The sequence below is a fragment of the Schistocerca gregaria genome, chromosome 6 (assembly GCF_023897955.1).
Source record: "Schistocerca gregaria isolate iqSchGreg1 chromosome 6, iqSchGreg1.2, whole genome shotgun sequence".
Taxonomy (NCBI): domain Eukaryota; kingdom Metazoa; phylum Arthropoda; class Insecta; order Orthoptera; family Acrididae; genus Schistocerca; species Schistocerca gregaria.
Window position 1 is genome coordinate 134347043 of NC_064925.1, and position 1153433 is coordinate 135500475.

The 1153433-nt window shown below is 42.9% G+C and overlaps 1 protein-coding gene and 1 pseudogene across 1 annotated transcript; one reads left to right on the forward strand and one right to left on the reverse strand.

Annotated features, from left to right (window-relative positions):
- Nucleotides 1-46428: 46428 nt before the first annotated feature.
- LOC126278372 (uncharacterized) lies at nt 46429-585199 on the reverse strand. The gene is made up of 6 exons (XM_049978444.1): nt 584835-585199; nt 278640-278842; nt 251237-251372; nt 174708-174841; nt 71163-71361; nt 46429-49708 (listed from the first exon to the last, which is right to left on the reverse strand). The coding sequence occupies exons 1-6, from the start codon at nt 584911-584913 to the stop codon at nt 49605-49607; spliced, it is 855 nt and encodes a 284-aa protein (XP_049834401.1). The 5' UTR covers nt 584914-585199; the 3' UTR covers nt 46429-49604.
- Nucleotides 585200-585477: 278 nt separating this feature from the next.
- Nucleotides 585478-585595, forward strand: LOC126279172 (5S ribosomal RNA; annotated as a pseudogene).
- The last annotated feature ends 567838 nt before the right edge of the window (nt 585596-1153433 follow it).

Consider the following 1153433-nt stretch of genomic DNA (forward strand, 5'->3'; position numbering starts at 1 on the left):
TCTCAACACTGGCTCTCTAACTACAATGTTGGCAACCAGAAAGTGATCAGCAAAACGTGAAGCCTGTAATTCGAATTCCTAGTGCCCACTTTATCTGAGAAATACATTTATAGCTACAGCTTATAGCTCTGAGGAATTAGGAGATTGTCTGGGATTCATAATCAAAAACCATTCTCTCTAAAAATGTTCACTATATTCTGAAAGTCACAGACCAAAAAGAATCCACACAATCCAACTAGCAGAGCAGTTCAGAGTCTAATGCGCTGATGCCACTATACCTGTGCAAATTAAATGTTTACATGAATGTTCGTCATAATTTGATGATAATGTTCATCAAACGCCACGTTAAATAATGGTAGAATGTCTGTCCTGCGGCGGTACGTGAAAATACGACATACGGAAACTAAAGATAGATCATTAACGTCATCCCAAAATAAACACTTCACTTGAAAACGATTTCATGGTTAGGCATATCCCAAGTAACTTATTACGGCATCCAAGGTTCAAATGGCTCTGAGTACTATGGGACTCAACTGCTGTGGTCATTAGTCCCCTAGAACTTAGAACTACTTAAACCTAACTAACCTAAGGACATCACACACATCCATGCCCGAGGCAGGATTCGAACCTGCGACCGTAGCAGTCGCACAGTTCCGGACTGCGCGCCTAGAACCGCGAGACCACCGCGGCCGGCGGCATCCAAGGCTGTTTCTCGTAGCAATGATACCGATGCTACGCGACGCGACTCCTGGCACAGGTGGTGCTCTAATCAGCGTCTGGAGAGAACTGCAGAGTTCTGTCTTCTCTTTCAGCGTTCTTACATATAAAGCCGCGGTGCGGACGGCTAAGGGAACGCATGATCAAATCTGCTCTCCCGACTAGCCGTTGGGCTAGTAATGCACCACTTTAAGTTATCGAATAAATCATTGTTTGCTTTGCTGATGGCCGATGAAGCTTTCAATTTAATAGTGCAATCAGCACACGCGTAAGTAATCATAATAAAAGTCTGATATGGCCAAGTCAAATACTTTGGAAGAGAGGATTAATTTAATTACACTACACGCAGTAGACGACCTCTGAACTTGCTCTTTGGAGATACGCTATAGCTATAGTTTTATAGTTATTCTGTTGAAACGTCTCACATTTTTATGATTATAGCGGATCTCCCATCTACTTAAATTTAAACATCCTAGCTATATTTATTCGCTTACTTAATCTATCTTGCTTCCTTAATTTCTATGACAAAAACCAGAAAATCATGGATTTCAACAAAAAATGTAATTTGTGAAATCCAGAATACTGTTTCTACTAAATTATTATGCAAAAGCAATCTAAATATAAATTTTTAAGTTTCTAGCTCTTTTCTGTTGTGCCAATGATTTTTACAGAAAAACGTCCAAGTTTCGAAAATGGTTAAAATTATTGAACTGATATCCAACACATACTGATTTTGTATTACGCCTAACATGCTAGAAACGTTTCAGGTTATTTACTTCATTTTAACGTATTGCACAATATTTATGACGTCAGAGCTAGTTACAGCGGACTAGGCTGGCACACAATGGGGAGACTGATGTGAATTTTATAAGGCGTGAGTAGGCTGCTTCCCTACAATGTGAAAGAGCAAAACTGGAAATAAAGTTAAATGCGGTCTTATATGCAAATAATGGGTACCTTACAGCATCTGTAAGTCTTTCAGTTCAGAGAGGCCATGGAGATTGGTGGGCACGTTAACATTGTCAGTGCACGGGATTATTTACGTAAAACAAAATTTTGTCTGTTGTAACAATGTATCGTTCTAGAACTGAAGATATAACGAATATCTTAATTGCCGCATTTAAATGAGTTTGGTGAGTTTTTCTCACAGCATTCCGCACCTCCCTTCCCAATTTTGAGCTCACGTAATTAATGGAACTCTCTTATTGTAAGGAAGAAGTAACAGGAAACTCCACTTCACAAGCTTTCCGTCTCAGAAACCTCAAAATATTTCGATGTTTGCTGCGAGAATGAGTTGCCCCTGTAGGTCCGTTTCTAGGTACGTTCTCGGCTAACATTAAAAAAATTACCTTAAGGCGAAGGGAGAAGCAACAACCAAAGGCACTACAGCAACCGTTTTAGAGTTTGTAGCTGTAAAAATGGCAGCCTGTAAAAAAAATGGAGGCTGACAGCAATCTCGGAGTTGCACGGCTCCATTTGGACGGGGGCGGCGGGGACGGCCGAGTGCTGTCAGGAGTTGGGCTACGTCCGGAGTTGGCCGTGTGGGGATGAAGTTGTCGGGCGGCCGGCCCCACGGCCGCGCAGTTTAATTAAAGCCGCGACGAGACGGCCAGGGGCGTGCGCGGCCCTCGAGAGCGCAAAAACTGCCGCCCCCGGCGCTGCTCAGAACTACCGTGGCCATCCCAGCTGCCGTCCGTCTCGGCAAAACGCCGCGGCCAAACCTCTGCCGGCGTTACGTCGTAAAGTCGCCCGACGAGAGAACCGAACGGTCCCCAGCTTTACGACCGTGTCCTCTCTCCCCACCATCCGCCACCTGTATTCCTACTGGAAAACATTTCGACTGTTCTCAGTCTGTGATCTATTGAGAAGTAGTCTCCACCGGGTAAAATGGGCTAAAGCGGAGCAGGCGGGGTAAAGATCAAACGTGTTAGTGTATAGTCTGTCGGTAAACTGAAGAGCGAGCGAGCGAGTCCCCACTCTGCCTACCCAGCTACGTCACGAGGCGCTTCTACAGACTGTTTCACAGCGTAGTACCGGCCCTGCCGCGGCGCGCGCTCTAAATCTGTGGGGACGCCGTGTAGAGATAAGTCTCGGCTGCATTCATTTTTAGACCAATGCGTTTAGAGCACAAGGAATACAAAAAACGATAGCTTCTTGCGAAACACAACATTGTAGAGTAAATAATATTAACATAAGAACACAAGTCAGGACTCTACTACAAACATAGAACCGAATGTCTGTTTATGTGAATGTATGTTCCTCTATTACTATTCGTAAAATGAACCCCATATAATGCAAGCAATCTGTAGAATTTAAGGATTGTTCTTACTTTGTGTTTCTACTAAAAGGTAGAAGTTTTCTTTGAAGGGCTGCATTGAAACTTAACACTTCTTACAACACGAAGATTGTTTAAAAAGCACTAGGAATTTATAATTTTGATTGTTGTATTAGTTCGATTTGCACTTCTTTTTGTCAGTGTCTTCGTAAACATGTCTGGAAAGTATGTGTAAAATGTTATGCATATTTGGTATTTACTCTTTTGTCAGTTTTCAAAAAGGTTTACATGTTTTGGTAGCATCAACGATTATTTGTTCTGTAAAAAAACAGATTAGAGAATCTGTATTTATAAGAATGGAATAAAGTGTATGAAAATTTTAGAAATGTTAAATATTACTTTTGGAGAGTCTGTTATGAGTAAACAAAGGGCATACAAGTGGTATAAACATTTCAAAGTAGGCCTTAAAGGACAGCGATTTTACAAGCGTGGATGAGATTAAAAATGCACAGTTAAGAGACCTAAAAACTATCCCGAGGAGGCAGTGCCTAAAGTGTTTCGGGAATTGGAAAAAGTACTGGCATAACTGTATAGTATGTAATGGCTAATATTTAGAAGAGGACAACATTGATGTAGATTGACAAAGATTTTACCAAAAAATAAAAATTAATGTGTGAACGTACCTGGTATGTCAAACCTTTTACTTAAATGTATAGAATCGGTGTACATGTTTCGAAGGAAATTTCAGCTGTGTTTAGAGCATCTAATACACACATGTTTTAAGCAATATGTCTTAGAAACAGGTGAGTAGTAACCGAGATAGAGATTTAGCGACAGAATACTTTTAAATGCTGCTGTTCCACAAGCATCAAAGGTTTTACGTGATTGTGAAACTGTCTATAACGATGGGTTTCTTCCGAAATTATTAGTTTTCTTTTCTGACGATTCCAGTAAACGACGCAGCTTATTTTCGAGTTCCTTCCTTATCCGTCCTATTGTGCCGAGGCTCACCCTTACATAAAATTGCAGCCGCTTGATTTGGACTGGTAGTACTAGCCAACAGTTCTTTTTGTGTCGCCTCTTTAACACACGTTGTAATAACATTAAAGACGATTGAAAGCTCGTTACTCCGCAAATACCTACTCTTCTTCGTATTCTGCACATTTTCTTGCAATGCTGCGCGATTACCCATCACTTCTGGATACCGAAGTACATAAGTGAGTATACAAAGTTAACTGACTGATACTGACAGCACGCCGATCTACGCCGCTAGACAGGTAAGGGGCAACTGATTTTGGGTGCCCCTGTAGGCCGGTGGCAGGGTTCTTCCGGGAAAGGCCAGTTCCCCCACCAAAAGCGCTGCTCGCTCTTGAGTTTACAGACAGACTATAGTAACTAACTGTCAGATAGATGAGCAGAGAGAGCAACACCAACATTGAGACGCATTTAGAAGGCTGTGACTTGTATGTTTGTTATCTGCGTCATGATCAACGCAAGAAACAAGAATTGAGGAAATCATCAGGAAGTTTTTCTTTTCCTTATTTTCCCAAACTGTTTTGCAATTTCAGGGGTAAAGTGGATCGTGCCCCTAAAATACAGGGTGATCAAAAGTCACTATAAATTTGGAAACTTAATAAACCACGGAATAATGTAAACAGAGAGGTAAAAATAGACACACATGCTTGGAATGACATGGGGCTTTATTAGAACAAAAAAAACAAAACAAAGTTCACAAAATATCTGACAGATGGCGCTGGACAGCAGAACGTCAATGACTGCTACTGCGACAGGTGAGAGGTACGCCGATATGTTACAGAATCGCATCGTCCCCAGCCTGGCTGATAAAACCTGCTGAAACAAAGGATGTTTATGCAGGATGGCACTCCATCCCATATTGCTAGACGCGTTAAAGAGCTCTTGCGTGCGTCGTTTGATTGTGTGCTCAGCGGCCTTTTTGGTCATGCTTGGCCTACCAGGTCCCCAGATCTCAGTCCGTGCGATTATTGGCCTTAGGATTACGTGAAGTTGCAAGTGTATTGTGATCGACCGACATCTCTAGGGATGCTGAAAGACAACATCCGACGCCAGTGCTTCACCATAACTCCGGGCATGCCTTACAGTGCTGTTCACAACATTATTCCTTGACTACAGCTATTGTTGAGGAATAATGGTGGACATATTGAGCATTTCCTGTAAAGAAAATCATCTTTGCTTTATCTTACTTCGTTATGATAATTACTGCTATTCTGATCAGATGGAGCGCCATCTGTTGGACATTTTTTGAACTTTTGGATTTTTTTTGGTTCTAATAATCCCCATCTCATTCCAAGCATATGCGTCAATTTGTATTTCTCTATCTACATTATTCCCTGATTTCTTCAGTTTTCAAATTTATACTGACCTTTTGATCACCCGGCACATTAAGAAGCATGTAGCATAGGTGAAAAGAATTTACAAGAGTAATCCCAAAAGTAAGATCTCCTATTTTTTTAAGTACATCGACCTGTTTATCTCTACAATGATTTACATCAGTTTACAGCTTGAACATTAAGCTATATTTCGACATAATCACCATTTCTGTCGACACAGTTTTGTAGAATCTGTGGCAGTTTTTGTATGCCCATGTCATACCATCTCTCCGCCATGCTGTTCAGAAACTTATGAACCTTTTCTTTCACCTCGTCGTCGGAGCTGAATCGCTGGGACCACAATTAATGCTGACAGGTGCTGTGAGACTATGAAAAAACTCAAACGGGCAATTCAGAACCGGAGAAGAGGAATGTTGAGCAAGGGTGTACACATTTTCCATGACATCGCTCGCTCACACATCGCTCGGCAAACCGTTGCTCTTCTGCAACAGTTTCATCAGAACATAGTCCTGATTTGGCGCCCGGTGACTATAACCTGTTCCGTAGGTTAAAAGGAAATTTGGCCGGAAAGCGATTCAGCTCCGATGAAGAGGTGAAAGAAGAGGTTCGTAACATTCTGAACAACATGGTGGCGGGCTGGTATGACATGGACCTACAAAAACTGCCACATCGTCTACAAAAATTCATCTACAGAAATGGTGATTATGTCGAAAAATAGCTAAATGTTGAAGCTGTAAACCGGTGTACGTGATAGTAGAAATAAACAGATCTATGTATTTATAAAAAATAGGAGACCTTACTTTCGGGATTACACTCCTATAATGAAGCTTATTTGCTCGGTGCAGTGAGAAGAGTGAAGAACAACGAAATATCTTTGTGCAAAGCTTCTGAAATTTATGCCTTACACTACTCTTTAAAGATTGGTGAGAGAAGACGATATCTTAATGAGGTATGGAAGGCTGACTAAGTTAAATGAAAAGAATGAGAAATGTCTTGTGAAAGGCCATCTTATCTGTGAACATTGGGGGTTTCCTGTTCGAAGTGCAGACATTATAACAGCAGTACAGCAGTATCTAAACGGGAAAGAGTATCAGGTTGACGATTTGTAAACAATATGTCAGGTGTGGACTAGTTTCAATCATGTGTTTCACGGAACTGTAAAGCGACTGTAAAATTTTCAGAAAATATAAAGAGAATGGGAGCTGGGATATCACAGGACTCTATGGTATCGTGTTATATAAAGCTGTAGAACTGTTTGGGTGTTCCATTGTCTCCAATTAAAAATTACGACGAGACAGATTTAACGGACGATGCAGTAATTGTGGAAGTTCTTGTGAAGAGCGGTGTCAAGCATCCTGAGAGAGTTGTAGAATGGAGCAAAAATAACACCACTGTCATGATTGCAGCAGTATCACACGAACACCTTCTTCTTCATATAGAGTATGAGGCTAAGCATATTGAATCAGGATAAAATGAACCTGGAATTAGTCGTTCTCAACAGAACCGACCCTCCAGTGGATGATTTGGTGCAGATATTTTCTGTGAGGTGTTCTCTACTGTAGTTATGCCCTATCCCATTAGGACAGGTGGTCACAAAGTGCTGAGTGGTGCAAGTCCGTCAAGTCAGTTATCGTTAAGAGTTATCCAAGAATATGAAGCAAACCAACATCAGTTTTGTTTTACTTCCACCAAACTGTACTACCTGTGCCAGCCTCTAGAAGTGCCATATTTTCGTCTTTTAAAAAGAGCGTGTCAAAATGTTTGTGAAGTTTGGAAGAAGAAAAACAGAGGGCCACTTCCCAAAACAGAATTTCATAGGCTGCTGAAAACTGCATTCGAAGCTATAAGTTCTACTTCACTAGAGAAAGTGGAATCAGTTTTTAAGTCTTGCAGCACAGTCTCTCTAAATCTCCAGAGAGTTCCGACGAAGCTACATAATATCTGTAGAACCTCTGATGCAGATATGGAACAATCTTGGACAGACCTACTTGCTGCTGACTTGCGGAAAGATGTTATGTAACAAACCTTACAGAGGCTGATAAAGACATTGTCTTGATCAGTTTTGAAGCAAAAACGATGGCGAGGCAGAGATATTTTGTGTATCCTGTTATTACTGACACCCAAAAAATTTACATAGCTAACATTTATAATGTAAACGTGAGAGATTTGAGAAGGGGCCGATTTGACCACTCAGATATTAATTTAAACAATCCAGTCTACTGACTGGTTTGATGCGGCGAACCGGGAATTCCGTTCCTGTGCTAACCTCTTCATCTCAGAGTAGCACTTGCAACCTACGTCCTCAATTATCTGCTCGACGTATTCCAATCTATGTCTTCCTCTACAGTTTTTACCCTCTACATCTCCCTTTAGTACCATGGAAGTCATTCCCTCATGTCTTAGCAGATGTCCTATCATCCTGTCCCTTCTCCTTATTAGTGTTTTCCACATACTCCTTTCCTCTCCGATTCTGCGTAGAACCTCCTTATTCCTTACCTTATCAGTCCACCTAATTTTCAACATTCGTCTATAGCACCACATCTCAAATGCTTCGATTCTCTTCTGTTCCGGTTTTCCCACAGTCCATGTTTCACTACCATACAATGCTGTACTCCAGACGTACATCCTCAGAAATTTCTTCCTCAAATTAAGGCCGGTATTTCATATTAGTAGACTTCTCTTGGCCAGAAATGCCTTTTTTGCCATAGCGAGTCTGCTTTTGATGTCCTCCTTACTCCGTCCGTCACTGGTTATTTTACTGCCTAGGTAGCAGAATTCCTTAACTTCATTGACTTCGTGACCATCAATCCTGATGTTAAGTTTGACGCTGTTCTCATTTCTACCACTTCTCATTACTTTCGTCTTTCTCCGATTTACTCTCAAACCATACTGTGCACTCATTAGACTGTTCATTTCGTTCACCAGATCATTTAAATCTTCTTCACTTTTACTCAGGATAGCAATGTCATCAGCGAAACTTATCACTGATATCCTTTCACCTTGTATTTTAATTCCACTTCTGAACCTTTCTTTTATTTCCATCATTGCTTCCTCGATGTACAGATTGAAGAGTAGGGGCGAAAGGGTACAGCCTTGTCTTATACCCTTCTTAATACGAGCACTTCGTTCTTGATCGTCCACTCTTATTATTCCGTCTTGGTTGTTGTACATATTGTATATGACCCGTCTCTCCTTATAGCTTACCCCTACTTTTTTCAGTATCTCGAACAGCTTGCACCATTTTATATTATCGGACGCTTTTTCCAGGTCGACAAATCCTACGAACGTGTCTTGATTTTTCTTTAGCCTTGCTTCCATTATTAGCCCTAACGTCAGGATTGCCTCTCTCGTGCCTTTACTTTTCCTAAAGCCAAACCGATCGTCACCTAGAGCATTCTCAATTTTCTTTTCCATTCTTCTGTATATTATTCTTGTAAGCAGTTTCGATGCATGAGATGTTAAGCTGATTGTGCGATAATCTTCGCACTTGTCAGGTCTTGCCGTCTTCGGAATAGTGTGGATGATGCTTTTCCGAAAGTCAGATGGTATGTCGCCAGACTCATATATTCTACACACCAACGTGAATAGTCGTTTTGTTGCCACTTCCCCTAATGATTTTAGAAATTCTGATGGAATGTTATCTATCCCTTCTGCCTTATTTGACCGTAAGTCCTCCAAAGCTCTTTTAAATTCCGATTCTAATACTGGATCCCCGATCTCTTCTAAATCGACTCCTGCTTCTTCTTCTATCACATCAGACAAATCTTCACCCTCATAGAGGCTTTCAATGTATTCTTTCCACCTATCTGCTCTCTCCTCTGTATTTAAAAGTGGAATTCCCGTTGCACTCTTAATGTTACCACCGTTGCTTTTAATGTCAACAAAGGCTGTTTTGACTTTCCTGTATGCTGAGTCTTTCCTTCCGACAATCATATCTTTTCCAATGACTTCACATTTTTCCTGGAGCCATTTCGTCTTAGCTGCCCTGCACTTCCTATTTATTTTATTCCTCAGCGATTTGTATTTCTGTATTCCTGATTTTCCCGGAACATGTTTGTACTTCCTCCTTTCATCAATCAACTGAAGTATTTCTTCTGTTACCCATGGTTTCTTTGCAGCTACCTTCTTTGTACCTATGTTTTCCTTCCCAACTTCTGTGACGGCCCTTTTTAGAGATGTCAATTCCTCTTCAACTGTGTTGCCTACTGCGCTATTCCTTATTGCTGGATCTATAGCGTTAGAGTACTTCAAACGTATCTCGTCATTCCTTAGAACTTGCGTAACCCACTTCTTTGCGTATTGATTCTTCCTGACTAATGTCTTAAACTTCAGCCTACTCTTCGTCACTACTATATTGTGATCTGAGTCTATATCTGCTCTTGGGTACGCCTTATCTGATATCGGAACCTCTGTCTAACCATGATGTAATGTAATTGAAATCTTCCCGTATCTCCCGGCCTTTTCCAAGTATACCTCCTCCTCTTGTGATTCTTGAACAGGGTATTCGCTATTACTAGCTGAAACTTGTTACAGAACTCAATTAGTGTTTCTCCTCTTTCATTCCTTGTCCCAAGCCCATATTCTCCTGTAACTTTTTCTTCTACTCCTTCCCCTACAACTGCATTTCAGTCTCCCATGACTATTAGATTTTCGTCCCCCTTTACATACTGCATTACCCTTTCAATATCCTCATACACGTTCTCTGTTTATCTTCAGCTTGCGATATCGGCATGTATACCTGAACTATCGTTGTCGGTGATGGTCTGCTGTCGATTCTGATTAGAACAATCCGGTCACTGAACTGTTCACAGTAACACACCCTTTGACCTACCTTCACATTCATAACGAATCCTACACCTGTTATACCATTTTCTGGTGCTGTTGATATTACCCGATACTCATCTGACCAAAAATCCTTGTTTTCCTCCCACTTCACTTCACTGACCCCTACTAAATCTAGATTGAGCCTTTGCATTTAACTTTTCAGATTTTCTAGTTTCCCTACCACGTTCAAGCTTCTGACATTCCACGTCCCGACTCGTAGAACGTTATCATGGTAACCTCCCCCTTGGCAGTCCCCTCCCGGAGACTATTCCACTATTCCGGAATCTTTTGCCAATGGAGAGATCGTCATGACACTTCTTCAACTACAGACCACATGTCCTGTGGATACACGTTACGTGTCTTTAATGCAGTGGTTTCCATTGCCTTCTGCATCCTCATGTCGTTGATCATTGCTGATTCTTCCGCCTATATGGGCAATTTCCCACCCTGTCCTGAACCTCTATCCGCTCCTCCGCCCTCTTTGACAAGGCCGTTGGCAGAATTAGGCTAACTTCTTCTGCCGGAAGTCTTCGGCCGCCAATACTGATTACTTATCAAAATTTATTCAGTAGCGGGGATCGAACCCGGGACCGAAAACGTTTTGGTTGTGAATGAAAGACGCTACCCCTATACCACGGGTACTGTGATAATAGAGCAATATTATATTGCTTTTGCGTTGAATTTATGGAAAGCAATGGTCATTTAACTGAATTTGTAATTGTAATTTTAATGTTAAAGGCTAATTATATGTAAATACGTACCATTATTAGTTGTAAAATTGCTTACAGTGATTCACTTTCCACCTTCAGTGGGGTAAAGCGGTTTAAATACGAAAATATATAGGTGATACACTTTACCCTAAGCAGAGGGATAAAACGGTTCAGACTTCCAAAATATTACCTTGGTATCGAAGCCATGTGCAAAATTTAAAGTTAGTGGCATCCGAAAGATCGTAAATGTAAAATAGCAATTACGTTTCGTGCAGAACCTCATTAATCATTAAAGATATCATTACTTAGTATAACATTAAATTTTAATCCACTTTACCCCAGTTCATGGTGCCACTTGCAGTTTCGGCATGTTTTTAGGGGACTTCAGGAAGTGTGTTACTAATGTTCTTTTTCTTAATGTGGCGTATCATAGACGTATATTTGTTAAAAGCCGTTTTGAACTTTCCGCCTCTGCTTCTTTTGACAAGCATTCACTTTAATACATGTTGCAAGAACGGCCCATTACCGCCTTAAAGCCAATTTCAAGCACAGCAGATATCGGTATGTTGTACAATTTTTCTGTTTTATGACAGTTTTCCCACATCATGATCATTGCGCAAATGGCATTGGCAGAAGAAAGTAGGGGAGCGCCGGCTAATACGGGCTGCTTAAGCCAAAACAGGTATAAAACTTTTGATGTTGTTTTGAAATAAGTAATAACTGCACGAAAAATTTACGTGATGGTGTTAGTTCTAACCGAGACAACATACAGAAAGAAAAAAAAAATCGAAGTCATTTCAAGATAATAAGAAAAATATTTGGTACTATGGGCCACACAAAAATTCTTACGTTTTTCAAGAAAAAGCGTATTTTTGTATTCGACAAACAATGTAATCTATTTATGCAAAATGTTTTAAAAAATGGTTCAAATAGCTCTGAGCACAATGGGGCTTAACATCTGAGATCATCAGTCCCCTAGACTTAGAACTACTTAAGCCTAAGTAACCTAAGGACATCACACACATTCATGCTCGAGGCAGGATTCGAACCTGCGACCGTAGCAGTCGCGCGATTCCTTCACTTGCTACGTCCAAACTATTCGTGCTACAGAAAAAAATGAACGGACCTTTTTGTAGGAAATTTAATTTAGTTAAACTTCGTACTGGGATATGTTTTCGCTAGAGGCTACAGGTTTAGAGTTATTCAAGAAAAACTCTTTTGAAGGTCACTTTTGTAATTTTGGCTTGATTAATTCGAAAACTATGGTGTCTAGCGAAAACATATCCCAACACAAAATTATAGTTTCTGCGAAGCGAAGAAGAGAATATGAAAATTTCGCGCATGGTGCTGCGACATGCATACATCAAATGGGCGGCTGTATCACCCCGTACATTAAAAGTGCAAGATAATAAAAAATCTGTTGAATGTTGGGCTCCATAAGTTTCTGTGCATTGACCGTGGGATATAAAATTATAAAGACTGTAGCAGATACGAAACTTCCTAGCAGATTAGAACTGTGTGCCCGCCCGAGCCTCGAACTCGGGACCTCTGCCTTTCGCGAGAAAATGCTCTACCAACTGAGCTACCGAAGCACAACTCACGCCTGGTCTCACAGCTTTACTTGTACCAGAATCTCGTCTCCTACCTTCCAAACTTTACAGAAGCTCTCCTGCGAATCTTGCAGAACTAGCACTCCTGAAAGAAAGGATAATGCGGAGACATGGCTTAGCCACGGCCTGGGGGACGTTTCCAGAATGACATTTTCACCCTGCAGTGGCATGTGCTCTGATATGAAACTTCCTGGCAGATTAAAACTGTGTGCCCGACCGAGACTCGAGCTCGGGACCTTTGCCTTTCGCGGGCAAGTAGCTCAGTTGGTAGAGCAATTCCCCGCGAAAGGCAAAGTTCCCGAGTTCAAGTCTCGGTCGGACACACAGTTCTAATCTGCCAGGAAGTTTCATATCAGCGCACACTCCGCTGCAGAGTGAAAATCTCATTCTGAAGCATGTAGCAGTCAGTCGTGGAAACATAATCTATTTATATTGTTGCAAATCGATTTCTACCGATATTAGTCATCTTCGGTGTATTTTTCAAAACCGATACATGCCATAAGTAGGAGTACTGTCCTTGGCAGATTTCTATCATGATGGAAATCTGCCAACGACAGTATTTCTACTTATGCAGCGATGATGACAGATATCAGTCGAAATCGATTTACAAGACAAATAAATTATGTTTTTGCGACTGATTGCTACATTACTTTAAAAAAAAAATGAATCGGCTAAACTGCGATGTATAGGATACCTGCCTACTCGGTTCGCTAGACAAACAATGAAATAGTCGTATTAATGAGGTTTATTACAATAAGTAAAGATACAATACTTAACATCGCAATTACACTGACATGTCGCAGCAAAAGGCGACAAACAAAATTAGCAATCTTCTTCAGTAAACAGTCCCAAGTCTGTGCTACAAAGAGAGTACAAGCGACGTGAATAGAGCTGACGCTGCTATAGAATTGCCTAATCTTGAAGATGCTATGGAACTGGGCCGTCACGAGTCGCTGGCGGCGCTTATTTCCTCTTCACGTAGGGGCTGTTGCTGTCGCATTGTCGTCCTGTAGGGAGGTCCGGTCAGGCTGCTATTGGCTGTCTCCTTCCCACAGCCTTCTCTTCCCTGTAGTTCCCGACTGGGGTGCTGACGCTTTACTTTACGCCGTAACATAAATAATCCTTCACCTTGGGTCAGCTGAACCTGACACAACCCAATGAACTTGTAGACTGAACTGTTCGTGATTAAAACATCCGATATAGTTGTACAGTTATTTATTACTGAAGTCATTTCACTACCTGCACATTCTGATGCATGCATAAGTTAAAATATAACGATATTCTAAAATTTAAAACCATAAACAGGGTGACGGTACCACGGAAGAGAGGTAATTAGTGACATCTAAATCTACTCAGCTGAGCATACCTGTACACAGTAGATCGAAAGTGTCCATGTGGAACATAACTTACTCTCAAAAGAGTAGATTTAGGTGTTAGCAATCATCTTTTTCTTCTCTTGTCCTGCTAGCTTGTTTATCTTTTGCATCTTACAGACATTATTTTATTTTAACTGGCATACGTTCAGTACATAACCGTGCAACTGCAGCAGATGTTTTAATCACAAAGAGAACATAGAACAGTTATCGGTGAACCGTCAGCATAAAATTATATTTTGGACTTAAGTTTTCTATAACAGAGTTGTGTTGTGGGTGCTTTTTCATGAGATTTTGATAGAAATCCCATCTGTCAGCTTTTTCTCTGCCAAATCTGTGAGGCAGTAACACATTTCCTGCAAAAACCTAACCCAGGCTTTGAAACGCAATCGTAGCTAGAGGAATTAACCTGGAATTCAACTCTCTCGTGTGTGCTACAATAAAAAAAATAATACCCTACAGAGATTTTCATCTCCTTTTCACTGTGGTTCTAACAACAATAAAACGATCGACAGCAGCCCTTTCGGTTGCGTTCCACAACACTTGAGAATGCTTGTTTCACTGCTGTCTTAGACCGCTCCCCACCATCCTTATCCACGTGCTTTTTCTTCAACCTTGGCATCGCGCCGTAAAAACAAAAAAATTAAAATTACTTATAGGGCCCATAATACTCGACTGACATTGTACATTAGAACTTGGCAGAAACAGAAACCAGCTTTTGTGAGCGTAATTTCGTTATTACGTTACAATCCACGTGTTCTTGAATATTAATACCAACATGATAATACACTGTAAATAGTCTTCACGGGTCTGCCGCCGGATGACGTGCAAATCTCACAATATTTCCTCGGAGCAACTGTCGGACATCATCATGTGGTTGAACCTCGCTGGTGGCTAGGTACGACTGACAAGATCCCAATGTCGACGCCGCTGTATATAGAGCACGCGCGTGAAGATTGCGCAGGCGCGGGAACCACTTAGGCGCAAATACACTCCTGGAAATGGAAAAAAGAACACATTGACACCGGTGTGTTAGACCCGCCATACTTGCTCTGGACACTGGGAGAGGGCTGTACAAGCAATGATCACACGCACGGCACAGCGGACACACCAGGAACCGCGGTGTTGGCCGTCGAATGGCGATAGCTGCGCAGCATTTGTGCACCGCCGCCGTCAGTGTCAGCCAGTTTGCCGTGGCATACGGAGCTCCATCGCAGTCTTTAACACTGGTAGCATGCCGCGACAGCGTGGACGTGAACCGTATGTGCAATTGACGGACTTTGAGCGAGGGCGTATAGTGGGCATGCGGGAGGCCGGGTGGACGTACCGCTGAATTGCTCAACACGTGGGGCGTGAGGTCTCAACAGTACATCGATGTTGTCGCCAGTGGTCGGCGGAAGGTGCACGTGCTCGTCGACCTGGGACCGGACCGCAGCGACGCACGAATGCACGCCAAGACCTTAGGATCCTACGCAGTGCCGTAGGGGACCACACCGCCACTTCCCAGCAAATTAGGGACACTGTTGCTCATGGGGTATCGGCGAGGACCATTCGCAACCGTCTCCATGAAGCTGGGCTACGGTCCCGCACACCGTTAGGCCGTCTTCCGATCACGCCCCAACATCGTGTAGCTCGCCTACAGTGGTGTCGCAACAGGCGTGAATGGAGGGACGAATGGAGACGTGTCGTCTTCAGCGATGAGAGTCGCTTCTGCCTTGGTGTCAATGATGGTCGTATGCGTGTTTGGCGCCACGCAGGTGAGCGCCACAATCAGGACTGCATACGACCGAGGCACACAGGGCCAACACCCGGCATCATGGTGTGGGGAGCGATCTCCTACACTGGCCGTACACCTCTGATGATCGTCAAGGGGACACTGAATAGGGCACGGCACATCCAAACCGTCATCGAACCCATCGTTCTACCATTCCTAGACCTGCAAGGGAACTTGCTGTTCCAACAGGACAATGCACGTCCGCATGTATCCCGTGCCACCCAACGTGCTCTAGAAGGTGTAAGCCAACTACCCTGGCCAGCAAGATCTCCGGATCTGTCCCCCATTGAGCATGTTTGGGACTGGATGAAGCGTCGTCTCACGCGGTCTCCACCTCTAGCACGAACGCTGGTCCAACTGAGGCGCCAGGTGGAAATGGCATGGCAAGCCATTCCACAGGACTACATCCAGCATCTCTACGATCGTCTCCATGGGAAAATAGCAGCCTGCATTGCTGCAAAAGGTGGATATACACTGTACTAGTGCCGACATTGTGCATGCTCTGTTGCCTGTGTCTAAGTGCCTGTGGTTCTGTCAGTGTGATCATGTGATGTATCTGACCCCAGGAATGTGTCAATAAGTTTTCCCCTTCCTGGGACAATGAATTCACGGTGTTCTTATTTCAATTTCCAGGAGTGTATATGCAGATAGATGGCGCCAGACTCAAACGCCCTCTGCCGGGAAACGCAGAGCGGCCGTTCTGCGCGTGCGCTGACGCTGTGTTTACTAACATACTGCTAAATTTATGACGGGTCTATTATCGAAAGCTCTTTGCTTTCTCGTCGTGATTTAACAGCAGCCTATGCAGGGTTCCAGGCTGTACTCAACTGAAATCCAGCATCCTTATTGATAAGGTTATCAGCTGTACGGTTATGTATTGCTTCCTTAATGACGCAATCCCAGAAAGAGGATTCTGGGGATAAAACTCCCGTCTTTTCATAAATCACGTAATATCCTCTAGACAGTGTTCTGCAATTGCCGACTTCTCCGGTTGACGTAGGCGTGTATTACGCTGATGTTCGTCGCAACCTGTACTGTGCGACATGTCTGGCCTACATACGCTGCCCCACACTGACAAGGAACCTTGTACACACCACGTTTCCTCAGACCGAGATCATTCTTAACCAAACCTAACAGGTTCCTCAGTCTTGCAGATGGTCGGAAATCACACTTGATGTCATATCTTTCGAGGACTCTTCCGATTCTTGACGACATGGCACCAAAGTACGGCAACAAGGCCAAGGTGGTGGGTGTCTTGGTATCTTCATTCTGCTCCATATGTTGAACTCGCTTGGGCCTGAATGCATTACGTATGTAATCACGTGTCAGTTCTAGTATAATACATTTGTCCAATGAATGTCCGTTTATCATCTGCGTTTCTTCTTGGTGTAGCAGTTGTAAATCAGAATGATCACTGGAGCAGCTGAGTCCGATCAGACTGTAATGAACTGGTCACGAGAGATGACCTTACGACGCAGACCTTCTGTTCGAGAACCCCACTTGACACGATACCTTGCAAGCTCACCTTCAGGTCTGCCTTTCCAGTGTCAGCTGGCAACTTCGTCCGTGTTATTCACAGAGGGCTCCAGATGTCCTCTGACGCAGACTGATGGCCGTGTTCGTATGCGGAGACCCGTGGTGAGCGGAACATGTCAAATGGCGTCCAGGATATCGAGAGACTTTCAAGGTTCTGCGATGCTATGGCTTCAGTATTGACAGCCATACGGACGTTTTCGTGATCCGTGGTCATCTTACTGCCAGTCAGTAGATCTAACAGATCCTGTTGGATCATGTGGTGGCTGCTGGATACGGTGGTCGTCCTGAATTCGTTCTAATGCCAGGGTACGTTACGGGCGTCAGCTTGGTTGTCTTGAGCGGCCTGGACAATGAAGTAACTGAATGGCCGGCGGTGACTCCCGACAAGCCCACCGGCAGTGTAGCTGAACCTAAATCCTATATGTGTTTGACATGCTTGACAGGAAGTGTTCGTGGTCGCCCATTTTCACCACAGAGCCTCCAACAACTCCCACGGGGTATCATTATAGAATGGGAACGGATGCCACATGGTAACGGTCATAGACTTATACAGAGCACGATGCATATGTGTTTGGTAGTAATAAACTCATACAGAGGCCATGCACTTAATTGAAGCCATCAAATTCCAATGAAATGCACGCAGTTATTGTTTCCCTTCTGCTTTCTACACCAATCGGACACTTTAGTTATTTTTATGCATACGATCTAAGATGCTACGACGTTTTTTGAGACGTGTTCGGCTCGCGTTGGTGCCGTTGTCAGGTTGGCTTCGTGTAATAGGGATAGTGGCGTCTCATTTTCTTCTTGTATTTACTGGCACCACAAAGTTTGCTAGCGTTGTCTGTCTGCGAGTGGCAGCAGCAGCGTTTATCGATACACAGGGTGTCCCAGCTATCTTGTCCACCCAAAATATCTCTGGAACAATAACAGCTATTGGAAAACGACTTTCACCGGTATCATTGTAGGGCTGGGGCCAATGAATGTAATTATTTGGAAACATTCTAAAACGAAAGCATATGTATATATGTTTTTGGATAGGGTCCGCCTTTAGCAAAACACAGTTTTGTTTTATAACCCAAACATGTTTCACTGCAGTTGCAGCATCATCAGTGGGCTCTTATTTTCCATCTGTTAAAGATAAAGAAAGTTCTTTGTTGTTTTGTATACATGTAGCTATTAGTTTTTAAAAAATGTAATTATAGATATTTGAAAAAACACATAAATTATGAAAATCCATGCCTTTTTACCACATGGTGTGGTTTTCCTGACGTCTTGTGTTTCTACAATGACCGACAGTTTGTCATCTGCAACCACTTATACCTTAAAGTAGATAAATTGTTTAAGCCAAAATTACGATTTGAAGAACTATGTTATTATTATGCCTGCAATTATTTAATTCTATGTGTGTGTGTGTGTGTGTGTGTGTGTGTGAGTGTCTATTTACATGGTGTTTCACTTACTCTTTTTTCGTCTTCATCACTGTCAAACACTGAATATTGAGTTGCCACTGCCACTGTGACTGTCACTCACTGTTTCACTGTTTATCAGCTATAAAAACAAAACATGGCTGGCAGTGGAACAGCTGGAGGTGTAAAAACAAGATGGCTGACAGTGGAACAGTTGAAGGTGTTCCTGGCGGCTGTTTTGAACCTTTCAGAGGTGACAGATATATTTACTTTTTTTTTAGTGTGTGTTTGTTTGTGTGTGTGTGTGTAAAATGGGGGGACAGAGAGAGAAAGAGAGAGAGAGAGAAAGGGAGGGAGAGAGAGATTTTAGGTTTCAGGATCTTCTTTTTCTTTTCTGGTGGGTGGGGGAGGGGGGTTAAGATCTCTATAGGTTGGTTTTGTCTGTTAATTCTTTGAGGGCAGAGAACAGAGTGCCATTGCAGAGAGCTGTGTATTCATTTATTATTTGTTTGCCTTCTACTATGGCCATTTGTATCTGGTAATTTTCTTCGATTATCAGTTTTTGTGAGGGGCTGTTGCTGCATTTGAGAATTTTCAAATCCGTGTTGATGTTTGTTGGGCTATGTTTGTTGTCCATGAGGTGTTCAGCAAATGTGGAATGACAGCTGTTACTTTTTAATGCTCTTGTGAGTTCTGTATATCTGGTATTAAAGTTTCTGGTTGCCTGTCCTATATAAACTGCTTTGCAATCCTGGCATGTTAAGTGGTAAATACCAGATGTGTTGTGTTTGTCTGTGCTTGTGTTGGTTGTCCTTAGTTTTTTCTGTGTTGAGTTGTCTGTCCTGTAGGCTATTTTTATCCCTTGTTTTTTGAGTATGTTGCCTATTCTGTGTACTGTTTTGTTGTTATACGTGAGAGTGAACCATCTGTTTGTCATTGTGGGTGTTTCCTGTTCATGTGTGTTTGTAGGTTGAGGCTTTTGTTTTTGACTTAGTATGTTGGGTGTCCTTTTTAGTTTTGCTTTAATTTTGTGATTTAGTTTATCTATAGTGTTTGTGTCATATCCATTCTCCACTGCTATTTGTCTGATTGTCTGCAATTCATTCTTGTAGTTGTTATCAGTGAGTGGGGTTTTGTTTAGTCTGTGTAGCATATATTGGAAGCTGGCTAGTTTGTGTGTAATCGGATGATTAGAGTCTTTGTGAATGGTTGTGCTAGTGGTGGTCGCTTTCCTGAATATGGAGAATTGGTGTTGGTTGTTGTGTCTGTATATTGTGAGGTCAAGGAAGTTTAGCCTTTTGTCGTGTTCTGTTTCTATGGTGAATTTTATTTTTGGGTGTACTTTGTATATATCACTGTGGAGTTGCTGGATGCGACTTCGTGTTTCATCTATAAGGCATATGATGTCATCTACATATCGGTACCAATATATTATCTGGTATTGTTTGGGTCTAACTATTGTTTCGAATATTTTATTTTCAATGTGATTGAGAAGGATGTTGGCTAGGACGCCACTGACTGGTGACCCCATTAGAAGCCCATCTTCTTGTGAGTAAAACTGATTGTCAAAGGAAAAGTAGTTTTGTTGTGTGATAAGTTTTAGGATGCTAGCTATTTCCTTTATGTGGGGTTCGGGAATTTTGGCTTGTTCTTCTAATTGTTGTCTGATGATGTTGATGGTTTCAGTGATGGGGATATTGGTGTACATGGATGTGATGTCAAATGATGTGAGTGTGACTGTTGTGGGTATGTTGATGTCTTTGATTTGCTGTACCAGCTCTTCGGTGTTGCGTATGCTTCTGTTATTTGTGTATAAGTAATGTTTCTGTATGTATGTGTGAATTTCTCTGGCTAAGTGGTATGTGGGTGCACTTCTGAAATTGACTACAGGGCGTATAGGAATGCCATCCTTGTGGAACTTTAGTAGGCTGTTCAGTGTGGGTGCTTGGGGGTTCTTTTGTTTCCCCCATTTTGCTTTCTGATTTGTGAATATGTGTGAGATATTTTTTAGGAGTGTTATTGTGTTTTTTTGGTTTCTTTGTGTTGGGTCACTGGTTAGGTTTGTTATGTTGTTGTCTTCCAGGAATTTTAAGGTTTTTTGCTTGTATTCATCCTGTTTTACTATTATCATGGTGCTGCCCTTGTCTGATCTTGTGATGAGTGCCTCATTGTTTTTAAGTTTGTCCTTTCTTTTCCCAGAGGTTTTTTCTTCTTCACTTTTTGTTCCTGTCAATAAGTTGTTTTTGTTTTCTTTTATTATGTATCTTATTTCTTCTGTGATCAATTCTCTTGTCAGACCTGCATTGAAGTTTTGATTATTGTTTCTTTCTTGTTGTTTTATGATGTACTCACTTTCTGTGATAAGATTCTCCACTGTCTTGTGTGTGATGTGTGTGTTGACATTGTATTTTGGTCCTTTTTCTAGAAAACGTATTTCTTGGTTGGTTAGTGGTATGTCAGTAAGGTTTACCAGACATTTGTGGAATGTGTGGTTTGCTTGCTTTCTATTTTTATGTGCAAAAGCTTTGTTTTGTTTTAAAAGAGTGTTTAGTTTTTGTTGTTGTTTATTCCATTTTGATTTTATTTGTGTTTCTGTGTTTTGTTTGACTGTATTCATGATATCGTTGAATATTTCAGAGACTTTAATGTGGTTTCCTAGTTCCAGGTGAATTTTGAATAGTTCAACATTGAGTTCTTGCTTTTTTGTATGTAGGTTTCTAATTTCTTGCTTCAGCCACTCAATTTCAGCTTTATGTTTGGCATGACGAGCTGCAGGTGACATACTGTTTACATTTACATGTGTAGAGTTAGATATTACATTACATGAAAGTCAAAGTATATTGAATTTTATATTTAAAATAGTTTGATGATAACTTTGCTGTAGTGTTCCGGAAATTGTTGTGGTGCTTGCTCGGAAATGCCTGGCAAGGCGTCGAAATAATCATCTTGGTATTGAAGCTCTTTTTTGTCCGTGTTTGCTTTAACAATATATATGTTTTTGGATAGGGTCCGCCTTTAGCAAAACACAGTTTTGTTTTATATCCCAAACATGTTTCACTGCAGTTGCAGGATCCTCAGTGGGCTCTTATTTTCCATCTGTTAAAGATAAAGAAAGTTCTTTGTTGTTTTGTATACATGTAGCTATTAGTTTTAAAAAAAAATGTATATATACATATTTGAAGAAACACATAAATTATGAAAATCCATACCTTTTTACCACATGGTGTGGTTTTTCTAACGTCTTGTGTTTCTATAATGACTGACAGTTTGTCATCTCCAACCACTTATACCTTAAAGTAGATAAATTGTTTAAGCCAAAATTACGATTTGAAGAACTATGTTATTATAATGCCTGAAATTATTTAATTCTATGTGTGTGTGTGTGTGTGTGTGTGAGTGTCTATTTAAATGGTTTTTCACTTACTCTTTTTTCGTCTTCATCACTGTCAAACACTGAATATTGAGTTGCCACTGCCACTGTCTCTGTCACTCACTGTTTCACTGTTTATCAGCTATAAAAACAAAACATGACTGGCAGTGGAACAGCTGGAGGTGTAAAAACAAGATGGCTGACAGTGGAACAGTTGAAGGTGTTCCTGGCGGCTGTTTTGAACCTTTCAGAGGTGACAGATATATTTACTTTTTTTTTAGTGTGTGTTTGTTTGTTTGTGTGTGTGTGTGTGTGTGTGTGTGTGTGTGTGTGTGTGTGTGTGTAAAATGGGGAGACAGAGAGAGAAAGAGAGGGAGAGAGAAAGGGAGAGAGGGAGAGATTTTAGGTTTCAGGATCTTTTTTTTTTTCTTTTCTGGTGGGTGGGGGAGGGGGGTTAAGATCTCTATAGGTTGGTTTTGTCTGTTAATTCTTTGAGGGCAGAGAACAGAGTGCCATTGCAGAGAGCTGTGTATTCATTTATTATTTGTTTGCCTTCTACTATGGCTTTTTGTATCTGGTAATTTTCTTCGATTATCAGTTTTTGTGAGGGGCTGTTGCTGCATTTGAGAATTTTCAAATCCGTGTTGATGTTTGTTGGGCTATGTTTGTTGTCCATGAGGTGTTCAGCAAATGTGGAATGACAGCTGTTACTTTTTAATGCTCTTGTGAGTTCTGTATATCTGGTATTAAAGTTTCTGGTTGTCTGTCCTATATAAGCTGCTTTGCAATCCTGGCATGTTAAGTGGTAAATACCAGATGTGTTGTGTTTGTCTGTGCTTGTGTTGGTTGTCCTTAGTTTTTTCTGTGTTGAGTTGTCTGTCCTGTAGGCTATTTTTATCCCTTGTTTTTTGAGTATGTTGCCTATTCTGTGTACTGTTTTGTTGTTATATGTGAGAGTGAACCATCTGTTTGTCATTGTGGGTGTTTCTGTTCATGTGTGTTTGTAGGTTGAGGCTTTTGTTTTTGACTTAGTATGTTGGGTGTCCTTTTTAGTTTTGCTTTCATTTTGTGATTTAGTTTATCTATAGTGTTTGTGTCATATCCATTCTCCACTGCTATTTGTCTGATTGTCTGCAATTCATTCTTGTAGTTGTTATCAGTGGGTGGGGTTTTGTTTAGTCTATGTAGCATATATTGGAAGCTGGCTAGTTTGTGTGTAATCGGATGATTAGAGCCTTTGTGAATGGTTGTGCTAGTGGTGGTCGCTTTCCTGAATATGGAGAATTGGTGTTGGTTGTTGTGTCTGTATGTTGTGAGGTCAAGGAGGTTTTGCCTTTTGTCGTGCCCTGTTTCTATGGTAATTTTTTTTTTTGGGTGTACTTTGTTTATATCACTGTGGAGTTGTTGGATGCGACTTGGTGTTTCATCTATAAGGCATATGATGTCATCTACATAACAGTACCAATATATTATCCGGTACTGTTAGGGTCTAACTATTGTTTCGAATTTTTCTTTTTCAATGTGATTGAGAAAGATGTTGGCTAGGACTCCACTGACTGGTGACCCCATTGGAAGCCCATCTTCTTGTGAGTAAAACTGATTGTCAAAGGAAAAGTAGTTTTGTTGTGTGATAATTTTTAGGATGCTAGCTAAAGGCGGACCCTATCCAAAAACATATATATTGTTAAAGCAAACACGGACAAAAAAGAGCTTCAATACCAAGATAATTATTTCGACGCCTTGCCAGGCATATCCGAGCAAGCTCTACAACAATTTCCGGAACACTACAGCAAAGTTACATCAAACTACTTTAAATATAAAATTCAACAGACTTTGTCTTTCATATAATGTAATACCTAACTATATACATGTAAATGTAAACAGTATGTCACCTGCAGCTCGTCATGCCAAACATAAAGCTGAAACTGAGTGGCTGAAGCAAGAAATTAGAAACCTACATACAAAAAAGCAAGAACTCAATGTTGAACTATTCAAAATTCACCTGGAACTAGGAAACCACATTAAAGTCTCTGAAATATTCAACGATATCATGAATACAGTCAAACAAAACACAGAAACACAAATAAAATCAAAATGGAATAAACAACAACAAAAACTAAACACTCTTTTAAAACAAAACAAAGTTTTTGCACATAAAAATAGAAAGCAAGCAAACCACACATTCCACAAATGTCTGGTAAACCTTACTGACATACCACTAACCAACCAAGAAATAAGTTTTCTAGAAAAAGGACCCAAATACAATGTCAACACACACATCACACACAAGACAGTGGAGAATCTTATCACAGAAAGTGAGTACATCATAAAACAACAAGAAAGAAACAATAATCAAAACTTCAATGCAGGTCTGACAAGAGAATTACTCACAGAAGAAATAAGACACATAATAAAAGAAAACAAAAACAACATATTAACAGGAACAAAAACCGAAGAAGAAAAAACCTCTAGAAAAATAAAGGACAAACTTAAAAACAATGAGGCACTCGTCACAAGATCAGACAAGGGCAGCACCATGATAATAATAAAACAGGATGAATACAAGCAAAAAACCTTAAAATTCCTGGAAGACAACAACATAACAAACCTAACCAGTGACCCAACACAAAGATACCAGAAAAACACAATAACAATCCTAAAAAATATCCCACACATATTCACAAATCAGAAAGCAAAATGGTTGAAACAAAAGAACCCCTAAGCACCCACACTGAACAGCCTACTAAAGCTCCACAAGGATGGCATTCCTATACGCCCTGTAGTCAATTTCAGAAGTGCACCCACATACCACTTAGCCAGAGAAATTCACACATACATACAGAAACATTACTTACACACAAATAACAGAAGCATACGCAACACCGAAGAGCTGGTACAGCAAATCAAAGACATCAACATACCCACAACAGCCACACTCACATCATTTGACATCACATCCAAGTACACCAATATCCCCACCACTGAAACCATCAACATCATCAGACAATAATTAGAAGAACAAGCCAAAATTCCCGAACCCCACATAAAGGAAATAGCTAGCATCCTAAAACTTATCACACAACAAAACTACTTTTCCTTTGACAATCAGTTTTACTCACAAGAAGATGGGCTTCCAATTGGGTCACCAGTCAGTGGAGTCCTAGAAAACATCTTTCTCAATCACATTGAAAATAAAATATTCGAAACAATAGTTTCACGCCTGTTGCGACACCACTGGAGGCGGGATGCACGATGTTGGGGCGTGAGCGGAAGACGGCCTAACGGTGTGCGGGACCGTAGCCCAGCTTCATGGAGACGGTTGCGAATGGTCCTCGCCGATACCCCAGGAGCAACAGTGTCCCTAATTTGCTGGGAAGTGGCGGTGCGGTCCCCTACGGCACTGCGTAGAATCCTACGGTCTTGGCGTGCATCCGTGCGTCGCTGCGGTCCGATCCCAGGTCGACGGGCACGTGCACCTTCCGCCGACCACTGGCAACAACATCGATGTACTGTGGAGACCTCACGCCCCACGTGTTGAGCAATTCGGCGGTACGTCCACCCGGCCATCAGCATGTCCACTATACGCCCTCGCTCAAAGTCCGTCAACTGCACATACGGTTCACGTCCACGCTGTCGCGTCATGCTACCAGTGTTAAAGACTGCGATGGAGCTCTATATGCCACGGCAAACTGGCTGACACTGACGGCGGCGGTGCACAAATGCTGCGCAGCTAGTGCCATTCGACGGCCAACACCGCGGTTCCTGGTGTGGCCGCTGTGCCGTGCGTGTGATCATTGCTTGTACAGCCCTCTCGCAGTGTCCGGAGCAAGTATGGTAGGTCTGACACACCGGTGTCAATGTGTTCTTTTTTCCATTTCCAAGAGTGTAGTCATTAGTAACTTTAATGGATAAACACAACCTATACACGTGAGTGCAGTGAACTCTTGACACATACGTATGTTTTAAGATTGAAGCTAACAACTGGAGCAGCACAAACTATTTGCAAATTTATAACAGATACCGAAACACACTATTACTTTAAGGGCTTACACAAACTGGATGATCTTTATAACGTTATTATTACTATTCACTACAGAGTCATTAATTGGATATAGGTTAAGTCTCTCTCAGTTAAATACTTTACTATTTAAAATGAAAGTTAATTGGAATCCAATAACAGGTTGCTTCTCACTATCATTTCAATAAAGAAATTATGGTTTTCATAATTAATGGTCTTTCCGTTACTTGTTACCGAGCATTAACACAATAGACAGACTGTGCATCCTGGTATACTATTCATATGCACTTCTAATACACAAGAGAGACAAACACTTAGCAAACATGAGTATATAACGTTCCATACTGCAGTTTTCCACTCTTACTACATTGAGAGACAAAATTAACGTATATGTAAGATACTGACTCACCTTATGTGATTTACAACAGGCAGTAATGAGATCATTTACGAAGCAACACTTTATAAGCCTCAGTCTTACGAACTCTTATATTTGAAGTTGGCAACAATACATTAATAAGCAGTTTTATTAGGAAAATTACTTTCATTAACCAGGAACCATGGACCTTGCCGTTGGTGGGGAGGCTTGCGTGCCTCAGCGATACAGATGGCCGTACCGTAGGTGCAACCACAACGGAGGGGTATCTGTTGAGAGGCCAGACAAACATGTGGTTCCTGAAGAGGGGCAGCAGCCTTTTCAGTAGTTGCAGAGGCAACAGTCAGGATGATTGACTGATCTGGCCTTGCAACATTAACCAAAACGGCCTTGCTGTGCTGGTACTGCGAACGGCTGAAAGCAAGGGGAAACTACAGCCGTAATTTTTCCCGAGGACATGCAGCTTTACTGTATGATTAAATGATGATGGCATCCTCTTGGGTAAAATATTCCGGAGGTAAAATAGTCCCCCATTCGGATCTCCGGGCGGGGACTACTCAGGAGGATGTCGTTATCAGGAGAAAGAAAACTGGCGTTCTACGGATCGGAGCGTGGAATGTCAGATCCCTTAATCGGGCAGGTAGGTTAGAAAATTTAAAAAGGGAAATGGATAGGTTAAAGTTAGATATAGTGGGAATTAGTGAAGTTCGGTGGCAGGAGGAACAAGACTTCTGGTCAGGTGACTACAGGGTTATAAACACAAAATCAAATAGGGGTAATGCAGGAGTAGGTTTAATAATGAATAGGAAAATAGGAATGCGGGTAAGCTACTACAAACAGTATAGTGGACGCATTATTGTGGCCAAGATGGATACGAAGCCCACACCTACTACAGTAGTACATGTTTATATGCCAACTAGCTCTGCAGATGATGAAGAAATTGAAGAAATGTACGATGAAATAAAAGAAATTATTCAGATAGTGAGGGGAGACGAAAATTTAATAGTAATGGGTAACTGGAATTCAAGTGTAGGAAAAGGGAGAGAAGGAAACACAGTAGGTGAATATGGATTGGGGCTAAGAAATGAAAGAGGAAGCCGCCTAGTAGAATTTTCTACAGAGCACAACTTAATCATAGCTAACACTTCTTTTAAGAATCATGAAAGAAGGTTGTATACGTGGAAGAACCCTGGAGATACTAAAAGGTATCAGATAGATTATATAATGGTAAGACAGAGATTTAGGAACCAGGTTTTAAGTTGTAAGACATTTCCAGTTGCAGATGTGGACCCTGACCACAATCTATTGGTTATGACCTGTAGATTAAAACTGAAGAAACTGCAAAAATGTGGGAAATTAAGGAGATGGGACCTGGATAAACTGAAAGAACCAGAGGTTGTACAGAGTTTCAGGCAGAGCATAAGGGAGCAATTGACAGAAATGGGGGAAAGAGATACAGTAGAAGAAGAATGGGTAGCTCTGAGGGATGTAGTAGTGAAGGCAGCAGAGGATAAAGTAGGTACAAAGACGAGGGCTGCTAGAAATCCTTGGGTAACAGAAGAAATATTGAATTTAATTGATGAAAGGAGAAAATATAAATATGCAGTAAATGAAGCAGGCAAAAAGGAATACAAACGTCTCAAAAATGAGATCGACAGGAAGTGCAAAATGGCTAAACAGGGATGGCTAGAGGACAAATGTAAGGATGTAGAAGCTTATCTCACTAGGGGTAAGATAGATACTGCCTACAGGAAAATTAAAGAGACCTTTGGAGAGAAGAGAACCACGTGTATGAATATCAAGAGCTCAGATGGCAGCCCAGTTCTAAGCAAAGAAGGGAAGGCAGAAAGGTGGAAGGAGTATATAGAATGTTTATACAAGGGCGATGTACTTGAGGACAATATTATGGAAATAGAAGAGGATGTAGATGAAGACGAAATGGGAGATACGATATTGCGTGAAGAGTTTGACAGAGCACTGAAAGACCTGAGTCGAAACAAGGCCCCCGGAGTAGACAACATTCCATTAGAACTACTGACGGCCTTGGGAGAGCCAGTCATGACAAAACTCTAGCAGCTGGTGAGCAAGATGTATGAGACAGGCGAAATACCCTCAGACTTCAAGAAGAATATAATAATTCCAATCCCAAAGAAAGCAGGTGCTGACAGATGTGAAAATTACCGAACTATCAATTTAATAAGCCATGGCTGCAAAATACTAACGCGAATTCTTTACAGACGAATGGAAAAACTGGTAGATGCAGACCTCGGGGAGGATCAGTTTGGATTCCGTCGAAATGTTGGAACACGTGAGGCAATACTGACCTTACGACTTATCTTAGAAGAAAGATTAAGAAAAGGCAAACCTACGTTTCTAGCATTTGTAGACTTAGAGAAAGCTTTTGACAATGTTGACTGGAATACACTTTTTCAAATTCTAAAGGTGGCAGGGGTAAAATACAGGGAGCGAAATTCTATTTATAATTTGTACAGAAACCAGATGGCAGTAATAAGAGTCGAGGGGCATGAAAGGGAAGCAGTGGTTGGGAAAGGAGTGAGACAGGGTTGTAGCCTCTCCCCGATGTTATTCAATCTGTATATTGAGCAAGCAGTAAAGGAAACAAAAGAAAAATTTGGAGTAGGTATTAAAATTCATGGAGACGAAGTAAAAACTTTGAGGTTCGCCGATGACATTGTAATTCTGTCAGAGACGGCAAAGGACTTGGAAGAGCAGTTGAACGGAATGGACAGTGTCTTGAAAGGAGGATATAAGATGAACATCAACAAAAGCAAAACGAGGATAATGGAATGTAGTCAAATTAAATCGGGTGATGCTGAGGGAATTAGATTAGGAAATGAGACACTTAAAGTAGTAAAGGAGTTTTGCTATTTAGGAAGTAACATAACTGATGATGGTCGAAGTAGAGAGGATATAAAATGTAGACTGGCAATGGCAAGGAAAGCGTTTCTGAAGAAGAGAAATTTGTTAACATCGAATATAGATTTATGTATCAGGAAGTCGTTTCTGAAAGTATTTGTTTGGAGTGTAGCCATGTATGGAAGTGAAACATGGACGATAACTAGTTTGGACAAGAAGAGAATAGAAGCTTTCGAAATGTGGTGCTACAGAAGAATACTGAAGATAAGGTGGATAGATCACGTAACTAATGAGGAGGTATTGAATAGGATTGGGGAGAAGAGAAGTTTGTGGCACAACTTGACTAGAAGAAGGGATCGGTTGGTAGGACATGTTTTGAGGCACCAAGGGATCACAAATTTAGCATTGGAGGGCAGCGTGGAGGGTAAAAATTGTAGAGGGAGACCGAGAGATGAGTACACTAAGCAGATTCAGAAGGATGTAGGTTGCAGTAGGTACTGGAAGATGAAGCAGCTTGCACAGGATAGAGTAGCATGGAGAGCTGCATCAAACCAGTCTCAGGACTGAAGACAACAACAACAACAACTTTAACTTTCTTTTTTTATGTTCAATTAATATGCAATTAATTAGCAAAAACACTGGTCTTTAATGTTCTTTCAGTAGGGACACTCGGAAATAACTTTAGTTCGAACGGAGAGGAACCTAAGAGGTGTTATGATAAGAAGAAAATTCAAGGTAGGTACATTAACTCAGTTATAAATTACCTTATATTTGACCACACTAACACATCCATTAAGCTGATCCTTCACTGTACATCGCTATAGTGCTCCATTACAGTGATTGATCAATGTGGTGGCGATTGCATGTCGGTAGGTGGAATTACAGGTAGAATTGCTGGACTCAGTCATTTCTTGGTGGCGATGATAGATACAAATTCCAGAATAGTTCCAGCTATTTATCCATCCATCCGAGGCATTGGAAAGTGGAAGAAAATTCCTCTCTCGGGACCAGCACAATATGCAACATTTACATGGCAGTGCACTGTTTGTAGCTCGTCCCCGACTGGTAGCTCGTCCCGACTGGTATTTAACTGAGAGAGACTTAACCTATATCCAATTAATGACTCTGTACAGAATAGTAATAATAACGTTATAAAGATCATCCACTTTGTGTAAGCCCTTAAAGTAATAGTGTGTTTCGGTATCTGTTATAAATTTGCAAATAGTTTGTGCTGCTCCAGTTGTTAGCTTCAATCTTAAAACATACGTATGTGTCAAGAGTTCACTGCATTCGCGTGTATAGGTTGTGTTTATCCGTTAAAGTTACTAATGACTACACACTTGGAAATGGAAAAAAGAACACATTGACACCGGTGTGTCAGACCCACCATACTTGCTCCGGACACTGTGAGAAGGCTGTACAAGCAACGATCACACGCACGGCACAGCGGACACACCAGGAACCGCGGTGTTGGCCGTCGAATGGCACTAGCTGCGCAGCATTTGTGCACCGCCGCCGTCAGTGTCAGCCAGTTTGCCGTGGCATACAGAGCTCCATCGCAGTCTTTAACACTGGTAGCATGACGCGACAGCGTGGACGTGAACCGTATGTGCAGTTGACGGACTTTGAGCAAGGGCGTATAGTGGACATGCGGATGGCCGGGTGGACGTACCGCCGAATTGCTCAACACGTGGGGCGTGAGGTCTCCACAGTACATCGATGTTGTTGCCAGTGGTCGGCGGAAGGTGCACGTGCCCGTCGACCTGGGACCGGACCGCAGCGACGCACTGATGCACGCCAAGACCGTAGGATCCTACGCAGTGCCGTAGGGGACCGCACCGCCACTTCCCAGCAAATTAGGGACACTTTTGCTCCTGGGGTATCGGCGAGGACCATTCGCAACCGTCTCCATGAAGCTGGGCTACGGTCCCGCACACCGTTAGGCCGTCTTCCGCTCACGCCCCAACATCGTGCAGCCCGCCTCCAGTGGTGTCGCGACAGGCGTGAATGGAGGGACGAATGGAGACGTGTCATCTTCAGCGATGAGAGTCGCTTCTGCCTTGGTGCCAATGATGGTCGTATGCGTGTTTGGCGCAATGCAGGTTAGCGCCACAATCAGGACTGCATACGACCGAGGCACACAGGGCCAACACCCGGCATCATGGTGTTCGGAACGATCTCCTACACTGGCCGTACACCTCTGGTGATCGTCGAGGGGACACTGAATAGGGCACGGTACATCCAAACCGTCATCGAACCCATCGTTCTACCATTCCTAGACCTGCAAGGGAACTTGCTGTTCCAACAGGACAATGCACGTCCGCATGTATCCCGTGCCACCCAACGTGCTCTAGAAGGTGTAAGTCAACTACCCTGGCCAGCAAGATCTCCGGATCTGTCCCCCATTGAGCATGTTTGGGACTGGATGAAGCGTCGTCTCACGCGGTCTGCACGTCCAGCACGAACGCTGGTCCAACTGAGGAGCCAGGTGGAAATGGCATGGCAAGCCGTTCCACAGGACTACATCCAGCATCTCTACGATCGTCTCCATGGGAGAATAGAAGCCTGCATTGCTGCGAAAGGTGGATATACACTGTACTAGTGCCGACATTGTGCATGCTCTGTTGCCTGTGTCTATGTGCCTGTGGTTCTGTCAGTGTGATCATGTGATGTATCTGACCCCAGGAATGTGTCAATAAAGTTTCCCCTTCCTGGGACAATGTATTCACGGTGTTCTTATTTGAATTTCCAGGAGTGTATTTTCTTGAACGAGAATGTTAATCATTCTCTTGCATAGTTACGCTGGCGACCGTTTTCTTTACCTGTTAAACAGTGCAGATAGGCAAAATTTTGTTTGTTACTGTTCTAATATTTCCGTCATTCTGACTTTCACTTCCGATAAGCCACTTCCGTTAGGTACAACACGGTCAACATATCAAAATTCCTCCCAGAGGGTAACACTGCTCTGTTGAGTTGTACCATAATTGCTTTAATAAAATAGTGTTATTTCACAACCTGCTTCCAGCTTTAAGGTTATGGTGCAGCGGTAGCAGACGTTAGTTTTATAGTCCCGGCGGAGGTTCGAGTCCTCCCTCGGGCATGGGTGTGTGTGGTTGTCCTTAAGGTTATGTAGTGTGTAAGCTTAGGGACTGATGACCTTAGCAGTTAAGTCCCATAAGATTTCACACACATTTCTTGAGGATGTGCTCCCGAAGGGCATACAAGGGGTGTGTTTTGTGAAAAGCCCTATGATTATTCTACGTGCAAGGGGTTGTTTATGTCGTTGACCGAAGGAACGGGAAAGGAACTACGGAAGCCAAACCACTTGACAATACCACGTCTGCAGTCCAAGGTAGCTTTAAGGTGTATTACCTGTAGAGGTCTCGGACACCTAGGTCGGCAATCTTCTGTAGTTCAAAGCGAAGAAAGGGGCAATGGCTTTTGGACAACTCATCCAAAGGGAGAAGTGCAGATTGTGGTTTACAATAATGAAATCGATACAGTCTAAACAGCTGCTATACATATGTCATTTTGTTCATGACGAACCAGCCTGTGAATCTGCGAATTCAGGCAGTGTTGGGACGACATGGATCTGGAGTGAGTCAGTAGAAATAGTAGTTGTTGCAAATGGGGTAAAATTGAACAGGAACCCTTGCAAGCAGTGGCAGTTAACAATACGTAGATGAATATCGCAATGGTATTGGTTATCAGATTGAGGATAAAAGGTTATACGTACGTAGAAGCACAATTGCCAGATTGACAACTCCATTTATTACGTGCACAGATGTGACAAGAAAGGCTGGGGATTTTGTCGGCTGCGCAGAGAGTGGTAGTTATTTCTGGTTTGGTCAGAATCTCAGGTATCGGTTGTGTGAGCATGATGGTAGGCAAACCGAGCTGATACAAGGAAATATTCCTGAGGCGGAAGAGGAGACAGCACCAGAAAATAAGGTGGCAGTGAATGAAATGAAATGGCTCTGAGCACTATGAGACTTAACATCTGAGGCCACTGTCCCCTAGAACTTAGAACTATTTAAACCTATCCTAAGGACATCACACACGTCCATGCCCGAGGCAGGATTCGAATCTGCGACCGTAGCGGTCACGCGGTTCCAGACTGAAGCGCCTAGAACCACTCAGTCATAAACCTGAAGTGCGGGCAGTCGTAAATTCGAATATCGTCAAATATGAGGTAGAGCTCACAGATAAAGTGGTTGTGAGAAAGGTACGATTATCTCCCCCTACACCAAAGAAGCTTAAAAGGAACATTGAGCAAAAGTTGAAGCAGGGGGACCAAATCTACTTATGTGGCTCTGATATTTTTACTCCCTAGAGCGGGTGGAGGTTCAAAATTGCTTGTAGATTATAGTGAGCTCAGTTAAAAACAACAGTTTTAGATAAATTTCGTTACCTGTTTTTCATTAATTTTTGTTGGTTCAAGGGTACAATGGTGCTCACAGTAATTGAACCAGGCTTATAATCAGAGCCCGTTACATACGAAAATCACTGGATTTATTTAAATTTACATGGTTGTCATTTGGTTTGGCCACTAGGGAGGCTGGTTATCACAGCTAATGGACTTTATCTTCTCAGATATCAAGTTTGAATTCGTGTTCCACTATGTGGATCATCTGATTGTGTTTAGTTGGACTATTGGGGAGCATTTGGGGCCATTTGAACCTAGACTTTTGTGTATTAAGTACCGCGGGGTTCACTGTTAATCCAGATAAGGTGAAGTTTGCACAGAGAGCGATTCAGGTCCTGGGTCATATAGTGTATGCAGAGGGAGTAGTCATCAACCCCGACAGAGTCAAAACAGTTCGTAGTTGTCCAAGAGCAACCGATGTAAAAGCAACTGCCAGTTTTATTGGTACGGAAAATTCTTATAGGTGATATGTCCTCGAATTCGTCCAAAAGGCAGTCCTGCTGAATCATCTTAGACGGCAGGGGCATAAGTATCAATGGGGTCCGTCACAAGAAGCTGCCTTTCGGGCACTAAAGGAAGCATTGTCTCATTTAAAAAGAAGAAATTCATTTTTCGAACGAACCATTCTATCTATGGTCAAGAGAGGGGTGTTTTAACAGAAAGGAGGTAAAAGTAAACAACAGGTTCCATATACATCGACGGAATTATCTGATGCGGAGAGGAAATTTTCGGTTTATGAGCTTGAGGCGCTGGCGGTTCTTTTCGTCCTGGAGAAAAATCGTTATTATACCGAATACACCATCTTTCAGACTGATAACGAGGCGTTGAGTTGGCACCTGGGCTGGCCTCATAAGACTTGGCAAACAGCACGATGGGCTGTTCCACATTAAAGGGACTGAAAATCGGAATGCCAGTGGTCTTAGCAGATTGGATAACCAGCAAGCAGCTGAACGGGGTATGTTACCAAGTACGTCCTCTCAGCTTGAGCAAATTAGTTTAATTTTGACATTCTCTCCGTGACTGTACAAAGAGATTAGGGAGTATCAAAACCAAGACGTAGTCATTAAGGTCATTAAGGATCGGCTACATAGCAAAGAGTTGCTGCCACCCAATTCACTTAAGCAACATATGTTGTGCAGTATAACAAGAGTTGATGGAAAGCCAAAGGTGGTGGTACCAATGGACCTAGTTTCATATGCATTTAAATATTTTCATGAATATCTGGTAGATGGATATCTTGACATCTTGGATATTTAATAACCACGGAAAAATTTGCGGAAAGTCTACTTGGAAAGGAATGGACAAACACATTAAGGACAGAATAATAAATTGATGTGCACAACGAGTAAGCCAAAACCTAAAGCAGATTTTCTGGCATTCACCTCAGAAGAAGTGCCCTTGAAAAATTATATGTAGACTTTGTAAGGTCATTGTCTAGGACCTGTAATGGACAGGCAGCTGACGGTTGACCATGTTCGCAATTGCGAATACATTTTATGTTTTTCGTAACGGCATGCATGCATTTCCAAAGGAAATTTGCATTCTAATTCAAAATAGCACAGGCATTGCAATATCGCAAGTATATTACCGGTGTGTTTCGATGCGTTTCCCAGATTCATTTGGTTGTTTCCCAGGAAAGGTTCTATTGCCGAAGGAGTAGTGCAGGGTTTGCCATAAATATTTACTGTGTTTGGGCGTAGTAGGGAACTGGCTAGCGACAGTGCTACTGCCTTTCGCTCTCATATTTTCAAAAATTTTTGTTTTGTTTTGGGTACTAAGCATACTGCAACCATACCCTATCACGCAAATCCCTCATAAGCCTAAAGTGTTAACCGGAGCCTTTGGGGCAGTGTTAATCGCTTAAGTTAGTTAGGTTTAATTAGTTCTAAGTTCTAGGGGACTGATGACCTCGGCTGTTAAGCCCCATAGTGCTCAGAGCCATTTGATTTGATAGCAGAAGGCAAATCCTGCCCCATGGCTGTTTACCTTTACTGCCAGTTCACCCCGTAGCAACCTATGAAGCATAGAGAATTATTTGCCAGGTATGATTAGTTCTGATAAAATGGAACTGCAGTGGAATGCAACCAGCAATTCGACAGCATGGGGTTGGGGTGGGGGAGGGAGGGGGCGGCAGGTAAATCTAAATAGCACAGCGGTCAATAAGATCACGAAGACGTTGCTACCACGGTTCAGGAGACCGTTTCGCATAGTCAGTTTCTTGACATCTGCCACAGTTCAGTTGTTTGGAGTGAAGCACGGTGACAAAATTAGAGCACATACGTCTCAGCTGAAGCTGGGGGTGGCAGGTTAGGGTACCTATGTTAGCCAGGACGACAGCATTTCTGTAGAGAACTTATTGTGAGCGCATCTCTTATCTTTCGGGTCAGGTTGGCAGCGGTTTAGTTTAAAAGGTCCTGTGGTTCGATCCGTCTCGCGCAGGGTAAGCAGGCAATGCCATCTTGACTACTATATAGCACGTGTGGACCTCGGGCGGCAGCATGGAGGTGGAAGGTTGTCGGCGAGTGAGCTTCGGTGGGTTGTGCTGCGGACCACCTCAAGTCTGTTGTGCTGGCTTTTCCTCTTTGAAAGAAACTTGTGATGGTCGTCTTGAGTGACTTGTATTCGAATGTTAATGTGGTTTTCGCTATTGCAGGAATCAGCTGGGCAGCCATTGTGTTCTTTAGCTTTGTAGCAGATTGTTGTTTAAATGTACCAGTGGTTTTAAGTGCTGCTCAGATCAGCCGGACAGTTGTTGAGTTCATCTGAATTTCGAGGGTTTTAAGTGTTGTACAGATTATCCAGGCAGCTGTTGACACACTTGATGTTTCTGTAGATGTACCTTGTTATATATTAATGTGGTTTTAATTACTGCGCACTCAGGCTGGACGCTTTTAAGTTGATTAGCGAGCTGAAATTTAACGTTGGTGGTCCTGAATGCAGTAGTGACATTAACGGAGCTATTTCCGATGTTTACTATTTCTGATGAGGCGGCAATCCTAAGCCCTAGACTCCATGGAGATTATACTATGTCGGCCGGTGTGGTCGAACTTCAGTCCGGAGCCGCGCGACTGCTGCGGTCGCAGGTTCGAATCCTGTCTCGGGCATGGATGTGTGTGATGTCCTCAGGTTAGTTAGGTTTAATTAAAGTTCTAGGGGACTGATGACCTCAAATGTAAAGTCCTATAGTGTTCAGAACCATTTTTGATTATACTTCACCGATTACGAAACTGTCCGTTGTTAGCGGACTGAAATCCGTTTATGTCGGTAGGAGTGGATGATAACAGTATATGAACGCAGTGAAACAACTATATCCTTCTGCCTTGGATGTCTGTAATTAGTGTGTGTACTAGCGGCCCAAGTTAGTTGCCAGTTGTGGCTGCTCATTTGGTTGTTGAAGTGCGTCGTTGTTAAGGTGTTGCGATTGGGATAATTCCCTAGTCTTGCATTCAATAATTGTTCGTGGGGTCGAGCGTACGTTTCACTACATTACTAAATGGCTACCGCAGTTCAAAGTTCATAATTCATGGTGCCTAGTCTTAGTTGCAGGTTGCCTGTCCATCGACTTCCAGGGCGAAAAAAATACTATTTTTCGGTATTTCATATAAGTACTGTCGAACCATAATTGAGAATATTTCCATTTCTAAGTAACCGTGCACTTAATGAAGTGGCACAATGGTCTTTACAAGTAGATGATCTGAAGTTGGCAATTTAACTTGTGGAAACTAAGTTTTGGTCGTCGTTTGTTTTCCTGTGTTAGTAACCATTTCCTTTAACTGGTTCAAAAGACTTTTCATTTTTTTTCGGATGTTATGTTGTGAAGCTTCCCGCCATTCGAGCCCTTTTAAATACTTATCGCTCTGGTAGCGCCGAGGATGTCCATCAGACGGTATGTGCTGTTGAGCTCAGAGCTTTAGGATTTGATTCTTTAAAGCTTAGTGAGGCATTTGCGGCAACGTTATGAAAAGTTCTTGAGGTGTGTCAAGTAACTTTATATACATGCCAGCTTTGTTCTTTCGTGTGGAGCTTTTGCGTGAACGCTCATTTTAAATGATTTCCTGATTGTAAATGTCACAAGCAAAACGTACCCCTGGTTACGAATTTTCTGTTATTGTAAATTTAAGTATTCGTGATAAACTGTTTGTGTTTTAATATTGATCATTAGCTCTCTGTTTTGCTATCACCTACGGTGAATGATTGCTCCTGAAGAGTACGAGGTGCGACAATAAAGTAATGAGACTGATTTTCTTTGCAAGATATGGCAACCCTGCACGCTTGCATAGGCACAATAACTTTGACCTTGGTGTATAAGCTGCTTCTAGTCCATGCGGCAAATCGATGCAGCTGCTTAGTCGTGAGTTGTGCTGTAAGAAGTTAACACGTGTTTGTGTCTCTCGTCACGAAAGTAGAACAGCTTAATATTGCGCAACGGTATGCCATATCTTTTTGCGTTAAGTTGGGTGAAAAGGCGACGATAACCCACGGTAAACGTCAGAAGGCTTTTGGAGAGGAGGTTATGTCAAGAGCTCAAGCTTTTCGTTGACATAAAATGTTTAGTGCAGTCAGAAGGAATGTTGAAGATGAAAACTCCAGTGGAGGACCATCAACCTCACGGACGGATGTCAACTTCGCCAGAGTGCGTGAACTCGTACAATCTCATCGAAGATTATCAGTGAAAATGATTGCAGAAGAACTGAACATGAATCGAGAAACAGTTCGTCTAATAATAACTGAAGATCTCGGTATGAAAAAGATTTGTGCAAATATGGTCCCCAAAAATCTCACACCGCAACAGCGAGAAAGACGGAAAAATGTGGCAGCCGATCTGTTAGAGCAAGCGGAAACCAATGCAGAACTGTTGAGCCGTGTTATCACAGATGGTGAAAGTTGTTTTTTTTTCAGTACTATCCAGAGACAAAACGCCAAAGTTCGCAATGGCATTCAAAGGGATCACCTAGACACAAAAAGCCCGCATGTCAAAGTGAAATGCGTGCCTGTATGCTTATTTGATTCCAAGGGAATTGTTCATAAAGAGTGGGTGCCTCCTGGACTAACAGTTAATCGATATTACTACAAAGAAATTTTAAGAAAGACTTCGTAAAAAAGTTCTTAGCGTCCATGCCAATTTTACTGATAATGGGTTCTGCATCGCGATGTCAGTACAGCAATTTTTAACCTCAAAACAAATTTCAGTACTACCACAGCCACCTTATTCACCAAATATCGCTCTGTGCGACTTTTTTCTATTTTCCAAGAGTCAACATGGAGGTCAAGAGACACCATTTTCAAACAGCACAAGATGTCCAAAAAGCTGTAACGAGGGTCTTGGAGGATATTACAGAAGATGAGTTCCAGAAATGTTACCATCAATGGCAGAAGGGCTGGAAAAAGTGTGCCCAATCAGAAGGGAACTACTTTGAAGGAGATAACACTAAATTTGATTAAAACGGTAAGCAACATTTTTTTGTTTTTCACATCAGTCTCATTACTTTACTGTCGCATCTCGAACATGCATGCTTGAGTTTCGCTGAGCTGCACCGTGAATCGGTAAGTGGCGACACGCTCTCAGTAGTATTCACCTTTGGGCAGAGTTCTGCACCAGCAGCGCCCTCCCTCTCTTCGGTTGTGGGACGGTGAGATAGGTCGAGGAGCAGAGGCCGCAGTGGGGTCGCAATTTTACTCAGTGGTGGCTCGAGTGACCTCATATTCTGCGCCCGTGGTTCGTCGCCGCCGTCCTTCCTGGTATAAGTGACGTGTGCTGCCCTTGGCTATTTGGGTTTGCCAGAATGGGACAGAATGCAAGGAGTAAGTCGCCTGACGTTTACCACCGTTGCTGCGTTCTTGAGGACAGCTGCTAGCGGAGGAGTCCCACCACAGGGGGAGGGCGGCTCTCACACCCTCCTTAACTTGCATTTTCTAGCAGCTCGCTTTTTTACGGGTGAACAAGGTTTGGTACTCTCCTTTGACTTTGTTGTTTTGCACGTGGTTTTGCTGCAAGAAAGTTGGCTGTGCGACTATTTCTTTCAATCTCCATAGCGATTTTAGGCGACGGTGCTAAATATTCTAGTCCTGGGGTTACTGGTTATTGTAGATCTGATTTTATGGGACGGGACAAGACCGTTTTAGATAGTTCTGTAGTGTGTGGCGCAACTCAGATTCCCTTAGTATTCCTGGTAGTTGTAATTATGTTTGTGATTCATAAAACAGTTCTGCAATGCACTCGTCGCCTGTGCTTCGTTTGAATGGGCTCTCTTGAAAGGGTACAGTACGGCCCGACATAGAAAAGATGTAGAACATACTTTGTTGCTCTTGTCAGAACTTTTATTTAATACACCGAAGCCGGATACAAATGTAGGAAAGAAAGGCGGTTTGCACGCTTAATTACACAGATGTGCACTTACTTAAAATAGATCCCTGAATCCAGTTTGGTAATGTTTGTGAATTGAATGTATGGCTGGTCGTCTGCTGACCACAGATACTGATTATAGATATCCAGCGGCGGTAGCCGAGAGGTTCTAGGCGCTTCAGTCCGGAACTGCGCGACTGCTACGGTCGCAGGTTGGAATCCTGCCTCTGGCATGGATGTGTCTGATGTCCTTAGGTTAGTTAGGTTTAAGTAGTTGTAAGTTATAGGGGACTGATGACCTCAGATGTTAAGTCCCATTGTGCTCAGAGCCATTTGAACCAATTGATTGTAGGTTCTATAATCATCTTTGAGACGGTTCTCTGCTCACCTTTGGCCGAGCCAAAGAGAGGAAGTGTACCAGAGCATTAGAGGGCCTGGGGTGTGGATGACAAATAAGGTGCCAAGGTCCTCCACCACTGTTGAGGTGCTGTATGTGTCTTCCATAAAAACAAATTTAAATGAAAGTGGAATATTTAAGAGTAGATAAATTAATAATTTCTCTTGTCGGAAACTTTTGGTGGGAGGCTCATGTAAATTGTTCGGAAAAACATAGACAGGGAAAAATTCATGAGGAACATAGGATTCTTCGGAAGAGACAAAGAAACCATGTGTTGTAATTTTAAGACGAGGTACTAGGTGTGGTAGTATTAAGATGAAACACTTGCGTGTGGCTGACCTCTGTGGCCTAGCGGTTCTAGGCTATTCAGTGCAGAACCGTGCTACCGATACGGTCATAGGTTCGAATCGTGTCTCGGGCATGGATGTGTGTGATGTCCTTAGGTTAGTTAGATTTACGTCTAGGGGACTGATGACCTCAGATGTAAAGTCCCACAATGCCTAGAGCCATTTGAACTTGCGTGTGCAAATCTAAGTTGAAAGTAATTAAGATTTCCGTGTGCTGAACTTGAATTAGAGACAAGCACTTCCACGTGGTGAGTACAGTGAGAGTCTCAACCTGATTATGAGACAGTAAAAAAAAATCTGAATTATTTGTCCTAGCATTCAGTTGAGGATCCGTGTGTGAGATAAATAAGATACAAAATCTTCCATTATCAGATACATTCTTGTGACGCGAGCTTACTCTGAGAGTGAATTAATGTGAGTCAGCCATCTACCAGGCAACATCATGTGGGTTGCATTGCACAGGGAGATGTGCATAAATCCTCCACAGTTTGTGGTGGGAAAGTTATTACGTAGATCAAAAAAATGGTTCAAATGCCTCTGAGCACTATGGGACTTAACATCTGTGGTCGTCAGTCCCCTAGAACTTAGAACTACTTAAACCTAACCTAACGACATCACACACATCCAAGCCCGAGGCAGGATTAGAACCTGCAACCGTAGCAGTCGCGCGGTTCCGGACTGAGCGCCTAGAACCGCGAGACCACCGAGGCCGGCTACGTGGATCAGTGTCGTGTGAATCTGGAATGACTATCGTTTGATGTACGAAAGCAAAACGAGTCCCCTAGAACTTAGAACTACTTAAACCTAACTAACCTAAGGACATCACACACATCCAAGCCCGAGGCAGGATTCGAACCTGCGACCGTAGCAGTCGCGCGGTTCCGGACTGAGCGCCTAGAACCGCGAGACCACCGAGGCCGGCTACGTGGATCAGTGACGTGTGAATCTGGAATGACTATCGTTTGATGTACGAAAGCAAAACGAGTAGATAACCAAACATTTTGTTTTTGAGATGTGCTTTACACTGCCAGTGTGATATATTTTCTGTATTTAATAAAGGGGGGGGGGGGGGGAGGCTCTGAGCACTATGCGACTTAACTTCAGAGGTCATCAGTCGCCTAGAACATAGAACTAATTAAACCTAACTAACCTAAGATCACCACACACATCCATGCCCGAGGCAGGATTCGAACCTGCGACTGTAGCGGTCGCTCGGCTCCAGACTGTAGCGCCTAGAACCGCACGGCCACTAGGGCCGGCTGTATTTAATCGTCTGATTTGCATGGGACATTATGGAATTAGTTTCAAATACGGTGGGTCAAGCATTATTTTTTCCTAGTGCAGCGCGAAAGTCAGTAAATTCGTTATGTTGCTAATGAATGAGGTTACGAGAATGTCGGAGAGAATGAAGTAGCGAAATATTCCTTACCAATACAGAAAGTGCACATTAGCAATAAACAGAAACATTACGAGACCATAGAATAGTAAAAAATTTTATGTTATGTCATGGCTATTGGATGGAGAATCCCTTGGTTAAGAATTGTGTTTAGATGTAATGCAAGAAATTTTGCAACATTAGCGTGAAAAAATTTATTGTAGTAAAAGAGGATATATATGAAACAAATAGTGGTCTTGATTATTGAGTTGTGGGTAGCCATTTTGTTGAGGTATTTTACCATAACGTCCATTTTCTTGCTGGTATGTCCAAGCTTTGATTAAAATATGTACCACAGAAAGGAAATGTGGTCTTGCCATGGTGGAGTGAATCCATCAGAAATGAGCAAAAGCTATTAGTCACATGCGTTATCCATTCCGTTGGTTAAGAAGTAAGGACGTGAATAAATTATAGCTTAACTGGTAGGCCCTAGGGCTCATATTTCAAGCACAGTTGCAGCGGGAAAGATAAATCATGAAAATATTTCTGATGTACGAATAATAAAAGCACTCGCTTGGCAGGCCTCTCATCTAGTAGACCTGGGTACTAGATGCCACAGATGAGGATAACCTCCCAGTCTGATCAGGGTGATTCGTAACAGAAAGTTATGAATCAATTCTGTTAGCTTGTGGTGAATGGACGGGAACTGCTTCTTGCTCGGCAGAGTATCTCGTGGTGTTGCTAATACGGCGAAACAGGTTCAGCGCATGCTGGCATTTAGTTCGCTTGTTAAAGTACTTGATATAGCTTGAACGCCTGTTCGCTCGTTTATTTATTGTCCCTGGTTCAGCTGCGAGTGCACTTGCCTTTATTTAAATCATTTGGGTGCAAAATCTAGTTTAAGTATTAATTGACATTATTGTCAAGTAACAAGCTTTCAGTTCTAGTTTAAGTACAAGTGCGTTCGTTAAATCTGAACACCTTGCTGTCAAATTCTTGTGCTTGTCGAGTTTCACCATTTTAATTTCTTGGTAATTATAATGGTGATCGTCTTTCTTGCCATTTAGTGCACACACGACCCATTAAAAGATACTAGTAATTGACTGCATTCAATTTAAACTTTGTTCTTTTCGGAGAAAAGATATTCTTCTGGTTAATCGCAATATCTGACGTGTAAATCTGACCACTTGTTATTACATAAACTTTAATGTTATTCTACGCCTGTGTTTTAGAATGAGATTGTGTCGATTAACCCGTAATCTCGGAACTGAAAATTATTCCGTTCGAGTCCACTTGACATGATGTTGTTGTTGTGGTCTTCAGTCCTGAGAATGGTTTGATGCAGCTCTCCATCCTACTCTATCCTGTGCAAGCTTCTTCATCCCTTGATGCCTCAGAACATGTTCTACCAAGCGATCCCTTCTTCTGGTCAAGTTGTGCCACAAGCTCCTCTTCTCCCCAATCCTATTCAATACCTCCTCATTAGTTATGTGATCTACCCATCTAATCTTCAGCATTCTTCTGTAGCACCACGTTTCGAAAGCTTCTATTCTCTTCTTGTCCAAACTATTTATCGTCCATGTTTCACTTCCATACATGCCTACACTCCATACAAATACTTTCAGAAATGACTTCCTGACACTTAAATCTATACTCGATGTTAACAAATTAAGAAAGTGATTAGAGTATATGCCGGGCGCGATGTAACGAAGAAACGCATTCTTTAGTTATCACCTGGAGATGACGGCAAAGTAAACTGTAGAAATAACGACTGCACGTGGCTGGGTATGCGAAACTGATGTAAATAATGAAATTACTGTTGTCTTGTGTAATAGAAGTATTAGACCACAGATAATACAGCAAAACTATCAAGTTATTCTGAAACCAACAATTCGATTATTCGAGGCGGGGATTTCCGTCTGCAGACAGCTTACGAAATTAACCTCATTTTTTCTTTGAAGCATTTTCAGTAAAGCTTCAATAGTTGAAACTGCGAAATCTTGTGCAGCGTTTGGTTGTATTGAGTAATGTGTAAGTGGAAGTAATCATGCAATAAATCCATAGGTGGGGTTATTTTAAAATTTAAAAAAAATGGGAATACATTTTTCTGGTTTTAGTGAATGAATTATACACTGTAATAAAGAAGCAATCTCGTTGACGAGAAAATGAGATTGGTGTGGTTGAGACTGTTTGTTAGTATTCAAATTTTGTGCATAAATTTGATAAAAATGATGTTTATGTATCAGCCTTGAAAAAAGTGCGGAATTTTATGAAATATTAGTTGCAACGATATCCTTATTATTTGTGTCATGCATTCTTGCCTTGGAAAGGAAGATTTTTAAGGAAAGCGATCACGGAAAGCTGCGCAACGTTGATATTTCGGCAAAATGTTTGGAGACTGGAGTGTCTGACATTGGAAGCCAACTCAAGCCAGAAGTTGTGCCATCAGTCTTTAATTTTCCTCCGTGTTTCGGAAGAAATAAGAAATTAAAAAGCTCAGATACATTCACAGGAAACCTCGCCTACATCGGAAAAATATAAGATGTATTTTATTTCTACTTTTATCTACATGACTATAAAGAATACAGATATGCACAAATATCGGTGAGAAACAACTTCACTAATGTTGTATAAGACCCGCTACTATCACATCATTAATAATTAGATACTGATAGCGAATCTTCTGCAACAGAATGTAGTGTGCATAGTCTTGTAGACGTTACTTGTAAAACGTAAAGTTTTGTGCAGAATCAATGTCGTCAACACAACACAACTTCCCTTTCTTTGTGTCAAAGACACTGTTTAAGGAAGTAATTATATTGCTACTCTCACGCTTCTTTGTTCATTTTTCTAATGTGATTTCGCTCCTAATCTAAGGAATCTGCAAAGCTTCTTGCTACCAAATGAGACAGTGAAAGTTTTGCAAGGGCTGTAAACCTCCCGCTCAGTGACTGTGTATCAGTTACGACCAATGGCCTTAATGGCTCTGAGCACTGTGGAACTTAACATCTATGATCATCAGTCCACTAGAACTTAGAACTACTTAAACCTAACTACCCTAAGGACAGCACACAACACCCAGTCATCAGGAGGCAGAGAAAATCCCTGACCCCGCCGGGAATCGAACCCGCGAACCCAGGCGTGGGAAGCGAAAACGCTACCGCACGACCACGAGCTGCGGAAAATGGCCTTGATCTCTGACACCGATTACATCACTTATTGCTAATATTATGCAATTAACTACAAATATTTTCTCGATTCTCGACGTGTTCTAATGTATTCTGCTTCACATCCTGCCATTGCTGCAATGTGTGAAATGGATTTAGTTTATATTGTGTAAAATAAGCATTTATTTTCTCTAAGAAGTGGTGTGATTCGTAGAATCGGATGTTATGTTTAATAACAGCGTTAAATGTCAGATGTATGTTTGAGGAAGTGTATAAAAAGTAAACAATTCATGTTAAACCGCTGTTTTGCCTTCCTGTCCTTTATCTAATACCGTATATTAAAGGAAAACGGAGAAATTCAATGAAAAAGATGTAACTCGTGCGCTTTTAAAAATTATAAGAAGAGATATCTATAAATACAATCATTCCAACTAAGTTTATTCACACGTGTGTCAGAATGACACTACCTGGAAACTTCACTGAAATAACGTTTATTACTGTTTTACATTTATTTTACCACGGCAACAAGTCGCTCAACTGTTGAGAGTGAACGATTGATTTCAGCTATTACTCTTAAGCATTTCACATATCCGTTGAGAAACAGAATCGGCTTTATTCCGCTTGTTCCATTTGTTTTTAAGTCTAACGTTGGTTTCAAAGCTCACCATGGTTCATATGGACCGTGCGCAGTCTATACATATCTGCGGTCTAAGGGTGAAGGCAACTAATTAATGTATCTCGTCATCTTCAATGTTGGAATTCACTCTTCTTTTGTTCTGGTCTTTTCTGTACACGTCTGCCCTACATAAGGGAACTCTTTCACTAAGACTACTATAGATTTTCCACCAGTTCTGTTGTTCAACAGTCCCTTATTCTGATTCTTACTGTTCCCCATTACTTAATTTTTATTCATATTTAAAAGTATTTTGCAGAATTTACTGGAGAAGACGTATTAGGTCAGAGAACCTTAGCGAACGAATCTACTGTTCTTCATTTTCATCCTTTCATTCCATTTTCTTCGCCAGCATCTCTTAGTTAAGATATATTGCATTTTTATGGCGAATATATTTCTTCCGGGTAGTACCGAAATGTATTGTCATAGTATTTCAAACAAGCAATGGACAATAAATATATTATTAAATTATATTATAATTTTGTTTCAACAACACGTTTATTTCCATTATTTCATTCACAGTTTTACACACAGAGACGATTCAAAAACATAATTATCTACAACTTGTACATCACAATAGTTTGTGCCACAATTGTGTCCAGTTTTATTTTCACGGGACTGCAACAAATACATTCATTTAGGAGTTTTATTTATGACACATCACAATTTATTAGTAACTTGTTCATCGAAATTTTTTTTCCCTATCAGTAAATGCAGACTCGAAAATGAAAATTTAATAGGGTACTTTGCATTGGTCTCTTTACACTGTGAGAGCTATCATAAGGCCCACAATGTATGAATTATAATTTCCAAAATTTGCGGATCAGGCGAGGTAGCGTGGACTAAATCTGCGTCGTAAGACGAGAAGAAGTAGGCCGATATTCGTTGCATTTCAATACGAACGACCCACTTAGATGTTAGAAAAGATTCAGTCATCATTACACCAATTAGGCGGACAAAAATATAATTCCTTAAAAAAATACCTGATTTTGGCTTTCTTAGAACCAACGGAAGCATTTTTTGTGGGTATTCCAGTTTCAGCATATATGAAAATAGCGCTTCATTTGGATATGTAGCATGAATGTTTTGTTATTTTTTAAGCCAACTATAAGAATTAAAGTTATACCATTTGACACTTTGTCTTAGTCCCAAGGTAATGTTGCTAGTGGAAATATGACACAAATTTTTGTGCTGCTACATATTATATGTAACATCAAGATGAAATTTTTTATCAAAACAATCACCTTACCCTGACGAAGCAAATGTATATTTTCTATTAGAAATCTCTAACTACACAGGAAGACTGGTTTTACTGAAAGTCTTGACATATATGTTAGAGCATCCACACATTGAGGATAGAATTGAAACTTGTATATAAAATGTGGGTTTAGAGAAACGTGAAATAATCATCAATATGACAAGTGTAGCAATAGCTTTGGGTTACCAATTATTAAAGAATAAATGACATAGAATATGTATAATACATCATAATATTACATATACTGTAAAATAACAGTTCTTTCAGTAGCAATTGTAAATTCAAGAATGATTTTTTTTATAAAATATGTTAACGTAGATGGTTAAAAATGGATACATTCACAAGTGTGCTCTAAGCTGCCTCGACTTCCAGCACATGTAACACATATAGTATATCAGTAGTCAGCACGATTCTTGGACGATGCATTTCTTAATCTGCCACTTGTAAAGCACACATCTTTTCAAGATTTATTTCACAAGTATGTGGATTCTGACTTACACTTAAAACACCCTTCAGCATTGGCCATAAATGACTCATACTAATAGTAGTACCAGGAACCACACGGCAATGACTCGGAGCCCATCATTATTGACAATCTTCACGCTTTCACATCTGTGCAATGCAAAAGGACACAAGAAAAATATTCCAATATCCGTAATTGATATAAGAGCAAACACGAATTTTCTCACAAAGTGGAATTTTGGGGTGTATATTGGGTCGACACAAAATGCTTTGATCATTCTAAGAATGGCACAAGTAAACAAGCGAGTGGCAATGGTGCAGGAAAAAACAGTTAAAGGATATATGGATCAACTATTGAGTAGACACTGATAGTACAACACGAAGATTTATGTAGAGATGGAAGTATACGGTGAGAATAGAGTGCGACATAAGAACTCTTCATCCCTATTATTCCATAAACTGGACTACAACGAAGACGGCAGCGGCGACAGAGACAAATAAGTCGTACTTTTATTCATGTGTCACAACGCTTCAGATGATAAAAATATGCTTCGATATTAAAACTTTCACTCTCTGTCTCACTTCCCCAGACTTCCATTAACTGAAATAAGATATCTTATTGTGTGAAACATTAAAATAATTATAACTGTATCTTTTTAAAATATGAGGGCTTCAGTAAATGTTTGGTTTCCAGATCTGTACACCACATCACTAACAGTGGGGTGCGGTTAGTAATCTTTCCGTTTTATTTTTACTTTTTAAAATACGCACCGAAGTTTAGTTGGAAGAGCCCATATGCTGAGAACACCAGGTATCAGTCAACGGTAATGTTGATCCACTGGGTGAAGCGTTTATGCCAGTGTGATGGTGTTGAATCAATTATTGCTGGTGATTACGTGTTCTTAATAAACTAAAGAGTTTTATCTCTGTCACGAAATAAAGAGAAATAAAGAATTATATGTCGGCAAATCTCTTTGATGTTAGTGAACTTGACTTGTCTTTCAAGCGCAATTTACTTTTAGCATAGTAATTTACATTACTCAGTAATTAATGTTACAGCCTCATTTTAAAAAGTGTTCTGAAATGGTTTATATTTTACGGAGCTGTACGTCTTATTTTCGTAAATTTTGAAAGAGTAAAGGGGTATAAATATTTTTGTCAGGGCGTATTCTGTGCAGCGTTTATGACTTGCAGAATATTCTTGCTGCTGATTAAGTACGCTCTGCAGTAATTAGAGGTAACTGTCCAATCCTGCATTCTTACGTTGAAATTGGCATATGAGCAACTCTTTATTATAGCTGCTTTTAGATTTTCAAGCTGTAGAATGTATAAGGAAATCTATGAACTTATTTACAGCAATTTATTGACAGAATCTGTGTGTTCCTAGCATTGAGCAATGTAGTGCGTAGCCACTGGCTTCTGTTAGATACCGCTGGTCGTAAAATGGTGTACCTGAAGAAAGATGTGCAGAAATTTTGTAGAGTAATTGTAGTTGTAGTCAAGTCCAGAATATGTGTAATAATATGAAAGAGTCAAGGTGTTCTGCCGCTAGCCAAGGTACGATATCACAGCAAGAGAAGAAATAAATCATATAATAATTTCCAAAGTGCCGCATTTAGCCGTCATTTTTCCACTTTAGGTCAAAATTTCCTACTTAAGTAGTGAACTGAGCAAAAGACTGTAGACAACCATATGAAAATTCATTCAAGCGGGAAACATTTAGAAACGACTTGGTCAACAGCAAGGGTGACTCCAAAAAAGCAAGCACACTTCTTCCCCGTTGTTCCCCCTCTCTCTCTCCCCTCTGACTAGTCGCGGGCGGTGCTGATTGGCTCGACGCGGTCGCCGACAGCAGGCTGAGGAGCTGCCGGTGTGGCTGTCTTGGCACGGCGGGCGCAGGTGGCGGCCATCACGGCCAGTGACGTCACAGGAGCGCGCCGCACAGCAGCAGAGCCAGCAGCAGCTGCGACACAATCGGGGGATTCCCCCGGCAGGCAGCGTTCTCGGGCACCGGCACCACCACCTCAGCTGCGAACATGCAACAGTTCTTATCAAAGCGAACAACAGAAGGCTGCACGCATACACAACCAAGAAAAATACAGGCGATTTGTACAGGGTGTCCATAATTTAAGATCCAGTTCCAAACGCTGTAGAAAGAGAACCACTGTGCAGAATGACATTAGATTCGATCAGGATTGTATGACACATGGGCAAATAACATGAAAAAACAATTACCTGTACAGGGTGATTTTTTCCACCGTGTACAATCTCTAGAGATTGAGCGATGAGAGGATATCGAACATAAAAATGTCTGAACTTATTTCCGGAAATGCATGGTTTCCGTGCTAGAGACATTTTATTCAACCATACTTTATTAGAGAGACTGTGGTGTAATACATTCTGTGTCATGCACCCACAGTTACAGCATATGTTGAAAAAAAGTGCGGGACTAGCCGAGCGGTCTAGGGCGCTGCCATCGTGGACTGTGCGGCTGGTCCCGGCGGAGATTCGAGTCCTCCCTCAGTTATGGGTTTGTGTGTTTGTCCTTAGGATAATTTAGGTTAATGTGTGAGCGTAGGGACTGATAACATTAGCAGTAAAGTCCCATAAGACTTCACACACATTTGAACATTTTTATGTTGAAAAATGGATTCCATGTGCCTCAAAACAAGCGTGTACGCACTGTAGCCAGTTGTGTAGCACACGTTCATATCGCCGGGGCTGCCTCCAAACAGCATCTAAGGCCGCATGAGAAAGCTGCTCCAGTGTCTCCACATCTGGAATGGGCTCTCCGTACACGATATTTTTGGGATATTGACCAGGGGAGACACGACTGAGATGCGTCCGGACGTCAATGGTGATGTGGGACAGAGCACCATCATCATTGGCAAGTCTTCCGCAAGACATGCCTATAGATCCGGCCCGTTAGGCGACGTGGAAAGAAGATTGGTCCCAAAATACTGACGCCAATTATCCCGGCCCACACATTGCGGCTACACCGGCGCTGATGATTCGCTATCACAGTACTGTGGGGGTTCTGCTTACTATCCCACAGATGACTGTTATGAATGAAGATACCACTCCGCGTAAAGGTGGCCTCATCTGTGAATAGGACGGATGACTAAAATTTCGGAATCGTGGTTGTCTCGTGAAGAAAGCAGTGACAAACTGCTCCCGCCAAAGTCCGTTGCTAGTAAGCCCTACACACGCTGTAAGTGATGTTGTTGTTGTTGTTGTGGTCTTCAGTCCAGAGACTGGTTTGATGCAGCTCTCCATGCTACTCTATCCTGCGCAAGGTTCTCCATCTCCCTGTACCAACTGCAACCTACATCCTTCTGAATCTGTTTTAGTGTATTCATCTATTGGTCTCCCTCTACGATTTCTACCCTCCACGCTGCCCTCCAATACTAAATTGATGATCCCTTGATGCCTCAGAATATGCCCTACCGATCAATCCCTTCTTCTACTCGAGTTGTGCCACAAATTTCTCTTCTCTCCAGTTCTAATCAATACCTCCTCTTTACTTATGTGATGTACCCATCTAATGTTCAGCATTCTTCTGTAGCACCACATTTGGAAAGTTCTATTCTCTCCTTGTCCAAACTACTTATCGTCCACGTTCCACTTCCATACATGGCTACACTCCATACAAATACTTTCAGAAACGACTTCCTCACAAATTTATACTCGATGTTAACAAATTTCTCTTCTTCAGAAACGCTTTCCTTGCCATTGCCAGTCTACCTTTTACATCCTCTCTACTTCGACCATCATCAGTAATTTTGTTCCCCAAATAGCAAAACTCCTTTACTACTTTAAGCGTCTCATTTCCTAATCTAATTCCCGCAGCATCACCCGATTTAATTCAACTACATTCCATTATCCTCCTTTTGCTTTTGTTGATGTTCATCTTATATCCACCTATCTAGACACTGTCCATTCCGTTCAGCTGCTCTTCCAGGTCCTTTGGTGTGTCTGATGGAATTACAATGTCATCGGCGACCTCAAAGTTTTTCGCTCCATGTCTTTTACCCCTGTCAACTCTAGAATTTGAAAGAGAGTATTCCAGACAACATTGTCAAAAGCTTTCTGTAAGTCTGCAAATGCTAGAAATGTAGGTTTGCCTTTGCTTAATCTATTTTCTAAGATTAATCTTAGGGTCAGTATTGCCTCACGTGTTCCAATATTTCTACGCAATTCAAAGTGATCTTCTCCGAGGTCTACTTCTACCAGTTTTTCCATTCGTCTGTAAAGAATTCGTGTTGGTATTTTGCAGCTGCGACTTATTAAACTGATAGTTCGGTAATTTTCACATCCGTCAACACGTGATTTCTCTGGGGTTTGAATTATTATATTCTTCTTGAAGTCTGAGGATATTTCGCCTGTCTCATACATCCTGCTCACCAGATGGTAGAGTTTTGTCAGGACTGGCTCTCCAAAGGCTGTCAGTAATTCTAATGGAATGTTGTCTACTGCCGTGTCCTTGTTTCGAACTAGGTCTTTCATACAAAATACTTTTGAGATATTCACCAGGGAACACACGACTGAGCAATGGCTCTTCTTCCAGGGGGGGGGGGGGGCAAAGTCACCCGCAAGACATACGTATAGTTTAGACCCGTTAGGCGATGAGAAAGGAAGAATGGTCCCAAAATATTCCGGCTCACACATTCCTGCTACACTGATGCATATGATTCGCTGTCACCATACCATAGGGTTTCTGCATACAGCCCCACAGATGACTACTATGAAAGCTGAAGTTACCACTCCTCGTACAGGTGGCCTCATGATTGAATGGGATGGATGACACCAATCCCGGAATTGTGGTTGCCTGGTGAAGAAAGCAGTGACAAAGCTGCTCCAGATGTGGAAAGTCGGTCGCTAGTTAGCCCTGCACACGCTGTAACTGATAAGGGTAGTAACAATTGGCATGGAGAATGTTCCACGCCGTCGCCTAACTCATTTTGTACTGACGGGACAACTGCCTATTACTGACGCGGCTGTTATCTTCCGTAGTGTTACATTTCCCGCCATGTCTGGTGTCCGATCATTTCGTGCTTTCCTGTTTCCTGAAACTACCCTATCTCAAACAAACGGCGAAACAGTTTGGCTAATATTGAATGCTGTGATTTCTGTCGGCGGGGATAAGTCTCGTGATACAACCTTGCTGCCCGCCGCTTGTTGCCATTTGTCTTTCCATAAGTAAACACTATGTCGGCAAGCTCTAGATTCGGATACGGTAGCATTATTTGCAACGCTGTATCACGTTCTCTACAAGGTGAATCAGCAACAGAAGTCAATCGGACACAACGTTACCATTACTATTGCAGGCAGGGCGCTACAGTATGATGTATGAGGAGCAGTTCGACCCTCTAGTAGGAAACCACGCATACTGTCACTGTGGCTTCATGGTACAGAGCGTATTAGACCGCAGTCTCTGTAAGAATGTATGACTGAATAAATGGTTTCTACCACGGAATTCGTGCATTTCCGCACATAAGTTTATTAGACTTTTCCGTGCCCTCTCATCGATCGATCCCTAGGGTTTGTTCACGGTGGAAAAAAATCACCCTCTAGATGGCCCTGTAAGCGCGGTAGGCTACAAATCACTCATAAATCGCAATATGACGATTATGGTTTTAGTAGCAGGTATCATCCGTACTGTTCAGTGTAGGCTACATGACTGCACATGTTCATCAGTTAACAGTTGTGGCACTGTTATTTAGGTTACACCATCCACCATTGCAAGGTCGTACCACGTGGAATGCGAAAAGTCTTTTTAATTGTCGTGAGGCCAAAACCAGCAAAAAAAAAATGACTTCTGTTTTTGCTGAGCGGAATTAGCCGAGCGGTCTAGGGCGCTTCAGTCATAGACTGTGGGGCTGATCCGGCGGAGGTTCGAGTCCTCCCTCGGGCTTGGGTGTGTGTGTTTGTCCTTAGGTTAATTTAGTTTAAGTAGTGTGTAAGCTTCGGGACTGATGACCTTAGCAGTAAAGTCACATAAGATTTAACACGCATTTGAACATTTTTGAACAGCTGTTTTTAATTTTCATGGGCCAAAAATCACATAAAAACGAAAAGGATATCGGTTTCCAATTGTTTTGAGGCGGGCGCAACACATGTTCAACATCTTATCCACCGGTTTCCGGTGTAATTTGAAACGAAGAAATATCATATTCCACAACAGATCAGATTGTATCGGAGGTCACATTCATAATGCGTTCTGCAATGCGTGCCTTCAGTTTAGCTACGTTCGTAATTGGAGCACTGATCACAACATCTATCATATAAACCCACAGCCAGAATCACACAGATTAAGATCAAGTGATCTGTTTGGCCAGGCTGTAATGAAATGACAGCTGACAACTCTGGCATTTCGAAAATGACTCCGCAGCAGCCGCTTCCGTGGCTGTGAAATGAGCGAAGGAGCGGCTTGTTACATAAAAGTGTTCCTGCTCGCACACTGTTGAAGAGCTGAAATGACGTTGGTGCGCTAGCGTCTCTCATAGCGTTTACCAGTGATGGCACAGGTAGGAGGACTGCAGGACTCACCTCCTCGAAAAAAGACGGTCCTACGATAACCGATGCTGAAATCCCGCACCACACGGCCATCTTTGCTGTACAAAGTGGAACAGATTGATGTGCATCCGGATTTCGCATTGCCCATATTCTAAAGTTCTGCACACTGACATGTCCTTGGAGATACAAATGGGCTTCGTCTGCCTACCGAATGTGGCATAGCCATTCATTGTTCACTTCCTGGAGTACAAGAAATTCCTGAGCGATAGTCTATCTCGCTGGAAGGTCAACAGGAAGCAAATCAAATGGTTCAAATGGCTCTGAGCACCATGGGACATAACATCTATGGTCATCATCCCCTAGAACTTAGAACTACTTAAACCTAACTAACCTAAGGACATCACACAACACCCAGTCATCACGAGGCAGAGGAAATCCCTGACCCGGCCGGGAATCGAACCCGTGAACCCGGGCGCGGGAAGCGAGAACGCTACCGCAAGACCACGAGCTGTGGACAGGAAGCAAATCCTGAATATGGGTATGGGTAGCAATACAGTAAGTTTCATAGGATTTCATGCATCGTGCTCACAAGCAAGTCCCGATTCGGGTGATTTCCCCGTGTTTTGCATGTTTATATATCATTGCTCAAAGCCTCCTACGAAAATGTTGGCGACATCTTCGACAGACGTCAAATCAACTGCTTTCCTCCCTCTGCCACAATGCGCTTCTAAAGAAACAATCTCTCCGAATTCAGTTACGAGACCCTTAGCACACATAGGACCAATGGCTTTTTACATACCCTTGAATGTCGGAACCACTGCAAGGCTACTAGCAGGCAGTCACCGTTCTTAGCTTTACCAACAGCGCGCGACCCTTTATCGAGCCAGCTGCATTAGGCATCTCGAACGCAAACTGAGGGACAGCGATGTGCCGCGACTCCTTTAGTGTGCATACTCTGGTGCTTAGAGCGCCACCTATCGGCCACTTTGTGTGTGTGTGTGTGTGTGTGTGTGTGTGTGAGTGAGTGTGTGTGTGTTTTATATGACTTCTTTTGCCTTTGCCTCTGTGGCAAGAGTATGCTGTTCAAATATGACGTCATTGCGAGGAGTGGTTCTCTTACTACAGCCATTTGAATCTGGAACTATAATTATGTACATCCTCAACTAGGATACTAGAACACATACGGCATAGCAACGCTATGAACTACCTCTAAGAAAACTATCTCTAGACACATAAGCACCAAGGATTCAGTAAATATTTTTAACTCAACTGACATGTTGATTCCAAATTTCTAGATTTCCAGAAGGCTTTTGGCCCCTGTCTTCGAAACCGGCTTCTGTTCAAAATGCGTCCCTGCAGAATATCGTCTCATCTGCACGACTGGATTATAGTTTCCTATCGGAAAGGTCACAGTTCATGGTAATTACAGTGAAGTGAAACCAGAGTTATATCTGTGGTTTCCCAAGTAATTTTTTCAGATAAGAAACTGCAGAGGCCGTGAAAAAATTACTTGGGGGACCACAGATATAACTCTGGTTATATCTGTTATCAGTTAAGAAACTGCAGAGGTCGTGAAAAAATTACTTGGGGAACCACAGATATAACTCTGGCTTCACTTCCTGGTAATTACTATGAACTCTGACCCTTCCGATAGGAAACTACAATCCAGTCGTACAGATGAGACGATTTCTATAAAATGTTTAAAAGGTAATCTCAGGTATGTAAAATGCAATGACAGTCAAGTTTTGTCTCTCCTCACTGACGGTTGAAATTTTAAAACTTCCATTTGCATAACTACACCCTGTAACTCCCTTTTAAAATCTCTTATGTATGTAAATGGCAACCTCTTTGTGTGTACCATCCTGAGGAGGAAAAGAAAGAGGAGGCTATGGATTTCTAAGCCAAACTGCAATTAGTTTTGGGCACGTATAACAATGAAATTCTAATATTACTCCCAGGAATTTTTTAAGTATGGCTGGGAAACAAACCCAACACAAAGATTGTAGGAACGGTAGGAGAAATCAATCATAAGTAACAACAGATGATTGCTGAGAAAGATCGTAATTTTATTACACTGAAGATAACAGAAGACATTACTATAAATACTTATAATCAGCTAGAAAACAGCAAGGCAAGGTGAGTGACAAAAGAATTCATAGAGGGTATTGCATGCTCTATTTCGATAAGGGAAAGACTGAGGCTCCGATGGATTTCTATGCCAAATTGAAAATAGTTTTGGAAAATTGTAACAACAAATATCTAACAATACTGACTGGTTCTTTAAACGCATTGACAAGAAACAAATATAACCCAAGGACAGCAGGAACGATGGGCGAAACGAGTCATAAATAACAATGAAAGATTGCTTAGAAATTCAGTTTTTTAATAATTTATGATAACTATAAACATATGCATAAATAAAAAATGGTCAGATCGACACTCTAATGACTGCATTATCATAAACTAATGGTTGTAAATCAAGATGAGGAAGAAAATAGTACACAGAAGTTAGTGCATACGTCCTAACCATTTCATGGTGTCATCTCAAAAAGATATACTGCTACACAACAAACGGAGAAAGAGCAAAACGTTGACAAAAGAAAAGATGAAAGAATGAAACTACGCAGTATATCGACTAAATGAACGTAGCATACGCGATCTCTGTCAGGGGATACTTAATCAGTAAACTGAGCAAGAAGAACAATGGGAAGAAATAGAGAAAGAACGGAAAAATAAAGGAGCTGCAGTTAAGAAAGCTGATAAAGAGACCACAGGAACAAGAGAAAAGTGTAGAATGTAGAAAGCGTTAAAATTTAGCTACTGTAATTAGTGAACGTTATAATAAACACAAGCGGCTTATCTTAATTACCTCCATGAACCAATGGAGGAGAGTGATCGTATTTATGAACAATAGGGGAATTCAGCAGGTTCCTCAGTAAAATGAGCACATCAAGAATCTTGGAACAGGTTTATAAGCCTAATACAAGACGATATTCACAGAAGGCACATGGCAGGTCACCAAACATTGCAAAGGTTCAGAAAAAAAGAAGTTGCTCAGATAAATAGTATCCCAGAAGGAATAGGGATAGAACATTAAAACAATTTGTAGTGTAAACAAATATGGTCCACAGCGAGTAAAGAGGATGAAATTAAAATCGCACGTGTAGATGATTAATGTGTACATGAATTAAGATAAGGCCTTAACTCTATACAGAATACAAAAGGTAATGGTAGGGATATTATAAAACTGAACAGCAAAAACAAGGAGAGAGTGTACGATATAAGAGAATCCTACATTTGTTTGTGATTTGTTGGAGAAATAGAGCTGTTTCGGATACACAGTCACAAGCAAACGTAATAACACTATTTAGAAAGCGTATTGCAATAACTGCGAAAAGTGTAGAAGTATTAGCTTACTAGAATATGTACACACAGTTTACGCAATTACAGTAAAGAAGAGACTGAAGATTATGGCTTAGAGTTTATTAGGCGAAGAACAAATGGGATTTTGGAGGGGCAGATCGACAAGACATGGGAATCTATAATTAAACAAATAAAGAAAAACAGAGAGGATGTAACGGGGAAACCCAATTAATATACATCGATATCACTAAGGCTTTCGATAATGTTGGTAGAGAGAAATGCTGGAAAATAATAAACGTTTTAAAGAATCTGTAAAAACACACAGATATCCGTTCAGGTATAAATGGAACTGTGACACAGTCTATAGCCACAAACAGAGGAGATAAAGAAGGGTGGCAGAGTTTTTTGGAAATTTGTGGTAAGTTCCTATGAGACCAAACTGCTGAGGTCATCGGTCCGTAGGCTAACACACACCTTAATCTAACTTTAACTGAGTTACGCTGAAGACAAAACACTCACCAATACCCGAGGGAGGGCTAGAACCTCCGACGGGGAGAGCAGCGCGAACCGTCACAAGGCGTACTAGACTGCGCGGCTACCCCGAGCTGCAGGTGGCAAAGGTCCCTTCCACTTTTTAAAATCTATTGAGATGATAGAATTCGGAAGTGGAAGAAGACTTTTAACGGAACGATTAAAATGAACAACTGCTCGCTTGAATTTCCTTTTACATGCAGACGACAACACACTGCTGCTGGAGAAAGAAGGTGATCTACAAAAAATGGCTTTGAACACTATGGGACTTAACTTCTGAGGTCATCAGTCCCCTAGATCTTAGAAATACTTAAACCTAACTATCCTAGGGACATCACACACATCCATGCCCGACGCAGGATTCGAACCTGCGACCGAAGCGGTCGCGTGGTTCCAGACTGTAGCGCCTAAAACCGCTCGGCCACACCGGCCGGCCGGTGATCTACACAAAGGAATTTGAGAAAATAAAGCAATATCATGGTTTATTTTAAAGGAAAACATGTTGTACTAACACATTTCTGTCGTTAATTACAGAATAATACAACAGGTCAAACACTTTAGGTATTTAGGTTGCGACTCCACATATGAATACGACGAAACATACAGACAAATTTAGAAAAGTTTGCGACTGCATATTTTGTGTGTATGTGTGGTGTGTGTGGTGTGTGTGTGTGTGTGTGTGGTGTGTGTGTGTGTGTGTGTGTGTGTGTGTGTGTGTGTGTGTGTGTATTGTAAAATAAACATATACCCAAACGTAATACGAGGGAAGAAGCAACGCTGAGATTACTCTCTCAATGCTTCCCTACGGAAGTGAGTTGCGGGTTATAAATAAATGCAAAGACATTCTCATACGGGCAGCAGAGATGAGATTTCTAAGAGCAGTAGATGGATGCATAAGAGCTGACGAATTTAGAAATTCGGAAGTGTTGGAATAACTGAGTATATTTAATATCCTCAGTAAAACAATAGAATATAAATGAAACTGGAATGAAGAACTGGAAAGAATGAATGGAGAAAGATTACGACTCCAGATATGATTTAACCCATTTGGAATAAGAATTCAAGGAAGACTGAGGAACTTATGGATATTCTAAAATGCAAAACATAAATAAGCCCTGATGCTTGAATTGAGGACCATGAGACATTCAGACGAGCCATCTTAAATAGTTCGCAGATGATGTAGTATTTTACCGTCCAGTAAAAGCATCTGAAGATTTACACCAGATAACTGCATTGTGCGGAAATCGACAATCGACCCTCAACAATAAAAAGTGTGAGTTCTTCAAAGTGATTACTGAAGATGATTTATTAAAGATCTGTCTACAATACGCTTGTACGTCCTGTTACGCAGTACTGCTGTGTGGTATTGGATCCTTATCAGATGGGATTGGGAGGATACTGAGAAATTCGAAGGACATACTGTTATGTGTTATCACGAACTAGGGAAGACAGTGTGACGGATATCATAAGCACAACAGAGTGGCTGTCGTTAAAACAAAGGTGTTTTTCGTTGTGGAGAGATTTTTTCATGAAATTAAATCACCAGTTTTCTCCACCGAATGCCCAAACGTTTTGTCAACTACCATGTACATAGGGAGACGTGACCATTGTAATACATTTAAAGAAATCGAAGCTCAGACAGGAAAAACGATCATTTTTTCCCACTCGCTGTTTGAGAGTGTATCAGTCGAGAAATGTTTCTCTGGACCTCTTACCAAACACACAAGTGAATTACTGAATAATCGAGTAAATATAGATGTACGTATTTAACTGTGTGTATCACCCTGCAAAGCAAACAGAAGATGGCAGCACAGGTGTGGATACGACCTCCAAGTAGATGAGGGAGGTACTAACAATTGACATTGCAGTATTCTTAAAATGAGACTGCTTTCAGACGATAAACATCTGTACTCCACTTTTCTACACAGCACAACAGTTAAACACTGAGCGCTACTTGTGTTTCACAATACTTCTCGCGCCCTATGACAGTGCCAAATAGATCCAAATTGTTCTCTCAATCGTCTCCGTATATGAATAAACCATTGGCCACTTTACTTCTGATGCTATAGATTTTTCGTAAAAAAGTAACTACCTGCTATTTGTTTGTCTTGCCACCAACAAGCTCATTTCCTGACTCAAGGTACGAGACAAAAATTTGTTCTCTCAGTCGCAAGGCGCGTGGAGTCGTTAAGATCTTGAATGGAGGTGAGTACGGTCCTCTTGGATACGATTCCGTATTCACACGAGAGATACTGGACCCCACCAGCACAAGCAACAATTATTGCGTCGGACGATGTGGCCGAGCGGTTCTAGGGGCTCCAGTCCGGAACCGCGCTGCTGCTATGGTCGCAGGTTCGAATCCTGCCTCGGGCACAGACGTGTGTGATGTCCTTAGGTTAATTAGGTTTCAGTAGTTCTAAGTCTAGGGGACTGATGACCTCAGATACTCGGAGCAAAGTTTGTTGACATTGTCAACCAGGAGTCACGCGATATGTTGTAAATTTTGTTATTTATATTATACATTGAAAACTCGTGAGACAAGACCGCATACGAGATCTTCCTCATTTGGACAGATCACTAGTTTCGGCTAACAACCTAGCCGTGTTTAGATAAAAAAACATTCATTGTTAGTGTAGGTGACATTACGGCTACACACGTCTTCCTTGAGATGGCAACATCCATACAATATTAAAAGCAAGATTTCATCGTTCGTGGTCAGTATAATCGAACGATGGTCATAAAATAACGGCGCTGTGTCGTTACAGCTTAGCAACTGACACAATTAGTATTTACATCATTTCATTATACAGTTGTGGTTGCTAACTTTCACAATAGCGAATACATTTCATTTTTTTACAACTTTTGTAGTTTCCGCTGTGCTTTTTCCCTCAGACATGCATGTATGTGGGAAGGAAAATTGCTCCGCACTTCGGAACAACATAGGTACGTCAATATCGTACATAGTGGTAAACATTCAAGAGACATAACTGCTTTTTATCGCAAACAAACAACACTAAAATAGGGTTTCTGATTTAGAAACTTTCCTTACACAGATAATATTGACGGTATTACCAACGTTCTTCAGTTACCCTAAAATAATAACCATTTCCAAAACAAAGCATGTAGTATACTTCGAGGCATTTTAACGACTCTCGCTCCCCGTCTTCATGGCGTTCCTATTTTAATGGCCAACGTAAACTATTGAGGATTGTAACATTGTACGGACCGGCCAGTGTGCTTCAAATCGTTCGCCACTTAGTGCTGGACGACTAGAATCACTGTGCATATACACCACCGAGTACCATATCCTTCCTATCGAGTACATAAGACGATTCCCTGTGTCTGCATCACTGCTCACCACATTCCAATGGGCTCAGAGCTTCTCATGGGCTCACGAAGGCATGCTTTGTAATATTGTCTGACTTGGTACACGCCGATTTGAGGCTATGTGTGCGCCTCATACAGTATCAGGAAATCCATTCCGCTTGTCGACGAACCACCGCCCCGGCAGACGCTAATCGTGATCTGGTACGATGTACGTTTACATGGACTGAAATATGCTTGATCGGCGCATCCTGTCTAAACCTAAAATGACTCCAGATCAACAGACAAAAATATTAACTGAGATAAAAGAAAGAAAAAATAGGTCACGTGGTTTACTTTCACATTTATAGACCCCAGGTGGGCAATACGACTAAATTCAAGAAATCAAATATCTGGGTGCTGTTTCAGATAGGAGCCCTTTAGGCAAGTCCAAACGCAGACGAGGTTGCATTCTATCCACAGTAAGAGAAGTCTATCAAAATTTTTTAAGATAATCTATAAACACTTATCTGATAAATTGTTCTGCACGGAACAAAACAAAACCTGAACGGGCTTTCTGTGCTTGAAAGAAATGCTGATGAAATCTGATTCCCCGTCGCAGAAAGTTGGCAGTGGAAGATCCGTCACAACATTGAGTTCTACACCTTGTACAATGAGCCACACATAATGCTTATATTGATGCACAGAATCCAAATCATACTGCATGCCAGAAGACCGATGGCCAAACATGTTCCGGAAGATCTACAACGTGTACGACTACTGGGTGATGGCAGCAAAGAGCAGATGACATTCAGAACTGGAGGTGATATCTCAAGCAAACTCATAGTCCACTGGGCTTGATGGCGGCAACTAACACAATCATGCGGTAACACTTCTGGGACGGCATCGTCGCGCCTCACAATCAATCATGGATCAATAAGACTGCCCTACTCTTTTGGTGTTGCGTAGTCCATGCTACGAAACAGAGCAACAATCACCCAAGCGTAAGAGTGTGATTAACTACAACAAATAAGAAAGGGGCCTCTCGTTCAACCGTGAAAGTTCTGTTGCAAGCAACTGTAAACAAAGCTTGTTATTTGTACAAATATCGACAGTTATTCCACACCCCATTATATTATCTCTCGCTCACATTCGTTCTCGTATTACACACATACAAATGTAGACAAATGGCTCCGATAATGTAGTGCTCAAATATTTACCAAACATAACAACAGGTGTACGTCAATAAAACATAAGCTCCGCTCGTACAGTTGCGTTGCTTTTACAGTGATTTCCTGTGAAAAACAACCTTTGATTGGAAGGCTTTCCAATGCACTAACAATCTATAGGTATCAACGAATAATTCTCAACACAAAGAGAAAGCTGAAGAGTCTGCTGCCAGTTCACATAGGTAAACATATGATACACAAACACCCTGATGGGGTAACTGGAATACTTAAAGGCTTACATAAGAGAGAATCGCAAAAGATCGCAGACATACGTTGATTTCCTTAGCGATGAGATGTGTTAGCCTGTATAATAATTATAGTAGGCAGTATTCAGTTATCTGCCAAGCTTCTCAATGAACTAATCCTTAACCTTAAATCCACATAAAGACCAACCTACTTGTTCTCGCACCAGAGGGACAACCATCGTCCCACAGGTAGCTCTAGCTCGCCCCCATTAATCTCTCGGGATTACCTCCTGCGGCATTTATCAGAGCTAATCCTCCACCCTTCTAGCAGCCCATTCCAGCATTGTTTGCATCTAGTATCCTCATCAACGTACACACAGCTCTGCACCATCACATGCTAGTGTTACTCTTGATGGAATTAACAACATGCTAAGGAAACAACTAAACCGCTCTTTTAAATTTCATTTAAGTAACCTAGTAAAAGTCGATTGGTGGTAGTGGAAATACTTCGACAATTGTATTCCATTTCCACAAGAGGTGTCAGTGAAAATACACAATATATTTTATATGTATTACTTCCTCTGGATGTTAACTTGGAGTAAACTAACACTGTTGATACAAGTTTACTTTGAACACTGATGTAATGAGCAACATATTGTACCACCATTTAAATTAATAATATGGAATTAAAGAGTTGCAATATTCACATTAACTTATTAAAAAAAATTGAACAGTGAAACACAATACTTTATTACGGACAGACACCATGATATTCAAACAGTTGACGATATTAAGAAGTTAAACTCCCCGTAGCTGTTACGCGTTGCTATCATAATTTTTTACTCTCACAGTTCAGCATCCAGAATGTGCAGAATGTGAGCTAAGAGCAGAGGGGCGAAGGAGGGGGGGGGGGGGGGTAACTATGGGGATGCTGCAGCAGCTCATATTTGCTTTAAAGGAAGAGGAAGAAGTGGTGATAACGAAGTGCCGTTTCCGAAAAAATATAATTAAAAAGTATTGACAAACTGTTAATGCACTAAACATAATAATGGAAATTTTGTAATAGGTACTTACCATCCACAAAGTACTTCATTGAGTACAGTTCCTGTGTGTTATGTACACAGAAAATCTTTTCTACTACTTCCAGCGACTCATTTCCCAATTCCTAGAGCACCACCTTACGTGGTTCTATCACATTTCACTGCTATTATGTATCTATTGTTGACATTCATTGTGTAGCCTGCCTTAAAGACACTATCCGCTTAAGGGGAGTAGGACGTCAAAAGGGCCGACTTGGAGCAAGAGAGGCACCAGAGGACATTTTAATTTCCACTGTCTATACTTTTACAAGTAAATTCATTAAACATTGTCAGCATGACCAGGAAGGAGTCAGGATTCACACTCGTAGCAGCGGAAGTTCAAAAACATAACGAAGTCATTTTTTACATGTGAAATTTCATCATTTTTTCACTTACTATTGACTGCATTTGTTGCTATAGGTACACCTTTCGTCATAAGTAAGAGAGACTGTTCGATGAATTTTGCACAGCATACAAACCATACTTACAGGTGTCTGAAACACTAGAATCTATTTAATTTATGAAAAAATGAATGAGCTGTTATGTTTTAAAATTTATGTTTAGAAAAATCAAATTTTGTAGTTAATTATCTTAATTTTTACCGCAGTTTTTAATAAATTTGGAAAATTCTAGAGTTTCATACACCTGTAAGTATGGTTTGTATGTTGTGCAAAGTTCATCAACTAATCTCTCTAACGTGTGAAAAAAAAGTACCTATAGCAACAAATGCAGCCAGCAGTAAGTGAAAAAATGATGAAATTTCATATCTAAAAAAAAAAAATTATTTTGTTATGTTACTGGACTTCCTATGCTGTGAGTGTGAATCCTGAATCATTTCTGGTCATGCTGACAATGTTCTATGAATTTATTTGTAAAAGTATAGACAGTAGAAAATAAAATGTCCCGTGGTGCCTCTCCTGCTCCAAGGCGGCCCTTTTGACGTCTTACCCCCCTTAAGACATTTTTATTATATCCTATTTAGCTCCTCCCACCTATCTCTGCCTATTGCCTCCTAATTACTCTGTCCATTTCCTCCTCTGCCTTCCGTGCTCATCTCCTCCCTATGTCAATCTCCTCCTTCTCCTGTCCTTCTTCTCCTCTCACCTCTCACTGTCCATCTATTCTGCCCCATTCTCTCTACACATCCATGCCCATCCACATCTATGCCCACTGTAATGCATTTCCACAGTATCTGCACAATATGTCAATCATGCAGGTCATTATAGATGTCAGACATTACCGAACTTCTGCACCCCCACTCCCACCACTACAGAGAAAAACGGAGAAGAAAGCGAGTTACTGGTGCATAGTCATTCAGTTCTGAGCTATGTTTATAATTTTAATCTCTAGCTAATGCAATACTTGCTTTTAAACTAACTGCAAATGTCCCACCAAACTCACGGATAGAAAAATAACTTCATAAAAACATGGTAAAATGTTATCAGCATATCAACAATTTCTTTTTTCTCGCGTCTGTCAGCAGTATCAATATACGTGGAGAAATGCATGGTACACAATGTGCTGTCTTACAATACATTTATTATTCACAACTGGTTTCGATCATTGATGGTATTCACAGTGAAAGAATACTGTGACGGCTTCACACGTCATACATGATCTTTAACCCGAAAGGATGCCAGAGCTGACTTGCAAACATCAGGAAAAGATACTTCACGCTATAATAACGGCTTAAGCAAAGAGGAATCATGAAACCATGTGACAGTGCCCAGCTTCATTGGTCATGCACAGCTACACAGAGTAGATTAACACACAACTGCCAACCTGCTGGATGTTGCTAGGCCTGAGTAATGGTACTGCCTAATTATTGCTGTCACATGGTTTCATTTTTCAATGTTTTCTGTTTTCTGAAGCCGGTATTATGCCATGAAGTATCTTTTATATTGTTTACAAGTCCGCTATGGCATCTTATCTGGTTAAATAGCATGTATGACGTGTGAAGTTGTCACCATATTTGTTCATAGTGAAGATGATCAATGATCGAAACTGGTTGTGATTAAATATATTGTTGATCAGCACAGTGCTTACCACGCATTTCACCAAGTTGTGAATGTAGATTTGTATTTCTTCAGATTATTTACTTCGTAAGTCTGCGGGTTTTCGTAGCCCTTATCACTGGTGATAAAATCTTGTCATCTTTAGGTAAGGTCGTATTCGTATTGTAAGTTTTCCACTGCGTGACGTTTCCGTCTCTCTATTGGGATTTTCTTCAAGTTTCCATAGGTTTCCTGGGTGATTGCCCACTGTCGAAGAACATTGTCTCGTTAAATCTGAAACGGACAGGACATTTAGCGCACTTTTTCAGAGAAATAGGGTTACTGGTTGAAAATTTCCCTGCTGCTGTTGGTGGACGATACAGGGCAGAAGACTTCTTCCTAACCACAGCGAACGTCCGTGTCAGCCTCCGAACTGCAGAAGTACATGAAGTCACCCTGTGGTTGTGGAACAGTATATATCGGTAAAATTAGAAGGCCAGTAAAAGAACGCCTAAAGATGTACGAGCTCCACGCATACTTAAAAGGTAAAATCGGCGGTGACGGAGCGCCAACAGGAATGTGACCACATAATGTGTTTTAAGAATATAAGTGGGCTATGCAGGGAAAGTAATATTTATACAAAGGAAGTCCGCGAAGCCGTCTAAATACCTAAGAATGAATACAGTTTCAATTGAAACGACGGCTACAGTCTTCTGTATTTATGGATACACGCTATTGCGGAAGTAAATATCTCACCATGGCGAGCGGAGAACGTAAACAGCTACCAGGGAACAACCGAAGTGATACGAGAACAATAATATTTTTGATTCCTCTTGCGGGCATCTGTTTACAGTGTTTACCAATGACGACGACCCACAAGTAACAGCCTGAATATTTTTACGCGGTAATTTCTTCTCCGTAAATGCGAGAGAATATATTCTATAATTGAGCGCGGCACTTTTGACAGTATTCCGCCAGTTCTGACATCAGTAGAATGCTGAAAAATATCCCAGTTTCGGGTCATAAACATCGAACAGCAAAAAACTTTGAGGAAGAATAAAACGTGGCCTAATAAACCAGCTGATATTATTATCTATCTTCTATGTGCTTCCCAGGATCCTACGGTTTCTGGACCCTAAATTGATCTACCCCTCTTTGTGGCGTCTACCAGTAGTTCTACTGTACTGTAGATGATTCCTATTACTATATTGCCAATATGACTTATCAAACATTGCATAAATTTACATAATGTCTTTGGAGATAAAATCCGCAATCATTGGTTTTGTAACAAATTTATTATGCGTCCTTCCGAATTAATTACTTTAAGTGATCAGTTTCGGTTCTCTATGAACCATCTGCAGACCTTTAGACAACAGTACAGTAACTAATCACCAAATACTCTAGAATAATTATATAATGTTATGATAGCATGGTCTAATCGAACATCAAATGTCCCAGAAGGTACCTCATTCTGTCGGTTACAAGAGCAGCTCACCCAAACACTGGCAAAATTTACACGCTACGTCACGTAAAAAAATAGTGATTTGGAAGACTCCGTGTAAACAGTACATTTTGGCCACTACACGTCACGAAAACACCGCCACAGAGCGAACAATAAAATTTTGAGCAAAACAGGTTGCATTTTGTTATTGTGGACTACGGAAAAGTCTTAGGTCAATGACGGATCTTGAAATCTAGGTGAAGACAGAATAACAGTATGTTTTGTTTTAATGATTGACGTAAGTCGTAGTAAAATTAACAGAGAACGAAGGTCTTTAAAACTCAAACCAAATTACAGACTTGAGGTAACTCTGTGGGGAGGTGCTAAAACGTGTAGAGGACTGCATGCAGAAATAGCAACTACACCTGTGATTAGGGCAGCTCGTGAAATTAAAGATAACAATAGAAGAACATGCCACAAACTGTAACCAAAATAAGCAACACAAACTGGGATATGAAGTAAGCAAGTAGCGTGCTGGACACAATCTACATCGCGCTACCGTACTTTACGACAGTTACGTTTCATTAATTCACCTTGAGTACGGTAATCAACACCATCGACAGCCGGAGGTGATACTGTCTTGACACAAGTCTGGTGATGAATGCCCACAATTGATGTTTATAACCCTCACGCTCCACTTTCAAAAACCTCTACGTGGGGGAATGACTCCATGATGTTGAGTAGAAACGTCCCACTTTTAGCCTAAAATATGCACACTGATATACATGAGGTTGGCATCTGCCTGGAGCCGTGTTTCTTGGATTGGTCACGCATTCCACGGTAAGCGCAGTGGCAGGGCGACTCAGTTCGAAGGATACTAAGAATTTTTGTGTAAGAGAAACAAGAGTTCTCATGCTGGTGTCATGGCATCTTGGCCATTAATATGTGCAGCGAGGAGGTGAAAATGTTAAACCCAAACAATCTGTAAAGGCAGCGGTGGCAGGAGCGACCCCTGCCCACAGATAGACCAGTGCTTTGCCTGAAGCACACAGTAGCCTCACTTCCACAAAAGTGATTTCCCTAAATCACTGAAGCAAATGTCGGGATGGTCCCTCGAAAGGGCACGGCCGACTTCCTTCCCCATCCTTCCGTACACTGATGAGACCGATGACCACGCTGTCTGGTCTCCTTCCTCAAAAACAACCTACCAACCAACATCCACAAAAACTGTCCATCTCCCTTGGGAGCCGTACCTCTCCTGATGAGATTCACAGAGTTCCTTTTGCCGACAGCAGGACCTTGCGGCTACACCAGCAGTGAACCCCCCCCCCCCCCCCCCCCCCCCAGTGAAAAAAAACGACATCAAATGCACACAGGTATAGAACGCATGAAATATTAACTACGCAACAATGACAATGAAACAATACGACAGTAATGTCACAGCTCATTCTAACATTTATGATGGCTTACATAATAATTGACGAATATGGCTGCTAAAGGCAATACATGAGATAAAGTATGTGGTGGGACATCTATTCCATGCGGGCTGCACCTGACATTGGGAACACCATCTTGCACACCGCTCTGCCCGCAGCAGTGGGCAACAGGAAACAAATCGGTTCATGGCACAGTACCAATACAGGAAGCAAGCTACGACGAAGATTGACCTACAGCAATGCCACGGATATAGATGCCAGTACCTGCAAGAAATTTGTTCCCTCCTTACAAACAATAATTACTATTAATTCAGAGCGAGTATATATGTTTTACTGAAATGTGTCAAATATTATGTGGGAGTGGCATAAGGACTGAATTAATAACAAAGATTTTACCAAGCAACAATTTTTAATGTGAAGTGGCATAAAAAATTTGCTGAGAGTTGTGCGGGCTACTCTTTTAGCTGATAGAATTAGGTAGCTTCTAGTGCATTCGAGGTTCGATTACACCTTGCTATGATAGCAAATTTTCTTTTTTTAAAGTATTTGCTGATTATTTGGTTTACAGTTTTCTACAGACCTGAAACGAAACTTGACTTGTTTTTTAAATTAATACCCTCGAGACGAATAACAAATCTAAGTTATGAAAATCATGATCTCTCATACCGACACTTGTCAACACTTTACTTCTAGTATTTCTTCAGCTCTACAGACGAAGACAGTGTAATTACACTGAATAACCAAAGAAACTGGTTCACCTCCATAATATCGTCTAGGGGCCCCGCGAGCATTCGGAAGAGCGACAGCTTAACAGTGGCATGGACTCGACTAACGTCTAAAGTAGTACTGCAGGGAACTGACACTATGAATCTTGCAGGGCTTCCATAAATCCGTAAGACTAAGAGGGGCTGGACATCTCTACTGAACACCACGTTGCAAGGCATTCCAGATATGCTCAATAATGTTCATGTCTGGGAATTTTGGTGGCCAGCAAAGTGTTTAAACCCGAAGAGTGTCCGTGGAGCCAGTCTGAAGTAATTCTGGATCTGTGGAGTGTCGCGTTGTCCTGCTGGAATTGCTCATGTCCGTCGGAATGCACAATGGACATAAAAATGCTTCAAATGGCTCTGAGCACTATGGGACTTAACATCTGTGGTCTTCTGTCCCCTAGAACTTAGAACTAGTTAAAGCTAACTAACCTAAGGACATCACACACATCCATGCCCGAAGTAGGATTCAAACCTGCGAACGTAACGGTCACGTGGTTCCAGACTGAAGCGCCTAGAACCGCACGGCCACACCGGCCGGCCCAATGGACATAACTGGATGCAGGAGATTACACAGAATGCTTAGGTACGTGATACCTGTCAGAGTCGTATCAAGACGTATCATAGGTCCCATATCAATCCAGCTGCACACTCTCCACGACATTGCAAAACCTCCACCAGTTTGATTAGTCCCCTGCTGACCTCCAGGGTTTATGGATTCATGATGTTGTCTCCGTACCCGTATACATCCATCTACCCGATATAATTTGAAACGAGACTCGTCCAACCAGGTGATATGTTTCCAATCATCAACAGTCCAACGTCGGTGTTGACAGGCCCATAGGAGCCATAAAGCTTTGTGTCGTCCAATCACCAAGGGTACACGAGAGGGCTTTTGTCTCCGAAAGCCCATATCGATGATGCTACGTTGAATGGTTCGCACTCTGGCACTTCTTAAAGCCCAGCTTTGAAATCTGCAGCAATTTGCGGTATGGTTTCACTTTTGTGACGTTGAACGATTCCTTTCACTCGTCGTTGGCCCCGTTCTTGCAGGACCTTTTTCCGGCAGCAGCGATGTCGCAGATTTGATGTTTTATCTAATTCCTGGTATTCGAGGTACGCTCGTGAAATAGTACTACGACAAAATCCCTACTTCATCGCTATCTGGGAGATGTTGTGTCCCATCGGTAACGCGCCGACTATAACGCCACAAACTCACTTAAATGTTGATAGCCTTCTATTGAAGCAGCAGTACCCGATCTAACAGCTGCACCACACACTTGTTTTATATAGGTGCTGCCGACCACAGCGCCGTATTCCTCCTGTTTACCTAACTCTGCACGCTTGTCCATATCTGTTCCTTGGCACTTCAGTGTATATGTTTTATAGACCTAATTCAAAAGGTTCAAATGGCTCTGAGCACTATGGGACTTGACATCTCAGGTCATCCGTCCCCTAGAACTTAGAACTACTTAAAACTAATTAACCTAAGAACCCCACACATCCATGCCGGAGGCAGGATTCGAACCCGCGACCGTAGGGGTCGCGCGGTTCCAGACTGAAGCGCCTAGAACCGATCGGCCACATCGGCCGCCACTGTACGATTAGAAATGGTTCTGGTGGTGAATATAAACGTACCTGTGGCTGAGTGCTCCCTCTGGTCGATGAAGTCGATCAAGGGCTCACCGGCGAAGCCCGGCACTGCGGCCACGCAGGTGAGCGTCATGGTGCCGACGTGGGCGTCCGTCAGGTGCATCTTGAGCCTCGACGTCGACCACGACAGGTGCTCGCTGTCCGGATCGCGGTGCTCCGTCTGCTGGTAGTGGCTCCCAGGGATCTGCACACACCAGGGTGTCACGCATTAATGTCACGCGTGTGTAGAGCGACGGGGATTACATAACATTTTAGTCAGAGAGTGCCCCGTGCGGTTCGTGAAAGGACCGATATCTAAATGGCAACGTGCATTACAAATGAAGGGAGAAACATGACACAACGCCGGACACAATAAGCTGAAACAAATTTCTCTGCTGCAAAGTCAGTGAAACGTGACGGCTGTGAAATATCAGGATTCATGAAGCGCACCTGTGCAGAAGAAAGGGGTGGATAGAGTTAAGGGCACACGACATCTGTCGTGCCAATAAAGTTAATTATATCATTCGAAAATCATTAAATAGTATGATACACATAACACAACCACCCTCAATTCTTTAGGGACTAGAACTCAAGTTTATGAAATAGCCTCAGGCATCTCATTACGTTAAAAATGAAATAATGTATTAAATATTTGACGTTACGCATTTAAAGCCTGTATACGTGAAGAAGCAGAACCTAACTACGTTGTATTGATATGTGGTGTCAGTTCTGACCGTAAAGTAACTACATTACGAGAAATCAAGAGTTCCGTCAACTACAGATATTGAAATGAAACTATGGTTAAGGTTGAGAATTTATGCTGGGCCAGGGCTCAAAGCCCGATGCTCCACTACTCTAAATGATTGCCTTAACCGTCCCGGCCAATACAAATTCTCAACCACAGCTATCACACACAAGTAGCGTCCCCGTCAATTAGATCCACTGCTCTGTAGCATACCCAAGTCCATATACCTTTTCAAGTTGAAGATGGTTGTGATGATGATCCCGTTTCGAGATTACAGATGTTAAATACATGGTGAACAGACGCTAACCACTAGCCACTTCTACGACCACATACATACTATGAACAACAACAGACTCACAAACAGTATATTTGGTGTAGGAAATAGTTGAATGAAAAACACCAACTGCTTTGAAGAAGTAGAAGAAGACGTTAAACGAGTAGAGATTAGAAATGAAATGATAAATGCGAGAGACATATAAAAAAGCACTCTGTCTGCAGACCACGAGTTGCGTGCAGGGACCACCCGACCGCCGTGTCACCCTCGGGGGAGGATACGGATAGGAGGGGCGTGGGATCAGCACACCCCTCTCCCGGTTGTTACGATGGTATTCCTGACCGAAGTCGCTAATAATCGGTCGAGTAGCTCCTCAATTGGCATCACGAGGCTGAGTGCACCCCGAAAAATGGCAACAGCGAATGGCTGCATCGATGGACACCCATCCAAGTGCGGACCTCGCGCGACAGAGCTTAACTTCGGTGATCTCACGCGAACCGGTATATCCACGGCGGCAACGCCGTTTCCCGCGAGTGACATCTGCAGAAACAAAATTATGAGCACGAAATTTGAAGTAGAAGTAAGGAAGAAAAAGGGCAAAATATGGACAGAGCAAAGGATACAGAAACACAGCCAAAGAGTGAAGAGGTTTCGGGAAGAGCAAAAAAGGAAGGAAGCAAGAAGAAAATGAATACTTATTTAATATTCCGGTTAATCACTGTCCTGGTGTCAAAAATGTGTCTGAACGGCTCTGGGTGCTCACAATGCGGATTTACCGTATCTCGCGAATCCCTGCAGAACTTAGCGAATGCTATGAGCATTGGCGCTAATGCCTGGGGCGGTACCTGTTTCAATGCCTCTAGTTGGTTAAAGCCCTGATTTCTCGTAATCTACTAATTACGTTAGTTTTATCCATCCGTACACTAATGAAGTCAAACAAAAATGTGTGAAAACGTTTCAAAATTAAATTTAAAATTTAAACAATGGGTTATCCAGGATGGAATGTAACAATATTATGACAAGGATAATTCAAAATTGTTAAGGATTTCGTGGCCGCTTGTTGACAAACTGCCTATTGGCTTCTGTCTCGGGTTCTTCGGCCGACGTTCATCCAAATATTTTTCTGACATTTCGTCAGCACGAGTGGCTGGCATTGTCAGACCTTCACCCTCCATTGCCTCTGTGGTCATGTGTGTGCGACATGCGAATATTCACACATGCAGAGTATGCTGACTTGGTGTTTTTCTATGGTTTGTCCACTGGGAATTCCAGACCTGCTGTGCGAGGATACCAACAACGATTTCCGAATCGTAGAGTGCCAGATAGCAGCGTGTTCAGCAGGATGTTTCATGGATTGCTTTAGCGTGGTTCGCTTCCCAGGGTAAATGTTGTCTCTGAACGTCCCGTACAACAAACTCTTAACCGGCCGGGGTGGTCGAATGGTTCTAGGCGCTACAGTCTGCAACCGACCGACCGCTACGGTCGCAGGTTCGAATCCTCCCTCGGGCATGGATGCGTGTGATGTCCTTAGGTTAGGTGTAAGTAGTTCTAGGTTATAGGGGACTGATGACCACAGACGTTAAGTCCCATAGTGCTCAGAGTCATTTAAACCATTTGAACAAACTATTAATGGAGTTGAGAATATTCTTCAAGTAGTAGAACGCAACCCTACTACTAGCTCTAGAAGAACTGGTGCCCAACTTGGTATTCCACAAACACCAGTGAATCGCACAGCACTAGAAACACGGTCTGTATCTCTTTCATCGGCAGAGTGTACAACATCTGCATGAAGAAGATGCTGCCACCCGGAAAGAATTCTTTCGGTGGATCGTTGCCAATGATCGATTAATTCGGCGTATTCTGTTCACGGATGAGTCAACATTTACCCGCAACGTAATCAACAACACGAGAAACCCTCATAGATGGGCAAATGAAAATGTGCTCTCTACAGTGGAAAAGAATTTTCATCAACGTTTCTCAGTCACGTGTGGTGCGGTATTATTGATGACCAACTCGACGGTCCAGTTGTTTTAGATAACCGTCTTACTGGGACACGGTATCTTGACTTTCTTCAAAATGCGTTACCAGAATGCGTGGAGGATATCCCTTTGGGAATACGAGCTCGTGTGTACTTTCAGCATGACGGGCTCCTACACATTCCGTACGACCAGTGACACAGTATCTCAACACAACGTATCCTCGTAGTTGGATCGGTCTCCGTGGGGTCATTGGTTGGCCACCGAAGTCACCCCATCTTACCCCACTGGATTACTGCTTGTGGCTGGTGAGCGACGCCTACAAGCGCAGAGTGGACACAAGAGGGGAACTTTTCACTTGTATTTTGTAGACTTATGCCCACGTAAAGGAATGGAAAACTGAGCTCCGAGCGGCGACTCAACACCTGTCTACAAAACCAGCAAAATGCATTGAAGTTGACAGTGGGCTGTGTGAACAGCTTCTGTGACGAAACGTACACAATTAAACCAACCATAACATAACAGTATCTTAATTTATCGTCACCTGCACCTTTCCCGTTCCTAGCTGTTTTCTTTGGTTTACCCGCAGAGTTAAGAATAGGGCACGTGTTTATTAGAAGCTTTTGTTTAGAATCACCTGTAGTATAACCTGTCAAAGCATGTACCGTTCCTCCTGACTCGCCCTGTAGATGTGAGAGCTGTTCTGAAGGTAAGGTTCTATTAGTTGTGGAATGGAAACTACAGTGAAAATCAGAAGTGATTTATTTACAGCACTTAGCTGCGCCCTGTAGATGTGAGAGCTGTTCTGAAGGTAAGGTTCTATTAGTTATGGAATGGAAACTACAGTGAAAATCATAAGTGATTTATTTACAGCACTTAGCTGCAGTTCCAGCTATTTCTCTTCACAGTCGCTGCTGCGACTTAGACATGTGTCGTAGCTTTCCAGTACTGTCGCCTGTCATTTCCAACAATTCTATACGCTGGTCGACTGCTCGCTGTCTGTACTTCAATGCTGTTCCCGTGGCCAGCGAGTAATGTGAGCAGGGGTAGCCTATTATGGGTTGTATTGTGGGTGGTCAAACACTTTCCAACGAAAACGCTCCAGTAGCATCTTCATTGAGAATTGTTATGAAGAAGAAAATGAATGACAGTTGTGTTATGTGGGTTGCTTGAAATCAGGCGAAATCTCTCAAAAGCCACTCACACTTCGCAGGAGACACTATTTGCGTAGGTATCTTTACACGTTCACTGTGCACATAGAACTGAAAAGGGCAATGTTGTAAGATCGTTGAGTGTACTAGACATTGCCCAACATATCTGTGGAAAGCTTCATCGGGTTTTCTCTGTGGTTTCCATTTCTTGCCCGATCGGATCTTGCTTTCTGAATAGCCCTAGTTGTCTTTATGATGAGGAACAATGCGTATGTCGCAATCCGTTACTTCAATCTTAGTGGAAACCACAAGAAATTGGAAAATCTGACTGTTGGAAGAAGCTTTCTCATTCTTGAACTATGGATAGACAGCTTAAAAAAAGATTTGTGTGTATGTGTGTGTGTGTGTGTGTGTGTGTGTGTGTGTGTGTGTGTGTGTGTGTGTCTTAACACATTAAAATATTAAATTGGTGGTGTCAGCGATAATCGAAAAATTATATTGGAGATACGAGGTGTTAACATCATATACATCATAAAACAAAGAAGTAGAGCTCTTACTCGTAATAAGCGGTTGTTTCTCTCTCCTCTGACACGTCAGTCTCGCTTAGAACGAGCGCTTCGACACACTTCTGCAGCTGGAAACTGAATTGATTGATTTACGATGTAACGTGCTGACGGTAAGTCCGATCTCGACGATTCTTCCATTCCAGTTCCGCGCTCTATGATGAATATCTTTAAGATTGTTACAATATTTGCCACCAAACACCATCACTGTTAGTTGGCGTAGGTCGTTGAACAGTTCTCTTTGAACAGACTTCTTTTCGGCATGAATAATGGTTCAGGACATTATATCATTCGGCATGGTGTCGTATCTGATAGACTTCGTCACCCCTCCCCACCTGGTGAAAACAGCATACTGCGAAATTTTTACCAGACAGTTTTCTAAACTGCTCCGGTTCATACAGGAAGAGGCCACAAAGTGTCAAAAGATAAGAACGTTCAACATTGGCTCACTTCTACCCTGTAAAGGCCTAAAGACGGAGGATAATAGAGTTTACCGTATGAATAGCAAGCAGCAACGTACGTTAAAGACACTGCTCAAACAGGCTCACGATACACGAATTTGTGCATTGTCACTTTATCTGCTCACTGGTCTTCTCAGTGGATGGCGTACGTGGGGTCACTGATTTAAGACGTTTGGTGTAATCCTGGCTACACATTTCACTGCGAGATATTGTGAAATTTTAGAAATTTAGCTCAAAATAAGTCGTGCGGAAATTTTACATGACTGACTTTATCTCCTTCATCTCTAAATTGGTATAAGGCTAGTACGTTCAATTTTTGTATAATTAAAGATGAAAGATTTTTCAATTACACACTCACGATCCTGGGAGTTTCCTCTCACATTACTCTGCCTAGTACCTTCTATACAATTAAAGGCCGGGGAATATTGTCATCAATTAGTGGCGCTACTGGCAATCAATTTCAAAATAACATGAAGGATATTAGCAGTACGATTCTTCGCTCACCCGAGTACGTACAGATGCTCATAAATAATATAGGTAAAATAATAACCAAGATGGCTGGAATATGGTAGGTCAAAAGCGCTAGGATTGATTAGAATGGCACACAAGCAATCAGAAAGAAAATTTGAACTGTTTGATTCTGTAAAGGACTGACAGAAAGCGTTGTTAGTGAACATTAAAACATGTGTCAGTTTTTTTTTTCTCGTCAGTCGTCTGAATGATTTGACGCGATTCCCCCCCCCCCCCTCCCCCAACCAATTCCTCACGCGCTTACGAGAACCTGTTAATACAGAGCAGCACTTGCACTTGTACTATACGTTCTCAATTATTTATTGAGGATGATGCGATCTCTGTCTTCCTCTATAGGTATCTCAAATGCCATGGAAATTATTCTCTGATGTCTTATCACATCCCTTATCATCCTGCATCTTCTTCTTGTCCAAATGTTCCTTTCTTGGCCGATTCTGCAGGAACGTCGTCATTCCTTATTATCAATGAAAGTCGCCAACCGCTGGGTGATTGAGATGTTATTTTATTTTATTTTTAATAACAGTTTCGGCATTCCACGATGCTATATTCAGGCTCCGTACGCAACTCTAAAAAAATAAACGATGTTTTCACACAGTGCTGTGTATTCTCTGATATCGTGAATTCAAAACTGTGTCCCACGTGTTCCATTCGAAGACTTTGTTGCAACTCTAGTTTTGAATTCACAACTTCGAGGAATATATGGCACTCCATGAGAATACCGTCTACTCTGAGAGACGCATATGGGGTCTGAAAATGGCACTGTGAAATGCCAAAACTACGAGTACTAGTCAAAATAAAATAACATCTCAACCACACGGCTGGTGGCGAATTTTATTGATAATTACTTGACCAGATGATGTCTCCCGTCCATGATGGATCAACAGAGACTCATTACATGTTAGTCTATCGTATATTCAACATCATTCTATTGCACCAAATCTCAAACACTTCATTTATTCTGTCTTTCGGCTTAGCCACAGCCCGTACGCGACTACGACACAACGCTGTGCTTCAAAGTAGATTCTCACAAATGTCTCCCTCCCCTCACATTAAGCCGATGTTTGACACTAGCACACTTCTCGGCTAGAAATGCCTGCGTTACCAGTGCTAATCCGCCTTTTACTTCCATCTTCCTTCATCTAACATCAGTTATATTCCAGAATGAGATTTTCACTCTGCAGCGGAGTGCGGGCTGTTCTGAAACTTCCTTGCAGACTAAAACTGTGTGCATGACCGAGATTCGAAATCGGGACCTTTGCCTTTTGCTGGCAAGTGCTCTACCAACTGAGCTACCCAAGCTTTACTCACGACCCGACCTCGCAGATTCACTTCTGCTAGTACCTCGTCTCCCATCTTCCAAACTTCGCAGAAGCTGTTCTGCGAACCTTGCAGAAATAGCACTTATGTAAGAAATAAGAACTTGCCAGCGAAAGGCAAAGGTACCGAGTTCGAGTGTCGATCCGACATACAGTTTTAATCTACCACAAACTTTTCAAGTGTTATACTGCTTCCTTTCTAGCAGAACTGCTTTCCTTTGTCTTCTTCGTGGTTTCTAGATTTGAAGGTTATAGCCGATCTTATTTATGCTAGAGTAACTCATTACACTAGTCTTCCTTTGGTGTAGTACTCGTCATTCGTATTCTGTACTCGTCATACTGTTCATTCCATCCACGAGGTCTTGTAACTCTTCTTCAGTTTCAGTGATGGTAGCAACTTCATCGGAGATCTCATCATTGATATACTTTCACCCTGACTTAACCCCACTCTTTAAATTACTTTTATTTCTATCATCGATGTACAGATTGAACGGTAGGTGCGGAAGGTTCTATTTTTGTGCTACATCCTTTTTAGTCTTAGCATTTCGTTCTTTGTCTTCCAGTCTTGTTGTTCCCTCTTGCATCTTGTACATATTGTGCATTACCCGTCAGTGCCTACAGCTTACGCCTATTATTCTGAGGATTTCGAACATCTTGCATCATTATACAATGTTAGACGATGTTCTTAGATAGACAAATCCTATGAATGTGTCTTGATTTGTCCTGAGACTTATTTTTGTTTTCAGTCGCAATATCAGAACTGCGTCACCGGTGTCAATACTTGCCTGTAACCCAAACTGATCGTCAACAAACAGATCTACAACAAGCTCTCCACACATCCTGTATATTATTCTTTTCAGGAACTTACAAAGATGATCTGTGATGCTCAAGCTATATTTGTCGCACGCATCTATCTTTCTTATCTTCGGGCTCGTGTAGATAATATTTTTGTCAGAAAGTCTGTTGGTAAGGCTCCAATCTCACAGATTCTACACATCAACTTGAGTTGTCGTTTGGTTGCCACTTGCCCCCAGCAGTTTTAGAAACTCCGAAGGGATATTATCTTTCCCTCCTACCTTAGTTTGTCACAAGTCTTCCAAAGCTCTATTTGATTGTAGTACTGAATCCCCTAGATCCTCCACATTTCTTTTTCTATCACATCAGGTAAGTCCTCCCTCTTATAGCGGCGTTCTACGTATCCCATCTGTCTGTTGTCTTGTCTGAGTTCAAAAGCGAAATTCGGATTTCATTGTTCACGTGCATGTCCTTGCTTTTAGTTTCACTAAAAGTAAATTTTCCTTTCTACATGTTGAATCAGCCTTTCGTTAACCGTAACAGCGAGCGAATTCGAGCATTGATTTGCACACTGGACTCGCATTCGGGAGGACGAAGGTTGAAATCTACGCCCTACCGACCATATTAAGGTCGTCCATGTGTTGGCTAAACCACATTCGGCAAATACCGGGTTGGTTCCATTGTACAGAAGATGGCGACTTTCGTTCCCCATCCTTCCTCCTTCTCCTCCGTCAGTAATGACTGTTGACGAGACGTTCAACTCCAATTTTAGTGTCCTTCAGTGACCATTTACTTCTCGATTTCTTATTCTTGCAGCCATTTCGTCTTGGATTCCCTGCACTTCCAGTTCAATTCATACGTAAGTGACGTGTACAGCTGTATTCCTGTCTCTTCCTGAACTTTTTAAATTATTTTTTCCACTAGTTGTAGTATTTCATCGGCCACCCAAAGTTTATTCGTAGTTACCTCCCTTGTGCCAATGTTTCTCCAACTTACGTGACTGTCATTTTTCCCTCCCATTCATCTTGAACTGAATTGGTTCAAATGTGTGTGAAATCTTATGCGACTTAACTGCTAAGGTCATCAGTCCCTAAGCTTACGCACTACTCGACCTAAATTATCCGAAGGACAAACACACACACCCATGCCCGAGAGAGGACTCGAACCTCCGCCGGGACCAGCAGCACAGTCCATGACTGCAGCGCCTGAGACCGCTCGGGTAATCCCACGCGGCTTGCTGTAACGAACGATTCTCTTAAACTTAATCGTCCCTTTGATCATTACTATATTGTGATCTTAGTCTATATCTACACCTGGGTACACCTCACAATCGAGTATCTTATTTCGGAATCACTGACCACGGTATAATCAAGCTCGAATTTTACCGTGTCTCCAGGCCTCATACATCTGCTCTTGTGGTTCCGAACAGTTATTCGCTTTCGCTTGCTGAAATGTAGTGCAGAGCTACATTACTCATTCTCCTCTAACATTCCTAGAACCAAGCCCATACTCTGCCATAACGTTCTCTTGCATTCCTTTCCCTAACACCACCTTCTATTTCACTGTGTTTATTATATTATAGTCTTCATTTACATATTGAATTACCCGCTCACTAGATTCATATACCTTCTCTACTGGTTTTGTCGATTCTAGTGAGAACGACGACACCCTTGAAATGTTTACAGCTACTCATTCTCTGCCCTACTGTCCAATTCATTAACATCTTTCCATTCCGCCTCACTGACTCTCTTTATGCCTATATTGGGTCTTTACATTTTACTTTACAAATTTTCTAGCTTCCTTACTACATTCAAACTTTTGATATCTCACGATCCGATTCGTAGATTATTCGATCTTTATCTCATATAAAACGGCCTCTTAACAATCCTCTTCCGGTGATTCGATTGGAGAACTTAGTTACTAGTCAAGGACGTTACCTATGTACCACGGGAGATAAACAGAAGAAAACCGTAATTCATTTTTGTGACGCTGGAAGTGGAACGGCGGCCCAGAATGCCGGGTTGCCGGAAGCAAGTTTGCACGTCTAAATGGCTGTCTGCGTCGACTACCTCTTGGTCTTCCCGCCGCAAACAGTTCCGGGCGGACAAGTTTTTATTGTAGTCAAACAAAGGTGCAGAACGTTGCAGCGTCAGCGCCGCCTAGATTAGCATAAATTTGCATCGTCTGTTCTGCGCAAGTCCGCTGAGAGCCGTAGATGCGGGCTAATCTCATCGCACGGAGGACTGTCGTTTTAGCCTGGAGCAAATGACACTTCGAACCTGATGAAAGCCAGAATTTCTCACCATTTCTGAGAAATCTGTGCTTCTATGTGCTTTTCCCTGCCTCACCGTAAGGTAAAATGATTAAATTGCTGAAATGTTGTTTCTTATGTGCCCCTCTCGGGGGTTTTCTGCGGGATGTACCACATTTTTCCTTATCTTTATTGTTGTTTCATCCCTTCACCTGCCCCATACGGGCCGGGGATTGGGTGTCAGCGAATACAATTTGCTGCTCTTCAGCCGCATCAGAGGAAAACTTAAAAAAAAAACTTAATACAAAACCAGCATACGGCGTTTGACGAAAATAAACGTTTATACATTAAAAATATAGTACGTCAGTTGCATAAGTTGAAATATGGAAGGTTGTTTCGGTGATTAACTACAATATATTTATTTTATTTATTTATTTAACCTGATCAGATTGGTCCCATCAGGCCCTCTCTTACATCGGACCAGTGTTTCACACATGCAGCATTTCACACATCAGAGTTACATGATGACAATAGTTTAAATAAGAAAATTAAATTACTCTAGTCACAATATGAACAAAGAGCAATGACTAAGACCTAATGAAGTAAGTACTGGCAGTATTTTTACAACAGGTGCTATACATACAAATTGTGATAAAAGCAATAATAGTAACAGTAAAAAAATCAAATAATAATGATAAACATGAGAAAAAATGGCAATAGTAATGAAGATTTGTGCAGATGTACATTAATATCATGGTGTGTAAAGTAGATGTTTACTAGTATAGTGCGTTTTGGGGAAGGAAGATTTTAGGAAGGGGAAAGAGGGAAGTAATGAGGTGAATTACATTCATGTACAGAGGAAGGCATTACTATTGCTTAAGTAGATACGTGATTAACTGTTTTTTGAAGCCGGACATGTTTTTAAGTTCTCTAACGTAACGAGCGACGTTACTCCAGAGTAGGTTTCCCGCTACTGTAAAGGACTTGGAGAAGGTGACTGAGCGATGCAGTGGAACAGAGAGGATTTTATTATGATGGGAACGTGTGTTTCTGTCATGTTGTTCCGACATAAGCGTTAAGGACGAGGAGAGATATGAGGGGCAGTGTACATTTATAAGGCAGTAAATGAGACAGAGTGTATGGAAATCTCTGCGTTCGTCTGCACGCAGCCAGGACTGGTGTAATGTGATCAAAAAGTCGAACGTCACAGATATATCGGACGCAGGCATTCATGGCCAGTTCCAGACGTCGCGAATTTTCCTGAGAGAGTGTAGGATAATATCGCTGTAGTCAATGATTCGGAGTATAAACGTTTGTACTAATTTCTTCTTCAGATCGAAAGGGAAGAGTTTTTTATATTTTTGTAGGACATGAAGGGATGCTGATGTTTTTTTGCACACTGCAGTTGCGTGCTCTGTCCAATTTAGATTTTCCTCTATATGTTGACACAGATGAAAATAAGTGTCGTACACGAACATATAAAAACAGAGAGCTGGATAAAGTAAAACAGTAAGTTCGATGTGTGACTTATTAAAAGGTGTACATGGATGAGTGAAGACATGAGTGGAAACAGACTGCCAGAGAGAAGGGTATCAGTGAACGTAGCATTTAGAGGTAGTGGGTAGGAGAGGGTTCGTAGATGTGTGGTTGGAAAAGGATGCGGGAACCAAGATTTGCGAACTGAGTGAAGAAGATTAGAGGGAAAGGGAGCCCTGACGACGGGTGGGTGGTAGCGAATTCATATGTCTATGAGGATGAATCATGTGGTACATGTTGCAAGAGTCTTATAATGGTCATTACAGTACAACAACAGCCGAAAATAATAAAATGTGAACCCCAGATGCGTACGATAGAGTACACATCTAAATACTAGCCATGTATCGTCCATATAAGCTCAAGCTGTTGTGGCCTTCCGCACCAGACATCACGGCGCCTAAAGTATCAGCAACCAAAATGACAGCCTGCAGCCGCGGGTTACCCGCCCTCAGGCACACTGAAGCACTACACAAGCGAAAGGCAATATCGATGAACGGCCACAGCAACAACCACAATAACACCACAGCAAAGACACGAGCGGCCACAAGGGACCACTACCGTCCCACATAAACATAAGGAAGAGTTCGCTGCAGATCCGGGAACTATTTTCACACGTCAAACTATGTGATGGAAAATAGTTCCGAGGTACTCATCCGCCGAAGCGCTATAAAGGCCGGCCCTCGGCCGCACATCGGCAATTCATCGACCACCAGCAGACTTGGATAGCTGCCGTCCCGGCAGATCGGCTTGGATCTTCTCGCTGATCTCTGGATTAGGCTTGGTATATCAGAGACGTCTCTGGTGGAAACTAGTAGGAAATTATTTCAGTTGTTTTCTATCTTATTCTTGTATGTAGTTGTGATTCGAAGACGGATCACTGTTTTGTTTTGGTGATATACTTGGAGAAATTGTTTTGGTTAACTGAACAGTCCAATAAATTGTTTTCGGACTTTAATCGTTAGTTTCTTCTGGTTCCTTAATTAAATGCTTAATGCCAACAAGAAACGTACCAGGCATAATATCATAACTATAGCGTCAAGCCAAACGTTCTTCTCTGCAAAGAAAGACTTCGCGCCTGCAAGAGGGCGTTGGAACGCAATTATGTTTCCCTAGCCCCGCAACTTCACTTGGCTGATGAGGTATAATCTGCTTAAGTAAACTACTTAGCGCACAGGTATGAAAAACATGGAATTACGCAATGGTCCACAATCCGAATTATACGCAATTTTACAGGGAATTTACTAAATAATGACACAGAATAAAATTGTCTGTATTCGCTACAAATAATCGTAAAAGTTATTGAAATCCTTTACAAACTCGCCTACACATCACTTGTTGCTCTAATTTACAAATATTTATTTTAAGAGAAGACCAAAACACATAATAATTTCATACATAAAATGTCATGAATGCGTTATTTTACGAAGCGGGGTACAATGCTCTCGTCGTTCCGTTGTAATTGTTATTTCGTGAAGGTATTTCAGTTATAACCACAAGGAGCTTTGAAAAGACAGTGAATTAAAGTCTATGTTCCCGAGGTGAATCAGTATCGTAATTATTTTGTTCATTTCGACAGGGAAACAGTCCACAAAATATTTGGGAAAACCAGTTTCGTCTACTTTCCGTTTGTTCATTGATCAAACGATAGGAAATGAAAGGACTGTTAAAGTAAATTTGTAACTCTTCTGCTACATTTAAATTATAGGCCTTATTCTCAACGTGCAACACAGTAAGTGAATTTTCCATTTCTGTTAACCTTTTCGCTGATACTCAATTATCCACGTGCAATCGCGCGCCGCTGGAATTTTCCTACAGTGCTATGGACGCCTGAATGCATCTTGAGTCGCCGACATCTTGTGCAGCACACGAGTTGCTTTCATAATTCGGTGTCCATATCTCGATGTTTATGATAGAATATATGTTCCTAATTGCTTCCTGTATTAAAAAAAAAACTCGTTTCGATACCTAGAATCATTTATAAGGTAGGATGATTTTTATGACCATATGACTCGCTATGCGAAAGAACTTGAATGGACGGGTCTGACATAAAACCCAATAACTCGAGAACGAAATGAGATACTCTTCTGCTCTCAATTTCAAATAAAATTTCAATGACTTATCTACAATTCATTCACTGCAATGTATGAACAAATATCAGCGATACCCAAAGTTTATGCAACGCGTTTTTATTTCTGCAAAATGTTTAAAATTTGCGCAGTGTTTTAGTTAATTTGATGTAGCACAATAATTACGTTATACACCGAAAATAAATACAGCCCTTTATGGAACGTGGATTTCAGACTGTAAGATGTACCAAAGTCAAATTTATTTACCTAACATTTTTCGAAAAATCGGATGATAAGTGTTTCATTTCGGCCGGGACGTAGTCTTTCAGCACTAGCACCAGCATTTCGCGAGCAGTACAGCCATAACAAAAGTCACCTTTCCACGGAATGCAGAAAGCACGCCTGTAGCAGCGAAAGGGTTAACTTACGGTTATGGCCTCATAGATGTGTTCCCAGGGCGCTGTTGTTGCTTGTGTAAACGTGTCTGCTGTACCGTTCTCCAATTTCTGCACTCGTCTGCACGATATACGTAGGAGCAGCTGCATGACCAGCATTCAGTATTATGTGCTCCTGCATTACAAAATTCATTTGGTTTGTGCTCTAAAGTATGGCGCAGGAATTTCACAAGCTCTCTATTTGTCTGCAAAATCTACATGTATCATATGTTTTCTGAAAGAATTAGCAACTTTTTTCAGATAACGAGACATAATGCGGCAGAGATATACACTGAAGAGCCAAATAAACTGGCACATGTGTCTAATATCGAGTAGCGCCACGGCGAGCATGCAGAAGCGTCATAACACAACGTGGCATGAACTCAACGAATGTCTGAAGTAGTGCTGGAAGGATTTGAATCCTGCAGGACTGTCCATAAATCCATGTAGGGTTGGAGGGCGTCAACACCTCTTCTGAACAGCACGTTGCAAGGCATCCCAGATATGCTCAATAATATTCATGTTTGGGGAGTTTGGTGGCCAACGAAAGTGTTTAAAGTCAGAGGAGTGTTTCTGGAGTAACAATTCTCTACATTTGGGGTGTCGCACTGTCCTGCTGGAATTGCTCAAGTCTGTCGGAATTCACAATGGAGATGAATGGATGCAGGTGATCAGACAGGATGCCTACGTACGTGTCACCTGTCACAGTCGTATCTAGAAGCATCAGGGGTCTCATATTACACCTTCTGCACACGCCCCACACCATTGCAGAGCCTTCACCAGCTTAAAGAGCCTCCTTCTGACATGCCAGTTCCATTGATTCATGTGTTTGTCTCCATCCCAGTAGTCGTCCATCCGCCCCGATACAATTTTAAATAAGACTCGTCTGACTAGCCAACATGTTTCCGGTCATCAACAGGACAGTGTCTATGTTGACGGTCGCAGACGAGGCATAAAGTTTTGTGTCGTGCAGTTATCAATGGTACACGAGTGGGCCTTCGGCTCCGAACCCCCGTATCGATGACGTTACGCTGAATAGTTCGCACGCTGACGCTTGTTGATGGCCCAGCATTGAAATCTGCACTAATTTGCGGAAGTGTTGAACTTTTTTCACGTTGAGGGATAGGGTTGTACTTCTGTCACGTTGAACAATTCTCTTCAGTCGTCGTTGGTCCCGATCTTGCAAGATCTTTTTCCGGCAGCAGCGATGACGGAGGTCTGACGTTTTAGCTGGTCCCTAATATTCAGGGTACACTCGTGAAATGGTCGTGTGGGAAAATCCCCACTTCATCGCTACCTCAGAGATGCTGTGTTCCATCGCTCGTGCGCCGACTATAACACCTCGGTCAACGTCCGCTGAAACTTGATATCCTGCCGTTGTACCAGCAGTAACCAATCTAACAACTACGACAGGCACTTGTCTTATATAGGCGTTGACGACAGCAACGCTGTATCCCGCGTATTTACATGTCTCTTTATTTGAATAGTCATGCCTATACGAGTTTTTCTGGTGCTTCAGAGTATATATTTTGTGTTGACACCTACAAAAAGGATTTTTTCTGTCTATACATTGTTTCATTCATCTTTCTAGTATCACCTCCCCTGTAGCCTTTTGCCTTACTTATCAGAATAATGGTGCCAACTTCTCTACCCTTATTCTCCTCACGTAAATAAAACCTAATGAGTCTGTGAAACACTGAATTAAGAAATGCTCTTTTTCTGTGATTGTGGATGGCTTGAATCTTCTGGAAAAATTATACCGTAAGCTGCTGGCTTGCGAAAGACAAGTGATTTTCACTCCAATTTAGATTTAATGTAATTACGGCATAATGCCTGTTTTGATAAGTATAGTGAACAATGCTGGGGTATGATGCCATGTCACTGAATTTCATTAACGAAGATGGCAGGAAGAAAGATAAGGGTTTAACGTCCCGTCGATAACGGGTTTATTAGAAACGGAGCACAAGCTTGGACTGTGGAAGAATGGGAAAGGAAATGAGCGTGCCTTTTCAGGGGAATCATACCTCTACTTGTCTTAAACGTTTTAGGGATATCGCGGAAAACCTGAATCAGGACTACAGGACACCGATTTCAACTCTTTGTCTTCCCGAATGCGAATCTAATGTGCCAACGACTGTGTACCCCGCTCACTTGCAGTAAGGAACTATAAATCTCTGTGAGCTCCTCACTTAAATATTTATCTCGCTCCGAGTTGCTACAAAAGGATAGCTACAGCCTCAACGAGATGATTAATATGTACCTTCATCTACTTCTTTTCTCAGCAAGCCACTTACCGATGTGTGGCAGTCGGTACTTCCAGAGGCACTAAGCCGCGCGGGATTAGCCCAGCGGTCAGGGGCGCTGCAGTCATGGACTGTGCGGCTCGTCCAGGCGGAGGCTCGAGCCCTCCCTCGGGCATGGTTGTGAGTGTTTGTCGTTAGGATAATTTAGGTTAAGTAGTGTGTAAGCTTAGGGACTGATGACCTTAGCAGTTAAGTCCCATAACCATAAGATTCCACCCACATTGAAACTTTTTTTTTTTTTTTTTTTTTTTTTTTTTAAAGGCACTGCAGTTTCTGCCCCTTCCTAGTTTCACCTAGTTTCATTCGTGAATAACGAGGGGAAGAACGATTGTCGATGAAGCTACTACTTCTCCGTTTTCTTCGGCGACACTGTCTCGGAAATTCGAAAGCAAACTCTCAGTAACGGACCTCTCTTGTAGTGAATGCCTCTAGACGTTGTTAAACGTCTTTGAAACCTTCTCGCGCTTAGCTAAGCGATTCGTGCTACACACTAAATTTATTAGTTTGGTATTTACTTACGACGAGTGTCACTTCGGCTGTTAAGTCATTTTGAAGCTTTCCTGCAAGATTAATAACAGTAAAATTGCTTGTATAAATTTATAACGTTAGTGATTACGGCTGTGTTACTAATTATTTACTTTGTATTTTGGGTGTCACATTATAGCGTCCTGGAATGTTTTGCTGAAATGAAATGAAATGTATTGTGGCTAGGCCCTCCCGTCGGGTGGGCTGTTGTAGTTTGTTACAATTCTATTTATGGTCCTCTTTTTTTTTTTTTTTTTTTTGCACCTATGTTCATTTGACAAGACATACAAATGATCCACCAAAAGTTAAACAGCTTACACACCAAATAAAATTAAATCATAAATGCACAGGCTGGCCATACGTTCACTCAACTTTCGCTACTTGTGATCGTAGAACTAGGAAACTTTGTGGATACATTTTTAAGGACACATGGAAGAGAAGTAATGGAGAGGCCATTGAAAGACACAACATCCCACGTGGGATGTTCGTTACCGCCCTCGAAAATTACATCTGGAACCTCCAACGTGTGTGGATGTCCTCTTTATAACTCCTGTCCTTCAGATAAATTCAGGATCATACAGGATCAAATCTGGTGATCCTGGTGGCCAAGCCGTTTGGAACGATCTATCAATGATGTTGTTGTTTCCAGATGTGTTCCGGAGTGACAGAGTGACATCCCTATCAACGTGAAACGGAAATCCATCGTACATCAAAACAGCTCAATACAAAGCACCTCCCTCCCGTAGAGCAGGGACTCCATGTTGACTAAGCAGACTGCAGTATCGTTTGCCGTTCACGGTGCATGTCCTTGGTCGATGGGAAACCATGACACTAACACTACGAACAACGCAAATGCTGCAACGCCAGTCTGAAAGTCGTTCTCATGAATTTGAGCACCCATACGGTAAATAGTTTGCCGTCGACATTAGCTGAAGTAACGAAAGCTTAATTATAACCGCCCTATATAACAAAACAACTGGTGGGACATTTTGGACTTGACAATAAGTAATAATACCAAATATCACAGGGTTCACGTAAATAGGAAACGTATCACAAAAGACATTACTGTTAAGTCACTCATGTCATACAAAAGTAACATAATCTGACATTCTTTAAATCAATGAGCAACCGAATTACAAATTTACCACATGACACTGACGCAGTACAGGAAAAAGTAGCAACATTAAGGTAGGTAGCACAAAAGACTGCTTTTACCCCGTGTTAGTAGACAACCAAACATGCAAAATATAAATACAAAAAATTGCTCTGACCACTAAGCGGCTTAACTTCTGAGATTATCAGTCGTCTAGAACTTAGAACTAATTAAACATAACTAACCAAGCACATCACACGCATCTATGCCCGAGGCAGGATTCGAACCTGCTACTGGAGCGGTCGCTCGTCTCCAGACTATAGCGCTTAGAACAGCACGGCCACTCCGTCCGGCATATAAATACAGAAATAACGCTGATGAGAGGATAAAATCACAGAAGACCCTACTTACGTCACAGCACCACACATCGACTAAATTTCAAGAAAACTCAATAATCAATTTAAAATGACGAAACTGAAAATGGTGCTTCCTACAAATAAAAATTTAAAGGTAAAATACAGTAAATAAAAATAAAAATATCGATTTTTCTCTAAGCAAGGAATTACGAAATCTTATTTTTGCTGTGGACAAAGTGGTGGGAGCTTGACAATTAGGTTCAAAGAACACACTCGACATTGCAAAAGTAATCAATCTTCACTTCACATGTACTTACTCAACTATAAAGACAAAGCAGAACGAATGGAAAAAGCATTGAAAATTCTCCATCGCGTACCCATAGGAACCACAATGATTATTCTGGAACAACTCGAGATTTATATCTCCTCGGATTCATAATCTGATGAAATTGTTAATGAATAAATGGAACTAAGTCCATCCCCATCACGTAAGGTAAATTCGTTTCAGAAGGACACGGCCGAGTTCCTTCCCCGCTGTAAGCTAGTGCTCCGTCTGTGACGGACTCTTGGCCGACGGGACGTTAAGCTCTAATCTTCCATTCTCCCCTTTTTTTCTGAGACAGAAGCGTTAGTAAATTACTGTTGCTACAAATACAAATTGTATTTCATGAAAAGCGGTATGTAAGGAGAGGCCCATGAGAATGTCAGTCAGGCGCTTCCGTTCAATGGAATAAAATCAAATAAGTCAACAAAATCACAAATTATCGCAATGTGTGTACTTTGATCGAAAAGCTTTGTTTTCAAGTTTGAATCATCCAATCAGTAAACAATGTTTTCACTACTACCATAAAAGCAGTACGGGTTCGTTAGCAGACTACTACAAAATTTAACAAAATTCGTTAGGTGCTTTTAATTAACCGTTTTACTATCGTTCTTTGCTCTCCTCTATGATAAATGCGGAAAAATGCTTCGTGGCAATCCAGAAAATGTGGATGCACGTAACTTTTGTTATTGACAATGTCTTCCATACCAAAGGCTGTACACTGAGGCGTCCCGCTCTGTTCGCTTCACCGAGACGGCTTTTAAGGCGAGTGAACTTTGCATTCAGTGAGTGCAGGAGGCGGACCTACGGCCCCTCCCCTCCAAGCTGTGCTCTGTGCGCTTGCTTGTCTAACTTCTCTAACTTCTTCCGCTGCCTCCTGTTCGACGATGGACTGATCAACGACGTGAGCTGAAAGCACAGGGATCAAACTTTGGTGTTTTGACATATTTCGCATTCTGAAAGATTTTGGTGGTTAAAGTGCTTTGAATCGAAGCAGTTTTCCTTAACTATGACAACGAACCATTTCAAACACTATCAAATAGTAATAAATTTTAAAATCGTGTCAGCATCTTTCACATAAGCACAAATGCTTCTCCTGCGTGTCATTCTACTGCCTTTTTCTATCGGAAATTTTTCTTTGACAGACCAGAAAGAGAGGCCTGTCCCTCACTGACAATTGTTTTCTGAGTGAATACTTTGTGCTAATTGTCGTGTCTTTGTCAATATCTCGTCATTATAAGTTTTATGGCGCAGGAATTCTCAAATTTCAGGAACTAAGTAGCTCATTAGCTACTGTTCTGGCATGTGTCAGCACTTGTGGTTTAGCTACTTTATACTACTTTTGTACAGACGCTATGAACCACATAATCACAGCATTTTGCTGTATGCCCCTTACTGCTGACATTCGCAAATAACGCGATTGATATAACCATCTGAAAAAGGGCATTAACTGACCGAAACCAGTAAGGAAATTAAATTTGTTTTATGCAGCTTGTTGCTTATTATACCGTTACATACAAATACAGTTGCTGAGGATGGATAAAAATACTAAGTTTGAAAAGAAGCGCGCTATCCAGATTTGTATGAAGAGAATTTTAAATTTTTGTTTTTATTATACTCTAATGAAATGAGTAACTAAGAAGTGGCAGTGATCCTCTGTACTATGTATCACTTAAAGTCGCAAGATACACGTAAATATGTCTTAGAATGAATAACACATATAACTGTACGATGGGACTAATGGCCCTAGTTATAAAATAAAAAGTAAAATGAGAAACTTGCAACTAATTTCTGCTTTCTCTCTTTATACATGAAACATGGATTTTAAAGTAACATATATTTCTCTCACATAACAAATACGGCCCCAACGCTCCTCATCGCCCAAAACTTTGATCATTCTTCAAGGGTTGAAGATTGTATGCCGATGTCACCTAATGCCTGTCACATAAAAAAAACATGATTTTGAAGAGACTCTTGAGCTCGGTATTATCGTAGCGTCCTTCATCGAGCCATCAATGCTCAGACACATTTGACTGGATTTAAATCCGGAAATCTTGCGCGACATTCCAAAGCATACACTTCCGAGTGGCTCTCGGTTAATTTTTGTTTGGTTTCAATATTTACACATTACTGTTTACGTATAAGTAGGCACCTATTCCAATAGGTAAAGAGATTGAACGGCTGACAGGCTACGTTCAAAAATAGAACTTTGTCCAGTTGTTTCTCTCCAGGTGCACTCATCCAACCCTAAAAAACCAAGATATATTCTAACACTTTGCTATGTATCTGCTATCCCATTCGTAGAGGAGAGTAACTGGGTCTCCACAAATCTAGGCTTCCATCCTCGTGTGAAGAAAACTTTCCATCGGGTTATGACGCTAATAACGAACCCCTTGAGTGCGAGCTCGGAAAAGGCCAATGATATTTTACGGCATTCGACGCCCCACATATGGTCTACCATGCAATCACTATATTCGCTGCTAATAGCTACAGACTGCAGGGCTGGAGTTATCCAATGGACAGCACAGCATGAGGCTACAGAGGGTAGATGAACTGCTTAGTCGACAGGTAACAGGACGGTGAAACAGTGCTAGTGGTGTTGATACAAATCAGGGTGACGGCAATGATAAACAAAACAAACATTGCATTATATCTAAACAGGAGGTCCCGAAGTTGAATTTTCTTTAGAAAGGAACCTAAGGGATTTCTCATACTGAGAAAGAAGTAGACGATAGAATATTAGCGTTTTGCAAGATGAGTCAGTGGAACGTGTGGCGTCGTAACACGTTCGCCTATGCGGACAATGTACATGATGGGTACAATGGTGACGATACGTACGTAACAAGTGAAAGTGATACTGACTCAGATGTCGAGTCATACAATTATGAACAGATCTCTAAGAAGTCCTGAGTAATATGACATTATAGTGAATAAGTAAAACTACAGATATTCAAGGGAGTACAAGGAGAACCTGCTATAAAAACTGGTGTTCGCGCGTTTCATTGATGCTCGATACTAATTACAGGATGTGCTTGATACTGACCTACTACGATACAAACATCAAATTGCGCGCAACATAGTTAACAGTGATGTCATGGCAAGCAGTGGATGGTTCCGTAATTTGAAAATTGATGGTTGCATAACTTCAAACAGCGCTGCTGAATTGGAAGACGTAAGGTAACGAAATTTCAAACAAAGCTTCAACTTGATGATGCAGAGGAAACTGCGGAAGCTACCCGAAAATTTTTAAGTGAGATAAACAAACAAATCCTGTCTTTCAGTTATGATTTTTTTTTTCAACTTCTATCAATGGGGAAGAAGTCTGAAGATACTGACAGGTTTCAGATAGATTATATAAAGGTAAGACAGAGATTTGGGAACCAGGTTTTAAACTGCAAGACATTTCCAGGGGCAGATGTGGACTCTGACCACAATCTGTTGGTTATGACCTTGCAGATTAAAACTGAAGAAACTGCAAAAAGGTGGGAATTTAAGGAGATGGGACCTGGATAAACTGACTAAACCAGAGGTTGTACAGAGTTTCGGGGAGAGCATAAGGGAACAATTGACAGGAATGGGGGAGAGAAATACAGTAGAAGAAGAATGGGTAGCTTTGAGGGATGAAGTAGTGAAGGCAGCAGAGGATCACGTAGGTAAAAAGACGAGGGCTAGTAGAAATCCTTGGGTAACAGAAGAAATATTCAATTTAATTGATGAACGGAGAAAATATAAAAATGCAGTAAATGAAGCAGGCAAAAACGAATACAAACGTCTCAAAAATGTGATCGATAGGAAGTGCAAAACGGCTATGCAGGGATGGCTAGAGGACAAATGTACGGATTTAGACGCTCATCTCACGAGGGGTGAGATAGATATTGCCTACAGGAAAATTAAAGAGACCTTTGGAGATACGAGAACCACTTGTATGAACATCAAGAGCTCAGATGTAAACCCAGTTCTAAGCAAAGAACGGAAAACAGAAAGGTGGAAGGAGTATATAGAGGGTCTATACAACGGCGATGTACTTGATGGCAATATTATGGAAACGGAGATGAAGATGAAATGGGAGATACGATACTGAGTGAAGAATTTCACACAGCACTGAAAGACCTGATCCGAAACAAGGACCCGGGAGTAGACAACATTCCAATAGAACTACTGACGGCCTTGGGAGAGCCAGTCCTGACAAAACTCTACAATCTGATGAGGAAGATGTATGAGACAGGCGAAGTACCCCCAGACTTCAAGAAGAATATAATAATTCAAATCCCAGAGAAAGCACGTGTAGACAGATGTTAAAATTACCGAACTATCAGTTTAATAAGCCACAACTGCAAAATACTAACACGAATTCTTTAGAGACGAATGGAAAAACTAGTAGAAGCCGACCTCGGGGTTGATCAGTTTGGAATCCGTATAAATGTTGGAACACATGAGGCAATACTGAACCTACGACTTATCTTAGAAACTAGATTAAGGAAGGGCAAACCTACGTTTCTAGCATTTGTAGACTTAGAGAAAGCTTTTGACAATGTTTACTGGAATACTCTCTTTCAAATTCTAAAGGTGGCAGGGGTTAAATACAGGGAGCGAAAGGCTATTTACAATTTGTACAGAAAGCAGATGGCAGTCGAGGGGCTTGAAAGGGACGCAGTGGTTGCTAGGGGAGTTGTAGCCTATCCCCGATGTTATTCAATCTGTATATTGAGCAAGCAGTGAAGGAAACAGAAGAAAAATTTGGAGTAGGTATTGAAATCCATGGAGAAGAAATAAGAACTTTGAGGTTCGCCGGTGACAGTGTAATTCTGTCAGAGACATCAAAGGACTTGGAAAAGCAGTTGAACGGAATGGACAGTGTCTTGAAAGGAGGATATAAGATAAACATCAACAATAGCAAAACGAGGATAATGTAATGTAGTCGAATTAAGTTGGATGATGCTGAGGGAATTAGATTAGAAAATGATAGACTTAAAGTAGTAAAGGAGTTTTGCTATTTGGGGAGCAAAATAACTGATGATGGTCGAAGTAGATAGGATATAAAATGTAGACTGGCAATGGCAAGGAAAGCGTTTCCCGAAGAAGAGAAATTTTTTAACATCGAGTATAGTTTTAAGTGTCAGGAAGTCGTTTCTGAAAGTATTTGTATGGAGTGTAGCCATGTATGGAAGTGAAACGTGGACGATTAATAGTTTGGACAAGAAGAGAATAGAAGCTTTTCAAATGTGGTGCTACAGAAGAATGCTGAAGATAAGATGGGTGGATCATATAACTAATGAGGAAGTATTGATAGGATTGGGGAGAAGAGAAGTTTGTGGCACAACTTGACTAGAAGAAGGGATCGGTTGGTAGGACATGTCTGAGGCATCAAGGAATCACCAATTTAGTATTGGAGGGCAGCGTGGAGGGTAAAAGCCGTAGAGGGAGACCGAGAGATGAATACACAAAGCAGATTCAGAAGGATGCAGGTTGCAGTAGGTACTGGGAGATGAAGAAACTTGCACAGGATAGAGTAGCATGGAGAGCTGCATCAAACCAGTCTCAGGACTAAAGACCACAACTACAACAACAATGGGGATCTGAAGAGGAAATACATATGAATAGGACCCAGGAAATTATAAGTCCCAGTAGACTTGTGCCAAGATCAACTAACATCAATGCCTTAACGCATACATATAGAAGTACAGGGTCTATTAATCTTTATGGTAAACTGGCTGGAAAGTTATTTATTGTGCTGCGAGAAGATGGAGGTACTCTGTCCCCTACCATTCTTCCTAGTGTGCAGTGGTCTTACAAGAGCAGTAGGGAATACTACCGTCACCGAAAACGTGAGTGGGTAAGATGTGCGCAAGGGAACTACAACTACGGTATGACCACTGATTCTGAGCAATAGCTGGTCAAAACAAGTTGCTTTTCCTTGATTCCCAGTCAATGTATACAAATCATACTCATTTAGAGGAAACTATCACCCCGAAAAGTTTGTGACACTGCAGTGCATACCACAGGGAAACACTGGACAAATTCAGGCCCTGGATGTTTGTTTTTTCCATATCTATAAAACATATCGCACTATCTGCAGCTACACCTTAGAGGACATCCAGTTTTACCAAAAGCTCCACGACAGTCTGTTTCGCATTCGGTTGTATGAAATCACATCCCATGAGTTCTCGTCACCCCATAACACCAATCAGACTTTATATGCGGTCTTTAAGAGTGGATTTCGTCTTCTGTCTTGTTGGTGCGGACCAATCTTTGTGATCACTATGATGTACCATTTTTCTTTCTGTGTTCATGATGCAAGTCAATTGTTTGTTTTGAACATTTCTTATATGTCGACAACGTTCATTTTGTGAAATGTAATACCTGTACCCCATAGAAGTTTGATCTCTGCACCTCCCAGACACTCATTTTCTGTCGCCTTCCTGATGTATATGGTGCGTCATTAGCAGCTAACACTTTTCCTGTCATAATTGTTAACAAACCACTTTAAATGAGCATTACTAAAGATTGAACTTGCATCCTGGCCCTCAAGGGGTTCATTGAAAGTCCCAGAATTATTAACTGGCTGTAGGAATTTCGTATGGCAAGATGTAATGGATCGTTTCCTTGTTGGCTTATGGTAATTGAGTCAATCAATATGAAGACATCTTCGGACAAGGACCGCAATCACAGACAGATCAAGCTTCCTTCACACTTCTGTAGCAGATCCGAATGAGTTTCGCATTCGGGACGACGACTGTTCAATTCCGGGTTCAGTCATCCTGATTTTCGTTTCCTGTGATTTCCCTAAATCACCCCAGGCAAATGCTGGGATGGTTTCTTTGAAAGGGCACGGCGGACTTCCTTCCCCGTCGTTCCTTAATCCGATGAGACCGATGACCTCGCTGTGTGGTCTTCTCCCCCAAAAAACAACACAACAGAACAACCCAAACGAATGGGTTCTTGTTGCTGAGACTTAAAGAAGCCCTATATTCTTCCCTTGCAATCGCTTTACTGCTTCCCCACGAATATTTTCTTTTGCACCCTTCGGCCTTTTGCGAACTCACACTCAAGTTGTCCTTATTAGTGACATAACCCGATAGAAAGTTTTGTTGTTCGCTCAATGATAAAAACCTAGCTTTGTGGAGACCCAGTAACTCTCTAGATGTCCGCCTATGTTGGCAGTTATCTGTGACAGAGCCGTCTGAACAACTACATCTAATCTATTTACTACAGTCTCGGAAGTAGATATCCTTTTCCTCTGCTGTACTGTGTTCCCAAAGATTGCAGATTTCCATGATGCACATTACTCACACCTTCCATTGCTCGTCACTTGAGAACAATCCTTCACAAAGACGACGGGCTACATTTTCATTATCAGGCTATCTCTTTTCTACATGTAAATCCATGACGTGGTTACCTACAAAAATGCAGTACTGCGACCGCTTTGCCACATCATCATGCCGTCTGATTTATCCGATGGAACACTGAGGCACCAAGCTGTACAGCAGTGTCATTTAGGTTGCCTGCTCGTCAGGCTGTGTTACGGCATATAGCCACTTCTGTAGTTCTGGTGAGCTCCATAAGGGATAAGATCTTTTGCCACACTACTTTGTTTCGCCCGTCACATGGGCGAAAAGAGAGGTCTGCCCTGTACGATGTCAGCCGCCGGGTATTTATGAGGGCTGCACAGCCCGACCAACACAGTCCACTGGACAAACAGTCAGTGGGCCGACTTCTAGAGCCGTCGACAAGTCTTTTAGTTACAACGAACACTTGCGGACAGCAGCTTGCAACCAGACATTGATGACCGCCGTCATCACTTCACGATTATACTTGGAGAATTTATTGGAAGTGTCTACCAACCACATTTGGACCTTGGTTCAGGTCACGCTTGTCAAACATGGTACCTGACGTCGGATCCCTTATGAATGAAAGTTAAGCAATGCGTATACCTGATTCCGTAGTAAATAGTGTGAAATTTGACTCTGAACACTCAGTACTGTTGGAAAAGGGCACAGATCATCCCCGTTTTCAAGAAGGGAAGTCGAACAGATGTGCAGAACTATAGACCTATATCTCTAACGTCGATCAGTTGTAGAATTTTGGAACACGTATTATGTTCGAGCATCATGACTTTTTTGAAGACTAGAAATCTACTCTGTAGGAATCAGCATGCGTGAAACACAGCTAACGCTATTCGTCCACGAGACTCAGAGGACCATAGACACGGGTTCACAAGTAGATGCGGTGTTTCTTGACTACCGCAAGGCGTTTTATACACTTCCCCACAGTCGTTTAATGATCAAAGTAAGAGCATATGGACTATCAGACCAATTGTGTGATTGGATTGAACAGCTCCTAGATAACAGATCGCAGCATATCATTCTCATTGGGGAGAAGTCTTCCGAAGTAAGAGTGATTTCAAGTGTGCCGCAGGGGAGTGTCGTCGGACCGTTGTTATTCACAATATACATAAATGATCTTGTCGATAACATCGGAGGTTCAATCAGGCTTTTTGCGGATGATGCTGTAGTATGTCGACAGTTGTAACAATGGAAAATTGTACTGAAATGCAGGAGGATTGCACCAAATGAAGCATGGTGCAGGGAATGGCAATTGAATCTCAATGTAGACAAGTGTAATGAGCTGCTAATACATAGAAAGAAAGATCCTTTATCATTTAGCTACAGTATAGCAGGTCAGCAACTGGAAGCAGTTAATTCCATAAATTACCAGGGAGTAGGCATTAGGAGTGACCTAAAATGGAATGACCACATAAAATTAATCGTCGGTAGAGCAGATGCCAGACTGAGATTCATTGGAAGAGTTCTAAGGAAATGCAATCCGAAAAAAGGAAGTAAGTTACAATACACTTGTTCACCCACTGCTTGAATATCGCTCACTAGTGTGGGATCCGTACCACATAGGGTTGATAGAGGAGATATTGAAGATCCAACGGAGTGCAGCGCGCTTCGTTACATGATCATTTGGTAATAGTGTAAGCGTTACGGAGATGATAGATAAATTCCAGTGGAAGACTTTGCAGGAGGCTCAGTACGTCGACACGTGCTTTTGTTAGAGTTTCGAAAACATACCTTACCCGAGGAGTCAAGCAGTATATTGCTCCATCCTACGTATATATCGCGAAGAGACCGTGAGCATAAAATCTGAGAGATTAGAGCCCACACAGAGGCATACCGACAATCTTTCTTTCCACGAACAATTCGAGACTGGAATAGAAGGGAGAACCGATAGAGGTAGTCACACACCACCACACACCACCAGGTGGCTTTCGGAGTATGGATGTAGATGTAGATTTTTCATCCATCGTGCCAACATTTTTTCTCTCAACATTGCAATCCAATTTTATCCAGTTAAAATAGAATAAACTGAATATCCGTCCATACAAAAATGTGTGAAAGCATACGTGAGTGACATTAGACCCAGAATAGAGTAAGATGTCCGAAAAGGCAGTCCTCTCTTGCGATATTAATTTAAATACATTACAAACGATCAGCAGCAGCACGGAAGTATTGTATTCTGTTTGTTCACGATACAGTAATCTTCCTAGTTTTCGAAAATGACATGAAGCAGATATTAAAAATTTTGGGTGATGCCTTGGTCATCCGCAAACTGAAATCAAAGTAAAAAAGACTAAAATAATTGTGATAGGCAATTTGAACACAGCTGTAGGGCATGCAATATGATAGGAAATAAAAAAAACTTACGCAAGTATTTAAATTTCCTACCTGGGAAGTACAATAACGGATGACAGCAGAAATATGATGAATAGTAAAAGAATAATTCCGATAGCCAAACATGCGTTCAGGTGTGAGTAATTTATTAATAGACAACCACTTACATATAACAAAAGTAATGTAATATATTTATTTTGAGAATTTTTAGCTATGTTTGTGAAAGTGGACTCTGGGAAAACAGGAAAAGATTAAATCTGAAGCAATAGGTATGTGGATGTAGAGAAGAGCCACAAAACATCCTGAGGTCAAAGAAAGTCAGTTAACAAATAGTAAAATTAAAGAGGAGAGCACACAGTTTAACATGATTCAGTGAGGTAGAACTACTCGTAATTATGAAACTTCTGGCAGATTAAAACTGTGTGCCGGACCGAGACTCGAACTCGGGACACGAGATCAAGTCTCGGTCCGACACACAGTTTTAATCTGCCAGGAAGTTTCATATCAGCGAACACTCCGTTGCAGAGTGAAAATATCATTCCACTCGTAAATATAATTGGGTACCTATTTCAGCTTAACAGCTTCATAACATTTTCTTAAAAGGAAACTTACTGGGGATAAAATAAAGAGGCCCAAAAGACTCTGCTGTTTTGAGTGTAATAAAGTGCAGTAAGTAGCACCAAATGGTAAAGGCAGGCACAGGCAGAGGAGTATGTATACGTGAATAAGCCGTAACATTTAGTGCAGATGACAATGAAATTGTGACTTGCTTAGCCGCCTTTTCCTTCTTAGCGACACTGTTCTCTGCGGTCTAGCTGTTCGAACGATGGAATTACGATTTCGTCATCTAGTCGCTCTGTCCCACATACAACTAACCACTGAACACAACGAGGAAAAAAATAACTCTTCATTTAAGTAGACGGAGAGTTGACTGCTTTTGGCGACGCATTTCGCAGCTCGCCGACTTCTGCTTACTGCCAGATCGTTAAGTGTTCACTTGCCTTGTGCGTGTTTAATTTAAACGAAAGCCGTGGAGTATGTTGGCTCAGCGATACATATTCCCGTGCTGTACGAATATAGAATACGTGACGCAATTCCACGTATAATAAATGCATTACGTGACTCTAGCGTGATAAAGCAGGGTTTCTTCAGAATTACGGCCGGTACAGGACTCAGAACTCCGCCACGACCCGTGCTCCGGCAATCGGCTGCCGCCAGCATTCGGCGGACGCTGTTAAGTTGCCAACCACGCATCTCACACAGTTACGTGCCTTCACCATCTCGTGCACTGCACTCCCGTTCGAGGTTCCTACTCATCCTGGAAAGCTTAAGGCAATCTAAACGTTGAGAAAAGAGCACTCTATTTATGCAATAAGGAAATATGATTCTGCATTGAGCAAACACAATTTTCTTGTGTTACTACACATACATGTTTGGAGAAGTTTCTTCATCTTCAGTAGGTTTTCTTTATTATCTGTTGAACAATTTACATTAATATAAGTATTGACAATATACGAGGGTCACTCCAAAAGAAATGCACACTATTTTTGTAAAAATACAGTTTTTATTCGCCATGTGTGAAAGTTATACAGTGTGTAGATACATACTTCCCGCTTGTTTTCAATCTTTTTGAACCTGTTCCCGTGAGTGGCGCCGATACAGCATGTCTTCAATATGGCTGCTACACTTGACGTTCGTCGGAAGCAACGTGCTGCCATAGAATTCCTGTGCTGTGAAAACGTAACAGTGGGAAATATCCACAAGAGGTAGAAAAATATGTATGGAGATGCTGCTGTCGATCGCATACAGTTAGTCGGCGGGCAAGCAGGTTACTTGATGAAAGCTGGCACGGCAATATTGAGGATTGTCCTAGCAGCGACAGGCTTCGTGCTGCACACACTCCAGACAATGTACAGAGAGTTAAGGAATTGGTGACTGCTGACAGACGCATCACAGTGAACGAATTGTCACGCTACGTTGGGATAGAGGAAGAAAGTGTTTGCAGAATACTGAAAATGTTGGCGTTAAAAAAGGTTTGTGCGAGGTGGGTTCCCAGGATGTTGACAGCGGCTCACGAAGAAACAAAAAAAACGGTATGCAGCGGACTTTTGGAAAACTACGAGGATGGTGGAGATGCATTTCTTGGAAGAATTGTGACAAGTGATGAAACATGGCTCCATCATTTTTCACCAGAGACGAAGAGGGAATCAATGATGTGGCATCATGTAAATTCACCCAAGAAAAAAATATTCAAAACCGCACCTTCTGCTGGAAAAGTTATGGCTACGGTGTTTTACGATTCCGAAGGACTCTTGTTTGTGTTCGACCAAATCGGCAAAAGCAAGATGTTTTGCCTTTGGACGACAATGCACGACCACATGTCAATCAAAAACCGTGGACAGCACTGAAACACCCGCCTTACAGTCCTGACCTGGCCCCATGTGACGATCATCTCTTTGGGAAACTGAAAGACTTTCTTCGTCGAAGAAGGTTTGAAGATTATGACTGCCTTGCGCACGCTGCCAAACAGTGTCTCCAACAGGTTGGCCCAGGAGCTGGTTCCAAGATGGAGTAAGACAGTTTAGAGGGATGGAAATTATGTGGAGAAGTGAAAATATTGTTCCTAAAGGATGTATCTACACACTGTAAAACTTTCAAACATGTAGAATAAAAGATGGATTTAAAAATAAATAGTGTGCGTTTCTTTTTGTGTGACCCTCGTACATTACATTACTTAACTAAGCCAAACTCCGCTGGAACAGGCCTTGGAAGGCCCAAAGAAACCGACCGGCCGCCGTGTCATCTTCTCAGCCCAGTGGCGTTACTGGATGCGGGTACGGATGATGTGGTCAGCACACCGCTCTCCAGGCTATTGTCAGTTTTCGTGACCGCAGCCGCTACTTCTCAGTCAAGTAGCAGCTCAATTTGCCTCACAAAGACTGAGTGCAACCCGCGGGCCAACAGCGCTCGGCAGACCGGACGGTCACGCATCCAAGTGCTAGCTCAGCCCGACAGCGCTTAACTTCGGTCATCTGGCGAAAACCGATGTTACCACTGCGGCAAGGCCGTTGGCACACTACAGTACATTACTATGACTGCAGAAATCTGCATTACCGCTCAGAATAGGATGGCGGAACAGATGCACACAAACAGTGCGTTAGGATGCCCCACTCAATCACTCTGTAGAAGCACGAAAACGCGAGATGTGCAAAACGCAGGGACACATGTTTACATACATAGTCTGCTCCAGCTCCCCAATCAACATTTCGAAAACTCTAATCACGTGCAGCATACATTTCAATACGTTTTTCGAAAAATAGTTCTCTAACCTAACTAAATTGTACTCAAGCGTTAAGCTGCTAATTTTTGTTTACAAAACGACATAATACAATGACAGTAAATCTACAGAAAAAACGATATATTACTCCTAAAATTTGAGAAATTACGCAACAAAACATTGATAAACGCTTATTTATTGCAGATGACATGCTGGAAGACAGTAATTATAGCAGTTCTGCACATACCAAACTGACAAGTGTACACCAACATGTAATAATAAGCTATATGTTTAGTTTTCATGTTAACATTTCTGACCATATTAATGATAATGTAAATTATGTAATCTATAAATGGTGTAAATAACATATTACATACATTAATTTTGCACTGTTTAACAGAGAAAAAAAACACTAGACATGGGGAAACTTCAGACACCTGTCGGGGTCGTAAAAAAAATAAAAAAACTTTCCTTTCTCAAGGCAGAAATAAATTTATTTACTACACGTTAGGAAGCAAATACTGACAGGGAAAGAGCTTAGACTGTAAAATAATTAGCACTCCTTTGTTTTTACTGAGCCGTGGCTGGCTAGCGTCATGCCTTGTTGTCTTTTTTATCACTGGTTGCAGTCCAGTGGTGTTTTATTTCTTCTTCGGTTACCGCCTTAACGTTGCTGTCATCTATCCGTGAGTGGCGGCAGCAGCAGAGTGTATCAATACTAGTACCGCTGTACTATTTTTGGTGTGGCGGATATATTTTCCGGGTGTGCTGTGTGTGGCAGTCGGCCGGTTGGGACAGAGCAGCGAGGAAGTCTCCGTGGTGCCTGGTCAGTCCGGAGCCGCTGGCGGCGTGCACGCCTGGTTGGTGTTGTGAGGCGCTTCTAGCGAGGGTTACGAAGTTCGTCGCCCACCGGTCCTGGGCACTAAAGTTGGGTGCTCACTTGACCTACTATGAAGCCTCAATTGCTATCAAATATCTTCGTCTGATCCTGGTTGTCGCTTTCTGGGAAATTCTCGCGAGCAACAACATGTGTGCATTGAAGTTGGCTAGAGGTGCAGCCATTTTCCTGTGTGGTGTTTAACTTAATGTAATTAATTCCTTCATTAATGAAGTGGACCAGTGGTATCTTCTGCCTTGTGGCCGTTGGCGTTCCGGTGACCTGCCGTGGTCGTTAAAGTAATTTTTGGCAGTGTATTTTCCTTGTCGTGTTGATGCTATCTATCACGGCGTGTAGTTCAACAGCTGAGGTATTGTTGGTAGTTTTGGAAGGTTATTTTGACATGGCTGGATTGGGCACCAGTATCCAGAACGTTGTGCTATTGACATTTCGTTGTCGTTTTGCTGGTCGGGTGGAGCAGAACTGATCTTGTTGGTTGGTTCGTCGGCTGGCTTTCGGTTGGGTTGCCTTCCGATTAAGAGGCTGTCGGTCTGCCTGCCTGTCTCACCTAAACGTGTGTTAATGTTACCTTCCCAGGCCGACCCTTGGAACCTTCTGAGCGCCGCTCCTTGTATTTTACATAGTGATCTCCTTTTTAGCCTTAACTACTGTGTTGCATTCAGCCGAGTGTTAGGTTACTAAAAATTGCAAGGCTTATCTACCAAGGCCTTAAGCTATTAAAAAAAAAAGTTTCGTGCTTGGTACGTGGCCTTCAGTCAAGTTTAGGATAAAGCCTTTAGCCTTTTTTAGTTAAAGTTTAGAAGCTCATTCCTTTAGGTCTTTAGGCGAAAAACTGTTTTCTGCATGGTGTGTGGCCCTCAACCGAGTTTCATTTCTCTTAAATTTTAAATTCCCTTAAGTCGAAAGTACGTTCTTTAGTTCTTTAGTATGAGGCCTTCAACCGAGATAAGGCCTTCAGACTTTTAAAATTGAAACCTCTTGTTCCTAGGCCTTAAGCCGTTAAATTGTTTGGTTGACATGCGGCCTTCAGCCGAGCTTTCAGCCTGTTTAGATTAAACAGTGAAAATCTTTGTTTTAAGCTGTAACACTGTTCTTGAATAATGTGTGGCCTTCAGTCGAGTTCCATGAAAAAAATTTAAGGTGAGGCTTTCAGCCTATTTATATTGAATATACACTCCTGGAAATTGAAATAAGAACACCGTGAATTCATTGTCCCAGGAAGGGTAAACTTTATTGACACATTCCTGGGGTCAGATACATCACATGATCACACTGACAGAACCACAGGCACATAGACACAGGCAACAGAGCATGCACAATGTCGGCACTAGTACATTGTATATCCACCTTTCGCAGCAATGCAGGCTGCTATTCTCCCATGGAGACGATCGTAGAGATGCTGGATGTAGTCCTGTGGAACGGCTTGCCATGCCATTTCCACCTGGCGCCTCAGTTGGACCAGCGTTCGTGCTGGACGTGCAGACCGCGTGAGACGACGCTTCATCCAGTCCCAAACATGCTCAATGGGGGACAGATCCGGAGATCTTGCTGGCCAGGGTAGTTGACTTACACCTTCTAGAGCACGTTGGGTGGCACGGGATACATGCGGACGTGCATTGTCCTGTTGGAACAGCAAGTTTCCTTTCCGGCCTAGGAATGGTAGAACGATGGCTTCGATGACGGTTTGGATGTACCGTGCACTATTCAGTGTCCCCTCGACGATCACCAGAGGTGTACGGCCAGTGTAGGAGATCGCTCGCCACACCATGATGCCGGGTGTTGGCCCTGTGTGCCTCGGTCGTATGCAGTCCTGATTGTGGCGCTCACCTGCACGGCGCCAAACACGCATACGACCCTCATTGGCACCAAGGCAGAAGCGACTCTCATCGCTGAAGACGACACGTCTCCATTCGTCCCTCCATTCACGCCTGTCGCGACACCACTGGAGGCGGGCTTCACGATGTTGGGGTGAGAGCGTAAGACGGCCTACCGGCGTGCGGGACCGTAGCCCAGCTTCATGGAGACGATTGCGAATGGTCCCCGCCGATACCCCAGGAGCAACAGTGTCCCTAATTTGCTGGGAAGTGGCGGTGCGGTCCCCTACGGCACTGCGTAGGATCCTACGGTCTTGGCGTGCATTCGTGCGTCGCTGCGGTCCGGTCCCAGGTCGACGGGCACGTGCACCTTCCGCCGACCACTGGCGACAACATCGATGTACTGTGGAGACCTCACGCCCCACGTGTTGAGCAATTCGGCGGTACGTCCACCCGGCCTCCCGCATGCCCACTATACGCCCTCACTCAAAGTCCGTCAGCTGCACATACGGTTCACGTCCACGCTGTCGCGGCATGCTACCAGTGTTAAAGACTGCGATGGAGCTCCGTATGCCACGGCAAACTGGCTGACACTGACTGCGGCGGTGCACAAATGCTGCGCAGCTAGCGCCATTCGACGGCCAACACCGCGGTTCCTGGTGTGTCCGCTGTGCCGTGCGTGTAATCATTGCTTGTACAGCCCTCTCGCAGTGTCCGGAGCAAGTATGGTGGGTCTGACACACCGGTGTCAATGTGTTCTTTTTTCCATTTCCAGGAGTGTAAAATTTTTTTTCTAAAGAAGTGAAAACTCCAGAAGAACTCCTGTATCTCATTTCCATGCTTGGGCCTTGTGCCTTGGATTTTCGATGTGCTCTTCAGCCAATCTAAATTAAATCAAAGGCGGTTTTTCGTTAAAACATTGAAAGTTTTTGATTCTTGTTTTTGTGATTGTGTGCTTTAACAAATAAAGTTTATATGTCGCGTACAACTGACAGTAACTTATTTTTGGCCTCTCCGCTCTGTCCTGCTAGCCCAGAGTTCTCATTAACTTATATATTATATCTATCCATAGGCTGAAAAAACAAGTGAGGCACCCAGGAGGTATGGCCGAATGTCAATGTAACTGTGTACACGTGAAAGGTGGACATGTAAGTGGTTAGAGCTGCAATTCTCTGTGACAGCTAGAACGGCCGCCAGAGCGCAGTAGTGTTACTCGTGTTTCAGTGTTGTCACCAGGTCTCTTAAGGCATATGACGGATGAGAACAGCGTTAGTTTTTCAGAGATCGCTCTGAAGACACGGAAACGTTTTGTAAGCATATGACAGTGTTGTCGTAATCGGACAGAGTTTGAAGGTAACCTCACTGTGGGTCTCCATTTGACCAAATGGTCAAACAATGGAACATTCCAATATGTAGAACATTCGAGTGTGACAGTAGCCTGATGCTGGGCTTCATCGGAACTTGAGGGCCGGTGCATTTGTCGTGAAGATCCTGTTGACATCTTCTGAACAACACATGGGAAAAACAGTTTACTGTGGAGCAATCACATCTAAGAAGCGGCTGTGTCTGGAGTGATGCCGTGAAATCATCGTTCACTTTGTTCAGCACAATATTTTTCAGACCAATGATATTCGTGAAGATCGAGCAAAATTTAACACTGCCTTTTTTAATACATACTTCATCAAGAATCGCCGTCTTGGAATATCATTTCATAGGAATAGCTACTCTCCCCAACCCACTGTTTAAAGAACATTTATCACTACGCATTACCACACTGTATCGTATGGTATGCACCAGTCTGAATACTGTTTCAAAATTTTTGTTTGAAAATAGAAATTTAGTTTAGCCACTGCCTGTTTGCTGTTGTGCTCTCGATAAATCTGCAACAATGTTGCCAAGACTCGAGATAACGGGAAATTTTGATTAGGGCCATATAATTGTTTTATTTCAATTGCGCATCTGATATGCAGACAAGTTCTAATCAGACGAGTCACAGTTCAATTCAGATTAGGTTACGCTTAGTCAAAGCAAAAGGATTTAAGTTGGATAATAATTTGTGGGTATATAATTTTGCTAATAAGTAGTATTATCTTGTAGAGTGGGAGGTAGATCTGGGCTAAGTTTCATATAGTGGAGGACTTACAACTTGACACCACGCCATCGGCGCCGAGGGTTGAGGTCAATGGAATAATAGGAGAATTTCCAACGCACTTTATGGAAGACTCTAGACTACGATTTAGAAAATAATTCGAATGGTTCTAAGAACTATGGGACTCGACATCTGAGGTGATAAGTCCCATAGACTTAGAATCTGTTTTAACCTAACTAACCTAAGGACATCACACACATCCATTCCCGAGGCAGGATCCGAACCTGCGACCGTAGCAGGCGCGCGGTTCCGAACTGAAGCGCCTAGAACCTCTTGGCCACGGCGGCTGGCTACGATTCAGAGAGAAAATCAAACATTAAGGAGAACCCATGTTGAGGGAAGGGTCTAAGGAAGAAGCAGACTAAATTGGTTGAGTTGATGATATTTACGTATATTGTAGAACATCAAGCTCAAAATTAGCTTGATGTCCTGCAATGTATGGTAATTACATAAACTCAATCACTTGAAAATAGGGTAAAAGGCCAAAACTTGAGTCGTAATTAAATAATCAACAATACAGTCAAATGGCGATGTGTTCATTAAAAACTATTGTATGACTGTTGCACAGCAACATCAAAAACTGTTTGGACTGAAGAGGGCTTTGTGCAACCGAAGTTAGTTAAGAACGATGTAAAAGAATTATGCAGCAGTGAGTAGAGTTGTTATTTAGTTTTATTACCGACCAAAAAGTTGTAATGAAGCTCCGCAGCAGCACCTGACAGAGAAGGAAACACTTCAGTTACACCAACGCGGTGACAAACTCTAATGGAATCATAGTACCTGTGGTAGCGTTTTACAATATTCATTGGAATAGTGATGAACAGTGACAGCCTGTATCTGTCCCAAAGAATTAGAATAGCAGAATTTCAGTGGGTAGCAAAAGCACGTTACTGTATATATGTATTGTAGAGGGCAGGAATCACTCGCCCTTTTTTTTGCAGGTTTTATTTGGCAAAACCAGGTTTCGGCTAGTGCCTAGCCATTATCAATGAACTATTTTTCTTTTGTGACTGGCGCCAGAACAGCAGGGAACTGACATCCATTGAGACTAGAAAATAGTGCATTGATAATGGCCAGGCACTAGCCTAAATCTGGATTTGCCAAATAAAACATGGAAAAAAAGGACCACTGATAGCTGTCCCCTATATTTTGTAAATCATATCAGAGTCGCTGAGTGCACCACGTTTCTAATGGAAGGTAATCGGAACAAGTTACTGCTTGGCATTGGTATCTTGTAGGTAGACAAAGTGGCCTGTGATTACTAGTGAAAAAAAAATGTTCAAATGTGTGTGAAATCTTATGGGACTTAACTGCTAAGGTCATCAGTCCCTAAACTTACACACTACTTAACCTAAATTATCCTAAGGACAAACACACACACCCATGCCCGAGGCAGGATTCGAACCTCCGACGGGACCAGCCGCACAGTCCGTGATTGCAGCGCCCTAGACCACTCGGCTAATCCCACGCGGCTTACAAGTGAAATAGTTCACACTGTTGATGGTTGATTACTTAGTCCTAGTGACCGTTAGTTAGCAGTCGGAGTGACAGATTCTAGCATTCGTCTTTGATATAGATCGTTTCTAGCAATTATTGAAATCATCGGACATTCTGATAATGTTTTGGCCTTACACCTCCCAAAGAAAATGTGGTTGTTTGAACAAATAATGAATTAAAGGGAGAGTAATAACCTGCTACTTCAGATAACCATTCCAGCCAACTCCAAGAGAGTTACAAATCTTATGTAACATACTCCTCTCCAGCCAAGGGGATCTTCTCCCTCTCATCTCCGCTATGAAGTTTGAGAACAGAGTAAACTAACCCCACAGTGTCATTAACGTCCTGATTATGCCTCGCATGGGTAAGGAGCCTGTGCTAGGAAGTGACAACACCACCTCTGATATTCATCGTCGGCGAATGTGGCTGACCTGGGAAGAGCTCACATTCATGCAGTGATTTGGAGAAGCATTGTGATGCTACTCCAGGAGATGACTGTATGGGGAGCCAACAGATATGACATTAGCTAACGGCTGGTCGTCATTCACAGAAATCTGATGGCACAGCAGTACGTCACGCACATTTCACGAGACAGTATCGTGGCACAACGTTTTGTCTCTATGAACTAACTGGATGATGTTGGAGTAATTCTGTGGCCAGTAAAATCGCCAGAAATCAGATCTGTTCCAGACAGGACGTATTTGGAACCATCTCAGACGTCCATCCTACTACCAGTACCCAGGATATCAAGCAGCAGCTACAACAGTAGCGGCTCAGCTTGCCTCAGGGAAGGAAAAAACAACTATGTCACAGCCTTTCCCACAGAACCAGTGCATGCATCCACGCCAGAGGGAGTGCGCAGTTTTATTGATATATGGGCTCATATTGCCAAGTTCGTAGCAAATTTGACTTGATATTGAAATGTCTGAAATAAAGTCACATAAACTCTGAACTTTTCAACTTTGATTTCGTTTCCTTCACCCCTTCCGGGTACTTCATTTATTTCGTCAGGCGCTCAACACTCCACAACATCGTCGACCTGTCATCAAGATGTGATCATTCGGAGTACCTTCGCTAAAATGTGATTCGCTGCAGGAGTATTTAATCTGTAGAACAAGTAACGTCCTACTGGACGGCGAATGTGACACAGAAGCAAAAGTAATAACGGTCGTGCTCCAATGAAGGGTAATAGGACCAACTCATTAGTCATATCGACAGCTGACGATGCAGTTGTGTACGGGGACGTATTGTCGTTGCGCGATCGCAGAGAGATACAAATTTCCCAGTTGGTATCACGAAATATACAAGAGGTTGATCGTTTAGTGCCTGATTACAATATTAGTTGTGAATATCTTGACCACGTCTCACCGTAAAGGTAGTTTGGAGGAGGGGGCATCGCTGCTACGAAGCGATATGAAATGAGACAATCACGTAAAATTAGCCTCAGGGAAGGCGCATGGGGGGACTTAATATGTCGAAAGGGTTCCTTTGGAAGTGCAGAACATCTGTGAAGAAAATCACATACAACACGCTGGGGCTACCAGGTAGTGTCCCAGTATTGGGCGTCCTTATCGAGTGCTAGTTACGACTGATAACGGACGAATTCATAGACGCGTTGTTAGGATCGTAACAGGTCAACATAGTCTATATGAAAGTGTAACAGAAATGCTCTGGGAACTTAAATGGAAATCCTAGGAAAAATGCTTCTCCCAAAATATGGCTAAGCAAATGTAGAGAACTTTAATTCGAAGAAGCCTACGCTGCTGTTAACGTATATGTCGCATATGCGGCCGGGGTGGCCGAGCGGTTCCAAAAGCTACAGTCTCGAACCGCACTACCGCTACGGACGCAGGTTCGAATCCTGCCTCGGGCATGGATGTGTGTGATGTCCTTAGGTTGGTTAGGTTTAAGTAGATCTAAGTTCTAGGGGACTGATAACCTCAGAAGTTAAGTCCCGTAGTGCCCAGAGCCATGGGTGTGGAATATGAAATAAAATAAATTAAACTGGTACGATGCGCTGTCATGTGCTTCACAGTCGCTTGCGAAAGATATGTGTAGATGAAGCTGTAGAGCTGTTTAATTAGTGACACCTGCCTACCACCGTTACAGCACTCCTTGTACCTTTGATGATGGCTGCGATATGTTCAGTATCTCTGAAGCTGAACTCTGTTCACTGCGTATGTTGCACTGAAGTGCAGCAGATCTGCCGATAAATTCGAAATCTTGTACTTTCGAGGTAAGTAGAAGAACATGAGAGTCATTTTCTCATTAACTTATCAAATATGATGATAGTGTGGCGATATCTTATCACTTCCATCATCTAAATCTGCCTCTCAAATATTATTTCAGATTATAGAATGTGTCGTGTCCAGTAATGACTATGGATCCGACGTGTTCGTAAGAACTTCAATTGGTACCAGTTATGTACGTTGGTTAACAGGAAAGAGTCAGAACTTCCCTACATGTAGGAAACATTTCGTACAGCCTGTGAGGGTAGTATTGTGGAGAAATAGTTGTTGGTCAGTCAGGCAGAAGAGTGGTAATCAGATTATGTGGTAATCAGATTATCGGAATATAAGAGCAGCTGGAGGCTAGGAAAAATAGATTCAAACCATGTGGAACATGGTTTAACAGACGACCACCGATACGATGTAGATTGTCAAGTTTTACATACTACTACGAAAAAGAGAAAGAAAACACTACTGTGAATACCTGAAATTAATGTACATAAACACAGAGAGCCAGATTTTTTTTTAACGATGAAACATAATTTCCTTTTTCACTGCTAAGTTTCAGTTGCATTACACTAGCAAATTCAGCCTTAGTTTTATCTTCTACTAAATGTAACAATTTTAATATAAAACATTAATAGTTATATCTTGCTAAATATAACGATTCATGCGTAAAGGAAGGGTTTAATACTTTCATAATTAAACACTGTGTACTCATTTATCTAACGTATTTTCTGTATCTGTAACAGAAGTATCTATGTAAGTTTCACGACATGGCCGATTGGTGTGGCCGAGCGGTTCTAGGCGCTTCAGTCTGGAACCGCGCGACCGCTACGATCGCAGGTTCTAATCCTGCCCTGGGCATGGATGTATGTTATGTCCTTAGGTTAGTTAGGTTTAAGTAGTTCTAAGTTCTAGGGGACTGATGACCTCAGCTGACAAGTCCCATAGTGCTCAGAGCCATATGAACCGTTTTTCCACGTCACGTTATCGATGGATGAAACATTCAGTTTCGTCTGACAACTGCCGAAGAGCCCGGAAATTGGTTTCTGATTGAACAAAAATATTTTACAGTTCATAAAGAAAGTGTTTTCTATTTGATATTGTTCTCATAGTCTAAATGAACTCACGGGTTATTCAGATCATGTTAAAAAACCGAAAGTCGTAATGAAACAGCGAGAACATTGAAAATATGTTGATTAGCCGAAATGTTATGACCACTGCTACTGCTCATAGTATTGCGGGCACAAGACGTTATGAGGAAGCTATTATGTGCCAGGTAGAGACCTACGAGAACTGTGAGTATGCAACAAGAGGATCTGTGCCTCATCAGAGAATATGTGGGTCGAAGTCTTGCACGCTCGGCTAAGCAGAATAGCCGGCAATTTGTATAGATCTGAAGACAGAGTTCAGTTCTGGTGCAGCCACCCGTGTTCGGAGCTCACTGTTCATTGCGCATGACTGAACATAGTGTTCCATAGCATCGACCAACGATTGCGTCGGTTAGGATTGCCGAGAAATTGGGGTCATTGAGATTGGGAAGTACACAAATGGAAACATGTCAGTCAGTGTGGTAATCGCGTTATCAGAACGCGAGAGTAACTGAAGACTTGGAAAAACAGATTCAAACTATGTGGAAAGTGGTTTAACAGAAAACTATCGCTACGATGTAGGTTGTGAAGTTTTTATATGATTATGAAAAGAGAAAGCTAACACTACTATGAATACTTGAAATTAATATACGTAAAGCACAAAGAGTGTTTTCTGTTACTCCAGGCCAATGGCCAATTCTGTGTGCGCCGTCATTTGCACCGTGCACGGACGCAGACTCGTGGAGCAATGATTTTGTTTGGGGAATATACACGTGTGGTAGTAATCGAAGATACCACGACAGCTTTGGACTACAAGAATATTACTGCAGGCCACCTGCATACCTTCTAGCTTAATGCTTTTTCCTGATGCTAATGACAACTCCAGCATAACAACAGTCCTTATCACAAGGCCAGAATCGTGCTGCAGTGGTTTCAGCATCATAGTAAACTCATACAGGTGTCTATACGAGAGAGAACACATTGCACTAACAGTGGGCTTAAGCGAGCATTCTTCCTTGTGTGTTTTCGGTAATTCATAATGACTGGGAGGTTTGGCAGCATGTGGCATTAATTTCATTACCACCTCATCTGCCATTCCAGCTTCTTTTAACACCTTCCCTGTCTCTCTGACGATGGCCTGTGTTGGATCATGACTAAGCTTCCGAGACGTACCATTCTCTAATAAAATGAATCTCCTTCAGGTGATTGTCTTGCTGTTCAGAAGCACAGTGGCAGTGGCTAGCAAATCAAAATAGGTCTCGCTCTCACATAATGACCAACTAACGTCCAGCCTCATCATGGCGAAAGCTAATTCATGAAAATCTAATATTAGCCTGCACGAACTACGTGACTTTTGCCAGTTTCCTGAGAACAAGGACATGGTTGACTTGTCAGCGAATAAAGGATCTGTACACAGATGTCTACCTACTGAAGGTCCTACGCCTATTGCACAATAATACATCTCGGAAGATAAGTCGCGATCCGTCTCAGGCCATCGTCAGAGAGACAGGGATGTTCATAACAAACTCTGTTATGCCAGACAAAGCGGGGCTTTATGGATTGCCAAAAGTACCGAGGAAAGTGTCCCTCGTAGGCCCCTTATTTGTGAAATTAGTTTTCCCACCTTAGACTAGAAAACATCTGGCGAGATTATTAGCATGCAAAATGGGACACTGTGAGCTCCACACTTTCATCTGTCATCAACCACGTGCAAGTCTGAGTCTGGCCGTGCGTAGTTCTCGGATAGCCTAATGGCAAGGCGTCCGCTCACGATAAGCGGAAATTCCGGGTTCCAGTCACAAACACGTCATGTTATTGGTGTTACACAGCATATTCGCGGTTGCGAGTACATTTCATGTATTTCATGACGGCTGTAGTCGCTGCAGTGCATGTTGTTTTGGACATACATGCATGTCCAAAGGAACAATGCATCGTAATTCGGAATAACGCCGGCACTGCAATATCGTACTCAAGAAAATGGACAGCAAAAAAGACACAAATTTGAATTTGAACATAGCTTCACCTTCTGCTAATATGTCAGCATAAGACATTGTCTGACTTTCGGCGCAACAGTTCCATATGGGAACGTCAAGTTGTTCTGACGTGTCCTAACAACGTCATACTTTTTACCGCTCTGAATATTATAAGATGAAAGATGGCGCGGCAATGGGATCCCGCTGTCTCTCGCTATCGCGAGTGCCCTCAAAGAAATCTATGAGGAGCAGGCTCTGAATACTGTAATCTTTCGTCCATGTTGATTCCTACGCTACGTTCCTGATATGGCCTCACGGTGAAAATGCACTATACTATACTGTCAGCCACATGCACAGCATCCATCTCAACTTCAAACTAATTATCGAGCAGGAGAAGAATAGCAAGCTACCTGTTGTGGTTGGCAGGAGAGCCAACCGTATGATTAAAGGAGGCCGATATGCACGCGTTTTAGCTCATGCAGGCTGGCGTGAGGTCTGGCACATGACAACGGAATTAGAATTGAGAAAAACGGACGTAGCTGGTGGAATACCTAACTTTAATCCATTAAAGACGAATGTCGCTCTTTATGGTACATGATTCACAATATCAATATTACGGATACTGGCGCCTTTGCTAGGTCGTAGCAAATAACGTAGCTGAAGGCTATGCTAACTATCGTCTCGGCAAATGAGAGCGTAGAAATCAGTGAACCATAGGTAGCAAAGTCGGCTGTACACCTGGGGCGTGTGGCCGCGCTCGGTCTGGAATCATTGATAGTGGCGACATGCGGGTCCGACGTATACTACCGGACCGCGGCCGATTTAAAGGCTACTACCTAGCAAGTGTGGTGTCTGGCGGTGAGACCACACTAGCATTCTTCAACTTTTTGGCTGAGCAGATGAGTCTGACTCAGTCATTCAGAAGACCAATGGTTCTGATTGTTACTTGAACGCCAATTGTTTTCACCCCTCTGTATACAAGAAAACGTGTTAGTTCATGGGGAAAATGCTGTTTCTCGTAACAGCCACCTACAGTCTGAATTGCAGCATTGGAGACAAGTGTACAGAGAGTATCGTAAAAGCAAATGAAACATCGCACACCCTTTCATATGCCTTCAAACGAAGGATGCTTAGTAATTTCGTGAAATAACACAAGCTGGCTGCATTCCTGTCACAGTGTGGGCAGTGAGCAGCAAGTTATAGCCTGTTTTGCAGAAGACCGTTTCCGATCCCCTTCCAGGATACGGTACATGTCACATCCTCTTAAAGATGACGTAGCTCTTCCAGTGTGTGTGTGTGTGTGTGTGTGTGTGTGTGTGTGTGTGTGTGTGTGTGTGTGTGTGTTAACTGCATACACTTCGTGGATGTAATGTATGCCCCAAAATAAGATTAAAAAGTTAAGCAAAATTTTGTCTGAAATTGCTTTATTTCCGAGATACGCACTAGAGCAGCGATCACAAGTGCAACACAAACAACACAAAATTACATCTTCTCAGTAAGCAACGACACGAAGGGGCCCGAAATTTAATAGAATCATATACCGTTAGTTTAACTCAGATCATGTTCAAAAGTTGTGCATGTAGACGCAGACAGTAACGAGCTGACGTCTTACCGCTGTCCGAAAGTTGCAGGCCCCGTTCATCTTATTACGTAAAGTTGGACAGTCATTTTTAGTTCTCTGCTGTCGTTTTGCTACGTTCTCGGATGCAAACCATACACGAGCTCGCTGAGATGACCCCAAAGATACAAGTGCAGGAAGTTAAGGTCCGGAGATCTGGCACGCCAATGAACTGGCCTTGTACGACGTATCCACTAATCAGGATAAGCAGCATTGATACACTCTCTTACCCCCCCCCCCCCCCCGACTGAAATGCGCAGCGGCGCTGTCGTGGATAAAACATAATGTGGTTCGTGTAGTAGCGAGCCGAACATCTTTAGGTAGAACATTCAGATCATGTCGACACACTCTGCCAGTTAGACGCTGTGCAGTAATTTGCGGCCCGACTGACTGGCTGCACACTATACTGCACCGAATGTTCACTTCAAAATGGTCTTGATATCTTCCTATTGTTAACACGAGGATTCTCATACACCCATACGTGCACGTTATGAGCTTTCACGATACCCGCGAGAGTATAAAAGGTATCTTCCATAAAGAGTGCCCGACGACTGAACAGTGGTTCGACAGCATGGTGCTCGAATAACCACTGACCGACATTCTGACGTCTGGGACAGTCTACAGGTGTCAGCCACTATGTCTTCTGCAGGTGAAATGGGTAGAATTGCTGTCACCAAAAAAAGGCACCATGCAATTGATTGAGTACTCCCTACAGTGGCGGTTATATGGCGGCTACTTATGGTGGGATCTTCGTCTACCTCTTACAATGATGTTCTCAACACACATGATGTAATGCCTACGCCAAATGACATTACGCATCATAGCTCGGATATGAAGAAGTGTTAGTCAAAACTTTATTTAATATTTCACTCTTATTTTGATGCATACATTACACTCACAAAGCGTGTACAGTTAATTTTGAATAACCCTGTGTAAGACAGACAGTTCTCACTGCTGCTGAGCACAAGCAACATGATTAACAAATGAAGCTTGAAAGGTCGCCTGGAAAACGGACATAATATAAAATCGCAGAAGATTTGTCTCGGCTCATTTGCCGTCATACTGGGTGGCCGCGATTAGAATTTACTGCAAATATTTTAACAGAGGCTAAGAGTACACATTTAGTAGCGCTTGGGGACGGGCTCCGGATATCGAGAAAAAGCAAATATGGATGTTTGACCCTTGTAGGGTGGCATCAGCGGCTGTTTCAAACGGGGCAGCGACTCCTCGTTCCATCTGACGTCATTGGTCCCACGGCTAAACATAGATGTCGTGAGCTGCCCAATTTGCCTTTGCATCATTTCCGCCCTCTCTGGAAGGTACCAGACGCTGCAATCTCACCTCTATAACTAGAGTTCCATGGCAACACTAGCAGTCAGTAGCTAGTCATCCTTGTATGTAGTCAGGACAACAGGCACGAAACAAGTTGAAAGAGGCACTGTCAGTAATTTAACAAGCCAGTATAGCACATATGAAAGTATTTATAACAGACATGCTTGGGAGGAATTAATGGAGCTAAGTCAAAGACAAACACATATATGATTGCGTCCCACATATGCTACAAAGAGACCTAAGAAACGAGCTTCACAAGTACCCACACATTCGCAGTGTTTTCCTCAGACAGTCTTTGGCAGTGATGTGGAGGTGCATTGTCTTACTGAAGTAGGTCTGTAGCTTTCTGAGCCATTCAATGCTAAGAGGGGACTTAGTTACATCCTGTGCAAAAATCCTAATAATCAGATCACCTCCAGCACTTACTTCAGTGGTGTTCTGTAGGCAAGCGAATTATAGAGCTCTACACATCGTTTTTAACTGGGCAAAGTGGAGTGTTGCACAGCTAATTTCTGGAGTATCCCCAGAAAGGCTTATAGAGGCATTACTGTTAAAAAAGGACGTCTGGAGTCCATGAGGCTGTTTTCAAATTCAGTAATCGACAGCAGTACATAAATACTGAAATGCAGAAAAACATAAAGACAAATGAGTTTTCCAGGAAATGACAGTTGACCGTGGACGAAAAAAAAGTAACATACTACAGTCACTATGTTGCAACACATTTTTTGTTACACCCAGAATATTGATACACTGTGATCACCTGATAGTTCATAATTCCAGACCATGCCGGGTCGTCATAAATTGTAAAACACACAAAGAGAAGAGATCAGATAGGCCAGGTTCTACTAGCCCACCTGTAATATGCAGAACAGCAATCCAAGACGTAGTCTAGTTGAAATGCTGTAAGCAGGCAGGTCACAAGAGTACGGTGTAAGAGATGGTGAGACTTAACCAACGCACGATTCGAAGTGTCTTGCAACAGGGTGGCCGGGTTCCATCTCCGATTTGACGTCATTACCAGCAGCCGGAGGAAACACCTACAACCGGCATCGTACTGTATCGGCTTCGCTTTCAGATGTCAGAGATATATCGTAAAATAATGTGGGTAACTAGATGAAGATATTCACTATTTTTCAATTACGCTCTCGACAACAAATAACTAGGATCAGTAATTCCCATAAAATGCCTAACAGTAACCATCCTGAGCGGTGTAATATGGAATTAGCTGTAGGAATAACATATGCCACGCTGAGATTCACTTAAAAAATCTCAGGGAAATAGAATTTACAAGCGAAAGAAGTGTCTTATAAGACAATTGTTTGACAGATTCTTAAGTAATTCTCATCTTGCTGGATTTGTTTAATAGAAGAGTTACGGAACATCAGACGAAGAGAAGTGTGTTTCGACACAGATTTAACTGCTGCAAGAACGCTATAGAGATACCAACACAGCCCAGTTACAGACGCTACACAAGACATTGTGCATAAATGGAGATATCTCCCTAAAAGTACCGAGCGTGGACGTTACGTAAGGAGCGGGGAAACATATTACATCTTATCAAAAATGAGAAATCACTTCAAAGAGAAAATCAAAGAATTTGGGCTTCATGTGGAGTTCGTTCGTCATTCGAGAATGGGACAGGAGAATGGAGGAAAAGTTAATGATATCTGAAGTACCTTCCGCCATACACCGCAATATAACGATTTGGTGCGTAAGTTCCTAGCGTTTTTCCATAAGTTCACAACAGACACACATAAGACAGACTTTAGCCATCAATAATAACTCTTATCTACTATTGGCAACAATCTGCCAATGTTGGAGCAACTTTTCCATTCCGCGCCTGTAGGAATCACTTAGTTTTGAGGCGAAGCTACGTTCGGAGAGCAGTTTCATCTGGAATGAAAGTTCCTCGAAGACTGTTCGACAGAGAGCGGGAAAAGGTGAAAATCTGAGGGCACAAGATGAGGTGAATAAGGTAGGTGTGAAATGACTTCCAAAACCAGTTCCTGTATAATGTTATTTGCAGTCTAGCAGAATGCGGGCGGCCGTTATCATGGAGTAGCATCTCTTCACACAGTCTTCCCGATCGCTGTTCTTGGATTGTGTCTGCAAGATGTCTCAGCTGTTGATGATAACTGTTAGCAATGATAATCATACCTCGGGAGGCGATTCGTGCTACACCAACCCTTCACTTTTCCACCAGACGCATAACATTATCTTTTGAGCATGTGCGCAGGTCTTTGTACGTGAAGTTGCTGCTTTGTTTGCGCCCACTCATTGCTTTATTTTCCTGGTGGTAGCTAAAATACATCATTTGTCAACACTAGCCAGTTGTTGAAGAGCGAGATGCATATACAAGCACTCGCTGCTTTTTGAAATTTTAGCTCAGATCATGTCGTAGCAATACATCCGATTTTTGAGCCTTCCATATTACATGCAAATGTCGCACTATGGTGAATGATCACAGTTCACCACATTTGTCGCTTCTCGAGTACCCCGACGTGGATCACTGTGGATTAATTCCTTTAAACAATCTTCATTAAACCCTGAGAGTCTTCCTTAACGTGAAGATCCTCCTTAAAACGAGGAAACCATTTTCTTGCCATGCTCTGCGCAACAGCGTTATCCGCAGACATGGAGCAAATGTTTCTGGCTGCCTCCTCTGCTGTCACTCACACAGAATACTATGTCGGAAATACTCCGATCTCACCGCTTGCCTTTCAAATTTCTAGCGTGCATACCTCCACTCACTACCTCCAAATGACAACATGGCAATACGTTAACTCAAATAGCTGCAGTAAACTACAGATAAAAAGATTATCGATAAATAAACGCATAGCAACCGGAATACCGACACTGAGAACATGAACGCTACGAACGTATGCACCAACTTAACGGATTTCCAATACACTCATACTCTGCGGCCGTATCTGCAACGTTTACTGTAGTTAAAACTTCAGGAACTTCTCGCAGTGGTTTGAGATTCCAACAGCTACGTTTCTGCGTCGATGACAGCCTATATTAATTACGTTACTAAATACATTGTTAAATTTGACTCACGGTTTCATTGTATTTCCTTAAAGTGGTTAGTGGTTGAGTTCCTCTTTCACACGTCTCTAAATGGTATTTGGCACATTACTTCCTGCATAGTTTACAGATGCAGTCATCCTTGGGGTCATGATATAAACCTTTCCTAAACATCCCCCCACCCTCCCCTAGAAACCGTAAACGGTAAAACAAGTGTGCAAATGAAGGAGATGGAAATGAATTCATCGTGTCTGTTCCCATGATTTCCTTCGGTCCCTTCTTGCCTTTGTTCTGTCTCTCGTCTATGGCATCTATGATAGATCAAAGCATTCTCTTAATATCTTCCGTGAAGAGAGATTTCTGAAATATTATGTACGTGCAGCTATTTTTTGTGAATTTTGAGATTGGCAGAGCTCTCCTTAGGGATCTGGCTTTAACGTTTTCTATTTTCTTTCTGTCTTTCACCGTCGTAGAAATCCATACTAGTTGAATTCCGTATGTGGCAGCAGGAATAACTTTGAGCTTGAACAGCAGGATATTTTGTAGTTTAGGGATGTCGTGAATGGCTTTTGGGGCAAGTGTGGATCGCTCTTGTATACACAGAGAGAGAAATACAGAGAGATTCCAGTAGTCTATAGCATTACTCTCAAGTGTTTAAGGTTGCATAAGAATATTAAATTAGCATTGTGGATTTTTCACTGTGCAGTGTAGTGTGAGCTGATATGAAACTTCCTGGCAGATTTAAAGTATATGCCAGACAGTATGCCGGGACATTTCTTTTCACGGGGTAACTGCTCTACCGATTTTTTTTGTTTTCTCATTTTGTTCATTATTGTCCTCGTCATTTGGTTTGGGTGTGAGTGCCGGCAGCCGACGTATCTACGCAAGAACGACTCACGCCTGGTCCTCACAGCTACACTTCTGCCATTATTGCATTTGTACCTTCCAAACCTTACAGAATTCTACAACGAAACTTGCAGGACTAGCGCTTCTGGAAGAAAGTATATTGCGGTGACATGGCTTAACCAGAGTCTGGGGAATGTTTCCACAATTTATTCGTTGGCGACTACAGAGTCAATACTTTATTCCTGAATAACGTCACCTTAATTCATTTAGGGATTCGTGTTGGAAATTAGAATTCCAATTAGGTGATTGTTCCTTACACTTCCAGCTATAATATAGTAATGCAAGAGAAAAGTGCAGTACAATGCACTCTGACATGTTATCAGTCAGAATAAGAATAAAGTGTTATAAGCACTCGTAGGCTATAAAAGCCAACGGTGGTAACGAATTCAGCAAGACTGGTGCTTGTACTTACTTCATGAAACGCTCCGTGTAAATTATTAATTAAGTTCAAAACATTTGCTTAGTCAGAGGTTTTGACTCTATGGTCTCCCTCCCTTACCGGTGGAAGTTTACTAATACAATCTTTCTTCGGCTTGTAGGATTCAGTTCGCTTGATGCAAATGATACAAATATGGGACAGGAGAAACGAAATAGGAAACGAGTTCACTGAACTTGTTGTGAATGCTGTGACGTGGCGCAGCACACATACACTATGTGATCTAAATTATCCGGACACCTGGCTGAAAATGACTTAGAAGTTCGTAGCGCCCTCCGTCCGTAATGCTGGAATTCAGTGTGGTCTTGGCCAATCATTAACCTTAATCACGGCTTCCACTCAATACGTTCAGTCAGGTGTTGGAAGGTTTATTTGGGAATGGCAGCCCATTCTTCACACAGTGCTGAACTGAGGAGAGGCATCGACTTCGGTCGGTGAGACCTGGCATAAATTTGGCGTTCCAAAACATCCCAAAGGTGTTCTATAGGATACAGGTCAACACTATGTGCAGGAAAGGCTATTACAGGGATGGTATTGTCGTGTAACCACTCCGCCACAAGCCGAGCATTATGAGCAGGTGTTCGATCATGTTGAAAGTTGCAATCCCTGTCCCCGAATTGCTCTTCAACATTGGGAAGCAAGAAAGTTCTTAAAATATCAATGTAGACCTGTGCTGTGATAGTACCACGGAAAACAACAATGGGTACAAGCCCACTCCATGAAAAGCACGATAACACCATAACACCACCGCCTCCGAATTTTACTGTTGGCACTACACACGCTGCCGGATGACGTTCACTAGGCAATCTCCACACCCACACACTGCCATTGCATCGCCACATTGTATACCGCGATTTGTCACTCCACACAACGTTTTTCCACTGTTAAATCGTCCAATGTTTACACTTCTTACACCAAGCGAGACGTCGTATGGCATTTACCTGCGTGATGTGTGGCTTATGAGCAGCCGCTCGACCATGAAATCCAAGTTTTCTCACCTCCCGCCTGACTGTCATAGGACTTCAAGTGCATCCTGATGCAGTTTGGAATTCCTGTGTGATGGTCTGGATAGATGTCTGCCGTCAGCGGTCACTGTCAGTCAACAGACGAGATCGATCTGTACGCTTTCGTGCTGTACGTGTCCCCTCACGTTTCCACTTCACTGTCACATCGGAAACAGTGGACCTAGGGATGTTTAGGAGCGTGGAAATCTCGAATACAGGCATATGACACATGTGACACCGAATCACCTGACAACGTTCGAATTCCGTGAGTTGCGCGAAGCGCCCCATTCTGCTCTCTCACGATGTCTAATGACTACTAGTCGCTGGTATGGGAGTACCTGGCAGCAGGTGGCAGCACAATGCACCTAACATGCAAAACGTATGTTTCGGTGGTTGGCCGGATACTTTTGATCACGTAGTGTACTCCTTTCTCATCAGTCTCGTTGAGTGATGAGCGCAATATTCTCTGTTTCTCATCTGAAGTGCTAGTATCGTAAGTTTATTTGGAAGCTGTGATAAATACCCTGCATTCTTCACGTCGCGCTCCATGAAGGCTGAATTGAATTCAATCCGTCCATTAGACTTCTCGCTTATCGAGTGATGGGGCGGGGCTGGATAGGAATTCCGACGAAAGCGGGGGCAGCGCTTCTCGAAAAGGCATGCGCCTTGTAAGCGGCGATCGAGGCATTCCAGGCGAGGAAATTACTGGAAGAATTCGGCGTAATTGACAAACTTCCCTCCACAGGGCGACGCACGGTTCGGGAGGATTCATCTGAGTGGCAGTCACGCAGACTTCGCATGGACAAGCAAAGGCTTCTGTCGCGATAAACCTTAGGAGGCTTCGGGGTAACATTTTCGACGATTTTTATTTAAGTCGATTTACCATTTAACACCCCTCCCCCCCCCCCCCCCTCTCCCGACAAAAACCATGGACCTGGCCGTCGGTGGGGAGACTTCCATGCTTCAGCGATACAGATAGCCGTACCGTAGGTGCTACCACAATGGAGGGGCATCTGTCGAGAGGCCACACAAACGTGTGGTTCCTGAAGAGGGGCAGCAGCCTTTTCAGTAGATGCAGGGGCACGGGCGACTGACTGACCTGGTCATGTAATATCAACAAAGAGTCCTTGCTGTGCTGGAACTGCGAACGGCTGAAAGCAATGGCAAACTACGGCCGTAATTTTTCTCCGACGACGTGCATCTCTGGGGTAAAATATTCCGGAGGTAAAATAGTCCCCCAATTGTATCTCCGAGCGGGGTCTATTCAGGAGAATGTCGTTATCAGGAGAAACAATGATGGTGTTCTGATAGACACCGTAATCGGACAGGTAGGTTACAAAATTTAGATAGGGAAGGGGATGGGTTGAAAGATAAAGTGGGGACTAGTGAAGTCCTGTGGCAGGAGGACCAGGACTAACGGTGAGGTGAAAAAATTATCGTAGCAAAGGAGGATACGAAGCCCACGGCTACCACAGTAGACAAGTCTATGTACCAACCCGCTCTGCAGATGATGTAGAGATTGAAGAAATGTATAATGAGATAGAAGAAATTATTTAGATAGTTAAAAGAGGTGAAAATTTGATTGTAACAGGGAACCGGATTTCGATAGTGCAAAAGCGAATGATAGCTGAATACGGACTGCGGGGAAAGGAATGAAAGAGGAAGCGCCCTGGCAGTATTTTGCTCGGAGCATTAATCAACGCTAGCACTTGGTTTAAGAATCATGGAAGAAGGTTGTATACGTGGAAGAGGCGTCGGATACCGGAAGGTTTCAGACTCTTTATGTAATAGAAAGACACAGGTTTAGGATGCAGCTTTTAAATTGTAAGACGTTTCCAGGAGCAGATGTGGAATCTGACCACAAATTATTGGTTATTAACTATATGAACTGTAGATTAAAATGGCTGAGACTGGAGAATGGTACGAAATTAAGCAGGTGGGACGTGGTTAAGTTGAAAGAACCAGAGGTCGTTGACGGATTCAGAGGGAGCATTAGGCAACGGTTGACTAGAAAACGGCAAGGGAACACAGTGGAAGGCGAATGGGTCGCTTTAAAAGATGAAATAGTGAAAGCAGCGGAGGATCAAATACGTAAAAAGGCAATGTCTAGTAGACATCCTTGAATATCAGAAGAGAGGTTTAATTTCACTGATGGAAGGAGAAAATTTAAAAATTCAATAAATGAAGCAGGCGAACTGGAGACTGATAGAAAGCGCAAAATTGCTAAACAAGAATAGCTTCAGGACAAATATAAGGATTTAGAAACGTATTTCGCTGGGGGAAAGATAGCTACCACCTACGGGAAAATGAAGAGTTCTTTGGAAAAGAGAAATAACTGTATGAAAATAAAGAGCTCAGATGGTAAACCAGTCCTGAGCTAAGAAGGGAAAGCTGAAAGTGGGAGGAGTACATACATGGTCTATACAAGGTAAATGAATTTGAAAGAGATATTACAGAAAGATAAGTGGATGTAGATGAAGGCGAGAAGGGACATATGATATTGCGAGAAGAATTTGGCAAAGCTCTCCAAGATTTAAGTCGAAGAAAGGCCTCAAGTATAGACGATATTCCGTCAGAACTACTGATAGTCTTGGGACAGCCAACAATGACAAAACTCTACCATCTGCTGCGCAATGTGTATGAGAAAAGCGAAATACCCTCAGACTTCAAGAAGAATACAGTAATTGCAATTCCAAAGAAAGCAGGTGCCGACAGGTGCAAAAATTACCGAACTATCAGTTTGATAAGTTATGACTGCAAAATATTAACACGAATTCTTTACAGAAAAATGGAAAAACTGTTACAAGCCGACCTTGGGGAAGATCCGCTTGGATTCTAGAGAAATGTAGGAACACACGAGGCAATCCTGAGACTACGACGTACCTTAGAACATACACTCCTGGAAATGGAAAAAAGAGCACATTGACACCGGTGTGTCAGACCCACCATACTTGGTCCGGACACTGCGAGAGGGCTGTACAAGCAATGATCACACGCACGGCACAGCGGACACACCAGGAACCGCGGTGTTGGCCGTCGAATGGCGCTAGCTGCGCAGCATTTGTGCACCGCCGCCGTCAGTGTCAGCCAGTTTGCCGTGGCATACGGAGCTCCATCGCAGTCTTTAACACTGGTAGCATGCCGCGACAGCGTGGACGTGAACCGTATGTGCAGCTGACGGACTTTGAGTGAGGGCGTATAGTGGGCATGCGGGAGGCCGTGTGGACGTACCGCCGAATTGCTCAACACGTGGGGCGTGAGGTCTCCACAGTACATCGATGTTGTCGCCAGTGGTCGGCGGAAGGTGCACGTGCCCGTCGACCTGGGACCGGACCGCAGCGACGCACGGATGCACGCCAAGACCGTAGGATCCTACGCAGTGCCGTAGGGGACTGCACCGCCACTTCCCAGCAACTTAGAGACACTGTTGCTCCTGGGGTATCGGCGAGGACCATTCGCAACCGTCTCCATGAAGTTGGGCTACGGTCCCGCACACCGGTAGGCCGTCTTCCGCTCACGCCTCAACATCGTGCAGCCGGCCTCCAGTGGTGTCGCGACAGGCGGGAATGGAGGGACGAATGGAGACGTGTCGTCTTCAGCGATGAGAGTCGCTTCTGCCTTGGTGCCAATGATGGTCGTATGCGTGTTTGGCGCCGTGCAGGTGAGCGCCACAATCAGGACTGCATACGACCGAGGCACACAAGGCCAACACGCGGCATGATGGTGTGGGGAGCGATCTCCTACACTGGCCATGGGTTATTGCTGTACATCTTATCTTTAATATAACTCCACAAAATGGGTCGCATGCGTTCGAGTCCGGAGAATATGGCGGCCAACCAGGCCCACGCCATTGGCCTCTGGGCAACCCAGAGCCAGACGGAGGACCATAAGTGCTCCTACAGGACATCCAACACTCTCCTGCTTCTATGGGGTCGAGCACTGTCTTGCATGAACCACATCTTGTCGAAACCAGTGTCACTTTGGATAATGGGGATGAAACCATCTTCCAAAACTTTCACGTACCGTTAGGCAGCCACCGTGCCATCAAGGAATATCGTACTGATCACCACAACGGTCACCCGTTGAGGGTGAAGAGACTTTTCGACCGCGAAATGCGGATTCTCCGTACCCCAAATGTGCCAATTTTGCTTATTGACGAACCCATCAAGATGAAAGTGGGCTTCGTCACTAAACCAATACACGCGGATGCGTACACTAATTTCCATCACACCTGCGGCCAACCGTGCAGTTTGAACGTCCCAGTGTAAACCTTTCAACAGTTATGAGGATTTTATTTCATATAGTTCAACAATTGTTACCCTGTATATAACTTACGCATTACCAGTACACCCCTCAATTTATTTACTTCAAACAACGAATTTACAACAAAAACAACAATAATAATAATAATAATAATAATAATAATAATAGTATATTAATAAGAGGATGAAGATGATAAAAAGTCCGACTATAATACTCAACATTTTGTATTCGTGCGAACATAGTCTTTTGAGCAAGATAAAATGTTTTTAGTTCTCCTCCGAGAATGTTTTCTTTTCGTGACGTTATACAGTATTTGACTTCCTTTAGATGTAAATTAGAGGAGTTAAAACTCAGAACTGAGGTAATCCAAGCAGCACTCACGACCCTCCCTGACAGCTTCACTTTCGCCAGTACCTCAAATCATGCCTTCGGATGTTCACAGAGGTTCTGTTGCATACCATCCGCAACTAGGCATTCGTGGAATATAAATAATGTGGAGCTGTAGCTTAGCCGCAGCCTGGAGGATTGTTTCCGGAACGAGGTTTCACTCTCTGGCGGAGTGTGCACTGATTTGGTTCCTGAAAGGCATGCAGGAGAAATTCTGCGAAGTCTGGGAAGCAGGAGATGAGGAACTGGTGGAAGTGAAGCCGGTCGTGAGTACCGGGGAGGCCACCTTGCGCCGCTTACCCATGCCACAACGGAAGGAATGACGTCACCCCATGGACGCGCGAAGCATCGGGACGTCGCACTTCGTTGCCGTTCTAGTATACCTAAAGACACGTTCATAAACAACGATCACCAGCCGAAAGACACTCACGCCACGATGTCAACCTACGGCGACATCGACGGAAAGCATTGCGTGTTACCTTGGCATCACTGAATACAATGGATATTTCCCCGTCGGATGCGCGGCCTGAAACTAGTTTCCTCGCATTCGTCAAAAGATCCTCCTCCCTTCATAGAAGACCATATGGATACAGAACAGTTCCCAGACATAGGTATTTGTGACCACGATGTCGAGGCCCAGCCGTGACCTCAACCAGAGACGCTGCAACCACGCTCTACTGATACCCAAAAGAACATCTATCCAAACTAGGGGACGTGTGGTGATGACGTCCGTGGATACTATCTTCCACCGGTTCTGACGATGCCAGACGCGCTCCGAACACGATACATATACAAGTTCTCAATGCTCAATACCAATGTGGTCAGCAACGCAGCGAAGTTGCAACTCCTACGCGACATGGTCAGGGCGTCAGAAGTTGACGTTGACATTCTATAAAAGGTATGTTTTGCTACCATTCCCTCTCTAATACGGATTCTTCAGTGAGCAATACAGTGTGGCCTTCTATGCCTGGGTAGGCATCCTGGTCACAGTTGTGGTTATTCCGTCAGACAGCGTATGACTCTCACATTATTTGATACCTGCGTCGTCAATTTATAGGCCCCATCAGGATCTACACATCGACGTCAACGAAATACGTTATATGTAAAAGAAATAGCACCATTATTTGCGGTGTGATATGACCGTAACTTCGTGGGAGGCGATTTCAAGGACCAGACTCCTGGCTATTCAACATGTCCAGCCTTACGTACATTGGTGGATGAGAGTCATCTCATTGATGCATGGGAGATCATACACGGTGGCACCTATGGTTACACCCAACAGACCAGCCTTTCAGCAGCCCGACTCGATCGGATTTGTTACTGCAACCCTCGGGTGGGTGTGTCCTCCCCATAAATATGGCCTTCCCCCTTTTCCTACAGTTACCCTTTCATCTGCTCTTTACTCCTGCCGGCGGTCAGGGTCCTTGGAAGCTAAATACCTCTCTTCTTCATGACCCAGTAGTCAATAACGCATCACTGTTACATGGACATCCTACGACCAACATCTTCCTTGGAACCCATCGACGCAACAGTGGTAAATGACTTGTGCGAAGCCAGAGACGAAGAGAGAGTTTGTCCATTGTGGCAGAGATGCAGCGCTGTGGCAATGGGATACTACGCATTGTTATTACATCGTCTTACACGAACTTGATGTCCTCCCACTGTAGACAAGTGTCCATCGCGAACATCAACATGTCAAAGTCAAACTTCTGTCCCTTCAACGTAACAAACTTAGAGGCGTCGTCTTGCAGTCTCACTGTCAACACACCGCTGAAAAGGAGCCTCCATCCATGCTTTATGTCACATCCGTCCTCCGTCGCTGCCGACGTTCCCTCGTCTTCACCTTTCAACCCAGACTAAGAACCATGTTAACACTCGAGCAGCGGTCGTCTCAGCCTCCGCTGATCGCTACCAATGTTTCTACGATGAAGAATGGGCGGAATCAGAGGTTTGCGATGATATTCTCTCCTCAACGTTACCCTTAACAACATGGAGGCGGCATCCTTGGTAATAGCGATCACAGCAAACGAGGTGGTGGACGCGATCTCCAAACATGGGCCGAACAACTCCCCAGGCCCCGACGGCATCCCGGTTGAATTTTATCGAATCTTCAATGCCTCGATGTTTCCACGTTGAAAATAGATATTCCAGAGTTGTTTAATCCTTCCTTTCCCATACCACAAGTCTTTATCATCGGCAGCTCCAAAACCGACAGGTGGAACGCACATCACCTAGTTCAAGCCCCTCACATTACTCAACGTGGATTATAAAATATACGCACGTCTCTTGGTGGCTTACGTGTGTGCAGTGTTGCCTGAAGTACTTCCACGAAAAAAAAAAAAAAAAAAAAAAAAACATCGCAATGTGGTGGTGTCTCCTTCAGACGTCCACAAGGTGAAAAAGTGTGTGAAATGTTATGGGACTTAACTGCTAAGGTCATCAATCCCTAAGCTTACACACTACTTAACCTAAATTATCCTAAGGACATACACCATGCCCGATGGAGGACTCGAACCTTCGCCGGGACCAGCCACACAGTCCATGACTGCAGCGCCCAAGACCGCCCGGCTAATCCCGCGCGGCTCCACAAGGTGACTGCAGGACCATATTGAGCTGGCTGCGTGATTACACCTTCAAGTGGCATCGGTGTCGACAGACTTCCTCAGCGCTAACGACCGATCCGCCACCATTTTCTCCTCTTGTAGGCGGTAAGCATGGCGTTCACCCCACCAATCACAGAAGCCATTCGGAAGTTAATTTGCAATGTCACGTCCATGGAGGAGGTGAAGAGACAATTGGATAGACCAGTCCCTGTCTGACGTTCAATCAGGCAGGGATGCCCTCTGTCCACTATTTTGTACACCATCGCCCTCGAGCATCTTCTCAAAGGCCTCCTACCCTGTCTTACAAGCCTCACATTGTGCAGGCAAATGTTCTGCTTCCAGGCATATGGGGATGACCTCCTGCTTCTTGCACTCTCGCCCACAGAAATGCACAATGCAATAGCATGGATCCGACATATGTGCAATCATCGGATATTCACCACAACTTTATCGACTCCATAATAATGAAAACTGGACATGGACTACAAGACGAGGGACTTACACCGTTGCCCACTAAGACAACGCTCTGTTACCTGAATATCTATATTGCTAGCTTCACCCAGCGTACTGCAGCAAAAACATATGGTCAATTGCTGCAGTCCATCTGTTACTACATATGCCATAACCTGCTGCGCATCCCGGAATCACTACAGAGAGTGACTTACGTCAACACATACGTGGCGCGTAATTTGGTCCATACTACCCCTCTAATATTCAACTTGGGGCGTCAACTCCAACAGGTCCTTGGATACTTTGTTTCGGCTGGCACCGTCTTTAAAATTCTATTTGAGGCCCTCACCCTGCCTGCTACAAAGGTGGCCTCAGTCATCTCCATGTTCGGGCCAGAGCCACTGCATTGTGTATACACACCGTATTGAGACATCATCGGGAACCTTCACTAACCCTTACGCAATGCCAAATCCTCATGATGGATTCACCTGCTCCATCAGTCATCTTGGAGCACATTGCTTCAACGTTATCTGACATATCCAACTATTTCGTCGAACTTAATTTTGCACAGGTCGCTCTTGCAACAACCCTCCCAACGTGGGCGAAGGATTTTCGTAAGCTGTTGCTGATGCACACACCCCCAAACGCGTTGGAGGCACAACGCTGCTTTTTCCAATAGTCGACGATGTGGAAGACTGTCCACGCATCTTTCCTTCTGTCTAACATCAAAACGTCTTGGTACCTCATTGCCAATGATAAGTTTCCCCGAAACCAACGACTACACTGTATTGGCCAGGCTCCACCTCCACTTTATAGAAATTGTCTTTGAGAAGACACTGACGAACACCAGCTTACATGCACTACGAAATGCAAGGTCTGGTTTCTAACACAATGTATATTGGCCTGCCGAGCGGTCTGGGGCGCTGCAGTCATGGACTGTACGGCTATTCCCGGCGGAGGTTCGAGTCCTCCCTCGGGCATGGTTGTGTGTGCGTTTGTCCTTAGGATAATTTAGGTTAGGTAGTGTGTAAGCTTAGGGAATGATGACCTTAGCAGTTAAGTCCCATAAGATTTCACACACATTTGAACATTTATATATTGGTTTGCTACCTCCGCGCCCCGCCAGCAATGGTCAACCCAAATCTTCTGTTCTTCTGTTTCTCCTACACACTTCTCATTTTCCCCCATATAAGCACCCCGTTTTACGTTGTTCAGAGATCAAGCAGTCGCCTACCTTTTCCATGACCACCCCACTCCACGTTCGATTTTTGGTGCCATGTATTGGAAGCTCCAACGTTTCCCGACATATCGCCGTACCTTTGCCACCTATTCCTAGCGTGATCAAAGTTAACGGGAATGTTACTCTCTGCATCCCAGACGACCCCAACCATAAGTTTCTAAATCTGTATCTAAATACATACTCCGCAAGCCGCCATACAGAGCATGGTCGAGGGTACCTTGGACAACTACTATTCGATTTCTATCCTATTCCACTTGCAAATGAAGCAAGGGAAGAACGACTGCCTATTTGATTTCACTTAAGCCCAAATTTTTCTTCAAATGACCTTTCACTAAAAGTACTCAAACATGTTTCACGGAAGGAAGTTTGCCTTCTTTCTTGTGTAACCCTTATGACTTTACGAAACATTTCCGCAACACTCCCGTTTTTATGTATCCAGCTGGCAACATAGAGCACGCCTCTGAATCGCTTTTAAGTCTTCCTTTAATCCGACCTGGTGGGCATGCCAAACATAGGAACAGTATTCGACAATGTGTTGCACTAGTGTTACTCACACAATCGTCTCTGAAGATGAGCTAAGTTTCCTAGGGTTCTCGCAATAAACCGAAGTCGGCCATTCGCCTTCCCCATTACCACCTTTATGTGATCGTTCCTTTCCATATCGCTATCCAACCTTACACCTAGATACTTAATCGAAATGACTGTATCAATTAAGACACCACCTACACTGTGTTCAAGTGTTAAAGCACTGATTTTCTCACTCATCTACATTTAAAGCGTGGCCGAGCGGTTCAGCCAGGAACCGCGATGCTGCTACGGTCTCAAATTCTAATCCTGCATTTCCTGCCTTGGTCATGGATGTGTGTGATGTCCTTAGGTTAGTTAGGTTTAATTAGTTCTAAGTCTATGGGACTGATGACCTCGGATGTTAAGTCCCATAGTGCTTAGAGCCATTTGGACCATTTTTGGCATTTAAAGCGAGTCACCACGCATCAGACCAATTGCACATCCTTTCGTCACATCGTTTATGTGTACAGAGAACAAGAGCGATCTTAAGACACTTTCCTGGGGCACTCCTGTCGATTGAATGGTTGCTGATGAACAGTCGCTGTCCATGAAAACTTACAGAGTTCTGTTACTTAAGAAGTCTTCGAGTCACTCAGATATCTGAGAACGTATTCTGTATGCTCGGACCTTCAGTAACAGTCTGCAGTGGGGCATAGTATCAAACTCATTCCGGTTAGGTAGGAATAATAGGTCTGCTTGCTGCCTGTTATCAATGGTCCGCAAGATATCATGCGAGGAAAGAGGAAGCTGAGTTTCGCACAAGCGGTGCTTTCTAAATCAGTGTTGATTTGTGGACACAATCTTATGTCAATGAATTTTTCGAAATTAGAACTTAGTATACATTCAAGACATCGCCAGCAAAATGATCTGTGATTTTGCAGGAGTCACCCGTGGTTTTTTTCCTGACACATCGCACTGCCCTTCCTTGCTTTCTTGTTAATTAATCGAAATGGTGCTTCGCATACTCCAGCGTTTAGTTTCTCATCCCACAGCCCGTCACAAAACACATAAGAAATCGCCTACTTCATTTATGAATATCTGAACCTTGCTTTCGATGTTAGTTCTTCTCTTAACTTCGTGGCTTTTGGTAAAAAAATATGCGACACACATCGCATAACTTTTCAGTAACTCGGGCCTTATGTCACTATCTGACTCTGCGATCAGCACGAGAAAAGAAGACAGACATCGGCGTCGTTTTCCACCGCGCCAGTCGGGTCCTACATCTTATAACAATACAGTCAAAGGTACTGCTCCTACCGTTATTCGGTTGCTGTCTTGTGTCAGAGCTAGTCTGACAGAACTCAGTCAGCTCTACTGCGCCACAAATTTTTGTACAGACCACATTATTCCTGAAACTTACTGCCAGGTTAGATCTGTCTGGCGAACCGCGACTCCAAACAATATTTGCCTTCCAGTGCGGCGTTACAGTCTCGGTCCGGGATACGGTTTTTAACTGCCAGTAAGTTTCAAAAGAGCGCTTCACTCCACTACAGAGTGAAAGATTCATTCTGGGAACATTATTCCTGCCCAACCCAGGAAGAGGCTGCCCCGACAAACCTAGTTCTGATATTAGCCGAGCAATATAAATGGTTCAAATGGCTCTAAGCACTATGGGGCTTAACATCTAAGGACATCAGGCCCCTATACTTAGAACTACTTAAACCTAAGTAACATAAAGACATCACACACATCCATCCCCGAAGCAGGATTCGAACCTTCGGTCGTAGCAGCAGCGCTATTCCGGACTGAAGCGCCTAGAACCGCTCGGCCACAGCGGCAGGCCCGAGCAATATATTGTAGTTACATTTCGAATTCATGAAGGGAAAGCAAAAATGTGGAAGGAGTATATAGAGGGTCTATACAAGGGCGATGTAGTTGAGGACAATATTATGGAAATGGAAGAGGATGTAGATGAAGATGAAATGGGAGATAAGATACTGCGAGAAGAATTTGACAGAGCACTGGAAGACCTGAGTCGAAACAAGGCCCCCGGAGTAGACAGCATTCCATTGGAACTACTAACGGCCTTGGGAGAACCAGTCCTAACAAAACACTACCATCTGGGGACAAGATGTATGAAACAGGCGAAATACCCTCAGACTTCAAAAAGAATATAATAATTTAAATCCCAAAGAAAGCAGGTGCTGACAGATGTGAAAATTACCGAACTATCAGTTTAATAAGTCACAGCTGCAAAATACTAACACGAATTCTTTACGGACGAATGGAAAAACTTGTAGACGGGAACCTCGGGGAGGATCAGTTTGGATTCCGTAGAAATGTTGGAACACGTGAGGCAATACTGACCTTACGACTTATCTTAGATGAAAGATTAAGAAAAGGCAAACCTACGTTTCTAACATTTGTAGACTTAGAGAAAGCTTTTGGCAATGTTGACTGGAATACTCTTTTTCAAATTCTAAAGGTGGCAGGGGTACAATACAGGGAGCGACAGGCTATTTACAATTTGTACAGAAACCAGATGGCAGTTCTAAGAGTCGAGGGACATGAAAGGGAAGCAGTGGTTGGGAAGGGAGTAAGAGAAGGTGTTATTCAATCTGTATATTGAGCAAGCAGTAAAGGAAACAAAAGAAAAATTCGGAGTAGTTATTAAAATCCATGGAGAAGAAATAAAAACTTTGAGGTTCGCCGATGACATTGTACTTCTGTCAGAGACAGCAAAGGACTTGGAAGAGCAGTTGAACGGAATGGACAGTGTCTTGAAAGGAGGGTGTAACATGAACATCAACAAAAGCAAAACGAGGATAATGGAATGTAGTCGAATTAAGTCGGGGGTTGCTGAGGGAATTACATTAGGAACTGAGATACTTAAAGTAGTAAAGGAGTTTTTCTATTTGGGGAGCAAAATAACTGATGATGGTCGAAGTAGAGAGGATATAAAATGTAGACTGGAAATGATAAGGAAAGCGTTTCTGAAGAAGAGAAATTTGTTAACATCGAGTATAGATTTGAGTGTCAGGAAGTCGTTTCTGAAAGTATTTGTATGCATTGTAGCCATGTATGGAAGTGAAACGTGGACGATAAATAGTTTGGACAAGAGGAGAATAGAAGCTTTCGAAATGTGGTGCTACAGAAGAATGCTGAAGATTAGATGGGTAGATCACGTAACTAATGAGGAAATATTGAATAGGATTGGGGAGAAGAGAAGTTTGTGGCACAACTTGACCAGAAGAAGGGATCGGTTGGTAGGACAGGTTCTGAGGCATCAAGGGATCACCAATTTAGTATTGGAGGGCAGCGTGGAGGATAAAAATCGTAGAGGGAGGCCAAGAGATGAATACACTAAGCAGATTCAGAAGGATGTAGGTTGCAGTAGGTACTGGGAGATGAAGAAGCTTGCACAGTATAGAGTAGCATGGAGAGCTGCAGCAAACCGTTCTCTGGACTGAAGACCACAACAACCGTACCAGCGAGCATAATTGAAAATGACACCTAAGCAAACATCAGGTTGCCTCGTATGCACCTACAGGGAACAGGTAACTCTAAAATTCCAGTTTCGGGTATTTGTAATATTTCTGAGCCGTGGCGCCATTAAATTAGTAGACTGTTCCGTATGTCTCCACTAGCTCAACAGTAGTATCGACTACCCCTTTTGCCAATATCTGTGAGGAACAGTTGGTATCTGTGGGTTGCCTCCTCAGAAGCTCTTTGCTTTCCGACATATATACGGGTTCACTGGCCGGAGAGAGGAGGCACCAAGTTTGGGAACTGGCGGTAGAGTCGCGGCAAGAGGCGGTCATGGAGACGGAGCGGCCAAAGCCACGAGCTACACAAGGAGGGCCTGCGCAGATGAAAGATACCGAGTATTTCACAGTGTCAGCGTCGACTAGAAGCAGCAAACCGACATCCAGTCGGTTGTTGGCAACATTTGTGTCGAACCACCGTTCGTGGCCTAGCTGCCCCCTTCTACCTGGCTGTCACCGACACCACTCAGTAACCGCCGCGAACCACCGGGGATCCATGGAGCTGCTTGCTGATAAAGGGAAGTAACACTCTGTAATCCTCGTCGTGATTGGTATCATTTTCTTCCCGACCTCTTAATTATTTTCTGGGTTTTTAACAGACTGTCAGACTTTTACTCGGTCGGCTGTGTGGTCGTAAATATAGACCGTAATACTGTACTACACACTACTTGTCGTTTGGAAATTTCTTCTGATATTATATTGCCCTTCCTTTTTAGTTTATACCCGAACATTAACGTTTTAATGAATCAGCTGCTGCTCGGAAATACAGTCGGAACAATTATACCAAGATACACGTTGCCGTTAAACAAACAGGGGGTCTTGTGGTTAGATTTAGATGTTAACCGGCTCAATTTCTTGATTGCAATTGCATTTCAGATAGTCTTACATCTACCTACATACTCCGCTAGTCACCAAGCTGTGTGTGGCGGAGGGCACAATTAACGCCAAAGTCATAATTCCCCCCTTCTGTTTCACTCGCGGATCGCGTGAGGGAAAAATGACTGTCTGAACGCCTCAGTACGAGCTTTTATTTCCCTTATCTTTGAATAGTGATCATTGCACAATTTGAAAGTTTGTGGTAATAATATCTACTCTATATCCTCGGTGAAGATCGGATTTTGGAATTTAGTAAGCAGCCCTTTCTGTTCAGCCGGCCGTTGTGACCGACCGGTTGTAGACGCTACAGTCTGCAACCACGCGACCGCTGCGGTTGCAGGTTCGAATCCTGCCTCGGGCATCGATGTATGTGACGTCCTTAGGTTAGTTAGGTTTAAGTAGTTCTACGTTCTAGAGGACTAATGACCTCAGATGATAAGTGCCATAGTGCTCAGAGCCATTTGAACCATTTGAACCCCTTCTTTTTAGCGCGCCGTCTATCTGCAAGTGAGTCCAACTTCAAACTTTCTATGATATTTGTAACGCTCTCGTGATGACTAAATGCAACAGTCACGAATCTTGCCTCTGTTCTTTGGATCTTCTCAATCAGATCCACCTGATAAGAGACCCATACAGACGAAAAACACTCCAAGACTGGACTCAATAACGTGTTGTTAGCTATTTCCTTTTTTGAAGGACTGCATCGCTTCAGGATTCTACCAATCAACCGCAATCTAGAGTTTGCCTTGCCCGTTACTTGTGTAATCTGATCATTGCATTTGAGATCATTTCGCAGTAGGTTACAGTTACCAATATTGAGAGATAACTGCCAGTCATTACACCACGCATTTATTTTCTGCAAATCCTGTTGTACTAAGCTGTGCGTTCCTGTCTTTGAAAGACCGGGTCATTATTGGTGTATTTTTAACTATATCTTGTGGTTCTGCTGAGTGACGTATCTTTTAATAAGTGTTCATACGTAATGTTTTAAAACGTTCGTTCAGACCGGCCTTCATAAGTGAGAGTCAGTTTAACTTCTGGTCTTCCAGGAATCGATCAAAGCGTAGACAGTTTGAGACATTACACCTATGGAGAAAAGTCCGCATGGCGCCTGTGGTATTCAATCCCGATGCAATGTCTGTGTTTCATCAACACTCTGAAGGTCCACACTTTACAGAATGCCTCCAGATGTGCTTCGAAAACTACTACTGGTCTTTCAGGAATCGATCAAAGCGTAGACAGTTTGAGACATTACTCCTATGGAGAAAAGTCCGCATGGTGCCTCTTGTATTCAATCCCGATGCAATTTCTGTGTTTCATCAACACTCTGAAGGTCCACACTTTACAGAATGCCTCCAGATGTGCTTCGAAAACTACTACTGGTCTTCCAGGAATCGATCAAAGCGTAGACAGTTTGAGACATTACTCCTATGGAGAAAAGTCCGCATGGTGCCTCTTGTATTCAATCCCGATGCAATTTCTGTGTTTCATCAACATTCTGAAGGTCCACACATTACAGAATGCCTCCAGATGTGCTTCGGAAACTACTACTGGTCTTCCAGGAATCGATCAAAGCATAGACAGTTTGAGACATTACTGCCATGGAGAAAAGTCCGCATTGTGCCTCTTGTATTCAATCCCGATGCAATTTCTGTGTTTCATCAACACTCTGAAGGTCCACACAATACAGAACGTCTCCAGATGTGCTTTGGAAACTACTACTGGTCTTCCAGGGAACGATCAAAGCGTAGACAGTTTGAGACATTACTCCCATGGAGAAAAGTCCGCATGGTGCCTCTTGTATTCAATCCCGATGCAATTTCTGTGTTTCATCAACATTCTGAAGGTCCACACATTACAGAATGCCTCCAGATGTGCTTCGGAAACTACTACTGGTCTTCCAGGAATCGATCAAAGCATAGACAGTTTGAGACATTACTCCCATGGAGAAAAGTCCGCATTGTGCCTCTTGTATTCAATCCCGATGCAATTTCTGTGTTTCATCAACACTCTGAAGGTCCACACAATACAGAACGTCTCCAGATGTGCTTTGGAAACTACTACTGGTCTTCCAGGGAACGATCAAAGCGTAGACAGTTTGAGACATTACTCCCATGGAGAAAAGTCCGCATGGTGCCTGTTGAATTCAATCCCGATGCAATTTCTGTGTTTCATCAACACTCTGAAGGTCCACACATTACAGAATGTCTCCAGATGTGCTTTGGAAACTACTACTGGCTTCCAGGGAACGATCAAAGCGTAGACAGTTTGAGACATTACTCCCATGGAGAAAAGTCCGCATGGTGCCTGTTGTATTCAATCCCGATGCAATTTCTGTGTTTCATCAACACTCTGAAGGTCCACACATTACAGAATGTCTCCAGATGTGCTTCGGAAACTACTACTGGTCTTCCAGGAATCGATCAAAGCATAGACAGTTTGAGACATTACTCCCATGGAGAAAATTCCGCATGGTGCCTGTTGTATTCAATCCCGATGCAATTTCTGTGTTTCATCAACACTCTGAAGGTCCACAGATTACAGAATGCCTCCAGATGTGTTTCGGAAACTACTACTGGTCTTCCAGGAATCGATCAAAGCATAGACAGTTTGAGACATTACTCCCATGGAGAAAATTCCGCATGGTGCCTGTTGTATTCAATCCCGATGCAATTTCTGTGTTTCATCAACACTCTGAAGGTCCACAGATTACAGAATGCCTCCAGATGTGTTTCGGAAACTACTACTGGCATTCCATCAGTAACCTTTTTAAATACTCTTTGTAATGATGTATAACGGAAGGTTACATTATGTTTCTTCCATTAAATACACATTTTTAAAGTTGTGGTATTCTTTTTGAATCACCCTGTATTATCAGCCAACTGTGACCAGGGCTTTAGTCAGAATAAAATTGTCGAAAGGGACGGGTAGGGATCCAGTCGCAGATTGGTTAGTGATTGAAGTTAAGAGGTTGTTTGCTTTGAAGTAAGCCTTATCATTGTCATAACTGTTTCCTAATTTGTTTAACCTTTAAGTATAGGTGCGCATCTTCACACTTCACAACGAACCTTTCGACATACAGTGGCCGGCCGCGGTGGTCACGCGGTTCTAGGCGCGCAGTCCGGAACTGTGCGACTGCTACGGTCGCAGGTTCGAATCCTGCCTCGGGCATGGATGTGTGTGATGTCCTTAGGTTAGTTAGGTTTAAGTAGTTCTAAGTTCTAGGGGACTAATAACCACAGCAATTGAGTCCCATAGTGCTCAGAGCCATTTTTGACATACAGTGTCAAAAAAAAAAAACCTGTTTTAGTACTTGAAGTGCTTTTGTCATCAATATTAATTATGTGTTCATGCGTTGCAGAATGGCATTGAATAAGAGAAACTGTGTCGAACGCGGTAGTAAACACCGCTGTTTCCCCCGATAACGCGCGGGCTGCTAGCCCGGGCGCTTGTAATTATTGTTGTGTGGTTCCCGTTTTGATTGTTCTTGCAAAACCTTATTCATTTCACGAATTGGTTAAATGTAAAGAAAACAAATTTATGATTAGATATTGTTAAATAAACAGGATGTGTGAAAAGAAAGTTACTTTGGTGGGTCCTCCCTTGCACGTTTTCCGTAATACCAATAAATACCACGTCGCAATATCAACAGACTTGAAGCTTTGGTTTAAGGGATTACTTATCCATTCTAAACTTTCCTACGTCTTCTCACATGCCGAATCACGTTAATTTTGTTTTCAATAACGTACCAGACTTCCGCAACAAGTATTACGTACTATTTTAGATTGACCAAAAAAATGTTTTGGCCCACCTACCATTAAAATCATTGGCTTGTCTTTGTTCCTGAGAAATGCAACGTTTCCCATTCCCTCTTCGACAAGATTTAAAGATATACTTAGTCCACTTGCGATTAATTATGGAAGTATCTTCCAGTCTTGGGTCCCATTCGTAGCAATTACAAGTACTGTAGTAAGAAACCAGATACCACTTTCGTCATAAACGGTGTTGAACAGTAATAATAAATCATAAATGAACACATATAGTAATGTTTATCGGACGGGAATGCTACATCTTTCACGCTTTCCTAGAACATATGTTTGTTAATTACATCTGCAACAACAGACGCAGAATCCAAAAAGTCTATGGCACTTAACAGTAATTTGTGCTGCATCAGTACGAACAGCTCTAGTACAAGCTTGTGAACACCCCTACAATATCCCAGTAATACTTGCAGTTAATTAAACCAAGGCCTACCAAAGTGTATGAATTACGCACATCATAAAATTCTTATAACCACTATAAGAGAACGTTATCTAAATAAGCTTATTACGCTTCGATGTACTACTAGCAACCGTGAGGGCAAAAAATTTCTACATACAACGGGAATTTGACCTCCGACTCTAATGCCTTATACCGCGAGAAATGGATGCATGTACATAACTGCGGACGCTAGGCAATCATGGAGGCAGCCATGTTGCGTTTTACCACAGTGTCCTCACTACGTCGAAAGTGTCCGTCGCGGTCAGAACAGGGTGCAAGTAGTAGCGTGAGCTTTATGTCGGAGGTAAGTGGATTCGAACGTGGGTGAAATGTTGGTGCCCGTATGGTGGCTGCCTTCGTAACTAAAATAGGCGAAATGTTTGGTGGTTAAAGAGCGAATCGAAGACTTATATCGCATACGGGTGAAGCTGAAGAACACAAACCACTAAGTTCATTGGAAAAGTTCGTGACTAAAAAGAAGACGATGACAGCTGCAAAAGTCACTACATAATTGAATGTCGCACTTGCGAATCCTGCCAGCACCAAAACAACACGAAAGGAGATCCAGGAACTGCAGAGCGAGCTGGAATTGCGAAGGCTCTGATCAGTGATGCAAATCTCCGTAACAGAGACACGTGGTGCTCAAACCATAAAACCTGGGCTACTTAGCAATGGGAGAATGTCACTTTGCTGGATGAGTTCTTTGACACTGATACGCCAAAGAAATTGGTACACATGCCTAATATGGTGTAGGGCCACCGCGCACGCGCAGAAGTGACACAACACGTCGTGGCATGAACTCGACATTTGTCTGAAGTAGTGCTGGAGGTGACTGACACCATGAATGCTACAGGGCTCTCAATAAGAGTACGAGGGGGTGGAGATCTCTTCTCAAGATCACGTTGCAAAGCATGTGAGATATGATCAATAACGTTCCTGTCTGGGGATTTTGTGGCCAGCGGGAGTGTTTAAACTCGGAAGAGTGTTCCTGGAGCCAATCTGTAGCATTTCTGCACGTGTGGAGTGTCTCATTGTCCTGCTGGAATTGCCAAAGTCCGTCGGAATGCACAATGGACATGAATGGATGCAAGTGATCAGACAGGATTCTTACGTAAGCCTTTCCTATCAGAGTCGTGTTTAGAGGTATCAGGGGACCCATATCACTCCAACTGCAACCCCCCCCCCCCCCCCATACCATTACCGAGCCTAAACCAGCTGGCCGGCTGGTGTGGCCGTGCGGTTCTACACGCTTCAGTCTGGAACCGGGCAACCGCTACGGTCGCAGGTTCGATTCCTGCCTCGGGCATGGATGGTGTCCTTAGGTTAGTTAGTTTTACGTAAATATACGTTCTAGGAGACTGATGACCTCAGATGTTAAGTCCCATAGTGCTCAGAGCCATATGAACCAATCCGCTACTAACATGCAGGATCCACGGGCTTCGGCTCCGAAATCCCATATCAATGATGTTCCGTTGTATGGTCCGCACACTGACATTTGTTGATGGCCCAGCACTGACATCTGCAGCAATTTGTGGGAGGATGGCACTTCTGTTACGCTGAACGATTCTCTTCAGTCGTCGTTGGTTCTGATTTTGCAGGATTTTTTTTCCAGCCGCAACAATGTCGGAGATTTCACGTTTTACCGGATTCCTGATATTCACGGTACATTCGTGAAGTGGTCGTACGGGAAAAGCCCCACTTCATCGCTACCTACGAGATGCTGTGTCCCATAGGTCGGGCGCCGACTCTAACACCACGTCCATCTCACTTAAATCTTGATAAAAAGTTCTGCCGGTTTACAAGTCTCTGTATTTGAATATGCGTGTTTGGCACTTCAGTGTAGGTCAAAAGAATGAAGTATGGCGAGAGTTCGATGAGAATTCGAACTGCGATGTCGTGGTATTCCATGGGACCCATGGATAATCTGCAAGGTCGCACAACAGGCAAGTTTTATGTGACAGCTTCGGCTGACCAGGTTCATCTCACATTACAGCGTTCTCCGTCCAGTGGTAATGCTGTGCTCTGAGACCCTGTTCACACAGCTCACATACTCCAGGAATGATTCTGTGAGATCGCGAATTATGTGCAGCTTTTATCCTGGCCACCACGGTCAACAGATCTCAATGTTATTGAGCATTTTTGGTGCACTTTGGAGACTTCGGTGCGTGATCGCTAACCCCCTCCGTCCTCGTTGGCTGATCTTACCACTATAATGCCGCAAGGATGACGTAAGATTGCCTTGAAAATCATTAACGACCTCTATGCATGTCATGGGAATCTTACGTCATTATTGCTGAAAGATCCCTACACGACTGGAAGCTAGTGGGATTCCTATACCGTATTAGGAATGGTCATGTGTTGCTCTTTTTCCTTTACCGTGTTAGGAACGGCCATGGTTTATTATGGTGTCTCCATACTTTTGTCCTCTTCCTCTGCATACTGCTTCGGATTTATCAATAATTTTTTTGGCCCACATTACATTAAAATTATTCGATCGTCCACGTACATGAAGAGCGCAACTCATTCCGTTCCCTTTTCGAGATGATCTGAGGGTAGTATTAATTCACTTTCAAATGGAGCGATTAATGAAGCTAGTATTTTCAGGTCAGGTGTCCGCCGATAGTAATTGCAAGGATATTAGTCAACGCTTAGCGCGTATGTGATAATAAACAAAAATGAATAGTACAAATTGGAAACACATCATAACCCTTATCCCAAGCGACTAATGCTGTAACTCTCCCATCAGCAATAACTCTCTAGAACAGACCTCTCCTTATGCATAACTGGAATTGCTATTAGACACGGGGTCCAAAAAAACTGTTCTAATCAAAAATTTAAAATCATTGTCGTGTTTTTCTGGCCATTTGGAAAGCAACAATAAAAGAGCAGCTAAACGCATACTAATAATATCAATGCGATTCGTCTGTAAGCGGCAATGGAATCGATTCCCATAAATGCGGCAGACAAGCTAGTTAAACTTAACGTAAAATTTCTCGTGAAAGAACTCTTCACAAGGCCAACGTAGCAGAGAAACAGGTTTGTTCTTTTTTTTGACTTCTCTTGCTTTGAGAACCCGTATGTGTTTTTAGCAGTCTCTCCTGTCTCTTTGTTTCAATTTCCAACACACGCGCCGCGAGACCAGTAAAGGGCGTTTGTGAGCAGAATTTTTTTCTCCGCAGCCAGACGTACCGGCAGCACCTGTACATGTGCCCCTCATAACATTCGTCGCACGTGGGCAGCATCTGTTTCCACTAGACTGACGTAGCATTTTATTCGGTCACGGTGGCTCTAACCGCTATTCCTAACATTTTCTTTGCGTAGTGCACAACTGTTCTTCATTCATCGTACTGAGAAGTCGCTGTTATAAATTTCCCGTTTTTACGAAGCATATTAAGTTAGCTTCCGCAAAATGTTTTTTTTCTTTTCCCTATTCTTTTCTCAAACATCTTTCGACACATTTATGTCATATTAAGTGAATATCTTTTTCTTGGAAGTACTGCACTAATTTTAAAGACGATTTTGTTCAGTTTCAAACGCTACCATGTATCAGAAACTCGGAGAACCGTCTTTGTCCTTGTTTGTCCGTTAGTGTAACGAAATGCAGCTCTTAGCTTACAGAAAGAATGAGTCGCGTACAAGTTTATGTGAATGACTGCGGCACTAAAAATTTAGACATTTTGCTTTCACGTGTGTTACTATTTGACACCATGTAACGTTTCTCGTTATACTGTGCATCTACTGGTATGTTTCTTGGATTCTAATTACGCAAAGCTTCCCACACCTCTTTCCCTTCCACTGTCTCACCGAATCGCACGCTATCTACGTTTAAGTAGTTTAAAGTTCTAGGGGACTGATGACCTCAGATGTTAAGTCCCGTAGTGCTCAGAGCCATTTGAACCATTTTTTTTACTATTGGTAAATTACTGATTTGTGGGTTCACTATATGTTTTGGAGACTGACGACTTTATCTTCCGATTAAAAGTTTTATAAATTAATGCTTCTCAGATTACGTCTTCTGACTTGGATTGGTGCGGCTAACTTTCCCAAATATTAATTAATTAACTTCATTTTCAACTTTAAAATGAAAGCATGAAGCATTGGAGGAGTAGTGTAATTGTTTATCAGTGACAGGCAGAGAAAAAAGGTTTTTTTTCATATGACCACCAAGAAACTTGAGGGTGAATACGCTACAGTAAAGGATCGTTTCCCTCTTTCCCATTTGTCGAAGATTCTCCATATAGGTTTTCGTGTATGAATTAACCGGGCGAGGTGTCGCAGTGGGTTCAAACTCGCGTCCGGCCATCCTGATTTAGGTTTTACGTGATTTCCCTAAATCACGCCAGGCAACTGCCGTGATGATTCCTTTGAAAGTGCACGGCCGATTTCCTTCCTCATCCATGACACAATCCGAGCTTTTGTTTCGTCTCTAATGACCTCGATGTCGACGGGACAAATGGTTCAAATGCCTCTGAGCACTATGGGACTTGACATCTCAGGTCCTCAGTCCCCTAGGACTTAGAGCTACTGAAACCTAACTAACCTAAGGACATCACACACATCCATGCCCGAGGGAGGACTGGAACCTGCAACCGTAGTGGTCTTGCGGTTAGAGACTGAAGCGCCTAGAACAACTCGGCCACAGTGGCTGGCCCCGACGGGACGTCAAACCAGATTTTTCTTCTTTTCGTCTATGAATTTTAAATACAGCTGAGCAGTATTATAGTGGTATGCAAAACTCACCGACCAGGTGGAAATCACCTTTTGGGCTACCTACAAACCTTCTATGTACTTAACCAATTAACAAAAGCTACAGATGGTAGCCTCGTGTACGCGAGATATAAAAGGTAGTACATAGGTGGAGCTGTCATTTGTACTCAGGTGATTCATGTGAAAAGGTTTCCAGAGTATTTACGTCTTCACAACGGCAATTAACAGACTCTGAACGCGTAATGGGAAGTGGAGCTAGACGCGTGGGATATTCCATTTCGGGAATCGTTAGGGAATTCAGTATTTCGTGATCCGCAGTACCAATAGTGTGCCAGGAATACAAAATATCAGGTATTACCTATCAACTCAGATAATGGAGTGGCCGAAGGCCTTCATTTAGCGAGAGAGGGCTGCGGCGTTTGCGTAGAGTTGTCAGTCGTAACAGACAAGTAACACTCCTTTGAAATAACAGCACAAATCAATGTGGGAGAACGATGAGCTTATCTTCTAGGACAGTGCGGCGAAATCTTACGGTAATGGCTACGTAAGTGCCTCTCCTTGCAGCACGACATTATCTGTAGCGTCTCTACTGCGGTCGTGAACACATCGATTCGACCCTAGTGGCCTGTTCAGATCAGTCCCGGTTTGAGCTGGTAACAGCTGATGACAGGGTTCGAGAGTAGCGCAACCACACGAAGCCATAGACACACTGCAAGCTGGTGGTGGCTCAATAATGGAGTGAGCTGTGTTTACATGGAATAGATTAGCTCCTCTCGGCCAACTGAACCGATCAATGATTGAAAATGTTTATGTTTGGCTACTTTAAGACCAACAATGGAAATTTTGTGGATGACAGTACGCTGTGTCACTGAGCCACTGTCGTTCGCGATTGGTTTGAAGAACATTCTGTCAATTCGAGCGAATGATCTAGCCATCCAGATTGCCCGGAATGAATCCCCTCGAAGATTGATGGGATATAATCTAGAGGTCTGCTCGCTCACAAAATCCTTCACCAGCAAATCTTTCGCAATTATGGGTGGCTGTAGAGGCAGCATGGCTACTTATGCAGTGGAAGATCCGAGTCCATGTGAGATTGAGTTGCTGCACTACGCCGGGAGAAAGGAGATCCGACATGATATTAGGAGGTATCCCATGACTTTTCTCATTCCATTGATGGCACTGTCAAGACAGAGAATACCACGTGAGAAGACCGAAGTCTAAGGGCTAGAGAGATTTATTAATGCATTCTCAGCATAGCTAGTATGAAAGTTTATCGTATGTTCATTCACCAAAACAGCTTTCAATGGACATGCGGCACACTGATGAGCCAGAGCATCATAACTTCCAGCGATAGACAGCCACCCAGTGGGGCTGCAGTCACGTGACATGGTAAAGAAAGTATACAAGCATAGCAGAAATGGATGGGGAATCATTTCAGGCGCACAGCGTCAGTTGCGATTGTAGTGAGGACGAGATCATCGATATGGAAGCGTGGAACTGTGGCAAAGTACCTCCTGAATTGCGTTCCTTGTTACACAAGGCCGATAGTCGGGCCATGCAGGCAAACGGCTTCTCGAAACATGAGTCACACCACAGTGCAAGGCCATTTGGAGTAATAATATGCTATGGGCCACCTTCAACTGTACATCCATGGTAGTAATCGAAGACACCACAACAACGGCCAGCCGGAGTGGCCGAGCGGTTCTAAGCTCTTCAGTCTGGTACCGAGCTGCTGCTACGGTCGCAAGTTCGAATCCTGCCTCGGGCATGGATGTCTTAGTTAGGTTTAAGTAGTTCCAAGTCTAGGGGACTGATGAGCTCAGGTGTTAAGTCCCATAGTGCTCAGAGCCATTTGAACCATTTCAACCACGACAGCTGTGGACTACTCAACTCTATTGCGGATCACTTCCGTCCCTTCAAGCTAGATGTCTTTCCTAAAATTCTCGTGTCACAAGGCTAGAATCGTGATTCAATGATTTGAGGAGCGTGATGCTGAAATCCAATGAGATCTGAACACATCTCAAAGGCTTTCAGGCGCCGCCGGGCGCCAACTAATCACCGACCTGTAATTTCCTGGAACTGGTTGAACTGTGCATATCATTCTGGTTCCACATGCTCCGTAAACCTACCAAAGTGCTGTCGAACCATGCCACGCTATTAAACAGATGTTCATAATGTTTTGGTTGATCAATGTACAAGGTAGTTATAAGAGAACTTTCACTACTTTAGAGAGCCCTCAAGAATAACGATCCATCGTAGGTCAACGAATCTTTGTGGAAACTTTTGTAAAGACGTGCAACGAATCAACCATTGAAGGAAACACATTTTAGTTTCCACACGAGAGGATAACCTTTGATAATTGCGGCCAAGTTTACGTTACAGGTTAAAAAAGTTTTGGGTGACGTCAATCTGCATCCACGACAGCCAGGGATCGCACTAGCCATACCATTTCACAATTGTTCACTGCACTTTTCGAACAGCTGGCCATTCAACTGTCGTGACACACCTTGCGCACAGCTCGAAGTCGGACACTGCGTCTAGCACTCTCAGCGATGGCAACATTAATTTGTTGAAAAATTTGTGGTGCAATTGGCCGTTGGACACTCCCACACGCTTTCCTCAAATCGCCAGTTATTTCTAACTCCCGAATAATGTTCTGCAATAGTGCTGCGGAAAGAGAACCTCTCTGTACTCCTTTAATGTGTCGATACTCGCGAAGAGCCCTATTGCTCTCTTTCTGATAAAGCAGTTTTACGTGTGAAGTCTTGCTCACACTGTTAACTGTCTGGACCTGTAATTGATTCTTGTGTATCAGCACTGCATCACCGTATCAGTACCTGCGCCTATGTCATGACACTAGCACTACTTACTAAACATTTCCTGCCTAACTGGTTTTATCCTCTACACTGGCTCAAGTAGCAAAACTATAACCATCCTTATTTGAACTATCGATACGGACTGTATGTAAAAATTATTGATAGATCTAAGCAGTAAAGGTTTTCCATAGGCATTTGCGTTAGTGTAGTTCACATCTTGCTCTAGAACCTATAGATGGTCACCATCAGTTGTAAAGTACTAAAATTAAAGAACTCTACACACAGTTCAACTAGCTGTTGACAATTCTATCGTGTTACTTATACTCCGTCTTGATTGCGAAAATGGTTATTCACAAGACCGGTTTCGGTTCCCCTGGAACCATCTTCAGATCTGTAACAATAATGATACTAATTTACTACTTCACGAATGCAATCCTTTTTCATCCTACCAATCAACATCAAAGTTCCAAAACGTACCTGCAACTTCGGCTACAGGAGTAACCCGTCCACACACATCAACCTTCACATGCTGCGTCACATAAAACTGATTGGCAGAATCCACGTCATTTATATTAATTATAACACAATTAACGACAAGTGGGGTCTGGTACATTTGTTATATTACATATGCACATAATGTATTAAGTAGATTTTTGTAATCTAATTTATCTCTAAAGATAATTAAAACTTGTACATGTCAAGGTTAAAATCTGTACTTGTGAAAATTAAAATGCACAGTAAAATTACATTTTTATACGATCTACAAACAAAGATGATAATTTTACTGTGCATTTTAATGTTAACAATTACAGTTTTTAACTTTGACATGTACAAATCTTAATTAAGTATTTTTAGAGGAAATAGTAGATTACAAAAATCTGCTTAATACAGTATGTGCATATGTAATGTAACAAATATACCAGACGCCACCTGCCGGTAATGGTGTTATAATTAATATAAATGACGTGGATTCTGCCAACCAGTTTTATGTGACGCATCATGTGAAGGTTGATGTGTGTGGGCGGGTTACTCCTGTAACCGAAATTGCAGGTACGTTCTGGTACATTTGATGTGGATTGGATAGGATAAAAAAGAATTGCATTAGTGAAATAGTAAATTAGTATCATTATCGTGGAAGATCTGAAGATGGTTCTAGAGGAACCCAAACCGGTCATGTAAATAACCATTTTGGCAGTCAAACCGGAGTATAAGTAACATTGTAAAACCACTGATTGCGGTTATCCCATCATAAATTATGTCTGTATTTGCAAAACTCTTTCTTGATCCAACGTGATCGAACCTTATCACATTTGAATACTCATACGTAAACACAGATTACTGTCGACTTTGGTACTGAATGAGTTGTCTGAGCATGAACTGTTGTGTCTCTAGACAAATACCCTGACACACAGACCCTCCATTTCTATCTCTTCTTTCTGGGTGTGCAAAGACTTTGTTGCACGTAACTCGTGTCTGCACCGGAGCTGAGCTGATAGCCCACGTCTGTTAGGACTTCTACGAAATAAAAATGGAATCCCACTACTCTTGACAGACTTGGATGGTCGTTGCTACGAAGCCAACAAGCATGTACGGAACCACATAAGGAACATTTAAAATCTGTTGAAAATTTATGCTACAGTTCTTTCAGTAACATAGTATTTGTGTACGCACTCTGCAATTTACAGGTTTATCATGCTCATAGTTCTTACAACACTATCTGCCTTAAAAAATGATCTGCGTATAACGTGTACTTCTTCATACTTTCGGAGGTAATGTCTTGAACTGTACGAGTTCTCCTCCTGCCCTGTGGTCAGTACAATACAGATAATGAGGCACAATTTATGAGACATATCTGGAGTTACAATGAGAATCTTGTGACTCCTGTGCCATATGGCTACTTGCTGCGTATCGCCGCCTCCCTTGCCTCTTGCCGCACTGTACTTTTCTTCCTTGGGAGACGTCCTCGTGACACACAACTCACTTACTTTCTGTTCCTTACCGTCTGTTTTTCACTTTCTCTCTCTCTCTCTCTCTCTTTCTCTCTCTCTCTCTCTCTCTCTCTCCCTGTGTGTGTGTGTGTGTGTGTGTGTGTGTGTGTGTGTGTGTGTATGTCTACGTTTAATTACCTTCCTCTTCCGCTCCAACTCGCAAGACCAAGTTTTCCGAGTCGCCTAACGACCTTTTTCTGTCCTGGATGCGCCGTCACACCCCCTTACGAGTTCCCAGCCTCCCTCGAGGAGGGCTCAAGCAATCTCTGTCCTTTAGTTGGATCTCGGGCGTAATCTGCCCATTCTCTTCAGTTTCTCTTTCTGTCTTTAGCACAGTGGGACAGAAAAGTCCGAAAGCGCAAATTTAAAATTTGTATGTACCTATTAGCTGCCAAACACCGTCTACAAATTGCTAAACAATGTCCTACTACCAGACACTAGGAACTCGCAACCATATTATTTCCTAGCCGCCGTATATTAAGAATATTCACTTCTTTAAACTGTCTAGATAAGACGACACCCATTCAGTATAACGTAACATTTCAAGAGACTGCCACCTGCCCTCTTGCGTCTGGAAGGTGTTCGTTGGCAAAGATAAAACGATGCAGTCTTCCAATTATAGCTGATTTCAGATCTGTCACAGCGTACAGTTTAGCTTCAATATACATCCTGCAGGGATCTGAAAGGTACTGCAGGTTATTTACTCTGCAAAGATTCTTCATCAGTTTGTAGAAACGCGCGGAAAATCATACTATCTTGTTGTACACAACTGTGGTCGTGACCAGTCCGTAATACCTTGAAGTTGTATTTACCATCTTGCGTGTGTTATAAAATTTCTCGGCTCCTTAGGACCTGTCTGCAGATATGTAATTTTTTGTTAATCAAATGGTTCAGATGGCTCTGAGCACTATGAGACTTAACATCTCAGGTCATCAGTTCCCTAGAACTTAGAAACACTTAAACCTAACTCTCTCTGAGCACTATGAGACTTAACATCTGAGGTCATCAGTCCCCTAGAACTTAAAACACTTAAACCTAACTAAACTAAGGACGTCATACACATCCACACCCTAGGCAGGATTCTAACCTGCGACCGTAGCGGTCCCGCGGTTCCAGACTGAAGCGCCTAGAACCGCTCGGCCACACCGGCCGTCATTTGTTGAACAGTCACCTCGTCACACGTCAATTTTTTCAAATGAGGGCTCATTGTCAATTTCCGCTGAGCATCAAAATAATGTTGGGATATAGGAGGTGTGGCTATAAAACAACAGGACTGAAGTTGACATAGAGTAAGGACGCATACGCCAACGTTGAAACAACCAATATCTGTGAAGTGTGAACATTTCTCTGTCGAATGCAATATCTCTGGTGTCTGTAAATCAATCAGGGTGGCCATGCCTTCGATTGTGTAAGAATTGTTGCTACGGTTGTTGGAAAAATAAGTTTAATAGCAGAGCAAACAATTGTCGTGAAACTTCACATAAGACTTGGAGTACCTACTACATAAACTTATCTTTTACTAAAAGACGATGACATTGAAGACTGTTTATCACGTACGCGAGATTTTGAGTGCGTCAAGCGTTTCAAAGACGAGCGAGAAGATACTGAAAATTACTTACGCCCGGAAGGCCCTTCAACATCAAGGACGAGTGAAAATATCGAAAAAGTAATTAATCTGATTGTGTGTGACAGTCGGTTGAGTACTCGATCGATTGCACAAACTGTAGGAATTAAGCCAGAACACGCAAGGCACATTTTATATAACCAGTTTAACACGAGGAAGTCGTGTGGGAAACTGGTGTCGGAAATTGTCGCTAGCAAGCAAAAAATATCGTGAAAACGTTTGTACTGACACTTTGAATTCAATTGAAAATGATCCTAATCTTTGGAAAGCTTGATAAATTGTGCTGAATCTTAGCTTTATATATATGATTCAGAAACTAAGTGCCTATCCATGGAATGGTAGGGCCCAACTTTACCCAGAGCGAAAAAAGCTCGAATGTGTAAATCAAAATTCACAGCGAAAATTATTTTATTCGATATTCATGGCATTGTGTATCTTAACTGGGTTCCTGAAGGTGAAACACTTGATCAGCATTACTAACTTGAAGTTCGTGTTCAACTCCGTGAGAAAATAAGAAGAAACGACCCAAATTGTGGATGAAAATGTCATGGGTTTAGTTAGCTTCAAGACTACCTTACCGTCTGCTCAGAGGTTTCTAGCGAAGTGAAGGGGTAGGCCAAGACTAAGCGATTTGTACGTGTGAAACTTCGTCCTCCGTGTCGCCGACAAGCAGATCCATCGTTGCAGCCCCAGGAACCAAGCCAAAGGAGAGTCTGCAGACCGCCATAATATTAGCAGAGTGGTGACGTTGTTCAGAGTACAGCATAGCATAATGTGCATGGAGGGCAGACCACATATCCTGTTTGGTATCAAAGCGCCACCCATCATCGGTCGAAAGTTGGAAGTACATTATTCAAAGTCCTACGACAGTGGCGCAGAACACTGCGCCGACCCAAAGAAAGAGGCATGCCATGGCTGATGACTGCCTCACAGAAGAAAGTGGAACGTTCGCGGGGGTGACTCGAACCAAAAAAAATGACTCTGAGCACTTCGGCACTTAACGTCTGTCCCCTAGAACTTAGAACTACTTAAACCTAACCAACCTAAGGACATCACACACACTCATGTCCGAGGCAGGATTCTAACCTGCGACCATAGCGCCAAGAACAGCACGGCCACCCCTGCCAACTGACTCGAACCAGATGGCGTACAGGCGTTGATGATCCCGACGCCATTAAACGTGAGGGCCCAAATCTCTGGCATCAGGGAAATAGGCAACTGTATCAGCGTGGATGTCGTCGTGTAGGAGGATCGCCACCACACTAGCAGTAGGGAAAGTATGGCAGACTGCTGCAAGAACTTGGGGGAGGAGGGGGGTGGACAAAACGTTGCATCGTGCAACTCCTGGAGGAGGGAACTTCAGCGTCCACAGCACACAGCATGTCATGGAGAAAGGCCAGTTTGTGGCGTATAGAAATGGTATTGACATTGCCCATGGCTATTCGGTAAGTCTGAAAAGTGGCATCGCCAGGAGGACGGCGATTCAAGGTCAAACACAGAAAGGGAGGCAACCACACCAGACGCAGACGGGGAAAGATCGGCGTCCGTATGCGGTTGCTGGTTGAAGACGGAGGCGGGAGGAGACGCGTTTTCAGGTGCCAGGGTGACAGAGAACAGCGCACCATCAGTGTGGTATCGATAGTTCTGATGCCATAGCGTAGGTTGGCACCACGAGAGCGGAAGATCTTCGCCGACCACAGCACCCTCTAGCCGACGCTGTGCAGCTCAACGAGCGCCGCTCGACTTTCATTCAGCTCGTGAAGAGCAGACGATCGAGAACCATCGCTTTTGCTTAGCTTGCTATTGAGCGCAGACCCACGCGCCGCCTTCCAGACGGAATTCAAAAATCAGTAGGAGGATTGGTATCCCGTGAACAGTCATTAGAAGGGGTACAGCGTTGTCTCTTCTCTGTCCTCCGCGACCCCTGTTTCCTAGCACGTTGATCCGTTTCGGATGGCGGGCGGCTATCTTACGACATGTGGCCAGACGGTAGAAAAGAGGAGGTCGGTTCGGCTGCATGATCAACCTCATAGGGTTGCATCTGTTGACGACTGTCGTCCGTTGGTATGCCTCCGGCGGCAGTGTAGGTGAGCCAGTCCATCACGTTGTCGAGAGAAGTCGACGCCGGTACAAGCTGGTTCTTAGTGGGCGCAGCCGACAGATAGAGGTAATACAGTGGGCGCCGCAGTAAGAGCGACGTCTCCTATCGGCGTCTAATCCTGTTGCTGACATTGAGAACGGACATGGCATTCCTGGCCACTACCTGAACAAGATCACTGCTGGCCATCGTACATGACGACAGTTCTTCAGTCGGCAAATACACTACTGGCCATTAAAGAAGAAATTCAGATGATAAATGGGTACTCATTGGACAAATATATTATACTAGAACTGACATATGATTACATATTCACGCAATTTGGGTGCGTGGATCCTGAGAAATCAGAAACCCCGATGAACCGGCTCTGCCCGTAATAACGGCCTTGATACACCTGGGCATTGAGTCAAACAGAGCTTGCTTGGCGTGTATAGGTACAGCTGCCCATGCAGCTTCAACACGATACCACAGTTCATCAAAAGTAATGACTAGCGTATTGCGACGAGCCAATTGCTCGACCATCATTGACCAGACGTTTTCAGTTGGTGAGGGGTCTGGAGAATGTGCTGGCCAGGGCAGCAGCCGTACATTCTCTGTATCCAGAAAAGCCCGTACAGGACCTACAACATGCGTTCGTGCATTATCCTGCTGAAATGTAGAGTTTCGCAGGCAGCGAATGGAGGGTAGAGCCAAGGGTCATAACACATCTGAAATGTAACGTCCACGGTTCAAAGTGCCGTCAACGCGAACAAGAGGTGACCGAGACGTGTAACCAATGACACCCCATTCCATCACGCCGTGTGATACGCTAGTATGGCGATGACGAGTATACGCTTTCACCCAAACACGGGTGCGACCATCACGATGATGTAAACAGAACCTGGATTCAGCCGAAAAAATGACGTTTTGCCATTCGTGCACCCAGGTTCGTCGTTGAGTACACCATCGCAGGCGCTCCTGTGTGTGATGCAGCGTCAAGGGTAACCGCAGCCACGGTCTCCTAGCTGATAATCCATGCTGCTGCAAACGTTGTCAAATTATTCGTGCAGATGGTTGTTGTCTTGCAAATGTCCCCATCTGTAGACTCAGGAATCGAGACGTGGCTGCACTATCCGTTGCAGCAACGCGAATAAGATGCCTGTCATCTCTACTGCTAGTGATACGAGGCCGTTGGGATCCAGCACGGCGTTCCGTATTACCCTACTGAACCCACCGATTCCATGTTCTACTAACAGTCATTGGATCTCGACCAACGCGAGCAGAAATGTCGCGATACGATAAACCGAAATCGCGATGGGCTACAATCCAACCTTTATTAAAGTCGGAAACGTTGTGTTACGCTTACTCTTCCTTACACGAGGCACAACAATAACGTTTCACCAGGCAACGCCGGTCAACTGCTGTTTGTGTATGAGAAATCGGTTGGAATCTTTTCTCATGTCAGCACGTTGAAGGTGTCGCCACTGGCGCCAACCTTGTGTGAATGCTTTGAAAAGCTAATCATTTGCATATCACAGCATCCTCTTCCAGTCATCTTCGCGGTGTAGCAATTTTAATTGCCACTAGTGTACCACGTAGGAAGGCACGTGCTTCCTCAGTTCAGTTTTTATCTGCCGTTCACCACTGATGACAACGTACCTTTCGGACACCTTCTACGTTATTCAGCAAAGAGGCTGACGATGTTATCGTATGGTTGAAATGCGACCACGAAAACATTTGAAGGCACCTCAAAAGGGAGTTCGAAAACTCTCAACGATCGGGGGCCAAAACCAGAATGGTCAACCACGAGAGTGGTCTGAGTCCCGTTACCACGATTCGCGCGACTCTCCCCGTCGGAGGTTCTAGTCCTCCGTTGGACATGTGTGTGTGTATTGTCCTTGCGTAACTTAGTTTACGTTGTATTAAGTAGTGTGTAAGCCTAGGGACCGATGACCTCAGCAGATTGGTCCTACTTACCACCACCATCACCACCAACCACTATAGCTCCTATATGGTCGTCAGATTAGGCTATCGTAACTTGAGATCGTTATCATGGCGCCCCACAACGTCGGCGCACAAAACTTCATTCGCCAGCTTTATGTACACAGGATCGCAAAATGAATATCGAGAGCCGGCCGGAGTGGCCGTGCGGTTCTAGGCGCTACGGTCTGGAGCCGAGCGACCGCTACGGTCGCAGGTTCAAATGCTGCCTCTGGCATGGATGTGTGTGATGTCCTCAGGTTAGTTAGGTTTAATTAGTTCTAAGTTCTAGGCGACTGATGACTGAGAAGTTACGTCGCATAGTGCTCAGGGCCATTTGAACCATTTTTTGAATATCGAGAACACTTTGAGGCGGGATACGCGTTTTGTCCCTAATAATAAGTTGAACTGCATACGTTCCAAAGGAAACGGTAATTTAATCTTGGAATGGGTAAAGCCATGAATTCGGACACGATGACAGGCCTCTAAGAGGAAGTAAACAAACGCGCGCTCGCTCGCAAGCGGCACATCAGGCGAGAGGCGAACAGGGCGTGCTCTCCTCGCCACTGCCGAAAGCAGACTGTCCTCTAGACCACGGCTGCAGGGACACTGGTACATCGTCAGTCAATGATTATATGTGACAAAAAACTGTCAGCGCTCAGAAAGCGCAAGACAGGGTAGATCTGCATCGGAAACAGGCGAGCTGGGTAATGGAGAAAGCCTTCCCCTGTCGGGAGAATGGTGAGATTCGTTGGCCGTTTTCGGTGGAAACATTCAGCGTGGAGCGAGACTTCATGTCGATTCTTTCGGGAGAATTAGTATTGAGAATACAATCTAAGACTTCGTACTTCGACTTGGTGAGCACTTGGTGATGATCTAATCCCGTGGCAACTTTGATATACTCCGTGTTTCCCTGACTCCCGTTTTATTCACCTCCGATGATTATTCCCATTAGAATTCCACTTTGTTTAGTTTTCTGAAGCCAGTCTTCCGTCACTCATCTTCTGGTGCTTTCTCTGTCTGATTCCAATAGTGTCCCGAGCTTCGACTACGCTACCAATGAGTCACTCTCATAACCACCTTTATCTGGTTCAGATACGACCTCTTGTGTGCTGCCTCTGTAATTCAGCAACACAAATATGTTCGAAGAGCAGACGTTTCACGCTACTACCTGAACGAAGAACGCGTCAGCCTTGTAGCCTTCACTAGCGAACAGCGGCTCTAATTATGTCTGCCTCCACAAAGGAAATACGCCACTCAACAGCCAACGATTGTTGTTCATCCGCCAGTCACCGCACCTCCTCGCAGAGACGGACAACACAACTGCCTTGGACATGAGCTGCCGAAAAGCGACACCCACCGACAGCCATGTCGGAATTACCGACAGCTGATTCGAGACTTTGGTGTGATATGACAACCCCCTACCTCAGAGAACGCACTGGTACTGCGACATACTAGTCTAATCACCCTGAGACACTATCTTAATTATTCTGGTTTTTAATAAACATTGTGATATTACTGGTTTATTTCTCAGTCATTTCTACCTTTTAGCATACGTCCAGTGAAGAGGTCACTGTTGGTTTGATTAAGTATTATAAAGCCTGACACAAGGGAAACAAGTTATAAATTTTTCCCCACATTAAAGCTAAAAATTTCCATTTTTTTAATATCCAGTGTGTAGCTATAAATCTGTAGAGTATACCCCATTTGGAAGGCCAAAACCGAAGTGCTCGGATTAAAAAGTTTGTTAGACAGAGATGTCTGTTACTATACAAAGAAGAAACTATGATGGAAATAAAAGAAAGGTTCAACAGTGAGATTAAAATTCAGGTTAAAAGATATCGACGATAACATCGGGTAATGACATTGCTATCCCCAGTGAAAGTAAAGACGTGTTCAAGATCAGTGTCAAAATAACACGTGACGGACGCAGGAAGGAGGACATACAAAGCAGAATAGCAATCACAGAAAAGGGCATTCCTGCCCAAGAGAAGTCTACTGGTATCAAAAACAGGCCCTAATTTGAAGAAGAAATTCCTGAGAAAGTACATTTGGAGCACAGCATTGTATAACAGCGAAACGTGGACAATGGGAAACCGAAACAGAAGACAATCGAAGCATGTGAGTTATCGTACTGCAGACGAATGTTGAAAATTAGGTAGACTACTAAGGTAAGGAAGAGGAAGCTTTCCGCAAGATCGGCGAGAAATGGAATATATGGTAAATACTGACAAGAAGAATGGACAGGATGATACGACATCTGATACGACAAAAGGGACTGACTGCAATGGGACGAGAGGGAGGTATAGACGGTAGAAAATGTAGAGGAAGACAGAGATTTGAATACACCCAGCAAATCACTGAAAGGGTAGGGCGCAAGTGCTGAGAGATTTGTGGCATCAATCCCTTCAGGAGGCTGATGGCTAAAATAGAAAAAAATACATAATATGTGACAAAGTGCAATGGTAACTGTACATAGAGAGATCTCTTCCATGAAAGGTGAACGCAGAAAAGTAATGGCGCAAGGAGCACCACTGGCTTGTAGAAATTTGAAACGTTGCCGACTAGTCGGCTTTTTCGCTACTTACTGCATCGCGACATATTTAAGCTTCCAGAACACTAAAGTATACTTCAGATTGATTTCTTTAAACTATGGAGCTTGGTGGAGATCAAGTTATTGTTCACGTTATCGTATTGCGCGTTTTATAGCACAGCGGGAATTGTTAACTCCAAAGCCAGCCGGTGTGGCCGTGCGGTCTAGGCACTTCAGTCTGGAACCGCGTGACCGCTCCGGTCGCAGGTTCGAATCCTGCCTCGGGCATGGATGTGTGTGATGTCTTTAGGTTAGTTAGTTTTAAGTAGTTCTAAGTTCTAGGGGACTGATGACCTCAGATGTTAAGTCCCATAGTGCTCAGAGCCATTCGAACCATTTTTATACTAACTCCAATTTATGAGTTATCTCGCACGATACGACAGCTGTGGTCTGTATTGTTACTCAATCAAACAGACATTAAATTAGAATTATATATTAATACCTTCAGTTGCTAACGTGCGTTGATATATCTCAACGACGACAGGTAAAAATGTGTGCCCGACAAGGATTCGAACCCTTGATCTCCTGCTTAGATGGCAGACGCTCTATCCATCTGAGCCACCGAGGGCACCGAGGATATTGCGACTGCAGAGACTATCTCGCGAATGCCTCCCTCGAGACCCACATTCTCACCTTATTAGTCCACACACTACTTTCGTAGTGTCCCTGACCAACACTCTCTTTACTCGTGGAAGACATTCTTACCAAGTTCCAGAAGAGTTCGGGTAATATATGTGCATCCACACAGAAGAGGAAGGGCATGGCCGGTATTGACAATACTGTATACCGGGTAATCAAAAAGTCTGTATAAATTTGAAAACTTAATAAACCACGGAATAATGTAGATGTTGTTGTTGTTGCTGTCTTCAGTCCTGAGACTGGTTTGATGCAGCTCTCCATGCTACTATCTCCTGTGCAAGCTTCTTGATCTCCCAGTATCTACTGCAACCTACATCCTTCTGAATCTGCTTAGTGTATTCATCTCTTGGTCTCCCTCCACTCTGCCCTCCAATTCTAAATTTGTGATCCCTTGATGCCTCAAAATATGTCTTACCAACCGATCCCTTCTTCTAGTCAAGTTGTACCACAAACTTCTCTTCTCCCCAATCCTATTCAATACCTCCTCATTAGTTACGTGATCTATCCAGCTTATCTTCAGCATTCTTCTGAAGCACCACATTTCGAAAGCTTCTATTCTCTTCTTGTCCAAACTAGTTATCATCCATGTTTCACTTCCATACATGGCTACACTCCAAACAAATACTTTCAAAACGACTTCCTGATACATAAATCTATAATCGATGTTAACAACTTTCTCTTCTTCAGAAACGCTTTCCTTGCTATTGCCAGTCTACATTTTATATCCTCTCTACTTCGACTATCATCAGTTATTTTACTTCCTAAATAGCAATACTCCTTTACTACTTTAAGTGTCTCATTTCCTAATCTAAATCCCTCAGCATCACCCGATTTAATTTGACTGCATTCCATTATCCTCGTTTTGCTTTTGTGGATGTTCATCTTATATCCTCCTTTCAAGACACTGTCCATTCCGTTCAACTGCTCTTCCAAGTCCTTTGCCGTCTCTGACAGAAATACAATGTCATCGGCGAACCTCAAAGTTTTTACTTCTTCTCCATGAATTTTAATACCTACTCCAAATTTTTCTTTTGTTTCCTTTACTGCTTGCTCAATATACAGATTGAATAACATCGGGGAGAGGCTGCAACCCTGTCTCACTCCCTTCCCAACCACTGCTTCCCTTTCATGCCCCTCGACTCTTATGACTGCCATCTGGTTTCTGTACAAATTGTAAATAGCCTTTCGCTCCCTGTATTTTACCCCTGCCACCTTCAGAATTTGAAAGAGAGTATTCCACTCAACATTGTCAAAAGCTTTCTCTAAGTCTACAAATGCTAGAAATATAGGTTTGCCCTTCCTTAACCTAGCTTCTAAGATAAGTCGTAGGGTCAGTATTGCCACACGTGTTCCAACATTTCTACGGAATCCAAACTGATCCTCCCCGAGGTCCGCCTCTACCAGTTTTTCCATTCGTCTATAAAGAATTCGCGTTAGTATTTTGCAGCTGTGACTTATTAAACTGATAGTTCGGTAATTTTCACATCTGTCAACACCTGCTTTCTTTGGGATTGGAATTATTATATTCTTCTTGAAGTCTGATGGTATTTCGCCTGTCTCATACATCTTGCTCACCAGCTGGTAGAGTTTTGTCAGGACTGGCTCTCCCAAGGCCGTCAGTAGTTCTAATGGAATGTTGTCTACTCCGGGGGCCTTGTTTCGACTCAGGTCTTTCAGTGCTCTGTCAAACTCTTCACGCAGTATCTTATCTCCAATTTCGTCTTCATCTACATCCTCTTCCATTTCCATAATATTGTCCTCAAGTACATTGCCCTTGTATAGACCCTCTATATACTCTTTCCACCTTTCTGCCTTCCCTTCTTTGCTTAGAACTGGGTTTCCATCTGAGCTCTTGATGTTCATACAAGTGGTTCTCGTATCTCCAATGGTCTCTTTAATTTTCCTATAGCCAGTATCTATCTTACCCCTAGTGAGATAAGCTTCTACATCCTTACATTTATCCTCTAGCCATCCCTGCTTAGCCATTTTGCACTTCCTGTCGATCTCATTTTTGAGACGTTTGTATTCCTTTTTGCCTGCTTCATTTACTGCATTTTTATAGTTTCTCCTTTCATCAATTAAATTCAATGTTTCTTCTGTTACCCAAGGATTTCTAGCAGCTCTCGTCTTTTTACCTACTTTATCCTTTGCTGCCTTCACGACTTCATCCCTCAGAGCTACCCATTCTTCTTCTACTGTATTTTTTTCCCCATTCCTGTCAATTGTTCCCTTATGCTCTCCTTGAAACTCAGTACAACCTCTGGTTCTTTCAGCTTATCCAGATCCCATGTCCTTAAATTCCCACCTTTTTGCAGTTTCTTCAGTTTTAACCTACAGGTCATAACCAATAGATTGTGGTCAGAGTCCACATTTACCCTGGAAATGTCCTACAATTTATAACCTGATTCCTAAATCTCTGCTTTACCATTATACAATCTATTTGATACCTTGTAGTATCTCCAGGATTCTTCCATGTATACAACATTCTTTTATGATTCTTCAACCAAGTGTTAGCTGTGATTAAGTTATGATGTGTGCAAAATTCTACCAGACGGCTTCCTCTTTCATTTCTCAGCCCCAAATCCATAGTCACCTACTATGTTTCCTTCTCTCCCTTTTCCTACTGACGAATTCCAGTCACCCATTACTATTAAATTTTCGTCTTCCTTCACTACCTGAATAATTTCTTTGATCTCATCATACATTTCTTCAATTTCTTCATCATCTGCAGAGCTAGTTGGCATATAAACTTGTACTACTGTAGTAGGCATGGGCTTTGTGTCTATCTTGACCGCAATAATGCGTTCACTATGCTGTTTGTAGTAGCTTACCCGCATTCCTATTTACCTATTCATTATTAAACCTACTCCTGCATTACCCCTATTTGATTTTGTGTTTATAACCCTGTAGTCACCTGACCAGTAGTCTTGTTCCTCCTGCCACCGAACTTCACTAATTCCCACTATATCTAAGTTTAACCTATCCATTTCCATTTTTAAATTTTCTAACCTACCTGCCCTATTAAGGGATCTGACATTCCACGCCCCGATCCGTAGAACGCCAGTTTTCTTTCTCCTGATAACGACGTCCTCCTGAGTAGATAGAGAGGTAAAAATTGACGCACATGCTAGCAATGACATGGGGTTTTGTTAGAACAAAAACAAACAAACAAAGTATTGATAGACGCGTGAAAGATCTCTTGCACGCGTCGTTTGGTGATGATCGTGTGCTCAGCCGCTACTTTCGTCATGCTTGGCCTCCCAGGTCGACAGACCTCACTCCGTGAAATTATTGGCTTTGGGGTTATCTGAAGTCGCAGGTGTATCGTGATCCACCACCATCTCCAGGGATGCTGAAAGACAACATCCGATGCCAATGCCTCATCATAACATCGGACATGCTTTGCAGTGCAGTTCAGAACATCATTCCTCGACTACAGCTATTGTTGAGGAATGATGGATGACATGTTGAGTACTTCCTGTAAAGAACATCATCTTTGCTTTGTCTTACTTTGTTAAGCTAATTATTTCTATTCTGATCAGATGAAGAGCAATCCGTCGGACATTTTTTGAACTTTTGTATTTTCTTGGCTCTAATAAAACCCCATGTCATTCCAAGCGTGTGTGTCAATTTGTACCTATCTACATTATTCCGTGATTTATTCAGTTTTCAAATGTATACTGACTTTTTGATCACCCGGTACTTATATGGATATAGTGTCTGTTCTTTCGGACATACCATATATATAACAGATATGAAGTCGAATGACAACTCTGCATTTATCCTAGTTCTGATGGGTCTGCGCGTCTGCTGCTACCCATCATCTTTATTGTTTCTCATGCAGAGCTCTACCTTATATCTACTTGGGATTGTGTATTACGGTCTGTCTCTCGTATTCTTAATTTATAACAATGATTTAGTAGTAACGAACAGCAGGCTGAAGATTAAGAGACTAGTCAGGATGAATAAATGCACAAAGAAGTGGGACACGGAAGTACTAAAAAAATGAAGAGAACCACCTGAGTTTCTCCTTGCGATAATGAACAGCTCACTATGCAGTTCAGTTGAAGAGGAGTAAACGTCTCTATAAAGGCAGTCACAGAAGTTTCAAAGAAAACTGCGAAGAACCATATATAACAGAATAAACACTTCCTCTAAATCTACACAATTGAGGTTCCTGACAGAGGGATCATCAAACCATCTTAAAGCTGAATGAGATTTTCACTCTGCAGCGGAGTGTGCGCTGATATGAAACTTTCCTGGCAGATTAAAAGTGTGTGCCGGACTGAAACTCGAACTCGGCACCTTTGCCTTTTGCGGGCAAGTGCTCTACCGTCTGAGCTAAACAAGCACGACTCACGACCCGTCCTCACAGCTACCGTTCTGCCAGTACCTCGTCTCCTACCTTCCGAACTTCACAGAAGCCCTTCTGCGAAGCCATGTCTCTGCAATATCCTATCTTCCAGGAGTGCTAGTTCTGTAGGTTCTCAGAAGAGCTTCTGTGACGTTTGGAAGGTAGGAGACGAGGTACTGGCAGAACTGAATCTTAAAGCTGCTTTTCTACCTCTCCACTCTCGAACAGCGAGATGGGAAAACGAACACTTAAATAATTCAGTGCGAGTTCTGATTTATTGTATTATGATGATTATTTTCCATTTGTAGGTAGGTGCCAATAAAACATTTTTACGCTCTCAGGAGAAATTTGAGGATTGAAATGTCTTGAGAAGGTCCGTGACACTCTCCTTTTTCGTGATAATACAAAACGAGCTGCCATTCTTTGAACTTGTTCGATGTCCTCCGTCAATCCTATCTGATGTGGATCCCACACCGCACAGCAATACCCCACAAGAGGGCGGGAAAGCATAGTGCGAGCTGTGTCTTTTGTAAACCCGTTACATTTTGTAAACCTGTTGCATTTTCTAAGTGTTCTGCTAACAAATTGCAGTCTTTGGATTGCAATTTTCACAGCATCATCTACGTGATCGTTCCAACTGAAATTAATCGTATGTGTAATCCATACGTAGTTAGCTCAATTTATAGCCTTTAGATTTGTGTGAAATAAGTTCAACTGAAATTTATCGGCTTAATTTTAATGCTCATGTGGATGGCTTCACACTTTTTATCATTTGGAGTCAACTACCACTTTTTGTACCATATAGATGTAGTGTCTATATCGTTTAACTCATTTTATGGCATTACATGACGGTAAATGACAGCATTTTTTGCGAACAATCCAAGAGGACTGCTCAGAGTGTCTCCTAAATCGTCAGTGTGGATCAGAAAAAACAGAATTCCTTCAGCACTTTCTTGGGGAACGCCAGATACTGCCGGCCGCTGGTGGCCGAGCTGTTCTAGGCGCTACAGTCTGGAACCGCGCGACCGCTACGGTCGCAGGTTTGAATCCTGCCTCGGGCATGGATGTGTGTGATGTCCTTAGGTTAGTTAGGTTTAAGTAGTTCTAAGTTCTAGGGGACTGATGACCTCAGATGTCAAGTCCCATGGTGCTCAGAGCCATTTCAACCATTTGAACGCCAGATACTACTTCTGTTTTACTCGATGACTCTGCGCCAATTACTATGAACAACGACGTTCGTGAGAGGAAATCACGAGTCTAGTCACGCAACTGAAACGACGCTTCATAGGCACCAATTCCATTAGAAAGTCGCTTGTGAGGAACGGCGTCAAAAGCCTTCTTGAAATCTAAAAATGTGCAACCAATTCGACGCCCCCTGTCAACAGCATTTATTACTTCGTGAGAATAAAGAACTAGTTTGTTTCAAAGGATCAACAATTTCTGAATCCCCGTTGGTTATTTGTCAATAAATCGTTTTCTTCGAGGTGATCTATTATGTTCGAGCACAGAATATGTTCCAAAATCCTATTGCAAATCAACGTTAGTGATATCGGTCTGTAATTTAGCGATTACTCGTATTTCCTTTCTTGGGTATTGGTTGACTTATTCCACTGCCCAGTGACTGGATACGGATCTTTCTGCGAGCGAGCGGTTGAATGTGATTGCTAAGTATGGAGCTATTGTATCACCTTACTCTGAAAGGAACTTGACTGCTTACAATCCGGACCGGAAGCCTTGCTTTTTAAGTGTTTTAACTGCGTCGCCGCACCAAGTATATCTGCCACTAAGTTACTCATAGTGGCAGTTATCTCGATTCGTCTTCTTTTGCGAAAGAATTTCGGAAAACGGTGTTTAGTAACACAGTTTTAAGGTCACTGTCGTCAGTAACATTATAATTGTTAATCGCACAGTACAGATATTGATTGCGTCTTGCCTCCTTTGTACTTTACTTACGACCAGAATCTCTTTGGTTTATCTGCCAGTTTTCGAGACAGATTTACGTTGCAGAATCTTTTCAAAAGCTTCTCGCAATGAAATACGTGCTGAATTTCGAGCTACTGTAAGACTCCGCCAATCTTGGAGATCCTGCGTCTTTTTAATTTTGGCATGTTTTCTCGTTGCTTCTGCAATAGTGTTGTGACGTGTTTTGTGTACCGTGGGGGTCAGTGCCTTTTCTTATTACTTTATTTGCTATAAACCTCTCAACTGCCGTCGATACTACATTTTTTTAAAATCTAAGTCACGTTTGGTCTACGCTTACACAGTCAGAGTGGAACGTGTCGTGTCAAGTGAATTTTTATCTGCATTTTGCTTTCACTTTCGGTGGATTTGGATATTACGGTATTCAGTATAGCTACAACAGCCTTGTGGTCGCTAATGGCTGTATCTGTCATGGTGCTCCTTATTTGGTCTGGAATGTTTCTTGTTAAGTGGTCAGGTATGTTTTCGTAACCATTTACGCTTCATGTAAACTCCTGAACTAAATATTCAAAAATATTTTCTGATAAGGCATTCAGTACGGTTTCGGATGACGTTCGGTGCCTACTACCGACTTCAAGTTTGTATTTTCACCAACATTTAGAGGCTAGAAGTATAATTGTATAAGTGAGATACATATTTAAAATGACTCAAGTTTTATTTGAATTGTTCAGCACCTGAGTCGGAGGGTTGGTCAAAGCAACCAATTATTAAGTTATCCCCGATGTTAAGTATAACCTCTACCCATAACAGCTCACAGAAAATGTCTGCTTCAATTCCAATACAAAGTAAACACACTTCTGACAGCAGCAAACACTCCACGATGAATATTTACAGCTACATAGCTGTAGCTGTAAAGATTTGAGATTCAGTGCTGTACATTAGCGCCAGGAGCTCATTTTTATTTTTATTTTCTTCCCCCAACATATTCACGACGCTTTACAACTACAATGTTACTCGTTGCTATGCCTATCCTCTTCCTGTGTTCGTCCTGCACCCGTTGAAACTCAATCCCTTTCTGCACGTTCACGAGATCCTCTAACCTAAAAAAATACCCAGCCCCCACCACACAACACCCACTACCCGCGTAGCCGCTTCCTGGCCTATTAAGCGGAAACCGGAAACCAACCACCATTCGGCGCAAATCGAGGAATATGCTACATACACGATCTCAAGATCGCAGATCCGTCTGAGCCTCTGATTCAGACCCTCTATTCGCTGTGTACCAAAGACTCACATTCGGTTCTGTTGATGATACTACAATTAAATATTTTCTGACGTTTTCAATGGCTTATTTTTCTGGTTAAATAGAACATACGACATATTAAGTTTTCACAATAGATATTTTTCTACTGTGAAGATGGTCCATGACAGAAACAGGTAGCTAATAAATATACTGTAAGACAAAGCACTGTGTATAATATATTTCTGCATGTTTACCACTTCAGCTAGAAGCCAGAAACCAGAGAGAATCTCCTCAGATCCAAAGCGACACAAATCGTTAGTAACAATATGAACGAACACCTGCAGTTGGCTGCAACCTGTGCTCTTCAGGCATCCGGGAGCACCCATCCCATATCTGGAATGATTCGTCCCGGTGGCATTCGCACTTAGTATAATTGGTTTCCTCCCCCTTCTTGACAACCATATCCCTAAGGGCCTCATTAAGACATAGCGTTGGAGCTCCCAACTATCAGCAATCCTAACATCTGTGAATACCCAGACCTTGCAGGCTGAGAGATTCCTCTGGAACAGAGTGTGCGACTGCGTCTGGCTCAGGCACTTTGTCAGACACAGAGAGCGCCCAAACTTGTTCGTCAGATGAACTCGGGATAGACGTCCATAGGCCCCCTGGAAAGACTTTCGCTGCCGGCCGCAAGTATAACCTCTACACATAACAGCTCACAGAAGGTGGTCACGGTACTTGACCGATCAGGAGACACATGGGTCGTGCTGGACGTCCCTCGGATCGCCCCGTTGATCAACGAAAGAAGGAAGTACTACAATGTCCTGTGACACTCGGGAATACATATGATACAAGTAGCACACGTAAGAAACCTAAGGTGAAATGGATGTATACAAAATGTGAGGAAACTCAAAAGGAAATGACTGTCGAATGTACTCACCATATGGGATAGACAAAACGTTATTTGTGGAAATGAAAAGAAAGGGCGGTAACATCACGAATTTAATGGGAATTCCACTGTTAAATCCAAAGCAGAAAACTGATAGGTGGGAAGAGAACACTGAAGGCCTCTGTGAGGGGATGACTTTTCTAGTGACGTGATATAAAACGAAATTCTAAAATCGTTGGGGAAGTTGCAGCAAAACCACTGTTCACGTTGGTATGTAGATTGTATGCATGTATGAGACAGGCGATATACCGTCAGGCTTTCGCATAAACATCATGCACACAATTCCACAGATAGCAAGAGCCAACAAGTGTGAGAACTATCGCACAATCAGCTTAACGGGTCATGCATCAAAGCGACCACCTCCAAATCTGAGTGGTCAGTGAGGCAGAATGCCATGCAAGGGGCCCGGGTTCGACTCAAGACTGAGTTGAAGAATTTCTCAGTTCGGGGGCTGAGTGTTGCGTTCATAGCACCCTCATCGACACGAAAGTCACTGAAGTGGCGTCAACTCAAAAACCTTGCACCATGCGACTGGTCCACCCGACGGGATTCCCTAGCCTCATTACATTTCATGCATCGACGTTGCTGGCAAGAATAATACACAGAAGAATGGAAAAGAAAATTTAGAATATGTTAGATGATGATCAGTTTGGTTTTAGGGAAAGTAAAGGCACCAGAGAAGCTGTTCTGACGTTGCGGTTGATAATAGAACCAAAACTAAAGAAAAATCAAGACATGTTCAAAAGATATGTCGACTTTGCAAAAAGCGTTCGATAATGTAAATTGGTGGAAGATGTTCGAAATTCTGAGGAAAAAAAGTGGTAAGCTACAGAGACAGACGAGAAATATACAACGTGTACAAGAGAAAAGAAGGAATAATAAGAGTGGACGACCAAGAACGAAATGCTGGGATTAAAAAGGGGTAAGACTAGGATGTTAACTTTCGCCCCTACTGTTGAGTTTACACATGGAGAAAGGAATTAAGGAAATCAAAGAAAGCTTCAAGAATGAGATCATAGTTCTAGGTGTAAGGATATCATTGACATGATTTAAGGATATCAGTAACAAGATACGCTGATTACTTTGCAGTCCAGAGCGGAAGTGAAAAAGGTTTACAGAATGTGTTTAACAGAATAAGCAATCTAGTGCGTATAAAATATCGTTGGATAGTAAATCGAAGGAAGGCAGAAGTAATGAGAAGTAACAGGAGTGAGGATAGCGAGAGACTTAACATCAGTACTGGTGACTGCAAAGTAGAAATAGTTAGGTAAGTGAGATAACTAGGAAGCAAAACATCCCATGATGGACGAACGAGAGAGGACGTAAAAAATCAGCCAAGCACTGGCGAAAACGGCATTCTGGCCAAGAACAGTCTACTCGTATGAAATGTAGGCCTTTATTTGAGGAAGAAATTTCTGAGAATGTATGTTTACAGTACAGCATAGTACGGTAAGGTAACATGGACTGTAGAAGAACCGGAACAGAAAAGAATCGAAGCATGTATGGTGTGGTGCTCTAGAAGAATTCCGTGCTACAGATTAATGTTGATAATAGGGTGGACTGATGAGATACGGAATGACGAGATTTTAAAAAATCGATCTTCTTGGTGCGATGTAATTTCTTCTTTTATTCGTGTTTGTCACTACAATCCATATGCATTTTGACTTACTTCTTTCCAATCACAGTCTTATCTTTCGTCGTTCACAAGATCCCATGAGGTTTATTTAAAATTCCCTAATATCAACAATTCCGTCGTATGGCCTTGAGACGCTTACTGCTTCCGTTGCTTTTATGCCAATGGTAATAGTGACCAAAGACAGGCACTGCTAACAAACAGACTGTAGTAACACACCTTTTGTTACTTCTGTAGATGAGGAAAACATTCTACTGTAGGCGCTAAACATTATTCTCTTCTAAAACGAATTGGAAGTAGTTTTAGAAACGCTACTGTTTTACTGAAAGATTACACTGGTAACAGAGACTGTCCATCTGTTTACAATGTTCAGTATGGTTGTGACAAAAAAAATCATTCCAGCATAGTGGATCGCTACAGAATAACAGTGTGATTACTAAACATTTTCTTGAAACGATAATCAAGCACCAGTTCTCGAGGTCTCGATTATTATCGTTGCATTAGATTACTCGGGGTCAGTAAATTTGCACTATGTCTTGATACTGAAGTCCGATTAAAATGACTTGAAAGTTGACACTTGACGCGTTGTAGCTGGTTTCCACCAATCAGAGCGCTGATTGTCACGCCCGAACCGTTCCCCGTTGCCAAGCTACCGAACAGTTAGCTCACTTCCAGTACCCTGTCAGGCTTTCTTTCTAGATGTGTTTGGATCTTGAAACATGGCTCTGGCACTTTGGTTTCCTATTTCATCACACAGATAAACTCTCTCTCTCTCTCTCTCTCTCTCTCTCTCTCTCTCTCTCTCTCTCACACACACACACACACACACACACAACCACGCGCGCGCGCACACATACACACACCTACACGCTCACAACGTTGCTAACGAAACACACGTTACATTCATAGCAATAACAAAAAAACTATTGGGTCTTTCCGTATAAGGCGCGACTCAGCGTCATTTATTTATACAGGGTGTTTCAAAAATGGCCGGTATATTTGAAACGGCAATAAAAACTAAACGAGCAGCGATAGAAATACACTGTTTGTTGCAATATGCTTGGGACAACAGTACATTTTCAGGCGGACAAACTTTCGAAATTACAGTAGTTACAATTTTCAACAACAGATGGCGCTGCAAGTGATGTGAAAGATATAGAAGATAACGCAGTCTGTGGGTGCGCCATTCTGTACGTCGTCTTTCTGCTGTAAGCGTGTGCTGTTCACAACGTGCAAGTGTGCTGTGGACAACATGGTTTATTCCTTAGAACAGAGGATTTTTCTGGTGTTGGAATCCCACCGCCTAGAACACGGTGTTGTTGCCACAAGACGATGTTTTCAACGGAGGTTTAATGTAACCAAAGGACCGAAAAGCGATACAATAAAGGATCTGTTTGAAAAATTTCAACGGACTGGGAACGTGACGGATTAACGTGCTGGAAAGATAGGGCGACCGCGTACGGCAACCACAAAGGGCAACGCGCAGCTAGTGCAGCAGGTGATCCAACAGCGGCCTCGGGTTTCCGTTCACCGTGTTGCAACTGCGGTCCAAATGACGCCAACGTCCACGTATCGTCTCATGCGACAGAGTTTACACCTCTATCCATACAAAACTCAAACGCGGCAACCCCTCAGCGCCGCTACCATTGCTGCACGAGAGACATTCGCTGACGATATAGTGCACAGGATTGATGATATGCATGTGGGCAGCATCTGGTTTACTGACGAAGCTTATTTTTACCTGGACGGCTTCGTCAATAAACAGAACTGGCGCATATGGAGAACCGAAAAGCCCCATGTTGCAGTCCCATCGTCCCTGCATCCTCAAAAAGTACTGGCCTGGGCCGCCATTTCGTCCAAAGGAATCATTGGCCCATTTTTCAGATCCAAAACGATTACTGCATCACGCTATCTGGACATTCTTCGTGAATCTGTGGCGGTACAAACTGCCTTAGACGACACTGCGAACCCCTCGTGGTTTATGCAAGATGGTGCCCGGCCACATCGCACGGCCGACGTCTTTAATTTCCTGAATGAATATTTCGATGACTGTGTGATTGCTTTGGGCTATCCGAAACATACAGGAGGCGGCGTGGATTGGCTTCCCTATTCGCCAGACATGAACGCCTGTGACTTCTTTCTGTATGGACACTTGAAAGACCAGGTGTACCGCCAGAATGCAGAAACAATTGAACAGCTGAAGCAGTACATCTCATCTGCATGTGAAGCCATTCCGCCAGTCACGTTGTCAAAAGTTTTGGGTAATTTCATTCAGAGACTACGCCATATTATTGCTACGCATGGTGGATATGTGGAAAATATCGTACTATAGAGTTTCCCAGACCGCAGCGCCATCTGTTGTAGACAATTGTAACTACTGTCATTTCGAAAGTTTGTCTGCCTGAAAATGTACTGTTGTCCCAAGCGTATTACAATAAACGGTGTATTTCTATTGCTGCTCGTTTAGTTTCTATTGCCGTTTCAAATATACCGGTCATTTTTGAAACACCCTGTATATTCCACTCACAGAGATCGACTTAAAGTAGACAAGTTTCGAGCGTCGTTGGGTGATGCCGAGTTTTTGAAGACTGTCAATAAATCTTTGCGACTGGTGCACCATATTCAGGAACACAAATGACACTTGAAGTGTATTGACGTACCGTAGTGGTTAGCGTACAAACTAGAAGTGCGAGCAGTCGTAAATTCGAATCTCGTCAAATGCATTGACACTTTTTTTAAATGTAACCAGAAGACTTTGATTATCATTTTTATTCATATGACTGGTTTAATTTGTATTTTTAATACTTTGCTGTGTCATTTTCATGATCGTGTTGACTTCTTAACTTGTTCTTATTTTTCTTGCTATCATTCTTTTTTTCGTTTGAAATCTGCGAGTGTCGCCTATATCTGCAACCAAGTACCAATTAGGACTCAACGGTTGATAACGAGGCATCCCGTGTGGCCTACCTGAGGATAATTTAAGGTACCTAATGGTCGCGAGAACTTACAGTTTACTTTTAACGCTAAAACTAAAATTTTGCTGCGGAAGATGGCTACGTATATATATATATATATATATATATATATATATATATATATATATATATATATATATATATATATATATATATAGCCTCGTCATCTGCCGCCCTTCAGTTACCGGTCACTTAAAATCAACTATCGACAGAGCATCTCCCTTTTCCAACGGCCGCTTCCAACATTGCTCCTCGTTACAAATTTACAGCATGTACGAAGAGACCCGTCATGTTCTTCTGTCGCCCGTAACCGAGCAGTAGTCGGCAGCGGATATCACGACACTGAAGCAACAATTAACGGACGTCAAATATCAAGTAATTTTAATCGGACTATAGCAATCAGCATTACAAAAACTCAAAGAGGCTATAGCTTCTATGGATTTAGAGAGCGATTTTTTCCACCGTATGCAAACTCTAGGGATTGATCGGTGAGAGGACACAGACCAAAAAAGACCTATGAACTTATGTCCGCAAATTGAGGTTTCCATGCATTATTCAATCGTACTACGTCACAGAGGCTGCGGTCTAGTAAGCCGTGTACCATGCAGCCATAGTTGCAGTATACATGGTTTCCTACAAGAGGGTGCTACTATTCCTAATACGTCATGCCCTGGTGCCTCTCCTGCCACAGTCATTAGTAATGTTGTGTCCGATTCAGTTCTCTTGTTGATTCACCTTGTAATGTATGTGATACAGCGTTGTACACAGTGTTTCCACCGACAACAACCACAGCATTCAATGTTCGCAAAAGTGTTTCGCAATTTGTGTCAACCACGGCCGTTCCAGGAAGCAGGACATCATGAAGGACGCACTCGAAATGTTCTGACACCAGTCTTGTACGAAAATCTGATTAACAGTGTGGAAGATGACTGCCACGCCAGTAGCTGGCATTTGACCCGCCAGTACAGGGTAAGCCAAACGACCGTGTGGAACGTTCTCCATGACAATTGTTACCACCTTTATCACTTACTGCGTGTGTAGGGCTCATTAGCGACATACTTTCTTCACTGGGAGATGTTTTGTCATAGGGATTTGTCCGGCATTTGTGTCATCCACCCTATTCACAGATGAGGCCACCATTACGCGGAGTGGTACCTTCAGCTTTCTTAATAGTCATCTGTGGGATAGTATGCAGAACCCCCCATGGTATGGTGACAGCGAATCAGCAGCATCGGTGAAGCTGGAATGTGTGGTCCGGGATAATTTGGCGATGGCATTTTGGGACCAGTCTTCCTTCTACGTCGCATAACAGATCGGAACTATCGGCTTTCCTTGTGGGTGACTTTGCCTCCCCTGCTGGAAGAAGTCCCATTGATGATTCAAAGAGTTATACGGCTTCTAGACGATGGTGTTGCAGCCCACTTCGCCGTTAACGTCCGAACGCATCTCAGTCATGTCTTCTCTGGTCAATGTATCGGTCGAGAGGGTCCAGTTGCATGGTCTGCTCTCCACCAAAACACAACCCGTGCGGATACTGGTTATGGGGCAATCTCAAAAGTATGCAGAGCTCATTCCAGATGTGGAGGCACTGGAGCAACGCATTCTTGACACTATTCGGATGCAGCCTGGCTGATGTCAAAGTGTGAGACATACATGCATGCGTTGGAGCACATGCAAACCATTTTCGACACATATTGTGACTGTGGTTGCATAGTACCGCGGTTATTAGACCGCAGTCCCTGTAACAATGTATAATGAATAAATGGTTTGTAGCATGGAAACCGTGCATTTCCTGACAAAAGTTCATTAGAATTTTTTTTGTTCTGTACCCTCTCATCGATCAATTGGGTTGAGTTGGGTTGGGTTGGCTTTTTTGGGGGAGGAGACCAGACAGCGAAGTCATCGGTCTGATCGGGTTAGGGAAGGATGGAGAAGTAAGTCGACCATGCCTTTCAAAGTGACCATCCCAGCATTTGCCTGGAGCGATTTAGGGAAATCACGGAAAACCTAAATCAGGATGGTCGGACGAGGGATTGAACAGTCGTTTAGTCCAGTGTGGTAGCCATTGCGCCACATCGTTCGGTCACCGATTAATTCCTAGAGTTTGTACGCGGTTGCAAAAATCACCGTGTACGGACATAGGCACCTCTCTAGCAGATGTCTCAAATGGGAATAGTTTCCTAACTGGCATTGACGGATCTGCAACAAATACGTCCCCCTCTGCGGCTAAAATGTGTCCCGGTAGAGTCTTGTTTACGGGGACGCACATCAGCCAGAGAGAAGACGGTGTGACGCACCTTGTGGCCGTTGAGCAGCCAGACGACGCTGGGGGCGGGTCGCGCCGGGCTGGTCGTGCAGTTGGCCCTCAGGGTCTCCCCGGCAGTGTACACCGGCCGCCCCACGCTCACCAGAGGCGGCCACCGCTGTGGCTCTGGAACAGCAAAAGCGCAACACAGTAAGTTTTGAGGGGCCACTCAGCTGGGCTGGTGGTGCAATCTACTCTACGTCACCCCATCAGTGAGTAGGAGTAGGATCACCCCACAAGCAGCGACTAGCGCTTGGTGTCTGAAACAACAAAACACTGTATACGAGGTTTCAATAGCCACATAGATAAGATGAGCTTCTTCCCAGAGCTGATCTGGGTCTGACTCACCATAATCATTCGTTTCTGTGGTTCCAAATGGTTCAAATGGCTCTAAACACTATTGGGCATAAAATCTGAGGTCATCAGTCGCCTAGACTTAGAACTACTTAAACTTAACTAACATAAGGACATCACACACATCCATGCCCGAGGCAGGATTCGAACCTGCGACTGTAGACTGCAGTTCCATCTTATATAAATGGAATAAGACTGCAGCTGATCAAAGACTTGAAGAAATTAAATACCGATGTCTTAATTTTATTAATTATTTTACTGGTCTACCAGTTCCGTTGCTTCATTGGTACTATCTCTGAGCAACTCAAGCTTAAAACAAACATAAAGTCTGATATACCACATCAGTTGTCATTTTTTAAAATAAATTTACCACAAATGTGGATTCGTAAAACAATATAGGGAGAGCGGATGCATTGCAGTTTACCATCTTGATATCTTTGATCTCTTTTGTTGTACTTTATACTGATATATACGACGGTGAGTCTAATGAAAACCTTAAATATTCTTTTAAATATTATTTATTGTGCAGAAGTGGTACAAAGCTGTATCGCTTTTCAACGAAATCTCCTCCACCGCTTACAAAGTGCATAAATTCCTTTAGAAAAAAATTCATTTGGTATTCCGCGCAACCACTCATGCACCGCGTGGCGTACCTCTTCATCATAACGGGACTTCTTTCCTCCCTTTGCGTCTTTGAGTGGTCCAAAGATATGGAAGTCACTTGGGCAAGGTCTGATGAGTATGGTGGATGAGGAAGACACTCAAATGCAGGTCTCTGATTGTTGCAACTGTTGTAGAGGCAGTGTGGGACCTTGCAATATCATGTTGCAAAAGGACACCTTCTGACGTCATGCTCCATAACCATGCTGAAATTTCATTCAGTGTCACTTGGCGGTTTTCCTTCACTATGGCTTCAACTGCTGCAATGTTCTGTGGAGTGACAACTCGTTTTGCCTGACCTGGACTAGGAGCATCTTCCATTGAAGTCACACCATTTGCGAACTTCCTACTCCATTTGTAGACTTGCTGCTGTGACAAACATGCATCACCATACTGAAGCTTCATTCTTCGATGAATTTCAATAGCTTTCACATCTCCAGTACGCAAAGCCGAATAACAGAACGCTGTTCTTCCTTGGTGCAAGTCTCAACTGGGGCAGCCATCTTTATACTGATACTGCGACGGTATGTGTGCATCTGCACTATGATGCCAGCTATAGGCCATTCTGCAGGCTGTTTGTAGCAGGCTTACCAACTTACAGTATAACGGCGCAAAATTTCGGTTTGTTATTACACATCTAAGTTTTTCATTTGAATCACCCTCGTATGTACAGTTAATTTATTTTAAATAATGACAAGTGATATTGAATAACAGATTTAGTGTCCACTACAGACAATATTTTCTCTATTTATACAATGTTTTCTTCTAAATTTTACAAATGTATGTGGTTAATTTATTTTAAATAATGACAACTGATATTTAAAATCAGATTTGTTATTTATTTTAGGCACTATTTTATCGTTTTAAACAAGGGCCTGAAGATGGTTCTATTGATGCAACGGAACTGGTAGTCATATTAATTAATAAAATTACCGCTGTCGGCGTTTATTTTCTTCAAAGAATCATTGGTGGCCGCGACTGTAACTCTAAAACATAAAACACTGCACGGCTGTTGGAAATAACGGGCAAGTTCATGGTCAAAACTGCCTGGCGACTAAGTTTTACTATCGAGAATCAAAGAAGCTGCAGCTGGTGAACCGTATGCGTATGATTGTCCTTGATATTTTTTCATAACTCCACTGATGAAATGTTTTCTGCTGTGATAAATTTCTGATCAATTATATTTCTTTATTTAACACTGAGAAAAAGAAGTCTGGCACTTATTTTTTTCGCCTCCAGTGGAACTGATAATTTCTTCCTATCTTTCACCAATTACTTCATTACTGCTACATCCACCATTCATAATAAATTGCGCTTCATATACTGATCATTGTTCTCCTGAACTACTTTTTCCGTTGTACTAGCCAGCCGCGGTGACCAAGCGGTTCTAGGCGCTTCAGTCCGGAATCGCGCTGCTGCTACGGTCGCAGGTTCGTATCCTGCCTCGGGCATGCCTGTGTGTGGTGTCCTTAGTTTAGTTAGGTTTAAGTAGTTCTAAGTCTAGGGAACTGACCACCTGAAATGTTAAGTCTCATAGTGCTTAGAGCTATTTAAACCATTTTGTTGTACCTCATTATCAATTGTTATATTTACTATTGATTAGTGGCTCAGGCGCTAAGTCTGTTAATTTTCATAAATTACTCCATTCCAAGTACAGGGTTTCAGAATCATTTTCATTTATATGCTGATACTAAATTTATTGCTGGAATACATGTAGGCCTGTTACTTAGAAACTAAACCAGATAGTAATTTTCTATTGTTGTTAATAACTGATATTGCATAGTTTTGTTCGGGAGTTATTTATGAAAATGGCAGCTAATTCTGTATGGCAATTTATAGGAATCGGGCCTTGGTCTAACTCATGCATCCGTACCTGACTTTTCCACTCCTCATTCTGGATTAATTATTAAAGGCTATAAAGAAAAGTCGTTGAAGCTTTCAAAATCTTGAAGAATCATTACAAATTCAATGCAGATAACGGCTACAGGCTTATGTCTTCGCGGCTACCCGCTATCACGTAGGTTAACACCACGCCTGGGCGAGCGAAGAACATAAACAGTTGCCAAGAAAGGCGTCACAAAACAATAATACTTTGGATTCCCCCTCTATATTCCCTTTTCAGTATTTACGAAAGACGACTGCCCATCAATAACAGCTAGATTTCTCCCTTGTTACTACACTTCCCGGAAACAGCATTGGAAAATTGATTCTTATAAGATACCCTTCGACATTGTTCATGCATCCAAGGACACCACGGTAATCATGAGGAAGATCCCTGCTAAGGGATCGAAAGGTCGAACAGTGAAGAAGTCTGAAGGGGAATACGACGCATCCTAAAGACTCGGAAGATTTTGTCATCACCTATAAACACACACACGGATCGTGTATTTAAGCTTAACAAAATGCTCCACACATGTAGTTCCCAGCGCTCCAGTTCAGTTACTGTTAACAGGCAGCTGCAATGTTGTTTAAGACCTTCCTAACATTCTAGCTTTCTGCTGATCAATGTCCCTTTTGATACAACATGATAAACGAGCATTCATTGGACAAATATTACAACTGATAAGTGATTACATTTTCACGAGATTTGGGTGCATAGATCCTGAGAAATCAGTACCCAGAACAACCACAGCTGGCCGCAATAACGCCCTTGATACGCCTGGCCATTGAGTCAAACAGAGCTTGGATGGCGTGTACAGGTACAGCTGCCCATGCAGCTTCAACACGATACCACAGTTCATCAAGAGTAGTGACTGGCGTATTGTGAGGTGCCAGTTGCTCGGCCACCATTGACGAGACGTTTTCAGTTGGTGAGAGATCTGGAGAATGTGCTGGCCAGGGCAGCAGTCGAACATTTTCTGCATTCAGAAAGGCCCGCACAGGACATGCATTATCCTGCTGAAATGTAGGATTTCGCAGGGATCGAATGAATCGTAACACATTTGAAATGTAACGTCCACTGTGCAAAGTGCCGTCAATGCGAACAAGAGGTGACCGAGACGTGTAATCAATGGCACGCCAGTATGGAAATGACGAATACACACTACCAATGTGCGTTCACCGCGACGTCGCCCAACACGGATACTACCATCATCATGCTGTAAAGAGAACCTGTATTCATCCGATAACATAAGGATTCTGCCATTCGTGCACCCAGATTCATCGTTGAGTACAGCATCACAGGCACTCCTGTCTGTCATGCAGCGTCAAGGGTAACCGCAGCCATGGTCTCCGAACTGATAGTCCATTCTGCTGCAAACGACGTCGAACTGTTCGTGCAGATGGTTGTTGTCTTGCGAACGTCCTCACTTGTTGACTCAGGGATTTAGACTTTTCTCGACAATCCTTTACAGCCATGCGGATAAGATACCTGTCATCTCGACTACTAGTGATACGAGGCCGTTGGGATCCAGCACGGTGTTCCGTATTACGCTCCTGAACCGACCGATTCCATATTCTGCTAACAGTCATTGGATCTCGACCAACACGAGCAGCATTCTCGCGATACGATAAACCGCAATCGCGATAGGCTACAATCCGATCAAAGTCGGAAACGTGATGGTACGCATTTCTCCTCCTTACAAGAGGCATCACAACAACGTTTCCACCAGGCAACTCCGGTGAACTGCTGTTTGTGTATGAGAAATCGGTTGGAAACTTTCCTCATGTCAGCACATTGTAGGTGTTGCCACCGTTGCCAGCCTTGTGTGAATGCTCTGAAAAGCTAACTATTTGCATATCACAGCATCCTCCTCCTTTCGGTTAAGTTTTGCGTCTGTAGCACGTCGTATTCGTGGTGTAGCAATTTTATTGGCCACTGCCCACCGCGAGACTAAATATCGACTTGTTGTGAGAACGTGACACATTAAGGAAGATATGCAAGCAAGTGGGGAATCATTCTAGTGACGTAAGGGCATGAAAATGGGTGAATTCACTTTGAAAAAGTGCAAATTTTTTTTCTTTTGGTCGCCAGGGTATAAGCGGATGCGGAGAAACAGTCCGCATGCTGCTCTCGTCACTATATGTGGAAAGCGATTTAAAGACGATGGAACGATGTGTGAGCGAGAAATTAATGAACACCCGCTCCTCATCTCTGCTGGTTGTCGTCGGAGTCTTGTGCACTTAATAATACAGAATCTAACAGTCCTGCTCTGGTGATGACACAAGTGTTTCGGAGCACCGATTAGATTTTATCATCATACATGAAGTTCCACAGCTGAAGAACCTGTCGTAATACTATAACGACATAAAATCATTGTCAGTCGACTCGCGAGGAGAACAAAGCAAGTGCCATAACCCGATTTCCCAGGAATTTCCCTTAGTCGAAGAGGAGTCATAATAGACGTACTGGTATTTCAACTTACCTATAGATGCTTAGTGGCTAGCGCCTCAGATTCTCTCTTTTGCGTCCCGTTTTCGATAACCGGTTATTGTTTATATTTATTTTGTTTCATTTCTTTATCTATTCATGTCCGTAGAAGGATTCTTATCTAGTGAGAGCATACAACGACGTCATATTAACTGCAAATTGAAATAGGATTCCAAATGAGTGTCACTTCATTTATTACATAATACATACGTGCTTGGTATTTTCAGGGGCTACACTCTTTTTAAATTCTCACATACTTGTGTTTCATTCTGATATCAGTTCTTATTTCTTGTATTATATTCTTATGTTTACTCTTATGTAGATTATGTGCTTTCCCCGAGCCGTCCGTGGCTCGTTTCCGTGCCAACTCTCTCTTTTACATTCTGTTTTATTATACTGCCACCTCGTTTTGTTAATTCAATTACTGGTGTTACTGAGTTGCTGCCTTGTCTGCCCGTGAGCGGCAGCATCAGCGCTTATCGATATATGCCCCGCCATATTATCTTTGCTGGAATGCTATTATTTCCCAGTTTTCGTGCGTTTAGGAGGGAGATAGTATCTGGCAGTGAGCTGCAACGCGACAGCACTGGAGTTTGTATCTGCCAGTGAGTTGGGAGGCGCTAATAGTGCAGTTCGGACGCGGCAGAAGTTCAGTCGGGGCGCAGCTGCAGTGAGGTCCGGACAGCTATGACTCGCCAGACGGTTGCCGATATACAGGGTGTTTCAAAAATGACCGGTATATTTGAAACGACAATAAAAACTAAACGAGCAGCGATATAAATACACCGTTTGTTGCAATATGCTTGGGACAACAGTACATTTTCAGGCGGACAAACTTTCGAAATTACAGTAGTTACAATTTTCAACAACAGATGGCAGTGCAAGTGATGAGAAAGATATAGAAGACAACGCAGTCAGTGTGGGCGCCATTCTGTACATCGTCTTTCTGCTGTAAGCGTGTGCTGTTCACAACGTGCAAGTGTGCTGTGGACAACATGGTTTATTCCTTAGAACAGAGGATTTTTCTGGTGTTGTAATTCCACCGCCTAGAACACAGTGTTGTTGCAACATGACGATGTTTTCAACGGACGTTTAATGTAACCAAAGGACCGAAAAGCGATACAATAAAGGATCTGTTTGAAAAATTTCAACGGACTGGGAACGTGACGGATGAACGTGCTGGAAAGGTAGGGCGACCGCGTACGGCAACCACAGAGGGAACGCGCAGCTAGTGCAGAAGGTGATCCAACAGCGGCCTCGTGTCTCCGTTCGCCGTGTTGCAGCTGCGGTCCAAATGACGCCAACGTCCACGTATCGTCTCATGCGCCAGAGATTACACCTCTATCCATACAAAATTCAAACGCGGCAACCCCTCAGCGCCGCTAACATTGCTGCACGAGAGACATTCGCTAACGATATAGTGCACAGGATTGATGACGGCGATATGCATGTGAGCAGCATTTGGTTTACTGACGAAGCTTATTTTTACCTGGACGGCTTCGTCAATAAACAGAACTGGCGCATATGGGGAACCGAAAAGCCCCATGTTGCAGTCCCATCGTCCCTGCATCCTCAAAAAGTACTGGTCTGGGCCGCCATTTCTTCCAAAGGAATCATTGGCCCATTTTTCAGATCCAAAACGATTACTGCATCACGCTATCTGGACATTCTTCGTGAATTTGTGGCGGTACAAACTGCCTTAGACGACATTGCGAACCCCTCGTGGTTTATGCAAGATGGTGCCCGGCCACATCGCACGGCCGACGTCTTTAATTTCCTGAATGAATATTTCGATGATCATATGATTGCTTTGGGCTATCCGAAACATACAGGAGGCGGCGTGGATTGGCCTCCCTATTCGCCAGACATGAACGCCTGTGACTTCTTTCTGTATGGACACTTGAAAGACCAGGTGTACCGCCAGAATCCAGAAACAATTGAACAGCTGAAGCAGTACATTTCATCTGCATGTGAAGCCACTCCGCGAGACACGTTGTCAAAGGTTTCGGGTAATTTCATTCAGAGACTACCCCATATTATTGCTACGCATGGTGGATATGTGGAAAACATCGTACTATAGAGTTTCCCAGACCGCAGCGCCATCTGTTGTTGACAATTGTAACTTTTGTAATTTCGAAAGTTTGTCTGCCTGAAAATGTACTGTTGTCCCAAGCATATTGCAACAAACGGTGTATTTCTATCGCTGCTCATTTAGTTTGTATTTCCGTTTCAAATATACCGGTCATTTTTGAAACACCCTGTAAAGCACTTAAGTGCGGACTACCTTGGTTGCTCGTCGGTCGGTCGTCTTGTTGGACGGCTTGTATGTTGGCCGGCGATCGCTTATGGGTTGCTTGCGTGGGCCGACTCGTTGTTCGTCCTAGGTGTTCCACAGCCCCTGCCGTGAGCATCGTCTAGTCCTCTCGCAGATGTTGTGGGGCTGTGTGTAGTTATGTGATTTTCACTGACAAGTTTATTTAAGAGTTGTCAGCGTACTGCCACTGAGTTAGTCGGTCGTTTGATTAAACGTTGTGGGTTTCGGGGCGTCCGCCCCTTATGGGTTGTCTGGAATCCGTGCTTGTTTGGTTCCACAGTCTCTGCTGTCAGCGTCGTTGGAATTTTGTTGCAAGTGCGGAGCGAAACTCGCCTTGAGCATTGGTCTCTTGACGGTATGTCGGTTGGTTTGCCGTCGGATTGAGGATGGTTGGCCGACTGCTTGTCTCACCTAAGTGAACGTTAGTATTCCAAGTGCTGGCCGTCCCCACGAAACTTCTGAGCGCCATTTGCTGCACTGCCTTTCTTTTTTTTTTTTTTTGTTGGGTGTATTTTTACGGCTCATAGCCGACGGTTTGATTCGAATTTCAATTGTTTTTATTTGTGTTTTGAGCCATGGGCCTTCAGCCGCTTTAAATTAAATTTCATTTTTTGTCAAGTCTTAGACTGTTTAGGGCCTTCAGCCTAATTTAAGATAAGGCTTTGTTGTTTAAATTTATTTTACGTTGAGTACTAAGTCATGGGGCCTTCATCCGTTTTTGAATTGAACTTTTTTGCTTTTTAAGTGTTAGATTTGTTGGTCCTTCAGCCACGTTATAGAACATACTTAGGTGAGCCCTTCTGCCTCCTAAATATTCTGTTTTAGCTCTGGATCTTAAGTTAATGGCTTTCAGCCGTTTTTAAATTTAAGTGGTTGTGCCCTTAAGGCATGCGATAGTGTGGCCTTGAAGCTGATATCGTAGTTAAAAAGAAATGTGCTCTAATGTTTGGTCAAATAATAAAATTGTATGTGTTAGAATGTAACTGACAACCGCTCATTTTGACCCCTTTGCACAGTTACAAGTACCTGTCCTGTCCTGTGGGTTTATCAGGGCGTTTCATTTCCTTAGAATATATCGATGGTAGTGGGTTAATTTCATTTATCACACGCAGTTCTTACAGTTTCTTCAATTGCTGTAGAGTTCCGCGGTACGTGTCGATAGTAATTTGTCAGTGTGGTGTAGTTCTCCACGCCGGCCGAGCGGTTTTAGGCGCTTCAGTCCGGAACCGCGCTGCTGCTGCGGCCGCAGGTTCGAATCCTTCCTCGGACAGGGATGTGTGTGGTGGCCTTTATTTCCAAGTTCTAGGGGACTGATGACCGCAGATGCTAAGTCCCACAGTGCCTAGAGCCGTTTGCACCATCAGTTTTCCACGGTCTTTACTATGGATAGGGCCTGTGTTTGCCGTGTGCAGATGAGGACCGAGTTGGTGACATTTCACGCTCAGCTCCAGCACTGAAGGCGTCGGTTAGACAGCCTGAGGCTGCAGTGGAAGCGCATCCCTGTTGTCGCCAGCCGGAGGGATCGAACGGAGGTCCAACATGTCTCAAGAATCCACTGACTGGCCCGCACCGGTAGCCAGTCCAGTTACTTCTCGCACTGAGGTTGACCCCTCACCCGTTGTCGAGAGGTAGGTCGCCTTGGGACTTGGCAGGCGGCGATAAACTTCCCAGGGAGGCCGAAAGTAAGGCCTCCCCAGTTAGTATGAAAAACAGGTTACTGGTTCCAGGTGCTGTATGTAGGTGATGTAGATGACATTGTCCCTTGCCTGTTTCAGAGGAGACCTCTCAGCCGGCAAGATCTGATCAGTCACAGAGGGTGAGATTACTGGTTGTTGGGGGCTCCAGTGTTACGCACTTTATGGGGCCTTTAGAGAACACGGCTGCCAAGGTGGAGAAACAAAGCCTATGTACATTCCATGTGCACACTGGTCGGAGTCATTTCAGAGGTGGAAAGGGTCCTTCCGGAACCATGAAGACCATAGGGTGCAGCCAACTGCAGGTTGTTATTGCACACATCATTATCAGTGATATGTCCCGCTTTGGATTGGGAGACATTCTCTCTGGTTTCGTGTGAGTATCAGAAGCGGTAAAGGCTGCCAGTCTCGTTTAGGAGATGAAAGAAGATCTCGCCATTTCCATCACAGTCGACAGGACCGATTGGGGACTTCTGGAACACAGCCGGGTGGAACATCTGAATCAGAGGCTCAGACGGTTCTGCGGTCGTGTACGCTTCAGATTCCTCGACTTACGCCATTGGGTGGTGGGGTTTCGGCTCAGGAGCCCATTAGACGTAGGAGCTGACTGTGTGGCATGGACTGGGCGATTTGAGGTTAGAAGGTCGCAGGGAAAAATATAAAGGACTTCAGGCTCGGAGTGTTCAACTCGAACACAGGAAGAATGTAGGTCTATGAACCACCATTATAACATTTGTCATAGCTCTGTTGTGGAAGCATAAGACGTCCAAGTGCCAATAGAAAGCAATGATACTCAGACTGTTATAGAGACTGAAAGCTGGTTACAGCCGGAGATAAGTTCAGCTGAAATTTCTATTAAGAATCTAACGCTGTTCAGAAAGGATAAGCTAAACGTAGTTGGCCGTGGCGTGTTTGCTGCTGTTAGAAAAAAATGGTTCAAGTGGCTCTGAGCACTATGGGACTTAAACCGAAATAACCTAAGGACAACACACGACCCAGCCATCACGAGGCAGAGAAAATCCCTGACCCCGCCGGGAATCGAACCTGGGAACCCGGGCGCGGGAAGCGAGAACGCTTGTGTTAGAAGTAGTTTATTTTGTATAGAAATTTAAAAAATAATTCGTTTGAATTAATATGGGTAGAGGTCATTCTTCGCGATCGGAAAAAATAATAATTGGATCCTTTTACCAAACTCCCAGCTCAGATGACACAATTGCTGAAAAGTTCAAAGAAAATTTGAGCGTCATTTCAAACACGTACCCCTCTCACACAATTATTGGTGGTGACTTTAATATACTCTCAATATTTTGGCAAAAATGCTTGTTTAAATCCGGAGATACGCATAAAACGTCATCCTAAATTGTGCTAAACACATTCTCTGAAAATTATTTTGAGCAGTTAGTTCATGAGCTAAATAGAACAGTAATCGGTTATGAAAACACACTCAACCTTTTAACAATAATTAATCCTGAGCTAATAACGAGCATCAAAACGGATACAGGGATTACTGAACACCGGATTTTCGTAGCGAGACTGCATAATATAACTCCAAAATCCTCCAAAAACAAACGGCAAGGATAGCTATTGACTATTCAAAAAAGCAGATAAAAATTCGCTTGCGTACTTCCTGGGAGAGAATGTCCACTCCTTCCCAGTTAACAAAGTAAGTGTACATCAGATGTGGCTTGAATTCAAAGAAATAGTATACAGAGCTACTTAGACATTTATACCGAATATATTAACAAACGACAGAGATGATGCCCCTCGGTACACAAAACCGGTGAGGACATTGTTGCAGAAACAACTAAAAATGCATACTAAATTCAAACGAATGCAAAATCCCCAAGATAGCGATCTTTTACAGAAGCTCGAAATTCACCGCGGAATTCAGTGCGAGATGCTTGTAACAGTTGTTTCGAAACCTGGCAGCACTTCCAGAGAGACAGGGGTCCCATGACAAGTATCCAAGCAGCAAGACACAATCAATGCCTTCTCTGCGCGACAGCAATGAAAATACTATCGATGACAGTGCTGCTAAAGCAGAGTTACTTAATACAGACTTCCGAAAAAGAAAATAATGTAAATATTCCAGAATTCGAATCAAGAGCAGCTGCCAACACGAGTAACTTAGAATTAGATATCGTCAGAGCACTGAAGCAACTTAAATTGCTTAATAAAAACAAGTTTTCCGGTCCAGATTGTAGCAAATTAGGTTCCTTTCAGAGTATGCCGATACAGTAGCTCCGTACTTAACAATAACCCAAACCGCTCTCTCGACGAAAGATCTGTACCCAAGGACAGGAAAGTTGCACAGGTCACCACTATTCAAGAAACGTAGTAGGAGTAATCCACTTAATTACAGGCTCATTTCATCAACATCGATATGCAGCAGAATTTTGGAACATATACCGTGCTCGAACATTACATAGAGCGATCTAATGATATTTTGAAAACAGCAATCTTCTGAAACACAACTAGCCCTCTACTGACACCAAATGCTGAGTGCTATTGACAAGGTATTTCAAATTGATTCCGCAATTCTAGATACGCAAAAGGCTTTTGACACTGTACCTCACAAGCAGCATGTAATAAAATGGCGTGTTTGCGAAATACCGTCTCACTTATGCGACTGGATTTGTGATTTCCTGTCAAAGGGGTCACAGTTCGTAGTACCTGACAGAAACTCATCGATTAAAATAGAAGCGACGTCTGGCATTCCCCAAGGTTGTGTTGCAGACTCTCTGCTGTTCCTTAACTATATAATCGATTTAGGAGACAATCTGAACAGCCGTCTTAGGTTGTTTGCAGATGATGCTGCCGTTTATCGTCTAACATAAAAAAAGATAAAAAATCTTCAAAACAATTTAGGAAAAACATCTGAATGGTGAGAAAATTAGCATTGAACCTAAGTAATAAAAAGGCTGAGGTCAGTGACATAAGTGCTAAAACGAATGCGTTGAACTTCGGTTACACTACAAATCAGTCAAATCTAAAGGCTGTAAATTCAACCAAATATCTAATAATTACTAAAACACGTAGGAAATGTTGCGGGGAAGGCCAACTGAAGACCAATTTATTGGCAGATCACGTAGAAGACGTAACAGATTTTCTAATGAGACTACCTTCACTACGTTTATCCGTACTCTTTTAGAGTACTACTGCGCGGTGTGGGAACCTTTCCGCCGCGCGGGATTAGCCGAGCGGCCTCAGGCGCTGCAGTCATGGACTGTAAGGCTGCTCCCAGCGGAGGTTCGAGTCCTCCCTCGAGCATGGGTGTTGGTGCTTGTCCTTGGGATAATTCAGGTTAAGTAGTGTGTAAGCTTAGAGACTGATGACCTTAGCAGTTAAGTCCCATAAGATTTCACGCACATTTGAACTTTGAACTTTGGAACTTTTCCAGATAGAGTTAACGGAGTAAATCGAGAAAGCGCCTTCTGTATTAGCTTGGATTAGGGGAGGAAGCCATGACATGATGGAGGATCTGTGATTGACATCATTAAAGCAAAGGCATTTCCCGTTGTGGTGACATCTTCTCACGAAATTTCTATCACCAACTTTCTCTTCCGAATGCGACAGTTTTTGTTGACGCCGACCTACATACGCAGAAACGAACATCGTAATACAATAAGAGATATCAGAGCTCGCACGGAAAGATATAGGTGTTCGTTTTTTATCGAGCTGCGGAATAGTAGAGAATCATTATGAAGGTGGTTCGGTGATCCTATTCCAGGAACTTACGTGTGATATGCAGACTATCCATGTGGTTATAGATGTAAAAACATTCTAAACATAGAAATTTTGAATACCATAGTGCGTAGGCAGATTTGCCACAGCGAAATTTCTTCCTAGAAATATCACTCAGCAAAGAAACGTCGATAACATGTTGCTGTGGTCTTCAGTCCTGAGACTGGTATGATGCAGCTCTCCATGCTACTCTATCCTGTGCAAGCCTCTTCATCTCCCAGTACTTACTGCAGCCTACAGCCTTCTGAATCTGCTTAGTGTAGTCATCTCTTGGTCTCCCTCCACGATTTTTAACCTCCACGCTGCCCTCCAATACTAAATTGGTGATCCCTTGATGCCTCAGAACATGTCCTACCAACTGATACCTTCTTCTGGTCAAGTTGTGCCACAAACTTCTCTTCTTCATAATCCGATTCAATACTTCCACATTAGTTACGTGATATACCCCTCTAATCTTCAGCATTCTTCTGTAATGCCACATTTCGAAAGCTTCTATTCTCTTCTAGTCCAAACTATTTACCGTCCATGATTCACTTCCATACATGGCTACACTCCATACAAATACTTTCGGAAATGACTTCCTGACACTTAAATCTATACTCGATTTTAACAAATTTCTCTTCTTCAGAAACGGTTTCCTTGCCATTGCCAGTCTACATTTTATATCCTCTCTACTTCGACCATCATCAGTTATTTTGCTCCCCAAATAGCAAACTCATTTACTACTTTAAGTGTCTCACTTCCTAATCTAATTCCCTCAGCATCACACGACTTAATTCGACTACATACCATCATCCTCGTTTTGCTTTTGTTGATGATCATCTTATATCCTCCTTTCAAGACACTATCCACTCCGTTCAACTGCTCTTCCAAGTCCTTTGCTGTCTCTGACAGAATTACGATGTCATCGGCGAACCTCAAAGTTTTTATTTCTTCTCCATGGATTTTAATACCTACTCCGAACTTTTCTTTTGTTTCCTTACTGCTTGCTCAATATACAGATTGAATAACATGGGGGACAGGCTACAACCCTGTCTCACTCCCTTCCCAACTGCTGCTTCTCTTTCGTGCCCCTCGACACTTATAACTGCCACCTGGTTTTTGTACAAATTGTAAATAGCCTTTGGCTTCCTGTATTTTACTCCTGCCACCTTCAGAATTTGAAAGAGAGTATTCCACTCAACTTTGTCAAAAGCTTTCTCTAAGTCTACAAATGCTAGAAATGTAGGTTTGCCCTTCCTTAACCTAGCTTCTAAGATAAGTCGTAGGGTCAGTATTGCCTCACGTGTTCCAACATTTCTACGGAATCCAAACTGATCTTCACCGAAGTCGGCTTCTACTAGTTTTTCCATTCGTATGTAAAGAATTCGCGTAAGTATATTGCAGCTGTGACTTATTAAAGTGATAGTTCGGTAATTTTAACATCTGTCAACACCTGCTTTCTTTGGGATTGGAATTATTATATTCTTCTTGAAGTCTGAGGGTACTTCGCCTGTCTCATACATCTTCCTCACCAGATGGTAGAGTTTTGTCAGGACTGGCTCTCCCAAGGCCGTCAGTAGTTCTATTGGAATGTTGTCTACTCCGGGGTCCTTGTTTCGACTCAGGTCTTTCAGTGCTCTGTCAAACTCTTCACTCAGTATCGTATCTCCCATTTCATCTTCATCTACATCCTCTTCCATTTCCATAATATTGCCATCAAGTACATCACCCTTGTATAGACCCTCTATATACTCCTTCCACCTTTCCGTTCTTTGCTTAGAACTGGGTTTCCATCTGAGCTCTTGATGTTCATACAAGTGGTTCTCGTATCTCCAAAGGTCTCTTTAATTTTCCTGTAGGCAATATCTATCTTACCCCTCGTGAGATAAGCATCTAAATCCTTACATTTGTCCTCTAGCCATCCCTGCTTAGCCATTTTGCACTTCCTATTGATCTCATTTTTGAGACGTTTGTATTCCTTTTTGCCTGCTTCATTTATTGCATTTTTATATTTTCTCCTTTCATCAATTAAATTCAATGTTACTTCTGTTACCCAAGGATTTCTACTAGCCCTCGTCTTTTTACCTACTTGATCCTCTGCTGCCTTCACTACTTCATCCCTCAAAGCTACCCATTCTTCTTCTACTGTATTTCTTTCCCCAATTCCTGTCAATTGCTCACTTATGCTCTCCCTGAAACTGTGTACAACCTCTGGTTTTGTCAGTTTATCCAGGTCCCATCTCCTTAAATTCCCACCTTTTTGCAGTTTCTTCAGTTTTAATCTACAGGTCATAACTAATAGATTGTGGCCAGAGTCCACATCTGCCCCTGGAAATGTCTTACAACTTAAAACCTGGTTCCTAAATCTCTGTCTTACCATTATATAATCTATCTGATACCTTTTAGTATCTCCAGGGTTCTTCCACGTATACAACCTTCTTTCATGATTCTTAAACCAAGTGTGAGTTATGATTAAGTTGTGCTCTGTGCAAAATTCTACCAGGCGGCTTCCTCTTTTATTTCTTTGCCCCAGTCCATATTCACCTACTATGTTTCCTTCTCTCCCTTTTCCTACTACCGAATTCCGGTCACCCATGACTATTACATTTTCATCTCCCTTCACTATCTGAATAATTTCTTTTATTTGATCATACATTTCTTCAATTTCTTCGTCATCTGCAGAGCTAGTTGGCATATAAACTTGTACTACTGTAGTAGGTGTGGGCTTCGTATCTATCTTCGCCACAATAATGGGTTCACTATGCTGTTTGTAGTAGCTTACCCGCATTCCTATTTTCCTACTCATTATTAAACCTACTCCTGCATTACCCCTATTTGATTTTGTATTTATAACCCTGTATTCACCTGACCAAAAGTCTTGTTCCTCCTGCCACCGCACTTCACTAATTCCCACTATATCTAAGTTTAACCTATCCATTTCCCTTTTTCAGTTTTCTAACCTACCTGCCCGATTAAGGGATCTGACACTCCACCCTCTTATCCGTAGAACGCCAGGTTTCTTTCTCCTGATAACGACATCCTCTTGAGTAGTTCCCGACCGGAGATCTGAATGGGGGACTATTTTACCTCCGGAATTCTTTACCCAAGAGGACGCCATCATCATTTAATTAGACAGTAAAGCTGCATGCCCTCGGGAAAAATTTCGTCCGTAGTTTCCCCTTGCTTTCAGCCGTTCGCAGTACCAGCACGGCAAGGCCGTTTTGGTTAATGTTACAAGGCCAGATCAGTCAATGATCCAGACTGTTGCCCCTGCAACTACTGAAAAGGCTGCTGCCCCTCTTCAGGAACCACACGTTTGTCAGGCCTCTCAACAGATACCCCTCCGTTGTGGTTGAACCTACGGTACGGCTATCTGTATCGCTGAGGCACGCAAGCCTCCACACCAATGGCAAGGTTCATGGTTCATGGTTCATAATATAGCTGAAGATTTCACGCATCGGCAGTAATTTTGCGACAAACCACGAATAACGAATAATCTTTCTGAAAACGTGCTCGCAGCTGATTACGGATCAAGATACACTACAGGAATTCCACCGAAAACAATTTCAAATAATTTTTTCGTTTATTTATATATTTATTTACTTTTAATTCGTTCACCAGACATACTATTAGTAGACGAATACGGACAAAGTTGTTTCAGTGTTCACTGTAAAACATTCGGGTAGTAATCTTTAGGTGTCATGGATAGATAAACGAAACCAAATTAAAAAGAAAATAATTTGGGTTTGGAACACGGGGAGCATAAGTGTGAATTTGCGATGCTAGCCACTCTGCTACCGCTTCCGTTAAACCGTTTGCTCGCTCAAAGGCACAAAGTGCGCCGAAATCTTTGACCATCGTTTTCTCAGGAACGGTCGAGTATGTAGGGATAAGCCGAGACACGTGTTCGCTTGTCGTAATACCTCAGAGAAGTTCCTGGGAAACTGGTTTATGGCGCCGGCCGTGTTCTCCTCGTGAGGTGACTTTTCCCGGAAGGACCCGTTTCCACGTAGCAAGACCCTAATCGTGCTACAGTGGTTTGAGGGGCACGGTAGTGAACTCCTATATATGTCAAGCTTCTCATCTGAGCCAGATGTTCCAGATGGAACACATCTCTAATATTACAGGACACCATGTTCGGTCTCATAAGCCTTCGGCCAGTATTTTACGAGCACTGTGTGTGACCTGTACGTTGAACTTTGGTGGCACATACCTCATGAAACCTACCAGAGGCTATCCATGACGCACAAGAACCGCTGTTGTACTGCATTGCAAAGTGTAATGGAGCTTAACAGTGATAGACTCTCACTAATTTGTAAAGAACACTATACAGTCATCTCAGTTAACAACGTGTTTCAGTAAAACTGCTATATTTTCAATGCAGACACAATTAACGTATTATTTTTGTTTGTACCATTATAGCAAGAAAATGTTATATTAATTGAAAGACTTTGATTTAAAAATTGTCGCACATATTTTGTACAGCCGTGTGACTAGAATTATCAACTCTTATTATTATTATTATTATTTGTACAACTATTATTATCAGTATTAATATGTGCTATTAAAATACTAAACCAAAAATAAGATGCATTTGTTTAAAATGTATTAGATATTTTTGACACCTGGCGAATATTTGGAATATTTGAGCTACTTGGCGGGAATAACTATGTTACAGTCAGACAGTTTTTGGAAATAATATTGTCTCAAGTTTACTGATTGTCACAAGATTGTAAATGAAGATTATAATGAAAGTGAAAAAAAGGTTGAGGTGCAATTCATTTAATAGTTTCTGTAAAACAATACTGGAGCTCTAAAATGTCTTCAGGAAGCAGGAGAATACCAATAGACTTACGGTGTCAATAACAGTGAAATCGGTATGCATGCGACAGCGAGTGTCCATATACGTTCCAGGACTCCGAGCATAAAAATGGGATTTTCCGGTGCTCATAGCTCGCGTTCTGCTGGTGATGAAAAGGTAAGGTCAAATGTTTTGGATAGCCTTTGGGTAGGCCGGCCGGTGTGGCCGAGCGGTTCTAGGCACTTCCGTCAGGAACCGGGCGACCGATACGGTAGCAGGTTCGAATCCCGCCTCGGGCATGGATGTGTGTGATGTCCTTACGTTAGTTAGGTTTTAAGTAGTTCTAAGTTCTAGGGGACCGATGACCTCCGATGTTAAGTCCCATAGTGTTCAGAGCCATTTTTTAACCGTTGAGCTAGGGACCATTTGTATTCCCAACAGAAGAACTGCCTTAGTGTCACTAGCCTACAATAAGGGAGCAAAGCATGAACATATCCCACTTCCTTCCGCTTAGACAAATGGAGCATATCGGTTGATTCGTTTTGCATCCAATGAGGTCTACGATGTGCTTGATAGGACTTACAGGGACATCGTTAGTTCATGGGCGCTTTCTCGAAAACCCCACAAAATGGGTTGTTTTACTATATTTTCGCCGTCGCCAGCCGACCAAAACCCAGCCAAGGACTCCTAGACGGCTACTGATAGAAAATGGTTGAAGTTTTTACAATATATTGCTAAGATACAGATCTCAAACAAATCTGAAATTTTTTTGGACATCTTTATCCCTTTCCAAACTACACTTACACACGTAAAATCCGGTATGTGGCGAAATCTAAATAGTGAATAAACGAATTAAATCGATCAAATTTTAACAATGTATTCTGTAGGAATATATTTCGTTAGTTTCAAACACCTTTATTCGGTGTTGAGAAAACCCTAAAAACTTGTTTTTTGGGTGCCAAAACACAACTGTGGAATCCGAGACAGTTATGCACAACAAGTGGCTGTAGTTTTTCATGTATTCATAAGACCCTGATCTCGAGCAGCCTTGAAAATTTTCTTCATATCTTTATCCTTTTCTGAGATACAGAGGTTCAAAGTTACTCTACTTGTACACGTAAAATACCGTGTGAGGTGAAAACGTAATTTATAAAGTGACGCTGCACGGAGAGAATGTCTCCTGTATGTCTCCTGTAAAATGTCTGCGTTATCATCGCGGACCCTACCTTGTGGTACTGAAGAACATGTAGACTTTTTTGCCCATTAATTCCAGTCTGATTTTTGCGTTATTTCAGTTTTACACAAGCAACTATTTAAATTTTGATGGCGAACACAGTTATTTTCATATGAGTTACATGACCTGCTGCAGCAGGGGAAAAAGTTTATCAGAGGCAAAATAAAATTATCAGACCACAAAAAATGCGAATACGTTACTTTTTATTTTAAAAGACTCTGAAAAGTGGGGTACCAGGTGCCTCATTCTACCTTCCTCACTACTTTAAAAATTTTCCTATAAATTTTAGCAAGCGAACAGGTTCGCGCTTTTTTATACTCCGAAGGAAACTTTGGAAGCGGGAAAGAGATGGAGAAATAAGTACTGGAAGATAGCAGACAGTGGTTGTGTTATAGAAAGAGTGAGAAAGACCATGGCAGTGTGAAAAAAAAACAGAGGGGCGTAGTGGCAGTGGAGCATAGTTGACAGTGACAGAGATGTGGTAGGAAAACTGTGAATGAGAGAGTGTCAGCTAGGGATGAAAAAAGATAACGAGAGTAAGTGGAAGTGGGTGAGAGCGAGAGTGTATGGAAATGACATCGAGGAAAGGAGAGGTAATGACAGTGGGAAGAGATAGCAGCAGTAGGAAGGAAGGGATGAGACATTAGAAGTAAGAGAGAGCAAGAGGGACACAGTTAGAGTGAGGGGAGTCAGGAGTAGTAGGACAGAACGAAGCGGACTGCTGCTGTGACACAAAAGACAATGACAACTAGAGAGACACAAAGAGATAATGACAGTGAGTCGGGCTGACTTAGTGACGGAGGGCAACTGGAAGTGGATGACTATGAGCGACTTACAGCGATGAGCTAGTGGTTGTAAGTGTGTTACAGTTGTGGGAGTTTGAAAAGAGTTGTATTAAAAATACCGAGTTCCTTAGCATTCAAAATTTCTGGGAAAATTGTTAAAGGTGCCGAGTTTGGTAGAATAAGATATCTGGCACTCCACTGTAAAGTCAGAGACTTGTAAAATAATATTCTCAATATTTCAGTGGTAGAGTAAGGAATGGATACCGAACAGAAGATAAGTAAAAGGAAAATTATTTCTCTCAAAATAATTTTAAAATATTAAGGAGAAGTTTACCATGTTCTGGTTCAAAAAACCGATTTTTAATTGCATTTTTGGATCGAAAAAATTGTTTAAAACCCACCCCTGAAATAGTTTTTCCGAACACGGAAAGGAAATGTTTGTTATTCACGACTGAAAAAAAATGCACCTGCCTGAAATCGGCCTTTTTCACGCACTATTTTTTTTTTCTTTCGGTAGACTAGTTACTGTACCGGTACTTGAGAGGAAACACACAAAACCCAAATGAAAGTTGGAACCCGTGTGATTGAAAGTTGGCCCCCGAGCATTTGTATTCTGGTGCGAAGACTGCGGACATTCCGACTTTACAGGCAGTGAGCAGCTTCCACGAAGGGTATTCAGCAATTCTGAAGACCATGACAACGATGGACTCACCCTGGGGCTCTATTCCAGAGCTGCTCTGGAGCAACGCAGGATGGCCCAGATCGATCAGAGCGCCCTCTATGAGGAAGAGGAAGGACTCGTTTATGGACATGGAGTAGCGTAACATAGCATTTATATGTAGTCAAAACTTCAAACGCGTTTTTCTCGAAATAATGTTTTTTTCAAAGCGCGGTGTGGTAACTTCAAATCTACTGAACCGATTGGCATGATTCTTTGTTTCCGATGAAGGTAACTAAAGTGTCTAGGAGTTGTACCACTTTTATTCCGTTCCATCAACTATAAATATTTTTACGTGGCCGACGAAGTCCAAAAATAAATGAAAAAAACCCCATTTTTTTCAAATGGCCACCGTTTTGTTTCCTATGGCACAAATAACTTAAGCCAGGTACAACTCCTACAGATTCTTATATACTTCGCTAACGTCAGCCCAATTTTTATTTCAGACCAGCCGGATTACATGTGACATACACGCTTGGAGGTCTACATCGAAATTTTGTTTCGTTCCGACGGCACTTCCGCCTTTGCTCTACGACATTTGCGGTCGAAATAATTCCACTTTGTAGAGGAAACAACAATAAATGTTTTGTCCAAATTTGACATTGATATCTATAACACATTCTGAGAAAACAAATCTCAAAGAACATGCTTATTTCGGGCCTAAGATATTAAACCTCCCCTTAAAGGACTGTTCCAACTCTACCATTTATATGTCTTTCACAAGGCACTGAGGGAAGTAATTATGGCCGGCCGGAGTGGCCGAGCGTTTCTAGGTGCTACAGTCTGGAACCGCGCGACCACTCTGGTCGCAGGTTCGAATCCTGCCTCGGGCATGGATGTGTGTGATGTCCTTACGTTAGGTAAATTTAAGTAGTTCTAAGTTGTAGAGGACTGATGACCTTAGAAGTTAAGTCCCATGGTGCTCAGAGCCATTTTGAAGTAATTATGCAAAGAAGATCACCGTGAAGCTAGTAAAATTTTCTATTATTTAGAGTATTTATGCATAGTGCTTATATTAAGATGGGAAAAGTAGACCAAACACGCTGTTAAGGAGGTGGTCATTTTTGTCTCATCGGTGAATGTTTCAAAACCAGAGAAATCAATCTAGCAGGTTGTTGCATCTGCAACTAAAGGACAGGATCTTCCCAGGTAGCATATGTTTGTCTGGCTTCGGATACCCCATCCATTACGGTTGCACCTAATATGCATCGTTGAGGCACAGGAGGTATTCCGCCACAGCAGTGTCTTAGTCGTGGTGGAAATACTTGGTTACAGTGAGCTTTGTGTAGATCGTTCAGAAAAGCGATGATGTCCTGCGTGACTGCAAGACTCTGCCGTAGTTAAGGGCCAGCTATTACGCGAGGTGGTTTGTTTTGCAGTGCTCGTGGTACCTGATGACACCTGCTGGTGCCTGCCGCAGGGCTGGAGCTACAGTGCGGTGTAGGGTATGCGCATGAAGGAGCCGCTGCCCGTCGTCACCTGGCGACCGTCCCACAGTGGCGCACCGCTGCAAAATATGGATAACAAGCGCTCCCCGCCGCGGCATCTGAGTGAATTTGCATGTTAACACTGTTTACCGAGGCGGCTGCCCCAACCCCAGCGCCAGACCGCCACACAGCTCGCTCGGGCGCCGGGGGCGGAAACTCAAACTCCGCCCGGCGAACTGGTCTGTAGCGTCACGCCGCGCTGTCTGCTGCCGCTGCCGCTGCTGCTGACATTGCTGCACTGCTGCTACTGGATGCGAACCCCGCTCTGTGCAGTGGCGAATCGCCAGCGCAGCTAACAGTACGCACGTGTTTGAAATGTCTTACTGAATGTTCCAACTCTGCCTTCTTCACCTACACTACTGGCCATTAAAATTGCTTCACCACGAAGATGACGTGCTACAGACATGAAATTTAACCGATAGGAAGAAGATGCAATGCAAAATGATTAGCTTTTCAGAGCATTCACACAAGGTTGGCGCCGGTGGCGACACCTACAACGTGCTGACATGAGGAAAGTCTCCAACCGATTTCTCATACACAAACAGCAGTTGACCGGCGTTCCCTGGTAAAACTTTGTTGTGATGCCTCGTGTAAGTAGGAGAAAAGCGTACCATCATGTTTCCGACTTTGATAAAGGTCGGATTGCAGCCTATCGCGATTGCACTATCTGCACGAAACGTTCGACGATGTTTGCATCAGCATGGACTGTCAGCTCGGAGATCATAACTGCGGTTACCCATGACGCTGCATCACACATAGGAGCGCCTGCGATGGTGTACTCAACGACGAACCTGGGTGCACGAATGGCAAAAGTCAGTTTTTCGGATGAATCCAGGTTTTGTTTACAGCATCATGATGATCGCATCCGTGTTTGGCGATATCGCGGTGAACGCACATTGGAAGCGTGTATTCGTCATCGCCATACTGGCGTATCAGGCGGTGTGAGGTATGGGGTGCCATTAGTTACACGTGTCGGTCACCTCTTGTTCGCATTGACGGCACTTTGAACAGTGAACGTTGTATTTCAGATGTGTTACGACCCGTAGCTCTACCCTTTATTCGATCCCTGCGAAACCCTACGTTTCAGCAGGATAATGCACGACTGCATGTTGCAGGGCTGTACGGGCCTTTCTGGATACAGAAAATGTTCGACTGCTGCCCTGGCCAGCACATTCTCCAGATCCCTCACCAACAGAAAACGTCTGGTCAATGGTGGCCGAGCAGCTGGCTCATCACAATACGCCAGTCACTACTCTTGATGAACTGTCGTATCCTGTTGAAGCTGAATGGGCAGTTGTACCTGTACACGCCATCCAAGCTCTGTTTGATTAAATGCCCATGCCTATCAAGGCCGTTATTACGGCCAGAGGTGGTTGTCCTCTGTACTGATTTCTCAGGATCTATGCATCCAAATTGCGTGAAAATGTATCACATGTCAGTTCTAGTATAATATATTTGTCCAACGAATACCCGTTTATCATCTGCATTTCTTCTTGATGTAGCAATTGCAATGGCCAGTAGTGTATTAAACGTTTGCTGGCTTATATTCAGAAACCCCAGGGCATGGTTAACGGCAACTGTCATTTCGATGCAGGGTGCTTCAGCAGTGATATCAAATAATTCTCACATAGAAAGTAAAGGCCAAAAGTAGCTTAAAAGCTCCAATAAACATGGTTCCGCAAATCAACCGTCGCCGAGGTATCGTTTAATTAGAGTTAGGATCCAGCTCTAAACGCCCCTGGATACCGCAGTATTTACGTTGATATCTCAAACATTGGGAACGATTATCTGTTTGTTTCTGCATGCGCAACTACTTCCCTTCTCCCCTCCCCCCTCCACCGTGCAATGTACCGTTTCGGCCTTACAATCAGTTACGAACGTGAAAGCACAATGGACAGACGTTACAGCAATGAAAGTACGCTGACATCCACTTCATGGATGGCAAAGTGAATGAAATTGCCCTTGAGGCTGCCCGATTGTATGAAGAACCTTTTCCTTTCCGCATGCAGCCCTACGGGCGTACGTTTAGCCGGTTGCATGAACGACTGAGAGAAACCAGGAGTATCGCACATCATGTACGAGAAGCCCGACCCAGATCCATAAGACCCAATATTGAGAAAATGGTGTTGCACATTCCTCACGAACGGCTGAGCTCTTCAACTACGAGGGTTTGTACCCAAGAACGTGTCTTGAGTCGTAGCAGTGTGCGGCGGATTTTACATCGCCAGGTACTCTGTTCATATCATCTCTAGCGAGTGCAAGCCGTCAACAATGCAGACTTTCCTACTAGAGAGAGTTTCTGCCAATGGGTGCTACAACATTGTACCCTGAATCCCCTGTTGTAAGCAGTATTCTAGTCACAGATGAGATTGGGTTTCCCCGTGACGATGTTTTAAACTACCATAACTGTCACATTTGGACTGATGTCATTACTAATGCAACATAACCATCACAGCATCTGCGTCTTACGCTGAACGTCTGGGCAGGTCTGCTCGGAGACCGCATAACTCGACCACATTTCGTGTCACAGAGACTAACCGGACAGCAGTATACCCCGTTTCTGCAGACTGTACTTACTGATGTGCATGATGATGTCCCACCGAATTAACGCCCGAATATGTGGTTCATGCATAAAGGTGCTCTAGCACATTTTCAATTACTAGTGCGCCGGTTTCTAACTCGAACGTGCGGTCAACACTGGATAGGTAGAGGAGGGCCTGTGTCATGGCCTCCAAGGTCTCTGTATCTAAATCCTGTGGATTTCTCTGTGCGAAGTCATGTCAATAGTCTGGTCTAAGCTACTGAGGTCAACTCTCTCGAGGAACTACGCTCGCGGATTGAAGCAGCCTTCCAGGATTTATAGAATTCCCTTCTGACTGTCTAACAGAATTCGCTACTCATTTCAGAGGCCAATTCAAAATTGCATCAGACGCAATATTTCGAGTACCTACTTTACCGTTTAAAGAAACCATATGTTCCAGACAATGACGACCCGCAACAGAAAATGTGTTGTATCTCGACAGCGGTTGATTTGTGAATCCGTGTGCAGTGGAGTTTTTTAGTTACTTTTGTCCCTCACTCATCATGTGTGAACTATTGAACATAACTTCCGAAACAACCTGTATTTAACGGGTAGGTCAGGATGACGCTCTATTTTGTAACAGATGTTAATAATTTTTTTTGGTTTTGTAAAACACAAATAGAAAACTAACCTTAGACCTTTTTGCACATCTTTAAAATTGTATAACGTATTTTTTTTTAATAAAAATCTTCCACTCAGAGAACGTTACACGACATAGATGACCGACCCTCACGGAGTACGAGGGCGATTGGTGGAAGCTCGGAAGGCCACAATTTTCAGTCTAGAACAAAATTGCAAAACTCGTTTGAAACTGGTAATAATGTCTAATATAGTAGGTAGGGTTCTTTTTTTAAAAAGAAATATCAACAAAATGACGGCACTGAATGTTACAACTAGTAAGAATGTAAGAAGCCATTGGAAATGCTCGTCTTCAGTAGCATCATCTGCTCTTTCTTCCCGTACGAGATATCGCCGATTCGCGCATTCATTGTTGCACAAGATGTCATCAAAAGTAATCACTTGGCTTAGTGGTGTATAGGTAGGAAAAATCGTGATTAATAGGGGCACCAAAAATCGAAATTAAAATATCGTGTAAATCCCACATGGTACTCAAAATATACAAATAGATACAAGTTAATTACTTGTATAGCTCACACAAACTCGAAAAAAATGATGATCTGAAACACCAAGTGAAGGTATAATGTAACTAACAGCATTTATAGCTCCCGCCAATTCGAAAAATGTTTTTTTTGAAAAAACAAGCATTAAATATTTGCATTTGTGTTTTTGGTACCAAAACTGAACACGTATTAAATGGACAATGTCAGCGCCGTACAATGTGTCCCTTTTCTCGCCGATTTCGAAACAATCTTATTTTGACAAATTTACGTCGATTACCTGCCTTCCTCTTACAAATCGAAGCGTTTTCAGCACGATGAGGACTACTTTTCCAACATTTTCTATCCATATAGGTACGCGTTGCTCTTCATTTTTAAGCAATCACGTTTTACTTCGTATAAAAGACAAACGAAATGATAAGTGTAGCAGACGCGAGCAGGCACGTGTTTTCAGACTGATAACCATAAACGAATCATGCTACGAAGTAAAATATTGTTGAGAATAATATTTTGACACTAAAGCCGTCAGTGACATGGGACCTATATTCCGTCGGAAACTATTGAAGTATTAAATCGGTTGCATTGGAGTGGCTCAGATGCGCCAGGCTCCCTATGCACTAAATCACAGTTTTAACATATTAACATTTATATCATACGTCGGCCCCACATAATGCCGCCCCGAAATGGCAGGGAATCTCTAGCTTTCTGCACTCACTGTACAGTGTGGCTAAGACGTTCAGCCTGACCAAGTTGCCTCCAAACATGTCTCCGTCGATTGTCTGGTTTAAGGCATATGTGACACTCGTCGGTGAATAGAACGTGATGCTAATCCTCAGCTGTCTATTCTGCATGTTGTTGGGCCCATGTGCACCGCGCTGCATGGTGTCGTGGTTGCAAAGATGGACCTCGCCATGGATGGCGCGAATGAAGTTGCGCATCATGTAGCCTATTGTGCACAGTTTGAGTCGTAACACGACGTCTTGTGGCTCCACGAAAAGTATTACTGAACATGGTGGAGTTGGCGTCAGTGTTCCTTAGATCCATAATCTGTAGGTAGCTGTCATCCACCGCAGTGGTAGCCCTTGAGCGGCCTGAGCGATGCATTTCATCGACAGTTCCTCTCTCTGTATCTCCTCCATGTCCGAACAACATCGTTTTGATTCACTCGGAGACGCCTGAACACTTCCCTTGTTGTGAGCCGTTCCTGGCACAAAGTAACAATGCGGACGCGACATAACAGCGGTATTGACCGTCTAGGCAAGGTTGAACTAAAGGGAACACGAGCCGTGTACCTCCTTCCTGGTGGAATGACTGGAACTGTTCGGCTGTCTCAACCGCTCCGTCTAATAGGAGGTGCTCATACATGGTTGTATACATCTATAGCCGGGTTTAGTGACATCTTTGATACTATATTCACAGTCGACGTCTATCTTCAGGAGTTCTGGCAAAAGGGGTGATGCAAAACTTTTTTTGATGTGTGTATTATTATTATTATTATTATTATTATTATTATTATTATTACATCACTGGCACCATCCTACGGCGAGACTTACTACAAGTGTCAGTTAACTTCACTATAGATTTTCTATATTCCTCCAAACGAGTCCGTCATTGCTTCTTAGCAAATATTTCCGACTTTCATCAATATCGACTCTACAATTTAGCAGAAGGTTTTCTTTCTTCTGTATTTTGACTATTCTTCCTACTTTGTGGAACGTAATGCATTCGGCTGCGTAGAGAACTTGACCTCTTGTTGCAGTGGAACAATGCTTGATCTTCGCGTTTAAGAATATCGATTTTTTTACTGTAGATGTCAATGGAAATTTTATACGTAATCCCAGCCTTGTGGCCTCTATTGGCATTCACATCTATATTTAATCCTCAGGTTTAAATAATTTCTGCAACATCCTTAACTTTTTGAACTTTTTTCTTTCCTTCAACTTCTCTCTGTATTGAGGCAGTGGCATCCAATATGTTAGTCACGTACTTTGTTTTGGGTGTAAATACTATTTAATCTACTTTATAAAAAAATTCTGAATAATATATACTTGAACTGTAGTTCAGTCTGTGTTTCTGTCAAAGATCACTTGGTCAAACAGTTGATTTTGACACTATTTCAGCCATAGCTTTATTTTCGTCAGCTAATTTTGACACCTTCCTTTTGCGATAGTTTAGTTCCAGCTTCTTGTGGTGCCTTTTCCCATTCCCTGACGGTTTTTTCGACCTAACATTTAAAGTGCGTCATGGACTTTTCGCCTGGTCCCGGGGGAGGTTCGAGTCCTCCCTCGGGTATGGGTGTGTGTGTTTGTCCTTAGGATAATTTAGGTTACGTTGTGTGTACGCTTAGGGACCCATGAACCTTAGCAGTTAAGTCCTATAACATTTCACACACATTTAAAGTGCATGGGTGAAAGTCTTATTTCGAGTGGTTTCCATGTACACTCCTGGAAATTGAAATAAGAACACCGTGAATTCATCAGGGGAAACTTTATTGACACATTCCTGGGGTCAGATATATCACATGATCACACTGACAGAACCACAGGCACATAGACACAGGCAACAGACCATGCACAATGTCGGCAGTAGTACAGTGTATATCCACCTTTCGCAGCAACGCAGGCTGATATTCTCCCATGGAGACGATCGTAGAGATGCTGGATGTAGTCCTGTGGAACGGCTTGCCATGCCATTTCCACCTGGCGCCTCAGTTGGACCAGCGTTCGTGCTGGACGTGCAGACCGCGTGAGACGACGCTTCATCCAGTCCCAAACATGCTCAATGGGGGACAGATCCGGAGATCTTGCTGGCCAGGGTAGTTGACTTACACCTTCTAGAGCACGTTGGGTGGCACGGGATACATGCGGACGTGCATTGTCCTGTTGGAACAGCAAGTTCCCTTGCCGCTCTAGGAATGGTAGAACGATGGGTTCGATGACGGTTTGGATGTACCGTGCACTATTCAGTGTCCCCTCGACAATCACCAGAGGTGTACGGCCAGTGTAGGAGATCGCTCCCCACACCATGATGCCGGGTGTTGGCCCTGTGTGCCTCGGTAGTATGCAGTCCTGATTGTGGCTCTCACCTGCACGGCGCCAAACACGCATACGACCATCATTGGCACCAAGGCAGAAGCTACTCTCATCGCTGAAGACGACACGTCTCCATTCGTCCCTCCATTCACGTCTGTCGCGACACCATTGGAGGCGGGCTGCACGATGTTGGGGCGTGCGCGGAAGACGGCCTAACGGTGTGCGGGACCGTAGCCCAGCTTCATGGAGACGGTTGCGAATGGTCCTCGCCGATACCCCAGGAGCAACAGTGTCCCTAATGTGCTGGAAAGTGGCGGTGCGGCCCCTACGGCACTGCGTAGGATCCTACGGTCTTGGCGTGCATCCGTGCGTCGCTGCGGTCCGGTCCCAGGTCGACGGGCACGTGCACCTTCCGCCGACCACTGGCGACAACATCGATGTACTGTGGAGACCTCACGCCCCATGTGTTGAGCAATTCGGCGGTACGTCCACGCGGCCTCCCGCATGCCCACTATACGCCCTCGCTCAAAGTCTGTCAACTGCACATACGGTTCACGTCTATGCTGTCGCGGCATGCTACCAGTGTTAAAGACTGCGACGGAGCTCCGTATGCCACGGCAAACTGTCTGACACTGACGGCGGCGGTGCACAAATGCTGCGCAGCTAGCGCCATTCGACGGCCAACACCGCGGTTCCTGGTGTGTCCGCTGTGCCGTGCGTGTGATCATTGCTTGTACAGCCCTCTCGCAGTGTCCGGAGCAAGTATGGTGGGTCTGACACACCGGTGTCAATGTGTTCTTTTTTCCATTTCCAGGAGTGTAGTATCGAAAAACTTTCTTTTGTTTGTTACTCCGTTCACAAAATTACGAGCTTTTATAAAAATCGATAAAAGTCGTGAAATTTTTCTCTTTTGTTTCTCTGTAACGTCAGATTACTGACCTGGGGTTGAAAATTAGAGTAATATCATGAAAGTATATATCTGTATATGCTTATGCAGTAAGAAAAGATGATTAAGTTTGTGGGAGGACGGAGATACCCCTGAACTATTTTGTATCTACATTGTCTCCTTTTGTGTGAAGTGCATTACTTACTGCACATTTCCATTTTTCCAGCATTTCCCGCAGCATTCTTCTCTTTTTATGATTAGGCCGCATAGAACGTTTCTTGAAAATTTTTCGACCAGATAGGTTCACGTTTCTGCCAATATGCCTTGTCCTCCATGCTTTGTGGTTTCTTTAAGTTTCGGATTATTGCTCATATTTCTACTCAAACTGGGGACATTAAATTACGTTGTGTTTGTTTTCTAATTATTCAAAGATCATTATCTCTCTTGGTTTCTGTCAATTTTAACTTTCAAAGTACTTCATCGGTAGGTTACAGTTTTTGGCATTGATGATGACTGCCGCATCTAAATTCTTTTACTAATGCCCCGATATTTCGGCAATTTAATCTTAATAATTTTTCAGAACTTTTTGGTATTGGTATTTTAAATAATAGTTCGATAAATTCTAGGTGCTTCTGACTGAAATTCCTCTTGGTATATCTCATTGATTTGCTTCTTTATTTCCTAGTTTTCTCTGAAGTTTTGGTAGTTCTGTTGGGTATTATCAGAGTATTATTTTTTCCATTCTTAGATCCTATTTCTCAGTTTTTTGTGCCCAGTTACTGTGTTTTATTTGCTAATTATGAAATGAATTGAAACGTGCACTGCATAACTGATATTCTTAGCATGTACGACTAATATTTCTTTAAAGAAAGGGTCGGTAAAACTTCTGTTATCGAACTTGAAGTCTAACACATTAGAAATCACAAGATTACTGAAGGAGTAGGCACATTATATGTAAGGATGCATAATATCGTCAATGAAGATCTTGATATGAGCATGTTCCGAATGCTATAACTGCTACGTTAGATGAGCTCCGATGGGAAACTTATTTTCCGAAGAGACAGAAGTGTCCGAATATCGATAAACGTAATCTAAGAGCCACTTTAGGTTTTGTGATGAAATAATTTCTTATTTATCTGTTAATACTGAATACCATTTTTCATGTATTTTATGAGGAAGCTGAGACAAAATTGCTGAAGGGAAAATATGTGACAATGGTAAGAAAAGCATCATAGCAAGCATGGATTCAACAATATTAAGAGTTCAGTGAGTATTCCACTGTTAAGTTCTGAGGGGAGAGAGAGAATGAATGGTAAGAGGACATCATCGCGGGGTCAGCGAGAGGGACCAAACTGCCCTCCGACGTGTCAGAACAAAAGGTAGGTGTCGATTTGCAAGACCTAGCGTATCTAGTATTAGCGTCAGAATTAGAAAATACTATGGAAGACTTTCGATCAAACAAAGCAGAAGGGTGTAGATAAAATTCCTTGACAGTTCTAAATCAAGTAGCACCAAAATGATTAATCGAGCTAATGTATAGAAACTATGACACTGGGGACACATTATGAAAATTTCGGAAGAATACACATTTGCAAATCTCAAAGATAAAGGCAAATAAATTATACAACTCTTGCACAATCAGCTTGACATATCATCCATCCTAGCGAATAGCGTGTATGACATAGAAAACTGAGAACATGCTATGTAAGGATCAATTCGACTTTAGTCTATGTATAGTGTAACACCCAAATGAACCCCAAAACCCAATTAGGAAAGATCATCATGGTGTAAAGTAGGGAAAAGTTATCCTGACAGGTACGACAACTTTGCCGATGATATAACACCAGAAAGTCTTGACACACACCAACAATAATGGCTCTGAGCACTATGGGACTTAACTTCTAAGATCATCAGTCCCCTACAACTTAGAACTATCTAAACCTAACTCACCTAAGGACATCACACACATCCATGCACGAGGCAGGATTCGAACCTGCGACCGTAGCGGTCACGCGGTTCCAGACTGTAGCGTCTAGAACCGTTCGGACATCTCGGCCGGCAAACACCAACATTAAGGATTACAAAGTGTGTTTCGGTAGAAAGGAAGAAGAAAGAAAGGTCATCCTCAGTTAATTGCCAAACATCTAAGTAATAATTGCAAATTAATATCATGAAAGTTAAGTCCAAAGAAATTTCGATCAGAGATAACTTTTATGTGGAAGAGAGTTGTAAACGCAACGAAGAAATTCAATTCGTCTACAATACTCATTCACGAGAAAAAGTCGCTTGCTAGCTATCGTGCTATCAAATCATACAAGAGCAGCTCTTGCCATCGTTGAGCGAACGGAGCGCGATGAGAATTTTTTACTTTCAACAGTCGTTGTTGAGTGACGGAGACGCACGGATTTTGTGAACTGATATTCAGACCAGAGACTTGAACCGCGATAGTATGCTGACTGTGTATACCGAGTTGTTCGACTTTGTTAACGGAAGTAGGCAATACTGGACGCAACATTCATATAAGTGAACTTATAGACAGGAATGGATGAAGTTTCAAAAGACTATAATACACGTTTAGTCTCGAGTAGGAGACATTGACACGAATACATAAAGAAGATACAGCTACGCCCAGGGTTAAAGCTGTCGTAATTGTCACGATACTTGAAACTAACAGAACTGCCAGTGCTAATTAACCCTGTGTGCATGTGGCGTGATGTTTATAGAGTATTTAGCGAAAAGGAACAATACATTTGTTCATCAAAAGTGGAAATTCAAAGTGTCACCTCCGTCATTCTATGAATATTTGGTAATTGCTCATCAAACTTTAATGAACAGCGACTATTTAACTTGGAAGTAAATTCGTGGACTGTTAGTTGTGACAAGGAAGGTTTGGACATACATAATATTACGACGCAAGATAATTACGTCGTTGTTAAAGAGAATCTGTGGCTCTCGCGTCTTATAGAGCGAACAATTTTACTTAGCAACGAACAAACAACTACCAACACGACCTGCAATTGAACTTTTTGCTCGCATTTGGTGATGTGGACGATGTGCATGAGGGATAGATTCATCAATTTCTGCACTAAAGTGATAACCGCGCACATAATAATTCAACTTCAAACCATAAGAGACAATCAGAGCGCCCAGTTCGCATTAATAAGCAAACTGTGCAGACGCGCAAGCAAACTTTCATTATTACCCGAGGAACGATTTCTTAAGAGCTTATTCAGATCTTGTCTCTCGTTAACCGACGGAGACATCCATCACGACGCATCGCTTCTCGACTCCACCGACCTAGCTGTAGCAGTAACAGCTCCACGGCGTCGACAACACCAGCCCGCGGCGGAGAGGAGACTTCACAATAGGCACCATAGAGATACTTCTGGCCCTTCAATGGGTAACTGAGGCAAATCTTAACAATAATCAAGACATCTACTGAGGATCTGTCAGCATAAAAAAAGCGCTGGACAATGTACCAAATGATCAAAAAGTCAGTATGAATTTGAAAACTGAATAAATCACGAAATAAAGTAGATAGAGAGGTCCAAATTGGCACACATGCTTGGAATGACATGGGGTTTTATTAGAACCAAAAAATAACAAAAGATAGCGCATGATCTGATCAGAATAGCAACAATTAGTATAACAAAGTAAGACAAAGCAAAGACGATATTCCTTACAGGAAATTCTCAATATGCCCACCATCATTCCACAATAATAGCTTTAGTTGAGGAATAATGTTGTGAAAAGCACTGTAAAGTATGTCCGGAGTTTTGGTAAGGCACTGGCGTCGGATGTTGTCTTTCAGCACCCCTAGAGATGTCGGTCGATCACGATACACTTGAGACTTCATGTAACCCCAAAGCCAATAATCGCACGGACTCAGGTCTGGGGACCTGGGAGGTCAAGTACGACGAAAGTGGCGGCTGAGCACACGATCATTGCCAAACGACGCGCGCAAGAGTTCTTTCACACGTCTAGCAATATGGGGTGGAGCGCCATCCTTCATAAACATCGTACGTTCAAGCAAGTGTTCATCAGCCAGGCTGGGGACGATGCGATTCTGTAACATATCGGCGTACCTCTCACCCGTCACGGTAGCAGTCACTGACGTTTTGCTGTCCAGCACTATCTGTCAGACATTTTGTGAACTTTTTTTTGTTCTAATAAAACCCCCTGTCATTCCAAGCATGTGTGTCAACTTTTACCTCTCTGTCTACATTATTCCATGGTTTATTAAGTTTTCATATTTATACTGACTTCTTGATCACCCTGTAGATACGTGCGAGATCGAAATTTTCAGAAATATGTGTATACACCGTAAAGAATAACGAGTAGAACAATAAGTACAAAAGTCACGAGGGAACAATAAGAGTGTACAACATGACAGGACTGCTGGAAATTCATGAGGGTATTCGTGTGGTACATATTCAGTGGGAAGACGCAACCAAGCATGAGTGCGTCCTGGACATTGGTATTTTCTTTACCATAAGTCACTAGACTGACTGGTGAGAATTCCTATGAGGAATGGAAAGGAAGGGAAAAAAGAAAGAAAGAACTTGGGTAGCGATCAATTGTGAAGTTACGAAGTCAGAGAGAGTGAGATAAAGTAAAAAAGAACGCACAAATTAAAGCGATACCATACGATGTAACTCGAATAATTGGAGAAAACGCAGAGGAGAGAATGGACATTTCAAACGTAAACGTACTCACAGTGAAGCACGTGCGATGGCTCCTGGTTTTGTGATTCAGCAAATTCCACTGAAATGTAGCGCCAGTGCAGTGTATAAAATCGTATTCTCCTGGACGACACACGCGCTCCTCGTTGCTGGAAGGTGCAAGAATTAACAGCGCTACCGTAAAACATTTAAGGGGCAGTAAAATTTAAATTTAGATTAGAGCTGAAGTGCGGCGAAATACCTCAACACTTTTACGGGGGAATGAAGGTGCTCGCCGCCGTAAGCTGGGTGCTCCGGGTCAGATCGCCAGGAAATGGAATCCGCCGGCCAGCGGCTGCGACGGGCTGTAAAATTTTCCCGACCATCCTCTGCCTCCCTGCAGGAACGGAGAGCCCTGACCACATTGCTGTGCGTACCGCAGCTGGAGCTGAGCACGTCCGTGCTCCACGTTGCAAACGCTCTGACACGGCCAGGTGGCGCGGTATTTGCATTTGCATTTTGGAACATGCGGATTCGAATCGCTGTCCTGCCGTTCTGATGTCGATTTTCCGTAGTTTCACTAATACGTTTTTGGAATCTGCTCCGTGGTTTCCTAAATACGCCGCTTATTTCAGTCGTTCATCCAACTACCCGTAATACCATCGACGTGAAAAGACTTTTTACGTGCAGCATTGGAAGTTGTCTCATACTCTCAGCTCAGAATGGTTAGCACAACACGTATCAAATGTACACACTCAGACAAAACCACGACGATAAAATTGAAGAAAGAAATGGTTCAATAGGCTCTCAGGACTATGGGAATTAACTGCTGTGGTCATCATCCCCTACAAATTAGAACTACTTAAACCTAACTAACCTAAGGACATCACACACATCCATGCCCGAGGCAGGATTCGAACCTGCGACCGAAGCAGTCACGCGGTTCCAGACGGTAGCGCCTAGACCCGCTCGGCCACTCCGGCCGGCAAAAATGGAAGACAAAATCACAAAAATTAGTCTACTGATGTCATTCACGAGATAGTGACAAATCACAAGAATGCACCACTGGCCATTAAAATTGTTACACCACAAAGATATCGTGCTACAGACGCGAAATTTAACCGACAGGAAGAAGATGCAGTGATAAGCACATGATTTGCTTTTCAGAGCATTCACACAAGGTTGGTGCCGGTGGCAACACCTACAACGTGCTGACATGAGGAAAGTTTCCAACCGATTTCTCATACACAAACAACAGTTGACCGGCGTTGCCTGGTGAAACGTTCTTGTGATGAGTCATGCAAGGAGGAGAAATGCATACCATCACGTTCCCGACTTTGATAAAGGTCGGATTGTAGCCTTTCGCGATTGCGGTTTATCTCATCGCGACATTGCTACTCGCGTTGATCGAGATCCAATGACTGTTAGCAGAATATGCAATCGGTGGGTTCAGGAAGGTAATAGGGAACGCCGTGCTGGATCCCAACGGCCACGTATCACTAGCAGCCGTGATGACAGGCATCTTACAGCATGGCTGTAACGGGTTGTGCAGCCACGTCTCGATCCCTGAGTCAACAGATGGGGACGTTTGCAAGATAACAACCATCTGCACGAACAGTTAGATGACGTTTCCAGCAGGATGGACTATTAGCTCGGAGACCACGGTTGCGGTTACCCTTGACTCTGCATCACAGACAGGAGTCCCTGATATGGAATACTCAACGACGAACCTGGGTGCACGAATGGCAAAACGTCATTTTTCCGGATGAATCCAGGTTCCCTTTACATCATCTTGCTGGTCGCAGATGTGTTTGGTGATATCGCGGTGAACAGTCACATTGGAAGCGTGTATTCGTCAACGCTGTACTGGCGTATCACCCGGCGTGGTGGTATGAGGTGCCATTGGTTACACGTCTCGGTGACGTCTTGTTCACATTAAAGGCGCTTTGATCAATGAAAGTTACATTTCAGATGTGTTACGACCCGTGACTCTACCCTTCATTCATTCCCTGCGAAACCCTACATTTCAGCAGGACAATGCACGACAACATGTTGCAGGTCCTGTACGGGCCTTTCTGGATACAGGAAATGTTCGACTGCTGCCCTGTCCAGCACACACTCCAGATCTCTCACCAACTGAAAACGTCTGGTCAATAGTGACCGAGCAACTGGCTCGTCACAATACTCCAGCACTGTGGTATCGTGTTGAAGCTGCATGGGTAGCTGTACCTGTACACGCCATCCAAGCTCTAATGCCCATGCATATCAAGGTTGTTGTTACGGCCAGAGGTGGTTGTTCTGTGTACTAATTTCTCAGGATCTATGCACCGTAATTGCATGAAAAGGTAATCACATGTCGTTTCTGGTATAATATATTTGTCCAATGAATACCCGTTTACCATCTGCATTCATTCCTGGTGTAGCAATTTCAATGGACAGTAGTTTAGTCATGAGAATGTTGCTGATAACTTGTACAGAAAAATCAACGAACAAATTATTCCCCTTCACCAGAGGGTTACACATCATGGCCAAGTTTTAGAACATTAGTGAACCCTCATATAAAGTCTACAAATATCTGAACACGTGTACCATGCCGCAGTAGTGTTTCCTTTGTATGAAGACGTAGCATTTTGTTGAGGGAGATTCTTCTATCAAGTACCATGAAGGTATATTCATCCACATTTGTATATTCAGGACCCAACTAGATCGGCAAGATTCGAGATCTTTCGAGGGTGCCTTGAAGAACAAATTTTTTTCGTACAGAGAACCATGTCATTACGGACATCGAAATTATAGGAGATTCCCTGCCGCAAGAAGGGCCACGTTGGACACCTTGTATAACGGTGGTCTCATCACAGTATGTTGTGCACCGAAGTGTACTGCACAGACATGATAAATTAATTAACACATCATAGCACATATACCATGTATTTCTGGCCATATGTCCGTCAGAACCTTCAGTTCTTTATTCTCTCGGGGATGGTTTCATGCAATTTCTTCCCAGTTAGCAAAATCCCCTGTATACTGTACACCGTATGCAGTTTAATATTCTAGATTTACAACATAAACTATACTTACCGGCTACTCCCTGCCACCACAGCCAAAAACGTTAAGGCATGTGTATGTGGTAGCACTCGACTCAGAGAGATTCGTGTTCTAGTTCTGCGGATGGCAGAAACTTTCGCTCCCGGTATTTTGGTTGGGGGTATGGTGCCATTATGAAACGTCCCCTTAGAAAAATTATACATGACTCTGCTTAAACTGACACACAATAGTTTTTAGCGCAACGCAATCTGACTTTCAAAAATCCCTACGAAAGAATGGCCCCGATTAACATTAACCTATACGTTTCACAATTCACTTACCTCACAAAAATCTTCGTTACTCAAGCTACTGCAATACAGCGAGCACCACTACTGCCAGCTAAATAAAAGATTCAAACTACGGAAGGCACTATCTACTGATAGGCATAGTTAGCAAATGAAATATTTTAATAGAGAAAAAACAATGTATTTACCTCACTAGTCATAATATATATAGCAGTTCATGACACCAATTCTTACAAATTTAAAAACTCCGCCATCTCTCTCCCCACGTCCACCACTGCTGGCGGCTCACCTCCAACTGCACAACGCTTCGCGCTGCCGCTGCCCAACACTAAAATGGCAGACAACAATGCAAACTAAACACAGACTGCGCATAGCACAGCCAGTGATTTTTATACAGAGCGCTACGTGGCGGCGGCGTTACCAATAAAAAAACCTAAACAGCCTACTTACACCATAAACATCTGCATCACCAGTGTTTGGGCTGTTGCGCCGAGTTAAAGGCCAAACAACACCGTGTCTCATGATGTAGAGGCATGTCTCTACTGATGGCTGTCTCTCGATTGCAGTTTTTAATCTCGGCGGACTATTGGATCTACTCGAGAGGAATGCGTCTCCGTTCAAATGGCTCTGAGCACTATGGAAATTAACATCTGAGGTGTTCAGTCCACTAGAACTTAGAACTACTTAAACCTAACTAACCTAAGGACATCACACACATCCATGCACGAGGCAGGATTCAAACCTGTGAACCGCTCGGCCACAACGGCCGGCTAATCCGTCTCCGTGTTTCGCGCTTTTCAATCATCCTTAGGAACACAAACGCAACATATGCAATACATAAGCACTTAACTAAGTCATCTGTACGCCAGAAATATGGTCACGATACTTCATAACAGGTTGGGCGAAGTATACAGCAGAACCCATCCGTTAGGAGCTCCCGCATGAGTACAATGCAAGGTTATTACATACGTCCCAATTTTTTATTTCCAGAGCACCGGAATGATTTGCTACCGTGTACATTGATAACACAGTAATGCGATATTCAATCACCAGGCGTTAGAGGTTCCAAGTTCGTTCGTTCTGAGACCACTGTGTGGTAGGATAACAATTCACACAACTAACCTTATTGGTTCATCGGTCACTTTGCTCGATCAACTTCCTATTACTGGAAAGAGCAAAATACAAAGAAACCTGTGTTTAAAAAGGTGGGAGACAGCAGCTGTTAGGGTTCCTTCCTTCAGAAGCGTCTTCGCGCTAGTTAGTGCGTTTCTGCGAGTCCACAGTCTCATGAGGGGTTTGATGCAGTCAGTCACTAATCCCCCCTTTTCATCTCAGAATTTCTCACATGTCTTTTTCTTCGTCGATTCTGCGCAGGAGCTCCTCTGCCTTGACTGACCACCTAATTTTCAACATTGTTCTGTGGCACCACATCGCAAAGGCTCCGATTCTTTTCTGTTCCATTTCCCCAGAGTCCATGTTTATGTGTCATACAACGCTGTGCTTCAAACAAAACCGTCAAAAAGTCCTTACTCAAAGTAAGGCCTCTGTTTGACACTAGTAGACTTCTCTTGGTCACGACTACCCTTTCCGCCAGTTCTAGTATACTTCTTATGCCCTTCTTGCCACATTCATCATAGGTTCTTTTGAGGCCTCGTTATCAGAATTCTTTAACATCACATACACTCCTGGAAATGGAAAAAAGAACACATTGACACCGGTGTGTCAGATCCACCATACTTGCTCCGGACACTGCGAGAGGGCTGTACAAGCAATGATCACACGCACGGCACAGCGGACACAACAGGAACCGCGGTGTTGGCCGTCGAATGGCGCTAGCTGCGCAGCATTTGTGCACCGCCGCCGTCAGTGTCAGCCAGTTTGCCGTGGCATAGGGAGCTCCATCGCAGTCTTTAACACTGGTAGCATGCCGCGACAGCGTGGACGTGAACCGTATGTGCAGTTGACGGACTTTGAGCGAGGGCGTATAGTGGGCATGCAGGAGGCCGGGTGGACGTACCGCCGAATTGCTCGACACGTGGGGCGTGAGGTCTCCACAGTACATCGATGTTGTCGCCAGTGGTCGGCGGAAGGTGCACGAGCCCTTCGACCTGGGACCGAACCGCAGCGACGCACGGATGCACGCCAAGACCGTAGGATCCTACGCAGTGCCGTAGGGGACCGCACCGCCACTTCCCAGCAAATTAGGGACACTGTTGCTCCTGGGGTATCGGGGAGGACCATTCTCAACCGTCTCCATTAAGCTGGACTACGGTCCCGCACACCGGTAGGCCGTCTTCCGCTAACGCCCCAACATCGTGCAGCCCGCCTCCAGTGGTGTCGCGACAGGCGTGAATGGAGGGACGAATGGAGACGTGTCGTCTTCAGCGATGAGAGTCGCTTCTGCCTTGGTGCCAATGATGGTCGTATGCGTGTTTGGCGCCGTGCAGGTGAGCGCCACAATCAGGACTGCATACGACCGAGGCACACAGGGCCAACACCCGGCATCATGGTGTGGGGAGCGATCTCCTACACTGGCCGTACACCTCTGGTGATCGTCGAGGGGACACTGAATAGTGCACGGTACATCCAAACCGTCATCGAATCCATCGTTCTATCATTCCTAGACCGGCAAGGGAACTTGCTGTTCCAACAGGACAATGCACGTCCGCATGTATCCCGTGCCACCCAACGTGCTCTAGAAGGTGTAAGTCAACTACCCTGGCCAGCAAGATCTCCGGATCTGTCCCCCATTGAGCATGTTTGGGACTGGATGAAGCGTCGTCTCACGCCGTCTGCACGTCCAGCACGAACGCTGGTCCAACTGAGGCGCCAGGTGGAAATGGCATGGCAAGCCGTTCCACAGGACTACATCCAGCATCTCTACGATCGTCTCCATGGGAGAATATCAGCCTGCATTGCTGCGAAAGGTGGATATACACTGTACTAGTGCCGACATTGTGCATGCTCTGTTGCCTGTGTCTATGTGCCTGTGGTTCTGTCTGTGTGCTCATGTGATGTATCTGACCCCAGGAATGTGTCAATAAAGTTTCCCCTTCCTGGGACAATGAATTTACGGTGTTCTTATTTCAATTTCCAGGAGTGTATTTCGTGATCCCCAATTCTGATTCGAGATTCTCGCTCTTGTCATTTCAGTTGTAAGTAGGCTGTTAAATTTTTTATGTTGGTAACGCTGCGTAGCGCTGTATATGCAAATCACTGGCTGAGCTGTGTGCAGTCTGTTGCTGGTTGGCATTGTTGGAATATTCGCTATTCTAGCGTTGCGCAGTCGCAGGTGAGCCACCAGCAGTGGTGGATGTGGGGAGAGAGACAGCGGAGTTTTGAGCGCGGATGATCTGGAAGTGTGTCCATCAGAAAGAGTAAATTTTTAAAACTGGATGTCATGAACTGATATATATAATGACATTTCAACACTATTAAGGTAGATATATTTTTTGTTTTCTATCAAAATCTTTCATATGCTAAGTATGCCTATCAGTAGTTAGTGCCTTCAGTAGTTTGAATGTTTTATTTAGCTGGCAGTATTAGCGATTGCTGAACTGGAGTAGTTCGAGTAACAAAGATTTTTGCGAGGTACGTGAATCATGACAGGTATAGGTTATTGTTAGTCAGAGCCTTTGCTTTGTAGGGATTATTGAAAATCAGATTGCGTTATCCTAAAAATATTGTGTGTCAGTTTACATTTGATCAGAATAAGTAAAGAGCGAAGTGTCTGAGTACGTTCAGTTCTGCTCAGCTGTTTGAACATCAGATAACTTAGAGGTTTTCCAGCACAGTAAAATATAAATTTTTCAATGGGGATGTTTCACAGCTAATTCTCAGTAATTTGTACTTCATTCGATTTACTCTCAATCCATATTCTGTTCATTGCATTCAACAGTTCGTTTAATTCTTTTTCACTTCCACTAAGAATAGCAATGTCATCACTGAATCCGATCATTGATATAATTTCACTTTGATTTTTAATTTCACTCGTGAGGCTTTCTTTTATTTCCGTCACTGTTTCTTTGTTGGATATATTGAACAGTCTTACATGCTTTTTAATGTGTGCACTTCGTTGCTGGTCTTCCAGTAATATTGTTCTTTATTTCCTCGGGATTTCGAACATCTTAAACCATTTTACACTGTCGAACACCTTTTCCAGTTGGCATATCCTTTGAGAGTGTATAAATTTTTCTTTAGTCTTGCTTCCGTTGTCAACCACAACGCCAGAACTGCCTCTGTGGTGCCTTTGCATTTCTTGAAGCCGAACTGATCGTCACGTAACAGATTCTCAATTTTCTTTTCCATTCTTCTGTATATTATTCGTGTCAGTAGCTTGCATCAATGAGCTGTTAACCTTATTGTACTATAATTCTGCAGTTGTCGGATAATGCAATCTTGGAAACTGTGTGGACGAAGTTATTCAGAAAGTGTGACGGTATACCGCCAGTTTCACACAATATACATACTAACGTAAATAAGCATTTTGTTGTTACCTCCCCCAACGATTTTAGAAATTATGATGGAATGTTATCTACCCGCAGCGTTTTGTGGCCGCGTTGTTTTGGGTGCCATGTGACGAATTGCGCGGCCCCTCCCGCCGAAGGTTCGAGTCCTCCCTGGGGCATGGGTGTGTGTGTTGTTCATAGCCTAAGTTAGTTTAAGGTGCGTGTCCGTCTAGGGACCGATGACCTCAGCACTTTTATCCCTTACGAATTCACACAGTCATACGTGTTATCTATCCCTTCCGCCTGACTTAATATTAAGTCGTCAAAATGTCTTTAAATTGTGATTTTAATACTTGGTCCCCAATCTCTTCCCTGGAGACTCCTTTTTCTTCTTCCATTACGGCATTAGACAAATCCTCTGCATCACAGGGGCCATGAATGCACTCTTTCCATCTACCCGCTCTCTCCTGTGCAATTAACACTGGAATTCCCATTTCACTCTTAAATTTGCCGCCTTTGCTTTTAATTTCACCGAAGATTGTTTTCACTTTGCTGTTTCCTGAGGCAGTCCTTCCGACAGTTAATTCTTTTTCGATTTCTTCACATTTCTCGTGCACCCATTTCCCCGTAGGTTCTCTGCGCTTCCTATTTGTTTGACCCCTAAGTGACTTGTACTTCTGTATTCCTGAATTCGAATGAATTATTTTTTAATTCTATCTTTCGTCGGTCAACTGAAGTACTTCTCCTTTTACTCATGTTTTTCTTTCACTTATCTGCGTAGGAGTGTCAGAATATCAAGAATCGAAAGGAAAATTAATGATGAAGTAAGAGCTCGAATGAAGGGAAATTATAAAGCGATAGATAGAATTGAAAGAAAATCATTTAAATGGTACGGACATATGATGGGAATGCCAGATCATCGGTGACCAAAGAAGGTTTATGAATGGAAACCACCCGGCAGGCGTAAGCGCGGAAGACCATAACATTCTTGGACAGACCATATAAATGTAGTAATTGAACATCTTAGCAACGACAGGGAAGATACGCTGGATAAAGAGGTTTGGCGGAGCATAACAAGATGATGTCATTAATTTATCTTTGTATTTATTAATTCTGCAATAGTAATTACCTTCCTTTCGCCTATGTTTTTCTTTCTATCTTCTGAGAGTCCACTTTTTAGAGATGTCCATTCCTCTTCAACCGAAATGCCTACTTGAGCTATTCATTACCTCAGAGATCTTCAGACGCGAATCATCATCACTGCTCTTCGTCATTACTAAATTGTGATCTGAGACTATAACAGCTCCTGTATACTCCCTACAATCCAGTATCTCTGCCAGACTGTAACATAATGTAACTGGAATATTTCTGTATCTACTAAGTATTTCCAAGTATATCTCCTCCTCTTGTGATTCTTGAACAGAAAATTCGGTGTTCTATCTGAAATTTGTTGCATAACTCAAGTGGTGTCTCTGCTCTCTCAAAACTGCAAAGGCCATATTCTCCCGTAACCCTTTCTTCTACTTCTTCCCCTACAAACGCATTCCCTTCCCGCTTTGGCTATTACATTTGCATCTGCCTTTACGTTCTGAATTGCCCGTTCAGTGTCCTCATATACTTTCTCTATCTCTTCGTCTCATGTTTGCGACGTCGACATGTGTACCTGAATTGTTCCTCTAACTCATCCTTTGTCATTCCTTACCATTAACAACGAATCCTACTCCTGTATACCATTCTGCTGTATACTTTATTCTCATCTGATCTGAAATCCTTATATTCTTTCCATTTCGCTTCACAGACCGTACCATATCTACATTGAGCCTTAGTATTTCCCTTGTCAGATCTTCTAGCTTCCATACCATGTTCAAATTTTCGATATTCCGCGTCCGGTTTCGTGGAACGTTACCCCTTCTTAGGCTATTCAGGCATTTTCTCGTGGTCAACTAGAAATCGAATACTACTATGACAGTGATCGTATTGTGATGGGATATTTTTTATCATCTTACTCCTTCTCTTTAAGCATGTACACTCCTGGAAATGGAAAAAAGAACACATTGACACCGGTGTGTCAGACCCACCATACTTGCTCTGAACACTGCGAGAGGGCTGTACAAGCAATGATCACACGCACGGCACAGCGGACACACCAGGAACCGCGGTGTTGGCTGTCGAATGGCGCTAGCTGCGCAGCATTTGTGCACCGCCGCCGTCAGTGTCAGCCAGTTTGCCGTGGCATACGGATCTCCATCGCAGTCTTTAACACTGGTAGCATGCCGCGACAGCGTGGACGTGAACCATATGTGCAGTTGACGGACTTTGAGCGAGGGCGTATAGTGGGCATGCGGGAGGCCGGGTGGACGTACCGCCGAATTGCTCAACACGTGGGGAGTGAGGTCTCCACAGTACATCGATGTTGTCCCCAGTGATCGGCGGAAGGTGCACGTGCCCGTCGACCTGGGACCGGACCGCAGCGACGCACGGATGCACGCCAAGACCGTAGGATCCTACGCAGTGCCGTAGGGGACCGCACCGCCACTTCCCAGCAAATTAGGGACACTGTTGCTCCTGGGGTATCGGCGAGGACCATTCGCAACCGTCTCCATGAAGCTGAGCTACGGTCCCGCACACAGTTAGGCCGTCTTCCGCTCACGCCCCAACATCGTGCAGCCCGCCTCCAGTGGTGTCGCGACAGGCGTGAATGGAGGGACGAATGGAGATGTGTCGTCTTCAGCGATGAGAGTCGCTTCTGCCTTGGTGCCAATGATGGTCGTATGCGTGTTTGGCGCCGTTCAGGTGAGCGCCACAATCAGGACTGCATACGACCGAGGCACACAGGGCCAACACCCGGCATCATGGTGTGGGGAGCGATCTCCTACACTGGCCGTAGACCGCTGGTGATCGTCGAGGGGACACTGAATAGTGCACGGTACATCCGAACCTTCATCAAACCCATCGTTCTACCATTCCTACACCGGCAAGGGAACTTGCTGTTCCAACAGGACAATGCACGTCCTCATGTATCCCGTGCCACCCAACGTGCTCTAGAAGGTGTAAGTCAACTACCCTGGCCAGCAAGATCTCCGGATCTGTCCCCCATTGAGCATGTTTGGGACTGGATGAAGCGTCGTCTCACGCGGTCTGCACGTCTAGCACGAATTCTGGTCCAACTGAGGCGCCAGGTGGAAATGGCATGGCAAGCCGTTCCACAGGACTACACCCAGCATCTCTACGATCGTCTCCATGGGAGAATAGCAGCCTGCATTGTTGTGAAAGGTGGATATACACTGTACTAGTGCCGACATTGTGCATGCTCTGTTGCCTGTGTCTATGTGCCTGTGGTTCTGTCAGTGTGATCATGTGATGTATCTGACCCCAGGAATGTGTCAATAAAGTTTCCCCTTCCTGGGACAATGAATTCACGGTGTTCTTATTTCAATTTCCAGGAGTGTATTTTTGAAGGATTTCTATCTCCACATGTGAAGTTCAGCGTATCTGAAATTGTGGTCTCAGAATCAAGCTGCCATTTGACGTAGTACGAGGAGTGTTCTTTAGGTAAGTACCGTTTTGAAATTAAGAAAAGACCTTCTAAGATATCTCAATAATTTTATATTTACATGAAAGCCTGTAGCTTAATCTACTTTTCTACATAATTTCCGTCAATATTGAGGCACTTGTCACAACGTTGTACCAGTTTTTGAATACCCTCCTCATAGAAGTCCGCCACCTGACTTGTTAACCACTGCATCACCACTGTTTTGACTTCGTCATCGTCTTGAAGACGCTGACAGCCCAGGTGTTTCTTCAAGTGCAAGAACAGATGGTAGTCACTGGGCACAAGATCGGGGCTGTACGGAGAATGATCTAGAGTTTCCCATCGAAAAGATGTGATGAGATCTTTGGTCTGATTCACCACATGCGCACGGGCATTGTCTTGCAGCAGAACCATGGCCTTGCTGAACTTCCATGGGCTGTTGTTTTGATTCTGGTGTAACGTACGCCACCCATGTTTCATAGCCCGTAACAATTTGTCTTAATAAATCATCACCGTCGTTATGGTACCGCTCAAGGAAAGTCAATGCACTGTCTAAACGTTTGGTTTCGTGCCCATCCATCAACATTTTCGGTACCCAACGTGCGCACAATTTTCGGCAATTGATGTGCTCGGTCACAATGCCATACACAACACTGCGAGAAACATTAGGAAAGTCATCCCGCAAGGAGAAAATCGTAAAGCGTCTGTTTTCTCTCACATTATTGTCCACTTCCTGCACCAAACTTTCATTAACGACCGAAGGACGCCCATTCTCTTGTTCATCGTGCACATTTGTGCGGCCATCTTTAAATGCATTCACCCACTTTCTTACCATTCCATCACTCATAATGCTTTCTCCGTAAACTGCACAGATCTCACGATGACTATCGATCACTTTTAGGCCTTTAGCACTATGAAATCTTATAACAGCAGGTACTTCACAGTCGGCGGGACTCACGATTATCGGTGACATCTTAAACACTCAGTACACAACGTAAAGTACGATGAATCAGCCTGTAATGGCGTCAGTGCGTAGATTAAGGTACAGGCTTTTATGTAAAAATAAAATTGTTGAGATATCTTAGCACGACTTTTTTAATTTCAAAACGGTAATTACTTAAAAAACACGCCTCGTATTAGGATTTTCGCTTGGTTGAGGACCGGTGTGATGCCCAATCCGTCTCGTGAGGACGACTGACAAACAGCGCCTCGGATCCGAATGTTGAGAGAATCGTGTCTGCACCAACCGACGCAACAAGCTGCCGACCGATGGTCCCGCTGGCGGTCGACGACACAGAGGCCGGTCAGCAGCTCGTGTTCCACGAGGCCTTCAGGCGGGTTTACTAATTTCACAGTGGGTGACCTCTCCCATATATTCTCTTTGTGTGCCATCGACGTCACCGACCATCCGTGAACTTCGTTGCAGCTTATTAGAAATACGTGACTGTCAATCTGTATAACTAGACGGCTAAAGCGGTGACACGATCACCCAGCGACACCTGCAGGTTGCGTGTCTAAGCGCTTCCTGAGGCTACAAAAATTTTGATTTCAGCATTTCAATTAATTATTGACCAAATATAAAACTATATATCACTTTTATTATGTACTGATTTAAAATCTTACTTTAAAATGTAGACTGAGTAGGTCATGTATTAAAGATAGAAATGGCGCTTCGGTTAGCCCGATTATATTCGTCTAGTATTTGCGACTTCCAATAAACTCTGAACATCATTTCTAACACCTTTGAATATAAGGCTCATCGGCCATTTGATCATCTCCTTTTGTGCAGATGAACAAACAGTGCTCGAACTCTTACGGGAATCAGCAAAAAGCCGCGAGTAATGAGTATAATGGGCAGGGGTACTATGAATATAGTGCCGGACAATAAGTTGGGAATATGGGTCTGAAGGGAGGCGTGCCAGAGATAAGTTGGGTCAAATGGCTCTGAGCACTATGCGACCTAACTTCTGAGGTCATCAGTCGCCTAGAACTTAGAACTAATTAAACCAAACTAACCTAAGGACATCACACACATCCATGCCCAAGGCAGGATTCGAACCTGCGAGCGGAACGGTCAGACTGTAGCACCTAGAACCGTTCGGACACTCCGGGTCGCAGAGATAAGTCCCTGCAGTCGCACTATCCTCTGTGTCCTCCATGGCTCAGATGGATGCCGGCACGGTATTTCAGCATATTCGGTCAGAGAGCTGGTTGGCCTCTGGAATAAAAAAACTGAGTGGAAGGATCCACAAACCGAACTTGACCGGATTTCATGTGACGTCCGCAACGGCCAAACACAAAGAACCAAATGTAAATAAAAAATCGATAGAGCGTTTGCCATGTAAGGAGGACAACCCGGGTTCGAGTCCCGGTCGCAGCACACATTTTTAACTGTCCCCGTTGACTTATATCAACGCCTGTATGCTGCTAGGGGTATTCCTTTAATTCTAGATTTTGAAACTTTCTCTCACTGACATCTCCCACAAAATAATTGAAGGAAAACAGTGTTTATGGTTTCATTTTCGTTGTTCATGCTGCAACGTCATGCTTAACGTTTCGATTTAATATTTTTGTACCACTAACTCTGTTTAGAACGCTTGCTAGGCAGTATTTACATATCCCACTGAAAGTTCCTGCAGAATTATATCAGCTAATAACACATGATTTAGGAAGGATTGAGTTAGTTCTATATAGAATTTGGGTTGCAGGGGAAGAAAGCTTTACTTGTACAATAAATCTAAAACGTACATATATGGCCGAGTAGATAATTGTAATAGGAAACATAACACAAGAAAGGAGATGCCGTAGAAGATCTTTTTCCACCAAGTCTCTTATTTGTTTCATGAGTCCATTCGCAGTTTCCTGTCTTCACCAGTGTCCATTTTCCAGAGGTGATGGAATGATTGGCCGTCGATATTTCCCTTCAAGTTGCCATAGTGACAACGCGTTTTGAGAGTCAGCTGTCATACATTTCTTTCTTTTTTCTTTCCATTGCATAGCGTTTCGATATGTGTCTCCCTCGTCATGATGAGTTGACTTGGTATTCTTTCCCGGCGCAATGATTCTTGGTAGTCTGGGTGATTTTGCCGCCGGATCATGAAATCAGTATAACTAAATGTTTCGGCCGTTCACGTTTACACCATCTTTAGTGCCGTCTTTAGGATTCCGGTACGCAGAGTACGTGCTATTTCCGACGTGCATAGTTTAAGAGAGGAACTTGGTGACTTCAAACAGATAACGACATTAAGGATTTGTACGTACACCTATAGTGATAATGTTTTGACTTGTCAGTCTACAGAACGGTTGTTTTCAGCCTGGATATCAGTTTCCGGGTGGACTCACAGGCGCAGCGCCTCTCTTCGTGATAGAAGACACATGGAGCCCCGAAACGTCACGTCAACTTTCGGATCCGGCAGCAAACTTAAGAAGACTACCAAGTTATAATGATAATGTTGAAAATTGCGAATACGTCTTACTGAAAAAAATATGTACATAAGCTCTTTAACACATTCAGACAAATTTTTCATTTCCACCTCCAATGAAGGTACAAGGTACAACAGAAAAGTATTTGGCGTAAGTCGAGAGCATTAGATAGTGGGTAAATCTGTTCATGCGTATTGCTCCAGAATTAAAGAAAAGGTCTTTCACGATGTACGCATGGTGCAGCTAATTATTTTAAAGTATTTTATAGACAGTAGCTAAACGCGAAAAGTAGATATGGAGAAAAATTTAAGGGTAATGCTACAGAGATATGCTTAACAATAAGACGATGAAGAAGGAATGGATTATCTTACGAAGAGTAAGTGAAGAGAAGCGTCAGTTGAGATAGATATAAGGTGATTTCAAGGGCGCTACACCAAAGTGGGGTAGCTACACTGGAACAGGAAAAATACAAAAAGAAATTTACAGAAAGTCAAAGAAAGTTATGCTCATCAGCGAAACGAAGACATCTGATGTGGTGAGGATGTAAAGATAACGAAATTAGTAGTGAATGTCAAGGCTCTAGTTGACAGCATCAGACAAATTTAATGAGTGACTAACATTAACATATTAGACCCGAGGTCTAGGAATGCCGGCACGGTAGCTCAGCGTGTTCGGTCAGAGGGTTACGTACCCTCTGTAATAAAGAAACTGAGTTAGTCGATCACCAACGAACTTCATCGGATGTCTTACGACGTCCGCCCCGAGCACTAACAACGAACAAATGCAAACAAAATGAGATAAAAAAAAGAGGGGGTAGCGTCTTTGATTCATAATCAAAACGTCTTCGGTCCCGGGTTCGATACCCGCCACTGCCTAAATTTTGATAAATAATCAGCATTGGCGGCCAAAGACTTCCGGCATAAGAAGTCAGCCTCATTCTGTCAACGGCCTTGTCAAAGAGGGCGGAGGAGCGGATAGAGGTTCAGGGCACTCTCTTGTCCTAGGGATGGGAAATTGCCCCTAAAGGCGGAAGAATCAGAAATGATCAACGACATGAGGATGCAGAAGGCAATGGAAACCACTGCATTAAAGACACGTAACGTGTATCCACAGGACATGTGGCCTGTAGATGTGTCAAGATGATCTCTCAATTGGCAAAAGATTCCGGAATAGTCCCCCATTCGGATCTCCTGGAGGGGACTGCCAAGGGGGAGGTTACCATGAGAAAAAGATTGAATAATCAACGAAAGGATCATGTTCTACGAGTTGGGGCGTGGAATGTCAGAAGCTTGAACGTGGTAGGGAAGCTACAAAATCTGAAAAGGGAAATGCAAAGGCTCAATCTAGATATAGTAGGGGTCAGTGAAGTGGAAGGAAGACAAGGATTTATGGTCAGATGAGTATCGGGTAATATCAACAGCAGCAGAAAATGGTTTAACAGGTGTAGGATTCGTAATGAACAGGAAGGTAGGGCAGAAGGTCTGTTACTGTGAACAGTTCAGTGACCGGGTTGTTCTAATCAGAATCGACAGCAGACCAACACCGACAACGATAGTTCAGGTATACATGCCGACGTCGCAAGCTGAAGATGAACAGATAGAGAAAGTGTATCAGTATATTGAAAGGGTAATGCAGTATGTAAAGGAGGACGAAAATCTAATAGTCGTGGGCGACTGGAATGCAGTTGTGGGGGAAGGAGTATAAGAAAACGTTACAGGAGAATATGGGCTTGGGACAAGGAATGAATGATGAGAAAGACTAATTGAGTTCTGTAACAAGTTTCAGCTAGTAATAGCGAATACCCTGTTCAAGAAACACAAGAGGAGGAGGTATACTTGGAAAAGGACGGGCGATATGGGAAGATTTCAATTAGATTACATCATGGTCAGACAGAGATTCCGAAATCAGATACTGGATTGTAAGGAGTACCCAGGAGCAGATACAGACTCATATCACAATATAGTAGTGATGAAGAGTAGGATGAAGTTCAAGACATTAGTATCGAAGAATCAATACGCAAAGAAGTAGGATATGGAAGTTCTAAGGATTGACGAGATACGCTTGAAGTTCTCTAACGCTATAGATACAGCAATAAGGAATTGCGCAGTAGGCAACACAGTTGAAGAGGAATGGACGTCTCTAAAAAGGGCCATCACAGAAGTTGGGAAAGAAAACATAGGTACAAAGAAGGTAGCTGCGAAGAAACCATGGGTAACAGAAGAAATACTTCAGTTGGTTGATGAAAGGAGGAAATAGAAACATGTTCCGGGAAAATCAGGAATACAGAAATACAGGTCGCTGAGGAATGAAATAAATAGGAAGTACAGGGAAGCTAAGACGAAATGGCTGCAGGAAAAATTTTAAGACATCGAAAAAGATATGATTGTCGGAAGGACAGACTCAGCATACAGGAAAGTCAAAACAACCTTTGGTGACATTAAAAGCAACGGTGGTAACATTAAGAGTGCAAGGGGAACTCCACTGTTAAATGCAGAGGAGAGAGCAGATAGGTTGAAAGAATACATTGAAAGCCTCTATGAGGGTGAAGATTTGTCTAATGTGATAGAAGAAGAAACAGGAGTCGATTTAGAAGAGATAGGGGATCCAGTATTAGAATCGGAATTTAAAAGAGCTTTGGAGGTCTTACGGTCAAATAAGGCAGAAGGGATAGATAACATTCCATCAGAATTTTTAAAATCATTAGGGGAAGCGGCAACAAAACGACTATTCACGTTGGTGTGTAGAATATATGAGTCTGGCGACATACCATCTGACATTCGGAAAAGCATCATCCACACAATTCCGAAGACGGCAAGAGCTGACAAGTGCGAGAATTATCGCACAATCAGCTTAACAGGTTATTCATCGAAGCTGCTTACAAGAATAATATACAGAAGAATGGAAAAGAAAATAGAGAATTCGCTAGGTGACGATCAGTTTGGCTGTAGGAAAAGTAAAGGTACGAGAGGGGCAATTCTGACGTTACGGCTAATAATGGAAGCAAGGCTAAAGAAAAATCAAGACACGTTCATAGGATTTGTCGACCTGGAAAAAGCGTTCGACACTATAAAATGCTGCAAGCTGTTCAAGATTCTGAAAAAAGTTGGGGTAAGCTATAGGGAGAGACGGGTCATATACAATATGCACAACAACCAAGAGGGAATAATAAGAGTGGACGATGAAGAACGAAGTGCTCGTATTAAGAAGGGAGTAAGACAAGGCTGTAGCCTTTCGCCCCTACTCTTCAATCTGTGCATCGAGGAAGCAATGATGAAAATAAAAGAAAGGTTCAGGAGTGGAATTAAAATACAAGGTGAAAGGATTTCAATGATACGATTCGCTGATGACATTGCTATCCTGAGTGAAAGTGAAGAAGAATTAAATGATCTGCTGAACGGAACGAACAGTCTAATGAGTACACAGTATGGTTTGAGAGTAAGTCTAATGAGAAGTAGTAGAAATGAGAACAGCGTGAAACTTAACATCAGGATTGATGGTCACGAAGTCAATGAAGTTAAGGAATTCTGCTACCTAGGCAGTAAAATAACCAATGACGGATGGAGCAAGGAGGACATCAAAAGCAGACTCGCTATGGCAAAAAAGGCACTTATGGCCAAGAGAAGTCTACTAATATCAAATACCGGCCTTAATCTGAGGAAGAAATTTCTGAGGATGTACGTCTGGAGTACAGCAGTCTATGGTAGTGAAACATGGACAGTGGGAAAACCGGAACAGAAGATAATCGAAGCATTTGAGATGTGGTGCTATAGACGAATGTTGAAAATTAGGTGGACTGATAAGGTAAGGAATGAGGAGGTTCTACGCAGAATCGGAGAGGAAAGGAATATGTGGAAAACACTGATAAGGAGAAGGGACAGGATGATAGGACATCTGCTAAGACATGAGGGAATGACTTCCATGGTACTAGAGGGAGCTGTAGAGGGCAAAAACTGTAGAGGAGACAGAGATTGGAATACATCCAGCAAATAATTGAGGACGTAGGTTGCAAGTGCTACTCCGGGATGAAGAGGTTAGCACAGGAAAGGAATTCGTGTCGGGCTGCATCAAACCAGTCAGTAGACTGATGGCCAAAAAAAAAAAAACAACAAAAAAAGACATTAATATACCAACACGGCAGAGATATGCTGGATACAGTGTAAGCCACAAAGTATTATTCGAGCCACAGTGAATGAATTAAATGTTACGTCGCAGTAGTCGAAAGAGCCCCTGCCCACGCCTGACAAGTACAATGAGCAGCAGCGCCGCGCGCTTTTCGCTTGTCTGGCTAACAGAAAAAGTCCTGCCCCACTGGTCTTCTACTGTCCTCACCGCGCATGTGTAGGAAACAAAAATAAAGGGACATAACAAGCTACCTCAAACAACTGTGCATTATCTAACTCGCAGAACTCGACACAGATAGGCGTGGGTTCTCTGTTTTGGGGCCCTCATAAGGTTTTTATTATACCAGATTTTAGACACGTGTAAGTTGTTTCTCTGTGGCTGTAGCAGCTGTCCAGTTGATGCAACCCCTAGCAGATTTTCTACACAGATTGTACATTAGTGTTCATTGTTGACGTCGTGTTTTAATTCGAAAGATCTTCGAAGTCTTTTGTTATTTCCAAACTAGTGGGAGAGAGGCATGTCTTTGAAACCTGTTTGGACATTCTTCATCATTGGAATTGTGTCGTTGGTTACCAGTTAACCTGGTCCTATATGTGTACTGCACCAGATTCAAACGTATGAGACAGATCACTGAAACAATAGATAAGTCCTGCTTTCCGTTAAGTCCTGTTGGTCTGTTGGAGGAAAACACATTGGCATCCAAAATTATAGCAACAAACAGATGTTTCCTCGTCGTGTTCTAATTCACGATATAATGATACACACTTACAGCAGATGTCCGCAAGACAGTGTTTTGCATGGGAGATTGCATTCCGGTCAACGGACAACCATCCCAACCTTGACGCCAGGCCACCTATCAAACGGTTTGGCTTTACTGGGTAGTCCCACATCCACAACCGCTGTGTATACAGTCACAGACACATGGACGGAAGCCGGCCGCTGTGGCCGAGCGGTTCTAGGCGCTTCAGTCCGGAACGGCGCTGCTGATACGGTTGCAGGTTCGAGTCCTGCCTCGGGCATGGATGTGTGTGATGTCCTTAGGTTAGTTAGGTTTAAGTAGTTCTAAGTCTAGGGGACTGATGACCTCAGATGTTAAGTCCCATAGTGCTTTGAGCCATTTGAACCATTTGAACAGGGACGGAAAAGACGGCTACCAGGCTGTCTGCTGTGGAGAGCAGCAGGACAGTAGCAAACTGATGTAGACCGATGGCTTAATGTGAATCGTTCTCTTGCATATAGGATGCTGTGACAGTTCACAGAGGCCGAAACTACACTACTGGCCATTAAAACCGCCACACCAAGAAGAAATGCAGATGATAAACGGGTATTCATTGCGCATATATATTATACTAGAATTGACATGTGATTGCATTTTCACGCAGTTTGACTGCACAGATCCTGAGAAATCACTACCCACAACAACCACCTCTGGCCGTAATAACGGCCTTAATATGGCTGGGCATTGGGTCAAACAGATCTTGGATGTCGTGTACAGGTAAAGCTGCCCATGCAGCTTCAACACGGTACCACAGTTCATCAAGAACTGACAAGCCAGTTGTTCCGCCACCATTGACGAGACGTTTTCAATTGGTGAGAGATCTGGAGAATGTGCTGGCCAGGGCAGCAGTCGAAAATATTCTGTATCCAGAAAGGCCCGTACAGGACCTGCAACATGCGGTCGTGCATTATCCTGCTGAAATTTAGGGTTTTCTCTGGTATCGCATGAAGGGCAGAGCCACGGGTCGTAACACATCTGAAATGTAACGTCCACTGTTCAAAGTGCCGTCAATGCCAACAAAATGTGACCGAGACCTGTAACCAATGGCACCCCATACCGTCACGCCGGGTGATACGCCAGTACGTCGATGACAAATACACGCTTCCAATTGCGTTCACCGCGATGACGCCAAAGATGGATGAGACTACCATGATGCTGTAAACAGAACTTGGATTCATCCGAAATAATGACGTTTTGCCGTTCGTGGACCCGGTTTCGTCGTTGAGTGCACTACCGCAGGCGTTCCTGGGTGTGATGCAGCGTGAAAGGTAACCTCAGCCATGGTCTCCAAGCTGATAGTCCAGCTGCTGTAAACGTCGTCGAACTGTTCGTGCAGACATTTGTTGTCTTGCAAACGTCCCATCTGTTGACTCAAGGATCGAGATGTGGCTACACGGTACATTACAGCCATGCGAATAAGATGCCTGTCATCTCGGCTGCTAGTGATACGAGGCCGCTGGGATCCAGCACGGCGTTCCGTATTACCCTCCTGATCCCACGGAGTCTATATTCTGCTAACAGTCATTTGATCTCGACCAACGCGAGCAGCAATGTCGCGATACGATAATTCGCAATCGCGATAGGCTACAATCCGACCTTTATCAAAGCCGGAAACGTGATGGTAGGCGTTTCTCCTCCTTACACGAGGGATCACAATAACGTTTAACCAGGCAACTCCGGTCATCTGCTGTTTGTGTATGAGAAATCGGTTGGAAACTTTCCTCATGTCAGCACATTGTAGGTGTCGCCACCTCCGCCAACCATGTGTGAATGCTTTGAAAAGCTAATCATTTGCATATCACAGCATCTTCTTCCTGTCGGTTAAATTTCGCGTCTGTATCACGTCATATTCCGGGTTAAGCAATTCTAATGGCCAGCAGTGTATATCCTGAAGACCAGGTCAGGGTCGGCCACTCGTGACCTAAGAAAGAGAGGATCATGATTTGGCTGTAAGTGCACGACGGTGTTTAAAGAATGTAGGCCAAAACTGTCACAGATTCAACAACTCCTTTCTATGGGGCCTGCCATTCTGTTTGCCTACTACGTGCGGGAGACAGTCTGCTACTACATTGACAATGATGGAAATGTGTATAATGCCTCTAGTAAATCGGCTTATAAACTCAAGGTGATGTTGTTGTTGAGAAGAGCAGTTGTCGCTCTTCCGCTTTAAGGAAAAGATTAAAGGCTTTTCATTTGTCTGGCTCATAAAGTCTCTAGCTTCTATTTGCGGCTGGAAGTATTTAACCGCCTCGTACGTGGTCAGGAGTTCGCAGTCGTAGGCACCGCTGTTTGCGCGAGAAGTACACAACGAACTATCCGACAATTGCTGCAGTGCCGCAAGGAAAGCCGTTGGGTTTATGTCCATTACCAGCACCAAGGGAGCATTAAGCTTGGAATGCACGACAAGTGCTGCGTTCGCCATACTTTGCTTTACGGCTTCGACAGCGGAGCACACACCTCAGCCCACTGCTCTATTGCTCTAGCCCTTGGGCCGGTAAGTGCCACATTTAACACCTCTTACAGGTCGGCTGTACACAGTACATGGTGGTGGTAAAAGTTCAACATCCCTAGGAACCGCCGTAATTCCTTAATTATGAATGGCTTAGACATTATAATTTAATTTTTGTTGGTCCATCACGGCCAGGTAACTGGTTGGTTCAAATGGCTCTGAGCACTATGGGACTCAACTTCTGAGGTCATTAGTCTCGTAGAACGTAGAACTAGTTACACCTAACTAACCAAAGGACATCACACACATCAATGCCAGAGTCAGGATTCGAACCTGCGACCGTAGCGGTCTCGCGGTTCCAGACAGCAGTTCCTAGAACCGCACGGACAGGTAATTGGTAAGTACTTTTCAATGTCAACAAACTTCACCAACAGCTGTATATTTTGAGGTATTTTATTTTATTCTGAAAGCAATCAGTTTCAGCAATTCATTTTGCCATCTTCAGGCCCCTGCATAATAAGAGCATACATGTAGTGTACAAGAGTTGTCAAAGGAAGTTTTCAGAAAATGTCTTGCAATCATACTACCGCATAAGCTTAAAAGCGAAAATAGCGATCATGCTTGCGGTTTATTGGTATCTTATACACTACTTCTGTACTGAAGACAGTGAAGCGCTCTACTGCTTCCTTATAATGGGAACTGGTGTTAACTATTGTCAGCTACCATCTTTTAGCCAGTTGCATTTTTAGACCCAAATTGATACATTGGTCAAGTCTCTTGTCGGAATTCGGTACGTCTCGACTACACCTTATGAGTATGAATAGCACCCGGTTAGTTTATCTGCGTGATAGTGCCGTCCTTACTTCCACATACAGCTTAGTGAGAATGTTATGATGTTATTACTAGAGACGAGGTTTGATGTTCATGGCGATAGATAATGTTACTGGCTTTATGAGCTTCAACTTCGACAGTATGGTAGTCTTCGCGCAGTCATTTACCTATTATTTTTTCCGTACCCACGTTCCCTATCGCGACACAACTTGCAATGTCTTATTATTTAGATGGTTTTGCATTTATAGGTAGATCGTTTTAGGTAGTGTCTTATACTCCCAGTGAAACAGTATGACGTCGGCTGTGAATTTAACCACACACACACACACACTCACAAAACGCCAATTTGTATTTGTTTGTCTCAATTACTTGTATAAAACTGTGTAAGGTAATTTTTAATTTATTATTGTTAATGTTGGTTATATTCCATTCATGGCAGTAGAATGTGTATAAATATGACGAACAGTTTAATATTCTAAAACATTGTTTACAGCCACACACTTATCGACATCTATGCATCTATGGAATGGAAAATCGCTTATGACATATCCATGTAAAATAGACGCAAAATTATATCACAGTTCGTAACAAATCCAGTCATAAGGTATTATGATAATCATTACCAATGAATGACTATAAAGGTTTATAAATATAATCACACTCGCTAACTACAGTTAGTGTCGCCCTTATCAGCTTTAGTTATTATCACTTTTCCCTACATGAGGTTATTATTAATACTTTTGACAACTTGAGATTCGTTATTTCCCAGTTTTAGATGCGGTTTTACAAACGTAAGAGTTTCTACGTCAAGAACGCTTAGCCGCTAGTCTAACATCAACTATGATGCACTTCATATTTGCGTTACTAAACACAGGTGTTAAATTATTCCCCCTCCCCCCCCCCCCCCCCTCCCATGAACCATGGACCTTGCCGTTGGTGGGGAGGTTTGCGTATCTCAGCGCTACAGATAGCCGTACCGTAGGTGCACCCACAACGGAGGGGTATCTGTTGAGAGGCCAGACAAACGTGTAGTTCCTGAAGAGGGGCAACAGCCTTTTCAGTATTTACAGGGGCAACAGTCTGGATGATTGACTGATCTGGCCTTGTAACAATAACCAAAACGGCCTTGCCGTTGTGGTACTGCGAACGGCTGAAAGCAAGGGGAAACTACAGCTTTAATTTTTCCCGAGGGCATGAAGCTTTACTGTATGGTTAAATGATGATGGCGTCCTCTTGGGTAAAATATTCCGGAGGTAAAATAGTCCCCCATTCGGATCTCCGGGCGGAGACTACTTAGGAGGACGTCTTTATCAGGAGAAAGAAAACTGGCATTCTACGGATCGGAGGGTGGAATGTCAGATCCCTTAATCGGGCTGGTAGGTTAGAAAATTTAAAAACGGAAATTGATAGGTTAAAGTTAGATATAGTGGGAATTAGTGAAGTGCGGTGACAGGAGGAACAAGACTTCTGGTCAGGTGAATACAGGGTTATAAATACAAAATCAAATAGGGGTAATACAGGAGTAGGTTTAATAATGAATAAAAAAATAGGAGTGCGGGTAAGCTACTACAAACAGCATAGTGAACGTATTATAGTGGCCAAGATAGATACGAAGTCCATGCCTACTACAGTAGTACAAGTTTATATGCCAACTGGTTCTGCAGATGATGAAGAAATTGAAGAAATGTATGATGAGATAAAAGAAATTATCAGGTGGTGAAGGGAGACGAAAATTTAATACTCATGGGTGACTGGAATTCGACAGTAGGAAAAGGGAGAGAAGGAAGCGTAGTAGGTAAATATGGAATGGGGATAAGGAATGAAAGAGGAAGCCGCCAGGCAGAATTTTGCACAAAGCATAACTTTATCATAGCTAACACTTGGTTCAAAGAAAGAAGGATGTACACATGAAAGAAGCTAAGAGATACTAAAAGGTACCAGATAGATTATATAATGGTAAGACAGAGATTTAGGAACCAGGTTTTAAATTGTAGGACATATCCAGGGACAGATATTTACTCTGACCATAATCTATTGGTTATGAACTGTAGATTAAAACTGAAGAAATTGCAAAAAGGTGGGAATTTCAGGAGATGGGACCTGGATAAACAGACTAAAACAGAGGTTGTACAGAGTTTCAGGGAGAGTATAAGGGAACAATTGACAGGAATGGGGGAAAGAAATACAGTAGAAGAAGAATGGGTAGCTCTGGGAATGAAGTAGTGAAGGCAGCAGAGGATCAATTAGGTAAAAAGACGTGGGCTAGTAGAAGTCCTTGGGTACAGAAGAAATATTGAATTTAATTGTGAAAGGAGAGAATATAAAAATGCAGTAAATGAAGCAGGCAAAAAGGAATACAAACGTCTCAAAAATGAGATCGACAGGAAGTGTAAATTGGCTAAGCAGGCATGGCTAGAAGACAAATGTAAGGATGTGGAGGCTTATCTCACTAGGGGTAAGATGGATACAGCCTACAGGACAGTTAAAGAGACCTTTGGAGAAAAGAGGGCTACTTTTATGAATATCAAGAGCTCATTTCTAGGCAAAGAGGAGAAAGCAGAAAGGTGGAAGGAGTGTATAGAGGGTCTATACAAGGGCGATGTACTTGAGGACAATATTATGGAAATGGAAGAGGATGTCGATGAAGATGAAATGGGAGATACGATCCTGCGTGAAGAGTTTGACAGAGCACTGAAAGACCTGAGTCGAAACAAGGCCCCGGAAGTAGACAACATTCCATTAGAACTACTGACGGCCTAGGGAGAGCCGGTCCTGACAAAACTCTACCATCTGGTGAGCATGATGTACGAGACAGGCGAAATACCCTCAGACTTCAGGAAGAACATAATAATTCCAAACCCAAAGAAAGCTGGTGTTGACAGATGAGAAAATTACCGAACAATCAGTTTCATAAGTCACAGTTGCAAAATACTAACACGAATTATTCACAGATGAATGGAAAAACTGGTGGAAGCCGACCTCGGGGAAGATCATCTTGGATTCCGTAGAAATGTTAGAACACGTGAGGCAATACTGACCTTACGACTTATCTTAGAAGAAAGATTAAGGAAAGGCAAACCTACGTTTCTAGCATTTGTAGACTCAGAGATAGCTTTCGACAATATTGACTGGAATACTCTCTTTCAAATTCTAAAGGTGGCAGGGGTAAAATACAGGGAGCGAAAGGCTATTTACAATTTGTACTGAAACCAGATGGCAGTTATAAGAGTTGAATGGCACGAAAGAGAAGCAGTGGTTGGGAAGGGAGTGAGACAGGGTTGGAGCCTGTCCCAGATGTTATTCAATCTGTATATTGACCAAGCAGTAAAGGAAACAAAAGAAAAATTGGCAGTAGGTATTAAAATCCAGGGTGAAGAAATAAAAACTTTGAGGTTTGCCGATGACATTGTAATTCTGTCAGAGACAGCAAAGGACTTGGAAGAGCAGTTGAATGGAATGGACAGTGTCTTGAAAGGGGGATATAAGGTTGACATCAACAAAAGCAAAACGACGATAATGGAATGTAGTCGAATTAAGTCAGGTGAAGCTGAGGGAATTAGATTAGGAAATGGGGCACTAAAAGTAGTAAAGGAGTTTTACTACTTGGGGAGCAAAATAACTGATGGTCGAAGTAGAGAGGATATAAAATGTAGACTGGCAATGGCAAGGAAAACGTTTCTGAAGAAGGGAAATTTGTTAACATCGAGTATAAATTTTAGTGTCACGAAGTCGTTTCTAAAAGTATTTGTATCGAGTGTAGCCATGTATGGAAGTGAAACATGGACGATAAGTACTTTAGGCACTAAATGTGGTTCTACACAAGAATGCTGAAGATTAGATGGATAGATCACATAACTAATGATGAGGTATTGAATAGGATTGGGGAGAAGAGTAGTTTGTGGCACAACGGGACTAGAAGAAGGGATTGGTTGGTAGGACATGTCCTGAGGCATCAAGGGATCATAAATTTAGCATTGGAGGGCAGCGTGGAGGGTAAAAACCGTAGAGGGAGACCAAGAGATGAATACACTAGGCAGATTCAGAAGGATGTAGGTTGCAGCAGGTACTGGGAGGTGAAGGTGCTTCCACAGGATAGATTGGCATGGAGAGCTGCATCAAACCAGTCTCAGGACTGAAGACCACAACAACAACAACAAAAAATTATGTTTCCACCCCTTTCTCAGTAATTTCATCTATGCGACTGTACACAGCATACGAGGAAGATTGGAAACTTCCTGGCAAATTAAAACTGTGTGCCGGACCGAGACTCGAACTAGGGACCTTCGCCTTTTGCGGTCACACAGTTTTAATCTGCCAGCAAGTTTCATATCAGAAAAAACTCCGCTGCGGAGTAAAAATCTCATTCTCGACGTAGTGTTTAGCATTACACAAAACGTTGACCATAATACACTCCTGGAAATTGAAATACGAACACCGTGAATTCATGGTCCCATAAAGGGGAAACTTTATTCACACATTCCTGGGGTCAGATACATCACATGATCACACTGACAGAACCACAGGCACATAGACACAGGCAACAGAGCATGCACAATTTCGGCACTAGTACAGTGTATATCCACCTTTCGCAGCAATGCAGGCTGCTATTCTCCCATGGAGACGATCGTAGAGATGATGGATGTAGTCCTGTGGAACGGCTTGCCATGCCATTTCCACCTGCCGCCTCAGTTGGACCAGCGTTCGTGCTGGATGTGCAGACCGGGTGAGACGACGCTTCATCCAGTCCCAAACATGCTCAATGGGAGACAGATACGGAGATCTTGCTGGCCAGGGTATTTGACTTGCACCTTCTAGAGCACGTTGGGTGGCACGGGATACATGCGGACGTGCATTGTCCTGTTGGAACAGCAAGTTCCCTTGCCGGTCTAGGAATGGTAGAACGATGGGTTCGATGACGGTTTGGATGTACCGTGCACTATTCAGTGTCCCCTCGACGTTCACCAGAGGTGTACAGCCAGTGTAGGAGATCGCTCCCCACACCATGATGCCGGGTGTCGCCCTGTGTGCCTCGGTCGTATGCAGTCCTGATTGTGGCGCTCACCTGCACGGCGCCAAACACGCATACGACCATCATTGGCACCAAGGCAGAAGCGACTCTCATCGCTGAAGACGACACGTCTCCATTCGTCCCTCCATTCACGCCTGTCGCGACACCACTGGAGGCGGGCTGCACGATGTTGGGGCGTGCGCGGAAGACGGCCTAACGGTGTGCGGGACCGTAGCCCAGCTTCATGGAGACGGTTGCGAATGGTCCTCGCCGATACCCCAGGAGCAACAGTGTCCCTAATTTGCTGGGAAGTGGCGGTGCGGTCCCCTATGGCACTGCGTAGGATCCTACGGTCTTGGCGTGCATCCGTGCGTCGCTGCGGTCCGGTCCCAGGCCGACGGGCACGTGCACCTTCCGCTGACCGCTGGCGACAACATCGATGTACTGTGGAGACGTCACGCCCCACGTATTGAGCAATTCGGCGGTACGTCCACCCGGCTTCCCGCATGCCAACTATATGCCCTCGCTCAAAGTCCGTCAACTGCACATACGGTTCACGTCCACGCTGTCGCGGCATGCTACCAGTGTTAAAGACTGCGATGGAGCTCCGTATGCCACGGAAAACTGGCTGACACTGACGGCGGCGGTGCACAAATGCTGCGCAGCTAGCGCCATTCGACGGACAACACCGCGGTTCCTGGTGTGTCCGCTGTGCCGTGCGTGTGATCATTGCTTGTACAGCCCTCTAGCAGTGTCCGGAGCAAGTATGGTGGGTCTGACACACCGGTGTCAATGTGTTCTTTTTTCCATTTCCAGGAGTGTATAAACGCACAATGGCTCTATAAGTAAAGTTGCTAGAGTTTATACAATTATTAATGGCGGAGTACTGTCGTTTGTCATGTGAACCTAAATACAAAGAGTAGATGCAAAGCTGTCTAACATACTCACTGCTTGTTTACTAGATATCATACTTAACGACAGATAGGGCTTTCAATAAAATTTTCCTGAATTGTGACCTCATTGTCATTATATATAAAACTACGGACGTTTCTGGCCCCGTTTAGGATGTTTTTGTTTACTGACTAAACAAAAACACCCTGTCGCTTGCAACAGGGACCGAAACGTCGTTAGTTATATATATATTGACAATATGGTCACAAACCAATGAAAATTTTGTCAAAGGTGACAATAGCCGCGGAAGCCTACATTTATAGATAGGTTTCTCCTGTCATGAAGAGTTTACTTTACTTGAGAGATATTTACTTGTCAGATGTCTCGGTGTCTTTCTTTTTTTTCAATAAAAAAGACTGGAAAACTATTTATGTTATTTATCCAGTAGAGGAAAACTAAAGGGGGAAGTGTCATTAAGCGCCTTCACATAACATGGCAGTAGAAAAACATCGGCTTTAACCTCAAAATTCGCTGTAGGATATGCAGCAAGTTTAGTTTCACTTCGTTCTTTCACTTGATTTATTTATAGCTGAAAAATTCACCATAGTTTCAGAAGTTACTCTAAAGGCAATATTTACGTCTCTCAAAACGAGACATGCGGAAATTTATTTGAAAAAAATATTGAAAAGAAGAAAGTGAGTTCCAGTGGAAGCAAAATTTTCATACACGAAAAGGAACACAAGGAAGCGGCTTGGTGCTAGTTTACGGGTGGACATCGTGGACAGGTCTCAGGTTCCTTTACCGCTGCCTTCCCTCTCTCAAACTGCCTGGTACCGACAACCTTCCATTAAATAAAAATAATACTAGATTAAATGCAGAAGTAACATTATTGTGTTCATCTTCGGTATATCTTTTGCTTAAAGGGGAAGAAACCGGGCCGAGAAGGAAACATTGGTGAGTATAAGAATGGTTTGCAGAAGGACAACTCCACCCAATTAAATAAAAAAAAGAAAATAAAAATAAACATAAAAAATTACTAGTGCAGTCGAAAGTGTACTGAATTGTAATACAAGGGTTTTGAGGTTGAGTCCGTATGCGGAAACTTTTTTTTTTAGTTTTCAATTTTTAACTTTACTTTACTTTACTTACGCTGATATTAACTGAAATATGTTAAATACACTGATCTGCAAAGATCATAACATAGCGAAATGCACATATACAGATGGCGATAGTATAGCGAACTGAAGCTACAAAAGGACAGTGTGTTGCTGAAGCTGTCATTTACACACAGGTGATTAATCTGGAACGGTTTCCGACGTGATTATGGCCAAACGACGAGAATTATGAGTTTGAGCGTGGAATGGTAGTTGAAGCTAGATGCAGGGAATTACCATTTTGGAAACTGTTAGGAAAGTCAACATCCAGAGAATAAAGTTACAGGCATTACCTACCACCACAGACAACGCAGTGGGCGATGGCCTTCACTTAACGACAGAGAACAGCGGCGTTTGCGTAGCGTTGTCGGTGGTAACAGACAAGCAGCACTGCGTGAAATAACCACAGAAATCAATGTGGAACGTACGATGAACGTATCCGTTATGACGTTATGGCTAAATCTGGCGTTGAATGATTATGACAACAGACGACTGAGGCGAGTGCATTTGCTAACAGCACGACCCCGCGCCTTTCCTTTTCTCGGGATCATATCGGTTGCAACCTGGACGACTGCAAAAGCGTGGCGTGGTCAGATGAGTTCCGATTTCAGTTGGTAAGAGCTGATGGTAGGGATCGACTGTGGCGCAGACCCCACGACTCAATGCACCCAAGTTGGCAATAAGGCATTGCGCAAGCTGGTGGTGGCTCCTTAATGGTGTGGGGTGTGTTTACATGGAATGGAATGGATTCTCTGCTCCAATCGATCCAATCATTGACTGGAAATGGTTGTGTTAGGCTACATGGAGACCATTTTCAGCCATTCATGGAATTCATGTTCCAAAACAACGATATAATTTTTATGGATGACATTGCGCCGTGTCACCGGAAAACATTTATTCGCGACTGATTTGAAGAACATTCTGGAAAGTTAGAGCAAAAGATTCAGCCACCCAGGTAACCCATTATGAATCCCATCGAACATTTATCGTACATAATCGAGAAGTGAGTTCGTGCACAATGTCCTACAGCGGCATCAGTTTTGCAATTATGGACGGCTATAGAGGCAGCATGAAAGTATCCCATGACTTTTGTCACCTCAGTGTAAATTGTATTAATTAATATTTTTCATAAATATCATTCGAAGAAAATGCAAAGGAAATTTTGTTATTGGAAATAAATTTAGCGTTGGTTAGTATTTTCTTAAATATCATTAAAAGAAGGAGCAAAGGAAAATTTGGTACTGGAAGTAAATGTTAAGAAACAGCCTATAAAGCATCCACAAAAACTTCGCTTATGAATTTAAATACTTTTGTTATTCTGCAGTTAATGATTTACATTTGCTATTGTGATATTCATCGTAACAAGAAGGGAAGCAGAAATTTTCTGTGCGTATTGCACCCATAACAAACACAGTATTTTTCCAATTACGTGGTCGCATTGAAGTTTCAATAGAAAAACAAACTTGGTTCAAGATTATAAAAGGTTCTCTGTCGTCGTACAGTTCAGCAGCAAACTACACATAACACTTCGCCAAATACTGGCGAAGATAGCAGATGATGTACAATACAATGTGTTTTTACTGCCGATGATAGTTGATGATGTACAATAGAATGCTTTTTTAAGCAGTCTTCTCGAAATGTGATTTCCTTTTGTCTCTCGATGAGATCATAGCAGTTTTCAAACTTTTTGATCAAATTCATAACCTGGTGATAAAAACAGACATTTTACGGATGCATCAACGGAGTGCATTTTGCGGGAATAACTTTAATTCTGCACGATGGTAGTCCTCCTTTCTCTCGAAAAATCTCATTGTGTTATTGTGGATTTGTGTGGTTTTCCCACAGGTCAGTTAAGAGAAGAAATATGTTCTCCTGCACATAGAGCTTCTTCACACCAGTCAAAAAATTTTTATATAATGCTACATATTGACGAAGTAATGACGACGTCCCTATACGATTTTTCCTCGTACTCATCCACCGTTTCTTGAATCCTCGGTCCAAAAGAGACACTCTCTCTTGGAATAATTTTCCATGTTGCGCTGTAAATTAAGCAAGGTAGAAATCTGAAAAAGAAGTTGCCATTTACGGAGTCGACCCTACGACCATCGCATTAATCTTCGGATTACCGTTCTATACTCTTTCCGCTGCTCCACTGGCGGCCTGGAGCCCACGCTAACATAGATGGCTCGCGCCATAAATGCATTTTTTTCTGGATTTCCCACTTCTGTCACTGTCATATCTGGACAAGCCCTGGATATATCCTCCGGACTAAATCAGTGATGACGACCAGGTGCAGTGGCCTTTTAAGTCACTTTCTCCTCATCACAACTGCAGTTTCATTCGGAGTGCGACACAGGTCTGCTCCACTGGAACATGCCAAGTACATTGTCTCGCCTTGCTTTACCGCCATGGAATTCCGTCAGCAGTGTTCAGCTGCAGGTGAAAGACACGAAAACTTCAGCGTTTGGTCGCTACATTCCATCGAATTAGCGAAGAGTGCTGCCCTCTCTCGAGTTATTCGTACCTGACGGACAATGGCCCGGACGCCACCTGCCAAGGGTGGCTAACAGGACACTCGCCACGATGGCACGATGAGTGGAACAGCTGTGAAAAAGCACTCGGTCGGGCTGCTCTTGTAGGTCGGGACCCGCGAGCCTCGTACGCAAAAGGGCGAATATGTATGTTTTCTTTTGCGTGTGTTAATAGTTGATAATAAGTGAAGGGCTTCTTTCAATAGCGGTACAAGTCCATTACCTCCACTTTTCTGTCTACAATGCTCCCGAAATCAACTATCCAAATTGTTGTTGTTGTTGTGGTCTTCAGTCCTGAGACTGGTTTGATGCAGCTCTCCATGCCAATCTATCCTGTGGAAGCACCTTCACCTCCCAGTACCTACTGCAACCTACATCCTTCTCAATCTGCTTAGTGTATTCATCTCTTGGTCTCCCTCTACGACTTTTACCCTCCACGCTGCCCTCCAATGCTAATTTTGTGATCCCTTGATGCCTCAGGACATGTCCTACTAACCGATCCCTTCTTCTAGTCAAGTTGTGCCACAAACTTCTCTTCTCCCCAATCCTATTCAATACCTCCTCATTATTTACGTGATCTATCCACCTTATCTTCAGCATTCTTCTGTAGCACGACATTTCGAAAACTTCTATTCTCTTCTTGTCCAAACTAGTTATCGTCCATGTTTCACTTCCATACAAGGTTACACTCCCTACAAATACTTTCAGAAACATCTTCCTGATGCATAAATCTATATTCGATGTTAACAAATTTCTCTTCTTCAGAAACCCTTTCCTGGCCATTGCCAGTCTACATTTTATATCCTCTCTACTTCGACCATCATCTGTTATTTTACTTCCTAAATAGCAAAACTCCTTTACTACTTTAAGTGTCTCATTTCCTAATCTAATTCCCTCAGCATCACCCGATATAATTTGACTACATTCCATTTTACTCGTTTTGCTTTTGTTGATGTTCATCTTATATCCTCCTTTCAAGACACTGTCCATTCCGTTCAACTGCTCTTCCAAGTCCTTTGCCGTCTCTGACAGAATTACAATGTCATCGGCGAACCTCAAAGTTTTTACTTCTTCTCCATGAATTTTAATACCTACTCCAAATTTTTCTTTTGTTTCCTTTACTGCTTGCTCAATATACAGATTGAATAACATCGGAGAGAGGCTAAAACCCTGTCTCACTCCTTTCCCAACCACTGCTTCCCTATCATGCCCCTCGACTCTAATAACTGCTATCTGATTTCTGTACAAACTGTAAATAGCCTTTCGCTCCCTGTATTTTACCCCTGCCACTTTCAGAATTTGAAAGAGAGTATTCCAGTCAACATTGTCAAAAGCTTTCTCTAAGTCTACAAATGCTAGAAACGTAGGTTTGCCTTTTCTTAATCTTTCTTCTAAGATAAGTCGTAAGGTCAGTATTGCCTCACGTGTCTGTAAAGAATTCGTGTTAGTATTCTGCAGCTGTGACTTATTAAACTGATAGTTCGGTAATTTTCACATCTGTCAGCACCTGCTTTCTTTGGGATGGGAATTATTATATTCTTCTTGAAGTCTGAGGGTATTTCGCCTGTCTCATACATCTTGCTCACCAGATGGTAGGGTTTTGTCAGGAGTGGCTCTCCCAAGGCCATCAGTAGTTCTAATGGAATGTTGTCTAACAAAAATAAAGGTTCATCACTAGCAATAAAACATATGCTTGAATATTTCTAGTATCTTAACTGTAGATTTTTCAGCGCTCATTTAACTTCAGGTTTCTGTAGCTCAAAATGAACAAAAATGGACATCTACCACTAGTGAAATAAGCTCTTCAAGCGCTTCTCTACATATGTTGAACAGATCTGAACCATAATACAGTCCTTTAAATATCTGGTCCTCCAGTGAAGTTGACGATTGAAAACCGCTGACATACGGAATCTCTCTACTGCTGTTGGCCAACGTCGCGCCGAACACAATTAATTTCACGCGTCGTTCATTTTCTTTATGAAAAATATTTTCGGGCATAGGGATGCAGCGATTTGTACTGCACTGATCTTTTATGATGACTTTTTCGACGGTAATAGTATTCTTTCTTTAAGTTTATGACACTCAGGATTTTAATTGTCTTGTTATTGTTACTTGTTCGAGTTTCAACTTGTCATTGTAGAGACATAAAACACTATTCACATATTACAGCATAGCAGTAAACCTCCAGTACTTTAAAGAATCGAACTCCTATTGTAAAACAGATGCAAACGTTAGGAGTTAAATATTTGATGTGAAGTATGTAAGCGAGAAAATGTTAAGAAAATATTATAAATTAGGGTTAAGTTTGTTAGAGCACGTCAGGTGCTCTCATTACTAAACAATTGATGAATGTCGTGTTGGTAATATGCGCTCCATTTTAAGCAAAAGCAAGTTTATCACGCAGCTGAATGTTTACGACGTTATATCTTCCGAACTATGTTTCGTGCAATGATATAATTTTGCAGGTACATTCGGTGATACATGTAGATAGCGTCGGAAAAGTGTGTTGCAAATTGAGGAAGTACTAGAAAGTAATACTTTTAAACGTCGTGCATGATGTTGAAGATTTACTGCCCGCCATTTTTTAGCAGAAGCTAGTTTTTCATGCACCTAAATGTTTATCATGACATATCTCCTGAATTATGTCTTGTACGATGATGGAATTTTGCAGATACACCCACTGCTGTATGTGGATGCTGTCTGCAAACTGTGTCAGCCGTGTGCGGCTCCCGTTGGTGCCGTTGGTAGGTTGGCATCGTGTAATAGGAACAGTGGAGTCTCGTTTTCTTCTCGTGTTTACTAGCGCCACTACATTTGCTAGCGTTGTCAGTCGACGAGTGGCAGCAGCAGCGTTTATCGATATCTAGTACCATGGGACCTAAGGTGTTTTCCAGATTGGGTGGGTTAGTCATCTCGGCTGGGATGGAGCAGCGGTGAGGTCTGACAATGTGAACTCATGCCGGGACTGTTAGTGGCATGCAGGCATTGCCGGATTGAAGGGCTGTAGTTGCGAGGGCCACAACCTCGTCCTCCACAGGAGCCAGGATGTTTGAGTTGAGTGAACATTAACCCAGTAGTGAAAACTCCGTTATTTTTAGATAACGCCCTTTGTTCGCGCGTTGCTTCTCGCAGGGTCTCTGAGATGAGCAATGAGTGGAGTGTTTAGAGTTGGCGTAATTAAATAGCCATCCTCCACCTTTTATTATTAATTACTGAATTCTTTGTGTTTATTGATGAAGTTCAACCAGCGGTATTTTCCTGCCTAGTGGCCGCTAACGCCCCAGTTACCTGCCCTGGTGGTTAGCGTATTTTCGCGGCAGTGTACCTTTCCTCACCTTGCCGCTGCTATCCGGTAAGGCGTGTAGTTCGACATCCTCCTTGATTGTGGTTTGGATACTTGTTTCTTTTGGACTTCTTTGGTCGTAGTGGGTCCTTCTACTTCTTGATGTTCTAAAAACCGGATTCAGAAGACGCAGTTTTGTCCACCAATTCCGCCTTACCTGGGTTATTCCATCTTTGCGTTGGGTATCAGACGTAAGGTAGATGTTGCAAGAGTGTTGGCCACCGTTTAAACTGTTATTAGTTTGAGTTGCCATCCGGTTAAGTGAATACAACTCTTGGCTGCCTGACCCATCATTTACGTAGTTGAGCGACTTTCCTAGGTTCATCTTTGGAGCACTATCCGAGGAGCACTTCTCTCTTGATTTGGTCAGATTACGATGATTGTTAATGAGGGAGGCCTTTAGCCGTGAATGCAATTTCTCTTAGGAATTTCAAATTAGATATTGTCTCTTAGTATGATTGTCCTTTTCTTATAATATTTTAGTAAGGATCTGCTATCTAATCCTTCAGCCATCCAATTGTTTATAAGTTATTACCATTGGGGCCTTAAGCCGACAAATATTTGAATTTCTGGTCAATGAGGCCTTCAGCCATGAATGCAACTGCAGGCTTGTGTGACCGAGCGGTTCTAGGCGCTACAGTCTAGAACCGCGCGACCGCTATGGTCGCTGGTTCGAATCCTGCTTGGATGTGTGTGGTGTCCTTAGGTTGGTTAGGTTTAAGTAGTTCTAAGTTCTAGGGGACTGATGACCTCAGATGTTAAGTCCCATAGTGCTCAGAGCCATTTGAACCATCACAGGAATATTGAAACTTTGATGTGCATTTTTAGATAGGAACTATACCTGTTTCATTCCTATGTACACTTCGCCCAATCCTAGTCCGTATGCCGTATACTCGGAGAGTTCTGCAGGAAGGTATTCATGTACACGCACACGGCAATAGCTCCCGTGCCGCTGTGTCCTACGCGGCCATACCGACTGAGTCACTGAATGCAAGTAGCGAACAGCGGCGTCCCTCCTGCCGGCATTCAGCGAAGCATTTCATGAACGCGGAGTTGAGTTACTGCCCATACCGCTGTCCGCCAGTGAATACCATCCCCTGCCTGGGTCACAGTGCAGTGCTCTGTGTGATATCCCGCTGGGAGATGAAACGGTGGCCGTCCTGTGGTTTTGCGGAGCTCAGAACGATTGCATTGCTATTTTGAGAGCGCACACCTATTCCACGAGGTCCGGCTGTTAAATAAAGGGACTATTGCTGTAAAACATTTTATTTCAAAATCATATAACTTTAGTTCTTCTCACCGTCAATACACTCCTCTATCTCTACAACGCTCCATGAAAACTCTGAATTGATGAAAAAAAGTTCTACAAGTCTTCCTCTCTGCGTCCCTTGACGAAGTGTCCCGATTTTTCTTTAACTGCTTCAACGGACTGAAATCTTGTTCCTTCCATCGCAAAGTTGCCCTCGAGGAATAGATTATTCAAATGGTGCTAGGTGAGGAGAATAAGAAAGTGGTCTAACATTGGGAGCTGTAATTAGCTAGACAACTGTACTGTATGAGCTTGTGTTTGTCCTGATGCAGAACCTGTGACATGTTCTTCCACAGTGGGCTCGTTTTTTTCTTACTTTCTGCTGGAGATGACCGTGAACCTCAAAATAATAATGAAATTACAATTCAATTAATATCATTAGCTGCTGACAAGCGTTTGATATATATCAACGGGGACAGATGAAAATGTATGCTTCGACCGGTAATTGAACCCGAGATCTCCTGCTTAAATAGCAGATGCTCTATCGATTTTTTTTTAAATTCATCTCATTTTGTTCGGTTTCGTTCGTTGCATCTGCTCGGGGCGGACGTCGTAAGACACCCGTTTAAGTTCGTTGTTGATCGATTAACTCTTTTTTTTTTTTTTTTTTTTTTTTTTACGGAGGGCAGCTACCCTCGGACCGTACACGATGAGCTACCGTGCTGGCACACAACACCCAGTCATCACGAGGCAGAGAAAATCCTTGACCCCGCCGGGAATCGAACCCGGGAACCCGTGCGCGGGAAGCGAGAACGCTACCGCATGACCACGGGCTGCGGACAGCCCATCTGAGCCACCAAAGGCACACAGGATAGCGCGACTGCAGGGATTTATCTCCCAGTGAGTCCCACATTCCCAACTTATAGTCCGCACAGTACATTCGTAGTGTCTCTGTCATTACACCCATTACTCGCGGTAGACAATCCACCGAGTCCCGTAAGAGTTCAGGCAAATTGTGTGCATCCGCACTGAAAAAGGTCATCAGTCGGTTAGCTTTAACGATATGAAGATAGCATCTGTTCCTTTGGACACTACGAATGTAGTGTGTGGACTATAAGCAGGAAATCCCAGGTTCGAATCCCGGTCGGGGTATATATTTTCAACTGTCCCCGTTGATATATATCAACGCCCATCAGCAGCTAATGGTATAAATTTAATTTTAATTTTATTCTAGAGCTCTGCACGGTCACCAATGACATCTGTTCTTTCGGACATGGCCGAAAGAACACACCCCATATTCATATCGAGATAATAATGATTAATAGTTCGACCTTCAGGATACCAATCAAGATACACAATTCCATGAATAACGAAACAAAAACGAAAAAATAATCATTTCTTTGGCTCTTGATTTGCTCATTCCAGCTCGTTTCGGTGTCTCTGAAGTTGGGCCCTTCAAATGCATGGACTGGCGCTGAATTGCTGGATGATAAGCGAAAAACAAAGTTCCGTCACATGTTATCACTCTTTCGAAGAAATAAGGGTCATTTTCAGTGGTATTCAAAGTGTCATTACAAACATCTTCTCGGGCTTCTTTTTGTTCGGTCGTGAGATTTCGGCACCATGTTCGGACACACTTTTCCCATATTCAGTTGATCTTACGCTTTGTTTGTCAGTTTCTATTGTTTCATCAATCGATCGAATACTCAACCAACGATCAGATCGAATAAGATTACCTGTTTTTCGATGTTTCCAACAGTTTTTGATGTTGAAGGGCATCCTTGTAAGCACTTGAACCACTCAAAATCCAGGGTAAATGGTAAACATTCTTCACAATACTTCTCTTTGTAAAAAGTAGGTTTCAGTAGCTGTTATTCCAAGTTTCATGTGAAACTTCAAGTCAATTCGTTGCTGCCGGCCGGAGTGGCCGTGCGGTTCTGGGCGCTACAGTCTGGAGCCGAGCGACCGCTCCGGGCGCAGGTTCGAATCCTGCCTCGGGCATTGAAGTGTGTGGTGTCCTTATGTCAGTTAGGTTTAATTTGTTCTAAGTTCTAGGCGACTGATTACCTCAGAAGTTAGGTCGCATAGTGCTCAGAGCCATTTGAACCATTCAGTTCGTTGCTTAGTTACTACGTTGCTCATTTTTCCGGCAAAATAATATAACTATTCCTCCACTGGCGAAGCCAGACACCAGAGATGCTGCATTCGATTAAGAAGGCTTCATGCTTTACAGCAACTGGTGACTCTCCTTCGGCTCTTGCGTAGTTACTCTACAACAGCATTGGTTCTGTTATTTTATGGCCACACCATGTACATTACGAAACTGCTAAATAGTTACCCTATCACACAGTGCTGACTGAACGTTGCCTGGTAAATTTTGACAAACCAGGATAACTCGAAAAATAAGCTTCTCACGAAAAAATGTGTAAAATCCAAAGTTGATTATTTTGGAGGGCATCTGCTGGTGCTAAAATTAGCCCATCACCCCAGCCCCCTGAGGGTGGGGCGGGAGGCAACTTTAAATTTTCAAATGTTAACCCCCATTTTTTATTGCAGACTCAGATTCTACATAAAAAAACGTACATTTAATCTTAAACATTTGGTTTTATTCAAGGTAGTTGGCGCTGTAATTCAAGAAAATCCATGTACCCATTTCTGCATGGAAAATGGTCAAGGAAAATAAAAATACTTATTTACTTCGTAAATTTCGATTCGCTAAAACTAAAACTCTCCCTCTCTTCCCATAGGGTGGGGTTAGAGAGAAAGGAATTCGAGTTATACACATGTTTAAGTCTCCCAAGCATAAGTCACTTTCTCTAACGAATCTTGTATTAAATATTTACGGGTTCGGGACCTTGCTTACACTTCATTTTCACTTTGAAAATTATGTTGAGAGCTAAAGTCAACAAAACTAAGGAAGTTTTTTGTGGTGGTCGTAAAGGCAGTAGTACAAGTTACTGAAGTGCTAAAAGGTATTTTCAGGCTGTGTTCCCTATCTACACATCAGAACTTCAAAAAGTATCTCGTTAATATAATTAAAGAACAAATATCGTTTTCTTTTTGTGTGAGTATAAAGCACCCCAGTCCCACACTTGTTAAGATGTGTTATGGAACAGATCTTAGTATTGCTTGGGTTAACACAGTAAAGTTATAAAGAAATAAGTCGTTTGAAGCTACTTTACGTGTTGGAGTTCGATTATTTAAAGAATCTGTCTGGGTGGCTCGGACACATTACTGGTTCAGTGAGAAAACGACTTCCATCACCAGCGCTGCGGCGGATGATACGTGATGCAACACTGGTATATTCCCCGTTCGATGGAAATCGTCTCAATTGAATTTTTGAGTTGAAGCAACGGAATGGAGAGTTATGGAGAGGCGAACGACTTTTGTATACTGTGATCTTCTCCATCAAGTACATGGAGACAGTCAGATCAGTTACTACGTATACAAACGAGTGATGTGGTTTTACTGCATCAAATACTATTTTATGATTTTCTCTCTATTGAGAACCTCTGTTTTCTAATCTAATCTAATTTTCGTGCAGCTATTTATTAATCATTTTCCAATCGTCTGTAGCTTTTATTGCATCCACTATTTTTCTAGCGATCCGCATTTCAAGTACGGCAATTCCGTGTAGCTAATAGTTCGTCGTTAAACATTCATATGCAGATAAAGATTCAGGTCTTGCCACTGTATAGTATTTTAGTTTTGTTTTTCTTGAGTTGCATTTCTCGTTATAGATATTCGGTCACACCCCATGTTCTTTCCATTTTATTAAGTGTTCATCTGCTGTACATTTATCTAGACCAATGTGCTACATAGTATACCCAAGATATTTAAATGTACTAACTCGTTGCATTTCATCTATTTGTGTGTCCTTGAATTTAGGTGCATTTTTCATGTTTCTCATGAATTTTGTTGTTTTACTGAAATTTTTATGTCATTCGTATTCGCTATTTTTTCCAGGAAGACTTATTGGACTGACTGTTTCTCTCACCTTTTCTGAAAGTCGCGTAAAATATCTGCAGTAGCCAGTCAGTTTATTTTAATTGTATTTCATTTCTTCCCACAATAGTTGGTTCAGTTTTGTTACTTTTTCCTTCGAAATTCCAGATCATTACCATTTTTCCTAATCTGAAATTAAGAAATAATGGTGACAATCTATTCTGCCCTTTTTACATTTGTAGGCTCTGCTAAAGAGCACTCTTGAACTTATTTCCCCGATGTACTTGGTTTCTTCTTCTAGCAAAGGTTCCTCACCTCCTCACTGTTGTTTTCTTACCTTCTTCAGTTCCTGTTCTCTTAGATGTAAGACTTGGCAAGACTTGGTTTGATTTAAACTGATGCCTTTCAATTAAATTTTTGAATGAGGATCTGTTGTGTAGAATTTTGTTACTAACGTTGATTTCCTAAGGATCATTTTCAGTTTCAAGATTTTTTTTTACTTTGATACAGGCGACAAAGTAGAGAATCTCTTTGATCAGTCTATTAGCATTCATGTTGATAAAGTGGTAATCATCTTTTCCTGAAAGTGTTCGAGGTTTTCTCACAATTTTTGTGTAACTCATTAGACTTTCGTCTCATCCAGATTCCCTTCAGTACTTCCGTTTCTTCTTTTGCTACAACTTCTGTTAATTATCTGCCTCTATCGCATATAACGTTTCATCTTTGACTACTGTGCTGTAATGGTTTAATTTCGTATTGCGACATATTGATTTTTTATTCTACCTGTTACCTGCAGTTCTATGAGCTTTCCGTGATTTAATGATTCTCTCCTTGTTATCTTCAGGATTTAATCCGCAAGAGTATTGTTTATTTGTTTACATTACAGATTTATCCTATCTGGTAATTCTGTTAGGCCGAAGGGCTGACTACCGTACCACTACGAGCCATCATCACCATAGGAGGACAGTAAACTTAAAACGGGGATAAGAAATATAAACAGAAGGCAGACAGCCAGGTGGATATGCTCGCTACGGGGTGTAATCGCCGGCAGCCGCGGCTCCTACTTACGGATCACGATGACCTCCGCCTCCTCGGAGCTGCGGGTGAAGATGGGCGCTATCGTTGACACCTCGCACGTGTAGATGCCCGACGCCTCGAACTTGAGCCCGCGAAGCATCAGCTGCCGCTCGTCGCTCTCGTTGCGCTACAACAAAAACATTGCGCGTGTAACAGCAACTTACAGGATACGCTCGTACAGCGCAGCGTGCTAGCCCGCGAGACACAAGTATGAGCCAGACCCAGATCGAATCTGCGTGGGGGAATTCGCAACCGTTAACTGGTGTTCTGGCAGCCCCCGGGTGGTTCTTAGGTACTTTCCCACACTCGTTTAGGCAAATACTGGGCTGGTCTCTAATTTCCGGCTCAGAAAATGTTGTATACAAACAGTTGACATACGATCACAAACACAACAATGTGTTACATCATACACTGACAGGTGGCAAAACAACTTCCCTTCCTTGCACAAATAACTATGTGACAACACGATGGCCATCCGGCCGCAAAATTAAATGAAACAGATATAAATTTGCCGAATCTTGAGTATACCACGGAATAAACGCCAATACGCTAAGAAAACAAATCAGCGGAAAAAACGAGCTCTGTGATTTCCACACAAAATCGAGTTTTAGATTTTGAAACGTTACACAAGTGAAATAATGTTCATAGTTTTATGCAACTCAGTATTCTTTTTGTCGGCCAGTTTATCACAATATGCATTATTTTTTTATTACATGTCGATTTGAATTCTAAGGAGAATTTTATTTCTAGGTACATAAAACCGATAAAGTACTTCTCCATAAGTAGCAGGTGCATTGATTCAAATTATTGTTTTTGTTTTATTTATTAATATTTATTTCTCCGTAGTCTAATTGTTAGCGTCACTGCATTTGATGCCGAAGAGCCCGAGTTCGATTTCCCATATGACTTCAGACTTTTCTGAGGAATGGAGTTCTGAAATGGATCCGTTCAGCCTATGAGCAACTGCTGAATAAGGAATTAGTGGCATCACCTTCATTCATCAACTCGCATCAACGGCTGGAGACTATGACAACATGCTAACCATACGTCCAACGACAATAGATCTCTCCTGGTACTGCTTTGTATGCACTAACCCGCAAGTCGTGAAAGGTGTTACATTTGTTACCTTTATGGTATTTTATGGTTTTGTAGACCAGATTAGCATGTATTCTTGGTTTTTTAATGGTGTACTGGAATGTCAATTGACAATTGACTTGTGTGTGTTTTTTCGTGTGGCAATATGTTAGTAAAGGGCTGTGGCAGATTTCTTGTTGCGTGCTCTTGAGTCCATTGATAGTGGCGGTGTTTATTTGCACGTTCGTTCGCCGATCTGCCCAGCGTCTCTCCAACTCAACGTCGACCTAGTGTAGCCTTTCTACAGCCATTAGAATGACTAGAAAAAGTAATATTTACGTTCGAGTGTCACCTAGTTATTTACGCAAGATGAGCAATCACTTACTTATTCCTTAAATACATCTTTTACTATAGAGTTGTAATACGTAATATTCATGGTTATAAGTTCCTTCGCCTTTATCAGAGCAACAACAAAATCGGAGTCCTTAACATTATTTTCATCAACAGAGATAGCAAAAATGAGAAATGGTGCAATGATAATCTCTGCTTTTCTTATGCGAGGAGTAACGCCTTTGGTCCCTACACACGGCACAGTATCTGTTACAGTGATTTCCGTAATAACATGTGATAAAATGGTTCTAATGGCTCTGAGCACTGGTCATCAGTCCCCTACAACTTAGAACTACTTAAACCTAACTAACCTAAGGACATCACACACAACCATGCCCGAGGCAGGATTTGAACCTGCGGCCGTAGCGGTCACGATGTTCCAAACTGAAGCGCGTAGAACCGCACGGCCTAACATGTGATATTACAGTGTTTAATTTATCTAGGTTTTTTTAGTAAATTTCGGACTCGCATCCCGCTTTCAGTCACTCATTCAGATAACCAACGCTGCACTTAATCTGGAAACTTGCATCGTCTACTACGTACGAACGTGACGTATCAAATTCAGTGCGAAAAATTTGGCTATATGCGAGTAGCGCCTACGCTCTGAGGCTTCCGTATACAATCTCATTTCTTTATATGGACATTTCTTCCATCATGGGAATCGACAATCTCAACGATTTTTGCCTATTATGGATGCTGATACTGGGAAGGTATTGGTCCCGCCAATTCCAAAGACTTTCGAAAATGTTTTAACTTTAAATCTGTAGTCGGATAACAAATGAATTTCTTTTCGTGTGATACGACTGCAAATTAACAATTTTCGGATGTTTCCTTTTAGTTTTATTCTGAAGCTCAGCTTCTTGCCAAATTTCATGATTCTACATCGACGGCAAGTACCTTATAGGTTTTGAGTTTGCGAGTATCAAAATATGTGACACTAGTGGCCGTATCTTTTGATGCACTGAATTCTAAAGCTACAACATTTTTACACCGTAAAGGGACCGTACAACTCAGAATGTGAGAGAAATTTCAACTTAATACGTCTACCAGGACCTGTAAAAAGAGGGTTTTTAACAGTCGGACAGAGAAACCGACAGAAAAGTAATCCTATAAGATTTTCGTCTTTACCGGTCGATGTATGGATTCTTAAGAAGACTAAAGTAGTGAAGAGAAGTAGAAATGAGGGTGGCAATAACCTTAGCATCAGAATTGGGAACTATGATGTAGATGATTTTAACCAATTCAGCTACCTCTGAAGCAAAGCAACACACGGCGGATAAAGCAAGGAAGACATGTAGAACAGAGTAGCACAAGTAAAAGGGGCTTTCCTGGCCAAACAAGCGTTTTCAGAAGATAAGACCACTTCAGCTATAAGTATTTATAGACACTGTCAGACATAGAACGCTCCTGTGATGCTGTGACTAACAGTATCTGGCGAACAAGCGGGATCCCCATACACCGAAACAGTGATGAAAGCACAGACCGCATATGATCCTCTACGAGAAGCGTTTAATCTGAGCAGCTTATGGTATGCGAGTATGTCTCGTACACGATATGTTGTGAGGCGTATGAGGAACCGCTAGGTGCTCAAATTCCACGTTATCCCGTAGGTGATCATATACGGACAGTGCTTTAATCACTATTTAGGTGTGGGGGGAGACCGTAATAGCTGACCAGATACTGTTACTGGTATAACGGGATCGTTCTGTGTTACTTTATGACGTCCTCTACTTTGTGTAAATTGCTTACTTTGAACGCTGCGTCATCCAATTTCTTTCCTCGATCGGAACCATTTTATTCCACCTGATGGTGCAGCTAAAATAATCCGAAACCGGTCTTGCCTATAAACAAAGGACTAACAGCCTAAGCGTCTTACCTTTTCAAAATGATATAAACAGGCTGTGTCTGCCGTGATTTAAAAGTCTGCTGCGCAAGAGAAGCGTACTACCATTGAACATCGGCCCTAAGTTGAGTAAGAAATTTCTGAGAGTGTTTGTTAGGAGCGCAGCGTGGCTGGAAGTGTGGCTGTGTTGAAAATTAAGTGGACTGATAAGAAATGAGCAGGTTGTTGTTAGGATCGGTTGGAAGAGGAAAATATCGAAAAACAGTGAAGAGAAGAAGTCACAAGGTAATAAAACATTACAAATTATAAGTAGTTGGTCTATATATTAGGTGCCCCCGAGAAAGAGAACACCGGCTGCTGTGGAGCGCTATAAAAATGGTGCCAGCCGTGTGAGCCATCACCGCTACGTAAGTAATGGTCGGGAAGATTATATTAGCAGGGTATGTTGGGTCGATAAGGGATATGAGGAATAGAAGAAAGGATCTACTGTGTGGCGGCGTGACCATGGTAAGAACATGATTGAAGTTGGTCTGTTTGTTGGTACATCACCCTGCGTGGTGTACCATTTGCAGCCAGTGGTTCTAAAAAAAGATACTAATAAACAGGCAACGGAATCTAAAATGACAGTCAGTTTGAAACCTAACAGTAACTGTTGTTGTTGTTGAACGCAATTCTGTCTCCATCAGTTTGCGATGGTAATGATGTTTGGTTTGTGGGGCGCTCAACTGCGCGGTCATCAGCGGCCGTACAATGTCCCAATTTTTGCACAGTCCAATTTTTTACACCATCCAGTCTAGCCACTGTCACGAGTGGTGGTGGTGATGATGATGATGATGATGACAATACCGACACCCAGTCCCCGGACAGAGAAAATAACCAACTCGGCCGGGAAACGAACCCGGGTCCCCGTGATCCACAGGCAGCAATGCTAGCCCCTAGACCACGAGCTGCAGACCCTCATCAGTTTGCGACGTAATAACTGCATCCACCGAACATTTTGAGACTCGTGGTTCGATAAACACAATTTCTTACAACGGCATACGCGATTGTCGGTCACCTATACTTCATCTACATCTGCATAATGAGTACGCTGCTGGCACTATCGTCATCCAAGATGAACAGCGAGTGAAACGTGGGAATCAACATCCTCGCAATTCAGCAGGATATGGCGAACCTGAAGAGAATTCTTCACCGAACTGACGGCATTTTCGTTCAGTGTGCCTAATTTCGGACGATAAAGTGTTCTCATGTTGCGATTCTGTTCTCCTCCCCACTTTCTCGTATTGGAAATTTTGTTACATACACTGTTTCTGGAATTCTGGAAAATTGCAAATCGCATTCAAAAAAGGTTGTAATAAAAGCTGTTCGTCTTAAATGGGGACATCAGACATCTAAGTTGGCAGCTCAGCGCCACAATGAGGAGGCGGAAGGGAGTCGATTTTGAAAAAGTGCAAAGGAAGCCCAATTATTTTATTGAGAATTCGGATTTACCGGGAGATCGTAGCGTGATAGGTCGCGGTTCAGATTAAAATAGGATAAAAACCGTAGTAAAGCGATAATACCTTAAGAAATAAACATCAAATTTGCAGCACGACAGGTTACAAAGGCAGATACTCTAAAATTTTTAATTGGAAACTGGTTTCATACTGCAAAATAATTTGATTGTCCAGAACATAATAAGTCACTTTTCCACAGTATTGGTTTAATTTCTTTCACAGATGTCGCTAAAATGGAGAGCAGTTGGAATAACTCAGTGGTTTGGAACAATGTTCCAAATAATTTCCATTTTAGCAGCATCCATTAATCAAATTACACCAGTAATGGGGCCAAAGTAACGTTCACTCTCGCACAAAAAAGAAATCAATGTACCAGAAAGAATTATTCTGATGGGACGGAAATCAGCAGATATGAGATACATATACAGACAAACAGTCACAGAAAAGTTTGAGTATTTATTAAAGAGACACAGGTTCAGAAATTGAGCAAGTCAATAAAGACTGGTGCACGTCTGGTTCAAAAGTGGTTCAAACGGCTCTGAACACTATGGGACTTAACATCTGAGGTCATCAGTCTCCTAGAACTTAGAACTACTTGAACCTAACTAACCTAAGGACATCACACACAGCCAATCCCGAGGCATGATTCGAACCTGCGACCGTAGCAGCCGCGCGGTTCCACACTGTAGCGCCTATAACCTCTCGGCCACCACGGCCGACGCACGTCTGGTCCCTATGCAAACAGTTACTGATTGTTTGGCATTGAGTTACAGCTGTCTTATGATAAAAATAGTACCAAATACTGTCCAATTAGCGCGTTACCATCCCGAGACGATTGAATGGCCCTGCCCATAATGTGCCAGACATTCATAGCTGGGGAGAGACATTGCTACCTTTGTGGCCATCGTAGGCTCTGGCAAGCACGAAGACACTCTCGCCATGTGAAGGTGGGCATTATCCTTCTGAAATGCAAAACCAGGAGGCTTGCCATGAAGGGCAAGAAAACGAGGCGGAGAATGTAGTCGGCGAACAGCTGCGCTACAAGGGTTCCGCGGATGATAACAAAAGAGGTTCTCCTGGGAAAAGAAATGGCACCTCATACCATGACTTCCGCTTGTAGGGTCATATAATGGGCAATAGTCAGGTTGGTGTCCCACCTTTGTTCGTAAGGTCTTCAAACAAGTCTTCAGAGCCGGCCGCTGTGCCCGAGCGGTTCTACGCGCTTCAGTCGGGAACTGCGCGACCGCTACTGTCACAGGTTCGAATCCTGCCTCGGGAATGGATGTGTGTGATGTACGTAGGTTAGCTAGGTTTAAGTAGTTCTAAGTTATACGGGACTGATGACCTCAGATGTTAAGTCCCATAGTGCTCAGAGCCATTTGAACCAAGTCTTCAGTCCGGATTCTCATTGGAGTAGAATCGCCTTCAGTGATGAGTCCTGCTTCGAACTGATTGATGACCAGAAAAAAGTTGTCTGGAGATACCCTTGACGGCAATACAGTACCAACCTGTCACCCACCTTATAGCCTGATAACCAGTCTGAGGTGCGACTTATTTTCTTAGGACCCTTTTGTTGGCATCCCAAGCAACTCTACATCGAAGCGGAACCCTGACGATATTCTATGCCCCATCTTGTAGCCATTCATAGCGAACCATCCTCGGTTTAATGAATGTAGCTCCATCCTCTGTCTGGAGTGTGGGACTACGACTGGTCAACTTGCAATAATACAATACCAATAGCCGTTATTTAGGTTTTACTCTCACGCCACCAGTTTCGAAGATGACTTAATGTAAAGTCGGAACTGGTAGCCTAAAAATAAAACCTACTGGTATTGTATTATTGCAGCTTGCGTTTATGTTCCAGCAAGATAATGACCTCCTGCACACGGCGACAGTTTATTCTGCTTGTCTTCTTGCTCACCAAACCGACCTTGGCCAGCAAGGTCGCCTGATTCTCCCCCCCCCCCCAAAAAAAAAATTGAGAACGTTTGGAGCATTACGGCAGCGCCCTCAACCAGTTCGGGATTGTGGCGTTCTAACGCCTGAATTGCACAAAATTTGGCACTATATCCTTAAGCAGGACGTTCGAAATTCTGTCAGCCAATGCTAAGCCGAATACGTGCTTACCTAAGGACCAAATGTGGACCAATGCGTTATCAACTTCCTCAATATGTGGAGCTCTTTCTCTGGAATAAACATCCGATTTTTCTGAAATTGTAATCATCTGTTTGTCTATATATGTACGCCACATCTATCGATTTCCATCCAATTTCGATAATTCCTTAGTGACCTGTCACTTTTATGTTTTGCAGTTTATATGTTCTGGAAAATCAAGAGCTTTTTTTTTATTTTTGCTCCAAAGAAACGATTTCTCATTGTAGATTTCAAAATAATCGCCTTTCTAACCTACCGGACACGAAATCTGACAACGGCCGGGAGAGTGATCTACTGGTCACAAGCCCCTAAGTATCTGCGTCCGTTCACTCCCAAGGGCTGAGGATGACGCTGCGACCGGCCGGTGTGGCCGAGCGGTTCTAGGCGCTAGTCTGGCACCGCGCGCCCGCTACGGTCGCAGATTCGAATCCTGCTTGGGCATGGATGTGTGTGATGACCTTAGGTTGGTCAGGTTTAAGTATTTCTAAGTTCTAGGGGACTGATGACCTCAGAAGTTGAGTCCCATGGTGCTCAGAGCCATTTGAACCATTTTTGATGACACAGCGGCCGATCGGTACCACTAGATGGTCAAGGCCTTGTCGCAAGGTGTTCTCATTTTGACTCCTGCCATCCTAATCTGATGTGTATTTCTTAGATATTATTATTTTACTACAGTTGTTACCCATCATTCATCCAAAAAAATATTAAATACAAAACTTACTTAAACACGAAAACTTCTTTCTCGAGAATCCAAATCGACAATAATTGCTTTTTTCCATTTAACATACAGTTGACCGGCAGGGCCCTCAGATTGGTATCATTGAATGTCCCCATTGGAAACGAACAACTTTGATTCCAACCTGTTTTTAATCAGATTTCTAAATTTTCAGACAGTTCTAAAAACAGGTATGCCTCCCAAAGCACGAAAGTCGAAGACGTGCCTCTGAGCACACGACTTTGCCTGTGTGTCTATGAGTGTGAGTGTGAGTGTGTGTACGTGTGTGTGTATGTGTGTGTGTGTGTGTGTGTGTGTGTGTGAGAGAGAGAGAGAGAGAGAGAGAGAGAGAGAGAGAGACTGAAGCCTTGTACAATAAGCTACTCGGCAGCGTATAGCTGTTGAGATAGCATGAGAAAACAACGCAGTGTATTTACGCAGGAGCGCGCGTCAACAAACAGCGTATCATCTCAACGGCGCATTTGGTATACAAGGCCAGAGCGAAGCCACGAAGCCACGAAAAGCCGCCAAAACGCAGTCCAGGACCGGCCGTGCAGGAAGTGGAGCGACCGATGCTCGTTGCGGGCTACACGATCATCGCCCGCGGGCCATAAGCGGGCGTAAACAGCGCAGGATCGCAAGCGGTGCGCAATAACCGACTCTCAAGTGAGGCCCGTAAATCCTCCTGTTCCCCCTCCCCCTCGCCCCTCTTCAGCGTGCTCTGACACGCAGAACAGTCGCCCGTGCACCGTAAACAGCGCCGACTTTATGGCTGTACCACTGTGGCTGTCCGGCGGCGACCGCCGCGAATGTGTGGACTGGAGAGGGCGTATTTCCGTGCTTACACGCTGTGCCCACAGTGTCTCTGTGTGAGTCCGCCGTGTTGGAACGAACGGGAGATGGAAAAGCGTATCGGTCACTTGCAACCGCCGGGCTATTAAATTTACCCTTTACGTGCAAAGATCGCAGTTCTGGGAGCGCTTAACTCGATCCGCCCGCAGGGACTCATACGGAAACTTATTCCGGAGTATTAACGATCCACCAAGATTTCAATCGCGTGGAAGCTAGCTTGCGCCGTCGCGGCATGAGGTTGTTACGCAGTGGAGTCCAAAATGAGGCCGTGTTTATTGACTTCCGAAAAGCCGTGTTTATTGACCTCTCTAAGAACATACCAGTTAAAGCGTTTAAATTTTCATATCAAGGGTGTCTTAGAATTGCACCGACAACCTTCAAAGGGGTGCGAGAGGTGTGTTGAGGAACAAATGACGATAGGAACTGTGGTCCGGAAACGACATCCAATGACGCTACAGTGTATCGAAGTTACAGGCGCCGAAGCCTGCCGCTGGGCTCCCACTCCTCCCCCCCCCCCCCCCCCCTGCAAAACAGCCGATGTGAGCCACACGAACACACGAACAGACCGCGGACAGGTCGAGATCACCGGTTTTGGATTTTCAGTGATCGCAGCTGATTGTCACGATTGCCAATGGAACAGGTGCAGCTGGCTACTGTATAGAAGGGCCTTCTCTGCCATGAATACGATGCTCTGACGTCGTCGTAGCTGACGGTATCAGATAAAGACTTCTATCCGTAGTGCTTCGTTCTCCGGAGCCCTCTGTACTATAAAAAAAATTTCTATTCAGTACCAGCAACATAATACATGACAACCCACTTCCCAACTCGTTAATGGACACAGGACATAGGACTAAAACTAAACCCATCTAAAACCCAAGCGGTACTTGTCGGTCACTCTAATCTCATTACCGCAAAACATCGGGAATCTGTACCGTTTAGTGTCCTAAATGGAACAAATTTAAACTTCTCTCCCTCAGCAAAGAGTTTGGGAGTAATAATAGATGAAAATCTCAATTGGACAGAGCACGTAACTGCAGTGTGCAAAAAAAGCATCAGCATCCCTTCATGTCCTACAAAAATATAAGAAACTCTTCCCTTTGGATCTGAAAAAGAAATTAGTGGAAACGCTCATACTCCCAATCATTGACTACAGTGATATTATCTTACAAGGCCTCTCTCTGGAAAATTCGCGACGTCTGGAACTGGTCATGAATGCCGCGTCCGATATATTAGTGACATTCGAGTTTTTGATCACATTTCGCCAGCATATGCAAAATTGTACTGGCTGCGTGCAGACAAACGCAGAGATTTCCATACACTCTGTTTCATCTACTGCCTTATAAATGTACAATGTCTCTCAAATCGCTCCTCGTCCTTAACGCTTATGTCGGAACAACATGACAGAAACACACGTTCCCATCATAATAAAATCCTCTGTTCCACTGCATCGCTCAGTCATCTTCTCCAAATCCTTTACAGTAGCGGGAACCCGACTCTGGAGTAACCTCCCTCATGTCCGGCTTCAAAAAACAGTTAATGACGTATCTGCTTAAGCAATAGTAATGCCTTCCTCTGTACATGAATGCACTTCACCTCATTACTTCCCTCTTTCCCCCTCCTTAAATCGCCCTTCCCCAAAACTCGCTGTACTAGTAAACATCTACTTTACACACTAAGATATTAATGTACATCTGCACAAATCGTCATTGCTATTGCCAATTTTTCTCATGTTTATCATTATTATTAGATTTTTTTTACTGTTACTATTATTCTTTTATCATAATTTGTATGTATAGCACCTGTTGTAAAAATACTGCCTGCACTTACTTTATTAGGTCTTAGTCATTACTCTTTATTCACATTGTCACTAGAGTAATCTCATTTCCTTAATTAAACTATTGTGATGATGTAACGGTGATGTGTGATATGCTACATGTGTGAAACACTGGTCCGATGTAAGAGAGGGCCTGATGGCTCTAACCTGATCAGGTTAAATAAATAAAATAAGTAAATAATTCTACATCTAATGTTTACAGTTACTGCAGCTGATTTGCTATTACTACAGGATTGTATTCCTATTTCCACTATGAGAATTTCGTGTTACTTAACTACTGGGTCAACTACTTGGTTACTATGATAGTGTCTATTGTTTAATTGCAGCGCGGAGGGGCGCCATATCACGGATTGTGTTACCCCTTCTGCCGGAGGTTCGAGTCCTCCCTCGGGCATGGGTGTGTGTGTGTTGTTCTTAGCATAAGATGTAAGCCTAGGGACCGATGACCTCAGCAGTTTGGCCCCCTTAGAATTCGCACACACACACACCGAGCTAATCCCAGTGGGCGTGACCCTGACACCAGGTTGGTCCACTGCAGTTTACCTACGGTTAGTTTATCCTTTTGCAGATATACATCTAACCTAAATGTATTAACACTACAGTTATAATTCGTGCGTTTTCCAATCGGTGTTTGATGCACCCTCCCCATATACCCGAGACGTGGTGAATTCCAGCCGTAAGGGTGCTAGACAAGTCCACCCCCCGGCGTTACGGGACAGGTGCTTTGTGTGTTAGTTAGCCAATGCCTCTAGTCATTGTTATTCCTTAGAAATTCTTTGATAACGGTGGTTGATACCTCGTTAGCAAGTTCGTTGAGGATCTCAAATATACTTTGTTGCCAGAGCACGTGGTACGTGTCGTGGCTAGGTAACTGTTGTCTAATCCGAGGTACTAGATCGTCGAAAAGGTGGCACTCGAACGCCAAATGGTCTGAAGTGCCCTCTCTGGAGCCACAGTGACACGATGGTGTAGCCCGCTTACTGAATCGGCGTAGATATGCCAGATTAGATCCTTGTCCAGAGAGACAGTGCAGCAGTCCTCTGGTAGATTTGAAGTGCCTAAGCTGTAGGCGCTGCTTGATGTCTGGTAACAACTGATGAGTTCTGCGCCCAGTTTCTCCTCCATCAAATTGCTCCTGCGATAGTTCCACACCCCCTTCGTCTAGCTGCAGATTTATCTCCAACCTGAATGGCCATTATTTCAACTATTTTCTCCTTGTTGTCTTTGTTTAGCCTATACCATGCTGCTTGGCCTCTAATCGTAATGTCAAGAGGGCAAATTCCCCCGCCCCCCCCCTTCCCGGAGTCGTTCTGTATGCCCCTACCGAAGGCAGAAGCTTTTTCTGATGCAACCTTCTGACGGCCACGGCAGGCATGACCCTTGTGAGTGTGTGGGCCAAGACATGCGAACCATACTTTACAATAGATGTTAATATGCTGTTGTAGTACAGCTTAATCAGGTCTGCTGGTCAGTGGAAACGCTTGTGTCCGATGCAAAACAGGTTGTTAAGTATCTCCAGCGACATCTTGGTCACTGTGTCGATATGTGTCGTATAACTCCATTTCTCATCGAAGACTACCTGCAAGTATCGGGTCTAGCGGCACCGAAGAACTGGTGAGCCGTCTATTCTTACGATTCCTAATAAGTTGTCCTCTTAGGAGTACGTAGGTGGACTTGCTATGTGCTACCGACCTATTTGCTTTACAGCTCCGTGTTGTCGATATTGGCATAGCCTTTTCCACTTTCGGTTCAGTGTCCTCGCGGCTACGGCAGCCAACGAACACAAGGAGGTCTTCTGTGTAGGGTATAACCTCTATCACATCCTCATTGTTCTTCAAGTTGTCCAGAAGAGACTCCATATTAACGTCCAAAAAAACTGGCCTCAGGACCGAGCCCTGTGGACATACCTTCGTTATCTTTTGGCTCATTTTACGGCTAGGGGACAATAGCCAGACATCCCTTTCTTCAAAACACATACTAAGACGCCCATATAGCGGCCCAGAGAACACAACTTCTCCAGCAGGCAGGCGAAGAATCTCCTATGTTTCATGGTATGGTGTAGGGTATATAACAGATAAAGAACGAGAGCGTCGAAATTACAGGTTCGAACGTTGGTCTTCGCAACAGTCATCGCCGTCTACTCCCCTGCACTGTGCTGCAATCGAACGCATTAAATGAATAGCAACAGACATTCCGAGATGTCGGCACCGTTATTGACTTTTAAGGACAGGAACCATGAATGCAGTGTTATGGGGTGCAGATATACGTGTAGACATTGTGGCAGGCATCAGTCAGTAGGGTCCAAGTGACGTACATTAACATTTAAATACTTTCAACGAAGTCAACAACGTGTGAAACAAACGTTAAAAACTAAATGTTCACTTGCGATCGAAACTGTTTCTTGACTTGTTTAAATGAGTTCAACGGATCCATGGTACATCTCGCAACAATGCTTTCTCCACTTACCAATCAATATAGTTACAGTATGTGCTCATTATTCCTACCACCAGCGTACGAGAACAAATGACGATAGGAACCCGTGTCCGCAAACTTCATTCAGCGACGCTACAGAGTGTCGAAGGTACAGACGACGGTGCCGGCCACTGCGCCTCCCCTCCTCTGCCTTCTATTGTCTGCCGAACTCGCACAAACAAACGAAACTCGACACGGTATGTGTAGCATCGCCACTCGCTCTTCCGCTGACTCGACCAGGGAATCGTATACCACATTCTTCAGATTGCTCCACAAGAACTCCAGCTGGTTCAGCTCAGGCGACCGAGGTGGCCGACCACCTCGGCCAGTCCAGCGAACCCCAGCATCCATCCAATTTGGGTTCAAGCAGCTCGAATGAAATTTACGTTTGTCAAATCATGCTGCGACTCCATCTTTCGACAGACTAGAAGGGGCACATCTTCCAGTAACTACGGCAGCACTTCCCAGGGTAACGTTGTGTAGCTGTCGCCTTTCAATCGAGGGCAAAACAAGTAATGGCCAGTCACGTAATCGTGGACCATGCAAGTCCGTAAACTGATGTTGAGCATTTCCTGATGAACGCCTTGGTGGGAGGTGTATGCACTTCTCCTCCGCCTACACATTGTACACTCCTGTAAATGGAAAAAAGAACACATTGACACCGGTGTGTCAGACCCACCATACTTGCTCCGGACACTGCGAGAGGGCTGTACAAGCAATGATCACACGCACGGCACAGCGGACACACCAGGAACCACGGTGTTGGCCGTCGAATGTCGCTAGCTGCGCAGCATTTGTGCACCGCCGCCGTCAGTGTCAGCCAGTTTGCCGTGGCATACGGAGCTCCATCGCAGTCTTTAACACTGATAGCATGCCGCGACAGCGTGGACGTGAACCGTATGTGCAGTTGACGGACTTTGAGCGAGGGCGTATAGTGGGCATGCGGGAGGCCCGGTGGACGTACCGCCGAATTGCTCAACACGTGGGGCGTAAGGTCTCAACAGTACATCGATGTTGTCGCCAGTGGTCGGCGGAAGGTGCACGTGCCGTCGACCTGGGACCGGACCGCAGCGACGCACGGATGCACGCCAAGATCGTAGGATCCTACGCAGTGCCGTAGGGGACGGCACCGCCACTTCCCAGCAAATTAGGGACACTGTTGCTCCTGGGGTATCGGCGAGGACCATTCGCAACCGTCTCCATGAAGCTGGGCTACGGTCCCGCACACCGTTAGGCCGTCTTCCGCTCACGCCCCAACATCGTGCAGCCCGCCTCCAGTGGTGTCGCGACAGGCGTGAATGGAGGGACGAATGGAGACGTGTCGTCTTCAGCGATAAGAGTGGCTTCTGCCTTGGTGCCAATGATGGTCGTATACGTGTTTGGCGCCGTGCAGGTGAGCGCCACAATCAGGACTGCATACGACCGAGGCACACAGGGCCAACACCCGGCATCATGGTGTGGGGAGCGATCTCCTACACTGGCCGTACACCACTGGTGATCGTCGAGGGGACACTGAATAGTGCACTGTACATCCAAACCGTCATCGAACCCATCGTTCTACCATTCCTAGACCGGCAAGGGAACTAGCTGTTCCAACAGGACAATGCACGTCCGCATGTATCCCGTGCCACCCAACGTGCTCTAGAAGGTGTAAGTCAACTACGCTGGCCAGCAAGATCTCCAGATCTGTCCCCCATTGAGCATGTTTGGGACTGGATGAAGCGTCGTCTCACGCGGTCTGCACGTCCAGCACGAACGCTGGTCCAACTGAGGCGCCAGGTGGAAATGGCATGGCTAGCCGTTCCACAGGACTACATCCAGCATCTCTACGATCGTCTCCATGGGAGAATAGCAGCCTGCATTGCTGCGAAAGGTGGATATACACTGTACTAGTGCCGACGTTGTGCATGCTCTGTTGCCTGTGTCTATGTGCATGTGGTTCTGTCAGTGTGATCATGTAATGTATCTGACCCCAGGAATGTGTCAATAAAGTTTCCCCTTCCTGGGACAATGAATTCACGGTGTTCTTATTTCAATTTCCAGGAGTGTATTTGTGGGTGTTGAACTCAATCTCATGGGTGAAAGACATCTCTTCCTTGAGCAACACATAAGCACTGTAATACGGCTCCCTGGCGCAACACTCCAGGAACCACTGTCCGAACAGACGTGAAACAACACTGGTGTCTACTGAAGGTTAGTTAGGTTTACGTAGTTCTAAGCACTAGAGGACTGATGACCTCAGAAGTTAAGTCCCATAGTTCTCAGAGCAATTTGAACCATTTTTTAATGCCTTGTCGTACAGGGGGTCTGTTTACTTGAAAGTCGCTTTTGCGGCTGTGCTTGTCCGAAGGAACTTTCAGTAGTGTTGAAAATAACACAGACACTGCATATCGTATTTATCGGCCGACTCCGAGCAAGCTACTTTAAAGTAAAATATCTCCCTTGTAAGGTAATATGCATAATCGATGTAAGAGTACAGGTTGCAGACACATGCTTGACAACATATGGAAGTTTGGATCCGGCCGTGAGTCGTGCTCGGGTAGTCTAACGGTAAAGCTACCACTCGCGAGAAGCGGAAAATCTGGGTTCGAGTCTTGGTCCGCCACAAATTTTCCTTCTCATCCCGTCATACAGCTGAAGGTTGTCCACATTTGCAACTGCGAATATACTGACGTGCTTGCATACCCAAAGTCTGAACAACCTGTGTTTACAATCGTAGAGTTAGGTAAAACTTCTGGTAGTGGTGAGAGCACACTGAAATTTTTTGTTGGAGAAATTAGTTTGGCCAATATCGAGAGCTTTTACTGCTAGTACATGTTCTAAAACAGTTAGGTAAGGCGTAAAGTTTCAAATGTTTTTGTTCTGTCAGGTACCATAATGGTTCAAAATTTTCGAATGATTCGGCCCACGCCTGCATTCGTTTTCGCTACTCGCTGATTTCTGTTCTTATTTCGTTTTCAAGCAGCAGCTGCAATGAGCGGACTGTAATTAATGTAAGAGCAGAGCTGCATCAAGCATGTGCCTGTTGCGGAGGCCCACGGGCAGTAACATTCGCTGAAAGGTCGTTGAGGACACACTGTTGGTAGCCCTTTGCTCATCTGGGTGGTCAATTTCTCTATAGTTGCACGACTATTCGCACGTACACATCTCAGCAGCCGTCATTCAACCCGTATCTTCTATGATCCGTGGTGCTCAGCTGCTGCTTCGGATAGCGCCCATATATACAGATGTCTGAAATCAAAATTCAAAGTCATAACATACCGTTTTTCTAATCGATACATGCCATAATTAGAAGTACTGTCCTTCGCAGATTTCTATGATGAAGTGACACATCGTACGTCAACACTACAACAAGACAACACGGGGTGGCGCCATGTTGAAATAAGCGTCCTCTATGTAAAATGGAAGAGTAATGTAAAATACAAGCAATAAGGAATATATCACATTAAAAAAAAGTATACAGTGATGGTAATTGATAATACCAATTTAAATAATTACAAGTGAAAATGTCTGAACATTCTTTGTTAGATGATAATGTCAAATTAAATACATACGTCAAAACTACGATCATCTAAATTGTAAGAAGAGATAAACTCGCTAAAAATATGATTCCATTACACAAATTTAGGAAATGAAACTTATTGACATGATGACGGAACCGAATAGGGGTGTCAATGGCCATCTGCCGTTCTACATACGAAGTACAAGTGCATCAAAAGGTACATTTATGTAACTTCCAATAGATGACTCTGTGATGCACTTGTAGTTCGTATGTAGAACGGCCATTTACACCACTATTCGGTTCCGTCATCATGACAAATAAGTTCCATTTCCTGAATTTGTGTGAATGGAATCATATTTTTAACGAGTTTACCTCTTCCTACAATTTTGGTGATCGTAGTTGTGACGTATATATTTAATTTGTTAATATCATCTTACAAACAATGTGCATTTTCCCTTTTTGTAATTATTTAAATTGGTATTATCAATTACCATCACTGTATACTTTTTTGTAATGTGATATATTCCTTATTGCTTGTATTTTACATTACTCTTCCATTTTACATAGAGGACGCTTATTTCAACGTAGCGGCACCCCGTGTTGTCTTGTTGTAGTGTTAACCTATGATGTGTCACTTCATCATAGAAATCTGCGAAGGACAGTACTTCTACTTGTGGCATGTATCGGTTAGAAAAATGCAGCGATGATGTCTGATATCAGTCGAAATCGATCTGCAACAAGATGAATAAATTATGTTTCCGCGACTGGTTGCTACATTCTTTATAATTTTATATTCCACGGTCGCTGCACAGAAAGGGAACCTTATGAAGCCCAACATTCAAAAGTGCTACAGAGGTTGTGTGTGGTAATACAACCTTCGCAGCACTGGTGTTGGTAGACTGAGGAGGTTGCGTCAGCGCACGTCACACGTGCCCTCGCTGTCGACAAAGCGGGCGAGACGATGGAGCCGGTTACGTGCGATGAGATCCACGACGTAATCAACAGAGATGCTTGGAATAACTCACATGTCATCGACGGATTGCCGATAGAATTTTATCGCTCCTTCCTTGTGCTAATGGCGTCGCGGTGGACGGCGATGTTTCATGAATTGCTGACAACGGACAACGCATTACCGCCGGCCTTTGTCACAAGTATTATTACACTCATCCACAAACCGACACCGGGGGTCCCCAACTCTGCTTAAGGCAGACTATAAATTTTTTTCACCACTCATGGCGGCGCGCTCCCACAAGATACTACCGTGATTCTATCCCTGGAACAGGCAACTCCAGATGACTCCGTTAATATACAAACAGCTACGGGGTAATTTTACAGTTTAGTCGTGGCAGTAGCGCGCTATGCAGAATCAGCAACGTTGTGGTTGTCATTGAATTTGATTGCGTGTTACACAAGGTGACTTACCGTTTTCTATTCCCTGTAATGAGCCGAATGGGTCCTCCATCAGCCATTTATTACTATCATTCGTTACCTCTACAGCGTCTCGGAATTCCTGGTTCAGCTCAATGGCTGTGTGGCGCGACCATGACCATACGTCCCTCTTTAAGGCAAGATTTCCGATTTCCGACTTCCATCACTATTCGAAGCCATAGCGCTGGAGCGTCTCATTAGGAGCCTGACGACCCGCCTTTCTGGTCTCATGTTGCGACTGCACACTTTTCGTTGTCGTGTGTACGCTGACGACCTCCTTCTCTTAAAGCGCTGACGGACCATAACACAGACGGTACTCGATTCGACGTCAGCATACGGAGCTGCAGGGGGCAGTGCCATGAATGACGTTAAATCCTCGTTAACGCCCACATCCTTTCACAAGACGAGTTTGTATTCATCCCTTGTGTACAGTACCTATGATACCTTGATTTTATTTTCGCCTCTACCTGCGTCACGCGACTGCCATCAATTTTCGAGGTACTCTCCAAATTACCTGAGCCGTGTGGCTCGATCAGTGATGTTGCCGCCGCCGGTGTGGGTCATCTTGGCCCGCTCGGTTGGCCGTGCTGTCTAACGCACGTCTTTCCGGAGTGGGAAGGAGCGCCTTATCCCTGGCACGAAACCGCCCGGCGTACTTGCGTCGAGGTCCGGTGAGCCGACCAGTCTGTGGATGGTTTTTAGGCGGTTTTCCATCTGCTACGCCGAATGCGGGCTGGTTCCCCGTACTCCGCTTCAGCAACACTATGTCGGCGATTGCTGCGCGAACAAGTTCTCCACGTACGGATACACCACCATTACTCTACCACGCAAACATAGGGGTTACACTCGTCTCGTCTGGTGCGAGCCGGCCCTCCCCAGGGGGGAGGGGGGGGGGGGGGGCATCACCGGGGGCCGAACCGCACAATAACCCTGGGTTCGGTGTGGGGTGGCGGAGGGTGAAGTGGACGGCGGTAGCCGTCGTGGGGCTGTGGACCACTGCGGCTGCGGCGGGGACGGAGCCTCTCCGTCGTTTCTAGGCCCCTGGTTACCATACAATACAATACAATACAATACAATGGGTCATCTGAAAGGTGGTGTGCGCAGAGCGCGCGGTGGCGCCACCTGCCGGGCCCATCGGGCTGCGGAGGGCAAGCTCTAGCATGTAGCAACGAATTTGCTTTGGGACGCCTGGCAGTAACGTCGTTTGTGAAGTCTGGCGGACAGTACAGGCGCCGTGCGACGCAGCAGGAAGAGCACATATAAAAGGGGCTGTTTACCCGGGTGACGGCGCTGTAGCTAATATCGCCGGCGTAGCAGCAGTCACCTTACTGGTAAGCCGTTGGTGTATTTCGCTTGCTACATGTCTCCTGGCACCGGGATCTGCGGCGTCTGGCTTTGTAGAACAAGCGAGGGCCTTGCTTGTGCTGTAAATTGTGGCCGGAATCGACTACTGGGTTCTGTGCTGGCCAAGAGAAGTCTACTAGTATCATACGTAGCCTTAATTTGAGGAAGTTTGGAGTACAGAACTGTTTCATAATGAAACATGGACAGTCAGGGAACCGGAACAGATGGGAATCGAAGCATTTGAGATGTTGTGCTACAGAAGAATGTTCAAAGTTACGTAAACTAATAAGGTAAGGAATGAAGAATTTCTCTGAAGAATTGGCGAGAAAAGGAGTACATAGACAACACTGACAAGATGAGGGACAGAATGAGACGACATCTGTTAAGACACCAGGAACTAATTTCCAAGGTAGTAAAGGGAACTGTAGAGGGTGAAAACTGTAGAGGAAGTCAGAGATTGGAATATATCCAGCAAATAATTTACGACGTATGTTGCAAGTGCTAATCTGAGATGAAGAGGTTGGCGCGAGAGAAGAAATGTCGGCGGGCATCAAAACAGTCAGAAAACCGATGACTCAAAAAAGTGTGCTCGCGGGGGATGTGACGCGTAATTGAAAAACTGTCATGATTATGTATTATTATCAAAATATGATTGTCCACTTTAGTAAGAACGACTGTGAGGTGGAGTCTGATTGGGACGTGGTACCACAGCCGAATACTCTGTGCTAACTCCGCAAAGCTTGTCTGATGATACTCGACTCTGACAAGTGAAATCTGTAATGCTAAATCAAAATGTGTGCTATGTGTGGCTTTTTATCTGAATCTCTGCAGCTTTGTGACGCGCCGTGCAAAAATACCATTATTTGATAATGACAGCACTCCGCGACGTCATTTCAAACCGTTTCTAAACTTTTTGTCGGTTACATGCTTAACGTCGGGTATTTAACACATTAAGTTATCTTTAAATTAATCAAAAGTATGACTTTTTTTTAGAGGCGAGTATGGGTCTTCAAGGAATTGGGAGTTTAATGGTTACTTACTTCTTGGACGGAAGCACTGTTGGGTTAAGAAGCAGCTGCATCCCGTAAGGTAGGCAAGAAAAGGGCGTGACTTTCAAGCGGAACTTAGGAACTCTTGTTGCAATTTCATCCAAATATAGTAGGTACATGACTTGTTATTTGTACAGAAATAATGCGGGAGTATCATTCCCCCTACCATTAGACATGAGTAGGGGTGACGAAGAAATGTTCGAAAACGACCTGTCGATATTTATTTCCTACAGCTGGAATACTTTTAAAAGTATGGAGTGCAATTTTTCTCTTATTTGTGCTGTTCGTTGTGTGAACTAGTAGGCGACAATGAGCACTGCAACGATCCAATAATTTTGCCAACGAGCTCTGGTAACGAAGGTGAAGCCACACGGCTGAATACCACAGATACGTTTAAGCTGCAGGGTGTAAAACTCATACGTATGTAATATACGCACGTATGTTCTTCTAAGCCGCTGGACCGATAACAACTAAACTTGGTAAACATATTTCCTACTCCCTCTAAAGAATTACCGTGTGGCAAAAATCACAAACTTTCAGTTGGGGTAAGGGTGGGGGCGATAAAGGTGGGTTGCTGGGCGGGACCGTGTTGACAAAGAGGGGGTAGTAGGAGTTGGACAGAGTGAGGGAGGATGAGAAGCTGCATAGAGAGAGAGGAGAAAGTGATAGACAGAAAGAGGGGAGAAATGGAAATGCCGTGTGGCCAGGGTCTCCCGTCAGGTAGACCGTTCGCCTGGTGCAAGTCTTTCGAGTTGACGCCACTTCGGCGACTTGCGTGTCGATGCGGATGAAATGATGACGAAGAGGACAACACAACACCCAGTCCCTGAGAGGAGAAAATCTCCGAACCAGCCAGGAATCGAACCCGGGCCGTTAGGGATGACATTCCGTTCCACTGACCACTCAGCTACCAGGGGCAGACTAGAGAGGAGGACAGGGACAGTAGGAGAGAGACCAATAGAAGTTGTGAATAATTAAATATCCGAAAAAAACGACTTTCTTAGCTAGTATTAAACACCGTAGTCGCTGTATCCCTGGCAGATGCTAACAAAACAGGTAAATGAGTACCCTTTATGTTATCGTCATTTTTATATTATGCGCTCAAAATGTTAACCACCTATAAGGCGAAGAAACCGAAGACAGGTACGCAATGTTTCATCCCGAAATTCACTTGTACTTATTGTAGCGCAGGTCCATGTGATATATCACTTCAAGCCTTTGGGAGCCGTCCGTCTTTCCTTGTAGGTCTCAGTAATTTTTCCCGTACGTAAAGGTCAAAATGCGTTACGTCTGGTGAGCGTAAAGGTCATTTTGTGTTTCCCAAAGCAGGCAGGAATTTCTACACACTTGATTAGGCGAAAACCTCTTCGCCTCCGTTTCAGAAACATCGAGAACTATTAAAACCCTAAAAGCAACAGAAGAGGGATGGTACGTTCTAAGAAGTGCAACCAACAATAAAAATTAAGGGATGTATTCACAGGGACCACAGAAGTACTGAACTAATGAATAACTTATTTCCCTGAAATTTTGGCAGCCGTAATGTGGGTGTTACATTTGTCCACGACAAATACGATCCTCATATTATCCAAAAGATTTAGTGTCCATTTCTAGCGACGATGATGCCATAGACTCACCAAGTGCTGATCTTAAAACGTCGTGTGACAACACTGGGTAGACTAAAAATATCTACATAGTGCCATTTATTGTACATGCTGACAACTACCGTTAAATCATCGAACACACAAGCCTTCAGTTGCAATGGAAATTTGTATTTGAACTAGCTCAGTACCTAATGTTGCCCTGGTATGCACGGAATTCGTCTTCTGTTACCACCTCCTCCTTCCCCCTTTCTGTATCCTCCTGCTCCTCCCCCTCATTCCGCCCAACTCCTCGTACGTTTTATTCTGTCTCCCTCCACCACGCCCAACTCTCTGCCCACACCCGCCTGTTCCCTGTCCTTCTGTGTTCTTCTTCCCATTCATGTCCTCCTCCCATACTCAATCTGCTCCTACCTGCTCTCTCTCTCACAATTTCCTTCAATTTCCTTTCTCTGCCTATCTCCTCTTCGCTCCTCTACGTGTCCATCTCCTCCTATTTCCTTTCTCTATCCATTTCTCCCTCCCTGTCTCTGTTCATTTTCTTCTCATCTCTATCTATGCCCATCTCTTCCTTCTCCCTCTCTGTGTGTCCATCTCCTCCACTCTCCTTCTCTCTCCAAGTTATCACACCCCTTCCAATAGGAGATCACTGTTTCTTACCCTATAGTATTCCATTTCAGAATATGTGTATCAAGTTCTTTTGAAACCTATCCAGGGATATAGGAGGAAGTTTTCATCCATGACTATTCCTAAAGACACACCTGTCACATGTATTTCATATGGAAAATATTTCACACATATTTGTACACAGATTTCGCCTGGATCCCTTGCGAATAAAGATCAGTAGTTTCGTTTCCACGCAACTCATTGTTCAAGACGTCATGTCTCCTGAAATGTGTGTTGTACAAAGATGTATTTTGTACGCAAATCCAGTGGCATTTGTTTCCACTGTCCGCGAAATGTGTTGCGAATAGAGTTAGTAGTACAGAAGTAATAAATTAAATCGTTTTGCCTGATGTTTTAGTGCATGAACAGCGCAAATATAGTTAGCGATAAACCTTTTTCCTCTTATCATTTCACAGGGGATGTCTGCCAGAAAACGACTCATAAATTAATAAATGGTTGAAATCAAGTGTAAAGTTTATTTTAGGTCATTAAGTCCTCAATTTCTCAAATAATGGATGAATGTAGCCTGGCTGTTTGCGCGTCTTGAGCTACGAGACGTTTCCACTCACACCCCAAACCCTTTGAGAGGGAGATGGGTCTTTTCAGACAGTAAGTGATATGGCTACCAAGATTGGTTGAAATCGATCCAGTGGTTTAGGAGGAGATGCTGAACAGGCATACATATATACATACATACATACACTTTTATAACAGGTATAGATTACTTTTTTGAAGGATTTCGTGACGCCATCAGCTAACCTTCTATTTGATTGGTGTACGACTGTACAGGATCTGCCTCAGGACACTTTTAAGTATCTAAGATGAATAATACGTTGGATGCATTAAGATCGCTTATGAATTTAATATAAGAACAAGTCAAAATACGACATACTTTATGGACGATTATTTAATGGAATATATTGACATGTACGTCTTCGTTGCTATGACTGCATATAATTGTCATAAAATAAAGTAGAAATTAGAAATTGTTTTTCGCAATTTTAGGGGCACACTAATTTTTAGCAGTATTTGCAAAACTCTTATAGCACTGTTTTAACGTATTTACACTAGCAAGATTACAATTACTTTATAAAAATCTGATAATTATGTCTTTGTTCTCAGTTATATTTAATTATCGTTCATCGTTGATAAATTTATTAAAATGACATGTAAGTATTAGTTTTATTATTGTGGGAGCACGTTATTTCCGATAGTTGTTACAAATCTGTTACATATACAGTATAAATTCTATCGCAGTAGTCTAATGAAACATTACTGAAAACCATGAAAATCTAAAGAAGCCTTCCATGAGCTGGTTTATGGATTCGTGAACTTCCGCTATACAGACGTTCGTATTAAGAAGTCTACAGATAGTCATACATTGTATGGCTCTATTATGCTTCGACGTAGATCTGGTAAAACGTTGTCTAGGAATAAAAGAATGTCAGCTGCAGGTATCACGAAATCATTCATAAAGTTCTTGGCAGCTGCATACCCTATGTACACAGGGTGTTCATTTTAACTGAAGACATTGAAATATTTCGAAAACTACACATCGAATCAAAAAAAGTTATAATTTCAATTTGTTTGTCACGGAGGGGGGCATCCAATGATACTACACTCGACCTCCCACCACACCTCGTTCATGGGTGGCGGGGGGCAACTCTGAAATCTTCCAATAACAACCCATCGTTTTTTTTTAATTGCAGATTACAATTTTATGGCATAATCTACATACGTTTTATCCGAAGCATTTTCTTCGTTTCGCCACAGATGGTGCTGTAATCGCAGGAATGGAAATGAGTGTACAATCGTAATTTACGACATCTACGTCTACGTGATTACTCTACAATTCACAATAAAGTGCTTGTCAGAGGATTCAATGAACCCCCTTCAAGCTGTCTCTGTACCGTTCCACTCTCGATCGACGTGCGGGGAAAACGAGCTCTTACATTTTTCTTTACGAGCCCTGATTTCTGTTACTTTATCTTGATCATCATTTCTCCATATGTAGGTAGGTTCAGACAGAATGTTTTTGCAATCGGAGGAGAAAACTGAAATTTCATCAGAAGATTCCCTCGCAACGAAGAAAGGCCTTTGTTTTAATGATTGCCCTTCCAATTAACGTATCATGTATGTGGCACTATCACCCCTATTTCGCGATAATACAAAACGAACTGCACTGCTTTGAACTTTTACGATGTTATCCGTCACACTCACCTGATGCGGATCCCACACTGCACAGAAATACTCCAGGACAGGGCGGACAAGCGTGGTGTAATCAGTCTCTTTAGCAGAGCTGTTGTAGCTTCCAACTGTTCTGCCAATGAATGGCAGTCTTTGGTTTGCTCTACCCACAACATTATCTATGTGAGTATTGCAATCATTGCAATTTAAGTTACTTTTAATTGTAATCCCTAAGTATTCAGTTGAATTTAAAGCTTTCAGATTTGTGTGAATTATCCCGTAATCGAAATTTAGCAGATTTCTTTTAGTACTCATGTGAGTAATTTCACACTTATCTTTTATTCATGGTTAGTTGCAACTTTTCGCACCATACATATGTCTTATGTATATCATTTTACATTTCATTTTGGTCATGTGATGACTTTACTAGATGGTAAATGACAGCGGCATCTGAAAACAGTCAAAGAGGGCTATTCAGATTGTTTCCTATTTCATTAACATCGATCAGGAACAATAGGGGCCCTACAACTCTTCATTGCCCAACGCAGGGTATTAATTCTGTTTCACTCGATGACTTTCCGCCTGTTTCTACGAACTGTGATCTTTCTGACAGGAAATCTGGAATCCAGTCGCACAGCTGACGCGATATTCCATAGGCACCCAGTGTGGTTACAAGGCGCTTGTGTGGGACGGTGTGGAAAGCCATCTGGAAATGTATGTATGCTACTCAATGTCCCCTGAATATCCACTCGCATGTGGGATCCCACATCAATGCTGCGATGATAAGACAGGCCTCTCATTGGAAACCCGATTCGCAACGTTGTATTCCTCAGACATATCGAACAGGGGGCTACTGATGCGCCACTGCGTATTTGGCTCGAGGCGAACGAGACTCTATATTTACAATTAGAGGAAGTGTTCAAACGCAGTACCGTCAACTCCAACACACTTAGTGATCCGCTTTTCAAATGACTCTACACAGGGCAGAAGCATATCTGTGGGAATGTCAGCACAGGCGTTTCTGACACGATCGACCATCTCTTCACGACCTGTTGCCACTTGCTGGTACACATTATCTTTTAAATATCCCCACAGAAAGAAATCGGGTAACTTCAAATCATTCGACATAGGGGGCCAATTAATTGGGTCACCTCTGCAGATCCACGGACCAGTGTAAACGCTGCCCAATACCTCCCGTGCTCCAATTGTGTAATACACTGGGCAACCGTCATGCTTAAACCACATACTTTGCCGAACGCCCAGGGCAACATCCTGGAGTAGTACCGATAGTTCGTATTCCAGAACTATTCGATATTTGCGTCCATTCAACGTGCCGTCTATTAAATACGGACCAATGAGTTTGTTCCCAATGACGCCACACCATACATTAACCGCCCAAGGACATTGATGGTCACCTTGCCGTAACCAGTGAACTCCCAATAACACACGTTATGTCGGGTAACGCTACCATGGTTTGTAAATATAGACTCACCCCAAAATAGTTCCTCCGGAAAGGACTTGGTGGTCTTTTGCATTTGTTGCCACGCCCATTCACAAACCACTGATCGATTATGGAAATACCGGCATGAAATTTTTGTTGCAGTGATACGTGATACGGATGACACTTATGACGATGCAGTACTGTGACAATACTACTTACGGGCATACCGGAATTGCGATGTAATTGCCGGGTGCTTACCCGTGGTACAACTGTTTCATTAGCTTCTCTTGCATTACGTTTGCTTCGTTTTCTGTTTCCGGTCTGGATGCTGCCATCAGACATAAAGGCGTTGAGAACCGTGTAAAAGAAAGAACAGGAGCGAGTTTTCTCTGGAAAACGCTCGACATGCAAGGCAACAGCAGCGTCAATATTTCTTCTACATTCTCCGTAAATCAAGGTTATTTCGGTTTTTTCCTTCTGTGGTTGCCACTTGTACGTCTGTTCTCCAAATGACAGGTAGTTTAGCAGGCACTTTACACTGAGCAAGTATTGTAATGTTTAGACCCGCTGCCTGTTCTACGCCTGCACGATACGTGTGCTCTTGTCACAGTGTACTGCCTGTTGTGATAAGTCGTAGTTCGCTACAAGCCTACAGTGGCGCTTCGAGTATTTTCCTGCTCCATAATAAAACGCTGTGAATGGGGCTTCCATTAGAAATTGTTCAAATGGTTCTAAATGGCTCAGAGCACTATGGAACTTAACTTCTGAGGTCATCAGTCCCCTGCAACGTAGGACAACTTAAACCTAACTAACCTAACAACATCACACACATCCATGCCCGAGGCAGGATTCGAACCTGCGACCGTAGCGGTCTCGCGGTTCCAGACTGTAGCGCCTAGAACCGCTCGGTCACGCCGGCCGGCCCTCGCTACATGGAGGTGGGATCCCACGTGCCACTCGATATCAAAGGGTCACTGAGCAGCTTGTCGTGAATTACGATTGTGTATCTACTTTTATTCTTCCGATTACAGCACCATCTGTGGCGATACGAAGAAATGCTGCAGACAAAACGTATGTAGAATTTGCAGTGGAATCGTAATCTACAATTGCAAGCATGCACGGGGTGGTCGTGATGGAGGGGGAGTCGAGATTCGTATCGTTGGACATCCCCCTCCGAGACAAACAAATTGAAATTATGGAAAGTATAACTTTTTTTTGACCCGATATGTAGTTTTAGAGATATTTGAATGTCCTCAGTTAAAACGAACACCCTGTAGATTACTAAGGTAACACATGTCGTAGTTGATCACTAACACCTCACTTATGCTGCTGTCGTTGAGAATACTTACGTCTATTTTCGCGAAGAGGACGTGGAACTCGCGGAAGGGCGGTGAGCGGCCGCGTACGAACTGGAACATCTTGCGGCCGTTACGGAGCCACTCCACTTTATGGAGCAGTTCGCGCGGGACGCTGTACTCGCAGCGGAACAGCGCAGAGTGGCCGAACAGCACGTGCCGCGGCGCCGCCAGCCGCACGTCCAGCTCCGCCTCCGCTGTCGGCACAAACAACAGTGCGGGCTCAGCATGGGCTATAAACCACAGCGCTGAGTCACTGTTGAGGACGTGCTGCAATAGCCGCCGGCCAGATACTCAGCACAGGATCTGCTGGGGACGCAAACAACAGCACTGCACCTGCTGAGGGCAAAAACAACAGCACGATCTCAGGTCAGGCTGAAAACAACAGCATTGACTGGCTGTAATGAATGTACTATGGCATCACCAGTTGACCACTAACTACCGCCTCTACTGTGGGCACAAACAACAGCGCGGACTCAGCACGGGCTATGAACAACAGCGCTGAGTCGCTGTTCAGGGTGTGCTGCAAAAACCGGCAGCCGGATACTCAGCACCGGATCTGCTGGGGACGCAAACAACAGCACTGCATCTGCTGAGGACAAAAACAACAGCACGAGCTCAGGTCAGGCTGAAAACAAGAGCATTGACTGGCTGTAATGAATGTACTATGGCATCGCCAGTTGACCACTAACTACCGCCTCTACTGTGGGCACAAACAAAAGCGCGGGCTCAGCACGGGCTCCAAACAACAGAGCTGAGTCGCTGTTCAGGGTGTGCTGCAAAAGCCGCCAGCCGGATACTCAGCACTAGATCTGCTGGGGACGCAGACAACAGCACTGCATCTGCTGAGGACAAAACAACAGAACGAGTTTAGGTCAAGCTGAAAACAACAGCATTGACTGGCTGTTGAAACATCCACGAGATAAATTTTAGCTATAGTGCGAGGAGAGGAAATTATGCCTCTAACAGTTATAAACATTATCTATCCAACATATGAAAAAAACAGTGAAATAAAACGTTGATAAACATTGATTATTAATATAATATTTAATGATGTAATTGGACATATCAATATGTATCATACAAAGACAATGATAATTGTAAATTCTTTTATGATCTGCGTTTGTCTTCCTCTGTTTTTACCTTTTGTTGGTTGGCTTTTGTAGGTTGTGGACGCAAGACGCATATAAAACTGAGGTCTGTTAAGAAACTGTAAAGATGTAAATGAAGTCCCATGCATCTTTACAGAGCGTAGGGGAACGATGTGGGAGGCACGCACCGCTTTAGTAGACAACGTCTTAGTGGAGGTAGTTTTCCATTGCCTTCCTCCAACCATGATGGGGATGAATGATGATGATTAAGACAAGACAACAACACCCGGTCATCTCGAGGCAGGAAAAAAATCCCTGACCCTGCCAGGAACAGAACCCGGGATCCCGCGCTCAGGAAGAGAGAACGCTACTGCGAAACCACGAGCAGCCGACAAGATCTTGTAAGTATTTGTTAATTATTACTTGAGAATAGAGTTCATTATTATAATAAATATGAGTGAATAATTATTTGTAACTTTAATTCCTCTCTCAATAAACATTATCTGTGTTAATTATGTCTTTCCGCTGCAAGGAGCGCACCCATTGATGATAGCAATTTGAATAGCATTTTTATCTGTGTTTCTTACGAAAGTGTCAAAGCTTTGCTTCATGAAAATTAGTCTAAATAGTGCACCATATAAAAGTAAAGTTTAATAAGCATTAATTTAAATACTTATCTTGTTAAAAGGAGATTTGCTCTAACAATAGAAAGGCTCTGTCAGTTGTCTGCCCCCATCTTAACAATTACCTCAGCGTCAAGTTCAAATTATGCAGCTCTGCAGACATAAATGCCGAAGGTAATAAAAATGTGTAAAAATAAGTGTCCACCAGTGGTCCCGAACGCATTTTAATGGAAATAATTCGAATAAGATCGGTTATTTAAAAACAGCGCTCATACCACGATCCATATAACAAACTTTTCTTGCTGATGTATGGAGCCAAAATTAATTATGCACGAGTTGCGAAGAATGTTGTTTCAGATAACATACGTCAGTGTTGTGCGCGGGTGATGTTCGGTGGTTTTAATGATAATTTGGCTTAAGATAACTCTTTTCCATCATAATCAATAGTTGTATAGAATCTGTTGTATGAACTTATACAACTTACAGACAACACTTTAACACAACGTTAACTTGGAGATCTTTAGCAACTTGACCAAATCTTTAGCTGGGAGAAAACATTATTTAGTAATTACTCACTGTAATGAAATAAGATTATCATTTTCATTTACAAATTAGTTAAGTACCAAATCACTGAATGACACAGCGAACGCCAGTTGACCGGTAACCACTGCTCCACTGTGGGCGAAAACAACAGCGCGAGCTCAGCACAGGCTGAAAATAATTGCACATGCCACTATGCTGCCAATCGAACCCTCAGCACCGCCTCTGCTGAGGATACAAACAACAGCAAAGCCTCAGCATGGACTAAGAACAACAGCACTAACTGGCCATACAGCAAATACTACAATGGTGCCAGAAAAACGCTCAATACCGCCTTCCCGCTGAGGGCACAAACATAAGCACAAGCTTAGACTGAAAACACCTGCACTGAGTAACCTTCTGTGACGAGGCCAGGAAACACAGGAGATATAAACAGCAGCAGCATCTGAACACCAGTTGGAAAATATCAGAAATGAATGTGCCAGGTTATCAGCAACAGCCGCTCCACAGCAGATGCTGAGCACAGGCTGAGAAATGATAACACTGAGTGGCTGTACAGCACATGACGCATCTCTACCATCTGCTCGCTCAGCACAGCACTGATGGCAACTCACCATACGTCAACAACACAACTCCGTTATCTCGCAAATAAGGATGCACTTTCTTCAGCTGTTATCATAGCCTGAGAGGGGGAGAGCAAGCACACTGATCATCCTACTCGGCTGCCTCCACACGAGAAATTCTGAGCCGCCAAGGTGAAGAACTCTGCTAGCACTCAAGTGATGGGGCAGTTTACCACTGGACGGGTGCTGCTGCTAGTTGCCTAGGCCTCGTATGTGACAGCTAGTGGTGCCTTTTCTTAATAAATGTATGACATCCCATTACAAACGCTGACCATCCTGACCCAAGAGCGTCGAGAAGTGCACCACACAAATGTGGATTATCCAGTCGCAACGAAAAGTAGCCACAGGTAACTTCCAATTTACGGGCTGCGGCTAGTCGTGGCTCCGCTTGGAGCTGCACGGGGCTTCCTAGGTAGGAGTGTGTCTAGAGTCCTTGATTTTAGATCGATGCTTGGGGACCTATTATTCCGGTCTTCCATGATCTGCTGGCTGGTCGACTCACTTGAGCATAATGATATTGCTAACCTTTACTACAGACTGCTGGCACTGGATGCCTGGTGTCTGCAGACCAGCTCTGCATGCAGCGAGTCACTGACTTTCCTTCTTCGCTGCAGTCCATAATAATTACGGAAGTTACATAAGGGAGGGAATTAATTCTATCAGCTGCAATGGGACGTTACATAGGATCAATGGCGACGAATGAAAATCTGTACCAGACCACGACTCGAACCTGGAATCCCTTGCTTACTAGACAGGTTCGTTAACCACTGCGCTATGTGGGACACAGCGTTATCGCAACTGCTCAGACTATCTTGGCACGCCTCACTGGCGATTCACATTCCCACCGAGCGCCACATATCCACAGTGGTGTGAGAATATGTGGTGTCTGTTCTTTCGGACATATCTGACAGAATAGACGTCATGTATGCATATAATTTAATTGGTCTAGCTGAGCAATGGTTCTACCTTCTTCAGTGCGGATCCACTAATACGACCAAAGTCCTCTGGAAATCTCAGAGTCAATGGACAGGGACCATGGATAGGTGGCACTCGGTGGGAATGTGCATCGGCCGTGAAGCGTGCAAAGATAGTCCGTATAACTTGTACAAAACAACAGACACCACTCATGCACACAAACTACGGAAGTGCTACCTGTGCAGGAGTTTCTTCACGCACTGATCTCTCGATTAGACCCCAAAAATAATCGATGGGATATCTTTTGGGCGATATGTCTGTTAGCAATGACTACGCAAACGCCTCTGCTCTCGGTCGTTAAGTGTAGGCCATCAGCCAATGCGTTGTCCATTGTGAGAGATAATTGGAAATTTGCTGTTCTCGGCACACTTGACGCTGTGGATCTCGGAATACAGAACTGCCAAACCATTTCCAATTTACCATAGATCTAGCTCCAACTAATATTTCATGCTCAAAGTCTGTTAGTTCCTGTCGTGCGACCATATCATGATGGAAAACGTTTCACGTGAATTATCACTGTGCAAATGACTGCTCCGCCAAATCGCCGCCATTTATATACTATCGCCGTATGTACAGTGTGTAGACCTTGTATATGCGCATATTGCTATTCCATTACCATTGTCACCTCAATCTATAGGAAACAACATTTTGGGACGATCGTAGGAATTGCAGGAAAACGTGGACAAAAATTCCATTTCGTGTAAGGAACACCGATTTAAATCTGGATAAATGTAACACAATGTCTATAATAAATATAAAGAATCAGAGTTTATTTGATTACTTGCTGAACATCTTGAGACTGTCACATCACATAGCGTAGCGTCTTGTACCTTGGAACGCTTTTCAGACTCTTACCTTTAGCCAACTGCGGAATAAACGTTTAATACATTTACTTATTCCATTTTTCGATAACAACAATCAGTTTTTGGGTGCTGCAGTCTTTTAAGTAAAATAATTTTTTTTCCTGTTTGTGAAAAGATAATCCAAAGTATAGAATGATAATGTACCTACGAACAACGTACAGGGTAACTATAAAAGATTCATTCGTTTTCAGAGCTCAGTATACATGTACAATATAGCTGATTGATTTCATGAATAGAGTCGTAAAATCAACGAACTTGCATTTTGGGCTCTACAAATCTTCTATGAATGTTCCTCTTCTATGAACGCACGTCCAATCGGCAGTCAACTTCGTACCATAGCTTATGTATCAACATACTGCCAGTGGACACGACAAAAGCACTGTTGTGCTCTATGGGCTGTTCCAGTGTGCCTAGAAGTGGCCCGCATCTCGTGGTCGTGCGGTAGCGTTCTCGCTTCCCGCGCCTGGGTTCCCGGGTTCGATTCCCGGCGGGGTTAGCGATTTTCTCTGCCTCGTGATGGCCGGGTGTTGTGTGTTTTCCTTAGGTTTGTAAGGTTTAAGTATTTCTAAGTTCTAGGGGACTGATGACCATAGATGTTAAGTCCCATAGTGCTCAGAGCCATTTTTTTTCCTAGGAGTGGGGATACTTAAATGCGGTCCTTGTTGTACGCCAAAAGAAAAAATTCGCAAGGCGTTAGGTCAGGGAGACCTGGGTAGGAAGAAGGAGCGGGGCAGCAAAAGAACAGTTCCATATGATCTTTATCACTACGACGAAACCATGAATGTGAATATTTGTCACTTACATCGAGACGAACATCGATGCTCTCATTGAAATATGAAGTTCTCGGAATCGGCAGTCAGTTGTGAAAACAACCTCAACTGTGACGTATCAAAGTAAGACATAACCCATCACAGCCTCCTGAGAGAAGAAAAAGTGCTCATACAGTTTCATCCGTGACAGTGCACAGGACACACTAACCTTAGGCTAATCTCGTTCATGCGTCAAAAATTTCAGTGCCACACGCTCGCACATTGTGGCAATTAATCTTTCCACATAAATGGAAGGTTTCTCCATCACTGACTATCAGCAAGGAAGCGAAATATTCATCCCCAAGTGATTTCTGTGTGATGGTGCCAAAACTGAATGCACTATCAATAATTTCCTTAATAAATAAATACATAAGTTATTCTATGAATAAATGTTTATTACAAAGTCGAAGTGGTCTTTTTCATCATGAAATAATTTTCCTGTTTCAATTAGTGCGTGAGCTGAAGATGGTACTGTTTGAAATGTAACAGCTGTCGTAAAACCTTTCATACAGTTTGCTGCAGTATTTTAATTTCGTGGCTTGAGTGAACCGTTGAGTTTTTTGGATTGCATATGAAGCTTTTCCGCACCGCCTCCACATCCACATCCGGCACACTTGGCCGACCGGTACTTTTCTGAAACTTCCTGGAAGATTAAAGTTGTGTACCGGACCGAGACTCGAACTCAGCACCTTTTGCGAGGTACTGACGGAAGTAAAGCTGTGAGGAGGGGGCGTGAGTCGTGGTTGGGTAGCTCAGATGGTAGGGCACTTACCTTCGGAAGGCAAAGGTCCTGAGTTCGAGTCTCAGTGCGGTACACAGTTTTAATCTGCCAGGAAGTTTCCAATCAGCGCACACTCCGGTGCAAAGTGGAAATTTCATTCCGCTACTTTTCTGCCAAAGCACGGTGCTCTCTTTACACAGCGGTTCTTATCCGGAATTCTTATCCATAGTCCAGTACACAAATCTCTATTCTTAATGTGCTTTGGTATTGTCAAAGCATTGCCCTCCAAACGTTAGCTGGTGGGCATAATGCAAACTCGGTGACTTTACGGATCCAGTCATGCAACAGTCATAGTTGTACATATAATGGTTCGGAAAATGTAGAACTTCTAATACTAATGAATCATTTTAAAGCAAGGGATAATTGTTAAGAAACTGAATCAACGCATTTAATTTGCAAATATCGTATTTTCCATGGTAGAACCTGGTGAGCGACCGAGAAGTATGATTCTCGGTCCACAAATTTTATAGGTAGTTTTAAAATATACAGAATTTGATTCTTCATAAATTCTGCCATTAAGGGTTACCAATACATCCCAAACAGGTTTAATAAATTATACAACACATAAGTTTGTAGCACTGAACATATTTGCAAACGGCAGAAAAACCAAACCTAAAGCATCACAGCAGCGAAAACAGTAGAAAGTGTCGGAAGCTACAAGAGATCCTCAAGATGCTGCAGAGAAATGTTTGATACTGCGTGTGTATTTTGGGGAAAAAGGGGGGGGCGGAGCGAGGCGGGTGTCTCACGTAGTATTTAGAACGATATTAAATGACACGATTCCGAAAATCAGTGGTTTGTTGGAAAAGTCTGGGAGAAGTACTACGGCTCTCTAAATGAAATCACTTGCTGGACGCCACGGTAACCATTTCAACTTTTCCAGTATCTGGAAGCTCTTACGAAGCGTGTATAACAACAGATATGGACAGAATTCAGAGATGTGCTGATAGGACTGTAACAGGTTGGTGAAGTCCCTGCGAAAGTATAATAGAAAAGATCACGGAATTTAAATGTGAATCTTTGAAAAAATACAATGCAGTTCTCGTGAAATAATGTTTGGTTAGTACTGGAGAATTTTTGAAAACGTCTGTGCGACCATTATGCTGCCACCATCCGATAACTCCTGCACGGAATGCACGGTTACACGATAAATCAGACTAATCTAAAAGCCGTAAATTCAACTAAATACCTAAGTATTACAATTACGAACAACTTAAATTGGAAGGAACGCATAGAAAATTTGTGGGGAAGGCTACCCAAAAGCTGCGTTTTGTTGGGAGGACACATAGAAAATGTAACATATGTACTAAGGAGACTGCCTATACTACGCTTGTCCGTCCTCTTTTAGAATACTGCTTCGCGGTGTGGGATCCTTACCAGGTGGGACTGACGGAGTACATAGAAAAAGTTCAAAGAAAGGCAGCATGTTTGGTATTATAGCGAAATAGGGGAGAGAGTGTCACAGAAATGATACAGGATTTGGGCTAAAAATCATTAAAAGAAAGGCGTTTTTCGTTGCGACGGAATCTTCTCATGAAATTCCAATCATCAACTTTCTCCTCCGAATGCAAAAATATTTTGTTGACACCGAACTACATAGGGCGGAACGATCACCACCATAAAATAAGGGAAATCAGAGCTCGTGCGGAAAGATACAGGTGTTCATTCTTTCCGCGTGCTATACGAGATTGGAATATACAAAATTGTGAAGGTGGTTCTATGAACCCTCTGCCAGGCACTTAAATGTGATTAGATGAGTATCCATGTAGATACACATGTAGATGTACGTAAATGGAATGGGAAAGAGCAGAATAGGAATAAAAACTGGTAATATTTATACAATGTAACCTCCGCCAAGCACTGTAGCTCTGAAGTATATATAGACTACTTGAGTAGTCGATGTCCCCCAGTTGTGTATTTATTCCAGTCTTATGTTAGTTCATCTCCTCCTTTTACCTTTCATTGTCCGTCTGCTCCTTTCTCTCTCTGACCATCTTCTCCTCTCCCATATCTCTGTCGCCTACTCTTTGTTTATCTCCTCCTGCCCTGTCCATCGGCTGCTCTTCCATTTCTCTCTCAATCTCCTTCTTACCTCTCCTCTACCCCATCCCTCACCTTCAAAACGGTATCATCCCCACACCAATACGAACTTGGTGATTCTCACACCCCTAGAATTTCTTTTCAGATCGTAACTAACATGTGTACCAAGTTTGGTTAAAATAGAACCAGGAGCCTTTAACCATACATTCGATCAGGTTCACAAAAGTCACATACATTGCCCCTTATTTAACATATTTCAGACTTATTTGTGTACGTATGCCACGTGTGCCTTTAGTGAGTTTCGTTAGGCAATTTAGTTCTCACGCAGCACCGTGTTAATAACGTTATACCTCCTGAAATATGTGTCGCACAGTGCTATAGCCAGTTGTAGAAGTGGATACTGTCAGCGAAACGTGTTCCGAATGGAGCTGATGGTATGAAAGTAATAAATGAATCGTACCACGCATGATGCGACAGTTTCTATTGCGTCTCAGTCTTTATGACGTCGTAACTCCTGAACTGTATGTCATACAATATTTTTGCACATAAATTCAGTGGTATATTTGCATAGTGTCCGAAAAATCTGTTGCGAATGGAGGTGATAGTAAAGAACTGTTAAAATAAAATATAATGCCTGATGTGGCAGTTTTGGTGCGTGAAAAGCGAAAATGTAATGAGCGAGCATTTTTCCTTTCGTTATTTTGTGGGGCATGTCAGGGAGAAGAAGTCTAGTAAACCTTTCCGATTATGTGTAAAGACTGCTGCAAGTCACTAAGTTCTCTCATTCTCAAATACTGTACTGTTCGAAAGGTGAATATGCTCTGGATATTTGGGCATGGTGAGCTATGCTTCTTTTTCACCCGCACAACTTTGAGAGGTACGGGGTATGTAGGGGTACTCGTAGGTAGTTCCTACGCCAGCGGGGTTCCTGTAGACAATAAGTGATATGTGTACCAAGTATGACTGAAATCAGTGGATTACGAGAAGACATGGAACACACATACATTTTTGTAATGTGTATCGATGTTGATGTAAGTCAGATGCTATAGAACGACACTTCCTAAAAGTCACCCATTACTACCACTTAAAATTCTTCCACATGCTCAACACTACTACTTCTGCGGATATGATCACAGGAGAGTTTTAACAGTGGTGGAGGGACAACAATGCTGAACAGTCACAGAGACTTGTGACATCCACGAATCAGTTCCACAGAGAGCACAAAGAACATATGCACATCGGCACGGCCTGCGAGCCATCTACATTCTTTTCCCTACCTGGACATTGTCTACCATCCAGGTTGGAAGCTCAAAACTGTGCACATTCGCTGTAATAGAGTTGACACGCAATTGTTGAATCTGGTGATAGCTTCCGCCTTCCAAACATGCATGGTTCCACGGACGTAGGCTCAGGGAGACTCACGAGTGTATTTGACTGTGGAAATTTGGATCAATCAACATGCTAATCGCTGTTTTCACAAACATTCGTTGCTCTGGATCATCACGTATGGCAGAAATTGTATCTCATTCGGGATGTTCAAAAATGTATGTGAAATCTCATGGGACTTAACTGCTAAGGTCATCAGTCCCTAAGCTTACAAACTAATTAACCTAAATTATCCTGTGGACAAACACACACACCCATGCCCGAGGAAGGACTCGAACCTCCGCCAGGATCAGCCGCACAGTGCACGACTGCAGCGCCCAAGACCGCTCGGCTAATCCTGCGCGGCCATTCGGGATGTCATGAATTGTTATATATAATGGCGTGTTTACAGAGGTAGAAAAGTGATGTAAACCTCAGTTATTGGTGTAAAGTCTAAAACTGATCAATTTGTGTAGAATGAAATATCTTTGATCTATAACCAATATTTACAACTTACTTAAAAACATTTTCTCATGATATATAAGATATATTTCACTCGTCACTGTTATTAATTTTCCGGTTCGGCTGGTAACATATTCGTGTGTGTGTGAATGTATGTATGTGTGTACGTGTGTGTGTGTGTGTGTGTGTGTGAGAGAGAGAGAGAGAGAGAGAGAGAGAGAGAGAGAGAGAGAGATAGAGATAGAGATAGAGATAGAGATAGAGAGAGTGAGAGAGAGAGGGAGAGAGAGAATGGATGTCAGGATATGACGCTTCTTCATTAGTCTGCACACGTTACACTTTAAGTGTGCTGATGTGCTTGTACGTAACAGGTAGCATCGATCAGATCACGTGCCAGAATAAAAGCTCTATTGCAGCATATAGAAGCACTTACGAATGTGCAATGGAAACCAACAAAAGGTCTATAAAATTAATAAACATGGTCCTATTCAAATATTAATAACATTTTATACGTTAACGATATAATACACATATAAGAAGCAGCTTACAAATATAAACCGAAATTACCTTTGGGAGGAAGCGTATCTATTTTCATTTTTAAATGTGTTCCATGTTCTCTTATTGAGGCATTCACAGATCAGTATACAGGATATATTATAATCCCCGTTACAAGCCAATAACAACTGAAGAGGACACTTAGTAGATTATGTTTCTATGAGGAACCCACGTCGAAATACGTACCGGTTTTATATAGCATAAGTTTGAATGTCGGATCACTTTCAAATTTCTCCCTTCGCAGTACTCACACAGCGGAGACAGTTAGTACTGACCTAAGTGCTTAGAGGGAGCCCGTGGCACGGGCAATGTTTGGAGTACTAGTGTTCAGGTCTCTTCGACCTGACGAAAGACGTGTCTTCGCAATCGAGTGTGTGAAGTCCATGGAGCACCACAGTTAATGTTCCTAGTTGCGAGCGTAGCAGTTGCTTGCAACTTCGTTGTAATTGGACGAAGATGGTTTGTGGTGTCACAAATACAACACACTGACGACGGTGCTGTCTTCTCAGTCTGTGTACATACCGTGAAGCGGAGGATTAAACTTATTTTGTATCCAAACTGTACATTTTCGGACATGAGCTGTCAAATCTGTAGTTACTGAGGCCCATCCACAATCCATAGGATGCCTGTAGCCGTTGTGAAACACCCTGTAATTATTACAAATGGTCGTCAAGAACGTAAGGAACAGATAATCTCGAGCGATGCCCCTAAAATTATATTATTATTCACGTATGGGCCCAGTAGGACGACGCGAGGTACAGTCCATCAATGTCAGGTTCGATGGTTGGCATTTCTTTGTGCCTAAATTTGTTTCACCCTTTCAGAATGAAGTCTCTTTCTTTCATCAGACCACGATGTTCCAGTCCGTTTCCTAATTTCCCTCTGACCAACTTTCCAATCAAATCTTCTGTCTGCATATTTTCCTATCTGTAAGATCTGCCTGAGTTGTACAGGCTCTTTAAGATATTCCTTAACCGCAGCAATCCATTTCATTGCTTCAGTTTTGGCCTTACTTCTGTTTTCACAGAATTCTATTATTACTTTTGTCAACCTAGTGGATGCCATTCTTTTAATGTGCCCATAAAATTTGAAGCTTCGTTTTCCCGTGCCACCATGTATGGCCTGTATATTCTTCTAGTTCCTTATTACTCCTCAACCTATAAGTTTCTCCATTAGTAATTTTGGGGAGTAATATTTTCCTACTACTCTTTCTTTCTTTCTTTTCAATTTCTTCACTATCCCTCTTCCTATTTAAAAGTCCGCCCCGATAGCTGAGTGGTCAGCGCGCCGGTCTGTCACGCCAAGCGGCCCTGGTTCGATTCCCGGCTGGGTCGCAGATTTTCTGCGCTCAGCGACTGAGTGTTGTGTTGTCCTCATTATCATTTCATCATCATCAATGGAAGGCAACGAAAAACCACCACTGGAATCACTTCTCTAGACACTCGTGCTTTGGACCTCTCCCACGAGGCTTCCCCCATGAGAAACCTGCCATAAGGCAGAACACATTTTCCTATTTAAAATTCAAGTTTTTGCTCCATAAAGATTTTCAGGTTTGATTTTATGATATAAATGTATTATTTTATAACATAAATTTATTTCAGAATATTACTTGAGGCCAACAGTAATGTAATTTACGGTGCCTCCTAGGTTGTAAGTCATGATTTGCTTTAAAGTGAAATTACTTATTGCGAGAATGAACAGAACTAGTGAAATACCAACTCAGTACTACCGTGCTGAACCACAATTGATATGTGAAATATTGATTGTTCGCTAAGGAAAGGTGGGTAGTAGCGACTCACCTCAGCCAGTTAATGAGATTTCACAGCTACTCATAGCTAATTAATGATCGTGACGCTATTCGTGGTAAACTATTACACATAAATTTAAAGACTGTTCGAAAGGAGACTCAAACAGCGATGTACAGTTTTTTATAGACTGCGTCTTTCACCCAATATGGCGTGAGGATATTGTTGCGAAAATGTCTCTTACATTTTCTAAGAAAAATGGACCATACACTGCTAAATAAGTTTGAGAAATACGTGAAATCTTCCTTGGAGTAAAGTTGGTATATTTTATCATGTGTTCCTATGGATCGAAGGATTCTCTATTTTAGCCATCTCAAACTGCCGAAATCAATGTATCGGAAATAATTATTAAGGTGTTGATACTGAACATTGGTATGTTTTCGTTGAGTTGTTGTATCAGTTAAAATATTTAGTTTGTCATGTGCTATTCAATGTTGCATCAGGAAGCTTAGGGAGGCACCATCTGAATTACAGATGGTTCGAACATATTAATTGGTTTACGTGTTACTTGACGAACGCCAACAAGTTCAAAGTGATGCCCAAGTACACGACTTGTGTCGAGATGTAAGAGTGGAAATGGACGGTAACCACATACTGTCGGATAACGGAAAACAGAAACATTCCGAAATAAATAATGTCAAAACATGTTAATACATGGTAGACGGCTGTACAGGAAACCGCAGTTAGTCTGAAAACAATGACATGGCTCCGTTCCTGCGTAAATTGTTGTTCCGCACACTACTGTAGACGTTATTCTCTCTGTTGCAGCGTCAATAGAAACCATAACAATGACACACGCGTCGTTGCACTGTGTGGACACTTGCCTTGCACCAAACAAGTGAATTTCTTGTGATAGTAGATGAACTTGCTGTCTAACCCTACATGTCCGGGTGAACAAAATTTCATCTCTGACTAGAGTCACACGGGGTCGTCGAAGTCCTGCACGGCGTTGAGATGGCTCTCCCGAATTCATCGATTCCATGTTCGCAGTTTCGGGAATGGGAGCAGCAATATCGAGAAGAGGTAAAGTACACACGCCATAGGCCTCAATCCTGCAGTTGTCGAATTCCGACAGATGCCAGTCACCGTTTCTCCTTCTTACACGAGGCGTAATGCAATCTTGTCACAAGCAATCAACATTCAAATGCGATATCTGCAGTTTATCGACTTCGTGTGATTGTATTTAAATGGTAATGATCTACGTACACAAGCTGGTATGCCTCACACGAATTTGACGTTCGTTTCATGCCGCCTTGCAGTTTTAATGTGTTGCAATGTAAGTGGAAGTAATTTACTGTTATATCGCTATTCACACCTACCGGATGAGGCGGCGTCACTCTAATTACGATACTGCGCTCACGATATAGATAAGAATATTTCGTCCAGTGAGGCCAAGACCAATTGTCTAAGTTAACCCTATATTAGATCACATACATTACACTTTCTACACCAAGAGGTAATACGTTATTCCAGACATAAGACTAATCTCTTCAAAATCAGTGTGATGCTACACGCCAAACAGTATAAATACAGGGGTGGACAAAAATACTGAAACTTCAAAAAGATAACACATTTTCATGCCTAATACGGTGTAGAAAACACGTTGGCATTCAAGATAGCTTGTAGACGCCTCGGAATGGATACATATTGCTCCTATATGGTTTTCAAGTGAATCGTACTTCATTTTTCCACCAAAATATTGGCAAGTTCAGGGAACGACGATTGAGGTGAATAACGATATCTCCAAAGTAGACCACAAAGGCTCAATAATATTGATATATGGTGACTTAGAGGAGCGACAGTTCATCAACAGGCTCAGAAAACCAGTCCTGGATGATGCGAGCAATGTGAACAAGGGGCTCTGTCTTCTTGATGCTCAGTATCACCATTGGAAACAAATGTTGTACCCTGGGATGGACCTGATCACCCAAAGTGATCACATAACCCTTGGCAGTATTGCTACCTTGCTCAATAACCATAGCGCCCATGGAATTCCACTAAATCGATGCCCAAATCATCACCAAACCCACGTCGTGTTTCACTCTTGGAACGTAAACTCTACTATAACTTCGAAACAGTGTGAAGCAAGGCCCATCCGATCAATGCATTCTTACATTGCTCCTTAGTCCGGGTTTTATGACTTCGGCTCTATTTGTTCCTGTTACAGGCATTTGCGTCACAGATGAGTAGTTTTGCAGTTAGAGTTGGCCTTGCTGATCGTTGCTTAAGGAGCTCCTTTCGTGTTGTTTTAGTGCTGACAGCGTTTGGGATTGATTTATTTAGTTGTGAGTGAAATCTTATGGGACTTTATTGCTAAGGTCATCAGGCCCTAAGCTTACACACTACTTAACCTGAATTATCCTAAGGACATACACATACACCCATGCCCGAGGGAGGACTCGAACCTCCGCCAGAACCAGCCGCACAGTCAGTGACTGCAGCGCTTTAGACCGCTCGGCTAATCCCGCGCGGCGATATTTACCTCTGCAGTGTCTTTTCCAGCTGTCGTTCTCTTGTTTTGGATCACAGTCCCCTTAAATGACCGTCCGACGCGTTGTAATTTAGCGGATAATATTTTTCCGCCTTCCCTATTTGGGGTATAAACCTGCGATACAGTGTCTCTTGAAACAGCAAATACTTTGGCTCCCTTGGTTACGGTAGCACAATAACCAACAATTTGCCGATGTTTGAATTCACTTAGCTCCGACATGATGCACTCATAGGTGCTCAGAACGCTGTTCTGACCACGACTGACACTTCCGATGTTTTCAGGACATTGTACAGCTGCCATTTGTGTTCAAATACAACGGCCTTCAGGCTTAGCTAGCGTCTCTATTTATGTTCTAGCACTCATTTCTCGCGGTCTTCACGTATTTCTGTCCAACCTCTGTTAATAAGCTGTATCTTTGGTAACGGTCATCGATAGAAGAGCTAGTGGAACGCTGTATGCTTCGCAGTATAGTGGACTCTTGCCAGTGTAAACTTCACAAATGAAACGTCTGCAGTTAAGCCGGTCGCTGTGTAATAACAGACGCGCCATTTCGTCTGTGGAGCGACAAGCCTAATGTAATTGAAACTCTCTGTGACAGGTGGCGCCCCGTGGCTTCAAAGTAGAAGCGCTGTCTCTGGTACAGTTCGTCCTAGTGGTGCAATTGCTAATTAATTTGCAGTGTTCTTCATACCGAAGGCCCGTGTTTTCCTAAATGAATAGGCCAGAGACTCGTATTGCTGTTACGCAAATTACCTATCTGCTGCATGAAAGTGTTCATATGACCTCACAGCAGTACTGCCGCATAAATGGCACAGAACTGCTGTCACATTCCCTACTCGTGATAATGAAAAGGTTGGAGAATGTTCTTGCTCATCGTTCTACATTTAACAGAATCCCTCCTTTTCTCTGCTGTAGTGTTTCTCTTCTCACCAATCGTTTCTCGCTTCTTTTTCATCTGACTTCATCCCATTCCAACACGTAATCGGCATGACCACTATCGGATTTTGCATCCTTTATGTTAGAGGGTATCCATATGCCCTTCCTGTCCGACACGATCCCTTAATGAATCGTAAGCCAAGACACATACATATTGGACTCGGTAAGTGTCCAAGTACCACAGTCTCACCATGCAAGCCGTTCTTCCTGATAAAGTTACGCGAGACCTGTGTTGTTACATTAGTGAATAACTGAGAATATTTACAGTTTGTACACCAAGTACACACAGTGTATCTTCACCAATGGCGTAAACACATACAGTTGAATGTGCACTACGTTAGAAGCAGAAAAGTCTCAGTAAACATGGGCTCCAAAGTTCATATGAGCGCTTCTTCACCTTCGTTACTGTGAAGCAAAAATGGTTCAAATCCCTCTAAGCACTAAGGGATTTAACATTTGATGTTATCAGTCCTCTAGATTTAGAACTACTTAAACCTAAGGACAAAACAATCGTCCATGCCCGATGCAGGATTAGAATCTGCAACCGTAGCAGGAGCGCGATTCCGAACTAAAGCGCCTAGAACCGCTCGGTCACAGTGGCCGGCACTGTGAAGCACATTGCTTCTACTGAACAAGCGCTCGCAACTCTTAAGAAATGGATTTTAGGTTTTGTTAAGATTCCCGTCGTCAGTTGTTACGATGACAGGTGGCCAATGCTAAATAGAAATATATGTAGCAGTTTCGGCAGTGAAGTCAGTAAGGAACTGGCTGCATAGTCTGTATGTGCAACGACTGAAATAATTAGTAGTCGTTGGTAAAAAATAATACATATTGTACTTAACTTGTGTTACAGGCTTCTTCATATACTGCATACATATAATTACAAACGTATCTATAGAAGCATTTCTCATGCTATACTTGACTAAGCGCCTTGTTAGAGGTTTCTTCCTATCAGTGTGCTACATTTCTTGTTGACGTCCCGAGTGAGAGTGGACGAGAGCTCGCTAGATACTTGTCACAAGTCGCGGAGTGGGCTAACGGCGCTAGTAGCGACTCGATGGTCGAGCGATATCTATTACGGACCGCGGTCTATATCTGCACCCCCTAACAAGTTGATACCACAGGGTTCATGTTTACTAGACTCTTTTTTTTGTCCATACTAGCTCCTATCAAAGTATTGAAAGCAAAGAGCATAAAAAAATGGTCATAGATCTTAAACTATTCTATTAGACCCAAATTTTACTACGACACTTTTACTACTAACATCGTGTACTTTCAACTGTACGCTATGAGCGACAATAAAGTAATGAGACTGATGTGAAGAAATATTTTTCTTACCGTTCTAGTCAACTTTAGTGTTGTCTCCTTCAAAGCACTTCCCTTCTGGTTGCACACAGTTTTTCCAGCGCTTCTGCCATTGATGGTAACATTTCTGGAACTCATCTTGTGCAATATCCTTCAAGACCTTCGTCGCAGCTTTTTGGACATCTTGCGTTGAAAATGTTGGCTCTTGACCGCCGTTTTGACTCTTGGAAATAGAAAAAAGTCGCAGTGAGCGATGTCTGGTAAATAAGGTCGCTGTGGTAGTACTGAAATTTGTTTTGATGTTAAGAACTGCTGTACTGACAGTCCAGTATGGAATGGCGCATTATCGTGATGCAGAATCCAATTATCAGCAATAATGGCACGGACATGAAGAACTCTTTTACGAAGTCTTTCTAAAATTTCTTTGTAGTAATATTGGTTAACTGTTTGTCCAGGAAGCACCCACTCTTTAGAAACAATTCCCTTGGAATCAAAGAAGCACAAAGGCATGTATTTCACTTTTGACTTTGACATGCGAACCTTTTTTGGTGTGAGTAATCCCTTTGAGCACCATTGCGAACTTTGGCGTTTTGTCTCTGAATCGTACTGGAAAAAAAAATCTTTCATCACCAGTGATAAGACGGCTCAACAATTCTGGATTGATTTCCTTTTGCCCTGACATATCGGCTGCCACATTTTTCCGTGTTTCTCGCTGTTGTGGTGTAAGATTTTTGGGGACCATTTTTGCACAAATCTTTCTCATACCAAGATCTTCAGTTATTAATAGACGAACCGTTTCTCGATTGATATTCAGTTTTTCTGCAATCATTTTCACGGATAATCTTCGATCAGATGATACGAGTTCACGCACCCTGGCGAAGTTGACATCCGTCCGTGAGGTTTATGGTCGTCCACTGCGGTCTTCATCTTCAGCATTCGTTCTGCCTTCTCATAACTTTTTATGCCAACGAAAAACTTGAGCTCTAGACATAAACGCACATGCAAAAGCCTTCTGAAGCTTACTGTAAGTTGTCGTCCCATTTTCACCCAATTTAACGCAAAAATTATGTGGTGCCATTTCCGTGACAAGAGAGACAAACACGTGTTAACTTATTACAGCACAACTCATGACTGAGCAGTTGCATCGATGTGCCGCTTGGACTAGAAGCAGCTTATTGACCAAGGTCAAAGATATTGTGCCTACGCAAGCCTGCATGGTTGCCACATCTTGCAAAGAAAATAAGTCTCATTACTTCATTGTCGCACCTCGTACATTTACCCTGTAACCCGGACTTTACACAGAAAAAACTGCTCAGTATAGTGCAGAAGGTAACTTAAATAAATACGCAATGAGACGAACGTAATTACGTTTTTATTCAAATACAGAAATCAGACTGAAGTTGTTGTCATTAATGATTGTCACCTGGACGTTCCAAAAGCCGGGACATGGTTCTTACGAGGGTGTGTGATCACCACAAACAGTAACACATGCTCTGCAACGTACTCCCAGCCTCACCATAACTTAGATTCTTGTGATATGACGTTTCATTCCTCCACCAGCACAGTTGACAAATACTACATGGTCATTGTTAAAGAGTCCTCGCAGAATACCGCCGCCGGTAGTTGCGCAGATGGCAGGGCGTGTGTGGGGAGAGCAGTGGTGGTGGGGATTGTGAGAAGGCGATGTAGGTCAAATGCCGAGTGCCGGAGGAAGCGCCACCGAAAATTGAAGCCTACACTGGCATATTTTGTAAATATTAAGTAGGACCCCTCCCCGTCCACGATTGCATGGTGGCCATTCAAAAGAATCTACCGTCACCTCTGCTATGGTTAGCATCTAGAAACAATTCTGCCAAAAATGCAGCGATTTATTTTCGCCTGACTTGTTGATCATTTGTAACTTTCGGAGAAGCAAAATGAGTGGCGAAATTTAAGTAAAATTTACACATTTATGGTGTTGCCATGTTGAAATTTGTTTCTTTTGACAAAACACAGCGGGGTTTACACAGTTTCACCTCACTAATGCCTTGTACAGAGACAACTGTGAGAGAATTCCGAAACACTAGTTTATTAAGTTTATTAAGTGAAGAACTGAGGAAAAGTGAGGTCACTATCTTATGAAAAACACCTCTTCGGTACAAAATAAATGTGTAAAGTCTTCACTCGTATTGTTCCAAAACCCATAGCATTTCTCGTTTCACCAGCTATCGATGACCCTCAAAAATTACACTTTCATCGAAAAAATCTCTATTTACTGGAACTACACGTTAGTTAATGAATTTTTGCATAATAACCACGTAGCAAAATACTCCACTCCTTGGGTGTTATCATTTGCCACAATCTCATTTCGATATTCCAAACAGCTTATGAAATATGAGGAATGTTTTGGATATTTCACTGTGACTTTATCGCTGATGTGGTGCGAGAGCAAATGAGTGTACAATGACAGTTCAATTTTATCGAGATCGGTGAAAGATACAGACCTGCACCTAAGTCTAAAGAAAAATTCAATATTTTAGGTAAATTTCTTATGCAGCAACATGTTATGTGATATACACCAAATGCAAAATCTCAGCGACCCCTATCATTCATCGAAAACTTTTTCCAATTTCGCGCACTGTCTTACTTCCACATAAATATTGCAGTAACTACGACCATTAGCGAAATGATGGGCACGTCATCATAAACCTGCCATGCAAAGCTACAAGTAAATCAAAAATGAAATTTTTTACCGATTTGTTTCTGTAAAACCGTCTGAGAAAGACTGCAGAGTGTGTTCCTCGATACTGTCATCGCCGACTGGCCGAAAGATGGCCATGTCGACTTCCCCTTCCGAACAAACATATAAACTTATCCAGCGCTTTGGGAGAGAATTTGTCACTGTGTTTCGGTCACATGTCCTGCATAAAAATGTGACATTACCGCCTTCAGCCGCTGGTAAACTACTTTATTTATACAACCAGTTTCAGTCGTCTGACAATCATCAGGATCATAAAAATATACGTGGCATCATGTTAGGAGCCACATCAGAAACATTCGAGATTGAGACAGGCCTAAGGCAAGAGGATGCTCTCTCATGTTTTCTGTTCAGTGTCATCGTAGAGAAAGTAATAAAAGAGTGTAGACAACATGAATGGGTGGGAGTAGAGATGAACGGTAACTTCAGTTGTCTCACATCTGCAGATACCATAGTACTGTTAAGTGAATCAAAGCACGAGTTGAAAGAAATGTACCAGAAAATGGAAAATAAAGCACAGAAGGTAGGGCTCAAAGAGAATCGAGACAAAACAGAGTTCATGCAATTAGGAAGAAGACAAGAGCGGGTAAAATTTGTTGAGATAGATGGCAAGAGGTTCAATAGAGTAGACCGGTTCAAATACTTGCGATCTTGGTTTAACATGGACAACAACATAAAAATGGACATCAACGAAAGAATAGCAGTGTGAACGAAATGCATGCATTCCCTCAGAGAGACGCTTTGCTCTAAATCGATATCAGTGAACACTAAGACGAAAATCTACAACACAGTGATATGCCCAGCAGTAATGTACGGTTCAGAAACATGGAACATTACTAAGCGAGAAAGGGAAAACTATTAATATCTGAAAGAAGAGCAATGAGAAAGATATGGGGACCAGTTTTAGATAACGGAGAATGGAGGAGCAGGAAAAACGAGGAAATCTACCTTCTGATGCGATAACCAACTATGGCACAGCGGGGAAACCAAACACGAAACGCCTCAAAGGACGACCAAGGTAGCGCTGGATGGACGACCTGTCGTAGAACCTAGCAGCCTTGGGAACTGAGGACAACTGGAGGAGCCGGCCGCAAAACAGGAAGGAATGGAGGCAGCTTGTGGAAGCAGCGCGTGGTCTGCAGAGCCTGTGATTGCTGAGTATCTATCTATCATGTTAGGTAAAATATAAAGCGTTAACGACGATCACAATTTTAACATGGATGTGTACACTCCCTAGCACAGTTTCTATACACTGGCAACACAGTTTATACTAGGACATGACGTCAGTGTTTTAAGAATGCTTTTCTGGACTTGATAATGATCAGACGACTGTAATTGATTGTACACTTGAAATATTTTACCAGCAGCTCAAAGCGGTATATCTTTAAATTTTTTCAAATATCTTCAAAGACATGGTAGTCAGTATGCCCATGCACCATTATGCCTCCCCATACTGCAACACCTGGAGAACCAAAGTGATGATGATCGACAATGTTACTGGGTGCATTACTTGTTCCCATCTATCGCCACATGAGGATACTTCTAGTATTGCCGAATACGATCGTTTTGATGTCCCGGGATTTTTGGTGTTGGGATTCATAATTTTGCATAGATGTACCGACCACAAACCGTACACTGACTGATAAGTGCTATCGTGACACTGTACTGCTTCCACAGATGTGTAGTCAAGGGGTGAATTCGACTCTGAATTCACTTTTATAGATGACACTGAGCATCGACCAGCGCAAGTGGAAGAGTCCCTAAAATGGGAGGATATTTGGCAAGTAGACAGGCCTGCCTGTTTCTCCGTCAAGCATCCCATGGGGCAGGTGTGGGATACAATGGGGAGACGTATTTGGGCAGTAAATATATTCGCAGTTGCAAATACGTATAACCATCAACTGTATAATAGAATGACGACAATGAAAATTGTACCCGACTGCGACTCGAACCCGGATTTCCTGCCTTACCAATTGGCTACCTCAGAACGGTTCACGACCAGACCAAACTTCCATATCTTGTCAACCGTGTGTCTACCGTCTGAAGGAACTGTAGATCGTAACTCGGAATAACACAGGCACTGCAACATTGTATTTGGGCACCTCCTTTTGCAACCAGCAGCTCTCAACTGAATTGCTGGTGGAATGGAGGACGCTACGACAACAACCCTGTGGCCAAAATGGGGGTATATTGCAGAGCATGCACTGCCGTCTGTGGTGATCACACACCCTATTAAATCCTGTCTCCCACAGTTGGCAATGTCCATTGACTATTATAAATCGCGGAGATTTCAGTATGATTATTGTTTGAATAAAAGCATTTCTGTTCTTTCAGTTACCTTCTGTGCAACAGTGCAGCAGTTCTTTCTATGTATGGTCTAAGTTTCATCGTGCTATGTTACTTGGCAGAGAGATATAAATAGAAAGTTACTTTCATCTTCAAGCTTTGCAACCCAATGTTCTATCTTTAAAATAATTCTTAATTAATCACTAAATCCCTACACCGATACCGAGCGAGGTGGCGCAGTGGTTAGCACATTGGACTCGCATTCGGGAGGACGACGGTTCAATCCCGTCTCCGGCCATCCTGATTTAGGTTTTCCGTGATTACCCTAAATCGCTTCAGGCAAATGCCGGGATGGTTCCTTTGAAAGGGCACGACCGATTTCCTTCCCAATCCTTCCCTAACCTGAGCTTGTGCTCCGTCTCTAATGACCTCGTTGTCGATGGGACGTTAAACACTAACCACCACCACCACCTACACCGATAACACTGTACTAAAAACTTCTTGCTATCTCTTGATTCATGATGTGCCAGACATAATAATACCTATATAATCTTTGGATAAGAGGAAAATTTCTTAACAGCAGGATTCGAATCTGCGACCGTAGCGGTCGCGTGGTTGCAGACTGAAGCTCCTATAACCGCACGGCCACACCGGTCGGCTATACATTGAGGCACCTATTGGCTCGAACCATCTAGCTTTGTACAGGCTTGTACTATCACCCATGGGGCTCCCGTGCAACTGAGATGATATTAATATGGTTGATTTCGTAAGCAGCTGCAGTTCGGAATTTGAGTGGAAGGGTAATGACATTATTTGCCTCTCCATAATAATGTCATTACCTTTCCACTGAAATTCTCAAGTGCAGCTGCCTACGAAATCAACGTTCTAGTTATCGATCAACACATTATTTGTAAGAAGTGTTATAACCCTCCCGATTTTTCTCATTGTCGAGCCGAGAGCCAGTTCGTTTCTGTCTCATTAGTCCCGCCACGTGTAGTATGGAGTTGCATGGTGATTTGTCGTGAAATATCGACAGAATTACTTCTTCCATAACCCAACGATGTATATTTCAAAATTCAGTTTCAATTTGAACTGTCGTCTAGAGTAGTCTCAAATAACAAAAGATATGAGACTGTTAAAAAAATAGCAAAGAATTTTGCCAGATAGCGGTCTGTCGCTGGATGTTAGTAACTAAACAGGTTGCTTCCCGATTACGATGCTATCACAACGCGCTCAGATTGTCTGGCCACATGTCAGAGCTCATGATGACGATGTACTGAGCTGACATCGAAACCTAGCAGTATGTTTGATGCTATAAAATGGAAATCTTTCTTCAAAAGCAATAATTTCCTACTGCCCCCGTTAGAGCCCTACAAATTTGTATCACTTAAGGTGGACTACACTTATTTTACCATCATGTTTCATATCGTTGTTGGTGAGAACGGTATTCCTCCATATTCCACAATCGCAATACCAGATCGGATACGTCTATCATCTTGGCTGTACCTTTACATAACACAAAATCTTTCTCCGTGTCGTTCTCCATCTCAGCCATACGACTATGGAACGCACTGCCCTGTGATCTGCGTCTTATCCAGAACTACTCAACATTCAAGAGGGAACTCAAAACTTACATATTAGGGACGGTATAGCCACCATTGTTGTGCCCCTAACATCTCTTTCTTTCTTCTCTCCATCACAGCTTCGAATTTTACCATTCTTTTTCTCTTCTTCAAACCTATCTACCTCTTATATATCTCTTTCACCCCATTCTATCGTCTTATGTCTCTGCTCGATGAGAATAACTCACAAGCTGCAAGAATATAACGAGAAAATTCCCAACTAACTGACATTCACAAAAGAAATGTATGTTTACTTTCATATACTTAGTCACTATTATTATTATTATTATTATTACTATTATCATTATTATTATCATTATTATCGTTGATTGTTATAATTATTTTTATTGTTATAACTATCATTGTACTACTGTTATAATCTCAAATTTTTTTCGTTTGACATCAATACTGCATAATACGTTAAATGTTCTTAATGTTATTTAGTAACTGTAACTCGTTCAATCTGAGTATGCCTGGTTAGGTGTAAGAGAGGGCCTGAAGGCCCTAATCTTGCCAGGTAAAATAAATGCATAAATAAATAAATAAAATAAATGGGATAATAAAAGTGATACTCAACATTACACTGTGGTCTGTTGACATAAACCATCTCTAAAGCTAATTAACTCTCTGAATGATACCTGCGAACTATCAATCCATCTATGTCGAGCGATTTTAAAATGAAAAATTGACACACTTTGACCAAAATAGAGATAAAATTGAACCGTTGTAAAGTGGAAAGATTGTTGTACGTATTCCCGATGATGAGAAACATAGGGGCGATATAAATCACGACCGCTCTGAATGCTGCTCCTTTCATTTAATTGAACAGGGATGTTCAATTAAATTACAATTATGGTGAAGAACGCAACGTAATTCCAAGAATTGTGCATTGGAGCTTCGCTTAACCTAAATCTTCTTTCGTAAACCGCTCACACGTTCAAAGTTGTACATAAACAACTACGTTTGCGCTACGTGTTTCTCCCAACATCTTATTATAGCGATATAGCAGACTGGCTTATACTCGTTAGCTGCTGTTGGCACCGGTGACCAGTAGCCAGAAAGTCGCTTTTAAGCATCTTTGATAATTAATTGTAACCCTCAGCTGCCGACAGGTGTTGTTGTTATACCTCGAGGGGGGCAGCTGAAAATGTGTCCCCCCACCGGGACTCGAACCCGGGATCTCCTGCTTACATGGCAGACGCTCTCTCCATCTAAGCCACCGAGGACACAGATGAATAGCGCGACTGTTGGGCAGTTCCCTTGCACGCTTCCCGTGAGACCCACATTCCCAACTGCCCACAATTCTACATATGTAATATACCTAATAGATATTTGCCCATCCACTCATTATTCGCGCACACTTTCGCGGTTCCCGTAAGAGTTCGGGCAACCTGTGCGCATTCGCACAGACGAAGGTCAACAATACCTGTCGGCAGCTGACTGTTTCAATTAATTATCATTTATTCTAGAGAAGCTGTACGGTCATCAATAGTATCTATTCTTTCGAGAACAGTTACTATCTTCACACATTAATGATCATTGACTAATGTTATTTCCCAATGTAGGTAACTGGTGTGATAGAACGAGTTCTTTTTCAGCACGTGTAAAAATGCTAAGAATTCCAGTATGATAAGATAGGAGTGGCCATGGTGAATAACAGACACGCAAGACTGAATAGCCAATCATCCTTAGTGCAAATTGCGGCGGACTAGAATTCTTGGTATAAGCCAATCGTTCGTAGTAAGCGGACTGAAAGTAAGATTTCTTGAACACGAAGATCTCTTTTAACAGTACTGTGGTTTAATAGGTCGTTTAGAAGCTCTTATGACGCTGCTTTTTTTGCGAACAGTGATCTACACCGATGAGCCAAAACATTATGACCACTGTCCACCACGAGGCGTAATACCTCCTGATGGTGTTACGGGCCCATAACGCAATAAAAATAGAATCCAAGCAGAAGAGAGATGACTGAGCAGTCAGTGTTGCAAATATACGGACTGCAGATGCTGAAATTCACTGATATAAGAGTTTTGACAAAGGGCTCATTGTTCTGGCACTGCGGCTGGCAACGAGAATCTCTGAAGCACCGTAGCCGGTCGCCTGCTAATGTACTACTGTCGTGAGCACCTATGGAAAGTAGCTGAAGGATGGTGAAATAACGTATTGGATTACCACGTCTTATCACAAAACGTAGAGTTCGGGGATCCTCCACCATGTAATTCAAGGTAGGCTGCGCCCTGTGCAAATATGACGACAGAGTGTAGTGTTGCGTTTTGGAGCACACCGTTCAAACGCCGTTGTTGAATATGGAGTTCCACATCACACGACCTTACGTGTTCATGTGCTGACCCCACGACATCATCGATAATGGTTGCAGTGTGCACATCATCACTGAGTTTTTGCAGTGGATCGACAGAAACGTCTCGCATGTCCAGTGAAACGCATTTCTTGTTGCACCAGGTCGATGGTTGGGTCCTTACTTACACGCTGTCTTACATGCGAATGTGTGCACGATACATGAAACGCGTCACAGATGCATCTCGGGGGGAGAGGGGGTGTGGGTGAGGGGGGCAGAATTATATTAAGAGGTACATTGAGTTGGACTTGCAGGGGATCTGTGGCAGTAAGAGAAAGCATATGACAGCAGCGAACTACGTGAACATTATTGCGGACCACCTGCAACGCTTTATGCTTGAAGTCTCCCCCTACGACGATAACATCCGTGTAAGGTTACAATCGTGCAATAACGGTTGGAGGAGAATTATACCGAATTCACATTGATGTCTTGGCTAGAACATGTGCCTGATCTGTACTCACTGGAATACATATCGGGCGCCAGATGTGCCAGCCGTGTGACCTAGCGGTTCTAGGCGCTTCAGTCTGGAACCGCGAGACCGCTACGGTCGCAGGTTCAAATCCTGCCACGAGCATGCATTTGAGTGATGTACTTAGGTCAGTTAGGTTTAAGTGGTTCCAAGTCTAGGGGACTGATGACCTCAGATGTTAAGTCCAGTAGTGCTCAGAGCCATTGTAACCAGTTGAACCATTTGAGCGCCAGCTGCGTGCCCGTAAAGAACCATCCCGCAATTTGCGGGTATTGTGTGACGTGTACGTAGACATATGGTGCCATATACTTCTGCAGTCCTGTCAAGCACTTGTAGGTCCGCGGCTCGTGGTAATGCGGTAGCGTTCTCGCTTCCCGCGCCTTGGTTCCCGGGTTCGATTCCCAGCGGGGTCAGGCATTTTACCTGCCTCGTGATGCCTGGGTGTTGTGTGATGTCCTTAGGTTAGTTACGTTTAAGTAGTTCTAAGTTCTAGGTGACTGATGACCATAGATGTTATAGTCCCATAGTGCTCAGAGCCAATTGCACCATTTTTTGACTCAGGATCAATACTTTCCTCTTTGTGAACTGTGACTGGATGTAAATTCATAGACTGTTAACGAAGTGGAGCAAATAATCCTTTCAGATGCGCCGCCGTTTCTTTGCCAAATCCACAGATCCCAGCATTTGGCCAAGCGCATATAGCTCAGTAGGTTTTTAATGATGAACGGTGACACTTCTACCTCTATAACCGATTCCTTAAATAAGCGAACTCCTATGTATAAAAGGTTTCATTACTTAAAAAATTATTGGATGTCTTTAGAAATATAAATTTCGTGCAGCACATTCTGTTCAGCGACGGGGCAACACATCACACCTGAGGATACGTGAATAGATGTAACTATAGCATTTGTACGGATGAACGGCTTAATGCAATACAGAAATGGGAAAGACTAGAAGTATATGCATGGATGTAAATAACAAGACCCGAAGTTCATAGACTGTTCGTGTTTACTAACAACCATTTTAACTTGTAACACCAAAATTTACTTACTGAAACACTTTCAGAGCCACAGTCGATTCATATGACATTTTGGATGCTATCGTATACCACGATATATTTTCACATTTCTCCATAATTCTCCAAGACTACCTGAATAATGTCGCTTTTTTGGGAGGTGGATTCGCTGTACATGTCTAACTCTATGGACGCCACAATGGCCCAGTTGAAAAGTAAGCACATTCATGTCTGGGGATTTACAAGTCTGATATGTATCAAGTAAAAATCAAAATATTCCACAACTGGAAAACCACACATTTTCAGTTGTGGATCAAATAAGATCGGCTGTGTTATTAAGAATGTAACGCGCGAGATTTTGATGTGACATACTGAAGCGAGCGATGCCAGTGCTAATGAGTTATTCAGTTTTATAGTCGAGTATTTTCTGGAAAGCATTGGATTACTGTCGTTTCATCTATTCGGGTTTGCATTTGGCTACGAATTTTATAATGACGTCTGAGTCGTAGTAATGTAGCTTTCGACCTCTAGTTCATTTTTTTATGATGGAGATTTACTTTTCTTAACACACTCTAGTTGTAGTAGCAGCGTATTTTTGACAATTCCTGGGATCGTAAATTATTATCCTTTCACCGCAAAACATTGCATACAGCAGCATCCATAACACACAGATACTGAACATATGATAGTAATAAAATCGGTAAAGTTAGAAAGACGCAATTGAAGCATTGAGTAAAGCTAGTGTTTTACAATACGACATTTTAAGTTAATTACGTGTACAAATTCAATGTAACTTGAATTGGCAGAACACAGGTGAATAGCACAAGATTTATTTCAGTTCGGAGTATTCCACAACCTGAGAAATTTTTATAGTATGTAAATTTCGATTCTAAATTAATTGGTGAAATAGTTCTAATTAATGTGATGTATGAACTTACAATATGTCGTGTGACGTGACGGGTACTACGCAGTTCATTAGAGACGCAGTTACTCCGTGAACGAAGTTCCTTAAATGTCCAGTATGTTTTATCATCTCAAGATCAATGTATTTATGTGTGATACGTTAATACAACGACAGTGAATCCAGAGTCTTGTTAATAGCACTTCAGTAATTAGAGTGCTTCCTATTGTTTTATCACACTTAATGGATCCAATTAGGAAAGTGCTTTGCAATGCAGGAAGGGATAATCACCCCCACAACAAAGGAGAGAATTTAAAAGAAGTATCATTCTGCTGCAAACAGTTCTTCTGCGGTACATTTCAAAGATCAGGTCGATTAAAAAGAGAGAACAATTGTTGTTTTGGTAAATTTAAAATTGTTGTAGAATGTTAATGTGTTTTCAAGCAACACCGGAATGATGCGATTTGTCCTTACAGATGCTGGGTCATAAAACTGAAATGCATTAAGTTTTTATTGTGAAACATCCTAATGTACGCTCATGCTGTTTATGGCGGCCAGAGTGGCCGAGCGCTTCTAGGCGCTACAGTCTGGAACCGCGCGACCGCTACGGTCGCAGGTTCGAATTCTGCCTCGGGCAGTTAGGTTTAAGTAGTTCTAAGTTCTAGGGGACTGATGACCTCAGAAGTTAAGTCCCATAGCGCTCAGAGCCATTTGAACAATTTGAACCATCACCACCAGACGGATGAATCTACCAGAACGAATTGTCCACTCTACAGCAGATAGTGCGGTGTTTTGAAACAGCGTGCTGTCAGCTGTAGAGTGGACGATTCATCCTGAAACGCCTCCTTCGGCTTTGCCTAAGCCATTTCTCCGCCATATCGTACCTTCAAACAGGACTAGAGTCGCATGATGCACACTTCGGAAAGTAACGGAGTGAATTGCGTACGGACGCGTGATGAGTTGTACCTGAACAACTGAGTCAGCAAGACCTCCATAAAAATTAATGTACATCTTCGATTGCCTATTCTGCATATAGTTTAAATCTGTTAGTAAGTTTGAGACTAAAACTCTGATGTGAAGAACCGGGACTCGAAGACGAACACTTACCTTAACGCAGACAACGCCCATATGAAACAAGTTACAGCTTGAAAGTTTCTCAACAGCGTACACTTTGCTGCAGAATGAAAAACTGAACAGTAATCCTGTAAACATTATGCTCCCTCTGATTTCTGTATCTGTGTATTACACAGGTGAAGAAAAGATGCGGCACTTGGCGATCGCCATGTGATTGCTCATTCCAGTTTAGGAAGGAGTTGTATCTAACAAAACCTAGTCCCGCCAGTAGGTTTAACAGCAATGCGATTTAATAAACGTGGGTCTGGCAACGCTGGAACTGCGTGCAGTGTGGCTGAGAACAGGATATATATATATATATATATATATATATATATATATATATATATATATATATATATATATATATATATATATTGAGCACAAAATCTTGATCTGATTGTTATAATTTATTAGATAATTACCGTTTGATATACTAATTTACATTTGATGCCGTTACATTGGTTTGTGTTACTAGTCTTTGTTAAGACCATTTACGTTAGTAAACCTCAACGTGTGCTGCCTTCGTAGCTCGGAGAATGTCGAGACGGTATTCCAATTCCCGCCAGGTGTTTCGTCGTAACATGTGTTCTGTCATAGTACCCACAGCAGCTTGTATCCTAGCCCTCAGTTCGTCGACGTCAGCAAGTGGTGTGACGAAGACTCTGTCTTGATATAGCCCCAGAAATGAAAGTCAAGGGGCGTAAGTCTGGATAGCTGGGTGGCCAGGGTGTACGACGGTTCCTTCCAATCCACCGATCTCGAAATGTTTCGTCCAGGACATTACGCCATATGAAAGCCCATTGGGATAAGGGGAGGGGGGGGGGAGGGAGGGGTGCTCCATCTTGCTCGAAAACTGTCCATGGTTGATATTCTTCTATCTGTGGGGCAATAAACTGTTGAAAAACGTCTAAGTAAATGATACCGGTAATGGATTTTTCCGCAAAAGAAAACTGTCCAAAAACCGTGTTATGCATGAGGCCGCACCAAACATTCACTTTTTCGCTATCTCGCAGTAACTGTACAGTAGCATGTGGAGTCTCTGAACCCCATACAGGGACTTTACGCCTATTTACCATTCCACTGACATGAAGGGTGGATTCATCGGTGAAGCATATGCGATTAAAGTAATCGTTAGCACCAACGATCCTGTTGAGAGTCTCAAATGCAAATTCTGTACGTGTCAGCAAATCGTTCGGTTGCTAGGGCAGCACGATTTGCCTTTCATGAAGAATCTTCACCTCACTTGCTTGCGGAAATTGAAGTTCACGTGATGCTTGACGAGTTGATTTAGACAGACTCCGTAGAAACGACTGCCGAACACGATCAACAGCTGCATCACTCACGCGAGGCCTGTCACGTCAAGGACGATCTTCAACGCTGCCCGTTTCGTTAAACTTTGCATACCGTCGCTTTATTGATTTAACGTCAGGAGGGCTGCGTCCATAAAAAACCTGAAATTTACGCTGAACACTGATGGACAATTTCGTTTTGTGAAACCAAAGCACACAATGCGCTTTCTCCAGCTTCGACGCCATTTCGCCAGCAACTAACGTGACCCAACAGACCGCGTCGGTGTTGTTCAGCACTAGCGCCATCTATTGATCACAACATCTAGTAACACTAACTTACGTAACGGCATCAAACGTAACTTTTATACGTGTTTGTATGTATATGTGTGTGTCTGTGCGTAGTGTAGAGAGAGAGAGAGAGAGAGAGAGAGAGAGAGAGAGAGAAAGAGAGAGAGAGAGAGAGATAGAGAGAGGGTTAAATCATCATACTGTATCCACTTTACGCTTCCACAATGCAGTATCTTGTTTATTTCTTTGTTACTGTTACCTTTATTTAAACATTGAGACGTAACATGAACCGTTTTGTACCGTCCGCGATGACATTTAAACCAATCGAAAATAATAGTGGGCACAGTGTAACATCGTCTGTATCCACTGAGGTACAGAAACACGATTGGTGGGCTACACTAGATTGCACATTATGCTAATGAAAATAATTCAATTGCATAAGTTTGAAGTCGAGGCTTATCTTCACACAGCCGGTACGTACACATAGGAGCAAGTTTTGCTTTATAGAAGATGTTCGAAGCGACCACCTCGTTTCTGCAGACCCTTCGCTACGAGCCGGATCACACTTTGCAGTACCCTACGCAACAAATCTGTACCCATCACTGCCGAAGCGGCGTGCTTATGTTCTGTTAGGTCTTATACATCCATTGATGGAGTACGTTTTACTTTAAGTGTTCCCACAAATATAAATCTAGTAGATTAAGGTCCAGGGGACGCGTAGGTCAGAAAATTGGACCTCCACGACCAGTCCATTTCCGTCGAAACGCTTCATTTAAATAGTTGGGCACAGTCATTCCGAAGTGTGGCGGCACATCATAATGCTGAAACCATAGCTGCCACCGAACACCAAGTGAAATTTTTCTAATGTTTTAGGCAAAGTACTGCAAGGGGCGCACTCAATTTGTCTGGCCGTGGGTAAGGACCCAAAAGCACTCCCCCCCACGATTATATCGGGCAGGCTTACGCCATAGCGTGCCTGAAAGCCACGTTCACGGTTGAGGTGTTCCGACCTCTAAACCCTGTTTTGGTTGGTGAAAATTCTTTAAAGACTGCAGCTACATCCGTCAAGTGATATCACGTTATTTTTAAAAAAGTCGTTACCTTCTGCTTACTGTAAAAACCTTTCAGAAAACTGTACTCCTCGAATGCTATCTTTTGGCCACTGGTGCTAACTTGTAATCTTTTGGCCACTAGTGCTAACGTGTAATGATATGGATGCAATTCTTCATCGTGCAACACTACAACAACAAGCTTTTCCGACATCAGGAACTGCCTGGGAATATCATGGGTACCTCGCCGAAGTGACTGGTGAACGGTATTAAGTATCACATCCTCTATTTGTGGAATACGTCTAGTCATTAGTTGTGGACAAAGGTTACCGATTTCTGAAGGCGTTCCTCCAAGCGACGAAAAACATTCTTATCAGGATGGCGCCTTTGAGGGCACCATGCGCGAGCAGCAGCACAAGTTGAGTTATTGGATGCACCCAGTACCAAAATCATCTCGACGTGTTCAGCGTTTGTGAACTCAATCGGGAAGCTGCCCTATATGAGCTTGACAGGATCAGTTGTGGTTATGGGTTGCGCGTTTAGTAGACACATGCATGCAGTTAATGGATCCCACTGAAGTATGATAGGCTATTGTAACAGGACAAAATTACGTTTTTATTCTGAATGATGAGACCTAGGGAACAGATGTCCAAGAAATAAAAAGGGAACTTGACCTTGATTCGACCTATAGCTCGATGGTGGATGTTGGTTTGATGTCCCAGCGGTGTAATGAATGATCTACGGCGTATGGCATGTTAGTTCGGGGTGATACACCTTCCTATGTACATTTCGATGCCCTGAACGATAATGGAATGTAGTCGAATTAAGGCGGGTGATGGTGAGGGAATTATATTAGGAAATGAGACACAAAGTAGTAAAGGAGTTTTGCTATTTGGGGAGCAAAATAACTGATGATGGTAGAACTAGAGAGGACATAAAATGTAGACTGGCAATGGCAAGGAAAACGTTTCTCAAGAAGAGAAATTTGTTAACATAGAGTATAGATTTAAGTATCAGGAAGTCGTTTCTGGAAGTACACTCCTGGAAATGGAAAAAAGAACACATTGACACCGGTGTGTCAGACCCACCATACTTCCTCCGGACACTGCGAGAGGTCTGTACAAGCAATGATCACACGAACGGCACAGCGGACACACCAGGAACCGCGGTGTTGGCCGTCGAATGGCGCTAACTGCGCAGCATTTGTGCTCCGCCGCCGTCAGTGTCAGCCAGTTTGCCGTGGCATACGGAGCTCCATCGCAGTCTTTAACACTGGTAGCATGCCATGACAGCGTGGACGTGAACCGCATGTGCAGTTGACGGACTTTGAGCGAGGGCGTATAGTGGGCATGCGGGAGGCCGGGTGGACGTACCGCCGAATTGCTCAACACGTGAGCGTGAGGTATCCACAGTACATCGATGTTGTCGCCAGTGGTCGGCGGAAGGTGCACGTGCCCGTCGACCTGGGACCGGACCGCAGCGACGCACGGATGCACGCCAAGACCGTAGGATCCTACGCAGTGCCGTAGGGGACCGCACCGCCACTTCCCAGCAAATTAGGGACACTGTTGCTCCTGGGGTATCGGCGAGGACCATTCGCAACCGTCTCCATGAAGCTGGGCTACGGTCCCGCACACCGTTAGGCCGTCTTCCGCTCACGCCCCAACATCGTGCAGCCCGCCTCCAGTGGTGTCGCGAAAGGCGTGAACGGAGGGACGAATGGAGACGTGTCGTCTTCAGGGATGAGAGTCGCTTCTGTCTTGGTGCCAATGATGGTCGTATGCGTGTTTGGCGCCGTGCAGGTGAGCGCCACAATCAGGACTGCATACGACCGAGGCACACAGGGCCAACACCCGGCATCATGGTGTGGGGAGCGATCTCCTACACTGGCCGTACACCTCTGGTGATCGTCGAGGGGACACTGAATAGTGCACGGTACATCCAAACCGTCATCGAACCCATCGTTCTCCCATTCCTAGACCGGGAAGGGTACTTGCTGTTCCAACAGGACAATGCACTTCCGCATGTATCCCGTGCCACCCAACGTGCTCTAGAAGGTGTAAGTCAACTACCCTTGCCAGCAAAATCTCCGGATCTGTCCCCCATTGAGCATGTTTGGGACTGGATGAAGCGTCGTCTCACGCGGTCTACACGTCCAGCACGAACGCTGGTCCAACTGAGGCGCCAGGCGGAAATGGCATGGCAAGCCGTTCCACAGGACTACATCCAGCATCTCTACGATCGTTTCCATGGGAGAATAGCAGCCTGCATTGCTGCGAACGGTGGATATACACTGTACTAGTGCCGACATTGTTCATGCTCTGTTGCCTGTGTCTATGTGCCTGTGGTTCTGTCAGTGTTATCATGTGATGTATCTGACCCCAGGAATGTGTCAATAAAGTTTCCGCTTCCTGGGACAATGAATTCACGGTGTTCTTATTTCAATTTCCAGGAGTGTATTTGTGTGGAGTGTAGCTATGTCTGGAAGTGAAACATGGACGATAAATAGTTTGGACAAGAAGAGAACAGAAGCTTTCGAAATGTGTTGCTAAAGAAGAATGCTGAGGATTAGGTGAGTAGATCACATAACTAATGAGAAGGTATTGAATAGAATTGGCGAGAAGTTTGTGGCACGTCAAGAAGAAAGGACCGATTAGTAGGACATGTTCTGAGGCATAAAGGGATCATAAATGTAGCATTGGAGGGCAGCGCGGAGTGTAAAAATCGTAGAGGGAGTTGTCGTTGTTGCGATCTTCAGTCCTCAGACTGGTTTGATGCAGCTCTCCATGTTACTCTATCCTCTGCAAGCTCATTCATCTTTCAGTACCTACAGCAACCTACATCCTTCTGAATCTGCTTAGTGTATTCATCTCGTGGTCTCCCTCTACGATTTTTACCCTCCACGCTGCCCTCCAATACTAAATTGGTGATCCCTCGAGGTCTCAGAAGATGTCCTACGAACCGATCCCTTCTTCTATTCAAGTTGTGCCACAAGCTCCTCTGCTCCCCAATTATATTCAATACCTCCTCATTAGTTATATGATCTACCCCTCTAATGTTCAGCATTCTTCTTTAGCAACACATTTCGAAAGCTTCTATTCTCTTCTTGTCTAAGCTATTTATCGTCCACGTTTCACTTACATACATGGCTACACTCCATACAAATACTTTCAGAAACGAATTCCTGACATTTAAATCTATACTCGATGTTAACAAATTTCTCTTCTCCAGAAACGCTTTCTTCGCCATTGCTAGTCTACATTTTATATCCTCTCTACTTCGACCATCGTCAGTTATTTTGCTCCCAAAATAGCAAAACTACTTTACATTTCTCACTTCCTAATCTAATCCCCTCAGCATCACCCGACTTAATTCGACTACATTCCATTATCCTTGTTTTGCTTTTGTTGATGTTCATCTTATACCCTCCTTTCAACACACTGTCCATGCCGTTCAACTGCTCTTGGGACCAAGAGATGAATACACTGAGCAGATTCAGAAGGATGTAGGTTGCAGTAGGTACTGGGAGATGAAGAAGCATGCACAGGATAGAGTAGCATGGAGAGCTGCCTTAAACCAGTCTCAAGACTGAGGACCACAACAAGAACAACAGCACGTTGTGACAGGATTGCCAGATTGCTTTTTTCATAAGTATTTTCAAAATCCTCCTGACCTGATTTGGCTAGATAAACTTTTGTAACGAGTCTGGGCGATAAGTCGCATGCTGACCTCCAAGTGAGGTATTTTCTCTTCACCCTTTAAGCTATTACGCAATGTTCTTTGTGCCACAAAACACAGATCTTTAACCGACCGTAGATGTAAATATTGATCTATCTTTCTCATCGGTGTAACAGGTATTTCTGTCGGTAGGTGACTGAGATGAGGCGCTGTGGAAGGGTTCACATGAAGACGGTCCTTGACCTGCAGCAGAGGGTCGCAGAGGCGAGGGATATGAATTTCAAGTGCGGCCGCGGCCTGCTCCCCGTGGCCGCAGTCATTTATTTCACTTATCGGTCGTGACGTCAGACGGCTGCTGGACGCTGGCCAATCACACGCTACAGGTGGTCGATCTGGTGGCCGCCGGCCTCTGCTAATGAACTGCTCACTCTGATTTCTAAATCGGGAACGTCATTATCTGTGCAGGGCCCTGCAGGCCAAGCTGTTAATGAAGGCCTGTCCCCACGGTGCATTTCTCGTTCGTACCAATACAGTGACCCAAATGTGACAAGAGTACCGTATCCATATCGGCTTCGTTCGAGAGCGAGAGGCACGATTACTGCACGGTGTTTCCAACATTCATACTTTCAGTTATTTTTGGAGGAATGACCCTCATATTTTTATTGTTAATCAATAGAAGAGATAATATTTTCCGGTTTTGTTAAACTGTTAGACCTAAGATCGTAGCTAGTTTATAAAAAAATCAGATCATTAGAGTAGGAAACACAGATTGGGAAAGCTCTTTGCCGTATCCTTTCACTGGAATGATCGAAACATTTGCCTTAACTGATTTAGGGAAATTTGGCAAAAATGAAATTTGGATGTCCCGGTCGAATTTGAATCATCTTATTTTTGGATACAAATCTAGGTCTTGCCACTGTGCCGCTCTGCTTCTTTACTATTATTATTATTTCTGTCCTTTCTCAGACGTTGTGTTTGGTTAAAAATGGAAAGTGATTCGGACCTTGATCAAGCGTGACTTCCTTTTTAACTGCACAGCATATGTCACGTTGCATTTAGGAGCTTTCGGGTAATTGAACATGTATCAATAATTACAGGTTTCTGTAGTTGTATATATATGTTTGGATGTAGCTGTATTGCGTTGATGTACTGGTGGATATTGTGTGGTATGACTCCTGCAGTTGATAGAATAATAATTATTATTATTGTTCTTTAGCTGCTTCGTAACTGTGGAGGAATCTCAGAATATGCAAAGAGGAACTGTTTGCTTCGAATTAGGGTCGGTGTAGCAACAACAATTAAAGTGAAAAAATTGAGAAAGAATGTGTAGAAGGGGGTTTGAAGCTGGTATTCCCTAGTGCGTGAGCAGTGCGGTTATTTGATAACGATGAAGAAAAATGGCTCTGAGCACTATGGTACTTAACTTCTGTGGTCATCTGCCTCCTAGAACGTAGAACTACTTAAACCTAACTAACCTAAGGACTTCACACACATCCATGCCCGAGGCTGGATTCGAACCTGCGACCGTAGCAGTCCCGCGGTTGCGGACTGCGCGCCTAGAACCGCTAGACCACCGCGGCCGGCGATAACGATGAAGATTGTAGATACGTTCATATATGGTTATAAGCGAACATCATGAGTGTAAAATCGCTGAAGATATCGCCCTGCTGGTTGGACAGAACGACGTGTTGTAGACACAGATAGCATGAATTAGTTCCAGAGTACAGCATTTTGGTTAAGGCACAACTCCAGAAACACCCAAACTTCGATTGTAGAGCAAATGAAGCCACTGGATGATATTATGTAACCTAACCTCGTCCTGTTGCTGTTCCTCATATGTTGCAAGGAAAAAGTTGCGAACACAGCTAAATAACAATCACTTACGTGAACTAGTAGCTTAGTATACATCACTTCATTTCAGACAACCCGGAAGTCAGAATGAGTTTGTGGATTTTTCTCGGTTAACTTCACTGTCTACGGAAAACAATATATCGATAAGTTTCCTAGTCGCCACCTTCTTCACTTCAAAGTTCATCATCACCTTACTGTCTACTATTATTGGTTCTTTTCACTCTAGCCTAGATAACGTGACGAAACCAGATGAGTGTGAAACACTTGCATTCAGACACAATCAATAAAATGTTGCGGACTACATGGGTTGGAACTTCAGTAGTGGCAACTATTTAATTTACAGCTCTTACAAAATAGATACGTGTTTCAAAGTTTTACTGACCTTCAAAGTAGTTACTAGCCTTGCGTACAACCCGTTACTAGCGATGTGGAAGTCATAGGATATTCTTAGCAGTGCCAGCTGTGTTGACAGTTCGGCGTGCCTTTTATTACCCGACGAATTTTTATCAGTGTAGAAGCAAATGCCGTGAAGTGTTTCCTTCACTTTAGAAATCGAGTTGAATTCACGAGAGCTTAAGTCAGGAGAGTGCAGTAGGTGGTATAGCACTTAGCAGCCCCATCAGTCAAACAAATCAGTAACAGCTTGCACTGTACGTGCTTGAGCATTGTCCTACAAAATGATGGGCAGGTCCTGCAGGAACTGTCATCACTTCTGTCTATGTGCTGTTCATTTTTGGTACACAACCTACGACCAGCTTAGAGACAGACGATGACACTTTCTGGCACTTCACGGCATTCACTTCAGAACTGAAGAGTGTCCTACAACTTTCACATCGCTGACAACGGGTTATACACAATGCTGGTGACTACTTTGAAGGTCAGTAAAACTTTGAAATATGTATCTATTTTGTACGAGCTGTAAATAAATAGTTACCACCACTAAAGTTCCAACTCTCGTATTATGCGGTGGTCGCATGGATGTCACCTTTAAACCCAGCGTTTCGTCCCCATCTTCGGAGGACTTTACCAGAGAGATCATTGCTTCTTTGAATGTTCGATTCACACCTTGGTACGCTAAGAAACTCTACGGATGGGGACGAATTTTGAGTTTGAAGGTAAAATCCATTCGACTTCTACATAACAGCCCGGAACAGTTTATTAACTGTGACGTTTCCGGCCGTGAAAGTAGGGTCCGATCGGTCGCGAAATGGAAACCACCTTCAAGCTATTTCTCTACATAGTCGCCGCTCCGATTTAGACATTTTTAGAAGCGCTGTAGAAACTTTACCCTCGTCATAGAAGCAAGAGGCCTGTGCTTCCTCCAATTCTCTACGCTGGTCTCCAGCTCGTTATCTACGCCAGAACGTTGTATTCATAGCTAGCTGTTCATATGAGCCGAGGTAAAACTCGAGGAGAGTCAATTACGGGCTCTATTGTTGGTGATCAAACACTTCCCATCGTAAACGCTGCTGGAGCATCTTCATTGCCCCTTCAGAGTGCGGCCGAGAATTGAGGTGCAGAAGGAATCGTATGAAAGTTATGTTATGTGGGCTGCATGACGTCAGTCGAATTGTTACATCAGGTCCTAGTACCTGGAGAGAAACACTATTGTTCTAAGCACCTTTACGTGCTCACTAAGCGCTCAGAACTGAAAGAACTAAATGACGCGATCGACGGGCACCCTAGGGTCACTGCCCAACATATCTGTGCAAAGACTCATCGGATTTTCACTGTGGTTTCCATTGCGCACCCCATCGCATCTTACTTTCCGAAGATCCCTAGTCCAATGAATCCTGGTACACAAGAAAATTAATGCCTCCACCTTCGTTAATTGGGTTTGGATGGGAATACTTTAATAAATCAAAGGCAGACATAATCCTTAGAATGTGATCTTTAATTACGAATATTCACTTTTCCACATAATCACCAGTCAATTGGATACATTTCTGCCAACGATGAACAAGTTTTCTGAAGCGGAAGAAGTGACACTCCGTTTCCGCAACCACAGTCTCACAGTTCTACCAACGTCTTCATCAGAGGCGGCCGGGATGGCCGAGCGGTTCGAGGCGCTACATTCTGGAACCAAGCGACCGCTACGTCCGCAGGTTCGAATCCTGTTTCGGGGATGGATGTGTGATGTCCTTAGGTTAGTTAGGTTTCAGTAGTTCTAAGTTCTAGGGGACTGATGACCTCAGAAATTAAGTCCCATAGTGCTCAGAGCCAATTTTATTCATCAGAAGCATAACGATGTTCACTGTCGGGAACAGATGGAAGTCAGACGGAAATCTGGACTGTATGGAGGATGCCGTATGGTGGTGAGACTCAATCTCTGAAGTTCTGCTGTGGTGGTGCATGAGGCGTGTGGTTTGGCATTGTCATGTTGAAGGAAACATTTCCCTTTTCCTTTCTGACCATTGTTAGCTGTCTTTTCAGAGTTCGCAGTGGTATGATGTATCACTCTGAATTCATTGATGTTCCACGATCACGAAAATCTACGTGGATAATACCATCTCCGTCCCAGAACACTGTGGCAATGATTTTTCCAGCTGGGGCGAGTCTTTGTGTCGACATACCGTAGACTGACGTTCCGTCTCCGGGTCGTAATGGTGTACCCACGTTTCGTCTCCTGTCACCATTGAAAGGAGAAAGGCGTCACCTTCATTCTCGTAACGTGACAGGAGTTCCTGGCAAATTTCACATCTGTGCGCTTCCATTTCAGGAGTCCTCGTCCGGAGTATCCATCGTGCACAGATCTTCCAATAGCGATGCAAAGCAATAATGTAATCCACACGTTCTTGTGACACGCCGATTGTGCTTGCAGATTCTCTCTGAGTGATACGACGATCGTCCTGAATCAATCTGTCAATATTTTTATTGTGAAACTCACTGGTTGCTGTCACAGGACATCCAACTCTTTGTTTGTCACGCAGGCCAGATGTTCCCGCCTCAGCATATTTAAACTTACTCACCCAACAACGCACGGTTCTGACATCAACACAATCACCGTAAACTGGTTTCATTCTATGATGAATCTCCTTCGGTGTGACACGTTCTACTGTCAAGAATTCAATGACTGCACGTTGGCTAAATCGAATTGACCGACCGTCTGCGCAGGGTTCCATACTTTACACTGTAACAACACAAAGGTTCAGTGCTAAGGCTTCCCGTCAACTGGAGATGTAGAGAAGAGGCTAATGAACAAGCCAGCACCTGTGGCATACCAATGCTGCCAACTCTTGAAGAGTTACGACGGTGGGGGCATTACTTTTCAGTCAATCTTCGTACGAGGAGAACACCACGGGTACCATAATACGACTTCCCAAAAACTTCGCTTAGTGAAAGAGGAGCCAAAATAGGCCAAGACGCGTCTTGTTTTATAAGCAGATTTTCGATAGTTTCTGAGAAAACGCCGTTCAAAATTTTCTATGTAATTTAGATATCTTTTAACACGCAAGAATCTCAACTTAGCTGACAGCGTAGTGAATAGAGTTATGAGCTTTTAGTTTTGCGTCCCGTATCCAAGTCCCGATTACTGTTTTTTTATTTAATTTTTTCACGTGTCTACCAAAGTGCATGGAAGGCTTCTACACCAATGTTCCTTATAAAGTTAGGGGATACAATTACGTTATATTAAATGAAAAATTACAACTAGGTTTCAAATATAAGTGTCATTTATTATATAATATATATGTGTATCGTATTTTCAGTGGTTACAATCTTTTTAAATTTTCATATTCTTATATTTCATTCCTATATAAATTCTTAATTCTTATAATTTATTGTTCCAGTTATTCTTCAGGAACTTTTGGAGGATTGCCTTGGATGCTACCGATCACAGACATATTCAAAACACAGAAACTGCGATACAACGAACGTAACGCGTAGGCAGGTTCACCACAGCGACATTTCCTTATATGAATTCCACTCGAGAAAGAAACGTCGTCACTAGTGCTGAAGATTTCACATACTAGCAATAATTTCGTGAAAAACCATGCATAACGAATCACATTTCCTAAAGCTGGTGCCTTCAATTGATTCTAAATCAAAGACAAAAAACCTCCTAAGCGATTCTGCAGAGCTGCTCTCCGTATGTCACTAAGTTTCATGGTCTCCTCTTTCCTATTAAAATTATCCTTATGCTTATATTTTTCAATGCCTTCTCTACATAACCGTGAATGATAGTCCACTGTCCTAGATTTTGTTCGACAGATCGTCACTTCGCGACTTCCTGGCTGAAGACCATGCTCTGCTACAGCCGATTTGTCTATTTTCTCTACTCGGCAGACCCTTTTGGGTTCCTTTAGCCGTATATTCTCGCCTCTCTTGGTTGTTTCAACATAAACTTTACCAGACATACATGGAATTTTATTGCGCCACATGCAGACAGACGAGGTCGTTATACTTCACATGTCGAAGGGCTTGACTATTTGCTTGCTTGCTCTAAAAACCGGCCTAATGTCATGATTCTGTAAAATCTTTGAGGTCTGACCTGTTACCTTTTCAATAAAAGGGAGAGAACCTGGAATGTTCCATAGCTGTTTATCATTGAATGTCCATTTGTCTTCTATTATTTGGTCACTAAACCAGTGATCATTCTTTATGATTAAGGAGTTACATAGACGTTCGTAGCTTTTAAAAGGAAATGCATTGGCAAGAAGAGAGTGGTCTAGGGATAGCTTCTTCGACTAATAATCGAAACATCTTGGGTCCTTCGGTCGAAACCAGCCTCTGCTTGAATTTAAAAAAAAAAAATGAGTCGTCAGCAATGGCGGCCAAGGACTTGCGTTCTAAGACGTCACCTATGTTCTGCTAACTGTTTTGTTCAAAAATGTTCATATGTGTGTGAAATGTTATGGGACTTAACTGCTAAGGTCATCAGGCCCTAAGCTTACACACTACTTAACCTTAATTGTCCTAAGAACAACCACACACACTCATGCCAGAGGGAGGACTCGAACCTCCGCCGGGATCAGCCTCACAGTCCATGACTGAAAAGCCTCAGACCGCTCTACTTACCCCGCGCGGCTAACGGTTTTGTCAAACAGGTCAGAAGTGCGGATACACATTTATGGCACTGTTTCGCCATAGGGGAGGGAAAATGTCCCCAAAAGGAAGGAAAAAATCACCAATGAACAACGGAATGAGGATACAGAAGGCAGTGGAAAACACTGCTTTGAAGACACACAGTGTGTATTCACAGGGCACGTGGCCTGTAATTGAAAAATATATCATAATGCTCTATCCATTCGCTAAGGATTCCGGATTAGACAGCAGTGCAAAGGTGGAAATGACGATGAGCAAAATATTGGATAACGAAAGGGTAACATTCTACTAGTCTGAGAGTCGAATGCCAGAAGGTTGAACATGGTGGAGAAGCTAGAATATCTTAGAAGGAAAGAGCAAATTCTCATCTTTGATATAGTGCTCTCAGTGAAGTGAAATGGAAAGAAGATAAAGATTTGTGTTAAGACGAATGTAGGGTAATATAAGCAGCAGAAGAAAATCGTATCAAAAGAGTAGGTTTCGTTATGAATAGGACGGCAGTTACTGCGAACAATCCAGTGATAGGGTCGTTATCCTCAGATTCGACAGAAAAGCCATCACCTGCAATAGTTGATTTATATTTTCCGAAGTCGCCAGTAGAAAATGAAGAGATATAGGAAATGTATGAAGAATCAAAGAGGTAATTTGGTATTAAATCGAGATGGAAATATATAATCATGGGGGACTGGAAAGGGATTGTAGGGCAAGTAACACAAGAAAGGGTTAATGTAAAGTATCGGTTTCGCTGTAAGAATGTTAAGGGAGAGAGAACAATTGATTTGTGTGATTAAATTCGACAAGGAACAGCGAATATCGAGTTCCGGAGTCATAAGTCGCTCTCTTTTACACGTGTCTCGCAGGCGTCGAAAGGTGTATCACCGCTATACTCTTTGGCGCAATCTTCATTCGTTCATTGTTAAACCTATGTGACATGAGCGAAGTCGAGATTTGCTTGTTGTTTGTTTCTTGCTCTGCTATACTGCATGTTCAGCGAAATAGAAAACAGTGAAAGTAAGGTGACAGCTTTTCCGGTTCCTCACTTACGAATTTATTTGACTTTAATGGTGAACAAAGGAGAGAAAATATGACCGTAAAACACAAGCTCTGTCCGGGAAATAAATTTTTGAAGTCTACCTGGAGTACGGCGTGGAACTTAAGGAAGCATATTCAGGTAAGGAACTACAATTTGATAATGTAATACGTAATATTAAAGCTACAAATAGAAAAAAGAACATGTACACTGCACTGACAAGCGTTACGACAATTTTCCAAGAATACTTCGCAAACTTAAGGAAACAACATAACTGTAAATGGTGCAAATACAACAAATGTCAAATATAACCATTTTAAGAATAATCGCAAAATGTTAGTTTCCACTGCAGAGGATTTATTCGGCAAAGTTAACTGAAATGGAACAATCCCTGCAGCGAGAGAAGGAAAAAAAAAACATGTTCTTGAAATAGGAAGTATAGGTGCAAAGAAAACAGAATATACACATTCCTTCACAAATAGCGGTACCAGACAAAGCACTGTAGACAAATACATTTTAGATTCTGTCTGATACTCTGTTCAGCCCTTTTCAGTGGGAGAAAAAGATTCATTCTCAAATTAAATAAAGGGTTTGGCACCAAATAAGTCATTGTTGTGTTGGAAGACTGTTGTTGCACGACTGAAGTAAAGGTACAATAACAAACAAATTAAACTGATGGAGCAGCTATCAACAGCTGATGTAGTTACAATCACAGCGGATTCGTAGGGCTTTTCTTGGTGTTACTGTGCACTGGCTCGATGACAAGACATAGGTAGAAAATCTGCTATGCTTGCAGCCCCGGATTTACGATACATCCGAACTGCGGCAAAAATTTGATAGTGGAGTCCCCCCCCCCCCCCCCCCCCCCCCCCATCGAGCCGTTGAGAAAGGAATTCAAAATTGTTTTCAGGTATGTTCATTCTGTAGGGGACATCCTTGTGAAGAGTGTGATATATAAAACATAACATATATGTTCGAAGGAACATAAGACATGTTATTTGGTGTTAAGTGTACCAAGGTGCACACAGCATTCTTTATCGGACGTCACTGTATTGCGCTCTGTGGAATTCAAACTTGTACATTTGGTAAAAAAAGAAATCAAGCCCACATTCAGGACAGTGGAAATTAAAATGTCCTATGATACCTCTTCTACTCCCAGTCGGCCGGTTTGACATCCTAGCCCCCTTAAGAAAGACTCGCAATTAATGCCGCATTGGATTATTTGTAGCAGGGAGGATATGAACTCTTCAGAAAATTTGCACTATTTATTGGCTATGAGCTCTCTTTGTGTGAAATAAAATTAAGTATAGGAAACATCAAACCAGTAAAGACAAGGGACAAGCAAGACTGTACACGTTTCTTCAATCCTTAGGTCTGATCTTGTTACACCCTTACATGGCTTTTCTAACAAAAAATCTACTGCCTCTTCGAAGTTCCTCAAACATTTTGCTGCGTGAAAAATCAAAATTCCGTTTCCTAGTACTGAAAAAGCTGTTGATACGAATAGTACCCAAGACTGGTGTGGTTTCGCGATCTGATTACGTGTATTTTGGCACTGTCTGTTAGACAAAACGGAACAGTTCTTTCTAATATTGAAGCAATTGTAACACATGCCAAATAAGCGAGACTGTTTTGTCATAAATGGTCATTTTTAGCTACCTCATTTACATAAATAACGCTACAGAATGTAATTTACGAAGTACCTACATCAAATGTCTATTAGTCCTATTAGAAACAAAAAGTTTAAAGGTTAGAAAACAGTTCCCCATTTCATTCATACGCTCCAGTTTCTCAAGCGTGAGATCCAGAAGCAGTAGTACGAATTTTTTTTATAAATTCGAAAACGTCATATTCTTCCGTACAATTTGTGTGATGTCCCCGTTTCTTCTCCTTTCTCGATCCAACAAATAACCTTGTCTTCGCTAATCTACACTTATTCCTGCCATTGTCAAAAATTATTCTCCAGTTAACTTCACCAACGCTGCAAGAATCACCCGTTTAGTTATCCCGCATTTATCCTCCGGTTATGCGCTGTTAGGTGTTCGTACAACACTTTTCCGCCTTTTCCGAGAACAGATCTTATGCGGCTGCTAACCGGGGATTGTACAACTATTCCTTAATAGTGAGGCGATCTGGCAAAAATTTTCTGTCAAAATTTCATTTTCTATGAAACACCGGGAAGATTAATATGTCATTTTTTACCTGTTGTTCCTCTTAGTCTCTTATCTTCACTCTGGTAATCTATAACAACTCACATCATTCGCTCACCTATCCGACCACATTTACAACAGCTGTCAGCACTCACTCGTTCGAGTTTTTCAGCTCAGCGTGTATATCCTCGTCCTGTTCTGTCTGCGGGAAATTTTCTTATTTCTAGATGCGGGGATTGGATGGCAGAGACATCGCACTATGCACGCATTCAGAAATCAACTTTTAATTCGATTGGTACAGAAATTAACTTAGAATGTGTTCAGAAGCCGGCCGCTGTGGCCGAGCGGCTCTAGGCTCTTCTATCCGGAACCACGCGGCTGCTACGGTCACAGGTTCGATTCCTGCGTTGGGCATGAACGTGTGTTGTGTCCTTAGGTTAGTTAGTTTCAAGTAGTTCTACGTCTAGGGACTAGTGACCTCAGATGTCAAATTCCATAGTACTCAGAGCCATTTGAACCATTTGTGTTCAAAAACCAACAGGGTTGCATTTCAAAATCATATGAATAATCGACAGTCCAACGTGCGCTGGATGCCAGGCACTTTGTGAAACAAGGTATTGTTCTTCAAGAATATGGACTTGGCACCCCCTAAAATTGTCGGCCGCGGCAGATATCCCGTTTTGCCCCCCCCCCCCCCTCTCCCCACGCACCCTTGTCCAGGTCTGTATGCTTTTTATAAAAAGGCTTGTGCGTCGCCATAAATACGTTGTTTTTGGCTTCTGCTATTGAGAGCATACATCGCGCCTTTAATATTCGCAAAAAAGTGGTGTCTTGTTTAACAGACAATGGCAACAATTTCGTCAAAGCAAACACGTAAGTTAATGTAACGAATTTTTTGTTTGAGTTTTCCAAGACATCAGTTCTGCTTCGCTATTACAAATATCAACTTTCTAATTATTTCTCTTAAAGATGTCTAACACGAAACCTGATGAAATTGAAGCTGAGACAGCTGATGAACCTGAAGAGATGAAGTCGCACCCATTCTTGACGAGCGCGTGAATGAATTTCTGTATGACCTGCCACCACATCAGCCGTGTGCTGCGCATACAGTTAATCAGTTAGCAGAAAAGGTCAACAGGAATTCTCTTCTTGTAAGTTAATTGCCTTTTGCCAACTGTCTCGTTGCGTTTTACGCGCTTACATTTATATTCATTGTAGGATATCCAACAGGCTGAGAATGTTCTTAATTTTTAGAGGGTTGCAAGAGCGACATTTGGACGTTGCTTAGCTTTATGGAAAATACGACGAAGTACTGTAATTGACTATTCCATCCACACTACGATCCATAAGTTGCTTATGACACCTACTGCTACAAGATGGAACAGCACATACGAAAGTGTGTGTGGTGTGTAAAGTAGAAAAGAGCACCCTAGATAAACTAGGTGTCCTCATGGACAGCATTTGGGCCAGCACGCTTTCGACCGCTAGATGTGGCATTTTGGAATGAATCTATTGCGGTAAGTTTTAAATGTATTTCAGTCATAAAATAGTAACGTTAGATGAACAGGACCTGTTTTGATGGTTTAATTTTTTGCATTTTTATTTTGCACGACAAGTAAATGTTTAACATCTCACTGATTAGTCTGCAATCTAAGGAATGTTTAAAAATATTTTAAGAACCTAATGTAAATATTGATAAAAGCAAAAACCAAAACGAAAGATAGTTGCAAGTGGTCCAATTAACCCCTGTAGGAGGTTACTGAGTCATTATCGTTAACTGTCACTCATTCAGAAACAAAATCAGATCAAACTAGCAAATTGCTGAAATCTATGCAATACAGTATAATGATACACAAACAATAATCTACAGGAGAATCGTAGAATCACAACAACCTCCAAAGGGCTAATAAAGAGCTACGACAGCGTGAAGGCACTCAAATCACAATTAAAAGACAACATATTCTCATGCCAGGCTGATCTTAATTGAAATGGTTTAGGTAATTTCAATACATCAGTCTCTTGTCAAATACTTCCTTTATGCGTTTGCATACATTTCACTGTTAAAGACATAAACCGGATGTTACTTCTAACAGTCGTCAGTTGCAAATTCTCTGATTTTTCGGCAGATATTTGCAATTTCGTTTTTGCAATGTGTAGCTGGTGTCAGCCCAAAGAAATACCGCTCACCACGTCTTTTGTACGACGTCCAGCGTCAATGAAAAGCGTCGGTTTGTTTCCCATGATTTTTGAAGAGGAATTTTACGTGCTCATACGATAGTGCGGTCCGAAATTAGTTTACTGCGATTTATCCATATGAATTGACAGGGACAGTGAAAGACGAAGAACAACGAATGAACAGCAGCGCAGCTGCATTGTGTTGGCATTCAGCACGGGCAAAGACTCGACTAATGTCTGAAGGAGTGCTGGATCGAATTGACTCCATTAATCATGAAGGATTGCCCATACGAGGGGGTGGAAATCTGTTTTGAACATCAGGTTGCAAGACAACCCAGATATGTCCAGTAATGTAGATGCGTGGGGAGTGTGGTGGCCAGCGGAAGTGTTTACTCTCAGAAGACTGTTCGTGGAGTCACTCTGTGACAACTTTGGACGTGCGGGGTGTCGCATTGTTCTACTGGAAGTACCCAACCTCAATGAATGCACTATGGACAGGAATGGATGGAGGTGATCAGACAGGATCTTACGTACGTGGCACCTGTCGGAGTCGTATCTAGACGTATCAGAGGCCCCACATCATTCCAACTGCACACGCAGAACGCCATTACAGAGCCTCCACCAGCTTGAACAGTCCCCTGCTGACATGCAGGGTCAAGGGATTCATGAAGTTGTTTCCCTACCCGTACACGTCCAATAAAATATGAAACAAGGCTGTTCCAACCAGGCAACATGTCATCAACAGACAAATGTTGGTGTTGACGGGCCCAGGCGAGGGGTACAGCTTTGTGTCGTTTGGTTATCAAGGGTATACGAGTGGGCTGTCGGCTCCGACATCCCATATCATTGATGTGTCGTTGAATGGTTCGCACGCTGACACTTGTTGATGGCCAAGCACAGAAATCTGCAGCAGTTTGAGGAAGGGTTGCACTTCCGTCGCGTTGAACGTTTCTCTTCAATCGACGTTGGTGACGTTATTGCAGGATTCTTTTTACCGCCCTCAGCGATGTCCGAGATATCATGTTTTTCCAGATTCCTAATATTCACGGTATACTCGTGAAATTGTCTTACGGGAAAATCCCCAATTCATCGCTACCTCGGAGATACTGTGTCCCATCACTCGTGCGCCGACTATTACACAACGTTCAGACTCACTTAAATCTTGATAATCTGCCATTGCAGAAGCAGTAACCAACCTAAAAACTGCGCCATTAGGTGTTGCTGACCGCAGCGCCGTATTGTGCCTGTTTACATACCTCTGAATATGCATGCCTGTACCAGTTTCTTTGGAGCCTCCGTGTATGCTTCAGACACTGACGCCAGTTCAAGCTCACAGACAGCACAGCCCTTATGTCTGTCTTACCTGCAAGAGGTGCATGCTTTACATCTCCCTGCATGCAAAACGTCATCGTCCTACACATCGTTGTACTGTGAGAGTATGGTGATATCTTCGCTACTAGCAATGCTTTCGAAGAAAGGTAATTGTTTGTAACCAAAGTAGATGCATTAATCCTCAGTTGTCCATTTCTCAGACCAAGATTAATGTGAAGTTATGTACAGTATATCCCAACAACGAAACAACTGTTACAATGAAATCTTGCTGATGCTCTTTTTCATACATCATGGTAAACTTTTAAAAATTTATTATCCTCCCTAAACACCTCCCACTGAGCAAGTACATCTGATTTTATGCCTGCTGAGAACTTCTATAGCGGAAATAAGCACTAAACTTTGCCAAGAATGATTTTATTTTTCTTCGCGACGTATTTATGACCGGTAGTCAACAATCTAGATATAAGATAGCAACTCATTTGCAAAAGGTCCACAATTCCTTAGTTTTGAGCGAGTTTCATGATGTTGCAAGGTGCAGGAATGACAATGTCCATTATTGCTCTCAGTTCAGCATAAACGAATCAGTTATCGAAAGGCTTCCAGTATCAGTGTTCACAAGTTTCCTTTCTGTTGTTATTTAAAAATTGTAAATGGGTTTTCCATGGCTGAATAGCTAAGACTAATAATTTTGGTTAACACTCCTGTAACATACGTATAGCTTCGTCTTACTCCTAGTCTGTGACGTGACCAGAGCCTTAGCCAATATCAGAGCGTTTTCTATCACGTGACCAAATCTTGATATTAAGCGGCTGTTAAGCTTTAATTACGTAAAAACGAGAGCTATTTCGTGAGAATATTGACGACCGTAAATGCGATTTGAATGTTATAAACACTCCGAATAACAACAATCCGAACCCTAATTTTAACAAAAGAAAATTGCCTATTGCAACAGCATTTTAACAGGACTACAGAGCACGTAGTGCCAAGCTCCACAGCGGAACGATGTCTGCTTGTGTATGATCTCTTAGCTCAACGATCAGGATGTTGCGTTCCAGTTGACACCCGCGATTCGGCAGCAGCGTTCACGTTGGAGCCAAAATCGTAGTACGGGACCAAAGAGGAGTAGCTTTGTGTGCTTTTCTCGCGTGAGAGCCGATTCAGTCTGTGATCCTGAATGTATCCTCATATGACGATAGGTGAGATAACGTAATGCAGCAAGGAACATTGGCGAACATCACCGCTTTCGTGGTCTTTTTCTTAGGTGAGTGGAATCATAATGTTTCGTGGACATACCGATCTCCAGGTTTTCGAACACTGTACTCTTCCATGACGTACGTCTTTTCACAATTGACTTTGGCCCTCAACTGATTTTTATACATGACAATGTGCTATCGCATCGAAATGCGGAATAATAGCTCTTGATTCGGCGAAAGATCTGGTATGTCCATACAGCTACTGGAATCCCGCCAAAGAGGTGTCAGATGGGTTGGGGGGAAGTTTTGCTGCAGATCCACAATTGTTGTTAGCCGCACTAGTGGATGAGTGGTATATTCTGGCATATACCTTGTGGACAGCACGTGAGGACGATTCAGAGCATGTATTGCTGTCTGTGACGATCACACGTCCTTCTGCAATATCGAGTGCTCATCAAAAATCCCGGTGACTTCGATATACGAGGGTTCAATAAAAGTAATGTCTCCTCCTTTGTAACTCTTCAATAGTTGGGAGCATTGCTATGTGGCAGGTGCGGGCCTGTTCAGTAGCCTCTTCTCTACAGCTTCATTTGGCGGGAAGCCTTAGCGTCGAATGGTAGTGTTGTTACAGTGTAGAATATGGAACCCTGCACATACGGTCGATCAATGCTATTTAAGCAACTTGCAGTCACTGAATTCTTGACAGCAGAAGGTGTAACACCAAAGGAGATTCATCAGAGAATGAAAGCAGTTTACGGTGATGGTGTTGATTTCAGTACTGTGCTACCTTGGACTTGTACGTTCTTAGATGTTGAGGAGGGAACATCTGACCTACGTGACAAACAAAGAGTTTGACATCCTGTGACAGCAACCACCGCGTTTCACAAGCAAAATGTTGACAGATTGATTCAAGACGGTCGTCTTATCACTCAGAGAGAAATTGTAAGCACAATCGACATTTCAAAGAACGCGTTGGTCACATTATTGATTGGCTCGGCTATCGGAGGATCTGTGCACGATGGGTATCCCGGATGCTGACCCCTGAAATGAAAGCGCGCAGACTTGAAATTTGCCAGGAACTTCTCTCACGTTACGGGAATCAAGGTGACGCATTTCCCCAATCAATTGTGACAGGAGACGAAACGAGGGTACACCATTACGACCCGGAGACGAAACGTCAATGGAATATCGACACAAAGACTCGCCCAGAAAAAGAAGTTCAAGTCGCAGCCCTCAACTGGAAAAATTATGGCTACAGTGTTCTGGGACATAGATGGTGTTATCCATGTTGAATTCGTTGATCGTGGAACGACAATAAATTCAGAGTGATACATCACGACGCTGCGAACACTGAAACGACGGCTAACAAGGGTCCGAAAGGAAAAGGGAAACGTTTTCCTGCAGCATGACAATGCCAAACCACACACTTCACATGAGACCATAGCAGAACTTCAGAGACTGAATCCCACCACCAAACGGAAACCTCCATACAGTCCGGATTTAGCACTGTCTGACTTCCATCTGTTCCCGATAATGCAAGACAATCTGCGGAGACATCATTATGCTTCTGATGGCGTTGAGAGAACTGTGAGATAGTGGTCGCGGAAACAGAGTGTCGACTTCTTCCGTGACGGCTTCAGAAAACTTGTTCATCGTTGGTAGAAATGTATCCTGTTGGCAGGTGATTATGTGGAAATGTGAATATTGGTAATTAAAGATCACATTCTAAGGATTACTTCTGCGTTTGATTTATTAAAGTATTCCCATCCAAACCCAATTAACGAAGGTGGAGGCATTACTTTTCATTCAACCCTTGTATTACTGTTTTGATTCCACGCGTATTGTGCATCACAGCCAGGAGGTATTATTGGCAAGATCGGTCTGGCTACGAGATCACTGTTGCTCGTTTAACACCACCCATGGGTCACGTTTAGGGTACTTTTTTTTTTGTCGTCAGTCTGCTGACTAGTTTGATGCGGCCCGCCACGAATTCGTTTCCTGTGCTAACCTCTTCATCTCAGAGTAGCACTTGCAACCTACGTCCTCAATTATTTGCTTGACGTCTTCCAATCTCTGTCTTCCTCTACAGTTTTTGCCCTCTACAGCTCCCTCTAGTACCATGGAAGTCATTCCCTCATGTCTTATCATCCTGTCCCTTCTCCTTATCAGTGTTTTCCACATATTCCTTTCCTCTCCGATTCCTCTCCTCATTCCTTACCTTATCAGTCCACCTAATTTTCATCATTCGTCTATAGCACCACATCTCAAATGCTTCGATTCAATTCTGTTCCGGTTTTCCCACAGTCCATGTTTCACTTCCATACAGTGCTGTACTCCAGACGTACAACCTCAGAAATTTCTTCCTCAAATTAAGGCCGGTATTTGATATTATTACACTTCTCTTGGCCAGAAATGCCTTTTTTGCCATAGCGAGTCTGCTTTTGATGTCCTCCTTGCTCCGTCCGTCATTGGTCATTTTACTGCCTAGGCAGCAGAGTTCCTTAGCTTCATTGACTTCGTGACCATCAATCCAGTTTCTCGCCGTTCTCATTTCTACTACTTCTCATTACCTTCGTCTTTTTCCGATTTACTCTCAAACCATACTGTGTACTCATTAGACCATTCCGTTTATCAGATCATTTAATTCTTCTTCACTTTCACTCAGGATAGCAATGTCATCAGCGATTCGTATCATTGATATCCTTTCACCTTGTATTTTAATTCCACTCCTGAACCTTTCTTTTAATTCCATCATTGCTTCCTCGATGTACAGATTGAAGAGTACGGGCAAAAGGCTACAGCCTTGTCTTACTCCCTTCTTAATACGAGCACTTCGTTCTTCATCGTCCACTCTTATTATTCCCTCTTGGTTGTTGTACATATTGTATATGACCCGTCTCTCCCTGTAGCTTACCCCTACTTTTTTCAGAATCTTGATTAGCTTGCACCATTTTATATTGTCGAACGCTTTTTCCAGGTCGACAAATCCTATGAACGTGACTTCTCAATTTTCTTTTCCATTCTTCTGTATATTATTCTTGTAAGCAGCTTCGATGCATGAGCTGTCAAGCTGATTGTGCGATAATTCTCGCACTTGTCAGCTCTTGCCGTCTTCGGAATTTTGTGGATGATGCTTTTCCGAAAGTCAGATGGTATGTCGCCAGACTCATATATTCTACACACCAACGTGAATAGTCGTTTTGTTTCCACTTCTCCTAATGATTTTAGAAATTCTGATGGAATGTTATCTATCCCTTCTGCCTTGTTTGACCGTAAGTCCTCCAAACCTCTTTTAAACTCCGATTCTAATACTGGATCCCCTATGTCTTCTAAATCGACTCCTGTTTCTTCTTCTATCACATCAGACACATCTTCACCCTCATTGAGGCTTTCAATGTATTCTTTCCACCTATCTGCTCTCTCCTCTGCATTTAACAGTGGAATTCCCGCTGCACTTTTAATGCTTCTACCGTTGCTTTTAATGTCACCAAAGGTTGTTTTGACTTTCCTGTATACTAAGTCTGTCCTTCCGACAATCATATCTTTTTCGATGTCTTCACATTTTTCCTGCAGCCATTTCTTCTTAGCTTCGCTGCAATTCCTATTTATTTCATTCCTCAGCGACTTGTATTTCTGCATTCCTGATTTTCCCGGAACATTTTTGTACTTCCTCCTTTCATCAATCAACTGCACTATTTCTTCTGTTACCCGTGGTTTCTTCGCAGCTACCTTCTTTGTACCTTATTTTTCCTTCCAAACCTCTGTGATGGCCCTTTTTAGAGATGTCCATTCCTCATCAACTGTGCTGCCTACAGCGCTATTCCTTATTGCTGTATTTATAGCGTTAGAGAACTTCAAACGTATCTCGTCATTCCTTAGAACTTCCATATCCCACTTCTTTGCGTATTGATTCTTCCTGACTAATGTCTTGAACTTCATCCTACTCTTCATCACTACTATATTGTGATCTGAGTCTGTATCTGCTCCTGGGTATTCCTTACAATACAGTATCTGATTTCGGAATCTTTGTCTGACCATGATGTAATCTAATTGAAATCTTCCTGTACCTCCCGGCCTTTTCCAAGTATACCTCCTCCTCTTGTGATTCTTGAACAGGGTATTCGCTATTACTAGCTGAAACTTGTTACAGAACTCAATTAGTTTTTCTCCTCTTTCATTCCTTGTCCCAAGCCCATATTCTCCTGTAACGTTTTCTTCTACTCCTTCCCCTACAACTGTATTCCAGTCGCCCATGACTATTAGATTTTCGTCCCCCTTTACATACTTCATTACCCTTTCAATATCCTCAAACACTTTCTCTATCTGTTCATCTTCAGCTTGCGACGTCGGCATGTATACCTGAACTATCGTTGTCGGTGTTGGTCCGCTGTCGATTCTGATTAGAACAACCCGGTCACTAAACTGTTCAAAGTAACACACCCTCTGCCATACCTTCCTATTCATAACGAATCCTACACCTGTTATACCATTTTCTGCTGCTGTTGATATTACCCGATACTCATCTGACCAGAAATCCTTGTCTTCCTCCCACTTCACTTCACTGACCCCTACTATATCTAGATTGAGCCTTTGCATTTCCCTTTTCAGATTATCTAGTTTCCCTACCACGTCCAAGCTTCTGACATTCGACGCCCCGACTCGTACAACATTATCCTTTCGTTGATTATTCAATATTTTTCTCATGGTAACCTCCCCTTGGCAGTCCCCTCCCGGAGATCCGAATGGGGGACTATTCCGGAATCTTTTGTCAATGGAAAGATCATCATGACACTTCTTCAACTACAGGCCACATGTCCTGTGGATACACGGTACGTGTCTTTAATGCAGTGGTTTCCATTGCCTTCTGCATCCTCATGTCGTTGATCATTGCTGATTCTTCCGCCTTTAGGGGAAATTTCCCACCCCTAGGACAAGAGAGTGCCCTGAACCTCTATCCGCTCCTCTGCCCTCTTTGACAAGGCCGTTGGCAGAATGAGGCTGAATTCTTATGCTGGAAGTCTTCGGCCGCCAATGCTGATTATTTATCAAAATGTAGGCATCGGCGGGGATCGAACCCGGGACTGAAGTTTTGATTATAAATCAAAGACGCTACCCCTAGACCACGGGAACTCCTGATAGGGTACATTAATATCCCAGATAAAGAGTAATCTTCTATCAAGGTATTTCTGGGTTGAGAACAAAGCAACTTCGTTCCAGAAAGTCACCCATGTGACAGGCCCAGTAGTCTGCTGATAGCGCCTTCACCACTGACAGCAAATGGCTTGAAACCTGCTCTACTAATGCACCAGGAGAGCTATATGTTATTCAACCCGTACAGGTACTTAACGGCTTTGAACTCCCGCGGCATTAGTGGAATAATCGTATCCGAACAGGACACGGAGTGTCCGCATACAACCTGCATAAATGCACAAAGTATTTTCACACTTCAAGCTGTGACTGAGGAGCACCGCATCAGTCCGTTCGGCGCATGGTCGAGGAGTGTTAACAGAGAGCTTACCTGGATGGCCCAAACGATTTTTCTCATTTCCACAGCACCACGCTTTGACCGGATAAGGAGTAAGCACTTTAGAATATAACACCAATTTTAATGTATTACTTGTATTTATGTCTCTCTATGTATTTTTGTGTATTCTTAATTGTATTTCATTGGTAGTGCTACACGCTAAATAAACAATCTTTGAATGAAAATGTCATTTCTGTTCATCTCATTGCGTATTTCATTTATCATCTGTACAATAATGTAGCAGTTCTTTCTATGCATGGGTCTAGTTTCAACGATCTATGGTTCTCAGCAGTGATACGTCAGCGTCGTTAAATATTGCATAGCGTTGTATTTAAAAAAATACTTAAATTTTAGATGGGTTAGTTATTTCTGTTCTAATTAATTCCTTTATGAAATTCAGCCGCCCATTTTTATTAATTACAGATTTGTGGTTTACCAAGGGAGAAAGAGCCATTCTGGTAAATTTAACACATTCCACTACCTGAGCAAGCAGAACTTCATTACTGTGCACTGCATGCTACACGTTATGGGGAGGCTGTGTTAACCACGCATTCTCCACTGCGGGTGGAATCTCATTGTGAATTTGCCAGAAGTTTTGAGCACCCTTTTTCCAAGAGGAACATCGGTAACTGCCCTTGAGAGCAGACGGGTCGCTGACTTTTTCCGCAGCTCCGAGGGGCAGTTATCCTCGGTCTACATACACCTTCCCCGGCAGCAGCAGCGTTATTGGCACACCTGCGTGCGGCGGCCGAGGAGTTACCGCCTCGTCGCTCCTGCCGTCCAACGGAGGGATGTGTCCTGATGAGGGACACCACGAAATGGCCGAAACGTCCCGGCGGAGGCTAGGAATGCAGGTCCCTCCGCACGCAATCTCGGCAGGGATTTGGCGTCTCCACTGGCCGCAGACAGCTGCCTACCTTCATTCCCTCGTGCTGTCCTCCCCACCCACGTTCCCATCTACTCTTCATTCCCGCTCGCTCCCATTTCTCTGGTCCGTCCATATCACTTGTGTAGACACCTCTCTCTATCTCTGTTCTTCTCCCCGCCCTCTCTCTCTCTCTCTCTCTCTCTCTCTCTCTCTCTCTCTCTCTCTCTCTCACACACACACACACACACACACACACACACACACACACACACACACAGGCACACGCACACATCTACACACACGCACACTCACACATCCAGCATCCCGATAGAGAGAGAGAGAGAGAGAGAGAGAGAGAGAGAGAGAGGGAGAAGAAAGAGAGGGGGGATGGAGAAAGATAGAGGAATAATCAAACACCATAGCGTCTCTACGTCTAATGCAGAGAATTCTATGGGTAAAATTTACATAGAGTAGCTTCCTTTCAGTTTTGAATGTGTGCGATAAATTGCTGAACTGAAATTGGATATTTATTTACAAAAAAAAGTGCGTTGAACATTTAGCGAATGTTCGCAATGACCAACTGTTTACAAAGAGATGCCCCGTAGACTTATTGTCACTTGAGTTCACTCATCTTGAGACGCCTTCAATGTTGTCTGCCATTGAATTCTCTCAACCAACAAAGTAGTCGCCATGTCGAAATATATGTCCCTACATAAACTTCGAATATTAGACAACGTTACTGGTAAGGGGTACAGAAAAATTTTGGTAAAACAATACATATGACTCAAGAAAAAAAATCATGATATGCGCCACAAGAATTTTTACACTAATGCATTTAGCACTATGCATGTACGCCATACTGGCACGCATATGGTATATCGGCCGAGTGGATGGCGCATTTCTCTCGTGCGATCGTAACTTCTCCTTTCGCTGAAATGTGCTTTCGTGCGCTGTACCTGACCGAGCGCAGTTCCAATTCATATTTTGTAAACCAGATGCAGCTGGAACCGATCTAGAAGTGTGCTTTTATTGAACATATTTCTACATCTACATCCATACTGCGCAAGCCACCTGACGGTGTGTGGCGGAGGGTACCCTGAGTACCTCTATTGGTTCTCCCTTCTATGCCAGTCTCGTATTGTTCGTGGAAAGAAGGATTGTCGGTATGCTTCTGTGTGGGCTCTAATCTCTCTGATTTGTTGCGTTGAACATTTAGCGAATGTTGGCAATGACCAACTGTTTACAAAGAGATGCCCCGTAGACTTATTGTCACTTGAGTTCACTCATCTTGAGACGCCTTCAATGTTGTCTGCCATTGAATTCTCTCAACCAACAAAGTAGTCGCCATGTCGAAATATATGTGCCTACATAAACTTCGAATATTAGACAACGTTACTGGTAAGGGGTACAGAAAAATTTTGGTAAATCAATACATATGACTCAAGAAAAAAAATCATGATATGCGCCACAAGAATTTTTACTCTAATGCATTTAGCACTATGCATGTACGCCATACTGGCACGCATATGGTATATCGGCCGAGTGGATGGCGCATTTCTCTCGTGCGATCGTAACTTCTCCTTTCGCTGAAATGTGCTTTTGTGCGCTGTACCTGACCGACCGCAGTTCCAATTCATATTTTGTAAACCAGATGCAGCTGGAACCGATCTAGAAGTGTGCTTCTATTGAACATATTTCTACATCTACATCCATACTGCGCAAGCCACCTGACGGTGTGTGGCGGAGGGTACCCTGAGTACCTCTATTGGTTCTCCCTTCTATGCCAGTCTCGTATTGTTCGTGGAAAGAAGGATTGTCGGTATGCTTCTGTATGGGCTCTAATCTCTCTGATTTTTTTCCTCATGGTCGCTTCGCGAGATATACGTAGGAGGGAGCAATATACTGCTTGACTCTTCGGTGAAGGTATGTTCTCGAAACTTTAACAAAAGCCCGTACCGAGCTGCTGAGCGTCTCTCCTGCAGAGTCTTCCACTGAAGTTTATCTATCATCGCCGTAACGCTTTCGCGATTACTAAATGATCCTGTAACGAAGCGCGCTACTCTCCGTTGGATCATCTCTATCTCTTCTATCAACCCTATCTGGTACAGATCCCACACTGCTGAGCAGTATTCAAGCAGTGGGCGAACAAGCGTACTGTAACCTACTTCCTTTGTTTTCGGATTGCATTTCCTTAGGATTCTTCAAATGAATCTCAGTCTGGCATCTGCTTTACCGACGATCAACTTTATATGATCATTCCATTTTAAATCACTCCAAATGCGTACTACCAGATAATTTATGGAATTCACTGCTTCCAGTTGCTGACCTGCTATTTTGTAGCTAAATGATAAGGGATCTATCTTTCTATGTATTCGCAGCACATTACACTTGTCTACATTGAGATTCATTTGCCATTCCCTGCACCATGCGTCAATTCGCTGCAGATCCTCCTGCATTTCAGTACGATTTTTCATTGTTGCAACCTCTCGATACACTACAGCATCATCTGCAAAACCTCAGTGAACTTCCGATGACATCCACCAGGTCATTTATGTATATTGTGAATAGCAACGGTCCTCTGACACTCCCCTGCTGCACACCTGAAATCACTCTTACTTCGGAAGACTTCTCTCCATTGAGAATGACATGCTGCATTCTGTTACCTAGGAACTCCTCAATCCAATTACACAATTGGTCTGATAGTCCATATGCTCTTACTTTGTTCATTAAACGACTGTGGGGAACTGTGTCAAACGCCTTGCGGAAGTCAAGAAACACGGCATCTACCTGTGAACCCGTGTCTATGGCCCTCTGAGTCTCGTGGATGAATAGCGCGAGCTGGGTTTCACACGACCGTCTTTTTCGAAACCCTTGCTAATTCCTACAGAGTAGATTTCTAGTCTCCGGGAAAGTCATTATACTCGAACACAATACGTGTTCCAAAATTCTGCAACTGATCGACGTTAGAGATATAGGTCTATAGTTCTGCACATCTGTTCGACGTCCCTTCTTGAAAACGGGGATGACCTGTGCCCTTTTCCAATCCTTTGGAACGCTTCGCTCTTCTAGAGACCTACGGTACACCGCTGCAAGAAGGGGGGCAAGTTCCTTCGCATACTCTGTGTAAAATCGAACTGGTATCCTATCAGGTCCTGCTGTCTTTCCTCTTTTGAGTGATTTTAATTGTTTCTCTATCACTCTGTCGTCTATTTCGATATCTACCATATTGTCATATGTGCGACAATCTAGAGAAGAAACTACAGTGCAGTCTTCCTCTGTGAAACAGCTTTGGAAGAAAACATTTAGTATTTCGGCCTTTAGTCTGTCATTCTCTGTTTCAGTACCATTTTGGTCACAGAGTGTCTGGACATTTTGTTTTGATCCACCTACCGCTTTGACATAGGACCAAAATTTCCTCTGATTTTCTGCCAAGTCAGTACATAGAACTTTACTTTCGAATTCATTGAACGCCCCTCGCATAGCCCTCCTCACACTACATTTCGCTTCGCGTAATTTTTGTTTGTCTGCAAGGCTTTAGCTATGTTTATGTTTGCTGTGAAGTTCCCTTTGCTTCCGCAGCAGTTTTTTAACTGGGTTGTTGTACCACGGTGGCTCTCTTCCATCTCTTACGATCTTGCTTGGCACATACTGACCTAACGCATATTGCACGATGGTTTTGAACTTTGTCCACTGATCCTCAACACTATCTGTACTTGAGACAAAACTTTTGTCTTGAGCCATCAAGTACTCTGAAATCTGCTTTTTGTCACTATTGCTAAACAGAAAAATGTTCCTACATTTTTTAATATTTCAATTTACGGCTGAAATCGTCGATGCAGTAACCGCTTTATGATCGCTGATTCCCTGTTCTGCATTAACTGATTCAAATAGTTCGGGTCTGTTTGTCACCAGAAGGTCTAATATGTTATCGCCACGAGTCGGTTCTCTGTTTGACTGCTCAAGGTAGTTTTCAGATAAAGCACTGGATTGTTTCTCCCTGCCACCCGTTATGAACGTTTGAGTCTCCCAGTCTATATCCGGCAAATTAAAATCTCTACGCAGAACTATAACATGGTGGGGAAATCTACTCGAAATATTTTCCAAATTACTCTTCAGGTGCTCAGCCACAACAGCTGGTGAGCCCGGGGACCTATAGAGACATCCAATTACCATGTCTGAGCCTGCTTTAACCGTGACCTTCACCCAAATCATTTCACAATTCGGATCTCCGTCAATTTCCTTCGATACTATTGCACTTCTTATCGCTATAAACACGCCTCCTCCTTCACTGTCTAGCCTGTCTCTGCGGTATACATTCCAATCTGAGTTTAGGATTTCATTACTGTTTACGTCTGGTTGCAGCCAACTTTCTGTCTCTAGTACTATATGGGCGTTGTGACCGTTTATTAATGAGAGCAGTTCTGGGACCTTTCTATAGACGCTCCTGCAGTTTACAATTAGCACATTAATATTGTTATTCCCTGTTGCATTTTGCCTACTCCTACCTTGCCGCGTCTCAGGAGGCGTCTTGTCGGGCCTAGGGAGGGAATTCTCTAACCTAAAAAACCCCCATGTGCACTCCACACGTTCTCCGCTACCCTTGTAGCCGCTTCCGGCGTGTAGTGCACGCCTGACCTATTCAGGGGGACCCTACATTTCTCCACCCGATAGCGGAGGTCGAGGAATTTGGACCCCAGCTCTCCGCAGAATCGGCTGAGCCTCTGGTTTAAGCCTTCCACTCGGCTCCAAACCAGAGGACCGCGATCGGTTCTGGGAACGATACTACAAATAGTTAGCTCTGATTCCACCCCCCGAGCGAGGCTTTCCGCCTTCACTAACTCCGCCAACCGCCTGTACGAACTGAGGATGAACTCTGAACCCAGACGGCAGGAGTCATTGGTGCCGACATGAGCAACAATTTGCAGTCGGGTGCACCCAGTGCTCTCTATCGCCGCCGGTAGGGCCTCCTCCACATCTCTGATGAGACCCCCCGGCAAGCAGACAGAGTGAACACTGGCCTTCTTCCCCGAACTCTTCGCTATTTCCCTAAGGGGCTCCATCACCAGCCTAACGTTGGAGCTCCCAATAACTACTATACCCCTCCCCCCGTGTGCCTGCTCGGACCTTGCTGAAGGAGCAGCCACATGTCCACTCACAGGCACAGCGGGCGATGCCACACGGCCAGCCTCCACATTGACCCTCCGCCTCGTGCGCCGCGAACGCCGCTGAACCCGCCACTCTTCTTGGGGGCAGGGGGTCCAACCGCGCCCGGTACCCGCAAAGATGTCTCAACAGCAGGGACAGTGGGTAAAGCATGTAACACCTGGGGTGTACCTTGCGACGCACCAGGCTCCCCACTGCCTCTACACTCCGAGGCAGCAGCCTGAAGACGGCTGACCGCGGCCATCAACACGCTCAGCTTTTCGGGAAGAGTGGCCAGCTCCTCCTGCGTCCGTACACAGCAGTCACACATCCTATCCATCCTAAGGAATCAATTTACTGAAAAGACTTAATCAACTTTTAACTAGGCTGCAAATTCACTAAAGGCGGCTGATTATTGACTAAACTGCGATTGCTAGCCACTTCTTGTAGAAAACAATGAAAATAGCACTACCTGTCTCTGGACTGTATTCAAAACAAACACTAGCACTACTAGCACTATGGCTGACTAAAGGGACTCTCTCTGACTGTATTCAAAACAAACACGAAATCTATGGAACACTATTAATAGCACTCGACAATTAAAGCTTCCTAAAAGCAAAAACACTCGTAAGAAGAAGTGACAAGTAAGAAAAATACAGTTAATACTTAAATTAAGGTAGCTCACTGCACAGCAGACGTGAAGCAGACACTAGCTGTAGGAACTGTCATGAAAAATAGGAAGGGCCTACCGTTAGCATCGAAACAAGGGAGCAGAAGCAATAGGAAAATAAAATTATTTGAGGAAGGTTTCTAGTCCACCACTAAAATGGAAAAATGAAAGTGATTTATAATGGCTTTTCATAAAATATCAGGCAATACCCAAAGAGGGATCCTTAGGTTCAAAAGAAGGTTTTAAAAGAACAGTAAAGCCAAACACTTTCATACATTATAACATGAAACAGACGTGTAACCCATGTCAGTCAGTTTTAAAGCTGCTACCTCTTTGCAAGCAAAACAATGAAGTGGTGCCGAAACTTTTCTTTCGCCTTTTCCTAACCTGTAACGTGAATGGTTTTATTCTGTACAATGATCTCAACAAGCAAATGATATCTCTAGTGGAGTTTCTAAAACAAAGTTAACATGAAGCTTCCTGGCAGATTAAAATTGTGTGCCGGACCGAGACTCGAATTCGAGCCGTTTGCCTTGCGTGGGCAAGTGCTCCACTAACTGAGCTACCCAAGCACGACTCACGACCCCCTTTCACAGCTTCAATTCGGGCAGTACCTCGTTTCCTACCTTCCAAACCTCACAGAAGCTCTTCTGCGAACCTTGCAAAACTAGCAATCCTGGAAGAAAGGATATTGCGAAGACATGGCTTAGCCACAGCCTGGGGGATGTCCCGAATTCGAGTCTAGGTCCAGCACACAGTTTTAACCTGCCAGGAAGTTTCATATCGGCATTGATTCCGCTGCAGACTGACAATCTCATCCTGGAAAGTTAAAATGATTAGTAGCTGCAGGAGGAGATATTCTATCGTTGGAATCATAGATAGAGATTTGGTTGCCATTTTCCAGAAAAGCTACCTCCCACTGCCAACAAAGTGAACTTGACGTGTTACTGTAAAGATTGTTTCGATAAAGGAAAGAAACAGACTGGAAAGCGGATAAGGAATAAAGCAAAAAGGGTGCTAAGACTAAAATGCTGGATTGGAGTACCAAAATGTTTTCTGCCACTTGGAAGTAAATTATGTATAAATTACATCTAATCATTTTTGCAATAAAATTTTTTAATAAATAAGCACTTATGACGTTATTTGTTTATTTCTACTTGTAGTCTTTGTGATCAAATGGAAATCTTTTCCAGGGTGTGGGGGGAGGTGGGACTTTTTTCCTTGTTTCTGGCAAACGCTAATACACCTGTAATGTTGCGAATATATATAGATATATAAGCAAGCATATTTCCTAATCTATAAAATGTGCAGATTAAAATGATGTTACGTGCGTGTTTCTAACACACTTGACTAATGTGCAGTTATTATTTACATTTGCTAGGAAAATCGCCTGATCACCTAGGCAGTCGAAGAGGTCAGGCAGCAGTGTTGGATCTATTAACCAAATGTTGCGTTTGTCAAGGGAGGGGGGTGGGGGCACACATGGGGCTGTCTTCTATCGCTAACCATTCCAGATCCGAGAGCAAATATGGTAAACATTGTTTTGTGATTTCAGAAATTCAACTGTTTGTATGTTTGCTTTATGAGGTACAGAAAAGAAACGACCAAAGAACATTTGCTTAGAATGGTGTATTTATAATTTTTATATGTCATGTTCCGTAGGGCAAAATTGTGGAGCATGTCATCATGGTCATGGAACGAGTGAGTACATGAAATTATAACAGAAGAGTAATAGTAGATAAAATGAAATGAATACGACCCGCCTTTGCAGACGACAAACCATAAGTGAAAATAAAATAATCTTTAATATAACACAGGAATTAACTAATTTTTTTCAGGAGTTCCTCGACAGAATGGGACTGAGCTATAACGAAACTCTTCAGTTTAGACCCGAAAGTGCGTGGATTACTGCTAACATTTTTGAATTATTGTGCCAGCGGCCTGAAAATGGACCCATCAGAATACTGCACGCATCTCATCACAAGAGTCAATGAGGTGCAGTCCAACTGCAGATCGGATTTCTGCCTATTATTAACCGAGTGCAAGCTCGTAACTCTTGTGAATAAGCTGGTCTTGTTAACAACAAATGACACTAAAGAAAAAAATGTACTGGGAGGCAGATGTCAGAATTCCGAGACTATTGAACGCAGGTCGGCAAGAGGTTATCGAACTTGCACCACATACTGCTCGCACCGCCCGTTTCTGAGCCATAACCTTTTTGAATCAGAAGAGTTACCCCTAAAAAATAGTATCATGCGTCACCGCGAATGCAAATAAGCAATGTAGACTACTTCGTGTTGAACTATTACTTATTTAAGATAGTGTTCTGACGAACAAAGCAGCGTTTAGTTTTTGATCAATATCCTGAACATTGGCTTTCCACGACAGCTTACTATCTATCTGGACGCCTAAGTATTTTAACTGTTCAGGAACCTCTTGAAAAGCACTTCCATCAAATTATTTTTGTGCTAATCTTCCCGCAGCGAAGAGTTGAAACTGTGGAGTGAAACAGAAATTTTTGCGGCACGACTATTTTCACGCCCGCCCAGCTGGTCGTGCTAGCACCGCCCAGGAGCTGAAATCTTGTCAGTGGGTGCTGGTGAATCCTTTTCCTCGGAGGCAACACCTGCGACATGCCACAGTGGTTGTGGCTCCATTGGTACGACCTGAAAAAAGCAGCAAACTGCTCCATGTCGCGTGGTCAGAAGTGGTGAAGAAGACCTTGCATGCGATACCGGGCTTGCAGGGGATATTGCGGCATTATTATTATTATTATTATTATTATTATTATTATTATTATTATTATTATTATTATTATATTTTCACCTCCGAGAGCCGCTGGCTCTGAGAGCTAGTCACCGAGCAAAGCAGACAGGGTAAATGGCTGGAGGAGCTGGACTTTGCAGTACAAAATTGTACCTCATATGACCAGACGAAACTGCAATCATCCGGCCTCGCCTGTGGGTTCTGTTATTTCTCTTTTTATCCCAAACACATGAAATATTAATTCACTTTATTGGATGAATGAGTAAAAAATTTACTTAACTTGATACAATCCTTTGCCACATGAGCGCTTGATAATTCGTAACTGTCATTGACTATTAAAGCATTTCTTGATGCAATAATTAACAAACGGTTATCTTGAAGTATAATCTACAACATTTTCAAAAGTGCTTGAGTAACACTTGGTCTTCTAGATAATGTTGACTGCTTCTACTGAGGTCATGAATTGAGTCAGAGCACTTCCATACTCTGCTCTATACTGACATCCGTGCGAGGGCTGTGAGAGAGAGGGCGTGTCTTTTTTAGACTCTCCCATTAGTCTTTGTGGACTGCAGCGAGGCATCGCTGGCGTTTGTAGTTTAGATGCGTGTTGCCGAATGCGGTCTGGGCACCGCGATTTTTGGACGACACCTAAAAAGCGACCACATCTATTTTAGGCAGCAACGGGGGCTGTTGTGGTAGTGCGAGAGAAACCTTCGCTACAGCGCCGGGCTTGGTATGGCGCATGGTGGGTTCTTGTGTTTACTATTGGCACGGTTGGCCAAGGGATTGGCCGCGGTCATCAGCTAAGGGTTTGCAGAGAGAGAGAGAGAGCAGTTGTCTTTGCGATGGCGAGAAAGGACTGACGCTGGAGAAGTGTATATTGCGAAGCAAAAACATTGCCCGGTCCGAATAATTTAGAACCCAAGAACACAGCATTGCGCACGCTCAAGTTCAGAAGTGGCCAGAGTTCACAATTCTAGCTGTCTGTTGAACTTCAGCTTGGTGTTTACATCTTCAAACGGAAGTACTGCATTAGTTAGGATACAGTAATGATTGATATTCATTGAAATTTAACTCATGGTGTTATTCCTTTTGAAAATCATAATTCGAGCACGAACACACGGTTGAAATACACTGAAGCGCCAGAGAAACCAGTATAGGCATGCGCATTCAAATACAGAGATAAGTAAGCCGGCAAAATACGGCGCTGCGGCCGGCAACGCATATATACAGGGTGTTTAAAAAATGACCGGTATATTTGAAACGGCAATACAAACTAAACGAGCAGCGATAGAAATACACCGTTTGTTGCAATATGCTTGGGACAACAGTACATTTTCAGGCAGACAAACTTTCGAAATTACAGTAGTTACAATTGTCAACAACAGATGGCGTTGCGGTCTGGCAAACTCTATAGTACGATATTTCCCACATATCCACCATGCGTAGCAGTAATATGGCGTAGTCTCTGAATGAAATTACCCGAAACCCTTGACAACGTGTCTGGCGGAATGGCTTCACATGCAGATGAGATGTACTGCTTCAGCTGTTCAATTGTTTCTGCATTCTGGCGGTACACCTGGTCTTTCAAGTGTCCCCACAGAAAAAAGTCACAGGGGTTCATGTCTGGCGAATAGGGAGGCCAATCCACGCCGCCTCCTGTATGTTTCGGATAGCCCAAAGCAATCACACGATCATCGAAATATTCATTCAGGAAATTAAAGAAGTCGGCCGTGCGATGTGGCCGGGCACCATCTTGCATAAACCACGAGGTGTTCGTAGTGTCGTCTAAGGCAGTTTGTACCGCCACAGATTCACGAAGAATGTCCTGATAGCGTGATGCAGTAATCGTTTCGGATCTGAAAAATGGGTCAATGATTCCTTTGGAAGAAATGGCGGCCCAGACCAGTACTTTTTGAGGATGCAGGGACGATGGGACTGCAACATGGGGCTTATCAGTTCCCCATATGCGCCAGTTCTGTTTATTGACGAAGCTGTCCAGGTAAAAATAAGCTTCGTCAGCAAACCAAATGCTGCCCACATGCATATCGCCGTCATCAATCCTGTGCACTATATCGTTAGCGCTGAGGGGTTGCCGCGTTTGAATTTTGTATGGTTAGAGGTGTACACTCTGGCGCATGAGACGATACGTCGACATTGGCGTCATTTGGACCGCAGCTGCAACACGGCGAACGGAATCCCGAGACCGCTGTTGGATCACCTGCTGCACTAGATGCGCGTTGCCCTCTGTGGTTGCCGTACGCGGTCGCCCTACCTTTCCAGCACGTTCATCCGTCACGTTCCCAGTCCGTTGAAATTTTTCAAACAGATCCTTGATTGTATCGCTTTTCGGTCCTTTGGTTACATTAAACCTCCGTTGAAAACTTCGTCTTGTTGCAACAACGCTGTGTTCTACGCGGTGGAATTCCAACAACAGAAAAATCCTCTGTTCTAAGGAATAAACCATGTTGTCCACAGCACACTTGCACGTTGTGAACAGCACACGCTTACAGCTGAAAGACGACATACAGAATGGCGCACCCACAGACTGCGTTGTCTTCTATATCTTTCACATCACTTGCAGCGCCATCTGTTGTTGAAAGTTGTTAACTACTGTAATTTCGAAAGTTTGTCCGCCTGAAAATGTACTGTTGTCCCAAGCATATTGCAACAAACGGTGTATTTCTATCGCTGCTCGTTTAGTTTTTATTGCCGTTTCAAATATACCGGTCATTTTTGAAACACCCTGTAAGACAACATGTATCTGCCACAGTTGTTAGATAGGTTACTACTGCTATAATGGCAGGTTATCAAGATTTACGTGACCTATAACGTGGTCTTATAGTCGACGAATGAGCGGTGGAATACACCATCTCCGAGGTAGCGATGAAGTGGAGATTTTCCTGTACGACCATTTCACCATAAATATCAAGAATCCGGTAAAACATCCAGTCTCCGACATCCTTGCGGCCGGAAAATATCCTGCGAGAACGGGACCAATGACGACTGAAGAGAATCTTTCAGCGAGACAGAAGTGCATGTCTTCATCAAATTACTGCAGATTTCAGTGCCCGGACATTAAAAAGTGCCACCGTGCGAAGAATTCAACGAAACATCATCGATATCGGCTATCGGAGCTGAAGGCCCACTCGTGCACGACACAAAGCTCTACGCTTCTCCTGAGCCTGTCAACACTGATATTGGACTGCTGATAAGTGGAAACGTGTTGCCTGGTCGGTTGTCTCGTTTCAAATTGTATCGAGCGGATGGATGTGTACGGGTGTGGATACAACCTCATGAATCCATAGATCCTGCATGTGAGCGGGTGAGTGTTCAAGCTTGTGGAGGCTCTGTAATGGTGTGGGGTGGTGCAATTGGAGTGATATTCGGCCCTTGATACGTCTAGATACGACTCTTAAAGGTGACACGCACGTAAGCATCCTATCTGATCAGCTGCATGTCCATTGCGCATTCCGATGGAATTGAACAATTCCAGAAGGACAATGCTGCACCCAACACGTCCAGAACTGCTACAGAGTGGCTCCAGGAACACTCTTCTGAGTTTAAACCCTTGAGCTGGCTACCAAACTACCTCAGATATGAACATCATTGAGCACACCTGGGATCACTTGCAATGTTCTGTTCAGAACAGATTTCCACCCACTTGTATTCTTACGCATTTATGGACAGCCCTGCAGTTTTCATAGTGCCAATTCCCTGCTGCACTACTTGAGACATTAGTGCAGTCCATGTCACATCGTGTTGCGGCAATTCGCGTGGTCGCGGGTTCCCTACACGATATTAGGCAGGTGTACCAGTTTCTTTGGCTATTCAGTGTATAAGAACTCGATGTCGGTAGGATTACTACCACGGCGAGCGTTACACATCTGTTTCAGTGGCTGAGTGGATAGGTTGACGGTTTACGAACGTAAAGGAGGAGCCTTCCAATCTAACTACAGTGAATTTCTTCCCTTTTTTTAAACTTAGATCTGTGCAGTTTAAATCTAGGGAATTATAATTGATTTGAAAATGGTCAACAGAAGTATCTGAATATCCGTGCAAACGTTTTACAAAATGCTAGCAGTAATGGTTCCAGGCAGTTTCAGGCTGCAGGAGGCAAAGTGGTCAAGGGGCGTATTCCGAGGTTTCGCCATAATGCCTGCACTTCCTCTGTCACTGAGCTCCTCCCTCACATAGTTTCATATCTTCTTCTTCCTGGTTGTTTTTTAATTTGATGTTGTGTAAGTTTGCAAAAATAGTACCTATAACGCGAAAGGAAGTAATACAGAGGAAAAAAAGAAAGCAAGAAATACAGACGAAAAACAGAAAACAAAAGCACAATGAGGACAGCAGCTGCAACTGCAACTACCCAGTGCCCTATTATTTAAAAATAATATTCAGCATGTTGGCAAAGAGTTCTCGAAATCGGGGCAGTTGGAAGCAGGACCAGTACGTCGTAGAAAGCCAAACGTCATCTCCTTCACCAGCCACGACAAAATGTACAGCCACATTACGTGTTTGTGTTTGAGCCAGGAAGGAAAAAAGTAGCCGGTCGCGAAACGATGTCAGTGGCACGTGCAACTTCAACAAAGCGAATGGGGGAAGCTAATTGTTTTCAGAGCGAGGAGCAGTTTGCTAGATAACCACGACAAGTAAACCGATGCTCCATTGCGTCTAGGGACGCACATCTAAAGAGGTTCGAGTCCTCCCTGGGGCGTGGGTGTCTGTGTCGCCCTTAGCGCAAGTTAGTTTAAGTTAAATTAAGTAGTGTGTAAGTTTAGGGGCCGATGACCTCAGCAGTTTTGTCCCGTAAGACCTCACCACAAATTTCAAAATTCACGCACACAAACGGCATTTCCTCGTGTCACTAATAACGACACGATATAGGCGTTCATTGGTGGAAATCAAATTGTTGACCATTCTGTACAAGGGGGAGGCCACAGCCACTGATAGAACCGGGAGGCCACACAGTTTTCCAGGAAATGTGCGGTGATAATTGTTCAACAGGATTGTGGCATGGAATTCCGGGCCAACAAAACTTAGTCGTGATCAGCGGCCGCTGCAACACGTCGTCCCCCAAATAGCTCACAACTGGGCAGAACTCTCGAATGTGTCTCAAATTAAAATGCAGGCGACCGGCATCAACAGGGGGCTCAAGACTCGCTGGACGCTTTGAGGTGAAAGGCCGAGTAATCGTCGAAATGCTGCGTCGAACATGTAAGACAGACGCCTATTTCTTACCATCAGAAGTAACCAATAAGCTGACGTTCAAATGTTTCAGATAACTCTAAGCACTATGGGACTTAACCTCTGAGGTCATCAGTGCCCTACACTTAGAACTACTTAAACCTAACTAACCAAGGACACCACACACATCCATGCCCGAGGCAGGATTCTAAACTGCGACCGTAGCAGCTGTGTGGTTTCGGACTGAAGCGCCTAGAGCCGCTCGGCCACAGCGGCCGGTAATCCGCTGAGGGATCGTTGCTTCATCACAGTCTCGTGACCTTCTGAAGAAGGTTAAGAACAACGTTCCTCTACATCTACATTTACAAGGACACTCTGCAAATCACAAATAAGTGCCTGGCAGGGGTTCATCGAATCACCTCCACAAATCTCTATTCTTCCAATTTCGTATGTAGCTTGCGAAAAGAATGAACACCTATATCTTTCCTTACGAGTTCTGATTTCACTTATTTTATCGTGGTGATCGTTTCTCCCTATGTAGGTCGGTGTCAACAAAATATTTTCGCATTCGGAGGAGAAAGTTGGTGATTGGAATTTCGTGAGAAGATTCCGTCGCAACGAAAAACGCCTTTGTGTCATGATGTCCAGCCCAAACCCTGTACCATTTCAGTGACACTCTCTCCCATATTTCGCGATAATACAAAACGCGCTGGCCTTCTTTGAACTTTTTCACTGCACTCCGTCAGTCCTATCTGGTAAGGACCCGACACTTCGCAGCAGTATTCTAAAAGAGGACGGACAAGCGTGGTGTAGGCAGTCTCATTAGTAGATCTTCTAAATTTTCTGAGTGTCCTGCCAATAAAACACAGGCTTTGTTTAGCCTTACCTACATCCTTTTGTATGTATTCCTTCCAAGTTAAGTTGTTCGTAATTGTAATTCCTAGGTATTTAGCTGAATTTACGGCCTTCAGATTTAACTGATTTATCGTGTGACTGAAGATTAACGGACTCCTTTTAACACTTATTTGATGACATTACACTTTTCGTTATTTAGGGTCAACTGCCAATTTTCTAACCGACCTTTTTAGTCGATAAACGACAGCGTTATCTGCAGGCAACCCAAGACGGAGGCTCAGATTGTCTCCCAGATCGTTTATATAGATAAGGAACAGCAAAGGGCCTACAACACTACCTTGGGGAACGCCAGTAGTGACCCCTTAATCTTCTCAGGAACTGATTTTCAATTGAGAGTCACCATCAGGAGTGGACAACGGCCAATGTCATCTCCTAGTGACGAGTGACGATACAAAGTAGTTGGCCACCGTATTAGTGCTCCATCGAAACTACGTAAATTAAGGAATTTTTACCTCGTTACATCGCTCTCTCGAGACACGGCACTAATAATCGATGATCGCCTTCAGTAGAGGTATCTCTACACGTTGATGGAGTGAAACCATCACATCATCAGCGTACGCGCGAACAGCGACGGTCGTTTCAGAAAGCGCCCAACCCTGAAGCTGAAACGCAACTTTCCCGAACAGCGGCTCTAGAGATGAGACAAACAAAGACATCGAGAGCGGGCTTCTGTTTGGCACTTCCCGGCGGAAGGGAATCAGGGGCGTCAGTTGCCCATTCACGGCTACCGAAGTTGCACTACCTCTGAAGATGTTCTATAACAATGTACGAGCCTCAAGAGTAAACCAGATCCACATTGTACTATGTAAGGTGTGAAGCACGTCAGTTTGCGCTGTTAGATGACGGCCGTCAGCTGCTGTAACAGAAGTAAAGCAAGAGCAGCTATGCCGAGCTTGCTGTCAAAGCAAATGTTATAAAGAAGACAAATTCTTCTCCGCTACTAGTGATGGTGGTTTCGATTTCGATTATACCCATGACCCCTCCACTGGCCGCCGCTTCGCCTGCAACAACTTTAGCGAGGGGGGGGGGGGGGGGGGGGGGGGGTCGAGGCGCAATCGGCACATACATACAAGTCGTGCGAGAGAGAATAAAATTCATGAGTTCTCCAAAAACCCCTCGCCCTAGCAGCACAATACGTAATCAAAGAATGATGGAGCTTCGGTTTACCCAGGGCAGACCACCGTTCCGGAGTCGTAGAGTGCCTCCCAGAAGTTCGAAGACTACGCACCCGCACATTATGTATCATATCATCGAGTGGAGGATCTGTCAAGTGAGCGATATTTAACGTCCACGGGGAACGGAGTAGTTTCCCCGGTTGCCGATCGAGTTGGACAATGGCGGCCAAAGATAGCAGGGATAACGTCGACTGCAAAAACGCGATCGTGCGTACAAGCTGATAAACAGACTCGGTCTTTCCTGCTACTAGAAGTCGCAGTAAAATGAGTAAATTTAACGAACGTCGGCTGTTTGCACTTTCATACATCCTTCAGGTGCATCGAGCATATCATCTCGTTTAAATCTCGACAATTATTAAAATAGTTCGTTGTGCTCAACAGCACACTGAACACACTTAAAATCACCGTTCAGATACAGACCCCGAGGACTCCTATGTAAAAGACAAATAATCCCCTCTTTATAAAATCGCGAATGTTCCACTCTGTGACCAGAACCAGACGGAACATATAAGACAACCAAGGTGGCGCCTAAAAGTCTACCGCTTATTCCTCTGCCAGATTCAAGAACCTCTGCCCCATCAAAGGGAATGCTTTCTCGAAAGAATAAGGCAATTTCTGTCGAAAATTAGGAATCCAAAAGTGCGAAATCCAGGAAGAGGGAAATTGGTAAATAAAAAATGTTTCAAATGGCTCTGAGCACTATGGGACTTCACTTCTGAGGTCATCAGTCCTCTAGAACTTATAACTACGTTAACCTAACTAACTTGAGGACATCACACGCATCCATGCCCGAGGCGGGATTCGAACCTGCGACCGTAACGGTCGCGCGGTTCCAGACTGTAGCGCCTACAACCTCTCGGCCACTCCGGCCGGCGGTAAATAAAACCTCTTGCAGGAACACTGCATCTGCACAGGAGTCATTTATAAACTGAAGCTGCGAAACTAAGCGCTGGTCTAAAACGACTCTGTTAACATTTAGTGCGACGAATGTGTACGCCTGAGTCATCAGTCAGAGGAAAGAACACAGGTAGAACAACAGAGGAGCATGACTACCCCACCAATCGCCCGGCATAGTTCATCACGGAGGCCAATAACTAATCCGAAAGCGAGGCCAGTACCGACCCCAACTGAAACTTTACCCTTGGTTTTTTCTCGCGCCGCTGCACATTCCGGCTGTACTTGTTGTTTAAGCCGGCTACGGGGCGTAGCAACCTCTGCAGTAGACAGCGTAGGCGGAACTTGCACGACATTCATATCAGCTAGTAACTGACCAGGGTCCGAGGCTTGTCCTATAGAAGGGTCACGCTGCAATTCGTGCCGACTCCCTAATGGAGGGCAACCAGAGTAAATCTCACGGACAGTAGGAGGCAACTCTGGGGTAACAGCTTCCGCAGTGGGAGGCCCAACAAGCGACAAATCATGGTCTCCATCGTCGAGAGCCACCCCTGAAGCAGCAGGAATACCTGATACTAACTCCGCGATTTCCACCACACCAGGGCCATATGGTACCATACTACTGGTAGAAGAACATGGCTCAGGGAAAGGTGGGGCAGGGGAAGGTGCAACTAATTCATCATCATTTGGACTGAGAGTGATAGGAGAGAGGTACATGGAGAAGAAAAGGAAGGTGTATGTTGTGTTCATTTATCGTGAAAAGGCTTTTTACTGTGTCAGATGGGACAAACTGATGGAAATCCTAAGGAAACATGGAGTTGACTGGAGGGATAGGCAGCTAATCAGAAATTTTTATTTGAACCAGAGAGCAAGAGTAAGAATAGGAGGTGTGATGAGTGAAGAAATATAAATGGGATGAGGTGTAAGACAAGGGTGTTTTTTATTACCAGCAGTGTTCAATATACATTACTGGCCATTAAAATTGCTACACTAAGAACATATGGAGATGATAAACGTGTATTCATTGGACAAATATACTAGAACTGACATGTCATTACATTTTCATGCAAAATCAGTACCCAGAACAATGACCTCTGGCCGTAATAATGGCCTTGATACGCCTAGGCACTGAGTCAAAAAGAGCTTGGATGGCGTGTACAGGTACAGCTGCCCATGCAGCTTCAACACAATACTACCGCTCATCAACAGTAATGACTGGCTTATTGTGACGAGATAGTTGCTCGGCCACCATTGACAAGACGTTTTAAGTTGATGAGATGTCTGGAGAATGTGCTGGTCAGGGCAGCAGTGGAACATTTTCTGTATCCAGAAAGGCCCGTACATGACCTGCAACATTCGATCGAGCCGTATCCTGCCGAAATGTAGGGTTTCGCACAGATCTAAAGAAGGGTAGAGCCACGGGGTGTAACACATCTGAACTGTAAGGTCCACTGTTCAAAGTGCCGTCAATGCGAACGAGAGGTGACAGAGACGTGTAACCAATGGCACCCCAAACCATCAGGCCGGGTGATATGCCAGTATGACGATGATGAATACACGCTTCCAATGTGCGTTCACCACGATGTCACCAAACACGACCATCACGATGCTGTAAAGAGAACCTGGATTCATCCGAAAAAATGACGTTTTGCCATTCGTGCACCCAGGTTCGTCGCTGAGTACACCATCGCAGGCGCTCCTGTCTGTGATGCAGCGTCAAGGGTAACTGCAGCCACGGTCTCCGAGCTGACAGTCCATGCTGCTTCAAACGTTGTCGAACTGTTCGTGCAGATGGTTGTTGTCTTCAATCGTCCCCATCTGTTGGCTCAGGGATCGAGACATGGCTCCACGATCCGTTACAGCCATGCGGATAAGATGCCTGTCATCTCGACTACTAGTGATACTAGGCTGTTGGGATCCAGCACGGTGTACCGTATTACCCTCCTGAACCCACCGATTCCATATTCTGCTAACAGTCGTTGGATATCGACCAACGCTAGCAGCAATGTCGAGATACGATAAACCGCAATCGCGATAGGCTACAATCCGACCTTTATCAAAGTCGGAAACGTCATGGTAGGCATTTCTCCTACGTACACGAGGCATCACAACATCGTTTCACCAGGCAACGCCGGTCAGCTGCTGTTTGTGTATGAGAAATCGGTTGGAAACTTTCCTCATGTCAGCACGTTGTAGGTGTCGCCACCGGTGCCAACCTTGTGTGAATGCTCTGAAAAGCTACTCATTTGCATATCACAGCATGTTCTTCCTGTCGGTTAAATTTCGCGTCTGTAGCACGTCATCTGCGTCGTGTAGCAATTTTAATGGCCAGTTGTGTATATCTCGATGAAATTATTATTAAAAGTTTTGATGGAAGGAGAGGAGCTTGTATAGGGGATCGGACAGGCGACATGGTTGTGATGAAAAATATGGAATGAAGATTAACAAGAACAAAACGAAAAGCATGGTCATTGGAGGGAAGGGGAGAAAATGCTGTATGAAAATAGGGTGAGAAGAAATAGAGCAAGTGTAGAACTTCAGTTACTTGGGAAGTGTAATAATGGATGATATGTATTGCTCAACATAAATTAGGAGTAGAATTGCAATGGCTAAAGAAGAATTCAGGAGGATACATAAATTACTTTGTGGACGACTAAACAAAGATCTGAATGAAAGACTTTTCAAATGTTACATCTGGAGCGTTGCACTATATGGTGCAGAGAGCTGAACATTGAGGATGGAAGACGAAAGAAGATTGGAGGCACTAGAGATATGGATATGGAGAAGAGTGGAAAAATTGAAATGAGAAAACCGAGTAAGGAATGAATAAATATTAAGAAGAGTTGGAGAAGAAAGAATCATGGTGAAGTTATCAGAAAGAGAAAAAGGAACTCGATTAGACGTTGTTTGAGGAGGGACTGTTTGTTGAAGGAAGGAATAGAAGGAATGGTGGTGGAAAGAGGAAAGAAAAGATATCAAATTCTGGACAATATAAAAGGAGACAAATATTCAGGAATGAAAAGATTGACTATGTATAGACAAAATTGGAAGAGAAGACCTGCCGTAAGGCTGAATACGGTACTACTACTACTACTGAGTGCGGCGACGTTTATAATCAATCACGCGCACCGCCATCCAAGCAGGAGCAAGAACGGGGTCGGGCTTTGTTTGAAACTGCGGAAAATCAGCCCCAGTGATATAGATAACTACCGGATAGCCTCCAGAAACGAGGGAAGGTGTAGCCCCAAGTTTGGTACAAGAGGACAAGGCCAGCAACCGTTAACTTGAGGCTCAGTTAGTTCGGAGGTGGTTACTTGAGTTGCACAGAAAACAGGGCCCCACCTGTCCGCTGTACGCATCATCAATGTGATAGCCACAAACTTGCAAATGAGACGGAATGTTCTTCTTGATTTGCATTTCTCCCGAATGTTTGCAGCTATAATATTGTAGCTTGTGTTTACTTGACCTACATTCATGGCGAATGCCTGTCACGTCCTCATATTGCACCAGACTTCTCTAAGATAAATATCCTTTTCCCCTGGAGGAAGATTTAATATTTCAACGTTTGTATATTCAGTGTCCGCATTGGGAATCAGAATCATACTGACCGAATAATATCTATGCTGGAAGCGAACCTGAGTGCCATGCTTGAATAGAAACTTGTCAACTTGTAAGGGATCTACGAATTTCACAAGAAACACATAATTCCCAGTATCAAAATAGGTGATATTCACTTGGTCCAAAGTAACAAACCAGTCATGGATTTCTAATGAACCGGGCTGCACTTCACGTGTCGACTCGTCAAACGAAGAATACCCAATAGCTTTCTGTGGAACACTCTTGGACAGCATGGAAACAAACAGAAGCGGACTAGGCAGCTGTCAGACGTACGCCGAACGAAGGACGAGACGAGAGAACGACGATGTCCCACACACAAAGGCACAAACACCACTGAAGCAATAAACTCCCAAACACTTGCGATGCTGCGGTGGAGAGAATACGTAAACTAAGATCTGCTCACTCGGCGCACAAGGCAAAACTGTTCCACTCCGACAATGAAACAGTTGCGAAACGCTTCCCGTTATAGTAATTCTGTCGACATGGAAATCCTGTATTTCAATCGTGTCTACGTGATCGAAAAATGATTTTCAAAAGAAATAATACCTCAACATATACTGTGTCGTACGTATTATACTGCTTCGATTTGACGATGTAAACACCAAGCTTAAGCTCCACCACCAGACTTGTGAACATTGCTACTTCTGAACTTCAGTATGCGCGTGTTCTGGCCGGGAAATCACGCTGTACAGTGTCATGGGGTCAGAGAAGCTGGCGGAGACAGCAGAGCTGTCCGACTGCAAAGGTCAACGCGCGATGTGGCCGGCTGTGAGGCGACATCTTCAGTATTCCACCACACGTCCCGAAAATACAGCAGCTGGGTGGCAGTGTGGCATTGTGGTAATAAGTTTTCGTCGTGATAACTCTAAAGGAGGCCCAAGATTGACGTGTGCAGTTGTGTGTGGCCATAACTGCGTGTGTGCTGGCATAAGTGTTTGAAAACGATTTTAACTGTCAAGACACAGAGGTGTCATACTGTCGATTGAAGACATAAAGTCTGAAAATGAGCCCGTCATCATATTTCGGCACTTTATTTTACAGGTTCATTTTGATCACACATACCTTTACACTTCACTATGTACCTACATGTTTAGTATGACGTTGATACTACATCAGAGTATTTTATGATCTGAAGACGGCAGTAGCAGAAAACGGACGTAGTGCAGTGTAAAATTACGTGTGATCCAAAATAAATAAAACATAAAGTGTCATGTTGGACCTGTTGTTTGATAGAGTGTTGCTTACATAGTTGTGCTTCATGTAAAGAGGCATGGCTAGGCTGTGGTGTGCTCCGACTGTATTGTAAATACAACTGAATCGAAATTCGCTGCGAGATCGTGGTACCTCTAATATTGTCATAGAGATAAGCTTTAACCGAGCGAGGTGGCGCAGTGGTTAGACACTGGACTCGCATTCTGGAGGACGACGGTTCAATCCCGCGTCCGGCCACCCTGATATAGGTTTTCCGTGACTTCCCAAAATCGCTCCAGGCAAATGCCGGGACGGTTCTTTTGAAAGGGCACGGCCAACTTCCTACCCCGTCCTTCCCTAACCCGATGAGACCGATGACCTCGCTGTCTGGTCTCCTTCCCCAAAGAACCTAACCCAACCCAAGATAAGCTTTGTAGCTCACCAGCTTATTCTTCATTGTGTGTTTGCCTCTTGTGTTGAGATTGCGTTCTTCGTATGGGTTGCCTGTCCAGTGTGTGGTTGAGGTAATGGTGATAGTTGTGTGTTGCAGTTTGTAAGAAAATAGCGTTATTGTGTACTATTATTTCTGTACCTCTCGTAAAGATAGCTTTTGCCCGCCATACCCATATTTCATATGAATGATATTTGTAGACGTATCTTAGGTTAATACTTCTGCAAGTCCAGCTTGCAACTTTTATTATTTTATTACTGTGGCTCGAGTGTTTGTTTTTCTTAGTTATTGTTTCACTTTAATTTCGTTGATTTGAAGATGAATCAAAAGTGTTTTTCATAATTTATATACATACTCGCTTTGATATAGTAAGGGTAACAAGAACTACTCTGAGATGGAGAGGTTGGCACAGGACAGAAATTAGTGGCGGGCAGCATAAAATCTGCCAGAAGACTCATGACTTAAAAAGAAGAATAAAAGTAAAAATTAAAATAAAAAATAAAAATAAAAAGCAACTCTACATCTACATACATACCACACGTACACCGCAAGCCACCATGCAGGGTTTGGCGAAGGGTATCCTTTACCACAACTAATCGTCTCTTTTCTTGTTCCACTCGCATGTAGAGCGATGGAGAAATGGCCTTCTCCATGCCTCCGTATAAGCACTAATTTCTAGTATCTTATCTTTGTGGTCCCTACGTGAAATGTATGTTGGCAGCAGTAGGATCGTTCTGCAGTCAGATTCAAATGCCGGTACTCTAAATTTTCGAACAGTAGCATTCTTCAAAATGAATGTGTTCTTCCCTCCAGGGATTCACACTTGAGCTCCCGACGCACATGCGTAACACTTGCACACTGATCGAACCGACCCGTAACAAATCTAGCAGCTCGCTTCTGGATTGCTTCGATGTCTTCTTTCAGTTTTTCCTGCTGCGGATACCAAACACTCGAGCAGTACTTAGGAATAGGTCCTACTAGCGTCCTACATGCACTCTCCTTAACAGATGAAGCACACTTTCCTAACATTCTCTCAATGAACTAATGTCGACCATTCACCTTCCCTACGACAATCCTCACGTGATCGTTCCATTTCATAGCGCTTCGCAGCGTTACGCCCAGACATTTAATTGACGTGACTGTGTCAAACAGAAAGCTACTAATGCCGTGTCCAAACACTACGGTTTTTTTCCTATTCATCCACATTAACTTACATTTTTCTGTATTAAGAGCCAATTGCCAACTATCACACCAACTAGAAAATTTGTCTAGGTCATCTTGTATCAACCTACAGTCACTTATCTTCAACACTTTCCTGTAGACCTCACCATTATCAGCGAACAGCCGCAGATTGCTGCCCACCCTGTCTGCCAGTTCTTTTATGTATATAGAAAATAACAACAGTCTTGTCACACTTCCCTCAGACGCTCTTGATGTTAACCTTGTCTCCGATGAACGCTCGCCGTCGAGGTCAACATACTGCATTCTATTACTTAACAAGCTAACGGATAGACAATCCCCAGATAAATATCACAAAAAGAAAAATAAATTGCAGATGTGTTAGAGCTAGAGAGGCAGTTGTGAAATTGTGACTGAAGAAAATGCACGAATGAAGATAAATGATGACGCATTCATAGTATTCGTCAGTCTAGGTAAAGCATTCGAGAATATAAAATGGTGCAATATGTTCGAGATTAGGAGGAAAATAGGAACAAGCTATAGACAAAGACGGATAGTATACAAATGTACAAGAACCAAGAGGGACCAAAAAGGATGGAAGCTCAAGAACGAAGTGCTCGCATTAGAAAGGCTGTAAGACAGGGATGCCGTCTCTTGGACCTGGTGTCCAATTTATACATCCAAGAAGCAATGACAGAAATAATAGAAAGTTATTTTTTGTCATTTCTGCTACCAGCCATTCTTATTTGCTTTATGTTTCATCTAAGATAACACAACGCGCTCCGAACATATTCTGTTCATCATCAGGCGTTTACACCTACATACGTACAGAGAAATGTTACTTAGACACAGAAATGTTACTTAAATATAAATTGTCTTTAACGAAATTAACGTAGAATTTTTTGTCTATTGTTCGTTACTGTATTGACTGGTGTGGCATTTGGGAGGAGGGGAGTGGAGGGGGGCAGTGGATGGCCAGAAATCGATGTCAGTGATGCCTTCTGCTAGTTTTTCTTGTTGTTGGTTATGTATGACATCACAGCCTGTATAGGGTTCAGATAGTTTTGCATCAGTTGTGTGTGCAAAAATCGTGCGAAAGACATTTATATGATAGTTGGTCACTTACGATTTTATTCATTCGCCTTACAGCTTCACTTACATCATTGGTGTAATGGCGGAGCTGTTGAGTAAAATTACACTATAGCACTTAGTATTTTGTCACTGTTTCCCGACGTACGTCACTGCACTACTTGTTTCGACGTACATGTAAACAATATGCACTTAATACAAGACGGCGGACTTGTAGCAAGTGAATCAGTATCGATTATCGAGATTTTGTATCGATTTGTAGTTGTTTATTCACATTGACTCATCTTGAATCTATTGAATTAGAGCTGGTTTAAGGCTGTTGAAGAATTTTAGTTTTTGAATTCGGTTATCTCGTTAAGAATGTTATCTCCATGTTTTTTGTTATTAATGAAAATTTCCATTTCTTCCATGATACCCACTCTTTTACTTCTTCCTGTTTTCTGTAAAATTTCGATGTTGTCTTCGATTTTCAAAGCGTAGTCTGCGTCTTTAATATAAGTTGCTACTGCTGATTTGTTACATTTACCAAGTCTGTAGCAGTCTGAATGTTCTTTGAATCGAGTACTGAAATTTTTGCCTGTTAGGTCTATATAATATTTATGGATGTCGAAACAATTTCTGAACTGAATTACGTCAAAAAACAGTGACGAAGTGCAATAGTGTAATGCTACTCAACAGCTCAACCATTACACCGATGTTGCAAGTGAGGCTATAAGGCGAACGAAAGAATCATAAAAAATCAACTGTCATATAAATGCCTTTCACACGATTTTCGCTCACACAGCTGATGCAAAACAATTTGCATCCTATACAGGCTGTGATATCATACATAACCAACAAGAAAAAAAAAGTGTTGATATCATTTAAGAATTCTCTGTGTGGGATACACTTCGAAGATAATGAAGCTATTTCGTGCTGGGAGAGCAGGTAAGAGCATTTACCTGCAGGAAACAGATGGTCTTGCACGACGCTGCCTTAAGGTGTGGATTTTGATGGGGATTTTGTAGAAAGACAGGACATGTAAATGAAATGTTGACCTATATTGTCACCAGATTCTAACTCTTAAGAATAAATATATTTGACAAAACATTGTGGGGTACTATTTATTGACCCTCATACTTACAATTTGTTAGAATGCATTTTTACCCTCAAAATATTTTCCAGTGCATTTTACTTCGTCTTTTTTGATTGTGTAATGTTTTGGCACAATGATGTCTAGGGGAAAATTTTCACGAGCATATGGTAATCATAACAATGTTGAATACGTTCGACTTATTAATGTGCTATTTTAATGTCAGAGTGCGCAGCTAGATTTAGTATGAAATTAAATCAAAGTGCGAGACGGTTGCACTCCATTGTTAAAATGTAAAAGAAAGGAGTTTTCTAGGCTTCCATTTCTCACGTCCGATAACAACAATAATGAATGAGCAGTTGCATTCAAGCGTACCACATCACAACAGGCAGAAGTGGAGGAATGTAGATTCCCAGTTGCATTAGGATAAATAATAAATGAATTGGCCAGTGCGAGTAGGAAACCTAATTACGTATACAAACAGTTCATCGACCCCGAGAGTTGAGAATCTCGACGAATTTTGCCTGCTGTCGATATTGATATTGGCGACGTATCGATCCCGGGAATATTACGTTTGAAGTTGGATAACAGATGACAAAAGAAAAAAAATTCGTGTTATATAGTTCAAAATTAACATTTTTTAATTTTTTCTTTACTTCCACTGTGAAACCTTACTTGTTGCGAAATTTCATGTTTCCATGTTAACAGCATGTACACTACAGATTTTAATGAGGGTTTCGACAGTATCAAAATATGAGACATTAGTAGCCGTATCGTTTGATTACATTGAGTTAGAAGCTTAAAATTTTTACACCGCCAAGCGGCCGTAGATCTTTGCACGCAATATAAATTTAAACTTGGCAAGTCTGCCCCTTCCTGAGAAAAAAAGTTTCTTAACACACAGACGGACAGGGGCAGTAGGATAAGAAATTACAAAAAAAAGTGTCATATGATATAAAGAAACAATTTCCGTTTTTTTAACTGTACTTGTACTATGTAGCCTTTCTTCTTGCCGTATGTCTTGATTCTAGGCCAATGGGAAGAACCGTATAGGTTTTGGTGAGTGAGTTCGCGAGTATCAAAAAATGTGATACAAATTGCCGTATCTTTTGATTGCACTGATGCAGAAGCTTAAGCATTTTACTACGCCATCGGAATAGAGACTTTAGTATGTGATACAATTTTCATCTTGATACGTCTACCCGCCCTGAGAAAATGGGGTCTTAACAAACGGATGGAAGGATGGTTTTCTCGTGTTATGTATTTACAGATCACAACGTTCGGAATTTTTTCACTTAGTGGTACTGTGAAAGCCGCTTCTTGCAAAACTTCCTGATTTTAGGACATGGGAAGTACCCTACTGGTACTGATGAGTGAGTTTTCGACTGTCAAAATATGTGCGTAAATGACCGTATCTTTGACTGCCTCGATTTAAAAGCTTATGTTTCTTACACCGCTAAGCGACCGAAGACCTCGGTATGTGACACAAATTTCATCTTGATACATCCGTCCGATCCTGAGTAAAGGAGTTTTTAACACTCGGACAGACGTACAATAAAGCGATCACATTGGGGTCCCGTTTTCACCAGTTGAGACAAGGTATCATAAAAACAATATAAAACAATTACTAAGTAGGAAAGTTCAAAGTATATAAGTCGTATCTAGTCGTGTGTTAAGTTCAGAACTGTAAAAAAGGCCAATCGTTCTTTTCGCTGTCATTTAATGTTTTTAGAGGGAATAAGAAATTTTTATAAAGAGGGATTCTCATATTTGTGTGAATGTGCTACACCCTTTCAGATGTATATAAGACTGCTATATAATTAGTTGAAAACTACGTAAAACATAAGTCGTTAGCTGTGCCCTAATTTAAATACTGCTTACACATCTCAGTGTAAATTGGCAGTTGGACTGCATGTTAGGTACAGGCAACTGAATAAAGCATTCAAATCAATCCTAAACATGTACTTACCAACTTGTCAGAAAAAACACTGCGTATTTTTATACTTACTATGTGGTGGCTACCCACCCACCATTCTTTCAGAGCCCCTATCTCACTCACATGTCGGGGAAAATACTTCTGTGACATTCATTCGGTTGTCTTGTCCATCCATTCACTTGCTCTGATGAGTTAGGAGGATGGACACGGTGCGTTCAGTACTCATAATGCATATATGTGATATTCTCGTTCCGCAATTAGAGCTCACAAAATACTGACACTTATGAAGCAATTTGCGTGTTTCAACAAGTCTAATGAGCACGTACACATTTTTAAAGAGGTAACAGTTATTTAGTTCGACTGCGCACGGCGGATTAAGCCGCCCCGGTGTTATATTCGTGCCAGTCACGTAGCACGCTTCATCAGCAGTTCTCAGCAGTTCGAGTGTCACAGGGCGACACTTTGGCGTTCCGGCGCTGTTGGCACTCATAAAGTTCCGCCTCAATTTCCAGGTTCTGTCTAAGTTAGTTTCCTGCTCCTAACAAACGGCCGACCGGCGTTAATTCCCTCTCGTAACTACTGTTAGGAATTCTAATGCCCCCCTCCGAGACCATTTACTTTCAGACTACTGCATTTCAAGTTTCGTTAATGACGCACGTGACCCAGTAAGTTGTGCTACTGCGGAAGGGACACTGAGCGCGTTTCCATTTGAATCCATGTTCAAAAACCACTAGTTGCTTCAAACGTCCAGACTAATGAGGGATGCTCCACTTTATGAGTGCACAGCCAACGCCATTACCCCATCTTTCTACAACTGAGCTATTTGCTTATTTAGAAGCTAGTGCTTATTTCCGAAGACTAGCTTCGTAAGATGGTTCGCAATATAAATAAACAAAAATTCATTTAAGTGTATTCTTTTGATCTGAACTGAAAATGAACTTCACCTACTTCTGTAAGCGTAGGCTTACGCCGCCGTAGTAAAATTTGTCAAGCTACGTGACCGCATTGTCATTGTATAAGATTAGATTAGATTAGATTAGTTTTTCGTTCCATAGATTCGTACTGAGGAGATCCTCGTGGATGTGGAACATGTCACTTCTCTTCAAACTGAAATAACAATACTAATAGTATGGGTATATATTATACATCATTTTTTAAGGTGAAATAACAATACTAATAGTATGAGTATATACAATACATCATTTGTTTCTATTAAAAAATTCGTCAATGAAGTAGAAGGAGTTGGCCACTAGTAAGTCTTTCAGGCTTCTTTTAAACTGATCTTTATTTGTAACAAAACTTTTTTATGTTTGCTGACAAATTATTGACGATGAGTGTTCCTGAGTAGTGGACCCCTTTTTGAATGAATTAAGAGCTTTTAAGTCCTTGTGCAGATCATTGTTGTTCCTGGTATTGAATGTATGAACTGAGCTGTTTGCTGGAAAAAGAGATATATTATTTAGCACAAATTTCATTAACGAGTAAATATACTGAGAGGCAGTAGTTAGTATACCCAGTTCTTTGCAGAGGTTTCTACAGGACGTCCGTAAATTTACTTCACAAATAATACATTTTACACGCTTTTGGACTCTGAAAACTTTTGTTTGAATTGAAGAGTTAACCCGAAATACTATACCATATGACATTATGGAATATGATAGCTTTTTCATTTTTATGTCGCCTATGTCTGCTAACACTCAAATTGCAAATACAGATTTGTTAAGACATTTCTGCAGTTCTGTGGTGTGCTCCTCCCAACTGAATTTGTTATAAAGTTGTAATCTCAGGAATTTAAGACTGACAACCTCTTCTATCTGTTCTTCTTCATACTTTAAGCATATGCTGGGTGGAAACCTGTTACAGGTTCTGAATTGCATATAGTGAGTCTTTTCGAAGTTTAATGCCAGTGAGTTGACTTTAAATCATTTATTAATATCCATGAAAATATCATTAGCAGATCTTTCTAGAACTACACTCGACTTACTATTTACTGCAATACTTGTGTCATCTGAAAACAAAACAAACTCTGATTCTGGGAGTGTAAGTAATAAGAGATCATTAATATACACAAGAAAAAGCAATGGCCCTAAAATGGATCCCTGTGGGACACCACATGTAATTTCGTCCCATTCTGATGATGACTGATGACTTAATTCACTAGTCCCTTGTACTGACACCCTTTGTTTCCTGTTAGCGAGGTATGACTTGAACCATTTCGCAGCATTGCCCGTGACACCATAGAATTCTAATTTATTTAAAAGGATGTTGTGTCTCATACAATAAAATGCCTTTGACAAATCACAGACAATACCTGATGCTTGTAATTTGTTATTTAATGAATTAAGTACATTTCCACTGTAGGTGTAAATAGCCTTCTCGATATCAGAACCCATCAGAAATCCAAACTGTGTTCTTCATAATGTGTTATTTGTGATCAGACGGTTGAGAAGCTGCCTGCACATAACTTTTTATAAAAAAAATTGAGAATGCTGGCAAAAGTGAAATCGGTCTGTAGTTTGATGATAACTCTTTATCCCCTTTCTTGAATAGAGGCTAAACATCTGCATATTTTAGCCAGTCAGGAAATGTCCCAGTTAAAATTGATTGGTTACACAAGTAACTTAGAATTGTACTAAACTCACAAGAACATGCTTTAATTAACTTTGTTGAATATTCACCGTAACCACTAGAATGCTTTGTTTTAAAAGAATTTATTATGGAAGTTATTTCTTTTGGCGAAGTGATTGACATATTCACGTACCTGAAGCTATTTGTAAAGGCTAGTTTCAGATATTCAAGAGCATTATTTACTGATCCTGACAATCCCATTCTACCATTAATGGATATAAAGTACTTGTTAAATAGATTTGGTTTCGACCACTCTTCGCAACGCCCTTAGTCAGGGTGTTTTGCTTACTCAAACAAAGCAGAGGAAGACAGTTTCAATGGTTGCCGAAAAGTAAAAGTAAAAGAATTGACAGCGCGATAACTCGTTTTTGTTTTTGGTCAGTGTCATTCGTCCATTCCTTCACAGCTACATTGGGGATCCTGCGTTCCTTGAGTACTTCTCACCCACTGCACTCTGGAGGGCCATCTCGTTTCTTATCCCCATCTGAGAAGTGGATAGCCATCAACATCTTGTCACGTCGCCACTCTTCGAGGCAGTGAGAAACTTATCATAGCTACATGTGGCATCCGGTAAAGGAAACAACGTGAATTCTTACTTATTACTATGGATTTATATTTTTACAGATCTACTCGTGTGCAAGACTCCTGCCCACACGCATATCCACCTCACAAGATTTCGGTGGCATGAAAAATCCTTCAATATCAGTTTTGGTTAGGAGCATGCAACTGGTGCGCCGACAGTGTAATTTCCTGTCTCTGTTGATGATAAGAAGGAAAGCAGAGTGAGAAATCAGATCTTGGTGCACAAGGGACCCGTCTCTATCATATCGAATGGACCGTTTGGCTCATAATCTAAGCGTTGTGTCGCCATCAACAGCGTCGCATACCCTCACCCCGAGAGATTTCGAGAAGCCTGGAAATTAATGTGAGACAGCGACAGAAGCTCTGTTGATCAGAAACCTTATGCCACAACTTCATTTCCCATCTCTGATCCTTCTCTAAAGACCCTTACTTCTAAATCCTAGTGATAAACACCTCTGCCACCAGAAGGATTCGAAGTGACTACCTTCAGGTCGAGCCGCCTCGGCTACGTGTGTGTGTGTGTGTGTGTGTGTGTGTGTGTGTGTGTGTGTGTGCGCGTGCGTGTGTGCGTGTGTGTCAGAGACAGAGACTAGGAATTAGTGTGAGTGCTGCTGAATCAAAGAGAGTGTGCGTGATAGGTTGAGTAATTATTAATGAGTATGGGTGGATGCGACTTAGCGAATGTTTAACTTTCTGTATTCACCATGTCCTGATACTCATTTACACCTCGTATTTCGCGACGTCTTTAGCCCTCGAAATTTACTTCCTCCTTAGTCACTTAACAATTATATTTGTAAGACTTACTGTTCTGAACTTATTAGACACACACTTGCTCCTCGGAGTCATACCATCACTTTGTCACTTATAAGCTGTTATATACCATCACTCTTTTTGTAAATATATGCCCTATCATACTCCAAAATTTGGAAATGACTTGAATTGCATTTCGCCTGATTCCCATGCAGCCCACATAACATAGGTGTCTTGCAGGTCCTCTAATCTCTTTCCATTATAGTCGTCAGACTATACAGAATGGACGTCACAAGAGATCACTAGAGAACACCGTTCCTTAAGGTAATCAGTCCACATGTAAATCTACACAAAGATATTGTAAATAGTAGATAAAGTGTCATAAGAGATGAGACAGTCCTTAATACCTCTAAATTTAGTTTTATTACAGTAAGTGATATTTAAATATAGCATAAGAAATTTCTTGAAAATGGGAGTTTCTAAATGGCTTCGAATCGAGGCTGTGACAGCTAAAAGCGTGTTTACATCCCGTTGACATGAGACTAGCACAATTTCCGCGCCAGAGACTAACCAGTTAATAGAGGACTGAATTTTTCTCAGCGTGTCTAGTTTGTAATCTAAGCGCATCATACGTTACTACACAATCATGAATGTGTAGAATGTGGGCTCAAGGGTATGGTGTATTTGATCTACTTTCTTAGTTGCGAGTTATGGCTCGGTACCCACTTACGGCAGGCATTTTAAACTCACATGAACAGACCTCCTTCAAATCCAGTAATGGCAAGTGAAGAACGTCAGGTTGCACCTTAGTTCATAATTCGCAATGCAAATGTCATACCCCTTCGATACCAACCAGCGCTGAGCCGGTCAAGATTGGGCTCTAGCAGACGCGGAAGTCGCGGCAAGCAGAAACTCTGCCGTCAGTGAGCTTCCTCACACTAGAAACTTTATTTTATTTAATGAGACAGTGGCCGTTTAAGTCACGTGGCTATTATTTTATTTGAAATTTATATATTGAAAAACTTGGTACTGCACTGGGATTCGAATTCGGATCTCCTCTTTCGTGGTATTTGACCAACACAGAACGAAGTAGTTAGATCATTTCTTTGTTTTCCCCAAGATGCAAAACTCCTCTAGGTCTCCTCGGAAGGTACGTTGTGGATTCGAATCCTGGTCAGTACAAGAACATCCGTGATTTCATTTCAAGCCCTAGCGCATGCATAGCGACCTAGTACCATAAGCACAACGACCTACTACCACATGCACAGCGAACTGGTGGCCTATGTACAGCGAACTACTGCCACATGCACAACGAACTATTAGTGATAAACAGTTTTCATGTGCTGCCAACAACAACGATATGTGCCGTTATTTGCACACATGTCACAAATAGCTAGCTAACAGTTCGTGGAAAGAAACCAAAGACACTACATGCCGGGTTCGATTCCTAGTCAGGCAAAAAAATTGTATCCTCATTTCAGGCACAGACATCTTGCTGTTGGTGAAAAAATTCGATATCTAATATTTTATTTCACTTAAAAATCTGATTACGTGGTGGATTTGAGTCTCTCTCACAAAACTGTACATCAAGGCACTGTTTTATACAAGTGCGTACTTTGTTATTTCAAATTCTGTTAAACGTTTTTCGTGGTTATTTAGTAGGGAGGTAAGGGTCTTGGCAGGATTCCAGAAAGAGCACAAAAATTTTGAAGTTCAGATTTGCTAACTGATACTGGTGAAAACTTGGATGTTTCACGTCTCTTTATGCCTAGTCACCAGTGACGAACGTTGCTGCGACCGAGTCTCCGTCATGCACGGAAGCTTTGCTTACAACAGAAACTTCCCTTGCACCCCCATCAGATTTATTGGTAACATGGGTTTAGCTGCCCTCTGTAATAAAAAAAAAAGAAAACTGAGTGAAAGGATCAACGGCAACCTGAACGGGTGCCATCGGAAGTCCAACACGAACAAATTCAACGAACAACATAAAAAAATGAGATAAAAAAAATAAAAACAAGAAACATGAATAGAGCATGGCCATGTAAGCAGGAGATCCCGCGGTCGAGTGCTGGTCTGGGCACATATTTTCAACTGTCCTCGTTGATATATATCAATGCCTGTCGACAGCTTAGGGCCTTGATTTACTTATCATTTCATTCAAGAAACAGGTCAAGAAAATGTTTTTGTGAGTTTTTCTGTTTATTTCATTAAGGCTTTTCTGTTTATTTATTTTTGTACAGTTTTGTATATGCTTTTAGTAGTGTGAATGATGCGTGAATGTGGTCCAAAGTAAATATGTAGATCGTTGCTCTACTGATGAACGCTGTACAAACTAGTGTGAGAACGGTGAAGACAGTGTGAATGCAGATGATGGGGAATTTTGTATCATAATATGTTAAGTAAATTTATGGTTAAAGGGAAGGCTAATTCAAGTGCAAATGAAAAAAGTTAATAACGTGAATAATAAACAAAATATCAAAATATTTATTTCGGGAAAAGTACAGTTAGAAAGTGGGTTATTTGTTGAGTGGTTAGTCATGAAAAGCACGGACTAACGCGGGAGAATGTTTATATATTGGCTTTAAAGAAAACTGACCAATCCGAACGGTGTATTCTTCGCGCGTCTTTTCGCTTAGTGATATAGAATGCTTACAGCAATCGAAAGTCGGAGCCCAGCCTTTCAATGGTACGGTCGTGTGTAGTACGAGCTCCAAAGGAAGTTGTAATATGCCGGTTTTAGTTGTGCTACGTGTTTCAAATGTGTTTCAAAGTGAATGCATATTTATTCCGGTGTGTTTTTTAGAAAGTACAAATTCTGTAAGTAATTTTGTGTAAGTGAAAAGACCGTAATTCCACCTGTCGTATTGAGCGGATCGGTGACTAAAAACTTGAGTTCATTAGACACCGATAAACTTAATAGCGTGTCGAGCATTTTCATTTAAGAACAATCCGTGCTTAGTAGCTGATCAGATTTCAGGAAATACGTTACCATACACTTGCTCAACGTGAACGAAAGGATTCGTCCATGACTGTGTTAACATTAACTCGGGCTTGGCAGTGAACGTGCACATTACCAAGGTTCAGAACGAACCGAAGTTTTGTCAGTATTTCCACCTTTCATTCAAAATTAAGACATTTTCCCAGTTCTTTGAATAGTTACGTTGTATGCAGCCTGGTGCGAGTTGCAGCGGTAGCTTTCTGCTCGGCTTTCCTACAGGCGACCTGCTGCAACGAGTTGACATGGAGGTGCAGGTAATGGACGAAAGTAACCGCGCCGCCGCAGTATAACACACATACTGTCATAAATGCAACGTATGACACGACAGGCCTTTTCATCAAACGTTTACGGTTCCATTTCGAAAGGCACTTCTTTTCGGGTGCTAATAGAGTACTTGTGCAGAATCAGCTTTCATTATAGGTCCCTTCCATACTCCTCGCTCATGCAAATGGACGTTACAGCATAACACAGACATAAATTACAATACAGCGAAAGGCTGGAGGAGGGGGAGGGGGGGGGGGAGTGGAGGATGACGAAGGGGGAATCGGAACAAGTGAGCTTTGAAGAGTGCTCGCCCGCCTCGAAGTCTTACACACCGTGACCGCTTAACCAAGACGTCCTCTACTGGTTCAGATAGCTCTGTGTTGCACATCTTATAGTTACAACGATCACTATTTCTATTTTGCTTTTCTTTAACAGTTCAGTAAACGTTCTTCCTGTTTTCATGCTTGATCTGTGTTCAGGTATTAGCTGGCTGTCCACTGGGCTCTCATAACTCTAAATCCGAGGAAAGTGCTCAAAATTGTTCAAATGGCTCTGAGCACTATGGGACTTAACATCTGAGGTCATCAGTACCCTAAAAGTTAGAACTATTTAAACCTAACTAACCTAAGGGCATCACAGGCATCCATGCTCGAGGCAGGATTCGAACCTGCGACCTTAGCGGTCACGCGGTTCCGGACTGAAGCGCCTAGAACCGCTGGGCCACAGCGGCCGGTTGAGGGCAGTGCGATGGGGGGTTTCTCTTCTTAGTTACAATGCCTGCAGGCGCTTGGTTTCAATCCACTGATGTTTTAAGTTCAATCATGTGCAGGAATAAGTGTTCAATTGTGAGTACAGAGAAATTGCCGGTGATAAGTTGTTAATTTTGACGTTTCCATAGAGCACGTTTGCTGTTAATCGCGTTGCAACAGGTTAGATATAAACATCCACTTTCTGACAGAACAATCGTAACAGGATCGATGTTTTACAAGAGTGTGAAAATCTTTGAAAGACTAAAAAAACTTGGAACTGTCATAGAACTATGAATCGAGATAATCCATCTTGTTCATAAAAATATTTAACTTTGTCTAAAGGTTGTTGGAACGATTTATATGACGGACTTAGTTAACTCAAATTTTAATGAGTGTAGTAGCGATTTTGAAATATCACTTACTGTAATAAAACTGGGTCTATAAGCGTTAAGAACTATCTCTATAATGACTCATTTTTCATTATTTACAATATGCTGGTGTTTATTTACATCTAGACTGATTACCTCAAAGAACAGTAGTCTCTCCGGCTGCGCGGGGTAGCGAAGCGGTCTCAGGCGCCTTTCCACAGTCCGCGCTGCTCCCCCCGTAGGACGTTCGAGTCTTCTCTCGGGCGTGGGTGTGTGTGTTGCCCTTAGTGTAAGATAGTTTAAATAGCTTAAGTAGTGCGTAAGATTAGGGACCGATGATCTCAGCAGTTTGGTCCCATAAGACCTAATGACAAATTTCCAAACAGTGGTCTCTAGTGATCACTGGTGGTATCCATTTTCTACTGCCAAGAGATTAGAGGACTTGCAAGGTAGCTACGTTACGTGGGCTGCATTACAATGAGACAAAACGCAATTCACGTCGTTCGGATACATTTGGGTATGAGAGTAAATATAATATCATAATTTCAACACCTATATTTTCTCTTTTAAAACGTATTTAGTTATAAATTGCAATATGCTTGCTTTGTTAAGAATTGAAACATCCCTTATGTCTTACTCGTCAGCGATTCCATAGTTACTACCAGCCAAACTTTGTTTCCAAGATAATAATCTTATAGTGATATTATTTCCATATACCTACCTTAGGTATAATGCAAGAGGAATTTAAAAACCCTCGAAATAACTTGTATTTGGTTACCGATGAATTGTATTCGGAAATAAAGTTTAAAGTGGAAAACCAACAACAACGAAATCTACGATTCACAATGAAGTAATTGAACTGGCTTTGGAGTTTACATATTTATGTGTACTAATGAAGTACAAAGTCACCAAATTCAAAATATAACTGTGTTTCAGAGAAGTAATACAGTAAAGCACACCGAAAATTACAGCAGATAAACTTTTGAAATTTAATAAAGAAATAACTGTTGCATTACAACTTATTTGCTGATTTAATTTAGGTAAGCAATATACACTCCTGGAAATTGAAATATGAACACCATGAATTCATTGTCCCAGGAAGGGGAAACTTTATTGACACATTCCTGGGTTCAGATACATCACATGATCACACTGACAGAACCACAGGCACATACAGGCAACAGAGCATGCACAATGTCGGTACTAGTACAGTGTATATCCACCTTTCGCAACAATGCAGGCTGCTATTCTCCCATGGAGACGACCGTAGAGATGCTGGATGTAGTCCTGTGGAACGACTTGCCATGCCATTTCCACCAGGCGCCTCAGTTGGACCAGCGTTCGTGCTGGACGTGCAGTCCGCGTAAGACGACGCTTCATCCAGTCCCAAACATGTTCAATGGGGGACAGATCCGGAGATCTTGCTGGCCAGGGTCGTTGACTTACACCTTCTAGAGCACGTTGGGTGGCACGGGATACATGCGGACGTGCATTGTCCTGTTGGAACAGCAAGTTCCCTTGCCGGTCTAGGAATGGTAGAACGATGGGTTCGATGACGGTTTGGATGTACCGTGCACTATTCAGTGTCCCCTCGACGATCACCAGAGGTGTACGGCCAGTGTAGGAGATCGCTCCCCACACCATGATGCCGGGTGTTGGCCCTGTGTGCCTCGGTCGTATGCAGTCCTGATTGTGGCGCTCACCTGCACGGCGCCAAACACGCATACGACCATCATTGGCACCAAGGCAGAAGCGACTCTCATCGCTGAAGACGACACGCCTCCATTCGTCCCTCCATTCACGCCTGTCGCGACACTACTGGAGGCGAGCTGCACGATGTTGGGGCGTGAGCGGAAGACGGCCTAACGGTGTGCGGGACCGTAGCCCAGCTTCATGGAGACGGTTGCGAATGGTCCTCGCCGATACCCCAGGAGCAACAGTGTCCCTAATTTGCTGGGAAGTGGCGGTGCGGTCCCCTACGGCACTGCGTAGGATCCTACGGTCTTGGCGTGCATCCGTGCGTCGCTACGGTCCGGTCCCAGGTCGACGGGCACGTGCACCTTCCGCCGACCACTGGCGACAACATCGATGTACTGTGGAGACCTCACGCCCCACGTGTTGAGCAATTCGGCGATACGTCCACCCGGCCTCCCGCATGCCCACTATATGCCCTCCCTCAAAGTCCGTCAGCTGCAGATAAGGTTCACGTCCACGCTGTCGCGGCATGCTACCAGTGTTAAAGACTGCGATGGAGCTCCGTATGCCACGGCAAACTGGCTGACACTGACGGCGGCGGTGCACAAATGCTGCGCAGCTAGCGCCATTCGACGGCCAACACCGCGGTTTCTGGTGTGTCCGCTGTGCCGTGCGTGTGAGCATTGCTTGTACAGCCCTCCCGCAGTGTCCGTAGCAGGTATGGTGGGTCTGACACACCGGTGTCAATGTGTTCTTTTTTCCATTTCCAGGAGTGTATTAGAGGGGACCAACAATTCTATGCACCCACTATATGCCACAGATGAGAACGGTAAGCTCGATATATGAATGGAATGGAAATGTAAAGCGTTATAATGCATAATACGGGGCATACCATAATTAATGACGTAAACGTATACAGTTGAAAGTTTACGAAAATAGATGCAAAAACGTCTCAATAAACTTGGGCTCAAAAACTCATACCTAAGAGGATCTTGTACTGCAAGCTCTCCTCTCTCCATATTTTGAGAGGAGGCGGTAAGAATCAAAACAAGGAAGAAGTGTCAAGAAGACATGAGCTCCAATGTGCGTACCTTAATGGCTATGAGGACATGTTTAGTAGAAGATATGGGTTCCACAGTAGAGAAGATGAAAAATCGCTCACAGTTATTAAGTTATTCAATTTAGAGCCTATGTTTACTGTAATTTTTTCTTATTTTGGTCCACACTGCCATCTGTTAAAATGTGGAATGCAGGTAGCCTGCAGTAGAAGAAGGTCGTTTCACAGTATCGCAGATGAAGATGTGCTCATAATTCTTAAAGTATGCGCTTTAGAGCCCATCTTTACTGAGCCATATTTGCTTCCAGTATCTTGTACTTTTAAGTGTATGCGTTTACATCGTTAATGATACGTCCTGTATATACAGGGTGATTCAGTGGGTGACATTACAGACTCTCAGGAAGGGTGGAGGAGGGTAAATGTTTCAGTTTATCAAATTATAAGGGAAATCTGTTCTGATGCGTTTTGGGAGTGGAATGCATTTACCAGTACTGTTGTGGCGACGGGAAATGTAGGGGAAGCAACTTTCAGAGGTGGTTGTATGACCAAATCAAGAAAAGAACTGTCTGGTAATCTAGGGCTCTAAAATGCATGCCTTCAGTGCACTGAGCAGTCCATCTTCGATAGTGTGAGACAAATCTGTTCTAGAGCGAGCTCTTTGGTTTCCATATTTTTGGAAGAGGTAGTGTGGACCAAAATAAGAAAAAAAATCGAGTAAAACAGAGCTCTACAGTGCATAACTTAAGAGCTACGGGCACTTATTCATATTCGTTACTGTGGAACACGTCCTATTGAACAATTGCCCATAGCTTTTAAGGTACGCATTTCACAGCCCATATTTACTAGACATTAATATCTGGTTTTGGTCCTTACTCCCATCTCTGAAAGTCGCCTACCTTACAGTCTTAGCATCAACACTACCGCTGCATGAATTCCACTGTCAGAGGTATCAGAACGATTTTCTCTTGTGAATGTCTACGCAGTCGTTCCTCGACAAGGGTCTCTTGCCTCAATCGATACATTTATCCTTCTCCATCATCCCTGGATGTATGTAGTATCATCACGCAATCAATCTGTATAAGTGGAGAGACTTACGGAGTATACTCACTATCGAGGCACTTGCAAGAAGTGACGCGTAAAATGTTTCGCTTACAGTACAAGTCATTTTATGTGTACTAATTAAGTTGCTGCATAAGGATGTTGACAATCTATTGAAGGCATTCTTATATTACTATCATCTGTAAAAGTACGAATTTTTCAGAATTTCAAAGTGGATTACAATCCCGTTTCGATACAGGGCTAGCAATACTAGGTAGGATCACAGTCAAAGTACAATCACACGGCTCATGGAAAATTAGACCTGTGAAATTCAGTACTTTTTAAGGCTCGGAGGATCGTATAATAGGATGATTAAAGTTGGCAGTACACACAAAACGATTTTCAAATAACCAATGCAGCCTACCAGATTGTCCGCTAACGACATGACTGACTATAGGAAAATACTGTCCTTGGATTATTTCGGAAAGGGCAGAGCGATTATTATATCTATTTGGAATACTCAATAACATTTGTTTTTAAACGTGAATAAATTCAAAATAATTTTGACAAATAGGAGAAAAACATAATAATAACTGAATTCCTATGAATTAGAGATAATTTCTAGGTCCTACGTTCTCGTTGGAACACATATGTAAGATCAGTAGTAGGGCAAGGCAATGAAAGAATTTTTGGCCGGGTAGCTGGGAACGTGCAGCTTATCTGTACAGGGCACTGCGTACAATACGATAACACAAGCCAGTGGAGGGCACCGTTTCAAAGTTAGCCGTTTTTATCAGGTAGGCACTGCAACAGATATCGAACATTTTCGTATATGAGCTCGCAGAATCGTTCTTGATCAGCACAGTCTTCATTAAAGTGACGTGAATTTGCAAATGAAACTTAAATGAGAAACTTTGAAGGTGACATTATTTTTGAGATGCTGTGAGAGATCAGTTTAGAGAAAGAAGGAATGTGCTACCAAAACTTCTAGTATTTCCATCGCGTATCTCCTACTGAGATTTTAAGACAAACTGAAGCTTGTACTGGAACACAAAGGCAGAAAATCTTCTCAAACTTCATTTATGAATGGAACAGTAAAGAAAGCCGCTGTTGGTGGAACAAAGTAAGCATACTGTATGTTGCGCAATGTGTATATAAAGATAAATGAAAGGAACTGTGAAGAACAAATTATAATGGTCATTTTTGTTGCATGTTTCGCTGGGAACTAATGTTTATTGAACATTTATTCTTGTACATCCTCTCTGACTCCTTTACTTCACTTCCTTTCCTCCGAATGGTATCACCACTGTCTTTTGACTGTGAATTACTTATTTGTACAAACCGATGTTGCGATTCTAGCAGTATGGACACTATCAAGTGGGAATATTTCATAAAAACCCACACTGCAATATATATAATAACAGTCATGTCATGGCATGAATAATCAGATTTATAATGAAATAATATGCTAAAAAACTAATATATTACTTACATTGCTCTTCAGCGCATGTCACAGCTTAAAAATCATCTGACTTATAGGCTGTAACGAGTATTAGTACAGATATTTCCGTTCGTGACTGAGACAGTCTACTGAACAACATTACATCAATACTGACATCATTTGCAGACTAATAATCACAGGTGTCAGTAATTGTATGTTTTCGGGTTGGTTGGTATTTCCAAGTACATGTGGCAAGAGCAAGACATTAATGTTTATTTTCCCCTGGGCAGCAGGTAAGGTGTTGAAATGTGAACACATGGACGCAAAACTATATTTTTTCGATATTTTTTAGAAGCTCGGAAGTTAGCATGGACTCCGATGCATAATGCTTTTAATAGTTTCCGCGACGAAACTGTCTCGAAATCTCGCAGAAAATCCAAAGGTATTCTGATCGTCTGTAAAGTATAGCAGACACAATGAATAGCTTCGCTGCGAGACACCAATGGTAATGTAACAGTGCCACTACTAAATATGGTCATCCAAAACTCCTTCATCAAAGATGAAGTAAATATTCCGGACCTTTAATGAAAAACAGCTGCCGACATGAAAATTTAGAAGTCGATATCCTCAGTTAATCAAAGCAGTATAAATCATTTAACAAATCTATGTCGTCTGGTACATATTATATACCATTTAGATTATTTTCAGGGTATGCTGATACAATAGCTTCATACTTAGCAATCACACACAACCGCTCGCTCGACGATAAGTCCGTACCTACAAATTATAAAATTATACAGAACACACCAATACTCAAGAAAGGAAACAGGAATAATGTAATGAATTACAGACGAATACATGGACTTCGGTTTCAATCGTATTTTGGAGCACACTCGTGTAGTGTGTTCGAATGTTACCAGTTACCTCGGAGGAATCTTTGATACGAAGCACGGATTCAGAAAGTGTCGTATTTGTGAAAGGCAACTAGCTCACAGTTCACACGAAGTAATGAGTGCTATCGGCAGGGGATCTCAAACTGATTACAAATTTGTGTATTTCTATAAGTCTTTTGACAATGTTCCTTACAAGCGGCTTCTCTGCGGCATGCCCTATGAGTGACTGGCTTCGTGATTTCCTGACAGAAAGATCACAGTTCGTAGTAATTAAAGGGAAGTCGTCGAGTAAACCGCAGGTGCAATCTAGCGTTCATTACTAATGTGTCATAGGCCTTCTGGTGTTCCTAGTCTTTCTCATAATTTAGGAAACAATCTGATACATTGATCTTACACTGTTAGCAGATGATACTGTCGTTTATGCTCCAGAAAAGTCATAATAGGATTAAAATCAATTGAAAAATGATTTAGACAAGACACGTGCATCGTGCGAAAACTGGCAATTGACTCTAAATAATGAAAAGTGTGATTCAGCCACACGAGTGCTAAAGCAATCAGCCAAATTTTAGTTAAATGATAAATCACACAAATCTAAAAGCTGTCAATTCAATTAAATAAATAAGGGATACAATTACGAACAGCTTAAATTGGTCCTACCACGTAGAAACTAGAAACTGCTGGAAAACCACAGACTGCGTTTTATTGGCAGAACACATCGAAGATCCAACAGATCTACTAAAGAGTGTGCCTACAGTATTCTTGTCCATCCCCTTTTAGATTGCTATTGCTCGCTATGAGATCCTTACCAGACAGGATTTACGCAGGACATCGAAAAATTTCAGAGAACTCTATAGTTTTCTACAATCGCGAGAGTGTCACGGATATGATGAGCAAGTTGGGGTAGATATAATTAAACAAAAGTGGTTTTCCGTTCACCGGAATGTTCTCACGAAATTTCATTTATCATCTTGCACCTCCGCATGCTACAATATTTTGTTGATAGCCTCCTACGTAGGGAGAAATGCTCTTCGCAATGAAATAAGAGAAATCAGATATCGTAAGATAAGATTAAAGTGTTCGTTATTCAGCGGGCTGTTCGGCAGATATATATATAAATTGACTTTGATATCTAAATCAGATTATTTTATGATCTGAAGGTTCAAAATCGTTGATTGTGAATTCTAAAACGTGTGTGATCAAGACGGACCATAACATGATGCTGTACTCATTTACGGACATGATGTCTTTGATTGTTAAGTAGTAGAGATAACTAAGCTGCTTCCTTCTGATACACGTAAACAAATGTTTCGCCTTCGATTGCGATGTTTTAACCGTTGCCACTGAGTACTTTTTGGTCGAATTTCGTTATCACATGAGCTTCACGTCTAGATCTATATCGAAATGAATACTCTGCAAGTCACACCCAAGTGCCTGGTGGAGGGTTCATCGAACCGCTTTCACAAGATGTCGCACGGAAAGATCTAGGTGTTCGTTTTCTCCACGCGCTGTTGGAGATTGGAATAATGGCGAGGACTGACCAGCGTAATGTAGGCACCCACTTTAGTAGATGGGTTACATTTTATAAGTATTCCGCCAATAAAATTCTTCCCCACAACGTTTCCTATGTGTTCCTTCCAATTTAAGTTGTTCGTAATTGTAATTACTAGGTACTTACTTGGATTTACAACCTTCAGATTTGACCGGTTTATCGTGTAACCAATGTTTAACGAATTCCTTTTAGCACTCACGTGGATGGCTCCACACTTTTCATTATTTAGGGTCAATTGCCAATTTTCGCAACATAAAATATATTTCCTAAACCGTTTTGCAATTTGTTTTGATCTTCTGATGATTTTACTCAGCGATAAACGGTAGTATCATCTGTAAACAGTCCGCCCCCCGTAGCTGAGTGGTCATCGCGACAGAATATCAATCCTAAGGGACCGGGTTCGACTCCCGGCTGGGTTGGAGATTTTCTCCGCTCAAGGACTGGGTGTTGTGTTGTCCTAATCATCATAATTTCATCCCCATCGACGCGCAAGTCGCCGAAGTGTCGTCAAATCGAAAGACTTACACCAGGCGAATGGTCTACCTGACGGGAGGCCCTAGTCACACGACATTTATTATTTGCGAACTACCTGAGACGACGTCTCAGATGATCTCCTAAATCATTTATATTGAAAGGAATACCAGAGGGCCTATAATACTACCTTCGGGAACGCCAGAAATCACTTCTGTTTTACTCTATGACTTTCCGTCAGTTACTACGAACTGTAATCTCTGTAACAAGGAATCACAAATCCATTCGCATAACTGAGACGATATCCCATAAACACGCAATTTCACTACAAACTCCTTGTGTGGTACAGTGTCTAAAGCCTTATGGAAATCTACAAATACGGAAACAATTTTAAATCCCTTGTCAGTAGCACTCAACCCTTCGCATGTGTAAGAGCTATTGTATCTCGCAAGAACGATGTTTTCTAAACCCGTATTGACTGTGTGTCAATAAACCGTTATCTTCGAGACAATTCATAATGTTCTATCACCAAAATTCTGCTGCATATCGACTTTAATGATACGAGCCAGTAATTTAGTGGATTACTCCTGCTAGTCGATTGTATATGTTTGTTAACTATGGAGCTATTGTATCAGGATACTCTGAAAGGAACCTAACTGGTATACAGACTGAACCCAAAGACTTCCTCTCATTATGTGATTTAAGTTACTTCGTACTCTGAGGAGATCTGATTCTAAGTTACTCCTGTTAGCAGTCCTTGATTTGAACTCTGGAATATGTAATTAGTGTTCTTTGGTGAAGGCTGTGCTTAGTACCTCTGCTTTAGCGGTACTGTCATCTATAGTATTTTCATGTTATCGTGAAGAGAAGGCATTGACTGTCTTGTCGCTAGCATACTTTACATAAGACCAGAGTCTCTGAATTTTCTGTCGGGTTTCGAGACACAGTTTCGTTATGGAAACTGTTGGAAGCATCTCGCATTGAAGTAAGCGTTAAATTTCGAGCTTCTATAAAAGATCGCCAATCTCGGAGATTTGGCGTCAGTTTGAATGGCGTGTTTCTTTCGTTGTTTCTGCCACAAAGTCCTGACCCATTTTGTGTACCAAGGCTATCAGCTCCGTCGTTTGTTAATTTATTTGATATATATCTCTCAATTGCTGTCGATACTATTTCTTTGAATTCTAGTCACATCTCGTCTACACTGACATTGTTAATTTGGAAGGAGTGAAAATTGTCGCTTCGAAAGCTGTCATGAGAATTTTATGAACTTCGTTGAATAGATGTATTTTTGGTTTATTTTTGGTGGATTTTGAAGCTACGGTATTTAGTCTCGCTACGACAGTCTTGTGTTCACTAATCCCTGTATCCGTTTTAATGCTCATTATTAGCACAGGATTATTTATTGCTAAGAGGTCAACAGTGTTTTCACAACCGTTTACTATTCACGTGAGCACATGAACTAACTGCTCGAAATAATTTTCACCGAATGGGTTTATCACAGTTTGGAATTATGTTTTTTTGCGTACGTTCTGATATAAACATGTATTTTCGCCAACATATCCAGTGGAAATTAAAGTCATCACCAACTATAACTGTATGAACTGTATGAGTCGGGTACGTGTTTGAAATTAGACGGAATTTTCTTTGGACCTTTCAGCAATTGCATTATTTCAGTTGGGAGGTCTGTAGAGCGATCCGGTTGCTACGAATGACATCTACCGATGCTAACTCACAGGAACTCTCTACTTCAATTTCACTACAAGATAAAACACTTCTAACAGCATCAAACACGATACCGCCAACTGTGTTTCGTCCATCCTTTTGGAACACCGTTAGATTCTTCTCACAAATTTCGGCTGAACTTATTTCCGACTTTAACCAGCTCTCAGTGCCTATGACTATTTGATCAACAGTAGTTTCTATTACCACTTGGAGCTCTGGTACTTTCCAAACACAGTTACGACGATTTACAACTGTTATACCGATGATTCTTAGATGTACGTTCTTTCTGTTTTCCACCTGCGCCCTTTGAGACTGAACACCTTTTTGTGTTTCCAAGAGACCCTCTAACCTGGGAAAACCGCCTAGTCCACGCTTCACAGCCCCTGATACCCTTGTAGGCACTTCCCTTGTGTAATTGACTCCTGACTCATTCGGCTAACCCGAAACCCAAACATCCTACAGCCAAGTCGAGGAATTTTGAAGCCCACACGGTCGCAGAACCGTCTGAGCCTCTGATTTAAACATTCCACCCGGCTCTCTACCAGAGATTCGCGATCAGTCCTGTCGACTATGCTGCAAATTTTGAGCTCCGCTTTCAAGCAAGACTAGCAGCCCTTACCACTCTTTTAGCCGCTCGCAACCAGAGAGAATCTCTTCCGATCCAACGCGACGTGAGCTACCACCCGCAGTAGGCTGCACCCTGTGCTCTTCATGGCATTCGGTAGGAGCCATTCCACGTCTGGAATGACTTCACCCGGTATGCACACGGAGTGCAGATTGGCTCTCTTCCCCTCCTTGGCAGCCAGGTTCCTAAGACGCTTCCCATTGACGCCCCTCGACTCATACAACCACAGTCTGGTTTCTGCACAAGTTGTAAACAGCCTTTCACTCCCTCCATCGTGCTCCTGCCACCATGAATATTTCAGAGAGAGTATTCCAGTTAGCATTTTAAAAAGCTTTCTCTACGCCTAGGAATATTATAAACATAGGTTTGCCTTTCCTGAACGTACCTTCTAAGAGAAGTCGTAGGGTAAGTATTGGCTCGCGTGTTCCTACCTTTCTAAGAAATACAAACTGATCTTCCCAGAGGTAGGCTTCTGCAAGTTTTTCCCATTATTCTGTGAAAAATTCGCGTTAGCATTTTGCAAGCACGAGTAATTAAACTGATAGTTCGGTAATGTTCACACCTGTCAGCACTTGCTTCAGTGTGGATCCACAGATACGTCCGACCTTCTGCGGGAATCTGGTAGTAGCGAGCGTGGAGGACACGGACAAGTACTGCAGATAGGTGGCGTCAGATAGTAATGCAGTACTGCTGGGAGAAGAGCCAGAAGAATCATGCCGCGCGGGATTAGCCGAGCGGTCTGGGCACTTAAGTCATGGACGACGCGGTTGGTCACGGCGGAGGTTCGAATCCTCCCTCGGGCATGGGTGTGTGTGTTTGTCCTTAGCACAATTTAGGTTAAGAAGTGTGTAAGCTTAGGGACCGATGACCTTAGCAGTTAAGTCCTTTAAGATTTCACACACATTTGAACCAGATAGTCAACGCATTTGTTATAAACATCGGGTCTGGGTAGTGCCGTAGTTAACGTTGCTGCCTAGTAAGCAGGAGATCCCAGGTTCGAATACCAGTCCACAACACATTTTCACTCGTCGTCGCTGATGCAGCATAAATTCCCGAATGAAGCTGGCATCAGTATTTCTTTCCGTTTCAATTAGTTTCTCTGCCCTCCACCATCAATTTACATACTATTTATTCGGATGATGCGAAAACTTTTGAAGTCGCGGACAAAGAACTAACAGAGCTCTCTCATCACTTCTAGAACATAAAGATCTGCCAGAACATCCCCCGCCAGGGTTTCACTTGGAAACTTACTGGACCACTTGCGGCTTACTAGGAGGTTGGTGGTAACGTAAGGTGGGAAAAATGTAACGATTGCTGAGAAAAGTTGTGAAAAATCTCTTGTAGACTAGGCAACACTTAGGACGTTATTGGCGCAAGCAGAGGCCACCATCAATCCGTGACCAATAGCTCAGGGAGGCTCGGAAGTACTTACACTAATCCATTTTTTAAATGAAGAATGGTTGACTACAGAACCCACCAGCCCTGAAACAAGTACACAGAAACATCTTGAAAGAGAGGCCAAGGAACGAGGACAAGTGTAAAAGACTTCATAAAGACCTGGAAGGAAGCATACCTGCTCGACCTCTGAAACTTCCATGAAATCCAGAAACCTAATAGGAAAACAGGGGAATGTCGAGTGGAAGATATTGTACCCCTGCAGGAAGATAGAAGGGCGAGGCACACCAGGGAGAGGCACTTGGTGAGAGAGAAACCACGTTATTGAAAGAAGGCCTGGGAGAGATGGAATAGTTCTACCACGCTTTACATGAAAGTAACGCATTTCCTATAAAATCCTTTGTTTATATATATTCAACTTCTTAAAATGAAATTTGAAGTTTTATTTTCAAAAAATAATTTATGTTCCTTTTCTCAGAAAGTATTCAAGAGATTTCTACAAAAATTTCTCTGTGGCATCTCTTTCTTGTTGTAAGCTTCTCTCATTTGGTTTTTGGAATAGGTCGAATAGGAGAATTTTCATAATTTTTTAATTATAATTCCACAAGTACAATTTTAAATTCATGGAAAATTCCAGACACTTTGTCATATATCTCAATTTGCTATCAGAATTTAACCATTTTCTCTTGAGGCAACGTTTATTAGGTTTACAGAAATATGTGTACAAAATTTCATAATTCTAGCATTCATAGAATCTGAGGGAAAGGTACATAAACATTAAAAAACAAAATTTTCAGGAAACCCAATTTAAAGTTCAATCTAACTTTTTTCCATATGTCACTTCTTCAGAAGGCACCACATTTCTACTCTGGATCGTCTTTCCCTTCAAGGCTTCTCTTCTGGTTTCTTGCTGTCTGTCTTCATTACCAGGTCTTCAACTGACGTTTTTTCATAATGTCTTGAGTAAAATTTCCTATCTTGAAGCCCATTATTTCTGCGACCTTCATCCTCCCCACGTTCTCATCATTAAAGACAATAACTGCATCATAAGTTGCAATTATGACAACTGTAACAGAAGCAAATGTGATTTTAGGGCATCGTATCCATATGAGTGAATTTAGAGACTCATCTGGATTTTGGGTTTTGCCCTGAACACACTTTTTGAGAAGTGCAGGATCGGCCAAACACATTCTTAAAACCAAAGAGTATGTATCACGGCCTTCTAGATGTATCCCGCACACGTTTGGTTGAAAGTAATACACAGAATCGTTGTTCACTGAGCTGGTATTCAAGTGATGCTCCAAAACGTGGGCGTGGCAGAGAGGCTGGGTCACACTTTTAATTAATTTTCAGGAACTTCTTATACGATTTCAACATTGAAACTTTGGGAAATATTGTCCGTGAGTTGTACTGACAAATAAAAAGTAATACGAAAGTTGACATTTTTGATCAGTTTCATCAACGTCACCCCTTAATGCTTCATACTCTAGGGGAAGAAATATTGGTCGGCCGGTGCAACGGGTCATCTCACCAGATATTGACCAGATGGGGAGCCTGTTGAGGATTAAATACATGCTCTGTTTTTGATTCATCTCTGTAATACGTATATCTTTGAAAAGAGACGAAAATAAAGCAGTAGATACGACATGTGGTCTCCTTTCAGTTAATATATGGTATGTAATAGAGGGCGCTAGTTTGTTGCCTTGGCCAGTGCGTTCCCTAGACTGAAAAAGTCTGGTCATGCATTGTCGAACGACTGGCACACCACCACATAAGGGACACTACAGTCGGTGGTCTCTGGCAGTGAGTTAAGGCAGCGTGGAATGAGGTGCTCGTGTCTCGCACCTAGGCTCAGTTCAACTCGACGATCGGCAGAATTGAAATTAATTTCTCTGAGTGAGGTGGCACCTCTGCGTATTTCACACGATGTATACCCTCAGGTTGCCTGCAGATCTAAACATGTATTCTTCGTGTTCTAGCACATACACACAATAAGTAAAGCTCCATTACGTGCTAACCTTCCTGCTGCTGCAGGTTAAATGGCCAGCAATGCACTTCTTTTGGGTGGCTGATTCGTCATTAAAGGGATACACTAATGTAGGAATTAGACGGGTATCATAAGGGATAAGCTCTATAAACACTAGAAACAAATTGCCGCTTTCATTATTTTTATTATTTTTTTCTTAAGGTTATATTTTGTCATGCAGAAGAATGCTAATTAGCAGGCATTTTATTTTCCTTCTCTAGTTGTACACTTATACATACAGGGTGTTACAAAAAGGAAATATTCCTCACATACAAAGAAAGAAAATATGTTATGTGGACATGTGTCCGGAAACGCTTACTTTCCGTGTTAGCTCATTTTATTACTTCTCTTCAAATCACATTAAACATGAAATGGAAACACACAGCAACAGAACGTGCCAGCGTGACTTGAAACACTTTGTTACAGGAAATGTTCAAAATGTATCACAGCCGTCCACAATATGAGCACGAAGAGTCTCTACATTGTCCGCAGCTCGTGGTCGTGCAGTAGCGTTCTCGCTTCCCACGCCCGGGTTCCCGGGTTCGATTCCCGGCGGGGTTTGGGATTTTCTCTACCTCGTGATGACTGGGTGTTGTGTGATGTCCTTACGATAGTTAGGTTTAAGTAGTTCTAAGTTCTAGGGGACTGATGACCAAAGTTGTTAAGTTCCATAGTGCTCAGAGCCATTTTTGAGCCTCTATATTTGGTACCGGGGTTGCGAAGACAAGAGCTTTCAAATGGCCCTATAAATGAAAGTCAAGAGGGTTGAGGTTAGGAGAGCGTGGAGGCCATGGAATTAGTCCGCCTCTACCAATCCATCGGTCAGCGCATCTGTTGTTGAGAAGCGTACGAACACTTCGACTGAAATGTGCAGGAGCTCCATCGTGCATGAATCACATGTTGTGTCGTGCCCTTAAGATATCCATCTACTTCCTAGATTAGTGTATCCCTTTAATGGCGAATTAGACATCCAAAAGAAGTTCAGTACTGGGATATTTTGCAACAGCACAGGTAGAGTATCCCGTATGTAATCATGACAACGTGCTCCATTGAGCGTAGGTGGACGAAACTAAAATGAGCTCCAACATGGAAATTAAGCGTTTCCACACACATGTCCCTATAACATCTTTTCTTTATTTGTGTGTGAGGAATGTTTCCTGAAAGTTTGGCCGTACCTTTCTGTAACACACTGTATACCTGTATTTCCGCAAAATTTGTTCATGGAAGAAACTGAAGATTAGGTTGAAATTTCCGATAAATATTAAAACTCGGGTTGGACAATGACGGTAAACGAAGCGAGCTTTGAACCTCATCAGTGGGCATTGACTTCAGTCGATGAAATGTATGAAACGGAACTGGAAAATATGGGTAGTCTGAGGAGTGTGTGAACCCTTGTTCCCCCGAATGTAGGTCCAGATGTTTGTTCTCTTCCTTATCTTTTTCATACCGTGTTGAAATATAAAAACACAGCATTTAATTAATTAATCAAGTAGGCTCCCCGCTCTCGCGTATCCGCGCAATAAGTAAGGCTTTGTTATTTGCTGATCTTCCTGTTGTGCGCTTCTAATCGCCAGCGAGGTTACGTTACCAGGTGCGATACCGTCAGATGAGCTAGGTACGATGCAACTGTGTCTAGAGCTATGTAGAATGCGTTACTGCTGGTTCTGCATCAGTTTAGAAACAGTTAACTGATCACCTGCAATGAAGCCATTCATTCCCTGTTTCAAAGAATGCCTGAGAAAATAGGAAACTGAGACATTGCACTTGTCACCTCAGTTTGGTAGCTGGCTGCACAGAAGGGGTACGAGTTTTTTAAATTAGTGATCTCAGGGGAGAATCAAACGCTCCTAGCGTGCGGCCTCAGCTAGCAACAGGTGGCCGCCAGGACCCACTGTGCAGATTCATGGGATAGTAGTGATGATTTACTCTGCGGAACTTCCGAGGGCGTGCTATCCGCGTGTCACACTGTCAGTGATCTGAAAGTAACTGGCATTCAGTGTCCTCCACTCTCCCCATATCCCTTATTCGTTAACCATTTCGTTTCTAGTACCAGCTTCCCTTTGTTGTAACAGCTCCATCTATAAACTGTCAGGCCTTCTCGTTTATTCGCGACCTTGTACCCCCCACACTCAGTCAAACAGTTCATCCAGCTTCGATCGCTCCTATGCAGTATGAACTTACTTTTTTAATAACATAGTCGCATAAGAAGCTGAGTAGCACCGTCGTATAAAGGTTATGATACTAAACTGTTGTATGGAAGAAAAATGGTTCAAATGGCTCTGAGCACTATGGGACTTAACAGCTGTGGTCACCAGTCCCCTAGAACTTAGAACTACTTAAACGTAACTAACCTACGGACATCACAAACATCCATGCCCGAGGCAGGATTCGAACCTGTGACCGTAGCAGTCGCACAGTTCCGGACTGCGCGCCTAGAACCGCGAGACCACCGCGACCGGCTGTATGGAAGATAGCGAGTTCCAAACTCACCTGGACCAATTTCTATATTCGGTTCGAGTACATTCTAGAAGTATAAACAAATGTCAAGAATCATTGTACTGAGATGTTTTGTAGCTGTATATGTACTGTGCGTGTTCTGGCCGGAGGCAGTTCGCTCCACACTCTTGTATGTGCAAGTGCTGAATAAACCTTCGTTATGTGAAGTTAGTGTTCATCATCCACCTAATTACACCTTTTTCTACGTGACAATATGTCACTTTCCCTCTAGTGTCCACTGTGAGACCATTATGCAGTTGTACTGAACTGGTAGTTAAAATATCCTCGCAAGGTAAGCCAACTGTAAGTCAGCATTAGGTATTATGTTATGTTATATGGTTAATGTTAGCAGGATAACCCAAATGAAACGTATAATGTTGCATCAGTGAATATTGGCATAACTGGTTTCTTCTTTATAGGAGTCATCTCTGCGGTGCATATGTGTCTGTAGTCTGTACAGCATGCAGCCTAGCGTTACTATATTGCAAAACAAATGAAACACGATACGCCAATGACAGCAAATGTTAATCGTAGAAGGCAAGATCTGGGACACCAGCATCACGAAAAGCAGGAAACAACAAGCGGGTGGGTGATGACGTGATTAGGATCTCAGCATTGGTTTCGGTAGAAAGCACCATACAACGCGGATAGAATGCCGAACAAAAACCAGACCGGATGTCTGTTTGACTGAAGCATCCTATGCCTTTCAATGTAGTAGACAAAACGTTACTTCAGCGCACTGTTGCAGGCGACGAAAGCTGGTGCATAACACTGGGAACCGGAGTCGAAAGAATCGACGATACAGTGGTGTCTTCCAACCTCCCCCCGCCTCAAGAAGTTCAAGAGCCAGCCATTCAACACAGCTGTGATGCTTTTCCCGTTCTTTGATTACTGGGGTCCATTGTTTATTGATTGAGAAAAATCTGGTGTCTCCATCATTGGGGAATGGTACTGTGCAACGCTGGAGAAATGACGGGGCTTAATTGAGGTGTAACGTCCGAGAAAACTGCGGCAAGGGTTGCATGGAAAGGCTCGTCCCCATATCGCGAATGTCGTGACGCAGAAGTTACGCCAAGTGTGAGACACTCGAGAACCCGCCATATAGTCTTAATCTCTCCACAAGCGATTATCACGCCTTCGAGCCTCAAATGAAGGCCTTGTAGGGTCAACGATTGCTGTCGGACAATGATAAGCCGCAGGCACTTACGGAATTCAGGCAGCAGGACACGTTGTTTTACCAAAGGTTTATCTTAAAAGTTGTGCGTCGGTGTGATCATTGCCTCGTGGCTCACGGCGATTTTGTCTGATTGGCATACCGATTCTGCACCATACCGTCCTTGAAAGGAAACTTCTTGATCGGCCCTTAAAAATGGTTCAAATGGCTCTGAGCACTATGGGACTGAACTTATGAGGTCGTCAGTACCCTAGAACTACGGACACCTAACTACCCTAAGGACATCACACACATCCATGCCCGAGGCAGGATTCGAACGTGCGACCGTAGCAGCAGCGGGGTTCCGGACTGAAGCGCCTAGAACCGCTTGGCCACAGCGGCCGGCTTTCTCGAAATCATTCCCATGCAATTCATGATGTAGGTGTACAGGCTAAAGATGGAACCGATGACGTGTAAGAATACGATGTACACTGGTTTTAGCGATGCCAGTCTCGTGTTCAAGCTGTCGTGTGCTCGCATGTGGATTCATAGCAACGGAGGCGAGAACAGTAACTTCGGCAGTTTCGTCTGTGCAAGTGCTACGACGATTGCGTTGTCGGTTGAAACTTCCCGTTTCCTGAAGCATCGCATCAAGACGAGAAAATATCCGACAGAAAGATGGGTCTTTGACAGGATATCGCTCTCTGTATAGTTCCACTGCCTGCGTAGTATTTCACCTACCATAGACGAAAATAAAAGAGACGTTATGTGGATGCAGATTGTAGGAAGGACAGCCTTTACTGTACGCCTACTCTACACAACAGTATTTAAAAGGACTAAACTACTGTACTAAATGTACCGGTACATAAGAAAACAGTCATGCAATTACTGTTCTACTAACTTACATTCCCCATAGATGAGTAGCATTTCTACCTTCTCTTCATTGGTGTACATTCTAATCACACAACTCTTCAACTGACGATGGTTGACGAAATGACTGGTGTGCACTATACTTACGTTTACATTTGTCCTCTGTCACGGTGATCACGTGGATTTGTTCCATTACCCCGAGTAGCTGCACTAAGGCCTGGGAACGTCAACGTCAGTGTCGTGTTATGTAATTAATAACGTTGTGTTTCAGTAAATGGTAGACTGTGACAAATTTTTGAATAGCTCTTTAGGAGAGGAAATGAATTACCGAATAAAAAACACAAGGTGCCATTTAAAAAAGTCATACCGTTGTTCATATCTTTGTAAAAAAGAAAGCTACAACGAAGGCAATCATGCTCATTGACGTCCCCCGATTGCCTAGCAACATTTTCTTGAAACATTTTGTAATTTGCATCTGGACAAACAGTTATTTAGGGTGGTCAAGATAAATGAGACACCCTGTATAATTCAGGAGATTTTATATCTTAAATATTGGTTGTGTGGAAATGAATCTGCAGGGCGAAATGCGCTAGAGATACAGGTGAAATATATGTACAAATACGCGTTAAATATGTGAAACATAGTTGACATGTCCATACTCTGTCAACTACTGCTAAAAATCCCATCCTATGTGTTTAATTCATGAACAACTTCAATAAATTTTGGTACACATATTCGTTGTGATCTGGAAAAAAATTGTAAGATGAAAACCACAAGCTTCCTATACTGGTTGGAGTGATAACATGGACGGAGAAGGGGAAAGGAGGATGTGGATATATAGTGAGGGGGAAGGGGCAGACGGAGACAGGTAGTAGGAGGAGGTGATAGACAGAGCATGGTGGAGAAGGAAATGGACAGAGAGAAGGGAGAGGAGGAGTTGGACAGCGAAAGGAAAGAATGAGAAAGGCCGTGACAGGAACGAAGCGATGGGTGGAAGAAGGGGAGAAGAAGATGGACAGAGTGAGGGGGAGAGGAGGAGACGGACAAACAGAGGGAGGGAGGAGGAGATGGAATAAGAGAGAGGAGGTATGAGAAAATCGAAGTAGAAGATGGAGAAGGACATGAACAGAGGGGAAGGAGTACACAGATAGAGGGGGGCGGAGTGCACTGATAAAGTATGAGCAGATGGATAGAGAGACTGGTGAGAAGTAGGTGGATGAAGAGAGTGGCGACTGGAGATAGATGGAGTGAAGAGCAATATGAGGTAGACAGAGATTGGTGGATACACAACTCCCCACGAATAATGTGTCGAAGAAGGCGACGCCACAACGAGCACTGATCGTAGAAAAAAAGAAGAGTGCTTCTGCGATTCCATGTGCTTGGTTACAAGTCCCCCATATTCTTTCTCTCGGAACCATTATGGAGGTAATTCAGACTACCTTAATAACAATAGTCCACGTGAACTGTTAAGACAAATGTGATCCTGTAAGCAGATTGTTTATTTGCAATGTTTGTCTGAAAAAGTAAGAAGGAATGGTAGCGTACATGAACTGTATGGGGAAAGTCAAGAACATTATTGCTGCCCTTCATTAGAGCGAACCAGAGGTTGCCAGTGTCTCACGGTACATTTTCTTGTCGAGATAATGTGTGGATCAAACGCCATCCTACATTTGTTACACGTAATCATGAAATGAATCTAAGTAAAATCATCATGACATGAAGACGTTAGTATCTGACGGCAAACTGTAACCATAATTACAGAATTTTGTTTCTCGGCTCACGACAGCAGTAAGCTCACTTCGAGGTTGAATTCTTTACTGGACGAATGGGGAAATGTGTGAATTACCTTCTGTCTCAGATTAAACCAGACCTCCTTGACGACCCTGAAATCTGCTGAAGGCGTTGCTTACAGCAGTAGTTGTTTTGTCTCCGTTCGAGCTGACCTTAACGATAGAAGTATGATTCAAGGACGAAACAAACAGAAAATCTTCTGCAGCACATGCTCTTTCCTGGCCACACGTATCACTCAGTGTGGTGGAAATCTCGATCCACGACGTCTGAAGATAGCGAATCAATGCAATATAAATTTTATCGGCTTATTCCTCTGATGAAAGCCTTACCTATGTCTCAGACTAACATTCTGAGTTACCAGTTTCAACATCAAAAACATAACAGTGCAAAAGTGTCATTCTACAACACTGACTGTGAGAACGGTTTCGGAATTGCCATACTCTACTTAAAGCTGGTAGACGGGATATATCGGCACAAAAAAATACAACAAAAAACCACTGACTCTTTCAGTCAATACGTATCCCTATATAGTCTCTGCTATTACCATAATATCATCGTCAACTTGTCAGCATATGAGCTGTTAAAGAGCCTTAGCACGAGTGACAGTTAAATTTCTCCCTAAAAGAATACCGTTGGTGCATGGTAGAACACTGATCATTGGAAATCGATAGTATTACGGAATGATGGACTCTGGGTGTCTGGTTTGCATTAGAACGCTCCTTCCGTTTATTACTAGGGAACATTTAACTGAAAACTTTGGCACTTACGAATACTTTCTTGCTTTTTCCATTTTATAACACCTCTCCTTTATTCTATGGACAAACACTGCCTTTGTGGCATCCAAGTGGATGTTCTGGAACTATAAACATACAAGAAAAATTACCAATGAAACACAGATGTTACTAAAAAACTGAAAACCAGTTAGGACCATTAAAAGCAATTCTGTAACTGGCAGCTCCAGTACGTTTACTTAGGGAGGAACCTAAACGAAAGAATTGCCACACAACAAAGCAATAATTAAAAAGAATAACAATGTACATAGTGAGAAATGGCTCAAATATTTTGAGTGTGAATCATTAAAGAAAAAACATACAATAACTTTAAAGAAACTATACAATTTCAGAAACTAATACAGCGTGCGATGAATCTGAACGTATTATATGTAGCCAATTTTGCTTCATCTAATAATTTATCAGGACACCTATTTTATATACTATTAATAAGATATCATTTTCATTAATTTAGTTCAGCAGATGATTGAAGGTAGTATTATTAGCATAATTTTATATTTTAGTTAAAATGTTTCGTGATTTATCATACATAATTAACTATGTACTTAATTTTCACGTCTATGAGTATATAAGTACTGTTGTAATTAGTAAGCAAAACATCATCATAGACGTTATGCACACCATGGGCCACAGATAATCAATTATGGTTTTACAACATGAGTTTCTTCACTGGTTTCATTCTTCTTCATGAGCTAATCTTTTTATATCAGTATATTTACCACATTGCATCGGCAATGATCTGCTTAATATATTCTAACCTTTGCCTTTACACAAATGTTTAGCTTTCAATGTCGGTTAATTATTTTAAGATTCCTTAGCGGTAGGCCCATTAACCTGTCTCCATTTCTGTTGAGCATGTTCCATTACAAGCTTACCTCACATTTTCACTCTTGTACCTCGCAATTCTCTATTTCATTTGATTTCTTAATTTATAACAAATACCTCTAACGCCATGTAACACATTTTTGAAAGTTTATACTTATGGACTGAACATGTGAATTCAAAATCTGTTCAAGTGTGGTATGTTGAATCTCTAGAGCATTCCTATTTGTTAGGTATATACCATACTACGTGAATCAGTAAACATAAGGAATAGTTGCAAAGATAATAAGTAACCAGGTCAAACGACACGAAAGTATAAAAGAGAGTTGTAGAGTGTGTGGGCTCTTAAACAAAAGGTACGATATTGTCTTAGTTTCTCTGTGTAGTTTTCCAGAATCGGAATTCGTGGTAGACTGGGCGGCGTCATAGAGCTTTACACGTATGTTCACATGACGATGAGAGGATCAGGTGAGATAAATTAGGGTGGTAACAGAGAATATTGTAAATATAAATATAGGTTCTCGTTAGCAAATTTTCTTGTTTACAATTGCCTGCGTATTTTACTATGTTCTTATTGTATGTGTACTTCTGCTCTATAGTCGCAATTACTCGTATTAAACAAAGAAGCATCACAAACGTTATGTACAAAACGGATCACAGACAATGTCGTATGTTTTTCGGGTTATATATCTATTGACTTGTTTCATCTTTCTTCACGTGTTAATCATTTTATATCTCACTATGTACTACTACACAGTGCATGGACAACAATATTGTGGCTATATACTTAATTTTCCACACTTTCACGTTTTTCCCCTTTCAGGTGCGTAATTCATTATTTATGAATGCCGTATCATTAGTGGTGACGACAAACCCTTATTCCGTAAAACATTATGTCGCCTTTTCATTCGTGTGCCACTCAGTTCCCTATCTGTATTTGATACATTAATTTTTGCAAAAGTCTATATCATCCCATTTCACGCTCATTTTAGCCACAATTATAGACTGCTTAATTAATATAGCATCTGTTTAACAAACCTAAGTCTGTTATCTAAAGCTGTTGTCTCTGAAATCTAATGGGACTTAACTGCTAAGGTCATCAGTCCCTAAGCTTCCACACTACTTAACCTAAATTATCCTAAGGACAAACACACACAGCCATGCCCGAGGGAGGACTCGAACCTCAGACGGGACCATATAATATAAAGTTTTCTTCTATTAGACATTGGCATCCTAGCTGTATAAGCAATAGTAAAATCAAACCATCTACAGGACCATGCTGTTGGTCACGTCAAGAAATGGAAGGCAGCCGAAAAAGTACCACCTTCTGATGTCTGCGAGCGCCAACACACTGAACAGCGTAGTAGTCGCCGCAAGAACCGAGAGAATAAACTGGTCGCTGCGCTGCAGGAGGGCCCTGCCGGGGTAAGTCAGCGTCATTACTGCCATGAAGAGCAAGCAGTAAGAAACGGACAGACAGGCTGACAGCTAAGAAAGAACAGCTACTTGTTAAGCTGCACGCAATGCAGAATCAGCCACTCTGCCAAGTAATGTCTATCAGGAATTTCTGACGCTCCAAATATGCCTCCTCGAATATTCATTCAGGAACAACAATTTAAGGGATTCACTTTATTACAATCAAATGATATATTGGTTACAAGACAATGAGGTAAATCTTGTGTCGTACGGATAGTTATTATTATGGGATAGTAAGGTCCGATGTAAAATATCCACAGGTTCGGATTATAAAACTCGTGTGGAACACAGCAGCTTCAAACAGCTTCATATGCGCAAATTATAGATCTGCAGTTGTGCGAGTCACAGCTGACCAACGGCTACTGCCAGTCGGAGACACATCCGTCCATCAGTCTAGCAGGTTCGAGATAGGCCACTAGAAAAAGACAGGCCGTGGCGCGTATGTCACGAAGGTAGACCTGAACTTGCTCGCTCGCCCAGTTCAGCAGACAAATGCGTTTCTAAATCTGTTAACTCGCAGTTGGGAATGTACGTACTAAAGAGAATTGCATCTTCTACAGGAATCTGCTGTTATGAAATCTTACTGTTTAACAGTACTACAAAAAATTTAAGATCAATACTCGATATAAATGGTATAACAGCTTGCTTACAGCATTTAGTCTCTTCTGCTTAACAGTCCTCATTTCATGCAAGAAGTGGTGCCTTATGCAACTGATAATCATTCTGGCACGATTTTAATTGTATTGTACCCCAATACAACAATAACAAATTATAAATAGAGCTACGAACTTAGGATCATTGTAGGACTAATAACCGTAAGACTCCATAATAGCGGATTCCAGTAGAAGATGCAATTCTAGTTGTACGTACACACTTGGTTACGAGTTAACAGGCGTAGAAACGTTGTTTGTCTGTCGAGTTGAGCGAGTGGGCAAGTGCAGACCCAGATTCGTAATGTACGCGCCGCGGTCTGTCTTTCTCGTACGCTTCGGGTTCGAAGTAAAGGCGTCAGACTAGCAAACGACTCCCAGTTTCGACGAATTCACTATAGATGTAGTTGTTCGAAGTGTGGAACAACATGTAATAAAACAGTTTGACTCATTTTAAACGCACATATACCAATAATGGTTTTATGTGATTTATGCAAACACGGAGAACCGCAATCCGATTGGCAATCGCGAATTTAACTGAGCACATATTGATTTCGAGCAGTGCGCCTTAACCAACTCGGCCCCTCGCTTGTCTAAAGTTTCCTGTTGAAATACCATCTTTATTCAGCTTTTCTCTTACAGCGACATGAATCGTCGCCTAGATATCAAGCTGTGTGAGAGAGCTGAATGTTTCTTTGGTTGGTGCAGCAAAGGGTGAGCTTAAGCACCTCTAGCTCCAGTCTGATTGCGTCTTTAGCTATTTGCTGCCAAACTGAACACTTGAGTAGGATACGCAGGTGCCAAACCATAAGCTGGAAATCAATGACGCCCCAAAAATTATCAGTGGCACTTGTGAGGCAGTAAGGAACCAATAAAGCGCTTGGAAAGAATTACAACAGTTCAGCAATTTATGCCTGCGAGAAAGAAACGACTCATCTAACGTACATGGTAGAAACGAAATGAGCACCATAACATAGCAGAAGACTTGGTAAGAACGGGTCAAAGTTAATCATTCTTCGAATACATTCCAATTGTATTAATGAAATCCTCTGCGGCTGACACAAATGGCATAGCGAGAACAACCTCAGTTTCTTAAAACAGACGTGACACATGAAGAGCATACTGTCGTGCAGTCTTTTCTGGTTCATTACAATCTCGTCAACAATTCTTCACGTGACGAGATAAGCGTTAGTTTGCAACTACGTAACTTATCGAGACTATTCGCGTGAAATATTAGTAATGACAGTCGGCAAAGCACACATGACATCAATGGCAATACTCGTGAAAAAGTGTTACTGCCCATCAGTGGAGCGAATCAGAGATGGCTCAGGAATTTTGGCGCCGGCTCTGGTAGGATTACTGCTAGGACCAAACCGGATTACATCCCATCTGCATGCCCACTTCATCCGCGATCAGCATAAATGCTGATGTTTTAGCACATAAAGACAGTAACTAAGAGCAAGGACAATGTACCCAGGCATAAAGGGCTCTAATATAACAGGTGTTTTGATGAACTTGTGCTACGTTAATAACCTTAAACAGTTAAACGGGCTCTCATATTGTAAAGGAACAGCGTGAAAATCTACTGTGTGCCACTAAATACTTTCAGTATAGGGAGTAATGTATTATCAGGGCATCTGACATATAGATAATCAATAACTCCACATGATTAACTTCTAATTGAAGGTAATACTTAACTTTGGCACAAGATTCTGCATAATAATGCAAAAATAAATTACATTTTCGTTAGGAAGCTCCCTTTATGAAGCTGCGACTAAGCCATCAACATACATTTGTGGAAGTCAGAGATATCTGTACAAGGTGACCTTACCGATAAACAAATCGCTTCCTATAGGATCACATGAGTTTAGTTAAAGGCATTGGGCATCACGAAAATTAATACATTGAACTTATTTAAAAATTTTGGTCCTAATGGTGCTAGAAGACGATAAAATACGGAGTTTATGATACTACTGAATAAAACAATGGTCACTATAGGACTCTGTATATTACACTTCGCTACCGATGTCATGTTAAACACAAATGCACAAGAACAGGAAACTATTATGTTCGTTAACTATTAACTTACGTTATAGTGTAGTTAAAATATCACTACTTTGGCAAATATTGGTTAATAAGTTTGGGGAAACAACCAAATTCGCTAAAGTCGCACAACGCTTCCAGAATATTAGTCAGATATGGAAGAAAGAAGTACGGAAATACTCATGCTTGCGTCCACTGTCTTGACTGAGTACATGTTGTGTTTGAGATTTACAGTAAACTCTACTGAACCGAAAAGGCGGAAGTCATAGTTTCAGTCGTAAATCTGTACATACATCCTGCAACTCAGTGGACACCGCTGTTGCTTACTGTACTTAGCGTTACCGGTGGCCGTGGGCAGCTGTCGAATTGGCTGCAGCACTGTGTCCTCTGACCTGCACTGAAGGCTGCTCTCTCCCTGAGAGCCGATACTCTATGTGCCTCTCTCAGATGATGTGTTCCCTGACGAGTCTCTGATGGAAGTATGCTCTACAGAACTTCATTTACTTTTGTGAGTGTGCGTGGTGTGATTCTCCTGTATACCATCCAATCAGATCCCTTCTAACAGTGCAAAAGTCTCCCTTCCATATTCACTTTAATATAATCAACCTGTCATGAGGTTGTGCTGGAGCTCAGAAACAGGCAACTTCTGACTCCCACCATCTGTCAAATATCACGTTCAGCCAGTCATGCCTTCTCCATGTAGACACATGCGACATCTGTACTTCCACTACAGAATTTGCTTGCATATTAGCTGCTCGTACTGTTCCTTAGCAGAGTCAACCACTGTTCAGTTAGCTTCGCAGCAGCCTGACATCTCTGAGTGCCGTACTGATAAGCACATAAGGGCCAGATGGTCTTTCCTCCGACTCCAATTTTGCCTTTGTAACGTCGTGAGCCTAGCAGTTCCCAGAAAATAGGAACACGTGCTTCCTCTGCGCCAGTGGACACGTCAAGTAAAAACAATACACATCAGCTTTTCATCGTTTATGATGCAAATACGGACAATGCCTCTACCGTGGAGCTCACTCCACATGAAGTATTCTGTGGCCTGGCACCGACCCACACTCCCTTGTTCTGGTGAGCTGTGTGCAACATGTTCTCAGTAGGATTCACCGCTACACATTTAAACAATCATCCAGGTTCAGTAAATAATACGGAAATCTAGTGTTAGATACTACAATCACTGACGTCAGTTTCAACGGAGTCCTACTTCTTGCTGGGAATTGACTTAGGTTCGTTGGGTTTATGAAGTTAACGGAGTCTGATTATAGCACCAGACAGGATTTACGAGAACGTTCACACAATACTCTGGTTTCAGATACATGATTACTTTACGATGTACACACATCAAAAAAACTTTTTGCATCACCCCGGTTCCCAGAACTACTAAAGACAGATGTTGACTGTGGATATTGTATCACAGACACACTCCCGTTGACTGTTCAGAGATGACACTAAACCCGCCCAAAGGTGTAAACAACCATGCATGAGCAGCGACTATAAAACACAGGGGGTTCGACAGCCGATCAGTTCCAGTCATTTCACCACGAAGGAGGTACACGACTCTTGTTATCTGTAGTTCAACCATGCCTAGACGGTCAAAACCGGGGTTCGATCGTGTCAGCATTGTTACTTTGTGCCACGAAGGGCTCTCAACAAGGGCTGTGTCCAGGCCTCTAGGAGTGAACCAAAGCGATGTTGTACGGACATGGAGGAAATACAGTGAGACAGGAACAGTCGATGATATGCCTCGCTCAGGTCTCCCAAGGGTTTCCAATGCAGTCGATGAGCGCTGTCTGCGGATTATGGCTCGGAGTAACCCTGATAGTAAAGAGACCATGTTGAATAATGATTTTCATGTAGCCACAGGGCGTCCAGTTACGACTCAAACTGTGCGCAATAGGCTGCATGTTGCGCAACCTCACTTCCGACGTCCATGGCAAGGTCATCTTTGCAATCACGAGAGCATGCAGCGCGATACAGATGTGTCCAACAGCATGCGAATGGACCCCTCAGGATTGGCACCACGTTCTCTTCACCGACGAGTGTCGCATATGCCTTCAACGAGACAATCGTAGGAGACGTGTTTGGAGGCAACCCGGTCAGGCTGAACGCCTTAGACACACTGTCCAGAGAGTGCAGCATGGTAGAGGTTCCCTGGTGTTTTGGGGAGTCAATATGTGGGGCCGACGTACGCCGCTGGTGATCATGGAAGGCGCAATAACGGATGTACGATACGCGAATGCCATCCTCCGACTTATAGTGCAACCACATCAGCAGCCTATTGGCGAGGCATTCGTCTTCATGGACGAAAATACGAGTCCCCATCGTGAATGACTTCCTTCAGGGTAACGACATCGCTCGACTAGAGTGGCCAGCATGATCTCCAGACATGAACCCTACCGGAGATGCCTGGGATAGATTGAAAATGGCTGTTTATGGATGACATGACCCACCAACCAGTCAGAAATCTACGCCGAATCACCGTTGAGGAGTGGGACACGCTGGACCAACAGTGCCTTGATGAACTTGTGGATAGTATGCCAAGACGAATACAGGCGCCGGCCGCGGTGGTCTCGCGGTTCTAGGCGCGCAGTCCGGATCCGTGCGACTGCTACGGTCGCAGGTTCGAATCCTGCCTCGGGCATGGATGTGTGTGATGTCCTTAGGTTAGTTAGGTTTAAGTAGTTCTAAGTTCTAGGGGACTAATAACCACAGCAGTTGAGTCCCATAGTGCTCAGAGCCATTTGAACCATTGAACGAATACAGGCATGCATCAATGCAAGAGGACGTGCTACTGGATATTAGAGGTACCGGTGTGTGCAGCAATCTGGACCACCACCCCTGAAGGTGTCGCTATGTGGTGGTACAACATGCACTATGTGGTTTTCATGAGCAAGAAAAAGGTCGAAAATGATGTTTATATTGATCTCTATTCCAATATTCTGTAGAGGTTCAGAAACTCTCAGAACCAAGGTAATGCAAACTTTTGTTGATGTGCGTATTTGGCGTACATAAGCATGTAACCCGTGGTCTAGGGGTAGCGTCTTCGTTTCATTATCAGAACGCCTTCGGTTCCGGGTCCGATCCCCGCCACTGCCTAAATTTTGATAAATAATCAGCATTGGCGGCCGAAGACTTCCGGCATAAGAAGTCAGCCTCATTCTGCCAACGGCCTTGTCAAAGAGGGCGGAGGAGCGGATAGAGGTTAAGGGCACTCTCTTGTCCTAGGGGTGAGAAATTGCCCCTAAAGGCGGAAGAATCAGCAATGATCAACGACATGAGGATGCAGAAGCAATGGAAACCACTGCATTAAAGACACGTAACGTGTATCCACAGGACCAGTGGCCAGTAGTTGAAGAAGTGTCATGATGATCTCTCCATTGGCAAAAGATTTCGGAATAGTCAACCATTTGGATCTCCGGGATGGAACTGCCAAAGGGGAGGTTATCATAAGAAAAAGATTGAATAATCAACGAAAGGATAACGTTCTACGAGTCGGGACGTGGAATGTCAGAAGCTTGAACGTGGTAGGGAAACTAGATAATCTGAAAAGGGAAATACAAAGGCAATATAGTAGAGGTCAGTGAAGTGAAGTGGAAGGAAGGCAAGGATTTCTGGTCAGATGAGTATCGGGTAATATCAACAGCATCAGAAAATGGTATAACAGGTGTCGGATTCGTTATGAATAGAGAGGTAGGGCAGAGGGTGTGTTACTGTGAACAGTTCAGTGACCGGGTTGTTATAATCAGAATAGACAGCAGACTAACACTGACAACGATAGTTCAGGTATACATGCCGACGTCGCAAGCTGAAGATGAACAGATAGAGAAAGTGTATGAAGATATAGAAAGGATAATGCAGTATTTAAAGGGGGACGGAAATCTAATAGTCATGGGCTACTGGAATGCAGTTGTAGGGAATGGAGTAGAAGAAAAGGTTACAGGAGAATATGGGCTTGGGACAAGGAATGAAAGAGGAGAAAGACTAATTGAGTTCTGTAACAAGTTTCAGCTAGTAATAGCGAATAACCTGTTCAAGAATCACAAGAGGAGGAGGTATACTTGGAAAAGGCCGGGAGATACAAGAAGATTTTAATTAGATTACACCATAGTCAGACAGAGATTTCGAAATCCAATACTGGATTGTAAGGCGTACCCAGGAGCAGATATAAACTCAGATCACAATATAGTAGTGATGAAGAGTAGGCTGAAGTTCAAGACATTAGTCAGGAAGAATCAATAAGCTAAGAAGTGGGATATGGAAGTTCTAAGGAATGACGAGATACGTTTGAAGTTCTCTAACGCTATAGATACAGCAATAAGGAATAGAGCAGTAGGCAGCACAGTTGAAGAGGAATGGACGTCTCTAAAAAGGGCCATCACAGAAGTTGGGAATGATAACTTAGGTACAAATAAGGTAGCTGCGAAGAAACCATGGGTAACAGAAGAAATACTTCAGTTGATTAATGAAAGGAAGAAGTACAAACATGTTCCAGGAAAATCTGGCATACAGAAATACAAATAGCTGAGGAATGAAATAGATAGGAACTGCAGGGAAGCTAAGACGAAATGGCTGCAGGAAAAATTTGAAGACATCGAAAAAGATATGATTGTTGGAAGGACAGACTCAGCATACAGGAAAGTCAAAAAACCTTTGGTGACATTAAAAGCAACGGTGGTAACATTAAGAGTGCAACGGAAATTCCACTGTTAAATGCAGAGGAGAGAGCAGATAGGTGGAAAGAAGACATTGAAAGCCTCTATGAGGGAGAAGATTTGTCTGATGTGATAGAAGAAGAAACAGGAGTATATTTAGAAGAGATAGTGGATCCAGTATTAGAATCGGAATTTAAAAGAGCTTTGGAGGACTTACGGTCAAATAAGGCAGAAGGGATAGATAACATTCCATCAGAATTTTTAAAATCATTAGGGGAAGCGGCAACAAAACGACTATTCAAGTTGGTGTGTAGACGGCAAGAGCTGACAAGTGCGAGAATTATCGCACAATCAGCTTAACAGCTCATGCATCGAAGCTGCTTACAAGAATAATATACAGAAGAATGGAAAAGAAAATTGAGAATGTGCTAGGTGACGATCAGTTTGGCTTTAGAAAAAGTAAAGGCACGAGAGAGGCAATTCTGACGTTACGGCTCATAATGGAAGCAAGGTTAAAGACAAATCAAGACACGTTCATAGGATTTGTAGACCTTCAAAAAGCGTTCTACAATATAAAATGCTGCAAGCTGTTCGGGATTCTGATAAAGGTAGGGGAAAGCTATAGGGAGAGACGGGTCATATACATTATGTACAACAACCAAGAGGGAATAATAAGAGTGGACGATCAAGAACGAAGTGCTCGTATTAAGAAAGGTGTAAGACATGGCTGTAGCCTTTCGCTCCTACTCGTCAATCTGTACATCGAGGAAGCAATGATGGATATAAAAGAAGGGTCTGGAGTGGAATTGAAATACAAGGTGAAAGGATATCAATGATACGTTTCGCTGATGACATTGCTAGCCTGAGTGAAAGTGAAGAAGAATTAAATGATCTGCTGAACGGAATGAAGGAATTCGTGGCGGGCCGCATCAAACCAGTCAGTAGACTCATGACCAAAAAAAAAAAATGTATGTTCTGTACTGGGGTAAGTAGTGAAGAAAAATCCTTCACAAAGGTTACATAACAGACAGACCACGAATAATATCTCATGATGTTAGATACAGTAAATCAGTTTCAAGGATGGTTTAACTCTTTTGCGTGAGCACATAATGCACTGCTTTGGTAGTAAATTGTTTCTTATATTCCAATCTATGAACATCGTCTCAGCTTTTCCCATCAAGTGCCGGCGTAACTATTGGTGGCTGCGTTAGAAGTAGTCGTGTCAACTAACTACGAATCACCACCCTTACACCCTTGTATGCCCCAGTTCTCTACCTTATTTAAAACCTTAGTTTTTAACTGACACCTTCTTATAGCCCACAATTAAGGCTGCTAATTTAATATACACTCCTGGAAATTGAAATAAGAACACCGTGAATTCATTGTCACAGGACAGGGAAACTTTATTGACACATTCATGGGGTCAGATACATCACATGATCACACTGACAGAACCACAGGCACATACAGGCAACAGAGCATGCACAATGTCGGCACTAGTACGGTGTATATCCACCTTTCGCAGCAATGCGGGCTGCTATTCTCCCATGGAGACGATAGTAGAGATGTAGTCCTGCGGAACGGCTTGCCATGCCATTTCCACCTGGCGCCTCAGTTGGACCAGCGTTTGTGCTGGACGTGCAGACCGCGTGAGACGACGCTTCATCCAGCCCAAACATGCTCAATGGGGGACAGATCCGGAGATCTTGCTGGCCAGGGTAGTTGACTTACACCTTCTAGAGCACGTTGGGTGGCACGGGATACATGCGGACGTGCATTGTCCTGTTGGAACAACAAGTTCCCTTGCCGGTCTAGGAATGGTAGAACGATGGGTTAGATGACGGTTTGGATGTACCTTGCTCTATTCAGTGTCCCCTCGACGATCACCAGAGGTGTACGGCCAGTGTAGGAGATCGCTCCCCACACCTTGACGCCGGGTGTTGGCCCTGTGTGGCTCGGTCGCATGCAGTCCTGATTGTGGCGCTCACCTGCACTGCGCCAAACACGCATACGACCATCATTGGCACCAAGGCAGAAGCGACTCTCATCGCTGAAGACGACACGTCTCCATTCGTCCCTCCATTCACGCCTGTCGCGACACCACTGGAGGCGGGCTGCACGATGTTGGGGGGTGAGCGGAAGACGGCCTAACGGTGTGCGGGACCGTAGCCCAGCTTCATGGAGACGGTTGCGAATGGTCCTCGCCGATACCCCAGGAGCAACAGTGTCCCTAATTTGCTGGGAAGTGGTGGTGCGGTCCCCTACGGCACTGCGTAGGATCCTACGGTCTTGGCGTGCATCCGTGCGTCGCTGCGGTCCGGTCCCAGATCGACGGGCACGTGCACCTTCCGCCGACCACTGGCGACAACATCAATGTACTGTGGAGACCTCACGCCCCACGTGTTGAGCAATTCGGCGGTACGTCGACCCGGCCTCCCGCATGCCCACTATACGCCCTCGCTCAAAGTCCGTCAACTGCACATACGGTTCACGTCCACGCTGTCGCGGCATGCTACCAGTGTTAAAGACTGCGATGGAGCTCCGTATGCCACGGCAAACTGGCTGACACTGGCGGCGGCGGTGCACAAATGCTGCGCAGCTAGCGCCATTCGACGGTCAACACCGCGGTTCCTGGTGTGTCCGCTGTGTCGTGCGTGTGATCATTGCTTGTACAGCCCTCTCACAGTTTCCGGAGCAAGTATGGTGGGTCTGACACACCGGTGTCAATGTGTCCTTTTTTTCATTTCCAGGAGTGTATAATCGGTTTAAGAATCCTAAGCGAAGTGTCTAAAGTTTTATGTATGATTGATGTATGTCATCCTAGACGAGTAAGTAACTATAAGATCAAACCTTCCACAGGTGCACATTATTGGGCGCTTCAAAGTGAACAAGGTCGTAGAAGAAAATCCACCGTTTAAGGATCAAGACAGAAATCTGACTACACAAAGTGTGATTTGCTGCAAGGAACGGTATATGATACTGGTCGATGCACCGCAGGAGTGCCTCAGTGAGGTAAGTCATTACTACCACGAAGAGTATGCCTGAGGGTATGGCCTGACAGTGTGAGAGCGTTGAGAAAACAGTTATATCTCTGATTGTACACAATGCAGAATTAGCCACTTAGCCAGATTATATCAGTCGAAATCATTTGTGCAGATCTCCATGATGGTAAAATGGCATTTGACCCTCTTGTTTACGTGAAGTATTAACAAACTGATTCACCATATTAGAATCCATTTAGCAACCGTTGCTTCGAAGACCCTAATGTAAATATAGAGTACGATTCAGGGAATGTAAGAGTCCGTTGTAAAACTGTCACGGGTTCGGAAAATATCAGTCGTATCACAGACGGCAGCCTATAACAACTTCAGATCTACCAACTGTAAAACTCTGTCATGACGGGTCTCAACAATTCGAAGGCTGCTACCAGTCGGAGACACATCCGTTATCAGTACTGCATGTACCAGCAATACTGTAAGATCAGCACGTGAATTTCAGTTTGCGATAAAATCCTAATCGACCTAGTGCAGTTTATGGTGTTTTCTGTGGAATACCATCTATGTTTGTATTTTCTCTTACAGAGATGTAAGACTTCGACAAAATATCCGACTGTGTCATAGCTGAAATATTATACTAGTTGTCACTGAAGATGGAAACCTCTGCCTTGAGCGGGGCTGCAGCCATTGACATTTGCTGCCAAAAATAGTGGAAATTCGTTACTGCTCTGTAAAGTGAACCTAGATCACAGTGAAGTACCCTCGTACCCTCGTCCGGGTCGTCATACAATAAACAGTACCGCTGTGTACATAGGAAAAATTAGGCAACCTCTTAGCGGAACAGAACGCTACTGCATGCTACGCAAGGGTCAGTGGGTATGAAACCAGGAGCTGGAAATAAATGAAGCCACGAATACCACCAAAGAACACGTGAAGTGGTGGGAGACGGGTAAAGCAATGACAACAGTTATAGCACTTCAACGCTTGTTGCCTACAAGAAGGTTATATCCCTTCTGACACAGATGGCAGAAATGATATAATTACTACACCTAGTATGTTCGCTTGATAAACGTGTTTGGTCTGGTCTCTTGAAACAACTGAGCAGGATAAATACGGCCTCATAAACATTCCAACTGTATTAATAAATAGTAAATGATGATCCCACAAGAACATTGTTATCTCTCTTCCAACACTGCTCACACAATACGTGCACAATTTGGTCCCATTACATCGGGTCTCTTTTGCTCTGTTACACTTCTTTGAATATTGAAACAAACGTGATCTAATGATCTTCAGTCCAATTTATCAGTCTAACTTGATAGGAAGTGCAGTGGCCCCGGTCAGGAGGAAGTATTACTGTCTCTCATTGAGGCGAATCATAGGTTTCCCACGTGTTTCCATGGAGGTTCTGCTAGAGATACTATGAGGACGAAACTGGAAGCCGTCCCATCTATATGCCCACATTAGTCTTCAACACCATAATACGAGGGTGGGTCAAATGAAAACTTTAAATTTGTAATAACAAATCAAAATTCCGCGCCGTTATCCTGTAAGTTGGTAACATGCTACAAACAGCGTGCAGAATGGCCTGTAGGTGGCAGCATATTGCAGATGCACACATACCGTCGCAGTAACAGTCTAAAGATGGCCGCCCCGCTTGCGATTTGCACCAGAGAAGAACAGCGTTCTGTTATTCGGTTTTTGCATGGTGAAAGTATGAAATCTATTGACATTCATCTACGAGTGAAGGTTCAGTACAGTGATGCATGTTTGTCAAAATGGAGCAGGAAATTCGCAAATGGTGTGACTTCAGTGGAAGATGCTCCTCGTTCGGGTCATGCACACCGAGTTGTGACTACTCAGAACATTGCAGCAGTTGAAGCCGTGGTGAAGGAAAACCGCCGAGTGACACTGAATTACATTGTTGCATGTTTACAGATTAGTCATGGATCAGCACACCACATTGTGCATGATGTGCTCCAGTTTCACAAAGGGTCTGCATGATGGGTGCCACGGCAGCTGACGCCTCTAATGAGAGAAATGCATGTTGATGCTTGTAAAGAACTTCTTCGGCGCTTTGAGCGAGAAGGTGATGGCTTCCTTGCAAGAATCGTTACTGGGAACGAAACCTGAGTTCACTTCCACCATCTGGAAACCAAGAGAGTGAGCTAGGAACGGCGCCATTGCTTATCACCAAAACCAAAGTAATTTTGAACAGAACCATCAGCAGGGAAGGTTATGTTGACTCTCTTTTGGGACGAAAAAGGCGCCATTTTGGAGCATTACATGTCTAGAGGGACCACTGTCACCAGTGAATCATACACAGATCTCATAAAAAAGCATAGGCGACCTGCAACAAAATCAAAGCAACGTGGATTGCTTTCAGCAGGTGTCCTTCTGCAACATGACAATGCAATGCCCCACACTGCCCATACAACAGTTGCAGCGATCACATACCCGCATTTTGACTGTCTTCCTCATCCACCATACTCACCAGACCTTGCCCGAAGTGATTTCCACATGTTTGGACCACTCAAAGACGCAATGGGAGGAAAGAAGTTTCGTTCTGATGAAGAGGTACGCCACGCGGTGCATGAGTTGTTGCGTGGACTACCAAAAGAAATTTTTTCTAAAGGAATTTATGCACTTTGCAAGCGCTGGAGGACTTGCATTGAGCGTGGGGGAGATTATGTTGAAAAGTGATACGGCTTTGTACCACTTCTGCACAATACATATTATTTAAAAATATTTAAGGTTTTCATTTGACTCACACTCGTTCTTAAGTTTTGGAACCAAAAGATAATTAATTGGATATTACTACATCCTTAAAGGATGTCTACAAAGTAGAATTACGTTGTTTTCTACAGGCATAGGCTGCTTTTGAATTAAGCTGTTTAAGTTAGAGCTAGAAGAATTGTGGGCATTATACTCTGTTCCAGACTGAAGAACAAGTTTAGGTAAACCCTTTAAATTATAATTCGATGTATTAAAAAACATTTACTTTGACACTGCTGTCCCGGATTGACGTAAAGTTTACTCAAGGATGGAAACAAACAGATCAGCGTGTGCGAGACAGGTGCCTTCTGCCCTTACATGTAGCACAGGCCAACCATAATCACTCAAGCCACATACCCATTTCCCAAAATTTAAAGCGTGTTGCCATTAGTTGTTCCACTTCAAAACTTGTCAAGATCCCCTTCTTCTTCTTCGGTCTTTAACCATCAGGTTGCCTTTCAGCAGCTCGCCAAGCATTTCTGTCTTCGGTCTTCCTCTTGACAGTGGTATAGGTTGTGGAGCTTGTGTTGTATGTATACTACTCGAAGTTTGCCTCTTGTGTTCTTTCTTCCTGCTGTTCCTTCAATTATACCTTTAATGACACCACAACATCTCAGTATATGGCTGACACATGTGAAGCTTTTGAAATGAATAAGCTTTAAGAAACAGCTTCTCTTTATCGACCATGCAGAATAGCAGTTAGTTTCGTATTTTTTTTCACAGAAAATCTTGAATGTTCTTGGGTAGAACCACATCTCGAAGGATATCAGCTTTTTTTCCTTCATCTCCGACTGTCCTTGTAGCACTTCTGCACAGCGGCACACTCCACACAAGTCTTTATGAGATCTTCCCTGAGATGTTGTGTGTATAACTAGATGTGTGAGGTTCCTGCTCTTGTTAAAAGCAGGTTTTGCCTATTGGATTTGGTTTGCAGTACCCTTCCTTGTCCTTCCTCCATAGGAAGCCAAAGGATTCTATGGAATCCAGTACTTCATTGTTACTTGAGCACTGGACGACGCTGTTTCGTCTACTCATCAAGATTTTTGTATTAACTTTATTAATTTACATGTTAAGAAGAAATGAGTGTGGCTTTCATCTGCATCTCGCTTCTAGGAGTTCCATACCTTCACTTACCATCGTAATATCGTCAGCAAATCTCAACATGCGTATTACCTTACCTTCAATTTTAATTCCTACTACCACTCCTAGTTTATCCCTAACCTAATCTAGTGCCTTCTGATTGTATCCTTTGTATAATATAACAAAAAGTGAGCAACCCGGTCGTACACCTTCATTAACAGTGGCTTCCTCTTGCTTCTTATCACAGCCACCTTTTCTATGTAAAATTACTGTAGTTCTCTTCTGTCCTGTCACATTGTCATTTCCTCTGTCAACATCTCAAAAATCTGTTGCCAGCTACCCCGTCTAATACTTTCTGTTGCTCGATGTAGGCAATGTACAGAGAATCCTGGGAGGAATGGTCAGTATTCAGAGATGCGACAGGAACGATCATTCGAAGCAAAAGAGGCTACTAACACGGACTACGAGATTCGTACCCTAAGAGGTACAAGCACTTGTTTAGTGGAAGAGACGTGTTTCACAACAGTGAAGCTGCACAAGTGCCCAAAGGTCAGAAGGTGAGCACCTTACAGCTCGTGTTTACAAGAAATTTTTTTCGTGATTTGGGCTATACTCAGGCCACTCAAAATATAGGAAAAGACAAGATTTTGTTACAGTATCGAAGATGAAGTGCTGATAGCTGCATTTTGGAGTCCATGTTTAGAAGACGTTTAAGCTTCGAATGATCGTCCCTCACGTATACCTGAATACTGAGCATTCCTCCTAGGACATTATGCTGCATTATTGGGTCTTCCGTAGTCTTGTTTCAGGTGTTAGCTCTAACCTGAGTATTGTTTGTCATATGCTTACACCTCTTCTGAAGCCAAATTGGTCTTCCATATCTTACACATCTATCCTTTAAACGACCTTACAACGATAGCGAACAAGATCTGGAAGTCGTGTGTTATCAAATTCAGGATGCTAAATTGTTCACATTTGTTTGGAGATTCTTTCATTTGTGTTGGAACTGTAACCATTCTTCGAAGTCTGTTCGGTGTTCCATGCTTTCGTATATGGTTGTATGACATGGGACTGTTCTTCATATAGCTATTGTTTAGCAGCTTTGATGGGTTCTGCTGTTTTATCGCCAACTGCAATGATTTTTCCACGTTTTAGCTGCTTCAATACTAGGTCAATTTCATCACGCTGGAAGTAGACTCCCTCCTCTTCCAGATCACTTGCCTTAGCGTTATCCAGTTCCTCATCTTCACTATTTCTTGCATACGGCTTTTCAAGGCATTGTTTCCACCTTTATAGTACGTCTTTATACTCATATAATAAAAACCATATGGGGGCCTAAGAGGTAATCTGTTATTTTTGGCCAAGCACCAAAGCTCAGTTTACATCTTTCAGTGTCATTTGTTAATATTTTTCCCCCTTCAACCGCTAATTCAGTTCTAAAGCATTTTACTATCGAACTTTTACTTTTGCTAATGTTCATTGACAATTTCTTTCAAGACATTACCCATTTCGTTCAATTGATAATCTAATGAAACTGCCGTATCTGAAAAAAATTGAATGTCATGAACTGAACTTTAAGTTTTATTTTTTCTTGCTGAGCTTTAATCCCCATGTCTAAGTTTTGTTTACTTTCTGTACTGGTTGCTGAATTGCACAACACAGAGAATAGGTTACAAACGTATCCCACTCCCACCTCAGCTACTGTATGCCTGCGAGATCTTTAAACCTTTATAACTGCATTTTGTTTTATGCACAAATTTTGGTAACCTTGCTCAATGAATTTTATCCCTGTTACCCCCAGAATTTGAATTCCTATCGATTTACTTGCAGCAGAGTCTTAGAATCGTAAATGCTTCACTCGTCACTACACTTCCGTGGGACCTAAATTGATCTCCTCAGAAGTTCTCTGCTACCAATATGTTCAGTAATTCGTATTAGATTTTTTTTTACCCATTCCGTTAACTTTCAAACTTGTCATCATTTGTCTGTAAGAGGGGTTATTACTTTTTTTAAGTCTCAGGGCATTTCGCCTGCTTTGGATGTCTTGCATATCACTTGGAACACCTTTTCCATGCGCCCCCAGTGGTCTCAATAACTTTGAAACAGTGTATTAAACGACAGAAGCATTTCTTCGAATCGGGTCTTTTACTGCTGTGTGAAACTATATTCAGTGTACCATATTTCACTTAGAATTTTTATCCACTTCTTTTCTCAAGTTGGTTTCCTTTGCAGAAACCATCCATACGTTAAATCCAGCTTTCAGACTTCCGTCCTTTCTTTCGTATCGGCTTGCCAGGTAAGTCTTGATATTTACGCATCTGAACCTCTGTCCTCTAATGGTTTACATAATTTTCCCATATGTGATATCTAACTTCCCCACTTACACATGCTTCTGTAGTTCCGCATTTATTCAACATCCATCCCCGCTTTGCCATTTTTAGCTTACCGCAAAACTCATTTTTAAGTGTGTGTGTTCACACTAGAGACTTCATTTCCTGTTTCTCTTTTTTAATTTTCTTCTTTATACAGTTAAAATCAGTACCTGATGAATTAGGAATGAATTCTATTGGAAATAATCTTTTTGCTCATTTGATCCTATACTGCCCTGACTATTCAAGTTTTCAAGTTCTACAATCGTCTTCTAATGAAATGCTTCCCCTTTATCAGTGGGTTTTGGACCTATCTCGGACCCATTTTCCAGATTTCAATTATTCTGCAGCCTCTTCAGTTTCAATAAGCCGTCAATAACCAACAAATTATGGATATAGCTCACAAAGTCCTGGAAAATCTGGTTCTAAAATCTCTGTCTTACTGATACACAATCTGAGCGGCATTGGAAACATAAGGTATAAGAGCAAATGGTGAATTCTGCGTAATTTTTGAATCCCCAAGCCGCATAATCCTTATAACTGACAAGTTCTTCATCGGGTGGTAGTGTCCCAACGAGGTGGGTAACACCCATTGAGAAGATTCTACATCTACATCCGTACTCCACAAGCAACCTGACGGTGTGTGGCGGAGGGTACCTTGAGAACCTCTATCGGTCCTCCCTTCTATTCCAGTCTCGTAGTTTTCGTGGAAAGAAGGATTGTTGGTATTCTTCTGTGTGGGCTCTAATCTCTCTGATTTTATCCTCATGGTCTCTTCGCGAGATATACGTAGGAGGGAGCAATATACTGCTTGACTCTTCGGTGAAGGTATGTTCTCGAAACTTTAATAAAAGCCCGTGCTGAGCTACTGAGCGTCTCTCGCGCTGAGTCTTCCACTGGAGTTTATCTATCATCTCCGTAACGCTTTCACAGTTAACAAATGATCCTGTAACGAAGCGCGCTGCTCTCCGTCGGATCTTCTCTATCTCTTCTATCAACCCTATCTGGTCTGTAACCTACTTCCTTTGTTTTCGGATTGCATTTCCTTAGGATTCTTCCAATGAATCTCAGTCTGGAATCTGCTTTACCGACTATCAACTTTATATGATCATTCCATTCTTATTTCAACATCAGTATTAGAACAGACCATTCCATAAAACTATCATAGCTACTTCAAAACCATTTACAGAGAAGGAATTATATTCGTGATTCTGTTTCAATGAGAACTCACCAGGGATTATTGAAACTTTTTAATTACAGGTATGGAACCAGTATTAGATTCTCAAGGCTGCATTATCGTGCAGTCAGTGACAATAGAAGACTCCCTTTTTTCAAACAATACACTAAGTCACCAGCTTCTAATGCCCGTGCAGTAATAATAGTCCATTATCTTTCTTACTATCTGTTAAACATTATCACTACTACTAAATTTTTTAATTTCTTTTGACTTGTTCACCGCAATGTCTCAAGACTTATACCAGTTTTATTTCATAATGTAACTACTAGTGTATAATGTAGTTTCTAGTTTAACAAAGCACCTAACACTATCATGGTTGCCTAGGTGGATGTCACCAAGATGTATCAAGTATGTGAAAATCTGGAGGAGATGGCAGCTGGATGTCTCGTGGATGCTGTCAAGATGGAACAAGGCCCTGAAGACGTAGAGGAGCAGGCAACCAAGAGTCTCATGGATACTGCCGAGACGGATGTAGGATATGAAGAGTTGGAGGAGGAGGCAGATGAGTGTCTCAAGGGTGTTGCCAAGATGGAGAAATTTCATGAAGAGTTGGAGGAGTGTGCAGCTGACAGCTTCACAGATGGTGATACAATGGACTATGCTAATGAAGGATTCGAGGAGGTAAGAGTAGAGACTTTCTTTCATGTAGCTGGGATAGAAACAGTCCGTATAGTGGTGGAGGAGCAGGTAGCTGAGAGTCTTGTGGATGCTGGCAAGATGGACCAAGCCCCTGGTCATCTGGAGGAAGAGGCAACCGAGAGTCTCATGGGTGCTGCCAAGATGGATAGAGCATATGAAGATTTTGAGGAAGAGGCAGATGAGGGTCTCAGTGATGTTGCTGATATTGACACAGTGTGTGAGGATGAGGAAGAAGAGGCAACTGAGTCTCGTCAGTGCTGCCAATATGGAAAAAGCTGATGACGATTTAGATGAGGAAGCAGCCAACAGTGTCAGGGGTGCTGCCAGGATGAGCTGCTGAGAAACTGATGGTTCAAATGGCTCTGAGCACTATGGGACTTAATTTCTGAGGTCATCAGTCCCCTAGAACTTAGAACTACTTAAACCTAAGTAACCTAAGGATATCACACACATCCATGCCCGAGGCAGGATGCGAACCTGCGACCGTAGCGGTCACGTGGTTCCAGACTGTAGCGCCTAGAACCTCTCGGCCACTCTGGCTGGTTGAGAAACTGAGGAAGGGGCAGATGTGGGTCTCGGTGATGCTGCTGAGATTGACACAGCCTGTGAAGATGAGGAAGAAGAGGCGCCAGAGTCTCGTGAACGCTGCCTAGATGGGTTGTGGAGAGATTGAGGAATGGGCAGGTGAGGGTCTTGTGGATGCTGCCGAGATGGACACAGCATGTGAATATGAGGAGAGGGGAGCAGCTCAGGGTCTCGTAAATGCTGCCAAGATGGAACAATTCCAAGAAGATTTAGAGGATGAGGCGGCAGAGAGTCTCATGTGTGCTGCCAAGATGGATGTATGTCATGAAGAACTGGCGGAGAGTGCAGCTGTCGGTCTATTAGACGGTGACACGATGGACGAAGTCTACAAAGAATTGTAGGAGGGGTCAGCCGAGCATTTCGTTGATGCTGCCAAGATGAGATAAGTCCATGTAGAGGTGGAGGAGCGGCTAGCTGAGAATCTCGGAGGCTTCCATGCCGGATAAAGCGGTGGAAGAAGTACAAGATAGGGCGGTCGAGAGTCTCATGGATTCTGAAAAGATAGATGAACTCCATGCAGAGGTGGCGGTGGGGGCAGCTAAGAGTCTTAGGGACCAACCTTTGGGTACAGCATTGACCAACTGAAAAAAATGTTCCTTTATTCCAAAAGTTCTTGTTTATGTTCCTTTTTTGTTCTGTTTACGCTACTGGTTTCTTTATTCGTTCAGTGTTTTCTTTTATCGTTGAGTTCACTTAATGTTTTTTCTGTTTATTCATATTTCAATTTTCATTAACAAACTATGGTTTATTTAAAGCAAAATAAATAAATTTAATCTATTCCACTAACTGTTGTCTTGTTTTTATTAGAGTACATCTGCAACAATAATAGTTGCCGAATCGAAAGTACGTTTCATTTTAGTTTATTCTACAACTGACTGTCTTCCCTGTCGTTACAACGAAATCAGCAATAGACAAAACCAGACGAGAAGTCTAAGGTATTTCTGAAGCACATTTCATTGGCTTTTAAAGGTCTGTGATACATAGACGATAATAGTAATCAATAAGTGCTACATTCACTTCTGTATTGCAAACGTCACATAATGCCGATTTACGCAGTCTGATTTTATAGCTATTACAGAGGAAACTGCCGCAATGTCCTTGGACCGATGTCTCTGACGACTCTGGGTAGTAGCATGGTCTGTACAATTGCCCGCACTTGTACCCAATCAGCGTGAGTGTATTTCATGGCGTCAAGATGTATGGGAGTGCGTTGGATGAAAGATGCAGAAAGAATATTGCAGAGATTGCTGTAATCTGTTCTCCCCTTTGTAGCTAACTTCTTTGTAGTGGAAGTGTACATCCTTAAATCCGAGAGTTGGCAGATTTGGAGCATTTGTTTGTGATCCTCTGTGCTGCTCCACCGAGAATCTTTGTAATTTGTTTAATAGTAATGTCATGAAGTGCTGAAATATGATAACAGGAATCAAGCTGGCATAGAGAAAATTTGTCTCCTATTATTTGCTGGTTTTAGTAGCTACATGATTCTGCGCGAATAACAGATGTGCAGTAAGTTGGATTTTTTCAGTTGTCCTCTCGTTGTATCTCGGAAAATTCTCTAGAGAGGAGAAATAGGGCAGGAGCGGTGCTGGGATTAATCTTGCCGTAGGGAGAACCTGTATTTAGAAGTGAAAATTCGAGCACGTATCCTTCTCTGACCAGCTTCTCATCTGAGTAGCATGGTAATATAACACGCTCTAACGAGAAAGGAATGTATCGTATGCCACTCAATTATGCCACTCATTCTTGCAGTGTGTGCTCGTCAGAAGTATGTAAAAGGACCGAGTTATTTACGGTTAGTGGGCTACGAAGGTACGTGCGTTACCAACAGGTATTTTTTCCGTGCGCTACATCAACGTGTATTATTTGAAAGCAAGTGTTTGGTGGGAAAACGAAGCATACTACTTTGTATGTACATACAGTAGATGCATGGCGTGATGTACCATCTCAATGTGATAAATGGTCTCATTATTATTTAATTTAGTGCAATGGATATGGCAGGGAAGTGTCCTCAATAACTAATTGGACCGTAATACAGTCACTTTAAAAGTCATAAGAAATCAGTTGGGGCACCATACGCCTACCAGAAATTGTGGGCAATGAGAACGGAGACTGAATATTTACAAACGGTACACAGAGAGAGCACACCTACCCACTGATTGTAGAAGTTAAGCAAATAAGCATACGAACAAAAAGAAGTTGAGCTCATCAGCACACCATCGCACTGGCCAAGAAAAGAGAATCATCATCATCTGTGTAGTTGTGACCACGTCCGAGCTTAGCAGAGAAATGGAATATACCTTTCAGTGACATCGTCCATGTCTAGACTACAAACCAAAGAATAGATATATATCAGATTCACGTTAGCACACGCACACTGCCTGACCTGAAAGCTATGCAAGAAGAGTGGATGTCCACTGTCTGGACAATCATGCTCCTATAGCCTTATTTAAGACGATGTATAGACATTACTCATTTAATAGCTCTTGATTCCGATGAAATTTACACTCTAATATTCTGTCTCAATTTGTGTTTACAAACACATGCTGCCTTATATAAAAGCCATCCATGAATAACGAGTGTTCACTGTCTGCGTAGCCATGACCACGTGGGACATGGAGAACCGTGGCATATAGTATACTGGCCGTGAGATCATTGTTCATCGTAAGAACGTTCACAAAATAATAGTTTTATAGAGTATACACGAAAACCCCCAACTTAATCGGTATGAAATGTCCGAGTTAAATTAAAAGCTAATTGTCTGTGCAAACGTGAACGATACTCCATGGAGCCGCTCGGAGTGGCCGCGCGGTTTGAGGCGCCATGTAACATACTGCGCGGCCCCTTCCGCGAGAGTTTCGAGTCCTCCCTGGCGCCTGGGTGTACTGTTCTTAGCAGAAGTTATTGATAGTTGACCTAGTGTGAAAGACTAGGGACGGATGACCTCAGCAGTCTGGTCACTTAGGAATTCACACAAATGTCAAAATTTGATAGTTCATGGAAGGCAAAGGCTGGTACATTACTTACAAAGAAATCATCCGTTGTTCCTATACAAATTGCTGGAAAAATAAGAAAGGAACACTTGTAATTAAATAACGATAACATCAGCAGCCCTAAAGCTAAAGGCTTGGACGAATATTCATGCATACCGAAGACTCAATACCTACACAATGGAAATTCCACCAGACTAGTCTCTCCGTATCGAATTTACCAGAAATATAACAACATTTATGTGCGCTACAACTCTTCCCTACTATTAACAGACTTGCAAGGAAAGGAATTAACCAGTTATATGTGTAAATCACTCATTCTTGTACCGTAGACAGCAACCTGAACGAGACTGTGCACCGTGCGGGATTAGCCGAGCGGTCTTAGGCTCTGCAGTCATGGACTGTGCGGCTTGTCCCGGCGGAGGTTCGAGTCCTCCCTCGGCATGGGTGTGTGTGTGTTTGTCCTTAGGATAATTTAGGTTGTGTAAGCTTAGGGATTGATCACCTTAGCAGTTAAGTCCCATAAGATTTCACACACATTTGGACGCTGCGACCTTTCACCTAAATGAGAAGACAATACCCATCATGGCGGACAATGAGGCAGCAAGCATCCACCATATCTTCCATGGGGGCACAAACTGAATCACTTCCCTGACCAACAATGGCGCAACACATTTCAGACTGTTACCTCTGTCATACCTATTTTGTCTGCAATCTTTCCCAGAAACTTAGGTAGGTAAAACTTGACACTACACATGCATTTATGAATGCATCATGCAGACATTCAAGCTCTTTACTCACTCCACACTGTCTACATATTAGAATGAGAACACGTAATGGGAATAAGTGGCGTATGTGCACTAAATAATAACTGAACCTGTTACCCCCAATCTTCCTCAAGACGCCACTGGTAAACTGGATAGGTAAACTAAAATATAGTAGTATTGACACAATTAAAAATAAAGCAGTACTTGTATAATACAAGTTATACCGAAAGCCTTAGGTATTTAAGGGCCACTGGTAAACTGGATAGGTAAACTAAAATTTAGTAGTATTGACACAATTAAAAATAAAGCAGTACTTGTATAATACAAGTTATACCGAAAGCCTTAGGTATTTAAGGGTACCTATGGTAGTATGTCATCATTAATGTATTTTTGCAACCATTATTTTATACAGACCTCAAGGTGCTTGGGTTAATTAATGTTTTGATTAAATGAACCTCCTCCCTCCCTGATCATAGCCAGATGGTGATTTTTATCCAATGTATAGTAATTCACTGTTACTGAGGTAAGGAACTGAGTCGGAGGTCAATACAGACCGACCTATCGACATTACGCTACTTGTTATTCACTACAAAAATAAAACAATAAAACATAATAGATGTTTTGAAAGCTAATACTGTTTAGAACTTTAAAATATATGGGGTAACGTTTTTAATAATCAACGTTACATTTTTATATAATTACAGGATATATGTATAACCACCTCGGCTGCACAAAATTATTTTGAAATTGGCCATAGTTTCGACTGCACTAAGGTAGTCTTCATCAGAATTAAAAAATACATAGGATTACCTAGAAAATATGATGACATGGCTTGAAATACAATATACTTAATAGGATTATTTCTGATATGTCTGCGTTTGCAGAAGAAACTAACGATCAAAGACCGAAAACAAATTATTAGACTGTTCAATTCACCAAACCAACTTCTCCAAGTATAACACCAACAGAAAACAGTGATCCGTCTTCGAATCACAACTACATACAAGAATAATATAGTAAAACAACTTAAGTAATTTCCTACTAGTCTCCGCCAGAGACTTCTCCGATATACCCAGCCTAATCCAGAGATTAGCGAGAAAATCCAAGCCGGGCTGCCGGGACGGCAGCTATCCACGTCTGCTGGCGGTCGATGAACTGCCGATGTGCGGCGGAGCGCCGGCCTTTATAGCGCTTCACCGGATGTCTACCTCGGAACTATTTTCCATCATGTGGTTTGACGTGTAAAAATAGTTCCGGGATCTGCAGCGACCTCTTCCTTATGTTTATGTGGGCCGGTAGTGGCCCCTGGTGTCTTTGCTGTGTTGTTGTTGTTGTCGTTGTGGCCTGTCGGTTGTGTAGTACTTCGGTGTGCCTGCGAAGCGGGCAACCCGTGGGTGCAGGCAACCACTTCGGTTGCTGATACTCTAGGCGCGGTGATGTCTGGTGGAGGAGGCCACAGCCATTTCCATAAATTGTACAGACTGTACTTACATGTAATCACACCATGGGTTAACAACGTATGAGCAAAAGTGCCCTCGTCAAATAAAATTGTCACAAGAATAAATACTAAATGTAAAAATGTTTGTGAACTAGATAAAATATTCAATGGAAATACAGTGGCACCCGGGAGGTCGCTTAGCTCCAAGAACTGCATCAACACAGCGGCTACCGTCAGACTAAACGGCTAACAGGCCAAGGCAGCCACGAGGTGGACATGAAAACAGATTCGCGCCATCTCGCAAGAAGTGATCGAATTACAGACATGAGCGAATGAGGCATTGCAAAAATAATTTGAACGTTACAGGTAACAAACAGGACCCAGTGTATGAAAGTTACAACATAGCGTAACAATCTTTTTCTTACAAAAGAAAATACAGTTCAAGTAATGTACAGAGAAAACATGAAAATGGAAGGGAAAACGATGTTAAAGAGACTACATTGAGGAGAGTATCACCATTCAGACAATTTTTAATTAGCGGCTCTTTGCTTTGCAAAAAGCTTTTGTTGCGTAATTACATCTTGTAATATTAGTAAGTTTCGCCTAACATACATTAATATACACTCAATAGTACATACCTGATGGCTTAATGTTATCGAACAATTTTAAAGTAAAGGAAATGTGCCGTCGCATAGCAGCGACAGAATCTTATTCTTTATCTTTGGCGTTCTTGCGCGGTGCCTGTAAATCCCTATGTACATGTATCGATTAATGATATAAATGAGAATTCTGTTGTTTCAAGACAAATGAGGCAATTGGCGCCTCACAATTTACTGTTTGTATTCCATGAAAGGCGGACGTGGACTTCCTGCGTTCCGCAACGGTATTTTATAGTTGATGTGAAAATATTGAGTGAATGTCCTAATTGTTATTTTTTTAAAATTATAAAACATGTAGTTTTTTGTAACTGATTACGAACAGGCAGCATCAAGAGGACATTTTGACTATTATGTATAAAGTATTTAACCACAATTGTCATCTATTGTAATTTAATATGAAAAGGTACGTAGCATTAAAAAAAAGTGCGTTAAAGATAAGTGTGCTTATTTTAGTAAATTAACCTTGATGATTTCCACCTCCTCATTTACTCAAATGATATTTATTTTGTGTTAGTTCATAACCAGAAACTACGACCACGCTGGTGGGCCGAACACAGCATGAGGCAGAAGGAACATTATCGTTTTCCTATTATTTCTGAACCAATTTTTTTTAATTGTGTAGTGTTGCATTTCTTTCAAAGTCTATAAATCTTCGTGTCGCTTAGTGTTGTTCCGGGTATGACTACATCGCGAATATAAAAATGCACAGAAATGATAATGTTTCTCTTATTCAGGTATTTAATTCTCAACGTATGTTATTATAATAGTGTAATCAATCCCTGATTCTGTTGCTAAGTGGCCCACCAAAATATTCACTTTTTCGACATTAAAAAAAAAATAAAATGACAATTCTTTTTCTTTTTGCCCCCCAAGAGCAACGCTACAAACTGTTCGTTAAGAATGAGACCATCCTTCAGAGATACGTGTTTAAAAATTTCTAGCTCTTCTAAGGTGTTTAGCCTAAAGCCTTTTTTCTCCGAGTGAAAGATCTGGACGTCTTTTACATATTTAGGATTACGTCCTCTGATTAACAAATGGTCAGCGAGAGTTGAACTGAGAACAATGGTGCCTTTTTTGCAAAGAGGGTGTTCCTTATATCTTATTGAAATATATCGGCCGGACAACTGCCACAATGAATTTTACAAACACTAGAGTTTTACAGAGGGGAATGCGTAGGTTTCAAGTTATGTATGATGTACCTTTTTATATTGTTATGGCTCTTAAGCATACATGCTATATTAAAAATTATACTTTATGATGAGATATCTAGTTCCTTGTATCACTTGCACTATATATTATTCTAATACACTATGGAAGTTTTATCACGTTCCCAATACAAGATGGAATCACACATGACCAAGGAAAAGATCTTGTAACTTCCACCTGATGCCTAAAATCCTAATTACGGATTCTACAACAGTACAAAAACACACATGCTGTACTAAACTATATTGGTATTACTGTTAGCCATATAAGAGACTGTAAGCAAAAATCAATCTAATCAAGTATCAGTTTAAGGGAGAAGATTACCGTCTGTTGATAAGACATGTAATGCACTTTATCGCTCAAACTACGTATCGGCGTAGCACAAAAGGGTAACTTTGCAACGCTCCATTATGAAATGTAAAGAAACAAAATGATCACAGATAAAGATGATGTACGTTACGGATAAATACAATTTTTAATGTGAATATTTTGATTACTGAACCACATTAGCAAGGCATAATGGATACTAAGATTCGATATTTCCAAGTTGAGTACCCTTTGGCTCCTGCAAGAAGCAATTTCCACCTCACATTACTACAGAAGTGAGACAGACGCTCCTAATGTACCAACAAGAACTGCTGGAAAAACATTCAGCAACAAATATCTTCTGGAGTCGTCTACTGTAAGGAAAAGACACAAAAATATTCTACATTCTTACGTAACAAGTGGAATACTTGGGTACTGGTGTATTGCTAGTTAGTGTAAGAAAAACATTAAATGAACGAAAAATATTATTTATTGCAAAAAAATTCTGAGAAATCAAGTGAAGCTTTTTCTTATAAATTCATAAATTTCCAGGTTCTTTTTGGATCAGTAGGTTACCTCTTCTCACCATGATGTAATCTAATTGAAATCTTCCCGTATCTCCCGGCCTTTTCCAAGTATACCTCCTCCTCTTGTGATTCTTGAACAGGGTATTCGCTATTACCAGCTGAAACTTGTTACAGAACTCAATTAGTTTTTCTCCTCTTCCATTCCTTGTCCCAAGCCCATATTCTCCTGTAACCATTTCTTCTACTCCTTCCCCTACAAGAGCATTCCATTCGCCCATGACTATTAGATTTTCGTCCCGCTTTACATACTGCATTACCCTTTCAATATCCTCATACACTTTCTCTATCTGTTCATCTTCAGCTTGCGTCGTCGGCATGTATACCTGAAGTATCGTTGTCGGTGTTGGTCTGCTGTCGATTCTGATTAGAACATCCCGGTCACTGAACTGTTCACCTCTATCCGCTCCTCAGCCCTCTTTGACAAGGCCGTTGGCAGAATGAGGCTGACTTCTTATGCCGGAAGTCTTCAGCCGCCAATGCTGATTATTTATCAAAATTTAGGTAGAGGCGGGGATCGAACCCGGGACCGAAGACGTTTTGATTATGAATTGATAGGGATGCTATTAATGCTATTATTTTATGAAGTATGGAACGGTTCTTTTCTCCATTTTCTTTCAGAACGTTATTTACTCGGCAGAATGGCTGAGAGCCGTGCCTACACAACATGAATAACTTTTCTAGGCACGGTCAAGGCTGCCACGTGAGAAATGTAATGGAGTGTACTGTTATGCAGGACAGATGGGGCTCGCATACACTGTAGCGCGCAATACCATGAGCTGCGACGACTGCTGCCTGCGTCGCTCGCTGCTGACAAATAACACAACTATCTCTTTCTATCTGGATTGACTTTCGCCAATCAAACTCTCCCTACGCCTTGATGAAGTCAAGGACTCCTTTACGCCCCTAGTCTACTGGCGTGGTACACCAGTCCACTGCGATGCCACTCAGTATTCACTTACAGGCGTTCAACTAGTACACTGTCCATCTTCACACCACACAATAAGTGTGGCGGTCAACGCAGTGAACATTGCTTAATCGCGAGCGACTCAATTTAGAGTACTACCCTGATTCGCTAACGACAGGGGTGCTCTCCCAGTGAAGCATTGAGGAGAGACTTGTTCCTCACTCTTTGCGTACACATACATGCACACTCGCGCTCGTTACGTGTTCCCGCTCCAAGAGCAACAACATAACAGCCCTTTTTTTCTGGAAAAGTTGCAAGGGTATAATATTGGCTGTCTTCCCTCACTCCTGTGGCTCTTTGTGTCATAAATATTCCGCCAATCAGTGTTGCTGTTTTAAATGGAAGAATGACATTTCGCTTCAGTCGACTAATGCGGAAATATGTAGCATCTCCGTTAGGCGTATACTGTCCTCCTGTGACAACTCCGTATCTACACAGCTGGTCCGTCAAAAAATGCTTCTTCTCCGCGCTCCTACACAATGTGGTGGAATTTGCTTTTAAGTCGGACACAGGGGCTGTTATCCTTTCGCTCTGGCAAAAGCTGTCCTCCCTATGGCCGGTCGTTCTGGCCGATGTAGGTGTGCGTTGACCCATCCCTCGGAAGGGATGGGCCTCCCAGAGTGCCGGTCACCTCCCTAGAACAAAAATTCCTGTGGCCATCAAGTTGTGTACGCCAGCCTCGACTTTTTCAACCTCGGTGCGCACTTGTGACTTACTTATTAGATTTGAATATTGCTAACATGAACTGATGGAAAATTGACTCCATCTTTTCGTGTTTGGGTTCGAATGAAGTGTCTTGATATGCAGAATACGAGTGTGAGGATGGAATATATAATAAATGAATTTCAGGAGACCACGCCACCTTATAAAGTGTATATTGTCTATATCACTCTTCACAATACATTTGGCTCATATGTTGGTAACAGTGATATAACTCACACGTTTATCAACGAATTCATGCCGAGTTTCATACTACAGCTTATTGGAAGCTGGAGTTGTATGTATTATTTATCAAAATACGTAGAACTGTTTCTAGAAGAATACAAAACACTCATGACACATTATCTGACTTAGAGCTTAAAGCGAACTTGTCAGTGAGAATACGTTGATTTTTTTATGAAAGTAAAAACTGTTAATTCCACAGCCAAAACGTCTGCATTACTTGCCAAAATTAAGCTTAGTTCGACTGAAACCAATATTAAAGTCAACTAAACATCATATTTACCCCCAAACAAGGGAATCAACTACATCTCCCAGTGGACAATTATAAAAATGGCCTCATTTATTACTACGTTCCAGTAAAACTGTAATAGGTTATCCCTGTGTGTCAATATATTACCTCTTCGAGGTAATTCGTAATGTTCGCACATAACATGCGTTCCAGAATCCTGCTGCATACCGACATTAATGATATGGGCCAGTAATTTTTCCTGCATATCGTTTAAAAATTACACTTTTTTTTCTTTTTGGTCATCAGTCTACTGACTGGTTTGATGCGGCCCGCCACGAATTCCTTTCCTGTGCTAACCTCTTCATCTCAGAGTAGCACTTGCAACCTACGTCCTCAATTATTTGCTTGACGTATTCCAGTCTCTGTCTTCCACTACAGTTTTTTCCCTCTACAGTTCCCTCTAGTACCATGGAAGTCATTCCCTCATGTCTTAGCAGATGTCCCATCTTATCAGTGTTTTCCACATATTCCTTTCCTCTCCGATTCTGCGTAGAACCTCCTCATTCCTTACCTTATCAGTCCACCTAATTTTCAACATTCGTCTATAGCACCACATCTCAAATGCTTCGATTCTCTTCTGTTCCGGTTTTCCCACACCTGTTATACCATTTTCTGCTGCTGTTGATATTACCCGATACTCATCAGACCATAAATCCTTGTCTTCCTTCCACTTCACTTCACTGACCCCTACTATATCTAGATTGAGCCTTTGCATTTCCCTTTTCAGATTTTCTAGTTTCCCTACCACGTTCAAGCTTCTGACATTCAACGCCCCGACTCGTAGAACATTATCTTTTCGTTGATTATTCAATATTTTTCTCACGCCAACCTCCCCCTTGCAGTCCCCTCCCGGAGATCCGAATGGGGGACTATTCCGGAATCTTTTGCCAATGGAGAGATCATCACGACACTTCTTCAACTACAGGCCACATGTCGTGTGGATACACGTTACGTGTCTTTAATGCAGTGGTTTCCATTGCCTTCTGCACCCTCATGTCGTTGATCATTGCTGATTCTTCCGCCTTTAGGGGCTATTTCCCAACCCTTGGACAAGAGAGTGCCCTGAACCTCTATCCGCTCCTTCGCCCTCTTTGACAAGGCCGTTGGCAGAATGAGGCTGACTTCTTATGCCGGAAGTCTTCGGCCGCCAATGCTGATTACTTATCAAAATTTAGACAGTGGCGGGGATCGAACCCCGGACCGAAGACGTTTTGATTATACATCAAAGACGCTACCCCTAGACCACGGGCGCAAAAAAATTACACTACTGGCCATTAAAATTGCTACACGACGAGGACGACGTGCTACAGATCTAAAATTTATCGACAGATAGAAGATGCTGTGATATGTAAATGATTAGCTTCTCAGAGTATTCACACAAGGTTGGTTTGGTGTCGGTGGCGACACCTACAACGTGATGAGAAGAGGAAAGTTTCCACCCGATTTCTTATACACAAACAGCAGTTGACCGGCGTTGCCTAGTGCAACGTTGTTGTGATGCCTCGTGTAAGGAGGAGAAATGCGCACCATTACATAAAGAGCGCATTGTAGCCTATCGCGATTGTGGTTTATCGGATTGCGACATTGCTGCTCGCGTTGGTCGAGATCCAATGGCTGTTAGCAGAATATCAAATCTGTGGGTTCAGGCGGGTAATACGGAACGCTGTGGTGGATCCCAACGGCCTCGTATCACCAGCAGGCGACATGACAGGCATCTTATCCGCATGGCTGTAAAGGATCGTGTAGCCACGTCTCGATCTCTGAGTCAACAGATGGTGACGTTTGCAAGACAACAACTATCTGCGCGAATAATTCGACGACGTTTGCAGCAGCATGGACTATCAGCTTGGAGACCATGGCTGCGGTTACTCTTGACGCTGCATGACAGACAGGAGCACCTGCGATGGTGTACTCAACGGCAAACCTGGGTGCACAATGGCAAAACGTCATTTTTTCGGATGAATCCAGGTTCTGTTTACAGCATCATGACGGTCGCATCCGGGTTTGGCGACATCTCGGTGAACGCACATTGGTAACGTGTATTCGTCATCGCCATACTGGCGTATCACCCGGCGTGATGGTATGGGGTGCATTTGGTTACACGTCTCGGTCACCTCTTGTTCGCATTGACGGCACTTTGAACAGTGGACGTTACATTTCAGATGTGTTACGACCCGTGGCCCTACCCTTCATTCGATCTCTGCGAAACCGTACATTTCAGCAGGATAATTCACGACCGCATGTTACAGGTCCTGTACGCGCCTTTCTGGATACAGAAAATGTTCGACTGCTGCCCTGGCCAACACATTTTCCAGATCTCTCACTAACTGTAAACGTCCGGTCAATGGTGGCCGAGCAACTGGCTCGTCACAATACGACAGTCACTACTTTTGATGAACTGTGTTACCCGTGTTGAAGCTGCATGGGCAGCTGTATCTGTACACACCATCCAATCTCTGTTTGACTCAATGCCCAGGCGTATCAAGGCCGTTATTACGGCCAGAGGTAGCATATCTCAGGATCTATGCACCAAAATTGCGCGAAAATGTAATCACATGTCAGCTCTAGTATAATATATTTGTCCAATGAATACACGTTTATCATCTGCATTTATTCTTTGTGTGGCAATTTTAATGGCCAGTAGTGTAGTTACCAGGTGTCTGAGAAATTTGGCTAAACGTTCAGATTTCAAGAGGTCGGTCAGCACTCGACCTGTAATGGAATGTGGGAAGGAATCCGGATACCTTCGCTCGCTCGGTGTACGTTGCGGGCAAGAGTCCTCGCTCGGACAAGCCCTCTCGTTGCCTCCGAAGAAACATGTCCGACGTTAGCGGCGGGCGCCCGCTCTCCAGGTCCTGGAGCCGGCCGAAGCCTCTGTCGGCGGTACTGCCGAGGCGCAGGAAAAACTATTAGGCCGCGCTGCCGGCGGCTGTTTTACAGAGCGGGCTGCCAATATTGTGGCGGGCACGTTCCGCAAGGGACCAGACAACGCCGCCAGCCAATAGCCCGCCCTCGCCGAACAATTTCCGCACGTCTCAAAGGGGCGAGGCGCCCGGCTGCTCTCCGAAATAAAACACCTCTGCCGGGCTGCTACTTCCGAGGCGCGCCACCTGTAGACTGTCGGTTGGCGGCTATCGCGCGCGCAATTTCGCTTGAAGCTCAGCGGTTTTGAATATTCGTACTGTAGCGCAGGTTTCCTATTGTTCACTGAGGATGGTGTACTGAACTACGTAACATCAGTATTTACTTAATTTGCAGACAGTTAATTACAGCTAGAACCAAATAATTATAGCTATTATAGCTATAATTATAACTTTCAGGTTGGTTAGTATCTCCAAGTAGATGTTGTAGGAGGAAGCCATTAACGCTAAGGCGGCAACAAAAGTGAAGAGACGGCTGTGAGAAGACGTCAGCCAATGGCACTGTAACATCCAAGACATAAATTTTAGCTACAGTGCGACGAGAGAAAATTATGCCACTATCAGTTATTAACATTATCTATCCGACATATGGAAAAAACAGTGAAGTAAAACAAAACGATGTTAAATATTAATTATTTATATAATGTTTTATGACGTAATTGGACAAATCGGTGTGTATCATACAAAGACAATGATAATTGTAAATTCCTTTTATGATCTGCGTTTGTCTTCCTTTGTTTCTACCCAGTCCGACTGCTGACTTCCCAGTTCAGTAGCAGCTTCAAGATAGCAAGTTGTACAGCAGCGTCAACGCTAATTGAGTCGCTTGTACTCTCTATGTACCACAGACTTGGGACTGTCTATACCGAAGGAGATTGATTATTTTGTATGTCGGCCTTTGCTTGCGACACATCCGTGTACTTGTCAAATTTAAGTATTGTATCTTTTCCTGTTGTAATAAAACTCATTAATACGACTTGTTTGATTGTTCGCCAACGAACTGAATATGCAGGCTTCCTAGACACTACATATTTGGCAACGAGTTGTAGGGACGAATACCAACGCGACAACCCGTACACATTTCGCACTGTAATATCCACGACACAATGTTCTAGCCACAAGATATTAAAATGAACTAAGTGTACAAATTTCAACAAATATTTTCAGTACTACGTATAAAAAGGCTATATCGTGTAAAAATGATGATAATTATTTCATTATTTTTGTAATAATTCAATTTCTGTGTGAATTAAAACTATTATCAGAGAACTACACTCGTAGACAACGAAAATTAAAATCATTTTTGTTATGCGTGATAATTGTGGTTCAGTTGTTCTGCCTGTGCTAACCGATGGACTGTTCCGACGTGAGACGTGTGAGATCAGTAAAGAGAAAACCTTTAACGATATTGTTAATTATTGTTTGAAAAATATAGTCGGTATTGTCTAGACGTGGATTTGTATTTATTTCAATTGTAATACAATCTAATTAACATTTTAAGCGCTAATTTTCAGCTCTACAATTAGGAGCGCAGCCATTAGCGCCAGTAGCTTACAGCGCAGTTTACTAGTAGCTGGAATAAAAAATATGAAGTAATTTCATTTAAAATTATTAGTGAATAATTTTAAATGGTAAAGAATAGAAAGCAAAAGGCTTAAAGAATTTTATCTAAATGTACTAAGTTGATATAAAAAGGAGTCGAGAAGAACGCTAATGAAATTGACTATCGTCTGTCTGCAACCATCTTAGCAAAATTATCTCCGAAGCAGTTTTGAATCGAGAATTTTAAGAAACAACTGTAGTTAGATATAAATGAATGGTAAAAAAATGTGCACCGGTGGTCCCGAATCTGCATTAAAAGATAGAATTCAACTCAGATTGAATCTGTAAAAATAGTGCTCACAGCACTTTACGTAATATGTATTTCTCATTTGCTGATGTATGAAGCCTAATTATTTCGGACTACTTACATGAAATATTTTAATAGCAGTCATATGTCAGTGTGTGCGCGGGTAGTATTTTGTGACTATTGCTTTTCCTAGAGAAAAGTGCTTCCATGTTAAGTAACAGTTGCGTAAAATCTGATAAACGATATGCAATTTAGTCCCACTCACACGACATTACAGAAATTTCTACTCAACGTCAAGTGTAGATTTCTTTAGCGGAGTACAGATATTAGCCGGGAGATCAAACGAATTGCTACGCTGCCAATAGGTAACTGTTTTTTTTATCTACCTGAAATATCACTTATAAGTAATTAAAGTCACAAAATACTATAAACCGGTTGCGACACACCACCCAGAGCCTGGCTGCCACAGGTTTGTTTTGTCGTGGACTTTTGTGTTATGCTGGCGCCTTAATTCTGCCTCGTCTTTCTTTGCAGGGGTGTGTTTATCTTTTTTTCTCTTTAGTGTTTTCAGGTGGACGCTGCAGGAATTTTATTTACTTGAGTGCTTATTTTTATTGCTTGCATTGTCTGTTAACTGCATTCGCCTATTCCAACAAGAGCAATCCACCTCTCCCGCTCCCTGCTGAGGCGCCACAGCTGCAAGTGATAGATGCAACGTCGCTAACACAGATGTTTCAGTTTCAGACGCAGCAGATTGCAACCCTTCTCAATATGGTACAGCAGCTACTGGCAAACGCTGCGCGCCCTACAATACAACAAGCAATACCTGTAGCTCCGAGTGCCATACCGCCTTCTCGCCAGTTTAATGAAAAAGAAGAGGAATGGCACGAGTGGCTGCTACACCATGAAGCAGACATCATTGCTCACCAAGTGTCAGGTACTGTGAAACTACATTACTTTTCGACAACGGTAGGAAGTGCAGTTTTTCGCCTCATTCAGAAATTATTCCCTAACGCCACTCCGAGTGAATTTCCTGTGATCAGGTTGTAGATTCTCTAACTATTATGACCAACAAATGAATGTAGTAGCAGCTAGATACCAATTCTTTAGTTTCAAGAAACAGTCACAACAAACGTATCGCACGTGGGTAACAGATTTGCAGGGTATGACAAGGAAATGCAAATTCAAATGTGCTTGTGGTGCTTTGTATTCAGATGTCATGTTGCACGATACGATCGTATACAAGGTAACTGATGTCAGACTTCGGCAACAGATTTTGAAACAGTCAGATCCATCATTTCGTCATGTAGTGCAAATTCTAGATCAGTATGATTCAGCTGCCATGGCAGCAGATAAATTTGAGCAGCCACCAATTTGTCGGGTTGAGTCGTCCCTTGATCACGAGTGGTGAAGTAGGCAGCAACAAAATACGTGCGCCAAGAGGCGTAAACAGTTCTCTAAACAGGCGAACAGAATTAAGTCATGCCATCGGTATTATTAACAGCACAAACGTCAAGACTTCCCGTCCCGACAAGCACGGTATTATGCTTGCGAGAACTAAGGTCATGTACAATCCATATGTTTGCAACAGAACAAACATAAGAATTATGTCCACTCACAAAAATCTAGTCACAAGTCAATGTATTCAAAGCCTGCTGCTGGCATTAGCAAAACTAGCAAACAAACAGTTTCTTCAATGGTACGCCAGTCCAACAAACTTTTTTTTCATTTGCATCTTAGTGGAGAGTGTGTGAAATTTCAGTTAACCAAGGGTGCCTCTGTTACATTGCTGAATCGTAATGAACTGCTAGGCTCCCAACTAAAGCTGGCACGCACCGGACGGCTTACAACGGACAAGACATTCCCGTTCTCGGAAAATGTACTTTGCCTGCCATGTATCGCTCGCATACGCGAACTGTGATTTTCACTATGCTACAACCATGCGACTGTGAGAACATATTTGGCCTTGATTCGTTTGAATTGTTTGGTTTTCAAATTCAGGACGATGTGATGTCAGTGACTGCATTCAGTGCCAAAGACAGGGTAGTTCGCTTGCTGAAATAATTCCCAGAACTCTTCTCTGAAGGTTTACGCAAGGCAAATACTTTTGCTGCACGTATTACTGTCAAAGACAATGCTCAGCCGAAATTTTTCCGGGCCACAACTGTTCTCATTGGATTACGGGACAAAGAGGTTACTGAACTTAAGGAATTGCACGATAGAGGAGCTACTGTGCCCATAACAGCTTGTGAACGGGCAAGTCCACTGGTTTTGCTCCCCAAACCTTCCGGTCGCATTCCCCACTGTATTGAATTTAAGACTATAGTCAACCCACTAACTGTGACTGATGCTTATCGATTGCCACGCCCAGAGGATGTCACGGACAGATTAGGCACTATTCGGTACTTTACAAAAATTGGTTTGCGTGATTCATATCTTCAAATACCACTAGATGAAGAATCTCTAAACGTGTGTGTTGTGAACACTCATTTAGGCTTGTTTAAATATTTGTGTTTGCCTTTTGGCAGTGCTTCCGCACCTGCCATTTTCCAGCGGTATTTATAACAGCTGACTTCTCAAGTACTAAACTGTTCAAACTATTTGGACGATATCCTCGTAGCGGGTGGTACACCTGAGAAATACATAGCAAATTTACGTGCTTTGCTTCGTGCGTTATCTGATGCACGACGGAAGTGGTGCCTGGAAAAGTGTGATATTTTTAAACCTAAGTGGCAGTATCTTTGCCATGGCATAAAGAGTCAACGTGTACATCCTCTTCAGTCACATTTGTTAGCTATACGTGTCCTGCCATTCCCTCGCAATATCACAGAAGTGCAGTCAGTCTTATGGAAAATGAACTATTGTATTCAGTTCATACCGAATTCTGCCCAAATCGCAGCTCCGTTGCATCGCATGCTTCGCGCGACGTCCGCTTCGTTTGGGCAGCTGAGTGCCAAGAACCTTTTCAAAAACATAAAGATGCATTGCTCAGTGATCGATGCTTGGTTCACTTTTATCCGGACAAACCGGTTGTGTTGCAAGTTGACGCTTCTTCTTACGGAGTCGGTGCAGTGCTTTCACACAGAATTGGTGAGAAAGACAGGCCTATCGGTTTCGCATTAAAAGTGTTGTCCAAAGCTCAGTATAACTGTTCACAAATTGTGAAAGAGGTTTTGGCTATTGTGTATGGTGTCATCAAATTCCACCACTATCGGTATGGCTGAAAATTCTACTTAGTAACGGATCATAAGGCACTGCAGTCCTTGTTTCGTCCGATGAAGCCGGTTCCTGTCCGAGCTGTCCAAAAACTGCAATGATGGGTTTTGTTGTTCTTTCAATACCAGTCCGACAGATCAAGATCGTAATGAGGACGCACTGTCACGTCTTTCAATTGGCCCTGATACAGACATTGGCGCTTCTGCTGCATCTTGTTGTCACAGCGATGCTCAGGGTTCTAAATTGCTTCAAGCCTTTCCTCTTAACTATAGGAAAATTGTATAGGCAACAGAAGCCGATTCAGATTTGAACGTTTTGCTAAAATACATTCGCACATCTTGGCCTGGCTCATTTCATTGCATAAAGAACTCTGTAGTGCGCCGATACTTTACACGTCGGTATAGGCTCGCTAAACAGCGCGGTGTGATTCTTGTTCAAAATGACAGTCGACAGTCACGATCGTTGACCCCCCAAAGCTTTGCAAAACGTAAAAAAAATTAGAAAAATTTTAAATAAATTAAAAAATGTTGCAGTTACTTCAGCAAGGGCACTAGGAGATTGTTCGTACGAAACAGTTAGTATGTCGGTACTGTACTTGGCATGGTATCCAAATAGAACAGATGACGTCACAGTGTAACGCATGTGCGGAAAATCCGTCCGCTTCGCCACAAACATCCTCTGCTTGGATTAACTCGCAATCACAAGGCAGCTTGTGCACATAGACTTTGCGGGATCTTTTCGGAACACTCGTTGGTTGAGTGTGGTAGACTCTTATAACAAGTTTCCTTTTGTTGTGACAATGAACTCGACAACGTCACGTAGCACAGTACAGGTGTTGACCTTTATTTTTTGCCTCGAATGGTTTTTACCTGAAGTCATAGTGTCGGACAACGACCCTCATTTCACGACAAACGAATTTGAAACATTGTGCGAACGCCGTAGCGTACAGCATCTCATTAGTGCATCGTTCCATCCACAGCCCAACGGCGAAGCGGAATGTTTTGTTAGAACCTCCAAGCAGCAGACAGTCAAACTTCGCACCTCACACACCAGGGGTCAAGCATTGCAGTTATTTCTCGCCTCCTATCGTTCACATCCACGAGATGGACCATCGCCGACGGAACTGCTTCACGGCCGCTGCCATCGCTCACTGCTCCACCCTGCTCAGTATCCGGCGCCGAAGGAAGGTCGTAAGAATCACTGCAGGCAGCATGAAATTGTGTTTTTAGGGTTTCTAGCGGCAGCAGAAATTGAGCGCGAGGCGAGATCCTTCGTCGAGTTGGCGCATGCATCTAACTCATTTCATGCCCAGACGGATTGCAGCGCCGACATCACAATCAAATTCGCCACTGTCATGTGCACGGTGAACCTTCTGTATCTTTTCCCCCAGATGCACGGATCCCGAGGACAGCGCGGCCACAGCAGCAGCTAGAGGTTGTCATCACTATACTGTGGGACGACTACCTGGACACTGAGTCTTCACCTCCTGCACCTCCTCTCGTCCTACCGATGGAGCTGGATCCTCTCACGCCGCAGCAGGCGATGTCTTCTGGGTATTGGTTCAGGAAGTGGACACGTACCCTTTTGGGCGTTTTCCGTGGGTCATTTTAACGAGAGCGACGGCCGGATGGCGGGGTAAGACCGGATGTCTGACGTCCCCTGCACTCACAGTTTCCGATCGAAATGAGTTTACAGGCTTCCTAGACACTACAATTAATATTTATTTTACCTTGGGCAGCAGTCAGGCGTTGAAGCGTACACACATGGACACAAAACGTTTCGTTTATACTGACAGGCGTGGTCCACTTAGTAGTGCAGTTACGACCTTCCAGAAAACATCAGGTATTAAATTATGTGACCAAGAGAAAAAACAACAATGATGTGAACCATACATAAAAATTTTGTGTTTTTGAGGATCCATACCTTAATAACAGTAAACATGGTCTGTTGTAGGCTGTATTGCGACGTTTATTTAATAGTGTCATTAGCATCATTGTCAAGCACATTTGTAACATCTGTATTTGATGTCATTTTCCAATCATTCTTAAGTTAAGTAAAAAGTAGCCATATTATGTCATTTTAAGAAAGGTTCCGCACTGCAGTGATACCTTTCAATATCGTATTCTGAACTTTGTTCTATGTGCAACAACATGGTAACTAACATAAAAAAAGGTTCAAATGGCTCTGAGCAATATGGGACTTAACTGCTGTGGTCATCACCCCTAGAGGTTAGAACTGGCTCTGAGCACTATGAGACTTCACATCTAAGGTCATCAGTCCCCTAGAACTTAGAACTAATTAAACCTAATTAACCTGAAGACATCACACACATCCATGCCCGAGGCAGGATTCGAACCTGCGACCGTAGCAGTCGCGCGATTCCGGACTGAGCGCCTAGAACCGCGAGACCACCGCGGCCGGCAGAACTTAGAACTACTTAAACCTAACTAACCAAAGGACATCACACACATCCTTGGCCGAGACTGGATTCGAACCTGCGACCGTAGCGGCCACGCGGTTCCAGACTGTAGCGCCTAGAAGGGCACGGTCTGACATAAAATTATCTGCACTTACGCCTGATACACTCCGCATATGGTGTAGCAGTTGCATCATCAAAAACTGACACAGGGCAAAGTAAGCGACGATGTAAGCAAAAACAACATCGGTTATCAGTCCCACGCTAATGTGTGATTACTTGCTGCCACTGATTTCAGTATGACATATTAACCTAGTTAGATTAAACGTACTTTAATTATTCCACAGTGGCTTGAAAATTCAGGGTGAGAGGGTATGAATGATAGTAATGGCTGATGACAATTCTATCCTTACTGAAAGCGGGAAAAAATTAAAGGACGACTTGAATGGAATAAACAGTCTAATGAGTACAGAATATGGATTGAGAGTAAACCGGAAAAAGACAGAAGTAATGAGAAGTAGGAAAACCCAGAAAATCGAGAAACCTAACATAACAAATGGTGTCCTTTACGTAGACGAAGCTAGTGATAATGCAACGTAGACAGCAAAATGACCCACGACGGACGAAGGAAGGACGATGTAAAAATCAAGTTAGCACGGACAACGATGGTGTTCCCGGCCAAGAGAAGTCTACTTGCCTCAAACATAGGCCTTAATTTGAGGAATAAGTTTCTGAGAATGTACGTTTGGAGCACATCATCGTATTCGATAGCGAAAAAGAAGGAAATCGAAGCTTTTGAGGTGCGTTGACAGAGAAGGTTGTAGGAAATTTCGTGGACTGTTACGGAATGAGAAGGTCCTCTGCAGAATTAGCGAAGAAAGGAGCATAAGGAAAACAATGACAAGGAGGATGCACGGTGTGATAGGACCTGTATTAAACTGTAAGGAAATAAAGACAAACGTGCAATTGTACTCCGAAATGAAGAGTTTAGGACAAAAGAGGAACTTGTGGTAGCCCACACTGAACCAGTCAGAAGACTGAAGACTTAAAATTAAAAAAAAGACATAAAAGCAATTCGAAAAATATGTAATAATCTGCCAACCGGTTGCATAGGTTTTCTATATATTTCGACCATAGAGCAATTCGACAAAATCCTCTTCTAATTTCTATCCTTGTTTGCGGGCTGTAGAATATTGTAAACGCATGATGGAGCAACAATGCATTTTTCTGCTGATCAAAAATGCCATCTAACTCGCCAATGTGGTCCATGTTAGACGAGTTGAGCAAAGTCTATACATTGCCCTTCAAAGGCGCCTGGCATCGATCCTCTTGTTTCTTTCTGCCTGATACTGCTGAAGAACTGTAGAAGCGGAGTTAATAGATTTATACAGATTTGCTAGATGATGCGAGGATGTCTAAAAGAATTCGTACGACAATCATAGTATTGCATCGAAATGCTTGTACATGAGCTGGAACACACCCGAAAAGTTAATTATAACATGTAATATTCTAAATCAGTTAATTTCTCGTATAAGTTAGGGCACAGTTTAAATTTGACGCCAATTACATGGGGACTTTATAGTAATGTTCCCATTTACGTGGCGTCAAATATTCGCCTATGCCATAACTTACACAAGAAATACATTACTGACTCATCACTTTACGTGTTAAAATTAACTTTTCGGCGGTGTTCCAGCTCACGTCTAAGCATTTCAAATACATTTTTACTAAATAGGACAATATTTCATAGTGAAATTAGTGTCCGCTCGTCTTTGACATTCGTAATTAATTCACAAACTATTCGTTTGCGGACCATATTTACTTGATCATTTGTGCTTCTGTTACCGCATACCTTCTCTCCGAAACTATCAATTATGTTATACCCGGTAAGGATGTACATATCAACTAAACAAACATGCTGGGCTCGCCACTGAGCGGAGTACAGTGAAGTGTATTAGCTGTCAAGTGTGCTGAGAATTTGGTGGCCGAGGGAGGAAATATCCGTGTGTACTTTTCTGTAAGTATTCTGAACTCTTTGCAATATCATGTATATCATGTGATGTAGCACGCACTACATTGTGAATTTTATAACGGAACACAATGGTAAATACGTTAGCCGTTTCACAGTCGCACGTCTTCCTTACATAGTCCATCATTTACAGAGAGGAATATCCGTCGTAGTGTAGTACAGAATATTGTCTTGGATCACTTGTTTCCAATATGGAGCAGGCCTGTCAACTTTTGTCACATTCGCACGAAGGAGAAGAAGTGCCAGAACACTATTAGTCTTCATCCTGATTAAGATAAAACTTCAGTATTCGAAAATATAAACAGATGGCACGAGGAAAATGAATTGTTGTGTGAGGGGTTGTCACAAGATGTTCATTACGACCGCGGAAAAATCATGATGCGGCAGTGGAGCTTGATGACTGTCTTAGTCGTTCTCTACATATTCTCACAGAACAGTTGTTTCCAAAGCTGCTCTGTAACCTAATTAACAACCCACTATTCAAATCTGACTACCATGTCAATTCAAATTACAAGCGATACAAGGAATTATGCGTGGAACTGAAACAAACAGTAATGAATTTGAACTGAATAAATATTTCATTTCATTTCGATACAGCGTTCACAGGCATGTGTAACACCTGTCTCCCAAGTCCGCTGACTAACTGTGAGAACACGATGGCCACAATTGATGAGTAACAAGCAGGTACTAAAACTGTTTTCCACTATGGCAGAGCCCTTGGCAGTTATGCACTGGTCGACGTACGCTGTTTGGGATGGAGCTCAGTGCTACGGCGGCGGCCTGGCCACGAGTGGAAGTCTGAATTCAACGAGTCTTCAACTCGCATTCTGAGAACCAGTGAAAAGAATGCTTTATAATAAGCCAAGGATCCGCAAGAGGAAGAAAAATCATGAGACACTCAGAGCAAAAGGAATCCGATGGACTCAAAGAAGTAAGCAGTGCCGGCCGCTGTTCCCCAACGGTTCTAGGCGCTTAGGTCCGGAGCCGCGCTGCTGCTACGGTCGCAGATTCTAATCCTGCCTCGGGCATGGACGTGTGTGGTGTCCTCAAGTTCGTTTGTTTTGAGTATTTCTAAGTCTAGGGCACTGATGACCTCAGATGTTAAGTCGCATAGTGCTCAGAGCCATTTTAAGTAAGCAGTAATTAATGTGTAGGTTTTGTAAGGGAGCCCAGGATTGCCTGAACAGAATCATTTTCGTAGCGGGGATGAAATCTCATGAGAGTCTACGTGCAGCCGTTAACATTGGTCGACACGTAAAACCAACATCATAATGGAAGAGAATTTCTGCTTGTTGTTTCACTCTAAGAAAGAAACGCGTGTTACGGGAGAATCACAGAAGATTCTTTAAGAGGACGAAGGCTGCTAATATGACATATTTATCAATTTTTCATAGAGCGGAGGTCCACAGAAAATTGCTAGCGAGAATGCGTCGCTGGAAGGGCCAGAAAGACTTTTAGAAGGCAAATTCTAGAAGGAAAGCTCTAGAGAAGAGGACTTCTCACGTCCAGCAGACAACATTTTACACTCCTGGAAATGGAAAAAAGAACACATTGACACCGGTGTGTCAGACCCACCATACTTGCTCCGGACACTGCGAGAGGGCTGTACAAGCAATAATCACACGCACGGCACAGCGGACACACCAGGAACCGCGGTGTTCGCCGTCGAATGGCGCTAGCTGCGCAGCATTTGTGCACCGCCGCCGTCAGTGTCAGCCAGTTTGCCATGGCATATGGAGCTCCATCGCAGTCTTTAACACTGGTAGCATGCCGCGACAGCGTGGACGTGAACCGTATGTGCAGTTGACGGACTTTGAGCGAGGGCGTATAGTGGGCATGCGGGAGGCCGGGTGGACGTACCGCCGAATTGCTCAACACGTCGGGCGTGAGCTCTCCACAGTACATCGATGTTGTCGCCAGTGGTCGGCGGAAGGTGCACGTGCCCGTCGACCTGGGACCGGACGGCAGCGACGCACGGATGCACGCCAAGACTGTAGGATCCTACGCAGTGCCGTAGGGGACCGCACCGCCACTTCCCAGCAAATTAGGGACACTGTTGCTCCTGGGGTATCGGCGAGGACCATTCGCAATCGTCTCCATGAAGCTAGGCTACGGTCCCGCACACCGTTAGGCCGTCTTCCGCTCACGCCCCAACATCGTGCAGCCCGCCTCCAGTGGAGTCGCGACAGGCTTGAATGGAGGGACGAATGGAGACGTGTCGTCTTCAGCGATGAGAGTCGCTTCTGCCTTGGTGCCAATGATGGTCGTATGCGTATTTGGCGCCGTGTAGGTGAGCGCCACAATCAGGACTGCATACGACCGAGGCACACAGGGCCAACACCCGGCATCATGGTGTGGGGAGCGATCTCCTACACTGGCCGTACACCTCTGGTGATCGTCGAGGGGACACTGAATAGTGCACGGTACATCCAAACCGTCATCGAACCCATGGTTCTACCATTCCTAGACCGGCAAGGGAACTTGCTGTTCCAACAGGACAATGCACGTCCGCATGTATCCCGTGCCACCCAACGTGCTCTAGAAGGTGTAAGTCAACTACCCTGGCCAGCAAGATCTCCGCATCTGTCCGGATCTGTCCCCCATTGAGCATGATTGGGACTGGATGAAGCGTCGTCTCACGCGGTCTGCACGTCCAGCACGAACGCTGGTTCAACTGAGGCGCCAGGTGGAAATGGCATGGCAAGCCGTTCCACAGGACTACATCCAGCATCTCTACAATCGTCTCCATGGGAGAATAGCAGCCTGCATTGCTGCGAAAGGTGGATATACACTCTACTAGTGCCGACATTGTGCATGCTCTGTTGCCTGTGTCTATGTGCCTGTGGTTCTGTCAGTGTGATCATGTGATGTATCTGACCCCAGGAATGTGTCAATAAAGTTTCGATTTCCTGGGACAATGAATTCACGGTGTTCTTATTTCAATTTCCAGGAGTGTAGTTGATGGTTGTACGTAGACTCTGTCCCGGATGCGATTTTCTACATCTGAGTTTTAGATGATAATGAGCATTTTTAGCACTTCTGTACGACATCACGATGTGAATACAGTGCCATTTTTTTCGAGTTAGATTCTTGGTTTTCTGAATTAATTTACGCACTCAGATAGTCGAATTTAACATGCACTTCGGCAAAAACGTATAATATAAAATAAGGGTAAGAAAAACAACGAACAAAAACTGTATTTAGGTCGCATTTTTTTAGATCGGTTACACCATGAAATATGTTCACTTTTTACAGTTTTTCAATAAACAAAATTGACTGATGATGGCACAAAGATGCCAACACATGTTTGGGTAAAAAGGAAAAACAGTGCTTTGCACAAAATGCGGAACCTATATCCAATAACTTTAAATGCAAATGCGGAAAAATACAAGAGATGTAAATCGAAAAGATGAATATATCTATTCAATGTTCGGAGTCAAGCCAATGCGCATTATAAATAAACAGGATTTTATTGTGACCTTTAGTTTCATTCCATAGTGAGATGAAAGCCTTTCTCACTATAACTGTGCTATTACAGCACCCATATTTCATACGTAATTGGGCCAACTATGATATGTAGAGTCCATGGCATGACTTTGCCTTAACACTCCACATGATCTTACGGGCAGTGGTGCCTTCATTTATAGGTCACTGAGTTACGATCTTGACACCTCCACACGGGTGTGTCTCACAATAACCAATCTCCAATGTGTCAGACTATGGGTAATTTGGCGAAGACCCTGGTTGTAGAAAGCTGAATTTAGGTTGTTCAGGAAAACTTGAAAATCACCTTGTCATCGTTCTGGAAACACGTACGTGTAATGTTTTCTTCACCGTCGTTTGGTCATGGCACTGACTCTCACATGGAAGGCATAGTAATAGGAGTCCATGGTGTAGAGAAGCATCCAGGTTCGGATGGAATCCCAATTCGGTACCGGCCCCTTACTGAGCCTTCACTTGTCGAGCGCCTCTCTCCCACTGCAGCTGCAAGCGACTAGGAAACAACCACAGGTGGTTCCTGCGTATAAAAAGGGCAAAAAAAGTGAACTGGAAAATTACACACTAATAACCTTAACATTTGATTTCTATGGAGTTCGCCAGCCGATGTTTCCTAGCTGTTCTAGGTTCTTCGGTCTGGAACCGCGTGACCGCTACGGTCGCAGGTTCGAATCCTGCCTCGGGCATGGATGTGTATGATGTCCTTATGTTAGTTAGGTTTAAGTAGTTCTAAGTTCTAGGGGATTGATGACCTCAGATGTTAAGTCCCATAGTGCTCAGATCCATTTTTACCATTTCTATAGAGTTCTTTAAGAATTTCTCAGTTGAAATAAAATAAATTTCACTGTGACGGGAAAGCTTTCCTCCACAAATCATCACGGATTTAGAGATCATCGCTCGTGCGTAACTCGGCGTGCCCTTTTCTCACTTAATATCTGGCGTGCTGTGGACGAAGGACAAAAGGCAGATCCCACATTGTTAGATTTCAGAAAAGTGTTTGACACTGTGCCCCACTGCACACAGTTAATGAAGGTACGATCATAACTAGTTTGTTCCCAGATATGATAGTTGCTCGAAGTCATCTCAAGTAATAAAATCCAGTACGTTATCCTCGACGGCGAATGTTCATCAGTGACACAGGAAGTGTGATAGGACTTCTGTTATTCCCTATTAACGTAAATGATCTGACGGACAGGGTGAGCAGCGATCTACCGCTGTTTGCTAATGATGGTGTGGTGTGCGGGAGGTGTCGTAATTGAGTTACTGTACGAGGATACAATATGCGTTAGACAAAAGTTCTATTTGATGTGATAAATTACAGCTAGCTCTAAATATTGGAAAGAGATAATAAAGCAAACCTGTCCTGTAATGAATGCACCGTGACAAGCCTGATGATCAACACAGTCACAACGCTTAAATACCTAGTTATAAAGTTGCAGTGCGATATGAAATGGAAAGAGGGAAGACAAACGGTGGACGTCTACACTACTGGTCATTACAATTGCTACTCCAAGAAGAAATGCATATGATAAACGGGTATTCATTAGACAAATATATTACACTAAACCTCATGTGTATTTACATTTTCACGCAATTTGGGTGCATAGATCCTGATAAATCAGTACTCAGAATAACCACCTCTGGCCTTAATAATAGCCTTGATGCACCTGGGCATTGAGTCAAACAGAGCTTGGATGGCGTGTAAAAGTACAGCTGCCCATGCAGCTTCAACACGATACTACAGTTAATCAAGAGTAGTGACTGGCGTATCGTGACGAGCCAGTTGCTCGGCCACCATTCACCATACGTTTACAGCTGGTAAGAGAGATGGAGAATGTGCTGGTCAGGGCAGCAGTCGAACATTTTCTGTATCCAGAAACGCCCGTACAGTACCTGCAACATGCGGTCGTGCTTTATTCTGCTGAAATGTAGGGTTTTCCCATGATCGAATGAAGGGTAGAACCACGGGTCGTAACACATCTGAAATGCAACGCCCACTGTTCATAGTGCTGTCAATGCGAACAAGAGGTGACCGCGACGTGTTCTAACATTCTGCGTGATGTCTGTTTGTTCTATATCGTGTCTCCCTACCACTTTCGGTCAACGACGCTCTGAGCGTGTTTTTTAGGGAACTGACTAGTTTGAACCTGGGACCTGTTGCTGGTAGGGAGACGCCAGGCCTCACAGGACATTTAGAGTTCAGAAGCGTTCAGTGAGACTAGCGATGCTATAACAAAATACTTTATGATTTCAGCGTCAGCTCCACTGCACTCTCTGCAAAAGAATCTTAATACTAACTAAATTTAGTGGATGGGGTTCAAGGCTTTCCTATTTTTAGTTAGCTGGTAAAATAACGTCGAAAAAGCAGTTAAGTTTACCTTTGGAAATTTTATTCTACTCACAAATCATTGTTTATAAATTACACTATTGATAAAAGGAAATGTTTTAATAAAGGATGATAAAAACCAACTGCGTTCAACAAAAATGTGAACGAATATTCCCTGAATGGGTTTCCAAGTTCTACAATGGATCGAAGGATGCCCTATGCCATATCACATCTATAATCTAGGTTTAAATTAACTTTCACAAAAGAGAAAACTATCAAAATGGTCTATAGTGACCCTCAATTATCTTTAATTACTTATCTAACTTCTCGTACATTACAGTGGCTGATGTGGCTTCTCAATAACTATATAACAGAAAAATCATCGCGTTTCAGATTTTTACTTCAAGTGGAAAATGTGAACACCATGAGCTTTAATTGTCGATCGACACTAGTGTTAAGCAAAAAGTGGGTGTAACAGATGAGACTTCTGCAAATCCGAGTGAAGCTTTATGCGGCATTGCGTGCGTTCATTAGCTTGTCAGTGTTTGTCAGGGGGCGGCGGGCAGCACAGCTCAGCTCACCTCGCCGTCTCGGAAGCAACTCTCTCCTAACTTCTTCTTACTACAATTTAACGAAGTTGGTTTAAAAAAGTTATCTGGCTGTGTTTTCATCTGACCAATCAGGGTCTCAATGTTAACCTTAAGCTCCGCCTACAAATATTCTGTCTATCCAATGAGAAATTTTATACTTTTCGTGGTGGGGCAATGTTTTTAAAGTTGGCAACGTAACAGAGACGCGAAAAAGTAACACGCTAAAACTTGCAGCTGGTGTGGTCCTTTTAAGATCTATACTGTTCTTCTGAAGGGCTCTATCTTTTAACATGCGCTGGGGGTGGTTCCGACGTAACAGAGACGCGAAAAAGTCTCACGCTAAAACTTGCACCTGGGGTGTGGTCCTTGCAGTTAGCTGGCGACGTGGGGGTCTGTCCCTTATCGTAGGGCCTTCCAGCTTAACATGGTTCTGCTCTCGGCTTCTCGTTTCTCCCCTCGGAACTGCGTCTGTCTCACGGTGGGAAGGTATGACATGCATTTAGGCATTCTTGTGTTAGTCTATGGTATTCTACTTGCTCACTCGTTACCCGTATTACTTTGGTTAATTTAATGTCACGATTTATTCGGAGCTATGTGACATACTACTGGATTTGCTTATCATGTCAGCGTTTTCATGGAGGGTGTTGGATTTACCTGACACCTTACAGTGTAACCAATGGCACCCTATACCATCAGGCCGGTTGATACGGCAGTATGGCGATGACGAATACACACTTCAAATGTGCGTTCACCGCGATGTCGCCAAACATGGATGCGACCATCATGATGCTGTAAAGAGAACCTGCATTCATCCGAAAAAATGACGTTTTGCCATCCGTGTAACCAGTTTCGTCGCCATCGCAGGCCCTCCTGTCTCTCATGCAGCGTCAAGGGTAAACGCAGCCATGGTCTCCGAGCTGATAGTCCATGCTGCTGCAAACTTCGTCGATCTGTTCGTGCAGACGGTTGTTGTCTCCGAAACGTCCCTGTCTGTGACTCAGGGATCGAGACGTGGCTGCACGATCCGTTACAGCCATGCGGTTGAGATGCCTGTCATCTCGACTGCTTGTGATACGAGGATGTTGGGATCCAGCACGGTGTTCCTTATTACCCTCCTGAACCCACCGATTCCATATTCTGCTAACAGTCATTGGATCTCGACCTACGCGAGCAGCAATGACGCGATACGATAAACCACAATCGCGATAGGCTACAATCCCACCTTTATCAAAATTGGAAACGTGATGGTATGCATTTCTCCTCCTTACACGAGGCATCACAACAACATTTCACCAGGCAACGCCGGCCAACTGCTGTTTCTGTATGAGAAATCGGTTGGGAACTATTCTCTTGTCAGCACGCTGTAGGTGTCACCACCGTCGCCAACCTTGTGTGAATGTTGTGAAAAGCTAATCATTTGTATATCACAGCATCTTCTTCCTTTTGGTTTAATTTCGCTCTGTAGCACGTCATCTTCGTGGTGTAGCAATTTTAATGGCCAGTAGTGTATTTATTGGGACAATTTCGGGAAAATATGGTCATCTGTGAAAGAGATCGTGTATAGAGCACCAGTGCGATCCAATTCTTGAGTACTGTCCGAGCGTTCGGGATGCGCAACAGGTCGGATTAAAGGAAGACATCCAAGCAATTAAGGGTCCGACTGTTAGATTTGTGACCGGTAAAAAAAATGGTTCAAATGGCTCTGAACACTCTAGGACTTAACTGCTGAGGTCATCAGTCCCCTAGAACTTAGAACTAGTTAAACCTAAGTAACCTAAGGACATCACAGACATCCATGCCCGAGGCCGGATTCGAACCTGCGACCGTAGCGGTCGCGCGGTTCCAGACTGTAGCGCCTAGAACCACTCGGCCACCTCGGCTGGCTGTTGCCGGCAAGTTCAATCAACGTGCAGGTACCGCGGAAATGCTGTGGTCCTCCGTTGGGGAACAACGACGTTATTTTTGAGAAATACTGTGGAAAAAATTTAGAGATCCGGCAGTTAAAGCTGATTCCAGAACGCTTCGTACATTTAGTGTAAGGGCTCGAGTGGAACAGAACAGGAAGTGTCTGGCAGTGGTACAAGGTACGTTCCGCCACTCATAATACGGTAACAAAATTTTACGACCCATAGAGGTGCCAGCGTTCAATTTAGGAAGAAATGAGGCATTATCGTGGAGCAATGCCATTGTTTGGACAGCATCCCACGACACTTAGTCTTGACAGACTCCGGTGGTCTCGTCACGAGGTATCGGTAGTATTCTCCTGGGACTGTTTGCCCTTTACGAGTAGAATATGTTCCCACCGTGGCATGACAGTCTCAGCGTCACCTACCTCGATTGTAGTTCTCTTTTTGCTTGGCTCTGGTAAACCCACATAATCTCAAATATTGCTTACTACTTTGCGTCGCTATCGTAGTGCCAAACTCAGCACTCACTGTGATTAGATGGCTTAAGAGGTCATCTGGATTAACGACACAGGTGCAAAATTTCCTGTGGCTGCCTCGCTTTGACGTACTTTTTGGATGGGTCTGAGGAGCCACGGAACCCAGCGGGTGGAGAGGTTTGTGTTGGGCAAAGTGTTATGCAAGACATCAAAATCTGAACCACAGCTGATTATAACTTATTGCAATATCGTCTCAGTTGAGGTACGTCAGTCTTAGACCACTTGCGTCTCCTAGTCCACTGTGATTCCCGGCTATTCGCAGTGAGATGGTCGGTCATTTTCTTCTTCGTCGTTTAGATTTGTCCGGCTAACCAAACTGCGTGCCTACGGAGCACCGCCGCAGTTGTGCGACTGGATTCATGATTGCCTGTCAGAAACGTCACAGTTCGTAGTAACAGACGGAAAATCGTCGAGTAAAAGAGAATTAATATCCGGCGTTCCCCAAGGAAGTGTTATAGGCCCTCTATTGTTCCTGATATATATTAACAACATGGGAGACGATCTGAGTAGCTATCTTAGATAGTTTGCAGATGATGCTCTCATTTACCGTCTTGTAAAGTCATCACATAATCAGAACGACTTGCGAAATGATTTAGATAAGATATCTGTATATTGCGAAAAGTGGCAATTGACCCTGGAAAAGGAAAAGTGTGAAGTTATTCACATCAGTACTAAAACTAATCAGCTAAATTTCGATATTCGATAAGTCACAGAAATCTGAAGGCTGTAAATTCAACTAAATTCTTAGGGTTTACAATTACAAACAACCTAAATTGGAACCATCGCCGGCCGAGTGGTTCTAGGCGCTACAGTCAGGAACCGCGCGACCACTACGGTCGCAGGTTCGAATCCTGCCTCGGGTATGGATGTCTGTGATGTCCTTAGGTTAGTTAAGTTGAAGTAGTTCTAAGGTCTAGGGGACTGATGACCTCAGACATTAAGTCCCATCGTGCTCAGAGTCATTTGAGCCATTTTGGAACCATCACATAGATAATATTGTGGGCAGAGGAAACCAAAGACTGCGATTCATTGGCAGATCACTTAGAAGGAGCAACACGTCTACTAAAGAGACTGCTTACACCACACTTGTCCGCCATATTCTGGAGTATTGCTGTGCGGTGTGGGATCCCCATCAGGTGGGACTGACTGATGATGTCGAAAAAGTACAAAGAAGGGCAGCTCGTTTTGTAATATCACGAAATAGGGGAAATAGTGTCACAGACATGATACGTGGATTGGAGTTGCAATCATTAAAACAAAGGCGTTTTTCGTTTTCGACGTGATCTTATCATGAAATTTCAATCACCAGTGTTTCCTCCGATTGTGGAAACATTCTGTTGGCACCCACCTATATAGGGAGAAATGATCATCATGATAAAATAAGAGAAATAAGAGTTAGCACAGAAAAATTTAAGTGCTCGTTTTTCCCGCGTGCCGTTTGAGAGTGGAACTGGAAAAGAGACAGCTTTAAGGTGGTTCACTGAACCCCCTGCCAGGCACTTTATTGTGAATAACAGAGCAATCACGTCGATTTAGATGTACATGTAGACATTGGAAGCTACTCACTGTGTTGTATGACGATACATGTTGCCAGTCGCTCCCAGCAGTTACCAATGAATCGCTGCGACGGTATTCTCCTTCAGACACCTTTCTGCACGACACATGAGTAGTGCCATTTTGTTATGTGTCTTCCAGCGGGGTCCTACAGCATGGTCCTCCAGCGTACCGAGCGAAGTGGCGCAGTGACCAGCACACTAGACTCGCCCCTCGGGAGGACGACGGTCCAAACCCGCGTCCGGCCATCCTAATTTCCGCGATTTCCCAATATCGCTACAAGCAAATGCCGGGATGGTTTCTTTGAAAAGGCACGGCCGACTGCCTTCCCTAATCCGATGGGACCTATGACCCCCAAATCAACCAACCAATCAAATCATCCAGCGTCGTGCTTCGGTATTGTGGTACGGGGATTTCAACGCAGACCGTAATAGCAGACATGCATCTGTGACCCGACAAACATTTTCCATGTGATAACTGAAACTTTATTACAACCGTTGCACATGCACAGTCGAGTCACATTAATGTGACAACGTGTCACTAGCCTGAATAACAACTTTTGCAACGCGGACGTTCAGGTACAGAATCAGTGAGGTTCTGGAACGAACCGACAGGCACGTGGAAACATGTCGGCTCTACTGCTCTGCTATGTTTGACAGTAAACTCATTCTGTTCCTCGTTGAAACACACACGTACACAGAGAACTGCGTGACACATTGCATTGTCCTGCTGGTAGATGCCAACGTGCCGAGGAAGAAACAAACTGCGTGTAGGTCCCCAAGGGTAGATGGATACTTTTGCTGTTCCGATGTTTCTTCCGGAGCGATGAGGTCACCGAGGGAATGCAACGAATTCATTCCCCGGAACATAATGATCCCTGCTCTTGCCTGGACCCTTCCGACACTTGTTGCAGGGTCACACACACCAATGGTCAGCTGACCGATGGAGCATAAAACCTCATTCATCTAAAAATGCAACCTATCGCCACTCAGTGAACGTCCAGATGCAGTATTGGCTTACAAAACCCACCGTTGGTTGGCGATGAACGTCAGTCAGCATGAGTGCATGAAACGAATGCCAGACATTTGCCACGCGGATATTTGCCACGCTGGAGATTTGCCACGATTTTACCTGTTCCGAAGGGTTGGGTCCTGCATCAGCTTTCTGTCGTGTTTTGTGTACCATTGGGGAACAGTTATGCCTCTTATTAATTTACATTCCTGGAAATGGAAAAAAGAACACATTGACACCGGTGTGTCAGACCCACCATACTTGATCCAGACACTGCGAGAGGGCTGTACAAGCAATGATCACACGCACGGCACAGCGGACACGCTAGGAACCGCGGTGTTGGCCGTCGAATGGCGCTAGCTGCGCAGCATTTGTGCACCGCCGCCGTCAGTGTCAGCCAGTTTGCCGTGGCATACGGAGCTCCATCGCAGTCTTTAACACTGAACTGTATGTGCAGTTGACGGACTTTGAGCGAGAGCGTATAGTGGGCATGCGGGAGGCCGGGTGGACGTACCGCCGAATTGCTCAACACGTGGGGCGTGAGGTCTCCACAGTACATCGATGTTGTCGCCAGTGGTCGGCGGAAGGTGCACGTGCCCTTCGACCTGGGACCGGACCGCAGCGACGCACGGATGCATGCCAAGACCGTAGGATCCTACGCAGTGCCGTAGGGGACCGCACCGCCACTTCCCAGCAAATTAGGGACACTGTTGCTCCTGGGGTATCGGCGAGGACCATTCGCAACCGTCTCCATGAAGCTGGGCTACGGTCCCGCACACCGTTAGGCCGTCTTCCGCTCACGCCCCAACATCGTGCAGCCCGCCTCCAGTGGTGTCGCGACAGGCGTGAATGGAAGGACGAATGGAGACGTGTCGTCTTCAGCGATGAGAGTCGCTTCTGCCTTGGTGCCAACGATGGTCGTATGCGTGTTTGGCGCCTTGCAGGTGAGCGCCACAATCAGGACTGCATACGACCGAGGCACACAGGGCCAACACCCGGCATCATGTTGTGGGGAGCGATCTCCTACACTGGCCGTACACCTCTGGTGATCATCGAGGGGACACTGAATAGTGCACGGTACATCTAAACCGTCATTGAACCCATCGTTCTACCATTCCTAGTCCGGCAAGGGAACTTGCTGTACCAACAGGACAATGCACGTCCGCACGTATCCCGTGCCACCCAACGTGCTGTAGAAGGTGTAAGTCAACTACCCTGGCCAGCAAGATCTCCGGATCTGTCCCCCATTGAGCATGTTTGGGACTGGATGAAGCGTCGTCTCACGCGGTCTGCACGTCCAGCACGAACGCTGGTCCAACTGAGGCGCCAGGTGGAAATGACATGGCAAGCCGTTCCACAGGACTACATCCAGCATCTCTACGATCGTCTCCATGGGAGAATAGCAGCCTGCATTGCTGCGAAATGTGGATATACACTGTACTAGTGCCGACATTGTGCATGCTCTGTTGCCTGTGTCTATGTGCCTGTGGTTCTGTCAGTGTGATCGTGTTATGTATCTGACCCCAGGAATGTGTCAATAAAGGTTCCCCTTCCTGGGACAATGAATTCACGGTGTTCTTATTTCAATTTCCAGGAGTGTATTTGGTATGAATCTCTCGAGTGCTGTTGATACTATTTCCTTGAACTTAAGCCAAATAAGATCTTCACTTACGTAGTTAGGAAGGATTGGAGACTGTCTCTTAGAAAGAAATCAACCTAATTTTTAGCTGCTTTCATAAATATATGTATTTCGCGTTTAGTTTTGATGAATTTCTTTGTTGCGGGATTGAGCCTCGCTGCAACTGTGTGTTCACTAATCCCTGTATCCGTCGTGATGTTCAGGATTATTTGTGGCTAAGAGGTCAAGTTTGTGTTCGTAACCACTTAAAATTTGAATGGCTTTGTGAACTAATTGTTCAAAATAATTTTTGAGAAAAGCATTTAGAACAACTACGGAAGTGGTTTTCTATCCACAATAGGGTCTGAAAATGTATTTTTGTCAACATACGGAAGGTAGATTGAAGTCACTGGCAACTATAATTGTATGAGTAGCTTACCTATTTGTGATTAGACTCAACTTTCTTTGAACTGCTCAGCGACTGTTTCATCTGAGACCGGGTGTCGGTAAAAGGAGCCAGTTATTAATTTATTCTGGTTGTCGAATATAACCTCTGCCCATACTAAGTCACAGGAACTATCTGCTTCAATGTCGCTTATTAGTTGAAACACACATTGCATTATTTTTCCTTAAGTTGTGCTTCTTGTTTTTGTTGTAGTGCATATCATTACAATTACGGCTGTTCCATCTAAAACGTAGGATGCTTTCTCTGTGACCCTGTAATTTTCCCCATTTCCAACAGTTTAAAATTATACGTCTACTTTAGATGACATGTCAATCTTTGATGTCCTTTTCTCTATTTAGTGAACGTAATTTCAGTCATGTTTTGAACATTGTCCCGCTACACTTTAATAACTAATGTTTCGCCGCAAGGGATGTCGGATTTTAGAGAGTAAATTAATATGGAGTATTTCGTTCTCATTTTCAAACATTCACATTCCCATTTCTTCTTTCCTTATTGTCATTTGGGCGTGCAGCTGTAGTACTTAAAGTAGGCACAAATGCAGTGATCGCTAAGAAATGAGTAGCGTACATTCGCATTCCCTTTACATCGTTCCTTTCTTGTTGCAACCATGGCGATGGACTGTTTCTATCGCAATCAGTAAGCATGAAAGGAAGCTGCTGCATAGACAAAGGGATCTATATTTATACTTGGCAGAATTAATTACATACCGACATAATCGTCGGAATTGCTTTCGTTTCCCAAAAGGTATAAATATTTCGATTTCGGAAAAGAAGCTCTGTATTTAACCAAGATGTCGAAGAAGAAGGTCCCTTAAGTACTGGTTGTATCGAGTTAGACGTGGAGACGGCGGTTCGAAAGCGGACAGAAGGAGGGATCGCTACCTGACGAAGGGGCAATTATGGCAAATGTCCGGCGTGGCAAATGTCCGGCGTGGCGAATGTCCGCACACCGCATGAAACAGGCACTAGCTGTGGAGTACCATAGGCAGTAACGTCCGCTGAAGAGTCGTTGAGGTGACACTGTTGGTAGCCCCTTGGTTCACCTGGGCGTTCAGGTTACCTTAACGGTTGCGTGTCTATTCGCCCGTACACATCTCCGTAGCCGTTGTCCACCCGTGTCCTACGTTGTCTGTGGCGCACCACAGTGGCCCCGGTACGGGTTTTGTATAGCGCCATTTGGAAATCATTTGTGTACTTTAACTACGGCGGCAACCGAAACGTTCCGGAAACACCCTTGGTTCTAAAGCGAATGATGATATCCTTTGCCACGTCAGAAAAATCTCTCCATTTCTGCATTACGAAAAATTTGTACTGTTCTCTGCGTCCGTTTGATACGCTTTATGTATCCTCTTCTGCTAGTACTGCAACATACCGTCTGTGAGTGTTTACTGCACGTTGACGTCGAACATAGGCGGTGATCACATTAATATAGCAGGACCGTGTATAGCGCATTATGAATCGCTATAATCCATTGAAAGAATGATTATCAGTCTTCACTGCGCTGACCTACACTCTACAGAAAAGATCGAAGCCAACACCCTTTTGTAATTTACTACAGGGAGTGATGTTTTATTGCTCTTCTTTTCAAAATCTCCATGTACTAAGGGCGTCCAGAAAGTAAGTTCCGATCAGTCGAGAAATGGAAATGACTATGAAAATCCGACGAAGCTTTGCACAGATGTGTTGGGCAGTGTCTCTAGTATGACCTAAGACAGCATCAAGTCGCTCATCCCATTTCTGAGCTCACAGTGAGCGCGTAAAGATGTCTAGAAAATAGTGTCTCTCGCCAAGTACGAGGGCCTGGTGAGCAATTTCGCCTTAAGCTATGCAACCAACATTACATGACTGTCGTGCTGTTTCTTCTTCAAGATAATTCTCAGCCGCATTCTGCAGGGGCAATGAAGTTGCTCCAGCATCGTTTTCAATTGGAAATGTTTGATTACCCACAAAACAGCCAATAATTGTCTCCCTCTGAGTTTCATCTCTGCTCACATGAACCGCTGGCTATGAAGACAACATTTTGGCACAGACAACGAGCTGTAGGCCAGCGTGGAGAATTGGCGGAAAGCACTGGCGGGCGCCTTCTATGATGAGGGTTGTGAAAAGTTGGTACATCGCTACGACAGATGTCTAAGTCAGAACGGCGACTACGTAGCGAACTGTTACAAATAAAACATTTCTGATATTCATTGTGGTTTCCATTTCAAGATCAATCGGATCTTACTTTCTGGACAGGACTCGTACATTTCTCTGACCCTGACCCCACGCAGCCACAAAACAACGAATTTCTCGCCGTTGGATCCTCCTGTAACGATCAGACTACCCCACCGACTCAACATGTAAGCGCTCTCCACGTACAGTCCTTGTATCCACCTTCCACTGATGGCTATTTCGTTGTGTAACTAGTTAGCACACGAAGTACAATTTAAATAAACATCTAGCCTTTGCATAGGGCCAACGCTATGCATTCTCTGGAAGGGAATGCCTCCTGAAAAGTAACCACTTCTCTGTAGTGCACAACATATTGTGCGTTGTCGGTTTCTTTACCTCTCTCTATACATCCTTTCGCAACGGCCTTGCCATGCCGGATACACCGCTTCTCGTCAGATCACCGAAGTCAACCAACGTCGGCGTGGCCGGTACTTGGGTTGGTGACCGTCCAGGTTCGCTACTTGATATCGGTTGATTTCCCTTCGTCTTCACGACGTAGCAAAGAAGGGAGTGATGGCGCAAAGTGTCTGATCTCCATTCTTTGCGCAAAAGTATTGGATGCAATGCCAAATACCTCTGTAGTGAAGCATGTAGTGAAGGGAAGTCATACTGCTGCTGGTGATCCATCCGTCGGAAAGGCACGTTGAGCTCGGCTGCTCCCTTAGTGCTTTTCGATAGAAGTAGCTATGTTCCGAACCGTATTTCACCATTATCTGCTCGGCCAGTCGGAGTGGCCGTACGGTTCTAGGCGCTACAGTCTGGAACCGGGTGACCGCTACGGTCGCAGGTTTGAATCCTGGCTCGGGCATGGATGTGTGTGATGTCCTTAGCTTAGGTTTAATTAGTTCTAAGTCCTAGGCGACTGATGACCTCAGAAGTTAAGTCGCATAGTGCTCAGAGCCATTTGAGCCATTTTTGAACCATTACCCTTTCCTTCGTCCCAACCACACAAACCCAATACTACACTGTACATGCACATGTCACAGCCATCCGAGCGATACTTCACCACAGTTTGGAGGAAGGCAACGACAAACCATCTCCACTAGGACCTTGCCATAAAAGCCGATGCGATGATCCTTCATCTGCCTCTTGAGATTCACTCGCTGAGTATGGCACGATTTACATTTTGACTTTGAGACAGCACTGAACGTATTGTAAAGGGGAAGATACTGAAGTAAAAACATCTCCTGGCAGATGATTGCGCAAGGCAGGAAATAGGGAAAACCCTTTGTAATAGATATCTAACACTGAAGTAACTCTTTGTAGCATATTATATCCACACAAGGTAAAACATTATACATTTAACACAAAGCAAGACGTGAATGCATCAAATATTATGCCTGATAACAGACGTTGACCCGATGTCAACAATAATTTGTACAAAATAATACGACTAGTTTCTCTTTACTTTTCCGTATCGTACAGAATGTATGACGTCATTTTTAGTTGTTTATCTCACTGAAATCCTAATTTCGGAACACATACTCTTGAAATAAACGCCATAAAGCCAACTAATTCATTTCATTTCGGGAGCGCAGATATTAAATGAAAAGCGGCTAAAATTAATTCTGTGCCCATAACCTAAAAGTTGTTGCGCAAAGTTAAAAGCAATTCGTATCATGTTTACCTGCACGTCAGTACAATTACTTTGCATCAACAAGGCGACAGCAAAGTTAATCCGCCAAGGTCTCGCAACACGCGCGTCCCAGAAGCTAAATTAAAATTTTCATATCATGGATAAATAAAACATACCTCTCTTTGTACATTTTTTCGCGGAGGTGTGGCAGGGATTAACTTGGGCGAGTAATCTAGACACCCCAAATATTGAAGCGAAAGAATCTCTTCCAAAGAACGCCACGTCTTTCCATCGAAGTAAATGGTGTTCGTCATATATACATTTTACTATCTTAACGAATATCAGAATCCCATTGATAACATTTTTCCGTTTCTATAATGATTCGGAAAGCACAACTTCCGATAGAATATATTACTTCTTTGCATTACCATAACTAGGCACGTGTTCCCACAACACTCGCCTCTTACTTTTTTTTCTCCTAGAATTCAATAACATTGATGACACTTGTTCTAGTGGTGGCGTCTCTGAAGACTAATCAAGCCTTCTGGGTCCTGCATTAGACCCTAGCCATTGACAACTTGGAATAAACATCACTATCAGTTGCATCTGAATACTGCCGGTGTAGGGAATCACGCTTTGTCAAAGAGGTTGGAGCAGCACACAGAGTTTTGGGACATCCTCTTGTCCTTGGAGAAGGTAACTGACCACAAAAGCCTGAACAATTAGCAATAATCAAAGACATAGGAATGCAGACGAAAGGAAACCCACTGGACTAAAGGAACGTAATGTGTATCCACAGAACACCTGACTAGTAAGAATTATTCTCCCAATCGCATCTCTGGAAGGAGTCTGCCAGCATGGAAGAAATCATTAGAAAAATATTTAGTAATCAACGTTCTATGTTTCGGAACGAGAAATGTCAGAAGTCTGAATTCGGTGGGGCGGTTTAAAATCTGTAAACAGAAGTACAAACGCACCATCTACATTCCCTATAACAGGTGCCAGTGGAGTGAAATGGAAAGAAGATAAGGATTCCTCATCAGGCGAATATAGAGTACAACAGCAGTAGAAAATGATACAACGAGAGTAGGATCGGTTATTATTAATGTCTGTCATTTTAAGGGAAGGGTAAAGCGATCTTAACTAATCTCTTAAAATTGAAAAAACCTTTTCCTTTTCAAAACTATTTTAACTGACTCGTTCGCTTACGTATACAGAAATTAAAGTATGATGACTCGACATTTGGAAAAAAAGATTTCATAAATTTTAAGGTATTTGTTAAGGATGGGAATGCAGGGCAGAGATGGAATTACTGTGAGCAGTTCAGTGGTAGGGTTATTCTGATTAGAATCTACAGCAAACCAAGCAATAATAGGCTAAGGAATAGATGAGTCAGTTACGGTAACACAGGAGCTTGGCAGTGGGAATGAGTGAGCAGAAAGGCTTCTGGATGACTTCATCGTAAGAAAGAGATTACAGAATCACTTTTAGCGGAGACTAGTAGTCCCCCTCATATAAACAGACACGATGTCTCATCCGTAAGTCATGCTGATGGCACCACAGAGTGTTGGTTGGTTGGTTGTTTGGGGAAGGAGACCAGACAGCGTGGTCATCGGTCTCATCGGATTAGGGAAGGATGGCGAAGGTAGTCGGCCGTGCCCTTTCAGAGGAACCATCCCGGCATTTGCCTGGAGTGATTTTAGGGAAATCACGGAACACCTAAATCGGGATGACCGGACGCGGGATTGAACCGTCGTCCTCCCGAATGCGAGTCCAGTGGCACCACAGAGTGTCTGCCATCCTAAATATTATACTGGTAGGCCCGCTGCAACGAAAATGGGTCGGGTTAAACGTTTTATTTCATTCAAGTTCTTTCATTGCCAGTTCCACGCGACTGCAGTTGTTTGGTAGTGTGGCTATCTCGAAATTAACGTATCATCGGGTCAGAGGAAGGAAAACTACACTATGGGGAAGAACGTCACTTCCCCACCCTGCAACAGAACGTTATTTCCAGAGTAACAAAGAGGTGTCTAACGTGAGAAAGACCGGTGACTCTAACAGAGATCTATCCCCACCACCTGAAACGGAATGTTACTTTGGAAGTGAGAAAGAGATCATTCGCAGGGGAGGGGGGGGGGGGGGGGGGGGTGCGCGGTGGTCAAACACCGACCGAAAGACGACAAAACCATTGGCATTTTTAAATTCTAATGTAAACATCTATCCTACAATTCCAGCCAATTTTGGGCTTGAAAACAAAGTGCAAAAATTGAAAGGAACAGAACAAAGTGTACCGCAGAACAGCCCATGACTGGAGTGTTTCGAATTCCACCGAAAGTCTCCCTCGCTACCTTCCGCCAAGTACCATTTGAGGGGAGGTGGAGTTAGCAAAGTGTGTAAACAGAGCGTCGCAGAGTCGTAAGCCTTGCGATGTTACATTTCAGAATCTAACGAGATTGCACACTCTCGCTTTGGACACTAAACTAACACTCGCGCATGTTTGATGGCTGCAGACGACAGAGAAGGGGACAGACTCAGGTGCGGACAGAAAAGATACAACACGAATGAGGAACTATGATAGGCCACTTTCAAATTTAGCACGTTTTGCTTTCCCCATTCGTAAGGATTGCAGAATAATTTTTGCTGGACAGCTGGCGGAAGAGTATTCCAGGTGTGTAGCAAATACAGAGGACTGACGGACGAAAGAAATACAGGGGCTACCGAAACGTCTGACAAGTGTCGTTAAGTCCACCAAGCCGAGTGTGCGACGTCTCTTCCAGTTCTTGGGAGGACCAATTTTAGGCCATGTTAAGTCGCGTTTGCGTCATTTAGTTTATTTCATTCAGTCAAAAGAGACCGACAATGGATCATTCTTACGCTTCATAATGATCTTGGATGTAACCACAATATCCACGGTGTCCCGTTGACTGTAAAAAGTAATTTTCCCTCTCTTGGCACCTCTCTTAGATACAATGGCAGGTAGTTGTCAAAGAAGCAAGGTCTTTTGCATGTATGTAAGATATTCAAAAGACAGTAACTGTCTCTTCTTATAGGTACCGATTTTCTCATTTTCCTCTCCAAACGAGTGTACGCCCTATGTCTACAGGGTTACTCTATTAAGGGGACCATGCCTGTCGTGTAATGTTTTGGTGATCACTCAGTATATGTAATCTTGACCAGGAATTGTTAGCCGGCCGCTGGTGGACGAGCGGTTCTAGGCGCTTCAGTCTGGAACCGTTCGACCGCTACGGTCGCAGGTTCGAATCCTGCCTTGGACATGTATTTGTGTGATGCCCTTAGGTTAGTTAGGTGTAAGTAGTTCTAAGTTCTAGGAGACTGATGACCTGAGATGTTAAGTCCCATAGTGGTCAGAACCATTTGAACCATTTTTTGGAATTGCTCATGTGTTTTCGACTAGCTGATCAACTATTACGAAACAGAGCAAATTGCCAGTCTCTGCAAGCAGTCTCACGCCATCTCCCCCCCCCCCCCCCCCCTCAAGAGCTCGTTTCTGATGCGCTACGTCTGATGATTACGACGGGCTCCGCTATTTAGTCGCTCATCCTAATTTCTGAAGTGGCAGGGAACAAAGCTGGTATGGAGATGCGTGCCAAGATAAATATTCCATGTATTTTAACCCACTGAAAGCTTTATTTAAAACACTTTAGGCACTCAACAGACATACCTTCAGGTAAGTTGCCCCACCAAAGCGAGTATTGAGGATGGAACAGTAAGCTTTCAAGTTAAAGGGCTGTAAGACGTATCTACGAGCACGTGCAAATTCAGCTAATAACTTAGCACCGATGAAGAGTAACTGAAGCTTAAAAGAATAGTTGACATGAATCAACGTTGAAAGAAATGTGGCACTGAAGTACTGGGTAATGGTTTAGACGTGTTGCAGTTCTCTACCACTGTTGATACTACGATAGTGAACACCACAGTATATAATTTAGTTCAGGTGGAGTGGACATTTCTAAAAGGGTATTAATAGGAGATGGACAGAATGATAGAGACAAAAAGATGGTGGCTGCGAAGTAACAGAGGAAGACTTCAGCTGATTAACGAAAGAGGAAAGTACAAACATGTTCAGAATAAGACTGAAATACAATAATGTAGGTCACTTTCTAATGAAATAAACCGAAAGTGCACGGAATCCAAAGCGAAAAGCCAGCAGAAACAGTGGACAGAACTCGAAAAAGAAGTTGAAGTCCAAAAGACACACACAAAAATCTAATCACAAGGCCATTAATGTCATTAACGCAGTATATTCGAACTCTGCAATTCGCATTAGCAGAACTAGCAATCGAGCAGTTTCTTCAGTGATACTCCAGTCCAACAAACTTTTCATTCATTTGTTTGTTTGTGGGAAACATGGGAAATTTCAGTTTCACACGGGTGACTGTTACATTGCATAATCGTGACTCAATGTTAGGCTCCTCACGCATGTCTAAAAAAAGTACGCACGTAACAGTTTATAATGGACAAGACATACCAGTTCTCAGGAAATGTACTTTGCCTGCCATATATCGCTCTCATACGCGGACAGTGACTTTTACGGTGTTACAGTTACGCGATTGTGAAAACATACTGAGTCATGATGCATTTGATTTGTTTGGCTTTAACATTGAGGACAATGTGTTGTGAGAGCCCGCATTCAGTGCCAAAGACAGTGTAGCTAGTTGCTGAAAGAATCCACGGAACTCTTTTCTCAAGACTGACAATTTTGGTGCACATATTACTCTGAATGTCAATGCTCGCTGAAATTTTGCCGGACCAGAGCTGTTCCCATTGTTTTACGGCCCAGTGTCGCTCCTCAACTTAAAGAATTACAAGACAGCAAAGCTATTGCGTCCATACAAGCTAGTCAGTGGGCAGGTCCACTGGTTTTGCTCCCCAAACCTACAGGTCGCATTCGCCTCTGTGTTCACTTTAAATCTACGGTCAACCCACAAACTGTGATGGATACTTACCCACTGCCATGGCCAGAGGATCTAATGGACATATTACACGCTGGTCTCTACTTTTCAAAAACTGATTTCCGCTACGCATATCTGGGAGTCCTACCGCATCCGCCAATTTCCAAGGATATTTGGAGCAGCAGACTGCTGAAGTACCAAACTGTTCAAATTATTTGGACGATTTGCATATTTTGTTTTGTTTGTTACAGGATGCATGACTAGAGTATAGACTGGACAAGTGTGATATTTTTTTAAAACTTGAGTTGCAGTATCTATGTCATGTCATAAACAGACAAGACGTACATCCTCTTCAGTCGTCCTTGTTAGCCATACGAGATTTTCTCGTTCCTTGCAATGTCACAGATTGCAGACAGTCTTAGGAAAAATCTATTGTATTTGCTTCATACAGAATGCTGCACCAATTGCTGCTCCGTTGCATCGCTTGCGTCCCAATAACCCCTTTGTTTGGACAGATGAGTGCCGAGACGCTATTCAAAAAATTAAAGATGCATTGCCCAGTAATCGATGTTTAATTGACTCTGATCCGTTCAAAACAATTGTATTGCAAGTTGACGCTTCCCCTTACGGTCTCGGTGCAGGTGCTTTCCACAGAATTGTTCATAAGGACAGGCCTACCACATTCGCACCAAAAGTACCTTCCAAACCTCAGTGTAACTATTCAGAAAGAGGCATTAGCTATTGCGTATGGTGTCACCGAACCCCACAGCTAATTGTGTGGGAGAAAATTCTACTTGGTAACGGATCACAAGCCTTTGCAGCCCCTGTTTCATCTGACAAAATCGGTTCCTGTACAAACTGGACAACAATTGCAAATATGGGCTTTGTTGTTGTCTCAATACCAGTATGAGATTGTGTGTCGTCCCACAGCTCAACATGGTATTGCGGACGAACCTTTACGTCTCCCGAGTGCCTCTGATACAGACTTTGATGCTTCTGCTGCATCTTGTTGTCACATCGATGCTCAGGGTTCTGAACTGCTTCAGTCTTTTCCGCTGAGCTATAAGAAAACTGCACAGGCCACGGAAGCTGATTTAGATCTGAACATTTTGCTAACACATATTCGCACATCTTGGCCTCGTTCCTTGCATACCATAAAGAACTATGTTGTGCGCCGATACTTTGCACGCTGGCATAGCCTCGCTATACAGAAAGGGGTGAGTCTTGTTCAAAATGACAGTGGACAATCACATGTGTTGATCCCTCCAGTCTTGCAAAAAGTTGTGTTGCAGTTACTTCACCAAGGACACTGCGGGATTGTTTGTACGAAGCAGTTAGAGCGTCGACACTATACTTGGCAGGGAATGGACAACCAACTAGAACAGATGACGTCACAGTGTCACGCATTTGTGGAAAATCAGGCCGCTGCGGCACATAAATTCTGTGCTTGGCCTAAGTCGCAGTTACATAGACATGGCGGGAGCTTTTTGGAACACCCGTTGGTTGATTGTGGTTGACTCTTATAGCAAGTTTCCTTTTGCTAAGCCAGTGAACTCGATGTAACGTAGCACAATTCAGGTGTTGTCCTCTATTTTTTGCCTCGAAGGTTTAGCTGAAGTCATAGTGTCTGACAACGGCCCTCAGTTCACGTCAAATGATTATGAAACATTCTGTGAACACCACGGCATACAGCAAGTAACTAGTGCACCGTACCCTGCACAGACCAAGGGCAAAGCGGAATGTTTTGTCAGAACCTTCAAGCAGGAGATGGGCGACCTTCGTTCATCTACACACCAGGGGTCAAGCATTGCCGCTTTTTCTCGCCTCCTAACGACCACATGACGGACTATTGCGGCATAATTGCTTCAAGGCCGCTGCCATCGGACACTGCTCCACCTTCCTTAGCATCTGGCGCCGAAGGAAGGCCGCAAGTATCGCTTCGAGCCGCATGATATTGTGCTTTACAGGCTTTCGAGCGGCAACAGACAGTGGGCGCGAGGCGAAATCCTTCATCGACTTGGCGCATGCACGTATCTCATTTCAGCCCCAGACGGATTGCAGCGCAGATATCACAATCAAATTCGCCACTGTTATGTGCACGGTGATCCTTCTGTATCTCTTCCCCCAGATGCACGGATCCCGAGGACATCTAGGCCATAGCAGTAGCCAGAGGTTGTCATCACGATACCGCTGACCGACCCTATGGAGACGGAGCCTTCGCCTCCTTCGCCGCCTCTCGTCCTACCAGTAAGGCTGAACCCGCCCACACAGTAACAGCCGACGCCTTCTATATTGGTTATTGGCCTCAGGGGGTGGATGTTTTCGCCAGAGCGAAAGCCGTATGTCGGGGTACGTTCGGAAGCTTGACGTCCCCTGCTGCCACAGCTTCCGGTCTAGCGAAGCGTCCACACTCCTGCCTCCTCCGCCGTTGTGGCGCTCCCTAAGTGACAACGGTCCGTCGCTTTGGGAGGTGTGGGGGTGGGGGGTGGGGGGGGGGTGGGGGGGATATTCCGACGTAATGACAAGCGCCGGCACGAGGATGAATTTCGGAAGAGCAGATAGGGCTGTGAGACTACGTCACCCAATAGAACCCTGACGAATCCCTCTCTAGAACGACACTGAGACAGGGGCGGCCTCTACACGAAGAGAATATAAGCGCCGCGCCGCATAGCCGAGGCCGGAGTGGCAGACGAGCCGTCATACAAACACTATAGCAGTGACTTTTGAACTGTGTTGTTTTGTTTGCAATGACATTGTACGAGGACGAGTCAAATGAAAACCTTCAATTTGTAATAACAAATCGAAATTTCGCGCTGTTATACTGTAAGTTGGTAGGCGTGCTACAAACAGCGTGCAGAAAGGCCTGTAGGTGGCAGCATAGTGCAGATGCACACATACCGTCGCAGTATCAGTGTAAAGATGGCAGCCCCACTTGCGACTTGCACCAGGGAAGAACAGCGTTCTGTTATTCGGTTTTTGCGTAGTGAAGGTGTGAAACCTATTGAAATTCGTCGACGAATGAAGGTTCAGTACGGTGTTGCATGTTTGTCACAGGAACAAGTCTACGAATGGAGTAGGAAGTTCGCAAATGGTGTTACTTCAGGGGAAGATGCTGTTTGTCCAGGTCAGTCACAACGAGTTGTGACACCACAGAACATTGCAATAGTTGAAGCCATAGAGAAGGAAAACCGCCGAGTGACACAGAATGACATTGCAGCATGTTTACAGATTAGTCATGGGCCAGCACACCACATTGTGCATGATGTGCTCCAGTTTCACAAAAGTATCTGCAAGATGGGTGCCCCGGCAGCTGACTCCTGAAATGAGAGAACGACGTGTTGATGCTTTTGAAGAACTTCTTCGGCGCTTTGAACGAGAAGGTGATAGCTTCCTTGCAAGGATCGATACTGGGGATGAAACCTGGGTTCACTTCCACCAACTGGAAACGAAGAAAACAAGCAAGGAATGGCGCCATCCCTCATCATTAAAACCAAAGAAGTTTCGAACAGATCAGCAGGGAAGGTTGTGCTGGCTCTCTTTTGGGACGAAAAATGCGTCATTTTGGCGCATTACATGCCTAGAGGGATCACTGTCTCCTAAAAAAATCATCTGTAATCAAATCAAACAGACGTGGATTGCTGTCAGCAGGTTTCCTTTTGCAACATGACAATGCAAGGCCCCAGACTGCCCGAACAACAGCTGCAACAATCACAGACCTGCATTTTGAGTGTCTTCCCATCCACCATACTCACCAGACCTTGTCCCAAGTGATTTCCATATGTTTGGACCACTCAAAGAGGCAATGGGAGGAAAGAAGTTCCGTTCTGAGGAAGAGGTACGCCACGCGATGCATGAGTGGTTGCGCGGACTACCAAAAGAATTTTTTTCTAAAGATATTTAAGCACTTTGTAAGTGCTGGAGTACTTTTATTGAGCGTGGGGGAGATTATGTCGAAAAGAGATACAGGTTTGTTCCACTTCAGCACAATAAATAATATTAAAAATGATATTTACGGTTTTCATTTGACTCACCCTCGTATATACCGAAGGGCATTGGTTGTTTTCAAGTCGACATTTGCTTGCAACTCATCTTTGTGAACACGCAAAGTTAAGTACTGTCAATTTAACTTACTGTAATGATCTCCATTAATACGATTTACCTGAATTGTTGTCAATCAAATCCGAGGAAGCAGTTTCCTAGGCACCCTCTATCAGACGACTGGACAGAACGCAATGAATCCACTGCATTAAAATAACGTAATGTGTACCATGTGGCCTGTCATTGGCAAAGCATCATGTTGATCTTTCCATTGGCAAATGATTCCGGGTTAGTTCTCGATTCAAATCTCTGGAAGGGGACTGCCTAGGTGGAGGTGACTATGAGAAAAAGATATAATAAACAATGAAGTGACTACATTCTCTCAGTCTGAGCATGGAATCAGAGGTTTTAATGTAGAAGGATAGCTAGAAACGAAGAATGCAAAGGCTCGTGGTAGAGGTACTATGGGCCGCGCGGTTATTGGCCGAGCGGTATCAGGCGCTGCAGTCATGGACCTCGGGGCTGGTCCCGGCGGAGGTTCGAGTCCTCCCTCGGCCGTGGGTGTGTCTTTGTTTGTTCTTAGGAAGATTTACGTTAAGTAGTGTGTAAGCTTAGGGACTGATGACCTTACCATTTAAGTCCCATATGATTTCACAGACATTTTTGAGAGGTACTATAGGTCAGTGAAGTGAAGTGGAAAGAAGAATTTCTGGTCAAACCAATATTGGGCAATATCAACAGCAGAATAAAATGGTATAGTGGGAATGGGATTTGTTATGAATAGGAATATAGGGCAGAGTGTGTGTTATTGAGAACATTTCAGTGATTGGGTTGTCCTCATCAGATTCTACAGCAAACAGCGCCAACAACGATTCGTCAGGTGTACTTGCCTACGTAACAAGTAGATTATGACTAGACAGAGCAACAGGAAGCTTATGACGATACTGAGTGAGTAATTCAGTAAGTAAAGGAAGAGGAACGAGTTAACGAAAGGTTTACACGTGAATTCGGGATAGGCATTAGGAATGAAAGAGGAGAAAGACAGAGTTCTGTAGTAAATTTCAGGTAGTAATAGCGAATATTCTGTTCAAGAATCACAAGAGAGCGGGATATACTTGCAAAAGACACGGAGATACGGGAAGATTCCAGCTAGGTTACATCGTGGTCAGACAGAGATTCCGAATAAGGTATTGGATTGTAAGGCGTAACCAGCAGTAGATATGCAGGGTAGTCCATTGTTAGTGACCGGCCAAATATCTCATGAAATAAGAGTCAAAAGAAAAAAACTAAAAAGAACGAAATTCGTCTGCCCTGAAGGGGGAAACCAGATGGCGCTATGGTTGACACGCTAGATAGTGCTGCCATAGGTCAAACGGATATCAACTGCGTTTTTCTTAGTAGGAACCCCCAATTTTTATTGTATATTCGTGTAGTACGGTACGTAAAGAAATGTGAATGTTTTAGTTGGAACATATTTTTCGCTTTGTGATAGATGGCGCTGTAATAGTCATAAACATATGGCTCTCAATTTTAGACGAACAGTTGGTAACAGGTAGGTTTTTAAATTTAAATACAGAATGTAGGTACGTTTGATCATTTTATTTCGGTTGTTCCAATGTGATACATGTACCTTTGTGAACGTATCATTTCTGAGAACGCTGTTACAGCGTGATTACTTGTAAATAGCACATTAATGCTATAAATGCTCAAAATGATTTCCGTCAACCTCAATGCATTTGGCAATACGTATAACGACATCCCTCTCTACAGCGAGTAGTTCGCCTTCCGTAATGTTCGCACATGCATTGACAATGCGCTGACGCATGTTTTCAGGCGTTGTCGGTGGATCACGATAGCAAATATCCTTCAACTTTCCCCACAGAAAGAAATCCGGGGACGTCAGATCCGGTGAACGCGCGGGCCATGGTATGATGCTTCGACGACCAATCTACCTGTCATGAAATATGCTATTCAATACCGCTTCAACCGCACGCGAGCTATGTGCCAGACATCCATCATGTTGGAAGTATGTCGCCATTCTCTCATGCAGTGAAACATCTTGTAGTAACATCGGTAGAACATTACGTAGGAAATCAGATTGCCATCGATAAAATGGGGGCGAATTATCCTTCCTCCCATAATGCCGCATCATACATTAACTCGCCAAGGTCGCTGATATTTCACTTGTCGTAACCATCATGGATTTTTCGTTGTCCAACAGTGCATATTATGCCGGTTTACGTTACCGCTGTTGATGAATGACGCTTCGTCCCTAAATAGAACGCGTGCAAAAAGTCTGTCATCGTCCCGTAATTTCTCTTGTGCCCAGTGGAAGGGCTGTAGACGACACTGAAAGTCGTCGCCATGAAATTCGTGGTGCATAGAAATAAAACTCCTATCTGGGAATCATCATTTGTTGCAGGTCGTGGTTGACGTTTCACATGTGGCTGAACACTTCCTCATTCATTAAATAACGCAACTATCCGGCGAACGGTCCGGACACTTGGATGATGTCGTCCAGGATACCGAGCATCATACATAGCACACGCCCGTTGGGCATTTTGGTCACAACATCAACACGATATCGACTTTTTCCGCAATTGGTAAAGGGTCCATTTTAGCACGGGTAATGTACCACGAAGCAATTACCGTCCACACTGGTGGAATGTTACGTGATACCACGTACGTATACGTTTGTGACTATTACAGCGCCATCTATCACAAAGCGAAAAAAGTGGTCCAACTAAAACATTCATATTTCTTTACTTACCGTACTACACGAATATGTAATAAAATATGGGGGTTCCTATTTTAAACAAACGCAGTTGGTATCCGTTTGACCTATGGCAGTGCCATCTAGCTGGCCAACCACATCGCCATCTGGTTTCCCCCTTCAAGTTAGACGAGTATTGTTCCTTGTAGTTTTTTCGTTTGATGCTTATTTCGGGAGATATTTGGACCGATCACTATCAATATTCATAAGTTAGTATGAAAGGTATACTGAGGTTCAAGAGAATAGCCTGGAAGAATGAGCGTGGAAGGAAGTGGGATACTAGTGTAATGGCGAGGCGTGTTTGAAATTCGCCAACAACGTAGATACTGCGATAAGGAATATCAGAGTTGGAAGTTCAGCTGAAGAAGAGGGACATCTCTTAAAAGATGTTGGACTGTCAGACATTGGTACCACAAAGCTAACGCCGAAGAAACCTTGGGTAATTAATGAAATACTTCAGTTGATCGACAAAAGGAGGAAACAGAAATATGTTCAGGGAAAGACAGGAATACAGTAGTTTAAATCACTTAGGAATGAAATAAGTAGGAAGTTCAGAGCAGCAAATGCGGAATGATTGCAATAAAGGCTTGAAAAAATCGAAGAGGGTATGATCGTCTGAAGGACTGTTTCACCATGACGAAAAATCAAAACGACCTTTAGTAAAATAAATAGCACGGGTGGGAACATTAAGAGTGATACGGTCATCCTACTGTAAAGTTCAGAGAAAAGAGCGGAAAGGTGCGAAGGGTACACTGAAGGTATCTGTGAGGGTGAGGACACGTCTAGTAATATGATTGAAGATGGATCTGGGGTATGGAGAATATAGGGAAACTAGTAGTAGAGTGAGAATTTAAAGCATATCTGTAAGGCTTCAGATCAAATAAATGAGAAGGGATAGATAATATTCCATTGGCATTTCTAAAATCACTGGGGTAAATGGTAGCCAAATTACTATTCAGGCTGGTGTGTAGAATCGATGAGATAGGCTATGTACCACCAAAGTTTCGGAAAAATATGCAATTTCGTTGCCAACTTTCGACACCTGTGAAATGAAATCGATACGTGCTACCACAGCAATCACCTGTTCTGGTCTCTGTACCTGGGTCTCTTTTTTCAGTCGGTCGATGACTCATCTCTTTTTGCAATCTATCAGTATGATCTACTTCATTCTATTTTCTTCTATTTTGCCATTAACTGAAAATATTTTTGATGTGATCTTATTGTTTCATTCCCTATTTTATCCATTTTATTGCAGCGCCTTACACAATTCATGAACTTCATCGCAGTTACTTGTATTCGTGATCTGTAATTTTTTTGTTACTGTGTGACTAAGAACCATATGCAAGAATAGTTTTGCCGTAACTATATATTATTTCATTTGCCTTTCCTTTCTTGGTTTTCTTCCCAGAGTTCTCCCAATTGATCCGCAGATAATTTTATATCTTTAGCCTTTTCTAAATGTCTTTGTCATAGTTAAAATTAGTATGATGTCCTACATAACTGAAATGGGATACTTGTTCTAAAATTTCTCACTTGTTATTATTTCCGTTCGGACTAGATTCTTTCCTTTGAATTCCATTATCTTTGTCTTATTTAAAGAAATAGTTACATAATAATATACAGCATTTTGGCTCAATCTTACACTGCTCTTTGTAAATTATCTTCCGTTTCTTGTATAATCATCAGCTCATCAGCATAGTACAGAGTATTTAACTGAAAGATATCATCCACACAATTCTGGAGACAGCATGGACAGATAGGAGCGAAAACTATAATTCAATCAGGTAATACCTGATGAATCCGAGCTGTTGACTAGAATAATATACAGAAGAATGGAAAAAAAACTGAGGATTTGTTGAATGAGAATCAGTTTTGGTTTAGGAAAGGTAAAGGTACCAGAGAGGCTGTTCTGGCTTTGCATGTGATAGTGGAACCAAGACTGAAAAACAAAAAAAAATAGATACTCTCGTAGGATTAATCGATATAGAAAGAGCGTTCAACAATGCGAAATGGTGCAAGATGTTCGAAAATCGGAGGGAAATAGGAGTAAGGTACAGGGAAAGTGGGTGACATGTAATCTGTACCAGATTCAAGAGGACAATAACACTAGAAATCCACCAAAGAAGTGCTCGAATTGAAAAAGGTGTAAGACAAGGATACACTCTTTCGCCCGTATTGAAGAAGGAAGGACGGAAATAAAAGAAAGTTTCAATAGTTGTATAACATGCGATGATGACATTGGTATCGTCAGGGAAGGTGAAGAATTACAGGATTTGTTGAATGAGACGAACAGCCTAATGAGTGCAGAGTATGGATCGAATGCAAACCAAAACAGACGGAAGTAACGAGGTTCAGCAGGAATGAGAATAGAGAGGAACATAACGTCAGAACTGTTGAGCACGAAGTAGGCGACGTTCGAGAGTTCTGCTACCTTGGAAACAAACAAAAAGTGACAGGCGAAGCAAGGAGGACATAAAATGCAGATTAAAACAGGCAAAACGGTATTTCTGGCCAACGAAATCTGCTAGTATCAAATATAGGTCATAATTCGAGGAAAAAATTTGTTAGAATTTAGGTTTGGAGCATATATCGTTTGGTACGGAATCATGGACACTGAGAGTTCAATTTTGTTTCTTTTTGTTTATTTACAACATGCTCCATTGTACTATTAATTTTGTAATACTGCTTGTATGTATACTGAAGAGCCAAAGAAACTGGTACACCTGCCTAATATCGTGTAGGGCCCCCGCGAGCACTCACAAGTGCCGCAACACGACTTGGTATGGTATCGACTAATGACTGAAGTAGTGCTGGAGGTAACTGACAGCTCATGAATCCGGCAGGGGTGGAGACCTCTGAACAGCACGTTGCAAGGCACCCCAGATATGTTCAATAACGTTCATGTCTGGGGAGTTTGATCGCCAGCGGAAGTATTTAAACGCAGAAGAGTGTGCCTGGAGGTACTCTGATGCAATTCTGGACGTTTGGGGCGTCGCATTGTCCTGCTGGGAATTCCCCATATCAGACTGAATGCACCATGGACGTGAATGGATGAAGCTGATCAGACAGAATGCTTACCTACGTATCACTTGCCCCAGTGTTCCGAGTGGTATCTAGTGGTATCAGGGGCTTCTTATCACGCCAACTGCACACGCCCCACACCATTACAGAGCCTCCACCAGCTTCAACAGTCCCCTGATGACATGCAGGGTCCATGGACTCATGACGTTGCCTTCATAACCGTGCACGTCCATCCACACGATACAATTTGAGAGTCATCCGACCAGGCAACATATTTCCAGCATCAACAACCCAATGTCAGTATTGAACGGCCCAGGCGAGGTGTAAAGCTTTGTGTCGTGCAGACATCAAAGGTACACTAGTGGCCCTTCGGCTCTGAAAGCCCGTATCGATGATGTTGCGTTAAATGGTTCGCAGTCTGACACTTGTTGATGGCCCAGCACTGAAATCTGCAGCAATTTGCAGAAGGGTTGCACTTCTGTCACGTTGAACAATTCTCTTCAGTCCTCGTTGGTCCCGTTTTTGCAAGATCTCTCTCCGGTCGCAGCGATGTCGAAGATTTGATGTTTTAACGGGTTCCTGATATTCACGGTACACTCGTGAAGTAGTCGAAGGGGAAAATCTTCACTTCATCGCTACCTCGGATATCCTGTGTCCAATTGCTCATGCGCCGACTAAAACACACTCACATAAATCTTGATAACTTGGCGTTGTAGCAGCAGCATCCGATCTAACGACTGCACCAGACACTTGCTGTCTTATATAGGTGTTGCCGACCGCAGCGCAGTAACCTGCCCGTTTACATATCTCTGTATTTGAATACGCATGCCTGTACAAGTCTCTTTGGCGCTTCATTGTATTTCGTCTGTGTGTGTGTGTGTGTGTGTGTGTGTGTGTGTGTGTGTGTGTGTGTGTGCGCGCTTGTGTGGAGTGGGGCTTAATGTTTGCATTGTATAATGATGCTAATGATGTTGAGGGTAAGAGAAGGGAAAAGGTGAAATCCGGTGCAAGAACATAGCTTACTCCTCGCCAATAGCATGAAGGGAGCCGCCAAGCTTAAAGTCGCCATGCGACGCACGGATCACCATTAACAGCGACACATGCCCTCACTTCTTATCCAATTTCTGCTGAAACAATGTTGGATTCTGTTGTCGGACATCGTGGGGTATTCCCGATCCACCATCTATACTTTCATGAAGTGGCGGTACTATATATGTAGCCTTCAAAATGGCGCTCTAAAGTAGTGCGTTAGAAACAGAGACCTGTCATCGAATTTCCTTTGGCGGAAAGTCAGACCCTTGCAGATATTCATAGGAAGTTGCACAATGGCTACGGAAACCTGGCAGTGAACAAAGCCCGGTGAGTCCTAGAGCGATGTATCTGTGATCATCCCAACAAATCGCACAAAGCTGTTCGATCTTCCACTTGCGGATCGGGTGCACACATTGTAACGCCTGCAGTGTTGGGACGTGCGGACACTCTCTTTCGAGGTGATCAACGGATCACAATCAGTCACCTCGCTGCGCAAGTGGACGTCTCCATTGGTAGTGCTGACACAGTTGTCCACCGGTTGTGGTACTCAAAGGTTGACTGCTTGCTGGTTTCCACGCCGCCTAGTGGAAGACCATAAAGAGCAACGAAGGTCTATTTGTGTGGAATTGCTTGCGCGTTACGAGGCTGATCGTGACAGTTTTCTGTCGGATATCGTCACAGGTGATGAAACATGGGTTCATCACTTCGTACTGGAAACAAAATGGCAATCCGTACAGTGGCGCTACACTACCTCTCCTCCGAAGAAAAAGTTCAAATCAGTACCCTCAGCCGGTAAAGTAATGGCGAGAGACTTCTGGCACTCTGAATGTGGTTAGTCCATCTGAATCGTAACCAAAAGAGTGGGGAATACTAAAATGACTAAAGACAATCTCCGTCCCGAAAAGAGAATTACCTTGTAATTCTTCTTGCTTTCCTGGCGATCTGTTGACGTCTTGGATATTCGGGAATCCAGCCGGATGTTCGCGTCGATTTCGCACGATATTTCAACAGCGTGCCTCGCTGTCTTCTTTAGGTGCTACCTGAGACTGGTCCTTGGGTCGATCGAGTCCAGTATTTATGCCTTGAAGGAGCTGGACGTTCCGTAACCGGTCCGCGCCGACTCGAGTGTTCCCTCTGTGGTCCGCGCCCGCCCGACTCGTCTTCAATGGACCCCTCCTGTCGCGGATGTTCAGACTGCCGTCCGTGCCCGTTTTGGTTGTCCTCAACGGTTGTGGTCGTCATCTGGGGTGTGTCAGACCCGACCTGAGATGTTGGGTACTCTCTCTCATGACTGTTTCCACTTCTGTTTCGTGCTGGGCGCTACATAATCGGCCCGCGCCGCGTCGTGTGTTCCGTCTGCGGTCCGCGCCCGCCAGACGCGGCCCCATTGTCCCTCTCTCGTCGCCTAGAGAAAGAGGAAGAAGACAAAAGTCGCTGAGATGTGCAGCCGCGAGAAGGACGTACCTGCGCTTGCTAGCGACGCGAAGGGTGTGGCAGATCGCCGTCCGGCCGCGCTTGCGCCGTCGGCGGCCCCATCTGGCCCCCCACTTATGACGACCAGTGCTATGGCTATGGATTTGATAGACACAGCTCCGGAAACTTTGGAGACAGCGCTGTCTGTTCCGCTCCCCGATTCTGAAGATGAGAGCTCCACCGCCCCTCAGCCACGCGGACGAAGTGGGAAACAGAAGAGGAGGGCAACAGCCGCGACGTCCGCTGTTCGCAGCTCGCTGATCGAGAAGAGGGCCAAGCAAAATTTCGCTCCTGACGCTGATGGTTTTTTTCCCGGCTCGGCGCACTGCAAGACACATGCAGTCATCGACGACGCTTCCAACTGCCGTCGCCAACTCATTCGACGCGCTCGCTGACGCGCCGAACCAGCTGCCGCGCGATCCTGCGCCGAAGAAAGACTCTCATCTTCCGCCGGTGGTCCTCCAGATTCGGCCGCCCTATGGGGAACTGCAGAAGTTGTTGCACAGCTGGACAACGGCCGTATATACTGTGAAGCCTGCCGGACGAGACCTGTACAGGATCATACTCCGAACTACTGACGACTATCGCCGGGTCACTCAGGAGCCGTCTGAGCGTGGTATCCCGTTCTATACCCACGCTTCCGCACCTGACAAAGTCTTGAAGATTGTCATCCGGGACCTCCCATTCAACATGGAAGCCGATCACCTGCATCGCGAACTCGCTGACCTGGGCTTCTACATACGGGCAGTCGTGAAGATGAAGTCGCCTAAATCGCGCGATGATATGCCGCTCTTCCTGGTTGTCTGCTCAGACACCGTGGAGAACCGCAAACTATACCAATTGACGCGGGTCGCCGACGTTCCGGTTCAGACCGAAGATCTTCGCTCCAGGAGAGGCCCTGTGCAGTGCTTTCGCTGCCAGGGGATCGATCACGTTGCGCGCCACTGCTCTATGCCGGACATATGTGTTAAATGCGCCGGCGCCCACGCAGGAAGTGCGTGCCCCCGTCCGCCCACTGAGAAGCCGACTTGTGCACTCTGTCGCGGTGCTCACGTGGCCAGCTATCGTGGGTGTGAGGTGTGGAAGCGTGCCATCGCTCGCCAACGTGGCCATACACCAGCGCCACATCCGAAGAAGCCAGCAACGTGACGGCCCGGCGTCTCTTTCGCGGCGGCAACGTCATGGGCGCCCTCCGCCGTCCCGGCTGCGTCGGCTGCTCCTGCTCCTGCCGCGACCGATGCCGTGCCGATACCTGAGGCTCCTGCGCCTCCACCACAGCTGCTAGTGGCGGACCCGGGTACTGCCTCTCCCGGGCCGTCGGCCACACCGCGCCCCGCCAATCGCCTGCGCGGGGGTCAGCGCCCCGTGGGTACCCAGCGCTCAGCACCGTCCGTCGAGCGGCCCCAGGTGGACTCTCCAAGCGAGTCAGCCACGCCTCCCCCTTCCAGCGACGGGGCCAACCCGGCTGCCTCCACCGCTGGCCTGGCCAACCTCGTCGCGCAGCTCACTGCCTTGGTGACCAGTGCTACGAAATTGATTGAAGTCCTGTCGCAGCAACTCACCGCTGCAGTGCCGCTGGCCTCTCCGGCCCCGACCGCTGTCAACACTCACCAGCTGCACCATGGGCAGCGTTAGAGGGCTAACGGTCGTCGCGTGGAATGCCAACGGCGTCCGCACTCAAGCTGGTGAACTTCGCCAATTTCTTCGAGATGAATCCGTCGACGTCTGCCTTATCAACGAAACCCACCTGAAGCCTGGGGTCGACGTCAGGGTGGCCAACTACTCCAGCTATTGCACCGATCGACTGACGGCGGGTGGTGGGACAGCCGTTTACGTCCGCAATGGCATTCGTCATCACGTGATACAACTTCCACCACTGGCAACTCTGGAGGCCACTGGTGTAGTCGTTCACACCTCGGCGGGCGCCATCACGTTCGTCGCTGCCTATCGGCCGCCGTCTCGTCCACTGGACCCTGCTGATATCGATGCTCTGCTCTCCTTGAGGGGGCAGGTGTTCGTCGCCGGGGACTTCAATAGTAAACATGTCTCCTGGAACTCCAGGATCACCAATGCCGCTGGCCGCTGCCTGCTCTGGGTAGCAGAACGACACCATACGCTTGTGGTGGGGCCGTACGATCCAACAATCTTCTCTGCCCGTGGCCTCCCGGATATCATCGACATCGTGGTCGTCAAGGGCATCCCTCATCAGATCAGCGCCACGACAAGGACGGCTCTGTCTTCTGATCATGTCCCGGTGGTTTTCGATATCGACTTAGACGCCCTGCAACAGCCCAGGCGAGGCATCTCACTTGCTGGCATCGACTGGGGCAGGTTTCAAGCAGCCGTGACGGACTCACTCGCCGCCGCGCCGCCCCCTGCAGAAGCTGGAGCGGACGCAGCACTTGTGCACTTTGCGGCCACCACGATCGACGCTGCCAACATAGCAACGCCGCCCCGACCTCGAACTCCGCCTGACTACTCCCGCCAGCTGCCGCCGGTCATCCTTGCGGCCATCACTGAGAAGAACCGGGTCTACCGGGAGTGGCAGCGGACAAGAAATGCCGACACCAAGCGCCTCCTCAACAGGATCCGGCGGGATATCCGGGTCGCCATTGACAACCATCGCAATCGCGACTGGAATAACAAGGTCGCCACCCTCTGTCTTGATGACGGCACGGCCTGGCAGACGACGAAGCGTTTCCTACGCCGCACGCAACGTATCCCTCCACTGCTGGTCAATGGTCAGGCTGTCTGCGAACCAGCTGCGAAGGCTGATGCCCACGCAGATGCCTTTGAGGCTGCGTTTACGCCGATCGAAGACCCGACCGACGCTGTCCACGACGACCTGGTTGCTGACCGGCTCCCACGCTACTTGGAGGAACGCGACGACGATGACGTCATTGAAGAGACGTCAGCAGAGGAGGTGTCGTCTATCCTGCGTGCCCTGAACCCCAGGAAAGCTGCGGGCCCAGACGAGGTTTCCAACGCCCTACTCCAGAAGTTGCCGCCGGTGGCTGTCACTCATCTCACCGCCGTCTTTAATGTAATCCTCCGGTCCTGCAGTTTTCCTCAGTCCTGGAAGCATGCAGAGATCGTGGCGATTCCGAAGATGGGGAAGGATCTGCGTCAGCCCGCGAACTACAGACCTATTAGTTTACTGCCGGCCGTCACCAAGGTCTTTGAAAGGGTGTACATCATGCGGCTGCAGCACCACTTTGACGAGGAAGGCCTCCTGCCCGAAGAGCAGTTCGGCTTTCGCAGGGGCCACTCGGCAGTTCACCAACTCCTACGGCTAGTGGAAGATGCGTTCGTCGCCCTCGAGCAGCGCGAGCTCTTCGGCGCGGTGTTCCTGGACGTGTCGCATGCTTTCGACAGTGTGTGGCACCGCGGCCTCTTGTTCAAACTTTTTGAACTTGGGGTCCCGACGTCGCACATCCGTCTCATCCATTCCTATCTTGCCGATAGGACCTTCCATGTGCGGGCCGCGCATGGATTGTCCTCCGTCCGCCGCATCAACGCCAGTGTGCCACAGGGCTCGGTCTTGGGACCACTCCTGTATTAGCTGTACACTTCTGATGCGCCGAAGATCGACCGTGTGCGGCTCGCCCTGTACGCGGATGACACGGCTCTATATACGTGGAGCCTCAATGCCGCCGTCATGGGCCGCCGTCCGCAGATCGCCGTTGACACCCTGGCAGCCTGGGCCGTCAAGTGGCGTCTACAATTCCATGGGGCCAAGACGCAGTTCCTGATCGTCACCAGGCGACGTGTTCCTGCGGGTCTGCAACCGCTCACCGTCGGTGGCAACCCTGTCCCCTGGCGTTCCGCGGCGCATTACCTCGGCGTCACCATCGACCGCTGGCTCACGTGGGTTCCGCACATCCGCGAAGTGAAGGTCAAAGTGCGGAACCGGCTTCGCGTCCTGTACCCGGTGCTCAACCCCGGCTCCCGACTACCACCGCGTCTGAGCATCACTCTCTACAAGGCGCTGCTCCGCCCTGTAATCCAATACGCCGCCGTCGTCTGGGGGAACGCCGCCGACACGAAACTGAAGAAGCTGGAGACACTGCAGAATCGCATCCTTCGGCTGGCCTTGCATCTGCCTTACGATTTCCCCACCGCTCATCTTCACGACATCGCGGAAGTACCTCTGCTCCGTGACCTCTTTCAGACGGCCGCCCGCACCTTTTATGAACGGTGCTGGCGGTCACACAACACCCAAATCCGGACGCTGGGCCGCAAACTGCCGCGCAGCGTCACCACCCGCTGGCCACACCTACTCGCTGCATAGCTAGCACTGCAGAACTGTGCTGAGGAGACACCCAAGAAGACATTCTACATGTGAAGACGCATTACATCGGCATGCATGGGAGGCAAAGCACTAACTGCTGCGAACTCCATCACACATCGGAGGAAAAGTTATCTCCGTGCAGATCCACGCGACTCTGGTCGCCTGTGTTGCGACAGCCGTCCGCAACCGGCCTGGTCGTCTTCTGAAGTCGAGTTCATGATCTTGGGTGTGTCAGATCTGGACTCTAATGTCTGACACCTGCGGATGACAGCGAGGCACGCTGTTAGAATATCGTGCGGGAACGACCTGAACATCCGGCTGGATTCCCGAATATCCAAGATGTCAGAGAATTACCTTAATTTTTGAACGCCCGTCGTATACCGAATGCCTAACTGTCGAACCAAAGCGGACACAGACACCAAAAGACGAACGCCTGCGAACTGAAAGATATAATAGGTGTAAACATAATACTTGTTCCAGTTACAGCGCTGAAGTAAAGGAGTAATTTTACTTAACCTACAGCGACGTTCTCACCGTGGACAATGCCACGTATGGTATAGACAGACGGCAGTAGTCCTTGTTTTCCGTAGCCAGGACAGACTCGAGCAATATGCCTGATAAATATGGAATAGCTTCAGATGGAAGATATTTCTCTGACACGCGTAAGTTACGGAAATATAAGTACTGGGATATAGAGGGTGAACATTATTAAAACCGACAAACTGCATGGACGGATTCCTGACTGGAAATGGAGAAAAGAAGGTTATGTGAGAAAGTGTTTGGAAACGGACACTTCGATGGTAAACAACAAATCGTCCCGGAACACAGTGTAGAGCTGCATCGAATCCACGTCACAGCAGATGTTCAAAGTGCAATGCACCGATTCACACGTCACACCATGGGTTGCCGCACTCTTTCACAAGTTATGGCCTCTCTGAGAATAGGTCGCAGGCATCGTGAAAGTGCTGCACATCAGGAACCGGTTCAAAATGCACGTCGCTTCTCAGGTGCCCTCAGAGATGAAAATCCAGAGAGTCTAAGTCTGGTGATCTAGCAGGCCGTGCTACAGGGACTCCACGGCTTATCTAACGTCCTAGGATGATGATGTTGAGGTGTCAGCGAACTGAACTACGGAGGTGAGGTGGTGCTCCGTCATACAGAGACCTCCAAAGACCAGGTCTCAAGCAGCCTAGACATAGTATTTCTCAGAAAGTTCTGGTACCTTCCTCCATCGAGGTGCTGTGGAATAAAAGCTGGTCCAAGTATGTGGTCGCCAAGAATCCATGCCCACACAGTGATGCTGAACCGATGCTGAGGAGCCAGCCATAGTGACCGAGAGGTTCTGGGCGCTTCAGTCTCGAACCGCGCGCTACGGTCGCAGGGTCGAATACTGCCTCGGAAATGGATGTGTGTGATGTCCTTAGGTTAGTTAGGTTTATGTATGAAGCTTCCTGGCAGATTAAAATTGTGTGCTTGACCAGGACTCGCACTCGGGACCTTTGCCTTTCGCGGGCAAGTGCTCTACCATCTGAGCTACCGAAGCACGTCTCACGCCCGGTACTCAAGGATCGCAGGAGAGCTTCTGTAAAGTTTGGAAGGTAGGAGACGGATACTAACAGAAGTAAAGCTGTGAGTACCGGGCGTGAGTCGTGCTTCGGTAGCTCAGATGGTAGAGCACTTGCCCGCGAAAGGCAAAGGTCCCGAGTTCGAGTCTCGGTCAGGCATACAGTTTTAATCTGCTTGGAAGTTTCATATCAGCGCACACTCCGCTGCAGAGTGAAAATCTCATTCTGGTAGAACACTTGTCCGCAAAAGGCAAAGGTCCCGAGTTCGAGTCTCGGTCGGGCATACAGTTTTAATCTGCCAGGAAGTTTCATATAAGCGCACACTCCACTGCACAGTGAAAATCTCATTCTGATAGAACACTTGTCCGCAAAAGGCAAAGGTCCCGAGTTCGAGTCTCGGTCCGGCACACAGTTTTAATCTGCCAGGAAGTTTCATATCAGCACACACTCCGCTGCAGAGTGAAAATCTCGTTCTAGGTTTAAGCATCTCTACGTTTTAGAGGACTGATGACCTCAGATGTTAAGTCCCATAGTACTCAGAGCCATTTTCATACTGATGAGATGCGTCAACCATTCCCAGGGGATGTCAGTAGCCGAAAGATATTGATTATACATGATGCAGGTTGAGGTAAAGGTTGCTTTGTCGGTAAGGGGTACTGACGACTGAAATCCCATAATTGTGACAGCCTGGTGCAAACACTATCGACAAATTCCTTGTCGTAGAGGGAAATCTGCTACTGATAATACTTGCACTCGTTGCAAGTGATAAGGATAGTATTGAATGTTGTGCAGGATACACATAACCGTACTTTCACTTACACCATGTTGGTCGGCCAATTGCCTGGATTTTGTATTAAGGTTCGTTCCAACGTCCCATAGAAACCGGTCCTACAAATCTACAAATCTGGTGTACGCCCAGTTCACCGCCTCTCTGCACGTTCGTCTGCCAGAAATGAGGCATGCTCACACAAAAGCCAAAAAAAAGAGCTTCAAATGTTGTGTGATGTGTTTGGTGTCTGTGAAGGTACTCGTTTTGGTATAGCCGTGCTTCCTCTCGATCGTTTCGCTGTATACATACACCATATCCGTTTGTTTCCGATACGAATTCCGGACCATTCAGCTGCTTACAGCACGCTGCGCCAATCACACACCCTGCAACACAGAAGTAACACAAGGCGCATGGTCAGAGGTACTTTCATTCTTCAGCGATGTCTACCGTGCCAACGATGCTATTCTGCACACATGTTCATATTACCTCCTTCCCTCCATTTCCAATCAGGAATCCGTCCATATACTTTGATGGTTTTATTAATATTCACCATGTACACAGTTCGTTTCTTTCCCTCGGACGAGATTCTCTGTTAGTAGATGACTTTAAGGGTTTCCAGAAACTTACTGTGTTCTGAGTGTGGGAAGATGAACTCTACAGAGTGGTTGACGAAACTGTGATACGACTTCCACCCATGTGACTCTCGTACCAGGTAAGATAAAATGCTTCTTCAGGGAAGTAAGGTTGCCTTACTCCGAGAGTGCACGAAGGATAAAGCACATCTTCGATTCTCCCTCTGTGTCGCTAAGACCAATTTTCGCCAATTTTCGATTTAATTTTTTAGGAGACATCCTTTGCCGAACATACGAGTTTCGATATGCGACACCTCAGTTTCTATGGTTTTGCTGTGACAAAAGACGGGGACACCTATGTTTATGATAATGACATAACACGTTTCGCGACGAAATCTATAGTACTCACATACAGTCTTGACCGACATTTCACTTTCAAATCAGTGACTTCTAATGTGTAATTTCTCTCCCACCAAGAAAAGACAATAACACTCTTTTTTTCGTTGCTCAATTCTGACGTGTCAAACCAAGTAATCTTCGTTATTGACGTCCTTTTCTTACATTTTGTGCAATACAGGTCGAAGGGGAACTCGACATCACAGTATTCTTGTATAGTTTAACGCATGTTCCACCATGACCTTTGACGAAATCTTTTCGTTCCTCATTTGGCAACAAGCTGTATTCCAGACAAAAGTCTAAGCTTTTTCCTACTGCTCATATTCGAGGAATCAATTTCTACCACGAAAGAGAACTTTCGCTAGATTTTAAGACAGATTCCATCATTACTGTTTACATTGTAACATAATATTCCCTTGGCAACGCAGGAAACCACATCCAAATCCGCCGCCTCGACAATACGTCATTCGACACATATTATTCATGCTTCATACTCTACTTCGATACCCAAGGCTTCTCCCAAACTACCAGAAAACTAATAAGCTCCAAATGTCTCGAAGAATTGCCTCGTGTTCTTCTCTATGATACTGCAATACCATATCAGGAAACAGTGAAGAACTTGAGAATAAATTTGGACGAGCATCTCAATTCTTCGGCAAGTACAGTTCCCACGTGCAAGAAAACTTCTCATTGCCCTAAGAAAGCCGGCCGCTGGTGGCCGAGCGGTTCTGGCACTACAGTCTGGAACCGCGCGACCGCTACGGTCGCAGGTTCGAATCCTGCCTCGGGCATGGATGTGTGTGTTGTCCTTAGGTTAGTTAGGTTTAAGTAGTTCTAAGTTCTAGGGGACTTATGACATCAACAGCTGAGTCCCATAGTGCTCACATCCATTTGAACCATTTTGTTTTGCCCTAAGAAAATGCGGCAACATTTTTCCACAAGAAGTAAAACGTAAACTAGAGCAGTTGCTCGTTGTACCAAACGTAATCTGCTATTATGTAATGCAGGGCGGCACGGGGAGTGTGAGAACAGTAGACGGTTGGAACTAAGTGTGCATTCTTGTGTAGCTTACATCTGCAGCACCCTTCTGCTTGACTACGTTTGTACTTCATGCGTCCAGACAGCTTTTCTGGGACCACACAAATTACGTGACTGCCACATGCTACGCCACCATGCATCCCACGGCCTCCCGTCAGAAATGAAGTACCTGCTTGTCATCTCATCGCAATCTACGTAAGTTTTAACTTATGTACAATCATCCATAAAAGAAAACTTACGCAAATGCCTCCTCTGCTGCTTCACTTCGGCCCTGGAACAGTATAGCATGCACTATGTGCAAAACTCAATCCCCTGTTGATTTCGAAGAGAAGAGGAAACAGTCCCTTGCGTGATTCTCATAATAGGTTTCCAAAAATTAACGTGTATGCCAATTCGCCCCCCGTCATACCATAAAGGCAAGTACCCAACATTCTTCTCAGTTATGTTCCTTTAATCTAATTTCTCAATCTGTCATGCACATTTTAACATACTTGCAATAATTGTGTTTTATCACATTCCTCGTTATCTCCCTTTCCCATTCCTTCTAATTCCATTGCCTCTAGTGTTCATAGTTTAAATTTACCTGTCTTTAACTCGCTTTTATTGTTGAACTTTTCATGACGGAATGTAAAGTGCATTTCTTTCTGTGTTATATTAACTTTTAAGTATTATATTCTATTTTAGATGTAATTTACAACATCCGTTTCTCAATGGAAGTAACGCAAAATACATAGACGCCTGGTTAGATGTAAAAGAGGACGTGTCGGCCATAATCTTGCCAGGTGAAATAAAGAGATAAAAATCTGAGTATGTCCTAGTAAGACTCGTGCGCCGAGGCTACCGTGCAAAGTTAATTGTTTATATCTCGGGAATCGAGAACTGCGTAGATTTTTTCCTGTTACCCATTCTGATACTCGTAATATATATGGAAAATGGCAATACCTTTTGATTGCATTGATGTACAAGCTTTCATTTTTTTTTTTACACCGCCAAGAGACTTGATATGAGACCCGTTCCTGACAGAAGGTCTTCATAGGCGGAGGGACAGACAGTCCGATAACAAATAACAAAACATATTTTTTCGTGTTACAGCATTACAGATAACTAATTTTCAGAATTTTTTCCTTTCCTTTGGTGTGTAACCTTGCTTCTTGCCAAATTCCGTGGCTCTAGGTCAACGCGAAGTACAGTTTTTGATGAGTGAATTTGCGAGGATCAACATTTGTGACATTCACGGCCCCACCCATGGATAGCCTCGACTTGAAAGTTTAAAGTTTCTGTACCGTCAAGGGACTTAAGGCCCTAGCATGTCGTACATATTTCAGCTAGGTTCGTGTATCGGTTCCTGAGGAAAAGGGTTCATAAGAGACTGATAGACAGTCGGATAACTAACGCGAAATAAACAAAATTTTTTTCACGTGATATATTTTCACACTAATACTTTTCTGATTTTGATCCTTTCCTTATACTTTGGAACCTTGGTTCTTGTCCAATTTCACGATCTGGACAAGGGGTAGTACTCCACAGGTTTTGATGAGTGAGTTGCTGGCATAAAATAATTGACAAAAATTGCCCTATTATTTTTTTGCCCAGACGTGGAAGCTTAAACTTTTTATACCGCCAAGGAACCATAGGCCTTAGCATGTGAAATAAATTTCAACTACGAGGATGAATCAAATGAAAATCTTAAATTTGTAATAACAAATCGAAATTTCGCGCCGTCATACTGTAAGTTGGTACGCGTGCAACAAGCAGCTTGCAGAATGGTCTGTAGGTGGAAGCATACAGCAGACGCACACATACCGCCGCAATATCAGTGTAAAGATGGCAGCCCCACTTGCGACTTAAACCAGGTAAGAACAGCGTTCTGTTTTTCGGTTTTTTAGTAGTGAAGGTGTGAAGCCTATTGAAATTCATCGGTGAAAGAAGGTTCAGCACGGTGATGCATGTTTGTCACAGCAGCATGTCTACAAATGGAGTAGGAAGTTTGCATATGGTGTTACTTCAGTGGAAGATGCTCCTCGTCCAGGTCAGGCACAACGAGTTGTGACACCACAGAACATTGCAACAGTTGGAGTCATAGTGAAGGAAAACCACCGAGAGACACTGAATGACATTGCAGCATGTTTACAGATTAGTCATGGGTCAGCACACCACATTGTGCATGATGTGCTCCAGTTTCACAAAGTGTCTGCAAGATGGGTGCCACGGCAGCTGACTCCAAAAATGAGAGAACAACGTGTTAATGCTTGTGAGCAACCTCTGCGGCGCTTTGAACGAGAAGGTGACGGCTTCCTTGCAAGAATCGTTACTGGGAACGAAACCGGGGTTCACTTCCACCAACCGGAAACGAAGAGAGCGAGCAATGAATGGCGCCATTCCTCATCACCAAAGCCAAAGAAGTTTCGAACAGAACCATCAGCAGGGAAGGTTACGCTGACTGTCTTTTCGGGACGAAAAAGGCGTCATTTTGGAGCATTACATGCCTAGAGGGACCACTGTCACCAGTGCATCATACACTGATCTCCTAAAAAATCATCTGCGGCCTGAAATCAAATCAAAGCGACGTGAATTGCTGTCAGTACGTGCCTTTTGCAACATGACATTGCAAGACCTCACACTGCCAGTGCAACATTTGCAACAATCACAGACCTGCATTTTGAGTGTCTTCCTTATCCACCATACTCACCAGGCCCTGCCCCAAGTGATTTCCATATGTTTGGACCACTCAAAGACACAAAGGGAGGAAGGAAATTCCGTTCTGATGAAGAGGTACGCCAGGCGGTGCATGAGTGGTTGCGCGGACTACCAAAAGAATTTTTTTTAAAGGAGTTCATGAACTTTGTAAGCGATGGAGGACTTGCATTGAGCGTGGGGGAGATTATGCTGAAAAGTGGTACAGCTTTGACCATTTCTGCACAGTAAATAATATTTAAAAATATGTGTAAGTTTTTCCTTTGACGCACCTTCGTAGATACGTTAACTCGCTCCAGCGGAAATCGGGTCTTAACAGGTGGACAGACTGACTGTCGGGTAACACATGACAAATAAAAACTATTTTTTTCGCTTGATGTATTTACAAATGATCATTTTTTCAAATTTTTTTTTAGCTGTATTGTGAAAACTTGCTTCTTGCCAAATTTCATGAGTCTAGGTCAACTGGAAGTACCCTATAGATTTTGGTGAATGGGTTTGTGAGTATCATTACATGTGGTGCAAATGGCCATATATTTCGATTACACTTACTTAGAAGCTTCAATTTTTTCATCACAATGGGACATGAATTTCAACGTCATATGTCAACGCGTTCCTGAGGAAAAGCGTTTTCAGCTGTCGGACGGATACATCGACCGACGGGCAGACGGACAGCAAAATGGTCCTAAAAGGTTTCCGTCATTAATGACCGAGGTAAGGAACGCTAAGAAAAATGAGGATATTTAGTAAATTCCCACACCCATAAAGCGTGCGACATTACGTCTACTGGCGGAGGAAACCCGTTCCAATATACTGTCACATGACGTATCGGTCACCGATTAACACGTTATCGTGCTCTGCGAATAATTTACATATTTCGCTAGAAACCTCCGCGATACCACGTAAACTACATTACGGAGATAAAGGGCGTTACGAGCAGCTGGGGAGCGCTTCCTGGTGTATCTGACATTCCCGCCCGAGCCCTCCTTGCACGCTTAAAGGCAGGGACAGAGCGCTGACATTTCTCCACGCGTGTGTTTATGGAGCGTAATGAAAATTCCAGCGGAAAGCATGCCGCAAAAAGGCGGCCCCACCCGCGCTTCCCGGAAAATGCGACGCGCGGCGAGGGAGACAGCCAGTGTGAAAGAGGAGCACGCGCCACGCGCCACACGCACGCGCTCTATTCCGCTGGGGACGCGAGGCAAGCTGCGGAAGTGCGCCCGTAACAAGTGGCTGGCATTACGCCACGAGCGCCCGCTTCTGCGTGAGGATGAACACAGAAACGGCCGCACTTGCGATAAATATTGCTCCCGCGCGCAGTTATCCACAGGTGGGTGTCAACGTTTACGGGCCAATTTATTTTTTTGTATACTCTACACCAGTAGCTGAACAAAAAAGTTAGACTATACGTCAGCAGAGGAGCCGGGGAAATTATTTACAAAGTTCGCATCGATCTGCCACAGGCAGTAATTACAGTCCGAAAGAGTTACAATTGCTGCCTGCTAATGGGTACCAGATTGCTACTGGAATGGCCTTAAAAGAAACATCCGCAATCTCTACCGCTTCCACAGCACTCTCTCCGATCTATTTATTTCAGTTTATTTTTGTTTCAATTTTTTGTTTAATCTCTTCTAATTTTGTTTTGTTTGCAAGTACTTAGAAAAAGAGCATTAAAATGGGAGTGCTGTCGAAAGACAGTATACACTCCTGAAAATTGAAATAACAACACCGTGAATTCATTGTCCCAGGAAGGGGAAACTTTATTGACACATTCCTGGGGTCAGATACATCACATGATCACACTGACAGAACCACAGGCACATAGACACAGGCAACAGAGCATGCACAATGTCGGCACTAGTACAGTGTATATCCACCCTTCGCAGCAATGCAGGCTGCAATTCTCCCATGGAGACGATCGTAGAGATGCTGGATGTCGTCCTGTGGAACGGCTTGCCATGCCATTTCCACCTGGCGCCTCGGTTGGACCAGCGTTCGTGCTGGACGTGCAGACCGCGTGAGACGACGCTTCATCCAGTCCCAAACATGTTCAATGGGGGACAGATCCGGAGATGATGCTGGCCAGGGTAGTTGACGTACACCTTCTAGAGCACGTTGGGTGGCACGGGATACATGCGGACGTGCATTGTCCTGCTGGAACAGCAAGTTCCCTTGCCGGTCTAGGAATGGTAGAACGATGGGTTCGATGACGGTTTGGATGTACCGTGCACTATTCAGTGTCCCCTCGACGATCACCAGAGGTGTACGGCCAGTGTAGGAGATTGCTTCCCACACCATGATGCCGGGTGTTGGCCCTGTGTGCCTCGGTCGTATGCAGTCCTGATTGTGGCGCTCACCTGCACCGCGCCAAACACGCATACGACCATCATTGGCACCAAGGCAGAAGCAACTCTCATCGCTGAAGATGACACGTCTCCATTTGTCCCTCCATTCACGCCTGTCGCGACACCACTGGAGGCGGGCTGCACGATGTTGAAGCGTGAGCGGAAGACGGCCTAACGGTGTGCGGGACCGTAGCCCAGCTTCATGGAGACGGTTGCGAATGGTCCTCGCCGATACCCCAGGAGCAACAGTGTCCCTAATTTGCTGGGAAGTGGCGGTGCGGTCCCCTACGGCACTGCGTAGGATCCTACGGTCTTGGCGTGCATCCGTGCGTCGCTGCGGTCCGGTCCCAGGTCGACGGGCACGTGCACCTTCCGCCGACCACTGGCGATAACATCGATGTACTGTGGACACCTCACGCCCCACGTGTTGAGCAATTCGGCGGTACGTCCACCCGGTCTCCCGCATGCCCACTATACGCCCTCGCTCAAAGTCCGTCAACTGCACATACGGTTCACGTCCACGCTGTCGCGGCATGCTACCAGTGTTAAAGACTGCGATGGAGCTCCGTATGCCACGGCAAACTGGCTGACACTGACGGCGGCGGTGCACAAATGCTGCGCAGCTAGCGCCATTCGACGGCCAACACTGCGGTTCCTGGTGTGTCCGCTGTTCTGTGCGTGTGATCATTGTTTGTACAGCCCTCTCGCAGTGTCCGGAGCAAGTATGGTGGGTCTGACACACCGGGGTCAATGTATTCTTTTTTCCATTTCCAGGAGTGTATATCTGGATATTTTCTGGATGCTTAAACTATAGATGTATTATTTTCCCGGTTATTAGCGATATCAACGAACTGCATAGGAGTCCTTGATATTTTAAATCCAATGAACGGTTTAAAATAGTTTCTGATCTCATTTTTATGTGCTAACTAGTACTGTGATTTTTATTTTGAATAATTCAAAAATGTTCAAATCTGTGAGAAATCTCATGGGACTTAACTGCTAAGGTCGTCAGTCCCTAAGCTTACACACTACTTAACGTAAATTATCCTAAGGACAAACACACACACCTATGCCCAAGGGTCGACTCGAACCTTCGCCGGGACCAGCCGCATTCAATAATTACTAACAATCTTGATATCTCACCATCCAGAAAGTAATTCAGGCCCTGTTTCCACTGTACTCCAGACGAAATTCTTTTATTTGCAGGTGAATCTTCTGCGGTGTATGATTGTGTTCTCTGACACGTTTTCATTCATGAAATTTCGTACAGATCTACGTTGGATGTCGTCTTTGGTGTACCTGGTTCGACTTCAAGATATGTCTGATTAATTATCTTAGTTCCAATTCGATTAATAAATACTCATTTAAAGAAATAATTTTTCGACATAAAATTATTAATTTGGACAGCAAAGTATAAAATAACTTCTCCTAGCACCATACAGATATCTAAACTCACACACATAGTCGTCAAAATCTGTCTGTGTGAATTTTTAATAGCTATGACGATACTTTTAAGATCTGAAGCGGAAAACGTGAGGCACATACACCTAATCCACTAACAATTTTACTGTCTGCAAATGATGTGAAATGAGAATTTTTTCTCAACGGCATCTCCTCTTTAGCGATTTAAATTTTAGAAGTATTGTCATTGCTACTAAAAATTCACAACTACAACTGCGACACCTCTACGAGACGAAGAACCTGTATGGGGCTAGAAAAAATTATTTTATACTTTTTAATACATTTTAAAAACGTGATGTGCTCGAAAGAATTTTATTTTATGCTTTTTAGTCTTGTGCACCATGAATTCACACATTTTGATTAGTTTACAACAGAGACACGTACATTTCAGGTTTATTTCAATTTCTCTTCACCTGAGTGAAGTAGTTTATTGCTTCCTCCAACGTACACACCGTGACGGTAAAAATTAGAGAGAATCGACATCACACGGACGTGTCCCAGAAATTGTTCGTATTGCGAAACATCCGTAGGTGAAACAGGAAAAGGGAAAACAGCAGTGGTACCCACAGTACAGCCGCTACACACCAGACAAGAAAGAGACTTAATGTTGCATTGTCATGCAATGATGAGTTATGTTGAAAGTCACAAGTGCATAGCTCACTGGTAAGTTTACAATTAATTTCTAAATTTGTATAGAGCTGACAAACAGCCAAGAAAGCGGCTTAATAAAAAACGTGTTAAAAGGAACTAAATTATCTTATGGAATGAGTTGCAATTTGCATTATAAATCATTCAAAAATGTGTGTGAAATCTTATGGGACTTAACTGCTAAGGTCATCAGTCCCTAAGCTTACACACTACTTGACCTAAATTATCCTAAGGACAAACACACACACCCATGCCCGAGGGAGGACATGAACCTCCGCCGGGACCAGCCGCACAGTCCATGACCGCAGCGCCTGAGACCGCTCGGCTAATCCCGCGCGGCCGTAAATCATTAGGGATGGATGATGGCACAGAGCGGTTAACGATGAAGAAAAACAACTAAGTTGTTGTGATATTAATCATCCCATAATTACCATAAGCTACTTTTGATATCCATGTAGAATCCAAAACTAGATATTGGGTCAGAGGATAGATCATTGGTCCAGAATCCTAGTGCACTTGGAAGTGTAGGAATTTTTGTATGTATGACCATTACTGTCCGAAATTAGTGTTTGCAGATATTATGTGACCATCGACTAGAAACAAATTTCGACACATCCTGGATAACAGTGTCGAAAGCACAACTAAACACTTGTTTCTTTCTGTTCAAAGAAAATACAGCTATATTTATATGTAGCAAGTAGTAAATAAAAAAGAGTAACCTCATTCCTTACTTTTTTGCTGTGCTCTTGAGTCTTAAGAATAATTAAATACATTTCTGCATGTTGATCTATTCTGTGCAAGACTCTTACTCTCTGTACAGTTACAGCAAGATAGATTCTCTTGATCCTACTTTCTGTAGTCATCAACCCTTCGTCTCTCATACCAAACTTTCTCCAGTAACTAAACGGACCATTTCTTGAAGCCTCAGCATGTCCTACCAATGCTTTTATGGCAGTCACTTAACATAATATAAGCCACCTATTTCTCATTTGTTATTAGTTTTCGTGTAACCATTCTAATATACACCATATTGTACTGTAACAACTGGTTTACGACCTGTATGCCTGATTGGCTACCGCCGATGCATTTCGGTGTTTGGTGGGCGGAGTTTTTTTTTTTTTTTTTTTTTTTTTTTTTTTTTTTTTTTTTTTGTTTGTCATCAGTCTACTGACTGGTTTGATGCGGCCCGCCACGAATTACTTTCCTGTGCTAACCTCTTCATCTCAGATTAGCAATTGAAACCTACGTCCTCAATTATTTGCTTGACGTATTCTACTCTCTGGCTTCCTCTACAGTTTTTGCCCTCTACAGCTCCCTCTAGTACCATGGAAGTCATTCCCTCATGTCTTATCAGATGTCCTATCATCCTGTCCCTTCTCCTTATCAGTGTTTTCCACATATTCCTTTCCTCTCCGGTTCTGCGCAGAACCTCCTCATTCCTTACCTTATCAGTCCACCTAATTTTCAATATTCGTTTATAGCACCACATCTCAAATGCTTCGATTCTCTTCTGTTCCGGTTTTCCCACACTCCATGTTTCACTACCATACAATGCTGTACTCCAGACGTGCATCCTCAGAAATTTCTTCCTCAAATTAAGGCCGGTATTTGATATTAGTAGACTTCTCTTGGCCTGAAATGCCTTTTTTGCCATGGCGAGTCTGCTTTTGATGTCGTCCTTGCTCCGTCCGTCATTCGTTATTTTACTGCCTAGGTAGCAGAATTCCTTAACTTCACTGACTTCGTGACCATCAATCCTGATGTTAAGTTTCACGCTGTTCTCATTTCTACTACTTCTCATTACCTTCGTCTTTCGCCGATTTACTCTCAAACCATACTGTGTACTCATTAGATGTACTCATTAAACTGTCCATTCCGTTCAGCAGATCATTTAATTCTTCTTCACTTTCACTCAGGATAGCAATGTCATCAGCAAATCGTATTATTGATATCCTTTCATCTTGTATTTTAATTCCACTCCTGAACCTTTCTTTTAATTCCATCATTGCTTCCTCGATGTACAGATTGAAGAGTAGGGGCGAAAGGCTACAGCCTTGTCTTACACCCTTCTTAATACGAGCACTTTGTTCTTGATCGTCCACTCGTATTATTCCCTCTTGGTTGTTGTACATATTGTATATGAACTGTCTCTCCCTATAGCTTACCCCTACTTTTTTCAGAATCTCAAACAGCTTGCACCATTTTATATTGTCGAACGCTTTTTCCCAGTCAACAAATCCTATGAACGTGTCTTGATTTTTCTTTAGCCTATGGGCGAGTACTGCGCATCTAAACAACAGCTGGAATGCTCTCCTTAGCATTTGACGTTCTTGGAGTTCGTAACGCCCGTTCCGTTCTCCGAGACAGCCCATCAGAACGGGTATAACTTCCTCCTTCATTATTTGTTATATGACATGTATATGTTACTACTATTTTCAAGTATCCTTCTAAATCCATTCTACCGGGTGATCAAAAGTCAGTATAAATTTGAAAACTGACTACATTACGGAATAATGTAGATAGAGAGGTACAAATTGACACACATGCTTGGAATGACATGGGGTTTTATTAGAACCAAAAAAATACAAACGTTCAAAAATTGTCCGACAGATGGCGCTTCATCTGATCAGAATAGCAATAATTAGCATAACAAAGTAAGACAAAGCAAAGATGATGTTCTTCACAGCAAATGCTCAATATGTCCACCATCATTCCTCGACAATAGATGTAGTCGAGGAATAATGTTGTGAACAGCACTGTAAAGCATGTCTGAAGTTATGGTGAGGAATTGTCGTCGGTCGACCACGATACACTTGCGACTTCAGGTAACCCCAAAGCCAATAATCGCAGGGACTGAGGTCTGGGGACCTGGGAGACCGAGCATGACGAATGTGGCGGCTGAGCGCACAATTATCACCAAACGACGTGCGCAAAATATCTTTCATGCGTCTAGCAATACTTTTTTCGGTTCTAATTAAACCCCATCTCATTCTAAACATGTGCGTCAATTTTTACCTATCTATCTACATTATGTCGTGTTTTATTAAGTTTTCAAATCTATACTGACTTTTTGATCATCCAGTATATTCATATTTCATCATGAGGTCTGAAGATTGCCAATAACTGACTAAATCCGGTAATCTCAAAAATGAAGGTTTCTTGCAGTCGAGACTGTTTATGTTAAATTTAAAGTACTAAGAAAATCATCTATTTTCCACGAGAAATGTTCGCAGAAATTATTTTCATCACAGGTTGTATGCAAGAGACGTGTCAAATATTAGCCGATTGTCCTTACCTTAGGACTTCCTCTTTTCAGTTCTGTTTGCTAAGAAGTTCAGTCCCACACCTGTATTACGGTAAAACTAAACCTGCCCAGAAGAGATTCGCAGAGCTTCGCGCCTCGTTTCGCGCCTTTTTCTATTGCAGGGCACTCAACCCACCCCCACCGTGTCCGGTGGGCAGCGGCCAAGAGAGGCCGGTGGCCCGTATAATTCACGCGTCCGACCGGCTCCCTGTAATTAAGGCGATAGATTGCGGCCGTAAATCAGGTGGCAGCCCCTGCTTCATTGATACACCGGCGGCGGCCGCTGCTCGCCACGACACCTGTTTGGCAGGTGCCGCGGCGTCCCTGAAACACGTCTGTTTACCGGCGTGCATGATACAAAGCGAAGCAGCGAAACATTACCGTCCCAAACACGCGATAAACAGCTTTAATCTTTGTCACCGTAGTATGACTATTTGTAGTTTACTGATAACTACATTGTCTTCCATCATGTTTAAGGGTTTCAACCTGATGATGTCGACATACACTGAGGAAGTGAAAGTCACGAAATACCTCCTAGTATAGTCTTAGACCTCCTTTCACCCGGCGTAGCGCAGCAACGTGACGCTGCATTAACCCAACAACTCGCTGGAAGTCGCCTGCAGAAATATTGAGCCATGCTGCCTCTACAGCTGTCCATAATTGGGAAAGTGTTGCCGGTGCACGAATTTACATCCCTATTATGTTCCATAAATGTTAGATAGTGAAAGGTCTCCTTAGAAAAATTTATAGATGACTGTGCTTTAACTTACACAGAATTTTTTTTTTTTTTTTTTTTTTTGTGCAGCGCAATCTGACTTTCCGATCTCCCTACAAAAGGATGGCCCTGACTAACATTAACCTATACGTTTCACATATCACTTACCTCACAAAAATCTTTGTTACTCGAACTACTGCAATACAGCGAGCGCCACTACTGGCAGCTAAATAATATATTCAAACTACGGAAGGCACTAACTACTGATAGGCATAGTTAGCAAATGAAAGATTTTAATAGAGAAAAAACAATGTATTTACCTTAATAGTCATAATATATATATCAGTTCATGACACCAGTTCTTACAAATTTCAAAACTCCGCCATCTCTCTCCCCACGTCCACCACTGCTGGCGGCTCACCTCCAACTGCCCAACGCTACGCGCTGTTAGCATCCAGCTGCCGCTGGCTAACACTACAATGGCGAGTATTACAACAATGCCAACCAGCCACCGACTGCACACGGTACAGCCAGTGATTTTCATACAGAGCGCTACGTGGCGGCGGCTTTACCAATAAAAAAACTTAAACAGCCTACTTACAATAGGATTAATGTCGTTCGATCTGGTTGAGTAAGTCATTCGCTCTAACTGTCGACAATATTCATCAAACCAAACTGGAACAATTGCCTCCCTGTGACATGGTGTAATCTATAAAAATTCCATCTTTGTTTGCTGCAAATGGACTCTAAATAGCCGAACGTAACTATTTCCAGTCAACTACCGGTTCACTCAAACCAGAAGAATCTGTCCACTTCATGTAAACCCAGCCTACTCTACTAGGGCTGGGGGCTCAAATGACTCTGACCACTATGGGACTTAATATCTGAGGACATCAGTTCCCTGGACTTAGAACTACCTAAACCTAACTAACCTAAGGACATCACACATATCCATGCCCAAGGCAGGATCCGAACCTGCGACCGCCGCAGCAGTGCGTTTCCGGAATGAACCGCCCAGAACCGCTCAGCCACAGCGGCCGGCAGTGCTGGGCGGAACTGACCCCATGAATCCTGCAGCGCGGTCCGTAAATCTGTAGTAGTACGATAGGGTGGACACCTCTTCTGAACATTACGTTCCAACGTATTCAACATATGCTCAATAATGTTCATGTCTGGAGATTTTGTTGGTCAGCGGAAGTATTTAAACACAGAAGAGTGTTCCTGGAGCCACTCTCCAGCAGCATTCTCCTGCTGTAGTTGCCCAAGTTCTTCAGAATGCACAATTAACTTAAATGTATGAAGGTGTTCAGACAGGATGCTTACGTACGTGTCACCTGTCAGAGTCCTATCTAGACGTGTCAGGCGTCCCATATCACTCCACACCATTACGGATCCTCCACCAGCTTGAACAGTCCAATGCTCACATGCAGGGTCCATGGATTCATGAGGTTTTCTCCACACCAGCACACGCCCATCTGACCGATACAATTTGAAACGAAAAGCTACGGATTAGGCAACATGTTTCCAGTCATCAACAGTCCAATGTCGGTGTTGACAGGCCCAGGCGAGGCGTGAAGCTTTGTGTCGTGCAGTCATCAAGGGTATACAAGTGGGCCTTCGGCACCGAAAGCCCATATCGATGATGTTTCGTTGAATGGTTTGCACGCTGACACTTGTTGATGGCACATACTGAAATCTGCCGCACATCAATCACGTTGAAAGATTGTATTCAATCGTCGTTGGTCCTGTTCTTGTAGGGTCTTTTTCCGGCCTCAGCGTAGTCGGAGATCTGGTGTTAACCAGATTCCTCATATTCACGGTACACGCATGAAATGGCCGTACGGGAAAATTCCGACTTCATCGCTACCTTGGAGATTCCGTGTCCCATCGCTCGTGCGCCGACTATAACATCACGTTGAAACTCACTTAATTCTTGATAACCTGCCATTGTAGCAGCAGAACAGATCAAACAACTGCGCCAGACACTTGTTGTACACTACTGGCCATTACAATTGCTACAACGCGAAGATGATGTGCTACAGACGCGAAATTTAACCAACAGGAAGAAGATGCTGTGATATGCAAATGAGTAGCTTTTCAGAGCATTCAAACAAAGTTAACGCCGGTAGCGACACCTACTACGTGCTGACATGAGGAAAGCTTTCAACCGATTTCTCATACACAAACAGCAGTTGACCGGCGTTGCCTGGTGAAATGTTGTTGTGATGCCTCGAGTAAGGAGGCGAAATGCGTACCATTCTGTTTCTGACAATGATAAAGGTCGGATTGTAGCCTATTGCGATTGCGGTTTATCGTATCGCGACACTGCTGCTTGCATTGGTCGAGATCCAATGACTGTTAGCAGAATATGGAATCGGTGGGCTCAGGAGGGTAATGCGGAACGCCGTGCTGGATCCAAACGGCCTCGTATCACAAGCAGTCGACATGACAGTCTTCATATCCGCATGGCTGTAACGGATCGTGGAGCCATGTCTCGATCCCTGAGTCAACAGATGGGGACGTTTGCAACACAACAACCATCTGCACGAACTGTTCGACGACGTTTGCACCAGCATGGACTATCAGCTCGAAGACCATGGCCGCGGTTACCCTTGACGCTGCATCGCAGGCAGGAGCGCCTGCGATGTGTGCTCAACGACCAACCTGGGTGCACGAACGGCAAAACTTCATTTTTTCGGTAGAATCCAGGTTATGTTTACAGCATCATGATGGTCGAATCCGTGTTGTATACATGACGGTGAACGCACATTAGAAGCGTGGAATCGTCATCGCCATACTGACGTATCACCCGCAGTGATGGTATGTGGTGCCATTGCTTACTCATCTCGGTGACATCTTGTTCGCACTGACGACGCTTTGAACAGTGGATGTTACGTTTCAGATTTGTTACGACCCGTTGCTCTACCCTTCATTCGATCCCTGCGAAACCCTACATTTCAGTAGGATAATGCACGACCGCATCTTGCAGGTCCTGTTCGGGCCTTTCTGGATACAGAAAATATTCGACTGCTGCCGTGGCCAGCACATTTTGTATATCTCTCAGCAATTGAAAACGTCTGGTCAGTGCTAGCCGAGCAACGGCCTCGTCACAATACGCAAGTCACTACTCCTGATGAACTGTGGTATTGTGTTGAAGCTGTATGGGCAGCTGTACCTGTACAAGTCATCCAAGCTGTGTTCGACTCAATGCCCAGGCGTATCAATGCCATTATTACGGCCAGAGGTGGTTGTTCTGAGTAGTGATTTCTCAGGATCTATGCACCCAAATTGCGTGACAATGTCATCACATGTCAGTAGTAGTATAGTATGTTTGTCCAACGAATACCCGTTTATCATCTACATTTGTTCTTGGTGTAGCAATTTTAATGGCCAGTAGTGTATTATAGAGGCGTTTCCTACCACAGCAAAGTATTCAGTCTGTTTATACATCTCTGTATTTGAATACGCATGCCTATACCTGGTTCTGTCTCCCTTCCGTGTAAAAGCCCAGTATGAATTCGTCGGAGGTCCGGGACCCTGCGCTGCGAGGTTCTAGTGCGGCCACTGAAGCCGACAGGCTGACGCATCGGCCGTGGTCAGCGCCCATGCTGAGGCGGCGACAGCAGCAAATAATAGGAGCGCCCAGAATGAGATTTTCACTCTGCAGCGGAGTGTGCGCTGATATGATACTTCCTGGCAGATTAAAACTGTGTGCCGGACCGAGACTCGAACTCGGGACGTTTGCCTTTCGCGGGCAAGTGCTCTACCAACTGAGCCACCCAAGCACGACTCACGCCCCGTCCTCATAGCCAGTACCTCGTCTACTACCTCCCAAACTTAACCGAAGCTCTCCTGCGAACTTTGCAGAACTAGCACTCCTGAAAGAAAGGATATTGCGGAGACATGGCTTAGCCACAGCACGCGAAAGGCAAAGGTCCCGAGTTCGAGTCTCGGTCCGGCACACAGTTTTAATCTTTCAGGAAGTTTCAATAGGAGCGCCGTCCACCGGCTGTCGTCTAGGTCCGTGCGTTCTGGTGGGCTTTTGAACTTTTCGTGCCGCTGTATCATAGCTCCTCTGGATAGTACTATCCTCTTTGTGAAGATGATGAATTATGACTTTTTTGGGTTGAAAGGCCGTGACTGTTTTGTCACTTAGTTACCGAATTAATTTTCTGTAGGACTGGGTCAAGCACTGACAGTCGTAGGACGCCGGCAGAGATGTTGGTACCTGTCGACACTCCATCGCCAGCTCTCGCACAGAAACTACGTCCATCCAACCAGCTATGCAGTAGTCCAAAGAGTTTGTCGAAGGGCTTCATGGCATCCTTCATCAAGCACATGTTTCGATTTGTTATAGATGGCCATTTCTGGAATACGAACTAGGCATCTGGTAAAAAGTTTTGGCTTCCACGTGGTCTAGCAATCACCGCAGGAAGAGAAGCTCGGACGCCATGGATACTCAAGAGGGTAGGCCTAATGCTCGATAGCTTTGCTGGAACCGACGAATCGGCCGTCGGTGAGCGGCGTAAACACAGTTAAAACGGTGGAGGAGGGGGGGGGGGGGGGGTGGCTGCACAGTGGAGATGGGCCTGCACACTGCACTCTGTAATAGCTGACGACTGAAAATGACTGATTTATAGGCGACGTATCAAGTTCTTTGTAGGTGCAAAACAACTGTATTAAAGATCCACTTCAACCAAAGCTTACCCTATTTGTTGAAAATTACATATGAAATTACGTAATATTGTGTCTGCTCAGGGTTGTTTAAGTCGTCTCATGTTTACATTAATTGCTCTCGAAAGTACTTTTTTCATGAAAAATGTTTAAATTCTTACATGTGAGGAATCTCACTACTCAAGAAGGCTTAATGGATAATTCCGCAAGAGTTTCAGATTGTTTGAGATTTGAATTTAAGCCGTTATAATGTTCAGATGGTGGTTAAGAAAGCTCATGAACAGCACGTAAAACTTCAGAATACCAAGTGTTTTTAAAGAAAAACACATTTACAAAAACAGGAAAATGATCCTGGACTGGGAAGGTAATGAGATAATGAGATAATGTAAACTAGATAGCGATCCCTACGTTTCGTACCAAAGAAGTGAGTTTGAATAGACTGCTAGTATGCTGAAATACCACTGCCAAGTATCTCACGTAAATACACCCGCAAAATTCCCATTTCATTATCACAAGACGGTACTTGACAAGCCGAAAGACGAGAGAGTGTCTTCATTCATCAAGCCAGGTATGATTGGTTAGCTGGACTCTGAATTCAAGTTACCTGGTAGGTTTATGTCTTACAACTCCCAACCAAAGATAACGCTGCCCTGGCATACATATACGTTGGCCACTGGCTGACTCTGAAAGCAGTTTACTCTCTAGCAACATGCCTTGCAGGGTCCAACCAAAGATAAAGCTGTCCTAACATACAGGAACGTAGAATAGACCACTGAGATCGATGGCATTCACAAAACAGCACTCCATTTAATGATGACAATAGTGTAGTGAAACTATGTCCTAAATACTCCAGCGCAGACTATAATCTAGCCGAAGATGTACTCGAGATAATAGTCGTCATCAGGTGAACATACCGCTCATCGCCTGCCATCTACTAATAGAGAAACTGACTGTCTTCCGACAACGCCACATCACAGAATTTGAACTTGAACATGGGAGCCAGCAACAGGGTCTCTTTCGGTCCATGTTCCTGTTCAGCACTCAGGCGCCTCCGGGAGCTGAAAGCTACCATGCAGCAGAGAGGAGATCAATCGACCACGCCACTACCGACACCAGGTACATCGCAGATGGGTCATCGAGTGTCATTGTAGAATTCGGAGTGGGACCGAGAGCACTCGAGCAGCCGTATTGAGACCATTTCATTCTGGGAAACGGCCGCCAGTGGGCATCAACCTAAGTACCTAAGTGAAGGGCATACTTGATTTGACGACTTTAGTAGCATGGTGTAAAGAAAATTTAACGAGGAAGAGATAACGGACAACTGAAGGCAGGGTGAAAACTTTTACGGATAATGAATTCAGCACATTCCGTGAAACAGTTACTGGCAGCGAGTTCTGTTAGCGCGTCAGATGGCAGGTCACTGCATTGCGCGGCAAGCCGTGCGAACTCGCACATTATTCTCCACGGCAAAACAGCGCAGCAGAATTCATACGCACACACTTGTTTTACACTAGTGTCACGGAGCGCATCGTAAATAGTTGTGACCACACATCCCCCTCCGCTGCTGCACTCCGGAGCGCGTTGTGCGCCTGTTGTTAGGCATGTAGAAACCACAACATCAGTTTCATTGCTTGCTTTTCCACTTCTTATTTCTCGGGTAGCGTTGCACATCACGTAGCGAGCAGTATAAAGCATCCTAGATGGAGTCACAGCATCAACGAGATTCTACATACATTTGAGAGTCCCCTTCAAAACCGTTTAGCTCGTCTGGAATTTCATTTGCATGCCCATAGAAATAATCTGTTCATATTCTGAAAGACCTATTTTCCCCTAGTTGCTTTTATTGTTTGCAGCCGTAAATTACTTCGAATTTTTCTTCTGCAAATTATCCAGGAACCTTTATCAGAGAAGATGAAATCTCTATCCTATCATTCAGATTTCAGTTTTACGTCGTTTCCCTAAGTCAGTAAAAGTGAATGTAGGAATGTTTACCATGAAACGAATACTTTGAACTCCTTACTTGCCCTTACCTAACTCGAGTTTGTGCTTTGTCTCTTTGACCTAACATTCGACGGGATAATACCTATTTACGATTCATCGTTCTTCACCAGCATCCCAGAGATGTATGTTTCATGAAGATGCGAAAGAAAGGTTATAGTTCTCCAGGAAAATATCTCTGGATACCAACAAAATTTTCGTTTCAGCAAGTTGTATAGTTATATACATATTAAACCTACATTTTTGCTATCAGCTCTCATCACATTCGAACTTCTTGAGTTTGAAAGTCATTTGTCAGACTGTCAACTTTGAAACTATTCATTTCTTCCACGAGTTCAAAGCCGTAAGTATGTTTCAAAGCCATTCTGTAGCACGTGATCAATAACATAAGATCCCGATGGGTCGCTCGCTTAAACTTTATAGTCTGCACTGATCTATCTTTTTTTCCTCTAACCGAATTTTTATGTTGTTCACGAATTGCAAATGGTTCAAATGGCTCTGAGCACTATGGGACTCAACTGCTGTGGTCATCAGTCCCCTAAAACTTAGAACTACTTAAACCTAACTAACCAAAGGACATCACACACATCCATGCCCGAGGCAGGATCACGAATTGCAACGTCTTCTAAACATTACGTGCTAATTAAGGTCGAAGAAGCCTGGGCTTTTGAGTATGTACTTCTGGCGATAAGGAGATTCTGGTAGCTAGGGTCGGAGGACTTTGTTAATTCTGCGTTTTGAGTTCTTGTGGTGATGTTTCCGTGGAAACCTTCCTCCTCTAACGCATATTTCCTTAGAAGTCGAATACCTGTTTTAATAGATTTAGTGTTATAAATGTTATAATACAATGAAAAATTTTCAAGAATAATGAAACATGCACTTTTTTAATTTCTAACCGCGAAAGCCAAACACCAATTTTCGTAGTTCTAATTTCAGATCTTCCTTACTGGCGATATACTTCTTTCATCTCCCACTTCATCCCCTTAGGGGTGTAACTTAACTATCCCATATTTAACGATGCCTGCAAATAATATCGACACCCTCTGCAATTTCCGGTTTCTACCCTTACCAGGGTCAGGCTGAGCGATGACGTATTAGTGAATCAATAGGGCCTCTATATTAAAACTTTACGGGCAGAGGTCCCAAAATAGTGAAAGAAGAAATTTTTATTAGCAACCAAGAAGCGAAATTCAAATTTACCTAGATTTAGTTTTAAAAATGAAGAACTATTTTCAAAAAAATTTTATTCCCTATTTTTCCCCTTAGGGACTGCATGTCTAGAAAAACGTAAACATGAATATTTTTATATCTAACCTAGAACTGAAATACCGGTTTTCAAAGGTGTAGCTATAAAAACGCTTTAGTAGTTCTTTAATAGTGACATTTTCAAGGGAGAACTTTCACCCACTGTTTGGCACCCAATAGGATGCTGAAACATGTAATTATTTATTTCTGACGAAGAAAACAAATAACGTTTTTCGTAGTTCTTTCTTCAAAACGGCCTTAATAGCGACAAATTTTCTAAAACTGTTTCATCCCATTAGGGGTGGAATTTAAAAAATGCCTCCTTAAACGATGCCTAGAGTATAAGATCAACATACAATCCAAATTTGTTTTGGCCTGGTCGATGATGAGTCTTTCAGTTAGGACAATTCCTTTTACATACAGGGAATACAGCCTTTGACTAGTCGTTTCGAGGAATATCTGTAAGGATATACTTGGAGACAGTGTGTGAGAGGAAATCACAAGCCTGTGCAGGCCGGTCGTATTTGCGAGTCCCCTTGAACGGAAGGAGCTTTCGGTATTCTGTTGTCTCGCTGTGTCTGGTACTGTTGCTGGCTATTTGGCAGTGTTTGTGCCGCCAAAGACTGGTGTGGTAGTTCGTTGTGAGGTTACATTCTGATGGCCACTCTCATGCAATGAACTACATTTTGCAGCTTGAAGTGGTGTCTGAGTGCAGCATTTTCATGTCTTTAAATGTGCCTTCGCTTGTGTTCATACTTCTGTTGTTCAGGAAGGTACAAAATGTCCATTTACTTGGTACAGTATTAGTTCTTTACTACTTCACTGTGCGGTAGGTATACTACCATGTGTACCGGTATGAAATGAGCGTTAAGATTCAAAGGGTCGATAGGGAACATTTGTCGTGAACGAGCTTTAATTTTGTTTGTTTGTTTGTTTGTTTGGGGTGGCATCTGCCAAAGATATTTAGTATACATCAATTCATGGAACAAACAATATCATATGTTTTCATAGTGTTAACAATGTCGAATTTTGTACCACAAAGTGATGATTTGCGGAAAGCATTAATTTTTTGTTTCCATTTGAAAAAAAGTGCTGCGGAGTCGCATCGAATACTTCTCGAGGCATATGGTGATCATGCTCTAGCAGAAGCAACTTCCAAAAGATGGTTTCAACGGTTCAGAAATAATGATTTTTTTGTAAGAAATGAAGAACGTGGAAGACCACCAACAAAGTTCGAAGAAGCCGAATAGTAAGCAATGTTGGATGACGATGATACTTTGAGTCAGAAGAAAATGGCAGCAACGCTAAATGCTGCACAAAAAACAATTTCCGACCGTTCGAAAGCTATGGGAAAGATCCAAAAGTGTGGAAAATGGGTGCCATATAAATTGAATGAAAGACAGATGGAAAACCGAAAACCCATCTGTGAAATTTTGCTTCAAAGACATGAAAGAAAATCAGTTTTGCATTGAATTGTTACTGGCGGTGAAAAATGGATTTATTTTAAGAATCCTAAACGGAAAAAATCGTGGGATAATCCGGGACAACCATCAACATCGACTGCAAAAACAGATCGATTCCGCAAGAGGACAATGCTCTGTGTTTGGTGGGATCAGAAAGGTGTGGTGTATCATGAGCTTCTATAACCCGGTGAAACTGTGAATACTAATCGCCACAGATAACAGATGATCAATTTGAACTATGCATTAATCCAAAAAGACCAGAATGGGCCAGAAGATTTGGCAAAGTAATTTATTACACGACAATGCACCTGCACACAAAGCAAAACTGGCTCAGGATACAATCAAAGCACTTGGCTGGGAGCTGCCACCCCACCCGCCATATTCACCAGACTTGGCCCCTTCTAACTATCGTTTGTTTTCATCAATGAGACACACATTGGCTGAGAAACACTTCGATTCCTACGAAGAAGTCGAAAATTGGGTGTCTGATTGGTTTGCTTCAAAAGACGAACATTTCTATTGGCGTTGTGTCCACAAATTGCCAGGAAGGTGGTCAAAATGTATAAAAGCATTGGTCAGTGCTTTGAATAAAATGTTTTTCATTTTCAGTTCAAAATTACTGTTTCATTTTCTCAAAAAACGCGCATTTTATACCGGTACATCTGGTAAGTACGTTAGCCTCTTGTTAATTCACATGTGTTCAGGATTTTCTGAAATATCTTTAACTTTTCTCTGTACATTTTGTATATACGAGGTGTGATCAGAAACTAAGGTTAAAAGGCCTTATCCCAATAGTTTCTTCTGTTATAGAGAAGTTACTAGTGTATGGTAATCATCATACATGTGATTGGCAACCATACAGAGTTTCAGCCGCCTGCCACTCCCAGGTAGCTACAGGTAAACACAAACGGCAACTTCTTTTGTATACTGGTCTCGCAAAAAAATCCTCTCAGTCATTCGATTTCTGTGGGCGTAAGATGTAACCGCAGATGAAATTCCACGGCTACTGTTAAAGGCTTATGGAGAGACTGTTATGCCCCGTCAGCATATCGCAGAATGGTGTCGAAATACTGCCCGTACAGCAAACGCCATCGACAGGGATCGCAGTGGCCAGCCCAGCGCGACATCAACCGATTTGTACACAGCTCCCGCGGAGAAGCGACTTTCTCCTATTTTCCTGATTACAAGGAGCGCATAGGACCTAGAAGATTCGCTTCAGAAGAGGAGGTGAAACACTTAGCGACAACGGGGCTGAAAACGCAAGGAGAGTATTTCTACCGGGAGGATATATTCAGACTCATCCCCCGAAGCGACAGGTGCCTAAGCCGATACGTCGAAAACTAACCTAATGTTCGATGCTAATATTTGTTAATTGTTTTGGTTATATGAAATGAAATACACATGTTTCAACGCAGACTTTGAGACCTTTGTTTCTGATCACCCTTTGCACCTTGGTCCTGTACATCACGTGCCCCCTCATCAGGAAAACTGTAATCTTTAGAGTATTGCTTCATTTGAACTGGGTCACAATAATCCTAAATTTAGATAGAGCAGATATGATTCATTTTTATTTCCAAGTCATTTTTGTAGTCCCTTTTAAACGATGGGACCAAACCATTGTTTCAGTATTCATTTGCATATCTATACTTAATTTGAGCCCGAACTGCATTCTGACTTCCGCCTTGCGCAAGAATATTAATCAATGCGTAGGATAGCTGGAGTCAGCAGGATTCTTTCTCATATTACAGGCATGATGCTAAGAGGATACCAGACTGAGGCACGCATCCTGCTGCCTACGTGAACACCGAATTAGGTTATGAAATTTTCAGAACTAGAGGTGATCTGAAAATGATTCAAATAGTAATTTATGCTCTCATTTCTTCCAGTTGCATTGTGTAAGCAACCTCTACTCTTGATTCGTTTACACAATAGCGAATCTGCGTTATAGATTATTCCATTAGTCACAATGTTGAATAAAAAAGGGCACAGGTTCCAAGCATTTCACTGAAGTCACACGTAGTCAAGTCATTATTGCCATACCACAAATTTCCATGAGATGTGGTCTTCATTCGCTGATGTCCAACTTATCGCTTTTCATTATCTGTACATAAGGGCAATATCATCTCTGATACGAATAGAATGGTAGCACTCTTCTATAACCGTTATTCCAGTGACATTTGCGTTCGAGACGTCAATGGTTGTGTACTCTGTACGGTAGTTGAACAAAGAGGGTAATAAACCACGCACACATGAAACTCATTTGTTCAGATTCATGTATTTGGGTTTTAGTTTCTTGAATATTCAACCATGTGACAATGCACGTTGTACCAATATTTGAACAGAGCATAATGTAACGATTATTGGAGCAACATTTCACTAAAAAAAGATATTCACTTTCTGGAACTTTCCTACCTGGATAATAATAGACCAGAAGGCACTAACACTTAAACAGAATTCCGAAATGTACTGATTTCACATTAACAATCTTTCAGCAAATAAATACAAGTATTTTTAATTACGACTGCAAAGTTACAAAAACTACGGTATTTCAAGGCCATAGTACGAGGGCGGACCGAAATGTAACGCCTCCGAATATTTTGCGTGAAAACTCGTGAAGTATTTTACATAAAACAAACGTTATTAACGTTCTACGTCTTTATTCTTCATGTCTACCTATTTATTTCTCAACATACCCTGGCGACAATCGCATTTCACCTAAAGAGTTGATACGGTCACTATAGAATATTTGACTTTGTTGACGTAAACACAATCTATCCTATGTTTGTTCCGCATCTTTACTATCAAACTGAAGCACTCGAAGCTCTTCTTTAGGTTTTGAAATCGGCTGAAAGTCGGATGGAACAAAGTCAGGACGGTACTGAAGATAATCGACGACAATGAATCCAGTGCGTCGAATTGTAGATATCGGAGCGCACGTGTGTGATCTGGCATTGTCAAGCTCAATGTGTGGACCAACGTTTACTGCGATTACAAACACGATTAAATAATAATATTTCTGTCTAACCGACATAATTACGTTACACACTGCCATGATACACGCTACAAATCGAAGCCCTCTAGCGGTAGTGGCTTGCAAGTTGCATCAGCGAAGCGGGAAAGAGTAATATGCATGACATGTACGGAACACCTCAACCGACATTGAGAACAGAACAAAAATTTCGGAGATATTAATTTTCAGTACGCCAGCCTATACATGGTTAAATAATCATTTTTATTAGATGTATTACTTTTTGCCTGATGTAAATTTTTAGCTCCAGGCCATCCTATCCTAGCTTTCTGGTTATTCTATAGATGTAAAATAATTCCCCTACCGCAGTTTTCTTTACTTTTTGCACGTGGTTCTACCAATAGCGTTCCATTTTTGGATGCTAATTAAATGTCAGTGAATACTATGGTGATATTCCTGTCAAATGTCTTGGTTTTCTCAAACATTAGCTGAGTGTATTGTCTCAAAACCTATGATTTCTTCGAAACCAGAACTGGGTACCAAGAACGTCTTCGTGCATTATCTTTAGCATTTCATGCTGGAGCATTGGGTGGATTCTACGTATCTAACGTCTGATGGCTGATTTTCTATTACTTATACCAGTTCAGAGTCGAGTGTAGATCTCCGTTACTGCATAAGAACGAGAAGCCATGATTCTGCTTAATGATGCCTTATCATTCAGTCTTCGTTACTCGTCTCCCCATTCTATGTTTATGCACACTATCGGTTTAATTATTCCCCTCAACAGCTCATTTTTTTCCTGTTGTTTGTTGTTGTGGTCTTCAGTCCTGAGACTGGTTTGATGCAGCTCTCCATGCTACTCTATCCTGCGCAAGCTGCTTCATCTCCTAGTACGTATTGCAACCTACATCCTTCTGAATCTGCTTCGTGTAGTCATCTCTTGGTCTCCCTCTACGATTTTTACCCTCCACGCTGGACCCCAATACTAAATTGGTGATCCCTTGATGCCTCAAAACATGTCCTTTCAACCGATCCCTTCTTCTAGTCAAGCTGTTTCACAAACTCCTCTTCTCCCCAATTCTATTCAATACCTCCTCAGTAGTTATGTGATCTACCCATCAAATCTTCAGCATCCTTCTGTAGCACCACATTTCAAACGCTTTATTCTCTGTTTGTCTAAACTATTTATCGTCCACGTTTCACTTCCTTATATGGCTACACTCCATACAAATACTTTCTGAAACGAATTCTTGACACTTAAATCTATACTCGATGTTAACAAATTTCTCTTCTTCAGAAACACTTTCCTTGCCATTGCCGGTCTACATTTTATATCTTCTCTACTTCGGCCATCATCGGTTATTTTGCTCCCCAAATAGCAAAACTCCTTTACTACTGTAAGTGTCTCATATCCTTATCTAATTCCCTTATCATCACCCGAGTTAAGTCGACTACATTCCGTTATCCTCGTTTTGCTTTTGTTGATGTTCATCTTATATCCTCCTTTCAAGGCAATGTCCATTCCGTTCAACTGCTGTTCCAAGTCCTTTGCTGTGTCTGACAGAATTACAATGTCATCGGCGAACCTTAAAGTTCTTATTTCTTCCTTTTTTTCATATAATTCAGTTACCGCGACGACTCGGATGAAGAACTCGGTGTAGCCCGCTTTACACATCGCATCGTCCGAAATGTTTAGTACAAAAGTAGGAATGGAGGGAGAGTGTGTTACAGACAGGAAAGGATGTGGGCATTCGATATATGTCCATATAAAAGTGTATCGTGCATATTTCTGCAACGGCAATGGCCGAAAGTGTTGCGTAATGTTATTAATCATTCCCTTTGACCCACTACTACTGTATCACAGTCGCTCTTAACTAAGCACTTGCTGTCCTGACCTAAAGGAGATCATAGCCTTCCTCTGATTTTCTGTTGTGTCTGTAACATGTGGTTGACTGCGCTGAGTGTTTGTACAGTTTTATATATGTTTTGTATTGTTATTGATGACTATGGAACTAAGTAAGGAGCTTCCTAGAGTGTGGTCTAGTGTTGTCGAATAAGAACGACGGTTCCCTCGAGGTCACCATAACCTTTCAATGGACGATAGCTGTCGGCAGAGTCGGTTACTTCCCTAATGTAATACTGAAGAGAGTCTAATATCCTGCCACACCAGCGGTAAGGAGCCAAAATCAGAGAGTGGCATCAATATTATTTCTTCCGACATCAGCTGCCGCATTGGAATGGGTCACGGCAAACACGGTTCGTGGAGATGGTCGTTATGCCTCTGTAGAAAATAAACACTTGGTACGGCGGCCGTATCCGGCAGCTCGTGTCTCGCCATTGAAACCATCGTGTTACCTCGCTTTTCTGAATTAATAGTTTGAAATTTCGTCTGATATTGTGTTGCCGTGTAAGATGATTCTGTATTTGTGTAAATGTGCAGATTTGGGCGGAGGATACTTGCAATCGTGATGTGCTCTCTCCGCGAAATTTTCGGCCCTCGATTTATCGCCGATTTCGATTGCAACGCGTTACATGGGTCGCGACTGTGACATGCTTAGTTTAAGTCCAGTTGTGGCACAAAATAAAGTTTTGTAATTTAATTCACAAAATTGGTCTGAGTGTTTAGCAGGAACTTAATGTCCCTTGCCTGGCAAATTTGTGCACCGAAAAAATCATGCAACAGCAGTATTCGAATCTGCTACCTCTGGATTGTTGTACGTTGCACTAAAGTACGTTGTCATTCTGTGTTTGTATATTCGAGTATGGACACAAGGCCTTGCGACCACTTTAGTGTTAGGTTTAAATTGAATTTTAGTTTCCCCCATGTTGATATGTGTAGAGAATATTAGATACGGCGAGAATCCGCAACTGAGGAACACATTGACAGAATAAAAATTCAATTAAGTTCCGACAATATCTTATTCATTGCACGACCAATTTCAAAGCCTAAAGCTTCATCTTGAGGTGACACCAATTACGAAGAAGAGGAATTGCTAGCATAAAAGAACTATGCAGTTGACATACCAAAACGGACGGTGGCGTTACTCACATAATAATGGAAACGTAAAAGAATTGAGGGCCATTCAGTCATATACCTCTGCAGAAATAATCAAAGCGACACTATGGCCGACCCAATAACAGTAAACAGACCACATAGGACTGACATTTAAGAACCCTACATGGTCTGTTTACCGTTGTTGAGCTGACCATAGTGCCTCTTTGATCATCATTCAGGGGCAGCTTTTCTACATAGGTTTTCGCCTGTCTTGTCACGCGATACGGGTGGTTTGAAACTGGAAACAGGTGTCCGAAACAAGTCACCATCAAGAAATAAAAATAAGACACGGCTTAATGCAACTTATGACAGAGCTACAATCATTTATTTCAATACTTCTTGTCCTACTAACATAGTGATTTCTTACGTAACAAAGACGTCAAAAGGTACTGTACGTATGAAATCCTGGTCCCATGTAAAAGAGGACCTGATGGTTCTAATAAAATCAGATGAAGTAAATCCTTGATTTCAGAACTGGAGCCCACGAAGCAGACGAAGTGCTATCTTGACTGCAAAATTCGGCACGATGATCGAAATAAATAGGTTACATAAAAAGTACAAACATCGGTGTTAATTTGGGGAAGAGATTTCTGAAAGTGTTCATTTGGAGCACATTATTGAATGGTAGTGAGGCGTGGACTGTGAGGAAACCGAAAAATTAGAGAATCCAAACGACATCTAATGCTATTGCACAAAAGAATGACAAAATATATGTAGACAAGAAAACTCAACAGATAATGCAAGGAAAGGAACATAATCCATTAAATTACAGGACCATATCGTTAACGTCGAGGGCAGCAAGATTTTGGATGATATATTGTGTTCGAACATTATGACTTCCTCAAAGAAAAATGTCTATTGACACACAGTCAATATGGGTTTAGAAAACATCGTTCCTATGAAACACAACTAGCTCTTTATTCACATGAAGTACTGAGTGCTATCGACAAAAGATTTCAGATCGATTCTGTATCTCTAGATTTCCGGAAGGCTTTTGACACGGTACCACACAAGCGGCCCGTAGAGGAATTGCGTGCTTATGGAATATCGTCTCAGTTATGTGAATGGATTTGTCATTTGCTGTCAGAGTGGTCACAGTTCGCAGTAATTGATGGAGAGTCACGGAGTAAAACAGAAGTGATTTCTGGCGTTCCCCAAGGTAGTGTTACAGGCCCTTTGCTGTCCCTCATCTATATAAACGATTTGGGAGACAATCTGAGCAGCCGTCTTAGGTTGTTTGCAGATGACGCTGTCGTCTATGGACTAATAAAGTCAAAAGAAGTTCAAAACAAATTGAAAAACTATTGAGGAAAGATATCTAAATGGTATGAAAAGTGGCAGTAGACCCTAAATAACGAAAAGTGTGAGGTCATCCACATGAGTGCTAAAAGGAACTCGTTAAACTTCGCTTTACACGATAAATCAGTTTAATCTAAAAGCCGTAAATTCAACAAAATATCTAGGTATTACAATTACGAACAACTTAAATTGGAAGTAACACATAGAGAATGTTGTGGGGAAGACTAACCAAAGACTTCGTTTTATTGGCAGGACACTTAGAAAATGTAACAGACCTACTAAGGAGACTGCCTACACTACGCTTGTCCGTCCTCTTTTAGAATATTGCTGCTCGGTGGGGGATCCTTACCAGATAAGACTAACGGAGTACATCGAGAAAGTTCGAAGAAAAGCAGCACGTTTTGTATTATCGCGAAATATGGGAGAGAATGTCACACAAATGATACAGGATTTGGGCTGGAGATCGTTAAAAGAAAGGCGTTTTTCGTTGCGATGGAATCTTCTCACTAAATTCCAATCACCAACATTCTACTCCGAATGCGAAAATATTTTGTTGATCCCGACTTACTTAGGGAGGAATGATCACCACGATAAAATAACGGAAATCAGAGCTCGCACGGAAATATCTAGGTGTTAATTCTTTTCACGAGCAGTAATAGAGAATTGTGAAGATGGTACGAAGAACCCTCTGCCAGGCACTTAAATGTGATTTGCAGACTTTCCATGTAGATGTATTTGTAGATGTAGATGTGTTGATGTCTTTGCAAGAAGTGTCAGTATGACAGGACGCGTGTTAAGACATCAAGGAATAACTTCCACCGTACTAGAGGGAGGTGTGGAAGACAGATATTAGATTATATCCAATAAATAATTGAGGATGCATGGTGCAAGTGTCGCTCTGAGATTAATATGGTCTGCATTAGTGGAGGTTGTGGAAGGCGATATCTAACCAGTCAAAAGACTGATTACCCTCAAAATACGCGTTGTATTTGAAGCAATAGATGTAGGGTGGAGCGTGAGCGGACAGGAGTAATGCAGTGTTCGCAAGCCCGGCTCAGATGGGTAGCAGCAACAAGCTGACGACAGCATGCACTCCCACAGGGAGCCGTTTGCAGATGGGAGTCTGCGCGACACACCGGCGGTCAGCTAGCTGCGGGCTGCGGGGTGCCGACGTACAAATTGGACCGCGTTCCACAGAGACCGTCCGCGCACGTTACGTTGGCCACGTTGCCTACTGCATTATCGGGTTACATCTACAGCGCCACGGTGGCTGTGAATTATTCCCACTACCAGTGTGCGCTCGCTCGGTTGGGTTTCCGCCATAGTTCCAGAGTTGCTCACATTCTCCACTGTTCGGCGAGATAAGGTTTCATAGTTGATAATAATGGTCTACTTGCTATTAATTTTCATACAGCTCCCAACAGTGACGCAATGTAGGCCTCCCGCGACTCCAACCGGTCGTCATGGAAGTTTCTAGAATAATAGCTTACTTTCTCATTACACATTTCACTTTCCGGTCCCACGAATGGTATCACACACAAAATTATACATACAGTGTATACATAAAGTCTGAAAACACCTTCAATTATTTATTGCACAAGAACTAAACATTGTACAGATGTCATGCGAACCGTGAGTGATCCGGCAGACGTCAATACTGCAATCGAATTCTTGCTATACCCGTCCCAGCAGTGCATCGTCGACCGTGGCAGTCGCTTTCCGTATGCTCTCCCTAAGCTGTGCTACATCACGTGGTAGAGGCGGTACATACACCAGACCTTTAATGTGTCACCACAGAAGAAAGTCACACGTCGTGAGATCTGGTGATTGGGGAGCCCATTTCATGAAACAGCTGTCCCTTTCTGTAGCAAGGCCGATCCATCGATGTGGCAGCTCCGTGTCCAGGTAACCACGAACTTCACGATGAAAATGGTGTGGAGCCCCATCCTGCTGACAGATGACGGAGAGTCGGATTGCATTTATGACATCAGCCATTGCTGCAATATGTCCAAGTAGGAATATGCAGTGACAGTGCTCCCGGCGAAGAAGAATGGCCCATACAGTTTTCCACATGACAATGCACAAAAATCATTTACCTCTGGGGAATCACACTCAAATTCAATGCATTTTTGTGAATGCTTTGTACCCCAGATTCGACAATTATGCCTGCTCATTTTCCCATTACTGTGAAAAGTGGCTTAGTCGCTAAAAATTTAGCGATCAACAATGCCATCCCCATCTTCTTTCAATTGTGGCAACTGCGAACAAAGCTCAAAATGCTTGTTTTTGTAGTCGTCATTAAGCTTCTGCACTAACTCCAATTTGAATGGTTTCATAGACAGCTTCTGTCGCAGAACTTTGCACACTGTCATTGGAGTCATTTACAGTTCACGGGATGGACAACCCCAGGTTTCTGAGGACTCGTTATGAATGTCTTTCGTACGCGTTCCACATTCACTTCGCCAACACTGGGACGTCCGGTTCTCTTTGCTGGGCACAAGCAGCCCTTCGTAACGATTTTGTCGTGCCATTGGTACACGGCCTTCCTTGTTGGTGGCTTCTTACCATAATTGGTCCTAAACACCCGTTGAACAGCTGTAGCACACCTGTTTTTGTCGAACTCCGACACACAGAAAGCTCGCTGCGCACCTGAACTCGCCATGTTTGCGACTAGCGCTTACTACTGAAAAAATTACCAAACTACGTTGTGGCGCTATATATGAAAAAAAACTTTCAGGTTTCCTCTTCAAAATGACGTATGATTTCTGTACACCATCGATATAACAGTTTTAATCCTGTGGGACGCGTCAGTTCACAGGCCATACAGGGTGTTACAAAAAGGTACGACCAGACTTTCAGGAAACATTCCTCACACACAAAGAAAGAATATATGTTATTTGGACATGTGTCCGGAAACGCTTACTTTCCATCTTAGAGCTCATTTTATTACTTCTCTTCAAATCACCTTAATCATGGAATGGAAACACACAGCAAGAGAACGTACCAGCGTGACTTCAAACACTTTGTTACAGGAAATGTTCAAAATGTCCTCCGTTAGCGAGGATATGTGCATCCACTCTCCGTCGCATGGAATCCCTGGTGCGCTGATGCAGCCCTGGAGAATGGCGTATTGTATCACAGCCGTCCACAATACGAGCACGAGGAGTCTCTACATTTGGCACCGGGGTTGCGTAGAGAACAGCTTCCAAATGCCCCCATAAATGAAAGTCAAGAGGGTTGAGGTCAGGAGAGCGTGGAGATCATGGAATTTGTCCGCCTCTACCAATCCATCGGTCACAGAAACTGTTGTTGAGAAGCGCACGAACACTTCGACCGATATGTGCAGGAGCTCCAACGTGCATGAACCACATGTTGTGTCGTACTTGTAAAGGCACATGTTCTAGCAGCACAGGTAGAGTATCCTGTAAGAAATCATGATAAGGTGCTCCATTGAGCGTAGTTGGAAGATCATGGGGCCCAATCAAGACATCACCAACAATGCCTGCCCAAACGTTCACAGAAAATCTGTGTTGATGACGTGATTGCACAATTGCGTGCGGATTCTCGTCAGCGCACACATGTTGATTGTGAAAATTTACAATTTGATCACGTTGGAATGAAGCCTCATCCGTAAAGAGAACATTTGCACTGAAATCAGGATTGACACATTTTTGGATGAACCATTCACAGAAGCGTACCCGTGGAGGCCAATCAGCTGCTGATAGTGCCTGCACACGCTGTACATGGTACGAAAAGAAATTGTTCTCCCGTAGCACTCTCCATACAGTCACATGGTCAACGTTACTTTGTACGGCAGCAACTTCTCTGACGCTGACATTAGGGTTATCGTCAACTGCACGAAGAATGGCCTCGTCCATTGCAGGTATCCTCGTCGTTCTAGGTCTTCCCCAGGCTGCAATGTTCCGTGCTCCCTAAGACGCTGATCAATTGCTTCGAACGTCTTCCTGTCGGGGCACCTTCGTTCTGAAATCTGTCTCGATACAAACGTACCGCGCCACGTCTATTGCCAGGTCTATTGCCCACGTTCGTGATGAACACTAACCTGTTGATGATACGTACTGATGTGCTTGATGCTAGTACTGTAGAGCAATGAGTCGCATGTCAACACAAGCACTGAAGGCAACATTACCTTCCTTCATTTGGGCTAACTGGCGGTGAAACGAGGACGTACAATACATACTGACGAAACTAAAATTAGCTCTAGCATGGAAATTAAGCGTTTCCGGACACATGTCCACATAACATCTTTTCTTTATTTGTGTGTGAGGAATGTTTCCTGAAAGTTTGGCAGTGCCTTTTTGTAACATCCTGTATACAGGATTAATTTCAGTAAATTGGTGCTTCCTTTCTTTCTCGGGCTTTTGTCCTGCTCCAACGCAGGGTCGGCGTTGTTATGACGGATTTGGCAGTGTTAATTGCAGAGGGTGTCCAGATGCCCTTCCTGACGCCACCCCAATCCCCCTGGGACGGAAGTAGCGTACCCCAGCCGTCTGCGTCTAGTGTAAGTCATGAAAAAGCGCGAACGTTTTCAAATGTCTGTGACTCGTCTAACTGAGGCGGAACGTCTGGACGAGCCCGGTATCAACGTAGTGGTATGTGGAAAGCCGCCTAAAAACCACGTCCAGGCTGGGCGGCATACCGGCCCTCGTCGTTAATACGCCGGGCGGATTCGATCTGGGGCGGCGCCCCTACCCGAGCCCAGGAAGCAGCGCATTGGCACTCTCGGCTTCCCTGGCGGGTCTAAATTGGTGCTTTCTGGTCATTCAGAAATTCCTAAATGGCACACTGGCCTGAATTTAACACCAATGAACAGCTTATTTTTCAGTCCTAATATACTTAAGATTAGGTGTTTTCAATGGGCTACCAATTCTTAAATAAGTATTCGTAGGTAGAATAGAAGAATTTACCCAGAACAGATGATTTTAGGTTATATTTCATACTTGCTTATCCCTCGGCCATACGTTTTGGTGATATACATAGTTTCGCTTCCAGTGTTGTAGGTAAGGACATCAGTATTCTTTTCAAATTGTGACGAATTTCGTTAGCGAATATACAAGAGAGTGCTCAAAAGTAACGCCTCCGATTTTTTAAAAGTGAAAACTCTTAAAGCTTATTGAACAAAACAAACGTTATTAATCTGTTACCAATCTGTTATCAACATTCTACATCTTTATTCTTCTTGTCCACATACGCACAACAATGAGCTTGAACATTATACCACCTGTTCGATAGTATGTTGGTCCACTTTTCAAATATAGTAGAGCAGCGATTTCGCTTGACATTGATTCTATAAGTCCTTGATAGGTTTCCAGAAGTATGTGGCACCAAGTGACTCACGCGTCACTAACTTCCCCCAAATTACGGGGCGATGGTTTGCGGACATGCAGCAGGCACCCGATATGCTTTCCAATTAGAACACGTCTGGCTGACGTCAGTGTGAGTTCTTTATCATGCTCCTCAAACCGCTGCAGTGCGATTCTGGCCTTTTGTCGCGGAGACTTATCCTGCTGGAAGATGTCATTGCCATAGGGGGAAATTTGAACCTTGAAGGGATGCAGGTGGTCCGCAACAATTTTCACGTAGTTCCCTGTAGTCATGGTGTCTTCGAGTACTACCTTAGGTCCCATAAAGCCCAACTCAGTGCACCCTGCTCTCATCATCCTATCTGTGGCGCGGTGCAGATTTCAAGCAGCCATTCATCTGAAGAAGGCGTGTAGAGACCCAACCATCGACTGGTGTAACAAGAAATGCGATTCCTTCAAGAGACAACACTTTTCTATTGATTCATGGCGGAAACTCAGTGATGCTATGCCCACTGAATTCATAAATGATATGGATGTCCTTGGGTCAACATAGGAACATTTAGCGGACGTTGATGTGGAGCTCCAAGTTTGGCCTTTGAACGGTGTGCTCCGTAACAATTGTCCTTGCATCAGCATTGTACTCTGCCGTCAGATCTGCCACAGATCGCTCCGTCCTTGATTACACAGTTGTAGATCCTCCGACAATTATGTTTTGTGATGAGACGTGGAAGTCCAGTACCATGCGGTCAACGAGTTGTTCCACCATCCTTCAACCACTTTCCGGAGGGGCTTGCGACAGCAGTACCGAAGCAGCCGACCAGCTTCGCCATTTCAGAGATTTTCGCTACCTGCCGCAGAACCGCAACAACGTGCCATTTGTTAAAACCACTTACATCACTGGATATCCGCATTTGCGGCTCGCATCTTCGCACTAATGACTGCCCATTCGTCTATCTTCCGCTTACATTTTTCTTTCATTTCTGCGTCTCGTGCCCACAACATCACCAGGAGACATTCAACCTCGCGGTGGGCAGTCATCATAATGTTTTGGCTCATCAGTGCATTTGCAGCCCTCTGCTCCTAGAGGGCTTCGAACTGTATCGTGTAACTCTGTCGCTGTTTGAGAAATCGAGTTTCGAATTCGGAGAGTCTGTCCACACATGGAGCACACTCTTCTTCATCATGGCGATGCCAGACAACACACGAGCGCTGTGACGATCCAGTGCCTTGGATTCACTGTCGTCGATCATTCTCCTCACATTCCCTGCTTGGTCCAATCCGGGATTTATCTGTTCCCAAAGGAAACGAACGACGACTTCATTTGGACAGTGACGAATGAAGCAGAGGTGAGGTAGTGCCTCCGTCAACAAAGTCGAAATTTCTACAGTGACGGTATCAACGAAGTAGTGTCTTATTGTTTATTTAAATACAACCCAGGTTTCGGTTTTTTGAGCAAGATGTATGAGACAGGCGAAAAACCCTCTGAATTCAAGAATAATATAATAATTCTAATCCCAAAGAAAGCAGGTGTTGAAAGATGTAAAAATTACCGACCTATCTGTTTAATAAGTCAAGGCTGCAAAATACTAACGCGAATTCATTACAGACCAATGAAAAAACTGGTAGAAGCCGAAATCGGGGAAGACCAGTTTGGATTCCGAAGAAATTTTGGAACACATGAGGCAACACTGACTCTACGACTTATCTTAGAAGCTAGATTAAGGAAAGGCAAACTTACGTTTATAGCATTTGTAGACTTAGACAGAGATTTTGATAATGTTGACTGGAATACTCTCTTTCAAATTCTGAAGGTGGCAGGGTAAAATACAGGGAGCGAAAAGCTATTTACAATTTGTACAGAAAAGAGATGGCAGTTTTAAGAGTCGAGGGGCATGAAAGGAAAGCATTGGTTGGGAAGGAAGTGAGAAGAGTTGTTGACTATCCCCGATGTTATTCTATCTGTATATTGAGCAGGCAGTAAAGGAAACAAAAGAAAAATTCAGAGTAGGTATTAAAATCCATGGAGAAGAAATAAAACATTGTGGCTCGCCGATGACATTGTAATTCTGTCAGACACAGCGAAGGTCTCGGAAGAGCAGTTGAACGGAATGAACAATGTCTTGAAAGGAGGTTATGAGATGAACATCAACAAAAGCAAAACGAGTATTATGGAATTTAGTCGAATGAAGTCGGGTGATGCTGAGGGAATTAGATTAGGATATGAGACACTTAAAGTAGTAAATGAGTTTTGCTATTTGGGGAGAAAAATAACTGATGATGGTCGAAATAGAGAAGATATAAAATGTAGACTGGCATTGGGAAGGAAAGCGTTTCTGAGGAACAGAAATTTGTTAATATCGAGTATAGATTTAAGTGTCAGGAAGTCGTTTCTGAAAGTTTTGTATGGAGTGTAGCCATGTATGGAAGTGAAACATGGACGATAAATAGTTTGGACAAGAAGAGAATAGAAGCTATCGAAATGTTTTGCTACAGAAAAATGCTGAAGATTAGATGGGTAGCTCACATAACTAATGAGGAAGTGTTGAATAGAATTGGGGAGAAGAGGATTTTGTGGCATAACTTGACTAGAAGAAGGGATCGGTTGGTAGGACATGTTCTGAGGCATCAAGGGCTCACCAATTTAGTATTGGAGTGCAGCGCGGAGGGTAAAAATGGTAGAGGGAGACAAAGAGATGAATGCACTAGGCAGATTCAGATGGATGTTGGTTGCAGTAGGCACTGGGAGATGAAGAAGCTTGCACAGGATGGAGTAGCATGGAGAGCTGCATCAAACAAGTCTCAGGGCTGAAGACCACAACAACAACAACATGCCACTTTCAAGTACATTATTTTGTGTCTATAACGCATATCGCACGACACTTAAATGAACAATAAAACAGTCAAATGGCTGTGTGTTCCTATAAAAAATATTATATGACTGTTCTTCAGCAACATCAAGAAATGTATTCATCACCAGGGTACCTTCCTTGAGAATTACAGAAACAAATTATACTTTGAGTCATAGGTCTTCCCACTGATATGATGCGGCCTGCCACGAATTCTTCTCCTTGCGAACCTTTTTATTTCAGAGTAGGACTTGCCAACTACCTCCTGAATTATTTGTTGGATGTAATCGAGTCTGTCTTCGTCTCCATATTCATCCTAACCAGCTCTGTTTAATACCTTGCAGGTTATTCAGTTATGTTTTAACTGATGTCCTACAGCGCTGTCCCTTGTTCTTGTCGGAGTTTTCCATATGTTCATTTCCTCGCCGATTCTACGGAGAATCTCCTCTGTGTATTCCTTATGACAGCACCTAATACTGACCATTCTTCTGTAGCACCACGTTTCGAATGCTCTGATAGTCCTCTGTTCCGCATTTTCCACAGTACTTGTTACACTACCATTAACAGTGCTCCAAACTTATATTTTCCGAAATTTCTTCATCAAATTATGGCCTATGTTTGATATTAATAAATTTCCCTTGGCCAGTAACGCACTTTTTCGGGGTGATAATCTGCTTTTGGTGTTTTCCTTTCTCCGTCTGTCTTTGATTATTTTGCGCCCTAGGTAAGAGAATTCCTTCATTTAATCTACTTCGTGATCATCACCCTTGACGTTAAGTTTCTCACTGTTCTCATTTCTGCTACGTCTCATTACATTCGCTTTTCTTCGGTTTAACTCCCAATCCATATTCTGTACTCTTTAGACTGTTAATTCCATTCAGCATATCACGGAGGACATCAATTTAATCTGAGAAGTTCTTTCTTGGTCTTCGTTGTATATGGTTTGATGCAGCTCTCCATGCTAATCTATCCTGTGCAAGCTTCTTCATCTCACAATACCTACTGCAAGATACATCCTTTTGAATCTGCTTGGTGTATTCATCTCCTGGTCTCCCTATACGATTTTTACCCTCCAAGCTACCATCCAATACTAAATTGGTGATCCCTTGATGCCTCAGAACATGTCGTACCGACCGATCCCTTCTTCTGGTCAAGTTGTGCCACAAAATCCTCTTCTCCCCAATTCTGCTCAACACTTCCTCATTTGTTATGTGATCTTCCTATCTAATCTCCAGCATTATTCTGTAGCAACACATTTCGAAAGCTTCTGTTCTTTTCTTTTCCAAACTATTTATCGTCCATGTTTCACTTCCATACATGGCTACACTCCATACAAAACTTTCAGAAACGACTTCCTGACACTTAAATCTATACTCGATGTTAACAAATTTCTCTTCTTCAGAAACGCTTTCCTTGCCATTGCCAGTCTACATTTTATATCCTCTCTACTTCAACCATCATCAGTTATTTTTCTCCCCAAATAGCAAAACTCATATACTAATTTAAGTGTCTCATTTCCAAATGTAATAGCCTCAGTATCGCCCGACTTAATTCGACTACATTGCATTATCCTCGTTTTGCTTTTGTTGATGTTCATTTTATATCCTCCTTTCAAGACACTGCCCATTCCGTTCAACTGCTCTTCCAAGTTCTTTGCTGTCTCCGAGAGAATTACAATATCGTCGGTGAACCTCAAAGTTTTTATTCCTTATCCATGGATTTTAATTTCTACTCCAAATTCTTCTTTTGTTTCCTTTACTGCTTGCTCAATATACACATTGAATAACATCGGGGAGAGGCAACAACCCTGTCTCACTCCCTTCCCAACCACTACTTCCCTTTCATGCCCCTCGACTCTCATAACTTCCATCTGGTTTCTGTAAAAATTATAAATAGCTTTTCCCTCCCTGTATTTTACCAATGCCACCCTCAGAATTTGAAAGAGAGTACTGCAATCAACTTTGTCCAAAGCTTTCTCTAAGTCTACAAATGCTAGAAACGTAGGTTTTTTATTTCCTTAATCTATTTTCTAAGATAAGTCTTAGGGTCAGTATTGCCGCACGTACTACAATATTTCTACGGAATCCTACCTGATCTTCCCAGAGGTCGACTTCTACCAGTTTTTCCATTCGTCTGTAAAGAATTCGTGTTAGTGTTTTGCAACCGTAATTTATTAAACTGATAGTTAGGTAATTTTCACATCTGTCAACACCTGGTTTCTTTGGGATTGGAATTACTATATTTTTCTTGAATCCTGAGGGTATTCGCCTGCCTCATGTATATACTCACTAGATGGTAGAGTTTTGTTAGGCCTGGCTCTCTAAGGCTATCATTAGTTCTAACAGGATGTTGTCTACTCCCGGGGCCTTGTTTCAACTTAGGTCTTTCAGTGCTGTCAAACTCTTCATGCAGTATCATATCTCCTGTTTCATCTTCAGCTACATTCGCTGCCATTTCTATAATATTGTCCTCAAGAACATCGCCCTTGTATAGACCCTCTATATACTCCTTCCTCCTTTCTACTTTCCTTCTTTGCTTAATACTGGTATTCCAGCTGAGCTCTTGATATTCATGCAAGTCATTCTCTTTTCTCCAAAGGTCTCTCTAATTTTCCTGTAGGCAGCATCTATCTTACCCCTAGTGAGATAAGCCTCTATATCCTTACATTTGTCCTCTACCCATCCCTGCTTAGCCATTTTGCACTTCCTGTCGATCTCATTTTTGAGACGTTTGTATTCCTTTTTGCCTGCGTCATTTAGTGCATTCTTATATTTTCTCCTTTCATCAATTAAATCCAATATGTCTTCGGTTACCCAAGCATTTCTACTAGCCCTCGTCTTTTTACCTACTTGATCCTCTGCTGTCTTCACTACTTCATCCCTCAAAGCTACCCATTCTTCTTCTATTGTATTTCTTTCCCCCATTCATTCCATTTGTTCCCTAACGGTCTCCCTTAAACTCTGTACAACCTCTGGTTTAGTCAGTTTATCCAGGTAGGTCCCATCTTAAATTACCACCTTTTTCTGCAGTTCATATCCGATAAATTGTGGTCAGAGTCCACATTTGCCCCTGGAAATCTCTTACAATTTAAAACCTGGTTCCTAAATCTCTGTCTTACCATTATATAATCAATCTGAAATCTGTCAGTATCTCCCGGGTTCTTCCATGAATACAACCTTCTTTTATGATTCTTAAACCAAGTGTTAGCTATGATTAAGTTGTGCTCTGTGCAAAATTCTACCAGGCGGCTTCCTCTTTCATTTCTTAGCCCCAAACCATAGTCACCTACTACGTTTCCTTCTCTCCCTTTTCCTACTACCGAATTCCAGTCACCTGTGAGTATTAAATCTTCATCTCCCTTCACTATCTGAATAATTTCTTTTATTTCGTCATATATTTCTTCAATTTCTTCGTCATTTGCAGAACTAGTTGGCATATAAACTTGTACTACTGTAGTAGGCGTGGGCTTCGTGTCTATCTTGGCCACAGTACTGCGTTCACTATGCTGTTTGTAGTAGCTTATCCGCATTCCTATTTTTTAATTCATTATTAAACCTACTCCTGAATTACACCTATTTGAATTTGTATTTATAACCCTGTATTCGCCTGACCAAAAGTCTTGTTCCTCCTGCCACCGAACTTCACAAATTCCCACTATATCTAACTTTAACCTATCCATTTTCCTTTTTAAATTTTCTAACCTACCTGCATGATTAAGGGATCTGACATTCCACGCTCCGATCCGTAGAACGCCAGTTTTCTTTCTCCTCATAACGACGTCCTCTTGAGTAGTCCCCGCCCAGAGATCCGAATGGGGGACTATTTCACCTCCAGAATATTTTACCCAAGAGGACGCCATCATCATTAACCATACAGTAAAGCTGCATGCCCTGGGGAAAAATTACGGCTGTAGTTTCCTTTTGCTTTCAGCCGTTCGCAGTACCAGAAGAGCAAGACCATTTTGATTAGTGGTACACGCCCAGATCAGTCGATCATCCAGACTGTTGCCCCTGCAACTACTGAAAAGGCTGCTGCCCCTCTCCAGGAACCACGCGTTCGTCTGGCCTCTCAAGAGATACCCCTCCGTTGTGGTTGCACCTACGGTACGGCCATCTGTATCGCTGAGGCACGCAAGCCTCCTCACCAAGGTCCATGGTTCATATATATATACTGTTTTGCTTATATATGAATAATTGTGTGAAAACAAGAGTACAAGACCAAGAAAAAAGTTCTGAGTTTAAAAAAAAGTGTAAGACAGTGACGTGATCTTTCGCCCCTGCTGTTCAACCTACACGTAGTACAAGCAATGACGGAAATAAAAGTTCAGGAGTGGAATTAAAATTCAGGGTGAAAGGATCCAGTGATAAAATATATCTTCTGAGGATGAGTTCGGTTGTCTAACTCCTTGAGGCAGTAGCAAGAAGACGCCTGCTGGTGACCAACTCAAATTATTCTTGCTGCTCGCTTTTGTACTATCGAGCTACCCAAGATAATCATTCGAAAAGACATTATTGAGTTCTAATATCCAAAAATTGTTAGGAGAGGAGACTGATTCGTTTGCTTCCAAGATTAGCAGTTATACGGAGACCAAAAGTAACTGAAATTACTTGCATCTCAGTAATATATTTCTTCGGACACAAGTTTTCATCAATCTGCACACCCAAAAATTTTGATTGTTCTGTTTTGTTTACTGACTGCTGCTCATTTACTACAAGAACCGTTGGTAAGAATCTGTTCGTTGTTAAGGACTGAACGTAGTGTGTTTTCTCAAAATTCAGTGTGAGTCCACTCTGAGAGAGCGACTCAATAATTCTCAGAGAGATATCAAAAGTTCCTTCTGTTACTTATTGGGTTTCTTTAAGACTATAGTGCGATTAAAACTACTTCGTACATGACAGCTGGCCGAGCACATGACCGCGAAACAGTGCGGGCCAATCGCACGCTGACGCTAAGACCCCCCCCTCCCCCCCCTCCCCTTCATAGTTGCCACTGCTTATGCGTCATGGTACAGTACCTGCTAACACTTGGTCTTGTGAGCGTCGTGTTCTGTGAACTGCATTATCACAGTGTCTGCTCCTCCTTTGGTTTCACTACGAGTGTGTGATAAATTACTGTAGTGACTTCTGTGTAGAAAATGTCCGAAAATAAAAAGCATGGTCGTCCTAGAGTTCGTAATCCGAAATCATCTTCGAAGAAAGTTGGGCAAGGAATAGTATTGAGAGGATAATCGCGCGAATACGTCTGCAGGGTAAGACAATATTTTGAGATTGAAAGGCCAAAGGGAGGGCGTCTTCTTTCCGTTAATAAGGCAGTCGAGAGGACTGCGGCAGCATTATGAATAAGCAGAACAACCATTATAAACATAGGCAAAGAGCAAAATGAAAAACCGAATACACATTCCGGGCCATCAAATCTTAACTCCGAACGGCCAAGTCTGGAAACTCCGGGGAAAAAACGACGCGCCAAGAAACGTGTGACGAATGTTGATTCTTTCGAACAGGATGCGATCCGCAGACATTTGGATGCATATTATCATGGTAGAGAGAATCCAACGTTACAAAAACTACATGTAACGCTTAAAGAAGCTGGTTTTTTTTATTTTTTTTTTTTTTGGCAGTAAGTCATCTCCTCCGCTGGTTTTATTAAACCTGGGATTTAATTACGAAAAATTAAGTGATCGCACAGTTCTCTAGGAACGGCAAGAGATTGCTGCTTGGCGATGCCGATTTTTGCGGCAGGTAAAGGACATTGAATTCGATGATTTAGTGTGGCTAAATGAAACATGGGTGAATTCTGTTCATACACTGAAGACAAGTTCACAAGAAGGAATGGCAATACCTGTTGGGAAAGGAAGCAGAATTATTGTTGTTCAATCCGTGGGTTTGACCTTGCTGTTTACATGTTTTCAGGTCAAAGAAAACCTCAGATTTTCACGAGGAAATGAATAACACCACCTTTTTACGATGGTTGGAAAAATTCACTGCTACCGAATTTGGAGAATCCGTCGTACATCATTACTGACAATGGACCATACCACACTGTTGTAAAGGACGAAGCCGCAACGCTATCTTCTAGAAAAGACGAAATTGTACAGTGGTTATGGCGAAATAATGTACAATTCGATGACGGAATGGAGACAGTGGAACTATTGGAACTTGTGTCACAACATAAGCCACGACACACGACATACGTTGTAGATGAAGTTGCCAACAAACATAGACATTCTGTGATTATATTACCTCCCTATCATTGTCACTTTAATGCTATAGAGGTAATATGGACCCAAATCAAGGGGTACATAGAATGTGAAAACAAGACATTCAGGCTTTCAGAAGTGGAAAGACTTTTACAAGAAGCTGTTTCTTAAATAACTGTGGATAACTGGAGTAATGTTGTAGTACATACAAAAGCTGTCATTCAGGAAGCATGGAAGAACGAATCCTTATTGGAAGATAGTGTTTTCGAATTAATTATTATCGTCGGGGAGTCATCTGAAAGTTTTAGCGACACAGATATAAGCGGCGTTTTCCAGCAGTCGGACACAGAACACGTCGAGTTATGGTAAAATGCAAAAAAAAAGAAGTATTGTACCTTTTGGTGGGGTTTGTCTCGTTGTCTTGGTATTTTGAATTTTGTGATTTGTTGCGAAATTCATGGCACAAGACGAAAATGTAACTAACGGCGGTATATGTGCTGCTTTCTCCCACCCCGCGTAAATTATATCAGCACTTCAACGGTACGCACAATACTAGTCTCGTCCTGGTGAAACTGTAGCACCCACCCACTTCCAACAAGCTCTAAAAATAAATTCAAACCTTTCCGAAACTTTTTCTCGCTTTGACCCCCACGAAAAATGTAAAGGGAAAAAGTCTGCCGCGTACTACATTTCTGATGTTGATTTGGAAAAAGTTCCGTGTAAGACGTGACATTTTAATTTATTACTTCAGTATTACTGGCTGTATTGCTCAGAAGGTTTTCAAACATTATCGAAATATACCGCTTAAGACAACATTAAAATTTTGTTGTTGTACGACACATGGGTTAGGAGATAGGAAATGATTAATATTGAGTAGCGTGAAAATTGAACTTGTTAAATATTTGTCTATTTCAGTAGCTCATAATTTTCCCGAGTTAAAAAAAAAAGCGTCAGAAGGTAGTCCTCGTATCACTCTACCATGTACAGTTGCCAAATTATAAAAAAACACCACTTCCATTTTTTACAGCAGCAGCTGGCAAACATTGCACGGCCGCTCAGCGAACTGTTGTAGCTTTAATCGCACTATAGTGTCACCTGCGAAAAAGAAGCAATTCTGTTTAATGAATGTGAAGAGGGTCGTCATTGACATATATAAAGGACAGAAGAGGACCGCAAAGTTTGATAAATATCAATTTACGTGAGTGGACAACGAATGATGCGAGCCACAGGCAGGCAGCACCTCGTGATGCTACGCCGAGCACCGCCAATGTCTCTCCACTTCTTTTTCCAGCCGGCCCCGTCTCGCCAGAGCTCTCCTCCAGCAGGTGCGAGCGCAGTGAAAGCAGTGCTCGCCGCGTAATGGACGCGGCTATCAGCATTCCACAGGCGGCGCCGATGCTATCGCTAACGACACCCGCCGCCCTCGACGCCCAACCCCCGGCCCGGCTTCGACCCGCCGGCATATCGACCTGCAGCCGAAAACTTGGCGCCGGCAAGCGCTTACCTCCTCCCTCCTGCTCCACGCACACCGCCATCCGGAGCCCCGCAGCTAAACAGAATTAGGCGAGCGTAATTTGAGCAACCCCGCGATATCGCCTAAGCTACGGCGGGCGCTGATCGCCGGCCAGATATAAACCAACTACTTTACCTAATGGTATCATCGCCGTGTTGCGCCGCGCAGAGATGGATGAATAGCGCTTCGCTGTTCGCAAACTTCTGCTCTTTACTTTCCGCTACCGCTACACCAAACTTCGTGATAGTAAACCTGGTATTACTAAGATAAACAACGTTCCTTTCTGTTCTTGACGTAACAATACCGACAAACTTTCGGAACATAAGACGAGTCTGTGCTCGCGGATTTTAACCTCTTCTTTGGTCTTCCGAGTACTTCGTCAGGCCTTCGTGACAGCGCAAATTGAATTACGTGTTTCGCCAAAGGCACGAAATTGTTACTTTAAATTAAAAGCAGAGGCTTATAGAACAGATGTGGGTGAAAAGGTAGATTTTCTTCATTTCCGTAAGATCAACTGCTAACTGTACTAGCTTCATACGGACTGTCTTCACAATTAGCTGACTGCTTCTAGAGTAGTTGACTAGTAGAACTCAGTACGTTACACTAGATGCTGAATGTTACACAGAAACCAAATTAACATCGTGAGTGAATTCCTCGTAGAAAACTGTCTATTGACACACAGTCAACATGGGTGTAGCAAACATCGCTGCTGTGACACACTCTCTATTCACATGAAGTGTTGAGTGCTATTGACAAGGGATTTCAGATAAAAATGCCGTATTAATCGATTTCCGGAAGGCTTTTGACGCCGTACCACACAAGCGGCTTGTAGTGAAATTTCGTGCTTACGGAGTATAGTCTCAGTTATGTGACTGGATTTGTGATTTCCTGTCAGAGAGGTCACAGTTATTAGTAATTGACGGAAAGTCATCAAGTGAAAAAAAGTGATTTTGGAGACAATCTGAGCAGCCGTCTGAGGTTGTTTGCAGATGGCGCTGTCATTTATCGACTAATAAAGTCATCAGAAGACCAAAACAAATTGTAAAACGATTTAGAAAAGATATCTGAATGATGCGAAAAGTGGCAGTTGAACCTAAATAACGGAAAGTTCACAAGATGGTAACTCAGACTAGTGGGAGTCTAACGAGTAACTACTGATAATCCTGCTGAACCTTCCTGAAGTCCGATAACCCAAATACAACGACGGAACAATACGCCAAAGCTGGAGCCGCCGGTCTGCCGTACGTCCCAAGAATACTGTGTTTAGAGTGCCCTGGAACGAGGAAGGAACCACTACCAGATTTCCGTCCGATTCCACAAATCCGAAAATCTGTACAAACAAGTCACAGTACAGAACACCAAACAAACTAACATTAACCAAAACCCCACTCGATTTGCGTGCGAGGCAAAACCTAAATGTAACCAAACAGAATCAGCAACCACACGTCAATGTGGAAACAATCGCAAAGCGAGCGAAAACCAAGTATTAAATGAGTGGCATCAAATTCATTAGGCACACAAACATACATTGAATTCTGACAATTGTGACGACGGTTGGCAGAATGAAACAAATCTCTTCGCTGCTTTATTAATTCATAGTTGAGTAACTACATCGTCTAATCACCGAGCCATGTGCTTTCAACACAGTAGAGTCTACAAGTACTAAGCGGTACGCAGATCCACCAAACTGCACATGACGATGCGATGATACTCTGTCACATCACATACCTACTACCAGGCCCACATGGGTGACCTACTCCACTCTACTAGGATTGAAATGCATTCATCTTAAAGCTTGCTAGACCCGGTTTGCGACGAGGGCGTGCATCCTTGTGACCACAGCCCTTCCATACGACAGTCCATGCGTGCGGCCAGCGGTCCTGGCGAGTTTCCAACCGAACTGCCACACTCACACGAAATGGAAAAACAATGACGTCACCCCAAAAATAGAGCATCAGTTACTAAATATTGATAACCGCCGCTGCTGGCACTAGCGGAGAGGCAACGCTTGCGAAACGAGTAGCGCCAGTCAAGTCGGGAAGAAGACAGACAACTGCAACCATGACAACTAAAGGATACGGTCTGGCCTCCAACATAGGGTGGAAATGTGCAAAGAGCACCGAGCCGCAGCACGGCTCAGTAGTATCTGAATACAAAATTTGTAGTGACCATCCTCAGCACATCACACACTAAGTGACCTGAGAATATGGTGGTAAAAATAAGAAGGAATATGAAATGAATCGATCACGTAAAAGCAGTGTCGGGGAAGGCGAATGGAAGATGTAGGTTTGTTCGAAGGGTTCAGGGAAAGAGCGGTTAATTTGTAATAGAAAACGCATGCTAGACGACAAGAGACGTAGAAGAGTAATGGACCACTCTACTATGGCAGTAGAAGACACCAAAAGTGAAGCCGAAGTTTTAAATTTCGCATTTAATTAATCGTTCACGTAGGAGAATCGTACAAATGTCGGTGAGGAGGATATAGTAACAAGCATCGCTGCCGAAGAGAAAAAACTGAAAGGGTTGAAAGCGAATAAGTCACCAGATCCTGATGGAATCCAAATACGGTTTCTCAAAGAGTAGTCTACAGTATTGGCACGAATCTCTTGCCCAGAGCAAAGCCAAAAGCGCATGTGACGCCTGTTTATAAGAAGGTTAAAGGAACTGACCAGCAAAATTACAGACCAATATCATTAAATTCGGTTTGCCGCAGAATCCTTGAACATTTCTCAGTTCGAAAATAATAAATTTCGTTCAGAGGGAAAAGCTTCTGTCTACAAATGAGTACTGTTTTAGAGAGAATCGCTCGTGCGGACTACGGATGAAGGGCAACAGGTGGATTCCATATACCTAGATACCCGTAAAGCATTTGACGCGGTGTCACATTGCCGTCTGTTAACGGAAGTACAAGCACACGGAACGGGTTTCCGAATATGTCATTAGCTCGAAGACTTCTTAAGTAACAGAACCAGGTACGTTGTCTTCATCGGAGATAATGAACGGTATCGTCAGGAGTGCCCCAGGAAAGTGTGACAGGACCACTGTTACGTAATACATAAATGATCCAGTGTACAGGTTGGGTAGCAATCTGCGGTGGTTTGCTGATGATGCTTTAGTGTATGGTAAGGTGTCGGCGTTGAGTGATTGTAGGAGGACGCAAGATGAATGAAGACAAAATTTCTAGCTAGTATATTGAATGACAGCTAGCTCTACATTAGAAAAATATTGCAGATGAGTGGGAGAAACAAACCCATAATGTTCGAATACAGCATTAGTAGCGTCCTGTTTGACACAGTAACGTCGATTACATATCTAGGTCTAATGGTAAAAAGCAGCATGGAGTGGCATCAGCATGTAAGGATTATGGTGCGGAAGGCGAATGGTCGACTTCGGTTTACTGGGAGAAATTTAGGAAAACGTGATTCATCGGAAAGGAGACCGCATGTAGGACACTAATGTAACCCACTGTTGAGAATTTTTCGAGTGTTTAGGTTCCGCAGTCAGTAGGATTAAAGCAGGATGTCGAACCAGTTCAGACGAAAACAGCCAAATTTGTTACCGGTAGGTTCGAACAACACGCATGTATTACGGAGATGCTTCGGAAACCTGAATGAGAATTACTGAGGGAAGGCGACGTTCTTTTCGACGAACAATGTTGAGAAAATTTAGAGGACCAGCGTTTGTGGCCGACTACTGAACGATTCTTCTGTCACAAACCTACATTTCGTGTAAGGATCAAGGATATAAGATTACAGAGATTAGGGCTAATTCAGCGGCTTGTAGACAATCACTTTTCCCTGTCTCTGGATGTTGTTTTCAAAGTGTAACAGATACGCTCGATAACTCAAATGGTAATCCTTGGAAGAAAACTGAGGTTCTTGCCGCAAAACGCTAAAGACTGCTGTGTAAATTTAGAAAATCTACATTCGAAAATGGCTGTGCTATCAGTATACTCTGGCCAACGTACTGTATATATAGCGAATGGGTAATGACTAGTGCCAATGGTGTCATCGGGAAGATTCATGCTGTTAGTACACCGACAACTCGCCGTTTGATATCAGCTTTCCCAAATTGGGTTCCTAACTTCTCCTCCGCAACAATCTTCTTGTCCGTGAAGCTAAATACACTGCTCAGTTTCATGCGCGAAGGAAAATAGAAATTCAGCTCACCAATGTGACAATCGTGCTGTCCCTTCCTCGGTCGAAGAAGACCTTTAAGTACGTTGCTGTAAATACATAGACTTACTCCATCCAAGTAAAAATGAGACAGAATGTGTAAGCAGGCTGTTTAGGTTTTTATATTGGTAACGCCATGTAGCGCTCTATATTAAAATCACTGGCTGTGCTTTGTGCAGTCTGCGTCTGGTTTGCATTGTTGAAAAATTCTCTATTGGAGTGGGCAGTTAGGTATTAACAGCGCGTAGCGTTGCGCAGTTGGGGGTGAGCCGACAGCAGTGGTGGATGTGGGGAGAGAAATGACGGAGTTTCGAGAGCGGATGATCTGTACGTGTGTCCGTCCGAAAGAGTAAATTTGTAACACTGGATGTCATATATATATATATATATATATATATATATATATATAATGGCTTTTGAACACTATCAAGGTAAATACATTGTTTGTTCTTTATCAAAATCTTTCATTTGTTAACTATGCCTATCAGTAGCTAGTGCCTTCAGTAGTTAGAATCTTTTATTTAGCTGGCAGTATTGGTGCTCGCTGTTTTGCAGTAGTTCGAGTAATGAAGATTTTTGTGAGGTAAGTGATTAATGAAAGTTATAAGTTATTGTTAGGACCATTCTTTTGTAGGGATTATTAAAAGTCAGATTGCGTTGCGCTAAAAATATTGTGTGTCAGTGTAGTGTTGATCAGAATAAGTAGAGAGAGCTGTTTGAAAAGCAAATAATTTAAGTGGTTTCTCAGCACAGTAATTCATTTATTTTTCTAAGGAAACGTTTCAAATGTACAGTTTCATTAGATACCGCAGCAAATTTATGTATGTTATTGCATGACTTGTTTCTAGTATTTAGCGTATCATCTTGTGTGTGGACAAAATTGTCCGTAAACGGCCCTTACGCATGGACTAAAACTGATGCTAGCACAAGCTGTATGTCCGAAGCAAACTTAAATTGAAGTATTTTGTATGAGTCATTTATCAGAACACCATCCATATTCTGATGTACTATTGAATTATTATTTTAGTCCTCCTCCTGATTTTGAGACACATGACCCTTACATATTAAAACAACAAGTAGATGACTCATGGTCCCTATAGTGTTCGTTGCTTAAGTATTAACTCGCCGCTAGAGCACAACATCCAATATGCACCCTCTCATGAGACAATGGTACCATAAACTGTGTTTGCCTTCTGGCGATAGAGAAAATCCATAGAAATTCTAGATGAGAGTGTTCTCGCCTATCAGAATAATGCACAAAATTGTTATACCGTAAGAGGTACGGAGGTTTACTAGCGGTCTCCCACCATTCAGCGAGCAAGGGTGGAGGGAGTACCTGTCGGAAGATCGCTCTAGTGACCGTGAAACAACCCCCCCCCCCCCCCCCCCCGCCCTTCCCCGTAACGGGCGAATGAAATGGCCAATAAAAGACGGCATTGAGGTAAGACGGGTGGGAGACAGCACATGGTTATGGGCCGTAGAAAGTACTTCTCTCTCCAAATCCGAGAATAATACTAGTTTATTCTGCTTTAGTGGAAACTGAGACCAGAGCGTCTGGCCAAATAAGACAGTTCATCGCACATCGGAGACTTTCACGAGGGCCTCAGGAAAGACTGCAAGAGTAGGATAGTACAGATGTCCATGTGGACAGTTTACGTTCTTTAGTCTGAAGAACTGTTTGAATACTGCAATGCTTTAATCTGTATTGTCGGGTAATGCTGAAGGTGGCACGCCGAATTTTCCTCCGACCTCTGAACTGACTTGGCCAGGTAATTATTGGGAAACCTGCTGCCGAATGTGGACTCCAAAACACGGTGCTAGTTGACGTTTACAGCATTAATAAATTATTATCAGAGTTGAAAGGAACAAATAGCGACAAAAGCCGTAAACCCAATTGAGGACTGGCTTATAGAACTTATGTATTTGATTTTTATCTATTGTTGTACTTCTTTACTTTTGTTATTAATGAGATTAAAACCAATTTTTCTCATACCCTGTTTCAAATATTATGAAAATGTCCATGATGTATGAGAAACGAAACTTAGGGAAACAAAATAAATATTTAACAAAATTAAACTACTTAATAACATGGTGACCTGTAATAACAATAAAACTGTTTGTAACATGTTATAACACCATTTGACACATGCCGTTATCAACATTCTACAATACCCCACCAACAAAAATGAAGAGACCATATTTAATCGAGATGTAGATCATTTCGGATAACCGCCTATCCTGTTTTACAGAGTGGACAAGCCTACGACCTCTACACTGTATGATGAGGGGTGGACATCCATCACTTTTTCGCCTACTTGGTCTTTCTGTCCGTCAACCACTTCCCACAGATGCTCACAAAAGTAGCAAGCGAACATTCTAACATCTCCGCCGTACTTGAGACGCTCATTCCCAGGCGCCGATCACAAGAATGTCTTTTTTAAAGTCGTTTATGACAGTGAATTTTGTCATCTGTGCCCCTAGAATGACTTCCATTTAGTCTCTTCTCCAATTACGTACTTTCCTTATTAAGCCTCGTGCTTACAACGCCATTTGTCTGCGTCAAACTCGCGATAGGCAGTGGTTATAATATTTTGCTTCAGTGCTGTACTCTGTAATTATGCTGAATATCTTACGCCGATGCTAAAGACTGTTTGGGCATGTGTAATCCATACACCTTTTTAATTTGTTTCTGCAGACACCGCCACTCAGTGCCATAAAAATTCGATAGCGCATAAGAATCCAAAACATTTAAAAATCTGGTGTCTTCAAACATAACACGGATTACAAACTTTCTATAGCCAAAATCTCTTAACTACTTCGTTATATTCGACAACCGGTTTCGGCAGACTTTGCTGTAATCTTCTGGTCTCCGAAAACCATTGTTACAAAACGTGTCACTATGAGTTTGATCCACATGCCTAGTTGTCATGTCAGTGGTTAAAATTTAGTACATTATGCAAAGGTTTCTCAGAAATAAAACGTTTGCAATCAAAAAGTACCTTGTGCACATGATCATGTCCGTGTATGTAGCGTTAACAGATGGTTGTTAAGTCTTAAAAGTCGCAATATACAAAATGTATTCGAGAGCACATCTCTTTACGCTAGCTTGATATATTTCTGAAAGGAAGCGTTGCATTTATTATAAGGCCATGTGGACAAGGTGCTTTTAGATAGTAAACATTTTATTTCCGACAAACTTTTGCTTAATGTACTACGTTTTATCCACTAACGTGACAACTTCTCATGTGGATTCAACTCACAATAAACACGTTTTGTACCATTATTATTGAAGATCAGAAGATGACAGCAAATGTGATGTGAACTTTCTGCAAACTCTGATCGGTTCTATATAATGTCTTTTGCCATATTTTCCCTCATATTAGTATCTATGAAACACATACAGATTAAACAAAAATCCACGATGAACACATTTATCATTATCAATCCTTTGGTGTGAGTTGCAGTCACAGCTGTTATGATGCATTTAAAATGATAAAATGATGGACTTTGGCTACTACACAACAAGTACAGAAATCGGCCACGGAACCCATGGAGTTAATATGTTACTAGTAATCGCCACGTCAGAATGATTTATTAATCACCACACATTTCGTGACGTTACGGTATTCAGGTAACCACTGCGGAGAATTTAAAGACATTATTTATGAGATGTCAACATTTTTGTTACTTGACGATGTAAATATAATGTCATAAAACTGGTAGTGATTAATAAATTATTTTAAAGCTGCTGTTGGGGTTTCCAACATTTGAAACTTTTTCATTGTTGTCAGGTAGTAATTTACTCGTCTATTATATAAAAATTGTTGATGGAATGGATTCAATTCGGATCAGATGTAGAACCGAGGACTACTGACTCACTTCATGTCAAGGTAAGCGTGTGAATACTGTTTTGCTGCCAGCCAGCTGTAGCTCTTCGCATATCTTTTGAGTAAAGCACAAAAACTGGAATACCTATATGATAGAAGATTTTGATGACTCTATCATAACAAACTTCCAGTAGTACAGGCAAAAAGATAAAAAAAACAGAAAAAATAGGCGACTCGAAATACTTCTGCTAATTAAAATATTATGAGAAGCTATAACGAACCAACAGCTGATGGTATCCCATAGAACGTTCAGAGTACATTTGACTAGTACAACACTATCAACGACTGTCCCTCAAGTACGGCAATCGTTCACGGACGTGGTTGATGACTGAGGGTTCTTTTAGATCCTATATTGCTACGTAAAATCTTGGAGATGTCCAAATACCTGCAAGACGGAGCGGAGAACCTCTAGGAAACGATTGGCAATACAAAAGGCTAATTAGACTGAGCAGTCAATAAAGATAATAACAATGAAGGCGACCAAGAAGGTAGTAACAACGATGAGGAAGATGAAGATGCTAATGATAATTGCAGGATTGTCCGTCTTCTGTCACACGAAACCTGTTATACAAATCTTTAACATAAAAAAAGTATTCGCTATCGGTGCGTTCCTTATTAATTTCTCGAAATACGACAAAGAAAGATACTATTTGTGACGAGCTAAATTGAATGCTTAATTTGAGAACTACTACAGGCGGAAAGCTACGCAGAAAAGTTATTTCAGACACTTTCTGATTTCCCGTGTTATTAGCCTTTGCATGGATGACTAATAATATACGTACCGTAATCTCGCTTCCAGACTTCAATCAACAACTGGAGCAGACGGCACTGGAAATACGGGGAAACTAATAACCCCCAAGCGCCGTATTAGGACTCAGCTAATTGCGACGGAAAATTTATTCAGAGCTAGCTGGGTTTAATCATCTTGGTAGACGTGATATCAAGTCTTGCTCCGTGGGTAAGTTCCATCCCTGCGGAAATAGCAGAGAATTACATGAACTTTGTTTGGTAATAACTAAATTAGCAAACAACTGCGATGTTCTGATTTTCGATTACAGTCAGTATTTTAAACCACTATTTCGAAACTGAATCAGTACGAAATTCGCATTGTTAGATGATAACTCTGTAAATTATAAATTTAATACAATAACAAAAATATCAAGAGACAAAACCTATTAAAAAGTGAGTACCGAATTCTGTCACTGTTATTAAACGGGTATATTGAGAACAGCATGAAAGACATATTAACGGAAGGCAAAATGTTGCAATCAGGGACGAAACGTATCTAAAGGAAGACTAGGAACTTCTGAATACGACAGTTTAAAAAATCAGTAAAAACTGATTGGAAATAAATATTGATTTTACTCGATGAAGTAAAAGGGAAAAATATAGTGGTGAGCTTAAATTTGTAGAACACGCTACTGAAGGAGTAGCAGTAAGATATTACATCAAGAGATGCAGATGGTAACGCAGAACAGTGGGTGCGCTGATGGAAGCAGTATATCGAAGACATGTACTGTGAAATAGTTCTGGCACAAAGTGTGATACAAAGAAGCAGACTTGAAAGGAACATAAGGTACAGTAAGACGAACCGACTTCGATTGAGCACATAATGATCCAAGTTCAAAAAAAGTAGCAATATTCGATGATCTACCTTCAGAGTTTGGGTGACCTAGTAACCAGAAAGTTATTTGAGTTCGAGTCACATATACAAACGGATAACTTGCATGAGACTTACAGAAAAACACCTTCTGTTGCATTACCAAGCAAGGCATATGCGGATAAATGTGAAAACCAACAGACAACTGGTCTGGAGCCGGTCAGTGTGGCCGAGCGGTTCTAGGCGCTACAGTCTGGAACCGGGCGACCGCTACGGTCGCAGGTTCGAATCCTGCCTCGGGCATGGATGTGTGTGGTGTCCTTAGGTTAGTGAGGTTTAAGTAGTTCTAAGTTCTAGGGGACTGATGACCTCAGCAGTTAAGTCCCATAGTGCTCAGAGCCATTTTTTGAACTGGTCTGGAAAGAGACGCTAGTAAACTAGCGTCCGGCATGATGTACAGAAAAACAGAAAGAGAAATTAAAGCACACTACGAAGATCATTTTAGATTCAGGAAGGTAATATGCAGCTGAGAAGCAATTCTGACTTTGTGCTTGACAAATAAAAGACTGAAGGAAACGCTGGGTTCAATCTAGCAATCGCGGACCTACAGAAATCGTTCGATGATGTAAGTGGGAATAAGCTGTTCACAACCTTTAGAAGACTGTAGCCGAAGAATAGAGACAACGAATATACAACACCTACAGAATCGTGATGGCAGTAACGAAAGAGAGAGAGAGAGATTATGGAAGTGGGTAGCCTGTCATCACTCTTGTTCAACGTGTAAGTCAAAGACTTAATGAAAGAAGGACAAGAAAATTTCGAAGTGAGAATTAAAGTGCAAGGGGAAGAGCAACAAATGCAAAGATTAGCAGGCGACATAGTCTTCTGATCGATTATAAGAAGACTTGGAAAACATGGTAGCTGTTTGTTAAATAACTACTATAATTATCAGTTTTATTACTACTTTAATTCGCGAACTAGTTTTCAGAACGTCAATGCAAAAATTAGAAGCACCGGTATCGACTACAGACACTCTCTTTGAGATTTTTCCTCTGTGATGCTTGTCGCACGTTTCCGGGCATTATAGCCAATGACCGCTCAGCCAGTACGAGAACACGAGGTATCGTAGCTTTTCAAGCCAACTCACTTGTTTCTTGCGCTTAGAGGGTGCGGATGGCTGATGGTGTTAAACGTGGCTGTCTGGTTTGTAGTTTTGATGAGACGATTCTATTTGTTGCGTTTATCTGACGGGGCTGCACGTGTGTAAGGTTATTCTGTTAATTCATGAGGTTCTCGCATTTCACGGTTAAATTTTCACAAATTCCTTTTGCTAAACTTGCACTCAATTTCGGAAGTTGGCACTAGATCCGCGTACTGTTCTAAATGGTTTGCGCCTTTGTGAAGTTAGTAAACACTAGGTTGCTGGCAGAACAACTTTCGTCACTTTATCTAAGGAGTTATTCAGTCGGTTCACTCACTCTTCCTTTCAGTTTAGCGTATCAAAAATTCTTTGTCATATATGGAAACACTGCTAACGTAAAGTGCCTGTAGTTTGTTTAACACATATTGTACTGTGCCAAGAAGTCATTACTATTTCCTGCAGTGGATTTTTCAAGCGTATTAAATGAAGTGTTCCTGAAACATAAGCTCTTATTTCGTTTCCTTGGTCATTTATTCATCACTAAACTGCTTTAATATCACTGGTATCAAGCCGCCATTACCCTTAGCACAATGTAATATACGGCCTTGGCTGAGTAGTTTAATCCAGTCACATACATCTAAATGATATCTAACAATACTGAAACTTTCCTGTCAACAATGTTATGTTCCTGTTGTAAACATTTCATTTTTCCGTTCTACTGCTCGTGCTTTACATCAGTGAGGTAGATACTGATGCTGATGCTAGTTGGAAAGAGGCCGCACATGTTCTGCAGTAATGAATATGTTCAGTGCTTCATGTTTGTCTATTACAATCCCAGAAACGGGGATAACATCGCCATTGCATAGCAAATTATTAAACGTCGACTGCTAACTTTATTCCTGGAATATTGCAGATAAATCTTCATTAGAATTTGTGTTTAGTCTATTGATATTATGCTCACTGTTGTTTGTTATATTAGCGTAAGGTGTATTGTTTTATCAATTATCAATTCTCATCTAATCGTCAAATAGCGCTTATGGATTCATTCCTTGCGTCATAACATTGTATTTTGATAGGGCATGGTTACTTTAAATCAGGGAACGTTAGGTTTCGCTTATGCCAGTAAACCACATTTAAAAAAGAGCCGACACCTACAAACTGTTGAAAGGAATGTTTAACATTTTAAGTACGGGATATTCATAGAAGATAAGCGGAGCAAATATGTTGAAGACAGGTAGTAAAAACTGAAATGCCGATAACATCAAAGTAGTGGAAGGTGATCTCAGTACTCCATTTTGCAGATAAGAACATATGTGATGTTATAACAGGAAGCCAGAACAGTCAGAGAAATATTTCTTCAGTAACAAAGTTCTCCTGATATCAGACACTGATACAGAACACAGGTTGACGTTAGTCAAAGTTTACACCTTGACAACATCATTTATACAAGTGGCACAACGACTATGGGAACGAGAAAAACAAATTTCAGACATTGGAAATGTGGTGTTACCGAAGAACGTTGAAAAGTAGGTGAACAGATGTATGAAATGAAGTACTAAAATAGGCGAGAAAAGAATTATAAACAATTCCTCGGTCCTACGTCAGATGTGTGTGGAAGCTGACATACGTAGGTAGAAGTAAAACTGTCATGAACCTGAAGGTTGGTTTGAATACCACAGCGTTTTACTGGGTACGATCCTGTTACATATGGCAGTCCGTTAAATTTCAGTTACATCATAAATAACACAATTTATTGGTTATAGATTCAACTAAATACCTAAGGATTACAATTATGAACAAACTGAGCTGGAATCATCCCAGACCAATGTGGCGAGTATGGCGAAACATAGACTAGGTTTTATAGGCAGAACATTTGTAATTTGCACCAAACCTATTAAAGAGTCTGGCAACACTACGCTTGTCCCATCCCCTTCTGTATCACTGGGCGTTGTGGACACTTACTAGATGGGAATGATGGACAACATCGAAGAAAATTCAAAGAGGGGCATTTCGTTTTATACTATCACGAAATAGAGAAAAGAACATCATGCGTTTGTTAACTGAACTTGTGTGGCATTAATTAAAACAAATGAATGCTTCGTTGAGGCGAGACCCTTTTACGACATCTCATACACTTTCTCCTGCAAATACCAAAATATCTTGTTGACTCCCACCTACACATGGAGATACGAACATCTTGACAGAAAGAGTGAAATGAGAGCACCGACTGAAAGATTTAAGTCTTCGTTTTTCCTAAGGCTAGTCGAGATTGGATTTCCTAAGGCTAGTCAAGACTGGAACGTTTGACGAATAGCCTCGTAGTGGTTCTATAAAACCTCTGCCAACGACTTCAGTGTGAAATGTAAAGTAATCGAGAAGATGACGCTGTGGCCTTCGTCCGAATTTTGAGTCCCTTGGCCAATCAGTTACAGTGCGAGCTATAGTTTTATATGGATTCTAAACCACTGTGCCACTCGGAATTTTCACAGTAACAAACACTGACAGCGGAACAAAAAGTGAGAAGTGATAGAAATCCTACGACCTATTGGGGATCGAAAGCGAAACCTTTACACCTGTAGCCTGGCACTTTACCACCGAGCCACCGATCCTTACAAATGCTGCCATGAATTGATTAAATATATAAATGATTTTGTTTGCTTGGGTTTGATTCCACTCTTGGAATAGGCGCTATGTACGATTCAGCCGACGTTGGGAGTTTGTCGAGGAGAACGAAGAAGGGTTTCCTGGAAACTGGCCATCAGCTGTGTGTACACTGATGGCATTGTATACCTTCCCATGTCCTTGGCTCTTCACCTGGACAATGGAAACTACGGTAGCTGGACAGCTCTAAATTATCACTTACAGAGCCTGAAAATGGTGAGTCCAAAGAACCTGGCCAACGTAGGAGGAACTTCATCATGGGCAGAAACATGTGACAATTCGTACCAGGTAGAATTTATTTGGTGGATAGAACTGGTGACGCCTGGGAGACCTAGTGCAAACCTCGAATTTCTAATACCACGCCCTGTTGGCTGGAGAACATGAGAGAACCAATGAGAGTAAATCGTGGAAAGGAAAAGCAGAGGGGCCCTCAGTTGGAGCCTCAGAGAAGAGTGTTTGCGAGGTAGTCATGTTGGTATGGAGACTTAGGAATAAACACTTTACCAGACACAGCTGCCCTTTGTTGGAATCGTCTTGGAGTCAATATGACCCACCACCCACAGCTGCCTTTCCCATACCCTCTTCTGTTACCGTAGTGGATATGCCATCGCAGTGGTCCGAGTTGTGGGGTTAGACGAGAAACACTTGCCGACAAGGCCGCTCTTGTTGTCGCTAACTGCCCTGAGAACCTTCAGCCTACATACGTCTCCACACTGCACCATGAACTATTCCCTTAGGTTGGAAATTCTCAGCCTTTTCTTAACCCACGTCCTATTGCAATCAACAACTTGTAACCCCACATAACATTCGTCTGTATTGTTACCGAGCCAAAAATCTCTGAGAGAATTATTCTGTGTGTATGCAGCCAGTCAGTATTTGTTTTTGTCGACATATGAATGGTGTATCAAGCATTTTGGATATCTGCGATGTCTCAGCACCTATACTTGCCATCTTTATTGTTTTTTTGCCTGATACTCCATATTTCTACCTCTTTCCTATCAGATATTGTTCAGGATGGTATGGACGCTATAGCGTGCATTAATTTCCTTGTAGCATCGAGTCTGGCACCAACTGCAATGACTAATTGAACACAGCCGGTCGCTGTGGCCGAGCGGCTCTAGGCGCTTCTGTCAGGAACTGCGCTGCTGCTACGGTCGCAGGTTCGAATCCTGCCTCGGACATGGATGTGTGTGATGTCCTCAAGTTAGTTAGGTTTAAGTAGTTCTAAGTTCTAGGGGACTGACGACCTGAGATGTTAAGTCCCATTGGGCTCTGAGCCATTTGAACACAATAATAATTAATAGTTGCTAGAAGCCAGTCGCTAACGAGCATATTATAAGAGCATTTTTTGAATAACAGGCACAGACTTTTGATGTGCCTCAAGAGGTCGCAAGTACTGGGTGTTTCAAACTGAATATACGAGTTTTATTGCTTTGTAACATTTATTACGTTCACTTTATAAATAATAAAATAATACATCAAATGAAAGGGCAACTCAAACAGTTCAGTTTGTATGCCTGTACGCAAAGGGAAGAGACTGGGAAGACCAAGAGTGACTGAAGACCATGCTGAACGAGTGAGAGCGTTTTACTCGAAGCACCAAGAAATCATTTCGGATGGGTAGTCGTGATTTAGCATTTCCAGTTGTGTCTCTGCGGAGACCTTTAAGGAAACGCTTACAGCTACATCCTTATCGTCTGCAGTTGGTACAAGCTGTGAAAAGCCTACAGCGTACGGTTTATATGTCAACTTTTCAAACGAAACGTTGCTGCATGACAATGAAATTAATCTGGATCGTGACGTCTTCGGTGATGACTCGGCATTTCACCTAAGTGAACACTTGTAAGAAAAACTGTTTCAGATGCTCTTTCGTTTGATTTATTATTTATAACTGTAAGTTGGATGTAATAAATCCCAATATTTTGAGGAATCAGCCTCAGCTGCACATATTTTCTGCCATTTATCAGGTTTCGCCTAAATTAATCTAGCCTTCTTCAACAGCATAAAATTACTATAACATGCCAGAGTAAAGCACAGTTAACGTTAAAATTAAAACCTGCAGTACCGTGTTACCATGTCAAATAAACCTACTTAGCTGAAGTACAGCCCACGCATCTCTTCACCACGCGGTTGATTGGCAGCGGCAACTACGTTGACACTGACCGTGGCAAGCGGAATTGCACTGAGCACGTAGTAGCTCGTGCGCGTGGGCATAGAGAGAGTCAAGGCAGTATATCATTGGCTGTCTGTATATCACGTAATGGGTACTAATAACCGTAATTGTAAGCAAACTAGGCATTCTGTAGATGGAGTCCCTATGTGTATCAACTATATGCAAATTGTATTAAATGGTAGGAAATTTTCTTGGTTGGGTAAATAAAGTTTAAGGATAACCTTTACGACTTTAAGCACATATGGTCATCGTGTGAAGTATCCCCAACGAACATGCCTAATGGCGAGGACCTCACTTGTCCCAGTTATTTAAAACCTTAATCATTATCTATAATTTAAGTAGGGTGTAACTGGGTGTACAACGCCCCTCTCATCACACTTTACTAGCACTGATCGACATAGGTCAAGAGTATTAATTAAGGTGTGGCGGAGGGTACGCTTTCGTGTTATTGAATCACATAGGTATTGTGTACTACCATATAATCTGCAGTGTACCTTTGACGGGAATATCCTTCCACAGGTAACACTGTAAGTAACGCGATATGTACCCTCCGCCACATTTCAATTAATGTGCGTGAACTATGAGGTCAATAGCAAAGATTAAGTTAACATTGTAGATTATAGGTTAGTATACTTGAACTATGTTGGTCAATAGCACATAAGCGTGATTATAGAGATGCTGTACCCTCCGTCACACTTTAATTAATACACTTGACCTATGTCGATCAACACTAGTAAAGTGCGATGACAGAAGCGTTGTACGCCCAGTTACACCCTACTTAAATTATAGATAATGATTAAGGTTTTAAGTAAGTTAGACAAATAATGTCCTCGCTATTCGAGGCATGTTCGTAGGGCATACTTCACACGATGACCATATATGCTTAAAATCATGAGGATATCCTTAAACTTTATTTACCCAACCAAGAAAATTTCCTACCATTTAATATAATGTGCATATAGTCAATACACATAGGGACTTCATCTACATAATGCCTAGTTTGCTTAAATGACTCTGAGCACTATGAGACTTAAGGTCTGAGGTCATCAGTGCCCTATAACTTAGAGCTACTTAAACCTAACTAACCTAAGGACATCACACACATCAATGCCCGAGGAAGGATTCGAGCCTGCGACTGTAGCGGTCGCGCGGATCCAGACTGTAGCGCCTAGAACCGCTCTGCCACCCCAGCCGGCTTAGGTTGCTTACAATTACGGTTATCAGTACAAAAACACGTGATTTACAGACAGCCAATGATATACAGCCTTGACTCTCAGTATGCGCAGACGCACCAGTTTCTATGTGCTCAGTGCAATTCCGCGTGCAACGGTCAGTGCCATCGTTAGTTGCCGCTGCCATCCGACCGCGTGGTGAGAGATGTCGGGGCTGGACTTCAGCTAAGTAGTATTATTCGACATGGTACCACGGTACTATAGGTTTTAATTTTAATGTTGACTGTGCCTTACTCTGGCATGTTACAGCAATTTTATGCTTCTGAAGATGACTAGATTAATATAGCCGAAACCTGGTAAAGACCAGAAAATTTGTGCAACTATGGCTGATTCCTCAAAATATTAGTCTATCACATTTGCTGACGGGGCTGCATTATGCTAAAAATTCTTAAAATCGTGCGAAGTCTTAGAACATGTACATTCATTTTGAAACGCCCTGTATAAGAGAACGCACGGAAGATCTTCTCCAAAATATGCGACAGGCTAGCGGAACTTCTTCTGTGGCACTAAGGAACAATGATAACCTACTGACAAGGGAGGTATTGGCGAAAAACTGTAAGGTCAAACAAACACTAGGATGTGCGCAGCAGCTTATAGAAAGAGTTTTATCTTTAAGCTACGGATAATAATATCAGCGCAATGTAGGAGAAGATGGAGGGCTACATCAGAGCAATCGAAATACTAGTAATTTAAAAAAAATTGGATTGAGAATGAAACTATTGGTACAGAGTGGACAATGTCGAGGATGGCCACAAAGTAACTCACAGGACGATTTTAGTAAAAATAAATCGTAAATCTAACTAAAAGGCGGGCGAACCATCAACGATCAACGGAATGAGGATGCAGAAAACAAGGAAAGCACCGCGAAAAAGATTCATAAGTTGTAAAACAGGACATTTGGCCAGTAATTCAAAATCACTCCATAAGCATAAGATTCCGGAATAGCCCCATTCGGATCTCTGGGAGGTGAAATTGAGCGTGGGAGAAAGATTGAATAACCAACTAAAAATAAAATGTTCTACAAATCAGAGAGTGGAGTATCAGAAGTTTCAACGTGACAGGGAAGCTAGAAGATCTGAAAAGGGGAATTCCAGGCCTCAGTCTCGCTATAGAGGTGGTCAGTGACGTGAAATGGAAAGAAGACAAGGATTTATGGCCAGACGGTTATAGGGTAATATCAGCAGCAGAAAATGGTGTAATGGGAGTATAGTTCGTTATGAACAGGAATGCAGGACTGAGAATGAGTTGATGTAAACAGTTCAGTGATAGGGTTGTTGTCTTCCTAAACAACAGCAAACCAACACTGCAGTTCAGTTATACAGACGACGTCGCAAGCACAAGATGAATGGACAGAGAAAGTAAATGAGGATATTGAACGGGTAATTCAGTACATAAACAGAGATGAAACTGCAATAGTCATAGAGGTTTGGAATGCAGTTGTTTTGGGAAGGAGTAACAGGGTTACGGAAGAGTATGGCTTGGTAGTAAGAATAAGAGAGGAGAAAGACTAAATGAGTTCTGCAGTAAATATCAGACAGTAACGGAGAATGATACAGCAAAGAGTTCTGCAACAAATTTCATCCAAGTAATAGCGAATACGCTGTTAAACAATCACAAGAGGAGAAGTTATACTTGGAAAAGGCCGGGCGATACAAGAAGATTTCAGTTATATCACATCAGCGTCAGGCAGAGAATCTGTAATCGGATATTCGATTGCAAGGCGTACCCATGGGGAAAATATAGACTTAGATCACAATTTGGTGATGATCAAGAGCAGGCGAGGTTTAAGAGACTAGTTAAGAGTGAATGCGTAATGAAGTGAGATACGGAAGTACTAAGGAATGAAGAGATACACTTGAAGTTCCCTGAGGCTATAGATACTGCGATAATGAACAGCTCAGTAGGGAGCTCATTTGAAGAGGAATGGACATCTTTAGAAAGGTCAGTCTCAGAATTTGGAGAGAAAAACGTGGATAACATGGTAGGTAATTGCGAAGAAACCATGGGTAGCAGGATAAATACTTCAGTTCCTCTACGAAAGAGGGAAGTACAAAACGTTCAGGGATATTCAGGAATACAGAAATACAAGTCACTAATGAATGCAATAACTAGGAAGTGAAGGGATGCTAAGGCAAAACGGCTACATGCAAAATATGAGGAAATACAAAAAGAAATGGTTGTTAGGGACTAATTCAGCGTGTGGAAAAATCAAAACAACCTTCGGTGAGATTAAAAGCAAGGGCGATGACACTAAGAGTCCAACGGGAATTCCACTGTTAACTGCAGACGAGAGAGCGGAAAGGCGAAAAGAGTACACTATGGTCTCTATGAGAGGGAGGACTTATCTGATAACGTGATACGAGAAGAAACAAGAGTCAGTAGGGAAGAGATAGGGGATCCAGTATCAGAATTAGAATTTAATCAGTTCTGGAAGACTTAAAATTAAATAAGGCAGGAGGGATACATAAAGTTCCACCGAAATTTCTAAAAACCTTGGGGAAGTGGAAACAAAACGATTATTCATGTTCCTGTGTAGAATGTATGAGAACGGCGATATACCATCAGACATTCGGAAAAAAGTCATCCATACACTTCCCAAGATTTCAAGTGCGAGACGATAAGTGCGAGAATTAACGCACAATCACCTTGACACGTCATGCAGCCAAGTTGCTGACAAGCGTAATATATAAACGAATGAAACAAAATTGAGGATCTGTTAGACAACGATTAGTTTGGCCCTAGGAAACGTAAAGACACCAGAGAGGCAGTTCTGACGTGGAGTTTGACAATGAAAGCAGGACTAAAGAACAATTATGAGACGTTCATATTCTTTGTCGACCTGTTGAAAGTGTTATACAAATGGTGCAAGATTTTCGAAATTCTGAAGATATAGGGTTAAGCTATAGGAAAAGTCAATAATATGCCATATGTCCAAGAACGGAGGGGAGGCTATGAGACTGGAAAACAAAGAACTAATTTCACGGATTAAAAATGGTGTAAGACGGGGATATAGGATTTTGCCCCAGATTTTAGTCTATGCGTGGGAGAAGTAGTGACTTAAGTATGACTCAGGAGCGGGATTAAACGTCAAGGCGAAAGGATAGCAATGTTAATATTCACTGATAACATTGTTATCCTATGTAAAAGTGAAGAAGAATTAACGGATCTCTTGAATGGAATGATGAGTGTGGTGAGTATACTATACATATTGATAGTACATCGAAGAAAGACGAAGGTAATGAGAAGCAGCAGAAATGAGAACAGAAAGAAACTTAACATCAGGATTCGTGATCACAAAGTAGATGAATTAAGACATTCTGCTAGGAAGACAGCAAAATGACCCATGACAGACAGAGCAAAGAGGATATAAAGAGCAGACTAGAACTAGCAAAGAGGGAAATCTTGGCCAAGAGACGTCTATCGGTGTCAAACAAAGGTCTTAGTTTGAGGAAGAAATTTCTGAGAATGTACATTTGGAACACAGAACTGTATGGCAGTGAGACATGGACTGTTGTAAAAGCGGAACAAAAGAGAACAGAAACATTTGAGATGTGTTGCTAGAGAAGGATGTTGAAAATTAGGTGGACTGAAAAGGTAAGGAACGAGGAAGTTCTACGCAGAATCGGTGAAGAAAGGAATATGTGTTCACCACTGACAAGAACAAGAGATAGCATGAGAGGACATCTGTTAAGGCGTCAGGAAATAACTTCCATGGTACTGGAGGGAGCTGCAGAGGGCAAAAACCGTAGAGAAAGAGCTTGGGCTACATCCAGCAAATAATTTAGGACGCACGTTGCAAGTGCTACTCCGAGATGAAAGGTTTGGCATAGGAGAGGAATTCGCCGTGGGCTTTATCAAATTAGTCAGAAAACTCATGACTCAAAAGAAAAACAAAGCTGGGCAATAATACAAGTAATTGCAGTTGTTATACTTTATTAAATTGGCGCTAGGTAACTGATTTAGCGGCAGTCGTTTCAGGAGTTAAGAAATCTATTCATCAAAGCTTAAGTACCAGTAATAAATTCACTTAACAACAAAACTAGCACATATAGGGACCTATAACGTTGCATTACTTTTTCTAATCTGCCTCTTGCACATTGTGTGTTCGCTTTCCGATCAGCTGTATCCGCCATATAATTTCAAGATTATTGTACAAAACACCGAAAACTACTGCGCACGAAAATGGCCTGTAAGGCCGAAATTCGCCAATTTTGCGAGATGTATTGAAATGTATAGCTGTCATAAACTGTCCAGGTGAAACCTTCCGCTTCCCGTAGCCGCACGTACCACACATTCGCGCTGTGTTCAACGTTCTACCGCATGCGTTCCCGGTTGCAATTTTGTGACAAGTGGAATTTTTCAAGGTCACGATTGAAATTTGGGATGCTATTTGGCGGTCCACTGGGGGTAGATCTGTTCGTACTAGACGTTTGGTCATGGACATGACGTCCTACAACTAATAGATTTCCAATGGACCTGATATTAAGTAAAAGTGTATACCGACTTCAGTCGTGCAGACTACAGTCAATAAAGTATTTTACACCTGTGACGGATTTATTTACCACGAACATGAAGCTTAAAAATGCCGTTTAACGTAGTGTCCTGTGGTAACCAAAGAAGTAATAATGTATATCCTAAAACCTTCCTCATTCTGTGACTTGTCCAAAGCACTTGATTGTGTGAACCATGACATTATGTTACAGAAATTATAGTTCTATGGTATAAATGGAATAGCATATGAGTGGTTTAAGTCGTACCTACAGAACAGGAAGCAAAGATTTTCCTTATACGGGTCTAGTGATTTAAATAAGTATGCCACTTCATCTAATGGGGGTGAATTTACATTAGGTGTTCCATAGAGTTTGCTGATGATACAAGCATCATTATTAATCCAGTAAAAGAAACTCCAATTGAAAATGATACAAATAAGGTCTTCCGAAAAGTCATTAATTGGTTTTCTGCAAATGGGCTTGCTTTAAACAGTTAAAAAACATGGTACATCCAATTTTCTGCTGCAAAAGGTACAGTTCCTTCAATAAATATAACACATCAACAGAATTCAGTAGACAGGGTAGAGCATACTAAGTTTTTCGGTGTACAGATAGATGAGAATCTTAATTGGAAAATTCATATTTTGGATCTTCTAAAGCGACTAGCTTCAGCAACTTTCGCAAACAGAATAATTGCCAATTTTGAGGATACAGAAATTAGTAAGCTAACATACTTTCACTCTCTGATGTCATACAGAATAATATTTCGGGGTAACTCAACGTTTAGACAAAAAGTATTCACTGCTCAAAAGAAAGTGGTTAGAATAATTTGTGGGGTTCATAGTCGCACATCTTGTTGGCATCTTTTTAAGAGATTGAGAATTCTTACAACAGCCTCACAGTACATTTACTCACTAATGAAATTTGTTCTCAGCAATATGGATCAGTTTAAAAACAACAGTGACATTCATGATTATAATACCAGAAAAAAAAGACTTACAGTATTTTTTACTTCACCTATCTTTGGCACAGAAAGGGGTAAAATAGGCTGCTATAAAAGTTTTCGACAAAGTACCAGATGAAGTAAAATGTCTGACTCACCGCAGTAATAGCTTCAAAAATAAACTGAAATCATATCTCCTTGGCAACTCCTTCTATACCATAGATCCATAGATGAATTCTTGAATAGGAATAAATAAATCTATAAATATAGTATATTCATTTTGAGCCATTTAAGGGAATGGGGTAAATAATAGAAATATTAATCGTTATCTCTGTTTTGTAACACACACACATATATATTTCTTGTGTACTTGATTGACACGTTTCACATCATAATGGCTATCGTACCGTGCGATTGATCACTGCAACAAGCAACTAACTAACTCTACCTACTAGTGAAAATTGTATCACAATCCAATCAGTGGTGTCTAACATTAGCACAAACATACAGACAGAAACTGCAACATTTCGCTAGAAAATAGGAGGGGAGATAATGCTTTTGACCCGTCGTTTGACACATTGCGAGTCGGCGAGCATTAACCCCAATGGTTTCTAATTATATGTACACGATGTGAATTACATACGCAAATGTACATAACAACAGGCAAAACAAATTCTTAAGAGATTTTAATTCGTGCGCTTGCATGGGACTTGTGGTAGTAAATGACACGGTGACAGCAGCGAACCATTTGCATGCCCTCGTGCTTGATTCCCTCTCCCGCCGACCGTTGTGGCCGAGCGGTTCCAGGCGCTTCAGTCCGGAACCGCGTTGCTGCTACGGTCGCAGGTTCGAATTCTGCTTCGAGAATGGATGTGTGTGATGTCCTTAGGTTAGTTAGGTTTCAGTAGCTCTAAGTCTTGGGAACTGATGAGATGACCTCAGATGGTAAGTCCCACAGTGCTTAGAGCCATTTGAACCATTTGATGTCCTGCCACGCGGGATTAGCCGAGCGGTCTCAGGCGCTGCAGTCACGGACTGTGGGGCTGATCCTGGCGGAGGTTCGACTCCTCCCTCGGGCATGGGTGTGTGTGAATCTTCAGGTTTTGGCCGCATGCCCAGTTGCGCGGTACAACACTATAAGGGGAAGAAGCGAGCACGGGAGCGGCAGTATTGCGGCTCACTCTGAAGATGGCTGAACTTTATACAGCCGAAATATTAGAAGAAGAAGGAGATTTCTTGCGGCTGCACACCTGAAACTTAATGGAACATGGGTGGGTATGTTTGTCCTTAGGATAATTTAGGTTATGTAGTGTGTAAGCTTAGGGTTGATAAGCTTAGCAGTTAAGTCCAAAAAGATTTCACACACATTTGAACATTTGATGTCCTCTCCGACGGAAAAGTTATCTTCCAGCAGTATACTTGTCTGTATCTTGGAGCCAAAATCGTGCTACATTATTTCGAAGAGCGTTATAGTGAACTCACGTTGATGTCTCGGCGATCAAATGCGCCTTAAGTGGATACTACGGAAAACAACTAGTAACACCACAACTCTGTGGATGATCGTACATTTTCTTAGTGTTTTGCGAAGTTTGCTTCATTAGTCGTGCTGAATATTATTCTCGTAAATATGTTGTCAAGTTACAAATTCTATTTGTTATTTAAGAAAGAGAATACGCATGGAATGTTAACATTTTGTAAGTGGACTCGCTGGGCTATTCAGGGAAAAGCTAATGCGCAGTAAATGCATTATCGCTGGGTGTGCGAGCGCGCCAAAAAAGTGGCAGTTGGGAGTCGCGAGGCAACGATTAGTGCCGGCCGCTGTGGCCGAGTGGTTCTAAGCGCTGCAGTCCGGAACCGCGTTGCTGCTGCGGTCGCAGGTTCCAATCCTGCCTCGGGCATGGATGTGTGTGATATCCTTAGGTTACTTAGGTTTAAGTAGTTCTAAGTGTAGGGGAATGATGTACTCAGATGTTAAGTCCCATAGTGTTTAGAGCCGTTTGAAACTTTTTTTTTTTTTTGAGACGATTAGTGGCGTATGTTGTGTGTATTCGCCGCTGTCGCTATGCAAAAGTGCGGAGACAAAAAGTCTGTTTCCGAATTGCGGAGCGGTGAAAAGTGAATTCGCTGTTTCGTCGGATGTTCAATATGGGAAGGCTATGACATTAATTGGTAACAGCACAAATTCAGCAAGAGTAATTGACGTAACATCAAGAGAACTGTGGCCCTTGTTATTGGCTGTGGTAAGGCAAAAACAACAACCTGTGTCCTATTTTTCCGCCGAATTAAGCCACTAGGCTAATCAACGTCATCATGAAGTGATGCAAGATCTAGACATTCTATAATTAGAAGTGTAATAGACTGACCAGCGTAGTTGGAATTCTAATGCTTGAATTACATTGTTTTCGTGCATATTGTCACGTAAATAATTTTCCTGAGTCATTATTCAAGTAATATCTCTCCTATCCCTTCGTATGAAACCGAGATAATAAAAGAAATGAACTGATAATGAAGCGAACATTAATTTATTAGCTCATTAAGACATAATTTTCTTTTCCATTCTTCTGTATGTTAGTCTCGTGAACAGCTTGGATGTATGGGATGTTAACCTTTCTCCGTTTGCAGTCATCGGATTGTTTAGTTTTTTTCCCCAGAAGTCTGATGGTACTTCGCCAGTCTCGTGGATACTACATAAAAACTTGATTATCCGTTAGGTTCCCATGTTTCTCATCCATACTACATAACGTAGGGATGAAAAAAACTGTTTATGTCACTTAGATTCATCTGTTATCAAAGAATAACAGCTGCGGTACTTTTTTAAATATGAACGTAGAAACACAGTTCTCTGAAAGCGTTAATACTTTCATGTGAGACCCGTGTTTCACTAAACTTTGATATTTTATGCCCGGAAGCTACAACTACTCTACAGAACATCTTCCCATGTGTTGACAACCAGCGAAAACTAAGTAATAATCTTGTTAAATTACGAAAGTCACAGAAAAGCAGGCTCAGACTAAGGTGACAAAAAGTTGTAGAAATTTGTGCAGTGCCGCTGCAACAGCTGTGCTGTGATAGCGCACTTAGTATACCGGCAGGAGAAGGCACCAGAATGTCTTGCATGCTGTCTGCAACCTCAGAAGTACAGCACACCGATACGAATTTCAAATAGTACCCTGCCACCAAACACAGGAGCGGTCTTTTCAGGCGGAGTTCTTTTGTGCTCTCAATAGAATTCTAAAGCAGGCAGCCAAACGATAAGATACGTTCCCTTGGCGTTCTCCACAGAGAAGACAGCCGTTTCGGCCACTTTGCAGGGCAAAAATATGCTGAACCACCGCAGGAGTAAAGCGCTCGCAAAAAATTCTGCAGATCTGCATTGCAAGAACAGTGGAAGGGCTGGAACACATCTGCAATAACATCCGAAACCTGTCGGTCTGTAGACGTCCATTTTCCCACTCACGAACTGTCTCTCATCTAAAAGCGTTACAATAGTTTTTTGCGAACTAGGTTTTAGTGGTGCAGAGGAAAAGCGAGAGGACAGTAAAATGCTGCTCTCCTAGTCCGTAGGAGTGCGGTTCAAGCACCGATAAATCGACCAACTTTAGCACCTTTAGGTTGTTGGGATTGTGTTTTAAAAGAATCTGCCGAAACCTGACAAAGAGATAACATCGAATGTCTGAAAGCTTTCCCCACAGACAGCACGAGTGTAAGTGTACCTCTTTAATACCGATCAGCTTCTGTGACCCGCTTGTGCAATATCGCCATGATGGAGCATATAAGGCTGCGCTTGGCATCTCGTCGTTAGTCTGGCAGTACACCCTGAGAATAACTGGACGATACGTGGCCGAAATATCACCTAAAGAAGTTGTATTTGCGCTGCTGCATGTCCGAAATTTAATGGAAGTTGTGCGGAGTTCCACATCACTCTGAAAACGACTATATAACACGCATTCCACAGCTCTGTGGGCAATTCCAGTTCCATCGAGCTTAGCAGTTCGATCGCAGCTCACCTCCCAAGGAATCGATCCATTGAGACCGGTGTGAGTTCGACAGCCCAGTAACAAGACATAATAATCACGAGCTTGTGGCATTGGTGGCCTACGCCGCTACAGTGACTTGCGAATGAATGACGAAAGACACACAACACCCAGTCATCTCGAGGCAGAGAAAATTCCTGACCCCAGCCGGACCCCGCGCGCGGGAAGCGAGAACGCTACCGCAAGACAACGAGCCGCAGAAAGTAACAAAACATCCTCACGGCACAGCTTCGACGGCGGGAACAAGATAATCGTATTTACGGATTTTGACTTAATCTCTGAACGGGACACCGACACAAGGTAGGACTATTTTTACAACGAAGACATGAAAGTTATTTGTGTACTTGAATGAACAAGTGTTGGGTCATAAACATGTGGAGCTATTTCAGTACTTGTTGTTCCTGTGTAACATCAAGCGCCGGCACGTCGGCCTGTAACGTTACAGCAGAGAAGGCTGTGAGACGACGTCACCCAATAGTACGCTGACTACGACGACACCACGAAAGGAGCGCCCACTGTACGAAGAGAATATAAGCATCCCTGCTCGTACAGATGTACCAGCGGCACCTCTTGGGCTGTTGTCAATGTACAGAGGTCGCAGTCGCCACATCGGCCGACGACGAAGTATAACATAGTACATGAACAGGCAACTTATCTGACTGTTGCCGGCCGGTGTGACCGAGCGGTTCCAGGTGCTTCATGCCGGAACCACGCGGCTGCTACGGTCGTAGGTTCGAATCCTGCCTCGGGCGTGAATGTGTGTGATGTCCTTAGGTTAGTTAGGTTTAAGTAGTTCCAAGTCTAGGAGACTGATGACCTGAGATGTTGAGTCCCATAGTACTTAGAGCGATTTGAACCATTTTTTGAACTCTTATCTAGTATAACACACATAAATTATTATTCTGTTCTTATGATTACTATTAAGTAATATCAAACCTGGTAGTCAAGGGAGGCATGATTCGGTTATGATTGTAGACGGGGCCGTAATCAGTTACTGTTGGTTCCCTTTTGCAATTACACACATTTATTTTAAAACGGTATTTCCAAACTCAGCAATAAATACATCACACGTTATTAATGAAGGAATAAACAACTGTGTAATTAGTGCTTTCAGTGTGCTGCAATTTGCCAAATGAGCATAAAATACAGACCCAGCAAATAATGTTTTAAAAGAAAGCCAATGTGATCCCAGTTAGAATTTTAAGGCAAGTAACCACAGTCACGGCTGAAGGCCTTTAAAGCCGAGAACGGCAACTATTAAAAAAATTAACAAACATACTGGAAAACAGCAAAACAATAGCAAGTTAATTTAAAAAGACAGGAAACTCATCACCAAACGGGTGAGACAAAATGATGGGAAATTTGGCAGCACAACCATGTAAACCTGCTGTAAGGCCAAGGATAGCAATCATATAAAATTTTTAAAAACATACAGTAAAAGAGTAAATACAGCAGCAAAGGTTAATTTGAAAGGACAAGCAACTGAGACGAAATGGCGGTAAACTTGGTAGGAAAATCATTGAAACGTGCTGTAACGCCAAGAACGGCAATTACATAAAAAATTTACAAACATACAATAAAACAGCAAATACTATAATAAAACACAAGGGCCAGTGACAGACGGTGCACCAGGAATCGACCTCTGAGTTGGTCCGGCAGAAAAACAATTTCGCAAGCGATGAGACAGACAGCCAAGAGTTGCATTAACTTCACAAGGTGGTAACTCAGACTAGTGGCAGTCCAACAAGTGACTAATGATAATCTTGCTGAGGCTATCTGACGTCCGATATACCAAATGCAAAGACGTAAAAATACGCCAAAGCCGGAACCGGCGGTCTGCACTCTGCCCACAGAATACTGTGCTTACAGCGCCCGCAACGAGAAAGAAATCACTACCAATAGAGTTGAAGAATCGCCAACCACCCTACAATCAAAAAAGCTGTCAAAACTACACTCCTCTCCGGACAGCAGCGGCAAGGGGAGGAAATGTACCCTGCCGTTACATACACTAACCCTCAGGGCAGGTAACAGGGATGTTAGTGGCCACGAGGCAGGAAAAATACCGCTGGTTGAACTTAACAAATGGTAACACACTGAACTCAATAAATAGTAATTAGAAGTCGAGGAAAGCTAAACAGATTCGCCTTGCCCAAGCACTCCACTCGCTGCTCTTCACCTCGGCAACACTGCGAGCAGCAACACGAACCTAAGTCACAGCAGAATTGCAAGATCTCATAATAGTGGAGGTTTCCCTACTTGAATCCAAATGCACTCAGCTTAAAACTTGCAGGATCCTGTTTACGACGAGGTCGTGCAGCCTCGTGACCACCGGCCTTCGATGCGGCACTCCATGTGCGCCTCCAGTGGTCCCGCCATGTTCCCGCACTTCGTAGACCTGGTTCCTCCCGAGTCCCCAACAGAACTGCCCACTCACGCCACCCAGAAGAACCACGATGTCGCCCCAAAGATAGGGCCACAGTTACTACATATCGATAACCACCGCTGGTGCCACTAGTGGACAGACAGCGCTTGCGAAACCGAGAGGCGCCAGTCAACGTCAGAAGAAGACAAACAACCGCAACCATGCCAACTAAACGATACCATATGGCTTCCAACAGAGGGCAGAAACCTACAAACACTACCAATGCGAGCAGCAGTATCGTTCATAATACCATAATTTTTTATACTCTGATGTATAAAGCTTTCCTGACTACATTTTAGCAGCTGCTAAGTAACGCATACATTCCCTAAACACAAAGTAAAAAATAAAGTAGAGAATACTGCTTGCTAATCATGTGAGGTATGTTAATGGACTATAAGTTGTTCTTAGACTGATTAACCATCCTAGGCTGATAAGGAACTGCTTGAGTGCGAGGCTGTAAGCTCAGTCTTTTGTAGGGCTCATATCAAAATGTTGCATTAACAGTTACGACAGGAAACGTATTAGCTGCTGATGATTCACCATGTGAATTAGGAGGGCGAGAGAAAATGAGTGTCCAGGAGGTGGGAGGTGCAGAGTTCAACCTTCTATGAGAGGTATGTAACAGACTGCACTAGCGGACATCGTCGAAATTCTAGAAATGTTCAAAACAAACCATTTACTTGCACCATGAACACCAAATGAGAGATGGTTCTCCACGGTGATCACAAAGGTTCACACCATCAAGATCGAAGGCGAACTGCTTGGGAGTTACAAACAGTGCAGGACATTCAACTTGATATTCACTCATAAAGAATGCATATGGAATCATAGGGTGATGATAACTGATTAAGTGTGATGGCATGCAACCGGAATGTGAAATAGTCTGTCGTGGATCTTATGTGAAACTGGCTGTCCTTTAAGGCGTAGCTACAGACGGTGGGTAATCTGTTTATGGGCAAGGAAAAAACAAACATCTAGACGCTGAATTTGGCCAGCGGTTCCAGCTGGTTTGAATTGCAGTGCTACACACATTTCAGGAGACATTTTTGCCTCTAAAAGGAATATGATTTTTACACGCAGACCAGGAATCAAGCAAAAGCAATTTATTTTGACTATCCACTGGCTAAATGAATACTATAGTTGTAGTTCTCTTATGCCCATTTTCCCACTATTGCTTGCTCTGACGTAAATATTCTCTACTGTCGTTGGAAGATCGCACACTCGAGGAAAAAATCGTAGGGGTAGACCACCTCCAGCTTCTCTCAGGACAACAAATAACTTTCCAGCCAATTTCCCATCCAGATTAACAGTCGGCATAACTGTATGCGTTTAGGCATTGATGTTACTTGCTCTTGTTACAACTCTCTTCGTACCACTAATTTCCAGGATTGCTTTCATGTGCATTTCAAATTCCGACTGGTCGGAGTTGACAACAAATTTCTTTGCTTCAACGCCACTAGCACCGTATCACTGTTGTGAGTTACTCAGCGACTAAGCAGTTCAACTAGACTCAGTAACCTCATACTGTGCTCACCATTGGGAACCTCAAGTCCCGTCCTCTGTAGCCATTTGCAGCCAATATTGTGGCTGCATGGTAGACAATATGTGGGGCGGTGAATGACTTAACCATCATTGGCTTTTGCGATCTCGCACCGAAGGGGTTCCTTGTGAGTCTAGGTTGTACTGGAGTATGTCTCCAAATCAGATGTTTAAAGAAGTGGATAATAAGCAAGAAGCCAGGGGTAAATAACACAATAGTAATGTTAGCTTAAACTGCCTAAAATTTTGACACACGTAAGTCACGTAAAGAGTGATCTGGGTTAATAAAATAATAAGCATTCAACATGTCTGCCTGTGTTACCACTGTTGCACGGAACAACCGCCATAGATTACAATGGCTGGGGGAAGCTGAGCTTATAAAAATGTTCTATCATTGTGGCGTCCCCTACATCAATGCGAACAAGAGGTGACCGAGACGTGTATCCAATGTCACCCCATACCATCATGCCGGGTTATACACCAGTATGGCGTTGACGAATACACGCTTCCAGTCTGCGTTCACCGTGATGTCGCCAAACACAGATGCGACCGTCATGATGCTGTAAACAGAACCTGGATTCATCCTAAAAAGTGCCCTTTTGCCATTCGTGCACCCAGGTTCGTCGTTGAGTACACTATCGCAGGATCTCCTGTCTGTGATGCAACGTTAAGAGTAACCGCAGCCATGGTCTCCGAGCTGATAGTCCATGCTGCTGCAAACGTCGTCGAACTGTTCGTGCAGATGACTGTTGTCTTGTAAACGTCCACAACTGCTGACTCAGGCATCGAGACGTGGCTGCACGATCCGTTACAGCCATGCGGATAAGAAGACTGTCATCTCGACTGCTAGTGATACGAGGCCATTGGGATCCAGCACGGCGTTCCGTATTACCCTCCTGAGTCCACCGATTCCATATTCTGCTAACAGTCATTGGATCTCGACCAACGCCAGCAGCAATGTCACGATACAATAGACCGCAATCGCGATAGGCTACAATCTGACCTTTATCAAAGTCGAAAACGTGATGGTACGCATTTCTTCTCCTTACACGAGGCATCACAACAACGTTTCACCAGGCAACGTCGGTCAACTGCTATTTGTGTATGAGAAATCGGTTGGAAACTTTCCTCATGTCAGCATGTTGTAGATGTCGCCACTGGCGCCAACCTTGTGTGAATGCTCTGAAAAGCTTATCGTTTGCATATCACAGTATCTTCTTCCTGTCGGTTAAATTTCGCGTCTGTAGCACGTCACCTTCGTGGTGTAGCAATTATAAGGACCAGTAGTGTACTTTTCCACAGTGAACCTCTCAACTGACAACTTTTCGTCGCTTATGCGATTTCATAAACTATATTTTAGACGATAGTGTTGCACTATAGCTATTATCCCTGAAAGCTGCGTATTTGTATCTATTTTATTTGTTGACTTACGACATCTTTTACATCTTTCTCAATATTCGTATGTTTGTCAGAACATCTTATTCTCAACATTTAACAGCAAATGAATGCAGCATTAATATCTCTTATTTTCTTATACTTTACTCTTTAATGAATGAATAGTTTACTAGTTTATCAGTAACTTTATTTCAATGTAGTCTGGAAATGCTGTTAAAAAATTGTGCTAATCTGAAAGTGGTCACTCACATATTTTAGCTGACACCAACTTTGTAAAAGAATGCCAAAAGACACTTATAACAAGCAGGTCTAAATAAATGTTTAATCTATATTTAGCGACAGTTTGTTGTCATTTAACGTGAGCACACTTGCGCAAGAAAGCTCCGGTATTTGTTTATGAACAAACTATAACTTTTAATTCTTCTAAATGGCCTGAATGTGACCGAATGCTTATAGCATTTATTTTATTGAATAAATGGATCTGGGCACTATGGGACATAACATCTGAGGTCATCAGTCCCCTAGAACTCAAAACCTCTTAAACCTAACTAACTTAAGGACATCACATACATCCATGCCCGAGGCAGGATTCGAACCTGCGACCGTAGCCGTCGCGCCGTTCCAGATCGAAGCGCCTAGAACCCCTCGGCCACAGAAGCCGGCTGTCTTTCATTTAAATACTGTTGTAATATATTAGTTTAGTGCGGCAAAGTGATCAAGCGAGACAAATCATGTCTGCAGAGCTTGAGAACGATGTATTGCCTTGAGCCAACGAGAGTGGGAAGGTGGCCTCCCGAGGGAGGCACTCAAAGGAGTGATTCTGGACATTTGGTGACGAGTTCTCCAAGAAGGAAGACCTGTCTAGGAGCCCGTGCGCTATTCAATTGTGTAAGTGATTGTTTCAGGGTGATGAAGGTCCGCTAGCATATTTCTAAAGGAGTTTTAGAATTCGGAAGGTCTGAATGTGATCCAGAGTAAGAAAACTTTCTACGCTTGCAATACGGAAGTGCGCATAGACAGAGTACGCGTTACTACTTTTTGTATTGCGTCTGTTAACTTGTGAATCATCGTGTTTAACTCGAACTGTTTTTAACAGATGAATCGTCTACTGTGATCAAAAAATGGACTTCGTTTTCGCGAGTCTTTGATTATTAATTTGTGAATTTCGCTATCACTCTCTTAACGCTCTCAATGTAACTTTGTTACATTTAATAAGCGTATTTTCGGTCTGTATTTTAAATGAAAATCGTGGACCATTTCCCGTTTATTTGAGATGTCCTTTCTTGAATAAACAATATTCAACGTAAGTCTCTGCCCTCTACATCAGTTACAGACGTTAGAATAGAATCCTTGTTATTAAATTACTCATTCATCCTTTATCTTATGTTGATGTGTGAAACGCCAGGTTAACTCCGCAGGACAGAACATGTAGCTGGAATTGTGGAAACGGGCCAAAAGTCAGCTGCTGTCAGTTTCAGTCGGATACATATAACTTTATTTAGTTGTCCAGACATTACAGCGCAAATTTCCGAGCTTACTTATCGACTGAATATGTCATACAGTCTTAGGGCTTAAAGGCACAACCTCTTTGATTTTAAAAATCGCTGAAGGCCCATGATTTAAAACACTACTACAATAAATTTTCAAACGACAGAAAGCGCAAGGTTTTATCCTTAAATAATATTTCAGATGAGGCTGAAGGCTCAAACAATGCAAGTAACAAACTTTCAATTTTAAAACGGCTGAAGGCCCATTATTTAAAACCCAACTAAAAGCATACAGATTCAAACCATCGGCGATGAACCATTAATATACACAATCAAACATTAATAAGAAAAGGCAGTAGGGCCAGCGGCGCTCAGAAGTTGCCGGGAGTCCGTCTGCACATGGAATATTAACATTCGCTTAGGGGAGACAGGTAGTCAGCCCAACTATATCCGATCCTCCCGCGACCCAATCAAGACACAGTCAAGGGTTCCACCGACAAGACGACTTTCTTTCCACCCTACCAGTGCACAAGGAACTCCAAAGCTAAAACGTAAAAGCCGTAGCCACCCACAACCAAGTATGCATAAGCTGTTTAAACTACACACACGTGTTGGACAGCGACAACACGGTGAGGAAAGGAAACTGCCTGAATTTTATGTCAGCGGTCAGGGCAGGTAACCGGAACGCTAATCGCCATAAGGTAGAAAATTCCGCTGCTGCACTTGGACTTCAAATAACCAAAATACTGTTGAACTCCACCGGATGGTGGCGAAACTTTCGCCAACTCGAACACTCGATGTTCCTCACCGGAATACCCCCAAAAGCCAACCATGAAAACTAACGGCACAATGTGAACAAACTGGCTTCGGTAATTAAATCACCATTCAACTTTGATGTCCTGCGTCGGTGAGATACGAACCCCGTAGCAATCCGAACAGCTCCCACACACTCCGACACTGCGTAGAGAGCGCCAGCGGGCCCGGCCTACTGCGCCACGTGCAGATTGCCTGACTGACCCACATCTACCGACGGACTCTCATACATCGGCACGGAGACAGAACTAAAATAATTGAGCAGTCCACATCACGAGCTACACACAGTTTCACGAACACTTGCACGAAGGACTAGACAATACTAACTGCAGCGACTGTGCAATAACAAGGATGAATCACGAGTCGGCATACGCAGGCAACCCAAAAGCGATCGCCGACCAACATACACGACGTCCGACAAGACGATCGACCGACGAGCAACCAAGGGGCTCCGCAGTCGAATGATACGTATCGGCAACCATCGGGCGAGTCATGGCTGTCCGGACCTCTCTGCAGCCGCGCCCCGCCTGGACTTCTGCCGCGTCCTAACTCAAATACTGCCAGGTCCGAACTCCACTCCTAGCGCGTTACAACTGACTGGCAGAGCCTAACGAACTCCCGGAACACACGACAACCGGGAAGTAACAGCAGTCAGCAAAGATAATACTCCGGGGCTTATATAGATAAGCGCCGCTGCTGCCCCTCACGGGCAGGCAACTCAGTGACACCAGTAATTGAAATTAACGTAACCAGGTGGTAGCACAGTAAAAAGAGGATGTCAAATCAGATATGGCAAGAACACAAGCCCGCACGGCTCAATATGTACTTTAGTAATACGCAATTCTAGCCAATACACCGACTATTTCACTGAAGGATCACAGCTGCCAGTTATTATTTGCAGCGAATTAAGACGCAACTGGTTTGTTAGTAAGGGATGCCGTTTGAAAGCGCCACTACTCAAGCAACCGTTAGGTTCCGTCCTAACGTCGACGCCATACCATGCATGTTTTGCTTCGTAAAGAACTTGTTCCATTAACTCAAGATATTTGCTGTTGACAACGCTGTCTTTTTTATGTTCATGCTCAAGCTTCCATTCAGTACTGCTCGATTCTCTCACGAGTTTGCTTTTCCGACGATGTTCGTTGCACATAAAATTAACAATGATTCACAGTCTTATGGATATATTTAGTGGCGGAGATTTGTCACTATGAATTCCGTTTACAGACTGATTGACTACAATGGAAAAGCAGCACAAACGAGCTGTTCTGAAGCGACGGGCGGCCATCACACTACCTTTGAATCTGTACCTAGACACTTTTCCGAAGTTTTTTTTGTTGTTGCATTTTCTAGACTTTTCCACCACTGTAAATGTACTGGGTTATCAAAAATTCAGTATAAATTTAAAAAATTAATAAACCACGGAATAATGTAGATAGAGAGGTAAAAATTGACACACATGCTTGGAATGACAGAACCTAAAAAAAGTATTGCTAGACGCGTGGAAGATCTCTTGCACGCGTCGTTTGGTGATAATCGTGTGCTCAGCCGCCACTTTCGTCATGCTTGGTCTCCCATGTCCTCAGACCTCAGTCCGTGCGATTATTGGCTGTGGGGTTGCTTGAAGTCTCAAGTGTATCGTGATCGACCGACCTCTCTAGGGATGCTGAAAGACAACATCCGACGCCAATGCCTCACCATAACTCCGGACATGCTTTACAGTGCTGTTCACAACATTATTCCTCGACTACGGCTATTGTTTAGGAATGATGGTGGAAATATTGAGCATTTACTGTAAAGAACATCATCTTTGTTTTGTCTTACTTTGTTATGCTAATTATTGCCATTCTGATCAGATGAAGCGCCATCTGTCCGACATTTTTTGAACTTTGTATTTTTTCAGTTCTAATAAAACCTCATGTCATTCCAAGCATGTGTGTCAATTTGTACCTCCATATCTACATTATTCCGTGATTTATTCAGTTTTCAAATTTATACTGACTTTTTGATCCCCCGGTATTTTCCCTGAAACAATGTAACTGACATAACAAAAAGTAAATCATAATTGTACTATTACACCAAGGTTCCTTTAGATCAAAATGTTCAAAAATATCGATGAACAGACTCAGAAATTCTGTACCTGGAGCTCGAGCTTACCCTTCATACCTAAGAAGAAGATACGTGTTTTAATATTTCAATCAATCAGGTCTAGTATTAAATAGTTTCTAGCCCGACGGTTACTAATATTTGGGAATGCTGGTTTCATAAAAACCTGTAGAACTGCTGTATTTTTACCACTCTTAATCACGAAAGCATAGAGTGTTTTTGGAATCTACATATACTGAGATTGGACCAAAAGTTGGAAACATCACAAGAAATTCATGCTTGAACATAAATGCAGACGCTTGTGAGTCGGTCGGGAGGTGGCTTAGTAGGGAGGCGATCCAGAGGCGAGCGTGAGTGAGTTGAGTTGTGAGGTGCAGAGAAGACGGTACGGTTGCCCTAGGAGGGGAGGTACCCCGGTCGGTGAACAGGTGTTTTGAAAAGGTACGGTACAGGAGACAGTAGTAACGGCTGTGTCTTGAGATGGTCTGAAAAGTCAAGCAGTTGGTGGCCGTTAAACCATGACACCTTATTGGGAGATTGAATCGGCGACCTACTTCACTGATACTGTTGAACGATTATTTCGCTGACCTGATAAGGTGATATCATTCCAGTTCTTCCACTGGCCATGCAGTTTCTGCCTTACTTACTGCCAGTGTACCTCACCTGAGACAAACTATTAGAGAGTACTCAGTGACGAAAATATGTTAGTAATCCATGTTGGGGTCGGACGCTACACAATTTGTTGCATCAGTCTGATAGAATTGTTCATATCAGCGCACACTCCACTGCAGAGTGGAAATCTCGTTCTAGAACTGTTGTTCCTTGGTGTTTAGTAGCGTCGAAATTTATTTATGTTATTTATTTTTATTTACACGTCACGTTCCGCAGCACCAAATTGAGGAGCAAATCTCCAAGGTCATGGAACGTGTTAGTACTTGAAATTACAACATAAAAGTTATAACAGATAAAAATAGTTGTTTATGAACCTGAAAAAAGTCAGTCCATAAGTTTAAGTAAAAATCTATCAGCAATACAATAAAAATCAGCTTAATTTTTCAAGGAACTCCTCGACAGAATAGAAGGAGTGCCCTTTAAGAAACTCTTCAGTTTCGATTTGAAAGCGCGTGGATTACTGGTAATATTTTTGAATTCGAGTGGCAGCTTATTGAAAATGGTTGCAGCAGTATACTGCATACCTTTTTGCACAAGAGTTAAGGAAGTCCGACCCAAATGCAGGTTTGATTTCTGCCGAGTATTAACCGAGTGGAAGCTGCTTATTCTTGGGAATAAACTAATATTGGTAAGAAGAAACGACAATAAGGAATATTCATATTGAGAGGCCAATAGCAAAATACCCAGACTCGTGAACAAAGGTCGACGAGAGATTCGTCAACTAACACCACTTATTGCCCAAACCGCCCGTTTCAGAGACTAAAATGTCCTTGTCTTCTGCCTTACAATCCAAGCCGTGGGCCTTGTCTTGTGTAATGTTCTAAAACTGAGATTTTAGTTTGTTCCAGATAATATTGTACGCTAGCTCCATGAGACTCTGTTGCGGAGGTTTGAATATCGCAATCCGGGAAGTGAAGTCGGACGCACCCACTGTACTTCGCGCCCTCGGTCGGGGCGATAAATCTGGTCCGAGTGGCACAATCAAGTGTGGCCCGTGTTGGCTGCACCGCCGTCAGCTGGGAACTATTTGTAAGCTGATTGTCTAATGTATATTATTGCCTGCCTAGTTGAGAGACCGTACGTAAGGCCACTGTTTCTTACGAACGAATATATGTAGGCAAGGCCTTAATACTGTAAGTGAACTTACGATAGCTCTTCGGGCACGCAGTGTTTTCTGTTTTCTATAAAAAGGTATTACATCTACATCTACATCCATACTCCGCAAGCCACCTGACGGCGTGTGCCGGAGGGTACCTTGAGTACCACTATCGGTACTCCCTTCTATTCCAGTCTCGTATTCTTCGTGAAAAGAAGGATGGTCGGTATGCTTCTGTGTGGGCTCTAATCTCTCTGATTTTTTTCCTCATGGTCTCTTTACGAGATATACGTAGGAGAGAGCAACATACTGCTTGACTCCTCGGTGATGGTATGTTCTCGGAACTTCAACAAAAGCCCGTACCGAGCTACTGAGCGTCTCTCTTGCAAAGTCTTCCACTGGAGTTTATCTATCATCTCCGTAACGCTTTCGCGATTACTAAATGATCCCGTAACGAAGCGCGCTGCTCTCCGTTGGATCTTCTCTATCTCTCCTATCAACCGTATCTGGTACGGGCCTCACAGCAGTGAGCAGTATTCACGCAGTAGCCGAGCAAGTATACTGTAACCTACTTCCTTTGTTTCCGGACTGCATTTCCTTACGATTCTTCCAATGAATCTCATTCTGGCATCTGCTTTATCGACGATTAATTTTATGTGGTCATTCCATTTTAAATCACTCCTCATGCCTACTTCCAGATAATTTATGGAATTAACTGCTTCCAGTTCTGACCTGCTGTAATGTAGCAAAGGATCTTTCTTTCTATGTCTTCGCAGCACATTACACTTGGCTACATTGAGATTCAATGGCCATTCCCTATCTAACGATATCCGAAATGGTACGTCCCATGAGTCTAGCTCCAACTACCATTCCACCTTAAAAGTCTGTTAACTAACGTCGTGCGGCCATGATCAGGTCGAAAACCTTTTCTTATGAATTACCAGAGTACAAACGACAGCTCATCCAACACACTGCTCTTTTATACCTTGTGTAAGCGATGCTACAGCCATTTGTATATGAACATATCGCTCTCCCAATGACTGTCATCTCAATGGAATATGTATAATCCAAGCACGTGCATCTCGCTTCTCGTAAGCGAGTTAAGTCTGCTCATTTATGCCATTACATGGTCATTTCATTGCACTGATGTCGATACATGAGACTATTTTCCTCGGAAACAATTAATACTGCTGTATCTACCGGATTTATGGTTCTCCGTTGATGAGCAGCACATTATGAAATTACGTTCAGATTCAGTCAACTAGTAAGCTACAGTAGCATCGAAAATACTGTTTATATCACTTAGTAGCCCACTTCTATTACACATTATCAATGGGAGCAGGAATCACATCACTTCAGCTCCGTACCTGGAATATCAGAAATTTCCGACACACTCACCGAGTTAAAGTGTCAGTGCTAGCTGAATGGTCACCGTGTCACCTGCGAAAGTGGGTGGTGTTTAAATATTTGTTTTTGCTCTGTGATGCGCTGTGTGATTGTCCAGCACTGTTTAGGTATGAGTCAGGCGATGCAGAACAGACCAAAATGAAACGTTTTGCAATTCAATCGCGTAGCCAAAATGTACAGCTGCAAAGAAGTCCGTTAAAGCGATGAATGGAGAGAGCGAGGGCTGTTGCACAGATTCGGGAAAAAATGTTCAATTCAAAAACAGGCGTCTCCTGTAAGCTAACCACAGGGTTAGTATTGAATCTTCTAAGAAATTACTGGAAATTCGCTCTTGGAAACCTATAATGAAACTTACTGCTTAATTACACATTTTAAAGTCTACTATCATACGTACTTTGCACCTTAGTGTGAAGTGTATGGCGGGTCAGAACATCCTATTGAGCCAGTTATTAGCGCATTTCCCCGTTCCATTCAGGTATTTAATGTGGGAAGAAATGCGTGCTGTAATTAGTCTATAATTGTCTTCACCACCATCATGGGAACAAACCGTAGGAGGTTATAGTATATTCCTAGATTCATCACTTAAACATGGTTCGATAGGTTTCAGTTAACGGGTGTTTTAAACCAGCTCTGCGATCTGGGGATTCCATCCAACTTAGTAAAAATATTTTAAGACACTTATTCCAACAACTACAAAGAGGCAAAAATTGGTTCCGCTTAATTAGCTGCATAGCAGTTAATAGTTGTACACACAAGTTCATTCTCTGGCCCAGCTACTTTTTAATGTAGTCATGGACGAAGTTATAAGGAAATGGTTGCAAATTGGGGGACGAAGAAATAAAAGTTACTGGTTATGCTGACGATGCAGTTCTCCTAGCAAACAGTGTAGATGCTTAACACACCTTTCATGTGGTAGGCAAAAATCTCAATATGGTCATACAAACTCAAAATATTAAATGTATGACCACATCCGTGAAACCTATTACATGCAAAATGGAAGAAGGTAGAAAAAAAATTTAGTAGGTAATCTTTTTTAAAAAAAATCTTGGTAGTGTGCTGTCCAGGAGAGTAAATGTCGAAAACGATGTTAGGGAACAAGCAGCAAAGGGAAACGAATTGCCATGTATTTAGATGATACTGTTTGGAAAAGTAAGCATGTAGGAAAGTATAAAAAGGCAAAAGTATACAAAACAGCAGTGACAACAGTTATGACGTATACAGCTGATAAAAGAGCGGAAACACCAAGATCAAAAAGATTTTTGGAAACCATGTGAATGAAAATTCAGCGAAGGATTACAGGGAAACACATAGATAGAGAAAGAAGTGGAAACATTAGAAAAGGATGTAAAATCGATTCCATTAATGAGAGGGTACATAAGACAAAGCATAAATGGAATAAACACTTAGAGCATGAACGGAAGATTGTGAAAATCGTAAGAAATAAATCGCCAATTGGTAAAAGAAATATTAGCGGTCCTAGGAAAAGATTGAGTGACAATTTTAGGATAGACTGAGTGGTACGGAGGGAAACAGGCATTAGCCTTGAGCAGTATTCTAGGATAGGTCGCAGAAGCGTTATATAAGCAATTTCCTTTGTAGACTGATTAAATTTGCCTAGTATTCTACCAATGTACCGAAATCTCCTACATGCTTGTATACGATAGAGCCAATCCGATCGTTCCATTTCATATCCCTGCACATGGTTACACCAAGGTATTTGTATGAGTTGACTGATTCCAGTTCTGACTCATTGATTACGTAGGCGTAGAACACTATACTTCTTTTCTTTTTATGAAATGCACAATTTTGCATTTCTCAGTATTTAAAACAAGGTGTCAATCTTTGCCTCGCTTCGAAATCATCAAGTCATCCTAATCATCAGAAAGCTTGGAAACAGATTTCAACACCATTCAGTAATTAAACAAGTGAGTGCGACTATTAAAAACAACAGCAGTCAATAAAAACAGCGCACTGATTTTCTACTTGTCTTATTCAGAGATTTCTCGTTATTTTTAAAGGGAATTTTCCATATCTTCATAAAATCATAGGGCATATCCCATGAATTTCTTGTGCAATGTTCATGCCTTTTTTAGTTCTTTTTTCTCGTAAATTTCTTACTTTCTGCAAATTTTGCAACCAAAATTTTTGTTTGAAACGATACACCTGTCGTTTTCCCCATAAAATGTGAGTCCTGATTTAAAAGTCCAATACTCTGGACAATCATTTCATTTGTTGTCACACACACCTAAGTTCACTATTATTCACTCGAGGGTTTAGTGTTCAGTTCTGCATTTTGCCTTTCCTCATCCACCAACACTGACGAACTTTCTGACTTTTCACTCACACAGTAATTATTGCTAACTTTTAGCTTTTTAGATGCAGGAGGACAAGTAAAGTATATCGTTATTTCGGTATTCATCTTACCTTAACCTCTAATCTAACTTGAAACGAAAGGCTGGACTCACCGTAACAATCACGCCTACAAATAACAAGAAGTTTCGGATGACTCACAGAACGACAAAGTGAACTCAGCGGCTGGCGGCTAGTGATTCAGTTATCAAGAACGGTTGCCTGCTGCTTCGAAACGCTTTAAACAGTTAAATGTGTTGCTTTTCCCACCATCGGTTGCACTGGAATCGCTCATATTGCTTTTTCCAACAGGGAAAAATGAAAAAATCCTATTAATGAATTTCTAGCAAAGTTCTAAGTTCTCCTACATCGTAAAGCAGCTACTCTGCTATCAGGAGAGTTTAGCGGTACACGACCCCCAGCAATCCCCCAGAAAAACAGCACTGGTTGGAATGCTGATCCTGGAACTCCATGTCTACTCCTGGAAGCTTGCAGGTCGATTCCCTACTGCGCCAATACCATGAGTAGTTCTAAGTTCTAGGAGACTGATGACCTCCGATGTTAAATCCCATAGTGCTCAGAGCCATTTGAAACAAACTAATCTAAGGACATCACATACACCCATGCCCGAGGCAGGATTCGAATCTGCGACGGTAGCAGCAGCGCGGCTCCGGACTGGAGCGCCTAGAACTGCTCAGCCACCGCGGCCGGCACACACACTGAAAGTAACACAGAATACGCAGTAGTAAAATACATCACTCAACTTTGGTAACGCTAGTTACAGAAATAGTAGAATGCAGACTTAGCCTATATGTCCTGCGTTGACTACGAACTAAATAACGTTCTCTGAACTAAAGTCGGAAGAAAACTAACATTCTGTCTTGATGTATTATTCGAAGAACAGTTACAAACAAATAGTACTCGTTTAAATCTCTAGGCAGGCAGTCACTCTCCATACCCGATAATTCAAATCACTGTTGTGTTTCTACTAAACGTTAATCACTCTCCACCTGTCGGCCACTGTTTCTATTTCACTCGGCGACATGAAGACGGCAGTAGTAAAATACATCACTCAACTTTGGTAACGCTAGTTACAGAAATAGTAGAATGCAGACTTAGCCTATATGTCCTGCGTTGACTACGAACTAAATAACGTTCTCTGAACTAAAGTCGGAAGAAAACTAACATTCTGTCTTGATGTATTATTCGAAGAACAGTTACAAACAAATAGTACTCGTTTAAATCTCTAGGCAGGCAGTCACTCTCCATACCCGATAATTCAAATCACTGTTGTGTTTCTACTAAACGTTAATCACTCTCCACCTGTCGGCCACTGTTTCTATTTCACTCGGCGACATGAAGACTTCAAGACACGATGAACGTTCTGCAAGAACTCCACAGCCAGATTTGGACTGACTTACGACTTGCAACTGACAACTTCTGCTCGTGCACTCCTACTTAAACGCTTCCCTCTTCCTGGAGTCGCTGCCGTTCCAGAGAGCGCGATTCTCGCCGGCAGCGTGATTGATTTGCGCGCAGAGATGTTCCTGTTGCGGGCAGACCTCCATGGTGCTTTTGATACCAACTGTTGCAAACTCTTCTTGTGTGGTATCTCAGTACACTACACGAAACTTTCAAGGAGACGAAATATCATACATTCCACCTTAGTGAGTAGTACAGAAAATGAAACAGCATGATCTTTATTCATTTCACAAAATTAGTTGCAAACTGTTTATTTTCTTATAATTATATAATTTTACAACAAGTTTCTTTCGAATTATCTGCCATTATCAAACGTTCGCCTTTATATAATATTTATACAGAGGGGTCCAAAAAAATGTATCCACTGTTTAAGAAAGTCCACAACTGGCAAACTAATTGACGGAGTTGTCTCATCTTTGGTAGTGTAATAGTTTGTAGTTCCGGAAATCGCCACACAAGCGCTGTATTACGTTGTTTTGTTTTGTCAGATGACAGTCGCCAGATAGTCAGTGTTTTGTTCTTAGTTGCACCTAGTCACTCGAGTAAACATGGCTGGCGCAAGGCTTACATTCGAATAAAGGAAGTCAGTTTTGAAGTGGTATTTTAAGTACGAACACATTAATGAGGTTCAACGGCAATGGCGAAATGAGTATCAAACACGTTTAACGATTCGTCGCATTCGAGACAAATATGAAGCCGAAGGTTGTGATAAAGATGTACACAAACAACGATTTGGACGACCTGTACCAGTAACAAGTCCAGCGATCTCCCGTCGTGTGTTCCAACATCTCACTCGCACGTCACAGAAGTCTGTGAGACAGTGTGCCCGTGAAACAGGAGTGAATCGCTCAAGTGTTTTGCGGAATTTTGAAGACAGCAAAGTGGAAGTGCTACATCCCACGATTGCTACACGCAATGAACGAGGACGAACCAGATCGTAGAATGGAGTACTGCGAGTGGTTTACTAACATGGTGCGCAGCGATGAAGAGTTTGTAGAGATGATAGTTTGGTCTGATGAGGCACAGTTCAAAATCAATGGAACAGTAAATCGCCACAATTGCATCTACTGGGCCGCCGAAAATCCGAACGTCCATGCAGACAAAGCCGTGAATTTTCCTGGAGTACATGTTTGGTGTGGGTTGTCTTACCGGGGCTTGATTGAGCCATTCTTCTTTGACGGCACAGAAGATTCAGGCACCCATTTTATTTGCCATCCGAGACTTGTATGGAGACGGAAGAGTTTATTTTCAACAAGATGGTGCCCCAGCCCACTACCAAAATTATGTTTGGGTGTGTCTCGACGAAAATCTACCTGGAAGATGGATAGGCCGTAGACGTGCCGTGGAGTATCCACCACGTTCCCGAGTCCTAACTCCTCTGGACTTTTTACCTATGGGGAAAACTAAAGAACATCGTTTATCGACGAAAGCCACGCACACTGGATGAACTGCGAGAATCCATCGTACACTCATGTGCAAATATCCAACTGAACACGTTGCAGTCAGTAGTTGGTGCTGCAGTTCGGCTGCATCGTTTGTGTGTGGATGTTAATGGTGATCATTTCGATATCTTTAAGTTGGAATTTAAGCTACTCTTTCAGCAAAAATGAGACAACTCCGTCAATTAAGTTGCAAGTTATGGACTTTTAAACAGTGGATACATTTTTTTGGACCCCCTCTGTATATTATATTCTGCTTCGTCTATAAGAGCAATATGAGATTTTATCTTATATTTAGCCATATTTCGTATAATATTTTCACATGATAGATCGTTCCAATGTCAATTTGATAGCATTGGGAGGTTTTATCTTATGTTATGCTTACACCTATGCCGAATCAAGCTTACCAAATCAACAAGAAGTAAACAATTTGCATCTAATGCTCTTAAAAGTATGCCAACCGTGGAGGCCGAGCGGTTCTAGGCGCTTCAGCCCGGAAACTCGCAACTGCTATGGTCGCAGGTTCGAATCCTGCCTCGGGCATGGATGTGTGTGATGTCCTTAGGTTAGTTAGGTTTAAGTAGTTCTAAGTTCTAGGGGACTGATGATCTCAGATGTCAAGTCCCATAGTGCTCAGAACCATCTGAACTATTTTTTTTTAAAGTATAATGAAAACGCCATATTACGTCCTTACGTAAGCTGCAGGGCCAGGAGAGAAGAAGAATGAAAAGCATTTAAAAATCCAGAAGTAAATTGTAGTGTGACAGTTGTTTCGTTGTTAAGCATTGAGTAATTTGCCTGTGCTACACTGTAGTGAGATACACTCCTTACAGGCCAAAACCAGCACTTCCAAGTGTGCCGCAATGCAACCTCACGGACATGTATAACATATTTGTAACCTGACCAATAAATAACTATTCTGAAATTACCAGCACCTTACCAAATGCGTCTTCTATGTACGTGACAACCACTACAGAAGATGTACCCTCCACCGTCAAAGCGTTCAGATACATCAACTAAATTAGAGTACAAACAGGAAAAACAGCTCCCAGTAACTAGGAACAGGCACGTTATAATTGAAGAAACTAGCGGCGGTAGGTAGAGCTTAACATACTTGTTAAGACTGGTGAATAACGCACCTTGAATATGAATGTCTAATTTTAGTGTCGCATTAGGCATAGAACAGTCGGTGTCTATCAGAATAAGCGACATAGGCATACTGTCTTAGGGAAACGCCGCGACCGTCTTATACACATTTTATATCGTACTACTACTATGTGTTGCTTCCAAATCATGTGATAACGATGGCAAACTCCAGAACATTAATAAGTCAGAAGTCTCAAAATACAAAACAAAATCTAAATTTTTCCCAATGCTATAAAGCTTTTAGTGTCTGACATTATCGAAATAGGCTTTTATTTGTCTTATTTGAGAAATATTTATAGAAACGACGCTTCAAACTGCTCAAAGTGTAAATCAATTGCTCTCATTTTCGGACAACAGAAATGTCTTCGGTTAAATTGGGTCAATGTTATTAGTTGCTTAAAGAACTACTGAACACTCATATTAAACAATTATGTACAGAAAAATTATATCCAGGCTACAGACTAGAACTGTACCTTAAGCTGAATTTCAACACAGTGTATATGACAACAGTAAGCTCACCTACAAACAACGACCAAAAACCGTAGATTTTAAATCCAATGCAGGCAAGGATGTTACAACTATTTAAAGATAACTGATATAGACCACATTGTCAATATATAAAATTTATTGACAGCGACAACGACGGCGGAAGCCTACGCTTCATAACTGACGCAATTTCTTAAAATTCAGTGTAACTGAGTCAAGTTGATTCATACCGGCTGTACTTACTGGAGAAATGTTATAAAAAATTCAGTTTCAGTTTACCCACATTGTAGTTTTATAGGCCATCTTGGAAACCCGTGCTTGGCGCTGTTCATTGGCGAATTATACACCAAAGAAGGGCATTACCGTGAAAAATGGAGTTGATGACTTCTAGCCGCATGCAACAAGAACGTGCTGACATTAAACTCAAACGCTAAATATGATCCGGTATCATCAGATAATGCGCTCACATTGATCATTGAATATCTTAGTCCTCTATCCCTAGCCTCTGTGAAATGTGGGACTTCAGTTCCATACGGGTCAGACTGACGGAAGAACATAAATCAAGAGAGATGATGACTTTTTGGATCGAGGTCGCCCGTATTACACAAACTTCATAGTAACTAAGGGACTTTGATTACACAACAGGTGCTGAACGTAAATCAGAAAAAGGTCTGTTAGTACAATAATCACAACTGTGGCATGACAGACATCTAATCCCAAATTGGACCAATAAGTTATTTATTCGAATGCTTCCGCTCGTCTTAAAGGGGCTAAGATGTATTCGTTTGGTTCACTTTTGAACTGCATCTCGTGTTTCAGCTCAAGTGTACATTATTGGTAAATATCCACTAAACGCCGATTCTTCAAATTTCTCGTTATTTTACCATTGAACTAACGTTTTAAATATTTGACTTTAAAAACACAAGCGACAAAAAGTTTGGAAAAGATTCAAAATTATGTTCAATGAATTTCGCTAAGTGGTGTTATTGTCAAACGCTAGACGCGCATATTTTGGTTAATTTGCTCCAAATAAAGGCAAGTTTTGGTGATGCATCTTTATGTCCATGATGTCATATCTCCCGAACAGTGTTTGTTACAATAACAGAATTTCGCAGGTATATTCAGGGTATATGAGGATACTGTCTACAAAAAGTTTTGTGAATAGATGCAATAATAAATAAGTAATAGATTAAAAGTTTGTGCATTCTGCTAAGTTTTGCTCCATGAACAACGAAAAAGTTTGTAATCAATACACTTGGCTCCTTTCATTACTTTTTGTGGAGTGTGAAGTAGAAAAACTTTCGTAAAGATTTTAAATTAAGAATGTCAAATTCGTTGGATGTTGATTATTGCTCGTATTGTAAAATACTGGATGAATGTACTCTCAGTGTTTGCAGTCGGTGAATTACGCTGCCTAAAAACATAAACACACCTACAACTCCTACACTTTTCTTACTCTGTTGAATCTTTAACATAAAATCATAGATCTTAATGACTAGATTGTGACAACATTTTCAATTCGTTCAGTATTTGTATTAAATAGTAAGAAACGTGGTTTTGTCGCCACTGGAAGCCGTTTGATAGCCAACCTGATACTGGGTGCCAAGAAACGTTATAAGCGTTTAGTGAAGTTTGTTTTTCACTCGTCGACAGAATCACAGACGTGTGTTATTGACAGACATCGAGTTGAATATTTCGCTCATACTTTACTGCAAAGATGTAAAAATTATGTTAGTATAAAGAGCGATAAGCTCGACGTTCGTTCGGGAGCCACGGCCGCATGACGACGAAAGCTGGGCGCTGTTTACAAGTGGCACTCGGTGTTTGGGGGAGACATAGTGGCAGGTCGTCAGGAAAGGTAAGCAACGTGAAGTGATCAAGACAGACCAACTACTGAATTAAGACAATTAAAGGAAAAAACTTTTGAATAAATTAGTGGGATAATTGTAAACAGGACTTATAGGACGTTTGCTTTAATTTTTTTTTTTCTTTTCGAAGTCAAGGTGGATGAAAAGTCTTTCGTGTTGCTAGTTTGCTGTAACCAAGATGCAAATAGCGCTAGTAACTTTGTTTTCATTAAATTCTGCTTCAAATTTGTGAAAAGTTTTAAGAATTGATGCATTTGACTGTATTATATCTTTTTTCCCGTGAATATGAGTATAATGTCATCTGTCCGGCAGGCTGTTGAGTTAAAAGCACTGGTGGCGGCCATAACTCTTCAGATCTGAGACTTTTCAAAGTGGCTCTGCGCACTATGGGACTTAACTTCTGAGGTCATAAGTCCCCTAGAATCTAGAACTACTTACACCTAACTAACCTAAGGACATCACACACATCCAAGCCAGAGGCAAGATTCGAACCTGCGATCGTAGCGATAACGCGGTTGCAGACAGTAGCGCATAGAACCACTCGGCCTCCTCGGCCGGCAGACTTTTACGAGGCAAGTAGTCAAAGTTTTGCAAGGAATCAATAGGTGGCGGCATGCTGTCATGAATGTTAGGGCAACAGCGTTTTTGCAATTTAAATTACATGTTATTTGGTGCAGAAATCAAACGACTTGCGGTAAAATATTGTACATAACGTAATAAATGACATGAATGCTGAATATGAGAAATTAATATTAGTGTTAATTATAAAATGCAGGAGTGAAAAACGGATTTTCCTATCTGCTGATATAGTATGTATTCTAAGCAGTGAAGAATAATTCGATTATGCGAAAGCGAACTAGGGACATGAATAGCGGCACACATCAATTTTCAATTTTAATGCTGATTAGTGATATCTTAGTTTACAACGCCGTAGTCGCAGTTAGGATTAACTATTTTCTTAAATAATATAAGGTGGGTGGCATTTATTTGACGTAGATTAGAAGACATTCTAATGGCTGAAAACTCATAGCAATAAAGTAAGTTTCGAAGGAAATGATTAATTTTGGATTTTTTTGTATATAATACAACTTGCGGTTATCTGGGTAATGGAAGAGGCGTCTCGGTAGTTGCTTTTTGTGTTATTGTTAAGTACACAGTACTATCAAAAGTAATAAGTAATACAATTTTGCGCATTTGCAGTGAACTGAAAATGAATAAAACAGCCGCTGTCCTTTCATTGAGGCAATTTATGCAAAACTGACCACCTTCGTTACCGGACACGCGTGAAAGATTAAACTTTTATTTAAAAAATTGATCTTCGATTACAGTTTACAGAGACGCTTGCCGAGTACAAGTAGCGGCTATTAATCCATATATTTATTATTAATGGTACTTACCTCGTCTCATTATTTCGAAAGCCAAATTTTAATTTCACGATCACTTCTCAAAGACTTGCACATGTTAAACACAAACAAAAGAACTGATGCAGCTTGGCTGTGATGTGCAACAAAGGCTTGTTACATGTAGAGGAAGGTATGTTAATCACGGCGGTTTGTGAGAGAGTAATACCTGTTGCGTGACACGGATTCAGTTTGATACCTAACTGAAAACTGGAAGTGCAATTAACCTTTTTATTTTAATAAATCGTTATTTTCAGCTTCGAAACGTAATTAATGCTTTCTTTTCCTCTCAGTTTAACACGACGATGGCGACCACTTTGAATTTACTCCAGGTACGTCGCCGTGAAGATAACGATATATCAGCCAGCGATTTAGAATTATACGCTGTCGGTACGCTCAAGCGGGGACTAGCAATTTTTTGGACGAAACGAAAAGTAAGAACAATGAGGAAGCAACGAGGACTACAAAAGGCTGTGAAGAACAGTAGGTGCTACAAGACATAGCCTTAAGAAGAAGAGGATGATTATGATGGTGATAAAATTGATGACGGTACAGCTACATTAATTTAATACTTTTCTTGCTTACTTTTATATTTATCAGTACTGTGTTACATATATTTCTCGACTTTCCGGTGATTGTGAAGAAACCATTTAGCTATCACTCTGATATTAGGAATCTCCTCGCTAACTGTCTTCTTAAGTTTTCATTTTGTCAGTCACGACAGGTCTTGTAAAACTGACTCTCAGTATTCTAGGTGTGCCCACTAAGCTGATGACTGAACTTTTAGAGAGTACCAATATCCTTTTCGACACCTGCGAAGAACGTGGAAGTAGTCATGAAACTTCGAGTGTTAATTTATACCTGACTGGGACAGGACATTGGCAGTCTTCTACGAATCTGTGTGAATAAAATTACGTAGTCTGAGTAGAATCGAAGGGTTACGCGTGCACTCCGAATCCGCTGTACTATGATCTGCACAGGCTATGAGACTTATTCCTTAATACTAGCAGATCTCCTCTGTTAACAGTCAGTGTGTCATAACAGAACAGATAAAAGTTGCTAGACGCGGATCCTGTCTTGCTAATTCTGCTGTCCAAGCGTTATATGCTAAACTGTGATCTTGAGAAACGCAGGTGAGACTCCACTTATCATAAAAAGAAATGTGAAATCTTTCTTTCTCTGAGTTGTTTTCAAAGTCCATAAATGGACAGTGCGAGAACGTCTTTGCCATTACTAGATACCTATTATTTTTACACTAATCTATCTAGGTGGAGTCTATGATGTAAGAGTAAACTTTGTATATTGCACTAGAAATTGTTTGCAAACATAGACATCCAATGTCTTTCCGGTGCAGTAGCTTTTCGTTTACCCATTTCAGAATATTCTTTTTCAACACTGCACAGCAAAGCAGTAACTATTAGCGAGTAATAACCAGTACTTGCGAAAATTTACAAGGAATCTACGAAACCTTTTGCTTTTGGAGAATTTTAGAACTTAAAACGATTCCTCATTCGACTTAGGTAGCATAGTTAACTTAATACCAAAACTTTATATCAAGCAAAAGCTATGTTTTACATGAAACGTTGGAAGAAAATTCAAGAAGGGAGAGACATCCTAAGCAAGTGCAATATAGATTTGAGCCAACCAATAAAAGATTATACGATACTTTATACAAACCTACGAATACTCAGGTCAGTCATTTTGTGAGTTCATAGATAAAGCTTAGACGTCGAATTTCCGCAAACAGAATGACAATCAATGATTTTGTACGGCTTATGGTAATATCATCCTGAGATAGTAACGCTGTCGACATCACGTGACGTATGGTAGTATCCTCTACCCGCTCTATAAATGGGAGAGTCTTAGTGACAGTAGCCGGTTTACCTCCAATTTTATACATCGACTATTTCAACTCATCCCGGAGGTTTCAACTGAAGAATGGGTGATTGACAGTTCTACGCCGCCTATATGCTTTCGGTTAGTTTGTCTACGTTACATTCGTGACATGCAACAGTTATATCTTTTTCCTCTCCACTTCCCAAACTTATAAATAATAGTCTCTCATAAATTCAAGTATTGCTCCATCGTCACCCCCCCCCCCCCAGTAAAACAAAATTAAGCTTATAAACAACGACTGCACTGCTGGTTTACCATCCAGTTTTCCTTATGGTGTAACGGAAATTCCGAAATAGAAAGTTGTCTCACTTGTTTCCCAGCTCGGGCTTCCCTTGCCCCCGCACGGCCTCTTGTGGTCTTTTCTACCCAAACAATGAGTCAAATGGAAAATTAAAAAAAAAAAAGAAATTATTACTGCATCAGTAGCAGCAGAGCGTTAAAGTTAATTTATATTCAATTTTTATGTGCCTACTTTTTGGTCGCTAGACGAAGCAACCTATGAGACAGAGTAACGTTAGGGCGATCTATGTTCTCTGTTAAGAACATCACCATATAACACAAAAACTGTTACCGAAGTTTCAAGAAGTAAACAGTGTATATGACATGTCCGAAAGAACAGGCCATTTGACCATCTTGTTCTGTGCGTATGCACAAACAGTGCCCGAACTCTTACGGGAATCGGCAAAAAGCCGCGAGTAATGAATATAATGGGCAGGGGTACGATGAATATAGTGCGGGACAATAAGTTGGGAATGTGGGTCTTACGGTAGGGTTGCCAGAGATAAGTCCCTGAAGTCGCACTACCCTCTATGTCCTCGGTGGCTCAGATGGATGCCGGTACGGTAGCTACCCTCTGTAACAAAAAACTGAGTGAACACGTCAACGAAGAACCTAAACTGGTGTCATCAGATATCCGCCCCGAACTAATTCTGCCATGTAAGCAGGAGATCCTGGGTTCCCAAGTCCCGGTCTGGCACACATTTTCAAGTATCCCCGTTGACTTATATCAACTCCTGTATGCAGCTAGGGGTATTCATTTCATTGTAAGCAAACAGTGTACCTGAGCTCTGGCTGAACGCCTTGTGACCGGAAATAAAATGGGTACCAATCACTTCTAAGATGAAAAAATTGCGGAACCTGATCATTAACCTCATACAGATTCCTTATTAAAATTATTATTAGTGGTTTCCATTTTTAACGCACTGAAATTTTTCATCAAGTGCGTTTAAAACAGAACAAGAATAAAACGGGAAAATTAACAACCTGATGCCCCCGAACGAACAAGACATATTAAACGCAGAATATACCGTGCAGGTATCCATTTCCTGAGCTTTTTTTTTAGGCAACGGACAATCATTTCCCCAGCGTTAGTAATTGCCACTGCCCCATTAAAATTCTACCTCGACATCTAACGAATGCATTTACATATGCATCATGTCATACCGTATTCAAACTGCCAGTTTGGGGAAATGCAGAGAGCCAGGCTCCAAAACGTCGGCTGCCCTAGACCCAAAACGGATTGAGACCAGTTAATTACGGGAGCACTTCTGGCGGCTGTACTATAATCGTTCAGAATCGTCTTGATTGCCTTTTGTGTCTCAGATAACAACGATGATTTTTATAGCTGCTTCAGTACTATTCCATAGTCATTTAAAATGTAAAATTAATTGCAATATTATCCGTAGATCTATCTGACTCTCTCAACCCGTCATCTGTGATGATGAATAAAATCCCCCTCTGAAACTGGAGCTGCCAAACTGCTAAGTAACAAATTTGTTATTGCACGTGGCTTCAGAACATAAGAGTCGTTTTCAGTGCACTGCAAAATGTAATACATAACAAAAAAAGTAAATATTGGAAGGGAAATTTACGTAACGAAAGCCCACCGGTCCTGAAAGAGTCGAATTCAGTGCAACATCCTTGTCCGCCACTAACATGTGTGATAAATCATTTAACAAAATGTCGTGAAAGACAGCGCAGAATTTCCAGAAGGGGTTCTTTTCGCAACCAGACAGTGCCTCATTGAAATTCTGGCCCAGCTAGTCTAATATCGTCCCGAGATGGGAAGAGAGAACGTGGTTCCTCAAATTCTGCGGAGCGCCGTAAATTGACTTGCTTATTAATTCGAGAAGATCGACACGCCGAGAAAAATACCTCCACACCACAGAGCAGATCCGTAATATTTTCTCTAAAACAGTTAAGCTTGACTCCAACATGACTTTCTCGGTCGGCGTATTATATTTTTCTCCTTTCAGCTTTATCTAGACGAGCTTTTACACGAATTCTGAAGATGTCAATCCCAACTGATGGCTATTCACTCTCACTGCTCTTGGGAAAGGAACCTATGACAGCCCATCTACTATAATAGCCGCTTAGCAATACTTTGTGTTGAGAATTGCAGCTCTAACTCCGGTCTGTCACTCGTATTATTTACAGGCTGAGGAGGAAGTAGAGATTGCAGACATTAGGGACATCATAATTAATTACAGAGTGTCTGCCTTCTTGCAAGAACACATTTTTTGTTTAATTCTCAAATGTCATTCATCTCAGATGTGGTGTCGTCAGGGGTTTTATTGTTTTTCAAATATATAAGTACCATTTTTATGTAGGTTTAGATATAAATAAACCTCAAATTATGTTGTTGTTTACATTATATATGTAGGTTGCCCTTTTATACATTATATGTCCCCTGTGCCTTGCGTAAAGAAAGTAAAATATCAGTACGTACGTAATTTAAGCAACAACAAAACTTGATGTCCATTAAATGGCTCTCAAATGGTTCAACTGGCTCTGAGCACTATGGGACTTAATATTTGAGGTCATCAGTCCCCTAGAACTTAGAACTACTTAAACCTAACTAACCTAAGAGTATCATACACACCCATGCCCGCGGCAGCATTCGAACCTGCGAAATTAGCGGTGGCATTGTTCCAGACCGAAGCGCCGAGAAACGCTCGGCCACATCGGCCAGCAGGCTTTAAATTAATCAAAACAAAAGAAATTTGTATTGTTGAAGAAGTCGGACCGTATGTAATTCACGTTTTCCGGCAAGCACCGAGAACACAACCTAGAATTCTATTATGATAATCAAGTAGATCTTCAACTATGAGTAACTATCTCAGCACCAGTACAAAATTTAAATTTTGACTCACTTGATGCACGCACAGTGGTAAATAAGAGTGATTTTTTTTTCATGGTTTGATGCTCACTCTTGTACAGAGTGTTGCGTCATTTTTTCAGTGTATTGCGAGGTATCCCGTTCTAATACGTGTACGACACAAAACACGTAAACACGGTGAGAGGAATGAACGTACATTAGCTTGTTTAACACTGATTTGTTACTTAAGAACAGCGTACTAGCCGAAATTGCTATTGCAGATTACTAAACAGATTGAAAGACGACATGGAAAATATCATTTCTTCAATTTTAAGTCTGATTTTGGAAAATAGATTAACATTAATCCATTTTCTTCGTCACGTTCAGCTTATGCGTTACTTTTATTACAAACTACGACGATTCGACCACTGAGACATCGCAGATCCATGAAACATTCTAGCACCGAGCTAAATGGTTTCCGAGTTTCTATGGTTCCTCTTACCTGTAATCGATCAGGGAGCGCAGTGCTTGACCCAATAGAAAACAGCGGACTTCAGTCCCCATCCAATCATTCCGACTTCCGTTGTTTACGAAAATAAAAAAAATTTCAAATGTCTCTAAGCACTGTGGGACTTAACATATGAAGTCATCAGTCCCCTAGACTTAGAACTACTTAAACTTAACTAACCTAACGACATCACACACATCAATGCCCGAGGCAGGATTCGAACCTGCGATCGTAGCAGCAGCGTGGTTCCGGACTGAAGCGCCTAGAACCGCTCGGCCACAGCGACCGGCTCGAAAATCAAGTAAGACGAATGTCGTGGTTCTTCACTTGTTTTGGGGACTCAAATGAGAATTTCTGGAGTGAAGGTGACGTTCTTTTCGAGTAACATTGGTGAGAAAATTTACTGAACCGGCATTTGACGAAGATTGCAGAATGATTCTTCTGCCGCTAACATTCATTTCGCCTAACAACCAAGAAGATAACATAAGAGAAGTCTGCGGTCGTGCAGACACACACAGGCAGCGCCTTTCCCTTGCTCTATTTGAGAGTGATATGGGAGAGCAAATGACTAGCAGTGGTAATGTTACACTAAGCCACGCAACGTAGTTGGCTTGCGTAGTACGTATGTAGATGTGGATGTAGATGCAGGCATACACGTGCAACCTCAGGAGTCATTATATATGCTAAGTGTAATTGCAAAAGTTGCAATTTTCGGATACCTAGGAGAAAAGTAACAGCTGTGACACAGCAAGAAAAATACCGAATTAGAGCCAAAATAATTGAAGATCAAGCAGTAGAGCAAGTTTCACGTTTCACTCATCTATGTTATGAACTACCTTTCAACGATGATGGAAAAAAGCATTATCGAATTCAGTATGTATGCAGCAAAATTTGCGAACCACTGAAGGGAAGGTGAGACAAGGGACTCAAATATAAGGCCATGACTTTGCCAAGGATATACGAACACGACACATTCATGTGTAAAACAAAATAGAAACAAAATACAGTCTTCTAAAATGAGGCTCGTCCATTCATTCAAAGGATATTCCGTACAATAGAAAAAATCTAATGAAGAGATAATGCATAAATTAAATATATTTTCGTTGAATGAATTAATTTCCCATAAAAGAGAAGTATGGACAACTACATTTTGCGAATGGAGAACAATACAATTCCTAAGCCTGACCTCCTATATCACCTTACCAGAAGAAGAGAGGTCTGGCCGACGCATGAAGAGATGGTAATAAAACGGAGGGTAGAAAAGGGCAATAGCCTAATCCTGGAAGAAGCAGTAAATAAGTTAGTAAGTAAGTACCAGGACACAGCTAGTTATTTCTCGAAATCCTTGTCCAGACCAGTGTGCGAAATTCTGAAGCCTAACCTTCGTCCTAATTCATTTTGGTTAGCATCACTATCTTCGACAGCACTCAGCATCATTAATGTGCAGTGGACCGAAGCGTAAATTTGATGGTTGGTTAAAAATGGTTCAAATGGCTCTGAGCACCATGGAACTTACCATCTGAGGTCATCAGTCCCCTAGGCTTAGAACTACGTAAACCTAACTAACCTAATGACATCATACACATCCATGTCCGAGGCAGGATTCGAACCTGCGACCGTAGCACTCGCGCGATTCAAGACTGAAGCGCCTAGAACCGCTTGGCCACACCGGACGGCTTTGAAGGTTGATTCGTGAAATCGATCCTTCTAGTGACGTGTACCACTGTTAGAGTGTTCCTCTGTTTCTTTTGCTGTCTCTAAAAATTGTACCTTACTCTTAAGGGATGCATTACCCTCAAAACTCATCCGCTTCCCATCGTCAATCTAGGACCACATTGTGCTCCGAGCTTCTACACCTCATCCAGAGGACGAGTGAGATATTCGGAATACCAAAGACATTTCTTCCTGCTCACCATCCTCGAACGGAGTAGGAAGGATGGAAAACAATTGTACATCGTGCAGCCGGCCGTTGTGGCCGAGCGGTTCTAGACGCTTCAATCATGAACCGCTGCTGCTACGGTCGCAGGTTCGAATCCTGCCTCGGGCATTGATGTTTGTGATGTCCGTAGGTTAGTTAGGTTTAAGTAGTTCTAAGCCTAGGGGACTGATGACCTCAGATGGTAAGTCCCATAGTGCTTAGAGCCGCTTGAACCATTTGTACATCGTGTACCCTTCGCAACACATCGCAATAGGGGTTTCGGAGTACAGATGGATGTATAGTGCTATGGTTCATCAAATACTCTTCAATACCTTAGCAGATGTCTTAAAAATCTATAGTTTCTTCCGATAATGGCTTTCTTCAGACAATTTATCCTGTGTTTACTCTTGAATCTCTTTACAGCTACCTTCTATATGCTAGGAGAAAGAGATCCTACTCCAGCACGTATATTACATAATAAGCACGCCTGACTTTATCCTTAGATCATTCTCGGGCACTGAGAACTAGTTTAGTAAAATTCTCTATCTCAAAGATGGATTCTTTCGCTCGTTTCTATTTGATCGCACTGAGACAGTTTTGTTAAAACTGCTGGGCTGAGAAGTCTGCTTTCTTACGTTTCTCTTGAACCAACTAAACTGAAGTTTGGCATTCAGAGTTTGAACGAGAAGATAAGTATAATGATGGGAAACTACTGTTGAAGCTGAGCGTTGGTTATACGGCTGTGACGATACTAAATACGTAACTAGACCTGAGGACTCATATAATAATCATCCACCACGATATAACATAAAAGCTAATCAACAAGGTTGCTTTAAACTCCACTGTGTCAACAGGAGATGTAAGGCCACTGCTCTCCTCCGATCTTTGACCTCCCTTACTCAGGCTGAAATTTAACGTGGACACCGAACCAAGTGCATCTAGGCATTTTTTCACTACAACAATGTCAGAGTCGAAAGTAGTGATAAGCGACAGATAAAAATCTTATAACTGACCACGGATCTGTACCTCGTATACATACATACGAATGTATACACAGGCGAAACGGTGTTTTCACATCGAATGACACTTGAAAACTCACTATTAAAATGTTGCATGGTCTCTTTCCTGAATGAAACTTTGCGATAGAGTAGTCTGCGGAAACAATCCTTGGGTCTTACAGCGTCCCTTACTTTCAGAACACAGACAGTCCGCAACTCAAGAATTAAATTACTTTACCAAACTTATATACTACTGAAAACCACGAAGGAAATATTGCAGAAATTGGTGAGCATAAAGACTCCTCCCCCACCATACGCAAATGGAACACGAAGAACGAAAAAAAGAGGATATCGTTTACCTTCAGCCATTGAACACACTGTGAATTTCAGAGTACAGATGACTAGGTAATACATGTATGTACATTAACTATTGGCTGGTGCTTTAGTAAATGTCTCGTCAATCTACACTTCCCTCAAGTAATAGTTTTCAACAGACTCTGCCTTCTTCGTTCTTTCTCGAATCTTATCAGTATAAATGTAGTTCGAATGCCTTCTCTGCCTCGTGATGACTGGGTGTTGTGTGCTGTCCTTACGTTAGTTAGGTTTAAGTAGTTCTAAGTTCTAAGGGACTGATGACCATAGATGTTAAGTCCCACAGTGCTCAGAGCCATTTTTTTGAAGTGAGAATACCAGTTCCTGTCACAATAATACAATTTAGCTACCTTCAATCTTAGGTCGCTTCCACGCACTGAGAATTAATTTAGTAAAATTTTCTACCTCTAGGTGAAAATGTTAACGAACAATACCACCGTTTCCTGTTTCAGTGTAATTAATTAATTACATTAATTTAATCAGTCATATTTAATGGTGCAGGGGAAACAAAATTAGTTATTTTTCCACTAATAAATTTAATATATCAGTTATTTTCCTATCGAAAATAGAAATTGATGTAACCAGCACCGTCTATTGCATTGTACTTTCCACAAAGCGTTATCATGAGTGTTTATGTCATTTAATAACACACGTATGCATTGTTGGTACGAATTTCGGGTAACCTGGGGCACTATCTGCAGAGGAGAAATAAAAAAATCTCTTTTAATACAAGGATCAAACTTCTGTGAAGGTTTCTATTACACAGATGAACAGTTTTTTATGTTGTTGCTCCCATATTCAATCAAAACTTCCATATAACTTTGAACTTCGTAATAAAATACTTTTACCTTGTTTTTCTGCCAAACAGTGCCAAAAGTACCCAAACGACAAACATGCAACACATATGTGACTTATTAATTAACATACGTCCATCTGAAGATGGAAACTTAATTTTCTGAAACAGGTAGTGGAAGGTATAATAAATGTGGTTAGTTACAATAGTTAATAAATTTCAACTGATTTTCATAATGATATAACTCAATTAGCATTTAACGGTCTTTTCGGAGCTCCGTACTTCGGTTCGTTAAAACGGAACCATTATAGGATTACTCTGTTATCCGTCCGTCCATTTTTCTGTGTGTCTGTCTGCCTGTCCTTCTCTTAGAAATTCTTTTTCTTAGGAACTGAAGACATATCAAGTTGAAATTTGTCACATACTAAGGTCAGTTGTCCATTGGCGATGTAACAAATAAACTCCTAAATCAATGCAATCAAAAGATACGGTCATTCATATAACTTATTTTTATGTTAGGAAACTCATTCATCAAGACCGGCAGTATTCATCCCATTTGCCTGGCATCATGAAATTTAGCAGGAAACAATGTTTCATTGTACAATTAAAGCAAATTATCCGAAATGTGTTAATTTCTAATTATATCACATGAAATAATTTTTGTTTTGTTATTTATTATCCCGAATGTCGGCCTCTCTCCGACCCTCTGTCAAGATGTCTTTTTCTCAAGAATGGGGGGACGTATCAAGTTGAAATTTGAATCGCATGCTACTGTGTATGGTCCGTTTGTGGTGTAAAAATCTGAAGCTTCTAAGCCAAAGAAACCGAAATGTACAGCCATTTATGTCACATATTTTAATGCAATCTCACCATTACAACCTATAGGTTACTTCCCGTTGACCGATATGCTGCCAACATTAATGTCGACAATGGGCGAAAACTGTCGAGTTTCTCGACTTCCGGGATGGATGAAGTATTTCTATACATAATTAAGTCTTAATTTTAATTTTAATAAAGAACAGCCTCAGTTGCACCGTTTACCTAGAAGTTACCTAGGTTTCAGTCGGGATAACTCAACCGTCTTCAAAATAACAGTAGCTATCGTTAGTCCATAGTGGACATCGTCAAGCTAAAACGATAGATACTTTCTGGAGAAGGTTGGGTTAACCCGACTGAAACCTAGGTAAATTCTAGGTAAACGGTGCAAATGAGGCTGTTCATTATTAAAATTAAAATTAATATTTATACAGTTGCTGACAGGACCGCGAAATGTTGAAGATACTTACAATTAAGTTTGTACGGAATCCTCAGAGTGTGAGTCGTACACGGACCTGGACAGTTTTTGTGAAAAGAATGATATTTTTGTTGATAGCAGAACACACTGTGATGGTTCTTGGAATAATTTGCTTTTCCACCACAATCACATTTATTTTTAGAAAAATTACTGTATTCTGCGATACCGGCCAACTTCGGATAATAAAATACAGGCCGTGGTCCAGTCCGACCACTGTGGAGTTTTCTTCTGGCGTAGAAATTCATTAAATTTTACGTATGTAATATCTCTTTATATTCACTGAATTATGCTGATACAATTCTACCTTTGAATGACGTTTACTAATTTTCTTGTCTTCGTGCCGATTAGCCTGAGCATTGTTCGAAGAATTGTAATCTGAATATTGAGATTTATGACGAAAGATAACTGATACGAAATTGTACGAATAAGAGGGATATATATATATATATATATATATATATATATATATATATATATATATATATATATATATATATATATACTGCAATATATATAATATTCCTCCTTCATACAAAAGGTGTGTAACAATTTACATTATTTGACATTTGAGAATTAACGATATTCATCGATATATTGCATAGTTGTTAATCAGAAGGGAAATTCCGAAAGACTGGATACGAACCTGCATTTAATAATCCAAGAGCTCCATTACTTCTTCGGAAGGTTAAACTTCATCAAAGCCAAATATCCGCTTGATCTGTGGCTTCCCGACTGATTATACAACGCTCCCAAAAATACGAGGCAGTTTATTTGTACAGACTAGCAGACTGCCGCAAAACACGAACCTGCAGAGAAGAAGACTCATCGCCTGATTTCATTCTAACAAGTAAAATTTCTGAATCATTTTGAGTGAGTTATGACTGTGTTTCCTACTATGAATGATTGATTGCTCGAATGAATTGAAAACTACATAATTACATATATAGGAGGAAAAATTACACGTTCCAGTGATATTAAGCAGAGCAGGGAATTTCAGAGAACTGAGTTTAGGACGTCAATTTGCTGTCGGCAAAGTACTATTGGATCTGAGAGCAGTTGGACTGAGGCAAACCATCGATCTCGATAGCGCATATACAGTACATGTGAATCCACACACTGTCGCGATGTCGGTTTGGCGCCGGGCAGGCTTCTCCACGGCACCCGTACACTCACCTACTATGCTGCCACGGATGACCGCCAGAACGACAACCAGCGCAGCCGCCAGAAGGACCGGTCTCGGCCGAGGTCCCATGCCCGCCAGGAGATTGTCACTCGCAGGGTGCTCGCCGAAAGACTAGAGTGTCAGGCGCGATCGCGAGCCGGCGCTGCTGCGACAGACCGCCCACGCATCGTCGTCCCGCGGAGCGCGGCGCGGCTGCCACTGGCCGGCGGCTGTGTCCGCGTCGGCGGCGGCGGCGGCAGCGGCGGGGGCGGCTCGGGGGGCGGCGTCGGTGTGGGGTGGACCGGTGTGCGCGCCCGCGCGGTCCGCAACTGCCGCCTCCGCCGCACGGCGTCCGGGCCGCTGCGCGCGCCACTATGCGCCCACTGCTGCCAACTGCTCCGTGCTCCAAAGACAACTACACGGCACAACGCGCTTCGTCGTTCGTCACCCATACTCATAGCACGACGATCTATGCGACCAATGCCGACAACCTTCCCGTACTCGTAGAACTCCACGAGAACTGCACAACCATGCGCTGTGCTACTCGATATCAATTTCCACAGCACAATTGTTCTACGTAGTAAAGAATGCTTTCGCGCCACTGCCACGAAACCTGTCACGTCCGACCCAATATTCTTGACGGTAGGTTTCTTGTGACACGGCCTTGCCGCAGTGGATACACCGGTTCCCGTCAGATCACCGAAGTTAAGCGCTGTCGGGCGAGGCCGGCACTTGGATGGGTTACCATCCGGGCAGCCATGTGCTGTTGCCGGTTTTCGGGGTGCACTCAGCCTCGTGATGCCAACTGAGGAGCTACTCGACCGAATAGTAGCGGTTTCTTTCATCATATCGACCGGGAGAGCGGTGTGCTGACCACACGCTGCTCCCATCTGCATCCTCATCTAAGGATGACATGGCGGTCGGATGGTCCCGATGTGCCACTTGTGGCCTGAAGACGGAGTGCTTCTTCGGTTTGTTGTGAGACACAAAACGGCCTCCGGCCGGGGTGGCCGAGCAGTTCTAGGCGCTACAGTCTGGAACCGCGCGACCGCTACGGTCGCAGGTTCGAATCCTGCTTCGGGCATGGATGTGTGTGATGTCCTTGGGTTAGTGAGGTTTAAGTAGTTCTAAGGTCTAGGGGACTGATAACCTCAGAAGTTTAGTCCCATAGCGCTCAGAGCCATTTGAACAAAACGACCTGTGACTTTAAGGGGGGGGGGGGGGGGTAGGGTGTCAAACGCGCCGACTTGGAGCAGGAGAGGCAACAACGGACATTTTAATTTCCGCTGTCTATACTTTTACAAGTAAATTCATAAAACTTTGTCAGCATGACCAGGAAAGATTCAGGTTTCACCTCGTAGCAGCGGAAGTTCAAAATCATAACAAAATAATTTTTTTACGTGTGTAATTTCATCATTTCTTCACTTACTATTAGCTGCATTTGCTGTTATAGGTGCACTTTTCTTCATAAGTAAGAGAGACTGTTCGATAAATTACGCAAAGCATACAAACCATACTTATAGGTGTCTGGAACTCTAGTATCTATTTAATTTACGAAAAAATGAATGAGCTATTACGTTTTAAACTTTATGTTTAGAAAAAAAAATCAAATTTTGTAGCTAATTATCTCATTTTTTACCACAGTTTTTAATAGATTTGGAAAATTCTAGAGTTTCATACACGTGTAAGTATGGTTTGTATGCTGTGCAAAATTCGTCAAAGAATCTCTCTTGTTTGTGAAGAAAAATGTACCTATAGCAACAAATGCAGCCAACGGTAAGTGAAAAAATGATGAAATTTCATATCTAAAAAAAAATACGTTTTTGCACTTCCACTGTTATGTGTCTGAATCCTGATCCTTCCCGGTCATGCTGAGAAAGTTTTGTGAATTTATTTGTAAAAGTATAGACAGTAGAAAATAAAATGTCCTGTGGTGCCTCTCATGCTCCTATGCTCAAAGTCGGCTCGTTTGACGTCCTACCCCTCTTAATGGTTTCAAGAATAAATGGTTCAATTGGCTCTAAGCACTATGGGATTTAACATCTGAGGTCATCAGTCTCCGGTTTTCATGAAACAATTCGAAATAAAAACGAGAGCACGACACATATGCAGCAGCTCCTGGGAAGTCAGTGATTCATCAGGAGACAGGGAGGAGGAATTATAAGAAAGGTCAACAGGCGGTTTCCATATTCCTCTATTTCCCTAAGGCATTGGACACGGTGCCACACTACCAACTGTTAATAAAGCCATAAGCATACGGAGTAGGTTTCCAGAAGTATGAGTGTCTTGAAAACTTCTTAAATAACAGAACCCATTATGTTGTCCTCGATGACGAGTATTTATAGGAGACAACGGTGTTATCAGGAGTGCCACAGTGAAATGTGGTAAGACCGTTGTTATTTTCTACTTACTTAAAATATCTGACCGATTGCTGTGGTGTATGGTCGGTGAGTAACGGTAGGCGGATACAAGATGATGTAGTTGGTGTCATGAATGGCAGCTAGCTCTAAACGTAGGAAAATCTAAGCTAATGCAGATGGGCAGCTAGCTCTAAATGTAGGAAAATCTAAGCTAACGCAGATGAGTAGGAAGAACAAAAAGTTACTTGAATATCCTGCCTGACACATTCTCTTCGATCAAATACGCTACTGGACATTAAAATTGCTACACCACGAAGATGACGTGCTACAAACGCGAACTTTAACCGACAGGAAGAAGATGCTGTGATACGCAAATGATTAGCTTTTCAGAGCATGCACACAAGGTTGGAGCCGGTGGCGACACCTACAACGTGCTGACATGAGGAACGTTTCCAACAGAATTCTCATACACAAACAGCAGTAGCCTGGTGAAACGTTGTTGTGATGCCTCGTGTAAGGAGAAGAAATGCGTACCATCACGTTTCCGACTTTGATAAAGGTCAGATTGTAGCCTATCGCGATTGCGGTTTGTCATATCGCGACATTGCTGCTCGCGTTGGTCGAGATCCAATGACTGTTAGCAAAATATGGAAACGGTGGGTTCAGAAAGGTAATACGGAACGCCGTGCTGGATCCCAACGGCCTCGTATCACTAGCAGTCGAGATGACAGGCATCTTATCCGCATGGCTGTAACGGATCGTGCAGCCACGTCTCGATCCCTGAGTCAACAGATGGGGACGTTTGCACGACAACAACCATCTCCACCAACAGTACGACGACGTTTGCAGCAGCATGGACTATCAGCTCGGAGACCATGGCTGCGGTTACCCTTGACGCTGCGTTACAGACAGGAGCACCTGCGATGGTGTACTCAACGACGTACCTGGGTGCACGAATGGCGAAACGTCATTTCTTCGGATGAATCCAGGCCCTGCTTACAGCATCACGATGGTAGCATGCGTGTTGGGTGACATCGCGGTGAACGCAAATTGGATGCGTGTATTCGTCATCGCCATACTGTCGTATTGCCCGGCGTGATGGTATGGGGTGCCATTGGTTACACGTCTCGGTAACTTCTTGTTCGTACTGACGGCACTTTGAACAGTGGACGTTACATTTCAGATGTGTTACGACCCGTGACTCTACCCTTCATTCGATCCCTGCGAAACCCTATATTTCGGTAGGATAATGTGCTGTACGGGCCTTTCTGGATACAGAAAATGTTCGCCTGCTGCCCTGGCTAGCACATTCTCCTGATCTCTCAGCAACTGAAGACGTCTGATCAATGGTGGCCGAGCAACTGGCTCCTCGCAACACGCCAGTCACTACTCTTGATAACTGTGGTATCGTGTTGAAGCTGGATAGGCAGCTGTACCTGCACACGCCATCCAAGCTCTGTTTGACTCAATGCCCAGGTGTATCAAGGCCGTTTCTCAGGATCTGTGCACCCAAATTGCGTGAAAATGTATTCACATGTCAGTTATAGTACAATATGTTTGTCCAGTGAATACCCGTTTATCATCTGCATTTCTTCTTGGTGTAGCAGTTTTAATGGCCAGTAGTGTATGTACTCGGGACGTTGCAAAGCAGTGTGAAATGGAATGAACACGCAAGAATTTTAGTAGCCGATGGTCGACTTAGATTTATTGGGAGAATTTCAGGAATGTGTAGGACACTAGTGCGATTCTTTGTTAAGCAATGTTCGAGTGCTTAGGTTCCGCAGCAGGTCGTATTAAAGGAAGACGTCAAAGCAATTTAGAGGCGGGATGCTGGATTTGTTACTGGTACGTTCGAATAAGACGCATGTATTACGGAGATGCTTCGGGCGCTCAATTGGGAATCACTGGAGGGGAAGCGACCTTTTTTCGAGGAGCACTATTGAGCACATTTAGATAACCGACAGTGGAGACTGACAGCAGAACGATTCTCAGGCTACCAAAGTGCATTTCACGTAAGGACCTCGAAGACCAGAGAGATTTGGCTCTTGCGGAAGCATATAGTTAGTAGTTTTTCCCTCGCTCTATTTGTGACTGGAACAGGAAAGCAAACTAGCGGTGCAGTGTAGCGTCCACCTTGCAGCATACTGTAGGTTCCGGAGTATATATGTAGATGTAGATGGGGAAGGGAAGAAGATTATAGTGTAACATCACGTCGACATCGAGGTCATTAGGGATGGAGCACAAGCTCGGTTTGTTTCAAGGATGGTGACGGAAATCTACCGTGCCCTTTCAGTAGAACCATCCCCGCGATTGCCTGAGATCTCATTTTAAGCTTCTTGTAAGCAGACTTTGGTTTGTTACAAATGATTACAAATATACGCAAAAGAACGGCTTATAGCCTTAATTGTTGTACGTACTTGGGCAGGCGTCTACCCATACACTTTTTATGGCATGGAACTAGATTTGGGAGTTACATGCAATCTGGAATTTATATTTTCAACAAGTGACCATTTTCGAATAAGTGGGAACTTGGTGCAAATGTGGGCTGTAAGAGGGTATCTTCGAAAGTGCAACATTCACATACGAATGCATACTCTGCAAGATACTCCACTGTATACCCGTTTGTGGTACAAGACAAAAGTGACGCGCTGTAACATATGAGTGGTTATTTACTAAAATTTTCACTTTTCCGGCGTCTGTAGCTGCCTGTTCAACGTGTTTGATCTCCACGACCCAGACAGACCCAGGTATGTATTTCTTGGTAGAGCTGGAACGACGTTTAATCGGTGCCAGCTAACGAACTACTTGAATGACAACTGTCGGAAAGAGCTGGGGGCTCGTGTGCTCACCTCATGCCTGTCATTACCTCACACAGTGATTCCACTGGTAGAGAGAGAATGACACGGCAGCCAACTGACATGCCACAGCCGTCTACGGTTCATGGCGGAGATTACGTCTCTATCACTGGTAGTTCCTGCGCATCACACTTCATCGACTGATACCTCTCAACATCATGTAACCTGCATGAACGTATTATCAGTGAAATTCCCATATCCTCCTCCACTATTGACTAATACGACTTCCGTCGCCGAAAATCTTTGCCCCTCTCTATCTGGGACTGCCAAAAGACGAAATGCTACGCAGTTGACGGCTAATGAAAACAACAATGTTAAATATTCAAGAGAGATTTCGTGAGCGGATGACTTCATCTTGTGAATAGCTGAGATGTTTTCGAGAAGCGGTTGCAAGGTTTCTTTATCATGGGACTTGTGAAGTTACAAGGTTTACTGCAGCGTATTATTATTTTCACGTAAGCAATAACTACACATTACGGTGAGGGCCCGTATACTCACATGGTCCCACTCCACAGATCGACGTCGGAACCACCGTCTTGCTGTATCAATAACTTCTCAATTATCCACCTGCTGCATCCTGCGGAGTACATCCTCCATTGGGCCACAGAGACGGACGTCGAAAGGTGTGAGGTCCAGGATTTGGAGTGGGTGAGGAAGAATAGTCCAATGAAGTTTTGTAGGCTCCTCTAGGGTGCGCACATTTGTGTGAGACCTTTTAGTCTCAGTCTCAGTGACTCTACCGGCTGAGGGAGCGGCACTGAGCTTGTTTCCTTCGTAAGAGACATGGTGTGCCGTCACTCGTATGTATTGCCATTCCGTTTGCTGTTCGCAGTGATGAACCCATGTTTCAGCGCCTTGACTATGTTCGACAAAAAATGCCACTACCAGCCTCGTAACGCGAAACAATTCCGCACAGATTGTCCTTCGTTGCTCTTTATATTATTCTGTTAGGCTAAGAGGGGCCCAACGTATACACACCTTGTAATCCAAATTGTGGACGAGTGTTTCAGCACTACCAACAGACACGTTCAGTTGTACAACGAGGTGTTTGATTGTGTTCTGCCGATCACCTCCAATGAGAGTGTCTGCACGTTCCAGCATCGAGGAGTCACAGCTGTGTCCAGCTGGCCGGCAAGCCGGAGATCGGACAAGTTTCGGCGAAATTGTTGCGATGTTGACAGACACCTTGCCTAACGACTCACCGTGCTTTTGGCCATTGCCAGGTCTCCGTAGACAGTCTGAAACACCTTCCGCCGAAAGAAACCGCACCTCCGTTACAGACACTATTTTGAAGACTACGTATAGCGTTGCCACCAACTGGAAGTTCAAGAAACCATAGGAGCCGAAGTGGGTATATTCCACGATATCCCATGACAAATTCTCCATTTTTCCGTCGAAACTGGCCGACAGAAAAAGTGTTGCCTTACTAATTGAACACTCCTCATAGAACGAATAGATCTATGTGCCAGGCCAAGACTTGTGTTATACTTTTTTTTAATTGAAATGTAAAGTAAGACAGGGAAATTCGACGCAGACTCTGTATAATATCATGCATCCAGACTCCTCTGCGTAATTTGATTATTGTGTGATGTTTAAGGAATTGACGATGAACATGATACTAGAGATTTCAAGTGTTACAGTTTTACGAAACGTGATAGGCCTGTTGTTCTTTGGTTTTGTATAAAAGTTCCAAGCAGTCGTGTGGAGGCGTGAATATTTCGAAACGCTTCACAATCAGATGTGAATAATTTATCTTGGCTTACTAGGTACTGAATTTAATTTACGCTCTTCCTAGTGCATTTGGAGCTTAGTTATAGAAGTTTATGTATGCAGGTTCGGGAAGGTAAGAGGGTGGGCTATTGATCAGGCAGCAGCTACAATTGAGAACCTAATCTTCACCATTGTTCTCGTACCATGATTTCGCGGCACAGTGAAAGTCCCACCCCGCTCTGTCGTTGACGGCCAGACCGGTTGCGTCTGCTCTCTGTCGCAGACCACACGCAGACCAGATTAACAGCTAGCAAGACCACAGCGCCTGAAAGTACCCCCACAACGCTCAGTGTCTTTTGTGCAATAATATTATCAGGACTTACTGTGGGGCAGTGCGAAGTCTAGAACTGCGCCGCGCTGGTTAGTCCCGCGGTCTCAGGCGCCTTGCCACGGTTCGCACGGCTGCCCCCGGCGGAGGTTCGAATCCTCCCTCGGGCATGGGTGCGTGTGTTGTCCTTAGCGTAAGCCAGTTTAGGTCGGTTGCAAGCCTAGGGACCGATGTCCTCAGCAGTTTAGTTCCATGGGAACTTACCACAGATTTCCAAATTTCTAGAACAGCGCAGTATTATTGCACAACATATTTAGAATCAGGGAAGCGTCAGTTATATATCTGCATTCGTAGAGAAAATATCTGCCCTTGGTGACGGCGAACTTGCATGTATTGCGATTACAGTCGCTATGTGCTGCCAAAAGTAAAACAAGACGAAGCGCCTTGGGTGAAAATGTGGCTTGGAAGACGTTCTGCATACTAAAACGGTAAGAACACTTACAGCACAGACGGAAATCTAAGGGAATTTTTTTCGGAAGCTTGGTGGACCTCTTTACACACTTACGAGCACTGGAAAGAAGCTGTTCATATATAGTTATGATTTCACTCCCTGGAATGCTAGAAGCTATCTACAAACTTGAAAAGAGTAAGGTATGTCAGTGTAGAACAGAGGATCACAAACCTTTCCTTTGACGGAACACTTCGGGAGTACTGGTACTTTAATGGAACATCTTGTTTATTTTGAAGACTAATAAAATCAGAACAAAAACAAAAACTTGATTTAGGGTGTAATTATAACAAAATTTTTAAAAATAATTAGTGTAAATGTGTCCAAAGACACACTTTTTTATAGAGTACCCCAATAGCTGTTTCTAGAGAATGTGTTTATTCTTTTACACGACTAGTTTCGGTGGCACATTACCGGCATCCTCAGATCCCACCACTACCAAAGGAGTATTTGATTTCCTTGGCGCACTGTCTTTGGAATTCTTATTACTATCACACGCGTCCTAGCTTTCTTCAGGAGTCTGTACTCCAACCTGTGTCGTCTCCAATGCACAGGTTGTAGAGTGTAGACACTTTTGGCAGTGGTGGGACTTAAGGATAGCGTTAATATGCGCCAAAAGTAGTTGAGTGGTGGAATAAAGACATTCTCAAGAGGCAGCTCTGGTGGTACTTTTTCTCATATACCTCACCAGCTGAAGTCCATTCTACGCGATGGACATCAATAAAGTGTATTGCGCCAGTAGCACCCTCCATGGTACAATGTATTGATTAATAAATTGAGCGAGAGTCAATATTTTTAAAGTTCTCCAGTCTCCACCGATATATTGCAAACCGTCAATACTGCTCCAAAAAATGGCTCTGATCACTATGGGACTTAACATCTATGGTGATCAGTCCCCTATAACTTAGAACTACTTAACCCTAACTAACCTAAGCACATCACACAACACCCAACCATCACGAGGCAGAGAAAAATCCCTGACCCAGCCGGGAATTGAACCCGGGAACCCGAGCGTAGGAAGCGAGAACGCAACCGCACGGATACTGCTCTCAGACGGTCTGTATGACTGCACAGTACTCAATATTCTACAATTAAGAATGAGCGTCTCAGGTCCAATTTAAAGAGTTCTGTGTGCGGTAGCGGACGTGCCGGAACATGGATACAGGGTGGCAGAAAACATTTTAGTTCGCATTGTTTATGCCAAGTGATGATTATCCAAATAATCGGCCAAGAATTGTACCGAAGCGTCGTTAAAACTTCCCAGAAAATCGCCATGACTCGACTGCAGAGGCCCTGTAATTATATAACCATTGATGATTATGACGTTCAGAAGCATTGATTGAAGGCATTAAAACGCTCTCCTCAATTACTTGAACAAAGCTTTATGAGAATGGATTCAGCTATTTTATCAAAGGTTGTCGCAAGGAGGATCCGATATGGTATAAGAAATAAAATCCATCTACTATTTCAACGATGATTTGTGTCGGCTGAATCTTGTGGACTTGAGATTTGAATGCCTTGGCTAATGTGGACTTGTCTGTCGTCAACATTTCACCGGTACAAGAGAAAAGAGAAGAGCAGGTGGTGCTGGTGATGGCAGCAGTGTAAGACAGTCTTCTACACCCTTTTCCCTTTCTGGGCTAACTGCAAATAGCCGACTAAAGATGTTTCGTTCCGTTTTTAGTACTGCCTATTAACATTTATTGACCTGACACTGGAGGTGCTCTCTGATGTGAAAGTAAAAATTTTGTTTTGTGATATCGGTTCAAAATGGTTCAAATGGCTCTGAACACTATGGGACTTAACATCTGTGGTCATCAGTCCCCTAGAACTTAGAACTACTTAAACATAACTAACCTAAGGACATCACACACATCCATGCCCGAGGCAGGATTCGAACCTGCGACCGTAGCAGTCACCCGGTTCCGGACTGAGCGCCTTAACCGCGAGACCACCGCGGCCGGCTGATTTCGGTTTCTCACATCTTTGGACAGCACAATTGTATTCTCAAATAAAACTTAACCTTTGTTGACTTCCAACGGAATTGTCAGAAAGCAGAAAATCAGTAACATAGGATGATATTACTTTACCTATTGTTGTTGTGGGCTCCAGTGCAGAGACTGGTTTGATGCTGCTCTCCATGCTACTCTATCCTGTGCAAGCTTCTTCATCTCCCAGTACCTACTGCAACCTATATCCTTCTGAATCTGTTTACTGTATTCATCTCTTGGTCTCCCTCTGCGATTTTTACCATCCGCACTGCCCTCCAATACTAAATTGGTGATCCCTTGATGCCTCAGAACATGTTCTACCAACCGATCCCTTCTTCTAGTCACGTTGTGCGACAAATTTGTCTTCCCCCCAATTCTGTTCAACATCTTCTCATTAGTTATGTGATCTAGCCATCTAATCTTCAGCATTCTTCTGTAGCACCACATTTTGAAAGCTGCAATTCTTTTCTTGTCTAGACTATTTATTGTCCATTTTTCACTTCCATACAACCCTTCACTCCATATAAGCACTTTCAGAAACGACTTTCTGACATTTAAATCTATATTCGATTTTAATTTCTCTTCTTCAGAAACGCTTTCCTTCCCATTGCCAGTCCTCATTTTATATCCTCTCTACTTCGACCATCATCAGTTACTTTGCTCCCCAAATAGCAAAACTCCTTTACTACTTTAATTGCCTCATTTCCTAATCTAATACCCTCAGCATCGCTCGATTTAATTCGACTACATTCCATTGTCCTCGTTTTGCTTTTGCTCCTGCTCATCTTATATCCTCCTTTCAGGACACTTTCCATTCGATTCAGCTGCTCTTCCAGGTCCTTTTGCTGTCTCTGACCGAATTACAATGTCATCAGCGAACTTAAAAGTTTATAAAAATGCTAAATAAAACATTTTTATCGAAACTGTCATCAGATGGATTGATGGTACTTTAATCGTTCTAGTGATGCTGTGTGAAATTCCAAAACACAGGATGGGGCAGACAAGGAAAGCATGGAAAGACGAAAACAGTTAGAAGCGTCATTGGTCATTTGAATGATTACCTTTATTTAACCACCACATAACAGCATGAATAAATAAATGCAGTATTCAAAAATAATTATGAGCGGTTTTAACAAATGATTTTAGCTCAACAAGCCACAAAACACATTAACAAAATAAATTTCAAAATGAAACTTCCTTCGTTATAAAACAGAAGCTACGCAAAGAGCAACAGCAAAGATATCTTTAAGACTACTTAAGAAAATTCTTCAGAGGATCTTAGGAAAACTAATTAATTTTTAATTAAACATCCAGTTAACACACAAGAGGGCAAATACACTGCTAAAATCAGTATAAACTCAACTGAAAATTTTATCAAGTGCCAAAACAGCAAAATAGATGAAGGATGTCCACACGTGGGGCTTGTAAAATTTCAGTTCAGGCTCGGACTAGTAATTATGTATAACTTATTTGGTAATATTTGTCTAACATAATAATCAAGACAAAACTTATTCATGTTTAGAAAAAACTTAGCTACCCCAAATTCATAACATGGGCATTACAAGCACATTGCAAAGGAACGTACAACTTTGAGTAAAACTTTAAATATGGTTCCATAGACCAGAACATAAAGTAATATAGCCACTACTTAACTCAAAATTTACTCGTAGGCAGCGCGAACCAGTGCGCTAAGGCAATTACGGACGCGCCTCGGAGGCGGCCGGTAAATACCAAGGCGTTGCGTTAACAGCAACAAGCCCCCGCGGCCACCAGCTGTTGAAAACACAGCCGCGAAGCTCAGAAGATACCACTTAGGTAAAACATAGGCCAAACGAACAAGTTAAGTAAATATCAAAGGTCATCTTCTCGAGGAATGGTCAGGATAAGGCCTCTTAATGTGCCAACAAATTTCAAAAATATATCTTTAATCAAATTTACATAAATCAAGAATGCATAGTAGTGGTGAAGGTAATGTCCCTCAAACCACCTAGCTCGATAAAATTTGATACAGGAAAACTTAATAAATGCTCATAAAATATGATATCACAGTTGTCGTTGTTGTTGTTGTTGTGGTCTTCATTCCTGAGACTGGTTTGATGCAGCTCTCCATGCTACTCTATCCTGTCCAAACTTCTTCATCTCTGAGTAACTACTGCAACCGTGCAAGCTTCTTCTTCTCTGAGTAACTACTGCAACCTACATCCTTCTGATTCTGCTTAGTGTATTCGTCTCTTGGTCTCCCTCTACGATTTTTACCCTCCACGCTGCCCTCCAATACTAAATTGGCAATCCCTTGATGCCTCAGGACATATCCTACCAACCGATCCCTTCTTCTAGTCAAGTTGTGCCACAAACTTCTCTTCTCCCCAATCCTATTCAGTACCTCGTCATTAGTTATATGATCCACCCATTTTACCTTCAGCATTCTTCTGTAGCACCACATTTGGAAAGCTTCTATTCTCTTCTTGTTCAAACTGTTTATCGTCCATGTTTCACTTCTATACCTGGCTACACTCCATACAAATACTTTCATAAACGACTTCCTGACACTTAAATCAATACTCGATGTTAACAAATTTCTCTTCTTCAGAAACGCTTTCCTTGCCATTGCCAGTCTACATTTTTATATCCTCTCTACTTAGACCATCATCAGTTAGTTTGCTCCCCAAATGGCAAGTATCTCATTTCCTAATCTGATTCCCTCATCATCGCCCGAGTTAACTCGACTACATTCCATTATCCTCGTTTTGCTTTTGTTGATGTTCATGTTATAGCCTCCATTCAAGACACTGTCCACTCTGTTCAACTGCTCTTCCAAGTCCTTTACTGTCCCTGACACAATTACAATGTCATCGGCGAACCTCAAAGTTTTTATTTCTTCTCCATGGATTTTAATACCTGCTCCGAATTTTTCTTTTGTTTCCTTTACTGCTTGCTCAATATACAGATTAAATAATATCGGGTAGAGGCTACAACCCTGTCTCACTCCCTTCCCAACCACTGCTTCCCTTTCATGTCCTTCGACTCTTATAACTGCCATCTGGTTTCTGTACAAATTATAAATAGCCTTCCGCTCCCCGTATTTTACCCCTGCCAACATTAGAATATGAAAAAGAGTATTCCAGTCAACATTGTCAAAAGCGATATCACAGTAATTTAACAAAATCTTACATGAATCAAACAGTTATGTAAGGAAAATGACAAGCGTATCTCTACAAGGGAGTGTAATAATAAGATCTTACAACCAATGCCTCCTTCTGAGGTATTTATACATGGACATCTTCAACACAATTTTAACACTTATGTTACACACAGGAAATTTCTGTTAAAGCAATCAAAATACAAAGTAAAAGACTAAATAGAAAATCCTTAGAAACACTTAAGGTAACAATTAAATCTGCAAACATTTTGCTACAGCTAATTCCGAAAACACTTTCCCAAAGTAGTACAGCAGAAGAAAGCCAACGCCCATATCAATGGGAAAATCGAACATTAATGTTAATCACAGAATTTAATCTTACAAATTGTGTATAGCCAGCACAAACAAACTACGGTGAGGCTGAGAGCTTGTTGGCAAGCGAGGTGCACTCAGCCATTGTGAGGCAAACTGAGGAGCTATTTGATTGAGAAGTAGCAGATATGGTGTCGTAAACTGACTTACAGTTGGAAGAGCTGTGTGCTGACCAAATGCCATTCCATATCCGCACCCAATGAGGCCTGTGGGCTGAGGACGACACGGCGGCCGGTCGGTACTGTTGAGTCTCCATGGCCTGATTTGGGCGGAGTTAAGTTAGTTTTGTTTGTGAATCTTACACTGTGAAATCGATCGGGCCTACCTCCTTGAGCCCTCTCTGTCGTTTAACTACCTTCCCTTTCACGGGACGATTAAAGTGCAAATTAGCCGCTAGAATAGTGTCACATTGGTCCTGGTGTGTGCTTCTCTAGTTTTAAAAGCACCGCGAGAGAGGCTACATAAATTTTCTGGCACTTTCTACATTCTTCTCCCGTGTTAAATTTTGTCATTTGTCTAACATTACCTCTTCTGGAGCTCCTTGCGAGTCGTTTACTATTCCTGGAGAAGGAGAGGCAGATATCATCTTGTTGTTGTTGTTGTGGTCTTAAGTCCCGAAACTGGTTTCATGCAGCTCTCCATGCTACTCTATCCTGTGCAAGCTTCTTATTCTCCCAGTACTTACTCCAACCTGCATCCTTCTGAATCTGCTTAGCGTATTCATCTCTTGGTCTCCCTCTACGATTTTTAACGTGCACGCAGCCCTCCAATGCTAAATTTGTGATCCCTTGATGACTCAAAACATGTCCTACTAACCGATCCCTTCTTTTAGTCAATTTGTGCCACAAAGTCCTCTTCTCCCCAATTCTATTCAATACCTCTTCATTAGTTATGTGATCTACCCATCTAATCTGAAGCATTCTTCTGTAGCACCACATTTGGAAAGCTTCTATTCTCTTCTTGTCCAAACTATTTCTCATCCATGTTTCACTTCCATACATGGCTACACTAGATACAAATAATTTCAGAAACGACTTCCTGACACTTAAATCTATACTCGATGTTAACAAATTTCTCTTCTTCAGAAACACTTTCCTTGCCATTGCCAGTCAACATTTTATATCCTCTCTACTTCGACAATCATCAGTTATTTTACTCCCTAAATAGCAAAACTCCTTTACTACTTTAAGTGTCTCATTTCCTAATCTAATTTCCTCAGCATCACCCGATTTAATTTGACTACATTCCATTATCCACGTTTTGCTTTTGTTATATTCTCCTTTCAAAACACTGTCCATTCCGTTCAACTGCTCTTCCAGGTCCTTTGCTGTCTCTGACAGAAATGCAATATCATCGACGAACCTCAAAGTTTTTATTTCTTCTCCATGAATTGTAATACCTACTCCGAATTTTTATTTTGTTTCCTTTACTGCTTGCTCAATATACAGATTGAATAACATCAGGGAGAGACTAGAACCCTGTGTCACTCCCTTCCCAACCACTGCTTCCCTTTCATGCCCCTCGACTCTTTAACAGCCATCTCGTTTCTGTGCGAATTGTAAATAGCCTTTCGCTCCCTGTATTTTACCCCTGCCACCTTCAGAATTTGGAAGAGAATATTCCAGTTAACATTGTCAAAAGCTTTCTCTAAGTCTACAAATGCTAGAAACGTGGGTTTGCCTTTTCTTAATTTTTCTTCTAAGATAATTCGTAAGGTTAGTATTGCCTCACGTGTTCCAACATTTCTGCGGAATCCAAACTGATCTTCCCCAAGGTCCGCTTCTTGCAGTTTTTCCATTCGTCTGTAAAGAATTCGCGTTAGTATTTTGCAGTTGTGACTTATTAAACTGATAGTTCGGTAATTTTCACATCTGTCAACACCTGATTTCTTTGGGATTGGAATTATTATATTCTTCTTGAAGTCTGAGGATATTTCGCCTGTCTCATACATCTTGCTCACCAGATGGTAGAGTTTTGTCATGACTGGCTCTCCCAAGGTCGTCCGTGGTTCAAATGGAATGTTGTCTACGCCCAGGGCTTTGTTTCGACTCAAGTCTTTCGGTGCTCTGCCAAACTCTTCACACAGTACCTTATCTCCCATTTCGTCTTCATCTACATCCTCTTCCATTTCCATAATATTGTCCTCAAGTACATCGCCCTTATATAAACCCTCTATATACTCCTTCCACCTTTCCGCTTTACCTTCTTTGCTTAGAACTGGGTTTCCATCTGAGCTCTTGATATTCATACAAGTGGCTCTCTTTTCTCCAATTTTCCTGTAGGCAGCATCTATCTTACCTCTAGTGAGATAAGCCTCTACATCCTTACATTTGTCCTCTAGCCATCCCTGCTTAGCCATTTTGCACTTCCTGTCGATCTCATTTTTGAGACGTTTGTAATCCTTTTTGCCTGCTTCATTTACTGCTTTTATATATTTTCTCCTTTCATCAGTTAAATTGAATATTTCTTCTGTTACCCAAGGATGTCTATTAGCCCTCGTCTTTTTACGTACTTGATCTGCTGCTGCCTTCACTACTTCATCCCTCAGAGCTACCCATTCTTCTTCTACTGTATTTCTTTCCCCCTTCCTGTCAATTCTTCCCTTATACTCTCCCTGAAACTCTCTACAACCTCTGGTTCTTACAGTGTATCCAGGTTCAATCTCCTTCAATTAGCACCTTTTTCTTGTTTCTTCAGTTTTAATCTACAGTTCATAACCAATAGATTGTGGGCAGAGTCCACATCTGCCCCTGGAAATGTCTTACAATTTAAAACCTGCTTCCTGAATCGCTGTTTTACCATTATATAATCTATGTGATACCTTTTAGTATCTCCAGGATTCTTCCATGTATACAACCTTCTTTTATGTTTCTTGAACCAAGTATTAGCTATAATTAAGTTATGCTCTGTGCAAAATTCTACCAGACGGCTTCCTCTTTCATATCTTCCCCCCAATCCATATTCACCTACTATGTTTCCTTCTCTCCCTTTTCTTTTCGTTGCGTTCTTAGCTCGGCCACCTGAAGATTTTGTTTCATCGATGTGTCCTAAGCTGAACTGACAACCGATATTGAGGTCAGAGCCTTGAATTGGTGCTTAATTATTATGTGTGTGTTTCTAAGACAGTACTTTGTGTGTTATAGAGTTGTGCAGCACGGGTTATAGAGATGTGCAGCACGGGTTATAGAGATGTGCAGCTCCCGTGCTTAGCCTAAAGGTCAATGCGGCAGGTCGGTTGGCCAGTTGCAAAGAGACGCCATAGTATATTCCCACGTGGGCGACTATGGCAGGTAGCACTAATTCTGATGTTGCTTTATTTATGATACCGCTGTTATTCAGTAACTGCTCTCGTTGATAAAATTTTGTTTTGACTTTGTTACCGCTCTTGGATCACTTTCCGGCCGTGGTGGCCGAGCGGTTCTAGGCGCTACAGTCTAGAACCGCGCGACCGCTACGGTCGCAGGTTCGAATCCTGCCTCGGGCATGAATGTGTGTGATGTCCTTAGGTTACTTAGGTTTAAGTAGTTCTAAGTTCTAGGGGACTGATGACCATAGATGTTAAGTCCCATAGTGCTCAGAGCCATTTTTTTTCTCATTGATAAGATTTTGTTTTGACTTTGTTACAGCTCTTGGATCATTTTCCGGCCTTGGTGGCCGAGCGGTTCTGGGCGCTACAGTCTAGAACCACGCGAGCGCTACGGTCGCAGGTTCGAATCCTGCCTCGGGCATGGATGTGTGTGATGTCCTTAGGTTACTTAGGTTTAAGTAGTTCTAAGTTCTAGTGGACTGATGACCATAGATGTTAAGTACCATAGTGCTCAGAGCCATTTTTTGGATCACTTGATTTTCCCCTTATGGATCAAAATGGTTCAAATGGCTCTGAGCACTATGGGACTTAACATCAGAGGTCATCAGTCCCCTAGGACTTAATACTACTTAAATCTAACTACCCTAAGAACGTAACAGGGATCCATGCCCGAGGCAGGATTCGAACCTGCGACTGTAGCTGTCGCGCGGATCCAGACTGAAGCGCCTAGAACCGCTGGGCCACATGGGCCAGCTTTCCCCTTATGGGTTTCTGGTTAGAGGTAAGTATCATTCTTAAAAGAAAAGATAAGTATCGTTGTTGTAAGTTAAGTATCACACTTGTACAGTCTAAAAACGTTTAGTTTGGTCGTTGGTTTGCGATTAGCACTTCAAGATAATCGCTCAATTGTTATTTGAGAGCTCTAACGAAGCCTAAGGGCTGTTGTTCTGTACTAATCGAAATACTGTTATCACTACTAAAACTGTTTTAAATATTCTCAAAAGTAAAATTTCACTTTTGATACGTAGTTTTAAATTAATTGTCTTATGTATTTTACGAATACATTCATTTGGGGTCCAATCTTCCCAATTCTTTAGAAGTCAATAAATTGCAGAAAGCGTACCATAAATGGTGTGGCAACTCTGGCACGTCTTGTTTATTTAGACACCATAATGCACAAATTAAACGTTTTGTTACTAAAGTACATGACGGAAGGTCGAAGTAAGTCGAGATCTTAGCCTACACGCTTAACGTCAAATATTTAACGCATTAATTAATTTGTGCAGTAGTCAGACGTTTGAAGCTGTTTTATGTTTGGGAATTCTATTCTGGGTCTCTGCTATAGCCCGAAAACATGTCTGTCCTTTTGCAGTGAACACAACATGAAACTGGCTATTTATACTAAGCACATACTCTTATCCCAGCTGCTTGCGTATCACTTGCTACTTTGGGCGCTATTTCATTGACTTGTAAGTGACCCACTGTTGTGGACACTTTATTGTTTTAGACGACTCTCGCATGCTGCACAATCTTGTACCTGTAAAACAAATGATACAGTACAAATAAATAACTTGTCTAGTTCCACCTACAATGACCAGACGAATTATGATTATCGGCCCGCTAGCGTGAGAATACACGTGTATGGTTCACTACCAGTAAAAAACAAGTAGGAAGAAGATTCTTAGATCTCTCGATTGACAACTTTCACACAAAACAAACAAAACAGATGACGTGAGCGTCCTTTGACTGAGAGGAGTTTGTTGGCTGTGTGGTAGGTGTTAAGGTGCTATCACGAGACAGCGGTGCTCGCTGAGCATTCAGACGCTGTAATCGTTACCACACATCGAATGTGGTCGCATTAGGCAGAAAATGCTATCCTATACTGTACCCGTGCCTTATTCCTGTTTACGATCATCGTACACCCATGCTCATAAATTAAGGATAATTGCAGAAAGTGGCGCTTCACAACGTGGCACTACACAAAACTGGCAATAATAGCATACGCACATAGGGAACACACACGACACAGATCTGTAAGTCCACGGTATTGGTGATAAGTTGAGAAAACCGTCGCGAAAACATGTGCTACAAAACGCCACTATTCCCTGCACATGTACCCCGACATTAACATGGGATACGATCACCATGCACACATACACAGGCTGCACAATGCGTTGCCATACACTGGATCAGGTGGTCGAGCAGCTGCTGAGGTATAGCCTCCCATTTTGCACCAGTGCCTGTCGGTGCTCCTGAAGTGTCGTAGGGGTTTGAAGACGTGCAGCAACACGTCAACTGAGAGCATCCCAGGTGTGCTCGATGGAGTTTAGGTCTGGAGAACAGGCAGGCCACTTCATTCGTCTGATCTGTTTCGAAGTCTCCTCCACGATGGCAGCTCGGTGGCGCCGTGCGTTATCATCCATCAGAAGGAAGATGGGACACACTGCACCCCTGGTAACCTGGTGCAAAGTGACGTCCCGATACACCTGACCTGTTACTGTTCCACGCCGGCCTTGGTGGTCTCGCGGTTCTAGGCGCGCAGTCCGGAACCGCGCGACTGCTACGGTCGCAGGTTCGAATCCTGCGTCGGGCATGGATGTGTGTGATGTCCTTAGGTTAGTTAGGTTTAAGTAGTTCTAAGTTCTAGGGGACTGATGACCAAAGATGTTAAGTCCCATAGTGCTCAGAGCCATTTTTTTTATTTTTTTTACTGTTCCTCTGTCAAAGACGTGCAGGGGTGTACGAGCACCAATCATAATCCCACCCCACACCATCAAACCACGACCTCTACAGGTCCCTTTCAAGGACATTAAGGGGTTGGTATCTGGTTCCTGGTTCACGCCAGATGAAAACCCGGCGAGATGTCACATTATTAAGGTAAAAATAAACTGTTTGCTTTGCAACAAAGTCTTTCCTTTGCTAACCACATGCCTACCAGTAGTTAGAGCCTTCAGTAGTTAGAATCTTTTATTCAGCTGGCAGTATTGGTGCTTGCGACATTGGTGTAGTTCGTGTAATTAAGATTTTTGTGAGGTAAGTGACTTATGAAATGTATAGGTTATTGTTAGGTTTTCCTCCAATTCAGGGCCATTCTTTTGTATTAATTATTTGAACTCAGGTTGTCAATTATAAAGCAGTCAGGCCGCGTTATAGTTTAATATTGTGAGTAATTAATGAATAGGAAAAGTATGAGTTCTGTTTGTCAGAGAAAATTCTGTAGGTTAGATATGAAACGATAGAAACAAACAAAGAGACAGTATGTCAATTTCACACAGCAACATAAGCAGAAGAGTTGTTTTAAGTAGTTTCACGTCTAAGCAGCAACTTCACAGAGGACGACTGGGACGCGCTCTGAGTCTGCAGGTCGATAGGCGTGCAGAGTGCATAGGAGCAGCTCGTTGCCCAGACAATGTATTCAGCCCGCCATTTATTAGTTGCTATGGTGGTTGTGTAAGGAGACAGGCACTAGCCATCATTCGCACAGAGCGGCTATAGTTGATTTTGATCACATTCTTCAATATCTCTGTTTGTTGTGTTCTTTCAAGATGCTTTCTGGAGAAACCCCAAATAGTAAGAAAAATGGTTCAAATGGCTCTGAGGACTATGGTACTTAACACCTAAGGTCATGAGTCACCTAGCACTTAGAACTACTTAAACCTAACTAACCTAAGGACATCTCACACATTCATGCCCGAGGCAGGATTCGAACCTGCGATAGTAGCGGTCGAGCGGGTCCAGACTGAAGCGCCTACAACCGCACGGCCACAACGGCCGGCCAAAATAGTAACATATTTAATGACTGTCAGACGTTACTGAATATAATTAGAGTTCCAGATATAGTTGTTATGAACTCTGTTTTAAATTATTTGCATTTATAAATAGATGAAGTTTTATTTGGAACTATTTTTATTTCTGAAATGTTAAAGTTTTATTTTAAATTCCTTGCGTTTCTAAACTGTTGATGTTTAATTTGTAAGGCCTATCCAGTAAACACAGTTGCCAAACGGTTTACCCAATGTGCTTGGACACAGCTGAATCCAAATTTCCATTCCTCGTTCTAGATATTGGAGCTGTTAAGTATTGCTAAATATTTAGGGCAATCCTATCCGTATCAGTGCTACATGATACAATGGATGTACCGTCGTCATAAGGAAAAACAGTGGTGGAACTTCAGAAAATTTCAGTTGCCCTCCGGTAGTACAAGAGCGTGGGAGGAATATGTCGGTTTGACCATCTCCTTGAGCAGTGTGCTGTGGGAAGGTGATGTTGCGAGTGATGCCAAAGGACTTTTTATATTTTGTTAGATTTAACCATAGCTTCGTATTACAGAAAGCTAAAAAGCTGTAGAGTAATCATGTACAGTCGTCACTTCGACATCACTTTTCCAGGCAAGTAATTGCAAGTTAGAATCCCAGATAGCTGAGAAAGAAAAACGAAACTAGCTGATGATGTGAGACTGGTAAATGTAACCAGCCTGATGTTGGAGATACGGTACAAAATCATGTCAAAACGGAACTCAGTACAAATGTCGACATGGTCAGTACCTTTGTAGGTTGAACTGAACCAATTCTTTGAAATTTATTCATGGCAAACAATTTTTAAAGTTTCTGGCGTTATCCATATATTATTTCAAAATGATTGAATTTACATAAAATGGTAGAAACATACGAAAAATTTAATTAAAATTCTTATTCTCAAAGCATATATATGGATACAGTGGGTCCCACCTCGTTCCATACCCTGGTACAGAGCAAACTAAGCAGATCATTTTCACAGTATAATGTAGTGGATAACGGTACATGGTTTTCTTTACAGTATATTTCTTCTTATGGCAGTGGCTTAATTTCTTCTCTGTTGAGCCCACAGCATATGTGAGGTCAGAATATGATTTTTTAAATAAAGTTAACCCCAGCGTGCTGCAAACTACTTTATTTGGCCTGATCTTATTTCTTCAGCATAAACTTGTTTCGGCTCATATGCCAATGTCAAGTGTAACTGTAATGTTTCAGTTAACTGGTATATAGTTTTATGTATTTTCACAGTCTTCTAAATTGATCCCAAGTTAGCTGCAAACTTCTCTATTTACCTTACGCTGGTCGAATTTCTTCACTAAAATCTTTTTTCGGCTGGTACGCCGATGTCAAGTGTACCTGTTGATATTACAATTTACTAGTATATAGTTTTATGTATGTTTCATAGTCTTGTGACTGGTTTGATGCACACCGCCACGAAATCTTGTCCTAACCTCTTCATCTCAGAGTAGCACTTGAAATCTACAGCCTCCATTATTTGCTGGATGTACTCCAGTCTCTGTATTTCTCTACAATTTTTACCCTCTGAAGTTCCCTCAAATACAATGAAAGTTATTCCCTGATATCTTAACAGATGCCATATCATCATGTCCCTTCTTATTGTCATTGTTTCCCACATGTTTATTCCCCTCTGATTCTGCTCAGAACCTCCTCCCACCTTACCTGATCACTACACCTAATTTTCAACATTCGTCTGTGGCACCACATTTCGAATGTTTGGATTCTCTTCTGTACCGGATTTCCAACAGTCCATGTTTCGCTACAGTGTGCTCCACACGTACAATCTCAGAATCTTCTTCAAATTAAGGCACATGTTTCATAGTAGTAGACTTCTCTTGACCAGGAATGCCTTTTTTGCCAGTGTTAGTCTGAATTTGATGTCCTTCTTGCTCCGTCTGTTACTTTGCTACCTAGGTAGCAGAGTTATTTAACTTCATCTACTTCGTGACCACAAGCCTGCTATTAAGTTTCTCGCTGTTCTCGTTTCTACTACTTCTCGTTACTTTCGTCTTTCTACTATTTATTCTCAATCCATATACTATACTCAGTAGTGCTCATTCCATTCATCAGATCCTGCAATGTTTCCCTCAGTTTCATATAGGATAGCAACGCCTTCAGCGATTCTTGTCATTGAATTACTATCACCGGAATTTCAGTTCCAGTGTTGAACGTTTCTTTTATTTTCATTAATGATTCGTCGATGTATAGATTGAACAGTGGGGACGAAAGGTTACATCCCTGTCTTACACAATTTTTAATCCGAGAACTTCGTTCCCCTTCTTCCACACTTACTATTTCCTCTTGGCTCTAATACCTGTTGTATGTTACCCATCTCATCCTATAGCTTACCTCTATTTTCCTCAGAATTTCGAACATCTTGCACCATTGACATTATCGCACTCTTTTTCTGGCTTGACAAATCCTTTGATTTGGTCTTGATCTTACTTTAGTCTTGGTTTCATTATCAGGAGAAATTTCAGAACTGCCTTTCTAGTGTCTAACTTTCCTAAACCCACACTGGCCGTCGTCAAAAACATCCTCAATTTTCTTGTCCAATCTTTTGTATTATTCTCGTTAGCAACTTGGACGCATGAGCTGTTAAGCCGATTGATAGATCATTATCGCACTTTTCAGCTCTTGTCTTCCACTACTCGGAATTTTGTAGATGATTCTCTTCCGAAAGGCAGATGGTGCATCGCCAGACTCGTACATTCTACACATCAATGTGAAGAGTAAATTTGTTGCCACTTGCCCCTATTATTTTAGATATTCTGATGGAATGTTATCTATCCCTTCTGCCTTACATGATCTTAAGTCTTCGAAAGATCCTTTAAATTCTGATTCTAATACTGGACCCCTATTCTTTCCCTGTTAACTCTTGTTTCTTCTTATATCACATCAGACAAGTCTCCTCCACCATAGAGGCCTTTAGTGCACTGTCGATCGCAGTACAGTTAGTCGGTGGGCAAGCAGGTTACGTGATGAAAGCGGGCACGGAAATATTGAGGACTGTCCTCGCAGCGGCAGACCTCATACTGCACACACTCCAAACAATGCGCAGCGAGTTGACGAATTGGTGATTGCTGACAGACGTATCAAAGTGAACGAATTGGTTCAAATGGTTCAAATGGCTCTGAGCACTATGGGACTTAACTTCTAAGGTCATCAGTCCCCTAGAACTTAGAACTACTTAAACCTAAGGACGTCACACACATCCACGCCCGAGGCAGGATTCGAACCTGCGACCGTAGCGGTCGCGCGGTTCCAGACTGTAGCGCCTAGAACCGCTCGGCCACCTCGGCCGGCAGTGAACGAATTGTCAGGGGAAAGCAGAAAACTCCCAACTTCTAGTTTCTTTAAATTTAATTCAAAACAAGTACTGTAGAGGTAACTTTTATCATCTGCAAGCGAAACTGAACTACAGAGAACGAAACGGGAAGGTAGCTCTTCTGCTTCTGAGAGCATTACATTGCCGTGAGCCGGTTACTACGTTCATTGTGACCAAGGTGCTCGGTGCACCTCCAGAAAACTTTGATGCGTGGAGCCCCGTGAGGGGACCCAGGAATTTTAAGATGGATTCAGTCTGAATGAATCACTACCTGCAGAACTCTCAAAAGCATTGTCACAGCTCCCTTTATATGACAGCATACAATTGACTTTTTGAGCGTATGTGTTTGCACTTCATGTTAGCTCTTAGCCACTATCTACTATGCATCAAGGTCTTCACTACTGGTGCATAATTACTCTTTTATGTCAACATTAAAATTAGATAAAATTCAAAAATGGCTATGCCATAACAAATGAGAGACACTCGGCACAGGCTTTTTTTTTCGATCCATAGAAGACGAAGTTATGCTTCTTATACAACAAAAACAAATTATTCAGAGCGTTGCTTCTCATGATTATATCTATAACAGAGAATATTAGCAGCCAACAAACCCAAAAGGCTTGCCACCAAACTTGTAGAAAATGACAGAGAAGACTGCAAGTCGATAATGTACGCCTGGCCGTACTAGCAAAACGTAAGCAGTCTCTGGGAGTTATTAGATGACTGAGTACCCCTCATATCATAAGGGTATTACACTCTAAAGCTTACATCCGCAACAGTCTGTGATGGAACTGATTTGATAGCGGAGTTCCTTTTCAAGCACCTGGAATCGACGAAATACTCCTATGCTGTGCTACAGTCACAGAGAAAAATGTTACCTTCGTCCAATTAATTTCTATGTGGAGCTTTGTCAGATCAGAACTTTATCAGAGTCACAACATAATTTCAGTTCTTGCATTGACGTAATATATTACACGAATGAAAACTCACAGGTTGGCATGTAATCTCTATTGTCACTTACAGTGATGTTCGTTTCTTTCCCATCAATGGTCCTTCATACTTGATAGCCATTTGTTGCCAATGTTGCTGCTGACAGCTGCATTCTGGATACATGTTACACATGTAGTGTTCTGACAGATACGATAACTGTCAGCTGAATTGCGAGCGCTCGATAGCAGTATAGACCATCTATTAACTTGTCAGCTCTACCCGTTAGTTATTCGTTTTAAACTGTAATTAATTATACACATTCTTTCCCCCAGATTTTAAGTTAATGAGCAGGTACCAGAGGTCTGTTTGTCGGCGTTAGCATCCATTTAACTTTCATTAACTTCCTTAAGTTGTGATTAGGCAGTTTGGTTGGGGAGAAAAACTAGGAATGACGCCAAGAACGAAAAAAAGACACATTATGAATTTGCGACTCTTAAGGCTATTTGCTACAACAGGATATTACTCACGCGCTGATCAAGTGCGGGAATGATGATGCACACTTTGATTCTTTTTGTGCATAGCCTGAACTTGCGTCCGACGATAAAGACCAGCGGTTCGCAGAACTTTTTTGCCTGAATATTATGCGGAGCCCAGAAAAAAGGAAAATATGGTCTTATGTATATCGGTAGTAATAATCATTTAACGAAAATCGTACGAAATGGGTGACTTATACACTGCTAACTTCTCAGATGATACATAAAATAACATTTAATAATAAACTGCACGAAATAATACTTTGCTAATTCCATAATCAATTGATAAAACGGTGTCCATCTAGTGGAAGATACGAACTTCTTTTTAAATTTTTGACCAATTCTTCTATGACAGGCTTGATAGCTTGTAGCTACATATTCAGAGAAAACCATTCCACACAGATACGTTATTGGGAACAGGAGAAGAAGAGTCAGAGCTGGTGTGGCAAGTTATGGACATTCATCACGGTCCCCACACCAGAAATCTTCAAGTGACATTGTTTTAAGCAGTGGTTCAATGCTTGAATCTCATATTATATCTAAAAATCATTCGTAAGTATTGTTCGACATACACTATAAGATCAAAAGTAACCAAATAGACTCGAAAACATACGTTATGCTCAAGAGCATATATGAAGAGAAAAAAATTAAAAAGAGTAGAATTAAAACACCGAATTGTTTTCAAAAGCATACGGAGCAGTTAGTTCAAAATGGTGTAAGTGGCACTGAGCACTATGGGACTTAACATCTGAGGTCATCAGTCCCCTAGAACTTACAACTACGTAAACCTAACTAACCTAAGGACATTACACACATCCATGCAAGAGGCAGGATTCGAACCTGCGACCGTTGCAGCAGCGCGGTTCCAGACTGAAGCGTCTAGAACCGCTCGGCCACAAATGCCGGCCAACAGTTAGTTTATACACTATGTGATCAAAAGTATCCAGGCCCCCGCAAAGATATAGGTTTTTCATATTGGGTGCATTGTGCTGCCACCTTCTGCCAGTTACTCCATGTCAGCGACCTCAGTAGTCATTGGACATCGTGAGAGAGCATAACGGGGCTCTCCGTGGAACTCACGGACTTCAGACTTCGTCAGGTGACTGGCTGTCACTTGTGTCATACGTCTGTAGGCGAGATTTACACACTCCTAAACATTTGTAGGTCCACTGTTTCCGATGTGATAGTGAAGTGGAAACGTGAAGGGACACGTACAGCACAAATGCGCACAGGCCGACCTCGTCTGTTGACTGACAGAGACTGCCGATAGTTGAAGAGGGTCATAATGAGTAGTAGGTAGACATCTATCCAGACCATCACACAGGAATTCCAAACTGCATCAGGATCCACTGCAAGTACTGTGACAGGCGGGAAGTGAGAAAACTTGGACTTCATGGTCGAGAGGCTGTTCATAAGCCACACAGGAAGCCGGTAAATGCCAAAAGACGCCTCGATTGCTGTAAGGAGCGTAAACATTGGACGACTGAACAGTGAAAAAACGTTGGGCGGAGTGACGGATCACGGTACACAACGTGGCGATGCGATGGCACGGTGTGGGTATGGCGAACGCCCGCTCAACGTCATCTGCCAACGTGTGTAGTGCCAACAGTAAAATTCGGAGGCGGTGGTGTTATGGTGTGGTCGTGGTCTTCATGGGGGAGGCTTGCACCCGATATTGTTTTGCGTGGCACTATCACAGCACAGGCCTACACTGATGTTTTAAGAACCTCTTTACTTCTCACTCTTGAAGCGCAATTCGGGGATGGCGTTGCATGTTCCAACACGATCGAACACCTGTTCATAAGGCACTGCCTGTGGCAGAGTGGCCACACGACAATAGCATCCCTGTAACGGACTGGCCTGCACAGAGTCCTGACGTTAATCCTATAGCATATTTTTTAGTTGTTTTGGAACGCTAGCCTCTTGCCGGACCTCACCGATGGACATCGATACCTGTCTTCAGTGAAGCACTCCGTGAAGAAAGGGCTTCCATTGCTCAAGAAACCTTCCAGCACCTAATAGAACGTATGGCAGCGAGAGCGGAACCTTTCACCAAGGCTAAGGGGGGCGAACACCGTATTGAATTCCAGGATTACCGATGGAGGGCACCACGAACTTGTTAGTCATTTTCAGCCAAATAATATTTCCAAATATATTTGCCAGAAGAGCTAGTCTGAACAACGAAGGCACATCGCTCGAACAGTCTTTTAATTTGAAAGAAATGAAAGTCATTTTGTTGTTGCTGTCTTCAACCTAGAGACAGGTTTGATGCAGCTCTCCATGCTGTGCAAGCTTCTTCATCTCCCAGAACCTACTACAACCTATATCCTTCTGAATCTGTTTAGTGTACTCATCTCTTGGTCTCCCTCTACAATTTTTACCCTCCACGCTGCCCTCCAATATCAAATTGGTGATCCCTTGATGACTCGGAATATATACTACCAAGCGATCCCTTCTTCTAGTCAAGTTGTGCCACAAATTTGTCTTCCCTCCAATTCTGTTCAATACCTCCTCATTAATTGTGTGATCTACCCATATAATCTTTAGCACTCTTCTGTAGCACGACATTTCAAAAGCTTCTATTCTCCTCTTGTCTAAACTACTTATCGTCCATGTTTCACTTCCATACATGGCTACACTCCATACAAATAGTTTTAGAAACGACTTCCTTACACTTAAATCTATACTCGAGGTTAACAAATTTCTCTTCTTCTGAAACCCTTTCCTTGCAATTGACGGTGTACATTTATATCCTCTCTCCTTCGACATATGGCACACACAAAATCTTTTAATTCAGCTCTTAGTTCGAGTAAGCTTGATCAGCGATGACTTCGGCGTATTTTATTTCTGCTTCCACAGTGTTCTGATAGTGTTGAAAACGCGAGCTGGAAAGGTTTTGGTTTAATGCAACTGATTATTTTTGCTGATTAGTCATGAACCAACTCCAGATTTGGCAGGATTTTAGTTATCGCGAGTGCTCGTCTAGGCGGTATACAAAGACTAGAAATATAGTTCGACACATTACTTTTTAGCAGTAATACTGCTCGCTTTGTTTTACCAGTCATTGCCTTGGCCCCACTGCACAAATATTTCTACAGTCGTTCCACTCCAGATGGTTTACTTAAAAAAATCGTTGATCATGTTAAAAATTTCATTTCCGGGAGTGTTAGTTGGCAACAATGCACGCGTAAGTAAATCTTCTACGAGTAAATATTTTTTTGGATATCTTAGAACTATCTACATTGAACGTATGCCCGCGATAGTGGAAGCTGTCATCAAGGCAGAATTACCGATGGAGAACGCTACGAACTTGTAAGTAATTTTCAGCCAGCTCTAAACAGGCCTGTGGTTGGGAATAAGTGAATGTTATGTTTGCATTGTGTGCACTATTCCACTTGGAGCGCATAACGCAGTTTGAACCTGACCTGGAAGGAAACGTGCTAGTACGCACTAAGGGTTTGGACTTCAGAAGAATAGCTGCCATCAGTGTTCCGAAAATATTCCAGTGAGGTAGGAATGGGACCTCTATCTTAGAACAGACAACAAGTATTCCGCGTAATTGCATTATTGGAATCACTTTTGCACAAGAGCAATGTCAGGTATTGCCTATTCAGACAAGGGGAGCCTGATATTAAATTTCTCACAAACATAAAATGTAAAAGATCAACAATATCACAGAATTCAGACTAGTTCATTTTAACTGAGTGAAAGACTCTCTGGTGGAAGACTATCCTAATGTCGAGCTGAACAATGTGACGTGCTCTAACAAAGTTTATTCTTTCTCCATAAATGTTAACCAAACGTGGCCATCGACAGCATGAAGGAAATACGTCAAATTCAGGAAATACTACAAGGAAGACAGGTCTTTCTGCTTTGAGCTTCGTATCATTGGAGTAAAAACTGGCATGTGGCACGACATTTACATTTAATAGCGTGCTGCGTTCTTTACCTTGTATTGGACAGAGTCGTCGGCTTGGCTGCTGCCATGTGTCGTCGGATCTGTAAATTCTATACTGAGCGTGGCTGAGTCTATACTAGGACACTTGTCCTCCGATTTTCGTGAAGCGAAAACGTTAACTTCACCCGACTCTGCTTTTGATGGCTAAGCACACGCGCAAGGCTGGAACGCCGTGTGTTACTCTGCGTTCGCTGTTCTCGCAAGAATTTAACTACACTACTGGCCATTAAAATTGCTACTCCACGAAGATGACGTGCTAAAGACACGAAATTTAACCGACGGGAAGAAGATGCTGTGACATGCAAATGATTAGCTTTTCAGAGCATTCACACAAGGTTGGCGCCGGTGGCGACAACTACAACGTGCTGACAGGAGGAAAATGGCTCTGAGCACTATGGAACTTAACTGCTGAGGTCATCAGTCGCCTAGAACTTAGAACAACTTAAACCTAACTAACCTAAGGACAGCACACACGTCCATGCACGAGGCAGGATTCGAACCTGCGACCGTAGCAGTCACGCGGTTCCGGATTGAAGAGCCTAGAACCGCTCGGTCACACAGGCCGGCGACAGGAGGAAAGTTTCCAACAGGTATCTCATACACAAACAGCAGTATACCGGCATTGCCTGGTGAAACGTTGTTATGATACCTCGTGTAAGGAGGAGAAATGCGTACCATCACGTTTCCGACTCTGATAGAGGTTGGATTATAGCCTATCGCGATTGCGGTTTATCGTATCGTGACATTGCTGCTCGCGTTGGTCGAGATCCTATGACTGTTAGCACAATATAGAATCAGTGAGCTCAGGAGAGTAATACGGAACGCCGTGCTGGATCCCAACGGCCTCGTATCACTAGCAGTCGAGATGACAGGCTTCTTATCTGCATGGCTGTAACGGATCGTGCCGTCATCCCTCGATCCCTGAGTCAGCAGTTGTGGACGTTTTCAAGACAACAATGATCTGCACGAACGGTTCGACGACGTTTGCAGTAACATGGACTATCAGCTCGGAGACCATGGCTGCGGTTACCCACTACGCTGCATCACAGACAGGAGCGCGTGCGATGGTGTAATCAACGACGAATCTGGGTAAACGAATGGTAACGCAGGTTCTGTTTACAGCATCATGACAGTCGCATCCGTGTTTGACGACATCACGGTGAACGTAGACTAGAAGCGTGTATTCGTCATCGCCATACTGGGGTATCACCCGGCATGATGGTATGGGGTGAAATTGGTTACACGTCTCGGTCACCTCTTGTTCGCATTGACGACACGTTGAACAATGGACGTTACATTTCAGATGTGTTACGACCCTTCATTAGATCCCTTCGGAGCTGTATATTTCAGCAGGATAATGCACGACTGCATGTTGCACGTCCTGTACGGGCCTTTCCGGATACAAAAAATGTTCGACTGCTGCCCCGGCCAGCACATTCTACAGATCTCTCACCAATTGAAAACGTCTGGTCAATGGCGGCCGAGCAACTGGCTCGTCACAATACGCCAGGCACTACTCTTGATGAGCTGTGGTATCGTGTTGAAGCTGCATGGGCAGCTCAGTTTGACTCAAGGCCCAGGCGTATCAATGCCGTTATTACGGCCAGAGGTGGTTGTTCTGGGTACTGATTTCTGAGGATATATGCATCCAAATTACGTGAAAATTGAATCACATGTCAGTTGTAGTATAATATATTTGTCCAATTGAATACCCGTTTATCATATGCATTTCTTCTTGGTGTAGCAATTGTAATGTACAGTAATGTAGATTGGCTCTCTCCGTTCTCCACTCAGGTGATTTACGAACAGAATTCAGCCAGCTCTTCCCTGAATTTCGGAGCCCGGTGAACGACGTGTTCACACCAACGTATCTCCTTTCCCCGTTGTCACGTCAGAGAGTAATGTCCTCCGACCACACTCGACGGCGTCTCAAGGAAAAGTGACCTGTCACGCTGGGCAGTTGTGCGTCGCCACAGCCTAGCTACCCTTCCGTCTACGGTGGGGGTTGGACACTGGATGGAACAGCCAATGGCAATCGCTCCTTCACTACTAGCATCATTGCCTACCCAATCAGCAAATGGCTTAATAAGTACAGTGTCGTATAATTGGCTGGCTTTCAAGTGAACAGCCTTCTTATTAACACTCCATCATCCACAAGAGTGGCAAGTTACTTCCGCACGCGCATCTCGCCTAATATACTGTTTTCCCCCCAGTTCTCTGCCGTGCCCGTCACCCGCACTTGACCCTGACTAGGAAGCAGCTCTGCATGCCACTGTGTCACAGCGAGTCTAACTAAAACTTGCTTCCCCTCCCTAACGTAAACATGCAAATTTACGTAAGGGAGTTATTCTTGTCACTCTCTATGCCACGTGTATTAAACCTCATACAAGTGAAATATACACACAAAAACTCATCCCATGTTGCAAGACCAATGTCTTGCAACACAATAAACGACACGCAAAACTGATGCACCCTATTTGAAAGGTGTCCAAAATTCCGACGCCTTATACAAGATCAGTCGATTTATTCATCTGCTAAACGAGTTTGTTGTATTGAAAGCGATCAACTAGTTATTGTTTGATATAGCCTGTGAGATTGTTTATTCGATTCGAAATAGTGTTATTCGAAAGCGGCACTGCAGAAAGGTATTTTGCAGATTTTCGGTGGAGCATACATTGTGTCACGTCTGCCACACACGGTTTCATTAAATTCTAAATGCTAGCGTGTTTGTGTAGTTTGATAGTTCGTCAAATATGATGTGCCCATGGCTTTTTAATTCACTGTGTGGGTCATATATTTAATAGTTTCTTGATTTTTTATTATTTTTTATTTCTTACTTACAAAAAATTCTTCATTCTTGTCTTTGCAAACGAGTTTTACACTTTCTGAGTGTTGGCGCAATTTAGCAGTACCACGGAACCATTCGGAAGTAGCTTGCTACTTAACTGAGACTGATACAAAATTCGTCATACTTTCTTTTCTTTCACTTTTATTGAGTCTTTAGATACGTTGCTCCTTGAAACTATGGATCTTGCTTGCTACTTACCTGAGACAGATACAAAATTCTTCACACTTTCATTTCTTTCACTTTTATTGAGTCTTTAGATACGTTGCTCCTTGAAACTTTGGAGCTTGCTTGCTACTTAACTGAGACTGATACAAAATTCGTCACACTTTCTTTTCTTTCACTTTTATTGAGTCTTTAGATACTTTGCTGCTTGAAACTATGGAGCTTGAAGTAATTACGCCGCATCTTGAATATCATAGTCTTGAACGGAAATATTTGAGTTTGATGCCACTTCTCCTGGCCAAATCCCATTTGAACGTTCTGTGCAAGGTTTTGTTGCAATATTTATAAACCAACGCTCCATTCTGTCCTTTAACAGTTTAATTTTGCAACATGACAAACATAGAATAATTCCGTCACGAGATACTGAATTTTGCAACTGTACTCGTAGTTCATAACAAGTACGTCATGGAGCAGTGCGTGGATTCTCTGTGGCGAACTGGACTGTGTGTTGCAATTGCAAACTCGAGTGGGAACTGTACTCTGTGATGGCTGGTACAGGTTTATACAGCCCCGGGCGGTGAAGCACAGGTAGTGAAGCGACGAAATCCTTCGAGGGTGTCCGGGATGTTTGTGGATGGGAGAGAGATGGAGAGAACGTAGTGGAATGTTAGAGGTGTGTGCAGATTACACAGTTCACAACAAGGGAGAGAGAGAGAGACGTCAGCACGGCAGTTGTGGGCTTATGTAGTGACGAGTACTGAGACGCCACATGCTTACTCATACAACATTGTAGTTTAAGACTGTAGTATTATTGTAGATTTATTATCCTGCCTGTCGCCTCACTTTCCACTATTATTGACTGAGATAACTTTTGTGAAACCAACATTGACATGATACTTTTATGAGTTCTTTGTCTCTGCTGATACAAGTAAAAGTTTATTTGTATAGACGGGCATCCACTGCCAAACTTTTTCATTTCGTATAAGAACCGCTGCAACTGTTGTAAATCTTTTATTAAAGGCTGGACCGGATTCGTGATTTAAATTACATCATCAGTTGCAAATATCGCAGTGGTCGGGCCACTTTTAGAGTCTGATCCCAACCATTACTTTAAAATTTGGTAAATTACTCAGAAAGTGATAGTCAAGGATTAAGACACGGCAACGAAACTGCAGCCATAAACCGCGCCGGCACAGAACACTGCCACTGCCATAACGAACAATTGCTTACTCCACAGTCGCTTACTCAAGGAAGAAGATCTCCTAACTCGATTACGATTGCATACCAAACCAAAATAAAGACAGACTTTCACTGCAGTTGCGAAAGACGATATTAAATCTATACGACTCATAACGGAACATAACTTGTCACACTACTGTTTTTCTATTTGTGACAGACCTGAATAAGGCAGAGGCCGAAACCTATACAACTTTTATACAATGAGTTCCAAAAATCATCAGATACCTCCTAAAGCGTTGTCGGCCCTGCTTTTGCCCTGTATCGGGCACTAACTCGACGTGGTATGGATTGAACGAGTCGTTGGAAGTCTCCTGCAGAGCCATGCTGCACATAAAGCCGTCCATAGTTGCGAAAGTGTTTCCTTCACTAACTGATCTCTCGAACATGTCCCATAAATGTATGATGGAATTCATTTAAGGGCACTCTAGCCAGCTGGGATGGCCGACGGGTTCTAGGCACTACAGTCTGGAACCGCACGACCATTGCGGTAGCAGGTTCGAATCCTCCCTCGGGCATGGATGTGTGTAATGTCCTTAGGTTAGTTAGGTTTAAGTATTTCTAAGTTCTAGGGGACGACCTCGTAAGTTAATTCCGATGGTGCTCAAAGCCACTTGAACCATTTAAGGGCGCTCTAACTATTCAGAACGTCTCCAGATGGTCTGCACGTAGCCGAACATAGACACTTTCAGTTAAAGATCGGTTTAGGTGGACCAGAGGACCCAGTTCATTCCATGTAAATGCAGCCCGCACCGTTATGGAGCCACCACCAGCTGGGTTCAAAAATGGCTCTGAGCACTATGGGACTTAACATCTGAGGTCATCAGTCCCCTAGAACTTAGAACTACTTAAACCTAACTAACCTAAGGACAGCACACACATCCATGCACGAGGCAGGATTCGAACCTGCGACCGTAGTGGTCGCGCGGTTCCAGACTGTAGCGCCAGAACCGCTCGGCCACCAGCCCACCAGCTGGTTCCATGGATTCGTGGGGTCTGTTCCATACCCGACTCCTACGTTCAGCTCTTACTCAATGAATCGGAACAGGCCATGACTTTCCAGTCGTCTAGGGTCATACCGATATACTGACGAGCTCAAGTGAGGCGCTGCAGACGATGTGTTGCTGTTAGCAAAGGCACTCACTTCGGTCGTCTACTGTCATAGTCCCTTAAAGCCTGATTTCACTGCTTTGTCTTTTGGATTTCAGGGCTTATTGCACGAATGTTGTGTGTGTCTTACCATGCGTTGCCCGAGGTGGGAAAGAATGCCTGACATCTGATATTTTCAGCACACTCTTGACACTCCCTAACGGTTACCAAAAGAGAATCTACGGTGCCTCTTGCTATAACTACCATTCTGCCTTCAGTCTGTTAATACCCTTCGTGCGACAGTAATCACGTCTGCAAACCCTTTCACATGAATCGTCTCAGTCCAAATGACATTTCCGACACTACACTGTCCTTTTAAACCTTGTTCACGTGAAACTACACCCATCTGTATATGTGCATAGCGCTATCTCACCACAGTTGGTATCTCAGTGTGTCTGCGACTGCGGAAAAAAGAGGTCAAAAAACAAAGAAGACAATACATAAGTTCAATTAGCTGAGGCTAAATCTACAACAGGCCTAGGAATACAAATAAATAACAAATAAGGATATTAACATGATCAACAGCCCTGCATATGTTTTACCTTACATAAAAATGTTCTGATGGAAGTATTAACGTCATTATCTATGGATCTACGTAAATGGTAAATGGTGATGGCCTGGGTGAGTCCTGTATTTATACAAATGCCAATAAAGGGCGCTAATTCTAAGGTACATAAGTAACCAATACGGTAAATGTAATAGTTAAATCGCAATAACTATAGGCATTAATTAAAATTATTTTATATGGTAAAATGAGCGTCTGACAATAAAACATGAACTGACGTACAACATTACGACATTTCTAAATAAAATTCATACTTAAAATCCACATAGAACGCGTAAAGAGTGGTAGGCTTCTAGCCGATTTGTAATATATCTGAAGATGGCAACCCCGAAGTCGGTAATGATTAACTACATAACATGTGGTCAATAAATAGAAGTATCTTTATGTCGGCGCATCCTCGCTATAACCGCCGTCTCAGGTTCAAGAAGTGCATCAACTCCCATTTACATGTAACATCAGGAATTATACCCATTCGTGGTAATATATATCTGTAAAACGTTTAAGTATTTCTAAGTTCTAGGGGACGACCTCGTAAGTTAATTCCGATGGTGCTGAAAGCCACTTGAACCATTTAAGGGCGCTCTAACTATTCAGAACGTCTCCAGATGGTCTGCACGTAGCCGAACATAGACACTTTCAGTTAAAGATCGGTTTAGGTGGACCAGAGGACCCAGTTCATTCCATGTAAATGCAGCCCGCACCGTTACGGAGCCACCACCAGCTGGGTTCAAAAATGGCTCTGAGCACTATGGGACTCAACTGATGTGGTCATCAGTCCCCTAGAACTTAGAAATACTTAAACCTAACTAACCTAAGGACAGCACACACATCCATGCCCGAGGCAGGATTCGAACCTGCGACCGTAGCAGTCACGCGGTTCCAGACTGAGCCCCTTAACCGCGAGACCACCGCGGCCGGCCAACAGTTAGTTAATACACTATGTGATCAAAAGTATCCAGACACCCCCAAAGACCTACTTTTTCATATTAGGTGCATTGTGCTGCCACCTACTGCCAGATACTCAACATCAGCGACCTCAGTAGTCGTTAGACATCGGGAGAGAGCAGAATGGGGCGCTACGCGGAACTCACGGACTTCGAGAGTGGTCAGGTGCTCGGGTATGGCTTGTGTTATACGTCTGTACGCGAGATTTCCACACTCCTAAACATCTCTATATCCACTGTTTCCGATGTGACAGTGAAGTGGAAACGTGAAGGTACACATACAGCACAAAAGCGTACTAAATGGTTCAAATGGCTCTGAGCACTATGGGACTCAACTGCTGTGGTCATCAGTCCCCTAGAACTTAGAAATACTTAAACCTAACTAACCTAAGGACATCACACACATCCATGCCCGAAGCAGGATTCGAACCTGCGACCGTAGCAGTCGCACGGTTCCGGACTGCGTGCCTAGAACAGCGAGACCACCGCGGCTCGCCAAAAGCGTACAGGCCGACCTCGTCTGTTGACTGACAGAGACCGCCGATAATGTGTAATAGGCAGACATCTGTCCACACCATCACACAGGAGTTCCAAACTGCATCAGTATCCACTGCATGTACTATGACAGTTAGGCGGGAAGTGAGAAAACTTGGATTTCACGGTCGAGTGGCTGCTCATAAGCCACATATTAAGCCAGTGATTGCCAACGACGCGTCTCTTGGTGTAAGGAGCGTAAACATTGGACGCTTGAACAGTGGAAAAACGTTGTGTGGAGTGACGAATAACGGTACACAATGTGGCGGTCCTATGGCAGGGTGTGGGTATTGCGAATGCTCGGTGAACGTCTTCTGCCACCTTGTGTAGTGCGAACAGTAACATTCGGAGGCGGCAGTTTTATGATGTGGTCGTGATTTTCATGAAGTGGGCCTGCACCGCTGTTTTTTTTTTTTTTTTTTTTTTTTTTTTTGCGAGGCGCTATCACAGCACATGCCGACACTTATGTTTTAAGCACCTTTATTTGCTTTTCACTGTTGAAGAGAAATTTTGGGATGGCGTTTGCATCTTTAAACATGATCCAGCGCCTGTTCATAATGCACTGCCTGTGGCGGAGTGGTTACACCACACTAACATCCCTGTAATTGACTGGCCTGGACACAGTACTGACCTGAATCCTATAGTTCACCTCTGGGTTGTATTTGGAACACCGACTTCGTGCCAGGCCTCACCAACCGACATCGTTACCTATCCTCAGTGCAGGACTCGGCGAAGAATGGGCTGTCATTCCCCAAGAAACTTTCCAGCACCTGACTGAACGTATGCCTGCGAGGGTGGACGCTGTCATCAAGGTTAAGGATGGGCCAACACCATACAGAAATCCAGCATTACCGATGGAGGGCCCCACGAACTTGTAAGTCATTTTCAGCCAGTTGTCCGGATACTTTTGATCACATAGTGTAAGTCTTTACTTACTTTGGCGAAAGCAAACAAATGCCTCTACCTACTTCAAAACTAATTACTCCCATTCCTACTATTCTGGGAAATTTCAAGAACGGAGGAGACATGGTGGTAAAAAGGAGTCATCATTTTTCAGGTCTCGCCTAGGGCGGAAAGATACCTAACAAAAGCCTTACCTACGGTTAGCAGGTTCACACTGATGTAAGTTGCAAGGGTTGTGCGGAGGTGGCGCAGAAAACTGCGTTGACCCAGGCTTCAGACTGAAGACCGCAACACACGTACCTGGCAGTATGGACAACACGCGTTTAGTTTCAGAAAAATCGAAGCTTACTGTAGAGAAATTTGTAACTTTTGTATTTTAATGGGAGAATCAACGACATTAACGGCAGAAAACTGTATCTGTATCCATACTTCGTAAACCACGGTGGTGTGCAAGGAAGCGGAAACCTCCCACGGACAAAGTATTAGGGTTTCTTCCCATTCCAGATGCGCAGGAGAAAACTGACTGTTGTAATTAATCTTATCTTGGATTCACGGTGGTGATATGTAGGAGACGAACACAACTACAACGAAACTTACTTGCAGCTTAGAACTGTGTACAGGGCCGCGACTCGAACCCTGCACCTTTGCCTTTCACAGGAAATTACTCTGTCCCGTCAGCCGTGTATTGGTGGAATTAAAGCTCATAGGATGGGTCGTGAGTCGTGCTTGGGTAGCTAAGTCAATATTACGTGCTAACTACATTAACAGGTGTCATTCATTGTATGCCTTCTACGAGGGCGCATTGATAGGTAATACCTCGAAATTTTTTATATAAAAAGTCCTACAGTTTTTTAAATACGCCAAACGTTACGAACATTATATATCTCTCTCTCTATTCCTCATGCCTCCGTATTTACAACCCTCTGCCGCTTGAGAGCTCCGAATTATAGCGTGTAACACGGTTGTGTATAACGTAACCATGTCAGTGCGTGAGAAACAGAGTGCTGTAATCGAGTTTCGAATTTGATGAGATCGTCCGCACACGGAGAACCTTCTCCTCCAGCATCACAATTCCAGACCACACACGAGCGCTGCGCCTTCTGGAACAATCCGATGCCTTGTGTTGACAGCCGGCCGAAATGGCCGATCGGTTCTAGGCACTACAGTCCCTCGGGCATGGATGTGTGTGATGTCCTTAGGTTAGTTAGGATTAAGTAGTTCTAAGTTCTAGGGGACAGATGACTTCAGAAGTTAAGTCCCATAGTGCTCAGAGCCATTTGAACCTTGTGTTGACAACCAAATAAAACAGCAAACATCAGGTTCGTGCACAAGGAAACTTCATGGTATTACTGAAAGCTTGAAACGGTTACTATCAAGACAAAACACTCCATCGCAACTCCCTTAGCTTCAGTCGTAAAAAGGCCCAGTGGACAGCCCACCAAAAAATGAACACGGATCAAGCATGAAAACAAGAAGAAAGTGTACTAAACTGTGAAAAGGAAAAAGCAAAATCGAAACAGTGAATTGTCCAAGCGTAAGAAGTGCAACACTAGGCCACGTGCGAGCTTCTGCATCGTGGTTTTGTGGTCACTGAATTGGACTGCGAAGTAGAGGATCCGTGTTCAAATCTTCATCGTCCTCTCTATTCTTTTTTTTTTTTTTTACAAAATTGTGAAATTTCCGTCAGGTCATTCACTTGTGTGTTCTCCTTCCGTAGTTTTGCCAATTGCCATACTATTCATTGATTACATAAAATGAATCATGTGACAAGAAAATACGCTGAAGCGCCAAAGAAACTGGTATAGGCATGCGTTTCCAAGTACAGAGATACGTAAACAGGATGAATACGGCGCTGCGGTCGGCAACGTCTTTATAAGACCACAAGTGTCTGGCGCAGTTGTTAGAAAGGTTACTTCTGTTGCAATGGTACAGTATCAAGCTTTAAGTGAGTCTGACGAGCTGTTGTAGTCGGCACATGAGCGATGGGACACAGCATCTCTGAGGTAGCGATGAAGTGGGGAATTTTCCATACGACCATTTTACGTGTGTACCGTGAATGTCAAGCATCCGGCAAAACATCAGATCTCCGACATCGCTGCGGCTGGAAAATATCCTGCAAGAACGGAACCAACGACGACTTACGAGAATCGTAAACGTGACAGAAACTCAACCCTTCGCCAAATTGCTGCAGATTTCAATTCTGGGCCATCAATATGTGTCAGCGTGCGAAACATTTAATGAAACATCATCAGTATGGGCTTTCGGAGCGGAAGCCCGTCTCCTATACCTTTGGTGACTGTACAATTCAAAGCTTTACTCCTAGCTTGCGCCAGTCAACACAACATTGGACTGTTGATGACTGGAAGCATGTTGGCTGCTCGGACGAGTCTCGTTTCAAATTGTATCGAACGGATGGACGTGTTCGGGTATAGAGACAACCTCATGTATCCATGGACCCTGCATGTCAGAAGGGGACTGTTCAAGCTGGTGGAGACTCTGTAATGTGGGGGGGGGGGGGGGGGGGGGAGGTGTAGTTGGAGTGATATGGGACTCCTGATACGTCTAGATACGCCTGTGACAGGTCACTCGTAGGTAAGCGTCCCGTTTGATCACCTGTTTCCATTCATATCCATTGTTCATTCCTACGGACTTGGGCAATTCCAACAGGGCAATGCGACACCCACCCTTACAGCATTGCTATAGAATGGCTCCCGAGACATGAACACTGTCTTGAGATGCCTTGGAACATGCTGTTCAGGAGAGATCTCCACGCCATCGTACTCTTACGGATTCATGGACAGCCCTGCGGTATTCATGGTGTCACTTCCCTCCAACACCACTTCAGAATTAGTTGAGTCCATGCCAAGTCGTGTTGCAGCACCTCGTGACCACACAACCACGACGCCTCGCCTATAAAAATATGATCGATGTTGCACGCCTTGAGCTTGAAACGTCCCCTGTTTCTCTTTTCCTTCTTTTTTCACAGTATAGTAAATCTTTCTTTTCCCGTGTTTGACGTATTGTGGCGTGGCGCCTTTTATCGTCCCTGTGTAGAAATTATGTATCCGGAGAATGACTCATGCGCGCACACTGACAAATGGTCGGAAGCGGATGCTGTCGAGTATGTAGTTCTAACTTTCATCTGTTAGATGACAGAAGCGTACAGGATTAAACAGAAAGAGCTTTAATATATTTAATAATTTCGACCTCCAGAATCCAGTAGTGCACAGAGACATTTAAGAAACAGGTGAACAGAAAGTTTTTGTGAATTGTTCTGTTTATTTCTTGAAGGCTTTTTTCTGTTTATTTATGTTTGTACAGTTTTGTATGTGCTTATAGTGTGAATGATGCGTAAATGTGACCTAAAGTAAATATGAAGATCATTTTTCTACCGATGAACACTGTACGAACTACTGTAAGAAAGTTTTAACAGAGTGTGAAAGCAGACGTCGGGGAATTTTATATGATAATATGGCAATCAAGGAAAACTAATTCGAGCGCAAATGAAAATAGTTAATAACGTAAGGTACTAACGAAACATCAGAATGTTAAATATTTATTTCGGGAAAAAGTACAGTTCGAAAGTGTTTTATTTGTTGAATGATTAGTCAGGCAAAGAGCGGACTAACGCGGGAGAATAATGTTTTCCTGTTGGGCTTGAAGGAACAGACCGCACAGATCAGAGTGTTCTTCGCGGGTCTCTTCTCTGCTTACAGCAGTCTAAGGAGTCGGAGCCCAGTCTTTGATTGGTACGTTCGTGTGTAGCTTGAGCTCCGAAGAAAGTCATAATTTGCCGGTTGTAGCAGTGCTACACGTTTCAAAAGTTTTTTAAAGTGAAGGCGCATTTATTCCTTTATGTTTTTTTTAGAAAGTACCCATTTTTAAGTATTTTCTGTATGACAAAAGACAGTAATTCCGCGTGGCATACTAAGCAAATCGGTGGCTAAAACTTTCCGTGCATTAACCACCAATAGACTTAATAATATGGCGATTTTTTTCATTTATGAACAATCCGTGCTTAGTAGCTGTTCATATTTCGGGAAATACGTTACCATAAACTTGATAACGTGATTGAAAGGGTTTGTGCATGACTGCGTTGACATTAACACGGGCTAGGCAGTGAATGTTGTGGCGAAACCGGTTTATAGTATTTCGTGACTTTAATTACTTATAAAGGATATTTCGGCAGAAGGAAAAAAAAATTAAAACCAGTTACCTATTTTCAACGTAACAATTCGGTTGATCTCAAAAATGACTATCCCGGATAATTTTGGTCACTCTGCTAAAAAAAATCTCCACTTGACTTTGTGTAGAATTGTTGTCTGTAAAGTAGTGTGAGAGGCACTAAATTGCATATCATTTATCAGATTTTGCACAACTGGTACTTAAGGTGGAAGCACTTTTATCTAGCAAAAGCAACATTTAGTCACAAAATACTACCCGTGCACAACACTGACGTATGTCTCCTATTAAGATATTCCATGTAAATCGTCCGAAATAACTGGGCATCATTCATCAGCAAATAAGAAGTTGATATTACGTAACGTGATGTGAGCACTACTTTTAAAGATTCAATCTGAGTTGAATTCTGTCTTTTAAGGTAGATTCTAGACCACCAGTGCACATTTGTTTCCGTTCATTTATATCTAATAACATTTATGTTTGTTAAATTCTTGATTCAAAACTGCCGCGGAGATATTTTTGCTAAGATGGCGGCAGACAGACGATACTCAATTTGTCTATTGATATTATCGATTCCTTTTATATCAAGTTAATACATTCAAATAAAAGTCTTTGAGCCTTTTGTTCTCTATTCTTTAGCATTTAGAATTATTCTCAATGAAAAATGATTCATATTTTTTATACCAGATAATAGTAAACTCCGCTGTAATTTACTAGCGCTAATGGCTGCACTCCTAATTGTGGAGCTGAAAATTAACACTTAAAAACATTAACTAGATTGGATTACAATTGAAATAAATACAAGTCCAACTGTAGACAATAGCGACTCTATTTTTCAAATAATAGTTAAGAGTATAGTTACACGTTTCTCTTTACAGATCTCACACGTCTCACTTCCGAACAGTTCATTGGTTAGCACAGCAAGAACAACTGAACCACAATTATCACAGATAACAAAAAAGATTATAATTGTCGTTGTCTATGAATGTAGTTCTCTGATAATAGTTTTATTTCACACATAAATTAAATTATCACAGGAATAATGAAATAATTGCCGTAATTTTTACACTATACAGCCTTTTTAATACGTAGTATCTATAGTATTTGTTGAAGTTTGTACATTTAGTTCATTTTAACTTCTAGTAGCTATAACGTAGTGTCGTGGATATTACAACGTGTACATCTCAAGGTTCATGATGAACCAAAGTTTTGCCAGATTTCCACCTTTCATTCAAAATTAAGACCTTTTCCTGATTCTTAGAATAGTTACGTTGTATGCAGCCAGATGCGAGCAGCTGTACGGTACGTTTCTGCCCGGCTTTCCTAACGGCGATCTGTTGCAACGAGTCCACAGGTAGGTGCAGATAATGGACGAACGGAACCATGCTGCCGCAGTATGTTCAGTTCCTGAGTGGCTGTCCACTGAGCCAAGTTACCAGTAAATGTGAGGGGGCTGCGATACGGAGTTTCCCTCGTAAGCAGCTCTGCTACGTCACTTCCCACAACTAGCTCCGGCCACTTGCGCCCAAAGAGCCCTCGCTAATCCTGGTGCAAAGCGAACATGACAAACCACGACTACTCCCCGGAAAAAGAGCTCTGGAAGGAAGTGTACAGGGCAAGTGATTCCGACAAGAGCACTGTCTACAGGACCCCCTCTCTCGTCCATGTCCTCACGTCAGCTGCCTGCCAGCACTCACGGACTAAAATATTTCCTCTTGAGCGGGGCGCGCTCATTCTATGTCCCGTCCGACACTTCACTCGTTGCGCTAACCGGACGACGGAGCGGAGTCGATACACAAGTATTACATACAGTAATGAGACGGTGCAAGCGCAGGTGAGGTTGTGGCACTGGCAATGGAGGGAAAGATCCTATGGCCGCGGTATTATCAAACCGGCCTCTCGTTGGGAGAAATGTCTTCCTCGCAGGATGACTTGTTGAGAAATAATAAATTCCCGACAATGAGTGGTAGCGATATTTTGTACAATAAACCTTAGTTTTCCCTTATTTCTCTGAAGAACAAGATGATTATTATGGAAATAAATACGCTACTGGCCATTAAAATTGGTACACCAAGAAGGAATGCAGATGATAAACGGGTATTCATTGCACAAATATATTATACTAGAACTGACATGTGATTACATTTTCACGCAATTTGGGTGCATAGATATTGAGGAATCAGTACCCAGAATAACCAACTCTGGCCGTAATAACGGCCTTGATACGCCTGGACATTGAGTCAAATAGAACTTGGATGGCGTGTACAAGTACAGCTGCCCATGCAGCTTCAACACGTTAGTACAGTTCATTAAGAGAAGTGACTGGCTTATTGTGACGAGCCAGTTGCTCGGTGACCATTGACCAGACGTCTTCACTTGGTGCGAGATCTGGAGAATGTGCTGGCCAGGACAGCAGTCGAACATTTTCTGTATCCAAAAAGGCCGGCACAGGACCTGCAACATTCGGTCGTGCCTTATCCTGCTGAAATGTAGGGTTTCGCAGGGATCGAATGAAGGGTCGTAACACATCTGAAATGTAACGTCCACTGTTCAATGTGCCGTCAATGCGAATAACAGGTAACCCAATAACAGGTAACTCAATGGTACCCCATACCATCACGCTGGGTGATACGCCAGTATGACGATTACGAATACACACTTCCAATGTGCGTTCACCGCGATGTCGCCAAACACGGATGCGACAATCATGATGCTGTAAACATAACCTGGATTCATCCTAAAAATGAGGTTTTGCCATTCGTGCACCCAGGTTCGTCATTGACTGCACCATCGCAAGCGCTCCTGTCTGTGATGCAGCGTCAAGGGCAACCGCAACCATGGTCTCCGAGCTAATAGTCCCTGCTGCAAACGTCGTCGAACTGTTCGTGCAGATGGTTGTTGTGTTGCAAACGTCCCCATATGTTGAGTCAGGGATCGAGACGTGGCCGCACGATCCGTTACAGCCATGCGGATAAGATGCCTGTCATCTCCACTGCTGGTGATACGAGGTCGTTGGGATCCAGCACGGCGTTCCGTATTACCCTCCTGAACCCCCCGCTTCCATATTCTGCTAACAGTCATTGGATTTCGATCAACGTGAGCAGAAATGTCGCGATACGATACATCGCAATCGCCATAGCTACAATCCGACATCTATCAAAGTCGGAAACGTGATGGTGCGCATTTCTTCTCCTTACACGAGCCATCACAACAACGTTGCACCAGGAAACGCCGGTCAACTGCTGTTTGTGTATGAGCAATCGATTGGAAACTGTCCTCATGTCAGCACGTTGAATGCTCTGAAAAGCTAAACATTTGCATATCACAGCATCTTCTTCCTGTCGATTAAATTTCGCGTCTGTAGCTCGTCATCTTTATGGTGTAGCAATTTTAATGGCCAGTGGTGTATAACTATTTCCATTACCTCTCTTTAAAGAAGACAACAGAAAAAGGTGCTTTTTATGTAGACGCAACTGTCTAAGAAGAAGATTTTATTTCAGTTTTTTCTTTAACTTTGAGACACAATTGTTTATTTAATCCAAAAGTAATTACAATTTGATAGAGAGCCATGTATTTATTTTTATTGTAATTTTTCTACCACAGACTCACTAATAACAGAAATGAGTCAAGTATCTTAGGGAAGAGACAGATTTTGTTTAATGCCGAAGGGGCCCGGACAACAAACGCAAAAATGGCGATTGTTAGGGCGTACAAGATTCGGTGAATGGAGGCCAGAGAAATAAAATCGTTGGTAAAGCACTTGCCCGCAAAAAAGCTGAAACAACGGATTTTCTGTTATATCACTTTTTTCCGACGCCATTTTAACCTGAGTGTTAAAATCACTCAAAATCATCGGTTTCTGGAGCAATCGATTTTCCTTTTTATATTCTTATTATTTCCTGCAATGAAAGTAGAAATCGAACTAAGGTTGAAAAATTTTGACTTCCTCTGTTTCAAGGTACACGGAATTAAAATATTAATAGGCAAATAAAAGTAAACTTTGTCCGTACGCCGTTCGCTGCTATTCTCAAATGGTTATAAGTGGTTGAATACTACAAAAAATCAACAGCATTCTATTGATTCTAATTTTTTTGAAACTTAGCTGAAAAATCATTTTGTAAGCGAGGAGCTAACCGCTGTTTGGGCAATACGAAGAGTCAGTGCTAATGGGTGAAAACTAAGATCGAAGAACTCTAATTTTTATGACAATTTATTCATTTTGAAAAGCTACAGTCAGATAAACACATAATATATAAACACAAACAAAATATTAGATACTTTGTGTTTTTACTTTTAACTTAAATGAACTATTAAGTTCTACGTTTCCTTCTTATAAGTTGTCGCGATTTCGTTGTGGTTCCCCCTTTTTAATATTTCAAATCAATTGAAACATTCTACTTCAGTGATACCGCATTTCGTAAAATACTTCCAGATTAGAGATGGTGCCGTTCTGTAATAGAACTGAGCCAACAACATCGAGATACTCTCATATGGACAAGATGGGGCAAATCTTGCACATTGCATGTACTTGTGTACTGTCCAAGAGGTAACGCTACGTGGTAAAAAGTACATTACTCCTCAGAAATGCTGTACCACTTCTTATTCCATGTGCTCATTGCTTGTTTCTGTCGACATTGTTATTAAAACAGCACCAATAGCTTTTCCCCATTTTCTATAATAAGACAATATTATAAAGCAATGGAAATCCTAACAATAAAGCTACTCGTTGCTTCACAAGAGTTTATTTAAAATCAAAAAATATTAGCACTGCTCTTACGGTTAACAGATGTTTCGGATTTTACCAGGTTATTAGCAACAAAAAACAAAAAGCACCTGCTACATCCGAGGCTAAACAAATACAGAAAAATACATATTTCTCACAACAAAAATACCAGTATTGGTTTTAACTGGTCCTTTTTTCCCATCCCTGCCGCGAAAGGCAAAGGTCATGGATTTGTGTCCGGCCCGGGAGACACTTTTAATCTTTCAGGACTTTTCACATCAGCGCGCAGCCCGCTGCAGACTCAATTCATTCTACACCGTTGATGTTTTCTTTTCTTTTTATTAATCGCTATGAGTCTCTCTCATATGCTGTCTGTTGTTCATAGACACTACAGTCTCTCCATGATTAGTTTACGATTGACAGCGAGGATGAAAGCTGGGAAGGGGGGGGGGAGGGGTTGGTCGGGGTAACCCACGCAGGAGGCCCGGGCCACATTCCGCCAAGCTGAAAGTATTTACCCCACACCAAACAATTCAGTTGAAGCGAGCTTACTGTCCTGTGTAATGGTTGCGGCTTCTGACTTTCTGTGTGTTCATTTTCACGGTTGTAGGAGTTATTCTTTTATTAGCTGTTACTGATGTAACTGTTATTCGTTGTTTCCGTTACTCATTGTGTCGTACTGAACGAAAGTTTTAAGTGGAAAAATTTGACGTCGTTCTCTTGACCAGGAGATTGCCATATGAGGGTAGTCAAGTTACGCGGCTACTTTGAGCGGTGGCCCGCTGCTCTTTGTTACCAAAGTGATCGACAGAACGGATACAGCTTTGAATACAACCAAAAACACTGTTGTGAAGAATGGGAAGGAAGTTAGTAGTCACAAAGAATCAAGACTTTTTCAAGGGTGTCGCACTTCTTTGTCTACAGTTTTACACAACACTTGCTCCCACTACCGAAATTTCTTTGGCCCTATGCCGTCGATGGAGAGGAAGACGTAGCTGCATGGCAAAGCCTATTTTTAAATGATATCAGTAGCATAAATATCGACGATGTGGTGGAGCTTGACGACACTATCAATTCTGGCAAAAAACATGGGTATACAATCGTTAGGCTGTCACCATACCAATGCAATGTCAACCCAGTAGAGTTAATATGGGCCCAAATTAAATGTTACCTCGCCAGGATTAATAATAATTTTACCCTCTCTGCAGCTGAAACACTCACAAGAGAAGCTGACAGGAACTTCACAGCTGAAGACCGGAAGAAAGCCGTCAAACATATGTAGAGCATCATCCAAAGAGCAGGGCAGAATCAAGCTCTTTAAGGAAACTCAGTGGAGAAAATAATGATTTCATTAAACGACTACAGTGACAGTGGCACTTCAAGAATTCGTCACGGCGAAGATAGTGATTTCATGAATTTTATCCATAGTGGATACCGAACACAACTGATTCCAGTTGCGTTTCTCCGGTTTCCCCATAGAAATGGACCAGAGGCAGATCCAGCTACATGTTTGGAGTGAGCAGTTTATATCTGTGGGTACCTACATAGCAAATTTATGTCGCCATAAATTACGGAATTTTAAAAAGAAGGCCTTAACGCTGGCCGGTGTGGCCGAGCGGTTCTAGGCACTTCAGTCTGGAACCGCACTACCGCTACGGTCGCAGGTTAAAAATCCTGCCTCGGGCATGGATGTGTGTGAAGTCCTTAGGTTAGTTAGGTTTAAGTAGTTCTAAGTTCTAGGAGACTGATGACCTCAGACGTAAAACCCCATAGTGCTCAGAGCCATTTGAACCATTTTCAGCCTTAACAGCTACTAATTCCATAGGAAGTTCATGTCATGAATTCAGTTCGTGTCACACAAAAGAAATATTACTGTTCACAATCTAATTGGGTCATTAAAGATTTTACTTGTGTCGCTCTTTTCTTTCTAAACAGCGGAGATTGGCCTCTTTAAGATACGTTTTCCCATCGCGAGAGACAAGCTCAAGGGCTTAATCTTATTTTTTGTTGTGCTAGAATTATGTACGACGATCAGAAAAATTAAAGACAGTTTCAATACAAACCTATACCGATCCGTTCAGCGTGTCGGGCCTGTAAGGGACGCCCGATTAGTAGTTTACGCGCGAGGAGACCATTGTGCATCATATTTAACTCCAATTACCTGGCAATATAGAACTCCGAAAAGATTCCAGCTGCGAACACATGAAAATATGGTGTATTCTTAAGATTTAATTCACATAAGTTAGTGACCTAACTTCTATAACGAAGAAGTTTTTCGCAAGTCGAAAATTCGGTAACGTCGTGACTTAATGCACTTTCGTAAACTGCCCTTTATATCGTCTTAATAATTTGTTACCGAAGATAAAACCGAAATCAAAACGCATTGTAACTTCCGGAAGACATTGATTCAATTTCTGGATTTGTTGTGGTCTTCAGTCCTGAGACAGGTTTGATGCAGCTCTCCATGCTATTTTATCCTGTGCAAGCTTTTTCATCTCCCAGTACCTACTGCAACCTACATCCTTCTGAATCTGCTTAGTGTATTCATCTCTTGGTCTCCCTCGACGAATTTTACCCTCCACGCTGCCCTCCAATACTAAATTGGTGATCCCTTGATGCCTCAGAACATGTCCTACCAACCGATCCCGTCTGCTGATCAAGTTGTGCCACAAACTTCTCTTCTTCCCAATCCTATTCAATACTTCCTCATTAGTTACGTGATCTGCCCATCTAATCTTCAGCATTCTTCTGTATCACCACATTTCGAAAGCTTCTATTCTCTTCTTGTTCAGACTATTTATCGTCCATGTTTCACTTCCGTGCATGGTTATACTATATACAAATACTTTCAGAAATGACTTCCTGACACTTAAATCTATACTCGATGTTAACAAATTTCTCTTCTTCAGAAAAGCTTTCCTTGCCATTTGCCAGTCCTCATTTAATGTCCTCTCTACTTCAGAATGCATTGTAACTTCCAGAACACATTGATTCAATTTCTGTATTTATAAAGTTGAATAGGCGAGGTGAATGAAATGAAAGATTACGCGTCTGTTCTGTGCGGGACGTGACAACACTGTTCCGCGTCTGCACGTGCTCCTGCCGAAATGTCAATCCTCAATTAACTTTGGACGGACAATAGTAGTATGTACTTCAAGTGTAGGGATACCAGTGTACCGTGCAGTGGGTGCGGATGTAGCTAGCTCTGGCCGCAGCCAGTGCTGTGCGGTGTGTCGGGCGGTGTGGAGTGGAGCGGCTCGCTGCTCTCGCGGCCTGGTCTCCCCAAGGGCGCAGAGCGACCACTTGTGAGAGCCTGGGGCCTGTTGCGCCCGCACGAGCTGCCAACTGCGCCATCCGCCGGGAATAGCCGACAACGAACCGCGCACGCGGCAAACGCAACCACAAGACAAAGCCGACGCGCACCTGCTGGCATTCGCGTGTTGGCGGCACTGCGTTTCTTCCCCCGAGGGCGTCCGACGTTGTGGTCGCTCCACTTGCCGGCACCAGTTCTTCTCCAGCTGTATTCTGGTGATAGCCCTAGGCGTGGGTTAGTTTCTGTTACTGCTACCTTCCGATAGCTGCTATTTTAGTTGCTATTTGTCGCAATTTAAAATCGCAGTTCACGAATTCACACCTAGTATCCCTCCGCACTATACCAAAGTTAAAGTGCGACTTCTGTAATTTATCACCGAGATGTTACACTGTCATTAGTCACAAGTAGCAGCAAAAGGACACGGGCAACTGTATATCTTAACTGGTATTTCTGGCCATGTAACTGTATCACTGCAACGGAAATGATATGTTCACGCCAGTAAAGTGTGGAAATGTGTCACTGAAGTCATTATAAAATTTGAAAGGGATGAAAAATGGATGTTTTAATGTGTGAATGAATAATGAAAACTGAGCCGTGCTCCGGCCCGCGTTTGTGCAGTTGACAGGTTGGCGTCGTGTATTCGGATTGTGACCACTCGTTGCCTTAGTGCATTCACTGGCGGTACTAAGTTTGCTCGCTTTGTCTGTCCGTGAGTGGCAGCAGCAGTACTGCCTACATAATATTGCACAATGGTATGCCATTTCTTTTTGCCTTAAACTGGGCGAAAACGCGACAACAATTTACGGTAAGCTTCAGAGGGCTTTTGGAGAGGAAGTTATGTCAAGAGCTCAAGTTTTTCATTGGCATAAAATTTTTAGTGAAGGCAGAACGAATGTTGAAGATGAAGACCACAGTGGACGACCATCAACCTCGCGGACGGATGTGAACTTCGCCAGGGTGCGTGGACTCATACGATCTGATCGAAGATTACCGTGAAAATGATTGCAGAAGAAGTGAACAACAATCGAGAAACGGTTAGTCTAATAATAACTGAAGATGTTGGTATAAGAAAGATTTGTGCAAAAATGGTCCTCAAAAATCTCACACCATAACAGCGAGAAACAGGGACAAACGTGGCAGCCAATCTGTTAGAGTAAATAGAAATCAAGCCGGAATTGTTGAGCCGTGTTATCACTAGTGATGAAAGTTGGCTTTTTCAGTACCGTACTATCCAACGCCAAAGTTCGCAATGGAGCTGAAAGGGATCACCCTGGCCAAAAAAAAAAGCTCGCTTGTGAATGTCAAAAGTGAAATGCATGCTTGTGTGCGTCTTTGATTCTAAGGGAATTGTTCACAAAGAGTGGGTGCCTCTTGGAGAAACAGTTAACCAATATTACTACAATGAAATTTTAGAAAGACTTCGTAAAACATTTCTGGTAATAGGATTCTGCATCACGATAATGCACCATCCCATACGGTTCTATCAGTACAGCAATATTTAACCTCAAAACAAATTTCAGTACTACCATAGCCACCTTATTCACCAGATATCGCTCCATGCGACTTTTTTTTATTTCCAAGAGTCAAAACGGCGTTCAAGGGACACCATTTTCAAACAACACAAGATGTCCAAAAATCTATGACGACGGTCTTGGCGGCTATTACAGAAGATGAGTTCCGGAAATGTTGCGGTCAATGACAGAAGCGCTGGAAAAAAATGTGTGCAATCAGAAGGGAACTACTCTGAAGGAGACACCACCAAACATGACTAAAACGGTAAGCAACATTTTTTTACATCAGTCTAATTACTTTATTGTCGCACCTCGTATTTAAGGAGTACTACACATTTTTATGAAACAGACCGGCACAAAGCCTAGTAATACTAAAATAAAACGCCATAAATTAACTAGAAAATATTCTGTAACAATCCCTACAACGAATTATAACAGAATAAAAACCACAGATACAACTCAGGCGTTAAGAAATAAATTAAAAGTTTCGTTGATGTCAACCTGTCCATATAATGTAAGAGATTTTCTACACCTAGCCATTAGCGAGAGGATTCTGCATTCGAAAAGTATAAATGCAGATAGAATGCAAGCTGCTCAAGCCATGTGTTTTCATGGAAGAACACTTCTGCTGCAATCTGCTGGAGCAAGCTTACTAAAGAGCGTGGTGCATTCTTCATCCTGCAGTGCAGTTCTCTGTTCTTTTAACACTGCCATTCTTTTGTATCACACAAATTTTTACATTTCGTTCCTGATTTATCTTCAGGATCAGGCACAAATTCGGATACAGCAAATGTATTTGCAGTTGCGGATATGGACAACCATCAGTTTTACAATGGAATGGCGACAATGAAAATGTGTGCTGCACCGAGACTCGAAACCGTATCTCCCGCTTATTGTGAAAGGTCGCCTTACCATTTTGCTATCCCAGCACGACTTCCAACCAAGTGTCTTCAACCTGTGCTAATACATTCATTGTCTATATTCCTGTACTGGGGAGACCGTTTATGTGAAAGTCGCTTGTCCGATGTCGGCGGATAAATATGATATTTCAGTGCCTATGCGTGTACTGAGGTGTAAAGTTGAAACGTCCCTTAGAAAAATTATACACGACTGTGCTCAAACTGACATAATAGTTTTTAGCGCAACGCAATCTGACTTTCAATAATCCCTACAAGAGAATGGCCCTGACTAACATTAACCTATATGTTTCACAAATCACTTACCTCACAAAAATCTTCGTTACTCGAACTACTGCAATACAGCGAGCGCCACTACTGCCAGCTAACTAAAAGATTCAAACTACGGAAGTCACTAACTACTGATAGGCACAGTTAGCAAATGAAAGATTTTAATAGAGAACAAACAATGTATTTACCTTTATAGTCATAATATATATATCAGTTCATGACACCAATTCTTACAAATTTCAAAACCCCGCCATCTCTCTCCCCACGTCCACCACCGCTGGCGGCTCACCTCCAACTGCGCAACGCTACGCGCTGTTCACATCCAGCTGCCGCTGCCCAACACTACAATGGCAGACAACAATGCAAACCAGCCACAGACTGCACACAGCACAGCCAGCGATTTTCATACAGAGCGCTACGTGGCGTTACCAATAAGAAAACCTAAACAGCCTACTTACAAAGTGCAGTTCAATACATGCACGTCCGAAGGATCTTTGCATCGTAATTCGGAATAACACACGCACTGCAATATCGTACAGATTCGGATGGTTTTCGTAACAAGAACGAAATAATATTGTATAAAGTTCGTTTGTTTACCATGTAAATATTTGCAAAGAAATTTTCAAATCTTCAAATGTGTGTGAAATCTTATGGGACTTAACTGCTAAGGTCATCAGTCCCTAAGCTTACACACTACCTAATACAATTATCCTAAGGACAAACACACACATCCATGCCCGAGGGAGGACTCGAACCTCCGCCGGGATCAGCCGCACAGTCCGTGACTGCAGCGCCTTAGACCGCTCGGCTAATCCCACGCGGCTCATTTACAAACCAAACACCACAAGCATATGTGTGCTTTATCTCCATTGTTTGCGTAAGGTGTCGAAATGTTGTAAAACCTGAAATCGCAATGACGACGCCATGTGAAGAAAGGAGCCATATTCCTCGCCGTTTATGTTACCATTCACGAAATAAGGGTCAATATTTATAGCACCAAGCGTCACACACCAGACCTAGACGCCGATGTTCTGCCTTTCTAATCCATAGTGGGATTTCACTGTACTGATAATGGATCTTTTTTATTTATCGCTCCTATGTTTGAGAAGGAACGTTCTTCGGTAAAAGGAACGTCGGAGAAGAAATGCTGGCTGTCGACGGTTTGCCGCTGAGCCCATTGACGGAACTGTACACCACTCCGGAAGTCATTTCCTTGCTATTGATAGTCAAATGTACATCATAGGAGAAGAACTAGTTATGCGCTAGTTTGCCATACACTCTTTAAATATCTTGCTCAAGGTATCGCGTGCTCATACGTGGATTCATTGGAACGGAAGGGAAATTAATAAGTTGGGCGACTTTGTTTTTGCAAGTTATATGACGGTTGGGTTGCCTTGAGTGAAATTTCCCGTTCACTGAAGGATCACAACAAGACAAGAAAACACCCATCGGGGAAGTGGCTTCTTTTCAGCGTATCGCTCTCTGTATAATTCCTCTGCCCGAGTAGCATTACGTCTGCCTTCAACTACTATAAAATTAAAGAAAAGTTCTTACTACCCGGCCGTAACTACTTGCCGTGCAACAGGTACTTCTCGCTGACTATGAGGAAGAGGTTGTGCAAAGACATTTGTACCTAAAGACCTCAACTCCTTTGCAAGATCTACTACATACGTTAACAAATTTCAAGTAGTCAAATTAACGGAACAAAGTTTCATTAATATTTAGTCTCCAGCCGATTCCTTGGTAACAATAGAAAAGTTGCAGATGTTAAATATACCGATATTACGCTTCTCAGCAAGGAATCTCGGAGTCCTACAAGTCAAATACACCTTCAGACAAATGGAAACTGGGAGAAACTGTTAATATTCCAAAAAAAGAAATTGGAGGTTGCTGACATCAGGTATTAAATATTCGACTGAATAGAAGGGCAAAGAGTTCTTAGCAAAGAAGGAAAAGAAGACTTGTTATCAATGCAGTCGTATCTGGATGAAAAATACAGACCGTTTTATGAGAACCTGTGTCATACTAACTTTTCTTAGTTTCTTTGAAATAACATACTGGTAGTAAAACTGAAACTACCTTTGACACTTAGCTGATGTTTGAATAAAAGGGTATAGAGGCTAAGCTATATTTACTATAGCTTACTTTAGCAATTCATATTACTTTTGTGATATGCAGTATCATTAATCAAATATAACAGTCCACCTACAATTGACATTGTATTCAGTGTATAGTATATTTAATATTAAAACTTAAAACGAAAACTACTGTGATACATTTTTACGTGTAACTCACAAACAACTTTTTGACACTTTTGGGTTACGCTCTTCAGTTACTGTACTGCATTCGGTAGGAGTTTTCTTATTTATCTTTCGTTAACGGGCAATATGAAGAGTGTAATCTGTGCTAGGGAGAGGCACTTACCAGTAGGAGAATGTGCCCTGTTAGGGGGTACCGTTACTAAATTTAAAATTACCAACAAATTAGCAGACTCTAAATATGGAATATGTGCTATACTATTACCAGGGACTATTTAAATACTACACTTGCAATAAGCCTTCCAAATATTTTCTCATTTTGTAACAGCTAAACAATGAATTAAAATGTGTAAATTTTAAGTCTGGTAATACGGTTCCTAATTCTCGGTTTTAGTGTTTCCGTATTACGGGTTGTAAATAAACAATAAAATTTGATGAATTTATAAAATAGTGTTCATTCTCACCAAACTTTTTTCCAAAAATAAAGAGTGTTGCATAGCTGTCGGTTCCTCTTCAGACATTTTGGCTGTAACCAGAAAAATTCTCAGTCTTGGTGCTTTCCGATACAGAAGTCACATTTAAAAACTTTCGACGTATCATCGCCAACACCTGCACAGAGCGCCTAACACCAGCAAAAGCAACCGATGCACTGGTCTCTTTACACGTATCAGCTGACCATAGTTATTCGCATTAAATGCACTTTTTGTCCTCCTCGTATTCAGATGATGAACCTTTGAATGTGGTTTGAACAACGCTTGAACCGGAGTCTTCTTCACCGTGATCCTGCTGTTTGGTGACTCCATGGTTCGTTCTTACGCAGAGCCTCTTTTTGATAGCCCCAGGTGTTAAAAGTGTGTCAGATGCATCAAATGAAGCTCCTGCAGTAGGTTTTGTTCGAGGTCATGTCTTCCCTCTGATCTTGGTATATACTATTTCAAGTTTAGCTAAAGACTACTCCAAAGCCTTTTTAAAAGGAGGTAACGTAAACACTTCTGCTTTACCTGCTCTAGGTGTTGGGTTCAATGGCGGAAGTACAGGAGGTGGGCTGATTTCATAAGTGCTAACGTGTATTTCTTGCTTATCATTAACTACAGTTCCCACGACGAAACCTGGAGTCACAATTATGCATTCCACACTTTTTTTTAAAACTATCTTTGTCTCTCAAACATTGGGAAGGCGGCATCAGGAATAAAATTCAGAACATCTGTTTGTATAAACTGACACCAAATTTAGAGTGCCAGAAGTAGTACAGCCTGTAACTACCCACTATTATGGACCATCCCTTACTTCTGTCTAGACACAACCTACCCCCTTACGTAAACTGTGGACGATATTTTTATCAGTTAGATGGGAAAGAGCATACTTCAAAAACGAAATACTTTTAAAGTACGTCTCAGTTTGCTTGAGGACTTCCAACTGCACTCTATAGAAAAATATCATCTTGACAATAATGCAAAAATAGCTGTGGCGAAAGAAACGATAACACCACCACCAAACTCACAATGCATTATCAGAATTACTTCGCTGCTGGTTGTTGGTGCGAGCTAAGGAGTGCAGCACCAAGCAAAGGATGTATTCAGCTACCAGAAATTATCCCTTCGGAGGGAGCGCCTGCGGCAGGTAGCCGCAAGATTTAGTTTTCTGTTAATATCACAGATAGCGTTACAGTTGCGTCCAAGTACAGATATGTATTTGTTGTTCGCAACGGATGTCACCACATACTACATTTGCGCTATTCATGCTTTCAGCAGTTTGGTCGCTGTTGCTGTTTAAGTGCTGCGTTTGCGGTGTATTTGCCGCTAGGCGCCTTGTGATGTACGTATTTTCTATACTTGTGTTCTTCTTTCGCCTCAAGGCAATCTTTCTATTATATTACTGTATATAATGAATATTCGAATCGAATCCGAGTTCCCATATGATGTTTTCATTATTTTTTACAGTCTTGGATATTGATTTGCTACAATGTGTTAATTTTATAAAAACATGTGTTTCATTACGTCTCATTAAAGCGTAGAAATAGAGTAAAAGAAGGCATTTGACAGGCACCGTCTAATTTTACGTCCTGAAGACTATGAGAAAATACTGCGAGAATGTCACGTTCATGTGAAACTGAGCCGGAAGAGGAAGTTATTGAAGAAGGAAACCACAGCAGTGACTCCTAACAATCAACAGAGGAAACAGATGACCATCCGGTTGAAGAGAGGATACAACAAACAGAGGATTACCGATTTTACGTAGGAAAAAATAAACTATTTGGATAAGAAAACCGCTTCCTTCTTCTCCTCAATCCAAGGCCAAGAGCAAGCTAAAAGTTTTGTCAGGTCCAAAGGCAAGTGCTGAAATTACGGAAGAAGAAATTGATACATTTTACCTTTTTGTTACTGATGGGACAATTATTTTTCCATAGGTTAATAATGTAAAACTAATTACGGTGCAAAAGCCGTAACGCGCCCACTCATGAAAGTATGAAAGCCGCGTCCACCGAAAGGTTAAGCAAATAGATAACTGTTTTCTGTGTACCCTTTTATGTCGTATAAAATGCAGCATTACATACTTCGCCGTATTTTACAGTGAAGTGTTGCAGTTATATCCGTATCTCTAGTTTTATATTGTTTGTGCCATACCCAAAGAGTGGAATGGCTACTGTTCATATTTATTCGTTACTGTCTGAAAGTTACAGTCCATTAAACCAAGCACTGATGTTCAGGCAATGTGTTAACCTTAATGGGAAAAAGCTCATCATGTGAATGTACTGCCATATCCGTTCTCACTGCTTCATATTCAGAAAGTTTATGCCCATCGTTCCTGTGATCGATGTACACTTTGGTGACCTAAGTGACCGGACAGCGATATGCACACTTACAGGTGTTGGTAATACCGCGTACACGAGGAATAAAAGGGCATTCCATTGGCGGAGCCGCTACTTGTACTCAGATGATTGATGTGAAAAGGTGCCCAAAGAGATTATGGTCGCACGACAGGAATTAACAGACATTGATAGCGGAATTGTAATTGGAGCTAGACGCATGGATCATTTCATTTCGTAAATCTTTAAGCAATTCAGTATTCCAAGATCCATACTGTCAAGACTGTACCGAGAATACTAAATTTTAGCCGTTACCTCCCAGCACGGACAACGCAATGGCCGACGTCCTTTACATAACGACCGAGAACAGAAGTGTTTTCTCGTGTCCTTACATAGGTGGGAGAGCGAGAAAAGGGGTTACTGGTCAGTCGGCGCCCCAGAGCGGTACAGAGCAGAAGGCAGAAGGACTATTCACAGTGGAGGCATTTGACTGTTTTTTTTATTGTTTCCTCTGAGCCAACAGGCTTTTACTAGAAATGCAGGTGGTGAGACTCGGTAGGGAACTCGTTGTGGAGACTCTTGGACAAACAGGGTTTTGAAATAGTTGTTCATTCCAGAGAGGACTAACTAATACACTGGAGGCTAGTTTTAGGGTTATAAAAAGCATGAATAACACTGTGACAACAGAAGCCAGTGCAGAAGTCCGAGGAGTGGATGCTAACCACAGTAGCAAACACTAGCAGCATCTTACGGCAACAACTTAAGTGCGAAACAAAACATACTGAATGCGGTACTGTTCACTGAGACTTACGTGGAGCTGGACCGAGGCTGGTGTCGACGGACGCGTATTCGGCGCCCAGATCGTCTGACTGAGAACACCGCCAAAATGCGGAATCTAGGGGTTTTAAAGAGTTGCATGGGGGCACTGTTTTTCCCACTTAAGCCAATCCTGCAGGTCTCTTGCAGGCTCTTGCCAATCACGATTTAGTTAGGTCCCCTCTACTACTGCCGCCCGGTGTTGCCGAGCGGTTCTGGGCGCTTCAGTCTGGAACCGCGCGACCGCTACGGTCGCAGGTTCGAATCCTGCCTCGGGAATGGATGTGTGTGACGTCCTTAGGTTAGTTAGTTTTAAGTAGTTCTAAGTTCTAAGGGACTTATGACCTCAGATGTAGTCCCATAGTGCTCAGAGCCATTTGAACCCTCTACTGCTCCTAAGGCGGGGATGTTAATGCCGTTGCAGTGCGTATTTGGTATCAACATTGTTCAGCTGAAAGCTAAACGTAACTGCTCTGCAAAATAAGGCTTGTAACATTATTGATATACGTCATTTAGCCCCGCCCCTCGGGTTCCCCGGAGTAGAGTCTGCTAGGTCAAGAGTTTGTTGAGGTTTCCGTTCTCTTTCTAACCCTTGTGAGCCTACTGACGTTGCTGTTCTCAGGGCTAGTATCAAGCTAATACGTGCCTGTTGGTTACAAAGTTCTACGGTGGCAACCCACCAAAGCGTCTAGACGACATATAAAGTTACATGTTAGTTCCTTGAAAAGTAACTAGCGCCCTGGGACCGCGTCTGGGGGGTCTGCATTTTCGAAAGGTTCTCCCTTACGGTTTACATGATGTAACAATATCTCTACTAGTTTCGTCTGCTCTCAGCATCGTCTCTGCTTCCGCGTCTTGGAGCGCCTGTCCTCCTTTGTCACAGCATCACGATAACACTACAGTAGCAAGGAATAATCAATATATTACAGTTTGCTTAGAGTTGCCATTCCTAACAGACAAGCAACACTGCATGAAATAACTGCAGAAATCAATGCGAAACGTAACACGAACGCATCAGTTAGACCAGTGCGGCGAAATTTGGCGTTATTGGCCTATGGCAGCAGACGACTGCCGCGAGTTTCTGTTCTAACAGGACGACATCGCCCTTTGTGCCGCTCCTTGGCTCGTGGCCACATCGGTTGAACCCTAGGTGACTGAAAAACCGTGACCTGGTCTGATGACCCCAGATTTCGGTTGGCAAGAGCTGATAGTAGAGTCCGTTTGTGGCACAGAAGAAATGGAATCAGTTTTGAACAAGCCACTGTGCGAGCTGATGATGGCTCCATAATGGTGTGGACTGTGTTTACATGGAAGGGGTTGGGTGCTCTATCCTGGCCATGCTGATTTGATACTTGACTGCAAATGGTTATGTTCAGCTACTTGGAGACCATTTGCAGCTATTTATGTACTTCATTTTCACAAACAACGATATCATGCCACGGGGTTGCAGTTGTTGGCGATTGGTTTGAAGACCATTCTGAAAAATTCGAGCGAATGATTTGGCCACCCAGATCGCTCGACATGAAACCCGTAGATCATTTATGGGACATAACCGAGATGTCAATACGTGTATAGCATCCTGCTTTAGCAACACTTTCGCCATTACGGACGGCTATAGAGGTTGCATGGCTCAATAAGCCTACAAAGGACTTCGAACGATTTGTTTAGTCCATGCTACGTCGAACTGCTACGCTACGCCGGCCAAACGGAGGTGCGACACGATATTAGGAGATATCATGTGACTATCGCCACGTCGGTGTATGACGCTCTCTCCTTTTAGATCGTATTGCAACAATTTCCCTAACAGTCTTTCATCTCTCACTCTCTTCACATGTCATTACCCCTTCCTCTGCATTCGGTTGTTCCCTGGTTAACAGCATGTACACTCAATTCGTATCCAAAAGCTTTATTCTTTGCTAAATCTTTTCCTGTGAAGCCTCTCACCATCCCCAAAACCTCATATCTGCTGCTTGTATTTTTTTCTTGTACTTTCTGTAACTCTCGCTTCCATGAAATAGTAATGATGTCACCGCAGTTTCACAATAATTCTAAATATATATCTTCGAGTTTTGGAGTTTTGTGTTCTGTTTACTGTTCCACGTATAGCTTTAAAGTGATGCAGCTTTTTATTTACTTTATTATCATAATCGTAACCGCTGTCAAAGACTAGTTATTTAAAATACAATACCAGTCGAATTATTTCGTTGGTTTTGCCATTTTGACTGTATACGACGAAGGGCTATAACTTCTGTCTTTGTAATTTTAAGGCTGTAGTCTGTATAAACCTGGTATAGCAGCTGTATTAATAACTGCAGACTATTTTCACTTTATTTTATTATTGTTTTCTCATCAGTTAATTGTAATGCTCTTAGGTAAGAGTGTTTATCTGATTTAATTCTTAGATAATTATTTGATTTCCGATTTTTGCAGACATCGTCAGTAGATATTCTAGAAAGAGTGGGTCAAAGAGATTGTCGTTGTCTCATCCACTGACTGGTTTTTACCTCAGTTGCCCTATATTCTCCTATATTTACTAATGTCTTTTTACTACACTATAGGTTTTGATTACCCCTACAGGGAGTTTTGAGGAACGGCTTGTGACACATTATTGCCCAGAACTTACTCAAATTTCGATCAACTTGATCGAAAGCTTTTCATGTTATCTATAAAAGTACAGTGAGTTCCAGGATTAAATTCTCTTATGTTTTTTTAGTGGTTTTATTACAGAAACAGTGTCACTTCAATAAAACGACTCAGGGAATCATAGAGGATTTTGTTTTGACACTCATCCATTGCTTTCACACATTTTAAAAAAGCTTTCGATCGATTGTAACGATAAAAAATGCTAATGTTAGTGGATAAACCATCCACGAGGACGGCAGCGGCAGCTGCGCCGTTGGAGAGCGCTGTTAAAGCCTCTATTAAGGCTTCTTTCAAACCTTGTTTATCGCGCTGCAGCGTTGATTCTGTAACTGCTGGCCAGCGAATGCCCTAGTGAGCAGAGTTGCTGATGCCTCACGGATGTGTTTCATTCCTTGGTCAGGAATGACGAACTGGCTGGCTTTTGTCTCACAAACATGGAATAAAACCATCGTGCACACAGTACCTTTGTATTCGATACCTATACAGCCTTTCTTTTGAAACTTACAAGTATTGAAACGCTTTAACCGAGACGTGTTTCCTTCCCTTTCGTTGCTGTCATGTGTGGTTTTCTGTCGTTACTGCGATTCGTACCTGCGAGGTGTTTGCTTACCACTTGTGAGCATTCGTTGTTGGAAATAGGCTTGATCTCTACTGTGAACACTTTGAGTGCGGTGTCTGAAGATGTGTGGAAGAATGGCTGACTATTCGTCCAGAAGAACCGAAGCAAGAGAAGGTAGTGATGTTCGAGGATGGAGTCTGAAGCGAAGACGACGTTCTCATCCCAAAGGTATTCCACTGGCTTCAGGTTGCAACTCCGAGCACGTTACTCCATTTCACGAATATTGTGTCCCACAAACCGTTTTCCTTCCCATTTCCTTTCACTTCCAAATCACCAACATCGACTTGGCGGCTTTAGAAGGGTTTATGTGCCCCTCGTGGATTTGTCACGCAAGTGGCGTTAATGGCAAGTACTAGTTTCTAAGACCCGGAGCTGTCCAGACCCAACTTTAGAGTTGTTGCCACTTTTCTAGTCACAACGCAATCATCCCCACCTCCTACAATGGAGAATCCGCTTCCCTTGACACTTCGTTGTCAATTCCACACTACGTAGAGATGTCCGGATAATTTTACCGTTGTGGAAATAATATCTGGAGTAGTAAATAGTGTGCTGACTGCGGCGTTTTATCTATACGTTAATTCCTAATGTTTGTTATGCCTCCTGCAGGCGATGTCTGCCTTTGTTAAATTTTCACTCTCATCTGCCCCTGCATTGTACCTTTCTTAACACGAGATTGTCATTCTCTTACCAACCTCATTTGGTTTAATCAAATGTTGCAGATAACTCAACTGTCTCTGTACTCAGTCCCGAATATTCTTAGGATTGTGACTAATATATTCAAATTTATGTTGATGTGGAACAGACAGATAAAATCTTGAATAATACGTCTGGAGCACAGCTTTGCAAGGCATTGAATGTGGACCATCGGTAAACTGGAGCAGAAGAAAGTGGAACCATTTGAAATGTAATACTATGTAACAAGAACAAGAGTCCAGGGGCAGGATCGACTTTTAGAGACCACCTACACGTGGTGGAAGCTAGGGTCCCAGGTAACACAGCTGACAGCCTTTCGTCGTACTGTGTTCTCGGGTGCGAGTGAGGGACGAAAAACAAATCAGGAATTTCATGTGATTCTCTGGAGTGACGCCGTGGTGCAGCGGTTATGTTCCTCACGGGCAGAAGGTCGTGAATTTCAATCTCATCGGGTGTTGTGAAATTTTATATTCTTTAATCCTTACGAAAAAGTTTTCGATCATTGTTTATTCAATTAATTGCTTTAAAGGTAATTTTTTTTTATAATTACTCTCAACAGCCACGTCCCGTGGTCTAGAGCTTGCCGGCACGGTAGCTCAGCGTGTTCGGTCAGAGGGTTTAGCTACCCTCTGTAATAAAAAAAAACTGAGTGAACCGTTCAACGAACAACAAGAACGGATGTCATGAGACGTCCGCCCCGATCATATACAACGAGCAAAATGGAACAAAATGAGATCAACGAAGAATTAAAAAAAAAGGGGGTAGCGTCTTTGACTAATAATCAACACGTCTTCGGTCCCGGGTTCGATCCCCGCCACTGTCTAAATTTTGATAAATAATCAGCATTGGCGGCCGAAGACTTCCGGCATAAGAAGTCAGCCTCATTCTGCCAACGGCCTTTTCAAAGAGGGCGGAGGAGCGGATAGAGGTTCAGGGCACTCTCTTGTCCTAGGGGTGGGAAATTGCCCCTAAAGGCGGAAGAATCAGCAATGATCAACGACATGAGGATGCAGAACGCAATGGAAACCACTGCATTAAAGACACATAATGTGTATCCACAGGACATGTGGCCGGCAGTTGAAGAAGTGTCATGATGATCTCTCCATTGGCAAAAGATTCCGGAATAGTCCCCCATTCGGATCTCCGGGAGGGGACTGCCAAGGGGGAGGTTACCATGAGAAAAAGATTGAATAATCAACGAAAGGATAATGTTGTACGAGTCGGGGCGTGGAATGTCAGAAGCTTGAACGTGGTAGGGAAACTAGAAAATCTGAAAAGGGAAATGTAAAGGCTCAATCTAGATATAGTAGGGTCAGTGAAGTAAAGTGGAAGGAAGACAAGGATTTCTGGTCAGATGAGTATCGGGCAATATCAACAGCAGCAGAAAATGGTATAACAGGTGTAGGATTCGTTATGAATAGGAAGATAGGGCAGAGGGTGTGTTACTGTGAACAGTTCAGTGACCGGGTTGTTCTAATCAGAATGGACAGCAGACCAACATCGACAACGATAGTTCAGGTATACATGCCGACGGTGCAAGCTGGAGATGAACAGATAGAGAAAGTGTATGAGGATATTGAAAGAGTATTGCAGTATGTAAAGGGGGACGAAAATCTAATAGTCATGGGCGGCTGGAATGCAATTGTAGGGGAAGGAGTAGAAGAAAAGGTTACAGGAGAATATGAGCTTGGGACAAGGAATGAAAGAGGAGAAAGACTAATTGAGTTCTGTAACAAGATTCAGCCAGTAATAGCGAATACCCTGTTCAAGAATTACAAGAGGAGGAGGTATATTTGGAAAAGGCAGGGAGATACGGGAAGATTTCAATTAGATTACATCATGGTCAGGCAGAGATTCCGAAATCAGATACTGGATTGTAAGGAATACCCAGGAGCAGATATAGACTCAGATCACAATATAGTAGTGACGAAGAGTAGGTTGAAGTTCAAGACATTGGTCAGGAAGAATCAATACGCAAATAAGTGGGATACGGAAGTTCTAAGGAATAACGAGATACGTTTGAAGTCCTCTAACGCTATAGATACAGCAATAAGGAATAGCGCAGTAGGCAACACAGTTGAAGAGGAATGGACGTCTCTAAAAAGGGCCATCACAGAAGTTGGCAAGGAAAACATAGGTACAAAGAAGGTAGCTGCGAAGAAACCATGGGTAACAGAAGAAATACTTCAGTTGATTGATGAAAGGAAGAAGTACAAACATGTTCCGCCAAAATCAGGAATACAGAAATACAAGTCGCTGAGGAATGAAATAAATAGGAAGTGCAGGAATACTAAGACGAAATGGCTGCAGGAAAAATGTGAAGACATCGAAAAAGATATGATTGTCGGAAGGACAGACTCAGCATACAGGAAAGTCAAAACAACCTTTGGTGACATTAAAAGCAACTGTGGTAACATTAAGAGTGCAATGGGAATTCAACTGTTAAATGCAGATGAGAGAGCAGATAGGTGGAAAGAATATATTGAAAGCCTCTATGAGGGTGAAGATTTGTCTGATGTGATAGAAGAAGAAACAGGAGTCGATTTAGAAGAGATAGGGGATCCAGTATTAGAATCGGAATTTAAAAGAGCTTTGGAGCACTTACGGTCAAATAAGGCAGAAGGGATACATCACATTCCATCAGAATTTCTATAATCATTAGGGAACGTGGCAACAAAACGACTATTCATGTGGTGTGTACAATATATGAGTCTGGCGACATACCATCTGAGTTTCGGAAAAACATCATCCACACAATCCCGAAGACGGCAAGAGCTGACAAGTGCGAGAATTATCGCACAATCAGCTTAACAGCTCATGCATCGAAGCTGCTTACAAGAATAATATACAGAAGAATGGAAAAGAAAATTGAGAATGCGCTATATGACGATCAGTTTGGCTTTAGGAAAAGTAAAGGCACGAGAGAGGCAATTCTTACGTTACGGCTAATAATGGAAGCAAGGCCAAAGAAACATCAAGACACGTTCATAGGATTTGTCGACCTGGATAAAGCATTCGACAATATAAAATGGTGCAAGCTGTTCAAGATTCTGAAAAAGTTGGGGTGAGCTATAGGGAGAGAGAGGTCATATACAATATGTACGACAACCAAGAGGGGAAAATAAGAGTGGACGATCAAGAACGAAGTGCTCGTATTAAGAAGGGAGTAAGACAAGGCTGTAGCCTTTCGCCCCAACTCTTCAATCTGTACATCGAGGAAGCAATGATGGAAATAAAAGAAAGGTTCAGGAGTGGAATAAAAATACAAGGTGAAAGGATATCAATGATACGATTCGCTGGTGACATTGCTATCCTGAGTGAAAGTGAAGAAGAAATAAATGATCTGCTGAACGGAATGAGCAGTCTAATGAGTACACAGTATGGTTCGAGAGTAAATCGGAGAAAGACGAAGGTAATGAGAAGTAGTAGAAATGAGAATAGCGAGAAACTTAACATCACGATTGACGGTCACGAAGTCAATGATGTCAAGGAATTCTGCTACCTAGGCAGTAAAATAACCAATGACGGACGGAGCAAGGAGGACATCAAAAGCAGATTCGCTATGGCAAAAAAGGCATTTCTGGCCAAGAGAAGTCTACTAATATCTACTAATATAATTTGAGGAAGAAATTTCTGAGGATATATGTCTGGAGTACAGCATTGTATGGTAGTGAAACATGGACTGTGGGAAAACCGGAACAGAAGAGAATCGAAGCATTTGAGATGTGGTGCTATAGACGAATGTTGAAAATTAGGTGGACTGATAAGGAAAGGAGTGAGGAGGTTCTACGCAGAATCGGAGAGGAAAGGAATATGTGGAAAACACTGATAAGGAGAAGGGACAGGATGATAGGACATCTGCTAAGAAATGAGGAAATGACTTCCATGGTACTAGAGGGAGCTGTAGAGTGCAAAAAGTGTAGAGGAAGACAGAGATTGGAATACGTCAAGCAAATAATTGAGGACGTAGGTTGCAAGTGCTACTCTGAGATGAAGAGGTTACCACAGGAAAGAAATTCGTGGAGGGCCGCATCAAACCAGTCAGCAGACTGATGAAAAAAAAAAAAAAAAAACACGTGCCTTGAATCAACATTTTAACGATTTCATTTTTTCTTTTGTTGTCTTCCAGTCATTCGTTTTTCATTTGGAATTTTTGTTCATGAATTGTAACTATTTCTACATACTACACTACTGGACATTAAAATTGCTACACCAACAGGAAATGCAGATGATCAACGCGTATTCGTTGTACAAATACATTACACCAGAACTGACATGCGATTACATTTTCACACAATTTAGGTGCAGAAATCGTGAGAAATTATTACCTAGAACAACCACCTCTGGCGTAATAACGGCCTTGATACAACTGGGCATTGAGTCAAAGAGAAATTGGATGGCGTGTACAGGTACAGCTGCCCATGCGGCTTCAACACGATACCACAGTTCATCAAGAGTAGTGACTGGCGTATTGTGACGAGCCACTTGCTCGGCCACCATTGACAAGACGTCTTCAGTTGGTAAGAGATCTGGAGAATGTGCTGGCCAGGGCAGGAGTCGAACATTTTCTGCATCCAGAAAGGCCCGTCCAGGACCTGCAACACGCGGTCGTGCATTATCCTGCTGAAATGTAGGGTGTCGCAGGGATCGAATGACGGGTAGAGCCACGGGTCGTAACACATCTGGAATGTAACGTCCACTGTTCAAAGTGCCGTCAAGGCGAACAAGAGGTGACCGAGACGTGTAACCATTAGCACCCCATCCCATTATGCAGGGTGATACGCCAGTATTGCGATGACGAATATACAGTTCCAATGTGCGTTCAGGGGACACAGCCTTAACGTAGCACTGTCCGTGCGGGCGGGGAGGTTTGCGTGCTCCGTACCCGGAGGGCTATGCCGGCGGTAGCGTAGCTACCAGCAGGGTCACCCATGCCGGACAGGCCAAAGGGGAGGAGCCAGACAAAGTGTGTCCCACAACGATCTATCGCTCCCCTTTCCTACCCAAACCTGTCCTCACCATTTCCTTTTCCTGTCATTCTCTGGTATATGTACAAAAGGGCAGAAAGACCTCTATAGGCGTGGAGAAGCTAATCTTTCTATGGGAGAAAACCCCGAATGAAACATCCTGGTCCTCCAGTTTGGGGGTTGGCGACGGGCTACCAACCCGTCCTGGAAAAAATAATCACCGGTACTAGTATCACAGACGAGCCTCGGATAGGACTGATCTCTGTAAAACGAGCTAAGCAAGATCAAGGACTACGGAAGGAAATACAACTATGGACCTGGAATGTCAGAAGCCTATACCAACCTGGGGCAGCAAAATGTGTAGTAAGGGAGGCAGATAAGTATCAAATTGATCTATTGGCCCTGCAAGAAACAAGGTGGACAGAAACCGGAGCTACAGAAATGGAAAACTATGTCATATTCCATGGAGCCTCAGAAACAAACCACTCACTAGGAACTGGTTTTGTAGTAAAGAAATCACTCTGTACCACTCTCATAGATTTTAAATAAATCAACCCCAGAATCTCACTCCTAACCATAGACATGGGAAAACATAAACTCACATATATAAATTGTCATGCCCCAACCGAAGAAAGCGATGATATCAAAAAAGATATTTTCTACGAGGAATTAGAAACGGTTTTAGACAATGTACCAAGTGAACATTACAAAATTATCCTTGGAGATTTTAATGCGAAAACAGGGAAAGAAGCAGCCTTCATGGGGACCATCGGAAAGCACAGTTTACATGATGTGAGCAGAGATAACGGCACTAGGCTGGTTAACTTTTGCGACTGCGAAAGGCTTGTTTATAAGCAGTACCGATTTCGACAGGAAGAGAATATATAAAGGAACCTGGGTGTCTCCAGATGGGAAAACAGTGAACCAAATTGACCACCTAATTGTAGAGAAGAGAATAAAGAAGTGGATACAAAATGTTAGAACGGAAAGAGGTGCGGAATGTGGATCAGACCACTTCCTTGTCACAGGAAGGATGAAAACAATATGGAGATCCAGGAAGCACAAAATAATGCAAAGAGTCACTCGATATGACCATGAGAGTCTGACTGAAGATAATATAAGAAGAACTTTCAAGATGGCACTAACAAACCGTTTTGAGGCTTTCAATGAAAAGGAAGGAGATACTGTGGTAGATCAGAACTGGAAGGCGATTGCAGAGACCATTAAAGAAACAGCCAAAGAAGTAACCCCAAAGCGAACTAGGGGAAAAAGAGTGTCGTTCAATGAGGAGTGTGAGGGAGCTATCAAAGAGAGACAATGGGCCAAACTACTGTGGATACAAAGCAATATGCAAGAAGAAGAAAAATCGAAGTTTGAAGAAACACGACGGCAGACCCAAGCCACATTGAGGAAAGCAAAGAGAAAATATGTAAAAAGTATCATGGAGGAAGCTGAACAAGACTTTCATAGAAATAGGTATAAAGAACTTTATAGAAAAGTGAAAAGTTTTAATGGAGGGACATACCATCAACACAGATTCATAAAAAATGCCAATAAAGAATGTTAACAGAAGATCAAAAAATTGGAAGAAGATGGATGGAATACTTCAGAGAATTACTAAACTCTGATGAACCAACCGAACTACTTGAGTTTGATGAACCAGTAACAGTAGACACAGAATATCCGCCACCCACCATTGAAGAGATAAGGAACCAGATTAAAAACCTTATGAATGGTAAAAGTCCAGGTGAGGACGGTATTCCTGCTGAACTTCTCAAGGCTGGAGACGAAATCCTCTGTTTCAAAATCCACAAGCTAATCGAGCAAATTTGGGTAAAACATGAAATACCAGAGAAATGGAAGGTAGCTGTGATATGTCCCATATATAAAAAGAAAGACAAATCCGTATGTGACAACTACAGGGGCATAGCGCTACTCAACACCTGTTATAAGATCTTCTCCAACTGCCTATTAGAACGAATAAAACCTCTAGCAACAGACATAATTGGAGAATACCAAGGAGGTTTCCAGGCAGGGCGATCAACCACGGACCAGATTTTTGACCTAAAACAGGTCTGTGAAAAAATGTACGAATACGGACGAGAGACACATCTCCTGTTTGTAGACTTCAACAAGGCTTACGACAGTATACATAGACCCAGCCTGATTAGAACTATGACAGAGTTTGATATACCAAAGAAGTTGGTCAAACTGGTAGAGATATGCCTAAATGACACAAAACTTAAGGTTAAGGTAGGCAATCAAATGACAGAAAGCTTCCAAGTTGTAACAGGGTTACGCCAAGGAGATGGGCTATCACCTGTCCTCTTCAACCTGGCACTTCAGAAGCTAATGCGGGATTTCAACAAAGAAAACATCAAGGGCATTAAAATTGGTAATGAACACATTACATATCTGGCCCATGCAGACAACATTGCACTATTAGCATGCACACAAGAAGATCTGAAGAGAAGTATCCAGACCTTGGAGTTATTGGCAACTACGATCGGTCTACAAATTAGCTCTGAAAAGATACAGTATATGACCATAGGAAGAAAGATCCAGAACTCTCAAGATTTAATTGTGAACAACACCAGGTATAAACATGTAAAAGAGTTCAAATACCTTGGATCATTTTTTACAAAAGTAACATCAACTGAAGCAGAGATAAAAGCACGACTGCAGGCGGGAAACAGATACTATCACTCTCTAGACCCTATATTAAAATGTAGAAGTGTGTCTCAACAACTAAAGCTACGGTTGTATAAGACATTAATAATGCCAGTAGTACTTTATGGTTCTCAAACCTGGAGCACTCGAAAACAAGACCTTAAGCGACTGCTAACATTTGAAAGGAACGTCCTCAGGAAAATATTTGGACCAGTCAGAGATCAGACTACTGGCGAATGGAGAAGACGCCATAACACTGAATTAGAAGAGTTGTACAAGGAGCCTAACATCTTGGGAGTGATGAGAAGCAAATGGGTTGGACATGTTGTTAGAATGGAGGCAACAAGATGGCCCAAAATCACAATGGACTGGATCCCGTCAGGCAGCAGACCAGTGGGAAGACCTAGAAAGAGGTGGATCGATGGAGTGAGAGAAGACCTGTTGCAGCTGGGAGTCACAGAAAACTGGAGACAGATAGCAGAAGACAGAGACGGATGGAGAGCTCTAACTGTGGTGGCGCGCGGTCCTCTGGGCGTGATCGCGTGAATGATGATGATGAATGTTTGTTCACCGCGATGTCGCCAAACACGGATGTGACCATCATGATGCTGTAAGCAGAATCTGGATTCATCCGAAAAAATGATGTTTTGCCATTCGTGCACCCAGGTTCGTCGTTGAGTACACCATCGCAGGCGCTCCTGTCTGTGATGCAGCGTCAAGAGTAATAGCTGCCATGGTCTGCGAGCTGATAGTCCATGCTGCTCCAAACGTCGTCGAACTGTTCGTGCAGATGATTGTTGTCTTGCAAAAGTCCCCAACTGTTGACTCAGGGATCGAGTCGTGGCTGCACGATCCGTTACAGCCACGCGGATAAGATGCCTTTCATCTCGACTGCTAGTGATACGAGGCTGTTGGGATCCAGCAAGGCGTTCGTATTACCCTCCTAAACCCATCGATTCCATATTCAGCTAACAGTATTTGATGTCGACCAACGCGAGCAGCAATGTCGCGATACGATAAACCGCAACCGCGATAGGCAACAATCCGACCTTTATCAAAGTCGTAAACGTGATGATGCGCATTTCTCCTCCTTACTCGAGGCATCACAACAACGTTTCAACAGGCAACGCTGGTCAACTGCTGTTTGTGTATGAGAATTCGGTTGGAAACTTTCCTCATGTCAGCACTTTGTAGGTGTAGTCACCGGCGCCAACCTTGTGTGAATGCTCCAAAAAATTAATCATTTACATATCACAGCATCTTCTTCCTGTCAGTTAAATTTCGCGTCTGTAGCACGTCATCTTCGTGATGTACCAATTTTAGTGGGCAGTAGCTTAACTACACTTTAATTTCTTCCCGTTTATTATCTTTTTTTCTATTTAATTTCAGTCATTACTTCTGTTCCTCATTTCACTGTTATTTCGTTTTATTTATGATATCTTCTTCGATCTGCGCTATTTTGTCCACAGTGCAACAAGTGTTTAAATGGCAATATGACGCTTACTACCCAAAAAGTGATGTCTTGTAACGAAAAATAAATTTCTGCCTTTATTCCACTGCCAATATAAATAGATAATTTTCTGTGTTTTGGCATTTTCAAACAATACCATGATAGATAAAAACGATCAGAATCATTTGCAGAAAGATTGTAAATGAAAAAATAATGAATGGAAGACAATACGAAAGCAAATGAAATAGTTAATACAAATATTACAATCACATGACAATCGATTGTAAATTACAAAATGTTTCATTTAAACCAATATTAAGGTCATTTCGACAAAGATTTGAAAATAAAGAAGTCAACAACATCTGACATGAGTCGAACCCAGAACCTGCTGCAGATTAGGAACATACCTTATCCGCTACGCCACAACGCCACTCTGTGGACAGCTGACATTTTTAAGGCTGTAGAGAATCACGCGGAATTCAGAAAATTTCTTTGTCGATTACTCGCAAACCAAGCGCAACTGCGGTGAATGGTTGCACCATGTGATGCGTGGGACCATTACCCACATCACCATACAAGGGTAGTCCCACACCTGGGAATCTCTCCGTGTAAGAGTGTTAAAAATTAAGTGGATTGGTGATGATGTGAAGAAGTACTACATGAAAATATTTACACATAATTAGAATAGATGAAAGGCAGTACGGACCAGTAGAAAGACTGATTACTTTAGGGAGGACGACGTGTTTACGGTTAGAAACTACGGGAGAAGAAGCTGTTTACATCCTTCGAGGACTCTGGTACCAAGCAACACTCCTCGTATCTCGTACACGCAGAATATCCGTGCAGCTGCAAAAAAAATTTGCGTGAGGGAAGCGTCTGTTGGATATTATGGAGAAGCATCAGCGACCGTGCATAGCGGCTATGTCCACAAGCAAGGCTGAAACAATATTCCCTCTTCTCAGCCACCTCAGCCCACCCCCCCCCCCCTTCCCCCCCCCCTCCCTCCATCCTGCCTCGTGCGACCGTATAGGCCGCCGGCGCGCCATTCCTCTCAACGCCCTACTCTCTCTTCCCTTTTCTCTATCCTACATATTTTTTGCTTCACCCCGGATACATATTTTGCACCCCGATGCACTGATAAGGGAAACAGCCATCTATCTCCATAGCGTTGAAGCACCCCACTGTTTTCCCAGCCTCGGGGTACACTTTGCTCCAGCTTTCTCCTCGCATTTTGCTACCATCTCTCTTTCTTTTGAATACTTCTTTGCTTTGTCTACTCACCCTTCTACATCCCCAGTTTTTCCCTCCTGCTCCCCTCCTCATCCTACACCACCACTCGCACTATAACGCTACCGTTACCGAGAAATTCATGCGACCTTTACGGCCTCTGTTGTGGATACCTAATTGTAACGGCCGTTTTAATGGAAATGTCTGGCGGCCAAGAATAAATGCCGCGTCTCTGGCTGAACGCTTTTATTTTTTTGTTTGTTTCCCGCCGGCGCTGAGCCCACACGTTTCGCTCACTCCCTCCACGTCACGTCCACAACTGCCCACCCCAACGCACCCCCGTTCCACTCTGCCTGTAATCGATTCTGCGATTTTCGTCTGGCCGGCCATTTGTTATTTGTCAGCGGCCCGCAAGCAACAGTTCCAGGCGCAAGCTGTTTATCTGATTATCCTGCCCTCTGTTTCTCCGCGAACGCCATTTAGAGAAACAAATGTCCTCTCAGTAAACAAAGTCGACGTAATTTTAAATTTCAATTCATATGTGTCGCGCGCACATGCACATAAACAGCTCTATCTCTTAATGGCGTGGTTTTATTAGGATTATTTTTACAGGAAGCTGTTACACTACTTCCTTCTTATGAAAGGACACTACGTATAAATGAATTTGTGCTCAATCACATGTATTGTTCCCACTTACCTAATGAATCTTCTTTTCCCCATTTCTAATTAATTCCATACAAATTTATAGCAGACAAAAACAGACGCCATACAGGTGTTTATAAAGGAACATCAAACGTAACTTATTGTGGTTTCAATATTTGGACGTAAAACATATCATATTTTAATACTTTATTGTACCTGGTAGATTATGAAGTGTTTTGACTAAAACGTCATTAGAGTTACCTGCTATTTGAAGCCCAGTATGCGCGCTGAAAGCTTGATATGTAATACGTATGACAGGTGTTATATTACACATGGCTTAATGCTCTGACAAGGCAGTACAACTGCAGTAACTGCAAACGACAACACCGATTATTATCAATATTTCCAAAGCGAAAGAACAGTATCAAACGAAGCACCATCTATTGCGTCGGGGAAAACTTTCTTTTTGTATGATCACGGAAATACTGAAAGATTGGAAGGAAATTAAATACAATAAGCTTATCGTCTGATATTGTCGTTCCTAACAAAAGAATTAACACGAGCCAGTACTTGACAGAAGGATTCTTTAACGACAGAAAAACTGAACAAGGGGTAGTATCAAGTATAGCAACTTTTATCAACGAAAGCCGACCTAACTGATGAAGTATAAGCTGAGGACTAAATGCTCAAACAGACAGACAAGTGGTTTACCATTCTAAAAGCCCTGGAAGGGCTAAACACATAAGTGACGTACAAAGAATGGCAATAACATAGATCCAAAGTGAAACACAGTCACATCCTCTGAGGAATCTGTGGTGTCACCGCCAGACAACACACTTGGTAGGTGGTAGGCTTTAAATCGGCCGCGGTCCGTTGTATACGTCAGACCCGTGTGTCGCCACTATCAGTGATTGCAGACCGAGCGCCACCACACGGCAGGTCTTGTCTAGAGAGACTCCCTCGCACTCGCCCCAGTTGTACAGCCGACTCTGCTAGCGATGGTTCATTGTCTACATACGCTCTCATTTGCACAGACGACAGTATAGCATAGCCTTCAACTACGTCATTTGCTACGACCTAGAAAGGCGCATTATTCAGTTACTATAATTACTATCTTCAAGAATGTATTCTGAACAGATAATATTGTGAATCATGTACCGTCAAGAGCGACGTTCATCATTAATGGATTAAAGTAAAGTATCAAACTAATTACGTCCCCTTTCGGAATTCTCATTCGTTGTCATGTTCCAGACCTCACGTCAGTATAGTTCTTCCCTCCTCACGCCAGCCTGCGTGAGCTAAAATGTGTGCATTTCGGCCTCCACTCGCAACACTGCGTCGGCTCTTCTGCTAACACTATGGAATCCAAACAGTCGCAACAGTTTAATGAAAGGCACGAGAAGGAATATTAGTATATTACAAAATAAGAACCGTTTTTAGACTTTTAATGGATTAAAGATCACACAGACAGACACGGAAATTAAGTTCCAGACCAGCTGACTTTAGAGGCATCTAGATCACAAGAAGAATTTAACTACATCAAACGTCCTTATACCTTCGTGAAACAAATGTCACGAAAGGCAGCTGTGGGGTAATGGGAGAAAGAATGGCAATAGAGGACAACAAAAAATCATTACGAAGGAATATTCTCCAACGGTGCAACAAAAACTGACGATCAGAATACCGATCTCTCCTAATTCCACAGCGATGTAAATGTGACATGGAGAACTTGTTACTGTTGACTCTGCTTTACCAACGACACAACGTGTCCATCCAGCTGAGCTAAATTGACTGTAGACTCTGTGTTACTGGAATGTAGCAACTTGAGCAGGCAGAGGAACATACTACAGAAAAGTGTAACAACAAATTTCGGAAATTCGACAAATATCAAGAATGAACTAGTGTCAACCATTTTAAAACTTCTATAACTAAATGTATAAATTTCAGTAACCATTAGCGAATCAAACTGTACACTAATTTTAAGGCAGCAACCATTGTTAGAGAAATTATACTGTGCTTTAAATACCTTTTTTGTGTCTACAAGAGGAGTTGTAATCAGCCAGACCTATGCAGATAGTATTATTCTATTGCCATAATAGGTTAGTAACTAACCATAACGACGAGTGTAATAAGTTTTTAAATATGCAGTGGGCCATTGGCATTAGTTCATTGTTAAAAAACTTATGATAACTTGGCAATATTTGTTGCGACAACTATATTGACCATCTTACAGATGTATCTACAACGTTAGTACACCTACTTATATTCTTTTTAATCGATCTTTTTAACTGTCCCTAAAATGTTACAATACTGAAGACCTTCTTCTTCTTTTTCTTGTGCCTTTATAGTGATCAGTTCATGGTCAGCATGGTCATTGACGGATTGACATGGCTAATTTAAGGGGTGGTCCGATGTCCTTCCTGATGACACCCCATATTCCTAAGGTATTTGGTAAATGTTTGTAACTCGTGTAAATGAGCTGAAGCGTGGGTAGTACATCAGCATTCACTTAGTTGGATGTGGGAAACCGTCTAAAAGCCACATGTAGGCTGGCTGGCACACACCCTCGTCGTTAATCCGCCATTCGGCTGTTTAACAAGTAGTGCTATCCGAGCGAGTTTCATATTTAAGATCTATTATTGTTTTATAAAAACGTCTTTCAGCAGCCTAAATTTAAAATCATGACCTCTTTAAAAAAAGTCCATAGCATCTGTGATATCAGCTTAAATAAAATCCTTTTGAAGTTGGCATTAAGTTAATTCAGCAAACGAGATTGAGGTTGTTGAGCTAGGCACACATGTGAGTCTCTTTTACAATTTTAGAACACTACTCACTCGTTCGACCGACGTATTTTGTTGAGTGAACTTCTTTTTTTTTTTGTCGAGACCGGAAGTATTTTGGGAGATTACTGTTAACGCGGCGGATAGCTTATCCTTTTGGCTGTAAAACCGTGCAGGACCCATTAATTAAATATGCGTATAGATAGCCCCAAAAATACTTCTCCTAAAATCTTGCACATTTTCCAGTTAACCCCAGTTGCGAGGATAGTTGGCATACCCCTGGTGGCGAGTCGGCAAAAGCTGGTATGCACTGGGGTACTCAGACAGAACATACCAATTTTCCAAAGATAATATGTTATTATCTCAAAACTTGAGGAAACTTACTTTTGAATGAATTAATTGTTCAAAAACCAAAATTCCTCCTGTAGGGTTACAATCTGAACAAAAATTAATTCCACATGCGTTCATAAACAACAGTATGAACCTAAATGTGTCAGCAAACAATGAATTCAGAAAGTAAAATAACTTTAGCTCCTTATTATAGCTACCTATAGCTATTCAAATAGAATTACATCATAAATACCTGACACTCTCAGCTGGAGAGCGATGATTCAATTGAATGTTAAGAACGCTTCTGGTATGAAGTTTTTTATTGCGTTGATCACGTGTATGCACCCTTGATTACTGGTTTAGACAGGACTAAGCTGCTTTCTTCAGTTTGCAAGGTTACAAAAAGAAAAAAAAAAAAACAGAAAAATATTATTACACTGTAGTAGCAGCTTGTAAATCAATGATGTTACTCAAGTCCACTGTGACGTAACCACAGAGTATAGGTTGCGAAGTCATGCTGTGCCACACAAAAAACATTTGTTTTCTTACCGTCGAAACTGGCTGTGAAATTGAAATAAACTAGAACTACCGTCACATAAGTTGTCATGGTAAATACACAAATTCCAAAATATGCCTAATGCATCATTACCTCGAAATAAAAGGATAGTGTAGAACGTAAAAAAAAATTAAACTGTGTATTCATCGCTAGACACGGTCAAAAAAGTGTGTCACCTCAAAGAGAACCCCAAGTGTCTGGGTTTGACACCGGCTACATACTGTCGAATACCAGTACAACAAAGAGGAGAACCACCAGGTGCTAATAATAGATGTTACCTAGGTATCTTCAAAAACATACATGTGACATGTATGAGAGAATGGAAAGTGAATCATTTACAATGGAAAATACCACAATGTCAGTCATGTAAAAACAAAGCACATTAGGTAAAAATATTACGTTAAATTATTTTGTGAATTTTTGAGACCGAAAAAATTATTTCCAATAAAGTAGTTAACATAAAATATTTGTTACAGGCCAAATGAACGACAATAGTTGATTTAATAAAAATACGGCTGAATGCCTACCTTGATAAATTGTAATATCCAGTATTATACTTCTTGTCTCTCATTAGAGATCATAGTGAAATTTCCAATTATAGTGCCATTTTACATAGTTGTTTACTTTGATGTATACACGGATACACAATAAATGGCATAAAAGTGATAGCATCTTGGCATATGACAGTAATGGATATCGGAAAGAAGATGCCATAATCCGATGTCTAGGTCACAAAATTAGGGTGGAACTTACATATTTCACAGCGAATGCGCACATAGACATGTTGTTATACAGTGATAAAAGTATGAGATCTTGAACAATAACGAAGAACAAAATTTCAACTGGTCTAAATTTTGTTTATCGATATATTGGTAACAAGAGAACAGCGTAATTATAAAACTACGATACTATAATGATTTGCAGAACAATACTATGACACTTGCTGGCTTTATAAGGCAATACGCAGATGAAGTATACAGGGAACTATAAGTAAAAGAAATGGCAGGTAGAGAAGTACTAATGTACAGTGCATGTTTACACTTCCAGCGGTACGACAAAAGGAGAAAATTATTTTCATGTTTTAGTAAAATGTAATGGAATTGCCCAGCCTAGAGTACAGTCGTTTGTGGATTTAGCTATAGTCAGTCTCTTATGATGAAGGGCCTTGTAATTACAATATAAAACAACCTTGTGCGGTTTCGTGACATGTTAGTTAGAAGAGTAATGTATTAACAAGATAATAGAAGATAATAACATAAAAAAATACTTCCTGTAATTCGGCTGGCTCTTATGAAAATTAAATTTGACCAAAGAAATGCTCCGTATTTTAGAGTTATGCTATGGAACTATTCGATACAGTGCTCTAGGTCTACGTGAGACCAATAAAACGACATTCACTGCAGTGATAAATATACCTTTTGACAAGTTTGGTCATGTTACCGTGCTATCTTGGTTTCCATAAGCGCTTAGAAATCGTTATAGGATATGAACACATATGAACACGGGTAAAGCTTATCCTCATACACCCATCCTGAATATAGCGTTGGCATAAACTAATTGAAATTGGTGCAAATATGACACAATAATAACATATAAACAATAGCGAATACAAATGTAGTGCCATACACGGAACGAAGTCTATGTAGGTGGGTTGTTTGAAGACAAAACTTACGTTAATGGGTGGTACATATTGAAGCAGAAGAAGCTGAGTAGCACCGTGGTGCAGTGATTATAATACTAAACTGTATCGTGAGTTCAAAACTCAACTGGACTGTTCAATTTTAATTTCTATATTTGGTTCGATTACATTCTAAAAGTGTCCACAAATGTCAAGAATCATACTACTGGAATGTTCTGTAGCTGTAGATACACTGTATGTGTTCTGGCCGGAGGCAGTTCACTCCGCGCTCCTGATGTGTAAGTGCTAAATAAATCTTCGTTAAGTGAAGTTAGTGTCCGTCATTCATCTCATTACGCCTTCTTCTGCGTGACATTATTCTGGGAGAGGCGCCGGGTATGGAACTTGTGACAGCATTATCGACGACACAGTGGCTCCTATCAGGCCACGACAGGGCCGCCGCTTACGTGGCGAGAAACCCGATTTCGAGCCATGTTCAACAGATCGCAATCTATCAGAGACAGAAGAAGAAGAGGACGTTACAATGAACTGTGTGCTACCACATGAGACATCCTTCCGGGTTCTCTGGTAACGATGGGCAAGATCCAAACACGTGGCTGAGGGTATATGAGCGTATAGCCAAATGTAACAAATCGGATGACACCGTGTGCTTGGCAAACGTATTTTTCTACTTGGAGGGCACTGCCAAGCATGAGAACAACGAGGAGAAGTTCACAATCTGGGAAGTATTCCAGGCGGAACTGCACTTCCGCGACACACATCGACAGAAGTGCTAAGCCTGAAGATAAATTGAAGTGCAGGGCACAGTGTCCAGGAGAAACTACAGCATCCTACATTCAAGACGTCTTGCAGCTGTGTAAAATAGTGGATCCTAGAATGAAGATAAGGTTCCACATCTCATGGCGTGTTTCTGAGGACATGTATCAAGTCTTACTCCTGAAGGAGGTTTCGACAGTAAACGACATCATAAAATGGTGCCAGTATATTGAGACAAGAATTACACACAAGAAGTTTGGACGGCTTCGAAATGTCGTATCGATGTCTGTCATGGAGGAAGCAACTGATTTCACAAATGCTCTTCGTCAGATAGTCAGAGAGGGAGTTCAGAAGGCACTTGGATTGCACGGAGAGAGAGAAAAAAAAACCAGACGCTTCAAGAGGTCATAAGGGAGGAAGTGGAACAGACATTTAAACCAATCTCTCATCCTTCAATTCCCCTTTAATTAGTCAAAAAGTCGAGACCCAGGCAGAATTACGTTCCTACAATGCCGCATGAGGAACCTGTTTGTGCACCAAAGAAGACAGACGTCTGGAGGACCCAGGATAACCAACCAGTATGTTTCCACTGCGGACAACCGGGACATGTGTTGAGCTATTGTCGAGAAAGGTGGCGCGCATATTTGATGACGCCCGCGCCATAAGACAGCAGACCGATCTTAGCCGACGCCAACTCCGGGATGACGAAGATGAACAAGAAGATATGGATGCAGCGAGCTAGCCGCTGTAGAGAACGCTCCCCAACACGCCAATCGAGGTCTCTATCGCCGTTTAGAAGCTCCAGCCTATCACCTAACCGCCGCAACCTGGAATACTAAAGGGTGCGACCTTCCTTGGAGGTGAGGCCGCCGAATGGAAAAATCCTCCGCCGTCGGTCACTACAAAAATGATAGGAAACTACGTCGATATCCTCATGGTTGACAGACCAGCCCAAGCTCTTGTGGACTCTGGAGCATCATTTTCAGTCATTTCGGAGAAGTACCGTCGCCAGTTGCAGAAAACCGTATTCGTCAACAGCAGAACATCTCTGCTGAAGGTGGCTAATGGGAAATATGTAATACCTACAGGAAGATGTACCACTCCTGTGGGTGTAAGTGGCCATACACAGTCCTTAGAATTCATCGTCTTACAAGAGTGTAGTCATGACGTGATTCTCGGATGGGACTTTTTGAAAGCTTTTCAGGCAATTATAGATTGTGGTCGCTCGAATATTATGCTAGACGAGATTAGATACTATGGACAGGAAGATGCGCATGCGAGTGTGTGGAGACTATGTGTGCTGGATGAATTGATCATTCCTGCACTCAGCGCTAGAAAGGGGCCAATGCTAGTCTTCTCTTTATGTCCTCATTGCTCCATCCACCTGCGGTTATTTTGCTGCCTAGGTATCAGAATTCCTTAACTTTGTCTGCTTCGTGTACGCTAATTTTGGTTGTAAGTTTCTTGCTGTTCTCATTGCTGCTACTTCTTATTGCCTTCTTCTTCCTTGTTCTCAATCGATATCCTTACTCACTGGCATGTTCATTATATGCAACCCATCTTGTAATTCTTCTTCACTTTCACTGAGAAAAGGAATGTTATCAGCCAATCTTATCATTGATATTCTTTCAGCTTCAATTTTAATCCCACTCTTGTACATTTCTTTTAATTTTATCATTGATTCTTCGATGCATAAATTGAAGAGTTGAAGCGAAAGACTTTATCCCTGACTTATATTTTAATCAGAACACTTCGTTCCTGGTCTCCCCTTTCCATTTTTTCCACACATTTCTTGTCTATATTGTGTATTACCTTTCTTCTACAGCTTATCCCTATTTTTCTCAGAATTTCAAACATCTTGCACCATTTTCCATGTTGAAAAATCATTATGAATGTGCTTTGATTTTCCTTCAGTCTTGCTTCCACTATCAAGCGCTACGTCAGAACTGCGTGTTTGGTGTCTTTACCTTCCTAAAGCCAAAGTGATTGTCCTCTAACACAACCTCAATTTCTTTTCCATTCCTCTGGATATTATTCTTGTCAGTAACTTGGATGTATGCGCTGTTAAGTTGATTGTACGATAATTATCGTACTTGTCTGGTCTTGCAGTCTCCCGAATAATGTGAATGCTGTTCCGAAAATAAGATGTTATGCTTCTAACATTCATGGTGGTGTCTGATTGTTCTATATGATGTCTCCCTACCACTTTCACGCAAAGACGCTCTGAGCGTGTTTTTTAGGGAATTGACTAGTTTGAACCTGGTACCTGTTGCTGGTAAGGTGACGCCAGACCACACATGACATGTAGAATTCAGAAGAGTTCAGTGAGACTAGCGATGATATAACCAAATATTTAGTGATTTCAGCGTCAGCTCCACTGCACTCCCTGTAAAAAAATCTTAATACTAACTAAATTTAGTGGAAGGGGTTCAAGGATTTCCTATTTTTAGTTAGCTACTAAAATAACGTCGAGAAAGCAGTTAAGTTTACCATTGGAAATTTTATTCTACTCACAAAACATTGTTTATAAATTGCACTATTAATAAAAGGAAATGTTTCAATACAGGATGGTAAAAACCAACTGCGTTCAACAAAAATGTGAACGAATATTCCCTGAGAGGGTTTCCAAGTTCTACAATGGATCGAAGGATGACCTATGCCATACACAAGAGAAAACTATCAAAATGGTCTACAGTGACCATCAATTATCTTTAATTACTTATCTAACTTGTCGCAAATTACAGTGCTGATGTGGCTTCTCAATAACTATATAAAAAGAAAAATCAACGCGTTTCAGATCTATACTTTAAGAGGCAAATGTGAACACCATGAGTTTTAATTAACGATCGACACTAGTATTACGCAAAAAAGGGAGTGTAACAGATGAGACTTCTGCAGTTCTGAGTGAAGCCTGATGCCCTCAAAAATGCGGCATCGCGTGCGTTCATTACCTTGTCGTTGCTTAGGCAACTAAGTGGGGGGGGGGGGGGGGCAGCGGCCGGCGCAGCAACCATCCAGCTCGCCGCCTCGGAACTAACTCTCTCCTAACTTCTCCTTACTACCATTTACCGAAGTTGGTTTAAGAAAAACTATCTGGCTGTGTTTTCATCTGACCAATCAGAGTCTCAATCTTAACCTTAAGCTCCGCCTACAAAAATTCTGTCTATCCAATAAGAAACGTTATACTTTTCGTGGTGGGGCAATGTTCTTAAAGTTTGCAACGTAACAGAGACGCGAAAAAGTCTCACACTAAAACTTGCAGCTGGTGTGCCCCTTTTTGTGTTACCGTAAGACCTATACTGTTTTTCTGGAGGGCTCTAGCTTTTAACATGTGCTGGGGGTGGTCCTTGACGTAACAGAGACGCGAAAAAGTCTCATGCTAAAACGTGCGGGTGGTGTGGTCTTAGCGGTAGGCTGGCGACGTGGGTGTCCAGTCCGTCCCTTATTGTAGGGCCTTCTAGCTTAACACAGTTCTGCTTTGGGCTTCTGTTCTCGTTTCTCCCCTCGGAACTGCGTCTGTCTCACGGTGGGAACGTATGACATGCATTTAGACATTCTTGTGTTAGTCTGTGCTATTCCATTTACTCACTCGTTACTCGTATTACTTTGGTTAATTTAATGTCACGATTTATTCGGAGCTATGTGACATACTACTGGACTTGCTTATTTTGTCAGGGTTTTCATGGAAGTTGTTGGATTTGCCTGACACCTTACATGCTACGAACCAACGTGAATAGTCGTTTTTCCGCCGTTTCCCATATCATTTTAGAAATTCTGATGGAATGTTTCAGTCGCGTCTGACTTATGTGGCCTGAAATCATCCAAAACTGCTTTAAATTCTATTCCTAATAATGGACCCCTTTTTCTTCCCTGTAGACTCCTGTTGCTTCTTGTACCACGTCATCAGACAAGAACCGCCCTCACAGTGACCTTCAGTGTACTCCTCACATCCAGTCACTCCTCTGCATTATACAGTGGAATTAAAATTTCACTCTTTCTTTTACTGCACTTCCTTTTAATTTCACAGATGGTTGTTTTGATTTTTCTGTAAGCTGAGTCAGTCTTCTGACAATTCGGATTATTCGCGTACTTCATGTAGCCATCTCGCATTAGCTTCTCTCCACTTTCTGTCTAGTTCATTCCTAGGTGATTTGCATCCGTGTGTTCCTGAATTTCCCTGAACACTTCTGTACTTCCTGCGTTTGTCGATCAGCTGAAGTATTTCTTCTGTTGCCTGTAGGCCGGCCGGAGTGACCGAGCGGTTCAAGGCGCTACAGTCTGGAGCCGTGCGACCGCTACGGTCGCAGGATCGAATCCTGCCTCGAGCATGGATGCGTGTGATGTCCTTAGGTTAGTTAGGTTTAAGTAGTTCTAAGTTCTAGGGGACTGATGACCTCAGATCTTAAGTCCCATTGTGCTCAGAGCCATTTTAACCATTCTTCCATATATATGGCATGTTAAGTCTTCTACTGTGGCAACAGTAAAAGCTTATGTCACAGCATCATAAGTACACTAAGTTTATGGGCTAGTGTTGCCGTTTTTGGCCTAGTACGTCGAGATCCTTGGTTTCATTCCCAGGAATCACCTAAAACTTTTCTCCAGAGGGAAGGTCTGGAAGGAGGTCAACTACGCCTTCTGAGCCAAACCTGATAATGATTAGCTTTAGATTGTACGGCGGCAGTACCAAGCGAATCGTGTTATTGCAAATTTTTGTCAGCGGAATAAAGAGGAGAAGGTTTGTGCTTCTTAATTTAAGCCAAAAGTTCGGCTGGTTGGTTGGTTGAATGGTGCAGGGAACCAAACAGCGAGGTCCCATCGGATTAGGCAAGGATCTGGAAGGAAGTCGGCCGTTGCCTTTCAAGGGAACCATCCCGGTATTTGCCTGAAGCGGATCATGGAAACCACGGAAAACCTAAATCAGGAAGTCCGGGCACGAGTTTTAACCGTTGTCTTCCCGAATGCGAGTCCAGTGTGCTAACCACTGCGTCACCTCGCTCGGTGAAATTTCGTCTTTCCGAGTTTCTTCGTACTACTAATTTCTGTTCCGTATATTTCTACATAAGTGTGCGAAGTTTTACTGTTAGAATAACAGAGGAAAAGTGCATACAGAATGGTACTCTCCAATCGCAATAATGAAATATCGTGTGGCTAGGGCCTCCCGTCGGGTACAAATCTTTTGAATTGACGCCACTTCGGCAACTTGCGTGTCGATGGGGATGAGGTGAAGATGTTAGGACAACCCAGCCTGGAATCAAACCCGGGACCCTTGGTACGACAGTCCAGAGCGCTGACTACTGTTTTTTTTTCGATATAGTTCGTTGCGTTTGGTTTGGGCGGACGTCACAAGACATCCGTTCAAGTTGATCGTTGATTCCTTGACTCAGTTCTTTAATTACAGAGAGCATTCAGCCCTCTGAACGAACATGCTGAGCTACCGTGCAGGCCACTTAGTTATCTGTGCCCACATTGGAGTACTGAAACGTTAGCTGTAACTATTGTCTGACACTGCTTTCAGCACTGTGTCACTATGAAACGTTTAATCGCCATGTAATGTATATGGAAACCTTTAGCAAACGCTTGGATAGGAATGCTAAGGGGCCAAGTTGCTATAATGAATTTCCACATCAAATATGAGAACGTCAATTTAATGAAAGAAAATCACCAATTCTTCTAAATACAGACGACTTGTAGTTTAAAGTGTTCACTAAAAATCTCGAAAAGTTGTTAATCGACTTACTTCATGTACACACGGACGTAAGCTTTTATATACACTCCTGGAAATTGAAATAAGAACACCGTGAATTCATTGTCCCAGGAAGGGAAAACTTTATTGACACATTCCTGGGGTCAGATACATCACATGATCACACTGACAGAACCACAGGCGTATAGACACAGGCAACAGAGCATGCACAATGTCGGCACTAGTACAGTGTACATCCACCTTTCGCAGCAATGCAGGCTGCTATTCTCCCATGGAGACAATCGTAGAGATGCTGGATGTAGTCCTGTGGAACGGCTTGCCATGCCATTTCCACCTGGCGCCTCAGTTGGACCTTCGTTCGTGCTGGACGTGCAGACCGCGTGAGACGACGCTTCATCCAGTCCCAAACATGCTCAATGGGGGACAGATCCGGAGATCTTGCTGGCCAGGGTAGTTGACTTACACCTTCTAAAGCACGTTGGGTGGCACGGGATACATGCGGACGTGCATTGTCCTGTTGGAACAGCAAGTTCCCTTGCCGGTCTAGGAATGGTAGAACGATGGGTTCGATGACGGTTTGGATGTACCGTGCACTATTCAGTGTCCCCTCGACGATCACCAGAGGTGTACGGCCAGTGTAGGAGATCGCTCCCCAAACCATGATGCTGGGTGTTGTCCCTGTGTGCCTCGGTCGTATGCAGTCCTGATTGTGGCGCTCACCTGCACGCCGCCAAACACGCATACGACCATCATTGGCACCAAGGCAGAAGCGACTCTCATCGCTGAAGACGACACGTCTCCATTCGTCCCTCCATTCACGCCTGTCGCGACACCACTGGAGGCGGGCTGCACGATGTTGGGGCGTGAGCGGAAGACGGCCTAACGGTGTGCGGGACCGTAGCCCAGCTTCATGGAGACGGTTGCGAATGGTCCTCGCCGATACCCCAGGAGCAACAGTGTCCCTAATTTGCTGGGAAGTGGCGGTGCGGTCCCCTACGGCACTGCTTAGGATCCTACGGTCTTGGCGTGCATCCGTGCGTCGCTGCGGTCCGGTCCCAGGTCGACGGGCACGTGCACCTTCCGCCGACCACTGGCGACAACATCGATGTACCGTGGAGACCTCACGCCCCACGTGTTGAGCAATTCGGCGGTACGTCCACCCGGCCTCCCGCATGCCCACTATACGCCCTCGCTCAAAGTCCGTCAACTGCACATACGGTTCACGTCCACGCTGTCGCGGCATGCTACCAGTGTTAAAGACTGCGATGGAGCTCCGTATGCCACGGCAAACTGGCTGACACTGACGGCGGCGGTGCACAAATGCTGCGCAGGTAGCGCCATTCGACGGCCAACACCGCGGTTCCTGGTGTGTCCGCTGTGCCGTGCGTGTGATCATTGCTTGTACAGCCCTCTCGCAGTGTCCGGAGCAAGTATGGTGGGTCTGACACACCGGTGTCAATGTGTTCTTTTTTCCATTTCCAGGAGTGTATTTTTTAAAAGCATTGTACACATTTAATGTTAAAACTGACTGCAAGAAAAAATGTGTGGTTTAGTTTTATTTTTCGAAGTCAGTTTATCTACGATATTAAGACTTTGAAGCAGGCACGTCAATAAAACCGACAAACTTCAGGTACTAACTGGAAGAAAAAAGGGCTTATTAACTAACATCTGTCCGAAAATTCATCGCTGCCATGGTAGATGGGGCTTACGAAGGTAAAGTTACTCTGACCACGTGTGTTCCTTGTGTGCTAGAGACTGTGCGACTGGCGGGGCGTACTGCAAGCAGCAGAATGGTCCGGCGGACTGCGCATAGATCTGAGTTGGAGGACCGAGCGCTACAGGACATTGAGACGAACCTAATAGAAACTGGAGGCCAGTGGACCGCTAACATGGTGTAAGTTAATGAATGATTATGTGTATCCTGCATGAAAGCCGCGTATTTTGCATCCCATGGAGGCCATCTGTTGTGACTGGATGCGACACACCTCCATGCTGTGTTCCGGGATGATTTGTTGTCTTTGCGCGCACACCGTCTATTCCCGGACACGTGTTCATAGGACCTTTTTTCCTGCTTTTACAGTCAGGAATCCGTTCCAGCAGTTCGTCGGTTTCATTAGTGTTCACTCTGTGTATATTCTGTCTCTCTATGTATAATTTCAAACACAAATTGTTTACACAACAATATGCTGTTATCTTTTATCCCTCGCAGTCAATATCAACAGAAAATAGAGATCTGTATTTATGGCATCTCAGCTTATGACAGAATACTGCTATAGAATCTGAAACATCTGAACATTTGCAATACGCCCTGTTCGCCAATTAAAACCATGCAAAATAGTCCCAATCAAGATATCCTTTGCAACACCAATAAACAAGGCTTAAAATCAGAGAAAGGGGGAAGAGGAGTTGGACAGGGAGGGCGGAGGAATTGAATATAAAGAACGGGTGGGAGCAGAGGGATAGAGAGGGGAAGGGGGAACGACAGAGAGGGAAAGGCGGAGGCAACGTAGAGAGAAAGCCGGTAGAAGCAGGAGGTGGACAAAGCAAAGAGGTATAACGAGACGAACAGACAGACGAGGCAAATGGATATTAGGAAGTGCATCCAAATCCCATGAATATTTAGCGATTGCAAAGTATTGCCGGGTTCGCAAGTAGTTCATATTCTTGAAGACATTATGAGTGATTAAGAAGAGAACAAACTACTTACTACTTGATCTGACAATTTATACGAGCTACATGATGAAGAAATCGTTTCTAGCGATTATGGTGCAGACAGAAATCACATTCCGTTCGCACAAAGAGGAAAATTTTCATATCTAGCTAGTGGAAACGAGATTTAAGGCAACTACTGAATGACTGAATGCAAGAAGTGTGGAACCGTAAGTGGAAAGGTAGATTGTATCCTCCATTCTGCCCTGATTGGTGTTTAAGAACGCAGATGTTATCAAATCTATGTACGAGGGGCGTTCAGTAAGTAATACAATACTTTCCCTTCTTGGCCAATTTAGATTTTTTTTTAAATGTGGGATTTGCTGTGGGACGTGTTGGAATATTCCTGCTTCAGCCCCTATGACTTACTTGACGTAATTCCTTTGGCCCCTATGGGGGCATAGGGTATCCAGGAAAACTCGCCATCCGCCTCTGTCTTTGGCCATTTGCCTCAATTCTGCCCAGGTCTTGCCAACTCATTTTGCTTCCCCTTCCACTGTCCTCTTCCATGTGCCCCTTGGTCTTCCTCTCTTCCTTGTTCCCTGGGGATTCCACTCCAATGATTTTTTCTAGATGGCTCCATCTGGTTTTCTCAGGGTGTGCACCAACCAGCCCCACTTTCTCTCTCGTATCTGGTCTTCTACAGGTATCTACTTTGTTATTCGCCAGAGCTCCTCATTACATTTTTTTTCTGGCCACGAGATATTCATGATGCGTCGAAGACATCTATTTATGAAGCTTTGTAACTGAGATGTTATCTTTTTTATCCATTTTCCAGCTTTCACTGGCGTACAGAAAGACAGCCTTCACATTTGTATTAAAAATACGGATTTTTGATTTGTACGTGATGTTTCTATTTTTCCATATTGGATACAACATTATGAAGGCAGCCCCTATAGTTTCATCAAATTCCAATTGGTGACGGCACTAAATGTAGCCTTGAAACTGAGGTGCGTTCGCCGGCCGGTGTAGCCGAGCGGTTCTTGACGCTTCAGTCCTGGCTCTGGCATGGATGTGTGTGATGTCCTTAGGTTAGTTAGGTTTAAGTAGTTCTAAGTTCTAGCGGACTGATGACCTCAGATGTTAAGTCCCATAGTGCTCAGAGCCATTTGAGGTGTGTTCCAAGCAGATATCTGTCATTGAGTTTCTTTTGGAGCGAAAGCAGAGCATCGTAGATAGTCATAGACGCTCGCACAGTGACTACAGAGACTTGGTAGGGAACGAAAGCGTGGTGATTAGTTGGGTCAGGCATCTCTCATCATAGCAACAAGGTAGCGCAAACCTTTCCAATCTCCTGTTTGCCGACCAGCCTCCCAGAACTTTAACCACAGCTGTGTTGGAACGTGTGAACACTCTCATTTGAGGTGATTAACATATCACAGTCAATCAACTCGCTGCACCTCTGGACGTCTCTGTTGGTAGCGCTGACACGGTTGCCCACACCCTGTGGATACTCAGAGGTTTGTGTCCGTCGCCACCTAACAGGATCGTAAAGACCAACGAAGGACCATCTGTGCCGAACTGGCCGTTATTTCTGCACTGAGTAAGTTACCAATAAGATGTAATGATTCCATTAAAGGCAGTTTGGTAAAAAGTGAGACCACATCAAAGCTGACTAATAAATCCGACCTGCTACGCTTAACTTTCTTCCAAAAACTGACAAAATCCTCGGAATTACGTATATGGTGGAAACACTTACGCACATATGGCTTTAGTAATGAGGCCAGATATATTGTTGTAGAATAGGTCGCAGCACCAATATGGCTCACTATTAATCGTAATGGGGCACCATCGTTGTGTATCTTCGGAAGACCGTAGAGTCTTGGTGGTACTGCATTGTGTGGTCTCTTATTGGTAACTTATTCAGTGCAGAAATGACGGCATTGTTCGAACATATACTCTCCTCAACGTACTTTTTATTCAGTGACGAATTCCTTGAACAAACAGACGGCGTCGCCATGGGGAACCCGTTGTCGCCTGTGGTAGCTAATCTCTTTATGGAAGACTTTGAGGAGAAAGCACTTGAGTCTGCTGTTTTAAAGCCTACGGTCTTCTGGCAGTACGTAGATGCTACTTTTGTTGTATGGCCTCATGGCAGACAGGAACTGGAGAAATTCCTTCATCACTTAAACTCATTACATGAGAACATCAAATAGACGATAGAGATTGAAAAAGAGGGCACTTTACCATTTCTAGACGTGCTAGTACGCCGTAAAAATGATGGGTCATTAGGACATTCTGTGTACAGGAAACCGACTCAAAAAGATCTGTATCTCCAGGCGTCAAGCTGCCATCACCCAGCACTAACAGCCGGTGTTCTCAGTACCTTAATACATCGAGCGCATATAATATCGGATGATGAAAACCTCCACACACAATTAGGACACTTGGAGAAGGTTTCTAAAGAGAATGGCTGCACTTCTCGCCAAATAACGAAGGCCATGCGCAACTATCATAACAAGAAGCAACGCACTGAGGACGCTGATGACGACTTTAAATCAACTGCGTTCCTTCCATACGCCGGGAATGTGTCGTCGAAAATAGGCCGATCACTGAAGAAAAATAAAATCAAGGTTATCTTCCGTCCACCAGAAAAGAACCAGGCACTGGTTGGATCCGTTACAGACGATTTACAACTGAAGAAAGCAGGCGTCTACAAAATTCCCTGTGAATGTGGCTCTGCATATTTTGGCCAAACGACAAGAACTGTCCATGAACGATGTACAGAACATGAAAGATACACCCGTCTGCGGCAAACGTCAAAATCGGCAGTAGCAGAGCACTGTATTTCATTGGGACATTCAATGGAATACAATGGAACAAAAATTTTAGCTCCGGTTTCCGGTTTTTGGGATTCCTTAATCAAAGAATCATGGAAATACGTCTTGCCGATAATCTTATAAATCGTGACAACGGCTTTCAGAGGGATAAAAATTGGAATTCTGTTATTAAGATTATAGAATCACAGTGGAATCGACAGTGTCATTCGATACTCAGTGATCTTTCACTTTCACCACCGAGGGCAGCACGTACAACTCGGCTATGCCGCGCATATCAACACCTGACGCATGCGCTGTAGGATGCCAGTACATTTCGCATGCGCGAGATTCGGCATAAATACCGCGACTGCACCTGGGCTCTTCAGTAGTTGTGTACTCACCTGATGATGGCCGGACGTCTCTGGGCCGAAATATCGTGGCAGAATGTCGACGGGATCTGGCTGCATACCCGAAAATTATTAGAAGAAGATGCCTGTCATCTCGACTGCTACTGATACGAGGCCGTTAGGATCCAGCGCGGCGTTCCGTATTACCCTCCTGAACCCACAGATTTCATATTCTGCTAACAGTCATTGGATCTCGACCAACGCGAGGAGCAATGTCGAGGTAGATAAACCGTAATCGCGATAGACTACAATCCGACCTTTATCAAAGTCGGAAACGTGATAGTACGCATTTCTCCTCCTTACACGAGGCATCACAAGAACGTTTCACCACGCAGCGCTGGTCATCTGCTGTTTGTCTTTGAGAAATCGGTTGGAATCTTTCGTCATATCAGCACGTTGTAGGTGTCGCCACCGGGGCCAACTGAATGCTCTGAAAAGCTAATCATTTGCATATAACAGTATCTTCATTCTGTTGCTTAAATTTCGCGTCTGTGGCACGCCATCTTCGGGTGTAGCAATTTTAATGGCCTGTAGTGAACTTCTGAGTATTGGGAAAAGAGCTACTAATAAACAGTAATGATAGTATATGAGATGCGTGAGTTTGCTGAGCCCATATACTTCGGCGCCGAGATTGTTCAAAGCTTGTCGGCGGAAGAGTGACAATACAGGAGTGTCGGAAGCGAGATGGGCTCCCGGGCTGGTAGGAGGCTCGTCGTAACACGGCACCTTGTTTGCCAGGTCAGCATCGATCTCTGATCGAGAGCCACTCACACCGGCAACGAAGGCTGCGGCTCGAGGCGGGGGGGGGGGGGGGGGGGGGGGGCGTTTTCCGTGCGTGGAGGTTTGTGTGCGGCTTCCCGGAGACGTTTAGCACGTCTCTCGTTACCGCCAGCTCCGCCCGAAGAGGGGCGCGGAGAAGCAGGACAGACAGGTAGGCAAGAAGTGGGAGGGAGGGAACAGCGGAAAGTGGTTTGCTTCTGCGACGAGATGACACGCTTGGCTGAGTCCCGGAGAGTCAACAAGAACGCCGCAGCAGGTCAGCCTGGGGCAAAGGCTCTCTCTCTCTCTCTCTCTCTCTCTCCTTATCTCTCTATCTATCTATGTATCTACCTTCTTTGTTTCTGGTCCTGTTTCGCAATAACTGACATTGGCGTGGCGTCTTAGAGGTTTGCACTCCTCTCAGACGTCAAATTAATGCAACAAGACGCAATTCTACGCCAGCTGACTATAGCACGTCGTGAGGCGGCGCTGTTCCTTCGGTCCCTTTACGACGAACCTGCACCTACCTGTGAACATTGTCTCAGCATATCATCGGTAGGGAAGCCGAGTGAAACCTACTGTACTCCGACGTGACCCTGGCTGCAATTCAATTTATCTACGATTCGGGAGAAAGTTTTCACACGAAATCAAAGGTTGGACATTTTGTCATTAATTAATATATTCTGGAACTTAGGTGAGCAGGTATCACAGCCAAGCCCATACTAGTCTTAACACAGTCACGCCCAATCCCTTTTCCCTCACGTTAGCAAGTTTATGGTGTTGCATTGCCCGAAAACGTAATAGCTACAAAAATACGGATTGTCTTTGACCCTAAGAATGCACGCCCAGTATTAAGTCTGTCGGTACCTAATGCAGTCACAGTTTTTAGCCACCGATCTGCTCATTACGCCACGCTAAATTTAGGTCTTTTCTCGTCACAAAATTCACTTAATAATTCCGAAATTTCTACACACCCATCGGAATAATTATGCCGACACTTTACAACACTTTAGATGTATTAAAACGTTCCCTTAGAAAAATTTATGAATGACTGTGCTGATAAACCCATTACGCTATTTGATTTTCAAACAGCTGAGCAAAACAACGTGCTCAGACATTTTTCTCTTTACTTATTCTGATCATCAATAAACTGATACACAATGTCTTTTGCGCAACGCAATCTGACTTTTAATAATCACTACAAATGAATGGCCCTGCCTAATAATGACATTTACCTTTCATGAATCACTTACCTCACAAAAATCTTCGTTACTCGAACTACTGCAATACAGCGAGCGCCAATACTGCCAGCTAAATAAAAGATTCTAACTACTGAAGGCACTAACTGCTGACAGGAATAGTTAGCAAATGAAAGATTTTGATGGAGAACAAACAATGTATTTACATTAATCGCGGTCAAAAGTCTATATATATATATATATATATATATATATATATATATATATATATATATATATATATATATATCGTCCGCTCTCAAAACTCTCCCATCTCTCTCTCCCCACATCCACCACTGTTGGCGGCTCACCTCCAACTGAGCAACGCTACGCGCTGTTAACAGCCAACTGCCCAACACTACAAAATAGCAAATTCCAACAATGCAAACCAGACACAGACTGCACACAGCACAGTCAGTGATTTTCATATACAGCGCTACATGATGTTACCAACATAAAAAACCTAAACAGCTAACTGATAGTATCAAACACTGCTTGATCGGGCAACTTATCATTTCCATCAGAGCTACTACTACACACGTCCGAACTGTTTCATGGCTAGGCTTCGACTACTCTCTAGAATACTCTACCATCAGAGAAAGGTGCGCGAATAATATTGCTTTACCATTGGTCAGTTTACTCAACAGCCAATAGCAAAACAACATACTCCCGCGTCAGTCCGCACTTTTCATCAATAACCAGTCGCAAAATAGTAAACCTAACGACTGTACTTTTTACCCACGTAATTATCTAAAATGCTGAATTTTTGTTTATGCATAAAGTTATTTAATATGGTTATTTATACCTGAATTAACTTTCCATTTACCATATACTTACTTTACAAATCTGTTCTACAAAAATCCCCTTTGTCCACATCCATACTTCTTCGAAATGTTCCCACACTAAATCCCACTACATAACTCGTTAAAGAAGTATCTTCATATTAACCTTAAACCACACTCACGCATCATTCATACTGCTAAAACTCATTTATAACATTTTTCATACAAAAAAACCACTTTATGAAAATACTAGAAGAGCTTATGAAAAACATTCTATTACTTTAGTGCAATCTAGTGGGCACAATCAAAACTAAAATCATAGTCCCCTACCCAATATTGTCCTCTATCGGCTGACACATAAACTACGTACGCGTCCAGTCTCGTGTCACCATCTGTCACTCTCCAGCTCTGAGACACATCTCCCACTTAACCGCCTCCAAGGCAGGATGAGTATACGGCGCTACTCCTCAGTCGGACTTTTTCAAAATTTGTGTCGGTCTGCGATTCGATCCTGGGTGTTCTGTTTGCCAGGCAGATGCCCTAACTACTGCCCCATTCAGACAGAGCGCTCATCGCAACTGTCTTTCTGACATATCCAGAAGAATTGAAAAATAGATCCCTTTATCCAGTTTTGTGATGTTTGAGAAATGAGTGAGTAGTTTGTTGCCTGCTGAGCACTAGCAGTGGATGTTGTTGTTGTTGTCTTCAGTCCTGAGACTGATTTGATTCAGCTCTCCATTCAACTCTTTCCTGTGCAAGCTACTTCATCTCCCAGTACCTACTGCAACCTACATTCTTCTGAATCTGCTTAGTGTATTCATCTCTTGGTCTCCCTCTACTATTTTTACTCTCCACGCTGCCCTCAAATACTAAATTGGTAATCCCTTGATGCCTCAGAACATGTCCAACCAACCGATCCCTTCTTCTGGTCAAGTTGTGCGACACACTTCTCTTCTGCCCAATCCTATTCAATACTTCCTCATTAGTTATGTGATCTACCCATCTAATTTTCACCATTCTTCTGTAGCACCACAGTTCGAAAGCTTCTGTTCTCTTCTTGTCCAAACTATTTATCGTCCTTGTTTCACTTCCATACATTGCCACACTCCATACAAATATTTTCAGAAACGACTTCCTGACACTTAAATCTATACTCGATGTTAACAAATTTCCCTTCTTAAGAAATTCTTTCCTTGCCATTGCCAGTCTACATTTTATATCCTCTCTACTTCGACCATCATCAGTTGTTTTGCTCCCCAAATAGCAAAATTCCTTTACTACTTCAAGTGTTTCATTTCCTAATCTAATTCCCTCAGTATCACTCGACTTAATTCGGCTACATTCCATTTCCTCGTTTTGCCTTTGTTGATGTTCATCTTATATCCTCCTTCCAAGACACTGTCCATTCCATTCAACTGCTCCTCAAAGCCCTTTGCTGTCTCTGACAGAATTACAATGTCATCGGCGAACCTCAAAGTTTTTATTTCTTCTCCATTGATTTTAATACCTACTCCGAATTTTTCTTTTGTTTCCTTTACTACTTGCTCAGTATACAGATTGAATAACATCAGGGAGAGGCTACAAACGTGTCTTACTCCCTTCGCAACCACTGCTTTCCTTTCATGTCCCTCGACTCTTATAACTGCCATCTGGTTTCTGTACAAATTGTAAATAGCCTTTCGCTCCCTGTATTTTACCCCTGCCATCTTTAGAATTTGAAAGAGAGTATTCCAGTCAACATTGTCAAAAGCTTTCTCTAAGTCTAAAAATGCTAGAAACGTAGGCTTGCCTTTCCTTAATCTTTCTTCTAATATAAGTCGTAAGGTCAGTATTGCCTCACGTGTTCCAGTATTTCTAGGGAATCCAAACTGATCTTCCCCGAGGTCGGCGTCTACTAGTTTTTCCATTCGTGGATATAGATAACGCTTGAGAAGTTACCGCTGCTACTTACAAATTTTGTTGTCCTCATAGAGTACTACGAGTGCACGAAGTCTGAAGTAAATCCGCGTTCCAAACGTCTTTTACTCCCCTTGTAAGTCAGAAAGGCGACTATGCAGAAAAGTAACTGGAAGGTGTAGCTAACTATTGCAAATAAAACATTTTTGACTTCCACATTGGTTTCCATTTCGCGACCGATCGGTCCTTACTTTCCCTTACAGACCTCGTATTGCACTCTCGTTTGAGACATTGCTCTGCCACTTCTCACGTCACCTTCCAAATGTTAAGGTAAGACAAAAATAAATTGGGTTGAGAAGGTACAGTTCGCCAGAGAACATAAAGTGAAGCTGAGTGCCCTATGTCACGTGTCGTGCGAGGTCCTGGGAAAAGCCGCGGTAGAGTACCTGCAGCGAGCGCAAACACTTGCAAAAGTTCAGGGTCAACGCCGAGGTGTTTATGCAAGGAACGAGCGTCTCGCCCCAGCAGCCTCGACGGCGGCTCGGTCCTCCACTTGAGTGGCGCTGTCCGCGCTCAATTAAAGCGTGCTGAATATTCAGCGCGGAATCCTGCCGCCCGACAAATATTAACTCACCTTGCAGGGCCGGAAACATTGTTACCACCTAAGTGCGGCCTCTGCAGGCAGTAACGAAGCGCAGAAGCGACCCGGGCGATGCAAACGCTGTTCCCAATTTATTTTACATTTAGGTCGCGAACGGTGCGCATAAAATAAAAGACTACATGGTAATTTACTTTACGCCCGACAGGCTTTCGCGTCAGGCGAGGCGCTCTGCCGTTAATCGTTAATTCCTTAATCAGCAACTAATAGGCACTGCCTAATCCCGGGCTTTCCGTTATTTTATTTGAAATGAAGTAATCCGAGAGCGTGCTACTGTTTGTGTCCAAAATTACGGAGGTCGAAATGGATGGTAAACTATCCTACGTGGGAGGCCTGATGAAGTGGAAGCCCGATGAAACGTTGCGTCACAGCGTATACTGTAAGAGATATACTCGCATCTACGTCTACCTCTACAACACTTTTCTGCAACTCACAATTAAGTGTCGAGCAGATTCCACTACCGTGTGGAAAAAAAAGCAATTAAATATTTCAGTGTGGGCTTTGATTTGTCTTCTTTAGTAGAATGATCATTTCTTCCTATAAAAGTGGGCGTCAACAAAATATTTCGTCATTCCGAGGAAAAAGTTAGTGACTAAACTTTTGTGAAAAGATACTGCTGCAAAGAAAAATGGCTTGCACGGGCTTCATGATGATGATGATGATGTTTGGTGTGTGGGGCGCTCAACTGCACGGTTATCAGCGCCCGTACGAATTCCCAACCTTTGCTCAATCCAATCTCGCCATTTTCATGAATTATGTTGAAATGTTGAGGACAACACAGACACCCAGTCATCTCGAGGCAGCTGAAAATCTCTGACCCCGCCAGGAATCGAACTCGGGACCCCGTGCTCGGAATTGTACAGACTTCCACTCTCAGAGCTGTCACTCGCCAACGCATGGAAATGCTATTCTGAACGCTCAAATACAAAGGACACATATGCTCTCCTAGCCGGAGATCCTCTAACGTGAGCACCAGAGGCCGCCTCAAAACTATGCTGAAGGATGTCACTTATTAACATATTCTTACATTATTTAAAAATGCTATAAATTATTAACGCCGATGTTTTAATTTGTTAGTAGCATAGACTTAACAAGATTTGTCCTGAGGTTGCAGCTTTTTTTTACGTACCACGTAGTTGCGTCGGCGCACTTTCCCTTTTGCCAGCGCCTTTTGTTCGTCGAACGCAGCGAAGTGCCGTAGTATTGTTTTGTTTTGTTTGAGGGCACCCTTTTCAAAATTCACGAGAGCCCACACAGCCACTTCTTTAACCCACGCGAACTGCCCACTTCTCCCTTTTCCCGCTAGAGGGAGACACCGAAGCCTTCAATTGCGACAACGGCGCCACCGCCAGAAAACGGAGGGCGACTGCTTCATGCTACGCGCTGCGGCGCGCTTTTCAAAGCTAACTTTTTTTTTGGTCATCAGTCTACTGACTGGTTCGATGCGTCCCTCCACGAATTCCTTTCCTGTGCTAACCTCTTCATCTCAGAGTAGCACTTGCAGCCTAGGTCCTCAATTATTTGCTTGACGTATTCCAATCTCTGTCTTCCTCTACAGTTTTTGCCCTCTACAGCTCCCTCTAGTACCATGGAAGTCATTCCCTCATGTCTTAGCAGATGTCCTATCATCCTGTCCCTTCTGCTTATTCGTGTTTTCCACATATTCCTTTCCTCTCCAATTTTGCCTAGAACCTCCTCATTCCTTACATTATCAGTCCACGTAATTTTCAACATTCGTCTATAGCACCACATCTCAAATGCTTCGATTCTCTTCTGTTCCGGTTTTCCCACAGTTCATGTTTCACTACCGTACAATGCTGTACTCCAGACGTACATCCTCAGAAATTTCTTCCTCAAATTAAGGCCGGTATTTGATATTAGTAGACTTCTCTTGGCCAGAAATGCCTTTCTTGCCACAGCGAGTCTGCTTTTGATGACCTCCTTGCTTCGTCCGTCATTGGTTATTTTACTGCCTAGGTAGCAGAATTCCTTAACTTCATTGACTTCGTGACCATCAATTCTGATGTTAAGTTTCTCGCTGTTCTCATTTCTACTACTTATCATTACCTTCGTCTTTCTCCGATTTACTCTCAAACCATACTGTGTACTCATTAGATGTACTCATTAAACTGTCCATTCCGTGCAGCAGATCATTTAATTCTTCTTCACTTTCACTCAGGATAGCAATGTCATCAGCATATCGTATCATTGATATCCTTTAACCTTGTATATTAATTCTACTCCTGAACCTTTCTTTTATTTTCATCATTGCTTCCTAGATGTACAGATTGAAGAGTAGGGGCGAAAGGCTACAGCCTTGTCTTACACCCTTCTTAATACGAGCACTTCGTTCTTGATCGTCCACTCTTATTATTCCCTCTTGGTTGTTGTACATATTGTATATGACCCGTCTCTCCCTATAGCTTACCCCTACTTTCTTCAGTATCTCCAACAGCTTGCACCATTTTATATTGTCGAACGTTTTTTCCAGATCGACCAATCCTATGAACGTGTCTTGAGTTTTCTTCAGCCTTGCTTCCAGTATTAGTCGTAACGGCAGAATTGCCTCTCTCGTGCCTTTACTTTTCCTAAAGCCAAACTGATTGTCACGTAGCGCATTCACAATTTTCTTTTCCATTCTTCTGTATATTATTCTTGTAAGCAGCTTCGATGCATGAGCTGTTAAGCTGATTGTGCGATAATTCTAGTATACTACGATCGAATATACTTTCTCCAGATCGAAAAACACGGCCATGATATGGATGGACAAAGTAACGAAATCCAGACTGTGCTGTGGTTAGTTAATTGTGGGAGTCGAGCCACCCTACCAGCTGGGCACGAATCATACATTCCATCACTTTGCAAACACAGCTGGCGAGATAAATATGGTGGTAGCTAGAAGGAAGATGTTTGTCTGTACAGGGCCTATGTATGGGTATGACAGTGGTTTCACTCCAGCGCCTGGGAGATGGGCCTTCTGCCCAGACGTGGTTGTATGTGCGTGCCTGCTTGCAACAGAAAGATGCTGCAACATTTGAATGTGAACATCTTCTGGCCCTGGGGTGGTGTATTGGGATGAAGCGAGTGCATGATCTAGCTCCCTCATAGTAAAGGCGGCATTGTAGCACTCACGATACAGAGTAGAGAAGAGCATCGCGCGAGTCTCCTCCGCTCGATGCAGATGGAGGAATGTAGGTTGACGGTGATAGGAGTTCTAAATCTCCGAAAAATGGCCGTCCAAGGTGTTGGAGATAGCGATACTGACCAAGATGGCGTCGTCTGCTACTCTCAGGCCTGCTATTAGGGAATGGATCTTGGTCCCAGAGAGCGGTCGGCGGTTGGCCCACATGATGGAAGAGGGAGTGGAGCTGATAAAAGAAATAGTAAATGAAATTGAGCTAGCACGTTTGCTATGCCGAAGAGCGCGACGACACTGTGCGCGCAACTGTTGATAATGAACGCAGTTTTCCATCTTAGGATGAGGTTAAAAACGTCTCCAAGTGCGAATTGGGTTGCGGCACGACTCAGTCCACCACGGGAGTGGGGCACGTCTTGGTGAAGAGGAACTGCGAGGAATGGAACCAAAAATGGTTCAAATGGCTCTGAGCACTATGGGACTCGACATCTGTGGTCATCAGTCCCCTAGAACTTAGAACTACTTAAACCTAACTATCCTAAGGACATCACACACATCCATGCCCAAGGCAGGATTCGAACCTGCGACCGTAGCAGTCCCGCGGTTCCGGACTGAGCGCCTGAACCGCTAGGCCACCGCGCCGGCAGGAATGGAATATTCTGCAGCAGTGAGGATAACGTTTGTAAGATATTTCATCTCGTCATCACAACTGGGGACATGTTGTTCATCGAAGGTCACCATGGAGGAAAAGCCTCCAGTCGGCTGGAGTAAGCTGCCGTTTGGATGTGCACAGAGATGGGGTAGGAGTCAGCAAACAGATAGCACACGGGAATTTGTCGCTCTAGTATGTATCAGAGAGAACGGACCACTCGATACGATGGGCAAGCCGTGCAGTGCAGAAGGATAGGTCCAAATGAGAATAAGTGTGCATGGATTCCGGGGTACCTCTCGGACGGGTTCTATGAGAACCCCAAAGACAGGGACCTCATTTAAGTCACCAAGCAACAGAAAGGGTTGAGGTAGCTGCCCAGTATGCTGGAGGAAGTCTTTCCTGGTGACATCGTATGACGGAGAGATGTAAATTGTTCAAAGGGAAAAGGTCAAATGAGGAAGAAGCAGGCAAAGTGCAATAGCTTGAAGGTGGGTAGCCAAGAAGATGGGTTGACTGTGAACTTCGTCCTGTATGAGCAGCATGACGCCACCATGGGAGGGAATGCCAATCTTGGGGAGAAGGTCAAAACGGACAGGGAAGAAATACGAGAGTTGAAAGCGGTCGTGAGGACGCAATTTTGTTTCCTAATGGCAGAGAATAAGCGGGCGTTGCGATTCTAAGAGCAGCCGTAAATCCTCTTTGTTGGGCCGAAGGTCGCGATCGCTCCATTGGAGAAGAATAGTGATGAAGAGAAATGAAAAGGTGTCACCTCTTATCTTTGCACCAAGCTTCCAAGAGTGAGAGAAAACCCGGAAGTGCGTGTACTGTTTATCGGAATGGCAAACTCCATTTAAGTGGCCATGCGTGGACACTACCGGCAATCCTTTCATAAGTGTCTTTTTCTTAATAGGTTCATGCATCATACTTGTATGATACTGATTGTTACTCAGGCAATAAGCGGTGTGTGTTAATATTCAGTAGCACGATTTCGCATTTGTTTTGCCTAAGTTCCTTCTTTGAATATACAGGGTGATTATAATTGAAGTTAAAGTTTCAAACCGCTGTAGAAATAACACCACTGGTCAGATTACGTAAAATTGCAACCAAATATTGTCGGACAATGGGGATAACGTGTGGCAGAAGAAAAATTAATAGTTACAAATTGTAGCAATAGACAGAGCTGCAAATGTTATAATTTATTACTGGTCGACTACAAGTGACAAATGATTCATACAACAATACCTAAGATGTACATTTGACGTTAAATAAACTGTACTACTCAGTGTGCATGGGTGTACAGATGTGATACTGTTAGTTATGTAAGCCCATACACCAACGCAATGCCATATCACATAGTATGAGAAAAATCGTTTTTTAACTGTCCGAAAGCCAAAAACCGCATAACAAGCTCACTCTCATCGGCTTTTAATTACCCTGAAGTCAAAAACCTCATAAACAGCATCACTCACATTGGTTTTTAATCGTCCTGAGGTACAAAACCGCATAAAAAGCATCAATCACATCGGTTTTTAAGTGTTCTGAGGTCAAAAACCGCATAAAAAGCATCAATCAAAATCATATCGTATTATTAATTTCCGTGTGACTGGCGCAAAACATGTCCAATATGTTGTCCACCGTTTTCCGCAACAAGTTGAAATCGAGAAACAGCATGTTCCACAATTGATCGAAATGTTTCGAGGGTCACGTTCAGAATGTGCTGCGCAATGCGTGCCTTCATTGTAGCTAAGTTTGCAATCGGAACAATGAACACATCTTTCAGACAGCCCCCAGCCAGAAGTCACACGGATTAAGATCAGGTGATCGGGACGGGCGGCTGTAGGGAAATGGCGGCTGATAATTCTAGCATTTCCGAAATGGCGCTTCAGCAGCTGCTGAACTGGATTTGCAACGTGCGGAGTCGCGTCATTTTGCATAAAAATGATCCCATCCACACATCGACGCTGTTGGAGAGCTGGAATGATGTGGTTGCGCAAAGGACACTCCTAGCGCTTACCAGAGACGGTACAGGTAACAAGACCGGAAGCACCTGCCTCTTTGAAAATATATGGCCCTATGAAAAATGATGCCGGAAACCTGCAACACACAGTGACCTTTTCAGGATGAAATGGTAATGGCTGATCTCTGTGTGGATTTTCCGTTAGCCATATTCCGCAAATCTTTTATATTGACATATCCTGTCAGATGGAAGTGGGCTTCGTTTGTCCACAACATCTTACATTGCCAATCATTATCCACTTCCATGCGAGCAAGAAATTCTAAAACAAAGGTCTCTATTGCTGTCAGATCAACAGGAAGCAACTCGTGAACACGGGTAATTTTGAATGGATAGCACAGAAGGAGGTGTCGTAGGATTTTTCGCGCTGTTCTCAAAGGTATGTCCAATTTTCGGGAATCTCCGTGCACTACACGTCTGCACACCACCACTCATCTCCTGCTACATTTCTATGGCGACTGCTTCCACTGACGTCGAATCAGTTCGTTTCCTCCATCTACCAGAATGCACACCAAAAGAATCCGTCTTTTCTCATTTCCGAATTATTTTTTGCAGACCCATGGCAGCCATGGGACCAATGCCTTTTTTAGAATTCTTCAGTGTCTGGAACTTCGGGAGAGCGCGGTGTACACAGTCATCACTCTTGAAATACAGCTTTACAAGCAATGTACCCACAGTGTTTATACCAACTAAAATGGGTCTTGGGCATGACAGGTGTTTTCATTTACGTATTCTGACACATACAGCGCCATCTATTGATCAATTTTCAAACTATTTTTTCTTCTGCCATACATCTTCTCCCTTCTCCGATAATATTCGGTTGCAGTTTGACGTCATTATGACCAGTGGTGTTATTCCTACAGCACTTTGAAAGCTTAGCTTTTATTTTAATCACCCTGCATTTGTGTCTGGTGCACCACGTGATAGTAGACGCAATGCCCCGTTTGTGTTCTTAAATACATGTGCTTCCTATGATGGGAATGCAGGAGGACGCCGTAGGTTATCTTCAGTCAGAAAGATTCGCAAGGTTCGCAACAATTAGTAATAAAATGACATTTATTAAATATGAAGAGATACTCTAATTATGGTCGTTTTTGTGAAATTTTCAGCACAATTACACGTTTGATTTTATTACAAGTCCCGAAAAATATTAAAGTCGTGTCACTGTGCCTATGGGTGGTACCTACGTGGAGTCCAGACCTACTATGGCTGCGGAGCCTAAGTCTCGAAGCCGACGGACGAACGTTGCCGTTTATAGACTCGGCGATACCTGGAGACTGTACACCACTCGGTGTTCTAAAGACACCTGCCTGCCTTAGCTCAGTGCACCGGTATTTAACGATCCATCGACCAATCGTTGCCCCTGGACTGGCGGACCTCGGTGTAGTTCGCACTGCCAACCCAGGCAGCTGCTGCGCTACGAGTGTTTCGAGCGTGACGACTTATCGATTGTATTGTGGTATTCTCTGGAGTCGTGAGTACCTTCACCACACCCTATATACGAGGGTTGCCCAATTCTTTACGGAGCAATTCTTTATGGAACATAATGAGAATTACACATACGAAATAATAGTGTTTTATCTACACAACCTATTTTTCCACGTAATCTCCATCCCGTTCTGTGGCCTTCCTCCAGTGCGACACAAGGGCGTGTATGACCAGTCGGTACCAGTGCTTGACCTGTTGGTGGAGCCAGTGCTTCACTGTGTGAATCACCTTGTCATAGATCTCAAAATGGCATCCTCTAATGGTCCTAACAACTGGAAGTCCGAGGGGGGCTACGCCAGGTGGATAAGTTGTGGCTACCGTGGATGGTCTCCCCGACCACGGCAATTCGTGGAGCTCTGCCAAACCGACTTCTGATGACCTCACCCTACGTGTCCAGAGTCTGACTGTACTTCTGTCGACAGCAGATGCTCCATAGACTTTGCACAAGAATTTGTGAATATTCTTCACAGTTTCTTTCCCTGCAGTGAGAAACTGAATGACGCCACGTTGCTTGTAACGTGCATCACATACAGACGCCATTTAGAAAAGGTCCTGCAGCTACACTATTTGGTGAAACTGATGAAAGCTTGGCGCACTCACTCAGGAAACTTCAAATAATACGTAAGTAACGTCTCGCATTTGTAGCATTGTTTTCTGCTAAGAAAATTAAAAACTCGATACATTACTTTCCGGGCAATCCTCGTAAATGCCAGAGTTCCGGCATACTTTCCTTCTATTCTCCCCTCACTACATTCTACGCCGATCGTTGACTTTATTTATTTTTACGGTATAGAATCTAGATTCACTTTAGCAAATTTATAGTTATCGAGAGATATCGGTGACACTGCATAGCGAAGAAACAGCATTTCATAGTAAACACTTCAGTCGGGTAGTGCTATTGTAAGGATGTAATCACCTAGAAAAGTGTCACTGTTAAATATACCACTAAGAAGTTCAGGATTTATCGTCCTATTGATAACGAATTATTTAGGGGATTGACACGAGGTCGGTTTGGGAATGGTCAGCAGGCAAGCCCTTTTCAAAGGGATCATAAAAGGTTTTCAGGAGTCAAGAGTATATATGAAAGTCTCTGCCACAAAATTTATCTTATTTTTCCTAAAAATTTGTTCCGTTAACCATCATCTTCAGATTCTGTAGTATAAGCACAGGACAGGAGTCACCTTTGTAGTTAGTGTAACGGGAATTCAAGAAACGGAGCAGTGCATATGACGAAAAATTACATAAACAATGAAAATGACGAATTAGACACTGTCCAACAATTCATACGAGTTACTTGACGAAAGGAGTATTCGACCTATACAGAGACTGAGCGTCAACTAGGGAATCCAGAACGATAATTACATAAAGCCACACACAATTTTTATGGACGAATCGTCTCAATGGTCTCTTGCTGCGTTCGTTATTCCTTAAGTCAAACCTTCTTCCACCCTTCCCCGCAGCCTTTATTATCGACGTTATTTCCATGAGAAGTAGAAGGAAATATCAATTTGTAATTGAGCCGTGGCTGGCTCGTGTTAAGCTTTGCATTAAACCTTGGTTGCTATTCTGTCATTTGTCTCCCTGTTTCCCTGTTTCACTCAATTACTGTTTAAAACTCCCTCTGAATTTCTCAGAAAACTCAGGTTCTATCAACTTATCCACATCGCATCTCCTTACTTCCTACCTTTTTGCAGTTTCTTCAGTTTTAATCTAGAATTCACAACTAATAAATTGCTGTCTGAGCGGACATCTGCCACTGGTAATATGTTAAGTTTAAAATCTAGTTTCGAAATTTCTGTCTTAATATTATATGATCATTCCGTAACCTACCAGTGTTCTTCAAGTCACTTCCAAGAGCACAGCCTTCTTTCATAGTTCCTGAACCAAGTGTTTTGATGATTCTCTAGTGCTACTTGCAAAAATTATACCTGGAGGCTTCCTCTTTCATTCGTTTCCCACAATCCATATTCATCTACTGTTTACCCTTCTCTTCCTATTACCGAATTACAATCCCGCATCACAATTAGATTTTCGTCCCCTTTAACTGCCTGAATAACTGCTATTATCTCATCAATATTTCTTTCAATCTCTTCATCATCTGCAGAGCTAGTTGGCATGTAAGGTGTACTACGGTTGTTGACGTTGGCTGTGCATCTACTCGTATCTCGATTACGATAATGTGTTAACTACGTTGTTCATAGTAGCTTACCCACATTCCTATTTTCTTATTCATTATTACACCCACTCCTGCATTACCGCCACTTGATTTTGTATTTATGACACTGTTCTCATCTGACACGAAGTCTCGTTCAACCGGCCTCCGAACTTCATTAATCCTCAGTACTCCCTCCAGTTCCCTTTTTATATTTTCTAACCTACCTGCTAAGTTAAGTAATCTAACATTCCATGCTCCGACCCATAAATTCCAGTTTGGTTTTACTCGACGTCAACGTCCTGCTGAATAGTCCCCACCCGGAGATTCGAATGGAGGACTATTTTACTCCCGGAATATTTTGTCCAAAAGGACGTTATCAGTATTTAACCTAACAGTAGACCTGCATACCCTCGAGAAAGTTAGCGGCTGTAGTTTTGCTGTTGTTCCCCTTGCTTTCAGCCGTTCGCAGTATCAGTACAGTAAGGCAATATTGGTTGCTGTAACAAAGCCAGATCAGTTAGTCATCCAGACTGTTGCCACTGCAACTATTGAAATGACTTCTATCTCTTTTCAGAAACCACACGTTTGTCTGGTCTCTCGAAAGATACCTCTCCGTTGTGATTGCACCTACAATACGGCTATCTGTATCGTTGAGGCACGGCACAATCCATGGTTCATGGCGAGGGAATTGTTACTATTTCGTTTCTATGAATAATAGTACACATATTTTGTATGTCTACTGAAATATACATCGAATTAGCAGGGATACGGACATGTCAAATTGCATCCGTAAATTCGTAACTGTTGTTTTGCAATGAAATTGTTTTTAGAGATATATTGATGTCTTATCAGTTTAATCAGTTTATTAAGGTTTTTCTCCAGGAAACAGCTAGGTTTGTCAGTTACGTTAACCATTAGTCTTTTTGCATTGTTCTTGCGTGCTTTAATCTGTACTGTAGCTATATCAGACGAACTGGAAATAATTTTAATACTCGATAAAAAGAACACAGTCAATTTGTAAGCCAAAACGTGGGAGGCAAATTCAGCTTCACAGATCACCTCATACGAGATAGTCACATGCTGCACAGTGTCGAAAACAACGTCTTCGTCCTTCGTACAATGAAAAAGGGATAAGAAAATCCAAATCAAGTTTACCACACAGTTATTAACAATACTAAAATTACCTTCTCTGAGGGTCAATGCGCTGTGTTAAATAAAAGCCTGAAATTCTGCCGTGACCTTGCTGTGCGAAATAAAAACATTAACATTTGTTGGCTCACTCTGCAGTGGCAACAGAGTCTATAAAAATAAATAAAACGGAACTAGGGAGGCTAGCTTAGGAGTCAATAAAATTCCAAGTGACGCCACAAATCTGCAGTTACCGTTTTGGGTTTGTTGCCGTTACAACATTAATCAGAAATTAAAAAATCACAACACTGGATCACCTAAGCAGATTAAGCAAACAGTTGACTGTTCTATTAGAAAATACATTAATATTACAGAAACAACTGATAATCCAATTAATAAACTTCAAACAGAAATCAGTGAGGCTACAGATAATATCTGTTTTCCATGCAATGATAAAAATAAAAAAGCTTGAAAATAAAATATTCAAGAACACCTTCCCTGTGCCTACAGATTAAAATGCACAACAGTTATCCCAGCCCATTAGTTAATATTATAGTTGAAGCTCCTCACTGCACAAAAATTCAACGAACTGTTAAAAGTTCATTGCACCTTTCACAACAATTACTCTGTAAAAAAATTAAGAGCTAGGGGATGAGAATCGAGACATCTGTATCCCTGCAAACGTGTATATTAATATTCCTGTCAATGAGACGATAACAGTAATTAAAAACAATTTTCTAACGCACAAGATACTTCCGCCTGGAAAAGTTTTATCAGTTAATATCACTTCCCTGCAGCACAATGTAGGTTATAAATTCTTTCTGCATTCATACTGTACATATAAAATCTTCATGTTTCATCTCCATGTGATGTAAAATGTTTGTATATCCGTCTTGGAAATGGCCTGATGTAATAGCTCCAGCCGGTGTTGGGCCCAATGAAGCTTTTATTAACAATAGGAGGTACTTTTCGTTAGTAAAACTACATTGTTCCAACTTGTACATAAACAATTTTGTAAACGATCGTTCAAAGGGAGTCGTTACAGTGCATGCCATTTTGGAGGGCAAGTTCTCGTAGAATAAGAGTAGCATTTCACACTACAAGGACTGGCGACTTCAGAACTCTATTGGAAAATCAATATTAAAATTCCACGAAACCTCGTAAAACTATTTACGGAAAATTCGGTTGTGGGAAGATGATGAACCTGATAATGATACTCATTTCATCCAGGTCCACGTGTCCTGGCTGCGCAAATGAAAGAATGTTTTAGATCGCAGCAAAAAAAAATAAATAAATAAATAAATAAATAAATAAATAAAATAAAATAAAAAAAATAAACTGCTCTTAATTACTTCCGAAGCCAAGCATAAATGTTTAGCAGTAATAGGTTTTCAATTGTTAGTTAGTAGGTAAGGGTGTCAAAGTAATCGTTTAATTCACTGCCATCATTTTTTGACAAATAAGGGAAGCCTACATAAATACAAAGGAAATAAATTTCCTGTTCTCTCTTTGTTACAATAAGAATTTATTAAGAAAGTTATACGTTTGCATATCAGTATGTACAGTAGTGTCTAAATGAAATGACCTTTCATTGCTGGTGACAACCGAAAGACTCGATAGACAAATGAGGAATAGCAAGTAACTATGAGTGTTTTTGTACCGCAAATAGACATTTGTTGTTTATGTTGAACTCCCCGGACCACAGACGTACAATGTTAGCTAATTACGTAATATCCATTAACTAAATTACGTGCATTTCAATCTGATACATAATGTTTGAGCAGTCTGCATCATGTTTGCACCATGTATACTTGCCTTATTAGTATGTGTAACAAATCGTCCAGCACAAACTCTTGATTACATTAGCGTCTCGCACAATAGGTACATAAGCGCACATAAATTGCTCAGAAAGATTCTGCACCACCTACACCTCACAGAACATGTGTGGGCTTCGAATCAAGGGGAGCAGAGAGGGGAAGAATAACACTAATGAAACTACTGAAAATATCTGAGAAATAAAAAGAATATTACAACTAGAATAGGGGGGGGGGGGGGGGGACTATGTTCGAAACAGCACAGCTTCGCACATCTGTGAAATCGAAATGTGCAGCCAAGTACCACTTGGTACCACATCACGTTGTCCCATTCATTATCAGATCTTCGTAGCTTCCTTGGCGTGCTCTTTAGGACGTGCATGATCTGTGCATTGTTGCTGAAGCCTGACTTACTGTCCGACGACGGCTATCCTAAGATCACACAGCCTGTGAGGAAGCTATCTTCAAGAAAACACTGCGAGTTTCACCTGGATCTTAGTATGCAATGTTAGTAGTCATTTGACATCGTCTGAGAGCAGAATGGGGCGGTCTTCGGAAATCGCAGACTTCGAACGTGGTCAGGTGATTGGGTGTCACTTGTGTCATACGTCTGTACGAGAGATTTCCACACTCCTAAACATCTCTAGGTCCACTGTTTCCGATGTGACAGTGAAGTGGAAACGTGAAGGGACACGTACATCACAAAAGCGTACAGGCCGACAGCGTCTGTGACTGAAAGGACCGCCGATAGTCGAAGAGGGTCGTAATGTGTAATATGCACGCACCGATCCAGATCATCACACAGGAATTCCACTCTGCATCAGGATCCACGGCAGGTACTATGACAGTTAGTTGGGAGGTGAAAAACTTTGATTTCATGCTCGAGCGGCTGCTCATAAGCCACACATCACGCCGGTAAATGCCAAACGACGCCTCGATTGGTGTAAGGAGCGTAAACGTTGGATGATCGAACAGTGAAAAAACGTGTGTGGAGTGACGAATCACGGTACACAATGTGGCGATCCGATGGCAGGGTGTAGTAATTGGAAATGCCCGGTGAACGTCATCTGCCAGCGTGCGTAGCCCCAAAAGTAAAATTCGGAGGCGGTGGTGTTATCGTGTGGTCGTGTTTTCTCGTGAACTGTCCTGCACCCTCTGTTGCGTGGCACTATAACAGCACAGGCCTACATTGGTGTTTTAAGCACCTTCTCACTTCTCACTGATGAAGAGCAAATTTGAGGATGGGGATTGCAGCTCTCAACACGATCGAGCACCTGTTCATAATGCACAGCCTGTCGCGGAGTCATTATAAGACAATAAATCCCTGTAATGAACTGGCCTGCACAGAGCCCTGACCTGAATCCTGAAGAACACCTTTGGGATCATTTGGAACGCCGACTTCTTGCCAGGCCTCACCGAATGACATCGATACCTGTCCTCAGTGCAGCACTCTGTGAAGAATGGGCTGCCATCCCCCAAGAAACCTTCGAGCACCTGACTTAACGTGTGCCTGCGAGAGTGGAAGCTGTCACCAAGGCTAAGGGTGGACCAACACCATATCCAGCATTACCGATGGAGGGCGCCACCAACCTGTAAATCATTTTCAGCCATGTATCCGGATACGTTTGATCACATAGTGTACATAAATCCCACGAGGGTGAACTGCGTGTACAGTTAAAACGAGTTCTAAGGGTAAGATATTCCAGTTACCTATCTTGGGGTTCCAAAACACAACATTTACACAACGCCTCAACAATTTAACAAAGCTGGGAGCACGTTCATCTTATACTCGTATGTCTAAATGATAAGGGAACAGACTGTCTGAACTTGCTTTTACCTAAGAACTTAGCATAACAACAAAAAAGGAAATTGTTCTATTATATCCCGCTGTATCACTTAACAGAACACAGCATTGCTGAGGAAGGCCCCCAGTTAATGCTTCACAACAGGGACAAACATTATAACCTCTACTGAGCATGAGCAAGAAAAAAACTTATAAATGCTCAAAGCGCAGAACATATTTGTAAGAAGGTAACTAATTGCAAAGAAGAACCTCATGTCTACACACGTGCCACATGAAACAACCGTACTACAACTTTTATCAAAGGAATTAGGGATTTACTTTGAGGTTCACAATTATGTATTCTCAGATAATTTCCAAAAACTGCCATTAAACAGTTAAGAAATACAGCAAGCATAAATAAGAAGAACAGCACGTTAGTGCTATTAACATGTACACATATAGTGATTAATCAGAGAAGAAAACTGTCACTGAAGTGTGAGTTTTGCACCACAAAGCAGAAAAATGATCTTCCAGTAAACAAAAATGCATTTAAACTACACCATGAACGCATTTCAAACAAGTTCTACATAATACCACTACGCACCAAAAGGAATCATATCTGAGGTGGAGAGGGGGATTTTGATCAAACATAATCACCTTTCACACAAAGTTTTGTAAAAATACCGAGAACACGTTATCACGAATGACGACTCATACCGCAGCATACACATCTGATGTGATCATCTCCTCCCTGGCAAAAATATGGTAAATCGGGATTGCTACTTAGACTGAAGGAGTACTCTCCAGATTTTGCCCTACACTATCAACAATGGGTCATAACACAAGTAGCTGAATTATGAAGTGTCGTACGAAATGACTGCCGGATCAAGTTATTTATCAGTGGATCAATGGAAGTATCAGAGGAAAAGACGGGTGCGCATTTGGGGGGGGGGGGGGGGGGGGGGGGGGTGGAGGGGGGGAACAGTGTTGATAAAATTATCTGACAACAGAATTCTGTGTCCTACCAAAATATTAAATCAAAATAGTATCACACTCTTCTTAGTATTCAGTAAATACGTCATATTGAATCAAAACATTGTAAGATAGAGCCGAGAATTTATTAACTTTCAGCAACGAAGTGAAAAATGATGGGCTGCGGAGCCACTTGCAAATAAACAACTTCACCAAAGCAAATGCTACCTTTGACGATTTTTGGGTTTATACTGGTAAGTTTGGAAAAGAAAGTTCAAATAAAGTTCTAGATAGACAAATATTAATCGTTTTGAACCAAACAGACAGTTGCCGGCTTGTGGAATAGGAGAGGTGCTGGGACAAGAAGTGTTTGGACACCACTTTACAAGAACTTCATTATTGTACTAAATACTGGGGACTGCTACTCTCAAAATTAAAGCTTACTGAAAAGTTTTGTACTTTAACCAATGTGTTCTCTTACTTTCATTACAAAACAATAACAGTTTAAATCTGAATTTAAGTAAACTTTGCGAGAGAACAAATATCAAAGCAGTCAAAACTTTCTGCTTTCAAAGGTGTCACAAATTTTAAAAACCCTTAAGTAAAATATCACAGTAAATTAAAAATAATATACCAATAATTTATCAACAAATTTAAATCATTCGAAAGTGGCAAGGATACCAATCCCTTCAACAGCAACTGTAAATCAGACATTTTGTTTCCAAGAGAAACATCGTTTGCTGGTCGGCGTTTACTCCAGATTAGGTGCTCGGCTCGTGTCACTTATACATGTTTGACATTACATCAACTTTAGTGATAGAAATTCAGCACATTGTACTAGCTCCTGAATCACAACTGTTAAGCACTTACACCAGTGGCAGTCAACCTAGTCCCTGCTGCCCACAAATCGGTGTTCCAGCTGTCATAGTGAGCTGCAAGGTGATATGGACCTACAAAATATTTTAAATAGGTTTTCACAAACTTTGACAAAGAATATCTTATGTAATTAACTTGCTGTAACTATCCTATGTAGCTGCTGTGAAGCAATGTTTACTTCCCTAGATTATAAACCACCATTACTGTGGGACCAGTAGGCGGTTAGAATATTTTGCTACCAACGGGGATACAAAAGTGGATGGTAGGTAAAAAAAGTTGACTGCCGATGTTTTACACTAATCAGGTAATATGAATTAAATACTTTTAAAATTGAAGCCACCAGGGCCTACGTATTTATCAGATTTCAAACAAAGAATTTCAGTTATCAAGAAAGCTCATTTTCAACAAGAGGAGGGGCTAGACAAGTTAATTAACTAAATGAAATAGAAAATTTAAGCATCGACAAACAGCACCTAAAGCACTTGCCGCGCTGCCCTCATTTAATTTAAGTAATGGTCTTTTTCCCTGAAAATGGTTTGATAATATTTCGAGACGTTTCACATAAAAGCAGGAGCCAGACAGTGAGATGGAATATCACCACTCTTGCTCAGCATTGTAATACAGGAAGCGTTGGACTCAGGAAGTGAAGAAGAAGAGGGAATTAAAATAGGAACAAAAATAAATGTACTGGCTTTTGCAGATGACGTAGCTCTAATCACTGAAAATCCGGATGATCTTGAAACACTGATAAAAAGACTCTGTCAAAAACAAAGAACGTTGATTTGGATCTATATGATGAGAAAACAAAATTCTTGAGGATAGAAAGGAACTACAGAACAAAAAGACAGAAAACTCTACAGATCGATAACCACACGATTGAAGAAGTAGATGAGTTTAAATATCTGTGGGTAGTGTAAGTAGGCTGTTTAGGTTTTTATGTTGGTAACGCCACGTAGCGCTCTATCTGAAAATCACTGACTGTGCGGTGTGAAGTCTGTGGCTCGTTGGCATTGTTGGAATAGTCGCTATTGTAGTGTTGGGCAGATGGCTGTTAACAGAGTGTAGCGTTGCGCAGCTGGAGGTGAGCCGCCAGCATTGGTGGACGTGGGGAGAGAGATGGTGGAGTTTTGAGAACGGATGATCTGGACGTGTGTCCATCAGAGACAGTAAATTTGTAAGACTGGATGTCATGAACTTATATATATATATATATATATATATATATATATATATATATATATATATATATATATATATATACTGACTTTTGAACACTATTAAAGTAAATACATTGTTCGTTGCTAGTTCTCTATCAAAATCATTCATTTGCTATGCCTATCAGTAGTTAGTGACTTCGGTAGTTAGAATTATTTAGCTGGGAGTACTGGTGCTCGATGTATTACAGCAGTTCAAGTAACGAAGATTTTTGTGAGGTAAGTGATTCATGAAAGGTATAGGTTATTGTTAGTCAGGGCCATTCTTTCGTAGGGATTATTGAAAGTCAGAATGCGTTGCGGTAAAATTATTGTCTGTCAGTTTAGTGTTCGTCAGAGTAAGTAATGCCGAAGACAGAATACTGTGGGAGAAGCTACTTAACGAGGCCAAAACCAGACTGCGGTTTGTAGGATCAGGGTGACATTGAAACTATACCGCTGGCCACCCAAATGCAACAAAAACCCTGAAGGATGCATCAAAATCAGGTGAAATTTGCAGTATGCGGTTGCGGGAACGAGAGATGTACATGATTTGTATATCAGCGCAGGCGCTGGCGACGTGGGTGTCCAGTCCGTCCCTTATCGTAGGGCCTTCTAGCTTAACACGGTTCTGCTCTGGGCTTCTGTTCTCGTTTCTTCCCTCAGAACTGCGTCTGTCTCACGGTGGCAAGGTACGACATGCATTTAGGCATTCCTGTGTCTGTGTCTGTGGTATTCCATTTGCTCACTCGTTACTCGTATTACTTTGGTTAATTTAATGTCACGATTTATTCGGAGCTCTGTGACATACTACTGGATTTGCTTATCATGACAGTGTTTTCATGGAAGGTGTTGGATTTGCCTGACACCTTACATATTTACCTAGTCATATTCAAATTTCAAGTTTTGTGGGTCTTGTTCCGGTTAAAGAAATTTATTTGTTATTTGTTCAAGTGATTTGGCCTTGTAAGGCAGTCTCCTATATTATCGTTATTGTGATTTTATAATGATTTTGATTGTAATGAAATATGTTGCAACTACAGATAATTACTATTGTGGTTTTGGCGTGTCACTACCACACACATTTCAATTTTTAGAATAATCGTCTTGGTGTTGTAAGTGTTGTGGTAAGGGAAAATACTAAATGCATACACTGACACACTAATCTCATAAGAGGTCAGCATTACTTTGACCCTGTACTCCTTGGCAATGTGCATCTTTTTGGGGGTAAATTCGGCCTTCACTACAATTTATGAACAGAATTTCGCGACCGCATCCAACTGCGCAGGTGGGGCAGCTCTTGGAACGAGAGGATATCCATGAATGGACTAGCCTGCCCATTCTCCCGACTTAACTCCCATCGAGCATGTATGGAATGGGTTTGCGACGCGTATTGTACGACGTCTACTTGCAGTAACAACCATTCATCAGTTGTCAACCGCCGTGGTGGAGTAGTGGAACGCCCTGCCACAAGACTTGTTCTCAACCGTGGGGCCAGCACTGGAGCACGTTGTAGGGCACGCACTCTATTCACGACCGTATCCTGCCTTTTGTAACGTCCAGGGGATTATTATGAATTGCAGTGACTTGACTGTAATTATTGTATCTGACTGGAATTGTTATCTCTCCTCGTCACACTGCGTATTTCCTTCAGTTACCATCTGTACTATACTGTAGCGCTGTAGATATCGAAATAGGTGACACAGGGATAGAGAAACCATTAAAATCTCTCAAAACAGGAAAGGGCGCTGGACCTGATGGGGATACCAGTTCGGTTTTACACAGAGTACGCGAAGGAACTTGGAACTTGCCCGCCCCCCCACCCCCGCCATTCTTGCAGACGTGTGCCGTAGGTCTCTAGAAGAGCGTAGCGGTCCAAAAGATTGAAAAGGACTCAGGTCTCAGGTCATCCCCGTTCTCAAGAAGGGACGTCGAACAGATGTGCAGAACTGTAGACCTATATCTCTGGCGTCGATTAGTTGTAGAATTTTGAACACGTATTATGTTCGAGTATAATGACTTTTATGGAGACCAGAAATCTACTCTGTAGGAATCAGCATGGGTTTCGAAAAAGACGATCGTGTGAAACCCAGCTCGCGCTATTCGTCCAAGAGACTCAAGAGGGCCATGGACACGGATTCCCAGGTGTATGCCGTGTTTCTTGACTTCCGCAAGGCGTTTTTATACAGTTTCCCACAGTCGTTTAATGAACAAAGTAAGAGCATATGCACTATCAGACCAATAGTGTGATTGGATTGAAGAGTTCCTAGATAACAGAACGCAGCGTGTCATTCTCAGTGGAGAGTAGCCTTCCGAAGTAAGAGTGATTTCGGGTGTTACGCAGGGGAGTGTAGTAGGAACGTTGCTATTCACAATATATATAAATGATCTTGTGGATAACATCGCAAGTTCACTGAAGTTTTTTGCGGATGATGCTGTAGTATATCGAGAGGTTGTAACAATGGAAAATAGAACTGAAATTCAGGAGGATCTTCAGCGCATTGACGCATGGTGCAGGGAATGGCAATTGAATCTCAATGTAGACAAGTGTAATGTGCTGCGAATACATAGAAAGAAAGATCCGTTATCATTTAGCTACAATATAGCAGGTCAGCAATTGGAAGCAGTTAATTCCATAAATTATCTGGGAGTAGGCATTCGGAGTGATTTAAAATGGAATGCCCATATAAAATTAATCGTCGGTAAAGCAGATTCCAGACTGAAATTCATTGGAAGAATCCTATGGAAACGCAATCCGAAAACAAAGGAAGTAGGCTACAGTACACTTGCTCGCCCACTGCTTGAATACTGCTCATCGGTGTGGGATCCGTAGCAGATACGGTTGACAGAAGAGATAGAGAAGGTCCAACGGAGAGCATTTAGCAATGGCGAAAGCGTTACGGAGATGATAGATAAACTCCAGTGGAAGATTGTGCAAGAGATACGCTTAGTAGCTCGGTACGGGCTTTTGTTGAAGTTTCGAGAACATACTTTTAAGAGGTATATTGCTCCCTCCTACGTATATCTCGCGAAGAGACCATGGGGATAAAATCAGAGAGATTAGAGCCCACACAATGGCATACCGACAATCATTCTTTCCATGAACAATACGAGACTGGAATAGAAGGAAGAACCGATATAGGTAGTCAGGGTACCGTCCGCCACACACCGTCAGGTGGCTTGCGGAGGTTGGATGTAGATATAGAGGTAGCATTTCTTTCTATCTATGGTTCAAGTTTCATCGAGCTACCTTACTTTGCAGCGACACATCAAGCGAAAGCTACTGTCGACTTTAAGTTTTGCACGGCACTTTCTGCATGTTAACACAAATGTTGAACATTAAAACATGATCTTATGCCCGTCGAGACGAATACTGAGCACGGACTGAGGCGGCACGCTTTCTTCCTCGCATTGCACTCAGGCAAACGAGTGCCTCCAACATTTCAGCAGAGCGAGGAGATGGATTTGCGAGTGTCGGAAGCCGGTCTTGGCGGCGCTTCGTAAGGTGCTGGAGACAGAACTGCTGACACAGTGGCGCGGCAGAGCGATTGAGCAGAAACGACGGGCGTGACCCGCATGTGTGTTCGCCTTGCTGTAGCCTGTATCAGGCGCTCTAGATGAAGCTCAGAAGTAGGTCTCAGATGTCGCGGGGTGTACATTCAGACGGACAACACGTGATTGAATGTGCGAGAAACGAATTTCTCTTTCCGTGCTAATAGTGCAAGTTTATCTCCCTTTTCATTTCTCGTTGTACTGTAGACAGCTGATCGTCCGCATTGTAAGTTCAGAGAGAGAGAGAGAGAGAGAGAGAGAGAGAGAGAGAGAGAGAGAGAGAGAGAGATACAGCAGGTAACTTAGACAACTATGCTAGAGATCTTGACTGAAGTTTGAAAAGCACGAAAGACGAAGGAAGAAATGAAGCTGCGACGGTGTACATGCTCGAGATAGATCTTGTTTTCAAATTCTGTTTAAAATTTTTCATCTTTTCATCAAGTTAAAAGTTTTGCCGTTCTCGTATATCCCGTTTCCTCAGCGGTACTGTAGATTGGCCCAGCGAATTTCAAGTATCATATATATTCCTACTACAGCCTTCTCAATTTTATTGCTATACATGCATTCAAATAGTTCAAATGGCTCTGAGCACTATGGGACTTAACATCTGAGGTCATCAGTCCCCTAAAACTTAGAACTACTTAAACTTAACTAACCTAAGGACATCACACACATCCATGCCCAAGGCAGGATTCGAACCTGCGACCTTAGCAGTCGCGCGGTTCCGGACTGAAGCGCCTAGAACCTCTCGGCCACCGCGACCGGCGCTATTGATGGACTTCATCCTCTATGTTTAAAGTTTTATCTCAAATGTCTTGTATCCTTGTGTTGATTTTCATGGTATAAGTTTGTTTTGGGAAAAAAAACTTAAACTGAAAGCCAGAAATCACTATTTTATGAAGATTTACTCCTTTATTCAAAAAGTAAACTTTTCAGATGTACGTATCCATTTTCAGACAGCATTTTTTTTTGGGGGGGGGGGGGGGGGGGGAATATGTCTGATACGGACTCCCCCGATTTCCTCTGTTGAGCTAATCACATTATTTCATAGTAGTACTTGCACCCATCGTCTTTGGATACATTCCGATCTCTGGCTTCACCTTCAGTTTGCAATCTCTAAAACTCCGTCTATTTTCAAGAAAGTTATTTCCTGTTGTCTTGACATACGTCCTACATCCTGTCCCCTGTCGTTTTCAGTGCCTTCCATATGTTTCCTCCACGCTGATTCTGCGGAAGACATTCTCATTACCTTACCAGTCTACAAGACGAAATCAAGGCTACTGTTTAATACTACTAGACTTCTATAGGCAAGGAATACCCACTTCGTCTGTGCTATTCTACTTTCGTGTCCCTGCTTCATCCGTCAAGTGTTATTTTGCTTCCAGAGTAGCAGAATCACTTCACGTCGTCTACTATGTGATTCGCAATTCTGATGTTGAGGTTTTTTTTTAATTCTTTACTCACAAATCTTTATAATTTTACATATGCAACCCACCACCTTACATGATTAGTGTGTTCTTAGATGTTACATATCATTGTAATAGCAGCTATTTTACAGTTTTTACAAGTGAGCCAGTTCAGAATTACAATGGGAAACTTTAGTACTACTAATACTCTACTTTGTAAAGGCTACGTATGTCTAATCCCTACTGCCTGCAGCGTCACAGGTGTGTCAGCAAACATATAAACCTACTATGCAGCCTTGCTCACCGAGCTTATCCCGATGAGCGTGGCCTTGACATTAGGCAGGCCGAGGATGTCTATCGCTGCAGGTTCCTAGTTTAATTTCCTAATTCTAAGTCCTACTATCTAAAGTTCATGTTCGGTGCATGTCCTGATTTTGTGTTACCGCACCACACTCCCCCTAGTCCTGCACGTGGCGGATTACAACTATAATGTAAGTCGGCCTGTACACGCACAGGCGATACAGGATTACGGCACTGGACGCATTGGATGTTGGCTATTAATCAGGGGTTAATAGTTAATTAATGTCCGTCAGATATTCTGTCAACGTTTTCCGTGATACCTCGTTTGCCTAACTGTTCAGAGTTTGAAATGTATCTTCACGTCTCAGTACGTGGTAAGAGTCACTGTTAGGTAACTGGTCTGTTAGTGAGGTTGCTACATCATTGAAAAGGGGGCACTCGTAAACCAGATGGTCGGGAATACCTTGCGATGCGCCACAGTCACACGCGGGCGTAGCTCTCTTCCCAAACCGACACAGGTACGTCGGGTAGGGCCCATTATCACTGAGAAAATGGAACAATCCCCGGGTTGGCTCGAAGTACTTCATACCTAGTCGTTCCTTCACATCCCGTAAAAATTCAAATGTTCTTCGGCCAGTTACTTCCGCTTCCCAAGATTCCTTCCACAACTCTTCACCTCTTTCCCTTATCGCACCCTTGTCCTCAACCCTAACGCCCAGTATGTCCCCTATTTTCATGATATCCCTTTTTTTGGCCCAGTACCACGCTGCTTCTTCTCTAATTTTAATGTCCAGAGGACAGAGCCCCATTATAACTAATGGAGATATCCTGTAGGACCCGACAGACCTCAATATCATGTTCCTCTGCACTCTTCTCTCTGTCATGGCGCGGACTACACTCGTGAGCCTGTGCGCCCATACTCCCGAGCCGTAACCCACTATTGACGTTAAGATGATGTTGTGATATAGCTATATGAGATGAGGGGGAAGGTGAAACCTTTTATGACCTATGGAGATAAGAAAGTAAAGCACTTGCAGGTCTCTCTGGGATACGAATTCAATGTTTTTTCCAAAGTTCCACCTTTCGTCAATGATGATTCCCAGGCAGCGCGTCTCGCGTCGCCGGAGAACTGGTGAGCCCTCAATTCTCACAGTGGGATTACTTATCAGCTGTCCTTTCAGAAAAAGGAATGTAAATTTGCTCTGTGAAATGATCATTTCTGTATTTTGGCAGCACAGTTGTAATTTTCCTATAGCCCTTTCGATTTTGGGCTTCGGCCGCTAACCAACACGAGGAGGTCATCCACGTAGGCTAGCATTTCTTAGCTTTGTTGTCGATTGTCTAACAGTGGCTCCATGTGGATGTCCCAGAATAGGGGGACTAATACGGAAACCTGGGGGCATCCCTTTCTTATTGTTTTCCCTCTCCCGCTAGGGCCGGCCGGAATGGCCGACCGGTGTAGGCGCTACAGTCTGGAGCCGCGCGACCCCTACGGTACCAGGTTCGAATCTTGCCTCGGGCATGGATGTGTGTGATGTCCTTAGGTTAATTAGGTTTAAGTAGTTCTAAGTTCTAGGGGACTGATGACCTCAGATGTTAGGTCCCATAGTGCTCAGAGCCATTTGAACCAATCTTCCGCTAGGATTTGATAGCCAGACCTCCCGACCCTCGCAATAGCTCCTCAGACAACAGTATGGCGACTCTGGACACTCTTTCTCCCGCAAACAGGAGAATAGCGAAGGCCACCGCAGGTGGTCGAAGGCGCCACTGATGTCCACCATGATGCCAACTACGTACTTGTACGGGGTCGAGCCACAGACCTCAGCCGCCAGGGCGATTGAGTCGGATGCCGACCGCCCAGGCCTGAAGCCGAACTGCCTGCTACTTATCCCGAACAGCACTCGGTGTGCTGCCAGTCTGTCAGCCAGCAATTTCTCTGGTATCTTCCAAAACAAGTCCAATAAGTAGATGTATCTGTGAGATTTTGTTGCAGCCGCGTCTTTGTCGGGTCCTTCCTTAATTATGATGAAATTTGCAATTTTCCAGATCTTTGGGAATTTTTTCTGCCTGAAGCACTCATTGAATAGATTAGTGAGTGGTGTTACTACCTGGGGACCAAGAACTGCACCACCTCCGCCATAACTCCGTCTGGGCTGGGAGGTTTCCCTTTCTTCAACGACTTTATGTGGGCAGCTACCTCCTCTTCCGAAAAGAGGTAGACTGCTGTATCATAGGTGCATCTTCTAAGGTCTTCATTTCTTAATTCGCGCTGTCCTTCAGTCTCCCCATCCACACTATCGTCAGGCAGCAGGGAGAGGAGGAGGTCCTCAGCAGTCTCCCGCCAAGATTCCGTCACCCTGTCCCCATGCCTGATTGTTAACAGACTCCATAGGAGGGCGGATTTCTCCCTAACTCACTTATACGTAACTCCCCCCAGTTCTGTAGCTAGTTGATTCAGAACATAGCTTTCCCAGCTCCATACCCTTACAGCCCGTAGTTCCTTTTGGAACCTCTGCTTTGCCTCCCGATATTGCAGCAAACATCTTTGTCGTTCCAACCAGACGGCACGGCGCTGGTAGCGCCTCCTTAGCCTTCTAACATACTGACGCATATCCTCCAGTTCGGCTAACCATGGTGATGGAGAGGCCGCCATGGCCTTCCTCCTTGTTGGTGTGGCTCCCTTCACCGCACTGGTTGTCGCGTTCACCAGCTCCTCGGCTCTCTCGTCCACGTCTATATCCTGGTGTCTGTCACCTTCTGACAATGCAGGAATGTCGCACTCTCTCGCTAGGCGCTTCCAGTCGGCTCTTTTGTAATTCATCTGTACCTCCCACCCCATTGCCCAGTGGCACACTCTGTCACCTAAGGTAAAAGTTACGTGATTATGATCACTTATGGTGGCGTTATCTTCAACCTTCGAATTTTATATGATGTTGACCGCATATGGTGTGACTAAGATCACGTCTGGAGTTGTACCCGCTTTATAGGTACGACGGTTGCCAGGCTTGTTAGCCACCACAAGTTGCAAAGCCATGACTGACACTTCTGCTTTTTCCCCATTTGAATCTCTTGTGGCTTTGTACCATAGTGGGGATCTTGCATTAATGTCGATAGTTATGATCACTTTTCGCGCCCGTAACGCCGTGATTACTCTTGCCAGAAGGTCTAGATGTTGCTCGATGCTATCTCCGAATTGAAAGTACATGGTTAGGAGAGTAATCACGGCCGTGGGAGATTGCAATTCCATGACGTTACAGTGACTGATAGTGAACTGAGAGAGAGTTGTTACCCGCAAAACTTTATTCGTTATTATTATTTCCGCTCTCAGCTCACCCCTCTGCTACCAATTTTCCATGTTGCGACTCCACAAGCTTGTTTCCCAACTTGGGAGTACGGCTCCTGCAGGCAGAGCACCCCCAGTCTCTTCTCCTCCACCTCCTTGCGCGGCTCCTGCATCACCAGTCTACTGTTACGGGTGTAGAGCTGGCCAGTGGTTATTTTAGTCATTACGGAAAACATGTGTGAATATGATCGTCTGGCCAGATCTTTCTCCAGTCGAACGCGATACGTCCATTTGCCAAGACATTGATTGTAAATATCATCAAGGTCGAATTTTTTTCCTCGTCTTTCGAAAGCTTTCTTTAGCATGTCCCGCAGGGCTCCGAAGTCGGTGGGGAGATTCATTGACATTAGCTGTATTCTGTCTACAGCCTCCATCACCGAGAAGGTGACCTTTCTGACGTTTTCATGTCCCAACCGGACCACATGTCGCAAGGCAGTGGTCAGCTCCAACCTCGCCAATTGTATGGCGTCTTCAATGTGACTGGAGGGGGGGGGGATGTTAGATGTGCACTTGTGCTGGTTACTGTTCTGTCTTGGAGTGGCTGTTGTTCTGCTCTGCTCATTTCGTTTTTCTGAACTGGCGCAGGCGGGGCCACTACCACAGCATGCCCTTGCCGCTGTTGGTCTCTTGTCGGCCTCAATCCCCGACTTTGGGAGCAGCGAGCTGCGATAATCATGGGAAGCCCTGTTTGTATGCCTATATCAACCATTTGAGTTTTTAGGGTGCCCGAGAGCGACCTCAAAAATTCTTTAAATCTACTTGCCCGCACAGCATCCCTCCTCCTTTTACTGGGGGATTTTCGCTTTGGTATCCTGTTCCCTTTACCGTAATCAGCCATAACCTGTTCTAGAGATAAGTCTTTTCTCGAGCATTCTGTAGGTAGGGCAGTTTCGTCCAGTGGCTCCGCATTATCTTTTGCCTCGTCTTTTGCACGGGATAAAAACTCCGGTTGCCCTGCAGTCTTTCCGGGTATGACCATCCTCACCACACGTGGAGAACGCCGAGCCCCTGGTGCAATGCCTCAGAATGTGGTCCAGGTCACCACAGTTGTGGCAACGAGGTACGACGAGGTAATCCCTTATGTTGAGAGAATAAAATCCTATGTATAGTTTGCCATTGTGATTTTCTTTCCATATTGGTGCGATCATCTCAACAACATGATGGACGACATCACGCACCCGAGGCTCCGTTTTAAATCTTACCTTGAAACTGTTTTTGAATCCTTCATCTCTTCAAAACTTTTCCTCTTATTGCTTCATACAGTTCTTCGTTTGTCATTATAGTGGGTGTTTCTATTTTTGGGTGGCTAACACGTGTCCACCGTATTCAGCTTTTGATTATTTAACAGTTCTTCTTGATCTTCTTCCATGGCTACAGCTACAATTACCACATTTTTACCTGGTTTCACGTTATTGATCTTAATATTATCTTTGACGGGATTGACAGTGGTTGTAAAGAGTTCCTGGACCTTTTTGATGTCTTGGCCAGGCAGGGGCCTAAGGAAGAAAGCCGTGTCTGGCCTCAGGGTTACTATTGCTATCGCGTCTTTGGTAGTCTTCGGCTTAGGTGGCGCTTGCGGGACCACTCCCTCCCGGGTCCTTTTTGGTTGCTATCTCAGTCTCTCGTTTTCTCTTTCCAGCTCCTCAACGCGGTCTCCGAGTTTAGCATTGGCAATAGCCCTTGCACTCAACTCGTTCTTGATGCTTGACAGAGCCGCTTGACTAACCTTACCATTCTTAATATCTGTTCCAAGAGCAGCATAATTATAGCGTTTCTCTGCGTGACGTTTCATCATTTGCCTGTCCCAGCTCGTCCTATGGAGAGGGATCAGACATCATAGATGCCCTTGTAAGGGCACCCATATCACTCGTTTCTATTTCAGCCATCTTAATTACTTTTGTCTTTTTTCGGTTTACCCACAATCCTCGTTATGCACTTTTAGACTCTTCACGCCATTAAGAAATGTCCTATAACTGACTCAGGATAGTAAAGATATAATCGACTTTTATCACTAATATCCTTTCATCCATCATTTTAATTCCACTCCCGAAACTCTTTTATTTCTGTCATTGTTTACTCGGTGTAGAGCTTGAACAGTGGAGTTGAAAGACTGCATCCTTGTCTTATTCCACTTTTTCCCAGCGTTTCGATCTTGATATGCCATTCTTAATTAACCTTCTAGGTTTTTAACATGTTGTATATTTCTCATCGTTTCTTGTAACTTAGTCCCATTATTCTCTAAATTCTAAAAATGTTTCACCATTCTGGCTGACGACCGCTTTTTCTACTGCAACAAATCCTAAAAGCGTGTCTTGATTTCCTTAAGCCCTGTTTCCATTAGCAAAACTCAACATCAAATCTGCCTCTCTGGTGCCTTTACCTCTTCTAAAGTAACACATGTCATTTAACAGCTCCTCGATTTTCTTGTCTATTCTTCGATATATTTTCTATGTCAGCTAGTTTCCTGAAATGGACTTTAAGCTCGTTGATGTTTCTCGCTCTTATCTGCCCTTGATATTTCCGGAACTGTGTGAATTACATTTTGCCAAGACTCTATGGAATGTCTCCAGATTCACAAATCCCGTATAGGAACGATAGTAGTTGTTCAGCTGTACGCTCCCCAGTGCTTTTTACAAATTTCGAACGTATACACATTATGACGTCTACCTCGCTCAGACGGATGTGTTCCACTGATGTGTTAAACTGTAATACAGTGTCCCCTACGTCTTCCACATCCACATCAGGCAGTTGGTCGTAGAGGAAATCAATGTACTCTATGCAGCTACATGCTCTCTTCTCAAGAGTTTGAGAGTAAAATTCGTCTTGTATTCTTAACTATGAAACATTTGATTTTAATTTCCCCACGTTTACATTCAAATGCTGAGAACTGTACCACGTTAAATTTGGTACATTGTCACGAGCATTACTGAGTCAAATTCTGGAAAACACGAAAGTAGGAATTGCCATGCTGACGACGATCTTTGTACTAAAGTACGTATTAGGTCTTTCTAACTTAATACATAGAATCAATAATCATTTCTCACTTAGTTCAAGACTATGCAACCTGCTGCATACAATTTTCAGTATTTAATATGTGAACCAATCCATCTGATTTTGGGTATATATGCATGAAATCTTTTTGGGTGGAATAAAGATGTAAATATTTACGAAATAGCGAATTCTGGCTTTTAATTTTAATTTTCCGTCGATTTAACGATCACGCGAGCTCAGGATTATATATAAAAAGATTTCATTTGCTTTATATCTGATTATGTTCTCTTTCACTTCTTGTTTTTACTTTCGGAAACCACTGCTACTTTCAGTTTCTTCTTTTCCAGTAATCAATGGTCTCTTGCCCCTTATATTCTTATTCTCATTATGGAAACGTGAATATCAATATTTCTGCTTTCTGACTGCTCTGATCAGTTTAACCATCAAATTAATTCACGAAGGAAATGAGTTTGTGTTCGGTCATTGACTTAATACATGACCATAACATGTCCGTGATTTTCTGATAAGAGGTGTGTAGTTCTGGCTGGCGCTATTTGGATTGAAGTGTCCTTTTATTTTGGATTCCCTACTACTCTGAGGTATCTTCTATATGATCATGATCAAATGTATAGTACACACATCAACAAAAGTTCTGCATCTCCCCAGTTCCAAGAACTCCTGAAGATAGCAGTCGACTGTGGATATTGTATCACAGGCACAGTCCCTATGACCATTCAGAGATGTCGCTAAGCTCGCCCAGAGGTGTTAGCTACCGTGCATGAGCAGCGCCTATTAGGCGGAGGGCGTCCGACAGCCGATCAGTTCCAATCATTCCACCAGGAAGGAGGGTACACGGTTCGAATTTTCTGGAGTTCAACCATGCCTAGACGGTCAATAGCCCAGTTATATCGCGTCCGTATTGTTACTTTGTGCCAGGAAGGGATCTCCACAAGGGAAGTGTCCAGGCGTCTCGGAGTGAACTGAAGCGATGTAGCTCGGACGTGGAGGTGGTACAGAAGACAGGAGCTTTCGATGACATACCTCGATCCGTAGATGACGGATACCTACGGATTATGGCTCGGAGAAACCCTGACAGCAACGGCACCATGTTGAATAATGCTTTTCGTGCAGCCACGGGACGTCGTGTTACGACTCAAACTGTGCGCAATAGGCTGCATGACGCGCAGCGTCTCTCCCGACGTCAATGGCTGCAACCACGAAACCCTGCAGCGTGGTACAGCTGGGCGTAACAACATGCTGAATGGATAGCTCAGGACCGGCATCGCGTTCTCTTCACTAGTGAGTGTCGCATAGGCCTTCAACCAGACAATCGTCGGAGACGTGTCTGGATGCAACCCGATCAGGCTGAACGCATTAGTCACACTATCCAGCGAGTGCAGCAAGGTGAAGGTTCGCTGCTGTTTTGAAGTGGCATTATGTGGGGCCGACATACGCCGCTGGCGTTCATGGAAGGCTGCACGATACGTGAATGCCATCCTCCGACCGGTAGTGCAACCATATACGGCTGCATATTAGCGAGGCATTCGTCTTCACGGACGACAATTCGCGCCCCCATCGTGCACATCTTGTGCATGACTTCCTTCAGAACGAGGACATCGCTTGCCTAGAGTGGCCAGTATGTTATCCAGTCACAAACACTATTAAACATAACTGAGATAGATTGAGAAGGGCTGTTTATGGACGGTGTGACCCACCAACAACTCTGAGGGATCTACGCCGAATCGCCTCGATGAACTTCTGGATAGTATGCCACGACGAATACAGTTCTACATCAGTGCAAGAGGACGTGCTACTGGGTATTAGTGGTACCGGTGTGTGTACAGCAATCTAGACCACCACCTCGGAAGGTCTCGCTGTATGGTGCTACAACAAGCAATGTGTGGTTTTCATGAGCAATAATGATATTTATGTTGATCTTTATTCCAATTTTCTGTGCAGGGTCCGGAACCCTCGGAACCGAGGTGATGCAAAACCTTTTCTGATGTGTGTATAAACCTGTCAGCCACATACACTTTATTTACAGTAAAGACTTGAATTCAGTGATGTACTATTAAAATGGTGCGGGGTGTTTGGACTTTGAAAAAACTAGGCAAAGATTTTCCTGAACAGCTGTTACAGAATATACGAGTTGCTAGTCCTCCACAGTTAGTATAATCAGTTCCTCTAAACTTCACTTGTTTTATTATTATTATTATTATTATTATTATTTGAAGTATTGTAGCATTCGAGGATCTGGGAGTGCTAAGGTACCAGTCCACATAAGTATAACACGCCATTCAGGAAAGAATTTGTTTAATATAAACATTATATTTCCATTCTTCGTTGGAAACACATGATATTTCACAGTTACTTATAAATGTAAGGAAGCAAGAAAAATATTAGAACTGAAAATTGAAAAACTTTTAGTTGATATTTGGAATCATTTTAACAGTTCCAATTAAGCAAAAAATAACTGAAAACTGAGAAATTTTCATTTGATATTTTAAATTATGGTAATTATTCCAATTAATTGTAAGAAAACGAGAAAAAACATTAGTAACTGGCAAACGACAAACTTTCAGTTGGTGGTTGAAAGCACTATACAGTGTGAACCTCCTATAAAACAGTTTCAAGTGGCACAGTATGAAATCAAAGGTTGCAGTTCACATATACTCCTAAAAAAAAAAAAACATCACTAATCAGACATAAATTTTGACCTGTGATTCCAGCAAATGAAAATAAGATATGTGCGATAGTAAAACTTAAACATAGCTGTGCAAGGAAATATTACTTTTTTTAAAAAATCTTATGGGACTTATCTGCTAAGGTCATCAGTCCCTAAGCTTACGCACTATTTAACCTAAATTATCCTAAGGACAGACACATACACCCATGCCCGACGGAAGACTCGAACCTCCGTCGGGATCAGCCGCGCAGTCCATGACTGCAGCGCCTTTGACCGCTCCGCTAATCCCGCGCGACTAAATATTACTTACACTCTGTAGATAAAATAAAACTTACTCAGACTGGCTGCATATAAAATATAAATAAAATATGAGCAATAACGCCAGCAAAACTTGCATTAAACAAACAACCAGTGAAGTCCGTCCTGAGTATAAAATTAAACCTCACAAAGATAGCAATAATACTCATAAACTTAAAACCACGCTCAAACCCACTAAACAAAAATGAGTATGCCATGTAGAGAGAAAAACCTTTAGCAGTGTAGGTTAGCCCCATCAGTTCTTTTAAATAAAATCAAATTAATTCATACCTGAAAAGCATAATATTGCCAACAGCCCAGTGGATATTTCGAAATGTTCATACAGTCTACAGGTGCTGTGCTCTCCATGCTAATCCAAACCAGCGCCAGTGCCCACGATTAAATAATTTCACTGTTCTGTAAATTACGTAACCGTAAACAGCACATTAAACCTCAGGGCGGCGTTCCATGAAATCCGAGCGACGTGCTGCATGGGACTATAAGTTAACAGAATGGCGCCACCAACCCGCCCGAAATGTTATTCATTTCCAGCAATTGCTCAGAGAGTCCTTGTCTTATATGACTGCCAGCACTTACCCCGGGATGGCCATCGTGCAGATATCGATGGATCGATGGTAAGCGACTGAGGGCGAGCAGATGAGGGTGCCGTAAAGTCAGCATGGCAGAGGGCACGCCTACCTCCAGTGGCCACAGGCAAAGAGGTCATCTCGCGCTTTCGATTATGTAGTGAAACAGAGCACGGGTCATTACTGCCTTTGTAGTTGCTGCTGCCGGCGTTTAGTGATAAGTAGTGAGCGTGTCAGCCTCTTCTTGAGTTCTGAATTAGTGATATATTAAAGAAAGAGAGAGATTGTCTCTGGAAACAAACAACTAAGAAAGGGGGATGATACCCCACCAATAACTCATACTTACTTCATTTTTCACAAGAGATTTCTACACCTTTTGTAATTCACCAAGTTTCTCAGTTGTATGACAATCCTTTGGTGCCAACCGTAACTTCTCACATACACTGAAAAGTTAAGGTGTGTATTAAAGGTCTTGCAGGTCTGTAATCATAACTCCAGACGAAGATCTGTACTTGCTGTTATAAAGGCGATATCTCACTAAACTGTTACATCTTGATATATTCGAATTTAGTATCTGGAAATAAATGTATCAGATGGAACAATATGAGAACACAACTCGTCCGTTTCCATTTTCCTTAACCCAAAACTCTACATGTAACGATTTAAGATATCCTTAGCTCACATAATATACATACTAATGGTCCATGTTACATAAACAAATAAATAAATTACACAGCTTAGTGAATTAAGTAAATGACACAAATATGAAATCAACAGGAATGTGACCGCTTAGCAGGCACAAAGTATTACTACTGTTACCATTACAGAGGCAAGCCGTTCTTTATTCCTGGCACTTGATTTTTTCCTATAATAATCATATCCCTCGTTTTTCAATAAAATATGACAAAATTTTACTTGATTGATGTCAACTGCTTTACAATTACTGTATCAGCCAGAATGCTGATCTCTCCATTCGGAAATGTTCCGGATTAGCCCCCCGTTCGGATCGCCGGTAAGAGACTGGAAACGACGAGGTAACTACGAGAAAAAGGTTCAATAACTGAAATGGTTCAAATGGCTCTGAGCACTATGGGACTTAACATCTATGGTCATCAGTCCCCTAGAACTTAGAACTACTCACACCTAACTAACCTGAGGACATCACACACACCCAAGCCCGAGGCTCCGGATTGAGCGCCTAGAACCGCTAAGACCATCGCGGCCGGCTTCAATAACTGACGAACGGCTAACATAAAACGAGGAATGAAAGGTGAATGTCAGAAGTTTCAACGTTTTGCAGATGCTGAAAATTCTCAGAAATGCCAAGGCTCAGCCTAGATATATTGGATGTCAGTGAAGCGAAATGGAAAGACGTTGATTCCTGTTCAGAGCAATATAGGGCAATAACAAATGCAGCAGGAAATGATACAACGGGAATAGGATACATTATGAATAGTAAAACAGATTGTGCTACTGTCAACAGTTCAGTGATATGACTGTTCTCGATCAATTCGACAAAAAAACCATCGTCAACAGTGACAATTCTTATACACAGATCGATGACACAAACAAATCACGAAGAGTAAATAGAAAGTATACGAGATATTTAACAGATAATTTACTATGTAAAAGGAGATGATAATTTAGTAACACTGTAGGAGGAGAAGGAGTAGAAGAAAGTTATGGGATAATATGGATGAAAGAGGATAAGCTGAAGTTTAATTTTGCAGTAAATTTCAGAGAGCGAGATTACATAATGCTCAGATTCCGAAATTAGATATTAGAGGACATGGCCTATCCAGGAGCAGATATACACTCGAATCACGGATTAATAATAACGAATAATACGCTAACATTTATGTTGTGTGAAAGAATTTATGTGGTAACAAGTGGGACTTTTTAAGTTCTCAGAGGGTGTAGATACTGCGATAATGAATACTGAAATAGGCGGTTCAAAATCAACAGACATCTCTAAAAAGGACAATGACAGTAGTTGTACAGCAACTATTACGTACAAGGAAGGTAATGCGAAAAAATATACAGTAACAGAAGTTATTTTGATCAACGAAATAAGTAAGTACAAAGTGTTTAAGGAACGTAAAGAATACAGAAATGTAAGTCACTTAGCAATTAAATACGAGTAAATAGGAGCAGCGCGAAATTACTGCAAGAAAAATATGAAGAAACTCAACAATCCTCGGTGAAATTTTAAGCAAGAGTTGTATCACTAAGAGTACGATTGGAAATCAACTTTTAAACCCAGAGAAGAGAGAGGCAGAAAGGGTGGAAGGCGTACAATGAAAACTTCTACGTGGTTGAGGAATCTTTTCACGACGTGAGTAAGGAAGAACTGGGGGTCAATGTGGAAAACATGGGAAATTCAGTATTACAGTCACAAATTAACAGACCTTTGGAAGACTTGATACCAAAGAAGGCAGAGGAATAGACAGTATTCGTTCGAAATGTCTGAAAGCATTGTGGGAGGTGGCAAGCAAACGACTATTCAGTTTGGTGTGTACAATCTGTAAGTCAGGAGACACGGCATCAGAGTTTCCACAGAATCCTGAAGATAACAAAAGCAGGTAAGTGTGAAGCCTATTCCTCCACCAGATTAACAGATAATGCATCGAAATTGCTGACAAGAATAATATACATCAGAATCGAACAGAAAATTGAGGATCTGTTAGATGACGATGAGTTTGCCACAGGAAAGGTAAAGACAACACAGAGGCTTGATAATGGAAGCAAGACTTACGAAAAATGAAGACAAGTTCATAGGATTTATCGACATGGAAAAAGCAGTCGACAATGTAAAGTGGTTCAAGAAAAATAGGAGTAAGCCATAGACAAAAACAGAAAACTCGAGTGAACAATAAGAATGGATTATCAAGAATGAGGTTTTCGGATTAAATAAGGAGTAAAACTAGGATATAAACTTTTGCTCCTACTGTTCAGTCTATACATCGAAGTAGCAATAACTGAAATAAGAGAAAGGTTTAGTAGTGGGATTAAAATTCAGGGTCAAATGCCATCAATGGTAAGTATCGCTGATGACATTGTTATCCTCATTAAAAATGAAGAATTAAAGAAAACAGATTGAGAATAAACGGAAAAACGACGCATATAATGAGGAGTAGCAGAGGACAGTGAGAAGATTAACATCAAATTTTTTGACGAATTTAAGGTATTCTTCTGCCCTGGAAACAAAATAACCCAACACAGCGGAAGAAAAGAGGAAGTAAAAAAGCAGAACGCAGGAAAAAACGGCTTTCCTGGACAAGAGAAGTCTACTTGTAACTTTTCCGCAATCCTATGGCGGCCAGATTAATTTTGACTAAGAATCTAACAATTGTGTTGGTGCCATACACAATAAGAGTACATAGAACTGACAAGTCCTCGTTGACAACGTACTGTCGGACACAACCCTCTGCCACAATAACAGGCAGTCCGCAGTGGTGCGTGCCACTATAGGCCTATTGACACTGACCTGCCTGCCAGTCTGCGAACTTGAAGGCCAGCCGCATTGCTCTTTTCAGTACCCTGCGCTGCAACATTGTGAATTCTGCCTAGTTACGTTTTCAGCACAACCATACTTGAGGAATTTTAATATAACTGTAAATGAAGAGAACTTAATTCTGGGAGAAGTGAGCTGCGTTGTAGAGGCCCGGTGTCCTCATATTATGTGGTTGTACATTCGTAATTACATCCACACAAAATCTAAGATGGTGCTTATCACAATTCAAAGTGCTTGATCAAATGCTATTGTGTCGATACCAGTGGTATAAAAGCCACATTCGAAGCATCACTCACCCAAGGGTTTGTTATCTATATGCAAAAACACAGCTAACCTGTGTTGGTTAGATTTAATTTATGCTGTTTACGAAACGCGACTCATCATAACTCCCCAGGATAGTTAGGAAAGCCGTAAATAAATGTTTCGATACTCTCAAAGTGAAAAAAATCCCACAAATCGCAAGTTGAGGGCAAAGGGTCATCAGCGACGACACTATGACAACAGTTCTGCAGTAAAAACTTTGTTAGTACGCCGTGCCTTGCTCAACTTACCTACACGCACGGGATGATGTCTAGCGTGTGCCGTAAGATTTGCTCATTAAGCACTGAGCCACAGCAGTTTATCACCAGCAGGAATATACTAAAAACGAAGTCATAAAATTCATTGGCTGCATGACTTTACTACGTGAATGTTACTAGCACACTATGGACACAATCAAAAGTTTTTGTGCAAACATGACAGAGAGACATTCGCCACATAGCCATTCAGTTCAAACGCCGAGCCACGAGTCATCTACACTACTGACCATTAAAATTACTACACCACGAAGATGATGTGCAACAGGCGCGAAATTTAACCGACAGGAAGAAGACGCAGTGATGAGCAAATGATTAGCTTTTCACAGCATTCACACAAGGTTGGCGCCGGTGGCTACACCTGCAACGTGCTGACACGAGGAATGTTTCCAACCGATTTCTCATACACAACAGCAGTTGACCGGGTTGCCTGGTGAAACATTGTTGTGCTGCCTCGTGTAAGGAGGAGAAATGTGTACCATCACTTTTCCGACTTTGATAAAGGTCGGCTTGTATTCTATCGCAATTGCGGTTTATCGTATCGCGACATTGCTGATCCCGGTGGTCGAAATCCAATGACTGCTAGCAGAATATGGAATCGGTGGGTTGAGGAGGGCAATACGGAACGCCGTGCTGGATCCTAACGGCCTCTTATCACTAGCAGTCGAGATGACAGGCATCTTATCCGCATGGCTGTAACGGATCGTGCAGCCACATCTCGATCCCTGAGTCAACATATGGGGACGTCTGAAAGGCAACAACCATCTGCACGAACAGTTCGACGACGTTTGCAGCAGCATGGACTATCAGCTCGGAGACCGTGGCTGCGGCTACCCTTGAAGCTGCATCACGAACAGGAGCACGTGTGATGGTGTACTCAACGGCAAACCTGGGTGCACGAATGGCAGAACACCATTTTTTCGGATGAATCCATGTTCTGTTTACAGCACCATGATGGTCGCTTTCGTATTTGGCGACATCGCGGTGAACGCACATTGGAAGCCTGTATTCGCCATCGCCATACTGGTGTATCACCCGGCGTGATAGCATGGGGTGCCATTGGTTACACGTCTGGGTCACCTCTTGTTCGCATAGACGGCACTTTGAACAGTGGACGTTACATTTCAGATGTGTTACGACCCGTGGCTCTACCCTTCTTTCGATCAATGCGAAACCCTACATTTCAGCAGGATAATGCACGACCGCATGTTGCAGGTCCTTTACGGGCCTTTCTCGATACAGAAAATGTTCGAGTGCGGTCATGGCCAGCACATTCTCCAGATCTCTCACCAACTAATAACGTCTGGTCAATGGTGGCCGAGCAACTGGCTCGTCACAATACGCCAGTCACTACTCTTGATGAACTGTAGTATCGTGTTGAACCTGCACGGGCAGCTGTACCTGTACTCGCCATCCAAACTCTGTTTGACTCAATGCCCAGGCGTATCAAGGCCGTTATTACGGTTGTTCTGGGTACTGAAATCTCAGGATCTATACACCCAAATTGAGTGAAAATTTAATCATATGTCAGTTCTAGTATGATATATTCGTCCAATGAATACCCGTTTATCATTTGCATTCTTTTTTGTGTAGCCCTTTTAATGGCCAGTAGTGTAACAACAGTGTGTCGGCCCACTGCTCACAGTATTCCTCATAGCAGTGACGTCAAACACTACAATGTACCAAATATTAACTCTTCTTGTAATTATATATGTCTCCACGATTTCCTGACGTCGAGACAAATTGAAAACGTTATTTTAGCAAATACTGAGTATTCGCTACTCCCTGCCACAATAAAATGTAAGGAACCAAATTGTCTACCCCGATAACTTACACCTTAACTTTTACTTTTGTCGCCTTTTCAATATCCCTGTGGCAGCTCCCCCCTTTTCTAGAGCCCGGTGGCCTTGCCGACCATGCTGAATGGCACTATTTGGAGGGCACTATCCTCATCTGCTCCGAACTCGCTATCTGGCCACCTCGCTCCCACACAATCTCTGAGTAAATTGTGATAGACTCGCTGAATTTGAATTTAAGTATCTCCACTATACATACTATGCTATATCCATCATTTTGATTTGCAGCTCCTAGTATTGGCCAGGTTTGCAGTTAAAATTGTTCGATGTGGGGTCCGTCAGTTGCGCAAACACCATTTTTCTCAGTACCAAAACATGTTTCGTCACCGCTGTGCGATCATCAGTGAGTTTTCGTTTTTATTTATTATGCAATGTGAACATTTTTGTTAAATGATTATAAAATTATGTGCATTTTTAGTTCAAACAACAAATCGTTTCTTTTTGTAAATACCTTTACATCTGGTGTCCATGAATTTTCTGGATTACTTGTGTGTTAATTACTACAGGTAGCTTGTCATCTGCCGCCAAACGATGTTGATAATTTTTTTTCTTTCTGGGAGTTAAGAGTTAACCTATCTTCTAGAATGTAATTCAGTTTTTGCGATGTTTTCACGCCTATATTCGTTTTTACTTACGTTTTCGTGTGGCAAGTACTTCCTTTCTCCGCATAATGCTGAGGTGTTGTGATGCACACGTAACTAAACCAAGTATTTTTCCCAAATAGCATAGTAAAACACTTTTCACTTCACCAGAACACAGTGTGGTTGTGGTTTCTTATGTGTCCCAGCGCAGTCAGTGTTCATTTGCTCACCAGAGTGTTCGGCGCATAATTTGAATTTTCTTTGCATTTTATCTTTGTGTGATTGTCTGTGTGTATGTGTGTGTGTGTGTGTGTGTGTGTGTGTGTGTGTGTGTGTGTGTGTGTGTGTAGACTTTATCCGTTTGTGCAGTTTTTATTTGTAAAGTTCCTATAAAGTGTTAAATAGTGTGCCCTTGCAGAGTGTAGTGTATTCGTTTAAGACCTTCCTTCTGCTATTGCTTTCTTTATATTGAAGTTTTCCTCAATAATCAGATTGCTGTATAAACTGTGGCTGGGTTTTAGTATTCTTAGGTTTGTTTCTATTGTGGTTTTGTGGTTGAGTGGTGATTGTTGGCTACACACACAAACACACACACACACACACATACACACACACACACACACACACACACACACACACACAAACACACACAGCCGGCCTGTGTGGCCGAGCGTTTCTAGGCGCGTCAGTCTGGAGCCGCGCGACCGCTACGGTTGCAGGTTCGAATCCTCCCTCGGGCATGAGTGTGTGTGATGTCCTTAGGTTAGTTAGGTTTAAGTAGTTCTAAGTTCTAGGTGACTGATGACCTCAGATGTTAAGTCCCATAGTGCTCATAGCCATTTGACCCATTTTTGAACCACTCGCACACAAAGATAAAATGCAAACAAAATTCAAATTTGGCGCCGAACTCTCTGGTGAACAAAAGAACACAGACTGCGCGGGGACACATAACGAAGCACAATCACACTGTCTTCTGGTGAAGTGAAAAGTGTTTTACTACGTTATTAGGGAAAAATTGCTTGTTTTAGTTACGTGTGCATCACAACATCCAAGTATTATGCGGAGAATGGAAATACTTGAAACACGAAAACCTAAGTAAAAACGAAAATAGGCGCGGTAACATCGCGAAAAACTGAATTACATTCTAGAAGATAGGTTAACTCCCCCGCCCCCCCCCCCCCAAAAAAAAAGAATCCCCATCAACATCGTTTGGTTGCAGATGACAAGCTACCAGCAGTAATTAGCATACAAGTGATCCAGAAAATTCATGCACACCAAATGTAAAGGTATTTACAAAAAGAAACGATCTGTTGTTTGAACTAAAAATGCACATAATTTTATAATCATTTAACAAAAATATTCACATTGCAGAATAAATAAAAACGAAAACCCACTGATGATGGCACAGTGGTGCCGAAACATGTGGGAGTACTGAGAAAAACGGTGTTTTACGGAACTGGCAGACCTCACATTCAACAATTATACTACCGTAGTTAAATCAGTTTCCTCCATTCTTAGGGCAATATTACACTACGCATTCTCCAGATAATTACTTTCTATAGTTATTATGCATAATTGGTTAATTGATTTAATTATCAACTTGAGTGTGCGCAGTGCTAAGACCGCAGTTAAGAGAATCGAATTTTTTAACGTGTGGTGCTATAGTCTGATGTTGAAAATTGGGTGGACTGGTAGCGAACGGTGGCCAACGTCCTTGCGGCATTGATAACACATGCTCCCGTCAGCTCAACGTAGTTACTAACCATCGGGCTTGGCTAGCACTTCGATGGGTCATTGTAGGGTCCGCCGGGCGAGTGGGGCGTTCTCAGCTCTTGTGAGGCCAGTTAAGGAGCTACTTGACTTGGAAGCAGCGACACTTGTCACGAAAACACAACGGCTGGGAGAGCTGTGTGCTGACCACACGCCCCTCTGTATCCACATCCGGTTACGCCTAAGGGCTGAGGATGACATGGCGAGCCTTCGATACCGTTGACACTTCAACGCTTGTTCGGATGATGTTTGTCTTTTTGATAAGGAATGAGGAGGTTATCGAAAGGGTCGGGAAAGAGAGCAAGATATGGAAAACACTGAGTGGAGAAGCGGCAGGATGATAGGCCGTATCTTAAGTCATAAGGGAAGAAATTGCATTGAATTAGATGGAGCTGTAGAGGGCAAAAACTGTAGGAGAATACGACGACTTGGATGCCTCCAACAGTTAGTGGAGGATGTTAGGTCAACTGCTTCTCTGAGATAAAGAGGTTGGCACAAAAAATGATTTTGCGTCAGGGCACGTGAACCCAAACTGACCCGACGACACAAAAAAAAGTTGACATCCGAACAACTTCACAGTAAAGTTGAAATTTTTCTAGCAGTGCACAGAATGACTGACAGAATGAGGAGTGCACGAGTATGTGGGAGATGGGGTGCGCCAATTATGTCACTGTATTATGGAGACAAACCATCAATAGGCGGCACTAGGAACTAAGCTGTGTCATTCTGCAAAGGATTAAAATCGTTTGATGTTGTTGCAGTATGGCATAATGGTACAGCGCGATCTTCCGCACCTAAGGGGCTTATGCTGGCGCAGGAAGCGCTGATGTGTTAATCCAGCGGTATTTTTGTGGCATGTAACCAATTACGCTAGTGCCATAGATCGTGAGCCAAATTTAAACAAATCAGATTGCTTATAAATATGGTAGTGAAATACACTGTCTTAGTATCGTACTAAATGTATTTATGTAATCCTGACATTACCGAAAAATTTCGCAGCAATTATTTCTGTTCTCTTAAAGCCGCACTGTTAAGGACTAGATTAATTGACAGTTTTTCTGTTGATCGAGGTGCGTTGTATGCTAAATATAGGGATTTGTTCATAGCACATACCTTCCCCTAGTGCTGAACCTTGTAGTGGACCTCCACTTTTCTGTCTACAATGCTTCTGAAATTAATGGTCGAAACAAACAGAAAGAAAGGCTCATCTCTAGCAAGAAACCATATGCTTGAATATTTCTGGTATCTCAACGGCAGATTTTCCAGCGCTCATTTAACTTTAGGACTCTGTATCTCAGAATGAACAAAAATGGCCTTGTACCACAATTGAAATAAGCCATTCATGTGCAAGCACCCGCTTAATAATTAAAGTCGTTCTACTCCATTCTCAAATCCTGTGTTATTGGTACAGCTAGTGTAGTATTGTTACAAAAAGAATTCTGTCTTGTCTGCACCACAGATGGTTTTATTAGTTCTTCATTTTCGACGCGTTTCGCCTGTACTGAAAGCCGTCATCGCCGGCCGCGGTGGTCTCGCTGTTCTAGGCGCGCAGTCCGGAACCGTGCGACTGCTACGGTCGCAGGTTCGAATCCTGCCTCGGGCAAGGAAGTGTGTGACGTCCTTAGGTTAGTTAGGTTTAAGTAGTTCTAAGTACTAGGGTACTAATGACCACAGCAGTTGAGTCCCATAGAGCTCAGAGCCATTTGAACCATTTTTTTTAAAGCCGTCATCAGACAATCGAACTGTGGTTAAAGAAACATCTCATGAAATGAGGAGTCAAACGTATTCAAGAGATCCCATAGTTCAAGTGTGAGAAGATGCCTTTCAATAAAGCCGAAACGCGTCATAAATGGATAACTAATAAAACCATCTTTATTGTAACCACAACTGAATTTTCTCTGGAACAAATAATTTGTTACACCAAAATGGCATCACCTTAATGTCGTCTAACAACGTCTCAAACCCTGACAAATTCAGGGAAGAGAGTCTAGAAGGTACTTCATGTACACCATATTCAGGTGAGGGTTTATGATTTAATCCTACATAGCTACTAAACTTCTGCTATATCTTACCCGGTATACCACATTTGTGAGGGATCAAGATCGGGTAGTTAGTAGTCAGTCACGGTGTGAGAGGTTGCGTCAGTGTCGCCCAAATGAGGAACATATCCGTGAAGCGCTGTGAATGTGGCTATCAGCATGTTGGAAGATGTGAATGATGCTGCATAATCGTGAACGTGTACAAGATATGGCACTTAGTCACCAGAAATATTGAAGTAAACATCCTAGTTCAAGTTCACGGTACCTCGAATGAATAAGCTCAATTGATGGTGCGAAAAACACCCTACAACATCACGAACCACGTTCGGCTCAGCAATATCCTATATACAGTTCGGCGTAAAACATCGAAATTTACTGTACGTGCACTCGACGACTTGCTCGTTTGAAAACAGGAGGGATCGCAACCTGTTGAACGACTCTACTCACCTACCGTCAAGTTTTGGGGTGGTGATGTTTAGCCCGTCGAAACGTGCAGTTTTATGCGCTGCTGTGAGAAATAGCCGTTTGCGAGGCAACCAAATACATGCAATTCCCTTAGCAGTGCTCGCTCGCAAATTGGTTAATATGGACCTGTGTTGTGGTTGGCAGGAGAGCCAACACCGTGTTACTAGAGGAGGCCGAAAGGCATGCGTTTTAGCTCACGCAGGCTGGCATGAGGTCTGTAACATGACAAGGAAATTAGAATTGAGAAAAACGGACGTAGCTGGTGGAATACTTAACTTTAATCCATTAATGATGAACGTCGCTCGTGACAGTACATGATTCACAATATCAATGGTAACTGAATATGGCGCCTTGCTAGGTCGTAGCAAATAACGTAGCTGAAGGCTATGCTAACTATCGTCTCGGCAAATGAGAGCGTATTTTGTCAGTGAACCATCGCTAGCAAAGTCGGCTGTACAACTGGGGCGAGAGCTAGGAAGTCTCTCTAGACCTGCCGTGTGGCTGCGCTCGTTCTGCAATCACTGATAGTGGCGACACGCTGGTCCGACGTATACTTCCGGACCGCGGCCGATTTAAAGGCTACCACATAGCAAGAGCGGTGTCTGGCGGTGACACCACATTCCTCTCCTGCAAATCGGTGTACGGTTGTAGCATAAGGCTTCCGCCCGCCGTGGGGAGGACCGCATGTTGACGTATGCGACGAGGTGGGGAGCCTAACAACAAGCGAGGCTGTGCCACCCGCACCCTGCCATCCGAACCGCGGGGAGCTAGGAAACGCCTGAGAACCTGCTCCAGGGTTCACGCCAACATGCGGTGTATGCGCCCATAGAGAGACAGGAGGGGCCGAAGGGTCGACCTCCATCGGGCCGGGGCACCCGACGGGCGAAGACGACATGTGGTCCAGAGTGGGGAAGAGTTCCATGTTGGAGGATAACTGGTCAGGGGAAGCGATCCTCAGGGAGCGTGACCCAGGGAGGCGCCCGGCGGTTGCAAAGACGCGTCCACTGCGGGCGTCGCCGGCGGGAGAACAGGCGGCAGCGGCGGCGGTGGCGGCGGCGCGTCGCCATGGGGCAAAATGGAAGGCAGCGTCGGGAACACCTGGAGCTGAGGCGAGCCAGTAGATGGGTCCCCGGGGCGCTGACCGGACGGCACCGTCACTGAAAGCAGACGGCGAGCGGCAGATCCCGTGCGACGACAGAGGCGCAGCTGATTGAGATGCCGACGCACCTCACCAGAGGCCCCCAAAACCAGATACATAGCGCGTTCGAGGCAGCGAAGAATGCGCCCTTCCAGCCAACGCCGTGAACCTCGATAGTGGCGATAGTAGACAACGTCGCCTGGAGCAAAAGCAGGTGTCTGCCGCTGCACAGGAACCTGATACGGCGGATGCAGCAAAGACATCAAGGTTCGATGATGACGACCGTGGAGCAAAGCCGACGAGCGACCATCTCGGGGCTGAGAGCGATACGAGGACAAAAAGAGCAATAATGCGTCCTCCCGAGAATGCGACTCTTTCAACTTCAACATCTGTGACTTGAAAGTCCTGACCAATCGTTCAGCGGCATCGCTTGACTGTGGCGAAAACGGCGCGGACGTCAGATGATGAATACCATTGGCCTTGCATAATGACGAAATTCTGCGGATATGAATTCTGGGCCATTGTCGGAATCAATAGTCTGTGGAAGACCTTCAATGCCAAAGATAGCAAATTACGCTTTGATGGTGGCAGATGATGTCGTGGAAGACATCGGGACAACAAAAGGAAAATTACTGAATGAATCTACCACAACCAACCATCGAGCATTTCAGAATGGACCAACAAAATCGATGTGTAAGCGTTGCCAAGGGGTAGTGGCATTTGGCCATGCAAAGAATTTCCGCGGTGGTGCTGAGTGTTGTTCGGCACACACCATGCAAGAAGAGCACATATTCGTAATCGCGGCATCGATTCTGAACCAAGTACAGTGCTGACGAGAGAGTTGCTTTGTTCTCACTATACCCCAATGTCCTTGGTGGAGAGGCTCTAAGGCAGAGGACTGTAACGAATGTGGTAACACGACCCTGGACTGATCATTATCAGAACGCAACAGCAAAACACCACGTCGTACAAAAAGTCTATCCTTGTGAGCAAAAAATCGGCGAACCAACGGGTCGGTGATCCGTGACTTTGACAAGGGCCATTGCGTAGCAACAAAACGCAGAACGGGAGTAAGGACAAGGTCGGCAACTATGTCTGTAGCTACACGACGAAAATCAATCGGAAACGATTCGACCACGTCATCGGTTTCCGCATCAATGAACATGCAAGCAAGTTCGGAGGAATTGAATGCACTATCCTCAGCACAGGCAAGCGGGACAACTCATTGGCGTTTCCGTGCTTAGCAGTGGACCGATACAAGATATCGTAGCAGTACTGCGAGAGGAAAACAGACCAGCGAATGAATTTCTGCGCCGTACGTGAAGGTACAGGCTTGGTCGGATGAAAAAGCGATGTCAATGGTTTGTGGTCTGTGATTATGGTAAAGTGACGACCATACAAGAAATCATGAAACTTTGTAACACCAAATACGAGAGCCAATTCTTCTTTCTCTATCTGTGAATAATTACTTTGAGCAGACGAGAGCAATTTGGACGCAAAGGCAATAGGGCGATCGTGCGATCCATCTTTGTGCGCAAGCACAGATCCTATCCCGAAATCCGATGCATCCACCAACAACAAAAGGGGCTTCTGGGGATCGAATGGCGTAAGGCAAGTATCGGGAAACAACGCCGACTTCAACTGGCGAAAGGCGCGTTCGCATTCCGTCGTCCAGACGAACGGAACACCCTTACGGCGTAAAATATGAAGCGGAGCTGAAATGGAAGAGGCATGCAGCACATAGCGGCGGTAGTAATTTATTTTTCCCACCACACTCTGTAGCTGCTTCACATTCTGCGGCGAAGGCAAGTCTTGTATGGCACTGAGGTGCGTTGGACTGGGATATATGCCTTGGGCATTGAGTACATGTTCCACGTAGGGGAAGTCACGAGCAAAAAACACACATTTGTCCTTCCGCAAGCGAAGACCATTTTGTCGCAATACCTCAAATAATATTCTGAGATTGGCCAAATGTTCTTCTTCCGTCTTTCCGGAGATCACAATATCGTCCAGATAATTTGCTGCAGTAGGGACCGACGCACAAACAGTTTGTAGATATTGCTGAAAAAATGCAGGGACGGATGCACACCCGAATGGCAGTCGTTTGAACTGATACAATCCAAGATGAGTGTTAACCACCTAAACGCGCTGGGATTCTTCGTTCACCGGTATTTGCAAGTACGCATCTGCTAGGTCCAACTTAAAAAAATATTTACCCGGGCACAGTTTGTCAAAAATTTCTTCCGGGCGGGGTAAAGGAAAAGCAGAAATCACTAGTTGTGGATTCACTGTTGCCTTGAAGTCCACACAAAGTCTCAATTTTCCGGAAAGTTTTGGCAAAATTACTAAGGTTGATGCCCAGAGAGAGCACTGCACACGTTCGGTTACACCTTGTGATTCCAAATCGTGTAATGTTTTTGCGACCTCGTCACGCAATGCGTGGGGAACATTGCGCGCTCTGAAAAATTTCGGTTGCGCGTTTACTTTCAGTTCCAAATGCGCTTTATAGTTCTTAGCGCAACCGAGGCCCGGTGCAAAAATGTCTGCAAATTCTTCACATCGACGAGAAATACTGTCTGAAGGCACAGTCTGGTTTACTGATACGACCTGATTTACTATAGACAAGTTAAACAACTGAAATAAATCGAAACCAAACAAGTTCACTGCAGAAGAAGAACATTTGCGGCACGCAACGGAGGTGTGCCCAGCAGTTTGTATGTGTCTTGATTGATCAGTGAAACTGCAGCCCCGGTATCGAGCTGGAATGGTATCACTTTGCCGTTAATGTCCAAGTCTACAAAAAGTTTACTGTCCTGTTGACGACAAGAGCGACTGTCTCGTGCAACGTGAACTGACACTGGTACAGTATCACTTGCGACTTGACGGGAGTTCCGGCGATGTCGACGCACACTATTTTTGGGACGAACTCTATCACAGTTAGAGAGAGTGGCACTGGGCGGAGTGGAATGAACTACATGAATTTCCATGGGCGAAGTTTCGCGAGCCTGAGTATCCTTGGTTCGATTCCGATTCCGGCGCGAAGCAAAGGCCTGGAACGGTTTTGAGCTTCTGATCGGAGCTTTTTCTGGCAAACACTCTGAACATGTCCATTTTTATTACAATACAAGCAAATGGCTTGGCGTGACGGGCAATTCTCACGCGAATGTTCAGTAGCACACCGCGGGCATGATTTGCTTGCTGGCGCGGCACACGCAGCTGAGAGCCTGGCGGTAGCGGCGCAGCTGAGCGCGAGGGCTGTTTACTGCTCCGTGCAGCTCGCCCGGCGGGCCAGTTAATCTGACACACCGTTGGCGAAGTTTCAAATGATTCCTGAGCAAAGTCAAATGTGTCCTGCCGATCCAATAGGTCCATCACTTGTTCAAGGGAGGGATTTGCTAGTTTCAAAATCTGTTCCCTTAAACGAAAATCAGAAACGTTCTGTGCAATTGAATCACGTACTATAGTATCTGAATAAGGGAGTCCACATTGACACTCAAAAGCACAATCCCTAGTAAGGCCTTACAAGGTTGCAACCCACTCCCGATTAGTCTGACCTGCCGTACGTTTTGTACGAAACAAGGTATACCTTTTCGTAACTACACTGAGTGACTCTTTTAAATATGCATCTAATGCAGACAAAATTTCTTTGTAGGAAAGAGTTGCTACATCGCGTCGGGGAAATAATTTGACTATCACACGGTACGTGGTCACCCCTACTGAAGAAAGGAGAAAAGGCTGCCACTCGTTACCTTGAATTCTGTAGGAGACGAGATGGAATCCAAATTGGCGTGACCACTCCGTCCAGCTTTCCAGTGCAGCATCAAAAGGTCGAAAAGTGGGTGCAACAGCGTGTTGTGGTTGAGTTAGCGGTGAAGCGGCTATTGCCGCATCGTTTTGCATTGCACGTTGACCCTGGACGAGCTGTCCAAGGGCATCCAGTAAGGCCTGCGTCTGCTGATTCTGTAATTCGGACAGTACATCTGGAGAATGTGGCGAAAGCATTACACAAGTAAATCCGGGCAATATCGATAAGAACGTGGTTGTGCCTCGTCGCCAAATTTGTGGTTGGTAGGAGAGCCAACACCGTGTTACTAGAGGAGGCCGAAAGGCACGTGTTTTAGCTCACGCAGGCTAGCGTGAGGTCTGGAACATGACAAGGGAATTAGAATTGAGAAAAACGGACGTAGCTGGTGGAATACTTAACTTTAATCCATTAATGATGAACGTCGCTCGTGACAGTACATGATTCACAATATCAATGGTAACTGAATATGGCGCCTTGCTAGGTCGTAGCAAATAACGTAGCTGAAGGCTATGCTAACTATAGTCTCGGCAAATGACAGCGTATTTTGTCATTGAACCATCGCTAGAAAAGTCGGCTATACAACTGGGGCGAGAGCTAGGAAGCCTCTCTAGACCTATCGTGTGGCGGCGCTCGGTCTGCAATCACTGATAGTGGCGACATGCGGGTCCGACGTATACTACCGGACCGCGGCCGATTTAAAGGCTACCACCTAGCAAGTGTGGTGTCTGGCGGTGACACCACAGACCTGTACTCATTGATAGCAGGTATTTCTGTCGGATATCAAACTGATCTTTCGATGAAGATTTTTTAATCTTTTCAGCTCCACCGCTCTTTCGCCTTGCTGCATGGCAGAGAATGGTACATATCGTCCTTTCTCGTAACGTTAGACAGTCTGCGTTGATACACTAACAATTCAGACAACTTCATGAACATTGCTGTTAGGGGAACAGTCGAATCGACAACTCTTTTTCTGACATTGTCACATCTCCATGTCGACCGAGTGACACATAACCACATATGTAGAGCCATGATCTTGAGGAGCAGATCGAGGATACGAACCAATGTCCAGAAACGTCATCCAATGATGCTATACAGAATCGAAGTTACGGTCGCTGGCACCTGGCACCAGACCATCCATTCGGCAAGAAACCTGATTGCACTTTCACGGACCAAAGGCGGAACGTCTCGCAATGTTGTCTGTTATTCAGTAATTGGGACTGATTGCTGCATAGGAAGGCCTTGTCTCCTATGAACACGATACTCTGCTGTCTTGGTGGACGACGATTCTGGACACGGGTTTCCATCCGCAGCGTTCGAGACGACAGTGTTGCCAATGTAGGTAGTTAAAAAAGGGTCAAAACGCCCGAAAACATCGAGAAGATACGCGCTGTGCTTCAAACCAGCTACAGAAAATCGATCAGACGAGCTGCACAATAGGTCGGAATCAACAGGGAGACACTGCGACAAATTATTGTTGAATATCCAGACACGGAATAATCGGTGCGATATTCCTTGATGGCTCGGTGACTACCGAACGCTACGTGAAGGTTTTGGAAGACGATTTCATCCCCATTATCCAAAGCGACCCTGATTTCGACATAATTGGTTCATTCAACACAGAGCTCGAACCCATCGAAGCAAGAGAGTGTTTGATGTCCTGGAGGAGTACTTTGGGGACTGCGGTCTGGCCTTGGGGTACCCAGAGGCCACTGGCATGGGCCTCAATTGGCCGCCATATTCTCCCGATCTGAACAAATACGACTGATATTTGTGGGGCTATATTCAAGACAGGGTGTACAGAAATAGCACCAAAACCATTGTTGAGCTGAATACGGGCATTCAGGAGGTAACCCAAAGCAACGACGTTACGACACTTCAACGGGTCAGGCAAAATTTTGTTATTTGTTTGCGCCACATCATCGCCAATGATGGCAAGCATATCGAACATGTTATAAGCTACACTACTGGCCATTAAAACTGCTTCGCCAAGAAGAAATGCAGATGATTAACGGGTATTCATTGGACAAATATATTATACTAGAACTGATATATGATTACATTTCCACGGACTTTGGGTGTATAGATACTGAGAAATCAGTACCCAGAACAACCACCTCTGGCCGTAAAAACGGCCTCGAGACGCCTGGGCATTGAGTCAAGCAGAGCTTGGATGGAGTGTACAGGTACAGCTGCCCATGCAGGTTCAACACGATACCACAGTTCATCAAGAGTAGTGACTGGCGTATTGTGACGAGCCAGTTGCTCGGCCACCATTGACCAGACGCTTTCAGTTGGTGAGAGACCTGGAGAATGTGCTGGCCAGGGCAGCAGTCGAACATTTTCTGTATCCAGAAAGGCCTGTACAGGACCTGTAACATGCGGTCGTACATTATCCTGCTGAAATGTAGGGTTTCGCAGGGATCGAATCAAGGGTAGAGCTACGGGTCGTAACACATCTTAAAAGTAACGTGAACTGTTCAAAGTTCCGTCAAAGCAAATAAGACGTGTAACCAATGGCAGCCCATTCCATCACGCCGAGTGATACGCCAGTATGGCGATGACGAATACAATGTGCGTTCACCGCGACGTCGCCAAACACGGATACGACCATCATGGTGCTGTAAACAGAATCTGGATTCATCCGAAAAAATGACGTTTTGTCATTCGTGCACCCAGGTTCGTCGTTCAGTACACCATTGCAGGCGCTCCTCTCTGTGATGCAGCGTCAAGGGTAACTGCAGCCATGGTCTCCGAGTTGATAGTCAATGGTGCCGCAAACGTCTTCGAACTGTTCGTGCAGATGATTGTTGTGTTGCAAAACTCCACATCTGTTGACTCACGGATCGAGACGTGGCTGCACGATCTGTTACAGCCATGCGGATAAGATGCCTGTCATCTCGACTGCTAGTGATACGAGGCCGTTGGGATCAAGCGCGGCGTTCCGTATTAACCCTCCTGAACCCACCGAATCCATAATCTGCCAACAGTCATTGGGTCTCGACCAACGCGAGCAGCAACGTCGCGATACGATAAACAGCAATCGCAATAGGCCACAATCTGTCCTTTATCAAAGTTGGAAACGTGATGGTACGCATTTCTTCTCCTTACACGAGGCATCACAACAACGTTTCACCAGGCAACGTCGGTCAACTGCTGTTTGTGTATGAGAAATAGGTTGTAAACTTTCTTCTCGTCAGCACGTTGTATGTGTCGCCACCGGCGCCAACCTTGTGTGACTACTCTGAAAAGCTAATAATTTTCATATCACAGCATCTTGTTCCTGTCGGTTAAATCTCGCGTCTGTAGCACGTCATCTTCGTGGTGTAGCAATTTCAATGGCCAGTAGTGTAAATCCAAATATCTGTAGTGACGTTTACATGTTGAATAAAATTTGTGCACGCTGTATTTTGTTACTAATTTACGTTTATTTGGGTGTAGTTCAATTACGGTCACCTTGTACGTAATAGGATAACTTTTGTCATTCAGTTGCAAGTATGTGGCTTCAGCCTCGTCGGCGGGTACTGTCGACGAAAATTCGCCAATAAAAACAAGGACCTGCCAGAAATTTGTCGCATGCTCGTAGACAGTTTCCCGCGAATAACCTAGTTGCGACGCCGGCAGCCATGAGGGCTCTCGCCGTGCTCGTGAACACACGGCAGGCGGCGCGCTAATGAAGAGATAATAGCCAACGAGCGCTCATCGCCGGCAGCTCGCCTGCGGGAGATACGGGGCGATGCGGTGCCATACGATACGATACGCCGTAATGGGCGGACGTGCAGCGAGTTAACGGATAATTAAAACCTACCGCCCGCCGGAGCCCAGCCAACTCCGGCCCAACTTGGGCGGCTTCTCAAAGACACAGCGCCCAGCACTTGCCCGTCCTCATTAGACCCAGTTCGGCGAGTACCCTTCTACTCTGCCGCCGCCTCATTCTTCCCGAAGGCATTTCTTCAAGGTACGGCTGTTATAGACGGTGGTAGAGTACGGAAGACAGTGAATTAATAATGACGTACTTCGGGATGTTGTAACTGTAATTAAACACCACCTGCAACTATGTTCGCCAGCTGGAAGAAGCGAAAACCCTGATACAACAGAAAAAACTTGGGCCACAGTTGTATAACTCTACTACATCTACAGCTATATTTATACTCCGCAAGCCACCCAACGGTGTGTGGCGGAGGGCACTTTAGATGCCTCTGTCATTACCTCCCTTTCCTGTTCCAGTCTCGTATGGTTCGCGGGAACAACGACTTCCGGAAAGCCTCCGTGCGCGCTCGAATCTCTCTAATTTTACATTCGTGATCTCCTCGGGAGGTATAAGTGGGGGAGGCAATATATTCGATACCTCATCCAGACACGCACCCTCTCGAAACCTGTACAGCAAGCTACACCGCGATGCACAGCGCCTCTCTTGCAGAGTCTTCCACTTGAGTTTGCTAAACATCTCCGTAGCGCTATCACGCTTACCAAATCACTTTGTGATACACTGATGAAAACTAGTATGTTACACCATAAAACACCTGCATGATATTTATCAAAGGCTGTGGAGATCTCCATTCATAACATGATGTGATTAGACAAACTACTTTCTTCGAGTCGTAACTCTGGGTTCTATGACTTCTCTGGAAGAATGGTCATCACACTAGAGCACGTGAAACATTAGTTCACTTTAGTATGTAATGAATAAAAGATTTACTTAACTTTGCCACAGGAGTACTGGATAATTTACAACGCTCTTTGACTAGCAAAGTATCAAGTGAAACTCTAAATACAGGGTGGCGCGCGAAATGTGTTACCATTTTACTTTTGAATATAAACTTTATTGTCAATACAATCTGAAAGGAACATATACTACAATGAAGAGCCGTCCATGGAGATTTGTTCTAACTCAGCACATGCTCAATATGTCCACCATTTCGTTTCCTAACTTCCTTCAAACGAACACTGAAGTTAGTGATTACCCTACGGCACATGTTGTCCGTAATTTCACTGCAAGCTTGAAGAATAAATCTTCTGAGCTCCATTAAATTCCACTGCCTTGCCCTTCAACACGCTGTGGTTTATGCAAGATGGAGCAAGGCCACATACTGCAAACACTGTGTTGGAGTTTTTACACGAGCATTTCGATATGCAGATTATTTCACTCAGGTTTCCAGGTTGCTTCAATGACGAACAAAATTGACCCCCCTATAGTCCAGACCTCAATCCATGTGACTTTTTTCTTTGGGGGTACTTAAAGGAAAAAATTTTCACGAAAGGTCCATGTGATTTAATGGAGCTCAGAAGACATACCGCCGAATTGCTCAACACGTGGGGCGTGAGGTCTCCACAGTACATCGATGTTGTCACCAGTGGTCGGCGGAAGGTGCACATGCCCGTCGACCTGGGACCGGACCGCAGCGACGCACGGATGCACGCCAAGACCGTAGGATCCTACGCAGTGCCGTAGGAGACCGCACCGCCACTTCCCAGCAAATTAGGGACACTGTTGCTCCTGGGGTATCGGCGAGGACCATTCGCAACCGTCTCCATGAAGCTGGGCTACGGTCCCGCACACCGATAGGCCGTCTTCCGCTCACGCCCCAACATCGTGCAGCCCGCCTCCAGTGGTGTCGCGACAGGCGTGAATGGAGGGACGAATGGAGACGTGTCGTCTTCAGCGATGAGAGTCGCTTCTGCCTTGGTGCCAATGATGGTCGTATGCGTGTTTGGCGCCGTGCAGGTGAGCACCACAATCAGGACTGCATACGACCGAGGCACACAGGGCCAACACCCGGCATCATGGTGTGGGGAGCGATCTCCTACACTGGCCGTACACCTCTGGTGATCGTCGAGGGGACACTGAATAGTGCACGGTACATCCAAACCGTCATCGAACCCATCGTTCTACCATTCCTAGACCGGCAAGGGAACTTGCTGTTCCAACAGGACAATGCACGTTCGCATGTATCCCGTGCCACTCAACGTGCTCTAGAAGGTGTAAGTCAACTACCCTGGCCAGCAAGATCTCCGGATCTGTCCCCCATTGAGCATGTTTGGGACTGGATGAAGCGTCGTCTCACGCGGTCTGCACGTCCAGCACGAACGCTGGTCCAACTAAGGCGCCAGGTGGAAATGGCATGGCAAGCCGTTCCACAAGACTACATCTAGCATCTCTACGATCGTCTCCATGGGAGAATAGCAGCCTGCATTGCTGCGAAGGGTGGATATACACTATACTAGTGCCGACAATGTGCATGCTCTGTTGCCTGTGTCTATGTGCCTGTGGTTCTGTCAGTGTGATCATGTGATGTATCTGACCGCAGGACTGTGTCAATAAAGTTTCCCCTTCCTGGGACAATGAATTCACGGTGTTCTTATTTCAATTTCCAGGAGTGTATTTGTAGATTAGGATGCTGTTATTAGCGCGGTATGGGTTTCGCGAAGCACTGCTTCATGTGACCTTTCGCCAAATCGTCTACGGACCCACCACTGTAGATTTGGCCAACACAAACAGAATCGACGCTTTCTCCTGAACGCAATAGAATGTTACTCGATCCCGATTGACCCTGACGCTACACCACCCTAATCTCCGTGGTCTATGGTATGGTGTCAGCAGTTAACGGTGCATGGCAACTCAAGCTCTAAACCTAGCTTCCAGTAATATGTTTGTGTATCCTTTGCCCTGATCTTAATTGTTGTCATCCCTCTATTAGTCAGGTACAGTCGAATAAACATGTCATGGTGTAGTACCTACCGCAGGACTCCAAACTATTCGTGTTGCCACACTGTTGCACTGGGTGTCTCGTCACCACCATTGCACTGAATAGAACTACCTATGTGATCTGTCCTTGTGATGCGCCCACAAAGACAACTCTACTGTTATTATGTACCAAAGATGGCGATACCTGCAAGTGAACACCCTTGGCGAAGCTGTGTGAGATTTTTGTTAGTAACCATAGAGAGGTTCATTAGACATCAAGTACACACACTATTCTTCATCTGCAGGAGTGCCATTTTCCTGTTGACAGAACATTGAAATAAGATTAATCAACATATCCCACACACAAGGAGATACTTTTAAGTTGATCCCTTGCAAGAATTGAAAATGCATATAAAACTAGAAAAGATTTTTATCGCCACATTGAGTACGTTTAGGGCACGGCTAAATAAAAGCACTTCCACAGTTTTCTATCTGTCCAGTCTTCCTGAAGCTCCCTTGAATTAATTGCATCTTTGGCCTACAAAGTTACTCTCGTCGACGTACATAGGGTTCCTGGTTAGCTATCACATTTCAGTGGCACATGTGGTGATACTTCCTTCCATAGATTTGTGCAGCAGTACCTTTGTTCTCTTTGTATTTTGTCACTCCATAGCAAGGAGTTAAGCTTCCCAATTACTCTTTTCTCTCCGTCATCTTCATTTTTCAAATGTTGTGGGCTTCTTTCATTTGTTGTGAAAGTGGAACCCTAATCTACAAACATTTTTAATTTTGCAGAATCCTACATCCAAGTGCCCTTAGGTATCTTCACCCAGAGCCATTGTCCTTTTTGTCTTTATTGTCAGGTACCATTCCGAATATTCTTCATGCAGTTTTCTGAACATGTAACCGAAGTCGGCTTTATGTCCCAGTCTCAGGTCCTGATCGCCGACGAAGAGTGATGTGTATAGTACTTATTTTAAAATAGTGATCCACTACATTTCGTCTTTCAGTTTAGTGACGCTTATTTACAGAGATCTATTGTGAAATTTTGTTACCTTCTTTAACCATAGTGTTGCAACCCTCTTATAAGTTCCTTACTACCTGGATGTATTTATTATCAACATCAAAGCTTTGTGTTGCTACCCACAACTGCTGCCCTAAACCAGTTTTGCTCCTTTTTTTGTTTTATTACTACCATGCAATTGAACTATTGTGCAAGTAACGATTATTCCTCTACAATTTTCACATTTGCATCGGCTTCCGTTTTAAATGTGGAAAAGATAATACAAATTTTTCCATTCATTTGGCGGCTCCTGGCATATTTCAACATCTGTGAAATATTTCTGGTATAATTTCTGAAACTGCTGAGGGCTTTGTTGTACCAGACGAAATAGCAATATTCGGTATAGTGGTGGGAGCTTTATTCCTGGAGTGCCGAGATGACCCTATGACACTTAAAGTATCAGATCACTGTACTACAAACTGAACAAAATGAAATACTTAACGTTTTTACCTTCCACGTCCGTAGGAGTGTCATGAGTATTTAATACTGTCGCGGAACATTAATGTATCATTTGATTCAAAACAAGATACTAGTCTCTTTTCACAAAAGACAACTGAATATAAAATTTTATGGAGGGTTCTCTCTAACACAACTGTCGAATTGCTTGTAGAGAAACGTTGCTGTCGTCTTTGGCGATGATTGTAGACTGGACTGAACGGTCCGTCTCTCAGACGTAAGTAAGCGGGCTGATGCGGTGGCGTGTGGAAACCCTTCTGGGCGTGTCTACACCAGCGCCACGTGTTCGTCGATGCTCCTACGTTTACTTGCGGTTCAGTAGCGAGGTGGCAACGTTGCCTTGGCACATAGCTCTTCGTACGACTTATCTGGCTTTGATTATTGCACAGATGTGTTTCCCAATCCTGAAGCTTTGACGTTTTATTTAATTTGTTGGAGAGATTTAGTTACATCTGCGGAGTCTGCTAGCGTTTGTTATGCGTTTTGTGTGTAGAGTTTGCAGACTGATTTTGATAATCGGCTATGAATTCCACACAATCTTCCGTTGGTTTTCGTAATAGATTTTTCCCCATAGGGATAAGAAATTCGTTGCAACGTTTTTACATTTCGTGCGCATTCCTTTCATTTGATTTCCTTCCATGCCCTATTATTCTTGCTTCCAGGTTGTATCTTGGCATGCATCTTCCCAGTACTTATTCTTAACACCTATTACTTCTTTCTCTAAACATATCCCATTGTCTCTATAATTTCTTCATTGCCTTTTGTAGATAATCATTTCTCATAAGCATTTTTCTTCTATCTACAATCTTTACTACCTCCTCACTCCAACATTGTTAACATTCCTATACATCTCAGGGGTGGTGTTTTCCCCAAGAGCCTCATTTGCAGTATTAAATTTTCATGTTTTCAGATTTTCGTACTATCATTTGTGATCCCTATTTTACACTCCTGGAAATGGAACAAAGAGCACATTGACACCGGTGTGTCAGACCCACCATAGTAGCTCCTGACACTGCGAAAGGGCTGTACAAGCACGGCACAACGGACACACCAGGAACCGCGGTGTTGGCCGTCGAATGGCGCTAGCTGCGCAGCATTTGTACACCGCCACCGTCAGTGTCAGCCTGTTTGCCGTGGCATACGGAGCTCCATCGCAGTCTTTAACACTGGTAGCATGCCGCGACAGCGTGGACGTGAACCGTATGTGCAGTTGACGGACTTTGAGTGAGGGCGTATAGTGGGCATGCGGGAGGCCGGGTGGACGTACCGCCGAATTGCTCAACACGTGGGGCGTGAGGTCTCCACAGTACATCGATGTTGTCGCTAGTGGTCGGCGGAACGTGCACGTGCCCGTCGACCTGGGACCGGACCGCAGCGACGCACGGATGCACGCCAATACCGTAGGATCCTACGCAGTGCCGTAGGGGATCGCACCACCACTTCCAAGCAAATTAGGGACACTGTTGCTCCTGGGCTATCGGCGAGGACCATTCGCAACCGTCTCCATGAAGCTGGGCTACGTTCCCGCACACCGTTAGTCCGTCTTCCGATCACGCCCCAACATCGTGCAGCCCGCCTCCAGTGGTGTCGCGACAGGCGTGAATGGAGGGACGAATGGAGACGTGTCCGTCTTCAGCGATGAGAGTCACTTCTGCCTTGGTGCCAATGATGGTCGTATGCGTGTTTGGCGCCGTGCAGGTGAGCGCCACAATCAGGACTGCATACGACCGAGGCACACAGGGCCAACACCCGGCATCATGGTGTGGGGAGCGATCACCTACACTGATCGTCGAGGGGACACTGAATAGTGCACGGTACATCCAAACCGTCATCGAACCTATCGTTCTACCATTCCTAGACCGGCAAGGGCACTTGCTGTTTCAACAGGACAATGCACGTCCGCATGTATCCCGTGCCACCCAACGTGCTGTAGAAGGTGTAAGTCAACTACCCTGGCCAGCAAGATCTCCAGATCTGTCCCCCATTGAGCATGTTTTGGACTGGATGAAGCGTCGTCTCACGCGGTCTGCACGTCCAGCACGAACGCTGGTCCAACTGAGGCGCCAGGTGGAAATGGCATGGCAAGCCGTTCCACAGGACTACATCCAGCATCTCTACGATCGTCTCCATGGGAGAATAGCAGCCTGCATTGCTGCGAAAGGTGGATATACACTGTACTAGTGCCGACATTGTGCATTCTCGGTTGCCTGTGTTTATGTGCCTGTGGTTCTGTCAGTGTGATCATGCGATGTATCTGACCCCAGGAATGTGTCAATAAAGTTTCCCCTTCCTGGGACAATGAATTCACGGTGTTCTTCTTTCAATTTCCAGGAGTGTAGTATGTCGAGCTGTGTAAGTAGCCTATGAGAACTTAGTTGAGTCATTTCTCAGCCATCGGTATTCTGCATCTATTTCATTTTCTTGTGGCGTCGTCCCACATCGGCGCATGGTCGGAGTGGTGGGCAACAGACTTTGCATGGTTAACATAAGGGGTGAGCGGATGTCCTTTCTTCGCCACCCTCTTACCCCCAGGTCAGAATATGTGAATTATTTTTTTAAATGTTTCTGAATTGTTAACCTGAGGGTGGACTTGGGTACTAACCACTTATTCACGTAATGGGATTTGAGGAACCGCCTAAAAACAATAGCCATGTGGAACGTCGATAACCCCCACGGGCGCATTCGATTCGAGGTCGGGGCACCTTCCTAACCTGGAAACGGTGTATCTTGACGGGCCCTCTATATAACAGGTACTTGATATTTTTCAGTAGAATTACATTTTCGTCACGATGTAAGTAGTGTTTGCAGGGAAAATAGGGTTTTGCTGCAACTAAGAAATGATATGAGCCACAGTCTGGGCCAAGAAAGACTTTTGCCACGTTAGATTTTCACTCACTGTTGTGGCTGACAATACTATGACAATACTATGGTGAATGGTTGGTCATAGGTAGGGTGAATAGACGCAAATTTTAAAAAGGGGGCCAAACAGCTTCAAAAAGGAGGACAAAGAAAGAAAAAAGAGGACACATCATGTGGGTCAACTGCAGATGAGGATACCACCTGTCAGCTTTGGACAAGTCACGTGACTGCCGGAAATTACCGGTAAAACTAGTAGTTAATTGTTACTAGTGGTCAGGTGGTGATTAACTAAGCAATATAAAAAAATTACAGACATTAATTGTGGTGACAATGTGGCGTCAATTGTTTTGTTATGTTAACAACACGGAATTGTTTACAAAGCGGGAAACGTAAAACCATTTACCTGCCTTCAAACGACGCACCGCTACCAACATCTGCAATTCAAAATGGTTCCAATGGCTCTGACCACTATGGGACTTAACATCTATGGTCATAAGTCTCCTAGGACTTAGAACTACTTAAACCTAACTAACCTAAGGACATCACGCAACACCCAGTCATCACGAGACAGAGAAAATGCCTGCCCCGCTGGGAATCAAACCCGGGAACCCGGGCGTGGGAAGCGAGAACACTACCGCACGACCACGAGCTGCGGACAAGCAGCAGCTGACGACATGTAAACTGCACTTTAACCTTCCGAATACAAATAAACTGAATGACTATGAAACAATGAAATAAAATCATGACAGTTAATCTGTCGAGTTCCAGCTCCACATATCTTACATTGCGCTTCAAAACGAAAATTTTAAATAATCGATATTTGCATTCGCTTATATGTAGATCAACGATAACGTCCACGATCCTGGTGCCACCTACTAACACCGCCTTCGTGCTTGTTTGCCACGAAGGCTGTGCCAATAGTTAAAGTAGAAAAGAGCAATAGAACGGGACGAATTGTAAATTTAACTCTATTACGCTCAACTTTGCGAAAAAGGCGGACACTGTAAAAATCCGCCCGTACCCCGAACTAAGAGCTAAAAAGGAGGACATGTCCGGATTTATCCGGACGTCTGGCCACCCTAGTCATAGGTTACATGTGGGTTGTGTGCATGTACATTTGTGGACATATTTGTGTGAAATCCATCCATTAGCAATTTTCTGACTATTGCAATTTTCTGTCGATTGCACAAATTAGTTAGGCTTTCGCCATTATCATTCACAGCAGAATTTCCGTAGCGAGACTGCTGGGTTATTTAATGCGGAACTCGTTACGCCCTTTACGACTCCAATTAGAAAACCCTCCTTCCGATTTCCGACATTTTCCAAACTCAAGGACAGAATAAGAAATAAACTGGTGCTTTATCTAGTAATAAATACACAACCACTCGCTTTTTTACGATTTATTCAACACTGAACATTTTTTGGAGTCTGTGCAGGCTCATCATCAGATGAAGGTGTTACAAGAACGTTAAGCTGCGGACAAGATGCAGTGCTGGTGCTGCTGTCGGAAACTACGGAAAGTTAGTAATCGGTGTCGCATTGTTTACGAACACGAAAGATTTTTATGTTTTAATTACATACAGTGCACTGCCTTGTAGTATCCACATCAGCTTGCTTCTTATAACGTGCATTATTAAGCTATCTGCACAAATATACAGAGTATTTAGCTCCATTTTGTTGTGTAAGTGGGCTGTTTAGGTTTTTATATTGGTAACGCCACCTAGCGCTCTGTATGAAAATCACTGGCTGTGCTGTGTGCAGTCTGTGGCTGGTTTGCATTTTTGTTGGCCATTGTAGTGTTGGGCAGCTGGATGTTAACATCGTGTAGCGTTGCGCAGTTGGAGTTGAGCCGCCAGCAGTGGTGGATGTGGGGAGAGAAATGGCGGCATTTTGAGAGCGGATGATCTGGACGTGTGTCCATCAGAAAGAGCTACCAGTATTGGTGCTCACCATATTGCAGTAGTTTGAGTAACGAAGATTTTTGTGAGCTAAGTAAATTGTGAAACGTATAGGTTAATTTAGTCATTGCCATTCTCTTGTAGGGACTATCTCATCATTTAACTGAGAGAGACAAACATTTTTTTGCACTACATCAGTGACAGATGTTTACGCAATTACACAGTTGGATAACTTTACACTTACGAAATTGTATTTCGTCTGTACTTTGTGAACTGTTCATATTTTTCCGGAACCTTTATGATACTATGAGAGCTTTCAAAGATGTATTTGGTACGGGATCATTATTCTTAAAGTACGTTTGACGTAGACGACACTACTGAAATGAGCAGTGAATTTTTTTAGGTTTTGAAATTATTGCAGAAAGCTACGACGATTTTGAGATTTGACTGAGGTGTTATGATGTTATTATTACGACGACGATGTGTATTATTCTGTTGAGCTATGTTTATGGTCAATAAGCTGAGAATTGTACTTTAAGAGTTATGAAATGTGTGTAAATGCGTGAATGTATCACAATGCAGGCGAAAATTTTTTGCACACTGTTATATGCATAGGATTTTGTTTCTACACATTTGCAATATAAATTCTCCACCTGTTAAATTTTTTATTTGAGACTGACACTGCTGTCGTAATATTTCGGTACGAAAGTTAAGTGACCTTCACATAATGCGTCATGGGCACCCAGCTGCGCGAGAGTCGCCTGGAAAAAAGCCATTAGTGTTTACCTTTCAGAGGCACAGGTGGAAAAAAAGAGACCATTAACCTCGATATTGACATTCCTTTGTAGAAAGCATTGCAAATACCACACTCGCTGATATTTACTGAAATGACTAATGAGACGATGAGAAACATTTCATGGCTATTGTCTTGCTAGTTGAGAGATGTTTTACTGCCTTATGAAATGCCATATGGGTAGTGAATGACGTTTCACCCCTTGCTTTATGTATTTATTTGCTAATATTGTTCAATATCTAGTTTCTAGCTGCACTGCGGCATTCGTTACAATAAAATTTAATAGATGTACTAACATAGATATTTTATTCCTACAGATCCAGTAAATAATAACTTTATGATCTACTTAAAAAAAAGAGGGAGCACAAAAAGACATTTCACCTCACAGGAATTGCATACATAATATTTGTCAATGACTGGTAACTTTTTAGTAGTGTAAGTTAAGGTGATGCATCACTCTAGTGTTAAGATGTGACATAGGTATTAGACTGGCCATCTTTACTGTAATATTATTTCTACTTGAACTTTGTCATGTTTAGGTATAAGTTGTTGCATTTGCTGCTGCTGCTTGCCAGGGATAGTGCTATTAAATTTCACATTGTACTACTCTGTTAAGCCAGTTTGACTACTGATTTATTTTTCTTTTTGCTGCACATTCGCTCATATATATTGCTGTTTGCTTTGCCAATTTGAATTTTTTGTCTTCGCTGTTGGTGTTAGTTGTTTTGTGCTGCTGCATTGCCTCGTCCATTAGTATATATATCTCAGCTCAGTAGATTTAAGTTAGCTTAAAAGTGGGTAGACTATATAAGAAACAAATTATGATGAATTGGAAGAAATGCATTGAGAAGCTATAAGAAAATGATTTGGCCAAAAAAGTAGTGTTGAGTGGAGAAAAACTATTTTTGAAAGACGATGTGAACAGAATACAGGAAGCATGCTTGGATAGGATTTTTTTGGTGGAAACAAATGTTGAAATAAGACGAAAGATCTATGGAATGAAGTTTTGGGTTAAACTGCACTACCAAATGTTACACTGAAAACGAATGCTGTCTTTCCTTTTGTATTATTCCGCTATGTGTTTATGTACCCTTGTGTATTTGTAATTTTTCCTGTCTTTATGTATTTAACTAATAAGATTTATGTTGTAAAATTTTTCTAAAACTATGTTATTTACTTTGTAAAGAATTTTAAACATTATTTATCTGTTTTTTTTGTTGCTCATGTGTGAAGTTGATGTTTCAAAAGTTATTCTGATCCTTTATGTAGTTACTTATGTCATAATTCCTGTAACACTGATGTATATGTTATTTCGATTCTTTTGTAAAGCACATATTACTTCAAAAGTTATTTGTATTGTTATGTTCTTTAATTATGTATTTTGTACCATTGTTGAAGTATTCTCATGTTATAAAATTGTAATTGATACCAGTTCATCAAACTAAGTAACTTGTAAGCATTCATTTCACTGCACATAAATCTGTTGGTCATAGTATATGCACAATATGTGAAAAAAGAGGACTGTTAGTGTTTAGATGTGTCTTAATAATTCAGCAAGGAACTGATTAACAGCATTGCTGATTCTAAGGACAATTCCAAAAATGTTGTGAGAGCACAAGTGGTGGTTTATGGACTTACTACAGTATATTGTCTGCAAGACTTCTAAGGACAATTCCAAAAACTTTGTGCATGCACAAGTGGTGGTTTATGGACTTGCTATATTCTCTGTAAGACTCTTCGATGGTGATTGTGCACCTGCACAGTCGCAACAGATGACTGCTGGAAATCACTCCAAGGACTACAATGGATCTGCATTTTTGATGGCCCACCGATACCATTATTTCTACAAGGACTGCACTGGGTCTGCACCTCTGGTGAATCACCAATACCATAATCTCTACCAGGACTGTAGTGGGTCTGCTCTGTGATGACATACCTACCAATATTCTTCAAAACTTTGACTGACTCTGCTGTGGGTTTGTTCTGTCGTGGCCCATTACCTGTCTGCATGTCAAGAGCCAGCACTGTCTTTCCGTTGCAATGACAACACTACTTCTTCAAGACTGCATGGAAATCCTCTACTTCTGTGTGCAATTTGTTTTACTAATGAGACTTTCTGAAAAAAACTGTAATAACTATTATGATGAATCATCATGACTGTCTTTATGGACTCTGAGAAAATTTTAGCTTTTGACCAACATTGTATCAACAAGTGTGTGCATTTGATATCTTTGTTACTGTAACTATGAAAAAACTTTTCAAATCTGTATTGGCCACTGCCCAAAACAATTTGTAGAATTTTTTGTGGGGAGCATGGGGGCTATGTAAGTAGATTGTTTAGGTTTTTACGTTAGTAACGCCACGTAACGCTCTGTATGAAAATCACTGGCTGTGCTGTGTGCAGTCTGTGGCTGGTTTGCATTGTTGTTGGCCATTGTAGTGTTGGGCAACTGGATGTTAACAGTGTGTAGCGTTGCGATGTTGGAGGTGATCCGCCAGCAGTGGTGGATGTGGGGAGAGAAATGGCGGAATTTTGAGAGGAGATGATCTGGACGTGTGTCTATCAGAAACAGTACGTTTGTAAGAATGGATGTCATGAACGGCTATATGTATTATGACTTTTGAAAATTTTTAAGGTAAATACATTGTTTGTTCTCTATCAAAATCTTTCATTTACTAACTATGCCTATTAGTAGTTGGTGCCTACAGTAGTTTGAATATTTTATTTAGATAGCAGTACTGGCGCTCGCTGTATTGAAGTAGTTTGAGGAACGAAAATTTTTGTGAGGTAAGTGAATTGTGAAACGTATAGGTTAATTTAGTCAGGGCCATTCTCTTGTAGGGATTATTGAATGTCAGATTGCGTTGCACTAAAAAATATTGTGTGTCAGTTTAAGCACAGTCATGATAATTTTTCTAAGGGAACGTTTCAACTGATTCACAGAAAATAAACATTGGAGGTTTAATAAAGAATGTGGATATGGTAAATATTATACTTTACTTCACTACTGGTCACTGAAATTGCTATACCACGAAGATAGCGTGCTACAGACGCGAAATTTAACCGACAGGAAGAAGATGCTGTGGTATGTATATGATTAGCATTTCAGAGCATTCACACGAGGTTGTTCGCCGCTGGCGACGCCTACAACGTGCTGACACGAGGAAAGTTTCCAACCGATTCCTCACACACAAACAGCAGTTGATCAGCGTTGCCTGGTGAAACGTTGTTGTGGTGCCTCAAAGGAGGAGAAATGCGTACCATCACGTTCCCGAGTTTGTTACAGGTCGGATTGTAGCCTATCGCGATTGCGATTTATCGTATCGTGACATTGCTGCTCGCATTGGTTTAGATACAATGACTGTTAGCAGAATATAGAATCGGTGGGTTCAGGAGGGTAATACGGAACGCTGTGCTGGATCCCAACGGTCTCGTTATAACTAGCAGAAGAGATGACAGGCGTATTATCTGCATGGCTGTAACAGATCGTGCAGCCACTTCTCGATCCGTGAGTCAACAGATGTGGAGTTTTGCAGGATAACAACCATCTGCACGAACAGTTCGACGACGTTTGCAGCAGCATGGACTATCAGCTCGGAGACCATGGGCGCGGTTACCCTTGACGCTGCATCACAGACAGATGTGCCTGCGATGGTGTAACCAGCGACGAGCCTGGGTGCACGAATGGCTAAACGTAATTTTTTTCGGATGAATCCAGTTTCTGTTTACAACATCATGATGGTCGCATTCGTGTTTGGCGATATCGCGGTGAACGCACATTGGAAGCGTGTATTCGTCATCGCCATACTGGCGTATCACACGGTGTGATGGTATGGGGAGCCATTGGTTATACGTCTCGGTCACCTCTTGTTCGCATTGACGATACGTTTCAGATGTGTTACGACCCGTGGCTCTACCCTTCATTCGCTCCCTGCGAAACCCTACACTTCAGCAGGATAATGCACGACCGCATGTTGCAGGTACTGTACAGGCCTTTCTGGATACAGAAAATGTTCGACTGCTGCCCTGGCAGCACCAATTGAAAACGTCTGGTCAATGGTGGCCGAGAAACTGTCACAATATGCCAGTCACTACTCTCGATGGACTGTGGTATCGTGTTGAAGTTACATGGAAAGCTGTAACTATACACGCCATCCAAGCTCTGTTTGTCTCAATACCCATGCGTATCAAGGCCGTTATTAGGGCCAGAGGTGGTACTGATTTATCGACATCCAAGCACCGAAATTGCGTGAAAATGTAATCACATACCAGTTCTAGTATAGTATATTTGTCCAATGACTACCGGTTTATCATATGCATTTCTTCTTGGTGTAGCAATTTATAATGACCAGTAGTTTATATCATGGTCTTTGGCAAGAGGTATGTCGTATTGCAGTACAAATACTACTAGTCCAGATACTATATTTTAGTTAATTTTGCTAGCTGCAGGAGTGTTTTTATATTGCCAACCAAATTTTTAATATGAGTTAACAGTTACAAAGACGGTAAAAAAAATTGGGTGGGGTATTTAAGAAATAATCCAAGCAGAACAAGAGATATGCAGGACGATGTATATGTGTTATAATTATCACTTTTGTAGTTTTGGTGCCAGGATGTCCCGGAATTTCTGGAAGAAAAGTTTGTGTTGATTCAGTTTGTTCATTCAGGATTTAGTGGCATGATTTGAATTTGTGGATGTAAATCTCTAATTGTTCAAGGAGGTCCATCTGCATTCCTTTCTTAGCAATGTGTAGCACAGAAAGGCTGTCACTGCATCAACAACCGAGTGTTCATGATGAGCAATATGTGATGCAAAACTGTACCTATTTAAGTTTTGAGTCAAAGAGCATCCATATGTTCTTTGTAGAGGGTTGCAAAACATCGCCCTGTTTGACCTATGTAAATGCAAGAACAGGAGCATGTGAGTTTTAAAGCCATAATTTTTTTTTTGCCCATCTTCAGAGCATTTATTATTATCAACACTTTTATTTTGAAGTTTATAGTCAGTGTGGAAGGCTACTTTTATGCTGTGTGGTCTGAAAAGATTTGAAAGTTTATATGACAATTTGCCAAGGAATGGAAGACAGAAAAATTTTGGAATTTCTTTCTTAGCCTGTAATGGTGATGAGTATAATTTGGATTTTTTCAAAAATGGTGTTTATCAAAGAGGCATTATAACCATTATTTTAGGCTATGCATTTAAGTATGTTCATTTCTTGTCATTCATCTTCCTCACTGATAGGGGCTCGGAGCATAAGGTTTACAGATGACCCGAAGAAAGCAGTTTTATGTTGGTTCGGGTGGCATGAGGCATTGTTAATGGTAACGTCACTGGTAGTGGGTTTTCTGTATCTTTGGAAGGTATGAATTTCCGTCATTTCCTCCGGCAGTACCAGCACTGCAACTAGCTACACTTGGTCCCCAAGATAATATTCTTGTAACACCTCCTATCTGATGATAGCCTGTAGTGGCTCGAAAACATGTACATTTTTTAATAAATCGCAAAAAGCAACTGGCTGGATACTTATAACCACATAAATCGCCAATTTAAATCAAAGTCTCAGTTCGTCATCGTAACTGTATATACAGAAAATAGAAGCCGTTCTTCTTCTCCTTCTCAGTAGTTATGGCATTGTCCTTTTGAGCATATGTTTTTATTTGAATCAAACAATGTTTTCCCCGTTTACAGAAGCCTGTGACTGATTTGCTCTCAGGCTTTTACACACGTTTGTACTTCATTTATACTGCTAGATTTACTCCTCTTGCGGGTCCTTCTTATTACAACACTATGTACAGGGTGTCTCTCCTATGGGTCATTATCCGCATTTTCTCTGGTATTTCTGTACATATTTGGAATTTGGTTTTTGCAGTGCGAGCTGCAGTCAGCCCAAAGAAGCATTGCTCATTGCGTCTGTCATGTCATGCCAGTCTTCGATGAAAAGTGTCAGTTTGTTACCCATTACAAGCAAAATTAAGCGGAATTTTGCTTGCCCTTTCTATTGAGAGGTCACAAATTAGTACAGCGCGTTACTCGTTTTATCTATATGTATTAACAAGGATAGAGAAAAACCCTGAACTTCAAGAGCGATTCGTGTGCCGCCGTGCCCCCCCCCCCCCATCCCTTCACCCCCTCTCCCCCCCCCCCCCCCCCCCCCCCGCTATCTGCTACCGACGTACAACTCTGCTACTCAGTCGCTGATAGAGTATTGGTAATGCTTCGTGTTTTGCTGTCCTCGTTAATACAGATCGATAAAACAAATATCCCACTAGGTTCATTTGTCACCGATCAATCGAACGTGCACATACAATTCCGATTTAAATCATTTTTCTCGTAACGAGAAACAAACACACCACTCTCAGGAGACCCCTTCCCCAAAACACACACACCAATTGTTCAAGTACTTCTCTTTCACTGATATGCCTTGCACATTCCATATTGCGAATCCTATAGTCCATTTACTTAGCAATTTTGGTTTCATTTTTGACAATCTGTTTCTGATGCTCTGTTGAAAATGTTTCTTTTCGTGTTTTTTTTAATTTTTTTTTTAATAGTGATGGACTGAAACCCGTCACTTCCACCCCCAACCTGGAGGACCACGCGTCGTGATGTGTTTTCCTTGGTTTCCTTGATCTAACAGTCCAAGCTTCTCTCAGACGTTGCCACTTGTGCCAGCTCCACCGTAATAAATTACTACTTCTCCACCTTTGCTGCATTATGGAATTTACAGTGGTGGCTGGACACGGGGATTGAATGAAACCCCCACAGGACAGGGTTTTCAGCAGATTGTAGCAACATACTATTTAGTCGGTCCATCGGCGTGATAGGGATGCGACTACAGAGAGCTACTTACGTGGAAGCAGGGACGGAGTCTCTGATTCTCCTTAAGGTAATGGTCAACGTTACTTTGGAGAAAGATGTAAAGTTACACCACAGGCAAAGCTCTGCAGGGGATGTAATATGGATGTCGAGGTCGGTGGCAGTGGATAGGTGGTAAAACTATGGTCGATGTGCTACAGGAAATCATAGGGGATGGGAGTATTAGGTCGGTACCAGTTTGAGCTTTGAAGAAGAGGCCAAGGATAAGATGTTTATTGGGAAAATTGAGTAAAGGCTGTGGCTAAGTGGGAATGTCCTTGTGGTGGCCGATTGCAACTGCATCTCTGTTCAGCAGGAGGGGATTATCTGCAGGATGGAAGATACAGGGAGAAATTCGGATGGTGTGATGCGATTGGAGGAATTTTTCATCACGGACATCATTGTGTTCGGTCAGGGTGTGCGTGGAAAGGGGCTTGTTCATGTACAGATGTTGTGGTATATGATGCTGTATTGTATGCCGCACTATGATGGGAGCTTAGGGAGAGAGTTATGTGGATGAGGGGATGGAGAGGTTTAAGCGAGTGTGCTGAGATGGTTGAAATTTAAGTGGATTTCGTTTTAGGAGTAGGTGGCCTGGATCTTGAAGTGGACAACAAAGATGGCTGCAAGAGAAATTTGTTGTAGTATTTGCAGTCATTGGAAGTGGGAGATATTTTGGAGGACAATGGGGAGGAAACTAATGATGTCTTCAGCAGTGGAACTTGGGTTAAGTGAATTTTTGGGATGGATAGGATGATCAATAGGACAGACAGATACTGTTTATTCTGGTTTGATGTGTGGCAGTTTTGTCTGGTACTTCGTGGAGTAGGTAGGGTGGGTGTCATTGACAGTTTTACACTTGGGAGGAGAGACGAGTTTGGGACAGTGTTTGAGGGGGTGGGAGTCGTCACAGTGAGGATAGGTGAGGGAATTCTTATTGATGGGAATAAAGTGGTCTTTATAAGCTAGGCAATTTTGGCAACAGGACGATTGTGGGTGGGTGGGGGACAGAGGGGTTTGGAGGGTTCGACTTTATGCTGGCAGTTGTATATCAGGAATACGTGAGGATTTGATAGATGGAGGGGCAGACTATGTGAAGACTCTCACGAGATACGTGTGACCTGAATCACTGTAGATACTGAAGCTGTAAGGATGTCTAAAGCAGAAGTGAACTGAGCTTGGAAACCACCTACTCTGCCATTATCTTAGGGCCTGTCTTTGTTATTATTGCAGTGAAGGTGAGAAGACAAAAAAGAGGCTGGCGTTGTTTGGATATGGAAGTGGTGCTGAAGGGAGTGGGGGAGGCATAAGAGCCAAAGATAACATGTGGGATCTTGAGGAGGAGGTCGGAGTGGAAGTTGGAATTCATGATTTGATGATGGCATACTTTTTGAGTGGTAAAATTTAAGTGGGGATATATTTTACTATTTCTACCATTAAACATCAGAGTGATAGCGAATCCGTAAATTCAGTGACTTCTGTAGACAAGCATTCGTCACCAGTTCTAGCTAGTGTCAGCTTTCGTAAAAAATAAGTCCTGGGTGAACAGCATCTACATAATAAAGTAGACGGAATATTAGTGACTGTATTAGCTTTCTTTCAGGGTCTAATGGAAATACTTAATATTTCTGTTCTGAATGAACTGACGCTTACACTTTCTAATAGACTACAACTGTGAGTTGGTACCAGAGGAAGTGATGATCCTGAATTAGCACTGAAGTTTTCACATAGCTTAGAGTTTGTGGTGGAGTAGTTTCTCTGAACTAAGGGATAATAAATATTTTGCGAACGATTAAGAATGTTTGCGTTTTAGATTGGTTAAGTTTTAGTCAAATTGTCTGCTCCCACTCTGATAAGGGCAAGTAAATCTGCATTTACGCGCTGGATACCTGTGCACGGGTTGTTTGAACTTGCACGTGAATATAAAGGAGGGTCGCGATTATATATGTTATATTTCTAATGCGAGGGAATAGTTGACACATCATTAACATATAATAAGATAAATTACGGACACAATGAATTGACCCTTACACTTTCTAACAGACGACAACTGTGTGTTCCTACCAGAGGAAGTGATGATCCTGAATTAGCACTGAAGTTTTCACATAGTTTAGAGTTTGTGGTCGAGTAGTTTCTCTGAACTAAGGGACCATAAATCTTTTGCGAACGATTAAGAATGTTTGCGTTTTAGAGCGGTTAAGTTTTAGTTCCATTTTCTGCTCCCACTCTGATAAGGGCAAGTAAATCTGCATTTACGTGCTGGATACCTGTGCACGGGTTTTTTGAACTTGCACGTGAATATAAAGGAGGGTCGTGATTATATAAGTTATATTTCTGATGCGAGAGAATAGTTGATACATCATTAACATATAATAAGATAAATTACGGATTCAATACTGATTCTTGTGGAACGACGGATACTCCAGTGACAATTTTTTTTCCCCGAATACTACCACACTGTTAGCGGGATGTACGGTATGAGCTGAATCATTGTACACCACCCATCATAGTGTTACATAAGAAGATAAATAGTCGTGCCATCTGTTTAATTGTGTAGTTATGGGTAAGTGCGAAGCCGCGGTAAAAGACACCTTGCAGCGGATGGTTTTAGCTTTCCAGCCGGCCGGAGTGGTCGTGCGGTTCTAGGCGCTACAGTCTGGAGCCGAGCGACCGCTCCGGTCGCAGGTTCGAATCCTGCCTCGGGCATGGATGTGTGTGATGTCCTTAGGTTAGTTAGGTTTAATTAGTTCTAAGTTCTAGGCGACTGATGACCTCAGAAGTTAAGTCACATAGTGCTCAAAGCCATTTGAACCATTTTTTAGCTTTCCTCCCTGGACAGAGGCGCAGCTACGCTTAGCCGCCAGCAGCTTTCCTATGTACCGCCGCCACACTCGGCGGCAGCCTTGTCCCTCTCCCGGCTTTTGTGGGCTCGCAGGCGTGTCTCCCTCCATAGGGAGGCCAACTTGCGGGGCGCTCCTCCACAGGACGCCACAGCAAAAGACTCTCTCCCAAACTTACAGTCTTTTAATTAGCGCAACCGCGATTTATTGCCGACTCGAAGACGCGGGGGGCCGTAATTTCTGCCCGTAAATCACATTCATTACACAACTCCACTTCTTATTAATTTCTTTTGCGCGCGAGTAGAGCGATTAATACGAGTGCGAAATTAAATAAGGCTTCTTTAATGCTTGTTCCGTACTTACTCAGCTTCCGAGACGTGGAAATATCCCAGTATTTAATAGACAATCCCCAGGGAGAAAAAATGAAAGCTGTTGTAAACCCCTTACCGCTAATAAGACCGTATTTCACCCTCTTTAACAGTAACATTAGGTAAACTTGCCTACTAAACTACCGAGTCGATTCCAATCAAACTTGATACACCTATCACTTGCTATCTGGAAAGAAGGACTAGCCGACCGATGTGGCCGAGAGGTTCTAGGCGCTTCAGTCTGGAACTGCGCGACTGCTACAGTCGCAGGTTCGAATCCGCCCTCGGGCATGGATGTGTGTGATGTCCATACGTTTGTTTAGTTTAAGTAGTTGCGTGGAAAACTAGGTTTTCCTAAAGCGGAGCGCGAATTACACAGACTATATTCACCCAGTGTTTCATAGTGGGAGTACTTTGAGACCTACAACCAAATTTAAGCATGTTTTTAAACCTTTCCTTGAATGTTCTTATTACTTTAAAACGGACATAAACAGTATCGATTGCAAGAAACTTTTTTTTTAGATTTCCTGTTTCGATCTATTTTAGACCATCTTCAGACAGCATACCATGATGATAGGCGGTGTTGGTGAACGGAGCCGACGTAACGGCTCCATGAACGCTAACTTCACCGGCACTGCCTACCACCATCATGGTATGAGGCCTGAAGACGGTCTTGAAAATTCTTGCGGCCAAGGCTGTTTATTTTCATTTTACAGTAATTGAAAGTACCATTGTTCTCCAAGAGAAATGTTCTCAGAAATTGCTTTCCTTAAATTTTTCTCTTTTACATTCTGAGTGTCAGATATTTAACACATTAAAAAATTTGCAAAGTAAGCTGAAGGCTTAAACTGTTTTATACAGGGGCGTTCGAGTCCACAAATAATCGTGGGTCTGCTGGTTGTTTACCGTCTGGAAAAGAGCACTGTGATGTTAATGGTCACGTACGTCTCATAGGGGTAGGGATGAAAGTGAGTGACGCTGAAGCATAACTAATTCCAGAAGCAATTTCAACCAAACTTGTTAGCTATGTGACATTTTTGGTATATAAATACATTGGTAGTAACATCCTCCCATGTCACTAGGCTTAGGGGTGTGGATGAGAACGGCGGTCGTAAAAATGTTCGAAAACGACCTCTTTGTATTTATTTCCTGTATTTACATGATGGGGAATACTTTTAAAACTACGCTGCTCAGTTCCTTTCCCATTTGTGCTGTTCCGTGTGTGAACTGGATCACGAGATTGAGGATTGCAGTGATACAATAATTCTGACAACTTGCTTGGTGACCTAAGATCAGGCTACACGAATGAACACCACTGAAAAATTCGGAGTCCTTTCTGGAGATGTAGGATTAAAACAGTAGAGAATCAGACATATGTGTGCAATTCATGTCACATGCCACATACGTATTTGCTCAACATCTCCTTTTAAGTCCCAAGATCAATTTTAACCATTAATTATGGAACACATATTACTTAATATCTGTAAAGAAAAACTCTGTGGCTAAAAACCGCCAGCCTGCCGTTGGTGTGCGGGCGAAGGAAATAACAGGGGTGACTGACAGCGAAGGGGAGAAGGTGGAGGAGGCCGTGAGTATGGGAGGGATAAGATGGGCAGACAGGGAGGAGGAGACAGAGATTGACATAGAGGTGGAGGAGGAAGAAATTGACAGAGAGGGGTGGAGGAAGGAATGTACAGACAGATGAGTGGAGGGCAATAGGAGGTTGATATAGAGATCGGGGAGGAGGAGATGGACAAAGAGAGTTGGGAGAGGGAGATATGCTAATTGAAGACTGGAATGAATAAATGCCCAACAACGCCGTGTTTGTCAGCTAGTTATGAATAAAATTCCTCTTTGTGGTAATAAATATCTGTTGCAAAACATTGTGAAACTCAGAACTACTCGTCCATGACATCGAGAGGACAGAGAATAGCGCCGCCTGGTTTTAGGCAGCGTTTATTGGGTTTCGAAAGCATTTGAAACTTCTTCTCATTCACTTCATTTAACAAAATACGAGCGCGTAGAGTATCAACTCAGCGTTGTTTTAGAATTGCGTACTTCTTAGCGGATTAAACCAAGACACATGTTACTTAGCCTAGTAAAAATGTTGGATATGAGAACCATGACCATGAACCATGGACCTTGCCATTGGTGGGGAGGCTTGCGTACCTCAGCGATACAGATAGCCGTACCGTAGGTACAACCACAACGGAGGGGTATCTGTTGAGAGGCCAGACAAACGTGTGGTTCCTGAAGAGGGGCAGCAGCCTTTTCAGTAGTTGCAAGGGCAACAGTCTGGATGATTGACTGATCTGGCCTTGTAACAATAACCAAAACGGCCTTGCTGTGCTGGTACTGCGAACGGCTGAAAGCAAGGGGAAACTACGGCCGTAATTTTTCCCGAGGGCATGCAGCTTTACTGTATGATTAAATGATGATGGCGTCCTCTTCGGTAAAATATTCCGGAGGTAAAATGTCCCCCATTCGGATCTCCGGGCGGGGACGACTCAAGAGGATGACGTTATAAGGAGAAAGAAAACTAGCGTTCTACGGATCGGAGCGTGGAATGCCAGATCCCTTAATCGGGAAGGTAGGTTAGAAAATTTAAAAAGGGAAATGGATAGGTTAAAGTTAGATATAGTGGGAATTAGTGAAGTTCGGTGGCAGGAGGAACAAGACCTCTGGTCAGGTGACTACAGGGTTATAAACACAAAATCAAATAGGGGTAATGCAGGAGTAGCTTTAATAATGAATAGGAAAATAGGAATGCGGGTAAGCTACTACAAGCAGCATAGTGAACGCATTATAGTGGCCAAGATAGATACAAAGCCCACACCTACTACAGTAGTACAAGTTTATATGCCAACTAGCTCTGCAGATGACGAAGAAATTGAAGAAATGTACGATGAAATAATACAAATTATTCAGATAGTGAAGGGAGACGAAAATTTAATAGTCATGGGTGATTGGAATTCGAGTGAAGGAAAAGGGACAGAAGGAAACGTAATAGGTGAATCTGGATTGGGGCTAAGGAATGAAAGAGGAAGCCGCCTGGTAGAATTTTGCACAGAGCACAACTTAGTCATAGCTAACACTTGGTTTAAGAATCATGAAAGAAGGTTGTATACATGGAACAACCCTGGAGATACCAAAAGGTATCAGATAGATTATATAATGGTAAGACAGAAATTTAGGAACCAGGTTTTAAATTGTAAGACATTTCCAGGGGCAGATGTGGACTCTGACCACAATCTATTGGTTATGAACTGTAGATTAAAACTGAAGAAACTGCAAAAAGTTGGGAATTTAAGGAGATGGGACCTGGATAAACTGAAAGAACCAGAGGTTGTACAGAGTTACAGGAAGAGCATAAGGGAACAATTGACAGGAATGGGGGAAAGAAATACAGTAGAAGAGGAATGCGTAGCTTTGAGGGATGAAGTAGTGAAGGCAGCAGATCAAGTAGGTAAAAATACGAGAGCTAGTAGAAATCCTTGGGTAACAGAAGAAATATTGAATTTAATTGATGAAAAGAGAAAATATAAAAATGCAGTATATGAAGCAGGCAAAAACGAATACAAGCGTCGCAAAAATGAGATCGACAGGAAGTGCAAAATGGCTAAGCAGGCATGGCTAGAGGACAAATGTAATGATGTAGCGGTTTATCTCACTAGGGGTGAGATAGATCCTGCCTACAGGAAAATTAAAGAGACCTTTGGAGATAAGAGAACCACTTGTGTGAGTATCAGGAGCTCAGATGGAAACCCAATTCTAAGCAAAGAAGGGAAAGCAGAAAGGTGGAAGGAGTATATAGAGGGTCTATACAAGGGCGACGTACTTGAGGACAATATTATGGAAATGGAAGAGCATGTAGATGAAGATGACATGGGAGATGCGATACTGCGTGAAGAGTTTGTCAGTGCACTGAAAGACCTGAGTCGAACCAAGGCCCCCGGAGTAGACAACATTCCATTAGAACTACTGACGGCCTTGAGAGAGCCAGTCCTGACAAAACTCTACCATCTGGTGAGCAAGATGTATGAAACAGGCGAAATACCCTCAGACTTCAAGAAGAATATAATAATTCCAATCCCAAAGAAAGCAGGTGTTGAGAGATGTGGAAATTACCGAACAATCAGTTTAATAAGACACAGCTGCAAAATACTAACACGAATTCTTTACAGACGAATGGAAAAACTAGTAGAAGCCTACCTCGTGGAAGATCAGTTTGGATTCCGTCGAAATACTGGAACACGTGAGGCAATACTGACCTTACGGCTTATCTTAGAAGAAAGATTAAAGAAGTGCAAACCTACGTTTTTAGCATTTGTAGACATAGAGAAAGCTTTAGACAATGGTGACAGGAAAACTCTCTTTCAAATTATGAAGGTGGAAGGGGTAAAATACAGGGAGCGAAAGGCTGTTTGCAATTTGTGCAGAAGCCAGATGGCTGTTATAAGAGTCGAGGGGCACGAAAGGGAAGCAGTGGTTGGGAAGGGAGTGAGACAGGGTTGTAGCCTCACTTCGATGTTAATCTATCTTTATATTGAGCAAGCAGTAATGGAAACAAAAGAAAATTCAGACTAAGTATTAAAATCTATGGAGAAGAAATCAAAACTTTGAAGTTCGCCGATGACATTGTAATTCTGTCAGAGACAGCAAAGGACTTGGAAGAGCAGTTGAATGGAATGGACAGTTTCTTGAAAGGAGGATATAAGATGAACATCAACAAAAGCAAAACAAGGATAATGGAATGTAGTCGAATTAAGTATGGTGATGCTGAGGGAATTAGATTAGGAAATGAGACACTTAAAGTAGTAAAGGTGTTTTGCTATTTGGGGAGCAAAATGACTGATGAGGGTCGTAGTAGAGAGGATATAAAATGTAGACTGGCAACGGCAAGGAAAGCGTTTCTGAAGAAGAGAAATGTGTTAACATCGAGTATAGATTTAAGTGTCAGGAAGTCATTTCTTAAAGTATTTGTATGGAGTGTAGCCATGTATGGAAGTGAAACATGGACGATAAATAGTTTGGACAGAACAGAATAGAAACTTTCGAAATGTCGTGCTACAGAAGAATGCTGAAGATTAGATGGGTAGATCACATAACTAATGAGGAAGTATTGAATAGGATTGGGGATAAGAGAAGTTTGTGGCACAACTTGACCAGAAGAAGGGATCGATTGGTAGGACATGTTCTGAGGCATCAAGGGATCAACAATTTAGTATTGGGGTCCAGCGTGGAGGGTAAAAATAGTAGAGGGAGACGAAGAGATGAATACAGTAAGCAGATTCAGAAGGATGTAGGTTGGAGTAGGTACTGGGAGATGAAGAAGCTTGCACAGGATAGAGTAGCATGGAGAGCTGCATCAAACCACAACAAAAACATGAGAGAAACATTGAGAATCCCGCAAAAGCGAATACAATTCGTGATACATAGGCTGCAAGAGAACGATACCGTGAAACTTCGAGGGTCTATTGAGAATATGATCATTTTAATTTATTCATTCTTCTCAGTTACAGATTATTATCCGGAAAGTTGACTTAGCCCGTCCAAGGTACATTTCTGTGTGTAGTAAATTGAGTGTACAGTAATTATTTCTTCCTGTTACTTACATGCGTTATGAAGAGAAAGCTCCTCATACGGCAACTGTTCTGCAAAATTAATCTATGGCTGAAGTAAAGAAACCAAACAGGTAAAACATTACTTTTTTCCAATAAGAAACTATTATAAACCCGTTAACCAATCGCATAGCTGATGATATTACTGTTGGTACTACAGATTCTGAGAGTAAAATTTATAGTTTTATTCGTTCATTAGAAATCGGCTCAAGAGTAGAAGGATGCTTCCGCTACTTCTTAGAATGCGTAATCACTTGTTGCAGCGCGGTTACGTGGTCGCTGACCTCAGTTGCCTTCTGTTCGACTTCACGGAATACTGCCTCACGGAATGGCAGCATGCTGATGAGATGATCTAGTCGTCCTCCACCTCGCTGCAGTATCGTGAACGATGCGCCAGGCAGACTCGTTCCTCAGTACTGCTTTGCGATCGAGAGTACGTAATGCCCGACTGCCGTTACCCCCTGCATATTCGTAGGGCCCATAATCACGCAACGTGCTTTCTGGAGTGCCCACACTGCCGCAGGCGCAACTGTCATTCATCATATATAGCACACGGAGCATGACCGATGAGGTAATGTATCATTTCGCTCGACGGGTGAAGGGCTCTCATTTCTAGTCTCTCCCTGACGTTATGGGAAACTTCGTGTGTTCTCCTGCCTGTTCTTGAAATGTGCCAATCATTTTGCCACGGTTTTAAAACGCGATCTTGTGTTAACACTTTCGTATTGGCGACAGTTCTAAATACCCTTCGTCCTTCCATCTGATTTCCTTTCTTTCGCCAATAGAGGGCTCCTCATTTCCGTGATTTACAGCCGGCGTCTTCTTAGAAATACCAACAACGTTTCATAGGGAATCGTATTGTATGTGGCCACCATTCTCAGTAGCTTACTTCGTTGCATTGGCGTATTCCCCCCCCCCCCCCCCCCCCCCCCCCCGGGATCGTATTGTATGAATCCATCATTCTCAGTAGCACACCTCGTTGCGGTCCTTTCACTAGTGACGCTAGTTTCACATGGCATTACCTATGAGCCCAAACGCTGGCACCATCTCCTATAACTAATAATAATATAAATAGGTTAATGGTATGCCCTGATTGCTATCAAGGGAAGTCATATAGTTTCTTTACATTATTTATAATTTTTGTGCTTTCAAGGGAAGTCAACATTGTTTCATTACGTTATTTTAATTTTTATGCACTACTTTTTTACCTTGTCTCACTCTATATTTAGGACGAGAACCTCTGTCCGGCAACGCTATCTAATGATGCTGTAGCCATTAACTAGGGCACCCGTTGGTGAATAATAGCAGCCTTTCCTCTCAGCTACAACGGCGCTTACCGATCTCTGGAGCGTTGTTGTGGCTGATATGGATGTATTTGACTCCATCTGAGGCAGAGAATGCTGTCGGAACCTTTGACGGAACCTTCCCTTATGGTTCGTCAGTGTATAAACTAATATTTGATCTCGAAGAGCTGTGTCAGACCCCGACGCTAGCCTAAACATCATCTACGTTCTTAGCGACATTAGATGACGACAATGGAAATCTCCTCAATTTACTCGTCATCCTGTGCAACAAAGTGTTTTAAAATATGAAGCTCGCCTTTGATTGCTGAACTTTTCATTGGAAAACGCAACTGTTTCAATTTAATTTATGTGGCAATTATCAAGTGAAGTATTTGCAGAAACAAAGTGCAGCTACAGAAATGCAGTTACGTCATAACATGCGTCTGGGTGTTCTGTACCTGTACTTAATTTTCATATAAGTGCCATGTGTCAGGCAGTTAAATAAAACATAAAATAACATATAACTTATATTGTTTATCGGACATGTATGCTTGTAGCTGCTTGTAATCATCATTTGTCCCACACATAAAACTGGAATGAATGTTCAATTAAACTTTTTTTCAGCTTGAATATTACTAAACAGAATATTATTTCAAGATCCAGACTTTCAAAATTGTTATATTCAACAGAAATCAATGTTACTGCTGTCTGACTAGCCCAAAAGAATAAAGAAGAACGCACCTGACAATATTTACCTCTAGAAAAACGAAAGAAAAATCTTCTGCATAGGATAGTGACTAAGTTCCACAAAAGTAATTGCATATTTTTTTGTGAACCTGGTGCATTAGGGAAACGAAACCTGACTAAACAAACGCCTTCCGTGCCTACTGGAATCGTCTCTCGTTACTAGACACACCCGCAACCACTGTAACTGCAACACTCGTACCAACGACTGACAGCTGAAATGAAGTGTAGTGGCATGTATGCGTGTTTGGATTCTGGTGTGAAGCCAACACTTTGGTTCTGTCCTACAGTAAAATACGTCATAATGTTTCGAAACAAAGTTACTTTAAAGTGTTAATAATTAAATGAAAAAGCAAGCAAAGCGATACACGTCTTGGTTCAGTGACAACGGGATTGTCAAAATGAAATAATGTATCTGACACCGACAGACTTTACGAAATATCAAGAAATTCAGCAGATCAGCCTCAACTTTTAGAAAAAAGCATTCCACCACATGAAATTTTGTTAACTGCGAACAAATGCCAACAGTACAAACAAAAGATGACTACAAAATCTTAATGCCACCAGGACGCTTGAAAGGGAAAGTGGTCCCATTGGCCTAGAGGATTGTAAAGCCACCAAAATTACTGAACGATCGATTTGCTATGCATTTGATACGGCAGCAAGTCACCGAATTTAAATGACGACAATGCTATGGTCTTTTGTGAGCGGGAAAGATCAGGCACATTTTCGTTGTGATTCGCGAAGGGTGTTGAAAGGGTCCCGCAAATAAGAGAACACCTGATATTCACGAAAATAGTTAAGCTATTGTATTCCATATTGATATAAGATAATGAAATGAAATGTTTTGTGGCCGTCGGGTAGACCACTTGCCTGGTGCAAGTCTTTTTAACTGACGCCACTTCGGCGACTTGCATGTCGAATGGGGTGAGGTGGCGATAAGAGCAACACAACACGCAGTCCCTGAGCGGAGAAACTTTCCGACCCAGCCGGGAATCGAACCCGGGCCCCTCTGCATGTCACTACCGTTGCGCTGACCGCTCACCTATCGGGGCGGAGATATAAGAAAATGGAAGGGCGTCAAATTCGAACTGTAAATCTAATAAACCTAGCGTACCCTAGTTCCACGCATGTACTGTAACCAGCCACCTGCCAAACATGTCACACGTACACCCTCTCAGCATACTGCACACTGCTCAAAATGGAAGTGTAGCACTCATCTGGATGTGAATGTAACTTCCTACACGAGCACACAATCAGTAATGATTAGAGCTGCTGTTGTCTGTGATTCGTGGAATGCCCACCAGAGGGTGTTAGCACAGTTCCTGTTACCAGGAGTGGTAGGGTATTAAAGAGTCATGAACACCATCAGATGTTCATCACTGTGGAGGAGACGGGGATGTTGCGTATGCTGCGTACTGATGTGAGACAGCATTATCAGTGCCTGACAGAGCTTGAAAGGGGCCTCATTGTGTGTCTTCTTTCAGCCAGCTGGTCAAATCGTGCAATATCGAGAGTTGTGGGGTTTTCGGATGTGATGGAGGTCCGATGTTGGACTACAGGGGAACGTGAGAGTAGGCGTCCTCTTCAACATGCTTCCGAGCAATCACATCTGACCAACACAAAGGAGGATTGCCATATTGCACACCAAGTACATAATAACCCCATCATATTTGCACCTGCCTTCTGAGAACAAGTAATTATCTCCGCGAAATACTCTTTGTCATCTTACAAAAATAGTCATGACTGGCAGCAACCAGATTATGGAACTACCGTATCATACGTACCATCCCATTAAAACCATAACACAAATCGCTGCTTTTGCAGTGGCTATACGACGGGGAAGTTAGGATATCTGATGAACAGCGGTTAGAATATACGCTGATGCGCCAAAGAAATTGGTGAAGGCAACTGTTTTCAAATACAGAGATGTGTAAGCAGACGGAATATGGCGCTGCGGTCGGTAACGCCTGTATGAGACAAAAAGTGTCTGTCTGTAACTGCTGCTACAATGACAGGTACTCAAGATGTAAGTGAGTTTGAACGTGGTGTTATAGTCGGCGAACGAGCGATGGGACAGAACATCTCCGAGGTAGCAATGAAGTAGGGTACGACCATTTCACGAGTGTACCGTGAATATCAGAAATCTGGTAAAACATCGCTGAGATCCTCCAAGAACGGGACCATCGACGAATGAAGAGAATCGTTGAAAGCGACAGAAGAGAAAACCTTCCGCAAATTGCTGCAGATTTAAATGCTGGGCCATCAACAAGTGTCAGCGTGCTACTCGTTCAACGAAAGATCATCGATATGGGCTTTCGAAACCGAAGGCACACTCATATACCCAAGATGACTGTACGACACAAAGCATTACGTCTCGCCTGGGCCCGTCACCACCAACATTGGACTGTTGATGACTGTAAACATGTTGCCCGGTCGGACGAGTTCGTTTCAAATTATATCGATCGGATGGACGTGTACGGGTATGGAGACAATCACATAGACCCAGTATGTCAGTAAGGAACTGTTCAAGCTGGAGGAGGCTCTGTAATGGTGTGGGGTGTGTGCATTGGAGTGCATGGGACCCTTCATACGTCTAGATACGACTCTGACAGGTGACACATACGTGAGCATCCTGTCTGGTCACCTTCATCTGTTAATATCCATTGTGCCTTCCAACGGACTTTGGAAATTACAGCAGGGTAATGCGACACGCCATACGTCCAGAACTGCTACACAGTATGTCCAGGAACACTCTTCTGTGTTTAAACGTCTCTGCCTCGTGATGACTGGGTGTTGTGTGATGTCCTTAGGTTAGTTAGGTTTACGTAGTTTTAAGTTCTAGGGGACCGATGACCATAGAAGTTAAGTCCCAAAGTTCTCAGAGCCATTTGAGCCATTTTTTGGTGTTTAAACACTTCCACTGGCCACCAAACTACCCTGCCATGAACGTTATTGAACATACCTGGGACGCCTTGCAACTTTCTGTTCGGAAGAGACCTCCACCCCCCTGTACTCTCACGGATTTATGGACAGCTCTGAAGGATTCATGGCATCTATTGCCTCCAGCACTATTTCAGATATTAGTAGAGTCCATGCACTTCCGCGTGCTCTCAGGGGCGCCACACGATAAGCCGCCCGTTGTGGGCGAGCGGTTCTAGGCGCTTCAGTCCAGAACCGCTGCTGCTACTGACGCAGGTCCGAATCCTGCCTCGGGCATGGATGTGTGTATTGTCCTTAGTTTAGTTAGGTCTGAGTAGACTGATGACCTCAGAAGTTAAGTCCCATAGTGCCATTTGAACCTTCACTATGTATGGCAAGGGTAACTGCTTCTTTGGCTCTTCAGTGTATTTATAATTATGTGGGTGTTAGCAGTCAAAATCTGTTTAAAAATGTTATTGATATCATAAAACAGTTGTATACATGGAAGAATCCTGGTGACAGTAAAAGGTATCAGATAGATTATATAATGGTAAGACAGAGATTTAGGAACCAGGTTTTAAATTGTAGGGCATTTCCAGGGGCACATGTGGACTGCGACCACAATCTATTGGTTATGAACTGCAGATACTGAAGAAATTGCAAAAAGGTCGGAATTTAAGGAGATGAGACCTGGATAAACTGACTAAACCAGAGGTTGTACAGAGTTTCAGGGAGACCATAAGGGAACAATTGACAGGAATACGGGAAAGAAATACAGTAGATGAAGGATGGGTAGCTCTGAGGGATGAAGTAGTGATGGCAGCAGAGAATCAAGTAGGCAAAAAGACGAGGGCTAGTAGAAATACTTGGGTAACAGAAGAAATATTGAATTTAATTGATGAAAAGAGGAAGTATAATAATGCAGTAAATGAAGCAGGCAAAAAGAATACAAACGTCTCAAAAATGAGATCGATAGGAAGAGCAAAATGGCTAAGCAGGGATGGCTAGAGGACAAATGTAAGGATTTGGAGGCTTATCTCACTAGGGGTAAGATAGATACAGCCTACAGGAAAATTAAAGAGACCTTTGAAGGAAAGAGAGCCACTTGCATGAGTATCAAGAGCTCAGATGGAAACCCAGTTCTAAGCCAAGAGGGGAAAGCAGAAAGGTGGAAGGAGTATATAGATGGCCTATAAAAGGGCAATGTACTTGAGGACAATATGGTGGAAATAGAAGAGGATGTAGTAGAAGATGAAATGGGAGATACGATACTGCGTGAAGAGTTTGAAAGAGCACTGAAAGACCTGAGTCGAAACAAGGCCCCGGGAGTAGACAACATTCCATTAGAGCTACTGACGGCCTTGGGAGAGCCAGTCCTGACAAAACTCTGCCATCTGGTGAGCAAGATGTACGAGACAGGCGAAATTCCCTCAGACTTCAAGAAGAATATAATGATTCCAAACCCAAAGAAATCAGGTGTTGGCAGATGTGATAATTACCGAACTATCAGTTTAAGAAGTCACAGCTGCAAAATACTAACACGAATTCTTTTGCAGACGAATGGAAAAACTAGTAGAAGCCAACCTCGAGGAAGAACAGTTTGGATTCCTTAGAAATGTTCGATAACGTGCGGCAATACTGACCTTACGACTTATCTTAGAAGAAAGATTAAGGAAAGGCAAACCTACGTTTCTAGCATTTGTAGACTCAGAGAAAGCTGTTGACAGTGTTGACTGGAATAGTCTCTTTCAAATTCTGAAGGTGAGAAGGATCAAATACAGGGAGCGAAAGGCTATTTACAATTTGTACAGAAACCAGATGGCAGTCGTAAGAGTCGAGTGGCATGAAAGAGAAGCAGTGGTTGGGAAGGGAGTGAGACAGGGTTGTAGCCTATCCCCGATGTTATTCAATCTGTATGTTGCACAAGCAGTAAATTAAATAAAAGAAAAATTTGGAGTAGGTATTAAAATTCGTGGAGAAGAAATAAAAACTTTGAGGTTCGCCGATGACATTGTAATTCTGTCAGAGACAGCAAAGAACTTGGAAGAGCAGTTGAACGGAATGGACAGTGTCTTGAAAGAAGGATATAAGATGAACATCAACAAAAGCAAAACAAGGATAATGGAATGTAGTCGAATTAAGTAGGGTGATGCTGAGGGAATTAGATTAGGAAATGAGACACTTAAAGGAGTAAAGGAGTTTTGGTATTTGGGGAGCAAAATAACTGATGATGGTCGAAGTAGAGAGGACATAAAATGTCGACTGGCAATGGCAAGGAAAGCGTATCTGAAGAAAAGAAATTTTTTAACATCGAGTATAGATTTAAGTGTCAGGAAGTCGTTTCTGAAAATATTTGCATGGAGTAAACCCATGTATGGAAGTGAAACAATAAATAGTTTGGACAAGAATAGAATAGAAGCATTGGAAATGTGGTGCTACAGAAGAATGTAGAAGATTAGGTGGGTAGATCACCTTACTAATGAGGAGGTATTGAATAGGATTGGGGAGAAGAGAAGTTTGTGGCACAACTTGACTACAAGAAGGGATCGGTTGGTAGGACATGTCCTGAGGCATCAAGGGATCACAAATTTAGCATTGGAGGGCAGCGTGGAGAGTAAAAATCGTAGAGGGAAACCAAGAGATGAATTCACTAAGCAGATTCAGAAGGATGTAAGTTGCAGTAGGTACTGGGAGATGAAGGAGCTTGCACAGAATAGATTAGCATGGAGAGCTGCATCAAACCAGTCTCAGGACTGAAAACCACAACAACAACAACGTCATAAAACACGGTGTAATTTGTGTGTCTCGCTTTATTAACCCAGTGGCAGTTTTTAATGGATGATGAGTGATTATGGCGTGCGAAGGTGTAGAGCTCCATGAATCTGCAAATGCAGAGCAACAGAAAACGCTTCGGCCAAGCAGGCCGCTGATTCATGGAGGGGACGAGGGCCTGGGTGGTGTAAGGTTCTTGAAAGTGAGGCCGGCCCAGAACCGACAGGACTGTTTGGAACTTATTGTAAGAAAATAAAACACCCACGGCGTGACTGTCTTAGTGATCCAGACCTCCAGCCACGAAGATGGACATGCAAAAAAGCTTGTGGCCAAGGTCCGGCTAAGGTCAGTACAGTGCCATGTGGAGGAGTCTGGGGTGCCTTTCAATGTTCCCTCATGTCTTTTGCTGATAAGCATCTGCCGCTTGTAGAAAGTACAGGCCACAAGAAACAAACTCTAGCCTCATAGTGGTCATCTCTGCTTTTCTCAAACCCATTTTTGTGGCACTGAACATTGGCGGCAGAATGTGGGGTTGGCTTCAAGATGTCTGATGTCAGATCGCAGTGTTAAAGTGAACTCTTTTGGTAGTGGTGGACAGTTGCATGCTGTCATTGGAGGCTGAGAAAGACGCGCTGATTTTGGTGGGATTCTCTGTTGGATGGAATCCTCGTGATTGGACCGCAGTGGTTCGTAATTTTGCGACGGACGACTCGCACATCTTAGTAGCAAGGAATACGAAGGGTGTAAAGGAGCGAAGCGAGGGAAGCGCTCGTCAGCGGGACGCGAATGTGTCCAGTTAGCATTCCGGAAGGACGCCGAGATATCCTGATCGACGTGGCGCAGCATCGCATTAGAGGCTGCCGCGCCACGTCTGCAGCACACAGGTCGGTGCACCACCCTCTTTCATACAGTGAACACCGTTCACAGCACTGGCAGAGCAGTGCAATTGGATTTCACTCTGGGAATGCAGGACGATAGCCCGTCACATCTGCTTTGTACTGGTACTGAAGGTGATGATTTCTGGGTTTTTAGTCACCAACTCCTAGTTACTGTTCCGGTTGAGAATTACGGGATTAAATACGTGGCAGTTATTAAGAGAGCAAGAAATAATTCAAGAGCTTTCCATTTAATCTTCATGCAAATTAGGGTATCCGGCCGGTGTGACCGAGCGGTTCTAGGCCCTTCAGTCTGGAACTGCGCGACCGGCACGGTCGCACGTTCCAATCATGCATCGGGCATGGGTGAGTGTGATGTCCTTAGGTTAGTTAGGTTTCACTAGTTCTAAGTTCTAAGGGACTGATGAGCTCAGATGTTAAGTCCCATAGTGTTCAGAGCCATTTGAACCAAATTAGGGTAGATGTAATTTTCACTGGTTTCTGATGATCCATTTTCTATGTTGATCCCTTAATTATGTTTACGAGTAACTGAAAGTATTCAATTCAGACAGTGTTTCTGTTCGACTCCTTCACTTCTTAAAGTGTGGCTTTTAAACTGTGTCCAGGAAGATATTAGCAACCGGGTCGAAATCATAAGCAACATATTACACCATTTGGATACCTGTTTGCTTCGCAATTTTTCCGCTTTAATGGATATGCCTTGAGCCTTAATTTTCGCATTATCAATTTAACTTTGTGCACAAATATTTACAGGTTAGCTATTATACAGGAGGTCTGCCTGTAATTAGATTTGGAGGATTAAGAGTAATCTTAGACGGCGAGATTTGCACTCCTACAGGTTTCACCCGCTACAGCTTGAAACATCCTCTTAGAAAAAAATATATAAATGATAGTGCTGGAAAACTGCGTTATTTGATTTTCAAACAACTGAGCAAAACTGGAGACATTTCTGTCTTTACTTATTCTGATCGTCACTAAACTGAAACACAATATATTTTTAGCGCAACGCAATATGACTTTCAATAATCCCTACAAAAGAATGGCCCTGACTGACAACAACCTATACATCTCATGAATCACTTACCTCACAAAAATCTTCGTTACGCAAGCTACTGCAATACAGCGAGAGCCAATACTGCCAGCTAAATAAGAGATTCAGACTACTGAAGGCACTAACTAATGTTAGGCATAGTTTGCAAATGAAAGAGTTTAATAGAGAGCAAACAATGTATTGACATTAATAATGTTCAAAAGTTATATGAGTCACCTAACATTACCGCTTGATATATTTCGTACACCACATGAAATACTGACGAATGGATTCCGCGGACCGATCGTGAGGAGAGGGGCTAGTGTAATTGCTTTATACAAACCATAAAAAAATGCACGGAAGTATGTTTTTTAAAACAAACCTACATTTTTTCAATGGAACCTCGTTAGTTTTGTTCGCACATCTGAACATATAAACAAATACGTAATCAGTGCCGTTTGTTGTATTGTAAAATGTTAATTACATCCGGAGATATTGTAACCTAAAGTTGACGCTTGAGTACCACTCCTCCGCTGTTCGATCGTGTGTATCGGAGAGCACCGAATTACGTAGGGATCCAAAGAGAACGGTGATGGACCTTAGGTACAGAAGAGACTGGAACAAAACATTACGTCCACATGCTAACACCTTTTTATTGGTCTTTTTCACTGACGCACATGTACATTACCATGAGGGGTGAGGTACACGTACAGACGTGGTTTCCGTTTTCAATTACGGAGTGGAATAGAGTGCGTCCCGACATGTCAGGCCAATAGATGTTCAATGTGGTGGCCATCATTTGCTGCACACAACTGCAATCTCTGGAATAATGAATGTCGTACACGCCGCAGTACATCTGGTGTAATGTCGCCGAAGGCTGCCACAATACGTTGTTTCATATCTTCTGGGGTTGTAGGCACATCACGGTACACATTCTCCTTTAACGTACCCCACAGAAAGAAGTCCAGAGGTGTAAGATCAGGAGAACGGGGTGGCCAATTTATGCGTCCTCCACGTCCTATGAAACGCCCGTCGAACATGCTGTCAAGGGTCAGCCTAGTGTTAATTGCCGAATGTGCAGATGCCCCATCATGCTGATACCACATACGTCGACACGTTTCCAGTGGGACATTTTCGAGCAACGTTGGCTGATCATTCTGTAGAAACGAGATGTATGTTGCAGCTGTTTGGGCCCCTGCAGTCTACATCTACATCTACATCCATACTCCGCAAACCACCTCACGGTGTGAAGTGAGGACCAATGAGGTGGTCGCCAATGATTCCGCATCATACATTCACAGTCCACGGTCGCTGTCGCTCTACCTGTCTGAGCCAGCGAGGATTGTCCACGGACCAGTAATGCATGTTCCGTAGATTCACTAGACCGTGGTTTGTGAAACCCGCTTCATCGGTAAACAGGTAGAACTGCAACTCATTCTCTGTTAATGCGCACTGATAGAATTGCAATCACCATTTAATTGCTGATATAGCGACACATGAAACGGGTGAAAGCGGTGACGATGCAGCATGTTCATGATACTATTTTCACTCAGTCCACCGGCTCTGCAATGTCCCGTGTACTCATGTGTTGGTTCATGGCAACAGCAGCTAACACACCAAGTGCATCCGCTTCTCCTCTGACGGGCCTGTTACGGACCCGTTTGCGTGCTACGACCATACCTGTTGCATACAGTTGGCGGTAGATGTTTTGCAATAAGCGGCACGTTGGATGCTCTCTGTCCAGGTACCGTTCTGCATACATCCTGCAGTCTTCAGCAGCATTTCGTCGACACTCGCCATAGATGAGTAACATCTCCGCCTTTTCAGAGTTCGAATACAACATGGCCACAGTTCCTACAACACTACACTGTCACAGATGTCTGGTAACACGCTGTACTACAGTTGGTCTGCGTGCGGAGACGAATGCAGAATAACAATAGCAGCAAGCGCTACATGCGGACACTGCGACAGCTAGACCAGACCACAGCAGTGCACTACAGCCACACTCGTAAACACGGTCGTCATCGTAAACATGTCCCTGCAGATGCTGCTCGCCGACCGTGGCCCGTGTTTGTTACAACACGCAACTGAACGTCGGAGGTTTCAGGCTTCAACTTTAGCTTACAATATCTCCGGATGTAATTAACATTTTACAATGCAACAAATGGCACTGATTATGTATTTGTTTATATGTTCAGATGTGCTAACAAAAGTAAAGTGGTTCCATTAAAAAAGGTAGGTTTGTGTGAAAAAACATATTTCCGTGCATTTTTGTATGGTTTGTATTAAACAATTATACTAGCCCCTCTCCTCACGTTCGGTCTGTGGAATCGGTTCGTCAGTATTTGATGGGGTTTACGAAATATATCCAGCGGTAACGTTAGGTGACTCACCCCGTATAATCAGTTCATAATATCTAATATTACAAAGTTACTCTTTCTGATGGATACACGTCAATATTGTGCGCTCCCAAAACTCTGCCATCTCTCTCCCCACATCCACCGCTGCTGGCTGCTCACCTCCAACTGCGCAACGCTACGTGCTGTTCACATCCAACTGCCCAACACTACAATAGTGAATATTCCAGTAAACCCGTGCTAAATGCCAACTCCGCATTTGTCAACATTCCACTTGTAGCTGGACCCTCATATATACAGGGTGTTACAAAAAGGTACGGCCAAACTTTCAGGAACCATATCTCACATACAAAAAAAGAAAATATGTTATGTGGACATGGGTTCGGAAACGCTTACTTTCTTGGTTAGAACTCATTTTATTACTTCTCTTTAAATCACATTAATCATGGAATGGAAACACACAGCAACAGAACGTACCAGCGTGACTTCAAACACTTTGTAACAGGAAATGTTCAAAATGTCCTCAGTTAGCGAGGATGCATGCAACCACCTTCCATCACATGGAATCCGTGATGCGCTGATGCAGCCCTGGAGAATGGCGTATTGTATCACAGCCGTCCACAATACGAGCACGAAGAATCTCTACATTTGGTACCGGGGTTGCGTAGACAAGAGCTTTCAAATGCCCCCATAAATGAAAGTAAAGAGGGTTGAGGTCAGCAGAGCGTGGAGGCCATGGAATTGGTCCGTCTCTACCAATTCATCGGTCACCGAATCTGTTGCTGAGAAGCGTACGAACACTTCGACTGAAATGTGCAGGAGCTCCATCGTACATGTTGTGTCGTACTTGTAAAGGCACATGTTCTAGCAGCACAGGTAAAGTATCCTGTATGAAATCATGATAACGAGCTGCATTGAGCGTAGGTGGTAGAACATGGGACCCTATCAAGACATCACCAACAATGCCTGCCCAAACGTTCACAGAACATCTGTGTTGATGACGTGATTGCACAATTGCGTGCGGATTCTCGTCACACATGTTGATTGTGAAAATTTACAATCTGATCACGTTGGAATGAAGCCTCATCCGTAAAGAGAACTTTTGCACTGAAATGAGGATTGACACATTGTTGGATGAACCATTCGCAGAAATGTACCCGTGGAGGCCAATCAGCTGCTGATAGTGCCTGCACACGCTGTACATGGCACGGAAACAACTGGTTCTCCCGTAGCACTCTCCATACAGTGACGTGGTCAACGTTACCTTGTACAGCAGCAACTTCTCTGACGCTGACATCAGGGTTATCGTCAACTGCACGAAGAATTGCCTCGTCCATTGCAGGTGTCCTCGTAGTTCTAGGTCTTCCCCAGTTGCGAGTCATAGGCTGGAATGTTCCGTGCTCCCTAAGACGCCGATCAATTGCTTCGAACGTCTTCCTGTCGGGACACCTTCGTTCTGGAAATGTGTCTAGATACAAACGTACCGCGCCACAGCTATTGCCCCGTGCTAATCCATACATCAAGTGTGCATCTGCCAAATCCTCATTTGTAAACATTGCACTGACTGCAAAACCACGTTCGTGATGAACACTAACCTGCTGATGCTACGTACTGATGTGCTTGATGCTAGTACTGTAGAGCAATGAGTTGCATGTCAACACAAGCACCGAAGTCAACATTACCTTCCTGCAATTGGCCAACTGGCTGTGAATGGAGGAAGCGCAGTACATACTGACGAAACTAAAATGAGCTCTAACATGGAAATTAAGCGTTTCCGGACACATGCCCACATAACATCTTTTCTTGATTTGTGTGTGAGGAATTTTTCCTGAAAGTTGGGCCGTACCTTTTTGTAACTGTAGATTATTAAGGTAAATACATTGTTTGTTCTCTCTCAAAATCTTTCATTTGCTCACCAGGCCCATCAGTAGTTAGTGCCTTCAGTAGTTAGAATCTTTTACTTAGCTGGCATTATTAGCGTTCGCTGTATTGAAAGTTATAGGTTATTGTCAGTCAGGGCCATTCTTTTCAAGGGATTACTGAAAGTCAGATTGCGTTGCGCTATTGATATTGTGTGTCAGTTTAGTGAAGATCAGAATAAGTGAAGAGAAAACTGTTTGAGTACGTTGAGTTTTGCTCAGTTGTTCGAGAATCAAATAACGTAGTTCACCAGCACAGTCATTCATAATTTTTCTAAGGGGACTTTCAAAATACGTCACCAGGCCCAGATGAAATTCTAATTCCGCTTTATAGAGTACTCTGCATTGTCGTCTTAACCTTATTTAGCCTGAATTTGTCACGAATCTTTCGCCCAGTGAACAGTACTAAGTAAATAGAAAAAAGCGCATGTGACTCCTGTCAATGTAGACTGGCGACTGGCAATGAAAAGAAAACCGTTTATGAAGAAAAGAAATCTGGTAACTACGAATATAGAATTAAGTATCCGGAAGTCTTTTCTGAATATATTTGTCTGGAGTGTAGCCCTGTATGGAATGAAAGGTAAAAGAAGTGACCCACAGAATTACAGACCAATATCCGTAATATCGATCTCAACATAATAAATTTACTTGACACAGAAAATCTGCTGTCCTCAAACCAACACGGGTTTAGAAAGCATCGCTCGTGAGGAACTATGTTTGACATTTTTCCACGTGATATACTACGAATCATGGATAGAGGGCAACAGGAGGTTCCATATTCCTAGTTTTCTGTAATACATTTGACGCAATGCACCATTAAAGATTGTTGACGAAAGTACGAGTATACGGTTGAAGTTCCAAGATGTGCGAATGGCTTGAAGACTGAAGTAACAGAATCCAGTAGGCGGACTTCAATGGCAAGTGTTCTTCAGAAACAACGGTATAGTCAGGAGTGCCATAGCGAAGTGTTATAGTAGCGCTTTTATCCCTATGTGCATGAATGATCTGACGGACAGTGCGAGCAGCAATTTCCGTCTTTTTGCTGAAGGCGCTGTGGTGTACGGGAAACTGTTGTCGTTGAGAAACAGTCTTACTCTAGAAGATGGTTTCAGTTGATTTGCTGACTGGCAGCTTGCTCTAAATGTAGAAAAATGTTAGTTGATGCAGATGAATAGGTAACGTTCAAATACAGCATTAGTAGGATGCAACTTGACACAGTCACTTCTATTACATGTCTAGGCGGTACGGTGAAAAGGGATATGAAATTGAATGAACACGGGAAGTTGGTAGCACAGAAGGTGAATGCTCGATTTTGGAGAATTTTGGAACGGTGTAGCTCATCCGTAAAGAAGCAGACGTATAGAACGTTAGTATGGCACATTCTTGGATACTGCTCGAGTGTTTCGGATCGCCACCACTCTGGATTAAAGGAAAATATCGAAGCAATGCACGGGTGGGTTGTTTGATTTTTAATAGGTAGAGTTTCGGTCAGCACGCATGTACTGTAAAGATTCTTCTTGAATTCAAGTGAGAGACGATGCTCTTACCGTAAGGTACTATTCAGCACATTTACAGTGGGAAAAGATTCCAGCACCGCCAACGTACATTTCGCATAACGACCGTGAAGATAATATGCGAGAAATTAGGGCTTGTAGGGTGAGTTTTAGACAGTCATTCTCCACTTGCTCTAGTTGCTATTGGAGCAAGAGGGAAAATGACTAGCGGTGGTGCAAGATACCTTCCACCACACACTATGGTGGTTTGCTGAGTATGTGTGAACTCATTAGACTCTTCATTGCATTCAAGAGATCCTCTGATTCTTCTTCAATATCAGGGACAAGAGCAATGTCATAAGCGAATGTCATGAGCGAATCTTATGAATGACATCCGGTCATCCGGAATTTTAATCCGTATCTTGAACATTTCTTTTCCTCCTGTCATTGCTTCCTCGACGAACAGTAGAGGCGAAAGGTTACATTACACCCGTACACCCTTTTTAATCCGGGCACTTTATTCTTGGTTTTCCAGCCTTACTGTTCGATCTACGTTCTTGTACATATATTATCCGTCTTTCCCTACACAATACTCCTACTTTTGTCAGCATTTCGAACATCCAGCACTATTTTACATTGTAGAACACTTTTTCTGATTCTCAAAATCCTGTGAATCTGACTTTATATTAAAATCGTTCAAATGGCTCAGAGCACTATGGGACTTAACATCCGAGGTCATCAGTCTCCTAGAACTTAGAACTACTTAAACCTAACTAACCTGACATCACACACCTCCATGCCAGAGGCAGGATTCGAACCTGCGACCGTAGCAGTGGCTCGCTTTCGGACTGAAGCGCCTAGAACCGATCCGCCACGGTGGCCGGTTGACTTTATCTTTCTTAGATGTGGCTTGGCCTATTAAAAACAACTGTTGGGCTGACTCTTTGCTGCCTTTATCTTTCCTAAAGCCAAACTGATCATCATCTAACAGATTCTCTGTTTCCTTTTCCATTCTTCTGTTTATTATTCTTGTAAGTAGCCAGGATAAATGAAATGTTAAGCTGACTGTGCAGTAGGCTTGCATTTGATTGCCCTTGCTATCTTTGTAGGTTTTTGGATGATGTTTTTGCGGATATCTCATAGATTCTATACACCAACGTGAATAGTCCTTTGCTTGCCACTTCCTGCAGTTATTTCAGAATTTTGCGTCGAATGTTATCTATTTCGTCTGCCTTACTTGATGCCAAGTCTTCTCGAGCTCTTTAGAATTCTGACTAAAATTAAGATCCCCTACGTTTCCTATATCGATTCTAATATCTTTTTCCACCACATCATCAGACAAGGTCTCCCCCTCATGGAGTCCTTCAGCGTACTCTTTACCACTTATTTATTCTTCCTCTTCATTTAGCCGTGGAACTAGCATTGCACTCTTACTGTCAGCACCCTTGCTTTTAAAAGCACCTAAGGCCCTTTTGACTTCTGTATAAGCTGAGTCAGTCCTCCCAACGATTATTTCTTTTTACTTTTTCCACCTGTAGCCGTTTCGCTTTGGCTGTCCTGCGCCTCCTATTTATTTCATTCCTAAGAGAGCTACATTGCTATATTCCTACCTGTCCCACAAAACTTGTTGCATTTTCTTTTTACGCCGTTAGACTGAAGTATTTATGATAGCCAATGTTTCTTCGGAGTTACTACATTGGAGCTATTGATTATATCATGGAACGGCTGCAAAAGACGAAACTGGCCTCGCGAACACAGAAATTTGTCACAACAACGATAGGAGAGTTTCCTCTGGTCAGATGAATCGTCGTTTCCATTATTCCGTGATAATGGATGTATTTGGATTTGGAAAACGTCAGTTGGAGCCAGTAGCGTAGCTTTGATTTGTTTCGGCCCACAGAGACGTATAGCGCGGTTACTGATCCTGAAGTGCGTGTGCTGCCCCGTGATCTTGGCCGTCTGAAGAGAAATTTGTTAACTTCGCATATGAATTTAAGTATTAGGAAACCTTTCGTGAAAGTGTCTGTATGGTGCAGAGCCGTGTATGGAAGTGAACCACGGACGACAAGCGATTTAGACAAGAATGGAACAGGAGCTTTTAAAATGTTGTGCTACAAAAGAATGCCAAAATTGGATGGCTCGATCACATAACTATTGGGGAGACACTAAAAAGAGTTGGAGAAAAAAGAAATTTGTGGCACAACCTGACTAAAAGAAAGGCTTGGTTGATAGGACGCATATTGAGACGTCAAGGAATCACCAGTTTAGTACTGGAGATAAGTGTGGGGGATAAAAATCGGAGAGGGAGACCACCAGATGGAAACAAGAAGCAGATTCAGAAGGATGTAGGTTGCAGAAGCTACTCGGAGACGAAGAGCATCGCATGGGCTAGAGTAGCATGGCTAACTGCACCATATCAGTCTTTGGACTGAAGACCACAACAAGATCGGAAAGGTGCCTACTCTTTCAACGTGTATATGTACTATTTTGCCCAATCCTTGGTTATGAAGGCAGAAAATACTTTACACTGTTGTGGTAACAACCATAATTTTGTGGACATGTCTTCAGTTGCTCGTAATACTTTGTTGTGGTTGCGTGAGTGTACCATGGAATAAATTCGAATACGTGAGCTAAAATAATCAGTAAAATCTAATATTTCAAAACGCATGTCTTTTGTCTAGCATCATGTGTTCAGTATCGCAAATTTGGCGTTACGGGCAGCTCAATTATATTCCGTCACTCTTGTTAAGATTTAGTGCTTCAGTGAAAGATGCCCACCTCGAGAACAAAGCGGTAAAAAAGACGGTTCTTTTGAGAAGTAATGATTCTCTCTATGTGATCTACAATCTTCCCGACTGACTTTGTAGCAGAAATTGTGACTCATTCTCTACATATCTGTTACAAGATTTCGCTCAGAGACCATATTCCAACAAATTTCAGTTGTTGTGATATAGACACAGAATAAATTTGTGCAACAGTTAATGCCTGAGTTGCAGTTGAGCATTTACAACACGTTGGGTGAATTATGTTTATGGTAGCTAGTCGAATTGAATCAGGGATTTCGACTGGAAGATCAGAAACTAACGGCAGCGCACTTTTTTTTATTTTGTACTGAATTAAGTTGGGGAAGAAAGGAATTCATGTCACAAGTTGATTAAAAGAAGGGATTGGTTGATAAACGTGGTCTCGAGGATCAAAGAATTGTTAATTTGGCAATGAAAGAAAGTGCGCGGTCAAACGAATTGTAGAGTACGACCAATGCCTGGATTCAGAAAGTGCGTTCAAATAGATGTTGGCTCAGGTAATCGTGCAGAGTTGCAGGGGCTTGCACAGGATAGAGTAGCATGGAGAACCACATGAAAGCAGTTTTTGGACTGGAGACCAGAACAATAACGATACCTGGAGTACTCATGAGGAAATGGCAGCAGTGAAAGTATCTCTATGAGAATCTTCTTTATGGTCCTGTAGATAAAAACATATTTTGGATTTTTTAAACGCAGTTAAGAGAAAAGTTGGCCCTGATTATCACGAAGTGCAGTTGACTGCACAACACGTGGTGGTAGTCGCTGAAATTTGAATTGTCCGCCATGTTGCCCAGGAACAAATCACATTTCGGAGGTTACAGCGTCAGTTACAAATGTAAAGGACACTAATGCGAGTGTAATGGTGTTATGCCTCATTCACAGAGCGAAGCACACACCGTCCAACAGTCTGCTCCGTGTCATTCCCAGGATTTCACACGTGAAAATGGTATTTACGAGGTAGATTCAAGGGCGTAACAATATTTAGAAATAACTTCCTACCCCACAAATATCTGGATATATTTTCGGTTAATCTACTTTCTTCCAATTGGCAGAAACATAAAAAAACATAATTATTCTTTTTCTAATTACATCTAACATGATTTTTATGTTCTAAATTTCATCATTGCTATGTAATTTTCAATCTTCCACGGTAGTTATTGGGCTAATATTTTCCTATTTATTCTCATTTTGTCAATTCCTTTTTTCCAGAATGAAATTCTCACTCTGCAGTGGAGTGTGCGCTGTTATGAAACTTCCTGGGAGACTTAAACTGTGTGGCAGACAGAGACTCGAAATCAGTCCCAGTTCCTTCTTTATTTAAATTATGAAAAAACATGTGATTTATTATGGAGCCACCTGTAGGCAAAATAAATGCATTGGGATAAGAGAACATAGTTTTCTTTCGGTACTGTGAGGATCAGGCAACAACTTAAATTACTCTTCTTCCTTTTCTATTAGCCATTTTTCAGTACTGCTTCATCTTCTTGCAATATTATTTTTTCCTTTCTTCTGTCCATGTCGTCCCCAATTTTTTATTGTTTCCGACTTATTATTATCATTATTATTTGCAGAAGTCGAAACCATCCCATATGGGTGGATCGATACCCTGCGTCACCACACATCTCATCACACACACACAAAAATAAAGTAAAAACTGCCACAACCACAGTGGTGAATTATCTCCACCTCACAGTAAAAGAGCAATGTTTTCCATATAATCTGTTATCCTATGGAAAGAGAGAAAAAGAAGAAAATGTTTGCAATCTACCATGGAAACGAAACTCTGCACCTTTACAGAGAAAGACTACAGGTTAACAGGTCACCTAAAGTGCCAACGGAAAGAACGTCCCAATGGTGTATCTGTTTAGTTCAAATGGTTCAAATGGCTCTGAGCACTATGGGACTCAACTGCTGTGGTCATTAGTCCCCTAGAACTTAGAACTACTTAAACCTAACTAACCTAAGGACATCACACACATCCATGCCCGAGGCAGGATTCGAACCTGCGGCCGTAGCTGTCGCACGGTTCCGGACAGCGCGTAGAACCGCGAGACCACCGCGGCCGGCTATCTGTTTAGTATATTTGATGCTAATAATTGAGCATTTTATTTGCATAAAGTCTTTCGTGTCCCGTTGGAATAGTTCTAGAATACACACAGGACAATTTTTGCCCGACGTTTCGAATTATATAATCTCTTCAGTATTTTCTCAACGTAAGTGGGAAAATGGCAAGATGCATTTCATTCGAGTCTGTTCTGTCTTGGACTTTCTCTTTGGCTGGGATTTACCATCGGCACTTTTAGTGCTGTCAGCTGCACTAACCTCCAGGTGATGAATAAATAAATATGTACATATCTTTCCGTTCTTGAACATGGATGTAGTAATTCCCATGTCTTTCGTACTTAGTGAAGACAACAACCCTCACAACACGCTCCTTGCAAAGGCCATTGTTTCCATATGTCTACAGCGGAAAGAGTCCTATTCTCGGCTATAGTTTTTTGATTTAAAATTGCCCCTAAATTATCATTTATTAAATTTTGGAAAATGTGCTCTGGTATTACCGGGAAATTTAAATAATACAATAGCAAAAAATCTTCCAAACGTTTTCTCATTCTGTAATAGTAGAATAAAGTACTAAACGTATGTTTTGTCACCAGAAAATATAATCCTAATTTCGGGAATTCGTAATTACTAGTTATAAATAAACACTAAAATGTAATGAATTAGTAACGTAGCCTTTATTCTCACCAAAGTTTTGTTTCGAAAGTAAAGAGTGCTGCATTACTGTCGGTTACTCTGCAAACGTTTCGGCCATAGCAAGAAAAATGCTTGATTTTAGTGATTTTTGTTACAGAAGTGACATTTAAAAACTTCCCAAGCAGGGAAAGCAAGATTCCCTAAAACCAGGTCACTTTAAAAACGTCAGTAGACCACAGTTGGTCGCAATATACGCGCTCTTCGAGCTCTTCATATTCAGGTTCAAAAAAATGGTTCAAATGGCTCTGAGCACTATGGGACATAACATCTGTGGTCATCAGTCCCCTAGAACTTAGAAGTACTGAAACCTAACTAACCTAAGGACATCACAAACATCCATGCCCGAGGCAGGATTCGAACCTGCGACCGGAGCGGTCACGCGGTTCCAGACTGAAGCGCCTAGACCGCTTCATATTCAGATGATGAGTCTTTTAATATGGTTCATGGAGTCTTGAATCGGAGTCTTTCTCAGCATGACCCTGCCGTTTCGTGGCTCTGTGGTTCTTTCTTACTAATAACTCCCTTTTGGTAGCCCCAGATGTTGAACGTCTGTCAGGTGCACCAAACGAAGCCTCTGAAGTTGGTTCCTTCCTGTAGTGAGATAATATCAGTACTACTGCTTTAAATGCAACTGATGTTGGTTTGATGGTTTAAGTACAGGATGTGGGCTGAGTTCAAAAGTGGAAACCGCTCTTTCATCATAGCATCAACTGCTGTCGACAATGGTCCTACTGTGGCTTCTGAGGCATTATCTGCCTTTTATACTGATTGTAAGGAGGAAAATACATATATGATGAATCCAGGGGGTCACAACGAATGATACCACTATTTTTTTTTTCAAGTCATTCCCAGACATTTCCTCTGCAATATGACCAAGCCATCAACGGCCAAATGTCATCGTCTCTCAAACTCTGGAAACGTGGCATTTCCAATACGATTCACAACATTTGCTCCTATAAACTCATGCCAAATTTCGGGTACCCGAAATAGTGCAACCTTTTGCTACACACTTACTTCTCTTTAGGCACAACCTAACCCTTAAGTGAACTGTGGACGACACGTTTTATCAGTTGGATGAGAAAGAGCATACTTGAAGTTACTGTGTCATATGAAATGCTTTGAAAGTACGATTTACCTGGATTGAGGAATGGCTACAACTGACTCTGTAGAAAATGTTTATTCTTGACCATAATGCAAAAATAACAGCGGAGAAAGAAGAGTTAACAGCACCGGTAGCAACTCTCAATGGCGTATCAGAATGACCTTCGCTACTGGTTTTTAGCGAGCTACGGAGTACGACACCAAGCATGCGAGATATTCAGCTTCCACCCGAAATACGGGCACTTTACCCCACACAGTTGTAAGTTCCACGTTAAATCGAAGCACCACATACCAGTATTTCTGATCTCTCCAAATCCTAAATTTATTAAACAAACACACTTTTTTCCAGTGAAGCCAGATGAAGTAATTGTGTAACGAATAATGTTGCAGCAGTGTTATATTATACTACTAAATATCTTTTCCTAAAATCCTCACTTTTGTTAAAAGCTCATCTACATTCTCTGAGTGGCTACAGTGTTATCGACAGCTGAAGGTTGAGTGTATTTCTAAAGAAAATGTAGAAATGTCCCACAACCTGCCCAACACGGCTTTCCTGTGAACGCAGCTATAGACATACAAGAAAATAATTTGAACTGGTAACAATTCGAGCCAAAAGAAATCTGAACGACGAGAACAACTGCAGCTCTAGAAGCTAATGTCATGTGATACGTTATTTACAACAGCTCCATTATATTAACACTGTAAGATACAAATTTGTACAATGGTCCGCTTGAAACATATCAATACAGTTTGTATAGGGCAAGAATGACAATTTTCACGCGTATTGGTACATGTAATGTAACTGGGAACAGTTGTCAGTTACACAAATGAAAATTTATTCACAAGCAAATTTAAATCGTAATGCAGTAGTTGCACAAGGTGCCGCATTAGGTGGGAGCCAGCAAACGCGTAATTGAATTCCCCTCGGGAGGATAACTGTACATACTAAATCCATATTGACTGCCATAGGCACTCAGCTAACAAGTTGTGTCCGCCAACTCAAACACAAACACACGGCGAGTGCATCGCTCTACAACTCCTGACGCGCTAGCACAACAACCACAATAGAGTAGGCTGGAGGGAGGTGGAAGGGGGAGTGGAGCGGGGGGTGGAATATGAGAATGGTGGTGAGGGTGGGAGAGCGGGAGGGGGAGGTTCAATTCCATTAACTGACACGTGTGTCTGCTGTTGAAACTGGCGCTCTAGTACATTAAATCTGACTCACTTAGCATATTGTGCTAACAGGACGCCCACGTGTGGAGCGTACAGTTCCGGGCTAGAGTTCCCCGTACCCCTGTCGGCTCCACGGCGGGTGTGCTCTACTAGCCGCTGCGCTGTTGGTGGCGAAGAGAATATAGCGTACACGTTTCTTGTTCCTTCTTTCCTATTCTATTCGCGAATAGTATCCGGGAACAAAGACAGTTAGTGCACCTCTACACCATGCAAAATTTTTCTGATTGCAGAATCATGATCATTATGCGAGATTTACATTGAAGGTAGCTTCATGTCTCTACATGCTCTGAGATACGGACTCTCGGAATCTGCGTGATCCACGTCATTCTTGGGGTGGCAGTTTGACGAACTGCTCTGTGACTCTCACGCTCCGGCCTTCTGGTAGGAGGTTTGAGGGACTCCGGCCGTTCAGCTATGTAACAAAATGGAACACCTATAGCTGTCTCTACGATGTTATTTTTTATTATGTGGCTACCAGTTTCGGTGATTCAGCGCACATCTTCAGACCTCAGCTGACACCGAGAGGGTTAACTCCAATCATACACACGATTAATCAGAGGCCAATATCTATTAACTGGTTTTCGTAGACAGTGTGACATCCCCTAGTAATACGTTCACAAAATCGTTGTAATATATGTGAAAAAGAGAAACATTTATCTGTATTATTATTATTTCATTTCTATATGAACGGTTGTCGTTTATGTAGAACCTGAAAAAAAAGAAATAATCCTTTTTCATTTTTATATTTGTGCAACAATTATGTATCTATATTTTGCAAATAACGTCTGTGGTCGGCGAGTGGAGAAATCAAAGCAGACAATGATGATTAAAAAAGATAACAAAGATGCATATTAAATTGCCCATAAATAGTGGATTTTAAAACATTACTGTCTCGGTATTCTTGTAGCTGTTAGTTGTAAGAGCCTGTGACGCTCGATTGAATGCTTAGGTAACTTTCTTTTGTCCTTTGATCGAGAAAGACGCCACTGGAGGCTGATATTTGTAAACGATGCGTACTTTCAATTCATGTTGATTTTTTGAATATAGGAATTGTTAAAAATATTACCTGAAATAATTTATTGCTAGCTTGCTCAAGATTTCATTCCACATTCTTAGCCGTTTTCAGCATATTAGGAACTTTTCATCACACAGAGCCGTGCAGTGATCGCGGGAACCGCCGCCGCGACAAATTCAAATTAAATTGAATGAAAGCAGTTTTCTCGCAAAATAGTGAGCAGGTAACGGGACATTAAAATTATCTCTTTCAGCTTCCTGGAGACTTCAGAGGGAAATCGTGGATTTTATTATGTCATTTTCAGGTGGACATGGGCAGCTGCTATTATGTTATCAGTTACGTAAATAATTTATGAGTGATAAAATTTTACTTGTGTTTGATCAGAGACTGCTATGCAAAAGCTGTTCTGGCTAATAATACAAAAACCAAATTTCATTTCTTTAGTTTCATGCCCTCATGTTAGTCGTGGCAGTTAATGGTGTTCATATATTTAAAAACAATCCACAGCAGCTTTAACGTTTAGCGAACGTAACATACTGTAACTTCCGTACAGGTAAGAAGGGTAATTTTTAGTGGATTTAAGAGATGAAAGTAGCGAAGGGCATTTTTTTATTCCATAATTAGTTACAGTAATTATACCATGTCTAACAAGTCAGATCAATGTTATATAAAATTAGTTTACAAATTAAGGATCGTACGTCCACAGCAGGAAATCTTTCAGTATTGTGGGTATCCCGACATAATAGGTCAAAGTGCATAAAGTTAAAATATTTTCAACTGCAGAAACTAATAGTGAGAATCGTATTTTATCTGTCGTGCTCGCAACAATAAGCATTATAAAATTAATTAAAATATTATGCCAAATAAAATGCACATAAAGTAAAAATAAAAGCTGACAACAGGCCGGGATGTTGCAGTGGGCCTTATAACCCCTATGCAGGAGACTCAGTAGTTCTTTAACGTATTGCCCAACATAGACGGAGGAATATTTAAGTACTGTACCCCTTCTTGACGACCACTGGCCAAGGAAGGTGTACATATTAATCAACATACAGCTTTTTGGTCATAGCGGAGACAGACGCTGTACCCAGAGTGTCAGTAACGGATTTCGACAAAAAAATTGCTGTAAGCGAAGCAGATCATCAAGAGAACAAAAAAGGAAAGTTGTGTACAGTAATGATGAAAGGGATCATTCAATCTGCTCCCACACCCTTTCGTCACGGACGAATTGAGGCTCTTGAAATTTCTACCTCTCTAATCTTGTGGCAATTGTGTCTCTGGCATGGTGGCGCGGTACATTCATTGGAGAAGGAAGAGGAGGAGGAGATGAGTGTTTAACGTCCCGTCGACAACTAGGTCATTAGCGACGTAGGACAAGTTAGCGTAATGGGAGGATGGGGATGGAAATCGGCCGTCCCCTTGCGAAGGAGTCATCCCAGAATTTGCCTGAAGAGATTTAGGGAAATCGGGGAAAACCTAAATCAGGGTGTCTGGACGCAGATTTGAATCGTCGACCTCCCAAATGCGAGGCCAGTGCTTTAACCACAGCGCTACCTCGCTCTGTACGTTCTTTCGTGAGTGTGTGCTTTATGGTAGCAACGTTATCTCCGGGTTCTGGTGTCACAGTCTCTAAGAGCTTCCGTGAAATGTTAGCTTTCGTTTGTTGAGTGCTGTGGACACTACAGCTCCCACCATTCAGCAACGCAGACTACTATGGACTAAAAAATAGCGTACAGAAAGATTATTCGCTCTGTTAATTTACGTTTTTTCATTCAATCACATATCAAGCCAATCATTATTACTTAAAAACTGTTTAATCCAACAAACGACCATTAACTGTATCTTGAGAATAAACAGTACCACAAATGGTGAGAGATGGAGGAATCCATTTGCATCGAAGCGAGTTGGGTTTAAAGACTGTTCTATTCAAGTCACATGATTTGTTGTAAATCTTTGTAGGTGCTTCAAGCACGTTTGTAAAATCTACGCTTTGTTTTGCTGGTACTTAGTTCTTCAGACTGATAGACCATATCTGCCTGGACTCTGGGTTTTGGTCACCTGCCGTTGTTGTAATATTTATAATCTGTAACTTGCATTTTAATTTTCCCATATGAACCTTACCTATACGTGTGCCTTCTTGCCTGTTTGGATTGCTGTCCCTACATTAATCTAGTGTATTAAATGTCTTTAGAATACTTTCTGGTACAATTTGTAACAGTTTCTACATCTACATCGTTTCCTTTCCTGTTCCACTCGCAAATAGAGCGCTGGAGAAACAACTGTCTATATGCCTCCGTATGAGCCCCGATTTCTCGTATGTTATATTCGTGCTCCTTACGCGCAGCGTATGTTGCGGCAGCAGAATCATTCAACAGTCTGCTACAAATGACAGTTCTCTAAATTTACCGTACTTTGTGAGTCACTGTACATGTAGCTGCAATAAAGGCACGGCACCTGTGCCCATACGGGATAAGCAATTGGATGGTTCCGAGCAGCAAAGGACAAATTCACTGAAAATGTATATATTGCATTCAATTACAGGCCCACGGTTTTACTGACGGCCGTTTCTTAGTACGGCGATGACCAGGAGAGAGTAAACTAACCGAAAATTTCGAGTAGATAATAATTATTGACGTCGTGGTATGTGCAGTGATTTCCCACCATTTACACCTCTTTTGACTGTTGACAGAAAACTGAACCGTGTACGGTACATTCAGAAATTCATCCAAACCGTCGTGTTGACCGTTCAGTAACGTCAAACACACGTTCCTCCAGTAGAGAAATAACCACATGTAGACATTTCGTGCGTTATCCGCTGAGCACTCTGAAGTTTTCCATTAACGTTCCTAGCCAAAATAACCACGATACCGTTTCTCCCTCAAGCATCTGTGGGAGACGATGAGACGGATACCTGTTCCGTCTCCCTATCGCCAAGGCTACTTGACGAGTCATAACAACAGGTTTAAGTAGTTTAGAGGGCTATCTCCCAAGATGGCATTATGCACTTGTATTGTCGTTCTCGATTTCAGGTTTAAATTTCGGACTCAGGAGACTACATGCTGAATCTGTTACACACATGCTGCCTATATGTGTACAACTCTGCGATTATTGTCACATACCGTGCAGTGTCTGTATAACAGGCGAATAAAACTCATTTCGTGTGTGACAGACGCCGTAAGGAGAATGGTTCCGTTTTTCACTGGTGTCCGGAGGCTCTTTATCAAAGATTATAATCGGCATTTCGCTTTGCATGTAATTTATTAGGATGATTCGTTTGTGCTCTGATGGCCTGGAAGAAATACTAGAACCATCCACACTTCCTGATCGAGAAAGTCTGTATCAAGTGCTCAGTCATGTTACCTGAGTACAATACGTCATTGTTGGTGTTTATCGTGAGAAGATAGCTTGAGTACCAGCACTCTTTATTCTTGTACAACCTTCACATGCAAAAAGACGAAAAGAGCGTAACGTAAAGAACTAATAACGTTAAGTTATAAACTGACGTGAGAGAGAGAAAAATGATTATATGTGCTTTAACCATAGTATGCAATAGCTGCCCCACAACTAAATCAAGATGGCTTCGAATACCACATATAGCTGCGCATCCATCCAGCCCCATTTGGGTGGTGGAAGATGGGAGAAAGGAATGAATATACTAAATGTCCATCTCAATGAGATTGGCTTGGCATGGCTCCCTTTCACACTGATTGGCATGTGTATAGTCCATGTCTTTAACAATGAAGAGCAACAGGTGTCAGTGTTATATCCAACAACTTTGCCAATTGCTGCATACATGGTCAGATGGAAGTGACACTGCTGGTGTGTATGGTGAATGAAGCACTGTGCACTGGAAGGAAGGGGACGCTGACGATGGCCAGTGGTGGCTCTTCATCCTGTTTGCAAAACTGACACTAGAGTGGGTGGCTCGTTGGTGTAGGCCGCAAACGCGAAAGCTGGGTCTTGCATAGCCGCTGAGGAGTGGAGAGATTGTTCATAGGCCCAGGACCTCATGGGACATGTGGATCAACACCAAGTCCCTTATCAGAGAGAAGACCTATGACTCTCAGCACTTACCATAAAAACCAACCAAAATTATGCTACTGGTAGAGGGCTTGAAGATGAGAAATCCATTCATGGTAGGTTTCTGAGGCTAGCTTCTGACAGCAAATAAGGCTTATGGTGGACTGCTAAGTGGACTGGGAGACAGGGTGATGCATAAGTAGACTGGGACTCACCTATGCGATGAAGCTGCTTGGTGAAACTCAATTGCTCTAGCGAACAGAAGGGTGTGGTGTACCTGTCACCTCACTGATGTGTTACCATGGCTCCACCTTCCAGTAGAAGGGAAGCAAGAGTAGGGGCGGTTGGTGGATACTGTGCGCTGACAACTCTATCTGCATGAGCTGGCCCGGGAGGAGAGGGGCGCACTGGGTGATGACCTCCAGCCATGCCACCAGCCTCTCGTCGGTTTGTAGCACCTGCTGGGAGATCATCGGTTTCCGCTGCATCTGCCATGGAGAACAGAGCACCAAACGAATACCTCTTGGAGCAAGGAATGAGTAACACAGTCTTTTACCTCATAGTCAACGAAAAGCCTCCCCAAAATTGAGAACAGGTAACACTGTCACTTAACACATTTGTGGTGTTTGTACTGTAAGACCGTTGGTACACACACCATCAGATTATTTGAGTTGTCGCTCTAACGAAGTAGGCGAGTGTCAGCAATATGTCTCGAGGTCTTATCGTGGCGTGTTTATCTTCTGACGTAATGCCAGACGATAGAAATGCCACTTGCACGCTTAGAGTAGCAGATTGACGGTGACCAACTTTAAACAGAACTTGATTAATTTTCACACACATTTATTAAAATAATAAAAAACAGAGAAATTACTTAACTTGATTCTGGATGCTGTTTACAATTGACAATCTGAAGTTCATTTGGTCTTGGTACGTTAATCTTCTTCTCACATATCTCTGATACTTGACAAAGTATCTATACATTTCTCTTCATGGCTATGTACAGGAATATGATAATCTTATTAGGCGCAGACTGGAACTTGACTATAGACTGGTACAGACAAATGCAGACTAATGCAGACTGATGCAGACTGACTCATCAGAGGTCTGTAAACTCGTTATAATACCTCGCGCGTTCAGGTATCACTGCGCAAGTGTCATCCGCAAGGAGAAAAGGTTCTACGTTAGCAGCAGTCTCTTTGGCTGCGTTAAATATTAACACGCGGATAGGCGGAAGCAGAATTTGGTCCGTCTCTAAGACAGCGCCATCTCGTAGTGCAGAGACGGACGAGCGCTGCGACTGTGCTGTTGTGGTTAGCAGGGCGCGCTCTGTTGGGAAAGTTGTGTACGCGCTGACTACGCGCAGCTATGTAAACAACAACATTTATTTACAAACTCTTTGAAAGGAGTTTCAACAAAATCGATCTGATGCTTGAATCGAGAAAGGAAAGAAAATTCTTCTGAATTTTCAACAAAAGGTTAGCTTCTTCTTGAAGCATCGAGTTCCGATGAGAAGAATTGCCATTTTCTAGCAGGAAACTCAAACAACACTTCGAACAAGAAAAAAAAAACTAATTCACTACACTGGCGCTTAATATGTCCTGCTTCTTTGGTTCTGAGCTAAAGTCTGTGTCCAGCAAAGGATATGAAATTTGTTTAAGTTCAACTGTCTCAATCGAAAACCTATCTAAGTGCGAAATTATTGTGCTAAGCAGAACACGTACCCAGATACGTGGCGTCGAAGACAGGTGGCGACAGCGGCGTGCGTCGGACAGAGTGGCAGCAGTGGTGGTGTCATCAGAGATGAACATCAGTCTTAGTGGGGTGCACGAACCGCCGGCTCCGGCCAGAGCGCGGTCTTAACACTAGGAGTTCCACCTGCAACATTTTTGACCCACAAGAGTGTTTCGAGGACGCTACTCGCTTTCATAATCATTGCAGGACCAAACGATCATCTACGGAGTTTTACATCTCATTAAAATTTCATGCCCCTAGCCCACATAGAAATATAAAAAATTTACCTGCAGCACGTTAAGTACCACGTTGGTCATTTTTTACCCATACAGAGTTTAACGTAGTATGATGTCAATAGCACCTGTTTCCAGGCTCTAAATAGTTTTGGGGCGAGCTTTGACGCTATTCACCAGATGCTGAAGTATGTTACGACAGTTAAGGACAAAACTAATCTGAAATATGAACAATTCTGGTGTCGTACGATGATTTGTACCTGCGCGGCTTTCAGTTCCCAATGGACTGGTGCCATGCAGACAGACCAAGTGATGAGGGGAAGCAACAGAGTACCAGCGGGGAATCTCCCCTCCCCTACATATTGTCCACCGCTTTGTTCATAGTTCCATTAGACGACAGCAGATATCAGGCGAGTCGATCTTACGGAAGCTTCTTGTCTGTATATACTTGTCTGTGCTCAAGCCGAGCAGTCTGAGACAGGCTAGATCGCAGCGATATGGTGGGGGTGTCTTCCCCTCTCCATGTGCTTCTCTGTAGCTTCCCCGCATCACTTCGTTGCTCTGTATGTTGCCAGTCGGTAGGGAAACGAAAGGCACGTTGATATAGAGGATCGTCAGACCTTGCGGCTTGGGCCGCTGCGTCAAGCTCATGGACTCGCAGCTTATTTTCACGAGTTCACGTCATTGAAGCGACGATGGAAAGATGACGTGGACTTAAGGAGGCTGAGATTCTTTACAATTTGGTAGTGAGACGAGCGCGGGCAAGAGTCAATCTTCACTTGCACGCACTCGTAATGGCGCTGGCCAACCTGGAAATAAAAAGCACAGTCAGATTTAGCAAATGGGGAATAAAGCAGCAGAGTATTTTTCAAGTGGAGCAAGTATATGTGCAAAAGCTGTCAAGCCAAAATTCTTACCGAGCGAGGTTTGCGCAGTGGTTAGCAAACTGGACTCTCATTCGGGAGGACGACAGTTCAGATCAACTTCCGACCATCCTGATTTAGTTTTCCGTGATTTCCATAAATCGATTCAGGCAAATACCGGTATGGTTTCTTTGAAAAGGCACGGCCGACTTCCTTCCTCGTCCTTCCCTAATTTGGTGGGACCGATGATCCCGTTGTTTGGTCTCCTCCCACGAATCAACTAACCAACCAACCAAAACTCTTTTAGAACGTCTGAACTGTGAGACCATACGGTCTTACATGATTCTGTCCACTCCTTTGTTCCTAAATACTTACAAATATCTATAATTGTAGAGTGAAATGATTTGTCCTTACAGTTTTGTTCCGTTATTGCAATAAGCAAGAAAAGACTGAGATCACATTACTTACTTGCTGCATTTTAGAATCTTTTACAAATATGCAGTGGTTACCTTATTTGTCTGTAAAGGTAAAAACACTATTATTATGCATAAAAACAGAATGTTTGACTGTGTTTCAATATTGTTTAACTTTCTTGTTTTAATGATACTTGATGAAAGACTGAGGAATCTCTTCAGTAAAATTTAAAAGAATCACGCCTCCTTTAAATATCTTTATATGTTACTCTATTCGTATTTCATTTCATTGCAGTTGATTTCTATAGTAATTGTCAAAATTTAGTCCGCCCCGGTAGCTAAGTGGTCATCGCTACACAATATCAATCCTAAGGGCCCGGGTTCGATAATCGGCTGAGTCGGGTATTTTCTCCGCTCAGGGACTGCGTGTTGTGTTGTCCTCATTATCATCATTTCATCCCCATCAACGTGCAAGTAGCCGAAGTGGCGTCGACTCGAAAGACTTGCACGCGGCGAACGGTCTGCTCGACGGGAGGCCCTGGTCACAAGATACTGTATTTTCATCATATTATGGTTCTTACGTAAATGAAGAATACATCTAAGCCCACATTAGCGACATCTATGAAGCATCTAGGCAAACATATTTCTAGTGGCTACTGAACTTCAGTGTCTTGCACTGTAGCGCCAGTTGCAAAAGCACTGTGTGGACGATGTGGCCTATTTTACATCATATTTTAGTCCTACGTGACGATGCTTTGCTGAGTGTGTTTATATCTTTTGACAATGCCATTACGGCTTTATCACATTAGGACTTGGTGTAAAACAGGTACGTTTTACCTTATTTTATCTGTACGTTGCCAGTTTGTATCAGAGTATATCGTGATAGGGAATACTGTTTGGTTTTGAAAGATAGACTGCCCACTAGTTGTACATTTTTTTGTATTCTACACTGAAACCGGTCATCGTAGAAGGACTTTATATTGTGATCAAAGACTGGAATAAAAAACATTACAAAAAATGTTATTTCTGAAAATTTGTTTTGACTTACTACACATTTATTTTAGAGACCAAATTACCCTTTTGTCACACAGTCTTCCTAAACGTACTGTTAACATGGCTACACCCAAAGCACAACCCTAAAACCAATAAAACGGTGGTTTTCTACTGTGGGCCAGAAATGACCCTCGTGGTATTTCAAGGGCACAGAAGAGCCCAGTACCTCTAGTGTTAAATCCTGGCCTCCCGGATGACTACAATTTTCTGATTGGCTGGTTCCCTTGTTGGTGGAAGCATAACGTAGTTCGATTGGTGCGTTCCGCTGGCAGGTGTGGGCGGCCATTTCTGGCTTGGCGTAGGAGGTATTATCGCCCTCTGGCCTGTTGCGGTCCAAATGTCGGCTGCTGGTAGTGTGCAGTCGCAAGAGTTTAAATACTGCAACCCGTAGACGGTCGGCTGTGGCGCCTTATACGTGTTGCGCCACAGCAGGAGGGTTCCTAAGAGGAACAGAGACAAGTGGAGAACCACTCTATAGACGATACGAGCTGCAAATGGGGGCCGGCAGCGGTGGTCTCGCGGATGTAGGCGCGCAGTCCGGAACCGTCCGACTGCTTCGGTTGCAGGTTCGAATCCTGCCGCGGGCTTGGATGTGTGTGATGTCCTTAGGTTAGTTAGGTTTAAGTAGTTCTAAGCTCTAGGGGACTAATGATCACAGCAGTTGAGTCCCATAGTGCTCAGAACCATTTGAACCTTTTTTTGCAAATGGGGAACGAACTAACGGAAATTACTTTGATAAATTGAGTATTGGAAGCGGCGGAACTGGTCAGCTGTTCGCTTGCTATAGTGTTGTGTATCTAGGGAACGTGGTTAAAGAACGGTGAACGGACGACGGGGTGACAAGGTGTTCGACGTCCACGTTCACAGAACTTGTAGTTTGGTGGGTTGCACTCTGTTGGACTCTGCAGTAGACGACCCTAAGTTTTCCCACGCTGTCCTCAACTACGATTCAAGTTTGCAAGAGATCAGCAAATTGAACCGTGGATCAATGGAAACATGTCTTCTGGTCGGATGAATCAGTGTTCTCGTTATACCAGTTCAGTGGGCGTCTTCAGGCGTCATCCAGGCGAACGACTAGTCGAATAATGCGCTGCACCCCGGATTCAAGTCGACGAGGGTAGTACTGTGCTATGGAGGACTTTCACCTGGGCGTTCATGAGCGTTGTGGCAGTAATAGAAGGTACCATGACATTTATGGACTGCTAGGACGTTAGTGCGTGTTTCCAGCACACCTCCAGACTTCCCCACGGTGATGGCACCTTACTGCATGATAACTCTCCGAGTGACAAGGATAGAATCCTGCTGCAGTGATTTAAGGATCATGATAGTGAACTCGCCTTGATGTCCTGGCAGCAAATTCCCCCGAACTGAACCCGATGGCATACAACGAGTCGGTGCGGAAGTTGTTTTTATACAAGGCGCGGCGCTTAAATACGGACAAATTTCGGGTTGAATATCCCGCCATTTCTTAGTTACGCCGGAGGTCGCGATTGGAGTTCTTGAAAGCCATGGGCGTCTAGTAAACAGTCTGAACCTGAAATGGCCGACACGTTTCGGAAAAGTGCGGAGTACAACCGAAAAGCCGCGGTTTTCGAAAGTCTTCTTGCTGGGCGTTCGCCCAATGAAATAGTTCGATTCTGCGGATACCCGAGATCAACTGTTTGCGATGTTGTGGGCAATGCAACGGATAAGTCTGGGGAAGGTTGCGCTAGCCCGGCGAGGAAGCCTCATAGGAGGAAACGCATATCACAAACTGCGGCAATGATCGAAAAGGCTGAGACGCTGAATTCGGAGGACCCTGGGCAATCGCTCAGGTAATTGGCAAGTGAACATTGCGTCGGATGGCAGAGGAGGACCTCGTACGAGCATTCAATCCAAAACTGGCTCTCGGATAGCGCTGAAGTGTTCTGGTCAAAGAAGTTTTGACCTCCGAATGGCCCGCATTTGAGCCCTCCCGACTACTATGTTTGGAGCGTATTCGAAAGAGTTAACAATAAGATGAGACACCCTAATGTAGCATCTGTTCGCACCGCTATCAAAGCAGCTTTCGCGAATAGGGACAATGCTGTTTTAAAGAGAGCGTGCGATCGCTTCAGGACAATATTGGAGACGGTCATTGCGGCTGAAGGAAAGTACATTGAGTAATGTTACTCTTGAAAGATACAGCTACTTACATGTAAAACAATTCTTATTTTCATTTGTATTTTGTTTTAATATTTTTTCTTTCGAAGAAAAGTTTCATTTGTCCGGATTTAACAGCCGCACCCTGTGTTTGATATTATGTCTCTCAATTTATTTCCTTGCCATCCCATTAGCGTGTGACATTCTAACTAACGACAGGAGCGTAGGAACGAATGGCGGAACATTATACCTATCCCAGACCAGCACTACCTTCGTTGACAAGAGTACCGATAATGGCATGTTTTTGTTTGGAAACACAGTTTATGAACAACAAAGCGTATATGAATTCTGGTTCTAAAAGACCACTTCCTACTCGGAACAACAAATTGTCAAAATTATAACACCCAGTCAGTTGAAGAATAAGAATGAATAAATGTTCATAAAAGATTTGTTCACGTATAATCATCAGCAGTAGTAACTTTGCGAAATACTGCTACTACTCGTTTTTTGTATCACGGAAGGGAATCATAGGCAATAGGCGAACTTGCCCTCTTGCCCCCCTCTCCGTCCACTGGGAACTAGAAATCAGATTTCTTATTTATTAAAATTCTCATACACTTCTGGAATTGATTTCCCGTTGCGCAGCTAGCTTTCTCGTTTAGTATATGTTCGCTTTAGTTTATACCTTCGCTTAGTTCTTGGGCCATGGCAAGTCTCAAAACTGAAAAATTGATTTATACCAAAAATAGCAATTTTAGGGCGACCTGCTGAGTACTCCATTGGCAGAGGATGACACGGCGGTCAGTCGAGGCCTTCTGGGACGTCTAGGGCCCGCCTGAGCGCGGAACGTTACCTGTGCCGAAGGGGTATGACCTAAAGTTAAGTGCTCAACGCAATAAGACAAGTATTTAAGTTAGAAAATGTGTATATTCCTTAAGACATTAAAAGTGACGGCGCGAAAACTTTTTTTTCATCAGTCTACTGACTGGTTTGATGCGGCCCGCCACGAATTCCTTTCCTGTGCTAACCTCTTAGTCTCAGAGTAGCACTTGCAACCTACGTCCTCAATTATTTGCTTGACGTCTTCCAATCTCTGTCTTCCTCTACAGTTTTTGCCCTCTACAGCTCCCTCTAGTACCATGGAAGTCATTCCCTCATGTCTTAGCAGATGTCCTATCATCCTGTCCCTTCTCCTTATCAGTGTTTTCCACATATTCCTTTCCTCTCCGATTCTGAATAGAATCTCCTCATTCCTCACCTTATCAGTCCACCTAATTTTCAACATTCGTCTATAGCACCACATCTAAAATGCTTCGATTCTCTTCTGTTCCGGTTTTCCCACAGTCCATGTTTCACTACCATACAATTCTGTACTCCTGACATACATCCCCAGAAATTTCTTCCTCAAATTAAGGCCGGTATTTGATATTAGTAGACGTCTCTTGGCGAGAAATGCCTTTTTTGCCATAGCGAGTCTGCTTTTGATGTCCTCCTTGCTCCGTCCATCATTGGTTATTTTATTGCCTAGATAGCAGAATTCCTTAACTTCATTGACTTCGTGACCATCAATCCTGATGTTAAGTTTCTCGCTGTTCTCATTTCTACTACTTCTCATTACCTTCGTCTTTCTCCGATTTACTCTCAAACCATACTGTGTACTCATAAGACAGTTCATTCCCTTCAGCAGATCATTTAATTCTTCTTCACTTTCACTCAGGATAGCAATGTCATCAGCGAATCGTATCACTGATATTCTTTCACCTTGTATTTCAGTTCCACTCCTGAACCTTTCTTTTATTTCCATCATTGCTTCCTCGATGTACAGATTGAAGAGTAGGGGCGAAAGGCTACCGGCTTGTCTTACTCCCTTCTTAATATGAGCACTTCGTTCTTGATCGTCCACTCTTATTATTCCCTCTTGGTTGTTGTACATATTGTATATGACCTGTCTCTCCTTATAGCTTACCTCTACTTGTCAGCTCTTGCCGTCTTCGGAATTGTGTGGATGATGCTTTTCCGAAAGTCAGATGGTATGTCGCCAGACTCATATATTCTACACACCAACGTGAATAGTCGTTTTGTTGCCACTTCCCCTAATGATTTTAGAAATTCTGATGGAATGTTATCTATCCCTTCTGCCTTATTTGACCGTAAGTCCTCCAAAGCTCTTTTAAATTCCTATTCTAATACTGGATACCCTATCTCTTCTAAATCGACTCCTGTTTCTTCTTCTATCACATCAGACAAATCTTCACCCCCATAGAGGCTTGCAATGTATTCTTTCCACCTATCTGCTCTCTCCTCTGCATTTAACAGTGGAATTCCCGTTGCACTCTTAATGTCACCACCGTTGCTTTTAATGTCACCAATGGTTGTTTTGACTTTCCTGTATGCTGAGTCTGTCCTTCCGACAATCATATGTTTTTCAATGTCTTCACATTTTTCCTGCAGCCATTTCGTCTTAGCTTCCCTGCACTTCCTATTTATTTCATTCCCCAGCGACTTGTATTTCTGTATTCCTGATTTTCCCGGAACATGTTTGTACTTCCTCCTTTCATCAATCAACTGAAGTATTTCTTCTGTTACCCATGGTTTCTTCGCAGCTGCCTTCTTTGTACCTATGTTTTCCTTCCCAACTTCTGTGAAGGCCCTTTTCAGAGACGTCCATTCCTCTTCAACTGTGTTGTCTACTGCGCTATTCCTTATTGCTGTATCTATAGCGTTAGAGAACTTCAAACGTATCTCGTCATTCCTTAGAACTTCCGTATCCCACTTCTTAGCGTACTGACTCTTCCTGACTAATGTCTTGAACTTCAGACGACTCTTCATCACTACTATATTGTGATCTGAGTCTATATCTGCTCCTAGGTACGCCTTACAATCCAGTATCTGATTTCGGAATCTCTGACCATGATGTAATCTAATTGAAATCTCCCCGTATCTCCCAGCCTTTTCCAAGTGTACCTCCTCCTCTTGTGATTCTTGAACAGGGTATTCGCTATTACTAGCTTAAACTTGTTACAGAACTGAATTAGTCTTTCTCCTTATCCAGACTATATCCCTCGAGTATTTGGGGATCAGAGCACTTAATGACTCTCAATAAACTTTACTGGCAATTTCAAATATTTTCAAAAATTTTTCTTTAATTGCTTCTTTATTGTTATCTCTATTCGCAACACATTTTGCAGATTTTATTATATGAGTTAAATAACAAAATAAATGGCAAATTAATATACTATAATTAATAATCAAGGTATCCTGATTTTCACAGAACAATATTCAGTGCATATACCCGTTAATGTATGTGCTGGAGTATATCATAGTACGACACATAGTTCGGGAGATACGACGTGATAAACTACGGTGACAGTGCACACGACTCCAGGGAGTACCGCACTACGATCAATAAGTCGCGCTCGAAACATTTGTAGCACAGCAGCTGTGTGGGTTGGCAGTACGAACTTTACCAAGGTCCGTCACGGGCCACAGTTGCCAACCCAGGGGCATCCCTTGTGTGGATAGCTATTGGTCGATGCCCCGTTAAATACCAGAGCGCTGACCTACGGCGGACAGTTCTCTTTCGTTCGCCGAATCGTTTACAGTCTCGAGTTCGCGCTGACCGCCTGCTTAGCTGGGTGGTAACGTGCTCGCCTCCCATCCAAAAGGGCCCGGGTTCGATTCCCGGCTGGATTGGAGATTTTCCCCTCTCGTGCTCTGGGTGTTGTGTTGTCCTCGCCATCATTTAATCCTCATCGCCGGCGCGCAAGTCGCCCAATGTGGCGTCGAATGAAGTAAGACTTGCACTTGGCTGGCCGGTGTGGCCGAGAGGTTGTAGGCACTTCACTCTGTAGCTGCGCCACAACTACGGTCACAGGTTCGAATTCTGACTCGGGCTTGGATGTGCGTGATTTCCTTAGGTGAGTTAGGTATAAGTGGTTTGTTGGAGATCTTTATGACTGAAGATAACCTATGCCGTCATCCTGCATCCCCAGCATAAACATTTAGGGTCGTGAAAAATGCTAAAACATTTCAGACTCGTTTATAAATGGGAGTCTGATTCTCTAAAGAGTCGGACGTTGGGGCAACAAGTTGTTGAAGAAATATAAATGTTTCTGGCGTCTGGGTGCAGACGAGTTCCCACCACCAGCTACTAAAATGCAAAGCAAAGTCTTTTGCCATCAATGGCTGGGAGATCCCGAAGGACAGGTTCAGCCGCGTAATTTACGTTTTCTCCTGCCCCTCACGTCCACAGGTAAGTGTCCTTTACGAATCAAGAAAGCTGTGTAAGTAAGTGTGTCCGTGAGGTATAGGTGGCTGCAATGGCTGCGTTTGTAGTGTAGCGTCTTGTTCGTACTCCATCAACACTGTCGCATGCCCTCACTGCATCAGAAACTGTGAAGAGGTTTGGAATAAAATCCCGCACATTGGCGCTTTACGCCACATCCCCTCTCGTCGCATCTACAGCGAAGGCAAAGGGAAAAGGAAAATTGTCATCAGCGCTGGACGTGCTAGGCCGGTTACCCATCCAAGTACTAGCCACATCCAACGGTGTTTAACTTTGCTCATCCGACAGAACCAGTGCTTCCATCTAGGCGCAGCCTTTGATCCACTAGTTAGCAAGATGGCATACCACTGCGCCGTCTTCAACTCATCAAGCCTGCACTAAAGGTGATGTCACCAAGCCTTTGTTAGTAAAGTTTGAAACGTCTCCCTGCGAAGTAAGATTCCAGACGCCACGTTCTGCCAGGTAAGCACTTCTAAAGGAGCGAAAGTCAATGACAGAGCTGATATTAATTTTCTATCAGTCAGTCTTGTCTCGATATTAAGCTACTATTTGTCTCTTATAAACTTGAATTAATTGCTGACATATTACTATATCTCTGTTTTCTGATTCGCTGGGATGGTACGTTGCGCGCTGTCTTTGCTAGCCGCCTGCGAGGTGACCGTTACAGGTCCACGATGATGCTGGAAAGTCAGATGCATCAGTGTCTTAGTCCTCCGACGGTCACTTCCGATAATCTTCTGTGTCTTTCATCTGCAGGCAGTCCCACGGCAATTTGTGGCACTTGTACTACGTAGCGCAATACAGCGACGCACAGCATCCAAGTGCCTCGCTTCGTTAATTGGTTTAATTAATTTTTAACACGTTTAAAAGCTCAATGGAAGGAATATATATTTTTTAGCAATTATACATTTGACATATCCTCTGAATGTCAGAGAGAGGATGTGGAAAACGTGTTCCATTTACAGTCATTGATATTAAGCGAGGAAACACATGGTAAGGCAGTCAAGAAGTGCAAAATGTGGCTGATCGCGGTATCTATTCATATTCAGTTAGAATCAAAGTAGATAAGAAGGAAAGTAGATAACAAAGCTATGTCTGAAACATCGATTGAGTTTACCAGCATGCTGGTTTTGAAGTCGTGAATAGGATAGGAACAATAAGCTGAAAGAAAAAGACGTGTAAACAAAAGAAAGGAATTATCTGCAGATCTTTCTTCGTCCGTGTTGAAGACAAACTTTCAGGTTTGACTGAGATGTCTGGATAGAAGTGTTGCATGTGGTAACCACAACGGGGACTGTCGGTTTGACGGGTGAGAGATAGTCATAGTACAGTAGAAAATGAGACATTCATTTTTTAACGGCAGAGGAACATCCAAGATTGGTGGAGGATATGTTGAAGTAGCCCCATTTGAGGAGCTCTTTGGTAAAACCAACACACTTTAAGTAAACTACGTCTTCAAGTCAAGGTATTGGGGAGCTTTTGCTGTTGAAATAAATCAATGTTGGATCCCTACATTAGCTCATTTATTGTTAAAGCATTTAATGAGATGTGTCTGTAGCTGACGAATCTCCTCTGGGCTTCAGTCGCTCGTCTGCTGACACATAGTCGAACAGGTGGTTCTGTTGACAAATTCCCAGCTACTTTCACTTCATACTTCGTCATACGCGGAGATGTGTGACACACTAGCATATGAATTGTCCAGGAAACAGAGCAACAGAAGAGCAGACGGATACATGACTTTTCCGTTTGTGACTTATTTGGCTGAAGAGAACAATGCTGTTCTTGACGTTACCTGCTCTTTTTGTTTTCTGGAAATCGGCGCACGGTCGAGAACGGCTCCCAGTCACATGACACGACCTCTAATTACTAACATTTATTCATCCACAACGTGTTAAAGTGCCGCTCCCGGGACGTGGAGGTGCGTCGGCCCCGGATCAAGTCCGCACAACGGGTAACGATGAGGGTCAGTGTGCCGGCCAGCGTGGATGTGGTTTTCAGGTGGTTTCCCACATCACACTAGACGAATACTGGGCTGGTACCCAATTGCAACGTCATTTACACGATTGACAGACATCTCTAATATTTTCGACAATTTTCACACGACTGACACTACACGCAAATAGGTGGGGTACACATATTCCGTCCCAGTGGAAGGGAGGGGGGGGGGGGGGTAGAAGGCGGCATTAGGAAAAGCATCCCGCCAGCCTTTTAAATAACCATGCCAAATTGGTTAACAATCTTGCCTTTCAGAACATGAGTGTTAAATCATAATCTCATTGATTGAACGACACCAAATTGATACTTCGTGTTGCCATGCCTTTTGGATATGATGAACGAAAATTCATTCTTATAAGAGCATATTTCAGCACAAATGAGCCATAACAACAGATGAAGTCTGACGAACAGGATGGTTACTGGGTGTGTCTAACGTGTAGGTCGTAATACAGCACTGCTAGTTGACATACCCATGTAGCTTACAGCCCCTTCTAGAGGTCATGAATCACTAGCTTGAGGGACGTCGGAGCATCATATCTACAGGACCCACAAGCAGTCGACTTTAGTGCAGAACAGCTACTGACGAGATGGACTGAGGCTGCAGTGTGGCAAAAAGAGTAGGTACCGGCCCTTCCAGAATATCTGAGCAACTGCAAGATCGTGGGATTGTTCGACTGTCGCTGACGAATAGACAGGTAAACAACAGTTGCACGTAAACCGGGGAATAGGTTACAGGTGGAGAGTCACCATGAATCGTCGGTATCAGATTACTGAAAGCTGGAATGAAATTTCTAGTTGCCAATCGTTATGCACTGCTGACAGTGTACCACAAACAATAGGGACTTTGCAACATATCGCACGTCACTTTTTCTGTTTAGTTTCGTGGTTTTGTGTAATGCTTTCGTTTCTATTTTTCCTGTCCGTGTCCTTTGCTATCGATTATACGATCACCTGGGAAATACTATCTCTGCTCACGCCTCATTTTTACTTGCCTTTAAATAAATGAAAAATGTGGAAGCAGGTGTGTTTCTTCCCGGGTTCGATTCCCGGCGGGGTCAGGGATTTTCTCTGCCTCATGATGACTGGGTGTTGCGTGATATCCTTAGGTTAGTTAGGTTTAAGTAGCTCTAAGTTCTAGGGGACTGATGACCATAGATGTTAAGTCCATAGTGCTCAGAGCCATTTGAACCAAGGTGTGTTTTGTCATCTCTTGGTGGATGTTGAACTGAGCGGACGCAAAGAGAGGCACGCCCAAGTCGTTGTAACAGATTGGCTCTGTTAATGGCGTGTACTACATTAATTAAGAACTGGTTTATTATTTTAGTTTTCTAATAGCAAAAGAGCACAAAACAGTGTTACTCTAAAAGGGAGTATAAGATATATTCCACCAGTCAAGATCGTCTCGAGTTTTCTAGAGTCCTTCACTACTGACATAATGCCACATGCAACAGAGACATCCATGACACGCAAGCAGAGTCATGTCGGAGAATGAGTGGAACTGTATAAAGTTCAGAGATGAGACTCACTTGTGTTTATGGGGATCATATCGACTTCAACATGTCCGTAGGCTACCTGGGAAAGGTCATTGGAATGGGGATGAGTCTTGAGACGCTTACCTCACCAATCCCGGAATTACTCTGCGGACGGTTATTTAATGTGACAATGGAACTGAATTACTTTATAAAATGAGCCTTAATGCCCGCTAGTATGTGCCAAGAATGATGAAGCTTGTTATCGAATTCTTCATACCTAAGACGCCAAACGGCATACTCCAGCATGAAAATTCAAGACCAGATAAAGTAGTTCACACCACAAACGTCTTGACGAATGTACGGCTTGAAAAAAAAGTGAGAAAGGGATCATTCAGACAATTTTAGACCTATTTTCATGCCATCAGCGTTTGCTGAAATTATTGCAAACGCTAGGTATGTAAGGATAATTGATCATTTTATATCACACAATTTTCTATCAAATTTACAGTTTTAGAAGTCGTTTAACAACTGAAAATGTTATAATCTCTTTTCTCTGTGAGGTAGTGGACAGGTTAAACAAAATGTTTCGAACGCTAGGCATATTTTTTGATTTAACTAAACATTTGATTGTTTTGATCACAAAACACGGGGAGTAGCTCACAACTGGTTCACCTCTTACTTTAGCAACAAACAGCAAAAGTCATTATTCACAGTGTTGAGAATTGCTGTGATGTGGGGCCTGAGTGGGGTAAAATCAAATAGGCGGTGCCCCAGGGATCAGTGTTGGGGCCACTCCTGTTCCTTATTGATATACATGATATGCCCTCTAGTATTATGGGTTAGTCTAAAATATTTCTGTTAGCTGATAACATTAACTTGGTACGAAAGGATGTTGTGTGAACATCCGCTCGGTTTCAAAAACTGCAGTTCTAGACATACGTTCATGGCTTCTAGAAAATAAACTAACTCTAAATCACAGTAAGACTCAGTTTTTACTGTTTCTAACACGTAATTCAACAAAACTCGACGTTTTAATTTCACAAAATGGACATATGATTATTGAAACTCAACAGTTCAAATTTCTAGGTGTTCAGATAGATAGTAAATTGTCGTGGAAAGCCCACTTTCAGGATCTTTTTCAGTGACTTAATGCTGCCATTTTTACTATTGGAACGGTATCTGAAGTGATTGATCGTTTGACACGAAAATTACTGTAATTTACTTATTTTCATTCGCTTATGTCGTATGGTATTATATTTTAGGGCAACTCTTCCCATTCTGAAATTGTATTTTAGGCTCAGAAACGGGCGGTTCGGGCAATAAGTTGTGTAAGTTCACAAACCTCTTGTCGACGCCTGTCCAAGAGTCTGGTTATTTTGACACTGGCCTCGAAATATATGACAGGAATCAATATATATATATATATATATATATATATATATATATATATATATATATATATATATATATATATATATATATTGATTCCTGTCATTTCTTGTTAACAATATTAACTTGTTCCCAAGAATAAGCAGCTTTCACTCAGTTGATACTCGGTGGAAATCAAACCTGCATTTGGCTCGGCCTTCCTTAGCTCTTGTGCAGAAAGACGTGCAGTATGCATCCATATTCTATAATCTACCAAAACAATTCAAAAATATTAGCAATAATCCACGTGCATTCAAATCGAAACTGAGAGATCCTTGTATTGTTGAATGCGATTGATTAAACTTATGGATTCACTTTTTTCGGCTTAATAAATATTTTATCTGTTATTACTTTTATATTGTAATTTCATATACTGACACGTTCCATGACCTTGGAGATTTGCTCTTCAATTTGGTGCTACGGAACTTGACGTGTAAATAAATAAGAATGTACCGCTCCTTCACTGGCCTCCCCGTTCTTCTGAATTGTCACCCACAGAGGACATATGGGAGTGCGGGAAGACGCATACCAACGTCCAGCTAGCAATATTCATGTACTAAAACAGAGTATGGTTAACGCATGGGAAGAAATTCCTGAGGGTTGCCATGTGGAGGTTGTTCGCTTCCCTACCACAACGAATACAAAAGTGTATTCAAGGCCGATCCCGATGATGCACATCAGATGGATGGAATGTAAGTTTAATCATTTAATACACATTATTTTATGAATATATCCACAAATAATTATGACTATCAGCGTCGTACGTTGTGGTGTAACACTTTCCACTTCCGTTAGTGTGACTTAAGACACTCCATCTGAATTCTGATAACACACATCCATTCGTGAATAGACCACAGAAGGAATGTGTAACAATTGGCACTGGGAAACACATTTCGGATAAGCAAAGATGCAGTACCCGACGCATGACATCATAAAACTAAGTGAGTTGTGAAAAAAAGATGGTACTAAAAGTCCACCCATCATGGGAAATTGCGCAGTCTGAACAGTCTCGCAATTTGATTGGCTGCTGTGGTAGATGATGGAAGAATTACCCTCCGGACAGCATGCCAAAAATATTTTCATTCATTGGTTGTCAGTAAAGAATAGTTCACATTCTGTTTGCAACAATGGAACAGAAACTCTTAATACTATGCCATCACTAGAAAATCATTTCGGTATTAAATTTTAGGGAATATTTGGGCAAGGAGAAACAGCCATAGAACTTCGTATGTCATCGGCTTTGCCCCCAATGACAGAGCAGCTAAGGGGTTCGCGCTAGACAGTCCACTTGAGATTTATGTGCTGAACAATATGCTCTTCAGTGTAGGGGCTGAACCTCAAGGTTGAATGAACTCAGTACCCGTCGTAGATCGTGACTGCAGGGAATGCAGATTATATTTGAACTTAGGAAGCTAGATCTGATTTGTAAAACATTTACGACACTTTCTGTCTTGTATAAGGGTGTTCAAGGATTATATTTGTCGAAATTATGGATGGTCAGTGTGTCTCATTACAGGCGTAAGCTTCGCTATAGAATATCTGTGATCAGTTTTCAGTTTTGTCTGGAGCAACGTACAAAATAAAAGTCAGACGTCATCCTAGCAGAAAAATGGTTCACATGGCTCTGAGCACTATGGGACTTAACATCTATGATCATCAGTCCCCTAGAATTTAGAACTACTTAAACCTAACTAACCTAAGGACAGCAGACAACAGTCAGTCATCAGGAGGCAGAGAAAATCCCTGACCCCGCCGTGAATCGGACCGGGGAAACCGGGCGCGGGAAGCGAGATATCCCAGCAGACTTCTGAATTTATCAGTTCAGCAATAGCGAGCATCAACCACTTTATTAGTAGTTAACGGAGTCTCAGAACGAGAACAGTAAGCTCATGATCTACATGCTACCGCTGTGCTGTGTTACGCGGCAGAATATGTAAAGAAACGTGAGATTTTTTTTTTTACAAATTCTAACAGCCGGCGTTACTTCAATCACGCCAAACTGTTGCCAGCTGCAAGCTGGGAAGCGTAAAAATTTCATCAACGTTTCTGGGTCAGGAAGGCAGCCACCCTTAGACTCTTAAGAGAGACTGTATGCAAATCAGCAGAAAATAGAACAGTCCTGACCGAAAGCCCTTCGTTACTCTCGTAATATTAGTTGAGAGATACTGGCAGGACACAACAATGTCTAGCAGAAGGTTGAATAAACAGTAAGGAATCTGTGACAAATTTGTTAAGAAAATGCAACGAAACTGGAGATTGCTGACAACTCATGAAGAGCAGGATCAACATTGTCATTACGAATGACATGGTAGGGTATAGCCTCTCTTCGGCGAAATAGATACTCCACCGTCACTAGCTTTTAGCACTCGATCAGTAGGATCGATGGCGTTTATATCGTTCGCAATCTATTCTCTGTTTATGGTATCTTGTGTGCGTCCTAATGTATGTCTTGCATTTACTGCCTTATGAGACGATAACCGATCCGAATCCACAGCTTATGGAGTCACGCAAAATCAACATAGCAGCCAGAGCTGATGCGTAGTCCGTGGATCTACAAGCACAACTCCGACCCGGGTAGAACTGCCGTAAGCTCCAGCGTCGCACAGGTGTGAACGACTACGTACCTGCTGGCCAGATTCAGCAATCGGAGCGACTACATGGCATCCGACATCGCATTCCTCCTGAGGAGACAACGCGGACAGTGGTCTGGGAGGGACTGAGCACTCGCCGAAACGGCGTTTGAATCGAAACACACACGTCATGGTCACTGCTACCTCCGACCGGAGATGCCGACGGGGCGCGCCTAGCTCGCTAGCGGGTGGCCAAATCGCCGCATTAGGCTGTAGTTGACTTCCACTCCAGATGACGCAGCCTCCTGGGCAGCCATGACTCTATCGTTCTTCTTCTCCGGATTACATAGCCGCAAGTCTAAGCACGAGACGCAGCAACGATTTGTACTTTCAGTAATAGATGGAATAATTTTGAAAATGGCTTTAGTGTGTCCAGTGACACCGCATAGGTCCTCGGTCTGCACCCTGACGAATTAGAATGTGTTTCCAGCTCGGCATAGGGCGGTGCTGTAGATAGGATGAGAAAATCACTTGAACACCACAGATTGGTGGACATTCCTAGAGAGTTTTGAAATGATTTTAATATATCGCTTCTTTTTCAGTCCCAGCTGTACTTTTTTACACGTTTACCAGTTTCGATCTCCCTTGGTCACCTTCAGATCGTCCGCCCCGATAGCTGAGTGATCAGCGTGACGGATTGCCTACCTAAGGGCCCGGGTTCGATTCCCGGCTGTATCGGCAGTTTTCTCCGCTCAGGGACTGGGTGTTGTGCTGTCTTCATCATTATTTCATCCCCATCCGGCGTGCGGGTCGCCCAATGTGGCGTCCAATGTAGTAAGACCTGCACAAAGGCGGCTGGACCTTCCCCGCAAGGGCCTCACGGCGAATGACGCCAAACGCTCATTGGTCTAGTGACATCTAGACTAGCCACGGTATAAAAATGCGCAACTGGGACTGAAAAATATTTAATATATTAAAACTATTTTAAATATCAATATTTTTCCTGATTTATCTTGCGACGACTATTTACATATTTTGTGCTTTTTTTTCTTTTTCTTTTTTTTTTTTGATGTGGCAAGCAATGTGGTGCTCCAGTACGTATGGAGACAGTCACGTAACATCTGTGGTAACACAGAGAGGGGAATCTCTGATGAATCACTTACACTGAAGTGACAAAGGCCATGGGATACATCGTAATACTGTGTCGAACCGTCTCTTATCCGGCATAGTGCAGCAAATCGAGGTGACTTGGACTCAACAGCTCGATGGAAGCCTCCGTACGCGCTCGAATCTCTCTAATTTTACATTCGTGATGTCCTCGGGAGGTATAAGTAGGGGGAAGCAATATATTCGAAACCTCATCCAGAAACGCACTCTCTCGAAACCTGGCGAGCAAGCTACACCGCGATGAAGAGCGCCTCTCTTGCAGAGTCTGCCACTTGAGTTTGCTAAACATCTCCGTACCGCTATCACGCTTACCAAATAAGCCTGTGACGAAACGGGCCGCTCTTCTTTGGATCTTCTCTATCTCCTCCGTCAACCCGATCTGATGAGCAATACTCAAGTATAGGTCGAACGAATGTTTTGTAAGCCACCCCCTTTGTTGATGGACTACATTTTCTAAGGACTCTCCCAATGAATCTTAACCTGGTACCCGCCTTACCAACAATTAATTTTATATGATCATTCCACTTCAAATCGTTCCGCAAGCATACTCCCAGATATTTTACAGAAGTAACTGCTACCAGTGTTTGTTCCGCTATCATATAACCATACAATAAAGGATCCTTCTTTCTATATATTCGCAATACATTACATTTGTCTATGTTAAAGGTCAGTTGCCACTCCCTGCACCAAGTGCCTCTCCGCTGCAGATTTTCCTGCATTTCGCTACAATTTTCTAATGCTGCAAGTTCTCTGTATACTACAGCATCATCCGCGAAAAGCCGCATGGAACTTCCGACACCATCTACTAGGTCATTTATATATATTGGGGGAAGCAATGGTCCCATAACACTCCCCTGTGGCACGCCAGAGGTTACTTTAACTTCTGTAGACGTCTCTCCATCGATAACAAAATGCTGTGTTCTGTTTGCTAAAAACTCTTCAATCCAGCCACACAGCTGGTCTGATACTCCGTAGGCTCTTACTTTGTTTATCGAACGCCTTCCTGAAGTCAAGGAAAATAGTATCTACTTGGGAGCCTGTATCAAATATTTTCTGGGTCTCATGAACAAATAAAGCGAGTTGGGTCTCACACGATCGCTGTTTCCGGAATCCATGTTGATTCCTACAGAGTAGGTTCTGGGTTTCCAAAAACGACATGATACTCGAGCAAAACACATGTTCTAAAATTCTACAACAGATCGACGTCAGAGATATAGGTCTATAGTTTTGTGCATCTGCTCGACAACCCTTCTTGAATACTGGGACTACCTGTGACCTTTTCCAGTGATTTGGAACCTTCCGTTCCTCTAGAGACTTGCGGTACACGGCTGTTAGAAGGGGGGCCAGGTTCTTTCGCGTACTCTGTGTAGAATCGAATTGGTATCCCGTCAGGTCCAGTGGACTTTCCTCTGTTGAGTGATTCCAGTTGCTTTTCTATTCCTTGGACACTTATTTCGATGTCAGCCATTTTTTCGTTTGTGCGAGGATTTAGAGAAGGAACTGCAGTGCGGTCTTTCTCTGTGAAACAGACTGATGCGCCTAGAACCTCTCGGCCACATCGGCCGGCTGAGGGAATGAAATCTGGAATGTAGGAAGCATGAGTTAGCATCTCCCAACCCATTTTTTTCAATGATTTCTTAAATCACCTGCGCGGTGTGAGAATGAACAACGTCGTGTCGCTGTATCACGCTTTTTTTGTGGTTTACGGCGTTTTTGTTCTGCTTTGCCTTGTTCCTTAGCATGCCTACGTAGTAGGCAGTGTTAATGTACGCTGATCTTCCAAATAGCAATGCAGGTTTCAAGCGAAGGAATTGACACTTCACTTATCCGCTCAAGCCTTTGCTAGCCAATCACAGAGGTTCGAACGTTTTGAAACTGCTCTAACCACTTATCAACATTTCCACAGCTCATGAAACTTTGACCATACTCTAAGGTCATTCCAGGAAAGATTTAAACCGGTATTTCACTGTAAGAAAGCAAAAGAAGAATCTCTGGACGCTATGTATCTACTGAGTAAACTTCCAGCTGACAAGCCATAATGAAATGCAATACTGATTTTACAAACAAAATAATGAGTGCCCGTCAACTGTTGTCAGCTCATCCCAGTGACGGCAGTATTAAGCAATGAGAGTGCGAAACTACTTCTGCAAACTGTTTCATTTCTACTCCAATTTCTCTCTTTAATTATTGAATGCCCCTCGTATATAACGAGGTACGTTCAGTAGGATGCAACACACTTCTTTTTCTCGGCTAATTTCGATAAAAGAATGCGGGATTTGTTGTGGGACATCGTAAAATATTCCCGCTTCAGTTGCTGTAGTTTTCGGAAGTTCGGATAGGTGGCGGCTCTCTACGTAGCTTTCAAAATAGCGTTCGTAACGGAGCTGCGTTTCCGTTGGCGGAAAACCAGAGAATTGCCGACGTTCATAAGAGCATGCAGAGTGTATATGGAGAACTGGCTGTGAGCAAAAGCACGGTGAGTCGTTGGGCGAGGCGTCTGCCTGCATCGCAAACCTACAATATCTCCGGCGTGCCGGCCGGCCGTACCCTGCTGTGATCCCTGTAACTTTGGGACGTGTGCACACTCTCTTTCGAGGTCATCAACAGGTCATAATCAAACAACTCGCTGCAGGAATGGACGTCTCTATTGGTAGTGTTGACACATTCTCTCACCCGTTATGTTACTCATAGGTACGTGCCCGCTGTGTTACTCGCCTTCTAACAGAAGACTATGAAGAGCAACGAAGAACCATCTGCGCGAATTGTAATATTTCTGGCTTAGTCAGCCATCATATTAGGCTCCAAGAAGGTGTTCACAGAGCAGTGGAGATGCAAGAAGTATATAGATGACGAAATGTGGTGTGAGGTACCTGTGACAGATGTTAGATTCGGTAGCATTCCCATGAGAAGGCCGCCTGCATAATGCCACTGTTCTGTGGTTGGCTGCTGTGTTCGGAGCAAGGGCACCAAAACGTTAAAATATAGTTATTATTACTAGTTAAACTACTCATTGGAATGACTTCACTCTTTAACATAAATATCTCTCAGTCATTTTAGAATTATTAGAAACAACTTAAATCGAAAACAAAAGACTGAAGAAATTGCAGACGAAGCACTTCGGAAACGTTCGGGTCACGCCTTTTCTGGTATGGCGCGCGAAGTGTTTCGGGCTGTTCGACACTCTGGATTAGGTTGTCGAGAAGAACAGACACGTTGTCTGTCGTAGAATGTGTCTCCATTTTTTATTTAAGTTCCTGTTCGTCACTCTGGATTAGGCAGCCGAGATGTTGTCTGTGGCAGGATGTGTTTGCCAGTATACAGTATTAAAAGATTCACTCCGGTAGTCATGAGGCACAGGCACGTGCCACAGATGTGTGAAGATACGTTTTCGTAACCATTTTGTTTGATAATTTACTTTGCTGTATCAGAAGGTGTTGTATTAAGATCATGTAGTCTTCTCGTGTGGCTATATTAAAATACGCGAGTGGCAATCCCAAAGAAGCGATACATCATTTCAGAACAGATCGTCGATAAAAGCCAGTTTCAGCCTCAGGATACAGAACCTACGACCTGCATGCTGTTTCCTGCGCTGGGGACATCATCTTGAAGACAGGAGAGTTAGTGAACTATAGCAGAACCTTCGTATTCCACATAATGCAGTGGAAACAACTAGGCGCCTCACGTGTACAGCATGCACAGCACAAATGTGCTCAGTGAGACGTCATCTGCAGTAATGCAGAGGAGGTAAAGCAGGATGATCGTTATTAATAACAACAATCAATTCATTCTTCCTTTCTTGACGTAGAATTCGTTGAGCTTTCCGAGGCTGATAGTGACAACTGTCGAACCTCGTCCCAGGCGGTGGAACATGGGTTCACCACTTCTAACCGAAAACAAAACTGGAATCCATGGAGGAAGGCCACGCCCCTTTCCTCGGAAGAAAAAGCTGAAAGCTGCATCCTCACCCGGTAAGCTCATGCGGCGGTCTTCAGGGGCTCTGTAGGATTTGTGCTGTTTGATGTCTTCCCTCCTGGTGCAACGGCAGCTTTGAAGTATACTGTGCTGTCCGCATGAATTTGGATAAAGGATTTCCGCGTGCTTGTCGCCGCAACAATGCAAACAAACTTCTCCATGACAACCTAAGGCCTGAAACAAATCTGCGCGCCCGAGAGTAGCTCATAAATCTTCATTCGCCTGTTTTGTCTTATCCAGCCTGCTGACTAGATCTCGCACCTTCCATGTGTCCGGTGGAAAGATGCACTCCGGGGGAAGCAGGATGAAGGGGTGGTTACTGATGCAGGAAGACGCCGGCTCCGACATCGCCCAGTAGAACGGTAACATGCAGGAATATAGGTCCTCTCAGAGGGTGATGTAAAACCGTCGCATTGCATGGAGATTATATTCAAAAGTAGCGTTTTGTAGCCAAAAGAATGGGGACTAATATAGTGTATTGAAACGCCCACAAAACCGGCTGGGCACAAAAGGTGTTTAGGATTGTGGAAAGTTCCAAATAAGATTGGGGTCAGTTTCACTTTAAAATTGTAATTTATTGTAATTTAATAACACATATACAACCAAAGCGGCAAATAGCCGAACTTTTATAACTACGAATATCAAAGTCCAAATCTTTCAGGGCTGAAGGCTTCCAAACAAAAAATCTCAAAATTCAACAAGGTAAATTTTAAGTGACTGAAAACACGCAGTTACAATTACCTACAAAATTATATATATATATATATATATATATATATATATATATATATATATATATATACTGAAACCCTCAAAACAAGGGTGGATAGACAAACATAACAAGATGCAATACAAACAGCTGAAAGCCCATGATAAAATTTTCAAGATTTTACAATGTATTAGCATGACCTTTCAGAGGCAGAAGGCCGCAATGTTTAAGCTTGAAACGTAATTTTAAGAATACGCTTCCATGGCTGATGGCTGACAATTAATTTTCCAAAATTTAAAGAAAAACATAACCATAAGACTTAAGTTTTAAGTAGCTGGAATCGGACTAAAAGAAAAGATCAGACAACGGCAATAACCTTTCAGCAATCATCCATCTGCCGGAATTCAAACTTACTTACATAAAACACAGTAAAATCAAGAACTTTTTTATAATTGGCTATGATAGATTATCAACAGACAATTAAACACCGGTGAGCAAAACAGAAAAGACAACAGCACTCAGAAGCCTCCAGGGGGTCGGTGTGTCCTCGTTCACTTAGGTGAGACAGGTGGTGATCCCAGCTACACTTGATCTGTCAGAACCCAACCACGAGACAGCCACGGACCGACCGACAAATGACTTGCTGGCCACCAATCGGTACATGAGAATTCAAACACAAAATGTTATGAGCGTGATTATCCACAATCAAATATGTATATGTATTAAGCTGTCGAAACTACACACCGTGTTGGACAGCGACAAAGGCGAGAAAAGGACACTGCCTGAATTTACGTTACTGGCCAGATCTGGTAACCGGAACACTAACGGCTACAAGGCAGAAGCTTACGCTGTGCACTTGAATCATAGTCAACCAATCTAGTTAATTCCACTGCATGGCCGCTAAATTTCAGCAATACAATCACTCTGTGTTGCTCACAGGAAAACCTCCCCTACAGCTAACCACCGAAACGAATCACACAACGTGACTGGACGTGGCTTTAGTACTTGAAACCACTACTCAACTTTGACGTCCTGGATCGATGAACCACGAAGTCTATAACAATCGGACAGCTACACACACGCTCCAACACTGCGCAGGGACCGACAGCGGACCCAGCCCACTGCACCGCAAGGTGCTAACTTCCTTAGTCCCACCAACCGACCGACTCCTCTCAGAATACCGACAACATCTAAAGTAGTCGTCAGTGGAAATAATGCCATCTACACACACAACCTGACTGGAAATAGCACGGGGCTCACAACTAACACACACACACACACACACACACACACACACACACACACACACACACACACACACACACACAGCGACTCGTGAACGATCGGCGGGCCAAAACGCTTCGTCTCGTACGACGACCGATCGACGATCCAGCAAAACCGTGGCCCAGGTCAATTGCGTGGCGGCAGTGGTCGGGCGAGCCATGTCGAAGCAGACCTTACTGCTGCTCCAACCCGACTGCACTAGTGCCGCATTGTAACTCCCCGACCAGCAGGTCCGGACTGTGCTCAAGACGCGTTCCAGATGATAAACGGGAATTCATTGGACAAATATATTACACTAGAAATGACATGTGATTATATTTTCATGCAACTTGGGTTCATAGATACTGAGAAATCAGTACCCAGAAAAACCACCTCTGGCCTTGATACGGCTGGACATTGAATCAAACAGAGCTTTGATGGCGTGTACAGGTACAGCTGCTCATGCAGCTTCAACACGATACCACAGTTCATCAAGAGTAGTGACTGGCGTATTGTGACGAGCCAGTTGCTCGGCCACCATTGACTACATGTTTTCAATTGGTGAGAGATCTGGAGAATGTGCTGGCCAGGGGAGAATTCCAACAATTTCTGTATGCAGAAAGGCCCGTACAGGACCTGCAACATGCGGTCGTGCATTATCCTGCTGAAACGTAGGGTTTCGCAGGGATCGAATGAAGGGCAGATCCACGGGTCGCAACACATCTGAAATGTAACTTCCACTGTTCAGAGGGCCGTCAGTGCGAACAAGAGATGACCGAGACAGTTAACCAATGGCATCACATACCATCATGCCAGGTGATACGCCAGTATGGCGATGACAAATACACGCTTCCAGTGTGCGTTCACGGCGATGTCGCCAAACACGGATGCGACCAACAGGATGCTGTAAACAGAACCTGGATTCATCCAAAAAAATGACGTTTAGCCATTCGTGCACCCCGGTTCGTCGTTGAGTACACCATAGCAGGCGCTCCTGTCTGTGACGCAGCGTCAAGGGTAACCGCAGCCATCGACTCCGAGCTGATAGTCCATTCTGCTGCAAACGTCGTCGAACTGTTTGTGCAGCTGGTTTTGGTGTTGAAAAGTCCCCATCTGTTGGCTCAGGAATCGAGACGTGGCTACACGATCCGTTACAGCCATGCGGATAAGATGCCTGTCATCTCGACTGCTAGTGATACGAGGATGTTGGGATCCGGCACGGCGTTCCGTATTACCCTCCTGAACCCACCGATTCCATATTCCGCAACAGTCATTTGAACTCGACCAACGCGAACAGCAATGTCGCGACACGATAAACCGCTATCGCGAGGCTACAGTCCGACCTTTATCAAAGCCGGACACGTGATGGTACGCATTTCTCCTCCTTACACGAGGCATCATAACAACGTTTGACCAGGCAAGCCCGGTCAACTGCTGTTTGTGTATGAATAATCGGTTGGAAACTTTCCTCATGTCAGCACGTTGTAGGTCTCGCCACCGGCGCCAACCTTGTGTGAATGCTGTGAAAAGCTAATAATTTGCATATCACCTCATCTTCTTCCTGGCGGCTAGATTTCGAGTCTGTAACACATCATCTTCGTGGTGTAGCAATTTTAATGGCCAGTAGCGTATGATCCTGAACAAAACCAAACTGCTGCTGGGAAAACGATGTGTTACATCACTTATTAACGCTGGAGAGGATCGCCATAAGTACTGTAATATGATAGAGGTACCGGAACTACCCTCGGACACAAAGTGTAGGGTGACTTTGAGGGTGTAGATGGACATGTAGGAACAGGTTGCTCATCGTCGTCTCTCTCTGAAAAGTTTTTTCAGTCCCCTGTTGGTTACACTGCGACCGTCGCCTCTCCTAGAGCCCTCCTGAGTTGTTGCGTAGGCGGCGCCAGAGAGTGAGGCGCTGCCCACATGCCGCCGGCCGGCGCGGCGTGCTCCCGGATTGTCCCTGGAACAGCGGGCCGGCCTCGCCTCGCCGCGCCGCGCCGCTCCTCGCACCACACCGCCCCGCGTGCTATCGATCTCTCGCAGCGCCCGCAGCCCGCCGCGCCGAGGAAGACATTCCGGACACGCTGGCGCTGCCCGGCGAGGCCCGGGGAACCCCCGCCGGCCTGCAGCACCGCCGCCCGCCGTCCCCTACCTCCTGGTGGCTGCCGCCGTCTGAGAAAAGGAGACGGTGAGAAAACTTTCTAAAGGGGGACAAGGAAGCCAAAAAAAACTCTACTTGCATCTACATTTTTATTCCGAATGCCGCCTCTTGGTGTGCGGCGGATGGTACGTCTGGTGCCACAGTCATCATTCTCCTTCCCTCTGCCTCTTTTCACTGTTCTATTCGAGAATGCCTTGGAAGAACCCCTGCTGGTAATCCACGTTACGGTCATTCCCGGAAAAACGCCATAATGTGCTTTAAAGAGCGGTAGACAACATTCTTTACTGTACAACCAGTTTTAGTCCATAGACCAGCATCAGGTATTAGAAAATATTTGCTATACCTTAAAAGGTGATTTAAACCAAATGGCGTCAAAAAACGTAAAATCCATAAATAGTAGCTGTACTGAATATTGCGCATCGCAAGCAGTTGTAAATATTTTATGATACCTGTGGACTACTCAAGAGGACGTCGTTATCAGGAGAAAGAAAACTGGCGTTCTACGGATCGGAGCGTGGAATGTCAGATCCCTTAATCGGGCAGGTAGGACAGAAAATTTCAAAAGGGAAATGGATAGGTTAAAGTTAGATATAGCGGGAATTAGTGAAGTTCAGTGGCAGGAGGAACAAGACTTTTGGTCAGGTGAATACAGAGTTATAAATACAAAATCAAACAGGGGTAATGCAGGAGTCGGTTTAATAATGAATTAAAGAAAAGGAGTGCGGGTAAGCTACTACAAACAGCATAGTGAACACATTATTGTCGCCAAGATAGACATCAAGCCCACGCCTGCTACAGTAGTACAAGTTTATATGTCAACTATCTCCGCAGATGACGAAGAAATTTAAGAAATGTATGATCAAATAAAAGAAATTAATCAGATAGTGAAGAGACACAAAAATTTAATAGTCATGGGTTACTGGAATTCGGTGGTAGGAAAAGGGAGGGAAGGAAACGTAGCAGGTGAATATGGAAAGGGGCTAAGGAATGAAAGAGGAATCTGCCTGATAGAATTTTGCACAGAGCACAACTTAATCATAGCTAACACTTGGTTCAAGAATCATAAAAGAAGGTTGTATACATGTAAGAAGCCTGGATATAGTGACAGGTTTCAGATAGATTACATAATGGCAAGACAGAGGTTTAGGCACCAGGTTTTAAATTGTAAGCCTTTTCCAGAGGCAGATGTGGACTCTGATCACAAGCAATTGGTTATGACCTGTAGACTAAAACGGAGGAAACTGCAAAAAGGTGGGAATTTAAGGGGATGGGACCTGGATAAACAGAAAGAACCAGAGGTTGTACAGAGTTTCAGGGAGAGCATAAGGGAACAATTGACAGGAATGGGGGAAAGAAATACAGTAGAAGACGAATGGGTAGCTCTGAGGGATGACGTAGTGAAGGCAGCAGAGGACCTAGTAGGTAAAAAGACGAGGGCTCTTAGAAATCCTTAGGTAACAGAAGAAATACTGAATTTAATTGATGAAAGAAAAAAATTTAAAAATGCAGGAAATGAAGCAGGCAAAAAGGAATACAAACGTCTCAACAATGAGGTCGACAGGCTGTGCAAAATGGCTAAGCAGGGATGGCTAGAGGACAAATGTAAGAATTTAGAGGCTTATCTCACTAGGGGTAAGATGGATACCGCCCACAAGACAGTTGAAGAGACCTTTGGAGAAAAGAGAGCCACTTGTATGAATATCAAGACCTCAGATGGAAACCCAGTTCTAGCCAAAAAAGGAAAAGCCGAAAGGTGGAAGGAGTAAATAGAGGGTCTATACCAGGGCGATGTACTTGAGGACAATATTATGGAAATGGAAGGGGATGTAGATGACGATGAAATGGGAGATACGATACTGCGTGAAGAGTTTGACAGAGCACTGAAAGACCTGAGTCGAAACAAGGCCCCGGGAGTAGACAACATTCCATTAGAACTACTGACGGCCTTGGGAGAGACAGTACTGACAAAACTCTATCATCTTGTGAGCAAGAGGTATGAGACAGGCGAAATACCCTCAGACTTCAAGAAGAATATAATAATTCCGATCCCAAAGAAAGCAGGTGCTGACAGATGTGAAAATTACCGAACAATCAGTTTAATAAGTCACGGGTGCAAAATACTAACGCGTATTCTCTACAGACGAATGGAAAAAATGGTAGCAGCTGACCTCGGGGAAGATCAGTTTGGATTCCGTAGAAATATTAGAACACGTGACTCAATACTAACCCTACGACTTATCTTAGAAGCTAGATTAAGGCAAGGAACACGTTTATACCATTTGTAGACTTAGAGAAAGCTTTTGACAATGTTGACTGTAATACTCTCTTTCAAATTCTGAAGGTGGCAGGGGTAAAATACAGGGAGCGAAAGACTATTTACAATTTGTACAGAAACCAGATGGCAGTTATAAGAGTCGTGGGACATGAAAGTGAAGCAGTGGTTAGGAAGGGAGTAAGAAAAGTTTGCAGCCTCTCCCCGATGTTATTCAATCTGTATATTGAGCAAGCAGTAAAGGAAACAAAAGAAAAATTCGGAGCTAATATTAAAATCCATGGAGAATAAATCAAAACTTTGAGGTTCACCGATGACATTGCAATTCTGTCAGACACAGCAAAGGAACGGAATGGACAGTGTCATGAAAGGAAGGTTTAAGATGAACACCAGCAAAAGCAAATCGAGTATAATGGAATGTAGTCGAATTAAGTCGGGTGATGCTGAGGGAATTAGATTAGGAAATGAGACACTTAAGGTAGTAAAAGAGTTTTGCTATTTGCGGAGCAAAATAACTGATGATGGTCGAAGTAGAGAGGATATAAGATGTAGACTGGCAATGGAAAGGAAAGCGTTTCTGAAGAAGAGAAATTTGTTAACATTGAGTATAGATTTAAGTGTCAGGATGTCGTTTCTGAAAGTATTTGTATGGAGCGTAGCCATGTATGGAAGTGAAACATGGACGATAACTAGTTTGGACAAGAGGAGAATAGAAGTTTCGAAATGTGGTGCTACAGAATAATGCTGAAGATTAGATGTGTAGATCATATAACTAATGAAGAGGTATTGAATAGGATTGGGGAGAAGAGAAGTTTGTGGGACAACTTGACTAAAAGAAGGGATCGGTTGGTAGGATATGTTCTGAGGCATCAAGGAATCACCAATTTAGTATTGGAGGGCAGCGTGGAGGGTAAAAATCGTAAAGGGAGACCAAGAGATGAATATACAAAACAGATTCAGAGGGATGTAGTTTGCAGTAGGTACTGGGAGATGAAGAAGCTGGCACAGGATACAGTAACATGGAGAGCTGCATCAAACCAGTCTCAGGACTGAAGACTGCAACAACAACAACGTTACGTGGGTCACTATTTTTGTAAAAATACAGTTTTCATTCTGGATGTGTGAAACTTTTACATGCTTCGCGCTTGTTTCCAAACTTAGTTCAACCTGTTCCTGCGAGTGTCGCAGTCATAGGATCTCTTCAAGTTCGCTGCTACACTTGACGTTCGCCAGAAGCAACGTGCTGTCAACGAATTCCTGTGCTGTGACGACGAGATAGTGGGAAACATCCACAAGAGGTAGAAAAAGATGTATGGAGATGCTGCTGCCGATCACAGTACAGTTAGTCGGTGGCCAAGCCAGATTACGCGATGAAAGTTGGCACAGCAATATTGAGGATTATCCTCGAAGCGGCAGGCCTCGTACTGCACACACTCCAAACAATGTGCAGAGAGTTAACGCATTGGTGACTGCTGACAAACGCATCACATTGAACGAATTCTCACGCTACTTTGGGATAGGGGAAGGAAGTGTTTGCAGAATACTGAAAGCGTTGGCGTTAAAAAAGGTGTGTGCCACGTGGGTTACCAGGATGTTGACAGTAGCTCACACAGAAACACGAAAAACGGTATGCAGCGAACTTTTGGAACAGTACAAGAATGGAGGAGATGAATTTCTTGGAAGAATTGTGACAGATGATGAAACATGACTCCATCATTTTTACCAGATACGAAGAGGCAATCAATGGAGTGGCTCCATGTAAATTCACACAAGAAATAAAAATTAAAATCCACTCCTTCTGCTGGAGAAGTTATGGTTACGGGGTTTTTCGATTCCGAAAGACTCTTGCTTGTGGACATCATGCCAAGTGCAACCATCATAAATTCCGATGCATCTGTGACGACAATGAAGAAACTGCATGCTCGACTGAGTCGTGTTCGACCACGTTAGCAAAAACAGAATGTTTTGCTGTTGCATGACAATGCACGGCCACATGTCAGTCAAAAAATCATGGAAGCGATCACAAAATTCTGATGGACAACGCTGAAACACCCGCCTTACAGTCCTGACCTGACTCCATGTGGCTTTCATCTCTTTGGGAAACTGAAAGACTCTCTTTGTCGAACAAGGTATGAAGTTGATGACCCCTTTGTGCACGCTGCCACACAGTGGCTCCAACAGGTTGGTTCAGAATTTTACCGCGCGGGTATACAAATGTTGCTTCCAAGATGGCGTAAAACAGTTGACAGGGATGGAAATTATGTGGAGAAATTAAAATATATTTCCTAAAGGTTGTATCTACACACTGTAAAACTTTCAAACGTGTAGAATAAAAGATGGATTCTAAAAAAAGTAGTCTGCATTTCTTTTGGAGTGGCCGTCATAGAACCAGTTTCAGTCCATAGACCACCATCAGGTATTAGAAAACATTTGCTACAGCTTACAAGGCGATTTAAACAAAATAGCGCCAAAAAATGTAAAATTCATAAATAGTAGCTGTTTTGAATATAGCGCCTTGCAAGCAGTTGTACATATTTTATGACAGCTGATGATGATCTGTCGATGGAAACTGGATGTACTTCAAGACACGTGTTAGTAGCTCATGGCGGTGAATCGGGAGATTTTTCTGGTTGTGAGGCACCATCATCATTATCGTCATCATCATCGTCGTCTTCATCATCATACTGCGAGTATTCTACGGTTCGTGCTACTTTCCACATACCGTTTTCTCTGATCACGCCACTCACCTCTGCCATCCATCGCATTATGAACATTTTGAAACGGCACCTCCTACGTCGCCAGCGCTTTCTCCTTTACTCTAGCATCAACTGCCAGGATTTCATTGGCTGTTGGCTGTCTTCCATCCTCTCTAGCCGTTCATATCATTTCAAATGTTGCATCTCCGTCTTGGCTATTACTGACCTATCGAATCCCATAGCCTCTCCATGTTGGAGACGCCACAACTTCGCCTTCCATATACGATCCCTATCGCAAGCAACTTGTTTCTCTGGCACTTATTTACTTCGCGTGTTTCTATTCCGTACGTATCGATGTTTTCAACAACTGAACTCTATATCACCTCTTTGGTCCTTTTTGTTATTCCAAACGACTGTGTTCAGTTGCCATACAGCCCTGTCGGCCTGCGCTGTTTTTTTATTTCTGTCGTCCTCATCTTTTCCATTTGATCGTATCATAGCCCCCCTGATATATACACCCCTTGATCCTACTAGCTCGAATCTCCACATCCCCTATGATATTAATGCTAACCTACAGATATTCAGCCTTTGCCAAGCTATTTTTGAAATTCTTTTTCATATTCTTCTTTTAACTACCAAATAATGTGCTCAGCATTATCCTTATTTCCTACTACCATGACCTGGTCATCAATGAAAAAAAGTGTGTACAAGGTTTCCTCCTTCACAGGGAATCCCATGCCTACACGTTTGCTCCCACAGGCTTAAACAGTTTGCTGTACATCTGTTTTAATAGCGAATAGCGTCGGTGTTGTTGCATTCCCCTGGATAATTCTTCTGTAACAGGAAACACCAGTGACACTGAATGTCGTCATTTGCAGTACTCACACAGTCCATATAGAGCATTTTAATTGCTTTGATTTAAGTATTAGGCACGCCATTATTCTTGATACGCATCTACAAAGAGTTTTGTGCTACCCTATCTTAGGACTTCTGCAAATCCACAAAAATTAAATGGCTTTCTGCCCATATGGAAATTTTCTCTAGGAGACACCGATTTCTCAAAATATACTTCCCAATTTTTTCGTCGTGGTCAAATTTTTTACACAATATTAGTCACCTATTAAAGAAGACGCTGGTCGCCTTAGATAGTGAAGAGCTATGTGATCATGTAGTTCTCCAATACTAACATCAGTCTGTGATGTTTTGGGAAAAACTATTCACCTACACACACAATTACAAGAACTTTATTTACGATAATATGCAGTACAACCACCAGTAATGTTTTACAAACATACCTTTAACCCAAACGTAATCACTTTCATCAGAGTTTATTTTACGTTTGTTACGACTATACAAAATAAAAGCACGTAGCTTATAGGGCTTTCCAAAGTCATTATCAGCTTGTTACCCAATATGATAAGTGTGATAATCTCAAGACTAGGAACATTAATTAAACCAGTACATCCTGCAACAAATGTTATTAAAACCCAGCCATTACTATGAGAAAATGTATCATTAACATCCAAACTTAAATTCAAATTACATTCTACAGAAACAGATGGACCATCAAGTGTAGCATGAGCAGCTACAAATTTGACAGGTATTATATATATACAGGGTGTTTCAAAAATGACCGGTATATTTGAAACGGCAATACAAACTAAACGAGCAGCGATAGAAATACATCGTTTGTTGCAATATGCTTGGGACAACAGTACATTTTCAGGCAGACAAACTTTCGAAATTACAGTAGTTACAATTGTCAACAACAGATGGCGGTGCGGTCTGGGAAACACTATAGTACGATATTTTCCACATATCCACCATGCGTAACAATAATATGGCGTAGTCTCTGAATGAAATTACCCGAAACCTTTGACAACGTGTGTGGCGGAATGGCTTCGCATGCAGATGAGATGTACTGCTTCAGCTGTTCAATTGTTTCTGAATTCAGGCGGTACACCTGTTCTTTCAGGTGTCCCCACCGAAAGAAGTCACAGGGGTTCATGTCTGGCGAATAGGGAGGCCAATCCACGCCGCCTCCTGTATGTTTCGGATAGCCCAAAGAATCACACGATCATCGAAATATTCATTCAGGAAATTAAAGACGTCGGCCGTGCGATGTGGCCGGGCACCATCTTGCATAAACCACGAGGTGTTCGCAGTGTCGTCTAAGGCAGTTTGTACCGCCACAAATTCACGAAGAATGTCCAGATAGCGTGATTCAGTAATCGTTTCTGATCTGAAAAATGGGCCAATGATTCCTTTGGAAGAAATGGCTGCCCAGACCACTACTTTTTGAGGATACAGGGACGATGGGACTGCAACATGGGGCTTTTCAGTTCCCCATATGCGCCAGTTCTGTTTATTGATGAAGCCGTCCAGGTAAAAATAAGCTTCGTCAGTAAACCAAATGCTGCCCACATACATATCGCCGTCATCAATCCTGTGGACTATATTGTTAGCGAATGTCTCTCGTGCAGCAATGGTAGCGGCGCTGAGGGGTTGCCGCGTTTGAATTTTGTATGGATAGAGGTGTAAACTCTGGCGCATGAGACGATACGTGGACGTTGGCGTCATTTGGACCGCAGCTGCAACACGGCGAACGGAAACCCGAGGCCGCTGTTGGATCACCTGCTGCACTAGCTGCGCGTTGCCCTCTGTGGTTGCCGTATGCGGTCGCCCTACCTTTCCAGCACGTTCATCCGTCACGTTCCCAGTCCGTGGAAATTTTTCAAACAGATCCTTTATTGTATCGCTTTTCGGTTCTTTGGTTACAATAAACCTCTGTTGAAAACTTCGTCTTGTTGCAACAACACTGTGTTCTAGGCGGTGGAATTCCAACACCAGAAAAATCCTCTGTTCTAAGGAATAAACCATGTTGTCCACAGCACACTTGCACGTTGTGAACAGCACACGCTTACAGCAGAAAGACGACGTACAGAATGGCGCCCCCAAAGACTGCGTTGTCTTCTATCTCTTTCACATCAGTTGCAGCGCCATCTGTTGTTGGAAATTGTAACTACTGTAATTTCGAAAGTTTGTCCGCCTGAAAATGTACTGTTGTCCCAAGCATATTGCAAGAAACGGTGTATGTCTTACGCCGCACGTTTCGTTTTTATTGCCGTTTCAAATATACCGCTCATTTTTGAAACACCATATACATATATATATATATATATATATATATATATATATATATATATATATATATATATATATATATATATATTCAGAAAAAAACAAGATACCTTGCACCTTGAACGACTAGCGATAGTAAGTTAGTATTCACACGAGACGTACTTTAGCATGTTGTATTCACACGAGACGTACTTTAGCATGTTTTGCAGGAATGATCAGCACTTCAGTCACCTCAGTTCAGCCTGCGTCGTATTGCCTAGGATGTACAGGGACCGCCACGGAACTAGATAACTTGTTCCAGGCATGATGGCGTCGACGCGTATCAGACACGAATGGTTTCCTGTGGTATAGCCCTCCATGATGCTCTCACCTGGTTCCAATGTCCATCTGTGGTGTTTGTCGTTGGGTCACAGCACTTCACGCATCATTTAACCAAATATCACACATTTTCGATTGACTTATTGACTTCAAGTTTGGCGACAAGTGTGATGGGCCAGGACAGAAGGCTGACTTCCTGTGACACCAAGGAGAAACGTGTTCATGGAGCAACATGTGATCGCGCTTTTCCTTGCTAAAAAAAGTCGTCTGGGGTGTTGCGCAGAAAGGGCATGGCTACAGGTTGCAGGGTCTCATTCACGTCCGGCGCACTGATCACACTGCCCTGGACAACCACCAACTGTGGTTTGTGATTGTACCCAGTGGCACCCCCCCCCCCTCCCCCAAAAGACCTTGAGCTGGCGCTGCGTCTCTTGTGTGAATGCAGTCACTGTGATGCTGCTCCTTCCGTCTACAGCGAACAAGAATGGTGCCATCATTTTCAAACAAACAGAATCTGCATCCAACCGAAAACACTATCTGATGACATTATTGTCCTTAGTGACGTCTTTCCATACTCTGTTGCCGTCTAGCATGTTTCTGAACGTTTGTCAAAGGTAGGCAAAGGTCTGCAGAGAAGTGAACGATATGCACGCAACCCATGCCGTAATATGGCGACGGAATGTCACTCATGTTAGTGTACGATGTGATACAGTGTTCAACTGTTGCGCTAGAGGAGTGTACGATGTGATACAGTGTTCCACTGTTGCGCTAGAGCCGAGGAGGACTTAGATCTGTCTTGCAATTTTATTTGGATGAGGTGTCGACCTTCTGGGGGGTGGCGGGGGTCCGGGTGGTGCGATCTGGCCCAGCTCGTCGTGTTCGTGGCTGCACTGCCAAAACACTTTGTCCAACACGAGTAGCAGTTTGCCTGATGGATGCATCCATTTTCTTCCGCAAGTAATGCATCCTCTTTCAAACTCACTGATGTCACATACATCTGCGAGGCATCCTGCACTTCTGCTTAAGTCACACAGATCCATTACCTTCGATTTATAGCGACATCGAGATTCGCAGGCACATTTTACCGTAGGTCGTGCTGCGCCATGATATCTATGTTGAACCCACGGGCTGACATCGTTCAAATGTTAACCATTTCTGCAGGAGAAAATATGGTACTTGTCTTGTGAATAGTACGTCCTATCACAAGTCGTTCCAAAGTTTTCTGTTTTCACTGAAAACGAGGTGTGCGTGCGCGCGCGCGCGCGCGCGCGTGTGTGTGTGCGTGTGTGTGTGTGTGTGTGTGTGTGTGTGTGAACTTAACTTCTGTACAGTGTTTAACTTGGATCTGTTGATTGCGATCCATACACTGGAAGGGGATGAGCTGTGCTGTGGCTCACTTTGATGCTGTTTCTAGGTATCGGCCCTCTGTTGGAGGCCAAACGGTATCGTTTAGTTGGCATGGTTGCCGTTGTTTGTCTTCTTCTCGTGTTGTCTGTCGGATCTCGGTTTTGCAAGCTAGTGGCAGCAGCGGTGGTTATCGCTATGTAGTAACTGTTGCCCTATCTTTGCGGCGACGTCGTTGTTTTTCCGGATAGTGTGAGTGGGCAGTTCGGTTGGGGACTCAGGAGGAGCCAGGTCTGCGCAGTGCCAGAACACGCCGGGACTGCTGGCGGCAAGCATAGACTGCCGGATGGAAGGGCTGTGGTCACGAGGGTGCATGACCTTGTCCTAAGCCGGATCCAGCAAGCTTCAAGATTAGTGCATTTCAATCAAAGCACAGAAACCTCCACCATGTTGATATCTTGTGATTCTCCAGTGAATGGGGTTCGTGCTGCTGCTCGTAGTGTCGCCGAGGCGAAGAGCAGCTAGTGGAGAGCTTGGGGAAGGCGGCTCTTATTACCCTTCCTCGACTTTTTATTTCTTTTCACTGCGTTCAACTTGTTACAATTTGTTAAGATCAACCAGCGGTAATTTTCTTGCCTGGTGGCCGCTAACGCCCAGTTACATGCCCTGGTGGTTAGTGTATGTAACGGCAGTGTACGTTTCCTCCCCTTGCCACTGCTGTCCGGTACGGCGTGTAGTTTTGACAGCTTTCTTGATTGTAGGCCGGTTGGTGATTCTTCTACTCTGGTGGTAGTGATTCCTTTCTCGGTCTGGGCGCTCTAAGCACAGTATTCTGGGGATGTAATGCAGACCGCCGGTTCCGGCTTTAGCTTATTGTTCCATCATTGTTTTATCGGATGTCAGTTAGCTTCAGCAAGATTATCATTAGTCATTCGTTAGACTGCCACTAGTCTGAGTTCCATCTTGTAAAGTGAATGTGACTCTTGGCAGCCTATCTCAGATGGACAGACTGCGATCCCAGTCGAGGAGAAGGAATTGGATATGACTGATATAGGGCAGGTGTAATATACGAGCAGTGCACTGGGTGAGCCACGAGCTCTGCTCAGAAGTCCGCAGTTGTCACGTGATCAGTTGAGGTGGTTCATTGGTGGCATACAGGAATGTAGGAATGTGTACTGTGAGTGAAAACAGTTCAAATTTGTAACTATAAACTGTGTGGGTTTGACGAATTGCATTATATACGCATTTATTAAGATATTTCTGTAGCTAGTTTGGTAGAGATCTGTGTTTACCTGCTTGTAGTAGTTACCTGGTTACTGTGCTAGAAGTAGATGATCCTAGTTACGTCTAACAGTTGTTTTTCCATCCTGTGTTTCATTCGTAAAAGTGTCTCAGGTATTATTACTCGTTATTTCCGACGGTCAGGCATTGTAAATCGTTCATGTTGTCGTCCGGATGTGTATTTTAGGGTAAAGGTTGGATTTTAGTTGTTTAATTTAGTGGAAGACATTTTCTTATCTTGACTGTGTATGCCCTGTTTATGGATATTTACTGGCGACATAAATATCATGTGCTATTGAATGTGTATTTCTATTGTGTTATCAGGAGTAATTTGATGTTACATTAAACTAGTCCCACGTCTGTACAGCCAACAGCCCGAATCTGACTCCAGTTAGTCGTGTGTTACATATTATTTACAGAATTGTATTTGTTGTTCTTGAGATTTTCTTCTATTGTTTGCAAAGAGTTTAAGTAGAAAATTGACTTTCAGAAATCGATATAGTCTCTAAAACAAAATAAACATTTATATTAATCAGTTTAAAAAGTGTGTATGACAGTTAATCGATTATGCAAAGATGTCACGAAAAGTTGTTATAATGCCAAAAGATGTCATTTACCGTGTCCCTCACCCTGTTGTGGGGCAGTGGCTGGATAGTAATAATTTATTTTCTGCATATTTCACTTCGGTATCCTGTTAGTCAAGTGCCTATCGAGTTCGCTGCTTTGTACCGATCACTTTCACTGTTCAGTTCGTCGCAGTCTTTTATGAGAGCCTGAAAACTATTTTTGCAGTCATCCAAAAAACGATGGGGAACATACTGTTCATAATTTCCAGTTTGCAACTCAACATTCTTCTTGTACTCATTGAAAGAAATGTTTCTACTTCCTGTTTGCTCAATGGGTTTAGGAACTTTGATTATAAACTTAAGTTTTGAGTTCTAACTGGTTGATATATTTGATAAAATTTCACGTGCATAACATAGTAATATTCCTGATGATAATAACAATAGTATCTCCACCATAAGAAGCAGTCCAGAGGCGACCTCTGCAGTAAGTTCCCATTAAATGTTCATTCGCCCTGACTTCTAATGACCATGCGGTTTTGTTAACATTAAGGGCACCAGACAAACAGTTACTTCCGCGAAATCTAAGCGATCCAGGACAGTCTCGTGAGTTCACTTGCTATTGGAACCGAAAACATGCGTTTAGTTGCAGCCTGGCTGTGACGTCATCCGAGGCAACCCGTCGGCAGCTTACACACTGGCGTTGTGGTCGTGCGACTTGCCCTCTAGGAGGAGTCGCGTCCGTCCTTTAACGCCGGCGGGTGTGACCGTACGGTTCTAGGCGCTTCAGTCTGGAACCGCGTGACCGCTACGGTCGCAGGTTCGAATCCTGCCTGAGGCATGGATATGTGTGATGTCCTTAGGTTGGTTAGGTTTAAGTAGTTCTAAGTTCTAGGGGACTGATGACCACAGATGTTAAGTGCCATAGTGCTCAGAGCCATTTCGTCCTTTAACACGCAGTTCCCATAAGGCCTTTCACAATGGCGATTTGGCCGCTCACCCGCTGTGTACCCACCGGTCCCTGTGACCAGTCGCGGCCATTCAGCCGGGTTTGACCCTTTCACACGCGGCGATCTGGCAGCGCGGTTGCGCAGCTGGGGAGGGCGTAAACAGTTGGCTCCTCGCCAGTGTCATTGTTGACATGCGTACTATTGTGCTATTTTTGCTACAAAAATGATTTTCGACGTGCAACTTTTCATCATTCAAGTAGAACGTCGCCCTGTAATTTGAGATTCAAGAAACAAGGATTACAGTAACAAGTTCGAAAAACGTAATGCTTGGGAGGTGATGTGTAAGAAAATTGTTCCTGACTCCGAAAATAAAACAGTATCGGAGAAAAACTAAAGTGGTATGTATTATTCTGTTTATTTCTCATTAGAATACATCTTATATTTTGGGGAACATTTTGGGTAAACAGAGCTCTCTTCCTCTTACAATTTTTATAAGAAACATTCTAGAGCGCAAACTTTGTTTCAATTTTCATAAGCAGTAACAGCACCTGGAGGTATCCGTAGCATCTGCTCCGCTCCACGCCAACTTGCCTGAAGGTGATCCACCTATGGATTGAAACTAGTTACTAATAAATTCAAAAGTTCGCGCTCTAGACTGCTTTCTTATAAAAATTAGAATAAGTTTTATATCTTGCTCATTTGCTAAGTAAGAGCACCTTCACTGCTGACAAAATAACCAGCAAATTTGTCTTGTACACTAGCGGCATAGCGGCTTCTCACAGGTGTGGTGCTCTGTACATCGTACAGCCCAATTATTTCTAATGATTCATTCAGTTTGAACCCATCTCTTTCGCGAGCTAAGTTGTGCAGAACGCAACATGCGTTAATAATTACTGCACAGAAGTCCTCATTCACATTTAAAGGGCGGTGAAAAATTCGCCATTTGTTGGATAGGATTCCGAAAGTGCACTCAATGTAACGTTGCGCCCTCGATAACCTGTAATTATAAACCTTACTTTTCTTTGTCAATTTTTTCCACTGTACTGTTGTTGTATGCTTTCTTCGAGTGCGAATGCTTCATCTCCAGTAAAGGAGAATGGAAGAGGCTCATCCGAGTCAAAGGTCGAGGCTGTGGAAAATTTAAATTATTGTCGTTTATTCTTTTGTAAAGCTCACTGTTTTTATAAATTTGTGGGTCCCCACTTTTGCCATTTGAACCTACGTCTATGAATGTAAAGTAATAATCGGCAGGTTCGAATCCTGCCTCGGGCATAGATGTGTGTGATATCCTTACGTTAGGTGGGTTTAATTACTTCTAAATTCTAGGCGACTGATGACCTCAGAAGTTAAGTCGCATAGTGCTCAGAGCCATTTGAACCATTTTAATAATCAGCGTCACGAACTGCTAGTAACACTATTGAGAAAAAGTGTTTGTAGTTATAGTATAAAGAACCACTGTGTTCAGGTTAAACAATTCTTATTGTTTAAGATTGGACGAATTTTAAGGAATTTTAACATTAAGAGTGTGTTCTATCCACCTTCTAAGATTAGGGCTCAGGTCGGCTCTGTGAAAGATGATCTGGGGCTTAGGAAACCTGGCGTGTAAAAAATTCTGTGTAAATATGGGAAACCTTACACTGGCCGTTCGATTCGCACAGTCCATGACAGGTGTGTGTAAAATCGCCGTCATACGAGGCTACGACAGCCGGAAAAATCTGCAGTAGCAGAACACTGCATAAATGAGGGACACAGTATGAAATTTGATGAAACTGTGGTGGGTGCCAACATTTCCCATTTTTGGAACAGTGTCTATAAAGAGGCGATTGAAATTAGGTATGCTAATAATTTAATCAACAGCGACAATGGGTTTCCTCTTAGCAAGACGTGTGTTGTGTACATAGTTTCTCGTAGTCAGCGCATACACAACTTTCTCACTAGAGCGCGCCGCCCCACTAAGCACAACAGCGCTGGCGCAGCTCCCGTCCGTCTCCGCACTACGAGATGGCGCTGTCTGAGAGACGGACCAAATTCTGCTTCCGCCGATCAGCGCATTAATATGTAACGCAGTCAGTGGGATTGCTGCTAACATAGAACCGTTTGTCCTCCCGGATCACGCTCGCGCTGTGATACCTGAACACTCGAGGTATTATTACGAGTGTACAGACCACCGATTAGTCAGTCTGCATTAGTCTGCACCAGTCTGCATTACTCTATAGTCAAGTTTCAGTCTGCGCCTATTAAGATTACCATATTCCTGTTCATAGCCATGAAGATAAATGAATTGACACATTGTCAAGTATCAGAGATATGTGAGAATATGATTAACGTACCAAGACCAAATGAACTTCAGATTGTCAGTTGTAAACAGCATCCAGAATCAAGTTACGTAAGATCTATGTTTTTTATTATTTAAATAAATGTGTTTGAAAACTAATCAAGTTCTGTTTAAAGTTGGTCATCGTCAGTCTGTTACTCTAAGCGTGCAAGTGGCATTTCTATCGTCTGACCTAACGGCAGAAGATAAACACGCCACGATAAGACCACGAGACACATTGCTCACACTCACCTACTTCGTTAGAGCGAAAAGTCAAATAATCTGATGGTGTGTGTACCGAAGGCCTTACAGTATACACACCACACCGTGGAATCTTGTATTATCTCGCATCAAAACTGAACGTTCTTTGGTGCGTCCTTGATTGCGATATATCGTTGTCAGCAGTATTTCACTAAGGGCGGCGCTACCCCCCTGTCTAGGAAGGCAGAAACCGTGATGGCCGGCGCATGCGCCGTGTACTGAACGGTGGCCTATATAGGACGTCGATTTGTAAACTGGCGTCAGTTCTCAGCGGGACTCATCAGCAGAATCAGCACTTTCCTGAAGATGGCGACCAGTTGTATCGCCGAAATATCGAGTCAAGTTGATTTTAGGATCCGGCAGCAAACCCGAAGAGACTTTCAAAACAAAAAAATCTTACATGCTTTTCATCAATTGCACCAAGACAGTTCGGAAAATCAGCATATACTTTAAATTTTTCTGTAATATTGATCCAACCTTCTTCTGATGCAGATGGCATGCATATGCTTTGAAGATTATCCCATATCTCCTGACAAGTTTCTCGCACGATTTTTGATATAGTAGAAATCCTACATTTGAAGGAATAATGTAGCTCTGTAAATGTACAGCCTGTAGCAAGGTACCTGAAATCAGAGAGTTTTGTTTCTTTGCAGCAAGACAGTTACAGGAGAAGTGGAAGTACATTCGTGACTGTTACACAACAGAACTCAACAAGAGAAAAGCCTCAGAAATTGGTTTTCCTGCAGAGACCCACAAAAATATGTATATTTCGAAATGCTTAATTTCCTATCACCTGTAACTGCCACTAAACCACCAGAGTTGGAAGAAGCTGATGCACATACTGATGAGGCAAATAATTCTGATGCACAGGATGGAGTTGCCTCCAATTCCCGTAAGAGAAAAGATGACAGACGAGAAAAATTATTTCAGGTACTTGCCGCAAACATGAAGAAAAAAACACATCAATGGCCGAAGCAGATGACCCTGACAAACATTTTCTACTATCATTATTAGATGATTTGAAATTTGTGCCACAACATTTGAAAATGGACGCTAAATTTGAAATAATGCCAGTTTTGAGAAGTACAGCAGGTCTTCCAGTTCACTAGAGAACTATAATTTTGAGTTCACTTCACACGTACCAATGCCTGTACACTCAAATTCACCCATAACTGTACCTCCATCTAATCCAAGCCCAGGTGCATCAAATCGTGATGCCACACTTTCACCTGTATCATCTGATTCATCAGTGGTCACTGATTTATTCCCTGGGCAGCGAAATGTCACAGTTTTTGTACCGTAATTTAATATTACCCATTTACGCAAATAACTGTTAAACATACTTTAAAAATAAAGGTATTTGGAAAATAAGCATTTTATTTACCTTAGAGTAATCATTAGTCTTTCCTCTGGTGAAACAGAGTTCCTCATTTGGGTATTTTGCTTTGTGAGATTTGGCCTTAGCATAGCACATAATCCATCAAAAGATGTCACAGACATTCTGAAATAGTTCATGAATTTTGCAGGATTTTCTCTTAAATCATAATAAATTGTGAAAAAATATCGCGTTTCTCTCGAGTATTCAGTAGAGGATGCATCCAGTATTTTCTTTGACGTCGGCAGCGTCTGTATTTCCTTTACAATACCAGGGCGAAAAGCAACACTTCTTCGTCAGAATCCATTTCGGAAATGGCTGGCACAAGCACATAGACAGCTCCCGCCACAAATCTGCTGCCGCGCGATTGAGCCGCCTGCCTGGCGATGCAGTCGCACGGTTCAGCCGCGCGATAGTCGCGCATTGCAGCGATTGAACCGCACGGCTGAATCGCAGCGACGAAATCGCCAGTGCGAAAACAGCTGAAAACCCGCGTTAGAGTGACGCGGACCGATAGGTAGCTCGGTGTGAAGTGTCTGTCTATCTATCACGCCGTTTTTGAAATTTGGCGTAGCGGACGGCCTAAGGGGAAATATACCGTCATGCCACATGCCCAGACACCAACATCTAAGTTGCCGCTTTCTCGAACACATATTATTAAATAAGTCCGTCATAAGTCAATTTACAATCTTCGTAATTTTTATATGAATGGAGTGAATTTGCCTTTAATCGCAGAAAAAGCTGCAGCTCAACTGCATTTAAAGTTCGCCAGCTAGAACTTTTTGAATGGAACCGACAGCAGAACATGACTTATGTTTAGGAGACCTTGTATTGATTGTTATTTACATCATACTCTTGAAAATTGTTACAACTTTCCTATTTAAAGGAGGTAATCAAGTGCTGTACTCTGAACTTCCTATCATTAATACAACTGATACTTAATCCACAACAAATACAGACACTTTTGTTCGAAATTTAGTTTTTAGTCAATTATTTAAAAACTATTAGAGGTGGCTTAATGGGGTCACATAGTTAAGATTTTTATATCAATGTGGCGTTTCATGCTAGTTTTTATCTTTCTAAGCCTAATATTTAGCCTCTACAATTTTTCACAAAAACGCCTATTTTGACCAAATTGTAGTTCCGATCAAATTGAGACATGCACATTCAGAATAATTTTTGGCGTTCGAGGTTTGTTATTTAGCGCCCCTTTTTTTTAACCTAAAGCAGTGTATTTACGGAAGCATATTCATCCGATCACATTTAACAATTTAAACATTAATACACTGTATCATATATTGACAACGTTTGAAAAAGGCAGTTAAATTTTTAATTTCATCCTTAGATTATGGAGCAATGATCTGTATGCTAAGCACAAGTGAATTATGATGACGTGGCGGTAGTAGGTGAATTGGGGTAAGCCCCAGTACACTCTCTCGCCTCTGTATCTCTCAGATGACACAGAGCTTTTTTCGCTACAGCGTTTGCTGAAATTTACAAGATATTGAACAGTTCATGGAACAATATAATTCGTGAGATATTCTTGTTCTTTGTAGTCATGTCAACTTTTGATAATAATCAAACAAAACAATATGTCCTATATCCTTAATGCTGTGTTCACTAAATACACTTAGTGTCAAACATATAAAGTTTGGACGAAGAGAAATCCCCTACCCCAAAGTAGCTTCTATTTAGAGTTGCCCTGCTTGCACGCTGCAGCTATAGAACTCGTCATGGGGCGAAACAGCTATAGCAAAAATACTTAACAACACAGATTAGCAATGATTTATTGAAAGAACTTTTGTAATTCTCAACTGGAGTAAGACGATTGTGCGTGGCAATATACTTCAGTGTTAACTTGTTGTGATCTGTCTTTAGACACTGGTACAGTTCTACATCCTGTGTACGTTGTACAACTCCACTTGTATAATTTCCGGTTTCACTCTTCTTTTGCGGCGATCGTAGGTTAGTCTTGTAACAGTTGCTGAGACGACTGTCTGCCGATTTCCTTGAGGTAGTGTCTCAGAAGGACCCTTTGCCGTTTTATTGCTTATTGCCAAAATTGTCAAAGATGCCCAAGACCGTCTTTCTGTTGCACATAGCACTGCTAAGAGTTATCTTAAACTGTGAAATGCGCTGATCAGCAAAAACATTATGACCACCGACATACTGTCGATATAAACTCGACAAGGCGATAGCAGCGTCACCTGGCGAGGAATGACACGCACGGTGCATGTAGTATCAGTGAGAGTGCTGCCCTTGTGTAGAATGGGGAAGGCACTTCATCTGTCTGTGTTTCACCGAGAGCATACTATGATGGCCCAGAGGCTCGACAAAATAATCTGGAAACTGCACAACTTGTCAGGAGTTCGAGGCATGCTGTTGTGACTGTCTTCAACACGTTATGAAACCAAAGTGAAACAGCGTCCAGACGTCTTCAGGTTGGGCTGCCACACTGTGGCGCCGCAGGTTAATAATAATAATGTTACTCAGTCATCTGTAATAGGAGGAAATATTAGAATCTTGTTCGCTGCCGTTTAGTAGAGCCTGGAAAATATTTCTATGGTCAGCCAGAAAGCGATGGAGAATATACTGATCATAGTTCACAGTCTGCAAGTCCCCATTCTTGTGCAGCCCACTGAAAGAAATGTTTCTGTTCTCTATTTCCTCAGTGGGATCAATACTATAATTATAAATGAAGATTTTATGTCCTATTTGATAGATATACAGACATAAAAAAAGTTTTGCATCACCTCGGTTCCGAGAACTGCTTCAGATAGACGTTGACAGAGGATATTGCGTCACAGACACAGTCCCTATGGCTGTTCAGAGATGTCACTAAACCCACCCCAAGATGTAAGCAACCATGCATGAGCAGCGCCTATTACACGGAGAGCTTTCGACAGCCGATCAGTTCCAGTCAGTCCACCAGGAAGGAGGTACACGGCCTTTGTCGTGTGTAGTTAGACCATGCCTAGACGGTCAATACTGTGGTTCGATCGCGTCCGCATTGTTACACTGTACCAGGTAAGGCTGTCAACAATAGAAGTGTCCAGCCCTCTCGAAGTGAACCAAAGCGATATTTCTCGGACATAGAGGAGATACAGAGAGACAGGAACTATCGATGACATGCCTCGCTCAGGCCGCCAAAGGGCTACTACTGCAGTGGATGACCACTCCCTACGGATTACGGACCGGAGGAACCCTGACAGCAACGCCACCATTTTGAATAATGCTTTGGTGCAGCCACAGGACGTCGTGTTACGACTCAAGCTGTGCAGTAGACTGCATGGTACGCAACATCACTCCCGACTTCTATAGCGAAGTCCATCTTTGTAGCCACGACACCACGCAGCGCGTTACCGATAGGCGAAACAACATGCTGAATGGACCGCTGAGGATTGATATCACGATCTCTTCACCGATGAATGTCGCATATGCCTTCAACCAGACAATCGTGGGAGACGTGTTTGGAGGCAACCCAGTCGGGATGAACGCCCTAGACACTGTCCAGCGAGTGCAGAAAGGTGGAGGTTACCTGCTGTTTTGGGGTGGCGTTATGTGGGGACAACGTACGCCGATGGTGGTCATGAAAGTCGTCGTAACGGCTGCACGATACGTGAATTCCATCCTCCGACCGATAGTGCAGCCATATCGGCAGCATAATGGCGAGGCATTCGTCTTCATGGTCGACAATTCGCGACAACATCGTGCAGATCTTGTGATTGACTTTCTTCAGGATAACGACATCGCTCGACTAGAGTGGCCAGCATGTTCTCCAGACATGAATCCTATCGAACATGCCTGGGGTGGGTCGAAAAGAGCTGTTTATGGACGACGTGACCCACCAATCTAGGCCGAATCGTCATAGAGTGGTTGGACAATCTGCACCAATAGCGCCTTGATGAACCTGTGGATAGTATGCCACAACTAATAGAGGCGTGCATCAGTGCAAGATTACATGCTACTGAGTATTAGAGGTACCAGTGTGTACAGCAATCTGGACCACCATCTCTGAAGGTCTCGTTGTGTGGTGGTACAACATGCAATGTGTTGTTTCCATGAGCAATAATAAGGACGGAAATGATGTTCATGTTTATCTCTATTCCAGTTTTGTACACAGGATCCAGAACTCTTGGAACGGCGATGCAGAAATTTTTTTTGATGCGTGTATTTCGTAAAATTTCACATGCACAACATAGTAATATTCATTATGTTACTGCTAATAATGATTCTCTCTATCCTAAACAGCACTATGAGAAGTTTAGAAGAGACCTCCATTGTAAGTTCCTACTAAACTATTTCGCCCTGACTTCTGATAATCAAAATAATTGCTCGCCACAAAAGTGGAAAATGACTGTCACCACTTGCAGTTGCTAACATTATGGGCGGCACACTAACAGTTACTTCTGCGAAATGTAAGAAATCCAGTATGGTGTCAGTCCTCGCGATTTCACTTCCAGTTGGTACCGAAAATATGAGATTACATGCAGTCTGGCTGTGACGTCATCTGGGCATCGCGTACTCTGGCGTTTGACTGACGCAGATCGTACTGTGGCTGGGTGCGAAGTCTTGCCTCTCGGGCTGTATTTATATACTGGCGCTGCGGACGGCCAAGGGAACACCTGCTGTCATCCGCTCTATGCCCACTGCAGCAGCCTCTAAATGGCCGCTTGTCGGACACACAATATTTTATAACAGTGTCGTGAATTAATTTAGAATCTTCGTAATTTTTTTAATGAATGTAGTTAAGTTTCTAGAAACATCCCCCAGGCTGTGGCTAAGCCATGTCTCCGCAATATCCTTTCTTTCAGGAATGCTAGTTCTGCAAGGTTTTGCAGGAGAGCTTCTGTAAAGTTTGGAAGGTAGGAGACGCAGTACTGGCAGAAGTAAAGCTGTGCGGACGGGCCGTGAGTCGTGCTTGGGTAGCTCAGTTAGTAGAGCATTTGCCCTCGACACGCAAACGTCCCGAGTTCGAGTCGCGGTCCGGCACACAGTTTTAATCTGCCAGGAAGTTTTGTAGTTGTTCACAATCACAAAAGTTTTACCTCGCCTACATGTAAACTTTGCCGTCTAGAATTTTAATAACAGACTGACCGTAGAATATGACCTCTGAACTACAACTTCAAGAGACATTGTATTTGTTATTATTTACATTGAGGCTTTGCAACTTGTTATAGCTCTATTATTTAATAGGTTTCATCATGTGCTATAACCATAACTTTCTAGCATTAATATCACAGATAATCTACTACAAATAAGGATGATTTTGTTCCAAACTTAGTTTTCAGCAAATTATTCGAAAACTATTAGACGTAGATCAATGGGGTCACATAATTAATATTTCCATACTACACTGAAGCTTCATACAAATTTTCATATTTGTAAATATAATATTCAGCGCCTTCAATTTCTCTTAAAAATTTGCATTCTGACCAAAATGTTGCATTAATCACATTGAGACTTGTACCAGTTAATTTTGACATATATTTACACATTATGTCCAATGTTTAGGTTCCTAGCTTTATTTTTTAATGCCACTTATTTTTTTCTTAGAACGATGTATTTAGGGAAAATATTAATCTGATCAGTCTGGGATTTGACAGTTTACCCATTAATATATTAAAGCACATGTTGACAATGTTTGGAAAAGCAATGATAACTTTTCATTTCATTCTTAAATTATGGTACATTACATGTGTGCCTATGCACAAACACGTTGTGGTGACGTGGCGCTACTAGCAGCCCACTGGGGTAAGTCCCGGCACACACGCTTGCCTCTGTATCTGTCACATGATACAGCGCTTGATTCGCCACAACCGCTCTTTGCAGATGTCGCAGGACTGGCAGACTGGTAAAATAGGATAAGTGGCGAACTATGGCAGAATTAACAACAGACACTCCAAACAATGGGACTCGATGGAACGTTCACGCGCACACCTTGGTTACTAGACTGACTACACAGCTGAACAGATATGCAAGAAGACAAACTGACATTACCATTATCTGCGCCAAAAAGTATCTGCCAAAGCTATTGACATTTTACTTGTTTACGTGAGAAACGAAACTTAGTCAAATAATTTTTTATTTTTTTTTTTGAGGATTGAAGTGGAGACAGATTTTATTTGCAGATTTGGTACACAACTGTTTTATATGAAAAATGAAGTTCAGTACTACTTATGTGTGAAAGAGGAAATACTTTGCCTTTCAGCTTCATAAAGTGTAATCTATTAAATTTAGGTATAGTCATTTTGTGCGGCTACCTATGTATTTGCTTACAAGGAAAATCAGTAATTAAAAGTAGGACTGGTGGTGAAAATTACTTAAACTCTTTTTACTGATTCTCTGAGTGTGCGATAAGCTAGGTTGTTTATTAAGGAAAAGACTGATTCCTTGAGTCTGTGTTAGGATTAAGAGTGAATTGATTTTTAATATCTTCGAACTCTGCAAACTCTATGGATAATCTAAGAGACTAATCTTGAGTTAAGCCTTGAACATAAAACCCATGCATCCTAAGCAACTTTGAAAAGTCAGTTTTGATAGAAGATTCTATGAGCAAACACTTTTCACATATTTATTTACAAAAAGGGAACCAATCTACTGAAAATTTTAATTTTGAGTAATCCATATGCTTTTTATTGCATTTGTTAACAAATATAGTTTTGTAATACTTATCCAGAATTTTTATATAAGCCTTTCTGTACCGTCATATATGTAATTTTATGATTTACTTAATGTCATGTCTGTATTTAGAAAAAATGTTACTCTTCATTTCACTAGCTAGCTTACTAAATTAATGTTTCTAAGTTATACTAGATGATTTTCCAGTAACTTTTTCCTTTTTATGTAATATTTTGATGAAGAGGTGTTGTAATCTTTAACATGTCATTTTACACTTTAGTACATGTTGCTTAAAAATGTTTTTCTATATAATGTATTGACCAATTTTTCGAAATGGGTCATCTCATTCATGTGAATCAGCTGTTCCTCCTTTTTGCTCTTAAGCATGTTGCCCAATCTTCGTATTGTGCAATATCTTTCAGGGAGATGTGAAGAGAAACTGCTTATTTCGACCATATCCGAACTTATGTACAGAATATCTATTTGCTATATATATAATTGGATAGGAAATACGTGTAAAAGTAGATGCAAACAGAACCAAACGACAAAAATTCAAAATGGTCAAACATTAGTAAAAATCACCTTAGGAAGTATTGTAGAAATAGTAACTATGTATTAATGTCCTATGTACTGAAATATACTGCTGACAATGGCACAAATAAATAAGATTATCTGGTTCTTTTGTAATTCACAAAAACCTAATTACAATCAGTGAGTGATCCAATGTAATTTATCAAACATTACTTCCCTCATATTTCAACGTGCTATTAACCCAAATGTATTTCTGTTAAATGTTCTTATACATTTCATACATTCAGAGCTACAGAAACAACTTAATATGTTAAAACTGTACAATCCATGGTGAAAGCATTTTTAGGAATTGGAAACGAATGTTACACTCTGATAACCATGTCACATACATACGTTTTGCCTGCATCACGAAATTCTGTACTTAATTTCGTCTCACAGTATATGGTAGGAACTCTAGTGATTTAGTTTGACTATAAATAAAGAAAGACGTAGTTGAACTATTGTTAAATTGAAACTCTCTTATTTCACTATGAAAACGTAAAAATTGCTGAGATCTTTGTATGTAAAAACATGTATCTGTATATTGCAAGTATATTGTCATAAGAATTGTCAAATCAGTGTAAAACTACTAACTGTAGATGTCTGTTTATAACAATTCATTGTACAATTTTGAAGCAGAATCTATGTCGTCGGTCTTACCAATGTGACAGTAAACACTGTTATTTTAACTGGTGCGTCAGTAAACATTATACATATCACACGGAAAGTCTGCAGATCTGAAGAATTCCAGATTATCTACGAGAATCAGCTGTTGCAGAAAAGATAAGAATTTGTACTTCGCTGAATTTATACCCCCGTGTGATAAGTAATTGCAATATTAGCTGTTGCCACAAACAGTGACCAAGGGTGTTCTCCTACACTTCAGCAGATTTTTAAACGGCGTAAATTTACATAGTTACGGTTATACTGCAGTTGCTTCTGCTTGGTGGCATTGTGCGGCAGGCGGTTTTGCAGTTTGTATGGAACCCAGTCTACATGCCGGCCTGCTGTTAGGACCATGTGTGAGCCTTTTCGCTGTCGCTGTCATTTCTCGGTGAATGGGGCTATTGACCACTCTTGCACTGTGGCGAGGTGGGCGACTGTAAGCGGCTTTCGAAGTTTCTAAAAAAAATGCACCTTAATAAAATCGTTTTCCCGATTTAATATATTGCCAGGTTCTTGCAGACGGTATGTAAAAATTTCAGTTTCTTCCTACATTCCAGGAGGTCTCCCTTCAGTTCACTGTGCAGCACTTCCAAACGTGCATCAATGCAGTGATGTCAGACAATTAATGGGACAATGATATGCACGTATATTGATGGCAGTAGCATTGTGTACACAGGATATAAAAGAGCAATGCATTGACAGAGCTGTCGTTTGTTCTCAGCTGGTTCACCTGAATAAATTTCTGTCCTCATTGATGGCTGCACGACGCGAAATACAGATTTTGAACTCTGAGTGGTACCTGCAGCTGGACGCCTGGGATATTCCATTTTGGAAACAGAGAATTCAATATTCCGCGATCCACAGTATTAAGAGTGTGCCGAGAATATCACATTTCAGGCAGTACATCTCATCATGTACATCGCAGTGGCCAACGTCCTTCACTTAATGACCGAGAGCAGCGACGTTTGTGTAGAGCTGCCAGTGCTCGCAGACAAGCAATGCTACGTGAAATAACGGCAGAAAGCAATGTGGGAGGTACGACTTAAGGTGTCCGTTAGGACAGTGTTGCGAAATTTCACGTTAATGGGCTATGGAAGCAGAGAACTGACTTGAGTACCTTCGCATACAGCACAAAATCGCCTGCAGTTGCTCTACATCTACATCTACATCCATACTCCGCAAGCCTCGTGCCGGTGTGTGGCGGAGGGTACCTTGAGTACCTCTATCGGTTCTCAATTCTATTCCAGTCTCTTATTGTTCGTGGAAAGAAAGATTGTCAGTATGCCTCTGTGTGGGCTCTAATCTCCCGGATTTTACCCTCACGGTCTCTTCGCGAGATATACGTAGGAAGGAGAAATATACTGCTTGACTCCTCGGTGAAGGTATGTTCTCGAAACTTCAACAAAAACCCGTACCGAGGTACTGAGCGTCTCTCTTGCAGCGTCTTCCACTGGAGTTTATCTATCATCTCCGCAACGCTTTCGCGATTACTAAATGATCCCGTAACGAAGCGCGCTGCTCTCTGTTGGATCTTCTCTATCTTTTCTATCAACCCTATCTGGTACGGATCCCACATCGGTGAGCAGTATTCAAGCAGTGGGCGACCAAGTGTACTGTAACCTTCTTCCTTTGTTTTTGGACTCCATTTCCTTAGGATTCTTCCAATGAATCTTAGTCTGACATCTGCTTTACCGACGATTAATTTTATATGGTCATTCCATTTTAAATCACTCCTAATGCCTTCTCCCAGATAATTTATGGAATTAACTTCTTCCAGTTGCTAACCTGCTATATTGTAGCTAAATAACAAAGGATCTTTCTTTCTATGTATTTGCAGCTCATTACACTTGTCTACATTGAGATTCAATTGCCATTCCCTGCACCATGCGTCAATTCGTTGCAGATCCTCCTGCATTTCAGTACAATTTTCCATTGTTACAACCTCTCGATATACTGCAGCATCACCCGCAAAAAGCCTCAGTGAACTTCCGATGTTATCCACAAGGTCATTTATATATATTGTGAATTGCAACGGTCCTACGTCACTCCCCTACGGCACTCCTGAAATCACTTTTACTTCGGAAGACTTCTCTCCGTTGAGAATAACATGCTGTGCTCGTGACAATATCAGTTGTAATCTAGATAAATAGGAAACATTTTCCTGGTCAGATGAATCCAGATTTCAGTTGGTAAGAGTTGATGGTAGGGTTCGTGTTTGACGCAGATCCCACGAACACATGGACCCAAGTTATCAACAGGACACTGTGCAAGCTGGTGGTGGTTGAGTAATGGTGTGAGCTGTGTGTTCTTGGAATGGACTGGGTCCTGCAGTCCTAGTGCAGCGATCACTGACTAGAAATAGTTTTCCTCGGCTATATGGAGACCATTTGCAGCCATTCATGGACTTCCTTTCCCAATAACGATGTCATGTCTCCGGGCCACATTTGTTCACGGTTGGTTCGAAGAACATTCTGCAAAATTAATGGCCACCCAAATCGCCCGATATGAATTACGTCGACTATGTATGGGACATAATCGAGAGGTCAGTTAATGCAAGACATCCTGCAAAGGCACTACTTTCACAGTTATGGGCGGCTCTATAGTCAGTATGACTCAGTGTTTCTGCAGGGGATATCCAACGAGTTGTTGAGTTCATGTCACGTCGAGTTTCTGCGCTACCCGGGGAAGGAGGAGGTCCGACACGATGTTAGGAGTTATCCCACTGCTTTTGTTACCTTAGTATGGTTGCAACAGGATGATTCCATTTTAGAAGATGCTAATCAAACATTGTGTTACTACCGTGAATTATTGTTCTTTGAGACGTGTTTAAAACGTTTACGTAGCTCAGAATTACAGGACGTGTGCCGCGCGGGATTAGCCGAGCGGTCTATGGCGCTGCAATCATGGACTGTGCTGTTGGTCCCGGCGGAGGTTCGAGTCCTACCTCGGACATTGGTGTGTGTGTGTATGTGTGTGTGTGTGTGTGTGTTTGTTCTTAGGATAATTTAGGTTATGTAATGTGTAAGCTTAGGGTGAGATGACCTTAGCAGTTAAGTACCATAAGATTTCACACACAATTGAACATTTTTGAACAGGACGTGTAGCATAAAACGGTCTCTTTTTAAATCCATAGGATGTTACCGCTGTCCCTCCAACCCTACCTTGCCACGGTTGCTCCTTCCACCCTTCATCGCTTGTTTTTCCGCTCTTAATCCCTCTCACTCCCTTCTGTTTTATGTCGTCCACATTTTACATACTATTAATATTTGACGTACCATTTATATACTATTAGTATTTTATGGGAATTTTACGTAGTTACATGTTCTGTAGTTTTATCAATTTTCCTATTGTTAAACTTACGACATACCCACCACCTCCTCCGAGCTTCCTTTCCGTTCCCCCAATGCACCTCACTCTATTTCCCCTTCCCCTCGCACCCACCCTCTCCCCACCTCTCCCCTGTAATCAGTATACAGGATTTGGAAATTCCTTTTACCGACTTTTAGGACTTGTAGAGGAGTGAGTAGTTAATATTTTAAACTCGAACCCATGTCCAGAACGTACCGTTTCCGTGCTACAATTATCTGAAAACACATTGGTAACGCAAACCGTTTTAAAAGTAACTGATAAGACCTGACCCACTACACCATTTGGTTGACAGTTCCACTCATTAATAACCAAAGAAATTGCTTGTGTTTTTTCAACGTGATGCAGCACGGCCTATTCCAAATGGGGTGTGGGCGTCTCCTTGGAAACACCAAAATCATACCTGCTGATAGTGAAGTTACCCTTTGTCGAAGCCGTGGCGTTAATGCGAGAAAAAGCGTATGCGATTGTATCGGACGTTATGGAGCACGATCCTGAGAGAAGCAGTTCCATTACCGTGAGCTTCGCCAATCAGTAGGATCACGTCTGTGTATTCCACAGCCATGTTGCTCTGATATTCACACACACTTGAATCAGACATAACTACCCTGTTGCATAGCTACCTAGCACACATGTTTTCAAAACGGTTGTAGCAAATAAATTCTACCTTTCCGGACATGCGTTTCTGTTCCAAATATTATGTACTCGCTCCACTCTACAAGACCTAGAAATGTCTAATGGTAATTTTCGGATATCCTACATACCTATTTAAAACACTGACCGCAGTTGCAAAACACAGTACTATGATGTGTAGTTCTGCGTACTTAAGGCGGGTTCCTGGTGCAACTACTCAGGTAAATTCTATGTTGATATGTATATACTTTTGCTTTGTTTTGGATCTGAAGATGATCCTGAGTAATTCAAACATGTAATCCATTTGAAAATAGCAACTGAGACGGAACAATAAATGAGAAATGTCTGAAATATGAATACATTTGCTGTTTCTCACAAGACGAATACGTGGGCTATAGTGGAATCTACACTGAAGCGCCAAAAAAACTGGTATAGGCATGCGTATTCAAATACAGAGATATGTGAACAGGCAGAATTCGGTGCTGCGGTCGGCAACGCCTATACAAGACAGCAAGTGTCTGGCGCAGTTGTTGGATCGGTTACTGCTGCTAGAGTAGCAGGTTATCAAGATTTAAAAAGTTTGAAACTGGTGTTAGAGTCAGCGCACGAGCAATGGGCTACAGTATCTCCGCTGGGCCATCAAGTGTCAGCATACGAACTATTCCACGAAGCATCATCGATAAGGCCTTTCAGAGCCGAAGACCCACTCGTGTACACTTGACGACCGCTCGACACAAAGATTTACGCATCGCCTAGGCCGGTCAGCATTGACATTGGACTGTTGATAACTAGAAACAGGTTACCTGGTCGGACAAGTCTCGTTTCAAATTGTATCGAGAGGATAGATGTGTACGGGTACGGACACAACCTCATCAATCCATGGACCCTGCATGTGAGCACGCGACAGCTAGAGCTGGTGGAGGCTCTGTAATGGTGTATGGTGTCTGCAGTTGGAGTGATATGGGACCCCTGATACGTCTAGATACAATTCTGACAGGTTACACGTACGCAAGCATCGTGTCTGATCACCTGCGTCAATTAGTGTCCATTGCGCATTCCGACGGACTTGAGCAATTCCAGCAGGACAATGCGACACCCCACAAGTCCAGAACTGCTACAGAGTGGCTCAGGGAACACTATTCTAAGATTAAACATTTCTGCTGGTTACCAAACTCCTCAGATATGAACATTATTAAGCATATCCAGGATGACTTGCAACGTCTTGTTCTCCACCCCCTTATACTCTTGCGGATTTATGGACAGCCCTGCAGGATTCATGGTGTCAGTTTCCTCCAGCACTACTTCAAACATTAGTCGAGTCCATGCCACGTCGTGTTGCGGCATTTCTGCGTGTTCACGGGAGCCCTACAGGACATTAGGCAGGTGTACCAGTTTCTTTGCGTCTTGAGTGTAGTATTATTATGTTAAAGCAATTTAATTCTTTTATTGATAGTATAAAACTGAAGAAGCTGCAAAAAGGTGGCAATTTAAGGAGATGGGACCTGGATAAACTGAAAGAACCAGAGGTTGTATAGAATTTCAGGGAGAGCGTAAAGGAACAATTGACAGGAGTGGGGGAAAGAAATACAGAAGAAGAAGAATGGGCAGCTCTGAGGGAGAAATAGCAAAGACAGCAGAGGATCAAGTAGGTAAAAATACGAGGGCTAGTAGAAATCCTTGGGTAAGAGAAAAAATATTGAATTTAATTGATGAAAAGAGAAAATATAAAAATGCAGTAAATGAAGCAGGCAAAAAGGAATACAAACGTCTCAAAAATAAGATCAACAGGAAGTGCAAAATGGCTAAGCAGGGATGGCTAGAGGACAAACGTAACGATGTAGAGGCTTATCTCTCCAGGGGTAGGATAGATACTGCCTACAGGAAAATTAAAGAGACCTTTGGAGAAAAGAGTACCACTTGCATGAATATCAAGAGCTCAGATGGAAACCCATCTAAGCAAAGAAGGGAAAGCAGAAGGGTGAAAGAGAGTCTATACAAAGGCGATGTACTTGGGGACAATATTATGGAAATGGAAGAGGATGTAGATGAAGATGAAATAGGAGATACGATACTACGTGAAGAGTTTGACAGAGCACTGAAAGACCTGAATCGAAACAAGGTCCCGGGAGTAGACAAAATTCCGTTACAACTACTAACGGCCTTTGGAGAGTCAGTCCTGACAAAACTGTACCATCTAGTGAGCAAGATGTATGTGACAGGCGAAATACCTTCAGACTTCAAGAAGAATATAATATTTCCAATCCCAAAGAAAGCAGGTGTTGACAGATGTGAAAATTACCGAACTGTTTAATAAGTCACAGCTGCAAACAAAACACTAACACGAATTCTGTACAGATGAATGGAAAAACAGGTAGAAGCCGACCTCGGGGAAGATCAGTTTGAATTCCGTAGCAATGTTGGAACACGTGAGGTAATACTGATCTTACGACTTATTTTAAATGGAAGATTAAGGAAAAGCAAACCTACGTTTCTAGCATTTGTAGACTTGGAGAAAGCTTTTGACAATGTTGACTGGAATACTGTCTTTCAAATCCTAAAGGTGGCAGGGCTAAAATACAGGGAGCGAAACGCTATTTACAATTTGTACAGAAAACAGATGGCAGTTATAAGAGTCGAGGGGCACGAAAGGGAAGCAGTGGTTGGGAAGGGAGTGAGACAGGGTTGTAGCCTCACTTCGATGTTATTCGATCTTTATATTGAGCAAGCAGTAAAGGAAACGAAAGAAAATTCAGACTAAGTATTAAAATCTATGGAGAAGAAATCAAAACTTTGAGGTTCGCCGATGACGTAATTCTGTCAGAGACAGTATAAGGCTTGGGAGAGCAGTTGAACGGAATGGACAGTGTCTTGAAAGGAGCATATAAGATGAACATCAACAAAAGCAAAACGAGGATAATGGATTGCAGTAGCATTAAGTCGGGTGATACTGAGGGAATTAGATTACAAAATGAGACACTTAAAGCAGTAAAGGGCTCTGCTATTTGGGGAGCAAAATAACTGATGATGGTCGAAGCAGAGATGATATAAAATGTAGACTGGCAATTTCTGAAGATGAGAAATTTGTTAACATTGAATATAGATTTAAGTGTCAGGAAGTCGTATCTGAAAGTATTTGTGTGGAGTGTAGCCATATATGGAAGTGAAACATGGACGATAACTAGCTTGGACAAGAAGAGAATAGAAACTTTCGAAATGTGGTGCTACAGAAGAATGCTGAAGATTAGATAGGTTGATCACATAACTAATGAGTAGGTATTGAATAGAACTGGGGAGAAGAGGAGTTTGTGGCACAATTTGACAAGAAGAAGGGAGCGGTTGATAGGACATGTTCTGAGGCATCAAGGGATCACAAATTTGGCAATGGAGGGCTGCGTGGAGGGTAAAAGTGGAGGGAGACCAAGAGATGAATACACTAAGCAGATTCAGAAGGATGTAAGTTGCAGTAGGTACGTGAAGATGAAAAAGCTTGCACTGGATAGGATAGCATCGAGAGGTGCATGAAACCAGGGTCAGGACTAAATACCACAACAACAACATATTGATAGTAAAATTGTACACATCTGTGGCATGTTATAAGTAATGATAACGGCAAATTACATGCTTTTTGATGGGAGTAAAAGGGGGGGCGGGGGGAAGTGGCAAGAGAGAGAGAGAGAGAACAACACAGTGACATATGACCCCTCCAAAACGGAACTGTGGATCTGGCTCTGGGTTATACAGGGCCAGAGGAGCTGGCGGAAGCAGGCGCCCAGAATCTGCCACGTCGCGGACGGCTGGCTAGCACCAGCAGTAGCGGCAACTGTACAGGAGGTGTGTCGGCGCCTGCAGACGCCGTTGGCGAGTTTCGTCACGTCGCCGACTCTGAGACCCGCCTCGCCGTGCCGTGCTCTGCCTCGCAGCGCGCTGCTGCGCCGGGCCCGCTCCAATGAAATGCTCGCTCCCCTCTCCGCTCGGCGAATAAATTCGGCACCCTCGTTCTCGCTCGCAGCTTTCTCTTTTATTCCGCAGCAGTGCTCCGGAACTCCGACGGGTTGGCATAAGGCTATGCAGAACTCCGAGGCTGGCCAAGGGGTCTCATACAAATTTCGCCGCTAACGAATATACAGTGCCGGAATTCAACCAGCCGTTCCAGTGACGTGACCTCGGGAGACTCCCAGGATTTGCTTAACAGAGCCGGCTGCTACACAGTTCTGCAGACGGCGAACGACGAGATGGTTACCGTTACATCTAAAAAGAGGATGGATCCATCTGTCGAAACTGGGTTTTTTATGACCTTCATCACGACGGTCTGCAGAAGATGACGCTCCTATTGACCTACATCTACATCTACATGCATACTCTGCAAATCATATTTAAGTCCCTGGCAGAGGGTTAATCGAACCACCTTCACAATTGTCTATTATTCCAATCTCGTATAGCTCACAGAAAGAATGAACACCTATATCTTACCGTAGGAGCTCAGATTTCCCTTATTTTTATCGTGGTGATCGTTCCGCCCTATGTAGGTCGGTGTCAACAAAATATTTTCGCATTCGGAGGAGAAAGTTGGCTAGTGGAATTTCGTGAGAAGATTCCGTCGCAACGGAAAACGCCTTACATTTAATGATTTTCAGCCCAAATCCTGTATCATTTCTGCGACACTCTCTCCCATATTTCGCTATAACACAAAACGTGCTGCCTTTCATTGAACTTTTTCGATGTACTCCGTCAGTCCTACCTGGTAAGGAGACCACACAGCGCTGCAGTATTCTAAAAAGAGGACGGACAAACGTAGTGTAGTCAGTCTCCTTAGTAGGTCTGTTACATTTTATAAGTGTCCTGCCAATAAAACGCAGCCTTTGGTTAGTCTTCCCCACAACATTTTGAATGTGTTCCTTCCAATTTACATTGTTCGTAATTGAAATACCTAGGTATTTAGTTGAATTTACGGCCTTCAGATTTGACTGATTTATCGTGTAACCGAAGTTTGACGAGTTCCTTTTAGTACTCATGTGTATGACCGCACACTTTTCGTTATTTAGGGTCAACTGCCACTTTTTGCACCATTCAGATATTTTTTATAAATCGTTTTGCAGTTTGTTTTGACCTTCTGATGAATTTATTAGTCGATAAACGACAGTGTCATCAACAAACAACCGAATACGGCTGCTCAGATTGTCTCCCAAATCGTTTATATAGATAAGGAACAGCAAAGGGCCTATAACACTACCTTGGGGAACGCCTAAAATCACTTCTGTTTTACTCGATGACTTTCCGTCAGTTACTACGAACTGTGGCCTTGTAAATAGGCTGTTTAGGTTTTTTTATTGGTAACGCCGCCGCCACGTCGCCGCCGCCGCCGCGCACATGGTGGAGGTTTAACCCTCAGCTGTTTTTGAAGTTCTAGCACCTGTAAAGTGCTTCTCCTTCTGGCATGACGTTGGGAGATATGTGTCGTTACTTATTGTTGTTGCTTGACTGTTGTGCTGTTTTTTTTTTTTTTTTTTTTTTTTTTTTTTTTTTTTTTTTTTTTTTTTGAAAGAAGACGGGACAGAGAAAGGAACAGTAGAAGATGGCGGAAAAGGAACGGCCCATTGATTAGCCAGGAATACTATTACTAAGTTATAGAATAAAGGATAGTAGGAGGAATAGTTAGAGTGAGTGAAATCGAAAGGCCATTATCCTGGCCGCCTCGTCCTCGTAGCGGCGTCTTGATGATGGCAGACAGTTTTGAAGTGATGGTTTGGGGGGGGGGGGGGGGGAAGAGAAAGTAGTCAGAGAGAGACAGCTAGAGAATTGGAAAGAGGAAGGGCCTGTCGTGATTAGGCCATCATTGGGGGGGACGAGTGGGTGGAAGGGGGGGGGGGGTGGCGTGCTTGTGACTATGAATTACATGACATGATGGTGGATGATCGATGATGTGAATTCATGGGGGGCGGAAAAGAAGGTCTGGCCATCGAGTGGTGGCCAGACGATGAACACGTGTACCCAGGGTGAGGATTAAGGGATTAGGAGAGTGACGTGTTTGTTGGTAGAAGGAATTGGCTGCAGATAGGATGCGGGTGCGAAGGAGCGGCACGTCGGCCAGGTTGTGGAGTTCTTGGGTTGGGAAGTCGAAAGGGAGGTGGAGGGCACGCCGGAGAGCCCGATTCTGGACGGTTTGGAGTCGGCGGAGGTGGGTGGGGGCAGCATTGCCCCACACCACCGCCGCATATTCAAGGATGGGACGAACAAGGGAGGTGTACAATCTAACAGCAAGGTGTGTGGGGAGTGTAGAGGTTGGATTGATGAGAGGATAGAGCAGGCAGAGCCGCCCCATTGCTTTACGACGCACGTCGTCGATGTGGGGGCGCCAGGTAAGGCGCTGGTCCAGGGTAACACCCAAGTACTTCGCAGTACGAGTCCAGGGGACTGGGGTACCAAGGACCGTCACCTGAGGGAGCCGAATGGGAATATGGCGTCGGCAGATGATAAGAGCTTGGGTCTTGGAGGGATTAAATGCCAGACGCCAGGTCCTAGCCCAATCGGTTAAGGATTCTGTAGCCCCCTGGAGCCGCTGTTGTAGACCTGCCGCACTCCGAGAACGAGAGAAGAGTGCAGTATCATCTGCGTAGAGAGCTAAATGTACCCTCGGCGCAGAGGGCAGATCGGCTGTGAAGAGGGAGTAGAGTAGCGGTCCAAGTACGCTGCCTTGTGGTACTCCTGCCCTAATGCGTCGTCGTGTAGATTTCCCATCAGGGATCCTAACATGGAAGGTGCGACCTTCCAGGTATGTGGCTATTAGCCTTACGTGAGACACTGGAAAGCCAAGGGAAAATAGTTTGTAGAGCAGCCCTTCGTGCCAGACCGAGTCAAACGCTCTGGACACGTCGAGGAGTATGGCCCCGAAGTACTCCCTACGTTCTATGGCGTCCAGTGCCTCTTCTACAAGACGCAGGAGTTGGTGGGTAGTTGCGTGTCCCTGCCTGAAGCCAACTGAGCAACGCTACGCGCTGTTAGCATCCAGCTGCCGCAGCCCAACACTACAATGGCAGACAACAATGCAAACCAGCCACTGACTGCACACGGCACAGCCAGTGATTTTTATACAGAGCGCTACGTGGTGGCGGCGTTACCAATAAAAAAAACCTAAACAGCCTACTTACATAGCCCTCATGCTCCCCACAAAAAATTTACAAATTCTTTTGGGCAGTGGCCAATACTGATTTGAAAAATTTTTTCATAATTACAATGACAAAGAAATGAAATGCACACACTTATTGATACAATGTTGGTCAAAAGCTAAAATTTTCTCACAGTTCATAAAGACAGTCCGAATCATTCATCAAAGTAAAATTGCAGTGTTTTTCTCAAAGTCTGAGTAGTAAAAGAAAATGCACACGGAAGTAGTGGATTTCCATGCAGTCTTGAAGAAGTAGTGTTGTCCTTCCAACGGAAAGACAGTGCTGAGTCTTGACATGCAGACAGGTAATGGGCCACAACAGAGCAAAACCCACAGCAGAGTCAGTCGAAGTTTTCAAGAATATTGTTAGGTAGGTCGTCACAGAGTAGACCCATTGTAGTCCTGGTAGAGATTACGGTATTGGTGGGCCACCAGAGTTGCAGACCCACTGCAGTCCTTGTAAAAATAATGGTATCGGTGGGTCGTCAAAGGTGTAGACCCACTGTAGTTCTTGTAGAGATGGCCAGCAGCCATCTGTTTGACTGTGTAGGTGCACAATCACCATTGAAGAGTCTTGCGTATAACATAGCAAGTCCATAACCACCACTTATGCACTCACAAAAATTGTTTTTGAAATGTTCTTACAACCAGCAATGCTGTTATCCAGTCCCTTACTGAATTATTAACGCACGTGCAAACACTATCAGTCCCTACTTCTCACATATTGTCCATATACTATGACCAACAGAAACGTGTGCAGTGAAATGTAATTTACAAGTTACTTAATTTGATGAACTGGTGTCAATTACAATTTTATAACATAAGAATACAATAACAAAGGTACAAAATACATCTTTAAAGAACATAACAATACAGATAACATTAGCAGTAGTACAGGCTTTACAAAAGAATCGAAATAGCAAATATATCAGTGTTACAAAATTATGACATAAGTACATACATAAAAGATCAGAATAACTTTTGAAACATCAACTTCACACATGATCATTAAAATAGAACAGAATAAATAATTTCTAAAGGTATTTACAAAGAAAACGACATATTATTAATGCAAATTATATTTGATGATAACAGTATTCCTCATCATAGTGAATGTAGCTGAATATTAGAAAATTCTACAACATAAGTCTTATCAGATGAACATATCAAGACAGGAAGAACATAAATACACAAGGGTACACAAACACATAGTGGGATAACACAAAAGGAAAGGTCAAGGTTTGTTTTCAATGTAACGTTTGGAACTGCAGTATAACCCAAAACTTCATTCTGTAGATCTTTCCTCATATCTCAACATTTGTTTCCACCAAATATATCCTATCCAAGCACGCTTTCTGTATTTTGCTCACATCCTCTTTCAAAAATAGTTTTTCTCAACTGTACACTACTTTTTTGGCCAAATCATTTTCTTATAGCTTCTCAATGCATTTTTTCCAATTCATAACTCGTTCTCTTATATAGCCTACCCCATCTTAAGCTAACTTAAATCTACTGAGTTCAGATGCTAAACTAAGGGACGAGGCAAAGCAGCGGCACAAAACAATTAATACAAACAGCAATGACAAAAAAATGCAAGTAAAAATAGCGAGCAGCAATAAATGTAATAATTTATATCTAAACATGACAAAGCTGAAGCAAAAAAATATTACAGTAAAAATGTGTAATACCTATGTCACATCTTAACACTAGAACATACGCTACATACAAGTTACCAAATCGTAAAAAAAATTATTTTTGTAAGTCCTGTGAAGGGAAATGTCTATTTGTGCTCTCTTTCCTAAGGAAGTACATCATAAAATGATTCTTTACTGGGTCTGTAGGCAGAAAGTAGTTATATTAGTACATGTATTAAATTTTAATTTAAACAATGCTGCATTGCAACAAGAAACTAGATATTAAACAAAATAGGCGAAGCAAGGCATTTCATAATGCAGCAAACAACCTTCCAGCTAGCAAGACAATAGACATGAAACATTTCTCATCATTTCATTTCAGTAAATATCATAAATTAAGAACTCTACTGTGTAATCATGTTTTCAAGTTTGAGGGTGTCGTATTTACGATGCTTTCTACAAAGGAATGTCAATAGCGAGGATAATAGCCTCTTTTTTTTCACCTGTGCCTCTGACAGGCACACACTAATGGCTTTTTTTCCAGGCGCCTGTCGCGCAGCTGGGTGCCCACGACGCATTTCGGGCAGGTGGTCACTTACCTTTCTTACTGAAACATTTACGACATCAGTTTCCGCTACAGTGACAGTCACATATAAAAATATTTTCACAGGTTGAGAATTTGCGTTACAAATCTGTAGAAACAAAATCCTTTAAATATAATAGTGTCCAAAAAATTTTCATCGGCATTGTAATACATTCACGCATTTACATACATTTCATAACTCTTAAAGTACGATTCTTGGTTTCCAACAACCTTTTGCACAAACCAGAGTCCCTAACCACTACTCATTATTCCTTGCTTTATTACATTTATACATATTTGTCGACACATCTTCAATATTTAATCATAAGAAATACAGAGCATAATCAAATTCCTCACATAGCATCAGCCTATTGACCATAAACATACCACAACAGCGTAATACACATCGTCATCATAACATCATAAAACCTCAGCCAAATCTCAAAATCGTCATGGCTTCCTATTTCAAAACGTAAAAAAAAATCTGTGCTCATGTCAAAAGTGTCATCTACCTCAAACATACTTTAAAAATCATGACCCCATACCAAATACATCATTCAAAGCTCTCATAGTATCACAATGGTTCTGAAAAAATATGAACAGTTCACAAAGTACAGACAAAATACAACTTCGTAAGTGTGAAGTTATCCAATGGTGTAATTACGTAAACATCTGTCACTGATGTAGTAAAGTAAATGTTTGTCTCTCTCAGTTAAATGATCAGATAGCTGTGTAATTTATGTGTTAGAGAAATATGGTACCGATGTGTAAAGTTGTATAAACAAATACCATATTAGCTAGGGCTCCTTGTGCTTGCCAAACACATGGTACACAAAGTAAGTGTGTACCCCCCTGAGGAATAATGTAATTATATCCTCAGGTGTTACAGATTAAAGCAATGGAATGAAATGTATCACGGAAAACTTTCTTTTTTATTCAAATATGTTGAAAAATAAATAGTTTAATACGTGTCCTCTAGCGCTAAATGTGCGTCTTGCTGTAAGACAATCTCTGTGGAAGTGTCGTAGTTATTGTCCTCCGAAAGCTAAGTTCTGCAGAAGTCAATGTACTTACCTCATGATTAACGAAATTGAAATGCTTTGCGTATAGATATCTTAGTTATTACGCTTATTGCCATGATGAAGTAAGTACTGTAGTGTACGTATTGTTGTTCTACAGAAAAGGCTGTCTCATTGTAGCTATACCACAAACGTTACTACTAAAACATGTTTTACTTTCCAGAAAAATTCAGAAAAACTGTGCAGATATAAAACAGATAAACTGCAAAAGCAACATTGTAAATTGTCACTCATTAGTAGCGTCGTGATAAAATCGTGTAGCTGTCACATAAAATAACCACTGTGTCATCTGGTGTCTAACAGAAAGTACTTTAAATCCAGAATGTATTTTCAAGTAAACCAAAATGTTGCATTAAAATCTCATTAGCAATACTGGTAAATGTTCTAAGTATGTGAGCCTTATAGTCGTTACGTAATCGTGCAACTAACAAGCAAGAATGTACACACGCAATAACACAGTGATGTCTGTTCACTATAACAATGCACTCGTAAATACTGTCTAAATATGTTCCGTAGGTTCTAGACTGGATAGTGAACTTCAAACATTGTTGCATGTTAACAGTTTCTCAGTGTGACAAAGCATACTAGAAATTTGAAGTGAAATGTCTTATGGCGAAGACAAAGTTGAAAAGCAGATTATCTTTCAATAAACGGTTTTACATGTGAAATGTGGTGTAAACTTTACTCTTCCTAGTACGCAGAGTTTCAACTTCAACGCAATTATCATGTGGTATACGTCGGATTCTGTAAGGTCCATTGTAAACTAGAAAGAATTTGTGACTCAAGTGTTTCTTGTTATGTAACATTGAATGAGCTTTAATGAGAACTTTCTGACCAATATATAATTTCTTTGCATTTGCTATACCGTGTAATTTTCTCCTTTTGTCTGCAGCAGAATTTATATTTTTAATAGCCAAGTCAATACTGTCTTTGTGTCGAAGTTTACGCGTATTCGGAAAAGGTACAAGCTCTCTGATTCTGTTCGGTGGTTCTTTATTCTTTAGTACAAGAACAGGTGGTAAAGCAGTGGAGTCATGAGGCATTTCATTCAGCACGTTTTGAAATAAGTGTAAATATCTGTCCCAATGCTGATGCTTTCTGTGACAATAAAGTCTGCAAAGCTTATTGATTTCTGTCATAATCCGTTCAGACGGGTTACAATGTGGTGAGTACAATGAAATAAAAACAGATTTGATTTTATGGTTACGAAGCATGCGTGACCAAACAGCAGATCTGCATTGCGGTCCGTTATCTGAAATTACTTTACTAACGTGTCCAACTTCACGTAAGAAATTTTTAACAAAGTCGTTGGATATAGACCGTCCAGTGGCTTTACGTAACGGAGTGAAAGAAACAAATTTTGAAGTAAGTTCAACAGCGACTAGAACGTACGTAAATCCATTAGATGTTCTAACAAGCGGTCCCAAGAGATCAACAGCAGCAAATTCTTTTGATTTAGAACGAATGATAGGAAACAATGGAGCACGATGCGAAACAGTAGATGGTTTCGCCTTTTGACAAAGTTTACAAATAGACAAGACTCTTCGAATTCTCTTTTCCATACTGTTAAAATAACAAGTCGTTCGAGGAGTAGGATAACATTTTCGTAAACTAAAATGTGCATAGCTGAAATGAATGTACCAAATGAGCTTATTGACGAAATCGTCTGGAATGCAAAGTACCCATAGCTTGTCATCAACAGTGCAGCGTTTGAACAGTATGTTGTTCCTAACCAGATAATAATGTCGAATCTGTGTGTGTGTCTTTTCATGCCATTTACTTTTGATGTCTTTCCAAATCGGATCTTTATCTTGTTCATGAGCAATGTCCTTTAAAGATGTGGTGATGAAGTTTTCAAAGGCGACTTTCTGAATGTAAAGAATACTGAAATTTTTCTCGAGGTTGCTTTCTGTGTTTCTTTTCTCGAGCCCAGCCGGTGCGCGTGACAGTGCGTCCGCAACAATGTTCTCCTTGCCGGGAATGTAGACTATTGTGAAGTGGAATTCTTGCAGAAACAATGCCCAACGTTTTAACCTGTCACGATTTAATTTTGAAGACATAAGAAATTGTAATGAACGATGGTCACTGTATACTTTTACGTGCTTACCATAAAGAAAGAAATGGAATTTGTTAAATGCCCAAACGATAGCTAAAGCTTCTAATTCAGTAACGGAATAATTTTTTCAGATTTTGTTAGCACTCGGCTAGCAAAAGCAATGGTTTTCTGAACAGTAATGTTATTTTCTGTGGCTTCTTGAAATAAATGGGCACCAAGACCGACTTTAGAAGAATCCGTGCTAAGGCAAAAATCTTGTGAGAGATCTGGATGAGCTAGTATTGGAGCGTTAAGTAGCGATTCTTTCAAAGAATTGAATTCCAACTGTGCTTGTTCGTCCCAGTTCCAAATAGTATTTTTTCCAGTGAGATAACAAAGTTTTGGTGTAACTAGAATTTGCATATTCAGAAAACGACGGTAAAAATTTACGAGGCCTACAAAACTGCAACTTTTTTTTTTGTGGATGGAACTGGAATGGCTCTGATTGCTTCTAACTTTTCAGGATCCGGCTGAATGCCTTCAGAAGAAATAATATGTCCCAAAAACTTCACCTTTGTCCTACCGAATTCAGACTTTTCCAAGTTAACTGTAATTCCAGATTTTGCAAAAATATGTAACACGCTGCTGAGAACGCGATTATGTTGTCCCATGAGGCTTCTGCTATCAGAATATCGTCCACATATAAGGTGATGTGACGTTTTAAGAACTCAGGTAATATGGAATTTAGCCCGCGAATGAATGTTGCCGAGGAAATGTTCAAACCAAAAGGAAGTTTCCGAAACTGATATCAAACGCCGAAACAAAGGAAAGCTGTGTATTTTCTACATTGTGGGTGAAGTTTGATCTGATAAAAGCTGGATCTGAGATCAATAGAAGACAGCACTTTTACTCCATTAAAATTTTGAAGTACTTCTTCCAACGTTTGCGGCCTATCTGTTTCAGGAATAATGATAGTATTGATTTGTCTCGAATCTAAGACAAGCCTGATCGATCCATTTTTCTTCTCAACAACATGTAATGGATTGTTGTATGAGCTTACTGCAGGCTCAATAATGCCCTCGTCAAGCATAGATAGTATTTCTCTTCTAACACGGTCCATATAATGTGCTGGAATTACATGTGGTCTAACACAAAATTTAGTATGCTCACGAACACGAAATTGATACTGAAATCCCTTGATTGTTCCTGTATTGTGTGTAAAAACTATGGAATGTGCTTGTCAAATTTCAAAAAGGTCCTGCCTATCAGTGTCATTACAATTCTCAATTGTTTGAATTTTATTCTGAATTAACTCATTAGTTTCAAATATGCCGTCGATATCATCTCTGTCAGTACTTGCAGAGTGATTGTTAGTGTCTACTTCCGTAGAAAATTATGAACTGTTGTCTAACAGATGGTAAAGCCGATTAATTTCCTAGTCATGGTTTGAAAGCCAATCTTCGAATTTCAAAGCTATTGACTTACCTTCTTTCTCTAAACTTATTTCAGGATCGTGAAAGTTTAAGATTGCTTTGTATTCATTCAAAAAGTCTACTCCCAGTATAATTTCCGTCGACAATAATGGAACAGTAAGAAAGTTCATAGAGAAGCTGTGGCTTTGACAAAAGAATTCTAAGTTGGTTTGTTGGCGTACATCTACACTTTTTCCAATGTCTGCACCTTGTAAATTAATCTTGCGTAACGGAAGTGTGGGGCAATCGTTGCATTTGCTAAAAGCTGCTTCACTAATTACTGAAATGGGACTGCCTGAGTCAAGTACTGCCGCTAATTTTACTTCATTTACAGTAATGTGAATCACAGAATATTCAATGTTGTTATGTTTTACGTCGTGTTTGTAGAGTAAGATGTCCCTAATGTCTTCCATTTTTACTTAATTACTAGCTACGGCAGCTGCGTCGTCAGTTTCATAAGTACGTTTCGTGGCTGCCAGCGGTATGAGTCATTGCCTATTGTGTCTTTGTTGGCGCGCGTCGTTATTGGGATTTGGAGACCTAACTTCTACAAATTCACCTTGTCGAGAGGGCCCTGCTCTGTTTGAATCCCGCCAGTTCGGCTGCAATTCAGGTCTGTCGTTACGATCATATCGTCTGTCGTCATGTCGGTAGATTCCATAGTTTCTTTCTTGTCGGTCACGTGGTGGAGAATTTCTCCCTGAATCGTAACTGCGCGCTAGACCGTTGCGTCTTAAGTTATTCTGTCTCCCTTGATAATAATTATTTTGGTTTCCATATTGTCTGTTTCTCTGGTTGTCTCTGTGATAGTCACTACTGCGGAGAGGTGATCTTTCCCTGTAATTATTACTACTCTGCCAACGGTTGTCATACGGGCGGTGTCTGTTTTGGTCACGATTTGTGTTGTGAGAATAGCCTTGTCGTATCCAGTTATTATTTCTTTCATCGCGGAATTGCGATGGATGTGACCTGTAATTGTTGTGTTCCTGTTTTTGCGTTCCGCGATTGTCAGTGTCAATTTCAAATTCCTGTAAGAGTCCCTGAAAAGCTTCAATGTCGTCTTTGCAACAGCCTGCCAAAATAATATGCCGTAAATTTTCAGGCAATTTGATTAAGCAAATGCGGATGAGTTCTGAGGGGCTGTATGGGTTTTAAAGATATTGATTCTTATGTAACATGTCTTCAAAATATTTCACAAGACTTGAAAATTCAGATTGTTCGAAATTTTTCATCATTATGATACCATGTTTTACTTGGTCTTGTGTGGCTTGAGACCAATATGCTGAGAGGAAGGCGTGGTAAAATTCTCCTTCACTGTGGCAATCGTGAATGACCGATCGCATTCTTACAGCTGGTTCATTCTCTAAATAGCCACACATAAATTCTAATCTGTGCTCTAATGACCAGTTGGGAGGGAAACAATGAGAGAATTGATGAAGCCACGCTTGTGGATGAATGTCGTTGCCAAAATTCCTGAATTTACGTGTAGTAATGAACAGCTTTTAGTCAAAATCATCGTGTCGGCGGGTTGCATGTCGGTCATTGTTACGTCGATTCGGCAGTTCCATCTCAAAATTCGGTGTACTCTGCCAATTTCATGCATAATCTCCAAAGTGCCCTGTGTTATTATTTTGTGGCGGTTCCGTATTTCTAAGTCCCTCTTCCCTTGTTGGAGCGCGAGTGTCCTCTGAAATACGTAATTCTTGTATTACCTGTGTCAGCTGACCTTGTACTTCCCGGATTTCTCTTTGGTGTTGCGTATTAATTTGATTCTGATTTTGTTTGAATTTCCTAATTTGTTCGAACTCTTCTGTGTCATTAAAGACTACCGGTTTTGTGTCATTGAGGCTATCATCTACCTTCGTAGATAAATTATTTAGCTGATCCGAAAGTTCAACTACTTTCTCTGATAATGAACTAATGTCCTCCATGTGTCTTTCTGAACCAGTTTTCAGAGTATCTACTGTGTCCTTTAAGTTTTCTTGAGTTTTTGCAAGTTGCGTAACCGAATCGGTAGATGCAACTGAGTCAATTTTAGCTTGCAAGGTCTCATGATTTTCATGAACAATTGTTTGCAGTTCTTTTATGGCTGCTTCGTGATTCTGTAATGCGTTTTCATGCCGCGAAAAAATAGGTTGAAAATGCTCACAAATTTGTGTTTTTACGTTATTACAGATTTTTTGACATTTCGATTCAATGTTATGTAACTCACTAGTTAAATCTTCACTTGTTTGTTCAAGTGTGGTGTCTAACTTCCGAAGATTTTGTTCCATTGTGTCTAACTTTTGAAGCTTTTGCTGTGTTTGTCTCTGATTTTGTTCCATTGTGTCTAACTTTTGAAGATTTTGTCCCATTTGTTTCTGATTTTGTTCCATTTGTTGCATTAATTGCAATAATAATATATTAGTGTCTGGAACCTGTTTTTCTATGCTTTTTGGCAGTGCATTTTCACCGGCAACATTTACATTTTGACAGGCAGAAAGTGTGTCTTGACTCATTTGAGAAAACGGTGAGGACCCATAACCTAAGTGTACAGTATTTGCAATATTGTGTTCTGTCATTTCGGATTCCTGAGGGGAGCTGTTGCTCTCTTTAAAGGACATTGCTCATGAATAAGATAAAGATCCGATTTGGAAAGACATCAAAAGTAAATGGCATGAAAAGACACACACACAGATTCGGCATTATTATCTGGTTAGAAAGAACATACTGTTCACACGATGCTCTGTTGATGACAAGCTATGGGTACTTTGCATTCCAGACGATTTTGTTAATAAGCTCATTTGGTACATTCATTTCAGCTATGCACCTTTTAGTCCACCAAAATGTTATCATATTCTTCGAACGACTTGTTATTTTAACAATATGGAAAAGAGAATTCGAAGAGTCTTGTCTATTTGTAACCTTTGTCAAAAGGCGAAACCATCTACTGTCTCTCATCGTGCTCCATTGTTTCCTATCATTCCTTCTAAATTAAAAGAATTTGCTGCTGTTGATCTCTTGGGACCGCTTGTCAGAACATCTCATGGATTTTCGTACGTTCTAGTCGCTGTTGAACTTACTTCAAAATTTGTTTCTTTCACTCCGTTACGTAAAGCCACTGGACGGTCTGTACCCATCGCCTTTGTTAAAAATTTGTTACGTGAAGTTGGACACGTTAGTAAAGTAATTTCAGATAACGGACCGCAATTCAGATCTGCTGTTTGGTCACGCATGCTTCGTAACCATAAAATCAAATCTGTTTTTATTTCATTGTACTCACCACATTGTAACCCGTCTGAACGGATTATGACAGAAATCAATAAGCTTTGCAGACTTTATTGTCACAGAAAGCATCAGCATTGGGACAGATATTTACACTTATTTCAAAACGTGCTTAATGAAATGCCTCATGACTCCACTGCTTTATCACCTGTTCTTGTACTGAAGAATAAAGAACCACCGAACAGAATCAGAGAGCTTGTACCTTTTCCGAATACGCGTAAACTTCGACACAAAGACAATATTGACTTGGCTATTAAAAATATAAATTCTGCTGCAGACAAAAGTAGAAAATTACACGGTATAGCAAATGCAAAGAAATTATATATTGGTCAGAAAGTTCTCATTAAAGCTCATTCAATGTCACATAAGAAGAAACACTTGAGTCACAAATTCTTTCTAGTTTACAATGGACCTTACAGAATCCGACGTATACCAAATGATAATTGCGTTGAAGTTGAAACTCTGCGTACTAGGAAGAGTAAAGATTACACCACATTTCACATGTAAAACCGTTTATTGAAAGATAATTTGCTTTTTAACTTTGTCATTGCCATAAGACATTTCACTTCAGATTTCTAGTATGCTTTGTCACACTGAGAAACTGTTAATATGCAACAATGTTTTGAAGTCAACTATACAGTCTAGAACCTAGGGAACATTTTTAAACGGAAATTACGAATGCATTGTTATAGTGAACAGACGACACAGTGTTGTTATTTGTACATTCTTGCTTGTTAGTTGCACGATTACGTAACGACTATAAGGCTTACATACTTAGAACATATACTGTTAATGTGGTTTTAATGCAACATTTTGATTCAGTTGAAAAGACATTCTTTATTTGAAGTACTTTCTGTGAGATTAAAGATGACTTAGCGTTTGGTTTCTTTCATAGCTACACGATTTAATCACGACGCTACTAATGTGTGATACAATTTACATTGTGCTTTTCCGGTGTATCTGTTTTATATCTGCTCAGTTTTTCTGAATTATTCTCGAAAGTAAAACATGCTTTAGTGGTAACTTTTGTGGTATAGCTACAATTAGACAGCCTTTTCCATAGCACAGTAATACATTACAGCATAGTACTGTCTTCATCACGGCAATAAGCGTAATAACTAAGATATTTATACGCAAAGCAATTCACTTCCTTTATTACGAGGTAAGTACATTGACTTCAGCAGAACTTTGCTTACAGAGGACGATAACTACGACACTTCCACAGAGATTATCTTACAACAAGATGCACAGTTTATCGCTACAGTACACGTGTTTGAGTGATTAATTTTGTAATTAAATCATTTATTTTTAAAGATATTTGAAGTACAATGATACAAAGGTTTTCCGTGATACATTTCATTCCATTGCTGTAATCTGCAACACCTGAGGATATAATTGCATTAATCCTCAGAGGGGGTACACGCTTACTTTGTGTACCACAAAGGAGCACAAGGAGCTCTAGCTAATATGGTATTTGCTTATACAACTTTACACATCGGTACCATATTTATCTAACACATAAATTACACAGCTATCTGATCATTTAATTGAGAGAAACAAACATTTGTTATACTACATCAGTGACAGATGTTTACGTAATTACACAGTTGGATAACTTCAGACTTACGAAATTGTATTTTGTCTGTACTTTGTGAACTGTTCATACGTTTTCGGATCCATTGTGATACTATGAGAGCTTTGAATGGCGTATTTGGTATGGGATCATGATTTTTAAAGTACGTTTGAGGTAGATGACACTTTTGACATGAGCAGATAATTTTTTTTAGGTTTTGAAATTATTGGAGGATGCTATGACGATTTTGAGATTTGACTGAGGTGTTATGATGTTATTATTACGATGACTATGTGTATTATGCTATTGTGGTATGTTAACGATCAATAAGCTGTTGCTGTATGAGTTACTTGATTATGCTATGTATCTATTATGATGAAATATTGAAGAAGTGTCTACAAATATGTATATGTGTAATAAAGCAAGTAATAATGAGTAGTGGTTAGGGACTCTGGTTTGTGAAAAAGGATGCTGGAAACCGAGAATCGTACTTTAAGTGTTATGAAATGTGTGTATATGTGTGAATGTATCACTATGCTGGTGAAAATTTTTTGGACACTATTATATTTAAAGGATTTTGTTCCTACAGATTTCTAACGCAAATTCTCAACCTGTGAAAATATTTTTATATGAGACTGTCACTGTAGCGGAAACTGCTATCGTAAATTTTTCAGTAAGAAAGGTAAGTGGCCACCTGCACGTAATGCGTCGTGGGCACCCAGCTGTGCGACAGTCGCCTGAGAAGAAAGCCATTAGTGTGTGCCTTTCAGAGGCACAGGGGAGAAAAAAGAAGGCCATTAACCTCGCTATTGACATTCCTTTGTAGAAAGCATCTCAAATACGACACGCACAAGCTTGGAAACATATGATTACACTGTGAAGCTCTTAATTTATGATATTTACTGAAATTAAATGATGAGAAACATTTTATATCTATTGTCTTTCTAGCTGAGAGATTGCTCATTTTGTTTAATATCCAGTTTCTATCTGCACTGCAGCATTGGTTAAAATAAAATTTAATAGATGTACTGATATCACTATTTTCTGCCGTCAGACCCAGTAAAGAATCATTTTATGATATACTTTCTTGGAAAAGAGAGCACAAATAGACATTTCCCTACACAGGAAATGCAAAAATAATTTTTTTACGATTTGGTAACTTATCTTCTAGTGTATGTTCTCGTGATGCATCACTCTAGTGTTAAGATGTGACATAGGTATTAAACATTTTTAGTGTAATATTTTTTCTGCTTCAGCTTTGTCATGTTTAGATATAAATTATTACATTTATTGCTGCTCGCTATGCTTACTTGCATTTTTTGTCATTGCTGTTTGTATTAATTGTTTTGTGCTGCTGCAATGCCTCGTCCCTTAGTTTAGCATCTGAGCTCAGTAGATTTAAGTTAGCTTAAGATGGGGTAGGCTATATACGAGAACGAGTTATGAATTGGAAAAAATGCATTGAGAAGCTATAAGAAAATGATTTGGCCAAAAAAGTAGTGTACAGTTGAGAAAAACTATTTTTGAAAGAGGATGTGAGCAAAATACAGAAAGCGTGCTTGGATAGGATATATTTGGTGGAAACAAATGTTGAGATATGACGAAAGATCTACAGAATGAAGTTTTAGGTTATACTGCAGTTCCAAACGTTAAATTGAAAACAAACCCTGTCCTTTCCTTTGGTGTTATCCCACTATGTGTTTGTGTACCCTTGTGTATTTATGTTCTTCCTGTCTTTATATGTTCATCTGATAAGACTTATGTTGTAGAATTTTCTAATATTAAGCTACACTCACTACGATGAGGAATACTGTTATCATCAAATATAATTTGCATTAATAATATGTCGTTTTCTTTGTAAATATGTTTAGAAATTATTTATTCTGTTCTGTTTTAATGCTCATGTGTGAAGTTGATGTTTCAAAAGTTATTCTGATCTTTTATGTATGTACTTATGTCATAATTTTGTAACACTGATGTATTTGCTATTTCGATTCTTTTGTGAAGCCTGTACTACTGCTAATGTTATCTGTATTGTTATATTCTTTAAAGATGTATTTTGTACCTTTGTTATTGTATTCTTATGTTATAAAATTGTAATTGACACCAGTTCATCAAATTAAGTAACTTGTAAATTACATTTCACTGCACACGTTTCTGTTGGTCATAATATATGAACAATATGTGAGAAGTAGGGACTGATAGTGTTTGCACGTGTGTTAATAATTCAGTAAGGGACTGGATAACAGCATTGCGGGTTCTAAGGACGTTTCAAAAACAATTTTTGTGAGTGCACAAGTGGTGGTTATGGACTTGCTATATTATACGCAAGACTCTTCAATGGTGATTGTGCGCCTGCACAGTCAAACAAATGGCTGCTGGCCATCTCTACCAGGACTACAATGGGTCTACACCTTTGATGACACACCAATACCATTATTTCTACAAGGACTGCACTGGGTCTGCACCTCTGGTGGCCCACCAATACCATAATATCTACCAGGACTACAAGGGGTCTACTCTGTGACGACCTACCTAACAATATTCTTGAAAACTTCGACTGACTCTGCTGTGGGTTTTGCTCTGTTGTGGCCCATTACCTGTCTGCATGTCAAGACTCAGCACTGTCTTTCCGTTGGAAGGACAACACTACTTCTTCAAGACTGCATGGAAATCCACAACTTCTGTGTGCATTTTCTTTTACTACTCAGACTTTGAGAAAAACACTGCAATTTTACTTTGATGAATGATTAAGACTGTCTTTATGATCTGTGAGAAAATTTTAGCTTTTGACCAACATTGTATCGATAAGTGCGTGCATTTCATTTCGTTGTCATTGTAATTATGAAAAAATTTTCAAATCTGTATTGGCCACTGCCAAAAACAATTTGTAAATTTTTTTGTGGGGAGCATGGGGGCTATGTAAGTAGGCTGTTTAGGTTTTTTTATTGGTAACGCCGCTGCCACGTAGCGCTCTGTATAAAAATCACTGGCTGTGCCGTGTGCAGTCTGTGGCTGGTTTTGCCTTGTTGTCTGCCATTGTAGTGTTGGGCAGCGGCAGCTGGTTGCTAACAGCGCGTAGCGTTGCTCAGTTGGAGGTGAGCCGCCAGCACTGGTGGACGTGGGGATAGAGATGGAGGAGTTTTGAAATTTGTAAGGCTGGATGTCATGAATTGCAACATATATTATGACTATTAAGGTAAATACATTGTTTGTTCTCTATTAAAATCTTTCATTTGCTAACTATCCCTATTAGTAGTTATTGCCTTCTGTAGTTTGAATCTTTTATTTAGCTGGCAGTAGTGGCACTCGCTGTATTGCAGTAGTTGGAGTAACCAAGATTTTTGGTGAGGTAAGTGATTTGTGAAAGGTATAGGTTAATGTTAGTCAGGGCCATTCTTTTGTAGGGATTTTTGAAAGTCAGATTTCGATGCGCTAAAAACATTGTGTGTCAGTTTAAGCACAGTCTTGTATAAATTTTTTCTAAGGGGACGTTTCAACAGTATATGTTCTAAAATCCTGCTGCATATCGACATTAACGATATGGGCCTGTAACTTAGTGGATTACTCCTACCAACTCTCTTGAATATTGGCGTGACCTGTCCAACTTTCCAGTCTTTGGGTACGGATCTTTCGTCGAGCCAACGGTTGTATGTGTTTGTTAAGTACGGAGCTTCAAATTACAACCCGCAGGCTAACACCGGCTCGCGAACACCACCAATATTGCCTGTGGTAGCGAGTCGCACGTGCTTGGTATCCGCCCCTCTGTAATTTATCTTATTGCAGTCGAATGTCGGTTATGGATCATCTCCCATGACGAATGTTTCGCACGAGTAGAAGAAAATTTAAGAAACTGACTCACTTAACGAATGATGTTTCGCATCCTCTCCTGGTTCGCAGGAGAGCTTCTGTAAAGTTTGGAAGGTAAGAGACGAGGTGCTGGGAGGAGTAAAGCTGTGAGGACTGGGCGAGATTCGTGCTTGGGTAGCTCAGATAGTAGAGCACTTGCCCGCAAAAGGCAAAGGTCCCGAGTTCGAGTCTCAGTCGGGCACACAGTTTTAATCTGCCAGGAAGTTACAAACCTCGTTAATATTTTCAAAAACGTCTCTTTCAACCGATAATCTGGAAGCAAACCATGCATAACGCAGTATTTCCTTAAATATCGGCGCTGATAATTGGTCATGCAGTACTGAGTGCATTTTAATAGCGTCTTCGCGATAAACAATTTCTCGTTCCCTTTGGATTAAATGCGAACATTTTGGAAGACACGGACAAGCACACATTTTCAGTACCACTTTCTGCGTTTGGTCGTTTACTACTCGATAGTTATGAATATTTTATTATTTGTGATAATAAAAATTTGTAGACTGCCATATAAAATTGTAAATTTAATAAAATTTCATCCGATTACACGTATTTTTCGCATTATATCAACTGGAATATAAATAGTAAAGAAAGTGACTGTGTTGAAAACAAAACAAAAAACTGACGAACGGGAATCGATCGAGCGATGACGGTGCTTGAACGCCAACCAATCGGCTGCCGCCGCTTGATGGTAAAAATGGCCACGCACAGACATATATTTGAAGACCGAAATTATCTTGTGACTTTCTCAGTAACGCTTGAGAAGTACGCGCTACTGCTTACACATTTTGTTTTCCTCATGGAGTACTACCAGTGTACGAAGTTTGCAGTAAATCTGTGGCCTCCCCTTGTAAATAAGACATTCTTCTACATTATAAGCTACCGCTCTGTAAAGTAGGAGCTTCGACAATGCTGTACTCAGTTAGCTGTAGTACAGATCTCAATACGCCTGGTGACGATACTGCAAACTCTCTGCAATGATGTTGCAAGATATTTTTCCAGCCGGCGCATGGCAACCCTTTCCCTTGCAGAATCTATTTGTGACTCCCAATTCTGATTTGTCATTGAAGATGTCCATAAGGCATTAGCTAGACACACTAATTAACAATAATTCTATGTATCTTATTCCACAACTTTCGAAGCACAGGCATAAACAAATATCTATCGACAATTTTCTTCTGAAATAGTATGTACCGTGAACCGTTATTTGTCTCTGCAGTGGTTAGTGTGTCGGCTCTTTATTGTGCTCGCGCTTTACCGCGGAGCGATTAGTCGCGATCGCCTCTTTAGGCGAACGGAACGACGCGGCTGCAAGATGTGGTGCAAGATACGGCGGTTATCGAGAGAGGTCAGTGACCCTGTCACTCGTCGTGGTTATATCACCAGTCGTGTCGTGGTAGGTGGTGGGCCGTGTGGGCCAGGATTTTGTTTTGGCTGAGTACGGCAGCAAAGCTCGTGAGTGGACGGCGTGGCATGGAGACTTCACGCTAATAGCGGAAGTGGGAACTTACTACATCTGGGGGACAGTGTAGCCGTGCGGACCCCTGAATACAACTGTATGCATTTTATCTCTGTGCCAAGACTTCTGTCGGCCGCTGCCACATTCAGTTGACTTGATTATGGTCTTTAAGCTGTTTCCTTATCCAGGATCGTCCTTGTACGGTTAACTCTCGCTTGGCGCTTTACGACTTTCGCTGTGAGCTGTTGTACCTCAAATGTGCTGTCTCGTTCTGTGTGTTCTTCGCGCGGTAGGTGCTGTTTTGCTACAATTACTACCTGTGTGTATAGCGTAATTAGTTGGGTCTAACTTACGAAAGCTGTGCAAATTGTTCAAAAATGTATAGGGATTGCGTCCGGGAAATTTTCCTATAGCAATATCTGTGTAATTTAAATACTCATTTTACTAGGGTTTGAAGCTCCTCTTCTGGTTGTTCCTATTTATACGATTTAAAAACGGTTATTTTGGAAATCAGACTTATGCAAACACAATTAGTTTATGTTTATATTTCCCCAGACATCTTGTATTATTAAACATCGATGTTAGCGCTCATTTCCGTCGTTTTTTTCACAGTGTATCATCTGCAAACTAACCATGAAGAAAAATTATTGCGTATTTGTGGAGAGTTGTTTCGAGGTTACAGGTTATGTACGTTTCTGTACTTACATTTTCCGTCCTGTTTCGTGTACCTGGTTGGTGTCTCAATCAGCTGCTATTTATAACATATTGCTTTCACGCAGCTCTTCATAAATTTCTGCTCACTACTTCACCTCACATACACTTACACAAAATGTGGCGAAATGCGATTTCAGCAGACGCTTCTGGAATCCACTCAGTAAGATGTGTCATGTTATTGTCGTTGCTCACTTCTTCATCGTTGGTCTTTTGTGTGTTATGGCGCTGCTTTTTAATGTGTGTGTGTGTGTGTGGGAGAGAGAGAGAGCGAGAGAGAGAGAGAGAGAGAGAGAGAGGAGAGGGGGAGATGGAAAGAGAGGTGTGGAGAGAACCAAGAAAACAGGAGTTCTTTTTTTCCTGTTATATGTTTTTTGTAGGGAGTCAAGTTTGTATAGTTCATTGGGTGTTCCAAACAAGCCCGCTGGGGTGCCCGAGCCGTTCTAGACACCACAGTCTGGAACCGCGCGACCGCTACGGTCGCAGGTTCGAATACTGCCTCGGGTAGGATGTGTGTGATGTCTTTAGGTTAATAAGTTTAAGTAGCTCTAAGTTCTAAAGGACTGATGACCTCCGATGTTAAGTTCCATAGTGGTCAGACCCATTTCAACCATTTTCTTCCAAACAGTATTTTGTTGCACAGTGTAGTATTTTCATTCAGCGCTCTCTTTCCTTGTGTTATTGCATGTGGAAGTTCTCCTAGTTCTCCTCTATTGATAGTTTTTGATAGAGACTGTTGCTTTCGCTGACGATCTTAAGATCAGTAAGCTCCATGTTTTTCGGGTAGTGGTTTTCTTGTATTACATTGTCTGCGAAAGTGGAGTGTGTACTCCAACTTCTATGGGCTATGAGGTGGGCAATAATTTTTCTTCATGGCTAGTTTACAGATGACATGCTGTCAAGAAAACGACGAAAATGAACACTAAAGTCGATGTTTAATAATAAATTTCAATTAGCGATGTAATTTTAAGGTGAGTGTCCAAACAATACGAAGCAAATTGCAAATATTGTATTTTATAGACCTACAGTAGTTAAATTATTAAAACCGTGATCTTGCACTTTACAGAAACTAACCCCCCCCCCCCTCCATGAACCATGGACCTTGCCATTGGCGGGGAGTCTTGCGTACCTCAACGATACAGATAGCCGTAACGTAGGTGCAACCACAACGGAGGGGTATCTGTTGAGAGGCCAGACAAACGTGTGGTTCCTGAAGAGGGGCAGCAGCCTTTTCAGTAGTTGCAGGGGCAACAGTCTGGATGATTGACTGGCCTGACCTTGTAACAATAACCAAAACGGCCTTGCTGTGCTGGTACTGCGAACGGCTGAAAGCAAGGGGAAACTACAGCCGTAATATTTCCCGAAGGCGTGCAGCTTTACTGTATGGTTAAATGAAGATGGCGTCCTCTTGGGTAAAATATTCCGGAGGTAACATAGTCCCCCATACGGATCTCCGGGTGGGGACTACTCAGGAGGACGTCGTTATCAGGAGAAAGAAAACTGGCGTTCTACGGATCGGAGCTTGGAATGTCAGATCCCTTAATCGAGCAGGTAGGTTAGAAAATTTAAAAAGGGAAATTGATCGGTTAAAGTTAGATATCGTGGGCATTAGTGAAGTTCGGTGGCAGGAGGAACAAGACTTTTGGTCAGGCGAATACAGGGTTATAAATACAAAATCAAATAGGGTTTAATAATGAATAAAAAAATAGGAGTGCCGGTAAGCTACTACAAACAGCTTAGTGAAAGCATTATTGTGGACAAGATAGACACGAAGCCTACGCCTACTACAGTAGTACAAGTTTACATGCCAACTAGATCGGCAGATGACGAAGAAATTGAAGAAATGTATGATGAAATCAAAGAAATTATTCAGATAGTGAAGGGAGACGAAAAGTTAATAGTCATGGGTGACTGTAGTTTGGTAGTAGGGAGTGAAGGAAACGTAGCAGGTGAATATGGATTCGGGCTAAGGAATGAAAGAGGAAATCGCCTGATATAATTTTGTACAGAGCACAACTTAATCATAGCTAACACTTTGTTCAAGATTCATAAAAGAAGGTTGTACACATGGAAGATACTAAAAGGTATCAGATAGATTATATAACGGTAAGACAGCGATTTAGTAACCAGGTTCCAGGGGTAGATGTGAACTCTGACCACAATCTATTGGTTATGAACTGCAGATTAAAATTGAAGAAACGGCAAAAAGGTGGGAATTTAAGGAGATGGGACCTGGATAAATTGAAATAACCAGAGGTTGTACAGAGTTTCAGGGAGAACATAAGGGAACAATTGACAGCAGTTGGGGAAAGAAGTACAGTAGATGAAGAATGGATAGCTCTGAGGGATGAAGTAGTGGATTCAGCAGAGGATCAAGTAGGTAAAAAGACGAGGGCTGCTAGAAATCCTTGGGTAACAGAAGAAATATTGAATTTAATTGATGAAAGAAGAAAATATAAAAATGCAGTAAATGAAGCAGGCAAAAAGGAATACAAACGTCTCAAAAATGAGATCGACAGGAAGTAGAAAGTGGCTAAGCCGGGATGGCTAGAGTACAAATGTAAGGATGTAGAGGCTTATCTCACTAGGAGTAAGATAGATACTGCTTACAGGAAAATTAAAGAGGCCTTTGGAGAAAAGAGAACCACTTGTATGAATATCAAGAGTTCAGATGGAAACCCAGTTCTAACCAAAGAAGGGAAAGCAGAAAGGTGGAAGGGGTATATAGAGGGTCTATACAAGGGCGATGTACTTGAGGACAAAATTATGGAAGTGGACGAGGATGTAGATGAAGAGGAAATGGGAGATACGACACTGCGTGAAGAGTTTGACAGAGCACTGAAAGACCTGAGCCGAAACAAGGCCCCGGGAGTAGACAACATTCCATTAGAACTACTGACGGCCTTGGGAGAGCCAGTCCTGGCGAGACAGGCGAAATACCCTCAGACTTTAAGAATAATATAATAATTCCAATCCCAAAGAAAGCATGTGTTGACAAATGTGAAATTTAACGAACTATCAGTTTAATAAGTCACAACTGCAAAATACTAACACGAATTCTTTACAAGCGAATGGAAAAACTGGTAGAAGCCGACATCAGGGAAGTTCAGTTTGGATTCTGTAGAAATATTGGAACACGTGGGGCAATACTGATTTCACGACTTATCTTAGAAGAAAGATTAAGGAAATGCAAACCTACGTTTCTAGCATTTGTAGACTTAGAGAAAGCTTTTGATAATGCTGACTGGAATACTCTCTTTCTAATACTATATGTGGCAGGGGTAAAATACAAGGAGCGAAAGGCTATTTACAATTTTTACAGAAACCAGATGGCAGTTATAAGAGTCGAGGGGCATGAAAGGGAATCAGTGGATAGGATGGGAGTGAGACAGGGTTGTAGCCTCTCCCCGATGTTAATCAATCTGTATATTGAATAAGCAGTGAAGAAAACAAAAGAAAAAGTCGGAGTAGATATTAAAATCCATGGAGAAGTAATAAAAACTTTGAGGTTTGCCGATGACATTGTAATTCTGTCAGAGACAGCAAAGGACTTGGAAGAGCAGTTGAACGGAATGGACAGTGTCATAAAAGGAGGATATAAAATGAACATCAACAAAAGGAAAACGAGGATAATGGAATGTAGTCGAATTAAGTCGTGTGATGCTGAGGTAATTAGATTAAGAAGTGAGACACATAAAGTAGTAAAGAAGTTTTGCTGTTTGGGGAGCAAAATAACTGATGATGGTCGAAGTAGAGAGGATATGTAGACTGGCAATGGCAGTCTGAAGAAGAGAAATTTGTTAACATCGAGTGTAGATTTAAGTGTCAGGAGGTCGTTTCTGGAAGTATTTGTATGGAGCGTAGCCTTGTATGGAAGTGAAACATGGACAATATCTAGTTTGGACGAGAAGAGAATAGAAGCTTTCGAAATATGGTGCTACAAAAGAATGGCGAAGATTAGATGAGTATATCACATAACTAATGAGGAGGTACTGAATAGGATTGGAGAGATGAGAAGTTTGTGGAACAACTAGACTAGAAGAAGGGGTCTGTTGTGGTTGGCAGGAGAGCCAACACCGTATTACGAAAGGAGGCCGAAATGCACGCGTCTCAGCTCACGCAGGCTGGCGTGAGGTCTGGAACATGACAAGGGAATTTGAATTGAGAAAAACGGACGTAGTTGGTGGAATACTTAACTTTAATCCATTAATGATTAACGTCGGTCTTGACGGTACATTTTTCACAATATCAATAGTACTGATAATGGCACCTTGCTAGGTCGTGGCATATGACGTAGCTGAAGGCTATGCTAACTATCGTCTCGGCAAATGAGAGCGTATTTTGTCAGTGAACCATCGCAATCAAAGTCGGCTGTACAACTGGGGCGAGAGCTAGGAAGTCTCTCTAGACATGCCGTGTGGCGGCGCTCGGTCAGCAGTCACTGATAGTGGCGACACGTGGCTCCGACGTATACTATCGGACCGCGGACGATTTAAAGGCTACCACCTAGCAAGTGTGGTGTCTGGCGGTGACACCACATTCCTCCCCTGCAAATCGGCGTACGGTTGTGGGATAAGGCTTCCGAGCGCCGTGGGGAGGACCCCATGTTGACGTATGCGACGAGGTGGGGAGCCTAACAACAGGCAAGGCTGTGCCACCCGCACCCTGCCATTCGGAACGCGGGGAGCTAGGAAACGCCTGAAAACCTGCTGCAGGGTGCACTCCAACATGCGGTGTATGCGCCCGTAGAGAGACAGGAGGGACGAACTGTCGACCTCCATCGGACCGGGGAACCCGACGGGCGAAGACGACATATGGTCCGGAGCGAGCAGGAGTTCCATGTCGGAGAACAACTGGTCACGGGAAGCGATCGGTGGCGCGTGACCCAGGGAGGCGCCCCGCGGTTGCAGCGACGCGTTCACTGCGGGCGTCGCCGGCGGGAGAACAGGCGGCGGTGGCGGTAGCGGCGGCGGTAGCGGCGGCGCGTCACCATGTGGCAAAATGGGAGGCAGCGTCGATAACACCTGGGGCTGACGCGAGCCAGTAGATGGGTCCCCGGGGCGCTGACCGGACGACACCGTCACTGAAAGCAGACGGCGAGCGGCAGATCCCGTGTGACGACAGAGGCGCAGCTGATTGAGATGCCGGTGCACCTCACCAGAGGCCCCCAAAACCAGATACATAGCGCGTCCGAGGCAGCGAAGAATGCGCCCTTCGAGCCAACGCCGTGAACCTCGGTAGTGGCGATAGTAGACAACGTCGCCTGGAGCAAAAGCAGGTGGCTGCCGCTGCACAGGAACCTGATGCGGCTGATGTAGCAAAGACATCAAGGTTCGATGATGACGACCGTGGAGCAACTCAGCTGGCGAGCGACCATCTCGGAGTTGAGAGCGATACAAAAAGAGCAATAACGCGTCCTCCCGAGAATGCGACTCTTTCAATTTCAACATCTGTGACTTGAAAGTCCTGACCAATCGTTCAGCGGCACCGTTTGACTGTGGCGAAAACGGCGCGGACGTCAGGTGTTGAATACCATTGGCCTTGCAGAATGACTGAAATTCTGCGGACATGAATTGTGGGTCATTGTCGGGAACAATCGTCTGTGGAAGACTTTCAATGCAGAAGATAGCGGATAACGCTTGGACGGTGGCAGATGACGTCGTGGAAGACATCCGCATAACAAAAGGAAAATTACTGAATGAAACTACCACAACCAACCATCGAGCATTCCAGAAGGGACCAGCAAAATCGATGTGTAAGTGTTGCCAAGGGGAAGTGGCTCTTGGCCATGCAAAGAATTTCCGCGGTGGTGCTGATTGCTGGTCGGCACACACCATGCAAGAAGAGCACATATTCGTAATCGCGGCATCGATTCCGAACCAAGTACAGTGCTGACGAGCAAGTTGTTTCGTTCTCACTATACCCCAATGTCCTTGGTGGAGAAGCTGTAAGACAGCGGACTGTAACGAACGTGGTACCACGGCCCTGGACTGATCATTATCAGAACGCAACAGCAAAACACCACGTCGTACAAAAAGTCACTCCTTGTGAGCAAAAAATCGGCGAACCAACGGGTCCCCTATGCGTGACTTTGACAAGGGCCATTGGGTAGCAACAAAACGCAGAACGGGAGCAAGGACAGGGTCGGCAGCTGTGGCTGTAGCTACACGACGAAAATCAATCTGAAACGATTCGACCACGTCATCGGTTTCCGCATCCATGAACATGCAAGCAAGTTCGGAGGAATCGAATGCCGAATCCTCAGCATCAGGCAAGCGGGACAACGCATCGACGTTTCCGTGCTTAGCAGTGGACCGATACAAGATATCGTAGCGGTACTGCGAGAGGAAAATAGACAGGCGAATGAATTTCTGCGCTATACGTGGTCGGATGAAAAAGCGATGTCCATGGTTTGTGGTCTGTGATTATGGTAAAGTGACGACCATACAAGAAATCATGAAACTTTGTAACACCAAATACGAGAGCCAATGCTTCTTTCTCGATCTGTGAATAATTTCTTTGCGCAGACGAGAGCAATTTGGACTCAAAGGCAATAGGGCGATCGTGCGATCCATCTTGGTGCGCAAGCACAGTACCGATCCCGAAATCCGATGCATCTACCATCAACAAAAGGGGCTTCTGGGGATCGAATGGCGTAAGGCAAGTATTGGAAAGCAACGCCGATTTCAACTGGCGAAAGGCGCGCTCGCATTTCGTCATCCAGACGAACGGAACACCCTTACGGCGTAAGCGATGAAGCGGAGCTGAAATGGAAGAGGCATGTGAAACATATTTATAATAATAGTTGATTTTTCCCAGCACACTCTGTAGCTGCTTCAAATTCTGCGGTGACGGGAAGTCCTGCATGGCACGAAGGTGCGTTGGACTGGGATGTATGCCTTGGGCATTGAGTACATGTCCGAAGTATGGCAAGTCCCGAGCAAGAAACACACATTTGTCTTTCCGCAAGCGAAGACCATTTTGTCGCTAGACCTGAAATAATTTTCTGAGATTGGCCAAATGTTCTTCCTCCGTCTTTCCGGAGATCACAATATCGTCCAGATAATTTGCTGCAATAGGGACCGACGCACAAACAGTTTGTAGATATTGCTGAAACAATGCAGGGGCGGATGCACACCCGAATGGCAGTCGTTTGAATCGATACAAACCAAGATGCGTGTTAACCACCAAAACGCGCTGGGATTCTTCGTCCACCGGTATTTGCAAGTACGCATCGGCGAGGTCCAACTTTGAAAAATATTTACCCGGGCATAGTTTGTCAAAAAGGTCTTCCTGGCGGGGTAAAGGAAAAGTTGCAATCACTAGTTGTGGATTCACTGTTGCCTTGAAGTCCACACAAAGTCTCAACTTTCCGAAAGGTTTTGGCAAAATTACTAAGGGTGATGCCCAGAGAGAAGCCTGCATACGTTCAATTACACCTTGTGATTCTAAATCGTGTAATGTTTTTGCGACCTCATCACGCAATGCGTGGGGAACATTGCGTGCTCTGAACAATTTCGGTTGCGCGTTTACTTTCAGTTCCAAATGTGCTTTATAGTTCGTAGCGCAACCGAGGCCCGGTGCAAAAATGTATGCAAATTCTTCACATCGACGAGAAACACTGTCTGAAGGCACAGTCTGGTTCACTGAGAGGACCTGATTTACTATAGACAAGTTAAACAACTGAAATAAATCGAAACCAAACAAGTTCACTGCAGAAGAAGAACGAAGGACGTAAAATGACACAAGTTTTGTTTGTCCTTTGTATGTTGCAAGAAGGCTGCACTGTCCTAACACAGGGATATCTTGACCGGAATGGCTAGTTAACATAACATTTGCGGCACGCAACGTAGGTGTGCCCAGCAGTTTGTAAGTGTCTTGATTGATCAGTGAAACTGCAGCTCCTGTGTCGAGCTGGAATGGTATCACTTTGCCGTTAATGTCCAAGTCTACAAAAATTTTATTGTCCTGCTGACGACAAGAGCGACTGTCTCGTTCAGCGTGAACTGACACTGGTACATAATCACTTGCGACTTGGCGGGAGTTCCTGCGATGTCAACGCACACTATTTTTGGGACGAACACAGTCACTGTTAGAGAGAGTGGCACTGCGTGGAGTGGAATGTACTACATGAATTTCCATGGGCGAAGTTTCGCGAGCCGGAGTATCCTTGGTTCGATTCCGATTCCGGCTCCAAGCAAAGGGCCTGGAACGGTTTTGAGCTTCCGATCTGAGCTTTTTCTGGCAAACACTCTGAACATGTCATTTTCTGGTGCAATAAAAGCAAATAGCTTGGCGTGACGGGCAGTTCTCACGCGAATGTCTTGTAGCACACCGCGGGCATGATTTGATCACTGCATTTGCTTGCTGGCGCGGCACACGTGGCTGAGAGCCTGGCGGCAGCGTCGCGGCCGGGTGCGAGGGCTGTTTACTGCTCGGCTGGCGGGCCGGTGAACCTGACACACTTCTGGCGAAGTTTCAAATGATTCCTGAACAAAGTCAAGTGTGTCTTGCCGATCCCACATGTCCATCACTTGTTGAAGGGAGTGATTTACAAGTTTCAAAATCTGTTCCCTTATACGAACATCAGAAACGTTCTGTGCAAGTGCATCACGTACCATAGTATCTGAATAAGGGAGTCCACATTGACACTCAAAAGCACAATCCCTAGTAAGGCCTTGCAAGGTTGCAACCCACTCCCGATTAGTCTGACCTGCCGTACGTTTTGTACGAAAGAAGGTATACCTTTTCGAAACTACATTGACTGATTCTTTGAAATATGCATCTAATGCAGACTAAATTTCTTCGTAGGACAGAGTCGCTACGTCGCGTCGGAGAAATAATTTGACTATCACACGGTACATAGTCACGCCGACCGACGATAACAAAAAAGGCTGCCTCTAGTTACCTTGAATTCTGTAGACGGCGAAATGGAATCCAAATTGGCGTGACCACTCCGTCCAGTTTTCCAGTGCAGCATCAAAAGGGGGAAAGGTGGGTGCAACAGCGTGTTGTGGCTGCGTTAGCTGCGGCATCGTTTTGCATTGCGCGTTGACCCTGGACGAGCTGTCCAAGGGGATCCAGAAAGGCCTGCGTTTGCTGATTCCGTAAGCGATAAAATTCGGACAGTACATCTGGAGATTGTGGCGAAGCCATTACACAAGTAAATCAGGGCAATTTAGATAAGAACACTTTTACTCTCGTTGCCAATGGTGTGGTTGGCAGGAGAGCCAACACCATATTACGAAAGGAGGCCGAAATGCACGCGTCTCAGCTCACGCAGGCTGGCGTGAGGTCTGGAACATGACAAGGGAATTTGAATTGAGAAAAACGGACGTAGCTGGTGGAATACTTAACTTTAATCCATTAATGGAGAACGTCGCTCTTTATGGTACATGATTAACAACATCAATAGTACGGATACTGGCGCCTTCCTAGGTCGTAGCAAATAACGTAGCTGAAGGCTATGCTAACTATCGTCTCGGCAAATGAGAGCGTAGAAGTCAGTGAACGATCGCTAGCAAAGTCGACTGTACAACTGGGGCGAATGCTAGGAAGTCTCTCTAGACCTGCCGTGTGGCGGCGCTCGGTCTGCAATCACTGATAGTGGCGACACGCGGGTCCGACGTATACTACCGGACCGCGGCCGATTTAAAGGTTACCACCTAGCAAGTGTAGTGTCTGGCGGTGACACCACAGGATTGGTTGGTAGGACATGTTCTGAGGTATCAAGGGATCACCGGTTTAGTAATAGAGGGTAGCGTGGAGGGTAAAAGTCGTAGAGGGAGACCAAGAGATGAATACACTAAACAGATTCAGAAGGATGCAGGTTGCAGTACGTACTGGGAGATGAAGACGCTTGGACAGGATAGAGTAGCATGTAGAGCTGCATCAAACCAGTCTCAGGATGAAGGCCACAACAACAGAAAATAAAATTTAACCCGCAGAAGGTGACACATTGGTGTCGAAACATGTCTGAGGAAATATTAAAATCAACTAATTGTGTTTACAAAAGACTGATTTCCAAAATAACACTGTGTAATTTAAAGCCCAAACCCCAAAAGCGAGACTGTGGTAAAGTCTGTATGTTATTTGAAGTATTTTGTATTGAATAGCAGCGCGTGTAGTTATAGGTGTGATTCAGTCAAACTACTGGTAACGGTTGCTCTCGAAGTACTTGATTACATACTGGTTAGCCCAGCTCAACTGTATGAGCAAGCAGATCAAATTATGAATTCCCGTAATATTCTAATTTTAAAGTGTTAATTTTATCTTAACCCTATAGTGAACTGTCCTATTGCTTTGCCCACCGTTAGGGTATTTCAGTAAGCCTCCTACGTAACCATTTTATGGTTAAAGTTGCTATGTCCCACGTCCTTTAAAGTATTACAATTTTCTTTAATACCTTCGGGCTTATTGACTGTTTGCAAGGCTGTGCGCTAATATCTGATTTAATTTCTTGCATGCAAAAGGTTGGCTGGCTTTACAGATGGCGTAAAATGGGCCATGTTCCACTACTTCGTTTGGCGTGTTATTGAAGGAACGCTTTGTTTGGTAAGCCGGTTGGGCTGCAACTCACACGTTGCCTCATGACCAGGATGCCTCAATAGGTCTAAGGAGACGAAAGGCTCATAAGTTGGAGTAGTATTGTAATTAATGCATGTATTCTACCTTTAGGAAATTTTTTCTCATTTCTGATAAATAATATTTTTGTGTTTTAAACTGTCCAAAATATTTTAAACCCTTTAGGAGCCGCCAGGCTTGTTGGTCCAATGTTAAATACTTTTACTGAAGGGTGTCACTGCTATTTGTATTAAATTAAAATATGTATTGTTAAGCCGTGCGCTTGTTGCAAGAGTTTTCTGAATTTTTGATTTTATGTATTATTTGAAAAAAAGTAAGTTGTAATATCATAGTCTCTCTGTGTTATTGCAAGTGTTGGTTGTTTCGATGCCTGGTAAATAAAGTTTGTTGTTGGGAATCCTCTATGGACTTGGTAGCGTCACTCCCCACAGCCTTGAGACCTGCTAGCAACATAGCATACTGTACAGTAGATAAAAATTTATATTGTATTATAAATGTCCTCCTCAAGGACTACCACCTTAAGATTGGTGGTGAAGTTTGTGCGTATCAGTGATCAACTGAGCTATGCCGGAGGGAGCTATGCTCCCAGTAGGGGCACCCATGCCAGACAGGTCAGTAGGCGAGATTCCAGACAAAGAGTATTCCCCCCAGGGGGCTCCTGTCTTCTGAGTATCTGGGTGACAACCACATGGGTCCTTACTTAAGTCTGATATTTCTTCCACTTCCTTGTGTCAGGATTCTTCTATTTTCTTTCCTATCACCCATCTCTTACTCTTTCGACCACAATAGTATTAGATTTCGAAGCCTAAGGGTGTTCTTCATTTCTCTTTTCTATTTTGGCAAGGTTGGCAAAGGACCCCTGAGTTTGCTCAGGCTTCTGATACCTATTTGCAGAAACAAAACTCAAATTTGAGAAATTAAGCAGACCTCAAGGATTTCAATGCAGCTCTGGTTCAAATGGCTCTGAGCACTATGCGACTTAACTTCTGAGGTCATCAGTCGCCTAGAACGTAGAACTAATTAAACCTAACCATCTAAGGACATCACACACATCCATGCCCGAGGCAGGATTCGACCTGCGACTGGAGCTGTCGCTCAGCTCCAGAATGTAGCGCCTAGAACCGCACGGCCACTCCGGCAGGCAATGCAGCTCTGTGAACTCCCACATCCTAGAAGTCATGTCTCGTGAGACACCTAGAAAATGCATGACAGACAGTGGATACAGGCTACAAATCCAATGGGAGAGGATGAAAGGCGAACTTATTTTGGGTGCCTTTAAATAACCGGAACAGATCGGCTGAGGGAGATAACCCGAAAGAAAATCCTGGTCCTCCTAGAAAGGTTTGAGCAGATGGCTGGTAACCAACTCTCATAAAACACAGACTACTCCAAGTACCCAAACGAGCCTCAGAAACAGGACAGTCTCAAAGGTAAATGACAAAACTGTGAAAAAGGACAAATGAAAGTGGATAAATGGACACATAAAAGTAGCAACCTGGAACGTGAGAGGAATTTCGCAAAAGGAGGTAGAACTGGCAAATATACTTCGCGACATGAATATCGTTGCTGTAGCACTCACAGAAGCTAGAAAGAAGTTAAGAGGAAATAAATATGAAGGAGATTACATTATATTATATAGCGGTGTTGAACAACATAAAAGAGCAAGGAAAGGTGTGCCACTACTCCTGCATAAAAATGGGAAAAAGACAATCAAGATTGTACATACATAACTGGAAGAATACTTACAGTCAGGCTGAAACTGATGAGGTGTAAAGCCACCTTTGTAACTGTATATGCACCTGAGGAAAGGAAAGCAGATGAGTCTGAAAGCTTCTACGAAGGACTAAGAAATAGCATCTCTACGGTTTCTGAAACGTATTTTGATTCACTCAGGCGAAAAGAGAACGACTCTAAGCGTCGAGCTTTATTTAATAGATTTTGGGCAATATAATTCGCTCTTCAAGCAACAGTGAATGCTGACAAACTGATGGTTTTTTAAAATTAATTAGCTTGTTCTGGACACTTTTCTTTAACTGCTGCAATCATGCTATTCTTTACTAATTTTTCGTTAGTAAATTGTTTTCGATGTTTCTCTGTTGGGTTAATTGCCTGGAAACCAGCACTAGTAGCTGCTTCTTGTTCAGCATTCACTTTTCTAAACGTTTGCTCAGATTTCAAACCGAATTTCAAAGACGCATACACTTCTGACTGTTGACTTCCAGTAAATTTGAAATGACTAACAATACGATGAAAAGAAATGTTGCCACTAACCGTATAACGGTGATATTGAGTCCACAAAAGCACAACAAAAAGACTGTTACAAATAATGCTTTTGGCCAGTAAGGCCTTCGTCAAAAATAGATGACAGACACACCCAACCACACACACACACACACACACACACACACACACACACACACACACACACACAAACGCAATTCACATACACATGACTGAGGACTCAGTTGCATAGACTACAGTCACGTGTGTGTGTGTGTGTGTGTGTGTGTGTGTGTGTGTGTGTGTTTGTGTGTGTGTGTGTGTGTGTGTGTGTGTGTGTGTGTGTGTGTGTATGTGTGTGTGTCTGTGTGTGTCATCTAGTTTCGACGAAGGTCTTACTGGCCGAAAGCTTTGTGACAGTCTTTTTGTTGCGCCTGTCTGGGACTCTCCCCTATGTGGTCAGTGGTATTTTTCCTGTTCATTCTGTCCTGGATTTTCAAATGTTTGAAATAACTCTGAGAATTTTAGTTTCATATTGACGCTTTTTATTACGTTCATTGGGAAATTATATTGTTTCATTGCAAACTATACAGATTGCCCTAATACTGGACTGAGTCATGAAATATTGATTTCCCCCCCCCCCCCCCCCATTTCTCCTTCAAACTTTTGCACTCACTATCGACCTTCCGTTTTGTTTCCACATCTACACAAATCCACCTGAAAGGGATGGAACTGTAGATCAAAATGATTACCGTTAGTAGTATTAAGAGCGAAGGTTCTGACTAAACGACTGCACTGGATTTACCTTTAAAGCTATTGTAATTAAATCAGATACTGGCTGTTAAATGTACTGTATATTTACTAGGAAACTAGTTTACAACACACTAGTTCCAATATATTTTGCTTCTCAGATCGCATATGCTGCCACTACCTACAAAATGCTGCTATACTCTCTGTGCCATAGATATTTGTCACCGTCTCGTTCTGAAACGAAAATTTGCTTGTAATTCAACTCTACGATACGTTGGTATGAAAAAGTGTGGTCTGTTCGAGTTTTGTTGAACTACTCTAGCGGTGACCACAGGGAATGAAGAGATAACCACCCTACTGCCGCCGCATGACAAGGAATGTTGCGGTGGGAAGACATCCCGCAGTTCTGATACCATACGCGGCTCGCGCTGCATTCTGACCACTTAACTGTGGATTTAATGACGCACGGAAGTAACAAGGTTTCATGAAAGCTCGTTACTGCTACTGTCACGAGTGGTACATGTTTGTAGCAATGTACATGAAACGAAATTAAGGCCACAGCTCAAGGTCAAAGAATAAGCAGATCACTGTGTAATGGCTACTGCAGCACCACTCAGCGTCAGCTCGTAAAGACTGGCGGCAGTGGTGAGGGTCAATTATATGTCTGAGTTGTACCGAGATGTTCCGAGCAGTACTGCAGCATCAGACCTCAAGAAAAGTTAGGCAGACTATATCTGGTTCATGGCCCTCGGCGCTTAGTGTAAGAGCCGGTGTTGCCCTTAGGGTAAAATGCTTCGAGACCCCTAATTTAAAGCAACACGTGCAGGAGTAGAATTAAAAGTACTGCATTACGCACAACTATAGCTCGCATCACGTAAGACATCAGATCCGTGCATAGAAGCAGAGCAGTGGACGGATGAGAACTGCGCATACACGACAGCAGAGAGCAGGTCAACAAGGTCCACATTGTAAATATTCATGCTTTCCCGGCGATCTGTTGACATCTTAGATATTGGGGAATCCAGCCAGATGTTCCGGTCGTTCTCGCACGATATTCCAGGAGCGTGCCTCGATGTCTTCTTCAGGTGCTACGTGAGACTGGTACTTGGGTCGATCGAGTTCAGTATTTATGCCTGGAAGCTGGGCGTTCCCTAATTGGTCCGCACAGAGTCGAGTGTCCCGTCTGTGGTTCGCCCCGCCAGACTCGGCTTCAATGAACCCCTCCAGTCGCGGATGTTCCGACTGACGTCCGCGCCCATTTTGGCAGTTCTCAACGGTTGTGGTCGTCATCTGAGGTGTGTCAGACCCGACCTGAGATGTTGGGTACTCTGTCTCATGACTGTTACTATGATTTCCACTTCTGTTTCGTGCTGGGCGCTCCATAATCGGTCCGCGCCGCGTCGTGTGTTCCGCCGGCGGTCCGCGCCCGCCAGACGCGGTTACATTGGCCCTCTCTGGTCGCCGGTGTTCCGACCACCGAACGCGCCTGACCTGGCCGACTTCTGTAGTCGAGTTCATGATCTGGGGTGTGTCAAGTCTGGTGTCTAATGTCCGACACCTTGTCTCACGGCTGTTCTCTCGGTCTCCACTTTTATTTCTTGTAGTATCCCGGAGTGTTCTGCGTTGAGTTTTCACAAGTTCAAGCGCTGGACTCCAGGCCGTGCTCATTTGGTATCCCGAGTCACAGTTGATTAGATTTTCTGTGACCCTAATCTCAATGGCTTCTTTAATGACACTGTCCCAAAATCTTGAGGTCTGTGTCACAATCTTGGTGTCACTGTAATCCATTGAATGACCAAGTTCCAGACCATGCTCTGCTATGGCTGATTTAGTTACCTGTCTGTCTCGTGTGTCTCTGGTGCTCTTTACACCTGATGTTCACAGTTCTGGTGGTCTGGAAAATGTATGACAACCCACACTGCCAAGGTATGTTGGAAATACCTGGCATGCGTAGCCCCAGGTCTTCTTTTACATTCCCCAGAATAGCCCCAATTTTGGTGGGTGGACAAAATATGCTCTTGATGTCATATTTCTGGAGAATCCTGCTGATTTTGGCAGAGATAGGTCCAGTGTATGGCAGGTATGCCATCTTCTTTGCCTCTTATGGTTCTTCTTCTGGATCCTTTGGCTGATTGGCAGGTTGAAGTGCCTTGTGTATATCTCTAGAGGTGTGCCGATTCCTGCTGAACACTGATAGTAAGTGTTCTATTTCTGTGGCCAAACTATCAGGATCTGACAGAGCTTGTGCTCTGTGGACCAGTGTTTTGAGCACTCCATTCTTCTGTGCTGGGTGGTGGCAACTACTGGCTTGTAGGTAGAAGTCAGTGTGCGTAGGTTTGCAGTACACACTGTGTCAAAATGTGCCATCTGCTTTTCTCTTCACTAGAACATCGAAGAACGGAAGTAGTCCATCCTTCTCCATTTCCATTGTGAACTGAATATTCGGATGGCAAGAGTTCATATGTAGCAGGAATTCATCTAACTTACCTCCAACCATGGGGCAAGATGACAAAGGTATGATCCACATACCTAAAAAAGCACTTGGATTGATATGTGGCTGAAGAGAGTGCCTCCTCTTCAAACTTTTTCATTAAAAGGTTGGCCACCACTGGTGATAGAGGGCTGCCCATCGCCACCCTTTCTGTTTGTTCGTAAAATTGATCGCCAAACAGGAAGTGCGTCGAGGTCAGTACATGCCTGAATAGCTCAAGGAGAGCCCTATCGAACGTCTCTCCAATAAGTTCAAGTGACTCCTTCAGTGGTATCCGTGTGAAGACAGACACCACATCGAAACTAACCATAATATCTGTGTCTTTGATGTGTTGCTGGCTCAACCGTTGCAGGAAATCATCTGAGTTCCGTATGTGATGTGCACACTTACCCACATGTGGCGTCAACATCTTCTTCAGATATTTCGCAGTAGGTAGGTTGCAGCGCCAATATTGCTGACAATAGGTCGCAGAGGAACCCTATCCTTGTGAACCTTGGGGATTCCATATAGTCTAGGTGGTGCTGGCGCTTTGGGACACAGCTTCTTGACAACTTGTTCAGGCAGGCCCGTCTCTTTCAACAGAGCTCTGGTCTTTTTGTCCACTTTCTCTGCGAGGTCGCTTCCTATTGACCTGTATGCAGGATCCTCCAGAAGTTGTTGCACCTTTCTGTCATATTCTGTTTTCTTTAGGATGACTGTGGAGTTCCCCTTGACTGCGGGCATCATCATAATGCTGTTATCCTCCCATAGTTGTCTAGTGCCACCCTTTCATCACCTGAAATATTGGTTTTGGATGGTTTGGTCTTGGTGAGCACCCTGCAGGTCTCTCTTCGGATCTCTTTGGCTACACTAGAAGGTAGCATGTTGGCCACCTGCTCAACTGCACTGACGAACTCTGCGACAGGCACGTTTCAAGGGGTCACTGCGAAATTGAGACCCTTGCTAAGTACTTTTAAGGTGATCTATCGTGCTGCTTGTCACTTAGATTGATCACTGTGCGTGTGTCCCCAGTCTGTTGCATCTTGTTCTTGAGGCACTCAAACTTGGGTAGTTGGCATGCCATTGACTTCTTGATGGTGCATTCTTCTAGAGACCAGGAGGCACTATCAACCTGGTCCCAGTCTTGAGCGGTCAAGGAAGCTGCTATAGTAAGGTGGAGATACAGCAAATGCCTGGAAGTCACATACAGTCGGTGGCGCAAGTCGCGCACTCTCTCTCTAACCAGAGCGAGACTAGCTCGGTGTTTGATCCCGTCTGCCACTCTGGAGTTAACGGGATGCTTGATCCTGGCGAAAACTAGAACTACCTCCCCCTCTCGGCATCTCAGCAGGAAACTGAGAGAACTCAGCATCCTCCCTTTCCTTTGTCGAAGCTTGTCCAGCTTCTTGACGTTGCGGTACATCTCCTCCCCATAGATTCTTCTGACGGCATTCTTCATGCTTTCCCGGCGATTTGTTGACATGTTGGATATTCGGGAATCCAACCAGATGTTCGCGTCGTTCTTGCACGACATTTCAACAGCGTGCCTCGCTGTCTTCTTCAGGTGCTACGTGAGACCGGTCCTTCTGTCGATCGAGTCCAGTATGTATGCCTGGAAGGAGCTGGGCATTCCCTAATCGGTCGAATGTTCCGTCTGTGGTCCGCACCCGCCAGACTCGGCTTCAATGGACCCATCCAGTTGCGGATGTTCCGACTGCCGTCCGCACCCATTTTGGCCGTCCTCAACGGTTGGGGTCGTCATCTGAGGTGTCTCAGACCCGATCTGACATGTTGGGTACTCTGTCTCATGACTGCTACAATGATTTCGACAAAAACAAGTAACGCTTATGCTACTGCACACCGCCCAACTTTCGAAATAAGCTTTCTTCTGGAAAGCTGCGCTTTACATTTGCTAATGGTTCACAGTCACCAAGGATACATAAGGTTAACACATAAAACAAGTTACAACAAGACAGCTCGTCGCTCTTCAGATAAATCACAGCACAAGCCGCATCGGTACTCGCTAACTTAACCAGGGTAACTCGATCTCAAGATTGGTCGCCCGCCAACAGCTAACACCACGGCGAAGAGGCCCCATGAAAAGACCGTTACAGTTTCGTTCCTAAGCTCATACAGCCACCAAACTGCCCACCGCTCCCAGAACCGCCACACCTGGGGACGTTGCGCTCTAGTGGCAACATGATAGTCAAATATAAGAACGTAGGCTTCCGCGGCCGGTGTCATAGTGATTAAAATTCTTCTGGGTAATATGCCGCGTCATTTCTAAAAAACTAACAACAATAATAAATTAAAACCGACGTTTCGGCCGAATTGCAACGGCCTTCCTCAGGGCACGACTGGTTTTGCATGGGGTAGGTGCTACTATTTATTACAGACTATCGATGTCTGACGTCACGGTTGTAGAATTTTAATTGGCCCTCTAAAATGATTGGCTAGTAATGACGTAAGGGAAGATGGAAGGAAAGGGGCTATTCGTGGATATCCATGTCGTCAACGATTGGTAGCTGACCGCCAATCAGCGTTCCGCTTCTGGTCGGCAAGTTTTCCTCCTGTTGTGCGCGGAAGTGGACTGACAGTTGCTCTACAGCTGTTTATGTAGATACGTCCGTGTCCCGTGTAGCTTCTGCCCCGCGGCCGCTCGCGGCCCGTTGGACTGGGATGGCCGGCAGCCAGGACGCTGGGAGTTTGTAGCCGTCTTCTCTGTTGATGTTGTCAGGCTGCTTAATAATTTCGATCGCCTCCCGAATTTTGCGTTCTCGCATCCACGATTCTTTCGCCAGTACTCGTGCTTCCTGGAACCTGATAGGTTGTCCACAGTCACGGTGGTGTTCCGCTATCGCCGATTTATTGTGTTGTTGTAGTCGTACGTAGCGTTCGTGTTCTGCTACTCGTAAGCTGATAGGTCTTCCTGTTTCTCCTATGTAGGCAGCTCCGCATTCACACCGTAGTTCGTAAACACCTGCAGTGTTCAGATGGTTGACTGCATCCTTGGTGGAACCTATCATTTCGTGGATCCTGTGACTGCTTCGAAAAATCGGTCTGAAACCTCGTCGGCGGAAGATGTTGCCTAGCCGTTCACTGACGCCTTTTACGTATGGTAAGTGTACCATTGGAAGCTTCTCTTCTTTGCCTTCTTCTCGTGTTCTGCTCCCTTTAGTTTTAGCTACCTTTCTTATGATGTTGTCATCATAGCCGTTGGCGCGAAACGTGTTTTGTAGCTCCTTTAATTCTTCTTTGATATTATTTTGATCGCTTATCCGGTAGGCTCGGGCAGTTAACGTATGCAGAACAGAATACTTTTGAGCTGGGTGGTGGTGGCTCTCAGCGTGCAGGTACCGATTAGTGTGAGTTGGTTTCCGGTACACTTTGTGTCCCAGTTTACCTTCCGCAGCTCTATATACTTCCACATCCAGAAATGGCAAGGTACCATTGTTTTCAGTCTCATGTGTGAACTTTATATTTTTGTGCTGGCTATTTAAGTGCTGGAGGAAGTTTCCCAGTTCCGCTTCACCGTGAGGCCAGATAACGAATGTGTCGTCCACATATCGTAGCCAACAACTGGGACGTAACGGAGCAGAAGCTAGGGCCGTTTGCTCAAAAGCTTCCATGAAGATGTCCGCAGCTACAGGGGAGAGCGGGGAACCCATTGCCACACCATCTAACTGTTCGTAATATTTTCCCTGCCAGGTGAAGTATGTTGATGACAGGCATAAGCGCACCAGATCGCAGATATCTGGTGGGATCCGATCCTGTAGAATGCGCATAGTCTCCTCAATAGGGACGTTAGTGAAGAGAGACTTGACGTCAAAACTGACCATAATGTCTGATGGCTTTATTCGCTGTTCACTAATCAGTTGTATGAAGTGGGAAGAGTCTTTCACGTAGGAGTCTGTTTGCCCCACAAGACGGCGTAACTTAGGTGCCAAATGTTTCGCAACATAATACGTAGGTGAATCTATTCCGTTCACTATGGGCCTCAGCGGATAACCCTCCTTATGGAGCTTAGGTACTCCGTAGATTCTAGGAGGAACAGGCACCTTAGTGATTAGTCTCTTGGCTGTGTCAGGATCAATTCTCGAGTCCTTTACGAGGGCCTTCGTATTTCTGCCTATCCTCGCCGTCGGGTCACTCCTTAGTACTCTGTAAATGGGATCGTTTAGCAGTTCGTCCATCTTCTTTTCATATTCAGAAGTGTCCATCAGAACCGTAGCGTTTCCTTTGTCCGCATGTAGGACCACAATATCCTTGTTATTCCTGAGCTCCTTTATGGCCTGTCTTTCTTCACGTGTGATATTGGCTCTGGGTGGTTTTGCTGTTTGTAAAATTCTTACAGTTTCCTGCCTTATCTTTTCTGCTTCGACACGTGGTACTTGGTGGAGTGACGCCTCTACAGATTGAACGATCTCTTCTGTGGGAATCTTTGTGGGCGTAACTGCGAAGTTTAGCCCTTTGGACAGAACCGACGTCGCTGCCTCACTGATGATCTGTGTCGAGATGTTAACCACGGTACGAGCTGTATCCAGACTTAGCTGTGAGTGGTGTTTGTTTCCCGTTAGCTCCTCAAATTTCTTTTTCTTTTTCTGTCGACTGCTGACCAAGTCCTCCTCGATGCAGGCCTGGTTGTGGGTTATTCTGTCGATGTTATCCCAGTCCTTCGCTGATAACGTAGTTGACAGCCATAAATGCATGCTGTACAGTTGCCTGTTGTTGTGGTCTATGAAGCGCCGGAGGTGTTGTATCCTCTCCCTTAATAATGCATGACTGGCCCGATAGTCATTACTAGCCAATCATTTTAGAGGGCCAATTAAAATTCTACAACCGTGACGTCAGACATCGATAGTCTGTAATAAATAGTAGCACCTACCCCATGCAAAACCAGTCGTGCCCTGAGGAAGGCCGTTGCAATTCGGCCGAAACGTCGGTTTTAATTTATTATTGTTGTTAGTTTTTTAGAAATGACGCGGCATATTACCCAGAAGAATTTTAATCACTATGACACCGGCCGCGGAAGCCTACGTTCTTATATCAGTGACCTGTATGGGCAGGAAATCTACCAACGCATACGGAAACTGGAGCTGCTGAGGAAGAGGAAGGTGAAACTGCTGAATGATTTGGCGTTCCTTAAAAGGTGCCGTGATCATCATGTCATCCCGAAATTTATCAGTGTGCGGCCTCAAATCGATACAAGAAGAGCAAGAGCCATTTACTATCGGGCCAGTCATGCATTATTAAGGGAGAGGATACAACACCTCCGGCGCTTCATAGACCACAACAACAGGCAACTGTACAGCATGCATTTATGGCTGTCAACTACGTTATCAGCGAAGGACTGGGATAACATCGACAGAATAACCCACAACCAGGCCTGCATCGAGGAGGACTTGGTCAGCAGTCGACAGAAAAAGAAATTTGAGGAGCTAACGGGAAACAAACACCACTCACAGCTAAGTCTGGATACAGCTCGTACCGTGGTTAACATCTCGACACAGATCATCAGTGAGGCAGCGACGTCGGTTCTGTCCAAAGGGCTAAACTTCGCAGTTACGCCCACAAAGATTCCCACAGAAGAGATCATTCAATCTGTAGAGGCGTCACTCCACCAAGTACCACGTGTCGAAGCAGAAAAGATAAGGCAGGAAACTGTAAGAATTTTACAAACAGCAAAACCACCCAGAGCCAATATCACACGTGAAGAAAGACAGGCCATAAAGGAGCTCAGGAATAACAAGGATATTGTGGTCCTACATGCGGACAAAGGAAACGCTACGGTTCTGATGGACACTTCTGAATATGAAAAGAAGATGGACGAACTGCTAAACGATCCCATTTACAGAGTACTAAGGAGTGACCCGACGGCGAGGATAGGCAGAAATACGAAGGCCCTCGTAAAGGACTCGAGAATTGATCCTGACACAGCCAAGAGACTAATCACTAAGGTGCCTGTTCCTCCTAGAATCTACGGAGTACCTAAGCTCCATAAGGAGGGTTATCCGCTGAGGCCCATAGTGAACGGAATAGATTCACCTACGTATTATGTTGCGAAACATTTGGCACCTAAGTTACGCCGTCTTGTGGGGCAAACAGACTCCTACGTGAAAGACTCTTCCCACTTCATACAACTGATTAGTGAACAGCGAATAAAGCCATCAGACATTATGGTCAGTTTTGACGTCAAGTCTCTCTTCACTAACGTCCCTATTGAGGAGACTATGCGCATTCTACAGGATCGGATCCCACCAGATATCTGCGATCTGGTGCGCTTATGCCTGTCATCAACATACTTCACCTGGCAGGGAAAATATTACGAACAGTTAGATGGTGTGGCAATGGGTTCCCCGCTCTCCCCTGTAGCTGCGGACATCTTCATGGAAGCTTTTGAGCAAACGGCCCTAGCTTCTGCTCCGTTACGTCCCAGTTGTTGGCTACGATATGTGGACGACACATTCGTTATCTGGCCTCACGGTGAAGCGGAACTGGGAAACTTCCTCCAGCACTTAAATAGCCAGCACAAAAATATAAAGTTCACACATGAGACTGAAAACAATGGTACCTTGCCATTTCTGGATGTGGAAGTATATAGAGCTGCGGAAGGTAAACTGGGACACAAAGTGTACCGGAAACCAACTCACACTAATCGGTACCTGCACGCTGAGAGCCACCACCACCCAGCTCAAAAGTATTCTGTTCTGCATACGTTAACTGCCCGAGCCTACCGGATAAGCGATCAAAATAATATCAAAGAAGAATTAAAGGAGCTACAAAACACGTTTCGCGCCAACGGCTATGATGACAACATCATAAGAAAGGTAGCTAAAACTAAAGGGAGCAGAACACGAGAAGAAGGCAAAGAAGAGAAGCTTCCAATGGTACACTTACCATACGTAAAAGGCGTCAGTGAACGGCTAGGCAACATCTTCCGCCGACGAGGTTTCAGACCGATTTTTCGAAGCAGTCACAGGATCCACGAAATGATAGGTTCCACCAAGGATGCAGTCAACCATCTGAACACTGCAGGTGTTTACGAACTACGGTGTGAATGCGGAGCTGCCTACATAGGAGAAACAGGAAGACCTATCAGCTTACGAGTAGCAGAACACGAACGCTACGTACGACTACAACAACACAATAAATCGGCGATAGCGGAACACCACCGTGACTGTGGACAACCTATCAGGTTCCAGGAAGCACGAGTACTGGCGAAAGAATCGTGGATGCGAGAACGCAAAATTCGGGAGGCGATCGAAATTATTAAGCAGCCTGACAACATCAACAGAGAAGACGGCTACAAACTCCCAGCGTCCTGGCTGCCGGCCATCCCAGTCCAACGGGCCGCGAGCGGCCGCGGGGCAGAAGCTACACGGGACACGGACGTATCTACATAAACAGCTGTAGAGCAACTGTCAGTCCACTTCCGCGCACAACAGGAGGAAAACTTGCCGACCAGAAGCGGAACGCTGATTGGCGGTCAGCTACCAATCGTTGACGACATGGATATCCACGAATAGCCCCTTTCCTTCCATCTTCCCTTACGTCATTACTAGCCAATCATTTTAGAGGGCCAATTAAAATTCTACAACCGTGACGTCAGACATCGATAGTCTGTAATAAATAGTAGCACCTACCCCATGCAAAACCAGTCGTGCCCTGAGGAAGGCCGTTGCAATTCGGCCGAAACGTCGGTTTTAATTTATTATTGTTGTTAGTTTTTTAGAAATGACGCGGCATATTACCCAGAAGAATTTTAATCACTATGATAGTCAAAGATCATAAGATTAGTGATATAGGTACAGTACGAGAAATCCGCCACAGCTCAGTTTCAATTATATGCTCAAGGCAACCCATGACACAATGATTTCAGTCTGAAGAACGTTCTGGCCAGAGACAAAGTCGAGCATCTCTTTGAATCGCGGGAGTTCAGGGCAGCTTGGTTGACGTGCAGTGTTCTCTTGTTTTGTAAAAATATATTATGATGATGACCTCGAGGACAGAGCACAAACACCAGCCTGCAGTCCAGCTTATCATTCACTACTCGCAGTTCCAGAAATGCTCCTGTTGTGTATCCAATGGCTCCCTGTCAGCTGACCAGCTCCTGGGCGCATATGGCAGTGACAAATGCAAAGCGGTACCAAGGAATGAGCTTCCACACTAGGGTACTCCTATGGTGACACGGTACACCTAACCTGGTCTTGCCTCGAAAGAATAGGTGGTACCACTTATGTGTCCGGCAGTGACTTTTCACTCACGTCCATGTCAATCCCCTGGGCGAGTGAATACATGTCTTACTGCAAACAACAAATTTCCTTTCTCGATAAGTGCGACGTGTTTGCACGAACCTGCCTTGCTGGGCATTAAGAACATCTTTCCTCTCGGGCGCTGATCTCATGGGCCTACTGAGATCCTACACGCTGTTGAGTATGGCCATACGAAATCCACGTATCTATGAATTCCATATTTATATGACAGTAGGGTAAATCTAGACGCATGCCGCATGAGGTATAGACTGCGTACTCCTCGTATTTCCAGCAGACACCGAATGAGTGTGCATGTATCGGCACTGCAGTTGACCAGTCCCCAATAAAACTGCTTACATTTCGGTGCTGTGGGGAAATAACTGACAAGGGAACCACCCCATCGCACCCCCCCCCCCCCTCAGATTTAGTTATAATTTGGCACAGTGAATAGGCCTTGAAAAATTGAACACAGATCAGTCGAGAAAACAGGAAGAAGTTGTGTGGAACTATGAAAAAATAAGCAAAATATACAAACTGAGTAGTCAATGGGCAACATAGGCAACATTTAGGAAAAAGTAGGTACAGCAGCGCCGTGGTCCCGTGGTTAGCATAAGCAGCTGTGGAGCGAGAGGTCCTTGGTTCAAGTCCACCCTCGAGCGAAAAGTTTATTTACATTATTTTTGCAAGTTATGATTTGTCCATTCGTTCATTGATGTCTCTGTTCACTGTAATAAGTTTAGTGTCTGTGTTTTGCGACAACACCGCAAAACCGTGCGATTAGCAGACGAATGGACGTGCCTCTCCAATGGGAACCGAAAACATTTGATCCAGAAAAACACGTCTAATATATTCTATAAGACACTGGTGACGGCATGTGCGTCACATGACAGGAATATGTTGTCGACCCACCTAACTTGCACACTTGGCGAATTGGTAAAAAGATTCTTCTACCTTGCCCGACTTAGGTTTTCTTGTGGATGTGATAATCACTCCCAAAAAAGTGATGAAAACATAAGAGTGTGTCACATAAACTGCAACAAATGAATGAAACAGTTTGACAGTCGCATACTTTTCTCTGTGCTCTGTCAAAACATATGTTTTTAACGTTTTCAAATTTTTCCGTGTGTAGACCGTCAAATCCTGCATATGTCCAAGCAAATATGAACATGTCCTGGAATTTTGGAGACCGAAATTGATTATGTGTGAGTGCATGAACTCTGATAATTGTCTGAAAATAAAAATTTAAACTTTTTAATGGAGGGAAGACTTGAACCAAGGAACTCTTGTTCGCAACTGCTCACGCTAACCGCGGGATCACGGTGCTCCTGTACGCAGATTGTCCTTGATGTTGCGTATGTTTCCCATGGACTACTCAGTTTGTATATTTTGCTTACTTTTTGATAGTTCCACACAACTTCTCTCTGTTTTCTCGATTGATCTGTGTTCAGTTTTTCAGGGCCTATCGACAGTGCCAAATTATAACTAAATCTGATAGGGGTGCGATGGGGAGGTTCCCTTGTGACGTAAGCCTATAAATATCCCTTCAAAACCATTTTTAGCGTCACTATTAGTTCTTAGTTATTCTAAATACACTAGTGTCCAAAATTAAAGCAGCAAACTGCTATTTCTGCGTCCTGTGTCTAATTCACGACATAAGCAAACACATTGTCAACAGATGCCGATGTCTGCACGGAAGATGGCATTCCAGTCAATGGACAACCACAACAAACAACCACACCAACAATGACATCAGGGTACCTACCAAACAGGGTAGAGTTTGCCAGTTAGTCCCACATCCACCATCACTGCGTACACAGTTACAAATGGTGCAGTATCGCACAGGGAAGACGCCTACAAGACTCTCTGCAGTGGAAGGCCACAGCAAGAATGGAAGCTGGACTGTCTGAAACTGATTTGTCCCATTAGCTTAATGTGAATCGTTGTGTGTTTCTCGAATGTGGCGACAGTTTATAGAGACCAAAACTGTATTCCAAAAACCAGAGCAGAGCTGACTACGTGTGACATCAGAAAGACAGGAACGTTATTTGGCTGTAAGGCCATGACGGTACCTCCTCATTACAGCACAGTAGCTGGTATCCGACCTTGCAGCATCCGCTGAACATGTTGTATGGAGGCGTATGGTGTACAGAAGCCTTTGGCAGAGTGGCCTTTATTGTCGGAGACCTGCTGTATGTGTACCTCTGACAGTAGTAGGGTGGTGGGGTTACAAGCACAATTTTTATATCAAATTTATATACAAATTAATTAAATTTTTCAATCAATCATCTCGGCCCCCCACCCACTCCACCAAACCTCATCCCAACCACACCCACCCATACCCCCGGATGCAGTCACGTGTTTTTCTCAGCCTGCACGTAGGCTCCAGCCCCCTCACCCAGCTATCCCCCACCCCTTCCCCGTCCACCAACCTACCCTATTGGCAGGAATTTCGAATTTTGGCGGGAATTTCGAATTTTGGCGGGAATTTCTAATTTTGGCGCGAGTTTTGAGTTTTGGTTGCAATTCCGAATTTTCGCTATAGAAATCAATTGTCAGTTCAGAGTACATAATATAAACGGAAATTATTGACGGAAATAGTTCATAAAACGGGAATAGGTTGTAGGAATCGGAAAAAAATATTCAGAGAATGGAAAATCTGAGCATTAGAATTATGCTCTGAGAAGAACATAATTTTCATTTGGTAGTACATTGATACTCTTGTTTAACTTCCGATCGCTGCACCACTTCGTATATCGAGATCGAAAAAGTCATTAAGACGCTCTGCGGTGCACTGCGGGGCTCGCAGCCAGCAAAGGAGTGGGCCCACTGCCGGCCGTCCCTGAACAGCTGTGCGCCTTCTGACATGAAATGTGCTGCGCCACATGAGCTGATAACTCTCACGCGGCCTAATGGCGAAACAGCAACACATGCCGCCGCTGGGCTCTACTGATGACCACTTTTCTGCTTCCATCAGGGGAGTGGCAGCAGGAATCGGTATACCATTCCGCTATCAACCTGTTTCGAAGGTTATCGCCTTCCCCTAGAGCTCTGTCATAAGCAAAAGAGCAACACACATTTTTAGGGATGCAACTGGCATTGCTTAAGTTGCACTATCCGTCTGTCTCATACTGAACAAAGAGTGTTTTTCTAAAGCTAGCAGCTGCATCAAGTTTTCCATCCACTTGCCAGCAAACACAGGATGTTTTCGGAAAGGGAGCTCTACTTGTTTCACAGAATTTTTTTATATCTCCCACAGCAACTGCCTGCACCAAGAAGAAAAAGAACGCAAAGTTAGCGTCTTCCTCCACAGCACTGTCCTAAGGAAAACAGCGACATTTATTTCGAGGGATGCATTTAACATGTCAGACTATCCATCTGTCTCAGAATGAACAAAGAGTGTTTTTTCTAAATCTGGTAGCTGCATCCAATTCAATTTGCAATCCACTTGCCGGCAAACATAGGATGTTTCCAGAATGAGATTTTCACTCTGCAGCGGAGTGTGCGCTGATATGAAACTTCCTGGCAGATTAAAACTGTGTGCCTGACCGAGACTAGAACTCGGGACCTTTGCCTTTCGCGGGCAAGTAGAGCACTTGCCCGCGGAAGGAAAAGGTCCCGAGTTCGACTCTTGGTGGGGCACATAGTTTTAATCTGCCAGGAAGTTTCATAGGATGTTTGTCTCAGAGGTTTCTAACTCCCCACCTGTGATGTTTTCCTCAAATAGCTGCACCAAGCCTGCTTGAAGAAAAAAAGAAGGCAAGTTATAACTTGCTGGCATGACCCTCTGAGTTCCTATCGGTCCTCTACAATATAGAGCAGGGGTCTCCAAACTTTTTAATACGCGGGTCACATTGACTCCTTCACGAAGTCATAAGGGCCGAGATCTACCTAGTGGGATTAAAGCACCCTAACACTCCACGATAACCGTAATGTAAGGCTAAAGGAAAGATGAAATCGCAAAAATCTAAAGTTGTGGGAATAGCTAGCACTGAAACGAACTACGATTTTTATTTAATTACATAATTTTGATTGGTGGACGTACCTGACCGAAATTCTAGCGTATTTTATTCTGGCGAATTTCACAGACAAAAATGTATGTCACTGCACAATCTTCACGAAAGCATCCTGCAAAGTTAACGAAATCTGAAAATCATTGTTAGCAACACTATTACTGCAGAGGTAGAGCATGTCAACGCATTGTTAGTTCAAGCGGCGCAACAATAAGTTTAGTTATGTAGTCTTGTAGCGAGTAGCAGAGCCAATGTCAAGGTGTACTGGTCGCGATAGGCCTCGAAACTTAATTGTTGGCAGTATAGGCACCACCTCAAATATTTGGCGGCCGGGTACCGGGGACCTCCGGCGAGCTAACGCGGGCCGGTTTCGGCCCGCGGGCCGTAGTTCGGACACCCCTGAGATAGAGATTGGAGTCTAAAGCTATATAAAGCCCAACCACCACCACAATCATCATCAGTCTTTGACAGTGCATAGCTGTGGCAGTGTGATTCCAGCACCTTGATGCGCTCAGCCAGCAGTGATGCCAGTGGCAGTGGTGGTGGGAAACGGACAAACTTGGGTCAATTGCCATGTAAATGTTAATATAAAAAATTTCGAGTTCAAACTGCGACAATTAGAAAATTTCGTAGCAAAGTATTCAAAATTTTTCGAGATTGTGGATCATTTTCGTAACAAGTGGTTGTAAAAGTACTTTTTTCTAACTATTGCAGCACTCATTCACGAAATCTTGATTGAATTAGAACGCCATCTGGTTAATTTGAAATGGTACTGCTACCTTCCTTCTCCGTCTTCCCCTGATGCGATCGGAGCGATGACCACTGTGTTTGTTCCCCTCTACCAAAATCAAACAAACACTCACAGTTGCACAGCATGCATTGAAATCCTTGATAATTGCACGTCTTTGCTAATGCACAGGGACCCTTTATGAATCGTGGTACGTCCTGTGTAATAATGGTTCAAATGGTTCAAATGGCTCTGAGCACTATGGGACTTAACATCTGTGGTCATCAGTCCCCTAGAACGTAAAACTAATCAAACATAAGTAACCTAAGGACATCACACACATCCATGCCCGAGGCAGGATTCGAACCTGTGACGGTAGCAGTCGCGTGGTTCCTGACTGAGCGCCTAGAACCGCGAGATCACCGCGGCCGGCTGTAATAACGTTTTTGAATAAAAGTGTCCTTTCTGTTCGTATCATTACGTATTTGTTTCACTTACCTTCTGTACTATAGTCTAGCAGTCCTTTCTTCGTATCGTAGAAATTTCATCCACTATCCTGCCTGGCAGCTACATATCATGTGAAAGTTACTTGCGTTCTTACATTGTGTGCACCAGAGTATATTAAACACATAAAAACAAACATTTGCAAAACCACGGTTCCGAGATTCCGAAACCTGTAGAGAAAATTGGAACATAGATCAACATAAACAACATTTCCGCTCTTTTTATTGCTCGTGTAAACCACACATTGCGTGTTGTATGATCATACAGCGAGACCTTCATAGGCAGTGATGCATGCCTGTATTCGTCATGGCATACTATCCAGAAGTTCATCAAGGCACTGTTGGTCAAGATTGTCCCACTCCTCAACGGCGATTCGGCGTAGATCCCACAGAGTGGTTGGTGTGTGACGTCGTCCATAAACAGCCCTTTTCAATCTATCCCAGGCGTGTTCAATAGGGTTCATATCTGGAGAACATGATGGTCACTCTATTCGAGCGATGTCGGTATCCTGAAGGAAGTCATTCACAAGATGTGCACGATGTGGTCGCGAATTGTCGTCCATGAAGACGAATTCCCCGCCAATATACTGCTGATATGGTTGCACGGCCAGTCGGAGAACGGCATTCGCGTATCGTTCAGCCGTTGGAGCGCTTTCCATGACCACCATCGGCGTACGTCGGCCCCACATTATGCCACCTCAAACTTCAGGGAACCTCCACGTTGCTACAAGTGCTGGAGAGTGTGTCTGAGGCGTTCAGCCTGACCGGGTTGCCACCAAACACGTCTTCGACGATTGTCTGGTTGAAAGACTATCGGACACTCATCGTTGAAGAGAACGTGATTTCAATCCGGAGCGGTCCATTCGGCATGTTGTTGGGCCCATCTGTACCGCGCTGCATGGTGTCGTGGTTGCAAAGAGTTGCAAAGATGGACCTCGCCATAGACGTTGGGTGTGAAGTTGCGCATCACGCAGCCTATTACGTCCAGTGGCAGCACGAAAAGCTTTATTCAACATGGTGCCGTTGCTGTCAGTGTTCCTCCGAGTCGTAATCCGTAGGTAACGGTCATCTACTGCAGCAGTAGCCTTTGGGCGGCCTGAGCGAGGCATGTCATTGGCAGTTCCTCCTCTTTGTATCTCCTCGATGTCCGGACAACATCGCTTTGGTTCACTCCGAGACGCCTGGACGCTTCCCTTGTTGAGAGTCCTACCTGTAAGGAAGTAACAATGTGGGCGCGATCGAACCGCGGTATTGACCGTCTAGGCAAGGTTGAACTACAGACAGCAGGAGCATTGTACCTCCTTCCTGGTGGAATGACTGGAACAGGTCGGCTGTCGAACCCCCTCCGTCCAACAGGTGCTAGTCATGCGTGGTTGTTTACATCTTTGGGCGGCTTTAGTGACATCTCCGAACAGTCCGAGGGACTGCGTCTGCGATGCAATGTCTTCAGCAGTACTGGCAATCGGTGTGATGCAAAACTATTTTTGATGTTTGTACATACATCTGTTACATTTTACAGAATGAATCTGATTTGGTTCAATAATTTGACCTGAAGTTCGACTTATTTTGTGAAAGTCTGCTCTTCCCTACGTTCTCCAGTTGTTGAAATTTCTCATATTCAGAAAATAGAATAAGTGTTCTGTATTCAACTTGAAAAAAATTATAAACAAGATTGCATTAATTAATATTCATTATTGACGACCGGTTTCGACAGTTGAAACTGTCATCCTCTGCACTTCAAAAAATTTTTGTTTATAAATTGAGTTTCATTATGATTTTACCATTCGCGTCATGTCGTCATTATGGTGTAGAATATAATATACAGGCTGAATCAGCTAAATCTTGTACCGCAAATATTGCTGGAATGGAAAGTGCCATTGATGCGCGATTTTCACAGAATGGTAGTCAGGTGCTGTTATTATTCGCCGATGAACGGATTTTAATAATAAACAGAAAGTAAATTTTTTCTGCAAACATATGTTTCTTTAAATGGAGCAATGCCTTTTGATATTACAAACTAAATCAGGGCAATTTAGAAAGTCACTGGTTTGTACGATTCTAGTGCGTGCCGTTTACAACACACCTTATTCTGAAAACTTCCCACAGTCCCCGTTGGCTTCGCCAGTTGGAACGTCGGCTTCGAAGGAGTGTAAACGTGCGGTTTTAGATAGTAAATTATCAGCTCATAGCCTGACAGTTCACTATTCCACCCCACACGTTTACACTCAAGGGACGCTGACGTTCCATCTGACAGAGCCAACGAGGATTAGCAACAGGTCCATAGTATACGTTTCGGCGGTTTACGTGGGCTTGATTGTGGCTTCATTGCTAAACAAGACACCTCTGGAGTAACCTGTCTCAATTCCAATGTACAGAAGTTAACACTATTCTCATAATCGTTTCCACGCAGCCCTAGATGGAGAATGATGTGATAGGGAAGGAATCTATATCGATGGGGAGTGCATGGGACACTTACCTAACTTACGCCTCTTCTTCATGCGATTGCGCTGGAGGTTACGGCACGAAAGGAAGAATGAATTGATTGTTGGTGTTAATAACGATCATCCTCTTCTGCGTTACTGCAGATGACGTGTCACTCAGCACATTTGTTCTGTGCATGCAGTACACGTGAGGCGCCTAGTTGTTTCCACTGCACTGTGTGGAATACGAAGGTTCTGTTATAGTTCACTAACCTGCTGTCTTCAAGTTGATGTCCCCAGCGTAGAAAACAGCACGCAGGTCGTAGGTTCTGTATCTTGATGCTGAAACTGACTTTTAGCGAGGTTCTGTTCTGAAATAATGTATCACTTCTTTGGGATGCCACTCGCGTATTTTGATATAGACACACGAGAAGACTACATGATCTTAATACTTCACCTTCTGATACAGCAAAGTACATTATCAAACACAATGTTTACGAAAATGTATCTTCACACTATTTGTGGCACGTATCTGTGCCTCATGACTACCTGAGTGAATCTTTTAATACTGAATACTGGCAAACATATCCTGCCACAGACAACATGGCTGTTCTTCTCGACTGCCTAATCCAGAGTGACAAACAACCGACGCACTTCGCGCGCCATACCAGAAAAGGCGTGACCCGAACGCTTCCGAAGTGCTTCGTCTGCCATTTCGTCAGTCTTTTCTTTTTGATTTAAATGGTTTTTTATAAGTCTAAAATGACTGATTGACAGTCAGCTGTTGAGAGATATTTGTATTAAAATGTGAAGTCATTCCAATGAGTAGTTTAACTAATAATAATAACTATACTTTAACGTTTTGGCGCCCTTGTTCCGAATACAGCAGCCAGTCGCAAAGCAATAGCATTATGCAGGCGGTCTTTCTCACGGGAATGGTACCGAATCACCACATTTTGTCATCTATATATTTCTTGCATCTTACTTCAAGAAAAAGGAATAAAAGTGAGACAGTGTTAATACTTCCATCCTTCTTCACCCCCTCTGCATCACTGCAGATGACGTGTCACTGAGCACATTTGTACTGTGTGCCAGCCGCTTTGGTCTCGCGGTTCTAGGCGCGCAGTCCGGAACCGTGCGGCTGCTACGGTCGCAGGTTCGAATCCTGCCTCGGGCATGGATGTGTGTGATGTCCTTAGGTTAGTTAGGTTTAAGTAGTTCTAAGTTCTAGGGGACTGATGACCACAGCAGTTGAGTCCCATAGTGCTCAGAGCCATTTGAACCATTTGTACTGTGCATGCAGTACACGTGAGGTGCCTGTTTCCACAGCCCTGTGTGGAATACATAAGTTCTTGTACACTTCACTAACCTGCTGTCTTCATGATGATGATGGGCTCAACGCAAAAAACAGCACGCAGGTCGTGGATTGTTTTTCTTGACGCTGAAATTAACTTCGCAAAGAACCGCTGCTACGAATAAACTATAACTCATTTGGGATGCCAGTCGCGGTTTTATTGATAGAGACATGAGAAACTATTCTTGATGACTGCGTATTGAAGATATCTTTCCACAGTCATTATATCTGGCTAAAATAACATGAAATACATCCTGCTACAGACAACATGTCTGTCTACTGGAACCGTCAGAAGCGGAGAGAAAAATTACATGAGTCAGATACTACTGTTACTGACAACATGTCTGTACCTAGCGACGTTCGGAACTGTAGAAAATAAAATTTCATGAAACAAATACTGCTATAACAGACAACATGTCTGTGACCCGAAAACCACCGAGGTGCATCGGCAGTAATATCGCCAGTCTTTTGTTTTAGTAATACTTTGATTCTAATAATTTGAAATGATTGACTGATAGCTGTCTGTTGAGAGATGTTTATTTAAAAATGAAGTAATTTGGATGACAGGTTTAATTAATAATAGCAACTAAAGTTTAACGTTTTGGCGCCCTACCGCCGAACACAGCAGCCAATCACAGAGGAGCAGCATCATGCAGGCGGTCTTTCTCACGGGAATGGTACCGAATCTAACATCTGCCACCGGTATCTCATCCCACATTGCGTCATCGCTATGCTTCTTGCATCTCCACTGCCCTGGGAATAGCTTCCTTGAGCCTAATATGATGGCTGAATAAGCCAGAAATATTACAATCTCCACTGCTCTGGGAACAGCTTCTTGCAGCCTAATATGATGGCTGACTAAGGCAGAAATATTACAAGGTGACGTGCGGATCCACTGTTGCAGTAGCAAGAATATTAATTTCCACCTCTTCTGTCGTCACTTATGTTATTCTGCTACGTTGTCTAGCTGTTACATTACCATTTTCTCGTAAATGGTTAAAGAGGATGATAAATAACTGCAGAGATGTTTAACGTCTATTGGGATATCTTGGCGCATACACCGTACAAAAACGAACTGCCATTCCTCCTACACTCTCTATATAACATGAGCATGTCGGCTTTTTCTGCACTGGTAAACTCCATCGCCCACTCACGACCTACTGCTTGGAGTATCACACACCACCTGCCTAGAAAGTAGCAATGTACTCAAGGAACACACAAGCATACTGTAATGAGACATACCAACATCATACCTAGCAGCTACACAGGTAAAATTACACAAACAAATATTGGTGTGGGAACTTTTCAAAACACAATATCTCGTAAACGACTTGCACTAGAATCTTTCAAAAAACACCACTAGCATTCTAATATACCCTATTTCTAGTCTGTTAATGTCAATCGGCACTGTTACATTTTTTTTAAACTATTTGTTTGCACAAAAAATACACTTTCTAAGTATCATTACTACCTGTTTATTGGCTAAAAAAAGATGGTTCAAATGGCTCTGAGCACTATGGGACTTAACATCTATGGTCATCAGTCCCCTAGAACTTAAAACTACTTAAACCTAACTAACCTAAGAACATCACACAACACCCAGTCATCACGAGGCAGAGAAAATCCCTGATCCCGCCGGGAATCGAACCCGGGCGCGGGAAGCGAGAACGCTACCACACGACCACAAGCTGCGGACTATTGGCTAAAAATACGAACCCCTGACTACCAATCCATTTTGTGAAAACAGCACGTCAACAGCATTTTCCATTTCCTTAATATTAGCGGTGCAAGTTTTATTTGATTCACACTGCATAATTTGCTGTAGATTCTCCACAACAATGACGACATGGCGTGAGAGATACATACTTAATGGATCACGATTTATTACGAAAAAAAAATTTCAGGGCCTGAAAATGAAGTTTCTACTGTCCTAAGCGGTCAACAATAACAAATATTAATTAATGTAGCCTGGACTACAAATTTTTTTTTCAGTTTCTCCAGTTGTCACAAACATTAGACACATCTGACCATGCGTTGCCTAGAAACCGAAACAGTTCCACTTGCTAGCCAAGCCACTTGATCGATGGATTGTGGGACAGTGTTATAGGAGACAGAATAATGTGCCCGTATCTGTCATCGAAGCTCAGTTCCAGTAGACATCCAGTCATGTTCGAGACACGACGCTGTTATAAGTGGCAGCTCTGAGTATTAAAGTAGCGCCCCTAATATCTCCTGGACAGTCACAAATTTATCTTGCGTCTTCCTACTACACTATATATGTGCCATAATTAAAATTTTATTATGTGATTCCTTACTGTCCTGGGTTCGATTCCCGGCGGGGTCAGGGATTTTCTCTGCCTCGTGATAACTGGGTGTTGTGTGATGTCTTTAGGTTGGTTAGGTTTAAGTAGTTCTAAGTTCTAGGGGACTGATGACCATAGATATTAAGTCCCATAGTGCTCAGAGCCATTTGAACCATTTTTTTCTTCCTTACTGGTGTTATACCCGCCCGTACAGTCGAGAGTCCTCAAACACACGCTTTCGAGTCTGGGTAAATGAGCTAGCCCCGCATCGAATAGAACTCGTGGATTAACAACGAGAGCTGGTGAGCCGACCAGCCTGAACGTGGGGGGCGTCTTTTAGGTGGTTTCCCACATCAACTAGGTAAATGATGTATGTACGCAGACTGAAATGACGAAAGAAAATTTGTACCAAGGCGGGGATTCGAATCTTGCTCTCGAACGTGCTAGGCTGATTCGCTAATCACTACGCTCCCCTGGCACAGTGGCTTTCACAGCAGCACAGACTACCCTACAACGCTTCCCTCCTCAGTCCAAACTCCCATTCATGCCTTAGCAGGCGTGGTATTCCCCCCACCCCGTAAACTCGAACAGCGTTGCAGGGGCTCTCCAGTTGTATTTGTATTGGAGTAGCACATCAACATCATGGGAAATGGAGGATCCTACCCGAAACCCAGTCATAATTGCTTTAAACAAATAAAACTATATCATTCCAGAGACCTTCTCAAGTCTCCAACATCTATGATGTTTGTATACAGACTAAAGCAACGTATGTAAATCTTCCCAACTCCAGGAATCGAACCCAGGTCGCCTGCTCACTATGCAGATTCACTAAACTCTAAGTAAATGGCTTTTCACAACTACGTGGACTACCCTAGCACGCATTCCCCTTCAAACTCCCATTCATGCCTCAACCCCCAAGGTTTTCCCCCTAAACTAAAACAGCGCTGTATTGGAATAACCTCAGTATCGAAGAGCCCAGGTGTAAATGGGAGTTTGTTTCGGGAAGAAGGTGCTCTAGCCTAGTCGTGCAGCTGTGCAAAGCCACTCTGGCTGGGTGACGTAATCGTTCGGGGATCGGCCTTGGCAAACATTTTCAGTCGTAGCTTTAGTCTACATATATACATTATATATGTTTGAGACTTGAAAAGGTATCTGGAACCACACAGAGTGAACATTAATAAAACCGACAAACTGCAAGGACGCATTCCTGACTGGAAATGGAGGAAAAAAGGTCCTATGTTGTCCGGAAATGAATGGTGTGTGTCCAAAGACAACAAATCATTCCGGAACATAGTAAAGATATGGATCGCTTCCGCAACAGATGTCCAAAATGTCCTCCATTGGATTTCAGGTGATAGGGATAGTAGCGGTTGTGATGCAGGATACACATATTCTTACTTTGGCTTACATCATGATGGGGGGCCACTTGCGTGGAGCTTGTACTAGTGTTCGTCTCAATGTTCTGTAGAACCAAGTCCTCCAGGTCTGGTGTACGCACAGTCCACCGCCTCCCAGCACGTTCGTTTGTCTCAAAGGATACACGATCACACAAAGGACGAAAAAGGACGTGATATGTTATTTGACGTGGTTGTTGTCAGTGAGCGTATTTCTTTTGCTATAGCAGTGCTGCTTCTCGACGTTTCCATCTGCCTGGCCGTACACAAACACCACCTCGGTTTGTTCCCGACATGAAATCGGGACCATTATGCTGCTTGCAGTACGCTGCGTCTATCACACAGCCTGTAACACACAAGGAACACACGGCACGTGGTCAGAGGGACTGTCGTTCGTCAGTGCCATCTGCCGTGGTAATGGTGCATTTCCAGAAAAGCGTTCATAGGACGTTTTTCGCCCCATTTCCAGTCAGAGAACTGTCCCTGCCGTTTGTCGGTTTTATTGACGTTCACCGCGTATTGTTCCACTTGGACTTCATAAATACTGGGCCAGTGCCCAAATACTGCCTCATATATACGCTACGCAGACATTTAGAATATGTTATACTGAACAGGAGATCAACACTGGACACAGAGAGATCGGGTACACAGATTCTCTCCCAGTAGGAGTGGTCTGTCAGGACGGGGATACGCGAACCGAATGGCACTAACACGGCCAAAATTAATGTAATTCGATCCCATAGGAAAAAGAGAAAGACAAAAAGGAAAAAAAATGAGAAACTACTCTGCAATCTCTACCGATGCGGATAAAAGCTATATTAGGTAGGTCACATCTTAATACAGAAGCACGATTACAGTGTGATCTTAACACTTTCATCGAAAAAGCTGACAAATCTTAATGAAACATCATTTTAGTGCCAAAACGTAAAAATCTGAGACATGAGTTTGCGCCATACCAACATTTATCGTTGTAGATACTCTTCCCCAGGTTTCAAAAAAAAAAATTTAAAAAAATTAAAAAGACACCATTTTACTCCCTACAGAGTACTACTGTTAAGACATTTAGGCCTGTTACATATCACGGTCATTATATTTTAAGGAGGAAAGACAAGAAAAATAATAAAGCATCAGTTGCAATTGAAAGAAAATCAGCCCTCGGTCACTATTTTTAACAAATTAACCTGGTTTCGACACTGATAGGAGTGTCTTCCTCAGAATTTAAATCAAAGAATAGGTACATTCTATAACATGGTCACAGAATTATGACTAAAAACGTATGATAGAGTATAAGTAAGGAATCGTCGTGAAAGACTGGCAGTATTATATGTCATTTATAAAATAATAAATATGCCAAAAGGGCATTAGTCACAAAGACATTTAAGATAAAGAGAACTGTGAGGGCGACCCACTAAGGGCTGAGGTCCGTTTTGCAGCCTGCTCTACCCAAGTAATGAGCAGCCCTTAGTGGCTCGGCATCACAGTTTTCTTTATCTTTAATATCTTTGTAACTAATGCCCCTTTGGCATATTTATTATTTTATAAATGGCATATAGGTACTGCCAGTCTTTCACGACGATTCCGTTCTTATACTCTATCATACGTTTTTAGTCATAATTGCCGGCCGTTGTGACCGAGCGGTTCTAGGCGCTTCAGTCTGGAACCGCGCGACCGCTACGGTCGCAGGTTCGAATCCTGCCTCGGGCATGGATGTGTGTGATGTCCTTAGGTTAGTTAGGTTTAAGTAGTTCTAAGTTCTGGGGGACTGATGACCTCAGATGTTAAGTCCCATAGTGCTCACAGCCATTTGAACCAAGCCATTTTAGTCATAATTCTGTGACCGTGTTATAGAATGTAGACCATTCTTTGATTTAAATTCTAAGGAAGACACTCCTAGCAGACGATTCCGTTCTTATACTCTATCATACGTTTTAAGTCATAATTGCCGGCCGCTGTGGCCGAGCGGTTCTAGGCGCTTCAGTCTGGAACCGCGCGACCGCTACGGTCGCAGGTTCGAATCCTGCCTCGGGTATGGATGTGTGTGATGTCCTTAGGTTAGTTACGTTTAAGTAGTTCTAAGTTCTAGGGGACTGATGGATGACCTCAGGTGTTAAGTCCCACAGTGCTCAGAGCCATTTGAACCAAGCCATTTTAGTCATAATTCTGTGACCGTGTTATAGAATGTAGACCATTCTTTGATTTAAATTCTAAGGAAGACACTCCTAGCAGTGTCGAAACCACGTTAATTTGCTAAGAATAGTGACTGAGGGCTGATTTTCATTCAGTTGTAACTATTCACGGTCTCTGGACGTGCAGCCATGTACAAGATTTTCAGCATCTGTTGCCTGCGCCACGTGCAGGCATCGTGGCCCACTCACTTCGCAGTTGGCACCGTCGTCAAATCGGCGGGCACGTGGCGAGTGACCTCCCGGAGCGCTCAGGGGTCAGATTTGTCCCGCCCTTCAGCCCACTTAGCATTCAGGCGGCAGGCAGGGGCGACCTCTGCTCTCCTCCGCTCTGAATGGCCCAGGCGCCGACAGCTGCCGACTGCGGCCATACTCCCGACCCGCCTCCACAGCTCTAACTTCCGCCCGTGGCCTCTGGTGCCGTGTTTTGCGTACTTGATCGGTCACCGTTGCTGGGCATCGCACACTGCTGTAACGCTTAAACACGGATCCGACATGCGGTGTTACCAGCCAGTGTTGAGCGATCCGACTTTCGTGTTTCATGTGTTTTAGCTTCTCCTACTGACCATTAGCTAAATACGGAGGCGGTTTGAAGGTCTAAGAGTGGAGAGGATGAGCCAAGCCAAGTCAGACTATAGGTTCTAATTTTGTCATAACTAAATACAAATTTGTAACACAGGAATTATCTACATAATATGCAGGGTGGCTACGATTAAGTTTTCCGAACTTGAACCTATGCAGACGGAAGACTATTCACCGTATGGGTACCCTTCATTATAGAGATGATGTGCAGGTTCTGCGCTGTAGGATTTGCGTTGTTAATAGTGTTAGTGCCATGCAATACCGTTAGGCGCCGGTATGTTACAGCGACGTAGGGTTGAAACAGTGTGCGTTATACACTGAAGAGTTAAAGAAACTGGCTCACCTGCCTAATATCATAGGGCCTTCGCAAGCACACAGCTGTGCCGCAACACGACGTGGCAAGGACTCGATTAATGTCGGAAGTACTGCTGGAGGGAAGTGACACCATGAATACCACAGGGCTGTCCATAAATCCGTAAGAGTACGAGAGGGTGGAGATCTCTTCTGAACAACACGTTGCAAGGCATACCAGATATGCTCAATAATATTAATATCTGGGGAGTTTGGTGGCCAGCGGAAGTGTTTAAACTCAGTGTGGCTGGAGCCACTCTGTAGCAATTGTGGACGTGTGAGGTGTCACATTGTCCTGCTGGAATTCCCCAAGTCCGTCACAATGCACAATTGACATGAGTGTCAATGTCAATGAAATTCGCCAACAACCGTGTAACTTAATGCGTTATTTCATTTTGCTGGCTACCAGTATCAGAATTTCATTATGCCATCTTCAGCCCCCTGCATAATAAAGGATGTATATGTAATGTATATCAGAATGTACAAAGCAACCTTACAGAAAGTCACTGGTAAACAAAATAGCGCTTCAAGCTTAAAAATGAAAGTAGTGGCATGAAATCAAATCTGTGTGTACATCCAGCACAATAGACTGAAACATATGTACTTATTTGTTAGTCATAAAACTATTTAACACCAGAAATTTACAAGAGAGTGTGAAGAAACATTAAATTGATCAGAATTAGACAGTATACAAAGAGGAGCTCCGTTGAAACAAAGCTTGTCCTTCTTTTATATAAAATCCTATAAAATTCATATAGATAAGGAAACCCCTTGTATATATGAGAACCTATCTTCATTTAAAGTAAAACATCACACAGTAATCTATCAAGTACAATAGTATTCATATTTACTACTGGTGATATAAATAATTGTCACAGCATCAAAAAACAAATTAACGCAAATTGGAACGGCAGTCGACGTCCTAAGATAAGAACAACACACTATGAATATTCACAAAAACCTTATTGGGATCGGTTGTACAGCAAATCGAAATAAAAACAAATGATTTGGTTTCCTTTATATCACTTAACAGGTCAGCATTACCACAGTGAAGCACCAACTAGGATCTGAAGACCTACTTAACCAAGGGGAGTCCTCGAAGTTCTCAGCCGAAGATGTTGTACTGTTTCCCTGGGAGTGTAAGCCAATACACTAAAGTCCTATCTATAGATGAGCAAACCATGTAAATTATAAGACATAGCAAGTTGTGTCACGATAGATAACATGGATATGGAGAAAGATAAAAGGTAAATGCGTGTGCGAAGACCACATTATCATCAAAGTTGAAGCCCACAAAGTGAATAACATCATCAACCTCCATGAACACCAAAACAAGTCTCCAGAAAGGACATGAGAACATACCTCCTAAGCTGTATGGAGAAGTAAGTACGACGCTGACACGCTGGTAAACTATCGGGGTCCTAATCATACTCATAACATACAGTCAAGACGTACCGAACTCCCACAAGTGAACTAGGGAATGTGTCAATTTGGGTCCCGAAATGGAACTGGCTGAAAGATGGTAGCTGACAACAGATAAGACCAGTTCCCACCAAAAGGAAGCAGTAAAACACTTTATTGTCCTAAGTATAGAAATTGCGTATAAGATAATAAGAAACAGAGAACATTGTCACTAACTGAAGCATGCTACCTACCATGAGAGGTTCAAAGAGGGGATACAAAGAGTTGTAGAAAAAACTCAGAACTACGAGCTCACATGAAGGTGACCTATTGTATGCCTCAGCCAAACAGTGCGTTATGGTGAGACTGAAAACCTACATTCACACTGAGATTCTAAGACAACAAAATTAAAGATGAAAAAAGATTTACACTGTCGGAAACAATGGCCAAACTTGTTGTTGTTGTTGTCTTCAGTCCTGAGACTGGTTTGATGCAGCTCTCCATGCTACTCTATCCTGTGCAAGCTGCTTCATCTCCCAGTACCTACTGCAACCTACATCCTTCTGAATCTGCTTAGTGTACTGATCTCTCGGTCTCCCTCTACGATTTTTACCCTCCACGCTGCCCTCCAATGCTAAATTTGTGATCCCTTGATGCCTCAAAACATGTCCTACCAACCGAACCCTTCTTCTAGTCAAGTTGTGCCACAAACTTCTCTTCTCCCCAATCCTATTCAATACCTCCTCATTAGTTACGTGATCTATCCACCTTATCTTCAGTATTCTTCTGTAGCACCACATTTCGAAAGCTTCTATTCTCTTCTTGTCCAAACTAGTTATCGTCCATGTTTCACTTCTATACATGGCTACACTCCAAACAAATACTTTCAGAAACGACTTCCTGATACATAAATCTATATTTGATGTTAACAAATTTCTCTTCTTCAGAAACGCTTTCCTTGCCATTGCCAGTCTACATTTTATATCCTCTCTACTTCGACCATCATCAGTTATTTTACTTCCTAAATAGCAAAACTCCTTTACTACTTTAAGTGTCTCATTTCCTAATCTAATTCCCTCAGCATCACCCGATTTAATTTGACTACATTCCATTATCCTCGTTTTGCTTTTGTTAATGTTCATCTTATATCCTCCTTTCAAGACACTGTCCATTCCGTTCAACTGCTCTTCCAAGTCCTTTGCCGTCTCTGACAGAATTACAATGTCATCGGCGAACCTCAAAGTTTTTACTTCGTCTCCATGAATTTTAATACCTACTCCAAATTTTTCTTTTGTTTCCTTTACTGCTTGCTCAGTATACAGATTGAATAACATTGGGGAGAGGCTACAACCCTGTCTCACTCCTTTCCCAACCACTGCTTCCCTTTCATGCCCCTCGACTCTTATTACTGCCATCTGGTTTCTGTACAAATTATAAATAGCCTTTCGCTCCCTGTATTTTACCCCTGCCACCTTTAGAATTTGAAAAAGAGTATTCCAGTCAACATTGTCAAAAGCTTTCTCTAAGTCTACAAATGCTAGAAACGTAGGTTTGCCTTTTCTTAATCTTTCTTCTAAGATAAGTCGTAAGGTCAGTATTGCCTCACGTGTTCCAACATTTCGACGGAATCCAAACTGATCCTCCCCGAGGTCTGCATCTACCAGTTTTTCCATTCGTCTGTAAAGAATTCGCGTTAGTATTTTGCAGCCGTGGCTTATTAAACTGATAGTTCGGTAATTTTCACATCTGTCAGCACCTGCTTTCTTTGGGATTGGAATTATTATATTCTTCTTGAAGTCTGAGGGTATTTCGCCTGTCTCATACATCTTGCTCACCAGCTGGTAGAGTTTTGTCATGACTGGCTCTCCCAAGGCCGTCAGTAGTTCTAATGGAATGTTGTCTACTCCGGGGGCCTTGTTTCGACTCAGGTCTTTCAGTGCTCTGTCAAACTCTTCACGCAGTATTGTATCTCCCATTTCGTCTTCATCTACATCCTCTTCTATTTCCATAATATTGTCCTCAAGTACATCGCCCTTGTATAAACCTTCTATATACTCCTTCCACCTTTCTGCCTTCCCTTCTTTGCTTAGAACTGGGCTGCCATCTGAGCTCTTGATATTCATACACGTGGTTCTCTTCTCTCCAAAGGTCTCTTTAATTTTCCTGTAGGCAGTATCTATCTTACCCCTAGTGAGATAAGCTTCTACATCCTTACATTTGTCCTCTAGCCATCCCTGTTTAGCCATTTTGCACTTCCTGTCGATCTCATTTTTGAGACGTTTGTATTCCTTTTTGCCTGCTTCATTTACTGCATTTTTATATTTTCTCCTTTCATCAATTAAATTCAATATTTCTTCTGTTACCCAAGGATTTCTAGCAGTCCTCGTCTTTGTACCTACTTTATCCTCTGCTGCCTTCACTACTACATCCCTCAGAGCTACCCATTCTTCTTCTACTGTATTTCTTTCCCCTATTCCTGTCAATTGTTCCCTTATGCTCTCTCTGAAACTCTGTACAACCTCTGGTTCTTTCAGTTTATCCAGGTCCCATCTCTTTAATTTCTCACATTTTTGCAGTTTCTTCAGTTTTAATCTACAGGTCATAACCAATAGATTGTGGTCAGAGTCCACATCTGCCCCTGGAAATGTCTTACAACTTAAAACCTGGTTCCTAAATCTCTGTCTTACCATTATATAATCTATCTGATACCTTTTAGTATCTCCAGGGTTCTTCCACGTATACAACCTTCTTTCATGATTCTTAAACCAAGTGTTAGCTATGATCAAGTTGTGCTCTGTGCAAAATTCTACTAGGCGGCTTCCTCTTTCATTTCTTAGCCCCAATCCATATTCACCTACTATGTTTCCTTCTCTCCCTTTTCCTACACTCGAATTCCAGTCACCCATTACTATTAAATTTTCGTCTCCCTTCACTATCTGAATAATTTCTTTTATTTCATCATACATTTCTTCAATTTCTTCATCATCTGCAGAGCTAGTTGGCATATAAACTTGTACTATTGTAGTAGGTGTGGGCTTCGTATCTATCTTGGCCACAATAATGCGTTCACTATGCTGTTTGTAGTAGCTTACCCGCATTCCTATTTTCCTATTCATAATTAAACCTACTCCTGCATTACCCCTATTTGATTTTGTGTTTATAACCCTGTAGTCACCTGACCAGAAGTCTTGTTCCTCCTGCCACCGGACTTCACTAATTAACACTATATCTAACTTTAACCTATCCATTTCCTTTTTTAAATTTTCTAACGTACCTGCCTGATTAAGGGATCTGACATTCCACGCTCCGATCCGTAGAACGCCAGTTTTCTTTCTCCTGATAACGACATCCTCCTGAGTAGTCCCCGCCCGGAGATCCGAATGGGGGACTATTTTACCTCCGGAATATTTTACCCAAGAGGATGCCATCATCATTTAATCATACAGTAAAGCTGCATGTCCTCGGGAAATATTACAGCTGTAGTTTCCCCTTGCTTTCAGCCGTTCGCAGTACCAGCACAGCAAGGCCGTTTTGGTTAATGTTGCAAGGCCAGATCAGTCAATCATCCAGACTGTTGCCCCTGCAACTACTGAAAAGGCTGCTGCCCCTCTTCAGGAACCACACGTTTGTCTGGCCTCTCAACAGATACCCCTCCGTTGTGGTTGCACCTACGGTACGGCCATCTGTATCGCTGAGGCACGCAAGCCTCCCCACCAACGGCAAGGTCCATGGTTCATGGGGGGGCTGGCCAAACTTAAAAAGGCTTAAATCAATACAGAGGTGTATAGACATTGCTGAACAAAAGTATCACCTGTCATCCAAAGAAAAACGCCTAAAGTCACAACATGAAATTTACTAAAGTAAGTCCCAGAAATGACGTATGACAAGACACCGACGTCCCAAATTCCACAAGGGTTATTTTAGCTAAATTAAAACTGCAATATAGTTATGACAGAGACATGTAGTTTGATAGCGAGTCATTGTGTTCCACAGCGGTGTCTTGTGTTGCCACTAACAAATACGAGTATGTGCACAAGTTTTAGTCTATTATTCTGGAAGTACACAGAGATTTGATTTTACACCACTACTTTACTTTTTAAGCTTTAAGCGCTATTATGATTTCAATATGAGATTTTCACTGTGCAGCGGAGTGTGCGCTGATATGAAACTTCCTGGCAGATTAAAACTGTGTGCCGGACCGAGACTCGAACTCGAGACCTTTGCCTTTCGGGGGAAAGTGCACTACCGGAAACATCCCCCAGGCTGCGGCTAAGCGATGTCTACGCAATATCCTTTCTTTCAGGAGTGCTAGTTCTGCAAGGTTCGCAGGAGAGCTGCTGTAAGTTTTGGAAGGTAGGAGACGACGTACTGCCGCAAGTAAAGCCGTGAGGACAGGGCGTGAATCGTGAATGGGTAGAGCAGTTGGTAGAGCACTTGCCCGCGAAAGGCAAAGGTCCCGAGTTCGAGTCTCGGTCCGGTACACAGTTTTAATCTGCCAAGAAGTTTCGCTATTATGATTACCATTCACTTTCTGTAAGCTTGCTCTCTAAATCCTGAGATACACCACATGTATACTCTTTTATTATTGAGGGACCTGAAGATGGCATAATAAAATGCTGAAACTGCTAGCCTTCAAAATGTAGTAGAATAACATCTTAAGTTTCATGGTTGTTGGCGAATTTCATTGTCATGACAGTTGCTTGATCGGCCGATGTGCCATGTCCACAATGGACCAACAGAGATGGACATGAATGCATGCAGGTGATCACACAGGATGCTTACGTACATGTCACCTGTCAGTGTCGCATGTAGACGTGTTATGTGTCCCACCCCAACTGCACACGCCCCACACCATTACAGAGCCTCCACCAGCAGGACAGTTCCCTGCGGACATGAATGGTCCATGGAGTCATGGGGTTGTCTCCATACCCGTGCCTGTCCATCTACAAATACAATTTGAAACGAGACTCGTCCGATCAGGCAACATGTTTCCAGTCATCAACAGTCCAATGTAGGTAGTGACGAGCTCAGACGAGGCCTAAAGCTTTGTGTCTTGCAGTCATTAAGGGTACACGAGTGGGCCTTCGGCTCCGAAAGCCCACATGGATGATGTTTCGTTGAATGGTTCCAACGCTGATATTGGTTGATGGCCCAGCATTGAAATCTGCAGCAATCTGCGGAAGGGTTGCACTTCTGTCACGTTGAAGGATTCTCTTCAGTCAAGGTTAGTCCCGTTTTCGCAGGATCTTTTTCCGGTGGCAGTGACGTCAGAGATTTGATGTTTTACCGGGTTCCTGATACACACGGTACACTCGTGAAATAGTCGCACGGGAAAATACCCCACTTCGTCGCTACGTCGGAAATGCTATGTCTCATCGCTCGTGCACCGACTATAGCACCACGTTCAGAGTCACTTGTATCTTGATAATCTGATAGCAGCAGTAACCGAGATAACAAGTGCTCCAAACACTTGTCTTATATAGGTGTTACTGACCACAGGGCGGTATTCTGCCTGTTAACATATCTCCGAATCTGAATACGCGTGCGTATATCAGTTTCTTTGACGCTTCAGTGTACTTACAAACAGTAAACATGGGAATGGACAAGGTGAGCAGAGTTTTATTATTAAAGGTGCCGCGGGGTCTGAGGAGCCTTGTCACGGTCCATGCGGCTCGCGCCGTCGGAGATTCGAGTCCTCCCTTGGGCACGGGTATGTGTCTTGTCCATAGCGTAAGTTAGTTGAAGTTAGATTAAGTCGTGAGGTATCAGCAGTTTGGTCCCGTAAGACCTTACCACCTGTCCGCACCGGGGTTGAAAAACATTATTTGGAATTGGAAATTAACTCGTGATTTTAGAATTACTCCTGGGAGAGATCAAAGGCCAGTTGCACCATAAATCGTTCAAGTCACTGTTGCAATAGGTGAGGATGCTGGATGCAATGTGTGATATTCAAGCAATGCACTAACTATGACACGACAGCAGTATATTCTATGGCCCACATTTTTTCGGGCAATAGTAGAGCAACCTCTAATGTCGTCCCAGGCATGATACATGTGGTTATCACAATGAGCAACGTTAGCAACATGGAAAGTAAACAAATATTAACCTCTGATGTGGAAACCAAAATTTGTTTCTTTCGGTGTTATATTCGGTATTTATTTCCGCGTATCTGTAGAATCTGGGATCACATAACTAATGAGGAGGTATCGAATAGAACTGGGGAGAAGAAGAGTTTGTGGCACAACTTGACAAAAAGAAGGGACCGGTTGGTAGGACACTTTTTGAGGCATCAAGGGATCACAAATTTAGCACTGGAGGGCAGCGTGGAGGGTAAAAATGGTAGAGGGAGACCAAGATATGAATACACTAAGCAGATTCAGAAGGATGTAGGTTGCAGTAAGTACTGGGAGATGAAGAAGCTTGCACAGAATAGAGTAGCATGGAGAGCTGCATCAAACCAGTCTCAGGACTGAAAACCACAACAACAACACATCTGTAGAAATGTTTCCCTAATGTTTCACAGTCTTAGGTTTACTCGTGTTCCATAGAGACCCTCTAAAGCAGCGAAAGTTTAATTATAACAACTCAGTAAATATAATTTTTTGGTGCGAGGATCAGTTTGGCTTCCGTAGAAATGTTGGAACACGTGAGGCAATACTGACCCTACGACTTATCTTAGAAGAAAGATTAAGGAAAGGCAAACCTACGTTTCTAGCATTTGTAGACTTAGAGAAAGCTTTTGACAATGTTGACTGGAATAATCTCTTTCAATTTCTGAAGGTGGCAGGGGTAAAATACAGGGAGCGAAAGGCTATTTACAATTTTTACAGAAACCAGATGGCAGTTATAAGAGTCGACGGGCATGAAAGGGAAGCACTGGTTGGGAAGGGAGTAAGACAGGATTGTAGTCTCTCCCCGATGTTATTCAATCTGTATATTGAGCAAGCAGTAAAGGAAACAAAAGAAAAATTTGGAGTAGAATTAAAATCCATGGAGAAGAAATAAAAACTTTGAAGTTCGCCGATGACATCGTAATTCTGTCAGAGACAGCAAAGGACTTGGAAGAGCAGTTGAACGGAATGGACAGGGTCTTGAAAGGAGGATATAAAATGAACATCAACAAAAGCAAACCGAGGATAATGGAATGTAGTCGAATTAAGTCGGGTGATGCTGAAGGAATTAGATTAGGAAATGAGACACTTAAAGTAGTAAACGAGTTTTGCTATTTGGGAAGCAAAATAACTGATGATGGTCGAAGTAGAGAGGATATAGAATGTAGACTGGCAATGGCAAGGAAAGCGTTTCTGAAGAAGAGAAATCTGTTAACATTGAGTATAGATTAAAGTGTCAGGAAGTCATTTCTGAAAGTATTTGTATGGAGTGTAGCCATGTATGGAAGTGAAACATGGAAGATAAATAGTTTGGACTAAAGGAGAATAGAAGCTTCCGAAATCTAATGCTACAGAAGAATGCTCAAGATTAAATGGGTAGATCACATAACTAATGAGGAAGATTTGAACAGGATTGGGGAGAAGAGAAGTTTGTGGCACAACGTGACCAGAAGATGGGATCGGTTGGTAGGACATGTTCTGAGGCATCAAGGGATCACCAACGTAGTATTGGAGGGCAGCGTGGAGGCTAAAAATCGTAGAGGGAGACCAAGAGATGAATACAGTAAGCAGATTCAGAAGGACGTAGGTTGCAGTAGGTACTGGGAGATGAAGACGCTTGCACAGGATAGAGTAGCATGGAGAGCTGCATCAAACCAGTCTCAGGACTGAAGACCACACAACAACAACATAGTATCAGAAGTTGAGCAAGTTTTATAATTTTCGGAAATCTGTTGTATGCTACAGGGTGGTACAGGGATGGACAAAAGTATGGAAACACTAAAAATACAGCACGTTTATGAAATTCGTTAGCCTTCTAATCGACTCCCGGTCGTCTCTGACTGGATAAATACTGGTCACGCATTTTTTAAAGGGATTCACGTACCATTCTCCTAGCAAAATAGGGGTTTGTTCAGGAAACGATGATGGAGGTGGCTAACGATAACGCACTCTTCTCTCCAATGTAGGTCACAGTAACTCAGTAATACTGAGATCTGATCTGGTGCCTGTGGAAATGCAACAGTTCTTCCTCGCAGTCATAAAAGCAGTCTTGGATGATGTGAGACGTGTGCACAGAAGCTCTGTCTTCTTGGCGCACAATATCGCCTTTGGGGGGACAAACCTTACAATGCACCAATGGGACCCGTGAAATACCACCACAGTCCTTCCCAAGACCACACCGAACTCCCGCTACGTATCACTTTCGGAATAGAAACACGGCCAGAACTTGGAAACAGTGAGAGATAACACTCATACGACCAAACGACTTTCCTCATTGCACTACAGTCCATATTTTATGGTTTCGGCGCCAAGTTTTCCTTTTACGGGTATTTGCCTCTGTGATGAGTTTTGGGGCAGCTCGCCCTGCTTCTTCCTGCTTATGGAGCCCTGTTGCTTTGGTGCTGCCAGTGTTCGCAAGTGTGATATTCACGTCTGCTGTGACGTCCAATGCTGTCGTTCATTTCTCTTTCGTTACACCCCGATGTCTCTTGAAACACCAAACACTTCGGCTACATTCATTACTGAGCACAAACCATTTGCCCACGTTCGAATCCTCCGAGCGCTGACACAATGCATTGACAACTACACAGAGTATTGACACTTAAAACGTATTCACGACGTTACCCAGGTCCCGTCTGAGGTGAAATTCTACACCGAAACCAGCAGGATTAGTTATCGTCAGCATTTTTGTTCGAACATGCATTTCTCACGGTGTTTTGTAATGTAATGAAATAAAAATTAATTTTTGACTCGTTTTCTTTGCTATCAGTGTAATGTAATACAATGAATATGAGCCGTGACTTATATACAAAAGAAACACACATTAATCCAATGGATCAGCATAAAAGAGAAATAATTAATGTAGGAATATTATTAATAGTGTAATATGATGTTTAATTTAGTCCGACGTGTATAAGCACTCAGTAAATTAGCTCAGATCTCAGGGTAGTTACGTAGTCGTCGATAATTAATTGTTGTTTACTTATTTACCCAAAACTACAGATATTACTCCACGCTCGTGAGAAGTTGTGTGATTATTGCACCAGAGAATATTTGCCAAGTCTGTTCGATGTACACTACTGCAATTCGTAACTTAACACCGTGGTTTTGTCTCGATTCCACGATATAAGACAACAAGAGTAGAGTCTACAAATGAAATCTTATAATTGAACTGGAATCCTGTGACGAGACCTTTTCTGCGTGGGATGTTACATCGTTATATAAAGAAAATCTGTAAGTAAAATTGTTAAATTATTAGTAACTGCCTCCGGTCTCGTGGGATCTGAAATAAGGTTAATCGTCCTAACCGACTTCTCATAGATGAGCTAAAAGAAAAAAGATTTTTCTAAGATGATGCCTAACAATGAAAATTCTTTGTTAAGGTCCATATCTACTTAAGACAATCCAGGTATTAGACTACCAATTGATTGACCACAGATACATATTCTTTTTACAAAATAACCACTATATTTTTCGGGTTTTAAGTAGAACTTAGATTATCAGGTGGTACAACAAGATGAGCTTTACACTAGAACGTCCTCTTAGGTCCGAATCCCAGCAGATAACTGAAAGACAAAGAAAAGATAGTTGATGCATATAAGCACAAGAGTCCATGAAATAACATGTCCAATGTAGTTCTGTGTCTTCTTCTATGGCGTACTTGTCGATTATTTATAAAATTTATCGTAATATTTAGTTTACATTTTTTTTTTAAACCCAAGTCGACCCTGGAGAAACAGTACAGTTTCCACACTTGTCCAACACCTGTATGTTGAAAACTAGACGCTGTCTTGTAATTTTACTTAAATAGCCCAACGAAAATTTTGAAGAAACTTCTATACCGAAACGTCCTTGAAGCTTAAAGTTGTTGTCGGGCTAGTATTCGAACTCGGGACTTCTACACTGATTTATGGCAATCTGATGTGATGGATTTAGTGAAAAACGGGGATATTAAAAATTTTCGCAAGTGCAACACTGGACACTAATAGGTGTCAGATGGTAACTGGTTAATTATTCAGCGAGGATAACAAATTCTGCACGTAATTAGTGGCATATTGTAGATGAAACACGTGTAGTGCAAATATCTTTACAGTTCGTATAGCCTGAAACTAAGAATAAGAAAAAAACGAGTTCTTAAATCTTAACACCTTCGACAAAACTTCATACAGGACTGATCTGGCTTGTGGCAGCCGATGGAACTGCACTCAGCTACAAACTGCAACAGCCGTTCGTATTGTGGAACTCATTATCTTATTTAAGATAAGGCACATTGCATGGCGTTCCCAAGCATGTGCATTACTTGTAGTGAAACAGCCGTTAAAGAGGAAAAAAGAGACGTCATGTAGCTAATACCGATAATGAATAGGCAAAGCCACGTGGTTTGATACACATAGAAATGGTTATTTCAGTAAAGTGAATAGACGTTTGCTGATACTTTTGTAAAGGTTACTTGATATTTAAATATTTTGGTTAGATTATATGAACGAGTGTAAACCGTTTGATGTGCCACTCATCGAATTCCTAATTTTTACTTCCGCGTAAAAAGTAACATGATAAACATAACCCTCTTACTAAGAACTGAGAGAGAGAGAGAGAAAGAAAGAAAGACTGATTTGCACGAGGGCTCACAGATGTGGAACGGATATTTTTATCTACGTGACCCCCTGTTCCCGAACCTAACACAAAAGAATACTGCGTTTCTTTACAGTTCAAAAAGGCGAGTTGAGAAATTGCTCTTTAAGAAATGTGTATCAAAAATATGTCCTGCAAGAAACGTACGTCAGTCGAACTTCGATACGCGATTTCAGCCGATAGCATATAGCGACCTCTCCGAAGTATGTACTGCAGCATGATGAAATGACATACAGGTGAGCAGAGAGAGTGTCCGTCCCAAAAGTCGATATTAACCCTAAATGAAACACGGTAATCCTCTGATTAGCTTTTACAAGACAAAGTCTTTGAGTCCTGTGAGATATATTCCATACGCTGCTAAGCATAGATACTGCAGCAGCAAGCTAAACAGCGCAGGAAACGTATTCGCAAATGCTAGTATGAACCACCATCGGCTGTATATTGGAATGACGATGCTGAAAATTTGTACGGGACCGGTATTCGAACCCGGATTTCCCGCTTCCCGCTGGTGGTCACCTTAACGGCTTTGATTACTCGCGCGCGAATTACGGCAGACCCAAAGTTCCATATGTCGTCGTCTCTGTATGTCACAGTCTCTGCCCGTATATTACATATATTCCCGTCCGCGAAGGACATAATTATTGAGAATCTAGGGCCATGTACTGGCGAATAAAAGCGAATTAGGAATGCCATGTGTGCATGTCCGAATGCTCATTGCATCGTACTTCTTAATAACATAAGCACGGCCATTTAGTAACTAAGCAGTGCAGTTGGTTAGACATTCTATACTCTGGCAAAAGACAACAGACTAGCTGATTGCGTGCTAATGAAACAAGCCGCATAGATAGTCTACGTGTACCGATTTTCAGAAAATTGGTACCGCTATTTTTGCGGCATTGTGTTGTTATACGAGGCGTGTTTTTTTAAATAAGTACCGTTTTGAAATTAAAAAAAAAAACGTGCTAAGATCTCTCAATAATTTTATTTTTACATGAAAGCCTGTACATTAATCTACTGTTGAACATAGTTTCCGTCAATATTGAGGCACTGTCATAACTTTGTAACAGTTTTTGAATACCCTCCTCATAGAAGCCTGCCGCCTGACTTGTTAACCACTGCATCACCACTGTTTTGACTTCGTTATGAAGACGCTGACGGCTCAGATGTTTCTTTAAATACAGGAACAGCTGGGCGCAAGATCGGGGCTGTACGGAGGATGATCTAGAGTTTTCCAACGAAAAGATGTGATGAGATCTTTGGTCTGATTCACCACATGCAGACGGGCATTGTCTTGCAGCAAAACGATGCCCTTGCTCAACTTCCCATGTCTTTTGTTCTGAATTGAACGGCGCAGATTGTGCAATATTTACAGTAAGTTGCTACATTGATTGTCTCATTACCAGGCAGAAGCAATAATCTGTGCACATGATTTTCCGGGCATAAATTGTTTGCTTAAACTTCACTTTTCTGGGTGAATCTGAAAGCCACCATTCCATGGACTGTTGCTTTCATTCTGACGTGACGTGGGCCACCAATCTTTCATCTTGAAGAAATACCTGGGTGGTCAGAGTCTTCAAGACGATGATGAAGTCAAAACAGTGGTGTTGCAGTGGTTAACAAGTCAGGCGGCAGACTTCTGTGAGGAGGGTATTCAAAACTGGTACAAAGTTATGACAAATGCATCAATATTGACGGAAATCATGTAGAAAAGTAGGTTAAGGTAGAGGCTTTCGTGTAAAAATAAAATTTTTGAGATATCTTAGCACGTCTCTTTTTAATTTCAAAACGGTACTTACTTAAAAAAACACGCCTCGTATAACAACACAACTCAGATTTGGTGGAAAACGGCCTTGGAACATTATCTGCTGCTTGTGTTTACAGAGTTCAAGGGCAAGGGTAGGCTAGTGAGCTATAGTCATCGGCTCTTGCTGGACATGTTTGGTGAGTAGCTTAGTGTGTAGACTGTACGAACAGTTATTCGGAGCTATCTATTTTGCCGTAGGGTACTTCAAAGTAAATGTGGTATACTGTTTTAGATTTGAGTTGATCCAATTTTTTCTTCAGTCATTCGGGGTCGGTTGTCTGTTCCTGTCTGTCAGTTTTGAGTACGGTCGGTAATTTGTGAATATTATATGCGCTAGTTTGACACAGCACAGAAAGACCTGAGTCGGAACAAGGCCCTCGGAATAGACAAGGTTCCATTAGAACTACTGACAGCCTTGGGAGAGCCAGTCCTGACAAAACTCTACCATCTGGTGAGCAAGATGTTTGAAACAGGCGAAATAACCTCAGACTTCAAGAAGGATATAATAATTCCAATCCCAAACAAAGCAGGTGTTGACAGATGTGAAAATTACCGAACTATCAGTTTAATAAGTCACAGCTGCAAAATACTAACGCGAATTCTTTACAGACGAATGGAAAAACTAGTAGATGCGGACCTAGAGGAGGATCAGTTTGGACTCCGTAGATATGTTGGAACACATGAGGCAATACTGACCCTACGACGTATCTTGGAAGAAAGATTAAGAAAAGGCAAACCTACGTTTCTAGCATTTGTAGACTTAGAGAAAGCTGTTGACAATGTTGACTGGCATACTCTCTTTCAAATTCTAAAGGTGGCAGGGGTAAAATACAGGGATCGAAAGGCTACTTACAATTTGTACAGAAACCAGATGGCAGTCATAAGAGTCAAGGGTCATGAAAGGGAAGCAGTGGTTGGGAAAGGAGTGGGACAGGGTTGTAGCCTCTCCCCAATGTTATTCAATCCGTATATTGACCAAGCAGTAAAGGACACAAAAGAAAAATTTGGAGTAGGTATTAAAATTCATGGAGAAGAAGTAAAAACTTTGAGGTTCGCCGATGACATTGTAATTCTGTAAGAGACTTAGAAGAGCAGTTGAACGGAATGGACAGTGTCTTGAAAGGAGGATATAAGATGAACATCAACAAAAGCAAAACGAGGATAATGGAATGTAGTCCAATTAAATCGGGTGATGCTGAGGGAATTAGATTAGGAAATGAGACACTTAAAGTAGTAAAGGAGTTTTGCTATTTAGGAAGTAAAATAACTGATGATGGTCAAAGTAGAGAGGATATACAATGTAGACTGACAATGGCAAGGAAAGCGTTTCTGAAGAAGAGAAATTTGTTAACATCGAATATAGATTTATGTATCAGGAAGTCGTTCCTGAAAGTATTTGTATGGAGTGTAGCCATATATGGAAGTGAAACATGGACGATAACTAGCTGGACAAGAAGAGAATAGAAGCTTTCGAAATGTGGTGCTACCGAAGATTGCTGAAGATAAGGTGGATAGATCACGTAACTAATGAGGAGGTATTGAATAGGATTGGGGGGAAGAGATGTTTGTGGCACAACTTGACTAGAAGAAGGGATCGGTTGGTAGGACATGTTTTGAGGCATCAAGGGATCACAAATTGAGCATTGGAGGGCAGTGTGGAGGGTAAAGATCGTAGAGGGAGACCAAGAGATGAATACACTAAGCAGATTCAGAAGGATGTAGGTTGCAGTACGTACTGGGAGATGAAGAAGCTTGCACAGGATAGAGTAGCATGGAGAGCTGCATCAAACCACTCTCAGGACTGAAGACAACAGCAACATATGCGTTAGTTATGTGCAATGTATTTCGTACGCGGGATTCTTTTAATCTCAGTTCTACTACATGCTGTTTAAATTTAAACCATATGGTCGTTGTTGTGTAAATTTTATTTTACACATTCTCTTATAGAACTACTCTGAGTCATCTGAACTTAAAATCAAGCACTAGGGTAGAGTCTCTCTTGGCTGAGATTTGAATTCCACCTAGTTCCACACTTGTCTATTTGTACCTATTCACTGGCTCTTTAATGACAAAACTGTTACCTGTTTATGAGGGCTCAAACAATGTACCTCTAATTTATGTAAAAGTAACATCTCTCGTTGTCTTTATATTTGCTAATTGCCTGTTGTGATTTGGTATCTTTACAGGTGTCAAATATGCGTTACCAAATGTTTATTTATTCTTAATGTATTATTCTGCAACATTTGTTAAGTGAAATATTTTTTGTCTGTTATATTAATACCTGACTTCATCTCGTCCTTTATTGAATTTGTTTGGAATTCAGAACCAGTTGAATCAGGTCAAACTCAACACAACGTCACAGCTTGACAGCTCAAACTGATATTGATAAAATTTGGAATACCACATGATCATTGATGATTTTCTTTGAATACTATATTAACTGTGTTCATTTGAGTTTATCAAATTTCAAGGAACTGAAAGACGTTCATGATACCAATACGACTTCTTAAAAAAACGTCCGCAGCTTGTGGTCTCGTGATCGCGTTCTCGCTTCCCGAGCACGGGGTCGAGGGTTCGATTCCCTACGGGGTCAAGGAATTTCACCTGCCTCGAGATGACTGGTTGTTCGTGTTGTCCTCATAATTTAATCATCATTCATGAAAAATTTACAAATTGTTTTGGGCAGTGGCCAATACAGATTTGGAAAATTTTTACATAATTACAATAACAAAGAAATGAAATGCACACACTTATCGATACAATGTTGGTCAAAAGCTAAAATTTTCTCACAGTCCACAAAGACCGTCCTGATCGTTCATCACAGTAAAATAGTAGTGTTTTTGCTCAATTTCTGAGCAGTAAAAGAAAATGCACATAGAAGTAGTGGATTTCCATGCAGTCTTGAAGAAGTAGTGTTGTCCTTCCCACGGAAAGACATGCTGACAGGTAATGGGCCACAACAGAGCAAACCCACAGCAGAGTCAGTCGAAGTTTTGAAGAATATCGGTAGGTAGGTCATCACAGAGCAGACCCACTGTAGTCCTAGTAGAGATTATGGTATTGGTGGGCCACCAGAGGTGTAGACCCACTGCAGTCATTGTAGAAATAGTGGTATTGGTGAGTCATCAAAGGTGTAGACCCACTGTAGTCCTTGTAGAGATGGCCAGCAGCCATCTGTTTGACTGTGCATGCGCACAATCAGCATTGAAGAGTCTTGTGGATAATATAGCAAGTCCATAACCAGCACATGTACACTCACAAAAATTGTTTTTGAAATGTCCTTAGAACCAGCAATGCTGTTATCCAGTCCCTTACTGAATTATTAACACATGGGCAAACATTATCAGTCCCTACTTCTCACATATTGTCCATATACTATGACCAACAGAAATGTGTTCAGTGAAATGTAACTTACAAATTACTTTATCTGATCAACTGGTGTCAATTACAATTTTATAACATAAGAATACAATAACAAAGGTACATAATACATCATTAAAGAACATAACAATACAGATAACATTTGTAGTAATAGGGGCTTTACAAAAGAATCGAAATAACAAATACATCAGTGTTACAAAAATTATGACATAAGTACATAATAAAAGATCAGAATAACTTTTGAAACATTAACTTCACACTTGAGCATTAAAACAAAATAGAATAAATAATGTCTAAACATCTTTACAAAGTAAATAATATATTATTGGAAAAATTCTACAATGTAACTCTCATCAGATAAACACATAAAGAAAGGAAGAACAAAAATACCCAAGAGTACAAAAACACATAGTGGGATAACACAAAAGGAAAGGACAGGGTTTGTTTTCAGGGTAACATCTGGTACTGCCGTTCAACCCAAAATTTCATTCCACATATCGTCCCTCTTATTCCAACATTTGCTCCAGCCAAAAAAAAATCCTATCCAAGCATGCTTTCTGTATTCTCTTCTCATCCTCTTTCAAAAATAGTTTTCCTCCACTGTACACCACTTTTTTGGCCAAACCATTTTCTTATAGCTTCTCAATGCTTTTCGTCCAATTCATCATAGTTAGTTTCTTATATAGTCTACCCCCTCTTAAGCTAACTTAAACCTACTGAGCTCAGATGCTAAACTAAGGGACGAGGCAATGCAGCAGCACAAAACAACTAATACAAACAGCTATAACAAAAAAAATAGAAATTGGCAAAGCAAGCAGCAGTAAATGTAATAACTTATATCTAAACATGACAAAGCTGAAGCAGAAAAAATATTACAGTGAAAATGTTTACTGCCTATGTCACATCTTAACACTAGAGTAATGCATCACGAGAACATACGCTAGCAGACAAGTTACCAAATTGTAAAAAAAATTATTTATGCAGTTCCTGTGAAGGGAAATGCCTATTTATGTTCCCTCGTTTTCTTGGAAGTAGATCATAATTTTTTTTACTGGGTCTGTAGGCATAAAATAACTATGTTAGTACATCTATTAAATTTTATTTTAACCAATGCTGCAGTGCAGCTAGAAACTACATATTAAACAAAATAGGCAAAGCAAGGAGTGAAACGTCATTCACTAGCCATAAGGCATTTCATAATGCAGTAATCAATCTTCCAACTAGCAAAACAATAGACATGAAACGTTGCTCATCATTTCATTTCAGTAAATATCATAAATTAAGAACTCTACAGTGTAATCATGTTTTCAAGTTTGAAGGTGTCTTATTTACTATGCTTTCTACAAAGGAATGTCAATAGCGAGGATAATGGCATCTTTTTTTTTTTTTTTTTTTTTTTTTTTTTTTTTTTTTTTTACCTGTGCCTCTGAAAGGCACACACTAATGGCTCTTCTCCCAGGCGACTGTCGTACAGCTGGGTGCCCACGACGCATTATGTGCAGGTGGTCACTTACCTTTCTTACTGAAAAATTTACGACAGCAGTTTCCGCTGCAGAGACAGTCTCATATAAAAATATTTTAACAGGTTGAGAATTTGCGTTAAAAATCTGTAGAAAAAAAATCCTTTAAATATAATAGTGTCCAAAAAATTTTCACCAGCACTGTAATACATTCATCCATTTACATACATTTCATAACTCTTAAAGTACAAGTCTTGGTTTCCAACCACCTTTATCACAAACCAGAGTCCCTAACCACTACTCATTATTCCTTTCCTTATTCGTCGACATTTCTTCAATATTTCATCATAACAGATACGTAGCATAATCAGATAACTCGTATAACATCAGCTTATTGATCACAAACATACCGCAACAGCATAATACACATAGTCATCGTAATAATAACATCATAACACCTCAGTCAACTCTCAAAATCGTCGTAGCTTCCTCCAATGATTTCAAAACCTTAAAAAAAATTTACTGCTCATGTCAAAAGTGTCATCTGCCTCGAACGTACTTTAAAAATCGTGATCCCATACAAAATACGTCATTCAAAGCTCTCATAGTGTCACAATTGTTCTGAAAAAGTATGAACAGTTCACAAAGTACAGACGAAATAGAATTTCATAAGTGTGAAGTTATCCAACTGTGTAATTGCGTAAACATCTGTCACTGACGTAGCAAAAAAAATGTTTGTTTCTCTGTTAAATAACCTGGTAGCTGTGTAATTCTGTGTTGGAGAAATATGGTACCGATGTGTAAAGTTGTATAAGCAAATACCATATTAGCTACGGCTCCTTGTGCTTGCCACACACATGGTACACAAAGTAAGCGTGTACCCCCCTGAGGATTAATGTAATTATATCCTCAGATGTTACAGATTACAGCAATGGAATGAAAAGTATCACAGAAAACCTTTGTATCATTGTACTTCAGATAGCTTTAAAAATAAATATTTTAAGTACAAAATTAATCACTCAAATACGTGTACTGTAGCGCTAAACTGTGTGTCTTGTTGTAATATAATCTCTGTGGAAGTGTCGTAGTTATCGTCCTCCGAAAGCTAAGTTCTGCGGAAGTCAATGTACTTACCTCATGATAAACAAATGTGAAAAGCTTTGCGTATAGATATCGTATTGTTGTGCTACAGAAAAGGCTGTCTCATTGTAGCTATACCACAAAGTTACTACTAAAATATGTTTTACTTTCCAGAAGAATTTAGAAAAACTGTGCAGATATAAAACAGATACACCGCAAAAGCAACATTGTAAGTTGTGTCACTCATTAGTATCGTTGTGATATAATCGTGTAGCTGTCAAATAAACTAACCACAGTGTCATCTGATATCTCTCAGAAAGTACTTTAAATCCAGAATGTATTTTCAAGTAAACCAAAATGTTGCATTAAAATCTCATCAGCAGTACTGGAAAATGTTCTAAGTATATAAGCCTTATAGTCGTTACGTAATCGTGCAACTAACAAGCAAGAACGTACACACACAATAACACTGTGACGTCTGATCACTACAACAATGCACTCGTAAATACTGTCTAAATATGTTCCGTAGGTTCTATACTGGATAGTAAACTTCAAACATTGTTGCATGTTAACAGTTTAAGTCCGACACAGCATACTGGTAATGTGAAGTGAACAGCTTTATGGCAAAGACAAAGTTAAAAAGCAGATTATCTTTCAATAAACGGTTTTACATGTGAGAGTGTGGTGCAATCCTTTTACTCTTCCTAGTGTTCAGAGTTAACTTGAACGCAATTATCATGCGGTAAACGTCGGTAAAGAATACTGGAGTTTTTCTCAAGGTTAGCGCCTATGTTATTTTTCGCTAAGTCAGAAGGCGCACGTGGCTGCCTGCGGTGCGAGTCATTGTCTGCCTCTTTGTTGGCGTGCGTCGTTATTGGGATTAGGAGACCTAACTTCTACAAATTCACCTTGCCGAGAGGGCCCTGCTCTGTTTGAATCCCGCCAGTTCTGATGCAATTCAGGTCTGTCGTTACGATCATATCGTCTGTCGTCATGTCGGTAATTTCTGTAATTAATTTCTTGTCGGGCACGTGGTGGGTGGAGAATTTCTCCCTGAATCGTAACTGCATGCTGGACCGTTGCGTCTGAAGTTATTCTGTCTCCCTTGATAGTAATTGTTTTGGCTCCCATATTGTCTGTTTCTACGATTGTCTCTGTTGTAATCATTACTATGGAAATGCGATCTTTCTCTGTAGCTATTACTCTGCCAGTGGTTCTCATATGAGTGGTGTTTGTTTTGGTCACGATTTGCGTTGTAAGAATAGACTTGTCGTGTCCAGTTATTGTTTCTGTCGTCACGGAATTGCAACGGATGTAGCCTGTAGTGATTGTTTTCCTGTTTTCGTATCCGGCTACGGTCTGTGTCAATTTTTAATTCTTGTAAGAATCCCTGAAAAGCTTCAATGTCATCTTTGCAACGTCCCGCCAAAATAATATGTCGTAAATGTTCAGGCAATTTCATTAAGCAAATGTGGATGAGTTCTGTGGGGCTGAATGGGTTTGACAGGTACTGCTTCTTGTGCAACATGTCTTCAAAATATTTCACAAGACTGGAAAATTCAGATTGTTCGAAATGTTTCATCATTATGATGCCATGTTTTACTCGGTCTTGTGTAGCTTGAGACCAATATGCTGAGAGGAAGGCATGATAAAATTCTCCTTCGCTGTGGCAATCGTGAATGACCGATCGCATTCTTACAACTGGTTCATCCTCCAAGTAGCCACACATAAATTCTAATCTGTGTTCTAATGACCAGTTGGGAGGAAAACAATGAGAGAATTGATGGAGCCACTCTTGTGGATGAATGTCGTTTCCAGAATTCTTAAATGTTTTGAATTTACGTGTAGTAATGAACAGCTTATAGTCAAAATCATCATATTGGCGAGTCGCATGTCGGTCATTGTTACGTCGTTTCGGCGGTTTCATCTCAAAACTCAGTGTACCTTGCCAATTTCTTTCATAATTTCCGAAGTGTCCTGTGTTATTATTTTGCGGTTGTTCTGTATTTCTATGTCCCTCTTCCCGTACTGGAGCGCGAGTGTCCTCTGAAATATGTAATTCTTGTATTACTTGAGCCAACTGATCTTGTACTTCCCGCATTTCTCTTTTGTACTGTTTGTTGATTTGATTTTGATTCTGTTTGAATTTTCTAATTTGTTCATACTCTTCAGTGTCAGTGAAGCATACAGGTTTTGTGTCATTCAGATCATCTACCTTTGTAGATAAGTTACTGAACTGATCTGAAAGTTCGGCTACTCTATCTGATAATGAAATTATTCCCTCTGTGTGTTTTTCTGAACCAAGTTTCAGAGTGTCCATTTGTGTTGAAATCGTATCTACTGTATCCTTTAAGTTTTGCTGAGTTTTTGCAAGTTACAAAATTATGAAAACAACAGATGGTTCTGAACGAGCTTCACAAAAAGTTACAAACATAGTGACGGCTACATCCATCAATGAAATTCAGCATCACGAGCAAGATGTACTAAACAATGCTGAAAATCTGTATAAATTGTCACAGGTCCAGCTAAGTAAAACATCCCTGCTATTGGCATGCTTACTTAAAGTACATAAGCCAAATTACAGGGGGTTCCTTTCTTTGAAACAATGTTTATCAGTTAGGTCCGACTCAAAATTCTAGATCCTCAGGTACTGTTTATGTCGTTTCCACATAACTTTTCATTGATTGTGTAAATTCTCGTGCGTGTGGTGATATATTATGTGATTTCGTACATTGGTGAGTGCCGCGAAAACCTGGTACTACATCGTCAGTTGTAAACTTAACTAGTGCCTTTTATAAACTTTTGCCTACAGTATTCTCTTTGAATACCAGTCGTTCCTTACTTTCTTTATATAATTATATGAATAATGTGTATTCTTGAGATATTTCGTACGCTTGCTGATGTGCAGGGTATTTTAGAGAGACAGCGCCTCATGCCACACATCCAGTAAGACCTTGCAATTTCTCCGTAATGCATTTGGCAACCGCATAATTTCCAAAAGTGCTTGTGTTGAATGGCCGCCTCAGTCGCCTGATTTAACTGCTCCTTCTTTTACCTATGGAGTTATTTGAAAGTGTACTACGACGAACCGAGAAGCTTGCAACAGTTAAATGAATAAATTCAAAATGAAATTTCAAGAATTCACCCAATAGTTACGAAAAATACGTTTAAATACTGGATGAAACGTATCGAGTGTCGTCTAATCGCGAATGATCTCCATTTGTCCGATATAGCACTTGAAAAATGCTGTAACTTGAGTAAAATGTTCAACTTTGTTTCGCAATTAGTTCGTGTGTTACTAAAATTTGAAATCGTCACAACATTGTGATACACCTTGTATATTTTCGAGAATTTTCGTACGTTGCATGAGTTACGCATAATGGCCATTCTTGTCTCCCAGAGACAAGGTACAGGCGGAATTGAAGCTGTGAGGACGATTCGTGACTCGTGCTTGGGTAGCTCAGTTGGTAGAGCACTTGCCAGCGAAACGCAACGGTCACGAGTGCGAGTCTCCGTCCGCGACACAGTTTTAATCTCCCAGGAACTTATTGCCGTTTACTGCTTACTGTTCTGCAAAGTATTGTATCAGGCACAATGCAGCCTCGCTGTGTACGTTGATCTCGGACAATTGTGAAATTAGTTGCTGAAGGTAGCAACTGGAAATCTTCCTGAATATTGTCAAGCAACTGGAAGTTTCTGCGGATGAGTGTGTTAGGAGAGCAACGATCTTCTTGCACCAAAAGTACCTCCTACTTTATTCTCTGCTGTAAATATTGTCTCTTCTGCAGAAATAAAGATATCTATTACTACTCGTCCACTTGGCTGTGACTGGTGTGTCAGTGTTGGGTCTAGTGATTCTGTACAGGGAAGACAGTTACTAGCGAGAATTCGGTTTGTTACATCCATCCCCTTAACCTACTGTCATCCACTGAAACCGAAACTAAGCCAGCGAGACTAACTTCACCCGGCAGTTCAAACGTAGGCTCCAAGTACTATAGGACTTAATATCTGAGGTCATCACTCCCCTAGAGTTAGAACTACTGAAACCTAACTGACCTAAGGACGATCACACACCCATGAACGAGGCAGGATTCGAACCTGCGACCGTAGCAGCAGCGCAGTTCCGGACTGAAGCGCCTAGAACCGCTCGACCACAAGTGGCGGCTCAAACGTAGGGAAAAGCCGACACGGCATGGGAAGAAAAACTAGGTACACTCAGTGAGTATGCCTGGGGCCTCATCCAGTAAGATGACGAAGATATTCCGGCAACCATTGAGGGAACAGGGTCCAACCGACTACAGATTATGGCAGATATTGGGGCGAACGATGCCTGTCGTCTGGGCTCTGAGGTTCTATTTGGATCATTCCAGCGACTGACAGAGAAGATTCTGAATACCATCGTTGCTCACTCAGTTTCAATGAAGTTCACTTTCTGCAGCACTGTTCACAGAAAAGGCGTGGGCGCATGGTTCAAGTCAAGCGGAACGTCTGAAATTGAAATTTCGAAGGTCTAATGACAAGCACACAGTCCTCTTTAGGCGGTGGCGCGGCGCGGAGCTGTTGTCCCGGCCGCGGGCGCGCGTGGACAAGGAAGTGTGTACACCGCCATTATTCGAGCGTGGTGTTGCCATGCAACAGTAGCTCGGTGCTAGGGTCATTTCGATCTCAGAATTGCCGTTTGAGGTACTAGAATCTATGGTTGCTGAATCGCTACGACCATATGGAACGGTACTCAGTCATACGCCTGAACGCTGGGCAAGGTTTAGCACCTATCCCGTGGTAAACGGCGTCCGACAGCTGCGGATCGTCCTTAAGAAATGAAGTTCACTGTCCGCAGCTCTTTCCGCAGAACGGGCCGTTGGCGCATGGTTCAAGTCAAGCGGAACGTCTGAAACAGAGATTTAGAATGTATAATAAAAAATTGGGCTGCGACTTTCCAAATTTGCGGCATAGATCTGAGAACTGTAGGATCCCCCTAAATGAGACACGTGTGCACTTCACATCAGAGGCTACTACCCAAGTAGCTGACTGTGTTTGGGGTCGACACTGTGGTTTTCAAGATTAGGCCACTGTCCTTCGAGTACTGATAACGGGATCTGTAGCAGACAAGAAATATCAATGTAGAAACATTTGCAAGGAAGTAACAAAGTTTGAAGCACTTCTAAAAGGCTGTGTATATCTGGATACAGAAAACTGGACAAAGACCTGAAGCTGACAGCAGTGAGACAAGGCAAAATATGTGGGGGTCACCTTTATTAGGTGTTCATGGAAAGAGATTTTGTACGAATCTGTAAGCAGAAAGCTATATTTATGATAGCTAAAGTCAATACACTCACCTACGGAGCATTAACAATGTAAAGCACTACATCACCATCACAATCTATGTGTTTCAACGTATGGAACAGGTGAAACTTCCTGGCAGTTTAAAACTGTGTGCTGGACCGAGACTCTAACTCGGGACCTTTGCCTTTCGCGGGCAAGTGCTCTACCAACTGAGCTACTCAAGCACGACTCACGCCCCGTCCTCACAGCTTTACTTCCGCCAGTACCTGGCCTCCTACCTTCCAAACTTTACAGAAGCCCTGAGGACGGGGTATGAGACGTGCTTGGGTAGCTCAGTTGGTAGAGCACTTGCCCGCGAAAGGCAGAGGATCCGAGTTTTCATATGTCAGGAAGTTTTACTTTAAAAATAGTATCTTAATATGAATGGGAAATACAAGATAACTGTATTTACTGTAAAAACTATTGGATAGCCATCACACATTGGTGTACTTCCGAAAATGATAGGTTCAAAGGCATTTACAACATTAAGGGATTTGCAAAGAAAACCTTTTATAAACATTCATCCCCAGTTTTATTTACACAAAAAATGCGCCGCGTGGCATTAGCCGAGCGGTCTTCGGCCCTGCAGTCATGGACAGTGCGGCTGATCCCGGCGGAGGCTCGAGTCCTTCCTCGGGCATGGGTGTGTGTGTTTGTCCTTAGGATAATTTAGGTTCAGTAGTGTGTAAGCTTAGGGACTGACGACCATAGCAGTTAAGTCCCATAAGATTTCACACACATTTGAACAAAAAATGCAGGAAATAAACGGAAACATTAAAATCCCTGATCGTTCTCGGATACTGTCATGTGGAGTGCATGCTGTCCCTTTAGTAGACTTGCTACATTTGGGTGTTAACATTGTTCAATTGCGACGTATAACAGCACACCTTAGTTCACATGATACTTCAAATACGACTGACATAGGAGATAAGTAAACCTTTTGAATTTTCTGCACAGTTCACATTGCATTAATTCTGCATAATTGACATTGTTGCAGTAGAGGTTCACAGTCACAGAAATCGTTTAGAATTATATATGCCCAAAGGATGTGGCAATTTCATTAAAGTGATACACCGCATATCTGCATTCGCTTTCGATGCAGATAATACCTAGTTAGATCACCTCTTAATACTACAGCTGTCATTAAATTGCGATTTTAACGCTTGATTTGAAGAAACTGATAAATATAAATGAAACATGATTTTGGTGCCAAAACGTACAAACGTCAGACACGATTTTACACTATACCAACATTTATCGATGCAGATAGTCTTCTACAGATTAAAAAAAAAATACCGTTTTATTCCCTGCAGAGAACTACCGTTAAGACAGTTATGCCTGTACTAGACATTTCCAAGTCAGCTAAAAATTGCCTTGCGGTGTGGGAATAGCACACAATTTGAATCCATCTACAGGATATCAGAAAGAGTCAACACAGGAATGACTTGAGGCTGCAGTGGTTTGTATAACATGGAAAATATCCATTTCCATTAGAACACAAACCGTTCATAAGATATCGGTTATAGTTCATTGCATACACCCATATGTCAGAATCATTTACAATTCCCACTTTAGTAGTTTATGCTGATTCATAAATACACTTAGAAATACAGTTTGCACAGAAAGTAAATACAAGAGAAGCTGTGTGGCTTTAATGTAAACACTGGATATAAGAAGGAGATGACGCCGTATAGCTATACTTTAATAGAGGAACGATGTTGCGTTCTAAATTATACTACAAAATATGTATTGCACGAATTAAGTGAAACATTTAAGTGCCATTGGTTAAATACGATTACACTACAGTGCACCACTTACTTGTATGACACTAAAAGTTTCTTCCTCTAGTGGAAAAACAAAAGAGTAATCTCATCTGAGAAGTCTCATCTGTACACCATGGTGAGCCCAATTCTAGGCTAACTTCTGATGTTAATAGCCTGTAGACATTACTCTTTTTGAATTAGCTTATGCATCCAGCAAACGGGGCAGGACATTATGTTCTCTTGGGAGAGACATCTCTCACTGAAAGAACATCGATCCTAGTACCTTAATAAATAATATAGCAGGCGCTTTTGGTATAACGACGACACGCATGTTGCTCACCTTATCGATCTTTTCAAATGTCTTGACACGTCTTTCTGACTAAGGAGCATGGCGTCCAGATCCCATTTATAACTGCACGCTTGTACAAGACATTTTTCTCATAATCAAGCAGTATTTTTACACTGTACCACATGCCATATGTTTCTATTGTGGTACATTTAATGTACATATAATACCTATTCGTATGCCAAGTACTGGAAACTATAGATAGAAAATACGTGTTTTGTCTCCCTGTTGTTTTAATTATTTAACGTTGAAGTCCATTACATAAGCCGCAACGCTATTTAGGACCAGTAGACATTTTAACAATTTTATAAAGCATCCTGAATAAAGAACATAGTATTTGCAGTCTGCACAATACCAGCAATTGTCCATGCTGACAGTCTACCACTGAGTTCAAACCACCATTTTGTTCCCTGCAGAGTGTTATTACTGAGGCATTTACAACTATACTATACTGTCCCATAACATCAGTGAACAATTGCTTTGCAGTGTGGGAATAACACATCAGAGTCAATTTCTACACCCTGTTAACCCAGTAATGAACCAAGGCTGCAGGAGAACATATAGCATGGAACACATCCACAACTGTTACCACGCAAATCCTCGATAATTTGTTGCCAACACCCGTATGGCAGAAACCTTAAGCGTTAAATCTTTAGTAATATTATGCTGATTTATAGAAAAAGCAGCATACAGAGAAAGTAATCGGAATTCAGTAGCTCTTACAAGAGTTGTGGTGTGACTACGAATAGCAAGGCATAAGCTCTGATGCAACAAATGAGTTATAATGCGCCCTTCGAACTAATGATCAGAGGAATGGAGAGGGTGGGAGCCCCGTCATCAATCACGTCGAAATAATATAGGGTAGACCTATAGTTCCAAGAGAGAATGCTGTTGCCCATGAAGTCGTTAGAACGATATGCATGACCTTGGTCGAGATGCTAGAGTTCAGACTCGTGATGCAAAACTACACTCCTGGAAATGGAAAAAAGAACACATTGACACCGGTGTGTCAGACCCACCATACTTGCTCCGGACACTGCGAGAGGACTGTACAAGCAATGATCACACGCTCGGCACAGCGGTCACACCAGGAACCACGGTGTTGGCCGTCGAATGGCGCTAGCTGCGCAGCATTTGTGCACCACCGCCGTGAGTGTCAGCCAGTTTGCCCTGGCATACGGAGCTCCATCGCAGTCTTTAACACTGGTAGCATGCCGCGACAGCGTGGACGTGAACCGTATGTGCAGTTGACGGACTTTGAGCGAGGGCGTATAGTGGGCATGCGGGAGGCCGGGTGGACGTACCGCCGAATTGCTCAACACGTGGGGCGTGAGGTCTCCACAGTACATCGATGTTGTCGCCAGTGGTCGGCGGAAGGTGCACGTGCCCGACGACCTGGGACCGGACCGCAGCGACGCACGGATGCACGCCAAGACCGTAGGATCCTACGCAGTGCCGTAGGGGACCGCACCGCCACTTCCCAGCAAATTACGGACACTGTTGCTTCTGGGGTATCGGCGAGGACCATTCGCAACCCTCTCCATGAAGCTGGGCTACGGCCCCGCACACCTTTAGGCCGTCTTCCGCTCACGCCCCAAAATCGTGCAGCCCGCCTCCAGTGGTGTCGCGACAGGCGTGAATGGAGGGACGAATGGAGACGTGTCGTCTTCAGCGATGAGAGTCGCTTCTGGCTTGGTGCCAATGATGGTCGTATGCGTGTTTGGCGCCGTGTAGGTGAGCGCCACAATCAGGGCTGCATACGACCGAGGCACACAGGGCCAACACCCGGCATTATGGTGTGGGGAGTGATCTCCTACACTGGCCGTACACCTCTGGTGATCGTCGAGGGGACACTGAATAGTGCACAGTACATCCAAACCGTCATCGGCCCATCGTTCTACCATTCCTAGACCGGCAAGGGAACTTGCTGTTCCAACAGGACAATGCACGTCCGCATGTATCCCGTGCCACCCAACGTGCTCTAGAAGGTGTAAGTCAACTACCCTGGCCAGCAAGATCTCCGGATCTGTCCCCCATTGAGCATGTTTGGGACTGGATGAAGCGTCGTCTTACGCGGTCAGCACGTCCAGCACGAACGCAGGTCCAACTGAGGCACCAGGTGGAAATGGCATGGCAAGCCGTTCCACAGGACTACATCCAGCATCTCTACGATCGTCTCCATGGGAGAATAGCAGCCTGCATTGCTGCCTGTGGTTCTGTCAGTGTGATCATGTGATGTATCTGACCCCAGGAATGTGTCAATAAAGTTTCCCCTTCCTGGGACAATGAATGCACGGTGTTCTTATTTCAATTTCCAGGAGTGTATACAGTGTTTATGATAGGAATAAACCTGATGTTAACATTGCACTATGTATTCTTCTGCATTTGTTGGAATCTCAATGGATTTCGTTTCACATGGAGCGCAAGCGTAGCTGTCTCCAAGATAGTGAAGTACAATAATAAACATATGTTTAATGCTGTGCGATAAGCGCACCTCGACTTAACGATGAAATTCAACAGCAGCTACAACGGCGCGTTTGACCTGGAGAGCGCTGGACAGACAGCTTGTCCAACTGACTTCCAGTGATGCGAATAGTTGCAACTAAGACGAGCAGTCAACAATATAGCTTCGAGTGTCATTCAATTTGTAAATAGAGTAAAAGAATATACGTAAAACACTGGCAATAGGCTTCTTAGAGTAACATGCTCTTCTTAACTAACATAGCTTTGTAATTAATAACAAGATTAATGAAAAAGCACAGGATAATTTTTCTCCGTCAACTATGCGTGACGTAAAAGCGTATTGCGGGGATGGTTAATGAAAATATCTAACTTGAACACACCGTAATTTTTCTGCGTGAGCTATGACTGACTTAAAAGCATGTTGCTGGAATTTCACGGCGTAGTTAAATATTGTAGCCACTGGAGATGTTAGTTACAGCATGTCATTTGGAAATCTCTGAACTCCTTCCATATCCTAATCGGAGGAATAACTTCCACTAATGGATTGAAATCTGCTACTCGGATAACGCGGAGATCAACAACAGAATCCGCGAAGGCCTCAAAGGGCCACACGTTCTCATTTTCTGACTTGCTATTCTGCATCCCGCTAGTGTCCGGCAGTGATGTATGACAAAGCTTAAGTGCCTTGTTATTTCTCGCTGCATAACTAGGTTCAGATTACAGTGGTATGCTAACAAATATAAAAATTCAGCGTTTGCACGAAGAGCTCTATGGCATGAAAACCTTTTTCCCTGTTTCTATGACACTTAGCACCTTGCACGAGACCAAATCTGTACTATGAAACAATGGACATAGTTCAAATGAAGAGTATTTGAATTTTCATTTTTGTCTCAAAAATTTAATTCTTTATGTTTTCTTAATTTAAACGATCTCTATTAAAAATCTTTGTTAACAGTATTTCATACAACGTCGATAACTAAGAATTTATATCTGCAATAAAACCTGTAATTTTTCGTGTGATTAGTCAGAAGAAAGAAGAGCATTTTCACAAAAAGTAATGATATGTGTTAATCGGCGTATGTGAGCTGGCGTATGCCTTCGCCAGGGCATCGGTAGGGACTTGCAAACATTGTATAGCAGGCCCTGAACTATGCGCGCCTATGACTAGAGAAGACCAAGACCAGCCTCCACGCTACGCGCTGATGATGCCATCTGCGCAGCGTGCATACAGGCCGACGCCCCCAACCGAGCTTTTTAAATCTCTCAATCTCAGAACCTCAGTACGTCGCATCGGGACTCAGTTGGCATTGCACCTGAATAAGTCACACTGTGCTCTAGTCTTCCACAGTGACAGCCGTCACCTTGCGCCTTAGCTAGCTCCGAGGGAACGTTAGTCATTGTACCAGTATACACGGTGGTCCATTGATACTGACCGGGACAAATATCTCACGTAATAAGCCTCAAACGAAAAGAGGAACAAAACTCGTCTAGCTTGAAGGGGGGAAACCAGATGGCGCTATGGTTGGCCCGCTAGATGGCGCTGTCATAGGTCAAACAGATATCAACTGCGGTTTTTTTTTTAATACTGACCCCCATTTTTATTACATATTCGTTTACTACGTAAAGAAATACGAATGTTTTAGTTGGACCACTCCTTTCGCTTTGTGATAGATGGCGCTGATATTGTCACAAACGTATAAGTACGTGGTGTCACGTAACGTTCCGCCAGTGCGGACGGTATTTGCTTCGTGATACATTACCCGTGTTGAAATGGACCGTTCACCAATTGCGGAAAGCCACATGTGAAACGTCAACCAAGACCTGCAACAAAGGATGATGCCCAAGTGATGTTTACTTTGCTATGGCCGCTAATCTGCACATCAGTATCAGACAAATTGGGCGAGAATCGGTAATCTCAAAAATGTCGGTGTTGAGAATGCTACATCAACATCGATTGCACCTGTACCATATTTCTATGCACCAGGAGTCGCACGCGACGACCTTTAACGTCGTGTTCAGTTCTGCCACTGGGAACAAGAGAAATTGCAGGACGACGACAGATTTTTTGCACGCGTTCTATTAGCGACGATGCGTCATTCACCAACGGCGATAACGTAAACCGGCATAATAAGCACAATTGGGCAACGGAAAATCCACGATGGCTGCGAAAAATGACCTTGGCGGGTTAATGTATAGTGCGGCATTATGGGAGGAAGGATAATTCCCCTTCTTTTATTGATGGCAATCTAAATGGTGCAATGTATGCTGATTTCTTACGTAATGTTCTACCGATGTTACTACAAGATATTTCACTGCATGACAGAATGGCGATGTACTTCCAATATGATGGATGTCCAGCACATAGCTCACGTGCGGTTGAAGCGGTATTGAATAGCGTATTTCATGACAGGAGGACTGGTCGTCGAAGCACCATACCATGGCCCGCACGTTCACCGGATCTGACGTCCCCGGAAGTTGAAGCATATTTGCTATCGTGATCTACCGACAACGCTTGACAAGGTGCGTCAGCGCATTGTCAATGCATGTGCGAACATTACGGAAGGCGAACTACTCGCTGTTGAGTGGAATGTCGTTACACGTATTGCCAAATGCATTGAGGTTGACGAACATCATATTGAGTATTTATTGCATTAATGTGATATTTACAGGTAGTCACACTGTAACAGCATGCGTTCGCAGAAGTGATAAGTTCACAAAGGTACTTGTATCACATTGGAACAACCGAAATAAAATGTTCAGACATACCTACTATGAAATGTCCCCTTAGAAAATTTATACAAGACTGTGCTTAAACTGACACACAATATTTTTAGCGCAACGCAATCTGACTTCCAAAAATCCCTACTAAAGAATGGCCCTAATTAACATTAACCTATACGTTTCACAAATCACTTACAAAAATATTCGTTACTCGAACTACTGCAATACAGCGAGCGCCACTACTGCCAGCTAAGTAAAAGTTTCAAACTACGGAAGTCACTAACTACTGATAGGCATAGTTAGCAAATGAAAGATTTTAATAGAGAACAAACAATGTATTTACCTCACTAGTCATAATATATATAGCAGTTCATGACACCAATTCTTACAAATTTCAAAACTCCGCCATCTCTCTCCCCACGTCCACCACTGCTGGCGGCTCACCTCCAACTGCGCAACGCTACGTGCTGTTAGCATCCAGCTGCCGCTGCTCAACACTACAATGGCAGACAACAATGCAAACTAAACACAGACTGCGCACGGCACAGCCAGTGATTTTTATACAGAGCGCTACGTGGCGGTGGCGTTACCAATAAAAAAAACCTAAACGGCTTACTTACATAGCCCCCATGCTCCCCACAAAAAAATTTACAAATTGTTTTGGGCAGTGGCCAATAATGATTTGATAAAATTTTTCATAATTACTATAACAAAGATATCAAATACACACACTTATTCATACAATGTTGGTCAGAAGCTAAAATTTTCTCACAGTCCATAAAGACAGTCCTGATCATTCATCACAGTAAAATAGTAGTGTTTTTCTCAAAGACTGAGCAATAAAAGACAATGCACACGGAAGTAGTGGATTTCCATGCTGTCTTCAAGAAGTAGTGTTGTCCTTCCAACGAAAGACAGTGCTGACTCTTGACATGCAGACATGTAATGGGCCGACGTTGAAGACTATCGGTAGGTAGGTCATCACAGAGCAGACCCACTGTATTCCTGGTAGAGATTACGGTATTGGTGGGCCACCAGGTGTGCAGACCCATTGCAGTCCTTGTAGAAATAATTATATAGGTGGGTCATCAAAGGTGTAGACCCACTGTAATCCTTGTAGAGATGGCCAGCAGCCATCTGTTTGGCTGTGCAGGCGCACAATCACCACTGAAGAGTCTTGCGGATAAACAAGTCCATAACCACCACTTGTGCACTCAGAAAAATTGTTTTTGAAATGTCCTTAGAACCAGCAATGCTGTTATCCAGTCCCTTACTGAGTTATTAACACATATGCAAACACTATCAGTCCCTACTTCTCACATATTGTCCATATACTATGACCAACAGAAACGTGTGCAGTGAAATGTAATTTACAAGTTACTTAATTTGATGAACTGGTGTCAGTTACAATTTTATAACATAAGAATACAATAACAAAGGTACAAAATACATCTTTAAAGAACATAAGACTACAGATATCATTTGCAGTAATACATGCTTTACAATAGAATCGAAATAGCAAATACATCAGTGTTACAAAAATTATGACATAAGTACATACATAAAAGATCAGAATAACTTTTGAAACATCAACTTCACTCATGAGCATTAGAACAAAACAGAATAAATAATGTGTAAACATCTTTACAAAGTAAATAGCATGTTATTAATGCAAATTATATTTGAGGATAACAGTATTCCTCATCATAGTGAATGTAGCTTAGTATTAGAAAAATTCTACAACATAAGTCTTATCCGATAAACATTTAAAGACAGGAAGAACATAAATACACAAGGGTACACAAACACATAGTGGGACAACACAAGGAAAGGGCAGGGTTTGTTTTACTGCAGTATTTTGCAAACAAAACTTTCTTTACTTCTCGAAGATCTCCCTTCGTTCTTCATTATTTCCAAAAGTCCTATCTATACCTGCTTTCTGTACTTTTCTCATCCTCTTTCAAAAATAGTTTTTCTCCACTATACACTACTTTTTTTGGCCAAATCATTTTGATATAGCTTCTCAATGCTTCTCTTCCAATTCATCATAGTTAGTTTCTTATATAGTCTACCCCCTCTTAAGCTAACTTAAAATCTACTGAGCTCAGATGCTAAACTAAGGGACGACGCAATGCAGCATCACAAAACGATTAACACAAACAGCAATGAATAAAAAATGCAAGTAAGCATAGCAAGCAGCAGTAAATGTAATAACTTATACGTAAACATGACAAACCCACAAGCAGAAAAAATAGTACACTAAAGACAACAATGGAGATAAGGGAAAGATATAATCACATCTTAATGACTATGTAATTAAAGTGGTGCACCATAACTTATTCTATTAAATAAATTACCAAGTACTTGAAAAGAAAATTATGTATGCAGTTCCTGTTACTAGTCCCTTCTTATTGTTCTTTCCTTTCCAAGTGCTCCTTTTTTTTAAGAATGTGGATCATAAAATTATTATTTAACAGATCTGTTGACAGAAAGTTTTCACATTAGCAAATGCATTTACTTTTATTTTATAAAACCAATGCCGTAACACAGCTGGAAAACAGATATCAAATGAAACAAGCAACTATGAAAGGCAAAGCATAAAAATATCATTCAATAGTCATGTGAGATTTCATAAGTTAGTACAAATTCTCTCAACTCTCGTAGAAAGACGCTTGTCATTGTCAGGTATGCATATGTAAGAAAATATCTTTCCAAGTAATGAGCGTGTCGTTTTTGCGATGCTTTCTACAAAGGAATTTCAATAGCGAGGGTAATGGCCTCTTTATTTTTTTTCTCCACCTGTGCCTCTGACAGGCACACACTAATGGCTTTCTTTTGTCAGGTGGTTGTCGCGCCGCTGGGCGCCCACGACGCACCACATGCAGGTGGTCACTTAACTGTCTTATCGAAATATTTACGACACCAGTTTCCGCTACAGTGGCAGTCTCACATAAAAAAAAATTCACCGGTCAAGAATTTGCGTTACAAATCTGTAGAAACAAAATCATTTAAACATAATTGTGTCCAAAAAATTTTCGTCGGCATAGTAATACATTCACGCATTTACATACATTTCATAACTCTTAAAGTACGATTCTTGGTTTACAACAACCTTTTTCACAAACCAAGAGTCCCTAACCTCTACTCATTTTTTCTTACCTTATTCGTCGACACTTCTTCAATATTCCATCATAACAGATAAGTAGCATAATCAAATAACTCTTATAGCATCAGCTTATTGATCATAAACATACCGCAACAGCATAATACACATTGTCGCCGTAAAAATAACATATAACACTTCAGTCAAATCTCTAAGACAACGTAGCTTTCTGCAATAATGTCAAAACCTAAAAAAATTCTCTGCTCATTTCAATATTGTCATCTACCTCAAACGTACTTTAAAAAGCATGATCCAACACAAAGTACATAATTCAAAGCTGTCATAGTATCACAATGGTTCTGAAAAAATATGAACAGTTCACAAAGTACAGACGAAATAGAATTTCATAAGTGTGAAGTTATCCACCTGCGTAATTGCTTAAATATGTATTACTGACGTAGTAAAAAGATGTTTGTTTCTCTGTCAAATAATCAGATAGCTGTGTAATTCTGTGTTAGAGAAATATGGTACCGATGTGTAAAGTTGTATAAGCAAATACCATATTAGCTAGGGCTCCTTGTGCTTGCCACACACATGGTACACAATGTAAGCGTGTACCCCCCTGAGGATTAATGTAATTATATCCTCAGGTGTTACAGATTACAGCAATGGAATGGAATGTATCACGGAAAACTTTCTTTGTAATTCAAATATGTTGGAAAATAAATAGTTTAATGCGTGTCCTGTAGCGCTAAATGTGCGTCTTGCTGTAAGACAATCTCTGTGGAAGTGTCGTAGTTATTGTCCTCCGAAAGCTAAGTTCTGCAGAAGTCAATGTACTTACCTCGTAATAAACGAAGTGAATTGCTTTGCGTATAAATATCTTAGTTATTACGCTTATTGCCGTGATGAAGAAAGTACTGTGCTGTAACGTATTGCTGTGCTATGGAAAAGGCTGTCTAATTGTAGCTATACCACAAACGTTACTACTAAAACATGTTTTACTTTCCAGAAAAATTCAGAAAAACTGTGCAGATATAAAACAGATAAACTGCAAAAGCAACATTGTAAATTGTCACTCATTAGTAGCGTCGTGATAAAATCGTGTAGCTGTCACATAAACTAACCACTGTATCATCTGGTTTCTCACAGAAAGTAATTTAAATCCAGAATGTATTTTCAAGTAAACCAAAATGTTGCATTAAAATCTCATTAGCAATACTGGTAAATGTCCTAAGCATGTGAGCCTTATAGTCGTTACGTAATCGTGCAACTACACACGAAATAACACAGTGATATCTGTTCACTATAACAATGCACTCGTAAATACTGTCTAAATATGTTCCGTAGGTTCTAGACTGGATAGTGAACTTCAAAACATTGTTGCATGTTAACAGTTTCTAAGTGTGACAAAGCATACTAGAAATGTGAAGTGAAATGTTTTATGGCAAAGACAAAGTTAAAAATAAACGGTTTTACCTGTGAAATGTGGTGCCATCTTTTACCCTTTCTAGTTCGCAGAGTTTTAACTTCAAAGCAATTATAATGTTGTGCACGTCGTTAAGGAATGCTAAAATTTTGCTCAAGGTTAGCGTCTTATGTTATTTTTCTCGGAGCCAGCCGGCGTACGTGGCTGCCTGCGGTGCGAGTCATTGTCTGTTACCTCTTTGTTGGCGCGCGTCGTTACTGGGATTAGGAGACCTAACTTCTACAAATTCACCTTGTCGAGAGGGCCCTGCTCTGTTTGTATCCCGCCAGTCCTGCTGCAATTCAGGTCTGTCGTTACGATCATATCGTGTGTCGTCATGTCGGTAGATTCCATAGTTTCTTTCTTGTCGGTCACGTGGTGGAGAATTTCTCCCTGAATCGTAACTGCGCGCTGGACCGTTGCGTCTTAAGTTATTCCGTCTCCCTTGATAATAATTATTTTGGTTTCCATATCGTCTGTTTTTCTGATAGTCTCTGTGATAGTCATTACCGCAGAGAGGTGATCTTTCCCTGTAATAATTACTACTCTGCCAACGGTTGTCATACGGGTGGTGTCCGTTTTGGTCACGATTTACGTTGTACGAATAGCCTTGTCGTGTATTATTTCTGTCATCGCGGAATTGTGACAGGTGTGACCTGTAATTGTTGTGTTCCTGTTTTCGCGTTCCGCGATTGTCAGTGTCAATTTCCAGTTCTTGTAACAGTCCCTGAAAAGCTTCAATGTCGTCTTTGCATCGTCCTGCTAAAATAATCTGTCGTAAATGTTCAGGTAATTTGATTAAGCAAATGCGGATGAGTTCTGAGGGGCTGTATGGGTTTGAAAGATACTGATTCTTATGTAACATGTCTTCAAAATATTTGACAAGACTGGAAAATTCAGATTGTTCGAAATGTTTCATCATTATGATGCTATGTTTTACTCGGTCTTGTGTGGCTTGGGACCAATATGCTGAGAGGAAGGCATGGTAAAATTCTCCTTCACTGTGGCAATCGTGAATGACCGATCGCATTCTTACAGCTGGTTCATTCTCTAAGTAGCCACACATAAATTCTAATCTGTGTTCTAATGACCAGTTGGGAGGAAAACAATGAGAGAATTGATGGAGCCACGCTTGTGGATGAATGTCGTTGCCAGAATTCTTAAATGTTTTGAATTTACGTGCAGTAATGAACAGCTTATAGTCAAAATCATCGTGTCGGCGGGTAGCATATCGGTCATTGTTACGTCGTATTGGCGGTTCCATATGAAAATTCGGTGCACCTTGCCAATTACGTTCATGATTTCCGAAATGCCCTGTGTTATTATTTTGTGGTTGTTCTGTATTGCTATGTCCCTCTTCCCATACTGGGGCGCGAGTGTCCTCTGAAATATGTAATTCTTGTATTACTTGAGGCAACTGATCTTGTACTTCCCGCATTTCTCTTTTGTACTGTGTGTTGATTTGATTTTGATTCTGTTTGAATTTCCTAATTTGTTCATACTCTTCAGTGTCAGTGAAGGCTACAGGTTTTGTGTCATTCAGATCATCATCTACCTTCGTAGATAAGTTAGTGAACTGATCTGAAAGTTCGGCTACTTTATCCGACAGTGAAATTATTTCCTCTATGTGTCTTTCTGAACCAATTTTCAGAGTATCTACTGTGTCCTTTAAGTTCGCTTGAGTTTTTGCAAGTTGCGTAACCGAATCGGTAGATGCAACTGAGTCAATTTTAGCTTGCAAGGTCTCATGATTTTCATGAACAATAGTTTGCAGTTCTTTTATGGCTGCTTCGTGATTCTGTAATGCATTTTCATGCCGCGAAAAAATAGGTTGTAAATGCTCACAAATTTGTGTTTTTACGTCATTACAGACTTTTTGACATTTCGATTCGATGTTATGTAACTCATTAGTTAAATCTTCACGTGTTTGTTCAAGTGTGGTGTCTAACTTTTGAAGCTTTTGTTCCATTGTGTCTAACGTTTGAAGCTTTTGTTCCATTGTGTCTAACATTTGAAGCTTTTGTTCCATTGTGTCTAATGTTTGAAGCTTTTGCTGTGTTTGTCTCTGATTTTGTTCCATTGTGTCTAACTTTTGAAGATTATGTTCCATTGTGTCCAACTGTTGCTGTGTTTGTCTCTGATTTTGTTCCATTGTGTCTAACATTTGGAGCTTTTGTCCCATTTGTTGCATTAATTGTAATAACAGAGCACTGGTGTCTGAAACATGTTCCTCAGTGCTTTTCGGCAGTGCATTTGAACCGGCAATATTCGCATTTTGAAAAGCAGAAAATGTGTCTTGATTTATTTGAGAAAACGGTGAGGACGCAAAATCTGAATCTACAGTATTTGCAAGATTGTGTCCTGTCATTTCGGAATCCTGAGGCGAGCGGTTGCCAACCGATCGATCGATAATGCTTCCCTGTTCACTAATTGTTTCACTGTCTAAACCATTGTTTGCAGCCCGCTCCATTTCCCTATGTACAATTACCAAATTACTACTTTGAACATTAGTTAATTCATTACATGGTGGCGCTAACACACTGCTTTCGTCTTCACTGTCATTTCTCAGTTTACTTTGGAGCCTAGTATTACGTTTTTCACACGCCATTATAGTCACAATATTTCACACAACAACACAGAAAAGCACAATTTGAAGAGCAAAATAAGAAAACACATTAACATAGCACTGAAAATAATAACTAGTTGATTGCAAGCGCAGCTGCGAAATACTTCGTGCAAAAACTACATGGATGCCAAAACTGTTTTACTGTACAAAAATGAAAGACTGCAACTACAAAGGAGATTCTCTCTACGATTACGCGTTAGCAATAAACAAAGGCTACACTAACTACACAAACTACAAGAAAAAATCAGAAGATTCCAGTGAGGTATCCTTGGCTAAGGGTCGACATATGAAACGTCCCCTTTGAAAAATTTATACAAGACTGTGCTTAAACTGACACACAATATTTTTAGCGCAACGCAATCTGACTTCCAAAAATCCCTACTACAGAATGGCCCTAATTAACATTAACCTATACGTTTCACAAATCACTTACCTCACAAAAATCTTCGTTACTCGAACTACTGCAATACAGCGAGCGCCACTACTGCCAGCTAACTAAAAGTTTCAAACTACGGAAGTCACTAACTACTGATAGGCATAGTTAGCAAATGAAAGATTTTAATAGAGAACAAACAATGTATTTACCTCACTAGTCATAATATGTATAGCAGTTCATGACACCAATTCTTACAAATTTCAAAACTCCGCCATCTCTCTTCCCACGTCCACCACTGCTGGCGGCTCACCTCCAACTGCGCAACGCTACGCGCTGCTGCATCCGGCTGCCGCTGCTCAACACTACAATGGCAGACAACAATGCAAACTAAACACAGACTGCGCACGGCACAGCCAGTGATTTTTATACAGAGCGCTACGTGGCGGCGGCGTTACCAATAAAAAAACCTAAACAGCTTACTTACACTACGTTCTGTATTTTAATTTTAAAAAACCTACCTGTTACCAACTGTTCGTCTAAAATTGTGAGCGATATGTTTGTGACTATTACAGCGCCATCTATCACAAAGCGAGAAAAGTGGTTCAACTAATACATTCATATTTCTTTACGTACTACGCGAATATGTAATAAAACATGGGGGTTCGTATTTAAAAAGCGCAGTTGATATTCGTTTGACATATGGCAGCGCCATCTAGCGGGCCAGCCATAGCGCCATCTGGTTTCACTCTTCAAGCTAGACGAGTTTCGTTCTTTGTAATTTTCTCGTTTGACGCTTATTTCGTGAGATATTTGGCACGGTTACGATCAAAGGACAGCCCTGTAAAAATTTCATATGGATACCAATATGATTCAAGACTTAGTACATGTTATTTGATTTTTATCAGCCAAATAACTTCATATTGGACGTCATCGAAATTAAGTACTCAACTGGTCCAGCAATAAAGCTTATTTTAACCACGTGTTCATTGTATGTTTTTGTGAAAGGAAGCTGGCCACTCACCTATCGTAGCATCCTCTCCTCATCCAGCCAGGAACCACAAAACATTACAAGAGGACACAGCCACAAGAATATGTATGACTAACTTTTATTGTGTAGGTATTCGAATCCAACAAAAAAACAGAAAAGGCAATGGACAGATTCAAACCAGTGTTGCAAAGGACATTCGATTAGCAGTCCCTAACGCTACCAATTAAGCGTCGAATTTAACTTACAATTTTCCATTCACATCACATAGGTTCTAAACTACTTCGGAAAACTTAAAAGGCGATTTCCCTGTACACTTCTGAATGACATTAAGAATAACCTGTTTCCCACCATTTTAACCGTTTTCCAGGCGCGTGTTTCACTTCTAAGCAGCATCAGTCATTTTCATTGTACGTATTGACATTGCGACAATCAGACCACAACTAGAATAGTGTTTACAGAGACTGGGACTGTACAAGATTTTTTAAATAATAGCTACATAGCCGGCCGAAGTGGGCGTGCGGCTCTAGGCGCTGCAATCTGGAACCGCGTGACCGCTACGTCGCAGGTTCGAATGCTGCCTGGGGCATGGGGCATGGATTTATGTCATGTCCTTAGGTTAGTTAGGTTTAACTAGTTCGAAGTGCTAGGGGACTGATGACCTCAGACCTTGTGTTCCATAGTACTCAGAGCCTAAAAAGAAGCTACATACCTATAATATAATTAAGAAAAAACTTTGGTGGCTGTTAACACTTTAGAACACTGTAAAGTTTCATTTATAGTAACATAGTAGGCCGTGTGCTATGGCTGATAATCAATCATCGCGTTTGTGTTTGTCTACATCAGGTTTATTATTTGATGAATGACCTTTAGAAGTCATAGACGGGGAGACGGCTCATCAACAGAATAACGTTCTGAGTGACTGGAGACATGGAATGGTTAATGATGTATACAGCAAAAGCATACCTGTGATAATGGATATAAGCTTTGAAGAAAGTCGGTTCCTCTCAGTACATCAAAAACATAAAAAAATACTCATCTTCAACGTCATGTAACAGCAGGACCAGCGTAAATTTTCTCCCCTCATCGGTTTAGTGAAATGGTCCTGTCTCAGCCCATTTCATATAACTGCTATCTGGAATACTTAAATTACATTCAGTGTGTCTAGCAGATTGTTCTTCTACTGTTTGTTTTATAGTTAGAAGAGGCAGTGATAGAAGTAAGTTGAGCAGTGAGTGGGTATTCAACAGATTCTCAAAATTAATTTTACAACAGATATTCAGAAAATTTATGTGGCACTGCTTAAATTTACATCCTTAACACTTCAGCATTGTGGAGATCCTCAATCAAACTCCATAACTTATACAAAAGATCGGAATAGACAAGTACAAAGACAGCAAAATATCCCTGGTATTTCAAAATAAAATTAAAACTCAAAACCCACACATTTTTTGAATAATTGTACAAGTTCTTGAATAATAAAAATTCCCTAATGGCAGTCACCAAAAATACACTCAGTGAAAATGATTTGCCATTACGCAAGGATCTTAAACTTTAAATATTTGCACATCCACCCGGAATATCATTCTGGACCTTGAGAGTACCCTGCCGTGTATAGCTTTATGATTCTTATATCTGATCGGCCGCAAGTAGATTTGGTTTGTCTTTACGATGAATGTGCTCAGCTAATGTGTACCTTGCTTTTCTATTTCGTATTTACAACGGCCAAATGTTTAGACAGAGAGTGTATTGTGCTCTGCTGGCTTACTGGAGACCCGTTACCATTGTACCACGAAGAGGCAAGCCTGCAATCAGAGAACCCTTAGAGGTTCGACTCGAGCAACACTCATCCGCTAAGGGAATTTTGGCACGCGCTGCATGGGGGTTGGGAGAAGAGGGAATTTCAAAGAGCTGGAGTTTGAAGGGGAATCAAGCAGAAAAGTTACGCAAATTGAAGAAATTTCTGTAGATTAGGGGCAGACATAGTAAAGTTTCGTTCAGGGGAGAGAAAGAGAAAACTTCAGCAACCAACGTCTTGCTTGCTGCCATTTGGCTCCAGTCTTCGTGGAGATGAGCTGTGTTATTAGGGTTCGTAGTTTCCTTGCACGACGACTCCTGGAGCACGAGTATCTTAAATTGACACAAGTCGAGCACATTCATCTCGCCAAGGCCTAGTTCAAGTTAATAGTGAGCCAGGAGCTATCATTCAGCCTTAAGATATTAGAAAGTGGAATTATTTTCTTTCTGCCGATTACTATTTTTATTGCTCATAACTGCCCTGTGTGTCGCTCATCGTCATATCATTTCTCGTACTTTCTGTAGTATTACTGCGTCTACTACACAGTATATGACAGTGAAACTGATAGTTCCTTTAAAATTCGTTACTCTGTAATTAGGAGAAACGACCTGAAGATGGGCAACACTGCCTCAAACTGGTCTGCGTGAAATAGAAACAGCGACTGACAGACAGAAAAGTTTCAGTTTGAGCTGTTTTTATTTTTTATTGCGGATATGACCGGTGATCTTAAATACGTTAAACAGTGTGACGACCCAGTAACATACAAATGAATGTCATATAACCTCGCCAGTCCAAAAAGCTTTCAAGACTGAGTTAATATGATGATTTTAATGCTTCACATCTACTAAATGGTCTCCCGCTTTTGTTTACAATGTACAGAACATTCACACAGCCATATCAAACTGTCAGAAAAGTCCTCCTTTGGGATGATCAACTCACGCGTCAGTGGCTTGAACGTCGGTTATGTAGTCGAAGCATTGATCCTTCATGCGAATTTCGGCACTTCGTCGTTTTGTGGTTGGTTTGTATTGAAAACACCAATTCTGGCCACCGTAACGATATTTTTGATAAAAGAATAGTCTGTGTTTTGCATTTCAATCAAGTCGCGCCAGGGGTCCAGGCGCCGTTATTTTTGTTCCGGAGTCAAACTTTACACACACTATTCTCTTCTGCAAAACATTCTGGAGAATGTCTTGGATTTTTGTGAACTGAAAAGGACGAGACACTAGGAGTAGTAAAATGGTGCAAATGGCTCTAAGCACTATGGGACTTAACATCTGAGTTCATCAGTCCCCTAGACTTAGAACTACTTAAACCTAACTAAGCTAAGGGTATCATACACATCCATGTCCGAGGCAGGATTCGAACCTGCGACCGTAGCAGCAGCGCGGTCCTGAAGTGCCTAGAACCGCTCGTCCACAGCGGCCGGCTAGTAGTAGTAAGATTCTGAGCGAAAATACATAGTATCTGAAATTAATCAATTTATTTATTTACCACACATGCTGGTTTTTTTATTTACAGTTGCAAGTAATACTTGTTCGTACCTAAATTTTATCCAAAGTTTCTCAAAAACAAGTTTCTGAAATGCACGTCAGCAGATAGATGACACTGACAATAATGCTTACGCCTGTGACAGACAGAATGAACTTTAGCACCAATAACTCCAAAACATTACCATATATGGAGCTAGAGCGAGCAGCAGTGACGTCACTGAAGGCAGCGCAGTTATATAAGGACGGCAGCAGCAATCATCCGACAGTCACTACTTGACAATGGCCGAGGAGAACTCGGCCGAAAGGTCGTAGATTTTAAACCACTGGATGCGGCTGGAAGCCCGAGAAATTTTATCGGTATATATCGCTGCCAGACTATGCATTCGTAACTGTCCGACTTTAATTTTCAATTTAAAATAGAGAAATAGCCCCAAATTTTGTTTTCTGTTTCTTGTTACATTTTTTTAATTCGCTTGGCTAAAGAGCAGAGAATCTACGTCTACATATATACTCCGCTAGCCACCAAACGGTGTGTGGCGGAGGGCACAATTCGCGCTAAAGTCATATCCCCCCCCCCTCTGTTCCACTCGCACATCGCACGAGGGAAAAACGACTGTCTGAACGCCTCCGTACGAGCTCTTATTTCCCTTATCTTTGAATGATGATCATTACGCGTTTTGAAAGTTGGTGGTAATAATATAAGATCTAAATCGTCGGTGAAGATTGGATTTCGGAATCTAGTGAGCAGCCCCTTCTGTTTAGTGCGTCTTCTATCTGCAAGTGTGTCCCACTTCAAACTTCCTATGAGATCTGTAACGCTCTCGCGATGGCTGAATGTACCAGTCACGAGTCTTGCCGCTCTTCTTTGGACCTTCTAAATTTCTTGAAACAGACCCAACTGGTAAGGGTCCCATACATACGAACAATATTCTAAGACTGGTCGAACTAACGTATTGTAAGCTATTTCCTTTGTTGAAGGACTGCATCGCTTCAGGATTCTACCAATAAACCGCAATCTAGAGTTCGCCTTCCCCGTTACTTGTGTAATCTGATCATTCCATTTGAGATCATTTGGAATAGTGACACCCAGACACTTGACTGATGTTACCGCTTCCAGAGACTGATCGTTTATTTTGTACTCATACATTCATGAGGATTTTCGCCTTGTTATACGCAGTAGGTTACACTTACTAATACTGAGAGATAACTACTAGTCATAACACCACGCTTTTATTTTCCGCAAATCCTCACTGATTTTTCACAACTTTCGTGTGATACTAATTTACTGCAGACTATAGCATCATCGGCAAACAGTCTAAGGCTGCTGTCAATACCAACAACCAGATCGTTTATGTAAACCGTAAAAAGCAGAGGACCTATTACACTGTCCTGGGGCTCACCTGAAGTTACTGTTGTTTTGTTGAAGTTACCCCGTTCAGGACGACATTCTGCCCCCGGTCGGTTAGAAAACTTCCTATCCAACCGCATATGTCACTGGATAGACCATTTAAAAAAACGTAGGTTTGTGTTAAAAAACATACTTCCGTGCATTTTTTTATGGTTTGTATTAACCAATTACACTAGCCCCTCTTCTCACGTTCGGTCTGTGAAATCGATTCGTCAGTATTTGATTTGGTTTACGAAATATGTCCAGCGGTAATGTTAGGTGACTCACCCTGTATATATATAGGGTGCGTCAGAGAAATGTATACACACTCTGAACTGTCATAGACAATTTATTTCCCATTCAAAAAGGTTAAATAACTGTGAGAAAGTAATGTTATGTTTCTTCAACAGGTGGAAGCAGTGGCAAGGAAGTAACTGCAACATGGCGGACATGCGTTTGAGCTTTGAAGCGCGGAAGCAGATAATTAAGTGCTACTGGAAGTTTAAGAATGCGGTTCGACGAAGAGAGTGGAGAAGTGAGTATGATACAGAACCACCTTCAAGGTTAATAATAACACGTCTACGAGACAAATTCGAAATTCATGGAACAGTGTGTGATGTACATAAAAGTCGATCAGGGCGACCTCGTACAGTTGCAAGTGATGATTCCACAACTGCGTTCTTGGAGCTGTTTCAGCGTTTGCCTCAAAAATCTTCATGGCAAGCGGCACGTGAGAGTATTGTAAGTGCTAGTAGTGTGCTACAGATTCTGAAGAAAGGCAAGTTTCGTGAGTACATTCCAAGGCTGGTGCAACAGCTAAGTAACGACGATTCTGATCGAAGGTCAGAATTTTGTGAATGGGTTCAGGAGATGGTGAGACGTGAACCAGGATTTATGGCTATCATAATTTGGTCGGATGAAGCCCTATTCAAACCCAATGGCACTGTCAATAGGCATAATTGTGTGTTCTGGGCTGAAGATAATCCTCACATTACAGTTGTAAAGGCTGTGAATTTGCCTGGTGTAAATGTATGGTGTGGTTTGTCTGCAAGGGGTCTCATTGGGCTTTTCCGCTTTGAAGGTACTGTTCCTAGAGAAATGTACCTAACAATGCTTGATGACTCCATATTCCTTGCCATTCTTGCATTATACAGTAATGATGAGTTTTAATTCCAAAAAGATGGCGCCCCGCCGCACTATCATAGGGACGTACGAGCGTACCTGGATCACAATGTGCCAGGCAAGTGGATAGGACGCAGGGGAACAATCGAGTTTCCTGCACGCTCTCCAGACCTCACGCTGCTGGATTTCTTCTTATGGGGCACAGTAAAAGTTGAGGTGTACAAACGTAAACCACGTAACCTGGACAGACTTTGGAATGAGATTTAGGCGGTGTGTGGCAGAAATCTCATTGAACACTTCGGTACAACGTACAGAATCAGTGGTGACTCGTACTCACAAGGGAATCTACCCATCGCAGCCCCCTCAGATTTAGTTAGACGTTGGCACAGTGGATAGGCCTTGAAAAAATGAACACAGATCAATCGAGAAAACAGGAAGAAGTTGTGTGGAAATAAGAAAACAATAAGCAAAATATACAAACTGAGTAGTCCATGCGCAAGATAGGCAACGTCAAGGATAGTGTGAGCTAAGGAGCGCCGTGGTCCCGTGGTTAGTGTGAGCAGCTTCGGAACGAGAAGTCCCTGGTTTAGTTCTACACAACTTCTTCCTGTTTTCTCGATTGATCTGTGTTCAGTTTTTCAAGACCTATCCACTGTGCCAACTTACAACTAAATCTTAGGGGTGTTTGATGGAGAGGTTCCCTTGTCAGAAATGTATTGATGCTGAAGGCCACCAGTTTGAACATTAATCACATTTGAAAAGTACATCTATTTTTCCAATTGGACTTTAAGCTTTCCATTTCCAGAAATTTAACATTGTAGAACAGGAAGTAAATTTTCTATGACGCTTCAACGTGTGCATACATTTTTTTGACGCACCCTGTATTTGTAGCAGAGTCAACATAAAATCTTACGGGGATACCATCTGGGCCAGATGCCTTTCTGGCGTCTAAGAATCTTAACTGTTTTACAATCGCAGGTACACTAAACACTATGTCAACCAACCTTTCGTACCATTGGCAATCCATCCCCCACCCATATGGAGCGAGGGGGATGAAATAACAATGAATGGGAAAAAAATGCCGCCTGCAAGTCGCCAACTACCACCTGTTCCGCGATACCACAAGAAATGCCTTCCACACTGTTGGGCAATGGTCGTAATATGTTCCACAAAGCGCAGGTCAGTTGTCGTGAGTCGGGAGGGGAACGAGCTGATCGCAGTAGGCAAGTGACGGTCCGGCCCATCGCACGGAGGTGCCGAGTGGAAGCGGTAGGTGTGGCTGATGGCCTCAACGAGGCCCATCCCGGAAGCGGTGGGTCGGCCGGCGCTCTTGAGCGCCGCGCCAACTGGCAGAGTGGCGGCTGGGGCGGGCGAGTCGGCGCGGCCCGACCACTTGAGGCAGCGGAGAGGACTGCGACAGGCGGGGGCCCGCGGGGCGACGCGTGCTCGAGTGTCCGCAGCGAGGCGCGCACGGGCGGCGGAGGCGAAGCGGGGGTCGGTGCGAGCCTTCAGGCTAGGGGTCTGTCTGCGTAGGAAAAGTGTGTCCGGCATCGCCCTTTTGCGTTCTCAGCGTAACTGCTCATGAATTGGCCGCTGTAGTGTACAGGCTGATCAGCTGCCCCTACCGGAGGGCTATATGCAACCGGCAATGCCTTCAAAACCCACGCACAAGATTTTCATATTCTCTCGCTTGCTACACACAAACTACACTACTGGCCATTAAAATTGCTACACCAAGAAGAAATGCAGATAATAGACGGGTATTCATTGGACAAATATACTATACTAGAATTGACATGTGATTACATTTTCACACAATTTGGGTACATACTTTCTGAGAAATAAGTACCCAGGACAACCACCTCTGGCCTTGATACGCCTAGGCATTCAGTCAAACAGAGCTTGGATGGCGTGTACAAGTACAGCTGCCCATGCACCTTCCACACGATACCACAGTTCATCAAGAGTAGTGACTGGCGTATTGTGAAGGGGCCAGTTGCTCGGCCGCCGTTTACCAGACGTTTTCAGTTGGTGAGAGATCTGGAGAATTTGCTGGCCAGGGTAGCAGTCGAACATTATCTGTATCCAGAAAGGCCTGTAAAGGACCTGCAACATACGGTCGTGCATTATCCTGCTGAAATGTACAGTTTCCCTGGGATCGAATGAAGGGTACAGCCACGGGTCGTAACACAACTCAAATGTTACGTCCACTGTTCAAAGTGCCGTCAATGCGAACAAGAAGTGACCGAGACGTGTCACCAATGGTACCCCATACCATCACGCCAGGTGATACGCCAGTATGGCGATGACGAATACAAGCTCCTGATGTGCGTTCACCGCGATGTCGCCCAACAAGGATGCGACCACCAACATGCTGTAAACATAACCTGCATTCATCCGAAAAAGCGACCACCATGCTGCTGTACTGGGTACGGGTTTGGCGAACCCGGGGTCCTCGAGCTGTAGACTGGTGTGCGCCTCCAGTCTGCTGATACCGTAAGCTCTGGGCAGGCTTCAGCGACCACCGTTTGGCGCAACGGTGGAATGTTGTGAGTCTTAGGGACCGGGGATCTTGGCTTGGTTGCCTAGATCGCGAGGACGGTACATACCTCTATAAAAAACCCTTCAATCTTAAGGTGTGCTGCGCGCCGATAAGATGCATGGCTGTTGAGGTGGAACAGTTGCTAGCGGGCAACCTCTGGGGAACCTGCCGCACCTCAGTTGTACAAGGCTTATCCAGGCATGCAGAGCTCTGTCTGGATGGACGTAAGTTTCCCTAGCTGCTCGTGGGACAACCATGACTACCACGAATTCTTCCTCTTTTCCTCCTTCTAATTTTTCGCTGGCCAGTGGGATGGGTGGACCGCTGGTAGGCACTACCGCCCAATCCAACAAGAGGGCTAGGTTAGCCAGTCCTCCTGACTCCGGCGTCAGCAAACGTACAGCAGTTCAGAGGAACAGAGCACATACTGAAAACCAGAATTTGTTTTTAATTATGAAAGGGAAAGAGGGTACCTTTGAAAAGGTTTCGCCATTCTATATCCCAAAGGGTCTAGAAGGAATAGCTGGAACTTTAAAATCAGTGAAGCATTTACGGAAAGGGACACTGCTTGTTGAAACATCAACTGCTCAGCAAGCAGTTAACCTTCAAACAGCTAAAAGCTTGGGGGAATACACTATCTATACAGAGCTTCACAGCACCCTGAACTCCAGTAAGGGTGTTGTTACCTGTAGGGATCTCGTGGACATTCCTGTAGAAGAATTAAAGAGTGAGTGGGCTCAGGAGGGAATTGTTGACGTTCAGAACATCATGAAAAGGGTGGATGGGAACCTGGTGAAATCAGACTCCGTCATTCTTACTTTCAATACCCCCAAACTACCAGAACACGTCAAGTCAGGATTTCTTCGACTAAATGTCCGGTCTTATGTCCCAAACCCAATGCGCTGTTTCAGGTGCCAGCGTTTTGGGCATACAACTCTAGGGTTTAAGGGAGAAGCGATGTGTGGCAACTGTAGTAAGGCTGCCCATGACGGAATTGACTGTTCGTCGCCTGTCAGATGTATAACCTCTTCTGAAAGCCACCCTGTTTGGAGTAGGGACTATAGAATCTTCCTAGAGGAACGTAAAATACAAGAAATAAAAACAACTAAGCGTATCCCCTACGGTGAAGCCAAAAAGATCTTTAAGGCCATGCAGCCCCCACATTCGTTACGTCCTTTGCTTCCATTGTTCAGAAGCCGCCTCTGAAGGTCGATGCATCTACACAGACGGAGGTTGTTAGTGCTGGCACGAACACGTGCATATGTAAGTGCACTTACAAGGCAGCAACTGTATCAGAGCCTGTAGCCCCTCCTAGAACAGCAGAGAAAGGTACAGTAGCTCACATTGAAGAGCCCCAGACATCTCCGACTGCTGAGGCTGTTCCAAAGCCCAGCATGGTCATAAACGCCCAAGTTCCGGTTCCAGCAAAGACCTCTAAACAAAGGAAAGCCCATGTGAAGCAGCACCATCCGATTAAATCGGCTGGTAAACCCTCACATCATGTTAATGTGGTCCCGCTAGACGCTTCATCAGACTCTTCCCCAGAGCTGATGGATTCTGAGAATATGGGGCAATCATCTCGCCCCAAGACTGAGCCTCCACCCGCTGCAGTCTCCCCACCTCGGCGGAGAGAGAGGCAGAAAATACAACCACCGTGATGGCTCCTATACTACAATGGAACCTGCAAGGGTTCAGGACGCATGTGGAGGAACTACGTCTATTGATTCAGGATAGATCTATGTATGAATGTCTGCAAGAGACAAATTTCAGTGAAACATACACCCCAGAACTACGTGGTTATGTCCTCCACAAAAAGAACGACCTGAGTGGACAGAGAGCTCGAGGAGGAGTAGGTATCTTCGTCAACACCGACTACCACTACTCGCCTCTCTCCCTCACGACGGATTTACAGGCAGTTGCAATATTAGTACATGTGCGCCGAATGCTAACAGTATGTTCGCTTTACCTGCCCCCACATGATGTGCTTGACGAAGAGGCTCTCAGTGATCTTTTTGCACAGCTCTTCCACCCCTTCATCCTCTGTGGTGATTTTAATGTACACAATATGCTTTGGGGCTCTGTGAGTAGTTGCCCCAGGGGTAGAGCAATTGAGAGGCTTCTTCTGTCTACCAGTGCCCATTCGTTAAATGCAGGTCAAAGCACGCATTGTTACATTGCAACTGGGTCGTTCTCTTCCATTGATCTATCGCTTTGCTCTCCAGCCATCGCTCACACTGCTGCATGGGAAGTGGTTGATGACTTACATGGCAGCGATCACTTCCCCTTCCGGATTCACCTGCCACATGCAGTGGAACCAGAAAGGAAACTGCCTCGATGGGTGCTCGGTAGAGCCAACTGCGCACTGTATAGTCAACTCGCCCAGTTTCAACATCGGGTCAGTGTCCAGGAATGGGTGGATCATATTACTGAAGTGATCCACCGCGCCAGTGAAGCGTCCATCCCACAGTCCACGGGACAACCGAAGCGGCAGCCTCTCCCTTGGTGGAGCGACGAATGCCACTGTGCAATCAGGGCTAGGCGGGCAGCTCTGCGTAGATTCAAATGCCGGCCAACTGTAGAGAACCTTGCAGCTTTTCGGGTGGCGAGGGCAAAGTGTCGTCGGATTATACGAGAGAGCAAGAAGAGATCGTGGCAGCAGTTCCTTAACACCATTAATCGTTCTACACGAAGTTCCATTGTATGGTAGACCATCAGGAGGATTTCTGGGAGAGGTGGGAGGTGCCCTATGGCTGCTATAATGTGGAATGGTACTCTCCACACGTCCCCAAAAGATATTGCCCAGTCTATGGCGGCTCATTTTGCAGCTATTACTGCAACCGCCAGTCAGGATCCAGCTTTCCAGCCCCACAGAGTGGCTGCTGAGAGGAGCAGTTTTGACTTCCGCTCACCCAATACAGAAGAGTACAACTGCCCGTTTTCCATGTAGGAACTGGATTCTGCATTGTGTGGGGCTCGTGATACATCCCCTGGTCAGGATAAAATTCACTATAGCATGCTGCGGCACCTCACAGGGAGAAATAAAGAAATCTTCCTCCGACTTTTTAATCTAGCTTGGATGTCAAGTCACTTTCCCGACTTGTGGCGTGAAGCAATTTTAATTCCTCCTTTAATACCTGGGAAATACCGCACGTACCTGGGTAGTTACCGTAGTGTTGCCCTCACTAGCTGCGTGGGAAAGACCTTGGAGCGGATGGTCAACCGCCGCCTTGTCTGGATGCTAGAATCCAGACAACTCCTTAGTCGCTTTCAGTGTGGGTTCAGGAGGTATCGATCCACCTTTGATAACCTGGCCCTCCTGGAGGCGGCCATACAACAGGCTCTCCTGCGCCAGCATCACCTGTTGGGAATATTTTTTGACATTGAAAAGACATACGACACTACTTCGAGGCATCTTATCATCAGGCACCTCCACGAATGGGGTTTTCGTAGATGTCTTCCCAATTTTATTCGGTCCTTGCTGTCGCCACGTTATTTTCGGTACCGAGTCGGAGACGTACTGTCTAGTCGCTCTGAACAAGAGAAAGGTGTCCCTCAAGGTAGTGTTTTAAGTGTGACGGTCTTTGCTATTGCTATTAATAGTATTACCTCTGTTGTGAAAAGTCCTGTGCAGTGTTCCTTGTGTGTGGACGATTTCTCTGTATTTTACTCTTCTTCCAGCCTTGCAACGACGACTCGTCAGTTGCAACTCACTCTCCGACGTTTGGATGACAGGGCACAGAGGAGTGGTTTTCAGTTTTCAACTGATAAGTCGGTGTGTGTTCTTTTTAACGGTTCTCGTTCCATTTTTGACTTGCCTGAGTTGAGGATGAGGGACACCGTTCTGAATTTTAAAGACACGCTGAAGTTTCTGGGCCTCACTTTTGATTCTAAGCTTACGTGGCTGCCACACATTAAGGAACTGAAAAAACGGTCTCTTAAGGCGCTGTCTATTTTAAAATGTCTTAGTCACCTCACATGGGGAGCAGACAGGACTTGTCTACTCCGGTTTTACAGAGCCTTCGTGCGGTCCCGGCTTGATTATGGATGCACGGTGTATGGGTCTGCAAGACCCACTTACTTGAAGCTGTTGGATGTGGCGCACCATGAGGGGATTCGGCTGGCCACTGGGGCGTTCAGAACGAGCCCCATACCGAGCCTGTGTGCAGAGGCAGGTGAACCGCCACTTCACCTCCGGCGGCGTCGACTAATGGTGCGCCAGGCCTATAAAACATTATCCACACCATACACGCCTGCATACCACACTGTTGCTCGGCCTCCACTGGAAAGGCTTTTCCGCAACCGGCAACGAGCAACAAGGCCCTATGGGATTCGTGCAAAGGATTGCATTTTAGAGATGGGTGTGGCCGGTTTTAATGTTTCATGTCGAGGTTGGAGCACGTACCCACCTTGACTCCTTCAGAGGCCCAGACTGATTTTAGATTTGGCAAATTTTAAGAAAGACAGTACATCAGATTTTACTTTGAAATCTTTATTTTTTAACATTTTAGATAGGCATCATGATTTTACAGTAGTATACACTGATGAATCCCAACAGGGGGATTTTCTTGGTTGCTCAGTAGTGTTCCCTGAACGTGTCATCAGGATTCGCCTTCCCCGGGAATACACTGTTTTTTCCGCAGAACTTCACGCGATCCTGAAGGCATTGGAGCAGATACGGGCAAAAACTTTCTAATTTGCTCTGACTCAATGAGGCATTACAGTCACTGCAGAACCTGTACCCAGCGGAGAAGTTGGAACAGCTGATTTACGACCAACTGTAAATCCTCCAACGACAGGGCAAGCAAGTGTCCTTTTGCTGGGTGCCAGGGCATGTGGGCATACGGGGAAATGAACAAGCTGATAGAGCTGCCAAGGATGCCTGTAGATTACCGGAGGTGACACAATGTTCTATTCCTTTGCAAGGTATTGTTTCTGTGCTGCGGCGGAAGTGTATGCCATTGTGGGAGGAGGAATGGCTGGCGATGAGGGAAAATAAGCTGCGATTGGTGAAACCCACCATTCAGCAGTGGTGTTCCTCCTGCCGGTCACCTAGGCGTGACGAAGTGACCCTTACACGTCTTCGCATAAGGCACTGTCCCCTTACGCATGCCTTCTTACTACGGCGAGAGAAACCCCCGCTGTGTGATGCCTGTGGCGTACGAATCACTGTACGCCACATTTTAGTTGAGTGTGATTTATATCGTTCTGTCAGGGCGGAAGTTAATATTAGTGGGGATCTGCCCTCGATTCTAGCTGATGACGAGGCGAGTGTCAAGAAAGTTTTAAGGTACTGTGATGTTCCTGGTCTTCAGCCAAAAATTTTAGGTTGGAATTTTTAGTGTGTTGCCGAGTGGCTTAGCACTCCTTTTTATACTTGTCATAGGCCAGTTCCAAACATGTGCTATGTGTTTCATTTTAACCCTTTCACCTACGTTCTCTTGCAGTTATCCTCCTTATGTGCTGCATTCCACTTTGCAACTGTTGACGTGCAAACTGCCTATGTAGCGGTTCGCCTTTAATTTTAGTCCTATTTTAGCACTTGCTGCATTTTAGTGACACTTGTCCGTTGTTGTTTCCGTTCGGGCGCTAAAGACTACACTGTTGAGCGCCCATATCCACCATATCCATCCATATCCATCCATGCTGCTGCAAACAGAAACTGGATTCATCCGAAAAAATGACGATTTGCCATTCGTGCACCCAGGTTCGTCATTGAGTATACCATCGCAGGCGCTCCTGTCTGTGATGCAGCGTCAAGGGTAACCGCAGCCATGGTCTCCAAGCTGATGCTCCATGATGCTGCAAACGTCGTCGAACTGTTCGTGCAGATAGTTGTTTTCTTGCAACCATCCCCATTTCTTGACTCAGGTATCGAGTCGTGGCTGCACGATCCGTTACAGCCATGCGGATAAGTTGCCTGTCATCTCGACTGCTAGTGATATGAGGCCGTTCGGATCCAGCATGGCTATCCGTATTACCCTCCTTAACCCATCGATTCCATATTCTTGTAACAGTCATTGGATCTCGACCAACGCGAGCAGAAATGTCGCTATACGATAAACCACAATCGCGATAGGCTACAATCCGACCTTTACGCATTTCTGTTCCTTACACGAGGCATCACAACGACGTTTTACCAGGCAACGCTGGTCAACTGCTGTTTGTGTATGAAATATCGCTTGGAAACGTTCCTCACGTCAGCACGTTGTAGGTGTCGCCACCGGCGGCAACCTTGTGTGAATGATCTGAAAAGCTAATCATTTCCATATCACAGCATCTTCTTCCTGTTGGTTAATTTTCGCGTCTGTAGCCAGTCATCTTCGTGGTGTAGCAATTTTAATGGCCAGTAGTGTATTAACCCTAGTTTACACGACGACACTATACTGGTTGCTGGCAACTGCGCTACCGGCCACTGCGCATGCACGTTTACGCAACTCATCGGTGAAACTAAACGCTTTCGGCGTGTTCCAACATTGGCGACACTAGTTGGAGTGAGTTTTGAGGTTATGTGTGTTCGCTGAGTGTAGACAAACTGAAATATGAAGTGGGGAACGGAGAATGATATCCGCTTTTTGGAGTTCTGTGTTTTGCATTGGTGTTTGTTGGGTGTCAGTTATGCTGATTACAAAAATAAGCAACATACTGCTCCTCCTGACATTATCACATGCGATCAGAACACAGATAGTTTGACAATATTTGAGCTGAAGGGCAAAATTTATTGAATTAGGAGCAGATATACAACTGATTTAAGAAAAATGCAGGTAAATGTAATTCTAGATGTTGAAATGCTCTCGTCTACAAGACTAAAATCCTAACGTTCGAATTAGCCGACTCTTTTTTTTCCGGGATATTGTTGACAGCAGGGAAGAATAAAGAAGTCAAGAAGCTGCATTCTTCATTCAGTATTTATCTATTTAAGACGTCGCAGCAGTGCTTTCCATTGACATACGTTTGAATTTTGAAATAATGCCACTGAACAGATCTATCTTAAACAGAGTAGTTTGCAAGCCATTATGTTCCTAATGCGGCCTACTTCTAATAATTACTGTTGCCATGTTAATAACTGTTACTGTCAATGTTAATAATTATTGGTGTTAATGACAAAGCGTCATCAGGAACTAAAACCGCATCTTACAGAATGACGAGAGTTATGGATTGTAATGCACGCAATCTGGTATGTAATTTCAGTTCTGGCGGTAGTGGTTCTTTCGTTATAGTATCTTTATTCTTTATCGCAAAATTAAATCTATTTAGAAGAAACGTGAAGAGTCCTGGTGACATTCTAAGATAATTAAAAAAATGGTTCAAATGGCTCTGAGCACTATGGGACTCAACTGCCGTGGTTATCAGTCCCCTAGAACTTAGAACTACTTAAACCTAACTAACCTAAGGACATCACACACATCCATGCCCGAGGCAGGATTCGAACCTGCGACCGTAGCAGTCGCACGGTTCCGGACTGCGCGCCTAGAACCGCGAGACCACTGCGGCCGGCTAAGATAATTAAAAGAACTTCTTGGGTCTTCCATTATAAATTATTTCAGCAAGAATGCTGAGCAACCGAGCTGACGTCTTTTCTTCATCCAGTCACGAATCGAAACACGTTTCTTATTTTTTTCTTATGTAGCGATTCCACGCAACAAACTTTGACCTCATCACAGCTCAAGCGACGTGCAACTGCCAAAAAGTTCATTTCAAACACGACTCAGGAACCCACAGAACGACGAAACTAAAGTGTATACTGGTTTCACCGGGTCTACAGTCAAATATGAAACAATTTGCGTGCAAACTCATTCCACGCAACGAGTGGAGCAATCCAATGTCATCGTGTAATTTAGGCTTTTTTTTTTTGGTCATCAGTTTACTGATGCGGCCCGCCACGAATTCCTTTCCTATGCTAACCTCTTCATCTCAGAGTACCACTTGCAACCTACGTCCTCAATTATTTGCTTGACGTATTCCAATCCCGGCCTCCCCTACAGTTTTTGCCCTCTACAGTTCCCTCTAGTACCATGGAAGTCATTCCCTAATGTCTTAGCAGATGTCCTATCATCCTGTCCCTTCTCCTTATCAGTGTTTTCAACATATTCCTTTCCTCTCCGATTCTGCGTAGAACCTCCTCATTCCTTACCTTATCAGTCCACCTAATTTTCAACATTCGTCTATAGCACCACATCTCAAATGCTTCGATTCTCTTCTGTTACGGTTTTGCCACAGTCCATGTTTCACTACCATACAATGCTCTACTCCAGACGTACATCCTCAGAAATTTCTTCCTCAAATTAAGGCCAGAAATGCCTTTTTTGCCATAGCGAGTCTGCTTTTGATGTCCTCCTTGCTCCGTTCGTCATTGGTTATTTTACTGCCTAGGTAGCAGAATTCCTTAACTTCATTGACTTCGTGACCATCAATCCTGATGTTAAGTTTCTCGCTGTTCTCATTTCTACTACTTCTCATTACCTTCGTCTTCCTCCGATTTACTCTCAACCCATACTGTGTACTCATTAGACTGTTCGTTCCGTTCAGCAGATCATTTAGTTCTTCTTCACTTTCACTCAAGATAGCAATGTCACCAGCGAATCGTATCATTGATATCCTTTCACCTTGTATTTTAATTCCACTCCTGAACCATTCTTTTATTTCCATCATTGCTTCCTCGATGTACAGATTGAAGAGTAGGGGTGAAAGGCTACAGCCTTGTCTTACACCCTTCTTAATACGAGCACTTCGTTCTTGATCGTCCACTCTTATTATTCCCTCTTGGTTGTTGTACATATTTTATATGACCCGTCTCTCCCTATAGCTTACCCCTACTTTTTTCAGTATCTCGAACAGTTTGCACCATTTTATATTGTCGAACGCTTTTTCCAGGTCGACAAATCTTATGAACGTGTCTTGATTTTTCTTTAGCCTTGCTTCCATTATTAGCCGCAACGTCAGAATTGCCTCTCTCGTGCCTTTACTTTTCCTAAAGCCAAACTGATCGTCACCTAGCGCATTCTCAAATTTCTTTTCCATTCTTCTGTATATTATTCTTGTAAGCAGCTTCGATGCATGAGCTGTTAGGCTGATTGTGCGGTAATTTTCGCAGTTGTCAGTTCTTGCCGTCTTCGGAATTGTGTGGATGATGCTTTTCCGAAAGTCAGATGGTATGTTGCCAGACTCATATATTCTACACACCAACGGGAATAGTCGTTTTGTTGCCACTTCCCCTAATGATTTTAGAAATTATGATGGAATGTTATCTATCCCTTCTGCCTTATTTGACCGTAAGTCCTCCAAAGCTCTTTTAAATTCCGATTCTAATACTGGATCCCCAATCTCTTCTAAATCGACTCCTGTTTCTTCTTCTATCACATCAGACAAATCTTCACCCTCATAGAGGCTTTCAATGTATTCTTTCCACCTATCTGCTCTCTCCTCTGCATTTAACAGCAGAATTCCCGTTGCACTCTTAATGTTACCACCGTTGCTTTTAATGTCACCAAAGGTTGTTTTGACTTTCCTGTATGCTGAGTCTGTCCTTCCAACAATCATATCTTTTTCGATGTCTTCACATTTTTCCTGCAGCCATTTCGTCTTAGCTTCCCTGCACTTCCTATTTGCTTCATTACTCAGCGACTTGTATTTCTGTATTCCTGATTTTCCCGGAACATGTTTGTGCTTCCCCCTTTCATCAATCAACTGAAGTATTTCTTCTGTTACCCATGGTTTCTTCGCAGCTACCTCCTCTGTACCTTATTTTTCCTTCCCAACTTCTGCGATGGCCCTTTTTAGAGATGTCCATTCCTCTTCAACTGTGCTGCCTACTGCGCTATTCCTTATTGCTGTATCTATAGCGTTAGACAACTTCAAACGTATCTCATCATTCTTTAGAACTTCCGTATCCCACGTCTTTGCGTATTGATTCTTCCTGACTAATGTCTTGAACTTGAGCCTACTCTTCATCACTACTATATTGTGATCTGAGTCTATATCAGCTCCTGGGTACGCCTTCCAATCCACTATCTGATTTCGGAATCTCTGTCTGACCATGATGTAATCTAATTGAAATCTTCCAGTATCTCCCGGCCTTTTCCAAGTATTCCTCCTCCTCTTGTGATTCTTGAACAGTGTATTCGCTATTACTAGCTGAAACTTGTTACAGAACTCAATTAGTCTTTCTTCTCTTTCATTCCTTGTCCCAAGCCCATATTCTCCTGTAATATTTTCTTCTACTCTTTGCCCTACAACTGCATTCCAGTCGGCAATGAGTATTAGATTTTCGTCCCCCTTTACATACTGCACTACCCTTTCAATATCCTCATACACATTCTCTATCTGTTCACCTTCAGCTTGCGACGTCGGCCTGTATACCTGAACTACCGTTGTCGGTGTTGGTCTGCTGTGGATTCTGATTAGAACAACCCGGTCACTGAACTGTTCACAGTAACACACCCTCTGCCCTACCTTCCTACTCATAATGGATCCTACACCTGTTATACCATTTTCTGCTACTGTTGATATTGCCCGATACTCATCTGACCAGAAATCCTTGTCTTCCTTCCACTTCATTTCACTGACCCCTACTATATGTAGATTGAGCCTTTGTATTTCCCTTTTCAGATTTTCTAGCTTCCCTACCACGTTCAAGCTTCTGACATTCCACGCCCCGACTCGTAGAACATTGTCCTTTCGTTGATTATTCAATATTTTTCTCATGGTAGCCTCCCCCTTGGCAGTCCCCTCTCGGAGATTCGAATGGGGGACTATTCCAGAATCTTTTGCCAAAGGAGAGATCATCATGACACTTCTTCAACTACAGGCCACATGTCCTGTGGATACACGTTTAATTCAGTGGTTTCCATTGCCTTCTGCATCCTCATGTCGTTGATCATTGCTGATTCTTCCGCCTTCAGGGGCAATTTCCCACCCCTTACACAAGAGAGTGCCCTGAACCTCTATGCGCTCCTCCGCCCTCTTTGACAAGGCCGTTGGCAGAATGAGGCTGACTTCTTATGCCGGAAGTCTTCGGCCACCAATGCTGATTATTTATCAAAATACGTTTTGATTATTTTTTTTTTATCAGATTGACTTGGTATATTTCACGAGAATTCAGACAACCATAGTCAAATCATCATTTAATATTAGCTGCAAAAAGAAAATCAACAAATTAGTTGAAACACAAATAAAACATTTCTTCTGAAGGGGAAGACCAACCCGTTATCCCACCCGTATGAATTTTGGGTGTATATATATACATGCAAAAGAGAAAAAAAAATTACGAAAAAATACAACAAGGGAGGGGACTCAAGCTCAGGGAAGAAAACAGGAATCACAGGGGAACCTAACCAACACCTTGACGGTTAAACACAAGAAAAAGCATATTCGCAAAAAGCGTTCGGTATTGTGGTAACCGCTGCCATTTCCAATGCGCAGTTGACAAATAATGGTGAAAAACGCGGGGATCTGGGTCATTACCGCCTTCAATAACGTAGTGGACATAGTAACCCAAGAGCCAGACAATCGTGTTCATTTTTGTCTGAGGAAAATAAGAGATGTCCGGATGTAAGAAGATGTCGTCTGGGAATGCGGTTTCAGGCCCTCTAGTAAGAAAAGCTAATTGACGGCGGACCCAGAGCCAATGATCCCGTCCGCAAGCAACTAGCCTGTGAAGTAAGGTGTCAGTTTGATGACATTCCTCACACTGATCAGTCGGACGAAGGCCAATACGAAAAAGACGATCACCAGTAGGTATCAGACGGTAAATGACCTTATACCACGTTGAAACAATCTCCATCGGCAAAATGGGAAGACTAAGATGAGACCAGACCGTTTTCCATGACGTTGACGGGGAAGCAAGTTCAACAGAAGAAGGGAAACATGCTGTACCCCAACGGATTTGTAGCATGTTGGTAGTAATATGCGTCATAGAAAGTACATCAGCACCCAGAATACCGACAAGTACAAAGTATTGACGAATGTGCCGCAATTTAGGATTAATACGTCCAACATCAACAGGAGGGGTCAGACTGGCCGGCCGGAGGCGGGAAAGTAAACGAGAGGTGACTGAATGCGGAGCCCGCGTACAGGTTAAAACATTGCGGCGGGCAAATAAGATGGACGTCTTCACTTTGCTATCTGAAAGACCCAATCCTCCAAGCTTCCGAGGCCTGGCCACAACTTCATACCGGACACGGAAGACATGGCGGCGCCACAGAAATCAACTAGACAGCTGTTTCAGCCTGCGGGCCATCATCGCGGGAAGCGGGAAGACCTGCGCAACGTAGTATATTTTACTGAAGACATAGGTCTCTAAAACCCGTGCCTTGTGAAGGAAGCTAAGGGAACAGCGGTCATGTTCCGTGAACACGACTCGTAACCTCACGCCAATTTAGTGCCGCCATTTTGATCGGATTACGATCCACTATGATCCCCAAGGTCTTATGGCGATCGACAACCGTCGCCCAAGGAATGACGACATGATCAAAGCCTCTCAACGGCAGGAACGTGCATTTGCGATCATTAATGCGAGCACCAGCAAGACCACAAAATGAATCCAAGGTATCCTTAAGCCGCGGTATGTCCTCGGCATGTCGTACTAAAACCATGACGTCATCGGCGTATGCACGGACTGCAAAAATTTCCCCCAATATATTCCAGCCACGTAATTGCATGGTGAGATGGCGAAGTAAGGTCTCTAAGGATAGAACAAAAAGTGACATGGATAAGGGGCTTCCCTGGGGTAACCCCCGTCTGATCGATATCCGGGGGGTAGGGTGACCGTTCACAATCACCGAGACACTGATACCGGTAAAAAGATTAGTTAAGACTTGTCGAGCATCATTAGTCAAGCCGACAGCGGTGAGCACTCTCGATAAAAAATCATGGCTGACGCGATCGAACGCTTTTTGGAAATCAAGAAAAAGCAAAGCCCCTGGGATATTAGCGGCAGCCGCCACCGAGATTACATCGCGACATTCGAGAACGTAAGTCAGTATCGTGCGTCCAGGCACACAGCTTTGGTGGGCGGCAATAATGGTATCGAGCAGCTTAGAGAGACGGATATTAATTGCTCGAGCGACAAGTTTATAATCAAAGTTAAGGAGAGTAATAGGACGGAGGGAATCAATTGCAGGTCGACCTGTGGATTTCGGGAGGAGGACCATTCTGCCTTCCTGAAAAGGAGCAGGAAGTGAGACTCCCCGCATCACTTCATTTATCATTGACGTTAAGGTGTCACCAATGAGTGGCCAAAATTGAACATAGAACTCCTTAGGAATACCATCTAATCCAGGCGACTTGCGGGACTGCGATCCTGCAACAACATCATATATGTCATCCTTCTGAAAGGGACGCAGAAAGTCGTCGTTTAATTGAGGAGTGACGACGCGAGGCAGCAAGGAGGTAAAGTCGTCAAGAGATGTTTCCGCCGGGACATGAGTATCGTACAGATCAGTAAAATAGGTGTAAACGAAGTCAGAAATGTCACGGTGAGAGGTGAACACGCGGCCGTCAGCGGTTGTGAGGGAGGCAAGGCACCCACGTTTCCGGCGCGACCGTAAACGGACTAGATGGTAGAGTGACGTCAGTTCCTCTTGTAGAAGGGAACGTGGTTGAGACCTCGTCCGCAAGCCCTCCATTTGAATGCGTTTGAGCTGCAGCAATTTGGCTTTGATGCGCTGTATATCAGTAACCCGTAGGGGAGCATGCGTAGCACTATCGTACAGTTGACGTAAGACATAATAGTAAAATTCTTGCGTTCGTCGATCTTCTGCCACCTTCGCAGCCCCAAAACGCATGAGAGCCCTACGGATGTGTGGTTTTGCATACAGTGTCCACCATGCCACGATAGACGGGTACCGGTCCATAGTACGAGAACAACGAGTCCAAATGTCCTCCAGGACGATACCAAGGGAGGTATCTTGCAAATACGCGATATTGAGCATCCAAGGAGGACGAAACAATTTTACCGGTTGTCGCTCGTAATTAAACGTAACGACTACAGCGCAATGATCAGTAAAATAGGCTGGTATCACATCAACAGCCAGAAGTTGCCCACACAAGGAATCGGAAAGGTAAAAGCGATCGAGGCGACTGCTAGACGTGGGAGTAAAGTAGGTATGTCGCACAAGTGTAGGATAGCGAGAAACCCACACGTCACGCAGGTGCAAGGAGCGCACAAGGTCGTCGAGTTCTTTACTGAAATTAAAATTAGGAGACTGATCTACCGGCCGTAGAACACAATTGAAGTCCCCACCTAAAATTATCTTTGTCGGGGATTTACGAAGCAGGTAAATGACTTCTTCTTTATAGAAGCTCGAACGTGCGGTAGTAAAACCCGAACCAGAAGGGGCATAAAGAAGGAGTAAACTGAGATCATAAAACGTGCACCCGATCCCCCTTCCACTGTCGAGTACTTCGAAATTCATCAACGGAATGCCTTCTCTATAAAACAAGGCAGTGCCCGTAGAAAGTTCGGAAGCGACATTAAAAAACGTCGAGAACCCAGGAATGGAAAACTGGTCGAATAGGACTTCCTGTAAAAAAACAACATCTGCCCCAGACTGATAGATAAACTGTCGCAAAGCGGCGAGCCGAAGCTCAGAACATATTCTGTTAATATTCAGAGTAAGAAATGTATATGCTTGCATGGAACTTCAACCCAGAAAGAAGAACAAAGATCGGTAGAGAGCCGTCAGCTGACGGAGCAACATACAAGTAATCATACCAGAAACAAGCGCTGAACCACAGAGAGAAAAACTACGAAACAGAACCCTCATCTTCCCACTGCTTTTTCTTCGGCCGTGACGCGGCTCTCTGTGGCTGTTTACGGATTCGACTGCGGCTCCGCGGTGCCGACGCTGCAGCGTTCGGCTGCGTGGGAGCATCATGTAGACATTCCGTGTCAGATTGCGGGAGAGAGGCCTCTACATCCCACTCGTCCGCAGACATGGGTTCACGGTGGGACAGTTGGTGAATAACAACGGGATCCACTGGCTCTGGAGAATCAATCAGTTGTTTGATGGGAGGAGGCTGTGACCCAGAGGGGGCGACAGAAATTCCAGAAGGGGGATGCGAAACAGGGTCAATAGGAGAAGTGTCAGAAAGAACCGGAGAAGACACGTGGCAACCAGAAGCAGGTTCCGTCACGGGCGTCTCCGAAGAGGCTGCCGCGGCAGTGGGAACAACGTCAGATAAGGTGTCAGGGAGATTCTGCAAAGGCGTGATAGCACCTGTGGCGTCCTCATCCACGATTTCCGACTGAGAAAGAGAGTCCTTTACCGGAGGCCCATCGGAAGGGCGAGCCAATAAAGAAGATTCATCAGCCGCATCATCCTGTGTTCGCCGACGCTTGTTGTGAGAAATCAGCGCGGGCACATCGGAATTACGGGCAGCAACATCCCTACTCAAGGACAACGGGGGAAAATCACGGCCGTTGTCGGGCAACGGATCACTGCGTCCCTCAGTAACAGTGAGCGATTCAGTCCGAGATCCTTGCGGGAGAAGATCAGCTAAAGTCAATTTTTTACGCTGTTCGTATGTAGGTTTTAATACCACCACACGCCGCGGACAATTAGTACGGAAATGACCAGTTTCATTACAATAATAACATGTTCCTTCCTGGCCACTGTACGTGATATGTACCCTATAACCACATACCTGTAGGTGAGAAGGAATAGGTTTTTTGACCACCATTTCCACCGACCGAATACCACTATATACCTGTAAGCGGTGCTGAGCAGACCAGCGTTCCTTTCGAATATGGCGTACGTCCCCATAAGGAAGCAAAACGGACTTCAGAAAACAGTCGTCAACCTCGGGCGGAAGGTTAAATACCCGAACATTCGTATATATCACTTCTGCATTTGCCAAGAGAACCATACTAGTGGAACCATCACGGTGCTTAAAGGGTACCTGAGAACCATGACGAGAAAGTAGCCTATCAACCTGGAGCGGGTCAAGAAACTTAACAAAAAACACATATAATTCGCTGTCGAAATATGCGGTATGCACCTGATCAGTAGTGACCTTAACTGTATCGACTAACCAGTCATGTATCTCCAAAGAACCGGGCTGGACGTGACGCGTGGATTTGTCAAACGTAAAACTGACTGTACCTGTACGCGGAACTTTCGTGGGAACCATGGTGGACATCACGGCGAGAGACGACGCCGCGACAGGAAGGGCCGCACGAACACCAAACACCAGCCGACAACCAGCGATGCCACGCGCACGGAGACCAACACGGCACTAAACTGACAGGAGGAAAACACGCTGCGCTACGGTAGAGGCGGAACTAAGAGCACAGCCTAGTCGCCCGACGCGCGAAGCGCCACTGAATCGAAGACGCTACCCCTTGACCACGGGTACTCTCTTACGCTTTAGTCCTACTGAAGAACTGCAGACGATCTTTTGTAACAAATGTATTGTGCGTAAATTTTGTATGGAGATGCATTTTCGCTAGAGACCGTAGTTCTCGAATTATTATTAAAAAGCGTCAAAAATGTCCTTCAAACTCGTTTTTCCTGAATAGCTTGAAAAATATGACTTCCAGCGAAAATATATCGTAGTACAAGATTTAACCACGACAGATATCCTACAGAAAGGTCCTATTCATGTTTTTCTGTAGGACTAATACGGGGTAATCCCAAAAGTAAGGGCTCCTATTTTTTTATAAGTACATAGACCTCTTTATTTCTACAATGGTTTACATCAGTTTACAGCTTGGACATTTAACTATTTTTCGACATAATCATCATTTCTGTCGATGCATTTTAGAAGAAGCTGTGGCAGTTTTTGTATGCCCATATCATACCAGTTCGCCGCCATGCTGTCTAGAAAGTTATGAACCTCTTCTTTCACCTCGTCGTCGGAGCTGAATCACTTTCCGGCCAAATGTTCTTTTAACCTAGGGAACAAGTGATAGTCACTGGGCGCCAAGTCAGACTATATGGTGGGTTGGTGATTATGTCCACTGAAACTGTTGCAGCAGAGCAACGCTTTGCCGAGCGATATGTGGGCGAGCTCTGTCATGTCGGTTCTGAATTGTCCGTTTCAGTTTTTTCAGAGTCTCACAGTACCTGTCAGTGTTAATTGTGGTCCCAGCGATTCAGCTTCGACGACGAGGTGAAAGAAGAGGTTCGTAACTTTCTGAACAGCATGGCGGCGAGTTGGTATGATGTGGGCATACAAAAACTGCCACAGCGTATACAAAAATGCATCGGCAGAAATGGTGATTATGTCGAAAAATAGCTAAATGTTCAACCTGTAAACTGATGTAAACCATTGTAGACATAAACAGGTCTATGTACGTATAGAAAAATAGGAGACCTTACTTTCGGGATTACCCTCGTAGTTTGCATGTGGCGAGCGAGAGAATGTAAACGTTTCACTCTTGGGTTTTGAAGGCGTTGTGGGTTGTGTAAAAGCCACAGGTAGGGGAAGTTGAATTACCTTGTATATGCACATTTATGATGAAAAGCGAGCTCAACCAATTCTAGAAGATGGAGTAGCTTTAGACAGTCGAGATTTTTTGAGATAGTAATTGATTATAAGGTTGTATTGGAACATTCTTCACACTGGACAACACTACTCTCGTGTGCTAAATTGAAGGATGAAAGGAACGTTCGCGGGATATGCTGCTGGTAAGTAACATAGCTCGATGAAAAATGAAGCATATATAGAAAGAACTTTATAACTACAGTACAGAAGATAATTGAAAGATATATGCATTGAGACAAACAGAAGTGGCACTTTTTCCGCCGCATTAGCTGCACGGCTAGCGTGGCGGATTGCTAAGCGAAGATGAGAGGTCCCATGCCCCCTTTTGCATGTCTCCTCCCATTTTCATCAATTTTATTTATGTTCTATGTCACTGCACGGTAGTAACAGACCGAATAAGGTTATTGTAATGAGAGTATTTGTACTGAGAGCTCAAAAAATACTTTTCACTTGATTCCGAAACATGTTGGCTTACTTCCCTGGGTGGATTGTGCGAGGCAAGCATCGGAGGACGCGGCACACGGCATTTCCGGTTGGGGGCTGCACTTCCCTGATTTCTGAGGGGTTCGTTCAATAGGCTTATGCGCCTGGCGGAACGACTAACGTCGGTCGAGTTTCGCCTATTGTGTGCAGGGCGAAACCAACTGAGAGACATTTGAGTGTCGCCGCAGTTTAGGTGTTTACCATTCCGGCGCGTCCGGAACGAAGATTTCTGGCACCGACTGACTGCACTGTCCTCTTGATTCTGAGAATACCTGTGGACGATGCCCTGCTGGGTGCGATTGTCTGGCACAAGTTGGCCAGTGGTCTAGGCAGATTGTTTTCATAGCCGGTCAAACGGTAAGTTCAGTGCCCTTAGCTGAATAACAGAGGCATGATTGGCTAACTTAAACTGAGCCTGGTCGACGTCATAAAGCCGTGCTCTAAATTGGAGGGAACGGTTGCTATTGGCACGAATGATGTTCTGAGACAGTGTGGGGGAATTTTGGAATCAGAACTGAATGCTGATTCGCGGTTTTCGAGGAGATTAGGGAGTAGAGCAATGCTGGCTTCGCTCTTGCATTACGCGAGCAGGGAATACGGGATCTGATCCTCGTCCGAGTCGGATAGTCTTGCGACTTGGTCGTTCTCTTTCGGAAGAACTTAGAATTCTTGGACAGCCTTCGAGGCCAGGGGTTGACACAAAGTTGCTACACAGTAGAAGTCGGCGCCTACATCATCTGGACGCTGCCTACCGACGACGTGCTGCAGATTTCAGTACTGGTACAGTATTTTGCGGCTCCCGCATTGTAGGTCCTTATCAGTTTAATACTGAAACCCTCGACAACACGCGTGCTTGTTTCTCCATGTGATCCCATTTGAGCTCTCACTACCAATTGCGATACTGCTTTATAGTCGGGAGATTAATATTTGATTAATTAGGACATCCAGTCATTACAGTCAATCAATTGCATCACAGGGAGTGGGAACCCCTTGTGCTCGAGCCAACTCTTATTCTCATAATATTTCAGTATACCCTATCCTTTAACCTACTGTGTGTGTCAACAATCATGTGCATTTATGTTTTGATATATAATAAATCTCATTGTAATATTTAATCCTCATATCATTTCGTAGATGTACTCAGAATCCAATTTCCTTTTGTTTATTATGATACTCTTTTTTTGAGTAGATTACGATTTTTATTAAATTATTGTGAGTGTGTACTCCTTATCTTACCAACTAGCAGGGTCCTCCATCATTTCCTTCCGTTACCGTTGTGTGCATAATGAATTAGCTGGTAGATAAGGAGGGGGTCGAGTGCATGTCTCGTTCTCATCCAAAATTCGTCTGAATTAAAGAGGTACAAACTCTTCTCCACCCCGGCACCTCGCAAAGATGCTTGTGTTCCATTCCTGGCCAGGTCGGAGATTTCTCCAGTAAGAGACGGGGTGTTGTCTTGTCCTTGCATTCTTATCGTCATAATAGACATTACACTGTTGAGATGGCTGAATAGCCGATAAACCGACACTTTTATTCGAAGGTAATAATTACACTGAAGTCGCCCTGATCCATGATGGTTCCCTAGACATTACAAAAGTCGGGACATGGTTCATGATGCGATATGTGATCATTACAGGCGGCAGCGCATGTTCTGCAGCATGCATCCAGGCTGGCCACAATGTTGGTAAGGAGCTCTTGTCGTAAGGCGTTCCGTTACTCCACCAGTCTGGTCGCTGGTGGATGTGGACTTTTCCAATACGCCTTCCCGATACATCCCACACGTGCTAGATGTGATTTAAGTCGGGAGAATAGGCAGGATTTGATTGGATTGTTTGGGGGAAGAGACCAAACAGCTCATCGGATTAAGGAAGGACGAGGAAGAAAGTCGCCCGTGCCCTTTCAAAGGAATCATCGCAGCATTTGTCTGGAGTGATTTAGGGAAATCACGGAAAACCTCAATCTGGATGGCCAGACGCGGGATTGAACCGTCGTTCTCCCGAATGCGAGTCCAGTGTGCTAACCACTGCGCCACCTCGCTCAGTAATAGGCAGGCCTGTGCATTCTCCGAATATCCTGGTTGTGACAACTTCTCCACTCGCGCTGTTTTATGCGGTCGCGCATTGTCATCCATGAAAATGAAGACAGAGACGAATGAACCCAGAACAGTATGGATTGGAGAAACTGACCTGTTAACACCGATATCGCTGTTTTAGTGGCGAATAATCGGTGTTTGTTTTGTCTCAGTTATAACAGTTTTTTTTAATTTTTTGCGAACAGCTGGATAAACACACCGGCATATCAATGTGCGCTAACAGAGCGCTAAAGTGATTGATTTTTAAAAAAATAGAAGAATGAGTTATATTTATTCCTAGAATTTCCATTGATTTGAAATATTGGGTTACTGTAGAAAATGGGAAAGTCGATCAGTGCTATTTTAAGAAGGACGACAACAATTAGAAACTAGCAACAAACGCATGACATCAGAATCGATACAGCATTGCTGACTCAGTAATTTACGTGTTACTGTGTGGAGTGGCCTGTTAGACGCTATGTGAGTACGTGCAGTGTACAAGTTTTGCCCTCAGCTGGTCTGTACGGCAATTTTTCGCTTGTTGTCCTCGGATCTCGGGTGTATAGTTGTGATACTCCCAGTCACAAAGCGCGGTAGCAATGAACTGCAGCACTCCATTTGCTTTAAAAGATTCAATACTGTAGAAGGCACAACAATCTTGCCACCTCATATAGGCAGAAAACAACCACAGTGTTTCTTGGAGGAAAAGGCGTATTTGATTATTACACCTATAGTTATATCGACTTGCTATAAACTTTGGATAGTAACTGAATCGTCAATAAGATCGATTTCTGCAGCAACGTCAACCCCATGTCGGTCGGCTTGGAGATTTTCTCTGCCCGGGGACTGGGTGTTCGTGTTGTCCTCCTCATTTCATCTTCATCATCATTCGTGACAGTGGCAAAACTGGACTGTGAACAAATTGGGACTTTGTACGGGCGTTGATGACCGCGCAGTTGAGCGCCCCACAAACCAGTCATCATCGTCATCATCATCAACCCCATATCGATCGAAACCTACTCTTCAACATCATCAGAATTTTTAAGTCTTTGTTCGAAACGTATATTTATTTCTGGAAATAAATTTCAGAAACCAGTCGTTTTGAGTGGAGGATGGAGATGATAAAAAAACGGTATAGCCGAAAACAGGTTGTCTTAGCGGCAACCGCCATCCCTACTGACAACATGCAAATAGGGAAGGAGTTCAGTATCTCAATAAGGTCGACCCGTGAATGCACCGTGTTCAAACTTTCGGAGGTCAGTACTCCAATCAACGTTACTCCTCTAGGCACCAAAATACCTAGACCATCAAAACGATCATGTTCGACAATGCTGGACATACTCTAATAAGGCGGGAGGTGGGAACACGGTTTGCTCTCAGGAACACTGTCGCAAGGTTTTTTCGATGGTCCAGGTGTTGCGGTATGGGGAGACATAGTGTTGCATATGCGTACTGACGCACCAAATCTTTGAATACGGTGCTCTCTGCAGCCAACGTTATTGTGACAGTACACTTCTACCCCATGGCGTCGCTTCAAGTGTGCCTTCGGCCCTTATTTCAATTTTATGAATGACAATGCGCGACTGGACCGAAAAGTGCCGATAGCGGAGCTCTTGAAACGACAGAATATTCACCGAATGGATCGTCCCAGCCGTTTCCCACACTAAAATCAGATCCAATGTGGAATGCATTGGGGATGCGTTCGCAGCACCTCCTCATCAGCCAACCAGCATCCAGCATTTGTCAACCGCGCTTTTGGAGGGATGGAACGCGCTACCTCAAGAAGTCCTTGCCAACCTTATGCCCAACACAAACGCATATTGCAGAGCATGCTGTGCAGTCCATAGTGATCACATATCCAATTAAGAGCACTGTCACGCTTTCGTAATTTCCATGGAGCATCATTAATCGCGGCTACTTCTGTGTAATTGTTGTTTTTGAATAGATGTGCCATTTCCTTTCATCTCACTGCTTATTTATTTGAGTTACCTTCTGTACCCTAGTGTAGAAGCCCTTTCTATGTATGGCCAAGTTCCATCTTGCTATGTCACTTTGCAATGGCACATCATGATACTTTCGCCCTTACGTTTTGTACACCAAAGTATTATGGATATTGCACTGGAATATTCTTCGCACAACCCTTACTATGGCTCGTTACTTCAGAGTATTACAAACCTCTTTGACACAGGAATATACTTTCGTTGATTTTTATATTTTTCGACCCTTTTCATTTTATTTGTTCAGTTTTTGGAGAGTTGTTGCGGGTATGAAATGTAACGTATGCAAAATTCATTCTCGTTACGATTATGTCTTAGTTGGGCTGTGAGTGGTTATAAAGATTAAACTTAAATAAGTCCGTCATACACTTTACAAAGGAAATACACGACTTCGAACGCTCAGAACTGCGCTAAAATGTGCTTAGAATATACTCTGAAGAGCCAAAAAACTGGGACACCTGCCTAATATCATGTAGGGCCCCCTCGAGCATGCAGAACAGCTGAAACACTAGATGGCATGGCGTCGACTAATGTCTGAAGTAGTGCTGGAGGGAACTGAAACTGTGAATCCTGCAGGGCTGTCCGTAATTCCTTAAGAGTACGAGGGGATGGATATCTCTTCTGAATAACACGTTGCAAGGCATCTCGGATATGCTTAATAATATCCACGTCTGGGGAGATTGATAGCCAGCGGAAGTGTTTAAACACAGAAGAGTGTTCTTGGAGCCACTCGGTAGCTATTCTGGATATGTGGGATGTCGCAGTGTCCTGCGGGAACTGCCCAAGTTAGTCGGCATGCACAATGGACATGAAGGTATCCAGTTGATCAGACAATATGCGTACGTACATGTCACCTGCAGAATCGTATCTAGACGTATCAGAGGTCCCAAATCACTCCAGCTGCACACGCCCTACACCATTACAGAGCCTCCACCGGCTTCAACTGTTCCCTGCTGACATGAAGGGTCCATGGATTCATGAGGTTGTATCGATACACGTACACGTCCGTCCGATCGATACAATTTGAAACGAGACTTGCCCGACCAGGCAACACGTTTCCAGTCATCAATAGTCGAACGTTGGTGTTGACGGGCACAGGAGAGGCGTAAAGCTTTGTGCTGTGCAGTCACCAGTTGTACTTTAGTATTCCTGGCTGTGGCCGCCAGTATTTTATTTTGCTAGAAGGTTAGTCGAAAGAACGGTCAGAGACTCATACTGATTATCTTCAGATCTCCCAGCTTCCAGATCTGTCTCCCAAAGTGACACATAATTTATAGGACACGAATGGACCTTCGTCTCCGAAACCCCACATCAATTGATGATCTGTTGAATGATTCGCACGCTGACACTTGTTGATGGCGCAGCATTGAAATTTGCAGCAATTTGCGGCATGGTTGCACGCTTCTGACGTTGAACGATGCTCTTCAGTCGTCGTTGGATCTCTTTCCGGCTGCAGCGATGTCCGATGTTTTCCTGGATTCCGGATTTTGACGGTATGCACGTGGTATGGTCGTAGTTCGTAGATTCTGTGTCTCATCGCTCGTGTGACGACTATAACACCACATTCACACTCCCTTAAATGTTGATAACCTGTCATTGTAGCAGCAGTAACCAATCTAACAAGTGAGCCGGACAATTGTTGTCCTGTATAGGTGTTGCCAACCGCAGCGCCGTATTCTGCCTGATTACATATTTCTGTATTTGGATACGCTTGCCTATATCAGTTTATTTCGCGCTTCAGTGTAGTTCACTCATTTCAGAAATAGAGGCATGAGCCATTCGCATGCAGATCTGCATGTCTTACCACATAAGACAATTCAATGATTACCTTTTCAGACTCAGACGGAGGAAGAATGGTCACGAGAAAAAACGAAACAGCGGTATAGCAAGGCCAGAAACATACATATTTCAATGTCGCCAGCTGTATTTTCCTCTCTTCAAAATAGTTACTCTACCTGAACAACAAACCTGCTCTGCTGGCCTACTAGTGTTGCACGGGAATTCAGTCATCAATGGGCATGTGTGGAATTTCAGTTGTTTAATCAAAGTAAGTGGAACAAAATTAAGGCCACTTTTTCGTACCCGACAATATTACTGTATTCATGCAGTCTAATATCAGTAGCCATGATAATTACACTTTCAGGCCTGGCTAATGAAATACCGCTGGAATGTGCTACTTGTATTCTAAGAGCATTTTCGTGCAGTTCTGAGCTTTCAAGGTCCCACAGTCTCCATTTTTTTTCCACGTCGCGACAAATTTTAGTCGACAAGAAAAAATTGTTAATAAATTTATTAAATTAACAGAACAGTTCTAAATGTAAGTTTTAGTGTCACATTTCGGTAAAAATGTATCATACATTATGCATAACCATACATTATGCATGAACAATGGACCATGCCGTTGGTGGGGAGGCTTGCGTGCCTCAGCGATACAGACAGCCGTACCGTACGTGCAACCACAACGGAGGGGTATCTGTTGAGAGGCCAGACAAACGTGTGGTTCCTGAAGAGGGGCAGCAGCCTTTTCAGTAGTTGCAGGGGCAACAGTCTGGATGATTGACTGATCTGGCCTTGTAACAATAACCAAAACGTCCTTGCTGTGCTAGTACTGCGAACGACTGAAAGCAAGGGGAAACTACAGCCGTAATTTTTCCCGAGGGCATGCAGCTTTATTGTATGATTAAATGATGATGACGTCCTCTTGGGTAAAATATTCCGAAGGTAAAATAGTCCCCTATTCCTATCTCCGGACTGGGACTACTCAGGAGGACGTCGTGGTCAAAGAAAGAAAACTGGCGTTCTACGGAACGGAGCGTGGAATGTCAGATCCCTTAACCGGGCAGGTACGTTAGAAAATTTAAAAAGGGAAATGGATAGGTTAAAGTTAGATATAGTGGTAATAAGTGAAGTTCGGTGGCAGGAGGAACAAGACTTTTGGTCAGGTGACTATTGGGTTATAAACACAAAATCAAATAGGGGTAAGGCAGGATTAGGTTTAATAATGAATAGGAAAAGAGGAATACGGGTAAGCTACTACAAACAGCATAGTGAACGCATTATTGTGGCAAAGATAGACACGAAGCCCACACCTACTACAGTAGTACAAGTTTATATGCCAACTAGCTCTGCAGATGACGAAGAAATTGAAGAAATGTATGATCAAATAAAAGAAATCATTCAAATAGTGAAGGACGACGAAAATTTAATAGTCATGGGTGACTGGAATTCGGTAGTAGGAAAAGGGAGAGAAGGAAACGTAGTAGGTGAATATGGACTGGGGCAAAGAAATGAAAGAGGATGCTGCCTGGTAGAATTCTGCACAGAGCACAACTTAATCATACCTAACACTTGGTTCAACAGTCATAAAAGAAGGCTGTATACATGGAAGAAGCCTGGAGATACTGACAGGTTTCAGACAGATTATATAATGGTAAGACAGAGATTTAGGAACCAGGTTTTAAATTGTAAGATATTTCCAGGGGCAGATGTGGACCCTGACCACAATCTATTGGTTATGACCTGTAGATTAAAACTGAAGAAACTACAAAAAGGTCAGAATTTAAGATGATGGGACCTGGAGAAACTAAAAGAACCAGAGGTTGTACAGAGTTTCAGGGAGAGCATACGGGAGCAATTGACAGGAATGGGGGAAAGAAATACAGTAGAAGAAGAATGAGTAGCTTTGAGGGATGAAGTAGTGAAGGCAGCAGAGGATCAAGTAGGTAAAAGGACGAGGGCTAGTAGAAATCCTTGGGTAACAGAAGAAATATTGAATTTAATTGATGAAAGGATAAAATATAAATATGCAGTAAATGAAGCAGGCAAAAAGGAATACAGACGTCTCAAAAATGAGATCGACAGGAAGTGCAAAATGGCTAAACAGGCATGGCTAGAGAACAAATGTAAGGATGCAGAGGCTTATCTCACTAGGGGTAAGATAGATACTGCCTTCAGTAAATTTAAAGAGACCTTTGGAGATAAGAGAACCACTTGTATGAACATAAAGAGCTCATATGGAAACTCAGTTCTAAGCAAAGAAGGGAAAGCAGAAAGGTAGAAGGAGTATTTAGAGGGTCTATACAAGGGCGATGTATTTGAGGGCAATGTTATGGAAATGGAAGAGGATGTAGGTGATGATGAAATGGGAGATACGATACTGCGTGAAGAGTTTGACAGGTCACTAAAAGACCTGAGTCGAAACAAGGCCCCGGAGTACACAACATTCCATTGGAACTACTGACGGCCTTGGGTGAGCCACTCCTGACGAAACTCTACCATCTGGTGAGCAAGATGTATGAGACAGGCGAAATACCCTCAGACTTCAAGAAGAATGTAATAATTCCAATCCCAAAGAAAACAGGTGTTAACAGATGTGAAAATTACCCCACTGTCAGTTTAATAAGTCACAGCTGCAAAATACTAACGCGAATTCTTTACAGACGAATGGAAAAACTCGAAGAAGACGACCTCGGAGAAGATCAGTTTGGATTCCGTAGATGTTGGAACACGTGTGGCAATACTGACCCTACGACTGATCTTAGAAGCTAGATTAAGGAAGGGCAAACCTACGTTTCTAGCATTTGTAGACTTAGAGAAAGCTTTTGACAATGTTGACTGGAATACTCTGTTTCAAATTCTGAAGGTGGCGGAGGTAAAATACAGGGAGCGAAAGGCTATTTACAATTTGTACAGAAACCAGATGGCAGTTATAAGAGTCGAGGGACATGAAAGGGAGGCAGTGGTTGGGAAGGGAGTGAGACAGGGTTGTAGTCTCTCCCCGATGTTATTTAATCTGTATATTGAGCAACCAGTGAAGAAAACAAAAGAAAAATTCGGAGTAGGTATTAAAATCCATGGAGAAGAAATAAAAACTTTGAGGTTCGCCGATGACATCGTAATTCTGTCAGAGACAGCAAAGGACTTGGAAGAGGGAGCAAAATAACTGATGATGCACGAAGTAGAGAGGATATAAAATGTAGACTGGCAATGACAAGGAAAGCGTTTCTGAATAAGAGAAATTTGTTAACATCGAGTATAGATTTAAGTGTCAGGAAGTCGCTTCTGAAAGTATTTGTATGGAGTATAGCCATGTATGGAAGTGAATCATGGACGATAAATAGTTTGGGCAAGAAGAGAATAAAAGCTTTCGAAATGTGGTGCTACAGAAGAATGCTGAAGATTAGATGGGTAGGTCACATAACTAATGGGGAAGTATTGAATCGGATTAGGGAGAAGACAAGTTTGTGGCACAACTTGACCAGAAGAAGGGATCGGTTGGTAGGACATGTTCTGAGGCATCAAGGGATCACCAATTTAGTATTGGAGGGCAGCGTGGAGGGTAAAAATTGTAGAGAGAGATCAAGAAATGACTACACTAAGCAGATTCAGAAGAATGTAGGTTGCAGTAGGTACTGGGAGATGAAGAAGCTTGCACAGAATAGAGTAGCATGGAGAGCTGCATCAAACCAGTCTCAGGACTGAAGACCACAACAACGACATGCATAGTAAAAGCCGTTCAGCTCTCTATGGGTACAACGGTCAAGAATACAACCCTCACGAAATTGGCGTCCAGTCCCGCCTTCATCGAAGGTTCCATTGATCATATAGTATAGTGTCCTGTTCATCACTGAATATTCTCACAATAAAACTTGTTATTTCATAAGTAAGGTTTCATGGCCATCTATTAGTTTTCCCGAAAATTTGAAAGCCTGTCGCGTAGTGTACTTCCTAGAACTCGTGTCAAATAGTTCTACGCATCCCTTCCTGTCATTTTTTTTTTTAGTCTTCTGACTGGTTTGATACTGCTCTCCACGAACTCCTATACTTATTCGTCTCAGAGTAGCTCTGGCAACCTACGTCTTCAATTATTTGTTGGATGTATTCCAGTCTCTGTCTTCCACTACTGTTTTGTCCTCTACAGCTCTCTCTAGAACCATGACCATGGAATGGATTCCCTCGTGTCTTAACAGATGTCCTACCATCCTGCCCCTTCTTCTTCCCAGGGTTTTCCATGTATTCCTTTCCTCTCCGATTCTGCACAGAAGCTCCTCAGTCCTCACCTTATCAGTCCATCAAATTTTCAACATTTTTCTTTAGCACCACGTTCCAGATTCTTCGTTTCACTTCTGTTCCGGTTTTCCCACAGTCCATGTTCCACTACCGTAGAATGCTGAGCTCCAAACGTACATTGGTAGAAATTTCTTCCTCAGTTTAAGACCTATTTTTGATAATAGTAGACTTCTCTTGTCCAGGAATGCCCTTTCTGCTAGTGCTCGTCCGCCTTTTGTGTCCTCCTTGCTCCGTCTATCATTGGTTATTTTGCTGTCTAGGTAGCAGAACTGCTTAACTACATCTACTTCGTAACAAACAATCCTGATATTATGTTTCCCACTGTTCTCGTTTCTGCTGTAATCATTACTTTCATCTTGTTCTTATTCGATTTATTCTCATTTCATATTCTATACTGTTCACTCCATCCAGGGGAGCCGGCCGTTGTGGCCGAGGGTTCTAGACGCTTAAGACCGGAACCGTGCTGCTGCTACGGTCGCAGGTTCGAATCCTGCATCGGGCGTGGATGTGTGTGATGTCCTTAGGTTAGTTAGGTTTAAGTAGTTCTAAGCCTAGGGGACTGAGGACCTCAGATGTTAAGTTCCATAGTGCTCAGAGCCATTTGAACCATTATGAACCATTCAGGAGATAATGCAATTCTTCTTCACTTTCACTCATGATAGCAATGCCATCAGCGAATCGTATCATTTATATCCTTTCACCTTCAGTTTTAGTTCCACTCTTGAACCTTTCTTTTATTTCCATTACTGCTTCTTTGATGTATAGGTTGAACAGCTGGGGCGAAAGACTACACCCCTGTTTTACACCTTTTTAATCGGAGCACTCGTTCTTGGTCGTCTGTTTTTATTATTCCCTCTTGGTTTCTGTACTCATTGTTTATTATCCGTCTATTCCTATAGCTTACCCCTATTTTTCTCAAAATTTCGAACATATTGCACCATTTTACATTTTCGAATTGTTGTTCCAGGTCGACGTCTCTTGAATTTTCTTTCGTCTTGCTTCCATTGTCAATCGCAACGTCAGAATAGCCTCATTGATGCCTTTAACTTTCCTAAAGCCAAACTGTTTGTCATGTAACACTTCTTCAATTTCCTTTTCCATTTTCCTGTGTATTATTCTTGTCAGTAACTTGGGTGAACGAGCTGTTAACCTCATGATGTCTAAATCTCGCAGTAGTCAGCTTCTGCAATCTTCGCAATTGTGCGGACGATACTTTTGAGAAAGTCAGAAGGTATGTCGCCAGACTGATACATTCTACACACTGACGTGAACCGTCGTTTTGTTACCACTTCCCTCAATGATTTTAGAAACTCTGTTGGCCAGTTATATATCCTTTCTGCCTTATTTCATCGCAAGTCCTGCAAAACTCTTCAAATTCTGATTCTAATACTGGATCCGCTATCTCTATTAAATCGACACCTGTTTCTTGTTCTATCACGTCACACAAATCTTCCCGCTCATAGAGACCTTCAATGTACTCTTTCCACCTATCCGCTCACTCCTTTGCATTTAACAGTGGAATTCCCGTTGCACTCTTAAATGTTACCACCCCTGCTTTTAATTTCATCACATTTTTCATGCATCAATTTCTTCTTACCTTTCCTGCATTTCTATTTATTTCATTCCTCAGTGACTTGAATTTCCCTTAACATTTTTGTACTTCTTCTAGTACCCATGGTTTCTTTCCAGTTATCTTCTTTGTTCCTAAGTTTTTCTGTGATCACCCTTTTTAGACGTCCATTCCTCTTCAACTGTCTACGGCCTACTGAGCTATTTGTTATTAGCCTGAAAGAAATTTAAGCGTATCTCGTCATTCGTTACTACTTTCGTATCCCACTTATTTGTGTATTGATTCATCCTGACTTATCTCTTAAACTTCAGCCTACTCCTATTACTAACGTCTCATATAAGTAGTGGCTTCTCAGTATTTGGTTGTTGTACAAAAAAAAAAAAACGTAAAAATTTAATTTTGTGTGGTATGTGTTTTGTTAAGTGCAATCTTAAATTATTTTGTCGGGTACAAACCACTCGTATCGCTGTTGTGGAGTAACATTTCCTTTCTTATTAACTGGGCCAGACATTGCCACAATCTCCAACATATAGAATAAAAATACGATACTGCTTACTTGTAGTTTCGCACATCATTCCAACGTTATGTTCAATCACCGAAAAATACGGTAGAAATATCTAACTTATTGTCTCTCTAAAATGCTCTATTATTTTGATTCGCGTGAGTGGTCTTGTTTCGCCATTGATACTCCAATGGTGCTTTAGATGCTTGCAGTAGCACTATAATTTGGAATTGGAGCCCGATATGTTCTGCTGTCCGCTAGTACCAGGTCTTCAGGTATTGACGAAGTAGAGCACTAACTTCTGTCTGACCCTTTCGGACGCCAGCATCTAAAACGTTTCGAGAAATATCTGTCGTCATGAGGAGAATCTCAAGTTTCCCGCTGCTCTCATTTATTAACATCCAGGTGTGGATCCGAGGGGCAGATGGTTGATCATGGGAATCATAGGTGGTCGTAATCCCCCCCCCCCCCCTCCCATGAAAAATATTCTTTTTTCAAAGGAGTACGCATGAGAAAATACAAACAATCTGTTTGAAAGACAATTGAATCAAGTTTTTCGCATGCTGTCACTTTGTTATTAACTACAATATGAATTAAAATTTTTTTTTCAACCAATTTGTTCAGGTCATTGCTGGTACTTCCAGAACACACATGAGAAACATTTGCTCAAATGTTACCTTACTTATCACTTTCAAAATGCAGTAGGTTCTTCTTAGTAATTAGATAAACAAATAGGATAGAAATAAGGTCAGCAACGGTCGTAGCGCCATCTGTCTATTTTATTGCATTGCAGATCTAGATTTCAACTGACACGCAGCTATATAGATTTCCAACGCAATAAAGAAGATAGATGGCGCTATGACCGATGCTGACTTTCTGTTCTGGATTTCATCACGGTCGTGGGGCATAAACATCCCCATGCAATCGAATATGTTGAAAAATCCGTGTACCAGTTTTCAATGTCATTCTTAGAACACTCGTAACAATTTTTCTATATGATACACAGCTATTTTTATTTCAGTATAATGTAAGTTTTACAGTAATGCACTTTGAAAACATTTTGTGACACAGCAAGTTTTGTCATAGTATGTACAAACTCTGTAACAAATTTCACCTTTTTAGCTGCAATGGTTGAGCAGAGAATGTTCCCTATAAATTGAAACTGAATGTTGCTGGAAGTGCACAAGAAAGGTGTTTTCAGGATTTATGCCAGAATCAAGTCACTTAACGTTGGCCGTAACTTTACATTTGGTAGCTTTTGTTCTCATGTAGCTCCTTTTAAGGGTTTCGTTCCTCAATCAGTGAAAAGAGAACCACCTATAAGACCGGATTGTTGTCCACCTGTCTGTCTGTCTGTCTGTCTGTACGTCTGTAAAGAACCCTTCTTCTCACGAACGTGTAAAAGATCTAAGTTATGTCACGTTTATGGTCTATAGTCCCACAGCGGCTTAAAAATTTTAAGCTTCTAAGTCAGTACAATCCAATGATTCGTCCATGTATATCACATATTTTGGTACTAGTGAACTCACGCATCAAAACCTGTGTGGCACTTCCCGTTGGCCCAGAATCACGAAGTTTGTCAAGAAGCAAATTTTCAAACTATAATTAAAGGAAAAAATCCTAAAACTGTTAATTTGTAAATGTATCACACGCAAAAATATTTTTTATTTACATTTTTTATCCGTCTACCTGTCCGTCTGTTAAGACCCCTTTTCCTAGTGAATAGTTTGGCGTATCGAGTTAAAAATTTGTGTCACGCGTTAAGGCCTATGGTTCCTTGGCGACGTAAACAATTTAAGCTTCTAAGTCAATTCGGCGGAAAACTTCAGCCATTTATGTAAAACATTTGAAACTCGCATACTCACTCATCAAAACCTGTAGAGTCCTTTCCGATGACCCAAAATGATTAAATTCGGCAAGAAGCAAGATTTCACATTACAAGTAAAGTAAAAATATCTGAAAATTGTTAAGTTGTAATTATATCACAGTAAAATATCCTTTTGCTACTTGAATGTGTATTGCAAAAAAAAAAAATGGTTCAAATGGCATCTGAGGTCATCAGTCCCCTAGACTTAGAACTACGTAAACCTAACTAACTTAAGGACATCACACATATCCATGGCCGAGGCAGGCTTCGAAACAGCAAACGTTAGCAGGCGCGTGGTTCCAGACTGAAACTCCTAGAACGCCTCGGCCACAACGGCTGGCAACTTCGTTTAACACCAGTTACTTTACAGTTGCTTTCGTGAAGACTAGCAGAAGCGGATTTATTTGAGCCTTGACCCGTTGCAGGAAACAATATATCCAGCAAGAAATAACTGGTAACAGGGTCACCATACTAACTGCCAACAACAAATCTGTGACTGCTCTTGATTCCACAGGTGGAATCGGGGAACCGCAGTGAAAGGATGGCAGGAGTTGGAATATCTTGCACTAAGAAAGAATAATGGATAGACTGACTTTTGCGAACACTGGTGAAAACGACAGAAAGATGCCGCACCCTCCCCGCATATATGCTTGTACAGCCGTAGTTTAGAGACGTGCTCACAGTCTTAGCCCTAAGCAAAACGCTGATAATAGCGACAGAAAAATTCCGATTTTACAACCCCTTAAATTACAAAAGTCCACAAAGTTGTGAAATTTATTACTATTCTGTTTCTTAAAACTGCATGACAAAGGTTCATCTTAAATTTTTGAGACACTGTTCTCCGCTGACATTTACTTGAATTTCAATTTCTTGAAAGTTATACTGAAGGAAACAATTTGTATAGAGTGTTGTAACAGAATAATAATTATTATACATGATTTGTTAAATATTTGGCATCTGTGGTTCACTAAACGTGGGCCCACTCCCCCCAGTATCGAACAATGAATCCGCGCCCCTTAACAGTGAAAGGGGTTCATTTCGCAGTTTCTCTTATGGCAACTAGTTCAAATACCCAGTGCTTACAATAAGTAACCCTAAATCAGCCGTCTGGAATCCTTCGCAGTTGATTAACGTAAGCAATACCTGGTCAACAAACACTGGGCACAACGTTAGAAGTCCGAGCAGACTTGCGATCAAAGAGTTCCATACTACTTAATTATGTGTATAAATAGTTCATTCATTCCGGTAATCGAGAATCTCGAAGATTATGGCTATTATCGATATCGATACAGGCAAGGTATACGTGTACCCCTTCCTGAGAAAAAGGGACCTTAACAGAATGACAGATAGACAGTCAGAAAGCAAAAGACGAAAAGTTTTTTTCGGCTCATATAATTAGAAATCATTTTAGGATTTTTCCTTTGCTTGTACTGTGAAAGCTTACTTCTTGCCAAATTTCTTGATTATAGGTCAACGCGAAGTGCCCTCTAGGTTTGGTGAGTGAGTTTGAGAGTGTCAAAAAATGTGACATAAATGCCCGTGTCTATTTTTTGCATTGACTTACAAGCTTACATTTATTACATCCCCAAGAGACTATAACCCTCTGTATGCGACATAAATTTGAACTTCATACGTCTGCCTGTTTCAGAGAAAAGGGGTTTTCAACAGACAGACAGGCGGGCAATGAAGTGATCTTCTGGGGATTCCATTTTTACAGACTGAGATACGAAGCTCTGCCAAATCAGGAAAAATGGAGGGACAAGGTCAACGCTAAGGAAGAGAGACTACTCATTTGAAGATGAGGCAAGAACTGACGTATTAACAAGACCTTGAGTATAGAGGTGCTGGTGTTATTGTTACGGCTGATTGATTGGTACGCCATCCGGTAATTTATCTAGTTCTCCACGGATGCATGCGTTGTCCGATTGAATGGGAACGTCACGAGACTTGTACCAAACCTTATACACGCATAGCGTATCAATTGTACTTTACTCATTTCTCTCAACGAATTAACATGATTGTTAAAGTGTCTTTCCTCTCGATGACGCTGATTTCTGTCGATAACACTGCATCTGGATACCTTCACCTCCGCTAAAATCCATGGAGTGTGACATAAGGTCCCGCGCGGTGCGCCATTCGAACAGCCGTCACAACAGCACCAAAAAACTCCTATATTCTATTTTTACTGTGTAATTTCTTGTGAGAGATATAAAACACTAACGAAGCTGAATTTGTCTAATCCAGAGGTGCTATTATGGCGTAAAAATGTTCCTCAGCAACCATAAGAGTATAATTAACCCCTGTATAGAGTTTCTTAGTTAAGTTGCGGAAATTTGTTACCTTTGAAGATATTTTCCCGGAGTATCAGCCAAGTGGCAGTGTTGTCCTATAGCACTGTTTCAACCAGTGTTAAATCTTTTCATATTTACCTTACTGGTTCAGCCTGCAGATTTCCTTGCAATGCAGAAATTGTTTCTTGATAGTCTTTATGGTATAGTAACAGACGCGCCCAGAATCAAAAATAAGCACATTATCTCGAATTATTTGACCGTTTCACTTCTTTTAGTATTTCCAAATTTATTTCAGACGGTAAATTACATTAGAACGTAGAAGCATTTTTCCCAGCACAGCTTTTTGTATGCATCATAGCAGCTTTCCGTAAAGGATCCCGTAGAGCAAAATCGAAATATAATTTCAACATATACGACATGACACAGTTAGAATACATGTTTTTGTTCCACTTTCCTTAACGTTGTCTGTTGGAAGGTTTGTTTTTGCCATCAGATTGTATTGAAGACCCTAAAGTGTTACGCTATTCCGCTTACATGTTAGTGCTTCTTCTCCATAAGAAAAGGTAGATGCTGACACTGAAACTCCATCGCAGCAATAAAACTCAACTCAATGTAGAGTACCACTGAGTTCCAAATAAGGTATGACACTATTCCTAATCTACGTAACTAGCCTTTCACTTTTAAAGGACTTTTCAAATATTATAATAGTTGCTTACGAGAAAAGCCTATTAATCAAGGGTCTAAACTGTACCATGTCATACACAAACCATGTAACAACTCAAGAGGTGTAAAACTGGTACGCTGGTTAACGTCATAACCTGACAAAGGCTCAATTTAAACTAACACAAAATAAACAAAATTTACGCATCGACATTACAGTAACTACTACTAAGGATACATTACATGAGACTATGATGAATTCCTTTCTGTTCTCCTGTATAATAAGTTAAAATGAAGTGTAAAGACAGGTAAATTAGTGGTTAGTAGCTGAATTTGCAACGCGTTCATTCTGTAAGAACGAGCAATGTAAATAATGTTTAAACGAGGTACTTGCTACTAATGCAGAGGTTTCCCTAACATCTTGAAAGTCTATTCATTTGTAATCAATCATAAAAATCATTTTCGTAGTTACACAACCATATGCCACAATAGCTACTTCTATGTGGTCTTATCTCGCTGTCTCTGGCTGTAATTGTTGTAATACATGTTGGTACAAATGGATAAAACGGATAATTGTAAATCTGACAAATACGATAGAAAATGAAATTCATTCCTCATTAGCTGCTCCCAGAAATTATGTACACTCATAGATTGCACGGTATCGTTAGCAGAGTGACACGTGAACCTGACCGTTTTAAGTGGGCCTGTTTTTATGCAATTTTCAGCGCTAGCCATGGAAATGTTTACCATTAAATTGTATGTTCATAAATAGCAACTACTGAGAAAACAATGAGGAAGCTGTAGCTTATCTTTATGAATGACCATTTACAGACAGTTTCATGTCTGTTATAGCTGAAGTAACAGGGAATAGAATACAGAAGTCTAAGGATAATTTCTGGTAAATTTGGGGACAGAACGCAATATTATTATTCGGCAGTTAGTTATTTCTGTTGAAGTGCACCTCCACTCTTTCGACGTCACTGAAGGTTGTCCTTCTTGCTGGGATATGAAAACTTCTGTGGATGAATGAGTGACAAGAAGTTAACTGACCTGACGATGGAAATATAAAACTCCGAGATCCTTCGTGAAATAAAGACAGGACCTTCTTAAACGTTGTTATCAAAAGTCTGGAAAAGTTCTTGACCGATTAGCTTAAGTATTTTACACGATACTCTAATAAACGTTCAAACTGACTTAGGCTACGCATGTTTTAAATATATATTGTACATACATATATACGTAGTATGTAGAGCATAAACGTTGTTAGTAAAATTCTCGAGAAGTTTTTGACTGACTTAATTGAAATTTTTAATCGATAGGTCTACTCTGACGAACACTCGGGCGAAGATAGACTAGATATTTTTTTTAAACAGGAATGTACAGGTTTCCTGTTAGAACTGACTGCAAGAAGGAAAATGCTGTACTATGCCATACAATGAAAATGTACGATTTCTTTTTCTTTCTCGCTCTTAGATTTAATTACGATATCAGGGCATTTAAAACTGGAGACAGATTGTTTTTACTGTTTATATTCTTTCCCCTTAACTATATTTTTGAAGAAAAATTTTATACATAATTATGTACTGTTTTGAGTTTTCCCTCGCTATCTATATTAACAGAAAGGACAGCTGTATTAATGGCTTATCGGCTTATGATTAGGACACTATTACTACGGAGTCTGAACTGCCCGAAATTTTTGTAACCCCATTCGTTCACAGATTAACTGTTGTAATCCCACCATTCCGTACAACTACGGTTATAAAACACTAGACAGCCAGAATGCTGTACCCTGGCTGACGCAGCCGAAATGATGAGCAGCCAGTTTATCAGCCAGCAGATGGTTAGTCGTGACCAATCAGCCAAGCAAGATGGACGTTTTTACCTTCTATCTCATTAGAAATGCAAAGGCACGATATTCAGGCTCACTTTAATTTTGTTGAGTGGTACTTAAGATAGGTAAATAAATTTGTGAAATCAATGTGAAATGAAGTATAAATTAGAAAATAAATAAAAACCTTAGATTATTTAGAAGAATTACACACTGGCATACAGCGGACAGAGCAGCAGTGGCAACGTCCGCCGTTAGCAAGTCAGCACGTTCAAGAGAAGCCATCGCCCTCCCCACATAAGCGGACGCTGTCGATTCAGCCGTCAGGACATCGCCCGGCCGGCTCACGTGTTTCTCAGTTGTCACATGTGATCAAAGGCCCTCGCCTACATTCCAAGAGCCAATGACAGACATTAAGAAGATTCTTCAAGAAGCTTTTCAACGCGACAGAAGAGCGAATGACCGTGAAATCGTTCACCTCCAGTGAACTCAAGTGAATAAATATGCGAGACGCTGTGGGCCCGATAGGAGTAGTAGTTTCAGTTCAGTTTTGGAGCTGAAGACCGTCATGCAGGAAGAGACTACATCGTACACAGAAGCATCACGTCCACCGCTGTAATGGAATAGCAAGCAGCAGCCTCGCCGTCAGAAGACGGAAGTTAGAAGGTATTTGAAGACTGATTTTTACGTACCCGGGTGACTCGTGAGGGCGGGAAGGAGACGGCCTCACAGCAGCAGTCACCTGTGAGCTGGTGATGAAGATCTGTCAGCTGAAGACTAGCAAGCTGGAGTCCGTTGTTCGAGTTCGGGACACTGTCCTTCCCCCGCAGCATTGCTCCACTGGCCGACGCACAACACAGACACACGCGGCCGCATAGAAAGAGAAACATTGGGACGCAACATCCAAGGTGTCACCATCTGATTCACGACCTCGTTCTCAATAATTAAACTGTCCGCTTCACGATGCGCGTCTAGATTAAATTGGGCGAGACGGCAACACGAGATACACACCGCCTAACGTAATCAGACGCCACCGCTGCCGCAGCAAGGCTTCGCAAACGACACAGCTGCCGCTCTCCCAACCAGAACAATCCAGTAAGGAAAACATTGCACAAAAATTTCAATAAAAATGCCCACATGTTGTTAAGAAAGAAAAAGAATTTATTTAGTGTTTTTCACCCTGACATAGTGCTTTAGAATCAAATGCCCTTTGCAGTAATGCTCATCCTGAGAACTGACTACCATCAAAAGAGGAAACCCAGTTACAATATGACAACAAAATAATTTTCTATAGTTGTACAGGCTTTATGCATTGTGCATTATAACTGTACGGAAATCGATAGATTGACTTACATTCGCAGACAAACAAATGATTAAAATTTCAGAAAAACTGGACGTTTTGTTCAAGAGGAAGAGCACAAATTGCACAAACAAGTGAATCGTTGGTCCACCTCTGGCCAATATGCAAGAAGTTATTTAGCTTGGCATTGGTTTTTCGAGATCTTGGACGTTTTCCTGTGCAATATCGAGCCAAATTCTGTTAAAATGGCGCGTCAGTTCGTCAAAAGCGCGAGTTGGTTGGAGGGCGCTGTCTCTGGTAAGCACGCTGTCCGAAATGTCTTTCGCTGCGCACTGGGGCTCATTTCGAAGCGGAACTGATCACTAAAGACAATTCTACGAGCCGTGTTTTTTAAGTAAATACCGTTTAAAAGTTAAAAATAGACGTGCTAAGATATCTCAATAATTTTATTTTTACAGAAAGCCTGTACCTTAATCTACTATTCTACATAATTTCCGTCAATATTGCGGCACTTGTCATAACGGTGGACCAGTTTGAATACCCTCCTCATGGAAGTCTGCCACCTGACGTGTTAACCACTGCATCACCACTGTTTTGACTTCGTCATCGTCTTGAAGACGCTGACCGACCAGGTGTTTCTTCAACTGCAGTGATAGTCACCGGCTGCTAGATGGAGGCTGAACGGAGGGTGATCTAGAGTTTCCCATCGAATAGATGTGGTGAGATCTTTGCTCTGATTCGCCACATGCGAACGGGCATTGTCTTGCAGCAAAACGATGCCCTTGCTCAACTTGCCACGTCTTTTGTTCTGAATTGAATGGCGCAGATTGTGCATTGTCTTACAGTAAGGTGCTGCATTGACTGTCTCATTACGAGGCAGAAATTCCACAAGCAATACTCCTGTGATGCAGTGGTTAACAAGTCAGGTAGTAGACTTCTATAAGGAGGGTATTCAAAAACTGGTACAACGGTATGATAAGTGCCTCAGTATCGACGGAAATCATGTAGAAAAGTAGATTAAGGTACAGGCTTTCATGTAAAAAAAGTTATTGAGTTATTGTAGCACGTGTTATTTTTTAAATTTCAAAACGGTACTTACTTACAAAAAAAAAAAAAACATGCCTCGTACAACAGCCGTTGAGTTTCCAGGGCGAGGATGTGTCTGGAGACACCCCATAGAGTGGTGGGATATTAACCTAACCGTCGCCCGCCAAAGGACCTAACAACCAAGAGTGATGCTCTTGGGCACAGTTCATTTCATATCACCACTCCTTTGGTTGTCATCCGTGGCGCCTTTCCCAGCGGTTCGTCGACGACTTCTATGGGTCGTTTTGTTGCCTTCATGGCAAGCCATCCCAGGCCTTACATTTCAGCAAGATAATGCCCGTCCGCAGAAGGTGAGAGTTTCTACTGCTTGTCTTCGTGCTTTCCAAACTGTGCCTTGACCGACAAAGTCGCCGGATATCTCCGAAATTCAGAACTGTTGATGCATTTTAGCCAGGTTACTCCAACTGGGTCGTGTTTTTGACGATCAACACACCAGTCATAATTTGGCACATTGCCGAACAGGAGGACATCCAAAACCCTATGAACAAATGCCAACCCGAATAACTGCCTGCATATGGGCCGATACGGATCCATGCTTTATTGGCTTTCTCAGTGAGTGGAGCTCTTTCACTCGACTAAATCATCTAACTATTCTGAAACGGTAATTATTTGTTTATATGTACTGTACATAGCTGTACCGATTTCCGCCTCATTCGGATAATACCTTTGTGGTACGTCCTCTTTTGCGTATTCTTAAGCAATCAGTTTAGCATGGAAAAAGTATCAATAAAGATTTGGAATAGCGGAGAAAAGCTCCGTATCATACAGTGGAGTACAGATGCCGTACGTCTTTGTCAGAGACAAGGAACTTGGTACGTTTGGAAGTTTAATGCGTCCTTCTGGAGGAAGGAGTTTAACAAACAACAAAACAATCTTTAACCTGTCTGGAATTAGGTGGTCTACAGGATAACGTTTGGCATTCTGGTAAATAATAGGGAATTTCTTACCGCTCAGTGTTCGAGAAAAATTTGCAGTTGCCTTAGTAAATATATGCCGTGTTTTTCGTAATTATGTTGCGACAGAGAGATGGGTATAATTTTGATGAAACATCTAACGTCCTTCCAGAACTGGAAATCCTCCCAGATCCTGCAAGCAGTCGACATCCGTCGCGGATTTTGTTTTGAGATTTAGACAAGGTCTGACTGCTTCGACAAGTTCATGGAGATATTCTTTCTCCACAACTGATTGCACCGATTCAGCTGGCTGCCGTGAAATCCGACGTGTTCTAATGACCGCCATAGCCAGGAAAACTAACTAGCTCGTTGCAGCCCTTTAAGATTACGCGAAACACTGCCATTGAAACTATTGTTCACATAGAAGCAGTTGCAGAAGAGATGTGTCATACCAACGATCCCAACCTATTTACACATTCCTTTCAAGCGACATCAATTCCCAGTCAGAGCTTCGGTGGCAATAACAATGATGAAGGTTTAACGACAGAGAGAGGGGCAAAGAGATGAACAAAGGGAAGTACTGGCAGGTGGGGCTGGGGGAAGGGGAATAATGCACATTAAGAAGGAGATGGTCAGAGATGGGGGGGGGGGTGAAAGAGGTAGAGAGAGTGAATAAGGAGATTGACAATTGGGGGGGGGGGGGGAGAGAAGAGGTGATGGTCAGAGATGTGGGGAGGATGAGGTCATGAACAAAGAGAGGGGCGAGAAAAAATGGAGAGGGAGAAGCGAGAGAAGGAGATTAGGACGTACATCAAATTCCTGTGGATATATAACAGTTACAAAGCATTGCTGGCTTCGCAAGTTATAATATAATAGCGATTAGGTACAAGCATTTGCATGTTTCAATCGGCGTGATGATTTCGGTTAGACCTAACCTAACGTCCCAACATAGGAATCATACAGCCAACAGGTTGTAAATAACTGTTTGGTACAGTGTACTAGGTTTCGAAATCTCTAAGGATGTTTTCATCAGAACGAAAATGTGAGAAACGATCAAATTACATTACGAGAAAGCAATGGTCAGAATCAAGATCCGATACGGTCAAGTCATAAAATAAAATAAAACACGTACCAAAGACTGCAACATGTTTAATTTTATTTTTTGACTTGACCGTATTTCTCTATATCTTGAACATAGCTTTCTTATAATGTAATTTTACAGTTTCTCAATTTTTTATTCTGGTGTAGAGACCCTTAGAGATGTTGAAACCTAGGTCAATGTACCAAACAGTTATTTTCAGCCAGTTGGTGTTTGATTCCTGTGTTGAAACTTATACGGTACTGAAAAACAGCCATGTTTGAAACTTTAACCTATTATATTCATATTCAATACTCTGTAATTTTATGACTATTTCAGTGGAACCGATATTCGTCAGACAATGTGTCCCTTATTGTAGAGCACACTGGACTCTAATTCGGGAGGACGACGGTTCAATCCCGTCTCCAGCCATCCTGATTTAGGTTCTCCGTGATTTCCCTAAATCGTTTCAGGCAAATGCCGGGATGGTTCCTCTGAAAGGGCACAGCCCATTTCATTCCCAATCCTTCCCTAACCCGAGTTTGCGCTCCGTCTCTAATGACCTCGTTGTCGACGGGACGTTAAACATTAACCACCACCCACCACAACCTTATTGTAGATGACGATTGGGCGATTGTAGTTCATAATTTTGAAGTTTTTGACTGCTTTATGGATCTATCACAATGTGAATCTTTTGGGGCAGAAAATTTGTGTGTTCCACCGGTATGAATCGTCCGTCATATATCCTGATGAACTGATCAAATATACATCCTTTTATTATTGTATTATTTTAAAATTCAGTATTTCAATTGTTTTTAATTTTAAATTTCTAATTACATTTTGTATGCGAGCAACATAAAGTAACATTGAAATAATTGCTTGAAGACTATCGTTAGCGTATTTCTACATTCCTCGCTTTACAAATACTACTAGATGCTTTTAACGTCAATACTGTGGAAAAGCCATAAACTGTCATACCGTCAACGGAGGGACATCAGAGTCTGCCGACGTAAGGCATAACGGTAACAATGACGTATGCACGAATGAAAGGAAATACGTAACAAGAGCACACTAATAGCAGCCGCTTGTTCATTCACCTTAAATCCCAGTAAAATACCCTGGCTTGACGGTGGAGTACGGGATATAAAAGCCGAATCCTGGATTACTGTGCAATTACTCTCAATGGGGGGATAAATATCGCCTTCTGCGAGGTAAATGTTTTTTGCGCCGTTTTCGGAAAAAGGCTCCCAGTGGATAAAAAGCCGCACCCGGTAATCGAGGAGGACCCCCGTAACGTTTTACATTCCTTTTTTTGTGAAGGAAAGAGATAAAGGCACCCACGACTGTCTGAATGCACTCGTTATGACAAAGTGGTCAGCCGAAACGTGCGTGGAACACGCTGGAGCTCCATCTGCCTCGAGGCAGCCTTCGTGAAAGAGTGTGCCTGCCAGATACGCTGTTTCCACTCTTTGCTGTCGCCACAACTGTTTCCGCAATAAGAACGAACTGTGAATTTATTTTTGCTCTATCAAAGAGGAACTAAGAATTACAGAGCACCCAATTAGAATAATTTATTATCGATGTTCGGCACTGGGAAGTGAGAAATGAACGTCTCTATCTTTTTACTTGGGGCACTGATACAGGGAAATGATAGTAAACTGTGTTGTAAAAAACAGAGTAAGGACCATTCACTTTGTAACAACTGGTTTCTATTGTTTCCAGCATCGTACTGATTTAGGAACAATCTTGTCCAATATTCACTTGTGGTCAGTGGGGAGCTCTGCGGAACTTCCTTAGAACTGCCCTGACCATTGGAATTTAAATGCTGACTGTGCCTCGCTTGTGTGTGCAAGGTGTCAATTCGTCGTCGTCTCTGTCCGAAACGTAGGGTCATGTTTGGACTGTCGCATCAGCAGAGTAGCCACTTCAGACAACTCGGAGATCGTAGCTCGAGAATGATGCCATCAGAAACACTTTGTTAGAAACTAGGCTACGACCAAGGAAGACATTCGTCAGACTCCCAAGCACTGAGCCCTCGGCCTTCGATAGTGTAGTGAAAGAAACCACTTTTGTGTTGTAGCCTAACACATGCACTTGCCAGATCACTCTCGCAAACAGTGAACCAAGATCGACTAAATCGATGCCCAAAAACGGAGTCGACAACAGACACTACGACTGAAAATACGGATGAACGAAGATGTAACATCCCTGTCACGGCATAATAATGCGTTTTCTTCGCAACTATGCCGGCCGAAGTCATCGAGCGGTTCTATGCGCTTCACTCTGGAACCGCGCAACCGCTACGGTCGCAGGTTCGAATCCTGCCTCGGGGATGGATGTGTGTGATGTCCTTAGGTTAGTTAGGTTTAAGTAGTTCTAAGTTGTAGGGGACTGATGACCTCAGCTGTTAAGTCCCATAGTGCTCATAGCCATTTGAACCATTTTTGTGACAACTATTTTTGGGAGGAATGAAAGGTGATAGAGACATAATGCTTCGGGTAGCTATTGCGTATATGCAAGTACACTACAAAAAATTTTGTCGGAAAATATTACAAAATGGTGACCTTTAATAATTCTCCCTAGGTATGTTGAATTTGAGGCGATCTGCGACACGCTCTATAACTGATGTCAACTTAGCTGGCAAAAATGAAATAAAAATCTATATAATCTATATGATTGTACCTGCTGAACCACATACTGGATTTTAGAAATATTGATTTTTGTGTAATTGGTGAGTGTTTGACTAATTCATTCAATTTTCACCAAAAAAGTACAGTTATTTGTTAATAAATATTATTTACATTAAGTAATCGAAAGTTCCTATGTGGTTCACTTTGAAACGTTATTTCAAAGCTTTTGTTAAATTTTGAAATAAAACAAAAGAAAACTGTTAAGAGTTATGCTACCGACCGTTCTGAAAAATCGTATTCCTAGAAAGTTTCGAGATATTTTACAGATAAGAGAAAATTTAAAAAAAATTGCTTTTAGAAAACTCTTACCATTAATTTCCTATCCCAGGACTGGCCTGTTGTATTGCGATAGAACAATGTCCACTAGTTTATCATGGAACTATTGAAGTATCGGCCGTGGCAATTTCATGAACGCACAAAAGTTGGCAGTTCCACTTAGCCCTGCTCCTAACTCGCGCAGTGCTAGGACGATTCGAACGTTGATTTCATGTACTTTCCATATAAACGTACTACTTCGTATAACAACCTCTGGTCAGTTTGGACGAGCAGAAATTACTGTGAACCTTAAGCCCTGAGGACTTCGTTCTTCCACGGTGATGTCTGCGTCGCACGTTTTACATTTCACTTGTTAAGAAAACCGCAAGAAAATTTATAAATCTATAACATAAACACCAACAGTCTTGACCGCAGAAAACATTTATTTTGTGGTAACCGCTTTCGGTCAGTTTTCGACCATCTTCACACCTCGTACAATGATGGTTAGCGGTGGCGGTGAAAGGAGCACGTGTTATGACTCCACGAACGAACCGCTGTTCTCCACGATAAATGGTCTACAAAACTGCTTATAATCCTATAGCTGAAGCCGTAGCTCATATCAAAATACTGGTCAGTGCGTTTCAATTCCTCAGCAGAGACACACTGACTCCTTCCAAACTGTTATCAGCCTCATTCTTATTCTTTGGACTTTTTGCTGACGCATTATTTCAATCCGGCGTTGGATACTATGTTTTCGTACCTTTTCTCCCGAGTACAATTTCTTACAATTCAGTCTTACTTCAAAGACGAAACTGTATACTATAAGGTCACAAACTACTATAAGGGAATACGCAAAAAAGATTAATAAATAAAAAAAATCAAGATTCGAAACCAAAGAACTGTCGTTTCCGTACACGTACTGACGCTTGCTGACGCCAAGCTAAAGTATTATTGTTCCGAAATGCTTCTAAGTATATCCAGACACTACGGCGTATCGAGCTGGGGCAGGTAGGACGTATTGGGTTATCCGAGGCGCTAAAGGAGGCCCTCGGAATTGTGTAAAACAAATTTCTTTTCGCCGGGATTACACTTTTTGCCTCATCTTTTAAAAGTCTAAAGCATCTCTCAAGTTAATTAAAAAATGATTTTTGATGATTCTACGGTTGTGTTACCCCTTAAGAAACAATACACAATCACACAAAGACCCAAATTACGGTCGAAGTCCAGAGAAACGAAGTAACAGTTGAATTCTTATATAGGTGTGTAACTGGCTGTAAAGTCTAATTACGAATTACCACATTAATAATATATCGCCATAATCTATTCGCATATTATTGGAATGGTGAGATATTAGATAAGTTTCACCATTGCATTAGCGGTGAGACTACCTTCAACCTTATTCTCGCTGATGGCCGGTAGTTAGCTCAGTGCGTTCCATGAAGCTGGTACCTAAAGGCCTCCATCTTCAGGTATCATCAGATGGAGGGACATAACCAACAATGACCGCGCTCCATTGGTGCTTCTTGATGGAACATTTAACAATACAAGGTATATTAACAAATATCATCTAAACCACAGCTACATACATTTACATAAATAATACGCAACCCACTGTATAGTGCCATGACGGAGGATGCATCGTACCGTTATTATCAGTTTTCTTTCCTAACCCATTCGCATACTGAGCAATAGAAAATTACTGCGTATATGGGTCTGTATGCGCCCTGATCTCTCTTGTCTTATTCTCATGATCCGTAATAAGGATCACAAATGTTACTGGCTACGTAATTGTCACAGTATTTGTAAATGTTCTGCTCCCACAGTGATTAGCATATTTTTCCCAAATTCTTTTGATGTCAAAAATAGCCCTTTTCCTATTGTATAGTAGACACGTCATAGCTTCAGCCTCATAATAAGGACAAGATCATTGAATCTTTTTCACTCAGATCAGTCATCTGATTATTCCGCTTCTATTTTTATGATTACTTTGCCTATGTATCATGTTAATTGCAAAGAATCATTAATTGAAAATATTCATGCACTACGAATCTGCTCTCTGAGATGAGCTAGGAGACGTATTTGGGACATATTTCAGTATAAGGTTCTGTACTGTTTAATAGTACGAGATTCCAAATTTCAAGACCCACATTTCGGTTTTCATGAAATAAATTTCGTTTCGTGTTAACTGACTTTGAAGTTCAGAGAGACTGCCACAGTTCATTGCAAGTTCTGCTGTAACTTCGGTGAGATTTCGGAGTTTGACTACACATTTTCGTTGCCTTAATTTTTATTTGACATACAACAATAGTTTATTAACTCACTAATTAATAATTTCGTGTAATTCACCTTAAGCTGCAATATGGTGCTGAGTCATGCTACCGAAATTACTCCATGTACTTTTCTAAATTTGTAACAACATCATTTTCTCTAATCCATAATTCTGTTGGTTCTTGAAGTCTATCAAAAACAATAAATACCAATCTAAGCAAATTTCAAAATGTTATGTAATTTCCAAAACAAAACAGTTCATTACTTCGCCACTACAAGCCTCTCCCCTACCATGAAATAGTCAGTGTGTGGTGAATATGTAATGGAGTAACATCAACATCCATCCATATGGAAAAATCTGCCACAGTCGGTCAAGCACAGTTTACAAGTCGAAAGATGTACCGCGTTCAGTTCAAATTTCGCGTATTGGAATTCTTTCAGTGATTATGTATTGGCCGAATCCGACAGTTAATTTCTGTGGTGAAATTTGTGTGTGATGATTATGACAGTGTCGATCTATAACATGATCGATCATAGCGGTACTACTTACGAAAATCAAAGCTTGCTGAGAACATTTTGTTTGTTGTGATATGTGCTCTAGCTCTATAGAATAGTGAATTGAGCGATTTTTTAAGTGGATGTCTTGATTGCTAATTTGTCACACGATAACGTATTTCGCAACTGACTATGTCGTTGTTAGGTTACTGTACTCGAACGATAATGTAGAACATCAACCGAGTGCAGTATGTAGCTACCTCTTTATCTGTACCGAACTCAAGTATATGAGACCCGAATCGGCGATAAACAATAATTCATTTCACATCAAGCCGGCCGCGGTGGTCTCGCGGTTAAGGCGGTCAGTCCGGAACCGCGTGACTGCTACGGTCGCAGGTTCGAATCCTGCCTCGGGCATGGATGTGTGTGATGTCCTTAGGTTAGTTAGGTTTAAGTAGTTCTAAGTTCTAGGGGACTGATGACCACAGATGTTAAGTCCCATAGTGCTCAGAGCCATTTGAACCATTTTTTTATCACATTAAAGTGTTATTAAAGTGTTTGAACTTCGAAATTCTGTGTGGGCTATATCACTGAAACCACTAAATTTTAGCCAGCTTTCGGCGGAGGAACCGGTTACTGCTGACATTGGAACACATAAAACGGGCAGGCTACAAGTCTTACTAGAATATAGGTTCTCCAAACTAATCAATCAAGAACACGATCGCTTTTCTTCCAAGGATTCTCATTTAAGATCCCCGAGCATTCCTACTACTCTTTCGTATGGGATATACTGACTTCATATGACCCTAGCAGCGCGTTTCTCAATTCCTTCGTCGTCTTTTGCCAAGCCTGCATTATCATCGAAACAGTACTCTAGAATTTGTCGTACCAGCGTCGTTAATGCGATTTCCTTTACAAATGCACTGCACTTTTCCGGAATTCAATTATCATTAACACGCACTCAAGAAGATGTACTTTTCTCGAAAGGCGATTCTTGCACGAACTCTGCTCTTACATATGATGGACAGACAAAAGCTCATGTAGTTCCGAAATAAAGAAAATTTCAACGTCGCTAAATAAGAAACGTGTTCTGAAGCATTAGACAAATTCAGTTGCACTGTAATAGCGAAAAGAAAATGAAAATCCTCACAGGCTTTCAAAAATGGACAATCTCTTGGACAGTTTGGATCAACGTTTCTTGATATCCGGTTCATCCTTGTAACTGACCGCAACATGTATTTTGTTCTTAACATGATGTTATTAGCACTGGTCAGTGAGATACCTGGTACGGTTCTGTAGTTGCAAAGGAAGAGTGCCCTCTTTCGTATGGGCAAGCAGACAGCCCATGGTCTGGACAACGAGCAGCGGCTGACAACATCCGCGAAACATCGACCATACTGACTATGCATGACGCAAGCCCATCCTAAAAGCCCCACCTCATGGCCTGAATCGGTTTCTTCTTACCACATAACACCCTCTCACTGCAGGTGTGACGCAAAAGAACGGACACAAAGAACGCTGTTTCTTAGGTAGATATGGCTCTTGTTGACCAACCGGATCAGTGCCAATAGTTCTTTTGAATGAGGACGATAAACAAAATATCAAGACAAATGAACACTCCAAAATCAACGAATAAGTCCGAAATCGTCCGAAGTGTCAGACACAGTTGAGATGATTAAAGTTGTATTGTTTTCTGTTTCATCAGCGTTCAATTTTTTAAACGAAATAGATGAAAAGTAAAAAACATGTACGAATTTTCTGTATTCATATTTCCAGAGAATTATGACTGATATGTGACTCTGTTATGTGTTCATTAATAGCGTAAACTGGTGTATTAGGGCCATAGGCGTTATCGTAGCCTCGGAGCATCTCCTTGCCTTTAATTGACCATGTGCTTTAGCAGCCTTCTGTTTGGAATAGGATAACTTCGTCTACCGAGAACTTAAATTCCTGGAGCAGCTTTTACCTAGTGAGGAACTACCTAAATTAATCGCCTCGTACGCTTTTATTTACAATCTCATTTCAGTATGACCTAGACACCGCGGCCAATAACAACGTAATGAACTTCGAATCTTGTGTTAACTCCCCCATCATTTAATGTGTTACAGTAGTGAAAGGATAAATGAATACGATTGCGCCGGCCTGTGTGGCCGATCGGTTCTAGGCGCTTCAGTCTGGAAAGGTGCGACCGATACTGTCGCAGGTTCGAATCCTGCCGCCCGCATCTCGTGGTCGTGCGGTAGCGTTCTCGCTTCCCACGCCCGGGTTCCCGGGTTCGATTCCCGGCGGAATCAGGGATTTTCTCTGCCTCGTGATGGCTGAGTGTTGTGTGATGTCCTTAGGTTAGTTAGGTTTAAGTAGTTCTAAGTTCTAGGCGACTGATGACCATAGATGTTAAGTCCCATAGTTCTCAGAGCCATTTGAACCATTTTTCGAATCCTGCCTAGGGCATGGAAGTGTGTGATGTTCTTGGGTTAGTTAGGTTTAAGTAGCTCTACGTTCTAGGGGAATGATGACCTCAGATGTTAAGTCCTATAGTGCTCAGAGCCATTTGAACCATTTGAATACTATTGCAATAGTGTCAATAGTGCACAGTGTTGCGGTGTAACCGTTCCAGTAGTGTCTCGAATTTGTGAATTTTTGAATTGTTGAGAACTCTGCGATAATTTCTTACTGCCAGTTAATGCCAAAACAATCTAATAATGGCAAAATAAAATTTTACTGGAATTTTATCGTATAATAATTTGTGCCACCGTAATGCGACCTTACTTTTTAAATGTAACCAATGGCCGTTCCCTTTGCAGGTAAGGAATGAGGAGGTGCAGAATCGGGGTGGAAAGGAATATGTGGACAACACTGAGAAGGAGAAGGCAAAGGACGGTATGACCTCTGTTAAGACATCAGGGAATGACTTCCATGGTACTTGTGGAAGCTGTAAAGGGCAAAAACTGTAGAGCAAGACAGATATTGGGAAACATCTAGCAAACAAATGAGGACATAGGTTGCAAGTGCTACTCCGAGATCAAGAGGTTGGCACAGGAGAGGAATTCGTGACGGGCCGCATCAAACTAGCCAGAAAACTGGTGAAAAAGAAGCTTCACTTCCTTACTTGTGCACAGGCTGTGAAGCCTCCTACGTAGCTGGCCGGAGTGGCCGAGCGGTTCTAGGCACTACGGTCTGGAACGGCGCCACTGCCACGGTCGCAGGTTCGAATCCTGCCTCGGGCATGGATGTTTGTGAAGACCGTAGGTTACTTAGGTTTAACTAGTTCTAAGTTCTAGGGGACTGATGACCTCAGAAGTTAAGTCCCATAGTGCTCAGAGCCATTTTGAACCTCCGTCGTATGTTTACGGAGAAGATATTTTAATATACAAAGTGGATGATTCATCTGCTGTTTTTTGACGTCACCAAGCCCCACAATTCTAACTGGTAACTATTATATCATTACTTTTACTTGATGAGATATTCATTACTCAAAATTATTAGAAAAAGTTGCTGATGTCCTGCAAAGGGTATATTACATTCAGAAGTATCTAATGCAATTTGTGATTTTATGTGTTATGTATGTGTATGTGCGTGTGTGAGTGTGAGAGACCACTGAAGGGTGGTGGTGGGGGGGGGGGGGGGGGGGGAGAGGAAGATGGAAAAGGAGGGAAGAGAGAAAAAATAGTGGAAATACTAAGAAATGGAGAGAGTGGGAGTAGGAAGGTAGAGAGAAGAGACAGGAGGAGGGGAACCTGGAAGAGTAAGAGGGAGAGAAAGAAATGGGTGAGATTGGAAGAGGAAGTGAGGGAGGGAAGTAAGAGTGTGATTGAAGTGACAGTGGAGAGCGAGAGGACAGCAGTAGAGCGGGTACTTATGGGGTATAGCTAAGGGTCGAAGGGTGAGAAATGAGCAGAGAGCGAGATTGGGGAATGTAAATGACATACCTTTAATGTCCTATCATAATCGGTATTTCAACATTTTACCTAGTTATTTGGAATCAAATTATCAAATCTTTGAAACTCATAATATAAAATATCTTCACTATCACGCAAAATTTTTGAAAAATTCATAGTTATCAGGGCTTTGTACTGAAATGTATACTCAGACTATTTTGTTTCGATTTAAGAAAGTACAATGGATCACAGGTCAGATATGCCTGAAGTAATAATTTATCTCAGTCAGCACAGTAGACAGGGCAGGTTTTATGGAATACACTTTTCAGCACATATCTGGTATAGGTTGAGTGCTTTTATCTTAGGACAATGAAATATCTCAGACCCTACACTGTGTGATCAAAAGTGTTTTTATCTTGGGACAGTGAAATCTCTCAGAACCTGCTCTGTGTGATCAAAAACATTCGGACACCTGGCAGAAAATGACTTACAAGATTGTGGCACCCTCCAGCGCTACTGATAGAATTCAGTGCGGTGCTGGCCCAACCTTAGCCTTGATGGCAGCTTCCACGCCCGCAGGCATACGTTCAGTCAGGTGCCGGAAGGTTTCTTGAGGTTTGAGAGATTAGAGCCCACACAGAAGCATACCGACAATCCTTCTTTCCACGTACAATACGAGACTGGAATAGAAGGGAGAACCGATAGAGGTACTCAGGGTACCCTCCGCCACACACCGTCAGGTGGCTTGCGGAGTACGGATGTAGATGTAGATGTAGATGTAGAATGGCAGACCATTCTTCACGGAGTGCTGCACTGAGGAGAGATATCGGTGTCGCTCGGTCAGGCCAGGCACGAAGTTGGAGTTCCAAAACATCCCAAAGGTGTTCTATAGTATTCAGGATAAGGATTCTGTGCAGGCCAGACCATTACGGAGATGTCATTTTCGTGTAGCCACAGGCCGTGCTCTTCAACAGTGGGAAGCAATAAGGTGCTTAAAACATCAATGAAGGCCTATGCAGTGATAGTGCCAAGCAAAACAACAAGGGGTGAAACCCCCCCCCCCCAAGTGAAAAAAAAATTACGAACACACCTCAACACCATCGCCTCGCTTGCAGATGACGTGCACCAGGCATTCTCCATACCCCCACCCATCCATCGAACTGGATTGTGTACCATGATTCGTCTTTCCACAAAACGTTTCCCCACTGCTCAGTCGTCCAATATTTACGCTCCTTACACCAAGCGAGGCGTCGTTAGGCATTCACTGGCGTTATGTGTGGCTTATGAGTAGCCGCTTGACGATGAAATCCAAGTTTTCTCACCTCCCGCCTGTCACAGTACTTGCAGTGGATCCTAATGCAGTCTGGTTGGATATCCGCCTATCACACATTTTCGGGCCCAGAGACTAACAGCTAAAGGAAGGAATGGGTTTTGGCTGTATCCTGTCGGTGCTTTAAAGGAGCACGTTAAGGTGTTGTTTCCTACAACCCTCCAATTATTACTATGTGCTTTATATGTCTGAGGGTCCAGATATAGGTACTTTTGGGACGAGAAAACTGCAGTTTCAGACCTGCTCACTCCAAAAGAAATGTACACTATTTTTGTAAAAAGTATAGTTTTCATGCTGCATGCGTGAAAGTTTTACAGTGTGTAGATACATCGTTCCCACTTGTTTTCAAACTTAATTCAACCTGTTCCCGCGAGTGGCGCCGTCACAGCATGTCTTCAAGGTGTCTGCTACACTTGACGTTCGTCAGAAGCAACGTGCTGTCATAGATTTCCTGTGCTGTGAAAACGAGACAGTGGGGAAAATCCACAAGAAGTTGAAAAAGGTGTATGGAGATGCTGCTGTCGATCGGAGTACAGTTAGTCGGTGGGCAAGCAGGTTACGTGATGAAAGCGGGCACAGCAATATTGAGGTTTGTCCTCGCAGCGGCAGGCCTCGTACTGCACACACTCCAGACAATGTGCAGAGAGTTAACGAATTGGTGACTGCTGACAGAGGCATATGTGATGGCACTGAAGAAACTTAAAGTTCGCTGAGTCGTGTTCCACTACATCGACAAAAGCAGGATGTTTTGCTGTTGCACGACAATGCACGGCCACACGTCAGTAAAAAAACCATGGAAGCGATCACAAAACTCGGATGGACAACACAGTCCTGACCTGGCTCCATGTGATTATCATCTATTTAGGAAACTTTCTTCGTGGAACAAAGTTTGAAGATGATGACTCCCTTGTGCACGCTGCCAAACAGTGGCTCCAACAGGTTGGTCCAGAATTTTACCGTGCGTGTATACAGGCGCTGGTTCCAAGATGGCGTAAGGCAGTTGAGAAGGATGGAAATTAAGTGGAGAAATGAAAATATTGTCCTGAAGAATGTATTTACACGCTGTAAAACTTCCAAACATGTAGATAAAAGGTTGATTTTAAAAAAATTGTGTGCGTTTCTTTTGGGGTGACCCTCGCTACAACCCTCCAAATATTACTATCTGGTTTATATATTTGACGGCCCAGCTACAGGTACTTTAGGGGCGAGAGAACTGCAGTTTCAGGCTTACAGACTCCCAGACTCTTCACACTTTGCCTGCCATGTTCTGTCCAAAGCATAGCGCCATAAATATCTATAGCTTTCACACATAGGCTGCTTAGTGTCCACCGATGTATTGCACTCCCGTCGGCAGGCAGGCACAGTCTTCTCTCCATTCATTGCTACCAACATTCCGGGACCTTTACTGTACTTTACGACGCCCTCACCGCAGAGAATCACTTAAAAACGTGGGAGCGGCGGTCATCTCATCGCCTACCTGGCGTCAGCGTCACCTTCACAACCTGTTTGAAGTTAATGGTGCTCGACGGCCCATTTTCAACAGCTGTCTGTCTGTGAAACTGTCAGCGCAGCCAAACGTGATTCTCGAGAAATAAAACGCCTACAAGTACATCGTGTACTGACAGTCACTGTCGGATAATCATTAATAAAAATAAAGGAATACTCTATTTTCAAATCGAACTAATTCTTTCTACATTTCACTCTACATAATGCAAGAGTCTCTGTAATCGTCAGTTTCGCCGCCTTTCAGTTTTGGAGACTGGAATTGTTTGGTTTCGTGCAGAGAGCGATCGTCGTTGCAGTGAAGTGTGAAATAACTGCATCTCCCGAAACTGAGACGCTTTCTGAATGAGCCGGACTATTGCCAGGGAGCAGCAGTAGGAGCTACTAGAACAGAGTGTTCCGACGGCTGTTACATCATGTTCTGTCCCGGGGACCGTGTCGGCGCCACAGGTGGCTACCACGCAAGCTCCTAGCATTGATTTGGCCAGAGCGCTACATCGCTTGCTCACTACTGTCGGACACTGCATTCAGGACCTTCCACAGTCACCGCTCCTCATTAAACTTGGGCTTCTCTCGACGTGTGTAATATTCAAACAATTTACGGGAATGCAGTTGGGTAGCGGCCTCCGCGACCAACAGTATTTGCAGAGATGAATACTCTGTAGTTTTCAGGGCACAAATGAAATTAGAGATAGTGATGCTTAGCGATTTAAACTCCGCTGTGCCAACTAGGAAATCACGAACGCAATAAGGCAGTACACAAACAGAGTTGACCAGCGTCAAGCGTTATCAGCAATGGAACACTAATTAACGACAGGTGATGAAGTAGCGCTATCAAGTAGCTGTGTCTCTCTCCCTATGTTGTTTGACCAGGGAGAGCGGGATTCCTAGCGCAGATTAAACAAAAGTCTCCGTCTTTATTTATGCAGACAGTTGTTACATTAATTTCAACACTTTCCCATCCCAATATGAGCAAGTGCACACCAGAAGGCGTGGCTATCTTTTATAGGGTTGTAATACCACAGCTCTAATGCTCTACTGATTTATTTTGCCTTTTGTTTTATTTAATGTTACATCGTTGTGCTTCTGTAAATGTGTTTGATTGAATCGATAACACAAAACTGTATACTCCTTTTTTGTAAAATCTTTGATGCATTTTACAGTGTAGGAAGTGTAATCCCTGTAATATGCACAACATGAGCAAATTATATGTTTTGTCTTTGACATATAATCTCTTTGGTTATCTTTAAAATTAAATAATTTTATTTAAATATTTTTTTGTAGAACTGCCAATATATGCAAATATTCTGTTTTATTTAAAATGTTTTGTTACTGTTACGTAAACTGCTGACCTTCACTTAGGGCTCTTATTTATTTTCTATGTAAAAGGATTTGTGGTTCCCCTCGGGAACGGAAACATGCAGCGCGCGCAAATTGTGGTTGGCCTAGGTAGAAAAGGTGGAACTGAGAGTTAGTCAACTGCTCATCTAAAAGCTGTGTATCGTGCTGGTGCCGAGAGAGGGTTTTCGTGCCACTTTCCAATGTCTGTAATGTACGGATAAAGAGCAGGAACTATTCTGGAATGACAGAGTCTAGCATTTCCGCCTACTAATCCACGCACCGACATGCACTCGCCTTCCCGTTGCGCAATCAATAAAAAAGGAACCAATGAATGGTAAATATGTAAAATGAAGGAACTGTTCATTGGATGTTTTTGTATGCGCAAATATAAGGTAACTTATACTCGAACTTTTCTACCTACCTTGATTTTCTTATCCCTAGTCACACAACCAGTTAGGGTCCTTCCCATGTCAAAAATGCTTACCGAGTGTCCATTTTGCGAAAATAGGAAAGCCCCGTGTTTTACTAATTAATGCCACTTGGCCATAGGAAAGTTAAAGTTTATGCAGCAGAACTGAGTAATATAGTAAATGATGCTTGTTGAAAATAAATTTTCTATTAAAACTGCTTATTAAAATTTTGTTGCCAACTTCTCAAGCGAACGTTCTCAAAACTGTGACTTATAGAGCTTTGCATATTAATTGATCACAGTGCAGTCTGTTGAAAATCAACCAAAGGTGAGCTATTGTTTTATAACCACGTCAAGTTGTGTTGTACTGCAGTAAAAGTTGAGAACTAATAGTGTTGAAGGTTACATGTTCATGCTTGTTAAGGGCTTGTTTCTTTAGTGTATCGAAAGTGTGTTTAGTTTGCTCTGCTACAGTGGTCAAGATTAAGGACCTCCCTCCATTGAAAGTAGTTAAAATCCACAAAGTTACTTAATCATAGCAAGTTTCAATTACTCTTGCTATTAAAATGAAATTCTGTACAATATTGAGTTCCTCTTGTGTATTAGAATTGCATATTAATGGTGTAACAGGATCAACAGTTTGTCAATTGTGCTCATGCTAGATAACGATTAATAGAAAGACCACTATCTATGAAAACAATAGTTTCTAGTGAGAAGTAGTTTGTTAGTGAACTCCATTTAATTTTCATTCCAAGTGAAATGTGTTTATTAGTGAGAGACTAAATCTATACATAATAGTTAATTTTGCTGTGAACTGAATCCATATTTCATGCCAGACAGGAATATGTTTGAAAAAAGTAATATTGAACCTATGTCCAATTTATGATTCCAAAATTTACTGTAATAGAAATAGTACTGAGACCATTCAATTTGACTAAGACCATCACGTAATAGTGTGTATCGTTATCTGTTCTATTTATGCAAACAGTTTGTTCTGCTCTAGCTGTCAGCTCCAACTTTAACGTCATCTGTTAGTGACCAAGTTCATTGTATTCTCATATGATAAAGTATAGGATGTGTTTGTCCATTAGGGTTACTCATACCGATTTTCTTGAACAAGTATGTTAATCAGTCTAATTAGGTTGGCGACCGTTTTCTTTATTATCATTTGGACACTGTGGATAGGTAAATTATTGTTTGTTACTGTTTAAATATTTACGTAATTCTGACTTTCACTTCTTATAAGCCACCTCCGTTAGGTATATCACAAACAACACAACTAAAATCCTTTCAGAGGGCAACAGTACTCTGCTTTTTTATACTATAATTGCTTTAATAAAAATAATTTCATTAGATGAACTACCTCCAGCTTTGAGGTTATGGTATAATAGTAGCGGGTGAAAGTGTTATAAGGTGACCTCTACTAATATTCTTACTGAAAACTCGGGTTCCCTGACCTGTTGTATACGTGACACTTACGTTGTATACATCTACATGCATATTCAGAAAACTTAAGGGAATGCAGCCCCGTGACGTCATCGACAACCGCCGATATTTCGGCACCAGCACACCCTCCCATTTCCAAGGCAAAACCGCAGCAGAAACACCATAAAGATCACACACACACACGCTGTAAATACTAGTGCCATCACAACCCTAAGATGACAGACGTCAGAAATTATCTAGTGTTAAATTAATAATCAGCAGCTGAGGTAGCATAATCTCTGCCACTCCGTTTTTTGACAAGTCAGACAGTTGATTCCACAAACAATTCTAACAAAAATCACCGTCTCTACTTATAACCTCACTTGCTAATTTAATTTCAACACCTTCCTTAATAACGCTCTCCCAACAGCTGGAAGTGGATGTCAGTTGTTATATTCCATAGGCTAAATGGTTTCAAGATAATATTCTGCTATGACAGATTTGCTCGGGTGCTGTAAGCGTGTGTACCACTTATGCTCAGTACACCGATCCTCCACAGTCCTGATAGACTGACCAACATATGACATGCCACAGCTGCAAGCAATGAGACCTTACGCAAACCTAAGATCATTCTTTACGGAACCTAAAAGGACTCCGATCTTAGATGGTGATCGAAAAACACACTTCGGACGAAGAGGAACCCCTTCCTTGTAGACCTCAGGGAGGCCATATAACTTCACCTACATCTACATCCATACTCCGCAAGCCACCTGACGGTGTGTGGCGGAGGGTACCGTGAGTACCTCTATCGGTTCTCCCTTCTATTCCAGTCTCGTATTGTTCGTGGAAAGAAGGATTGTCGGTATGCTTCTGTGTGGTCTCTAACCTCTTAGGGGAAACTGCACAATAAGAATTATAGTACGCGATAAGGAGGCTGTTAGTATTTCTCTCAACACTTTTTAAGGGGTCAGCACCGATCCTGCGATACTCTGAATCAGACGGTAACACTGCGCCTTTTGAAGGTAAATATGCTTGCCCAAAACAACGGCAGCAGTGCCTTTGTCCGTAGGTAAAATAACCATATCCGGATCAACTCTTGAGTGAACGTAGAGCAGCCGTCCCAGCCGCTGTGATATTGCTCTCGGGTGAGCGTGCCCCAGTCAGTTCACAACATTCCTCCCTCCTAGCCTCCTCTGCAGCAGGAGGTAGTGTAAAAACAACCTGTTTAGTAGAACCAGTAAAATCAACCACTGGCAAACGCTTGCGAGTCGGTGCAAAATTTAAACCTTTCCCTAGCATGGATAAATCTGCGTCGTCAAAAGCTTTAGCCGTGAGATTTATCCCAGAACGTCGAAAAACAGTATTAGTTCAAACTTCGCCAAATGTGGGGCATTTGCAGACTGAAGTCCTAAGTCCTGCGATCATGAAGTGTAGTCAACTCAATCCCAAGGAAAAGCCTAAAATTTAGAGGTAACTATTAAATGAAGCCGAAACAATTCCATGGTAACAAAATCCAACTGTCGGGGAAAGACAGATTAGACGTGCGTTGCGCTGTTGACAAACTGTACACCGGATGCACTAACAGCTTCGTGAGGTAATTATCATTATCGCAGGAGACCATCAAGTGTCTCAGTTCTTCTGGTGCTGTTCCCCTCCATAGGGCCCACAAGAAACGGGTTCGTCTTCGTCCGATTGTAACATTAGTGCTCCGCCATATTGTGCAGTAAAACACCTTGGTACCGTCTTGAGTTCTGTAGTAGATCGGTGACATCACAACACTAAGAACTCCGTGCATTTCTTACGTCGATCAGACAGAATGAGTTTACGCATTTGAATGACTCTGCATTCTAGTAAGTTTCGATGTTGTCTCTCTCTTCACTCGGTTTTTCTGTGTGATTCGTTACGGTTGATTCAGGTTAGGTTTGGCCCTGATTCACCGAACCTACTTCGATGTGTGTTGACTTCCATTCACTTGTTACTCAATCACCAGTACTACGAACAGACAGATGGAGCTGCGACAGAATGCCTCTTGTCACCAATTGTTGCCAGTGTGTTTATGGAAAATTTGGAGGAACGTACCTTGGAGTCGATGGCTTTGAAATCTGTGTATTTCTTCAAAAATCTAGAAGATAATTTTACTGTTTGATCTCATGGTAGAAAGGATTTGTACGACATTTTAGAACACCCGAATACAGTCCACTCGAATATCCATTTCACGATGAAGGGGGATATGCTGAGGAGAAAGATTGATGGTACGTTGCAACATGCTGGTACGTATCTGCAGACTGGTAGTTGTCACCATGCGGCTCAACGTGAAGAGGTACTCGTACCTTGGTTCACAGAGCCAGTTTCTACTCGGATTCTGAGTTAGCCACATCATTTGTCAGAATGGTTACATTGGGAGTCACAATAAAACGTTGTTTATTCGTCACACGACCGGGTTCGGGCTTGCCCACATCTTCAGGTGTTTATACATTCATTTACATGTTTGCACTGTTGGAAATCACTGTATAAATACAAAAAAAATTGCTGGTGACTACACAAATACAAGTAGGACAATTGTAAGTGGTAAGGCAGAATTTGACGAAAATATATCCGTACTTACAAAAAGATGAAGCACCATTATTACAGTTATGATGTGAGGATAGTTTTGCCACTTAGTTACACCCTCATGGTCATTTTCACGTCCATATATCAGGTATAGCTCCATATTACACTATTTTGATGTGCACTGGTGAAATACACCATGTATACACTCAAACATGTGGGCTGTGGTCAAAGATCTTAGATGTAGCAGATGTAAAGATGTTGCTCACACAGAAACTCGTAGGTTCTGATCAAAGAACTTAGCCATTGGAAGTGCAAAGGTGTTGTATATATAGAAATTTAAAAAGCTTTTTAGAGTGTGATGTTTCTTGACTCACATTATGAAACTTTTTGGTTCACATTTTTGACGGAAAACTTAGCTCTAGGAAGTACAATGTTGTTATATATATGAAAGTCCTCAAAGCTATTACAAATTAAAAAGTTTTAAAAAAAATGACAGCTAGAACTGTTTTGAGCCACACTGTTGTCAGAGAACTTAAATCTAGGAGGTACAATAATGTTACATATATGAAATTTTTTAAAGCTATTACACAGTATAGATTGCCAGTTACAGCTTGTGTTTACAATATGACTATTACAAATTATGATAATGACCCTTGGACTGTTGTGTTGAATATTTCATGAAATATGTGAAGAAAGGATTTAGTTCAAAAATGGGTCCACTACTCAGGAACACTCATCTTCAATAATTTGCCAGCAAACATAAAAAATTTAGTTACAAATAAAGGTAAGTTTATAAGGAACCTGAAAGACTAACTAGTGGCCAACTCCTTCTACTCCATTGGCGAATTTTTTAATAGAAACAAATGATGTATTGTATATCTATTCATACTATTAGTATTGTTATTTCAGCTAAAAAAAATAAAGTTGACATGTTCCACATCTATGAGCGTATCGTCAGCATGGATCTATGGAACGAAAAACTAATCTAATCTAATATGCAAGTTCCATTTATTCATTCGGAACAAGGTCGGGTGAGTTAGAGCTGTAGATATAAGTTTTTAGTTCTTCAAGCAGATTCATTTTCTTGCCTTTGTTCACAGTGTGTAGTATTTGTAGGTTTTCTGTAAAGGCTGTAACTGAGTGACCATGGTCTTTTAGGCGAATTGCAAATGTGGATTTATCAAAATTATTTAGCCAGAAAGCATCCATATGCTCACGGTATCTTATAGTGATACGCCTTCAAGTTTGCCTTATGTAGAACTGTGGGCAATTCTCACATAAAAGTTTGTATATACCTGATTTGTGGTGGCATTGATTGTTTGTCTTACTGTTGTGGATGATGTGCTGTTGTAGCTTGTTGTTAGTGCTGAAAGAAATTTGAATACCAGTCTTCTGGAAGAGGTTGACAATTTGGCATGAAAATTTACCTATAAATGGTATGCAGGTGAATGTGTTTTTTTTTTCTTCTTGTGAATCTGATTTAGTAGGTGTGGATTGTTTCTTTTTGATTTTGTTGTTAAGTTTATGAATCATATCTGGGTTGTATCCATTTCTCCATGCAATTTCTTTTATAATGTAAATTTGGTTTTGTTCATCATGGAGGCTGAGTGGGATTTTATGTATATGATTGAGTGTGGATCTGAAGAATGCCATTTTGTGTTGTGCTGGATTACATGAGGAGTTCTTAATGACAACGTCACTAGTGGTAGGTTTTCTGTAAATCTGGTAAGCATGTTTTTTGTTTACATTAGATATTGTAAGCTCAAGAAAATTGATGCTTTTATGTACTTGATGTTCTACAGTGAATTTGATGTTGTGCATGCTGCTGAGGCCTTCAGCAAGTTTCTCAATCTCCTCAGTTGTACCATTGTATAAGATAATAGTATCATCCACATACCATTTGTAGTATATTATTTTATTTCTAAGTGAACTATCTGATCTAAAAATTTATTTTCTATGTGGTTAATGTAAATATGTGCAAGTATTCCTGCCAAACTAGTGGCCATTGCAACACCATCTTCCTGTTTATACATTTTGTTATTAAAAGTAAAATAATTGAGTGATAAGGCTAGTTCTAGCAAGTCAACTAGAGCACATATCTAAGCCTTGGATAGCTTTTTGTGTTTTAATAAGTTGTTTCTAATTGTCTGAATAGTGTCACGTACAGGAATGTTGGTGTAAAGGTTTACTATGTCCATTGAAGCAATTTTGGCACCCTTTGGTACTGGTAAGTCTTTGATGTGCTCAATGAGTTCATAGCTATTCATAACTGAAGAATTGTTTTCATAGGTATAAAAGTTACTAAGAATGACTTTAAGTTTCTTGATAATAAAATATGCTGGACGGTTTCTTGAGTTGCCTATGGAGCGTATATGGCAACTTTCCTTATGAATCTTTGGTTGTGAACGTAGTTTTGGAGCAGATGGGTTCATAACAAGACATTTTAGAACATCAGAGTCAGATTAAATCAAGTCAGAAGATTTCAGTACTTTCTTAAGCTGGGCCTGAAATTTGGGTGTGGGATGATTGTGTATTTCGTGTACGTTTTTATTCGGGAAAAATTCAATAATTTTCTTGATATATTCAGTTTCATACATAACAACAGATGAGTTGTCATTATCAGATTTGACTATCAGAGCTTTGTTTTCAGACAGTTTTCTATTAATATTTCTGAGCAGTTTGGAATCACAGTTATTTGATTTTTGATTTTGTAAGTTTTTGTGTATGATATTGTTAACTTGCAGCGCAATACTAATCTTTTCATTATTATTTACTTTAGCTGAGTCACATGCCACTTCAAAGCAGACAATTCTTTGATACTGTTATCAGTGAGTAAAGCTGGCATATTTTATTTGAGACCCTTCTCAAGTAATTCAGTTTAATTTTTGTCATATGAGATGGTGGTTGAATTAATCACCCTATCGTAAAAACTTTGTTCTGATGTGAAAGGAGATTGTAGGTGTTGCAGGTTGTTAGGCTTAAGAGCAAGACATTTCTGATTATGCCTAATTGACTCTACTAGTTCTTCTTTGCACACTTGGCCATTAATTTTATATAAAATACACATAAATTTCATTTGAGTCAAGGAGTTGACCAGTGCCAAGTGGCGTTTGAGCATTTATTTTTTATGAAATATTCAAAAACAGAAAATAATCATCCTCTGATATAATAACAAAGTAATATTCTATGGAAATTCGATGTAGCAGTCATACAACCAAGGGTCATTATCATAATTTGTAATAGTCATATTGTAAACACAAGCAGTAACTGGCGTTCTATAATGTGTAATAGGTTTCAAAAATGTAACATTATTGTACCTCCTAGATCTAAGTTCTTTGACAACGGTGTGGCTCAAAACAGTTCTAGCTGTCATTTTTTTAAATTTTTTCATTTGTAATAGCTTTGAGTAATTTCATATAACAACATTGTACTTCCTTGAGCTAAGTTTTCTGTCAAAAATGTGAACCAAAAAATTTCATAATGTGTGACAACAAACATTGCAGTCTATAATAGCTTATTAAATTTCTATATATGCAACACCTTTGCACTTCCTGTGGCTAAGTTCTTTGACCAGAACCTACGAGTTTTTGTGTGAGCAACATCTTTACATCTGCTACATCTAAGTTCTTTGACCACAGCCCACATGTTTGTGTGTAAACATCATAATATTGTAATGTGGAGCTATACCTGATATATGGACGTGAAAATGACCGTGAGTGTGTAACTAAGTTGCAAAACTATCATGACAGCATAACTGTAATAATGGTGCTTCATCTTTTTGTAAGTATAGATATATTTTCTTCAAATGCTGCCTTACCACTTACAATTGTCCCACTTGTATTTGTGTAGTCACCAGAAAATAATTTTTTTTGTATTTATACAGTGATCTCCAACAGTACTAACATGTTAATCAATGTACAAATACCATAAGATCTGCGCAAGCCCGAAACCGGTCGTGTGACGAATAAACAACGTTGTATTGTGACTGGTAGCGGATATTTTTATATAACCCCAAATTAGCAAGTAACTTCGAAAATAGAGACGGTGGTTTTTGTTTGAGTTCTGTATTGAGTCGTGCTCTCTCACTTGTCTAAAAACAGAGGGACAGAGTTTATGCTACCTCACCCGTTGATTAGTAATTTCGCCGGCCGTTGTGACCTAGCGGGTATAGGCACTTAAATTCGGAACCGCGCTGCTGCTACGGTCGTTGGTTCGAATTCTGCCTAAGGCATGGATTTATGCGATGACAGGTTAGTTAGGTTAAGGTATTTCTAAGTCTAGGGGACTGATGACCTCTAATGTTAAGTCCCATAGTGCTCAGAGCCATTTGAACCATTTTACTAGTAATTTCACTATCGATAATTCCTAACGTCGGTCATTTTTGGTTTGTGAGGGTGCAAGTGTGTGTGTGTGTGTGTGGGTGTGTGTGTGTGTGGGTGTGTGTGTGTGTGGTTTGTGTGGGTTCCCTTGTACAACGCTTACTTGCTGCACTTTCGAATGAAACTGTCTGCCCGCATCTCGTGGTCGTGTGGTAGCGTTCTCGCTTCCCATGCCCGGGTTACCGGGTTCGATTCCCGGCGGGGTCAGGGATTTTCTCTGCCTCGTGATGGCTGGGTGTTGTGTGATGTCCTTAGGTTAGTTAGGTTTAAGTAGTTCTAAGTTCTAGGGGACTGATGACCATAGATGTTAAGTCCCATAGTGCTCAGAGCCATTTGAACCATTTTTGAACTGTCTGGGTGTGTTCCTGTCGAAATAACGGCTGTTGACGACGCCGTAACCGGTTGCATTCCCGTTAGTTACTCGAACATTGTATACGTCGGAAGCAACTAAGATCTCACATATACATACACATTCGGCAAGCCACCGTACGGTGCATGGGAGAGGGTACCCTATACGAGTACCAGTCGTTTTCTTTCCTGTTCGAATCGCAAACAGAGCAAGGAAAAAACCACTGTCTATATGCCTCCGTATCAGCCGAAATATCTCGTTTCTTATCTTTGGTCCTTATTCGGCATGTATGTTAGCGGCTGCAGAATCGTTCTATAGTCAGTTTCAAATACCGGTTCTCCGAATGTTCTTAGTAATCTTCCTCGTAAAGAACGTTGCCTTCCCTCTAAGGATTTCCAGCTGAGTTCCCGAACCATCTCTTTTTTCCGGTGCGTCAGCCGTGATGCTCTGCACATGTCGGTGAAAGTGTAGGCCAGCAGTGGCCTTTACAGTAGCACACCTACGGCCAGTCGTCGCGTCATCCGTTGGGCAGTTCAGTGGCACATCAACAACCTTTGCCTGAGGATGTAGTCTTCACCGCAGGGAGTCCATCTGACCTGCAGCCTGTTGCATTGAGTTTCAGCTAGCTGTTCACAATCTCAATCAGTACCTCGCATAGAGTGAGAAACCGTTATTGCTAATACGTTGACGGAGGCATCGTTTTAGCTTGACCCTTTTCCCCTTTAATAGCTTTGCCAACCTTTGACATAAACTGTCACCACATATTTTGTTTCGTGTTCCACTTTTTTATTTTTATTTCGATTTCTCTGCTAATTCTGTGAAAGCACGTATCGAATTTGTAATAAACTAAGTCGGAAAAGAGTAATATTTCATTTCGGTACCCTATTCATCCTGACCATTGGAATTGTAATACATTTTTGTGATCTGAGAGTAACTAATAAAGGTAGGAAACTTTTCAACCTGTTTGGTTATCAGGTCTAGATACTTAGCTCTGGTATGTCATAAGCCTGCTGCAGATGCATGCCTATGGAAACTTCGTCTCTACTTGAAATTAAATCAGTCTGGTGTTGATAAATCTAAGAAGTTACTAGAAATAGAACGAAAGTGTAACTTACTCAGATGTGGCTGATCGTTTCAAGGGACAAAATGAACAAGATTGAATCAAATTACAGTATGACACAGCAATCACAGTAAAGTAGAGGTGCATCGTGGACTTCATTTCACATGCTGAGGTAGAACTCGGACACTGGGGATTTGCTGGAGTATAATAGTTTCCATTTTTATTGTAGTACTGCTGCTTAAAAAAATTTCATTGTTCGCATAGACTTGAATTTCTCTTCAAAATATTTCCTGCTATTCTTCGGTTTTAGCTATTGTACCTACACAAAAGCCAGACTAACATTTCATAACTCACGTATTGTATTACAGTTGACTAAACCTATCAGGCTGTGAATATATGGACAAGCCATTGGCAGAATGGAGCAATATTGGGGTTCAATGTTTGGTTGATGAAGAACCAATTAGAGACGGATAGCGAAGGAAATCAGCAGTGTCGCTTCCCGAGGAACCATCCCGGCAATTTACTTAAGCGATTTAGAGAAGGCACGGGGAAATCAACAGCACGTCATAAATGGTCGAATGAATATATTTCTAGCTGTTTCATACCGTTTGCTCCCAAAATACTGCCAATATGACATATACCTGCTACGCATGCGAGTGACTAACATAAATAGTTCACTTAAACACACACGAAGAGTAATGTTTTGTAAGATGCCTTCTATCCTACTCTGTGCAAGCAGAATACAGTTTACAATTGCTAGCGCTGTTCGTAACGTAGAGACTGGCGGAACAAAACATGCTGTTCCCAAGTAATTTACAGTGGAGACTATAAAGTGAACGAATAATCAAAGCAATCCAGCGCGAAGAAAAGTCGTGTTACGCGTATACAAGAATGCTGAGAGCAATCGCAACCACAAACATAAATCTTGAAAGGTCAAAACTCTACTATTCAATGGCGTGTAACTCAAGGATTCAGCTATTAGCGAGAGACTGGCAGACCGAAACTCTGCTATTCACTGGAGAGTAACTACAGGATTCAGTGACTAGGGGAGAGTGACTAGCAATAACCTGGCTGTGTCATTTAGCGGTAAACATTGTTCAGCCTGCGGCACCCTCTGACGACTTTGCTGCGGCGGCTGAGCCTCGCGAGCAGCGGCTGTCACCTGGAGGCATAGTAACTCTGATGTGTTCTCTCAAATTCACTTTTAGTTGTTAGTGTTTATATTTCACTGTGTTTCATGGCACATTTTATTGTTGCTTAAACAACACAGCATGTGTTATGGTTGAGACTTGTCATCTATGTTAAAATACTTCACATGTCCTTGAAATCATCCATAAAAAGACTAACTACACTAGCCCCATTGTCTGCTCACAAAACAGGTCATTATATAATGAGCCCAGTGTTTTTAAAAACCGTTCGCACTTCTTGCGGAATGTATCTGTGCGTGACTGACAAATTTTTACTACTGTTATGAAGTTTTATAGTTTACGGAATAGTCATGCACACTATCAGCTTATTTTTATAAACATTTTATTGTTATTTTAACCAAACAGATGATAGGGAAAATCTAATTACAGAAACATAAAGGAAGTTTAAACTTTTAGGTTTATTTTATAGTTTATCTGTTTTCAATAAAACGTAAAAGATGACAAACCTGACTCAAAGCTGGTGCCTTATTTAATGTTAGGAAATCGTGACTTTCTAAGAACAGGAAACAAAAAAAAGGAAACAGCGAATAGGAAACAAAGACTGGGAAACAGGGTGCAATACTTCATTCAAAACTAACACCCAGAGTTACAGTGGTAGGGGGTAGTGCCATTATCAACGCCTTACAAATCTTGATCGGTGGGGGTGGAGTGTAGAAGTGGGGGTGCGTTTAAAAGTCACTTTTGTATGTCGTTCTTCCGAAAACTACGGTCTGTAGTGAAAACGTATGCCAGTACAAAATTTAAGTACATTGTAAGCGGTTCAAATGGCTCTAAGCACTATGAGACTTAACATCTGAGGTCATCAGTCCCCTAGACTTAGAAACTACTTAAACCTAACTAACCTAAGGACATCACACACAAGTACATACCCGAGGCAGGATTCGAATCTGCGACCTTAGCAGCAGAGCGGTTCCGGAATGAAGCGCCTAGAACCGCTCGTCCACAACGAGCGTCTTGTTCATTGAATTTCGTACAAAATGGTCCTGGTAGTTTTTTCTGTGTGATTAATAGTTCCTGCGTAACAAGTGAGAGGATATAAAAATATCACACGTGGTTGATGAAGGCCAGCTACAACACTGCAAAAAAGGACATCGGTAGGGCCGGCGGTTTGGGACTATTGTAGCATCATCTATCACAAAGCGAAGAAAGTGACCCAACTAAAACATTCAGACTTCTTTACGTACTACACGGATATGTAATAAAAATTGGGGGTTCCTATTTAAGAAAAACGCAGTTGATATCCGTTTGACCTATGGCAGCGCCATCTAGCGGGCCAACCATAGCGCCATGTGGTTTCCCCCTTCAAGCTAGACAACTTTCGTTCTTTATAGTTTTTTCTTGTTTGACGAATATTTCGTGAGATATTTTGTCTGGTCAACTGGATATGGAGTTAGAGGTTTTATTACTTCAAAATATATATATAGTTAAAACTCATGTGCTCATAGCACCAGATAATATTTCGTATGCCAGTTCAATTTGAAGTAATAAAACCCCCAACTCCATATCGAGGTTTCGTCTCGAACACCAATATAAGATAACAAGCATCATATTTTGTAGACGACATCTTATATTAGAACTAGAATCCTGTGACTTGGCCTTTCTGCCTGGGATATTATCTCGCAACGTTGAGAAAATCTGAAAGTGAAATATATTATTATTATTCGTAGCGGCCACATAGCTCGTAGAATCTGAAAGAAAGTTTAGTGACCTAACCGGAGGCACGTCTCAAAGATCAGCTGAAAGAAAATTACTAATTCTTTTCTTTTATGACGCCTAACAATGTGTAACAACAACGAGGCTGTACTATTGTATATATAGATAAATTTTTTCTTCTGATGTTTCGATAAACTTGTGTAATTGGTGTCCTGATTTCAATTTTTTTTTTGTTTCACGCCACTGTGTTAAGAAAACTGTAAATAAGTTTCAATAGAATATTAATGTTTATGTCAAATGTCAAGTAATATTGTAATAGAATTGAAATGTAACAAATGTTGAAACTGTTGTAAGATGTTTAAAATTGCAGCCGTGCGTCTGGTCCATACGTAGGCAATGTGTTAGGATATGTAGAATGCATGACCTCGGGAGAATACCCTGTCTGTAAGGGAGCGGTAAAAGGTGGATGGCAGGCGAGCGCGGAAAAATGTACACGGGCACTTCACGCACAACGGGCTCAGCAGCAGTAGTTGGAGTCTGGCACTGGTTTGAGCAACACCTTCTGAAGCGAGGAGGCTCTCCTGGAAGACATAGCTTCACTGAGCCTCGGGTATGCCGTTCCAACACCCACACAGCATGGCAAAATTCAATAGGCACTAATTGGAAAAGTATTGCGACGCTAAGAAGAATTAAAATGCCGATACGTCAAGAGCCATAGCTGTGGTTGTATGTGTGCTGTGTGCCTCGTCATCTCGCCGCCCGCCAACCGCCGCATCGATACTAGCAGGTTGAAACTTTTAGTACTGTATTCCTATGGATCAGAGAGTGAACTGTGCAATAATAACCTAAATTTTACCAGAACTTTCCCATCATTTAATTATCCTCACAACTAACCTAGACAGGGTCCTCTCGAAATGTTGTGCAATCCGAGTGTTCCGAAATGAAAATTAAAATTTGTGTTAATAATAATTATTTGCAGAACCAGCTATGTTAGAATGGCATTTAAAGAAATGTTTTGTTAATGAACCAGCAAATGAATAACGAAGGTCTAACGGAGTTGAAAGATAACTTTAATATTGATATAGTAAAGAAGTTTATTATTTCGAGACAGATATAAAGGTATTTAACTGAGCAGTAAATAAGATGAAAAGAGTAGTAACTTACATAGTGGAAATCTTGAACGCATAATAAATCCAGTAGTCATTTTTAATGCAGTGATCATAACAGTTTCAGGGTTACCCCCCCCCCCCCCCCTTTGTATCCATTTGAATTCTAAAGTGTTCTAAATTGGTTTGACCAGCAAAAGCTAATGTCAATATAAAAATCAAAATTTATCAATGTTTTATCTTTATTAAAATTGACATTTTGTGTATGGCTCGAAAATGCAATTTCTAGGGTAAACTATGCCCGATTTTAATCAGATTAATAGACAATATAAAGTTTTGTAGTATAAATTTTAGTGTAGCGTTATGTATTCATTGTTTTTCCATACCAGTACAGAACGTCAACCTATCATTTTAATAGTTTTTCTGCTTCTAAAATTCTACTATATTATGCTGTGTTACTATTTGTTGTTTTGCATGAATATCTACCAACTTGTACAGGGAAGAAACTCAGTTAATGCCTAATTAGGCTGGCGACCGTATTATTATTAATTTGGTAGCATCTTCAGTGTTACTTTTGGTACATCCTGACGTGTAATTGCATTTCGAACTTGCTTGACGGATCATTGTTATTACAGAGTGGGTGTGAGTCTGATTTGCCACCATTCAGTTACACCCGGTCGATAGCTATACGAAAATCCTTTCTCATAAGGTGAACACCGCTCACTTACCATAACACGGGCTTTAACGATTATTGTGCCCCACAAACATTACAAGTGGCCAATATTCTGTTAAGGCTACGTCTACTCAGGACAAGTAAGGTTGAAGAATATACATTATTTAATACATTGATCGTTAGTAAGGTTGAAGAATATACATTATTGAATACCGTACACGATTTTTAAGATATGAACAAATATATTTTTTCTTCGTTTTCAACTTACATAGACTATTACAGGAAGATGAACTTCAGACAATAGTTCCTTTCTCTTTAAGTCCAATAACAGAAAAGGACGACAAGAGAATAGAGAGTTCAGACACAGATTCTCGAACATTCATGGATTTCTATATAATGCATTTGTTTACTAGCTGGCATCCTTCGCCAGCTATTCATACAATAATTATGGGTAAATGGCATTTACACCCTTCAAGTTCATGACCACCTCAGAAGATACAGTACAACAGCAATAGTAGGATTACCGATGGCAGTAACAAAAAGGCGGAATCACTAAAACGGATTTTCCGAAATTGCTTCACCAAAGGAGATGAGATAAGTATTCCACAATTCGAATCGAGAACAGCTGCCAGTATGAGTTACTTGGAAGTAGATATCCTGGGTGCAGTGAATCAGCTCAAATCACTTCATAAAGGCTCTTCATCTGGCCAAGATTCTATATCAATTACGGTCGTTTCAGAGTATACTCACACAATAGCTCCGTACTTAGCAATCATATACGACCACAATAGCTTGCTCGATGAAACGTCTCCACCCAACGGACAATTTCGAAATTTGTGGTAAGGGCTTATGGGACAAACTTCTGAGGTCATTAGTCCCTAAGCTTACACACTACTTAACATAACTTAATCTAAGACACACGGACCGTCACAAGCCGCTCTAGACCGCGCGAAAACCCCGCGCGGCCCCAAAGACTGGGATGTTGTGCAGATCATATAATACTCAAAGAAAGGAAATAGGAGTAATCTTTTGAATTTCACATCCATGGCACTGACGTAGATTTGCAGTAGGATTTCGGAACATACGGGGTGTTTCAACTTGACACAACTACGTACACTCCTGGAAATGGAAAAAAGAACACATTGACACCGGTCTGTCAGACCCACCATACTTGCTCCGGACACTGCGAGACGGCTGTACAAGCAATGATCACACGCACGGCACAGCGGACACGCCAGGAACCGCGGTGTTGGCCGTCGAATGGCGCTAGCTGCGCAGCATTTGTGCACCGCCGCCGTCAGTGTCAGCCAGTTTGCCGTGCCATACGGAGCTCCATCGCAGTCTTTAACACTGCTAGCAAGCCGCGACAGCGTTGACGTGAACCGTATGTGCAGTTGACGGACTTTGAGCGAGGGCGTATAGTGGGCATGCTGGAGGCCGGGTGGACGTACCGACGAATTGCTAAACACGTGGGGCGTGAGGTCTCCACAGCACATCGATGTTGTCGCCAGTGGTCGGCGGAAGGTGCACGTGCCCGTCGACCTGGGACCGGACCGCAGCGACGCACGGATGCACGCCAAGACCGTAGGATCCTACGCAGTGCCGTAGGGGACCGCACCGCCACTTCCCAGCAAATTAGGGACACTGTTGCTCCTGGGGTATCAGCGAGGACCATTCGCAACCGTCTCCATGAAGCTGGGCTACGGTCCCGCACACCGTTAGGCCGTCTTCAGCTCACGCCCCAACATCGTGCAGCCCTCCTCCAGTGGTGTCGTGACAGGCGTGAATGGAGGGACGAATGGAGACGTGTCGTCTTCAGCGATGAGATTCGCTTCTGGCTTGGTGCCAATGATGGTCGTATGCGTGTTTGGCGCCGTGCAGATGAGCGCCACAATCAGGACTGCATACGACCGAGGCACACAGGGCCAACACCCGGCATCATGGTGTGGGGAGCGATCTCCTACACTGGCCGTACACCTCTGGTGATCATCGAGGGGACACTGAATAGTGCACGGTACATCCAAACCGTCATCGAACCCATCGTTTTACCATTCCTAGACTGGCAAGGGAACTTGCTGTTCCAACAGGACAATGCACGTCCGCGTGTATCCCGTGCCACCCAACGTGCTCTAGAAGCTGTAAGGCAACTACCCTGGCCAGCAAGATCTCCGGATCTGTCCCCCATTGAGCATGTTTGGGACTGGATGAAGCGTCGTCTCACGCGGTGTGCACGTCCAGCACGAACGCTGGTCCAACTGAGGCGCCATAGGACTACATCCAGCATCTCTACGATCGTCTCCATGGGCGAATAGCAGCCTGCATTGCTGCGAAAGGTGGATATACACTGTACTAGTGCCGACATTGTGCATGCTCTGTTGCCTGTGTCTATTTGCCTGTGGTTCTGTCAGTGTGATCATGTGATGTATCTGACCCCAGGAATGTGTCAATAAAGTTTCCCCTTCCTGGGACAATGAATTCACGGTGTTCTTATTTCAATTTCCAGGAGTGTATCTCAAGAATGACAAACCGCACGGAAAAATAAGTTCTATGTGAAAAGTTAATGTTGGTAATGGTGGACATCTGTCTGTGTTACAACTGGTCACCTCCTAACCACCGCTCCTGCTTTCGCGCGAACGCCCCATTTTTAATGCATATTCAGATTCTACACCAAAAATGCTTACGGTTTCCTCAAACCATTGTTTTGCATTCGTGGTAGAAAGCGCTGTAATCGACATTTATTAAATGTCAATATTTTTGCAATATATAGCCGACACATTTTATTCTGCGTTGCATTTAAGATGTAAATATAACCCTACGTGTTCTAAAGCTTGATATTTATGTTCGAAACTTACTTTAGTTATGCAAATTTGAGTGTCACTACTATATGGGTGGCCTTTTCAGCATCCGTTTAAGAACTACTTTCTGTAATAGCTCTCTGTTCCCATCAAGACGAAATCAAGCAGCCCAAGAGTGAGAAGCGTGGGGACTCGCCGAAATCAAGCACCCTAAAGGTGAATGGCAAGGGACCTCACCGATTTCAAACACCCCGATGGTAAAAGAAAACTATTACATCCACTTCGTTGTTCCTGGATTACGCTAAACGTAGTTTCTCACCATACATTGGGAATGGCTAATCATATTGTACTTTACAATCAAATTTGCAACACTAAAGGAAATTTCGAACATAAATATCTACCGTTAGAACACAGTAGTTTACATGTACTTCGTAAATGAATCGTGGAATCATATGCGTCGGTTCTTAATTGCAAAACCAGGCACAATTGATATTCCTGCATTACAGTGGTATCTACCACTGAATGGAAAACAATGGCGTAAGTAAACGATACGTATTTTTTGGTGTATCATTTAAATATTGTTACTTAAAAACCGTCTTCATTGCAATTTTTTTTTATTCATATGACCGGTTTCAGTTCATTCACAACCATCTTCAGATCTGATATTTCAGTTACAGGAGTAACCCGTCCAAATCCAGCAATTTTCACATGCTACGTAGCATCTTCAGATCTGATATTTCAGTTACAGGAGTAACCCGTCCAAATCCAGCAATTTTCACATGCTACGTAGCATCTTCAGATCTGATATTTTAGTTACAGGAGTAACCCGTCCAAATCCAGCAATTTTCACATGCTACGTAGCTGAGGTTCCCAGAGGGCGCCACCTTCTCGGTGAGTTGTAAGAAGCCATCTGAGGAAGTTGTCTCATCTAGATCGCGAGACAGCAAGCAATCTATTTTCGGCCACATGTGATGCAGCATGTGAAAGTTGCTGTTTTTGGACGGGTTACTCCTGTAACTGAAATATCAGATCTGAAGATGGTTCTGAATGAACAGAAACCGATCATATGAATAAAAAAAAATTGCAGTCAAGACGGTTTTTAAGTAACATTATAAAATCACTGATTGCTGTTATCCCATAAGACATTATGTCTGTTTTTACAAAATTTAAATATTCTACAAAATGTGGGGCTTCCCACTTCTATATACAAAGTTTACCTCCCCAGGCGCTAGAGGTGGTTAGCCGGTGGCCAGCTGTAACACAGAGTGATGCCCACTTCACTAATATTAACTTTTCATGCTGAATATTTTTCTTCGTACGACGCGTCGTTTTCGAGATATAATGGTCTCAAGTTGAAACAAACTCGAATAAATATTAACATTACGAATTACCTCGAAGAAGACGATCTGTTTACAAATAGCCAGCACAGCAACAGACAATATCTTCTTGTGAAGCACAAATAGCTCTTTAATGAGTCTTATCGACACGAGTGCTCATGTTGATTCCTTGTTTGTGAATTGTCAGAAGGCTTTTAATGCGGTTCCTCTTAAGTGGGACTCCTAACGAAGTTGTATTCTTATGCTGCAGTCCTATCGTCTCCGTTCTGCGACTACATTCTTGATTTTCGGTCAGAAAGGTTACAGTTCGTAGTAACTGATGTAAAGTAACGGAGTAAAACAGATGTAATACCTGGCGTCCCCCAAGTAATTCTTATAGCCCCTCTGCTGTTCATAATCTCGGGAAACTATTTAGGAGAGAATATAAGAAACCCTCTTAGATTAATGCAGATGATGCTATCATTTACTGTCTAGTAAACACATCAGAAGATCAAAACCAACTGAAATGGCTCTGAGCACTATGGGACTCAACTGCTGTGGTTATTAGTCCCCTAGAACTTAGAAATACTTCAACCTAACTAACCTAAGGACATCACACACATCCATGCCGAGGCAGAATTCGAACCTGCGACCGTAGCAGTAGCACGGTACCGGACTGCGCGCCTAGAACCGCGAGACCACCGCTGCCGGCTAAAAAACCAACTGAAAGATGATTAGACAAGATGTTTCGAAAATTGGCAATCGACCATAAATAACGAGAAGTGTGTAGTCAGCTACACGAGTACTATAAGAAATCCATAAGTTTCGGTTACTCGATAAACTACACTAATCTAAAGGCTGCGAATTCAACTAAATACTTAAGGATATAATTATAAATAAATTAAATTGCATCGATCACATGTACTGTATTGTGGGGAAAGCGAAGACTGCGTTTCATTGGCAGAACACGTAGACGATGCAACAAGTCTGTCCAAGAGCCTGCCTACACTACGCTTGTCCATCCTCTTCTGAAGTACTGCTTCGAAGTAAGCGATTTTTATCACACGGAATTGGACATGGAAAACTTTCAAGGAAGAGCATCTTGTTTTGTATTTTCACGAAATACTGGACAAAGTGTCACGGACATAATAAGCGGGCTGCTGTGGAAATCATTAAAACGAGGTCGTTTGTTTAGTGCAGCAAGATCTTTTCACGAAATTTCCAACATCAACTTTCTCCTGCGAATGAGAAAATATTTTGTTGGGTCCCACCTACCACGTGTAGAAGTTTGAAACCGGCGTTCGGCTGCAATAATTTCACGTCTTCTGTTTGAAACTGATAAACAATATTTTAATCAAAATAATCTCCACTGCTATTTATAAATTTCTCCCACCTCTCCGGCAGGCTATGAATGCCACGCCAAAAAAAAAAAAAAACAGTTCCTCTTTTGAAGGGAGCCGGTCAGCGAGCCATTTTCGTACATTTTCATACGAATTGAAGTGTTGTTCAGCGAGAGCGCGTCGCAGTGTTGCAAATAGATGATAATCGGACAGAGACGAGTCTGGAGACTAAGCCGCATGCACTAGTATTTCCCAGATGAACGCCTCGATCGTTTCCCAGACCAGTTTTGCTGTGTGTGATGGGGCGCTATCTTGGAGGAATACGACTGTGTTGCCTTTTTCCATACTCCGGTCATTTTCGACGTAATGCTTGATTTAAATCGATCATTTGCTGTCGGCAGCTATCAGTTTCACAAGATTTTAGCAGCTCATAATGTATGACTCCCTTCTAATCCAACCAAACACAGAGCATTGTTTTCTTTCGGAAGTGGTTTGGTCTTGCAGCGGATGTCGATGTTGTGCCTGGATTTACCCTTGATTTACATCGCTTAGGATCCATTTTTCATCATACGTCACTATTCGATGAAGAAGCAACTTTCTTTTGCATCTGGCAAGCAACATTTCACAAGTAGCCTACCGATTAGCTTGCTGTCTTTCATTCAGTTCATGCGGAACCCTTTTTCCCGCTTTCTACACCTAGCTTTCAACCGAAGAAAAAGGGCGTTTCTGCGTCACATTCAATTGTTCAGGGAGTTCCTGTTGAGCTTGAGTATCATCTTCATCCAAAATGCCTGCAATTCGTTGTGTTTGAACTTTCTCGGTTGTTACCCCCGCTCGTCGTTTTTCACTTCAGAATCGCCACTTTTGAATTTTTTCAAGCACTCGAAATACTGTGTTTTCCCAGGAGCATGTTTCCAGAAAGCTTTGATAAGCATTCGATGCGATTCTGCAGCTGTTTACTTCAAATGATAACAGAAAACCATTACTATCCGCAAATCGTAGTTCGTAGGCACAAAACTCAACATGTTTACGGGTTTGTAACAGATACCGACGTATGGAACTTGGGTTACTGTGTGTTGACATTCGTCGCCAGCCGTTACAGGTAGCAGATGGCGCTGCAGATGCTGTCTCACGGAGCTTACACTGAGGGCTAGCGATATCTATAGGGAAATTCCGGTTTCATACTTCTACACCTGGTTCATAGGAAGGAATGGTTGTTGTAATAAAATAAGGGAAATCAGAGGTCCCATGAAAAGATTTAACGGCTCGGTTTTTTTTTTTTTTTCCTGCGCGCTGTTCGGTAATGGAACGGTAGAGAAGCAGTCTCAAGCTGATGTGATTAACCTTCTGCCAGGAACTTAATTTTGAACTGCAGAGAAGCCATGTATGTAGTAGGGCCAATTATGCTGCGGGAGGACGTTCAGCTAGGCTTCCATAGGACTCAAAACTGTCTGTACTTAGTTTTCCTTCCTGCGTATTGATTTTGGCAACTACAGTGCGGGAATAACTCAAATCACACTGTGGTAGTCCTCGTTATCTCTTATCTCTTTGGTCTACTTAATTCTGACAAAAATTCTGCAACACCACGTATCAAACGCTCCGATTCTCCTCTTTTCCGGTTTCAACAATGTCCATACTGTGCTCCAAACGTGCATTCACAGACATTACTTCCACAAAATGACGCTTTTGTTGATACTAGCTGACTTATTTTAATTATGAATGCCCTCGTTATTTGTGCTATATAATTTTTATGCCCTGTTTGCTTCCGACGTCATGAGTGATTTCGCTCTAAGGTAGAAGAACTCCTTTGCTTCGTCTATTATGCCGTCTTCAGTTTTTACAAGTTTACCACTAACCTCTGTTCAGTTATTCCTCATTAGATTCGTCATTATTTGGTTTACTCTTATTCCATATTATATCCTCATTAAACTGTTCACTGCATTCAAAAGATGTAGGACTGTTCCTGTCACAGAGGATCCTATTGCTAACAGCCGAAATTATAGTTGTATTCTTCCCCTCTGAATTTTAATGCCACTCTTACACTTTATTCCTTTCACAGTTTCTTCGACGGACGAGTTGAAGAGCAGCGGAGAAAGACTGCGTCCATGTCTTTTGCCCTTTTTAATTCTATTTATTTCGTCTTGGTGATCAAATTTTATTGTTTCCTACTGTTTCTTGTAAATATTGTACATTACTAGTCGTTCCCTATAGTTTATCTCAGTGCACTCGCGAATTTGAAAAATTTTGCACCATCTTAGGTTTCCGGACTACTTTTTCGAAGAATACTTTGAAGATGTCTCCATTTTTCTTGAAATTGCCTCCATTATCGAGCACAGCGTCAGAATTGTCTTTCATAAGTCTGTGCCGACTTAATCTTTGGTAAATCCAGAGTACGGTTCTCATTACCTCGACGTTCTGTTGAGTCTCAGCAAATCTGAAGTCATTTTTCCAAATTTCGGGCTCTGAGAATCACCACATTTACGGTTTGGTACAAGATACAAGATAACAATCTATATACTTAATATCTAATTTAGGTATTAATTAGCATTTTCCGAGTTTTGCTTTCCAAACATTTGTTAATTCCGCTTTACTGACACTCCATGAAAGTAAACCATTCAACACTGCATATTTCCACCGAAGAACTCCTGCCGTTTCAGTGTTGGCAGATCACTTCTGATTATAGGAGTGTTTTGGGAAAAACACACAATGCATAGTTTCTTGCCGTTTGCAATATCTAGTCTTCCAAGGAATTTCATGGTGCGTTCTGGGTGCACGTATGTTCGTGACCAGTCATAATGTCTTCACAACTTCCTCGGAGTTAAGCGTTAACACGGGGTACGCCCTTCGCAAATCTGACGTTGCTAGTGCGACGTAGAAGTAGTACTCCTCCTCAGATCAATGATTGTTCTGTGATGAATTGGGTAATGGACGTTTGGGAATGAGAACATTGATATTCAGGGCCACGAAGATATTTATTTGTTCCTTTGTGACCTATCCTGCAACACGATTTACATTAAAGCACAATATTCCGTGAACTACGAGATACCAACAAAATAACTAACAAAAATGCTCTAGATCACCCGTCTGTTCCGGACGTGGTTGTGCAGCCTATGTGCGACCAGATTCTCTTCTGTTCAAAGATCGACCGAGGTTCACACCGAAGTTCTACGAACGCAGGAAGCTGTAACACTGCTTCTTTAGAGCCAACTGTTGGGGTTGCCATATATAGGGGGATTATAATTAAACTTTCAAAATGCTGTAGAAATAACACAACTGGGCAGAATGACGTCAAGTTGCAACAGAATATTATCGGAGAAGGGAAAAGACGTTTGGCAGAAGAAAAAAAATAGTACGAAAATTGATCAATAAATGGCGCTGTATGTGTCAGAATACACCTTTCAAGCGCACAACCCATTGTAGCTGGTATAAACACTCTGGGTACACGGCATTCTACTTATCAAATTGATCTTCATTTCTGAGCCATCTTCCTTGGAGCCATGTGTTGGACGCCTACAAGTGCGCGTTTAATGGAGACGTCAAATGCTGTCAAACAGACTTCTCATTCAAGGGAAGTCCTGTCAAGAACAGAAACTGCTTTTACCAATTACGGAATGTCTCTGACTGAAGCACTAAAATTATGGCCCTCTGCACAATCTTTGACTCTTGGTCAACAAATTCTCTGAAATTTCTTCACATTTGCCTTTATTCGAATGTGATCTTGACACACAGCGCTACAGGTTACAGCGTATTATTATGACATTCTCGCTGTTTATTAATATAAATCGCATATTTCATAACCTCGTTGAAGGTCAGTGGCCTGGTTGTACATTTAAATACAGTAATAGATCTAAAGTTCCATGAGAGGGGTATACTGGATGTGCTTTTCTGTGTCGTCAGATCCAAATCACTAAGGATTGGAAGTGCTTCTGTCTTTGAGTGGAGACAGAGGCAATTAAGTTTGTGTTTTCATTTTTTTTAACTTCCTTCTTAAAGATATTAAACGTGTCCTACACCAGGAGCGTTCTAAAAAGTATTCAACACCTAATATGGAATAAAACAACTAACCGTTATATTTTAGTTGTGGTACCAGAACACATTCGCAGTAAAGGGAGAGGGGAAACAATAATTTCGCTATGTGTGAACTCGCAGTCTGTCATTCGCTATAATGAGGAAGCTGATGTCTTCGGGAAGTAAGCTGCATCTGCAAGGCCTGTTCTAGATTTGAAATTGCCATACACAGACTACTTACTGAAGTCAAGCTTCAAAGAAAAACAGCAATGTCAACAGACGCAGAGTGTGTCCCAACAAGCGACAGGTGGGTATTTTACTGCATTACAATCTCAAATCCCTACTATCCCGTGGTTAAGTAGGACGCATTTGGACCGATCTATGATTTCCACCATATTTGACTCCGTTTTAAGCATGCCTCGTTTCCTGCATATCTGTAGAGGACAGGCATCTACGATTCTCTTGCATGTGAGTCTGGTTCTGAGTCCGAAACGGATGTAAAACCCATCTTGTTGTTGTGTTCCAAATTCGGGGATAAACGATCGGAATCTTTGAGGACTTAGATGAGTATGGGTTACTTCGTGCCTCAGTCAGCATGATTCAAATGGCTCTGAGCACTATGCGACTTAACATCTGTGGTCATCAGTCGCCTAGAACTTAGAACTACTTAAACCTAACTAACCTAAGTACATCACACACATCCATGCCCGAGTCGGGATTCGAACCTGCGACCGTAGCAGTCGCGCGGTTCCGGACTGAGAGCCTAGAACCGCGAGACCACCGCGGCCGGCTCAGTCAGCATGTTCTCTCACGGTTTCTATAGACATTCGCCTCTATAGAGTCATTTTCAATTTTCTTAAGAGCGTAGGGAAAAAAATCAGTACTTAAGACGTAGTATGAATTTATAAAATAAATATGTCTATTTTACTTATCATTGTATTTATTAAACTTTATTGTGAAAAACAAAACAAAAAATTGACAGTTTGAGCTTTAAGTTCTGGAAACTCGCATTTATATGCACTGAAGTGCTAAAGAAATTGTATGTATGCAAGTAAGAGTTATGGTAACAGGCAGAATACGGCGCTGCGACCGGCAAGGCATATACAAGACAAGTGTCTGGCGCAGTTGTTAGATCTGTTTCTGCTGCTACAATGCCAGATTATCAAGACTTAAATGAGTCTGAACGTGGTGTTATAGTCGGCGCACGAGTGATGGGACACAACATCTCCGAGGTAGCGATGAAGTGGGGATTTTCCCGTATGACCATTTCACGAGAGGACCATGAGTATCAGGAATCCGGTAAAATCTCAAATCTCCGACCGGTGCGACCGGAAAAAGACCCTGCTAGAACGAGACCAACGAGGACAGAAGAGAATCGTTCAACGTGACAGAAGTGCATCCGGTCCGCAAACTGCTGCAGATTTCAATGCAAGGCCAGCTTGCGAAGCATTCAACGAAACATAATTGATATGGGCTATCGGGCTCGTGTACCCTCGATCACTGCCCGGCACAAAGCTTTACGCCTATCCTGGGCCCGTCAACACCGACACTGGTCTTTTGACGACTGGAAACATGTTGCCTGGTCGGACGAATCACGTTTCAAACTGTATCGAGCGATGGAGTGTTTGCAGACAATCTCATGAATCCATGGATCTTGCATGTCAGCAGGTGGCTGTTCATGCTGGTGCAGGCTCTGTGATGGTGTGGGGCGTGTGCAGTTGTATGGGACCCCTGATACGTCTAGATACGCCTCTGATAGGTGGGATGTACGTAAGCATCCTTTCTGATAACTCGCATCCATTGATGTCCTTTGTGCATTCCGATACCAGCAGCGACAATACGACATCCCACACGTCCATAATTGCTACAGAGTGGCTCCAGGAACACTCTTCTGAGTTTAAACGCTTCCGTTGGCCACCAAACACCCGAGACTTAAACATTGTTGCGCATATCTGGGATGCTTGCAACGTGCTGTTCAGAAGAGATCTCCACGCCATCGTACTCTTACGGATCTATGGACAGCCCTGGAAGACTCATGGTGTCGATTCCCTCCACCACTACTTCAGACATGAGTCGAGTCCATACCACGTCGTGTTCCGGCACCTCTTCGTGCTCGCGGGATCTACGAGGGTCACTCCAAAAGAAATGCACACCGTTTTTGTAAAAATACAGTTTTCATTCTGCATGTGTGAAAGTTTTACAGTGTGTAGCTACATCCTTCCTTGATTTCAAACTTAGTTCAGCCTGTTCCCGTGAGTGGTGCCGTCACAACATGTCTTCAAGATGGCTGCTACGTTTGACGTTCGTCAGAAGCAACGTGCTGTCATAGAATTCCTGTGCTGTGAAAACGAGACAGTGGGAAACATCCAAAACATCCACAAGAGGTTGAAAAAGGTGTATGGAGGTACTGCTGTCGATCGCAGTACAGTTAGTCGGTGGGTAGCAGGTTACATGATGAAAGCAGGCACGGCAATATTGAGGATTGTCCTCGCAGCGGCAGGCTTCGTACTGCACACACTCCAGACAATGTGCAGAGAATTAACGAATTGGTGACTGCTGACAGACGTATCACAGTGAACGAATTGTCACGCTACGTTGGGACAGGTAAAGGAAGTGTTTGCAGAATACTGAAAGTGTTGGCATTAAAAAAGGTTTGTGCCAGGTGGATTCCCAGGATGTTGACAGTGTCTCACAAAGAAACAAGAAAAACGGTATCCAGCGAACTTTTAGAACAGCACGAGATTGCTTGAGATGAATTTCTTGGAAGAGCTGTGACAGTTGATGAAACACGGCTCCATCATTTTTCACCAGAGACAAAGAGGAAATCAATGGAGTGGCATCAAGCCAATTCACCCAAGGAAAAAAAATTCAAAATCACCCCTTCTGCTGGGAAAGTTATGGCTACGATGTTTTTCGATTCCGAAGGACTCTTGCTCGTGGACAGCGTGCCAAGTGGAACCACCATAAATTCTGATGCATATGTGGCGACACTGAACAAACTTCAAGCTCGACTGAGTCGTGTTCCACCACATCGGCAAAAGCAGGATGATTTGCTATTGCCCCTCAATGCATGGCCGGCCACATGTCAGTCAAAAAACCATGGAAGCGATCACAAAACTCGGATCGACAACACTGAAACACTCTCCTTACAGTCCTGACCTGGCTCCATGTCACTACCATCTTTTTCGGAAACTGAAAAACTCTCTTCGTGGAACAAAGTTTGAAGATGATGATCCCTTGCGCACGCTGCCAAACAGTGGCTCCAACAGGTTGGTCCAGAATTTTACCGTGCGGATATACAGGTGCTGGTTCCAAGATGGCGTAAGGCAGTTAAAAGGGATGGAAATTATGTGGAGAAATGAAAATATGGTTACTAAAGGATGTATTTACACACCGTAAAGCTTTTAAACATGTAGAATAAAAGATTGATTTTTAAAAAAATGTGTGCATATCTCTAGGAGTGACCCTAGTATATACAATATTAGCAAGATATACCAATTATTTTGCTCTTCAGTGTATTTTCGCTGTACAGTTATGTACTCGATGTAAACACGTTTTCTTGATGAATAAATACAGTGAAAAGTCTGGAGGCCAAATAAATAAATATTCAAAAATACTTTTATTTATATGTCAACAGCTAGATATTATTTGACATGCTATCACATACACAACACCGACAGCCTACGAGACTCAATGTTACAGAATAGGCAAAAATCATAAAAATGATACTCGGAAAAGTAGGCTCCACTAACGAGGCGGGAAACTAGAGCGCTTTCTTAAAATTATAGCTCTTTTCTTTCTCGACCAGTGCGAGCACGTAACAAACTCCACAACCAACTGCTCCAAGTTTTGTTAATTATGTCAACCGTAAAATGTGGCGGCCGTGCTTCAGGCTATCTCCGGCCACCATCTCGTGCTTCCGCGGCGCGGCCCCGCCTGAGCCAGAACAAACGCAGCGTGGAGCCTCCGCCCACCTTCCTCCCTTTCTCGGGCTCTCTTGCACGAGGCCAACGCATTTGCGCGAGAACCTAGCGCGATGCGGCAGCAGATATCGGTAATCGTTACCGCCACAAAAAAACTGTTCCAGAGGCGATCCGCCATCTGGCCGCTTTTTTCCGGCCGCCCCCGCTATCTGCGCCCCGTATCTCCGGCACGCACAGCTTCCGCTGCTTGGCTGCTGCCGCGTGTCGGCGATGGCCACGCCCATCTCGGCGCCTTACATGTCGAGCCGCCGCGGGCGAGACAGAAACGAGAGTCGGATGTTGTGCGCCAGACGCATTGTCACCAGACTGCCACTGATAGGACGCTGCCGCCCTTGCGAGGGCTGAAAGTGGCTCGTAAGGTCTGAAAGCTAACCGTTGTCATGTAGTTCCTGGGATATGGATCGTCTACGGCCAATTAAATGACACGCTAATTTTGTTGTATAATTGGTTTTTAGCTTTTTTTTTATTTACTAAGGTTATGCATCGACCTGTGACATCGTGTCTGTATATACACTCCTGGAAATGGAAAAAAGAACACATTGACACCGGTCTGTCAGACCCACCATACTTGCTCCGGACACTGCGACACGGCTGTACAAGCAATGATCACACGCACGGCACAGCGGACACACCAGGAACCGCGGTGTTGGCCGTCGAATGGCGCTAGCTGCGCAGCATTTGTGCACCGCCGCCGTCAGTGTCAGCCAGTTTGCCGTGGCATACGGACCTCCATCGCAGTCTTTAACACTGGTAGCATGCCGCGACAGCGTGGACGTGAACCGTATGTGCAGTTGACGGACTTTGAGCGAGGGCGTATAGTGGGCATGCGGGAGGCCGGGTGGACGTACCGCCGAATTGCTCAACACGTGGGGCGTGAGGTCTCTACAGCACATCGATGTTGTCGCCAGTGGTCGGCGGAAGGTGCACGTGCCCGTCGACCTGGGACCGGACCCCAGCGACGCACGGATGCACGCCAAGACCGTAGGATCCTACGCAGTGCCGTAGGGGACCGCACCGCCACTTCCCAGCAAATTAGGGACACTGTTGCTCCTGGGGTATCGGCGAGGACCATTCGCAACCGTCTCCATGAAGCTGGGCTACGGTCCCGCACACCGTTAGGCCGTCTTCCGCTCACGCCCCAACATCGTGCAGCCCGCCTCCAGTGGTGTCGCGACAGGCGTGAATGGAGGGACGAATGGAGACGTGTCGTCTTCAGCGATGAGAGTCGCTTCTGCCTTGGTGCCAATGATGGTCGTATGCGTGTTTGGCGCCGTGCAGGTGAGCGCCACAATCAGGACTGCAGACGACCGAGGCACACAGGGCCAACACCCGGCATCATGGTGTAGGGAACCAGTGACGTCACAGCTGGCAGCTAGCGTATATAAGGGCGCACCAACAGCCCACTGGCAGTCATACCACTTGAGAATGGCCAAGGAGTGCTTAGCCGAAAGCCAGTTTAGTTTTAAACAATTGACGCGGTCGGAAACCAGAGAACATTTTATTCAATGTTATCGCTGCGAGACTCTGCATTCATGCAACCTGTAATTTGTATTCGATGGATTCACGTGAAATGATGTCCTACGTGATTATGGTTGCACGACAGGAATCAAAAAACTTTGAACGCGGGATGGTAGTTGGAGCTAGACGTATGGGACATTCTGTTTCTGAAAACGATAGGGAATTCAGTATTCCGATGTTCAGTGATAAGACATTGTCGAGAATAACACCTCTCACCGCCAACAACGCTGTGGCCAACGGCCCTCATTTAAAGACCAAGAGCAGCGACTTTTGCTTAGAGTTATCAGTGCTAACACACAAGCAACGCTACGTGAAATACTCACAGGAATAAATGTGCGACGAGCGACGAAGGTATCCGTAACGACAGGGCGGGAAACCTGGCTTTAACGAGCTATGGCAGCAGACGTCCGTCACGAGTGTATTTGCTAAAAGCACGACATCGCCTCCAGTGCCTCTCCTGGGGTCGTGACCATATCGGTTATAACAAAGACGACTGAAAAACCTTGGCCTGATCAGATCGACCGAGCGAGGTGGCACAGTGGCTAGCACACTGGACTCGCATTCAGGAGGACACGGCTCAATCCCGCGTCCGGCCATCCTGATTTAGGATCAGATAACTCCAGGCAAATGCCGGGATGGTTCCTTTGAAAGGGCACGGCCCACTTCCTTCCCCGTCCTTCCCTACTCCGATGAGACCGATGACCTCGTTGTCTGGTCTCCTTCCCCACAACAACCCAACCCTGGTCAGATCAGTCCCGATTTCAGTTCCTAACAGCTTCTGCTTTTCTTCCAGTAAGGCGCACACCCTACGAAGCCATGGACCCATGTTCTCAAGAAGGTACTGTGCGAGGTGGTGGTGGCTGCATAATGGTGTGGGCTGTGTTTACATGGAATGGACTGGACTGCGTCTTGTGGTCCAAAGAAACCGATTGTTGACTGGAAACGGTTATGTTCGGTTTGGCCACCCATCGAATATTTATGAAACATAATGGAGAGGTCAGTTCGTTTACATAAACCTGCATCGGCAACACTTACGCAATTACGAGGTGCTATAGAAGCAGAAGCAGAATGGCTCGGTATTTCCGCACGGGAATTCCAACGATTTGTTGAGTCCGTGCCAAGTCGAGTTGCTGCAGTACGAGGGGAAAAAGAAGGTCCGACACGGTATTGGGAGGTATCCCACTTTTTTTTTTTTTTTTTTTTGTCACCTCAGTGCAATACAGGGTGTGTCGCAATGAACCGACGATTTAAAATTTCGGCAAGACACAAACTAATCGCGAAACAAACTTGAATGTTTTATACAAGGTACAATATTTATTCTTGCTTACTTATAAAACACTACATCGGACAAATGACGTCATTCTCAGCAGCACATTACGCGAGGCGTTTCACCCAGCTTTTGAACACATCTTTCGTAACTGCTGGAGGATTTTGAGAAATGATCTCTTGAATGTGATGTATTAACTTTTCTAAGCTTCTCGGGCGATCGGAGCACACTCTTCCCTTCAAATGAACCCAGATGAGTTAGGCGCCCATTCAACTCAAGCGCATTCTGAAATTATGTGGTTACCAACCGCTTCACTGAGGAGGGAATTTCCTTTTTTTGTCATCAGTCTTCTGACTGGTTTGATGCGGCCCGTCACGAATTCCTCTTCTGCTCCAACCTCTTCATTCCAGTTCAACACTTGCTGGATGTGTCCCAATCTCTGTCTTCCTCTACAGATTTTAGCTTCTACAGTTCTCTCTAGAACCATGGAACCTATTCCCTAATGTCTTAATAGATGTCCTATAACCCTGTCCTTTCTTCTTGTAAGTGTTGCCCATATATTGCTTTCCTCGCCAATTCTGCGGAGAACCTCCTTGTTCCTTAACTTATAAGTCCACTTAATTTCACCATTCTGCAAAATGGCTCTGAGCAGTATGCGACTTAAATTCTGAGGTCATCAGTCACCTAGAACTTAGAACTGATTAAACCTAACTAACCCAAGGACATCACACACATCCATGCCCGAGGCAGGATTCCAACCAGCGACCGTAGCGGTTGCTCGGATCCCGACTGCAACGCCTACAACCGCACGGCCACTCCGGCCGGCACCATTCTTCAGTATTACCGAATTCGAATGCTTCGATGCTTTACTGTTCCGTTTTTCCCACAGCCCATGTTTCACTTCCATATAGTGCTGTGTTCCGAATGTACAGTCTTAGAAATTTGCCGGCCGCGGTGGTCTAGCGGTTCTAGGCGCTCAGTCTTGAACCGCTCGACTACTGCGGTCGCAGGTTCGAATCCTGCCTCGGGCATGGATGTGTGTGTTGTCCTTAGGTTAGTTAGGTTTAAGTAGTTCTAAGTTCTAGGGGACTGATGACCACAGATGTTAAGTCCCATAGTGCTCTGTGCAATTTTAACCATTTTTTCCTTAGATATTTGTTTTTCAAATTAAGATCTATGTTTGATACTAGTAGACTTCCCTTGGCCAGGAATGCCAACCCCAGCTTTCTTTTTATGCCCTCCTTTGTTCGTCCGTCATGCCTTGCTGCGCTGTCTAGGGAGCAGAATTCCATAACTTCATCTCCCTTGTGGTGATCAATTGCTATGTTAAGTTTCTAGCTGTTCTAATTTCTGATATTTCTCATTACTTTAGTCTTTCATCAATTTACTTCCAACTCATATTGTGAATTCATTAGGCTGTACTTTCTCTTCAGCCGACCCTGTAATTCTGCTTCACTAAGGATAGCAATCTCAACAGCGAATCTCATCATTGATATCCTTGAATTTTAATCCAACTCCATTACCTCACCTTTAAATCTGCCATTGCTTTTACTACGTACAGATTGAACACCATGGACGAAATTCAACTTCACTGTCGCACACCGTTTTTAATCTGTGCACTACGTTCTTGGTCTTCCATCTTTATTGTTGGTTCTTCTATACATTACCCTTCTTTACCTATACCTCACCTCTTTTTGTCTCAGGATTTAGAACTCCTGGCACCATTTTACATTGTCATACGATTTCTCCGTTCGACAAATCCAAGGAAAGTGTCTTATTATCCTTCACTCTTGCTCGCATTATCAACCGCAACCCCAGGACAGTCTCTCTGCTGTCTTTACCTTTTCTAAAGCCAAACTGGACGTCATGTAACATTTTCTTACCCAATTCAATATCGCTCAATGAGCAGGAATTGGGTAACGCACCTGCATCTTGTAGTGCATACGAAAGACGCATTGTACGTGCTTGTTTCCATATGTAAAGAATTAGGAAATGGACGCGAGAAGAAAAGGTCAAATAAGTGAGAAAGGCATTATTTTGATTTTATTATTAACTGCCGCTTACATAATGGGTTCAACATAATCACCGGATACGTCGATGAGATGCTGTACAGCGCCAGATACGGACCTGACGGCCACAAATGGAATTAATATTTTCAAGCATAAATCGGTTTCGCACTCATGTATTAGCTTATCTACCAAGTTTCGCCGCCATACGATACTTACAGCCCACATTGGATCTCCGTGAGTGGTTGCACTTTAATTATAACCACCCACTATATTACAAACTATCGTTACTATTTTCCTGTTAGATGACAAATGCCTTTTTGCAGCACCAACTCGTTAATGTTAAATTTAATTTTGTTTCTATTTACGATTTATGACCTTATCAGTGTGTCTGTACCGTCCTGGAGTTGCTTACCAAGATGTTCGATTTTCGACGTTTTGCTTCCAGTTTATTGTGGTGGTTTGATTTGTCTACTGCTAGTGACGTTGTCAACTGACGCAATGTATCTTTGCTTCGTCTTATATTTGTGTTTTAGTGTGTGTGTGTGTGTGTGTGTGTGTGTGTGTGTGTGTGTGTGTGTGTGTGTGTGTGAAGGTTCAAATGGCTCGGAGCACTATGGGACTTAACATCCGAGGTCATCAGTCCCCTAGAACTTAGAACTACTTAAAACTAACTAACCCAAGGACATCACACACATACATGCCCGAGGCAGGATTCGAAACTGCGACAGTAGCGGTTGCGCGGTTCCAGAGTGAAGCGCCTAGAACCACTCGGTCACTGCGGCCGGCCTGTGTGTGTGTGTGTCTCTCTCTCTCTGTGTGTGTGTGTGTGTGTGTGTGTGTGTGTGTGTGTGTGTGTGTGTGTGTGGTGCGCAAGCGTACGTACGTGCGTACATGCGCACACTGTCACTTGCTTTAATTATTTATTTTATCTTTTCATTTAGTCTGGGCATGATCAAGAAAGTAATAAAGAACAAAATCAATATATGTAGCATCTCACTGATCATGTTATCTAATAAAACAATAATAAACTGTGATATAGAACATACGCACACACACACAGATGAATATTACACTACATACGGTCGTTCAACGCAAACAACTGGTGAGCGAAACAAACAGGCCCACACAGTGAGCTACAGTACATACAATAAACACACGATTTCAAAACAGAGTGATCAGTGGAAGTGAAGTGAAGTGTAAATTCGCATGTCTTCGTAGAGCGCCGAAAATCGAACTCCTGGCCAAGCAAACCATATAAGCACAACTCCAGGATGGCACATACATACTGATAAGTAAGACCACAAGTAGTAAGAAGAAGAAACTAGTAATTTAACATTACGAACCTTGTGCTGCAGAAAGTAGTTCCTCACCTAACAAAAAGAGTAACGAAAAACTGTGATGTAGTAACGAATCTGTATTTATCGTAAAACGCAAATGGTGTGTACAAAAGCGAACGGTACAACAGGCCACTGAAGATGCTTCGCAAACAAAAAGCGATACGAGAAAGCCCCAATGAAAACAACCTTTCGTTTAGTTACCTTAGACCAGACCATCTTTTCCTACCACACGCTTATGTATCCCTGTCAGTAGTAGATCTTTCTGATCGCCCATCAGTTCCACAGTAATTGTGATTTGCAATGTTGGGAAGTAATTGTACTTCATGATATTTATGAAGCAGAGTTGCAGCAAGTTAAAGGACATAATAATAATCAATTACCAATATTTTGTCAATATTTTATAAAATCTAATCAAAATATCTTGAATCCCAATACCTACCACTCACCTTGAAAGCTGGAACGCTCATTAGTGGACGCAGGTACCAGGTTGAATACCACTGCGTTAGATAAATCACGTCCCAAACAACTAAGGAACTAGAAAAGCATTAAAATGACGTTGTCTTGTAACTCACTGGAATTTTTCATTAAGCTATTGTAAGTAGGCTGTTTAGGTTTTTATGTTGGTACCGCCAAGTAGCGCTCTGTATGAAAATCACTGACTGCTGTTGGCATTGTTGGAATATTCGCTATTGTAGTGATGGGCAGTTGGATGTGAACAGTGCGTAGCGTTGCGCAGTTGGAGGTGAGCCGGCAGCAGTGGTGGATGTGGGGAGAGAGACAGCAGTGGTGTATGTGGGGAGAGAGATGGCAGAATTTTGAGAGCGGACGATCTGGACGTGTGTTTTGTTCTCTACCAAAATCTTTCATTTGCTAACTATGCCTATCAGTAGTTAGTGCCTTCAGTAGACAGAATCTTTTATTTAGCTGGCAGTATTGGCGCTCGCTGTATTGCAGTAGCGAGTAACGAAGATTTTTGTGAGGTAAATGATTCATTAAAGGTATAGATTATTGTCAGTCAGGGCCATTCTTTTGTCGGGATTATTGAAAGCCAGATTGCGTTGCGCTAAAACAAAGTATTGTGTACCAGTTTACTGTGGATCAGAATAAGTAAAGTGAGAAATGTTCGCGTACGTTCTGTTTGCTCAACTGTTTCAAAATCAAATAACATAAGAGGTTCTTTCAGCACAGTCATTAATAATTTTCCAAAGGGGACGTTTCACTTTGAAACACCTTTTAAGCTGATTTACAATCATTTTCCCTGTAAAAGCATGTGGTTACGCGATCTGGGACGAAATATTCAATGAAAACCGCTAACCTTTCGCAAGCACTACGTAAATTTCACAGAGGTGTTTTTGAAGGAAACAAGTTACAGAAGATTAGCAAGGAATTCTGCAAAATTAATGAATACTTTGCGTATGAGGTCCATCTTGTAGATGCAAACTCGAGCACTGCAAATGTACTTCCCATCTGCATTATTTGAACATAAATATCTAAGAGCATAAAGCTTTAAACTTTACTTATCGACAAAATTTCGTACTCGACTGATCTGAAGAAGCTGCTGCCGGTGGAACGGAATTCACCCACAAATTGCAAAAGCAGTAGTTACCGTGGAGCTGAATATATTACGTGAAACAAAAAAGTAATACGTGGCAAAGTGATGTTAAATGGGCCCCAAGTAACGTGGGGAACCCAGTACGGGCATGAATATGCAAAGCCACGTGATTTCACGCTCAAACAAAAGGTATTTTTAATAGAATGAAAACATGAATAGTGACTCTTTTAGAGATAAGTTGCAATGTTCGAGAATTTTAATTATGGGCAGACATCTCTGTTTATTCCATTACAGACCATTTCAAATATTGTATAGAAGCATCAAATCCCAACTTTTGCAGTACCTACGTAAAAAAGAACATAAAAAAGGAATATCTTTAATAACAGTTGAGAGAGAGAGAGAGACTGATTACCATGAATGCTGTCAGATGTGAAAAATACTCGTAACGGATTCGTTTCCACGTGGGCCTATATTTACATTCGTAGCATAGAGGAATTCTGTGTTTCGTTACAGTTTATATAAACACATGATACGGTAACTTACTCTGAGTGAACATATCTCGATAAGAAATACATTCTATAGCAAACTTAAATGAAACAGGTGTCGAAAGTGCAGTTGAAGCCAAGAGCATGTAGTGATCTCACCCAAATATGTGCAGCAGCACGATGAAACCGCAGACCAGCGCCCAAAACGTAGTCCAAACTGGGTCTAAACTAAACAAAAATAGCATCAGACTGGCACTCCAATTGCGTCACTCTCTCATCTAACTGAAATTCTTGGCAAGGCCTTCAATTGGTTCCCGACACAGAATCAGTCTTAAAATACACTACTGTAACCTGCGCTAAATGGATTATCTAAATGCTTATCAATAATGGGTTTCCGTATTTAGTTAATACTAAGTTGGCAAATTCGGAATAAAACAATAAATGACATGAAATATCCCACACAATATTATAAGGTGAGCAAGACATACTAGGTAGTGAAATGAGAAACGTTGTCCATTGTGACGATGGATTTATTACGAAAACGTGCATGAATTACGACGTTCAAACACTATGATCAGATGTGCAATCAACATGCCTATAAATCACAATCATACGAGTACTAATAGACGGTGGATTAAGCTGTTGGGAAGGAATGGAATTCTATACAACACGCCTTCCTCTCTGAGTGTCAACATTAACACTACATGACTGACTCTGTCATAAGAAACAGTGATGGTGAGCTACTAAACTGTAAGACTGTGCTACAAACATTAATCGAAAAGCTGCAGCTGCCTGTCTAAAGAACATGCACTGCGGGGTGATGAAGCACCTTGGAAAATTCCTAACATGCCGGTGCTGCAAAGATGCCCACCACACAAAAATGTCCATCGTGAGTAAACCACGTCCTTCGTGCTGCAACCTGCAGCGCTCTTGCATAGTCTCGAACGCCGGACTCCACCTCGATTGACGTCCCTAGGTAAGCACTTTGACCTTCACTCTACGCCATCCCTGGACCTTTACACCACACCGTCCCCGAACAAATTCTCCAATCTTCTCATCCCGCCATCCCCGGACGAACTCTTTGAAATATTCATCTCATGTAGGCTTTCACGGCTGGCGTCTTCATCAGTAAACACTTCCGGGCTAAATTGCCGTGGTCGATCTGTAGAACTTCTTCTCCCTGACGTTTCGTTCTCAACTACGGAGAACATCTTCCGAGGTGAGTCGACGACTGGCTGCTAGGAGCTGGGGCCGCCGCTTATATGGAGATCGTAGAGGGCGCCACCGCACGTCACGTGGCGTCGATGTGTAGATATCTCTGGCTATCGTCTCTTCTCTCGATGGCAGGCAATCGATTGTCACGTGATTGATGCAACGTCGACCGCCATACTTTGTCCAATTTTAATTCTTCTTCTTTACTATTAAAATTTGTATTGATGTTTGTGGATTTCAATTGCCTCTCTATACATACGTGCATAATAAAGCGACATCCTCGCTAGCACGCTCGTCTCACCGAATTTTATTTCCTGATCTCCATCCTTAAAAACAAGTTCCGCTACTGCCGATTCGTCGATATGTCCCAAGCGACAGTTTCTCTTGTGCTCCGTCAAACCCTGCCACAACTACACGGAATTTTATATACCCCTGGGGTGGTTAGGGGGTGACGAGCATCTTTTGTTGATCTTAGCCATTCACTAATTTTCTTAGTAGGTCTGAAAATAGTCTCCACCTCAAACTTGGCTAGTACATTCCCAATGCGATCCGTGATGTTATGGATGAAGGGAAGAAATACTTTTCCAGCTGATGGTTGTTGCTGTCTCCTATTTTTAGGCATTTTTCTTCTTGGGTGAAGTGGTCGGTTAATCTCGTTTTTCGTATAACCATTTTTCGCAAAAGCCGTTCGTAAATGATTTAGTTCTTCTTGTAAGTAGCCTGCTTGGAAAATTCTCCCAAAACTTACCCCTCCAAAAAAACCCGGATTTCTCCACGCCCATCACAAAATCATATTTCGGCGCACAGTCTCCGTCCATTAGGCAAACAAAATAACTTCTCCAGCGCAGGTTGTTTCCGTAAGAGCATGCAAAATTTGTTTGCAAAAGCCCCACCTTTGAAGAGGTATTTATGTCAATAAGTTAGTAACAGGAACTGACATATGATGGTACATGCACCCTAACCTTTCGCCTTACATCTTTTTATTCATATTTGTAGGTTTCACTTGCTAGCAGAGCGTGGTTGCGTTCTGTTGGCATGGGAGGAGGTATAAAATTGTCTATCTTTTCTCTCGTCATTTGTCATTTTCTGTGATCATTTACTTAGAAAGTAAGGATCCCTTTCTGTCTGTCGAGCATTGTATTACATTATTCCGTTGTTCGCAGTAAGCTAGTTAGCTAGCTATGGATCCATGAGGCTGCCCCAGTATCTGGCATCTGAAGAAGGAGCACTTGGAGCACGAACTTAGAATTCGGGAGCTTAGCACCGAGGGTAGTTTTCCAGAGCTGGCGGGCAGGTTTTGATCGCTTTCGGCACAAAATTTTGAACTTCAGCGAGCACCGTTGGGGAGGTACGTGTTTCTCTCGATAATATTTCTTCAAAATAGTTCAGACTGCTCTGAGCACTATGGGACTTAAGGGCGGAGGGCTGTGGTCATCAGTCCCCTAGAACTTAGAACTACTTAAACCTAACTAACCTAAGGACATCAAACACATCCATACCTGAGGCAAGATTCGAACCGGCGACCGTAGCGGTCGCGCGGTTCCAGACTGAAGCGCCTAGAACGGCGTTGGATGAGGTGCATCAGTACCTGTCATTTCTGCAAGATAGTCAACTTACTGTAGGGCAAATTGTTAGAATTCAGGCCCACATAGCATATACGGGAAATCGTTCGAGGGACATTATCTGCTTGCAACTAAGCCAACAGGGTGGGTCAGATGAGTGACCGAGCGAAGAATCTGCAAGTCCAAGCAGCGTCCTTAAGCTTGGAAAGTCAGGAAGTGGGAACAGGTCCAGCATCTACTCCCACAAATCAGTTTTGTTGATCAGAGGTCTGGGGCCCAAGGTTTACGTAGCCCACTGGCTAGTCATTTCACTAGACTACCCAACCAAATTATGTGCCCAGCCAACGATATTTCAGAGCTTTCACTCGTTACCTTCAGCCCAGTCCATCAGTTTTTGTGGCTATTGGTGCGATTTGAATTTCATGCTAATGCCTTGAGGATGCCTCGCCATGTGATATTAGCATTACTTTAATCCTTGGCGAAAGGTACTCTGAGGAATTTTGTACCTGAAGTCTTGAAGGTGGGAGGGCTCAATAGGACAATAAGGGGACTGGTTATCTATACGGAGCTCTAGACACGGATGCGGAACGAGCTTGAACGCAAATATTACTGGTGGGTGCAGGCATCATTTGAACAGCTGAGCCATTACGTTGAGCGAGTTTGCCTTGGTATGTAAGTTTCGGAACTCAATACTGCATCAAACATTTTAGAGGGCACACGTCCCGAGGATAGGTAGCACTCGGCCTTTCTTTTCCCGCCCCACTAGTTTCCAGAAATTGGTAATATTATTTGATTCCATTGAATGCTTGTCGTTTGCCAATGAGGAGTGGAGGCGTGGAGAGAACTTGGAAGCTGTTCCGCCCGCCTGAAAAATTAATAGGACTTCTCATGCATTCATCAGTTTCCTGGGATGTTGTTGTCGGTGAGGTGCCCACGATTACTTGGGGCGCGAGTGTCCGACAGCACAGCTCCTAGACCCAGTAGATGACGCCAGATGAAGAAGGGGGGAGGGGGGGGGGGGGACTTTTTCCTTTGGAGGTGTGGGCAATGGTGCATGGGTGTTAAAGTTCCTTCCAGATCAATCTCCCTTTTATCTGTGCCAGTCTAGGACAAGAACCCTGGTTCTGCTAGGTCCATATCCTTGTTGAATTATAATTGGTATCTGGAGTTTGGGCATTTGTGTAAATTATGTTCTGTGCACTCCTGCCCTCAGTGCCGTCATGTGGACAATGGGCAAGAGTTGTCTCTGGTCAGTGAGGTGCGCGATGGTCTGACCATTTGCAGTTTCTCATGGCCCATAAAGCTTTTGCTTGTTGACTATTTAGTACTCAATTTGATGCTCAGGTGTGATCGTATTCAGAAAATTGGATTAGTTTTCGTCTTTGGTAGCCACACCTCTTTTACGTTTTCGCCTAGTGACAAGAGAGCCTTTTGCTCTTGCGATTGCACACGTGTGGAGGATTTAGGTAAACTGTAACTCTGGTGAACTTGATGTGGCTCATCTTGAGCTGAGTCAGGCAGGGCAGTTGTTGAATTTATTGGGGGAGTTACCCTGGCTTTTCTCTAATAAGTTGGGAGTCGCTCACGTCATACAGTACCACACGCCTGGGTGACGATATTCCGATGCGACAGTCTCTTTTTCGCCCCTCGCCACCGAAAATGAAAATATTGAGACAGAAATTGGTGAATATGTTGAAGGAGGGGATCATTAGCCCGTCATCGTCTCCCTACGCGTCACCGATTTTTGTCGTTCCTAAAGCTCAGGGCCAGGACTGCAGGCCAGTTGTTGATTATAGACGCCTCAATAAAAGGGTTGTCTTAGGATCTGTCTCCTTGTCGTTTTCATAACTGCTTTACCTGGTATTTAGGGGCAAGTCGTTCACGCTGTTAGATCTCAACCAATGTTATTATCAAATTCCTCTCGTCGATGAGTGTAAACTTGTCACCGAATTCTGCACTGATTGGAACATTTGAGTTGAACCGAGTGGGGTTTGGCCTCTCCTCTGTTGTCTCGTTCGTTAGCTCATATCCTAGGCGACGAAGCTTTCTTGTATCTTTAATTACCTTGATGATGTTGTCATTTACAGTCAGTCTTTTGAGGATCATATTCCCCATCTTTGGGAGGACCTCTTCTATTTCGATGCAGGATTGACTGTTAAGCCGTCCCAGATTACACTTGCTAGGAAACAGGTGTCCTTTCTGTACCATTTAATTTCCAGGGACGGCATTAGGATTGACCACGAACGAACTAAGGTGTTGAAGAAATTTCCTCAGCTTCAAAATAGGAAGGAGATTGTCAGATTTATTGAGATGCCGAATTATTTTCGACGTTTTGTCATTTATTTTGCCTAGATAGCCGCTACCCTGAATAAACCACGTAGGAAGGGGAGAAATCTGGGGTGAGAACCAACAGGCAGCTTATAAAGCTATCAAGATAGCTATGACCAACCCGGATTTCGGCAAAAGATTGATCATTCAAACTGGTACCTCCAATGTCGGTATTACTGTAGTGTTACTGCAGGAGGATCAAGGTATAAGACGCTCATCATCTGTCACGTCTAGAAGATTATCTGGTCCCAAGATGAACTACTCCCTTTATAAGCGTGAGGCGCTAGCTGTGCTTTTCGCCTCAGTGAAGTTTCTGTTCTATCTTAAGCAAAGGGGGGCCCTAAGTCGGCTGTTGGCTCAACACAGGAAATTAAGAATTGTCAGGTGGGCGGACAGCATTGACATGTTTCATTTAAAGGTGCGACAAATCGAAGGATCTGACAATAATGTCTCCGACGGTCTCAGTTGCATGTTTCAGGAGGAATCGGCTGTCGAGAATAAGGGCGTTGGTGAGTCTCACCTGATTGTGTGTACCGTTCAAGCTGAAGTTCCCCAGTTGTTTGTGAATCTTAAAACCAAACAGCACTGATATCCTTAGGCGATCCATTAGGAAAGCTACTCTTATGCATTTGTGAATTTAGCGTCTACTGCATTAGGAATGGCATACTAGGGAAATTCGTTAAGGAAGAGGAATCTGGGGGCTTTAAAGTTTGTCTCAGGAGCCGGTGCCTCTCATTTTCTATTTTCATTTCTGTGATAGGAGGACATCTGGGCCTCTATAAAACCTTGGAAAAGATTAAGGCTTACCTCACTTGGTCCACGTTGTACATGCATACCAGGAGATTAGTGGGCGAAAGTGAAGCCTGTCAGAAGGCTAAACCAAGTAATAGTCCTCAGAAGGGGATGTTACGATCCGAACGCGAGGAGAACCCTGTGGACCAACCCTTTATCGATTACGTAGGGCCTCTTCCTCTTCCCAAGGAGGGGAAATGATATGTTCTGCTGGTTGTTGGCGTGTTTACCTGATTCGTATTGTTAATCCCTAGTCGCTGGGTCATGGTGGACATTACCATTGCACATCTCACCAACAGCTTCAGATGGTTTGGACGCCCTACGACTGTTGTTAGTGATGACGCTCTGGCGTTTGTTTCCAAACAGTTTAAGCAGTTTTGCTTCCATAACACTGTTAAGCACCTAACCACCACGCCATATTATCCCCACGCATCTTTTGCCAAGAGCTTGAATCGCAACCTTAAGTCAGCTTTGGTCATTTACCGTTATAAGCTTCCGAGAAAGTGGGATACCTTGCCTAGGCTAAATTTTGCATTTAACACTGCGCAGCACGAAGCATCCAAGGCAGTTCCTGCCTCTCTCCTGTCTGCGTATTCCATCAATTTTCCTCTATCCAACTTGTGGGATATCAACAACCTCCTGCCTTCGTCCGTTATTCCTGAAGATCTTACGAAAAATTGTGAAGGGGCAGGAATAACATTGGGTTAACCCACCGCCACCAGGCGCGGCTATATAATAGGAATAGACACCCCTTGCGGGGCGAGGTAGGAGATGAGGTTTTCGTGTAGAGCTGTGCGAGCCAGGTAAGGGGTGGTTCCAAGCTCAGGAAGTCCACTCCTCGTTTCATAGAAGATCCTCTATTACCAAAATCCTGGATTTGGTTCACTTGTTTGTCAGGCATCTGGCCATTAGTAAAGTCTCCAGCGTGTACCTTAATCGACTTAAGCGCATTGATTAACCCTCCCCTCCTCTTTCTGTGGGATGGACCATAGTCCATTGACTTAATTGGTGGCTGGAGGGGGGGGGGAGCCCGGGAGGTTGAGCCATGGGGGGTTTCTGGTGTCACCGTTCGAATCCCGGCGCCACTAGCCGTATCTGTTATGGGATGTCCCTCTGTTCTAAGGCCACTAAGATCATTGTTCGAGGTTGTTCATGGCGAGTTTTGTTGTGGCGTGGAGCTTTGGAGAGTGGTAATGGAGCGGGGAAGATAGTGTGAGTGCTGCGCCTGGCGCGTAAGGAGAACCCTTGTGGAAACGTCTTGGGCACGGAGTCTGGCGAATGGTTATTGGACAGATTTGTGGGCCGATTTGAATCTGTGGCTGACTCAGAGTGCTGTCTTCATGTGTAGTCTGGCCAGCCAGCTCCGGGACGTGACAAACCGATGAGAGAGTTGAGCCCGGTTTTGTTGTGCTGAATTGTGGGCCCTCTTTGGAACTGGCAAGCCTCAGATTCGATTGGTGAACTTAAGTTTTGGATTTTTAAGTCTTCATTACTATTTTCTTATTGATAACTACTGGTTAACTGCAATCATCATGATTTTTCAGCTGATCCATTTCACCACCAGTTGATTCGTTTAATAGTGTCTGTTATTATTATTATTATTATTATCATTATTAGTCATGATTGTTATAATTATCTTTTTAATGTTATAATTATAATTGTACTACTATTATAATCTCTATTTTTTTCTTTAACATCAATACTGCATAATACGTTATATGTCCTTAATGTTCTGTAGAAACTGTAACTCGTTCAATCTGAGTATGCCTGGTTAGGTGCAAGAGAGGGCCTGAAGGCCCTAATCTTGCCAGAGTCGATACTGGCTTTGGTTGCTCGTTAACAGGATGCCTTAAACTGTGTCAGCCGATGGTGTTTCCTGAGCCGCAGCGATAACGTGTTTCTTCTATGCTGTGGCTGGACACCCCCCACTTCGCCCAGTCGTCACGCAGTACGTAGATGGACGGGACTTAGCCGACCCCTCTGCTAAATGTCTTCCAATACTCTCTCTTATAATAAGGCTGGTTGACGTTTTCGAGACAGCTTCGGGCATTGCAGACGTCATCGCTCTGTTATTTATATGGCTTAGGCGGTGCCCGGGCCTCAAAATTTGCAGTTTATGAGGCTATGTATTTGTTTGGCAGCCTTATTCTCTTTCGGGTGTATCGCCGTTGTTGTAGAAGCAATATCTTGCAGTGACACGGGTATATTATTTGGCTAACTACTGGTACTTTCACGTAATTAATCTGGCTGTGTTAATATTCCTTTTGTCGATCTGTACCCAACGAAAAGCGACTTGGAAGGCCGGTCGTCTCGTTATGACCTTCTTGGCCTTCCTATTTGGTGTAGGCTTTTGCTTATTGCATCTAAATATTCTGGTTCACACCTTGTGAGAAGGCAATTCAAATTCTTGGTTACAGAACTGAAGCAATTATTGATGAAGACCTACATGTTTTCTGTTTGGTATTCTTAGTTAACTGTAACTATTGTTACTGAAGGCCTGCTTGTTTTCTATTTAGTAATTTTGCTTAGCTGAACCTGAACCTGTTGTCATTGAAGACATGTCTGTTTTCTATTTGGTAATTTTACTTAACTGAAGCTGTTGTTAAACAAGGACCGTCTATTTTATGTTTGGTAATTTCATTTAACTGAAGCTGTTATTAAAGAAGGCCTGCCTGTTTCGTTTTTTAAAATTTTACTTAACTAATGGTGTTATTACTGTAGGCCTGCCTGTTCCCTTTTAATTAAATTAAGCGCTATTTCGTAATTTGGGTTAATTCAAACACTTATTAATCAAGGCCTACCTGCTTTTTTTATTGCCCTAGTATTCAGATTGGATATCTTACCCAGTTTTTGTCGTAATTGACTGAAATTGTGATTGCCAAGGTTTCAGAGGTGCTTATGTCAATAAAGTAGTAAGAGGAAATGACACATGACAATACATGGGCCCTAAAATTTTGTGTAACATCCCTTTATCCACAATTGTATGTTTCGACAATGTTTCTAATATAACCGCCGTCCGCGGATAGGAAAATCTCAGAGTGTGAGTTATAGCATTTTTATTTAAACTAAAGTCTTTCTTCAAAATTTACAAAACAATGTCCATGTGGTAGGACTCATCCTGCAAGCCTACCAATAACTAAATCAGAGATTCTTCCAACCATAAACTGTCTGTAGTAATCATACAACTTCACCAAACCAAGCCCCGGGCGCCTCGTGAAGAGCGGCGCGGAGTCCACGTTGCCGTCATCTGAGTCAGAGGACGAGTAGAGGCCCTGCAGGGATGGCTCCGGTACGCTGGCGGCGGTGGACGACAGCGCGGCGGCTACGATGACACAAGTGCGCTCCTTTATTGAGTTTCGATTCTCCCTGAAGGCGGCGGACTGGCAGCAGCTTATTACGCCGCTCTTCAGCCTACAGAATTTGTTTTAAAAAGATGAAGATAATAAAAAATAACATTTGGCGATAAAATCGGAGACTTAAATGTAAAATGGCAGAAAATTCTGGAACTTAAAACATAAAACATAGGGTTGATGATGCGAATAAAATACACAGGAAGCAGAAAAATAATAGACAGACAATTATAAAACATGGCGACAGTCTGATGTCTGTTCGCAAGGGATATAAAATGCACACCCAGCGACAGCATGATTTCTGTTCGCAACACTGTGGGAAGACGCACAACACTGAACACTCACTTAAACACTGCACTAGAAAGTTGGCACCAATATGACATACAACAGCCGAGAGCAGGTGGGGGCAAACTGGACAGATGACGAAAAAAAGGGGGGAAGGAGAGGAAAACTGAAGGAGGGAGGGGGGAGAGGTGCAGACATGCCCCGGAGTGGGGAAGGCAAAGGAGAGGAATACAAAAGGACTCGTGGGGGAGGGGTTGAGAAGGGAAATGAGGCGGAGTTGATGGAAGCCACCTTGGAAAGGAGATGTAGGGTGTAGAGATGAAGGGTACAGGGGATGCAACAGTGAAGACGCGGTAGGGGGCGGGGATGGGAGAGGAGAGGAGCAACCAGGGGGTGACGGGGTTGAAGGCGGCGGGAGGTGTAGAGGATGCGGATATGTTCAAGGAATAAGAGCAGATGGGGGAAAGGGATGAGATCATAGAGGATCCGCGTGGGGGACGGGAGGCGTATACAGAAGGTGAGGCGGAGTGCATGACGCTCAAGGATCTGGAGGGACTTATAGAATTTGGGGGGGGGCAGATATCCGTGCAGGACTGGCATAGCACAGGATGGGACCGATTAAGGATTTGTAGGTGTGGAGGATGGTAGAGGGGTGCATCCCCCATGTCCGGCCAGAGAGGAGTTTGAGGAGTCAGAGGCGATGGTGAGCTTTGGATTGGGTGGAGCGGAGATGAGGGATCCAGGTGAGGTGACGGTCAATGATGAGGCCAAGGTAGGTGAGGGTGGGGGTGAGGCGAACAGGACAGGCGCAGACAGTAGGGGAGAAATCCAGGAGCCGGTAGGAGCGAGTGGTACGACCAACAATGATTGCCTGGTTCTTGGAAGGATTGATTGTGAGGAGCCACTGGTTACACCATCCAGCAAAAAGGTCAAGGTTTCTGGAGAAGGCGTTGCGACCGTTCGAGGGTAGGAGCGGGGGCGAGGAATGCGGTGTCATCTGCATACTGCAAGAGGTGTAATGGAGGGGGGGGGGGGAGAGGTTGGGGCATATCTGCCGTGTAGGAAGGGCGTAGGTTTGGAGTTTAAACAGGAGACCGGGATGCCAGACAAAGTCATAGGCCATTTCGAGGTCAAGGGAGACAAAACTGGCGGAGCGACGGGAGTTAAGCTGGAGGGAGAGGTGATGAGTGAGGCGGAGGAGTTAGTCATCAGCAGAGAAGGAAGGTAGAAAGCAACATTGGGTGGTGGGGAGGCGGTGGTTTCGGCTGAGGTGGTGATGGATGCGCCGGGAAAGGATGGATTCCAAGAACTTGCTGAACACCGATGTGAGACAGATAGGACGCTAGGAAGAGCCATCAGATGGAGGCTTGTTGGGTTTGAAGAACATCAGGATACGGGAGGCTTTCCACAGGTCAGGATAGAAGCCAGTGGCAAGGATGACATTGTAGAGGACTGCAAGGATTGAAAGGAAGGAGGGAGGGCAGTGTTTGAGGTGGCGGTAGGTAATGCAGTCGTGGCCAGAAGCAGTGTGGCGTTTAGTGCGGAGTGTGAGGCCGATGTCCTGTGTAGTAGTGATGGGAGTGTTAAGTTCAGATGGTGGTGTGTGGTCCAAGTACTGGAAGCTAGGAGCAAGGGGAGGAACAGAGGTATTCGTACGGTCCATGACGTCAGGGAAGAGGGAATAATCAAAGTGGGGATCATCTGGAATGGAAAAAACATCAGAGAGGTGAGAGGCAAAGTGGTTGGCCTTACTGCGGTTGTCAGGAAAGGGACGGTCATTAAGGAGGAGAGGGTACTGGGGGGCGGGGCGGTTCCCAGTAAGGCGTTGGAAAGCAGACCAATACTTGGAAGAGTTTATGGGGACCGTGGTTTTGAGTTGGGTACATGTCTGGCGCCAGGCACGCCGTCTCTTCGCTGTAAGCAGGTTGCGGATGTGTCGGGTATCCCGGTCACGAGTGCCATCTCCAGGCTCGTGCGCCAGCCTAAATACTGCTCGGCGTATGGATATGGCTGCCTCTATTTGCATTCACGTATCGAGCGGAAGAAAAGAGGACTGCGGCTGTAGCGACTTCTTGCGGCGCCGTGGACGCCTCCTGGTGGTCTATGTTTCCGGGACGACCGGCCAGGCTGACCCCTACTTGGTCCGGGGCCCTCTGTACCGGTCTGCTTCGCGGGAAGCGAGAGTTGCAGGCGTTGAGTCTGGACACAGTAGTTTTCTTCATGATTTAAGAACCGAGTTGAGTTGAGAAAGAGCAAGTTTTGTTGTGGGAAATGGTGCAATATTCCGGCTTCAGCGCCTATGGTTTCATCAAGGTCCGATAGGTGGCAGCGCTATACGTAGCCTTCAAAATGACGGTTGCAATGGAGGTGCGCGTCAGTCAGAAAGCTGTCGTTGAGTCTCTGTTGGCGGAAAACCAGCACATTGTAGATATTTATAGGCGCTTGCAGTATATCTTCGGAGACCTGGCAGTGAACAAAAGTACGGTGAACCGTTGGACGAGGCGTCTGTATCATTGCAACGAGGTCGCGAAACGAAATCCTATAACCCTCCAGCTGGCCATCCTCAGACAACTATGACTCACGCAATCACGCAATGTTCTGAGACTCTCATTCGATGTGATCGGCAGATCACAATCAAATTCCACCCTGGTCAGCTGAACGTCTGTTGCTAGCGCTGACACACTCGTCCACCATTTGTTGAACTCTAAGGTTTGCACCCGCTGGATTCCTCGCCGCCTAGCAGAAGATCTTTTAGAGCACCGAACGTCCAGCTACGGGGAACTGCTTCCACGTTACGTGGCTCATTGTGGCAATTATTTGGTGAACATCGACACAGGCAGTCAACAAGTATTCATAGCTTCGAACCGGAAACAAAATGGCAATTAAATAAAATGACACCACACCACCTCTCCTTTAAGGAAAACGTTCAAAGCCGCACCCTCAGCGGATGAAATCTTGGCTACGGTTGAACCGTGCGTGGTTCGTGTTCGTGTCATATCTCATTTGACATCCTGTTTTTGCTGCACTACCACCTCATTATGTTAATTTCAATTACTGATGTCACTGAGTTGCCGCCTTGCCTGTCCGTGAGCGGCATCAGCGGCGCTTATCGATATAAGTCCTGGCGTATTATCTTTGCTGTCTGCTATTACTTCCCGGTTGTCGTGTGTTGGCAGGGAGTTCGGATCTGTCGGGAAGTGGCAACGCACCTGGAGTGCAGTTCGGATCTCGCAGTCGTAGAGTTGGGACGCGGCGGAAGTCGGTTGGGTTGGAGCAGTAGTGAGGCTTGGATAGCCATGACTCACCCGACCGTTACCAGTACACATGACTTGAACTGAGGACAGTGTTGGTTAATCGTAGGTTGGTCGTCTTACCGGACGACGTCTATTTGGTCGCTTGTAGGTTGGCGGTGTGTATCTCAACTCATGGTTCGGTCGTGTCATTGTTCAGTCATCGCTTTCAGCATTGGTTGCGTTCTACAATCTAGTGTTTGTGAAATTCTGTGTAGCTTGTGATGTCGACTGCTCAATTATTTTAGTGCTGTCTCCTTACTGGGGTGCGAAGAGTCGGTCGGTTGGCGTGGAGCAGTGAGGAAATCTCCATGAGGCGTAGTTTGGCCGGGCCCGCTGGCGGTCTAGTCTATGCAGTGTCGGAGTGTGTGGGGCTGTTCCCATTGCTACGAGGTCCGTGGCTCACCGACCCTGGACACGAAAGTTGAGTTTGGATTTAATTTATCAGCAAGTCAAGACTGTTCACATTGTGCCTTCTGGTTCTCGTTGTTGGCTGTTGGGACGTTCCCGCGAGCAACAACGCGTGAGTTCGAGTTGGCGAAGGTTTAGCCACTGTCCGGTGGAGTCTAACTGTATTTGGTTATTTGCAATTGAAATGCACCAGCGGAATTTTCTGCCTTGTGACCGTTAACGTTTCTATTACCTACCCTGGCCGTTGACGAAAATTCAGGCAGTGTCCTTTCCTCACTTTGTTGTCACTGTCCAGTATGGTGTGTAGTTTCGCAGCTTAATGCATGCTTGGTTGTGGGCAACCATGCATTTACGTTTTGCATCGAACTCCCAGTTGTGTGCTGGTCGAGAGGAGCGCAAGTTACCTTGTCGGCGGGTCTGTTGACGGTCTGTTGGTTGGGTTGTCGGCGGATCGAGAATGGTTGGGCCGACTGCCTGACTCACCTAAGTGAACGTTAGTATTTCAAGTGCTGGCCGACCCCCGAAATTTCATAGTGCCGTAGCTGCACTACCTTTTCTTATTTCCTGTTGTGTGTATTTGTATGGCTCATAGCCGATGGTTTTGAATTAAAATTGAATTGTTTTTAGTGGTGTTTTAAGTCATGGGCCTTCAGCCGCTTTTAAATTAAAATTCCTTGCTTGTCAAGTGTTAGATAGTTTAGGCCTTCAGCCTGATTAAAATATTGTTCATAGATAAAACCTTCGGCCTTCTGCCTACTAAAAATTATTTAATTTGTTTTTTGAGTCATGGGCCTTCAGCCATTCTAAAATTAAAACTTTCTTGCTTGTCAGGTGTTAGATTGTTTGGGCCTTCATCCTGATTAATACATTGTTTAAAGATAAAGCCTTCGGCCTTCTGCTTACTAAAAATTATTTTAGTTATGTTTCAAATCATGGGACTTCAGCCGTTTTAAAATTAAAGTTCCTTGCCTGTCAAGTACTAGATTGTTTGAGTCCTTCAGCCTAATTTAAGATAAGGCGTTGTTGTTTAAATTTATTTTACGTTGAGTTTTAAGTCATGGGGCCTTGAGCAGTTTTTAAGGATCTTTTCCTCTCGAGCATCAGACTGTTTGATAAAGCCTTCTGACTTGTGTCTTTTTCATTTAGTTTCATCATGAGTCTTAAATTATGGGCCTTCAGCCGTCTTTAAATTAAGGTTGTTGCTTTTCAAGTGTTAGATTTTGGGCCTTGAGCCAAATTGTAGAACTTACTTAATGTGAGGCTTTCTGCCCTCTAAATATTCTCTTTGGCACCTGAATTTCGAGTTAATGGCTTTTTAGCCATTTTTAAAAAAATAAAGTAGTTGTGCCCTTAAGGCATAAGATAGTGTGGCGTATTCAGCCGACAACTAAGTTCAAGAATTGGTACTGTAATGTTTGGTCAAATAAATAAACTGACAGCCGCTCACTTAGGCCCCTTTTCACAATTCCAACTACCTGTCCTGTCCTGCGGGTTTAGCAGGCCGTTTAACCGGTCTTCTGAGACCCTGGTATTCTCCACCACGGTGCAACCATTGACTGTGAAATTTACTGTGCAACCCCCAGGAAACTGCCGAAACGATGTCAGCGTATAGATAGACACATAAATGGAAACGAACTTCTCCTTCTCCATGATAACGCAAGGGCTGACACAAATATGCGCGCCCTAGAGGAGCATTAAAGACTTTGTTGGATTGTTCTTCCTCATCCACCCTACAGCCATAATCTCGAACCTTCCGACTTCCACCTGTCTGGCCCAATGAGAAGCAATACGTAGATGATGGGGAGGTTAGTGATGCACCAGGACTCTGGCTCCGACGTCGACCAGTAGGGTGGTACCATGCGGGCCTACAGGTCCTCTAAGTAAGATTGTGTAAGGCTGTAGCATTGAACGAAGATTACTGAGAAAAAAAGGGTTTTGTTGCCTTAAAAATGAGTGTTTGGCATGATTGTCCGTGAGGCCACTGCTCGGGGAAGTTCTGCCGCCAAGTGCAAGTCTTATTTCATTCGACTCCACACTGGACGACTTGCGTGCCAATGACGAGGATGAAATGATGATGGAGGACAACACAACACCCAGTCCCCAAGCGGAGAAGATCTCCAACCCAACCGGGAATCGAACCCGGGCCCGCTTGTATGAGAGTCGAGCACGTTACCACCCAGCTAAGCAGGGTTTGTTGCCTAAAGAATGGGGAATGACCTGGTGTATAGGAATCCTGAATAAAACCAACCAGCTTTCAGGAAAAAAAATGCTGCCTCACTTATTTAACGCTAGACACTTAGGTTTAACTTACGTATAGGACTACAAAGTTTTTATTTACGAAATAACTACCCAGCTTAGAGATGCATCTTTCACATACACTGAAAAGCACATGCTAGATTGCGATACTTTTTACAATTACGTTTACGGTCAAAGTTTTCTTTTTCTTTTCGTAAATTTTCAATGCGTCCTCAGAGCTCGTTTGAGAATATTTTTTTTCACAGAAACAACATATAATCTGGCGCACCTCCTCCTTCCCTCCTTTACTCATACATTAGTTGCCCTTCTTTGGGCTCCTGATAAGACCTTTAAAAATGATTCTAAATACGGTGAACGACGAAAGTAGTTGCTTTCGGCACTAATTACGTCACATGCTTTGTACAAATTTTGTACTGGGGTAGTTTTTGGCGCTTCTCCCAGCTCGGCCTCCACCAGACGCACAACAAATAAAGATTAGTTAATATCAGATGTACTCTTCGTTTCAGTTGGTCCGTAGTAAGGTTATCCTCCAGCGCGTAGGTCAGAAAAGCGAGAACACAGAAGAGATATTTACAATACATAACCGACATTCTAATATACCTTTCACAGATCCCAAGTAAAAATTTGATCATGGATGTGAAATGAGTTAAATAAAATTAAACATTTTTCCATTTAAATGGTAATAAATACTTGTCACAATTCATGTAAATGTTCAATACACTCAGGTTAATATGATAATTCTTAAGCTTTTGTAGGAGTACATCATCAAATAGAAACAATCGTACTACAACCTTTATTTACAACGACTCCATTACTGCACTAAATTTGCACAAGAATCAGATTGCACTAATATTCACATTATGTGATATTATTAAAAAATACACACATCGCTTGCTTCTACTAACAAATTCATCAATGCAGCAGAAAGAACTGGCCACCAGTAAATCGTTTATGCACCTCATAAGCTGAACTTTGTTAGTAATTAAACTCTTTATGCTTGCTAGCAAGTTATTGGAAACCTATGCTCCTGAATAATGGACACGTAGTTGAACCAAACCAACAGACCTTAAAGCTTTGTGAAGATTGATCTTATTTCCAGTATTCCATGAACTGGGCTGAAAATTAGAAAACGAGATGTATTTTTAATGTTAAATTACATTCAGTATTACATATATTCATTCAGGATTATACATATATTGGGAAGCAGTAAATAACATATCTAGTTCCCTAAACAGGTGTTTCCAGGATGCTTCTCACATCACAAATAAGAATTATTATACTTTTGTGTACCATCAAAAAATGTTGTTGTTGTTGTCTTCAGTCCTGAGACTGGTTTTTGCAGCTCTCCATGCTACTCTATCCTGTGCAACCTTCTTCATCTCTCAGTACTTACTGCAACCTACATTCTTCTGAATCTGCTTAGTGTATTCATCTCTTGGTCTCCCTCTACGATTTTTACCCTCCACGTTGCCCTCCAATACAACATTTGTGATCCCTTGATGCCTCAGAACATGTCCTACCAACCGGTCCCTTCTTCTTGTCAAGTTGTGCCACAAACTCCTGTTTTCCTCAATTCTATTCAGTCCCTCCTCATTAGTTATATGATCTACCCATCAAATCTTCAGCATTCTTCTTTAGCACCGCATTTCGAAAGCTTTTATTCTCTTCTTGTCCAGACTATTTATCGTCCATGTTTCACTTCCATATATGGCTACACTCCATACAAATATTATCAGAAACGACTTCCTGAAACTTAAATCTATACTCGATGTTAACAAATTTCTCCTCTTCAGAAACGCTTTCCTTGTCATTGCCAGTCTACATTTTATATCCTCTCTACTTCGACTATCATCAGTTATTTTGCTCCCCAAACAGCAAAATTCCTTTACTACTTTAAGTGTCTCACTTCCTAATCTAATTCCCTCAGCATCACCCGACTTAATTCGACTACATCCCATTATCCTCGTTTTGCTTTTATTGATGTTCATCTTATATCCTCCTTTCAAGACATTGTCCATTCCGTTCAACTGCTCTTCCAAGTCTTTTGCTGTCTCTGTCAGAATTACAATGTCATCGACGAACCTCAAGTTTTATTTCTTCTCCATGGATTTTAATTGCCATTTTTCTTTTGCTTCCTTTACTGCTTGCTCAATATACAGATTGAATAACATCGGGGACAGGCTACAACCCTGTCTCACTCCCTTCCCAACCGCTGCTTCCCTTTCATGCCCCTCGACTCTTATTACTGCCATCTGGTTTCTGCACAAATTGTAAATAGCATTTTGCTCCCTGTATCGCATCAAAAAATAATGAAATCAAAATATAATCCCATACGACATATGGAAATGAAAGTAAGCAACGTATGCCAGCTTTTTCTTTTTTATATTTCCTATGTCTGAGAACATTCGCGTTCGAATAAGAGATTTGTTTAGGCGCTTCAGCAGTTCTGTAGAACGTTTGTCCAAACTGAATTTATTATTAGTCTGTAGCATCAAGAATTTAACGATGGTCGAACTCGTACCATGCGTTTGTGAGCATGTCTGAAGTTATTGATTTCAGTGTTAGTGCTATGCAGCCTTGCAATTAACCCAAAGTTGTTAGAAGGGCAGGCACAGAAAAAAAGTCGCATACCATAAGGCCAGGTGTTCTAGCACGCCAAATGGTGCAGTGCAAGGACCGTTCGTGCCTTAAGGCCCATCCATCGTTGCAGCGCTGTGCTACGAAAATCACACGTTACGGCTGCAAATGAGTTGCATCCGTTGGAACGGATTACGCAAAACGGTATTTGCTGCTGCATTATTGCCACCCAGGCCCGATGGACATACGAACCAGCAAATCGCAACTGGGGTCAAAGGCAAACGTCTAGTTTTCTTGCGTAAGCTGCAATTCACCCAAGTTTCTATCTAATTTTGGACAGTAAATATAGTCGTATGAAATATGATGAATATTCGTGAAATGTCTTGCATTATGATTCACATAGTCCTCAGGAGAGCCATAAATACACTATAAGACAAAGAAAAAAACGATGCACTACCCAGGAATTATCTAAAGGGACGGAAATCGATACCTATGGTGCACATATACAGACAAATGGATACAATTTTAGAATATTTAAGTGACTTATTCAAGAGAAAGAGATTCACAAAGTGAGCAAGCCAATAACGCGTTGGTTCATTTCTGTGCCTTATGCAAACTGTGGTTCGGTTTGGCATTGGATGACAGAGTTGTCGAATGTAGGCGTGGAATCTCACCGACTGGAGTAGAATTGACCTCAGTGATGAGCCCGATTTCGAATTAAACTCTGATGACCAACGCCGACCCAGACAGCGGTGGGATTTCAACCTGACTCATCCACCACCAGGCCCGACAAATAGGGGTGGTGGTCTGAAGTATCAAATTGGTCCAAATTGCTCTAAGCACTATGGGACTTAACATCTGAGGTCATCGGTCCCTTAGAACTACTCAAACCTAACTAACCTAAGGACAACACACACATCCATGACCGATGCAGGATTCGAACCTGCGACCGTAGCAGCAGCGCGATTCCGAACTGAAGCGCCTTGAACCACTCGGCCACTGGGGCAAGCTAGTCATGGCAGGACCCCTTTGGTTGTCGCATGCGGCACCCTAACGGCACAGAGATACATCAAAGACATTCTAGATCTAGTTTTATTGGCCTTCACGGCAAGTCATCACGTGCTTACATTTCGGCAAGATAATACCTGCCGCGCACAAGAGTTTCTACTGCTCGTCTTCGTGCTATTTTAAACTCTACATTGGCCAGCAAGGTCGGCGGACGTCTCCCCAATTGAGAACGTGTGAAGCATTATGGGTAGGCCTCTCCAACTAACTCCGAATTTTGACGATCTATCGGACAGAACTTGGCACGATATCCCTCAAGAGGAATCCAACAACTGAGTCAATCAATGCCAAGCCGAATAACTGCTTGGATAATGGCCAGAGCTGGACCAACGCTTTATTGACTTGTTCAGTTTGTGACGCTCTTCCTCTTGAATTAACCATCCAACATTTCTGATATTATAACCATTTGTTTGTTTATACTTGTACATCAGGTATACCGATTTCTGTGCCATTCAGACAATTCCTTCTTGGTGCATTTTTTTTTATTTCTTGTGTCTACATTTACTTATACTTGGTAACCTTTACGTACGGCATCCACTATCCTGTCAACGTTCCCATCCTTTTGCCTTTATTCGTTTGCCACAAGAGGCAGCAGCCTAATAGTAGATTAATCATCCTCTTACGAGAAATAAGATACAGTCTTCCGCTCATGAGGTCAAAGTCGGAGGTAAGGAACCTCTGCCCTCTGCTAGTGGTAGCAATAGGCTCAGTGCATACCATCGACCGCGGGATTCAAGCTGATAGGTACATAATCCCATTTGGAACTCCATTCAGACAGAGCGGGAGAAATTCGATTATCACTATTACGGTATTATTAAAAAATGCTATGGAACAATCAAGTTTCAGTGCTTTCTGGGCCGCACGCTGTTCTTGCTTATAAAGATGGAGCTCGATATCAAGAGCGGTAGGATGCGCACTACTTATACCTAGCTGAAATCTTTCAAACTATTCCGTCTTCTCCCATACTGTCCCACTTTTAACGCGGAAGTAAAAACGATATCTATTCAAGAGCCACCCGTATTTGGTCGTCATGTGGGTCTATGTTATATAGACTCAAAATGCTCTTAAGTGGAACAGTGAAATATATATTCGTGTACTGAAAGTCATACGAGAATCAATGCTACATAAACTAAGAGGTATCAGAAACGCTTTCTATAGGCCTCATCTTACGTTGGATTGGTCTATGATGATAAAGTCGATCAGTTAGCGAAGGAGACAGTGTTTTTTGCCCTGGAATGAACGTTAGTATACCATTCTTTGGTTAGAAGTTATTCGTGTGGCAGTTTTTCCAGGAGCAATGGGAAAAGACTCGCGCTTAGGAAACTGCCATAGAGGTGAACACTACGCTGGGATGGAGATAGCTGATAACTACCTCGGTACAAATGCATGCCAACCATGGTGCAACTCCTTCGCACTTACGTGGCATAGGAGTCCAGGATAATCTTTTCTGCAACTGGTAGAAGAAAGAAAAAGAAAATGTCAAACATTTGCCGTTTTTCTGCATTTTATTCAGAAATTGAAAGTACACATTCAAAAAAGTGATTCTGTACTATTGTGTTACAGGTATCGTCACATATACAAAGACCTGTTCTGATGAGATAAAAGAAATTATTCAGGTAGTGAAGGCAGACGAAAATTTAATAGTCATGGGTGACTGGAATTCGTCAGTAGGAAAAGGGAGAGAAGGAAACATAGTAGGTGATTACGGATTCGGGCTAAGAAATGAAAGAGGAAGCCACCTGGTAGTATTTTTGCACAGAGCAGAACTTAATGATAGCTAACACTTGGTTCAAGAATCATAAAGGAAGGTTGTTTACATGGAAAAATCCTGGATATACAAAAAGGTATCAGATAGATTATATAATGGTAAGACAGAGATTTAGGAATCAGGTTTTAAATTGTAGGACATTTCCAGGGGCAGATGTGGACACTGACCACAAACTATTGGTTATGACCTGTAGGTTAAAACTGAAGAAACTTCAAAAAGGTGGGAATTTAAGGACATGGGATCTGGATAAGCTGAAAAAACCAGAGGTTGTACAAAGTTTCAAGGAGAGCATAAGGGAACAATTGACAGTAATGGGGGAAAGAAACACAGTAGAAGAAGAATGGGTAGCTCTGAGGGGTGAAGTAGTGAAAGCAGCAGAGGATAAAGTAGGTAAAAAGACGAGGGCTGCTAGAAATCCTTGGGTAAAAGAAGAAATATTGAATTTAATTGATGAAAGGAGGAAATATAAAAATGCAGTAGCTGTAGCAGGCAAAAAGGAATACAAACGTCTAAAAAAAATGAGATCGACAGGGAGCGCAAAACGGCTAAGCAGGGATGGCTAGAGGACAAATGTAATGATGTAGATGCTTATCTCACTAGGGGTAAGGTAGATACTGCCTACAGGAAAATTAAAGAGACCTTTGGAGAGAAGAGAACCACGTGTATGAATATCAAGAGCTCAGATGGCAACCCAGTTCTAAGCAAAGAAGGGAAGGTAGAAAGGTGGAAGGAGTAGATAGAAGGTTTATACAAGGGCGATGTACTTGAGGACAATATTATGAAAATGGAAGAGGATGTAGATGAAGACGAAATGGGAGGTAAGATACTGCGTGAAGAGCACTGAAAGATCTGAGTCGAAACAAGGCCCCCGGAGTAGACAACATTCCATTAGAACTACTGACGGCCTTGGGAGAACCAGTCATGACAAATCTCTACCACCTGTTGAGCAAGATGTATGAGACAGGTGAAATACCCTAAGACTTCAAGAAGAATGTAATAATTCCAATCCCAAAGAAAGCAGGTGTTGGCAGATGTGAAAATTACCGAACTATCAGTTTAATAAGTCACAGCTGCAAAATACTAACGCTAATTCTTTACAGACGAATGGAAAAACTGGTAGATGCGGACCTCGGGGAGGATCAGTTTGGATTCCGTAGAAATGTTGGAACACGTGAGGCAATACTGACCTTACGACTTATCTTAGAAGAAAGATTAAGAAAAGGCAAACCTACGTTTCTAGCATTTGTAGACTTCGAGAAAGCCTTTGACAATGTTGACTGTAATACTCTCTTTCAAATTCTGAAGGTGGCAGGGGTAAAATATAGGGAGCGAAAGGCTATTTACAATTTGTACACAAACCAGATGGCAGTAATAAGAGTCGAGGGACATGAAGGGGAAGCAGTGGTTGGAAAGGGAGTGAAACAGGGTTGCAGCCTCTCCTCAATGTTATTCAATCTGTGTATTGAGCAAGCAGTAAAGGAAACAAAAGAAAAATTCGGAGTAGGTATTAAAATCCACGGAGAAGAAATGAAAACGTTACGGTTTGCGATGACATTGTAATTCTGTCAGAGACGGCAAAGGACTTGGAAGAGCAGTTGAACGGAATGGACAGTGTCTTGAAAGGAGGATATAAGATGAACATCAACAAAAGCAAAACGAGGATAATGGAATGTAATCAAATTAAATCGGGTGATTCTGAGGGAATTAAATTAGGAAATGAGACACTTAAAGTAATAAAGCAGTTTTGCTATTTAGGAAGTAAAATAACTGATGATGGTCGAGGTAGAGAGGATGTAAAATGTAGACTGGCAATGGCAAGGAAAGCGTTTCTGAAGAAGAGAAATTTGTTAACATCGAATATAGATTTATGTATCAGGAAGTCGTTTCTGAAAGTATTTGTTTGGAGTGTAGCCATGTATGGAAGTGAAACATGGACGATAACTAGATTGGACAAGAAGAGAATAGAAGGTTTCGAAATGTGGTGCTACAGAAGAATGCTGAAGATTAGATGGGTAGATCAGATAACTAATGAGGAGGTACTGAACAGGATTGGGGAAAGAGGAGTTTGTGGCACAACGTGACTAGAAGAAGGGATCGATTGGTAGGACATGTTCTGAGGCATCAAGGGATCACCAATTTAGTACTGGAGGGCAGCGTGGAGGGTAAAAATCGTAGAGGGAGACCAAGAGATGAATACACTAAGCAGATTCAGAAGGATGTAGGTTGCAGTAGATACTGGGAGATGAAGAAGCTTGCAGAGGATAGAGTAGCATGGAGAGCTGCATCAAACCAGTCTCAGGACTGAAGACAACAACTTTAACAACAACAACAAGTCTAGGGGGCTGATGACCTCAGATGTTAAGACCCATAGTGCTTAGAGCCATTTGAACCATTTGTTCTGTTTCCTACTTGACTGTCACGTATGCATATGAATTTTGGAGTTGTTTCAGCAGTTGCATGATTTTATTTGCAGGCGCATGCCTTCCAATTTCTGTTGAGGTCTGTCTGTTTTCTATTTTGTCTGTAATTAATAAGTCAAGTTTCCTAAACCACTTGTATTGTACCTATGTGGACACTGTAAAACAATTTCAAACCGTTGTTCAAACATTTGTATTGCGATTTTTCTGAATATCTGTTTTGTATTTGTATCAAGATTTGTGCCAATCTTCGACATCTTCATCTACATTTATACTCCGCAAGCCACTCAACGGTGTGTGGCGGAGGGCACTTAACGTGCCACTGTCAATACCTACCTTTCCGGTTGCAGTCGCATATGGTTCGCGGGAAGAACGACTGCGGGAAAGCCTCCGTGCGCGCTCGAATCTCTCTGATATTACATTTGTGATCTCCTCGGGAGGTGAAAGTAGGGAGAAGCAATATATTTGATACCTCATCCAGAAACGCACCCTCTCGAAACCTGGACAGCAAGATACACAGGGATGCAGAGCACCTCTCTTGCAGAGCCTGCCACTTGAGTTTGCTAAACATCTCCGTAACGCTATCACGCTTACTAAATAACCCTGTGACGAAAAGCGCCTCTCTTCTTTGGATCTTCTCTATCTCCTCCGTCAACCAGACTTGGTACGGGTCCCACACTGATGAGCAATACTCAAGTAAAGGGCGAACGAGTGTTTTGTAAGCCACCTTCTCTGTTGATGGACTACATTTTCTAAGGACTCTCCCAAGGAATCTGAACCTGAAACTCGCCTTACCAACAATTAATTTTATATCATCATTCCAAATCGTTCTGTACGCATGCTCCCAGATATTTTACAGAAGTAACTGCTACCAGTGTTTGTTCCGCTATCATATAATCATAGAATAAAGGATCCTTCTTTCTATGTATTCGCAGTACATTACATTTGTCTATGTTAAGAATCAGTTGCCACTCCCTGCACCAAGTGCCTATCCGCTGCAGATTTTCCTGCATTTCGCTGCAATTTTCTAATGCTTCAACTTACCTGTATACTACAGCATCATATATATATATATATATATATATATATATATATATATATATATATATATATATATATATATATATTGTGAAAAGCAATGGTCCCATAACACTCCCCTGTGTCACGCCAGAGGTTACTTTAACGTCTGTAACGTACTTTTGGCGGTATGGTTCAGTAATCCAAAGTCAAATAAAAAAGTCTCTACAACTTTCTGGAGCCATCTCTCCGATTTCTGTTTTTAGCAACAGATGCATTCGTATAAAAAATGCTTTCATTTTGAACAGATTTCAGCGCACCAGACACTGTAGAGCGCGAAGAGCACGGTGAACAACTGAAGCGCGGCCAACTAATATGTCTGTAATATTTGCCCTACAGCGTATTGTTGCCTGAGATGATGCGTGGCGTAGTCAAGTTTCTCTAACTGAAGGGCCGATTTAAGGGCAAGGCGACACAAGCGGCCGCCCGGAGTGTGTAGCGGAGAGCACGGTAACAGCACAATTTGTATACAGGGTGTATCATAACTGTCTGTGAAAACCGACGATAATAGAAGCAAAACCGCATAGTTAAATACGAGACCGCAAACGAGCAGTTTGGGAGATAACTGCAAATGTCAGGCTGCGAGACCACACGACTTCATTCTCAGATACTACACTGATGAACCAAAGCATTGTGATCACTGCCCACAGCAAGACTACACACTGCCTGATAGCGTTGAGGGCGCGTGACGCGGTAAAAGAAGTATATGAGCGGAGCAGAAACGAATGGGGAATCATTCTAGCGAAGCTGAATGGCGCAAATGTGGAAATCCACCGACTTAACTGACTTGACAAAAACCAGGTTGTTGTGGCCCAGCCCTTGAGAGCTGATCGGCTGTTCGCGTGCTGCTGTCGTGTGCGTCTGTGGAAAGTGGTTGAAGAACGCTGATTTATTTTATTTCATTTATTTATTTCATTCGTGTTCTGTAGAGCCATTAGCGATAAATCGCTTGGGCGTAGAAAGTGTCATTTACATATATTTGAGACATTTGTTTATAATAATAGGTTGTACAGTTAATAATATATTACATACAAAAAATGTTTACAAAAATTGTTTTTTGTAAAAGTTACAAATTACATTGAACAGACGATAGATCAAAATCAATTCACATATTCTCATACATAAATTCGTCCAGTGAGTAAATGGTTTTACTTAGAAGATATTGTTTAAGTTGATCTTTAAAAGTAGGTGAATCAGTAACTGACATTTTTATTAGCTGAGGGAGAGCGTTAAATATTTTTATGCAAGTGTAGTGTACTCGTTTTTGTGCCTTACTAAGACTCTTTTGTTCAAGATGTAGATCAATTTTTTATCCTAGTGTCATAGATATGATACATGCTATTCATTTCGAAAAGGGAATGCATTTTTCACAATAAACACATGAGAGAGAAAAGTACTGAGATACTGTTGTGAGTATTCGCAGCTCTTGGAAGAGTTTCCTGCAGGAATGTCTGTAATTGACACCACACATGATCCTTATGACTCTTTTCTGGGCTATGAGGATTTTGTTTGCCTTCGGCTAGTTTTCCCAGAATATAATTCCATAGGCCATCAGGGCATGAAAATAACCAAAATAAGCAGCTTTCAAAGTATTTAAGTCACTGAAGGAAGCAATCGCACGAATAGCGTAAATTGCTGAGCTTAGTTGTTTTATATAGGTAAAGGATGTGTAAGGACCAGTTTAGATTGCTATTAACAAGTAGACCCAGGAACTTTGTTGATTCCACTCTTGCTAAATTCCCATAATTGTATTTAACATTAATCTCACCTTCGATATTTTGGCTTGTATGGAATTGATTCAATTGAGTATTTTCAAAATTTAGTGATAGTCCGTTAGAGGTAAACCAGTTAAAGGTCTCCTGAAAAATTGCATTTACAGTGATATCAACATTAGGAATTGTTGAATTGTCTACTAGAATCGTCGTGTTATAGGCAAACAAAGTAAATTTTACCCTTAGCAGTTGTACACATTGGAAGGCCATTTAGGAAAATAAGGGAAAGCAGAGGACCCAGAATGGAGCCCGTTGGCTGAAACCAAGAGTAGGCGACAAGAATCTGCAGGTCCATACCTTGTCACGGAACATAGGGATCGGAGGCTTGCCCACACTCCAAGGCAGGATAACAGTCGGTACCACAAGGCCAGAGTCTTGCTGCAATGGTGTCAAGAGCATGACAGCGAACGCACTTACATGTCTTGGCCATCGAATTCGGCTTATCTGAATCCGATGAAAGGCAACTGGGACGATCTAGGGCGCCGGCTCTGCGTCCGCTAACCAAAGACCCGTAAGTACTGGAAATTTTTGATCTATGAGTAGCCTTTTGGTGCCACAAACCCCGGGAAACCATTAAGTACTTGTCGAACCCATGGCATGCAGAATAACTACTGAACTACGTTCCAGAGGTGGTCATAAAGTTTCCTTTCAAAAGTGTATCCTGTTTAGAATAAATTAGTTTCCTTTGTCGTTTTCGATTAAGACTCGATCCAATTAGATTCGATTTTCGTCCCATGCCTACCTTAAAAATACATGCAGTAGTACTTGAGAACGATATATTTTGCAACTTATTGTACACTCGTACCCATTAAAAGGGGCATCGCACATGTCGTCCAACTGGCAGGTAACAATGCAGTCAATTACTAATTTTTCGAAACAACCCCACGGTATCTCGTAAATCTTGGAGACTTCAGTATTTCAGACACATTGAGGGAGTGGTGTACACTTCACTTTTGAGAAGACCCCAGACAACGAAACCCACAGCATGGAGAACAGACCTTACTCCAATGTACAGACTATGCTCGACCTATCCATTTTGAGAAAAGTGCTGCGTTAAATTTCGTCTTACATCAACGACAAATTATGCCTGTGTTACATCATGGATGTGCCACGTTCTTGAAGTTTAGAGATGTAAGGTCGGCCACGGGTGAATATGCAGCTCTGTTCCTCCATCCACTACGATCTATAGTTAAGATACAACCCATTTCCTTCATCAGTACATTTAGATTTATTTTTAAAGGTCTCTCCAAACCAAAGAAAAGCGAGTTGTGCCAGCACGTCTCTGGATATGATACCAGAGAGCCTTACCACGATTTCACTGTTGGTTTTGTTCAAGGAGGCCAGAATAAGGGGAGATGACGAGACCTACGCCGAGCACAACCGTCGATCGAAGCCGGGAGCACCATCTTGTTGAGCCCTCGAACTGTGTTTTTCAGTTAATGTTATGGGGGACACTTGCCCTCTTAGCTTTCATACGTCTAATTGTCAGTCATTTCTGAGTAAGCATTTTGATACCGTATAATGTGCCACTACAGTGCAATATGACTAAACACTCAACACCAAATGTTACGAGCGGTGGTGGTTTCAGTTTTGCGGTGTAAGGGCATTCCCGCTTACTCTAACATCCTTGGGTTTGTTATCTGTAATCCCAACAGCAGTGTGGCACCGTTGGTTGGTCTGGGCTCGCAGTTTGGTGTCAGCCTATGAGTGAGGCAAGAAACACATGGTCCGAGCGGGGTGCCCTAGGTAGCAGCCAACTTGTGCATTGCAGTTGTGGCCGTGAGCAATGAGGTCAGAATTGAGTCACGCCCACCGAATGTATAAACTGCTTGTCCGCCACGTCTCAGTGGCTCAGACGCAATTCGGGCCTGTGTGGATGTTGTGTAGTAACCGGCACTGAATGCAGACTGTCTGCGTGTGTGATCCTGTGCGATATTCATGGTAAATTACTGGTCCATATCGTTAACGTCGATATGCAGCACGATTTTAGAACATATATTGTATTCGAACATTATTAATTACGGCGAAGGAAACGGTTAGAAAACATCGTTCCTGTGAAACACAACTAGCTCTTTATTCACATGAAGTGCTGAGTGCTATTGACAAGGGATTTTAGATCGATTCCGTATTTATGGATTTCCGGAAGGCTTTTGACACTCTACCACACAAGCTGCTCGTAGTGAAATTGCGTGCCTATGGAATATCGTTTCAGTTATGTGACTGGATTTGGGATTTCCTGTCAGAGAGGTCACAGTTCGTAGCAACTGACAGAAAGTCATCGAGTAAAACAGAAGGGATTTCTGGCGTTCCCCAAGGTAGTGTTATAGGTCCTTTGATGTATATTAACGATTTTGGAGACAATCTGAGCAGCCGTCTTCGGTTGTTTGCAGATGATGCTGTCGTTTATCGACTAACAAAGTCATCAGAAGATCAAAACAAACTGCAAATCGGTTTAGAAGAAATATCGGAATGGTGCGAAAAGTGCCAGATGACCCTAAATAACGAAAAGTTTGAGGTCATCCACATGAGTGCTAAAAGGAACTCGTTAAACGTCGGTTATACGATAAATCAGTCTAATCTAAAAGCCGTAAATTCAACTAAATACCTAGGTATTACAATTACGAACAACTTAATTTGGCAGGAACACATAGAAAATGTTATGGGGAAGGCCAACCGAAGACTGCGTTTTATTGGCAGGACACTTAGAAAATGCAACGAACATACTAAGGAGATTGCCTACGCTACGCTTGTCCGTCCTCTTTTAGAATACTGCTGCGCGGTGTGCGATCTGTACCAGATAGGACTGATGGAGTACATCGAGAAAGTTCAAAGAAACGCAGCAAGTTTTGTATTACGCGAAATATGGAAGCGAGTGTCACAGAAAAGGTACAGGATTCGGGCTGAAAATCATTAAAAGAAAGGCGTTTTTCGTTGCGAAGGAATCTTCTCACGAAATTCTAATCACCAACTTTCTCCTCCGAATAAGAAAATATTTTGTTGACAATGACCTACATAGGGCGGAACGATGACCACGATAAAATAAGGGAAATCAGAAGTCGTACGGAAAGATATAACTGTTCATTCTTTCCGCGCTCTATACGAGTTTGTAATGATAGAGAATTGTGAAGGTGGTTCGATGAACGCTCTGCCAGGCACTTAAATGTTATACAGAGTATCCTTGTAGATGTAGATGTAATATATTGTGAACACAAGGGAGAGTAGACACCAGGATAAATGGAGATCTTGTCTGCTCCTGCAAGCATGCTCGGGTAGCTGAAGTGGTTGAGATGACCGGTCATGACAAACGGGAAATCCGGTTCCATGTCCTGATCTGGCACAGATTTTCATTTGTTCTGAAATATCCTTCAGCTGATACAGAACCATAATCGCAATTTCTGAATTCAGTGTTATTATTATTATTATAATCAAGGTTGGTATATTCCGTTGGTAGTTTGCCATTACGGGACCTCTATTACCATTTCTGTTCCTGATGGTAGTCAATTTCTGCTATCCATAATCCATTATGGAGTCCCACCCGAAGTTCTACTTGGGATGCCTTTGTCTCATGTTACTTAGAAAGTTCGTGCCAGTACCATCAGAAAGAAAGACGACTCATGCTTAGGTGGCTGTTCTGAGAGTAATTACCTTTGAGAAGATTACCAGCATCTGGAAAGCATTACTTAAATTAATCGAGAACCAAAAGCAGCAAATAGCAGCAATAACATCAATAAGGAATGAACTTTTGATAATGGTGACACTCCTGTCTGGAACAGCAGCAGCAGCAGGTCATTACACAGGAATCTACAGCCAAACATCAGCGTTCGTGGCTTTTCAACACTTCCGTCTTTTGATGAAGCTAAACTGGACTGGGAAACTTATCAACCTCTGCTTGGACTTAATTTTAAGTAAAAGTAATCATTGATCAGAATTTCAAATGAGTCTATTTATTCGTGTGCTCAGGTAGTGAACTAACTGTCAAACACAGTCCCCAAATAAATGCAGGTATGGCAGTATGCAGACACACATAGCAGATGCCTGGATGAAATATACGAAAAGAAATACATCGCTTCCATTGCGAATTCAAAAATTGTTAGTACACATTGTCATTTCAGATGCCAAAAATCTTGATGCAATCATTCTTACATCAAAGTGACCAACGAATGTGTCTCAAATAGCTAACTCTATTAAAAGTTTTCAGTGATAGGTGGCAGTGTAGACTTCAAAAGAACTTGTCCCTTAACAAATTGAAAAATCTCCCATGAACAAACAATGTTTCCACGTTTGCAGAATCAGATGATATTCACACAGATCAATGTATAGCAGCCAGCGGCATTTGGTTTCGGAGTACAGTAATGCAATAAGAGATTCCTTTTGTAATCCCAGAAATCGGTCTTGCACTACAATGGTGCACGATCCTGTCTAATTTCACCTTTCCTTGACCGAAACTGTTCCAAGAACTACCTACACGGTTTTCCACATAGTGACGTCACAAACTCCTGACGCTGTACGGCGACTTTTGAGCTGGCGGCCAATGCGAGCACGGCATTACAGGAACACGTGCGAGTCGGAGGTACAAAATCCACAGCAGCGAGCAAGACACGGATTCTGGTGGCGGTGTGTTGCGCAACAATGGACAGCAAAGTGCTTGCGGCCGCCTTTGTCTCGTAATCGCCAGTGGAGAGGGAGCCGGCTGCGTCATCTAAAACGCCTCTCCCTTGGGAGAAGGGAAGAGAAGCCAGCCAGGTAAAAGCGAGCGCGAGCAAGCCGCCATTGTAAGCAGAGCCAGAGAGCGCCGCTAATGTCCCGAGAGAGACATCAATCGCTTTTCCTGCAGCCGATCTCACGCCACGGCCGCCGGCGGCGCTGCAGGAGCAGTAATGGAAGACTCTGTGACGCACGTGTTGCTAATATCTCTGGTGCAGGGCGTAAATCATTGTTACGCGCCGCAGAAATTCTGAATATGCCAGCACGGGCAGCTGCGGCAGCAGATAAATGGACTTGTCTCAAGTGCGCACAAGTCTCGCCAAGTGTTGTTAATGTCCCACTCTCTGACTGCACATTTTTATTCATTTCCACCTTTCTGTTTGTTGGTAACTACTCCGTATAGAACTTCTCTCATCTAAGTTTCTCGCGAGAATTGTACTATCTGTATGTTTTCTTTAATACTTTTAAAGTGCGCTGTTGGGTATTGAGTCATTAGACTTGGCAGCCAAATCGCAAGCGTTCTGCCAGTCGGGCAAAGAACGTCTCAGTTCTTGGTACTTTGGAATGGATTACCAGTTTTAGGATTATCCTTACAACCAACGGAAACTTCCCATAACAGCTGTCTGGAAAGTGGTATAGCGAGTATTTTTGATTTAATTCTGGAACTGTATGTTCCAGACAAAAAGAAATATGCCTAGGATATGTGAGTGTGTACCTGTTTATGAGAGAGAAATGTCGATTAATTGCTCTACAGTACCAGACAAAAGTTGTCGCTAACCGAATATAAAAAAGAACTAATTCTATACACAAACTAACTGGCCAATAAAATAAAACTTTTCTCTCTGTCTGTCATTAAGCAAAGTACTAATATGCTTTAGATTTAAGCCTCTTCAAAGTATCCATCCTAAGCCCTCAGAACAGCTGCAAAACTCTTAGCTTTCTGAAGATAAGGTTTTGTAGTGTTTTTGCAGATATTGCAGTCCAACACACTTGTTAATTATTTCATAGCTATTCGACTTTAGATGACCTTCACTTTCTGATTTCCCCTGTTGAGTTCATTCCATAAGACTATAGTTGTATTTGAGTTAGGTTACTGACTCAGCCAAATCATATTCTTTAGTTCCCCACATTTCTCTTTTCTATTGACAAGCATTCCTCGCAATGTAGAAGCATGCTTTGGAGCATTGTTCTGCCACAGAACAAAGCCACAGACAGTATGTTTCCTGCCAAATGGAAATACATTGTTGATCAGTACCCTACGACATAAAAATGGTTCAAATGTCTCTGAGCACTATGGAACTTAACTTCTGAGGTAATCAGTCCCCTAGAACTACTTAAACCTAACTAACATAAGGACATCACACACATCCATGCCCGTGGCAGGATTAGAACCTGCGACCGTAGCGGTCGCGTGGTTCCAGGCTGTAACGCCTACGACATATTTTCTCCGTTAATGCTCCATTAATTTTCACTAGATCACGTACTTTATAACGTGCAAATCATTCCTACACTATAACCGACCGTCTACCATGCTTCACGGTGTATCGCAGGGTAACTCTTATTATCTCCTCCATGAAGTCGACTAAGCAACACTGAGCTATGGCATGCAAATATTTCAAACCTACATTCGTCCGTGAATAACATCTTAGAACAGTGCTGCACGTTCAAGTTTTGCAGTTTCACTGCAAAGTTACACCCATATAATCTTATTTTGTTTGTATAATAAACGTGTTTTGCCGCTGTGCACCCTTTTAAGCCTTGTTCACGAAGACGGCACTGCATTGCTGAGACAGAGTTTGGAGGTCTTCGAATAATATTCACTTCTTCGCAGATTTCAGGTTCACGATGTTTATTACCCTGTACGCATATGAACTGATCTTCCGTGTATGATGTTTTTCGGGATCTACCAGAGCGCCAAATACCTGCACTGGCAGCAGTTTGCTTGAACCGCTGCAATTTATTCACCACTGTTGCAGGGCTACGGCAAATTGTGTTGCTTTTGCCTGCTAGGATAGCCTGCTGATGCACAGTTACAATGACAGCACTCTTTTCAATTCCAGTCGCCTGCTTCCGCCCGATTAGGAGGTAATATAGTGTGAATCTGATCACGTAGACAAACACATAGCAAGAAGCTCACAACATACTGTAAACCAATGCGAACTGATTGCTACACAGACAGCTGAAGGAATGAGTCATATTCGAATGGAACTGTCTTTGGTAAAGGCACCTCACTGTTGTTGTGGATACGCCCCTCTATGCGAACAACTAGCCAAATACAACAGAAGCCCTCAGTCTTTACGTATTTACACTTGTTATATTATCAGAACTAGCGTATGGTAGATTATATGGACTGAAAATCCTATTGAAACTACAAACCCATAGCTCTGATAGATAATCGACAACTTTCGGCTCCTAGTGTACATGTGAAGTGTACCTAAAGGCACCTTTACACCTGTGCGCCTTGCACCTAGTTGCCATGCGGCTGTGCTTGCACCACACGAGAGGTACGCATTTATGGGCATGCCTTTACCACAACGTGTACCCACGAGTGATTCCATTCGCACCTGTGTTTCCACTGGACACCTCCACCTGAGTGTTGGTCAAGCACAGTCATACGGCGACTATCAGCAAAGCACACATGTGTAAACGCACCTTACGCAGCCACTGATTGAGGTGTGGTACACAGTTTGTTTGTGGTTATTGCAGCGAAAAAAGAATTCTAAGGCTCCATCCAGATATAGTAGGAGTCAGTAACGTAGAATGGTCAGTTAAGTATAGGGTAATATCAACAGCAGCAGCAAATGGTATAACAGGAGTAGGATTCGTTAAGGATATGAATGAAGATTAGAGACTGTGCTACTGTGAACACTTCAGTGATAGGGTTGTGCTTAAGAGTCAAAAGCAAACCAACACCGACAACATAAGTTCAGGTATGCATGCCGACGTCGGAAGCCGAAGATCAAGGGATAGGGAAAGCACATAAAGATACTGTATGGGTAATTCAGCACATAAGGTGTAATGGAAATCTAATAGTTATGGGGGATTAGAACGCTGTTGTGGATGAAGGAGCAGAAGAAAGAGTTATGGGAGAATATGGCCTTGGAACTAGGAATGAGAGGAGAAAGACTTATTAACTCCTGTAATAAATTTCAGCTAATAATAGCGAGAACTATGTTCAAGAATCGCAAGGGGAGGAGGTATAGAAGGAGGTATACTTAGAAGAGGCCGATAGATATGAAATATTTCAGTTACATTACATCACGGTCAGGCAGAAATTCCGAAATCAAATACTGGTGTTTCGGCCTACCCAGGAGCAGGTATAAGACTCAAAACACGATTTAATAGTGATGAAGAGCAGGCTGAAAAATACAAGACCAGTCAGAAAGAATCAGTGCCGAAAGGAGTTGGGTATGTAAGTACTAAGGAATGACACTTCTGGGGCTATAGATCAACCGATAATGAGTAGCTCAGTAGGCAGTTCACTTGAAGAGGGCAGTTACAGAAGTTGGAAAGAAATAAAAACGTACAAAGAAAATAACTGCGAAGAAACAATGGGTAACACAAGAAATACTTCAGTCGCTCTATGAAAGAAGGAAGTACAAAAGTCAGGGAAATTCAGGAGTATGGAAATAAAAGGCACTTACGACTGAAATAAATACAAAGTGTAGGGAAGCTAAAGTGAACTGGCTGCATAAAAAATTGAAGAAATTGAAAAAAGAATAACTCTTGGAGTGACTTTCTCAGCATACAGAAAAGTAAAAAAAATCATCGGTGAAGCTAAAAGTAAGGGTGGTAACACTAAGAGAGGAGATGGAATCCCGCTGTTAAATGCACAGGAGAGAGCAGATCAGTGGAAAGAGTAAACTGAACGCATCTATGAGGGTGAAGACTTATCTGATAACGTGATAGAAAAAGAAACAGCAATCGGTATACAAGAGATAGAGGATCCAGTATTATAATCAGAATTTAATAGAGCTTTGAAAGATTAAAATCGAATGAGGAGAAGGGATCGATAAACTACATCAGAATTGTGATTTTCAATATCACCAGGCGTATTGTATGACAAAATAAATCTCTGGTGAACAGCCTGGTATGAGTGTGCATGTGTTGTTGTTAATCTTGTCTTCAGTCCTAAGACCGGTTTGATGCAACTCTCCATACTACTCTATCCTGTGCAAACTGCTTCATCTCCCAGTACGTACTGCAGCCTACATCCTTCTGAATTTGCTTAGTGTATTCATCTCTCGGTCTCCCTCTACGATTTTTACCCTCAACACTGCCCTCCAATACTAAATTGGTGATCCCTTGATGCCTCAGAACATGTCCTACCAACCAACCACTTCTTCTCGTCAAGTTGTGCCACAAACTCCTCTTCTCCCCAATTCTATACAATACCTCCTCATTAATTATGTGATCTACCCATCTAATCTTCAGCATTCTTCTGTAGCACCACATTCCGAAAGCTTCTATTCTCTTCTTGTCTAAACTATTTATCATCCATGTTTCACTTCCATATATGGCTACACTTCATACAAATACACTCCTGGAAATGGAAAAAAGAACACATTGACACCGGTGTGTCAGACCCACCATACTTGCCTCCGGACACTGCGAGAGGGCTGTACAAACAAAGATCACATGCACGGCACAGCGGACACACCAGGAACCGCGGTGTTGGCCGTCGAATGGCGCTAGCTGCGCAGCATTTGTGCACCGCCGCCGCCAGTGTCAGCCAGATTGCCGTGGCATACGGAGCTCCATCGCAGTCTTTAACACTGGTAGCATGCCGCGACAGCGTGGACGTGAAACGTATGTGCAGTTGACGGACTTTGAGCGAGGGCGTATAGTGGGCATGCTGGAGGCCGGGTGGACGTACCGCCGAATTGCTCAACACGTGGCGCGTGAGGTCTCCACAGTATATCGATGTTGTCGCCAGTGGTCGGCGGAAGGTGCACGTGCCCGTCGACCTGGGACCGGACCGCAGCGACGCACGGATGCACGCCAAAACCGTAGGATCCTACGCAGTGCCGTAGCGGACCGCACCGCCACTTCCCAGCAAATTAGGGACACTGTTGCTCCTGGGGTATCGGCAAGGACCATTCGCAACCGTCTCCATGAATCTGGGCTACGGTACCGCACACCGTTAGGCCGTCTTCCGCTCACGCCCCAACATCGTGCAGCCCGCCTCCAGTGGTGTCGCGACAGGCGTGAATGTGGGGACGAATGGAGACGTGTCGTCTTCAGCGATGAGAGTCGCTTCTGCCTTGGTACCAAAGATGGTCGTATGCGTGTTTGGCGCCGTGCAGGTGAGCGCCACTATCAGGACTGCATACGACCGAGGCACACAGGGCCAACACCCGGCATCATGGTGTGGGGAGCGATCTCCTACACTGGCTGTACACCTCTGGTGATCGTCGAGGGGACACTGAATAGTGCACGGTACATCCAAACCGTCATCGAACCCATCGTTCTACCATTCCTAGACCGGCAAGGGAACTTGCTGTTCCAACAGGACAATGCACGTCCGCATGTATCCCGTGCCACCCAACGTGCTCTAGAAGGTGTAAGTCAACTACCCTGGCCAGCAAGATCTCCGAATCTGTCCCCCATTGAGCATGTTTGGGACTGGATGAAGCGTCGTCTCACGCGGTCTGCACGTCCAGCACGAACGTTGGTCCAACTGAGGCGCCAGGTGGAAATCGCATGGCAAGCCGTTCCAAAGGACTACATCCAGCATCTCTACGATCGTCTCCATGGGAGAATAGCAGCCTGCATTGCTGCGAAAGGTGGATATACACTGTACTAGTGCCGACATTATGCATGCTCTGTTGCCTGAGTCTATGTGCCTGTGGTTCTGTCAGTGTGATCATGTGATGTATCTGACCCCAGGAATGTGTCAATAAAGTTTCCCCTTCCTGGGACAATGAATTCACGGTGTTCTTATTTCAATTTCCAGGAGTGTACTTTCAGAAACGACACTTAAATCTATACATGATGTTAACAAATTTCTCTTCTTCAGAAACGCTTTCCTTGTCATTCCCAGTCTACATTTTATATCCTCTCTACTTCGCTTATCATCAGTTATTTTGCTCCCCAAATAGCAAAACTCCTTTACTACTTTAAATGTCTCATTTACTAATCTAATTCCCTCAGCATGACCCGAATTAACGCGACTACATTTCATTATCCTCGTTTTGCTTTAGTTAATGTTCATCTTATATCCTCCTTTCAAGACACTGTTCATTCCGTTCAATTACTCTTCCAAGTCCTTTGCTGTCTCTGACAAAATTACAATATCAGCGCAAACCTTCACGATTTTATTTCTTCTCGATGGAGTTTAATATCTACTACGAATGTTTCTTTTCTTTCCTTTACTGCTTGCTCAATATACAGATTGAATAACATGGGGGAGAAGCTACAAACCTGTCTCACTCTCTTCCCAACAACTGCTTCTCTTTCATGTCCCTCGACTCTTATAACTGCCGTCTGATTTCTGTGCAAATTGTAAATAGCATTTCGTTCCCTATATTTTACCCCAGCCACCTTTACAATTTGAAAGAGAGTATTCCAGTCAACATTGTCAAAAGCTTTCCCTAAGTCTACAAATGCTACAAATGTAAGTTTGCCTTTTCTTAATCTACCTTCTCAGATTAGCCATAGGGTCAGTATTGCCTCAAGTGTTCCAACATTTCTACAGAATGCAAACTGATCTTCCCCGAGGTAGGCTTCTACAAGTTTTCCATTCGTCTCTAAAGAATACGCGTTAGCATTTTGCAGCCATGACTTATTAAACTGATAGTTCGGTAATTTTCATATCTCTCAACACCTAACTTCTTTAGCATTAGACTTATTATATTTTTATTGACGTCTGAGGGTATTTCGCCTGTCTCATATATTTTGCTCACCAGATGGTAGAGTTTTGTGAGGACTGGCTCTCCCAAAGCTGCCAGTAGTTCTAATGCAATGTTGTCTAATCCCGGGACCTTGTTTCGACTTAGATCTTTCAGTTCCCTGTCAAACTCTTTATTAAGCAGTATCATTTCTCCCATTTCATCTTCATCTATATCCTCTTCAATTTCTATAATATTGACCACAATTACATTGCCCTTGTATAGACCCTCTATAAGCTATTTCCACCTTTCTCTGCTTTCCCTTCTTTCCTTAAAACTGGGTTTCTATCTCAGATCTTGACATTCATACAAGTGGTTCTCTTTTCTCTAAAGGTCTCTTTAATTTTTCTGTGGGCAGTGTCTATCTAGCCCCTAGTGAGAGAAGCCTCTACACCCTTACATTTGTCCTCTAGCCATCTCTGGTTAGCTATTTTACACTTCCTGTAGATCTCATTTTTGAAACTTTGTATTCCATTTTGCCTGTTTCATTTACTGCATTTTTATATTTTCTCCTTTTATCAATTAAATTGAATATTTCTTCTGTTACCCGAGGATTTCTACTAGCCCTAGTCATTTTACCTACATGATCCTCTGCTGCCTTCACTATTTCATCCCTCAAAGCTACCCATTCTTCTTCTACTGTATTTCTTTCCTCCATTCTTGTCAATTGTTCTCTTATGCTCACCCTGAAACTCTGTACAACCTCCGGCTTAGTCAGTTTATCCAGGTCGCATCTCCTTAAATTGCCACCTTTTTGTAGTTTCTTTAGTTTTAATCTACAGTTCATAACCAATAGATTGTGATCAGAGTCCACATACGCCCCTGGAAATGTCTTACAATTTAAAATCTGGTTCCTAAATAATCTGTCTTCCCATTATATAATCTATCTGATACCTTTTTGTATCTCCAGCATTTTTCCATGTATACAACCTTCTTTTATGATTCTTGAACCAAGTGTTAGCTTTGATTAAGTTCTGCTCTGTGCAAAATTCTACCAGGCGGCCTCCTCTTTCATTTCTTAGCCCCAATCCATATTCACCTACTATGTTTCCTTCTCTCCCTTTTCCTACTGACGAATTCCAGTCACCCATGACTATTAAATTTTCGTCTCCCTTCACTACCTGAATAATTTCTTTTATCTCATCATAGATTTCCTCAATTTCTTCATCATCTGCAGAGCTAGTTGGCATATAAACTTGTACTACTGTAGTAGGCGTGGGCTTTGTGTCTATCTTGGCCACAATAAGGCGTTCACTATGCTGTTTGTAGTAGGTTACCTGCACTCCTATTATTTTATTCATTATTAAACCTACTCGTGCACTACCCCTATTTGATTTTCTATATGTAACGCTATATTCACCTGATCAAATGCATCCTGCCACCGAACTTCGCTAATTCCCACTATATCTAACTTTAACCTATCCATCTCCCTTCTTAAATTTTCTAACCTACCTGCCCGATTACGTGATCTGAGATTCCATTCTCCGATCCGTAGAACGTCAGTTTTCTTGCTTCTGATAACGAGTGTGCATAGGGCACAATATTTTGGCAATCGACCACGTTGCCATCATCAGGTGAACTGGTATACTGACCGGCGGTGGGCCGGCGCCAGGTATATATAGGACACTGCCCCTTCCGCTCCTCCGTCAGGCGCTTCCTATGAGTCGGTGCGGTCCGCGCCCCTCGCGCGGTGCAGGTACAGCGTCTGTTCTCCTGCCGTCTGGGCGCTGCGTCCTAGGGCTTCTCGTTCAGGAGGGTCCGCCGGCACCGCTCTCTTTATTCTTCCCTCCTCCCCCGAAGTCGGTACACTCCGGGAAATATCCTTTTTCTTCTTAACCCGGCTGATCGCGGGCTCCCACGCCTTGCTAAGGATGTAACCGCTGTCATGAATTAGTTGTGGCTCCTTCTCAGATCTCTATGGCTTCTTTGATGACACAGTTCCAGTATTTGGAAGTCTGTGTCTGGTTTGGTCATAATCCATGTTGTGGAGTTCCGACAGGCAATGCTCACCGATTGCCAACTTACTTGTCTGTTGCAGTCTAGTGTGCCATTGATGTTCCCGGCATCGGTCCTCAATGTTACGATGTATACACTACTGCATTGGCAACGTATCTGATAAACCCCTGACTTACGTAGACCAAGGTTGTCCCTGACACTACCAAGAAGGCTCTTGCTTTTTGAGGACGGAAGATGGTTTTCACTTAGTGCTTACTTAAAATGCGTCCAATTTTTCCGGATAAGGCCCCATGAAACGGAATAATAGCCAACGCCGCTTCGTCCTGAGGTTCATCCACAGTTTCCGCCGGTGCTGCAGGTGTGAGATGTAGAGCATTCCGAATTTGGCATTACTTGTAACGGTTCCTCCGAAACACGGTCTTCAGATGGTCCGGTTCTTGTTGGAGACCGTCCCTGTCGGAGATGGTGGGAGCTCTGTGTACAAGCGTTTTGAACAGGCTATTCTTTTGTTCTGGGTGGTGGCAGCTATCTGCATGTAGGTACAAATCTGTGTGCGTCTTCTTCCTATACACGCTGTGGCCCTCAGTGTCGTCAGCTCGTCTTGTAATCAAAACATCTAGGAGAGGGAGCATCCCATCCGTTTCGATTTCCATGCTGAACTTATTATTCTCGTGTCTGCAGTTGAGATGTGTGAGGACGTCTGCTAGTTTATCTCTTTCATGTGGCCAGATAACGAAGCTATCTAAAGAAACAGGTAGGTTTTAGATGTGCTGATTCAAGAGCTTCCTCCTCGAAATGTTCCATGTACATATTTGCGACAACTGGTGACAGTGGGCTCGTAATATTCCCGTCAAATAAGAATTTAGTTGATGTCAGAACATGTCTGAAAAGGTCGGTGATCTCTGCCTATTTAATAACCTAGAGTCAAACTATTTCTTAAACGTTTGGAAGCATCTATTACCACCTAGGATGCGCAGTTTTATTTCAGTTGACATGTAATTTGTGCTGTTAATATTAGAGTCCATATAGTCAAAGTTCTGCACATATTCAAATTTGAAACCGTCTGTTGATAGTGTATCCAAGTCATTATTTACCTTCCTGGTGAAATTCATGTGCCTAATCTTTGTTTCATTTATAGGATGCCCTCTAGGTTCTGCGGCTTCTTTAACTCAGATATTGTCTTCTCTAGTGATACCCTTCTTATACTAATAGTTGGTACAACATCAGCATATGCACATAGCTGAATCGACTTTGTGCCTGTGTAACCAGATATCTGAAGCATTTGCATGGCTGCTTCACAAGTCAGAATGAAAACCACTGTAGAGAGTGCGTCCCCTTGTCGACCCCTTTAAATTGCTAAGCCAATTGCTCAATTCTCCATCAACTCGCAATGCAGCCTTGGAACCAGCCAACGTTCCTTGAATAAGTGAGACATACTTCGATGATATACCAACCAGCAGCAAATAATTTAGCATTAGTGCTCTGTTGAGACTATCAAAGGCCTACTTGAAATCTGCGTAGAGACTATGAAACTCAATCTTATAATAACATGCCCAGACCAGAGAGGTCTCAACTGAGGAGCCAGACAGAGTTTATCCCACCCCACAGTGTAAGAGTGATTCTGTAGGCTTGGTCGTCAACCCAGCCGGCCGCTGTGACCGAGCGGTTCTAGGTGCTTCAGTCTGGAACCCCACGACCACTACAGTCGCAGGTTCAAATCCTGCCTCGGGCATGGATGTTTGTGCTGTCCTTATGTTACTTAGGTTTATGTAGTTATAAGTTATAGTGGACTGATGACCTCAGATGTTAAGTCCCATAGTGCTCAGAGCCATTTGAACCGTTTTGGAACTAAGAATATTTTGTTTAGGTTCATTGTGTTCTACGGATCGCAGGTTGGAATGTCAGAGACCTTAATCGGGCAGGTAGGTCAGAAAATCTAAAACGGGGAATGGATAGGATAAAGTTAGATATAGTGGAATTAGTGAAGTTCGGTGGCACCAGGAAGAACACTTTTGGTCAGGTGAAAACGTGGTTGTAAATACAAAATCAAATATGGGTAATGCAGGAGTAGGTTTAATAATGAATAAAAGTATAGGAGTGCGGGAAGCTATTACAAACAGCATAGTGAACACATTATAGTGGCCAAGATAGACACCAAGCTCATGCCTACTACAGTAGTACAAGTTTAAATGCAAACTAGCTCTGCAGATGACCATGGAATTGAGGAAATGTATGCTGAGATAAAAGAAATTATTTAGGTAGTGAAGGGACACAAAAATTTAATAGACATGGGTGACTGGAATTCGATAGTAGGAAAAGGGAGAGAAGGAAATGTGAATATGGAATGGGGGTAAGAAATGAAAGAGTAAGCCGCCTGGTAGAATTTTTCACAGAGTATAACTTAATCATAGTTAACACATGGTTCACGAATCATGAAAGAAGGTTGTATACATGGAAGAAGCCTGTAGATACTAGAAGGTTTCAGACAGATTATATAATGGTAAGACAGAGATTTATGAACCAGGTTTTAAATTGTAAGACATTTCCAGGGGCAGATGTAGACTCTGACCACAATCTGTGGGTTACAAACCGTAAATTAAAACTGAAGAACAATGTTGAAATTTAAGGAGATGGAACCTGGATAAACTGACTAAACCAGAGGTTGTAGAGAGTTTCAGGGAGAGCATTAGGGAACAATTGACAAGAATGGGAGAAAGAAATACAGCAGAAGAAGAATGGGTAGCTTTGAGGGATGAAGTAGTGAAGGCAGCAGAGGATCTTGTAGGTAAAAAGACGAGGACTAATAGAAATCCTTGAGTAACAGAAAAGATACTGAATTTAACTACTGAAAGGAGAAAATATAAAAATGCAGTAAATGAAGCAGGCAAAATGGAATACAAGCCTACAAACCTCTCAAAAATGAGATCGACAGGAAGTGCCAATGGGCTAAGCAGGGATGACTAGAGAACAAATGTAAGGATGTAGAGGCTTATCTCACTAGGGATAAGATAGATACTGCCTACAGGAAAGTTATAGAGACCTTTCGAGAAAAGAGAACCACTTGTATGAATATCAAGAGCTCCAATAGAAATCCAGTTCTAAGCAAAGAAGGAAAAGCAGAAAGGTGGAAGGAGTATATAGAGGATCTATACAAGGGCGATGTACTTGAGAACAATGTTATGGAAATGTATGAGTAAGTAGATGACGATGAAATGGAGGATATGACACTGCGTGCAGAGTTTGACAGAGAACTGAGCGACGTGAGTTGAAACAAGGCCCCGGGAGTAGACAACATTCCATTAGAACTATTGACAGCCTTGGATGTGCCAGTACTGACAAAACTGTACCATCTGGTGAGCAAGATGTATGAACCAGGCGAAATACTCACAACCTTCAAGAAGAATATTGTAATCCTAATCCCAAAGAAAGCAGGTGTTGACAGATGTGAAAATTATCGAACTATCAGTTTGTAAGTCACGGCTGCAAAATACTAATGCGAATTCTTTACAGACGAATGGAAAAACTGGTAGAAGCCGACCTTGGGGAAGATCAATTTGGATTCCGTAGAAATATTGGAACACGTGAGGCAATACTGACCCTATGGCTTATCTTAGAAAATAGATTAAGGAAAGACAAACCTACGTTTCTAGCATTTGTAGATTTAGAGAAAGCTTTTGTCAATGTTCAGTGGAATACTCTCTTTCAGATTCTGAAGGTGGTAGGGGTAAAATACAGGGGGCGAAAGGCTATTTACAATTTGCACAGAAACCAGATGGCAGTAATAAGAGTCGAGGGACATGAAGGAGAAGCAGTGGTTGGAAAGTGAGTGAGACAGGGTTGTAGCCTCTCCCCGATGTTATTCAATCTGTGTATTGAGCAAGCAGTAAAGGAAACAAAAGAAACATATGGAAATGTTAAGGTTTGCGATGACATTGAAATTTTGTCAGAGACAGCAAAGGACTTGGAAGAGCAATTGAACGGAATGAACAGTGTCTTGAAAGGAGGATATAAGATGAACATTAACAAAAGCAAAACGAGGATAATGAAATGTAGTCGAGTTAATTCGGGTGATGCTGAGGGAATTAGATTAGGAAATGGGACAGTTAAAGTAGTAAAGGAGTTTTGCTATTTGGGGAGCAAAATAGCTGATGATAGTCGAAGTAGAGAGGATATAAAATGTAGACTGGGAATGGCAAGGAAAGCGTTTCTGAAGAAGAGAAATTTGTTAACATCGAGTATAGATTTAAGTGTCAGGAAGTCGTTTCTGAAAGCATTTGTATGGAGTGTAGCCATGTATGGAAGTGAAACATGAACGATAAATAGTTTAGACAAGAAGATAATAGAAGCTTTCGTTATGTGGTGCTACAGAAGAATGCTGAAGATTAGATGGGTAGATCACATAACTAATGGGGAGGTATTGAATAGAATTGGGAAGAAGAGGACTTTGTGGCACAACTTGACAAGAAGAAGTGGTCGGTTGGTAGGACATGTTCTGAGGCATCAAGGGATCACCAATTCAGTATTGGAGGGAAGCGTGTAGGGTAAAAGTCGTAGATTGAGGCCAAGAGATGAGTACACTAAGCAGATTCGGAAGGATGTTGGTTGCAGTAGGTACTGGGAAATGAAGCAGCTTGCACAGAATTGAGTAGGATGGAGAGCTGCATTAAACCAGTTTTTGGACTGAAAACCACAACAAAAACAACAACAGATTATGACTTGCCTGATCATGACCTTATATAGTAGCAGTTTCAGCTGCCTATTTAATAACCTAGAAGCCAACAATTTCTTAAACGTGTGGAAGCATCTATTACCACCTGGGACGCACAGTTTTATTTAAGTTGACATGGAATTTGTGCTGTTAATATTAGAGCCAAAATAGTCAAAGCTCTGCACATATTCAAAACTGAAACCGTCTGCTGATAGTCTATCCAAGTTATCATTTACGTTCCTGGTGAAATTCATGTGCCTAGTCTTTATTTCATTTATAGAATAGCCTCTAGGTTCTGTGGCTTCTTTAACACAGATATTGTCCTCTCTAGTGATACCCTTCTCCTGTTCACAATTGGTACAACATCAGCATACGCACATATCTGATTCGACTTTGTGCCTTTGTAACAAGGTATCTGGAGCTTCAAAAGTCAGAATGAAAAGCATTGAAGGGAGTGCGTCCTCATCTCTGACTGCTTCACAAATGCTGAGCCAATTGCTTAGTTCTCCATCCACTCGCACTGCAACCTTGGAACCAGCCAATGTTACTCGAATATGTGAGACATACTTCGATGATATACGAAGGAGCAGCAAATCATTTAGCATTTGCGCTCTATCAAGACTATCAAAGGCCTACTTGAAGTCTACGTAGAGGTTATGAAGCTCAATCTTATACTCATATGCCCAAGCCAGAGTGGTCTAGATTGAGGAGCAAGACGAAGTTTTTCTCACACCATAGTGTGGGAGTGATTCTATACGGTAGGTCGTCAACCCCTCGAGGGGAGCTAACCATGTAATGAAAGCCCAGTAATGCAGGCCTTGTAAAAAATCTATTACTACGAATAATTCAACAAGGAATGCCGGACTGCCCCTACGAAGACATCGAAGTTGGCAAGGACAGTACACAGAGGAATGGAAAACAATTCTGATAATTTGTTAGACGACAGTCAAATGGCTCTGAGCACTATAGGACTTAACATCTGTGGTCACCAGTCCCCTAGAACTTAGAACTACTTAAACCTAGCTAACCTAACGACAGCACACACATCCATGCCCGAGGCAGAATTCTAACCTGCAACTGTAGCGTTCACGCGGTTGCAAACTGAAGCGCCTAGAACCGCAGGGCCACACCGGCCGGCGTAAATCGAAGAGAGACGAAAGTAATGAAAATTAGTACAAACAAGAACAGAAAGAAACAGCATCAGGTCTGAACCGTTGCACGATCGATAGGTCGGGTTGGAAGCTGACAGCGAGTGGAGCAGTGTGCCGGGGGCTGTGGCTGAGTTCGGCAGTTAACAGTCACAGGCTCTGAACGTAGCAACGATACCAGTGAGTGACACTCAGGCGGGTTCATGAATTGCAAAGCATTATTACCTCGGTTACGACCAGCTGCAAACCTTGGGACGTGTGGGGAGCGTACTGAGGAAAGGAGCGTGTTGTGTGCTTCGGCGAACCACCGGTCAGAGTGGAGCCTCTTGAATTTAATACCAAGACTCTCTAAGTGAGTTCTTTATTTGTACTTGTTATATCACACGTGGCTGTCATATCATTCAAAAGGTTATGTCCTGTTTGCTGTTAGTCAGGGGAGCGTTAAACAAACGAAAGCGTCGGATTGGGGTTTGGCGCTCCGATCCGCGGGGAGGATAATTGTTTACCTTTGACCACGTGGCACGAGTTCTGAACAATTTGTGGTTGGCAGTCGAACTTTCTGTTCGGTAACTGTATTAGGAATTTATATTTTTGCTGCCTTGCAAATTTCATTGATTACTCTCCGTTAGCTCATTGAAATATAATTTACTTGCTTTTCTTATTACTGTAATTCTAATTCATGCGGCGGCGTTCGGTCTACAGTTGAAGCCTGGGTCAGTTCCTGTACTAAATTCTGTATTGCTCTGTTAATTAGATTACCATATGTGTTTCTTCTGGTGGGACTGGGGTGAGATATTGAGATCTGCCTGCTTGATAGAGCAGGTGCAGATTCCGAAAGTAGAGCCAAGTCCATGCATGGTCACCTGCACCACTTAATCTTTCTGAGCTCACTAGGTTTGTCAAGACACGGTTGTATTGCACGTGGATGTATCTGTGTCTCGCCCATTGCGCTCCTGCTGCAGCTCTCCTTTAAATTTTTATTTGCAGATCATGTAAATTGTTGAACTGTCAACAGGTTAATATGTCAGTTGAGTAATTACTAGATTTATTTACTTAATTGTGTTTATGCGTGTAGGGCTGGCTAACTGAAAGCTTATTAATCTTACTCTTTGTATGCACTATTGGCATTTGAACTGGCCAAACACAAGGAGATTTAAGATCTGTTAATTTCATGAAGGTTCTTACTGACTATCTGTACTGTTCAGAACGCAATATTTAACATCAGATTTGACTGGTAGATGGAATAAAAGAATACTTCTATCTATGCAGCAATGCAACCCATGACAGATGGAACAAGGGTATAAAAAGTAGACTAGTACTGCCAGAAAGGTACTTCCTGGCCAAGAGAAGTCTACCAGTGCCAAACAAAGTCTTAATGTGAGGAAGAAATTTCTAAAAATGTAGAGGTAGGGGTGTAAATGTGGAAGTGTGTGGGTAATGTGGAGACGTCTAGTATCTGGCCTGCAGAGTGCTGCGCTTTGGCAGGGCAGCCAGAAATTGTTGCAATAGTGCCTATTTGTCATGGTAGAGGGTTAGCAACCAGTTGCCCAACAGATGCTGTGACAGTGATGCAATTTACATTCGCGCATTTCTAAACCTTTTTCGAGGTAAGTTGTGGTATTGTAATCATCTACATACTTCTTAGTTATCTTTCTTTACTACTGATAGCTTATAAAAGGAGGTGCATAGAAGGTTTTATAACATTCTGGGTGGTGTCTGTTTGTTCTACATCGTTTCTCCCTACCACTTTCACACAACGACGCTCTGAGCGTGTTTTTTAGGGAATTGACTAGTTTGAACCTGGGACCTGTTGCTGGTAAGGAGACGCCAGACCACACATGACATGTAGAATTCAGAAGAGTTCAGTGAGACTAGCGATGATATAATCAAATACTTAATGATTTCAGCGTCACCTCCACTGCACTCCCTGTAAAAGAATCTTAATACTAACTAAATTTAGTGGAAGGTGTTCAAGGCTTTCCTATTTTTAGTTAGCTGGTAAAATAACGTCGAAAAAGCAGTTAAGTTTACCATTGGGAATTTTATTCTACTCACAAAACATTGTTTATAAATTGCACTATTGATAAAAGGAAGTGTTTTAATACAGGATGGTAAAAACCAACTGCGTTCAACAAAAATGTGAACGAATATTCCGTGAATGGGTTTCCAAGTTCTACAATGGATCGAAGGATGACCTGTGTCATATCACATTTACAATCTAGGTTTAAATTAAGTTTCATAAAAGAGAAACCTATCAAAATTGTCTACAATGACCCTCAATTATCTTTAATTACTTATGTAACTTGTCATAAATTACAGTGGCTGATGTGGCTTCTCAATAACTATATAACAGAAAAATCATCGCGTTTCAGATTTTTTACTTCAAGTGGCAAATGTGAACACCATGAGCTTTAATTGACGATCGACACTAGTATTACGCAAAAAGGGGGTGTAACAGATCAGACTTCTGCAGTTCTGAGTGAAGCCTTATGCGCTCAAACATGCGGCATCGCGTACGTTCATTACCTTGTTGGTGTTCGTCAGGGGGCGGCGGCCGCCGCAGCAGCCATCCAGCTCGCCGTCTCGGAACTAACTAACTTCTCCTAACTTCTCCTTACTACCATTTACCGAAGCTGGTTTAAAAAAACTATCTGGCTGTGTTTTCATCTGACCAATCAGGGTCTCAATGTTAACCTTAAGCTCCGCCTACAAAAATTCTGTCTATCCAATAAGAAACGTTATACTTTTCGTGGTGGGGCAATGTTTTAAAGTTTGCAACGTAACAGAGATGCTAAAAAGTCTCACGCTAAAACTTGCAGCTGGTGTGGTCATTTTAGCGTTATCGTAAGATCTATACTATTCTTCTGGAGATCTCTATCTTTTAACATTGGCTGTGGGGGTGGTCCTAACGTAACAGAGACGCGAAAAAGTCTCATGCAGAAAACTTGCGTGTGGTATGGCCCTTTTTGTGTTATCGTAAGATGTATACTGTTTTTCTGGAGGGCTCTAGCTTTTAATATGGCCTGCGGGTGGTCCTTGACGTAACAGAGACGCGAAAAAGTCTCACGCTAAAACTTGCAGCTGGTTGTCCTAGTGGTTAGCTGGCAACGTGGGTGTCCAGTCCGTCCCTTATTGTAATGCCTTCTAGCTTAACACGGTTCTGCTCTCGGCTTCTGTTCTCGTTTGTCCCCTCGGAACTGTGCCTGTCTCATGGTGGGAAGGTATGACATACATTTAGGCATTCTTGTGTTAGTCTGTGGTATTCCATTTGCTCACTCGTTACTCGTATTACTTTGGTTAATTTACTGTCACGTTTTATTCGGAGCTATGTGACATACTACTGGATTTGCTTATCATGTCAGGGTTTTCATGGAAGGTGTTGGATTTGCCTGACACCTTACAGTTTTAGCAGTCCTTTGTCAACCTTAAATGGATAATTGCTTAATGAAATGTACAAAAATCTAAAATGGCCATTGTGTAGGTAATGTAAAAGCATACATACGATGGCATTGTGGAAACGTTTCCACAATACCAACATCAAATACATTACTTCTAATACGTTTTGCGTCTGTTTCTAGATCCCACGAAAGCTAACTGATCGGAAACCAAGAGTTATTGTGAAGAAGTGGGATGCTGAAAACATGATTAAGACTATAATAGCCTTAAGGGAAAAACAGATGGGGTTGAGAAGAGCAGCAAAAGCTTTCAGTGTACCTCAGACGACACTTCAAAGTTTTGTGCATAGTGATATGTCACCTGGAGAATATGTTTCTTTGAGATTTGGATGTAAGCCTGTACTACCTGAAGCTATTGAGAAAAAGTTCGTACAGTATCTCATTGAAAAGGGTAATGGCTTCTGTGACCTTACCAGACCAGATATCAAGATAATGGCATATCAGGTAGCGGAAAGAAATAATATTAATTATTCTTGTCCTTCAAGTGCTGCAGGTCTTTTTCTTCGACGGCACAGAAATAAACTCAAAATCCACAAACCTATGGGGACCTCATTCTCGAGAGCAAACGGGTTCAACAAAGAAGCTGTAGACAAGTTTTTTGACATTTTGGAAGCTGAGTACAGTAAATACTCCTATAGTGCTGCTCGTGTGTGCAATGTGGACGAGATTGGGCTCTCAGTTGTCCAGAGCAGAATACCCCATGTAATTGGAATGAGAGGTAAACGTCAAGTAGGTGCCCTCACATCAGCAGAGTGAGGATCCGTGGTGATTGTCATATGGTGTATGAGTGTTGGTGGTACTTTCATATCACCAATGATGATCTTCCCTAGGAATAACTGAACTGATACTCTACTGAAAGGAGTACCACCTGGAACAATTGGTAAATTCCATCCGTCAGGCTGGATTCAAACTGAGCTCTTCTCAGAGTGGTTTGAACACTTCATTTCTAAGGCATATCCCTCAAAAGAATCTCCTGTGTTGTTAATTCTTGATGGGCATAACAGTCATGCCAGAAACCTTCAAGTTATAGAACGTGCAAGGATAACCATGTTACAATAGTGGGCATCCCACCTCACACCTCTCATAAAACTCAGCCATTTGAAAAGACCTTTATGGGCACTCTAAACACCTATTACGCTGAGTATATTCGCCAATGTTTGCGGCACCGTAGACGCCCCTTAGGACCACATGACATATCTGAGTTGTTTGGGAAAGCCTGCCTAAAGTGCCATACTGGTGACTGGAATTTTCCCATGTGACAGGACTGTTTTTGCAGAAATCGACTTTATAGCTGTCACGTCGGCTTTAGATGAGGCCAGAAGTCTGAGAGGAACTTATGAGACTCCAGCATCTCCAGGTGGAAGCAATGACCTCAGACAAGAAGAAACTCAGAACACATTCAGACCTGTGACAACTGACAGCCCAAGTGAAGAGGGCCAAAGAGAAAGCAGAAGGTCAACATCGTTGTCAAATACCTCATCAAACACGTTTGTGTCTCCACAAGATATCATGCCAACCCCTTCTCTAAAGGGGAAGGTTTCCAACAGAAGGCGTAAGCCAGGTTTATCAGCTGTTTTGACATATTTGTCTTATAAAACACGCCTTGAAGACTCCTTACTGAAGGGCAAACAGAAGCTTCCTAAGGCACCTCCGAAAAGCAAGAAAAAACGTGAAGCTCCTCCTAGAAAACAATGCAGAAAACGGCTTAAGTTTTGTGAAAATTCAGATGAAGAGGCCAATGCACCAACTGTCTCTTCACGCGAGTCAGATTTGGATCTCCCAGCTGGGGAAGAAAAACCTACTGAAGGCCGGCCGCGGTGGCCGTGTGGTTCTAGGCACTGCATTCTGAAATCGTGGGACTGCTACTGTCGCAGGTTCGAATCCTGCCTTGGGCGTGGGTGTGTGTGATGTCCTTAGGTTAGTTAGGTTTAAGTAGTTCTAAGTTCTAGGGGACTGATGACCTCAGAAGTTAAGTCCCATAGTGCTCAGAGCCATTTGAACCATTTGAACCTACTGAAGAAGATGCCATTTGTATTTTTTGTGGAGGCGAATTTTCCAAAGACGTTCGGGGGAAATTGTAGATTAAGTGTGTAGTGTGTGAGGAGTGGAGTCACTCTTTGTGTGGCGGAAATGAAGGAGATATTTACATATGCGAATTTTGCAAGTGAACTTCGCTTAAGAACCATTTTTATATTACAGTTGGGTTTAAAAATATTTTTTTCTAAATTAAATTTAATATAAAATAAAATGGTTTCTACCATTTTTAATAGTTTTCGTTTGAAGTAGTCAGTTTACCACAATTTTAAGGTGTTTCCACATTTTCCGCACTTCTTGAAAAATTAATGAGTTGTGAAAGCAGAAAATGTTTTTTTTAATTTTTAATATATTTAGTTTTTGTGTTTCATAGTATTACACTCATTGCTAAAACATTTGGAATTAGCTTTGGCTAATTTTTGAAACTGAAGCAGAAGTAAACATTTCCTTTATACAGCAAAACAAACTGGGTTTCCACATTTACACCCCTACCTATACGTTTGGAGCACAGCATTGCATGGTAATGAAACATGAACTGTGGGGAAACCGAAGCAGAAGACAATCGAAGCATTTGAGATGTGGTGCTAGAGAAGTACGAGGGCTATCCACAAAGTAATTACGTTTTCATTTGTGTCCGTTAGGGGAGGGGCTAGCGCGGCCATCTTGGTGTCATGGCATTCCACCGCTCAGTCGGTATCCAGCCGTGAGAGGTTCATGCTGTACTCCGTTGAGTTACTGTGACAGTTTGAAATGTCAGCGTTAATTGAAAATGCCGCGAAGTGTGAAGTGCGTGCTGTAATAATGTTTCTGACTGCAAAATACTGTGCACCGATAGAAATCTATCGGTACCTTTGTGAAGTGTATGGGGACAACATAATCACTGAAGGTACAGTGCATCAGTGGGTCATAAAATTTAAAAATGGCTGAACTAACGTTCACGACGAAGAGCGAAGTGGAAGACCCAGCATAGTGACTGCCAAACTTGTCGAAAAAGTCGATGCCGCGGTCTGTGAAAACAGTAATTTCTCAATAACGGAACTCTCTATGAGTTTTCCACAAATTTCACGAAGTTTTTTGCACGAAATCATTACTGAAAAGCTTGGTTATCACAAGTTTTGTGCAAGATGGATACCAAAAATCTTGACAGAGATTCACAAAAATCAGCGAATGGCTGCTGCTTTAACGTTTTTGGACGCTTACGAGAAAGATGGCTACTCATTACTTGATCGCATCGTTACTGGTGACGAAACATGGTTTAAGCATGTGAACTGAGAGACAAAATTGCAGTCAATGCAGTGGGGAGCACACAAATTCCCCCCAAAAACCCAAGAAATGCATGCAAACAATGTCGGCAAGGAAGGTGATGGCGACTGTCTTTTGGGACAGAAAAGGTGTGATTTTTGTGGATTTCCTGGAAAGAGGCACTACAATAAACTCTCAAAAGTATTGCGAAACTCTGCAAAACCTCAGAAGAGTTATACAAAACAAGCGCAGGAGAAAATTGGGCTCAGTGATCTTGCTGATTCACGACAACGCCCGGGCCCACACGGCAAACGCCACTCGTGAAGTTCTCGAATCTTTCAAGTGAGAGTTGTTTCCTCATCCGCCGTACAGTCCCGACCTGGCACAGAGCGAATTCCACTTATTCCCAGCAATGATGAAGTGGTTGGCTATGCTGTGTTTTGATGACGACGCACAGCTTCAAGAAGAGGTAACCACGTGGTTGAAAGCGCAGGCCGCCGAATTTTACTACGAAGGAATTTCCAAGCTCGTCCATCGCTACGATAAGTGCCTTAATTTAAATTGCAACTATGTAGAAAAGTAGTATTTAAGTGTGGCTTTTATCTGTATATAATTTTAAAAAATTCGAATACTTTATTTATTTTTTATTCCAAAACGTAATGTACTTTGTGGATAGCCCTCATATCTTGAATATTAGGTGGACTGATAGGGTAAGAAATAAAGGGGTTCTCCAGAGCATCGGCGAGGAAAGTATTACATAGAAAACACTGACAAGAAGAAATGACAGGATAGAGGGACTTCTGTTAAGACTTCAGCGCAAAACTTCCATGGCACTTGAGAGAGCTGTAGAGGGTAAAATCTGTAGTAGAATACATCCAGCCAATAACTGAGGACGCATGTTGCCAGAACTACTCTGAGACGAAGAGTTTGGTAGTGGAGAGGAATTCGGGTCGAGCCGCATCAAAGAAGTCAGAAGACTACAAAGAAAAAAACACGAAAAAATGCATGCCAATCAGTACAGGGATGAAAATGAGAATATTTTTTGTGGTTCGCTGTGTTTCTCACAACGATAAGAGTTTCACAAATATAAATAAAGCAGTTTCTAGTTGTGACATAATCCGTGTCTCTTTTTTACTACGTTAATAACAAAATGAAACAAAAATAGATTTTCAACTGTGCCATATTTGAGATGGATGACCAGTCGCTAAAATATCTTAAATTCACTGCCACACTACTACATTCGGATTAATACTTTCACCAAACATGAGGCAGCTAATTAAATAAGCCGGCCGGAGCGGCCAAGCTGTTCTAGGCGCTTCAGTCTGGAACCACGCGACCGCTACGGTCGCAGGTTCGAATCCTGCCTCGGGCGTGGATGTGCATGATGTCCTTAGCTTAGTTAGGTTTAAGTAGCTCTAAGTTCTAGGGGACTGATGACATCAGCTGTTAAGTCCCATAGTGCTCAGAGCCATTTGAGCCATTTAATTAAATAGTGTTTCAAATATAAAGAAAAAGGGTATCGAAAGAATAGCAAAGTAGCAGTATAAGGTATCATGAAGTTATGCCCATTGTGAATACGATCTACCGTCACCTATAACGGAATGACGACAATGGAAATTTGTGTCAGACCGGGATCCGAACCCGGATTTCCCCCTTAAGGGGGGACGTTGATGCAATTGACCAAAAATGCCAATTTTCGATTTACTTTTTATTTCTCAGTACAACTCATGTACAATAATTTCCCAAAGTTTCAATGTTGAAATCGCCTCCGTAATGCCTGAAAATTAATTGTAAGTGTGACGTAGCCTCCATGCCCAACCCACGGTTTGTAGGATCACTTCAATACCTGCTCACTGAACAACCCCTACATTCACAAGGAGAGGCTTCCAAATTGTATCCTGGATCTTGCCAAGCCCACTTACAGGTTTATGGCCGATCCTGCACTTCTCAAAAAGTGTGTTCATGGCAGAACCCAAAATCCGAAATAGTCTCTAAATTCAGTCATATGGAAACGATGCCCTAAAAACAGATTTGCATCTGCTACAATTGTCAGAATAGCAACTTATGATGCAGTTATTGAATTCAATGATGGGAACGTCGGGAGGATGAAGGTATTACAAAGAATGGGCTTCAAGACAGCAAATTTTTACTCAAGACATCCTAAAAAAATAGACTTATTGTTAGTCTCTGCAGCAGAAAAGTCAGTTGAAAACCTGGTAAAGGAAAGAAGACAGACAAGAAACCAGAAGAGAAGCCTTGAAGCGAAAGACGATCCAGAGTACAAATGTAGTGCCTTCTGAAGAAGTGACATAAGGAAAAAATTAGGTTGAGCTTTAAATTGCGTTTCCTGAAAAGTTTGTTTTGTGATGTTTATATACCTTTTCCTCAGAGTCTACGAATGCTAGAATTATGAAATTTTGTATACATATTTCTGTAATCCTAATAAACGTTGTCTCAAGAGCACATTTTGAAATTCTGATTGCAAGCTGAGATATGGAGCAAAGTGCTTGGAATTTTGCATGAATTTAAAATTTTACTTGTGGAATTATGATTAAAAAATTATGAAAATTCTCCTGTGAGAAGCTTACAACATATAAAGAGTTGAAACAGAGAAAGTTTTCTAGAAATATCTTGAATACTTTCTGAGAAAAAGGAACATACATAATTTTTTTAAATTAAACTTCAAAAATCATTCAAAAAAGGTTAAATATATATAAACAAAGGATTTTATAGGTAAATTTCTTACTTTCATGTAAAGCATGGTACAAAATTTGATTGCCATATCTCCAAAACTGTGGATTTGGTGCTTTTTTTGAAATAGTGTGTGTTTTTCATCAACGTTCCCCCTTAACCGCTTTGGCCACCCTTGTACGACGCAAGTCAGACGCAGACATCCACTGTATCGTCGTTCTTACTTCTCAACTTCTACTCGTTCATGCGTTATGTAATTTATGTCCAAGGAGACGACGATTTTAACTCAGTACTGCTGCCTGGTATCGTCAGTGCCTGTGTTTTTAAGAACAACGATCCAACGTTCCTTCGGCCATGCATGCGTGCAAGCATGCATTGCATCCTTCTTCTTAACAACACAGGCACAGCAGTGTTGTAATATGTGATATCATATGAACCCTTTATTCGCAGATTAATGAAACAAATGCTGTACGATGCTGTTGTTGTGATCGTCAGCCCAAACTGCTTTTGTGCAGTTTTCCAAGCTAGTCTCATCTGCTAGTCACTTCTTCACTATGTAACCACTGGAACCACAATCAATATCGACTTGCTAGACTATGACTTTAGTCTAGCCTCTACAGGTTTTGCTTCCACATCTCCTTCTGTAACTCTTCCAGGTAGCATCAGGACACCCACAGTATTTTCTAAGAGATCAAAGTTTTATTCCATTGAACAACTGCTTTGTCTGACAGAGCGAAGTGACGCAGTGGTTATCACACTGGACTCCCGCTCAGGAGGACAACGGTTCAAACCCTTGTCTGGTCATTCTGATTTAAGTTTTTCGTTATTACCATAAATCGCTTCGGGCAAATGCTGGGATGGTTAATCCGATGGGGCCGATGACCTCGCTGTCTGGTATCCTCTCCTAGATCAACCAACCAGATAAACAACCAAACTTGTCTGAACTGTTACCCCTCCAAGATTTACTTTAGTAGAAAGCCACTGCCTAGTCAGATAACTTCAGAAAAAATATCTTTCCAAGTCCTAAATCAATGATTTAAGAGAAATACTGACCTCAGCCGCAATTGGACTCTGAATTACGTTCAGTGAAAATGCCAGACAAAGACTTCAACCCGGTTTGCCACTTCATGTGAGCGGTCACCTTAATTGGTTCGCCTATAGGGACACACTTCCCACCCAACTCAAATTCTCAACTTGTAGCACATTACAGATGTAGTGTTACCGACAGTTAATGTCGTTGCTCGCAGCTTTACATCCTTCGCACAAGAGTTAGGCCATAGTGTGCATCTGTACTGAAGCTATCATTACCGTCAGGTTGCACGTATATAACAATATTCATTGTTAACAAATTACTCTTTTGCAGAAATACTTTTTTCTGTTGCCAGTCAGCGTAGTACATATCCTCTGCTTCGACCACAGTCACTTATTATGCTGCTTAGAGGGCAAATTTTAGAACCTCATTTTACAATTCATTTCCCTCTACGTCACCTCACTTACGTTGATGATTATACAGAATCCGCCTCGATTGCAAATAGAAACCGGATGTTGACCGAGGTTTCAGCGTGGATAACCACGCCTTCTTCTCATATATGTTGACTACATTTCATTATGTGTGTTATAGTTTTCAAGTTCATCTTATAACCTGTTCTGAAACAAACACCGACATCGTCCACTTCTCTTCCAGCTTCTTCACCATCTGTGAAAAAATAACAATGTTACTGGCAAACCACGAAGTTCTTTATTTCTTCTCCAATAATTTTAATTAATTTACCCCAATTCCTTCTTTCTCACATACCAGTATATAAACTGTCAATCCCAATACACTAATGTTCTTTAGCCTGAGCCTTCACGACACTCTACTTTCTACGGTGACCTACATATAGGATTCAATTTCCCCATCTCCCACTTAAGTGATAGTGCATTTCATCAACACTGCAATGATGCATCTGTCTGTTGCTTAATGTTTATATTTCTTAACCTTATTTCATTCAGAAGATATGTTTGATGCATTCCCTCCTTGCTGATCCTCGATACTTAGATTCCCTGTTTGTTTCTACTGTCTGAAATCTCGTCTTCTAAATTCAAGATACATATATGGTAGTATAAGCTGATGTTTCTGATTCATTCTTTTGTAACATTTGAAACATATTGCTGTAGTCTGTTTTCTTCAATTTTTTTTTTCTTTTCTCTTTAACATCCATAGGCCACTGCACACCATATACCATTACAGCTACATTTTCATAGGACTGCATCGGCTCTGAGATTTGTAATTTTGTTTTGATTTGTGTAAACAGCATGAAAAAAATATGCATTTATTTTATGTTTTGATCATGTAATCAATCGTTTATATTCATACATGAACCCATTAATTTTGTACCCCTTGAGTGTGATATCATTTAATTATTGTCATCAATTAAATGTTGGCTCCTAACGTGGAGCAGTCTCATCAGTCATCTCCTCCTCATTTCACGGCCAACAGCAGAGAGAAGAGTTCACAGTTCACTATATTGTTGGCGCTCAACATGGGGCGACCTCATTGGTAGTGTTCACGGTATCGGGTGTCACAAAAAATTTCTCGAGTTCACTAAAATAGAGACTGACATCTTCCTCGCTCATTATAAAAAATCGCTTTTACCAGCAGTTGGTGAAAACAGGCCGGTGCTTTTGGTATATGATAGCCGCAAAAGCCATGTTGACAATAGATTGGCGGAAGCGGCCGTGGAAGCCAATCTCACTATTCAAAAACTTCCATTACAGTTTTGCATGTTTTGTTCCTTGAAGAACATATGCAATGCAAAACTTGTTCAGTGGCAATGTAATCACCATAGTAATTCCTAAAAGTTTATTCTCGCAACTCATAAGAGAAACCTGCTTAAATGTTCAACCTGACCCTTTCCAGGAAAGCTAGAATTAACTGTCTTGATAACAATGCAGTGCCGAGGGACAAATATGACGTCAGGGCACTGAAACATTGGGAGATCATAAGAGGAAGGCAAGCGAAGGAACTGAAGCTGTTACCAAACATGGAGAAACATGCGCCAGCCCAAGTGAATGTGGACCACCTGTTCTCCAGCCACGTAACGGAACTGTGGACTGTGCTGCTTCCTTTGATGAGCTTCTTCTTCAGACAGTGAAACATATTCCAGAAGAGACGGGAATAGGAGATCTGTTGCTGCTGGTGCGGAATTTATAGCATATGTAGAGGTTGCTCTTCGAAGTCAAACCTTGACCGAGGACAGATGTAAACCGAAGACAGACAAGAAGAGAAAACCAAAAGCTAACAAGAAGAAACAATTAGATTCTGATTCGGACGAGAGTACTCTGTGTTCCCAGAAGCAGAACCCCCGACTCCATACGTATCTGAATTACAAAATGAGGTTACTGAGGAAGAAGAAAAAAGAAGAAGAAAGGAGGGATACTAAACTATTTTCTTTCACTGTAGATGTAGGAAAGCAGGTGCTAGTAAACCGTGCAACGAAGAAATGCAAACATTACATCGGAAGGGTTATCATGAAGAATGGAGAGGACTCTTCAGTTGCTAAATTTACAAGAAAAACACCATCTAGGCTTACTTTCATCTGGTCACAGTAAGAAGACATCTGTGAGGTACCAGAGATGGTCAGATGGTTTTGCCAGAACCAGTTGTAGGGAGGAGAGGGGAATTGTTGTTTGGTGTGCCATTTTCGAAGTTCAACACGAACTGAAATCATGTCATATTGTATTGTGCTTTACTAAACATTTCATAACTTGTATTGTAATTACTGTATTTGAATGAATTGAACCTGTATTCCTAATCAGAGAAACATTTGGTGTGCACTTGCTCCACTTAAATTCTTATACCATCAATTTATAACCTCCCCCCAGTTTCGCGCCGAACTTTATTATTCGCACATGCTGAAGCTTAAGTTATATTTAATTAATTTAGCATAATATGTAATAGCTCTTCTTCGTGAAACTCATTGTCATGCTCTTCTGTTCTTGTGAAATCTAAGGAAAATACTAAATGATAACATCTCGTTTCACAAGTACTGGATTTTATTAGTTAAAACGCCCCTTCCGTAAATCAACATTTATAAACACTCAACAGAAATCAAATACTGTGTGCCATTACACCTATATTCTGCCACTAATCTCCAACCTCATTACTGAGCAACTGTCTCTAGCCTCTTACACAACTGACCTCCACTTAAGGACTCCCAACACTCGACTTTCGCCCACCCACTCGCACATTGTTGAATGCACTGCAGTCTTTGCTTTATTTTATGATTACTGCATAGTGCATGATTGATATTATGTAAGGGTACTGTACCCTTACAAATCGTGCGGATTTGTTAGCCAGACTGTGCAGATAATGACGTTGAAATTTAAATTATCCGGACATTAAGCCGTTACTGAAGTCACACGAAAATCACTTAAGCAATTTGCAAAATAAAGCTCGTATGTAAGTGTACCAGAATTTCAGTATGATATCACAGTTATTTTCCTTTACATACACATTAAATTTTATCTAGTCAAATTGTGGGCTGCACTTACTCCATTAAACCTAACAACTACCTGATGCGCGTGGTTACATTGTCGAAGCTCTTCGAACATTATTTGCAGTTTTCGTTAACAGGACTGCTGTTAACAGTCCTATCAAGTTTTCATGTGAACAGTGATAATTATGTAACGTGTTTTTGAATGTCTCTGCAGCTTGGAAATATTGAAAATATCACATGTTAACACACATAGGAGTTGCATGGGAGGACACAATACGCTCTCTGTTCCTGCGTTGTCGTCATCTCCACTAGAAGCACAATTGATGAGGAACGAGGGAGAGAGAGAAAGCTAGCTACAACACAGACGCATCTAACGACAACCACGTGAATCGAAATTTTGTAACTGGTGCCAAAGTATGCATTTTTATTCGCTACATACGTTAAAATTAATTCACCGTTTCTATCTTCATTTCAGATGAGGATACATTCCTTTGAAACCAGATGAGTCTTTTAAAAAAATCCTGAATGTTACCTTCTATAATCAAGATTCCGCTAAAAAAAGGTATGTACCTAGTACCATTCCCGCAATAAGAAGATGAAGTAAGAACTCTCAGAACTACACTCTTTTGAAAATCCTGCATTATTGTACATAATTTGTATGGCGTATTTCCAACACTGTATAATCCTAGCAGCTTAAACGCCTCGTACCAGATATTTCTTAATCTGTTCTTTAGACGACGGTGGACGAGGGGACGTCTAAAGGTTTGTTGCACATGTCGTCCCACGCTAAGACCATTGGGCAACAAGAGTGGTATATTGTCATAAGAGCTCACATGTTCCGAATTCCCAGCAGACACGTTTGTGTTGGAGTACGGATAAGAGGTGATGAATGTGTAATTGGAATAGCTTGGCAACTGGCAAAACACCCAGAAGTTGATGTACGCTGACGGTACGATACTTATGGGCAAAACGTCTAAGTTCCACACAGACTCGCCGTGAATTTCTGATGGTTTACGAGCGGAATGCAATGTCGCCACCGGTCATAATGAAATGGTGTCAACAATTTCACCAAGGTCGCACAGACGTGGAGGACGCCAATCGGAATGTCCACATCTTGTCCCACGCCATTTCCATATTTTCAGCAAGCTAAAAGAACGTCTAGTGGGAGAGTGATTTTACAACGAAGTGAACCTTCTCCGAGGTTTTCTCGAGTGGTACAAATCCACGCCTTGGTCACGGTGAACCAGGAGTAGATTTGTACAGTGAGGAACTGAATGACTGGTACGACGTCCCCACCATTGTTTTGAGAGAAATAGTGTATGTATTTGTGTCAGTGCAATGTACAGTGCGGCATTCAATGAAATTTACTTTGCTAGCCATAATATTGGTTAATTTACGGGCTGTATTGTTGGTGATCAAGAACTTCCCGTAGAAAACACTGCAGGGGTATGTTCATTGCCTCTGCAGAGCGCGGCCGAGAATTGTCATGAAGAAAGAAGTGCATGATAGTTGTTGAGGTTGCAAGACATCAGGCGATATCTATCACCAAGCCCTCGTACTTGGCGGGAGACATAATTCTCTAGACATCTTCACGTTCTTACTGTGCGCCCAGCATTGCAAACAGCCACACGACGTGATCGACGGGCATACCAGAGACACTGCTCAACACATTTGTGCTAAGCTTCATCGGATTTTCACTGTGCTTGCTATTTCGCGCATGATCTGACCTTACTTTCCGATTAGTCCTCGGGTATTTTAGAAAGTGCAAGACTCTCTAATGTCTATTTGTTTTGTTATTTAGGCCGGTTTCTGTTATCGACCTTCTTCACAGTAACTGTGCATAGCCAATAAAGCCTAAAACAAACCGAAATTCAGGCAGTAAGTTCAATTTTAATGTGAAGTTTTAGAAACTCATACCAAAAATCAAATATTTCTTACGTATCACGTCAATCTTTTACATGGCAAGACTATTACTTCAGCCTAGTATCTCATCACAACCGCTGAACATGAAAGTAACAACCCTCATTATGTTTTTTAGCTTACAAATGGATTGTAAAATGATTACACTTTATTACAGACATCTGGTAAATACACAATGAGGGGATTTCCAAACAATAATCCATAATCAAGAGGAAGTCCAATGGTAGTGTATTAGTTGTAAAGCCACAGTTGTCACACATTGTAACACAAGTAGTAAACAAGTTAAATCACCTTCAAACTATCAGCGTTAGAAGTCTTGAAATACTATGTTTCAAGTTATTTTAAGTTATCAAAGATTTATTATCTGGATTTGTAATCAGTAGAGAGAATATTTTAATTAGTTATTAGCAAAAATCTGTATACGAACAGTAATAATGTATTTTACTAAAGAGGCGATATTTCACATAGAAATGGGATATATGCGTGATTACACTGCTATTCACAATTAAGTGCCTGGCAGAGGGTTCAATGAACCACCTTCAAGCTGTCTCTCTACCGCTCCACTCTGGAACGGCGCGCGGCAAAAACGAGCACTGAAAGTTTTCTGTGAGAGCCTGATTTCTCTTATTTTATCGTGATGATCATTTCCCCCTGAGTAGATGCGTGCCAAGAGAATGTTTTCGCAATCGGAGGAGAAAACTGGTGATTTAAATTTTTTCAGAAGATCCCGTCTCAACGAAGAACACGTTCGTTTTAATGATCGCCACTCCAGTTCGCGCATCATATCTGTGGCACTACCTCCTCTATATCGCGACAATGCAAAACGAGCCGCCCTTCTGTGAACTTTTCCGATGTCATCCGGCAGTCCCACCTGGTGCGCATCCCACACCGCACAGCAGTACTCCAGAATATGGCGGACAAATGTAGTGTAAGCAGTCTCTTTAGTAGACCTGTTGCTCCTTCTAAGTGTTCTGCCAGTGAATCGCAGTAACTGGTTTGCTCTACCCACAACATTATCTATGTGATCGTTCCAATTTACGCTGTTTCTAATTGTAATCCCTAAGTATTTAGTTCAATTTACAGCCTTCAGATTTGTGTGCCTTATCGCGTAATCGAAATTTAGCCGATATCTTTTAGTACTCATGTGAATAACTTCCACGATTCTACTCCAGGCGGGTGTAAAATGCATGCACTCAACGGAAAATGTTGAACGATAAAATGATGATTTGGCCCTGTATGACTACCCCCTGAAGCAGGGATCGTAGGCTCTCTTAATGCTCTTTAACATATAAATTACAACTTCAACATCTATGAATGATTAAGGCAACTAATACTACTAAATGATAAACGTTGTTTCTCATCATACATTTATTGTAGATTAAAAAACAACCCTTTATATTACAATTGTCTATATTTCCTGACTAAAAATTGCTGGTCAATTGCCCAACCCTGCCCATTTTTTATGGCCACGTGATCTAACAGAAATAACGAGAAATGACTGCCATCATCTATGTAGCAAACACTAGAAGACACTACTTTCAAAGATGATTTGCGGTGGTGTGGAACCTCAGTGGAAATAAACTAGCGTGATCACAGCTGTTTAGCTTTATAACCCTAATAAGCTGAAGCAATTAGGAAATATCACCGTCCGGTTTCTTCGGAGTGATGGTTCTCGTACACGTTTGCGACGATGGAAGAACACTAGGACGGCAGAAGGTGGCCCTCTGACTATTATACTCTAATACTGTCTTCTCCTCTCTGTGTTCTACAGACGAGAAACGCGAATTCCCAGTCATAAGTACAGGGTTCAAATAACGTTTTAACATAAGTACTGGCAGAAGAAGTGCTCTCAATCACTGAACGCTGTGTACTCAACGACGACTTCCAACCCGGAGGCGAAGTCCAGAATCGTATAAGTTCGTAACAGTACAGTGCCTAACTGTGCTAACTATAAACTCTCCTGAGAGCTAATACAGCAAGTTCATTTCTACCAGCAAAGCTGATACTGAACGACCATCACACACGGGCGCTCAAAAACAGACGACCTCTTCTCTCCACTGCTGGCTTCCCAGCAAGATTCGGCTCCCCCCCCTCCCCCCCCCTCCCCCCTCCCCCCCTCCCCCCTACGTAACTTCAGAAGGCGAATCTATCTTCGAAACCCCAAAATATTCTCCATCTCTACACTTTCTTCCCAACGCTGACCAACCATATTTTAGTCTTCAGTCGTCCAGCGCGGAAAGTTTGGTTGTAGATCACGGCAAAGTACGTAGATGAGTTCTGGTGAGGTGCGAAATTATACCCACCTTACAATTCACACTTTTCTTTATTTAGGGTCCATTGCCACCTCTCGCACCCCACATATGTCTACCTAAATCATTCTGCAATTTGTTTTGGTCATCTGATGTCTTTACAAGATGATAAATGACAGCATCATCTGCAAATAATCTAAGAGGGCTCTTCACATTGTCTCCCATGTCGTTAATATAGATCAGGAACAATAGAGGGCCTATAATGCTTCCTTGCGGAAAGCTGGATATTACTTCTGTTTTATTCGGTGAATTTCCGTCTATTACTACGAAGTGTGACCTTGCTGACAGGAACTCGTTAATCCAGTCGCACAAGTGAGGCGATATTCCATAGGCACACAGTTTGGTTAGAAGACGCTTATGAGGAACAGTGTCGAAAGCCTTCTGGAAAACTAAAAACATTGAATCAATTTGACATCCCCTGTCGATAGCACTCATTACTTCATGAGTATAAAGAGCCAGCTGTGTATCGCAAGAACGATATTTTCTGAATCCGTGCTGTGTGTCAATAAACCGTTTTCTTTGAGGTACTTCACAATGTTCAAATACAGTACATGTTCCAAAACTCTACTGCAAATCGACGTTAGTGATATGGAATATAGTACAGCGGATTACTCCTATTCCTCTTTTTGGGTATTGGTGTGAGTTGAGCAATATTCCAGCCTTTAGGTAAGGAACTTTCTGTGAGCGAGCGGTTGTATATAATTGCTAAATATGGAGCTACTGCATCAACATACTCTGAAAAGACCCTGACTGGTATACAATCTGTACCGGAGGCCTTGCTTTTATTAAGTGATTTAAACTGCTTTGGTACACCGAGGATATCTACTTCTATGTTTCTCATCTTCGTAGTTGTTCTTGATTGGAAATCGAGAATATTTCCCTCGTCTTCTTTGGTGAAGCAGTTTCGGAAAACCGTGATGCAAGAAAAGTACATAAAAGAACATGACAGATGCGATAAAAGTACATGGCAGATGTATTATAAACTAGTGCAGAAGATAAAAAATTGTAATATCTCAGGGCAAAAATGTAATTATGAGAAAATTTTATAATACATATGTATAGTGACATACTCGTGTACGTACAGAGAGCAAAGTTAAGAAGGGCATCGTTACGTTACGGTATCATATTTACAGATACGTCGGTGATAAATCATATTAACATGTAATTACATAGAAACAGCTTTTGGATACAACTGTGGGAAAGATTGCAACAGTTGTACGTGAAAAACATAATTCGTTTTAACTGTAATACAGTTGACTAGTACAGAAAGCAAACTAAACTCTCTCGTGAAATCTAAATTAAATTAACGAATAGTCTTGTATTAAGGCGGGCTATGCATTCTAGGCAAACATTTATTTCAAATGCTCTCAGTAAATGAGAGGGGGCGTATTGTTGAGGTGCTCTGCACCTGCGTCTGCCTTGCTTTAGTGAACACTAGGCGAGGCCCCTGGGCCTTCTGCCATCACAATAGGAGCTGGAGGCTGGGACGCCCGCCTTATCAGACGTCGGTGCCGCTGCGCGGATGGAAGCGCCCAACGAGGCTCCATCTGGGGGAGCGCCCAGATAGCGCCACCATACACATTGTGCTCCAGTAGGCGGCTCCCTAACTTCACCTGTACTGTGGAACCACGGGGTCTCAGTGGAGGGAAAGTAATGAGCACACAGTACGTGTCCGTTATTTGGTCAGAATGAGACCAAATGTCACAAGTGAATGATGCGAGGTAGGGATCATGAAGACAGTTACAAGGTCATACTGTAAGAATGCAGAATCTCGAGGCGGTAAAACTGCATAAAATTTTGTCAGGCTGCCAGCGGCGTAAAATTCTTCTCAGGCAACGAGCTTCTGATCAACTACTCCTTGGATGTTGTCAAGTGTTATGACTGCCGATGGGCTACTAGTATGCTGTTACATACTCTAGCAGTCGGCTGTGAAGTCTCTGGTACTAACGGTATCGCTATGCAGGGTACTCTAACATTCGCCTTGCAAACTTCTAGGACTTGCAGGGGCAAATAATATTTTGAATTGGATTCCGTGTCCGGAAACGAACCGTTTCCGTGCTAGAGTCCTTTGAAAAAATGTTGGTCATGGTGTCACTTTCACAAGTAATTTATGAGGCGTGACTCAATACATCACTGGGTTTACAGTTCCACTCATTAATAACCAAGTAAACAAAAAGGAAACTTAATCGTAGGGGAAAATCGGCTGCCATTAGTGACTGTATCTTGTGGGGGTAGTATGGATGCACTCGTCAGTCATGCAGATCATAACAGACGGTGCTCGCAGCAAAATCCATTACACGCGCAACTGCTTGTGTACTCGTTGGCAGGTTATCTTCGACGTAATGCAATAAGCCTTCATCCAATTCGTGTGTGCGGCGTCTCTTTGGTGCACCGCAATCACCACAGCGGACGGCGAAGATACCCTTTCCCGAAGCCGTTGCGTAATTGTGGCGAATAGGGTATGCGATGGAGTCAGACGTCGTGGACAACGATAGTGATTAAGGCGCCTAGCAGTTCTTCCATTACCGAGAGCTTCGTCATACAGAAGGATCATGTCAGTGTATTCTGCAAACGCGTACGCAACCATGTTACTGTAGCACTCACAGAAACTTGAATGAGGCTGGAATTAAATCACACAGGTAGGACAGAACTCAAAGGACATCAGTGGATACGACTTCCACCGTGGCCTATCTTGTTGCATACCTAACTACCAGATAGGTTTTCAAATGACTTTAGCACAGAAACTATACGTTTCCGGACGTGGATTCCCATTCAGGATATTGTCTATTATCGCGTAATTTTAAATGATAATAAATGATTGATTGAATAATTCATGCAACAATAACCGTGCCGTTATTCCTATTGTATGAAATAGCTTTGAAAAATAGAAACAATGAATATTTTCTCTTTTATGTATGTTAAAAGCCACGGATGATTTTTCTCAGAGTGCTACCACCAATAATAGCACACATATACCAACGTGAAGACATCCGTCCTAATCACGATGGATTAAAAGCCTTTTTAATTACTAAGCGATAATACATTTAAACACTTAATTTTTTTTCTGGCGGCTCAGAGCACTATGGGACTTAACATCTGTGGTCATCAGTCCCCTAGAACTTAGAACTACTTAAACCTAACTAACCTAAGGACATCACACACACCCATGCCCGAGGCACGATTCGAACCTGCGACCGCAGCGGTCGCGCGGTTCCAGACTGTAGCGCCTAGAACTTCTTGGCCACTCCAGCCGGCTTTTCTGATGGGCTGGATGTTCCACGATAGCTGCCTAAGTGCAACGGCAGAATAAGCATTTATTAATATTGTTATTAATAAAAAACTGTACCTCTGTCCCAATATGAATTAAAAAATATTGCAGGACGCCTTTTTCAGACTATTAAAATTATTGTTTTTACACTTTTTGTATTACATGACTGTTATATAATTTTTGTCATTAATGGCGTCGCTACAACAATGAGCCTAAAGAGAAATGGCCAGGTCAGCTTTCAATTATTACGTACTGAACCATATATAGGATAAGTACTAGCTACTCACAAAAAAACGCAATACAATTATTGATCTCATATATATTCAAAAAATTATATTACTCCTACAAATAATTGTATTGGTTTCCGGCCGTGAAAATTTAACGTCCTTCATTGAGGACGGCAGAATGGACAACACAATGAAACAAAACCACTCATCCTTCTTATACAAAAAAAACACAGATAACAATATTTGTAATTTTGATAGCACAGATAACTGTTCTCCGTTGTTAGGTCACTGCAATTTATTTCTACTATTTTTTACCGGAGGCAATGTTATACTATTCAGTCCCCTCTATAAGTCCTCAGGGGTGTAGCGGGTAATTTTAGAGCACACTGTATACAGAGTGAAGCAGAATTCCACCGATAAACTTTTAGAGATTATTCAGGGACACGTTCTGTGGATTTATTATAAGGGAGCCGTGACCTCCGGCACTGGTTGCACAGTAATGGCTGCCTTGGTGGCCGATCGGTTCTAGGCGCTGCTACTACGGTCGCAGATTTGAATCCTGCCTCGGGCATGGATGTGTGTCATGTCCCTAGGTTAATTAGGTTTACGTAGTTCTAAGTCTAGGGGACTGATGACCTCAGATGTTAAATCCCTTAGTGCTCAGAGCCATTTGAACCACCTGCAGAGTAAGAATATAATTACAATTTATTCAATTTGACTGCGTGAAAAATTTTCAGCCAGTAATATGCAGCAACTGTAACGTACATCACACACTCCACAGTAATGTAACAACCCTCAGACGAAACACTGTACTGTGATGTGGTTGTCACTGCGGAAATGGTTCAGCCAGCCTTCCACTGCATTCAGTGAACTCATACAGGAGCTGCATACCGGTAAACGCTTCATCAGTAACCTATCCATACAGCTGTGTACAACTAACACAACCCAAGACACAAGCATGAAGGCGAATTGTAAAAAGGACACTACTGTTAAACAAAACACACAGGACATGCCCGTCGACATTTGCACTGTTGTGCACTGTTTTCAGTGCAAAGCGAACTGAGGCAAGAAACCAAATGAAATACTATAATGGTACTAGAGACTGTCGGCCACTTATACCAAAAATTCAAACGTATGACTGAACAACTGAAAATTGGTTGGCAGTGTTCTTTTTCACGCTGTATATGGGCATACGTTGACATCGCGTTCGAGAAATATGAGGATATCGTCAGTGTGACAGTCCCATTAAATACAAGTTGTTTACTTCGATACGTTGATGAACGTTCGTCATTTGGTTCCGCGGTAATGAAAATCGTAACGAGTTCATGGAACATCTCAAGAGCTTTAACAATAACATCAAATTTACTACGGAGTGTAATATCCACGCCTACATTTTATTCAGAATCATATTCGAAACAGCGTTGTGTGTGGAATGCGAATGAACATTCTCGTGATATTAAAAAAAAAGGACTTCATCGATACCAAAATAATAAATAATTATTGTCAATGACACAATTTAATATTCTGTAAGAAATTATATCTCAGGCAATACCCATGGAAAAGATAATGAAAATCTCAATCTTTTGTTATCTATGCTTCTTCCAGAATAATCCTTCTTCTTGTTCGAACTGTTTGTACTGATCGGATGTGACTGATGTCTCGTAACACAGAGATCTCTAAAAAATTGTACCATGTTGTTATTTAATGTTTGAAAAATAGAGCTCCTGTGTCACTGAAATGAAATTTCTTGGTTTGGAGTTTTATTTCATTATGATTCTCGTCCTATATAAATGTTAAGTTTTTCTGATCAGCTACGAAGAAGCGCAGCCGTTAGCGCTATTGATCTACAGCGCGATTTATTGGTAAATGCTGAATAATAAGCGATTAACGTCGAGAAATATTTTTAAATGTTAAAGCATATAGTAAAGATACAAAAAAGCATTAATATGTATTATTTGTTAGCAGTAAAACAGTGCCTGAAGGAGATTCGATAAGCGAATGTCTAACGTTAGCCACCATCTTAGTGAAATATTACAGCGGCAGTTTTAAATTGAATTTTTAAACAGACATAAATGTTGATTGGTCATTATTGTGATAATAATCGCGTATTGGTTGGCCAAAATCCACTCTGAGGTAATAAATTCCACTTAACTTGTGAATAATCTTTAAATATAGTGAACGTATCACTATGCAAATATTATCTTACGTGATAAAAATTATTATCTGCTGATACATGAAGCCCTATATTTCATGACAACTTTTATGAAATATTTTGACATGAGAAAATACATTAGTGTTGTGTGCATGTGGTATTTTTTGACAAAACTGTTCATTTTGCTTAAAGAAAAGTGTTACCACCTCGAATAACAAAAGCGGTAAATTCGATAGACGATCTGCATCTAAAAAGAGACTATTATGCAACAGCAATGAAAATTACTAAAAATCATTACTCTTGTTTAGTTCACATTACTTATCATACATTTAGCTTGTTTGCTGGTTATATATGATCGCTTTTGTGCATGAACTTAGTGCCATTTACACTGCTTCTCAGAGAACATTGCTACACGTTCCCAGGTGGAAATTTCTGTAAAAAAAATATAACGATCATTAACTGGGAAAACCAGTGATTAAATAAAACCTCATGTTACATTAATAATAAGTAGCTGGTTTTGTTGTAGTCTTGTTGAAATAGCACAATATATACGATACTCGACACGTCACAGGTGGAAGAATAAAACGAAATGCACGCTTGAAGTCTTCTCCCGCCACAAACGAGATGTATGCTTTGGCCACAGTGGCTGCAGAAAACCAACGCACATCGACCTGTATTTGCATGCAACCAACCACTGGCTATCTCTTTATCCTGCACAGCAACACACTAGCTTATGCAAAGCCTTTCAACACACTGGCTTATGCAAGGTCTTTAGGAACAACGGCTCCAACGACCACCAATAAAACGACCACCTATAAGACCAGGGCTGAGCAAGAAAATACGTTTCCAATTTAATACGTCCATGCTGCACTGGTTGTTGCTCCGAAGACAGCACGCCCTGCTATGGCCACCACATTCGAAGATCTTGCGATGGAAGCTTCATAGGGAATAAGGCCGTCAGGTGACAACTTCCCTTTCCGTCGTAATTCTTTCTGCGTAGCCTTCAAGCAATGATTATTACCTTCCCCTTATGCCTAATCATTTTCTTTTCCTGGGAATTGGCAAGCCCCATTAAATGAAATCCCCATTCAGTGACGATGTACTCCCTGATACGTACAAGGGGCATACAATAAGTAAAGCAAAACTTTTTTTTTCCTGAAATGTAGACAGCTTGCTTGATAAGATAAGAGATCCGGGGCATACAATAAGTAAAGCAAAACTTTTTTTTTCCTGAAATGTAGACAGCTTGCTTGATAAGATAAGAGATCCTGGTAGGGGACGCCAACTGAATAGCTTCTGCTTATGTGTCTAATCTAGACTGTAACTTAGGGAGAAATTGTGATCTAAATCACAATAGATTTGTTCATTATTAACACCACAAGACAACAAAAATGACGAAAGAAACATTACACAAACATTTTTTATTTAACAAACGCTTTATCTGACTTCATACACGTGAATCCAGGTTCCTGCACAAAACTACGCCACGACCAAGCACCTATACTATACTATTCAAAAAGGAAAAATATGGTTCGAAAGAAAAGGGTGCTGAGAAACATATACTCCTGGAAATTGAAATAAGAACACCGTGAATTCACTGTCCCAGGAAGGGGAAACTTTATTGACACATTCCTGGGGTCAGATACATCACATGATCACACTGACAGAACCACAGGCACATAGACACAGGCAACAGAGCATGCACAATGTCGGCACTAGTACAGTGTATATCCACCTTTCGCAGCAATGCAGGCTGCTATTCTCCCATGGAGACGATCGTAGAGATGCTGGATGTAGTCCTGTGGAACGGCTTGCCATGCCATTTCCACCTGGCGCCTCAGTTGGACCAGCGTTCGTGCTGGACGTGCAGACCACGTGAGACGACGCTTCATCCAGTCCCAAACATGCTCAATGGGGGACAGATCCGGAGATCTTGCTGTCCAGGGTAGTTGACTTACACCTTCTAGAGCACGTTAGGTGGCACGGGATACATGCGGACGTGCATTGTCCTGTCGGAGCAGCAAGGTCCCTTGCCGGTCTAGGAATGGTAGAACGATGGGTTCGATGACGGTTTGGATGTACCGTGCACTATTCAGTGTCCCCTCGACGATCACCAGAGGTGTACGGCCAGTGTAGGAGATCGCTCCCCACACCATGATGCCGGGTGTTGGCCCTGTGTGCCTCGGTCGTATGCAGTCCTGATTGTGGCGCTCACCTGCACGGCGCCAAACACGCATACGACCATCATTGGCACCAAGGCAGAAGCGACTCTCATCGCTGAAGATGACACGTCTCCACTCGTCCCTCCATTCACGCCTGTCTCGACACAACTGGAGGCGGGCTGCACGATGTTGGGGCGTGAGCGGAAGACGGCCTAACGGTGTGCGGGACCGTAGCCCAGCTTCATGGAGACGGTTGCGAATGGTCCTCGCCGATACCCCAGGAGCAACAGTGTCCCTAATTTGCTGGGAAGTGGCGGTGCGGTCCCCTACGGCACTGCGTAGGATCCTACGGTCTTGTCGTGCATCCGTGCGTCGCTGCGGTCCGGTCCCAGGTCGACGGGCACGTGCACCTTCCGCCGACCACTGGCGACAACATCGATGTACTGTGGAGACCTCACGCCCCACGTGTTGAGCAATTCGGCGGTACGTCCACCCGGCCTCCCGCATGCCCACTATAAGCCCTCGCTCAAAGTCCGTCAACTGCACATACGGTTCACGTCCACGCTGTCGCGGCATGATACCAGTGTTAAAGACTGCGATGGAGCTCCGTATGCCACGGCAAACTGGCTGACACTGACGGCTGCGGTGCACAAATGCTGCGAAGCTAGCGCCATTCGACGGCCAACACCGCGGTTCCTGGTGTGTCCGCTGTGCCGTGCGTGTGATCATTGCTTGTACAGCCCTCTCGCAGTGTCCGGAGCAAGTATGGTGGGTCTGACACACCGAAGTCAATGTGTTCTTTTTTCCATTTCCAAGAGTGTATATTAGAGCCCTACGCCGTAGCAGCGACTACTTTACCTCCCTGCTGGTCAAGGTGGCACACCACAATGCGTACGGCGACTGAAGTCGTGGACGGCGGCAATCTGTTATTAATGGCGCGTTCACGAAAAATGTAAGTACTTGGTCTTACGTTTGGTTAATTCGGAATGCAGGTACTTTCCTATGAGCCTCTGAAACCGTGGTGGATTCCAGTGTGCAGGTGGACCCGTTTGCTGGTCTCCCAAACCAATTTGACTCTGTGCCACGACTCTGTATGACGGAATTTTTCAAAGGTTTAGGCGGCCGACTCAAGACGAATTAGTACAACGCGCATCACTCATTGTGAGCGTGATGATAAAAGCAGTATCTTAGACGGTTCAGAAGGTGACTGGCACAGGTTCTAAGTGGCACAGTAGCCGTTCAGGTAGAGACCTGCATTTCTATACTAGCGAAGAGCCAGTACAAGAGTACTCCTTCCTCCTTTCTTCTCCCTTCCTCCTCAGCTGGGTACCAAAAGCACATTTACATTTTAGACTCCCCCCACTTTTACGCAAGCCAATCACCATCTGGAGCCCGGCGTTCTTAGCTGGGAGAGCTGCCTTTGCTCTGCAAACACCGACTTGACCAATCAGAGACTTTAAACTTAATTGCGAGAAAAAGGAAAGAAGATTCAGCTTCGCAGCCTCATTCCCACGCGTTTGCCATGTCTTTTGCTAATACAAATGCTCAGGACGGAAGCACAGCCCTCCATAAACAACTTGTTATGTCCCCTGTAGCCTCCATTTCAAAGTTTCCAAAGAACGCCCATAAACTCGCTAAAAGCCTCGTGTTTTCATAAATATGTTTTGAAACAGAGTCTGGATGTTTGGGCGCCAGTCGCCCTGACCACGGAAATTCGCAGAACGTTCAAAGTTCTTTTGTCGGCTTCCTGCCTAACAAGTGCCCATCCTCTGCTTTATTGCCTGCCTACAAATCGCTGCCCAGTGCGTCGGCGACTTCTCGGCGCTAGTCTGTACTACCTGGACGAGTCTGCCTCCCGTCTGGCGCCAGCTAAATGTGTTTTCACAAAGAGGCGGCGGAATTCGGCCGTCCAGAAATGTCTCCTCATGTTCCACAGAATAAAGGTGCTTTGGTGGGCCCACCATCGCCGCCGCTTTACTGCAGTCGTATAAATCGGCACCCTATTCCTTTGAATGTTGGTAAATCTTACCGTCATTCCTTCCCTAAAGCACACAAAGAAGACCTTTAACTACTGCCCATCATTTCATCATAATGTTTGAAGTCAAGTCGTAGTAAAGATTCCGTAAGCACATGAAGCGGCATATAACCGAATCAGAAGTGAAAGTGCCCTGCAATCTCTAAAATGTTGGATATGTTCATCTTATTCCCCACTCTTTTGGATAGAAAATCGTATTTTTCAACATAATCTCCATTTAATGCCATAGCCTTAAGCTACTTTACTGGTAGGGCTTGTATGCCCGCATCTTATCACTCTACTCGTCGACGTCGGAGTAATGGTTCAAATGGCCCTGAGCACTATGGGACTTAACTTCTGAGGTCATCAGACCCATAGAACTTAGAACTAATTAAACATAACTAACCAAAGGACATCACACACATCCATGCCCGAGGCAGGATTCGAACCTGTGACCGTATCGGTCGCGCGGTTCCAGACTGAAGCCCCTAGAACCGCATGACCACTGCGGCCGGCTATCGGAGTACGGATGGGAAAACGCTGCTGACGAAATTATTAATTTATGTTCACTAAAAATAGTTTGCTACTATCTTCTGCACATTACACTTCGCTGATATATAGTATGCTTACTTGCTTCAGACAGATAATACGCCAAGACAATCTTTCAGTGGGGGATGCAGCTTTAAGATCGAAGGCTGCAAAAGTTAATTTTCTACGTATTTCTCTTAGTATTTTAGTTCTAAATAACGGGTATTTTTCGGTATGATCTGGGCGTAAAAAGTTTCTTACTAATTTTATCACTTGGCTGGAGGACTTTTGGACAAATTTCTGTTTTTAAAAGGAACTTTGTTTCAGAAACAACTAATGTTAATTAGCTAAATATACATTGCTTTGAAATATTGGGTTATTATAGAAAATTGGAAAGGGTATCAGTGAATTCTTGTAACAATGCTGACAAAAACAGGAAAGGGACTACTTAATACGAAAAAGAGATTTCTTCAATTTCGGATTTCACGCGTTACCACTGACTATTCGTAGTGACTAAATAGTGGTATGATCCTCGATTACAAAACTTTTGAGCAGAGTTTTTTTAAAAAATAAGAAAATACTGGTAATTGTTTGTAGTATTCAAGCCGTCAATACTTTTTGAGAAAAAGAAGGAACGATGTATGGACTAAAGTTTTCTTTTATTTACCCGTTCTGCTTGATAGTTTGATTCCGCTTATCTTCAAATTCGTAATGTAAAAGTGTGTGCCAAAGCGAATTCGGTCAGAAAAGGCATCGCGAGCCCCATCGGTGCCGACCGACAGCCGTTTCATCCTCAGGTGACTGGCGTCACTGGATACTGATGAGGGGGGACATGTGGTCAGCACACCGCTTTACTGGCTGTTGTCAGTTTTCGTGGCCGGTGCTACTACTTCCCAACAAGTAGCTTCTCAGTTCGTCTGACGCGGGCTGAGTTCACGCTCGTGGCAATAGCACTCGACAGACCCGAAGAGTAATACACCTAAGTGCTGGACAATATCGACAGCGCTTAACTTTGGTGATGTGACGGGACCTGGTATCACCGCTGTTGCAAGGCCGTTCGCTAAAAGTGTGAGGGAGTCTTGAAATTTTTCATCCTTTATTTGGTGTCAGAACAACAGTAATAAAAAACCGAATATAGGTTATTTCAGAATCCGGTTATTTTGTGCGGTCATGTCGGTCATGTTAAATGGAGATGAAATAAAAAAAATAGATATAACTGGAAACCACTTGTTTCTTTGATAATTTCCATCCCTATGTTGGAGCCAGCGTCTTCCTGTATCAATCAAATTGTTTTGATCAGCCTCGTAACTCGCAAGCAATTCCGTACACAAGATCCTTCGTTGCTCTTCATGGTATTCTCTTAGGCGACGAGGAACCGAGCAAGCAATCAGCTTTGAGTACCCGAGCCGGTGCACGAGTGTGTCAGCTCCAGCAAGAGACGTATATTTGTGCAGCGAGGGTTTATGACAGCGATCTGCCGATCACATCGAATGAGATTGTGTCCATGTTCCAGCACTGCGAGAGTCGCATCTGCGTGCTGCCGGCCGGCAAAGAACGAGATCTAAGAGGTTTTCGCAACCGTGTTGCGTTGACAGACGCCTCGCCAAATGACTCAATCTATCAGTATCTACGATGCTGTGCTCTTCTGCCAAAAGAAACTGAATGATAGCACTGCTTGTAACGCACCTCCGTTTACAGACGCCATTTTGAAGGCAACGTATGTCATCGCCACCAACTTCAAGAAACTGCAAGAGCCGAAGTAGGCATACTCCACGATATTCCAGAAGATATTCTGAATTTTTTCAACCGACACTGGCAGAGAAAAAAATTTGTTGCATTCCTTACTGAGTGACCCTCATACAATGTTCAGTACTTCCGTAAATTCCTAAATGTGCAACTATGCCTCAATTACAGTCAGTATCTGACCAGTGTTTCTCTGATGAGTGTACACTCGGAAGTAACAAACAGATTCATCTGGTTATTCGACTGTCGCATGTTTTACTTGCATCCTTGTATTATTTCAGTTTTGTCAAAGCAAATGATTTATTAGGTGCCAATAGCGTGGTTTCCTGCTAATTCGGGTGTGAAATCTAGATTGCCATTGTATTAACTTTCGCGTTGACTCATTAGAGAAGTCTTATTAATTATCTAGCATTACGTTCAGTTCAAAGACGCGCAAGGTGGCTTTCTTCCTCTCGCACCAGAAAGAAGCGAACTTCCGAAACTGTACCATATCAAATATCAGTAACTGAACTGTCATCTCTACAATTGTCAAACAAGTTCCTAGACAAGCGTGTTGCCAGTCCACACTCTTTTCACGATGAAACGATGTAAAGCATTAGTTCTCGCAGGAGACTGAACTAAGAGTAAACCTTACACTACTATCCTTGAACAATTAAGGTGTTATTCCTTCTTCTGTAAATATAGGAAGAAATTAATTTGCTATAACAATGTATAACTGTGGAAACTCAAAAACGAAAACTGAGTAATGTTTTTCAAAGGCATCTTTAGATGGTATGTCGAGCAAATTATGTCACATTTACTGGATGTCTGGATCATGTCAGGTTCAAATGGTTCAAATGACTCTTGGCACTATGGCACTTAACATCTGATGTCATCTTTCCCCTAGCACTTATACCTAATTAAACCCAACTAACCTAAGGACAACACATACATACATGCCCGAGGCAGGATTCGTACCTGCGACGGTAGTGGTCGTGCGGTTCCAGACTGAAGCTCCTAGAACCGCTCGGCCACTCTGGCCGGCCGGATCATGTCAGGATCGCTTGATTTCAAACTAGGTGCGCTTCAAGCATTAAGGTAATAAAAGTATCCAAATTAATGCTGCTCTTTGCATGGTACTGCGTTGTTGTGTATCCCAACACATCAGGCAAAATCAAACAGAATCCAATTTTCTGATCAGCTGTATAAGACGCTCAGCCAGCCTGGATTACAATAGGGATTTGATTCAAAATTTTATTCTGAAATTTGTCCATTGCGTCTGTCAAGTACCGTCCCAGGTTAACTTCCCTGTGGCCTACGTGCTTGGAAGAATCCTGGGATCAGCAGACACCACCGTTTCCACTTGCTGTGCTGAGTAAGACTGCAAAAAGCACCTGTAGGTGGCAATAGTAGGTGTGAGAAGTCACGTGTCCGTTGCTGGCTGAATCGTGCAGGGAAGAACACAAGTGAGTCGTTCTATTTGTTCCCGACTTTCTGACAGAGACGGAGACTAGCTTCCTACAGAGCAAATGGCTCAGACAACTGCTTCTCACTCTGCTCTTCACGACCGATCACCAGCTCATTTAGACGTGAACCCCTTCTATCCGTCCTCCTATTTGTACACCATCCAATATCTAGACTGGCGGGCTGCCTTACCATAACGCCCGGATGAGCACTAAAGTAGCCTGTACTTCCTGAATATAACCAAGATTCGTGACAATTAATTTAGAAAGACCAAAGATCCGCTTCAGTTGTATTCATTATTTATTCAAAATACGACCAGTTTCGGGATTGTAAAATCCTATCTTCAAGTGTATGAAATTATTTTATTTAGTAACCCACAACAGGTGGTCGGGCCAGTCAACTATCCTCTACCGGGCAGCTGCACAGTAGACACTACTATTGGTTTCGACCAACACGCAGGGATTAAAGCTCTTGCACCAACTGGCCTGTCCGAATGTTACGGGTTACCAAATACAATAATTTCGTATAGCTGAAGAAAGGATTTTGAAATGCCACAACCAGTCGTTATTTGAATAAGTAATCAATACAACTGAAGCAGATATCTCTAAATTAAATATAATGCCTCTCAGTTCCGAACGTCGTACGTACCAAATCCTGTGCAACCAAGACTCAGTTCATTCCATTCTTTCATTTCGAAACAACTCCTTTCTGACGCTCTGCCTCTATCACCCCGTAAGAGGCACCGTTTCTTGTGTCCTCACACAACAGTCTATTAATACTGTTAATAACAGTTTAGGAACATGTGATCGCTGATGACGTAATGCAGAGCTCTCTAACGCCAACAACCAATCAACAACCTGGTACAGGTTGACGATTACGATTCTATCACAACTACGAGCTTTTATTGCTCTAGACACCACAGGGCTTTATGGATGTGGCATGCATGCAAGCTACTTGTTGACAGATCACCAATCTGAGAAAATAATGGAATAAGTCTGAATGTCGACAAACTACGCTATAGTATAGGATTAATGTTCAAGAGTAAGCTTCAAAATGTATTTCGCAATCACATAAAATGGTAGCTGTAAAATAGTGAAGGGAATGGTATAAAGTGTGATAAGAAAATAAATGTCATACATGTAATTGAAAAAAAAAATAGTGCAAATCTATGTTATATGTTCAGGAATCACCATATAACAGGATTTTATAAAAATTCAAAAGGGGCTGGGTAAACTATTGTCTATGATTTGCTTGAGATCTTACACTTCTCTGAGAATCCTATATATCTAGTGAATTACATCACAAATATTAGTAATAGTTTGGATAAGTGGAAAAAATAATACAACAGTATCATCTGTAAATCGACATGGAAACTTTGAAACTAGTGTTGTAAATATTAATTGAATGATCAGTTCTGTGAATAGGTTTGGCTATTATATGTTTTCACTAATATAAATAAAATTAATACAGTGAAGAGTCAAAGAAACTGGTACACTTGCCTAATATGATATAGGGCCCCCTAGAGCACGCAGAAGTGCCGCAATACGACGTGGCGTGGACTCGAATAATGTCTGAAATAGTGCTGGAGGGAATTGACACCATGAATCCTGCAAGGCTGTCCATAAATCCGTAACAGAACGATGGGGTGGAGATTTCTTCTGAACAGCACGTTCCAAATGGTCCAGTGCATCCCAGATATGCTCAGTAATGTTCATGTCTGGGGAGGTTGGTGGCCAGCGGAAGCGTGTAAACTCAGAAGAGTGTTTCTGGAGCCACTCTGTAGCAATTCTGGACGTGTGGGTTGTCGAATTGTTCGGCTGGAATTACCAAAGTCCGTCGGAATGCCCAATTGACATTAATGTATGTAGGTCATCAGACAGGATGCTTACGTACGTGTCACCTGTCAGAGTCGTATCTAGACTTATCATGGGTTCCATATCACTAGAAACTGCACACTCCCCACCATTACAGAGCCTCCACCACCTTGAACAGTCCCTTGCTGGCATGGAGGGTTCATGAATTCATGAGGTTGTCTCCATACCAGTAGATGCCCATCCGCTCAATACAGTTTGAAACGAGACTCGTCCGACCAGGCAACATGGTTCCAGTCATCAACAGTCCAAAGTCGGTGCGCAGACGAGGCGTAAAGCCTTGTGTCGCGCAGTCATCAAGGGTACACGAGTAGGCCTTCGGCTCCGAAAGCCCATATCGTTGATGTTTCCTTGTATGGTTCGCACGCTGACACTTGTCGATGACCCAGCATTGAAATCTGCAGCAATATGCGGAACGATTCCCTTCAGTTGTCGTTGTCCCGTTCTCGAAGATCTTTTTTCGGCTGCAGCGATGTCGGAGATTTTATGTTTTCCCGGATTTATGATATTCAGCGTACACTCTAGAAATGGACGTACGGGAAAATCCCCACTTCATCGCTACCTTGGAGATGATGTGTCCCATCGCTCGTGCGCAGATTATATCACCACGTTCAAACTCACTTAAATCTTGACAACCTGTCATTGCAGCAGCAGTAACAAATCTAACAACTGCGCCAGACACTTGTTGTCTTATACAGGCGTTGCCGACTACAGCACCGTATTCTGCTCGTTTATATATTCCTGTGTTTGATTACGCACGTCTACAACAGTTCCTTTGCTGCTTCAGTATATATAATGTGTATGATAGTATTTATTTAATACAGTACATCCCACTCGGCCCTCATACGAGGTTACAGTAATTTCTAGCCTTTAACTCATTAACTAAATTGGCCAGTTGTGCTTATGAGTTGCATTGAGATGAATGCTTAATAGACTAATATTATTTGATTATTCTTGGGCAAAAATAACAACTCATATTAATCAAATTAATGTCTGCAGACACTCTCTGGATCAAGGGCATTAGGTCAGTCCCAGTTGCAGAATTAACAGCAATGTTGTGACCGCTCCGGTAGGCTACTCTCCTTCGGAAGACCTGCTGTAATGTGATGTGTTGTAAACGTAGAAGTTACTAAATTATTGTCCTCGCTGCAACCAAGCAAAAGTTGTTCTTATTTTGTGTTTCTCTTTTTGGTTACGGTCTACATTTGGTAAAGAAAATACAGTTCATTTACTGATAACGACGCAGTTCGGAAGCGTACTTTTATTTACATGCGATGCAATACGCTAGTTCTTTGTTGTTCTGTACTTTGAAGTAAACAAGTAGGGACAGCGAGACGCAGTAAATGAAATAATAAATATTACCTTAATGTCTAAACCAATGGAAAAAATATACTGCCGCGACAGACCAATAAGCACAACCACCACACGTGCGACCGGGTGCATCATCTAGTGACATTTCTCATCCACTTCTCGGGCTTTTTGCAACATTTGCGATCTCATTTGTCTTACATTCAATTACTTGCCTCAGTGTCATCTACGTTGCTTCAGAGGTTTTTAAACGTTAGTAAAAAACGCAATGTGTATGGATTATTAATATTCACAAAATGGTTACTTTGTCATGTTATTAATAAAATTTCATATTCGGGCTTTAGAAACTGCACATATGGACGGGCATAACAAATTACTAAATTATAAACAATACCTTTAAACAAGAATTAGAAGTACAATTGTATATCATTGTTCACCGTCCAAAATCTTGTTTTGGCAGCTCAAATGATGGTTAGCGCAGCGAGGATTTTCACATGAGATGATATGAAGTTCTGTCCGTGAACTAGTTACATCAAAAATAATTAAACTTGCTTTGGAGTCTATCGATCGCTTTTCATAATAGGTTCAAGAAGACCTAAAATTTATCATGATAGTTACTGAAAGAAGAACTCAATATGTAAGTGTGATTCCACCTCATACCACTGATCATTCGCCACACAACTTCAGTGACTCGTTGAACAGATGTATATCATCAGTGATTCAGCGATGGATATTGATTATTTTGATAACAACACTAACCATTTGTGGTAATCGTCATGTGTGGTCGTTCATTAGACTAACGCATTTTAGTGATTTGATCATGTAATTAACGGTATTAATGTGAATCAATAGGGAAGCTCTAAGGTAATTCAAACTTGCTGAAATATTTGCAATGGGATATTTAGAGCTTCCGCACCAAATGGAGGAAGTAAATTCACTGCTAATCCGAACGGTTTAGGAAACAGCTCTTGACGGTAAGGAATCTATAGAACTTTAGGTTGACTGAGATGTATTTCAGTCTGAAAGAAGACAGAAACGCCGAAGTGTGCGGTACGACGACGAGATTCGGTGAACAGACGTAAAACACAGTGAATTCACACATTGGACAGTAATAGAGAAAGTAATTTTGAACACCAGGTGAGGGCGAAAGAAGTTAGACCCCAGAAAGAAGAACTCTAGTTGACAAAATATACTAAATTAGGCCAATGAACTACCGAAGATTCACGTTTGTTATAACGAGAGGCCGACACAGGGAAAGGAGGGGCTGGTTTCTAACCATCCTGTAGGAAAAGCTGACTCTGTGCTGACTTTACCAGATAAGACGCGTAAACAGTCTAAAAACTTTCAGCGTTGCACTCGATAACGGTGTAAAAGCTGAAATGTAAATAATATAGAAGAGAAGTACAGTAATATATAATCAGATAGAAGTTTATTATTTCATACTAATACCACAGTATATTTTACTGCTCAAGGGAAGAATTAATGTTTTCAAGCTGGTCATATTAAACTCGCTGTTACTGGTCTGTGAAGAACACTATCGGCGCCGACGATCCCCACAGCGTACGTAATTTCTAGGACGTAGACAAGGTACTCTCGCGGTGGAGAAGCAGCTGCTGACTCCGACGGAAATGTAAGACAAAGAAAACTTCTATAGGATCTTCTCGAACTGGAACGCTGCAATTCGCATTTGGTCATTCGATGATTGTCTGCAAGTGAAATGATTTCTTTTTATCAGGCAAAAGTTTCTCTACGCTTTGACCGTATGGTAGAAGCAGGTTCTACCGCAAACATCGATCACCAAATGTTAAAAGTCCTATACAAGCTTGTAGTGCATAATAGTTCCAGACAGATTCCTTTGAAAAAAGTAAATACTCACATTTACCTTTAAAATGCAACAGACTGTATTCTGGCCGCTACTAAACTCCACATTAACATCACTTACTGCTTGTGAATCTCAATAATACAATTTATACAATATGGCTGATAACAATGACTGTTTCATTGTACACACATCCTACACGTCTTCTCGTTATCGTGTCTCGTAACCAAGTCCCGCCACATTCCGATTTTCCTACTTTTCTTCTCTTGCCATGGAGCAACTTGAAGTCAAAGAATAAATGTTTCGTTCGCGCAGGCGAAATTCCCAATTTTGAGATATATATTCACTTTACATCAATAGCATTGCGTAAGTCGTTAACCGGGTTACTTCCTTTAGACAGTACGGGCCAAGGGGCATTACATTACAGCAAGTAAAGTACACTGACTAGAGGTGGGTCGAAATCGCTTATTTCCGTTTATAACGTCATTCATTTCACCTTTTGCCGAGAAGCGTTCAAAGGAAGTGTGGAAGCCTGGCAAAGCCGCCCAGTTCGCTTTGCCCCGCTCGTACAATAAAGCTTCGTAATACTTCATAATTTTACCAACAGATGGCCGAACTATGCAGTAATGTCCACACAACGCTTTACGCTCTTACAGCGTCTGAGTTAAACGGAGCATGGTCGAAGGGGAGAAACAAGAGAGAAACAGAGAAGCCTGTCACATATAAAGAAGATATAACATTTAATATTGTTCGACATTTGCCCATGACGCGCACAAAACAGCCTTTATCTGCCAAGTGAAACCTTATTTGTTTTATTCATGGACTGAAAACTAGGGCTACCAACGAAATGCAGTCCAATTTTATGTTCATTTTAAATTTTAATCCAAAATAGAATGAGTATGTTTACCACTGTTACAAAACACCTACGTTAAGTAGTTATTCAGAAGTGTTCCTGTAGATTTTATTTCTGTTGAGAATAATAACCCTCGAAATCCTAAACGTAAACTGTCACCTGTAGCCATTCGTACGATTTCAGGTTAAATGGCTCTTTATTTTATTCGAAAAGCAGTTTTTGTGTCTGTGCACTCTTATATAATGGCTAACAAGTCGCGATCGCGTAAAAGTAGTGAAATTTGGGGTTTCTTGACCGATTAAGTTGATGGGAAAGCAGAGTGCAACTGTTGTTCTAAGTGTATTTCATATAAAGGAGGAAATACATTTAATCTAGCACGTCATGTCCGATTGCTGCATCCAACAGTGTCATTGTCAGTCAGGAGCTTAGCGCCCCCTGCTCCTGCATCTTCCGATATTTCTCGGACAAATAACCCGGACATTTCGAAACCAACATCAGCAATTGCCAGAATCGAACAGCAGTCGGTGCCAGAAAATAACAGTATCACTTCATTATCAGACATCAACATCACAGAACATTACCTATGTATTTTCCGAAACCTCTTTCGAACAAAAGAAATCAGGAGATAGATTTCGCACTTCTGGAGACTGTTGTAAAGGATTATTTGCCCTTCAACATAGTGGAAAGCAAATATTTCCAAAGTTTTGTAGGCAAACTGAACGGTGCTTACAGAATGTCAGCTTGGAAGACCATTTCCAATATACTATTACAACAACAGTACGCCATGATGAAAGAAATTGTGAAAGTCAAAATTAATTCTGCGGAAGCGGTTGTGCCGACAATGGATGGGTGGACCTCAGCCACAAATGAGAGTTATTTGTCGGTGACAGCACCGTCTTCCCTCCTAGAGTCCATTAAATACGACGAAAGTCACACGTCAGAAAATCTCTCCGAAGAACTGCGACATGTCACGGGAAAAGTCGTGTGTGTTGTTAGAGATAATGCTGCTAATATTGTGGCAGCTATAAGACTCACCGCCTGGGAACACATCCCCTGCTTTGCACACATACTCAATTTAATTGTTCCGAATGGACTTCCGCACATTCAACCCATTCTGAATAAAAAATAAATAAAAAAAATAAAAATAGAAAAAAGATTAACTTTTTTTAAAAGAAGTTCGCAGGTCTGCACGAAACTGAAAAAGGTGCAGGAACAGTTATAAGAGTCAGTTCTGAAGAAGATGCAGGAATAGTTAAAAGAGCCAGTTCTGACACTAAAACAGGACACTGTTACAAGATGGAATTCATCCTATGATATGCTGCGAAGAATAATCGAGGTTACGAATTCTCTAAAGAGAGTTATCACTTTGAATTATCCGGATCTTCCAAATGTGACTGCAGAGGACATTGCAAGTGTAATACAAGCCTGTGACCTGTTGTAAGTTTTCAAAGGCTGTACTGAGGAAATGTCAAGCGAAAATGTTGTCACTGTTTCTAAAGTTATGCTACTTAGTCGGTCGCTGAAAAAATGGTGTTGCAGGTTTGTTAACAAGACTTAAATTCATGTAGACGTGCAGCAGATGGCCGAAAAGTTAGCTGAAGACCTAAAACGACGTTTTCGAAATATAGAGGAAAATTCCGTTTTCGCAGAAGCAACTTTATTGGGTCTCCAGTTCAAATTACATGGTTTTTCTGATAAAAGTTCTGCTGAGAAGGTGAAATTAAACCTGATCAGGCACTGTGAGAAATTTGTGATGAACTCATCCACTGCTACTGCAACAATCTCAGTTCCAACCACTGAATGAACTAGTCTCTGGCTCGAATTTGATGAAGTGTTTTCAAGGCTGCAGAGTAATCCACGTTCAAGAGCTGCTGCAATAGTGGAAGTGGACAAATATTTACAAGAGCCCCTGCTACAGAGACAAGGCAATCCACTTCAGGGGTGGTCTGGACGGCTGTCAGTATACACCTCGCTCTTTGAACTTGCAAAAATACGACTGTGTATTGTTGCAAATTCGACGCCGTGTGACAGAGTGTTCTCAAAGGCAAGACACCTTATAACTGACAGAAGAAATCGCCTGGCAGGAAAAAAAGTCGAACAAATCATGTCTTTAAACGGAAACCTCTGAACATTCGCCAATCCGTGATGTTTATTCATAAATATATATGTATTTTTTTAAATTTAATTAGGGCAATCCTCAAATTGACATTTACTGTGATTATTTCAATACTGTGTACGAGATAAACATTCCTGCATGAACGATTATCTCTCAAGCGCGGATTCCACGCATGCTTCAGTTCCAGACCCACAAGGTAAGCATGTTATTTTCATGTTGGCTACGCGTGCTCACACAGCCAGACTCTTCGTTTGTACCTTTAATATTCATTTGTCTGCAAGCGCTGCCATCGGTAGGCTATCCGTAGACGCGAAGTATAAATGCACAAATAGTCGTGGGTAAGGGGCTGACGCTGCCTTACCCTCGCCCCCCACCTCTCCAACCCTTCCTAAGGCTATCGTTGCCCTCAAATACCGCGCGATTCGTCGACAGGTAGTAGAGGGAAGACTGAAGTGAAGGGAGAATGAGTGGCGGAGCGCCGATGTAGTGTGAGAGGGAGAGGGGAAGAGAGTGAGTGAACTAGAAAAAAGTGTGGAGTGTGCTATCTGTGAAGAGTTTGAAGCACTAGTTCATTGAAATTGAGTGGTTAGTTCACACTTCACTGGAGTGAAGCGTTCATTTGAACGACTCATTCACGAGCTACCCATCACTATACTGAGGCCTAAACCAGACCACTTCCTGAGGCCAGCACGGGCCAAGGGACATTAGAATACAACATTGATTGGACAAAGTAATATCTACCACTGAGGCTTAACTTTTTAGGCGTAGAATCGACAAGCCCGACCCCTGTACGTGTGGCAAGGCACGCCATCTGTTGACGTCACATTTCCAACATTTGTCGATCACTTCTGGGGTATCTCCTTACATTATGTCTCTTACATTAAATTACTTGTCTCAGCGTCATCTACGTCGCTTTGTTTCTTAATGCTAATAAGAATCACCTTGTATATGGAAATGCTGCGCGTAACTGTTGATAGGTTACAAACTTTTCCTGTCAATCATTGTTAATGCAGTTTCGAATATGTACTAAAAGTGTTATGATCTATGTACGTCACTTACTGCAGGAGTGAGATTATTTCTTATTTAATGCGTCTGAGAACATTTGACAGCGTTTAACGGTACTTCCGCAATTGTGAGGATAAAATGCACTTTAATCCACGAAAACGATCCTTGAGAGGAACGCGTAGGACTTCTTCAAATGAGGAATTCGTCCCAGTTTCGTTGTCTCTTTCTGAAACTTGTAACTCAAATGCTTGAATCCGTATCATCTTGCCTTCACTGTAGACTGAATATCCATCATGTCCCCATTTAAAGATAAGATTCACTTCACTCCAGTTTCATTCTGGATATCGGATATGTATGATCCAGAAAAGACTATATTTCAGTTCTAGTGAGTCCAGCAGATAGTAAATAATGGATTCGATGTAAAGATAGTAAATCATCATATCATACAGGTAAGAAGAAACGGAAAGAAGAAACAGCAAGGGATAAGAAAATCATCACCATACCATATTTTTGGAAAATATCACGAAATTGGCGATCATTTTTCGGTCATACAACGTTCAAAAAATGGTTCAAATGGCTCTGAGCACTATTGGACTTAACTGCTGTGGTCATCAGTCACCTAGACTTAGAACTACTTAAACCTAACTAACATAAGGACATCACACACATCCATGTGCGAGGCAGCATTCGAACCTGCGACGTAGCGGTCGCGCGGTTCGAGACTGTAGCGCCTCGAACCGCTCGGTCACTATGGTCGGCATATACAATGTTCAGTTGGGATTCAGAGGAAAAAAAGAAAACGTAATGAGATACAAGTTAAACCGTGATGTTGACAACAGATTAAGTTAATCTCAACACGCAGGTGTCTATAAACTACAGTATGCATCGTGTAGAGCGAAATATATAGGACAAACTGGTAGGAAATTTTCGACAAGACATAGAGAGCACGCAGACGCCTTTAGAATGGGAAACTACGGCTAGTCGGTGGTTGCCGAACATAAATATGAGGCTAATCACCAATATCCGAAAGGCATAGACAAGGACTTATGTGTAACACATGTAGATAAGAAAGTAAAGAACTCGATGTTGAAATTTTTATTTTTATTATTTTTTTCCCTCTCTAGTTTCCTCTCATTTAACTGATGATTTGATGATACGTGATTAGAACAAGCTAATGTATCTGTAGAGTCCCATATAATAATCATCTTGGTATTGAAGCTCTTTTTTTTATCCGTGTTTGCTTTAACAATACATATGTTTTTGGATAGGTGTAAGTAGGCTGTTTAGGTTTTTTTATTGGTAACGCCGCCGCCACGTAGCGCTCTGTATGAAAATCACTGGCTGTGCCGTGTGCAGTCTGTGGCTGGTTGGCATTGTTGTAATACTCGTCATTGTAGTGTTGGGCAGCAGCAGCTGGATGCTAACAGCACGTAGCGTTGCGCAGTTGGAGGTGAGCCGCCAGCAGTGGTGGACGTGGGGAGAGAGATGGCTGAGTTTTGTAATTTGTAAGACTGGATGTCATGAACTATCATATATATTTTGACGATTAAGATAAATACACTGTTTGTTCTCTATTAAAATCTTTCATTTTCTAACTATGCCTATCAGTAGTTAGTGCCTTCAGTAGTTTGAATCTTTTATTTAGCTGGCAGTAGTGGTGCTCGCTGTATTGCAGTAGTTCGAGTAACGAAGATTTTTTTGTGAGGTAAGTGATTTGTGAAGTGCAGTCTGTGATTTTCATACAGAGCGCTACGTGGCGGCGGCGTTACCAATAAAAGAACCTAAACAGCCTACTTACATAGGGTCCGCCTTTAGCAAAACACAGTTTTGTTTTATTACCCAAACATGTTTCACTGCAGTAGCAGCATCCTCAGTGGCCTTTTATTTTCCATGTGGTAAAAAGATGGAAAATAAAATCCCACTGAGGATGCTGCAACTGCAGTGAAACATGTTTGGGTTATAAAACAAAACTGTGTTTTGGTAAAGGCGGACCCTATCCAAAACATATGTATCCCATATAATAAGTTTTCCCTATAGAACCAAAGAACGTTGTTTAGCACCGGCACTTCCAGAAGCTGTATAGGTAGTGAAATAAGTGATAGATTTATGTTCATTTGTCATCTATATATACGTCTACATGACAACTCTGAAATTCACAATTATGTGATTGACAGAGGGTTTATCGAACCATCTGAAGGTCTTTCTCTACCGTTCCACTCTTAAACGGCGCGCGGGAAAATGGAGCACCTAAACATTTCCGTGCGAGCTCTGATTTCTCTTATTTTATTACGATGATCATTTATCTTTATCAAGGTGGGCGCCACTAACATATTTTCGCAATCGTAGCAGAATGATGGTGATTGAAATTTCACGAGAAGATCCTGTTCCACGCCTTTTTTAAATTATTGTCACCCCAATTCACGTAGCAAGTCCGTGGCACTGTCTCTCCTATCTCGCGACAATACAAATTGAGCTGCCATTCTTTGAACTTTTTCGGTGTTCTTCGTCAATCCCATCTGATATGGATCCCACACCACACAGCAGTACCGCAGAAGACGGCGGACAAGTGTGGTGTAAGCAGTATCTTTATCTCGCTATGTTCCTATTCCATCTCTTGTTCGTAGGATCTCTAACTGAACAGAGGTTATATAGATAACTCCGTACATTTTTCTGGTTATATTTATCTCAATATAATTTGTTGTCTCCTTACCATTTACTTACCTTGCACGTTACATGTGTCTCAGAGAAAGAAACAGCTTGGTGGCGGATTGCTTGGAGGCGAACGACTGCATACTGTTCGTGTTCCTTCGTTATCTGCTTTCCATTTAAGAACGGAGCTCAGATCTTTCATCCGATCATTCTCTGCAGTGTGTAAGCTTATTACGGGGTCTGATCGGTTACAGGTTCGGAACAATGATGTCTGCCAACATGCTCACTGGCCTGACACATTGTAAATTTTAAGAAAACTTCCGAGTGTGGAACATTGTAAAGTAACCTTTTAGGTAAAATTAGAGAAACTTCTATGAACTGCCCTGCATTGTGCTATTTACGCAAAAATAATCGATCCTCAGAGTGGGTTACTTCCAAGTCGCGACTATTGTATTTTGCTGAGTTGCATAGCTCGCATATTGCTAAATTAATGTCGCAGCTTTGAGGGACCTGCACGTCATTGGCCGGCTGCGGTGGCTGAGCGGTTCTAGGGGCTTCAGTTTGGAACCGCGCGACTGCTACAGTCGCAGATTCAAATCCTGCCTCGGGCATGGATGTGTGTTATGTCCTTAGGTTCGTTAGGTTACAGTAGTTCTAAGTTCTAGGAGACTGATGATCTCAGATGTTAAGTCCCATAGTGGTCAGAGCCATTTCAACCATTTGAACACCTCATTGCGAGACTGGAGGTAGCGCCACACTGTACTTGAGGAACCTGAAATAGCAAGAAATGATGTACATAATATACGAAGGCGTGTTGAAAAGTAATGCTTCAGAATTTTTTATTCTGTTCTGAGCATCGCTTGAGACGAGGAGTGCATCACATGGACAACATTTAAAAGGAAAAGGGGCAGGATTATCGGACAAGTGTTAAAACTCTAGGAAATAACATCGATTGTACTGGAGGGAGATGTAGAAGCTAAAAATTGTAAGATTCGTATACATCCAATAAATAAATGAGAACGAAAAGTACAAGTGCTACTCTGAGATAAAGAGATCTAACAGAGCAATTCGTGGAGGCCCATATCAGTACACACAGAAGACTGGTGAATGACGGTGAAACCTCGAACAGAAGAGAGTCGGAGACTGGCCTGATCTGGAGAACAGGCGACAGTCTGTTGCAGATCCGACAACAGAGCGCAAAGCTGCAGCAGGCACGAGTGTTTTGGAGCACAACTTTCAGCGCACATTATTGATGTCAGGTCTCTGCAGTAGATGACCCCGACGTGTGACAATAACTCGAAATAAGCACCGCCTTGGAGAAAGGCCCGCAGGGGCAGTATTTACGGGAGCGATTCAAATGGAACTTTAAATGTTACATAAAATTTCGAAAAGTTGATTGATGGAGTTGGTAGGTGGCCGTAGTGCTTCTTGAGGTTCAGAAAGTGACCAACGGGTGGCAGAGTGCTGCTACAAAGCAGGAGAATGTAGCAGCGTCCGCAACAAGATGGCTGCAACATGCATCCCGATTGAGAAGCGATCAGTGATACGTTTTCTGTCTAGTGACGGTGTCAAACCAATCGGAATTCATCACAGAATAACAGTGCCGTGATTCGTGGCTGTAGTTGCAGCAAGTGTACACGCGGGGTAGGAAGTTTAAAACTGGTGTAAGTTTTGTGGAGGATGCCCCAAGACCAGGGCAGGAGCACCCTGTAGTGACAGGACGAGAACACTGTTTTAGTGGAGGAGCTTCTTCATTTGTTCATTGCACAGAAAGTGGAAATAGGTGGCAGGCATTTCAGAAGTGACGAAGAAATGGAAACCACTGCTGATTACTGGCTAGACGCATGAGCAAATTAATTCTTTCGTCGTGGTATCTATGTCGTTCCAAAGCAGTGGAATATGCATGGAATCTTCGGGAGACTACATCGAAAAATTGTGTGTAACTTTTTGGTTCAGTATTGTAATTAAAAACATTATAGAACTTTCAAGGTTTTCATTTGAAACACTCTCGTACCATGATAACACTCGGTCTTGCAAAAGACTTACGGTAGTAATCAGAGGGACCATGGTAACAGTGTACTGTTTCAACATTACTGTCGCTCACCAGCAAACCTTCGTGTTGATATCTTCCCCAATGGTGATGGCACATTCCAGCACGATAATTGTCCTTGTCGCATGCCCAGACTCGTTGTGAACTTACTTGAGTCTTAGCAGCCAAAGTCACTTTATCAGAACCAGATTAAAAACGTCTGGGACCCTACGGGTGCTAGCTTCATGTCCGCACAACATCCTCCATTAACTGTGTGACCTGTGCGTACAGATTTGGTGCCATAAACTTCTGGAAAAGGACAGTAGATTATGAAGGAGAACTCTATCCAAGGAAGCGATTTTTTTTGTCAGGTAAGACTTCTTGAAGCCCCTTCTTCCCCCCCCCCCCCCCCCCCCCGCCCCCCGCCTGCGTAGCGTTGGGTGAATGAAGGTAGCCCTTCCACTGTGTGGGTACGAACCATGACAATGATCTAGGCCAATTTCGTGTGGTAAAATGAGCTAGATCATACTACCCATCTCCTGTTACTCCTTTTTATTCGAAAGTCCCAGTCTTTGCTCTCTGTGCTTCGTAGTGAGAGGAAGGATTCTCAGCAGCAGAGTTATCCAACTTAGAAGGTGGTAGCATAAAAAACCAGATAATACACTGTGACAATATAGTATGTAACTGAGGTACTACAAATTAATAGAATCATAACATTTTATGCAAGCGTTCCCACCTCCCACCGCTATTTACAAATTTTGGGTGGATTTTATGTAATTTTACAAATTTCTCTGACTTACCAATATCGACAGCCAAAGACACAATTAATATACTAATAATTAGCATAGTATGACAGCACTTCACACTGCTGTTCCATATTATTTAACAACGAATAAGCACTTGCTAAGCACAAAGCCTATGTTCTCCCTGCATTATTCCTGCATGAATTTATGGCTGCACTTTTCGTGCAAGAAACGAGTCATAAAACACTAGAAACTGTTAGGAAATATTACCCACTGCAGGGGTGACCACTTAATCACTGAACAGAGTCTATCGCAGGAGCAACCCATGGGTCTCCAGCTACCTGACCAGCGCTGGGAGCCATCCGCCCCTGCTGTGAGTAACGCCATAGCGCTGCTGGAGCCTTGCGGACTACCATGAAGTACTGTCCTGTGCCATGCCGCACTGTAGTCGTCCCCTCTGCATGTTGCTGTGCAGTCCCGTGGGAGTTATTGCACACTGAACAATCTCCTCATCATAGGTTAGGAACAGAGGAGAAAATGTAATTTATTTAAAAAAAAAACGAAATTTACTTATCAAATGTGCATATAATCCTCTTCGTGCCCAGGCATGACCCACGAGAAAGCTCGCTGGGCCGAACTGACATCACTGCTCATGATACACAAGCCAAGTCCTGCCCGCACTATACTCTCTCTGGCCACAATCGATAGGCGTCAGGTCGATTCTGTGCCTAGGCCAGCGTCCACCCTCTCCCCCTTTTTTCTCTCTATCTCCCTCTTTCTCTCTGGGCCAATTAGAATCAAGCTCCCCACCCCTCCCGCCTCATTTTACACGGGTGAGTCAAATGGAAACCTTAAATTTGTAATAACAAATCGAAATTTCGCGCCGTTATCCTGTAATTTGGTAAGCGTGCTACAAACAACGTGCAGAATGGCCTGTAGGTGGCAGCATAGGGCAGATTCACACATACCGTCGCACTATCAGTATAAAGATGGCCGCCCCACTTGCGACTTGCAGCAGGGAAGAACAGCGTTCTGTTATTCGGTCTTTGCGTATTGAAGGTGTGAAACCTACTGAAATTCATCGACGAATGAAGCTTCAGTATAGTGATATATGTTTGTCATAGCAGCAAGTCTACGAATTGAATAGGAAGTTGGCAAATGTTGTGACTCCAGTGGAAGATGCTCCTCGTCCAGGTCAGGCACAACGAGTTGTAGCGCCACAGAACATTGCAGCAGTTGAAGCCATAGTGAAGGATAACCGCCGAGTGACACTGAATGACAATGCAGCATGTTTACACATTAGTCATGGGTCAGCACACCACATTGTGCATGATGTGCTCCAGTGTCAGAAAGTGTCTGCAAGATGGGTGACACGGCAGCTGACTCCTGAAATGAGAGAACAACGTGTTGATGCTGGTGAAGAACTTCTTCGGCGCTTTGAACGAGAATGTGATGGCGTCCTTGCAAGAAACGTTAGTGGAGAAGAAACCTGGGTTTACTTCCACCAACCGGAAACGAAGAGAGCGAGCAAGGAATGGCGCTATTCCTCATCACCAAAACCAAAGAAGTTTCGAACAGAACCATCAGCAGGGAAGGTTATGCAGACTCTGTTCTGGGACGAAAAAGGCGTCATTTTGGAACATCACATGCTTAGAGGGACCACAGTCACAACTGTATCATTCACAGATCTCCTAAAAAATCATCTGAGGCCTGCAATCAAATCAGAGCGACGTGGATTGCTGTCTGCAGTTGTCCTTTTGCAACATGACAATGCAAGGCCCGACACTGCCCGTACAACAGTTGCAACAATCACAGGCCTGTATTTTGAGTGTCTTCCTCATCCACCATACTCACCAGATCTTGCCCCAAGTTATTTCCTTATGTTTGGACCACTCAAAGACGCAATGGGAGGAAATCAGTTCCGTTCTGATGATGAGGTACGCAACACAGTGCATGAGTGGTTGCGCGGACTACCAGATGAATTTTTTTCTAAAGGAATTTATCCACTTTGTAAGCGCTGGAGGACTTGCACTGAGCGTAGAGTAGATAATATTGAAAAGTGATATAGCTTTGTAACCCTTCTGCACAATAAATAATATTTAAAAAAAAATTTAAGGTTTTCATATTAATAGAGCCTCGTCATTTGTGTTCTATTCACTGTATTAGGAAAGCGGATCATCACCAGCAGCAGATTAATCTTTCCTAAAAAATTGCTAGCAATTCCTCAATACTGATGTTCTACACCATTGATAGAAGTATTAAAAACCCTAAAATATCTAGGAGTATCTGGAATGAGCTACAGCGTATTCTGGGCTCCGATTCATTTTCAGGAATGTTAAGTAACTGTACTATCATGCTCAGAAGTATCGGAACGACCTGATTAGCGTTTCACCTTATTCGCATGCAACCCAAATAACCTCTTGCATGTTCTCTGCTCCCTTTCCAATACAGTCGTTGGAATTCTACAAGAGGCCAAAAGAGATAATTGCCTTTTATAGCTGTTAATCCGGAAGCGAAAATTCTACCAGACGACTTCCTCTTTCATTTCTTAGCCCCAGTCCATATTCACCCACTATGTTTCCTTCTCTCCCTTTTCCTACTGACGAATTCCAGTCACCTATGACTATTAAATTTTCGTCTCCCTTCACTACCTGAATAATTTCTTTTATGTCATCATACATTTAATCAATTTCTTCATCATATGCAGAGCTAGTTGGCATATAAACTTGTACTACTACAGTAGGCATGGGCTTTGTGTCTACCTTGGCCACAATAATGCGTTCACTATGCTGTTTGTAGTAGCTTACCCGCACTCCTATTTTTTATTCATTATTAAACCTACTCCTGCATCACCCCTATTTGATTTTGTATTTATAAACCTGTATTCACCTGACCAAAAGTTTTGTTCCTCCTGCCACCGAACTTCACTAATTCCCACTATATCTAACTTTAACCTATCCATTTCCCTTTTTAAATTTCCTAACCTACCTGCCCGATTAAGGGATCTGACATTCCACGCTCCGATCCGTAGAACGCCAGTTTTCTTTCTCCTGACAACTACGTCCTCCTGAGTAGTCCCCGCCCGGAGATCAGAATGGGTTACTATTTTACCTCCGGAATATTTTACCCAAGAGGACGCCATCATCATTTAATCATACAGTAAACTGCATGTCCTCGGGAAAAATTACGGCTGTAGTTTACCCTTGCTTTCAGCCGTTCGCAGTACCAGCACAGCAAGGCCGTTTTGGTTAATGTTGCAAGGCCAGATCAGTCAATCATCCAGACTGTTGCCCCTACAACTACTGAAAAGGCTGCTGCCCCTCTTCAGGAACCCCATGTTTGTCTGGCCTCTCAACCGATACCCCTCCGTTGAGGTTGCACCTACGGTACGGCCATCTGTATCGCTGAGGCATGCAAGCCTCCCCACCAACGGCAAGGTCCATGGTTCATGGGGGGAGGGGATACCATTCTAGCTACTAATGTCCCTGCTAAATAACTGAGAAAGATCTTAAATGTCGTTTCAATCACAAGTAACGAAGAGTGCTCATACTTCAACTTCAAATGACATTGCACGGATATTCAAACCCAACAACAAGTCGGATTGTTAACTAAGCAAAATCAGAGGTCTGAAATCGTAATTTTTCACCAATGGCAAGATGACTGAAACAATCGATGAGACGAAAAAGCTTTGCCTTACCGGAATTCGAACCCAGCACTTATCGTCGTTGATGTGAAGATACGACTAGACGTCGAAAATACGTTTATTTCATAAGTAGCTAGCTGTGCAAATACCTGAATTAGAAATAACATTAAAAAAGTTCTATGCCGACTGCGAGTCGAACCCTACATGTATCATCGTTGTTTACTACACACGAAAAAAAGAAAATGATAATCGAATACTTTTTCACCCATAAATGGGAGATGCCTCTTTGGAACGGAAATGATGTGACGAAAACTATTGTGGCTGACTGAGAGTCGAAACCAGTACTCATCGATATTGTTGAAAACGCATGAGATGCGATAAAAACATTAATTTTTTGTCACCTGCAGTTTGGTGTATGCACGATATGGCTTGAAATGGCACGATCGAAGCTTATGTGCCAGACCAGGATTCGAACCCACGGACGTGCCTTTGTTGGAGACCTTGAGGACTTTGTAATAAAGAGGGAAAAATCAAATAACGGAAATGTATCATATCATAGGGGTCAAAAACTTCCCGTGTGAGAAAGTGTATTTGTAACAAAATTTCGTCCGGGCGTGGCTTCCCCCTCGACCTACCTTACACCGACTGACCCCAACAGGCAGCAAAGTGTCGTCGTGTTTAATATTGGTAGGGAACGGCGGTACAACCCCATATTGTGCGCTTGGCGTTACCACATGTGAAGGGTAGTTGGTTGTGCTTGTTAAAAAAGGTTGTCTAGTGTCAGAATAGAACACAGACATTAAACATATGTCGCTATAACCTTTCCAGAAGACAACCCACCTACACAGCGCATTCGTTCATGTTCGTTTCGTAAATGCTCCAAGGTGAAAGGGAATTCGTATTCCCAGAGGTTGTTTACAACCTATTCTAAACAATCTCTTCCTTTTTCTTCATTTCGATATTCATTGACTGACTTGCCTACACAGTGTGTGCTTTCGACTTGATTATACACTCCTGGAAATGGAAAAAAGAACACATTGACACCGGTGTGTCAGACCCACCATACTTGCTCCGGACACTGCGAGAGGGCTGTACATGCAATGATCACACGCACGGCACAGCGGACACACCAGGAACCGCGGTGTTGGCCGTCGAATGGCGCTAGCTCCGCAGCATTTGTGCACCGCCGCCGTCAGTGTCAGCCAGTTTGCCGTGGCATACGGAGCTCCATCGCAGACTTTAACACTGGTAGCATGCCGCGACAGCGTGGACGTGAACCGTATGTGCACTTGACGGACTTTGAGCGAGGGCGTATAGTGGGCATGCGGGAGGCCGGGTGGACGTACCGCCGAATTGCTCAACACGTGGGGCGTGAGGTCTCCACAGTACATCGATGTTGTCGCCAATGGTCGGCGGAAGGTGCACGTGCCCGTCGACCTGGGACCGGACCGCAGCGACGCACGGATGCACGCCAAGACCGTAGGATCCTACGCAGTGCCGTAGGGGACCGCACCGCCACTTCCCAGCAAATTAGGGACACTGTTGCTCCTGGGGTATCGGCGAGGACCATTCGCAACCGTCTCCATGAAGCTGGGCTACGGTCCCGCACACTGTTAGGCCGTCTTCGGCTCACGCCCCAACATCGTGCAGCCCGCCTGCAGTGGTGTCGCGACAGGCGTGAATGGAGGGACGAATGGAGACGTGTCGTCTTCAGCGATGAGAGTCGCTTCTGCCTTGGTGCCAATGATGGTCGTATGCGTGTTTGGCGCCGTGCAGGTGAGCGCCACAATCAGGACTGCATACGCCCGAGGCACACAGGGCCAACACCCGGCATTATGGTGTGGGGAGCAATCTCCTACACTGGCCGCACACCTCTTGTTATCGTCGAGGGTTCACTGAATAGTGCACCGTACATCCAAACCGTCATCGAACCCATCGTTCTACATTCCTAGACCGGCAAGGGAACTTGCTGTTCCAACAGGACAATGCACGTCAGCATGTATCCCGTGCCACCCAACGGGCTCTAGAAGGTGGAAGTCAACTACCCTGGCCAGCAAGATCTCCGGATCTGTCCCCCATTGAGCATGTTTGGGAGTGGATGAAGCGTCGTCTCACGCGGTCTGCACGTCCAGCACGAACGCTGGTCCAACTGAGGCGCCAGGTGGAAATGGCATGGCAAGCCGTTCCACAGGACTACATCCAGCATCTCTACGATCGTCTCCATTGGAGAATAGCAGCCTGCATTGCTGCGAAAGGTGGATATACACTGTACTAGTGCCGACATTGAGCATGCTCTGTTGCCTGTGTCTATGTGCCTGTGGTTCTGTCAGTGTGATCATGTGATGTATCTGACCCCAGGAATGTGTCAATAAAGTTTCCCCTTCCTGGGACAATGAATTCACGGTGTTCTTATTTCAATTTCCAGGAGTGTATAATCACTAAAATAAAATTACACCTGAGCAAAATGCACGAACTGGCAACACGGTAGGATGCGTAAATTTCTGCAGAAAGTGTTTCTTTCCACTTGCGATTCTGCGCTGATGTATATAGTTATAGGCTACTCATAAATATGACGCAGTGTGAACGCAAAGACCAGACACCGACCACACTCTCCTCTTTACATTTTTAAATCGCATTTCGTCACACATAATTACTTAAGTAAGGCCGTAATGGCATTTTCTCATACACCATATTATGTTTGGTCAGCAGCATAAGGTCGACGATATAACGGCAGTTCAGTAAAAAAGTTCTGTTACTGATAAATCAGATTTATTTACAGTATTTAAGTCGGCCTCGGTGGTCTAGCGGTTCTAGGCGCTACAGTCCGGAACCGCGCGACCGTTACGGTCGCAGGTTCGAATCCTGCCTCGGGCATGGATGTGTGTGATGTCCTTAGGTTAGTTAGCTTTAAGTAGTTCTAAGTTCTAGGGGACTGATGACCACAGATGTTAAGTCCCATAGTGCTCAGAGCCATTTTTTTTACAGTATTTAACAATCATTTTCTGAGCATTGATGATGAATTAAATAAAAATTTAGTTTCTTTAGGGCATCATACAACTTTCTCGGCATATGTCTTTCCGAAATTGAAATACTCCTCTGTGATACAGACAAGAGGGAGATTGAGTCAATAATTAAATCACTGAAGACTAAGGACTCTCATGGTTATGATGGAGTATCAAACACAATATTAAAGTACTATCCAGCACATGTTAGCCCTCGCCCTGTAATTAGCCATATTTGTAATTTTTCCTTTAAGAATGGTCGTCTTCTTGAACTTTTAAAGTACTCAGTAGTAAAGCCACTTTATAAAAAGGGAGAAATGGATAAACTAGATAATTTTAGACCTATTTCTGTGCCTTTAGTGTTTGCAAAAATAATTTAAAAGGATGTTTATGCAAGGATAATTGATCATTTTATATCACACGATTTGCTATCGTATGTACAGTTCGGCTTTAGATCGTTTAACAACTTAAAATGCTGTATTACCTTTTATCTGTGAGGTACTGGACGGGCTAAAGAAAACGTTTCGAACGCTATGCATATTTTTTTATTTAACTGAGGCATTTGATTGCGTAGATCACAAAATATTGCTGCAGAAGTATGACCATTCTGGAATACAGGGAGTAGCTCATAATTGGTTCACCTATTACTTTAGCAACAGACAGCAGAAGGTCATTATTCACAATGTTGATAATGGCTGTGATGTGGGGTCTGAGCAGCGTATAGTCAAGTGGGAGGGGGTGGGGGTTGCCCCAGGGATCAGTGTTGGGGCCGCTCCTGTTCCTTATTTACATAAATGATATGCCCTCTAGTATTTAAGGGAACTCTAAAATATTTATGATAGCTGATGGCACTAGCTTGGTAGTAAAGGATGTGTGCAACATTGGCTCTGTTTCAAATAACACAAGACTTAAGTTCACAGCTTGTATAAAATAAACTAACGCTAAATCACAGTCATGCTTAGTTTTTATAGTTTCTAACATACAATTCAACAAATACCTGACGTTTTAATTTCACAGAATGGGCATATGATTAGGGAAACTGAACAGTTCAAATTTCTATGGCTCAGATGGATAGTAAGCTGTCGTGGAAAGCCCACATTCAGTATCCTGTTCAAAGACGTAATATTGCCATTTTTACTATTTGAACGGTATCTGAAGTGAGTGATCGTTCGACATGAAAATTAGTCTACTACGCTTATTTTCACTCGCTTATGTGGTATGGTATTATATTTTGGGGTTACTCTTCCCATTCTAAAAGGATGTTTTTGGCTCAGAAACGGATGGTTCGGGCAATAAGTGGTGTAAGTTCACGAACCTCTTATCGACCCCTGTTCACGAGTCTGGCTTCTCAATACATATATTTCTTCCTGTCATTTCTTGTTAACAATATTAGCTTATAGCCAAGAATAAGCAGCATTCAATCGGTTAATACTCGTCAGAAATCAAAGCTGCATTTGGATCGGACTTCCTTAACTCTTGTGCAGTATACTGCTGCATCCATTTTCAATAAGCTACCACTTTAATTCAAAAATCTTAGCAGTAATCCACGCGCCTTCAAATCGAAACTGAAGAGTTTCCTTATGGGTCTCAACTTCTGTTCTGTCGAGGAGTTCCTTAAAAAATTAAGCTGATTCTTGTTGTATTGCTGACTGCGTTTACTTAAACTTTTGAATTGAATTTTTTCGAGTTTATAAACATTTATTTTTTCTGTTATTACTTTTAAGTTGTAATTTGTTGTATTGACCTTGGAGATTTGCTGCGCAATTTGGTTCTATGTAACTTGACGTGTAAATAAAAAATAAGTAAAATGTGGAAAGTGTTGATGTATGTGATCCAACACAGTAACTCCTCCCGCACAGGTCATGAAGGCTCAGAGGTGCCGACCCCCAGCCGTGTCGTCCTCAGTCCATAGGCGTCATCGGATGCGAATATGGAGGGGCATGTGGTCAGCACACCGCTCTCCCGACCGTACGTCAGTTTCCGAGACCGGAGCCGCTACTTCTCAATCAAGTAGCTCCTCAGTTTGCCTCACAATGGCTGAGTGCACGCCGCGTGCCAATAGCTCTCGGCAGACCGGATGGTCACCCATCCAAGTGATAGCCCAGCCCGACAGCGCTTAACTTCGGTGATCTGGCGGGAACCGGTGTTACCACTGCGGAAAGGCCGTCAACAGGGTAAAGTTTACCAAAAAAGCCAGACAAGTGCGAGTAGGTATCCCGGTTTGAGGATGTCATCAACACTTAATATACGTTTATAGATAATAATGATAATAATAATAATAATAATAATAATAATAATAATTATTATTATTATTATTACTGTTTCCTATGGCCCAATGCCCTCGTGCATGCGTTTCTATTGGATGCCGCTTAGGCGACTATCGTATCCCTAACCTACCACAGATATCCAACTGGGGAAATGTTGCCTACAGTTTAACGTGAGAGCCAATCTACATGTTGTTTCCAGCGACTCCTCACAATGTTGATAGGTCAAGACAAGGTCAAAAGAAAGAAAGGGAAATCCGTCACTCATCCGAGAGGCGATCCCAAGACCTGGCTGGATGCAGATACGCACTTTAACCTCATAATTACCAAGATCGACGTTTATACAAACTTTCGTCTATCAGAGTTCATGACAGTTTGTAGTATCAAAATATGCGACGTATCTTTCTATGTGATGACTTAGAATTTTAAATATTTTACAACTCAAAAATTGTAGACATTTGTAACCGTTCCTTGACACACGGTCAGGCAGACAGATAACCAAGAAACAGAAAAAAGGAGAAACACCTGTGTGTTAGCTTCACAAACACAAAAACAGAAAATAACGGTTGGCCCTAAAGAGAAAAAGAAAAAGGAAGAAAAGTGAAAAACGAAGAAAAGATCATAGGTCAGTGTGAGTCCTCAAAATGTAACGTTATGCAACTAGTGACAAAAGAAAACGTTTTATGTTAAGAACTGCACCCAAGGGATGTGCCCTTCGGAGGTGTGAAGTGTTTTCAACAGCTGAGGTACCTTCTTGTCGCAAAATATGAAAAATACTACAGAAACTGCAACTATACTAGAGTTTCTACTCTACGAGAACGCCCAAATACACTCTGCAGATTTTATAGTAGAAATTGTCCAGGAGGTGGCTTGAAAGCAATCCCTAGTGCATATTTTCTTCAGATTTAGCACCCTCACAAGGTTACATTTCTCGCTCCTTACTGAGCAACCATCAAGAACATTTCTTTGTGGGCGAATAATCACTTTAAACTTGGATTATCGCCTACCCAACACATAACTCGTTAACAAGATATTACACACTATTGACCCTCATATTATCTGTCCCTCGGAGAAGTCCTTTGTCCTACTCTAGAAGCATTTCGGGATTACCACAGCAATATGTAAGCCTTGCACTGACTGTAGTAACAGAAATGAACACAAATACTAAATTATTCAGCACCACACATTATCATTTAAATTATGTAACAAAAATTAAGAAATGTGTCAGTGTAAGAAGGAGATATAAGTTTGAACAAGGGTGTAAGGTAACAATTTCTAAAATTTTCGAGCTTTAGATATGTGGGGCATTAAATCGAAATTGCTATGACACTTAAAATGGTGAAGTTAACATTTCCTTAATTTTATCGATCTGGAAGATTATAGATCGGTAAGAGAAAGAGTAAAATGTCGAGCAAATATTTATGTCTCTAGCAAGATTAAAACCTAAACCAAAGACAGCGTTTTCTGTAGAAAGCAGTCACGTTAACGCCGAGCCAGCGACTCAGAGCGGAATTCTTCTTTAATAGAGAGAATTACTAATGTTATAGACGAGATTAAATTTAATAAATTTGACACCCCAGTGTTACACCTTACGTGAGAATCAGATTATTTACCGGAAATGGCAACGAAATATCAAGTGAATGTAGCAGGAGAGTGCAGTACTACACCACGAAGTAAACCGACGAACACATAGTTGCCAAACGGTATCTGAATAAGTTGCAAATTCTCCATTAGACTAGCGACAGGAAGAATACGGTGGCTAAGCTGATGTACTGAGCTGGCCTAGCACTTGGGAATCTCTTCTATCGAAGACGCGGAAAAACTGTCTGCTAACACTTTGACTAGCAGCCGAAATATCTGAAGCACAGACAGAATGTTTTCGCATTTCTGCAAGTGTCATTTCGATCTAAAGCGTAGTTACGAATGATATCTAAACTTAACCGAATGCAGATCGAACATCATAAATAAAGAGTAGGTGGATTTATTTGGATCGCCCTACTCTTCTGTAGGTGCTGTAATTATTCTTTTCCGTAAAAATGATAGATTCATTCGCCGCGTTTCACTTCTTTTTCTCTTCTCGCATCACCTGTGATTACACTGTAAAAATTATGAGTTGACAAAAAAAAATGTTTCAAATGGCTCTGAGCACTATGGGACTTAACATCTATGGTCATCAGTCCCCTAGAACTTAGAACTACTTAAACCTAACTAACCTAAGGACAACACACAACACCCAGCCATCATGAGGCAGAGAAAATCCCTGACACCGCCGGGAATCGAACCCGTATGAGTTGACACTTTTAATTCTTTCGAGTATTATGAACGTGAAGAAAAAAGACTTTCATTGGCATAGACGGAAAGCTACGAGTAACATAATATTTCAAATCAAGGAAGGGAACTGGGCTCGCAAACTCACAAAGAAATAGATGCGGCGAGTGTGTGCAGAGCAAATTCGTTTCGTACCTCTGCTAATACGAAGGTGAGAAGCGGCTGTCATCAGTACATGTCATCTGAAATACGTCATAATTAAATGAAACTGCCATTCAATTTGTAGTAATCAAAGTAACGAGTAGTACCATGTACTCGTAGTGAATATGATATAATGGCTGATATTGCTTTGTCACTGAAAGCGGATTGTGTCTGATGAATGGCCTCGTCAATTTGCAATACACTTCCGATGGAGCGAAACCAAAATATCAGTAAGAGACCCATTAAGATGAGCGTGAGAGAATTTTTTATGGAGAGCTTCTCAGTGGCGATGTTTGCTCTACAGTTAGTTCCTGGTGGTATTGTACTAGCGAAGCCTTACGGGCAGTTGACACTTCATGTGAGATTTACCAGGGTGTGATTTTAAAATAGATTACTATGTAAATAGTGCTCTACTTGTGGCTGAATATGACTCAGTCGGTGACCCTAATTTTAATTTCATTTCATCCGCTGATGACATGCAGTATGAGTCCGAAGTCCTCTCCAAATAATGCTGCCTGCCTTGTGGAAGCTCAAAGACAGTGTTGTATCGGTTAACAATCAGAACTGGTTGAAGACATGCGCAAAAACTCCTCATTGTTGTACAGGAATAGCTGTTCTTAGCAAATTGTTGCTCTCTACCGTAATTCCTTGGTTACTACAGTTATTGTGTCAATTCCCATGGCCGTTTCAAGAATTTTCTGCGGCACGAGTGACTTGTCAGTTGGTCCCCATTTCCCTCCTATATTCTCACTCGTAGGAAAGGCGATATTCACAGCACAGAAATCTTTCATTTGGGCGCCAGGGAAACAGCATGCAGCCGCTACTGATTGTGTTACGTCCTGTTTAAAAATCTTACAGTCGTGGCGCCCCTCTCAGCTTGGCGCCCCTAGTGGTAGCTTTTGCCGTTGGGCCTAAACTTGGCACTTTTGATTCCGTAGATAATATAAAAAACAAATGTTATCTTCTGGCACGCAGGCGAAATGATGATAACTGCACATGTTCTGGGTGTTGCAGTTTGATGAATAATCAGTTCACTGTCACCGATCTTTCACTGTTCAAAATTTTACTGAAACTTAGCACGTCCTGCATGATACTTCACAAAACTTTAATACATTTTTGTAGACTCATTTTTCCTACACCTCACTTTCGATGCACCACGTCGGCTTTAGAAGTTTGCGGCTCTTTACAAAAACTCAAAACAACTACCGAAAGCTGAGATAATTGGCTGCTCCTCAGTGTTTTATCATTCTAGACGTATACCTAGTGTATTATAATTATAGGAATGGCTCACTCTAAAAGTTTCTGCACAAGAATTACCGCCTTTGGAAATATATTCGATTCGTCTGACGTGTGGTTTTACATAATAATGATGAAAAACAAGTGTCCGATCAGATAAGAAATGAGGATTATTGATGCAGAAACGATGAGGAAAGGAATACATGGTACATATTAATTAAAACACGGTAACAGAACAAGTGTTAAGACACTACGAGAAAACGTTCGTGGTGCTACAGATAACGCTAGAGAGAAGAAGCTGCACGGAAGGCAGATATTGAAATACATGCATCACACAACTGAAAGCGATTCATGCAATGCCTCAGGTCGTGTCCCATCGCCAGCCTTTGTGGCCGAGCGGTTCTAGGTGCTTCAGTCTGTAACCGAGCTACTGCTACGGTTGCAGATTCGAATCCTGCCTAGGGCATGGATGTGTGTGATATCCTTAGGTTAGTTAGGTAGGTTTAAGTAGCTCTAAGGGGTCTGATGACCTCAAATATTAAGTCACATAGTTCTCAGAGTCAAGCGAACCTTTTTTGACCTGTCCTTTCAACCATCTCTACTTTTAGTCGAGTTGTAAAATAAATTTCTTTCCTTGATCTCCTAACCCTCTTCATTATCCGATCCACCCTTCTAATCTTCACTATTTACCTCAAGCACCACATTGCAAAAGCTTCAATTTAATTCTGGTCTAAATTGTTTGCAACTCATAGTTCACTTAGGTTTAAAGTTACCCTACAAGCGAATACCTCCTGAAAAGACATT

What these genes read in the sequence shown, in the direction of transcription:
- LOC126278372 (XM_049978444.1), bottom strand. Translation starts at nt 584,913, where the DNA reads ATGGGACCTCGGCCGAGACCGGTCCTTCTGGCGGCTGCGCTGGTTGTC. An exon ending in TCCTCTTCGCGAAAATAGAC is followed by an intron (nt 251,373 to 278,639) that starts GTAAGTATTCTC and finishes TTTTTGTTGTAG; the next exon opens with CGCAACGAGAGCGACGAGCG. An exon ending in GGCGGAGGTCATCGTGATCC is followed by an intron (nt 174,842 to 251,236) that starts GTAAGTAGGAGC and finishes TTGCTGTTCCAG; the next exon opens with AGCCACAGCGGTGGCCGCCT.